Below are 1,056,249 nucleotides of genomic sequence, written 5' to 3' on the forward strand. Positions count from 1 at the left end.
GTTGAATCAGTGCCCATTCATAAACTTCAGGTTGCATTTATTATTGTTCTGTTGTGCTGTTAAAGTCAGAGTTGAACAATGACATCACAGGTTTTGTGTTTTTCATTGATTTTCTTAAAAATAAGACAATAAGAACCAGATTCATTATCTACAACCGTCTGGTCTTTTTCAACAATAAATTATCTGCTTCTTCTTGAAAAATGTACTTAACCCTGAATTAAAATATTTCTTTTTTCTGCTATTTCTTGTAATGAGGATGAATCATTTAAAGGTACTTTAAAGAACAAGCAGAAGTAACACAAACAGTCTGAGAGCAGCATTAAACCTCGCTGTGTTCACTCATTGCCTTGTTTAACCGTTTGCTTCCATGCTGCTTCAGACAGTCTGCGAGTCGCTTCTATCAGGGTCTAGGTGATGAGTGGATTCTGGCTTCTGAAGGGTTAAAAATCTTTACGTGTGAATAGGAGTGTGATGATCGCACCCAGAGGTCTCCTGGGCAGCTCTGCCTGCCCAACAGCCCAGGGTGAGATGGGCAGGCGCTGCAACCCCATCCATCACTGTCAGGTTGAATTGAAAATTAACAAATCCCTTAATTAAAAGACCTCTCCAGACTCTGCTGTGTGTGTGCATGTGTGTGTGTGTGTGTGTGTGTGTGTGTGTGTGTGTGTGTGTGTGTGTGTGTGTGTGTGTGTGTGTGTGTGTGTGTGTGTGTGTGTGTGTGTGCATGTGCCAGCTGCACTGCTACATTTTGCAGCATACAGCAGCTTGGCATAAAAGACACACATGCACACACACACACACACATGCACACACACACACACACACAAACACACACACACACACACACACACACACACACACACACACACACACACACACACACCCCTGCCATCCCTTTTCGCTGTGTTCATTGTGCAATCCGCATTATGCAGCCAGGGGAGCGCTTCATTCTGGGTTTCTGTACGTCCCCACAGACACACAGCCGGGAGGGGAATCAGCCGTGGCTTTGATCCCTGACCTCTGCCTCCTCTCTCGGGAATATACGACTGCATCTCCAACGGTCCATCCATCTGCACACACACACACACACACACACACACACACACACACACACACACACACACACACACACACACACACACACCCCTCCCAGCTCCTATTCTCAGCCCAACCCCAGACACGTGTCACTGTCACCAGCAGCAATGGAGAATGCTGAACAAGCTAAGGTCAACCTGAAATTAGGGGGTGACTTTCGGCCTGTCAAGTGTTTTGTCAGGATCGCCGTCTCTCTAAATGCAGCTCGCCATCCTTTCCCTCCTGCTAGCGGTTAGCATTCATGTATTCACACTCACACATACACACAGATCCTCCTGACATGGTAGAAGTGGGAAAAGCTAGAGCCCCTAACTGTGCGCTTTAATATGAATGCTGTTTAAAATGTGAAATAGTTTTTGATATTTTTATCTCCAAAAGAATTTTTTTGGATTGTTGGTTTATTTTTTCAAAGAATTTCCAAATCAAACATGCAGAAAGAAATTCAGCTGCTATTTCCTGTAAACCAGGAAGAACATACTTTAAATATTGAGGAGGAGGAGGAGGAGGAGGAGGAGGAGGAGGAGGAGGAAGAGTAGTTTTGGACTTGCGGATCAGGAACTTGTTTAACTCACCCAAATCTGCAGAGATTAGAGCGGGAAGTGGCCACAGGGCTTAGAGCGTATCGGTACAATGAGGCCGGGGGGAGGATTAGAGAGAAACTCTCTGAGCCCCCGTGATGCCCTTCATCTCTGGGGGTCTGCTGCCAGAGCACCTTTGTTGGGTTAACTAACGGCACTTCCCATGAACGCGCTGCACAGACCAATCCCTTTTTAATGATGCAGGGAAAAATTCCATCGCCTCCCCCATCCCACCCCCCCCACCCCCGATTACCACAATGCTTTTCGAGGGCCACCATTGTCCCAAACACCATGTCAAGCTTTTAAAATGTGCAGCCAGGCGAGTGGAACTGCAAGGCGCTTGAAGTCCACTTGTAGTGCCCCCCCCCCCAGTGGAAATAACCTTTACTAAGACAATGCTGATATATGCATCTACTTTATGGTTGGAGCAGAATGCTAACACCAGCACTACCAGGGCTTTCTTAATTGCCGCTGCGGCCGCCCATGTGTAAAATCTATGCAGCAGTCGTACGCCATGTGTAATGGGTTGTAGCGCGGCGCTATAAAGTGGTGACTGTGTCTATGAAAGTGTTTAGTTGTAATCATTCACATGTAGCCGCACCGGTGGTGTACATCAGACGCGCTGCAGTGATTGATGAGCGAATCGTTCATCGGTGTTACGCCGAGAAGCGGTTTTAACGGTTGACCTAAAAGAAAAAAAAAATCCCCAAGAGGCCGAGCCGAGGGATCGCGGGCAAAATGAACCGCTCCGAAACACGCCAACTACTTTTCTTTCTTTTTTTTTTTTTCCCTTGATTGGTCGTAAATGGCTGCGGAGGAAAATGTTTAAAGAGTGAAATAGAAGATTGGCTCAAAGCCCCCGGTAATAAATCATAAGTTTAAAGAACAAAAGTTGTGCAATTTAAACACGCCGCTGTCCCGCTTTGATAACGACGAATGAATTAAACAAACTTGTTTAGAGGCAAGTGAATATTTCCTTTTGGGCGAGTCGTATGTAAATGCTGTCTGTCTTGTACTTTGCCTCTAAACTCGAAGCTCTTCTTCCTCACGGACCATTAGCTCTCCGAGGCGGACGTGTCTTCTCGCGTTAGCTTTCGCTCGGCCCGTTCTCCTGTGATCTTCCAGCTACGCAGCTGCTGTCATGTCTGCATTCTCTCAATTCACATCCCCGTTTCCTGAAACTGAATTACCAAAAGGAAATTGTACACTCACGGGCAGGAGATGTGACATATTTTGGAGGTAGATGGCTGAATTCCAACTCAGTCTGGACATGTGTTCCGCAATATGCTCGCATGCAGATCTAAACGTCGTACGCTGATGATGAAGTGGTTTCTATAAGGGACGTATCGGTTAGAAGGGGAAAAACAGACGCATTTTGATTTATGATTCATCTGTTTGAAAAAAAAAAAACAAAAACAGAAAAGCATCCGGTCATGTTTGTTTCCTGTAAATGATCACAGATGAGAATCACCTCGTGTCGGTTTACGGAATGTTCACGTAAACATTCCGAAGGGAAAGATGAGTTTGGAGACCGGATAGCAGAAGTATATTAAACTTGACGTTTATTTGAAGCAGGTGGGGTAAGGTAAGCACACACACACACACACACACACACACACACACGAGAATCAATACAGGTCTTGTAGGTCATCTCTGCAATGTCTCCTACTTTATCTTTATTTTCAATTTAGCTGATCTTAAAAAAGTCAAAACGAAGTGACACTCAGTTCATCCTGATCATTTCTTAACATGATGAAAAATCTGTTTGAAACTCATAGAACTTCACTTTTCAACTTAAATCACATTTTAAAAAATGAAACCCATTGATCTTTAGTTGAACCAACTTCTCTTTTCTTGCATCTGGCTGCTGTGGATCCATTTATAAACCTCTTGATGAGCAAAACAATCACTGGATGTGATTTGCTGGTATTACTTGACCCGGGATCCCATCTGCAGAACACACACACACACATACACACACAGACCGGTGGACCCATGTGGACCCTTGTGCACACCGGGACAGGCCTGGCAGTGTAATGGTCGATACCACACAGGACCACAGATGGGTCCCTGCACAGAGGAGCCGGTGGCTGGCGCCGGGACCTGGGCGCTGGCCAGATGGGCCACCCTGAGAGAGGCTCAGCCTGTCAGGCCCAAACAGGCTGATCTTATTACCGCGGGCCGAGACTGGAGTCTGGTTCCACACGCACACACACACACACACACACACACACACACACACACACACACACACACACACACACACACACACACACACACACACACACACACACACACACACACACACACACACACACACACACACACACACACACACACACACACACACAAACAAGCTGAATCCAGCCTGTGACAGTCAGCCATAATAATATGGGTTCCCTTGACGATACGCTTATGTGTGTTTGTGTGTGTGTGTGTGTGTGTGTGTGTGTATGTCATATTTTGTTCCACTGGTGTTCAAATGAGAAAAAAAAAATCCGGTTCCACATAGGCTTAGATAACAAAAACCCCTCATCCCGGGAAAACGGCGCCTTCTCAGGTTACTGGATAGTGGAATGCTGCAGATGCAACCAACAAGCATGCAAAGCAGCTCACTTTCCAACATTTTTCAGTTGGATCCTGTTCACTGAATCCACCTTGTTAGGTGTTGGCTGCTTATTTAGCCCCCCTCATGCTGTAAACACAGAAGAAATTCATTTGAATCGATTCACGAAAACGCAAATCCTGCAAAATGGAAAGCATTTTTTAAAAGCACTGAATGTTTGAATCGCATTGAAAGGACCCCTCCCTGTTAAAATAAAGGTGCTGCACCTGCAGGGAGATTTTGCATGGAGCGCTGTTGAATGTGAAGCAGAGTGTCGGTGAGAATGAGCTCTGTTAGAGTTCCCAGGATGCATGAAAGTTTAAAAAGTTGGATTTTATGCACCAAACGGTCTGACAGCAGCGCCGCATTCCTGTTAAAGTGTGTGTGTGTGTGTGGGGGGGGGGGGGGGGGGACAGAACCAAGCTGTCCATATGGAGTCCTATCTCCTTTCACTTAATGCTTGAACTCCACGTGGAGGTCATGTGGAGTTATTCCCCGGAATGCATTGGAAGAACACGAATGAAGTTTTCACAGTAACTGAAAATAGAGCAAAAATTTTAAAATCCAAAATGAACTGAGAGGTTCCAGCACCATGCTGAGCTACCCCAGGACGAATCCCGCTGACTTTAGAGATCACATGACGTCTCCTCCATGTAGACAGGTGTGGGGATGATGCACAATTTTAAATTGAATGAAGCAACAACCACTGAGTGTGGGCGATGAGCGCTGGTAGCGTGCAGCTCGCTGGTGGGAGTCCTGCGGTCGGTGATGAGCTGAGAACCACAGGGTGGTATTTCCCGGCTGCATCGATGGACAAATGTATTAAATAAAAATTGCAATATTATATTCTCGATGAAAAGCACAAAATGTGTTGTAATCTGTTAAATTAAAGGAGGCCTTTGTGACTCAAATTGCTTCCTGTGTCGCCTCCTGCGAAAAAGAAATAGATTTTATCCGTAGTAATAGAACCTGTCCTGGTTTTTTTTTTTTTTTTTTTACATCTTCAAAATGAAACTGGATGGATGAGAAGCGTCTCCCCAAGGTCAAGGTCACGGTTTGGGTTCATTTAAACTCCGGAGGCCCTTTTCATTTAAAAAAAAAAAGCATCATTTGAAATTCGCACACATAAACAAATGAAGTCAGGATTGAGTGGCATCGGGGCTCACTGGGGGGGGGGGGGGGGGGCTGTAATATTCACAGGAGCAGAGCGGGAGATGGATGGGTCGCTTTCCTTACAGTGATTTCCACATTTGGTTGATTAAGTTTATTATCCGGCCGGCGGCTGCATTAGCATGAGATTATCCTGCAGCCGTCCTGCGGTTGGAAGCGTCTCTAAGTCGGTCACCTGAGTCTCTTTCTGGATGCAGGAAGGAAAAAAAACCAACAACAACAACAACAACACGGATTCGTTTGGCCCACTTCTTTTTGGCGTGGGACTGCGTTTAGCTCTGCGCTTCCTTTCAGTCAACCTCCTTTTCTCTGTTTCCCCTCTTTTTCCTTCCCGTCCCCTAGCAAACATTTCTCCCGGACTCTTTTGTTTGCCAAGATCCAGGTTGCCATGGCTACCAACTGGCGCTTTATGAGCACCTCATCCCTCATCTAAATATTCCTAGTTATCTATGGTAATGAAATGCACACACCATTATCTGGCTTAATGAAATACACTCCATTGTCTATGATTAGAAGGCGAGCGCTTTATTTCTCTGTAGTCCTGCGTTGCAGCGTTTGCCGGCTGCGATAACAACAAGAGCTGTGGCCTCTTTCAGACTCTTCTCTGGTGAAGATAAAGAAACAATGTCCAGTTGGCGTGAGCTGCCTTTTTCTACGCAGCTTATGCTACCGTGGCATGTTTGATTGCACCTAATTGGGTCGTCTGCGTTCTCTTTGCCACCCCAACGCGAAAACAACGACAGTAAAAACCTCCACAGACTGCGAGTTCCCATTTCCACCCAAAATACAACGAATAGCACATCATTATCCATCCACATTCAAAAATAGTTGCTTCTTTTGTTGTGGCGGGGAAAAAAAAAAAAAGAAAAAGAAAAGCTAACTGCTACAGATACAGTTTTCCGCGCTCTTTTGAAACCCCTTTTGTGTTTATCTGCTTTGTTTGGCTTTATCGTAAAAACTGTAAAAAACATAGAAATTTTAAAAAAAAAAAGTCTGCATCTGATATCCCCGCGTTCTCTCTCGGCGATGAAAACAAAACGAGTGAAAATAGCGAGCGGCGAGTGTGTGCTTGCGGAAGAGCGCATCTGCGCCAGCGAGGCCATTGTCTATTTTTCCAATTCAGGCCCGGGATAATATCTGCAGATTGGGTGGTTAAGTCACTCTGCATTTCATGAGCCAAGCCCTGTCACTAACAGTTATCTCCTCACTGCCCTCTGAGGACTTGTCTAGGTGAAATGATTCTCTCCCAGCTCTGCATAATGCATGAAATTACGTAATGCAAATGGAGATTTTATTTCCCCTGCCTCTCGCAGACGCCGGGGCCAGGGGGCCGCTGTATTAGAAGGGCCAGGCTGAAACAGTGGGAGTCCCCCGAGTAAAAGGAACTACAGCAGAGAGCCCAAAAAGGTCAACGACAAAAAAAAACCAACAACCCGAGGCTTCTCTCCCCGCCCACCCCCCCCCCCTCCAACATGCACCTTCATCAAGTATGAGCTGGAGTTATTGCATGCAGCATGGTGGAATTGCAGAGCGGGACATTATTCACAAGGTTATTGGGTGAGTGGGTGGGTAGGGGGGTGGGGGGGTCTTATTGTGTAGAGACAGCGAAATATTCATTAAGCAACAGCCTGGTTGGTTTCCACGCTGTCTGCCTGTAAACACAAGTCCAATCAAATATAAGTAATAATGTGAAGAGGAGGATGAAGATTGGTGGTGGTGGTGGTGGTGGGGGCTATCTGGGGAAAAAAAAATGGCACTCACCTTCTACACTCCAAACTGGGCTTCGCTAAACTCTCGTCAAACGCCTGCTTCAACAAGTAGATGAGCCTCCCCAACCCCCCCCCCCCTCTCTCTCTGTAGTGGGTAAACCTGAATGGCATTAATTGCCCCCTAAGATGACGGGCAGATGAAAGTGAGGTGGTGGTTTGCTGTGGGACATGGGGGCCCCGGTACAAAGAGCAAAAGAGGGGCGGCTGAGGACGGTTGGCAGATCTCACCGACTTCAAAAGCAGATAAAGGCACACAAAAGATCCTCTCTGTTTTCTTTCTTTCTCTCCTTTTTTTTTTTGCTTAATCTTTAGATTTGGGGGGGTTTATTCGTGCCAACCTCCTCACCTTTTGTCCACTTTTGTGTCAGAGTTTTTAACACCGGAGAGGATTAAATTGCTGTTGAGGAAATGTCTGTTTGTGTGTTCTTCCGGCCCGTTGCCCTCCTTTTGTCCGCTGACATAATCGACCACTTTCTAACAATATCGGAAGGTTCATCGCTTTTCCTTTTCGGCGAGAAGTGAACAGCGGAGGGATCCGGTCACCTTGTTTATCTTGAGGAAAAACCGTGGCTCAATATGTTGCTTTGTTTAGGCGGAGTGGTCTTAATTAAGTAGACGCGGAGGTGGAGGTGAGACCCCCAGGGGCAGGGAGTTGGAGTTTAATAGATGCGATGCTGTTTCTTCTTCATGCAAACAAAGGAGGGCTAACTGCAGACCATCATAACTGGTGCACAGGTCAAGAGGAATATATTCAGAATTGGAAAAGCGGGGCACAAAGTGAAGCACATTTTCCGGACCTTCACCTACAGCCCAGATTCCCGTCATTCTCCAGCGGAGGTATTGGTCTCCAGCCGCACAGCCAGACCTCCATCTGCCCATGAATAGGACCAGTCACATTTCTGATAGCATTTAATGAAAAATCCACCGGGGCTTTGGAAGTAAGGGGGGGGGAGGAAGAGCAGGAGGAGGAGGAGAAGGAGGGAGGGGTTGAGTTTGAAGCCAGGCAGGCAGGCAGGGAGGGGGGGGGGGGTTGAGAGTTGCAGAGGAGCGCTCAACAAAGAGTGCCTTTCACTTGGACTGGAAAGCCCAGATTGCTCCCCGGCTCCCACCTCGCGCTCTCATTTTGTCTTCTTTTTTTTTTTTTTTGATTCAACATAAAAAATGTGCCAAATGACCGGGCAGCAACCTCCAGAGGTTTTTCTCCATGCGCATGTGGGTGGAGAGTGTCGCACAAAGAGGCAGGTGTCTGGTGGTTTGAGGTGGACACAAAGGTAGAAAAGCAAACAATCGATGAGGCCTCGTTGGAAAACACCAGCTTCTGAACTTTGAGTGTGGAAATCAGCAAAACTACCCCAACACGGACTTTGTTTCTGGGCAATATCATATCATACCTCTACTAATAAAGCTTATATTTTGTGATTTACAACAAACGAGAAGACATAACCACAAAGAAGTCCTGCCATTGCTCCCATCAGGCTCTGTTTTTTAGGTTTTCTGTGACTCATGCTCGATCTTGTGAGGGTAAGTTCGTTGGAAGAGGAGATTCAATCAGTTCTTCCCAGTGTTATCTCAGAGATATTTATAGACATGTCACAAAAAACACACCCACGTGTCTTCAGAGCGTAGACGATTCATTTCATTCCCAGCTCAGATTGTTTCTTTGTCAGGCAGGAAGGTAAATATAACCTCAGTAGGTCGGAGAACATTCGGTGGTGATGTCGGTCTTTGTAGGAAGTGATTCAGTTTTTTGGAGTCTGTACCTAGATAAAAAAAATAATAAAAGAGTGTTCAGCACAGCGATCTGTTGACAGTAAGAGTCTGATGATTCACATCAGACTTGGTTCAAGGCTCCCAGGAATTTCCTGAGGTGGATAAAAAAAAAGAGAGCTCACCTCTGTTTTGTGTGCGTGCATCAGTGAGCGTCAGAACATCCTCCTGATTCTACCTCCTTTCTACACAACGCACCTCCAGACAGGTGCAAAACAAACCTGGGAAGAACAAAGCTTTCTCTCCTCCTCTTGCCTCCCTCCTTTCTCATTTCTGACAGTCTTTGGCGTTCTTTGTTTTTTTGGTTACTATAACAGCGATGTTTGAGTTTGCCTTTGTTCCTCTTCACGGAGGTCAACCATTTGTCTTTTCTCGCCACTCCAGCCTTTAAACGGCGACTTTATCTTCATTTAAATTTCTAACTGCGAACCCTGAAAGGGCTCGTTCTGCTAATAGAAGAGCACACAGTGTTTCCCGTCTTTGCTCATATCTAAAATGTTAATCAGTACCCCGAGAGCTTGCGTCTGGTCATTGGAGGAATGTGCCACAGCGAGCTGATCAAGCGTCTTCACGGTTTCCCCGGACGCCAGTGTTGTTTTAATGTGCTGAACGGATGACTGGCTGGGTGTTCTTCCGTGGAAGCGTCTCAGCTGAAGGGTTCTGTTGGAAAAAAACATCTCTAAACACTGACATCTTCTCCTGCAAGACATACCAGAAGCAAACAGGGGACGCGATGGGATGAATTTTCAAGAGGAGGATTGCTTCAAAAGTGAAAATCCCACTTAAATAATGAAACATCCTTCAAAACTAGCATTTTTGTCTATATGTGTTCGAGCAAATGCTTCTGTTTTAAACTGTAAAAACCATAATCCTACACATCGATTAGCTTCATTTATGATCCACCTCTATGCAAAGTTTCTTTGAAGTCATTTCAGTGATTTTAGCATGATTAGTATTAAAGAAAGTGGAAATGAACTCCTTAGTTTATCCAGATTTGTTTCAAAGTTCAGAAGCTTCTTTCTTTGTCCGCATTCCATTCCTCTACAAAGTTTCATCTGAATCCATCAAGCCATTTTTGTGTCAACCAACAATTTGTTCTTGTTAAAATGTCAAAATAAGCTAAATATCTTGTTTTGTCCGCTAAAGCATCACAGCATTTACGTTAAATAGCTCAATGTTAGCACCAGCGTGGCAAAATTTAATAACACTGACGTGCAGATGTTCACCAGGCTTTATGGTTAACATTTCAATGATGTACCTATTAATGTAGATATGAATGCACACGGCGATCAAAGCCGTCCACGTGTTGTCAGCGTAACCCTGGGTGATGAAGTTATCCATCCCTCGGCCCTCAGGAGCATACAGATGGTGTCTTTCTGCTTGTTGCCTTCTCAAAATCATCCATCCAGTAATCTATCCATTAATCACAATCATAAAAGGCAGGTGAACAGGAGGCTCCAGTAACTGTGCACCGCTGACAGCTGCATAGTGTAAATGTTTAGATGGGGGGGCTGGGAGGTGGAGCTTGGACGGGTACTTGTTTGTGCTTGAGAGGAAGCTGCATAACCGGGTGCCAAACCCTACAGGACACAGTTACCAAAACCCTCTGCTGGTTCGGTTACCAGGACAAAGAAGGCAAAAAAAAAAAAGGGGATGCAGCTGGGATGTAGTTACAGTTGGAAAGGGGGGTAAACACACGAGTAAGGCCCCTGCATGGTAACCACTTAGGAGCCCTCGGCCCATGTGCTCGTCTGAATGATGATTAACTGTAATTACCAAAGCTGTACCTGGCCTGCATGCCAGGAGGCAGCCCAAGATTAATGGGGCTCTGCAGAAAACGGAACAAAAGCTCACAATTCCGGGGTAATGAATCGCTCTGGTGCTGAGGCGTCTTCACGCGGTGCGCTTTGGGCCCCCCCCCCCCCCCCCCGGGGGACGTTCATTACAACGGGAGCAATGGATGGCTCCTCTGCAGTGTTTTCAAAGGAGGAAAGCAAAAAAAGATGAGCAGGAGGAGAAGTTTAAAATTTTCCCCTAAAACCTCTAGAAACAGGAGAAATGGTCGCGAACATTACGCAGCAAAACCAAGTCGCTCTGTTCTCACTTGTACACACAAACTGAGGTGGGCAGTATTCTATTCCATTCATAAATCCTTTTAAATAAAAGAACAGTTGAGCTGACACGCCACTCAGCCTTATCTATATTAAAGGAAGCAGGTTTCATTTGTACAGGAAGTACACAGTTTGGTAAAGCCTGGGGGGACCAACTTTTATTACAAGTGTCTCCTGTTGTAAATCACTGTCCCAGGAATAACTCATAGATCAGTGCTGACATCAGTTGGTGGGCTGTTCTAGGGGTTAATCTATGGCTTTTGAAACACGCATGCCTCCAAACGGAACATGTGTGAAAGACGCCCACGTGAGATTTTAGAATTAAGAGCGCTGCAGGATTTAAGGCTGGTGATGGGTGGAAACGGACATCAGTCACTGGAAGTCAAACTCCTTAAGGCAACAACGAGAGGATTTACAGACAGCGACGTTTTTCATGCCCTTGAACGTGTCACCTCTAGATATGTCGGTCGATAGCAGGGATGAAATACAGCCTGACTGGAGGTTTTAATCATTGCAACACACACAGGTCACATATTTCTTGCCCCATTAAGTCGTGTAAATACTTGAGGAAGAGTCAAGTTGAGGCATGCCTGGCTTTTGTATCCTGCTGTGTTCTCCTGATGCTTTTTTTTTTGTTGACAGGCCTTTGAGTTGTGTTCACGACACATTTCACCATCGAAATATATAGTGGCAGCGCCGAAGATGAGCGTTTGTCTGATGGAGATTGAGAGGCGTAAGATTCAACTTTTACGCCGTCTTTTATCAAGAAAGACCACAAATAGAGTCGAAACTTCTCTGTGTGAATAAAAATACATGCACGTGTGTATTTTTGTGCAAATTCAGATCCATTTTTTACCAATTCAGCGTCACATTTTTCATTAATTTCCCCTCATAATTCAAGAACTGCTTCATCCACAGAATTCCGCGGGGCGTTGGGTGTGGATCGGTCAGGCTAAGCAGACGTTTGTAGGACCGTTCAGTCCGCGGCGACGGCATGGGCTACGCTGATCCACCTGTATGAAGACTCTGGTGTGCACAGTTTATTAGTTGTCCTTGAACATTAACATACCCATTGTGTATTTTCTCCCACAGTCGATATGCAGCAGCTGTAAAACTCATAGCGCACCAAATTTGTATTTATCCGCAGTTGAAAGTAGTCCCTACATTCATTTTCTTCCTGGAGGTATAGCCCACATGTGTCAAACTCAAGGCCCGGGGGCCAAATGTGGCCCGCTACATCATTTTATGTGGCCCGCGAGAGCATAAAAGGTCAGTGTCTAAAAACAAATAGGTGAAAAGTGTTTCCCACAATGCAGTAATTACTCCCATTTTAACATTTACAAAAAAAAGTTTTGAATAAAGTGAATGTCCTGACTTGTGTTTGATGTTATTTTTCTTTATTCACTTGGATAGTTTGATCCTTGATTGATGGAGTCCTGTGGGTTTCATAAGCTGACAAATTAAAAGTATTTATGTTATTATAACAGAGCAACAGGCGAACAAATTATTCAGTGTATCTGCAATGTTTGCAACTTGAATGAATTAACATTAAGTAGTTACATTCATTTTACTTTATATTCAGTTACATTTATAAGTTACATCTGATCTGGCCCTTTGAGGACAGCCATTATGCTGACGTGGCCCTCAATGAAAATGAGTTTGACACCCCTGGTATAGCCGGAACGTCACTCAGTAGAGCACGTAGTTTTCTACTTCATAGCTTACCTGGCCTCTCCTCACCTGTCTACAAATGGTCTCGTAAGGCAGGTACAGGATTTTTGTGTAATTACTGAAAAAATTAGAAGAAAGTAGAAATAATTCCTGGATCCAAACCATATTTTAACGGGTTGTCTTCTGGCTCATCTTTTTACCGGGTTGATGGTTGTCTTTGGAGCGGCTTTTTGCATAAGATACCAACAACTGAATCGACACAGAGGAGAACTCAACCTCCTGTGTGGACGTAAAGATCAGCGATCTGGGGCCTCGCCGCCACAGACTGGGCAGAGACAGCGGCAGACAAACTCACGCTATGTTTGTTTGAGACATTTGATTTTTTATTTTTTTTTTGCTAATGATAATTTAAATGTTAATGAAATGAGTGGATGGCAGTAAACATGATAATCACATTCAGAAGCATTTAAATGCGTGCCTGTACTAAACCCACGCTGATTCTCCTTTTGAGTGAAAATAATCTCATTAGCATAAAAACTTGTGTCTCGTACGTTCGGTGTGAAAGAGGAGTGTTAGATCTACAAGCCTTTATTCCTGGAGGTGTTCGACAGCAGATGATCAGAGATGAGTTCTTCAGCAGCAGACAAAAGACTTCTTCCTGCTCATTTCTTAGAAATAGACGCTCCGTAACCGGCAACGACAGTTTGGACAAAGGACGAGACATTAATTCATCTTTTCCTATATGACCCTGATGCAAATGAGGAAAATGAAAGCAAGCAATCAATTCCCTAATTGGGTTTGTGCTATTTTAACTTGTTAAAGGTGGGGCCTCCGTCTGGATTAAAGAGAAGGTCAATTTCTCATTGTGACAATTACTGTATTCGTTTCACAGCGCAACAAAGGAGTCCAGCAACGGTTGAGGGAGAGACGACCCCCCCCCCACTGTGTGAGTCCACCATCAGAACAGCTTGTTGATCTCAGACATCCCATTCCAGACAGAATCATACGTCTGCATCTCAAGACGATAAAGATGCTAAGGATCTCTCTCTCTTTTTCTTTTCTTTTTTTGATGGACGTTTATGAGCAATAAACTGAGATTTTTTTTTTTCTTTAGGAAAAATCTTGGATGAAAAAAAGACTCAATTCATTGATGTTAAAAACCTGAAAAGAGTCACACTGACTGTAAAACTTCACCAACATGTAGAAACAGTTTAAAGGAACTGCTGATGAAGAAAAACAAAATGCATGCTCATCACAAAAATTCTAATAACATCTTTTTAAAACAGCTTCAAATATCATGAATCCTGGAATCTAAGCTATTTGGAGTTTGGGTTTGTTTTTTTTCTCTCTCCAGTTGTTCAGGGGAGCATTCCATTCCTCTTTCCATTAACATGGAGGTAAACTGTTCATTAAATCTACTTTGTATGAAAACCTAAAATCCTTTCATACAATTTAGATCCAAACCTGACTTCATCATATTTAAAGAACATCCTCAAATAACAACACAACCTTTTGATTGCCATGGTAATGGATCTGTTTCATTCCAGTTCTGTCATCATGTGGGTCCAAATCCATCAAAGCAAAAGAGAAAATTGACGGAATCTATTTTTTTAAGGCCTGATAACGACAAGACTTTGCTGGAAAAAGCAAGAAACGTTGGAGTGTTGCACAAATGTGCACACACTGCTGTGTTTTAAGTTTCTTTCCTTTAAGCAAACAACAGCATCCCTGCTGGGAAGGTTATGAAACTCAAGCCGAGCGGCTGCTAAAAGCTGCAAGCAGCACATTTATTTTGGCTTCCTAAGAAACGAATCAGACCGTTGATGTACAGCTACTCCCTCACGTCACATCAGGAGTTTATGTACCAGCGGAGGGAAGCCATAGAATTAGAATTCAAATTAGATTAGGTATCCCTGTGCTTAAAGCCATGCATTCAATTACTCAAAACCTTCTCCCAACCTGAGGGAGGATTTTTTCCTTTTTACTGCATACCACATATCAAAAAAGCAAAGAGTGGGAGAGCAACCTGTCACATCTGCTGGTAAATTTCTGCTTTTTTTTTTTTTTTTTTTCATCCTGTTGGGGAGGGAGAGAATAAAAAATGGTAGAAACCTCCACAAACCAAGCAGCCTTTTAACAAGAGGCACTTAATCTTCTTTGTTTGCTTTAGTTAAGTGAGGGATTGGCTTCGACCGGGTTCCGAGTGGCGTGATGTTGATTCCAGCCGGTTTGTGAACCTTAACCTCTTATCAGTCTTTATCTGCATTTGAACAGGTTTGGGGTTTTTTTCGTTTTTTTAAAACCGAGCGAAACCAAGCAGACCAGTAAGAATAAATACAGAACCTTTTTGGTAATGTATCAGCTGAATGCCCCGGTGCTGCTGGAGTTCACCCAGAGTTCAGGTTATTAGAATTTCAGGCTTTTTAATGCTCTCAGATCTCTGTCAGATCAAAGACCTCGGTGAGGAATGCCACCATCGGCCAATTAATGCCCACAAGCACATCGGCCGCTCCATCTGCACGGAGAGACGGAGCGCTTTTCACAGCCTCGACTCCGTTCGTAGGGAATCATTGGTTTATTCCGGAGGGCTTTGGTAAATCCCCACCCTGACTCTTGCGTAACAGGAGTCACAAAAGTGACCTTGACCCTCGGCGGCTTTGAGCAAAGTGGGATCTACACACAAATCCCACCCACCTTAACAAAGAGGAGACACAGTCAGGAGGACCGAGGGGGGGGGGGGGGTGGGCCTTTTAGGTTTAGGAGGAAGCTGGCTTCAGATTAAATCACTGGGACAATGGATACTTTTCAGGTGTTTAACTTGCACTCGGCTTTTAAGTCGACCGTCGAGTGCTCGCTGCTCAAGGACGCTGCAGAAGGACACGCAGCTGCTGGGGGGGGAAACACTTGGCTTCTCCTCCTTCAGCGCCCACTGATATCTGAAATTATTAAATTACAGTACAATAATCCCACTCACAAGTTATCTTTGTACAGTTAATCACTGGCCTGATGTTGTTGTTTTTTTTCTTGATATTCACAACCACACATTTGGACAAGAAATGTATTTTTCTCTCCCTGTATAGCACATATGTCAAACTCAAGGCCTGAGGGGCCAGATGTGGCCCGCCACATCATTTTATGTGGCCTGCGAGAGTATGAAGGTCAGAGCGTCTAAAAATAAATAGGTCAAATGCATGCTTTGACCACAATGCAGTAATTAAGCTCAATTTAACTCAAAATGTTTTGAACAAAGATTGTGTCCCAACTATTGTTTGATGTTATTTTACTTCATTCACTTTGACAGTTTAGTCCTTCACTGATGGAGTTATGTGGGTTTAATAACCTGACAAATTGAAATAATTTTAATTATAGTGTTTGTAACCTGAATAATAAAATCAGAGTATTTAATATTAAGGAGTAGTTAGATTTATTTTACATTACACTGAGTTACAATTAGTTAAGTTTTTTTGGTTACATCTGGCCCTTTGAGGACAGCTGTTATACTGATGTGGCCCTCGGTGAAACTGAGTGTGACACATGTGTGCTCTAAGTGAAAAAACACTCTAGACTCTGTTCAGCTCGTGAAACCATTCTTGCGATTTCTTTATTACAAGATGAAATACAAGAGACAGAATGGGAGTTTGAACAATTTGACTCCAAACATTGAAAAACATCATTGCTCTCTGAACTTTAACAAGATTTATCCAACAGACACGACAAAACACACGCATATAACACACATGAACTAGACATGTTCCTCTGAACAAGAACAAAAACCCTGCAGTGCCCCAGTTATTCAACAACAGTTTTAGAAATAAAAAATACACAATAAATTGATGATAGCTGCCAAATATCAACTCCAATCTCTAAAGTAAAACTGGCTGAAGTGAATGGATAAAGGTAATGGTGCCACCTAGTGGCGACCAGTATAATTTGGTAGAAATCATTTTAAATCCACTTCAACTGCAATCTGTACACAGATTAATAAGATTAATCACTTATTCTTCATAAAATTAGATTGTCAATAAAGTGCCCAAAGCACATTTATTTATTTATGCTTGCTTGCTTAAAGGTGAAGGTTTCCCAGTCCGCTGGTGAAACTGTCCGTCAATGTTCTTGTGATCCGGGTCGTGTTTGAAGTCTCAGTTCGTCAATCCTCCAGGAGAAACACCCCCTCCTGTGTAAAGACAAGCAGCAGGTTCTCTCTTTAACACTCATTGAAGGGAATATTAGCAACATAGGGAAATAAATTTAAGAATTTAAATTTAAGTTCTTCTTAAAATTAAGTTCTTCATCTGAGAAAAACTACATGTTTTTATGTTCAGAGGAATTTCTAGATTTTTCTAATATTTGTTTGAATGTAATGATTTTACATGAGAAAAGTAAGCCTAGTCTCATACATAAAATGAAACTTCATAAGTCTGGAGGAGGGCAACAGCAGGTTCTTACCTGGATGTGGTACTTCCCACGTTGCTCTTTTGTCCACATTATTTAAACTGGCTATGGCCTCTGAAAAAAAAGATAAAAAGAAAACAGTACGTAAATTGGAGGAGGATTTGAATTGAAAAAAATCATCTCCAAACATTTTTGCACATTCACTTCCAGCACCCGTTTTTCTGCCATGAAGCAGAGAGGCGGCAGCGTCATCCAAAAATCCGTATTTTTTCAAAGCTTCCAAGCTCTGTTCCTGGGTACATCCCAGTTCCTGGAATAAATAAAAATAATGCAGTAGAGTGGGGAAAACACCTCATTGCTGCAACACTTTCCTGACTTCCTTACAAATTGTAAAACCTCCTACCATGAGGTAAAACATCTGTGCTTGAGCCAGCTCCTGTATGGCTTCACCGCTAAAACGTTGCAGCAACAACTCGTCGTAGATCAGCGTAGCCTCGTAGTATCTCTGAGAAATAGTTAATTTTATCCAATAAGATATGAAATGAAAAATCAGTTGTTAAGCCATGAAGCATATTAATTGTTTGTTGAGCAAAGGCATGAGTACAGTATTTTCCGCACTATAAGGCGCACCGAAAATCCTTTAATTCTCTCAAATACCAACAGTGCGCCTTATAATTCAGTGCACTTTATAATCTAGTGTGCCTTATATATTGCAAGCGCACTTCCGGATGCCGTCAGCCAATAGAATGCGCGTGTCTACCAAAAATCTGCAATGAGATGAATTCGCAAGCGTTGAATGCGTGAGGGCGCGCTGTAGGCCATTCATTGAAGATGCGCCTTATAGTCCAGTGCGCCTTAGAGTGCAGAAAATACCGTAAATACTCCAAGCAAGTTTGACTACTTCACTGGATGCAAACAAAAAAAGAAAAGCAAATTCAAATTCAAAAAACTTTATTAGTCCCCAATTGAAAGCATATAAAGCTCACTAGGTGTAAAACATACAGTGTAAACCTAAACAGTGTCAACATAAACAATAAACACACATAATAATCAAATAATAACACAAATATAAATACAATGTTTATGTTAAATAATAATTCGAACCCTAGCTAGTTGAGAACCAAGTGAGTTAGTTCGAAACCTTGTTAGTACAAAACCTAGTTAGTTTAGAACCTAGTTTGCTAAAAACCTAATGGGTTAGTTAGACAGTTCAGAAAGTGGTTAGTTTAAAACCTTGTTAGTTTTTTCAGAACCTAGTGAGTTCAAAAATAAATAAATAAAATAAATGTGCATAATGTAAGACAGGTTTACTACTACCTTCAGTCCGAAGAGAGCTTTTCCTTTCCTAAATAATCCTGTTATCCACTTTGGCTGCAGGTGGAGCACTACGTCAGCATCCTGGAGAGCGTTTTCATACTGCTGCACCTTCTCATAACAGAACGACCTGTTTGCAAACAGACTGACAGACATAGAGCACGCATAATTCATGAAAGTCCTTCACGTTCACTCCTTCAGAGTGCTTTCATTAAAAGCTGAAGTCAATTTAAAAACCAAGTTCTCACTTAAAGTCATTCGGGTTGATGCTAATAGCATAGGTGAAGCATCTCAAGGCCGTCTCGTACTCTTCTAAGGCGGCAAAACGATTTCCACTACCTGGAAGGAGATCGATGATGGTTGGGATTAATTTCCACAAAATGGGAATGAAAAGCAGAATAGTGGAAACGGGAATTACGAGAAAACTCTTTGCTTCTGGCTGTGAACTCTTCTGCTTTGGGATCCATCGTGTTCTGTAATAATCACATACAGCATATTAGTTTGTGAAGTACATCTTTCACAAAACACTGGATTTGGTGTGATAGAAATCATAATTACATTCATTTCAACCATTTCAGTCTAGAAGATTTTGCCTTTAATAACACAAGTTATTTAGTTCCAACTTGTTTCTCTGGCTCCTGTTCCTCTTCCTTCCTTTGAACTTCAGATTTTGGTGTTTCCTCCTTGAGCTGCTGTTCTTCTGACTTTTTATTTGGTCTTCATTCTTCTGTCTTTTTTTTCTTGCTCTTTTCAGCTTCTTCCTACACTTCTCTTCACGCACCGCCTCAGAATATGAACTTTCTTCTTGTCATAAAAAGAAGAAAACACAAACAGAAATCTCCATCAACCTTTTTCTTCACATTTTCCTCCTTAGTCAAAGCCATATTATTTCTTTCTTCATTGTTAGAATTAAGAACACACTAACCAACAACTTCCTGATTCCAAGAGAATCTTCCACTGAATTTTCTAAGGATTCTGACTTCCCGGTTTCTTCCTCTGGAGATTAGGAAATACAGAGATGACAACCAATCAGTGTTATTTTGGTGAAAGTTTGCTGTCCAGTTTTTATGTCCACACTGTTTGCTGTAATCCAAAGCAAAATGAATACAACCAGACTTACAGGTGAAATTTCTTTTGGTGAATTCTCCTTCTCTTACTGTTTCTTTTCCTCTTCAGCTGAAACAAAAGAACAAAGTTTGATGAGCAGGACTCTGCTCCACAACTTAAAAGCTTTGAAACTTTGTTGCATCATAAGCTGCGTTTGATTTTCATGGAAGTGAGGCTGAATTAAACACTTCTTGGGCAAGACAACTGACTGCTGATGGATACCACCATTATAATACATGTGAATCCTGCAGCATGTCAGAATTAAAACTTGGGAGATACCGAAAAACCCGTTGATCAACGTTGAGGTCTAAGATGCTGGTTTAGGTGCTAAACTAACATCTATCAAGCTTAAAAAAAATAAAAAAAATAAAAAAAACCCACAACAAAACAAGAGGAATCAACTTGTCACGAAACCAAACTCAGGACAACTAGATATAAGATGATCAAATTTAAATCGGTGCTCTGTTCCTACCTTCCTGTTTTCTCTGCGTGACGTCAGCGTAATTGTATTAACGCCGCGGCTTTTGGAATATGTTGCACTTATCTTCTATTACACAGTAATAATAATAACAATAATAATAATAATAATAATTTATTTTTCTCTTTTCTTCTTTTTTATATCATCTAATAGTATTTGAAGCATAATAATATTTACAAAATACAAAACACATGTATAGCAAATTATAACTAAGTTAGGTAAAATGAATGAAGCGTTAAAAATATGGGGACACACAATTTAAACCAACTGCTACTTTATGGTACTTTCTATCCTCGGGATTAGTTTAGGTATCGCACTGATGAGAGATTTATATTCTTTGATTCCACATTGAGGTTAAATTTAAGACAAAAGACTAAGATGATATAACGTAAAACTGCAATTTTACACAGGTTCTTCTATGATGCAAAGATCCACGATTGACGAAATGAGTCTCGTACCAGTGAAATTACTTGACTCATTTCACTATGCTTGTGCCGCAGGAAAACGATGATTGGCAGCAATCGCAAAATCAATTAATAACAAATAAATAAAACTGGAGAAACACACTGAACTCAAACACTTAAAAGTTGCAGTCGTTTCTTAAACGGAAGTTGGTTAATATTTTCTAATTTAAGCTAACCATCCATCGTGTTTCATAAACGATCTCTGGTGTTCTTCGGTTCAAATTCGCGCGTTTCCGGGTTTCCACCTTACAAATCCTAGCAACGGTCCTTGGATACGAGTTGGAGCAAGCCCACTGATCGTGGCAGACTGACAACACCACAAACAGCATGGAAATTTCTGAAGTAAGTGGTTTTAAACGTGCGTTCTGCACCAATTGCCCACCTTCTTCGTAAATCAGATCCGTAGAATGTGGCGAAATCCGCTTTGGAACCACTTGTCAATTACTAGCTAAGTGCTAATCGCTTTGCTAGTTTGCTAGCTGTCTGTCCACCGCACACGTAACACTAATGTTGGTTAATTTTTACACTTCTACATGTAACAGTGATGATAGTACGAATTGCTGGGTGTTTGCAAGTTAACCACGGCAATATGTATGAAGTTTATGACAACGTGGTGTTCACCAAGCTAGCACTGACCTGTTGTTATTAGCCCACTGTTTGATATGATTTTATGCGATGTATGACGTCATATTGATAAATCAAATATGTGAAGCGTGAGCAGCAGTCAATGTGTTTTATTTGTATGACCCATCGCACAAATTTTTCTCCTAAAATCTTAATAATCTGCTCACGTCAATATACGGTTTACACCAAGAGCCCCGATTTGGAAAAACAAGCAAAAGAAAGGCAGAACACCTGAAGAAGAATGACAATCAGATGGAAAAATGTACTGTACACTGTTCAATAGTCTTGCAAGTCCATAAGCTAAGGCTATATGCTGTCTTTGGACGTTATTAATGTTAAATCTATTATGTGAGGTAGGTTTGCAAATAATCTGGACTTGGAAAGAGGAATAGCAATTAAAGGGATTCATGATAAGATGTGAATGAATGCTATAATCCAGTTGAGCATCCTCTCCTAGAAGTGAATCTGAGGCTTCAACAGCAAAAAGAGCCCATTGTTGCTTCAAACGTTCCAAAATGACTGTTCATTGCGCTCACACTTAGAGTATGCAGCAATGTTTATTAATACAAGAAGACAGCATCGGTAAGCTTTTTGATAATTTGCTTCACAGAGGGTGGTGGCATCTCTTCAGATTCCAGCGGATGTCAGTCAGTCTGTTGGACAAGCGTCCTTCAACCAACGGGGAGCTCAAAGTGGTAACAGTGCTGGGCAGGACCAGAGACATCCAGAACTGGGAACAGATGGCTGGGAAGTTTCACAGCTGTCAGAGCGTTCATTACAGCCAGGTACATGCATTAAATAAAGCAGTGAATGTCTGTATTTATTGTTGAACAGAAGTTATTGAAGCACAAAGTGTGTCGTTAGCACGAAACAGTTTTAAACCTGTTTACGATGTCTTGCATAAAATTCTAAGTGTTAATTTATCATCAGAATTTCAGGACAGTAATTTGTCTCCAGCCCTTCCCCTGATGCCTGTAAATGCTGGAGTGGAACAAACATTCACTGAATATTCATTATTCCAACAGAGTGACAATGAATTTGCCCCTTTAAGGTAAATAAATTAATTAAAAGACAAATATTTGATCTGCAGACTTTCTGTAACACAATATGTTCAAAACATTTATTTGTGAATTAATTTTCTTTTTGAAGGGCCTATCCAGATATGTCCATGGCGTCAGTGAAGTTTCACTTCCCACCCCAGGAAAGTACCAATCGTGTCTCTGAGCCCGGCTCACTGTCCCTGCACCCGTTGACCCAGAACACGATTCTGTCTGAAGGAGAAGGAAGTTGTGGTTCTCTGTCCCAGCATAGTTTTTCTCCAGAGGATGACGACAAAGATAAGGAAACCTTTCGCTCTCCACTGATCCCCACTGCTGACGGACAGGAAGTTCAATTCACTGATGATACCGACTACAGGAAGAAGGACTCGGAGGCCGTCAAAGACACACCTGACAAGCAAGTGAGAGAGGCTGCTGACGATGAGATGTTTTTTCTGCGTAAGGAAGTTCCTGTTCAGCATCTTCTGGATCTCCTTCAGAGAGACATCGGTATGCTGACTGGCAGCAGTAGTCTCGTTTCATCCACCTCTGAGACCTCGGTAAAAAATGCTGCATCTTTCCCCAAAAATTCTGAAAGCACTCAAGTTGGAAAACCAGGCATTGACAGAATCTGTAGAGAAGGCCCTCCGGGTGAAGCCTCTCTTCCTTGGTGTCAGACACAACAAGCTGACAGAGATTTGAGCTCTGATCAATCACAAACATTGTCTGAGGTTTGCAACGTCACAGTAGGGATTCGCAGCACTCTGCCTGATGAGAGCAGTGACGTTTTACACAGAGAGCTGCTGTCTGAGGCAGAGAGACGTAGATGGTGTAAATCTGAATCCGGAAACCTTCAGAGTGAAAGTCCACCTCCTGGTCAGCCTCCTGCACCTCATCCCCCGGACGTGTCCGGAGGTCCAACAAGCGTCACCAGAACAAAGTCAGTCGGCGTCCCACAGAAACGATCATTTTCAGCAGGTTTACCACGGGGTCACAGAGAGGATGACCTCTGGTTCACAGGGCACCAAACAGGAATCGACAGCTCTTATCTGGGTATCCTCCCACAGTCTCAATCCACTCCAGGCTTCTTTAAGCCTCACTCCAAATCCAGCGTGAAGGCAAAAGTGGGCCAACTATCTCCCATAGAGTCGCAAAAAGAAAATTTCTGTCAATCAAACTCAGGGATTTCTCCACAACCAGCTACCCCTGTTGAAGCTGATGTCCAACAGTCAGTTACATCAAATCAGTTCCACAAGGAAGCTGCCACTTCTGATAAAGTCCAGTCTCTCCCAAGTCTTAGTTATTTGCAGAAAGTCGATGCCTGGAGGGCAAACCAAACGTCAGGCAAGATGTCGCTGTTTGACAGCCTGGCGCTCCACGGCTTTTCTGGCATTTCGCCTAAAAAGAAAGCTTATGATGCAGTGTCTGACTCTCTGGACCACATCCTGAGTCAGCGTTTGAGGAGTTTACAACAGCCTCCTGTTTTAAGTCCGAGCCATCAGGATGTGACTCAGAGTTCCTCGTCAGCCCCCTCGTGCTCCTCTAATTCAAGAAGAGGGGAGGCAGTGGGCAGCGCCCCCAGCGACGGAGATAATGCCGCGTCTGCACCGAAACCCTCTGCCTCACCTGTCGGCAGGTCGCAGTCCCTCTCCTCTCTGAGCACGGTTGTTATGTCAGGCGATAGAGATCAGCAGGTAGCAACGGAGGAAGAGAGGAGTCGGACTCAGGGCGAAGCCCCCCAGGCACCCGGCGCCTCAGCTCCACTCTTCACTCTCGCCAGCCTCGGACGTTTCAGCGACGTATCGCTGTCGAGTTCCCAGGACAGTCGCCACAGCGGAATGAAGTTAGGAGCTTCAATCGGAGCGTCTTCTGTTGTCAGCCTGGAGGTGGATACCTACACCCCACAGTGGACGTCAAAACCGTCAACAACCCCACCTCTAAGCAGGACCCAGGAGCTCAACATCGAAGAAAGGATTCCGGTATTTAAACGTTAAATATCACTCTCATTGAAATGTTACTATAAATATGTTAAACCTCAAAATGTAGCAGTTGTATTGTATTTAGTTAACGCATTAGAAAGCAATGCTTTATATGCGTTTTTTCTTTTTTCAGTTGTATCTTCACAACCTCGGTATCGACCAGTCTCCTTCAACAATTTTAAACCCGTTCGCTCCCAGAGGGCCTATCAGAGAGCCCGAATTCTCTCCCACTGATCTCTGTACCATCAGAGCATCGACTGCAACCCCAACCAAGAGCACTCAGCCGTCTGAAGGTACCGTCACAAACATTGTAAACACAAAATCATATTGATTATTGATCATTTTGATCTCTTGTGAGCACCGAGCGCCATATCATTATCAGTAATTCACCCTAACTGATTGAGAGTAGAAAATGTTGTAATGTTAAATAAGTAAACAGAAGTAAATAATAGAAATCTGTCCCATCCATCTATCTATTTTCAGATGACAGCCCCAATAAAGGAGACTTTTCCCGGTCCAGCGTTCTGTCAGCAGCCTCCAGTGTCTCCGTACCCTTTAGTGTGGACAGTCTGGCTCCCACTACGTCTATTCCAGAGTGGACCAGACAGAAACGCCCTCCCTTCCATGTCGAGGTGACTCAGCGTGACGGCGGACTGAATGCAGCCTCCTCTCTCCTGGATGAAGACTCCGGTCCCTCCACGCTGCAGAACGCCGTTCCACAGCAGAGGGACAGCGGCTCAGCGAGCAGCCTGAACACCTGTCATTCAGGAGACAGGTTGGATTCTGAGTTCTCCCTGACGGTGGAGGCGAGAGACGTGGAGTCACCCCTGCAGACCAGCCGGAGCGTGGAAGAAACCCCAGAAACTTCTCTTATTAGCCCGAAGGCCTTATCAGAAATCCACAGCCTCCCCTCTCAGGTAGAGGGCGTGGTCTCCACCGGGTCGTCTGCGATTCCCTCAGGCTCTCCTGCAGCACCTCGGCCGCTCCCTGATAACGAGACATTTTTCTCCATGAGGAAGAAAACCAGTGGACTGCAACACTCCTCCTCCTCGGCTACTGGAGATGCCAGAACTCAACAGTCCCTGCCGTGGGCTGGGTCCTCATCCCACAGGCTGACCTCGGAAAGACAGAGAGGAAGCTCCATCGGTCAGGAGATGAGGACTTCATCGGGGCAGCTTCCATCCACACAACCTCCTACCACAGACGAGCCCACAGACGCTCACAGAAGAGCTGCAGGTTCCTCCTTTGTCCTCTCTCAATCCGCCCGGCGAGCAGAACCCGAAGGCTGCAGCGCCGCTCCTCCTGACAACACCGCTGCGCCACAGCCGCCGGCCGTCAGGCCTCCACCCGCTGTGAGCACACAGCAGCTCACCCCTCCTCCTACCGACACGACAGACGTCACCGTGGAGAAAAAAATTCCTGAAGATCCCGCACAAAGCAGCTCCTCCTCGCCCGTCCCCGTTGACACCGATCAGGGAGCCGTGAGTGACGGCAGCAGCGGAAGCTCGCTGGCAGTCAGAGTGGCCAAGTTGCTGCAGAGCGAATCTCCGGCCACCGTGGCGTCCAGCTCCGCCAGCGCCACCGACCACGAGGAGAGCAAATCCAGGGGTAAGAACATTGACACGATGCTCAGATTTTACACCTGTCCAGGAAGCTCCTGCAAAAGGCTCAAATGCTTCTGTGCTGCAGATTGGATGAAGATGAAGATCCCAGGACAGCAGTGGGAGCCGCCGAAGCTGGACAAAGAAGACAGAAGACGGATTGAGGAGATCAAGAGAGAGCTGCTGTTAAAAAACCCAATAAAGGTAAACCACAAATGAAGAGTTCAGCGGCGCGTTTCATACGACACTTAGTCATAAATAGATGACAAGTCTCTCAATCCTAAACAACTGAAAGGGATTTGTTTTGAGTTTGCCTGTATTTGTAAAAACAAATGTAACATTATCACATGTTCATTTTGTTCTTTTTGGACAAAAAGCACTAATCATTTCGTATCATTTTTGCCTCCAATCTGTGGACAGCACAAGGCTCCTGTTTGAGGTAAACGGTGTGTCGCAGGCATGGCGTGTCATCAGATCCACTTTGGTTCTAATTCCACTTCTGTTTCCAATGGAGTTGTTTTGTGAATCTGCAGTGGATGAATTTGCTGAACAAACTTTCTGGGCCTGACGGCGGTTTTTTTCTTTTGTCTTGCAGAGTCCAGTGAGCACGGAGACGGAGAGCAGCGCTGCCTCCAGCGTCGGAGTCCAGAGGGGGCCGGATCCGGCCCAGCAGGCAGAGCTGCCCTTTGCCCTTAGCGATGCTAAAGACCGATCATCCTCCGCTGTGCAGCGCCTCGGTTCAGATCCGTCTCATCCCGGCATTCAGCTCCAGAACCATCCTCGGCCGGATCTGGAAGCTCAGATACGTGAGATTGCTGCCAGAGAGGGCGTCACCCTCCCCAGGACGAACCCCCGGAGCCTCACGTCGATCACAATCACCACTCGTATGCGCTCAACTTCCCCCTCCACATCACCAGCACCTTCCACCAGTCCAGAACCTGAGATGGTTCACCTGAGCGATTTCTCCACGGGAGCGGTCCAGGTTTGCAGGAACCTCCTCCCCATCACAGACGACAGCAGCAGGAAGTCAAACCTTCCTCTTCAGAGGCAGGAAACCGTCGGAGGCCAGTTTGAAGAACCTCCCCCACAATCCGTGCCTTTGGTTACAGAGAATGTGAACGCTGACGACGACACGCAGACGTCTGTTTCTGTCGGTCTTGAAGCTGAAGACGCCACAGCTCCAGCCAGGATGGATCACGTCTCGCGTGTCCGTCTCACGCCGCCCCCCAAATCTACCCCACGAAGCTCCGCCGTCCACGCCAGACACCAGGAAGCCACTAAGGCGCCACCGCAGAAAGAATTTGTCCCCCTCAGACGCTCGTCTCCTGCTGCCACTAGTCCAGATGAAGGCGTTGGGTCGTCCAGCCCAGCAGAGTGGTGTGACAACGGGGGGCCGACGAGACGACGAGGCACCGGAAGAGCAGACACCTCCACCCGGTTCAGGACCCCTCAGGGAAACATGACCTCCACATCCTTACCCCATCACAGTGTGGTGGTGCTGCCAAGACCCTTAAACTCATCACCAGGTGGGGTCGTCATGAAATCTACCAGTGTAGGATAAATCTATACACACACACACACACACGAGAAGGAAATTAAGTTTTCTAGTTCAATCATACCTTTAAAGCAGAAACAAAATCTAGTAAACTGTGTAAAACTGTGGCCGGTAAACAGGAAACGATGTCACCTCAGCCATATTAGAAGCAAGACAAGATAAAGGGAATAATCGGTGTTTCTTCCTCCTGTAGCGTTGCCCGTTCTGTTGCCTTATAAACCCCGGGGCAGCGAGGAGCTCTTCTACGTGCCTCAGACTGAAGCCGACCTCTCCTCAACCGAGCCTTCTGACACCACCAGCATGGAGAGCACCCACTCAGGTACGCCCCCTAAAGGTCGTTAGCATGAGGCGGTTAGCGTTTAGTGGCTAAATCCAAATGAAGATAATTCTAGCATAAACACAGAGAGCAGGTTCAGAATGTTTAAATTGAGCTTTTGCGGATCACGTCTTTTCCTTTTACCTCATGCATATGGACGACTGGACCAGTGTTGTTTCTTCCAGCTGATAAAACAAAGCTAAACTCGGAAATGTTCACTAATGTTGAGTGAATTCATGAAATCTTGAGTGGAAACGCCACTCGAATCTGATGAATGAAGACGCTCCCATTCCGCTCCCCAGCCCCCGGTCTGTGGGCAGCAGCTGGTGTATTGTAACAGACACCAGGCAGTGCATTGATTATTCATGTTCAGGGGCCGTGTGAGACAAAGGCAGAGCTGGGGCCCGAGCTGAGACAGAAGGGAAGGGGACTGTGTTTCTACATCCGCGTCTCTTTACTCTTCCATCGCTTGTTTTTTAGGTCTGAGAACGATAGCAGTCACGCTTTAGTTTTGTCACCAGACATGAGGTAACGAGCCACTCTTGAAACAGGTTCAGACGACGCCGTGCCCCCAGCCTTCAGCAGCGACGTCCTGGGACACGCAGACCCGGGATTGGACCGCGGCGTCACCATCAGACACACGGAGGGGATCTACAGCAAGAGGGCGAAGACAGCCGCATCCAGAATGAACCAGTCTGAACAGAGAGGTGAGCTGGACACACACACACACACACACACACACATACCCTGTTTGCTTGTTCAGTGTGTGCATCCTGAATAGTGACTGCTGTGAATGTTGAGATGTCATAAAGTCACTGATTACCGTCATTTCCAGACTATTGAGCGTGACTGACTGTAAGACGCAGGTGTGGAGGTGTAACATGAGATATTTACGGACAGATTTATAAAGTTTTTCTTTACTGCTTTTCTCCAAACAGTGCCTGTCACACGCCGGTAAAACAATTCCGTGTCTCCGTCTCACCATCAATACGTTGATGCCAAACTTGAGTTCAGCAGCTGTTTCCTACTTTAAAGAGTTTCCCTTTGACTTAAAAGCCACATCATACGACTTTCTTTGTGTGTTGTCAATAAGCGGTTTGCATGATGTCCAAAACGTCTGTTCAAAACAGTCAATCCATACAGCGCTTGCTCCTGTGCTTCCTGCTAGAGCGCCCCCTGGAGGCTGTTAGCTGGTAAAAATCTATAAATTAGCTGCAGGGTTCAAAGGGTGTGAAAAAAGTAGCAGTTCATAGTCTTGAAATGACGGTAACTCGGTTGATAATGGATTACAGAAATCTGTAAGGAAGGAGAGAGGAATGGAGAAAGATTAGAGAATGAAAAACAAGAATAGTTATAATACATTCCAGAAGATAAAAATGGGTTTTTCTAAAAGGTTGATATATTTTTAAAGAAAAACTGGAAGTGTTTGCAACCATTTGAAATGTCTGTGTGACAGAAGGACGCAAACAATTTTTACATTAATGCAACATGTCCTGAATTTAAAGTCAACGATCAAAAGCAGTGGTTGTCCCTGTTACCACACTGTGGGTCACATCCTGCTAAATAGTGAACCAGCATAATTAGACGGTCCCTCTGTTTCAGCATCCGGTGTGACTCCAGCTCCAAAGACATCTCAGGTTTCTGCCAACTTCACTGAAGCGCCTTTATCAACCCCCCAGGGGGCCTCCAAAGGGGCCCCCATGCAGTTCCTCCGTCCCACGTCTCAGCCGGTTCAGATGGAAACGGACCGTGACGAGGAGAGCCGCAGCTCTCTGGACCGGCTGTGGCGGAGGTTCTGCACTCAGTGGACCCTGGAGGAGTCCCGCCCCACCAGCGACAGGGAGGGGTCCCTGCTGGAGAGGCTGGAACGCCTTTCCCGACTCATTCACGGCGCGAGAGGCGTGAACACGCCGGAGGCAGAGGAAAAGCTGGGAAAGAGGGGGCACACGGGAGAGGTGAGGAAGAGTGAGGACACGGAACCGGCGAGGAGAGGCGGAGGAGGCAGAACCGTCGACGGTAAACCCCCCATCGCGCAGAGGCGTCAGGAAGACGACTCGTTCACCTCCAACACCTCTCCTGACTCGTCCCAGAGCCCCCTCCTCTGTCCCGCAGACAGAGACGACTCGGAGACATCGTCCTTCCTGTCCGGCTCCACGTCCACCGTCGACACAGTCCGGCTGATCCGGGTTTTCGGCGCCCACAGAGTCCAGCGCCTGAAAACGAGCTCCAGCCTCAGCAAACTGTACCAAACCATCGACCGGCAGAAAGACGGCAGGGAACAGAGGAGAGGAAGGAAGAGAGAGACGCATCACTTCCTGTCGGAGACCAACGAGTCCACAGTGAGTGTTTAAAGCTGCTGTCAGTGACGGATCAGAACCTGTTCTAGTGGAACTGCACACAGATGTGGTCACTGCTCTCATCTCTGACATCATCATTCAGGTCGGTGGGGGCTCCGCTTCGTCCACCAGCCTCAGCACCCCCACCTCACACCGCGGCCCCTCCAGGGCTCTGGAAGGAAAGAAGCCCGTTAAACTGGTCCACAAAAGCATCCAGGCAGGTCCGTATGGGGTTCTGGTTCCGAGGAGCGAACGCTGGTTTTTAGACAACGTAAAAGTCGTCCCTCCATTTCCTCAGGCGACCTGGACCTCGTCTGCAGCGGGACGCGACCCCGCACCAGAGACGTTGGAACCACGTTCCCTTCGCCGGGAACGCCCAGGCCGAACCAGTCTTCCTCCAGCTGCTCGGAGAGAGGAGGGGGAGGGCAGCGGAGCCCCTCAAAGACCGATGGCCCACAGAAGAAGAGGAGGAGCAGGAAGAGCCCAACGAAGGCCTACCCCGAAGGTAGGTCCGTCTGCTGGGATGTCTGCATGTGTGTTAACATGATTGGATGACAGTAGAACTTGTTTCAGGGGTTTCGTGGTTCATCTCCGCTGACGAGCTGAGGAGTGATGCCAGGAAGGAAAACTGGCCCGAGGAAGAGGAGTGGAAGTGGAACCCGAGCACCGCGTGGTTCGAGCCCTACATCAGAACCAAAGCGTGGAGGAAACCCCTCAGACAGAGACAAGTCTCTGAAGATGGAAAGGAGCCACTCAGATTCACACATCAGGCTGAAACAGAAAGCAAACTGGCGCCCTCTGGTGGGACACGGGTGTCACTGCAGGTGGGCTGACGTCAGTCTTTCCTGAATGTCACCAAAAAAGGTGTTGACTTCTGGGGAAAAACAAATAAAACGCAGCATTGTTCACGCTCCTTTCCCATCCCACAGGAGGCTCTGGAGACGCGTCGTCCGGAGTTCATCTCTCAGTCCAGGCGGAGGTTGGAGCGTCTGGCTCTGCTGGCGGAGGAGAGGAAGCTGCAGGAAGTCTTCAGCAGAGAGAACGAGGAGCGCTTCAGCCGACCGCGGGGGCCGAAGCCTGCAGGTACTCCGCCTTAAAGAACGGAGGCTTGTGTTGTGGTTTTCTGTGAATGATGCATCATCAGTTTGTCATTTTTCATTTATATACTTGTATACTTATATACTTATTTTAAACTTGTTTCTGGAGGGACCGCTCTGCTCAGGAGGGCTGTTCCCAGGAAGGAGATGATCCAACGGTCCAAACAGTACGTGTGTTTCATTACAGCATTTAACTAAAGACATTTTTTATGGGTCATGAAAAATAAATGTTTTTAAACATTGCTATTGAAATGTCTGGTTTACGCTACAACTCGGCTAACAGTAGAAGGCGTCACCACCAGCACGAAATGAATAATAAACTCTCAGTTCCTGAGAGTTCACAAAAAGTTTGATCTTGTTGTGATTTTCATCTCCTCTCCAGGATTTATGAGAACCTCCCCGAGGTGCAGCGGAGGAAACAGGAGGAACGAAGAAAAGCAGAGTATCGCTCGTACCGGCTGAACGCCCAGCTCTACAACAAGGTGAACGCCAGCAGCTTCTCTCCATCGCGGCAGCAGCTGATCAGAAGGTCCGGTGTAAACGAGTGTTTTTACTCTTTCAGAGAATCACCAATCGTGTCCTGGGCAGGAGAACGGCGTGGAACTGATCAAACGATCCAAAGAAGCTTTTTTTACTGTCAATTTTTACACCATTTTATAAAGAACAAGTGAAAACCAGCTTGTATTTATTTGTAAGCCCTTTTAAATTTGAAACGGAGTATTTCCTGCTCATCACTGCAGCCCTGTGGGGAAAAAAGTCCTAATAAAGTAGATTTCTGCAGGCTTAAGGTTTTTTTTAAGCTAAAGGCAGTGAAGGCTGACAGATACTCCGGCATATCAATGTCTTTATTGAGCAGTTGGAAAGAGCAGGAAGCCGCACAAGGAAGAAGACGAGTTAAGACAGAAACACCAGTTGGTAAATAAGTTTAAATAAGGTCTGCATTCTTCCTCTTGAACCAGTCATGCAGATGCATTTTTAAATTTAATTAACCATTAAATAAAACTTCAAGTTGAGACAATATTGTAACAAATAAAATGAGTAATAAACTAAAAGGCTTTTTAAAATCAATTCAATGGCAAATGTGGTGAAAGAAAGATTCTTTGGCAAAACTAAATGGAAAATAAGGCGGCGATCGCTGCAGCTTTAAGGCCTGTAAACAGCAGCTCTGCTTTTCTAATTCAGCAACTTGACCCAAGTAAACTCATTCACACGAGGTACGTAAAAGCAGACGTTACACACTTAGAGTAATTTACAGTCATAATAAATACTAAATAATTTAACAATGAAATCTGCTAATGCCAGAGAATCACACACGCTAAATCCCTTGAGGTTAATAAGCTTTTCTTGTTTTGTGCAGCCAGGAGTCATACCACAGAACAAAATCCTCGACACATTCATCCGTTTGCATGAAAGAAAACTTAAATTCATCTGTAAAATGTCTTAAAAGAATAAATTAATGTCCAGGTGAAGCATCTGTGCAGGATTTTGTTCTGTTTTCACCTATTTTTCTATCGGCAAAATGTCTCTTTGATAGACGCCTCCTAGTTTAAAGAAACACATGATTATGTAACAGTAACTCACCACAAATGTTTCTTTCCCTTCAGACAGTTATAAAGATGGAGCACACAGCGACATTTACAACATGATCCTTCGTTTTTCTGCGTGATGACGGCAGCAGACGATACAGACAGAATCTGGGCAGCATGCCGCGTTTACTTGGCCAGACAACAAAAATGAACGAGGATCCGCGTCAGCCGGTCGATAACGAACAGGAGGAAGGCCTGTACCTCGAAGCACATTTGTCTCATACGCCTAAAAACAAGTTTGAAGCAGACTTTGGCTCAACGGGGAAGGAAAAGGAGGTGCTTGACAAAATTTAAATAAAATTTTAGTCCAGGCTGCGAATTAATCTAGTCGGTTAACCAAAAGTCTTCAAAGGATTCTTAAGTTTGTTTGATCGACAAAAAGATTTTCAGTTTACTGTCATGTTTGACAGAAATGAAAAGCAGCAATCTTAATAAATAAGTTAAATTAAACATATTAGCAGTAAATTTTCAGACTAAATTTGCTGACATTTAAAGCTCATACTGGCGTCAAACTACCATCCTATCAGTGTCGTTTCCTGCAGCTCTGAGTTTCCCCACCAGTGATGTGAACGTCCCGGCCAGCTGATGGCGGTGGCGTTTACGTCTGCAGCAGGCGGTGAACTCTCTGCAGCTGACCCTGGGACAGGACGAGGCGGTGAACCTGCTCCTGACCGCGAGCACACGGCACCATGACCCGACCCACCAGCACCGAGTCATTCTGCTTCTCCTCCTTCGCCTGAAGAAGGAAAAGAGTCGAGCATTAGAAGCCGGGGCGCAGGGTGGGGCCGCCACTTCTCAGCTGGACTGGAAGTGAACTATTTAGTGAGCGGCTTGGACAAATTTAATGGATGGAACTGAATCCGAAGCTTCGGAACCTCCACTGTCCACCTAGGAGAACTGAAATTACTCTCCGTCACACTGAAGCCTGGAGCGTCGTTCTCACCTTCACAAATGAGGTCGACGGGAACGTCGCAAAATCTGTGGAGACTCTAGCTCCGGGTTGCTGATGGACGACGTGCTCCGCTACTTCATCCTGCCGGGAGAGGAAATGTGTATAAAAGTGGTTCAAACTACTATTTTTTAATTTAAAAAACTTTTTTTTTATTAGCTGTAAAACATTCCACTTGTTACCTTCAGTCTGCCCAGAGTGTCACTCAGAGACTGTAACCTGGCCGTCTGTTCCAGCAGCTGAGCGCTAGGTGTCACTGTAAACAAATACATTTCTGGGTATTTCACACATTATTACACATATTATTAAAACATTTGCGATCATGACGTGGCTTATACAACAGGATAGAAGTGTAACTGAAACCTTCCAGACTAGTGAATGAATCACAGACCTGGAGATCTCCCCGTGACGTCCACCACCTTCACGTTGGCGCTCATTTGCAGCAGCGTCTCTAGCAGCTGCTCGGTCTTGCGGTAGAGTGCGCTAGAGAGCACTTCAGGACGGCCTCCGTCTCTGGACGGAAGCCTGGTCACGTGGAGGGGAGGAAGAGAGGCGAGCTGCGCGCGCATCTTCTCAGCCTGAGAGGGAAATGTGGAAGACTTACAGCAGTTTCCACTGATTTGTAACGTCATGAATAGTAGACTAAATGATATGTCAATTTTAGGACTTGAAGGAGACAAAACTTCATTATTTAAAATTAAACCAGTTAGCACTGTTAGCCACGCAGCTAACATCAGCCTGAGCTACCTTCAGTCTGTTGTTGTCATTCTTCAGGTGTTTGATACAGAGTCTCTGAGCTTCAATCTGCTGAGTCAGCAGAGGAGAGTCGATGACCTGGACACCCGAAGCTGAGCCGGACATCATATTCGCTGAGGCGTGGGGGGAGAGAGAGGGGTAGAAGTTCTGAACACCTGACCTCTCATCACTTCAGTTGTAAAGTTTGATGAAACATTTAAAACTTGATGCTCAGAGGCGATAAAACGTTAAGGGGATAACGTGAGCAATAGATACTGACTTTACAACAGATGCTGCATGCAAGACACACACACTTGTGTGTTGAGCATCGAGAGAAGACAGAATAACCTTTCAGGTTTCTGCAGGTTTCACTATGTTATAATAAATATATAATAATGGTATTTAGCTTGAGACTAAGTCCTGCAGGAACCCTGAATAAAACATCTGGTATTAAAATGCATTCAAAGCATGCATTTAAACAAATTTTCTAACTAAGTTTGTTTTCATGCACGATCAACAACTGAAGGTGGAATACCTTTTGGTTCCTCTGTTGACGGTAAAGAGATTTAAAAAATGAAAGGATAAAGACAAAGAGGAGGTATTTATGTCTTTAGGAAAGAGATTAGGATCAAAACGTGTCTGGAAAGACTCAACAGCACTGAAATGAGAAAACCCTGTGTGGCGTCTTCATTGGATGAGGTGCTGTTGTCCTCCTGCTCACCTCCTGCCATTCCAGTCACGACGGAGGCGATTCCCGACTGGCCGTTTCCCCTCAGTCCATCGATGGTCATCTTGGATTGGCTGTTGATCCGTTGCTTCATTTCAGCCTTCTCTGACTCCAGCTGGTCGATGTCGGCCTGCAGGGCGTCCATCGTCTCCTCAAATTCCCTGAACGACAGACAAAAATAGCTGCGGAATTCCGTTCCGGACACGACTTCACATCTGAATTTGCACAGCGTTCTCACTTCTCCTTCTTCTTCAGCAGAGTCTGAACCTCGTCCAGTCGGGTCTGAATCTTTTCCACGCGTTCGTCAGCGTCTTTGGACGAACTGTCCAGCTTCTTCTCCAGCAGACTGAGGCGGACGTTCGCCTCACTCAGCTCCTCCCCCTGATGATGAAAGAATACACACAACAAATATATTACCCATGATACCCCATTGTTTCCTGAAGCACTGGTTTCAGTTTGTACGAATACATCAGCTGCAGGATATTTCCTAACCTTGATCTTGAGAGACTTCTTCAGCTCTTTGATGACCGTCTCTCTGTCCTCCAGCTTCAGGCCGAGACCTTCAGCATCCGTGATTTCGGCCCGGAGTGCGGCCGCTCGCACATCCACAGGAGGGGGGTCCTGATGGATGACGACAGTATGACAGGAAAACCGTAGCAGGAAAGAAGCCACAACTGGAGGAGACCTCGGCGCTCGGGTCTTAGAGTTACCTTGTTCTGAGGCTTCTCTGAGTCATACTCTCCTTCCTGCATGGCGGTGGCCATCTTGTTCATGGTGGTGATGACGATGCTGCAGGACTGACGCAAACACTCGTAGGGGTTGGCGCCCTGGGAGCCGTAAATCTGCAAACGACAGTGTGCTTGTTAACAACCAGAACTTCTATGTATCACATCTTCACATTACAGATTTCTTTTTGTCTTTGTTGCTTAGACAAAACTTTTTTTTTGTGTAGTTAAATTATTAGTCCTTATTGATTATACCTGCTCTCCCGCCTTGAACGCCACATCCTCCAGTTTGACGGCTGACAGCCCTTCCTGTTCGCCCAGCGGTGACATCATCTGAGCTCCAGCCGCTGCCACTTCCTGCAGAACCGCCACCACCCAGGTCAGGTGTTTCCTGCAGTCAGACAGGGTGTCCGACACCTGTAGGGACAAACATGGAGACATGTGAACCTTAAGGTTTGTACGCCTCATCGGCAAGGTAGACTAGTTGCCATGGTTACCTTTTGTCCAAAGTTGAGAGCTGATGGGATGCCCGGCGCGTCGGTTCCGGGCATCCTGCGGCGAATCTTCTTACAGAACTGCCGTATGTCGCTGCACGACGTCTCCAGGTCCTTCAGCAGAACGGCGAGGTCGGCCTTCTCCTGACCCGCGTGCAGGAAGGCCCGGAGGCGACCCACTTCCACCGCCATGCAGTCCAAGGCACTCTGGGTAAACTGCACGAGGACACAGGCGATGAACAAGAAGCGATTCTAGTTGTAGTTAGACCGTCACCACTAGAGGACGCTGCTGGGACTCACTCTAATGTGATCAGCCAGCTGCAGGGTGCAGTCCTCATTCTGATCTGCCAGGTGGATGCTGTACAGTTGCTGAGGAGAGGAAGGATGGAGGTTTAATTTCATCTGATTCCTCTCTTTTTGGACTCACTCATCTATGTGTGTGTGTGTGTGTGTGTGTGTGTGTGTGTGTGTGTGTGTGTGTGTGTGTGTACCTGATAGTATTTAATGGCCTTGGTCAGTGGCTCCACGTTGACTGTTTCATCCAGTTGGTCTTTGTGCAGCAGGTCGATGAGGAAGTCCAGAGAGCGCTCGTGGACTGTCATCTCAAGGTACAGAGCACCGATCTTCTTGTAGACGTCCACGCTGCACTGGGCCAGAGCTCTGACATGCAAACGAAGAAGTGTTATGAAAATCATCAGTTCTTACAGCTTTAAGATGCTTCCCGAAAAACAAAAATCCCTCAAAATTCTGGTGGTGCATTTAACAGATTCTCCCATTTCCTGCAGTCAGGATTTTGTGATTTAAGTTGTGATGCGGGCACAACAAATCAATAATGATTTTTGAAGATTGACTTGGTCATCCATCGGTGAAACGTACTGCTCGTATTTGTGCAGCGTGGCCTGCAGCAGGCTGAGGGAGTAGACCAAACCCCCGGCGAAGCTCAGCTGCTCGCCGGCGGCCCCCTTCAGGCCGGCCCGTTCCACACAGTTCTCGTTCAGGTCGAATTTCTCCTGCGCCTGTTTGCTGATCAGCTCGGCCTGCAGACACACACACGCACACGCACACACACACACACACACACGCATCATCCAGAAAGCCCTGCCTCCTCTGTCGAAGGAAACGTGTTTAATAAAAACGGGGGTTGACCTTGCAGACGAGCCGGGGGATGAGCAGCAGCACCAGGATGCAGTCGTGGTCGCCGCCGTGACGGAGGAAGGACTCGGGCATGAAGGAGGTCAGGAGGGAAACGTGTCGGTTTGCCTGACCCACCTCCATCTTCCTCAGCTCCATTTCAATGGCCTGGACACGAATAAGAGCAGACACAAATCCATTTACTCACCACGAAAGTAATCTTAGACTGAAACCGAATCACACCGGCTCTTCTCGTCTCTGACCTTGGCGTAGGCCTTCGTCTCTGCAAACTTAATCTTGAAATCAAACATCTCTGCCGGCAGCTGCTGCTGCAGCTCTGCCGAGGCTTCCTGCTGGCTGGTCAGCTCCCGGTTCACCTCCTGCAGCGAACACGAGGGCAGAATCGTTAGACTGAGACACGCGATCGAACTCGACGCCGCTCGGCGCCGTCGGTCCGTACCTGCAGGTGAGCCGTGAGCTCGCGGTACTTCTTGATGGTCTGCTGGTAATCGGCGACAGTCTCCTGCGCCGCTTCCACGCGCTTCTCGGCCTCGCGGACTCTGGCAGCTCCGAGATCCAACATCTCCCTCAGCTCCAGCTCCGTCTCCCTGGCGTTCTCCTGGAGCTCGTCGTTCATCTCGTTTATAGCTTCCTGAAGGGCGGAGACAAACCAGTTTTTAATCTGGACGTCACGTGGGGAAGGTGTTCTGCGAAGGAGCTCATCTCACTCACCAAATCTGTGACCGTCTCTCTCAGCTCCCTCACTTTCTCCTCCAGGTCCAGGTTCCTCTCTGTCAGGGTCTCCACCATCTCCTCCGCCCCCAAAGCTGCATCCACCTGCCAAAGAAATGTCGTCTCTTTGAGTAAACATCATCAGAATCAGCTTTAAAACTCCAATCTGAAGAGCACAAGACGATGTGACAACCCCCTGAAACGCTGACCTGTTCTTTCAGCTCGTCAACAATCTTCTCTGCTGTCGTCATCTCCTCCTGGAGTTTTTCTTTCTGGCTCCTCAGAGCGTCCAGCTCCACGTTCTTCTTCTCCATCTGCTTCTGCAACTTCACGTGTTCCTGCTTCTCTGACGCCGACAGGTCACGCATCCTGAGATCGGATGGAGATGGAGGTCATTCCCTTCTCCAGCAACATCTTCCCTGGTTGTCTAACAGGGTGACTGTACCTGACCAGCGCCTCCTTTAGCCTGCCGTTCTGCTCCTCCAGCTGTTTGACGTGGTAACTGGAGGCGGCGCCGTCTGAACCTGGAACAATCACAGAAAACACAGACGAGCTCTGACGATCCAGCAGTAAAGGTAGGCTAAAGGCAACTTCAAATATGAATTCCAATCTCAGCTTTTTAAAGATATGATGGCGGCACCTTTCTCCTCAATCTCATGCTTGAGGATTTCCAGATCCATGGTGAGCTCGTCCACTCTCTCCTTGAGAGAGTCCACCTCCAGCTGCAGGGACTCCGCCCGCTCCTCGGCCATCTCCTTATCCAGAGTGGCCATCTCGATCGCATCCGCTGTGTCGGACATTTCCTCCACGTAACGCTCCTTCGCCTCCTGAGCCTCTTTTGCCTCCTACACGGAGAAGAATGAAGACAAAATGTAGATCAGTATGATCTCGACCTCTCCATCGTCCAGTCGTCCTTCTGCTGCTTCTTACCCTCTTGGCCTCTTTGAGTTGTTTCTGCAGCTCGGCCTGCTGCTCCTGCATCTTGGTCTTCCACTCCTGCAGCTGCTCCAGTTGGATCTTGTGCTTCTCCAGCTCCTTCAGCTTGGCTTTATCCTCAGTCCGCTTCATCTTCAGCGTCTCAAGCTTCTCCTCCAGGTCCTTCACCTGTCCACGCAGCGCCTCCTCCTCCTGGATGCAGGGACGTGTGGAAGAGACAAGAGGAAGGAGGATAGACAAAGGTTAAAAAGCATTTACAGTTCTTTAATCATTTTGCTTTCATGATTTCACTGAGAGTAATAAAGTTGACAGATGACCGGAAAATCTGTGGATGGCAGCTCTGCATTCTTTTTAATGTGTTTGGAAGCTTTCACCTCCTCTCTGCAGGGATCTACTGTACCTGTCAGCATCATGACACACACATGCAGGTAGAAGACTCACAATGTCTGATTATACTGTGTATGTAAGGCTAAAACATTGACTTTAAGAATTTCACATTATAATAACATTAGTTTAAATCATGTTGACAAAAAATGAACATAAAAAATAATTTTTATCTGTAATATTTGAAAAATAAAAAATTAGGTGAACTCACTGTGTTAATTTTGTCTATAAAAGTTGAATAAATGTGTAAGCGACACATTTAAGTTTCTTTTAATCAAATTTATTCAGTATAAATTATTTAATTGTAAATTATAAAAAGAATTTTATTACATTTCACCCTTCTAAAGTGAATTTTGATGAAAATTGTAGTTAAATATTTTTACAAAGTATGAAAATATTTAAAGTCAATGTTTGATATCTGACTTCCTGTAGCAGAAAAGCTGCCTGTTAGCAGACGCTTCACACAGCAATTAAAAAATAGAAGTCACACTTCAGAGTGAAAACAACACCTCAGGTGCAAAAACATCACTTCAAGCCACATCACTGCACCTGTGTTTCCACGGTTACGTCCTCCTGAAGGGTTAGAAATAGGTAATAGACATTAGAAATTCCTTAAAATTAAAGTCCACACGGCTGCTGACTTTTGCAAAATGTTTAAATTTATGCTGTTCACAGTCGGTGCTGTGAGGATGAAGATGAAGAATACTTTAATAATCCCAAAGGGAAATTATTCGGTAGAGTCAGCTACAGTGTGATGCTGAGGATGCTGATAATACTGATGATGCTGATGATGCTGCTGACCTTGCTGGGAACGGGGACAGGCGGGTTTCCAGGGGAGTGGAGGGTGGGGATGACAGGAGCAGCCAGAGGGGTCTGGGCCGGCGTGCTGGGATCACTGCTGCTCATCTCCCCAGCAGAGGCTGAGGCCGAACCGGACGGCGCCCCCTTCCCACCGCCGCCTGCAGGTCGGCTGGGCTGCTGGAGAAACCGTGAGGGAGAAAAGTAATGAGATAGAGCCCACAGAATAATACAGCGATCACTAGATGAGAACCAAACACTGATCATGGCTAGAAAATAAATGCTCCTATGAATGAAAGTTAACAAACTAGCATTGGTAGAGGCTACCAGTTGCGCGCTAAATTTGTTAGCTTCCAGGCTAACCCATTTTTTCTGTTAGTTTCCTTTCAACAGACAGCTGGTGAACACGTTCTCAGACAAGTAAAGATGATTTACTTTCGCAACCTTCCAAGATCTTTCATGTTAGATTAAAAACCTATTAAGAGAGCAAATGTCTAGTAAGGCAGCTTGGTTTTGATTTGGATCAGCAACACAATCTAACAAACTGTTTCTTGAAATAAAATACAAATAAAAAGGTAAATAAAAAAGACAAAAGAAGTGTAGAGGAAAATATAGATGAACATGTTTATTATCTGTGCAGTAAAAAAGTCAAAATGATGTAACTGTCAAGTAAAAACAAAATATTAGTGAATTTAAAAACTGATCATTCATCAAATGATAATAAAATTGAATGGTGTCATCACTCGCGCTGCTGAAGGAAGTAAAACAAACACGCAACTTTATTCATAGAGACAGAAATGGGAGGCCATGAAGGGTTAAAAGGCGGAGCTCACCTTAGGCCTTCTGGCCGTGGTCTGAGGAGCAGACGGGGAAAGAAAAGATGAGGAGAAGTGGGAAAGGTCAGAGAGCAGAAGAGGAGGAGAGGAAGGAAACAAACATCCAGGGTTAGTGATTTAGGGTGCAGTTCATAAGAAACTGGAAATCACAGACAAAAAGGACAAAATGGGTGGCTGAAGGTTATTTTTTCTAGATCTGGAACTTAAAAACATCTGGGGATGAATCCAGTGTCATGTGACACTTCTGATCTAACCTTCTGATCTTCCCGAGGGGGGGCCACATGTCATCCACCCTCGTGACCTAAACCTTCAGTAGTGACACAAACGTCGTGACTGGTACGACTGCCGGCGCCTGAATGGATGCAGTGTGTCTAAAAGGAGGCTTCATACCGGGGACGGCGACGGCTTGCCATCCTATCAAACCTGAGCTGCATCGTTTAAATTCAACACTGACTTAAAATCATTTATTTCCAGTTTATTATTATCCCAACCTGGTCTGGAGCCCGTTTCTCTTCTACCTCCTCCTGTTTCTGGTTCACGGCCATCGCTCTGGCTAGTTATCGTTCTAAATTGGATTAGGACCGAACCGCTCAGCAGAAATTAGCCCGAGCTAACAGCTGTACCCAATAGGAGCTGACAGCCTGCCTAACCCGCTGTGTCGAGCTGCAGCGGATACAAGAACAGGCTGTACTAAAATCACATCATCCTTTTTGCTACAGCTGCAAAACAAGAGGGAAATCATTTTTATTCTCCTCCAAAGACAAAAAAAATTATTGACCTCTTAAAAAAGCCAAAGAAATAAAGGATGGAGACCGAAACAAAGACGGTGCTTCACAGACAAGCACGAAGAAATGAGCTAAAGTCAATACTGTACCTAGTGGAAAAATTAACACTGCAACCAAGTTGTTCTACTTTGACTCAATAGAAAAAATATTACATCCACCAAAATGAAATGAGCTGGAACTAAAACTTTAAGCAGCTCAAAACAAATGAACAACAACAACAACAACAACAGCAACAGTAGCATATAAAGACCATCATCTGGAGTTCTGTACCTTCCGTGGTGCAGGAGTCTGTCTCATCATATTTGCAGGAGAAAGAGACACACACACACACACGACACAATCACAGACAAATACCAATCAAACACTCACACACACACACGCACACACACACACACACACACACACACACACAGAAAGGTGATGAAACAGGAAAAGACGCCGATTTGCAGAGACCGATTTTAAGACAAACAGCTGAAGCCGAACAGACAGGCAGCCGCTCCGGCTGGGAGGATGCAAAGCTGCCAATGGATGTAATGTATTTTCCTTGGACCCCCGCCCTCCCCGGGTGCGTCCCTTCCTCCTGCTATCGTCCTCCTTTATGTCCTCCTCTTGTAATGCATTAGGTAGAGCCCTCAGTGGGCGCCTCCCTTTCCTCTCTGCTTTTGATTACGACTCTGCCATCTTGTGCCGCCAGCCTCCGATGTCTGCTGCTGTTCACCGCGATGCCTTACTCCCCTCCCCACCCCTAACCCCCCAATCCCCCCTCCCCAAGGCTTCTTGTGATTCGTCAGTCCGTTCATGCATTACATCATGGCGCACCATCCTTAACATGCTGGCTGCAGTTCATCAACTCATCATCACCTCAGACAGACAGACAGGGAGGTAGGGGTGTGTGTGTGTGTGTGTGTGTGTGTGTGTGTGTGTGTGTGTGTGTGAGAGAGAGAGAGAGAGACTGGGGGCAGACAGAGGAGGGGATGCAAGAGAAGAGGAGGGCGGGGCCAGAGACAGAGAAGATGCAAACCTCTCTTGTCTCCTAGCAACAGTCTCTAAGACCTCATAAAGGCTCATTAAAATGAGAAGACAAAAAACAACGAGGATCAGGAGGAAACTCCTGATCTGAATAACAAAAGAAAAAGATTTACGGGACACCTTTTAAACTTTATTTTGCATAATACATACTGACAGGAAACAAAGCCTGGAACTACTTTTAGTGAATCTTAAAGGATGTCTTCTTATTTTTTGTTTTTACATAAAGTAAAATATTTCAGCACTGTTTTTTTGTTTTAACATTACATTTTGGCATTATGTTATAAGCAGCCCACAGGTTTCGGGTCAAACTGTCTATCACCATCCATCAGCTTTAAAAATGCTCATATCACCCCCCAGTTCTTGTTACTTGTTCTAATAAATGGAAACAGAAGCAGCACAAAACTTTGGGAAACTGGAATCTGAGACTCCATTCGTTTGTCTGAGCTTCAGTCATAACGTCTTTATTGAGTCGGTTCTTTCCTGTGAGTCTGAGTAGCGATCATCATGTCTTCCTCAGCTCTTCTAATCTCCTCGACACCAGCAGCTCAGCGATCTAATTCAGTGGGAATACTCGGATTAGCTGCAAGAATTAAACCTAAAACACTCTGACATCACATGAATAATTTGAGACGATGAGACAAAACTAAACAAGAGAATTGTGTTTCAGAAAAGACAAATAGATTATAATGAGAAGTATAACAGGATTTCGGCGTCAGAGCTGCTGGAGCAGAAAGAATTAAGTGTTTTGTGTATCCATTACAGAGGAGCAGAGGGAGATCTGTCCTGATGAAATATTCATCCTTCCCTTCCTGTCCACCACACGGACTAAGTGCTGCTCCGAGAGCATCCTCCTCTGAAGTGATGTGAGGATGATAGGAGAGGTATCGACTTCCTGCTTTGACTCGTTTCTGAGGTCACAGATCTGAAGCCTCCAGTGACACACAGGATAGAATTACTGCCCCGATGCATTAATGCGAAATAACACACTCAGCCTACAGGCCTCACAACAATGACCGTTATGATATCAGTATAGAAAGATAACTTTTCCACTACTCGGACAAGAAAATGTAAAAATATTTAATGTAGATGTTCACAGATGAAAGAACATTGAGCCTCCTGGTGAAGTTTAAATTGAGTCATCCTTCCGAGGAGGAGAAACAAAACAGGAGACGTTAAATAGAATTGCGCTGACAAGAAATCCATCCCCTGCAGGTCTGCAGGCAGGATGGAGTTCAGCTCCATCGCAATCTGACAACGCCTGCATGTATGACTCAGCAAAGGATGGCAGGGAAAAAGCGCCAGGCTCCCAGCACGGGTCTGGTAATGACTTCCTCTGTGAATGTCGAAATGCAATTCGAGGTCTCAGACATGAGTGTCCAATGTGGCTGCATGTACAGTAGAGAGTAAACAGTGCTCATATTTTAGAGGCAAAAAATAATTCAGTCAAAACTGAGAACTAAATTTCTATACATCAGCACAGGTACGTTTAAATGAGTTACTGACCTGACATAAGATATGCATGAACACAATAGCAAAAGCTAAACCAGAAAACCTGAGGTTAGAACCGACAGAAGCACTCTTGCGCCCTCTGCAGGCAGGGAGTGAGATAACGCCTTTACTTAGAGCTGGGATGGTCAATATGTTGACCTCAACAGTAGTTCAGAGGCTGTTAGTTAAGTTAAGAACATTCCTCCATAACTGCTGGTCATTTGGTGTGTGTGCTTGAGCCTGGCTATTAGCAGTTACTGTCCAGACTATGTATCCGTGGCTGATTCCATTAAGTGCAAGTTATCAGAGTGAACTCAGGACATAATAAAAAATTTACATCTTTAATCACGCTGGAGTAACTGAATGTTTCTTTTGAAAAGTTTCTGTTATTTAAGTTTTAAAACAAGTCCCCAACATCTAAAGCTCTTCAGATGTTTTGTGTAAAGCTTCAGAAATGATTATTATTTATTAAGAGAAAGCAGACAGACACAGACCAGAGCACAGGACAAGGTGAGGCGACAGAGGTCACATGACAGGAAGTGGGCTTCTCTTCCATTCACTCACACATAAGCAGAGCTGCTTGATGACAAGACCAAGGATGGCGGTGTGAGCGGAGAGGAATTATGGTCACATGAAGGCATATGAAAAGGCTCTATCGCCATGCAGCAGCGAGGCCATACAGAGCAACGGTTACCACGGTAACTACAGTCATCATCACAACGGTACCACGGTACCGAGGTTAGAGAAACATGCAGCACCTTTTTGGGCTTCACTCCTCGCTGCGTGTGTCAAAGGAAGGTGAGGAAGGAAAGGAGTATGGAGGTCAAAGGTCAAGCGTTTGTCAGAGGCATGCCCGAGGTGATGGGGACCGACGTGAGACGGATCTCGTCAATAATCTCATTCAAACGAGAAACTAGTTGTGGCTTTTCATCCAAATCCATAAAATCATAAGAAAACAAGAAGGAACAGTAACACAACTTCCTGGGTTTATTCATTTAAAAGGTAAAGCAGTTGCATTTACAGGTAATCAGCGCCCTCTGCTGGTCAAACATTAAAACATAACCTTCAACACAGACCCCAGATTTACACAATTTAAACTCACATTTTTAATTCAAAGGATTAAAAGAATAAAAAAGATTTTTATAACTTTTTAAAAAAAGTATTTGTCTTATTATTCCATAGATTTTATGGAAAAATGACATAATTATCAATGAGAAAATACAGTAGATTATCCACACTTTAACAGAAATGTGTAAATGACCTCATTTTAAATTTATCTACGTGTTGTATGACATAACAGAACAAACCAGAACCAGAAATGGACAACCTCTGAGCGTTCAGTCCTACTGCCCCAGCAGCTCAGGTGTGGCATTACTTCCATACAGTCAACTTCAGATAAGAAAGGTTAATACATGTCTGTGTGCAGTTTTTTGAGTTTGTGCGCATCTGATTGTGGGACTGTTATTGAGTTATGCCGGCACTTTGCTGCTTAGAACTTATCATGATCTGACTCACCAGTTTAGAGGACTTGGATGTCTCCAGGATCTCTGAAGAGATAAAAGAAGACAAAGTGAGAAACCAACTTTTATATTATCGTCGTTGGTTTACAGCTTTTTATAAGATGCCATAGAGATCAGACCATAAACACCGCGTACAGTTTCTCCACTCAGGCGAACTGGAGGAACATCAGCTGATGCTCCAGTCTGAAGAGCACTAAGAGTCCAGGGAAGGACTAAAACCCACAACCTTGGCTGTGCTGCTGTCACGCTCGGGACGGTGCCTCATGATCAAAATATACCTTTATATTTCAGGTCTATAGCAGAGGCTCTATACCTCAATCAGAGCACGTTCGTCCACTGGGAAGCCTCTATGTTTCAGAAAGGTCAGAATCGACACACTAGCGCTTTGAGCAAAGATGAATATTTATTAATACTGAACGTGTCCTTTACCTCGCTTGGGGACTTTTCCGGTACCGGGCTCGGGCGTCTCCGGAGAGGTCGTGTCTGCTCCATCCTCGACCAGCTGGATCTGAGGCAGACACACAAAACCTGGTTACCATCACACAGGATAGCTCTATCGCTGCACATCAAGCTGTAAACACTTCTGTAGCTACCTGCGACTGTCTGACAAATATCCCATGATTCTCCTCGCAGGTGAAGTAGCGCTTCCCCTGTACGGTGCCGTCATTCTTGCCCTTGGCCTCATCCAGGATGACTCCCACCCATTTTCCGGAGGCGAACAGGGTGTTGCCGATGTAGGCCACGGTGCCGCGCTGCCCCTTCCCGATCACCTCCACCAGGGAGCCCACCTTGACGGGACGTCCGCCCCCGTCCGAGCTCATCCTGCTGCTGCCGCTGCTGGTGGTCTGGATGGGGTAAAGCAGACAAATGATGAAAAGTAGGTTTCCCCCTCAGAGGCAGGAGTTATCCCCCTGACGACGGTTGGAAAATGTCTTCTTTAGCCTGGACATTACAAACCGGAGGCGAGGGAGCCTTTGAATTAAGCACTCTTTCTGGACTAGACCTTATCATCACAAACCGGTAGCTGCCGAGGAGAAAACGCCTGAACAAAAAAGCTAAATTGGCGTCATCCTGACTCACTGAGCTGTTCAGGGCCAAACAAAAAGCTAAAGCAAAGACCCGGTCCTGCTCTCTGTGAATGCTTCAGCATGCTCACACAGCACAACTCTTTTTTCTAGAATTCCATGGCAACAATCTGATGTTTTATGAAACAGTTCTGACGTGTGAAGAAAAACAAAGTTCTGCAGAACATTTAATAATAATGCTACGTCACCTCATTTGTCCTTTAATGTGAGGGTGACTCAGCAAAGCAGCATTTAGGAGCAGATCGCATCAGACCGTGAGAGAACATCCTCCATTTCTGAGCTTCTACATCCACACTGCTGTCTGATGAAATGAGCTTATTATCCCACAAGTTTCCACAATTCTACTTAAGCTGAGTTTTGATTGGTCACCTATCAGGTACACCATATCCCCTTTGACCCCCCTAGTTCCTATGACTTCTGGGAAACACAGGAATTATCAAGACAGGAAGTCAACAAACAGCTTTGATATTCTTTAACTCTATGTACCAAATTATTTTAGCACATCTGATTGTCACTTTTATATTTTCCAAGTGGCAGAAGTTTGCATCCATCTGACACAAAGGCAACAACAGGTCCAGTCCAAATCCTCCTGGTTCCACTCCCTTTATCCAAATCCACACAAATATTTAACGGCTTCTCTTCCGGAAAATATGTGTAATCTCACTAACAAATACACCAAAACCAAGGCAACAAGCATCTGATCCAGCAGCAGGAATCCATAGAAGAGAAGGAATGCAATACACAAAATGTGAAGAAATTTTTAAAAAAGCACTATCAGGTTAAACCTCACACCTTCAGGTCTGAACGGTCGGGGTATTAAATCTGAGCAAAGCAAAGGTCGGAAAGCGGTAAGAAACGTAAGCTCAGAGATGTTGTTGCTTCTTAAGACGCAACCGAACAATGGGGTCAACAGCTAAATATAAAGAAAAATATTCTCAGCTGTAATCAGGTGTGTATGCTGGGGGGGATAATTCTTTGCTGAGACATAACATATATTTACAACCACACAACAACATGTAGAACTATAAACATCACTGAATTTGACAGCCCATAAACTCCTCGTCCATCCTGTGATGAAGCATTGGGCGTTCTTACTGCCACCCGTTTGCCATGTGCCAGTAGCCGACCCGAGGAGGGCTTGCTGAATTATTTAGTGCCACTCTAACCCTGAAACAAGCACAGACTCGGAATAAAACAACAGACGAAACCTCATTTGATAGCAATACCCTGGAGAAGACGCTAAAACGAGCCCGGAGATGCTACTGCTGCTCTGTCAGAAGCTACACTGGTGCACGTGGTTCATATCGTCGTCATGTATCGTAGATAAGTCATGAGTGCTGATGTCATCCCTGGGAAGCCGCTTGACTTGGTGACGGATGATGAATAAGAGGTCTACGGGAACTCGTGAGTGGATAACAAAAGACTTATGAAGACGCAGCCTGCAGGTCATGCGTCGTCTCCTGCGTGTCTGAACCGACATGGCAGCATAGACTAACAAAAAGGTGCTGAAATTGATTAGAAACCCTTACATTCAAGGCAGACATGGACACAGAGCGTAGGATACAGTGGAACAAATGGAGCAGACATGACAGGAACAATGGTGCACCAATCAGGACCAACTTAAGCACCCCGGTGGGGTCTCTTGGTCCACCTAGCCGGGACAGATGGACACCTTTTACAAACTCACCCTGGAGTACGTGCTCCTCCTAATCTGTGACATGTTTCCCGGTCGCCCTAAAACCGTCTTTTTCCTGCAGCAGCGTCGGCTAGACAGGAGGGGGTCTAGCAGGAAGGAAGGAGGGGGTTCGGTGATGCTGCCAGAGTCTCCCTCTCTCTCTTTCTCTTCAAAGAATTACACCATCTCTCATGATTCTGTGAGCTGAGTCTCAAAACTACCCCCTTCCCTCCTCTCCTCTTCGATCAAAGGCAGCGGCAGGAGCTTTTCAGCTCTATCGGGAACTTCCCGACGGCGGACAACGGCAATTCTTCTGGGACGAACGGACCAGAGAAAGACAGCAAGGTGAAGTAGAGGAAATAACTGCCAGGTTTGGTTTGCTGAGAGAGCATCAGCTGAGTGGCAGAACTGCGCAAGTGTCTGTGATGGCTTTTCAGGAGGGAGGGTGGTTTGGGCCCAGACTAAAGCACTGGGTCCTAAAGCCTGCAAATACACCTATCAAATGCTTTGAAACTCGACAACCGTGGTACCAAATGTGTCTCCCTGAATGTGATTTATTTGCTGCAAGTGTTTCGCACTTTCCCTGGACTGTACTAGCATTTAAAGTCCTGTTAAGGCCAATAATCCAAGTTTATAATCCTGATTTAATCACTTAGAATTCCGAACAAACAGCACCAAAAGCTCATTAAAGCCATCAATACAGAACAGATTTATAGAGAGCTGAAGAGAAGAAGTGGTCCAGAATCCCTGTTGTTACCCGGATACGCCTAAAAAACTGAATCAACACTTCCATCTCCTCCTTTTGCACAACATTTCCTCAAAATCCACCAACAGCTTTTTGGAAACATCTTGCAGACAAACAAACAAATCTAATCTCCGCCTGTCGTCAGCAGAGGTAAATATTACCCTGATGCATCCTAAAACCCTCCTCACTCCCTAAATTAGCAACAGGAAGCTGGCAGGACATGAAAAAAACCCAAAAGTGCAATGTAGCAAGCATTTTGGAACCAGCGTTGCTGAATCTGATGCTGCCTCATTGTGTGTAAACACAAAAGGCCCAGGTGATGCTTTGTCACGCAGCGCTTTCTAAGCCAGATGATTACATTCGGGCTCATCCTGGCGCTGTGGCCCATCACAGAGTGAGGATTAACCCTCCTTTATCAGCTTTTATCAGCAAACTGCCTTTGGAACTTCAGTCCTCTCTGTTTCTGAGTTGTTATCTTTCCACACACTGCAGCGATGAGAGAAGCTGGTAGATGATGCATGTCAGCTTCGCAACGAAAGAAAGCCAGTCTTCAGTAACAAGAGTCATCATTTATCTGTCAAATAATGCCTCAAGAACTGACTGCAAGATCTGAATACTGTATGCTGCATGAGGGACAACATGGCTTTAAGAGCATTTCATATGCAGTCCAGGATCGCCATAGATCTCCGGCATGGTTAGGAATGTCTGGTGCATAAAATAAACGTCTGCAGCCTCTGTATGGCCTTTGATTCAAATAATTAAGGCAGGACAGAGAGAATGGGTGAGGGATCAGGTGGGAGAGATGGAATATTTATCTCACATCAAACGAATGCTGTGCTTGGGACCAGCAGACAGCCAAAATCCAACGACTGCCTCCCCCCACAGGAGGATAATAGAGAACGAAGAGGTGAAAGCAGTAGCTCAGCCAGAACACCACCAGAACAAAACAGGAAGATTAGAGCCACACCGAACCTCCACCGCTCTGCACATCCAGGAGGAGGATCGAGGTAAGGATGTCTACAAGCAGAAATCGGATTATGCTTGGCTTGAAAGAAAATAAATTGTTGAGATGCAAACTGCTAAGTCAGGAGACGTCACCGTCATTTGAACATTCCTTTTGAAACTGAAATTTACTTTTCAAAGACAAAGTTCACTGAACCGGTTCTCTCAGTTTTTTATAGTCAGTGTAACTTTAAATGTGTTTTAATGTAAATATAACAATTTTAAGATGTAAATAACAAAATTTTTTTGTAAGGGTCAGTTGTTTTTATCATCAGTTTTCTCTTGTCAGTTGAATATTATTTTGCTGTTATTTTGACAGACAACTTTCAAATGTTTAGTTTCTCTAATGCCTGAAATATTGACTTAACTTGACTTAAAATGAAATATGAATTTGAAAAGGAGGCTGTGTTTGAACTACGGGGCGATCAGTGGTGCTGCATCCAAAATTCAATGTGAATATTCAAAACAAATACGAAAGGAAATTATGAAAATCAAGAAATGGTGTTTGAACTTTTGTATTCTCTGAAAATGCGATTGAAATAAATGAGTGAAATGTGAGAATTTAGTTGCAGTGTTGTAAATTAAATATATGCGAGGATAAAGTTAAAGAAGCAACTTGAAGTTATTATTGAAGTGAATCACTTTTAAATTTACTTAATTTGATGAACAACTAAAAAAATTGAAATAAATAGTAGGTGAATTAATGATGACAGCAGCTTTGATAAGTAGATAAAGCACAGCTAAATACAGTATATACTGGCTTCATCTCCAATGCAGAATACCAAAGAAAATGAGCCTGAGCACAACAGTATGCTATTCCTCCAGAAAATATAGGTCACTTGGAGACAAAAGGAGCAGAGTAGGTTTATTCCAGTGTTTCACTGCAATGTGCCTCGAGTTAAAATGAAAGTATCTCATTAAATTTAATGCTAAAAAATTCCTTTAGAATATAATTAAAATCCATCATTAAAAAACCATTTGGTGACTGCTCCCCATGGGACACCTTACTGCCTCACTGACCTGAATCTTATTTTACTGACTGATTTATTTTAAAGATGTGCAGCTTAATGAAGAAAAAGATAAATTACACTGATGCTTACCCCATGGTTTGTAGTGGGAATGGTGATAAATCACAGCACAGGCGTGGCTGCGGTTTGATGTAACCGGACAGATTAAACAGATTGGATGAGAGATTAGGGAAACGATCTGGATGAGAGATTTTTTTTTTTTTAAAAGAGGATAGCTAATTTATCCATTGGGGCTGTGCATGTGCAGCCACATCGCCCCCTTCATCGCCAGTCAATGCTTATTAAACATTTCTGACGCATACGATTCCATTGTTAGTCATTTTAATGTGCAAATATTGCGTTTTGGGGTCTAAAACAGGCTAAAAGCGTGATTTTACTGCTCCTCTCTGGAGCCGTCAGCTGTCAGACGGACACTCCCTGCCCAGCTGCTAGCTTAAAAATCGCCGCTAGCCTCGGTTGGCTTTCTGGATAAAAAAATTTTTTTCCACCAAGCTCATTTTATCAAAACACACACAAACTTATCCTTTAATGAAGCTGTTTTTATGCTTTTTAAATACAAATACACCTGTTAAAATGACACACACTTGTAAAATAATACCTGCTTCTGTCTTAAAGTCCGGCTAACCGTTCAGCTGCGTCCCTGACAGGCTACATCCATCTCCGGGTCTGAGCGGACGCTCGCGCCCTGAGGTGTCCGAGCTGCCGCCTGACTCACCCGCCTGACCGAGAGAGAGGACCCGGCGAGTCCCTGATTGACGCTCCGTGTGAAGCCAAGATGTTCAGTCTTCAGCTGCGTTCAGGTTTCACTCAGGTGGAAACAGACATATAAGATCTGGTGTTTAAATTGTTATTATCGTTATAAGAGGATTGAGAATAATAATTTGACACCAAATTCCCATTTAGTGTCAAAGTTTTTGTTGTTGTTTTTTAGTTTCATACAGGCAAGAAAATTTATTTTTTATTCAATGTGATGGTAGATGTGTAAAATGAGAGATATAGAAAGAGGGGGTTCAATGAAAATGTTTAATTTAAAGTCAAACAATCATAAAATACTGTACTGAATAATAAATAAGGAATAAAACTCAGCTTTCCAAGTTTGTTCTGTTGGTTTTTTCATTGGGTGCAAAATAAACTTTGAGGACAGCAAACTATCTTTAATTTCCCCTAAATATTTTAATTATCAACCTGCTCACCACAATTACATTTTTTTTCTTTTTTGTAGAACGGATTTTTGTTACTGGAGGCTGGAAAAAAGGGTTGTCAACCTGCTCAGCAAGACAGGAACGTTAAGTCTGTAGAAACAGTTCTTAATGAGTAAAAAGAATGTTATAGAAACAGGGCGAAGATTCTGCTCTGAACTGAATCACGAATCTTTACACACAGACCTACAGTATTTCTGCTGAAGGTATCGAAGGTGAGACTGTTTGTTAAACCAGACCATTAAAATCCTTAGACCTTGAACTTGTTTATTTCAAGCAGAATCTCTATGGGAAAGTGTTGTGGAAATCTAAGAATAAAGAATACTGACAAAGATTTGTGTTTCCGGAAGCATTTAATAAAGCATTTGGAAACAGGCTCAAGAAAAATGGATAACGCCTGACACATCATACATATCACATGTCACTGGAATTTTTGCATCTTTATAAAAATATTCAGAACTTTAAGAACTATAAATCAACACAAACCCTTGTGAACATATCTGATCATTTTATTAGCTATTTAAAAAACATAGGTCTGTTGTGAAACCAATAAATTGACATGCCAACTTTTTTCCTGCAAGTATGTTGAGTCAACAGGTCCTCATGCAGATACTGTCACCTCATCTTTGGTCACCTTAACTGTAATGCATCATGGGTTACAAGAAGTATACAGTAGTTCCTTCAAAAATGAATACGAAGACATTACACACTCAAGTGATGGGAGAAATTGAGATGCAGTTTCTTAAGATCGCAGCATTGCAGGATTCTCTGAAACAACTGAAGAAACCAGGGACTTAAACATACAACCAAAAACACTCAGAAAATGACTTCATACAACTCACTTGCATCCATGTGTCCAGAAACCCTAAATCTATTTGGAAATATGTGATTTACACCCTTTTTCAAAGCTGAATACTGCATTCACTTTAGACTGTAAGCTAAAAAGAGTTGGTGCACCCCGCATCTGTGGAAGGTGTATGAGTTGTAACGGGTGAACTGCTACACAAAATCAACAAAAACTCATTGTGTCATTGTATCATCAAACAGAAACTGTAAGATGACACTCAGCTCAAATACATGTGTAAATAATATATTTTTAAATCCATTTCCATTCAAGCTGTATGGAGTAATTTTTTTTGTTTTTGGTCGTTTCAGTATACTGTACTTTAAAAGTAGGTGTCTTTCTTCCGTTGACCTCAGGGAAAGATGTAACATCAATTCTATATAAAGCTCCTGAGATGTAAGAAACTTCAAACTTTCCATCTACTTGTAGGTGAGTAGATCACTCAATTATCATTTTGGGGGAAGGCAAACTCTTCCTTTAAAATCCCTTTTACTTGTCTTTTTCCCCATCTCTCTGTAAGTTGAGTCTGTATTCAAACATAACAAAGTTTGTGACTTTGAAGATGAATCCCGGAGCAGCAAATTCTCTTATCTTCTCGTAGCCCATTTGCTCATAAAGCTTCTGAGCATTGGTCTGCACCATAGAGGTGTACAAGGTCACTCCTGCATGACCCCTTTCAGAAGTAAAATCTGCTACTGTCCGACACAGTGCCCTCGCGACGCCCGTCGAGCGGTGGCTGTGGCGTACATTTATGTGCTTCATCTCTAAACACTCGGGTGCTTTCTCAGCAGGTTGGCAAGCAACAAAGCCAATCACCCGACCGTCGACTTCAGCAACCCAAAAACACGAATCCTTCTGCTTCAGGAAAGCCTCACCGATGTTGCTGAAGTCCGTCCTGAGGCAGGCTTCGATGTATCTGCTCAGCATGTGGACGACTAACTGCCTGGTTCCGGCCAGAAGGAGGGTAACGGCCAGGATAGGTAGCAGGAAGGACTTGGAGCTCGCCATGAGACTGCAGAACATGCACATCAGAACCATCTGGGTCACCGGCTGTTTCAGAAGGTACGTGAAAAACGAAGGCACCTGCTCACTCATCCCCAGGGTGAAGATCTCCTTCACCGTCTCAGCATCGTCATCCTCATACTTCCTGATCTGTAAACTGGCCATGGTTCAGCCCTGCGTGTCAAAATGTGACAAATGATTAAAAAAATAATCAATTTCCCATCAATGATTAACTCTTTGAGCTTTTTGTTTTGTCTCAAAACTGTAGTGAGTCATGAACTTTAATATTAATGGTTTACTTCCAAATCTTCTAATTCAGTCAAAATAAATTAAACTATTTGTTTATAGGTTCCTGTCTATGACATTTGAACACATAATTTGGGGCTCTTGAAATTTGCACACATCAGGACAGTTGCACATGTATTAATCCAGAAAAAATACTAAGCTACTGGAATACCAGACATACATTATAGCTAATAAAACTAACAGAGAGTTTATATGTTTTGAGCTATTGTTATTAAAGCCCGACTGATTACCGTGCCAGGCAATGTTCAAGGGTAATTTAAGGTAATGGCAGTAATAAAAGATACTAGTACAGAAACATGTCAACAAGTTGTGTTTTACAACAGGAAAATGTGCAACAAGGTGGAGGCAATCATTTGGCATGAGGGATCCTCATGAAAAAAAATGATTGAATCAAGTGTTTACATGGAAAACGTCCCCCACGTGTTTATTTTTACCTGTTACAACAAAGACATCGAGTTAACGATGAATTCAACATCCACATAGATAACATAGTACTAGAATCTGGTGTTTTATTTCCTAGTTAATACACTCTGATGTTAATATAGTAGCGCCAATCACAGACAGCATTTCTTCCTAACCACTGCTGCACTAAGAGACTCTGGGAAGGTCGTGCGGCCAAAGTTAGCATCAGTAAACACAACATGAATTGTTACTCTAAGCAAAGCTACAAACCGTCATCCGATAATGAGTTGGTCTTTTTTTTTTAATATATATATTTAACAAACCGTTAACCAAAACAAAATTATAAATCATGAGCGATGAACTACTACTAGCGCTGTGTCCTCTCGTTTCAACTGATTAGCTACCTGCAGCTAGCATCAGCACACGCCTCAAAAAAACAAAACAAGAGAGGAATACAAGGATTTGCTTTGCGTTTTCTCTAAAAGAACAAATGAAGCAGTTGAACACGTCTTACTTATTATTTTCTGGTGGTAACGGGATATTCTGTTTGTGCCGAGTCAAATTCGCCTCTTTTCATACATCCAAACCTACCTTGATGCAGCCTTGTGAATGTTGCATTCAATGTATTGGTAGAATTGTGGGGGAAAAGGATTTCTTCAAAATTTGCCTAGAAATAAGCCACCCATTTTTCCCTGGGATCGTTATAACTGTCAATAATAAACATATTTTATATATTTAGGAAAGTGTGAATACAAGATATTGTTGGATTAAGTGTTTTTACCATCGGTTTTCGCATACATGAATGGGTGTAAACTAGGATCAGGAATTTACGATGTTCAGAATGCGTCTTGCAGCACTTCCTGCTTAACGCTGGTTGGTTGGTTTAGGGTGCGGGTCCTGCGTCGCATCATTGTGTTCTGCCAGGCCTCTAGGCCCTAGAGGAAGACCAAAGAAGAGGTTTATAGATGTACTGAAAAAGAAGGTACAGTAGTTGGTGTGAGAGGAGAGGATGCAGAAGTCAGGGTCAGATGGAGGCAACTGATTCGCTGTGGTGACCCCTGAAGGGAAAAGCCGAAAGGAAAAGAAGAAGATTTCTACGTCATCACCGCATTTTTACCTATTACAAACAATTTCCAAAGACTTTGGTTTTGAAACAGGAAAAAAAAAATTGCCATTGTTCAAATGTTAGTGACAATGGTTTTGGCAGAGTTCTGTAGTTCTAGGTTGGGATCACTTCAATGACAAATAAATAATTAGCATAATAGTAATTATGTTGTACTGTATTTAGGAAAGACCAGAAAACCTAAATTATGAAAGATGCGATTATCAAAAATCGAGTATTTTACCATTTTTTACCTTTATGTGAGAAATAAACTAGTCATGAGTCATGTGTAGATGAAAAATTGTAAAAAAAAAAAGATAAATCAGAATGTGACATGTCCTCAGTTCCATTGGTTACCCTATAACTGGAAATAATAATTATGTTATAAGCTATGGAGAAGTTCACTTTTATCATCAATGATAAATTGTCTCTCCATGGAATAATTTGCGAGTTACGCTCCTGAAAAACAAAAGGATCAGCCGAATACTGATGACGATGATGCACCCTACAGTACATTAAATTTTTAAGAATATGAGAGATTATATTTGGTTTGCATTGCAGCATCAAAGACAGACAACATAACTGAAAACAATTCACACAAGGTGACGACTGAAAAAATAAATTTACTGTTTCCTTATTACAAATTGGACTACAGTTCATACAAATCAAATGCAGAAAGATTTTTCATTTTTAAAATGAAGTAAACATTTCACAAAATTTCAAGTCAAAACATATAAAAGAATTAGTGTTTCCCATAAAACATCCAGTAATGTTTGTACAAAACATTCATGTCATTAATTTTCCTGTAAAGGCAAGTGAACTGAGAGCAAAAAAACGAAGCAGCTCATTTAGTGACTTTCTTTCCAGTGTGTTTCTCCGGCTCCCTCTCCTCTAGCCCAGGTTGATACGTCCTGCAAACATGGTAATCATCAGTATGATGATGAACCCAGTGATCAACCCTGCATTCTCCAGCAGGAAGAAGATCATCTTGTTAGCTGTCCCCTTCTGTTCCCGTGCTATCATGTCCATTTCTGGAAACTGAGATGAAGAATGACAATCAGAAAATTGCTCAAGAGACCAACCTTTTTGTTCAACAATAGAAGTAGCAGACATAAAAAAACCATGAATCAGTTGGTTTGTGTGGTGACAAATATTATATTATGGCCGTGCAATTAAAAAGGCGAAATTAGTGAATGTTCTCATCATGCAGTTTTTAATTTCTAAGAACTTAACGGTGGCATGATTAAGGTTTAAAACAGAAAACAATAATTTTTACCTTACTGCAAAAAACAGTCAACTCTCTATTTTAACTGATCACTTTTTTCACCGAGGCTAACGGTTGTCACTTTATTCACAATATCTAATTAGATTAGATGGTCAAACCCTCCACCTACACTCATAAAAATCAACAAATAGTACTCTTTACTTAATCCTGACAACAGACCAACAAACAAACAAAACACAACGTCCTGTAGAGGTAATAACAGCAAATAATGCCAAAACACAGGACCTGTACAAATAAAAATTCAATAATGAAGAACAGTTTAGTGTAACTCACCATGTCTGCGAGGGCAATGTACAGGAACATTCCTCCTGCGATGGCAAAGATTGCATTCGGGGCGAAGTTGCTCCCGACCAGAACACCAAACACCAGGCCGATGTAGCACGACATGGCAGACAGTAGGTTGAAGAAAACGGCTTGTGGGACAGTCATACCGGCATTCAGCAAGATAACAAAGTCACCTGAAGATAGAACACATTATTGGCTAGAACTCATAAGTCTAAAAGCAATAGTTGGTAATATCCTCTGTCAGTTTTGAAACTTGTGAGTCAAATGTTTAAACTTTAAAACATTTGACTCACAAGTTTCAAAACCGACACAGTTTACACAATCAGTAATAATCATGTCGGCATTGATTAGAACTAATCCTCCTCCTGATGGATCGGTGCAACCAAACACAGTTCACATGGGCTGAAACTCACCCAGTTCATGGGGAAACTCCTCGCAGACAATGGCAATAGACGTACTGAACCCCGTCATTATGGACACGGTGAACGAGGCGCCGATAGCTAGACCATCAATGAAGTTGTGGAGCGCGTCGCTCAGCGTTATCATCCACGCCACCGTCTTAATGCTGGAGATGTGTTTCCCACGCAGCCAGTGACACATCACCTTGGTTTCCTGAATGTCCTGGAGAAGAGATGGCACAAGATAAAGGTTTAGACTTACATGAGGTACATGTGAACAACAATGTGGATTATATGACCTCGCAGAGATAACATGCGACTATAATTCTATGCTTGATCTTATTTTAGCATGTTAGATGGAGGCAACTGATTTGCCGTGGCGACCCCTGAAGGGAAAAGCCGAAAGGAAAAGTATGAGCTAATTATCACTAATTCATTCACAAAGAAGGGAGAGGATTTTATTCCGATCAATACTGAATAATTGAGGTTAACGGCGTCGTGCCTTGGAGTGTCCCCTGCCTCACACCCCCAGTCAGCTGGGAAGGGCTCCAGCACCCCGTGACCCACGACAGCGGATGAATGAATGAATGAATGAATATTGACACTTTGTGAATTAAAATATACGAATATTGGTTGATATGAAACTTTTAAGCAATTATTAAACAAACCTCCTTGCTTTCCAATAATAATCTAGATGTGCAATATCTAAAAAAAAAGTTAAGCTTTAGTGCTTTTAACATTTTTTTGACACTTTATTTGGCCTTGACAGAAGTATGAGAGGGGAGTCTTTTCACTTTTTGTGCATAGTTATAAATCAACATGTCGTCAAATACATCTGTCAAATTTACAGGAAGATGTTGCTAGATTCATTCAAGGATTCACTAAAGTGTGTTGACATCCCCATCCATAGAACCAAGGCATTGTAACTGTAAAGACCCTGATTTTATCAACAGAGAATTGATCTGGGAATCCCAAAACGTAACAGTTCCTTACAAGAGATGGGGTTTTTTTCTTGTTCCTGGGTGAAGCTTACAGAATATGCAAAGGAATTCCACAGTTCCAACATATAAAAGAAGGCTCTGTTGTTTTTAAATAGGAAACCTGAGAGCAGGCAGACATCGACAAAGAATTCAGGCCTTGTTTGAAGATACACCGCGGTGACAAAACGCCTCTTCTACTGGCTGTGACAAACAAGGAGTCTTTGTACTCCAGTCAGATAATTCCAACTTTAACCAGAAGGGGAAGCCTCTAAGGCCTTCAGGACAGAGGCGCTGATGATCCCTCTGTGCCAGCCACGTACTGTACATGTTTGGATGGTATTTTTGACCCCTTCAAAAGCAGAGTACTGTAAGGCGATGCCGTTGTTAAAGATTAACATCTGCTCCAAACATCCTGCGTCAACGTCAAAAGATCAATAAGTCACTCCTCAGCAAAAATGAAAACATGTAGGCTCACAGGTAAACAGACTGTCCCACGGAAAAACTGATAATGTTGACACAAACGTAGTGTCTCTTTGCATTGACACATATTGTAAATCACACTGATAACATATCAATAAGGCAGTCATTAATTTATAGTCCCTGATGAATTAGCATCTGCCACGTATGATTTCACAGTAATTGTCAGCAATTACCTATCAAACACATGACTACTTAATGAGATTAGGATGACAATCCAGTCTGCAGAAGCTAATCTGGGATACTGTTTGGGGTAAAGGTGGGTGAGGGTGAGGTTGATGGTTGCATTGGTTGGCCATACGCCCACGCGGAGCTAAGCCACTCAAATCAAGCCTTCGTGTTTTCTGCTATGGATGATGAGGTGGGCGCCGATACCTCAGTCGCCCCCTGAGAAGGTTCCGGGTTCGGGCTGGTCCTCTCTGTGACGATGGTGCTGATGCTGGTCAACATGATGGAGTCCGTCTTCTCCGCTATGTCTCCGTTGTGGAGGGCGTTGTCTTGAGGCGGCTCCACAGGAGAGAAGTGGCTGTGGCCGTGCTGTCAACCAGAGGAGGGGGGGGGGCACAGGAGTCAGAGGAGAGGAGGTGTCCAAGGAGATACTGGAGCCCACAAGCATTATTATTTTAAATTTTGACGTCTGCAGCACTTTATGTAAACACCATATTCATAACAATTCATAAAGTTTAGTTAAGATAAAATTAGTTAAGATAAGGTAATGTTACGATATTTGTTTTAGTACTCCTTGTTTCCGAGAGTATGACTGAATGAGTTGAATTAGCATAGACTGGTTTTACTAGGTTTTACTATAAGATACCTACACATGGAATCAAACATAATGAGATCATGCTAACGAACATGCAAATTGTGATGAAGGTGTGAAATCTCATGTACAGTATTTTCCACACTATAAGGCGCACCTTCAATGAATGGCTGTCGGTTTTTGAGAAAATTGAAGGCTTTTAGGTGCGGCTTATGGTGCGGAAAATACTGTAATAACATGTCAGAAAATAAATACATTAATTACGTAATGATAAATAAATGTATAAATAAATAACTCCTTAGTGAGGCTGTACTTAAGCTTATTGGGCTGATGTAATGCACACATGTTAAGGTAAGATGGTTATCATCTTGCCTTACCATGTTGGCATACGCCATTGTTTGCTTATTACATTGAATACATTTGGTGTCATGCGGTTATTGTTTGTGTCAATCCAAGTATGGTGTTGAATGTTCTCATATGCATTCACATTTACTCAACATTAGTCTTTGTTAAAGTTTTAAATGTCTTCTTTGACATGTAAATCTGTGAGCAGCTGCTAATCCTGAGGCAAAAGACGTTTCCTTCAACCGGGGACGCCGCAGGAAAAATGAAAGCTTCTAATCCGCAGCATGAAAACAGAAGAAAGTGCAATGTTATACTTTAATTCTGTAATTTTTTTTTATTATTTTCACTCAATATTTTTCAGAATTCTATCATGTGTATATTTGCCTTACATGATTATTTCTGCTGTTATAAGATAAGATAAGACAAGATAAGATAAACCTTTATTGTCCCACAGTGGGGAAATTTGTGTTATAGTAAAAAAATACTATAAAAATAAAAATATATAATAAAAAAACGGCATTATGAGATCATAAAATGTAAAATGGAGGTTACTCAAGGCCACAATCAGAAAACAACAACAAGGGCCATACATGACTCCCATAAAGTTTATGTTCTTGTGATAATTGAAAATTACATCTAAAGTATAAATCACAATCGTTCACCCACTGTTACGCAAGCATAATAAAATTATCTTTCTGCCATAAAGGTTTTTGAACCAGGTGAACTCTCACATCATGCTGCATTATCGTTCTTACCGTTTGGTCCAGCTTGAGGGACATTTTCAGAATCTTCTCCATGAAGAACAGGATGTAAAATCCTCCACATATTCCAATGGCCTTCTCCACATAGTTATGGGATTTGGGATCAAAACCCAAAGCCTGTGGGTTAAAAGGAGAACGTTAGGAGCGTGTTAGGAAGCCTTCCCTGGTGCAACACTTTCCAAACATGATGTTTTTGAGTGATCGGATCCAGTCCGCCCACTTCCATCCCCAACGAACCTCTGGAATGAGCTGAAGCACAGCGTTGGAGAAGAGCGTCCCGATAGCAAGGCCGATAAAATATGTCAGCACTTTGGGGAAATAAGACTTCTTGGTGAAGGGGATCAGACAGAGACCAAGCAGAGACGCCAGGTTGATCAACGTGACAGCCAAGAACCCATAACCCCACACTGTCAGGGCAGAAATCCAAAAACAGTTACTTACATTAACAAGATAATGCTAAGCTTCTGTTCTTTTACACTATGGTTATTTATTCACTTACAGTTTAGCATATTCTCATTTTAGAGAAAATTTACACTAAATATAGTCATGAAAACATTTTGAACAAGAAATAAGAAGTATACAGTAATCATATATTCTGGATTTTTGTTTGTTTCTTCGTTTTACGGTGCCTTTCAAAAAAATGGCGGCAAAACTTACTAACTTTCTTTTTTTACAGTGAAGCGGTTCATTGAATACAGTTGTGAAAACATTTTAAGCAATAAATAAGCTGCACAGTAACAAAACATTGATTTGTGACTTGACTCGCTAATTTTACTTGTTTGAGCTTCGTGAAAACTTTTTGAAAGCAAAAGCCCAAATGGTGACCGATACACAAGAAACCAGTTTCTGACAAGTTTGTTTCCCCTTGTGTTGGGGATAAAGAGTAGAATAAAAAAAAGGATTATAGAAACAACTGAGCGTGATTCATATTCGATCAGATGTGTTGAATGTGACGATCCCATCGAAGCAGGATAGAAAAAGGCAGCCATCTCTATGCTAACGCTCTCATTTTATGTTGTTCATAAACCAACTACACAATAACCAAACCATCACTTGGTTATTGCATAGTTCGTTCATGCAATAACCATCGGTTGGTTATTGCTTAGTAATAACTAACTGTAACTGTAGGTTATTGCATGTCAGATCATCAGATGACATATATATATATATATATATATATATATATATAGAGAGAGAGAGAGAGAGAGAGAGAGAGAGAGAGAGAGAGAGAGAGAGAGAGAGAGAGAGAGAGAGAGAGAGACAGAGAGAGAGAGCGAGACTATAGGACACTTTTATTTTGTAACATTTCGTTTACAACTCATCATTGGGAAAACTGCAGGTTCAGCAGCTTAGTAAGCATTCATAAAATTCCAATTGTGGAAAAACTCCTGCTCTGATTGAGTCACATTTTAGCAACTTAAGCAGGGATATAAAAGATATCACATTGTCTACGTGATCTATTATGATTATGAGGTGTTGTCACCTTCACCAGGTGAAGGTGACAAGATTTCTGCAGTTACAGTCCAGTAGAGAAACTCTGGCCGCCCTCATTTTTAAAATGCATGCTATAAATACGTATAAGTTTAAATGATGACTTTAAGTACAAAATTAAAATATCATAATAAATCACACAAATTGATTAGCTGATATTTACAGAATTTGATCAACTCCTCTCTCTAGATTCCTAGCTGAAAGCATCTGAGCATTGTTTACAAGTTATTATACATATTTAGTGTTTCTCATCAATAATAATATAATCATAAAGCTCCGATCTTCTTGTTGTAAGAAACATCATCCCATTTCACACCCATGCAAGTGTGAGCAGTTTCACGCTCCGCTGGTAAAAGCTTTAGTCATAATTTATTCTTGACGTTTGAAACTGCCAAACAAAATTTCTATAAATTCTGTTTAGTAATCTCAGAAGCTTTTGATTGAATCACCCAATCATCATCAGTCAGGTAATCAATACACACTGAAAAGACAAAGTGTCCTAAGAATTTAATCTCACCCGTGAAATCATTGACAGAGAGGATGTAAGAACGATTTTAGCTTGAGACTATTTTTGAAATTTAAGGACTTTTAAATTTAATTCTTAATATTACGTAACATAAATTTAATGCATAATATGAAATCACAATTCCAGTTGATGCTTCCTATCAGTTGCTTCGAACCATTTTAAGTTGCTGTTTGCCACAGGGTTTGTTTATTATGTGGGATTCTGCTGCAGACAGACAGAAAGAATGATCTCTGCCTGCTGAGGTCACGTTGAACTCTTGATCACAGCTGAGCTCGAAGCCTCAGATCCTCTTGGGTTTTTTTTTACAATTAAGTAAAAAAAGAAATCAGAAAGTTCAGGGACAGTCATCCACCCCCCCACCACCCCCACCCCGCGTAATAATCTCTAATATTTGTACAAACTCAAGTCAACACGAAATGAGAATTATCTGAGTTGCAGGGGTCTGTGCAAATAAACCGGCATTGTGATGAAGCAACTCACCGGTGTAGTGAACAGGGGGCACCGGCGTAGTGACGGTGTAGGGGCAGGAGGGCAGCAGCACCTGGGTCAACACTGCAGGACAGATTTTCTCCAGATGTCCCACAGTCAGCTGACTGACATTACTGAACCCAAAGTCGGACAAAATCTCTGCAGCAGAGGGACACTGGGGGACACAAAAATCACCTTCAACATGTTTTCGCTGCTTTTAAACCTCTGATTTGTCACTGGAATCATCCAGCCAAACATATTTAGTGTCATTTTCTGCACCATTCTACTTTCTGGATCTATTTGTAAGAAACAGACGTAATTATAATCAAACTTAAGTTCTATTAGTTCTACAATAGAACTAAAGTTCTGTAATACAACTGAAATTCTATTATAATTACAGTAGGTCTATTATTATTGAAATGCTTGATAACATATTGTGCTATTTTCAATTTTAAAACAAAATGACAACAAAAAGCTCAAACCATGAACAATAAATGAATCTACAGGAGAAAAATAAAATATACATTAATGAACTGAATTTGTCAAAAAAATAAGACCGGAATTCAAAAATGAAGGGTCATAATAACAGGTAGTATGGATGAGACTTTTATTACTAGACTGTATTTATTACTATTAAAAACCATAGAACTCACTTATTCTTTTAGGAGTAAAATGATTTTTATAATTTGGACTTAGAAAGTATTTACCTTTATGTTAATAAATGCAAATTGTTGTATATTTTAACTTGGTAAAATACTGGTTAAAATCTTTCAAAAAAACAATAATAAATATAAATATATGCTCACATTTTGGTCAATCAGTGGATTTTCCTCATTGACCACTTCTTCAGCTCGTCTGGCTGAAATTATCAGGAGAAAATCATCCAGATTCTCTAACGAGAGGGAATTATTTTCACCATAAAACAGTAAAATATTCTCCAGAAATCTGGTTCCTTCCCGGTCAATCATGCGCAAACTCTGGGAAGTAGAGCTAAAAATCAAAACGCACGTAATCAAACATCTTAAGTGAAACATCTCTGGTTTGTCGCGGGTTTTCCGTGGATCGATCTGCTACTCCTGCACCGTTGGAAGCATTTCACTCCAAATTCATTCAAACCGGGGTCAGGATCCGGAGAGGTTCGTCCTGTGAGTGTTTCCTCAGGGCGCAGAATTCCCTTTTGATGAGCGCGCCGGATTATCTCAGGTAAGACGGGTCCAAAGATCAGTATGAAGGAAAAAGGAACCGATCGTCCACGTGCACGCGATGATTCCACGCTTTTACCCCCACGACCGACTTTCTCACTTATATGGTCTCTCTCTCTCTCTCCCCCCCCCTTTATCTCTCTCTCTCTCTTTATTTATCTCTTTTTCTATCCAGCTATCGTCTCTACATTTACGCAAATTGTTCAAGGAAACGATAAATATCACGAAAGCAGTTGAGTTACTTTGAAGATGATGCTGATTCTTTTATTATAAAACACCTAGAAATAATTTTTTTTAAAAACCCCCCACAGAAATAAGAACACGTGGTTTTAGCATATTTGTCGCCGCCTAGTGGTCACTCCTGGTTAACACAGGATTCACGGACGATGTCACAAAACGCGTTCAGGTACAGCAGAGAAACACCTGGCCTCACCTGAGAGGAGAGGTGCACTGAGATATCAGACGTGAATACCACAGGTAATGAAAAACCCTCAAAATGACAACCAACTACACCCAGAACATTTGAACTCTGCACAGAAAGGTTCTCGGGACTCCACCATACCATGTTTGAAGGGAATAACTGAATCATATATGGATTGTGGGGCTGTTGCACTCTGGGGGCCCCCCTAAGTAAAGAAGACTGAGAAGACCTGCCTGCTTCTTTCAGGTGAAGATGCATTCAGTCAAACAGACACACGCACACACACAAATATAAAACAAAGGAGGCACACCATGTAAATATCAAACATGTGACCAAACGGGTTTGTTCACTTCTCTGTACCAACAGTCTGTACGATAGTTCAGCTGTACAGATGCCGCCAGCAGGGGCCCCACTTTGGAGGGTTTGGAACACTGTCAGCAGTTACTACAGATCTAAGTGTGTGTATGCCTGTGTACACAAAAGGGGTTTAAAAATGGACTACCATGTTTTCTTTGGTATGAAAATAACTTTTAATCAGCATCATGATAAGACATGTCGCCTCTGGTCCTCCTGGAGGTGAAGGCTGACCAGTTTCAGGTCAATAAATGTCTCTTAAAGACGTGACAGTAAGGGATCTGGAGAGTTCTGTGACGCTGGTGGGTCGCCAGGCGTCAAAAACGGCCGTCGTATTTCTGGAAACCATCAGGAAGCCGTTGGAGCTGAAGCGTCCGGGGACGTCTCCCACGTCTAGCCAGACAAAGGCAGCCACAGCGGCGGAGTGGAGGGTGATGGTGTATCCGGCCCCGTCCTCCTGCACCTTAGCCTGCAGAGAATATAAGCATTGAAAAACTGTTTCATCTCCGGATCTGTGAGTAAAAGAACAGCAAAAGCCGTTTAAGAAAGCGTCACACCATGATGTCGGGTCTCTGGAGCCCCTGAGCGTCTTTAGGTGAGGACAGGAAGTGATGGTTGGTGGGACCCCGCTGACCGCTCCCATCCTCCAGATGAAAGGTGAGCAGGCAGGTGAGACGGGTGCAGTGATCGCATCCTGCCAGCATGGCGCTGACAGACTGTTTAAAAATGGGTGTGGCGCTGCCTCTTGGGACCTGGAGCGGGTCTGACGTCAGTGTGCACGCCGGATCCAGATGAGCCCACGAGAACACGTTCACCTAATGAAAACAAGACGACGGTTAATTAGCCTGAAACGGTGAGGAGGTGTGGGAAATCATCCTGCCACCTACCACAGCCCTGAGCGTCAGGTCGTCACTCAGGTCTGAGATGGCGTAGATGAAAAAAGCGCCGTCGTCCTCAAACCCGACAGGCAGGACATCGGCAAAGAAGTTCTGTGCAAAATAGTGCAGCATTTTCCACTTCCCTCCAAACTCTGCACACACAGAAATGATAGCGGATCATTTCTCAACAATGACGTCCAAACCCAAGAAACCTCCTTACACGACAAAATAAATAAATTGCTACAAAGCCTCGAACTCACGAGGCCAAATTACAAGTAACGTCTTTTGTTGAGAGAGACTCACCGATCGATGACCAGGATGGCGCCTGCCAAATATCGTTGAGCTGCCAATAAAGAGCGCCCATGGTGTGACCTTTGCCCTCAACGATCTCGCTCCGACTTCGCCGATAGAACTCAGTCTGGCTCTTCACACACTGAGCCTGCATGACCTGGACATGAAAAGTGGTGGTTGTAAATTCCTAACACAAAATCTGTTGTTTTTTTTGTTCTTTTGGTCTTTCAGTTCTTGCTTTACTGATCTTTTCCGTCGTCTGGATCTCACTTTTAGTCACGTTTTTATCATCTTTGTGACGGCAGAGAAACGTCTGTGTCGGTATTTCAACATCACAAAAATACTGTGAGACCGTTTCACCTGAGTGATGTAGAGAGTGTCTGTGAACCTCTTCACGGGATTGGTGGAGTTTGGCAGGTCGAAGTGTAGAGCAGCCTGCAGTAACATCTGCTGGTTCCCGTTCTCGTGGTGTTGACGGTGGGAAGCGAACGAACTGTTGTAGCTCCAGTCTTCTGCTATAGAAACCTGAAACATCAAAAGATTTTCATTTTCGTTTTATTACCTTTTCATTGTTTAATCTCACCTAGTTTTATTTGATTGCTTCTCTTCCTGTCTTCACATTTCTTTGCTTTTCTGCTGTACGAGTTTGCGTGTTAGCTGCTGCATGTCAGTGCTGTGATCTGATCTGGTATCTGTAGCTTTTATCATCTCAAAGGAATCCAAAAGTCTCAAACTGTCTCTAGTGAACATTCTTGATGATAAATTTGTTCCTCTACTGGAATCATCAAGTCTAATCAGTCACCGGCTGCAGAGTGGAGAAGGAAGGCCAGGACTGGAAGCCATACTCGGATGCAAAGCGCGTCCGCGGGAATGTCCTCCAATCCCAGCAGTCCAGGATGTAGCTGTAGAAGTGTGTGTCCCCATAGAGTGGGTCGTAGGGATTCGCCGCCACCCATCCTTCCTGCTCTGACTCAGCCCCGTTAGTCGGACTGGAGACGAGGAACGGCCGACTCGGGTCCTCCTGGAGGAGACGTTCCACATTTTGACAGGCTTTTCCAACAACTCTTAAGAGGACGACTATGTTTCCGAAGCTGAGCTGAAAAAGCACGAGCCATGATTTGACTCTCACCTCTTGGACTATCGCTCTGATGTTGTTCACATAGAGTGTGACGTAGTCTTTCAGGTACACCGGCCTCTGGGAGGCTGGGATGTTGAACCAGTCTGTGGCCAGAGCGGCTTCATTTTCATTGTTCCCGCTCCAAAGGATGACGGAAGGATGAGACTTGAGGCGCTGAACCTGATGAATAAACACAAAACAGTTCACGTTTATACGACAAAACTTTTACAGGAACTTAGACCCACTTTATTTCTGTTTGTATGCTGACACTGAATATAATGTGAACCGGTTAAATAGAATTAAACTAGAAGACAGAAAAAGGCAGAACATTAGAGCAACCAGATCTGCGTTTTAATGATTATTTATTATCTCCTCACCTGTTGGATGACCTCCTCTCTGACTGTCTGGATGAAGTCTTCTTCGGTGGGATACATGGCACAAGCAAACATGAAGTCCTGCCAAACCTGAATACACACACACAAGTTTGAACATACATATCTCTCATGTAGTGATAACACAAACATATCATGCAGAGACACGTAGTCGTCATTACTCCCTGAACGGTCTCATTAGAGGTTCATGAAAAGGAAGCCTGGGGAAGAAATTTTAATATAACATGAGCAAAGACAGTAAAATTAGGACATCATAAACTTAACTGACTCTTAAGGTCATTATGATTTCTCTTTATGTCGATGATGGCCTTTTATTTTCTTGAGTCAAATAAATAAATGCAGTAAATGAGTGATTCAGGTGTTCCTTTAGTTCAAATGTGGCTGATAGTGCAAGGAAATACAAGAGCAAAGATCCAACGTTAGATTATATGTTTTTATTTGCGGTATTCATATTGCTACCGCTGGAGGCCAAAAGTGGTTACCATGATTCCCATCTCGTCACAGATGCTGTAGAATAGATCCTGTTCATACACGCCTCCTCCCCAGACCCTGAGGGCGTTCATGTTAGCATCCACAGCGGACTGCAACAAGTTCCTCAAGCTGCAGGACAAGCAGAGCGTAGGTAGCCTCTGTAATCATGAATTCACAACTACAAGAAAGTCTGGAATCCAGTGCTAACTCTGTGAATCCATGTAAGAGAAATACTACAATAACATTTAATACAGAAAGGAGAAAAAGAGTGGAAATAGATTTTTGTTAATTAGTGATCTGTATTCTCCTTATCAGGCAGCTCTGAAATGCACCACTTCATGATTCAGCCTTCCAAACTGAACTCACGCAGCGGGACTGACTCGGTCCTGGAAGGAGTGGGCTGGGATCCAGTTGGAACCTTTGAGAAAAATTGGTTTCCCATTGACGCGGAAATAAAAGCTCAATCCTGGTGATCCAACAATTGGCTCCTGGACAAGTTCTACTGTGCGAAAGGACAGCTGCAGGAGACATTAAAACAATAAAAAATGATTGAAAATACAACAATAACCTTGATAATCTCAGTTAAATCTCTATGTCACCCTGAGAATCTCAATGATGGTGATTAAATTCAATAAAAAGCAAGAAAATGCTATGTCTGAGGCCAGAGCGATAGTCACTACGCTGCACACTCCTAATTTATATTTTTGAATGCACAGTATTTAGTATCCATCCAGTATCTGACTTTAAGCTGATCCTATAAGAGGCAGAGACTGTCTGACCTTAGATTCTGCAGTCAGAATTAAAAGGTTGTCCTGAAACACACTGGCAGCGAGACGGTAAGACGGTCGGTCACCGTGTCCACTGGGCCACCACAGCTTCACATCGCGGCTCTGGAAGAAGGATAAGATCTTTAAACTCATACAATACGCCCTATTAACACTGGTGAAAAGTCCACTTTCATTCCCCCAGGCAGTCACGGTACCGTGTTGATGTGTAACGTGAAGCTGTTTTTGTTCTGTCCCGGAAGAAACTGAGTCTGGAAGGTCTGCTCCGAGTCCAGGTCAGGTACCGAGAGCGTGAGTTGACCTTTAGTTTCCCGAACTGCATCGACAAGAAGCTCCACCTGGACTCTCCACTGAGAGACGCTGGAATCTAAAAACACAGGTTTTCAAAAAAAGCAGGAACAAATAAATGCAATAAAAAATAAATCTATACACAGGTTTACTTTAGTGCCATTTTATAAGGTGCACCTATCTGAAGCTAATGCAGCCCAATAAATAGATCCGCCATTAATCCTACTTTAATGAGAGCAATAACTTTCAGTTTTGGTTTCATCGCAGGTGCTCACTTGATCTAAGTGATTCTGTGGTGCCATTCTGCACGGTAATATCCCATTAAAACAAAGAGGGCAGGTTAAATAACAAACATCTCAATAAAAATGAAATAAAAATTTGCAGCCGTTTAACTACATTCTTTATTTTCTGCAGTCACAGCCAACAAAAGGAAGGAGATGAAGATTGGATTGGGACGTACTGTATAGAGGAACAGATGAAACGTGGATGAGCCGCAGGACGTCAAACGCCTCCAGCCGAGCCGTCTTCCACAGACCCATCGTGGGGAACGCTGGACCCCAATCCCAACTGAAAGAACTTTGTTCCTTCATCAAAACAGAACAAATGGATTTTAGTGGTATGTCGATGATACATTCTGTTATAAAAATATATTGATTAGCATCAGCTCTGATGACAAGCCAAGAAAAGTAATATTCTGGAGTTGCTTTAGTGAATAAAAAGCTGCAGCAACAAATCCTGGGCCTTTCTCTTTATCTGCTTTATCATATTTTTAAATACAAGGAATAAAAATATTCCTGTTTTGACTGATGTTGTTCTAGTTTCAGTTTTCAAGGGGAGAGGTGGGTGGACACGCTTACTTTTCTGATGAAATTGACGTGACATTCTCCCTTCTGGACATCTGGAGGACATTCAGGAGGAACTCTGTAGGCTGAATGAGCTTCCCTCCGCTCAGACGCATAAAGAACTGGAGACAACAGGCTAACGTTCAGAAAGTTTTCCCCGTCTCTCAGCAGATCTCTGACTGGGAAGTCCTGGGGAAACAACCAAACAAACCCAGATAACATTTCAAACACAGCTAATCAATAACGTGCTGATGTAGAAGCAAATGTGTAGTGAACTCTTGTTATCCATGGAACATACATATCTGCGGAACATGTTGTCCGTTTTCCCGACAATGATTCCATTAAGGTGAATTGATGCTACAGTGTCAACACCATCAAAGATGAGAAGCACCTTCTGTTTGGACCTTTAATGCAGAAAAACCCACATCTGAGTCAGGAAAAAGATACCAAAGACGTTGATTCCAAAATAAACAGACCATAAATGTTAGGACACTGACATCAGCTGTGTAGACACAGTAAATGTGGTTGTGTACATCCAGTTGTCAAAGGCAATCCACCGATAAGACAAGTCATTGAACCTGTAATAAGGGTCCTGAAACAGAAACAAATATTTAGCTGACAGTTTAGTTAATCAAAACAGTCCTTGTGGAAGAGATGAGAACATACAGCTTCCTCTAAAATAAAATAATAAGAAAATAACTGAAAGAAACGTGCATTTGAAGAACCTGTGCATGTGTATGTAATGTACTGTGTATGTATGTGTACATATGTAATAAGCACTTTTGGTCATGGGTGTTTTGTTTGTTTTTAATTCACATGATCTGTTTTTGCCTTTCTTATTTTTTAGTTGTAGAAAACTATTTAATTAAATACATATTACATTTAAATGCAAGTAGTCCATCACCACCCACTACCAAAAAATAAAAAGCTTCAAAGTGTACAAATTCAGTACCCCCTTAAAAAGAACATTCTTCAAAAATTGAAAATTTGCAATGACTCAAATTCTTCACCATATAGGTACATGGTGAGCAGTATCATTCCCTATTTTGTCACAAAAACCTCTTGACGGATTCAAGATTCAAGCAATGACATGACTTTTCTCTATAATTCTTATCTACTTATACCACCTTATTTAACAGAGGAAAAAGACAGGAGGAAGAAAACCTTATTAGATAATCAAAAGAATTTCGTCCTAGGAAAGTGAACAAATAATAGAATTTTACACCTAATATGTAATACTACTTTAACACCAACACGTGAAACTTGGTATGTTCATAATTTCAATTGCAGAAGACATAAAGAGCAACATGTCCTTGAACGCATCACAGCCTATACTGTAGTAAATATTCGTCAGATGTCAGAATGGTTTATGTGGGGTTAGACCCGTCCCCGAGGGCCCACCAAATTAAAGACTGTACATGCATGTGCATGCACACACGTGTGTTATCCTCCCGTGACGTCATTGACGTACATACCTGGATGTGTCCCTGCCGCTGCAGAGCTGAATGAACACACCCCGGAACCTCTGCCGGCAGTGAGAGCGATCCGTTGGCGTTAGACAGAGTCCATTTACCGCTCAGTGTCTGAGATTGTTGTTGTTTTAGTGAAAAAAACTCGCATAAAACTGCGGTAAACAAACACAAAGGAACACAAATAATACAAACACTTCTACCTGGAGTCATAGTTTTTGACTCGCTGTAGGCATTGTAAATAGACGGAATGTTCCTCGATGGTGATGCGCTTTATAACAATGTTTCCTTGTTTGTCACGTGACGCTCACGCGGCGGTCAGCTGACGGGAAGCGTCAGGTTTACCGGAAGTTTCGCCCCTTTTCTTTTTCACCTAGAGGTGTAAAATATATCTTTTTTAAAATCCAGCAGCCAGTTGTTGTTTTTTTGGAATCTCAACTGATTTAAAATTTGAAGTTGATTTATCTTATTGAGATTATGTAGTTTCACCCTATTAAAAAGTAAAGAATACTCCTACTTCAGCAGTATTTCTTTACTTAGTAAAATAGTGTATTTTTATCACCTCTGATTTTACTTTTTTTTTTTTTTTAAACATAAAATTAACATCAAATAACAGGTTAGACATGTTTGACAGGAACCTGACTCAAACTGTTCAGAAAAAACACAGCTTTTTTTTTTAGGACCATCTCCCTTTATGTCACCGTTCTGATGTTATAATGAAACACCTCCATCCATCATGGTTTGATTGAAGGTAAGACAGTTTAACTTTCAACTCACCTACAGTACATTCAGTCATCAAAGCATCTTTTGGCAAAATTTGGAGGAGCTTGTATATTTGAGGCACTGGGTTTTGTCCCTTCAGAATGTTGAAGCCAAGAATTTTTATTTATTTTGTTTTAATTTCCCTGAATGCTGTCTTTTGATATTTTATTTCCTCCTGTTCACTGTTCATTTGTGGAATTTTAGAAGGTTGGCCACAACTTGTAAGTTTCACTATTACTGAGATGGTAAATAATGGATTATGGACCTGTGGCATCCCAAAGCTTTATAATCATTATCAAATGTCATCCAATGTTCATTATTAACGGTTTTTATCTATAAATTACTCATGGTAAATAAAAAAATAGATTTTCTACAAGTTTAAATAATGTCCTGATAAGATTCACCTAAATAAACATGAGATAATAAACTTTTACAGTCAATAATTCACATACCAACTTAATTCAGAGGAAAAAAAAGAAGCAAAATTATGGTTTAAGTGACTTTATTGAGGGGAAAAGTAAAAACAGAGCCACAAGTTGATTATCAACCATTAGCTTTGCATCATTATTTTGGGGCTACAAGAAGACAGTGTTCAAGTGGGCATAAAACTAACAGCTCAACTACTGGCTTCTAAATAACAAAAAGAAAATAGAAAGCCTCTGAGGGGGAATTAAATTTTGTGTTCCAACTTCCAACCTTACAAACCACTTGATTTGCAGAAACATCAGATATAATATCCTAACTTTATTGACATGCATAAAATACAACACTGAAGTTCTTATATTTTGCTTCCTTAACATTGATATATAATGCTGTGCCTCTCTGTACACAGATAGTGGAATAAGATACACTTCTTTCCTCAGGTAATAGATTTCTATACTAAAGATCAGAAGAATATACCAACATCGCACCGGTCCACAAGGTCGGACGCAGGAGCAACAAAACCAGTTTCCAAATCTTGTGAGAAAGTTCAAATAAGATGCAGCGGAATTTTGCCAGTTTGGAAACTTTTAGAATCAGAAACGTGTGACCAAAGACACGCTTCACTACAAGTGCTCTGAAATCCAGCAGTACAGTAAAAATCAACCACAAAGGACCCAACCAACTGGGTCGTCTCGTGGGTTGATGTCATGTTCAGGGGTCAGGGGAACAGTCGCATCAGATTCTACTAAGTGTGTGCAGGTGAAATGACTAACCAGCAGCTGTGGGTTGAGAAGAACTTACTGGTGCATGCTCGAATTCAGTGTTCAGAACCATTTTGACTCTTTCTTACTAAACGGGTGCAGAAACTTCAGAAACTGGCCTATAGCGGAAACACTATCTTCTTATGAGCACACAGGTGGAAAAAAAGGGAGGGGGGGGGGGTGTAAAACGCTCTAGCGGAAAAGGAAAAAAAAGAAAAGAAAAAAAAAAAAAAGGTCTGTGGTGATGAAAATAATGAAAGAACCAAAATTCTGGATTTTTTTTTTCAGAACCAGCAATTATGTTTTCTTCCAGCTTTCCAGACTATCCCCTCACATTGCGTATTTTGATGTCCATTCTTTTGCTGTTTTGTTGTATCTGCAAAAGAGGAAAAATTCAGTAATTCTGAAGAAAACAAATTACAAACTCAAACAAACTTAAGAACATGCACCTTCATTTTATAATGGAAGACCCATGAAACCCGTCAGTGGATGCATAACGGACGAAATTCTTCACACGAACCCAGTCCGGAACCTCATTGTCACCCAAAAACGCAACGAACACGACTGCGTTTTCTTTTAATAAGATCAAAACTTGCCATGCTAGAGTTAGCGGCTTTGTTGATACTAAAACAGCGCTGCCCTGAGCCGTAGATTATAGTCACCAAACAAAGCCGTACAACCGCAGCACAACGGACCAAGACGCTCTGGACGCATTGTCAGGGCATCGCAGATTAAAATGTTAATTACTGCTTTCCCCCCCCAAACAGTGCCTGTCACACGGCGGTAAAACAACGCTGCATCCCCAACGTGTCGCCATCAATTTACTGATGCCAAGCTTATGTTCAGCAGCTCTATTCCTACTTTACAAGCTAGATCGATTGGCTTTGACTTAAAAAGCTGCATCATATGGTATTCTTTGCGTTTTCCACCATAAGGGGTGTGCGTGGCGTGTATGATGTTTGTTTAAAAGACAATCAAAGGTAGCATCTTCCTTTGTGCATTCTCTCTTCCACCTGTCCAAATTTGCGATATTTTACCCAAAGGTAATTCCATTAGCATTTTACTCCTGTGTTTGTGAAGGTTAACTTTATTTTTCGGGCGACAGAAACAACAGCAGTTGACTTGTGATTACTACTAATACGACTTCACTTAAACCACAGCTGGAAATGCGTCGCTGAGCAAAGCAGAAACGTCTACAAGCTATCAAGGTGCAAACAGCCAACAGATTAGTATAACCACAGTCAAACTTGGTAACAGAAATCCACGCTGCTAGTCAACCAATCATACAGCACAAGTCAAGATGCAGCGTGGCCTCCTGGCCTTACCCTAAAGCATGGCATACTTCGTAGTCCACTCCTGAGCTAGCTTATTGTACCTAAGAGAGTTATGTTACATACTAGAATCAGTAAATTTCTTCTTGTGAAGTGATTTCATTTTTCATCGCTGCTTCTTGGAGGAATTGCCAGCTCTGACTTGGACACATGTCTTAACGTTAGAATGTGAGACAGGAAAAGCCATTTAAAAAAAAAAAATCAACATGATTGCTAATGGGAAGGAGCTGATTTTTTAAAAAGGCACCCGAGCTATAGAGAGTTTACTCAGGCAAAAATCACTACCAAACAAACAGAAGGCAGTGTAGAGAGCATAGATGTTAACAAAAGGTCCAATTGTGGTGATTTCCACAAAGCGTGTTACCAATGACATCACTAAAAAAGCACCCTTGTACACAGAAATAAAAAAATCTCTGGGAAGTCTCTGTCCTGTGCCAAAAATAAATGTACACGTTCCTTCATATTTTGTCACCCAAAGCACTATATATTGCACACATGATTCCACACTTACTTTTCATGATCTGTTTTATACATTCTTGCGATCTCTGGCACAAGTGGGTCGTCTGGGTTGGGGTCACATAAGAGTGAGCAAATGGAAAGAAGTACTGCAAGAAACAAGAATTTTAAAATAAGAAAATGGTTTTCATATCATAATCTCCATAAGTTAATTTTAAAACAGTTCTTGTAACAGATTAATGCTTGACTTGGAGAGATAAAGTTCTTTTCAAAAAGAAAGAAAATAATGTACCTGCAAAACCATTACACAAAGTAAACGCTACCTCTGTGCTCAGGTTGAAATATTGTTATAGGTGTGGAATCAGGATCAATTTTAACTGAACTAATAAAACCAAGTTGGGAATCTGGGTTTCGCTCCACCCCTGGAGGTAGAAACAAAAGCCAAATTGCACATGTGTAAACGTGCGATGTAAAAGCCAGGCCTGTAGCCCAACCCGGAAGACGGCAGCAGCTCCCCAGAAGGAAATTAACCTTCATCAACTGGAGAGATTTGAGAACTCCTCCTCGTTCATTTAATAGTTTTGTTTCCATTTTACCCCCCCTCCCCCCTTTTTTTCTTCTCGTGTTAAACGTCATACTCTTTGGTTGGGGGACTTTGTTCCGGCGCTGTTGCACAATCGGAGAGAAAAGGGCTTTTGACTTGAAGAACTGGCTTTCGATCTGTATTCTTTGTGCCATGTCACCTTTTGTGAACCGTAACATAACTGCCAATTCCACACAAGTGAAAATCTACGTGGCAATGAACCTGGATTCAGGTGATTATCCATACCTTTAGAAATAGTAAGTGCTGGAGACCACTGTGATCTGAGAATATCCAGACAGATACTGCCGTTACTGTTTATATTGGGGTGGTAAATTCTTGTTGTGAATGCAACCTAGAGAAGAGAAGGGGGGGGGGGAGACACATCAGAAAATAAGATTGTGGAACATAGGGCGATGTTATGCAATTTAAACTACTTGGCCTGTGATCACACACACATAATGTCTAACACTCATGACAGTCGGCCACTGGAATGACTGGTATTACTTCATGCGGGCCGTCAAACAATCAAGCATGCTCACGATGCCCAACTGCTAGACTCGTTTACAAGAAACGTTGCTTCCTCCACTGTGCATTCTTTAACGTTAAGAGTCTAAAAATATTTCCAAGACACCACGTCTGATCCCAGTTTCTGAATACAACGGCATGCATGTAACATTACAAAAAGAGTCTTATTTTGCAAATATTAAATTACATGAGTAATCCTGCCAGTGGAATGTCCAAATGATGATTAAAGTGTGTTTTATGATCATCAGTGAAAGCAACAAAAAGGGAACAGTTAATTTCGGGAGTAATTAAGCATACCTTGGGTGGTTTGAAGGGATAGTCTGTAGGAAAATGAATATTCAAGAAGAAAACTCCTCCCTGATATGGACTGTCAACCTGAAAAAATGGTGGAATTTTCATATTTCAGCAAGGAATGGGAGAAATCTACAAAAAACAGCTTGATGTAGAAGTTTAATCTTTAAATAAATGATAAAAACTAAATTTCAAAACCAGAAAGGGATGACAAATTCTAGTATTATTCAGTAGACTTAAAGACACATCACAAATATCTACTTACAGGGCCCATGATTGTTGCTTGCCAGTGAAACACTGTAACAGAAAACGTGAATTAAAAAGTGACGCAAGGTAACAGATATGACCCTTGCTTAAATAATATGCTCCTGTGCCATTTCTGCTACTTCCAGGAAACATTTCCTTTATGTGTAATCTCCCAAAAGCATCTGCTAATGTCACTCTCCACTCATTTACTCCATTTTAGGATGTAAGCTTCATAACTCGCAAAACCAGTTCCCAGCAGTAGACAAATTAAAAGCACCTATGAGTGATTATAGCTTCCCAGGAATCATTGAGTTACATTTTACCGATGAGGCAGCCCACCCCCAAATAATCAATAGGGTCAGTGCGTAATGAGGTATTCTGTTTTAATATTTTTAAAGCAAAACATAAATTGAGGTTTTATGTTCATTACATAAAACATACTTGGAGAGTTTCAATTTGAAGATGTCATCTTGGTTTGAGAGAATTTACAACTGGTGTTTTTTTTCCCATTGTTGTTCTCGAAGTAGTAGATAAAACAAATGCAAATTAACGGATAAGAAGCATAATAGCCAGCTCGGGACACTTACGGTCATCACCCACGGGTCCGGCTGAGCACTGCGCTGGAGGGTCACGAGACAGGTCTTGGAGCTCCTGTAACAACACCAAGTTTACAACAACAACCAACTGGACCAAGCTGATCATCACAGACAGAACTATGGGGGGGAATATCAAAATATTATCCCGGGTAAATGGATGTTTTTCCTTTGTGCTTGACATAAGTTCCGTCTTCATTTGAGCCCAATGCACACAGCGCCACTAGAATGATTTGAAACACGGTATTACACATCCAGGGCAGTAGTTGGCGATGTAAGTTTTCTAAAGCGACCCTTACAAATCAACACACTTGTACAAAAATTATTTCTGCCACTGGACCGGTGAAAGGAAGCTCCACGTTTATTTGCATGTTTTCCACGACTATCATTGATACAGTTGGACTAATCCATTCTGAATCTTCCCTCCGCACTATAAACAACAAAGTGAATGATGCCTTCTCCTCCCAGGAGTTCTCGAACACCGTTTCCAGACCCCAAAAGCCACTGCTGTCAAGTGAATGAATAAAAACACACGTGACTGTCCCCTGAGTGTTACTTTACATCTCAAGTTTAAATGTCAACATGGAGACTGGGGGAGAGGGGGATTCTCCACCAGAGGTTGCATCCCTTATTTATTTCACAACACACAAGCAGGTGCTGTCATCTCCTGACACTCTCCCAAGTCCGTGAACGCAGCAGCTTGCAGGCAAGGGGCCGCACATTTAACCGCAAGATGAGCCTGAAGTATATATACTACTGCCTCTCCTGTTATTTATAGGTGCTACTTCGGGGTGAAGCGGAAGCCAAGGCCCCACCCCGACCAACAGAGACAAACCATGTCACAATAAAGTTAATAGATTTTCTAGGAAGAAGATTTCAGTTAACAGCAGAGTGGAGAAATGAGGATACGACGTGAACCTTTCATTAGACGTCACAATTCTGCTGCCAACTTCCTCCATTTAAGCACCAGAACACACCCTGTGATGTGCGCAGGCACAGAACAAATACTTTCACATACCAAGGAAGTGTATCATAAACACGTATGTTACGGCGAACACTGAATCAGTGATCGATGTGAGTCACGAATTACCGTAACTTGGTTTATCTGATATTATAAGACGTTCAAATAAAGAGTGGAACAGTCAGCAGTGAAGCCAGACGCCGTTATTACATATGCGCGCCTGTATACATGTGTGAGGTGCTGGGGCCTCGTTTTGTCGTCAATCCACTCCGACAAACGGCACCGAATCCACAACAGAAACCAGTATTAGCTAGCCAGCTAGCCACCTAGCTGGTCTCGGTCCGTTCAACAATATCGAACCGGACAGGAATAATTAATGATAAGTTCTTTTAGTAACCCACGGCGTGATTATACGTCAAAAGAACAAATTTAACACGTCCCGAAACGTGTTCATCCGCCATGTTTCACAGGTTAAACCGTATCAAAGAGCAGCGCTACCCTTTACATTGTGGGAGGCTAGTGCGGCGAACCAGTACTAGATGCTAATGCTAATTGAGTATCTTACCTTGTTGATCCGTTTCAGAGCCATCCTCTCTCGACTTTTTTCTCCTTAATTTCAAATGGATCCGATCCGAGCAGTGAGGGGCAACCGTGATGTTCCAGGATGATTTGCTCTACGTCAAATTCCAGACGGACGCCGGTTTCAACTCGACGGCTTTTCCTCCAGCTAGCGGAATTAGCTGACTAGCGAGATCAAACTACGTATGCGCGGAGTTGGTAACAAAGCTAGCTAGCGATCTTATCCAGCTTATTTTCACCGAACGACAAACGCTACGCTTTTCCCCCCTTTGACTACCCGCGTTTTCCTTATACTTAAAAAAAAAAAACTTGAATTGAAATAATCGTGTCCTAAATCGAGACCAGGTCGAGTGCGTGTTCCGAGTGAGATAACCCGGACGGTGGGGCTCGTCTTCTTTTGGTTTGTGTCGACACCGTTAGCCACCTACATGCTGCCCGCTGTATTTGAAGCTATATGGAGAAGGCGGTCCGGTTAGCTGCTGAGTGACGGCGCGGATGTGGTGGGAGATTGGCTTACAAGCCTGCTAAAAAAAAAAAAAAGTAAAAATAAAAAATAAAAAAAAAACATGTCGGTCGAGTCATTAAAGGAGTTAAACTGAAGCAATATGCCCTTTTGATTATGGATCAATCAGAACATATTCTCCGATTGAAAATGAAAAATATGTTCCACTATGTGACCTTTTATTTTTGTAATTTCAATTTAGTTTCTAGAATGATTTTTTTTTCCATCTACAAAGTTATATCTAGCAGTTCAGAATTTTTTTTTATTTTTTTTTTCAAACTCAATCTTCATTCTCTAAAATTTAATGGAACCTTTCATAGAAATGAGTTTCATAGAAATGTGTTTAGTAGTTGTTGCATAACCCGTCCTGACAATCAGAGAGACACTCCCTTTAAATTTCAGTCAATTTTATCCAAAATCTGGCTCAAAGGTTGCCAAGCATTATTTAAAAGGCAAACTAACCCCTGTCACAGTCTGGTGGATTCACAGAAATAATAATAAAAAACAAACAAAAATTTGAAAACGCAAAATTTGCCATTAAAAAAAAAAATCAGGATTCAAGTATAGTATTATTCCCTGAGGTATGCCCGAGTTCAATTTGAATAAAGAATCTTGGATCCCATCATCAGGATTATTACAATTAAAAAAAAACAAAACAGAAGGTTTGCCCTTTTCCATCAGGTATTCTTTGAGTAGAAGCGACAGGTAAACCAGTAGATCAGTTTAGGCGACAACATAACCTCCTTGGCCACAGTATGAATTGTGACATTGATGGATCAGAGGCTAGTAAACACACTCTGTCTCCAGGACCCTGGTTGACCACAGGGTTTCATAGCTGGGACACACCCGAGATTGAGAAAGACACCACCGACTGTTTTGGTTCAATACAAAAAACAAAATTCTCAATTTCAAACCTGATCCTTATGGAATTTTAAAAAAGATAATAATTGCATAGTACAGCTTTGGAATATCATTTTGATTTCTAGTTGTTAGAATTCTGTCACTCATTTAACAATAAAGGATCTGAAATAAAACTGGACTCAATAATGACTTTATTCATTTGGTTGCATGTTCAAATGAAAATTGCTCAAGACACCAGGTTTCCTCCGCTTGTCAAATAATACAAGTTCCTGCATTTGTTCCTTTTGTGCTGTTGCAGGTTGAACATCTTTAACTACCGGTATGGGAAACAAATCTGAATTTGTGACTCCAGCAGTTGTGAACAATAAATTATGAAAAATAAGTATTAGCTGCAGCCCTGGTCCAAGTGCTGAAAGCATTGATGCATTTTACTGAAGCCAAATATCAGCTGGCATGAAAAGAGCCATCACACTGGCTGGGGCCTTTCTATTTTTTTTCTTGCCTTTTACTGAGATTGCCCTCCTGAATCAATTTAATTACAAACCCACAAAGAAAACCTTCAACCCTGTTAGATCCCAAACCAATCCTGCTAAAAAAAAACCCACTGTGACTCTGGGGATAAATCATCATTTACCTGATTTGAGGCATTTTAACATGTTTCCAAGGTATGACTTAACAAAAATTAACATCAGGAAAATATTGAAAAGAAAATCCCTGTTACTGGGGGTGTTGTTAGATTTTAACAAGTACACAGCTCTACATTGCACGTCAGTAGCTGAGTGTCAGGAAGGACATTGCCAAAAACATTGGTCTTCTGGGCTTCTTATATCCTTTTATATTTTAGTGCTGACGAGTGTGAAATCAAACAGCAACACAGACGTCTAGATGACATTTATCTCGTCTCTTAGGATGAGATCACACAACTCATGTTAGACACACACACGTTGCCAGATCTCACCGTCCATCACGATGGTTTATTCATTAGTATAGAAATGACAGTTTAAAAAAAAAAAAGTACATGGTGCATGTTCACAGCAGTATTTTAATACTGGAGACACAATGTTTGCAGTACAAAAAGCTGATTCCTCATGAATGAAAAGACCACTTTTTAAGCTTTTTCTTTTTTGTCACATTGCCATCACAAAATTACTTTTAAAAAAAAAGCACGGAGGGGGGAAATTAAATATTATTTTGTTCTACAAGTAAACATCTTTACTTGTAACCTGATAGAACATTTCCACACTAACTCTTTAGTTGTAACACATGAGTTATAAGAATTACATCTATTTTTATCGATGCTTTTTGTCCGTACAGGAAGTGTCCTTTTACCCCGGAAAAGTTTGGGGTCTATATTCAATCCAGATGCATCTTATTTTGCTGAACTGAAGCACATTTATGAAGCAATCTGTTCTCAAAGAGAAGGGAAATACACTTAATTTCCCAGTATGGAGGTTCACCCGTTCACACCCCTTCAAGGCACTGATGCAGGCCGACGCTCACTCTATGTGCAAGAGAAGGAGGCATCTGAGGCGGACGGCCGGGGGATCTGTGGGACAGTTTCACCTTCATGGAGCCCATCTGAGTCTAATAATGTTCCGTTATCATTCTGAGTCTGTGGCTCATCAAAGCAGTCTGACAGTTCTGAGTTTTCGCTGCATGATTTGACTGACATTTGGCCGTTGGTGCGTGTTAAATCACACAATTCAAGAGTTTTATTAGTAATGTTTGTACGAAGGCCGTTACTTGGTTTAGGTGTCCCGTCATAATGGTCCTGTTCATCGTGACTATTTTGCGGCACCTTAGGAAAGACGGAAAGTTCAACTTTGGCTCCGTTAGCATCATGCTGGCCATCAATCGTGTTCTCGATCACAGCATAAGATGTTGATGACAGCAGTGAGTCCTTGTCACTCTTGTCATCTAGTATCTCAGAAGATGTTTGACCAGACGGTGACTGGGAACCAGAAATGCACCCTGAAGAAAAGGTCGACCCTGGACAGGCAAATCCAACAAAATCTCCACTAGAACTGAAAAGAAGACCTTCGACTTCCTTGTGAGGTTCGCCCAGTTGATTTTTATCTTCTGTCTCGCAGTCTTCACCTCCTGATTCCTCCTCCTGCTGCTGTTCAGAGGGATCAGGAGCTTCCTGCTCCGATGAAGCGGCATTGGCCGGATTCTGATCTTCTTGAACAGGCGGGTCTGAACCCCCATCCGCCTGATTTGGAGTCGCCGGAGTATCGCCTGAAGCCTGGCTCTGACCTGACGGTATGGGTCGGACTGTTTGGTGACACATAGGGCAGGTCTCCTGTACATACAACCACTTGCGGAGGCAGTTGCCATGGAAAAAATGTCCGCAGTATGTGATCACAGCAGAGCTCATTTCCTGTGAGAAAAAAAACACACACTGTGAGCTAGTCTAAAAAAAACACATTTCGTACCAACTTAAAGAATTGCTGAGGGCATCTTATTGAGAGAAACTTGTGATCTCTGTCTATTTTTAAAAAAAAATCTAATTTCTCACATTTACATTTTGAAATAAGTCCCCATCCTCTTCTGCTTCCGCATTAGTATCGGAGTAGTAAAAGAAATGAAGTTACAATCCGAATGACATGCAAACAGTTTGACATGTGGTAAATAAATACATTTTAACGACTACATTGATGTTTACAACTTCAAACACTAAAGAACAAGGAAATGACAGAGCTAACATTGCACATCACGTTGGCAGCTACTTCCTCGATAACAACCTCGTGATGAAAGGAGGATGGGCCAAAAGACTGGAAATACAGGCCCGACATGTTCTATCAATCTAAAGTATTCCATTGACGTGCTCGCCACACAGAGACTCACCTGGAAGCAGATGGCGCAGACGTCGTTGTGCTGCTGCAGCTGTTGAGCCGTGGCTCTGGGGAGGGAGTTGATCTTCTTCGCTGCCTCCTGTCTGAGCAGGAAGCTCCTCCAGCCGGACTGAGCTCGCAGCCAAACGTTAAAGTACGAGTGGATGATGATGACGGAGGCGCCCATCCAGCTCCACTCCCCAAACAGCGACTCCCAGGTGCCGTACGCCACCACGCAGAGAGCCACCAGAAACTCCAGGACCCTGCTGACTGCGTTCACCCAGTAGATCACTTCATCCAGGCTCTCGATTGGGTCGCTGCGAAATAGCTCCACCATGAAGAGCGAGTAGATCAGTAGAGTGCCTGTAACCTGAGCAGATGAATGTTTTATTCCAGTTGCACAACAATCTGGAACAAAGAGTGACCCAGCTTCTTTCAACACTTCCCAAGAAGGACATAAATATATATTACTACCTGCAGGGACGTCAGCATGCAGCTCGACACCAGAATAAGCAGCCAGAAGTCCATGTGGAAGAATTGGGAAATTTTATAAGCCATAAAAATTGGGAAAACCAACAGCAGCAGACACATGCTGAGGCCGCGAAAGTGTTTCCACACACTCCTAGAAGACAGAAAGGAAACCGAAGTAAAAGGAACAATTAGAATATTTGGAAGTTCTTAAAAATACATAGTTTATGTCTCACCAATAGAAATAAAATTCACACTTCTTGTCGTTACCTGTTGCGGGACGCACCGAGGGCCAGAATAATGGGATCTGTTATTTCAATCATTGATTGCAGGGTTGAGGTCACCACGATGAAGAGGATGATGCTGAGGAGGAAGGTGCGTTGCAGTGCCTGCATGTCCAACAGGCCCGTTTGAAGAGCAAGCAGAAGCAGTGTGACGCCTTCGGTTACGCCTCTGAGGACAACGACAAGGTGAAGAATCATGGATTTTCATACATTTGTTAGCTTCAGAGTGAATCCACATGGTATCTTTTTTTTTTTCTTTAGAATTCATTTGATTTGATTTGGATTTTACTCAATTAAAAGGGAAAGTTAGGATTTGATGGAGGTAAGCGCTCAACCGTGTGTCTTGAATCACGTAATGCACGCTTGAATCCCTCAAACAAACATCAAGCAATGATCTGGATAGAAAGAAATTATCACTCAATAAATTAACAGTTAAATCATTATTCAGCAACTGTCTTTGAGATCAATTCATTATTTCAGTAATTGTTAAGCATAGTTATCTTACATATTAAGCGCAAATGAATGATTTCTAGCTTCTGAAAATTTAAATTCACCTCTATTTTATCTTAGGACTTCAGAAGTTGAGAATTTTCAGATTTTCTTAATAATTCAAAAATGTATGAATAATAAATCAATCAATGAAGTATTATGTGGTACTACAAATAATGTCGGCTGTCAAAATGATTGTATTGACAGTAACTCTGCCAACAGAAGGACAGAAGGAGTGAATAAACAAACAAAGGGATGGAATTTTACAGCTAACCTTTTACTGAGGATGTTCATTCTAGATTCATAGTATGTACTTTGTTCTTGGATATCATCTGCAATGTTTGCTGACTCTATAGGACTTGGGTAAACCGAGAAAGGTGATATGCTTCCAAATGTTATACAAACTCAATAAAATAAATGTTTAATAGCTGTAAATATACTTAAAACAATTAGAGCCAAATGAACAGGGTCCCCTGAACTGGCAAATTGGATCATAGCCATCATTAGCTGTCGGTCCCTTGCAAATTTGTCATCAATAAGGATATTCTGATTCCCTATTGTGAACCGTTTCGATCATGAAAACTGGAGATATTTTTTTTTAAAGTGGAGCCAATAGGGTGAAAACCAGTGCAAAGGCTCACCTGTGCATGACGTTTTCATTCTGAACGGCTGCATATCCTCCCAGGTAGAACTTGCATAGGTTGAGTAATCCAAGAGCGAGATAGGACACCACAAAGGTCAGACCCAGCAGAGAGTACGGTGTGGCACAACATTCAGAGACACTGTTCAATGAATTACCACAAGTACAGCATTAGACACAGGCACACACAAAGGTATCAGGTTTATAACCTACATAATGTCATCGCACCTAGTGAGAAGGAAGAATATGATTCCCTGATGGCCTGCTGAGGCGTTGCCAGACACAGTGTCAGAATACAGCTGGACAACAAACAGAACAAACCAGAAGACAGTGAAGAGCACTGGGACAGCAAACTGGTTCCAGAGAGAGATTCCCACAGCCAGCAGTCTGTAGAGCTCAATCACCTAAAGGACGAGATGACAGAGACAGGATGAAAAGTGTAAAAACATGAGGCAGTAAATAAAAACCTTCACAGATAATAAAAAGTAGACAAATGTGAGAAGAGCAGATATCATATTTTTATCATGTGCGACACAGAAATAATTAAATTCATGTATGAACAGAGAAAACATATATGAAAACAAACTACAACTCTGGCTTTAAATGCAATTTTGATTAATTTTCATAAAGCTCATTTAAAAACAAGCCAAATTCCCACCGAGAATATATTACCTCCTGCTGCAGCAGCTCTGAATAACAAGCCCTTGCAAGGCGATATGGCACGAAGAGGTGTGAGAGCAGGAACATGGCGATTCCTGCTCCCGTCAGCCCCATGGAGAAAGTGTTGACAGTCAACAGGGTGGAATGAGAAGCAGCGCAGAGTCTGGCCAGCAGGGGGAGCATGTGAGCGGAGAACAACCACACCTTCCGCGTCTTCATCAGAAAGGCGCACAGCGTGCTGAGAATAATCTGACCTGCACAGAAAATAAGAAATTAAAAAACTTATAATGAATACAGATGTACAGCTTTAGATGTTCAGTTAACAGAATGATGACTGTATTTATGAAACCCGGTGATTTAAAATGTAATCTTACACAATCACAAATATACTGAAGAAGTCAAGTCTTACCTGACAGTCATTTCAAAATTCTTGAGACAACAAAGTTTCCAAAAGTACAAAAATGTTATACCCCAAAACGTAAAATTTTGGGGTATAAGTTTTATATAAGATGTCAGTGATGAGAATTTTCCTAGCCTAACAGGAGAACTTTTGGAAACAAAGACAGTTTATATTTGACTGACTCACTCGTCATCGCAGAGACAAATCTATTGAAGGCCAAAAAATCAAGGTACACTGCTCCGCTGTAGCCATACTGCAGCTCCTCCCGAACATAGTCCCTGCAAAATGAAAAGAAAAACACATTTAGAATTTTATGTACGCATTATTTAAAAAACTAGCACATACATGACGTTGAGCAAACACCTCAAATCAACACAAACTCTCGTGTTGCATTTTTGTAAAGGTTTGATTGGCTGTGTTGGTTCCAATTTATCCAGGACATGGTTATCCAAAGTTGTTTAATCAATTCTCTGGACTTTTAAGAAAGTTCCTTGAAGAATAAAGGTTTGATTGTTTTTTTATCTGGCATTCATTGAATTTATAGGATTATCTATGAACTTCATAAATAGAAGACAATTAAATGAACAAATTAATTCAAAATAAAATAAATACGCTCTGTGAAATGGAATTAAAAAAATAAATGAAATGCTGAAATACCCCCCCCTCCCTTTTTTTTTTTTTTTTAGAAAAAATGACGTTAAAGAGCCAAGCATGAATTTTATCCTACTAAATTAAAATAATAATTCAAGTCACAGGTCAGTCACATTTGTGTGACTAGACTTTAGCTAAACTTTGAAATGTTTGTTCTTTGCATTTGAAACAAAAAAGGCATTCACTAAAAGAACTGAAAATACTGCAGTGCACACACCCGGCCGGTAGAGGACAGTGTAACATCAAACCCAACATCACACAAATGACACCGCTTGTTCTGTCATTAGTGACCATGAGGTTGGAAACAAAGCAGCCATGTGTGAAGTGCAGACGTGTCATCACAGCAATCACCAGAATTACATTCTGCCATATAAACCATGATCATTTAAATGATTTTATGAAAACAACACTTCATACATGCCTGTTTACTTCTTAGTTTTATCAGTTTATTTCCATCTAAATAATTATTTTAAAAGTAATAGGGCTTTAAGCAAAACCACGGTCTCGATTTTACCAGCAAGTGAGCAGCAAACAACCGTGACATCAACACACAAAAATACGAGGATGGAGGGTTGTCTGATACACAAAAGACGGGCTCTCGTTGCATGCAAGCTTTGTCAGAGGGAAAACAGATCTGGTACGGGAGAGGAGTAAAAGGATTAGAAATCAGAGTGCTCCTCACTTGGATATCTGATGTCCCATGTATACCAGAAGTGCTGCGAGGATATGGAGGTAAAGCGTCACGATGTGCCTCAGTGGCAAAACCAGCACCACCACATTGACCAGATGTCCTAGAAGGCAAAGGGGAGAGCTTATTGTATTTGACGAAAACTCATGAAAACTCATTGGGAATAAAAGATGCTAGAAAAGGCACACAAAATGGACACACATGCAAACCACACCTCTAAATCTGCAGTATGCTGCAGCTGTGAATGATTGATGATGTTGAAAAACTTCTTAAGTGACAAAAATCTACTTTGTTCCAATGATTTAAGCAAATGGAAAAGTTTACTGCATATTCACTGTTCATTCTAAAGACCACAAATGCAACTAAAACCTGTCTGATATTATAGATGCTATATTAAATTGTGTTTGAACGATTTGAGAGACAGATTTGACAAAGTAATGACTGGATGCATTAATCACAAACTGCATATGATCTGAACATTGTAACACTAAAACCTGTCATACAAACAATCAGGAAACAATTGACTTTGTTCCAAATAAGTCTGTGGCTCTGTAATGCTCTCCAGATAGATCTGGAGACTGTTACCTACAAGCAGCAAAATGTAAAATTTGGCTGTATGTAGTGTTGTGTTGTTGTAGCAACAGACCATGGTGATATTTTGGTGTTAACTTTCTCAGCGGGGTTGGGTGGGATGCATCTACTCCCAAACCAGGTCATGGTATCGTTTCATACCATGACCTGGTTTTATTAGAGAAATTTTTAACTATAAGTTTTAAGTGGTAACTTACTTTAAGGTTAATCATAGATGATAAAATGGGACTTTTTTTCCAAAGGGGATTTTTTTTTTAAATCTATTTTTTAAAACTTTTTTACTTATTTGTTCCAGAAATTTAGACCCACTTCAGCTCACCTGGATGATGTTAATGAGGAGTAATAATAATAAAACCAGAAGAAACAGCTGAAGCCTGATGAAAGACTACATAACAAAATAATGACATAGATACTTACCAAGATAGTACATATTCCAGATCACATATTTGTATTTGAAGAGCATGTCTTCATTTTTGGCCTTCAGGTGATCCGTTAATCCTTCAATGTCACATTTATACAGCAGGTCCAGCACCAGTATGCTGGGAACCCTAAGTGCAACGTTGGCCAACTCTTCCAGACGAGGCATCTTTGAAACCTTTTTTGGTGAGCAGAGGTTTTGCGGGTCACATTCTGTTGGCTAAATATTTCTTTGTTTTACTCGTCTTCTTGTCATCTGAGCAAAAACAAACAGAAAAGTCAAGTTAGGCTCCTCAAACGGATTCGAAACGCAACTAGGCCCTTGGTTAGCTTTGAATTCCTGCTTTGACATCACATTTTATGCATTAATTGGCGCTTGAGAAGGACATAAGTTATATTATTATTACAAATATGAGAACAACAACTATTTTTAATCCTCCAGCGTGTTTAAAGTGATAATGGTTCACCTACTTTGCACAGCGACAGACGTGAGAGCCGAACAGCGACTTGCTAGCTAGTTGGTGCTGCTTGTTAGCTTTCCTGGCGACCAGCAACATGTTTTCATCACACGTCACGCCAAAGAATTCAGTTTCCTAGTAAAAATCCGCTCGTTAGGGATAGTTAGAAATAGCGTCAGTGAAAAGTGGATCCGAAAGGCTCCAAATACACCGACTGGAATGAATAATAGGACTTATCATGCAATGTTATGATTCTGCTCGCTTGCGTGGCCATTTCCTATTTGACGTCATTCCCAAAATGCACCAATCAAAATCGAGTGTTCTTGATTTCAAAATAAAAGTGATGACTTTTACTTTTTACCACTGTACAAGTACTACTACTGCTACTACTACTACTACTGCCACTACTACTACTACTACTACTACTACTACAACTGCTACTGCTACTACTACTACTGCCACTACTACTACTACTACTACTACTAATGCTACTACTGCTACTACTACTACTATTACTGCTACTACTAGTATACTACTACAACTACTACTACAACTACTACTACTACTACTACTACTAATAATAATAATAATAACAATAATAATACCTTAATTATTATTATTATTATTATTATTATTATTATTATTATTATTATTATTATTAATATTATGAAAATAATTTGTATGAAAATAATAGCCTGTCGTTTGATATTAATTAAATTTTAAAGGTGGTCTGAATTTAACCAGTAAACAAAAATAAAGAGGAACATAAGGGGCCCGTTTCACAAAGCAATTTTAGTGGAAACCCTGGGTATGTCAACCCTGAAATGAGGGAAAACCAGGGTTTCCATTCACATCATGAATATGCATGTACATGTAGATTAACTACAGTTTCAACATGTTAAAGACTACATCACAGATAAACTGACATCAGTCCAGATCACATGTGATGCTGCAGACTACATTTTTGATGTGGAGGCAAGGTGTTCTGGGTCGGTTCCTGACTCACGGATATATGGTCTTACCTAAGCAACAGACTGTAACATGGTAGGTAGATTAAAGGTTTGCAATAACACACTTGTCTCCATCTTTTATCCGCTCTAATATATCCACTATACATCACAGGAGAATTTTATGGCTTTTATCTGGAGGACAGGGATTACCCATGGCAACCGAGGCTGCTGACCCCTTACACTGAACCAGGCCTCCCCACAGAACTTTAACTATGCTCACTGCAGGACGAGAGGCTGGGTGGAGATGACCATAGTACTGCTGAAATCCCATTTCCAGCGCATACATCATGATTCCTGAGAGGGTCTGTGATATATTGTGTTGTTCTTCATACTATTGCCTCTATGAGAAATGAACAAGACATTGTTTTTTTAATTCTTTAATTTTGTATACTGTTTTGATCCCCGAAGGGAAATTAAAAGCAGTTTTAGTCACATGATACATGCGTATCATGTGACTAAAACAGATACAAAGTAAAACTTGCCTACAAGCTGTTCTAAGTAGTACAACGCCACAGCTATTGAAGTAGGACCTAAAGCAGTTCTACACAACATTACATATTTTTTAAGAAATTGCTCACAGCTCACAAACATTAAGGCTAAAAAGTATAAAAGGACTGCTAAAACCAAACCAGTATTATGTCCCTGGAACAGTTTTACGATGAGACATACTGCATTGGACAAGTATTTTATTAATATAAGCTTTTTTTTTAAAAAAACCAAGCAAACAAAAAAAAACAATTACAATTGACAAAAGAGGGAATAATAAAGCACAGTTAACATGAAGTTTCCTTGAAAGTCAGTTCATTCAACTGGAAATCGTACGATGATGAAACACATTCTGTTTCATATGAAATACATGCATCTATCATCCTGTGGGATTTTTGACCTTATTAAATTAAGATATGTTATTTGACGTGACACATCTGGATGCTTGCTTTATCTGTGTGGCTCCAACAAATTTCCCCACCGTCCATGTTTTTATGACTGCTTTTCCTCATTTCCCTGAAGTGCTGCTCAACTTTTGTTCCAAAGATTATTCTTCCCGTCTAATAAATGCTTCACTCTCACAATAAAAGATGACTAATATAAAGAACATACTGTAAATATCCTGATTGTGAGCGTGAGATGTTTTCTGGCTCTTTTTTTTATTATATGCCAATACGATGGAAAATGCCACACATGCCCACACCTCTTAAAAACAGATCTTGTACCATCTTTTCAAGATTATATATTGGCCTCAGGACAAGATTTATGCTCTTTCATTGCAACAGCATTTGATTCAGAAGCGTTTCACCTCTGAAGAACCTCTGCTGAATAAGAGGTTCTTTGCTGATTCAGCAGAACCTCTGATTCAGCAGAGGTTCTGATTCAGCAGAACTTGAATGAGAACTTCTGATAACGCTTACGTACTTTTGGAACTCCCAGTGAGGTGTACAATCTGATGTGGTGGCTATGACGTGGATCATGATTTAATAAACTGTAACAATGTTTTCATGAATCATGGTTTTTCCCCTGATTTTTGGGATTTAAGCAGGAAGGGGAGGAGGAGGAGGTGGGATTGAAGAAGAGGAGGGGGCAGTGGGATTAAAAGGGAGGAGGGATGTAGATGGAGTTCTGGCCCTGTCAAGTTTTTTCCCCCACTCTGCAGCGGAAGGCAAAGATGGAAAAGTCGTTATGCTTTTTGGCTGCAGTGGTTTTCCTGACTGGATTTGTGGAGGCAGCATCGGCGGACGATGCAGAAACTTCACACAACATCACGACGACTACAGCCGAGGCTGTCACCAACCGACACCAAACGACTCCAACAACTCCAACGACTTCTAGAGCTGAGTTCTCCTCCAGCACTGTCAAACAGGACACCAAGAATATCAGCAAGGAGAGAGAAGAAGAGAATAAACAGAAAGAAGAGACAGATGAGACAACAAGACTGGGTAAGACGAGTAGAGCTGTGTTACTTCTTACCTGGTAAAACTAGTAAACTACTGTTCATTACGAAGCAGTGAAGAGATGTTGATGCATGATGCACTCACTGACCTTCTAAAGCAGTAAAAAAACTAAAGTACACTTAAAGTACTAGAAGTAAAACAGTAATCAGCTGCATTAATGTTTTAGATATTGAATTATGAGCATCATGGTGCACATCTGTAATTAATACTTATAACTATTGCTAAAACAATCCAAAATTAAATTATATGTAATTTACACTTACAGACCCTTAAAAGTGAATTTAACAAACATTCCTATCTGATGAATGTTCATGATAGAATTTAGAGGGCCGGTGTCGTTGTGCATCTATTATATGTTAATAAACTAAAAGACTACTGGTGTCAGCAAATATCAGAATTATAAGAAGCTGCAATTTGTCAGACTAATAAACAATCAGTTAACAACAGCTATAAACACAGTCCTTTATTAGAAGTTCTAGTGGACTTCCAACAAAAACCAGACATGTTTATTTTGCTTGATTTTCTTACATTTCGAAGCCAATTAAAAGTAAATTAAATAGAGTTTTTCTGCCTTGTCAGCACTGGTAGTGTTTGTGATTAACAAGACTGTTATTGCCTGTTCTCCAAACCATAAGAGAAGCTGCAGCTGTAACTCTCCTCTGCCTGCCCTGCGCCTTCAACTTGGTCTCAAATTACCTTCAAACCCTCGTTGGATTCACTCGTCTGCAGTTTCCTTTAAACAGGGCCTCCAAACTTCCCCTGGACTGACCCAGGAAAGATGAGATATTCCACATTACTGCTGGGAACTTTTATAACATCAGCCATGATTTTGCTTGCTCAGTGAAACTAGAGTTTTAACATCTCCAGACAAGCAGAGACACGAACTCAAAGAAGATTTTATCCGCTGGTTGTTTTTAACTTTTCGTTCCAGAATGTCCCCCCCTCGGTCTGGAGTCCCTGCGGGTCGACGACAGCCAGATCCAAGCTTCCTCCTTTCAGCGGATGGGTCTGGGTCCCCACAGGGGGAGGCTGAACATTCAGGTTGGTCCTTGTGGGTCAGCTCAATGCTGAGATTATCATAAATTAGTGCAAAAAACAAGGTATCGCTAAGGGATTGTAAATACATTCGATTTTTGGGGTATTTAGTCATAAGCTGAAGTGTAGTATTAAATGTTGATGTTTTACCACAGTTATAACAATTCATCCTCAGAGGTATTTGAACGTATTGAGCAAATTTCATAACAGTCATTGACATGTTTCATTCAAGAACAAAGATTTTGTCGAAAGAAAATAGGTAAAGAGTCTCTTTCTATAGTTAATTTCTATACAATTTGTTTCCTCTTTAACAGAATTGTTTTTATTTGAATATAAAAGTGTCAATGCAATAAGATTTGCCATAGAGGGAGTTCCCTAGGATAAATGAACTTGGTGTCGTTTAAAGCATGGAGCTAACAGTGTTATTCAACACCCCGATCTGCAGTCAAAGGTCTGGAGTCTGACAGCAATTATTTTACAGTCAGTGTCAAGATCAAAATGTTATGCAATGCTTCAGAGGAGGAGCTGCGAGTGTTCAGGGGTTGGGGGGGGGGGGCTTATATTATTATGTAAAAATCTTTTTTATGTGTGTTTTCAGTCCGGCATAGAGGATGGCGACATGTACGATGGAGCCTGGTGTGCTGCATATAAAAACAAGCACCAGTGGCTTGAGGTGGATGCCCTTCACCTCACGCTGTTTACCGGAGTCATCCTGCAGGGCCGGAACTCCATCTGGAGGTCAGGTAGTATCAGGAGTAAAATCTGAAGAGTTTTTGCTTCAGCCTGAAATAGAAACCAGCTGCTTAGAATGATGCAAAACCCGTTATTTATTGGATGTAATACATCGTAAGCTGTTATTTCAGGCAAAGACATTAAACAATGATCCTTCAAAGCATCGGATTCTATTAAATATTTTGTTTCTCGTCCTCTTGGTCTTTAATGCAGTTGGGACTGGGTTCACACCTACAAAGTCCAGCTGAGTAACGACACTGTGAAGTGGGTGACCAGCATGAACGGGACCGAAGAGGCAGTAAGAACGCTTTTTGTGTTTGGCCCATAATAAAATATGTACTGTATGTGTTCACACTAAACTGCATCTTTAAAAAAAACTGCAATATCAACTGGAAATACGAAAAAAACATTCATTTGATTCAATCTGCTTCTCAAACTGAAGCTTTTTTTGTGTTGGACATCACACATCAGTGAGTTGGACATACATATTTTAAATCTGATCCAAGTCCAAATAGCTAGAGGCGAAACAGACACTTCTTTGCTCTGTTTCTTAATGTTTTCAATCTCCTGCCAAGGACATCATGTTTCAGTCTGTTGGTCTGTGAATCTCAGACATCAGAAACATTTTGGCACATTCTGACCTTATTCTTTTTTATTGCTTCTAATTTGGTGTAAATCCACATCCAGATACAGATCAAGGTTGAGTTTTCATTGATACTATAGCCACTCAGCAAGACTCTACGTGAGGAGTTGCTATAGTGTAGAATTCTAACACTCTTAACAAATTCTGTTGGGGTGTTTGAATTCTTTCAAATACATTTAAGTCTGAGGATTTACCATGCTAACATTTGCTAATTAGCACTGAACCCGATCAGATCTTTGAAGGGAACCAGAATCCAGAGACTGCGGTGCTTGGACTCCTTCCTGTTCCCATGGTCGCCCGTTACATCCGCATCAACCCTCAGACCTGGTACCCCAACGGCACCATCTGCCTCAGGGCTGAGGTCCTGGGCTGTCGCGTTAACGGTTGGTGAATATGCAGCAGAACAAGATGTTCCGAGTGACTGGTAACAGTAAAATAGTGGCTGTAGAATTTATGTTCCTTTTTCCAGTAAATCCAGCTGGCATCCAAGACCCACCGTCTAAGGACCCCTTGGACTTCAGACACCACAACTACAAAGAGATGAGAAAGGTTAGTGAGTCAGGACAGGCGTGACGAGTTTTCACCCAAACTCTTAACAGTTTGCAGATTTACTCAAAGCACACAATTAACCCTTTAAAGACTTCTACTCCAACTTCTTTTCTTCACCCTGAAGCTCATGAAGACCGTGACCGACGAGTGTCCGGACATCACCCACGTCTACACCATCGGGAGGAGTTACATGGGTCTCAAGATGTATGTGATGGTGATTTCGGACAACCCCAGCAAACACGAACTTGGTAAGAGTGATTCAGCTCTCCTTCTGTGAGCTGGGATTACTAGACCAGAGGTCATCCGGTTTCTCATGTTCCCCCAGAGGCCCAGTTGAACATCCTGCAGTGTTTATACAGGCCATTCCCCACAGCAGCACCACACTGAGTGACTGGGGCGTCATGTAGAGAAGGCCTCACTCTGTCAACAGACTGATAACGGGTGGAAATTGGAGACAGACCCAAATTGGAGACAGATTCCTTTGAGAACTTTCCTTCACATGTGTTTTGTAGCCAAAGACTCTCAATAAATTAAAAGCAGATTTTCTTTCTTCCCTAGCTTAGAGCTGGCATAAGCACATTTCAAAAACAGTGTCACATAACATCGACAGTTGATTTCAATTTTTGTGAAGTGAAGTTAATTCCGGTGCCAACTGAGGCAGGCGTTGTATATTTCCTTATTTTTCAGTTTTAAGCATCCAATAAACATTTCGTCTTGGGGTTTTTTTTTAGTTTCAGTAAAATGACACTCCAATTGTTCCTCTCGGCAGGTGAGCCAGAGTTTCGCTACGTGGCAGGGATGCATGGGAATGAGGTTCTCGGCCGAGAGCTGGTCCTCAACCTCATGCAGTACTTATGTAAAGAATACAAGAAGGGCAACCAGCGCGTCGTTCGACTGGTGACCGAGACACGAATCCACCTCCTGCCCTCCATGAACCCTGACGGATATGAAGAAGCTTATGAGAAGGTGGGTGAGAAATTAAAGTCAATATATGACATTCACTCACACGATATTTGTTGGAAATGAAAAATCCTATCATATAATTTAGTCACTGTTGATTTGTTCAGAAAACAGAAGACACCAATGAGTTCCAAAGATTTCTCTAACTAATCTGGATCTCTTGGATAAATGAACTTGGTCAAAACCTCAATTCATTTTCATCCACCATTTTTTTTTGTGTCCATTATTGCACCAAAACTTTAGATTGGGAATTTTCTTGACTTCTTTCATGTTATTCCGCATGAATGCCCTTTAAAATTGGAATTCTTATTCCTTCCAGTCAGGACAGTGTATTTTATTGTCAGTACTGCAATTTAAATTCCCAGTATTACGCCAGAATGGAGTTGCACCACATCGCAATGATTTTTCTACATATTGATTTATTCATATATTGTTAAAAAATGACTCATGTGGTCCACTCATGTAATCCATTAAACTAACAGCTCCTTGGTCTATGCTGTCCGTCGTGCATTAATCCATTTATTCATTAATTGTGTCTCTGGTTATCTGACCCGCTGCAGGGCTCAGAACTGGCCGGCTGGGCTGAAGGACGTTACAGCTTCGAAGGGATCGACCTGAATCATAACTTTCCCGACCTGAACAACCTCATGTGGGATGATCAAGAGACGGCAGCAGCTGAAAATTCCAAAGCCTCCAACCACTACATCCCCATGCCTGAATACTACACCAAAGAGGATGCAATGGTGAGAACCCAAGGAAAGACTATCACCATTATTGCCAAGACTACCCAAAGGCTGTTTAAATCAATCCACTGGACTTTAACAAAGTTCTTCAAGACGTTTCGTCTCTCATCCAAGAAACTTCTTCAGAGAACTGAGAACTGAAGAAGTCTCTTAGATGAGAGACGAAACGTCTTAGAGAACTTCCTTAACGTCCAGTGGATTGACTTAAACAGCCTTTGGATAACCATGACCTGGATGACTGAGAACCTACACAGACTGCCAAGACTACCTTTACCATGTTCCCCTTCCCGGCCAGGTTGCGCCAGAGACTCGTGCCGTCATCAACTGGATGTTTGAGATCCCCTTTGTGCTCAGTGCCAACCTCCATGGGGGGGAGCTGGTGGTTTCATATCCCTATGACTGCACACGGGATTGGGCCCCTCAGGAAGACACCCCCACAGCAGACAACGCGTTCTTCCGCTGGCTGGCCACCGTCTACGCCTCGACCAACCTGGCGATGGCCAACCCCAACCGCCGCATGTGCCACTATGATGACTTCCAGCAATACCGTAACATCATCAACGGCGGGGCTTGGCACACCGTCCCCGGCAGTGAGTCGGATCAGTGAGCTCTTTGAGGGAGGGAGTTCTAGTTCGCTTGACAATACTGCAAAATATCAGACATGCATATAGATTCAAATGTTTTACAGTCACTCCTGCATATACTGAACAATGAGAATGAAAAATTCCTTGGTTTATTCAAGAGTCTTACTTTTTAATTTGCTGGATTACTTTTATTGAGTTCAACATATTCTGTTCTTTATTTTGTCTTTTTTCTTCTCTGCAAACTAAATTAATTTTTGCCTGACTGTCTTAAGCACATGTGCATTTTCCTCAGGCATGAATGACTTCAGTTACCTGCACACCAACTGCTTTGAGGTGACTGTGGAACTGTCCTGTGACAAATTTCCTCATGCCAGTGAACTTCCCATCGAATGGGAGAACAACAAGGAATCTCTGCTGATCTACATGGAGCAGGTTGGTTCCACATCTCCATACAAGTCATCAGCAGCCCAAGATGCGACGATTCCCCTTTGTTTCTGCCTTGACTTCCTCAGATTCACAGAGGCATCAAAGGCGTGATCAGAGACAAGTTGACCAAACAAGGGATACCAGACGCTATAATCAAGGTGGAAGATCACGACCACGACATCCGATCAGGTCAACTATTCAGTTTTATTTATCTGTCAGCTGTCGTTTCTATGGTTCCAACATTTTGTGTTGTTCAAACTGGTTTGTGGACTTCCTGACCTGAACAGGATGAAAGGTTCAACTATTAGCAGCTTCATTGTTTCTTCAAGATCTCATCTACAAACACAGACTCAGGAATATTCTGACAACTTCAGGTCTCTGAGTGAAAACAAGTTTTAGAGTCTCCGGTTCAGAGCTCGATCCAGAGAGTTTTGTAATTGACTAATTAAAAAAAGGTGAGAAAAATGTAAGGATGGAGTGGGAGGCAGGAGTCCAAAGAAAGCCATTTAGCATTGCAACAAATCCAAAAAGTCTAGGAAAGACTGGATCACTAAAAAGCCTGAAATGAAACAGGAAACAAGAGGAGGGAATTTTGAAATGAAAACATGAGCTCATTGAATTAAAACCCAAAACAAGGTGGACGTATGAGTTTTAAATTAATGCTAGAGGCTAATACGGCTTCAGAGAAATGCTACTCTGATCATAAACCAAACAGCTCAACATCATTTTGTGGAAACTTAAGATGTCACTAACTGGATTTTAAATTTTGATCATACATTATCCACTCAAAAGGAGACAGAAAGAAAATCATTTCATTTTATTTCCTCAGCTGCGGACGGGGACTACTGGCGTCTGCTGAACCCCGGTGAGTACAAGGTGGTGGTTTGGGCGGAGGGATATTTCCCCTCTGCACGTCTCTGCCGTGTTGGAATGGAGCCACGCGCCACCATGTGTGACTTCTCCCTGATCAAAACACCTATCGAGAGGCTGAAGGAGATTCGGGCAAATGGAGGGAAGATTCCTCAGGACCTTCAGCTGCGTCTTCGTGCTTTAAGGCTCCGCATGTTTCGCGCCACCACCAAGGTCATCAACCGCCGCCGGGAGAGTCAGCGGCAGCGGCATGAACAATTGTGGCTGGCGAGAAGGGCCCGATCTTCCCGCGCCCGGAGAGCATGATAGCAGATGGGACGAAGGGCTGAAGAGCCCCAAGAAACCAGTTGGATGAGAGGTTGAACAAGTTCAGGTCTAACAGAAAACTGACCTCTAGGGATAGCGACACGTTCCTATGAGTAATTACTGAAACACTTAAAGCACCAGTACACCTGATTTTTTTTATTGTTTTATTTCAACACAGCCTTTTTTTAAATCAGGTGCTCACTAGAAATTCATGTCTGTTTAGGTTGCATTCTGCCGACTCAACAAGTTTTAATGGAAAAAGTTTGAGTAGTTTATTTTTGTAATTCGAACAAGTGACCCACAGCAATATAAAAGTTTAATTTGTTCTTACTGACTCATGTTCCATTCCTGGTGGACATATGTCACAGCAATGTATTTGGGTGGACTGGTCCTTTAAGGTCATAACAACCAGACAAATACTTACAGAAGGATGCTTAAGAAAAGGACACGAACTGAACAGAGATTAACGGACATCTACATTTGTAGACATTCGTTTTGATATTTTTTTGTTATGGCAGCTTTAGTCTGTCTTAAAGATAATGATTCTGACTATGATTAATATGTAAGAAGACTGAGTTGAGGATTTAAGTGTCAGCTGGTCTGATATATGACATGTTTTGTTTTATTATAAAACTGTCTATTTTTGTTTGACTTATGTCCAAAATAACCATAAAATCTCAAATATTATGACTTGATATTATTATTATTATTATTATTATTAGTATTATTATTATTAGTATTATTTCTGTTACTGAAACTCAAGGAAACCTCTTGATCTGGGGTTTTAACCCTGGGGATTGAAGTCCCTCGTGCGGCCTCAAAATAAACAATTCAAAATCATAAAACAGCGGCAAAGTGAAAATTTCTCATTAATCTAGTAAATAAATGAGGAGAAATCTGACAGTGAAAGCATTATGCTGAATTTTTCTGCGAAAGAAAGTTTGTATGTCAAGCACTAGAAGAAAGGCTTCATCATATGCCCATGGAGAGAAACCTTCATTTGATCTACTTCAAACTACTTCTAAGTCTGGGGGACAAAGGAATAGTCATTTCAATGCAATTCAGTTCAGCGACACACTTAACACTTATCAATATTTAGTATTAATATTTGTTTAGAAACAGGTGATCAGCACAACGTGCGGCATTGGGGCTCTGCTGAGAGAGAGCAATACCACTTGGAACGATAGGGGGCAGTAAAGATTCAATTCAACTGGAGCACGACAGACAAAAAAAAACGAAGAAGAAAACTGACGAAAAATAAAAAGCTGTTACTTCCGGTTTTGCTGCTTCGTATTTACTCGGTACCTTTATCACATCCGCATTTACTGTCATAAGTGTTGTTAATGAAACTTTTGACATCGCCACAACGTCAAACGACCACATTTATAATCCTGCTGTGTTTTGTGTTATATTCATCGCCATTGGAGTTTATTGAAGGAACAAATTAGATTTCTGAGCTCCATTTAGAAGTCATGGCCCCCTGTCTGAGCATCAGTGGTTTGGCTAACTGCAGTAGCTATTATTAAGAGGTTGATGCCATCTCGTGGTCGCCTGTCCACATGTGGAATTTAATTAATTAAAAAGCATTAAAAGAGAAATATTTGACTCAGAATAGCAGTGCAAAAGAAGCTCAATCTTTTTTTTTTATTTCAGTGATAAGTACCTTTTTCATGTTACTGCTAAGATTCCTTGATGTGCAGCCATTTAGGAAACAACAGCAGGAGGAATTTAGCATGTTTTCCATTCCCTCCTCCAGTTGGGAAGGTACACAGGTTACTCCAGAACAATCAAGAACATTGATCCACAAAAACAAAACAAAAACAAATTGACATAAACAGAACAAATTCATAAAAACAACTATATTCTTCAGCTGCTACACCTGAAGAGACAAGAACACGCTTCTCTTCAGTAAATATAAAGGAAATAAAAGCATCACTGATTATACAGGATGGCCCATTAACCTTTACCCCAGTCGATTAATAAATAAATGCAACATTTAAAAGTATTTTCTTAATGTCTCACTCATAAAATGAGTTATTCCAGACCAGGAAGAACATTTCCAGAAAAATGTTAATAAATTTACTGAAATGAAAGCAAAAGAATGGGCCTCATTTAGAAAAATGTGCATCTTCATGAGTTAATCAATGTACAACCTGCTGAAAGCCACACAACCACATTGAGCACTGAGTTATGACATCACACCTTGTAATCTTAACTATATAAGTTCAAACATTTGGGTTAAAAGCTCATTTAAAATGTTCTGTGGGTTGGAGAAGATTGACAGCCGAAGAGGTGTGTGAATAAAAGCAAAACACAAAAGAGAAATACTGAACTAAAACACCAAACAGTTAGCAGTGCAAAAGAAGCTCAACCAGTTTCTGCAACAAGATAGCTCAGCTAACTGGTGAGATAGCTGTAACAAACATTCCAGGACAAGCATATTGATCAAACTGCTCATCTAACATCAACAAAGCTAATTTCCAATTTATTCTTTCATCAAAAAGGTCTAAGATTGTGCCACATATCAGGAACATTTTTTGAATGCATAATAGCACCGTTAGGTTTCAGTTCACAAGTCACTACAAAGGATTCTCACTGCGTTTTCCAAGCAAAACATATTTTGGCATCAGACAGCTCCACATACAGCATCACCTTATATAAATAAAAGAGGAATCTCCATAAAGGCTGGTATGCATAGTCGGATATGCTAGTATTTATTTTGCATTCAGTCAGTATGTTCTGTGTATAGTTAACCGTGAGGTGTATGACCCACATGCCAAGCTATGCTACAATGGTTGAAAACACAAAAACACTGCAGATACTAAACAGTAAAAGAAACCAAGACGCTCGAGAGAGAGAGAGAGAAAAAAGTTAATGTAAAAATGAGAACGTGACGCAGGGCTCAAAAAGCCAAGAATGAGGTACAAGGTGTCTCTTGGCAACATTTTAATCCAATGATGGTTAAAAAAACACAATGATGAGGAAACTTTTGCCCAAAATTGTTAACCAAAAACTGAATAATGGTGATTATATGACTAATTCTCATCATCTGTGGGGCCAAATCTGCTATAGCTCCGTTCCTTACAGCTCAATCGTTCCTTCATTAATACATGTACAAAACAAGCATGTGCACTTCAGATAATTCATTCCAATCAATAGACTGTGCTGTGACTGGAATGCCCTGAAACATTACGCAATACTCCACAAACTAAAGCAACCTCCGACAACTTCAGAATTTACTACAATGACTTTGAATTTGCCGAAGACTTCTTGGCTAGCTGTTTCAAGAAGTTACATTGGGTTGGTGGTGAAGCATCAGTGCACAGGTTTAAGATGAAAACACTTCGCTGTGAACAAAAATTGTGAACCAACAGAACTAGCAAAGTGACCTCCATGATGGGAAACAGTGAGAATAGGACCCTGTGAAGACATCAGTGCCGACAAGAACACACAAATAAAACTGCTAAAAACCTAAACCACTACCTAAAGGCCATGATGGTGGAGACAGGAAACAAAGATGGGGGCAAAAGGGGAAGTTATAAAGCAAGAAAAGTGCTATTTAAATAAAGTTGATTGATTGATGGAAAAGGGGAAGGTGTGGATGTTGAGTCCTTCAGTTGGCATGGGGGGGGGTCAAAGTTCAGATTGTATGAGCAGAGAAGCAGCACCTGTGGAAAAAGGCATGAGTAGAGTGGAGAAGACACAAACACATGTTTATTGTGTCTCATTCAAATGACTGTTTGCATCCTTGTGTTTTTGCTCAAAGACGACTGAATCTCAAAATAGGTTGTTTACTGCTAGAGACCAAAACTGACTTGGTATGAAAACGAGTTGCAGAGTTGGTTTCTGACAGATTCACCTCCTGATTCCATAACACGGGGCTTCAGGGTTTGTAGTCTGGATTGGAGTCTAAAAGTTGCTTTTTTATCATTTATTTTCTCCCAGTCTCTTTTTTCCTTGAAGTTCAGTCAGACTACGAAAGCTTTCATCATCTACCACGTCCAGAGTGAAGGAGGCGCAGCTGAAGTTGTCTCCTTTCTAACCTTTTTTCCTGTAACCTTCAGCTGAAATCTGCATATATTAGATAATAAGAGTTTAAAATCATTGAAAATATGTAGTTGCACAATGTGAGGCAATCCAAAGCCTTTGACGGGATCAGCGCCGGAACCCTGACTAGCATGTCCCAGAGCTCCGTTGCATCGTTCTTTGCCAGGATACGCTGCTAAAACTTAGGCTGGTAAAGAGCAACGCGTCCGCTAAGGCAGCCTGAAGCCAGCTGGCAGTGTGTTGGGGAGAACTTGGTGGTGAGCACCACGTCGCTGTGCGAGTAGATAGAGCGGATCTCCCTGAGGCAGCTGGTCTGGACGGGCAAACAGTCGGCCAGCTCGCCACAGGTCTCGTCGAAGGCCAGCAGGCGGACGCCGTAACCGTACGGGGAGCAGATGAGTCGTCCGTCCGGGCTGAAGCACAACTCCTTGATGTAGCCCCTGCCGACGTTGGCCTCCTCGATGAAGTGGGTGAGGCGGAGGGAGCAGCGGGGGGAGACCAAAGGGCGGGTGGGCGCTCCCTCCTGGAACTCGTACACACATGTCCACTAGGGGGAGACAGGGAGGAGGATGGAGATTAGAAGTCACACAATCAGTGACAGTTATCCTTTCCAACAAATGAAGACTAATGCACCTCTTTCAGCAGGCTAACAGCATTAGCATTACGGTTTCTTATCGTTGTTGTTATCGCCATGCAAACCTAAATTCCTCTCTTTAGATACAATTTCTTCCTAAACTCCGTTCGGTGACAGGTGCAGCTGCAGTTAAACGTCTCCCACCTCTTGGTCATCCATGTTGCTGGAGCATCGGATGAGCGCGGCCCAGCCTTTAGGGTGAAGCTGCAGGGACGTGATGCAATTCCCTCTGTCTCTCTCTCCGGGAATCTCTGGAGTCAATACCTCCAGGCTATTCCTGGGCGAAAGGCCTGCAAAAAATGCCCCCAAAACAGTCTGTGAGAACTTTATAGTCCACCTTTATGACTTTAGATGAAGAGAACAACATGCATGATTGTTGCTGACCTTCTCTGTGAGGGTGAATCTTGCTGGAATCATTTCCTTGTCGAGGAGTTCCAGCTGATCTGGAAGCCGATGTGCCTCCATCAACTAAATCAGAGAAGAGTCAAAAAATTATTCCCTTTATAAAAATTAGCGAAATAATAACAAAGTATGGGTGGATGTAAGTGTTGAGAGCGACTGTGAGCCGACCTGAGCTGAGAGATGTCCGTCGCGCCCGCAGCATCCGGTAGCTGCCCACCTCCAGGGATTGGGTGAGGTCCAGGTCGTGGAGGATGAGCAGGTACCCCGAGGAGGTGGAGATGAGCATCTTAGAACAGTCGGGTGTCAGACGCATCCTCATCAAGTAGCGGGTGTGGAAGAACTTTTTGTGTGGGCAGCCATCCTCTGTAAACCTGCAGAGGGAGAACAGTTACAGTTACAGGGTATTCTCGTGGTTGTTACATTTTTATTTGGTGGAGGGACAGAAGAAACTAAATTAAAATAAATGAAATAAATTTTGGGTTTTATCCTGAATCTTCACACAAACCTGTTTGTGTCCCACGTGATGACGTTGCCGTCGAAGCCAGATGTGACTAGGAGACGAGTGTTGGTGTCGTACTCAATGTTCTTCACCCAGCTGGCATGGCCATGCAACGAACACACCTTTGAATTCAGCTTTCGTAGATCCCATAATGCAATTGTGGTGTCGTCAGAGCAGGTAGCAAACAGCCGATTGTCCAAAAACCTGCAGGGAACAGATATTCAGGGGGACTTATCCATTAACGTCTGTAGATATGAATCTAGACAAACCTATTTAAAGATCCATTTAGGAGTTATTCAGAAAGTTTATTTAAAAGGGTCTAGTTGCCTGAATTTTTTTTCCCTTCACGGTTTTGACCATTAATTCACATGGTCTTCTTCTGCATGTGAATCTAAAATCTAAAATCCAACCCCTCTGGGATTTTTTGGGTCTGAAGAAACACACCGTATGTTGTTGACACAGTCCTCATGGGCCTCTGCCAGGGTTTTGATGTGTCTGGATGAGATGGGATCAAACAGCAGGACCTCAGTCTGCTCACAGGCCACAGTCAACACCGACCTGAGCAGAGAGGAATACACATCAGAAAAGAAGCAAAAGAAGTGAGTCTTCATCATATTTGGCTCTGCTGCAGAAGAATTTCTTAGAGAATATAGAATGTTTTGCAGCATACAAACAGCAGCTGCAAGAACTAAATCTCTGACGTCCAAGATACATGTGTAGGAGACTTGAAAAGATAATTACTTGGAACTCCACATAAATATATTAGATGGAAGTTTCATGCTGCAAAAAAATTTGTGCACCAATTATGTCACCCTGGTTACAAAATACACTTCAACTTGACCAACTTCATTATTTCTCAGTCTTTTCCACGGGTTGATTCGTGCAGTAAAGACGTGTTTCCCTGATCCTCACTTTGACCCACAGAGGACACAGCTTGACCTGGACTGGTGCAGGATTTATTCCCTACGCCTGCTGTACAGCCAGAGATTTAGATCCTGTGTGTAGTCAAGGACTCTGAGAGACTTAGGAAGTCTTTCACTTCAAATTGTTATGTTTTTATAGTCAACCATTACATTAAAATTCACAAGCAAACTGTTGCTGTGTCAACATGAATGCACTTGCACGTGAATTTTCAGGGTGTACACTTGATGACACCATTTGTCCAGTATTTTTTAAACCAGTTCCAACATTTTTACAAAACATCTAAACAAATAAAAACTCCGACAGCGTGAGCTGCGGATTTAAAGGCCCGATGTTGACCCACCCGTCGGGGGAGTACTCCAGATTGAACACCGCTCCGTGCGTCTGAGTGCTCAGGTTAACAGAATCCACAGCCGGGTTCATGGAGCAGTACAAACTGGTCATTGTCCTAAAGTTATCCCTCGCCGGGTCCACAAACACCCCTCGTCTTATTGTCCTCCTTTGTAACCACGAGAACAGACTATTCCCCCTGCGGCTGTCCGTCTCGGATTCCCCGCCGCTCCTCGTCTGAGGCGCGGCGACAGATGAGCAAGCGGGCTCCGGCTCCCGAGGCGGCGGAGACCTCGACACGCGTTCCGGCTGCTCTCCGCTAATCCCCTCCGGTGAAGGAGACTCCACTCGAACGATGTCATCTTCCACGTCCGACTCGTCTATGTCCGGATCCTCGTCTTTGTCGGAGCCGCCGTTGTTGTTGGGCCTGTCCTGCGACCCGTCGGCGTCCTCGCTGTCGCTCTGGTGCTCCGAGCTCATTGTGGCTTCTCCAGCCTCCACACAGACAGACGCCAATGGGCAGAGCTGACTGGCTCCACTCATCCACCGAGCATGAAACCTTTACTTGCTTCCGACGGCTCAAGCTGCCATGGCAGTTAATTGTATCTGCATGTTATGTGGGGCAAATTTTATTTTGTTGTTGGATTTGGCAGCTCCCAATCGCAGCGTGTCAAACTCAACACAGCTAGCTAGAACGCCAACGAAAAGTGCAGCTCTTCTAAATAAAAGCACATAATTTAAAACAAAAAACAAAAAGCCTGTTTTACTATAAATCACAATACAAATACAAAATATTATTTTTAGTCGCATTGCGAGTGTGTTCTTAATTTTTATGTCGCTATAATGAATAAATCTCAACATTTTAAAGGGGAAACTCACAACCGGAAGTAGCGTCGTTTAATTCTAGCTAACTTTAACGGTTTCTTCTTCGCTGAAACTAATGTGAAATCAAAAGAAGTGACGCATTTCCGCTTCCGTTGTCAAGTTCGACTCTCGTGCGTCGGCTGGTTGCTGCCACCCTTTGGTTTAAAACTGCACTTTTAAAAACGTTTATTTCCTGAATAATAATGATATTATTATTATTATTATTATTATTATTATTATTATTATTATTATTATTATTATTATTATTATTATTATTGTTATTGATATTATTATTATTATTATTATTATTATCATTATTATTATTATTATTGTTGTTGTCATTATTATTATTATTATTATTATTATTATTATTATTATTATTATTATTATTATTATAAAAACAGAAGGCTCCACTAAAGCAGCATTTTTTTGTGTGTGATTGCACTCAAAAGTTTTCCATTATAGTTTTAACCCCTAAAATATGACTCACTGATCATGAAAAACTAATTCCCAGAATTTTGAATCATATTAGCATCATTATTATCTTCATTACAATCATTATTAATTTGCTTCAGGAATAGGATGAACCTTCAAACTTTGATGTGCCACACAGAAGTGCTGCTACAATTGGAACTGGAACAGCAACAAATGAGAGCGAACTGTAATGACAACAGTTATTTCATATGTATTCTTTGCATTCCACAATTTTTAATGGGGATAGGCGCAGCACGCAGGTCGGTGACGCCTCATGTCCCATCAGGGATGAAAATGAGTAAGTAAAAACATCAGCGAGTGTTAATCGCAGTGTAAAGTTAATTTTTGATCACGTCGGATAACCACCAAGAAATCCAAAATGAGCTTCCCCCACGCATTTCCCAGAATATAGTAGAAAATTATGGTCATTTTTAAACTGAACCCACCCCCTCCATGGATGGAGCTAAACACCTGGGACAATATACAAATGAGAGATGACATGCTGGGACACATGTAGAATCAAGTACAGCTGCTACCACGTTGTTATACAGGCAGCCCGCTGCCTGGGGTGCTTTAACATGAATCAGACAGTAAACCACTATTTGTGTTGTGGAAGCTTGTTGATGTTTGCATGCCTCGACACTGTCCGATTCGCGTGTGCGTGCATGCTTACGAGCGTGCGCCCCCAGAGGTAATTGTGCCTTTTCCGTTGCCAACTTCTGCGGTATAGAAAACCACTGTGCATGGGGGGAGAGGGAAGCGCGTATTAAAGCCTTCCTCAATCATTTGCTTCAATTTTGATTTAATTGGTAATCATCAGCCTGACTGCGTTACAGAGCTGGTGACAGGCTGCGCATTTACCTGGAATGAGCTGATGGTATGACAAGGAGGACAAAAGAGGTTGATCGGCTGTGACGCACACGTATGTACACATTTTTCTGTGCGTGCGCTTGTATTTACATGCACACGCGTTCACTCGCCCAAGCTCATGCATAAAGGAGGGAAAACAGCTCAACTTTGTGGGACAGACGGCAAAAATGACAAGTATGTGGGATGCTGCGCTCCAGCCGCTCGGAGCCCGTTGCGCGCTTTTACGCGCGGTGGCACATCCGAGCTCATCCAAGAAAAGCCCTCCTGCGCTAATCCAGATCGTGTCAGTGATGTTTCTCGTCCTCGTTCAGTCAGCATCAGCACACCCTCAGTGTCTGGACTTCGAGCCACCTTTCAAACCTCCGTGGCACCTGGAGTTTTGCACACAGTATGAGCAGTTTGGCTGCTGTGACCAAAAAACGGACAACGTGATCGCGGAGAGATACTGGGACATTATTGAGCAGTTGGAAATGGCGGGTTATGACCTCTGTACTGACATGTTAAAGGAAATCATATGCCAGGTAAAGGCATTTTCTTCCATAATGGTTGAGTTGTTTGTTTCTGATGATGCTCCTGTGATGAACAGCTGAAAAATTTGCAAGAATTCAAATTTAAAGATTAATGCAATCTCTACCTCTGCAGAAATCAAACAAACAAGCTATCATTAAAATCTAGAGGCGTTACTAGATATAGAGCTCTAGTGGGACAAATCGTAATTGTTTTATTGAATACCTGCAGCATGTGTGTCATGTGTTAAACAGTGAGCAATACCAACTAGTTTTACTGAGTCTACTCAGTGGTGCTGCCAGCAGCACCACTGAACCTGCAACTACCTATAAGGGTCGAATGTAGAAAAATTGATCTTTTTGAAAACGATATCATGAACATTCTCAAAAATCTAGCAGTACACATATTTGTCTTAAATATATATCTTTTTTTTCTTTTCGGCTTTTCCCTTCAGGGGTCGCCACATTACATACATTTGTCATATATATGTGATACTAAAATTGCAGTTAGTTGCTTGCTTAAATTAACTGTCACAAGGTTAAAGTTTAGATTTGATCAACAAAGCGAACATTAAAGTTTTAAATTAAATGCTATATTACCCTCTTTCCGATTTAGATCTATCTATCCACAGGCTTTTTGTTCATTTCAACATTTTTTTTGCATGGCATTTCCATAAATTCATATAATCTGGGTGCTGGATGGATTTTTGGACCCAAACATTTCATAGCTACATTACGATGAAAATTTTAAGACTTTTTTCCATTAAAAAAATAGTCGTTCAAACTCAAAGCTGAGATGTTACTGGGGCACAGGTGATCAATATTGGGGCATGCACCAACTTAATTTACAGGAGATGCTGATTTGACAGTGATAAACTGAAAGAGATGTCTTAGTTGTTGTTTTTTTGTGTCCCATAAACAAGTCGATCCTAATAAGGGGTCACATTCAGTGTTTACATGATGATTTTGAATGAACATTTCCCTTATCATTAAAGGCAGTCTGTATATTGGAGATGAAGGTGCTGCACCCTAAAAACGTCTGATAATAACTACATTATGGTTTCTTGTGTTTTACCAGGAATGTTCTCCATACGCCGCCCACCTCTATGATGCTGAGGATCCATACACGCCCATCAGAGAACTACCTGGCCTTTGCTTTGACTTCTGCTCTAAGTTTCATGCCAAATGCAGCCATGTGGTGAAATATTTAACTGAGAACAAGCTGCTGCAGGACACCTCAGAGAGAGACATGACCACGTTTTGCAGCATGGTCGACTTGTCTGACCAGGACTACTGCTACCCTAATATTCTGAAGAGTTCTGACCTCAACAGCAACCTGGGAAATGTGGCAGAGGACCCCAGAGGGTGTCTCAAGCTGTGCCTGACAGAGGTGGCCAACAACCTAAGGAACCCGGTTTTGATGATACACAGTGGCGACGGCACATACCGCAAGTTCATTGCGGAGCAGGTGGGCTTTGTGTGGGTTTACCTAAATGATGGCAGCCGGCTGGACCAGCCCTTCCTGGACATGAGTGGGGAGGTGATGACTACGCCATGGTGGGGGGATGAGAGGGGCTTCCTGGGTATGGCTTTCCACCCCAAGTACAGGGACAATGGACGTTTCTTCATTTACTACTCAGTCCAGGTTGACAGTAAGCTGGAGAAAATCAGAATCAGTGAGATGAAGGTGTCAGCTCATGATATGAACGTGGCTGATCCCTATTCAGAGAGGTATGCAGAAGAATGGCTCTTTTTTTTAATACCATTGAAGTTTGACAATGTATAAATCTACAACTATACTGCAATTATCACCTGAGAGACATACAGCATATTGCCATAAAACCCCTAGGCTATAATTGTATTGTTGCCTGCATAAACATGCTCTGAGCTTCATACAGTAAATCAGATCAGGTTGGACCAAAGAGTAGAAGTTAAATTCAAGTACATCAAATTAAATTCCACGGGGGAAAAAAGTGCTCTAAGCATCAGCAACAGATCCCCCCTTCTTTTTTTTTTCTTCTTTTTTTGAAGACATGGTGGTGGTGACGGCTTATGAGTCTGCTGAGACTGATGAGGCTGATGAAATTATGAAGCTGGTGAACCTGGTGGTGGGAAGGTGGAGGACAAGCATCAAGGCATCATTAATTAATGAATATCAGCTTTATTGTTAAGCATTCAGTACCGTGTTGATAGGCTAAAAACAAAAATTAATCACTTCTATTGGACGATGTGACCAGCTATTCTCTACAGTCAGCCAACGTTTAAACTGAGTCGGACTAGTTATTTTCTCCTGTTTCCAGTCTTTCCACCAAACTAAGCTAAGCTAAGGTACATTTGATGAACCAAATGAAGTCTCATGAAAGCAGACATGAAGTATAAATCAATCAGATTTCCTCTTCCCCAGGCTAATATTTACACGACATTCAAATCTATTGTATTTCGATGTCACTCACATGGTTATCTTAAAATCTACAAACACAAAACTACTAGCATGACCAGCAAAAGGTGAATGAGGATTTTCAGTATTTCAGGTAAACCAACACCTGAGGGCTGATCTGTTATCACGTCTGTTTAGTAATTTCTGCACGGTGAATGAGTGACATACAACAAAGCATCAATGCCAAGGGAGTAACGCATCAAGACCTGAAGGCACACTTAATCATATCATTCATACTGGCCGCATGTCAGAAATAAAAAGATCCCATTCACAAGAATGTGATTGAACTGAACCGTGTTCTTTTTCAGGTTCATTTTAGAAATCGAGGAGCCAGCTGCAAACCACAACGGAGGCCAGCTTCTGTTTGGCGTTGATGGATATTTGTACATCTTCACTGGAGATGGAGGGAAAGCCGGAGATCCATTTGGAAAATACGGCAACGCTCAAAACAAGTAAGTTAGGCATTTATAAACAGTTCTGACTCTGTGACATTTATTTGTTCTATTTTAGCATTTGGGGCTACTTCCTTCCTTCAATGTTTAGACTCCTTTGCTTGTTTGGTATCGGGATTCGGTTACATTTAAGATGTTTCGTATCAAATTGTTATTTTAGTTTTTCTGCAAGATGATTTACAATATTTCCACAAACCTACAATTTCCAAAGTACCCCTGGAGAGGCATTACTGTGCTAGCAAAATTCTAACATTTTCTGACATTTCACAACCCAGGAGTGCCCTGTTGGGAAAAGTACTCCGCATCGATGTAGACGGAAGCGACTCCAGTGGGAAGCAGTACAGGATTCCTCCTGATAACCCATTCGTCAGTGACCCGGATGCCCGTCCAGAGGTGTTTGCTTATGGAGTCAGAAATATGTGGAGATGCTCCGTGGATCGTGGAGACGTGGTGACTCGCTACGGGAGGGGCAGAATATTCTGTGGGGACGTGGGTCAAAACCGCTATGAAGAAGTCGACATTATCGTGAACGGAGGAAACTATGGATGGAGAGCCAAAGAGGGCTTTGAGTGTTATGACCTGAAACTGTGTCAAAACTCCTCCTTGAGTGAGTATTACTAATGATATTAATATTATTACCATTGGAAATAAATAGATTTTTTTTCCAGCTTTATGTGCAGTTTTCAATGCCATTCTGATATTTTAGATTTTAATTGAATTCCCTGCGTCTTTCTCTGCCACCAGATGACATCCTCCCTATATTTGCATATAGCCATCATGTTGGGAAGTCTGTGACAGGGGGATATGTGTACAGAGGATGTGAATCACCAAATCTGAACGGCCTGTATATTTTTGGAGACTTCATGAGTGGGTAAGAATTTGTCGAGCTCTGCCAAATAGTTGTTTTTTTTAAAAAATTGAGTAAAAATAAAGTGTTGAGTTTTCTTTTTTCAGAGGACAAGAACAAATAGACTCTCAGCACATTTGTTCAGCTGTTCCGCTTTTTCGTATTAACTTGAAAACTCAGTTTTTATTGAGTTCATGTGTTCCCAGGCCAACTTTATGATAATATGATAATCAATTTTTTGTCTTATTTATATATTTCTATGTGACAGAAAAATGAGTTGGTGCTATTAATATCTGATGATGATGATGGCTGTAATGATATGAATCCAATCTTCTAGTCGGATCATGGCGTTAGAGGAGGACAAACTAACAGGAAACTGGAAGGAGAAGAGTGTGTGTATGGGTGATAAAAAGACATGCTCGTTTCCTGGACTCATCAACCATCACCACAAGTTCATCATCTCATTCGCTGAAGATGAAGCAGGTGACGTTTACTTGGTCTCTGGCAGTGTTTACCTACAGTCTGCACCAAAGTAACAGCGCTCATCAACCCTTTCTGTTCTTTAGGAGAATTATATTTCCTGGCCACAGGCTATCCAAGCACCCTGTCCCCAACGGGAACTGTTTTCAAGTTCATGGACCCTTCCAGGTGCAGCACGAGACACATCATATAGATAACCATACAAATAATTCACATTTGTAGTTATTAACACAATAAGTCTGTCGTCTGAGCGATATAACTTCTACATTACTACTTTTAAGATTTTCTGATCATTGTGATTTAAGAAAGCTTTGGATATTTCCTTAATTAGTGTGTCTACAAAAACATTTCATGTCATTTCCCCCCATTTCTTTCCACTATTTGGTTAATTGTTTATGATGCCATCGTGTTCCATCATTAGTGCAAAGATTGGATAATCAAATGAGTCTTTAGCGCTATTGAGGTGTTTACATTTTCTCTTAGCGTCTATGGATAATTTTAACATTATGGATCAGTTGGTGTCAAAGATAAAACAAAAACCTGGCACCTTATTCGTGACACAGGTTGCGGTGAAAAACATTAATGCAGCAAATTGGATGTAACATACAGATCCACCACCCACCAGATCCAGTTTACTTGAGCTGGGACAGATGGAGGTTCGTCAAGGCAGTTGGTGTTACTGAGGCTTTCAGATGAGAGTCAAGACGTGCCAATAAATGTCTCCTCTGCTTCATGAGGTGTATTTGGACTGAGAAACTGTCATTTGTATGATAAGGGATGGATCAAATCATCCGAAACGATAAATTCAGCTAAAGTCAGCTAAAGTCACACAACTGTTTGTTTAACAGAAATGTTAAACAATGTTCCTCAAATAGCCCCTCTTCAAGATTAGTAAGGTATTAAATAATATTAAAACGAATGCGCTAACAAGCAAATCATGAAATTTGTATAATTTTTTGTCCTGAATCTAATGAGTTAATTCACTAACATTAAATTTTACATATATCATAGAACAAAATCTCTGCCATCAATCTTGAAGTATAAAAAATAAATTATTGTATGCACTCCTTTTTTTTTTTGGATCTGCATTAGAATTACAATGAGAATCAGTTCTTTTCTGGTACCTTCTTTCCACCAAGTGTCATGGATGTATTGTTGTTTTTGTGTAATCCAAAAAAACAACAACCAAAAAAGCACAGACATGGATAAAAACATAACAACTTTGGCCAAGATAAATTTGCTTCTAAGAAACTGCTTTCATTAAAACATTTTCAGGAGAGGTCCTCCAGGAAAGTGTAAGCAGAAGCCGCTGCCTGTCAAAGTGAAGGGGAAGAAGATTCCTTTTGTGCCCAAGGAATGTAAGTCGCTTCAAGAAATGTTGTATTTGTATCACTCCTTGTAATTTTACATCTCATTTATTTGGTCTGTCTATTCCAGACGCCATTTAAAAAGGGAAGTTTTCTTTGAAAAATGCGCGATTTTTTTTAGTATAGAAATAGCTGCGGTCCAATCAAGCTGCTTTAAACATAAAGAACACACACAACATATTATCAAGTTGATTAAAATGGTGTTTGGGGTTATTATAAGAAGCCATCTGTTCCAGCGAGACAACTCTGTCCTAAGGAGACCTTTTTCCTCCCCACTTAATGTCTTTATGCTGCCAAATTGCATAATTGCATTGAGGGCTTATAAAAAACTCTAAAAAGATCTCCCAATATACATCAAGCAAAAAAACAAAGCAGGAAAGCTTTTCAAACACATAGGCCTCTTTCTGAGCCAAATATTTAATCCGGCCTCATAAAATGGAACATGTGTAGCTGTGGAGCTGAACGAGTAAAATTTTGACACTGGGTTCTTACTGACATCTGTGTCATTTCAGTGACTTTGCTGGACACCAATGAAAAACCTACAAGACCACCACCAAGAAAATTCAAACTCACCACCAAACCACCAACGTCTGCAACCAGCACGACAACCAGAACGCCTGGCGTGAAGAAAAAATGGAAATCACTTGATAAAACAGTGAAGAAAAAGAACGAGTTAAAACCATGGAATAAAAATAAAGTGCTGACGAATGTACAAATGAAGAAGAATACTTTAAAACAGACATCCAAGAAACTGTTAAAAAAGAACCATGTGGTAAAGCCTTTCATTGGCAAAGCTAAGCCAAAGACCAGTCAAACTGCTGCGGCTGTTAAAAAAAATAATGGTCCACAAACCTCTAAGAGCCCGAAACGTAAAACCACCCAGTCGAAGAAGACTCCTCAATGGAAAGGAGCGACGAGGCAAATTCGACAGGAGAAAAACAAGATAAAGACGAAAGAATCTACAAGAGGAGCCTTTGTGAAGACAAACTTCAATGTGAAAACCAACAGAACAATGCAGAACAAAGTAAAAAGAAATTTGCAGAAGAAAAATGTTAAAATACTTTAAAAGTTCATTTTGGCGGACTCGTTATTTTGTGTTTTTGTGTATGAAACAATATTGATTGTGATGTTTTTAAAGGACTTTTTTAGGAAATGTACAATCGATAAATTGAAAATTTGTTTGGCTGATGAAAATGGAGAAACAGCTAGCCTAGTGCTGCTAAATGTAGTAAAATCAACAAATAATGTCCTGGGCTGACCTGGCTGTACAAAATGGTTTATTTCCTCACCAAAACACGAAAGAATCCATAAGTCCAAAGCACACAGATATTTACAACACATGTAATGACACCTTTGCTTTGAATTTTATTTTTGAATGTTGTAAAATCATCGATTTAACTTTATCACCTCCATGTCTGTATTTAGCGAACAGATTTGAAGTAGAAACAAGCTTTAAAAAACTGCTTTCTAACTATACCATAGACTTTTTTCTTATTTATATGCATTTTACCACAGATGTAAGTGTTAAAAATAAAAATTAGTAGGCGTCTGTATGTGTGCACTCTATAATTAAACTCCACACAGCTGTATGAAAACGACGGTGAATGTGGCTCGTATAATGATAGCTGGAAATGTAAAGTGGTCTGACTGCTGAGTGCGGTCTCAGTCAAGTGTTTTACTTCATGTTTTTTAGAATTACTGGGGAAAAAAACCCTCAAATGACCTTTCCTGTTTGTATAGAATGCAATGAGACGATGAGGTGATGCATTTCATCCAATATCACCACTGACCCTCATGAACTTGATGCATAATAGACCAGTCAAGGGAAGTTCTGACAACTTGGCCAAGAAAAGGAAATTCCATGTTCGACAAGCTGAGCACTCAAGTGCTCCTGTTATGTCATGATTTTGTGTGAATAAACAAACTTATTCTCAGGGAAAGTGTCGAAAGTGACATAAGCAAACCTTCACGAGTCAGCTTCACAATTTCTGCTGCTACTTCTTGAACAGACTACAACACTAAGTGGTTTTGTCATTCCTTTTCTCCCATCATATTGTGCCACCTATCGTACATACATATTTGAGGAATCATGCAGTAATCACTGGATTGCTTTGAATTCTCAACTGAATTGGAAAATCATGCTATTAAGACATTGGTGTCTATTGCAAGACTGGATATTCAGCACTTGTTAGCATGAGGGCAAAGTACAGGCATAGAGTAAGTGAAACACAGTTCTACCAATGCTTTTTCTAACAGCCATGCATGTATAAGCAGAAGGTAAAGTCGTATAACCTCTTCTAATTCAGCAGGAAATGTAAATTATACTCATCGGAAAAACGAGATTCAAAGAGATGCTTATCTAAATTTGTAGGTCTGAAAACATAAAGGGTTGCACTTTGTTTCATGTAGGTCTGCAATGTGTGTTCTATATGGCATGGTTCATGTTAAAGTTCTTTGAAACTCAGAACCTTACAAATTACAGACCTTCAAAACAAAGCCTATGCCCTAAAAAGTCAACCGTTTTAACACACAGCTTGGCTTCTTAGAATTAACACTCAAAAAAACAAATTGCTTCCACTAAAGTATTCATTTTGAGATGGAGAAGAGGCCAAGAAGAGGTTTCTAAGTGGCTATTTTCCTGTTGTGTAACATCTCTTATCAGCTCTCTTTGTGATCACCTGCAGATGTTCGTCTGGAGGAACCACTGAGCCGGGGTACTTATCAACTAACAAGCTGTCTCGTGACATTTCACCTTCCTTTTAGAGAAGCTGCATTTTAGTTTTCATGCTGAATTCCTTTCAGTAAAGTAGCTAGTGGTGCAATAATGAAATAAATTACTAAATATGAGCCTTAGGATAATTTAGATTAAAGCATGTGTACAGCATGTGTACACCCTTTCACTTCACATCATAACGCCGTGTTGCTATCATTCACTATCTTGTTGTGTTATCTACTTATGTCATAACCTGTTAGCTAGAACAGAAAGAAAAAATAGAAAAACTGACATTACCTTGTTAATAAATGTATTTAATTTGAAACCACTCTGCAGAGCATCGGCGTCACGCTCAGCGTGTCCTGTCTCTTGCCTGTAATCAGCTGGGATAGGCTCCAGCAACCCCCGAGACCCACAAAAGCAGAAGAAGCAGATAAGATGATGAATTAATTAATGAATTTGGAACTAAATATTAGCATTCTCGATTAAATTTTTCAGTTCTTGTCAAGATAGAAAAAACACTCAGTAAATAACATTTAAAGTCACTAATGTTAGCATTAAAACATATTAGAAAACAGTTATTGAAAGTCACTACTTGAAATATGACTCTTTGCTCTTGTAGAGTCATGTTTTGAGACACTACTGTTGTAGAATATGGACAGGGTTCAGACAACTGTATATATGTAAATTAAGGAATGTTTTTAATAGACCCCATTCATAGTTTTCCTGTGTAAATGGCTTGCCACATGGAAAACAATGGAGAGATATTTCAGCTCCAAAAGGAAACGGCCTTATGTCTGTTTAGTTTTTGCTGTATACGTCATATTATGGTTGTCTAAATTGGAGCAGCAAGTTTTCTAAGCAAAAAACATATCATGAGTTCAAATAATTTTATATTTAGCTTGTATTTTCCAATTTCACAATGTTTAATCAACATAGCATTTATCCTATCCAATTATGAGGTCTTCATATAAAGAAACAGTAACTTGAAATGTTACAGGACGCCAGTTTAGGATTAAAATACTTTTGTTTAAATGTGACAGCTATTTGAGAAATGTATCACCGTTCCACAAATTACTCTCAGAATAGAAAAGATGTGCAAGTGACCACAAATCTCTATTTGGGTCATTTGGATTCAAGTCTTAAAACATTAAAGAAGCTAAAAAGGAATAAGGAATTATAGCAAATTTTTGAAATTATTCAAGAGAAAATAGAATTAGGTTTATAAATGTATACATATATATGTATATGTATATATGTATATACACACACACACACACACACACATGCACAGTATATACTCAACCTATACTATATGCCTGATGCATAACCTAACCTCAGTACTTGGAGTCTCTCCTGTTGCCGATTACTAAAGACATATTGCTCCCTACTGGCTCCTGCATGCAACAAACACTGGATCTCGATTGGACGACTAAAATCATCCTCATGTGTCACTTTAGAAGGATTTGTTCCTTACTGGTTTGAATATTGACAGGGATAGCTGGTTAACTAACAGATCACAGGTTTGACCTTCGTTTCCATTGTTGTGATTCTAGTGTTATCCCTGTTCAAGTGTAACTGACCCCCTGCTGGTTAAAAAAGAAGTATCACATGATACACAACAAGGAAAATTAGCTGAGGTCACTTACAGAATTTTTTTGTTGTCAGCAACTTTTAAAAACATCGACTTCCAGAATACCATCACTATTATTTTACATTTGTTAACAAATATCCATTCAAAATTAAAGCTAGTCACCTGAAGACAACATATCCCCCACAGTTCTACAAAAAATATGAACAAATTACTGGCATATGTATATATGATGTTTTTTCCCAAAAGGATAACAAATCAAATAACGAACATGAGAAATTTATTAAATTGTTTTACATTGACAATTTCCTAAGCAATTAAAAAGAACAATAATAAACTGTTCAATGAATACATTTGAGTGAAATGTTTGAAATACACAATCATAAAAATTTGGGATACAAATCAGTTTGAAATGTATAGAATTCACAGCCACCACTGTATTTGTGTTATGTAAATGTTTTCTATGGTGTTTTGGTCAGATTGTCTGTGAAGCATGACCACCCCTTCAGTCACCTTAAAATCATCCTGACTCTTAAATTAACTTAAATTTGTTGTATCCATGAAAACAAAAAAATAAAAATTGTATATTACCAATAAAAAATAAAAAATAAAAATCATTATCACAATTACTATATACATAAAATTGTGGCAGGAACTGGTAGTTAGTAAGATGTACTCCATTAAACAGACAGGAATATTGATGACCCACAACCCCAGTTTTATTTCTTTACCTACAACCCATTTAGAAATAATAACCTTTAAAATATGAGTATCTGAGAATCTGAAACGAGATATTAAACAGCAATTTCTTTATGTGAAGCAAAAGCTTATCAGGATTCCACAGAAAACATCTCAAATGTTCTGTTTTTTAACGCCCAACATTCTCGGTGAACTGCTTTGCTTAACCCAAGAACAATTACTCACTTTCATTTCTAGCAGCAGCAGATGGTTTCATGATTTCATTTCATGATTTTATCATGATTCATGATCAGTGTACTACAGCTGTTAGAACACACCATGACTGTTAAGAGACGAATCCTCTAATGTGGACAACCTCATCATTTTGATCAGTTTTACACCATAAATGAAATTTTTATTACACATTCATACTTCATCTCTTTAAGTGCTTTCTTTCAGGGTAGGTGAACACAGTGGTTATACAGTGACAGTGCACATATTTCAACAAGGATTCCTTCTTTCCTTTGATTTAGTGATTTCTGATTTTCTCTATCAGCGGCTGATCTTGTACACCATGTCGCCGATGTGCAGGATGCCCGTCCTCTTCACTTTGTGCAGCTGGCCAAACAATGGAGACGATTTATAGATGTGCCTCTCAGATGGTTTGCACAGGCGATAGCTGGAAAAAGAATTGGAATTAGAACAAGTTTGAAGACTAAAAATAGACAACAGGAGCCCACTAGGAGTTTAAATGCTAGATGTATTTAAATATTCAACATTTCTTCAATTGAAACGCGTCAAAAATTTGATGTTCTCTGTTTTTTGTAACACAATTTCTGAGTAGAGTTAAAAACTGTCAATAACAATAAAGATCCAACCACACAGAGTTAAAGATTTACCTCTTCAGTGTTTCCATAGGCTCTTTTCTGGAGAGCACCCCAGTTTCAGGGTCAACCGTCGTGAAAAGGCACCTGGAAACAACAAACCATTAACATTTAACTAAAAATCAACAGTTGGACAAATGTGTTAGCTGCAGCTTTGGATTCATGGCAGTGGGAAACTGAAGGGATTCTCTCTCTAATTAAAATCTGTGGGATGCATCAACTGTGTTACCGTCCACATGACATCACGCGCTGCAGTCTCACGCTGCCAATCTGGATTTCTTCCCATGAATCCTGTAGAGAAAAAAAAAAAAAGGTTAAAAAAAAAGTGAAGCAAAGCTGTTGGTTTAATGAGTTGCTGACAAAATTAGTCCACGCTTCTCACGCTGAAAAGGGCATCGTATTAGTCAGAAATAAAGGAGCGAAACGCTCCCAACAGGAGGGGGAGAGAACACCAACCCTCAAAGAACACAGAGAAAATCTGTTGTTTGTGAGGCCATTAGAGGCCCCACTTAAATCTTCACACAACACACAGGCATCTTTTTACACATATTATTAAAATAAGAGCTGCATTTGGATCCCTTTGGCCCTTTTACCTGCAGGACTGTATGGCATTTAAAAATCATGCCGTTGTTTCTTTCAGCGTAAATGAACAAGGTAGTGCAGAAACATTTAACTGTGAAGCTCCAACAAGATGGCAACAGGAAGATCCTTCCAGGAGTAATAGATTTGCCTTTATCCACACAAGGTGTTTGGATACAGATCCAGGATCAGCAGAGGAATAGACCGCAGGACCATGATGTGGTTTTAGTCAGCGGGCTGAACAACACACCTCATCGAATGCTTCACAGTCGCTGATGACAATGTTTGGGCGGAAACGCTCCACTGTGACATCGTTCTCCAGCCTGCTGCTGAGATCCTGGACAGAGGGCTCAGACAGAAGCATCACAGGTCCACAATCTGGGTAGGCCACCTGGATGATGGGGAAGATTCAAAGACGACACAAAGAGCTTTTAAACCTGGAAATAACAGGAATAAGCAAGACAGAATCCATGAAGTTCCGCTTTACTTCGTATCGCGGGAAAAGAGGCTCACTCTCCAACGGTCTCCTGGCCGTCATCTGAGGCTCAAAGTGCACCAAGCGAAAGGTTTTCTCTGCTCCCAGATAAAGAGTCAGCCAGCGAGAGGCTTCGTCGCCACAGTCCCGTCCCTGAATGTCCTTTTCAAACACTCTGCAGCAAAAAAACCCCCAAAACATTAAGGTGTTTGTTTACAGAAAGCAAACAAGTCAACGTCATTTTTACGGATATGTGTTGGGGACCCTGGTGTCAAACCTGCAGTTGGTGACGCGGTTTTCCGGCTGTTTGATGGGGAATTGAAGCTCCTCCATGTTTGGACCGTTAAGGCAAACATTGAATTCTTGGCATGTCAGAGACACCAACACCAAACGAGGCTCCTGTCTGCCGGTCACCATGTGACCGTCCTCTGTGATCACCAGCCAGTGTCTGAAATCCAAAGACAGTAAGAAAAATATAAAAAAGGATTTAAATTATCATCGACATTTAGCGGGAATAATTCAAGTGTAATTCAAAGTCAAAGGAAATTTGCATGGAACTTCAATAAACCCAGTGGAATGCAAAATGATGACTCTTCTGATGCAGATGTTTAAAACACAAACAGACACAGAAAGTGTAATTCACTTATTATAGTCTTTACTTATTGTATGTAAAAGAAAAAGCAGCAGAGAGTAAATGTCAAATTCCGCTTTCAGAAATGTTGTGAACAAATTATTATTAAAAAATTAGTAAATTTTAATATTGTAGGTCGAGTCATTATAAGACACTTCACACCCAGCCACAAAGCTGTTTTTCAGGATTAGTTTTTAAACTCAAACAATCCAGAGAACACTCCCTGAGGCTCAGTAGTAATGATCTGTTTGGCTCCATTAAAATCTCCTATTGAGTTTTTAACAAGATCCTACAAACCCCCCCCCCCCCCCCCCAAAAAAAAACCCAGATTGTAAATAACAGAAATTAATTGAAACTTTCATTTAACTTTAGGTCAATTTTAGGAAGCAGAGGTTTTGAGGAATCTTAAAAATGTATATGACTTCCTATAAATGTGATGTACAAAATAGAAAGACAGACTAAATTGGTGTTGCAAATCTCTGGTGTATTCCAGACTGTAGTTTAGCTTTTCATATGGGAAAAATAAGATGTTTTTTGTTTGTACGAACTTCTAAACCTTTCTGACCAATCAGCATTCACAAAAAAAAAAAAAAATCAAGTGGTTTGTTTTCATCCGATTTCTGGTTTAAAGTGAAGTAAATAAACTAAAATAAAAATGTTTTTGCCTAGAAGCAGATCAAAACAAGATTTTAGCTACCTGGGAGGTCACGTGACGCTAAGCCAATCATAGGCAGAGGGGGGCGGGTCAAGCGCAGTGGAGCGCGTCTGACCCCTTAATAGTTTAATTCCCAGAATAAAATAATAATAATAAAATAATTTCCTGCAAAGTTCAGTAAAATAAAACAAAGACAGTTCCGTAGTTGCGTGAACTTTCTCCTACTTTTACACGCAGAGTAAACACGCGTTGGTGGATCCGGTGCGTAAACATTGCGTTATTTCTGCGTGCGCCACAAGGGAGCTCGATTCTACGGTGCGGTAAACGTTGTTTTTGCGTGGACTCACCGATCCTGCAGATCTCCAACCTTCAAGCCCAACTCGTCGCACTCCGCCAGGGGCACCGACACAGCCTTACCGGACTTCAGCGGGTGGATGAGGAGCTTCGACACTCGGCCCACGCAAATCACTTTTTCTGGCTTTCGCCAGTATTTATATCCCAGAAACAATCCGAGAGCCGCCACGCCGCCGATCGCCAAAGCCGCCTTGTGGCGTTGGGACAGCGCGTTCCCCGCCATCGCTCTGAGGTCCATGTCGCGGGTTGAACCGACTTCTGACGCGGACAAGTTACGGACGGCTGTGTGACGTTCAGGGACGTCCGTCAAAGTCTACACGCCCCCACGCGTGGGCGTCAGCGGGACCCTTTTATAACATTATTTTAACATGTTGAAGTAAATGAAAGTGAAACACAAATACTAAAAAATAAAAATGATGAAAATGTCCAAAAGAAATGGGGGGTGATGAAAAATTACCGCGCAAACTATCTCAGTCCACTTGGTTTGGCCTGGGGACCAGAGTTCAAGACCCATGTGGACCAAAAGGTTTGTAATAAAAAATATAACTAGAATGGAAAAATTATTTCTCCTATGGAGATCAATAAAGTTCAGTTATTCTCCTTCAAATGCGTTAATCTCATTAACGTAAGAAGAAGTCAATTATCTTATCTACACGAGACAATGGTGTTGTTCAAACAATTTCACTAAAGCATGCAAATGAATAAAGTTAAAAAAATACTGACTTAAGTGCCAAAACAACCTTCAGATATAAATATTCCAGTGACAGGCTTTCAATGCCAATCGTTTCTGAGTGTTCTAGCCCTGTTGCACACAGCCTTGTTTTTACTTGACGGAAATGAGGTAGAGGACATGATCCAAAATACTTATTCCTTAGTAGACATAGTTAAAATTGTGTATTTTAGCTTGGGGTTACCTGATAATTTTTCAGGTAAGCATTTCCATGCAAACACCAGCTAGGACAGATCTTTTTTTATCTCCTGTTCCCAGTCCCACTGCTGGATGTAGCCTCAAATTTATTAGAAGGACTTGACAGCGAGGGGCCTGTTGATCTTCTCAGCTAACTGTCATTGAGAAAATTAAGTTTGTCCAAAGCTGTCATATTGGTAGATACTGTCTATGTGATGGACAACTCCAGTCTGGAGTACGTCTTAAAAGAGAAGAGAGAAAATGACGTGGCGCCACAGTTGACCTTCTCATTGGAACTATTTTTGTCTTTGACATAGATACTCAGGTCTTTCGCCAAAGTCGAAAACAGCAGATGCTCAAGCCACAGGGGGTCAATACAGGAATTTGTCGACTGGCTACTCCTTCTGTTGCGTTTCTGTGCACATCTAATGGCTGAAGGTCGTTTCATGCAGGCCTTATCAGCCGGGTTGACGTTGCAGTGGCAGGCAAATTTTTATAGCAACGGATATTGCTCTATTCTGAGCAAATGTGATGTTATAATTCTGTTCTGGTGTTGTATTGCAGCAATTAAGACAACAAATATCCAGTGTTTCCTAAAAATGTATAATAATATGGTGCTGCTTCTGGAGAAAAACTAATATCTGTTGACAGAAAAATCATTTTATGCGATGCAGCATTTATTTGACATTATATTTTATTACTTTAAATGTGGTGAGTTCTTTGCGTGTACACACACACACACACACACACACACACACACACACACACACACACACACACACACACACACACACACACACACACACACACACTTTTTATCATGATTATCAACTAATGTCCGGTGATTACTGCAGAAAATTATAGAAGCATGGTGACAATTATGGAGAGATTACTATCTGGTGATATAAACTCAATTTAACCTTCAATCAAAGGTCAATTCATTATTTAATGTTGTACATTTTTATTATGAATTGTGTTAGACAAATTTTACATTTGTTTATGAAACACTTATGAATACATATGCACCGACTCCAAGTCAAAAAAAAAATTAAATTAGATCTATTCAGCAGAAGTGCACCAATTTTCCCCATTCTCTAGAGAAATTATTCTATAAATATCACAGATCTCTGATATGTGGCCGAATCAACAGCCCCGGCCTTCTATGAGGGGTGTTCCGTGGCCTCAATGAAAACCCAGCAACAATGAGAAATCCAGTTGAATCCACACGAATGTAAGTTGAATCTAACAAAAAATACATTTATGCACAAAGAAAAACATAACGAAAACGCCACAGTGTCTGTTCATGACTATCCTGCTGTAGGTTTTCTAAAACTGGACATAAGTCAGAATTCCCAGAGGGAAACCATCTGGACCTAACGGTCGTATCTATACATTCAGCAGACTTTCCTTATGCTCTATATGCTGACAACCAGCATGGAGATGGTAAAATCACACGAATGCAACCTAATCCAGAACTTCAACTGTATAGGAAAATTCATTTCATAAATTTTCCCTGTCAATGTTTCTTTATGATCCAGGAAAACTGCAGTACATCCCTGAATTCCCAACAGATTTTGGATGGAATGTTCACATTTCAAATGTTCTCTCTAAACGTTCTCTTCTGACGTAAAAGGAAGTACATGACATTCTATTTATTATATAACATTCCCGCATACGCATACACTCCCCTGACAAGCTAACATATTTGCGTGTTCAAGTACTAGTTGGCCCCAGGTTATTTAGAGAAATTAAAAATGTCTAAAAAAAAGCTGAGAAACCTGTTGGGCAAGCACACACAGTTCGACTTTAAAATTACAGTAGTAAAATATACAGTAGGTTGAGTCACTTCTTATAAGCATGTCAGTTACATCATGTTTTTTCTTTCACCATCAACTGTAACTTAAACATTTCAGCAAAGTACATTATAAACACAGGAGGCCTGTTTCTCACATAGTACGTCAGACGGCACCTGACTGATATCAAATATACGTTTCGGTACTTTTTACTTGAGTCAAACAGAATGCAGTTCATCCAAAGTAGAAAAAAAAAAGAAGCATCAGAATGTTAAAGAAAAAAACAACACCTTCAGAATCTATTGATGATATTCGGATTATTGCCAGGGCAATCCCCGAATCTCCCTTTGTTGTTGGAATATATCATTAATATACATTTTCCAATGATGTCGCCTTATGTAATATTTCTTTAGGCGGTTACAGTAATCACTCATAATTACATTTTCCGATCTTTTGGCCTGACGTGAACCTCGTCTGCAGCTGCTAGAAATAAACGTAATGTGACGTCACGTCGTTTCAGCTGCTGAAATAATGCACTAAAATAAGCTCAGAAATACAAGGAATAGTATCTGAGGGTGTATTTCTTGCTTTTTCATCAATCAGTCACACTACGTCTTTTGTGGTGAAACTGTGTGTGATTGACAACCATCTTATTATCCATTGTCTAAACACAGAGACCTCCTCCCATCTGCCACTCGGAGCTGCTCCTGAAACACTTTGCAACTTCAGTTTGAGCCAGATGTGATCTGAACGGCTCTGCACATTTTGTCAGGAGACTAGAATGTATCTTATTACAGTATTTATATTGTGTTATGATCTCATTATCAGACTTTCTAAATATTACAATAGCGAGATATACATCCAGGTTATTCCCTTATTTATTTTTTCGTAATCCAAGGGATTAACAGTTAGTTTTAAAAGAATATTTCAGCAAATTAAGGAATTCAGTTGTTTGTTTTCTTGCATAAGAATCACATGATAAAATAGGTTCTATTGTAAATGCTTCAGCTAGAGCTGGAGCCCGGGAAATTAGGCCAGATTAGTTTAGTGTAAAGACGGGAAAAAGAAGCCAACAGCTGGCATGGCTCTATCCAGAGTTTAAATATCCCCCTTTGACCTTATAAATTACGTCTGAATACATTAAAAGAAATTCAGAAAACATGTGTCTCCCAAAACCAGTGTTGGAGACGTACTCTGTATCTTGGAGTCAAGATAATCGATTCTTCTCCAGTTGCTAACTGATAACATCCATAACAGCATTATTACACCTTTGATCTCTCTCCAAGGAGGTGGAAAAATATACTAATCCCTTGTTATTCATGGTTAATGCGTTCCAGGACCACCCGTGAAAAACAAAAATTCCGCGACATAGCAATTTTATTAGTACAGTAATTTTAACGTTTATGAACCCCATCCAATACATGTATTAAACCACCTTATATCTGTATGACCTTTTCTCACACTCTTATAGAGAATTTAAAACACTTTTGTGTTTCACAGAAGTGCGCTGCGTTCAGTGAGTCTCGAAACGCAGCGCACTTCCAGATGCTGTCAGCCAATAGCATGCGCATACGGTATCACGTGACTACCTACGAAAAATCCTGGGCATCTTGAAGCGTGAACAAGAGAGGGATTACTGTATTTCCCAAACTATTCCTTTAGTAATGTGTCATCTGTGCCCACATGTGCCTGGACGCTCGCGGCTAGCAGGCGGGTAAAGCATTTAGCTGAGGGCTGTTGAGTTAGATGTTATTTTAAAATCGTTCATGTGTGTGTGTGTGTGTGTGTGTGTGTGTGTGTGTGTCTCAGCACGGTGAGTGTCTACTCATTGCTACTGCCCTTGCTTTTTACAACAGTTCCACTATTACTGTATTTGCGAGCTGTTATTGTGAATCTTTTAAACTTCTCCACCTCTGACGTTGTGTAATTTTACAGTTTGTGTGACTGACGCACCGTTTATCAGAGGGAGAGCACGGACAATTCATCATACCAGCAGCGGCCACACGGAGAATGACTCATTCCTATGTGTGTGTGTGTGTGTGTGTGTGTATGTGTGTGTGTCAGCTTTTGTAAATTCCTGACAATAACATTTTGTGTAATAACATGTTTTCTTGGGTAACATAAGGCAACTTGTATGATTCCTGTATGATGATTCAGCAACACTGAGACTATGAACAAAAACACTGAGCTGTTGATGTTTCTGTTGTTCCATCTTTTTTAGCAGGCCTCCTCCTGAGTCCTCTGGCAGCACTTGTTCTACATCTGTTCAACTATAAGTTGTGTACACTGTTCACCACACGCATCTCATGTGCAGTGACCTGGATGACGTCCTTCGTGATTTCTTTAAGCACACAAATATTTCATGTTGTGCTTTCTAAAAGTAACATTATGATGTTTGAAGAACTGTTTGTGCTTCTTCTTTTTTTCTTCTTCATTTTTTGTGTGCTCTGCTGTTGGTTTGCTGGTATTATAGCACAGCAAACATCCACTCGCAGTCGTGCCTTTGTGTAAGAAAACTGCCAAGCGTCTGTTGTCCGCCTGGCATGCATTGTGTTGCGCTGAAATCTGCTGTATTGAAAGGCTAGACGGAGCTGCGTCTCTTAAACACCCTTAACGGGGAGAGTATGTGTAGGCCCGTTGTTATGGAGCTTATGCTTGAACACTGACGTGGACTGCAAACGCAGCCTGTTGATAAAGGCTCCATGTAGTGAGAACTGTTGTTGTTCTTCTGCAAGTAGGCATCAGAGAAAGTCAGCTCCTGAGGGAGGAAGCCCTGCAGTTTCTCCTTGCTCCTGTACCACAAGCAGGAGCATATAGTTTGGAAATGCATCACCTCAGTGTAGACGCCTTTCAAGTCTTTGCCTTTCGTGTTGTCTTCGATAGCTGGCGTGGAAGGAGTTGAGGAGGTGACCTTTAACAGACGACTCACCTCACCTCTGGGGTTGCTGATGGACATCAGGGACCTCTGTTTGGCGTCCCTCCACTCGTCCTCGTTGTTCATGGTCAGGAAGCGAAGCACCACCAGGTTCAGGAATGCTCCGATCACCGTCAGACCCATCAGGATGTACACGAAGCAGAAAGCCACGTATCGAGGATCGTTTTGCAGGGCATCGTCCCTCTGCAGAGCGACGTAGTCCCCAAAGCCAATCGTGGTGAGGGTGATGAAGCAGTAGTAAAAGGCGTGGAGGAAACTCCATCCCTCGCACTGCGAGAACGCCATGGCCCCCACGCACAGGGTGCTCAGGCACGAGAAGAAGCCCACCGTTACCATGTTTGCCATGGAAACCTCGGTCCGACGCATCGTCAGGCACTTCTTGGCTTGGTGCAGCAGGTATCTGACCAACATGTTTATCCGCTCCCCCAGGCTCTGGAACATGACCAAGGTGAGCGGGATCCCCAAGAGGGCATAGAACATGCAAAACACTTTCCCTGAGTCGGTGCTGGGAGCTGCATGACCGTAACCTGCAGGAGACAGCATCATATTTACACCTCAGACACACAACATGACAACACGTCTGAATGCACACTTCACCTGAATCCCACCCGCCGCCACCGCTACTGAGACAAACAGGAATGATTTTTAGCTCAAATTGACGTACATTCAAATCCTACTTGGTCTTTAAAGGATAATTATACTCCTGAAGGTTTGTTACTCACAATCTACCGAGATAATTTCTTGTATTTCAGTGCATAACAGACAAATGACACTTGATAATGACAATGTACTAGAAATATAATTATAAAACTTTAATCGAATTTCTTGTAAATCTAAATCTTAATCCTGAATCACCTTAATCCCACCCGCAGTCACTATTACTGAGACAAACAAATGATTTTTTTTACATCATACTGACATAGAGAAGCCTAATTCCAATATATTTGTGATTCTGGTTCAAGCAAAATTTTAATGTTTTTTTTGGGGTTCCTCTAAAGTTATATTCCTGAATTTTCATTATTTACAACCTACCTCGACAATTTCTTAAATGTGAGTGCATAACAGAGCAAAAGACACCTGATAATGAGAATTGAATACAATTCTAATGATAAAAACCCAAATAGAATTAAAGCATAGGAAGGGGCTTAAATTTAAAAGAGTTCAAGCCAAAATATTATTAGAATTACGATTCAATATGGCAAGGTTGGAATTATGAAAGATCGTTATGAGAATAAAATCACAAAATTATGAGAAGTCTCCATATGTGTCTGGTTTATTTTCATGTGGTGTTGATTCGCCAAACGACTGGATATTTCATTATTTGTTAAAACCTACAACTCAAAAAATTACTCCACGTTCATGACGACTCGTCTCATATTTACCAGTTCCTTCATGTAAAATCACGATTTTATGAGGAGTATTTGTAACTTTTCCTGCCTAATTCTGACTATTTTGCTAATATTACAATGTTTCCATCCAAATTACAAATTCATCTATTTTTCTTTCTAATTAAGACTTTATTCTAACCCCCGTATCTTGACATTATGTTCAAAAACCTCAGCTTGTTTCATTCTTAATGTGACTCCTCTACAGGAACCAGAGGGGCGAGGGGCCCCCTGCAGCAGATCCTGCCTGCAGCCCTGCGCGGTGGATGATTCGAAAGACTTAAAATCCTTTAAATGCGCGTCGAGGAGGTAAAAGCCGCTCACCTATAGTCGTAATCACAGTGATGGCGAAGTAGAAGGAGCCAGCAAATTTCCACTGGACCCCTGCCTTGTGAGGTTTGAGCTGCAGCACGACGTGCTCCAGCTCCTCGAAGTTCTCTTTGGTCAAGTTGTATTTGCGCATGAGTTCGTACTTCCTGGCATCGAGCTTCCTCTTGTGACTTTTCTCCTGTTTGGACTCCAGCGTCTCGAACACGGCCGCTCCGACCACCAGGTAGGTGAGGATGCTGATGATGAGGGCGAGAGTCCGGGCGTTTTGTCTCTTCATGGTAGGGAAATTTAAAAAAAAAAAAAACGCAGGTGGGAGCTTGAGCCTCTACGACCTTCTCTTGACGGTCTCCGGATCCAACAGAGGGGTGGGGTGGGGTGGTGGGGGGGACTTTGGAGACGGAGCTGTTCTCTCAGCACCACCCCCACATCACAGTTGGGTTGCTACTGTATTTGGAATATTTGTCACCGACTTATATTTAGACTGCACCGGGCAATCCCACAGACTTTCAGAGGCGGCTTCTTGGAGTAGGAGCGCAAATCGAGCGCTCACCCTCATGGAGCGCTTTTTACGCGCAAACCCACAACACCCCCACCCCAGCTCTCCGAACTGTGGTCAAAATAAAAGTGCTTATCTTTCCTGCAGCTCGCTCCTCAGCAGATGTGCTTCCGCCTTCCACAAGCAGTTCGTTAAATGTTCGTTGCGGTTCATTCACGGATGAAATATTTGCATAGCAGTTATTTAAACAGACTAGCTCTACTGGCTTCACAAGTTGTCTAGCAACCCGATGATTATCGTCTTTTCCACTGAACAAATATTTAAGAGACACATCCTTTTCACAGGGAGTCTTCAAACACAAGTTTTGTCACCAAAGGAAAAGTATTTTTATTCAAAAAAAGGGAAGCAGAATGACATAAAGGGTGTGCGCCAGTCCACTTCATTCCATGAAAATCAGTCATATATAACTATGATTGATTGTTAATGGATTAGTAATAGGCAAACATTTCAGGCTAGTGCACTTTAGTTTGGATCCGTACCAAATTTGTCCCACCCCACTACATTTGCCCAATTTTTCCTCAAGATCCATGCATTCATTATTCCCTTAAATATTTGTTTTAAACTTGTGCTTTTGACTTCTTTTCCTTTTACTCGCCAGATTTCATTTGTTTTTCAACATTTAAAAGTGCCCAATATTTATTTACACTATATTTATATACAGTACACTCTCTAAAGTCAGGATTAGTTATTTGCATGTGATCAATATAAGCTGCTTTTTTTTTTTTTTAAATCTAAAAACAAACACAAGAATTTATGAAACAGTCCCGCCAAGAATTACTGGAAAGCGTTTCTACAGTTCGAGGTTGCACATATTTCATGTCATTCAAGTCAGAAGAAGTGGGGGACATGCCCCCCCCCCCAGAGGGTGAGTTGTTGAGTGAAGATGATGATGAATGATGATGATGATGATTAACACACCTATAGACTGACAGGTGAAGAAGACCCCTGGGCAACCTCAGCTCCATAACAGAAATATCACGTGGAGCACAATGGGTGATGTAAGAGGCCTTTTATTCCGAGATGCATTGTGGGTAATGTAGGCTCCATCATAGTGGAAACTACCATTTAAAATCCTGCGCCTTCAGTTTTGCCCATTCATTGTTTTTTAAATGTTATTAGTCATTTATAAGAGTAATTAAGATTAACTAGATTTTATCTAAAATCAAGACGTTTTGGAAACAGGATGGACGGACTTTAAGTTCACTAGATTAAAATAAAAATAAAATGGTTGTATATCTGCAGAGAAGCTGCAGGATAGATGAGGCAGTCACAGAATGAATTCAAAATTTTACCCTGACCTACTTGCATAGGTCATAGATCAAAGCTAGTGCTCTGACCGACTGTCAGTGATCAAAGCACTAGCTTTGATCTACGGTCTTAGTCACACTGGCCTTCTCCCTCGGCTTTCTATCTTATCCGGTTCCTGAGTGTACAAAAGATGAAATTTGACCTTTGGATGTCTGACGGTGTGTGCACAAAGGACTTTAAACTTTAGAGATTAATTAATACTTTGATCAACACAAATTATTTTCAATCATCACTTTATCATGTGATGATAAATAAATGCAAACAAATGTAGAGGATTTGCTGTTTGTCTTTGCTGTACGCTTTATTGCATTTTTTAATATTTTAATATATTTATACAAGGCATTGTTTGCAACATTTGCAAATTGAAATGGCTTTTTGATCATTCTGTTCTCCTTTACACCTCACACACCACCTTTGATCATACATGACATCAGAAACACAGAAGTGTGGGTTACGTTTTTATGTTTTAATGGGACTAAACAGCACATTGGAGATGTTTGAGTGCTACAAAGATAAAACAAAACAGTGATTTCAGGCAAAAGTTAACCGATAAAATAAAGAGGTTAGTTTAGCACAGATCAGCTCCATGCTTTAAAATAAGATGTGACTACAATTACATCATGAAAAACATTGCTGAACAGGGCATTCATGAGCATCATCAGTTCTCTGAGGTTTCTACAAGGCTTCAAACTCATCAATCCTCTGCTTGGTGTTGCCCATGCGGATCTGACGCAGGGTCTTGTACTTGTCGAGGCCGACCTGGACGTTCTGGTCGTGACGCCGATCGTTCGCTGTCTTCTTGCTTTCATCTCGTGCTTCTTCCAGCTCTGAGCTCAGGGCCTATGGAGAGAAAACAAAAAAAAACCAAAAAGCAGGTTCAACATCAAAATATATATTTTTATATTAGTCCTTCCAAATATGAGAGCATATTTTTTAATCTTCATGTGGTGTTTGGTCGTGTCTCTAAAATGACGTATTGCACTGAATGACAGAAACTGGCTAGCGTGAGTGCACTCTGGTCAGTTCCATTCTGAAGCATATATACAATATCTTGCTTTAGAATTCACTATCTACAAAAAAGTGATTAGTAAGTTGACAACTGTAACCTTTTGACTTTTTAACCTCCAATATTAAGGCCACAGGCAGTTATTTTTTCCTTTCGGTTAACAGGAGGGAGCTGCTCCCACCCAGAACGCGGCTTCTGGGTGGGATTTTTAAACCAAGTGTTTAAGATCTGGTTTAAAGATCCCACCCAGCAAAATATGTACATAGTTAGATGACTATGTACACATTTGGCAGTCTAAATAGTCAATTGCAGATTAACATTGCAAATCACACAGTTATTATTTTCACTATTTGTTGGTTGGTTTAGTGTGTCTGTTTGCAAGATCAAACAAAAAAACACTTGACATATTTTAAAGAAACTCAGTGGGTGGTTTGGCCCGTAGGAGGGAAGAACGTCTTAAATATTGGAAGGGATCTGGATGAAGGGGCAGACATCAGAGGTCTTTTTTAACATTGGGAGATGGGGCCTTTTTTCCAACATTGTTGAAATGGATTGTGACAACACTGGAATGGTTGGGCTTGTGCCAAGGAAGGAACCCCTGAATTTCCGAGCAAATCCATATGTTCTTTTTACACTTACAAGAAGTCCAAACTGGTGTTGATGCAGTTTTCTGTTTTTCTGCTTCCCCTAGACGATCCTGAACTCACCTTCAGCTTCTCCTGCAGGCGCTTGTTCTTCTCCATCTCGGTCAGCCGCTCCTCCTCGTGGCGGTGGTCGTTGATGCCCTGTGACGGCAGCTCAGCGCTGTAGGAGCTGTTCTCCTCGCTGTGCTCGTGGTCACTCTCGTTATCCGAGGACAAAGAGGAGGAGGAGGAGGAAGAAGCGGGAGCAGGAGCGGTGAGGGGAACCGAATTGGTGGTGCTCTTCACAATGTGCAGCTCCTCCTTTGTCTTCATGAGATTCTCCTCCACCAGCATAGCCTGGGATGAAGAGGGCAGCTTCAGTTTAGCTCATCTGTTGTCCAAATGCTGAATGGGAGCAACAGTCAAGACCATAAAGTCTCTAATGGTGGCATAAATGCTGTAAATATTGATATCTACAGTAGAGCATCTGGACCACTGCAACCCATTTCAGGACAAATATCAGGCGGAGCTGGACTCTGACCTCACGGCTGCTTCTTTAAAAGACACTTTTACGATCACGTCGATTTGTCTTTTCCACTATAAAAAGAAGCGTTTATGTATATTTGTCACATACATAAGTTCCTGACTATGGCAGGGCCTTCTTCTTCACTCATTACTTGACAAGAGTCCTGTTATTAATAGGTTACACAACAAGCTGTACAATAAATTCAAAGTTCTTCCCGATATCTTGTTGATCTTTGTTCACATTAACAATAGGAAAGATCTGATAGCTGTGCTTGAATTTAAGGTAGTGCTAACAACAAGTTTATTCACTGTTTTATTTTATAAATAGTCTGTCTCAAATTCACATTTTTAATGTATTGGCCTACATGTTAATACATGCATTTCAAAACATTTGATTAATCTGTGTAATCACAAAGGCATTAATATACATATAAGTTTAATTCCCTAAGATTTTAAAAGTTTAAGAGTGGCTTTCTCAAGTGGAAGAGCTTAAATATCTTGTGATTTTCATGGAAAGTCACCCAAATTAAATAAAGAAATATCAAGTTGCGCAGATGACATTTAAGAATCAGCCACCTGAAAAGGTAAATAGATGCAGACTGACGATTTCCAGGTAGCACCTGTGACTTCTGGGAACCTGAACACCCTGTGATGGTCAGTCGGAGGCTCACCTTGCTTTGCCATGACTCAGCCTCTTCCTCCTTGGCTCTCTTGGCCTCCTCCAGCAGAGCGATCTTGGAGCTGAACTCAGCCAACTCTGCAGCCTGCAGGACGAGGCGCAAACCATGTCATCACATAACCCAAGAATAGACACCTGCTTACCTCAGTCACCTCGGTTGTAAGGCCGCCATGTCATTACGTGAATGGATGGGCAGAGAACGTAGAGATCAAACGGCTATGAGCGTCAGAAATCCAGCATTGATATTTGAGCGTTGCAGAAAAAGAAATTTATCTCTAATTTCAATAAAACAAATTCAGATTTGACAGATTTCAACCAGCAATCAAAAATGATTGTTTACCCATAAGCTGATAAGAAGTCAGGTGAAGTTTCATACTCTTAAAATGCTTCACATTAGCGTCACTATAGCAATAATCTCCTAAGGCCACATGTGTCAAATTTAAGGCCCGGGGGCCAAATGTGGTCCACCACATCATTTTATGTGGCCCATGAGACAAGACAAGCTGGACAAGCTGGTGTCATTTTAAGTTTTTAAGTTTTTTTTAAACAAATCAAAATCTTTTGAATGCTGCAAAATTTCTCCAAAATCTTCAAGATGCAGAGAAAGTCTGCATTTTGGGCAAACTTCTGACACGTAAACATGAAAGAACATAATGAGTATTTATCATTTTCTTAAAGCAATAAAAGTTTTGGAGACTTTTCTCAAGCTCTGTGGGGAAATTTAATCCCAGGAGATCCTGTAAGCAAACAGGCATGAGCTCAAACTGCAATTAAAAGAGTAAATGTATGTTTAACCTGGATGTAGGAGCTTTGCTTGTTTTCCATCATGACTTTCTCACGTGAAAGCTCTGGTGGACTCACCAGCTGCTCCTGGCTCCTTATCTGGTCCTCAGCTTGCCTGGTCAGCTCCTCCTTAGCTATTATGGCCTCCATCCTCTCAGCTTCCAACCGGGCAGCCTCCTGCTCCACCCTGGTCCTCTCCTCCTCCAGCCTTATAGCCCTCTCAAACTGCTCCTGAAGGTCTACAGGACCAAGATAGTTAAAGGTTTTGTGCCAGGAAAAAATATATACCCTGATTTTTTGCAAAATATATAGAAAAGTACAGAAACTGGATGACTAAAAAGTATTCTTGACATTTTCTTCATGGGATTATAAGAAAACTTAACAGAAGAGGGCAGTAAAGGCACGTCACAGACGCCAGTTTAAAACATCTTACTAATCTTGACTGAAACAGCTCCGCCATGAAATCATTGGTAGTCTATTAGAGGGCCGGGTGGATTTTAGGACAGGATCGTCTAAATGGTGACAAATTTAGATGAAAAATCTCACCTTTCTCTGCTCTCTTGGTTGTTTCTTCATATTGGAAGAGTTTCATCATCAGCTCCTGCTTCTCTTTCTCCATGTCCACCTTCTCTTTCTCAATGGCCTCCCTCTTCTTCTTCTCTTCCTCAAGACGATCTCTGCAAAACAACAGAAGCATGAAGATGAATTCATTCACAGCCCGAATTTGTATCTGAGGCCTTCAGCTTTAAAGTGATTCCAGTACCTCTCAAGCTTCTTCTGCAGCCTCTCTTCTTTGGCCTGAGCCTTCATCTGCTGGACCTCGATGGTGTCGGGCTTGCGGCGGTTCATGTACAGTTCGTGGTTTCCCCTGCACACGTGAAGGATGCGCTTGTTGACTCGCAGTCTTGGGGAGCAGAATACGAAATCCTTAGAAAGACAGAAAGCACGCTGCTTAAATCTATTCAAAAATGGTCACAAGTTTGACAAAACAGCTTTTTTCCCAGATCTATTTTATTTCCTTTTTGTCAAGAATATAACTGTAGGAGAAATGGATTTGAAAGGACTTTAAAGAAGAGAGTAGAGAAACAACTTTTTTTTTAATTTAACCTCAACTTTACTGAGTTTGCAAGTTTGCAAAGTCTTTTTTCTTTGCACAAATGTTCGATGCTAGCACCACTAAAGAGGGAATTACAGATTTAACTAAAAACTTTGCTTTAAAATCTGCATCATGTACCATTTGTCCTGAGAACTTCTGCAACCTTAAAGGAGCAGTTCACCCAAAACCAAAATTCTTCTTCTCTCTCACCCAGGAGAAGTATCTTAGTCCACAAAACATTTGTGAATCATCACAGATAAACACACTTCAGTGCAGAATTAAAGCATTAAATGAGATGGGGACTTGCTTTAAAGTGCAAAAAATGGCAAGAGTCTCCAGAAGACCCAGAATTGGGTGAATTGTTCGCTTTTAATGTTGCTTCTGCTGCACATGCATGAAATCTGACTCTCAGAATACTTACAGTAGCTTTCTTATCTATGGGCTTGATGAAAAACTTCTTGTCATTAAAGGAAATGTTTCTAATTTCGCTCCAGGGGAATCCGATTTTTGGAGTCAGCCTAGAGGACAGACAGAAAAGAGAAGACTGAACGACATGGTTAAACGTAGGAGAACTGTGTAGATAGAACACAATCAGATTGAAGGATTCACTGAAACGATCGGAGCAGCGGATCAGTCGGCTCTTGTGTGTTCATGTTGTAGTAGAAGCAGGAGAACTGGGTCAACGGCCCCTTCCAAACAAAAGCCACGCGGTCAAACCTGTTACTTAATACTATTCTGGTAGCCGAGGTCGATGACTGCTCAGGTGTTGCCTTCCAGTCTATAACTCACAACACGCGTGATGGTGCGTGAGTGAAGCCACGGACTCTATAACTCACTTGTCCTGCTTCTCATAGATGTTCATTCCCAAGGCGTCGACGCCCAACCAAAGGTCTGTGCCCTTCAGGTTCTTGATCTCAAAGTAGTTGACGCCGTACATCTCCAGGTCCTGGGAGATCTTCAGGTACTCGATCATGGCTTCATCTCTGTTCAGACAGACAGACAGACAGACAGACAGACAGACAGACAGACAGACAGACAGACAGACAGACAGACAGACAGACAGACAGACAGACAGACAGACAGACAGACAGACAGACAGACAGACAGACAGACAGACAGACAGACAGACAGACAGACAGACAGTGTGTTTTATTGATTTTCATTCAGAGGAAGTTTTGTTCTTGCCTTTGAAAGTCAAATAGTTTTGCTCCAAACTGAAGATAAGTCCATGGTAGAACTATTGTCCAGTTATCGATCACTTACTTCAGCATTGATCTGTGCTCCTCATGCCAAACATGGATCCTTTCTTCCCACTGTTCCTTGGACAGCTTGTGTTGATCCAACACCCTGAAAGGGGGATCAGTGATCAGTGACACAGTGTTCAGGCTGCGGGTTACAGGGTCAAACCCTAAACCAAACACAAGCTGCATTGTCTGGTCTTTGCTAGCTCGTCATAGCTTTAGCTGGTATGCAAGTACATAACAGGTCTTTAGATCAGAATTCAGCTAAACTCACCTCTTGGGCAGTAGGCGTTCACAGGACAGGTACCCTGATTGATGAACCTTGTTGTTGTACTCTCCATATTTAGCCTGGACGGCGTAAGAGGCCAGCAGCACGGTGGACTCCGGAGGGCAGTAGATATTGTCCAACAGAATGTCTTCCTTCACCTGTAGGAAGAACAGCTTCCGGGTGACGTCCTGGATCAGCTCCTCTGCCACGTCCTCAGGATAAAACTTCACCCTTAGCTTGAACTGCAGGGGAATATCCCTCTTCACATCCTGGGCCATCACCTGAGAACAGAGGTGTGATAAAAGATGTGGAGTATAGCAGACAGAGCAGACCTAAAAGTAACGGTGAAATCAGATGACATATCGGTTATTCTCATCGCACTAGACTTACCTTCTTGTCTGAGTTCAGCCATGAGATGAAACCTTTGTTGTCCACAAACTGCAGCCCGAAGTACCAAGTCTCACGAAGTCCGATGGTCCTGGCAACCTGTAGCATGGAAGGAGGATAGTCGACATCGCCACCTTCTTCATGTTTTCTTTTTTTTTTATCATCTAAAACAGTAGGTCACGCCTCAAGAACCTCTATCTCAGCTCTGACTGCCTATCAGGTACGAAGGTTGGAGTTTTTTTTACACCACACAGGGAACTAAAGGGAAACAGGCAGTCATGTTATCAGGTGGTGATGTCCCCGTGCAGTACTGGCCACTTCCGGTTGAGTACGTATTTCAATGATGTCTATGTTTACAGAGGTGTCCCATGATGTCACACGTCTGGGGGATCTTTTTCCTGCTGCCAACTTCAGGGTTTTCAGAGGGTAAATGATAGCAGCAGCCGTAGCACATGCCTCAGGGATTTTAAACAGAACTGTTCACACTAGATTGTCATTAATACCATTTACCAAACAGTAGTGAAGTCTTGTGCACTAGTTGGTGGTTTTAGCCAATCTAACATGCACAAAATTTCTAGTATCCTCACAGAAATTTAAGATTCCAGGGTGAGTCATAATTAAGGTGCAACCATCCCACCTTCAACAGCCTCTATAAAAGGCTCGGCTTCGCTGATAGTTCAATATGCAGACATTACAACCTCACAAAATATCAACGAAGCAGGTATTCTTACATCTGTTTCATTTATGAAACACAAATATGATCACAAACCTTCTCAGTTTAAGTTCTTCTCTTTTACTGAACAGTAAAATCATCATCATCATCATTATAGTGCTTTTGCTGGTTGCTGATGCCCAGTCTCAGTGTCTGAAACTGGTCTGCTGTCCATTTGGTGACCCTGGGAGTCCAGTGGGCCATGATACAATCCAGTCAGCTTTAGAACCACAACCTCTACTTACTAATGCACTAACTTTATCTATAGCGATAACTACTGCAATCGAGATTGTGAAGAGAAGTTTGGCAGCTAGTGAGATGTGACCCCCTGATGATGTGAAGCTGCCTTTTGATTCTGTTCATGTTTGACAAGTTTCCACTTTAAGTAAGTTTTGTTTGGGGATTTTAATTGAAATGAAGAATTATTACGCTGTTGTATTATTATTTCCACTTCAGATAAAATGATCAGGGGCCTAAAACTCAAATTTCATGGTTAATGAAACTAAAACCACTCAGGTTAAAGATCATAAATCAGCGTGAACTGTTCTAGTGTGTCTCCACCAATACAATACAGTACTCACCTGATCGTAGAGCTGCTTCCCTGTGGTATTGGGTTGAAAGGAAAACTCCAGCTCAGCGTCCATCGTGGTGACGCGAACGTTGACCTGCAGTAGAAAAAGTAATTTGGGATTGAAGGGATATATTTCAATATAATTTTATTTAGTTTTACTGATTTTTCCTGGTATCCATCAATCTCGGATTGCTTGGAGGAGCATGCCATTTTCATTTTGTTATAATAATAATTCATTTAGGAACAACTGTGGTTATGTCATGAAACACATTTCATAGTAACAAAAAATAAGATGTGGAGCTGTGGAGTGGATTGTTCATAAACTGTAATTGCTCACTATCTCATTAGACTTTGGACTACCCTTGCAAGGTGCCACAAGGTTGCACAAATGCAGATTAAAGTAGCTAAATAGTCACTGCTTGCCAAGTTCCCTCTCACCATTGTTAACAAAACGGATCTTTCTTATAATAAAACCAATAAAAACGTTACACACATTTGACTTTCAAGTATTTTCAGAATAAATTTCCACGGATAGAGTTACTTTCCATATTTTCCAAAAAAGCATCACGAATGTATTCCATGACCCCGGCCTGCAGATGTTACACAATCGTTTTATGAAGTTACACTCGAGCACACCCCGAGTGTCATAAAGATAAATCCACCGAAACCTGGGCAACAAAAACTGGAAGATCCGCTGACTAAACCTCCCGTGTTTCTCTTTTTTTTAGAGATCGTCTGTTTAAATCTGAACACAAAACCTCCTGCTGATGCATTCAGCAATGTTAGCTACTAGAGCATGACCTTTTCTTTAAGCAATGACTTGAATAAATCAGTGTATTTCTGCATTCCATTCCTTTTTTTTCTCTGTTTACTTGGATTGCACTTTTTTGGGATCTGTGTACCTTTCAATTTCAAAAATCGTGTTTTCCAGAATATGAACAGAACCTGTAACCAATAGAACGTCATAAAAAATGGAGACATGACCTGCCCAGAGTGGCTTTCTCCTTGAAGTGTCAATATAAGCCAAGATTTACAGACTTAATGCACAATCCGACCGTTCTTATCAGTTTCCCTGCAGAGTTTCTGAATATGTAATTCCAGCGGAGGGAATTTACAACTTCCAATAAAAACGGGTTAATTTAGTTTGATTGGGAATTGATTATTTCTGACTCTCTCACAAAGTTGAAGGAGAGTAATGAACCTGTCAATCTGTATTCATGAGATGATAAAAAGTGCAGCGTTGCAGAAACAGAAACCACAATTATATACAACCAAACAGACAGCATACAGCCCAGTTTTAGCAATGAAATACCTTTTTAGTGTCTTTTTTTTTTCTTCCAGGAATGTGTGCACCATAGGTCAAACTCTACTTTTGGTTAATGAGTAAATGCCAAGAAGGACAAGTGCCCCTTGGAAATAAGGCACAAGCTTAGACGTAGGGGGAAAAAAGAAAGCTGTGACTGAAACTAAAGATCATGATTTACCCCTGAATTCAAGTTTTTCAAGATGTGAATTTAGGCTCACTGGGATCAGCAACATTCAGAACTTATAATTGATCAGCCTGGTCCAACTTTCAAAGTTGGACCAGGAAGCACCAGTTAAGCAATAAAACACCAAATCTTACCGTTTTGGGCATCTTGGTTCAGGTCGGTGGGCAAACTCCAGCAGAAGAAAGTGTTTCCCAGACTGAAGGAGGCTGCAGTGGCAGACTCCCAGCAGATCTTCTGCCTGATAAAGAACGCAGCTCGGCGCTGGCTGGCAGACTCAAGGGCAGGGCAAGTGTCCTTTGAACTGAGCTGGAGATCACTGGTTGTGACGTGGGAGGTTCAGCTTGGTTACTATCGCAAAGCAGGTCTACTCCAGCGTGACCGCCTCAATGAACAGCTCCACCCAAAGACCATCACCTGTCTCAGCGCCTGAACCGCTGTGACCTTTGATCGGATCATGCAAGGATATACTTTTCATGTTTCCTGTTTTGGAGATGACTTGGATTATTCACAGGCTGCCATAAAGATATCATCCTGAAGGCAACAAGTTTAAGGCGAAGCAAACTCTGAGATTCAAAGACTTTAAGGGTAGTCAAAACGGAACTGAATTCATGGTGAACATGTTTTGGAGCAAATGACTGAAATCCAAATTTCTCCTGATGTGTGTTCCATCCCCATTGTGAATTTCTGGCATAAATATTCTCACAATGATGTCATTTAATGATGACATTTTATACTGAAATCATTCATTTCCTGCAACATTCATCCTCCTAGGTTACAGGGGGTGGAACCCTAACCAAGATGACTTTGAGCAGAAGGCGGGGTTTATCCTGCAGAAGTTGCCAGTTTATCACAGGGCCAGACAGAGACAGACCAGTCACACTTACACACTTAGGTAGGTCAGCGATTCACCTCGACTGAACGTTTTTATTTGTAGGAGGCAGCCGGAGAACCCAGTGGGAACCCACGCAGACACATCCCTTGCTGTGAGGAAACAGCGCTACCCACTGTCAGTATACAGAAATGAGTTAATGGACGAGTCAGAGATTTGATGCGAGATTATATTCTCTTAATGAGCAACGAAGCCAAATACCAGTTGGTCTCTTTATTCCAAATTTAAGGGCATTAGTAGGAGTCTTTAAAGTTAGTAGTTCAATGAGTTGTTCCTATTCCTCTGACAGACAGTACGGCATCCAAATATGCCACCTGCTTATTTTAACATAAGTTTTAATATGTGGTCTTCACCATGCAGGAACGATGAACACAAGTAATTTAACTTAAGAAAAAACAGACACAAATTCATATTCAAAAAAGTTTTAATCTTGACATAATATATAAAAATATAAAAACTAGTATTTAAATGTGGAACATGGACGGATATGCACACAGTTGAAGTTGAATATGAATTTTAAAAATGCTTCTACTTTGTCACTCTACATTCTCTCATTGAGTGGAGGAAACTGCAAAATAAAAAACAAAACTTTTATAAAAACTACCTTTCACATAGAAGTGAGATTAAAACTCATCTCTGATTTGAAAATGAAGCTGGTCTTCTGGCTTGAAGTTCTTGTTGGGACTTCCGTCCTGGTTGAGGATGCGTGATGCTGTGTAACCCACGATGGGATACTTCTTTTTGTACGTGCCTTCAAATACATCATCCAGAGACTCCAGCTGCTCCTCAGTGAGGCCCGTCTGTAGATGTAAAGATGGGAATCCATCATAAAACACATTGTATGAAACTCACGTGAAATAATAAGAGAACCACACCGCAAAAACAAAATCTCATTTCTGAAGAACATTTATGACCAAAGCACAAAAACCTTTGAAGTAAATGGTATTTGTACTTTAGTGCTACATAAATAAAATGAATTTGACTTGATAATTACATTCACTGTTATTTAATATGTAAGGCTAAACCACAACAATAAATGTTTCTGCCCAGCAGTGACTATAAATACTGCTTCTAGCAGTATTTGATAAGTGTTCATTTAGATAAATAAATTCTACATCTATTCCTTACATTAGCCTAAATATTGTGCGCATAAGCTTTAGATCAACAGCTCTGCTGCAAGGAAGACCTGACAGCGTCATGTTTACCACTCAGCATATTTACACAACTCAGTGACTCAAAGCCACTCACACTAACCTTTAAAGTCCCTCAGAGATCCTGTATTACTGATGCTAATTCCTTTAAACATCTCTGAAGCTGGAACATCTTGGGGAAGGTTTATAATCTCTGAATCAACTAGTTATTTTGATATTTTTATATTGTTGTGGCGCGAACAAAATGTCGAATAAAGTCGAAATGAGAATAAATAGTAAAATAAAAAGATTTATTAGCTGTGGGAGCATCTGGGATCAATTATTTATATTCTTTTTTTTTGGCCTTTGACCAATCCAATCCAACCACAAAACTTCCACAGAAGTGTTACCAGCTTTTTCTAGATACCCTGTATCCACACACAAAAACTCCTATTTGTAGAATTTTGCTAGATTATCCAGCCAAATATATATTTAGTTTTTGTTTACATCATTTACATCATATTTTGATTGTATACTTTAACAAAAAAATTTTTGCTGCAAAAGCAGGAAATATTAAATCCTACAGGTTTAAGGCCTTTATGTGAAATCGACACCACAGTGCTGCTTTGTGTCAGACACTCTGGGGTCAGGGATCAGTGCGCCCCACCCATGGGACAGTCCCCACCCCTGTAGTTCATACAATTAGGTGGGTGAAACATTTAATTGTACACGTCCTCTCTCCGCTTACAGTATCTGATGTCAGGTCTTCTGGGTCCAGGGACATCTTAGCCACAGCCCGTGTGGAGTCTTTACCTACCAGGGCGTTGTATGGAGCATCTTTACCATAGAACTCTGGAGGAATTAAAATAAAATATCACTTTAGAACAGTGCAAATAATCAGGATCTGTGGTTTATGAATGAAAAGACACTTGACCCAGTGTTAGCGTTTCTGTTAGGTCAAAACTTTCCAGTGGGGAAAAAAATGTCAAATAAAAAATAATGCCACAAATGTGTTGCAATTTGACATTTTTGACCTTTTCCCTTGGTGACATCAAACACCACGCCTTTGACTGCCATGTAAATAGGCTGGCCCTCCTGAGACAGATGGGGAAGAAACAAACGTTATGACGGATCGGACATTGAAGGCACCACCATTCATGATGGTCACAGATCCACATCAACGCTACCTCGCTGCCGTCGTATCTGTTCAGTTCCTCTTCTGTGAATAAACGGACGGGTTTGGTGGATGGTTTGTATTTTAATTTCATATCTTCCGCTAAAGTTACAGAAAAAGACACAAAGAGGACACAGAGTCGCGCTGTTGCCATGGTAGGATCGCTACTAAGTCGAGTGACGAGAGGAAACTCTCCCAGCCTTGTTCCTGTTCACCGCTCCACGGGGTGGAGTGCGGCGTTTGAGACTGACGGAATTTACGGAATCTTTACTTCAAAATGTTGTACAGTACTGTACAGTATTTTGCATTATGTTAATTTGACTATTAAATATTAATATTTAATGTGGTTAATAGTGTGGTTAATGGTTGGACATTTAAAAAGACATGTTTGATATACCAAAGCAATTGAGTTTTTTTTAGAACTTAAATGCAATGGCTTCCTCATTTTCAAAATAATTGAGTGACATTAAGGTAAATGTTCACTTTCTTACGCAGTTAGATGATAGTTTTGAGCTTGTGTTTGAAATATAACTTTGCTCGCAAAGTTAGGTTACCTTTTATTTTAATTTTTTTTTGCTAATTTTGCAAATTTAAAAAAAAAATCTATATTAATATACTTCTGAAATTAAACGCGATGGAGATATAAGGGAACGGATTTATAGGGATAATGACATCTATTACACCTACAGCTTTCTGAGGAGGAAACATGTATTGGCGGAAAGTTAAATGTTCTTGAAAAACTTCGGTTCCGCTGGAACATAGAAATCTCCGAGCAGCACTTAAAGGCGGCACCGCTGAGGGAAGGAAGTAAGGGAACAGGATGAGGACTGTTCAGAGTTTTCTGTGAAGCGCCTCTTAATTCTGGGATGGGCCATTATTATCTAGATCAAACCTTCACGGGTGAACAGCGCGTCTCCCTACAGTGTGCAGAACGCCACCACGGACCGGGGGCTGTTTATGTTTTCTTTTTTTAAAAATGCGCCTGTTACTGAAAGTCGTTTATTTTCAGACTTCACGCAAATAACACGACGGTTCCACGCTTGTTTTGGCCACTGACAGAGGCGCAACAGGAATGCTCAGGAAAGACCAATCCGAACCATACAAAGAGGTGAGACAACTTTACCATGCAGTGTGGATTATGTTCGTGTTTTATTCGGTCATATCCAGGTAATAGTGCGGTGAGGATCACCTTTCCACGGGACACGGAGTGTCGGCTCACTGTCTGACATCATGTGACTGTCCATCTGACGGGCTGCGGGTTTCCTTTTACCGCAAACCTCATGCTTCACGCATCTGCGTGGTCAATTGAATCAACCTGATCACCCTGATTTCTAGATGCAAACAATAATTCCGTAAATACTGTATATTACCTTTAAAAACCCCATTTAGACCAACGCGCAGACATCTGTATGACTTCTATATTAACTAGAAGTAAACAGGCATTGAAGGTTCATTATCTCTTACTCTGAAACTCCAGCAAAGTTTGTTTATTCATATTTTTTCTCTCGTTCAGTATAATTTTTGTAAGCATGCAAAGTGACAACAACTGCGTTGTTATGTTAGAATTAACTCTCATGTAGCCTAGTTATTTAAATAAAGTGATGAATTCACTTATTCAGTTCATATTCTTAATATGTCAGACAGAAATGATTTCTAACGCATTTATTCATTATAATCTTTCTTAAGGATTGTTTTCACATCGTTGACTGCATGTCATGTCGAATGTTAGTTATGCAGTATTCCAAGATAAATAAAGACCTGTAGGTACAGGGAAGTGTTCCTGGAAACAACCAGCTACCGTAACAAAACAACACAACTGTCTTATTATGTCAACTGCTTCATCCAATAATTTTTATCCTTTTCTCAAATTCACAGTTCAATGACGATGACGAAGATGATGATAAAGGTGACAAGCATTCATCAGGCTTATTCGGTGGTGGATGTGAAGATCCAGAGGGCTCCATCATCTCAAAAGGTAAGCTAGAACAAAGCAGCAAAATGCTTTTATAGACGCTTCACATGATGAATTTTATTGCGTTTATATCGTCTCTACATTTTAATGAAGTAGTTTGTTCTGTGGTAAAACCGCAGAAGCAATAACCTGGTATTGTTCTCTGCACATTTCATTACAGAGGATGAAGTTAAGGGAAGCTTGCCATCCATGAGAGTCAGTAAGACCTGTCTGAAGAATGTCTTCACGGCGGTGCTCATCAACATCTACCTGGTGCTGACTGCAGTGGCGGCGTTCGTCGCCTACCAGACCATCTCGGACTTTTTGGAGAAACTCAACAATCCCGTCATGTCCGTCATCTACAAAGAGTTTGACATTTTTCCACCCCCAGGTTTGCAGAAATAACATAGATTATTCTTATGCCATGAATGTTAACAGCTGCATAGCAGTGCTGGGAAAATTTTCATGTTTTTCTTTTAGTTAAAAATGGTCAGGATAAGTTAAAAAAAAAAAAAAGCCAAAACAACCAAAATATTTGAAGAATTAACTCTTAAATTTAAAAGTACTTATTAAGCACACTGGTATATGTGTCAGGATTTTAAAAAATGAATTTTTAATTCATTATTCATTCAATTCATTATTAATAAATGGATAAATACAATATGTTTTCCATAAGTAAAAAGAAAACCGCAGCATATGCAAATTGCAGCACATGCATTACACAAACACACAAACAAACAGAACGCAAGACAATCAAAGAAATGATTAAAAAAAAAGAGTTTTAAAAAGTGGGTTTTTAAATGTTTTTTTTAAATCAGTCAACAGATTTAGGCTGAGCTAATGGAAAATGAGAGATAGTTCCAGAATTAAGGCTTGTTTACCTCACCTGCAGATGAGTCGTCATTTCCATCACATGAAATATTCCACTTGGTGAGCCTGCAAAAAGATGTCACCCGTCACGCTCATTAAGCAGATTAGCATTTTACTTTAATATTCAAGTCTTGAGTTTAGATGATCTGTCTTGAACCCTTTTTATTCTGATCGCAACTTTAGTCAAATAAGTTAAAAGCTTAATTTATAGCCAAAGTAATGGTATTAATATGTGTGGTTAGGCTAGATTAGCATACAATCAGGGGTCGTATTACCCGAAGCACCCTAGATAAGACGCCAGCTCATTGCAGGGTCACATGAAAGACAAATATTCACGCTCACACACACCTACAGACGATTTGATGTGACCAGCTCACCTGAGCATCATGCCAATTGAATGATATCCAGCTGGCTTTTTGTAAGGCTAGCTGACAAGATAACTTTTTTCTGGATGTAAACAGAATAATTTATGTAGTCAGAGTAATAAGTGACAACATCATTACATCACGTGGAATACTATTTACTTTTGCTTGTTAAATTGTGTGCAATTCACTGCCAATGTGGCTGCTTTTTTAAGTTCACTAAAGACTAAGCCTAAAGACTTGCACGTAAATGGAGGGATGGCCTGTCACGTAACAGGGCCCCTGGAGCAGCATGTGGGGTCCGGGGTCTTGCTCAAGGGCACCTCATCAGTGCTCAGGATGTGAACAGGAACCTCTCCAGCTACCCTCTAATATGCCAGAACTTTGGTCCATGCCCCATATTATGTCATAATTATATAATATTGATATAATTATCAATAATTATGTCGTGTGAATGATCTTTATGAACTGGTCATTACAGAATCAACTACTTTAAAATGAGCAAACTGCTGCTGTCATAGTCAGAAGGCCGTAATTAGACACTGGCGGCCTGCTCAGATCACATACAACAGGTCACATGACCTACTTTACAAGAGAAACTGATCAGACACGGTTACCAAGCTAAGACTGTCAGTATAAAATGCATTAGAATAACAAGTAATAAAATCATCAAATCAATATTAGCCCTGCATGATTTGATGAATTTATTTTCAATAGTCACTGAGGAAAAGACAGGAGACAGAGCTGGAGGTAGCAGAGATGAAGATGCTGAGGGTCTCTTTGGGAGTGACCAGGAAGGATAGGATCAGGAATGAGTACATCAGAGGGACAGCACATGTTAGAGGTTTTGGAGATAAAGTCAGAGAGGCCAGACTGAGATAGTTTGGACATGTCCGGAGGAGAAGTGGTGAATCTATTGGTAGACGGATGCTGAGTTTTGAACTGCCAGGCAGGAGGTCTAGAGGAAGACCAAAGAGGAGGTTTATGGAAAAGCCGAAATGAAAAGAAGAAGATTTTCAATAGCTGTTATTGACTTGACATCCAGAAAGTTTGCGCTTGTTAACTATGCTAACAAAAAGCTAACTACCTTTTCAGATTACCCATATAGCATCAGAGTATTGACTGATCTTACTAAAGTTGTTTTTTTTTTTTTGGTGTTTTATTCGTATCTCTTGTTACCCACAGTGCATGTTTTGATGTTTTGTATTTTATTTATATATTCTAGTAAAAGTATTTTTTGACATCAATAGAGATAAAAGTTTATATTGTTATGAATTTTAGTCATGTTATGATATCCATTGTATAGGGGCAATTTGAACATGAACATTGCTTACATTTAAAGTGGTTGCACATAATAATTCTAATAATAATAACGTATTATTCTCTTTTGTACAGGTATTGCTTTGTATCCTGGAAATGCTGAGCTGTTGAGCTGTAACCATTACTACCATGGCAACATCCCACCTTTAGTGGACCCCGGCAAACCACAGAAAGGGGACTGTGTTATTGACGAAGTGACTTACTTAGGACCATTTACCAGCGAAAAAGAGGTCAGCCATAAAATTATTCAGCTGTTGATTTCATTGACAAAAATGTGAACTGTTTCATGTTTGTGTTTTAAAGAAAATTACAGTAAGTAAAGTCACTGTTCCTTCACAGAAAAAAGCTCTGGTTATCCGTGGCCCGACTGACGTCCGAAGGAAGGAGCTTATCTTCATACAGTTCAGTCAAAATGAAACCGAAGAGGATTTCAGTGCTATTACTTACATGCTTTTTGCCAGATTTAGTGACTTGACTGACAGGTAATAAGAACAAGTACAGTATTTATTGTGAGAGGTGTGATTGTTGTTACACAGACTTTGGTATGTGATAAATTAAATCATGTACAGAGAGATTAAGAACAAAAGCTTTTTGATGCTGCCTGACAACGTCGTTCTAATTCATGTATCCTGTGTTTTCTGACTCTAGTGAAAATAAGTCAACGTTTATGAGGGAATGTGAGCGCAATTACTCAAAGTTTACCTTCTCTGGAGGATTCAGAACCTGGGTCAAGATGACTCTCGTCACGACATCTGGGAAAATAAACGAAGCCGTTGAGTTTAAACAAGAGGTTTGTGCCTTTGCCAGTTCATCTCTATTATCTAATTTTGAAGTGGATTGTGGGTTACAATCCACTTCATTTTACTTCTATTTCCAAACTTCACCTGAACCATTGTTGATCAGAATGATGCAGCCTCATAGATGCCTATACTGGTTCCACAAGTTATTTCAGATGGCTCTTCTTTTGATTGTGTAAAGTATGATTCATAGCTACCAACCAATGAGGGACTCGTTTCAAAAATTAATTGTCTCAAGTCCAATTTTATTTTTGCAGAAGGGAATTTTTTCTGAAGGGAATTTTTGCAGAAGGGAATTTTTTCTGCCGCTTCATCCACTACGGCGGATGAAACGACAGAAAATGAATGAATGAATGTTTTGATTTGAAATGGTTTGATTTGGTTAACACTAACATCTGTTAAATTGTAAATATTTGCCAATAAATCCAGTGTACAACAGGAGTTGAATAATTTTGGTTTGAACAGTACAGTACATAAATATGGAAAATTGATTTTATGAACATTAATTTATTCATTTGTCTTGTTTCTTCCAGTCTTCTGTGGTAAAATTCAACGACAAGAGGCCTGAGTCAGAGAAACCAAATCAACTCTTTTTTGCTGTCTTTGAATGGCGGGATCCATTTATGCAAGAAATCAGATTGGTGCGTTCCCCAGACAATTTATTACCTATTAGTTTCTAACTGGTCCACCTCAGTGTATTGGATTTAACACAACTTGTTCTTATTTCCAAACAGATAGTGACTGCAAATCCCTGGAACTCTCTAGGCATCCTCTGTGGGTTCTTCTTAGCTCTCTTCAAGGCTGCTAACTTTGCTAATCTTGCTATTGCTTGGATAATCAGGATGCGCAAAAGGCAGTTAAGGAATAAAGCCCGAGAACTGAACCAGATAACTGATGAATGAATGACATGTTCTGACAAACATTTTGATCTGATAAAAGTCAGATTAAATGTTTGTCAGGGTTGTGTATCTCTGAGGACCGTACATTGAAATCAGTGAAAGTAATGTATGTATGAATGTATAATGTATGAATAAGATTTATTGATGGTAGAGGATGTTTATCTTTTAGATAATGCGTCGTGTCCTCACTGAAAACTGGCCAGTTTGATAAGAATTCAGTGAAATTTTACTAATTTCCAGTAGTGTTTGATCATTTTCCCCCCTCACATATTCATTGAAATAGTTTTGTAGGCATGCAAAAGAAATATTAAAGACACTTTATTTGTTGAAAAACTTTTCAAGAATGTTTGAAGCTATGGCTGTTTCAGGTTCAAATCTGGGAAAATGTGAACTTTGGTCAGTATGTTGCAGGTTTTATTTGATTAGTGTATAATATTATTCTAAAGGGAATATTGTAGAGTATTAAATGTTAGTGTTCACTGTATTCAATGAAATATCACAAAGCTTTATAACTGCAACTACCACATTGTTATTTTTGCAGTATTTAGGCTAAGTCTGTCGAAGCTGAATGTTGTCTCACCACTGATTTTATTTCACTTTAGAGATATGTAAATATGTTTCAGTCTTTTCTTGGATATTGAGACAATTACTTGAAATGACGCTTTATTCTTGTTGTCATTCATTATTGTAACTCACTTTTATTATTCACAAATTTAGAAAATAAAAATAAATTTTTCTTCATGAATTTTACAAAGTGTATTGGAGATCCATTCAAACATTATCATTGAATTAGTTACATTTAGATTTTTTTTGTAAGTTCTGTCTGAAGCATCATGTCTGTACAAGATTAGCTTCTATCATGTTAAAATGACACTAAACTGTTTAGTTATCTGCAAGAATCTTTTTGTTTACCAATAACCAGAATCATGTCATCTCATGTCATACAAAATTAAAAAATAGATATACTGAAATTATGATATGTGCTTTGACAAAACATTGTGTAGATTAAGAAATCAAATGCTGGAGCCACTTTCATATTAATAAAATTAATGCATTTACAAATCTTTGTGAGGCTTTTCTTTAAGTAACATGCAGCCATGCATGTTTGTACATACAACACCTACATTTGTGCATAAAATTTAAAGTGTTAATATTTGTCATATGAATGAGTAATTTCCATAAAGATGAAGATGCATAGTTTGAATTACAGTATTATTTTAGCTGTAGCATTTGGTTTGAACTGCAATTGGTGAAGAGACGTGAACGCAACACTTCTGTTCTCCTGAGAAGCGCTGTTCTTGAACGCCTCCTGGTGTCAGGCTCAGGTTGGGTCGAGGTGGAGGAGGATGCAGTTAGCTTAGCACCGGATGAAAATGCAGTAACGTTACTCTCACATTCATTTGAATCTCATAAAGGTATCTAAAAGTCACGTATCAAATATTATTTATTCACTGTATTACCTAAGAATTTAACAAATAGCGAAACATTGAGCCGTATTAGCTGGAGGTGCAGCTGCTGTGTTGCTAGTTAGCATGTTGCTACTAGTCTGTGAACCTATTAAATATGATTAACTCTAACTTTAAAGTTAACTTTTATCAGGAGTTATTTCTCCAACACCTACTGGTATCCTTGTTTGTCTCAACTCATTATGTTTGAAACGCCATTACTGTATATAATTCATGTTAACGAGCTGCTAGCTGCAGTTAGGCTAAACTGTAGCAACCGTATCATTGAGTTAAACTCTGTGGTTTTTAAAAATGCTACAGAGATGTAAAATGAAACAATGTTTCCGCTGAGGTACTTTGAAAGCTGTTAAGATGTCCTTGTCATTTAAAGTGTGTGACGATCGTATAACGTGTTCTGCTCAAAACGAACGTATCGATAATCGATGTGATCGAAGTGCTCTCTGGACGAAGCTGAGACCGTTATGACTTAAAAAAAACAAAACATTTTTAATTAGTTTTAAGCTTCCTCTGTGGTAATTAAAAGACATTTTCTGATTATAGCCAATATGAATAATCTTCAACGTAGAAATATTTGTTATTTTTTATTTTATACTGTAGGATTCTTTTGGTTTTTTGGGGATTTTTTTAATTTTATTTCTTATTTTCTGTGATATTATTGAGGTAAACCATTAAAATCAGAAAGTCAGATAGCTCCACGTGAAACTTTCCGCTGTGGAATAGGTGATCTTTTTAAGAAACTTTTTTTTTTTAAATTTAGAAATGCTGGTACTTTTGGGACAAATTATCTATTGATGTTAAACGTTAAAGACAGTGAAGGATAGCCTTAAGTTTAAAATCTAAAAAAATCTCAGTATTTGAACATCAAAGTCAAAATTTAAATTAAAAAAATCCAAATTCATTCATTCATTCATATAAAATTGGTCAAAGAAAGCAATAGAAAGTCATGGTAGGAGCAATTATAATTTCCTCCCCCAAAAATCAGTAATTACAATTGACCTTTCTGATATGTGGAGGCTGCAGAACTGACTAGTATCTGAACAGAGGTGATGGATACCTTTAACATTACCGTCATGTCAGTGTTGTTATGGCGTTTTAATTATATGCTAACGAGTGAAATGTTGCACCACTTTTTCTCCTTTCTTATTGCTGGCCTGTTGTCAGAGTCTTTTCAGACATCAGTAGTTGGAGGATTAGACTTCACAGTTTTCTGTTTTCCAAGAATGCATAGTCATCATGTTGTTGTGACAGACATGTATGTAAATGATAGTATTTGACTTGACTGATAATTACTTGTCACTTTAAAATGTCATGTGTTGCTGTTGTGTTATATAGATAAATCAATTGCTCTTTGTAGTTCCATGAACATCCTCCATCTTGCACGGGAACTTTTTTGAAAGAGAATACTTTTTTTTTAATTTCAGGATTTTACCTTTCAGTTTCTGAAAACTAAAGAAAATCTGCAGCAAAACTGTTAAAATGAAGATTAGAACATTTCCTCCTCCATATGGTCTCTTGCATCTCGATGTTAGTGTAGAAAAAGCACAGGTATAATGTCGCCAGCTTTTGTCATGTAGTCAGCGTTAGTTTCCCACCCAGTTTGAGAATTTCAAACAAGCCCAGACACAGCCCTGACGCTGCTACGGCTCTTCTGCTGCACAGCTCCTCCATCAACGGACTGAAATAAACCACAGTCCTGCTTCAACATTTAGGCTGTGCTCCTCTGGCATGTTGTTAAATAGTTGGTTGGTGCTGCCTCCAGTGTTGAGCTCCTGCCGATGAGTTGGTCTAGTTGTTGATGAGAGCTCGGATGCAGACATGAAGTACCTGCCCTTCACAGAATTGTCATCAAACAATGAATAATTAATCTTATTCTCATTACTATAGGTAATTGTTAAGTTTTAAAAATGCCAAAGGTACCATCTGACATTTTTCTATTAAAAATAACTAAAATTATTAATCAATTAATATTAATAACAATCAATATATCAGCAATGTTTTTTCTTGATTGTTTTGAATTTGTTAAAAAAAATTTACAGTAATGGGCTGATTTGAACAACAATATGGAGAGAAACAGAAAGTGCATCCTCTGTGAGACCGTCCATACTTCCAAACGGGTAAGTATTTTCTCAAGTTCAGGTTTTCTGGGAAAAGCAATTTTACCAATACCAAAACGGTTTTGTTTGAATCCTTTCTTGGATCAATATTATGTCATTTAATACTTAAATAAGAGTCAAACAGGATATTTAAACTCCTATTTCTTAAAGAAAATATTGATTTTCATTGTGCAGGAGATGGATGAACACATGAGGAGCATGCTGCACCACCGAGAGCTTGAGAAGCTGAAAGGCCGGTGAGACCCCCCCCCCAAAAAAAGTGCAAATACATTTTTTATATTATTCATTAATGTTTATATTATTACTCGTTTTGTCTGAAAATTTGAAATAAAAATAAGTTATTTAGGCTGTCAGTGTCGCAAGTTAAGCAAAATGTCGAGTGTGACAACCTAACATTATATTCAAAACTGTATTTTTAAATGAGTTTATATGTTTAAAACAAAAGGTTTGACTTTATGTTTTGTCAAGTCGGATTTGGGTCATGGTGCATGTGTGCACACAGGCACGTGTTCATCAGTTATCAGGAAAGAGGATACTGTATATGGGCTGGGCAGCTGTCACAGCTGGGATATATGTATATATTTAGACACAATCTCTCCAGAACAGCGAGCGTGACCGATAGAAGGCAACTGGTCATCTTGTGACTCCCATGTAGATTATAAAAGTATGCTGCCTGCCGTTGAGATAGAAGGGTCTAAAGTGAAGTATAACTTCAGTTACGCATTGATAGAGATGGAGGTGAAGTCTATTGCCCCTTTTATGTAGCCTTTTGGTGGTCTGTGATGTAGGATATAAGGTTTTGATGGTGCGTTATGTGTGCAACACACAACCAAGAGATTTATAAAGCAGCTATTGCCAGTTGGCAGCTAATATAAGAACAAAAAATTAAGAAAATCTTTTAAAGTTGGTATGCTACGCTGGTATGCTATCTAAAATTACAGCAAAAAAATCGTTGTCTTCATTTTGCTAGTATTATACAAATTTTGTATTAAAAAGGCTAATACTAAATAACAAAACATGTCAGTAAGAAAAAGTAATCCAATCTCATTGATCAACTTTGCCAACTTCACTGGAGGTCAGGAAATAGCGATGAGCCCTGACACAGATTGAACAAAAATGTGAAAGGGAGCCAAGAGAGTCACTGCTCAGTCAGAATCATAAGATGACATACTTGGGAAGGATTTTCAAGCGGAGGCTACGAGCAGCTGCACATGCTCCTGTTACACGAGCTTTGCTTGGGATTGGTCAGCAGGATGCTCACCCTGTTCTATTAACACACGCTGGCCTGGGGGGAGGGAGGGTATGGTCCTCAGAGCTGAGCTTGAGGTCAAATACAGACGTTGCCTTCTGCAGAGTCTCAGAGCGCAGCGGACACCATCATGAAAGCGCACTAGGCTGCGGGCGCCGTGCCTCTCCCCCCGCCACACATCCCACTGCTCTACCGCGTGGCTGGTCGTTGTGTCCGGACAAAATCTAGCATGCTGCCCGGGTTTGGCCCGGCTGCGTCTCCTGACGTCCCACCGATGGCCTGCTAAAGAAACGAAAAACAAGATCAGGAAGATCAAGATTTTATCTTTACTTAAAACTTAACGAGAGAAAATTCTAAGTTAGCTACCTCCTGATCTGTGACCGATAGATAATTTGGGCAAGTTATTTTCTCAGGATTGTCGAGTATTCTCCTTTCTTGATTTTATTTTGACTTTGAAGTAACAGAAAGTGGAGCCAGAGTACGTCGTCGTCGGCTCCGCAGACAAGGAAATCAGTCCAGACTAGATCAGAACGATGCCCGAAGGAACTGTTGAACGCCCGCTCTCGCCTTCTCTCCCCAGGGACTGCGGGCATGAGTGTAGAGTGTGCAAAATAACGGTGGTGAGTCTGACTGATTATGCCAGCCACATTTCCAGTCCCGTGCACAAGCAGAATGTGGAGGCTTCAGAACACGGGCTTGCTGGGAACGACCAGGACTACTTCGATCAGGTTTTGGTGGATCTGATCGAGAAGAGAAAGGAAAAGATCAGGTAAGACAGTCGAGATGTCGAACAGTTTTATGACACAATTAGGTTTCAAACAGAGACAGTAATGTTGCTTTAAAATGACAAAAAGTTGTTGTATTTATTTTAAGGAAAAACAGTGAAAATACCTGAAGTTTCATGCTTGTGTTGTTAAAGCAAGACTTTGCCTTAGCAAAAGAAAATTATATCTCATATTTTTTTAAAAAAGAAGAAAAAAAGAAGTAGAATTCTACCTCATATTTGTCAACTTATAAACTTGAGTCATTTCGCAATTTTTCTATCAGTGTTTTTTTGTTTAAATGTTCAACATGGTATTTGTTAATATGATTAACCCACGTAAGTGAAGGTAAGTGTTAGCTTACCAGTGCTTGTTTGTGGACATGTATAGTCACATTTTGCTCAGCAGCGCTCACAGACCTGTTTTAGCAGCTGCTTGAAGTCGGGCTGCAGTCAGTGTCATGTGTCAGACCTGCAGCCTAAATAAAGCCCGACTCCACTGACAGAGATCTAAAATACTACGTTGAGTTTACCACGGTCTTGAAATGGGAGTGCATGGGCAGAAACTTTAATTCTGAATTAAAGATTCCCAAAATTTCCCTTGGATATGTGATTGTACTTTCAAGAATGTCAATCCATGTATTTGTTAAGACGTTAAAAGCTTAAATCTGGCATTCAGATGTTTTTTTGGTCACATGTCAGAATGCCGTCTGCAGGTGTGTGCAATCAGTCTTTAATATTATATTTATAGAATTTTTGATTTGATAGTTTGTCTGACAAGCCATTAAATGTCTGCCTCAATTATTAATGAAAACATCTGCAAAATGTATCTGGACACAAGGCTCACGCTTAGTTTGTCTTAGTGTTTTGCACACAAAAGGTGAAGGGATCTATTAGGAATACTAAGATAATATTTTGTGTGTTTATTGTGGTTCTTTTGGTATTTCTGTAACTGAGCAGTTATCCTATGCACTCTCTTCCTGATTCTCCCTGATATTTATCCTAAAATATATCTGCCTTTTGTTTGTAGAAAAGAGAAGGAGGCTGCAGCAAAGCTAGCAAAAGAGGAAGAGGATAGAAAGCGAAAGGAACTTCAAAAGGAGCTTCAGCGGAAGAGGCTGCAGGAAGCTAAGGAGCGTTACTGGCTGAATGGCACCTGGCAGAATCCATCACAGGGGTTTAGCGGATCCAGTCCCCAAAGGTCTTGGTTCTCGAACAGGAGATATGATGCGAGGGATGAGGAGGCCAGGCCCTGGAATCACGATAAACAGGGAAAGAGCGCCACCTGGCATGCTCAGGAGCCTCCCAATTTCCAGAGATGGGCTTCTGGAGGGTTTGCAGGTGGAAGCTTAAATAGCCAGAGAGGTTGGGGCAGTGAGCACCGTGATCAGGTCGCATTCTCTGGCTACCAGCGAAATCGGCTGCCTTGGCTCAGCAATGGAGGCAGCAGTCATGGGCTTTATGGCCGAAACAATATTTCCCAGAACCCAGTTAGAGGTAGACCCCCTTCTATGTACCCATCTCCACCAAATTTGTTTGCCCCGTCACCTAACCAGTTCAAAAATACAGGCAGTGACCAGGGGAGTCAGTGGGGTGACAGACTTCAGAACAGGGAAGAACCAACTGCTGAACTTGACCACAATGGAAGTAAGAGCTCTAAGAACTTTGGTAGTAATCCAAAGTTAGACAAATCCTGTCGCTGGTCACCCTATCCAGTAACAAAAGGTTCTGAAGCTGGATCTCATAAAGATACCCAGCAAAACTCATTGGAAAAGTGCTCCAGCGTCCATAAACCTCAAAGGCAGGAAACGGCACCGGAACCTGATGTTTCTAAGAGGAAGTCTCGACTTGAACAGAAACCAAGGCCGTTGATTTCTAGTGTGCCGAATCCGGTGGAAGAAGTTGGGCATAAAAAGAACCCTACAGCTGAACCAAGAGATGAGAGTAGCAGCAGCAGTAGAAGCAGCAGTGCTCAGAGAGATGATCACGAGAGCTCTGCTTCAGGTTCTTCCAATCAGAGGGCAAATAAGCCAACGCTACACAGAAGTCAGAAGAAGCCCTCAAATTCTGGTGTTAGCTGTGTAGCTCACCTAAACAAGCCCTCCGGTCCGGTTCAGGCCAAATCAAATCCCAAGCAGAGTGGACTCCATCCCCAGGTTCCACAGAGTGGACCTGTTCAGTCAAAGAAAGAACTGCAGCTTCCAGAAATGTTAGATAAAGCCAGACAGATTGTGTCAGAAAGGAAGAGCTCATTGGACAGCTGTAGGAAAAATATGGTGGAAATTGCACAGATTGGAGGAAACAATGAAAGCAACTATCGGCAGAATGCAGCTAAATCAAAATTTCCTGACTCGGTCAGGCCGGAAAAGCAGGCTTTCCAGTCTTCAGACAGCAGTCAGTTCCTTCAGTCTTTGCAGGTCAGCACGTCAACAATGGAGAGCTCAGAGTCTGCAGCCTCAAACAGAAAAGATAAAGGGAACAAGAACAAAATCACGTCAGCAGAAGCAGCTGCTCTACAAAAGGCAATACAGGCTGTGGAAGCTGTGCAGAGCTCAGAAAGTGACACCTCTAAAAGCGTCGAAGCCGGTCAGCCGCTCTCTGTGTCACACACGTCAAGCTTCTCCAAACTCGACCTGCCACCTGGCTTAAAACGTGACCTGACCAAACATATCAGCTCCAAGAGCAAACCAGGGAACCACGAGCCCAACCTGAACATCGCCAGGCGAGTGCGCAACCTGAGCGAGTCGCGGAGAAGCGACACGGAAAAAGATTCTGGGCTTAAACCCACCGTACGTCAACTCATCAGCACCTCTGGGTCTCGCCGCAATGTGAACTGGGACCAGGTGTACCATGAAGTCAGGAAGAAGCAAGACAAAGGCAAAGGCATGCCAAGGTGAAATTTTTGATGTCATGTGATTCTTTCTTGCAAAAAAAAAAAATCATATTAGCTCACGTTGTTCACTGTGTGTGTGTTCACTTTCTTCCAGGTTTGGGATAGAGATGGTGCCGTTGGACCAGGAGGACCAGAGCCAGGAGGAGGATGACATTCGCCTGCTGGAGGGTTTCCACTGGGACTCGATGATGGACACCTCGTCGTCAGTTCCCACCCGAAAGCGCTCCTTATCAGAGAGCAGCCTGGCCCCCACCTCCACTCACTCCCCCCCGATGCCAAAGGAGACCCCAGAGATGGTCAACGTGAACAGCCTCATCTCGGTGAAGCGTGAGTCTTCTGTTTCACCGGGTCCCGTGTTGGATGTCGGTAACAAAGACGAGTGGCGTCACCGACAGACAGAGCAGGTCCTCGGAAAGTTTAGTGCTAAAGCACAGAAGCAGCCGGACAAGCTAACTTCAGCAGCAATGGAGGTCCTCCTGGGCTCCGACGCAGCGATGGGGGACAGCAGCTCAGGAACCGAGCAGTGTGATGACCAGGGAACAGGAAAGAGGAGAAGAAAAACTATGGTGAGTAAACGGAAAACTCCGTTACTCCGTTAGTTTTTACATGAAGGTCACATTGAGGTTAAGATGTGAGTAAAAATGAATAAACTCCTGTATCTCTGTGTGTAGCTCTAATCAGAATCTTTTCTTTCGCCTCTGTAGGATGTTCAAAGTGCAGAAACGTCTTTCTTGGAGCACAACAACAAAAGAAGGAAGCTCAAGTCCAAAAAAGGTTTGTAGGCATGACTTCTGGTGTGTACATCCTGTATTGTACTGCTGATACTTCAACCGTCTGTTAAACTTTAAGAATTGCTCAGTTGTGTCTGTGCATCTGCCGGTGTGATTTCATGAATTTGGTTCAATTATTGAACAGCTTTAATCATCAGTTTGGCCGTCGTGTGGCTCATTCTACTCATTCTACTCATTCTAATTTGTTTGCTTTTTGCGCAGATCGTCTGCAAATCGATGAGCTGCTGGCCGTGTCCCTGCGAGAGGACGAGCTGTGTCGCTCCCTGCAGACCATGGACACCTCTCTGATCCAGGCCAGGGCTGCACTGCAGGCCGCCTACATGGAGGTGCAGCGTCTCATGGTGGCTAAAGAGCAGGTAAAACGGATCGGGTCTGCATTTCTACAATCACATCATATTTGTTTGTGATGGAATCAAGTTTTCGTAAATATTTATTTCTGTTTTCTCACTTCTTTTACGTTTCTAGCTTCAGGGTTAAGGCTGGTCGTATTCCCAATTCACTTTTTAATGAATCCCTTGTGATTTTTTTTTTCCATCTCAGATGATTGCAGAGATGAACTCACTGAGAAACAAACGCATCGAGCTACTGAAAGGAATGCAGGGTATGCACATGCCTTAATACAAAATTGATTACAGTATTTCCTGTACTGCATTGAGGTTACTGCTGAGAGTAGAGAACTCATTTGAGAACTCAAGGAATGGTCTATTTTAAAACTGTTTTCATATGTAAGGTGCACTGGATTATAAGGTGCGCTGTTGGTTTTTGAGAAAATTAAAGGTTTTTAGGTGTGCCTTATAGTGTGGAAAATACTGTAAATGGCTTGGATGGTAACTTCTCTGCCTGTAACAACTTCCTGTAATCTTAAACCGCACTAAATAACGATTGTTTTTGTTCTACAGGTAGTCGGGAGGAAGCGCCTCAGGCCAAACAGAAAGAAGCCAGGATGGATTCAGTGGAAGCTGTGTTACACACCCCGTCCATCATTCCATCCCCTTCCCTTGCAGATGGCGCTGCTGCCCCCAGCCTGCATCCTCCGGCTGAGTGTGCCCCCCCGCTCTCCCCCAGCATTCCCCTCACCATCAAGCAGGAGCCTCAGTCTCCTGTCCATGTCAGCTCGGACCAAGATGCTGCAGGAGACACAACCCACGTCGCTCACAGCACAACTCCAGAGCTGCATGACGCTCCTCCTGCAGCCTCCTCACCAGGTAACAAAGAGAAGCTTTATTCATATCAATAAAAAATTGCAGCATACTTATCCATTTGTACCTGAAACTCCTGCAGCCCCTGTCCATGACCTCCAGTTGTCTCCTGAAAGAATACAGCCATGCAAAGCAAAATATGATTGGGAGAATGTCGGCGGACGAGCAGAAACGAGAGAGAGTTTGTCAGGACTGGCTGAGACCAATGATAAGGCCATCCAAACCTCCAGGAGCTGTCCTCCACCCGACCTCAAACCTTCCATAAAAGTTCTGTCTGCCAGTAGGAGGGACTCTGATGTGGCTCGTGTAGTTGACTGCGTGGACACAAAGTCCCTTCTGCCCCCTCCAGCCCCCCCTGCTATCAACACGCCTGCTTCTCCTTCTGAAGTGAGGAATGGAAAGCGAGTCAGGAAGCTCAAAAAAAGGAAGGTGCTGAAGAAGGCCCAAGGGACGGAGCAGCCTGAGAGCAGCGACACCGAACTAGACGGGGAGGCCATGAGGTTGAGGTTGGTTAAACCACGCAGGAGATCGAGCGGAAGCTCGCAGGTCAGCACCTCCACTCAGCCGTCAGAGGATAGAGATGTCTGCGTACACGCGGAGGGAGGCAAGGAGATCTCCAAGAAGCAGCTTCCAGTCGTAAAGCCTGAGAAGATCGATTCCAAGTCTGCTAAATGCATGGTGGAGCTTCCCCAGATGGCCCCCGCTGAACTCACAGTGACTGTAGACTCAGAAGAAAGCATGGACGTCCCTCCAGCCTCCCTGACGCCCCACATGGAGGCATGTTCTCCACCCCAGATCCCAGACACCACCAGACAGGATCCGCAGAGCCTGGCTTGCAATGAGGTCACCTCCACCAGTGATATGGATATATGTAAATCCTCTGACAGGTGAAGATAAACCTGAACATTCAGAATCCCTTGATTCTCCACCTCTGATCACCACCACTTTCAATGTTATAGAGCAAGCAAAGGATGATCATTTACATCTTCTGTCCCCGCAGTGATGTTCAGGGTGCCATCATATTGACGAAGACGTCACAGATGTCATCAGGTATGTTCACGTCTGGAGAGTTGTTGGTATTGTTACATTTTGAATTATATAAGCAACAAATAAAAAGTAAATAATAGTTGAAATAATCGCCCCACGCTCTGAGCAGCTGGAATCAGAAACGTAATACTCCTTGACCGTGTTAAAATAGACCCGCTTTACCCAAGCGACTTTTCATGGGCAAGATATTCATAGAAGTGTTAGTTGACTTTTAATTAGTTCAGTAAGAAATGGACGCTGATTTCTGAGTATGGTTATATTTAAAGTTGTGATTGGTGTTCTATCCCTAATTTAAACAGTGATGCTCTGATCACCATCTGACACAAAGCTGAGCACTGGGAAACTCGAAGTAGGAGTAGTGTTGGTAGGGAATTTGTCTAAAGAAAATGGGTGAATTTTAATTCCAATTCTGTCTTGCATTTTAAACAATCCTTGGTTTTGAATACAATCCCTAGAGTCTAAGGCCTTGTTTTTTTATTTATTTTTGTGCTAACATGTATTTCTGCACCCGTCCTCTGTCACAGATGTATCATCTGACCACGGTGAGGATGCTTTGCCCAGTGAGGGTGCGTTTGAGGGCCACCAGGAGGCAGTGAATTCCATGCACATCCACAACGGGATCCTGTACACGTGCTCAGGAGACCGGACCGTCAAAGCCTTCGACCTGGTGGTGGGTGTCGACAAAGGACGTGCGGTTTGGTTGGACGTGCCGATGTTGAAATCCTCGTTTTTTGGTGAATCCATAATAGAGTTGGGTTTTCTGTCACAGAGCCATGAATGCGTTGGCGTGTTTGAAGGCCACACCTCCAAAGTGAGCTGCTTGTTGGTGTCTGCGGCGCCGTCTTTGCATCATCGCCTTTATTCTGGGTCCAGTGACCAGACCATCCGCTGCTACAGACTCAAGGTAGAAATCCCCAATCAAATTGATTAGTACTGTAATCCATTTGATTTATTAAGACAAGTTGAGTCAGTCTTTTATTGTTTATCTGGTGGATTTTAGCTGCTCCCATCCCCGTTCCCCAAAATACAAATGATTTGGACCAATTTGTGGATGTTCTGTCACAGACTGGAGAACTGGAGCAGCAGTTCTCTCTGGCAGACAGAGTTCTCTGCCTCCACAATCGATGGAAGTCTTTGTACGCAGGTCTGGCAAATGGCACCGTGGTGACCTTTGACCTGAAGGTGAGTCTCCCGGAGTTCTAAAATGTGCTTTATGAATTTTTAAAAAACGCAACTTCAATAAAAATAATACTGATTTTACTGTACATTTAGGATACTCGTCGAACCAAACATTCATTAACTACTCGCTTAACATCAGATGCAGTTGATTTTCTTTGTCGTGTACAAATGCAAACGAATAGCATGGTGAGACGGTAGATATCCCCTGATATTTTATGGACAAAGAAACAAAAAAATTGGACGAAATGATGAAGACAACCCTTAGTTGCAGCCCAGCATGTGGTATGTGACAGTCAGCACGATCACTAGCTCTATGCTAACATTCATTGCGAGTTAAAATTTGGCACCGGTTTGGACGAAACCTTCATGAAACGAATTTTCATCTTCATGCAGAAGCTCTTCAGAGAAAATGGAAGTAAACAGACGACGGGCTCTTTCAAGTGCTCTCATCTCTGCTTTGCAATTATTTGCTCAGACAAATAAGCAGGTGGATGTGTTTGACTGCCACGGGCCAAGGGCTGTCAGCTGCCTCGCGTCGACGCAGGAAGGAGCCAGGAGAATCCTGCTGGTCGGCTCCTATGACAGCACCATCAGCGTGAGAGACGCCAAGAACGGCCTGCTGCTGCGCTCCCTGGAGGGACACACCAAAACCGTCCTCTGCATGAAGGTGCCCTGAACCTCAGCCAGTAATTAGTACTGAGTGGAATGTTAATGATTGTTTATGCAAAGACCGAACCCTGCCGGTGAGTCGCCAGGCTGACATTAGCATGACCTCAGTGCTCCTCCTGTTTTAAGCTCCACCTACACATTTATGAAATGTGGTGGTGATGCATTTTCTTTGACTGTAAGCTGGAAACAAACCCATTTTCAAAGATTTTTAAGGCCCTAGTTCCTCGTAGCTGCCGCCCAATCACAGGAGGCCTCTTCAGTGATGTCATGGTGAAGAGCCAGTGAGCCACTGCCTCCTATTGGTGGCGTTTATGCAAAGTCCTCAGATGATATCTTCCAAAAACATTTTATAATATAATCCATCCGTTTTTTTATTATTAGTGACTAGCATTTAATAATTGCCAATTTTCGTCATTCATATTTCCCATTGCTATTTTTATAGGGAATTTATTTGCTCATCATCCTTCTCCTCTGTCTGTCAGGTGGTCAACGACCTGGTGTTCAGCGGATCCAGTGATCAGTGTGTCTACACACACAACGTCCATGTGAGTCATTCAAACACAACGGGTTCAGTTCGTAGACAGCAGAGAGCAGCGGAATCGTTTGTCGTGATGTTTCACACACATTCCTAAATTCATTGTTTATGTTCTCCACCCTGCGTTTCTTCCAGACAGGAGAGCTGGTACGGGTCTATAAGGGTCACAGTCACGCTGTTACCGTGGTGACCGTACTGGGGAAGGTGATGGTGACAGCCTGTCTGGACAAACTTGTGCGTGTCTACGATCTGCAGGTCTGGCTGTCTTTTTGTGATTTTTTTTTTTTCTTTTCCCAGTTTTCTCATTTAAATTTTAACATAATTTTTTTTTTTTGTGTTGAAATCTTCAACACGTCCTTTATTAAGGACGTCTAAAGTTATTCTTCTGTCCACAGTCTCAGGAGCTACTGCAGGTCTACGGTGGGCACAAGGATATGGTGATGTGTATGGCGGTCCACAAGAACATGGTGAGAGCTTCTGTCTGAAACATTAGACATCCAATGAAGCTGTAACCTAATGAAGTGTTGTAGTAAACCCAGTATTTACTTTTCCAGATCTACACGGGTTGTTACGATGGAAGCGTGCAGGCCGTCAAGCTGAACCTGCTGCAAAAACACCGCTGCTGGGTAAGATCAGTTTATAGTAAACCCTTGTTACTCGTGGTTAATACGTTCCAGGATAATTTAAAAAAAAAAGAAATTTCACAATATAGCAACAAATTATTTATTATTTATGGTAATTTAAACATTAATGCACCCTCCCCATACTTATATTAAACCACCTTCTATCTGTATTACTTTTTCCCACACTCTTTTATACTTTTCAAAAAACTTTTTTGTTTCACGGAAGTGCGCTTTGTTCCGTGAGACTCGGAACACAGCGCAATTCCGGATGCTGTCAGCCAATCGCATGCGCGTACGATATCACGTGACTACCTACTAAAAAATCTGCGATGTAGAGAAGCCGTTCATCTTGAAGCGCAAACAAGCGAAGGATTACTGTATTACGATGACATCAGAGGTGCTTGTGCACCATCTCGTGTGGCTGGATGTCATTTAATTTTTGTAATGGAAAAAACTTCAGTTGACACCTGGGCCTGTTTTAAAAGTCGATTTTGTGCCCCCAAAGGACTCCAATCCAGATTTTTCACTGAAAAAGAAGTCTTTTGATCATCAAACAATGCTCTTCACATAACCTGAGTTGGTTCAAGTTGTGTTTTGTTGACAGTGGCACGGCTGCTCCCTGGTGTTTGGGATGATGGAGCATCTGCAGCTGCACCTGATCAACGATCACGCCGGCGCCAAATCTCAGACACTCAAGTGCCGCTGGAAAAGCTGCGAGGAGTTTTTCAGCTCACGCACCAGTTCCACACAGGTGCGAAGAGATTTTTGTGTATTTCAACACTATTTTGAGTAGTGAGGACTCAGATTTCCTCTTTGTTGCAGGTGATGCTGGTGCACATGCAGAAACATGCTGAGGAGGAGTTGGAGCTGGAGCCTTGAAGGTGGTAATGGGAACTTGTTTTTCCCTCAGCCCTCTTCCCTTTCCTGCTACCTTCATCCCTCTCTGTTAACCTCCCATATTGGGGGATATTTTCGTGACCCACTTAACTCGGCAGCCCCCCATGCTGTCGAGCCAGATGAGTGGCGTCTGTTGACTCCATCCTTCATGTTCGGTGTTGGAATCCAACCATAATTCAGTCACGACAGGAGGGTCGTCGTCTTTGTTGTGTTGTTCGTGTTCTTTCTCCTTTTTTTTTACGTTCTACGAAACAGACCTTCCTCTATGTCTGCATCTCTGATCACTACCGTTCCTCTTTTCACTGACCAAACTATGACAAAAGAAACTTTTACCGAAGACATTTCGGCGTTGCCAGCGTGAGAGAGCTTTGCTTCGCTTTCCCCGTTGAGATCGCGATGGAAACCAGCGATCTTTTTCTGATTGGTTGGTGACGATATGGCATGGGCTTAAGAGATGTTTTTATTGTTGTCGTGTAGTTGTGGTGAGTCGTGTCGAGCAACCTTTGATTATTTTTCTTTTATCAAGTTGATTATTCCCTCGCTTTATGACAATAACGAGTGTTTAGAAGGGAAAGCTTTAGTCGCCCACATCGGTTTCAGGTCAGCGGTGTGGTGATTTGTTTTCGAGGAGTTTCATTGACTTGTTTTGTTTTATTTTTTTTGGTTTTTGGTTTTCATTTTTAAAAAGAAACAAAACAGATGTGTAACCATGTCTTTGTTTTCGTCGGTTTATTTTTTTTGTTGCTCGGTGTTGACGGGCTCTGGTGCCGTGTTGTGACTTGACCTCAGGTCGCCATTTGCAGTGATAAGACGGGTTGACGCTGTGTGCGTGTTCCTACATCTTCAGTAGAGGTTGAAGCCAAAGAGTGTGACATACTGGTTTTATAACATTTACGTCTTTGACTTGTTTTTTTTTATTTTTATATATTTGGTGCATTGAGCAGAAGGCGGCATTTTTCCAAAGCGAAGGTTGTCTTCTCATGAATCGTGGAGGTGAAGGACGGTTTGAGGAGGTGTTTAATGGAGGAGCTTGAAGGGAAGAATTAGGATTCATCTCCCATGCCATACTTCATCCCCCAAATAGTCCCCTCAAAGCCGTTGCTTTTTAAAATCATTGTAAAACCCTCAGCCGATGCTCGTTTGCATATTTTGGTGTGGTCGCATCTCTTTCTGAGGATTTGTTCTCACTGCTGCCAAACTCGCCATGTCCGCTCGCCGTTCACGACTGGAGAAAGCGTGCAGTTCGCCTCTTACCTGGCATGCCTGAGTTTTCACGTTTTTCAGTTGTTAATTGAGATTTTGAAAAGATATTTTTAAGAAAGTGCAATCAAAACATTGTTAATAATAAAACAAATGCTGACAATATTATGAAAGTTTTCTGTGTCGTCTATCTGAGATTTATGTGTGTTGATTTTTAAATTTATCACAGGATTAGCATTTCCCATCAAAGTAAAAGAGAATATTTGTGCATAAATTAGAGAAATTGAGAGGGAAGAGGGAAAAGATAAAGAAGGTGAAGGGCTTTAAATACTTGGGGTTAACAGAGTAAAGGTGAGTGTGGTAAGGAGGTGAAGAAATGGATCCAATCAGGCTGAAACGGGTGCAGGAAAGAGTCAGGTGTCTGATGGGGCAGAAGAGGAAGTTGTGGAGACCCCAAACGGGACAAGCCGAAAAGAAAAGATCTTTTCTCATTAGATCCACTGGTGACACAGTTAAACCAATGACTACACATTAATTTATTGGGTTAAAATGTTTAAAAATTCCATACACTCATTTGACCAAAGCCTTCATAGGAAAATCACAAAAAGGGAAAAAAAAAAGCTGCAGTCCAACCGATTATCCATATTCTGTCAAATCCATAAAGGTCAGTGTTTAAGTACGAGCTCATCCACACCAAGGCTGATTCTTGTCGATCGATGGGGTGGGGTTTACTTTTCAGTTTGTGGAGATGAGGGGACTGATTTTTTCAGGAGTGTTGGTTGTATTTTCAGAAATATAACAGTTCAGTGTTGGAGTGGTTCACAAGTTTATTCCACCAGGGAGCCCAGTTCACTGGGATGAACAACAGGTGGTTTCTGTGAGGTATCATGACAGAAAAAGAGGTTCTATGTGTTTGACGCCTGAGAAGAGTCCTTTTTTTTTTATGAGAATATAATCTAGCGGCTGTAAGAAGATACTGATACGAGAAGGACGATCAGAAAAACCCTGACGGAACTAGAAAGGTGAAAAACTGAAGATGGTTGGATGTGGAGATGGAGGCGGGAAAGGCTTTTCTCCGCTGGGATGAAGGGAATCACAGCATCTCACCGACATGCTGACGCCACGTCCCATCAGAAGAAGCCTTTGACTTTTTGGAGTGGATGAGAGCTGACGACCATCAGTCACACTGAATATTGAGGTAAAGGCTGGTAGTTTCCGGCTCACCTGGGAGAGGACGGGCCTCTCTAGGCGTACATGGTCAACTGAAGCCACTGCAGGAAGAGCAAAGAAAAGATTACGTCTACCGGAGAGATTAGGATTTTACCCGTGTCCGCTGGTTTTCTAGCTAACATTCTAAACCAGGCGTTTCCAAACTTTTTCCTGTAAGGGCCGCGTAACTTTTCCCTTCTCTGATGGGGGTCCAGGGTCAGTTTGTGACAGGTAAAATGATCACAGCGATGCCTGAATGTAAACATTTATTGTCTTCCAGAAAGCCACACCAAATATTAAAAACCCTTTCCGAGTCATGAAAGAAATAATAACACTAGTATTAATTAAATAAATAACACTATAAATAACTATTCATGAAATAGGATGTTTTTCTGGTGTTGTTCAGAGGGCCCTGCCAAATGTGGAGAAGGGCTGCATCCGGCCCGCGGGCCATAGTTTGGGGACGTCTGTTCTATACCAAACTTTGGGCAATTTGGTGGACGACTTAACCAGACAGGCTAAACAGGTGGAGTTTGCCCAGCCTTGGGGGTGACATGCACCCTACGGTTACTCCTTTCCTTTGGCTGCAGGTTGATGCTTCACTCAGGGGCAACAAACTCTGCCCCAGGTGTCTTAGCACTTACCTCCAGGACGCTGAGTCTGATTGTACCGTCTCCTTCCTGATCGAATGCCTGGAACGCCCCTGGAGAGATTTCAAAAAACAAAACATCACATTGCATCTGACGCAACGCAAGAGTGACCTCGATAGCAGCTGTTGTAGATCTAATGCTGCATGAGTCTTCTGGCAAAAGGGACAGATTTTCTTTTTAGCCTCTTCAGTTTTCATATTTCTTTGGATTTGGCTTTACAGTTTCGACTGTGTGAATAGATTGAATCCACAGGGCGTTAATGAGTTGGAATTTGTGAGCAAAGATGGATATTTTCACATTCAAAATCTCACTCTGTGACGTGCCAAACCAAAATATCTGGGCGGAAACTCCACAGATATAAAACAAAGCATCCTGTGAAAACTCCTAAAATAGACTAAATATTTCTGATGGGAGAGATTTATGAAGCTTCATACAGCAAAATCATACATCCAGATAATATAGTCTCTATTAGCCATTGTGAATATTCTTTCATGATATAAGGATGTCAGTCAGAAAACAATACTCTCATGTTTATTTACCCTAAAGTCCACTGAGATAATGTTTTAATATTCTCTTGTTTTTCATTTGTGAGAAATTTTGTGTGCATGAGATAATTAAGTAAACTCAGAAAGGTCAACACAGCCAGCATTTAATGGAAAATGAAATGTTGTGCTGTGAGAAAATAACTTGGTGAAATAAGATAAGAGCTTGTGCACATATGACAACACATTCCACTGTAATGGACTTCAGGGGCTGCGTGCCCTTCTGATAATGTTAGTGTGGAGTCTATTTGATAATAACAAGGATTAAATTATTTTAATGAGAAGGCCCTGCCTCTGCCTTGGAGTGTAAGGCAAGATGCATGATGGGAGAACATAGTGAAGCAGATTGCTGACAGGGACAGATAACAGCTCTACTTGTAGGAAACACTGAGGCATTGTGGGAATCCTTGCGGGTGAGACGTTGACTTACTGAACATGGCCTCGAGTCGAACCAGACAGCTGATGAAGCTGTCAAAGTCGATGTTCATGTTCTCGTTGGCGTAGCGCATGGTGATGATGTCATACAGCTGGTTGTTGAGACGGAAGCCTGAGCGGGACACAAGACACATGACTGTACAGTGACAAGAACATTTAGAGGGGTGAGTTCAAGCTGTCAATTCAACTGCAGCACACATGATATTAAAAACAGCACATTTACAATTGCAACCAAGAAAATATGACTCCATCATGTCAAAATGTATAAAAATATAGAAGATTATTAAAGGAATAACCTTTTGTAGGTAAATGAGTGATTCCAAAATTGTATTATATTTATATTTTACCCATATCAGACCGCCATCCAGTGGGAAGGATGAGGTACTACATTAATTGTTGACACCCATTTTTATGTCTTGCCATTTAATTCTGAAGCCTCGATGTCCATTCAGTGAATTCCAGCTAGTAGTATAAATTTCATTAATCCTACTTCAACTAAACAATAAAACTAACACATGTCTCCATGTGGAAATTATCTGCATGGATATTTTTTATGTGGATGAATTAAGCTGATAGAGGATTAGATTTTTTAGTCCAGACGTTTACCTGCATCGTTGACAGCGTTCCTCATCTCGTAGCTGTTGATGCTACCTGACTGGTCAGCGTTGTAGTGCTTAAAGATTCCCTGGAAGAGATCATTTGATTTAATCTGATTTCAAACCACCTGCATCTTCACAAACTTCACTGTGAGTAAAAAAACCAGTGTGATTAAAAAAAAAAACCTTCGCTCCCACCTGCCACTGTTTGATTTTATTCCACAGGTGTCTAAACTCCTGGAGGTTGAGTCGACCGGTCCCCTCCATCTAAACAGACAGTTAAGACCATAAGTGTGTCCAATCAGAAAGCAACCGCTTCCATCGTCCAGTATTGATCTGTGGTATCAACGTTCGATTTTCCCCATAAACAAAATGCCTGGCTGTTTTCATTTTTATCACAAACGTTCTATATCTAGTGGATTGTGTAATAATTAAATGGGTTCTCCATCAGGTGAAAACAGAAGGGGAATCCTTCATGTGAGTTATCACTGTGTCTGTGTGGTGGAATGAGTTGGAAATCTCTGCCAAGGGTCTTGGCAGGTTGGGCCTTCTCCTGACAGCGCCGCCAGCCCGATGCACTCGATACAAAGGATACGTCCATCAGAGCAATCATGCTCCTGCAACTTTCCAGGCTGAAGCCCTCGGTGTTCAGGTCCTTATCTGGAGGGAGACACGGCGTCACACTTCACCTACATTCACTTCACAATGTTCACCTTTGGGTTTTGCTTGTATCACAAGACTCAAAAGAGTTCCCAAAGCTCAGGGGATGAAATCCTTCCAATCTCCTTTTTTCTCATTATCTTTGGATGATACTCAAAATAGACTCACGTTTTGTGATCACCCTGTTGAGAACATTTTTCAGTTCGTTTGCTGTGATTTCCATTTCCTGAAGGAGATGAATTTTGAATCAGAGTCTCTACTAATTCCTCCACAAAGCGAAAACAGAAGGGGTGGTGATAAAAACAAACAAACATCAAAACAAAATGATTATTTGTCCTCCTTTTACTCACATCGCCGGCTATCTCCTGAAAAATCGTCCTGAACTGCTGGTCCTCCTCGCTCTCTTCCCCCGCTGAGGCCGGCGCCGGCTGAGGCGCCACAAAGGAGAAAGAGAAAAAGAGAGAAGAAATGAAAGGAACACATGTGGACATCTGTACCTAAACTATTCATGACATGACATCTCCTTGTGTGTAACAGCTTACCACCGGATGATCAGCCTCGATCCTGTTCTCTATCTCCCTGGGTGAAGACCAACAAATAGCAGTCACCATAGTGACAACATCATCTCATGTGGACCACAAGCCTGTGCACTCATCTGTCTACTGCATGTTATTCTAACAGGGCAATCAGTTAAAACAGATCTTCCATTGATTCATATCAGGTTTCTAAAGTTTTATAGTCCCATACTCACTTTGGACTAACGAGAAAAAAATATTCCTTTAATCAAAGCTGTGAATAAAATGTTAGTTCAGTACCAATTGCTAACTCTTCTCTTGATTTATCTTACTTTGGACAGAAAGTCATAGAAAACATCATCCTGCTGGTTTTCAAGAATGTTCAGCTATTTAAGGCTTAATAATAATAAGAGCCTGCTTCCATCCCGGTCCATCGGAATGCAGGCGTCCGATGGCTGCGTGTGCCGTTTGGTCCTCCGGGCAGCAGGTGGCGCCAGAAGATGGATGCTTGTTGAAGCTTGAGCAATGCAATATGGGATTTTTTTATTTTTTTTATTTTTTGAACTTTTACCGGTGGAAGCCCAAATCTGAAGTGGCTTGTCCTAAAAAAGATTCCATAACAGCTTCGAACTGGGGCCGATTTCTTCCAGTTCTATAAATCAAATTGCCGTTAAAATTGTTCTTGGAGGTTTGAGTCCCACCCACCAAGCACAAAGCCCCACCCTCATTAGCAGACAGGCCCTCCTCCCCACCAGTCACCAATAAACTTTCTAGGCTAAATCAGACACTAGAGCTGGGTGATAAAACCTTACATTCATTATCATTAACCTAAGACATTTGTCAAAAAACCCCACAATTTTTTAAAATTAATGTGCGAAAGATTGGGGTTTTCTGTGTTCTATTACAGTATTTTCGCACTATAAGGCACACTGGACTATAAGGCGCACCTTCAATGAATGGCCTATTCTAAAGCCTTTTCCATATACAAGGCGCACTGTCAGTTTTTGAGAAAATTAAAGGCTTTTAGGTGTTCCTTATAGTGCAAAAAATACTGTACTTTTAGTTTTAACTGCTTGTCTAATGGGAAATTAAAAACATCCTTTTCTCATTATATTTAATGGTAATCTGGGTTTTTTAAAAAAATCAAATAAAAGTTTTCCAATCATTCTAGCACTATATGAACACAATATTGTTTCACTGGCTTACTGCCGGGATTAATAAAGTATCTATCTATCTATCTATCTATCTATCTATCTATCTATCTATCTATCTATCTATCTATCTATCTATCTATCTATCTATCTATCTATCTATCTATCTATCTATCTATCTATCTATCTATCTATCTATCTATCTATCTATCTATCTATCTATCTATCTATCTATCTATCTATCTATCTATCTATCTATCTATCTATCTATCTATCTATCTATCTATCTACTGGTGGATGGATTATCTGGCAAGATAAATCAAGAATTTGACTCATTGGTAATTATCACGTGAATTCCGGTTAGTGTCACTCGCCTTGGTGAGGGGGAAATCACAAATTTATTCTAAATGTGGCTGTGATTTGTGTTTTATTTTTAACACCCATCCCAGTGGAGGAAAACCAAACATCTAAAAAAATCTCCCTGTCTTATCCTATTCTGCATTCTCTTCCTCTTTACTCATCGTCCTCCCCTCGGGCCTTCCCCCTGGATCGCTCTCACCCACTCACTCTGAGGTGTTCCTCTTCTCAGAGAACACTCGCAGGATGAACTCCCCCTCCTGGTGCGGCTCGTAGGTGGAGGGAACGATGACGTACTCCCCGGGGCTCAGGCGGAAGCGCTGCGTCACCTCGCGCAGGTTGATGTAGGACTTGCAGCGAGCTTTGGAGGAGGTGAACAGGAAGAAGTCCTTCTGCATGTGCTGCTTGTTGCCGTGCATCTGCAGGAGAGGGAGTGCTCCAACATTCAAACACGTGTTTATTACTTTTACTAATATTCCAAATACCTCCTTGAATCCAGGATTTTTCGAACTCTGGGGTCACGTTCAGGTCACATTTCCCTGGTTCCTACCTCTGTAACATTCAGGCCAGGTCTCATTGATAAATAAGGATCTCCTTGACGTCTAAGTTACATCACAAGTCAGCCTGATGTATTCATGTGTAATCAATTTAAAGGAACACAACTATGAAAGCTAACAGTGTGATTAACTTGCAAACTTTAGCTCCTCTGTGAGTTTTCTTGGCGCCATCCTTACCTCCTTCGGCACCTGTGGAGACACAACATGAAAAATTCATTTTTCTCGGGCTTCCAAAGATATTAATACTACAGATGTGCTCCAGCACTAAAAAATTAAATTAAAGAAATAGAAACCCCTATCAATGAAGAAGAACACAACACCTCATAAATGGCAAATCCGATGGTGAAGAGGTTGGCGCCCATCTTTCGTTCTTTCCGCCTGTTCTTCTGCATCAGCGCCACCACGAAGGTGCATCCCACTTCGCTCTCCTCGGCGTCGTCGTCCTCCTCCAGCAGACGCAGGCGGTACTGAGGGTTGGTCCAGAACGTGTCTGCCGGTGTAAGATGGCGCCTTTATTTAAAGTAATTTCAACTTTTGAAATTAGATACTCTGATATTAAGATTTGTGTTCTTGGGTACCTGATGATGAAAGCAATTTAAAATGAGACGTTTGAGCTGTTTTAATCAGGCTAAATTCATTTTTCATATTGAAAACAGTCAGAGGTACCTGGGTAGTTCCTGCAGCCCCCGGCGGAGCAGCCTCTCACCCAGCGGCCTTCGTTGACGGAAACCGTCCACTTGTGGATCTTATCGTCCTCCAGCGCGTCGGGGGTGAGGTTACAGATCTCAATCTTAGTGTAGTTCTTCTTGAAGTCCTCAAAAGACATCCTAGGAGAGGTCGGGATATTTGACTACTATATGCTCATGTTCAGTTGAGGACTGCTCTTCTTCCCAGTGGATAAATGATATTTCTAATTTTGTTAAAATAGAAAAAGTTAAGTGACTTTAAATAGTTAAAAAATATCCTAAAGTTTCTTTGGATAGTTTGCGTCCATGGTGTCTTCACTCAATATCTATACATTTATATATGATAAGAACTCCCATCCTCTATACATTTATATATGATAAGAACTCCCATCCTGATAATGCCATTAACGGTGTGATCAATAAACGAATTTGATGAACAAAATGCACTAAAACTTTACCAGAACTCTCCATCCTCGGCACTCTGGTGCTGCAGCTTCTCTTTATCAGCCTTAGAGAGTGTGGCCCACTCCTTAGAACTGTCCAAGAGAACAACAATGAAATTTAACAGCAGGTTTTAACCCCATGGTGTCATAACTAAAAAACAAACTGTCCGTCTACCTCTGCTGTAAGGAAGCAGTTTGATTAAAGAAGATAAAGAGATTAGAAAACATTTAAAACTGCTCACTTGTCGCTCCAGGGACCGTTCCATTCCACTTGACCCCACGGGTTCCTGAGACGCACCAGACGAACTTTGGCGTCCTTGTGCTGAGACGGTTTGCACTGTAGGAGAACACAGTTAAAACAGTTAAAACCTGTTTCCTGTTTGGTGAAACCCTGCAGGATTGATCCGAGTGCATTAAGCCTGATATCGTTTTGTTGTCTGTGATTGGATTTACCTCGTCCACTGCAGTCACAGAGTAGGCGTGACCCTTCACCAGTCCCGTCACGGTACGAGTCTCAAAGCGAGCGGGAACCAGAGACTGCAGACAAACACATTGTTCACATTTAGATTGTTTGTGAAAATACGATTGGAGATGGAGAAAACTTTCATATGATGAGAAGGACTCACATCAATAGAGCAGCCCATGAGGGAGCCCCTTTCCAGAGCTTTCTTCATGATCTTATAGAGCTCTTTGGGAGCCTCCTTCATCTCGTAGAACTCAGTGACCCCACCAGTGAAGTCCTCCATGGCCTCAGTGGTGTTTCCGCCCTTCAGGGCCTCGTAGGAGCCATGCAGCCTGAATAGGGACAATATCACAGTTAGCACTTATCCAAATTATGTTTAAAATCTGGACTGATTTAGACGTATGGGCTCTGCAGAATGCCGGTCAACACTTATTGCTATTCCTGATGAATGGTAGCCAAAAGTGGTTAGGCTTGGAAAGTCCTGAAAATGTGACAAAGAGACACTTTAGGATCTGAACCATGAAGAATTCAAGGGACTATGTGAAACTGGTGCAACTCCAACAAACTTCGTGCAATAAACCAACATGAAAAATCCTAAAATGTAGGCGGAGGGAAACCCCAACTGATCCCCAGTTTTCATTCAGTGCTGAAAAAAATTCCATCCAAAAGCTTCACCGTCCCCCCCAACAGTCCGGCACCTACTTGGCGTAGGCCTTCTCCAGCAGTGCGCTCCAGAACTCGTTCCTCTCAGCGGACTTGGTGAAGACCAACTGGTTGTTGAAGGTTGGGATGCGGTCGTCGATGACAACATCAACCCAGTCGCCGTAACGCCAGAACTGCAAAGATCACGCGTTGAAAGCATGAGAAGACGTTGACTTTCATTCATTATTCAACTGACACATCCACCAATGACGTAGCAGGTGAAGGAGGATAAGATACTAGAGGTAGAACAGAAACAAGAGAGAGGAGACGTGTCCGACCTGGAAGTGGAAGATGCCGCCATAACCCTCAGAGAAGCTCTGCTCCTGGGGAACAACGCGGTACAGGAGCTTCTCGTTCAAGGTGAGGCAGGCAATGGCCGCCAGTAACCAACAGTCACCTGAGCACAGAAAGTCATTTTATTCACCTGGTTACCACACGTATGTAGGGGGTAGAGAAATGTGTACCTGTTGAAATATGTTTTCATGGGGGGTAATAAAGATCCACTCAGGTTTTAACCCTCACATTCTGCACGATTCACTTTGCAGCATTCAGCATTTAAGTAGGATAAATGTCTCCTGCTGTGTTAACTGGAGTTAAACGCATCTCCCGAATGCTGATGCAAGTGTTTTTGTGATTGTCCAGGTGTGTGTGTATGAGTGTGTGTGTATGTGACTGTGTGTGACAGACCCGGAAAACAATGTAAGTTTTTTCAGCATGGGGATGGATTCCATCGCCTTTGTCCCTGTGTTCACTCTTTATACGTGGTCTGAAATGAACAACAATGAGAAATGCTGCTGGTTGGATTCCCTTCCAAAAGAATAAGCACAATACTGGGGAGGCCATGTCCAGGGGATGGTTTGGGATGTTTGCTACCTGCTAGCCCCTAAAACCTCAATACAGTCTGTATGCAGTGTTATATAACCTCCCCAAGGGTTGTCACCACTATTTTGCAACCTGCCTTGTGTGTGTTTTTTGCTTAAATCAGTGAGTTTTACCGATGGAAAGACGCCTCAGAAGGTTTTGAGAGGATAATGTTTTTGTCTAGCGGTTCAAAATATGTTGATTTTATGTAATTGTACAAGAAAAACTTGTGTAGCAATATATTAGAGGCTATCAGCTGACAGTAATGCATCAGTAGGTCATGATTTACCGAGATCCCCCTGGCAGATGTCTGTCCTACTGGCTCCTCCAACGATGAACTGAGGGTTCTCACAGATTTCCTGTGGACAACAATTTAAACAAAGAATTAACTGCATGGCAAAGCCAAAAAAAATTTATAACTCAAGGTAAAAATGATATTCATTCTTGATTCCATCTCCAGGTAAGATCCCACAGCAGCAGTTAGTTTGCTGGGGGATCATTGTGACACCGCCCTCATGTGTGATCCATCCATTCTCCTACCTTGGGCCTCTTCCAGACGATGTTCTTGACTTTATTGGACTTGTGTCCGAGCTCCTTGAAGCCCAGAGACTCCACGGTGGCGGGGAAGGAGTCATCCTCAAACAGGGACTTCCTCTGAAGGCACTCCTTCCTCAGGGTGTTGAAGTCCTGGCTGTTGAAGCGGAGGGGCTTGTTCAGAGACCCTTCCCCATCTCTCCTCTCTCGTTCCCGGATCAGCCGGTCACAGAAAAAGCCAGAGGGCGAATAAGGCATCTCGTCTCAGCTGACTTGTTGTAAACAAAAAACTGTGTTTTGCCGCTTATACTAAAGCCTTACAACCTAAAAACCCTGGCATAAATCCAAACAGCTAATGTCTGATTGGCTCTTTTTTGGAGTGACGTCCTCCTCCCGTTTGTCACAGAGCAGATGCTCGGTGTGAAAGAAGCACTTACGCCACATGCATTCACCTGTGCATTACACACACATACACATATGCACATTATTTGTTGCTTTCCTATTGGCTGAAGCGGACAATGATCTGTCCCTGGCTGTGGTGCTAGGGTGCCATCATTGTGTGGCTAGACAAAGGCCAGCGAGCCGTGGCAGAGGGCATGCAAAGAGGGGTCGGGAGATGCCCTGCCTCAGCAGAAGGCATTCAACTGCTTTAAACCTCTTCTCAATGGAGCTCAGCATTGAGCAGTCTCAGCATAACCAGAGCAGGCTAATGCCATTAGGAGAAGTATCACTAATTTTTAACTTTGCTCAGATGGAACCAGATTCAATCACAGCATTGATTATCATCAGTCAACTTTATTGATGTGTCTGAGAGAGCCACCGACATGACGGTTGTGTTCAGTGTATCCTGATCCATTGTCATTGGCTTTTTCTTTTTTCTTTTTTTGCATTAATGACAATTTATATACGGTCTCTTCCTGGTTTGCCAAACATCATTTGATTGGAAGTCAGCCTGAAACCCAGTACAAACATTAAGATCTCAAGATCCTGTCGCCACAGATGAATTTGACTGAATGAAGACATTTTGAAAGTTGCTATTCAAGTTGTTACCAAGAGATAAACAAACCTAGTTGAGCACATTATTGAAGTTGCTGCGCTACACACATATGGATTCCTCTCACAGATTAATTTAAGGACACTAATTTCACTTATTCTATTTATATTTCTAGTATATTTTTCCAAATTGTATTAGTTATAATTGAAGCTTGAAAAATTATGACATTTTTACAAAGTCTTAATAAAACTACCAAACTAATTAAATAATTATTTAATTAAATGAGGTATCTACCTATCTATGTATCAACTAAATACATAAAAGGAGTGCTTTTCACTTCACAGAATTATCCCTGATTGTGCTAGCATGAGACTAGTTTTTTATTGAATAAATAAAGGACTAAAAAACAGGTACATATTCAGAGAATAAAACATATAATCTGTGTGTATTTAATATAATATTCAGAGGCGCTTCATCTTTACCTAGGCTACATAGTAGCTTAGCTCACACACACAGCCTCCAGCTGGCCGCGCTGAGCGTCCCGCCGCCCTCTGGCGGTCACCGGATGAACTACACCAAGCCTTCTGGACTTGGAGGCGGTTCACAGGCTGATCCGGTTGATGCTGTCATGAAGATGCCCGATGAACGGACGTGTCGGTCATGTTTGCTGTTGTTTGCCGTACTTTGTCGCGTCGCGACAGCGGCGGAGGTTTCCGTATGGACGGTGGATATCAACTCGGTCAGTGCTGCACCGCCAACATTTGTTTTTAGGGTTGTGTTATAACCTGTCGCGATAAAGCTTCATAGCAGCTGTTAGCCCAGGTAGCTTACCTAGCTTCCTTAGCAACTCTCCATTCAGCTCTTTGACTCGCTGCACTTTATTCTGGTTTGGCTAATATTTTAGCTTCTTATTTTGGAATAAAATATCTCAACCCGCTCTGTTTTTTATTATTGTCGGTAGCCATGAGTGTCTCTGTCATTGGTGCCCAACAGTAGTACTAGCTTAAATATGTTAACAGTGGAGCTGACCAGATGTAGGACATCATTCAGGACATAAATGGTACCAGCATAGATCAACCGAACTGAACTAGTTTATAACCGGTAATCCGGTTAGCCTCAGTACATAGCAGGAAGAACTGCTATTAGATAGACATGTAAACAATGTACTCGAGTACAACACAGTAGAGTACTTGATTATATACAGTACTTTCAGTTTACTCCACTGTATTTGTATTTTACTTTTCATCTGCTTGATTACCTTTTTTTTAAAAAAAAGAAAAGAAAATTAACCTGCATAAACCATGATCCTGCACAGTGAATGTTAAAGTATGTCCACATGGATGTCTGAGCTATCAGCAACACAGTGTTCTTTTCTAGGTGATAGTACTCAAAGAAAAGACAGAATTTTGAGTGGAACACACTAAACCTTTTAAATGACTCCTTGCTGGCCTGCAAGAGCTCACTTAGAGTTTGTTGTGTTTTTCAGACGCAGGACGCAGTCTTTCGAAAGACACTGTATGCCAACACCACCATCTTCATGAAGTGTGAGTAGACTGATTGTATTTTTCCGTTTCCTAAAACAATTGTGGACGTGATATAATGCTGCATCTGTGCCCATTTAAATAAAAACATTAACACCCAGTTCCTAATGACAAATTTTCACTGTTTTCAAATGTGGGTTTTCAAGTTAGATGGGTAATGTTCATCTTAAAACAAGGAGAGAGTCAGAAACAGTCAGTGACCACAATTTACCCGACAAGGTTTTATAATATGGTCGGAGAATAATATTTGAAGGAATTCTGACTATAAGCACTGGAAGGACTTTGCATTTTGAAACAGAATATGGGATAGATAGTCAAGGATTTTCCATTTTCTTTAATGTTGTGGGACATCATTTCCCTACTTACTCAAAAACTCCAGAACAGACATCCACAAAACATAAAGGAGAGGTGGATCATGGGCCACGGCAGCATTCTAGCTCTAATCACGTTAAAAACCAAGAAGTACAGCGGTTAGCGACAGTAGTCACCTCTGATGAAGTGAGAAACAACTCTGTATTTTGTCTCTCTGTAGTCCAGGGTGACACAAAGTCATGTGAGGGAAACCTGGCCTTCAACATCAGCTGGTACCTGCGCTCCTCTGTTTGCTACAACGAGGTCTTCAACACACCCGTGAGTTTTCATCAATGCTTCTAATATTCACCCAGAAGTTTAATGTTTTCTAATACACTTCCTGATACTACCAGCTAACATAACCGTTGCTACGAAGTACGAAATCACATTAAAGATAAACGGCCCTGATGGTCTTGAGTTTCATGTAATCTTAGATGTGCTGTAGAGAATCAGTGTCCTTGTTTATGTTGGAGTGGATCCAGTTTGTGGTGTAACTGAACTCTTTCCTCTGTAGGACAGCAAAGCAATGAACATGTTTGGGATGGACCACATGTTGAAAGACGGCTGGAGAGGCTTCTACAGTCAGGGCTACATGTTCTTCGACAACTGCTCGTCCCTCTTCTTACCCAAGGTTTGTGTTCGCAGCAAATTTTGTTCACAAGGAAGAAAGGGAACAGGAACAAATAAATAATGGACACTCTGTAAATAAATGTAACCTCAGTCTTAACTAGCGTAGCTGTGATTCTCTTCTTCTCTATAAACTCACCTAGGTGTATTATTCAGAGTTCAGCCCATACCAGCCTCTCACCAGCCCAAACGTGAGTCACCGGTCATAAAATTATAGAATCATATGAAACATAATGCTCATATGTAGAATTGTCTTATGTTTCTGTTTGTGTTTACTCATTTACTCTCTGTTGTTCGTAGAGCGACCCGTCCAATCAGAGCCAGGTTTGGCCTGACAAGCCGGTAAGAAGTGGTTATGATATTTAATGTGAAATGAACTGAAATCACGTCTTTCTACATCCTGAAAGGTCAGGATTAGAATTTATGATAGGAGGGAAAAGTCCAACAAAGTATGTGGGTGTGGATGTTGACTGAGCGAGAGCGTGAGTCATGAGAGCTTCAGGTGCCTCTAATCAAGATGGCTCCTCCTCTGGTGCCTTCAAGGACATGCAGGAGAACACATACACCTTCCACAATGAGAGCAGAAATGATAAAATAGCATTCCTGAGTCGTCGTTCACGGACGTCTTTTCGCAGGGCATCAGTGCCGTGGCCACTTCGTGGGACGACAGTCCCTATCTGTTCATCGTGAAGGTGCAGACTTTGGTTCGTGGGGTCGAGATTGATGACACTGGAGCAGAGCCCAGCTTCGCTTTCTCAAGTGAGACGTGGCTGCATTTCACTGCAGGAGCTGCAGAAATTCTTGTTTTGTAGAAACGAGGAAGTAATGTGTAAATATTGTCAGCTGATGTGTCTTTCTTTTCTTTTGTAACAGTGAAAGTTGAGATGAAGGGGCCTCATGATTACTCTTCACCAGCAGACTGGCCCCTGATGATGGTGTGTCCTGTCAGTTATAGATGTAATTTGGATGCCGTTGGTTCCGGTGTCCTCCTTGGTGTAATGTAAATGAAATTAACGCTGATTTTTTTTGTCCTGTCCTCAGTTCTTCATGATCATGTGCATTGTGTATGTGCTGTTCGGGGCCCTCTGGCTCTTCTGGTGCGCCTGCTACTGGAGGGATCTGTTGCGGATCCAGTTCTGGATCGGAGCTGTCATCATCCTCGGCATGCTGGAGAAAGCTGTCTTTTACTCAGAATACCAGAGCCTCCGCTACAGAGGAGACTACGGTTAGTTCCTTATGCTCGTCTGTGAAATGCTATCACTTTTTTTCCATTTTGTGTTTGTTGTGATCGTTGTTGTTTGTGCTTCTTCGCAGTTCAAGGCGCTGTCATATTTGCTGAGCTGCTCTCTGCACTTAAAAGATCTCTTGCTAGAATCCTGGTCCTCATTGTCAGTCTTGGCTACGGGATCGTCAGGTAAGTTTACCGAGGCGTCATACATCTCAATATATTTGTATATTTGTATATATGCTGCCATAATAATGGAAATTTCCCCACTGTGGGAACAATAAAGGAATATCTTATTTTATCTTACCATATTAATGTAAATTCAAGGCATATTTATTTTTTGCTGCTGACTCTGAGTCCTCCTTCTGTCCTCCAGGCCCAGGTTGGGGACCACTGTTCACCGGCTGACTGCTGTCGGGCTTCTCTACCTGCTCTTCTCATCTGTGGAAGGTGTGGTCAGAGTGACAGGTGTAAGTACAGTATTCACCGTTGATAAACTCCACCAGCCACTTTTTTTATCACCCATCTGTTGTCACTCGCAATTTTTAATTGCTTTTATTGTGACACAATAACAGGAAGTACTACTTTTATGTACTGGGCAGTAACATAACTGGAGTAAACTGGGTTTTTACCCTGTATTATTTCATGTGGATACCCCGTTTGAGAAAGCTCAAATTCACATTTAAGATTTGAAACTCAGATAAATGGGAATCACCAAATCAACGTCAGAAATATCAGCGACTGTTCAGTGTTATAGGGTGTAAGTACATGAACCGATAACGCTGATGTGATAGCCTGATAAATATCCATCACACCGCCCAGCAGCCGTCTGAAGATATACCAAAATCAAAACCACATCTGGAGACACACTCTCCAGCTTCTGTTTTTATTACAGTTTCAGTTCCTGTGGTGAGCATAAATAAACCCACTGCATTTCAGCCTGTGCAAATAGGACATTATGTGTCGCGGCCTCCGCATGTTGTGTGATGCTGAGTGTGTATTTCTACATAAAAGTCTTTGCCTGGTACAGATTTCAAGGCGGTAAATAACTGAATTAGATTTGAGTAGAGGAGACAACGGAGAGAGAAGGTTATTCAGGGTTTGTGTGATGATAATCGGGAATGACAAACTTGATCAAAGAGAAATATTCAGAAGCAGCCGAAGATGCTGCAGAGGTTGAAAGGGTTCGGAAACATAAACTGACATCAGCAAACTTTAGATAAGAAAATAAGGACGGAGGGAGGAGGTGTAGTTTGAAGAGCAAATGGGATTTATGGGGAGGCAGGTCCAGAGGTGGGAGACCACCGGTGTAACGATGGATGGAAGCTTATCTCGTGTTTAAAAACTCACACAAAAACACACACTCTGTCCTCTCGAATAAGTCTCATCCAATCTTACCCTTGTCTTCTTTTGCCAGGGTTTCTATTGGACGGTTGCTCTTGTGGCTAATCTCAGCCTTTCCCTTATTGACTCCTGCGTCATGTGGTGGATATCCTTTACTCGTTTTCAGAAACATTACAGATCGACTTTGGTTATTTGGACTTGCACAAACAGTTTGCTTTCCTGAATTTGAACTCACATTTTCATCAGTCTGTCTCAAACCACTCGTCTCCTGAAGCTTCGCAGGAACGTGGTGAAGCTGCTGTTGTATCAGCATTTCATCAACACCCTCATTTTCTCTGTTGTCGGTGAGTATCATCCTGGATGGATTTTCTGTCAGGGCTGACATTTAATTTAAAAATAACTTAAAGTCTAAGTTTAAGAAATCATTTTGCATCCCTGCAAGGAGGAATTTAAAAAAAGATCTAACCAGGCGTTTACATCCTTCTCTATCTGAGGCTCCAGGCTACATTAGTGTTACTAACCTAACATTTATCTTCTCTCTGATTTTGGATCCACTGAGGAGGTGTTCACACGCTGTTTATGGTTTTGCATTGCGTTGGCAGCAATCACAGTAAACCTATTGTTTGCTTTTGTGTCCACAGCTTCCATCATATTCATCATCTGGACCACCAAAGTCTTCAAGCTGGTCGACTGCCAGAGGGTCAGTTTGGTTTCTACTGATTGATTAATGGATCATTGATTCCTCTGTTTATTTGGAGATGACCAGTGAGCCTGAAAACATCCGTCTGTGTTCCGCAGGGCTGGAGGGACTTGTGGGTGGATGATGCCTTCTGGCGTCTGCTGTTCTCCACCATTCTGCTGGTAATCATGGTGCTACTGCGACCCTCTGCTAACAGCCAGAGGTCAGAGTCTTTGTGGGTCTGGGAATGATCCTGTTTATCATCCTAGATTGCCAGAGGTTGTTTTTCATTTTTCACCCTTTTTTCTTTCAGATTCTCTCATTCGCCTTTGATTGATGAAGACGACGATGAGGAAGAGGCCAAGGAGCCAATGCTCAATGAAGCTTTTGGTAAAACCGATCGTGATACTGCTGTGAATTGAGGGACCAGACAGGTGGCTAATCAATAATTGATTAGTAAAGTGTTAAGAATGCAGATGTGCACGATTTTAATTTAACATTTTTCATGGGTTCTTTATATTTTATCTCAACTACAAAACGGCGAGTAAAGCTACTCAAAAGAAAAACAAGAAAAAACCCTTAGACTAAATTCTGAGACGGTGGAATCCACAAGGGTTGGGTAGGTTAAGGATTTTCTCGTCTCATGCTGGAGCTTAAATACATTTAATCTCATGTAAACTGACTGAACCTGCTTCTGTCAGGTGTAGGCGGAGATCAGCACCGCCCAAATATTTGGCTGGACCTCGGGTATAGCTCATTAGCTCAGTGTCCCAGTGTGTGTGCTGTTCCGTTTGTTGTTTGTATTGGATTTGACAGTTGTGCATGCAGGGCTGCTGTCTCCTCTGCTGTGCTGCTTAATGGTACGACACACTCTGCTGTACCTCAGTACGAAGCTTAGGTGTCATTTGCACCCGTTTGGAAAACATGCCTGAAAGTTTCTGGTGCACACTTAAAAACTATCGACCGCCATCCTCTGCCAAGTCTTCATATTTATTACTTTATGTTATTGCATTGTTTTGGTCTGATGGATGTCTTTGCTAATGCCCGATGTGACATTAGCATCAGCAAAACTTCCGTATGTTTGAGAAATAACATTATAAATGCATCTGCAAATAATCGTACCTCTGGTGTTACATAACGTGGTATATCTGAGCCCAATCTTTGGCTGATAATTCTCTAGGAGTAGGAAAGAAAAATGAAGTGTCTGGTTGTGCCATTATCATATAACTGAACAAGAGATTTTATGTGATTTTAATTGTCTTTTCTTTTTCTTTTTTTTAGGAGGAATGAAAATGAGAGGCTCAAAGCCTGATTCTAATGGCTCCCAGAAGTTGTTGAGTAAAGAGGTTAATAGAAAGTCGTCTCTCAGCATCTTTTTTTTTTTTTGTTTTCATTTATTGTGTTTACATTCATTATTTATGTACATCTCTAAACTCTGAATTCTTTTATCAGGATGAAGACCTAAAATGGGTTGAGGAGAACATTCCTACAACTGTAGCAGATGTGTACGTTAAGTTATTATGAATTTTAATCACTGGGCTAAAAATGTGTTGGAAGCTGCAACCGCTGAAGTACAAAACATGAATTCATGAGTGATTCTTTCCTCTCCCCACAGAGCTCTCCCTGTAATGCTAGACGAGGAAGAGGTAAAGAGCCCTTTGACTTTGTCCCATGACTTCCCTTCAAAATGCTTCTGTTTACTGTGCTGTCATTCCACCGATCACATGACTGCTTTTGCATTGATCGGTGTTCTTGTTTTCTAGGAAATTCTGAAAACCAAGATGGAGCGATCCAAAATGGAGTAGACGGCAGAAACAAGAAAGCAGTTTCACTCCAGGCAGCAAAGGATGCTTTCTGAGTGAGCTGATTACCAAAAAAAATGTGGGCAAAGCCAACTGTTCTCTCAAGACACTTTACATTTTTAGTTTTATTTCACAGGCATTTTTTACATTTCTCCAGTAAGCTCACAGAAGCGTGAATTGTGCGTTACGTTATGGCTGTACTGTTTGACTTGAAGCTGGTTCGGCTAATCGCAGGCTCAGTACTCTGGGAGGGGGTGAATCTGATGAAACAAGACAACAGAGCACTTCTGTGAATGTTTTATTTTCTTTTTTAATGACACAAACTCGGCCAAAATCAAGTTGAACTGTGGCATTTCAAATTGCCCTTGTGGAAAGTATACTATTTATTAAAATCCTGCACTGTGGTTTTAGACTAATTCAATACTGAAGCAGCATTTCATTTCTTGGAGTGTAAGATATTAAAAATTTGGCAGATTATTCCCCGCCTGTTTCCAATCACAGAAGTGACCCACGATTGCCCAAAGCGATGCTTTCAATTATATTCGAGTACAAATCATGACGTTTGTTGGGTTTATAAACCAGGAAATCAGATAAGGAGTGGAAGGGAAAGAAAACTTCTAAAAGTTATTATGCTATGAAACACAACACAACTGTCACAACTTATAAATGTCGAAAATTCTGTTTTCAGCATTTGTGATATTATCGATCTGTCTAAGCACTATGTGTACGTGTGATCATCCATTTAGCCAGATAACTAAAGAATGTTTTAGTGCTTTTAATGTACCAGTGAGGTCATTTCTTGTCGCTGAGCAAGCAAATTATACATGTATGTCTTATAGTTAACACAACGACATAGCACTAATAGAATAACAAAAAACACTAACACATCTCTTAAAATAACACTTTGTTGTCTAGCTAATTGAGTCATTCCTGAATATACAAATAAATAAGCTGCTTTTACTGTAAGTAAACACAGCTGCATCCGTGAATACTTGAAACATATCACATTTGTCAGGGTAAAACATTTACAGTTGTGTTTTTGTGATCATATCCTTGTGATGAATAGAACACCCTTTTCTAGAGTTGGGAGAATGTCAGGAGCCTTTTAGTAATAAAACCATTTCAAAGTCATAAACACAGTGTGTCAAATTGCCCATTTTGTATGCACAAATAAATTAGATCACTTCCATCAGATGTGATCTAACAAGGAATATTTCAGCCAACTGAATATGTGACTAATGGTTATTTTAAGTCCATTACTGGCAAGTGAAAGACTCCTCATTGTGTGGAGTTATGCTATTAAAAAAAAAAACTTCTGTAGCTGTTTTCAAGTACCAGTAATTAGGTCATGTCTAAAATTAGGGATGTTTTCACTTCTATAAAAAGTTCTTCACTTTCAACTGTGATTGAGGTCTGCTTCATGTTACCACCAAATTTAATTTGTTTTTTAGCGACTGAATCACAGAATCAGTGAGTCTAATCTGTCAGTCTAGCCTCATTGGACTTTTGTTGAGGTCCTAAACCAATTTCTGTGGTAAAAACGCAGTGAAAGATTTCATACACTACAAAATAATCTTGCCTTAACTGGTTGAAATAATCTTTCCGTCCTTTTAAAATCTACTACAGTAATGTGTGGATGTTCTAAATTCCTTAATTTATGTTTGGTTTTTTTATATTTATCCGAGTCTTATTTAGAATATTTTATTGTAGAGAGACATTAAAGCCCAATCTATTGATGTAAGTCTGCATAGTAATGTGAAGCTGATGATATTGTCTGGCTTATTTCCTATGTTCTGCTAATAAATTTCTATTAAAACCCAATTACTGTGCAAGTTTCTGTGTGCATTTAGGATAAGCATGTATATAAATATTTAACTCCCTTGTCTTATGCTATGCTCTGCAACTTATAGCATTCAATGATTGAGAGACTAATATAACACATACAAAGTGTGGCAATTAAAATAATTATGCTTTGTAATACGACAGATGGAAAAAATTACTTCCAACCAGGGATTTCAGACTTCAATAAAATCTTGATTTATTTATATATATATTTTAATTTGTTAATATGTTGCTGACATGACAAAATGAAGTAATTACAAGATTTACACGTGACATAAAATGTAGATAATTATACTTAAGTCTTTAAAACCCTTGTTAGATCATCAGTAATATTTCAAAATCACTGTTTCTTAATGCACAGTAGTTTTTTTTATCGTTATTTTCAATTATTTTCGTGCTTTTATTTTCCTAAATTGAGTTTTGAACTCTCGCGAGAGTTGCATGGTACAATTACGTTACTATAAATTCAGTCACTGCACCTTTAATGCGTTCCTCGTGAGTAAGCGGGTGCCGGGTCACGTGCCTAGTCACGTGCCTGTCAAATCTCATTCGCTCGCGCAGCCGTGAACACAACTGAGGAAGTAAAATTGAGCTAACCAGCAGAACGCAAACTAAGCGATACAGCCGATACGGAGGATAGCATTCGTTTTGACTGACGTAAAAGTTGTGTTCGTCTTTATCGATAAACTAAATGACTGCTATTGTTCGGACTTTTGTTGACATGGAGTTACTTGAGAACAATGTTTAAATAGCTGTAGCTGTTGCTTGCTAACTTCAGGCTAACAAGCTAGCGATGAGCTGTTGTTTTGGTTGGAGAGATAGCTGGCTAACAAGCCTAACCTCATAGCACAACGAAAATCCATGGTATCAGAGTCGTACCCGATTAGGTTTCCTCTCAAAAACAACCGAGACACTAAACCAGTTCCAGTCGTTTGATGGAGACATAAAATCGCAGCAGCCTGACGGACTTATCAGTGGTCACTCAGTCAGCTGATGTTGCATTAACTCTTTTGGGGCTTCGTCCAGGAGAACGGTCTATGATTGAATCAACAATATCACTTCAACATGCATGACGCGTATGAACCAGTGCCTATTTTAGAAAAACTTCCTCTTCAGATTGACTGCCTGGCGGCATGGGGTAAGTTGTTGTCATTCTCTACTGCTAGCCTTCCATTCTTGGACAAAGAAGCTGTGCCTATGGGCGATTATTTAACTGCAATCTCAGTTTGTCATGAATGATGTACTGCAAGCCAGTCACTACTTAAAAACGTTTATGTTACCTGACATGATTGACAGCACACTTTGAAATGTCAGACCCTGATTCTTAGTTCTTCCTTCACAGAGGACTGGCTGCTTGTGGGAACCAAGCCAGGACATCTTCTCCTCTACCGAATAAAGAAAGATGCAGGTATATCAAACAAAAGGGATGTGTCAAACTGTGTTGTCTGCTTCAAATGATGGGTTTAGTCATTTCTGATGTCTTCTATACCCTTAGGTACCAACCGGTTTGAGGTGACACTGGAAAAATCCAATAAGAACTTCTCAAAGAAGATTCAGCAGGTACGTAAGACTTCAGGGTAAGGAGAGAGAGTTCTGCTTAGGTCAGTTATACAACTATCCATTGTATTACCCTTTTTTTAGTAGTGATAATAGGAGTTTGATTATGAAAATGCTCAGCTTATACTCCCACTGATCTGATTTTCATTGGGATGGTTGATATTGATCAGTGCATAATGCACTGCATGTTAATTCTCACATAAATGGATACTTCATGTTGAATTACTCTGTTGTGTTCCATAGCTTTATGTTGTCTCGCAGTACAAAATCCTCGTCAGTCTTCTTGGTAAGTTTATCCCCCTAACATAGATACGAAAGTTCACGTGTGTTAGAATTCATCTGTGTTATCAGTTAAAGACTATTTTATGTCTTCATCTGCAGAGAACAATATCCACGTCCACGACCTCCTTACCTTCCAGCAGATCACTGTGTTATCCAAAGCTAAAGGAGCAACACTCTTTGCCTGTGACTTACTGGTCAGTTCCAGTCGCTTTTAATTCTAAATCGTTATATCAACAACATTATTCATTTTAGTCTCCCAGCATGCAGCTAGCGGGCTGAGATACTGGGCTGGTTAGCTGTCTTACTGGGAAGCTTTTTTGTTTCCAGGGAGCTTTGAGTGAGCTGGTTTATTCAGTTTAATAAAATCAGAGGTTGTGTGCGCGCAGAGCGTTTCACTTTACACCAGCGCTCACTATTTCCTGGAGCTGAAAATGGCTTCTGGCAGTCTGATAATGTGTTTTCTAGTCCTTTGCATTCTATTATCATTTTCTTGTTGTTTTTGGAATTAAGAGTTGAGTGTCGTTAAAAACAAAAACAGACTTAGCAGAACTGGTCTTCCAAGCATTGAACTGGATGGAAAGTAGAGTGACATCAAATAAAACTCGTGATCTCTGCATACCTCAGTGGTTACCTGCTACCAGGAAGTTCAGTCACACATAAAAGAGCGAGCGCTGCTACGGTTGCTGTAATAAGTGACTCTGATTAAACACAGCAGCTTCTTGTTTGTATAACTATGCAGAGATTGAATTGGGGTCAGCAGATGATGGCTGGATTTTCACTTTTGACTGAAGTGTTCTGGGAAACATAAGTAATCAATTATGGTGAACGTTTATCCTAATATTTTACCAATCTTGTTATAATTTTGGGCTTTACTGTCTTTATTTGGAGGTAACAGATGACAGCATGTAACATGAGCTGTAAACATTCCCTCACCAAGGTGCTTCAGCTTTTGATTTGACATAAGGAGCAAGACGAGGGGAAAAAAGTTTAAATGTGCAAAAACAATATACACATTATTTTTTTCCCCCACACTCATTTTCCTTTTGTTCTCAGCAAACCAGCACAGGAGAGGAAAGATTGAGAATGTGTGTTGCAGTGAAAAAGAAACTGCAGCTTTATTATTGGAAGGATCGAGAGTTCCATGAACTGCAGGTAAAATATTGTACATTTGAGATGTGACTCGCTGCAGTTTATTCCAGGACTCATTTAAACATGTTGTCTTTTATCCCTCAGGGGGACTTTGGCGCTCCCGATATTCCAAAATCCATGGCTTGGTGTGAAAACTCCATCTGTGTTGGTTTTAAACGAGACTATTACCTTATTCGGGTGTGTGTCACACGAAAGGATAAACATGTCTTAATCTTACACTTACTGTTTATCTGCTGCTGCCTACAGCTTAAATTGATAATCCACCTATTGCTCAATTACTGACTTATAATAAAGCTTGAGATGTTTTTATTATGGTGTGTCTTTCCACCCTCACTCATACCAACCCTCCTGTGAACCAGATGGATGGCCGTGGCTCCATCAAGGAGCTTTTCCCCACTGGGAAACAGTTGGAGCCTCTGGTTGCCCCACTGGCTGATGGGAAGGTGGCTGTCGGTCAGGATGACCTGACTGTAGTGTTAAACGAGGAGGGTGTTTGCACCCAGAAGTGTGCCCTGAACTGGACGGACATCCCTATAGCAATGGGTAAGAAACACAAACACTAGCTAATACCAGAAAATCCTCAAACCTAGCCTTGGTCATTAACTTTGACCCTGTCGCTTCTTTTCAGAGCACCAGCCTCCCTACATCATAGCCGTCCTCCCCCGGGTCGTAGAGATCCGCACCTTTGAGCCCAGACTCCTGGTGCAGAGCGTGGAGCTGCAAAGACCTCGGTTCATCACTTCAGCTGGGTAACCGAGCCTCTGTGCAGCTACCGCTTCACCTGTTCAGTCAAACTTACCACATTCTTTAAAATTAGAGTCGGGACATTTAATTTTTACCAAACTAGTGTGGTAGGGTTGTATTTCGTTTTAATTTATAAGTTTTGAGAGTGGAAATAAAGAGACATACAAGCCTGCTGATCCCCTCCTGATATTGCAACTGTTGCAAAGCACCCTTAAAAAGACGTCCCAACATAAGTTTGTTGCTCTCAGTAGTTCCCCTGGCTTCTGTTTGCCACAATAATTATACCGCTAATCAGGATGATGATGATTCTTCTTTCCAAAGGAGAACACATTTTAATTCCAGTACGCTCTCTCCTCTCTCTCAGGCCAAACGTTGTTTATGTTGCCAGCAACCACTTTGTGTGGCGCCTGGTGCCCGTGTCGATATCCAGCCAGATCCGGCAGCTTCTTCAGGACAAGCAGTTTGAGCTGGCTCTTCAGCTGGCGGTGAGCTTCACTTCACTGTTAAACCTTGTTATGAAATTCCTCGAGATTCAATTAGTGCTGTAGCTCCGGGTAGAGGAACCTCAAATCCCTTACCTCCATCCTTTAAATGCTCGCCGCTTCTTACATTACAGTCAGCTTGTCTGCCAACCTCTCTGTTTCCTGGGGAAACTTCCAGGAGCAAAACCTTTTGGACGCTAGCTTTTCAGTAGCTGTATACATTTTGATGCCAGTGATACATTTTCTGACTTTCCTCTTCTTTTTGCCAGAAGATGAAGGATGATTCAGATGGTGATAAGAAGCAGCAGATACACCACATCCAGAATCTCTTTGCCTTCAACCTCTTTTGCCAAAAAAGATTTGATGACTCCATGCAGGTGTTTGCCAAACTTGGCACAGGTGAGGTTCTCCTTCCTCCCAGGGGACGCAGTTTGACTTAAGCCAAACTTTTAAGACTGTTGGACTTTCTGTCTTTTAGAGTTGCAGCCTTTTATTGAAAAATTGTACTGAATTCATAGTTTTCTCAGCAACCAATAAATTCCCCCTGGAATTGAATTTTTGTTGTAGATGGAGTTCAAACATGACTGAAAAATCATATCCCTGCTCCAGTTATGATCCTGTTATCTTCTTACAACAACATCCTTTGTAGAAAACCAGCATCATATGGTGTTAGACGTCGGTGACTACTCCCTCTTGTTTATTTTAATCTGTTATGCCCTCATTCAAAATAGAACACTCTCACAGAGGGAATACCTCAGCCAACATTATTATTATTATTAGTATTATTATTAAACTTTGAGCAATAGAGAAATTGTTTCCAGACCAGGAAAATGTTCACCTGATGTGTGTCTTTAGAAGCAGCTGTTCTACTTAGACCCGCACTCACATGAAGGTTTGAAGTAGATCTGTGTGTTGTCGCCTCACTAACATGAATCTCACACTTTTATCCTTTATTCTGCTGACTTTTGTTGAAGTCTTTTGACATCTGCAGTTTCTTCCGTTGACTGATGGAAACGTTTGCATCCACATGTGTTTTCCACAGTCTTGACAGAGTGTTTCTGGCTCTAACAAACTGTCAATTTTGGCCGGTGGAAGTAGTTTTTTAAACAGAGTATTGTGTATCTGTGTCATTAACTCCGACCTCAAATCAGTTTTGCCTTTAATCAAATCCAATAAATAAACTCACGTCTCATTTGTTGATTGAGGTAAATATCCCTTCCTGTGATCTGCAGACCCCACCCACGTGATCGGCCTGTATCCCGACTTGCTCCCACCCGACTACCGCAAACAGTTGCACTATCCCAACCCTCTGCCCTCGCTGTCCGGGGCGGAGCTGGAGAAGGCCCACCTGGCTCTCATTGATTACCTCACCCAGGTGTGTGTGTGTGTGTGTGTGTGTGTGTGTGTGTGTCCTAAGACAATGACAACAACCAAAGGGTTTTATAATAGTAGAAGCATATGTAAGGTGAAAGTGGTGTGAATATAAACGATATCTCTGTCTAACTTTATGATGTCAGAAACGCAACCATCTGGTCAAGCAGCTGAACGACTCGGACCCGTCTTCGACGTCTCCGCTCATGGAGGGAACTCCTACCATCAAAAGCCGCAAGAAACTGCTGCAGATCATCGACACCACCCTGCTGAAATGTTACCTGCATGTAAGCCCAGACTGTCCTTTTTTTTTTCCTGAGTCTTTGTTACTGAAAAGGAGAAATTTCCATATTGAAGTGTTTGACTGGATCATGATGAATTTGCAGCGGATTGACTGTCCTCTGCTCCTCTTTAGTCAAGTGATCGAGGTGTCTTCCAAAAATTACTTGTCACTGTGAAAGATTGGAATTGAACACGTGAATAGAAGCGTATTTTACACAGACTTTTTTTGTTTCAAAGGAACAGTTCACTCTAAAATGAGTAGATTATATCCATCGTAAGCGATGCAGCCGTCTTTAAGTCAAAAAGTAGATGGGGACTTAAAAACATTGCAGAATAAACTGCAGAAAACATCTCAGAATGACTGTGAAACCTGTTTTAATGACTGTATTTGTCAGTGACGTAAACTGTTTCTAACTTCCAAAAGTTACATCAGCTCTTAGGAACTTGGCACTTTTCACCGTCCGCTTCAACAACTAGGTGTTATCACAAAAAAGTTACTGCGACCGTTGAAACCGGCAGTGGGACACGGCAGTCCTTCACCTGACACGCAGCTCAATGTGTTTGCTTTGACAGGTTTGCTTTGAAAGGAGTTGAGGTGTCTTCCAGAGATCACTTAAATGGGTCTGGTATTGATTTAGAGACGCAGATGCCTGGACAGCTAAGAGAATCCTTTGATTTACCCTGATATGGATCCACAAAAACCTCATCTACACTTAAGGAATGTTGTGAAACAGCTGGACTGACTTTCTTTTCTATATTTATCAGCCTGTTCATGTCATTTATGACTCTTGGAAGACTCTCCAGGTGCTTCCTACACCTTTTGAGATAAACTGAGCACTCCTCAACCAGAGAAACCTCCGCGGTTCACCTCAAGGATTATCTCTGTAGTTTCAAGCATCTGGCTTTAATTATTTAAAGGCTGTGATGAATTGATCAGCGATGTCACCTTTTGAAATCCGATGGTGTCTTCGTCGATATCGCGTGATTGATGATTAAAATTTGCTCTCTCCATCCAGACCAACGTGGCTCTGGTGTCCCCCCTCCTCCGCCTGGAAAACAACCACTGCCACATTGAGGAGAGCGAGTACGTCCTGAAGAAGGCCCACAAGTACAGCGAGCTCATCATCCTCTATGAGAAGAAGGGTCTGCATCAGAAGGGTAAGGGTCAGAAGTGTTCAGTGTTTGACTGCAGTCACTAGGGGGCCCTCAATGATAACCAAAACACGGAGTGTGGGATTATGGGAGTTGTAGTCAAAGACTCAGGTGATTATTCTAGAGGAAAAGATGTTTAAAGTTTTATTCTTTTTGTGTTCAGTCACGTTCGTAGGCTTTGTTTCTCTCTAAGCAGGTGATTAAATGAAACTTCTCTCCACTTCAAATAAAATCACAGCAATTGATTTACTGTATGATTTTTTTTATTTGTGACATACAGCTTTAAGTTACAACCAAATCCTGTAACACATCACTGTGTTTTACTTTTACCTCCACGGAATCATAGGGGGAAAAAAAACTAAAAAGAAGGGAAGCATTATTTTGTGGCATAATGGGATATCCTGACATGTTAAAGATGCAGCAGTTTGCTTTGGGGATTAAAGTTTCAATAATAGACTGTGTGTGTGTGGCTGATGTGTCACACGCCTGAGGTGGCAGCGTGAGGTTAGAACAAATTAAAACACCGTCTCCCAAACGCTCACGTTCAAATTAGAAGTCAAATTTGAGGTTTAGTTTCTAAATGACAAATGGCTCGATGCCAAAACCGCGTTGGCCGTCGTCAGCCCCCACACTCCCCCTTGTTAGCTCCCAGTTTAAACACAAGAACCATTGTTTCCTGAATTGGTCCATTATGTTTACAAGCGCAGAGCTGGTAGCCATTTAGCGCAGGTATTAGCTTTGTGCTGGTAGCTAAGCTGCGTTCTGGGCGCCGGCTGAGGCTACACGGTTTATCTCAGGGGAGGTTTCCTCATCATCCGAGCGGATCAGAGCCGTCTTAATAGTCATTTGCTTTCTGGCGGGATCCTGCAGCCGAGTCTGGCCTGCTCTTGTGAGCGCGGCTGGTTTTAATCTGTCTGCTGTAATTTATGCTTGTATAATCATGCTGCTCGGTCTGCCTCTCTGTCTCTGTGCCAATTTGAACCAGCTGCTCCCGTCCACCAGTTAACGCCACATGTGTCTCGTTCAATTCCCGTCGACAGAGGAATTATGTATTGCATTGCCCGTGAGGGGTGATGACTTTGATGATTTTCTTACTTTCCATCACTCACACTGAAGTCACATTGGCTCTTGGTGGTCAGGGTGTGCAGGAGTCACCGGTTTCACGATGCAACGCGGTCTAAAATCCGGTGGGTATCATGTCATGAACATTTGCTTGTTACCACTTTCCTGGCAGGAGAGGAAGATACTGTGCAAAAGAAGGCAGAGAGCAGGAGAGGAGGATTTCCCAGTGTCCCACTCTCCACTTTCATACGACGAGGAAGACTAAAACGACTGACATCTTTTTTCTTCTGACACTGAAACTAGAGAGAAAAATGAACTGAGTTGCACTAATGCCTCTGTTCTCTCATGTAATCAGATAATTAGCGTTATGAGCCTGTAAGAGGTGAAAACAAATGATTTACACTCTTTGAATTTTAAAGATGATCTAATTTTTAATCACATTTCCACTAAAAATTGTTAATGATTCCACTATTATGTGTTTTATTCAACAGAAACAAAGTTAATTCTATTATGGACCATTTTAATGATGACAGCTGCTCCTACTACTACTAATAATAAAAAATGTGCGTGAAACAATCCATAAGAGTGTAGGAAAAGGTAATACAAATATAAGGTGGTTTAGTATCAGTAAAGGGAGGCTTCATAACCGTTTAAATTACCATAAATTATAAAATAAATGGTTAGTCGCTATATCGCGGAATTTTGTTTTTCACAGGTGGTCCTGGAACACATAAACCATGAGTAATGAGGGGTTACTGTTATAGCTATAATGAGCTACCGTTATATCTTTGACTTCCTTTACTCTACCTCACCCGGTTTTCTCTCTCTCAGCCCTGCAGGTGCTGCTGGATCAGTCCACCAAAGCCAACTCTCCGCTGAAGGGCCACGAGCGAACAGTGCAGTACCTCCAACGACTGGGTGAGGACTGACGGCCCGGTCCGGTCTGTTTCAGCTTAGAGCACTGAAGCTGTCACTGCGTGTTTAATCTGCTGTGGTGGCTCTGGCAAAGCCTCTGAGAAACCTTTCACCCTGATTCATTGTGGATATTGGATGTAACGTACAATATTGTCTGCGTTCTGTTGCATCATGGTCTGCAGTCTTTCAAATGTCTGGCGCTGACTGAAGGAGAGTGTTTTTTTCCTGCTGCTTTTTTTTTTTTTATTGCACAGCGTAAGACATGCCAGTAACTTTAAATCATCACTGTAATCAAACGCTGCATGTGTGACTCTGAAACTTGAATATATGCTGCATCTCCATTCCTGCTGTTGTGGTGAAGATAAAGGTTTGTCTTCCTCCCCACAGGGGTGGAGAATATGGGAATGATCTTTGAGTTTTCTCCGTGGGTGTTAAAGATCTGCCCTGAGGATGGCCTGAAGGTGGGACGTGAGATTTGTTTAAAACATCAGAAAACTACTGATTCATTTATTTTATGGATGTAAAATTACTCATCTCTCGTGTGCAGATCTTTACAGAGGATCTGACAGAAGTGGAGACGTTGCCCCGACACAAGGTGCTCAACTTCCTGAGGGAAGGCTTTAAGGAACTCGCCATCCCATATTTGGAGCACATCGTTAACATTTGGGAAGACAGTGACCCGGAATTTCACAACGTGTTGATCCAGCTGTACCTGGAGAGAGTTCAGGGCCTCATGAAGCAGTACCTCAACTCACTGCCGGAAGGTACGAGCAAATTTATTATTTTTCCATTATGGGAAAAAAAAGTATCTAAAATACAAGAAATGATCTCAGAATCTTCTTAAGGCATTACTTTATCAACATGATTCCTAATTCACTGCAGAGTTTTCCTGTGATTACATCACTGCATGTGGGTTTAGTTTTCTGTCACTTGCTCGTCCACAGTCATCGCCAGACACATCATGAACGCCATCCATCTCTCTGTTTGAGCCATTTAATGATCATCCAGGGGGTGGGGTAGGGGGTCGCCTATCGAAACGAAGCCCTCCGCCAGCAGCTCGACATGTGCAGCTCATTAACTTCCAATCTGTCGGAGAATAATAAGAATAATCTGTCATGCTATGAAACAGAATGCATCACACGGCCTGTAATACATTATAGTTTGGTTTTCTGACAGTATTTGGATCATATATTATTAACACTGTAGACCTGAGTTCCTTTAAAAACACTGGATGTACTCATAAATTATATTATTAGACGTGTAACGGGCAGCTGATTTCAGATCTGTCACTTTGCTTGACTACAAATATTGGTTGATTATTAAATTTGTTGCAGACTAATGTCTTGTCAGTCCACCGATCAATTTATTAGACAGTCTTTGCAGGTCATTTAAAGGGATTTGATGTAATTAAAACCCGTGTCCTGCCGTAGGAGTTCCAGCTGTCGCCGCCGGGAAGGAGGAGGGAGATCTGGGCGAGTTCAGGAACAAGCTGCTGTCTTTCCTGGATTCCTCCACCAGCTACGAACCAGCCAGGCTCATCAGTGACTTCCCGTTTGACGGTGAGGACTGTCTTTAACGGTGGACGTCGCTTCTTTTCGGTTAAAAGATCAGTTCCCCAAGTCAATCTGGGATCTCCCTGTTTCCGAAGACTTTGTTTATGTGGTAGCAGCTGTTGTCATTTCATATCTTTTCATGTTTAAAAGCGAAGTTGGCTTCCCTTAATGATCATAGATATGAATAAAAGACTAAAAACGTCTGTCATTTGTGTCAAAGGAAATTACAGATACTATTTTTTCTTAAAATTTCTCACCTGTCCCAAGGCCTCCTGGAGGAGCGAGCGCTGCTTCTGGGACGGATGGGTAAACACGAGCAGGCGCTCTTCATCTATGTTCACATCCTGAAGGACACCCACATGGCTGAAGAGTGAGTACTCCTGCAAACGCCCCAGAATCCTTCACAGCAGGAAGAGCAGTTAACACCAAGCACCAGAAAAACCTGTGTAAACCCTCAGCAGCTGATTTGACTTGAATTAATATTTGACTGTTAAAGAGTCTAAAATGGTGAATAAGTTGATCCGAAGGCGTATTCGTTCTGTGAAGCGGCAAATAATTTACTCCATATTGTGGTTTTATCTTTTCACGTGATCTCTCTGCAGATACTGTCACCGACATTACAACAGTTTAGTCGATGGGAACAAAGACGTAAGTAGCTTTTAATCTAATTTTATTTGAAATTTTTGTTCCTGATCTGTTAATTTTTCACAGAATTATTTTTTTTTAACGCTCATAGATTTTGTTGCTTTTTAAATGTTTCTTTTTCATATTACGTACATCATCTTCTTCTGCCTTCAGCTGAGTGCCTTTTGTCTGCAGAAAAATGCTTGACAAATATAATGGATTATTTATACCTCCGGCATTCAGGGACAAGAGCATCGCTAGTTCTACAAAAATGTCAGAGAAGTGAGCTGATATTGTCTTTCAGGGCTATAAAATATTTGACTGCAACCAATTATTCATCACTAGCCTCAAAGGGCAGGATGATAAAAGATCCCTATTTTGATCCATTAAACTTGTTATTGTGAGGATGTTGCTCAACATTTCAAGAAATGTTTGCTTTCTTGTCGAGAAACGTCTGAAAAGATCATCACCGCTGTCATACACAAGCTTCTAATGGGAATGCAGTAGCTAGTTTAACATAAAGACTCACTTTCTGTCATGTCAACCATTAACATATTCAAATAACGTTCTCAACAAAAAAATTTTCTAATGTTCTAATGGCTGCTTTTCACCTCTTCAGGTGTATTTGTCTTTGCTGCGGATGTACCTGTCCCCTCCTGACGTCCACTGTCTTGGGCCCATCAAGATGGAGCTGTCGGAGCCTCAGGCCAACCTGCAGGCGGCCCTGCACGTCCTGGAGGTTCACCACAGCAAACTCAACACCACCAAGGTAAAGAAGGAACAGAGCAGCGCTCCGATCTGCGCCGGGGGTTCAGTCAGAACAAACCCCCGCGAGGCAGTGCTAAAACTCTTGTACTTAAACCTTCACACACAACAACCTCTCCGGTACTTCAAACTGCTCTTTAATTCGGAAGGACATAGCTGTTTTCTAATTCTGGGATTTCTCTATATTTGTAAAGAATAGACGTCTCTCTAATTTAGTAATCGCTGCCAATTCAGACAAGACATGGCATTGAAAAGGAACCGGATAAGTGTGGCTCATTTTGCCAGGATCTGAATGAGATAGAATAACATGATTAGAATAAAGTCGTGTGGCATTTGGTTTGAATCAAAGCAGCGACTGAACCGAACAAGACTCGTATAAAAGAGAATGGAAAGGCTGCGTTTAATCAGAACGCTGCCTTTGTGATATAAAATACAAAAAAAAAAAAAAAAGAAAGGAGACGATCTCCTTGGAGATTAGGTTGTGATGTGAATCTTTGATGGTTTGACTTCCTGAACCCCAACCCAAAATAGAAACCACTTAATTTATGTTTCTGTTGAAAACTCAAGTCCCACTGATCACAATCCACAAACTGACATCTGGTGATGAGATGAAATCCCTCCAAGGACAGTCCTTATATATATTTAGTTTGCTGCACAATGGAATGTCTAAAAATCAAATTACAACTGATTCATTTAACACAAACTTCCAATAATTAAAGCTTGTTGAATTTCCACAAAGGACGTCTCAGCTTTGTTCTTCAGTAATTTCTCCACTTTCTGATGGTAAAGTCTAGAACTGGTCACCAGTGTTGAACAAGCCGATGTTTTCCAGGCCATCAATCTCCTCCCAGCCAACACTCAGATCCGAGAGATCCGCGTCTTCCTGGAAAGCGTCCTGGAGGAGAACGCCCAGAGGAAACGCTGCAACCAGGTGCTGAAGAGTCTGCTACAGGCCGAGTTCCTGCGGGTGAGTCCTTCGTAGCGGGGTTTCGTGTTGTTTCATGTAAATGGGATTCAAATTTCAGCTTTCATAATAATACCTGGTGTAGCCGCCGAAGCGAAGGATGTTTGCGCGACGTCGAGGAAAACATCAGAAAGAATGTTTTCATGCTGTTAGTCTCCATCCTCTTTATTAAAAACACAACGGGATGTTTTATTGATCCTCTCAGAGGTTACAGGCTTCCCTCTGGTTAACATGTATTCAAATTCACAAATACTTGAAATGAATTGTTTTAATTAATCCAGCATACAGTTACCTCGGGATTAAACCTGATACGTTCCCCGTCTTCAGGTGCAGGAGGAGCGGATCTTCCACCAGCAGGTTAAATGTGTCATCACGGAGGAGAAGACCTGCAGAGTGTGTAAGAAGAAAATAGGGAACAGGTAATCGCTGCGTCGGCGTATGAAGCTTGAATTTCCTCTGAAACTGTTCTGCGCTTAAAGGAACAGAGCAGATGTTATATATTCATGATCGTAAAACATTTCTGGCCGAAATAACCAAACATAAAATGACTGCATATGTTGCGTAAGCTGCTTCCATGTCTTTGATCCCACCTGTTTTCGTGAAGTGACGTTTGTGTGTTAACATAAGCTTCTATTTTTTGCTTTTTGCTCTATATCTTTGCTCCTCCTCCTCTTTCAGTGCGTTTGCCAGGTATCCCAACGGCGTGGTGGTGCATTACTTCTGCTGCAAAGACCGTAACGTGTGTCCTACGGAGCAGTAACAGCTCCGCCCGGCAAACACGCCCATCCACTGTCTCCATGGATTCTGAAGCTCGGACACCTTTGAAACCTCCAGGCTGTGGAATCACGCGCCCCAAGCAGAACAATAAGCGTCGACATTTTTTAAAAACTTGATACGGTTTGAAGTAACAAGGGGTGGGTGTGTGTGTGTGTGTGTGTTTGTTGCTCATCAGAAGAGGAGGAATGAAGATGAAGGAGGACTGACTTCTGAAGCAGGTGTCACTGAAGCGCTAGAAGGACTTCAGGTGCCTCAAGAGAAAATGCGCCCAATCAGCGCTCATTCGAAGAGAACTCGCCGTCTCCCCCTCCTCCTGTAACGTTGTGTAAACTCCAGAAACTGCTTGTTACGCCAGCTTCACTCTGCAGGAGCGCAGTCGGATCCCGTCGGGGACTCTGAAGCTCACGTTGGCAGTGGGTTCACTCGCTTAATTTGCCGGTTAGCATGTACGTGCCCTTACTGATGAAGACAAATGTCTTGTTGTGTTTGATTTAAACACGAGGCGCTTCTTTCATTAACATTGTTCATGACTGTTTGGCTTCAGTTGGTGTGAATGCTATTTATTTATTTTTTTGTGTTTTCTTTCTGCAGACGTACATCAGTGAGTTGTTATAACTTTTGAACGGCAGCCAACGTAGCAACAATCATCTCAGGATAAAACTACAGGGTTTCTCTTTTAATTTTTCACCTTCATTCAAAATTCCATCTGTAAACCTTTTTCTTTAAGCAGGTAGTTAATCTATTTTTGTAATTAATTAATCTGTCGTCAATTTCCCAAAAAAAAGCAGCAATTTGGACATGACATTTATCTATAAATGAAAGTAAATTCATTAAAATGTTAATCAGAAGTAACGTGGAGCAGAGCTGACTGATCGGTTACTATCTGATATAATTGTCATATTTATGTAAACTTGTATTTCTGGTTACGTCTTCTTTATGTTTTACAGTAAACCAGTTAAAATTGACTGAAGATGGGTTCCAACACTGCCACCTGGTGGTGTGGGGTTTAAACGTAGCTCAAAATGAACCGCAGTCATAAAAAGTTTGCGCGTAAACCAGTGAGAATAAATCACAAAAAGAAGATCTAACACTCGAGTGTGTTAATGTTTTTCACACCTCTAACAAGCAGATCAATTAGTGTATCCACCTCTCTTTCAACTCTTCCATTTTTGTCCCACTCCGCTTTTAGGTTTTCATAAATCTTTATTTATAAACGACAAACATGGTGAAGGAAATTTCTCTCATCATTAGTGGGTCTGTCATTCTGGATAATTCTTTAATTCTTTATATTGAAGAAAGACTCCGTTACTCTGTCAAAGGTTATAACATCTCACTCTGACATCTCAAAATAACAGCACTTTAAAAGTGGGTGGAAATCCTGTTTATTCATTGAACTGGAAGGAATGATCAATCGGTATATTTTAACTGCAATTTTGTTGGATTGTGTATGAGTGTATTGTTTGTACGAGGATTCATCCCAGAAGCTAGAACTCCCCAGTTTAACTAGACTTAATAATAAAGCGATGAATGTATGTTTTTAGACTGCTTCGAGGTCATTTGTTCTGTTACTCCCTGGACTTACATGATTGAACATTTCAACCACTAAGCTGAAGTCTGAGGTTTGCACACATTCTCTGCGAAGACTGTTCTTGAGTATTTGTTTTTATTTGGAACATTTGTACCACCGTGTGTGTACCGTGTAAATACAGAAGTATCTCACGACGTTAATCGAGTCTGAAGGTGGTGTAGCTCTGTCTGGCTTTAATTGATAATAAACAAGAATTTCCAGTCGTGTTTGTGTGCGTCACTCATCCCTGTCTCGCACATGTTCGCACTGGTGCTGGTATTTACTGGGTAGGTTGGTCACATTTACATTCAGCTGATTCAATAATAATGTTCCTGTAAGAAATTCCCCAAATGTATGGAAGTCTTTTTATACCAAAAAAAAGTGAAAACACTGATAAGGAGAAAATCTTCCTGGACATCATGATGATGAAAATTATGACTTTAAATGGATGATTTTGCAAACAAATTCCAATGGATACAGATTTTTATCCAAATCTTACATCTCCCATAAAAGACATGGTCTTAAGTAAAACATTCTTATGTCTGCAGGCTGGAATGTGAGTTTATCAAAGATATCTACTGCTTACTGCGTTCCTTTTTCTAAACATGCATTTTAAATGTCCTCCCGTTCTTATAAAGGAGAAAGGGCGTCCTTCCCCTCCTCATCTATTCACGGACAGTCGGCTTCACCCATATTTCATCCTGATGTCCTGTCCCAGATAGACCCATTATCTCTGGAGCTCAGGCACCAGAGAATACCCTCGCTGTTAATGGACTTCCTACTCTGAGCTGATCCAGCTGGAGCAACAATTTCACAACGGCCCGACTGCTCAGCAACAAATTCAGTCACACGTCCACGAGCTTTGGAGTCTGCCGGCCGTCCTCTACCTCCGTCAGAGCCTCGGATGGATCCCGATGACTCCGTCGTCTTGGCAGGGAGACAGAAACAAGCCTGACAAGTGGGCTCAGACCTGCAGAATATGTTCGACCGACAGACGCGTCGCTGGTGCATATGGAGGACGTGATCACACCAGCGTCCCCTGTGAGCTTGTAAAAACAGCATCCATGAAGCTGTTGTGAAACGCTGAATAATTCATCACCCTCCACATCATTGTAGATTTCCTTTTCAGTGTGTGTGTGTGTTTGTGTGTGTTCCCAACTGGCATGCTGTAATGTCTCGGAATTGCGCACCAGTGCACAAATGGAAAAGGTGTTCCAGTTAAAAGCGGTGAGGCAGCAGGAGTTTGACCTTTTTGACCCCAGGAGAAAACGCCCACGATTTATGTGGAGGACTCTGAGTAAAAGCTGAGTCAACCATGATGCTGGGGCTGATGTAAGGATTACTGTCTTTTCTTTTTTCTTTTCTTTTCTTCTCTATTCTTTTCAAACCCCTCTCTCCATAAACGGTAACACCAGTTGGTCCCCCCCCCCCACCGCTGGTCCCACGCTGAAACATTTAACAACGCCGTTAAATTATCTAAAGACTATCAGGTGTCCCTCGGGGTAAAACTTTCTCCACGTTATGATCTACTCTCTGAGAAAGTTCTCATTATTTTTGAACTATTGAGTCATTCTGTTGAGAAACTCTGTCATTGATTAGCTCGGCCAAAAGTCCTGTTTCTCATTCGTCTGCTTGTTGTTTGCGGGCCTGCATAAAAAAAAAAAGAAAGAAAGAAAAATTACTCGACAGTTCATGAAGTCGGTGAGTGGTGGTCGTAAAAATACTGGCCTAGGCGGCTGTTGACGTTGAGTCACCACTACTTCATCACTGTTCCTTTATGTGTGTACAGGTTTCCGTGGAAACCGCACAACAACAAATGATGAAAACCCACAACTACTATGTGTTAAACGCACGTGTGAAATTTGAACGTAGTAGCGGTCGTACGGCCCTTCAGACGGCCCTCCATGCTAAGTGTTATCACATCCAGACTCAAAACGGACTGGTAGAAAATCCCAGAATGCATTGTGACCAGAAGAAGCTTAAAATGTTATATTTATATTTATTAAAAATAACCATGTCAACATGTTAAACGTCTTTTAAAGGAGGAATTGGATTTGACCCAAGCATCTTTAGTCGGTGCACAGGAGAGGTTATCTGCAAGCTGACGTGGACGGTCTTTAAAGCAGATGCACACATGGTCGGCCTGACACTACAATCACCCCTTCCAAATAAGGAGGTATCACATGTGACTCTAGGCATGGAGCTCTGATCCTCACCCACAACATGATTGCTGCCATGTGGCCCAATGATCCTACTCTCAGCTCCTTCCTGGTAGGTGACAAGTCCCCGGTTTTCCATGGCAGCTGTCAGGACTTAGAGATCCACGTCTTGATTCTTAAATTGTCCTCAGCTGCTGGTTGCTGTCTGCACCAACACACACCTCTTATTAATCCCATTAGATTCTGGTTATCACCTCAGAAAGGACACCCCTAGGTTGGTATAAAGAGCCCCTACCTCTTTTGTGAGCTTTTTATATCAGTTCACCTTAATGTTCAGGTAAATAGGATGAAGGGATGAAGATTTCTCTCCAAAGATGAAACAATCATTCATTCTCGATTCATCTGAAATAATCCGCAGGCAAAACAAAACCACAAAACAGACTTCCTCTGGAGGTAAACATTTGTTTGTGGTTTGTGTGTTTGTGTACTTTCCTGTTTGGAAATTGTCGTATCCTCTTGCTGTGCTGGTTTTGTATTATTTGCATACAACGTAGCCCAAACGATCGTTTGTTCGTTTGAATATCATTTGGAAAAAAGCTGCAAGCTGCTCCCACGACAGAGAATTTGAATTTAATTTGAGAAAGTCCCATAAATGACATCCGTTTACACAATTTAGGGCAACATCTCAGAGCCATATAGGTGCGCTTGATCCATAAACTGGCGACGTATCTGGGGGTGTACCCCACCTTTCGCCTGATATATGTTGACTCACACTGACATTCTATATGTAGTCAGTCGGCTTAGATGACAGAAAAAAATGTACAAACTGTATCTGATTTATACCAGATTTTTGTTTTCTGGTCTGATTTTGATCTGAGAATATCTGATTCCATGTGTTTCACGATTCAAAACCAATCTGTGAAACGTGGAAGACACGTTTTTGCGCTGTAAAAAACTTCTCGTCATTAAATCCGCTGAAAGTCTGAAAGTCAGCCGGGAACAACAAAGTTTACAGTCGCCTTTCTCGAACCCCTAGGGAAGCGCTTCATCGCCAGGAGATGGAGTGTGCCTTTAAATCTGGAATGTAAAAACGACTTAAGTTATTCAGCGTTGACTCAATAAAGCGGCCTGTTGTGTTGTGTTTGCAGCAAAGCAACATGGGAAACCTGTGCCGGTTCCCACTGCAGCAGGACAGAAGAAGGAAGATAAACGCCTGCTGACGGTGTGTCTGCTGTCTGACATTGCATAACACACACACACACACACACACACACACAAGAATGAACTTGTATGTTGCAGGGCCTGATGGGTAGCGCTGGAGGGTGTTTGGCCGACGTTCCACTATCATCATAGCGAAATTCCACGGAGGCTTACAGGATAGTGTGCATGCAAACATGCTGAGAATTCTTTGTCTCATTTTGGCTGTTTTCAAATGATTATGTGTCTGTGTGTGTGTGTATGTGTGTGTGTGTGTGTGTGTGTGTGTGTTTTGTGGATACAGAGAATTCTGTGTGTGTGTGTGTGTGTGTGTCTCTGTTTGCTTTTTCTGGATTCCACATCCTGGAGCAGTCGTCTGAAATGCCAGTGGTGATTTTTGGCGGAACTAAAAGGCTAGTGATGATCTGTGGGAGTAACTGCAGAAAACACACACATGCACACACACAGCCAGACACAAAGCCACATCTGACACCCCGACATCTCTTTTCCTTCAACATCCTTGAAGATAAAAAGGTCATCTGCCGGGGAAGAAGTCCATCAAATGTCGGCGTAGATCCGGATAAAGTGGGAGGAATCCGGATGTTTTCTACTTCCTTTAAAAAGTGGGTTATTCTGATCACTTCCTACACATCCAGTTACCATGACAGTGGCTCAACAGATCGGGCATGTGCCACATCAAATTTTTGGAGCGGATCCAGAAAAGCCCAGATTTTTTATTGACGTATTTGTGTTTCATTTCCTTTTCCAAGAAAAGACTTTCCTCGTATTTTCATCACTGCACTAAAACAGTACGACGGATTAACATGAACCCTAATGGGGACAGTGGACATGTCCCAAAGAGGGAAAGAATGAACTTGGAAGTGGATTCATTGTACATTTTGTACATTAATGTGTTGGTTGGATTACTGAGTTTGAGAAGAAACTTTAAGGTCATGTGACCCTGTGAGCCAATCACCTGCCAGTCCCTTTATGTCCTGTAAATGACACAACCTCTGCTGAAGGTTGAACCAACTGGGTTTGTTGACATTCCTGGAATGAAAGTGGTGAAATTGAGATTGGTGAAAGTTTGTTTGTCCCACCTTTGTACCGCTTTGAGTATTTAAGATTAGAATCTCATCATTCTGGTCTAACATCATAAGCAAAAAGATTAGGAAGAGCTAAAAAAAAAAAAAGCTGTTCTTTTACATTTATTATAACAGTTCCCACCCAACATATTTCGCCTCGGAAAAAAATCTTCTCCTTTTTCGCATCTGACACGAGAATGTTGGTCTTTGTCTTTCCATGAGTCTCAGGAGAAGGATTGCTGACACGTGCGTTTGACTGAGCGACTCGTGGAAATGCTTGGTGCTTCCTGCAGCTCTTGTCTCCTCGCTGCTCCCACTAATCCTGACAAGACCCAGCCAGTTGAGGTTGCCAGGTCCTGAAGGCTGTGGGTGTGCAGTATTCCCAACAGAGCTGCCAGCGCCAACACCTCACCGCCACTGCCGTGCGTGTTCATCCTCCCCTTGTCGGGATGCGTAGACTTTTCCTCGCTGCTCCGGGGCGTCGCCGTCTTTCCCAAAGATAACAGTGACAGAAGTGCCGCGAGAGGCGCAGCCCTGTCCGTACGAATAACGTCGAATAAAGACAAATATCTCCCAGCCTCCAGCCAGATGTGGCTCTGACCCCGGTGACCTCCTCGCTCTGCAGTGGGTGGATGCGGGGCAGATTTTGTTGGGTGACGAGTCTCCTCATGAGAGGAAGACAGTAGAAAGCTTGGAAAGACCTCTGCCTTGGCTAAATGAAATGAAGAGATGCTCTTTTCAAATATATTTGATGTCAAATCCATCCTGCACAAATCAATATAGTCCAATAATAATCAATGTTACCCTGTATATCGTGGGAAAGATTCCGCAGCCTTTATTTGACAGATTGAAGACTTGCGTGAGCACGGAGGTACGCGGGGTATGTGAGTGTGTGCTAATGATTTTTATCTCCCAGGCTACAGTTCATGCAATCCATTAGAATGACTGTGGATCTGCATTATCTCATCTCCGTATTGATGGCATGTCGCTACTCCTCCGTCTACCGTAATGAGAACCGATGCACGTTTTTCCTCTTGAAAATACAAAATTTAACTAGATCCAGTTGAATGCACGGGTGGAACACAACCAGTTTACAGATTTGTTTTGATTCATTATAATATTGGTGAAGTGTTAGAAAAAAACAAAACATAATAAAAACAACAACAAAGGCCCCATGTATCCCAAGTCGATCCAGAATCCACATCTGGGATGCAAAAAGATGTGAGGATTTAATCTGCCTTCGCCCGGAGTTCTGCCCCTGCATGGTTTCAATCTGTTGGCAAATTTTAAAGATGCCTTCATGAACAACAAGATAGATAGACATGAGAGATCACATGACCTCCTCCAACTCTCACTGGTGAGCATCAAATAGCATCTTTTCAAATGTGTTTGGGATGTCTGCTCTTGTGGAGCGGTGGATCGGATCGTAGGAGCTGTATGGAATCATTTGTATGTTTGTTTAAGGCGTTTTTTAATCCTCCTGGACCATTTCACCCAGAGAAGAAATCTGACTCTCTGCCAACATCAAAGAGAGTAAGTACAGAATAATTTTGAGTTTGTTCCTTGAGAAACTAAAGCGTAGGAGACCATTTATATAAAGAATTACAAAGAAAAACTTACCAAAAATTTACCATCAAAACATAATTGCTTGAATGCATCACGGATTAATAACATGACAATTCTCAGATGCAGATGGGTTTCCCCCTCCTCACTTACTGATTCCATTGTGCTCCTCTCCCGTCTGACTCTGGATCAGATTTTATTTAGCCTCACAGTTCTGATGAGGAAAAACTTGGCATTCCTAGTTCCTGATGTTGGTGCTGGTGGATCCAGCTGTGTGGACGCCTCACACACACTATGAGCGTATGCAGAGTATTTTGCTCTTGGGTGGGGCTGGATGAGATCATACTGAATATTTCTTTTTTTTCTACCAGCGATGGAATAAGATGAAAAAAAATCTGCCTCCTCAGCGCTCTTAAGCCTCTGGGATGTTATTGTGTTGCTTTGATTTCTTTTGTCAAGTCTCTGCAGCAGCTTTAAATTTTTGAGAGCGGTCCTTTCATTCTAATGTATTCTGATATTTTTTCTTACACCTCTAATTTATTCACTCGCTGAATAAGTCAGAGGTCACCTGTGCAAATCCAGATTTATCTCAAGAAGAGCCACAAATTCACGACACGGGAGCTCAAAGGCCGCAAAGGCGTCTCATTTTTCTTTATGATAGATTCAGCTGCGTTTGCTTCATTTGCTGCACGTAAGCTGCAGGCTCTTACTTTAAATGCATATCATTAATTTAAAATGCATAGGCGGGATAATGAGTCTTCAAACGCAGCGAAGATAAATGTGTTGCAGTGATGGTGCAGATTTCAAATGAGCATAGCGTACTTTCTCATAAGTTGTTTTAGATGAAGTTTTGTTTCCAGCTTCTTTGAAACTTTAGACAGAAGCCTCGGGTCAAACGCTTCACAGCGAGGCCTGACAGCGTGTTTCAGGAAGGAGATGCTAACATTCAGTTCTTAAAGGACGTTTTGTGAGCACACAGATTAAATTAGATTTAAAAAATTATGTGCATGAAATCTTACAGTTGGTCAGGTAAATGGGAATATTATTTGGTTTTTAAATGAAAGGAAAGTCACAGACGTTTCTCATGCCGATGATTAATAAGTATTTTTTGCAGAAGGAAAAAAATAATTTCTCTTAGATTTGATTAGAATCTTTTGTCTGTTTCCTGTCTTAGTTGAGTGTAAAATATGAAGCACCACTTTGAACCTTTGGTAAAGTTTTGGATGATCATGTGATTAAATAGAAATCATTTTCAAATATAAACTAATAATCTCAACTTTTATTGTTATTCTACTGTTTTGTTTTTTGAGTTTTTCTTTGTATTTTTTCAAGAAACATGTCGGCGGGAAAAAAAACATGCAGGATGGAAATCTGTTGTGTGCATTTGAGTTGTGTTTTTTTTAATTGGCTTTCACCATTATGAATTGACTGCAAACCATGAAGGGGATTAGAACTGAATTTGGCCACTACAGTCCGCTTAAACTCAAAATTTAAAGGATTCATTGGGAACAAATCCACGATTGTTTTTGTGCCAAAGCTGGAACCAAGTAGCTCCAACAGAAGCAGCTGCAGCTGTCAGATATTTGTGTGAAATGAAGAAACGACTCGTCTTCAATCTGAGAAAATGTAAAAGAAAATCCAATTTGTTTCTCTCATCTGTCAGTTTAAGGAACAGGAACTGACTTGACCTCAGATCTGAAGCGCACTGAACATTTTCTCACATGTGCAGCTGTGAATATGAGGCAAATATGAACATTAAAAAAACAAAACAAAACAGTGCAAAAGTAATTAAAAAAAAGTAATTTAAACTTCATTTGGAATCATGGGGTTGCAGAAGACTGATATTTTGCTGCTGGAGTGATTATGATGGTTTTTGTATGTCTTTATCTTCTTTAGTTGTAGAAGACAACCCTGCATCACTGGTCTAAGAAACTTTACCCAAATTCCCATCTATATCAAATTTAGTAAAGTTATGCAAATTAGTTTTTCGAGTAAATGTACTTGATTACTCTCCCCCAAGCTTTAAATGAAGAAATCAAACAAGTAATAAAGAAAGGCTTTGTGTTTTAAAGGGAAACAGGAGAGATAATCTCGTCCGCCGGAGGTTAAAGCGGTCACCAGTGGTGTCTCCCCCTGATCTCCCCCTCATTTGTAGCTCAAATCGGGACCTCAGCTGCTGGACTCAGGTTGAACCCCCCCCCCACACACACACACACACAGACTCCCACCCCCACCCCCACGGTGTAGCCGGTGGATCGCCGATGCGTAAACGCCTGAGTGCGTGTCTGTGGATGAACTGACCCGGCGCTAGGACCGTGGCTCTGTCAGTGCGCAAATCCCAGCAGAGCGGCAGCGCTCCGACACGGGAGTGTGTTCGTGGGGAGGGACAGAGGCGATCTGTCTTCACGCCGAGACTCAACCCCATCACCGGCTGGAAGAGGCTGCACCATCTGCGCAGGACGGACCTGAACCAGCCGGGCTCTCCTCCGGAGCCCTCCATATGGGCTCACCATGCGCAGGATACGGGCCAACGCCATCGCGATTCTGACCGTTGCGTGGATCTTGGGGACGTTTTATTACCTGTGGCAGGACAATAAGCCCCAGTCGTCGCCTTCGTCGTCGGCGTCGCAGACCCGCAACAGGGGCCACGGGCAGAAAGCGGTGTCCGGTCGGCTGGAGATCCACCGGGACGACAGGACCATCCCGCTGATAGTGAGTGAGCGCGGCTGTGGGTATGGAGGTGGTGGGGGTGGTGGTGGTGGTGGTGGGGGGGGGGTAGAGGGAGCTGCAGGAGAGTGTGTGCTGCATGTTGATGTGCGTAACCTGAGGTGATGAAGATGGGTGGAGGTGTTGATGCACAGCTGTGTGTCAAACTACAGGAACATGTGGCCTGGAGGCGTTCGCGTCAACAGCCGTAAGTGTGCGCGCCGCACCATCAGCAGCCTGCGCGCACACGTAAGAGGCTTTCCATAAGTCCTGTGCGTCAAACCATAATGCTGAGACCTGTCTTGGTTTGCACACATGCGAGGTGAAAACACGGCTCTGACAGGGGAGGAGGAGAGGCGCAAATCCCTGCGCCCTGCGCGCCAGCCTGTCGTTGGAGGCCCCCGTCGGTGAGGTCAGGTCTGCGTCCGCGGGTTGCTGCCTGTCTGGCACAGCGGGAGTGTGGAAATAACCTCTGGTGGGGTGGGGCTGTAGGTGTGGTGGTCATCTGGCAGGCGGGAACCTCTCCGCGTTGCAACACCGTCAGAACAGGGCAGGTTGGCCCCGGAGCTGGGGCCCCTCCAGCCCGGGTCAGATTAGTTTTATGAGGCAGTGATATACAAGAAACACTCCAGGCTTGTGGATGTCTTATACTTGATCAATACATTAACTCATGAGGCACTTTAAAGTGTCTTTGTGGTTCTGATTATGTGTTGCCTTTGCTTGATTTGCGCGCAGCGGTTTGGATAAACGAAAATAGGAAGATGTCACTTTGGGGGGTTTTTGGGTTTTTTTTAGAAACTTTACAAAATCTTTTGAATTCTTCTTGACTAACTGAAATAAATCGTCTGAAGATAACTGATTGAAAATTATAGTTAAAACCCAAGTTCAAACTTTATTATTGAGAAATCTCATCAAACTCTAGGTTTAAAACGTCAAATTTTATTGAATTTGACTAAAATTATAATTTGCTTGTCTGTACTTCCTTTAAGTCTTCCCATTTTACAACTTCTTAGGAACGATAAAAAAATCTGCAGCCTCTTTTACACGACCTGTTCAAGGTGAGACTGTTGCACGTTTGTTGCTGGTGAAAGTGTGACGTCATGTGACGTCACGTTTAGCCAACACACAATTGAAAATCTAATTACTGTTAATTTAGAGGAGCATGGACTCAATAATGAGTCCAAAGTCGTGTATCAGCTAGTGTAGAATATGAACAAGCAACGTTTAAAATATGCCTGTAGTTATTTACTGCATGTCTGTCCTGTCTAATAAAAGAAGAATAAAAAAAACGTTAAAAAATAACAAAAAGTAAATAATCAATCAAAAGCATCTATAAGTTAGCTAGTGGCGTTTCTTTATGCTTTTTATAAGCTCAAATAGAAAACAAGAACCAATGCAGTCACAGACTGCAACATCCCACGACACCCCTGAATTCAAAGGTTTACCCTGACCTACTTGCATAGGTCAAAGATCAAAGCTAGTGCTCTGACCTACTGTCATTGATCAAAGCAGTAGCTTTGATCTATGGTCTTACACTCGCCTTCTCCCTCGTCCTTCTAACTTATCCGGTTCCTGAGTGTACAAAAGTTGAAATTTGAACTTGACCTAATTTTCTCAAGGTCATCATCTCATTTTCGTCCCCTTTGCTGCCCGAGTGATCTGCTTTTCGTTCCATCTTTCTCTCTGCAACGTGTGCTGTGCTATTTTATTTTTTACAAATCTTGAACGTCATTTGCTTTTTTGCGCCACGTAAACAAACAACAATGGCGCAGAGACACGTCTTGTCCGCGGCGCCATCTCTGTGTAAAAAAGGCCCGGTAAACTCCCTGGTTGCAGGGATGAGTCTAACGCCAGTTGGAACTCCATGACAACCATCCTGTCAGACTGAACTCCACACCACTGCTGCGTCGCCACAACCGAAGCGACAATCAGTTAAACATGTGGACCCAGTCGTGCACCGGGGACGGGAACTACAGCGGGATGGATTCTCTTTCAAAATTTACTAGGCTAATAAAATCGTCTCAGCTGTGGCCGCGGATGTGTGCCAACATGACAGGATGTTTCACTCCAGCGGCGGCGGATTCATTAAAACGCTGCTCACAAGGCTGAATAATTCAAGGGCAAAAGGCAAATGATAGAGGAGTTGTGACGTTTATGTTTCATCTGTAAAGGAGGAAGCTGAGGCCAGTAACGTGGTGATAGTCAGAAAACAAACATGGAAGCGTTCAGATGAGTGGAATGTCTTTCAGCAAGCACTGGTCACCGGGCCCCTGGTGGTCCATCACCAGGCCGGCTGGCTGTCTTCCTTTCTGTCTCTTAGTTTCTTTTCCTTCAATTCTTTTTTTATTCTTTCGTTCCAGATTCTTCCTTCCCTCGCTTCCTTCCTTCTCCAGAGTTTTAACGCTTTTCCTTATTATTATTTCATCCTTACTTTTCTGTCCATCCTCATCCCCATTCCGTTCATCTTGCTTCACCTGTTTGTTAATTCCCTTATTTCATTTTTACTTCTATTCATCCTCTTTGCCTTGTTTCTTCCCATTATTTATCTTTAATCAGTAATGCACTTTCCTTTTCTTTTTCTTTTTTTTTCTGTCCCCGTGTGTCTCCTCCTTAATTCTTCTTTTCTTCTTCATTTCCCTTCATATTTCTTGCCTTAACTTTTTCAGCTCCTCATTATTTTCCCTCACCCATTATTTAATTTTCCATCCATCCTTATCCTGATTTCATCCTCCTGTCTTCTATTTTCCTTCTTCATTTCCTACAATATGTCTCCCCTTTCATCTATCTGTCTTTCCCTGTTTTTTCTTTTATCCTTCCATCAATTTTCTTTGCCTCATTTCTTCCTTCTCTTCACTCACCAGTTTGCTAATCTCCCTCCTTTTATTTCTTTATTTCTCATTTACCTCCAACAGTTTTGTTCTACTTTCCAGTGGCTTTATTTCTTTTTTTTCTCTTTCTTTCTGTCTGTATTCTTTCTCTTTTTTCCTCTCCTCCTCACTCTCCTCTTTTCTTCTCGTTCTTGAATCGCCACAGGGTTTGGATGGATAACATCTACGTTCACTCCAACACAGATCACACAATGTCATCATCATCTTTGCTTCCTACTCCTCTTTCATCGCTCGGGGTGCTGGATCTCTCTCCTCATCCGTGTCGTCTAATCTGATAGATCTAATCTCACATCGGACTCTACGTCACGCGTGTTGCTTTCATCACGGCTGACATGAGATCTGTTGTATCAGACGTGTTCCGGAGCGCCGCTTCCAGCTGTGGGCCGTGGATCCGGAGCGACGACCCTCATGACACCGTTATTGTCTTCCTGCGGAGTGTGTTGTCGCCTGTTTGTGTCGTTTGTTTGGCTGTGATGAAACACTCTCCGATGTTTCAGCGATCAGCTGAAACATTTTCTGTCAACATTCCGATTTCTTTCCATCCTTCTCTCCTCTGTTTGTGTCATCCTTCTGTTCTCTATCCTGCCTCATCTCAAGATTCCTTCCATTACATCCTTCCCTTATCCTCCCTTCCAACCTTTTTATCATGTTTTTCTTTTCTCTCTCCTCTTATTGTTTGTTCTTTCCTTCATTCTATCCATCTCTATTTTTTCTTCCTTTCTTCTTTTCCTTCCTGCGGTTCTTCTTTATCATTTCCCTGTCTTTTAACCATTTCTTCTTCATTCGGGTCTTTTCCCTTCACTTTTATCCTTTTCTTCACTCCTTTTCCTTCCTTCTTTCCTTCCTGCCTTCCTCCTTTCCTTTCCTTTCCTTTCCTTTCCTTTCCTTTCCTTTCCTTTCCTTTCCTTTCCTTTCCTTTCCTTTCCTTTCCTTTCCTTTCCTTTCCTTTCATTCTTTTTTTCTCATTTTCCATTTCTCTCTATCTCCAATTCCTTTCTTCCTTTTCTTATCCCCCTTCACTCCCTTCTTCTCCCCTCACTTCCTTGTTTTCTCTCAATCCATTCATTAGCAGTTCATTCACTGATGACATCATCTGTGAGATCTCTCTCCACTGGTTATACTTTTCTCCTGTAGTGGTAACAGCAACTTTTTCTTCTCTTTACAGTGTGGGTCTGTGTGTGTGTGTGTTTGGACACTGCTGTCAGTCCAAATCCACTGTGGCGCTCACATTAACCCGCCGCCTCCCTCCGATCAACACATCTGCCATCATGGCCTGGACATCAGCGGTGCAGACGCTGGAAACATCTGAGCGCACGTCGGCTCTCGTCTGGCTAATGAGTTTGTCTTTACCGTGAAGACGACTCATCTGTTGTTTGATATTCATTAGTGTCAGTTTGTCCTCAGGTTTAGACGCACACATTTTAAACCATTTTACTTCTTTTCTTCTAATCCAGCAACATTTTTAGATCGCCCATGTGACCGAGAAGGTTTATCACCAAATAACTGGTTTAAATGTTAATCGTCTTGTCTGGGAGAGGATTAATCGTATTTTCCATTACATCCCATTTCCAAGAATCCTGATTTAGGTGATAAATCAAATAAATTTGACATCACAATTTTGTGTATCTTGGTTTATAAAATTAAAACAGCGATGGAAGGATGTTTTAACTCGATTCAAATAACTCGAGTTTATTTAGAATTCAGCTTTCAACACTTGGAGGGAACATTCCTTCTTCCATGCCTTTCAAACATGAGCAACCAGGAAATAGTTTCCAGGCGTAGCCACAACAAAAGATTATAATACATTTTCAATTATTTGTATTCATTTGAATGTGAGTGAGACGGGTTGCTTGTGTTTTTGCGTGATCCTATGATGAACCTGAAACTTGTCCAGGCTGCATCTGGCCACACCTCCAAAGTCAGGTGTGATAGGCTCCACCCCTTTGGCTCCGCCCATTTATTTCCTAGCAACATGTCCAGCCCGACACGAATAAAAATCTGTTGTTTTAATTCATAGATGATTTAAAAAACAAAGAATGGAGCTGGTCTCACAGCTGATCACACCGTTGCTATGTGATACGCAGTTCGTTCTCTATGGGATGTCTGTCAGACAGAAGAGCTTCATCTCCGGCCAATCTGCTGGATTTGACTTGCATGTGATTTGTTGTGTCTTATAATTTTGGCTTGAAAAAGCCAGCAGACGTGTTCATCTTCCAGACGAGCTTCATATTTAATTCAGAGGACGGAGGCTCAGCATGCCGTCTGTTATTTTTGTCCTATATCCCCCATCTTTTTATATTTTTTTGGAGCTTTTAGTCTTTTGTGCGCTTCAGGTGATGGTACAGTTATAGTTATGCTGTTTGCTTTAATGGTGACTTATTCTGAAGAGCGTATCTGTGCTCCTTGATTCCTGGTTTTTAAGTGAACCGTGATGATAAATCCAACCCTGTTGTGTCCCGGTTGTCATGGAGACGGCTAGTAAACAGATAGTAATTATTTAAATTCACATGTGTAATACAGCTTGGTGATTAAGCAGGATGGTGCATGCTGGCTGGAGAAGATGGAGGTATAATGTCTGTGAAGGAGCAATTGAACAGGAGCGCTCCTCTTCATCTCTGTCCTCTTCATCTGTTCTGCATCCTCGTACATCTGTCTTCCTGTCACACCATACATGTGGTGGAGCTAATGGTGTTCTGTTGCTTCATGGGATATCATCTCCATACTTGTTAAACTTGAAAGCTTGTGCAGACGGTAAAGTGCTTGTGAAATGAAATGTATCTGATTAAACCTTATAATGATTTATCCTCGCCTGCGGAAGCGGAAGCAGTTCTACATCAGTGAGGATAAAATTACCTCCGCCAGCGAGTTTGTGTGTTTATTTGTGTCCATTTTCAATCCAAGTTCATGATTCAAAGAAGAAAACGCATCGAATTCAAGTGTAGATCTGGTTAAAGGATCTGCAATGTTATTATTGTACAGCGACTTATGAGTTCCTAATTATATAAAAATTATATATTTGTTAGAATTATATAAAAAATTAGGAACATTACTTCAAGAAAGTGAAAAAGAAAAGAAAATGGAAAAGGAAGTCAGAAAATACAGAAGAAAAGGGAAAGAAACTGCTACAGACAGAATAGAATCGGAAGAAAAAGAAGAGAACGAATCAAAGGAGAGAGAGTAACACAGATTTAAAAAAGACAATGTTAGACAGGGTAAAGAGGATGATGGATGGATGAAAAAAAGGAATGAATTGAGAAAAAGTGACAGAACCGTAAAACTGAGTCGTAAAGAAAACACTAACAGGAGAGAAGAGGAATTAAAGAAACAATGGAGAGGAGGATGACAGGTTGTTGGCGTGAAAGTCATAAAGATAAAAATGTTATTGTCTGACAGGAAGTCCCTCCTTAGTATTTAGACTCTATGGGTATATCATTATTGAAGCCAAAGAATAAATCCCAACATGGAGTCCAAACACTGGTGGTGGTGGTGGTGGCGGCCGATGAATCTGCTGAGACTGACCATGCTGATTTGACTCATCGGCGACAGGTGTGTGTGGAAGGTTAGCACGAGCAGAAACATGAATGAGATACAGAGAGAATCGTATGTAAAAATACAGCAGGAAGATGATAGGCTGAAAATGAAGAGTGCCGTTATGCTGCAGCGTGAGACAAGTAGGCTGAATGTCCTCCATGACAGATTGGTGCTAGAAATAAATGTTTGAAATGTGCAAAGGAATCATCTTCCTGGCTGAACTTGGCCTCAAGCTTCATTATTCAACAAACCTTTCCGTCTTTTTAGTATCTATTATCTGTGATGTACGTCGGCGCGATCAGGAGATGTGACCCCTGAAAATGTGAACGTGTACTTTCAAGATCAGACAGACCGTGTATTTTACTCACGAGCCAGTAGCAGCAGCAGTAATCTCAACGGATTTCATGTCCTCGATGTTTTTATTGACAGATTAAAGGCCTGAGGAATCATATGAAGGGAACGATTTGAACATCGCCTAAAGAAGTCTTTTTTATGTCGGTGACTGCAAGATGAAGGAGGATGTGGTGTCAGCTTTATTGTCATTTGTTAGTCCTTTGGTTTATTATCAGGATTAAAGGAACATTACAGGATGTATGTGCACAAAACTGGGTGGAAAGCAAAGGGAAGGAACCTGTTACATTTGGGTGTTTAAAGAGCATTTCCAGATTTATTGTTTACTTTCTATAACGTTGCCATTTTCTGACATTTCCCATGATAGTGCAAATACCTGAGGCGGACAAATCGCAACTAACTGCTCCATTATGCTCACCTGCTGGATGCTAATGTTGTTTGACAGTCATTCCCTGCTGTTCAGGTGGAATACAGTAGGAATTCTTAAGGTCTTAATCAGTGACTGCAGCACAGTGATGTCAAAATTCATTTACAGCTCTTTCTGTATGGCTGTGCGCTGACATATCTGTGTGTGAATCATGGAAACACTGGGGCTGTTCTTCCAGAGAGAATAAAAACGAGGTCAGTCTCACTTGAACCAGCAGGAGCTTCTTCCGAACCCGTCTTTAAAGCGACATTATGCAAGTCTCCATCCACCTTCATTTGGTCCTTTCTCCTTCCCGTCTCTCATCACCCACCAGAAACTATCATCACATTTAATATATTCATTGGCTGTTTACAAACCTCCCACTCAGGAGTTCTAAACCCCTTCGTGGAGGAATCCTATTAATTACAGAGGATTTATACACTGTGTACTCTGATCTGATGAGCGCCTGTCCCTGTTTACCATGTTAGCGCTGACACTGTGACCTGAATTTAAAAATCTCATTCACATTTTTAATCAGTTTGCTGAAAAGTGAGCGTGATAGAATAATAAGTTTTTAATTCTTTTATGAACAGCTTTGCTGCGGGATTGGTGGGCATTTTCTGTCACCTGTCAGGTGCAAAAAGCTGGACACAAGTCAAGCAAGCTAAACCCATAAAATATTGGACATAAAAACACACCTGGTCATGTCCTCCACAGGTGACACAGCCCCAGCGGACAGAGCAGCATTCCCAGCTCCTGGGGGGTTTCGATGAGAAAGCCTACCTGGCCAGCAAGCAGCTGAAGCCGGGGGACGACCCTTACAGGGAACACGCCTTCAACCTGCAGGAGAGCGATCGGCTGGGCAGCGAGCGCGTTATCAGAGACACCCGTCATTACAGGTGAGCAGGGTTCACGCCCCGGCTCAGTCTGTCTGCTTTATCTGCATAAGCAGATCAGGGAGTAATCTTCCTGAGCTGCACGACTGGGACGACTGAAAGTGGTTTGATGGTGCAGTTTAGAATTAGAGGTAAAAACATTCAAATGTGAACTAAAATGATCTAAAGAGCATGTGAAATGGGAAGTGTTTAGTCCAAAAAAGGAATATTTTGAGTTATTTCATGCAGTCTGCAGCTGATAAATGTTTGCTAAATATGATGGAGGTGAGTAAAAGTGGGACAGAGAGTTTCAAACTTGGTTAAAGAACAAAGACGCTGCAATAAAAAAAAGTTTTTCAGTGGAATCATTTTAATTTTATCTGTAAAGCAACGTTCTTTTTTTGTAGCCTTCAGTTTTTGATTCATGCTTGATGCAAATGTAACAAGAACAAAAAATTTTAACACGTGATGACAACCATTTATTCCTCTATATCAGCAAATTGGTGTAAAATATTGTCGTTCATGTGTGACGTTTCATCTTCATGTCTTCAGACCTGGGTTTGAAAACTCTCAGCACCGGGTACCAGATTAAAGCAGAGGGTCAGAAACATGTACTATTGTTGCCTGGCAACTGGATATTTCCATGTCACCACAGCAACAATGCTAAGGCAATTCCACAGGGCAGCAGTTCAAATCACAGCTGTCTAAAGTGCTGCCCGGCGTGTTTAAGTCACTCGTGTGATTTCCGTGGCGTTCGACCTGCCGCCGCCGCCGCCGGCTGATTAATTCTTTTTCTCTGCAGGTGTGCTTCCCTGAATTATGATGCAGACCTTCCCTCCACCAGTATCATCATTACTTTCCACAATGAGGCTCGCTCCACTCTTCTACGCACCATCAAAAGGTAATGAGGTCGGACACGAATAGACGGGAACCATGACTTATGTTTCCTGGTATTAATTTCCCCTTGTTTCCCTCGCAGCGTCCTGATGCGAAGCCCTCCGCCTCTGATTCATGAGATAATATTGATAGACGACTTCAGCTCTGACCGTGAGTTTCTTCCTTGGGTTATTGATGGAGAACGCTGTGTGTAAAAGGTTAAATGTAAGACATTCGCCAACATGTTTTATGGTATTGGAGCGTTGATGGGGGACGTAGTGGGCTGCAAGCCACATCCTGCCTTGCCAAGGTGTATCAATAAATTCAAAAAATGTGCTTATCTAACATTACTCACCCACTGAGTCATGTTTCTATGAATACGTAGCTTTATGAGCAGAATTTTATTCTTTCTGAAAACCTCCACAGACTAGACAGCTCTTGTCTTGTTCAAATTTTCAAAAGCAGCCTATTGCAAAACTTGTTCTCGCTCCTGTTGCATCAAATACATCAGAAAGTGTGGATAAAGAATGCGAAAAATAAAACCAAATGAAGCCCAAAGCAACCCTTCTCAAGATTCCCAGTGTTCCCATTTAATCATTTAACAGCCCATTAGCTTTATGGGTAACTCAGCTAAAGGAAGTTACGGCTACAGCCAAAGATAACTCGAGCAAACGAGATGGAGAGCAGCGCTTTAGGGTATATTTCATGTTCCCTGTTCCTAAGTTAGTAAAGATGAGACCCAAAAAGGAGTGATATTTGTTTTACCAACTTTTTTATGAATCAAGGTTTTAGTTTTTTTGAAGTGGCTTCTTTGTGAAATCCAGCTAGAAACAGGATCCAAAGCTTGGCAATGCCTCTCCTGCAGGTTTTTTTTTTTTTTTTTTTTGTGCAGGATGCCATCAAAGCCTCTTTGTTGCTTAAAGACTTCAGCCAACCAAGACTTGGTGCAATCTGATAAGATTGTCCTCCTACATTACTTTCCTTTTAATCTTTTTGCCCTCAGGACCCCTTTTCTGAGTTTCTCTAGTAGAAAAACTTCACATTTAAGGTCTGTTGTGAATTTATGTTTATGGCCGGAGATTGTGGAGATCTGTCTCACTGGAGGCGAGGAGCTGTTTTCAATAACGGCGCAGCAGTTCATCCCTTCTTCCCTTTAAGACGTTCGACCTGGGTGTGCTGATTTCACAGAAAAAATTCAGTCTGGATCTCAGCATTTTGTTTTACGCCGTTTTCTATAGTAACAATAACAGGACGAGGGGCTCGCCTTCCTAATCCAGATATTCAGTTTCCAATTATTACAATTCATATTTAGAAAAAATATGTTTAATCCAACAAAATAGAGGAGTTTAGTGTGCGTTCACAAGAATTATGTTTAATCCAGTCAGTTTGGAGAAAGATTTGAAACAGCCTGCGAAAGGAAAAGCATGTTCGGAAACAGTATCAGAATAAATAGTTTAGAAAAAGCAATTAATTAAAAGTTTGGAGCCATAGCGTCTGTGTTACTTAATTCCTGTCTGTGGCCCCCGGGTGCCAGCTCCTTTCATTCTTGCCTTCTGCTATGAATGTGCGTGATGGAAATGTCAAGCGCCGGAGAAAGACAAATAATAGGAAAAAGCGTGGGTGGCAGATAATGTCAAGAGACAGGTGTGGCTCGGGGGATGTCTCACGGTGATGTCTCATATCGCAGAAAATCAGAATTAAAGGTGAGAGCGTCGGGAGGATTTGCCCTCTTTTAATTAGTGATGAATACCGAGGAAATAGAAACAACAGAACAACAGCGGCGGCGGCGGCGGCGGCGGCGGAAACTCCTGTGAGAAAAGAAGAGAGTTATCTATAACTGACCTTGACATTTAGAGAATAAATCTGTATTTATTCCGTATTTATTCATATTTTCATGCAGCTGTGGAATTGAGAAGCTAAGCACACTTTAGTAATTATTCCCCTTGGTCAGCTTCAGGCAGAAAAATTACATGCTTTATGCTTTACAGTGTCCACGGTAGTTTCTGTAACTACCACCACATGTATGGTGTCTCTGTGGGAAGAGCGCCGTGACCTACATCGGTTCTGTTCACACTCAGAGGTGTCGGAGCTCGCCAGGCATTCAAACACAAGTGTTTTATCACCAATTTTTTTTTCTTCTTTTTTTTTTTTTTCGGGGGGGCGGGGGGGCTCTCTCAACCTGCAACCATTGCACACTATGAGGTCAGCGTGGAAACACTTCATAACTACTTCTCCTCTTTGATGGAGACTTTTGTTTCCTCCCTGTATATGGATTTCAGGATTTGTAGCATTGATGTGAAATGTTCTCGGTTCCTGTTTGTGGCTTTTAGTTTCAGTTCAGTCTGAACTAATAACCCCTCCCGTCGACCATCTATTCTGTTTGTCCCAGATCTTTTCTGTGGTTTCCCCGCGTTGCTACTTTCTAAAACTGCTTTGTGAAGTTTTGTTTTGCTCAGAAAGGCTAAATAAAAAGTTTCAAGGCCAATTTAAAGACAGGTATACTCTAAAATTGCTAAATCACTACTTGATGCCAAACTAACGTCAGATTATTTCTTCACAATTGCACAGTATTATAAATATTTATGCCTATTTTGCCTTAATCAGGGTCGTATCTGAGTTGTCGTGTCAAAAATCACAGCTACAACCAAACGTTCTGAAGGTTTTGACGTCACATCCCAGATAAAACTAAGACTCACAAATCATGGGTGCGAGGCAGCAGGGGAGGTTGATCCAAAAGCAGATGGTTTTGGCTTTTAATGATTTAATGAGAGGATATAAAAGGAAATCCAGTTATGAGTCAACGGAAATCATTCCAAAAATAGGAAGGCAACACGTCTTTAAATTACTACAAATCAAGAGATTAGAGATCTAAAAAAACCAGAAAGCAACAACACAACGAAAAACTGAATAGAAGTAAAGGTGGAGGACGGGTTTGTGAATGTTGATGAAGGAATAAGATGCACGTGAGGGGGCGTGAGTCCAACCTTGTGTTGAACTCCCGGTGCCGTGCATTCTCAATCAGCATCTGCTGCACCAGGGCTTATTTAAATGGTGATTACACACAGATCACATCCACGTCCCTGTTGAATCAACATTACCCTCTATGCAAAGTTTCCCATTGTCATTTTAAGGCAACGTCCAGAGTGGTAAAGGTTGTCTTTGTAGTTTGTAGTAGCTGAGAAACGACTGTAAGGAAAATTAGGAGAAGGACTCTTCCTCTGAACTTCCTCTGGTTGTGTTGGTAAATTTAAAACGTTCACCAAAAGTAGTGCTTAATTTGAATGATAATGGAACATAGACCAAATAAAATGAAGAGATAATTCCCCGCAGAAATGCAGCTGGAGTCTTCTGACATGTTGAATGTTAACGTCTGTATTCAAACAGTTGTTTTTTTTGGTGTGTTTTTTTTTTTCAAATTATATTCTGAATAAACCCTGAAGGCAAAACAAGCCTGGTGGAAATCTGTAAATGAAGACCACGTGAACAAGAATTGCTTTTCTGTAAGGCTTAATTCCACATTTCCAAACGGGGCCTGTTTGCAGAGAATTATCTCCACGGCACAGCAAAGAGAAGCTTTTCTGTTGGGCGTTTAAAAAAAACACAACAAAACTACATTGGTTGTGTAAGTGTGAGGCTGTTACACAAAGATGTGCTGAAGATCCCGTTATCTGACTGCTCCCAGGAAATATGTGTGTGGAAAGGAGCAGCTGTTCGCTATCAGGTTGGAAGCACGCTGCTCGCAGTACTTTTCCATTTCATTTGGACTATTGTGTCACTGACAACAGGCAATCACAAAAGATTTGTTCATGTTAAATACGAGATAATGCCCTTCTGATTGGCTAAAATGTGTGTGAGCGATGAATTTAACTGGATCATCATAATAATGAGTGTTTGCAGTCGTCTGCATAGAAAAACATTCATCATCCATGCATTTTCTTGTATGTGAGACAAACACAATCATGGGTCTGCTGGAGCCTATGAAAGGTGGGGTACACCCTGGAGAAAACACCGGCTCATTGCAACAAATTCACCAAGAAATTATTAAATAGATGAGGATATTGAAGTGAGGGGGTTGAGGCGATCCAACAGGTTGGCTTCTGACAGGATGAGCTTACCGGTCAGTAGGAGTGACCCAGCAGGCAGACGTCTGGAGGGGGCGGCGGCGGCGGCGGCGGCGGACGTCTGTCAGCAGCAGGAGGAGAGATCATCCTGTCTGAGTGTAATCCCATTAAGGCTCGCCTTAAAAATCGCAAGGACACCATCCTCGATCAAGGACAGTGATCTTTACTCCGAGTCCAGACAACAGCCTGGGACTCAGGGAGCAGCACGTATTCTAGTGTACGACTTAGGACCTACCAATGATGGACGCGTCATTCTAAATTCTAGGGGTAGGTTTCTAAGGACGAGGGATTAAACGCCATTACGGTACTTAATTTGACACTAGCGTCATCATCATGGTGATGTCATCATAGTGCGTCCTGCACCTCAGGTTCCCAGATGACTTTTTGAGGCTGGGACAAACTCTCTATTTGATATATCTTTTCATGTATTCTGACATTTGAAATTAAACTTCTGTTTGTCGTTTTTCCACATTCAAAACACGGCTAGCAGCAGCAGCACGCCGCCTGTAGTTGTGTATTATACACACACTCGCACACAATCTGGCTGAAAGTACACAACATCTGCTCGGTGGGTGTGACCTTTGACTTTCTGCTCTTCTTCCCAGAGCGGTTTAACCCTTTCCTTCTCACTACACACACATACACACACACACACACACACACACACACACACACACACAATTACACACATACACCAGCTGTCCCCTACTTATGAGCAATACTGAGTCACTAATACACTCCGCTGTCACACACACACACACACACACGTCGCACGTGAATCGACAGCTTAGATGTAAACAAACGTGTTTGTAAACACAACAAATTAAATGAAGTGGGATTACAACTTGTCACGCTCGCCTCTGTCGGCATAAGGTTGTGTCTTTGGTGAGGAGGGGTGTGTGTGTGTGTGTGGGGGGGGTCCTCTTGATCCATCTACAGTCAGTCAGGAATATCACTCTCACTCTCTGCCGCCAATGCTAATCCTCTAAAGCACCTGTGTCAAACTCAAGGCCCGGGGGCCAAACGTGGCCCGTCACGTCATTTTACGTGGCCCACAAGAGCATAAAAGGTCGAAAGTGTCGAAAAATAAATAGGTCAAAAGTGTGCTTTGACCAAAACTACATTACCCACAATGCAGTAATAAAGCCCATTTTGAACAATGTCCGAGTTGTGTTTGATGTTACTTTTCTTTATTCTTTTGGATAGTTTGATCCTTGATTGATGGAGTTCTGTGGGTTTTATAACCTGACAAATTACTAGAGATTTATTTTATAACAGAGAAACAAGCAAACATATTTTTTCCTGTGCAACAGTAATGTTTGTAACTAGAATAAGTAATAAATTCAGAGTTATTTAACATGAAGCAGTAATTACATTTATTTTGCCTTTCTTTTACATTACATTGAGTTACCATTTAGTTACATTTATTAGTTACATGTTTCACTTTGACGGCAGCCGTTGTGCTGATCTGGCCCTCGGTGAAAATCAGTTTGACACCTCTGCTCTAAAGGGTGTGTGTGCATGTGTGTACCTGGTTGTAATGACATCCATTCATAAGTGTGTTTGTTAACTGAAGCTCTGCAGCAGCCGGGTGTGGATGACGGGAACAGGCTGCTCCCTGGATGTGTTTACGGAAGTTGAATTATCCATTGGAATGAGGCCTTTTGTGTTGTTTAAGTGTTTCTGAGTATTTCTGTCTGATCGCGATGCATTTGAGGTCACATGCACTGCTGCACGACTGGTGGCACTACCTCCCGGCGTGACTTTATGTGTTCAGAGCCGTGTGTTTGTTGGTCTGCGAGTGACAAGAGTGTGAGACGAGGCGGCAAGGATGTATATTTTTCCTCAGCGGGTGTTCTGCTAACAACACAACATCCCATCATCTCCTCTCTCTTCCAGCTGAAGACTGCCAGCTGCTCTCTCAGATCCCCAAAGTGCGTTGCCTGAGGAACGGCAGGAGAGAGGGTGAGTTGGGGGGGGGGGGTTAAGAAAAATGGAAAAGAGAATGAAAAGAGCTGGAACGCGCTATTTGTTTTTAACTAACCCAGCATGAAGGCAGCAAATATAAAGAAATAAGCCTTAAATTGTCCCTTTAATTTATTTAAACCAAATGCAAATGACATTATGAACCTACCTAATGAACCTACATGCCTGACCTTGTATTTGATTGTCACTAAAAATATCTTTTCATTTATTCTTTATTCTGCTTTTTCATTTCATCATTAGTCTTAACAATATAATTAAATTTTCTAAATTAAAGTCCAATGGGGGGTTTTTAGGTTCCCCTTGCAATTAGGTTAGAATCATTAGAATAATTTCTGATTTAATAAAGAAAAAAGCAAAGTTGTGATACATGGCTGGAGATGAATGTTTCTTACATTTCTCGTTTAGGAAATGATGTGAACTCAATTATCAAAAATAGTTCTGAGCCTGCATTTTCTGTTAGTTCAACAACAAGAGTGAACGGACAGACGCCGCACTGGGAGAAAAATCAGAGATCCGAACCACACAGTGAGCAATTGAGCTCAATTAATTCAATTTCAGAATAAAACAAGATTCTCAAACCACCAAAAAGGCGGCGGTGTTACTGATTTGTCTGATTTTCAGACGTCCATTCTTCGGGGTCGCTGCTTCCCTCGCTGCAGACGGAAGTCTTCATTTTGGGCTTTTGAGCCTCATGCTGACAAAACACAATCATGATGGATTAAGACCAGCGGGTTCTGACTGGCATCCTCCGCTTGTCTTTAAAGCAGTCTCCAAATCCTCATCACATGCCAGCTTCATCAAAATGTTCTTTTATCAGGGAGGAGGGTAATAAAGAGAAAGAGAAATGTGCGATAATCACTCGTGTCCATTAATCTGTCTCTGTGAGAGGGATTTTAAGATTTAATTCCTACTTCATGCAGCTCAGTTATGGTTTCACACCTACAGGCATCAGGTGGATTTTTCTCTTTCAATGTGCTGCTTCCAAAACTGCTTCCTCAACTCGTCCACACAGTTACTCTGGTCGACTAAATCATCTGCAGACCCGGATCGAGCTTTAAATTTTGGGTAAATTCAGGTTTCTTTAACCCCAAACCATTTTATTTATTACCCATTTATTTTAATACAAGCTAAATTTACCGGTGGCAAAACCGAACAGAACCTTAAGTTGATTTATTTCTGGCGTCTTCTGGTCAGTTCAGACTTTTGTTCTAATTAGAGGAAGCAGCAGGCCAAATGCGTGGTGACAGATCAGCTGTTTGCTCCAATTATTATAGTTCTAAATTGGGTTTAATCAAGCTGAAATGTAGCAGCAACCTAAGGAGGATAGTCTGGGAGAGATTGCTGTAAAATTGAAAAGACCTTTCCTGCCACGATGTTTAAATGGAAAAATGCATTCCAGAAAGACGTGATCAACATGGCCACCCGGTGGATTATGCTCCTCTGCCGGGGTTCTGTTAATCAAAAGAATGATCCCGATTCCCTTGGATCCACCTTTTCATCCAGAGCTGATAAATTCCTGTTTCTTTTTTCCTCCTGGCTCCGCCGTCTCCACCTGGTTTCACGGTAATCCTTCAAGTGGATTAAGCTCAAGTGACCAAAAATGTTTTTAAAAAAGTGGAATAATTCCTTGATCCGCCTTTTTATCCAGTTCTACACCAGACTTTACTGACTTCTGAGCTTAATGCATGTCTAAGAAAGAAATTACATTTCCCACAAAGCAGTAATTAAGCCCCTTTTAGCATTTACAAGAACATTTTGAACAAAGTTAATGTCCTAACTTGTGTTTGATGTGATTTTTCTTTATTCTCTTGGATAGTTTGATCCTTGAGCCTTAAAAAAAAAAAATTGATGGAGTTCTGTGGGTTTAATAACCTGACAAATGAAAATGATTTCTTTTATAACTGAGAAACAAACAAACATATTTTTTCTTTGTGTAACTATAATAAATATGTAATAAATTCCGTTATTAAACATTAAGGAGTAGTTACATTTATGTTACATTACATTGAGTTACATTTAATTACATTTATAACTTACATCTGGCCCTTTGAGGACGGCCATTATGCTGATGTGGCCCTCGGTGAAAAAGTGACGACATCCATAAGGCCCGACTGGACCTTCTTTTATGTTCTGACGAGATTGAACGTATTGAACCCAAATCAGCAGATAAAGTAGGTTAAAACAGACTGATTTTAAAAATATTCTCACATTCCGAGCTTCTGATTAAAGTACAAACACGGCTACACCTTTACACCAATTATTTTTCATGTGATCCTGTAAACAGACAAACAAACACGCAGTCCTTGGCGGAGGTAATCACTCATGGCGACTCGTCTGTTGTAGCGCCCTGTCGACTGAACGCCCTGTTGATTTCTCCTGAGATACCAGGACTTAAACAGGATTGCTCACAGGCTTTCATGTTCATAATAATAATCACACAGAAGTTCAACATCCAGGCCTGCTTATTTTTCCACCTATTTAAAAAATAAAATGTGTTTATTTCTTTTCTTTTTTTTCTTGTTTTAATGATCTTTGACTCCGGCGCAAAAGCGGTGCATCAATTAAATGCAAAAGCAAGAGGAAGAGGATGATCCTCCTCCTCAGTTCTGTGTTAAATGCAAATTGATGGGCAAACACACCTTCATTGCCATTCATCGCCTGCCTGCAGCGATTCTGTTCCCAACTTGGTCTTCTTAAAAATAGATTTTTGCTCTCAGCTCCAAATGAATGTGTTCTTCCCCGGCAGACAAAGTGGTTGAAAGGGCAGAAACACATTGTGTTATCCACTTCACACTAATCCAATTAAACGCTTTCATTTCAAAAGACTGTTTATTCTGTAGAAGCGTTTCCACTTAAAGTTAAATGTAATTAAATACCCTAGAATAAAAGAAAGAGCAAAAAAAAAAAAAAAAAAGCACTTATTTGATGAGTGTTTGGAGCCTAAAAGGAAACTTGACACTGATTAAAGAAGTGGATCGTCGGTTTTTCCGTGAAACGGTAAAAAATGTTCCGTGGAGACCGTTTGAATCTGGCAGAGGAGTTCTGCGCTGCTTAAAACGTCACTTGTGATCAAAGACAAATAGTTTCTTGTCATTGTTAAGATGTTCAGGTTGAAATCAAGGACAAACTGTCAGACGAGCCAGACGCTTGTGTTTCTGTCAAGTCACAGTCAATAAGATTCAGTTCAGTCATCGAAAAAACTCCTGTTTTTTTTTATCCTCCACCTGTACCGGAGCTGACAAAACGTCCACCTGTTGGGCGTCGTTGTTGAAAAACCACCATCTAAACCATAATACAGTAAGTCTTGGCGTTCCTCTGTGGAAATATAAAAGCACAGATTAATTTCATGAAGAGCAAATTAAAAAAAAAAAATCCTTAAAACTTTGTCATGTCTGGAGTTTTGTTGCAGACAATTCAAATTTAACTGTGTGGTTCAATCAAATCAAATAAACTAATCTGGTTTGTCTGCATCGTCCTTCTCACATCTTTGTAAGTCTCCTGCTAATGTTGCATTCAGTTGAATTTTTTTCAATGCCTACCCAAATTTAGAGTCTGTCAGTGAGCATCTGTTTGTGTTGATCGTCAGATTATTTTCTCTGCAGATGTGTGCGATGTCATAAAGAGACACAAGAGATTGTTGATGGTCAATACGTATGATCGACAGGGGTGAAAGCATCGATCACCATCATGTTGGTCCAGCCAAGCCTGCTACATATAATTTACATTGTGCTTAAAATAGATAAAAAATATTTTCTCTAACTGGATCAAAAAAAAAGTTCTTGTAATGAAACACCATCTAATCAAAGTGTACATGTCTTACTGGTTCTCTTTCTTCCCTGTGGGCCTCCCCAGGTCTGATCCGATCACGTGTTCGAGGCGCCAACACGGCCTCGGCCTCCATCCTGACCTTCCTGGACAGCCACTGCGAGGTCAACACGGATTGGCTGCAGCCCATGATCCAGAGAGTCAAGGAGGTACGGACCCACCGGATCGCTGTCTGGCCTCATCCACACCCCTACATGAGACATTTAATGCATGCACCCCCCCCCCTCCTCCCGAAAATGAGGTATTTTATTGGCTGTGATGTAATATGTAGGCATCAAATTTAGTTGAATAAACACTCGATTTGTTCGGTCGAGATTTAAACTGTACTCTAACAGATGCCACTTTACCATTACTGGAATTTTCCCAGCCAATCCATTTTCCCGCTCGATTCCTGAGTGTTTTACTATCCGTGGCGTTTCATGCTGCAGCGGCTGTGTGTGTGTGTGTTTGTATGTGTGTGTGTGTGTGTGTGTGTGTGTGGTTGTGCACGGTGAGACTGTTTGCTCTTGCTTCGGGCTGCAAGCTGCTTCTCTTTACCGATCAGTTCTTTTTTTAATGCGGCAGGAAGATTCTCTGCATTCACCGCCTCCCGCAAATTTAATTATGCAACCCATCAGGGACGCAGCCGTCGCATCCTCACATGAATGTTTTGCACTTCAGGATAAAATGCTGAACCAGACGCTGGTGGTTCTGAAGGGGCGTTGTGCTGGTTTTGGTATTTTCATACGAGCCTTCGAGGGCGTCGGTCCTCTGTGGGTTTTGTTTCTGTGGGTTTTTGTGCATCAGTTTTGATATAATCAACGCGTGCTGCGCATGTAAATGTCTGATTTATTGGCTCCTAAGCACCTGCAGGGACGCGTTTAGTGAGACCTGAGAGGCCGGTATTAATGAAGAGAGCGGGGGAAAAGACCTTCATCACTTATTAATGAGTAACAGGTTGCCCCCCCCCCCCCCACGACTCTCTGCACATTGTTCAGAAGCTGTTTTTAAATATTTTTCTTGGTAATAATTTCTCCCCTTTGGTGTTCTACCCCTCCTGTTGCTCTTATTCATCCACTTCTTGACTTTCAAATGATGCCACATCTATCTCAGTCGCCTCATGGTGCCCCCCCCCCCCCATTTTGTTATCATTTATTCAGAATGACTCTTTAACATTCACAGCTTCACTTACAAAACATTTAGCTCACCTCTCTTCTTCCTTCACTGCTTTTATAGCTGCTCCCAAAGCAGGACACGACCTCGAATTACAAGTTATAGATATAGCATGACATCATAGTGAAAATGTTGGTGGACTGATGTCACTCTAACTATAACTCTAATATTAAAGTATTGACAACCATATTTTGGATGCTTTAGGGACAAGACGTGACCTTTTCATAAACCAGACATTTTTTTTAATTGATGTCAGCTCAGTGCAGATTTGTCAGTCATACCGTCTGGATAAAAAGAGACAATGCTCGTCAAAAACCACTGCATTTTATGTGCATGTTTGTGTGTGTGTGTGTGTGTGTGCCTGTGTGTGAAAGGAAATGAACATCAAAATACCCAATTATAGTCCAAACATCTTAAAACTCCATAAATGTCCCCATGCAGGGCAGAACAACACGTCTGGATAGACTGTCCGCTATCTTCCCTTGACTTCCAATCGAAATCTAATTGAAGTTAGTGTGCACAAAACACAATTTCCACTTTTTCTCAAATTAACGCAGAGTTGAAATGCAGTATGATGAGTTTAAATTTCATTAAAGCATCCATATTTACATGTAGAAATTGCAGCACTCTGCAACAAAACCCGACACAGAAAAGGAACTAAAAGGGGACAGAAATGTCGAGGGATCGTGGGTGACATCTGCTTTTGGAAGCGCAACCTCTTGGTGCTACAGCAGCTCATTAAAAGCCCAGTAAATGTCTGTTGCTTAAGGCTTTTCAGGGCATCGCTTTTCGATGTGCTCTCCAGCACAGAGTGGCATTTCACACTCGCTCTTCCCCCGCATGTTTTAATGCAATGAACACAGAGTTCACAGGAGGTTCGATCTCTGAGCAAAGAGAGGAAGGGCTCTAATTGGAAGAAGTCATTTGGATTGTCCTGATGTTAAACTGTTTGCCTGCACAAACAGACAAACATATATGTCCCCTGTGCAAACAGATGTGTGTGCACAGACACACACAAACACACACACACACACACACACACACACACACACACACACACACACACACACACATACACACACACCAGCAATCAATAGTTCTCTGGAGTGGCGAACAGCAAGAAGAGGTTTAGCTGATAATTTAGCTGCACAGTTCATTTTGCATGGATTTGCGAGGAGTGTATTTTCATCACACTATCAGAAAACTTTTTTTTTTAAAACACCACAGAATCCAAAAAGTGATGTTAAAGTCTGAATCTGTCTGACATGTTTTAATCATATCTACGCTCTACCCGCCTCCCTCCCGTGCAGGACCATACGCGAGTGGTCAGCCCCATCATCGACGTCATCAGCCTGGATAACTTTGCATACTTGGCGGCTTCAGCTGACTTGAGAGGAGGTCAGGACATGACGCGCGCACACACACACACACACACACACACACACACATCCTTCACAGCGATGACTGACAACACAGCTGTAATACAAACCCCTGTGTATGACACCATAATCTCCTCTGGATCGGTTCAAAACCACATGAGAGAAAAATTGGACGGTCGCTCCCGCAGTGAAGATAAAACCATTTGGTTCCAGAGCTTTGATTGATTTGAAATCACTCAGCTGAAATCAGATGGATTTCACTCTTCTTGGCCGTTACTGGACTTTTTAAAAAAATTTTTTATCTCTCATTCTCTTCAGGGTTTGATTGGAGCCTTCACTTTAAATGGGAGCAGATTCCCATTGAACAGAAAATGGCGAGGAATGACCCCACACAGCCAATCAGGTTTGTTTGTCTCCTCTTCCTCTCCCTTTATGGATGAAGAATCCAGAAAACAATAACATAAACCTACATTGTGTATATTTAGTCAATATATTTATACTTGACAGGACTCCTGTCATCGCCGGTGGGATTTTTGTCATGGACAAAAGCTGGTTTAACCATCTGGGCCAGTATGACACCCACATGGACATATGGGGAGGGGAGAACTTTGGTGAGCTCACACAAACAAGCTTGACTTTAGTTAAATTTATTATTTATACTATTGCCTATATATAAACATAATTCTGTTAACAGTAATAGCAAAGTAGAAGTCAATAGAGTCGGTTGATTTGAGCGTAGCTCAGGAAGTAAACACCATCATCCCTCATCTGTCGGCCGGATGCAGCCCAGCCTGAAGGAGTTTGATGAAGACTCTGAGTAGACTGACGTATTTAACCCTTTGCGTCTGTCCCCCTGCAAGAACTTTCGTTCCGGGTGTGGATGTGTGGAGGAAGCCTGGAGATCCTCCCCTGCAGCCGCGTTGGACACGTGTTCAGGAAACGACATCCGTACGACTTCCCAGAAGGCAATGCTCTCACCTATATCAAGTGAGTGGATTGGTCTGAAAGCAAACACGGCGTCCTGTTGGTTGTGTTGCACAATGAGGTGACCACTGCGTTAATGCATTAATGAACTTTTAAATTTGTTACTTGATTCAGTGCATTTAAAGTTCAATATGTTCACATCACAACCTGCCTCGTGACCTCATTAAATGCTTATAGTGTTTTTACACTTAAGTGTTTTAAAGTGATTTAACTTTCTCTAAATGGACTAAAGATTTCAAACAAATGTGCAGAAATAATATTTATCCACCTTCACAGGCTATTTGTCATGTTATTTCTTTGAAGCTGTGTGTTCAGGCCGGTTTCTCTGAGAGTTTTTATTTTTTAAATCACAGATTAACCACAATGAATCACTAACAGCGTTTTGGTTTTCAGCGGATTCCCGACATGAAATGCAAAAAGGATGGGAACCCAGCATTAGTGAACCAAGAAAACTGCTCACACATTTACCACAACAAACTACACATCCGTCAATTTAAGCTGGAGGGAAACAGCTGCGAGTATTTTAAACAAGTCAGAATGGAATGAAACCAACGGTCCCATCTGCTTTTTTCTCCAGCTTCAGATCCACATAGACTTTAAGAGGGGAACTCCCGATGTAGATTGGTCTCCGCCTGTTGCACGCTGTATCATCATGAGTTATGTGTTGTGTCCGTGCAGGAACACTCGGCGGGCCGCTGAGGTCTGGATGGACGAGTACAAACAGTATTATTACTCTGCGAGGCCGTCGGCCCAGGGAAAGGCCTTTGGAAGGTTTGTGAATGAACTGATACCCTCCTGTCTCCTCCAGCAGTCACACACACACTGATTTTGTCCTCATCTGTGTTCTCTCTGCAGCATTACAGACCGTCTGGCGCTGCGGCGGAAGCTGAACTGCAAACCTTTCCGTTGGTACATGGAAAACGTCTATCCTGAGCTGAGGTACGACGCTGCAGCTGTTTGTATCTAAAATTTGATATTTATTCATGGAGTTTGTGTGCAAAGTGGAATAAAAAGAGAATTAAAGTAGGTTAGGATGTGATAAATCATAGTTTGATTGGTTATAAAACCAGAAACAAGTGCTTTATAACCTCAGTCCATTTATCATTTAGTATTAACTTAGATCTGTCTGTTGTGTGGCACTAAGATAACCAATGTTTTCTTCCAGACATTATTAAAAAAAAAAGAAAAAAAAAAAAAAAGAAAACTGCTTTTATAGGGGAATGAAGCAGAGATTATTTTCAGCTTTATTTCCATGTCAAGAGAAGGAAAAAGAGGTGGAAAAAGACAGAAAATGTTCCTGCACCTCTCTGGGGAGTCTTCTCCGAGTTCAGAACCGATGATCTAAATATATGTGATTTGTGTGGGAACCTCTGAGTGAGTTATCAGTGTCTATCCCACCGGCCTCTCCGGCTGAATCAGATTGATGTCATGCCTCTAGACAACTGCGGCCTCATGAAATCTAATTGTATATTTTTATAAGTATGTGTTGTAATAAGGCGCTTTACTTGCGGTGCTGTTAGATCGCTCGATAGGGCGGCCAGTCGATTCCATCCATCTGTTGTTTATTATTGCAATAAGACCTTTGCTGGCTTCTCTCCTCTCTCCCCGGTCCCCCCCAGGGTCCCGGAGCAGGAAGCGGTTTATAGTGTGCTGAGACAAGGCGGGTTGTGTCTGGAGACCCATGGAACCGATTCCCTTGTTCTAGCAGAGTGCAGAGGCATGGGCGCCAACAGGCCACAGGTGCAGGTCAGGACTCCACCAATAGGGGGGGACAGTGGGTCCGATAGCATCAGCAAACGTGAACATGTGCAGGAAGACCACAAAAAAATATGTTGTTGAATAAATCTGTTGAACTTTTTCACTATTTTGGTGCATGTTTTTCAGAGATGGGAATTAATTGAGCCACTGATCAGGCAGCAGGACGTCTGCCTGGCCATCTCAGCTTTCACCGCAGGGTCAAAGGTCAAGATGGACCCCTGCAATTCGAAAGAACCCAAACAGGTGGGGAAAAAAATCATGTTAGCTATTCACATTAATGTTAGTGAACATTCCATAGGCATTTTTTTACATCACATAATCCATGTTAAGAGCTTAATCTTCTTCATGTAGTTGTTCGGAACATGCACCCATAAGTTCAATCCACGCCCCACTCTTTCTCTAGATCTCCATGCTGTGAGTTAAACACTTGAGTCCCATGTGGACGTCAGCGTTGATTTATTGAAAGGGGAGTTGTTAACTCAAACCATGTGTGTGAGTGTGGAGGACAATCGCCAGGTCATCTCTCCTCTCTTTCAATCCTCTGGGACGTCTTTAGGTTCCCACCCACCAGCAAGGGAATGTCTCCGCTGTGGGAGACGTTTGGCGTCTCCGTCCTGAGAAATTTTACTCACCAAAGTAAAGATATTAACTCTTTCACTATTAACTGTAACCTTATTTCTTCAAGAAATTGTAAGTGATTGTGAAATAAAGTGATGATTTGAGTTATTACCCCAAGTCTGATCTTGGGCAGTTATTCAGGGTATTTTTCTTTTTTGTTCAGTAAATCTGTCACCGCGGTGACACGGCTTTTAGAATATCTTGAGTTGGATTTTGCTGGTCTAAACGCGGCTTTAGAAACTTCTCCAGCTGAAATAAATCTAATGACATACTTGGAATTTTTTTCATCAATTGACATATTTCTAAATATGGAAAGATTTGTCCTTAAGATATAAAAATAAAAAACAAAGTGGATGGATGGATGGATGGATGGATGGATGGATGGATGGATGGATGGATGGATGGATGGATGGATAGATAGATAGATAGATAGATAGATAGATAGATAGATAGATAGATAGATAGATAGATAGATAGATAGACAGATCTATCTACAATCCTCATATGGGATTATAGCTTCACCTTTCATTCACCTCTACATTTTGATAAGCCCCTAGAAATCTGTTGCCTCAGGACGGCCTCAGTCGCTTCAATCCTCTATTTAATAAACAAACGTGTTTACCTGGTGAATCACAGACAACCTTTAATAAATCTTGTTACTGGAATTCAAGTTGAAGTGATGTTGTATTGGACTGGAACTATATATTCAGTCCATGATATTTTTTAGTTATACGGTTTGTACATTAATTAACCCTAGGACAAGCTGTCTTTTAACAGGTAGAGAGAGAGAGAGAATCTGGTTAGGATGGCTCTTTGGCGCCACCCTGTGGACGTTTTCTAAATTGGATGGATGGATGGATGGATGGATGGATGGATGGATGGATGGATGGATGGATGGATGGATGGATGGATGGATGGATGGATGGACTTGGAACATTTGGTACCTTATTTCTCACTAGTTGATCAACATAAAAAAGACTTTGATTGATATGGTTCTAATTTTCATTCATAATTTCTTCTTTGAATGGACGCTAACATGTAATTAACGTGGCTCAACAAGTTGTTGATAGACTTTTGGTGCAACAGGGATTTATTTATTTCATGGTTTCTAGAAATTTACAATAGTAACAATCAAAGCTGTTGATTAAATGTATAGGAGGAAAAAACACAAAATTGCTCTGAAATTAAATGAAATAGAAGCACAAAGAAATATGAAGTGAAAACTTAAACCATATTAGTACTGCAAATGCTGTTATTTCCTGTATCTTCACCACAGTCGTACACAGTAGTCCTAATTTTATGACTGAACAAATTGTTCCTTCTCCTTTGGGATGGCACTCTGCTGCATCTGGCTGCATAATGATTTTCCACTGAGTTCAGCCAGTCATTCATTCATGTGATTACCATTATCCAGATCTGGCTCAGTCCATTAATCATGTCTAACGGGAACCTCCTGTACAGAAACAAATTATTGATGAGCAGGGAATAACACAAACCAGACGACGCTCAGACGTCCACATTCTCTGTATAAACCCACCTGACAGGGATAAATCCCATCTTCCTCTGTTTCTCTGCAGAAGTGGAAGCCCAAACGCACGGCCCTGCAGCACGTGGTCAGCGGCCTCTGTCTGGACAGCCAGGCCCCGGCGGGCCCTCTGGTCATCACGCAGTGTCGCCCCCAGTTGGCCAGCCAATCCTGGGAGCCACAGATTATCACCTGAGCCATATTGGATGTGTGAGGAGGAGGGGGAAGGGAAGACAGATTCTAGAGCCGGCCTGCAGAAACACACTCATCTGCACACTTGTCTGTCGCCTCGCTGAGGGATGATGGGAGTGAGAACTGTACTTTTGTGATGTCAACTTCACGCTCCTGCTCTTTGTGTCTTGGTGACCAAAAGCGTCACTGAAAACCTTTTCCAGGCCTCGTCGAGGTCTTTCCTGTACAGAGCTTCATCCCTCCAGGATGCTGCAGTTCTTCTACGTAATCTAAGCTTTTCAATGAAAACTGTTGCACATCTCACTTTTTTGATTTCTGTATCTACGCTGATCATGAATTTGCTTAAAAATTGGAATAGTGGTCGTTAAAACAGATGAATACATACTGGACTGCAGCAAACGTGTTGGGTTGCACCTGATCCAATCCCAGTCGCTGCATGTCCTGCTGCCTAGTCTTAGGTTTAGACATGTCTGATGACTGTGTGGACCGGGGCGGCTTTACGTGTAGCCAACTAAAATCTGAGCTTATTTTGTTGTTGTTTATTATTGTTGCTGGATAGCAGTCTTGAAAGCACCATGCAATCACTGTCAGGAACATTATTTATTGTTTTGCATGGTCAGACCCAAAGAATGTTTTTTTTTTCTGTCTCTCTATAAAGTTTTCTGTAAATATTTGAAACAGATATTGGCTTGTTTTTTGTGTAAAGTACTCTATATGTTGTTTGGAAAATAAAATGTGGTAACAATGGAGTTATTGTATATTGGTTGGTGTATTTGTGCTGTCTGCCATGTGATTTTAATCTACTAGTAAGGGCAGTTTAAGTAGAACACATTCCTCCGCTAAAGCACAACGGTCTCCTCAATGAAATTAACCATAATGTAAATTTCAGTTAATAACCTATAATGGGGCAAATATCCTGCAGTTTGTGATAGAAATGATTAGATCTGCCATTAAATATGTTCTCTTCCTTGTCACATGTCCTTTACCTCCACCCAGTTTCATTTAAATCCATCAAATATATTATGTGTACTTGACAAATATGTTCCTAAAGGCCTCTACCCTATACAGTAATGTCAAAATGTTAAAAGAAATTCTTCAATCCACCTCTTCATACTATTGTTACTTAAAGTTGGTCTGTATTTACTCAGTAATTATCTTATTCGTTTCAAGTAAAAATGCAGGACCTTTAATTGTGATGGATTATTATGGCTGTTATTTCTTCACAACATTTTCTCTTACCGATGAGAAGCTGAAAGATGTCGAAAGGAGGAAGTGACGAAATCAGGTTGCGTTAAAAAAGATTTCGTTAACCGACAAAAGTGGCTGAATGAAGTTACAAAGAGTGACCGCAAGAGGGCAGACGATCACCGCAGATGCACAAGTGGCTCTGCGGTCGCGATTTTGAGATCCTTTACGCAAAGGTGATTGTTGCAGAAGTTGTAAAGAAGACTTTTAAGAAGTTTGAGATGTTTTTGAATAAAAGAAGGAGGACTATAAATGTGTATCTCTGCTTGAGAGACACACATGCTGCATATTCACGGGCTGTGCACGGTACAGGAGTGCATTGGCATGACAATAATCAGCTTTAACAGGCTTGACAACTTTTTGTTAGCCAAAGGTTTTTTTTTTCTTTTTTGGTTTTGCAATCTACCTGACCTCAAAACAAGTCACACCGCAGCTCAGACGATTTCGTAGGTATGTTAGGAATGCGACTTAATGCTGATAAACTTCTGGCCTTTTAAAGGGGCCATGGTTTCATCATGGAGGTCAGGGGGGACACAGGCAAACAGCATAAACTGTACAAAGGCCCTTCACTAATATCAGTAATATTTGTATTGTTTGTTTTTTTTAGTTTATGTGACAAAAAAGCTTGATACTGATTAGCATATAAATTTAAATGTATTTTAATACAAATGTGGATTTTAAATATATTAAACTGTTATATAAAAGCCAAATACAATTTGAATGTATTTTGGAAAGTTTATTTATGTCTGCACCCCATCAATAGTTCAGGGTATCTTTTGAATAAATTAGTTTGGATTAGTCCAATTTATAAACTGCAGATACCTTTTCTATAGTAGCAGAAGCATTAACCTTTTATTCCTTAGTAAGAAGAGAATATTCTACGGGCAGATGTAGTCTGTAAAAAACTATTTCCCTGTTTTCCATCAAATTGAGTGGAGAGGCGGGTCACAGATCAGGCAAACGGAGCAGACGCGGTTTGTTTGGCCTTGATGGATGTATGCGCTCGACTGAGTGCCAGATTCTTTGTTTGTCAGCAGCATTTAACAAAAAACTATTGAACGGATTTCAATTATACCTGGTGGAGCTATGGTGCATGAGCCAGGAAATAATCCATTAAAGTTTGGAAGGTCTGTAAGTTTTTCTCTCTTTATCTAACAGTGTGTAGAATCCTGTTTTTACTATGTTTTCCATAACTAGGTGAAAACTACTGAGTGGATTCTCATGAAGTTTTGTACACAGGTGGTGCAAGAAGAGGTATTGTAGTTTATTTATTTGAAAAATAATAGTACGAATAGAAAATATAACAGAATTAAAATACTTGAGTATTACAGAAGTACTTCAACATGCAACCTAGTTAACCACAATACTCGAGTAATCAAAGAAAAAGTACTTGTAATACTCCACTACCAGTCCGGGCTGCTGCTTTTGAACAATGCAGTAAAAGTAGAGCTCGAGCCAGGTCGCTCTGTGGTCCATCGATCACCTGCAATCTGCACCAGCTGGCCAATCAGGTGTCGCGGGGGCGGTCCGTTGCTATGGACGAGGTTTGGTTGAGTATCCGCGTAGCAGCCATTCAGCAGCGGTGGCTGAAGCGATTGGACTGCCAGCTTCTCTGCCTCCCTTCAACACTTTCTGTGGAATTTTAATTATTGTGGAACTGCACGGTTCGTGACACACAGGTGACGGCTTTAACGGGACATCTTCTGGGTCTCAGCGGTGATCAGTGGTAAGTTAAAATGTTTGGATTTCAACCACCCTTGAGGGGGAACGCTTGTTAGCGCACCGAGCTAAGCAGCGCTAGCTTTAGCTCAGCGGCTCCTAACTCCCCGTAGACTTATGGCAGTTCGGTTAGCTCGCTTTGCCAACCTGGCTAGTGACAGACTGAACTAAATGTAAGATGTGAGGCTGTCTACCATCATCACGGGTGATGGAAAAAGATTGTCCATGACACAACGAATAAACCAAATTAACAGATTAGCTAGCTAACGTCAGTTGAGTAGCTAACGACACCCAACTTTACCTGCCTGGTTAACTTTAGGAGATGAACGTACCTCAGCAAAACGACCAACACGGATTGGAATAAAATGACAGAATAGGTATCAATTGACAAGAAAAATTTACTTTAATTTTCATTATGTAGCTGATATTAACTCGGTTGTCTTGTGTAATCTTACAGTTGCTAATGTTGGCCAGACATGTAAGATTTACATCAAAGTTCAGCGTTAGTTGGTGTGATTGTGGAAGCCGCCTTGACTCGGCCACAGGCAGGTTGATCTGTGCTGTGACTCATGGGATTAGCGCTGAATTTTTTCGAAATGTGATAATGTGTCCTAGATTCTCTTATTTGGTAATAATACCTCTTAGTTTACTTCTGAGAACGACCGGAGATGGTTCGTCATCCCGGTCAGATAAACAGCAGTGATCAGGTTACCCTCCACATGCAGACTTTACAAGGACACCCCCGTGATAGCAACAGCAGCTCTATTCCAACAAAACATACTGTCTGCTGACTGGAACAACATATTGGTACTCAAGTTAAATCACAATTGTTGAGTCATGGGATGAGTAATTCAGCTTTGAATGTGTTTTGATAATCAAATAATTTCTTTTTCGTTTTGTGAGAGAACATTTCTGAATACTTTCTTCTCTGCCTCTTGAATGTCAATTTTTTAAAAAATGTTTTATGCATTCTGTGACATTGAACGTGCCTCAGTTGAGGACACAACATCACATTTTTCAGTGTCGATTATCAATAGTTTTGCATTTTTTGATCCACTTATCAAGTTCAGTGACTCCTTACCTCATCTCTCATGTCATGCAGTGTTTGATTAGGATGAATGTACATATGGAACAGTGATTAGGGAGTTCTCTCCCTAAAATTCCTCAAGCAGCTCATGATTGAGCTCATTATTTTTGGCTGACTGCCACGAAAACCCACTGTGCAAGTCTGTCAGCTGTTTGAGAGGAGGGGAATGTGAGAGTGGGTCTGCAGCTTTGTGATTTTCACTGTGGAAGACACCAGCATTACACTCAGCTGTTCTGTTCTGGTCTGGAGGAGGAGGAGGAGGCCCTTTCCAGTGAGCTGTACATGCTGAGTATTGATGCAACACGGGAAGATAAACCTTCAGATCAATAACAAAGCAATCAAAAGGCTCCACTTTTGTCCCTTGGTAGCAGAGAAATATTCAAGTGTTGAAATTGTGAAAGACATGGTGAAATCAGAGTGATCAGTTTAGCATTTGTATTTATTTTTCATTTTCTGGGCCGTACGCGTGAAACCATCTCTTGACTTCTTGCCTGTCTTGTTTATTTTTTGTTCTTTGGCTGCAGTTGCGTCTATTTCATCATCACCCGTAACCTTTGCTTTTTGTCAACATCACAATTCGCTACAAGCGTGGGCACACTAAGCATATCAGGAAAGGCTTAAAACAACACTCATGCGTTACCATATTCAGTTTGATAGGTGTGGGAAGGCCAGCAAAAAGTCAGATGAGTATTGTTGATCCGAAGTGAGAATGTGATCAATGAATGTCGGAGATTGTGAGAAGGATTTAGATGAATTACTATGACCACCCTGGGATTATGTGCAAAAATACACCATGTAAGTGTTTTCTTTTCTGGTTAAACAGAAAATGATCTGGATATTCATTCATTCATCTTCTGCTTCTTTATCTGCCGTAGCGGCTCACAGGGAGCTGGAGCCTATCTCAGCTGGCATAGGGTGTGAGGCGGGCGACACTCCGGGCACGACTCCAGTGCACTGCGGAGCCACACACAAAGACAGACAACCATGCACACACACACACTCACTCCTATGGGCAATTTGGGACCAGCCAATCAACCTAAAGCGCATGCTTTTGGAGGTGGGAGGAAGCCGGAGAACCCGGAGAGAACCCACACAGACACGGGGAGAGCATGCAAACTCCGCACAGAGCGGGATTCGAACCCGGAACCGCGATGTTGTGAGGCGACAGCGCTACCTACTGCACCACCGATTTTAGTTGTAAAATGAAAAATACCTGTAAATTTATTCCAACGATGTATATTCATGTTCTCCTCATTAATATCCAGGTCCATGTAGCATTAGCTTCCCTTCTGCATTGAGTAAAGCTGCATGATGTCTGCACTTGTTAGAGCCGTACACAAAGCTCCATATTCTGAGCTGATTGGGACTCGATCCAACAGAGGCTCTCTGAGATGATTCAACCAGAGGGGAGGTTTTAGAATCCGAATCTCAAGTGTGCAGCTGACCCCATTTCAAAATAAGTAGCCTAAAATAGCCTGTGTGGAACTACAGAGTTGGATTGAACTTGTGTATTTGTTGTGTTTGTCGGTAAGCAGTGTTATCCTCCTCCTCAGAGGGAAATAGCTGTTCGTCATTAATCAGTTTACTTTAAAGGACCTGTACCTGCAGCAGATTGCACGCCGCTGCATGTACTTCAGAGCATCTTTGAAACACACGCACACCAATCAGGTCAAGATCCTTGATAGTGTATTTATCTGTAGTTCTAGAATCTGTTTTCGTGAGTAGTTTTTTTTTCTTCCAGCTTTCTGTACATTAAGTCTTTCCTAACCAACCCCCCAAAAAGAAGTCATGTGATCACCTGTTCCACTGTAATTAAACCTGGACTGCATTTCCTTGAGAGAAAATCACAAAGGCTGTTTCATTTTCACTTTTGCTTCCTTTTGCCAGTCACTGTATTGTCGTCTAGCAAAGTCATGTTAGGTAAAAGCGGCATTGTGATTTTTCGTCTTAATGTTGTTTCGTTGTAGAGCTTGGCTCTCGCTGCACCCATTTCAAAAAGTAAAAAACAACAATGCTAGGCTGGGTTTTTGCTCTGCGCTTCATGGAGGATCACAGAGAGTCCCCATTTGGGACAAAATCTTTCATTTAATTGGGTCCAAGGGGCATCGAGGTCCTCATTTTGCCCCAGCTGTTCCGGCTGGGAGGGTCGGGGGAGCATCGCTGTGTGCAAGGAGTTGCCTTACAGGTTTACACTGGTATCACTCCTCCCTGGATTTGGTGAGGGACTCAGGGGCTCCCTTTGTTTCCCTGGGCAGCTATATAGAGTGATACCTGAGCTCCTCTGGCTGGAACAGCTCATGCTTTATTCAGCCCTCTGATCTCTGGTTTAATTACTCGTGACCCATCAAGGAGAGTGGGACATACAGCCTGTTTACCGGAGTAGAGGAGCCTTTTGTCTTAAGTTTGTATTTATTAAACAAAAGATATTAAAATGTTCTTTCCTGCATTAAGTTGCTGCGACATTAAGGGATCAGGTCATTCCAGTCTCTGCTTGTCATTTCATTGTATAACTTGCCAGAGGTTTCTCTTTTGGATTTCAAGAATTTGGCTTGTGAGTCAAGTTTGTAACCCATTCTTATTCTAGTCCTTCCTTCCGAGTCCTCAGACCATCCAGTATTACATGTACCACCAATATCAAACAGATCATCTACTTTAGATCAATCACAATCTATAACACCCAAATAGTGACTTTAGACCTGGTCCTGTTGGGCCTTGTGGAGGAAGAACACATCCGTACGAATGAATGAGTGGAGAATATGTGTTATGAGAAGGAGGCTGCTAACAAGGTAGTTATTCCTTCTGACAGAAGTGTTTGATACGTGAATATGTAAATACAAAACATTAAATATACAGTATGTACATGTCTGTTTTAGTTCTCCTTTAAGCACCAGTGTGAATATCTGATGGTGTAATGATCGCTGTCTCATGACTGACGTGTCTGTGTTTATATTCAATTACTTTCTGCCCAAAGTGTGTTTAACACTGATACCATCCTATCACACACGATACACCTTATCCGCTGCCCGAGCAGACAGTCTGCACGTGTAATCTGTTGTCGAGCCCCGGCTTTCCTCGGCCCCTCCCACTGTCGTCACCCTTGACGTGTATCAATGTTGCCTTGGCACCGGTTCCCTGGTAACCACCGTTATTGGTTGGTGGGTGATAATATGCCGAAGAGAACAACGTGATCTAATAAAACGATCAGTTTGTTTCTTGTGTCAGGACAGAAAACAAACAGCACAACATGACAACATTTCTAAATGATTCAAGACGTATATTAAAAATGGAGGGATGAGTCTCTGTAGAGGAATACTAGTGAACAGGACTCATGTTTGGAGCTCATCCTCAATCCGCTGCCTGAGCGCTTTTATTAAAATTTGCTCCAGAGTCTTTAATAATGTTTTTTTATGCATGCAGAGTGCTTCCAGTTTTCCTTGTATTATTGTTTCTCCTTCTGTGTACTTGAATGTCACCATTTGTCTCACTGTGTGTAAACTCCCACCAGTCGTACCCCTCCATCACCCCCCCCACCTCACAGTTAATTGGTTGTGGGAAATTCAAGCGATGTCATGTCAAATCGGATTAAGACGGGTCAAAAGTAATGTATAGAAGCAAGAAAAGTGGCCAGATTATTTTGCGTTTCGAAGAAGTCTCACACACGCACATGCACGCTCACCCCTGATCCCTGATTTCATTACATATCAGCTGCTGTTTCAAGCACATCCTAAACACGGTCGTGTTTAAACATTTTATCTGAGACCTTTTTATCCCTGAACTACTTTCTTTATCACACAGGCACAATTTGTCATGCAAACAAGCAAGCACGCTACTTGATAGCCCACTGACGGTATCACTGCCCATTAAATCAAACTCAACTCGATTCTTTCAGCACTTGTAACCGATCTGGATGCGACAGCCTCCGTCCCGGTGTTGGTTTAGTGTGTTCGCACATTTCAGCCATTGTCCAAGTCTTTTTATGGCAGGAAAGCATCATTCAGTGACTACTGGCTGTCACTTGTGTCAGACATTTGTGTCTACATCTTCACGACCAGATGATCAGCAAGTTATTCTCATGACACAAGTATGGCTCAAGGTGTGAGGCTATGAAACTCATGGTTTGATGATTGGACAGAAGTTACAAATAAGTTGCTGTGATTGAACAATTGCAGAGTTGTGCAGAATCCACAGGGAATGGTTGAATTTGCATTAATTGTAACATCTCAAAATTGCGGAGGGACTCATATATTACATGTAGATTTAATTAAAATAAAAGATACTGAAAGGTGTTGGTCTCTTCTTGCAGCTCTGGGCTTCATTGCTTTGAGACTCTCCACTGACTCATGGTTTCAGAAGAGCTCCTTGTGATCTATGTTTATTTTTCCCGAGCTGTGGTTGGTGTGTTACTGCAGTGTCTCCGAGCTGCAATCCTTCTGCTGCTGTTTCTGTTTGGTAACTGTACAGTTAGAGTATGGAAAACAAACACTGGGCGGAAAAACCGTCCAAGGATTTGCTTTAGTTCTTATTATTGTAGCGGTGAGTAGAAGGCGTCCTTGTCGTGTTGACAGTGGAAGGAGTAGCACATGGAAGCCCACATCGTAGCCTAGCCTGATCGATGACAAATGCTCCACAGCACAGAAATGACATCTATAATTAATGAACTGAATACCATGTTCTGCCTCAAGTAGCGAGACTTCTTCCCCATAAATCATGCTGCTAGTTTTTGTGTCACAACTGTCGGATAAAAAAAAAAAAAACCCGTAGCACTTGTGTCTCAGATATCTCTCTCGCACAGCATGTGAAGTCTGGAGCAGTAGTGAAATCTTTCCTCAGTGGTAGGGAAGAGGTTATCAGCGCTGAGGTGCAGCATGGAACATTTCCCTTGTGTTGCATCACTGTGCAGCAAGTGGCGCTTTGAGCGCTGCAGCTATTTGTTTACCACGGAATCAGAGACAGGTGCGTGAGCGGCATGCGTCCGCGCATTTGGTCCGCATATTCTGTTGCAGGAAGAAGGGAAAGACATAAGGTGTGTGTTTGTGATCGTAGGTTCACACGCTGCCCATCGTTCCTCCACCGCTGAGCGGTCTGCGGAGAGTGATGTCAAGCTTGTGAGAGTGCCACAGTGCTGAGTCGACAAGAGGGGAACAATTACTTCACTGTGCTGCCCGTCCTTTTGGCTGCCTTCGTGCAGCATTTCAGCAAAGGGGCACTGGCGGCGCTTGGCTTGGTGAGCCTGTGTTGTCCGGCATTCGCCTGCTGGTCAGTGACCCGTTGTGCCCATGGTGCCGGCTGCTCATCAGACCTCTGAGAGCCGCCGATTATCCCACAGTAATTGGTGCCTGGGCCTGGGCTGGTCAACTTGCACAGCTGATTGGAGAGTCCTGGTATTTTTCCATCCTTCGCCCCAAGCCCTTGATGTCTATCGTGTTGATTCTACCTGCTTTGCTCTTACGAGCTGAGGGTGCCGAGCCGTCCTTTCTCTGTCCTTTCAGAACCTGTATTCCTCTATAACTTAATTGTGGGAATATGGAATTACGAGTTGAATTCAAGGTTGAACCCCCCAGGCACACGGTGTGTGTAACAGTCACGTGACTTGGCAAGACACCTGCACCTCCATCGGTTGCCGTGTCACGTTCCAGTGAGTCACTGCTGCTTGGTGCGTCTGCTGCTTAAAGGTGTGGTGGTGAATGACATCATTTAGTTCAGTCCTCGGTTGGAATGAAAACCTGTAATCCATCAAGCGTGGCTAAATAAGACTTCCTTACAGGCTTGCTCATTAAAGCTCTTTGGAATCCTACTTTTATTTTCATATTATAGCCTTGTGATGGGAGCACTACTGAAGACTTTGCCAAAATGTCTGGAAAAAGAAACCATCTTCCACGACCGTTGAATCATTCCTGGCCTTGAAATAAAACTCTATACCATGGAATATGTTCCGTACTGTTTAGAAACCGTTTTTTATTAGCCCCTGTGAGGTTCAGGCTCGGAGTGAGACTCAATATGTAAAATAAGTAACATAAGTCATCGGTGTGTTTTGATATTAATGACAGGTGAGCACATCCTCTGTGCTGTGTTCATTCTAAAGTCACGTGTGTGTGTGTGTGTGTGTGTGTGCATGTGTGTGTGCGTGTGCGCGTGTGCGTCCTGGCCTCCATGTCTGCCCTGTCAGCAGGAAGTTCTTCCTCCTCTCTGTCCTCCCATCATGACTGCTGCTGGACAAACATTGCTACTGACAAACGGACACTGACTGATGGAATTTGAAGAAAAACTGTATTATTGACTCAGCAGCTGGACCCTAACTTTTCCTTCTTGTGTAATCAGTTCTTTCTCTCTCCCTTGTCTCTCATCTCCTTTGCTTTTTTCCCCTGTCACCACTTCATTTACCATCTTTCAAATCTTTTTCACACTTCTCACACCTCTTTGTACATCTCTAGCACTTTTTTCAAAGAGATCATGCAGTAGCTCAGCTTTGAAGACCCTTATCTACACTTCCCCTGTTTATTTACACTTAACAAACTTAATACCTCTGTGGGATGATGTTATTTCACAAGAATAAGATGTGTGAAATATGACAGAAGTGATCATTTTCATCTTATCCTTCCTGGAACTCATGTTGTCACCCCAAATCGGATGATATTTCTCATTAAATTTCATCCTCCTTGAGTTAGCCACAAACTGCTGTTGGCTTGCTTTTTATATCTACTGGTTGTGAATCGCACAGCTAACATGTCACAGAAATATCACGTCCCCCGTCTATCGCCTGGCCTGCTCCTTCCTTTTATAGATGCTGATTCAGCGCTCTTCCAACCACTGCTGTTAAATTAGAAGCAAAACATCAATGATTAAAACCCCATTCTGCTTCCTCAACATTTATACTAAAAACATGAGCCGTGATAAAAACATATAACAGTTTACTAGGCTTTTTCTTCTCTTTTTGACCACAGCTGAAATTCAAATTATTCAGCGACATGGAATTAGGAGATATGATTATTTATCTTTAGCATCAAAAGAGCATTTTTTTGGCGCTCCTTTTACATCTTGCAACCACATGTTATCTTAGCTTTGTCATCATATTAGCATGCAACCTCAGCAATGATGATTATGCAAAAAGCAGTTGCTAGGATATCTACCGCCTAAAAGCATATTGTAATGGGTCTGTAAGCCACCAGTGACAGCCTGATTTAGAGTTTCCCCAAGTGCATCAGCAGTACTGCTAACAAGATAGAAATATCTCTGTGCATTCTACTTACTCTGGGATTTAAACTCTCATTGGGATCCTGCTAGTTGGGATAACTGCTTCGATGTCTAAGTTGACTCTCGTTCTTAGTAAATTTGCAATCACACAACAGTGGCTGCATTTCCGTTGACGAACGTGAATATTAACAGAGGGTTTATCTCCGGCTGTTGGGCCGATTTTGGTTGTCCGAGCCAGTGCCCTGTAATCATGGGTTCTTTTAAGAGGGAAGTCTGTTTGCCAGCTTTAGAGCAGATATCTCCTCTGGGTCAGCCTAACAGAAGAGAAAGGGGGCTGATGGGGTAACTGAGGAGGAAGACGAGCATAGTGGGGAAGGGGCCTCAGACTTCCCACCAAACAGAAAAGGAACAGCAATCATTTAGCCCCATGAAACAACTTCAGCAGAAGCTGTGGAACATGGTCAGGTCACAAGTAGAACAGAGATTTGAAAGCAACTTTTTTTTTTAATGTTGTACTCAAAGTAATGTCTTCCCTCAGTCATCATGGGGCACTTCATTAGACCTTTGCTTACAGTGATTGTTTTTTCTGTACTTTGTGGTTCTGATCAGTGCCTTGAGAATAAAGCCTGCTTCGGATTGATGCTTTAATGGAGAGCATATTCAGTTATGGGCGGCTAATGATAGCGGTGTGTGTACATCAGCAGTAATGACCATTTTGAAAACCGTGCTAAAGATTGCTTTTTCCCTCCCTGACGTAGTAGATTAGAAATGATGGGGCCAATGGAAGGGAAGAAAAGGGTCTTTAACTGTCCAGTCTTTGGTGATTTCCGAGACCCAAATCGACAATTGTGCGTGTGCCACAGAATTTTGAACATTACACAACAACTGATAACTTCCTGTTGGATATTTAATTTTCTCCTCTGAGTCAGCAGCTCTGAAGACAGTGTGCTCTGCTTCCTTTCTGTTTGCACATCGCTGCCCTGCTTGTTATCACGCCAGGACAACCAGACCTGTTTAACTTCACACAGTGTGTCTGTCGGATGTGCTTTGACACAGCTCGGGATATTTTGCATTTTTAGAGTTAGAATCTCAGCTTGTCTTCAGCATATCTGGCTTCCAGTTTGACATTTTCTGTAGTTGCCCCGTCAAGAGAATGGTTATCAGGGGAACTTTAACCGAAGATTGTGTGTATCGTAACGTTCTTATCCACAAGCACCAAGTTCACAAACTGGCAGTAGAAACGCTGAACAGCCACCCGTTTTTGATCAGCAGAGGTTCTGCTGGATTAGTTTGCTGTTACTCATCAGTATCAGTGCAGCCCAGTGGTATAAACTACGGTCTTAGATTGGCGTTCTTTCCTTGAGACTCTATAAATGTGGCTTTTTTTTCCCTTGTAAGCAAGCCATAAGTAGGATTAATAGATAACATATTAACAGCGCTTTGCAGAGGCCCTAGTGAATATGTAACATTGACTGTTTCCTCAGGTCAGTACAATGTTTGGTTGGGTAGAACACGGCGTAGAGGATGTTGTCCTGATTTCTCCACCTGGCTGCAACTTTCCTAATGGCACTTTAAATCATAATGGAGCCTGACTCTCAGGTCTTTGGGCGCTGCAGCTTTGAGACTATTGTTTTACTTTTTTGATGTATGCCAGGTTCTGTTTGATACGATTGTCTATGCTGTTCTGCAGCTGTGTGTGTGTAATGAAATGATGTCAAGGGGAAAAGTAAACACAGTCTCTATGAGTCGCTTTTTTGCCCAAAGGTTTACGTAAAGTTTCCCGGGAGAGGTCATTTCAATGATGTTCACTCTGAGTCAATGCCTGTGAGGAGGTTAAGTTCCAGCCCAGTAGTTGTCCCCCCTCACCCCCCCACCTTCCCCAAACAAAGAGAGATGATAGCAATTCTTCTCAATTGAAAGAAGGGCACATGACTGTTTCAGGTCAGCCAGGGTATAAACTAGAAGCCACTTTATAAAACTCTTCCCGTGGCCATCACTTTAGTGGGCATCTATTGTGTTCTCAGCAGCAGCCCACCGTAAAAAGGGAGGGGAGACCACGATTAATGGAGTTGGGGCACTCTGACTACTGCATCAAACCTCTCCTAGGAGGACAAATGCTTTTCAGCAGGCCTCGTTCTGCAGCATCTTTACAGCTCCATTAAGCAAATTGAACATCTACTTCATTTTGCAACCATTCAGTTTACGAAAAACAGCCTCAAAATGTCAGGTCCAGGAATGCTTTGGGAATGCCTGAAGGGACACGGTGCCCTGGCAAGATTTGACACTCCCTAGTACCAAGGTACTGCCCTTCTCATTTAAATGTGACCTCAGCTGTTGCCACAAATGATATGTGGCTCTGGGTGTTCATCGTCTGCCTGGCTTGTCGACTCTGTTGGGGCCGGGCCCCATTAATGCCGCGCCTGGCTGGTCTTCCACACAAAAGCCCTGACAGACACTGAATTGCAGACACACACAGATAGACTGATCGGAGGTAAATGCAGGGCAATAACCCACAGTCTGGTCCCTGTTTTCTTTCTCCATCTCGCCCCTAACCCCAGTCAGTCATGTGTACTCAGGAAACAGAGGTCATCGTCCCTTGCTGGGGGCAGGGAACAGATTGAAGGACTCTGAAGTGATTCAGCGTCAGGCAGGGAACTAGCGAACCATGCAAACAGTAGCCAGCTTTCACCATTCCTACCATTTCCTTCCTGTGAGCTTCCCATTTGTACTTCGCTGTTTTCTCTCTAGTTCTTGTTGCGTCTCTGAAAGACAGTGAACCTCCCTAAAATAAAACCTTTTCACGATCTCATTTCCAAGCTGACTTGTAACTGTATTTGCTCAGCTTGCGCTCGTGCAACTTGGTATATCGTTTTGAGCTGCCGCAAAGAACAGACTTAGCCGTAGGTCAAGTTTTTATAGTCTCATGATTGAGATTTGTCTTGTGCTTCTCTTGGATATGATGCATCTTTTAATTTGTAATAGTTGTGATCATTTTGGAGGTATCGATTGTGCAAACTATACAGACAGGTGTAGCAGAGTGGCATGTTTTGATGGAGTGGTTGGCTATGAATTTGACCTGTTTACCGCCAGCTTTCCACCGGCGTGGGCACATGGTACCACTGCTGTGATATTATGTTCAGCCTTTTGAAGTCAGTTATAGCAGCTGACCCTGATGAAGGCGGGGGTGAACCCAACCTGCTCATCACAGCTTTATTTAACATCTGGTAAAAAGATCCTCCAACCACAAAGGCCTGACACAACCTATGATGTCATATATAACTTTAAAACTGAATTTAAGAGGACTCTCTAAATACAAAAGGATACTTGAACTCAATATATAGCCTTAAATAATAATATTCACAAATGTGAATGTCGGTTTGGGCTCAGAAAGAATCCCACTGCTATTAAAGAGTATCTGTAATCAATGCAAAGCTAACTTGTGACAACACAACTACTATTGTCCAAGGAAACGCCTGATCATGCAGAGCATACTGTATTTTTTTAAAAATTGATGGCCTAAAGGCTAAATCTTTAGCAGCTTCAGTAAGTTTAATTGTGCACTGCTCTCACAAATGAATGAACTCTCCAAGAAGGACAAAACTTTAGATGTTGCGTTAATTATCTCTTTAGCGTCTTGGTGTACCTGATAATGTTGTTGTTGGGGAGGAATGTGCTTTACAGTCATTAGCTGCATCTTTCTTTCCGCCAGCCCTTTGGCTAAGCATGCAGCCAACCAACAACTCCGTCAGCAATCCCTCACAACATTGCTGTTTTAGTGTAACGATAAGATTTTTAGAAATGAAGTAAATGTTATGTAAGTAACACGCTTCATCAGGATAATGGATGTAATTTCTGTGGCATTGGAAACTACATCAGACAGGCCTTGTCTGTTTCATTGTCTTTCTTTGAGGTGGACAACCGTTTATTACATATAGCTTTTAACTGTTAAATGTTTGTTAAGCTCAGAAACAGATGTAATTAAAACCACACAAATGGGAACGTTAGTGTGCCAGAAAGCTTATTTGTTGGGTTTTTTTGTGGGTTGATCCATCACCAATATGCCAGGCAGGGCGCATATGAAACATCTGGACCAAATATGTCTGTCTATAGGAAAAACAAACTTCTTCATAAAGCTTCTTTCGTTTTGATCGTTCCATAACTTTGCCTTAGAGTCTAGACGACATGTCTCCACCGGACATATGAATGGCACTGAATGGGCAACATTTAGGTCAAACTACCCGCCTCTGAATGGCACATAATAATTAATTCTGTACTGATTCATGTGACCTAGAATATCACATTCAAGGGTTAGCCTGATTAGCATAAATACAGGGAATCAACGGGACACCTAATCTCCCTTTGTTCTCTTTTACTTGAACACCAAATGTCAGTGTCATTAAATCAATTTCCGCCGCGAGCAATGAGAGTTCTGCAACTCTGGTTGTTGACAGTTTTATTGACTGTTGCGCAATTTTGTTAGCAATATCACTATCGTAAACTCTTCAACCAATATGCCACAAGTCAAATGTCCCTGACCTTTGATCATCCCAGTTGTCTCAACCTTTCCCATGAGTTTCTTTTTGGACTTTCCTTTTTTGTGAACTGCACAATGTTGTCCAGATTTTCTCCTTGTGTTTTTTTTTAAACCCCTCTTTTTATGTAAGTATGCAGAGCTACAAAATGGGGCCCAGAAAATTGGATTATCACAGTGAGGGCATTTTTCAAATTCTCTCTTTACACGGTGTGTTGGGAGCAGCACGGGGGGCACCGTCACCTTGTGCCCGATGCCTTCCCGATAACCTGGCTCGTCAGATATGAGAGCGAGACGTACTCTGATATTAAAGATTGGTGTCCATATTGGTATTGTCATATCTTTCCATATGATAAACTCTGTGCACCAAATTGTAAACAGTGGGAAAAACTATAAAGAGTAATGTCTGGCATACTAATGGAGTCTTATACTGCTGCCCATTCCTTTCTTTCTACCTCTTTGCCTCTCCTGGGCTCTCCCTCCTTTCCCATCCTGTCTGTGAAATCCAACCGTTAGACTCATCCCTACGATCCCTCTGCAAGAATTAATCAGTTTTCCATTCCTGAAGAGATTATTCAAATACTGTTACATCTACAGCCAGTAGCAGGACTCCCCTCCCTCCTTCCTGAGCAGCAGGACAGTGCCGACGGAGGGAAGAAGGATCCTGTTAGTTCTCCTCTCTCCCTTCTCAGTTGTGTTTTCTGACCTGTGTGTCCTCCTTCCATGTGGTCTGTAGGAGCTGGAATTGCACAGAAGAGTCTTTGGACAGCTCGTAGCTCTTTGTTGTTCGGTGTTTTGTGTGTGTGTGTGTGTGTGTATACATCAAAAACACAGAGTATAAATGTTCTTTGTGTAATCATCCTCATTAGCGCCGGGAGGAGAACAGCCAGAGATCTTCCCGGCACCAAGCTGTATGAGCTGTGACGGCTCCAGCGGCGTTCGGATCCTTCTTTCCTTCATCTCCCCACCCTTTTCCCCTCCAGTCCTCCCCCCTTCTCTGTCCTAATCCCACTCTCTGAATTCCCATTCTCCATTTACTCCTTGTTTAGTTGTAAAAAGGCCAAAGAAAGGAGTTGATCATTTTGGGAGCTCTCAATGAGGAAAATTCTATTTGTGACCTGTGGCTTTTAAAGGAACATTTAGCGCAAAACTAAAAATCCAGACGTCGTCAACTCGCCCCCGCACTGATGGACAGTTTGGGGAAGTTTCCTGGTCTGCAAAATATTTCTGGAGGTCGGAAGCAAAACAGCAATGAAGCATGGGTGAATGATTCCTTTGGTAAAACCTACCCTTCATATTATTTTACTTTGTAGTTGTAAAAAAAAAACAAATTTTTAGCGTTCACTCCATTTATATTTAGCTGTTTCTTTATTCTTCACATTAAAGGAGAAACAACCCCAGTCTGTTTCTTTGCTCTTAATTCCCTCGAACATAAACTCTGAAGTGTTTGACTCACACACTTCTACTGCAGGTAACTTTAAATCCTCAAGGCCATGAAGTCGCAAAAGTTTTAATCCATTTGAAAAACAAAAATTTGAATTGGAAGTATATTTTAATTAGAATCAACACAGACCTGAGGCAAATTGTTCAAGTGTCTTTTTACGACAGACTCCCACACATTACGTCTCTGATCTGTTCCCTTTCCCGAGCTTCAACTTTTTCCATCCTAACGTTCCAACTCCCGTCTGTCCTTCTCTCAACTTATCTCAACTTTTCCCGTCCTTAACCTTCTTTTCATCCCTCCTCCCTTCATCTTTGGCTCTCACCTTCCCTCCTTCCATTACTTTTTTCGTTTCTAGCTCATGACCAAACCTACAATCCTGAATCCTCCTCACATGACCTCCACCCACCCTCAACTCACCGCACCAGCCAAACAAACATACCCCAGACCCCATATACTCCTTCTGGCATTTCTATCCGTCTATTCAGAATTCCCAGTCATCCTCATTCCAAGCACGTTAGATTTTGGCAACAAGATTATCACATTCCTGTAAAGGTTGCATGTTATTCATATTTGAAACATACGCTGTCTTTCCCACCCTTGAGTAAATGCCGGCTTCTCTCATATCCCCGCTTTCTCCTTATTTGTCTCTCTGGCTGCAGCAGAGAGAAGGTGTGTGGGTTGTTAAGTTGGCAGTAGCTGAAGTGCTAAGTGATTTAGAAGGTGAGCATCGCGGAAACGATGAAGTATCGCTGGGATGGCATCGTAGTTCAAGACGATTTGAAAAACCCAAAGATTTGGACTCGAAGAAACCTTCTGTACAAAAGATCTTGTATGGCTTTGTCTTGGCACTATAACTAACCTCCCTCCCTCTGGGAGTTCTGTCAGGAAAATGTGTGTTTTGTCACATTGACAAACGTGTTTGCTGTCACACAGATGTGTCAAATTGGTAATGAGATGCAGGGAAACCTGTTTTATACATCACTGCGGTGTCACAAACTCACGAGATGCGTTTTTGTTTGTGTGTGTGTGACTCAGATCTGTTGTGCTTTTCTTAAATCTTTTTTGATTGCGGCTTGGGTCATGCTCATATTAGGTTTTCGTCGCTCTGTTAACACAGGCACCCAATCCTCGATAAATATTTCTATCAAGCGATTCATGTCACAATCCCGCCATTCCTGGTTCTGCGTCTACACACACACACACTCACACACACACACACATGCATCCATACAGAAGTATTAGCTGTTGCTCCACAAAAAAGCTGCTGTTATCAGCATTTGTTGTGAAAAGTTAACACTACAACTACAGATAATTCGAATAATTATCCTTTGGGCTTATTAAAATATTCTCCATTCATTCTTAAAATCAGGGCTTTGAACCAGAATTTTTTGCCAATTACAGAACAGAGGATGGAAAATCAGAGGTAGACAGAGACGTTGCTGCAACTTATGATGCAACAAAGTTTCAAAGCTGCTAAATTTTGAACTCCATTTTGAGTGAATGACAGGAAGTGAAAGGTGAGGTCAGATATTTTCTTCAAGAACAAATTAACCGGTTACTATTATTTTGAATAACCCATTCTGTTCCACAACTTTAAAAAATATAAAGTTTTTGGTTTCATTTTCATTTGAACCTGTACAAAGCCCTGCTTAAAATGTAAAAGTTCAGATGTTTGCACAGTCGAGCACCACAGCTTGCAGCGCTACATCATACAGGAACGCTTCAATTTGCTGCAGACAAATCGAGCTCCTTCTCATTCTGCAACGTGTAAGCATGCAGCCTGTCACTGCAAGCGAGCCTTAAGATGTTATGACCTAAATAAACCACCGGCGCATTTGGATGAAGCGAGATTCCCCTCCTCCCCCCTTTCATTCAGTTGTCTAGATTTGGAACGCGTCGCTCTGCTGCCGGCTGCAACTTGTGCACAGTCAGACACTCACACTTAGTACGACACCCTCAGAGGGAGTTTGCTCTCGTGACCAAGCAGGTGCGTTCACACATCCAAGCACCCGCTTCACACCCACTTAGCTCATTTTTCGCAAGTCGCATTGTGTATTTGTATCACTGTGTTTGCGGCTGATCACGGATCAGGATTGTCTTTTTATCAGTGATGCTATGGACGACACCGTTTGTCCGTTAAGGGAAAAATCAAATCCAACATCTCTCAAAATGTGTCACTGTCCTGTGGCTCGTCCAGTATTAAACACTTTTGTATGAACTGAAAACAGTTAAAATATGAACGCATGCAGGCGCTGGTGGTGACAGTAACAACAGATCAGGTGTTTTGTCCTAATTAGGTGAGACATACTTGATGCTCAAAGGGTGTGTTTTTGTCTTCTGTTGTGTTTTTTTTGTAAATAGTTATTCATGTTTGTTATTTAGTCTTGATATTTCATCTCTGCCCAACCAGCTGCTCCCAGGATATCAGACAACTTCGTGCTCTCACAGTGTTGCTGCCTTTATGGCCATTAGTGACTTTTACGACCGAAATGACGTTTTTGTATCTGTATGTACAGAATGGAGGCATTGTCAAGTGCTGTTCTTGGTTTGAAAACTTCCCACTGTTGACTGGATATGTTTTTGAAAGTTGTGCTTCATTTTTAAAATGTAGTTGTCTTTTAAAATAACTTCAGCAACAGGTCTGTTTAAGTGCAGAAATGGACTGATTCAGTGTCCTGAGACTTTTCAGTTTCCCTCCGGGTTGTCGTCCTTCACCGACAGAAGGAAGTGTGACATACTCGTGCGTTTCGGTGACCAGGCAGAGGCCGACAGGTTTATTGTGTGCTCCCCTCTGAGCTGAGGCCTGACACGAACAGATAAAGTGAGCCTTGCATGAAACGTGTTCTCTGCCTGTGAACCGGGATTGGCTCACAGGACAGGTTTTGCTGTGCAAACAGACAGCTCTGTCCAGTGTGTGTTTTAGCAAGGTAGGTGTGTGTGGTCACTGACGTGCATGTCCGTGTGTGTGCGCAAGGGATCACCATGTCGTTTGCTCGCTCTGGTGTGTATTTATTTGTACAGACAGTCGGTTCTCCTGGATTAAAGCGCTTTAATCTTGCCCGATCCCTGTCAGCTCTGAAGTTAACGGGTGTACCTTGTTAGGCGAGGAGTTTCCTCGGCTCACGTGTCCAAAGTTAGAATGTCACGGCTGAGTGGACTTTGCTCCCCTGGTTGTGATTAGCTGAGGGAGATGTGAGCCAGGCCTTCGATGATGGATGCACCTCTCACTTTTAGTTTGGATCAGCAAATTTTAATTGGGTTTCTGGAGGGTTTTTTTTCTTCTGCTTTCTAATCTTTGTCTGGAAGCCAAGAACACATGCATGCCTGGTTTTAAAGTAGTACCTTTTAGATTTATTAATTGCATTGAAGACAGCAGTTTGACTGATTAGCTGCCACTTTATTCTGCAGCTTAAAGCAGAAGTAAATGAACCTATTGTTGGTACTCAGCTGTGGGAAACCCAAAACTAAACCAGGAAGTGGGTTTGAATGGAATAGTTACAGATGTACAGTACAGTCAATCTATTTTCAACCTTTTAAACTGCGTTAATTGAGTTCATTATTTTCACATTTTAACACCCTCCTGCTTGACTTCTCCTGTTTGAGCGTGACAAATGAAGGCAGTTGCGTTTGCTGACGTTTGTTAGCTGAAGAAATATTGGCATCCTTCGATGATGAATGAGAGAAGGACTAAAAACATAGCGTTGGTTTGGGTCGTTCAATGCCGTGGTGCTTCTTGGTCAGTCGATCTCATTTTTTTTACTGCTGAAATTAAAAATCTACTTCTTTTGGACTGTAGCGCTCATCACTCACCAGGTTGAAAGCTCCAGGAGGAGGAGATGCAGACTCTCCTACGGGTTCTCTCTTCCCTGTCAGCAGCTCATCCTCCAACTCATTTGTTCCTCCTTGTGGGTCTGAGTGACACCGCTCTATTGTGTTATGTCATATTTAAAGCATTCCTATTTACAGACACTTGACAGGATGCGTTAACGTGGCAGTGTGGCGCTGTGGTTCAGGTTCAGCATCTTACCCGCTCTGAAAAACAGGAAGTTGACAAATTTCTGTGTGTGCTTGCATTATTAACCTGAACGAGTTAATATCCCAGACTTAGAATCCTTTTTTGTTTTTCCTTAATATATTCTGCTGTCACTCTCTTTACCTGTTTAATTTACCCACCGCTCTATCTGCCGCTCACAGGGAGCTCAGCGATGAACAAGCTACGGCAGAGCTTCCGTCGGAAGAAAGACGTGTACGTCCCAGAGTCGAGTCGACCGCACCAGTGGCAGACGGACGAGGAGGCGGTCCGCAGTGGCAAATGTAGCTTTGCAGTCAAGGTGACTCTCCACCATCCACACACACACACACAAACACACCTGAATACAAAACACAGGTTCCACAGACGGTGACGACCTCGCCGCAGTGCATTCATACCTCTGAGAATCCTGCACATTGCCCGCCTCCCCAAGGACTCTGCCAGTGATTAATTAGAATCGTTCAGAGACTGTGAGCGTAGCTTTTATCTAGGTTGCGAGATTTTTCTGCTGGCGCCTTCCGAACATGTAGGATGGTGTCGGCAAAATTGATTCCTGGCCGCTAACGGCCAAAACCACTTGAATCATCAAGTATACAGAGAATGAAGTCATGTTCAGCTGACGGAACACAATTCACGGAGCACGAGACACACGAGTCGGTGGAGCTGTATCTGCCCACAAACTCTGTACGTCTTCTGATGCTGCAGTCGATTACGCGGGGAGTTCTCTATATTGTGGCAACAGAAGGCTCAACTTTTGCAAACAGTTGTGCAATGGTACACTTCCCCTCATCAGACGGGTCCGAAAGCTGTCCTCACTCAGATTAAAGGGGAACTCGATAAACCGCAGAATTGAAAAAGAGAAAGTTTTTGTCTAAATATGGAAACAAGTACAAGTTTCTTCCCAGTTTTTTTTGTCTGATGCCGTTCAAATGTTTTGCACTATCCTGTCTTCTTTGGGCGAGAAGCAAGAACTGAAAAAAGGTGTTTGTCTGCAAGACAGAGATGTGAGAATTAAGGAACTTAATGGAGGAGCATGTGTGTGTGTCGGTTCATGGCTTGGAGTCCTTTGACGCTCAAGTCAGTGTGTACTTTGTCTTGGCTTAAAGATCTTGTCTATGCTGTCTTCCAAATGTCCGCCTGCTCCACAAACACACACACTCCACACCTTCCCTCCCCCACCTGCTCCCTATAAATTGTCTTTATCCTCCGTACTCTAAGGTAAATTTACTACGCTCCTCCTTCACACATGGTTGAAGGTGTGGATGAAGTACTTCTCACATTCTGCATCAGTTTGCTGCCCTCCTTCTCTTCCTGGAGGGGCACCGACTGTGATCTTCGTCTCAAATATTGCAGCTATTTCTTGTGCCAAATCTTGATCTGCTCTCGAGAAAACTGTTGATGTAGTGAAAGCAATGGATGAAGATCCATCCTGTCATCCTTTCCTCCTTGCACTTCTTCAGTCGCACGCCGTATTCCACCCTGTGTTTTTTCTCCCCTTTCATCACGCCGGTGCAACCTACCATGCTACTCCTTAGGATCCCTCCTCCCCCTCCCCATCTCCCGCTTTAGGTGCCTCACAGCGAGCCAAGTTGTGTGTGGGTTGCGGTGAAATTCAGACTGCCGCAATGAAAGGTTAACCAATAGAGGGTGGGAGAGGAGATGAGCCGGACGAGGAGACGGGGATCTGGGGGTGTGTAGGGGAAAGATGAACCACATGGTGTTCAAGTGGGGTAAAATGAGCCTTTACTCACTTTATAAGAGTAACATAAGCCCCATCTATGTCACATGAACAGCATATTTATTCCATGTTTGCACCGTTTTCAAGCTGAAATTGCAGCAAGTTATTGACACCCAAAGATGATTGCGAAGGTATTAAGTCACTTTTTTTTGGTCTGGAAATGTCCAAAGGCTAGAAATGTATCTAAAAGTATAAAAAGGTATATGGTGTGTGTTTTCCAAGTAATAAAGGTGAAAATTTAAAGTGTCAACTGTCAATGGTTTAAACTAGAGATATTTTTTGTACTTGCTCGGTGCCTTCCGTTGTTCACACATTAGCGTTCGCAAAGCTGTGCACAGCAGGGATTTATTTTTTAATCCAACTGAATTTTTTTCACTGAAGCAGATTTATGGCCTATAGTCTGGTTTAATTCCCAGAATCCATCTGGAGCGCATCCAGAGGATTACATCGCCCAAGCCAATAACGTTGATTCTCCAATTGATATTGATATGCTATTTGTGAGGCGACAGCTTGCAGCTGCTATCACTCGCCTATGATAATCTCCAGCTACTTATTCACGATGTGGAACCTGTGACCTCCATCATATCATATCTCATCAATCTGTCTCTTCTTTATTGTCCACTTTTTGTCTTTTGCCCTTTTCACTTGATTATTGGCACCCTGAAATGTCAAGTAAATGTGCATTTTTATGAACATCCCAGCATTTCCCATGATATTGCCTTTGTTTTACCTCTGTCAGCACTTTGCAGCTGAAAAAGCAATCGATGGAAGAGCGAATAAAATACTTCACGATGTTATTCCCCATTAAGCTCCATCCTTCCATCCATTTGTCCAGCAAAGAAACTCCTTCAGAGAGTCCTGGATCTATATTGACTCCATACTGGGGTCTCATCCAGACTGCATAGACCTCGAGGCGTCCGAATTATGTGGCTCCCTTTAATGCAAAGGAGTATCACCTCTGTTCCAAGTTCCTCCAGATGTCCGAGCCCCGCAGCCTCTTCTGAGGCTGATCCTAGCCAACATGTGGGAGAAACCCGCTATTCTGTTTAAGTATAGAATTCACAACCATACTTTCAGATTCAAATATGGGCCAAATAATAAATGAAGACCTTGGCTATCCTCCCCATCTTCCCTGCAACTGTCGGCTACAGCTCTCGCATTACTGCTGATACCACGCCCCCTCATCTGTTAACAGCAGATGCAAAACAGTACAAAATTCTTCTCATACAAAATGCATCTGATCCTGGCTCATTGTGGGATTAGTGGAACAAATCCTCAAGTAGGCCCACAAAGAAACCTGGATACAGAACCAAATTACCTTATATATGTACTACACACCACCAGGGAGATGTTAATTTTGTTATTTTTTTAAAGGCTTCTGTTGAGTACATCCGTTAAATGCGAGCACCCCCAGATATTTCCTGCCAGCTAGCAGCTAGCACGACAAAAGATGCTACTATAAAGCATCTGTTATGACACTTCATTCCTCCCTTGTGTTTGCGCATCTCATCTCGGCCAAGTCCAGGGGCCAATCTCCTTTAGCGACGCTATCTGTCTGCTGCCAACAGCTGCCTCTGTGCATCACTGCTGTCCTTAACACACACACACACACGTTTCTCATCTCTGCACATTTACATGCTGGTGTCTGTGTCTGTGCACATTCGTATTCTTTAAATGCTCGCTGGTAACTGCTCACATCTGTGACGTCACATTCTGGAAATAGCAGGGCCGTAAGGCGCGGGCAGACGGGGCGTGGGTCAGCGTCGCTCGATGTGAGTGTATCTCGAAGGAAAGGGTAAGGACTTCCTCTCCGGCACAATGGCTTCTGTGGGAGTCAGGGTCGTGAGTCCAGAGCGACACGCAGCAGGGTGAGATGCTGCTTTGGCTTCCGGTGGAGAGGGGGGGGGGGTCAAGAAGGTTGCAGGAGGCAGGTTTTCCGTTCATTCAGTTGCAGTTAAATCCACTCACAGACTCAAGTCACGACTGATCAGTTACACAGTTCAAACTACATTAAAGACCTGGTTTATATAGTAAAGTTAATTCTAAAGAATAGTCAACGCAAAACGCCATTGACACTCGTCACGTTAGCTGCCAGTGGAGTTTGGCTCGTGGAAACTTCCTGCCCCGCCTTAATAGACAGCAGGAAGCCGTGGAGCGCTCTATGGTTAGAACATACCATGTCGTAATAATTTATGGCTCATTCCAAAAGATGATGCTACTAATAGAAACTTTGTAAAGGTGACGCCATCACCTGGCACGAGTTTTTCTTTCCTGAGTCAGTCTTAGAAGGAAATTTATGACCAAAGAAAGAACAAAAACCTGTCGTGTGTCTCTTGACTCCACTTTCATGAGAACATAAATGATCTCGTTGAAGTGAATTTGCTTATTTGCTTGAGAGTGTTGCACCTTTACTTAACTCACAATTTTAGGAACCAGCTGTAACTATAAATTGTTTATGACCTCAAAAAGGTTAATAATCAGGCGTGAGAATCGCCACCCTATCCAGGGATTTGTGACAGCTTGAACCGATTTAAAAAACTCTCCTCTCATTCTAGAGTTTATTATTGTGACTTAACTGCTGAAAAGAGAGCCTCTGGGAAAGTTTTGTCACAGCGTTTACTCACTTCCTCTCCATTTGTCTCTACCTTGCAGTACCTGGGACACGTGGAGGTGGAGGAGTCCCGAGGCATGCACATCTGTGAGGACGCAGTGAAGCGGCTGAAAACGGTAGGTTTCGCTAGAAACCCCCATCCTCCTCGTACTCCTCCTCCTCCTCCTCCTTCATGCTTTCAGGAACAAGGCTGCTGACTAGCAGGCATCCCACTTCCTTTAAGCTATCTGTTTCTTATCTTTTCCTCCATTAGTTTCCTTCACTGATCTACCAGCATCCTACTGACTCCTAACATTTTATTTTGTGGCAGCACCCCTTTTTGCTCGTTTTTGGTTTTTCATCGTTGTTTGTTCCTGCCTCCTCGTGAGGCCAGTAACTACCGTTCGTCATCGAGGGTTCTCCTCCCATCTCGACCCTCAGACAACCCCGAGAGGTGTTCCGCGTGTCACTTCCTTTCTCTCGCACGCCGTCTCACCCGGGGGAGATGGATCGACATGTATTTCCTGCTGCAGTAGATTCCGGTAGAGTTGCACAAAAAAGGACAACGTCCAATTTGGAGAGCGGGGAGAGGAAAGCGTGGAGTGTTTGCTTTTTTGTCTGCCAGGATCACACCCAGGTCACAACATTAAGTTCTGGAGGTCAAGTCGAAAAACCTGAGGTCTGCTTCCTGGGTTTGTGTCAGAGTCAGTGGAGATGGAATGGAAACACACCCTCCATGAAGTGTCAGCCAGCTCTCAATTTCACTTGAAATGACTCGTTCCAAGGGCTTTTCAATCATTTTGGTAGTACAGCTCGATGAGCTGTTGAGGACTTCTCTAGAGCCATTTGTTAGTTTGATTACACTGGAAGATGCTTAAGAATCATTTGTTTTATGACAGAGTAGAGTAGAACACTTCGATTTTATATCAGTTCAAGTGGAAGAGTGCAATAAAACCAACGCAAATGAGAGAACAGAAACACACAAACACACAGGATATGTGTGTTTAAAAAGATGGATTTTTCATTTGGCTTAGTTTTACATTTTTAACCACATTTGAATTATGGTTTGATTTTAGCATCATTTGGCTGTTAGTATTTTGCCATCGTGGGAGTGTGGCCAATGCATCTCTCTTTGAAATGTTTGGAAATTAGTCCTGCTCTGTTCACCTCAATAGAAACTGGAGTTTGTCCAGTTGGTCCTGAAACAGATGCTCTGGTTTTTTTGTTTTTTACCAATTGAGGCTCCCAAAAATCACAGGCAAATCGTTTTTTTTGTTCACACAAAAAACACACAAGAGGATGAAGTGTATCCAGAGGCGTAGCAGGAAAATGTATACATATGCGAGCGCACAACAGCATGTACACACTCGTGCTTGATGAGGTCAGATGGTGTGTCGCGGAGCCTGAGGCGGTCCGGTCTTATTGAGTTACAGTCATTTTAACAAGGGCGGACAAAATGGAGCCAACTCAAAAGGAGAGGCAGGGGCTTCTGCAAGCATCTGACCCTCCATCTGATGATATTTCCTCAGTCTCCTCTGCTGCTCCCTCCCATACCCACCACCCAGAGGTCCATATTTACCACCCTTCGCAGGCTTCCCCAGAGTTTATCATTTGCCACGTTCATAACAAAGGCCGCGGTATCATTTGGAGGCTGGAATATTTATTTTATGGTGTTTCAACATTAGCTGGTTTTTGCAGCGAAGCTCCTTTTTGTGCTCTTTCAGTCATCGCATTTGAGTTATGACCAGGATGTCGTGGCGTACCTGTGCACACCAGAGGCTCACCTTACAGGAAATGCCTCAAAAGCAGTTGAGAACCTGAGCTGACCAGACCTTTCTGGAAATGCACAAGACAGGAAAAGTGGCATTCGTAGGCTCTGGGAAAGCTCTACACAAACTGTAAAAACACAAGAGATCGGAGCAGTGGAGGGGTAAACAGATGGGGGGGGCGGGTTGTTCAGTGATTGTCCCAACATGCTGTTATCCCACGCTGCTCTGTCTACAATGATACAGCTAAAAAAAGATCAGCGATTTTGCTCACACAGTGAGGTTTGACTCTGGAGTTCTCAACTGATGGTTGGAAACTTAGAGGTTCTGCTTCAACGACGTTTTGAGAGCAGTAATCTGAAAAGAGATGACGTCATTCGGCAGAGAAACAGGAGGAAGAGTTAGAGGACTTCATTAAAAATAAAGTAATTCATCGAACTCATGAACCCAACATTAAAGAATCTGAGAAGAGTATACAGACTTGACGTTAAAGCTATATAAGGGTACGTTATAATTCAGACGCCGAGAACCATCGGGATTGTAAAATAAAAGCATATGTCTTCGGTTACAAGAGGAAGTGTGATATTTGTCACTTCAGTCAGGGAAGGATTCAGATTGTCAGATTTTCTGTAAAACAAACCCAGTGAACTTTATTGTACGAGCAGCTTCGTCCCACCGTTATTCTTTAAAGCTTGATGTCATTTACAGACGTCGTTGTTACGGTGGTCCTCTTGCCCCCCTCTCTCCTGCCAGTTATCTGTGTTAAATCTAAAATGACCAGGCAAGACAAGGGCCACCCTTCGAGCAGATATACAATTTCAGAGGCTCCGTCGGATCCCAGCTCATCCCGATGGACTCTTTAATAAGCTGACTGTTGCCAGGCAACAAATGCAGTTCCTACCACTAAAGGATAGCACTCGATATTGCTCAGCAGTCAACTTCAGAAACTAATAATTACAATGGGTAGCAACCAGAGTTGACAGACACCTGTAGGCACTTAACATTTGGTGAGGGCTACTTCCTGGAAATTAGCAGCCAGACATAACACCGACACCAACCACGGCTGAGTGAGAAGGGAGAGCGAGAACACGTCTGAGTTTCCTCGTGCGACTAGTCGCAGCACCGAGTCGACTCCATCCCAGATTCTACACTTTTGAGAAGATAATGAGAGATCTGTCAGGGTTCTGTGACCCATGACTCAGATTTGAGGACAGAGGTAGGGGGGGCTGCACTGCAGTACCAGCAACCTCCAAAACTGCCGTTTGTGCATTGTCATCACGACATCACTTCCTGCTTCTTTCTGGCCGACATCCCGGGGTTGGAGGTGCATTCAGTGTCCTATTAGTGAGAGTGTTTCCACTGTAACCCAGGAGCTCGTGAGTTCAAAGAAGTGTTGGTTACTATGACGACAGCATCTGAAAGTCAGCAGATGCTCTTAGAAGAAAGGTAAACTTCTAGACATTCAGAAACTAATAGGTTAGAATTTCAAAATATTAGATTTTTTCTCAATTTAATGAGATGAAACCATCTCATCTTAAAATAAACTCACCTTCAAATAAATTAAACAGTTCAAAGTACTGAAACTTTCAGAAAATAACTTCTTAGTAATGACACAGTATTTCAAATTAAGAGGCCAGAAGTGTGGTTTTTCCTTTGAGGTAATGCATTATGACATTTTTTTAAAATATTCAGACACAGTGAGTCATTATTTTGTGATGCCAGCTTATACTATGATTTGTTTTATTTAAAAAGAAAACTTTTTCCTCCCTTGTTTCATTTTTCACCTTGTGGTCTTCCTCCTGATCTTTCACAGCCGTCCATTTCTCCCTCCTGTAGTTTCATCCCAGCTCGTGCATTGAATGCCTGAATATTGTGTCACCTTTTTGTTGTTGTTATACAGTTTTTTTTTTGTCTTTTTAAGCAGGTTTTTATTGTGGTGTTGCAGAGAATTACCTTTGAACCCCCTCCCCTCCTCACCGCCCTCCCATTATATTGATCTCAACCCTGTAGAGGCTTCTTCCCCCCCTTCTTTAACCATGGCCTACTAAAACCGCTCTGTCATCATCTGCATTTCTTTACAGCACTAACATACGCTGAGCTCATTCCAAACGAATCCTGCAACGCTGGCTAACGCTTTAAATCATGCATTAACATCGCGCTCGGGGGTGCCGTCTCCGCCATGGCCGCGTGTCAGGAGCAGAGTTGTGCTCCTTTTTCCGCAGCTTATGGCCAAGGAGAGGAAACTCCTGGGGAGCAGGGGATGAAGGAGGATTAAGACCCAACTGGGGTCTGGTTGTGGTTTATTTCTGTGGTTGTCGCAGCCTAAACTTGACCCCCTGATTCCTGACGAAGGGCGAGTCACAGGTTTGACTCAAGAGGTCAAGCTGCCGTCCGTGGGAATCGGTCTCTGTCGGCTGTGCGATCACGGAATGACCATGTGTGGGTGTGGGGATCTGAAAGAATGGACGGGATTTGGGCTCATTCCCCTCCACGTACTTTCACAGACGCACACCTGAAGGTGTCCCGACAGACCCGTATGCTGTTGTTAAGGTGGTATCGCACTACTTTTGTTGGGTTGTTGTTGCTAGTTTAAACAATGTCTCACAAGTAATGGGGTTTACTAACAGTTACAGTCATGAAGACTATAACCACCGCACCGTCAGGCGTGGAAACGTCCTTCGGTCTGGAGTCACGTGGAGCTACCTGATCCATCGCCTCACTCTTTTACTCATAACCCAGTTTCACGTCCACCAAAAACCCCAAAAACCAAATCAAACCCCCCCCTTCCCTACCCCTTTCTCTGGGTTCAAGACAGATTTCAGTCTTCCTAGGTAACATTTTCATGCCTTGTTCCTCCCCCATCTCCACCCTGTCACCCATCCTCCCCTTCTCCCCCCCTTTTTTTTTTAACCCACACCCACTCCCAGGACAGGAAATTCTTCAAAGGATTCTTTACAAAAGTAAGTTATTGCTGTGTGTGTCTGACTGCCTCTCTCATAATGAGCATCACCATCATTATTATGAGTGTGTTTCCTCCTCTCACGTAACACTTCACCCTTTGATCACGTCTAAAGGCTGGAAGAAACACACTCACACACACACACACACGCACACAGGAGACAAAGGTAATGATGCATGTGTCTTTGAGCAGGTGGGGGTGGTTTAGGCTGGGGTGGGGCACTTTTGTGTGTGTGTGTGTGTGCTTTTGATTAACAGGCGTGCCTTCTTTCCCACCAGCCCTTCTTCCATGATTCAGCGGAACAATGAACAGTTTGTGTGAATGAATGCACACACACAACTCTTTTCTGTCATCATTCTAACCAACGAGGACACCTCTGTCCATCGCATCAGCGCACCAACTCCTCTTTCATTATTAAACTCGGGTTGAATAACACCTCACTCGGAAAGAAACAGTTCTGTCTCTTTATTTACAGGTGTGTGTGTATATATATGTGTGTGTGTTGATGGATATTTTTATTATGAATAGGTTCCTGTGGGGGAAAGCCATTTTTTTGTTGAGGCTGGCGATGTTTCCTCATTTCTGACTCGTCTCTGCTCCTGTGTTTTGTTTGCAGGCTGGAAAGAAGCCGGTGCGGGCCGTGTTGTGGGTTTCAGCGGATGGTCTGCGAGTTGTAGATGACAAAACAAAGGTAATAACAAGTCCCTCGGGTTCCTCCCTTCAAACTGGCCAAACCCCTTAATCAGAAATAAAGATCAGCCAGAGGAAGTACACCAGGCTTTAGTGAAGGAGGAAGCTGCTGAGCCACAGTTGTTAATAATCATAGTGAAGCTGTCTTCCGGTCGAGTGACCTGCAAAAAAACCTGATATGAAATATGTACTCGCTGCACCTGCAGGAACTAATAATAATGAAAGGTTACACTGACCCCTGCTGGACGGCGATGGTACTACTTTAAGAGAGTTAACCAGGTCCTGTGCAGTCGTCGGTGCCGGTGGTGTTACACAACATTTTATCGCCTCTGTAGTGAAATGAAAAAAGGTCAAAGAGTGATAAAGAAACAAGAGGGACATTCTGTGTAGCCTGTACTGCTGCAAATCCTCAGCTATTCTATAAGTAAATCAGATCCGAATTTGTTAACAGTAGACTTTTTAAGAATTTTAATTAGGTTAAGTAAATTAAATTATATTGTAGTCAAAGCATCACTTTCACTTCCGTTCTTCTTCTTGGTTCACCTCCTCTGCCATCTATTTTAATCGCTGCTAAAACTTGGATGAGTTTGAGCCAGCTTTGTATTCATTATTAAAACAGCAGTTTGCAAATGAAAAAAGTTATAAAGTTGAGTGAAACGTTTCTGTGTGGGCTGGTGTGACGTTGGGGTCAGAGGTCAGACCAACGTTTTGCTAGTTCAGTCGTATCCAAGCGCTCTTGACCTGGATCGTTCACATTGAGGCTCATTATGCAGTCGTTCAGCCCACGTTTTGAATTATCACGGTCAAGCATCACTTCACTCCCACACCTATAGTGTTAAAGCACATTATAACGAGAGGAAAATGCCTTTTGCAGGACCTGATCCTGGACCAGACAATAGAGAAGGTGTCGTTCTGCGCTCCGGATCGGAACTTTGAGAGGGCGTTCTCTTACATCTGCAGGGATGGTACCACGCGACGCTGGATCTGCCATTGTTTTATGGCCATTAAAGACTCTGTAAGAAGTCGTTGATCACATGCTCACACCTCCGGTTTAAAGGGATTATCTTTTTCTGCCTACAGCTTTTATGTAATTTTAATAATGTTGGTGTTTAAATAGTTTTATAAAATGTTTTTTGTATAAATCGTGATTTCACAGTGCCCTTGTGTCCATTTGGCGTCACCTCTTTCAGGGGGAGCGCCTCAGTCACGCCGTGGGTTGCGCCTTCGCCGCCTGTCTGGAGCGAAAGCAGAAACGGGAAAAGGAGTGTGGGGTCACGGCGACCTTTGACGCCAACAGGACCACTTTCACCCGTGAGGGTTCGTTTCGTGTTACCACAGCAACGGAGGCAGCAGAGCGGGAGGAAGTCATGAGGCAACTCCAGGACACCAAGAAAGGTGTGTAGACGTCCCATCCTGGAGTCCGTTAATCGTGACGAGTTCATCTAGTTCAGAATAGTTTTGATTTAATTTCCGGCTGATGTTGCTTCGTTTGTTCGTTGTTGCGTCCTCGTCGACCACCTCTGTCTTCCCGCAGCAGAGGCAGACGCGATCGTTGCTGGGAACTCGGCCACCAGTCTAACCAACTCCTCAGTCCACCAGACGGGAGGCTCCCTGTCCCCAACGTCCTCGCCGCCTCCCTCCGTCAGCGCCCTGGGACCACAGGCGATACCGCGCCGCCACGCACCGGCCGACGTCATCGCCAGGCAGGGCTCCTTCAGGGGCTTCCCGGCGCTCAGCCAGAAGACTTCTCCCTTCAAGCGGCAGATGTCACTGCGCATGAATGAGCTGCCCTCCACCATGCAGCGCAAGTCCGACTTCCCCATGAAGAACACGGGTGACTCTGGCGTCTTTATTCTTCATTCTAACCCTCTTTTTATTTGCTTCTGTTAACTTTTCTCTCTTGTTTCCCCTCCAGTCCCAGAAGTAGAAGGAGAAAACGACAGCATCAGTTCGCTGTGCACGCAGATCACCTCAGCTTTTAGTGGACCGCAAGAAGACCCCTTCTCCTCAGCGCCGATGCCTAAACCGGCTTCATCTCCGCAATCTCCCGTGGCGCCAGGTAGCAACAACAGAACACCAACACCTCGCATCTATAGCTGGAGATCACGTCTGTGAAAGATGTCGCCGATGGGTTACGCTGCACCCAAAAATCACCTACTTTTACACCACCACTATCACGCATGAAGCTTATCTAATTAACCCAAAAATGTGAGTGAATTCCATCCCGATGGAAGCTCAGGTGATGTTTCTTCATCCACCAAACGTGAACAGCGTTGCAGTATTCTCCCCACACAAGTGAAGAAGAGAGAGACGACATAGAACGACTCCACACCCAAAGTGTAACTGAAGACCTCAGAAGTTGATCTAAGAAGTTGACTCCATTTTCAGAACTGAATTCTTAACTTGAGCCTCGAAGCTAATGTCAGTAGCTCACGCCAGTCAATAGGAAGAGACCAACACACACACACACACACACACAAACACACAACTGGACTGTTTATTAGCGGCAAACAAGACAAACGCTAAATGTTACCCACAGATTTATTCACTGCTCACCTTCTCTTGTCATTCAGCTTTAACAAATGAATGAAGTAATAATTGTGCAGCTTGTAGTTCAGATGTGAACATGTGCCGCCGCGCCCCCCCCCACCCTCACATTTTCCTCCTATCTTTGTGACATTTATTTCCTATATGATTAATACTTGTTAACTCTGCTGATTAACTGCACGTCTAACAAACGCCATCGGCTCCACGTCAGCGAGACGCCAGCATGCTCGTTCTAGCGTCTGTCTCTCATCCGCTGTAGTGAACGGCACAGCCCCCGTCTTCTCTGTTCCTGCTGCCGCTACTGCTAACCCCCCACTCCTGCCCCCCGCTCTTCCCGCCCGAGAGACTAACCCCTGGGCTAAGACCCCAGCGGGGGCCCCGGCCTCAGCACAGCCAGGTAAGCCGATGCTAAACGTGTGTGTGTGTGTGTGTGTGTGTGTCGCAGCTGCTCAGCATGAGTCAAGTTTTACCTCCAAAGCACAATCAGCAGGAATCACGGTGTTGTCAGTGTGTGTTCTTTCCGCCAACAGGAAGTAGCTGGTCGTCCCCTGCTCCGATGATCGTGGCCCCCCCCACGTCCTCTCCAGTGATGCCGTCCCACAGACGCACGCCATCAGAAGCCGACCGGTGGTTGGAAGAAGTCACCAAGTCGGTCAGAGCCCCGCAGCCTAACCCAGTCGCGGCAGTGACCCCACTTCCCCCCCAGCAGTTTACCGCCCCGGTTCCAGTGCCTGTGGTGACCCTCCCCTCTGTCCCCCCAGTGGCCTTCATGTCCTCTCTGCCCACTGCCGTTCCCATGCTACCCCCTCGCCAGCCAGCCTTCCACGCTCAGGTACCAGCCGCCTACCCGATCCCAAACGGGCTTCCGTTCCCCCAGCCCAGCGTTCCTGTCGTCGGCATCACCCCTTCACAAATGGTGGCTAATGTGTTCGGCTCAGCCACGCCCCCCCAGTCGTTCCCCATCGCGGCGGCGGTTTCCACCACGCCCCAACATGACGCCCAGCCCGTCTGCCACGTCAGCCCGTTCATCAAACCTCCGCAGCCCGCCGTCGTCGTGGCGAACCCCGCTCACCTCCAGCCATCCAACGGCAGCGTGACCTTCAACGGCGCCGACAACTGGGCGGCGGCATCCCAACGCGCTCCGCCGTCCCCCGCCGCCCAGCCACTCCGACAGCCACCCGAAGATGCCTTTGAGGCCCAGTGGGCAGCCTTGGAAAGCCGCTCGCACCAGCGCACCACACCGTCCCCGACGAATCCCTTCTCCACCGAGCTGCACAAAACCTTCGAGATCCAGCTCTGATTTAACGCTGGAAAAGACTCGACGAGAAGGCCACGGATTGAGGGGGCGGGGGGCGGATGGGTAACTGACGACAGAAGAGAGGGGAACGTATTCTCGTGTCATCTCAGACGAGCTCACGGGATTCGGTGGAGAGCGACGGGTGAATCAGGAGGGAGCAGAACTCTGCACAACAGGGAGGGCGGGAAAAAAAAACCCCAGAACAGGCTGCTGACAGTCAGGGTGCAGCTCCCCTGACATTTCATTAACATCGTCCTTATCGTTTTGTTTGTATTGTGGAGCGAAAGGCTGTCAGTACGCTGTGGAATACCTGTGCTGAGCCACGCCCACCTAGATGCGGCGGCGCCCATCCCTTCGCCTGCCTTTTGTCGGTCGGGCTCCCACAACCCCTCACTCACCTGGCAGAGGAACTGCCGCACTGAGAGAACTCTTCCAGACGAGACGTTCTCAATAAAAACTTTTCAACCTGAAGAATAGAGCGAGATGATGCCAAAATCTTTATTTTTATGCATTAAGTATATTTTAAATAGCTTTGGAATCAAACAGATGAGTTGTAAGTAATAGTGCCAAAGGCACAGGCTAGCTACAGTGAGACGAGTTAATGTAAACAAGAAATGACCGTATATATTATACATATATATATATATATATAAAGAATCTATACTGTACACACAGCTCAAAGCAGTGCTAATTTTTATTGTGACGTCAAGAGATTTTGTGAAGGGACAGCTGCTTTACGTTTTTGGTTTTATTGTTTTATTTTTGACGACGGATCTCTTAATTTCTGTCTCTCTCCTCTCGTGATTGGAGGCAAAGAGTCTCACTGTAAATATGGTATCATTGCAGCAACAATCAAAATGGACCTAGCAATGGTGGTGGTACCCAGCTGGTTGCCTCTCTGAACCGTGCTCAGTTTTTAATTTGTGCACATCAGTACTTAATGTTTTTGTTCTTCTTTCTCACCATTCTTTTTTTTTTTTTTTTCCATATATGTGCGTTTGTGGTAACTTTTTTTTTTTTCCAGCTCCGGATGAGTCATCTCATGTTTCTCCGTCTCCTATGTTGTTTTTAAGTAACTCATTTCTATTTTTTTTTTTTTTTTTTTTTAATTTTGCACAAGCACTAAAGTAGATGATTTGACCTCACATGTGATCAGGTTGGGTTAGTCGGTTGAGGTGCTGCAGTAGACGAGAGGTTTCATACGCTGACCATCCCTGACCTCCGTTAGGCTGCTGTGGTTTTGACGGTTAGCAAAAACTGCAGGGAGATAAAGTGGTTTTCATCTCTCACCATCTGGATTCTCTCTGTCACATTTTTTTTATTTTTTAAATCAAACCTGTGAATATGATCTATTACCTGATCTATTTTTCCATTTTGTAATTATTTCATTTTATTCCACTTGTTCGGCTGAAGCTAAAATGTTGAATAAACTGATGGTTGGTAGAGGGAAGACGGGTCTTTTGTTCTTGAGTGAATACTGTCATGTTTTGAATCCAAACATGATGTAATGCAATATTTAAACATTGCTAATTAAACAGATGTTTTTCAGTGGAGTACCAACTAGAGCTGAAGTCATTAGTCTATGAATTGTTTGATTAATTCTTTTAAAATGTTAATGAACTTTAATGACAATCTGTTCCGTGTTCTTAATGTGAGCATTTACCCTTTGGTTCTTATGAGTTCTTAAATTATTTATGTTTGGGTTTTGATCTACTGTCAGAAAAAAACCCAGCCAATTTGACGATTCTGCTTTGTATTTTTGGAAACATTACATCTTTACCTCTGCTGAGGTATAAAGATTTTGCAAAAACTAGGCATACTCCAGAAATTTAGTGTGACGATCAAGAAGAACCAATCAAATTTTTGAAAAGACCCAAATCCATCTGTTTTCACTTTCTAAAACAATCCAAAACAAAATGTGTAACTTTTTTTTGTCATGATAATCAACCTGATGGATTTTCATAAAAAAGAAAGAAGGAGTAACTCATTACATTTTGTAGTGGATGAAAGAGGAGGGTTTTTTGTATGATTACATTTAGTCTGACAATTTTCAGATAAATTAGATAAATATTCTGGATGATGGTCTGTTTGGATGCAGCATGGTTTTGGTGGTCGCTTGTCTCTGTTGTTGGTCCGTCCTTCCGCCAGGGGGCGGTGGCCGAGGAGCGGCGTCCTGCTGCGGCGGCGTCCTTATAAATACAGCCCGGAAGACATCGAGGAGTTTATCGAGAAAACAACTTCACATCAATATGAAAGTGCCGTTGTGTTAGTTTAAAGTGAAAAGGTAAGCCTAAAACTTCACATAGCGAATTTTAAACTGTTTAAATATATTAACGAGTCATGTGACACCGGGACGGCGTAGACTCATACCCGCGTACTGTTGGGGGGGTAAGCAGGCTAGCATGTAGTTTGCTTTGCCTGAAGGAGAGAAGCTTAACGGAGCAATAATGTCATACTGTTGTTTGACAGTCTTTTTTTAGTTTAATGCTGTCGTCACTGGAAATGTTAAAAAGTTGTAGTTTACAGTTAAATGCTAGGTGTTGCTACAGAACGGTGCTAGAATCAAGGATCCGATGCTAATAAGCTAAAGCTCGGTGCTGCACCTGAACTTGTATGAACCCCACTCGTTATCCACTTTACGGAGGTAGGTTGGAAGCTGACACGATTATCAAGTTTTAGTTTTTAGTTTGCGAAACGATTCCTGCCATTAAGTGGCCAATGCGATGCATCGTGATCTCTGACCGCTGTCACGTTTAACGTCGTTGTTAATGCAAACTATTCCGGATTAACTCTGACCACATACTTCACTTCCGTCAGTCGTTGGATGGAAATCGTGCAGCTTGAGCAGAAACTGCAGTGTGTGTTTCCATCTGTGTGCACAACACTGACACCCCTCTAACTGGACCTCATGTAGTTCAACCTCTAATGATACAGAATGTGGAAGGTGTAATGTAGTTACTCTTACAAATGCAAATAAATTCAAGTGTGATGTGATCTCTGATGTTTGGTATTAAAATATTTTTACTGCTCATCAATAAACTTCACAGCTGTGGTTTTCCCTTTTGCTCCAGAGATGCAGTCCTTTTACAGGTCACATAAACAGACCCAGGTTTGTGTGGGATTCCACTGACAAAGGTAAAGGATCGCATGCCATCTAACAACATCTTGCATAGAACATGAGAGTCTGAAAAACAACCAGACGCGTGTGTATTTGGCTCTAGGTTTGCACTATTCAGCCAGCTGAAGATCGCAACCATTCAACATGTCTCATCGAGGGCCTTTAACTGCTGTCATAACCACAGTGTTGGGTGCCGCCCTAGGAGGGCTGCTCATATGGAGAGTTTACCGAACAAAACGGAAAAGGCTGCCTTTCATCCAGAAGGTGGCTGATCCCGTGGAAGCTCCATGTTCAGAAGAAGAGACTTGGAAAGCTGTGGAATTCACAGATGCAGTGTGCCAATACGCCCAAGCTCCACTGCAGGAGGAAGAGCGTGAGCTTGTCGAAAGTCAGGCTCCACAGCTGCCCCCACCTGTCCCGATACCGTCTTCTGAGCAGCTGCTGGGCGTGAAACCATTGATGGTGAGCTCTGAAGAAGAGTGGCAGCAGCTGTGGCCTCTGATGCAAACGCAGTTGGCGGTCTACCCAGTGCTGGGGCTTGACTGTGAATGGGTAAAGACCAACGCCGTAAGAACTTATTTTTGCATGTTTCAATAACCAAAAAAGAAATATTCACCCTGAATGACTTGACACTGATGATTGTTTGAGAGGTTTTTTTGTGTGTGTATGGTGCACATCCAAATTCATGGCATTAACTGAGCTCATAGACGTGTTCTTTGACGCCAGATCAATTTTTTTGAGTGACAGATGAAAATTCAGCCGTTATCAATTCACCCTCACCTCAACAGAACAGTGTGCAAGTTTTCAATTTTTGCTGCGCCGGTGCAAAAATATAATGTAAACCACAAAAGACAGTTAATCAGAAGGGTGGAAGTTTCTTTAAAATTCTAACCATCTAACTTCACATCTCGTTCGTTTTCCTGATCTGTCCGGTCTTGCTGCTGTTGCAGGTGTCGGTTAAAGGCAAGGTGTCCACGGTCTCCCTCTTACAGATGGCCACTTATACAGGTCTGTGCATCCTGGTGAGGCTGCAGACCTTTCGCAACGGCCAGCAGCCGCTTCCTTTCGGCTTAATGGAAATCCTGAGAGACCCACACATTTTGAAAGTCGGCGTCGGATGCTATGAAGACGGCAAGCGTCTGATGCGCGACTACGGTTTGTCGCTGTCGTGTACCCTCGATCTGCGCTACCTGGCCTTAAGACAAAGGTAGAATCAAAGAGACACAAAGTTTCTCCCTTTCTTTTAATTATTAATTGCGTTTGGAATTTGCAGGTAAATTTCTATTGATCATTTCTTTCAGTCTCACTCCTGTGACTAACGGCTTGAGTCTGAAGTCTCTGGCAGCCGATCTGTTAAATGTGTGTCTGGATAAATCTCTGGAGCTTCGCTGTAGTGACTGGGAGGCAGATCAGCTGACACTGGACCAGGTGGACTTTTATTGTGTGACAGCACTCCTCACAATTTTCATATTTTAAGGTTTTAGATGAGAATATTATGATTTGAATTATCCTTAATTGTTAAAAGTCCTCATTTCAAGAACCTACATCAAATGGAGGGTATTTTAAAATCGAACTCCACCTCCACTCTTCTTGTTACTTCATTCGATTCCAACTTTCATCCAAATCTTTGTCCTGTCTTCCCTCCAGATGACCTACGCTGCCAGAGATGCTCAAGTGTCCATCGCTCTCTTCTTCCACCTCCTCGGCCTCCGCTCTGAAGCCGGTCCCGCTTCTCCCAGCGGGCGCTCTTACTCCGAGCTGACCACCCGCTGCCAGGGCCTGGTGGACGTGCCTTTCAGGGGTCAAGGAGACGGAGACAACAGGACCGCTGATGGAGAGAAGAGGCGGAGGATGCCGAAACAGCCCACTTTGGAAAGCCCAGAGGTTGGAGATCAACAAGTCCCCGACCCTCGAAAGAATAATAAGAGGAAACCGCTAGGTGTGGGCTATTCTGCCAGGTGAGGAGGGATCGTGCTCGCAAAAAATAGATGCAGCTTTCAGAAAGCACACACACACATGACGCTATTTAATGTACTGTATAGTTTTGTTGTGGATGCATCTGCTGCAAAATAATTCCCCGTTTTTGTGTCACAGGAAGTCCCCCCTCTATGATAACTGCTTCCTCCACGCTCCAGACGACCAGCCTCTGTGTACCTGTGACAAGAAGAAAGCCAAATGGTACCTAGATAAAGGAATAGGAGGTACACTGGATAACTCCCACGTGTCACCACGGAAACACGATGTTTCAAGCTACACCATGCAACTTTTACAATCTCCAAATGTTAATCAGTTTATTCAGTTCAACAGTTCCCTGGCGTTTCCAGTCTTATGAGTGATTAAGCTAGAAACAGTCTTTCCTGCATGTTCGAATAACCTCATCTTCTGCCAGTGAAGCCCAGCAGTTCTGACCTCCTGCAGACTTACATTTCATGTTTTCTTACATTCGACTCACAATCAATCCGTGAGCTTCGGCTGCTCCGGTTCGGGCTGAAGGGACAGACAGGACAGTTCTGATTGGTGTCTGAAGGTGATGTCAGCTGTCGTCACGAAGGCGAAAAACAGGGGCTGTTTGACTCATCTTCCCATTAAGCTGTGAAAATTTGCATGTCTCGCAGTTCTCCTTGAAATAACTGACATTGTCTACCATTGCTGGGGAAAAAAATGATTTGAGACACTTGTTTTCAGCCTTCTAATATCAAAATAAATCTTGGCCTAATAAGCAGCCAAGAAATGCCACTCAAATATGTTCCATGCCGTCGACACTTGTCCTAAGATATAACCTGCGTTAATCCGCTTGTGTCCCAGTGCTCCAGAGCGAGGATCCTTTCATAGTGAGGCTTCTGTTTGAGCCGGCAGGACGTCCCGACTCCCAGCATGACTATTATCTGACTGCCAAGCAGAATCTCTGTGTGGTCTGTGGCAAAGCAGATTCCTACATCAGGTGTGACATTTATTAATCCAGCAGTCTGAAAAGATTTTGTTTTTTCAAGCTGATATTTTAGTTTTTGCTTCATAAATGACTTAAGAGACTTCTAAAATGGTTTGCATATAATTGCTTCAGGACTAAATGTTTAAAACGTTCCAGTTTCGCTATGGAGTGACGTTACAACTTTGTCTCTGCAGGAAAAACATAGTTCCACACGAGTACCGGCGACATTTCCCCACCGAGATGAAGGACCACAACTCCCACGACATCCTGCTGCTCTGCACCGCCTGCCACGGCGCCTCCAACGTCCACGACGGCTTCCTGAAGCAGCAGCTGGCTGAGGAGTTTGGCGCTCCTCAAGGCTGCGAGGAAGGAGTCCGCCTGCTGGAAGACTCGGACCGGCGGCGGGTACGCTCGGCCTCCCGCGCGCTGATCACCGCCGGGAACGGGCTGCCAGAGCAGCGGCGCGAAGAGCTGCAGGCTCTGATTAAGAACTTCCTGAACATGAACGAAGAGCAGGAGCTCACGAACGACATTCTGCAGCAAGCGGCCGGTTTGGAAACACGGTGAGTCGAAGGAAATCCATAATCTATGCTGCTGCGTACCATCTTTTTGTAACTTCTGTTTCTATGCTTTCTTACCTTCTTTGAAGGATTTTTAATGAGGCATACATTCCTCATGGTCTGAAGGTGGTGCGTGCCTACGCCACGAAGGGCTTGAAAGGCCTGATGGAACTGGAGCGCCGCTGGAGGCAGCACTTTCTCAGCAACATGAAGCCTCGCCACCTCCCTCCCCTTTGGTCCGTCGACCACAACCACAGCAAGTTCCTCCGCAAATACGGAGAGGACCTGCCCATCAAGCTCAACTGAGAGCCGGACCAATACGTGGAAACGTGGATTTTTCACATCAGGGCCGAGTGCTGGTCGGATTTGTCAATTTTTTACAAGCCAAATATTTTTTAGTGAGAAAATAAAGGCGTTGATGTACAACCCAGAACAGACGTGACCAAAACTCGTGGCAGCTGTTAAGTTGCCACCGGGGTTAAAAAGGTCGCGACTCGTTCCTGGGAACCAGCCAGAGGCTGCTAGGTGGCCACCTGGACCCTGCCTGAACTTGACTCTGCTCGTGGAAGATATCCAGCACTGAATCTGAAGAACACTACTCCACCGCTGTGGGCATCGTGAGATTCCGTATTTTTTTAAATGGGAAAGGTATAATATTTATGTAACGTTGAAAATTATGAAGTGAATTTTAGTAAGAGCTCCAGCCTGCTCTTAATTTCCCCTAAACGTAACAACCCCCCACCCCCCCCTGCAGGTTGGCAGCTTTTACATCCATCAGCGTGAGACTCGGTGACTTGCTTCGCAGAGAGAGGGTCATTTTAATATGACCTTAAATGATTTGGCGCTCCACCCTGCTTTTGTTCTCAGTCCATTGTCGGTCAGTAGATGGATGAGTTTCCCAGAAGCCCATTGAGAAGATTAGTTTGTTCTCGAGGTGCCTTTGGGCCTGAATGTCAGTTTGCTTTCGCAGTCGGAGGTGAATACTAACCACAGTAAAGTTGGCCGCTTCAGTCGATCATTTAATCTCCTCGTGTTCACGTCCCGCTGCCGGCGCTCTTAATCCCCAAACCGGACTGGAGTCGCCAACGTGGGACGTGACTCTTGTTTCCAGCCGTTTCACTACGACGTCGTTTTCACAACCCAAATTTGCACAGAAAAAGGAGAAGAGGCCAACTCTAATGTGACTGTTTATAACATCCAAATTATCCCCTTTTGCAAGGCAAAATTATGAATGTGATTAATGCCCAGCTGCTTTGTATGTGTTATTCTTAAATGTGAATGATAAAAAAGAAAATAAAAGTATTGTTTGTATTCACCTTGCGACTTGTGTTTTCACTAAACACTTCACACACAAAAACGATTAGTTTGGGGTTTTTTTATTTCTTACAAAATCACAGTTTAATAAATAGTCTGTAAAAATGAGTACAAAAGCGGTTTTCTTAACATTTCATATGAATCACTCGTGACTTTCAGGTCAAAGGAATCTTCATCAGGAAGGACTTTTTTTTTCTTTTTTCTTTTTTTTTTTTTTAATACTACAATCTAGTTTTGCTGAATTAAGGCCTCTTGATTTTGGCATCAGAACAATCTGTCAGTCAAATGTTTTTGTATCTGGAGTTGAATTATTGTAAAGTTATGAGCTCCCCTGGTTTCACAGTTCAGTTAAGAAAAATAAACCTTTACAAATAAATAACAAAATGGCTCAACATGCAGATGTGATCCCTTTGTCCTAAAATGCTGAGAAAACTAAGCACACTTCTAATGGTCAGTGTTTGACACTGCAGACAGTAACAATGGCACATGAGGCTGCTTCTTTGAAAGGGATTCCACCAAAAGCTTACACGAGAATTTCTCTTTTTATCTCGGGCAAATATCAGGAAAAATTTTTTTTTTTTGGTGGCATTTCCCTTTGAAGAAGTTTAGCTGGACAAGAAGTGCAATCCTGTGTTTGAAAGACACGCTGACATCTTTACTGCATTACGCTGAAACCTCTGAGGGCATGAACACACCTGAAGGTTCAAAGTCTCCTGTCGTCTTTTATTTTGGCACAATTTCTGTTTTGATCACACAATTTGGGATTTGTAATAAATTTGATACCTCATGTCTGTTGGTTCCAGCAGCCATGTAGCTTAACATAGCATTGCTAAGCTACAAAATACGGTATTTTCCGCACTATAAGGCGCTAAGCTAAGCTGTAGCTTTGAATTTACAGCACATGAGGTTGGTATCAAATTATTTCCCCCAAATAGGAAACTAGAACGTAAATCCAGTACTGTGTGTCCATGCATACTACTGCAGAGGATTTCATCATTAAACTACTGCATATTATAACTCCTTTTGTTTTTTGTTCAACAAAAGACAATTTAAAGAGAAAAAAAAATATTTTTTTAAATGACCATTTAAGACACAAGAAAGGCCTGTTTGATTTAGCCCCAAATCTCTGGAAGTTGTTTTTCTAAGAAGGGACGCAAGACTTTCACATTTCAGTATTTTAAAACATCGTTAATCATCTTTCTTTGCAGATTCTATTTCCGTAAAGGTACAATGAATTAAAAATAAGGCATATTCAAGACATTTCCAATCTATACCAAATGATGCACATTTTCAAAAAAAATTTTTTCCTATTCTGACCTTCAAGGTAAAAACCAATCTGCAAAGAAAACCTTCATGAGGGAGTCACACGAATGACCTTCGCTCTCAAAAACAGAATTTCCTCACAGACCGACAAGATTGTCACGTTAACGTAAGATGCCGCGGAAATCATATTGCTCCACAGAATAAAACTCAACACAGCAAATTAATAAGTTAACAAATAACGAGAATTCTAAATGAAGCAGATGATTTCCTCTAGGGGTTTTTTTTTTGGTCATAGGCTGTTGGATGATGCAGAGAGGCTCTGTACAGTGTGTTGTGGAAAACAGCTGCAGATTTGGTGTTGTTGTTGTTGTTGTTGTTGTTTTTTAAAATGGATCATTTCTCATTTTATCCTCCGAAACAAAAACAAAAAAAATCAAGTCTTAAATTGACTTTTTATCAACTTGCACCTGGGCCAATGATAATTCAGGGGAAGTTGCATGATGCAAGATTGTAAACAAAAGCTATCGCGCAAAAGAAAGTGTCCAGAGAATCCTAAATGATTCCAACTTTTACTCCTCTCTAAATAATATCTTTGCTAATCAGTTATGCATCTGGGGGGGGGGGGGCTTCTGGGGGGCTCGGATCACATCCTACAAGCTGTACAGAAACCTGTTTGATGCAAAACGCCATCGCATATTTCTCCTAAAGAATTCAAAGAAAAGCTCATGCGGCGTGGGCGACGTCTCCAACTGCACCGAGAATCTAAATTAAACTAAAAGTGTTTTTCTTTAACTTATTGGCTACAGATGAGTGTAAACACCTGGATCTGGATCTGAGCTCTCACGCTGCCCCAAATCTTCTCCTTTCCATCAGCAGATAAGAGCTAAACTTTAGTATTTGGTTGAACGACAACAAAAAAAAAGAAAGCATCTCACAATCTTCCAGTTTTCCTCCCTCCTCCTCCTCCTCCTCCTCCTCGCTGCACCACCGCCGCTCCTCACAACCAAACTCATTATTGCTTGCATGTTAAGACAAAGTATGAGAAATCATTCATGTCTCAGTAAAATACAAATGTTTCACAGTCAGACTCCAGCATGACACAAAAAAGCATGACAGCCTAATTTTTTTTTTTTTTTTGTCCCCCTCGGGTTCTTTTCTGCTTCAACAAGGACAGACTCCAGTTTGTGGGAAGAGACACATCATGGACGTTTGCTGGTGTATTCAGGATGTCACAAATTCTTTGGAGTTTCATTCGATAAGCTGAGATGAAGGAGCCTGCAGAGGGGGTTGGGTTTCTTTTTTTTTTTTGTGTACTGTCCCGCCGCAGGATGAAAATGTTGTCACGCATTCCCTTTTACATCCACGCAAAACTGACTTTAAATAAAGACGCACACTCTCGCTGCCTTTCTCTATTGCAACTCATCTGAAAACACAAATTGGCACGATTTATCAAAATAAATACCCTGGAAGGAAGCTTGGCACTATGCAAAAAAAAAAAAAGAAATTTCACTTTTTTTTTTTTTTTTTTGGAAAGAAATCTTATAAAAAACTATTGAATAATCTCAGTCTACTCCACGTTTTTCGTTATCCTCACTATTACTTATATACTATATGCTGATGAAGGTTACACCAGTGTCGTAAACCTCTGAATGACTCAACTACCACTGAAACAATATAGCTCCTATTCAAATAGACTTTTTTTTCCACAAAGGTACATCAAAATGAAGTATCTAACATCTATCGGACTATAGATAGTGCCGTTGTCTGCATCTCTTTATAGTGCCTTTGAATTTTTTCCTCCTATCTCAGTCAGTTCCGTAAAAGAAATCTCTGCAGCCCGAGGAACAAAAACTCGTTGCTCTGGGAACAAGATAAGAAGTCACCCCCCCCCTTTTTTTTTTGTTTCTGTCGGGCCACATTACCTCACAGGTGTCCCTCCAGGATGCTGGTGACAGCCTGGTCCAGCGAGGGGCCGGACGCGGCCCTGGACGGGGCGGCGGACGGCCCCTGCAGCCGCTGGAGCTCCAGGATGCTGTCGATGGCGCTCTGCAGGTGTTCGCTGAGCATGTTGTCTTCCTGGAGGGGGGGCAGAGGAGGAGGAGGAGGAGGAGGAGGAGGAGGAGGAGAAGGAGGCGGCGGGGGGCTGAACCGCTGCTCCTCCATCCGAGGCGACGCATCCAACCTGTAACATTTCAGTTTGGGGGCGCTGACATCTCTGGGAGGCGTCTCCAAGCAGCAGGACGGCGGCTCCGGGGTACAAAGGGGGTCCGGGGGTTTTAGTTTGGAAGTGGGCGCCGTCCGCGGGACGTCGTCCGCCGCCTCGCGAGGCAGCGCGCCGTTGGAGATCTCCTCGTCGGGCTGAGGTCGCTGGGGCGCCTGAGGGTGGCGTTCGTTCACGCCGCCGTTGGTCAGCTGACCCGTGTGGTCCCGCTTGAGTCCCGGGTCGCAGGCCGAGTTGTGGACCACCTTACGTGACCCCGACTCCTGCTTGATGGTGAGCCGGAGGGCCCCGCGGGAGCTGGACCGGTACGTCTTCAGGCCCGGGGGCCGGTCGGACAGTCTGGACCAGGCCGGCGGAGGGGAGGAGGGGCTGCCGGAGGAGGAGCAGAGGTGGGAGGAGTGGGCGGGGCCACGGGGGGAAGACGCCGATGTCGCCAAGGCCATCATGAACGACTCTGGAATAAAGGAGATGCACGTCATTTTCACTCCCTACATTTCCGGATCATTCTTTTCATAAGCAGGCAAAAGCAGCCACGCCTGACGTCTCACATTCTCCAGGAACCCCCCCACTACCACCACCACCACCCACCCCCACCTCCCTCCCTCCATCCCCCTTTACAACTTTTAATTAACATAACAGCCCCGCTTTAATTTGCTCTTTACCTCCCACATGTAATTTTCCCGTCATGATGCGGAGTCATTCTCAGCACGACCCCCCCTCCCCCCCCTCCACATTTACACAGCTTAATTACACTTTCACACCTGGGAGCTGCTCCGGAGCAAACACGCAGGTTAAGTGTTGCGCTCCGAGGCTCGGCCAAATTAAGAAAAAGAAAAACACAAGCGTGTCACAAATTAATTCCCTACCCCCCCCACCCCCACCCCCACTCGCATATTTCTGTCTCAGCCCTGGGAATTAAAATGTAAAAGTTTTTTTTTAAAAATCACAGCAAATCACAGCCAAACGCTGACCTGGGTCTCTGCGCACTCGCCGTCGGTCTTCCGCCAAAGCGCATCGCTCCGCCTGGAGGAAGAGACGCTCCAGCATCACCATCTCCGCCGAGGGACTGTCCTGCTGTGGAAAACAGCATCACTCACAGTTCACCCCCCCACAAAACCCCCACCAGAGGGACGAAAGGTGTCGCTGCAGGCTTACAAAATAGAAGAGGTCTTACCTGGGCTTCTCTCACCAGTAGCTGCCTGTATTTGTTGACCATGTCCTTGGTGCGTTTCAGCAGGAAACCGGAAACGGTGTCGAACTCCTGGTCCACTGCGGAGAGACGACCCGCCAAAATAAAGTCCGTTAGAAAATTAGCAGTGAAATCTTTCTGATAATGTTCTGGATTTTGAAGGATTTGGTCACAATCGATCGAATTGTGAGGAGAGCTTAAAAGATTTTATCCAAGTAGCCCATAAATAATTGGACAAATAACAGATTTTCAAATTAAAAGTCACTTCCTTTGTTTATGTGTGTATGAAATGATTTTACTGCTGATTTCTGACTTACATGCTTTTTTTCTAAACGGCTCTATCCAACATAAACTACATATTCATGTTCTCTCTGTTGGGGGGTGTGTGTGTGGGAGGTATCACAGCAGGGTCATGCAATTAACATTTCCCTTAATATAGACGTGCCCTATTATTTCACCCATCTGGATCCCATGCATTTTTAATCAGAATGATAAATTTTATGAGTCATCACGATTAAACACACGTAGGGGGTGAACGGCACCCCCCCCCCCCTACCTCTGTTAAATATGAGTGCATTTGTTCTGGACAGAGTCCTCAGACTGACCTAAACGGAAGGCGTCCTGATTGGGCAGGTGACCGGCGCAGGTGTGGTAGGGCAGCAGGCGTCTGACGGCGTCCTTCAGCGTGGAGAAGGCCGGGCCGGTGAAGGAGTTCTGCACCGCCGCGTGGTCCAAACACATCCGCTGCTGGAACCTGGAGGGACGCAAGGAAAATCTGGCGTCAAGCTTTAGCAAAAAACCATCTGGAAATGCATCTAAATATCTAAAAAAAAAACGCTGTTCCGGTTTAAGATATTTATGAACGATTTATTGAGGATATAAAACTGCTACAGCGATAATACCGATAATAATGAGCTGATTTTTGTTTTTTTTACCCGTGCCGGCGCATTGCTGGTGTGAGCCTCTCCTCTCTCTGCTGCTCCGGAGGTCCTGCCAGCTGGCAGCCGCATAACATTTTGGAAAAAGGTCAAAGGATGGAGAGAAGTGTATTTTAGAGTCATTAAAGACACGTTTGCTGCATTTACAAGAGCTTGATTTCAGAGAGTCGTCTCCAAAAGATTAGAATCAATTCACTTGAACCCACAGAGGGACTTATTCTGTCTGTTGGAACAAAGTTGCTGTTGGTCGCATTTTATTTTTTTAAAAAAAGAAGAAGAAAAAAAGCTTAAATTATGAGTTGTCAATGGATAAAAATGTGAATATTTGCTGCTTTTGAAAAGATAATCACTCCGTAATGTTAATGCGTTCCAGGAATCACACGCGATTAACAAATTCCCTGATAGAGCGACAAACTATTAATCTTATTATTTACGGTAATATAAACGTTTATGAACCCTCCCCATACTGATATTAAACCATCTTCTATCTGTATTAACTTTTCCCACACTCTGATAGACTGTTTAAAACACCTTTGTGTCTCACGTAAGTCTGAGACTCACGGAACACAGCGCACTTCCGGATGCCTGTCAGCCAATAGAATGCGCGTACGGTATCATGTGACTGCGTTGATGCACGAATGCATGAGGGCGCACTGTATTTAAAATCTGGAAGCTCGTGTTAATCCCGCTTTAAGGATGTTTTGCTCACCTTGGTGCCTGCCTGCTGGCTTGTCTGGGTGGGGGCACCCTCTCTGGGAGGCGGGGGCCTGTGAACCTGGACACCCTGGGCTGCAGGAGAGGGCGGACGGATGTCGAGAGGAAAGACTTTACTCTCCACGACCAAGGCAGCTGTTGGCTCTGAAAGGGAACGGAACCAGGAGGAGGAGGAGGATGGTGTTGGAGTAGATCTCAGATCGATCAGAGGGATGGAGTCTCTTCCTCCTCCTCCTCTTCCTCCTCTTTTGGAATCAAACTCACTGTTTTGTGTGTGCTGTTGGACAGCAGCGTCGTCTCCGTTGGAGAGACCAGCAGCTGTGGGATCCGGCTGCTGCCGAGGCACCGAGACATTCAGGGGGGAGGGACAGCTGTGGGCTGAGGTGTCGACCGAGGACGGAGGCTGGGAGGAGACCGACGACTGGACCTGGACCTGGATCTGGACCTGGTTCTGGGCGAACAGGGCCTGTGAGACCTGGAGCTGATGAGGGATCTGGAACTGGACTGGAGGCTCCATGTGAGGCGGGGGGGCTTGGATCTGTGGGACGGAGCCGTCGGGTTCAGACATCTGAGACCCGGCTGGGGGGTTAAAACCAGTCAGAGCCGATGTGTCCGTGTCGGGGAGGAGCGGGGAGATGACGGGCGTGTCCTCCGGGTCGGAGCGCAGCGGTGAAGCCTGGTCCGGCATGACGCTGCAGGAGTCCTGAGCGGGGGCCGTTTGGGCGTCTCTCTCGCTGGGAACCGGGGAGGCCAGCGACTCCAGCGGCACCACTGGCAGCGCTTCGGCCAACAGTTCTGATGCGATGGGAGAACTGAGTGCTTGCTGTTGTGGAAACGATGAAGACGAAGAAGAAGATCAGCTCGGTAGACATTGATTTTCTCTACTGCATTTATTTCTCCTTTATTATACTTGAAAAAAGTTTATGAAACTAACAAAAGAACACCAAAACTATTTTCTGATTCATTCGTCTTTAAATATGCATTCTCTTTATGTTTACTGTACAAAACTGTTGATTTTTATAGGAGCGCTCAAAAAGAATCGAAGAAAATTGTTGCTGTCATTATGATAGAGCTGTATGAATAAAGCATTACGCCGCATAAATAACGATAAATATAAAGCATAATAGGAATTTTTTTTCTATCAAAATAAGACAAAAATCTACCATTAAACCAATCTAAGATTCAGTAATGAAAATATCTCTGCTCATAATGCTGAAGAAGACTCTGTGTAACAGATTTGTCCTTCATCCCATCTCAACCTGTTTCAGAACATTTCAAATGTTCAGAATATTTTTCAAGCCCTCTTGATCAATCAATCAACAAGAAATAGAGGTGAAAATTGAACCTCTGCAGCAGTAATTCTTAAAGATCGCCCAGCCTGAGTGTCGCCACGGTAACGGATCAGCGCAAACCAGCATCGACATCTCATTACCGAAATACCAAAACGCGTCTGAAGCGCTGACCTGCTGCAGACGCTGCATGAAGGCCTCGTTCTGACTCATGGAGCGGGTCGCCTCCTCCACCACCTGGGTGATGTCAGCAGGGGGCATCAGGAGTTTAGGGATCTCCACAGCGGGGTCCGGGGCCAGAGGGGGTTCTGGAGGAGGGTGCAGGACTGTAACCACAGGCGAGGAGGAGGACTGCAGGCCTGCAGGGGGGGGCTGGACGGAGACATGCTGGAGGACGTGTCCGTAGGGCTGCAGCGGAGAAACCAGAGGAACCAAAGAGAGAAATATGGAATATATAATGAAACATATTTGCACCGCTATCGATCGAAATCACCGAGAAGAAAGCTGGGCTTTTATATGTGATAAATATCGGGTTGGAACTTTGTTTGGTTGAATATATAAAATCTTTATTCCTATTTGCACACATTCCACAAAGCTTCATGAAGTCATTAAGACATTCAAAAACAAAACAAAAAGATATTTTAGGTGTTTGTTTTACATTCATCTACAATTACACGTTATACTTCTTCTCTTAGCCCACATGTGTCAAACTCAAGGCCCGGGGGCCAAATGTGGCCCTCCACATCATTTTCTGTGGCCCTCAAGAGTATAAATGGTCAGAGTGTCTAAAAAAAAACATAGATCAAAAGTGTCCTTTAACCAAAAACTACATTTCCCTAAAACGCAGTAATCCACAAAAAATCCACAAAAAGCAAAGTTGAGTTTTCTTAAATAATTTGAGTAGAAATCATTCAGTAAAACTCATTCCCACTAAAATATGGCAGCTCCATTTGCTAACGCAACCAGAGGATTTGCCCCTGACCTCCGAGCGACGGTGTCTCACCTGTGGCAGCTGGTGGAAGGTCTCCTCCGGGGGGGTCCTCTCCTCCTGGACGCTTCTCTCAGGCAGCAGAACCACAGACGCCTGCTGGAGGCTCAGCTGGGATTCTGCCACCCCCGTCTGAGGGGTCGGCGCTTGGGCGGCGAAAGGCAAACCCTGAACCACGGAGGGTCCGTTAACAATCGAGATGGAAGTGAGATCCGGGGGGAGCACCCCCGAACTGTTGATCAAGGTAATATGGTTTCCAAGAGCGGGACTGTGGACCAAGGTGGCGCGTTGCCCCTGCCCCCCTGCTGCTGGGGTGTAGGTTCCCGCCAGTTGCGCTGGCATCTGGAAGACAGTAGGGGGCGCTGACTGCAGCTGCAGGGGTCCGGAAAGTACGGTGGCCTGGCGGAGCGCTAGCTGCCCCGAGGGGGTGGTGAAGACGGGGCTGAAGTTCAGCTGTCTCTGGGGCACAGTTAGGATCTGAGAGCCGTCCAGGGAGGGAGTCAGGCTGTGGATGGAGGGGGTCTGGTGACTGGGGGTCAGCAGCGGTCGGGCGGGCTGGGAGATGGTAACCGGGCACTGGCCTGGAAGAAGGAACTGGTTTTGGCCTTGGAAGAGTCCCTGAGGCTGCAGCACGAAGGACCCCCCCTGGTTGACCAGCTGCAGGCTGACCGGTTTAGGGAGCTGCTGGGTCGGCTGCGTCGGGGGCGCCGCGGGCTTCTGCCCCGGAGGCGGCGACAGCAAAATATTGGGTGAGGCGGTCCCGGGGACAAACGTGAGACCTGGGGTGTGTTTTTGCCCTGGAGGCTTGGGGCTAATTTGAACCAGTCTGGGCTGGATGCTGATGGGGAGCTTGGGTTGGATGGGGAGGGGGGCGCGTTGCAAGACGATCCCCGGCGCCGCTGCTGATGCTGATGCCGCCGCCGCCGCTCTCAGGGTGGGGGTGATGAGGGGCCGGCCGGTCACGTTGGGAACCGCTTTGTGGATGATCATACTGGAGCCCTGGGCAGGACTCAGGGAGAAGGGGGTGTCCGGAGGGGCGGCGGGGAACACGTTTCCAGGCAGGAGCCCCATCAGCTGAGGAGGGGCGGCGGGTTTTAGAGAGGGGCAGCCCGGCCCGACGGCTAGTAAGGAGGGTTGGGGGGGCTCCACTGCGGCTTGTGTGTCTCTGGGCAACGCTGGGGCCACGGGTAAACTCACGGGTTTGGGGATAAACGGTCCGGTCGGGGGAGACAGAAGGGGGGTGGGTGAGTACAGAGACAAGCTGTCCCCCGTCTGGGCCAGACCCGCCTCCAGAGCCATGGTCTGCTCCGTGATGTCGGCCTCCTGCAGGCTCTGCTGGAGGATGTCGCACGCCACCTCCGCCTCCTCGGCTTCCTCCAATTCTCCCTTTTTCGCCTCGAATTCGGCCTCCACAGGTGCGCCGCCGCCCCGCTGCTGCCCCACCTGTGTGTCCTCCCCACCCTCCGGCGATGACAGGAGGGCCTCCTCCAAGAAGGACAGATCCACACAACCGGGTGGAGGTGTGTCTGGGGAATCCCTGCCATCTCCCAGCAGAGAGACGGGGCTCTGGAGGAAGAAACAGCGGGAGAAAGACACAAAAAGGGGGGGGTAGACAGGAAAAAATTTTAAAAAAGGAGGGGAGGACAATGTGTGATTAGTAGGAGTTAACAGGAAGCAGTTTTCTGGAACAGAAGGGGGAGGAAAATGATTCCGTCCTGGGGGAAATGGTGGTTGTTGTGACGCTGCTGGCTGTGGATCCAGACACTCACCGGGGCATCGGCGAAGAGGGAGGGCTCCCCAGAGGAGGCGTTAATGAGCAGGTCTTCAGTCTGCAGCTGGTGGGATGAAATCACACCGATTTTAAGTGGGGGGGGGGTGGCAAAGTCGTCGTGTTGTCAACGCTCTCGCGCCGCCGCAAACATCTGGAATTTAAAATCTGCGCTATTGATTTTGCGTTACCTCATTGGTCCCATGAAGGAAGTCGTTCAGGGCTTGAGGGTCACTGTGAAGACCAGGAGATTCAAATCATGTCAAAACAAAAACACAGATCGATCGATGGATCGATCGATGGATCGATCAGTTTGACATTCTGAAGAAGTGCGGGACTCACCACAAAACATCAAGTAGACAAGTCCCATCTTCATCCTCCATGTCAACTAGGAGGAAGATGAGGACAAATGCAAAAGTGTGAACAACATCTGAATCAGCTGTTTTAATCTCTAAATGATTATTATGGAGGAGTTATTAATAATATTGACTTGAATTTTTAATCCACAGCCTCACTAAAGATTGGAAATAAATTTCATCTTAATATAAGATTGTGATTTTTCATTTTTGCACTGTGAAATTGCTGTAAGCCATAAATTTAAACATGAGATCTAGACTCCAGATCCAGATCTGATGGAGACGTCATCGTGTAACGTTTGTCTAAGCATTGTCTGCATCATCGAGACACCAGAATTAAAAAAAAATCTCATTTCCTCTCCTATCCTTAAAAAACAAAGAATCATCATCTCCGAGTGCCGGGTGACGATCAGGATCCAAACCAACGTCTAACGGATCGTTCTGTCGGCCAGAACCTTTCCTCTGGAAGGAAATATTATCAGACATGTCTCAGTAGGACTTTGTCGTCTGAGCAGATGTGAAAATATGACATAAAATAAATTTAAAAAAGTAAGAAATTCTACATTTCTAAGCAACTAAATAGGAATTTTTCGTCCTTTTATTTCAGTATGAAATGTTTCTACCTGTAACCCTGACACCAGCTGTGGAGTTCAACCAGAGTTCACTCTGATTTTTTTTTAATTTTATTATTATATACGGCAATAAAAGGTGGCAGCTTTCATTTTTCTATAACTTAATATATCTGAGGCTGAACAGAATCACCTGACAGAACATTTTGAAGACAAGCCGATGGAACGATTTGCCATCATCCCCACCTAGAAATCATTTTCCCTGGGGAGACAAGACCAGAATATGAACCTACTTCATAAATAAGAGGCCCCATACAGAGCGGGTCGAGCTGAGTTCTGGTGGTGGCCTCATGGAAGGTGGTGGCCGGGCTTCAGTGTCTGGAGGCATCGGGATACCAGTCCGGGGCGGCGGGATGGAGACGGGTCCTCCCTCTGCTGCTGCGGCATCGCTGCGTCCTTCCTGGGGGGTGGGGGGTGCGGGGAGTGTGCGTTAAGCCGGTGGACAGGCTGGGGTGTGATGTGGAGAGGGTGTGCACACAGACGCCACATGCTGTCAGGTCACATGAGGTTACCACAAGCCCAAACATGCCCCCTCGTCTCGGGGGTGAGACGTTCAGATCGATATCTGCCTTGGTTGGTTGTTTTTTTATTTATTTTTTTTTTTTTTGGGGGGGGGGTGGTTTGGCGCGGAGACATCTGGACCAAAACCTTTCCCGATAAACGCATCATATTTCCGGACCGTATCGATCACGCCTGAGGCTGATGAGGGAAAAAAAAAAAAAAAAAAGAAGCTATTGTTGTGGCAGGAGAAGCTGTGTGTGTCACCTGTCCTCTCTCCTCATGGTTGTAGAGGGGGGGGGGGGGCAGGCGGGAGAGGAAAAACAACGAGGAGAACCCAATTACTGAATTACGCACCGCCTTGTGCTCAATTTCCCGAGGAGATCCCCTCAAAAAACTGAACCTCCCTCTCCGGTTCAGCTGACATATTTTTTGTTTACACCACGACAACTGCATTAACACCCCTCAAGGTACCGCATCGCCCAATGAAATCCACGCAAGCGACCCCTCGTCTAAACCCGCAGCAGGCGAGCGCACCGCGATTCTCAATAACAGGGACCGCGCTCCGGTGATGCATATATAGGTTACGTAAGGTGAACGTGTGTTTGGTGTGAAATGAATGATGAAGGATGCCGATTTTGCTCTCATTGTGGTTATTTTTTCCCCCCCCCCACCAGATCCTTGTTTTATTTATTTATTTATTTATTTATTTATTTATTTATTTTTCCCGGAGTGGGACCACGGCAGCTGCTGTAAATCATATCGCGCTAACAAAAGACGCCTTGTGTTAAATTTCCACGCAGCCAAGCCCTGATCGCTGTGCCATTTAGAGTAATTCAGCAATTCACACACACAAGGAAAAAAAAAAAAAAAAAAAAAAACAAGCAAGAGGAGGGAAAAAAAAAAAACTCACCCCTTCTTTGTGGTTTATTGTCCTGTCAAGCGGGCCTCTGCGCCATCGATTCTCACTCAGTGGTCTTTTCAGATGCTAAAAGGAGGAGGATGGGGGTGGTGGTGGGGGTGGTGGATGGGGTATGGGTAGGGTGGGATAGAGGAGGAGGAGGTGGAAAAGGAGGGGTGTGGAGGGGTGGGTGTGAGAAACAGACTGGGAGAGCCGATCACAACACAAAGGTGGAGAAAAACCGAGAGGAGGCGAGGATCTGGTTGAGGAGTGACCGCCTTCTGCGCTCCACCAGGCGGCGGACACCTTCAAACGTCCCCCCCGCCCCCCCACCCCCCAGTCCCCAACACCAACACGCACCTCACCGTGGATGGAGTGCTCCCCGCCGGACGTGCTTCGTGCATTTATATTGATTTTCTTCTTCTGTCCCCTCAAGTCCAGAAAAGTGTAAATACTTAGATGTGGGGAAATCAATATTCGGAGCCGGGTTAATTTCGCCCCGCGTTGTGCCAAAGGCAGGAAATTAAAACGCGCAAAGACGCAAAAACGCTTAGTAGTTTGGTGCTAAAGAGGGAGAAAGGGTGAGGAAAAGAAGGAGGAGCAGTGAAACCATAAGGAAAGAAAGAGGGGGGGAAAAAAGGAAAATGGGATAAAAACAGAAAGTTTGTCGAATAAATCCTCAAGAGCGCATCGATGCAGAGAGGAACGCAGTGTTCAAGATGCTGTTGAGAAGTAAAACACAGGGAGAAAATTGTAAAAATAAATTAAAAAAACAGTAAATTACGGAAAACATAACTAATAATATTAAAGTAAAAAGACAAAATATACAGCAAAAGAAGAAACGCATTATTTATTAGTCAAAAGCCAAGGAAAATTTATTCACATTTATTTTCAAAGCATCACTGACATCAGTACAAACAGAAGAAATAATACAGAGAAAAAAGTTTATTCTTCCTAAATGGGGTCTACTTTGGAAGTTCAGGAAACTGTTGATATTCTTAAACTGGAATCAATAGGGTAAAAAAAACAAAATCATAATTTCTACACTGCATCTTTGCTCCAGTATTGACTGAAAAATAAGGAAATTATCATGAGAACTACTGCAAAGCAAAAAGACTTCCTCTGCATCGCTTATGTACAGGCACATTCCAGGAGGTGGAAGGTGAAAAAATAACAAGTTTTATGTATTTTTTACTTTTTAAAAGAAATATTTTCAGCATTTTCCCCTTTTTGGTATAGTTTTCTTTAATTCTCCTGTTTTCTTGAACCTTTGCATGAATTTTTCTGTTGTTTTTATTTGAAATACTTGAAAACTACAGTAAGCAGGTCAAATTGTTATCCTCATGTTGATTTCATATTTGACAGATGAGTGAAAGACAAAAAGTAGGCTGGTACGTGTGCGTGTTGGCCCGATACCGGCCTATATCTGCACCACGTGGTTGGTGACGCACACCTGAGCGCACACCTGAGCGCACAGCCGCTCCATCCTCCCAAACAGGCTGGAGACTTCCAAGATGTTCGCTGTCACCGGCGGTGGCTGATCCACGTGGTGAGAAACAAACGTGGGAAGGTTTTCCCCGCATTCCTACATCACTCTGAGACAAGTGTTCGTGTTGTTGGCGTCTTTCTGTGGCCTTTCATGGGAGACGCACGGTTCAGACGTGGGACAAAGTTCAAACAAAACTTTCTTTGGCGACTCGATCCACTCTGTGCCAAAGTTCTTAACGGCTAAAACAACGATCTCATCTTTATTCAGTGTATTTAACAGCGAGTAAGTTTAGTAAGTAATCCTCCACAATAACTTAACCATCAGTAGTCCTGTAAATCTCTGGTGTCGTTTGGCTCTTTGTCATTTTTCTAGCCATGTTTTCACGCGTCAAACAGAAGGTAACACATCTAGAAAAGTCCACGGACTAATGACTTAAAACATAACAGCTTAAAAACATAAAAGCTACAAAACATGCAGAGGTGTGTACTTGTTTGTTGTCCTCCGATGGATAGAAAATATGGCATAAACAGTACAATGTAGTACTAGGTAGTAAGTTCAATGTATTTTCTACTTTTTTGAAAAATATTCTCTGCATTTTTCCTGTTTTGACATAATTTTCTTATGTCTTCTTCACATTATCTGAGCCTTACCCCCCTATGTTTGTTTTTATTTGAAATACTTGAAAACTGTGGTAGACAGAACAGATTGTCATCATCATGTTGATTTCATTTGACAGCAGGCGAGTGAAAGACAGCAGAAAAGAAATATGAAAAATAAGAACCCAAAGCACACAGGAGAAAAGAACGGAATGACAAAAGTTTTGACAGCACGTTGTCTTAGCGGTAGGAACCAAAGTGTTCTAGAGGGAGCAAAGAAAGCAGAAACACAAAAGAAAAAGGAGAAAAAGGAAACAGTGGAAGGATGCGAAAGAACAAATAAGTACATAAAACACATTAAGAGAAAAATTCAACTCAGAGCTTCTATTACTGAAAGCAAATCTTTATTAATAAGTCATACTTTAAAATACAGAATACACCTCCACAAGAAAGAAACTTTTTTTGAAAAAACTTTTGGAAACAACTTCAATGAAACAGTTTGAACATGAGAAAAGATGACAAAAGAAGGTTTCGAGCACCACTCCTCCTCTTCCTTCACTTCGCTGCCAGCTGGGCTTGACGGCGAAGTAGCACGTAGATCTTCTCTTTGATCCAGTCCTTGTTGTATGGCTGGTACGTCTGCGTGTCGGCCCGATACCTGAAGCATCACCAAAAATTTATGTCAAATATTTTTCAAGTTTCTCTGATCACATTTTGCATGTTCAAAGGCAACTGAAGGATAGAAAAAAAAACCCCCATAAAGGTCTTTTAATGCCCAAATAAGGACACAAATTATTACATAGCACCATTTTCTGCAAAAAAGATTCATGTAAAATAACCAAATAGAAATGCTTCTTATTACATTCTTATGTATTATTCTTAGTATTTACAAAGAAAAAGTTCTTGCTCATATCTAACACGCATGTCAGAAAATGTAAAATATGAAGGTATAAACTACAATGATAAAAAGAAAATGCAAAAGAAGTTTGAGGTGTTTCAGTCTTTGTGGAAAAATTAAATGAAAGAGCACAATATGAAATGATAGAGGCTTGTCTATGGTTAAATAACAGATATAGCCACACTGCAAAGCCCTAATTACTGGTATTGTGTCAGCACTGGGTGTCAGAAATATGAAGGGGAAAAATGGAAAGGAAAGTTTCAACTCTGATTAAATTAGAGCTTTTACTCTTTACCCAAAGCATAATTGCATTAAAAGCAGCAACAGGGTATGCTCCAGTTTGGGAGTACTGGAAGAGTAGGGTTAGGGTTCCCAAAACATTTCTCATTCAGGTAAAATATCTTGTATTCTGGTTAAAAAGTTCTGAATGACATAAAAGTCTATCTCTTCCAGTTACTCTGTGTGTAATTCCCCCCAGAATGAAGTCACCAGACAAGCCTGAAGCATATGTTGTATAACAATAAACAGACTTCTAATCTCATTGTTTAAGAGCTGCATCTTTACATTAAATCTTCAAAAATCCTTCTCTGAAGGGTTAGGGTTAAATGTCTGAAGATTGTTTCCTTCCAAACTTACACCAAGCAGCTGAGGTCAGCCAAGTCATCGATGAAGTCAAACAGCTGACTGATGTCATACGTTATCGAGGGACTGTTGGGATTCACTCTCTTTAAATGCTCCTCATACATCTTACAAACACCTGGGCAGGAGACAGAAAAATAAAATCACTTATTACATCCGTCTTTGTTAAACACATTGAAAAGAGATGTATACTTTATTTATCCTGAAAGAAAAATGTATATAGATAGACAAGAGAAAAAAAATCTCCACCTGATCAGAAGAGCAATTTCTGTGCAGGTATTTTACATTTCTGCACAAAAGCTCTTCTTCTCTATTTTCTCTGTTCATGGAACACTAGTTCCAGAATATTTGCAGAAGGATCTGCAAATCACTGCTTGTGCTTATTAAGGGCAACTGGATTAAATAATAATAATTTTTTTAAAAAAAGCCAGGCTAGCATCTTGTGTTGTGTAAACTACTCCATTAAAAAGCACCATCATCTTACCTTCCATGCACTCGTTGACAGATTCATAATCTGCATATGTCCTTCCCTCTGGTCTCTTGGTGGGCTGCACCAACAGAATGGTGTGGGACTGAAAAACAGACACTCTTAAACTGTACCTTAGAGAATAATACTTCAAATAAGTAAGATTTACAGCCGAAACAATCTATAAAAACCGGTGTTACATTCATGGATCATTTGGGTTACAATAGAAAAATTAGCAGTTGTGTTACAAGAGTCTTACTATGTGATTATAGGTTGTCTTGGTATATCTGATGATGAATTTGTCAGAAAATAGACCGCAGGTATTCAACAAAAATTAGAAACCCTAGATTTCGGTATTATTAAAGACATTAAAATGCAATAAATCAGAGACAAAGAGACGCACGTCTCAGCGATTTAGGCTATTTATGTACATTAGATAAATATTAGCCACCACTGACTTAATGTAAAAGTCGAGTACATACATCAACTGGTACACTGATAGTTCAGTGGTGATGAACATTGCAGCTGTTCCGAGTGCCAAATGCCCCCCTCGTACATGCTAACGTTAGCAGCGAGCTTACAGCCTCATTTAAAAATCCTGCTCGAAATAAGTGGCAAAATCTACATTATCACGTGAAGATCTCAATAGAAACGCAAACACATATACATCACATGTTGTAACACGTCATACTGACCATGGTTCTAACGTTTTCAGCTGGTTTCGGTCGATTTTCTCGGGCCTTGCCTCTTCACGGACGATTTGACCTTTGACACAGGAAGAACAACGAACCGCACGTAGTTTTTTTATTTTTCAGTCCAGTGTTTTGTTTTTTTAATTTAATTTAATAAAATAGTCGTTGTTAGAATGCTAACAAAAAGTAAATTCAGATTTAGTAATATAAATAATGTATCAAAAAACAATATTTCAGCTCTCTCTTTCTCTCTCTCTCTCTCTCTCTCTCTCTCTCTCTCTCTCTCTCTCTCTCTCTCTCTCTCGCTCTCTCTAGTATTGACAGTACTACTGAAAATCCTCTTTACGTGAATCTCTTTTGGATTTTGTGTCAACTTGATTATTTTGCAATTTGAATTTTATGAATAAACATGATGTTAAAAATCAGAATATTTCTTTCTCTCTATTTTGTAATTTGACTTTCATGAATAAACGTGATTACAAACACTCAAAACAGTGAAAAGACACTCTGATCTTGAACACTCCTTGGTCGCGCGAGAGCAGGAAGTGGTTTACTCTGTCGGCCCGGATACGCTGTGAGACGACAGGAACAACAAAAGGGAGAAAGTACCCGGCTTATAAACTCCACCAGCTCGCCAAAAAACGGTCTTTTTGTCTAAAGTATGTGTATTTAATTAGTTTAAGCCTGCTAATCAGGAACTGTATTTTCTTTGAGTCTCCAAACCTTTGTAGCGTTAGCCGCCTAGCGCGGCCGCTTTGCCGTTATAACATTGTGGCTAACTAGCCATTTTAGCCTTTCGGTTACAATACAGTGTCCCTGTTTGTAATAATGATGTGTAATGGTAGCTAATTAAGACTTACAGCCCTCTTTCTTATCGAGTAACAATAACAAATGAAATTTAACCAGTAGTTGAATTATTTCTTTTTCTATTTAAAACCGGCATTTAATCTGTACCATAAATTTTATATTCCCACCGTAGGTACTTGTTAATATTGTAGCGTTTATTTAATTATTTATAATTCCAACGTAAACTCCGCATAATTTTCTAGTTACTATCAAGTGTCGCTTATTTTTACGATTCGGTGACATATTTTGATTTTTTAATTTAATTTTCCTCATGCGTACGTTTAATCAATTCCTTCAATGACTACCGCCTCTGCACGCTCTTTTTTTTCCTCGTACTCTTCAAATATTGACTGATCTATTCTTTGAAGTGACTTAGAAGCAGGATTTGTGGATTTTTCAAATCTCTGTCAAGATTGGTCTTTAAAATCTACAGTATTACTACACGTAACACCCTCTGTCTTTGCAGCCCTGAGTTGAGGCGATGCTGTCACGTGAATGCCTTCACCATATCAATTTCCTGTTGCTAAAGCGTGAAATTTTCTCCCGTTCTCTTTCATCAGAGCAAAATAATTTGGTTTGCATGTAAGGACATCAGTCTGCTGAGCCAACCATGGCGAACAATGCAGAGGATATTGAAAACAATATGGTCAGTGTGAAAGAATACATCACATTTCCTCTAAAATGTTTAAACTGTCTGTGCTGATGTTCTTGTTGGCAATCCTGTGTTTCCTTCTCAAATGATGAAAGATACTTCTGGTTTTTTTGTAAAAATGGATGGTTATGCTCTGAAAAGGAAGATCTTGGGTACTGAATAAGTAGATATATAAAGAACAACTGCCTGCATTTATCGTTAGTTGTAAATAAAGGTAGGGCCTCCGGAATGGAAGTCAAAGTTCTGCTTTACTGTCTCAGTACAGTTAACTAGTCTTTGATAAATGTTCTGTTTACTCCATAACAACTGTATGGAGTAAACAGTGCCTTGTAGTTCAGTCTCAGAACTACAAGGCATGTCACACCGTATATTATGCTCATTCATAATGATAAGGTCATACTGGTATAAGAATTATATTGTTTTATTCCAGTATTACAACCCTACTAATTAATTTATTGTCTAATAATGCCATCGTTGGAGTAACAATACTGCATAGGGACAGTGAGGTCATTTTGTGTGGCAGTCTGTTTAGTAACTCTGGGTGTTTTCACTCAGAACACACCTCCCATCTTCATGATTGTACCTGGTGAGATTGCTTCATGTCTGGGCGTCCACATGCCTTGACTCGTCTGACATTCTGACATTTTAAGTTCACACACTCCTCCTTTTTCATTTTGTCCTGATGGGGCAGATTGGGAGGTTGTATGGGAGCATGCCTGATGTTGTTATGAGAAACTGGTCTAGTAAGTGTCAAAAAGTAAACACAACTGACCTGATAACAATTTGCTCAAGTGTTTGAACATCCTGTAGACACAAACAAATTAAATATTTGAGGTTGACTCTAATAATATTTTGTTCAGGGTGAGATGTATATTAATGTAGAAACAGAAATTAAAAAAATTAGTTATACATGTATATTCATTTGGTAAATTCTGGTCTCAGGTTTGGCAGTATGTCTGGTTTCTGAAACTTGCTTGACTTCATCAGTAAATTTGTAAACAAGAATAAAAATTATCTTTGTGGATCTGTTTCACATTGCACAAAAGCAGCTAGCAGCTTATATATCACATGTTATTTTTGTCTGCTATTTTTATCTCTTTGTTAGTACACAGTAGGGAGTGACTGGAATCACAAGGAGAAAGTGTCGCAGATTGAACCAGCATGATGTCTTAGACCTTTATGTCACTGTATTGAATTATCCCAAAATATAAGATTTGATCAATAGACATGTTGTTATTTCTTCATTTCTGTGCTCATGGAATATCGGTTATTGTTTGTTGGTCCAAGAAATAAAAATAAAAACATTTGTGTGCATTGAGTTCTCTAAAAAGGTGATTGTTCTCCCACATCCAAAGGACCAGCAGGAGACCAATATGACCCCTGAACCCACCCAGCAGCCACAGGAGATGGCAGGGACCAGAACACGATCCAGGGGCGGCTTAGGACCTGGAGGGGGCAACGGTAGCGGACCAGAGCAGAACGGGCAGCCCCCTGCCCCTCATCCACCACAAGTGGTTGAAACTGAGGAGGACGAGGACGAAGAGTTAACCTTGAAATATGGGGCCAAGCACGTTATCATGTTGTTCGTGCCCGTGACTCTCTGCATGGTTGTCGTCGTAGCAACCATAAAGTCTGTCAGCTTTTACACCCAGAATGATGGGCAGAGACTGTGAGTGTCTTTTTTTTATTGGACTACAGGGGTATAAGAGATTTGACTTGTGCCAGATCCAAAGATCAATATGTCTTAATTTTTATTTTCTTTATTTTTGGATGAATTGCGATCATGTCCTTGTGCTACTAGGAGGGGTTAATGCAGTACTGTGTATATACTACCTAGAAAGCTAGAAATAAGTGTATTTTTTCATAAATTAAGCTATAGATATGTTCCTATTTCCTTTAATGAATGATTTTCCGTGATTTCGTATGTCCTGTCCAGGATCTACACGCCATTCCCTGAAGACACAGACACTGTTGCTCAGAGAGCAGTCAATTCCATCTTGAACGCCACCATCATGATCACCGTGATAATCGTCATGACTTTGGTGCTGGTGCTCTTGTACAAGTACCGCTGCTACAAGGTACCGGCTAAAGCTTCTCAAATCACATGTTATTTTTGTCCAACTCATTGTTAGACCTTAGTATGGATGGCATGTGTGTAACCAGTAATAATTACAAGATAGTCATTGCATTGTCAACTGATTTGTTGGAACAGCTATTTCCATTAAATCTCATGACTCTGCAGGTGATCCAAGGCTGGCTCTTCCTCTCCTCCCTCCTCCTGCTCTTCTTCTTCTCCTACATCTACCTCAAGTAAAGCTACACACTCTTGTAAATGTCAAGACGACAGACAATGTTGGATGGAGTGTTTTCAGGAATTTTTGTCACGTCTCTGTTCGGTCCAACAGGGAGGTTTTTAAGACCTACAACGTGGCGATGGACTATTTCACTCTCACGATGATCATTTGGAACTTTGGAGTGGTGGGCATGATGTGTATTCACTGGAAAGGACCACTGCGGCTCCAGCAGGCCTACCTCATCATGATCAGTGCCCTCATGGCCCTGGTCTTCATCAAGTACCTACCACAGTGGACCGCTTGGCTCATTTTAGCTGTCATCTCTGTCTACGGTAAATTCTCCTGTCTCTTTTGCTTTGACATTTGTTTGCTTAGTTATCTGGTTATTTATTAGTGCTTGAAGAAAAAATATCATCAGGTGTTCTGGAATCATAAAAAGGAACCCAAACTTTTTAAAACATCATATAACCTGCTAGCTTGATACTTGAAGTAAGTGTTGATAAAAGTCATAACTGATGGTTTTAAAGAATCAGGCCGTAACAGCCTCAAAAACATTTAAAACATGAGTTAAGGAAATCTTGGTTTACTTTAAAACGGCTGTTCCATTAATCTATACATCAAGTGTGCTGGTGATAAAAAACATTGCTTAAATTGATAGAATTGTTAAATATAGTGTGCTGTTGTTATAGTTGTTGGGCTTTTCGTTTCTCTTCACACAAAGCCCTTTGATCGGTGGATAACAGCGGTCTTCTTGACTTCTTTCTTTCTTTCAGATTTGTTAGCGGTGCTCTGTCCTAAAGGACCTCTGAGGATCCTGGTGGAGACGGCTCAGGAGCGAAACGAACCCATCTTTCCAGCGCTCATCTACTCATGTAAGACAAACGACATAAATTCATTACATTTTTACAATATTAAGTGCTGAGAGAACAGCTGATGCATCAACACAACCAATAGTTTCTGGTGCTCACACCTTAGCTACGACCAGTTTTTTTAAGGTGTTTCAGTTGTTTAAAACATTTATTTTTGAGAATTTTAACACTTTTTTGGATTTTGAGGTTTCTGCTTGTAAAATTTTGGCACTTTTAATATTTTTTACGCTCTCCAGCTACAATGGTGTGGCTTGTCAACATGGCTGACACTGAAAGGCCACAGAGGAACTCGACAGAAGCAGCATCACCTCATCATGATCCTCCAGAAGGTGAGCGGATTGGAAAATATTGTCAAGATTGAGTGAGACATGAATGGCCTGCTTGGTGTTTAGCCTGACGGTTAGCGCTTGTTTTTTAGCCGTGGGGTCTCCGACTCCCTCCACCCTGTCGCAGGACGATGGAGGCTTCACCCCCAACTGGGTCAACCAGCAGCATCACCAGCTGGGGGCGCTCCACTCCACTGAACAGACCAGACGTGAGATCCAGGAGATGCCTTCTGCTCGTCCGGTTGAAGATGACGATGAGGAAAGTGAGTGCTTGAAGGTTGAATATTTTTGCTAAGTTAACCAATGTAGATTTTTAATTCTGCATGGACCAGGCTCAACTTTTCGCAAGTGGGGAATTCTGTTATTTTTTTCTTTATCCAGTCATTTGGAGTTATTACTTTAAAGGAAGTCAGTTTTTCCTTTCTATGCAACAGCAGATTTCCTGAGTTCATCACTATCATTTATCGACATGAGGGAATGACATTATAATCGATTTTATGTTGAGCTTTCAATCCTAATATGAGGCTGAGCTCTTGAATTCAGAGCAGTGTATTCCTCGATCATCCATCTCCTTCATGTGTAATCATCATCCTTCTGTTACCTCTGATCCGAACATTTAGAGGAACTTTTTACATGTTCCCTTTCCTGTGAAATTGGTACGCATGTAAAGACAACATACATGTTTAGGTTAAGACGCAACTATTCACAGCAATTGCTGGGTTTCATGTCTACTATTTGGGGGCCATTCAAACATAGAGCTCCAGTAAATACGGGGTCGGATGGTGTATTTGTACTTAATTACAGTAGTGGAATGGGTCCTGTGGGGTTGGAGGGTGTGGGACTGAAGTGGATCTCAAGTTTGAACTGACTCCACCCTGAGTGCGGTGTTCTCCTGTGTTCTCAAGGGGGGGTCAAACTCGGACTCGGAGACTTCATCTTCTACAGCATGTTGGTGGGAAAGGCGTCAGCCACAGCCAGCGGCGACTGGAACACCACGCTCGCCTGCTTTGTGGCCATCCTCATTGTAAGTGACTTTTTATTTTGGTGCCACTGCGGTCTCATCTGTCTCTTGACGTTTTATACGGACCACCGGATTGCATAACAAAACACGTCTGACTTTTTCACACGATCTCACGTCTGTTTATTTCTTCTTTGTGTTACTTTATGTGTCCACGCCACCACAGGGCCTCTGTCTGACCCTCCTCCTACTCGCCATCTTCAAGAAAGCACTCCCTGCTCTGCCCATCTCCATCTTTTTCGGGCTGGTCTTCTACTTTGCCACAGACAACTTGGTACAGCCCTTCATGGACAAACTGGCGCTACACCAGTTCTACATTTAGCAGGACGCTGCTGCGATGACCCTCACCCACGTAGCCCTCAGGCCGACAACACGAGAGCAGGGCCCTCGCAGACGGGCACCAATGAGCAATGCAGGGCTGCTTCTCGCCCCCACGTCTCCTCCTAAGATTTCATGATGATGGGACACAAGTTGATTTCGCTCTGCCTGGCACCAAGGGAGGGGATTGCCCACGATAGCTGTTCTTAAATGTTTTTTTCTTTTTTTAAAATGACATTTCCCACCAGACTTGGGACCCAGTCTTCACGTCATTGACGGCTGGTCTCAGGCTCCAGCCAACCTGGGAGAAGTTGGTGGGAGTATGTTACTGTTATTTATGCAGGGAGGCTTCTTTGTTTGCAGCACCCTGCTTAACATGTTTCACACTGGGAACCAACCATGGGCTTCTACATCTGGGGCTCTACAGGTGCCTTGCTCAGGGACACCTTAGCAGTAGCTGATGAGCAAAGGGAGCTGGTTTCAATAAATCTCTCTACGATCAGAGTTTTTGTTTTTTCTCCCCAACGCCTGAGCTACCAGCAGCCCCAAACTAAACCCAAGATTAAAAAGCCTACAACAAGCCAATGGACGCTCTTCGATGATTAATAAACGTGTCGTTTGATTATGCTTGAGTCGTCGACGACCAGACATGCTTTCCTCACTGCTGTCAAGATTAAGATGTGTTCTTTGAAAATTAAAACCCTGAAAAACAAAACAAGACCTGTTCTCACTGGAGGACGGTGGAAAAGTGTCGCCCGAATTAAATTATCATCTCCAATCCACATTGAAATCCACGGCCCACGTAGGGGAGAGAGTGTCCACACACTGACACCTCAGTGCTTGCCTGCCATGTCTGTCATGTACTGTCAACCACTGATCAGTTCTCCAGGAGCAGTTGGAGGTTCAGTGCCTTGTTCGAGGGCATTTCAGTAGTAGACACTCATGTTGTCATTGGATGGAAATATGCTTTTCATTTTATTGATTGAAATGTTAATTTTCTCACCCTGTCCAAGGATTGTAACCTGTGATCTTCTGGTCATAAGCTCTGAACCTTTAGGCTGTATCTGCCCTCATGACACTTGCCTGGTGCTGTCTGGAACTATGCTACATCGAACTAATCGTTTCACAGATACTGTTGTTGTTGTTGCTGTTGTTTTTCCAAAATATGCAGACAAAAAAACTTTTAATTTGTTGAAACATGAGGATAAATGTTTTTTTCTCACACACATTCCCATAATTCTCAGAAAACAAGAAAACTGCATTATAAAAAAAATCCTAACAAGTGAGGAGTTGATTTAGTTTAATTTGAAACTTGAAATTGTGAACTTTTTTTGAAAACTTAATTTAAATCATAATTCACTAATATATGAACAAGTTAAAAAACAAACCAAAAATATGTTTAAGATGTGACTACAATACTATCTATGAGCTGCACTGATTGCTTATCCGTGATTCCGCTCAAGTTTCACGCTGATGGAGACGAGGGAACAATGTACAAATTTTTTTTTTTTTAATTTTGTCATCTTTTTTTTTTTTAGGGAAATTGTTGGGTTTTTTTATATTCTTCACATGCATATATGTGTGTTATGCAAGGTTATTCAATTCAAATTTTGTTTTTTAATAAACAGTGAAACTTAAGATGTGCTTATTGTTTGTTTAAACGTGACAGACTGATCTCAAGTCTGTAATTTAGATTTTTTTTATTGTGTGATGGTTTCCCCAGCCGTTGTAGACCACGATGAGACACTTGTGGTAATGAGTTGTCTTCTAGCTTAGGAGTTAAAGAAACATTCCACCCAAAACATTTTAAACTGCCTTTCAGTGTTCTAAACAACGAAAAAAGATGGAGACTTATTTTAAAATGCATTTTAAAGAAATTAACTTTAAATAACTGTACAGTTTGTAACCCAACCTTCCAGAAACCCCAACAGTGTTTCATGTTCTTAAGTTGGAACTCTTTGCTGTAGCTTCCAGGCTAAAAGTCTTAGCTTGCACCTTTACCTGGTGCACAAGCTCAAACGATCAGCGAGATAAGCCATAACAGATCAGTCTGGTGACAGCCTCTGGGTAACAGGAAAACATCAAGAGACCTGAATTCATCAGGTCTTTTCCAGCTATGCATGTACCTGCAATGATCATGTTTGAGCTTGATTCTGAAGTACAGTATTAAATGACATTTCTCAAAAGTGGTGATGGAGATAGTTAACATATTGTACAGTATATCTGAAGTTAAGGAGAGCTACTAGAAGTCTTTGTCATGCTCTTCATCCTTCAATCGTTGAAGGAGATTTTAAATGCTGCACTTATGCAAATCAAAATTTTAACGCTGCAGTTACTCGTATTAAACAGTATGAAATAAAGAAAAATACAAAAATGGCAATATAATAGGAAAGAAAACCATGAGCGTGTTCTTTTCATCTTTTATATAATGAAAGATGACAATGTTTAGTTTCACATAAATACTGTAGTTGTAACTGGAGGCCTAAATCACTTGTTTTTATTTTTTGAAGTGTTATACAGGCTGATTCTATGTTTTCTACAAATATCTGAGGTTTCCTGTCTGATCTGTTTTGGTTTGCCTTCTCATGGGCTCAGGGTGCAGAACAACTGGAGCTGTCTGACTTACACACATTCACATAACACTGTTGTCTCTCTGCACCGACTTGTTCAGAGACTGAACCCTTCTGGGATTGATAAGCAGCGCTTCTGCAGATGGTGGGAATATTGTGGAATTTCCTCGACGTGCTGATGCCCTGGCATCCCGGCTCCGTCATACACCATGCCAACCGGCTGACGGGCGCTGCTGGCACTCTGCCTGGAGCGTTGGATGCATAAGCTGTCACCATGGGGACCGTTTGGCCCTGCTGCCGGGGCCATTGGCGGTTTGCCAGAATGTTTTCCTCATACTGTGACCTAGCTAACAGCCTTCTGTGAGGACTCAGTCTGGCATGTGAGTTAATTGCATGAGGCTTCATCTACTCCAGACACCTGTTCCATTCAGATTAGGTTACAACAAGCACTTAAAGCTGTTTGCTCTCCTCCTGCAGAAACAAACCTTCCTCAAACATTATGACTCCTTAACCCAGGAGTGTCAAACTCTTTTTCACCGAGGGCCACATCAGCATCGTGGCTGTCCTCAAAACGGCCAGATGTAACTTATAAATGTAACGTAAATTAAATGTAACTACTCCTTAATGTTAAATGACTGTGAATCTATTACTTATTCAAGTTACAAACATTATAGTTGCAGAGAAAAAACTGTTTGCCTATTGCTCTAACATAAATTCAGAATCAAACTATCCAAGTGAATAAAGAAAAATAACATCAAACACACGTTAGGACATCCATTGTTCAAAACTTTTTTTGTCAAAGTTAAAATGGGTTTAATTACTGCATTGTGGGAAATGTAGTTTTTGATCAAAGCACGCTTTTGACCTGCTTATTGTTAGACACTCTGATCTTTTATGCTCTGGAAGGCCACATAAAAGGATGTGGCGGGCCACATTTGGCCATTGGGCCTTGAGTTTGACACAAGTGCTCTAACCCATCATTCCCTAATAATCATTCTGCTTCTTGTTGTCTCCTTGCAGATGTGACATCATGATTTTGCAGGCCTTTAACCTTGTACCATGACAAGCAGTGACACTAGAATGAACTGATGTAATCTGCATGGACGGGCCGTAAGCGGGTCACGTTATGGCTGCTTGTCGCACTAGTGTGTCAGAGGTTTCCCAGGATAGCTCTGCTAAGGGGATTAACGTGCAGAGAGGGATATCTGTTAGACTTCAATAATCACTCCAACCCGGAAACAAGTACAGACGCTCACCACAGGTGGAAGAAGACGAAACTCAATCTACCGTCAAGGTAAATTAAAAACATTTCGGAGATGTCAAAAGAAAAGCTGGAGAGCTTGGTGAAGCAGATGGAAGAGACTCTGTCAGAGATGGAGCTGCTGAAGCTGCGGTGTGGGAACCAGAGCGAGGAGCTGAACCGGCTGGTGGTGGAGCTCCGGAGAGAGAACCAGGAGCTGGTGGAGAAGTACAACCAGCTCACTATGGAGATGAAGGAGGCTAAGGAGATTATTGAACAACTGCAAGACACAAAATATGCCTTCGATGCGAAGGAAAGACAAGCGCAGAAGCTCAGTCGGCAGCTGTGAAAGCCCACGAGAAGGTTGGAAGAACGACTTCAGGTGGATTCGACCTGCAGTGTTGAAAACAGACGGAACCAGGATGGAAAATGGAAGATCTTTAAGTACTGGGTGGGCAGGAAGGCTAAACTGGGCACAGTGAACATTGTGTGTTTTTTTCCTCCAACATATATGTTTTAGATCCTAAAGGGATGGATGCAAAGCTCAGTAATTTAAATGTTAACTTAAATCCTGTGGCTTAAGCCTCCTTTTAAAGCCATGGCTAGACTTAATGACCCAGAATCAAAACAGTGGAAGTGGAAAATGTGGAATCTGGTGAAAGTGTTTTTCCCAACATTGTACATGAGGTATTAGGTTTCTATAATTAAAGCATGCCGGGCAGCGAGGCTGCACTGCCCTGTAAAGATTTTATTTGATGATAGCTACTCAACATTATTTTTAGATGTTCAGTGACCAAAAGATGTGGGTGGTCACCTATGTTAAATCTCTGTAGAGTAAAGTTGTAAAAAGTACCTGATTATCCATCCTTTCCTGCCCGTCAACTTTGTGAGAGGGTGCCTCCCTCCAAACCGGCTCCAAGGACACAGAAACTGAGGCAAACACGTCTTAATATATATATATGTTATCCATGTATCTCAATAAAATATCCCTCATGTTCAGCCAACGCAAGATTACACAGAAAGTCAAGTTTGATGGGTTTTTAATTCAACCTCAGCGGTCGTACTACATGTGCTCACTGGATCAAATATTTGCAGATTTAACTTTAATAAAGAATAATTATATACAAGATGTCTAATATGTCAAAAGTGAGTTTCTCTGAGCTGAGCAGGAAAAAACAAAAACAAAAAACAGCATCGCTTGACTCACATTTCTGAGCTAGTTAATGAGGATATCTATCAATAAAACATTTGTATAAAAAAAAAAAGAAAATTATATGTTCAGGGGGAAAATTTGTAATTGGTTTTCCACTCTTAATGCTAAGTTAGAGCTAACCATTGCCTAAATGAACATTTTAATGAGGAGTAAAATTAAAAGGACAAAAGCTGCTCTTTGATGGGTTTCTAATTCACCTAAATCTGGTAGTAAATGTTTTTGTTGAATCTCACAAAAAAACCCACATTTGCCTTTTAAAACATATGTGGGTTTACATTCTTTGACAACAGTTCTAAACACGGTCTTCTTCTTAATGTGTTGCATATTAAATGAAAATATCATATGTAATAAAATACTCAATATTTTGTGTTAGAGACTATACATTTGATGAAAACCACTCGGTTTATGGTGCATAAGCTTGTCAAAGGCTTTAAAATTGGCATACCTGGTTTTTTTGGGAGCCTTAAATCAAAGTTGGCCATTCTTTTGAGATATTTAAGATGCGACTTTGAGATGTTCCTCAAGTTCTGTTTGATGGTCCATTGAATTTACCCTATTATTCTACTTATGTTTCACTTAGATAAGGGTAAGTATGCCGAGCATGCATTCTATGTTCAAACCTATGATTGCACATAAGATTCATCCTTTTTAAAACAATCAGTTACACTAAATCCTTCCAGACTGACCTAAACATGGAGAATTATCCATCAGTACAACAAGATAAACAAACAGTTGGTTTCTGGTTGACATAACTTTGGTGCCGATGAATTTTTTTTTTTAACGTAATGGAAAAACATCTCTGGAGCTATTTCACACCCAGTCTGAATGACTCGAAGCCAAAATAAATCATGAAACATGAAAACAGTACAGAAGACAAATACACATTGCTAGTGAGATATTTTTTTACACAAGCCCACAATTACATAAGTTTCTCTCCAGTAGTTTTTTGGGTTTGGGATGTTTGGAACCACAGAAGGGAGGAAGGGAAGGGTGAGATGGTTTTGGGAATCAGATTGGCAGATGCTTAAACACAGCTCTGGTGGTGGCTGCGGAAGCTTCCTCTTTAAAAACCAAAACATGCTCCTGTCCATGCTATTTTGATGCAATTTTGCTTTTCAGACATGTTCTCAGATTCTTTTATTCAGACTAAATGTTTAGATCCACTGAAAACCCATAATAAATAATGGGAGTGTTCGTTTTGGAATCTGGTGACTGCATGCCCTCTTTAAGAGTACAGTCACATACTCATCTTGGTTTTATCTTTGTGACGTTTTCTATCTTGGTGAAGATTTATTCCAAACACAATTTTGAAGAGAATGTATGTTTAAAAAGTCTGTCTCAAATTTTAACATGTGGTCATATGTACTTATCCCCCAAAACCCAAACGAGTCTATTCAAATTTATGTTAGCGGTGTTTTATAATAGCTTATTTAGGTTTCACAGAACTCCACAATAACATCACAAATCAAAATAATTATTTAAAATACCACCAGTAATTAACATCTAAATAAATCATATAGTTATTCCGCAATTTTTTCAACAGTGGTTAGTTTCTGCTACCAGATTTAATTTATCACTAGTAAAAAGAAACATCGAGAAAAAAAACAAAAATATGACTGATTTTGTTGTCTTTCTTTGCATTCATACAATGACTGGAAAATTTCACATGGAAATAGATATGGAAAATGTTCTTTACTAACACATGAACAAAAATATAACAGTGAGAACCTGAAAAAAAAAATAGAAGTTATTCTAATTGGAGAAACATGCCTCAAATGACGTCACTGGAGTCAGCACCGGTTGGAGCGGAAAAGGTAAGCTAATGAGTCTGTGACAATTACTCCGCAAACACCTGATTTATTTGTGCTGTCTGTAATTATTTGGGATAACGTTTTGAATTCAGTAATTGTAAATTAAATTCTGCTACAAATGAACAATTACATTATTAATCACAATGATTTATAATGACAATTAATCTTGAGCTAACTTGTTCCTGTGCTATCATACATAACCCCATCCGCGTTATAGCTAAGCAGCTAAAGTTGCTACTAGCATAGCACTAACTCCGTTACGTCAGGTTGCATTGTGGGTAGTGTAGGCAAAAGTTTTTGACAATAAAGAACAACGCATTCAGTTTCTCGTGTTTTTGAGTTAACAAAACCTAAATAAATTTATAAGCTAAGTCTTAGAGATCGTAAGGTCACATTTAGTAAGTATTTTCATACAAATTACAATCCTGCCTGTCAGAATATTCACTTCGGATGATCTCCCTGCATATAAAGTGGGAGAATATAATAATACGGCTCCAGCAAAGTGGGAAATAAAGATTTACACACACCCCACATGGGCTTATAGCAGAATTAGAACAAACGCGCTGATTAACTGTTATTTTTACAGATTTAAATTACACACTGCGCGTAAAACGATCCCCGTCTCTCTAGGAAGGGGGTGCGGATGGGCTGGATGAGCTGCTGGTTAAATGAGGCGCACATGACGCTGCGGAGGAGGTTTCCTGTCGGACGGGGGAGAGAGAGGGGGGAGACGGACAGCCTGTGAGCCCTCATCGTATCCAGGACACCGCAGCGCCTTCCACACGCATCTCCAAGCCGAAGCTCCGGAGAGAATCCAGCTGTCAGTCCCGCTGCGCCCCGCAAGGACCGTTCGCAGGTTTAAGGCTCCAGCAAAGGGCTTCTGGAAGCAGAAGGTCCGGTGAGTAGTGGAAGGATCGCTCCCTAAACGTCACGGACGTTTATTCTGATGTCAGATTCTCTGTTCTGATTTATTTCTTACCTGATTTGCGCATTGGATGTTTTGGACAAAAGGAGTTTTAAAGAAGCGTTAAAAAGAAAGATTTTTAAAAAAAATGAGTAATAACTAACCTGTTGTCGATGTTTGTGCTCAATGTAAGTGATTATGTTTTGAATATAATGAGGATAAAGGGTTCAGATATATTAATAAAGTCATAATAAACCACAATATATAGCCTAAAAGTCACACTCATTGATTTTCAGACGTAGAAATTTCCTTCCTCATCCTATTTTTGCTCACTCAGGGCAAAGAACATAAGACACTATTTGTCTTTGTGGATTAAAAGTGATGAATTAATGTGTAGCCAAAGATTAAACACTTCATTAGCTCATATATAAAAAATGAGGGATATTGGAATGTCTCACAAACCATTTTCAACAATAGGTGTTTGATTCTAATCAACCTTACCGAAAGGATAACCGGTCAAATTAATCATTGATTCACCGGATTATTAATTCTAATCATTCATCATGCAAATTATTTTCTGTTTCCAGTCTCTGAAATGTGAAGTTGATTGGTTTTATTGTCTAGCACAACTTCCTTTCAACATATTCTTTAAGTATTTAATGTTTAACGTTGTGTTTGGATGTTGCTGAGGAGCGGTTTCCTTAAAGGAACAGTTCACCCATCTCCTGTGTGTCCAGGTCTACAAACAATCATGGAGCTTCATAAACAAGTAACCTTTAAACATTCTCTTAAATAACTCAAGAAAATGATGAGTCATAAAATGAAAAGTCCTACAGTTCTAAACTGATTTGAAAAGACATTACTGTACTTACACCATTACATTACACAACTTAACATTGACACAAGGTTGGGTGGATGATGACTTAATTTTTGTTTTTGGGTGAACAGTTCCTTTAAAATCATTCATTCTGTACTCTTTCATGGCTAAACACTGATTATCATCTGTAAAAAAGAAGAAACAATTATCGCTTATACACTTAGGTATCAACGGTTCAGGAATTTGTTATAACTTATCAATGAGATCCAGTGCTTAGCATTAAAGTATTACTTTCCTTTATTATATAAACGAGTATATTTGGATTCCAACCATTTCTTGGACAAAACAAGCAATGTCAATCCCCCTGGATTCTAGAAACGTGTAATGTTGTTTTGATTGATAGAAACAGCATTACCGTTGGGAATTACTTGCTTCATCTCTACAGTAATTAACAGTAAATGACTGCTGCCAGCCTAGACAGAGGTGAACACTCCCGGACTAACGCCACCCAAGAAAGTTGCTCAATTCTGGGCGTTTGGTGTAGTGACTGTTTGTATTTCAGATCAGACATGCTGACTGTATGTCTTTCAACTCTCTGACATCATCCCTTTGACTTCTCCACTGTTCAGCGTGGTGCATTCAAGGCCGTGGTTAACTTTCCTATCTGTTGGGGCAGAGGTGTTTCAACAGGTCCAACCCCCTCTCTGTCTTTTTGCCCCGTAAATAAACCAAATAAACATCTTCTCTGCACATAACACAGGATGTTTTCAGCTCATTTAAAAATGTTGAGTTAGCAGAGGGAAATGATAAGGCTTCTGTTAATGGAGATCTCAGGAAAAGCTTTTAATCATACAGGCAAGGCTAAAAAAAGATATATTTCAACATGTCATTAGAACAGAAAATACATATTTGCGTCATTGTCACATTTTGAGTTAAGGGTGTGACTAAATGACAGGATTTGATTTTTTTTCTGCTAATCACTTTCACTGGAGTGTTACCTTGAGAACTACATACTTTTAATAAAGAGGTGTAAACTGAACACAGTCACAACATTCAGTAAAAGAATTTTGTACATTTTCAATGTTTTATTAAAATTAGCTACTTTGAAGTATCTCCCTTTCTCTGTTAATTGTCACCGATAACCATCAGGTAGACATATTTCCACAAGGAAGGAAGAAACAACAGTTAATTATTTAATAGAGCAGATTAAATGAGTCTTAAGAGTCTTCAGGTAGATTATATGATTGGAGGACAATCACAAAATCATTTAGCGACATCAGCATAGAATGAAATCCAGACACTGGTGGTGGTGGCTGATGACTCTGCTGAAACTTATATAAACATGCGAAAATCTGTGTGGCCTTCAGAATAACCAGAGCCTAATGATATCCTTCTAAACATCCCAGATCCAGCTGTTATCTGTTATCTGCTGTGATCGATGGCTGCAAACCAAACCACTGAACAAGATGTTGCATCATTAGCTGTGTGAACTCAGTCTGTTCTCTGTATTTGCATCACGGAACAAGATTTCGCTCAGAAATGTCTTGCAAACGTTAACGTTCGGTATCATTTCTCCTTACTCTGACTTGTTTCCAGAAAAGTTGCTCAACAAACTGCCGTAATGACTAATTCTGTCTGTCGTGGGGTTTTTTCCCTTCTAGGGAAAAAGGAAGATGCTGCTGGCCGTGGTAATCGTCCAGCTGCTCTTGGCTCCGGCGCTCACGGTAAACTCCCTGAGGAAAACATAAACACAGAAAACAGTTAAAGCTGCATGCTAAATGTCGCGTCGCAACCTGAGACGTCCATCGGTTGCTGAACTAATTTCTCATTTCATTCATATGACTTTGAAAAGTTCAGTCTTGTCATTCGAAACAGTTTTCTGTTGTGAGGCTGGGGTTATCATTTGATGTGAACCACTCTCTTATGTCCAGCTGCCCAGTGTGGATCACTGGGAATCCTGGGGTCCGTATGGAGAATGCAGTCGCAGCTGCGGCAGCGGCGTGACCGTGAGCACCAGACGCTGTATTACCCACAGGTATGCTTCCCTATGAATACTTAATACACCTACATGAACATGCTTGTGCCTATTTACACGTGTGTGAACACAGTGTTTCCTTTCCCCTCGTATGAATAAAGCTGTGAGCTTCACAGACACGGAGTATCCTGATTTTGAAAGAATGCCTTGAAGTCGCAAAGGCGTGGGCTTGTTTTCCCCTCAGCACAGACTGCAGGGAGAAACCCTTTCACATTAATACTCTACTTTTTTCTGGGTGTTGCCTCTTTGCTGCTGTCGAGGATTAGATGAAGATAGGTAGAGGAAATTCCTCTTCCTGGAAGAAGAGAGTATACCTTAAGGCAGGAGTGTGTTTAAAAAATGTAACATCTTCATCATTAGTAGTTTAGGAATGGTGAACAAAAATGTGACTCCCTATAAGAATTCCAGATTATTATTAATATCATCTAGATATCATATCTTACTCTATCTTTCGTCTAGGGACGGATCTTGATCTTGATGACTTTTTCACTTTCTTCAACATTACGAAAGAAATCTTTTTTTTTCCATTGTCAAAAAACAAATCAAAATAGCAATAGTGTCTTAAAGTAATACAGAAAATTACTGTACACTATTAATAAAATTTGCATCGTATAAATAAATCTGTTTGTAAATGAATGAATCTCTTTAGCTTCTCAATGTGTGCTTGTGTAATGGGGTTACAGGAGTTTGGTTTGATGTAAAGACTTAAACATCAAGAATGCTGGTTTAATATTCAAAAACTAAAACATGTTTTAAAGCTGATCTCAGTGGTGATGGAGGAGAAGTACAAAGCTGGCCTACCAGGGAGATGAAGTCCTCCACAAACATGTCCGTACACTTTCCTGCCTCACCTTGTTTGACATTTGTTGTGTTTGAGTTCGGTCAAAACTGTTGGAAAATCTGTCACTTTAAAAGTTTGCACAAACAGGGGTTGCTGATGTTTGACACGCTTCTGTGATGATTCTTGCTACACAATGCCCGTCACCGACATGTTGGTACAGTGAGCCGTTCTGTTTCCTCGTCGGCTGAATGAAGGATGGATTGTTGCATCTTGTCTGCCAGCTTTTCCCGGATCACGCCTTCAAACGCTGTCATTAGACAGCTGTCGACTGGTTTTGCGCTTTACAGGAATTCTGTTCATCAGTCATTTCAATCGCATATTTCTTGACTTCCATCCAAATAGTTCATACAATTCACATTTGAGCAATTCATAGCCTGTAATCATTTTTATCCTGAGTGATCAGTTATTTTCAGTAAACACCCTTTTCACCTGTCACTCATTGTTCGTCTTGATGCCCGTAATGTTTATTTTACCCTCCCAGGTAAACGGTGAAAGCCAGATTTTGTCGCTGAGTGTTTGGACATGTTTTGGCATCGGTTTTGCTGCTCTGACAGACGCATCTTATTTTTAACGCTGGAGGGCAGTTTCTTTTCCGAGGAAGTGATTTAATCATGACTTATCAGACAGCCAGGACGTATAAAGGCTGGAACAATCTGCTCACCGACGTGTGTGTGCGCTTACGTTTGAGTTTTAAGGTCAACGACGATGATGTCAAGGCTTCGGCTTCTTTTCTAAAGGCACAGATTAAAGATGAACGTCTTGATGTCATTTAATGAAGCCTGTTATTTCTCCACTTGCTAACAGACTGAATTGTGTTTGAGTTGTTTCTGTGTCTCAACACAGTTTAAATGACATCATAAAAGGAGGTTTTCAAACCATAACCGATAAAAACACATGCTTGTGTGACAGGGACTAGTTTGCCTGCCACAAAAACTTCTCAACATGAGAACACTTGCCCCATAAATCAGTATTCTAATCGTAATTTTTAAATATCCTGTTGACTGTAGCTGGTCTTTACTTCTTTATTGCATTGGGAAAAATAGACACAGATATACTATTGTCGTTTTATATATGGAATACTGGAAAAAGAGAAAAATGATAATAAATACCAATCTAATAGTTTATTACTGTATAATAAAAACCTCCACCATTGTGGTTTTGAATAGTCCTTGATGGATTTCCATGTTGGTCCTGATCTGGATCAGTTCATGGGGAGGTGGGCCATTGATCCGGAAAATTGAGCAGATGTGTGTTTGTTCAACCTTAGTGGAGGTGTGTGCTCTGCAAAGTACCATTCACATTTCAAACCGATCTCTCATTTTTAAACAGGACAGATGGAGGACACAACTGCGTCGGATCGGAGAAGTCTTACCGCTCCTGCAACATCCAGGTGAACAAACATCTGACAGCTTCTATGATGATTCTCCAATAAAACGCTCTGTAAAATTGATTATCACATATGTGGGATGATATGCATGTATGCTTTGTTTTTAACCTGTAGTCATTTGGCTTCTTGACTGTCTCTCGTATTTCCGTGCAGGACTGTCCTGAAGGATCCAAGGATTTCCGAGAGGAGCAGTGCTCCCAGTTTGATGGGACTGACTTCCAGGGGAAGCTCTACAAGTGGCTCCCGTATTACGGAGGTAAAAAAACAAAGCAAAAATCCAGCTAGAGGGCATCCAGTGTGGAAAAGAACTATCTCTTATCCCAGCTCTTATCCTCATATACATTCCGATAGCGGAGAACCCCTGTGAGCTGAATTGCATGCCAAGAGGAGAGAACTTTTTCTACCGTCACCGGACCGCCGTGGCTGATGGGACACCCTGCCACCCTGGAAGGAGGGACATTTGCGTGGGTGGCGTTTGCAAGGTAAGATTTATTTATGCACTTTTTGGTCATTTCTCTGATCAAAACTGACATCTTCTGCATTTGTTTGTTGATAAAAAATATTTTGAAGAAAATGTTTTTTATGCACTAGTTAGGTATATTCAGATGTAAAAATGTCACAAATGCACATTACATCTAAACAGTAGTTCTAAATGTGATCTTTATGTTTAGAGGAGCACATTTTACCCAGCATACTTTACCATTGAAGGAAGTTTATTGCACAGGATTCAGGATTTTTGCACCTTTTATGTCATTATTCTATTCTATTATATACATTATTCTTTATGTTTGTAATTGTGTTCAATCAGTAGTTCTTTTTAACATGACTGGTATTAACGGTACTGGGATCTGCCCTCTGCCCTGCCGGCGGCCGCTGAGGTAATAGAGGATGACAGGGTTAGTCTACCAGTTAATGAAACCACACACAGCCTCACCTCATTAATGAGAGTGGACACGGTCAAAGGATTACTTTGATTCATCCTGTTATGATGTCAAACATTTCTTCTTCTCTTCCTGAAACACCTTCTCTGTTTAACCTCCGTCATCACGTCTTTATCACTTCCTGTCTTTTACACCTTGTTAAAGCTAAAAAAACCCAAAAAACTGCCACCAACTTTTTTTACTCTCTGAATATTTCTCTTCTTTTTCCCTGTGCAGCGTCTGGGTTGTGACAACATGTTGGAGTCTCCACAGCAGGAAGACCCATGCCTGCAGTGTGGGGGTAACGGACAGTCCTGCACCCAGGTCAAGAACAGCTTCTCTTTACGCAACCTGCCGACTGGTAAGCCGCACATTTTTCAACCCAACAACACACAACCTGAGCCAAATTCCCTCTAAATCACTAAAATATGGGAACGATGACATTAAAGATGTCTAACGTTCATCTCAGGCTACAACCAGATGTTCATCATCCCCGTTGGAGCCACTACCATCAGCATCAGGGAGACAGTGGCTTCACGCAACTACCTGGGTGAGCGTTGGACTCTTAAGAGAACCAAAAAATAATTAGGACCACTCACTGCTTTTTTTTTTTTAATGTAATCTCTACATCTCAACTGTGTTCAATCAGCTATTAAGAACCTGCGTGGTGAATACTACCTCAATGGCCACTGGGTAATTGAGTTTTCCAGAGCAACACCCATTGCTGGAACAATGCTGTACTACCAGCGAGGAGCTGAGGGTGACAACATCCCTGAAACCATCATCGGCCGCGGCCCCACCACCGAGCCGCTTGTTGTTGAGGTGAGATTGATCTTATATATAGGGATCATACCTTTATGTTCTTCATGTGACCACAAACCTCCTTCTGAAACAGCTATAATAACTCCTACTGCTTGAATAGAAGCACTTTTGCCGACTATATTCTGCCTTTGGTATCAGTAAACTCTGATACTGTGTGAATCAAAACTTTCATGGTCTTGATTAAATGAGCAGTGCCATATTAAGTCTGTCCTGCAGGTGGCACTAGACTAAGGGTCATTGGGTCGTGAAAGTCAAGGGATTTCATAAATATTACCATATATTGTTGTGTGTCCATCTATTTCCTCCTGCCTAATCCTGAACTGAGTCCTGTTGATGGAGTTTTTCAGTGAATTCTGGGTCATCATTAAAACCAAAGGACCAGGAATCTGGAGCGGAAGTCTCAGACAGACTGGGATCACGTTCAGTGAATCCACTTAGCCTTTGTAAACAGTTTTCCATCTTTATGTTTATCTTGTCCTCTCAGCTCATCAGCCAGGAACCAAACCAAGGAGTGGAATATGAATATTATCTTCCAGTGGGACGCTCCAGAGAGGGCTACTTCTGGAGCTTTGGATCCTGGTCTTCCTGCAGCAAGGAATGTGGATTAGGTCAGACTCTTAGAAAAATTACAAATGTAGAGAAATCCTTCCTTCAGGAAAATAAAACATGTTTTCCTCTCCCTCCGTAAGGCTACCAGTCTCGTCTGGCGTTCTGCACCATCGATAATGAGTCCTACCCTGACTATCTCTGTGCGTCTCTGCCGAGGCCACAAACCAATCGGACATGCAACCCCCATCCGTGCCCAGAGATCCGCAGGTAAATCACATTTCATTGGTAAAATATAATGAAGTTACAGTTTGTCAGAACGGGTTGGAATAAACGTCAATCTGAGTTCAGCAGTACTTTGGTCAAACAGTGGAGAAAATATGAACTCACTTTCAGCGTTTTTGACTGTTGTTGGTTGTTGTGACTGTCTGGAAGGATGGCCTACCTGTATCCACCACAGTTGTGGAGATCCTCAGAAAGAGCCAGAGCCTGTGTACTCAGGTAACCCAGGATCTGGGGCTGTAGTCACTTTGTAGGAAGCTGGAAACATGGGGGGGGCGCGGGGGGAATTAGATCACCTCTTTTTCTGGTTCCTGATTTCCTCATCGCACATCACATCCTTCACAATCATTCCAGGGAAACAATTTTAGCTGCAGATGAATTAATTCAAATGTTTCGTCACAAACCGTCCACGCTCAGATGCGTTTCACTCTAGCATCTGTTAGCATCTGTGTTTAGCGTCAATCCCACAGTTCCCACACGTAGGGTGAGAACGAAGGTGCGCCGCAACAGTCCAGCTCAGAGATCTCATTTCAACCTTTTAACGATCCTCGTTCGTCTCGGACAACACCCTTTCTCCGGGGAGACCTCGCTGTGATTTGATGCCAGATTTTCCATCAAAGACCCCCCCCCCCTGCCACAACCTGTGGCCCCTGATCTGATGCCTGAGCTGGGCTGCTGCGCAGCGGCTGTAGCAACCTGTTAGTCTTCCTGTCTTTGTCTATTAGTAGCGTAGCTGGTGTGTTGTGAGGTGTTCATGGGTTAAAGGTCGTCCTGCAGCGGGCGTTGGGGATTGTGTTCATCTCAATGGGACACAGCAGCGGCGGTGTCGTAGTAAAGAGCCGGGGCTTCGGTCGTTGACTCTCTGGTATTTCCTGCTTCTTTTCTTTGATGCTGCTGCTGCTCAGAAACTTGAGATGTTTATGAAGCTCGAGTGACGCCAGCCGCGCCCTCATTATCCCGCAATTGAAAGAGATATAGCGCCAGAGACGTGTGCGCTGAAGCTGGAGCAGATAAAACGTTCACGGGCCAATTGTTTAATTTGTTTATATTTAAAAATCTGCTTCCAGTAATCAGTGTCTATCTAAATCAACCAGGAAGTGACAAAAACTTTGTGTCTCTCAGCAGATGGACTTTCCCACTCCATTTACACCTGGAATCAAAATATCTGTATTATAAATGGATTTGTGTTACATCTGGTTTTCATATATCAAATCACACATTTAATATTTAATACTTTTTATACCTATGTAACATCCCATAATAGGTAGAGCACAATTCCTGACTTCTACTTCCTGTCCCCACGCCTTCACGCTCCGTTCCCCAGCTGGAGAACCGGTGAGTGGAATACCTGCTCGGTTTCCTGCGGCGGGGGTTCTCAGGTGCGCAGAGTGGACTGCGTTTCCCACGATGCCTCAGGCCCCCGTGTGGTGGAGGATGCCGTTTGTGCCGCCTCTGCCGCCGCTCCGCCGTCTCTGCAGACCTGCAACATGCACCGGTGTGCGGAGTATCGGGCGAGCAGATGGAGCGCGGTGAGTGAACCGACAGATTCACTTCAGACGGATTCAACCTGGAGGAAGAAGAGCAGAAGAGAAAGACGAGCCTCTGCTGCTGTGTTTGCAGTGCTCGGTGACCTGCGGCTCAGGCGAGCAGACCAGAGAGGTCACCTGTATCGGCTCAGGAGGAATGAGGCTGGAGGAAACGTCCTGTAGCACTCTGCTCCGCCCATCTGCAGTCCAACCCTGTCGGATGGCGGCCTGCCCGAGACAGATCGGCTGGCAGGTCGGGGAGTGGGGGCAGGTGAGAGAACACAGCAACGCTTCGGTTTTCTCGCTTTTTGGTCGAAAATAGTTTTGATATAATTGCGCTCTCTCCTTTTCCCAGTGTTCTCGGAGCTGTGGCTCCGGCTCCCGGGATCGACAGGTGATCTGCTCGGACCCAGAGAGAAACCTGTACCCCGTGGATTATTGTAACACCCACCCCAGACCCTCCACGATGGAGCGCTGCAACACTCAGCCCTGTCACAGATCGCAGCGTGAGCGTAGTTCAGATGAATGAATGATGGATGATTTTTTTATCAGAATAAGATTGGAATGAAACTATTTTCAACATCTCCTACTAGCGTAGGTTTTATACCAGCCTGCTGTGGTGCTCGCTAGTAGCTGTGTGAAGTTTGATAGTTTGATAACCGCTTGATATTTCAGGAAACAGGCTGTGAGATCCTAACAATAGGTGCGATCCCACCGTAATCATTGTTTCCCCGCTGTTCCCCCGACTCCCCCCTCCCATCCGCTGACGTAAGTCGTGTCACTTCGTGCCCGTCAGCCCCACCCCCCTCCATCCCCCCACACAGACCTTGTCCCAGCACTAATTATCCAGGCCTGATTGACGTGTTTTCCACAGAATGGATTAAAATATTTTCAAACCACTGAAGTGTGCGAGTCCCGGCGGGGACGTTTCTGGTATGTTCTGGTATTCTGCATCCCAGACCAGTCGGGATCATAAGTTTATGTTCTGTTTATACCGATCACATGTCATCTCAACTGTTCCCTGCTCTGTATTTCCAAAAAAACAAACAGATTTTTTTGTTTGTTCATTTGTGTAATTATGTGTTTTTGTGTGTTATTGTGCTTTAACTTCCCATAAAGACTAAATTCTCCCCTTCGGTTTCATCTCAGCCCACAGGCCCGAGATAGACGCGTCCCAGACCAACACAGTCCACGACCCCCACGGCTCGGCCCCCGCCCTCCACTGCAGCCAGTCCTATTATGGTTGCTGCCCAGACGGACGTACTTCAGCTGGGGGCCCTCAGGGTCTGGGCTGCCCAATGATCCAAGGTCCTAATCCTGTGCAGCCGTCCTGCACTCAGAGCAGGTACCCCGCTCCAACATGTCATTAGCCTCCGGATGAGGTTGGGGTTAGCTTTTATCCGTGCAAACACTCCATCCAGAGATGGTTACCACCCTCAAACTGACCACTAAGTACACAGACACTCGTTTTTGGCTCAAGCTTTGGGTACAAAGTGTTTTATTGTTTGTCCCTTCCTGTTCTGTTTTTCAGTTACGGCTGCTGCCAAGATGGAATGACGGCAGCTCAAGGCCCGAACAGGGAGGGCTGCACGGAGCACGGAGCTCCTGTATCCGCTGTAAGCAAAGACGCATGGAATTCTCAGTGTGGGCGATTTAGTCCAAAAATCTCATAATACTGTCTGTCTAAAGCAACAGCTTAGAAAACAGTTACTAGAATAGAAGTTCAGGAAAAGAAACTCGTAAACGTCGCTGACAAAGAAAAACCATCAACAGCAGCTATAAAGGGAGTTTTATGAGAACAAATACGCCCCGACCCATTTCTGTGGTCTGATCCGTGACATCGTGTTCCCTCAGGTCGATTCTCTTCCCGCTGAGAACGCAGTTCAGTGTCGTACCACCACCTACGGGTGCTGCTACGACCGAACCACCCCCGCAGCAGGACCCAACGGGGAGGGCTGCCCCAACCCGCCCAACCACAGTAAGACGATCAGTTTAAATCATGTTCAAATAGATATTAATCTGTAATGATCAATGAAGATGATTGAAAAAAAAAATTGCTAATAGTTAGAGAATCCGTGTGCGTCTCTGCAGTCGAACGCTCCTTCTGCTCCCTGCCTCGCGCTGCCGGCTCCTGCGACACCTGGAGATCTCGCTACCACTACGACGTCCTCACCTCCAGGTGTAAGCAGTTCTGGTATGGAAGTTGCCATGGCAACAGCAACAACTTCATGACCCTGGAGGAGTGTCAGAGGGCGTGCCAGGCCCCCTCCTTGAGCCACCGGGGCCCGGCGGAGGTCGATCCAGCTCCGGAACCCACTGCTGAGAGAGACCCTACCGCTGGAAGGACCTCCCCCAGACCCAGAGGAGGATCCAGGTCTGGGGGAGCCACCTCTGGGGGGGCGACGCGTGGCGGATCGCGCCAAACGGGGAGGGTCGCTACCACCTACAGGGGCGTGGCTGCTGCCACACACGCTCACAGGGGTAGACTTCACCTCCGTTACCGCCAGCCTCCCCCAGCGACCGCCGCGCAACATGCTGGTCCAGCAGCGAGGTAAGACCCCGGGGGTCCAGCGAGAGCGATGACAAGCTCGCCCCCCACCTTCCACCGCCACTGACGAAACCCTGGTGGGCCGGGACTGAGTGAAATCAGAACGAAGTTACCACAAAATCACCCCCCCCCCGCACACCACCACAAAAATCCAGTTGTTGCTCGATTTGTGGAAATGTACTTTGAGTGTAGTACTGAAGCAAACTTGAAAGTTTTAACCGATGCAGGGTGTTAAACAGCCCCCTGTTGGGTTTTATTTTAAATAATAATCACTGCTTTTGAACTTCAGCGGAATATTTTGTGCATTTTGCTTTATTTCATGCAACATTCTGTGTAAAATCAGTCGACTCTTGTTGTTGTCGCGATGCCGATGTCATCCAAACCTTTGCTTTGTGACGTGTATCACCGCCACGCCACCGCACTTCCAGCAACACACTCTTTCTACGTAGCAGCAGCTTCCATTTAAAACTGTGTACAAGAACCTGATTGGACGCCTCTGTTTTGTGCTTCTGGGACTTTTCACCGTCTTACACCTCTTGTGCTTATTTGTTGCCTCCTGTCACACTGTTTTTGTCATCACCATGTTTGTGTTGTCACCTTGATGTCACTAGATGGAACTAATAAAGGTTCTGCTGTGAAGCTTCACCTCCGGTTGTGTGTGTGTGTGTGTGTGTTGTCACTAAACTCCTGTCTTTCCTCACCTGACGTCTTTGTGGATGTTTGCACAGGGTTCAGCTTCCTTTGGGGTTCACGTTGTTTTGTTTGGTTCGTCTTGTCATGTTTGCTTAAACCTCTGAATCCAGGTTGTGGGCGATCTCTAGTCTTGCTTTGGTGACGGTTAATCAAACACCGCTCGGCGTAAAGTGACGTCTTCATCTCCCTTCCATTTTCAATTCCTGTGTCTTTCCAACTGTTTTTTTTTTTTCTCACTCCGTTACTTCCCTCCGTCCTCCCATCGCCTCCTGCGTCCTCAGTTTGACTCTGGGAGAAGTGAACATCGATAAAAGCGACCCGTCAACGGTGGAAGCTTTGGTCGGCCAGACGGTTGTGCTGCCCTGCAGAGTGAGTCCTCCACCGTCCTCCACAGTCACCGTGGAGTGGAGGAGAGACGGCATCCCGCTTTCTACTGGCAGGTTAGGAGGAACACCTTCTTCAATTATTTAATATGGAAGGCTGTCAGCAGCAGGAAAGGAGTAGGACCTGACCTGTTAGTGTAAAGATCAGGAGTCCATTTTCAAGAAGGTTTTGAAAGTGTAAAGGGAGGAAGTGATGTCTCACACCCTTCATGTTCATTTCTGTGGATGTGATCTTTTTCTTCAGGCACCACCAGCAGCCCAATGGTTCCCTGTTGGTGGGTCCTCTCACCAAGCTGGACTCTGGTTGGTTCTTATGCCTAGCGATGCGGGAACAGCAGCGAGACCACCGCTACATCTACCTGTCCGTCACAGGTAGCAGCAGATCTCCTAATCTCATAGTTTAAGTCAGCTAACTGCTAACTTTTAGCAGGATAAAAGTTAATGTACTTTTTTTTTTTTTTTTTTCATTTTTAAAAGCACGTTTATTCACAAAAAACAAATGACAAAATAATCAAATTCACGTGAAATTCACATTCAAAAGCAATTAATGGTAGGAAAATAATAAACTAAACTAAATATAATTGTAATCATACAAATTTGCTTTTGTGAAGTATGAATCAATTGAAAATTGGTTTGCTGAACGCTCTGATAAAAAAAAAAAAGTTATCCAATGATCCTCACGGCTGTGTCTCACAGAGGGATCTCCAAAGCTGCCCCCCACCTCCCTGCCCGGTGACGGTCCTTTCCCTCGGTGAGAACAAGCCGACGTGACGTCGTCATTTCTGATGTAGGATAAACGTTTGTGCATCACAGAAGTCATCTTTCTGTTGCTGTCATTTCTCCCAGGTTCACCATCGAGCGCTCGGGTTCATCTTTGCTGGAAATTCGATCTGGACAAACTGCCAGGCTTCCGTGTAAGATCGCCCCTCCCTCAGCGCTCCAGTCTGTCCACATTCAGTGGACTAAAGACGGACAGATCCCCACTGACTCCAGGTGAACGCTACAGCTCAATGCTGGAAGAAAAAAAATAATATTTGTACTAGAAAGGAATCTGATCGAGTTTGTAGAATGAAAAGGAGATTGTTGAAGTAAAAATGGTGCTGCTGCTGTGTTGTAGGTACACTCATCGTTCAGATGGAACATTGGTCATCACCTCTCTGACGTCGGAGGATTCAGGTGTTTACACCTGTACAGCCTCCACCCAGCAGCAGCTGGAGCAGAGGCAGCTGCAGCTCCGAGTGCAGAGTGAGCGTTATTGTAGTTCACAGAGTCACCAGCAGAGGGCAGCAAATCGGGGCAGCGTCACCACAGCTCCTCTGACTGGCTGTCCCGAGTAACTGTGTGAATGTCTGAGCCTGTTTTAGTTGAAAAAAATAGTCACTGTGAAGTTTTTTTGGTTTTAAATATTTTGTCCAGCCGACCTGAGGATCACCACAGCTCCCAATAACGTCCAGGTGTCTGAAGGCAGCACGGCTCTGCTCCCCTGTGTGGTTTCAGGAGACAACGTCAGCATCGGCTGGTCCAGGTCGGCAATTCTAGCATCACCGAATCAGGAATCCCATCATACCAAACCCACAAACCACACATTTAAAGTGTTAAAGTGACATATACATTATAAAATAAGACTTTTCCTCATTGTTTTTATTTATTAGATACTCATAAAAGCATATTTTCCTTTCATTAAAATTGAAATGTTCGTAACTCAGAATTCCACTTAGAAATCAAAGAAATACTAAGAACAAACAGACACAAATTTTACATTACAAAAATTTAGCATAAAGTAAAAAGACACTTTTCTTTTCAACGATAGAAATGGTGTCCCGGTGCGTCCGGATGGTCGCAGCATCCTGGTGTCCTCTGATGGCAGCCTGATCCTGAATAACGTGAAGCTGTTGGACGAAGGCACGTACACCTGTAACGCTTACACCGGCATCTACTCCGTCAGCGCCACGGCCGAAGTCAGAGTCACCAAAGACACACAGCACGGTGAGAGGAACAGGTCATTTATGTTTGCGTTGAGGCAGCCAAAATCTCACATGTAAGGAGTAATTTATCAACAAGATCAACCAGATGGGACTAGAACAGAACTCCCATTTGTGTGGGGCAGGCAAACTGTTTCTAAGAGCCACTTGAACTCTCCTCCAGGAGCAGATTTGCCCCTTGAATGCGTGGACCAGCCTGATCTTGCCAACTGTGAGCTGGTAGTGTACGCCCGACTGTGCTCGCACCAGTACTTCACCAGCTTCTGCTGCGCCAGCTGCACCAGGCATTCTCAGAGCAGCGGCCTCGCTCGGCTGGGCTGAAGCAGCAGGTCGGACGGAGACTCAGGAACGGGTGGGGGGAGGAGAGGGCAACCGCTTTTGAAGATGCCATTTTGAAAATTCTCCATTATTGAACTTATGCAGCTGCTAAAACCAACAATTCATGACTGGAAACGGGGCTGATGGCTGTGGATCAGGAGGTGGCAGATTGTACGTGTGAAGCACTGAATAAGACAACATTAAACGGTAGCGTCAAAGTGAAAGGATTCACAAAACCACATCAAATCTACTGAATATCATGAAGTGAAATTGTAACTTTCAATCCGTGCTCCATCTTTAAATAAGTTATTTACTCGTTGGATCTGCTGAATATGTTCTCTGTTTTCTAGAGAATCGGTTGTCATTAAAAGGATTTAACATGTAAATCCTTCCATCTCTGCTGTACGGCTATTTTTGAACTGTGTTTTTACTTTTCTAAAAGGTTTGTCCTTGCGTTGTACATTTTTTGATAATAAAAACAATATTTTGGTAAAAGGTCTTGGTTTTTGGCTGATGTTCCAGTTTTCACCACAAGGGGCGCTCATGATCTCATTTTAAGTACATGAGAGTTAAATGTTTCAAACTAGAAATGAATGAATGAATAAACCCATAATAAAACACTAAAGGATTTTGGTCCAACAGAACCTGGCCTCTACACTCAATCAATTCTGATCCTGAACACTGAAATAGAAGCTGATCATCATACACGCTCAGGGGAAGATGTTTATTATTATTTTTGATTTAAGTTTTTAGTACCTGAATTCACTTTATTCCTGAAATTGCAGAGTGAAATTTACTTTAATCTTTTCTTCAACAGGTATTTTAAAAAAAACAGTGGCTGGGTTTACAGGAGAGAAGTTATTCTCTAGATGACAGGTGTTTCCTGTTTATGTGACTCTGAGGAGCCCAAACAAACAAAATTGAGAAATTCAAAAGTGTTTTTTCGCAGTGCGGTTTTCGCAGTTTGACGTCAACACATTTAAGTCAAATATAAAGGTTTTCGAAAAGCTGCTTCACTGTAATTACTTCTCTGTTACGTTTTAGCAGCAAATTTGGTGAAAATTTAAGCATATTTAATATTTTACTTTCTATATATTTTAAAACAAAAATTCATTACATTCTTGTTAGAATGTATTGTATTTTATAGAGAAGACAAGTCAGTAAACTTGAACTCCTAAAAATACTAGCAGCAAAAAGAAACACATTAAAGAACAATAACTATGTTCTAATGATATATTCTGAAGTTGGTCGTTTTGCATAAGGACCAATTTCACTCTCAGTGTTTTATGAGTGTTATTTTAAGTAGATTTGCAATTTTATTTCAGAAATAATATAAATGATGACAACAACTGCATGATCCTCATGATTTTTGTGAGATGCAGAACAAACAGTTTATTGTTCGGTTGACAGCTGTTCACTCAGACGTGTTCTGCATGAAGCCGTTCGCTGCAGAGATGCAGGTGCGAGCTGGAGGTTGCATCTTCGTTATTTCTCAGCACACACAGCTCTGCAGACCACATCCTCTCCTCTGCTGCCGGTCTCTGCTCCTATGCGGGGTTTCAAACCCACTCTGCAACAACAGCTCTGACCTCCTTCAGGAGGCAGATGAGACGGATCGTTTCCTGTTGTTGTGTGATAGATTCATTCTCTCATTTCCTGTTGAGAACACTTGAACTCAATCTTCATGAAGAGACTAGAAAATGTTATGAGCGAGTTGCGTTGGTGCAAAATTTTGAGGACTGAATATATAACCTTAGTATGATCTTCAAACAGATTTGTTAACAGCGTTCATCAATAAAATATCACAGGAGGGACTCAGTGGAAAAACTCTGACTGATCTGGAGCTCTGATGTTTCCACAAACTATAAGGAGGTGAAAAATGTTTCTCAGAAAAATCAAGCAGCTAAAAATACCCCTTGATGTCAGAGCTAAGGAGATGGTAGATGTGATCTGCACCAAAAAGAAGTGATCTCTATTTAAATCAACCATCGTGACAAATAAGATGGCTGATGTGAAGAAAGAGTCATATATCAGAAGGAGTCGCTAAGGACGAAATGATTTATTTGGAAAAAATACACATGAATACACAACTCACAATCACAAACAGTATTATCACGGCAAGGATTTATAAATGCCACAAGAAGCTTGAACATTACATCAATGCGACGTGATGAAAATGTCCCGCGATGCATCTGTTCAGGTCACATTTGCTTTCCGGATGAACCCTGCAACACAAGACCATAACTGTTTTTCCTGTTGGATTCATTCTAATTTAAATCTTGGCCTTTAATTGTTCTTAAAAACAAAAAAAAACCAAAACACCAAATATCTCTGAAGGACATAAAGTCAGATTCCCATCAGGCGAGCTGAACTGACCTTAAGCCTCCACACCAGAAACGCCGCAAAGGCGCCGTAGATGCTGCTCTTGACGATGAAGACGGTGTAGGAGAGTTTGGCCGCCTGTGTGACCCTCAAGTAGGTCTCTGTGAGGAAGGTCAGACAGAAGCAGAATGAATGGCGCTGCTCACTCGTTTAACGCCGAGACTGCATTATTAGGACGGATGGAATATATTTACCTTTTTCCTCGCTGACTCCTGTATCTGTAGCTGAAGGATGGAATCAGATTAGGACACATCATAACTCACATCTTTCCAAAAGAATCCAAATGAAATAATTTCTGGGTTCCAGATCAACATACCTTCAACACCAGCAATTGACATTACAATGTGTTCGTGATGTGTCCCATTGTAGAAGCTGACATTGCAGTGGAATTCAGATTTGGGCGAAGACCACTCGCTGTAAGAGACCCTCAACCTGCTGGTGATTTGGTAAAAGTCTTGTCCCAATGGCTTCAGGGCCCGCTGGTCGGTTGCCACGCCGTCAGTTTTAACGCCCGTGCTGTTCAACCAGGATACACTGACGTGGTCCGGATAGAATTCACTCACCACGCAGACCAAGGTCTTCTTCTTCTTCTTCTCATCTTTCTTGTTTCGACACTCATTTGGCGACGGTGGAAGCACTGTCACCGTTGGTCGATGTGGCACCCGATTCTTTTCTGCAAGAACACAAGGCATAAATCATGACTTACTTTAAAACCGCTTGAGACAGCAAAAAAAAAAAAAAATCCTAGAATTTAGACATACAAAGGTAGAAAAAGACATTAGATGTTGGATTTTAATGCTAAGATCTGGAACAGGTTACATGATTCATAAAAAGGTCTTGTAGAGCTTGAAATGAACGCGTTAATCTTGTACCTACACACCCAGTTCCACCTGCAAGGTGTAAAAACAGCAGGTTTTCACAGCCATGAAGATGGAACGAGTTCACAAGATGAACAGAAATGTGCTATTTGAATCTCTTTCTTACCCAGAACTGTCAGCCTGGTCCCGCCGCCAAAGAAAGCAGGATAATAATCACACAGATACAAAAGCTGCAGGAAAAACTGCTCAACCCTCAATGCTTCAAACAGGTTCTTTCTTTCATAATATCTATTTTTAGATCAACTAAAGGGATCTATGCATAAAAAAACACACAAATAGAACACCTTTAAGGCAAATCATTAAATGCTTAATCATAATAATCAATATGAGTATTAGAGTATTAAATAGTATTAGAAATTACCCTTAACTCCAGCTGATCCAGTTTAACATTAAATCCTGTGGATCATACATTACTTTATATATTAGTTTGTGTCTTACCTAAAACGGTGAGTTTAGTTCCAGCTCCAAAGTAAGCTACTGACTGCCCAAACACAGTAATTCACCCAGATGATAATAACTCCATGTCAGAGAAACCTTTTTTTAAAATTGCTGCAGCAGTTTTAAAAAACGTATCCTTGTCTCTCTATATGCAAAAACCTCCACCTTTGGATTTTTAAAAAACTTTTTTTTTACTGCCTTGCTATGTGAATTAGTTGTGAATCATTTTTATTGCAGGTTTTCTTACCTAAAACAGTGAGTTTAGTTCCTGTTCCAACCCCCCCCCCCCAAAAAAAAAAACCCCAACAACAACACACACCCCACAATCACAAGTATTTGTACTGTAAATATTCAAACTTATAGACTTAAGGACTTAAATTATTTTTTTTCCAATTCAAAATGTTTTCGGAGTCCTTCACACTTGAAAAAGTATTTCTTACCCAAAACTGTTAACCGTGTTCCTCCGCCAAAATAGGCCGGCGAAGTGTCACAGTGCACTGTATCAGTGCGCAAACGGATGCTTTTACTTTCCCTCTGATTATTAAGTTACTTTCCGTGTTTTATTGATTGAAAAAAAAAAAGCATCTTAGTTTTCTTCAGTGAAAGACAAACGTTTATGTTTGTACGGAAATGTGATGTGTTACTCACTGAGAACAGTCAGCCTTGTTCCCTGACCGAAGTGTAAAATACTCACTTACCCAAAACAGTGAGTTTAGTTCCTTTTCCAAAGTAAGCTATAATTCCGGAGTCACACTGAATGCCTCCTGCACCAAAACGTCCGTGAACGTCTCATACTGTCATTGAGGCTGAAGGGTTTTATTTATTTATTCATTATTTATTTATTCATATTTATTTTGCGTTTTGTCAATTTGAGAAAAAAAAAAAAACTCCAAATGTTTCACCAAAGAAATTAAAATCATTTTTAAAACACAGGAAGGGACGTATCAATGTCAGTAAGTCGCTGAATTCCTCCTTCAGACAGATGATGTTTAGGTTAGCCCCAAGTTAGCATGTAGCTGTCTGAACAATGGGTGTCAATGGGAGGAGGTTTTTGTACAGCGGCTCTATGGGACTGTATCACCGTGGATCCCTGTCCCCACCGTGAAAAAGCATCACACAAAAACCTGAAGTGGCTTTTGTTCACTTCTTCCCCCTTCCCCCATCCAGCTCCTCCGTATCTCAGCCTCCATCTCCTCCATCCAGCAGCTGTCAGACAGATGAACTATTTCTGTAACAGCTAAGAAAAGAAGCAGGAACGGAGGAAAGTAAAAACAAACCGGTCTGTTTGCTCTCTTCACAGGAAGTGACGTCCCTGCTGGCCACGCCTCTTTATCCACCTGTGACGAGGTGAATGTTTGTGATGGGAAGGAACTTTTCTTTTTTTAAATCATAACTAGAATAACACAAAAGTCATGATTCAATAAACTATTAATCATCGGAAGGATAATATGTAAATCATTATCATCCTATATCAACATACGTCCATTATTCATTAATAATTGTCAAATGACAATTTTCAAAACATTTTTGTTTATTTTAGATTTAGCACATTTTTGGTAAGTATTGACGTCACAGTATCTGTCAGTCCTAAAGGAACAGTTTGACCAGAGATTTTGTCACAAAAAATTTCCGACACTACAACAAATATCATTTTAATATTGTGTCTTTACTGCGGCAGTGTATTATGTAATATCACAATTGTTCTGCAGAGCTTACCGATGCGTTATGGGCTGATTATTCACTATTATTCCCTCTTTGTCTTACATTATCATCCGGACCTGTACGATCACAAGTTGACTTGTCATGTAGTTCACTATGACTCCTGTAGAGGTCAGTGTAAGATCGTCTTACAGTATTTTGCTGTACACCAAATTATAAAAATATAATAGCGTATAGAGATAAATACAGGAACAACAGTTAGATGTTAACACCTGCTCAAATTTTTTTCAAGGTTTTTAAAAAAAAATTCTGTTGGCCTTCATTGTGAGACAGAGACAAATTGCTTTAATAAAAGAAATCCAATCCACAGCTATCAATTATATATTTTATAATTTCACACAAACATCATCTTCTTATACAGAGAATACATAAACCTGTAAATAAAACAACCGTACAAAATAAAATGAATTTCTGTCACACAAGAGAAAATCAAGATCTGTTTTTTTTTCTTTGTTTTGAATCTTATACATGTGGAACCACTTCAGAAAAATGGAAACATCCCAAAGTAAAGTGCTTTGACTTAGACATTTACTCTTTATCATTGCATTCTTTTCTTAGAGTCTCTTTCCAGGCCTTTCTATAGAATCTTTAAGTCACTTATGATCCAGCTGCATCCTGTCTGTCTGCATCTGTGACATACCTGTACTGGTATATTTGTTCGACTGTTTACTGTGTGTGCATCACTGTGCCTTGCGACGCAGTAGTAGGTGCTGCTGTCGCTGAGAAGCAGCTCTTTAATTTGTAGAGAGAAGATGTTTGTGGATGCATCATTAAATGCCTGGAAGCGACCAGCAGATAGCTGGTACTCTTTTATGAGGAACTCCACTGGAGCTCCGTAGTGGTTTTGTCGGTACCAGAACATGGTGTAACTTGACATTTCGACCTCCTGACCCAAGCTGCACCTCATACTCACTGTGACTCCAGGTCGGGACAAAATATCTCCAGACTGAAGAATTAAAAATGTGACACCTGCAGCACATGAAAGATGATATTTTACTGTATCTCACTTTAATATAGCGAAAGTAAACAGGAACTAAACCCAAAAACAGAGTGCAACATCATAGAAAGCCCTACCTGAGTGCAAAAAAACACACAACAGATAAAGGGATGTGACAAACATCTTCATGATACACCTTCATCCAGCAAATAATGCGGCGAAACTTCAACGCAAAGACAGCACAAGGTCACATGACCAAAAGGTTGGAGGGGAAGTTATTCTGCTGAAGAGACTGAAACTGGCAAATAGACTTTCACTTGAAAGCTTAAGGACGTCAAACAAGTTTAAATAACTTAATCTGCTCCCAAGAGGGCACAGTTGATTAGTTAGGATTAGAATTAGTTTCTCTACATTAACTAATAAACAAACTAGAAAACAAATAAGCAAACAGCTTGTTGCAACTCAAGCCATGCATAGCGATTCTGGGTTTTTGAGAAGCAACACTATAACTATCAACAACTAGAGTGTCTCAAAGATTGTACTACGATTAAATTTGGCATCAAAGTCAAACATGTCGATCTATAAAACCCTCAAAGCTGCAAGTGTTGAAGATCTGCAGGCAAGCTAGAAGAGAGTTGTTAATTGCCTTGAGGAGAATCAACCACAACCACTGTTTGATGAAAGTCTGTTGATGCTTAGGGTGAAATCTTAGATGCCGTGTTTGTCAAAGTTGTTTTTTCCATTTATGTCATCTTTGATAGATTGAAAACTTAAATTCAGCTCCCCATTCTTCTTTTTTTTTATTTTTATTTTTTTTAGCATAAAATGACTTAGTAATCTTTTATTTTGTATGAACACACGATCCCACCGACTACAGATTTCTCAGGTCTCTCAATTAAGAAGGGAGGTGTTTTAAAGATGTTTTTATGAACTTAAACATTATGGACGTAAATTGTTCACATAACTTCAGCCGGGTTTTGTTTCCCCCTGCTGGTGATAAAAATAATGGCGAGCCCAAAAACAAAACTTTCCTCCTTTTGGTTTCGGACTGGTGCACATCCATCACTTCTTTCCAGCTGCATTCAATTTTCGTCTGTTGGCAAACTGCTTCATTGTTTGTAATGCATTTCATTATTTGCACTTCATTTTATTTTTTTTTGACTGCTTTAGTCATTTTTATAGAAGTGTCATTTGGGGACTTGCAATGTTCTTGAGGTCGAGGTTCGTATTCTAACCATTATATTAAAGTATTTTTCCTTGTTTTGTGAAAATATACAGGTACTAATCAATTTACGAACATTCAGAGAGACGAACAAATATATGCAGCCCTATACAACTATTGTCCTGCAGTTCCTCTTTCTGCCACAAACTCCACAGGGGGCAGCACTGCTGCATTCACTCACCTCCAACATTTCTTGTTGTTGTTTGTTGTTGTCTCTTTTGATCATCTCAGAACTTCAGGCTTGGATACTATACTGTTCTTCATGGATGATAAAGTAATGACTGGTGAAAATAGTGGTAGTAGTGATCTGACTCTGACTCTGACTGACAATAACCCCTCCTCCTCCTCTTCCTCCACCCTACAGGTAATCTACATGCTACATGCTAAAGTACTGTAGAGTGGCTGTAAGGAGGTAAACAGTGGGAATCCACGTATCTGTATCACAGAAAAATATTAGCAATGAAAATACCCTGGATTTTTAGCCCTGCTGTCAGTCACAACCCAACTTCACTGCACAACAGGTGTGTTTCAGGGCTTTAAAAATAAAGCTGACTTGACTGTTGTTGTTGTTGGATGATCTTAAAAACTAGTGGTAAGTTCCTTGACGTTTTTTCCTATTCCTCACCTCAATATATATATATATATATATATATATATATATATATATATATATATATATATATATATATATATATATGCATTTTAATATGATTACATATTTTAATTGTTATGTATTGTATGGTAACATATTAAGTGCTTTTAACAATTTTTTTAGCGATTTTACAGTCCAGTATTTGTGGTGGACAGAGTGAAATTATGTGAACTTTATTATTTCTTTGCATTTTTAAACCGACGTACAATCAAGAACGACTTAACTTGAAACCAAATTTACCTGTATTTTATTAATTACGTTTACCTGTGTTGATGTTCTCATGTTTTTCTCATGTGAATAATGTGGAACCAAAAGTTTTCAGGTTAGGTTTCTGCCTGGAAGCATTAACTGACGCTAACGCTGAACTCTGATTGTGATGTTAACCATTAGTCGTGTTGACTGAGAAACTTAATAGAAATAAAACAGAGCAATCAAACATGAAGGGGCGTGTCGGACTTTGCTGACCAGGAAGTGCATCAGCCAGTTATTCATGTAAGTGCAGTGGAAAACCTCAGTGGATTAAGGCTTATTTTAGCCTCTGCAACCCCAGGATAAAATTCATTCTTCAGTGGTAAAGATTTTAAAGTTACATTACGGTACTACAGGATTTTATTTATTACGTGCTGTTTTTATGTCCTGTTACTGTTTTTTGTAAGAGGACATAGGAAATAGTACGTTCTTATTTAGATTAGTAATGGCATTTAAATGACATCAAGTGGTAATTATAGATTGGGATTTAATAAATAGCAACTTGCAAACTATTCAACTTACAAACAACCTCTTGGAACAAATTATGTTTGTATGGTGAAGACCACGTGTATCGGTGTAGATTCTTCAGATTTAATCTGCAGTGATAATTTTTACCCAGCAGATGGCGCTGTCATCATGAGTTAGCTGGGCCAGTAAGACTTGATTCTCCACATCTACAACCAGCAGCTGGAGCAGAGAAGGCTGCAACAAGGCCCTGATCAGACCTGGTGCTAATGCCCATCTTGTGGAAGCACCTGTCCACTACCTTTAAGGTAAAAATGTAATTCTATAAAAAAAAAGGTTTTTTGGATCCACTCAGTCGGTGTGTAACAAATTTTCTTTCTTGCTCTAAATCTATCATCAGACATTTGAGATGAGAAACTAATGATGCACAGTCCACCAGATATTCCTGGTGTGGTTTTACAGCATCAGCGAGTCTGATGATGTCACAGATTATTAGAGATTGTTAAATGTTTCACTTTTACAACCATCCCTGACTTTATGTATGTTTGTAAAAAAGCTGAAGCTCTGGGTTGGTGTCAGTAGATCCACTTTAGGTCCAACACAAAAATGAAAATGAAAATTATTATTTTGCTATATTTCATACTGAATATTTGTCCACTGGACACAATTCAATGAACTTTCATACAAGCCTTGTAGGGGCTTGTGCATCTCATAATTATTTTACTCATTTTTAGGTACATTTTCAGATGTTGTAGTCGATCCACACCAGCACAGGAGTAAGGTTGCCATCAAATTATTTATTTATTAGAAATAAACAGAAAATCACTTTTTGTAACGGGGTCCTATTATAAAAAACAATTTTTTTCGAGTCTCTACACACACACACACACACACACACACAAATACAGGTACTGTATCGAGTGTACAGCCCACACACTTGTGAAATGGTGCAGAAACGCACTGATCACAATCAGCTCCTGTCGTGACGTAACCACAAGAGTGATTTGTATATCCCCACCCCGTCTGCACGAGAACACTCCCCTCTCCCCGGATTTGTGGCCGTTTCATCCTGACGTAAAGATCTGTGTGTCGCCATGTCGTCACTCAGTTAGACACGCACGTTGCTCAATTGTTGGATTCTTGCTATTCTTGTATATTTCTGTGTATTCTCATATATGACTGTATGTGACTGTGTGTGTGTGTAAGCAGAGGCTGATAATTTCCCTTTGGGATTATTAAAGTGTTCATTCTTTCATTCATTCATTCATTCATTGTATGTACAAATCAACATAATTGCTCCCAACCATATGCAACCTAGCAACTTATCTTATTTACAGTTGCTTATGAGGGTTGTGAAATCAGCTCGTAGTTGGCTTACCAGTTAGCTCCACTTCGGTTCCCTCTGCAACGACCTTTGAAGCGAGTTTCATGTTAACAAAGTGGGGGTTGACAAGCGACTCTGCCCCCCAATTGTGTGTATATATGTGTAACCTGTTTATGTGTGTGTATGTACGCACATTTAAACATTTAAAGGTGCAGCCACAGAAACAGCCTCATCTCAGTAGAGCTCAATTTCAGCAGAGTTTGGGGCAAAACATTTCAAACGTCTGACAGCTGTGTGAAATTGATTAAAAAGAGCATAATATGGGACCTTTAAAATCAGTGTTTGTAGAACATGAAGTAACTGAGCTTATAGATGTTGTCTGTAAAGGAAAAAAACATATTGTTGTTACTGGTTGTTGTTTTTTATCTGAGTGCAACAAGAAAATAAGAAACCTGCTGCAAATGTTAAACGTTCTAACGTAAATGTCTGCACCAGATCACAACAAGCAGCTGTTGTTTGTCTCTGACGCTACGACAGTTTTCCAAGCTGTTTGCTCAGAGATGTAAATTGTGTGTGTGTGTGTGTGTGTGTGTGTGAGCGGATGCAGGTGTGAGCAGGATGTTGTGGTGAAGATGAAGGTCGTGTCTTCATCACTTCTCAGCAGAGAGCAGCGCTCTGCAGACCACATCCGCTGCTCTGCTGCTCTCGCCTCCTCTGCAGCGTTTCGGTGTTTGTCACTTCAGCAGCAGCTCTGACCTGCAGAGGAGAACTAGTACTTCCTGTTGTTGTGTAGCAGACTGACACTCGCCTTTATTTTAGCCGAATTTGAACAAACATAATATGTGTTGATTATTAAGAGAATTTAAACCGACATCGACTTCTCTCATCTGCCGAAAAGTGCGTACATACAGTATGGATGAAATAAAATTTAAACCTACACAAAGTTCATCAGTTCGACTAAAGTCAGAAGCTTTGGGTCTCTTTTCTTTTTTATTTTACCGGCTTGATTTTAAAACTGCAGTATGAAATAAAGTTTCAACCACAAACTTTTCTTGTTCAGGTCCATGCTTTGTTAAACCTGATCATCTTAGGACTCATATTGTGAGCATGGACGAAAAGTCACAGAGAAATGAACCAGTTGGAGCTCGGACATCCTTGTATTAAACTCATCACATGATTTCACAGAGGTTACTGGAAAAAGTCATTTACACTGTTTCGGGATCATGCGTCAACCCTTCCTGTGAGGTTAGCAGTGTCTGGTTGTGTCTCAGCTCAGCTCAGTTGGGCTGTTTTCCACCTGAACCCTGCAGCAGACAGAAAGGACATTGAAAAAAAAACAGAAAACACAACATTGTTGTTAACGATTGCATCAAGATATCCTTTGATATCATGTCTATAATGCATTTTCCATGTCAGATCTATTTCTCATCTACATCTACAGATGTAAGAAATCATTATAAATGACACAATTTTTAGTTTATTTTGTCCGGTTGCGCATTCTTGATGGATCAGTCCTGTCTGTCTTTCATTTGACTGGATTATTATTATCTTTTTGTGCATCTGTACCATGATGAGGCACATTTTATGGATCACATTTAGAACTAAAGATTCTCAGTGGTGCAAAAGAATTTGTCTGCATGTTAGTGTTTCAAAACAACCATGAGATCAGGCAGAACAAACCTGGAGTTTCCACACCAAAATGGCCACGAAGGCTCCATAGATGCTGCTCTTGACGATGAAAACACTGTAGGAGAGTTTGGCCGCCTGCGTGATCCTCAGATATTGCTCTGACAAAAAATCAGCAAATATTCAGACAAGTAAAGGACAGTCTACTCCATGCTAAGTGAGAGAGAACTGATTACTTACCTTTGTTTGCGACTTCTTCTTCACCTCCTTTCACTGCCTCCTCTGTGATAAAACAGATAAAACCAGGATGGAATATTACATTTCCTAGAAGAAAAAAGATTCATTTTCATTCATTCCTGAGGGCTGACTTTACCTTGGACACCGGAAACCCAGTTGGAAGGATAAATGGTTTTTGTTCCATCATAAAAACTGACAATACAGGTGAAATTGTTGCCCACTGTGTTCCAGGACTCTCTAGAGACCCTCAACCTGCTGGTCATTTTATAATCCTTCCCATCCCGCTGGGCGAAGTCATCAGTCGCCACGCCATCAGTGATTTTGCTCCCGTTGATAGTCCAGGTTACTTCGGCGTGGTCCGGGTAGAAGCCTGTGACCACACAAACCAAAGTCTTCTTCTTTATGTTGTCCTTTTGGTTTTTGCACTCCTTTGACGAAGGTTGGAGCACTTTCACCGTCGGTGGTTGTGGATTTCGTTCTTTTTCTGCAAAGATGAACAGAAACACTAAACTGAACCTGTTACATCAGAAACACTTGATTTACACAACATGATCGTCATGGCGATCTGTTCTCATGAATCCCATTCCTGCTTTAAACCATCCTGAACTCGTCGGCTGGTGTTCCTTCTCCTGAATGAACAGGACCAGACTACACCAAAAGAACTGCCTTCATTTACCAGTTTAAATTTTCTGTTTGCTTTTGTAGTGTTTTTCCAATAATCAGAATTTTTTCATTCATTTTTTTTAGAACTTTTTGCAAACAAATGAAGCTTTTCTGGTCCGCTTATGCCAAAGAAAAGCAATTTTACATGGAATTTTTGCAACAAACACAACAAACATGTCATTTGCTTTACAATAACGGCACATCTCACAGCTGAATGAACACTTAGGGATGTGATTTGATCATTTTCTTACCTAGCACTGTCACTTTGGTGCCACCGCCAAAATAAGCAGGGTTGTAGTTGTTCACACTGACAAGGCTGTAGACAAAAACCTTTCGGGACATAGTGTACCGACCGTTTTTTTTTCTTTACTTTTATTCCCATATATACTAAACCATTTAACAGTACAGCTGTTACAATTCTGGAAATACATCTACAAAATAAAATGACTGATTTACAGCTAAAACAACATTGATTACAACAGTAAACCCCGGTAGTCATGATTTGATACGGTTCTCTGTGATAAAGTTCTCTGTGAAATACTGTGATCAAGTATTCCACAGAGATTATAGGCTCTCATGTGAGAGTGTTAATCTGGGCATACTGTCACTTTCTTTAAAATCGCTGCAGTACTTTCCCTGGAGAACAATGATTCTCGATTTCACTGGGAAAAAATAACGCCTGCATGAACTTCTTTCATTCTGTTGTTCCTCTAATTTATTCACCACCATCAAAACACGCTGCTTCAGTTTTGTTCTGTTTTCTTACCTAAAACGGTGAGCTTGGTTCCAGCTCCAAAGACAGCCTTGTCGTAGGTCCACACAGACCTTCCACTGCAACAAAACCCGACCCACTGTCTCTCCTGACACTTAATCCTATATGTCACTGTTTTCTAATCTCCTTGTTTAGGTAACTTCTTCTTCATGCGCCTTCACATCTAAATACATTTCCTATGTTTCATTTATGTTTTAAATATACTAACATCAAGTGTTACATTTTAATCAGTCAACCCTTGGAATACACGAAGAACGTCTGAGCAAAATAATACCTGAACAAAATGTAATGACTTTTAAATTTGTTTTTTTTCCCCATAATTTACAATTTTGTCCCTCCTGCATTATATACCTCAGTATTAACATGATTCAGAAATATTGGACTTGACACTTTGAACAAAATTATCATTGACAAGTTTAGTTAATGCTCTATTTACACTGAAGTGTTTCAATAATCTCTCTCTGTATATAGAAATAAAATCAAATATTTACCTAAAACCATCAGTTTGGTTCCTCTCCCAAAGTAAGCAGGATCGGTGTAGATCACAGTGTTTTTACTCCAGCTCAATAGTTTAGCTTTGTTTGTTCAAATGGTTTGTTCCTTTTCTTTACACTGTTGTGAGTTTGTTGCAGTGAGGCGAAGTTTAAAAGAGTCAGACTTACCTAAAACAGTTAGTTTAGTTCCTTTTCCAAAGTCAGCTCTCACTCTGGAGTCACGCTGAATGTGTCCTGCGCCGAAACGTCACCAAACATCTCATAATCAGGACTTTTAGGCTGAGTCTTATAATCTGGAGGCTGGAGGAGGTTCAGACGTGCAAAATGAGCATCATAATGAACTTATTTTGCTTTTTGTCAACATGAGAAAAAAAAAAGATAACTCCAAATGTTCCACATAAGAAATGAAAATCATTTTTAGAATAACATTTCAATGCCAGCGTGTCATGATATCTTCTCTTCCCTCATACTGCTGATGTTTAGGTTAGCCCCAGGTTAGCATGTAGCTGTCTGAACAATGGGTGTCAATGGGAGGAGGTTTTTGTACAGCGGCTCTATGGGACTGTATCACCGTGGATCCCTGTCCCCACCGTGAAAAAGCATCACACAAAAACCTGAAGTGGCTTTTGTTCACTTCTTCCCCCTTCCCCCATCCAGCTTCTCCGTATCTCAGCCTCCATCTCCTCCATCCAGCAGCTGTCAGGCAGATGAACTATTTCTGTAACAGCTAAGAAAAGAAGTAGGAACGGAGGAAAGTAAAAACAAACCGGTCTGTTAGCTCTCTTCACAGGAAGTGATGTTTCTACTGGTCACGCCTTTTTTATCCACCCAGCTACCTTTGGTCAAATAAAACATACTTTCTGAGAAATATTCACTGCTTCAGTGACTATGTCAACAGTCAATTCTCACATAAATCAAAAATTTATAAAACGGTTTTACTGAATGTTTCAAGAAAAAAAAAAATCCTGGATTTTATTGATTGATTTATTGATTGATTTATTGATTACTGCTAGTTTGTTGCACTGTCAGCTCCTACCAACATTTCAATCAGGAGACAGTGGTTGTTGAAGCAAATGATATTTGGTAATTAGTTTGTTTGAAAACCATTCATTAGGGAGGATTAGCAAAAAATATATCCCCCTTTGTAATTGATCCGTTAGTAACATTTACACCAAATGTAGTAATGAATTTCACAGCTGAATATGTTGATCATAAACCTTAACATTGTTCTCCACGTTACTATAGATGGCTGCTATATTTGTGAGTTGCTTATTGAGTCTATTTTTTTGTGCTGAGATTCACTTTTTTCTTTGAGTTCATTAAATTAAACTCACAAACAGTTTCTGTCCTCTCACTCTAGACTTTTTATTCATTATTAAACTCTAAACAGCATTATTTTTTTTACCACAAGCTGATGGGAATCAATTCACAGACCAAGACCATCTTAGTCGGAAAATAAGAATATCCAAGTATGAGAGTTATGAGATATAACCTGAGTATCTTTTGCTAGACCTCCATTTGTTTGAATTTCCTTTATTGCTTTTATCAGTTTTTAAAAAAAAACAAAACCCTAATATAAAACAGTACAAGCTTTGATGTTGACTTTTAATTTGAATAGTACAACATCAATCTGTTTTATGTGACTCTCATTAATCTCGGTGTTGTAAATGTTATAATATGTTTGCTAATTTTTGCTTTCAGAATTTAAATATTACAAACACCACCGCATTCAAACCGCTCAGGTTGAAAACCCTTTAATGAGCAGAACAGTATTTTCTAACAAGAGGTTTGTGTATTTTGTTCAACTTTAGTGTCTTCAAACAGAAGTAAATGACATGAGGAATGAGGCGACCACATGTGACACTTCTCAGGGTAAATATGTTGTGTGAACACCTGCTCACTTATCTGAACGGATCAGTTTTTGGCAGGAAAGTCTGAATATTGTAGAGGCAGTTTTTGTCATCTTTAATAAACAGGCGTGTTCATTTTGCTTTGAATAACTTCTCCAATCTAGTGGATTTCCCAATGCTCACTTTCACATTATAAATTGCATCTCATGTCCTCTTCCTCATGTCTTTAACCCCTCTCCATCCTCTTCATCCTCTCTTCCCTGATTTCTCACAAGGTTTTTGTGTAGCTTCGTAGGCTTTCTGAAGCGCTGTGCTGTCCTGCTGGCGCAGTAATAGACAGCTGAGTCTGCAGCTTCAACCGAACTTATCTGCAGAGACGACTTCAGCATTGTCGGCCGGTACATGCGGCTCCTCTGGGAGGGATCTTCAACATCTGTAGTATCTTTGCCAAGAGAGTACGCTACTATCTTTAAAACGTTCCCGTTGAAGTTTTGTCTGTACCAGTACATGTAGTAGTATTGACTGTCATCTTGTTCACACTCCAAAGTGACAGAAGGGTCTCCTTCACGGCTTATCATAAATGGATGCTGTTGAATTTTTACACAGGAGGAGAAATCTAGAAAGCAAGAAGAGAGTGGTAAACAAACAGTGTTTGCAGTAGTTAGCATCTGTTTTCTATCAGCTAAATTTAAATGTTCTTACTGCAGAAGATTAGAAGTGCAGCCGTGAGGACGATCATTTCCACAGTGGTTATAGTTATACGTTGTCATTAAAGGTAAGGTATTCACTGTGGTGCAGCCACTTTTGCTTTGCAACCCAAAAACATAGTTGAGAAACAAGCTGTGATCCTCCTCCTCCCCTCTATTACCTGAATGCAGCTCATCTCTCAACCCCTCCAGTCATTCCTTTTCTGGTGCCCATTTTTAACAAATCCTTTTAGTGAGTCCTTATTTTTGAATCTGATCCGGATAAAAAACTTACCGGAACAAGTCAACACTGTTTTCCAGCAAGAATTTATGTGACACTCTGATTCCAAATTCTAGGAGTGACCCCTAGTAAAGGGGTCATTTGTGGGGGGGGGGGGTTGTGTGTCAAACAATCATTACATGAATAACTCATTTCTAAACACATACCTTTATTGACTCAGAGATCAATTTCCCCTGCCTTTTTCTCTGCTTTATTACTGATTAGTTATTGAGAACAAGAATTCTCTGAGGAATTCTTTTTCTGTCCTGCCACCTATTGGTCAAACCTCCATCCATCCATCCATCCATCCATCCATCGATCTTCTACCACTTATCCATAGTCGGGTCGCGGGGACAGCAGCTTCAACAGGAAGCCCCAAACTTCCCTTTCCCCGGCCACATCAACCAGCTCTGACTGGGGGTTCCCAAGGCGTTCCCAGGCCAGTGTCGAGATATAATCCCTCCACCTGGTCCTGGGTCTGCCCCGAGGTCTCCTCCCAGCTGGACGTGCCAGGAACACCTCCCTAGGGAGGCGTCCCGGAGGCATCCGCACCAGATGCCCAAACCACCTCAACGGACTACTTTCCACGCGAAGGAACAGCGACTCTACTCTGAGGTCCCGTCCACACGATAACGGAAATTTTAAAAACGCAACTTTTTTGTTGCGTTTACGCCTTCCGTCCACACGACAACGCAGATATCCGGAATGAAAACGCAACTTTTTAAAAACGCTGGCCGAGGTGGATTTTTAAAAAAAACGCTGGGTCTGCGTTGTCGTGTGGACGGCGTATCCACGACTTTTTAAAAACTCTGACGTCTTGCCTGCGATGAAAACCGCTGTGACGTCATATTTATGGGCCCGTGTGTTGTGACAACAAAACACGGAGGATTCCTATTTGATAAAATTTGACTCAATACTGCCACCACATGGTTTGGCATGCTTATAGCCATCTTCAAAAACGCACTGGTGCATTTACGTGTGGACAGAGATTTTTAAAAAAATGCTGTCGTGTGGACGGGAATCGTTTTCAATGCTTTTGTAAAAAGTTCCGTTTTTAAAAAAATCCATTATCGTGTGGACGGGGCCTGAGCCCCTCGTGAACAGCAGTGTTTCTCACCTTATCTCTAAGGGAGACACCAGCTATCCGTCTGAGAAAGCCCATTTCAGCCGCTTGTATCCGCGATCTCGTTCCTACGGTCATGACCCATCGCTCATGATCATAGGTGAGGGTAGGAACGAAGATTGAACGGTAGATGGAGAGCTTTGCCTCTCGGCTTAGCTCCCTCTTTGTGACAACAGTGCGGCAAAGCGACTGCAATACCGCTCCTGCTGCCCCAATTCTCCGTCCAATCTCACGCTCCATTGTTCCCTCACTCGTGAACAGGACCCCAAGATACTTAAACTCCTTCACTTGTGGAAGGACCTCATTCCCCACTCGGAGAAGGCAGTCCACCGGTTTCCTGCTGAGGGCCATGGCCTCAGATTTGGAGGTGCTAGTCCTCATCCCCGCCGCTTCACACTCGGCTGCAAACCAGACCAATGAGCGCTGTAGGTCACAGGCTGATGACGCAAACAGGACCACATCATCTGCAAAAAGCAGCGATGCAATCCTCAGGCCACCAAACTGTAACCCCTCCTCACCACGACTACGCCTCGATATCCTGTCCATGAAAATCACAAACAGAATTGGTGCACAGTCCTGGCGAAGGCCAACAGCTACTCGGAACAAGTTAGACTTACTGCCGAGAACCCGAACGCAGCTCTCACTTTGGGCGTACAGGGATTGGATGGCCCTGAGGAGAGGCCCCCTCACCCCATACTCCCGCAGTACTTCCCACAGTATATCCCTGGGGACTCGATCATACGCCTTCTCCAAGTCTACAAAACACATGTAGACTGGATGGGCATACTCCCAAGACCCCTCTAGGATCCCTGTGAGAGCAAAAAGCTGGTCCATTGTTCCACGACCAGGACAGAACCCACATTGTTCCTCCTCAATCTGAGGCTCGACAATCGGCCAGACCCTCCTTTCCAGCACCTTGGAGTAAACTTTCCCAGGGAGGCTGAGGAGTGTGATGCCCCTGTAGTTGGCACACACCCTCTGGTCCCCCTTTTTAAAAAGAGGAACCACCACCCCAGTCTCCAAGTGTCCCCATCATTGCCGACGTGTGCATTGAAGTCCCCCAGGAGAACAATGGAGTCCCCTGCAGGGATCCCTTCAAGGACCCCATTTAGGGACCCCAAGAAGGCCGAATACTCTGAACTGATATTTGGTGCATATGCACAAATAACAGTCAGAGTTTCCCCCCCCCACAGCCTTAAGGCGTAGGGAAGTGACCCTCTCATCCACCGGGGTAAACTCTAATACAGCGGCGCTCAGCCGGGGGCTTGTGAGTATCCCCACACCCGCCCTGCGCCTCACGCCTGACGCAACTCCTGAGTAAAACAAGGTCCAACCCCTATCCAGGAGTTTGGATGCAGAACCAAGGCTATGAGTGGAGGTAAGCCCCACCAGATCCAACTGGTAACGCTCTGCCTCCAACACAAGCTCCGGATCCTTCCCCGTCAGTGAGGTGACATTCCACGTCCCCAAAGCCAACTTCTGCCGCCCGGGTCTGGTCCGTTGTGACCCCCTGTCGTCACTGCCACCCATATGGCAGCTCACCCGACCCCATCAGTCTGCCCTGCGGGTGGTGGGTTCACAGGGGTGGGAAGAATCTACGTTGCCTTTTCGGGCTGAGCCCGGCCGGGCCCCGTGGCAGACCCGGCCACCAGGCGCTCGCTGACGGGCCCTCCGTCCAGGCCTGGCTCCAGACGTGGGCCCCGGGCTTCCTCCGGGCAGGGTCACATTTTTCCCTTTCCGATTTATCATGGGATCTTCTGAACCATTCTTTGTCTGGCCCTTCACCTGAGACCTGTTTGCCTTGGGTGACCCTACCAGGAGTACAAGACTCCCGACAACATAGCTCCCAGGATCCTTAGGGCACACAAACCTCTCCACCACGATAAGGTGATGGTTCCTTGGAGAGATTGGTCAAACCTACTTATGACAAACATAGACTCTAATCAAGAAACATGTATCTAGTCTGTACCACTCATATCTTATTCATAATGCTGATTAGTTGAAGATTTATGAAGCTCCAGCGCCACCTACTGGAAAACATTAAACTTGACCTTGAGTTTCTCACCAAACTGTCAGAATGCCGACTTGATATTTGGGGAATAAATTCCTCTTATCAGGAGGTCACATTCCTGCAGGGAACTGTGGGGAGACAATAAAAAATGACACTGTAAATAACTTCTATAGTGAATGTTCTTCCTGGTGCTAGATCTCTGACAGCTTCTTAAGTGTTGGACTATTGAATCTGTGAACTAACATGTCTATTATTACACCATAGACCATAGAAATTTCAAAAGGGGATGAGACGTTACTGGTTTTGAACCACCTAAAGGACTCCCTTAGTCGTTATGATATCTGAAAATGAATTAATGTTGGTTAGAGCGGTTTATTCCAGGTGCAGTGTTCTTTGATCTGTAAAAGATGAATAGATGTGTGAGGAGGTTTTTGTGTTGAGGGGCAATGAAAGGTTTCACTGTGTATAGTAGCAGCACAGAAGTACACTGCACTGCTGCTCTGGGTGAGACCTTCAACTGTTAATGTGCAGGTCTGGTCTTTAGATGCATCTCCTTCAATCCTCACGTTCACTCCATCCTCTGTTTTTCCACTTCCTGCGAACAAGTACCCCAGAAGCTGAAGCTGTCTATCGGACTGCTTGTACCAGAATATGCGGTTATAGCTGTCAATGCTATGAGAACACTTGATTATGGCTGTTTCTTCCAATTTTCGGTACATTTCAGCTGGAGTCTGAAGGACTTGATCGCTGAGAGATGAACCTAAGACAAAATACAACATGAGCGTAACCATGACTGAAAACATGGATTAGTCTCAGAACACAACTGGATCAAGTGGAATGTAAAGAATACAAACAAGAAAACCTGAAAATGGATCGTTAAAACAATCAGGAAGAAAACTGTGAATTTAAAATATTTTGGATGACGTTACCTGACACCAGCATTGTGTTGAAATGGATTGTTAGAAATATTATAACCATGTTCTTTCTATATTGGGTGATTAATATCAAAGACTTTTGCTTCGATGGTGTAAATCATGTGTTTTCTTTAGTGTACCAGTAGTCCTAGTTTTCTTGAAGTAAACCCTCCTATCAGCAAAGCAGCATGACGTCACTAAGTGGGTGGTGTCATCATATATCTATATATCCATCTCTTTGAAGATCATAATCGTCTCGACGTATCCGGCTTGTGTGTCACTCTTTTGCTTGAGCTCATCCCAGCTGGCTGCAGGCAAGAGGCTGGGTACACCCTAGAAGAAACACTAGCTCATTGCAGGGCCATATGAAAGACAAACAATCCGGCACGTTCACCATCAGAGCTCGAAGTGATCGATTCACCTAAGCTGCATGTTTTTGTAGGTGGAAGGAAGCTGATGGACCTAAAGGTAGTACGACATGGAGGGCTATGCAGAAGACCAAATGATCATTTTGTTGCCAGGTTGAGTGAGGTCAACATGCAGTGATCAACCACAACACACCACAGACATACTGTACTGCCCCCTAGTGAGAGGAAACACAATGACAATATCCTGTTTTTATGGAGTGTGTGATGAGAGCAGAGACTCCATCGGTCTGGTGTGGGGGGTGATGTTACCACAGATATACGATGACTTACAGGTGGCTGCTCTCTGTGATGTTGTGTGATTGTATTGGAGGTCCCACTACTGTGGAGATGAGGGATTCAGTGGGTAACAGTGTTCTGGGGTTTTTGTTCAGCTTTCTCGTGCTTCTGTATCACTGTGTTCACTCACAGCACAGAAATACCAGCCTTTGTCTCCTGGCTCCAGGTTCTTCACTGTTAATGTCCCTCTGTCATAGACACGTTGTTGGACTGCAAATTTTGCATCCGTGAAACCTTGTTCAAATTCAGGATTCCCGTTTGGTGTACTGTAAACTATCTGCCTCATAGTTTCTCCAGGCAGTTGTCTGTACCAGTACATCTGGTAAAAGCTGCTCCCCTTTGTGTGGCTGCACTCGATGGTCACATTTTCACCCTCTTTCTTCCATAGCATGGGTGGCTGGTTGACATCATTCCCTTCAGTCAGACCTGTTTGTATCAAAATAAAAATTTCCACTTTGAAAACACTTCCAACGGACATAATGAATAAAATTCAACAACAATAAGACAATAATAAAACGTTGATTGTGATATAAATGACCTGTAGTCCACAATAATGTGACTGATGATATGAGGAGGTCTAGTCTGAAGAGAACATCCATGTTGTGTGAATGAAACAGTTTTGCGTGAACATTAAAGTCGTGACAGAGATGTGAAGCAAGACAGGTGTGTGTCACAGCTTGAAGATCATCAGTCTGAGTGTATGTGGGAGAATAAGTAATACTGCATCCCCCCCTACAGTACATGACTGATGATTATTCATTTTATAAATCAGTCATTCAGTGATGTAACGATGGAATCACCTTATCCAGAGACACCACTGTCAACAACGTGGGCGTTATCTTCGATCAGGATTGGTCCTTCAGTGACCACATAAAACACGTTTCAAGGACTGGATTCTTTCACTTTGGCAATACTGCAAAAAATCTGGCACATATTAAATCAACAAGATGCAGAAAAGGTAGTCCATGTTTTGTCACGTCGGGCTGGATTACTACATTTCATGACTGTCAGGTTGCCCCGACAAATCTATTAAACATCGTCAGCCGGTCCAGAACACAGCATCTTGTGTTCTGACAGTACCCAGATTGAGAAATCACAATTCCCCTGTGCTGGTTCCTTGTTGAAGCCCTTTCAAAGTTATGATAAATTTCTGAATTTTGCTTTGTCGGACGACAACATTCAAGAAGTGTGGGTCTACAACAGGATAATAAACAGACTAAAAATACTTTAATTACTCAGAAGCAGCTTTAGATCAAGGCTGACATCAAGTGTTGAAACCGTGAACATAGAGCAGCGTTCTTGTGTTGATGTGAGGAGAATCTGCAGAACTGTGGTGACTGGCAGCACAGAAATCCACTCCACCGTCAGTTCATGTATAGTTCTGGAAACAATGAGGTTGACTATGCAGGACAAAAACCCTGAAAGTCTTTTTTTCCCCAATTGCCTCACCTTCTGGGAGGTGCAGATTCAAAAATCCCCAGAACTTCAGAGCTTCACTCCACCCCCCCCCCCCATTTATTTTATAAAATAAATGAATGTTGGTTAGAGCGGTTTATTCCAGGTGCAGTGTTCTTTGATATGTGAAAGATGAATTATTAGATGTGTGAGGAGGTTTTTGTGTTGAGGAGCAATGAAATGTTTCACTGTGTATAGTAGCAGCACAGAAGTACACTGCACTGCTGCTCTGGGTGAGACCTTCAACTGTTAATGTGCAGGTCTGGTCTTTAGATGCACCTCCTTCAATCTTCACGTTCACTCCATCCTCTGGATAATCGTTATTATATCTCATGTACCCCAATAATTGAAGCTGTGTGTTGGATTTCTTGTACCAAAGAATTTGATCGTAGCTTTGAATTGTGTGTGAACAACTTATTTTGGCTGATTCTCCTGGGTTCTTGTACATGTCAGCTGGAGTCTGATGGACTTGATCGCTGAGAGATGAACCTGTTTAAAAGATCAGCAATAGAAAGAAACAACAGTGAACAAACATGAGGATGAGTCTGCAGGAAACAACTTTCAAACCTTTGTTACCTGAAACAAGTAGGACATTGAGGCCTAAGCAGAGGACACTGAACATCTTGTTTGTGACTGAGGTGAAACACTTCTGCTCTCCTTTTTTGTGCAGTTCTTTTTAATGTCAACACCTCTGCAAAGCCAACGTCCTGAAGTGAGGTTCCCTCAGTGTGGGATGAGAGCAGAGACTCCATCGGTCTGGTGTGGGGGGTGATGTTACCACAGAGATACGATGACGTACAGGTGGCTGCTCTCTGTGATGTTGTGTGATTGTGTTGGAGGTCCCCCTACTGTGGAGATGAGGGATTCAGTGGGTAACTGTTCTGGGGTTTTTGTTCAGCTTTCTCGTGCTTCTGTATCACTGTGTTGACTCACAGCACAGAAATACCAGCCTTTGTCTCCTGGCTCCAGGTTCTTCACTGTTAATGTCCCTCTGTCATAGACACGTTGTTGGACTGCAAATTTTGCATCCGTGAAACCTTCTTCAAACTCAGGATTTCTAAATGGTGTACTGTAAACAATCTGCTTCATAGTTTCTCCAGGCAGTTGTCTGTACCAGTACATCTGGTTATAGGTGCTCTCCTTTGTGTGGCTGCACTCGATGGTCACATTTTCACCCTCTTTCTTCCATAGCATGGGTGGCTGGTTGACATCATTCCCTTCAGTCAGACCTGTGTGTATCAAAATAAAAATTTTCACTCTGAAAACACATCCAACAGACATAATGAATACGATTCAACGGCAATGAATTTTGATTGCAATGTAAATGACCTGTAGTCCACAGCAACATGACTGATGATATGAGGAGGTCTAGTCTGAAGAGAACATCCATGTTGTGTGAATAAAGGAATTTAATCTGAACATTAAAGTAGTGACAGAGATGTGAGGTGTGGCAGGTGTGTGTCACCGCTTTAGGATCATTGGCTTGAGTGTATGTGGGAGAATATGTAATACTGCATCCCCCCCTACAGTACATAACTGATAATTATTCATTTCATAAATCAGTCGTTCAGTGATGTAACGATGGAATCACCTTATCCAGAGACACCACTGTCAACAACGTGGGGGTTATCTTCGATCAGGATTGGTCCTTCAGTGACCACATAAAACACTTTTCAAGGACTGGATTCTTCGTTTGCACGTGTATTAAAAAATGACATATTAAACACAAAATAGCTCCAGGGGTTATGGTAAGTTCTAATAATTATTCATGTGCTCTGAGTTGTGTTTTTTCACTGCAAGATGTAAATATGACAGTCTGCAAGAAACAGGCAACATTATTGCAAAACACTTTGTAAAATTTTCATACTATGCAGATGAAACACAACTATACCTGTCAGTTCAACCAGACAAAAACAATCACTGAGCTAGGCTTCAAACATGTGCTGAGGACAATGAACCTTAGATGAGAAAGAACCTCCTGTTATTAAATTTCAATGAAACTGAAGTAATGGCTTTTGACCCAAAATATCTCCGAAATGCTCGTTGTAGTGATATAGTCAACCTGGACGGAATCATCTTATCCACGGACACCACTGACAACAACTTGGGGGTATCTTTGATCAAGACCCATCCTTCAATAAGTGTGGGTCTACAGCAGGATAACAAAGACATTTAAACTCCTCAGAAGCAGATTTAGATCATGACTGACATCAAATTTTCAAACCATGATCATAGAGCAACATTCTTGTATTGACTTGAGGAGAATCTGCAGAACTGTGGTGACTGGCAGCACAGCAATCCACTCCACTGTCAGAGCTTGGTGTTCATCATTGCTCCACCCCCCCATTTATTCTGATGTCTGATTGGTGTAAAATAAATGAATGTTGGTTAGAGCGGTTTATTCCAGGTGCAGTGTTCTTTGATCTGTGAAAGATGAATTAATAGATGTGTGAGGAGGTTTTTGTGTTGAGGAGCAATGAAATGTTTCACTGTGTAAACTAGCAGCACAGAAGTACACTGCACTGCTGCTCTGGGTGAGACCTTCAACTGTTAATGTGCAGATCTGGTCTTTAGATGAGTCTCCTTCAATCTTCACGTTCACTCCATCCTCTGGATAATGCCTATTCCTGATCATATACCCTAATAACTGAAGCTGTGTGTTGGATTTCTTGTACCAAAGGATTTGCTCGTAGCTTTGAATTGTGTGTGAACAACTTATTTTGGCTGATTCTCCTGGGTTCTTGTACATGTCAGCTGGAGTCTGATGGACTTGATCGCTGAGAGACAAACCTGTTGAAAAGTTCAGCAATAAATAGACACAACAGTGAACAAACATGAGGATGAGTCTTCAGATAATAACTTTAAAACCTTTGTTACCTGAAACAAGTAGGACATTGAGGCCTAAGCAGAAGGCACTGAACATCTTGTTTGTGACTGAAATGGAAAAACCTCTGCTCTCTTCTCCTGTTTTTTGCCGTTCTTTTTAATGTCAACACCTCTGCTGCTGGGTTGGATGAGGTCAGCAGGCAGTGAACAACCACAACACACCACAGACATACTGTACTGCCCCCTAGTGACAGGAAACACAATGTCAACGTCAAATGCTTGTTCCAGTGATGTGATCGGCCTTATCCATGGACACCACTGTCAATAACTTGGGGGTTATCTTGAATCAGGACCCGTCCTTCAGTGACCAAAACAAAAATATTTCAAGGACTGCATTGTTTCACCTTGGCAAAATTGAAAAAAAATCAGGCACATAATAGCCAAACAAGATGCAGAAAAGGTAGTACAGGTTTTGTCACGTCGGGCTGGATTACTACATTTCATGACTGTCAGGTTGCCGCGACAAAAATATATTAAACATCCTAAGCCGATTCAGAACACAGCATCTTATGTTCTGACAGTATCCAGATTGAGAGATTACATCTCCCTTGGGTTGGCTCCCTCTGTTTTTGTCTCTCCATCTCTGTTGTTGGCTCAGTCTTTTTCTCTCTTTCTCTACTCAACCAATCAAGGCAGATAGCTGCCCACTGTGAGTCTTGGGTTCTTCTCAAGGTTTCTGCCTTTTAAAATGAAGTTTCTTTTCTTACTTTTGGCACTATATCGCTTGCTCATGTGGGACAAGTTGGGTTTTATGACAACAGGTGTTTCCCTGGTCTAACTGGAATCAGCCTTGAGGTAACATTTTGTTATGATCTTCCTACATTGATGCCAATAAGATGCATTAGAATCTATCTATCTATCTATCTAGAAGTAGAAGCACATTTACAGAAATAAACAAAGAAATAAACAGATCAAGGCTGACATCAAGTGTTCAAATCCTGAACATAGAGTAGCGTTCTTGTGTTGATTTGAGGTAAATCTGCAGAACTGTGGTGACTGGCAGCACAGAAATCCACTCCACTGTCATTTAATGCAGATGTAAATAATGAGGTTTGAATATTCAGGACTGAAACCACTGAAAGTCATTTTTTTCATTCATCTCTGGGAATGGGAGGTGCAGAGTCAAAAATCCCAGAACTTCAGACCTTGGTGTTCATCATCGCTCCATACCACCACCACCCCCCCATTTATTTTGATGACTGATTGACATAAAATAGATGAACGTTGGTTAGAGCGGTTTATTCCAGGTGCAGTGTTCTTTGATCTGTGAAAGATGAATTAATAGATGTGTGAGGAGGTTTTTGTGTTGAGGAGCAATGAAATGTTTCACTGTGTAAACTAGCAGCACAGAAGTACACTGCACCGCTGCTCTGGGTGAGACCTTCAACTGTTAATGTGCAGGTCTGGTCTTTAGATGCATCTCCTTCAATCCTCACGTTCACTCCATCCTCTGGATTAGACCTTTTACTATACATATATCCCAATAACTGAAGCTGTGTGTTGGATTTCTTGTACCAAAGGATTTGATTGTAGCTTTCAATTGTGTGTGAACAACTTATTTTGGCTGATTCTCCTGGGTTCTTGTACATGTCAGCTGGAGTCTGATGGACTTGATCGCTGAGAGACAAACCTGTTGAAAGGTTCAGCAATAGAAAGAAATAACAGTGAACAAACATGAGGATGAATCTGCAGGAAACAACTTTCAAACCTTTGTTACCTGAAACAAGTAGGACATTGAGGCCTAAGCAGAGGACACTGAACATCTTGTTTGTGACTGAGGTGAAACACTTCTGCTCATTTCTGCTTTTTTGTGCAGTTCTTTTTTATGTCAACACCTCTGGTGCCAGGGTGGGTGGGACAGCATGCAGTGAACAACCACAACACACCACAGACATACTGTACTGCCCCCTAGTGAGAGGAAACACAATGACAACGTCCTGAAGTGAGGTTCCCTCAGTGTGGGATGAGAGCAGAGACTCCATCGGTCTGGTGTGGGGGGTGATGTTACCACAGAGATACGATGACGTACAGGTGGCTGCTCTCTGTGATGTTGTGTGATTGTATTGGAGGTCCCCCTACTGTGGAGATGAGGGATTCAGTGGGTAACAGTGTTCTGGGGTTTTTGTTCAGCTTTCTCGTGCTTCTGTATCACTGTGTTGACTCACAGCACAGAAATACCAGCCTTTGTCTCCTGGCTCCAGGTTCTTCACTGTTAATGTCCCTCTGTCATAGACACGTTGTTGGACTGCAAATTTTGCATCCGTGAAACCTTCTTCAAACTTAGGATTTCTATATGGTGTATTGTAAACAATATGCTTCATAGTTTCTCCAGGCAGTTGTCTGTACCAGTACATCTGGTTATAGCTGCTCCCCTTTGTGTGGCTGCACTCGATGGTCGCATTTTCACCCTCTTTCTTCCATAGCATAGGTGGCTGGTTGACATTTCCTTCAGTCAGACCTGTTTGTATCAAAATAAAAATTTTAACACTGAAACATTTCCGACATAATGAATAAAATTCAATGAGAGAATAATTAAACTTTGATTGCGATGTAAATGACCTGTAGTCCACAGCAACGTGACTGATGATATGAGGAGGTCTAGTCTGAAGAGAACATCCATGTTGTGTGAACAAAACAGTTTTGTGTGAAAATGAATGTAGTGACAGAGATGTGAGGCGTGGCAGGTGTGTGTCACTGCTTTAAGATCATCAGCCTGAGTGCAAGTGGGAGAATAAGTAATACTGCATCCCCCCCCTACAGTACATGACTGATAATTATTTACTCACCGTATATAAATCAGTTGTTCAATGACATAAGCTGATAATCATCAGTACAACTAGGAAATTATTAAGTATTTAGTAATACAAAAAACAATAACATTTTTCACAGGTTCTTGGGAAAAGTTATTTTAAAGATGTTTCACCATCAGACTATGTTACTAGAACCTCTCTCCTTTCAGCTTGAGAATGGGTCATATATTTGTTATTTTTGCTGTTTTATATATATTAAATATACTATTTTGAATTTAACTCAGTTAACTAATATATAATAAGTTTAATTCATTAGTCATAGAAAGAAATAAATTCAATAAACTAAACTCAATATACTGAGATCGTAAATTTTCCCTATTTAAAATAACTAAAACAATTTAATCCAATCCAGCTTTGTAAAAAAAAGCCCTGAATACCCTAAACTATCAACAAGACATTATTTTTTACCAACAAATTGACATGCATACTCTTCCTGTGCATAATTATGTGCAAGTTACATCACAACAGTAAATTATGACTAGAAACGCATAAGTCACAAGCACACACACGGTACGTCTATAGTCTGGACAACGAGTGGGAAAGTATCCATCCTCCGACTAGCTGTAGCGTACCGAAGCACGACTTGTAACTCGTATGTCAAACAAAAATAGGGACTGGTTTGTATCTCAAAAATCTTGGAGTTGCTCGTATGTCAGTGTACTACTGTAGGTTGTATTCCAAATATTCTCAGGAAGTCATTTGACAAAGTTTGTCTCCCCCTACTGGTGATAAAAACTTCAAGTATCCATCCATCCATTTTCTTGTAGATAAGACGACCGTAATCTTCTCATCTACAGCCGCTCCTTCCGCTTTGTGGGTCACGGGTATTCCTGGAGAATATCCCAGCTGAGTACGGGTGAGAGGTGGGGTGCACTCTGGACGCGTCGCCGTTGTTTAGCGGAGAGTCAACCACTCACACCTACGAGCAATTTGAAATGACCACTTCACCGAAACTGCGTGTTTTTGGAGGTGGAATGAATCCGGAGAGAACCCACAGACATGTGTGTACCGAGACATTTAGCGTGGTTCTAGTTTATTTGCTACCGTTTTCTTTCAACAGGATGTTGGTCTGTATCACATCTCTACCATCTCTATACTTAAACCATAAAAAACTACCAATTTTGGGCTTTCATTTTTATTTTTTGACAAATATTCCATTTCAAACCAACAGTTTTGCAGAGTGATCAAAATAAATGTGTTTAATAAGTCAGACCCCATAGTGGATGATATTTTAAATTACCTTTACTAAACAGGATTAAGACTGATTAACTGAGGCCTTTTTGATGATAATACAGATAAGCTATCATTTTGCTCTTTTGTTCAAGTCTTATTAGTAGTGGCAATTTCACAGTAAACAATTTGTGTTCAATGTAATTCTTTTTAAATATAATGAGAGTCATGTATTTTTTTATAGTGTTAGAACCAGCACTCCCCTTGGGCGAGAGGCAGGGTACACCCTGGACAAGTTGCCAGGTCATCACATGTTCAGACTTAGACTAACACCCTTTCACACTCACACCTACAGACAATTTTGGAGTGACGTATTCACCTATGTTGTGTGACTTTGGTGGTGGGAGGAAGTCATAGATCATATGGGATGAAATATTTATTCACAGAGCTGTGGTTGGTTTTCACAGACATCTTAATGTTCACAGTTCAAACACGTGAGATTTCACAGCCCGTTGTTGAACTGGAAGGCTGCCTTGTCAGTGCAGCAGGACTACAAAAGCATTTCAAGAAAATCTGAATAGTCCAAGTGCAGGGTGCTATAAATGATGGTGACCGGGATGAAGAAGAGGTGTCTTGTTGAGTAATTTTTCATTACATATTAAGGATCCCTGTTGTACAGTTTTTAATGAACTGGCAAAGTACATGGGAAAATAATACAATACACACACTGATGCAAGTTGTGCATCTACTTTTTGTAACCTACCATTAATATTGGGCAAAACGTGCAGGTAATTTTGGGTGGACTGATCCTTTATCAACATGATGCAATAAGGTGCAATAAGATCTGAATGATGGGTCAGGTGAAAGTGTTAAATCCGGTCTTATTATGCAAAAGAATTCCTTCTGCTCCCCTGAACTCCTCGGTGATGTCATCAAACGTGCGGCCTTTTGTCTCCGGGAGGCGAATAAAGGTGAAGATGAAGGCGAACAGAGCCACGGTCATGAAGAGGAGGTAGACATACGCGCCACAGATTTTCTGTGTGTGGGCAAAATAATCACAGACGTATTAGTTTTTATAGTGTAATTAGGTTAAATAGATCAAGAACACCATTACCAACACTCTTGTAAAGACAAAGGAAAACGCAAAAGACATTAAAAGACATTCACTCTGGAAAAAGGACAAACATTTAGTATCCTGAACCTGGCACCGGTCTCATGTTTCCCTAATGTGCTGTTACTTTAATAACTGTTGTTCCAACCTGATATAGAAATAGATTTACACATATGTACCATTTACACTATTTATTTTTAGCATACTTCTGTATATAGCTGATATAACAGATTTATCTCTTGTGTTTAACGGCAAAAAGGAAAGTAGCAAAACAAGAGCCCACCACTAAAGTTTCCCCATGGGTTTAACTCTGGCTAATGGGACAAAACGCACCAGTAATGGAGGGAAGAGGAGCGCCAGAACAAACTTCCCTCCCCAGTTGAGCATGCTGGTAAAGGCCATGGCGATGGGTCTGCCGGGCTGGTCGAACAGCTCGGCAGCGATGAACCAGGAGATGGGGCCCGGCCCCAGCTCGTAGGCTGAGATCAGGCAGAAAACCAGCAGGACCTGCAGGCTCCGGAGCTCTGGGATCAGGTGCTGCACAGTCCATTAACACGTCAGCGTTTTGAGGGATTTTATCATAACTCACAGCTCATCTCATGTTGCCTGTTTTCAAAGTAGTACCCTCATTTTATTGAGGTAGGAGTTAGAAGAATTAGTTCCCAGCTAGGAAGATCCACGTGAACACCATTCCCAGCCCAGACAACTACCTCAAATATCTTTTACATTAAATACATCCTGTGCATAACCAGAAAACTCCTGTGTAAATTATAACAATAATCACATGGAGCCAGTCTTACCAGAACAGAATCCACTATAGTCATGAGTAAATTGCAGACTGCTATGGAGATGAAACCCGTCAGCAGCAGCCTCCTCCTTCCTGCCCGCTCCATCAGGTAGAACTGGGAAGGAAAAAAGAAACAGTGGGGACTCTGCTCGCACTATTTCCTTCTTTATGAAACAAAAACACAACATTATACTGCTCTGGCTCACACTGTTAAATTAAATATGACAGTAGATTTAATGTTAAGATGGATTATATAAATATATACAAAATGATACGACTGACTAGCACTCACTGCCACCAAAGTGAAGGTCACATTGACGGCCCCTACACCCAAGGTCAGGTATTTTGCCTCGTCAAACTTGGCTTGGAACATTTTGGTGGAATAATTGATGATCTGAAGGAAAAGAACGTGGATTTATTTTAGCTTAGAGAGTATCTTTGTGTTTTTAAGAAAGGGAAGTTTCCAACGCTCCTCTCCAGAATCTCAGAACCACCTGGAAAGATGTGCTAAGCATGAATTCCTTGAGAAAATACTACACGACCACTAATATATTTACAACCAGGAGGCCTTGTAAGACTGACCGCATTGAATCCAGATAGCTGGCTGCCTAAGTTGATGACAAGGACGATGATGATTGGCTGCTTGTAGCGATGTTTCCTGAAGAACTCGTGGATGGTGACTCCGGTCTGAGTGTGGCCGGCCTCGTCCTTCATCTCCTCCAGTTCAGCTAACACCCCGTCTGTGCTTCCTCTCAGCCTCAGCAGGGCTGCGGGGTGAAACAACATCTACTTTTCAGATCTATCCCCTCTAGGTGTTGGTGTGGACACCTCTGTGATAATCCAGTTTTTCAGGGTTAATGTGACCCGGCCAGCTCATTGGTGAAACCCACCGTCCTTTGCCTTCTTCTCTTCTCCCTGGTTGATGAGTAGGTACCGGGGGCTCTTGGGACAGAAAGGCAAAACCAGGTACTGACCCAGAGCTGGGATCAGGGACAGGGACAGCATCATGGCCCAGTGGTGTTCTGTACCCAACGCCGTCTCCAGACCAGCAACCTGCAGCGCACAAGTATGATATGACGTGTGATCATGTGACCAAAGTGTCATGTCCTGCCACGAAACATTAAATACAAAATATGAAATCATTTAAGTTAGGAATAGATTCAAGGAAAACACTTTTAAACTGAATTTGCAATCAAAACAAATGCAGGCCATAAATTGGAGGGCCGTCACTGCAGTACGTTAAACAGTAGGTTACCAACGACAACTAAAGCAAACTGCATTTTAGATCCATAATTCAAGTTTTTTCATTTATCTACCCAGGTTGTACGAAATCTCTTTTTCTTTGGTTTATTAGAGTAAAATAAGAGACAAATCATCTGGGGTGTACCCCGCCTTTCTGTCAGAGTTGTCCTATTGGATTCCCTACATTCCCATTTATGGACTCAATGCAAGCAGTGACGAAATATGCGTAGTTATTGGATAAACGTCTTTATCTGGATACAGAATAGCCCTCACCATTCCCACCAGGATGCCTGTAGCAAAAGAGACCTGGTTGAGGGTTGCAAAGGCCCCTCTCAGGTTCGTAGGGGACATTTCCTGGATATAGAGCGGATTGAGACTCATCACCAGGCCACAGAAGAGTCCAAACAACAACCGTCCCAGGATGAGAATCTCAAACGACTCGCTGGCTTTGGAGGCAGACATGAGACACGCCCCGGCCACAGAGAGGCAGTTCACAATAAGAATGGAATTACGTCTGGAGGGGAACAAAGAGAAATACCCAAACAATCACAGACATAATGGAAATGATATGATCTAGTTTTTGGATTTTTTTTTTTTTTACCTGCCATAAGAATCCGCAAGATACTTGACTCCCAACGAACCCAGCAAGGCTCCAAAATCTTTAATGCTGACAGAGAGCGACCACAGGAGAGTCAGACTGTGATCTGACATCGATTGGTTGTGCCTGGCTCTCCAGGTGTGGTTAAAAAACTCTTCAATGATCTGAGCCGTTGTAAACACACAATACAAAAATTCATATCATTTATCGAACACAGTTATACTGCAGTTACGTAAAAATTGCGATACAGATTTTCATGAAATTCTCTGATTGGATGGAGCACAGGCTTAACCCCCCCCCCCCCACAGATCTGTATGAAGGTGTTGATTACTTTTCTGCTTCAATTTTACGTGAGAGGATGAAGACTCCGAGGATGATGTTATTTAACTATTTAAATTATCAACCGATCCCCCCCCATGTTCTCCGGCCCACCTTAGCTGGAGCGTTGACATTTCCAGTGTGGTAGCCAATCTGTAGGGAGCCGAGCACTGCCGCCAGGATGGAGGTGAGGAGCGTGGCTGTCAGATGGCTCTGTAACAGCATAAAGATGAATTTACTAATAACAAATGAATGCTTTGACTCATTTATATTGAGCACGAGTGCATAAAATTTGTTATTATACAGAAATTTCATATGGATTTCGTGACCAGTCTCATAACCTGTCATTGCCCTCCTATCACAAGTGACCCTATGACTATATGTAAAGGTCAAAGATGGCCGGAACCACGGTATTTTCACACACTGCCAAGATGTACGGAATTTTAATTAACCACAAGTGAGTGTCAGGCCTGGTGCAGCGAGACCATGTGGAGCTGTGGGAGAAGAGGCGAAAGCAAACAAACCTCCTGGGACACCATTGGCTTGGGTATCACTCCCTCAAAATATGCTGGGGCATTTATTGTCTTCTGGGTGACTCTGCTGAGAAAAAAAGAGATAGAAAACACCAGCCCTGTACCGTGATGTGATAATATAGTTGTTACACCAATCAAACTAACACGCATTAAAAGAAATCGTTCCTAAACTTATAATACTTTTAGATGGTTAAGTGGTCTTTGGGCAAAATGAAATGTTTTCTTAAATGATTGACGTCCTGTGTTCTTGAAAATACAGAATCTAGTCTTCAGAATATTGATATAATGAATTTCATGACAGATTAATTAGTAAATTTGCATATTTGCATAGTTACTTTTCATTTTCATGTCAGCTTACCTGCTGTGCTTCAAAACAAGCTGCTCATCTTGTGCGAAAAAAGAATTGAAAAAGAGATTTTAAAAAAGCAGTTTTTACATCCTACTAAAGTGGCTCATGTAAAATTCAGATCAACAGCTTTTGAGAATGCAGTAAAAATACATATCAAATAAATCAAATTAAACTTTATTTAAACTAAACTTTATAAAAGATAGATCGATAGATAATTTCAAGTTCTCTTACCGCTGTTCCTGAGATGATCCTGTCTTCATCCCTGAGTTTTACATGTAACTGTTCATTTTTCAGAGTGAACACACCACCACTGGAAACTGTACACACACACACACACACACACACACACACACACACACACACACACACACACACACACACACACACACACAGAGTCTGGTGATGAAGTCACACCCAGCTGGTGAATTTGGGCCAGTCCCGACAGAATGGCAGCATCAGGCCTCCTCCGGTTCTCCTGGTCCAGCTGATCAGTGTTCTTGTCCTAAACTGACTGGGGGTCAGTTCATGTACAGCATCCAACAATTGAAGTAACTGCTGGAAACAGCAGAACTGTTCTCAGATCAGGAGCAAAAGGCAACACATTGGCATTTTGGAACTAACAACCAAATGTTTGTGTCATCTCAGAGTGTGTTTCCATGAACTAGAAAAAAAAAATCTATTGACTTTTTTCTCAATCAATCAGTTCTTAATGAGATCATTAAATAAAGTTAAATCCTTATATCATGTAAGCATAACAGAAAAACAGCCGTTAAGAATGAAATTTGAAAATGATATGAAAACGTCACGCCGATTTATTCATAAGTAAAAAAGCTCTAAACCTGCAACAAAGACATGCATGCATCTACAGACATACGTATGGTTTTGGAAATGGTTTTGTTTTACTCAGATTTTCCTAAACCAAATGTTTTCATCCTGGAACCTGTTTGTGGTTTTTATCATCAGTAGTTGAGTTATTATTGCTTATTGTCTTCTCTTAAAACTGACCAAGAGCAAGTATGGGGAGAGGTTCTGTTTTTGTTTTTTTTCAAACACATGATCAAAATCAAGGACATAACTATTTTCAGAAAGAATATTTAAATATGTTTTTATGCATTCTGCTTTGTAGTGAGGGAACTACCTGTGATTTCATTAACATACAGTATGTTTGTGTGTGTGTGTGTGTGTGTGTGTGTGTGTGTGTGTGTGTGTGTGTGTGTTTCCATGTACAGTTATGCATGATCCTGTGGGATATTTTTATTAGCTACAATTTAATGAGCGTCTGTTCCAATAGTCTTCCAATAAATTGCCTTTGATCCTCATATTTCCCACCTACAAAGTCACATGGCCCAAATCTAATTTCTTCCCTTTTGCGGTTTTAATGCTTCGTTTTCAGTTGATGAATTGTTTCAGTCTAACTGGATTATCCTGTGTTCCTTTGTTCTTTTCTATGTGTCACTGAAATTTACTGTAATCTGATGATGCACAAATGTGTGTGAGAATACTGATGAGGGGGATATATGTGTGCAAAGGAGGTTTTTATACATACACACACACACACACACACACACACACACACACACACACACACACACACACACACACACACACACACACACACACACACACACACACACACACACCTGGGTTGAGTAAATCCAAATGGGCTCCAACAGCTTTACATTGCAGGAACCAAATAAATAAAGTTAAGGACACAAAAAATGAACTTAATATTGGAAATCTAAATCCAGCTTCCCCGCCAGATGTCCTTTTATTTAACTCAAAAGTCGGGAGAGCACAAAACAAAGAAGAGTTAGCGTGAGGGGTTAAAATACGTTGTCCACCTGCAAGCTCTGTTCATGCAGCTGAGTTCTCAATCAGTGTGGATACGCCTGTCTGGAGCGTGACCTCTGACCCTTGGCCTCCTGGCAGGCAACCCCCCCCCCCGACCCTAGCTGCTGTTCTTGTGCTGCCGTAAAGGGCATTATGCACAAATGGTGAGCAGCGTCACCCCCCCCACTGCTAATGTTTAGCTATCACAAGCTAATGGCCCTCTCTAATTACCTGTAATGGTGTTTTTGATCATTTTCTAAGTGTTTCAATACACACAAAGGAAAACAATGCACAAAATTATCCATCATTAGTGGGAAATGTAAAATGTGAGGTTGTTGTTTTGGGCCTCAAACAGTGTGGGCAGCCCATATTTTTAACACATGACAGGCTGCACTCTAGACACACTAAAATCAGAGTGTTTTTTGTTTCATGATACATTTTTTTTGGAGCATGCTCTGTGTTGTAAAATTTTTCACACATTAAGTAGGTGATTGGCGCACAAATGTTTCAAAATCATTTTTAAACATCCTGAAACAACAGCAGCACCTGGCCAACTGTACGTCACTTTCAACATGCCAAATTCCAGTCATCACCTATGAAACCCCTTTGGCAATGTACCCACCCCCAACCCAACTTTCAACAAAGGAGAAAACACACACACACACACGCACGCACATGCATCCCTAAGCACCTGCGTCATTATAAAACTCTTTTGAACTTCACACTGGAAGTCAAATGCCACATGTGTCAGAACAAGACAGATGTACTGCAGCTGCCTCTCAGCTCCAATTTCATCTGTGATACCTCCCTGCCTCCCCCGTTTTCAAACCACCTCCATCACCTCACCCCAGAAACCCTCTATACAACATCAACACCTCTGAATCCACGTTGAGCCTTTTATGGCATTCAAATAATTGTACTTCCCAAGTTTGTGTCAGTTTAAAGACGTTAAACACTTCAGTAGTGGAATATGTAAAATTAAGGAGACGACAAGAGGAGATCTTTTAAAAACTTTATTGTCACATCTTCAAATCCTGGGGTTTCGTGTGTGTGTGTGTGTGTATGTGTGTGTGTTTGTGTGTGTAAACTCCTTGTACATTCCTTACTAATAGGGTTCAATGTGTGAACTCTCAGCCTGCAGTAGCGCATCTCCACCAATAGGGAGGAGTAGTGAGCTGCTTCCTCCACCCACTGTCACAGCAAATGCTTTTCCATTACACACAAGACTTAAGTGTAAACTGTGCATGTTTTGAATAGATGTCGTATGAAACAGGATCACTTCTATATGACTGCAAATCATGTGCAACTAAGTGTAAAAAGAAAAGAAAAGCAGTAGTACTGAAAAAGAAAACTGCATTCCCATTTAATAATTGAGCATTAAAAAATGTTCCTTAACATTTGCAGTAATGCCAGTTTGTACATGCTTTTATTCTCTTACACTCTACACCTCTAAAAGACGTGAGTGCTACAGTAGAGATTTTAGTGCTCTAGTAGCCAGAATAAACTGTATAGAGTTTCACACCTCAGTCGCTTTAATGGTGGTGTTAAGAAATAACTGGCATGTTTGTTTCTCAGTTGTTCCAAGTGTAAGGCTCAGACGCACCTTTTTCTCATTATAGCTGCTCTAAATTTTTTGTCACATTTCAGGTGGGGGAAAGAAATGCTACCCAGAAAAACCAACACAACCCAGATGCTGCTGTGTGTCCAGATGCAATACTCAATTTCCAAAAACAGCACTTTTATCTTTTCGGTCATGTCTGTAGTTTTATTTTGTGACGCATGTTGAAACAGGAAATAAGGCCAATATTTAAGTGAACAGGCAATTTCATTTTCAATGTTTAGCAGAGCAGTTCCACCTAAAGAAACACCATTAAATTGACACATTTTACCTAAAGACTCCAACAGATCGAAGTCCGTCAGATACGAATGAGAAATGTTGAGAAAATGTTGAGAAATGATGAGTCTGTGGGGGATTAGCAGTTGAAAAGTGGCTGATTAGCAGCAGGACAATCCGGGCTTCTACCTTGTCATCCATAAGCTCCCTTCACTATACATCCCTCATGGTGAATAGCAGTGATTACTACAATGTTAGGATGTTTTAGATCTCTCATGTGATCTGGGACTCGGCAGCGTCTGGAAGCACTTCAGCCGACACACAAGCTCAGTGTTCAAATCTGGACTGAAGCAGGCACTCAGGAGAGGCTGGCCAGCCGTCTCGGAACCACGTTCTTCTTCCCATTCTTGGCTTAACTGCCCGCTTCAAATCAAACCTGAATGGGTTTGTGATTGTAGAGGATTAAGCACCAGATACCGTATTCATTCTTGACCATGTATAGCGATGATGGCAGGAATCATAAAACACAAGTTGAAACAGTCAAATAACCGCATCACAGATAAAATAAACAGTACTCAGAGCTGATAACTTCCAGTCTGGTCTAAGCATTTCAATGTTGTAAATCTGCTACTGTAGCCTAATGTTTGACAAGTTGTAAACACGGTGAAACGTTTTGTTTTTTTTTACACAATAAATCAGAATAAGCCACATGTTCCACAAAGAAATTTAGTAAACCAACCAAACAAAATATGATTATTGTACATATTTACAACAGGAGCGTTTTTGTGTCTCACGTTCGCGAGTCACTGCAGTGACTCTTGGGAAAAACACAATTTGAGGAACACAATAAAAAAAACCCCCCAAAACTTCTATTTCACCAATTGTGAAGTTGAATCACTCCCAAATATGAGGGCTTCATTTTACATTTTAGGTAACTTTTCCCATTAATTTTCCCATTAACCAGACACTCAGGATTTTTGCAGAGGAGTTACTGCAAAGTCTTAAATTATTTGTGGTGGTGAAGTGTTCCAAAGAGTAGAGCTGACATCAACTGTAGGAGGACAGTCAATGAATGTGTTTATATACAAAAAAAAATTTAACCTGGTATTACTGAAGGTACTCGAATATTTACTTTAGGAACTGGCATTATAACTATGTTAGTATGACAGCTGAAGTGAGCTGATTTTCATTGAATGCTGAGTCATGTAAATATATGACTTCACTGACTGTTTTAATCATCTATTTTATTTCCCTGGTACTAGTAAGAACACTTCATTCTGAAAGCTGTTTTGGAAAAATGAAATCCCCACAAGGGGGTTTATTATAAGACCTGATCTGTTTATAAAACCTATAAGACCTGTCATCTGTAAAGGAATCCAGTTGAGTTTTGTAGAAGCCGTGATCATCCAAAAACATGTCGGATTCAGCATTCATGTGTCAACCAGCAAAACTTTATCTGGCACCGAACACCAGATAAAGTTAGCAAACGACTGCTAAACATAACATAGCATTTGGGGGCTGCAGATGAGAGCGCCACATGTATTTGGAGGGATCGGTGTTGCTAATCAGTTAGCTGGGACACCTTCATGAAGCAACAATAGCTCAGGATCATGTCTCTAGTTTTGGAAGATCTCTGTCCTTGTTAAGATTTTCTCATTCAATAAGGGATGACATAACATATTACCTGCTCACCACCCAACATTTAACATTTAAAGTTTGCAACTGACTGCTGAACATAGTGTAGCATTTAGAAATTCAAAATGTCATGTGTCCCTCTGGAGTTGTAGGAGACCAAAATAGAGTTTAAAACACGCATATTTACCAGTTTGGATTATACTGCTGCTGTTATCTACATATGTTTAGATGGAACTTTTTTGTTAAAACGGTAGCCATGACAACTTTATGTCACTATCTCTAGTGTTGGAATGCTTCTCCCTCTAGCGGTACATACTGTCTCAGTGTTTCTAAGTGGGGTTCAACACATTTACAAGTACCAATTCATGTACTTTAAAAGTATATTAGCGTCTGTACATTTTTCACTATTTAAAAAAAAAAAAAAAGTAGAATAGTAATTAAAACCCCAAAGCTGCTTGTGCAGACATCATTGTGATAACAGAGTATAAAACTAAATACACATAATGGTCAACTTCCAAACACTGTGTTGTAATGAACAAAAAACCATGCATAATACATCCCAACATTAATTCATGAGCAAAAATGTTCATCTGTTTGTAAAGTTCTGTGCAGTGCAAAGGCTTCATGCAGCTAATTCTGTACCGATTTATTACCAAGGTCACAGTTTAATTTTAACGCCTTAATCTTGCACACTTGTGTAATACATTATATGTTAAGGTTTCCGCTTTGTTGAGTCCATTGGAGAAGTTTCAACAAGTTTTCGTTTTATTTATATTCTATTTGTTGGAACCGGTGTTACCCCAACTGATCATCGAGATCAATATGTTATTAAAGTCCTGCCTCCATTTAAAATTAAAAGCCCAATACCATCAGTGGACTTAAGCCTTTAATTTATTAATAAGAGTTTTATGAAGCAGTATTTTTTCATAAGGAAATACAAATAGGTTGTGTTACAGTTATTCTGATGGATCTTGGTGCCACGGCACTCCCATTGATGGGCTCAATGGGAGTGGCTTCTTAGTCTGCTCCCACACCTGGTGGAAAAATTCTGTACTCCGGTTAGGTGTTTGACTTTTTTCAAAAATTTCAATGGCCCAGCCCTATTAGCAGTTGTTTAAACAGGCCCGCATTAGCATAGGTCTTTCTTTCGACATCAATCTGAATGTGACCCACTGTATGCTCCTCTTTACCGCTTACCGATCTGCTGCTATTGGACAGGGGAAAATGTAACTGTAAATTTGATTAGCAAAAAAATGTGTGTTATCGCCTACTGCAAAATGAAGCACAACAGTAGACTGAACACAAGGTGAACTCTTCTTCCAGTGGTGGGTCATCTTTTTACAAATATACTCTCATTCTACCTCGGTAGACCTTCTTAAGTCGCATCAAAAGGAAAAGAAACTCACACAAACAGATAAATTTCAAATACAGGGAGGAGAAAGTGCAAATATTTTGGCGCTGCTTTGTTTTTTTTGTTCTTTTTTTGAAACTCAGGAACTTCTTAATGTTTCCGCTCCATCTTTCTCTGTTCTTGCAGCGAGCGTACAGATGCCTTCCCTCTGTGCCCTCTGCTCACGTCTCAGCTTCTGGATCCTTCGCTTCTCAAACCAAATGACCTACTGACACAAAGACACGGGGAGGGATGGAAGAAGAAGGTAATGCATTCCCTCAATTGTTTTCATTCACCTACGGCTGACAAGACATTGTTCAACATGCAAAAGCTCTTCTTGCATGGACTCGATTCAAAATCTAAATTGCGTGTGCATATAGCTTGATAGAAAGAATTAAAAAGAGATCCATCCCCTGCAGCCTAAAAGTGCTGGTCTACTTTCTGACTTTAAATCAATTTGTATTAAAAGAAACTGTGTAGTAAAGGTAAACCTGCTCAAAGCAACTTGGTAAAACTTAACATGCAATAATGTGGCATCTGTGCGTCGGCCTTAACGGATATAAAATGCAATATGAAGCTAAATCTGTTTTTTTTTTAATTAGTAAAAAGTCATGTTGATTTACATCAAGTCTGGATAAACTCATATTTACATTCTGCGTCTTTTCAAACAGTCGCTTCCAGAAAAGCAAGGATAGGAAGTTAATGGTTATAAATGCTGACTGCCTCACCCACACCCAAAAGGTTAAAACGCTATTTTACAAATGAGCACCAACTCAATAGTATCTGGAGCTGTGTTACATTCGTGCATAAACTGCATGGGATGGGCAGTGTGCTGCAAAAGACAAGGACGGCTCACCCATCAATCAGATGAATGGGTGAGTGAGGCAAAAAAAAAAAGAAAGGAAGAAAGGATAGAAGAGAGTCCTGGGAGGAGTGGAAGATTGCTTACAGATGGCTGTCAGAGGTCCTCCTCAGCACTGTGGGAGATCAGGATACACCCATTTGTGTGTGTGTGTGTGTGTGTGTGTGTGTCTTCCACCCATCTGTACGCCGTGTGTACTTTAGATATATGTGGATTAAATCAATGCATACTGGCAAACATGACTTGATGTGTAAAGGTGACCATGCACAGGTGTACTCTGTCACTGCCGGTTAGTTTGACCATCAAATAGACATACAGCTGATTTTACAACACAAATCAGATGATGCATTTGCTCCGGAATCAGGTATGCTGTCTACAGTCCCTCCAGCGCTCCATAAATCACAGATTACCCTCCTGCACTGGATGCTTTAACATATACTTTAAGTGTGTGGAATAAAATATTATGGCTCCCTATTTGTACCCTGACAAGCTGAATCCAGGTGACAACCATTCGTAGTTTAACCAGTGACATTTTTACATAAGTGACAGAGAAGTTTGTTAGCCCCTTAGTCAAACTGCATCTCGTCTGCACTTTAAATTTGTAGTATACACATGTTGCAGGTGTCCATGTTGCTAAAATGAATGGTTTCTTGGAAATTCTTTGGAATAACCGAAGAATCTGACAGTCATGCTCTTCTAACTAATCCACAAAACTAGAATGGAACTCAGCCGATTGTGTTCCATCAGCCAAAGGTGAACAATCCATCAAATGTCTGCTCAGTTTTCTTGCTTCATGCCAGAGCCATCTATAGTTTTATGGAAATAGATTTATAAATTGTTGCATAATCATGAAAAATTTTCTGTCTCACAATGTTAAAAAAAAGTTGTACAAAACTGTCCTCTGATCTAGACGAGACAGTTTATAGTAGCTTTCTTGACCCCTTTCCTCATTCCTCAATGAAGGTTCATGGAAATGAAGTCAGTCTTTCTGAGTTAGGTCAGAAAGTGGAACAAAAAAAAGAAATCTAATTCCTGAATTTATCCCCTGGATCTTGACAAATGTGTATTTTATTTCCTGGCTCACTTGTCCACCAAGGTTGACGAAAATGCATCATGTAGTTTTGAATAATCGTCCAAAGCAACCGACCAGCAAACATGGGAATATAATTTCAATATTCTCCAAATCTCCTGTAAAGGTTGTCAGGTTTCTTCGGTGTAACGTGGAGGTGAAGTTTGGAGTCCTTTGGTCCGCATCAAATTAGAAAGGAGCTAGGTTTGTTAGCAGCCCACTGATCAAAAAAGGAACATATTTAAATTTTTTGATTTTTTAAAATAATATTCTGACCGGCTGTTATTTTACTGCTTAAGTTGTCTTTACTGGATTCCATGGGTTTTTTTTAAGTAAACACCAAGGAGAAGGTCTGAACTCTGAAGAATTACCAGCATGTTCTGCACATTATGCACTTCCACAACCTTTCCAGATATCTTTTGCAAGTGATGTCAGTGATTCTTCCCTTTTTCTCAGATAATGGTCATTTGTTTTGAGCTGAGCTTCTATAGTTCTTATGAACTGGCTTTGCAATTACCAGGCTCCAGAGCAGTGTCTGCTCACAAAGCTCCAGGGGATCTCTTGTGATAAAGGGCTGAAAGGAGATCCCGTCCAGAGGTGAGTCAGTTCACCTCACCTGGGATCACGCCATGAAGACACTTGGATCCAGACCTGGGAATCCTGGTATACCTGCACATGGTGGCCACTGGGAGAATAACCATCCAGTGAAACTCATCGCCGATGCTTATCTAACCATCACAGTCCTCTCTCTTGACCCCACAGTGTGTAGAACTGATGTCACGGTAATTAAGGCACAAATGATGTGATGTAATGGCCGTTGGCTCTGGGCAGGCGCTGCTTGTGGTTCTCTAATGGTGCAGAATCTCTGGTGCCAGGCCCGCATCATAATGCCCTCCTTTCATTCACACTTAATGACGGGCACAGCCGGGACAAACGGGAGAAAGGAGCCGCAGGAGAGGAGAGGAGATCGTATGATTCTTTCTGACAACTCATCTGCAGAATATTTGTTGCGTTTGATGGGTTGAGTCAACATAACTGTCTAAGTTGGCTTTAGTAGTTCCTCATAACTTGTTTTTTGGTACTGTGCACCTCACTTGGAGTTGGGGTCACCCATTCCTCATGAACCCTGCTGCCAAAGCCCAGTCTAACAAGTTTAATTGTGAAATATTATTGTATTATATTTAATTCAATTGACTAGACCCAATGATGGAGCCATTGAGCTCCCAGTCCTGTTGCACATCTGTGGATTCACCGCTCTATCGTGCTTGGAGAGAACTTTCCAGCCTTCTGCTTCTGTTTCATATCTAAACTGTAGTGAGGTTTCCGTTGTCTTAAGAAAACGGACGCAACTGTCTCCAGGACTTCAAACTCGCAAAGGTATTAAGATGTTTCCCTTTGTTGCTGCCAACATGTCAAGAGCAAAGAGCCTCTTACAAACGTGCACCATCCTGTCCTAAATATCATAAATTTGTCCGACAGTGACTTTCCAAATAAACTATTTGCCAAATGCGGCTCGACCGAAAGACACCCAGTCCACTGAGGACCAGCCAGGTGTACCTGAACCAAACGGCTGTCTTAGTCGACACAACGCTGTCACATGTTCTCACAGATTCACGCGTCTCCAACGCAGGTTTTCGTTATAGATTCCTCATCCTCTACACAATCATCACCAGCTCAGGGTGCTTGAGTGACAGCATGAGGAAACGCATAAAGCTGTCAGGCCATTTTCCTCTCGCTCGTAAGCAAGGAGGAGAGAGAATCACTGACCACAGCAAAAAACAACTGACCGAGCCGCCTCCTCCTCTGCTCCTCAAGTACCAGGGATATTTATCCTGGCAGCTGCGGCCAGCTCCTGAGAGGCTTGACGTTATGCCCGCTCAGAGCCACTGTCGTCCAGGCGCCGCAGGGAATCGCCAGGCTAAACACATGACCTCAGTGCGAGGTGGTGCTGAGACGGCCCAGTGGCCAGAGTCAACAGCACCGACGGAACTACTAATCACTCAATGGGAGGGGGGGGGGATCCCAGCAGATTGAAAAGATATTGAGAAAGAAACAGAAAGACTAAAAGATAGAAACACAATCAGCAAATAAATGCAATCAATCATTTTCTATGAATTTTTGTTTTTGTTTTTCAATGCAAACTAGGAAAACGTCCCAACAGTCCACAGCTGAATTTATTAGTTTTTTTTCTGTTTGAATATGAAGCAAATATCTCTCAAATAACTATTTGACATTATTCAACATTTTATCAGTTATGTTCAACAAAATTAAAAATAAAATTAAAATTATTCAGGTGTGGATTCATCAGGATGTTCCCAACTATGTGTACTTTTCTTCTCCTCCCTCAGCTGAGGTATGAGCTCAGAGTGTTTCCTAGTTTGTCTTATAAGATAGAAAATAAAACTCTGGGATTCACCAAAAATTCTGATCTAAAGATGATATCTAAGGTTTTAGCCGATAAATAGATTTTTTGTGCATACTCAATGTGTAATTGATGGTTGCAAAATACTCAAATTATTTGCTGTTGTGTCACCTAGTTGTATCTACTCCAAACTGGCATTTGTGTGTTAGTGGGTTATACAATAGCACTCATAACTACTAGCAGCCAAAGTTAGTGAAAGCATATTAGTTTGCCTTACTGAACAATTTTGTCCCTTGCCTTGTCCCGTGGCTCCCACTTGTTGGTGAGCTTCCTGTAAAAGAAAATAGCTTCTTGTTGTTAAGTCGCTTAAACTTGGCAGAAACAATGAAAGACCACTGTTTGTCTTCTGCATCAGAACAACTATCTGCAGAAAAATATTGAAATTATCCTTCCTGGATTAAAAGCAAACTGTGGCATTTTGCAATTCCTATGATTAATTGAATAACTGCTGATGAATAATGTGCTGTTCTATTCAGAAGGACCCTCACTATAACAAAAACTGATCATAGCAAAATTATCGTTTACTCTTTATGCGGAGATTTTTTTAAAATAGCCAAAATTACATCATACAATTCATGAATGTCTTCAATATCAGAGAACCTCTAAATGATTCTTTATGACTGTTGAAAAATGGGAATATTATGCATTCTCTGGATGATTGTTTAAAATCATATTTGAGTGGGTTTCCAATGAAATGCTAGCCTGGGCTAAAACTACTACATGTGGGAGAACTGCTGCAGTTTAGCCTCACTATTCCTCTTACCATCCTTGCTGACGCCCAGACAGCCTTTCAGCTCCTGCAGGGTGATGGCCCTGTCCTTATTCAGGTCACAGTAGTCGGTGAACTTGCGGGCGCACTTCTTAGGTTTGGCTTTCTTCTTCAGGTACCTCTTAAACGGCTTGAGTTCCTTCTTGTTGATGTCGTGGCTGCCGTTGTTGTCCAGCTGGGCAAAGTACCAGTGTACCACTCTCTCTTCTAAAGTGTGACTAGGATCAGGCTCAACAAACCTGGTGGAAGTTATAAAAATCAGATTTAGATATGAATGGAAGCGGCAGACACTTCTGATGTAAATTGCTCACAAATTAAACCCCAGGGAAACATTTTCCTCTTTGGTCAAAGCGGTAACACCAACAACCCTAAAAGCAACAATAAACAGCAGATACAAAGATCATTTCTGAGAAATTGTATTTGTTTTTACATTTGAACCTATGGGCGGCTGTGGCTCAGGAGGTAAGAACGTCATCCATTTATCACAAGCACCACTTCCCCAGTCCATGAGAAGATAATTATCCCCAGCTTCCTCCCCAGGCATGCAACAAATTCTGTGACATGTAATAAGTGTAATTGTCTGTGACGACTTTAAAAAAGCTTCTATAAATTTGTTACGTCTTTCATGTCTTGCAGGATGGAATCATCTTTTTAGGACAGTATCTATAGCTTCAGTCCAAATAGCTTTCAGTCCCATCAGTGTATTCTCTCTACTGTAGTTCCAGCAATGATGAAAAATGTTTGTGCCAAGATCTGTGCATTGTCAGTGATAGTGATGGAATACTGGTGGTCAATTCAAGCAAGCAAAGGGAAAGATCATTTGAGTAAAACCAGAAGAGGGAAAAGTTTTCCAAAAAGACTGAGTCGTGACCCATCCTGCTCAGGCACAATTCTCTGGTCTCATTGTTACGTGGCACAGCTTACCTCCCGCCACCAGAGGGGGCTGGTGAGTTTATGGCTTGCACCATGTCTGTGGTGAGCGCATCTAACAAGCTTGTAATGAATTCCGCTTTCTTTCCCTCTGGACAGCCTGGCGGAATAAATTTTTCAAAAAAAGACAGAAATAAGTGAACAGAAGGAAATATTGTCTAGAAACGAATGAGAAAACATTTCTGTTAAATTACATTTTTATCTTTATCATTCAACATGTACATTTAAGACTTCAGAAACACATGCACATGGTTTGAGGTGAAACAGAAGTGTGTTTCGATGAGCGTTTCGTCGTTTCGTCGAACAGTGCAGACCTGTTAACTTTTATGACACAACTCTGAACACCTTGGGTAACTCATTTTAATTGCCCAGATGTATGCTTTTAATAGCATGCGAACAGTGCAAATACTTCCCTACTAATTGTGTCTCTTAAAGCGAAACATCAAAAGCAGCTGCAAAAAAAAAAAAAAAAATCTCATTCTTTTTTCAGTTGTTCCTTTTTTCCTGAAGTTTGTACTTGTTCTTCCTCTGGCCTCCTCCTCCTCTACCCTACTCAAGTGTTTTCATGCCTTTTTCCTTCCATCCTGTGGGAGGTGGTCTCTGCTCCTCCAGGTGAAACCAATTAGCTTTTCCTATAGCATAGCTCAGAGGAGCGCCGCCTTGCTGCGTTGTAACCCAAGTGTTAAATTAGGGTGGTATGAAGCACGAACCATAAGCACGCTGCTTAGGGGACCAGGTGTGAAGGGTGTAGTGAGATGAGACCTCCAGCAGCGAGTCTTGTCATGAACAGAATAACAGCAAAGCTATGTGGTGCATTTTTAGACATAAACATTAAACAGCCTGTGAACAATCTAGAGTTAGGGCCTGTCACAATTATGACATCATCAGATACTGATCGTTTGAGCAAACAACATATTTTTTCAAAATATGAATTTGTGTTGAAACGTTTGCATTGACTTCATGATTGATTGGTGGTCATTAGCTTGACAACAGGTTTTTATCCGGTTGAGCTTATCTTGGTTTGAAGCTAGAATGGAATCCATTCACTTGCGGAGGTGATTTATTGAAAAAAAATGTTTTAATCATTGATGACATTGAATGACTGAGCTCACTTTATATTTATTTTATTTTCCCCTCCACCAAGGGGAAGTCTCAGGGAATGACCTCCTATCTGCTCCCTTACAACGGTGGTATTGCCGTCAATTGATTGGTCTTTCAGGCAACCATTTCTCCTCAGTCCTCCTTTATTCTACCTTAATGTGACAGTTGTGAAATATTGAGCTTTGCTGTTCATATTATCCCCTACTGTACATAAAAATATCCGCATAACATGAAATAAATATCCCTACCCGATACCCTACGGCTCCAGTTCTAACGCCCACAGAGCCTCACCGCCACACCCAGCAACACTCACACCTTCCATAAAACATGCCACACATCTGCTGCACAGTCAGGAGTCATTCTTGACTCTGTAAACTCACCACATGGGGAATTAAAAAGGAGTTACAGTGAAACCTTAAATGATGGGGAAACAGAGGAGTAACTTAAGAAAGTGAGCATTAATAAGGGCAGAGGAGTACGAGCCGGGGTTATGACCTCTGCTGCAGAGGAGACTCTGATCTCTCCAGCGAGGAAAAATGTAAAGCCAGTAAAAGCCCAATTTGGATCAAAGATTTGTGGTAAAATGAAAATAGCCAGAGACATCAAATGATCCAGCTCAGCTCTGCTGAAGTGTTAGAATTCTTCTTTTTTTCCAACAATGCATCACGTGTCCCTGTTTGTTTTTCAATGTTCAAAGAAAATTTGATGCCTTCATCTAGTCACACTGCATTGTTTCATCTAGTTGAACTGCAAGTAAATACGTTGAGTCATGACTACAGTTTCATCCAGCCGCACTGCAGCTAAATATGTCGAGTCGTTGTGACAGTTTCCTCTAGTCGCACTGCAATTAAATATGTCGAGTCATTGCTACAGTTTCATTTAGTTGCACTGCAACTAAATTCGTTGAGTCACATGGTTTCATCCAGTTGCACGGCAAGTAAATATGTCGAGTCACTGCTACAAGGTTTCACCTAGTCGCAGTGCACTGTAACAAAATACCCTACGTCGAGTCAGTGCTAGTTTCACCTAGTTGCACTGCAACTAAATATGTCGAGTCATTCCTTCAGTTTCATCTAATTGCACTGCAACTAAATATGTTGATTCGTTGCTACATAGTCGAAAGCGGTTTAAGTGAATATTTCAGACATTTAAATGGTTAAAAGCACCCAGTATATTGCTGCAATCCCAAGAATTTAATTACGCTGCTTTAATACTGTGGAAAGAAAACCTGTCAAGTCTCTGCCTTGGAAAGGATCTTCAGTGTCAGAGAGGCGAGATCGAGCAGCGCCATCGCACTCCGGCGTCTGGTACCTGTTACACAGACAAGAGGACAGCAGAAACACAGCTGCATGACACAAAAACAGGAAAGGAAGCTGAGGAAGAAAAGAACAAGTTGTTTGTTGAGAAGCTAATAAACATGAACCTTATTCTGGTATGTAAAACACCTCCAAAAAACTTCCTGTTTTCCTTTCAGTTCTCAGAAGGCGGAGCTTAAAGGTCAAGATATTGGTGTTGCAAAAAAAAAAATCTTTATCATAGTTATACAAACATGCATCATTTCTACACTTCTTAAAACTAGTCATCATTCTTTTGCTTTAATTTTTATTTTCTCTGTTAGCTTTTATTAATGTCTCTTTGTATGAATGCTTAAAAACTAAATTTGTTTTGACGCGCTCAAACCTTTATTTGAGAGTCATAGCAAACTGTTAAACATTATGCCGGGCATGACTCGTTTTCTCCTGGCTATTGAAGAGGACGGAAAATTGAGCATGTGTATCTCATTTGCCTTTTTTCAAAATAAAAGTTTCTCTCTTTTTTTTTTAAGTCTACGGGATCAATGATCCAAGAAAGGATGTGTGATCCATTACCTTGCACACAAAAAAATAGGGATGAGTGACATGAGGTCTTATCCAAAGTACATCTATTTGACTTACTCAAATTCTAATATTCATATTCTATCTAATAACAGCCAGTACAAGAGTACATTTTTCAACACTACTTTGTGGACCCACGTCCGTCCATATGACGCACAGCTTGTGCTAAAACCCACAAAGAGCTGCAACTGCACTGAAAACCATTGTCATACCAAATACCAAGTGTTTACAGCCAGCTAATGACATTCCCACCAGGGCTTGAAGATAATTGTTCTGTCAAGTGAAACAGCAGCTTGGATCCAGAAGTCCTCCAAAAAAAAATGTCTGAGCAGCAAAAGTACCTCAGTCTGCCGATCAATCTGCTGCTTCTGACCTTGTGAATTATCTCAAAAACTAAAAAAAGATAAGAAATTTGTCCAATATCACCTTCAGGTAAACATTTTCACTGATCTCCCAATGTATGTTATCGTCACATTTGAGTATTAATGTCTTTTTTTAATTCGTTTTTGGTTCCCAGAGGATGAATTCCAGATTCTTTGATGATCCCACCCTTTAATGCCACATCTTTAATCAGAATTATTAATCGTAACAGCTTTGGTTCTGTAATGTTTATTTTAGCACAATCTCCAGGTCTCAGTTTCACTCCGTCAGACAATGAATACACCCCGACAGCAAAACCAGTCAGTTCACCTCAGTCAAACTTTGTGACTGGTGCCAAATAAACATTTTCCAGTCTGGCCAGGTACACATTTGGAACCAGTTTAGTTTGAACTTGAACAATTATTTTACCCTTGAATCAGCAGCAGCTTCCATTAACATCTAAGGACACAAACATCACTCACGAAAAGGAATGACATCATTACATTTAGAGTTAAAGCATTGACAGTAACACAACTGGTTGCCTTTCAAATGTAACCTTACTTACTGCAACTATTTCACAATAAAATCCCAAATAAGTGTTTCTTTCCTCTGGAATACCAGGAGGCTTTTAGCTTGAAATGTACACAGGGAGTGTTGAGTACTGTAGTAAATTTAAAAGGGCAAACGGGAGCAGATGAGCATTAATTTTACCTGGTGGAGGTTCCAGGTATGGGTCGTCCTGTGTCCACCAGAACACACCAGCAGTAGCTTGTGGACTGGTGACACTGGACAGCTTTGTAAAGCCCTGCAGGCCCACAGTCGGGGATGAAAATGGCCTCGCGTGGATTCTGTCGAGCCTCTTCCAGTGCGCTCTGTCGCTCCTGGTCACAAGATGGAACTTTCTCTAAAACCATAAGAAAAACACGCAATACAGAATAACCATGAAACCAATCCAGGATTGCATGTAACAGAAAATATGAACAAATTATTAAATGTTGAATGTGCATATCATTAAGCATCAATTCCCCTCAATGACTTGTGGAACCATCCCACTCCTGCGGGTTGCATGAGGAAGTCTCTACACGCCTTATATGTGCAACACCAGCTGCTCCACCCTTGATAAATGCTACACCTTGTCTGAACGCACTGTATTTACATTCACATCCATTTAGTCCATTGCTCACTCTTAAGTCAAGTACATCAGCGCTACATCCTGAACCAGTTACCATGGAGATGAAGTTTCTTTCGCCAATCCTGATCTATTCATCATTTAATTACGGAGCAGCACGCTGCAGTAAGAGTCGTGTTAACCACTATGTGACTTTTATTCAGGGTGATGATTGTGGAGTTAAATTAATGCAACGACAGTAATTGTGGCTGATCTAAAAGGCTTCCATGTATACGATTATGGAAAAAACTGTAGACTATTGATTTTATTAGTGATGCAGATCAACCCTGCAATAGATTTACTGTTTTTTTTATAATATGACGATGCAGCGATTAAGGAATTAAGGAAAATTTGTGACTGTAATATTAGAGTAAAAAGTTAGATCAGAGTGTGCTTTCAGTTATGCATTAATTTGCACACACAATATTAATTGTTTTTGAAAACTGAAATGGTTGTTTCCCTAATTTGCAAATATCAAGAATTAATGTAATAATAAAAATGGATTTATTCAATAATACATTTTTTAAACGTATTTTTTCCACAATATGATTTGCAGAAGTTAGACATACCTGCCCTTTGTTATTCTCCTTGGTAATGTTATTAAAGATGGAGAAGACAGTGATGGCAGATTCAGTAGCAGACTGCAGAAGCTGAACAACGGTGTGTGTGTGTGTGTCTGTGTGTGTGTGTGTGTGTGTGTGCGTGCGTGTGTGTGTGTAACATGGCTGCCAACAGAGTCCCTACACCAAAAAAATGTGTTCTCCTGTGGAGGCTCACACTCAAGTGTTCGTAACGCCGTAGCCTGACTCTGGACCTTGCCAAGGCTCCTTCACATCCAAATTATTTAGCACTGTTTATTATACAGAGGTTATGCTGGCGCCAGGCTCTAGGATTCCCAAAAGAAAATTGTTTTTATACATGTAAGTGGAAAAAGGCTGGACCCTTGAAATGTAATCCCTTCAGTGTTGTGCAGAATTGAAATTCAATCTATGACTCCTTTGTCTGCCTTTCATTTCTGCTCTATTTGTTTTTTCCTCTTCGGTTCCTTTTCAGTGATACCGCTCTTCCCCCAGCAGGAACCCAAACCCAAATCATCCCGAAAAAACAACAAAACCCAACACAAGTGATACCAGGATTGTGCTCATTTGTCTGGTGTGTTGTGTTTTTTTCCATAGGAGCAAACCAGCAGTGGATGAAAGCTGATTTTTTTTAGACTTTGACCTTCATCCTCCAGGCTCCTAGCCAAGTCAAACTACTTCTTCACACTCTTCTCCTTCCATTTTATCTTCCTTTATCAATCACATTTCATCAATTTCAATCCCTTCGTCCCACCTCTCTCTTGTCTTTGTCTTTCTCCCCGCTTCTCCCTCTCTGAACTGACCTCCGCCCCGCCCGGCGCTTTCTCCTCATCGCTTCACTCCAGTGGCTTTCAGCTGTGAGATAATCACTGCAATGTTGTCTCTAATGTTCTTTCTCTGCAGTTAAAATAGTGTATTTGTGTGTTTATGACCGGCGGCGCAACAAAACTGGAAATTATTGAGCATTCACATCATAAATGGGGATCTAATTTTCAGTTGCATTATTTGTTAGCACCTTCTTGGTCATCATATTTGGCAACTACTCATTACATCATTGCTTCTAGTTGCTTTTCTTTTTTATGTAATAAGCAGCAATTTATCCCTTTTCTTTCTTGTAGTTAGCAGGTTTGTGGTTCACCACACATATTTATAAATTTTTATGCAACATTAGAAAAATATCATGTGAAAATCTGGCAACAGAGCATCATTAAAGAAAAAGAAGAACTTTGCTTTACTTTGCCTAAGTAAGCAACATTATCACTCTAAATCATGAATATGGTGAACACAGAGCCAGTGAGTTAATAACATCACTTGTGTGCACAGGAGAGCTGCTTCCAAGTGTAGTTAGAGGAAGACAGACAGGTTCTGATTTATGTTAGATTTTAAATAATCTTCACTACTACTCAAAACGTTGGCATCTGCTAGGAGAATCAAGATGAATGCCTCCCCAATAACACCAGACACCCCATAAACCACCACACCAGAGCTGGAAGAGGCATTAAAATCCTCCAGGAAAACTAAATTCTGTTTAATTCCTGCTCTTTTTACACTCACTGTGACTGGATATTATCCCTGCAACATCAGCATCTCAGAACAAACAAACATGTAAACAACACCTCACCAGAAAACAGCTGTTTTGCAGCCCTCCACCGCCAACACACCACACTGAGAACAACAGTATTCAGTCTGGACAAAAAGCAAGTAAAACTGAACGAGAACAAGTTGTGTTTTTACTCTCGCTGTGTTATCTTTATTTTCGTTGAATCACAATTAAGCAAAATTCAAGTATAGAGCATATATTATTTAATTTCCTATGCATTCATCATCTTTTTGGCACCTTCAATCTCATCAGCAGAGGTGTTTCTTTGAGCATTTATTAGATCCCTTCATTTAAGCAACACATATTTTATGCTGGCAAAAAACATCTGTGTCACTTTTATGATGTGTATGGATGCCAGCATGGCCGCTATGATCACACTTACACCTGTCTAAGATATGAACACAGCGTGAGTCACAACCTCCAGATGTTGTCTTTCCCATTACATTCTGACATGTACACCTTATATAAACATGCCGTGATTAATAAAATAAAAATGGACGCAGATTTTGATTTATTTAATAGGGGACAAGCTCCAATCCTGTTTATCAGATAAACGATAACCCCCACACATACTATACACATCCATTTGAAGTACTTTTCCTGCGTGCATACATTTTATGCATAAAAACTACAATATGCATAAAGTTCTCGGGCTAAGGTTGCGTTTGTTTCTCTCACCTTGCCTCCTGGAAGTGGAGCTGTTCTGCTTATTCTCTTTATAACCCAGCTGCTTTATCCACAAAGTTGGAGCCGTTATCTCTGCAATAAAATTGACACAGTAGAGATAAATACGTTTAACAGATGATCGAAAAAAATGAATTTTTATTTAGTAGCTAGCTGGTCCTTACCATCGCCCTCGTGGGGGACGAGAGTCTCCATGGTGGGTGTGGGCTTGGAGCCATCATCTGGGTTGAGAGTGAGAAAGAAACGGAAAGAGACTACCATTATTGAGGTTAATACAATCTACTCTCCAGAACTGTTGAATGGTTGGGATTTGCACATGGCCCGGCCATGACAGACAGACAGACAGACAGACAGACAGACAGACAGAACAACAGATGATTCTTGTCACATTCACGACAAGAAGTCAACTCCTCACACTTCCATTCTCACATCAGGAAGCTCCACATTCATCACATCCCAACACAACCACGCTGTAAACCACACACGTGCCAACACTCACACGAGGAGACCCCCCCACCACCACCGCCTCCATCAGGACCCACTGTGGGTGCTGTAGAGGGCCGTGCACCTCAGATATAATTTATTATTCTAAATGTTCATCAGTGTTTTGTGCTAATGTTGCAGACGTTGGTTCGTGGAGGAACAATTACCCTCCCCTTTGGCATTCAGCGCTCAGTCTGGGGTAAAAACATGTTTTTATTCTGCCCATTTCTAAACCTGAAGACTAAAATGAAAAAAAAAGGCAGAATTTCAGCACAATATTGAATAAAATAAAGAAATACAGTTGTCAATGAGATCATCAATAATTAGATTCCTTGTGCTGTCAATTCTGCTTTATCCAAAGCAGAAGAAACATAACCACGGCTTGTCTTTTCTGTTGTTGCCATGACTACCACAATGCTTGCATACAGTAATATTCCTCTACAGATAATATGTGATTGGTTTCAGATGTGTTAATAATTCTGACATACTGATTTCGTTTTTTGCCAGTTGTTGCTGAAGTTACTGAACTTTTCTCCGCTGAATGATTTGATGTGAATAGAAAGATTTATTGAACTGAATACATAAAATTAATTTTCTGTATCATTAGATTCTTGAAAGATAACAATTTAGCACAGGCTAAAGAAAATGGGTCAGAGAGACTAAACAGGTACATGTTCTGTTTAATGGATCAATATGTTGTAATAATTAGATAATGCTGCCTAGAATACTCACCCATGTGCAGTTTTGTAGCATCTGGAATTCTCCTTAGGAAATAATTCAATCAAAAACACACCAGAGAGAACTAGAGACATTTCATAGACACTAAAGTTAGGTCTTAAATCAGACATCTTGTTAGCAAATTGGAACACTGATCTGAGGTCACGCTGAACTGATCCGGTCAAACTTGAATTAAATTAACAGTCGTTACTCGTTTACTAATCCAAACCTGGTCAAACAGCCTCCTAAAGATGTTGGGTAATTTTATTTTTTTTGACAACTTTTTTTTTCTTTCTTTTTTTAAATTTCCCCATCTTGAAACAATTTGTGTACCTTAGTGTTTGATCCAGGTCTGGACTATGAGTAACAAAGTGATCCCAGACACACCAAACAGACATGAACCAACGACTGGTGATGAATAGGGACTCTTTCCTCGACTCGCAAGACTTGATCGTCTTGCTGATTCAGCATTTTTAATCGGCTGAGCATCCAGCGACAATGACTGGTATGAAAAAGGCTTTTAGTTGACCTTTTGCTGTAGTCTTGACTTTTTTTAAATCTTTTACTTTTTGCGTTCTTTGCAGTCTTCATCACCACTCTCCCTCATGCCTCTGCTGGTATGTTTGGGGCCTCAACTTATCACTTTTATCACCTGAACACCTTTTCTCAGGGGCTGGAAACATCTCTTCTCACTTTACATAAAGCCCCGTTCTGTACATTGTACTTTCAGTAAGATTTGCCTGATGGAAGAAAAATATTTTCACTTGCTTTTACCTCTGTTTTCAAAGACTAAAAAGGATACTTATTTTTTTAAAAATGCATCCGTCAAGATACAAGTGAACATCATGCCGCCTGTCTGCTCTGCACAAACATAGACTTTGTACAGATCAGATGGGAGAAGAACAGCAGACATTTGAACTTGTACTCTCTTTCTGTCTCTTTCATACAAATAAAAGCACTCGCAGCCATGCAAACACAACCTGCAACAGATCTCAGCTCACCTTTTCTACCAGAGTTCGGTGGCCCGGGTGGTTTGTCGGTTACTGACCCTGTACAGAAGGAAAAAACAAGCAAAATATACAAAGAGAAGAATAGACAGAAGCAAAAACTCCTAAGGAAGTTTTAAAAGTTTTGATTGTAAAATGTTTGTCATTCAAGTAATTAACCTTTTATTGGATTAAATCTGAGTGCTCCAAAGTAACAGGAAACAGGCCGAGAGAAAAACATTGCTCCCCCAAGATTACCCAACCGATGACGTCCTGACTCAGAGTTAGATCTGGTGGTTTATCAGAGTTTGACGGGTACATTCTGTTAGTTATGATAGCAGGCACACATCGAAACATTCTGCTTGTAGTTTTATCTCAGTGCTGACTGATGCAAACCTGAGTGATCCACCCCATCTGTGGAAAGTGATTATCAAACAAACAAACAAAAAAAAATTGTCCAAATCTCATTCTCATTTGCTGCATGCAGGTATTCCTGTTTCATGCACGGATGCGTGAAAGAGCGATATCAGACAACCAGTTACAGCAGAATGGCAGAAGGTAGATATTTCACGTAAAGGCAACTGGAAGGAAATTTACTACCTGACAATCCACTTGTCCCAGCATGAGTTCCCATAAATTCACGGAAGTTTCCTGCAAACGTATGTGAGATGATTGATTTGGGTCATCGTGCACAGGGGCGTCGGAACATCTCAGTAAAGGTTATTCACGTTCAAAGACGGTCAGTTAGACGGTGTTTGTCTCTAGCAGCTGGAGCTGCTAGCTTTGCAAGGATTGTGATTCCAGTGTCGTACATACCTTTGCAAGAAACAATGAAGATATTGGATCTTATGCAGGACAGGAATGAGGCAGGTAGAGATTGTGTTGTGCCAAAACTTACATTTCTGGAGTTCATAAAGTTTATTTGAAACTGGAAACCTGAAAAGTTTTCAATCTAGTACAGCTCAAGGCCTCTTTATTTGTGTATGAGATACAATTTTTTGGAGTGCAATAATTATTATTCATATCAATGAATACTTAGATTGTTTATTTTCCCAACAAGAGCCTCAAACCCGAAAATTCTGTATTTATTTAGGTTTGCTGTATGATGATGATAATAGTATAGAGTGAGGGAATCATCACATTTAGGGGGATTGAACCAGTGAGCATTTTGATTTTGATGGAATGATGTACTGAATGGTCTGTTAGGGCAAATAATACAAATCACATCCAGTGTTTTAATGAGAGAATTAAATAAAACCTTAATTTTCTTATCGAATATGTCAATTTCAATAGGATCAGTGCTATTTCTGGATATGACTCAGTGATCGGCTTTAATGGTGTACATTCTGAATATGAAGAGTTTGTGAATCTGTTGTTCTGACATTGACACGGTGGTTTAGGATTGTGTTCTCATAATGCACCAACGATATTTATCTGCTGCCAAAATAGAAAAAAAGAATCAAACATTAGCGTCTAGCTAGTAGTATATATGTCTGCAAATGGGAAGTTGCCATGTGTCGTAACGGATTCTGTATGCAGAACCAAAGCCCAGCAGGTGCCCAGGGGAACCTTACAGGTTTTTTTAGTGGCACAGGTTGAAAATAAGAGAAAAGAAAATGCAGAGAAGAGTGAAGAAGCTTTGGCAGGTCTGCTGAGCAGCTTCAGAAGGGCATGCGACCACTCTCACCACACTCTCCACACAAAATCTGCACCATATGCTGGAGTGGCTGAGCAATTCCATTCTGGCAAAAGCCCCTGTGTATTATCTTCTGAGGGAAAATGATGGTGATTATCATAAAGTGTTCCCATCCATGATGAGTGTGCAGAGCCCCGCTCTCTCTCTCTCCTGCAGCCTGCTGAGAGCAGTTACACCAGAGGCGGGGGCCCCGAGAGGCCCCTGGATGTACGGCCATTAGCCTCCTTGTTGACCTTGCACCTGCTGTATGTCACATGATATATAATACACATGTGGCCATAGTACAGCAAAACAGACCGTCTATAACTGTAACCCACAGGCTGTGTTCGCTCTTTATCCTTCATCAGCGTTCCTGAGAGCCATTCGTTTCAGATGTAGGGTTAATTCACTGATAATTTACTCAAATTTACTTCTTCCTCATATCCTGGAGTCGGTGAATAACGGCAATAATGGACCTTAGCAAAACTTTGATTCCAAAGTTAACTGACCCAAATTTTTGTGACTGTTCTTTCAACAATTGAAATTTGTCTGTGCCGGTTTCGGGCGGTTTCTTCTGCTGTTCCAGTCAAGAATTACGCCAAAGCAACAAATCTTGTTCTCAGCAGGACGAACGCTAGCTGCTCTGGAGTCTTACACACCAGCGACTTTATGAAGATTCTTAAACAAATCAGAAATTGTCATCCACAGGTTTGACAACCCCTTACCCCCTCCCCCGCTCCAGTACCTGAACACACCGGGGTCCGGTTGTGTACAGAGGACCCACTCACTGGCTTGCCGTCACTGGTGACACACCAACAGTAGCCTGTCAGAGTATGGCACTGGACCTGCAGAGGAAAAAAATATATATATATATATACATATATATATATATATATAATAAAGCAGACAGATTGGTGCACGATCGAGGATGTGAAGGTACAAATCAGACCTGAGCAAACGTTCCATCCTCGTTGCACTCTGGGATAAACATGGACTCCTGAGGCCTTCTGGCCTGCTCCAGAGCCTGGTTCCTCTCCACACGACACTTGGACTGACCTGCATCTGTAACACATTGACACTGTGTACTAACCTCAGACATGCTGCATGCTTTTTTTTTCCTTTTCACTGAAGATGCGTGCATCCTGTTCACACCCGGGAGCTGACACGTTCACACATAGTTTACTGCTGTTGGCTCATTCAGTGATCTTCAAGTACCTTGTTTAAAGGTATTCTATCAACAAGCGCAAGGAAGAAAATAATTTATTCACTTCAGTTCACCCATTTGTTTTCCATAGATTTTTTAAAACTTTTTTAGGATGAGTTTTTTCTAATTGTTTCAATTTTTGCATTCAAAAGATAACAACAACAACAATAACAGACTGGTGGACTCAAGAGTGTAAAAACGCTCCCCTGGTACCCCTGTTTGAAAAAAAAGAAAGAAAATGCTGCAAAAGTATCTTGGATGGAATCCAATTACATGGATTGGATTGACTAAACCTGTTGCAGTGCAATTATTATTGCCCTTATTGCCCAATAAAGGAAATGTGATGCAGTAGCTATAAGTTTTTGTACTGTGTCACGAAATTCTATCAGCGTAGAGATCGTAGCTGAGTGTGGACACCCTGGAGTGTACGACACGACATGGGGTACCTATGGGATACGTCGCATTCGGTGTGAAGCCCTACATTTTCTTTATTTAATAGTTGTACGATTAAGTAAAGGAAAATTCTCCTAATTTAGTGGCCAGACAAGTCAAAGACCTTCTCTTGTATCATCCATGAAACGCATACGTTTCATGCAAGGACTATTCCCGCTGCCAGACGTAGACAATGAGCACCACGTTGTTAAAGCAGAGGAGGGCCTCGTGTTTCCAACACTGGTATTTTAAACAGTCAGTGGAAACTGTGTTTCTGCAGACCAGCTCCGAGGGACTGGAAGTCAGAGGATTAAGTCGCAGCTTCAGAATCCCTTCAAACAACTCCTGTTTTTACTGCACTCACAGCTCCCGTGTTGCCGAGCTCTGAGTTCGTCTGTTGGTGTATGCACATTGACACCAGGGAGCTGACCGCCGAGACCGCAGTCCTCCACTTTTGGCAAACACACTCCCTGAATAAATAAAAAAAGTTTAAAAAAGTCATCTCTGGACCTGAGAGGAGACAGACATTTCGTCTCCTCTGGACTAAAGACTGACACAGCCAGAACCGGCCGGTGATGTCACCGTGAAGGACAGACAGGGTTACACCAATTTATAAATATGGACTTTGAATATATTCAGTGTTACTTCAGAATGTCCACCAAATGTCACGGCGTTCATGTCAGCAACTCGTTTAAATTGGTCTGATTTATGGAAACGTAAAACAACTTTATGACCAGTAGCTTTTAGCAGTTTCTTCATCACGTCTTCCTTTACGATTATAGGTGCTTGTTAGTTGTGATAAAGCAGCAATAAATGCAAACGTTTGTTACCTCTAGCAACCAGTTGTAGGAAAACTGACTTTTCTGAAACAGATTTTCACAAAACCAGGTTTTAGTGTGGACCAAGAGAAAATATGGAAGCTTGGTGAGGATCTCAACCAATTGGTGCAAAAATTGTTGAACAGATCTCCACAAAAATGCCATTCTGTTTTCTGTAATGTATTTAATCTGACAGTTAAGATATAAAGCCGTGGTGCACTGGCGTCGCCCACGGAGTTTCCCCTGCCTCAGTCAGCTGGGATAGACTCCAGCCCTCCGCGACCAATCACAGGGGATGAAGCGGTAGACGATGAATGAATGAATGTAAGATATAAAATATTTGTGCTTCAAGATGCCTGGATTCACCTCATCGTGGATTTTTAGTAGGTAGTCATGTGATACCGTACGCGCATTCTATTGGCTGACAGCATTCCGAAGTGCGCTGGGTTCCGAGACTCACAGAACGTAGCACACTTCTGTGTATTAGAGAAACATTTAAAAGCGCTTTAAACAATCTATAAAAGTGTGGGAAAAGGTAATACAGATACAAGGTGGTTTAATATCAGTACAGGGAGGGCTCCTAAATATTTAAATTACCATAAATAATATAATAAATAGTTTGTCACTGTAATGCGAAATTTCGTTATTTGCTGTTGGTTCTGGAACACATTAACTGCGAGTAACAAGGGATTACTGTACTGGAAAATTCCTCTTGAAGGTCAGAGAGACACGTAAGCCAGTGTAAAAAAAAAGACAAATATCCATTAACATTATTTTTGAAATGAAGAGATCCATTTCCTTCCATCAAAGAAATGAAAACATCATGCTTTCATCTTTATCCATAGGATGTTGGGTTGGTTGGTTGATCGGTTGGTTGCCTTGTTTGCCGGCAGGATTGCTCAAAAACCACCGCATGCATTTTAACAATACTAAACATCTAAATGTCCATTCAACTCAGTGTGGATTCAAATAAAGACAGGGATCCCAGAAATGTGGACACTGACTTACGCTAAACATATTGGAGGGGTGGGTCAGAGGTCAGAGGTCAGGAAAGCTGGTCAGATACATGCAGGATCATTTGGTCTCGGTGGACACCTGCAGTATGATTTTACCCATGTTGTTTTTATCACAGCTAAAACATAATAAACCTGTAATAGTCTTGGGGATGTTTTTGCTGTTTAATGCACCATTAGCAATTTCTTGTAATCAAATTTTTACAGAATGTTTTCTCCGAGTTTAAAGCGCACCTCAGCCAGCTTTTGCCAGGTTTTGCTATTTTAAACAACAATCGCTTCATGAACTGACGACTCAAATAAAACCAGCAGTGTCATTAAAACAAAGCAGGCCTGCTGCATCTGCAAGAGTGTGTGAGCTTTGCCTGACTCTCCTTCCCTTGGCACACCACAGATATGAAACAAATCCCACGTATTAAAAACTAAATTTAACTCCAAAAATGGATTTGGTTGGAACTGTTGTTTTCCTAATGGACAGCCGGGCTGAAAAATGGGGGAGGATGCCCAGATCCAACCTTGACTCTAGACCTATCAATCTCTGCTGTTGTTGAGTGGCTGGTATCCAGAGACTGAGGAAATGTGTGATCTTAGTCTGTAAAAACTTACACGCCTACAGAGAAGCGGAAAATGAAAGACATCTTCTCGTTCAGTTCCAAAAGTGTCTGGTGTGTTCGCTTTAGATCCCGGCTGCATCTTAAACATGCTCTCCGAGTCTGACGTAAATCACTCTACTGTTTTGCTCCGCCGTATTCCGTCTCCAAGGGGAAGTTTAGATTAGATTACAATGAGGCAAAAACTCAATCTTAGCAACATAGAATAACATTTGAGCTCATCTCCTGGTAATCAGTCCCTGTGACTGAGACGGAGGATCGAGATGCTGTCTGAAGGTTTGCTGGTCCTTACCTTTGAGCTCCAGGCCTCTCCCTTCAGTTGTGGGAGTAGGCGCTGCGACCACCGACATCTGATCGAGCTTCACCCAGTTTTTACCTGAAAGGCAAAAAGAATTGACAAGAACGTCTGTGTGATCTGACGATGTGCTTACATTGCTTTTACAAATTAAAATTCAAATTAAAATGTTACAAAACACAAGGAAGCATTTCTTCAGCATGTTTCCAAATTGTAAAGACCAGATTGTGTTTTATCACTATTTTTTGTGATATAAACCACAGTTTCCCCCCAAAACTCAAATTTCCCTTATATGTTGCTTTGCCACGGATATTGTGTGTTGGAATTTATAAAAACATTACTAATAAATGTCTGATGAGAAAACGTCAACCACAAAACATGGAAACATCACAACACAATGGAAAAGAAAGGAAATGAAAACAGAAAATATGGAGCGGTTCCTATTATATTATTTGCAAATGAAACTAGGTTTCATTTCAGACTGTGTAAAAACTATTCCGTGAAATTTTGAATTTTTTTCTTTTATACCAACAAGTAATTTAAGATATCTCTTCACTATATAGAAGATGTTTGTGTCATAAAGATTTTCTAGAATATATTTAATGGAATCTGCAACATCGGCATCATCAGCATAAAAAAAGATGTCAGCATCTTGAGGAATTCCTTCAGTCTCACCTCGACACCGGCCTCGGTGCGCCAGCGTCAGCGATCTATCTTTGCAGCGCGCCCTCTGCAGTTCACAGCCGGTCTCATAGCTCCGCCCATCTGAGCCGCACACCGGCTTCCCCTGCGTCCGTGAGCAGATGACCCCACAGTGGGTGTCTCTGTCTCCTATCAGCCACTGCAGTGAGAAACACAGCCGCATGTTTGCGTAACAGAGGAATACAACCCACCTAGGGTCATCCACAAACCAACAGATAGACTTTTAAGATTGCTAAAGTTTTATTCTCATTCCATGAAAAATTGTTTTTCCTTTCTTTTTGGCTTGTTTTCATCTTTTCTCTAGTTGTTATAGTTGAACAAAGACTGTATTCAGCTCAATCTGAGAGTTTGCCAGAGAAACATACAAATTGGGCTCATGGGTCATTTGCCTATTCGGTTTAGAACACGTCTTTTTACTGAACACTTGTCAGTCCCTGCCTCTCTTTGTTTAGGCTAATGTAACCAAGGTGTGAGCGGTTGGGACCGATGTTGAACCTCGAGACAATCTAATTGATCTTTGGCTGGAGACAGCTTTTAAAGGACGTTTAAAAGGAGCCCAATTCGGTTTAGAGCAGGGGGAATCCTCCTCCAAGTCTCCCCTCCTCTTTACCCCATGATATATTAGCAAGTCCATTCTACTCTGCTGTTGGAAGACGGCTTTCTCTCTGACAGCAGTAATGGTTCTTGGCTTTGCAGCTGCCTATTTATGGTCTAACGGATTTCAAGCGAGTGCAAACTCTGCCAAAGAGATGGAGTTGTGGTTCAGCGATGAAAGAGTAGGTGTACGTCGAGCAGCACTCCAACACTCCAGGCAGGAACTCCATGCCAACTGTTGTTGACAATTCTTCCTTCCACTATTTAAAGAAATACTTGCTTTGTCTTATCTCATAAATATATTTAAGTTGTAGCTGCTCAAAACACCTGTTTCCTGAAAGAAAGAAAAAAAAAAGAGAGAACCAAGTAGGAAAGTTTCTCAAATATCTGTCAAGAGCCAGAGCACTCGCTGGAGCTCTGAATCCGACACGAGAGATCTCATTAAAGGCAGGTACGGTGGCAACTAAGTGGTGGAACATGAGGCACAGCCAGAAACAAAAGGCACACTTTCCATCCTTCACTTCGCCAAAATCAGGAAAGTTTTCAAAATGATCTGTATTAGAAATGCACACGGTGAGCTTGAATGTCCACAAACAGTTTCCCCTTATCCTGCTGCTCGAATACAAAAAGTTGTATTTTGAACAACATGAAAAAGTGTTGCTTGGAGACGTATTTTCATCCAAACACATAAAGAGCAATCAGACCGACATGAACAGTGGAAATGCCAACGATGCCAAACTGCTGATGTCATAAAGGAACCGACGTACAACTGGATCTCATATATACAAAAGAATCACGAGGAGTTCTAAACAGATTAACTGCAGTCCAGCGCTCCCATGTGTGCCTTTGCTTTGGCTTTATTAATTATCGTTTTTATGAAGGAGTCAAACTGCTCCACAAATTGTCACAATCATTCCCTTCCATTCTGAAAGTGACTCCCAATAAAATCATATGTAAAATATCCACAAGTGACACCATTTTCCTGGACAGTTTTGCTCTCATACATCAATGGAGTTTTAGACTAATCGACTGTAATCGCCTCTTTACCAAAAGGGTTCAGTTTAGTGTGAACGCTTACCGAAAATCCCTCTACTTGATATGTTTGAAAAAAAATTTTTTTTTTAGCAGGTTATTTTTATTTTAAAGGACATACTTCAACAAAATGATTCAGAATCCTTCCTTCTCTACAGGAAGAGTCAAACTTACATGCACCTCAAGTGATCTCTGTCAAGAAAACCAAAAAAGACCTCGAGCAACTTCTTCTAACAACCAAAGTGTGTAATTAATTTGGAAGCTGCACAAACTCCTGGCACAAATTTGATCGACCAATCGTCCGTCAGGTTTTGCTAAAAGAAATAAAGCCGCCTTCAGCCTCGCTGGCAGAATGCTGCTAACTGTTGGTTGAATTTTATATAATCTGTCATATTCTGGCTCGTCTCTCTTTCTCGCTGATGTCCTGGAAACTAAACAGGAGTTCAGATTTGTTGTAGCGCGGATTACAAATCCAAAATGCGGTAAAGAAAACGAGTCGCAGTCAGAAAATAATCTCTTTACAGTCCTTTGTGGGTTCTTTACAATGCAAATACTAGGGAGTATCTGTCAAATCTGACAGTTATGACAGTCATGAACATCAATTTCTAAATCCCAGCAATTTATTCATGAGCTGAGTGCACTGGAACTCTTCCAGCTGGTGAGCTAATGACACGTGTATCCGAGGCAATCTGACGGACTTTCAGAACTTCGTTTGGATCGGTTTCATCGTCTTAGCGACGGCCTTTTACTGCCGTATTTTAATACTCTTACTTAAACAGTTGAGGACTCACTGAGAAAAAAAAATCGGATTATTTCACCTCTAAGGCATGATACTTTAAGATTTTGTACAACTAAAAATAACAGAAGATAGAGTGTTGGAAATTTGGGGAAGACAAATAATCATGTGTCGCAGACAGATACACTATCAACTGTAGGGAGCTAAGAGAGATATTACCTTTCTCCTGACAGAGAAAGAGCTATTAGAGCTTTGATAGCGGACAGATTGAGATGACAGGGTGGTCCAGAGTTTCACACACAGTCCTGAAACTGGTGGGTCACAAGTTTGATTGCAGAGGGACTTTTTTTTTGGCTCTAGTAAAATTTTAGAATAGGAGTAAAAGGCTTTGCTGCACAAATCTAACTCCACACAGCATGGATCCAGTTCAGCAGAACATCCAGAACAAGCCAGACAGTTAAATCTGATTTAAGACTTGGCGCTGAAGCATCGTAGAAAATCTCTTGTCAGAGCGTTCAGAGTAAAACTAAATCATGATGTGCTTCTTTATGAGAGAGTGCAGACAGGGAGGAAAACACAGTGCATCGTTTCATTTTTAACTCGCGTGTTCTCCTCTTGGCTTCGGCGGAAGACAGGAATAATTCAGTCGTAGGGGGAAAAAAACCCCATGTATCTGCATATTATTGTTTTTTTTTTTCCAACCAAAATAAAGAGGCTATACAAAGAACATGACTCTTTTCAAAATAGGTCGTGCAGAAAAACCGCAAGTTTGACTTGAAATATAAGTAAAGAAGAAGGCAGTTAGTTACGTGTTTATTCCACAGCAGAGGTTGAAAAGAATGAACAAGCCTGAGCCAAAGTACTGCGGACAGAAAGCAGTTTGTCTTTGTGATGAACTGTTAAATCCCTAAATCAGCGTCCAAAGCCAGCCGTACTAAAAAAAGTGATTTAAGCGAGTTCGTCCACTCCTCCAGGTGAAGAGCCACGAAGTCTGGCCTCTGCCTACAAACGGACCGATCCTCCCTAACCCTGACTCACAACCCTAATGGATGCAGCTCCTCCACCTCCTCCGTCATAATAAAACATTAAATCACAGATTTTGAGACAGCATTGTAACTGGAAATAAACACTCCTGCTCCCACACGTAGTCATTTCTTAGTCACGGCGTCCCACCCACAGACTCGTCTCCTGTAAAGCAGAGAGACTCCAGCGAATAAGAAACCGTTGCTCAATTTATAGCTGAGAGTTATTTTATTTGAGTTCAAGATTTGACGAATTACAAACACTCCTCAGGGAGCGTTCTATTTGTTCACCATTTAAGCTGTAAGATGTGAATCTCCAGCATATGATGGTTTTCCACTCGTGAAACATACTTGATTTCCAGTCTTTATGCTAAGCTATCTGGCACTGGCTTCATATTTAACAGGTATTAGCTGTGATCATGCTAATATCAACAGATCTGAGCATAGTTAAAATATTTATTACACTATTCTTGCAAGTGGCAGACGTCCACCTCATGGCCAACGCTGCGTCTCATTGGGAGTTAAATGCATGCATTTTGAAAATAAAAATGAATGAACTGAAATTCTAAATTTGCATTTGCGTTACCAGATGTGCATTTCAGATTAAAAGAACTGAGGAACAAGTTGTAAACTCATGGAGAAAGAAAAAACGCAGCCTCCAGGAGGGACTATCAAGAGCAGACGGTGCACTAAACCCTATCTAATCTAATCTGCTGAATCGACGCCGTTCGCCGTATCCCAGCCTCCTCTCAGGTCTGGTCGAGTGTGTAGTGGACCACCGCTCCACATGACATCCTCACTACAATAAACGTGCATGTGGTTCACATTTGACTCCTGCCAAAATAAAGTTCACGCGCACCCGGTGGTGATAGTCGACCGAGTCTGGATCGCATGTTGCGTGAAAAACGATTGTGTTCCCTCGTGGTGTGGCGTCTTTTAGCATCACACTAAACATCAGTATTGACAAAAGGCTTAAACTCCTCTGTGAGTTGGGGTTTAACTTCCTGTCACAGTTTGGTGATCCACACCCATCTGGGAACTTGAGGAGGTTAAAACTAATTCAAGCAGATATTTTCATTTACTGTCTGACTCAGGTTTGTTTGACAACCATCAGCTGCTGCAGTATTAACCAGGATGACGGGACCTGGCGTTATCTCCTGAAAGAAAACAGCCCCCCGCCCCCCCCCATCCTGTTAGGTCAATAATGGTCGGTGGTTGAAACCCATCCGACGTCCAATAATCAAAACAAAATAAACACATCTACATAAAACAGTAACAGGAACTTATTACTGCATAAGCAAGAACATGTGCTGCTCACTGCATCTGAGTTAGTCTGAACCTGTGGAGAGAAACGCTCTAATATCTTCCTGTAAATCATCATGGAAAGTTTTCCATCATGGTGCAATAAGTAGCAGCAAAGATTTACAGCGAGGCTAAAGCATCAAGTGGAATAATCTCACTTAGACGACCACTCAGAGAGCTCTTCTTTCATTTCCAAAAAGATCTGTTCTTATCTCCAATTGACGCCTGTATAAATTTAACCTGGCGAGGACAGGCTACGCTCCTCTGGCCGGCGGCCCACCGGAGCGATGAGGTGATGGATGAGCCGAGGCTCCGACACCAGGGGAGTTACGCAACGCTGCTGACCGGGAAACAATGAAATCTCATATTTAACAAGCCAAATTCCGTAGACACACACATTCTCACAAGGAACATCCCGGAGCGCCACAAGTTCTCCCTCCACTACTCATAAAATAAGTGAAATGTAGCCCCCATTGTGTAACCATTAAGGCCTTAGCAAGAGGTTTGTCTCTTAAGAGTCCATCAGTTCTAGTTTTGGACTCTTTTAGCTGCTTTTTTAAATGATCAAATTCTATAAAAACAGAGCTCTAAAAATTGCCATTTTTAATTCAATGTGTTTTTCTCACTTGTGTAACTTAGTGCCTTCATTTCCCACAATCCACCTGAAATAACAGGAGATTTTAAAGCTCCTAGTGGTAGCAATATATTTTTTCTGATTCCCACATTCCTTGGAATTCTTTTCAGTTAAAAATCAAACGCTGAAATTTCCACTGAGGCTGTAATTTTATTATATTTTATTCGTTTGTGGATGATTTAGCCTCATTTTTTGATCGAGGTTGTACGCCAAAATGACGACATCCGCACAGGAATCTTGGCAAAGCTTGACTTTGGTCTAGGATGAGTTCAGCGAATTGCTATCCTTCGCTTCAAATCACATCCTGTCTGGTGGGGAAATAACGTTGGTTCTGGTTAACTAGCAGGAAGGCACACCTTGACCTGAATGACATCACCGCTGCTCAGGAAAAAACTTTTTTCATTCACAGATGGAGATTCATTACAAGCCGACTTACATCAGTGTGTGTTGTGTGTGTGTGTGTGTGTTTGTTACAAAGAGAGAGGGAACTTTGTGTGCCAGCTCTGCTCTAATATACAATGTGATAAATTTCCCCTCAGGCCTCAACAACAACAACAACAACAACAACAACAAAAACATCAACACATGCATCCATACATGTGTGGCCTCCATGTGATGCTTTATGGTGCCGTCAAGCACCGGGCATTTTTTTGGCATTCCCTCATTTTGCCAACAAGTGGAGGAAAACAAGCCGACCACAGAGGTAACGAGAAAATGAAAGTTGTTCACTGATGGCCGGGCTAATTGTGCACCGCTGTGCACGTTTACAGGCTGACATAATCGCTTTTGTCATAATTAGCTTGCAGCTTTCCGAAATGTTTTCTATCTACTATCGTTCCGTTTATAGGCCTTGAGTGAAAAGTGAGTATCCTTTTTTTTTTCTCTTTTCTCCATTTGGTTAAAACCGCTGGGAGGATTTTCATGAAGCCTGCTCGGAGGCCTGGGCACGTTGCACAAAAGAACAAAAGATATTTTTGAAGGGATGCAGATAACCATTACAAATCATATTTTGTTTTTTTCCTCTTCTCTGACCAAGACATCTTATTTCACTGTTTTTGTCAACACTGCACAAATTACTTGAGCGATTACCACTAAACTTGCTGGAGGGGGCGGCGCATGTGCCAAGGAGAAAACCATCAAATTGGATGCAGACTAAGACTTATTTCAATTCCTTTAACATTATGAGCTTATTTTCTCATGAACTTTAGTGGAAAAGTAGGAACCATTGAATTGTAGATGCAAATTAAGTCCATTATTTTATTAAATATCTTTCCACTGTAGAAAATATATTTTTCTTCCACGTCTGCTCGTCATCCTATGAGTGTCGGCAACAGAACCAACACACATAAGACGGCCTTCAGTCGATAACTTAAGAAATTAAATTGTTCGTGTACCTGTTATTCCAATATCTCCTGTTTTTTAATTCTGTTTTTTAATCTGGTTCTTTAGATACTTGGCTAACTAACTGCTGCTTGTGAGGAACACAGCTTATGAAAGACAATGAGTCTCGCGAAAAAACTGAATTGAACCGCATCGTTTGAAAAATACAATGAAAAAAAAAAATTCTGTGGTTTTACATCTAGAGAAATGTTGCTTTTAAACATCTTTAGTATATTATTAAGGTCATAAACAATTTCACACAATGCTTAAATCAAATTTCCCGTAAACATGGCAGTCAGAAGATTATATACATGAGGGACAAAAGGATGACTTATGTTTCTTTTGAAGTGGTTTAAAAGAATCAAAATGAAAGTGTGAGTAAAAGGGGGGGGGGGGTTGTTCTTCCTTTTCGGAAATGGCTTTAAATCTGATTAACAACATTCCGTGTTTTCCTCTGATGCTACATCCTGGCTACGGAACAGTCAGCTGTGTCTGCTGTTCCCGAGAAGCATGAAGGTGTGTGTGTGTGTGTGTGTGTGTGTGTGTGTGTGTGTGTGTGTGTGTGTGTGTGTGTGTGTGTGTACGTTCATCACACATTATAGTAGTCTTCACACTCAAACTGAGACCACACATTCGCTCATATCAAAGGAAATGTTTGAACGTGCGGCCGAGCAGAGGCCGGTGGGGAAGAGGAAGTGTTTCAGTCCACCTGATAATCTGAAGCCATAACTCTTTCAGCACGCAGTCGAACAAGAGCCAAAGCATGTCACTAACATTTGAATTTGCGTTGAACAACTTCCCATAGTGGGCAACACAATTAGCCAGATTCAAACGCACCCCATAAACTGGGCAGCGATTCTTTGCTTGGAGCTCACTGGCCTGAAATCACAGAGCTGCGTTTCATTACAGTGATTACAAAGCCCCGAAATTGAGCATGAAATGCGTTTGCTGATTACTCCGCTATCGTGGGGGAATTGACATATGCAAGCAATTTGATTGGTGGCTGGTGGAGTAACCCTTAAAGACGTCTGTCAGTGTCCTGTGAAATAAAAAGTGGAGCCCAGCCGTCTGGTCCGGTCGTGTCAGGCTTCGCTTTGTGAGCCGAACATTTTAAAGAAGTTGATAATGAACTTGTTTATTTTGAATTTGATTCATCGGTTATTTTTGGATATGAAAACCATTTAACTTCTTCTTAGGACAGTTGGAGGAGGGAGGAGAAAATTTTGTTGAAAGTTGGGCTTTGAGGAGGGAAAAGTGATTAAATTTTGGGACTAGATCCAGGGTGACCAACCTTCAGAGACCATCATTCATGAAAACAAAAAGATATTTAAAAGATTTGTAGAAAAAATATAAATATGAAGTTGATCATGATTAACATGTAAAGTTAATGAAGTTAGAATATAAAGTTTGTGAGATATCCTTCGGACGATGCTGTCAGGAATTCCTGTCTGGCACCATCAACAGGTTTCATTTCAGCCCTGGACATAATATCAGCATTGCATGGAGACAGTTCAGTACTAAACCCAGAATATGAAGCACGTTAATCATGCATATTAACAAGAAATTTCCTCCAAGCATTAAATTTGCTGATGCATTTCTACCATCTCTTTACACATATTCAGTTTTATGTAATGCAACTGGCTGGAGAAACCTCTCAGGGGAAGGATGCTTCTGGTGGTTCCATCATCTCAAAGCACAAATATCCTCCACATACAGTACATTCTATGGTATCAGCATTAAATCTCACACCGCTTTTGAGCAAACAAACCTCATCACCGATGTGATTTTTGAAGTTCCTAATCACAACCTGCTGCTGAATACAAAGTCGAGGACGGAGTTGATCTGAAACTATTTCATAACGTCTCTACACGGAGGACAGTGATGCCAAACTATGACCATATCACTCTGACAAGCCTGTTTCTTCCTTTAAAGGCTACATGCAGGCATTGAGACACGATTACGCTGTAAACCCTTTGCTTTCTCCCCGTTTGACTCTGTCTGGAAAATAACATGTGATAAGCAACAGTTATTGCATCCCCATGAAAGCCATTAGTGCACATTTAAATGTGTTTTTACCCGGTATACATGTCGTAATGCATACACACACTTATACTTACATGCATGCTAAAGAAACTATTCTGATTCCATCCAGAACTTCTGCATGCAGAATTTTAGAATGTAGATTTTTGCCAAAATATTTCATTTGGAAAGGCTTTTATGACAGATATCCCATGATGTCATGATAAAATCAGACGGTATCCTGCTAAAATTAGTTTTCAGCATGTTTTCCCTCTTGTGTTGCAGATGGTTTGTTCCTTTGAGACATTTTTGCATTGAATATTTGGTACATTTTCCCCGAGTATCCTCACTTTTACTTCACTTAAATTGTTCTCCAGAGACCTCATTTTGAACAGCTGTCTCGAAATACAAATTCCCATCACATTGCAAGAATAGTTGGGATTCCTCACATGTCCAGTCCATTTGTTGCATTTCTTCAGCATTTATTTATTTTGCTGTTATCCCCTGTATTTGCTGCAGAATGAACATTGACATATTTAAAAGACAAACTTATTTGTTATATATATTCTCTTATTTCCACTTAAAAGTAGCCAAAAACATCTTAATCCTTCCCCCCAGTGGGTCGGCTCGCAATAAGTCATTTGGGATTACGTGATTGGAATTAAGACTTAAGCAATAACAGTTGACTGTCTTTCTCCTGAACTACTACACAACTTCACTGAGGCTCTGATCGTCTTCACATTAAAAAAAAAAAAAAAAAAAAGCTTTCCTGCTTTAGAATCAACCATCTTTTCTCCAGATCTGCAATCTTGATCTGCTGCTTGGCTGCCAATTATTCCAGCCTGTTTATATTTGTTTTTGAGTCATTTTTACGAGGCTTCGCTGTTATTGGAAAATGCAGGTCGGCAGCTCAGTCGCAGGACGGTTTGATAAAGGGAAGGGATTTAGGATAGATGGATAAGAATGGGAGACATTCTTATTTGTTAGCCTTGAGTCCCTCATGGGAAACAGATTTTTTTGTAGTTTCTTCATGGCTGCCCACCACCTGCCTCATTAGACAGATTATTCTTTACTGCACAATATCACATTGCATTCATTAAAACCTGCAAAGTATAATCCTCTCAGAGAAAGAAAAGGACGAGACAATAAAAGTTTTTTAATGAGATCATAGGGGTTATTTATTTGTTTTCTCTTGCCCACACCATCACAGCCATCGAATTAAACTGAATAATTCAAAGCATGAGGCCGATGTGTGATCACCATCCTCAATCTCCATCACACATCTGTATCATGTGATCCGTGCGGCCCTGCAGCCAGTGAATGAACGGCACAAGAATGAAGGGAACATCAAAGTTACACCCACAAGAATGATGGGGAAACGGGCAAATTGGGTAATCTGCAGGAACTGCAACGAGCACAAGGCCAAATAAATAAAAATCTACCTTTATATTCTCAAGTTGTACATCATAGACATGACAAAAGGACTGTACAAGCAGCAATAGCTGGGCCTCAAACCCGTGATATCGACGTGGAAAGTAGGGGTGTGAATTCTGGTGTTACAGCTGTGAGCAATGTTGAAAGTATCCACTGCGGTGTGAGTGGGTGCATTCAGGCCGGGAGGAGGATGAAGCAGAGGAGATTCTAAGCTGATAGAGATGCTACAATTTCTGACCAAAACCGCAGAGATGTTTTATTCATTCTGAGCTCAAAAGTGTAAACTCTTTCAGGACAGAGATGTGAGTTTCCAAATCGACATCACCCTGGATCTCTGGAGTACTCGGAGTGGTTTTGAAAGGGCTTCCAAAGGCTGAGAGTGATAGAGTTTCTCAGCCTGCAGAGGAGCATGAAATCCTTTAACTAAAATCTAGAACAGAACGAAACCAGACCAGCAGTTTGGAAAATTTCATCCGAGGCAAGACAGCTCACTTCTCATCAGTTAGAGAAGAGTCCAATAAATGAAACCACTTTTGTTCTGATTCCCTTCACTTCCTAGCGCTTGTATTATCCGACATGGTTAACCACAGATCCTCCGCAAAAACGAGCAACACAAAACTCACTGAGACACACACTCAGACGAGTAGGAAACAATTATGAAGTAACAGAGGAGCAAATACACCAAGCATAAAATCACTGCGGCACATTCCATAGAGCCATCTTTACCACAGTGTCTTTTGTGGGGGGGGGGGTTCAGGGATGTTGTCAAATGGTTCCAATATGTTAGTGAGTATTACATAGGCAGCCCCCGCCTCGCCCCCCCACGCCTGACCGCAAATATTACAGTGAAACAATGCTGGTCTCCATCACTTACTTAGATCCATGGGTGTTAGTGAAAAAGGGGTTTCAGCGAATAAACAAACAAACAAAAGAAATAGAGACACAGCAGCGACAAAATTAAGACGACTCTCAACAGAATAAAGTTCATTTATAGTCAAATAAAATGCAGCCTTTGCACATTGGTCACAAAATATGAATATGTAAAATATTTAATGGAGTAAAATATTTTATTCCTAAGGCATCTGGATGGAATGGTGGGTTTATTTCTCTCATGACTCAGCAGAATGTTGAGCAGTGGTCAGTTTTAAATCTGTTTTACAGGCAGACTGGGTTCATCCAGAAATAAACAGACCTTGAAAAAGCAAACTATAACTCCAGGAAGTATGTGTGGATGATGTGTACTGATGACTTATAGCAGCAACTACAGATGCATTTAAATTTTTATCATGTAGGTCGAATTTATTTATGAGTGTCCTTTACATGTTACCTGAAAGTCGTCAAATTAGTCTTTGACTGATCGATTAAAATTAGAACCTCGATTTTAGTCATTAATAATCCAATGGATAGCACAAAACATTTTATTATATTTCTAAAAACTTTTTTTTAAATCTTTCATACATTATTTGATATATATTATAAAAGTGCCAAGTGGGGAAATTTTCCTGCGTAAAATTCGCGCAACTTTCACAGCGTATTCTATATTTTTTGCGCTTCTGCAAACGAATCCACCTATATGTGTCACACACATACACACTGTCTCACACACACACACACACACACAGGTAAGTACTCACCCGTGAACCCGGTCTCTGCGTGGAGACTTGTGGCAGGTAAAAGAGCAGCAGAGGCGCCAGAAAGTGTGGAACAGAGAAGAGAAAAGTCGATAATAACATGATGGATGGGATGTGAGCGCAGCGCAGGGAGCGGCAAGTAGAGTGTGTGTGTGCGTGTGTGTGTGTGTGTGTGTGTGTGTGTGTGTGTGTGTGTGTGTGTGTGCGTGTGTGTGTGTGTGTGTGTGTGTGTGTGTGTGTGTGTGTGTGTGTGTGTGTGTGTGTGTCCGGGTGTCACACTGATGACCAATCGGTCCGACCCGTGGAAAAAATAAAAAGGAGAAGAACACACGCTGCGTGGTTGTCTTCCTTTGTCTGCTGCTTCAGCAGCTGTTCACATAGTGCCGCGCAGGGGATGAGAAACCACAGCCGCGTCGAGGTTTTATCCGCTGTTCATTGCGCACTTCTCGCACAGGTTGAGTCGCGCCTGTATCCATTGCAACTTGATTTAAAAGCGGAGCGGGAGAGGTACCACCGAGCGACAGACCCAGCGACCAATCAGGAGCCAGGGATGGTCTTAAAAGCCACGCCCATCTCAGAGTGGTCCAAGTCTTTATGGAGAAACGGGTCAGACCGGAGCGGCTGCGGGACGCGCCGGGTGTTATCACCTGTTTGATGTGGTGTGTGTGTGTGTGTGTGTGTGTGTGTGTGTGTGTGTGTGTGTGTGTGTGTGTGTGTGTGTGTGTGAGTGTGTGTGCGTGTGCGTGCGAGAGAGAAACAGAAATCGATTATTGAAATTAGTCACTCATGGCATTGCGTGTTTAGGAATTGAAAATTTTCAAATCAAATCAAACTTTATTTATATAGCACTTTTCATACATAAAAAAAAAATGCAAGTCAAAGTGCTTCACAAGATAGAACGTGATAAAATAATGAAACATACAACAATAAAAAGTGAAATGTATAGCCCCCCCCGCCGCCCCCATTCACACAATCACGCACACACACACACACACACATACAAACATCTTCACACACGCCCACAGTCACACATACAGTAATCAGACTGTTAACATGGCTTGGCCATGTTGGAAATTTTTATCTGTTTAGTAAATCTTCTTTTGTGATTTCTACGTCACTACACTTTAAGTCACGCTGTTTTGGATAACAAAGCAGACAAAAATTAACTAACAAAATTACTATAACTGAGTTCTTAAAAAATTCTTGAAATAATTTTATGTTCTCAGAAACTGGTCCAATACAGAAATTGACTTATCAAAAATTTTATCTTATTCTTTATTATAATAAAACATTCATATGCTGGTTATTTGTAGTACGTTTCATATCCCTTTATATACATTATTTACATTTCAAGAAGAATTAACAAATGATATTAATGAAATAAAAGTTAGATTTAAGCGTTTAAAACAATATAGCCTTTCAAAATGAAACACTTTTATAGAGGTAAAAGCAGTAATATATATATATATATATATATATATATATATATATATATATATATATATATATTCATATAAATAATGAAATATTAGACTTTAACATATTATCGCATTAACATCTTTCTACTTTTTTCCTCTTTTATCACATTTTCTTTTAAACATTTTATATCGCTTTAACTCAAGGAAAGCTTTTGAAGTAAAACCTTTACATTTAACGGAGTAGTGATTTACTTCCGCTCTAAACGGCGGTGCTCCCTTCTTCTCTTATTTCACCGCCCGGCAGAGGAGCAGCAATCATTTCCCTTTCAGAATAAATTGTATGGCCCCATTGAGAGCAAAGTAAAAAAGAATGTGCAGAAGACCAAGGAGGTTGGAGAGGGAACCCAGTGTTGAGTGCAGGTGTCCGGCTTGAGTTCATCAACCCCTCAATCCACATAAAAACGGGCTCTTAAGAGCTGAAAAGGGCCATCGGGTCACCCTTTGCTGGGACGGGTAACCCCCACTGATCCCCCTCTGTCGGTCTTTGTCCCTACAGATATTTTTAATTGTTGGCTATGACAGTTTGGAGTACCTCAGTGAAGAGTCTTGTAATTAGAGCTATTGGAATTGGACCAGATGGCTTCAGAGAGCTTTGATGCGCTTCGGTCCAGTGTAAGGCCTTCATCGCTCGCTCTCCTCCCTGCCCCGTCTGAGCCGGTCCACTTCTGTCCTGGTGTGACTGGAGGAATGATAGAGGGTGGGGGGTGGGAGTAGGAGCGTCTTTTGGAATGTTAACGAGATCAGTTTATATCTGCTCTTCCCATCTCGCTTCAACCCTCCACCCTGAACAAAGAAGACAAATTTTTCCGGGGTGCAAAGCTGTTGTCGGGAAAGCATGGCTCGACACTTTAATTCTGTTGTCGTTTGGCCGAGCATGAAAGAAAACCTCTGACAACAACAACAAAAAGAAAAAGGGAATGAATGGACACGCTGAAAGGAAATGTATTTCCCAATTACTGCGGCGGTCCCTTCCAAAGACGCCCCGGTCGCCGTCTCCTGCCGGCTTGCGCCAACTACACACCGCCGAAAATTAGCAGGTGTCTGTAGACAGAGAAGCAAGCAGAGCGGGACAGAGGCCACCCACCTCAGCCCGACCCGGAGGGGGGAGGAAGATTCAGCACAGATGTTCAATCGTGATGTCACGTGTACAAAAAAGTACAATTTAGACACACACACAGAGTTCAGGCGTGGTATGCTGCGTGTCGTGGGTAAAGGGAAGTTAGAACGGCGGCCCAGATTAATTAGTTGTCCCGTTGTTCTTGCAGAGTTGTCAAAATGCTTTTGAGCATAGATAACTTAAGCATTTACTGTTAAGGTGGTGTGATTATGTGACCTTGTCATTGGTGTCATGGTGCCAAAACCAGGTATGAGAGGGAATGAAGCAGGTTCAAGAACTGGATGGTTCCATCACAGGACCATCAGTGGAGCCAGAGCCTCAGAGAAAGAGAAACTTAGAGACCCAGAGGGAGAGCTTCTGGTTAAGTCGGAGCCAGACCAAGACCTAAGGTGTGACCCGCAGCCCCCAAGAAAACCACAACCAAAGATCCACAAGAGAGCCAGAACCAGGACTCTTGAGTTAGCCAGAATCAGAGTCCTTAATTGAGTCAGAAGCAAAGTCCTCGAGTCCAGAGAGCCAGATTCCCAGAGCACGGCACAGAAAGAGTTCCGAAGAAACCCAGATCTAGAGTCTCCTAGAAAAGCAGAGCCAGAATCCCGAGAAAACCAGAACCAGAACCAAAGTGGGAGCACAATTTGCCATTTGGGCAAAACTTTGGGAATCAACTTTCTGAGAATCAAGGTACTAAGCAAAGAATTTGAGTTACTTGTACTCAAAAAAGCATATTGAAGTGTTTGAATTATTTGGGTTTTAATAAGGTTAAAGGAATTGAAACAATCAGTTTCCTAAAACTGTTTTAAAGAACATGTTTGACTGTGTTTTTTGGTCTGTCTACTGATCGCTCTGGAGCAGTTATCAAACATGACCAAAACTTAATTGCAGCACTGAATGAAAGACAGACAAGAGGTGGGGGGTGGGGGGGGGCACCTGAAGGAAAAATCAGAGGTCAGAAAGAAACCCCACTCCTTTATAAATTTCATCTGGATTTCGTTTCATATATTCCACATATTTTGCATGTACTGGATGCAATTTTCACCAGCTCCTGTGGCTGGCCGGTGGCCGTCAACGAGCAGCAATCTGGCCCCTGATTACCCTCTTCAAACGCACAGATGCACATAAATACGCACACCGAAGCCGATACGGAACGCAAACGCACGGCAACAAATAAATAACTCACACATGGCTCAACCATCCACGGCGTTAATCAGAGATGTGAGGGAGAGAAGAAGAAAGAAGACCGAGGGTGTTAGAAGGGCTATTGAGTCTGGATTGGGGTGTCCCGCACCTGCGCCGTCTATTCACCCCACTGTTTACACACTGTCATCCGCAATTAATACCTCATGGGGACCGGGTGGCCTGTCCTCTGCGGGGCCCCCGGACCCGTCCAGGGCCCTTATGGGTGCCTAATTGAGCATACTGCTCTCCTGATTGAATTAACAGCTCCGTCTCTGGGACCTTTTCCCCTTCCACCGAGGAGGGGAACTATTCCGTACCATCCCACAGAGGACAGAGTGGCGGTGGAAAGGGGGGAGACGGAGGGACAGGGAGGGGTTGGTTGACTAGAGAAAGCAAAAGGTCAGAGGAGAGGGTTGTTGAAACTGTCCAGAAAACGTGTCCCTTTTTGTCGGCAAACTCAGGCTGGAAATGCGAACTGGGGGCAACGAAAGGTCTCAGTCTTCACAGGACCGGCGAGTTCCAGCGGGGGCATCGAGCGTTTGGGATGGAGCGAGTGAAAAGACTGTTGTTCTTTGTTGTAGAACAGATATTAATTATAAAAGTAGGGATGTGTGACTTTAAAAAGTTAATAAAGTAAAAACAGCAAAATTACTTGAGTATGTAATAATCAGTATAATAATCTTTACTTAGATTAATTGTTAATAATTCACTGCTTTCAATGGCTGTCAGCTATTTCATTAGTGCTTAGTGTGTTAGAATTTGTCAACATGTGCAGACAGTGGAATTTTTTTCTGTTAATCTGTTAAGATTTGGGCCTGTTTTTAATATTGTGGCAATAAAGGGACAAAGTAATCATCGACCTAACAAAATAAGAGCGAGCGATGACGGCAGCGTTGGGGAAACTTGTGATTTTCCATCACGTGTGGATCATGGTTTGATTTTATCATCCTCATAAACTAGTGATAATAAACATGTGATGCTAAATGTTTCAAAATGGGGTTCTGTGGGTCAAGGACGGAGTGAGATTATTTCATTTGGTTTTGAAGTAGATCAGAAATAAGTGACTTTAAAATGGTGAAATCACAAGTGTTTGTGATTCCCCTGGAGAAGGATTCAGGAGTTGACTTTTGGTGACTTTTTTTAATCTGGTTTGACTCTTGAGGGCTTCCGTACAGTTACTCTTAGGCCTTTTACCAATGCAACCTGCAGATATATCCTGTCTAGCGTGGATTGTTGCATCACTTCCTGGATCCACCTTTTAAATCAGATTGTATCTACTGGGCCACGACCCCTCTTTCTACCAAGTTTTATCCGTCTGAGATCCTTCTTCACAACGTCCTGCCGTTGGATGATAAAAACAGCTGCTGCTGATGATATATATCGGTCTTTCAGGGCCCATCATCACATTCGGGTGACTGAACTTTAGCAGCATTATAAACTTTTTTTTTTTTTAATTTTCCACTGTGATCCACAATGTCCCACTGGCACAATCCACCTCAATAATAATAAACTCTAATAATGTGGAAAATCGGTAGCCCTCTGGAGAGGTGGAAATGCTCTCAGATCGACTGTTTTCTCTTTTATTCCAGGTCTGGAGAAGAGTTTGCTCTGACTTTTTAAAGTTCAGCTCGCTGAATATGAAGTGAGTTCCTCTCAGATAAGGCTGCTGAGTCATGTGTGCTTATTATTCCCTTCTGTGATCTCTTGGCTTGATTCATTCCATCCTCTGTGCGAAATTAAGCACATAAATTATTATTATTTGCTGCTTAATTTCGGCACTGCAACAGATTTCCCACCCTAGGCTTGATGTAAAAGGGGTCATGTTTGCCTGGGATCACTTTGCTCAACCACATAAGCACTTAGTTAACCAAGCTCTGAACTTTATTGTGCTTTAATTGTTTGTTTGACTGTTTGCGGCTGTATTTCCTTTAAATTTTTTCACATATCCTATACAGCGTATAATGAAAATGTCTGACCCACCACGGGCCCGCAGGCCTCCTTCAGATCTTGATCTGCACAGTTAGGATAGAAATTATGATCCAGACTCGTGTTAGATGAAAGCTTTTGTAATTTAATTTCAATATAGATTTTATGAAACTCATTTGCCTCTGACGGATGTTTTCTGATCCGTTTAGCTGAGAAAAGACAGTCAAGATTTAAAGATAACAACCTTTCACTTACGGGGAGGAAGTGGTTGATTTGGGCGTGATCTGTTCCCGTAAGAGGTTTTTACCATTAAGATTATATTCTGATTTTATGTCTGATTTTTTTTTTATTTTATTCTGATTTTATTCTGATTCTGGGAATCAGGGTTTTCTGGTTCCGACTACAAACCATTCCAGGCTCTTCTGTGCCAGCCGGGCATTGCCGTGGTCTCCATGACAGCACCGAGCAGCTCACCTCTCCGTGAACCCCCAGGTCCAGCTTTGGTGGCGGGGAGCATGCCCTAAAGTACCAAAAACAAAAACAGGGATTCTGCCGAGCATACCCCCGCACCAGTGAACTGTGCAGCCCCCCCGCCCCCATTCCTAGACCCCATGCCCCCAGTTAACAAGCCAGCCAGCACGTTCCCTGTTGTCACTTGTTACCCGCTGTCCCGTTGATACGGCTCACGGGCGGGGCCAATTAAACTCGCACTGTTCCTCACACCGGGTCACAAGTTTAGTGGGTCACCGTGATTCTCACCCCGACTTATCTAATCCTGAACCGACCGCTCTGACTGGACCCAACCAGACTGGCCTTAATAAACTGGCTTCCAGTGAACTCTTTTCATTCATTCATCCATCCATACATTCATTCATTCATTCATTCATTCATTCATTCATCCATTCATCCATTCATTCCACCACTGGTGTCTGTTACTAATATTAGCTATGCAATAGGAGGCCTTAAAGGCACTAGATATTAATTTTACAGCAATATAAGGCCTTGATATTAGCACTAAATAACTATAAATAATAAAAAATGTAGTTGCAGTTTAAAAGATGCAAAAAGCTGAAATAGGAAAATATAACAGTAGCTGTTTTTACACGGAAACCACACAGTAAGGCCTTTTTTATTCAAACTGGACAAACACATAGCGGAACGAGAACAATTTCAGATTGCACACCAACGTTCTGCAAGTAGAAGTGGTCTGAGATTTAACATAGATCAGTCTCCGTTGTGACGTTTGACTTCTAAACATTTGTTGTCCCTGTTAGATGAGGCCGATCCTCTGCTTGGATCAACTGCAATTTCAGTTTAATTTATTTTTCCTCTGAGTTAGCCTCTGCTAAACGCTGCTTTTCAAAGCTCACAGTAGTTGTTTTTGGGTTTTTTAAAATATTTTCTGAACATGTCTGGCATTTATTGCGGAGTCAGATTTCTTGTGTATTTACACGTCTTTGGCCAATAAAGCAGATTCTAATTATAATTCTGAATCTAAGTATCAATAAAAAACTCGAGAAGTTGGTGATCAAAGTAGCTGGAAATCTGGTTGTGAGCAGTTTTTTATTTGTATAGCTCTCTCCTGTCAGTCTGTTTACACTTTGAAGTTTCCCCAGCAGTAAAAGAACATTTGTAGTTCAAGTGAAAATCCAGTAACCTCATCCTGATGTTTACCCCTGTGGGGTAATAATATTCACCTTAATGTGAGGCTCCTGATCTTCTGGGCAACACATGAAACTGGATTCAGCCATCATGACTGAACTGAACATGTTTGTGACTGCTGTGAGGAGTTTTGTCAACCCAACCAAAACCAATGTCTTCCCCTCACATTTATGACGGTGATAACAAAACCAAAACCAAAACTCAAAACCTCCACAAAGAGAAAACAATGTCCAGGCCTGATTTCTCTGTTGCCCTCAGAATATCTCAGATCCTTCAGTGGAGGAACATCAGTTTTATTTTTATTGGCTTATTATCATTATTCAGTAATGTTGGAAAAATGTAAAATAAAATAGTAATAACACTGGCACCATAAATAGAGACGCCTCCAACTTTTTGAGATCCTCTCCTACACCAAATTTCATCAACATCTGTCAACATCTTATCTTGCAGATGTGGACAATCACACAATCTCCTCCAAATCATGGACATAATACACACGTTTGTCTACTTCATTTTTTTAAAGGATATTTAAATCATGCATCCTGCTTCAAAAAGAGTTCATCCTTTGCAGGGGGCGAGACACTAGTCGAGAAGTGAGCACACAGGAAATCTATTATATCATAGCGCCCTCTAGTGGTGGTTTGGATCAATTGCAGCTTCATTAGTCGAGCAGATGATCAGATGGTTGCAGCTTCCTGTGATGATCAGATATCTGATCATCCTGTACAGATTAAAATGCGCATCTGTTTTTAGACAGGCTAAGCATTCAGGTACGTTTGATCATGTTTGTTGTAAGACGTCAAAATGAATGAATGAATGAGTTAATAAATTAATTAAAAATGAATTAGATAGATATATACTTTATTAATCCCGGAGGAAATTGCACAATTAATTCACATTACAGTGAATGTTATAATGCTATCTTTATCCTTGCCAGCCATTCTCACAGGAAAGCGCGTTGGGTTTTATTGTCTGTGCGTTAAAGGTCTGGAAGGAGCGCCTGGGGGCGCTTGGTTCGTGGCAGCGCGCAGACGGTATATTTAGCATATTCGCCACAAGCGGGCGGAGCTACGCAGGCGGAGGATGTGGAAGGATGCTGCCGAGCCGATAGCAGGTGGAGACAGCTGATGTTGTGGATGCAAAGGAACGACGACAGATTTTTCTTTCCGCCCTTTTAACTTACATTAACGTTTTAATTTGACTTTTTTAATCGTTATAAAAAGAGAACCGGAGAGACGCTCCGCCCGTCTGTCGCGTCTCCGGAGGTGGAGACGATGTGAAGCTGCGTCCGTCGGATCGGAACCAGATATTATGCAGGGATCAAGCGGGTCTGGTTGGATTAAAGGGGAACAAAGCAGCAGTTTAGAGAAGATTCCTGGCAGGTGAGTGGATGTGGGTGTGTGTGTGGGTGTGTGTGAATCACAACCGACACAGGAGATGTAGACTGACACAGAACAACAGACGCGTCTTCCTGTGGAGCTGCAGACGCGTTGGCCTACTGATGGAAGCAGGCCTCCGCTGTCTGTCAGGTCCGAGGCTCATTTATTACGTCATTCCGGGCTTCCAGATGAAGCTTTTTTTAAAAGATGCTTGTGTGTGTGTGTGTGTGTGTGTGTGTGTGTGTGTGTGTGTGTGTGTGTGTGTGTGTGTGTGTGTGTGTGTGTGTGTGAACATGTCTGCGACCTGGTTTCACAGCTGTTTGTAGGGCGTGTTGTGTGATCTGGGGTGACAATCCTGCTCTGAATAATCAAATCCTCTCGGCCTAGTAACTCTGGACAAAAATAGTCTCTGCATGAAAGGACTGGGATGTGTGTGTGTGTGTGTGTGTGTGTGTGTGTGTGTGTGTGTGTGTGTGTGTGTTTTCTTTTTTTTTCTTCATATGTTGTGTCACTTCCCTGAAGGGAGGATGTCTCATCTGGAGTAAAGATCACATGTGTTCATGCATGCATGCACCCCCCCACCACCCCTCACCCCCCAAGACTGTGTCCCTCTACATCTGAATGCTGTGATCTTCTAATTGAAAACCTCTCCTCTTCTGTTTCATGTGTCACGCCCCTTCCTCCTTCGACCCCGCCCACCTCCTGCAGCATCAGCCAACGATGGTCGACCCCTCTGAGGCCGAGGAACAAATTAAGTGTAAGGGCCCCCATGTGGAGGGGCCAGCCGGGGCCGACGACGACCCCCGACTGCCTCAGGTCGACGGATCATCAGCGGATGAGGACGGAGACGCCGGCTTTGAAACGCCGCCCACCGGCAGTTCTGAGCCGAGCCCCTGCCATGCTGCATCACCGCCGGCGACAGACTCCGCCTCTCGCGGGGAAGTCCCGCCCCAGCAGCCCCAGCAGCAGCAGTCCGACGGGGATCCGGCCCCCAAACTGCACCTGGACCTGTACAACTTTGACTCGCCCGCCGCGGAGGGCAGCCGCTACGTGCTAACCAGCCCCCACTCCCTGGAGGCGTGCGCTCGCTGCGGGGTCAAACCCGTGGAGCTCCTGCCCCGCCCGTTGGCCGACTTCGCCCGGGAGGCCCCCGGCCGCTCCATGCGCGTCGCTGCGGGGCTGTTTGAGGTCTACGAGAGGGACCGGCACGCCAAGTTGAGGCAGTGCAGGGAGGAGAGGGAGCGGATTATCAGGGAGGAGAAACGGAGGATTCTGCAGGCGGCGGTCAACAGCGGCGGCGGCGGCGCGGCGTCCTCCTCCCCTGTGGAGAAGCAACACAAATCCTCCAATCAGCCTCCTCCGACGGATCCATCACCCCGTGACTTTGAGACGTCCTCTAGAGCCGCAGCATCAGGACCGACTCTAAAACCGATCGCGGCTCATTCATCGAAAGCCCCCACCTCCAATGTCAGTACGTCCCCTAAATTTGTCCCGGCGAGATCGCCGCAGTCTTCAAAATCCGGAGGCGCTCCTTCCACGCCGTCCCCGACGGGGAGTCTCCAAGGGTCCAAGTGTGAACCCGTTAAAACCACGCGACCGTCATCCTCCGGCCCCCCAGCGGTGGTCAAGAAGTCCTCCGGTGGTAAATCTACGAACACTTTCCCCCGATCCACACCCAAACCCCCGTCCTTCCCCAGAGCCAACACTACATTGACGTCATCGGCGTCCAAACAGACGCCCCTGAACGGCGTGACGGGACCCTTCTCACAGCACAACGGCCATCTTGGATTTCACCCCAAGGCGCGAGGGAGAAGCCATTCTCTGGAGTCGCTGCAGCGGCGGATGGACCCCCCCTGCTCCTCCACCACTAACACAAACACCACCACCACCACCTGCACGTCATCCGAGTCGGGCGCCTCCTCCTCGTACAGCTGGGACGGCGCCCGGGATCACTGGGCGAAATTGTCCAGCCCCCGCGCTCGCACCCTGGCCACGTTCAACTCCTTAATGGGACGCAGCCTCAGCCTGGGGGACCTGAGCCACTCCCCTCAGACCACGCAGAAGGTGGAGCGCATCGTGAAGGAGGTGAAACGCCGAGGCCTGAAGGCCGTGTCGGAGCGCGATCGCAAGATCGCCGCTCTGATGCTCGCCAGATACCAGGAGGAAGACATCATGAGTCAGACGCGCTACGTCGCTCACCTCCAGTGGGACAGCGAGCGCCGGATGGAGGAGCTGAGGCGGGAGCAGGAGGACCGGGAGAAGCAGCGGGCGGTGCTGGAGTGTCAGCGGGTGTGGCAGACGCAGGTGTCCATCCGTCAGAGGAGGATCAGCAAACAGGAGCGACGGTCGGCGGCCGCCAAGATGCGACAGGCGGAGGAAAGCGAGGAGCGGTGGAGGGAGCTGGCGGAGCAGCAGGAGCGTAGCCGTCTGCTGAGGCTGCAGCAGGCGGCGCGGGAGGAGAAGCATAAGAAGGCTCTGCAGGAGCAGAACCTGAAGGCGCTGGAGGAGGAGAGGGCGGCCATGCTGGAGCAGGAGAGGCTGCTCCTGAAGGAGAAGCTCACCATGGCCGAGCTGAAGAGGCAGGAGAAGGAGCACCAGGCCCAGGAGGACAGGCGAGGTCTGAACAAAGCCGAGAGGAGGCGTCACGCCGCCCTCACCCAGGAGATCGCTCGCCGGGAGCAGGAGGAGAGAGAGGAGGCCAGGAGGACGGCGGAGGAGAAGCTCAGCCGCTCCCTGGGGAATTACGAGCAGATCGTGGAGCGTCGAGGGCAGGAGCTGAAGGAAAAGGCTAAACGTGAGGAGAAGCAGATCCAGAAAGCACGCAAGGCGGCGGAGAAGCGGGAGAAGCAGCAGCAGCAGCTCCTGGAAGCTCGCGTGAAGGAGGCGGAGAAACGAGCCCAGCAGGCGGCGTCGGTGGCCGAGGAGAGGGCGAGGGAGAAAGCCCAGCGGGCCGTCCAGAGCCGGCAGGAGAAGGAACGTCTGCAGAGGCTCAACCGGCAGCGGGTGGAGGAGGAGGAGAAGCAGCGGCGCATGGAGCTCCTCCAGTCCATCGAGAGGAAGCTGGAGAAGAGCGAGCAGATCTTCAAGGAGAAGAGGGCGGTGCTGGAGAGCGCCCGATCGGTGGCGCGGGCGTCGTTCCACGTACGGGACAAGGTGCGCGAGGAGACCAACATGCGCACTTTTGATAAAATGGCTCTGGAAGCGCAGCTTAAAGCCAGTTTGGATGAGAAATAAACCCACAGACCCGTCGTGGGGCTCCTCTCTTCTGGTCATGTGCTCGGCTCCCGCCTTCATTGTGGCCCCTCATCCAATGACAGCTGTACCCGTTATATGGTTTCCTTTACTGAACCAATCAGATGGTTCCATTTACGTTTTATTACCATCGATTTTTTTCTTTGTGTTCGATTTCAAACCAAATCCTTTCGTATCACCGACGTCATGAGACTGAAGCCCGTGTTGGAACTTTATCCAAGGGGGGCGAGCACAGAAGGAGCTTCCATGTGCAGCAACACGACCCCTCCTCGCTCCTCCCCCCCTGACCTCTGCTCCTCCATCTCAGCCACTGGACTGAAAGCTGGAATGAAAGAGTCATTGTTCACCAGGAAGCACAACTCCATGACAACTACAGAGGCTTTTAAGGGAGGGAAAAGTAACAGCGAATGGTTCTCTCCTCGCCCCGAAGCAAGGAGAGACGCTTTTGTTCCTGGACTGACACAGATGGACGGAGCGTGGAAACAGAGCCGGGGGGGGGGGGCGCTGGATGTCTGTACCTAAGTGCTGGCGATGCAGCGCAGGAGGATGCAACAGATCATGTGATGAAGCTCCGGAGGATGCTGATTGCTGCAGACCGGGCTGTTCCTCCTCCCTCCCTCTGGTTCTCCTTGATGACAGCCTCTGCTCAACTCCCAGCGCGAGCGGAAAACGACCAAATCGAGGTCAGCAGGTAGGTCGTATGTTTTCTTTTGCTACGTTGATCACTCTGATCTGAAAACACTTTTCCACATCAGCTGGCGTGAAGGCCGACAGGCTTTAGAGGCCTGCAATTAATCCAGAATCACTCTGATTAAAAAGAAAAAATCAAAAGGGACACGTGGGATTTTTGCCCTCAGATGTAACCGTAACCATGGAGATAAGCATCAGGATGGAGTCTGTCCCAACAGATACTGTGTGAGTTACAGAGCTTGAAAATAAGTTTCTTAGAAATTTAAATCTACTTTGTTTGGAAGTGCCAGTTCAAAATTTTCCCAGACTTGAGATCTCTTTCTGGTTGGTTTCCATTGTAGAACAACTAGAAAGCAAAGTGGTCAGTCAGTCTGTTGGTCTAAAGAAAAAAATTTTTTCGGTCAGTCTAAGAAATTTTTTTAAACCCACAGACTGACTGGAAAAAAATTTTTTTTAGATGGATTGACCAACCGAAAAAAAAAATTTTTTTTAGACCGACCAACCATAAAAAAAATTATTTTTTGACTGACCAACCAATCAAAAACAGTTTTTTTACAAAAAAAATTGATTTAGATAAACTCAACAACCAACTGAAGGAAAAAAAAATTATTTCGACTGACCGACCAAAAAAATTTTTTTTGGACCAACCAACCGGAAAAAAAAAATTTCTGAGCCGGCCGACTGACCAAAACAAATTTTTAGACCGACCAACTGAAAAAAAATATTACACCAACCCGACAGACTGAAAAATGTTTTTGGACTGACGGACTGACCAAAAAACAATTTTAGACTGACGGAAAAAAAATAATTTGTGACCAACCCACCGGAAAAAACAACAACAAATTTTAACTGGCCAACTGACCGAAGAAATGTTTTTAGATGGTCGGTCAAAAAAAATTATTTTCAGTCTGACTGACTGCAAGAAAAAATTTTTTTTTACCAGGTGACTGAGTGAAAACGCATTTTTTAGAACGACTGACCAAAAAAAAATTTTTTTTCCAACAGACTGACTGAAAGAAAAATTTTTTTGAGCAACCAACCAAAGAAAACATATTTTTTTAAACCAGCCTACTGACCGAAAAAAAATGTTTTAGATAGAGCGACTGAGAAAAAAAAATTTTTTAGACTGATTAACCAACTGAAAAAAATTTTTTAAAACAAATGACCGAAAAAAAAACATTTTAGACTGACCGACAGACTGAAAGAAAAACTTTTTGGACCGACTGACAGACCCGAAAAAATTGTTGGACCGACTGAAAAAAATTTTTTTTTGACCAACCTACCAAATAAAAGTTCTAAACCAGCCGACTGGCTGAAAAAAATTTTTCTGACCAATCAACTGAAAAAAAAATTTTTTAAACTGGCCAACTGACCGGAAATTTTTTTTCTAGACCGACCAATAGAAAAATTTTTTTTAGACCATCCAACTGACCTAAAAACAATCTTTTTGACCAACCAACCAAAGATATTTTTTTAAACCGGCCGACTGACCAAAAAAAATGTTTTGACTGATCAACCGAAAAAGATTTTTTAGACCGTTTGACTGACTGAAAAAAAAAATTTATAGAATGACTGACTGGCCAAAAAAAAAAATGTAGACCGACCGACAGACTGAAAAAAAAACCATTTATTTGGACCATCCAACTGACTGAAAAAAATTTTTAGAGGAACCGAAAAAAAATTTTTTTAAACCGGCCAACTGAAAAAAATTTTTTTGACCAACCAACCAACCAAAAAACATTTCTTTAAACTGGCTGACTGACCAAATAAAAATTTTTTAGACCAACCGAAAGACTGAAAAAAATTATATTTTTTGAACTCACTGGCTGACCGAAAAAAAATTTCTAAAGAAAAATTTCTAAAAACATTTTTTTGGTTGGTCTAAAAGACCAACCAAAATAATGATTTTTTTCGAGTAGTCGGCCGGTTTAAAAATAATTTTTTTGTCGGTTGTTTGGTCACAGAAATTTTTTTCAGTCAGTCTTGTCAGTTTAGAAAAATATTTTTCTTGGTTGCTTTCTCTAAAAAAAATGTTTTTTTGGTCGGTCAGTCTAGATAATTTTTTTCAATCAGTCAGCCGGTTTTAAAAAAAAATTTTGTTTGGTTGGTCGAAAATATTTTTTTTTGTTCAGTCGGTCGACCCAAAAAAAATTTTTTTTGGTCTGTCAGCCAGTTTAAATTTGTTCTTTTTTCAGTCGGTCGTCAGCCTAAAAAATTTTTTTTACCGGTTTTTCCGTTGGTCTAAAGAAATTTTTTTCAGTTGGTCGGTCGAATTTTTTTCGGTCGGTCAGTGTAAAAAGATTTTGTTGTCGATCGTCAGTCTAAATGCTTTTTTTTTTTGGTCAGTCGAAAAAAAAAAAAAATTTTCAGTCAGTCTGTCAGTGTTGGACGTTAACAGAATGTCCTGTGAAGATCTCAGACAGGGTTATTTGGTCATTATCTACAGTATTTCATTGTGTTGTTTCATTAAGATATTTCATTAGTTTTTTCTGTTAAGATCCCGGAAAAGGTTATTAATATTTGGTAATGTGTGAAGGGAAAAGTTTTGTGGCCCTTACAGCAAAAAGTTTGGAAAAGGTTGTTTTATAGCATCTAAATGTCAACAACACAATTTTTTTGCTGCAGGACGTCACCTACAATCCTCATGACTGAACTTTATCCAAACCACAAGTCTGTCCTGATGGAAGCGCGTCCGCCTCAAGAGTTTTCACTCTCTCCCAACTCATTCCATCGATCAACCTGCTGAGAACAAAAATGAAAAAGAACCTCCAGCCTTTTACCTGCAGAAGTGTCACGGTTCAAACAAGCTTTATTAGCATCAAGGCAAGTCGTTCACTACATGTGTTCCCTCCTAACTTGACCTTACGTGTGGGCTTCTTTTAATCATTCCTGGTGTTTTTATCATTTACACATCCGTATGATGCTCATGAGTGAATCTGTTGTTTCGCCAAGAAGAGATGCAACAGAAATGAAACAATTCATATCAGACAAATCACTGTTTTCATCCATTCAGAATAAAAGAGTTTACAACATGTATTTACATCATGAGAGTTACCTACTAAATAATGTCTGTATGCTCTATTTTAATACTATTTAGGTAAGACTTTGTCTGCAGACCACTTCTATAGTGCATTATACATCATAAATTTCTACATCAACAGAACAGAAGACATGTTTTACAATAAACCAGATCGGGATCCACATGAAAAATCATGAAATATAACACATTTCTAAAACATGTATTCCTGACAACAAAAGAAAAATCCCTTCCAACAAATACAAAATTTCAACCCATAAGATTAAGATTATTTGGATGTGCTCCACATCATGAACACTGTTGGAATCAGTGCCATGAATGTGAGTCTCACCATTAAAAAGGTGTTTTCACACATCTGTTTGTTTGACTGATTTTTGGCAGGATTATGCAAAACCTTCTGAATAAATTTATGTGAAACAAAAATTTTAATCCTTTATCCACCTGGATTCTTGCCCCATTTTCTTCCATCTTTCTGCAAAGTTTTGTAGGAATAGTGGTTTTTGTTGTTTTTTTTAAATTTAGGTAAAATGTTGAAAAAAAGCTATTTGTAATGAAAACCTTCATTTTGGTCATGTGACTGCGACATAAAACTGCTCTAACGGTTAATACAGACTAGGTGAGGTCATAATGCATTATAAGTACATAGTCAAGCATTATGAAGGCATTAACACCTGCTGTCTTCATACCAGTCTTATTCTACGTTCTTACATGAGGAGGAGGAGGCTACAGTCACACCTCTGAATATCATCTGTCAAATAACATGACATAAAAACAGGTGGCGGCTCAACCGGACGCCGTGGAAGGGATTTAATCCTCTACAGTGCTCTCACGGTGGATCTACATCATCAACTGCGTGGACTGAGCTGCAGCTACTTCTCCTCCCGGTCCGTTTTGTTTTGGGCGTCTTTACGGGCGATGATCTTGTACACGCTCTGTCTGAAGCCGCTGTCGGAGGTGAAGTGTCGGGCCGTTTCTCTCAGTTCCTCCATGCTGCTGCAGTCGTCAGCCTTGGACACGGCGAAGGATTTGGAATGTTTCACTGTAATGAAAACGGAGAAAGGAACATAGACTTCTTATTCTCTTGGTGCGGAAACACTGTTATAATTACTATTTGATATTTTTCCAACATCACCATCTCTACTGATCTCTTATGAACTCAGTATTAAAAACTTAATTTCACAATAAGAGCACAATCCGCTCACGCCAGTGGCGCCTGGAGGCTCTCCTCTGGATCCGGCAGCTCTTGATCCGGCGCGCAGCAGCTTTGTGCAGATAGACGGCGTTCCTCATGATCACTGGAAGCTTCGCCTCGATCTCCGCCGCGCTGATGCACTCCTCAAAGAATCCTGGTGGAGCACATGCATGCACAAGTTATACCGGCTACTCTATCATAGAGTATAACAGGTACTCTTTGAAGGCCATTGTCTGATGATCGTGCGTCCCTGTCAAAAATGTGCATCAAAAACGCAAGGACGCACGCCCTCGTTAGCGTGCGTCCTTGGGACGCACCTTTTAAATACTTTCAAATTGAAAAATAGATGCTTCCATTTTCTGCGATATAATATTAGGAAAATATTACTTACATTCAGCAAAATATATTCACAATGTATCCATTTCTCCACTTAAATTTAGAACCAGGAAATCGCGATCATGTTTTGAGCGAGGAGTGCTGTAGTCTTTCATTGTCACCATGCCTCCGAAAAAGATGCAAAAGTTGGAGTAAAAAAACAACAAGTGACGATAAGTGTTTTCTTGAATAAAAAAACAATCAAAAGTTAATGAGGAAAAGGATCGTTCGGATTTAGACGCAGAAGCCAAGCGAACACCAGAAAAAATCAGAACATTTGTACCGCAATGAACGCGATTGTTTCCATGGGTGAAGCACAGCTAAAGGTCAGCATCATGTGATCACGTGGTTCAATACGTGATCCGTCAGCTTTAGTTACTTTATCGATTCTAAAATTCAGATTTTCACCTCAAGATCCTTCAAAACTATTCCTTATTTCACAATGAGCTCCTCTGTACAATATATACAAGAAGACAATTAATATAGTAAATAAGCTAAAGATAAGCGAGTAATCAATCAGCTAATCAGATATGCATGAGAAAATACAACCAACATCACAATGGGTTATATTTTGTAAACTATTTTGTGACTGAAGATTAATTATGAAAAATATTAAGTAATAAAAAATTATCGTTTTTGGAGCCCTGATAATACGGAAATGAAATAATTCTGTTAAAGTGAACGTCCTGAGCTCGGTGTTATTATTTTTGGAATTTAAATATACGCTGTAATACACAGTCTGTCCAGACGGGGGCAGTCACACTGGAATGAGGTCAGATGAGCTGCCACAGAATTATTTAATCACGTCTGTGGTTAAGACGACGTTATTTCTGTGTCATCACATTGGATTTGATTGAATACATTCTGGCACACGATGTCATTCATCCCCTTAAACACTTCAGCGCCACTGGCACGCACTCAAATCTGATATCAGACATGACGCCTTGAGCGAATCCACTCACTCCTGAGATGAGTGACGTCTCCCTTCATCTCCTCCTCCCTCTCTTTGGATCGCTCCAGCGAGTTCAGGCCTCTCTCCAGGTTCTGCAGGGCCTCCTCAGCCAGCTTCAGCCTCTGCTCCAGCTCCACCCGAGACTCTATCTCCGCCTGATGGGAGCACACAGGACGTCCGATTACATGGGATATTCAAGACAAACATTAAGCTTTATTTTGCCATCATTCTGAGAGTTGCTGAGTGACGTCACCTTGAGCTCAGCTTCGGTCTGCTGCTTGTCGATGGTGAGCTGGGACAGCGACTGCTGCAGCGTCCGAGCCTGAGAGGAGTAATACTCTCTCTCCTGCTGCAGGACTTGGGCTCGCTGCTCGTTCTCCCTGAGCCTGATGACACATATTAGACATTGCCTTTCATTAAATGACCAAAAAAAAGAGCAGAAATTTAAGACAAAGTGAGATCTCAAATATAAATCTGGTAAAACATTCAGGAAGGCATCGGATTTGGTTTATTTAGTGTGTATTCAGTGTTTCTCTTCCAGCGTCGGTAAGACGACGCTCATGGAAATGTGGATGTGGATTTCGGAGCATCATTCCTCCACACTCAATAACAGCTGCCTGTAATATCCCATTTGCTGGTGCTGATCAATGTGCAGCTTGTTTAGAGATCAATACCCACTCGTAGTTATGTCCTCTGTGCCATTAGCATCTCGACTCTGTTTGACCCTTTGGATGCCAAAATACAAATCGTTATTACTTCTGTGTGAAACTTTTCTTTAGGAACTGCTGACTTAGAATCATCAGTAGAAGAAATAAGCGTCGTAAATTTATTGGATGGTTCTGCTGTGTTGGTGCCAAACCAGTACTCCCAGTATCCTGTGTGAGCTCTGACTCGCCTCGCCTCCGCCTGCTCCTTCTCCTTCAGCAGGATCTTCATCTGCTCCTCGATGTGTCGCAGGTCCAACAGCAGGTCCACGTCTCCGGGGGCCTCACTGCTCCTGGGGCCCGAGCTCCCGCCTCCAGGCTCGCCCTTCTCCTCCTCGTCCTGCTCCTTCACCCCCAGTAGCTCCAGGGTTCGCTGTTTCTCCTGAGACAGCTCCTGAGGAACAAAACATGAGGTTTAAAGTTCACTGAAACAACTAAGAGATGCTCAGGAAAAATTTATATTTATATTTATAATTTTATTACTGAAGTTATCTACTGTTGTTTATTATAAAACTAGTTGTCTTAGCTCATCTCTAATTTAGAAGTGCATGCTTGTTAAAAACTGGATTGTGAAAATGAGAATTTATCCTCTTAAAGAGGTTATATTACAGTATTTATCTAGTACACATTTTTATATAAGATAGCCATTTTTGGATTTTTTTCTCAACTTCTGCTAAATTAGCTAACATGCTGCTATTTTCTTTTTAAATTCCAAAAATAGAAAGACACCTTTAGTGTTTAGTAAAGACATTATACACCAGATTATGTTTATGCTTCTTTTGTCACTCTCAAACAAAACTTGCTTCTATTCTTAATGCTAAACAAACATAAAATACCGTCTCCTGCCTAAAGTGAATGTTTCCCCCCCAGAAAATGTTTAATAATCTTTTATTTTACTGTGGTTGTGATTATTATCAACATTTTTGCCAAACTAGAATCAGATGATCAGTGGACGATCGGCCTGGAGGGATCCTTATATAACCGATGACGTTACACTTATCAGCTTATCAATACAGTTCTTTCTTCTTCTCACTCTGGCTCACATGTGGCATCAGAGGATGATGTTTTCGTACCTCGATGGATTTCTGCAGCATCTGGGTTAAACTGCTCAGCTCCTTCTTTTCATTCTCGACCCCCCTCAGGGACTGGGCCGTCCCGTCCAGGTCTCTGAAGGCGACACACAACAGAAACACAACGGTGTCATTCACACAACCCATGAGCGTGATCAGTATTCAGCATCACCTGTCTGAGGTTTTTTGTTTTTTACAGTTTGATGTGCTCCTGTTCCGCCTTCAGCTCCAGCACCACCTCCTCAAACTTCATTTTCTCCTCCTCCAGGACTTGGTTCAGGCGCTCCAGCTCCTACAAGAAATCCCGAACAGATAGAGAGAATTTAGAATGATTAAAAAGTTAACAATCAATATCCATGCTGCTGCACAAAAAACACTTTATCAGCAAAACATTTCAGAAATTCACATATTATTACAATAATTAAATTTGCCCTGATTTACAAACGGAAGGTTGATTTGTATTAAATATTGAAATAGAAAATTAATAGTTATTTTTGGAGGAATATTATTTTGATAATCTCTTAAAAATAACCTTTTTGTTTCACTTCTGCTTTGTGACTATTTGCTGTTTTTCCTCTTGGCCTCTGCAACTTATCTCCAAATCTATACATCTACATTTTTAATCATTATCCAAATAGTTTCCGCCCAACGTGTAAGAATATAACCACCACCATAAAGTTTACAATGATTGAACTTTGACTTATATTTTTATTCCAATATCAAAAACGCATTTTATTCCCACAGGAAACAAGAACGTGCTCACCTCCCTCTGAGCTCTCTGTTGACTGAGCTCCTCCGTCTCCTCCATCAGTTTGTCTGCAGAGTGAAAACCGTTTGTCAAACCTTTTATCATCATCTCATGCTTTCTTTTTACCCTTCTCTTACCCAGATACTCCTGCTTCTCCTTGGCCAGCTGCAGCCCCTGAGCCTCCAGGCTCTCGATCATGGCCTCCCCCAACTGGGCGTTCTTCCACGTCCTTTATGGACAAATACAGACGTTTAAAAAAACAAACAAGCAATGATGTATAATCAGACCCGGTGAGAGAGATTGTTGCTCACCCCCCTGCTGATAGAAAACCGTGTGACACAGAAGCGTTATATCTGATATTGGTATTGAAGACTCACACTTTCCCCGACTCCTGCAGCATCTCCATCCACTGGAGCTGCTCCTCCTCCGACTCCGCCGCCAACACTATGGTACCCTGGAGGACATCAGCATGAAAGCAACGGGCTTCAGCTTTAAAATAGAAAGTGGATTTCCATGTTTGGGCTGCTGAGATAATAAAAATGGATGTAATAGAGACGTGTCCCACTTTTCATCGCTCCATTATGTCTCTTTTGTTGCAGGATTAGGGTGATATTAATTCTGATGTCATAAATCTGGAGTTATTTTAGCTGATCTGCCTTTCTAGAAGCTATTTTTGTATTTTCTCTCTCTACATGTCATCTGTTGCAGTTTTATCTGAATGAAATCGTGATGTATGGATGTACTGGATGTATTGAATGTGTGGCGGGACGGCGGTCTTACACTAAAATCCTCCAGATTGACCACGATGGCGAAGGGCATGCCCATCTTTTCGTTGGCTGACACCACACAACCCCCCAGAGGAATGACCCCCTGAGACAGAAACACAACCGAGGGTCACTCAGAGTGGACTTGAGCACACACATCCTAGCAGTGGCTCAGAGAGGCCTCACCTTCGGGTGGATGTTGAAGTAGCTGTTGGTCTCAAAGTTTCTCTTCTCACTCTCCGCATAGTAGAGCAAGAAGCTGTCTTTGATGATGAAGAACCTTAGTGACGAGGAAGACGACGAAAGTGAGTCTGAGATGAAACACACCTCATTCGGTGTTTCTCTGATGTTAATCACTAAATTTCCAGAAATCCCATCTACATGCAGGTGATAGATGCCCCCCCCCCCCGACCCCACTCACCTGCGGGACCACTTGGCCGAGGGCCGTCCGAAGGGCCTCTTCCACAGCACCCCGTAAAGCTGCACTTTGGTGCTGATGTCCAACACTTCAGAGTCCGACTGCTCCATGGACGACCAGGACGGGAAAGAAACGCTTCTGGACGAGGACGAAAACATTCCAGCTTCCCCACGCCCCGGGAGGCGGAGCCTCGATCAGTGGAATAAAACAAAACAAAAAAACAAAAAACACAATCTGTCAGCAGAATCGATAACGATGACCCCGATAACAAACACAGGGTTCGTGTACGTAATACACAACAGGGAAAAAAACAGAAAACAAATCCTCAATAACTCAGCAGGGTGGAATGATGCAGCTGCCAATACGTCCATCAGCTGGAGGCAGACTGAGTGCACAGCAGAGATGGAGCGACGGGGGAGGGAGGGTGGGTGAGGAAAGCGATGATGGGGGGAGGGAAGCGTCAGGAATAAGTAAAATAAGGAGCCGGTCGATACATCCAGCCAGTAAAAGCAGTCGTTCAGATTACTGGACGACTGCAGCAGGTATAGACTCCTCCATCCATCAGTCCAGCAGCAGATGGGGGGGGGGGGGTCAGAATGCAGCTCAGCGTCATGTCAGATTAATTTACTGAACATGTGTCAGAGTGGACCGACAGCAGATTATAAAGATAATGACAGCTCAGCTTCAAGTCCCTCCTTTCGTTTCAAATGTGACTAAAACGGTCGGAGAATTCTGAGCTGCATCAACGGAAGATGAAAACTGAACATTTACATATTTTAAAATATAACAATCATCCAGACCAGAGAGCTTTGTCATCAGTTAAAAAAAACTTTAATTTAGTCGTCATAAAACACTTTGCTTTAACAGCTCATTCACAATCAAGAGTACGGAAATAAGGCAGACTTATTTAGGAATGAACTAAAAAGAATGAAGACACCCCCCCCACCCCGGCGAAACAGTCACAAACATGAATCAGACGTCAGGCTTCAAGATCAAACCTCAGATCACAAGATATATCTGTCGTTTTAGTAGAAGGCAAATAAAAAATGTGTTGGATTAAATCTATAGACGATCGGACACTGATTGGTCGGTCGACCACTGGGATTCCACTTGAAGGTGGATCTGGATGATAACAGCATGATTTCATGTGGGCTGGTGGCAACGCGTCATTCACATCAGAAACGAGGTCAAACCTTTAACCCCAAAAAGAAAAGGAAAAACCTCACCTTTCTTTTACAGGACAGACACATTAGTGTCTGAAATAGTAGTAACCCTGAAAAAAAAAAAATCAAGCAGTTTTAATTCAGATTATTTCCTAAATTAGGACCGGAAAAACTCTTGAATTTAAGAATGTCAGCCATTTCTGTCAAAGTTGGACACCTTTTAAAAAAAAATGTCCACTCTAGATAATTTAGAATTAGTTTCCTGTGGGTTAGAGCTTGCTTGGAGTCGACGGAGCACATGAAGTTTGAAATGATCAGTAAATAAAAAAATATATATATAGGTGACAACATTTCCAAACTCAACTCATTTTGTCATGAAAATTTAGTGCCGGAAATAAACTGCTTTTAAACCACGTCTTTCTCACCAAATAATGAAATATTTTGATGTTAAATTTGATTTATTTTTTAAAAAAAATTTTGTCACAGGCTTCTCTAATGTTGTTTTATTCTGTCTGTTCACCTGAGAGTTTGAATCAGGCAACTTTAAGAGGAAACAACCGACAGGGAAACAACTTTCTGCACAATAAACAAAGAGCAGTGAAAGCTGAATAAAATGAACTATAAAGATGAGAAACAGCAAATCTCAGCTGGGATTCTGAGTCAACATCGACTCCAAAGAAGACATCCTCCCATCACGTCTGAGAGTAAAGAAGCGCATGTACGAAAATAAAATTTAAATCAAAGCACGCCACCTGCTTCACCGGGTCTTGGAATGAATCGACAATTAGTGTCTTAAAAACATTCAGTTTATAGATAAAACGCAAAACTCCTCTAATGGTCATCCTGAAATTAAAACAAACGTTAAGCCGTTCCATCTCACACAGGAGGTCATGTGACAGGAAGGAGTCGGTCTGTACAGTTCATTTATATACATACACATGATCTCTGCTGTCAGCAGACACAGTGCTACAGTACACACATCCTGATCGAAGGGGGGGGGGGGCTGCTCAAACGTTAACGCTTCAACCTGTCTAAGTTTTAACTGGGGGGGTGGGCAGATACAAGGGTGTGAGGGCAGGGCTGCGTTCAATCCCACCAACAAACACCTTCGAGGTTGAATGTAAACCGTTCACGTCCCGACTTCGCTGAACTCCTGGGGGAAGAAGCGACTTCACTCCGATTTCACTCGTCTGATTATTGCTCAGGTTTTGATTAATGACAGATAAAACAAATAAAAATGAAAAGAAAAAAAAAAAAATCTGCTGTTTGGTCCCGTTACGTTTTATGCAATTTAAAGAACAGTTCACCAAAACTTCTAATTTTTCATTTCATTTGTAGAACCTTTTCCTAAAAAATAAAAAAATACTGAAGAAGATGAGGGCAGCTGCTGGCATACAGAATAAAATGACTCCATCCAGCTCTTTCCTGTGAATAATCTTTTTTTAATCAATTTGGGGAAATGTGTTTGGATTTCTGGAGCTGTTTGGAATAATTTTATGGTGTTTTTTTTGGAATTCACCCCCTTTACTATCATAAAACAAGCCCTCATCTTCTTCGGTCGTTTCAGACACATGAATGGTTCAACATTGTTTTGCCGTGAAAACGAATCAGCTTTCCGTCGACATCTCCTTCAAAGAAACCGCAGTGTTTTTTGGGTGAACTGCTCCTTTTTAAAGCCAAATGGCTCATACAGAGCTTCTGAAGTGACCCATCACCCCTAAAGAGACTTAATAAAACTATACAACCCCAATTCTATACAAACACATCCCTAACTGTTCATATATACATTCCAGGAAAAACAGAGCAGAAATAAAGAAAAGTAAACCAATAAAATAAAAGTGAGATAAAGGTTGTGTCTTTTTCTTGAGCAGACGAGTCTGTGATTATTTTTTTCAACACAAACGCCGTCTTTCTTCGAGCTTCTCTTCAGGATTTAAAAAAAAAACTGGATCGTCACGATTTCTCAACCAGACAAACACCAACACGCCGACGCAAAAATCATTCGGGGCATCGGGCAGGATGCCCTGATGCCCCGACCCTGCGTGGTACTTCGACCGCAAATGTTCTCGGTAAGAAAATATGTCAGGGAGGTTTCAGCGTTCTAATATGGCACTCGGGAATCCCTTCATATCTGTGCAAATGTAAAAACAAGGATTTGCTTTCTTTTCTTTTTTTTTTAATATACATATTACAGGCTGAAATCTAATCCATCTAAATGTCACTGTGCAACTGTCATCTAGTGAAATGTCACTGTGACTTTGGACCGGCACAATAATGGGGCCCTAAAAACGTTACCGTGATGTGACTAAGTGGAGCCGGTCCACCTCTGGCCTTTAAAAGTATTCTGGCGAAAGAACGAACGCATACAGTAGCTCTAATATGTTTCTGTATCAGTGTCAGAAAAATATTTTCACTGGAGCAAACTAACGGTTTGAATGGTAAGACGTCCCGGTAACGGGCGCCGTTCTGGTCCACCCGCTCCATCAGCAGATGACAATAAGACATTTAGATCCTGCAAAAGTTTGAAGTCCGTTTCCGCTTCTCTCCCCTGTACACCCGTCTTAAATCCCTCCTGAGGTCTAATGGTGGTGGCCGACGGATAGCACCAACGGGATGAGGCAGCCCAGCACCAGAGCTCCCACCTCCACCTTGCTCAGTCCTTTGCCTCCGTTGCCTCCGGCGGGATTGTGGCTGTGGCCGCCGCCTCCCACCTCAGGGAGGACGTGGACAGTGGCCACGTAGAGGAAGGTCCCGGCGGAGAAGAGCATGGCGACGCCGGTGGCGTTGATATCTGACAGGGCCTCCTTGCTGCTCTGAGTTGGGGAGCAAACAAAAAGACAGTGAGGCTAAATGTAGAGGGGCACAAAAATGATCTTTAGTTCCAAAACTTTTCTGAAGCTTCAGAAAAAAAAAAAAAAAAAACCCAAAGATGATGGAATAAAAGAATTAAAAACAAAAAAATTAGAGTTCCTTGCAGTTTGTCTGGTGGATTCTGTTGCTCCCCAAGCCGGAACGCCTCACATTTATTAGAAAATACTTTATTTAAAAACATTAAACTGTTAAAAATCCTGATACACTGAAATCTGCTCACAGCACCCCCTGCTGTTGTGGAGGATGATGTGCACAGGATGTTATGTAACCACTGTAGGGCTGTAGGGGGGTGGAGCCTATCCCAGCTGACTAAGCAGGAGGCGGGGTTTATCCTGGACAAGGTGCAGCTTCGTCACAGGTTCAGGGAGATACAAACAACCTATCAAACTCACATTCACACTCCAATCTGAGCCAAGAACCTTATTCTGACTGCTCCGACAGAAACGACCCTTTTTAGGTAAGTCAGGAGAGATTTTTAACATTTACCTGACTGAGGCCTAAAAAGGTGAGCATCGCGAGGAGCGGCGCAGCCAGGGCAAAAACCAGGAGATGTTTGCGGATGCGGTTCCTCTCGAGGCCGGCGTGCATCAGGAATGATACCAGACCAAACGCTGCTGGAGCCTGGAGACGACAGCACAGCAAAGTTCACACATCAATGTCCTGATGGTTAGGGCTGCATGAGGTTATAGGTTCCACAATATACAGCGAAAAGCAGGGAACTCACAAATTAATGTTTGGCATTTTTGTCAGAAAAGTTGACATAAAATAGTTTGAAATTCAAGCTATGAACTTTTCTTACCTTGTGTAGCATTATAGCTACAAAGACGATGAGCTGAACGCTGGTTTGAGACGTGGAGGCAGCAGCTCCCAGCGCCACCCCATCAGCTGCAGAGAGGAGAAACAAATATTTAGTCATTTGTTCAGCAAAATGAAAAAAGTGATGATTCCACTAGAGAATAAAAATCATTTCTGGGTTTTAATTTTCTAAATTACAGCAAAGGGATCAAAAACACAGGAGTGTGGAAACACAGCTTGAATGAACGCCACAATTATTCGGATTAAATTTGCATGTATAGATTAAACATGAATATTTAATGTGATTTATAATGACACCCTTAAAAACAGACGTACCTGCAGCGTGGACCACCAGACCCAGAGTAGTGGTGATTTTCGATGAGGTGACTCTGGCAGACTCTGGATCTGAAACAGACAAAAACAACCAGCGTGAAACAGATCGCTCCGTGTTGAGTGTAGGCACACTTTGAAAGAACTTTTTAGAAAAAACAAGCATAATTCACTCAATGTTTCTGCTTGTTGTCTTGTGTGACCCCTACCGTCTGTGCTGTGCACATGAGAGCTCCCTATCTGGTCCACCAGCAGCATAAAGACAAAGCCAAGGACCAGCGACACGCCGATGCAGGCGTGGAGCTGCTCGTGGCTGTGCTCATGTTTCTCGCTCACGGTCAAGGCAGATTCAACTTCCCCCTTTGGCTCTGACACTTCAACGGCTCCCACCTGGCCGTGGCTGTGGTGTCCACCTGCAGGGACACGAGACGCGAAGGCATATAAGGGCAGAAGAACACCTTACGACAGCGTATCCCAGAGCCATGTGACACTTGAGACTTATGAACGGCAGTTCACACAAATACACATAAAACAAATACTCCTCTATTGACATACGAGAAATGTACTCTGGTTTCACTTAAACATGTGTGAAATATGCTCTATTAGGTGTACGACTATGTCTGACAGAGCCAAGCTGATTTTGGTTAATGGTGCGGATGGCAGGAAGTCAAAAAAGTCAGAGATGCTCTGAACAATTCAAAGATCAAAATGCCTTTTTTTTTTTTTATTGGCTTAGCAAATATAAAAACCATTTACACACAAAGATTATAAGCAGTCAGAGAGTGCAAACCCTCACTAATCAATAGTTTCGTCACTGAATTCAGAACATGGTGGGGTGTTGTCGTGACGATGTCACTTTACTGTGATTTGCCTGAGGCCTAAATTAACCAATGACAGCTGCTGAGCCCTGGAATCCGACTCCTAGCATTTGACACGAAGTCTTTATCATTAGTAGTTCATGAGATCACACTAGGATATTTTTCTAGAATGACACACACAAATCTATTTTTCAACTAAACACATCTTCTTACCTTTCACTAAAACATAAAACCATGTAATGATTCTGAATCTCCATTACCCAAGCTACATATTAGTCTCCACACCCTATTTGTTGTCACAGTGTAACTCAATACACATCGACCCCCACATCTATAGATTTCACAGGCCTAGTTCTTTATGATCTGGATCCAACAGTCCATAAAATGTGCAACATCTATCGTTCATGTCTGGGGACTTTTATTGACATCGTTTGTTTTTAATATGAATAATCCAGTTGCTTGTCATTCAAACTTCTGAGGATTACAATGACTTGAGAAGCTACAAAATCGTATTTACAGTTTACGGGACCATACAACGCCTGATGGTGAAAACGTAAATAAGATTTACTTAGCAGTGATCCCTAAAATCTCTGCATGTATAATACAGTTATGGCAGGATATTAACTGCATGTGAAACCAGCTCCCTCTACATTACATAAATGTCGAATTTAAATCTAATTTCGTGTCTTTCTGTCCTGTGGCATTTTTGAAAATCGGAAAGTCAAAAGACAAGACTACTGTACTCTGAATAGGTATCTAACAAAGTTATTTGTCAAGTGCACAACTTGATGTTCATATGGCCTTACAAATGAGCTAGAACCAGCTGAACAGGTTCATCACGCACCTATATGGTATAAGGTATGTACTTTAATGTACAAATAAACATACATTAGTTTTGTTGTGTTTTTTGCTTTGATCTATACTTTTATGTAGCTCTAATAACTGAATACAGAAAATTCCAACTACATTCAAACGCAACTTTGTGGGTCAGTAAACTCTACCTTCCAGGATTTCTTCATAAAGAGCGTGGACCCCCTCGGGGATGATAACTGCCAGTGCCGTCCCACATAACAGTCCTGCTCCCAGCACAGTAACGAGCTTCAGCTTTTCCTGGAGAAACAGACAAACAAATCTGTCTCAATATTTTCAATGAGCAAAAAATAAAATAAAAAAAAAAGTCTGATTACACTGTTGAAATTTGAATTTTTTGAAACACGACACTGACTAACGGTGGACTTTTACCGCTGTGAGGGGATTGACATATGGTCACCTCCGAAGTTAAACTTAATGAGTACGTAATAAAAAAAATTTGAAAATTCGCAGGCTTACCTCTGAAAAATTGACTGCCAAGGGTATCGTTCCGGCTACATAACATCCCACCAACATCGCAAGAGAAAGCAGGCAGATAGAGACAAAATCATCCATGACTGTACTTTTCTCTTCTGCTAACCTATTGCTAAGCTAAACCATCAAAACCAACATCCACCTGTGCTTGAACACGGACGTTTATTCACGCTCGCCAGATTAAATTTCATGCCCTGAAATGCAGCTGTTTGTAGTTTAATTCAACAAAGAACACGTCCCTCCTTTGGTACACGTTCAGCTCGGTACAAACATCCACGTTAAACTAACAGGGACGCTGGCCTCGATCACGTTAGCAAAACTAAGCTAACTAGCATCGGCAGATCGCCCGGCTCTTAAACTTCCAATAAAGAAGAAATGGTATGTTCACGGTCACTCGTAAATAATCCTACAAACTGGCTTCGTTTCTTCTCAGCTGTAGCTGTCAAAGTTAATATTGCAACTTCCCGTCTCGGCTAGCTGCTAACAAACAGGCTAACCGAACATCTTGTTTGTGTCAACGATGAAAACTGTTTCCGGGTCGAAATTGAACGCAACCTGTCGAGAAGGACCTGCCACGTATCTGCAGCACATAATGGCATGTTTCGGGTGCATGAAGTACAAACTATTTCTTTGCGTCCCTTGAACGTTTCTGGTTGTTGTTGTTTTTATTCACTCATTTATTTTAATTACATGATACCTGATTCGGCTGTTCACTTTAGCATTACTAGGATTAAACAGCGACACGGATGTCATTTCTTTTATTTGGACTTTCTGACATCATTCCAGGAGTAACTCAACAGGTTGAGAAGACACCCGATACCAGCTGAACCTGATACAAATTCCATACAGATGTTCTATGTGCTAAATAATCAGGACACTTATAGTATAGTTATTACGTAGTAAACTAGTGTGACTGAGTGTCTTAGTAGAATCAATCATCTGTGTGTTCATCATGTGTTCCTTTATGTTTTACTTATAAACACCCTGATCAACATGAGCACAGCTGCAGTCAGAATAGAATCCATAGTGTGAATTGTGTTTTGCTTAAAACCTGGTTTTCTTAAATCAAGATATTTGGGAAGTATAAGAATTGGTTAAATTAACATATTTGCCAACAAAAAGTGTTCTTACTTGGGGATCGGAACAGTATCTAACAAATGATAAAATACTTTTCGTGAACAACTTGTTTTGGTACATTTCATTTTGGTCTGTTCTGTGGAAGCAAGATTGAAACCTCAAAGCAACACAAAATGTTTTGTGTTTCCAAGGAATCACTGAATGATGACAACAAAATATTGAAATCAAAGAAGACAAACACCATTTTCTTTAAAAAAAAAAAAGCATATTTATTACCGTAGTTTCATAATGGAGCAGTGCCTCGACACGACAAAAAAAAAAAAAAAAAATCAAAGCAGTACGTGTCCAACAAGATGAAGAGATGGGTGAAATACAGCCGTCTTCAGCTTCAACAAAGGAAAAGAACGCAACCAAAGTTTTACCATGCAGTATGTTTGTGCAAACCATTTCTGTTCACAGCTCGGACTTTCCCTTCCAAAACGCACACATACAAGGCAGCAGCTCCTCACCGTTTGGAATGGAGGGGCTTTATAGACACATTTACAGTCTGCCGGATCAGAAAGCTGTAGGTAGCAGAACTGTGAGCAAACGAAGATCAACAGAGAGACGCGGGATCTTTATTTCACCAGTCCGATCTTCTTTGCCTCTGTTTCATATATCAACAGTCTCCACATTTTCACTATGAAGACTTCTGCTTCTTCATCGAGAACCTAAATACAAACCAGCTGGTTAGAATTGACTTCATAAAACAGCTCAACAAATGCTTGTGGCTTCATTATTAAAGGTAAAAACTACAAGAAGGCCTCCTTCTCCTGGTGTATTTTAGCTTACATTACTCATATTTCCAAACAGAAGATTGTGTTAAAATTCAGCTGTGAGTGAATAACTGGTTATGAGAACTTCTTACCATCGCAACATCATCAAGGATACCCTGAGGGGTGCTGTGTGCCATCACCTGGGGGGTAAAAGAAGAAGCATACAGATCAAATGTGCAGCAGCAATACATATGCAAAATAATAACGTTGCCTGGAGAGTTGCCTCCTTAAAAAAAACGACCACAAACCTTTGAACAGACAAAATCAACGAGTGTGGGTTCCTCTTCACCGATGTACTCGATAATCTTTTTGTTGATCCACGGTCTGATGCGGCGATCCATCAGAGTCTACAGTGGAAACAATAAAGATAAATGTTCAGCGGAACTCAACACCAACTTTGGATTGTAATAAAAACTGTTAAAAATACAAAGTTGCTGCAAATAAAAATGCCGAAGTGTTTACCGAGTCAACCATAGTCCAGTCCAGAGGGTAGGAGAAGAGCTCAGGCCTGGCTGTTGGGATCTTTTCGATGAGGCTCTTGATGTGCTTGCGCTTCTCCTCCGTGTTGATGCCACCTTTGGCCCCTGACATTTCTGCCCCATCCAAACCCAGACTCTTATCGTCATCGCCGTAATCCAGTGGAACCAGTTTTCTTTTGCGTGGCAGCTCATCGGCCTCTTCGTCGTCAAACTTGTTGAAAACGCTATCCACCGTCGACAGTTTCTTCCGTTTAGCGGTGTTGAGCTGACTGGGACTGTTGGTGGCACCTGGAAAACAGAAAAACCAGTTTAGTTTTTACAGTAGTGGTGATGACACCCATCCCTCTGTCATTGGCCCCTGTCCTCACCCAGTTTGAGGCTGAGGCCAATCTTGGGCCGGTGTTCCTCTAGAGGTAAGCCTTCAGGAGTGTTCTCTCCTGGAATGATGATGCCGCAGGGAGAGTCGTTGCCGGGTGTGTTTGGGGTTGCATTCCCGCTGGCGGAGGACACTGAGGGGGCAGTCGTGATTGGTCGCATTACGGGTTTGAGCTGCGGTTTGGGCTCTTGGGAGTCCTCATCGTCACGGTAGTCATTCACCTCCGCCGGTTCCACATCGTCGTCCGAATGAGGAGGGGGACGTTGAGGTTCTCGAGGTGCGGGCTCAGCGGGCCGTGCCGACACTCTCTTCTCTCGCTCCTTGTGGGGCTTCTTCTCATGGCTCACGCGCTCCTCAGACTCGAGTTTTAGAGGCGGCTGTCGTCTACGCTCTGCCTCCTCCTCCATCTACGCAAACAGACCAACACACAGACAATGACCTCACATTCTGGAACCATTTACAGTTATGTCAGGAATCAACCGCTGGTGACTGGGAGCATTTAAGGAAAGAAAACTGACACACAGACTTCAAAACTCCATGCAGACAACGCTGGCTATAATATCAGTGAAGTGAAACGCAAAAGGTAGCCGTGGCAACGTGTCAACACATGGAAACAAACACCTCGACAACTGTATCTAAAAACTCAAGAGTGAAATATGTTTGAAAACCCAAAAGTCTGTGCTACACTTGTTCATTTTAGCTGAAGAGTCGGTGAATGAGGAACTTTAAAAGAAGAATCAACTAGACATCAGCTTCATCCTGGAACTACCTGGTTTGGTGGAACAGTATGAAAGCTGACTAAGCTTTAATACTTGCTGTTGTTTGACAGATGCTTTTGGTTGTCTCACCCTCTGCATCTCCGCATCAGGATCAGGATGACCTTCAGCCAGAAGCCTCTGCCTGATCTCCTCCAGCTCCTCCTTTTCCCTCTTCCGGTCTCGCTCGTCCAGTTCTGTCTCCTTTTCTCGGTCTCGGAGTCGCTTCTGCAAAGCGCTGCCCCTGGGGATGTGAGTAAAAAGTCAAGCGATGATAAATACAAGACACAAGTAGAAAGTGGGCTATTTCTCATCTAAATTTACATTAAAATAATAACCTGTAGTATTTTGGGTCGTCTCTGTCGTCATCATAATCTTCAAGGAACTCCTTCAGTCTTTTGGCTTCTTTAAGCTGAAAAAATGATATATAATATATCCTTTACAAACTGTCCAACAGTAATAATTGTATGATCTGTGATAGAATGTAATACCATTTCCCGGCGCCTCTCATCGTCTCTCTCTGTGTCTTTGCTGTAATCACGAGACTTCTTCCTCTCACGGATCTCCCAGTTTTTCAACCTCTGAAAAGCCAAGAAAAGTATTTTAGCATCACTGAGCGACAAATAAACAATAGTCCTGAATAGAAGAGAGTGATGTAACACATACTTCTTGGTAAGCTGCCTCCTTGTCTCTGAGCCTCCTTTCAAGTCTCCTCCGCTCATACACGTCCTCCTCATCCTCCTCACGCTCTCGTTTCTTCTCCTCCCTGTTCCTCTCACTGCAGAGGAGAGTCAGTTTATGATGAAAGCCTGAATGTGATCAACTTGGAGACTCTTCCTCACATTGGAGATGTGTAAAGAAAGGTTTGCAACAAATCAATGAACGCTCTCAGGATGACACAATATGGATCCTTGGAAAACAATCAAAGCAGTTTTTAGATAGCATTATTGAAACTTGTTGACCTGCATTTGAGACATGTTCAGGAAACAAAATGTGACAGGGTGGAACCCATTCCAGTCATGTTTGAATTTGAATTCTAGTTCAACAACTATTTATTTTTACAGAAAATTAAAAGTTTAAGAATATTTTTGTAATGAAAAAGATTTATATTTTTTTGACTGATTCCCTGATCTTCCTTGTGCGGTGTGTCTTCTTCCAGTTTGCCATGATGGGAGAGGTCATGTCTGTAAGCTTCTAATGGATTCTATCCATCTCTCCTCTGCGGCTGTTTTTTACCCCACATATTTGTGTTCTTCCTAACTTCCAGTGGAGGCTCTCATGACACTCCCTCTGTGTACAAGCAGTGAAGGTTGTGTGATGCACCACTTTGCCTTCACTCCTCTTCTTTATATACAGTATATCAGGTTATGATGTCACATCTTGTGCTCTGACTGGTAATAAACAGGACTAATCCTGACTTTGACATCACTGTCCGCCCACTGACCGTGACTTGCTGCGATGTTCGCTGACATCGCGACTCCTCTCCCTCTCTCTCTCCTTCGTCCTCTCCCGTTCGCGGTCTCTCTCCCGCTCGCGATCTCGGTCTCTTTCCCGCTCCTTGTCCCTCTCTCGCTCCCTTTCCTTCTCTTTCTCTCGGTCGCGGCGCTCTCTCTCGCGCTCCCGCTCCTTGTCCCTCTCTCTCCTTTCTCTTTCGATGTCCAGTCGCTCCTTTTCCTTCTTTCCTTTCTCCTCCTCCAGTTTCTATAAGGGCCCAACAGGAAGAAAAAAAGAAGAAAATGTGTTACTGGATTCTCATTACACGTAAAAGATCCCTCTACAATACATAAAAACACTTAAAATGATTTTGAATCCCTGGGCTAGACATGCTCACATACTGCCATGACTCATTGCCTTGGACAGGCTGGTTGCTGCAAGTGAGGGAGTCCTCTTATCCCTGATGTTTCATCCTGGAAGAGTGGCCCAGTGCTTTAAATAGTTTTATGCACATACTGAATTCAGGACACACTAACTTACAACCAAACCTGCGGGTTAATAACCTAAAAAAATGAAAGTCATGTGTGCTTCAAGGAGTCAAGGAAGAGAGGAAGTTAAAACCATCTACTTCTATCACGTATTTGGTTTTTAACACCTTATAGGTCATCCTTGATATCTGCTGTGATGTAATGAGCCGTCATTCCAGTCCAAAGTAAGCAGCTACCTATTGGTCAAACTCCTATCCTCCCACTGAACAAGTCAATGTTCCCTAAAGGCAAATATTGACACGAGACTCATCTGACTTGATCCCATCCGCCTGGATGTCTTATTTAAAGCAAACCAAAGCTGATTGTGGCAAACATCAAAATAAAGAGAATTATATAATAATTCTATAATATACTCCTGGATGTTTTCCATGTTCACCACTTGGGAGCAATACCAGACTGCATTACGGGAATGTAGTCTGGGGACACTGACGGACCCTAAAACTGGGGTTAATTTCCTCTGGGATTAATAAACTATCTATCTATTGCAGGTTAATTTTCCATTACCACTGTAATTGTGTTTGGTATCTGCTACATGATTAGGATAAAGATGAACACTAAGTTTTAACAAAAGGTGACTGAAAGGGGGTTTCCAAAGGTCAAAAAAGTTGTAGCTTGTAGCAGGAAAAAAATCTGCAGCTAATTAATCCTCCACAATTTCACTGTTTCCTTTTGAATAGTTTTTTAAATGAACTGAATATTATATTTATTGATGTTTCTTTCTATCTGTGTGGTACATATTCAAATATAATGACCGTTTATGTGGCTTCTACATAGAAGACATAAATAATGAGTTTCTACAGAGCGTCTGGGAGCTATCGGTGAGAAACTTACAGGTGATGAACTACGGTTTCAGCGTGTCTCTGCCCCTACACATCCTACAGGCTACGTGTGGGAGGAAAAGCAGGTTAAGTGTAAAGGACAGGCACAAATGATACCTGGGAAGCAATTTATCTCATTACACTTCATCCACATCAACAGCATTCAAGACAACTTATAGTGTATGTATAAGTCAAGTCAGGTCATGTTTTCTCGATTACGACAAGGAAAGTAGTGAAGCAGTCTTACCAGCAGGCTGTCTTCTGGTCTCTTTGGCATCTCTAACCCAAAGAACGTTTAAAATAAAAACCTAAAGGCTGTTGTTTCTAACTCCTATCCATCCAAACTTAGTTCTGGGTTCAAAAATTAAATTTAGCAACAAATATATTTCACTTGTGGGATATTCTGTCATGTTAACTAAAGGGGTAATTTGGCGTTAATAAGATTCCGATAATGTTAAAAAAAAAAAAGGACTCACCTTGCATGTCTTCAGACCACAAAGTGCTGTGGAAGGGTGCACCCTCCTTTTGTAATAATACATGCTGCAGTTCAAACTCCTGCAGTGGTTAGGCTCAGTCAGTCTGTGTGTGTTCTTAAAACACATCATATTATCTGAGGGCTTGCAGAGGTTCACTGAGCTGCCCGGCTTTCTTAAAACCTCCCCGTCGCTAGAGGATTGTTCATCCCAGTTGGAGCACCCCGTTTCCCAGAGCTCAGTCAACCGACAGCCAGCTGCCCCTCTGCAAACCCTCCAGAAGGGAGCACCCGACATGAGTAAAGAAGAAATAAAGGATCATACTTACATCCTATCCTCGCAACTTTTTCCATTCTGAGTTTCATCTTGCTCTAGTCACCAAATGAACTCTACCACATTGGTGGGGTTTAATCAATAGATTAGCTTTAAATTGAATCTGACATCGTGTCCATGCACTCTGTGTGATGACTTTAGCTTGTGAAGAGCCAAACAATTTTTGTCTCAAATCAGTACTACTGAAAGGAAAAATAACCAATTTGGAAACCCTGACTATAAAGCCATCTATGAGTGTGGGTGTGATATCTGAAAACTTTAATCCTGACTTTCAAAGTACGAATTTCATTACATTTCATTTACACTTCAGCCTCCATACTACGGCTGACACTAGCAGAACAATGTTACGGAGGAACTACCTCCAAAAATGATAGAAACTGCAGCTCCGCTTGCTGCTGACGAATTTGTAATTGTTACAAATGTGGAGGATGTTGTGTTCGACACCTACGTTAAGCTAACACAAGCAGCTCGATACATTACCTTGTGTGTGTCGCGGAATTTACTGATCTCTCTGGAAATCAAGTCTCTCTTGTCATCCTCCATCTCCATGGCATTGATATCCTCCTTGCACAAAGGGGTGAGAAAGGAAAGGAGACAACACCCTAAGTACTCAGCGGTTAAAGTAAAAGATGAACAGAGAACATTAAAAGATGGAATCACTACCTCCTCTTTCTTCTCTTTCCTCTTCTTGTTGCGATGTTGACCGTCAGGGTCCGAGGGAGCATTGAGCTCACTTGCATACTCTCTAATCAGGACGTCTATTGCCCCTTTCACAACCTGATCCCGACGTAGGGTCTCTTCATCAAGAACCTCCTCCTCGTCTTCATCCCCGTTTTTCGCACCATCTCCGGCTCCCTACATGTTCAAGGCAGAAAAGTCCAGAAAAAAACTTAAACACACATTTTAATACAATAAGTAGGCATATGAGGATAATTAATCTTATATTTTACTCAGCAGGTTGACAACGTACCCCACTGGCACTTTTCTTCTTGGCCTTCCACTCGTCTAACTGGGCCTTGTTCTTGGTGTCTACCTTGACCAGCAGCTTCTTATCTCCTAAGAGCAACTCATGTAGAAGTCTGAGGGCTCGCAGGGCAGATTCAGGCTCCTTGTACTCACAGAAGCCAAAAGCTTTGAGGTGTGAGGACACAGATGTTAGAAAACACTATAAAATAGTTTGAAATACTTATTTTCTATTGTATTTCTGTAAATTAGTCTCAAGCAAATTGCAGTGATTAAAGGATTTAAAAAAGCGGTGTGAAACTATTTTTATAGGATTACAGTGACTATTGCTATAGTTTGACATCATAATGTAACATTGATACGAATTGTTTAAAATTAGTTGCATGAATTTTGTTTTTACCTTGAAGTTTTCCAGAGGCTCCTTGGACCCTTTTCCAGCTTAGAACAATGCCACATTTCTTTATTGAAAGAGAACAGAAAAGGAAATTACCGTATTTGCTTTCACGTTATACATAATGCACAACAATGATTATTCAACTAAGTGAAGGTCAACCCAGCATTATTTATACAAAGAAAACCCAAGTATTTTCTTAATGCACACCTGAGAAAAGCCATGGTTTTACATGTAGATGAAATAGGGCATCTACAAACTTTTAACGTCATTTATTTTTTAAGTCTTCATTGCAGAAATACGTTTTACCTTTAAGATAAATCTGATTGATTGAGGAGGACACTATCTGTGAAATCTTTCACCCACCCTAGAAGGAGAGTGTTCAACATTCCATCTTAAATTTCTATCTCATGTCTAGTTGCGGGAAAATAAAATTCACAAAATGATCTGTGGAAAAAAATCTGACTCTCACTACAACATCCCAGAACAAATTATGGCAATCAAAGGATGAAACTCCAAGCTGACAAAGTGCAAGAGTCCCAAAGGGGGGGAGGGAATTAGAACTTGTCTTTACATCACTGATGTGATAGCCGGATAATTAACTTTTTATACAAAGATGCCAACATGATATCATCACCATCTCGCATCTGCTGTTTACATTCACGCAGATGCAAATTAAAAAAAGAAACTGGATCCTGACCGTACCCATGTACACAACCAATCGAAAGTTTGGACACACCTTTTCATTTAATGGTTTTCTTTATTCATGACTATATTTTTAGATTCTCACTGAAGGCATCAGAACTGTGAATGAACAAATATGGAACAACATAGTAAACAAAAACATACGGCTTTTCAAACTCTTGTAATTCTTACAATGAGATAAAAAAAAGAAAAGAAAGATCATTGAGTGAGAAGGTGCGTCAAAACTATTGACCGGTACTGTATGTGTATATAAATAATTAGATAATGTTCTGTTTCACTTTCATGCCATTTTATTCCACTAAAAACTATACTATAACCTTGAATGTACTCCCTACCTTGGTGAAGTGTTGGAGATCGGAGATTCCACAAGCTGTTAACCTAAGCAGGTCATTCTGTCTCCATATGACTTCACTATTCTTCTGTTAAAGCTTAATTTTAATTTCAACATTTGAGAAGATTGACTCACCGCTAGAAGTTGTCTAACCAACATGTCAGATGCCTTTTCGGAAATGGTCCCTACAAATACAGTGGTGGGGGGGCCACTGCTGTCTTCTGAATCCTTTGCTCTGATGGCGCCAGGCTCTTTTTTTAGAACCATTGGCTTCTGTGCTACAGAAATCGTAGTGGGGACAAGGACCTGCAACGTCAAATTACATGTTAGGTGTGAGTCTAACATGAAACCACAGCAACAATAAAGCCATTTATAAGAAAAAAAACATTACTACAAGTCTATGACAGTCATTGTGCGGTACCCAACCTTTTTTGCGCCACGGACCGCTTTCATCTAAGAAAATATTTTCATGGACTGGCCTTCATTTGCTCAATAATCGTTAATGACACCAGGATAGCTGTAGACTAATAATAAATCACTGCAGTGGTCTTATGTCAAATGCAGACATCAACAGACAATAAACCTTTATTCATAAATTAATAATCAACATCTCTTTAAACAAAATTATTTTAGAACGAAGGTCTTTTTAAATAAGAAATCACTACATTGATTCAAGTGAGTGCGTTGATGAGGTTTATTTTGAATTGTAGTGATTAACAATTAGTGCATTCAACGTAAGAGAAATACTGATCAATTTCATATAAAAGGGCGAAGAAGCCCATCAAATAATAATAACAACAAGAACTAGTTTGAGCTCTAAGCTTGTTTCTCTGCAATGAGCCGGTCCCATCTTGGGGTAATGGAAGACTGACACCTGAAGTGTGTTCCGTATGTCCGGTCTAGTCCGTAGTTTGGCTTTGTTTGCGGTCACTGCAGAAAATCCGCCTTCACAAAGATAGAAAGTTGGAAATGGAAGCAGGGTTTTTGTGACCCGGTACCTAATGGCTGGCGACCCAGTACTGGGTCGTAACCCGGTGGTTGGGGACCGCTGTGTCAAACACTGACTGATCAGAAAACCTGAGCTACACTATTGTTCTACAAGACTGATTAATTTTTTAGAAGGTCATGCAGATCAGCTGATGCTTCAGATGGCATATATCATAACTCCAGTTTTTAACTCACTGCAGGTGTGGGGGCAACGACACCCATATGAACCGGGATCATGGGAGTACCTGCATTCGGGAAACAAACAACTGTCCATGAATATAACGACACAAAAAACAAATACATACAACATAGGACCGTTTTGTCAAAAAACTTGACACTTATAGAAGATGGGGTACAGTGGGCAAAACAATCCATTAGATTTTGTGTTAAACCATAATTATTTTTTAAACATTACCTTGAATTCTTTACCAATGTGGCATCGGGCTTGATTGCATCATTTTGCTTCTAAATCAATAAGTAGTGTCTACGATACTTGGAAAAATATACACACTGATATTCCAACAAAATTTAAATTCTAACAGGTTTTCATGGTCAAAGGGTCACATGATGTCAGGTGCAAAGGCATAGTGGAGAAAACCAAAAGCCCTGGTAAAGGTCTGTACTCTGAGTGTTGTCTAATTGTTACTTATAGACATGTCAGCATTTGATCTGTGTGGCTATTTTATTATTACCATCTTCGTAAGCAGAACACTTAGCCTTTCAGGGTTTAATGGTTCATTTTAGTATTTGACGTTGATGTCTAATAATCATTCGAGCCCAGAACCACCAGATCAGTTTCAGACACTATACCACCTTTCCATCTTGCACAGCTGTCCTGAGCTGTAGACATGCTGGAGGTTTGGGGCCAAATATAATGTAACTGCACCCTATGTTCCGCTACACTATAAATCACACCCGGCTGTAATTTCAAAGTGACCCGAAAGATGTTAAATAATGTTACCTGGCGGGACAGTCGGAGCATATCCCCCATACTGAGGAGGTGGGATTCCGGGGGGTAACTGCGGGATGCCAATTTGCTGGCGATTAATCGGAGGGGGGTAAGACATCCTGACTTACACAGGAACCTGTAAAGGACATATGTATTCAACATACAGCGAAAGAAACAACAATAACTTGCGCGGTGTCATGGCAATATTCATTATAGTATTATTTTTTAACTTAATGGCTTAAGTAAATGTTAAAATTGCAAAGTAAACTTTAACCAAACGTTAGGTGGACAACCCCTCCTTTAACGTTAGCTTGCCGTAGTTAGCTTAAGCTAGCTAACACATTTTGTGGCCTGGCTAGTTCACATTAGCTTCAGCAAGGTTTTCATTTACTCACCGGCAGTCGAGTGTAAAATAAAAAACCGGCGTGCAATACTATTATGGTTTATGAAAGTAAAAGCTCATTAAATACGGAATCAGAAAAACGTAACGTTAGGGCTTAGCGTAAAATATTGTCACCGGTTAGCTACAAGAGCGTCAGTAGTCGCAAGGAACTCGGAGCTATTCTTTTCGAAATGAATTATGGGATATCATGGTTTATTTCTTCCTGACTTTAGTCTCACAGGCACAGGCTCGAGTTGATTGAGCGATAATTTTGCCCTCAGTTCGTCTCCTCAGTACACATTTAGTCCACTCTGAAGAATGTAAATTGGTTCTAAATATATATATAAGGCAGAGTATGTGATTAATGTTAGTATATTACGTTTTTTTTCCACGCTTCTCTGATTTTTGCAAGTCTGAAATTGTAAAGTATATTTAAAAAATTCAACCCAAAAGCATTTATCGAACAAATCCCAATGTTCCTCTAAAATCAATAACGACTAAATACGGTTAAAGGTTGAAGGAGGTAGGGAATGGCATAAAATGTGCCAGGGTGATAAAATGTTTTCATTCCACACTGGGATATTTACACAAGTGTTGTGTTATCATGAGGAGCAACATCATGCTCAATAATGTGACATGACCTACACTCAATATTAACCAATCCTGCTGTAACTCCGGGACAGGTTCCAATATGGCACACAAGCAGACATTACCATCGATCCAATCCGTCCATCTATGACATGACAATTGCAATCCCAAATACACATAAACTCCGTGATGTATGATACACTCGAAGCTTGGCAAATTTATAGTAACCTCTGTGCAGACTGCACTGGTGAGTAATGTGGTCACAGCTCTGACTCTCCATTGATGGGTCAACTAAATCCTTTGAAAACCAGTGGAGTTGATTGAGCAAGCAGGTGCAGAAGTCAACATCGACAGACCAGCAGAGTTCGGTTTACTTGCAAAACGCAGCCCAGTACAACAAGACCCCATTTAGAGGTTGTGGCAGTCTATGAGGATGGGGACATCTCCTGTAATCAACGCCGATCGGGATCTGATTGACTGGTTTATTGTGGGTTTTGATTTTGGAATTATTTTCAACATAATATTTGATCTGTTAAAAATCAAATTACAGTAATTAACATTTTAGCTATTAAACTATATAGGTAATTTGGAAATGTCCCCACTGTGGGACGAATAAAGGAATATATTACCTTGTTTACTTTTAGGAGAGTATTTTTGGAATAAACAAAATGGAGCTAGAAGTCTGTAATCAAGATGCATTTGGACCAAGTCTCCCTGCATGAATTTACTGGTGGATTAAAATAAATTTATTTGTGATTATTCATATCAAAATAATCCCGTCCAGTTAACGTCCCCGATTACTTTTTCCTTGAATGACGAATATAAATAACAAACATTCCCATTCGAGTTGATCGCGAAGACTTTGAGACCGCGTGACGTCATAACGTTGCCAAACGTTTAGGTTGTTCACTTCATTCACTTGTTGGTCAACATCCCAAATGAACAGCAAAGGGTCAACAAGTAAAATCTGCCTTTGAACGCTTTGAACACTCCAACTAACGTTACTTATGGACACGCCCACTTCCTTGATCCCTTCCTATTGGCTGAGCCAAAGGCGTGTCGTTGACGTCAACGCCTACTGCGGTATGCGCAGCAGCTTAAATAACCGGTTACAGACAGCCAGCGCCGCCGAAGCACGTTGAACTCTATGCATCTAATTTAGTGCGCGAAAATCTGCTCACGTGATCTCCGTTCTTCCTCTTCATCGGCGCATGAATATTAAGTAGCTGAACAGAGGAGGGATAAGACCGACCCATTGCGTCACTGCGGAGTCCTGCGGCGTCCGCGACAGCAACAACTCCCCGGGCTTTCATCAGACTTTCCCGACCAGCGAGCGGAAACAGTGCGATCTGGACCGGCTCGACTCTAATCTCTAGAAGAAGAAGAAAATATAAAAAGATGAGGGCAACTTTTGGTTTATCCCGTCTGCTTAGAACTCAACTCAGGCACATGTGCCAGAAAAGTCGTGCTCAATCGGTAGCGGTGCTTGGCGTCCCTTTTTCAAAAGGACAGGTAAGAAGAGGGTTTTTTGTTTGTTTTTTTAAAAATGACATTTATTTATCTATTTCTTTATTTAGGAAAAACAACATCTCCAGTTATAGCTTCATGGTTTTTTTTATTTATTTTTTATTCTGACAGAAACGAAGAGGTGTGGAACACGGTCCCAAAGTCATCAGGGATACTGGACTCATCGACCGGCTGTCTGGTTTGGGTAGGTGAGGGGTGGGAGGGGCAGCTGGTGATCAGCCGCTTATGTTATATAACACACACCCGAGGGTTGTTTGCATGATATATGGACGGATTTATGCCATTCATCCGGTGGGGTTATAGACACCCTGTTACATCACCGTGACTCAGTCAACATCCGACGTGGGACGTGCGGGGCGTGATGGAGAAAACATTATGATCTCGAACTAACTGATTTTTAACTGAACTGATTTTCTATTTTTCTGTTTTAGTTTATTTATTTATTTATTTATTTATTTATTTATTTATTTATTTATTTTTGCTGAATAACAATAAAATGGTCTTTAAAAATACTTCACGTAAAATAATGAAATAAATGACAAATGGTGTTCGCGTCGGGGAAACACCTTCACACGGGGTAGAAATGGCGAATGGAGCGGTGACTCATTTGTCTCCGCGCGTCGTGGCGCGTCCGGGAAGTCCGTTTTTATCTCGGCTCGAAGGTGGGGGAGCAGAGAGCCGCTCTGAATGTCAAAAGGGCCCCCACGCTGGCGAGAACAATCCCTCTCCCGTCGATGAGGGATTACTTTAAACCTGAATTTAAAAAAATAATAATAATTTGCATTTCAAGTGAATGAAGTTGATTTAAGCTGGTAATAAATAACAAAGAACCCAACAAAAGGTGAGAGGCGGGATGACGCACAGGAAGTCAGTGACTATTATTATTATCTACACAACAACTGGATGATAATTCCTCATGCTGCAAAATTGGCGCATACATTATTTCTGCATGAACTATGGCATCTTAAACTTAAAAGTTAAAATGAATGATGATTATCTTTGCATATAGAGGAGGCTCCACACCGCCGCTGCTCGGTGTCTCCTCCTCACATAACGCATGCGATCAGTGTTATAAATACACTCTGCAGAGTCACACACATCTTAAGCATAAATATAGATCACTATAAACTCCTTCCTGGATTTCATTGGCGGTGAGTCAGCATCTGAATGCACGTGTTGTGAAAATGGAAGCAACACAATGAAGAAGGGAAACGTGTTCTAACCATTGGTAGTGGTACAGCCTGGAAATACAGCACCTTATTAGCTCAATATATGGATTATAAGTAACTCAATATATGCTGATGACTTTTAATAATTGTGATGTCTAAATATAATCCGTGTTAACGGGTGTGCAGATTTGTTGCATCAGAAACACTCATATATTGGGCTGATCTTTATTTAGCTGATGCTGTTCTGTTCACGACCCAAAACGACTTGACAGATGGCACCGAGCGCTATTCCCTTTAATAAACATCCTTAACTCCGGTTTTAGATGTTACGTGTGAATATATTTGAGCAGGACTGACAAAAACTACTTGATAGATTTTTACCTGGAAACTTGAACATGTCAAACTGCCCCTTGTAAAAAGACAGATCAATACATTTCAGAGATAGAGGAGAATCCACGTTGGTTTTTAATCAAATACTCACTTAATTGAAAGTGTGTCAAAAATGGAACTGTTTGGTTTTTCATTTTCTCCATTCATGAAGATGCACTTAAACAGAAACAAGGAAACAGTTGTTAACCTGGTGCGTTTCTCCTAGAATTTAAATTAGTGCTTAATATTCTTAAAAGGAACTGTTTGTCCTTCTAGGCAGAAGGAAATTAACTTCACTTTTTAAGATAAAAGAGATGATTGTGTCCCCGTTTTAACCTTCTTTTTTGAAAATGTAGTCTCAGTACAAATACCAATATTTTTGTGAAAATTGATGCATTTTATTGCCAATCTTCATCTATAACAATGACATGTCTGCAAAAGAAGAAAGGAGAACCCTAATGAACATTTTTATTATTATAATAAAGCTATTATTATTTTAACAGAACTAGTAATACTAACACCACTGTAATTATTTTTTGAATTTAACAGTTACCAGTAATATTCGGGTAACTGATGCAGATCATGCAGCCTATAACAGACATTTTTAATTGTCCTGCATAAGATCCTCAGGATTGCACAAGAACAAGAGCTATTCCTGTCCTGTCTACAAATGGTAATGAACCGCGTTGGTCAGCCTGAGATCAGCAGAGAAACACTACCCCGCTATTAAGGCTCACATTTCCAGATGAACCCCAATACGGTGAATCGCATCACTCGTTTTCTCCAGTCTGCGCGCTGGACGATGTGGCCGTCTAAACATCCAACTTAACACACCGATCACAGGAAGAGCCGCGAGGACTGAAACCTGAGCTCACGTGGGAAATGGAGCAAGAGCAAAGTGCTCCATCACTCATCCTGCCCTGGCATCGCCTCAGCCTCCTCAGACTGCAAAGTAGACAGAATTTTCAATGAAACCACCACCTGTGGTGAGAGCTTTCCATCAAGCTGCAGGTTCTTCCCATCGAAAACAGAAGCCCTACAAAATGAATCAGATGCTTGAATCCTTGGCTTCTTCTGCTTCTCCTCAGACTACTTCGTCCATGACTTAGGAGACCTCAACTTCCACCACTTTGAGAAGGATGAGCCGTACATGGGTGTGCGTTTCCCTCGCACCGTGGGAGCGGCCAATCAGATGCTGTCTGGAGCCGTGAGCAGCGCTGTAGGGGATGGACACACCCTGGTTGTGCTGGGGGGTGATCACAGGTATGTGTGTGTGCATATAGAACATCATCGACGTACCGCCTTTGCTTTACATGTCTGCTTCTGTGTGCTGAACCTGTTAATGCTCCTATGACAGCATGGGTATTGGATCGGTGGGAGGTCACGCCCTCCAGTGTCCTGACCTGTGTCTCATCTGGGTCGATGCTCACGCAGATATAAACACGCCGGGGACTTCTCCAACAGGAAACCTCCACGGCCAGCCGGTGTCGTTCATGCTCAAAGAGCTGCAAGACAAGGTGAGGGGAATTATTCAATTTCACTTCAACAAGATGGGACTAGTCTAATGAGTGGAAAGTACAGAATATTCACTTACTTACACTTATGCACACATGGGCTGATTAGCACAAGTTGAGTCCCTGGGTGCTGATATGTAAAGGTTCCTCTTCCCTCGCTCAGGAGGAGGAAGACATCCATCCTGAAGAAGACACAAACGTTTAGAATATATTCTGGTGTATTGCAGTGTTGGCATGGTAACAGCAGATCAGCTGCACAGATGTAATTTTTCAGTGACTAGAGGTTCAGGCTCTTCTCACTTGCTAAAACATTTCAACATCTTAACTCAAGGAGGACACATTTCAATATCTAAAGTGAAGATTTGGAGGGAAGTAAGATTTTGGATCCAGATAATTTTATTCCTATTGATGCAAAAAACTACCAAAGTGATTTCCACTAATCCTGATTAAAGGAGATGGAACCTGCTGCAGGCAAGACTTATTAAATTATGTGGGTTACAACTAAAGAGTGGATTGAGAAATGTTCAAGAACTTCTGTTGACGTTGCAAATGAGCAGATTGTTCAAAGATTTCCAGTCGTCTCTATAAACAAGTGAAGTGTGTAAACTGACTGCGTCGTTTCTTTCTGGCCATCGCAGACACAAGGTATCCCAGGGTTCTCCTGGTTCAAGCCGTTCCTCTCCTCCAGGGACCTGGTGTACATCGGACTGCGTGATGTTGATTACGGAGAGCAGTAAGTGTACCATCACTTTTTAAAATGTGCACGTAACGCGATAATTCTAGAAATAATTACTGCTGTTTTACAGCCAAATCCTGAAGAACCTGGGTATCCAGTACTTCACCATGAGGGATGTTGACAGACTCGGCATTCAGCGGGTCATGGAGGTCACTTTTGATCATCTTCTGGCGAGGTACTTACAACTGTTTTAACATTTTCACATGGTTTTTGTGATTTCTGTGAAAGTTTAAATATACCTGATCCACATGTGGGTGTAAAACACACTTTAAACTTCCATTTTCTCACCCTCAGAAAGCAGCGACCGATCCATCTGAGCTTTGACATTGATGCGTTCGACCCGTCTCTGGCTCCTGCCACAGGAACACCAGTCAACGGTGGTTTGACCTACAGAGAGGGAATCTACATCACGGAGGAAATCCACAACACGGGTGTGACTTGAACAGAGTTTCGTGCTTCTGTTTTTACCCTCAGGTGTTTGTGTCTTACCTTTTAAACGTGTTCACACGCAGGCCTCCTGTCCGTCATGGACCTGGTCGAGGTCAATCCCACGCTGGGGGCCAGCCGCCGAGCCGTCGAGTCCACAGCCGCTTTAGCGGTGGACGTCATCGCGTCGTCCCTGGGGCAGACGAGAGAAGGCTCACACATGCCCATCGAGATTCCCTCTACAAAGGTGGACACAGAACAGCTTTGCCTCTGAGAGCATGAAGACAATCTATAAACTCAAAAGACATCGATGCTTTAGCATTCCACAAAGACTGACTCTAGTAGCTGGAGCTTTTGGTTCTGTTTGCGGTTTAGTGATGTGTGAGGATTAACAAACAAGTCAGGTCTGGGTTCACAAAACGAAGACACGCATTTCTGTTAATTCATAGTGATGATGACTCAAAGTCTTTGGCTTAATCTAGTAACCATTACTGTGGGATGAGATCACCGTTCATTTACACAGATACACGAAGTTATTTTTCTTTCATAAGTAATGTGTTTATTGTTCAAGGACACAACTGTCACATATTAATCCTGTTTACAAGTGAATTTGCCTCAGAAGATAGGCTTAGAATATCGGAAGACGACTTCAGCTGAGTATAAAAATGTCTATTATCTACTTAGTTGGATGAGCTTTTTTTAGTTCGCAAAAGATTTCATGAGCAAACAGAATAATAGATTTTAAAGTAATTTAATCGAAGAGTGGAATTTAAAAAAACAGAAAACGGTTTTAATAAAACACCAAAAATAAATAAATGAATAAAAATGGTCAGGTATCTTTGTAAATGAAACCGAGTGATCCTCTAAAGTTAACTTGAATAATCAGAGGCTTATCAAGAGTTTAGTTTTTAACAAGTACAACTGGCATCTTTCCAAATTAGTTGAGACAACATATCAGTCATCTGAAATTATTTCAAGTTTGTGTTTGGTTGTGGACTAAGTCATGTCTGCATTCTACCTGTTTGTTGTCAACTGTTCCCTTTTGTTGAGGTTCTATCACTGATTTGAGAACTGCATTGTTTTTGTGCCAGTTACTGAAATGTAGTTGTGATGTGTTTGCACTTTTTGACCAGCTGTGGTAACCACAGATTACTTTTGTATTTTCTTAATAAGCAGCACATGTTAGAATTTTGTTTGAAATTTGTTTGAAAATATTTACTGACATCAGTATTAAATGAAAACTGATATCCAGGTTTGATTCAAATCCTGCACACACTGTCCTCGTTCACATAGTAGAAATAGGTGTGTTATATATTTGTTATATATCAAACTGTTTCATCTTCACAGGATAAATCCACAACTTAAATGAAATATCACACAAAAATGCTTAAACTGCTTTAATTATCATGTAATTCTCCATTCACCCTGTCTGTTTGCTGTTTGTGTTTGAAGATTTGCTTCAGTTAGAACAATATTAAGAACACGGGTTAAAACATAGGGGTATATTCAGATTTTTCTTTAACACAAACTGATTTCTAAACAATTATGAAATAACATTTGGTATGAAATTCTTTGCCTCCCTTCTAAAAAAAAAAAGCAAATGAGACAAACTCATTGACACAGATCACAGGGGGCAGAGGCAATAAGTCCTGCCCCCCTCTGAAAACCATGAACACATCTTTATAGAGATTTTTTGACAAGTTTCCTCTCGTCCTTTTTCTATGCAGCCTGTGTCATTCCTTCATTCCTGGATCTGCCCTAGCAGAGACGTGTCAAACTTCATGCAGTAGTTCTTACATCATGTGACAACAACACAAACATGTCTGTGTAGGTTTTCAGTCATCCAGGTTGAGATAAATCAGGAGCAAAAAGAATCTACTGGACTTGCTTAAGGTTGGCTGAAGACGTTTCACCTCATTCAGGAGGCTTCTTCAGTTCTGACTGAGAGTCCACCACCAAGCCAATGTCCCCTTAGGAGCCGTGACCATAAGTTGTCCTGCCCACCCTCATGTGTGTTGTTACAGCAAGTGGCACCCAAGTGTGAATGGTTGCTGTGGTTTCCACCTCTACCATAAACAAATTAGCTCCTATAGGTTTACCAAAGGCACAACAATGTTCTGTGATTTTCTCTGTAAAGGAAGCAGGTAGTGGTCAGACAGAAGTCTGGCAGTGTGTAAATGTGTTCTGTTTGATGGGGTTTGGTCTTACAAACACATTTTCTTCACTGCATCAGTGACGTGACTTCATAGGAAATTATGATTTCATCTGGGTCCAGTTTTCGCCTTGAATACAAAATCCTGGGAGTTTGACAATATTATAGGTACAATATTGTCAAACACATGGAAATACTGTAATGTCCTCTTGTACAGAAAGCCAACCCACACTGACCAGTACAGCTTCCTCCCACCACTGCAGAACAACATAGGGATCATCAGAACCCTAAACCATCGGGCCCAAAGCATCCCCACCTGAAGCGAAGGAAAGTTCCCCTACAATGTTGGTGTTAGGTTAGGTTAGTTAAATTTTGAACTGTTATAACTGCACATAACTTCACACATTAATTTTGTTAACTTCTTAATACTTCATGAAGGCAAAGTTTAAAGGCTAAAATTTCTGATTATTTCTTGGAGGTGAAAACAGGTTTTCCTCACAGGTATGTTACCAAACTGTTTTCCTACTATCACTCCTGCGAGGCATGACACGTATGTGGACAAAAAACACCGTGGCAGATGTGCAACTTGATAAACACGGCACTAAAACAACCTCATCACCTATTATTTAAGACTTACTCCCCCCAGCAGCAGATGGTGAGCACACAGCAGCAGGTCGGCCTCAGACCGGAGCAAATTTTCTTTACAATTCAGTTTGCCATTCCAAAAAAAAAAAAAATCACAAAGGAGGTTAAAACCTTTAATTTGTGAAGTCTACAAAGTGGAACCCGCTGCAGCCTTTTGAATTTGTTTCATACAGTGATTAGTAACACAGCTCACTGCTGAGCACATTGCATGTATTTAAAGTCTCATTTTACACATTCAGATGTCTGACAGGCAAACTAGGAGTTTCGTACAGATTAAAACCATCAGTGGTATACTGGCATGGTAACATAATTAAAACTTGTGGCTTTCCATCAGATATTGTTGGTCAGTAATGTTAAGTAAATAAACATTTTTATTACACCTAATAATTACAGTCGGAAGAAAAAATGATTGGCTGCGGTCGCTATGCTGTGTAGAGCTATTTAAACTGTTCTTGTTTGATCTGGTCGATACAAACAGATGATAAATAGCATCTTTTTCCAAAAAAACTACATTTCAAACGGGGTTGAGTCATCTCACATCTAGTTGGAAATATTCTGATTTGAGAATTCTAAACCTCCCAAAACTGCTGATTCACACATTTTTATTTCTTTTGCTGGAAAATCAGACATGACACTCATGCTCCACTCACTAAATCTCTCCAGCGGCCAGAACACGAGTCAAGATAAATTAAAACATACTGCAGGGCTTCTTTGGCATGGACAGTCTGAAAAAACAGTGCAAATATTAGTCCCCAGTTTGCCCATGGAATTTCTTTCGGTTTGGTCCATTATCAATGAACTTCACCTATCCACGGACATAAATGTCCTCCTTCGGTAAAGGTTCGCTTCAAGACTGTCGTACCTCAGCCTTCTTATTTGCACTTGCAGAGACAATTGACTGAAAACAGCAGAAGAACATTATTGCTACTGGATAGTCAGTGAAGACAGACGCTGAGAGCCTGGACTCAGAGACGAAGGAGGTTCTCGTCTGTCTGATCATCGGAAGAACTTCAGGTAAACCACAGCACCTAGAATGGCCAGCTCAATCAGAATGATGACACTTAGCAGCAGCTTGTTTGTCATCAACCTGCAAAAAAAAGCAAGAGCCAAAAGCATTTAATGAAACATCCACAACAGAACACAATGACTTTTTCACTGATAATTTTTATTTTCTGACAGTCAATTGAAATCCAGCAGGAGAAAATTATACTAACATAATAAAGGTGCATTGATTAAAAACCAGGATAAATGGATGGTTGCGCTTACCGCCGCGACATGGAACGAAGAATTTTTCTACTTCGACTGAGGTTTTCTCCAGTATTCACCAACTGTAATAGAAAAAACAAAAGTTAGAAATGCTCATGGACTCACAAAATGAAACCTATTTATATTCTTTACCATAATTTAATCAAATGACCAACAGGTGGAGGACACAGTATCTGTATAAAGCAAAAGCAGCGATGCAATCTGGTTCCAACACAACCCTTCATGTCTCACTCTGTTTCTGGTGCGGTCCAGCTGTTCTCTCTGCTCTCCCAGCTCATCGATGATCTCGGTGCCAATCTGCTCCGTCTCGATGGCGATGCGCTGGCTTCGTTCAATACTCTGACTGGCGCTGCTCAGAGCCTCTGTGCCCTGCAGCAACAAGGCCCTCTGGGACTGCAAATGTGTCTGCACAAGGAGGAAAATAGGACAAAGTCAACAGGTCAACGTCACCCATTGTGACAGAACAGGAAGAAATAATATTTGTTCATTCTAAGGTACTCCCTTAAATGTAAGGCATGTATTTCTTTTGTGAATGCATTCCAACGATGATTCAGCAATTTGTTTCAGCAGAGCTCTGTACAGTCAGGGTAGCAACTAATCAGTTACACAGTGATCTCAAATTCTTGTTGATCTTGGGAAGCAGTGCATGAACAAGTGTTGGAACAAACTAATCTTTCCCAGAAAGAGTGCCGCTGAGTTCCTAGAAACTACAGTGATAATTTCAGGTTTAAAAAGGGAGCAAATATTGTTTTTTTCTATCAAATTGTGTGGATTACATCGTACAAGTAGTATGGAGTCATTTTCTACTTGTCTTAGAGGGGTTCCTGTTAAAACAAATCCTTAACCTCAGTCATTTAGGATTAGGGTTAAAGTGGTATGGTTTTAGGAATGTTTTGTGATGAAGCAGATGCAGAAGCAGAAGAAGCTGAAGACGCAAAAGACAAAACAGAAGTAGAAGCAGCTCTACACTATTTTCTTTTGGCATGTTGATAGTAAATACTTATAATCGTAGAATTTCTGAACCGTTTCTTTAAATGTCCTTTGAAATGAGCTGAATTGTTTCCAACTCATTTAGCTCCTTCTTTATTCACTGGAAACACATTGCCCCTATGTACAATCAGCTAACATGGACAACAATAAAATATATTTACCAGAAGACAGAGTTCCGGAAAAAAAACATTATAGCATAACTTTGGGATTTATAAATCCAGAGATGCACAGGTTTCTTGGTTGCACTGATAATTCCGATAAAAACATCCACTCAAACAGCTATATGAGTCCAGTGGCCCACACTCACACTTTGTTGGTTTTGTGTTGAATAGATGCCATAATTGCTTCCTTCCATTGTCTGTCTAGAAGACCCAAAGCCAGGACTAGAAGCTCTCAGGTCCCTCTGTAATTTCCCAAGATCCCGGTGGTACAAGCGCAGCTTTGCATTCATAGCATTTCTGTAGGAGGAAGGGGCTGCACGTAGCTCTTCTTCCATACCTTGCAACTTGAGACATAAGAAAATGTTTGTGTAATTTTAGAGATGTATAGTTTTTCTCTGCTGAGTGCTTGTGAATACATTATTGGAGACATACACACACTCAATACACACAGTCAATACACACAGTACATTGAGAGAAAAGCTAGAGGTTTATGTAACATGCTAGTTCACACATGTTCATAACACAGTCAGGTACTGTTGATTTTAAAGACAAAATGTACCAGTTTGAATAGCATTGGTGGGGCACCTGTTGAGTCACACATTTGCATGCACCCACGCGCCCGCACACACACCCACCCACCCACGCGCGCGCACACGCACACACACACAGTCCTTGGCTCGAGTACCTGCAGCAAACTGAATTCATTTTAGTTCATTGCAGGATCCCTCAATTGTCCTGATCCTGTATGTCACAAGAATGGTAGCAGGAAAATATATTTTAGCTGAACTACTAATGTTGAAACAATATTGGGGGGCTGAACTGGTTTAAAGTGAAAGTATTGATAAGAAGACAAAATAAATATAAGTTGGATAATCCAATATATATAATGAAAAGTTAACTTATCATTATATAAGTTAAACCATATTCAGTCAGTTTTTCTTTAATGCTACGATGGCTTCTGAGTAGACTTCATTTCTCCTCAGTTCAAGAACTGTTTTCTAGCTTAATTTTCTATGACAAACAACAACAAAAAGTTTCCTAACGCCCCTAAATTTCCTCAATGGATTTAGACGATTCACAGAATTTATCAATTTGAATTATAATCAGCGGAAATCCACTCATCAGTGAAAAATTGCCAATTGTGATTTGACAGTTGTCTGAAATGTAGATGGAGGGTTGGGCATGGTGCAAAGAGGAATTCATTCCATTCTGGAGTGGATCCAGGTAAAAGGACAGTTTTGAAACTTATTTCCTGTATGCTGAACATTGAAAATTGTGTGTTTTTTAAAATTATTTCTGTCAAATATCTATTAAAACTTTGACACATTATCAAAACAGTAGATATTTTAATTTTATTACCAATTTAAGAAACGATGAGCCCTTAGTAGAGGCATGTACATTATGCTATAGATTTCAGGGCCTGGCTGCTGTATTAGAAACCTTGCATGTCATGAGTCAATCCTAGTAAAAGGCAGTGTTACTAACTCTACTGCTAAAACGAAGATATTCAATTTACAGACAATAAATTTAAATAAAGTGATCAATCTAATTAATGAGCAACTTAAGGATAATGGCTAACGTCACTAGCTAGCAAGTAGAGATCCGGTTCTTTGTGAGCAAAAGCAGGCCAGTCAGTCGTAACTACTCGATACTCAGCAATAAAAGACATTTACCAGCAAGTCATAAAACATTTCATAATTCTTATAACTAGCTAGATTGAAAACTAAACAGAGCAGCTCACCACTTCCACTGCCTCCCCATGCCTCTCATCAAAGGTCCTCACCAGCTTCCTTCTCTCCTCTGTGAATAAAACACATGTTCAGTGTCAGCACACAGAAAACTCTTGAAGTGTTTCCTTCTTAAGCTAACTAACACAGAAACACAATACGAGTTGTTTACCTCCATGGCATCCCACAGCTTTCTCTGGTATTAGCTTAAGCTCATCATACAGTGACCTGTAGATTTCATGCAACTTTTCAAATTCCTCCGACGACATTTCGGATTTATAGTAGTCCGGCCGCCCGACTTTGACAATTTACTTTTCTTTTAGCTGTAAATTACAGGTATTCTAATCGAAGTTGTGACAGTTCCGTTGTGATGATAATCAATTTCCCGAGACGTTTCCGCCTGACGGTCCTCGTGATCGAGTACTGAAACTCCAGAACAAAAAATAAAATCAAAACGCAGCTATGTTTCGGTACATCTAAAAAAAATTCACGTTAAAACATTATAATGTTATTATAATTGGATGTGCTGAATTATAAAACAATTAAAGATTTTTCAGAGATATTTTAAAAGCACCCACATATCAATTTTATTCAGGCGCTATACAGATACCTTTTACGATTCTGGGAAACTGAGTTTTTAATGATGCTGCGTCTGAAATTACTACGTAGACATTTAAATACTACAACCCTCTGTCATGTTTGAACAATTAATGGTTCAAATGCAGAAACCGTTATTTTATTTTAACAGTCTTCAATGCAATATAATTAAATTTTATTTCAACGACGTAGTTACACTTGAGGTTTTGTTGTTTTTGTACATGGTTCCTTCAAACTTACTGTTGTTTTCCTCGGATATTCGTGTTGTTCTTAATGTCTATAAAATATTTTTAAATTTATAAGGTTAAAGGAAAAGTAGCCATTGTGATTGCTTGTATCAGTTAAGATGATTTTTGCCATGCGAAAAATAAATTGACTTGGAAGACTGTATAAAACTACAATCCCATAATTCCATTCGCCGTCTTTCCGATATCCCAGTAGCACCCATCTATGCCTTAACATCAGCTGTTCTGCCTGCCTACAGATCAGTGGCACCCCCCTGGAAGACGGACAAGCGTAAACCGGTGATATGATCCTTTTAATACTGGTCGTGAGCATCGCAGCGGCGACGTTACTGGCGATTTTATTTGCACCACAAATACGGTGAGTGGAACTCAACGCGATTTATAATATGAATGCTTCGCTGCACGGATAGATTGCTACTTGGTTGAAAGGACATCAATTACGTTGGAGCGATGCTGTCATTACAATCGGATTCATTTATATCACCTGTGAATTCAACCCAGCTTACTGTCATGGTAAACACTCATTATTTCAGAATACTCATTCTCTTAGAAATCAATTAAACTGAATGATGGAGCTGTGGGAGTTATTACAGAGATGACCCGGGAGTCTTCCTCAGCCGTTCGGGCCTATCAGCAGGCTGAGCGTGGGAGGAGTTTATGTACGCACAACTCCGCTATTGGTTCTCTGCGTACGGTGCTCGGTGACGTCAGTCGAACGACTCACTACAGTTCATGAGCCAAGTTTTTCTATGAATAATTAAGCCAAGCTGTCCATGTGGGCCTTAACCGAAACAGGACAAAACCGACCGAACCAGTCATCCAAATGAGGGACAGTCCAGGGTCTCTGGTGTTAATCAGGGGTCTTTATGCATTAACAGAAAATATGCAGCTGGGGGAGTGTGTCATTCTGCCGTTGTCCTGGATGGGAAGACAGTACTCATCACCGGGGCCAACACAGGGATTGGGAAGGAGACGGCCCTGGATTTGGCAATGCGAGGTGAATTTTTAATTTGAAATGCAAGAAGAAACTCACATGTGTGTCAATGATTGCAGCCCTCCACTCAGAGCGGGCCCCGCTTCAGAATCACAATCAGGATGACCTTTACCACCCCCACAGGGTCCTTTACACCTGTCCTGTCAGACCAATTAGAACACTGTAAATAGATTTTTTTAAAAGCAGCATCAGGAAGAGAGGTGCATGTGCATTCTGTTCTATTCTATTCTATTCTATTCTATTCTATTCTATTCTATTCTATTCTATTCTATAATAGAATAGGCTAGAATAGAATAGAATAACCTTTATTGTCATTATATCAAATTCTATGTATTGAATACGATGAAATTAGGGTTCTGCTCCTTTGGTGCATTTGCTAAAAAATAAAAAGAGAAATATAGACAAATATATATAAAAATATAATAAATAAACAAAATAATTCAATAAAATGCACCAATATAATCAGGTATAAACAATATTTAAGTCTGCGGTAATAATCTCTGAGGGTAATTGTGCCAGTGTGTCTTTGAGATTTGTGTTCTATGTGTCGGCTCACAGTTTTCTGACAAATAAACAAGCAAACCATTTGATGTAAAAGCATAAACTCCTGCGTGGAGAAAGTCAATTATTTTCCAGTAGTTGCTGTGTCATTCTGCCCACGGCAGCAGACGTGCAATCATTAGCATCAAACAGTTAAAGGTTTCCGATATTATGTGGATTTGCTAATTGTCTTTCAGTTATTGTTCATTTCATGTGTGTGTAACTATAATATCCTGTTCAGTCCCTGTTTAAACCAGCTTGATCAATATGCAACTCACCTATAGGGCGCTAGAGAGCTAATGGCCAAATGAATTATTGTCACCTATTTATGGACATAAAGGGTCTGAGATTGGCACATTTATGCACTTATAATATCTGTGGTGTAACCATTGTTGAAAAGAAGGTCAGGAAAAGATCATGGATTGATGTTTCTATATGAATCCAATGATTCCTTTAGAAGGAGAATTCTCATACTTTGACTCAGTTTCATGGTTGTTCATGAAACTAAACAAATAACTAAATAAAAAGCCTAATAAATATTGAAGACTGGAGAAACAATCTTCCTCATTCCTCATCCATGTGGATCAAAATTGGAATTGTTCTCCTATGTCATGCAATCGACCCTCCCATCGGTTTTCATCAGTGTTCCTGATGTCTGGAACAGGAGCTATTTCCATCTCCTCTTCTTCAGATTCTTTAGATTCTGATTAACAGGATCAGAATCTGATTCTGATTTTGTTAATTCACGCTTTTTCTGTTTCGTAGTCAAGCTGCTGCTTTTTCTTCCCGTGACAGGAGCACGGGTAATCATGGCGTGTCGAGACGTTGACAAAGGAGAGCAGGCTGCTGCTAGTATACGAAATGCATGTCCCAAAGCACGCGTGGAGGTTCGAGAGCTCGACTTAGCCGACACCTGTTCGATACGAGCCTTCGCACAGAAATTCCTGAAAGGTAAGAACAGACTGGCTGCTTGACACTCACATCCATTGACGTAGCAGCTATGATTCTTTAAAGTGATGTTTCTTCTTCCTCAGAGGTCAACCACCTCCACATCCTCATCAACAACGCTGGGGTGATGATGTGTCCCTACACCAAAACAGTTGATGGCTTCGAGATGCACATTGGAGTCAATCATTTGGGTAAACCTAAAGCTGAAGGTTTCGTCAGAAAAACAGTCCATGTGTTCAGCGCTGACTTGCTTGCCCTTCTTAACTTCTGACAGGGCACTTCCTGTTGACGTCCCTCCTGATTGGGCAGCTGAAGCGCAGCACGCCGGCCCGGATCGTGGTGGTCTCTTCTCTGGCACACAACTTTGGGTGGATCAGATTCCACGACATCCACAGCCAGGGAAGCTATAACAGCGGATTAGCTTACTGCCAAAGCAAACTGGCCAACGTGCTCTTTGCCAGGGAGTTGGCACGTCGACTCCAAGGTGAACAGAGACACACAAACTCTGGACTGGCTGCCCTGACATGAATAACGGTCGCTTTGTCCTGGCAAGCTTTTTTCTTCTTGTGAAATCAGTATTTTAAAGAAAAAACACACAAGTGGCATCCTATATTTTCAACATTTCATGAAAGACACAGTAGGGTGGAGAAGAAGGAAAAAACTTATATCCTCACAGCGATATTATTTTTTTCGCTCTTTTATTTTTACACACACACACCAAGAATAAAAATGTACTGTAACCTGAATTCAAGACCAATTTAGAGGATGTGAAAAAGAATTTGTTGGGGCTAAAAGATCACTTACATTGGAATTAGGATGAAATTAAAAGAGAAAATAAAGCACCTTAATCTTGAGCTATGCTGGAGGTAATTTATAGGAAGCTAAAAAGCAAATTCCCATAATATTCCCCACAGTGATGCAGATACTTTTTTCCCCCCAACAGGCACCGGTGTGACGGTGAACTCGGTCCACCCGGGGACGGTGAATTCTGATCTGACCAGACACTCCACTCTCATGACGATATTTTTCACCATCTTCTCCATGTTTCTAAAAACTCCTCGGGAAGGAGCGCAGACCAGCATCTACTGCGCTGTGGCAGAAGAGCTCCACTCTATCTCTGGGAAACACTTCAGGTATGTGCTCACAAGCTGGGAAAGATTCCCTTCAAGGACAGTTTGGGGACGAAAATGACCTATTTGTTAGTCTCTTCTTGGAATAAAGGAATGTCCCAAGGGTTTTTAGCAGTGTGTGTGTGCGTTATAATGAAAACAGTGTTTTGCTACAAGCTGAATGCAGAATGATCAACACCTTCACCCACATGTCACCTCTGGTTTCAGCGACTGCGCTCCCGCCTTCGTCGCCCCTCAGGGAAGAAGCGAGGAGACGGCGAGGAGACTGTGGGACGCCAGCTGTGAACTTCTTGGCATCGAGTGGGATTGACGGGCTACCAATCTGGGCTATCTCAGTTCTCAAATGGGTTCCTTAATCTTTGGTCATTTCAAGACATTTTGATGTTCTGTACTTTTTGAGTGTTTCTCACTTACAAAGCAGTCAGGTAATTCTGTAAGAGGTACTATAATGTGAAGTTGCTTTTTTAGTGTAACAATGCAGCAATTATGTTATAATACTTGGGAGTATTTTTGCTGTTCCACAAAAGCTCTTCAAAACCAAAACCACTCGACTGTATTCTGTACCCAGAAATACCTTTTTTGACTATTTTTGTGACACAATGTGAATACAGAGTAGGCAAAAAAAAAAAAAATGAAGCGACTTGATGTTTGGTAATGCAGTAGGGTCCTGTGAGGGGTCAAGCCAGGGTAAATGACCAGCATCTAAATCAGTTGTGCTTTTAATTTCTCCTGAATTTGCAGCTAAATTGCTTGACTTTAGTGCCAGCATTTCTAAACAATTTCAGGGGTTTATTACAGCGTTTCCAGGTTGAGGAAGAAAAAAAAATCCAAGTAAAGCATCTGTCTGAGCCATGATAACTGCTTGAATTGCATAGATAGATGTATTTTGTGATAATGGTAGTCCATGTAGATTATAAGACTTTTTTCTATTTTAACAAATCAGAATAGAATCATTGCAATGATAGATTTTCCATCTGCATTGCCAAAAACCGCACATTCCTGGAGGAACTACAGTTTTAGGTTCCTGAGGATCTCCTTACTCATGTTTCCCTCTCAGCATTCACATGCAAGGTTGCCAAGAGTTTACAATGTGTGTTTTATACAAGTGAAACATGCCTTTTACTACATTTAAATTCATGTTAAGAGTTGAATGTTTACAAATAAGTAAATAAATGGAACTATTGCTACAAAAGGTGCTTGTGTTCGTGGTAAATTATAGCAATCTGCAAACTATAATCTTATTTGTGCACAAAGTCTCTAAAAGTAAACTGGATTGAAGTTCAATGACTGCGCTGTAAATAAACTAACTAAAAGATTAAACACACAGTGCTTTGCGAAAGTATTGCCCCCCCAAAAACCTTTTGACATTTTGCCACATTTCAGGCTTCAAACTTCAAGATAACACAATCGCGAAGTGGAACCAAATTTGTTCAACATTTTATATTGTGTTATAGAGGCCACTATGCAGAATATTCCATATTTGTTGCAAACATTTTATTGGTTTATTTTTACATAATTTTACAGGGGATGGAGATTTCAAATACATTTACAAAATCATTCTTCCCTGCGTCATTAAAGCAGTTATCTACCGGAAAAAAATACATTTTTAAACTCACTGAGTATAAAGTGCGGCAGTGAAGACATAACAGTCCAAGTTAAGCAGTATCAGAGTGGTATGTGTGCTTCTCTTACATCAGCACAGGACAACAGGCTTGTCTTTAGTCTTGTGGCCTGGAGAAGGCAGCTTCAGCAACAAGAAACGTAAATGAAGTGGAGCATTGTCCTGCTGACTATACATATGCAATGCTACTTTATTTCAGACAGGGTGAAGAATTGCAAACAGAATATCATCAAAAGGTAGAAAGAAAAATATATGGCAAAAGTAAATTGTTATTATATTTTTGTACATGAATGAATGAGTGGATTTTACTATGTGCAGACAGACATGGGTGAAATTTCCAAAGAGATCAGAATTTAAGTTATGATTACAGTAAGCAACACCGAATTACAAAAAAACAAGTACATAAATGCAATCACTTACAGGCAAAAATTATGACAAGACACTTCATCTATGAAGTGATTTGGAAGTGGGTCCCTTTCTGTATCCACTCTAAAACCTCTATTTCCTGTGAAGTTTCAACATCTGCAATGCCCTCAAATACTTTAAATTAGGTTTAATGTCCCTTTCCAAAAAGGACTATCCTCTGAAAACTGGCTATAAAAATGTGGCGTACAAGATCAGGTGAGATACCTAAACAGGTTCATCTGGATAATCAGAACAAGGTTCACGTTCTCAACACATGTATATTTAATAAAACCCTTATTCACACAAAGAGACAAGACATAAAAGACATTAAAAAGGCCTTTCATTCAGTTACGTTCACTTTTGGCTGAGGTAGAAGATAACTCCATCAAATACTGAGTAACAGATGTACTTTGATTTTCAGAATGACATCTGTTATCATTGATCTGCATATTTAACAGCTTTCAACCCTATGGTGACTACAGATGAGAGGCATCGGCTAGAGATTTCAGAAATGGAAATAATGCACAGTGATAATACGTCGGTTCACAGAAGGGAAGGCTGCACAAACTAAAAAGGAAGAAATTGACCGAATTTCTGAAAATTCTACAGCTCAGGACACAGGAGATTGAAATAAACAGTACCTAAAATAAACATTCTTTACTTCGTTCTCACACCAACTACTGGAAACATTTCAGGAGCTTCAAGTTGAACAGTGTAGCAGCATTCATCAAAAGAGACCGTTAAGCTTTGCACGACATAATTCAAGTCTCCACAAGCCCTGAGATCTGATTTTAAAAAAATGTTACCAACAAGATCTTTAAGCAAAAATCTTCTGTGCAGCCTCTCAGCCAAAAGCGTCACTATAAAGTAGAGACTACCGTGAGGATTTATTCTTAAAAACAGTACCTAACTTTTTTTTTTTTTTTCAAAATAATTTGAGATCTTGCAGCTCTTGGAGACTTATTTATCTGAATTTTTTTTTTCTTTCTGTCCCCGTTGCCTTTAGAAGAATGCTGTGACATCGTCACTCAAGTTTCCATTGACATGAATGTGAGCAGCCGATGACTCAATTTTCACTTTTGCTCGTCCTTTATCTCCTCATGTTTTCCAGAGCTGCGCTACATCAGAAACTCTAATATCCCCCCCTAGTGTGCAGTCCATCATCGGTCCGACCTGCGTCTTTACCTGCCGTTGGGGCGGCCCTGGCGCTGTTGCGGTGACCTGCTGTGGTGTTCGGACAACCACCGGCGACAGATGTTCTGCATCACAGAGTCTTGAGCGCTCTCTGCTGCCTGGAGGACGTCTTCCACCAACGGGCCAGCCCTGCTCGGCTCCAGCTTCACCGCCTGCAGGTAAGCCGGTCGCAATTTACTGCATAGCAGGTAGGCTTTAATCTGCAGCCAGGGGAGGATTAAGATGAGAACATCAGTCTGAAGGACCTGAAAACATTAATTCCAGCGGAACAACAGGTCACAGAAAACTAATGAAAGGAACACTGTGTACAAGTTCATTGTGACTTTAGCTGCAGAAGCAAATCAATGATAGACATGGAAGAACAAGATGCTTTACATCACCTTGCTTTCGGTGTTCTTGGTCTCCAGAATGAGACTTTCCAGCTCTTTAGCCTAAATCAGATAAAGAACAACAAGGATCGACAAGAGGGCCATCTTTGTTATTGTGCATTTTAATATCTTGTCTTTGTATATCTTGTCTCTCACTAATCACACTTACGTCAGCGGGGCCGTTGTCTGCTACGGACACGCAGCTGAGGATGAGGGCGTCGCAGTCGTTTTTGGTGGCGGTTCCCGATTCGCTGACACATTTGAGCAGCTGCCGTACGGCGCCGTACTGCCTGTGTCGGATGAGTCTTTGGCCTGCCTTCACGTAGACAGCCTGAGCCTCCAGCTGGAAGTCCTGAGGCGAGAACAGAGGAGATGATAAATAGTTAATCTGAGGAAAATAAAGGTCCCAAGGACTTGCTTTGGATAAAAAGTGTTTGGTGAAGATGGAAAAAAAGGATTGAAAAAATAAACGACTACAGACGGGAGAGATGGAGGGAAGAACATACAGACGACTACATTAAACAGTCACTTTTATGCTAAAAAAAAGTGGATAAAATACAGATTCAGCACACCTGTATGACTCGATATGCAATGCCGAAACCCTCCTCAATGTTTTTACCTCCGAGCATCACCTGCAAAAATACACAAACGCAAAAAATAAGAAACCATTAATGTTTTTGTTGTGTGTGAGACGGTCCGGCTAATACTTGCCTCTTTCGATATGGATCAGTGACACTATTCAAATTTTAAAGTGCCTTTTCACAAACCTTATCTGTATTATATGGCCTAGAAATTTTAAGTACAGCCAAGCATCACCTTGCAGGCAACTTCAATTTTCATGGGGCTTCCGCCGAACAGCGTTGGTGGTGAGCTGGATCCAAGGGACTTGGAGAAAGGTGGGCTGGTGTGTGGGACCTTGGAGGAGGCCGTCGTCTCACAGCGGTGCAGGAAACGGGTCACCTCCAGCTGCAGCTCAATGGTGTTCATGTGTCTAATGAAAACAAATGGGAAGAGGTCCATGCTAACATAAGAACACAAAAACTGATTTGATTGAATAAAAATTTATTTTTAGCATATTTTATGACCTCGACACGTCGCTGGATGACAACATCTTCCTGAGGGAGTTGACCTGAGACTTCTTCCTCCCAGTGCCTCGACCTTGCTGCTCCTGGAGGTATGTCTTCAGATGTTCTTTGGCTGTGACCAACCAGCGCTGCAAAAAAAGTAAGGGCAGGGTCAACTTTCTTTTATGAGAAGGAAAATCTTTTTTTTTTTAAATGCCATCTGAATTACTGTGGAAAGAAAAACAGATATCTATATATACCTGCTGCTCCCCCAGCTGAAGGTATGAACTGGCTCCATGCGTGAAGAATCGGATACAAGTCATAGCTGCCCGCACGTGATCCTGACCACAGATTGACATATTAGTTTCTTTGATTAAAAATACCCCAATATCTGTTCTGTTTGTCAGCAGGATTATGTAAAAGCTACAGGCATAATTTTCTACAAATCTAACGGAGGACATTCTGTAGATTGTCAATAAAGAGAGGGTGGCCTAATCAACGACAACGCTATCAGCGAGTCAGAATAATACTTTCTTTTCTGACCGTTTCTTGGTGATTGCTCTCTAAACGAAGCAAGAAACAAATAAAGAGATAAGAGACGATTAATATAACATGTTTGCTTTGCTTTTGTCCCACGTTCTGTGCCGATACTGCACAGAAATGTTCCAGCACAGAAAAGCAATACAGTATTTTCTGCACGATAAGGCGCACCTTCAATTTTCACACTTTTTTCATATATAAGGCGCACTGTTTTTGATAAAAATTAAAGGCTTTTAGGTGCACCTTCTAGTGCGGAAAATACTGTAATAACTAAATGGGTACTGTTGGGGAAAAAAACCCACAACAAGGTGCAACATGCTGAGACGGTGCTACGTCCTGCTTTTGTTTCCTGTTATTTCAGTCTAACTGCTTTAAATATTAATGGCTCTAACCATCATGAACTGCTGCAGCTGGTAGAGAGTGTTATAATATCCCCGTCGCTGCAGGAACTGGCAGGAGGCGATGAGATACCGGCTGCACGATTCCAAGCTGGGATCGACTTTTTCCAGTAAGCCCTGCAGTGCGCAAAGACGTCCTCGCTCCAGACTGAAATGCAGCACGCCGTCTAGAAATACCTCCTCAGGGCAATTCTGAGGTGAGATATAACAGCAAAACATTTTTCAAACATTAGGTCACATGATCAAGAGGTAGGATCAGACAAAAGATTCTTTCTTAGGTGTAAACAGGACAGTAAATTGTGGAAAGCGGCCTCAATTTTCCTGTTCTTTCATTAAAGGTTTGTGTTAAATTTGAAGAAGGGCCTCCTTCTCCTTCTCCTCCCAAAAATGGCTGAAGTAGGAAAATTAAGTCTCACCTTGTTGAACAGGTATGTGAGGGCCTCTGCCATGCAGTCATGACGCATGTAAAAGCTGATCAGGGCTAGGTGTGTGCCGTATGTGTTCAGGTAGTAGAGACATTCCTGGTGGAAGTGGCTGCCCAGAGTCGGTCCCTCTGTTCGATCCACAGGACCAGCCTCACGCAGGACATCCTCCAGCTCCCGCAGGGACGCCAGGATGTCCTCTCCATTAGACTGAAATGCACATACTGTAGGTCTAAATCATTTGAATTGACTATTTTATGACTTTACGAGATTCAAATGAGTAGTCATCAATGAACAAAAATGTAGACATGAATAAGGAACAAAGCTCCCGTGTAACATAAATAAACCATGCATATTTGCAAGCCTTCTTCTGCCTGGAACAAAGCCAAAAGTCCCTGGAGCCAAAGAGAACGTGTCACAGAGTTTGATGGTTGAGGAACCTGTTTATATTCTGAAAGACTTGTACCCATAACTGGCCTCTACCGTGTTTGTGACTAATGACATCATTTTAAAAAAGTAAGTAATTCTCTGTCCTTAGTAGTTTTCCTTAAGTCTCCCCTAAACTTGATAATGATAATAATGAAAATGATAATTCAAACTTTATTGATCCCCAGAGGGGAAATTCTCTTTTCACTCTCAGTACATGCATATTTGTGTTGAAGTTGAATCTGAAGCAGGTAGACTTCTGTTCAAGGTAGAACAATTTGGTTTTGTCATGTCAGCTAAAAACCCCTAAAAAGGACAGCATCACATCCAACATAGAGGGATGGAAGGACCAATGCAAAAAATGCTGCATCTGAGAACTTAGTTAGCATCTTCTCTCCAGAGTGGAAACTCTTTTGTACAACTGACGGTTAAACGGTGAAATGTAATTGTGGCTGAAAAACGCGATGACATAGCTCAGAGCTGTGTGAAGGATTATTATGGTTGATGTCAGCCTTATTCACATATACAGACACATATATAGACAGCAAACACTCTGCTGTTGCCAGGACAACTAGGACATAACTACAGACCATCCGGGTTTGTCTGTGATGCAGACACCAGAAGACAGTTTTCTTTGTGAAGACAGAAGTTCATGGATGGATGGTTTGAGTTACATGAAAGACAATAAATGTGGTTAAAATCTCTATTTTGTTCCATATTAGCTTGTTAAGTAGGTACGCATTGGGAAACGTGAGTAATGACAGAAAAGAGAGCCTTCCAGCTCATATTTTTGCCTGGCTGTTACAGATTATTTATTAACAGGCGCACGCCTCCTACTTGCAGCACTACTACTTGCTGGATTAACAACCAGACCGCCAAAATGATGTCTTCCTCCTACCGTGGCGTGGGTGATATGTGCGTTGGTCTCCAGGTGTTGGACGACCTCCTGCAGCAGTGGAGGTCCCAGGTTGAGCTGGTTCCGGTCAACCGGGGCCTTCAGGCAGCGAGACAACTTCTCCCTTGCTCCCGAAAGGTTCCCCGCCACCAGAGACGCCATCCCCCACGCCTGCCACACGCCACCGGGGTCAAGGCCGCTCTTAGTAGACACCTAACAAAGCATTTAAACAACCAGTGATCAGTAGACCAAATATTAGTAGAGAAATGCTGTAAATATGAGGTCATAGATTCTTCACTGCTGCATCAAAACAGATAATCCCTTTACACTGCATGATCTTAAGTTTAAATGTATCACAATGTCATCATACAATCCAGAAAACCCCTTTATAATATGAAAACATATCTGACAATTTGAGATCAATACTTGACATACAAATGTAATATGTTGTTTATAAAGTTATGCTCCACCAGTCGACTCACCTCCACTGCTAACTGGTAGTACTCTGCTTCCAACAGCTGGTTACGGAGACGTGTGACAGCAGACGTCTCCAGAATGTCGTCCAGAGAGGGAATATATTTATAATTGGCTGCCACCAGAATTTTAAGCACATCTACTTTGCTGATGTAACTGGAAATACAGAAATAAAAAAAGGAAACAAAAGTGTGAAACATCCGGTGTATGTTTTACAGATATAACATATACTTGACTTTACTTCTTGTCATAGTCGCTGCAGTGCTCAGACATTCACTGCTAAAGTTTAGTCCATGAGATCTAAAGATATTCAGGAACACATGAGAAAGAAAGTAATTTGATTCCATCAGTCTGGAAAAGGTGATAATGCCATTTCTCAAGCTTTGGACCTCCAGCGAACTTGAGTTGTCTTTGACTTCTTCTTAAATTTGTTGGATGATCTGAAACATTTAAGCGTGACAAACGTGCAAAAAAACAAGAAATCGGAAAGAGAGCAAACACTTTTTCACCACATCAGCTGACGGGAATTAACGCTGGTCATGATCTATGTTATAAAGAGTTCAATGCAGAGTGATGCAGGTATATAGGCACATTAAAACACGTAGCTATTACCTTAGTGAGACCTTTAACTATAAAAGCAAGTCTTTGTTAGAGAATACCTTTTATATCTACCCTTGACTTTCTGCCAGTACAGTGTAGTTCCGCTTCATGCGGTCACAGATAATGATCATGTGAACAACTGCAGCTGTCAACTTCAAAACATCTGATCAGCTGCAAGCCAAAAAATAAGGCCGCAATTAACATTTTTCATCTAGCATTAAATCAGTGACTGAGATCAAGGCGCTCTTTGTACAGATGAAACCTTCATCCTTGATCTTCACCCTCTTTCTTGGTTGGTTTTTCTAACTGCAGATGTCTTTCAGAATCACTGAGCTGATGGAAACCAGCTCCAGAGCAAAAGGGCCAGTGATTATTAGATTGAAACTCACTAGGTCACTAAAAACACATCACACACCCTCTGTGTGATAATGCTGCCCTATATAAAATAGACATACAATAAAATACTCATGTGGGAGTAGGCTGCATGTAATTCATTTCATTACTCAAATCTGTGCCCGACCCTGCAGACAATTGAATATTTTCTAAATTACAGCTGCTTTAAAACCTAAATTTTCACCATTTTTGATTTAAAAAATAAAGTTTACATCACAATGATGCAGCTGCACCTCACCTGTCACACAAAGCCAGATCCTGGCTGCGCCCGACCTTCACAAACATCAGTTTAGCGCTGAACAGCAGCTGTCGCATGATGTCGGTGAGGAGGCAAGCGTCCACCTCTGGATTGGTCAGTTTACGAGACAGAGAGCGGCAGTGTCTGATGAGGTGGTGACCGCAGGACGTCTGGTTGCTGTGCATAGACAAGATCGCTACGCAGAGGTGTGCGCTGGGAGCCTGGGGGTTTTGGCAAAAGGTTAAAGTTAATTAGATGTCCTTCCTCTTCAGGTATTTCATATGAGGTGCCTATCATTGCCACTACGCTGCAGGAGCAATTCTGGATCCACAAGCTGATCTGGATCACCACCAAATCAATTACAGTAACTGGAATAAAACAAGAACAAACTGGAATGAACTGGTATATATCACTTAAGGTGATATATACCGGTGGGAGGTGTCAGCTCACCTCCCAGCCACTGCCGAGGCGCCCTTGAGCGAGGTGCCGTCCCCCCAACAAGCTGCTCAATTTGGGCGCGTTCCAGAAGCCGCTGCCCGTCACTCTGCCTCACAATGTGTGTAGTTTGATGTGTATTAACTGCATGCTTACAGGCCCCCTTGTGTGCTGTGTTTAGGGGGCCTGTATACTTTTAAATACTAACCTGAGTGACCATCTAATTTCCCCTTGTGGGATAAATAAAGTATACTTCTTCTTCTCTTCTTCTTCTTCTTAAGAAGTATGTGTGGAATCTGACTCAGAGGTAACTCTCGTTCAGTTCCTGAAGCGTAGCATTACGGCGTTGCGTGATTATTATTTCATTTCTCCATATACTAGTCTGACCTGCTCGTAGTAAAACTCGCTCCTAAGCAGCTGGTTCTCTGCAGGACTCGTGCTGAGATGGATCTGTCGGTGGACGACTTCGGGCATGTGCAGAATCCCATCTAGAGGTTCCTCGGCGGACGTGGGACTTCCAGCTTCTGCTGGACGACAGGGAGAGATGTCAAGCTTCTACGTCACTGGATGACAACACAGATTAAAAGTAAAAGTGATGAGATGTGTTCAGTTTATCTAGTTTACCTTCAGCTTGTTCCAGCTCATCCTCGGAGCTGCACGAGGAAAAAATGGAAAATAACAGAAATAAATTTCAGAACAAAGTGAATGTTTTCAAATGTACTCAGCTAACGTCAATGGTTACAGACAACACTACAATTTACAATGTAATGAAAGAAAAATAAAACATTTGCAAGTCAGTTTTGCTGTCCTTAGAAAAACAGGATCTTACTTTGGGTGGAAGTAGACGTAACACTGATTACAGACTCTGACTTCACCTCCCGGGCAACCATCCACAAACATCTTGTGCTCGGAACACGTGTGACAAACCAGACGGCCGCACCTTCGACAATGATGACGTCTGTTGAACTAAGAGCAGAAAAAAGAAAAGGAAGTCAGTATTTAAAAGTGATCCCAGACCAAAAAAATGGGGCTTCTCGTTTCTAAACTGGGGGGGCTGTTGGGTTCACTTCTATAGTGAAATCATTGCTTGTGGAGGGTTTTTGGGCTTTTGAGTCAAAAATGATGCCATGTCTGACTCACCATGGTGAACCTCTCACGCAGGCAGATCATGCACTCGCGCTGATGGGTGTCGGGGACCCAGTCTTTGCGAGCCGGGGGTTGATCAGGGGGCTGGAACTTGAAAGACGAGAGGCGTTTAGTCCCTGCCGAGATTTGATCCTTTTCCTTGTCGTTACTGTTTGAGGATGCTGTGTGTGTGGGGGTGCTACCTGTAGTTAAAAACAGGAGATCAAACAATCAAAGTTAAGCAAACGCTAGTTTCAAAACAACTGACACCAAATTTACAATATAGGTGCCGTATACAAGGAAATAGGTGCTCACTTGTAGAAGGTGTTGGGGATTCCATTCGACTGGAAGAGGAGGTGGAGCTGCCTTCCTGAGCCGGACAGATCATTATCGATTCCTGGAGGCTGATGACAGAGTCTGAAAAATAAGCATCAGGAATACATTTAAGCACCTCTTCTTCTCTATAGTTACTAGTTGAGAAAAAATTAGACCTAGAAATAAAACTTTGCAATAATTGGCTCACAAGAAAACAGAAGAAGATAAAGATTATTTCGTTTTCAGAGCATGCAATCATTTAATGGAGAAAATTAAGCTGAGTGAACATAAGGAAAGAGGTGAAGAAGTTCTGGAGTCTAACAATAATAAAGAGACAAAGCAAAGAGAGGTGGAGATGGCTGAAGGAGGAGGGCATAAGGAGCTGTATCTGAAGTTGGAATGGATACTGACCAGATCGAGACCGTTCTTTAGGGGCACAGGAAAAGTCCAGCGCTTTGAAGGCGTAGTCTTCCAGAAGTTTATCGATGTCCTCCGAGCCAAAGCCAGCCTCCTGACCAACAAGGAGGCTGCGCAGGGTTTGGACAGCCATGTCTACCCAGTCGACCTTCAGGTTCATCAGGAGCTGCTCCAGCATGAGCAGGGGCTCTGAAAGCAGGGGGAAATAGTCCTGCCTGGAAGCCGGGGGCAGAGTCAGTAACACCTAAAGGGCGACACAAATCAGTGATATCAAAACAACCTGGAGATGAGGAGCAATTCAGACACAGTTGATGGGAAATAAAACACATCATGATTGCCTAGACTCATGTTATTTGGTGGGGAATCTTCCACAAACCTTTGAACCGAGATGGAGGGCGTGGATATGCCTTCGACGTGCCGGCGACACCTCCCTCTGGAAATGGACAGTGAGGTAGTCAGCTAGGAAATGACAGGCAGCCAATCCAGGGCGGCAGTCCAGAGCGCGCTCACAGACGTCGAGGCCCGTCACAAAATCTGACAGACTCTCGAGTAACTGGGGAATTAATTGAGAAACGATGTCAACAAAATGAGAAATTATAAAGTATCAACATCCTGTTAAAGCAAAGCTTTCTTCTTAATTCTAAATACACATTTCAAAGTGATTTTGTTAAGCAGTCTGGACCTGGAAAGCCTCATCCGGTTGTCCGTTCTCCAGCAGATGAAGCAAATGCTCAGTCTTGAGCTGCAGTCTCAGGTGGTCGGACACAGGATAGAGCTCAGTCCATTGTGTACACAGAGAGAACTCCTGCAGAAAGACAAAAATTACATGACAAAACAGTAGTTGATGCAACAATCTCACTTATATTGGTATAGATATTGGTATCAACACCACATTTTAAGTTTGAGCTTCAGTAATCATAACATGTTTTGATTTAAAGTTCCAAACTGCTATGTATGAGATTTATGTAACTTGTCTGCCCAAGAGCACACATGACAGAAAGATTAAGATCTTGCTTTAGTAATTAATGGTGCGGTTTGGTGATAACATTCACTTCTGTCCAGTTTGCTCCTTCCATCAGATCCAAAAGCATGAATAAACAGTTATTTATGGTGGGGGGAGGGTCATGTGTTTTCTCTCAATCACACGGGGAAAGGAAATATTTGTTGCTCCCGGAGGGTCATGATAAAAATAAAGTCTTGGCATAACTTCCTCCTCCGTTTGGTAACGAAATATCCCCGACTACAAACCTTACATTTAGTCAAATACCGGATGCCATAATGTAATGAAGTCACATTACCTAGATCACATGTGTCAAACTCAAGGCCCGGGGGCCAAATATGGCCCACCACATCATTTTATGTGGCCCACGAGAGCATATGAGGTCAGAATTTCTGAAAATAAATAGGTCAAAAGTGTGGTTTGACCAAAAACTTTGACGAGTTAATGTTAATATTAATCAAATTAACCAACTGCGAGTAGTTCTAGAAGTTTGTTTTAGTCAGCTGAATTTACTTTGAGCTACCCTAGCGTCTAAGTAAACTGCTCAAGGACCGTTGACCTACTTTGCTTTCCAGCATCATCGATAACAGGGATTCAGAGTTGGTCTCCGACTCGGTTTTCAGCTCCTGCCAAGTGGCCCAAGGCAAGGGGGGTTGTAAATTCAGCATCTATGAGAAAGGAAGAGTCAACGAAGTATTTAGCAATGGAAAAAGCAAAATGATGCCACGCTATAAATGAGAGCGTAATCCTGTTAAGGTTTTATCAAGAAGCATGAAAAAGTAGAACTGCTTCCAGCGCTTAAATTAGCGTTGATATAAATGCAAAGAGAACAACAGTCAACACAAACGAACACAGCAAAGTACATGACTGACTGCTTTCTGATGTTTTGTTTTTTTAATTCTACCACTTGTACATTTGTTTACAATGATTAAATGCTTATACAACCACATTATTTCTCTTATCATTTCATACTTAGCCTACATGAGCTCTACGAGTTACCCAGCGATAGATGTCCAGCTCTTTCTTCTTCAGCTCCATGTTTTTTCTCAGTGACGTCTCTATATTCGGGTCATTGAGGCAGAACTCCAGCAGCTCCAGGCAGGCTGACAGAGGCCAGCGTTCCAATTCCTGCAGGGCAACACCTGCTCGTAGGTTAGCATCGCGTATACGAAACATCTGATGAACACCTTCACCTCCGCCTGAACCTGGAAAAACAGGTAAATGACAAACATCTCACTTCAAAGTAATTGTTTATTCAGATATTTGCTTTGGTACAAATTCTTTTACACCAGGATGGCACAGAAAAGAGCACACCATAGCCTAAACCAAACTTGCTATGCTGGTTGTAATAAATTTACCTTCCAAAGCAGCACAGGCTAACAGACGGTCTCTTAGCACCCCCTCTTGGCTGCAGCCCCGTCCGTACAGCTCCAGGAGGCTGAGGGCCCGGTCCACGTCTCCGGAGGAAAGAGCACTCTGGAAAGCCTCGGCAGCCACAGCTTGGGCAACTTGGTCTTGAGGACCAGACAGCAGGAGACTGGCAAGGGGTTTACCACAAACAACCCCCCCTAATCCAACAGAACCCTCTTCGCCCTCGCTTAACGGGTTGCCCAGCACCGGTTTGGCCATCGTTTGCAGGTAAGACCGGAGAATAGGGAACTGTCTCAGGAGGGTATCTGCTTCCTGAGAAATCTGCTCTCCGTCTAGCACAACCTCCTTACGGCCGCTGCGGAAATAGCCAGACCAGCCGGAGGATTGCGAACGGGCAGTTTCTCCCTTGCAGGCGCTCAGACACGCCAGTGCGGCCAGGAGAGGAGAGCGAGACTTTAGGAAAGACAGGGAAGATGGTGTGAGGAGGAAAGACTGTGAGGAAGAGGACGAGTGGGACTGCAATGGGCTGGGTAAGCTGGAGATGTTGGTGGCTGCAGCTGATTGGTCTTTGACTGAAGCATCTGACCTAACGCTCGCCTCCGATTGAGGCCGAGTGAGTCCCAGAATTGACACTTGCTCCGGAGAATGACGTTGAAGCAGGACGGACAACCTGGCAGCACAGAACACCCGGTCTGTCGGCTCTGCTGGAGTGGAGTCCCTTTCATCACCAGATCTGGAGGTCCACAGCGGCAGAGCTTCACAGCATCGATGGACGATAACCTGCTGGACGCTCAGTCTCAGACCTTCCTGCTGCAGAAGAGACAGAACTCTGGAGATGTACCAGAACAAAGTAAAGTTAGGAAAAGGTAAGGCCTTCAGACATCATTCTGTCCTATTTAAGCATCTCTAATAATCCAAAGCCTTTTGATTTAATCCACTGGACTTCAAGAAAGTTTCTTGAAGACGTTTCACCTCCAATCCAAGAGGATTCTTCAGCTCAGAATCTACAAAGACATCTCTAACAACGAAACCACATGAACACATAATTAACATACAATTTGCTGCTCCAGCCAGCAAATATACAAGTATAAAATCTTCTTAATATATCTGGTTGGATAAACGACACCAGTTATTATTATACTCTTATTTTACATAAGATGTAAAGGTTTAGCTGAACATTTCAAGTTCCTCTTAACTTGTCTACCAGGTTAAAGAATGACATCACAAACACACTTTCAACCAGAGGACAACACGTACTTGTCAGGAGACACCTGTCTGTCGAACAGCAGGTGGGAGACGAGCAGAAAAGGTGTTTGAAGCAGGACCAGGAGTGGATTCCCGAGCTTCACGTCAGCGCTCTGGTCTAACAGGAACAGCAACAGAACCAACTTAGAACTCAAGTCCCCGTTGGACTCTGCTATAGTTGTACTTTAGGTAGCAAGGCTGTAACTTGGTTTAAATTAGACATTTTCATATACAGTTGGGAAAATAAGTATTTGATAAACCACCGATTTTGCAGGTTTTCTCCTTTACAAAGAAAGGAGAACTGTAATTTTCATCGTACCAACATTTCCAAAATAGAGACAAATAACACTTCATGGATGTCCACGGCCAATGATTTTACCTTCTGAGACCAGGCTCCGCACTAAAACTGATGCCAGCATGTTGACGTAGTCTAGGAAACTGCGCACATAATCTGGTCTGGGAAGATCTCCATTCAGCTCAAAGGGCCAGAGCTGGTCTAGAGAACGGAGGAGCTGCTTCATGTTGGAGCGCACAGGGTGAGCGTCCAGCTCAGACTGCTTCAAACTGGCCTGTTCAACCAGCAGCGCCAGGAGAGCGCTGCCACCGGTACCCTCTGTCAAATAAAGGAGATTTAGACTTTACAAAAAAAATATGAGGCTGAAATCAGCCCGATGCTGCTGAAATCTGTGCCCAGGCTTACGGTGCCGACCTGCGCCATCCGTAGCGGTGCTCAGGATGTGTAGGATGGGTTCCAAACGTTTAGCGAGGCTGAGGCGAACAGCGATGGATTCTTCGTTCAGCGACGGGTGGCAACACAGGAGCATCTCCTGGATGCTGCAACCGAATGGGCTGGAATACACTTGGTCGTCTGCAGCTTCTATGAACAAGAGATGATGAGTCAAAAAGATACTGTTTTGTACATTTAATTAATATCTCATCTGTCAGGAGAGGGCAGTAGGATATTTTTAGCATTTGACCGCTGAACCAGATTTTTAAATAGAGTAAGAAATTTTTTTTAAAAAGGCAAGCAGTGACCTAAAAACCTCAATTACAGTGTATAAAAAGAACAACTGGCACGTTGGTGTCTAAATTGATCCACATTTTTATGTTCCCTAAACAAAAGTTGTTTTAATTTACCTGTTTTCCCGGATCCTTTATGCGTGACTGAGTGATTTAGGATCTTGCTGATCTGCTGTAATACCATTGGAAATCCACAGATCACTTCAGAACGGGGAAACTTAGTATCAACGATTATTCCTGGAGAAGCAAGGGAGGTTCACAGATTAACATTTGAATTATTGACTAGTCAAAACTTCAGATGTACACATTACATGCACATTAAATACATTTTTAACAATGACAAAAGAAGATTGGCAGCTACCTCGAGTCTCCAGGCTGCTGTTGAGTCGACGTTCTGCTGTTTCCAGTAGCTGCCGGGACGTCTTCCAGAGCTGACAGTGGCAGCAGGCCAGGTCGAAGGCAGCCATGGCTGCTGGGCTGAGCTCCTCCAACAGTGTGTGAAGGAGGCCAGAGGGATCTGAAGAGCCATGACTCAGCCAGTAGCCTTCCTCTAGTGAAGGCATCGGGTGAGTCGGGGTGCTAACAAGACGGTCTGCTATGTCTGAGATGGAGTAGAATGCCACGCCTGAAGGAAAACACACAGAACAGATGAAACAAGACTGACACAATCTTCTTATTGGTCTTTAAACCTTAAGTCAGAGAACATGTTGAACCTGCAGCAGCAGCGCTTCCGATGGCCTGTAGCGTTGACAGCCCACTGCTGCCCAGCCGACTCCTCCCTACGCTCAACACGGCCGGCGTACCAGAACTCTCTGGGGATGATGAGGATGAAGACACAGACCGGCTTTCCATCTTCTGCTCCACCCGTCCCAACTCCACCAGGACCTCTTTGTAGCGCTCCATGAACACCAGCTCACCGCAGCAGACGGACGCATCCATGTCGAACACCAGAGAGACCTGCAGAGAATCCAGAAAACACAGGACTAAGCTCAGCTGAGCCGGTCCACAATTTAGTTTGAGAGGTTTTGTTTCGCTCTTTGTTTTAGTCATAGTGTTAATGTCCTGTTCCTTTTTATTTATTTGCACTGATTTAAACAATAAGCGAGGGATTACTGTAATCACTTACAAACCACATAAGTGTGTGTGTGTGTGTGTGTGTGTGACAGAATGGTGTTAACACTGCTGAGGAGGACAGACCTGATGGGCCTCCATGAAGTTCTGTTGGCGAATGCAGGACATGAGTAGAGACTCTGGAGGGGACAGCATGGCAGGAACCAGCCAGCTGTGGGGACAAACCTCCGGCTCCACAGAAGGAGTCGCAGCCCCTCCACCCTCTAAGAACATAAATCCACAAAAATGTCGGTTTCACCCAGTTTCTGTTATCTGTGGAAGGAGTAGCTCTGAACAGACATAAATCAGTGTGAGCACTCGTGAAAGAGAGATGTTCCCTTCTTACCTGATGAGCTGGCCCTAACGTCTCCACTGTGTTTCTCCACGGAGGGATGTCTCTCCGTAGAATGTCTTCCTGGTCTCCTCCTCTTCCTCAGGCTTGAGCTCTCGCCAGAACTGAGGTTACATCTAACTGGTGACATCGGTAGATTTTCTGAACCTGCGAGTGAATTTAAAACTAGATTTAAAGAAAAAAAAATTGCAATATTCTTTAAATGTAAATTCCTCCTCAGTTTGCTCATCTCACCGCTTCCAGCGCCCTGATTCCTGGTGACGATCTGCAGCCTCCACTGGGCCTCTGCAGTGCGTTTGCTCAGGGTTTGCAGACGAGAGCCAAACGTCTCAGGTGTCACAGAGCAGCCCAGGCCTTCTACCGCTCTTCCTACGTCCGGGTTCTCGCACTGGTCGTCCACACACAAGCCATCCAACCCTTCTTTCAACAGTTTAAGGAAACCCTCCATCGCACATACGTCAACCAGAAACCCTGTGCACCCCTGGATAAAATGTCCCAAGTCCAAGTACCAGCGATGAGCTGCTGTGGATGAGCTTTCACTCTGCTCTTTGCTCTCCGTTCTGCTCTGCTCAGTCTCCACCGTCATCGCTTTAGCTTCCTGTTCTACATTTGTGTTTTGTGTATCTGATGGACATTCTGGTTGAGACGCATTGCCTGCATTTGAGTTTGTGTCTTTTTGTATCTGCTGGACAAAATCAGCAGTAGACAGAAAGAGAAGGGAGAAAATGTTCTCCAGGAGCTCCAGACGGAAAATGGAAGGAACTGCCTGAAGGTACAGCCGACACTCTGACAGGAAGCGCTGGAACATCGAGTGGCAAACTGGGAAACACAATGACCGATGTCAGGACAGTCAAATAAATGATGACTTCTTCTGCTGTGTGTAGGCAGTCCTTTGTTATCATGGTTTTTACTGGATCTTTCTTTAGAACAGCTTGTTCAATTTTGTTCAATCTGTTTTGTCTGACATGTTTATTTAGGGTCGAAAATCTTATCTTTCAAACATTTGACTGCAAAAACACATTGCTTAAATATGCATCAGTAAAACTAGGTACATATAATTTGCTTCAAAGTGAGTTTAGATGAGATTAATGTCCAAATGAGTTGCAAATGAAATTCTGATCTACTAGCAGCAGAGTGGAAGCTACGATCTAATTTATTTCAATCATCACTCACTAAACTATAGTGTCTCTGCAGATAAGAGACAGCAGTCATACCTTCTGAGGAAGTCAAGCCCTGGTTTTGTTGCCTTCCTGCTTCAGCTGGCTGGGGATGTTGCTGCATGGATGCGCATTCAGTGCAATTAGAGTACTTATGTGCGTTTACACAGAGAGCATAGATGGCATACTTCATGGCACAGAAACCCTGGAACAAGACAATGTTCCTCTGCACACGTGGACTAAAGGAACCAGCGGTCTCAGTGACTTCTGAGAAAAAGAAAAAAAAAGGTCATTAACACCAGTATTTATTTCACACTCTACAGGTGAGGGGATGATGTAGAGGCTGACCTGCTCCTGGTGCATTTGGCACTTGCTGCAGTAGATACAGTATCTTATGCTCCTCACACTGAGCCAAGGGAGCCAAAGAATGCAGAATATAGAGAGCAGAGTGATTGTCCAGAGTGTGAAGTTGTGCCAGAACTCCCTCCATAGAAATATCTCTAATGAAACAAGACAGTATAAAACAAATTAAGAGCAAAAATGAATAACGAGGACAACGGAAAACAGTTAAACTTCAAAAAGAAACTTCTTACGGATTGTTGTTTTTACACCACTGAAGGATTCCAAACTGGGAGGATAAAAGATTGGCAAATTCCTGCAGAATACGGTCATTGGCTGGCGCCTGAAAAGGTAAAGACTGCATGATTAACTGCTAAAGTTAAGCTTTAATATGAACGAGGTGATGGAAATGATGTCGGTTCTGACCTGCTCCTGATGGAGGATGCTGAGCAGAGTTTGACCCGAGCTCAAACTGCGACAATGAGTCCATCCCAGGAGGAGCAGCAGACGAGACAAAGGCCGGAACTCCAACTTCAGTAAATCTCTCAGCTGAGAAAACTCTTCATGTTTAATGAAGTCAAGAGCCGTGACCTACAGGAAGGGGTCGCAACCGTAATGTTACTCATTCTACAGTAATTATGTGGTTGCAAATCTGTTACATATATTGAGTGATAAAAAATAATAAAATAAAATTTTGTTTTAATGCTTCCAGATCAACAATATTCCAATTTAAGCCCACAATAGAAAAATAAACTAACACAAATAAAATAAAGCAATAAAATACACTGCAATTGGACATTTATATTTTATTTTCCCAAGCCACATGGAGACGCAGCATAAGGATGATGAGCCGAATGTGGCTCCGGTGCCTCGGGTTGGCACCTCTTGTTCTAGACTTACCAAGACTTGCTCAAGGAAGTGCTTTCCACTGCTAAGGCACTCAAAATAAATGGTCTTCCAGATGGATGCACGGTCCTTATGGCAACATAAACTGAGGACGAGCTTCTCAGATTCAGGAAAGTCAACTGAGTGAAAAGAAGGAGAAGGAGTTGTTACTGGGGACATCTCCCACGGGGAAAGCAGCAGTACTGCTTTAAGAATAGTTGCAAATGAAATCAAAAGGTGTTGTAAATGTGAATGTGTTGTAAATATGAATTCCATATCTCCTCACGACGAGGAGATATGGAATTATTTCTGCAAAAACATTCCCAGTAGCTTAAAGGCATTGGTTTATACATTAAGCTAAACCATAAACATAAATTTCCATTGATAATTGCTCCGACGCAGAGCGGTTCGACCACAAGAAGACGGCAACATCCTTCTTCTCTGTTTTTAATGACAGATTACAAACTATATCCGAGGCTACAGACCACATCATATTAGAGACTGTTGAATGAAATTATATACAGTATTATAATTATTATTTTTATTATTCATCTTTGATGACTAACTGTTCAGTTGCTGTCTCAACTATCCCTCCCACTGACAGGTGTAGCTTGATAATGGATGTTATTCCATTCATTGATTATAATTTTATAGCGAATCATGTGCCAACCAGCTGCCACTCACATGTAACACTTTGTCAACCGCAGAAACAGAAGTGACAATAAATGAGGAAAAGGACAGATAACGAACTTTAATTCTAAGTCTGAAACCGAGCCAGGCCACACCTGAGGCTACAGATACATGTCTTATCAGTATTATGAAGTTAAAACAGTTCAGAGGCAGAATATATTTATTGGAACACAGAAATTTGAAGTTTAGTAGTCTGAACAAAGAAATTAAAACAGCTGCTTCACCTGATTATTGTTTGAGCAGATTACTCATTTTGCAAGAATAAAAACATGACTATGATTAATGACTCATTTAATTTTTAAAGGGAAGAAAACAACTAAATTCTCACTTGTAATTAATTCAGAATTGTGAAAACCAGTTTCACATTCTAAAAAGGACTCCACACAATGGGAGCTGGCTACCTTGTGTATACGGTGCATTCCTCAGCAGATGATCCCTCTGAAGCCTCAAAGCGGTGGAGCAGTAAACAGAGGTGAGAGCATCACAACGTGGACGAATCAGCGAGCTCAGGATCCTCTCTTCATTCAGGGGCCCGTCTTTTACTGCCCACAGCTCCTCACACAGCGCCTCAAGCTGCCCCCCACTTCTCTGAGAGCTCCACGGCATCACAGATAACACGGCGTAGATCTCCTCCACACGCTCCTCCACCCTCTTCTCAGTCGTTTTTAATTTTCCCAGTTTCCTCATCAGGTGTTGGATGAATGTGTGCTGCAGCGTGTGGTCCTGCAAGGGTAAAGGGATTCATGACTCATCCTCCCAACAATCCACTCATTACTTTTTAGATAATCCTCAAATTCCGCAAAAACTACAGAACCCATTTTCACATGACTTGGTCGAGGGGTTGGGCACAGGCCCGATGAGCTAGACAGATGCATACAGTATGTGCTCCAATGAGTGCCACTCTAGTTTGCTGTAATATGTTTGACCCTACCTGTAAGAAATGTGCTAAAGACTGGGCTAGTCTGGGCTTCTTTTTTTCCAGTAAGGTCTGCAAGCAAGATTCAGCAGCAGCATCTGTAGTCCTTGAACTTTCTGGGGCTTTTTGTTGAGACTGTGAGTCCAAGAAGGTTTGATGCAATTTCTGCCAAAAGAGAATCTAACTCAGTTATGAATTCTGTTTACAGTCACAACATGTAAAACGGAAGAATAATCAGCCTTAGTCACATTAAAAAGAGTAATGTCACGCTCTGATTAACAAATGTGTTTTCAGCAATAACCTTAAGGTCTGTGTCTGGTATGCCTTCTGAGCCAAGCTCTTCGAGCAGCAGCAGGAATTCCAGCTCTCTCCTGATATGAGGAGGGACCTGAAGTAGATAAGGAACAAGAACAGAGTTATTACATCCCAGCTTTGGTGCTACTTCTAATGCATCTTCTGCCAAACACAACCCAATAATTTTCTTCTTTGTGCCTCTGTCAGACTCAAAGCATATGTGTTTTGTAAATTAACACAAAGTCTAGATTATCTAAATAATGCTTGAAGATTACACAACTAAACACGCAGTCTCAGAATTAGTTGGATACAAAAAATGAGACAGCAGCAATACTTATTTCATCAGTGCGTTACCTGTTCATCTGTCCATTTCTCTAACACCTCAAGCCAAAACCAAGCCAGCTTGTGTGGACTGCCCACAGATTCCCATCTACAAAATAAACAAATTCATTAAAATAATAAAATAAGATGCACACAAATATCAGGGTTGGGTTTTTGGAATGAGAATTTTTGGTATGAGATTTGTTTTTTCTGGAAAGGGGAAAACTTGTTTTATTGAAACTCACTTTAGATTGTAAGGATGAACGATAATAGCTTTGATTATGTCTTGTAGTTTTTGAGAATGTCCTCCTGTGCAGTGAACCAGCTGTGGCACACAGGCATTGGCCAGCTCCCACTCTCCATGCTGCAGGCACCTCTTGAAGTATTCAAACAGGTCCTGAAGGGAGGTGTCAGACTCACAACCGAAAGGATGCATGTCCGCTCTTGCTGTGACACTCCTCTGCTCTGCTGTCACAAGTGGGGAGGCACTTTTGCCTCCATGTGGATGAAAGTAACAGAGTTCCTCACCTGAAAGAGGAAAAAAAAAATTTTTTTTACAAACAATATATATTTAAACTTGTAGCTTGTGTTAGATATTATATAATTCCTCACTTTGACCGCTTCAAAGCATGAATGGAAATATACTAGTTTGTTTTTCTGTTGACAGAATTACACAGAAAACACTTGGTGGATGTTGAAGAACCATGTTTGAGAGATTGGTATAAGCAGGCAAGACTGACCAGACACAAATCAACCATACAGTATTTGTCAGGTTCCCATCTACAGTATGTGTGTACATTTTGATGCAATTTTAATTAAAAAAAATCTTTATTATCCAGATTTCGTGGAAGCATGTGTTCTACTGAGTGTCCTTATTTAATGTCTGCAATCGCAACAAAAATTTCATTTATTATTTTTATCTTACACTCTAATCAGGATACATTTGAATTATAAAAGAAATACACGATAACGGAAATTTAAGACTTTATCACAGCTTTAATCATACAACTATTATTATGTGTCCTTTATTCGCGTGTTATATCCTTGAGCAATAAGACACATACGTTCGACATTACACAATCAATTCTGTCCTGTCATTTGTAATGATCTGTGATAACCTGAGCGCGCTGAGAAAAACAAATCGATCAGCTGCTTGTATGTTTACTCGTCGAGTACAGATTCAACTTTCAGTAGCTTTATAAGGCTAAAATTTCCATCTTGTTAGCAAGACTCAACTTTGACAGCTACCTACCTTACTGTCACAATTAGCATTAGCGCCAGCGTTAGCTAAATATTGCAAACTGAGTGTAGTTGAGTAACCGCTACGAGATACATATCACAAATCGCTTAGAGCTTTACGTGCTTAAAATTGACTTACTTCATTGTGCTGTTTCACCGGTTACCGGGAGCTACCATACCTTCCTGGAGGTGTTTGGTGTCGCCTGTTTTGCTAGTTCTAAAACATGATAAGAATAGTCATGTGACAAAATCAGCTGATTCTCAAACGCTGGTTGGTTAGAGGTTGGCACGAGGTGGGCGTGACAGAACGGCAAGGCCTGTTGAAATGGCGCCTTCAATTTATTTCGGAAAAATAAACATTCAACTCAACACCTGTACTTCACTGAATGAAGAAATACAATTGAACATCTTAGTATTATCTAATTTAAAAAACGTTTGGAGTCAAAATAAAGTACTCTATACTTACTGAGGAGAATGAGGAGCACAGCTTGACCTCTGAGATCAGTAAAAATCTTGAAAATATAGTCAGATTCAAAATAAACACAATTTTCAAATGACGATATTTCTCAATTAAATGTTATTTGTTTATTTTAAAATTATTTTTTCAACTAAAAAAAATAATTTTAAAACGTTTTCAAAAACGTTTTGATATTTTGCAAATCACGTACCATCCAAATAATTTTTTTGTAAGCTTAGTCAAATCATTATCAAACCCAACCAAACTTTCTTTTCCCTTTTAAATTTATTATTTTGAGCTTTCATCAAGTTTACAACGTTTCTCACGACTTTCATTTACTAACTCATTGTCATTTTGAGCGTACAATGACGGCTTGCTTTTTTTCCTACAACTGGACTCCCTTATAAGCGTGAACAGTGAAGGCATCACGAGGTTAGGCGCCTTGAATCGGTTCGCTGAGGCAAGAATACAGTAAACCAATTCTACTGTAGCCGGGAGTCTTAAAAGAAATGATGTTTATTCATGAGGGTATTTCCAGCATCGGTTCACCCAACTTTCTTTTTCTGTCCGTCCGTCTGTCTCCCACCACAACCACCGCTACCAAATTGGTGAGCCTGTCTCTATGACAACGTGGTACGTTGCGGGCGGGGTTTGCCAGCTGGAGGCAGAGTCAGGCAGAGCTCGGTTGGCATCACCGCTTGAAATCTCCGCGCTGCATCACGCCCTGAGTGGAATGGACGACAAGGACAAGAAAGAGCATGTATGTAGCTGCGTTTATTTTTGGGATGCATTTGCAACATAGCTGCAAAAATAATTAGTGAAATCAAAAATCTTGATTTGGGTATGACTTGCAGAAAAAATAAGAATGTAGTTCAACCAGACGAGGTGGATCAATACATCTATTGTTCCCCTCGGTGGTGTATCACCGCAGACATGGGTTGGCTTCATGATGTTGCCCCCCCCACCCTCAAATAATAAACTGTCCTGTCTTGTTTAGGCCTCATCCTGATCTGTTTCCACACCTCTATTGTCTCGCAGGAGCAGTACGTCGGAGAGATAAAGGGTGGGCTGCGGCCTTCAATGAAGCTGGTGGTCATGGGGATTATTAACAAAAAACCCAAGAGGTAAGTGCATCCGCCTGTTTGCATTTTGTAATAAAAAATATACTTTTTATTAATATACTCCAGCCTACTGTTTCATATATGACGTGGCAGCTCACTAAAATGATGTCATGCAGCAGTATATCTGCAGATTTGCAGTAGATGTCCATTTAAGGGCCATTTTTGGGCAAATATTTCTGTTATGTCTGAATTTAGTCTGTCAGTGTTCATGGGAGAGTTGAAAATCTCGTGTCAACTCTGGCATTCCTGTCTGGCTCGTTTTTCATTTTGTCGTCACTTACTGTACATGTAGTAAAAGATGACTGGCTGCACAAACATAATTACACTTAAGAAGTTTTTAGGCTGAATTTAGCCCCAGAGACATGTTCTGTGTAAGTGGAAGCCAACAGGAATAATCTGGAGCTTTTTTTTAGTGCTTATTTGAACTGTGTTTTTGGTTATTTTGATTTTGTTATCACCAAAAATCAGAGCTGGAATTTTAAATTCAAATACCATAAAAGTAAAGCAGCTGTGAGATTATTATCAGGAATGACAATAAACACAAGTCATTCAGTCACATGCTTTTATTTCATGACAGAAAACTATTAAGTTACACAGGATATAAACAATTAAATAGCGAGGTCTGAAGAAATGGATGTTTCACTTGCTCAAGAAATGCTAAAAATCTGAATTATTTTTACTGAAAGATGGTGGGATAGCTAGATAGTAATAGTGAATTAATTTGAATGGTTTTAAAAAGTTGAAGACTGTCTGAATGTCTGGAATTTTGAGTGACATTTGTAGCCGAAAGAATGAAGGTGAATTAGGGAATTGTTTTAGGGTGAGAATATTTGGTAATTGGTCCATAACCAGGATAGGGATAGGCTGCAGCAACTCCTCTGAAGGTGGAGAAGTGGTTGAAGATGAGACCATTGGGGTTGTCTCGTCTTCAAGATAATGGATGGATGGCTTTGTTGTTATGTTACAGATGTCATAAAGACCAGAAGATGTCACTGTTCTCCAAAGAACCCAGTTTTATATCTATAGCTGGTTCCAAACAGATGGAAAAGCTTCAGATTCTTATTCCAATTCTAAAAGTACCAAATAACAAAAAATGACAAAGTAAAAAATAACATCAGAAACACGTGAATCAGCCATACATCACATCATTCGATTATTATTACTCGTGCTCTTAAAAGCAGCTAAATCATGTGTTTGATGGTTAATTTGTGTGTCCCTGATCTGTACTGTGTGTTTTTTGCAGCATCGAGGTGACTGTGTCCAGCACTCCTCAGGAGGAGGAAGCAGAGGCCGATGTGGGACTTCAGCTGAAGGTCAACTTCATGGATAAGGCCGTCCAACGCAACGCCCGTCTCTCTGGAAAGTGGGGTCCTGCAGAAAATACCCTCTCCTTCTTTCCTTTTGCTGCTGGGGAATCCTTTAAGGTACACTTTCTAACTTCCACCATCCATCCATTCTTCCATCCATCATATATCTCTATCTTTCAAAAAACATGCACAAGCTGCATGGTGTTTTGTTTTTAACAAAATAAAGACAATATCGCTGTTATTTTTTTAATGTGAAGCTTTATAGACATTTTCTTGACCGAAACACCCAACTGTTGCACAAAATTTTCTTTTAATTTTTAATCATGAGTTCCTTTACATTCATCCATTCAGTCATCCCTCCATCCAATGCTGGCTCAGTCCAAACTTTTTCAAGCAGACTTCTGTAAATGACAAACTAGTGAACAACGCCTCAGTGCACTCTGGATAAACACATCTCTTCGACTTTCAGGATTTAAGGAAGTACTGTGTTGTTATTTAAAAAGGAGTTTTTTGAGATCAATGAATTTTGCTCATCAAAATTAATTTTACTAAAGTTGCAGAGAATGAAAAGGCTGAACAAATTATCTATGGTGATGGCATTCACTTTACAACCCCGAGTGGAATGCGAGGCTACACAAGGCGTCTCTGTGCGATGAGATTTATCATCGTCATGCTTCAAGGCAGGAATAAGAAGCATCAAACTCAGAAAATTTTGTGTATAGGTTATAAAGTCCTTGGACAATGTATTTTTTCAAAAAAACCAAACAAACAAACAAACAAAAGCTGAAAACTGACCTCCTCTGCCTCCCCTCTCAGATGGAGATCGTGTGTGAGCACCAGCAGTTTCGGATCTTAGTGGACGGACAGCCTCTGTGTGGATTCACCCACCGGTTTTCCCCACTCGCCTCCCTCACCGCCTTACGGATCTTTGGAGATCTACAGCTCACCAAGGTGGCCTAACACCAGCAGTCAAAAAAACAACAACACATGTTCCAGGACAGTATCCATACGTACGGTTAGCATACGGAAGCCCACGTCTGTAAGGGATTGAAAAAGATCCTGTGAGTCATTCTAATGATTAGAATTCTACAAATAAATACTTTGTGTCTCCAAATAGTGAGTTTATATCTTGAGGTGATTATTTTGAGATACTGAGTCTTTATTTTTGAGACATTCTCTGTGATACAAAGTCTATATTTAGAGATACTGTCATTAATTTGAGATACTAAACGCTGATACTGACAAAAAAAAGTCATTATTTTTGAAAAGGTTTCTAATTATAATGACTTTCAGGATCTTTTTTCCACCACATCGGCAGAAACAGTTCTTCATGGTACTGAGCTACTTTTTGAGGGAATTAAAGAATCTACGACTCCAAACAAAGTTACGCCTGCCTCGTAATCACGTGTTAAGACAAAGTGCCTTCACTCGATTACCTGTTTGAGGACTTGAAGTAAATGACTCAATGTAAAACGATCATCAATGTCTTAATCATACAGAAGAATGTCATTTGAAGTGAAACGAAATAAGTCCCACCGTGGTCAAAGCTGTAATATTTCCCTTAATGATTGTTTATACAAACACAACGCTGCACCAGTTTTGGTGCATTTTAACCTCTTGTGTTTGAAAGCACTTACATTAACAAGCGCCTGCATGAAGATGAATGTCTGAAATCAGCTGATTGTCTTTCTGTCTCCTGACTAAGTAGTAGGTGTAATAATGTAATGACGTTAAACAGTTTCAGAAGCTGACATTAGTGCATGCGTTTGGTTTTGTTTTTTCCATCCCTCTGAGTTTAACTCCAGATTAAAGAGGATTCTGATTGATTTATCCAGTTTGTTAATCTATCATTATTAGTTTAAGCTTTGAAAAGCTCTAAATACTCCCCTGGTTAGTGTTCTTGTCTTTTACCACTCGCACTTTTGATGTGAATGTTTCATATTGACTCGCTGCAATAAATCACTCTTGTTGTTATTTGTGTTGCTATGCTTGGAGTTGCTCCAGAAAGCCTCAGTGACATCATCATGCGTCACGCAGGTGTTGTGTCATTTTGTATTTATTTTTTTTGCTCTGACAGGCACCAGACCCTTTTTCTAAATCAACACCAGCTCAGCTTGAGTCATTCAGATAAAAGTTGGTCAGCTTGGGAGCGGCGGTCTATGATTGCAAGAAGCAGCCAGCCTGAAAAACATTTTATAAATGTGACAAACAGCTCCTGAGGCCGTTCCTGCCTATGCTTGCACCCCCTCATAGTGTCAGATGCTTCACTCCAACAATAACGCCATAGAAAAATACTCCCTTAAGGGCTTTCGCAAAGTTGGATTCAACTTTTTTTTTTTCGGTTGCAGACTATAATTTAATACATCATCCTGGTATAAAATTAGAATGGATGTTTTTGTCATAGCAGAAGTTTGAGGGATTAAAGTACAGAGTACATAAACACAACTCTTCTGACGTTGCAAAAGTTCAAGCTTCTGTTCCATTTTTGTAAATTACATATAAAGCAATGGTCAAACTATAAATGGTACCAGTGAGATTCCAAATTCTAGGGAAGGTTTTTATGGCTAAGGACTCATATAATGAAGATGCAAAGACATAACTTTTCCACAATGAGCTTCCTGGCTGGTCTTCTTTATTTATAAGTACAGTATATGTTTGGATTCCCATTATCTGTGACTACAGTAATACAAGACATCAATCTGAATTCCAGCATAGTTGTACAGGTTCATTCAAATTAACGAATTTGTTTCTATTCTGTTTTAATATAGGCTTTACTGAGTATGGATTATTATTTATTACAATGCATTATTATTATTTCTACTATTATAGACTCAATTGGACAGAGGAAAGTCGTCCCTTTCCAGACTAAACAATAGCTTTATCTCTGAAATATAGAAGAAAAGAATGTAAATACACTTTTCAATACTAGAGGATTCAGTCTTTTATGAACTTACAAAATTTATAAAATCATTTTGGTTTCAAAAGAAACTGCTACGGCCGTTTAAAACCTCCATGAACGAACATTTAGATACAGAATAAACAATTACAAAAGAAAATAACAAACAAACATAAATCCAGTGTAACCATCAGCTCTCCTCTGAATGTCTGGTCCCATTCAGTCGTACTGCATGCATTCACGGAATGTGTAAACAGTCCTCACCCCCGGATAAATGAAGGATATCCACTGTTCTAGGTCTGTTGTCGGATCGCATCGATCCAGGCCATCTTCTCTTGGTGGGTCGGAGCCTGGATGAAGTAAGGAGTGTTTGACTGGGTGATGATTTTAAAGAGGTTGCCTTGAACGTTTCCCTTCACACCTGCGTGGCAAAAGACAACGGAAGACAGTAGAGTCAGGTAAACGTACAACAACATTGGGATCGACAGACAGGCAAATTAAAGCAGAAATAGTATAAACCTGCATAGGTTTTCCTTTCATTTGAATGCAAATGCTTCAAAAGATGAGTCACATTTCATCATGAGCTGAAATTACAGGTCTTTGAGAACCCTGTTTTTCTTATGTCCAATAAATCCCTTCAAAAACCAGCAAGGATTTCACATTTTCGTCACGTCTTTGACTTTAAAACTCAGTTAGGAATATAAAGGAATAAAAGAAAAGGGTAGCAGGATGGAAATAGACAACAAAGACTTGGATGAATGGATCTCAAATGGATCTCATGTTGCATAATTTACAAATGCATTCTGTGAGCTCCGCTAAAGATCCCTGCACCAAATGGCTAAATACTAAATACTTGTTAACAACAGTTACCACTGCTAAGTAGGAGATGTAATGTCTGTCTGTTAGGAGGATTACTCAAAGAGTTAGATATAGATTAAGATGATTACTTTTTTGAGAGGTATGATCTTACTGCAGGAATGATGCAGGTTTTAGTGGATCAGACAGCAGCTGAATGTGTTCATCTAGTGTGTTTTTATCACCAAGGTGCAGCAGTCCTGACAAATGAGTCACATAATGGAACCTTTTGACTCTTAACCAGGGCTGTAATCATTTCTTTAAGAGTGCATCACCCTGGTGCCTTTTTAAATTATTTCACCCCCCGCCCCTCAGGAAGTCTGAGGCAGCCACTGACCCGTCTTATTGTTTCTGAGACAGTGACTCACCTGAAGGAACTCCATTATCATCCAGAGACGACACCAGACAGCCTCTCAGCGAGAATCCGCCGACCGGACCGACATCATCCTGACACGTAAGGAAAGACAGGAAGTGGATTAGACCGACTGATTAAAGGAATTAAGAGAAGTCATGGAGTAATAGCTCACCTGGATGAAGCATAAAGCAAAAGAAACAACTGGTTTTTTGGGGGCCACACCTGCCCATAGTTTTACTCAGGTATAACTCACCTTGGTGGGATCAAAATAGTGAAGGAAAGCAGGCTCTGAGCGCAACACGAAGAGTCGCACCTTCCAGTTCTTCCTCCTGTGCCCCTGTGTTTAAAAGAGGAAGAGGAGTGTAGGATGGTTTCAGCTGTATTTTAAGTAATAGAATTAATAACGACAACAATGATAAGATCTACCTGTTTGAGCAGATATCCTCTCATTATCACTTGTCCACTCAGCTCCACTGCAGAGAGCGACGTCTCTGCTTTCACGGTGCCTCTCTTCTTTAAGTTGTCAGACTGTGATTGAACGTGTGCATTAGAAAACTGGAATCTCCATAAATGGGTTAAAATCCATCAATATCAACACACGCACACACACACACAGGGTTGTCTGAAACTCACAAAGCTGTACAGCGCTGTGGAGTCGTCCATGAACTGCTCGCTGAGGCCGGCGGTGCGGAAACTCTCGGCGCTTTTCAAACCAACGGTCCGCAGCAAACCCTCCTCCAGGAGGGCTGAGGCCAGGGTCATGGCCTCCACACGGGTCAGAGCCAGCTGCATGAACACCAGCCAGTCCACCACCGCTGAGCCTGCAGGGCCGGCACACAGATATAACATGTACAGCTGCATCACCCAAAATCCAAATTTAATTCATCCTAAGCCTGTCCAACTCTGTTTAAGTAACTAAACATTAAAAAAACCTTTTTTTTAATATGAAGTTAATGGGAAAAAAATGTGTGTTCTGCAAATAAAGTGACATAAAGAGTGCATTCATAATTTGGTTTTCATTAAACAGTCATGTCTACAACAGTTCATCACTGTGGGATCATTCATTTGTCACCATCTGATGTTTTTAAGGCTCACCTGAGAAACAGTTGCTGTAGGTGTTGCCCTGCTCCACGTGGTTGTTCATCTTGATACCGCTGTGGATGTCATACATGGAGTCCAACACTTTGCTGTAAAAAGTACATTAAAATGTAAAATATAATTGCCATCCACAGGCTATGAGAAGTCATTTTAGTTTTGACCCCTTTCGGGTATAGAATTCCCTCCAAATGAGGTTTAGGAAATTAAACCTTAGCCTGGATGATGATGCAAAAGCAAGCTTTCTAATGGGATGGGGTACTGAAATTATCACAACTTTATATGCAGATGATGCAGCACAATCCGGGGGTGAACTTTGGTTTCCTGAGGCTTACCTCAGGTTGATGTTGTGAAACTGGGATCCAGCAGGTTCCTCCTTGTTCGCCACCTTCCCTCCTCCTGCTTTCTTCAGTTTGTCAACGGCGGCGGTGATGTCAGCCGCCCAGTCATCTCTCTCCTGCCGGGAGCAGGCCTCCAAAAAATGAGCGGCACCATTTTTTGTCTGAAGCTTTAATGCCAGCTATGGGGGAAAAAAATTAAATGGAAGATAGAGTAACCTGAGGCAACATATTTCCTCACCGGGTGAGGTGTGGGAGGACCGGAGAGCCTCAGCAGAAGCCAAACCTTCAGTGTAGTTCATGTCATGTAAAATAAAAATACTAAGTGTTGTACAGGCATGTGGTAAACAGCGTGATAGTGGTTGTACACATAAATGCAGGCCCCACACTGAAGACTGAGATAACTCACCGGTCGATTCTCATACTCCAGAAAAGGACACGTTATTTCACAGTCCTTCAGCAAGATTTTCCCACGTTGACACGAGTCTCTTTTGCTTCCTTCGTACTTGTAATACAGCAGCTTGTCTGAGGTCAACACAAACCAGCGCGCTTTCCAGTTGGGCACAAGATGACCCTGGAATCAGAATAATAATAATAATAAAAAAAGATCAAAAACATGCAACATACTTAAGAATTTGGATTTTACTGAAAAAAACAACAACAATACCACAGCTGTCATGCATGCTGTTCTGACTCAGTTAAATCTATAAATCACAGTGGTATTCTTCTTCTATAATTCTCAAACATGTCTCACCCTTTTCACCAGGAATCCTTCTCTCAGAATTGTGTTTTTCTTGTCTGTATCCATTCTGTTCAGTCGGATCTTACCCGAGAACTTCTGCCTGTTCCTGCCTGCTCTGGGCTTTAAATGAAGATGGGAGTCACCTCATTCACACACACACCCACACCCACACACACACACGCACACGCACACGCACACGCACACAACTTTTTCTACACGTTCGAGTCCCAACCTGCAGGTTCTGCTGGTCATCACAAGAGGGCGCTCTAGCCTTTGAACAAGTTCAATTTGGAAGCTGATGAAAAAAGAGGTCAACAAAGTTCAGTTTAAGGAATAGGATTAATTTATGTCATTTTAAATGAATCTGTTTGTGAGCATCGAGCAGTATCATGAAAATAATGTATTTTCATCTGAAATCTCTTCTGATCTTTCTCTCCATCAGAATTATTTCAGTTTACAGGAAATGACATATTCGGTGTTTGTCATCAAGCATGTACACACAAATGGGCAAAATGTCTCTCCACATTAAAAAAAAAAAAATTCTGTAGCTTCAAAGTAAAATGATGTTACTGAATCCTCTGAATCAACTAAATGAATCTTTTAAAGACATGAAACAAAAAAGATGTGACTGACATGTTCCCTTTCTCATGCTGTAGCCTGTATACTAAAGGTATTAGCATGCACTCCACATGAGAAAGGCATACAAAGGTTGTTGTTTTTTTGTAATTTAATGTATACATGGAGTGAAACCAAGTTAAATACAGATGTACATCAGCATCAATCTGGAGTCTTTCATTCTCTTTTCTCTTTCACCGTTAGCTGCTAACTGTGTTGGTTTGTCATTCAGGGCTGTATAAATAGTCCACAGCAGTTTGTTAATAAAAAATTTCATTAAAGATAACTGGCAATCGAAACTGTAAATCATTGAGAGAGTGTGAGTAAAATTAACAGTTTTTATGATCAACTGATGCCAATCTTTTTTTTTTTTTCCCCCGCCCTCTGGAAAATTTTGCAATTTATGACAGCTTCATAAATTGTAAAAACAATCAACCTGATGATCATTCTAAAGGACTCCCACATTTCAACTGGGTTCTGGAGAATATTTCTAATTGTTATTTTCCTTAGAGGACTTGGATATCCCTCCTTAGAGCTCCCTTCTCTGCTGCAGCGCTCTATTTGTCTCCCAGGTGAGGAAACCAGCTCTTATTATCCTGCAGCTATGAGACGACTGGAATGTGGAACACACTCGGAGCGGCGAGGGTGAAGAACCACACACAAGAACAAATAAGAAAAGCCTTCTTCCCAGACTCGAGCACATTTCTTTAGTGAGATTTCAACCTGCACCTCTGAGTGTTAAGTAAACTTAACCTTTAAGGTGTGTCTGGAATGCCCTCTGTACAACATTAACCATAAATCAAACAATAATTACGTAAAACATAATATGGTGGTGTTTTGGCACGCCAGGATGTGACCGCCTGACGCAGATCAGTTCACATGGAGCGCCTAGTTGTCCTGGTCACACACACTTAAAATACAAACACTCCCTGGATTCTGTTCTGTTGGTCCACAGACTTATTGTTCACTGGTTGTGTTTGTGTGTCCATGTCCACAGCTGGTTACACAGAGCAGGTCTGGTAAAACTCATGTTTTATGAGACTAAAACGAAGACAAGATTCCCTCTGACAGGATTAAACCTGAGGGTTTTATTTCTAAAAATCACAAAGTTGCTGGTAGATCAAGTTAAAAATTATAATTTAAATTATTTGAATAGCAAAGATCCCCATTCACCCCAGAAAAGTTATATTTAGCAATATTTTTTTTAAAGTGAAGGCACTGCAATTTTTGAAAGGAGGCCATATTTAACTCAAATAATTTCCCCTCAAGAGCTGCAACCAAAATGAAATGATGTTCAACATTGGACTGAATTACCTTCATAGAATAATTGTCTTTTTAATCAGGAGTGAATCTCAAACAAATGATGAGCCCACACCAGGAGGATTAGTGGAAGACTGTCCTATTTGGCTTCAATAAAAAGTGACTCGGGAACAGATTGGTTTGTGGTTGTTGACTGGTTTCACAGGTGTGGAAAACACTGTGTAACATGACATGCTTGAAGATGTACTCTTTTCCTTCTTGTGGCACAAGCTGGATATTAAAAACAACTTTCTGCCTCTAAATTTCCATTAAATTTCTGGAATTCTTTTCACAAATCTGAAGGGATTCCCTTCTTGGATCGTAATTCCGATTCTACTCCTCCAGTCTTCCAATAAACAGACAAAGACAATAAAAAGACAAAGACGCCTTCTTTTAATCACAGGACTTTCAACATTAAATACATAAAAAAAATTAAAGTGCTTCTCTATCAAAAGCATATAACTAAAGTTTGCTCTATTGTACAGTACCATGATATCGTATTTTGTTAAATTAAGTTGAGGTAAAACCTTCCATCTCTGTCTATATTTTTTTTTATTGCCAAGTGAATTGATTCTTGGAAAAAACTGTGTACATAAAGTCTAACATTTCTTGTTCCTGTTTACCAAAGAGCTCCATTACTTAAATATTAAAACAGTGAGTCACGTTGTTGGGCAGGCTGGGATGTTCCTTCATTTCTTGATCAACACTGTAATTATTCAGCAACACTTTCAGCCACAGTTACTTGTGGGTCACATGTGTATTAATCTACATCTGAAAGTAGTCCCTACAAAAAAAGATTATTGTTTTTTGAAAGAGCTGAAATATTTTAAATTATCAATACAGAATATTAAATTACAATGTGATGGTGTCATACACAGAGATGCTCGTCCACAGAACTGTCAACTGGATCTACAGCTTCCTCACTCTCACATGGTTGTTTCTAACTGTTGAAAATAGATTGTTTTGTTGTTATTTATTTATCTTTCAGCAAAAAAAAAAACCTCAGACACAGTCAGTAACTATCTGGCCTGTGACCCAGATATGTCCCTCATATTTCCCTTGAAGTTAAACGAAGACCTTGCTGTCTTGTTAGGATGAATCGAAATGAACTTTGGTTATATTTAGCATTTTTTAAAGCATTTTTAGCATGTCCTGCCACTCAAAGCACTTCAGAAACCTTAGCTATAGCTTGTCAACGGGCGATATTTGTAGTTTCAACTCCTCCTACAAACTTTGGCTCAGTTATTACCCAGAAAGCTAATGTAACGTAACACTGTGTACAGTTGACAAACGGTAAATACAATTTGATTACATGTTTAGCAGCAAGACAGTCTAGATATCCAGGAATGTCTTTGTCCCTAAATTAATACAAAGATTTTTTTCAATGAAATAAAAATAAAACTCTGGACACCCTGCAGCCAATCAGAATCAAGAACTACACCGTGGTTTAGAACCCACTTGGCTGTCCAAATAACTTCAACTATAAGTAGAGGAGAAGCAGAAGTTTCTAAGAACATCTTTGTCGGGTGTCAGTGGGGTTAAGATCAAGAACTAAACATTAAAAAAACACTAACAAATACACTAACATGGTTTTTCTTCTGACCCGTGTTGACTGACAAGATGAATATATAGAACATCCTTCCTTATCCTTCTAACTTGGCCTTAGTTACAGACTGATAATATTACTTAACAGCAGGATTTGGATTTAAGGTTATTTTCCTGTCTTGTAAACTTTGATTCCTTCTGAAACAGAATGAGGAGGTGAATGTACAGTATTCAGGGCACATGATTTACAAAATGCAGTATTATGTACAGCTTTGTGCGCTGTAAATAAACTGATCTACTCTACAAAAAAAAAAACTTTATTAGTAGTTTGACTTTGTTCGAAACCCCTTATTTACAACCAAGCACCTGAACTCTTCCTGTCTCCCGGGGTGTTTCGGAGTGTGTTTGCAGTCTCATCCATGCACTGGACTGTGGTTGGACAACTGGAACAGCAGGTACAGCCGGAGTTGGAGCTGAATCGTGAGCGCCCGATGGCCGTTAAGGTCAAGTTGGGCGGAGAGGATCAGGAAGGGCTGAGTTTGTGCCACGCAGACACCACCTTCTCTGGGTGGGCCAGTATGTCCTTCCACTGCTCCACGGCGTCCGGGAGGGGGCTGTCCAATCCCAGCAACACCTGTCAGGATGACATCTTCTAATGTTAACAAACTTATGACACATACATTTGTTACTACAGAATCAAACTATTTTTGTTCTTTCTACACAATTTTGAAGTAGTCAGCAGCGTCCAAATATCCTGAGTGGCTGCTTTTCATCTCGACTAGCTGAACAAACATCATCTCAACAAATGGAATGAGCATTTTCGGTTGCCTAGGTTACCTGTCCGAGACACTGTTTCCTCCTGACGGAGCTGCGGCTGTAGAGTTTGACTGACAGCGATCCGGCATGGTCTGACGCCGCCAGGAGGAAGTGAAACGTCTCCATCCACTTACACTGACCTCCGGACGCCTTGAGCGCACGAGTCTTCTTCTTCATGATCACCCTCCCCGATTGGTGCATTTCCACTTTGACAAAAAACACTAGAAGGTGGGGGGGGAAAAATGACAGGTAAGCCACACAAGATGACACTTATTGGAGTTCACTTTTACGTGACTTGTAAGACCTACTTTGTGTGAGCGGAGAGGAGGATGCTGGGAGGTTTTGAGCGGCGAGGACTTGGAGCTGGATGCGTCCGTTGACTGGCTGGAAGCAGGTGGTGACATGAAGCTCGGCGTGGCAAACCTGAAAGAGGAGTTGAAATTTTTATTCCGGAATCAACAATTTAATGTATTGATAATTTATAATATTTTATTTTTTTACAATTAAAAAAAGAAAAGTAAAATAAAACTACTACCATCTTGTATGTGTCCTGTTTTTATTGCTGTAAACTGTGTTGCACACGGGTGAGTATTGTGTTGATTTTTTTCATTAGCAAATGTTCGCAACTTAGCATTCGAAGCTAAAGTGGTCAATTGGATTGAAAGCTTTGCAAATGCCTTTAGATCAACATACCTGCTACAGTTAAACAGCATGGCTGTAAACTCATTAAACTTTACGATTCGACGTTGACTGTCTGCTGCCCTGCTTCTTTTCAAAATGCTGTGGAGCTTTTTGATTGGCTGTCTGCACTCTGAAAAGGGTTCTATTGTTCGTTGCATTAAGTGGAAGCAATTTGGACAGTTTGTGCCTTTTATGTCCCCTAGATTGGAGTATGAAATTGTCGCTCTAAGAGCCAGAGAAAGACTTTTCTGTCTGATCCGTTAAGTGCAGAAATGCTTCATGTTTTTCTACCAGACATGCATCCATTTTCCATCACAACCCCCAACTGCTGTTGAAATGATTTAAGGTTTGACCCACTTTTCATGTCGTATGGTTAAAGAATCCACAACCCGTTTTTTCCCCGAGCAAAACCTTTTTTCCAATTTCCCTCAATAATAAATTACATTTGACTTTCACTGCAATTACGCAACAACATAAAGTTTAACATCAGGGCAGATTTACCCTTCTGAGGCTAAGAGGACAGTAAATGCTATTACATTATGATGCATCAAGGAGACAGTTTTATGGTGCACACACTGTTTAGTTCCTATTTACCTTGAACATATAAAAATGTGATTAAACATAGCGGGCAAAGGGGGAAATGGCGTATGTATGTTATCGTTCTCAAAGTTTTCCCCCCAATAGCTGAACACCAGGTAGGATAATATCAGCTGATTCCTACAACATAGAAAGTATTTTTGCGCATCCATTATAAACCACAAGATCCATCAAACACAAATCGTTATTTGTCTAAGGCCATAGCTATAAAATCTAGCTGCAGTTTCTTGAAGGAAAGAAAGAAATGGAAAAAATCACTTGTTGTTCTTAAAGCATCATTATGAGCAGAACTCGTTTCAGGAGCAATGCCCCACATTTTACCAAGTTTTACCAAGTGAGTGTCGTCTTTATGCAGAAATTGAGCAATCAAAGAATACAAACTGTAACCCTTGACAACACAGCTTCAGGGCAGGCCAACGCTCCCTACTTCAAAATAAGGCAATTTTTTCTTGTCTTTATTGTGATTTAGCTCGTCGGACCATCAGTTCACCTATTGGTTAATTTTAGGATGACTAAATTCTTTGCAGTGTAATAATTTATAATATTCCGAGGCTGGTGATGTATTTATGTATGTATTATGTATTTATTTGTGTATTTATTAAGTTTTGTTTGCTTAGCCAGAGTTTGGCACGGTAGCAGCAGATTAAACAGGGTATTCCACATTTGGTTCTCCCCAGCAAGACTTTTCTGTTTAGCCTGGGGAATTCTGTGGCGCTGCCAGACCAGATATAACATATGTTATTTTTCCAGTCAGTCTGCTTCTAGTTGGACATGACAAGAAAACCTTGAAGGGAGGCATGCAGATCCACGATCGAACCAGAAACCTGAACCACCTCAACTCACAACTTTCTGGGTTTCAACAACACTTAGACGAGCTGCCGTGAAACTTTGACGCTCATTATTGTTCTCTGAGGATAAACATGCTGATTTCATGTGTGGATTGATTAGATTCAGTTCAGACATTCTTCTCCCCCTCAGAAAGAGTAGAAATAACTAAAGCTGTTCACCCACTACCAATAAAAATCTGGAATTTGATGAAAACATGACCCATTTACAAACACACAAACAACCAACTGATGGACACTCACAGACGATCTGGACGGAGGGTTGAGGTTGAGCTGGTGGTCCGTCTCCTGGGAACTGAGCTCCCGTAAGGAGAGGACGCATTCGGCCACCGTACGCTTTTTGGGGCAATGTGTTTGCAGACGCAACTTCAAGGCGCTGCAGCGCAACTGTTGGAGGCGCAACGCGAACACAAAGGTCTCCATGAAGGACACATCCTGCAAAGCAGAGAGTGAAATTTTTTTTTTTTTAATATTCATAGCAGTATAACAAAAGAAACATTCGTATTCTGATTATTTTCCTAAAGCAGATTTAAACATAAACATAGAACTATAAATTATTTCACTGTTTCATGAGGATGCAGAGTTTTTGGGGCGTCACCTGATGATACTCCTTGGTGGAACTCTTGAAGTGGATTGGTTTGGAGATGGTGATGATGCCTTTGAATCCAATCTTTTGTTGCTCCACTCCATCCGTAGGAAGATTGAGATCTGAACACTAAAAGATGGGAGAAAGAAAGTTTTGGTAAAAAGAGTACAAGTGTGTTTGTAGATTAGTGATCTCTTAAATAAACAGGTTTTAGGCAAACTGCTTCCTCAGATGCATGGATCTATTTGTTCTAACACTAATAGTGACAGCTCTGTTTCTTAAAAATAACCTTTTCCTCTCAATGGTTGAAGCCAAATTCAGTTGAGTGCTGAGAGGAACGAACAAGGAACAGCCTTCAGGACACACAGAGGGTCCATTGAGAAATGTTACCGGGGAGAACAATGAGGGTTTTTGTCCCCTCTTCCTCCTTGTTCCAGAGTGAAACCATACCTGCACCAGAGTGATCCAGATCTGCTCCAGAGCCTCCTGGTAGCTCAAGCGAACACACACCTTCCCCAGCTCTCGCTCGTCCCCAGAGAGGGTGATGGAGTCTGCAACATTTAGGAAATCAGATCAGCAGCACAAGATGAACAACCTCAGATCTACTGAAGCAGAATAGTAACACGGATCTTTACATAACTCTGATGATCAATACGAAAAAATAGGTCACAAATAAAGTATAACTAATAGAGGTGTTGATTTGTTATTGTAGTGTTGGATTTTTGGGAGTTATTACTGTTACTGTCCTTTCATGGTTACACAGTGCAATGTGATTTTAATCAGACCTCTGGAACGACAGCTCTGCAGAGGTTCGTCTCAACAAAGGTTTGTTCAGGAAAGTATTTTGTAGATGGAAACAAATCTGTATTTAAATTACCCAGACTGCTTTCCACGGAGCCGATCATGGAGGATGTGCTGCTGAGGAAGCTGGAGTTGGAGTCAAAGCGCTGCAGGAGAAGCCAAACACACGTCTGGTCAGGACAACACACCAGGTCCACTGTATGTTTCTATAAACTTTATACTTTGAAGGGACCACAGGCTTCAGTGTGCAGCTTCAGCAGCTTAGAGATTGTGATTTTGGGTACAGCGGAATACGATCAAATCAGATTTGTCATGACTGTTACGAGATCTTTACAGCATTTCAACAGCTGCATTTCAACATCACAACTACTTAAACAACCCTGTTGTGCAGAAATCATATTTATCACACCTTGGAAAATAGATTTTAAGATGTCTAAAGTGAATACAATTTTGACTTTATGCAGAGTTTTCATTTTTAGTGGAACTTTTTCTTTGAAAACTTTGGAGAAAAAAAAGGGGAAAAAACCCCCCCACCAACATTTACCTGCACTTTTCATTTCACACCATCATTCCTGAAACCCCTGGTTTATTTGCTTACTGTTATTGCTAAGGTGCTGTACTTTTCACGCCAGTAATTATTCGCTGCTGTTTGCTCATCATGTTACCAAGTAAAACATTTGAGCTAAATGAACAGTACTGTTACACCAGCTGTATGTTCCTCTGGATAATAAAAAAACATCAACAACGGTGAACAAAAATGAATCCATGCTGGGTGGGTTGTGTTTACGTTGCTCACGTTCATCACTGTGAGGATCATTAATGAATATTATTAAGTTTATTGAGGTTTTAAGGCAGATGATGAAAGCCAGTTTCCAACAGAGAATTAGTCAAACAAAGAAAAACACCCTTTGCTCATTGTTTTCTCCATCCCAGACTATCAACAGCTGATTCACAACAAACAGAAATACACCCAGCAGTCCTGTCCTTCCTGTTGTTCATACATAACTCATCTCATCTTGCAATATCACTCATTAGATGATTAAACACTTGAATTTAAACTATGCTTCTGATCTTTGTGATGTAAAAATTTCAATTCCTGTCTCCACAGAAGGATACTGTCGTTCATGTTTGTTTCTCATTCATTAAAACTGCCCACTTCTTTCATGTTTTTATTTTACTTACTTTAGCTATATAAAAATTAAATGTGAAACTAACAAATAACTGGGGGGCAAAACAAACAGCGGACACATGAGATGTGCAGAAAGGGGTTTATTTGGTTAAAGGGGGCGTATTTATTTGGCAATGATGGAGGCTCTACTTCCGATATCTAAAAAATGGGGGCATAAAAGGTTAATTTATTTGTTTTTGTTTTTTTTAACCCAATCATGACCCATTATGTGGCTCTTAGAATTTTTATCAGATATTTTATTTTCCTTTCAACCTATCTCATTTTCCGTATCGCTCCTTCGTGTGTACACTGTTTTTTTTCAGAAGCGGTAGAATTAGCGTAATGGTTTTGTTATCGGTAAAGATGACGTCTGTAATTACAAGCATCTTTTTCTTTTTTTTTTTTAAATAAAGTTAACCTCCAAGGTGTTGCTGAAGATCAGCTCCACCCACTCCTGGTGCACACCTGCTTTGTAATAAACTCAGGGAGGATATGACCCCCTCACTTCGTCCCTTAAATCAAAATAGCAGCCAGGGTGGCTTGTTTGCAAATGTTCCACTTTGCCGCTAACGACGCTGGAAACTATAAAACTATATTTAGTCTTGGTTGACACAGGGTGAGAAACGCCGCGTGAGATTAGATAGAGAACATTCTCACCTGCATGTGACCCTGAGAGGTGGATAGATCAAACATGGAGCTGCTGAGTCGCTGGTCTCCACTCTGCATCAGAGTCATGGCTGGAAGCAAAAACACTAGATTCATTAATTGTGTTCTAGTTGGAAAATTACTTTCTAAACAACAACAAAATAATTAAAATTGTGAGAATGAAGAGTATCTGGAACCTCGACTTTGGTGCCTGGACTTTCTGATCTTCAGACTGTCGCGGCGGGACGACCCAGGCGAGATGTAATCAATCATGTGACCCTGATGGAAGCTGGACTCGGGGCTGTAGGTGAGGGGAATGGAACCCAGCAGCTCTGCCTTCCTTTCGTTATACGTGCATTGGGCCGAACCTGCAGAAAAAGATTAAGTCCAGGGGTCAGACCTCGTTCCACTTGAATTTTCTCCAGCAGAATAAAGGATTCCTGTTCCTCCAGGAACAGGACATCCTGGTATTTTGTCTCCAGTGTAATCAATTATCATACCTCAGTAACCCCTAAGCTGGTTTTCATTAAATTTAAATGGATGAGCCATTTTACAAATAAGCTTTCTGGCATGAAAGCACCAAGTGTTAGTCAGTGCCATTAGCCAGTCATTAAAAAGAGATCACGTAACATAATGAATAGAGTCAGTTTCTGCCATTTTATTAGCGGAGTAACTCTTTGGTTTGAGTGGTGATGTTGTCATTATAATTACATGAGGACGTAAAAAGGAAGCTAACAGCTTTATCTGATCTGGATGTCAAGTTTGAACCTGGATCTGGTGATCCAGAACCTTTAAAATTCACTTCTGTATTTGGACTGTAGATCAAATGATGAAACAAACTTTAACTAAGATCCAACTGTAGCTGAAATCCATTCCTTCAGTCACACTTTCAGTGACTGATCCCTCAGAAAATCAAAAATATATAGTTTTTAATGAACAGCTCTGAAGATAACAATGACCCCAGTGTAATTCCTGATCCTAGGGTTTGGGTTTCCTTGTCATGGAGATGCAGTATGAGAGCCTTGGTGGAGGTTTACGCTCCCGGTGTCTAGTTTTATCACCTATTTAACAGCCCAGCCTTTAAGTCAACACTAGCATCTAAGACACGTTTCACTAACGCTGCTTTTACACGTAGTGGTGAGGAACCGTGGATCGGTACGTACTCTGAGGCCCAGACTGTAGATTAGGGTAGCGGGAACCTCTGGGCTGAATGTAAGAGGCCTTCAGGGTCGGCAGGACAAACGGCACCTCTCTGCCATCCGGGGGAAGCTTTGAAATGAGGTAATCATCTCTGACCTCCTTTCTCCCTTCATCTAACCCCCATCCAGACGCCGCGTTCTTGTTCGGGGGAATCCTCAGTCTGATCACTTGAAAACAGAAGAAATCCCACATCAGAGACAAAACGCAGTCAAAGCCGTCTGACGTGTCAAAAGACACCAGCTTACCTTGGGTCTCCGGCTCTTTGGGTTTCTTCCTCATGAACGTTTTGCAGCAATCTTTAAGACAGTCCATGTCTGCTACTGTCAGCACACAAATATAAAAGTAATGTTCACGCATCGACCACAGCCAGGACAAACCTGATGACACCTGTCAGACCCAACTTTTATCAGAGCAAGAGCACAGACTTAAACAAAACTTCAAATAATCCCAAACTTTTTTCATTGATATGATCACAAATTTTGTTGTAACAACATTGACTTGTCCTCTGACTGACAATCTACCAGTTTGTTGTATCAGTACAAGAATATGCCAGTGAAATACAAAAGTTTTATTCCACTTATCACAAATTTGTTATTAGGAACTAAAAATAGTCTCTGAAATTATTTTATTTCCTCTGACATCTCCATTATCTCGCATAAATTGGCTCCTTTAAACTAAAAAAATATCATGTCCTGCCCTGATTCTAGCAAAGCGTGGTTTACTACAAAAAAAAAAGTGCTGCTATAATTTAAATTTTATAATTGAGTACAGAATGTAGGATTTAAAGGATCTAATAGCAGAAACGGATCCAATATTCATAATTACTGTATATCATCCACTGAAGGAAGGGAAGACATTATGTTGGAGATAATCTAAGTCTCTGCTAAAACAAAACACAACGGACATGAAAATTTGTTAGTTTTCAAAAACCCTAAATTTTGTGTTTAAATGCCTGCAAAACCTCCATATTGTGTGTCCTACCAGACACAAGATATTAGGTTTTGAAGCATGAAATTTAAATTTATTTCAAATCTTAACCAAACTGAACTAAAGGAGGACATTTCCAGTGAGTTCACAAACCACCAGAATCAAAAAGACTGCTGATAAAAAGTCTGATAAAAGGGTTTTAGTTATGACTCAAGAAGTTGTGTTTCCTGGTTCTATGAAGGAAGAGCGATAAACCGGAGATTACAAAGGCAGGGAAATAAAAACTTACCAAAGTTTTCATCCAGCTGATCTTTTCTCGTTGAGGCACCGACTGAAGAGAAACACCAGGGAGCTCAGGTTGAGTGTGTCCTTCTCTCTCTCTCCCTCCCTCTCTCTCCCTCCCTCCATCCCTCCCCCAACTCTGATTCTTCCCAGACTGAGTGTTCACACTTCCCTCCCCTACCAGCCATGTAAACCCTTTCTATTATTACTTTCTTTTCCAATTTTTTGTTTCCTTCATTTCCATCTCTTCATCTTCACTGCCATTAGTTCACATCTCCACACAGACCACAGACCACGTCACCCAGGTAGGAAGTCACCTGACAGGTTCAGTTGGCTCTTATGTCTATTTACCGAGACGTTGGATTTTGTAATTGTGAGGGGAGGCCGTGTTTGTTTGTGGTAAAAATTGTTATAATGCAACACACTATAATTCCACTTTTTAATGATTCTCAGAATGAACACACTGAAAAGTTATCCTATACTCATTTTTGCATCCTTCATTATTAGTTTGCTGAAGATAATCTAAAAATGTCTTTATTTTATTGTCTTAATGTGTTCTAGTGTCCTCAAATCTACACAATTCTGCAAAATATGTTAGATTATAATCCAAAATATTTTTCATGATCTGGAGCAGATGAGCGATAAACACATCGGCGTTATTTGAAATTATTCAATAATTGTCAACAGGAAATTTAAAATCCATAAACATCCACACATTTGAATGGTAAAATTATTCAAATCCATCAAATTTGTTGGTTTACCTTTACATTTATTGACTGTTATGGTTACACAATTTTTTTAAAGATTAAAAAAAAATCCTCAAGATGTATCAATCCATAAAAATCCTTATCAATTTTTTTATTTCTTCTCCCGTCACTGAAAAATATAATGACATTCAATAACGTGGTGATGACGTGTATTGGTCTAAAATAAACTGATCAATAATTCAGGAAATGACTGGACGTTGCATCACTTATTCCGGATCACACTTCTGCTCAGATGATGGATCCTCCTTCCAGTTATAAAAAAAGAACACGGAGATGATCTGGTGACACTCATGATTTAATGACAGCTCTCACTTTCACAGTTTATCTGATGGGATGAGAATCCACAGACAGTCGGTGATAATGTTCTGGATACTCGTTGCTACTCACAAAAGGGAAATTTCCATCTTTTTCGGGTCATTTTCTAAATAGAGGATGTCAGAAATTGTACACCATAAATATCCCTCAAGTCCTTATCGCAGTAATAAAAACTCAGTGTCTATTAAACCAGGGTGGGGATTTGAGAGCCTGGACGTTTCCCATCAGCTGATCTTTGCTGAGTCTTTACTGGATGAGTCTTTACTGGGGGATGACATAATGATTTTTAAAATAAGTGGTGATGTCACAAACAAACCATTACATCAGCTGCGGATTGGGAGCAGCTCGATTCTGTCGGGCGACAGCAGTTCATCTGGGAGGCTCAGAACGGGTGCTCCGAGACAAATATCGTCAGGCGTATGATGGAGCTGCCTCTGAAGTTGATGACGTTGTTGACCGTGACCATCTCCAGGTCGAGCACCAGCTCCCTCGGCCCCTTGATGGGCCGTGACAGGACCAGTGTGGCGCTCACGTTACTGGTTTGCTGTGAGATGAAGAGGAGACGAACGTGAGGAATGAAGCACAGGAAACAGATGGATCTCACAGCTGCACACGGTGGAGGACGTCCAAGAATTTGTCATATGGTTTGAAGGCATGTCAGGACCTAAACTTGTTTTCCACATAGCAGAACGATCCGGGTTCGTTTAAACAAAAGACAGGAAAGAAACCTGTCATTTGTTGATTAAAAACTCACCACACAGAGTCACTCATGTGAAATTCTGATAAAGAGTTTCAATCAACTGTGTTTTTGCACATTGGAGTGACACAAAACACCTTTCCAAACAGGTCACACACGGTTATTGCGCCATCTACTGGCTCCACACTGCACTGAACGCTCTGATATGTCTAGTCCACCTTTACAGGCTAACTACAGTATTTTCTACACTATAAGGCGCATCCCATTATAAGGCACAACTTCAATGAATGGCATATCTTAAAACACTTTTATATAAGGCGCACTGGATTATAAGACGCACTGTCGGTTTTTGAGAAAACTAAAGGCTTTTAGGTGCGCCTTATAGTGTGGAAAATACTGTATTTATTTGTGTCCCATCTGCACTTCCCTACTTTGACTTAAAAAGATTAGATTACATCAATTAGAATTTATTATAAGTCAATTATATGCTAAAGTTTCCATATTTTGTATTTAGAAAGTTTTTATTAAAAAGAAAACCATGTCAAGGCTTTATAAAAAGCAAACATTTTAAGTAGTTTGTTTTCTTTTCAACCAGCTCTTGTTCTTTATTGGGAATAAACTTGCTATTAAATAATCAGATAATTAAATCATCATTATGTTGCCTTCGTGTGTCCATGAAAATACTCACCCGCATGTAAAACTCTCGTCCTTCGTTGCCAGACTTTATCTGGAAGATGTAGAAGGCGCCGGGGTAACGTGTGGTGGCCTGCATCTGGAAGATGTCGGCAGGCACACTGCGCCCCGACGACAAGTCCATGTGTCGGTACAGAATAGTGAAGGGTCTGCCACTGCAGGCAGGGATCTCAGACGAACACATACACTGACTGTAGAGGGGGGAGACACTGGGTGAGCGCCGGCTGGATCACGGACGTGTGAGAAATGGAGTGGCGGTACTCACTTGTCACTGACTTCGATGTAAGGAGCGTGACACTGTAAAGGATTCAGGCATGTATAGCCTCCCTGGAAATTGAAACACACTTGTGCTGTTGTACAGGTGTTGTTACCAGTGTCACATTCATTGATATCTTCGAAATCAAACACACAACAGTTAAAAGTCAGTTAAAACATCATCATCATCAGCAAAGAACAATCAGAAAGCATCAACAGTTGGTATGAAAATGGTACAAAACACACATGCAACTAAAAAAAACACCACAATGCAAGTCTTTTAAAAAGGAACTTTGTCTAATTTCCTTTGATTTAAAATGATAAACAAATAAAAACATCACAGAAGTCACAGTTTTAAGTGACAGATGAAAATATGACTAATATTTCTACTGATAGATTCTAAAAACATCCACCAGGATGAAGCTATTTTTCTGTCCTGAACGTTACCTTCACAACTCCTGCCGTCCTCATACACATAATATCCAGGCGGACAGATGCAGGAGAACGAACCGGGGGTGTTCACACATCTGTGTTGACACAGAAACTCAGAGAAGCTGCATTCATCCAAGTCTACAGAGAATAAAGAGTTGGGTCAATATGGTGGTGGGGATATTCTCCTGCCCCCTGTAGTGATTATTCTGACATGGATTTAACGGGTATATCGGAACTCAAGCTGTTGCTTGCTAACATTTAAACATTTAAGGATTATACCCATGTTTTTGACAATCATAAAAAATGGGATTAAGATAACATCAAGTGAAACCTAACGCTATTCAGATTCAGGTCACAATTTGGATACAATGATATGAGAAATTATTTTTGTACTTATTGGATCTAGAACAGAGAGGTAAAGAAATGCTGAGATGACATAACACAAATTCAATCAGCTGATTCCAATACCTATGAAAGGTGAATAAAGTTATATCCAGATTTTAAAAAATATATCCAGATTATGAGGAAAAAAAGCGTGCTTTATTATTAGAATTATGCTTTACTGACAACTCATAAAATCATGATTCAAGTTTCTAGTACTAGGTTTCCAGGAATTAATTTGGAATGAGGTCTCTCTCACTCACTCAAATGTCCACTTTGAAGTAGAGCTGTTTAAAATCTCCCCTTTAACACTAAATTAAATGCATGATTCAAAAACAAACTACAACCGGTTCCTCTCACCGATGCAGGAGGCTCCATCGGACGCCAATTCAAAGCCTTCGTCGCAGTTACACATGAAGGAGCCGTAGGTGTTGAAGCATCCGTGGCTGCAAGGTTCATCTTCACACTCGTCCACATCTGGAGGGCCGACCGGAGATGAAGGTCAAACGCATCAAGAGGAGGAACATTGTTTTGTGTGTCTGTGTTGCACTATTTACACCAGTGTGTGTACCTTGACAGGTCCTGCTGTCTGGGTTGAGGATGAATCCAGGGTTACAGGAGCAGGAATAAGAGCCGGGGACGTTGGCGCACAGCTGTTGGCAGTAACCATAGCGGCATTCATCAATGTCTGGTCAGAACGGGAGAGACAAACTTGTTCCTTATTAACACACACACACACACACAATGCAGGTAGAAGTCACAGTCAAGGCTGTGACATGAGGAAACTACTGTATTCCATATTCATTTAGAAGAATTTTACTGAACTGCTTTACTGCGCATGACAGAAGGGGGCGCTGTTCTACCGGAGATAAATCACACTTTTAATCCCATTTGTGCGTCTCCTCATCTGTTTACACCTCTTGTTTATTCAAGTGTGAATAACACTTCAGTGGGTTAGATGGGTATATATAGGAAGTCCTCACCCACAATGTTCATCCCTATGGTGATGGATAGTTTTTTTTTTATCCAGCTTCACCGGCAAAACATCAACATTCTTATAAATAAAAGGTAAAAATTTAAACTTGTTTCTGTAAAATGACCTCTATAGATCTAAATAGGATTTGACATGACTTATTAACGCCCTTCAAGATAAATTTGTTTTGCTATGGATGGATGGATGTTTTCCAGTGTTGACGCACAAGCTTGAACGTGTGCACATTTGCCGCATTCCTCCGCTAAACGTTTCCGTCTCTGCTCCACCTGCCTGGCAGTGCGTGCGCGCGCATCGAGCTCGCGCACCTGCGTCAGGTAGGTTGCATGCTAACACTTTTAGCTTACATGCTAGACTAGCGATTTCACTCTAAACTGGGTATAAATTAAGTCCTTTAAAATCTGTGATTTGAGTTTTTATTTGGGGTTTTTTTACACTTTAAATGGAGCCTCCGTCTTTCTCATGCTGCGGTGCAAAAATTCCCAAATGAATTATTTTTAGTTTTCTAGATAAGCAGTTACATTAAATAATAATTGTATCATTATGCATTATATAAATAATACAATAATCAACATTTTTTGCAGTGAAACAATTTATTGTATGATTCTGCTTACAATGTATGATCTCTTTATTTTACAATATGGCTGACACTCAAAATTCGGAGCGTCATTAAACGCCCCACAACTACATGCTGTTGGTATCAAAATAAATCCACAATTTCCACTGAATACAGGAGTTTCCCAACGCTTTAAATCTCATTTGACATTTTAAACAGTGAGTGGATTTTAATTCTGTTCCTTAGATAATTAGACAAACAGTTTACTTACCTTGACACTGTCCACCAATGAGCCAGTATCCCTCTGTGCAGGAACAGGTGTATCCACCTGCTGTGTTGATGCAGACCTGGGTGGGGTTGCAGTGATGAGAGTTGGTCTCACATTCATCAACATCTGGAGGAAAAGAAGAAGAGGTGGGGGGAAAAAAACAGTGGGAGGAAATAATATTAGTGCTTTATTCTGTTTTACAAAAAGTTCAACCAATCATGATTTAAATATGAACACCCTCTGAAACAAAACAAAAGGTTAAATAATAAGACTGATTAGAACGTTTTTCTGCTTCTGTTTGGGAGTTAGTCCTGGAAAAACACAACATTGGTTGCAAAATTTGGTTTCCAGTCTTAATATGGTCGACCTCTCCTGCTTCTACCTTTGACTTGTGTCTTGAAATAATTTCTTTTAAAAGCTGTAAAAGCTCCACTTCAGCTCCACGGTCTACTGATGTGAACTCTGCTGCCGCTTTCCTGCTCAAAGCCATTGTTTAAAAGCACTAGACTGAATTTCCCCCCTGGTGGCTTTTGCAATCTTATCTTCAAAAATCTGCTTCTCCACCACTCAGGTTCTCACATCCCGTGTTCGAAAAACACTGAACATTTCAAAACAACATCAGCTTACGCTTGTTTTTGCAAAGCGATTAAAGATTTCTCAGATTACAATCTGAATTCCTTTGACTCCCCCGGAGCGGCTCATACACTCCATCATAACGGCCACATTTCCTTATGAGGATATGACAAATCAAAAACTTCAACCGCTGCTGCGGTTCTCAGAGCATGAAGTCACTGATCTCTAGAAATCCCGTTGGGGGAGTGGGTGGGAGTCTGGTTCTGTGTTTGTACAGGTTGCTATGAAAAGCGATAACTGCTTGTCGATACGACTTTGGCCCCTGGGCCAACTTGGACCAGTAGCCCTTCGCGGTGGTGGAGGAGGCCCGAAGGCCTCGGCCAGCCGCCAACAGCTACACGATCCCAGCACCTGCTTCAAGTTACCAGTGAAAACCCTCTATGAGTGGTCTTCATCTGCAGCCCATGTGTGAGTGTTGGTTCAGATCCCCAAAGCAAACAACATGGGCCGTAGGAGCATTTCAGTTCAGCTCCTTATATAGACACTTTCACCCGCCGCTGTTGACAACGCTTATTGGCTCGAAGGAAGGCAGAATGTTGTTCAGACGTAGGGAAACAATACGTTGAAATATTTCAACCCCAAATGTGCATACTAAGCGATTCCCACGGTGGATTGTAACGTCGTCGTCGGAGGCGAAGGCTCAGCATGTGTTTTTCATCTGTGTGTTGTTTGCCACGCTAGTTGAGAGCATCGCAAACAGTCTTATCTTTGCCCTGTCGTGCAATTTTTGAATTTATGTGTTGGATTTAAAAGACCACAAAGATGGAAATGTTCTTCAGGCCACAGAAGAGCAGTAATGTAATAATCCTTTAATTTTAAGACATGGAGCTACAAGTGGGATTAGCAGCAGAGGTGGATCTCCTCTGGAGGCAGCGCTGATTTATTTCGTTTGGTGTGGATGTGGATAAATGTTTGATAGAGATGTCTCATGAATAAAGCAATTTACTTTGAGGTCTGAGTACTCTTACTCTTCATAACAACAACTATGTAAAAAAGAAGAACATTTTTAAAATAGCATGACACATGCTATTTAATAGGACCATGCTTTTGCCAGAAGGTTTCTGGGTCCTGGATGGTAACATGATTTAAACTAAGTTTGTGTCCAAACTCAAGTCTGCGGGTAAAGGATGACTATTTCCTGCTGGTTCCAGACTAAAAAACATTTTAATCTAAAGGGACAATTTGGCCCTATCCCACACTAGCAGGAAGAAGTCTTTTCAGAACTAATCTGAGTGATTAGTGATTAGTGCAGGGATGTTCTAAAAGCAAGTTTATCTAACAATCCAGGCTTATTCTCTGTAGTCTGACTTTTTTTTACATTTGATTCCATAAAGACAGTAAATCCCAGTTTAAACTGAGTTACAATGGAAACATATAATGGGAAACTAGTCTGATTCACAGATGACTGTCAGGTTAAACTTTAAACACAGTCAGAAAAATTCATGTTAAGGGAAAATCTTTTAAAAAATAAATTTTAAAAAGACCGATAGCATATTCTCTTTTTTTAAACATTGAATATACTTAATTTAACTAGAACGACTGCATTTCCTGGAGAAAATGCAGGTGAGACCGTGAAACATGTTTGGACGTCACCGCTCATCCTAAACTTCTGCTCTGCTCGGGTTGATCGATCTGATCGCTGGAGAAAGATGAGCAAGAATCCAACTTTATAGAAAAATTGCTAAAGCCCTGGTTGATTGTTTAACTTCATTCAAGTCACGTGTTCAATTTGGTTATTTCTCTGAAGAACTTTTCCTCCTCTGGATACACTCTCACCCGCATTTGTTGAAGTAAATTGTACAAAAAGTGCAGGATGGGAAGAAAACTTTAGATTTTTGCGGATTAAAGAACAACTTTTTCCACCATTTTTTAAAAACTTTCTGTGCACCATTCATTGACGTTCTACTTATCAATGCAGGTTTTTCATTCTCTGCAGGTTCCTCTTGTCTGATCACATCACTGATTTCTATTTAAACGGAGGAGCTGACTGCTGTATTCGTCACCCAACATCACAGCTGACCTCTTCGGGCTTCAACTCCCGTTTCAGAAACACACTGACGCACGTGCTTTTTGATAAAGCTGACACGGACGGTTATTCTGTAAAACACTTATCTATTCTGGGTGGATTTGACCTGCTTTGTCGTGTCAGACGGACGCCATTAGTGGTCCTGATGAAGTGCAGCGCCATTAAGTTAAAGACAAAGCCATGTTTGTGGCAGGATCAGACAGGAAGTCACAGTCTGTGTAACTCACACAGTAACAGCATCAATCAGCCACCCATTACATCACACACACAAACACACACACACACACACACACACACACATTATGATCGGCCCCCACAGAGGCATGCCTGTTCTCCAGGCTGGGCTCGGGCATAAATATGGCAACACATGACCTCATCTTTGGCACTCTGATGCTGTAGTTTACCCAAACAAGGTTGTGGAGTCGATTCCCTGACAGGCCCGAGAGAAACAGCCCATATTTGTGCATGAGCTAAACTCTCTTTAGAGGCAGAAATCGGCTATATATATGTACATTTTCCAGTCATTACGAGGTGTCACAGCTGATTCATCCTAAAATGATGGAAAAGACAACACCCAAAAACGACTTGAAGGAGGTCATTTTTCGACAACTCATCCCGGCCGGGACACGCCGTGGTGATTCTGCTGAGATGACAGCTGTGGAGGAGCGTTCAACATTCAGTGTTTATCTGACATCTGCAGTCTCTTGTGAAATCCGATTGAATCAGACAGCATGAGAGTTCCTCCACGAAAGTCTCTCGTCTCTGGTTGGGTGTCAGCAGAGAATCGCCAAGGCAAACCGTCATCAAACAACATCTGTGCCTGCCATTTCAGGGGTTCCATGCATTCCCCTGGAGTTCAACCAGAATTTTTAATGACTTACACTGAATCGCTGGCCTCTATCCACTTTTCCTTGTGACCTCATCCATCAAATTTCGCTGTGCATTCTGATAAACAGCAAGAAACAGATGTCAAAACCATCTTTTTAAAAAATCTTAGTCATCCATCAACTCGCGGAAAGAGCAAACATCTGGAGCTGAGGAAAGACAACATTTATATGCAGGTAATTATGTTATCATAAACTTGAGCAGCAACCAATAAAAACGATGATCCCACCATGTGGATGCTAAAAATGAATCATAGTTCTTTTCTATTGGAGAGGTCAGGAGCTACAGCAGCTAAAAACGACTAAAAACACACGTTTCTTCATTTTTGCTTCATTAATCATTTTCAGAATCGTCTCCTGCAGAAAGAACAAACTGACGTTAGCCTCCAACTGCTGTCTGTGATGAATGGGAATACACACTGAGCCACTGGGAAGGACTTAACAAGGTGTTTGTGTGGCTGCTGTAAACAAGTGAAAACATGTGCAGCACTTTTCCCAATGCAGAGCTCAGGTTTTCACTCATGTCTGAGTCAAGAGCAGGATTCCAGCAAAACTACCAAACCCATTTCCACCAAATGTTTCAGATGAGTGCAGCGGGGGCCAGAAAAGACTACTTTTTTTTTACCGTTTCCTGCCACAACAACCATCTCCGAGCACCTTAAATTTAAAAAAAATGAAGAAGGGCCCAACCTCTAAGGGATGGAAGCTCCTGATTACACAACATAATCAACTGCATAGTCAGGTACGCTCTACTTTACTAAATATGTGGAAAATTCTGTATAAAGGATCAACTGTGTGATTTATATATTAGAATTTAAATGAATGTTAAACAATTTTGCTTTAGTTTCCTAGATTACATTACGCTATTTAAACACGTGATGTTTTGGTGGAAAATCAGGTGAAATTTCTCACGAAATATCACAGAAAAAAAAACGGTATTGAACAAGTGGAGGCAGAGGAGACTTGTTCTTATCCATACAAGAAAAATAAAAAATAAGACACCGAACTTGTATGATCATGAGATAAGTCATGTGTGATGATTGCATAATGCGCCTGTTTGAGTGCGAGTATCATGGGATGTCGCGTTCATAACAAAGCTGTATGACTAATTTATTACTATTTCCAGTTGTTGTTTGTTTTTTTTTTAGAATAGAATAGTTTTATTGTCATCATACACAAGTGTACAATAATTTTTTTCAGACAACTCTTGGTGCAAAAAAGGGCTCAAATGCAAGTACAAAAGTATAAAAGCATAAAGCACAGAGTACATGTTTCCATCTTCCTAATTTCTATGGAATACAGCAACACAGTTTTATTCTGAAGCCCCAGCAGATGCTGAATTTTCTTTCCTTTCTTTGTCTTTCTATTTATTTATTTCATTGCTTTTCTTTAAGTGAACTTCCTCCACCAGAGAAACCATTAAAGCCTCTGCAGACTCACCGTTACAGGTCCCATCCTCTGCCAGGGCATATCCCAGGATGCAGGGCGCAGTGGTCCTCACCCGGGGGTAGCTGGGCTCCAGGGATCTCGGAAGACCCGGGAGGAAGGTGTCGGAATACCCGGTGGATTGGTCCGGGTACACCGGCTCTGGCCGGACCTGGACCTCTTCCCGGTAGGGCTGGCTGTACCGACCCCTCGGCATACACAGATAGCCTCCGTTCCGGTTCACACAGCGCATGTCTCCCCGACAAGCATCTGGCAGCATCCGACACTCATCCACATCTGGAACGCAGAGGACAGATATGAGAAGGGGAAACATCTGTGGCATTCGTCACGTTATTTATGAAATAACTTTCCACAGTGCAGCTTACCTATACACTCTCCTGACCTGCGGTCGAACGCAAAACCTTCTGTGCAGGTCTGAGAAGAGATCAAGAAAATGTTGGGAGCATGTTTGACCTCAAGATCATGATTTATGTTTTCTGGAGGCGTGGAAATTTCTGACAGGCCATATGCATGCGATATGATAATCCACAAGACTTTTAATTCACCAGAACAAGTGTTAGAAGAATTATTATTATAAGTATAAATGAATGAAATGAGTTCTTACCTGTCCGTGTCCAGGTTGAATAGAAAGCAGAATAAATACCAGGGCTGGCAACATCCTGCAAAGTTGGAAGTTTTTATTTAAAAATAAATAAAATGCACGCATCCTGAACTACATTCATTCAAACATACGAGAGAAATGAATAAATCTGTGACCCAAAGGTAGAATCCAGATTTTTAAAAAAAAAAAAAAACCCTCACCTCTCACAAGAGCAAAACCTGAAAGAACGTATTTCAAACAGCATGCTTATTAGTTTCTCACTAAGGAAAGATTCAGACGACCCGTAAATTCCTCCACAAATTCCCTCTCCAGCATCCAGCGGGACTCACTGCGGTCAGGACGGTCGTCTTTCGTATTTACGTGGTCCAACCAGCCGCCCATAAAAATGAGTGCGCCCTTATTCTGAGGTTTACGGTAAAAGTTTTGCCGCGACTAAGTTGGATTTCAAAATAAGGGCTTACACCTGGCGCAAAAACAAAATCATGATTTAATTCAAAGCGGGTTGAAAACATGCACGAGTGTCATTTATTGTCAGTATATAAACATCTAGTAAATGTATTTAAGTCGAAGTTACTTGTAGTCAAAAATACATAATAAACTACGGTTGCAACAAATTTTGATGTAGATTATAAATATTTTGAAAATTTTTTTGAACAGCTCAAAGGAACGTAAAAAAATCGAACACCGTGTTAAGTGAAAATTCCGATGTTTTTTATCTTGTGCACCTCAGGGCAACATTACTTAAAGTATTTCACAGTATCTGAATGAAGTATTAACGGGTTATGGAAGGTTGTTTTATTCTACCGTTTTTTTGTACAGCAATGTGTGTATAGGAATCTTTCAGTGAAGGACACACACACACCACAAAAGTTGGGAGTACTGTATATATCACAATCCATATGTGAATCATGAATCCACTTTAAACTTAAACATAAACATGACTCCCTACATAAATCCAATGTTGCTTCAAAATTCACATTCAACTTCAGACTTTAATGTACACAAATTATCAACTGTCCAGTTCATTTCACGAGAAATCACGACATCAAACGATGGCCACATCATCCATGTGCTTCCAATATGCATCCATATAACCATCATCAGCTGTGTCCAAGCAAGTATAATCTTCACGAACTGAGTTCCATATGAGCTTTGCTATAGATTTCATTCCGATTTACTCACGGTCCAACTTAACCATCCAAAGTGGTTGAGTTGTGTGAAGTGCAGAAATCCAGGGAAGAATCAGAAGACAAATTTAGTCAGTGAGAGTAGGAAGCAGGGCTCCGTCTGACACCCTGAGTCCAAGGATGAAACATGAGGCATTACTCCAGTTGTGGACATTTAATTTACCCCTTCAATGAAAAACATACATTGTGTGCAGATGGGACTATAACTGGACTAGACTAAGATGAAAAATAACCTTTCCGTCGTTGTGGTCAACAGAAGCATCGACACCCCACCTCACACTTTCTCAGTACCAAGCAAAACAGAACACAGGTAAGTGCAGGTGACTTTTATTAGGCAATCAATGACACACTCTCATGCACCAACACACCCACACATACATGCCATTATCCCGAGTGAAAAGACAGGACGTAAATTATAATCGTATTCAAAAACTGCTCATCAGGAATGTTTTTATCCCAGTTTAAATGCAGACATGGTTGTTTATTTGGTATCGACTTTTATTTTGAAAACCAGACGGCGTCGCGCCAAAGTATTTACCGTAATCCTCAGAATACGGGAGCGCTCGTCGTTTCTTGACCGCGCAAATGCGAAAGACGGCTGGCTGACCGCAGTCGGGGCTCCCGCTCCCCCCCCCACAAACAACTCGACTCCTTCAGGTTCTCATTAGCTGACGTCTGGTCGGCCTGGAGCTCCGGCGCAGCGACCGCGGCTGGCAGGAAGGCCGTCTCCGAGCAGACTGCTCCCTTCCACCGCAGCTGGATTCAATCAGGGAGCGCCGGACCCCTCCGGGCAGAGACCCCCCCCCCCCCGGCGGAGCAATCACCCCCGTCAGGCTGCCGATCGTGGGCTGTTGATGAGTGGGACACCCCCCACCCCCGATCAAACCAGTCATAGAGGTCCAGCTGATTGACTCTCCACATCTGGAAAAGCCAGACCATAATTAGGGGTGGGGGTGGGGGCAAATATTCAAAATTCACTCATTAAAGGGTAAGAAATACCTTTATTTGATTTTAAAATTCAAATAAGTCACAGGTATTAACCTAAAGATCCTCATCCATGTTGGGTGTAACCCAACTCCTTTTATGAGGTTCAGATTTCACATCTACAAAAAATGTCATTTTCTTTTACAGCCAGGATTTACAATTTGTACATTTGATCAATATACATGTGAAGAAACCCTGTCAAATTCCTTCGACAGAGGCCGATACAAAAATGTAAAGCAGCAAAAGTCAAACGCCGGCCAGGTAAAAACCTCTGAAATGTGCAGTTATTACATTTTGTAAATATATATTTATACTGTATTAACCATTTACAATCTTGATTATACAACTATCTAATTAGCAGAAAGTGCAGGCACTTAACTCCCCAAACTTCCCCAACCAGTGCCCATAAATAAGAAAAAAAACAACACCATTTTACATTTATATCGATGTGACGGTCCTTTAAAGTCACAGACTCGAGCCCCCGATCGTCACGACGCTCGTTCGCGTTCTGGCTGGAAAGACAAGATTTCACAAAAATGTCTCCATGGTTTAAACAGATGTACTGAACCGCATAAATCTCCACGCGAGGCTGCAGCTGCCAGAGCTTTCAGACTAAGTCCTGGATCAGAAACAGTTCACTGCATTGTTCGAAGCACACAAGACTTGTTTAAATGCAAGTCGAGGGATGAAAAGTGAAGTTTCCCCTTTGCGGACGAGGTGAAGATGAACACAAACCACTCGTGTCCTGCTGCTCAGAGAGTTTACGAGGTCACTTGTGTTCAGCGCTGGTGCGATGAGCAACAATCAAACGGATGTACTGATCTTAGAACACAGGCGTTCTTCCCTCTGAACACGTCCTGCATCTTTTTCATCTACACTTTCACTCCTGCGTAAAAAAAAAAAGGAAACTGTTGCATAGAACAGCGATTGCATGAAAATGAATTTCAGTCTCCTCCAAAAAATAGGGAATATTAAAAACTGTTCAACTATCTGTGTAGTGTAAAAATCACGTGGAAATATAAAAACTGTTGAACCAACAATTTACTAACTCGTTTCCATGCCGATGGATCCCGGTGTGATCGTGAGTCGTTCCTCTACATCTGTCCAGTTGTTTTTTTAATTTTATTATCACACGGATAATAAAAACCACCCAACTAACAGATGCACAAACAAATCTGCATCATCCCCAGTCGCTGAGGAGAATGCTGTAACCGTTTTTTTGTGGATTCAAGCTGATTTACAGTTCCCTCAGCATGTGGGGGGAGATAAAGACAGACTGAAAGCACGTCTATTCGGCCCCTGGTCGTGGACCCGATCACTGCTTCAACAAGTCCTTGAGCACTACTCCAGCGCTGGCCTCTGCTGAGACCGGCACGGGTGTGAAGGTGGGCAGCGCGTCGGAGATGGGCTTCATCAGAAGGTGACCTCCAGTACCGCCGCTGGAACCGGAACCTGCCAGTAAGGGAACAGCAGCGGAGCGAGGGGCCAGGAACGGGTTGGAGTCGCCGCCTCGCTTGGCGCCTGCAGCGGGTCCTGTGAGGACGGAGGAGCGACAATAAATACGATCTGACAGAGGCGTCGGGGCAGAGAACCACGCCTCTAGTCTGACGTGATCGAGCTCAAGAAAGAAAGAGAAGTCGAAAGAGGACTCGTTTACCTGTGACCGTGCTGGAGGCGGTGCTGCTGGTTCTTCTTGAGGGGGGAGCGCTGAGGGGCTTGATGTCATAGACTGGGAGCTTCGGAGCGGGCAGCGAAGGCGTCGACTCGTACTCCAGGAACTTGACAAACAGCTCAGAGAAAGACTGCGATGACAAATAGAAGAAGAAAAAAAAGATTTAGTGAGAAAATTTAGATTTCGACTCTGTCAGAGTCCAAATATTTTTTTTCAATCTCAAGCTGACTATAGAGTTGAAAATCATACGAATCTGCTACTAAAACTGTATTTAAACATTAATTTATCTCAGTGTCCATTCTCCCTGCCTGCATTAAAAATGTGATCGAAAGAGGCGGGCCTACGAAAACGAGTTGTGACATCACATCCTGGTCTAAAAAGAATCTGAAATTCTCAATGGGCTTTACATTGAGGGAAGAAACATGTGGAATATCAAGAAACGTTGGCATTATCAGACGAGGACGAGGAAATAAATGGCGTTTAAAAGATTTTAACACGTTAATACAGATCATCTGTATCGGTGCTTTAAAACACGTGAGGAGTGTGGATCTTTAAATATGGTGCAATGTAAAATTTCATTGTCACCCCCAAAAAAGGAGAAGTGTTCTGTGTTTTGACAGTGAAGAAACACTGGTTTTACTTTACAGCCACCTGCAGTCCATTTAGCTTTCATTCTGGACATTTTCTTGGAAGCCGATTTATTTTCCTCACTTTTACTTCCAGTTGTCTTCGCTGCAAAGTTACACCAAAATACTCCAAACAAGCCATAAGTTCCTGTTGGAGTATTTCTGATTGGATCAGATGTCTGTCAGAGCGTGTGTAGGACAGAGTTGTTGTGTAATGTTGAGCAACGGTTAATGTCTTGTTGTGACCATGACACCTTGTTGACTAAATGAGGCATCCAGACAAACACTGAATGCAAAACGGAAGAAAAACACACATAATGTGTGTCTGAAACACATCAATTATACAACAACGCATCAGGCTTCCGTGAAAAAACAGCTAAGTTCGTCAATAAGTTTCGTGATCGAGGCGTTGGGGTAAAAAATGTTCTGAACCCGAAGCGCAAATCCTTCTGAGGCCGAATGGGACTGACAACGATTCCAACTTTGTCATTTTTGGATGGAATTCTGGCGTTTCGCAAGCGAGAAGCGTGATATTTGTCCCAGCAGTGTGGGTGTCTGGTGTGATTCTTCCCCACACGTCGAGAGGCCCTTTATAAATCATAAAATGACAACAACAATCATTCACTGAACTGTTCTGTGAGGGTTCTTCTCGTTCTCTGAACAGAAGGAGTTCCTGAATCTGCCGATTCTTCCCAAACTGGAAGATGTTTTTATTTGATTTCACTGTTACTGTCTAATACTTAAGATTTCCTGGTTGTGGATCACATGTGTAATAAAATGGGAAAACGTCACACAGAACTCGATGCGGTCTTTCTTACGGAGTTGAATCCTTGGCCACTAGCGGGCCTCTGATGGGAGCCACTGGTTGGAGTGTTTGGGACACTTTGAGCTCCTCGGCCTCCTAACCAGTTTGACATCCATCCAGTCACACCTTGTCGTCCATCTTCCTCTAACATCTGCAGAAAGGAGATAAAAAACAAAAATACTTGTGCGTAAGAAAGAATAAAGTCTCCAAACCATCACAGATTTGTGCTATGATATGTTTACAAGCACAGGAAAGAAGTTCTTATCCCTTATTTAAGAAGGGAAGGAAATAGACCGCATAGAGTTAAAGTTACAGTCTCAGTTCTGGCCATCTTCTATAAAGGAAGTCATTGAATTATTGCATTTTAATTGCCCATTAGTTTCCTTTCTACTCGCCACCGCTGTCTGGAAAATCATTCTAAAGACCCACTCAGGATTTAAGTGTATACACAGGCAGTTAGATTCTTCTCTGACAGCCTAACTCCCAGAACTTAATCATTCAGCCTCCCTAATCATCCTTTGCTAGGAAGGATTCAGCTGGATGGAAACCATATATGGAGTGTATGGATCAGAGTTTTTGGGTTGGCTGCTCCACTCCAATTCTAAAAAAGCGCTTTTGTGGAACACTTGGCTGCCATAAAACACGAGTTGTGTGGAAAATTTAAACGGCATTAACAGGAGATGAGGGAGACAAGAAGAAAAAAGTTAAAGGACCAACCAAAAACTCCTCTTCCGAGGAGTGGTAATTGCATTTGCCCCTCATCCTGTATCTGTTTTCTTTCAAGACTATTGGGCAATGCGCTTTGGCATTGTCCCACATGTTGCTGACAGAATAAGTGCTTTGTTTTTCCACTCAGAGGAATTTCAGGGGCTGCTGGTAGAAAGTCACAGTTGGACAGAGAGTGTTGCAGGGTTTACTATCTGTCAAGATGTATTTTAACAACAGGATCATCATTTCACAATGGAAACAGCTCACTATGACTATGCAGATGAGGAAATTCTCCCTTAGATCAGACAAAAATTATCAAATTAAAAGTTTCAGAATCTCATTTCATTTTGAGTCCCATAAGCGGAATCCTCCAGAACTATTTTCATTCAAGAAAAATTCTATATTCATAAAACTTCTTTCAAACGATGTTTATAAACACATAAATGGTTGAAATACTGCAGTGAGCATTCCAGAGCGGCAGGTAGCGGTGTAACCTTTCAAATCTAAGAAATGTTTGTTATGTTAATTTGCATGATATCAAACTCATCACAAAACAAACTATAGATATATTATTTTTTTATGCATTTTTAAGACATTTATTTCCAATAACAACGATTTTAAGAAGCTACTTGCAAAAACTGAGCTGATATTCAAATACTATTTAAATACTCTGTAGATAAAGGAATCCCTCACCTTATCAACCTCTTCTCGGGTCAATCCAAGAATACCTCCCATGAGCCTCAGCACATCGGACCTCTTCGTTTTCGGCGTGTGGAAGTATCCCAAGAACAGGTTACGCATCAGGACTCTGGAAACGGAGTGATGTGAATAACTAGACGTGATGTAATCCTCAATGCTATTTTTATACAGCTGCGGGAATGATAAATAAACCCTTGATGTGTCAGTTAAAGTATTTTTCATTTGTTTTAGCTTTATTTATAGTCATTTAAGCATGTTGTAAATTTCAGTGCGTGCCAGGCAAGGTGTTTTATCAAAGATCTATCGTATTCTTGAACACAAAGACGCAGGAATGTTTTCTCCACCTATAAAAAACATGATCATTAATTTGAAAGCTGGACTTACTTATCTATTTTCCCCTCTGTACTATTTAGAAGGTTCATCAGTTTCTTCTGCGCATCCTCCAACATTTCCTGTCTCAAATCCACTGGAACACAAAAACAAACACACACAGGTAAGAAATGTTTAAAAAAACAACAACTGTACATCCACACAAATAAATTGAGTTTCACCCATGTTGTTTGTTTGTTTGTGGTCACGTAAAAATTGATAAACACGTTTTGATGATTTCATGGAGAGGAAGCTTCTGGAAAAGAAACACCGTTCATGTTCTTGATTCACTATTTTAGTCAAGACAGATCAGGGTGACAACTGCACCTGCAGTTCTCTACCAACAGATGGCACCAGGGTGCTGTTGAGCTCCATTACAGATTTGCTTAGAAAAAGAAGGTGTGCCACACGGAGACTGAAACCATCCTCAAATTGCATCAAGAAGTGTGCTTTATAATGTTTAATGGATGTTCTTGAAACCTGGTGGGACGTGTGGGCATACATGTAATCTACCATTTCTAATAATGCTAAAAGTTTCCATATAAGGTCTGTGATGGGAGAAAAACTGGTGATCGTGGAACTTTGGCAAATTTATTTTGCATGAAGAAAAAAAATTGTAAAATGATTAATTGTCCTCATTTAAAAACACAGGACACAGACAGAGGCCATTTGCTCAGACATTCCACAGTTATCCCCTCATTGATGAGACGTTTAATCAAAGCATTCACTCAACTATTCTGTTATTGTCTGATTCATTAAGCAAATCCAAAACTTCATATAAAGGGGGAACAGTCGAAAAGAAAAACTCTGACAAGTGTGACAAAAAAAAAATATGGCAATGAGGATCAGATCATTTTAAGAAAATTAAAATACGACAGAAAAAAAGAATCGACGCTCCAAAAAGCTGCTGGGAACGAAACGTCAAGGCAAGGCGTAACTTCTTCGAAGACCGGTGTGGTATTTTAACATCATGAAACAATTTGAAAGATATATCTTAGTGTAAAAAATATCTTCATTGCGATGTAAAACTGGAGGTTTTTGAGGCAATGTCTCTTGTTATCATTTATACAGCTCACCTTGCTTCTTCAGCTCCTCAATTTGCTCCTCCTTCAGATCGATCTGATCAGTGAGTCGAGACGCTGAATCCAGAGCAACGTTGGCTTCGTCGAGATTAATCTGGCAGAGAGCAGAACAGTCATTACAGCTTTCATTTAAACTGAAGCTTCAACTGTCATTGTGAAATATTCAGGAAATAAAATACATCCTGTCTGCTGAAGTAGTGGCCCTAAATATTGACGACATATCTCAGATGTAGATGAAGTGAACTGATTTTCCTGTCATTTGGTGATCATTTACCTGAAGGGCGGAAGCTTGATCTTCCAGCCTCTCAGCCTTTCTTTTCCACTCCTCCTTCTCTCTCTTGTGCCGGTCAAGCTCTAGTGAGTACATGGCTTTCTCTTCTGATAAAGTATGCAAACATTAAAATTAGAATTGTGGCTAGAAGAATTTTATATCCAGGTTTCAATCAAGTTTAGATAGCAGCTGGAGTTTGAGCCGACATGCCTTGTTGGAACTGCTCTAGCACCATCTGCAGGTTGGAGAGGGACACTGCGTACTGGTTGACCTGCTCCTGTGACGTCCTGAGATGGGCGAGGGCGTCATCCCTCTGCTTCACCACCCCACTCAGCTGCTCCTGCAGAGACTCCACCTGCATGCTGGCCTGTAGGCTGGAGGAAGAAGATTAGGACGAATGATTTAATCTTTATCTGATCGTGACAGCTGAAAATAACAGGAGACCTAAGATAGAACTTCTTAGCGCCACCAGAGGAGCAGCATTCCTGTTTAATGAGATGGACTTAACGGCGATTATCACTTAAAACCACAAAACAGGTTATGTGGCCTTTTAAATTGGTTGAAAATACTTCGCTCTGAGCTCACCTGGCATTCTCCACAGCGCTAGAGGACGTGGCGAGTTTCTCGTCCAGCAGCGTCACCCTCCTGCGTAGATCGGTTTCTCTGTCCTCTGCAGCGAGGGCTTCCCTTGTGTAGGAGTCCTCGATTTCCAGGAGGTGATTCCTCAGCCTCTCCAGCTCCAGGTTTGAGCGCTGCTCTTTATCTCTCATGTGCTGAAGCTAAGAGGGAAACACAAAACATGTCGATCGATGAAAATAACAGTTTCATAAATAGATGACATGAAATTTGAATTTGTGTTTATGTGGTTGGACAAAGAGTTAATAGATGGAAGTAGTGTGATCATTTACAAGAACCACAAATACATATCAGGCTGTCATGAACTTTATTTACTCAATACTATGCATATATAAACAAAGATCTAATGATAAATGAATTTGATGTAACTCCAATGTAAAAACGAACTGCATGTTTTTGACATTTATAAAATGATTAACATTAAAGAGTTGATGGCTGCTCCCCTACCTCCACCTGCACCGCAGTGGTCTCCATTTGTTTCTGCTTGAGCGCCATCATCACCTGATCCCTCTCCTGCTGGAAGGCCACAGCTTTCTCCTGCATGGACTTCATTTCATTCAGGAGTTGATTCAGTTCACCAGATTTCCCCTGCATCACAACAACAACTCATGAATGGAAATTTTTGAAGAAAAAAAATCAGACAAATCACTGCGCTGGAATGAGGTTTTCATTGGAATAAACGTGAAAAAGTTCTTAAGACAGAAATAAACGTAGTCTTTGTTCCCAACTGACCTGCTCTTTGTCCTTGAGCATCTTCTCTACGGTTGCAGCCTTCTCGCTCACGGCGCTCAGCTCGAACTCCTTCTCTCTGAGCAGGAGGGAAACCTGCATGTTGGTTTCCTGCAGCGCTCTGAATTCGGACTCTTTCTCTCGCGATCGTGCTGCTATCAGCTCGTTCTCTTCTTTCAGCTTCTTCCCATCCATCTCCAGAATGAGAGCGCGCTCTTTCAGGTTGGTCACAGCCTGCTTCAGCACCTCGCTGTCGTTCTCTCGGTTTCGCAGCAGCTCTCTGACCTGACCCAGCTGGTCGCCTTTGGTTTTGATCAGCAGGTCTTTCTCCCTCACGGAACTCTGCAGGGCTTCCAGCCTCTCTCTAACCTGTCGGAACTCCTCCGCCTGACCTCTCTGCTCGCTCTCTGAGGCAGACGCCGAGTTGGAGAGTCGATGGTTGTTCTCTTGGATAGTCCTGATAATGTTGTCCTTCTCAGCTAACCGGGTTCTTAATTGTGCGACCTCTTCCTGCAGTTCCTTGCCGTTTACAGTTTGAGGCGACTGCCGGCTTGGAGCTTCAGCCGCGAGAGAAGTTCCGCTCGACTGAGCGACTTCAGGAGTCTGTGCTACGTAGTCTAGTTTGCCCAACAGGGCCTCCTTGGTGGTGCTGAGCTTGGTGATGGTCTGCTGGACCTGAGCTAGCTCCTGGCTCAGACTCCCCAGCCTCCTTTCCTTCTGCTCGTAGCTCTGGATCAGTCGACTGTAGTCCACCGTCAGCTTGGAGCTGCAGTCGCTGTCGGCGGACACCTGCCCCTGGAGTTTGATCAGCTCCTCTTGGAGCTGAGCCGACTCGTGCTGCATGTTCTTGACCGTGGTGATCACCTGCTGCTTCCACTCCTCCATCTTCTTCACCTGCTGTTTCAGCGTGTCTCTCTCCTGCAGCAGCTCTTCAAACTGGTTGCTGCTGACGCCTCCAGAGCCGGCGCCGGATTCCGGACCAGAGGTCTGCAGTACGGTCACCAGGGTTTGACACTTCTGGGTCAACGCATCGATTTCAATGTCCTTCTCCCTGATGATGCGCGACAGGTTCTGTATCGTCTCCTTGAACATGTCCTGACTTCCCGAGGGATCGCTCATGTTCGTCAGGCGTTGATTCTCCTGCTGCAGCTTCAGCAGGGCCGCCTCCTTCCCCGCCATGATATCCATGAGACGGTGATGGTCGGAGCGCAGCTGGCTGTTCTCTCTGGTTTTTTCGTTCAACACAGCCAGCACTTGCTCCCTCTCCACGGCGTACGCCTGTAGCTGCTGCTGTAAGAACAACACATCCTGGCTGTGCCCGCCACCCACACCCATGGACACTCTGGCATGAAGGGCTTGGATCTCCAGATCCTTCTGCAGGATCATTTGGGACAGCTTCCCTACTTCGTCTCGGGAAACCACCATCTGATCCAGCTGTCTGGTCAGGGAGAGGTTCTTCTCGTTCAGCTGGCTGATCTCAGTCTCCTTCTCCTTTATGCCAATGACCAGTTTTTCTATCTCAACCTTAGAGAGGTCGTGTTTCTCGTTGCCGCTCTCTTGATTCAACGTCTGGGTCTTCTCCTCCTGCAGGATGACGTCTCCCTGCACGGGGTGGGGGTCGGCACGTCCTCGACTCTCGCTGAGCTGATCCACCGACTGTTGGAGGTGGGATATCTCCTCTTCTCTAGCGTGGATGAGCCGATCGTAGTTCAGCGTGGTTTGCTGAAGGCGTGCGTGAGCCTGCTCGAGTTCACCCTGCTGAGTCTGGAGGTTCTGCTGCGACAGGAGGAGGGAGGCCTGCTGCTCCTCCACCGTCCTCCTCAGAGTCTGGATCTCCTCTTCCAGGCTGTTCCTGGATGACTTGATTTGGGCGATCTCCGTCTCCAGCTCCGTGATGATGTCTAACGTCTTCGGCTCTGCCAGAGATTGAGGTCTGCTTTGCTGATCCCTGAGTCGGTCGATCTCTTCTTTCAAATGACTGTTCTCCTCCTTCATACCCCCCAACTGCTTATCCTTCTCCTCCAACGCTTGTCTGAGAGCGCCCGCTTCTTTGGTCATGACGGCGATGCTGTCGTCCATCTCAGCCTGAAAGTCCGACGCGTTCTTTTTTAACGTCTCCACGAAGGCGTCTTTCTCCTGCAGCAGATCCGTCAGCTGCTTCTGCCCTGCGACGGTGATGGAAAGCATCTCGTTGGTGTCTCTGTGGTCGGACGCCAGCTGCGCCACATCTCGCCTCAGCTGAGCGATCTCCGTGTCTTTCTCCTGGTTGAGCTTGACGGCTCGCTCGTGCTCCGTCTGCAAAGTGGAGGCGTCCATGGAGCGGGCTCGCGTCAGCTCCTCGATGGTTTGCTGGTACTGTTTGGCTCGTTCTGACAGCGCGCTCTCAGCCTGCCTCAGCTCACCCTCCAGCTGAGTTTTCTCCAGCCTCAGAGCTTCGATACGAGTGTCCTTCTCCCGTACCGTCCTGCTCAGAGATGAATGACTTTCCTTCGGACGCCTACTTAGCTCCTCATCTTTACCCTGATGCTGCTCATTCTCCACCTTCAACCTTTGGTTCTCCATCTTCAACTCAAAGTCTTCCGATATCACCTTCTCGTGAGACCTCCTCATCTCATCCAACTCTCTTCTGAGGTCTGACAGCTCCCTCTCCTTCACCGCTAGGATCTCCTCTCTTCCCTGCGTCTCCGTCAGTCTACCCTCCTTCTGATCCAGCTCCAATTTGGCTGCAGCGATTTGCTCCTCTCTCTCCTTCAAACTCTTCTTGACCTCTGTGATTTCTCTCTGAGCCTCCCTTTTCTGCTCCTGTGCATGCCCAACTTTCTCCTTCAGTTCCTTCACCAACCCCTCCAGCTGCTGTTTGCTCATATGCAGGTCGTTGAGGGTGAAAGCGCTCTGGCTCATTCTCTCTTTCTGTGCCTCCAGCTCCTGAGTCAGCGCCTCGTTCTTGTCCTTGGTCTTCTTCAGCTCTGCAGTAAAACTCGACAGTTCTGCCTCCGCCTTCTTCAGTTGTCCGGAGAGCTGCTCCTTCACTGAGATCACATGCTGGAGATAAAAAGAGGCAGGATTATTAAGTGTTTTAATTTTTTAAAACTGTTTTTAATTCAAGTTTCTATGTTTTGAATGTGAGAGTTTTTCCAGTGCCTGAAAACAACAAATACAAGACTATGCTAAAAAGTCATAGGTTAGCTGTACATTAACATCTCCTATAATGACATACAGTGTGTATTCATTAAAAAAAAGAAGAGATCAGGGAAAAGGAGGAGGTGAAGATGGGTCAGACAAAGAAATAGAGGAGAGCGGAGGAAATAAGGAAAAGGGTGTATTGGACGATGATAAAGATTCTAAGATGGTACACGAAGAAGAGATACTAGACTATTTAAAATTACAGTGACGACCTATTGGGTGTGAATATGGGTCACGCTGCGCTTGTGTTTGACCATAACAGGCTTCAGCGGTTTGTCAGACCTGTGTTGCTTCTTGGTTTTGTCGGTCCAGTTCCTCCAGCTCAGACATCAGAGTGTCCCGTTCCTCCTCAGCGCTTCTCAGAGCCTTTTCCCTCCTCTCCAGCTCCACCTTCATGTCCTCCAGCAACTGGGATTCACCAGAATCCTGACTGTTAAGCATTTTAAGTCTTTCTTCCAGATCCAGCTGTGACAAGAAATCACAAAAATCAAGAACTGCTCCTCTGATTTTTTTTAATATATAGCCCAATATACAGTTTGTACAATTTGAAGTAGCAAGAATAAAGGGAAGAAACCTTTTCTTGTTCAAGGACTTCTTTTTCTTGTCTCAATGCTCCAATAACGGTGTTCATCTCTAAGATGTCTGCATGTTCCACTTCCTCCATTGGTTGTGCCTGATTTTCAAAAGTTAAATATCATTACACCAGTGAGTTACAGAATAAAAATCCACCAATGCACTATTGACACTAGTTTGGGCTTAATAATATACATCCATACTTACTGCAGCCAGGCTTTTCAGTCTCTCTATTTCTTTTTCTGATTCTGGAATAATAGAACTGTTGTTAATATACAAATTAAACAGGAAGATAAAAACAAATGGAGTCATATTCAGTAGAGCTGTATTTACTATGAATGACTAAAAAAGTATACCTGAAACGTTTTTCCGTAACACCTGGATCTCGTGCTCCAGCTGGGCCTTCTGCAGTGCCTTTCCCTCCTGCTCTTGGACTCGTGCCTGCAGCTCGGTGACAGAGGCCTGCAGCCGGGTGTAGTTCTGAAGCAGCTCAGCGTTTTCCTCCTGGGCATCATCATTCTCCAGCTGCAGTGAGGCCTGCTTCCTCTGTGCCTCCTCCAGCCTGGCGGTCAGCTCTGCCAGCTGCTCCTCCCGCTGATCCTCAGCTTCCTGCAAGGTAGTGATCGTCTTCTGGAGTTCAGGCAGCTTGGAGGCATCTGATGAGGGAGTAGTTTGACCGCCACCTAAAGAGGATGTGGAGGAAGGACCTCATTTTGTGTTGGGCTAAAAATGTAGAAGGAATTTATCTCAATTTGCCTCACAATTTTGTTATTAGCTGTGAGTAAAACACCTTGAAATAATTTGATATTAAAACCACCATTTTTTTCCCTGAGCATTCCATTTCCTGCCAAGTGTTTCTCTACCAAATAGTGAGGCTAACCGCTTTGAATCTGTTCCTCCAGCTCCTCTATCCTCTCCTCGTAGTCTGCTAACTCGTTTCTATGTCTCCGCGTGATGTCAGCCATCTTTTGCCGCTGGGCGTCCTGCAGAGCGGCCAGTTCATGCTGGTGTTCATCCACTTCTCGGCTCATCTCCTCGCGCAGATCCTGTTCCAAAGCAGCAACGACAACATCAAGGTTAATTTTTTTTAAAATTGGTCAGATGAAAACGTGGAAAAGAAACATGACGTATTCTTCCCAGCAAAGATGAACTGACATTGACATCCATTTGGATGCTGAAGCAACAATCACCTTTATAGTTCTTTGGAGTTTGAGAATCTCACTCTGGTCCCCGTTACCGGCTCCTCCAGCTGACGATGTCTGAAAGAAAATGTGAAAACTGTAAGAAAGTGACCTCATCATTCTATACTGACGTGTGTGTGCGTACTTGTGACTCATGTATTTCTTTACATTCTTGATCAACTTTATCATAGCCTACGTAAAATATATATAATTTATTATGCACAAGAAAAGTCCGCATGTCTATTAGTTGATAAAAAATATGTTTCATTCATGATTTAGAGGGTTTGGGACGTTTTTACAAGGCTGGAACAGATTAAAATTATTTTAGTTTAGTTTAGTTTAGTTTCAGTTTAGTTTAGCAAATGGGGGGGAAGCTCACCTGACTGTTTAGAGGTAACAAAACGTCTCTAGAGCTTAGCAATTATTAAATACTGAATAAAAAAGGACATACATGTATTTGTAGTGCTCTAATTACACCTTCGAATGACCTCTGGCTCTTTTTGTCAACTGAACCGTCGGTTTACCTGAGACAACCGCCTCCAGTGAGCCACCTCCGCTTCCAAGCGCAACACTTCGGTTGACAGTCGGTTGATCTCCTGCTGCGACCAGATGACGTCACTGATGTCCATTTCATCACCGTGGAAGCCCTGGTGGGACACTGAGGGACGTGACAGGTAGGAAGAGGAGGAGGAGGAAGTAACAGTTGAGGAGGAAGTTGTGACGGGCAGGACTGCTACACCGGCGGAGGGAGACTGAGCCGACTGCTGCAGCTTCTGGACTTGTTCCTGGAGTCCACTCTGACGAACTTTCAGGAGATTGATCTCCACCTGGAAACACACGAGCATCAGAACCTTTAGATGAGAATCTCTGACATGATCGTCACACCAAAGTTCAATTATGACACTTTTTCCCAAATGTGGAAATCTGAAATGAAACTTCTCTTTATTTCAATAATGGCAGCCCGAGGTTTTAATAGATTAAACAACAAAGTTGTAGTAAAATCGTAAAAGCTTTGTGTTATCATCCAGGCTGCCTTCATGTATACAGGCCATAATCACCCCTCCAAAGAAAAGCATCGAGAAATTACTTATTTCAAGTGGCATTTACACACCTAAATACAGCTGGTTTAACAATTTAAATAAATACAAATGTACGCACGTCTTTCTGCTGCAGGAGCATTCTGTACTCTGCAGATTGTTGTTTATTCTGAATCTCCGAAGCCTCCAGCTTCTCCTCGAGTTCTGCATAAAGCTTTTTCAATCTGTCATACTGCAAAACAAAGAGACACAAAACCTGGAGATGAAGGGCAAACAAAAGCTTGTATTGTCTGCTTAACTGGAAGCTTGATCAGGGGTCAAGTAAATAGCAGCAGCCTGGTGCACACACCCTCAAGGATAATATAGTTTAAAACTCAATTCAAGTAAAGTGAAAATCTTTACAAACATGTTTTCAGAATGGATGAGTTTGTTATTTGAACAAAAGGAACAGATGATGTGTGGGTTCTTGTTGGAGATTATTTCACAACTGATGCTCTGGTGATTATTCATGGCAGGAAAAACGAGTTCATGGAAATGACTTAAAATAAAATTGTGTGTGTGTGTGTGTGTGTGTGTGTGTGTGTGTGTGTGTGTGTGTGTGTGTGTGTGTGTGTGTGTGTGTTCACAATTATGAAGTAAAATGTCACCTAACAACAGTGTGCCTTGCATGTGTGTCGTGAACTTAGGAACAATCAGCTTGTTGGAAACGTCAAACAAACAAGTGTTACGCTTTTCAAACATTCTGATGATGACGATAAGTGACAACAGGAGAACTTGAGCCTTTCTCACAGGACACTTCAATTAAAAAAAATGCATTCAAAACAACAAAAAAGCATTCCATTGCATTCCATTCTGGTGTGTGTGAGCATCTGCTGCTGTGAGGAATCCAAGTGTCTATGAAGCCCGTTGAACAAAACCCGGCTAAGGTGGGACTGTCTGAACACTACGGTTCTTCACCATTCTGTATTGAACACTACAAAGAAATAACGTGGAGTCGTCGTCGTTCCGACTCTGAGCCTGTGGAGGAGGTCGTAACGGCGCTGAAACGACATCTGTGTATCGTTTGTGTTGAGGCATGCAGAGAATCTCACCTCGGATTTCTGAGAGGAAAATGCAGCCTCGGCATTAGCCAGCCTCGAATTGGAAACCTGCAGCTCTGTGGCAGCATCTGCAGTCACGTGAAGAGTAAAAATAAAAAGATAAGCTCACAGGGCATTGCGAGACAAATGGTACTTTTTTCCTCCCACATGAATAAACATAATGAAAATAATTATCTTTATTCATCATTTTAGTAACATTCAAAAAGAGAAATGCCCTGAAGGAGATGGTCACTGTTCAGTTGCATCCAGCTCACACGACAAACAAGTAATGAACGATCAGGCCAACATTTGTGGAGCTCTTGTGTTGTGATTCTGAATAAAATGAGACCTGAATGCAAACATTGTTTCACTTAATATCTTATGTGATATTAAAATAAAAAATTAGTGGATGGATTTAGGGCTGAGCTTGCACAACTCGCAGCCGGTCCAGCGCTTCTGACTCAGTGATAAGAATTCTTACTTTTGATTTTTACTGGAGGAGTGAGTTGGAGATCTGTGGTCAAAGTTCTCTTTACATTGATTCTTTCTCATGCATCGGCTTCCACTGATGTCACTATAGAAACTCTATTAAAACGTTTTGACATCCAGAATTTCTCAGGCACGACTAAAACTGGGTTATGTTGTTGTTAAAGTCAATTTTTAAAGACATAAGTAAGCAGTCATTTTATCAGCACAAAATGAGTCATACCAGCAGATGAATTCAAACACTCCTGTCATGCAGGTAGTCTGACTCTGTGTCTCTGTGGCAACAGCACTGAAACTGGACTTCCCGGTTTATCTAATATTCAAATACATCTCATTATGTACATTAACACAAGCACCAACGTTAAACAAACTGTGAAGTTACATTAAGTCTATTTCCTCCTTTACTTGAGTCTGTGGATTTGTTTTGTTCCTCTCTGAACAGCTCATTAAATGACCTAGATGTCACTATGAACCTGACATATAAATCACACAGGATTAACAATCCATATGTTTGTTGCCGTTTTGATTTTACATAATGATCATAACCTCGACATCTGAGACTGACTATTTGTAAGATATTAGCTACAGTTTTGTTTTTGTTGTCTGTATACGGTGCCTGCGTTCAGAGCAGAGCGACCGGTCATCGCTCCAGGGGTTCAATATTACTTCTCTACAACAACAGCAAAAGCAGTGTGGTTTGTGGTTGTCAGATATCACGAGTTTGTACCAAATATGACACAAAATACTTTTTGGACTGATGACTGCAGTTTCTAAATGATTCAACCTAAATAATTCAACCATCTCTGATACTGTTCAGAGACCCTTTTCCTGCTGTGAGCTCCTGCAAACTTTGTGTATATCCATATGCCAGCATCTGAAACAGTTACTTAGGAATCTTTACAGATTCCTGATGGGCAGTGGCTTCCACTTCTGGAATTTTCCACCCAGACTCTTCAAATCCCGACAGGATAACAAGCATTCCCTGAGCATTGCATCTACTTTGAGGTTTGAAACATGTTATTTGTAAGCAAGTGGTCTTGGGTGAGTGGGGGGTGTCAGAAAAGCAAAAAGTAAATTGAATGTTTTGTGTTGTTTGTAGAAATAAAACTTAAGATCCACTGCATGGAGTTTGTAAAAAAAAATTATCTGATTATTTCAAATAAGCGATATACAGGATATTTTGCCAACTATTAATTTGTGATAGTTTTGACTAATTACTTCGTCTGCTGTTTACTGTAAATAACAACTAATGCATTTGTTTACCCGTGTCTTTCTTTAAGGATGGGAGACGGGAGCTTATTGCACATGTTTACAAAAATCCAGTCATTTGATCACGAATAAGAAGTGTGTAAAATATAAAGTGATGATGTAGTTGGGCGAGAAATTATAAAACAGGAACAGGAATTTACCTCCTACTTCTTCCACCCCTTCCAGCAGCATGTCTTTGGTGAAGTTGGAGATCTGGCCGGTGAACGAGGACAGGCTCCCGCCGACCTGGCCGAGGGACTGACCGAGGCCAGACCCGAGTCCACCCAGCCACGATGCCATCTTCAGGGGGGGGGGCGCTACGGGCCAAACAAAAACAAACCGGGGCGGACGACAAATGCTAGCCTAGCTTACACTCCAGGGTTAATAAAGTGGTCATTAAGCTAGCCGTAAGCTAACCACAGAGATGCTGGTCGCTTTAGGATCCAATTTAGCCTCCAGAAAACAAAGTGGCTTTTCAGGCAGCCACGTTCCCGAAGCGGAGGTCCGGGTAGATAACAGCTGACTTGTCTGCCTGAATTTTTCAAGACAAGCGAGCTAAGCGACGTCACATCACAGCTAAAAAGCTAAATGGATAAAATAAAGCCTTGACCGGAAATCCGTATCGTCCTTGGTGCGCGTCAGGACCGTTAGCAGTGGTTTTGGGGCCGGTTTAAACAACACGGCGTCCGGAAAGTGCCACCTCAACTGCAGCCATTATCAGCTGCTGGGCTCTTGCAATGACTGTCAGGTTTGACGTGGACACAGTATACGGAAGCGGTGCATTGTGGGATACTGGAGGACCAACACACACAAGGTGCGTTCACAAACAGAGGAAACTGCGTTTTTCAAGGTTTCTAATATTAATTTGATCGACAAACAAACCATGTATTATATTTTTATAACAATAATAATAATAATTATTATTAATAATTTCTCTTTACAACTCCGCAAACGATATATTTTGTCATTTTGGCAGCAGGAATATACAAAAACCTAAAAAGTGATGAATTCATTCCCATCCACTATTTTAAACATTTTTGTTGAATTTTCTTTAATTTCACTTGGAATAATACATGTTTTTTTTTGTTTGTTTTAAAAAAAAACATTTTTAGAACTTCTGGCATTTTTTTAGGGTTAGTATCTATGAGCATATGCATTTTGGTGTGATTCCAAATACAATTCAGATCTATTAGGTTGAATGTTTTCATTGATTATCTGTACGAGTTTGTTTGACTCACTGAGAGAGGCTGTTGGGAGAGGCATAGCATATTCAGTTGGCATATAGTATTGTGTTATTGTTCCACTCTTCTCTATTACCATATCGCAAAACAGTTAATTAATTAAAATAACAATGTCCAGCTGTTTGTATAGTCACCAATTTTTGGGACTTCACACACACAAACTTTATCCATAATACTGTACAATAATCAATGTCTATGAATTAAATCATCACGTATATAATTTTTTTTGCTCAGATACTCTTTTAGGAATATGCCAGGCTGTGTTTTCTTCTAACGTGTTTATTAAAAGATTCTTTATTTTACATAGTGTTAAATACAATCTCTCTGGAACAAAGGGTTGGAAACAGATGAGAAAAATATATGTGAGCTCGTGAATGATTTAATGTCCTTTCAGCAGATCAACAATACAATATATATAACTCTGTAATTATTTCAGTACTCAAGTAAGTCTTCAGCTATAGTTGGAAACAACAAAACAGAAGAAAAGTCTTTAATTCATAGCATTTCTGTGCAAAACTGCAAGAGTTAGGATCCAGAGCCCATATTCTAGCAGCTTATATCGTCTTTAAATTAGATGCTGTAGAATAAACACCTTTTAACAACCAATAGTTAAATTCAAGTCTTCTATCTTCCATCAGGATGACCACGGTGCATTTCCGGTGTGTAAGTCAGGAGAACAATCATGACCCACAGATGGAGTGTGGCCTGTAAAAACAAGTGGACAAACTGCTGATTTGTTTGACAGAAAATTTCCTAAACTGGAAATATAGTTTTTTTAACTACTCACCATGTACAGAATAACGAAAAGTCTGGCCATAGGATAGCGCCTCAAGAAGATGCCCAGTCTGATGCTGAAATGACAAAACCATTGATCACCAGGGATCATATCTCACCCAGGAGTGTAATAAAACCCTCTGCATTTGAGGACAAAAACACTTTGAATTTTTACCTAAAACGGTCGATAGTGCTGGCTGCCTTGCGTACTTTGCCATACACTCCTGGGCTGTCCTGATCACTGAAAAGAATCGGTGTGTTTCTTTGCCGAGTTCCTGAAAAGAAAACACACAGAAAAAAAATATTTAATTAATTACCAATGAACTCTGAAATCTGCAGAGATGGCTTTTCACACTGCACTGAAACCAGGGCTGAAATCATGCTGAAAGCCTGATTCAAAACAAAAATTTGCAGAAAGATGATTTGAAACTACTTGGAATCCTGCTGTGTTTTGGTCCCACAGCAACAACTTTGTACTTACATTACTTACATTTCAACTGTCAAGTACTGAATATGTAAATACGGTTTTACCTTTAAAATTTTAACTCTTTAATGGCATCTTTGTCAGTGCCCGTTTATAATGACATGGATCTTTGCAAGAAAACATTGTGACGAGTCCTCTCCTACCTGGTCCCTCTAAGACACCCATGTTGATCGCCGGCCCTCCGCTTTGTCCTCCCTGAGTGTTCTTCAGCTGCTGTTCCAAACGCTCTAACTGGAAAACTAGGGAGCTTTTTTCTGTACCCAGAGCCTCCAGCATCGTCTGCTTCTGAATCAATGTTTCTGTCAGCTGGTGAAGACGATTCTCCAGCTCCGTTTGGCTGTTGCTAATGGTTTTATTGGTCAACTGGAAGAGAGGAAGTAGCTTCATTTTCCATACGCTATGCTTCTTTGTTGTTGACCAAGCTCTGACAGTGGAAATTATTTTGAAGTTACTAACCTGATTCCTGAGTTTCTGGATTTCATCTTCTCGATCCTTGATTCGGCTCTGCAAACTGGCTTTGGCTCGGTGTTGCTCTTCCTCTACATACTGCAGTTCCTATGATTTAAAAAAAAGCAAAATAAAGATGTAACTTCAGGAAAAATAAATCTATGACATTACTGTAAAGATACCATCTCCCTCCCTCACCTGCTTGTAGCGCTCGACCTCAGCCTCCACTTCTTGCTTAGCTCTACTCTGTAAGGTCAGCTGCTCCTCAAACTGCAACTGCTGCTCCCGCCATGTCTCTCCCTCTGTCAAAGCCTGATTCTCCAAATCCTGAAAGAAAGTCATATCTCTTACACTACATATAAACAAAGGAAAAAACTTCCACCAAAGTTTAACAAAAAATATCAACATGTATTTTGCAGAAGGTACAGAACACATTCTATCATGCAACCAGATACAACTAAACAGCTTCCAGCATAGCCATCAAGTGTCAGATTACTCACTTTTCCTCTGTCATTAATTACAACTCACCTGTATTTCTGTTCGAAGTGAAAGAATTTGTCCCTGGAGTTTTTGGATCTCTTCTCTTTGCATTTCTTTCTCATGACGCAGCTCCTCCAGCTCCAGAGTCATGGCCCCACTGCTGTCTAGAGTATCAAGACCGGATCCCTCCTTCAGACTGCTAATCAACTTCTCTTTTGACTAGACGGTAATATAAAAACAGACCAAGCTCAGTGAAAGAAGCCTGATGGCAAAAAAGGGTGTACAAAAACAAGGACGACTGACTTTAACAGTTCCAATTAATTGGGACACTGGTCTTACTTGTAGAATGCGTGAAGCTTTGTGCTTGTAGTCTTGTAGCTCCTGTTTTGCAGCTTCAGCTGCAGCTTTGGCACTTTTCAGCTGCTGTTGAAGGTCGTCAACTCTGACCTTATCCTCTCCGCCTCGCCGCTCTATCGCAGCCACTGTTTCTGCGAGGGTTTGCCTCTCAGCTTCCACTTTGGACAGGCGGGCAGCATATTCACTCTGCTCGGCAAGAAGGAATTAAGAATTCTAATTTTGTTCAGTCTAGGCTTCGCTATCACAAATACAAGAAAATGAACAGCACCTGCATCTGACGGTAGCTGTCCTTTTCCCTCTTGACAGCTATTTCAACCTCTCTGAGCCTTTCCTGTGTTGTTTCAAGAGCTTGCGACTGCATGCTGCTTCCTTCTGAGTGGTCTTGCATAATTCTAAAAAACAAAGAAAATACCTTAATTTTCTGGAATACTCAGAAAAACTATAACTGGTCTGGAACTTGGAGTCGTCTCAAGAAGCGTACCTTAACTTTTCCTTCTGTGCCTCGTCTAAGGCACTATTGCGGGACTTCAGCAGCTGATCGGCTTCATCAAGTCTGATTTTCAGGACTGCAAGTTGACCATCTTTTGCCGAGAGGGCTTCTGTGAGGTCATCAACCTGCGACCGAAGTTCCCTTAACATCCGTCCAGTCTGAGACTGCTCCGAGTTCCATTTGTCAGCACGTAAACGCGTCTGGTTCAATTCTACATGAGAAGAAAACAACTTCAATGATTGGGAGAAAGGTGCAGAAAGGTGGCCCACTTTTAAACATCTCCTCTTTCCTACCATCCTGTAAGTCTTTTGCTCTCTGGATGACTGAAGCCATTTCCTGGTTGAGGGAAGTCACCTCACTACGTAGCAGCTGATTTTCCAGACGCAGACTGGACAAAATCTGGCTCTGTGGCTCTTCTGTTGGAGGAGATAATGGAGGGTCCTGTTCGCTGGACTCCTGAAGGATGGCCATACTGGAGTCTGAACTCTCAGGGTTTTCTATGGTGGGCAGAGAATGCACAGAAATACCATTGAGACAGACTACGGACATAAAAGCAAGAAGAACAAGTAATAATTTTGTTGTCCAGCTGTTTCTCTGCAGGTAGATAGTAATATAAACACATTAATACCTTATTAAAAAGTAAGCTTTGTATATTAATAAAGTAATACAATCAACAAACATAAAAAAACACATAGCGAACTTAGATCAACAGTGTGACACTTTTCCCATAACTGGCTAAAAAGGATGACTATTATTGATCATACCTTGGCTTTGTTCTTTAGGGGGGGTCTCATCTGACATTTTCAAACTGTAGGTTGAAAGCGAGCTCATGCTTGAGGCCCTGGATACACCACGGGTTGATGGGGGTGTCGACGGGGTAGAGGGGATAGTGTGTGTAGTGACTGACTGAGGAGGTGTCAGATTTTGAGGTTCCGTAACTGGAACAACCTTTTTCCCCATTTCTTTTCTGGAATCCCTCCTAGTGTTGGCTGGAGGATCAGAGCTATTCAGAAAGTCAAACAGCATGTCATCGTCCACGTCCTGCTCGCTCTTTTTAGGCCTTACGAAGCCAGATGAGATCTTAGCAGAGGTGGCAGCACTGCTGCCAGAAATATTGGCAGCATCAGCCATCATGGTTGCATTGGATTTCTTGATGTTTCCTGCTGCTGCAGAGATGTAGCTCGGGGCATTATCAGAGGATACATAGACTTGCTTTTCAGCTGCATTGCTGTTATAGCCTACAGCACTGTAGTCTGGTTTGACAGATGATTCTCCCTCAAAAAAAGATGACGAGGATATTCTTTCTTGTTTTTTTGTCAGGGCAGTGGCAGCACCCTGGTCCATTTTATTGAGAAAGTCCTCAGCTTTCCCGGCAATGTCAGCAAACCAAGACATTTTGTCTCTTGAAGGAGTAAAAAAAAAATGTCATGGTCAATATCTCTGAAACACACTGTATATGACCACACATTTATTTCAGGCAGGTCAAAATGTCAGTTAGTTTTCTGCTTAGCAACATAATTGTGTCATGCAAAAATCTAAATACAGTACATAAACATATAGAATTGCTTGCTTAGCTCATTCATCCAGGTCATGATAAATAATGAAGTCTGAGTCATAACCAACTTTAGCTTTTGAAGAAGCTCTATTTACATCACGAGAAAGAATCACATCTCAAGGGAAACGTCTTCAAAGCATAATCGTAATCCAACTAGTTCTGATTCAATCATCAAGGAGTGGTGCTTCGTTAAATCCCCTGACAGAATCAACAACCAACATTCGTCAACGCCTAATACACAAATAAATGGACCATTAGGAACAAGTGAAACGAAGTTGACTCTTTATACTAAATGACTAGTTCCGATAACACACTACTTCACAATCCGCGTCATAAATCTATTCTTTATGTTTTATATTGCGATTTAGAGTAACATCTGTTCATACTATGTAGAAGCAAGGGTTAGCATTATACCACATTGGGGTTATTGCCCTTCAAGTCAAGCAAGACAATAAGGCAATAATAAAAACCTGCATACAGTTATGGTCAAAACTACAGGAGACAGAGCTTGACATTAACAAGGAAGTCCTCAGAACTACTCAATTCATGCTAAGCTAGCCAGTTAAATATTTGCAATTGAGCCAGGAAATTTAACAATGAATGAGAAATTAATTAATTATAAGTGACTGCGCTATGGTGTCAGTAAATTAAGTCCAAATACAGGTTGGATGATCACTAACTCCATCACTGCTAAAGCTAGCATGCTAGCTGGCTACTGCCGGAAAGCCTCTAACGTACCGTATAATACGAATTCAGCCGTCAAAACGTCCCTGGTCACTCGGCTACCGCCGGGGCTTAGCTGGGGTGCATAAAGGAGAGATATCGTGCGGGTAAACACGGCCAAGGGGCATTATATGTCCAGGAGGATGTTTAGGATCTTCTCAATACGTGGACTAGGAAGTCCTGCAGTCTAGGACCCCACAACAGAGCGACTTCAAATATGCCTGATTAAAAACCAGCTACCGACTTTCCCCGTCGTAGATAAATCCTCATCCGCCTTCAGTAAACAGTTCTACCGGTCCTCTGTAAATACTATTGAATATTCCTCCATTTAAAATAAGAGGTTTGACTTTTACAACTGTTTTCTCGTCATAAAGATTCAATCAGGGAGACTGAGGACGATACTTCCTGTATTGTCATCAGAAGTAAACAAAAAAAAAAATTAAGACTAAAGAAAATTAAAAAATAAAGTTCATTGCATTAATGAAGAAAACCCCCCCCCAATAACTTCAAAAGTCACATTTCAAGCATCAAATTACAGAATTTAATACATTTTTTCAAAAAAAAATTATAAACACAGATTACCTGCGTTGACAGATTAGAAAATAGACAACTGGACACAGTTTTTATGAAACAGTGCCTCTTTATTTTTTCCGCACTCACTCCAAAATGCATATTTACAAGGCATGCCACATCAATACAGGAACTGACTATGGACACAATTGTTAACACATAGAATCTGGGAGTTGAGGGCAAGGAAATAATCCCAACAAGGAGATTAACAAAAATGAAGCATAACACTTTCATAACAAGACCTACCATAGAAAAATTTTTATTTGTGTTTTTTAAATTGGGTTGCTTTTAAACACTTAAAAAGTGATAAATGTCCAGTTGACAATATCATGAGAAGATTTCATATTTGTCATGGAGTGCTGGACTAATGGTCGAGTCAGGTTGTGGTCATTTAAAACCTGTTTGCCTGACATCTTTGCTGAAAATGTTTTCTTTTTTTGAAAAGTCTTCATTCATTGGAACAGCTGAGAAATAATCCCAAACACACGGATCTGATAAACAGCCAAAAACACAGCCAAAAAGAGTATGCATACCAGGGCATGAGTATGTTGTTTAAATAAACACCACGGAATGGGTTTCAGTTCTTGTTGCAGACCCATGACTATGGGAATCATTTCAAAAACACTGCTTTGTGAATGTAGAAATTTTTCAAAATGCAAAAGACTAAACCTGTTCCATTTCAGTAAAAACTTGCCATACAAACAGTGCCTCTGGACCCCGTTCTGAAAAGTTTGCATTTTCAGGCTCCAAAAGCGCTGTTCACCTGTTAACAAGGGGCCAAAACACAACAAATTCTACACTTTTTGGGTGATAATAAAAAAAAATACAAAGCTGTTAAAATTCAGGATGGACTGCTGATTACATTTACAAGGAATTTACAACAGTAATTCATTGCTGGTATGCAGTCCAGTAATAGAGATGCCTCAACAATCTAAGTCCTCTAAGATAGTGTCCCTGTTCAAAATATCCACAAATGCAGCTTCCTTAAAAAAAAAGAAAAAAATTAAAATAAAAGACAAAAATAAAAAGTGGAGTCCAGAATATCCCAAAAATAAGGAGGGAAAAAGTTAAAAAAGCAACTCGTAACACGAGTTTCTGTGTGACTATGCAACACGAACAAAACAACAAGTATCTGGACGAGTTTCTTCCGAGACATCCTTTCAGAAAAATGTTGTCTTTGCTTGATCAGTATTTCCTCTGTGTTTGGATAAACAGTCTGTTGCATCAACATTCAAACACATGTCCTCTGGGAGTCAGTCTCTCACACACACACACACACACACACACACACACACACACACACACACACACACACACACACGCACACACACACACACAAACACACAAACACAGACACACACAGACACACACAGACACACACACACACTCTTACTCAGCCAGTTACACATGCAATGTGGATTCTGAAAGAAGGACTGGATGCATCAGATCAGCCCCCGCCTCTTCTTGTAGTCTTCCAGATTGAGGGACCTGCGGGGGGCCCCGTCCTTCACCGGCAGCGCATTGGAGCTCACAGACAGAGACTTTGCCTCTGCGGAACAGAAAATAAAATGTGTTTGTCGACATTCGTTTTGCATGTCAGACACCGGGAACAGAAATCAAGGCTGAACGAGTCAAACTGGCATTAAGAAAGTGACTCTTACCTGCATTGGGGACCTGCAGGTCAATCTTCACATCAAAATCATGAACTTTAAACAGGTCCTCTGAAAGGTCAGTGGTAGGCTTGGGGACATCTTTATCTTTTGCGTTTGACTGACCCTATGATAAAACAAACTGAGGTTAAAAAATAAAAATACATATCTTCAATGAATGACTATCTTTTATTCTTTGGCATTCAGTCATTCCTTTAAGTTAATATAAAAAAAATTAACATGTGCACTTAGCAGTCCATCTCTTGATGACTTTAAGCTAAAATAAAATGCAAAGCAACAAGCACATGCTTTCATTTTGGTATGACATATCACTTGGAGCGGAATCGCAAACACAACTTTGTTTTTGGCAAAAAAAATGCAAGAAGTAAATATTTCAGTTCCCTCTCCAAACCTTTTCCAAATGAAAACAGTGGGAGGATTTTTAGTACTCTCTCTGCTCACCAGTTTGTTCTTCTCTCCACTGGATGGATCTGGTTGTGACCCGGAGCCATACTTCTGGTTCAGATGAGCGAGAATGGCGGCATGGACCGACGGGTCTCTGGCCTGCAGCACAGACAGAAGCTACTTCAACAGGGTTTATTACATTGTAAGTAAGACATATAATAAAACACAGATGAAACCTTACGTTAGACACCATGGTGGGTTTGCACTGTCTTCGTGTGAAAGGGTCCATTTGTTGGTTTTTGGCATTTTGTCCTTCAGCCTGTGACACAACAAACAAGGAAATAACAAACAAGTGAGGTGGATTGAAACTCCAAAGTTTAGTGTCATGCAAGAAAATTATCTTTATTTTGAGAAAAAGGTTTCTTGTCTCGTTACAAACAATGCTGCCAGTGGTCTTAAGTGACAACAGCAGGCTCGAGCACATTGGAGCTCTACCACATGAGGAATGTGTCCCAAGTGAGGAGCAGATCCAGATGGTGGCGGGTAATAATAAAATTCTGTTTGCAACTAGAGACTTTTACCAACCCGCAATCAGTTTGAAAAGATGGAACCTTTCCTTAAAGTAAATAAAATTCAGTAATGCTTTATTCTTGTTGTGCACACTTGACATTGAAAAATATAGAGAAAAATCTACTGCATATTAAAGCACCTCCCTGTTCGCATCTTTATTAATTTAATATTCAGAACAATAAGTCAAACAGTTACACGTAGAGATGAATACTTACCACCAGAGCTTTTTCAGATTCAACTATGTTCCAGCTTCTGTTCCTCTGATTGATGTAACTGGATGATAACAAAGAATGTAAAAGTTAAAAACATTTCCAACCAATTCTTGGGCATATTTCTATTCTGATGTCTTTGTATTGTTTCAATGTCTGAGATGTTTTGGACGTAATTGTGAATAAAATTGATGATTTTCTTCTTCGGAAGGGGAAGAGATGACATCCATCACTCTAGAAGATTGCAAAAACTTCAATGGCCCAATTAGAACATCTTGTCTTGATCTCAGAGACCACTTCCTGTTTCATTAGAAAGAGTAAATGTGTAAATATTTGTAAGCATCTGCAGGTTGTGTACCTGATGGCAGAAATGTTCTTGGTCCTCTGTCTGTCCAGTGCCTCTGCCCTCTCCTCAAGTTCATTCAGCTCGTCCTGGATCACTTTCACTTTGTCACCGTCTCCGCTCTCTTCTGCCATGGCCTTCAATTAAAACCAAATTAATAAGTGGTTGCTAGCCACAAAGTGATGAGCATGCATACATTTGGGAATTACTTGGGAACTTTTTTTGTTAACTTAAGGAGAGGTAGCATTTTGGAAGGTTTGGTATTTAACATTTAATAGTTAGAATGTTTAAAACAGTCATTCTCCTCTACCTTATCTTTAAGTAACTGTGTTTTCTTCATGGCGTAATTCGGAGGAGCCTTACGGAATCGGTCCTTTTCTTTCACAATCTGCAGCAATTAAAGACAAAAAAAATAAATGCTCTGTTCCACTGCATAATGCACGAAGCCAGATATTTATCAGCATCCAGAGTGACCAACTTACATCCTCTATGTCTTTGTCATTGAATTTATAATTCATTGCTTCTTTGATGGTCTGCTCCTTTTTGGTGATTTCGTCCAGAGTCGGTACTTGCATTCCAGCAACCATCATCTAGAAAGTCAAATAAATCAATGCAAACACTTCATCAAGTCATCAAGGAGCAAAAGATACGACTTAAGCAGCCCAAGCTTACCGCCTCTTTCCACTTCATGAACTCGCTTTCTGTAAACTCCTGATTTGATACAAACTCAAGCCTGAACACCCGCGTGTCGCCGCCATGCCTGAGGAAGAGACGAGATGAAAAAGGGCGTTTTTTTTAAAAAACATGTATTGTTTCTGGGAGATTTTCTGAAACATCTTTCTGATGAAGTCAACAAACAAAGTGAGAAACTTGAAGTTATTAAAATGACAGAAAAACTGTTAAACCCCAAAACCTACCGTAATTGTAACCCTTTGTTTGTTCGTGTTGACCCCAGCTGGTAAACCTTTGCCGTTTCTACTACGTCCACAATTTCAGCAACCTTTGAACAGCAGGAGAGAAAAATAGCCAAATAAGACTAAAGTTACTTCTAAAATGTTCCAGATCTTTGCCAACACTGTCACACAAACACATTTCCGCACAATATTCAACACTGAACGAGACATGTTACCTAGCAACCAATCTTACCCTGTAAACTGGTTTACTGCTGCTGTTCCCAATCCCTATCCTGACAAAGCAACCAGTCACGGTTTTAGCAAAGAAGGGCATGTGGCACCAGCGCTCCAGTTTGTGTCGGGACAGTCGCACCCTGTTGAGCTCATCTGGTAGCGAAACCGGCTGCGACTTTGGTGGAGTTTCTTCTTTCCTGTTGACAGGATCGCCGTCAGAATGTTTCTTTGAAATTAGGTAAAAAGTTGAATGCAACCCCCGGGAGAGTCAGACTCACTCGTCATCATCGTAAGAAGACGAACGCGAGCTGCGGTCGCTCTTGACTGATGACTTGTCGTCGTCTTCCTCCTCTTCTTCCTCATCGTCGGAGTAAACCTCACTCGTCTTCAGGGGCTGGCGTTTGGCGAGAAGTTCCGCTGCTCGAAAAAGAAAAGAAATGACGCGTCAGCTATTGGAAGTGGATTAACCATCACAACAAAGAGTCAAAGGTCACACCAACCTGTTTTGTTTTTCTTCTTCTCACGCTCAGCTTTGAGTTCTTCCATGGCCTGGGACTTCTTGTCAAGTTTTTCATCGCGTTTGGATCGTCGTTCCTTGTTATGTGACATGACCTGGAAGTGGGGAGGATTTGGTAGACACACAAAGGATTTATCTTAAAATCTGGGACCTCAGGGCTTCATAAGTTTCCCTTTTTGACATTTAGGTGACCTCCCCATTTATTGTTTGTTCACTAAGCCCATAAACCTCGAGAACAATACAACACACAGAACTTAAGGATGTGGATACAAGGTTCAAAAGCAATGCAAGATTTTTAAGTTTCTAAACGTACCACTTGTGTGTCTTGAACCTGAGATAGCTTCCTTTTTTCTTGTTCTTCCTCCTGCTTCTTTTTCTTTTCCTCCTTCTCCTTCTTTTTGGCTGTCTTCAGCTTCTTCTTAATTTCAAAACTGTCAAAATAAACAGATCCAGCATTGCCACACAGGTACAGTCACATTGTCACCTGAACGTTTCTTAATCTATGTTTCGGTTTTCAATCCCCTTTCACGCCGACATCACTCACCGTCTTTTCAGCACCTCCCTTTTCTCGATTCTGTTGAACAGCTCCTGCTCCCTCTCCTTCTCTGTCATCTGTTCCAGTCGAGCTCTGTCCTCCGCATCTCCCATCAGGTCATCATCGTAACCGTCCCTGAAAACCTCATCTTCAGAGGAGTCCGAGTCGGAGCTGGAGGATGAACTGTTGCTCTCAGAATCAGACACCTCACCTGAAAATAAAAAATAATTCACCGTTGCAAATAGCGATCAGCTGACTTTGGTTTTTATCTGTGCATTAACAAACGCTGGCGAGATGAAGTCTGTCCATATTTTATCACTTCATTATCATTAGGATTAGAATTTATGACACACTACTTGGCTGTGAGACATTTTAAAAATTTGAACACCAGTTAAATGTCATGTTCAACATGAACACGAAGGGAGCATAAAGACCATCACTCAACCTCACTACATGATGAATGAAAAATTTGTGATTCAGAGGATTTCTTGATATTTTTTTACTTGATTTTTAAAAAAATACTTAATTGGGTCAAATAAATTCTTATAATTTGCAGAGATTTTTTTTCAAGTGCAGATATTGTCCACTTTTTGAAGGTTTTCAATAACCATGCTGTTCTGTTGTACAGGCAGTATGATGCAGCACAAACGACTTTGATGTCATGTTGTGCAATCTATGGGATGAAAGAGGATGAGTGAGTCAGTCACCTAATCTCAAGCACCCGATGGACCTGGTGATGCGTTTCATCTCCCCAAACCAGATGACAGACATTTCACTACCTGTACTAGCAGGGCATTCCAGAGTTCTTCATAAGGTGGCGGCAAACTATTTAAGCACACAAATCATTTCTGACATAGGTTTGACTGGTATTAGCCCAATGACCCGTTATTGTGGCTCATTGTGTGTTGACATTAATCTATTTTGACCTTCTGCAGGTGACATACTGAGTGATGGTTAATACATCTGGGTGTGATGTTGAAAAAAATTACATAAAAAGTTAGTTACATTTTTTTGGTTTTTGTGAGGTGACTCCTACTTTATGCTCCAACCTCATCAACCTCCCCTTGTAGAGCATATTTTCCTCTCACACACACTGAACACATACCCTCCTCCGGTGCAGAACTCTCTGCTGAACTGTCGCCATCAGAGCTGCCAGACGCCGTTGCTTTATGAACCTTCTTCTTTGTGGTGTTCTTCTTGTCAGAGCCTTTACCCTGCTTAACCTTCTTTTTGCCTTTGGTGCCACCCACAGTCCACTGGACAAAAGGGGTTAACAGTTCAGTCAGTTATATGAAATAAGAGCAGCTGACAAAAGAAAGTCATTCTGTTAACGAGAAAGTATTTCTGATGAATATTGTAGTGTTTAATAAAAACATAAAACTGAACCTGACATTTTAAAAATGTATTTTGATATCTTATAATTTTCCAAATGTAAAATTGTGAGGAAAAACTCAAACATGCCATACCTCATCATCACTATCAGATGTTTCAGAGTCTGTAGAAGCTGCAGGTTTGCTAACTGGCTCTTCTTGTTCACCTGAATCGACTCTCTTCCTCTTTGCCAAAGACAAAAGCTCCTGGAAAATAGATCACGGTGATGTAATTCAGAAAGCGCACCCAGAAAAATCACAATGATGCAAAAGTGGCAAATGAAGTACATTCAGGGATTAACCTATCCGGTGGGGACATCTCTAAATACAGGTGCAAGAAAATCAAGACTGCATGGAATGACGAGAAACAAATCTTTAAAGATGCTTTCAAAAGGTGTTGTGCAAGCAACACTTCCAAAAAACAGGAATTTACCAGACGACAGATTTAAAATATTACTGACAAACTGCATGGGTGGGAGCAAACACTTTTTTTTTTCCAGCAGTCAACGTCAATTAACAAGGAGGTGAAGAATCAAAACACATTGTGTTTGGAAGAAGGTACAGTCAGAAAGTAAGTAGGGCGTTCCAAAGGTCCCATTTTAGAGCAACATATTCCTGGTCCTCCTGGGGGATCTCAAGCCATTCCCAAATTAAATGAGTTGTTATCCCTACAGTGAGTTCTGGGGCATAAATCTGGTTCCCTTCACAGTTGGTATGCCTGGAAAGCCTTCAATGGGAGATGCAGAGGACGCATCCTAACCTTCAACAAGTTCCTGTGGATGAAACTGACCATCGGATCTACTGCGCCGAGTATGACCACAGTTCAGAAGAAGCTCCTTTCACAAAGTTATAGACATGATCTCATTCCCACTATCCATGCCCTGTGCTAATCCTCCCAGGCTTTAAATCCCAGAGAATAAGCAAAGACTCATATTTGATCATGACCTTCTATGGAGATGGTTGACTTCCACACCTGTTCAACACATCAGTTCAAGTCACAACCAAACACCTCCACGATCACAAAAACACACTGACGAGTTGAGCAACCGAACATAAACAAGAGCTTCTGGATTGCATGAGGATAAAATTCGCTGCTTGTGTGTTTAGAATGTGTGCTTGAGAAAGTGTTTCACATGAAAATGTGGTTTTGACTTGCACGAAGCATGTTAAACACGGGAGCGTTTCCGACGTGTTGCCAACGCTTGTTTGACAACAACACCAAAATAGAACTTCGGCTCCGCGCCCATGACGTCACCCAGGAGATAAGGTTCTTCTGGCTAAATCAAGTCTCACCCCTCTAGTGTTACAGCTACTTGTGCCGTTGTGGTTTGTTCTGAAATCAAATCCCACAACCATAGTCATGCATTCAGTAACTGCAACCAACAGCAGGCCTTTGGCGCCGCAGTTGGGTCTCAAACTAAAACAGTCTGATTGCTAACGACTAAGTTACATCTCTCGGAATGTACCCTCAACGTTAGCAAAACTTAGCTTGTGTGTTACGAGGAAATGTCATCTAAATAACCGCAAACACTTTTGTCGACCTTGACTCCGTCCAGCGACAGATAACCCCGCACACTTTGACTCAAGAGACGACGTGTTTACTGGGAGAAAGAACACGGATTGTAAATAACACAGACCCCAATCTCGACTTGTTCAAGGGAGGCCAAACATAGCGCAATAAGATAGCATACGTTAGGCTTCACGCCAAACTATTGCCAACTTAATGAGCGACCACCTGAAGCGAAATAAAAATGCGCACCTACCTGATCTAAATTATCGTCGCTTGCACTGTCTTCGGAGTCAGAGTCGATCACGACCCGACCTTTCCGTTTCTTTACATTCACCATGATTAGCTACACAGCTAACCTGTTAGCTACCTCTGTGTCGTCTAAATGTAGGAGGCTAATCGTTGCTGCTAGCTAGCTTGTTGGCTCTGCAGTCAATCACACAAAGGCAGTACTGAGCATGCGCGTAAACAGCGACCACAGTTACTATTTAATGTTATATCTCTATAAGTGAAATAAAATTCCAATTTATGATTGGATTTATTATATCAATTATTAATATAGATAAAAAATATAGTTTGTAAATGACGTTGTAGAAGTCTGCGAGGATAACGATAATTAATATTGAGCGGAACCATTTATGAATGAGTAAATCAGTCAGGACAAAAAATTTTGATGCACATGTGCTGCATTCACGTTTCATGGAAATTTTAAACATCCACGATGAATATCCGTTGTACAGTATATGTTCTGCCACTCCATGTTGTTTTCGTCCGACCACTGAACGCATCACAAATGCCATCTTTGAGTTTTAGGTCATGTGTGTGTCGGATAAGCTTGGGTTTTTACATGACTGTAGCTTGGAGTAGTTTAGCGTGTTGTTTTAATTCATTACAGAATATAATATAGTTCATTAAAATAACCCTATCAAGTATATAATCTGAGCAAGGACAGAGGTAGGTTAAATGTCCATCCTACTCATTTCTCTTCGTTCGTTCGTTGTAGCTTCGGGTGATGTTAACCATTTATAATGTATTAATTTTAATTTTCCCTAAACACATTTTTCAGTATTTTTCAAATGTGTTGTGACCACAATTTGCATTCTTGTTAACTCTTAAGCGCACAAGTGCCATTTTTGTAGTCCAGACTAACAGCTTTTTTTCCCTACCATACACTACATATCTCGATCAAGAGAATACTTGATCGAGAATACTCTCGGTCGAATACTTGAGTAGGTTTTTTTTAGCAATTAATTATCAATTTGTAAACCAAATGGGACGTAGGGAGATTTATTTTTATCGTCGCAACTATGTGAAAATGTTAAATACATTCGATCTGTTCACAAATGTGCAATTAAAGGTGACGCACCTGTCATCAGGACCAGTGACCTCATCATAGACAGCCAATTCAGTATCATTGTGGTGTGTAAATAATAGAAATAGAATAGAATAGACTCTTTAAATTCAAGAGATTTCATGATTCTTTTCCACCTTATAACCCAGTGAAATAATTTCCTTCTCATGCATCAGCAGTGAAGCAGCTGAAATGTCCCTGGCAATGATCACAAGTCTCACCTCAAGGAAGTTGCTGAGGTCTGTCCACCACCACCACCACCAGCAGCTGCTCCCCACCTCCATCGTTCCTTTCGCTGCACCCAGAAGAGCTTTGAAATACAGACGACCTGGCACCCCCCCTGAAAACAAATATCCATGGGAGTATATTAACTTTAACTTCGCAAAGGGTGTGGAGGGAATAAAGAGGAATTTTACACTCCTGAAAAAGGAGTTTTTTGACATCTTGACGATCGGTCCAAAAGGCAAATCGTTGCAAGAACATGCATTTGAGCAGAACAGAGTGGTATGGGAGTTCAGAGGTCCAGAATCTCTGAAACAGTGGGTGGTGTCCTCGGATCGTGAGATAGGAGGCCAAAGTGAAGCTCATTTGAAGCTTGGTAGAAACGGTTCTACCTGTCTTCTGCATGGCAGGCTGAACAGCAGTCCTCCACAAGATGGAGAAACTCGCTACAGCGGCTACTGCAGCTTACGTTCACAGCCACAACTGGTGAGTTTATAGACTCATATGCTTTCACAATAGCTGGTATATCTATATTCTTTTATTTGGCATTTTAAATTTATTTGTGGGGAGGGGTTCTTGGCTCTCCATTTTGACTTTATCATACCATTGGTGGTATAGAATTCAAGGTTTAAAACTATTACGCAACTGTACTGCTCATAAATGACTACTGAAACATTTAGGAACAAATTGTTTTGTGTTTTTCAACAACTAAATGTATATGTAGCAGGAATAAAAACTTCTGTGGAATGTTGCCTATTTATTTACAAGTTGACGATGCACAAGCTGAATTTAGCAGATTCCTTTTTTCTCTTTTTGTCTTCTAGCGTGCATTTAATAAAAAAATTTTCTACGATTGGACAAGTTTCAACAGCCTACATTTGCGTGTGCGTGGTGACGGCCGCCCTTGGATGGTCCATATAGGAACAAAGATGTACTACTCTCTGCAGAAAGATGACTTGTACTGTTATTTCCTGCACACCAGGGGAGGACCCTACTGGCAGGATGTCATCGTAAGAGTATTGAAATACTTCAATTATAATATCAATAAAGTTGTGCTGTAAAGTGTTAAGGTATAGCTGCCTAATGGTTTGTTTTCCTTTACAGATACCTTTTTCCAAGTTTTTCCTCACATATTGTGGGAGAATACAGGATCGGCAACATCCTCTACGGCTGGACAAGGTAGAGTGAGGAAAAGTTAGACACAGCACTAAATTATAAGCAAAATAAAGCCATCACTGTTGCAACATCACACTTAAATATTTAACGATGAAAATGTTAAACTATTATTGTTTTCTTTTGCAACATTTCTTTGTATTTACAGGTGACCAATGTTGGATTCAGCTTAGGAGATCAAGCTGATGGGCATTTCCAGCTGGAGATTGATTTCATCGGTGTTTCCAAAGATTACGCACACACTGAGGAGTTTGCCTACGAGATGTACAAGAACCATTAAGTTTCAGATGCACATGAACTGCTGTGGAATTGCTGCATAACACTGAAACAACCAGTTTTTTGTGGTAGATATTGTGCATCCTGATCATTAATACTGGTAACACTTCTTTTAAAATATTGTTCATTTGGATTCCAGTTCTTGAACGTCTGTACTCTATGGACTGTCAGCAATTCGTCATCTGTCATAGTTAATGACAACTGATAATTTCTGACATGACACAAGATTCTGCATGTTCCACATCAAATTCAAAGTTTATCCAAATCCTCTATGAAATATTTCTTCCAAAATGTATGAACCACCCATATATTTGTTAATAAAAACATGTCTCACTTAAATTCTGAATTTGTTGGACAGATCGCACACAAATGTTGAAACACATGTACAGCAGTATTTTGGAAAACAGCAGTAGCAGTTTAATTTGAAAAATGGAGAATACAGACAGAAATCTCTCAACTGATGCCTTTATCAGTCTAGTTAAAACATCAAATTTTACGAAAATGTATTTTTTAAGCACAAATGCATGTTTAAAATGCAGAATAACACGACATCAATTCTCTACATGTGAATAGACAAATGCAACATTTATAAGAAGTCAATCTAAAATCTGTCCATGGTGTGTTTGAACGACAGAAAAAAATGCGCTGCTTTGCTACCAGGCGAAAATAACACAAACCGTTTGACTGCAAACAAGACAATATTTACAAAAGAACATGATGCGATACAAACGTAACACATTTTCACATCATGACAAGGCCTCTTCTTGCTCCCAACATGTTTTCCTTCTTCTGCTTCCGGTTTTCTGTTTGCTTTGTCCTCCTGTCCTCCCTAAAATAGTAAATGGAAACATCTATAAGAGACTGATTTGTTGAATGAATCTAGCAAGAGTGCAAATTCAACCGAGACGTACCTCGTCTGGACTTGGTGCTGTTTGTAGTTTTTCTGATGTGATATGGTTGAGTTAAGTGACTTGTTGCCTGCTGGATTTTCTGTGGTCTCTCCAAACGGCTTCAGTTTACCTGTAAAATCAATAACAACCACCTCAGCATCATCAAACTACCGATGGTGTGTCTCAGTGTAGCAGTGAGGTTTAAGAAGTGTGTTTGTACCTGCGTGAGGCTTGTAGGAGAGGGGACGCGAGAGACTCGCCTTCAGGTCAAATTTAGACTTGGTTTGTGTTCCCGGGGTTGTTGAAGTACTTGTGTTGCCGGTGAAAACGAACGTTCCTATGAAGTTCATAAGAGAAAACTTATTCTACATGTTTCAAATGTCTATTTGAGATATCATTCTAAGGATAAAAAAAAAAGTACCTGGTGTTTTTGTGGCAGAGAACGTTGAGGTCCTGACATTGTTCGGCTTTCCTCCATCAGCGGCTGTTTTTTTTGGCGTGCTCGAGGTCACGTAGGAGGACATGCGAGCTGGTGTCCTCACCATGGACTTCTTGCATTCATTATCACGACTGGCTTCTGAAAACCTGCATGCAAACACTTTTTTTTTAAAAACTAATCTAAGTAAATTACTAAGCAACAATAGCCTGGAAGAAGTAAAACTTGAGTCAGAGTAGAATTAATGAGTGGTCAAAATGATCCGGGGTAGGACAACAGGAGGTGTAAATCACCACAACTGGCTCCTTTACACACAAAGGAGCTGCCTCTCTTACACAAACTCATCACCTAATGGTTGGTTAACTTTTTCCTGCCCCTGTTAAAGTCAACTGCGTTTGGTTATCGAAACGTATTTCTGCCCTGACTTACGTTAATGAATAGAAAAGCAACTCACCGAACATTGATTCTACGAGTAGAAAGAACAGATGGTCTGAACTTTGCGTCTTCCTTTCCAGCAGCTTTATTATCCTGGGGAGCTTTACTGGCTGAGAGCAAAGTGTTTCTGCGTTTGTCCTCTGCTGTTCTCTTGTTTGCCGGAACAGGGCTGAACATGGAAGCACGATTCATTTTCTGTGGATATATAAATACATGTTGAGTGATCAGTTTGCTGCAGCTGTAGTGTAGCTGAGATGATCAACAGTTAGTGATGCTCACCTCTTGAGTTTTGCCCTCAGCTTGCTTAAGTTTAATTTTGTCTGAAAGTTGCTAAAAATAAAATGGAACATATTAAAAAACAAGGTACATTGGAGAATATATGATTTAAATTATTTCACTAAAGCTTTCCTATAGACCTTTAGGGAAACTATTTCAATTATCACAGTAATGTAGCCATAACATCGTTATTTTGGGTACCTTAAGTTCTTTAACAGAACTTTTGTAAGTCTCCAGCTGTTTGGTCTTCCGCTGGATATAAGTGTCTATCGACTCCATCTTGTTGAATTGTGCCTCGTGGAGTTTTTTGAAGTCTAAAATAAATACAAATGCAAAAATTAATTTGAGTTTTGTAAAGGGAAAACCATTTGACCAGGAGAAGTACTTACTAGGAGTAACAGGCTTCAACAACGGCTTATTCTTCTGTGGCAGCCTTTGGTAACGAGGGATTTTACCTGCTTTTGGGGCTTTTTCTGGACACATATTAAATTAACAAAAAAGGATCAGCATAACATTATGAACTTGGATTAATGACAAGAACTTCAGAGGAGAGAAAACCCCAACACAGAAAAAGGCTGTTACTCATAACATAAAAGAAAGAGTATATAGTAGTGTGTCCTCTTCCATAAAACCACATCACTGACCTTTATTAGGCACCAGGGCTTCATCCTTGATGTCAAAGGGCTGCTGCTGCTGCTGCTCAGGACCAGATGCCTCAGTTTCACTGTTCTCTGAATCCTTGGTCGAGGACACTCTTCTCTTTTTAGCACCCTTAGCACCAGAGGGTGTACCAGTCACAGCCACTCTGTTGTCCTCCTTAAATTAACCACATTTGAATAATCATCATTAATGAAAGAAGGTAATCACTTTAAGTCTGCAGTGATGAGTTATACCTCTGCAGCAGTTGGATGTGTCTTGGAATCACATTCAGTCGCTGGTGCAACATCAGCAATCTTTCTCTTGGTGCCGTTTCCCCTTCCTCGACGTGTGTTCACAAACGTACAGGGGGCGGCTTCGTGTTCCTGAGCATCATTCTGGGTCTCTTTTGGGTCTTCTTGCACATCAGTGACGTCCTCAGCTTGTTCCTGGGAACGATGAGCCATTATGAACACAACATATATCAACACAAAATACAAAAACTATCAGTGACCAAAATTATTTTACCTCCGCTCGGTTATTCTCAGGCTTCTCTTGATAGTGCTTCTTGATTGCTTTCAGGAGTTTATCGGTCTATTTTCGAGCAGAAATCGTTAGTCAATAGTGGTTTTTATTTCATGCAGTTACAAACACATACAATGCATTTGCGTTGATTTGTATTATACACTTTAAAATGTTAGCATTGGTTAGCATAGCCTTAACCTGTCCTTTTAAGTTAGCATCAGAAAGATAGTTCAGCGTCAAATAGTGGTTTTTTTTAGGAAGTTTAATTCCATTACCTTCATGTTCGCTTTAAGTCCAAGCTCCTTAGCGAGGACTCGCAACTCTGCATATTTCATGGAGTCTAAATCCATGTTGTTGTGATAGTTTATTCCGTTTCGTTAAATAAGAGTAATCCCTCTCGCGTGTCGATTCTCTTAAACGAGACGGCGGCGCCAGACGGTTGAAACCACTGCGATTCAAAACACAGTTTGGCTCGTCGTTTGATTGGCTACTATATGACCGGATGTCCCTTGTAACCAATCAGGGCGAAGATTATTTTTCCGCATCCTTTCCGAGTAAAATATGAAAAAAAAATCTTTAATTGAAAATTTAATACGAAATCTGACTTTTAGTATGATTAGATTTTTTTTTTTGCTGCAACAGCGTTTTAAATATACTGTACTGTATTTTTAACATAAGTAGGAACATTTCTACAATTTTACCACATGGGGGCAGTATTATGTTAAAGCTACAGCTCATCGAACAGAAGAAGAAGTTTCCACTTCCGATCTCTGCTAAATTCAAACACATAGGCGGGACGGCTCGAACTATCCGGGCTCTAGCTAATATGGAATTTGACGGAAGCGTCTTAATTCGATGTACTGACGCCACAAAGATGTCCAAGTTTGTGTTTGGCCCCCACAAAGGGGCCAAACACAAACTTCGAATGACTCTTCACTGTCAAAAATGCTACGTTGTCTTGGGGGACTCTTTTGACATCTGTGGAGAAATTAAATACATGGATTCTATCATGTGTCTAAGTAAGTTCATGTCATCGCTCCTTCAAAACAGATACTGCATGTTTAACTCACTGCATTCTGCGTTTACTGAGGACAAGTTTACAAGTGGAAGCATTTACCAAATGTATGTTGTTTTTGATTGTATTTGTTGTTTATCCTATCTACTCGTACATAAACAGTATTTTATAGTTACATAAAACTTGGGCCGTTGGTGCTAATGAATTAGAATTATGTCTGGAGGACAACGTGTTATCATGTAAACTTAGTGGGATCGGTGTGTGAACTGAACCGACTCAGCTGCAGATCTGAATGAAAAGTTGGCCACCGTCGCACAGTATGACGTCATCACGAGGGGGATTACCACAGTAATAACTACTGATGGGGACATGTTCATTACTGATTGAATGAAATATTGTGCCAACATGAGAAATCTATGGCATTCATCATTTTTATCCACTAAATCGAGGTAATTAAAAGTAAAGAACCAAAGTACAAATTTTAGTTTTCATGAGACAAACTGCCCCAAGCAGATTCTATTGAAAGATTTATTGTTAGTCTTGCTGTTTTTATTTTGCTAAAATGTAAAGTATTTTTTGTTGTTGAACTCTGTATCCCTTTGTCTTCTGAAATGTAATTTCATTTGTTTTTGCTATATACTGTACACTGATGTTAACAGTTTGCTGCTTGACTCCTTTCAGGAGTAACTGATGACGTTGCTGTGAATGACGCAATGGAGAGAAGACAAAAAGGGGAAATGTCTGATTGGTGGGTGAAAAAATGATGTATGTATTGGCATCTGGATGACTGCAAATAAGTGTTCATTCAACTGGATACAATTTTTAAAAGCACTGCCTCGTTAGACAACATAAAACTGAATTATTGAGGAGAAGTCTAAGGATTTACTTGGGATTAAAGGAATAATTAAGTCAAAGAGTGACTCATCCGTGCCTCACCACACCTGTGATGTTTATGAGCCTGCAAGACATTTCTAAAGCTTTTCTTTAAAACAGCATTCTCCTACAAAACATGAATGAAAGACAAGCATAAAACATGATTCAGTACAGCTTTTAGGCAAAATCTAAATCTCCAGAATTCCCAAGATACCTGTTTGAAATTTTCTAGTCATGATCTAATTATGAGGGGATTAAAAGTTCCTTGATCTCATCCAATGGTACCTCTAAGCATCGCTAATGCTTAGTGAGGATTTCATCTCTATGGATGGAAATGTTTTTTTTTTAAAGTAATTAATTTTAAAAACTCAAGCCCCCTGAAGACTACTGTCTTGCTAAATAAAATGTACTTCTTTGTTTTGTAAACTTCCATTTTAAAATAAGTCCCCATCTTCTTCAGTTGTTCAGAAAGATGCTGCAAATCAATTTCACTCAATCTACAGAATATTTTGTGGACAGAAAAACTTCCAATAACATCAGAATTGACAATTAGATAAAAAGAATAAATGGTCTTTTATTTGATGCACATTTGATCAAGGCATTAAACAGGTTCTTGTATCGGTCTGGGTCCTATTAATCTGCCTTTGCTTCCATTCAGCATCTACAGTCTCCTAAACTGCCGCGGCTGCCAGTCGTCAGTGGGGAGAGTTATTCACTCAGCCCCGGCTCGTTTAGGCGCCGTTCGCTCCATATTTCTCCTCAGCAAAGCCGACATCAGTTGGTAAGCTCCGCTGCCTGCTCAAGCACACAGAACATATTGACTCCTTGTTTGGGTTTACCGCCATCTGGAGAGGCTTTAGCAAACAAGTGCCTGAGAGATAAAACACAGCCTGATTCTCATGCTTTTTTTAGACAATACATAATCAGCTATTTCATTGTTTTGTAATGGAAATATTTTAGGCTGCTTGTCCTCAACCTTCTCATCTCTTGTACTTTTTTATTTATTTAAATGTTTGTGTAGTTACATCCTCAACAGCAGCTCCATGGTCGATGCATCGACGCTCAAGTTTGATGTGAAATCCTTGAAAGACAGCATCTCAGAGGTGAGACAAACGTCAGGTGTTGTCTGCTCTGACACCTGTGGCACATTGCTATTGCATATATAGCAGTATTTTATTTAGCTTGATTGAACCATTGTTATATGACTAATACGTTTAAAAATTTTGAATTACGAGTCAATTTTTCATATTTTTAATTTTGGATTTCTATATGTTAAAAAAAGTGAAGGAAGGGCATCAATGCGTTTTACTGGAAAAAAATAAATCCATCTCTTTTCACTGCAGGTGAAAAAGCAGTTTGAGGAGCATCAGGATCGGATGTCACGCCTTAAGATCAGACTGGCAAACATGAATTTGTAACCTGCCAGGATAAGGATCACGAGTTCCACAATGTCCTTTTCAAGTTTGTCTAGTTTCTTCATGTTTGTGTGTTAATTAAATATTTTTTAAATGACAGCAATGCTGTCTTTTTATAGTTTGGATCAGTCTATACATAACTGGTGCAGTAAAAAGGTACTTCTGGATTTAAATTGAAGTACAGAGAGTGGACTGATTCAGATGAAAGAAATGTCCAGGATCCAATCCTTTAACGTAAAGAAATGGACATTCCTTCTAATCATTATTATTGTCATTCATTCCATCACAGCACTCACACTGGAAGTAAACACCAACACAGCCATCCAATTGGCACCATGCTGTATTTTATTGCTGAATTTCTGATTTTTTTTTTTTTGCAAATACAAAACCAGACAAGAGGCTCACACATAACAAGCATGCCAATGTCCTCCCTCTGGAATGCATAGTTTCTACACAGTCCATCTCCTCAGCAGAAAATTTGATCAACAAAGTAAAGTCATTAATGTTATTTAAAACATTTCTTTTTTTCATGGGAACAAACTTTTTTTTTCAGCTGCACTGTGGCTGTGCTGCCACGGTCATGTTTGGCACAACAGAGTGAGAACAGAAACACTTCAAACCGTAAAATAATCTCTTACACGTCTTTTTTTTTTTTTGGTGCTGTTCGGGTTTGTAAAAACACACCTGTTGTGTCAAATCGTCACAGAACATCTGATATCAACATTTCATTAGCCTAATTACAGTCGTTCACATTACAAAGTCGGATTATTGCATGCAATACAAATCATTTGTTAATTAAGTCATGCATATTTTTTAAATCAATATTGTCGTGTGGCTAGACGCCTACTTGCGTACAAATTGTGATTAATAAATCCCCACAAAGAGCATTAGAACACAGAATTCAAGACAGAATGGTGATGATGACGTTGCAAGTGTAGAGAGAAAGTGCTTTTCAAACAAGTGTCAAGTTAGTTCAGTGAAGCTTTTGCAGCCACAGAGTTCCTGGAAGTCTATATTTCTGAAAGAAAATGTGGGCTTCGATTCAAAAATGCTACAAGAACTGAAAGTTAAAGCATCTCTGGTGGACAGACTGCTTTTAGATTATCATCTGGGTGTTCAAATACAAGGCAAGGAAATTAGTTTGCAAAAAAAAGTATTTGTTTGCGAGTGCGATATCATTATGCTACAGTCCTCGTGTAAATAATTCTGCAGGAAACCTTGATGTACAACTTAGTACAACTCCCCAAGAAAGTGACTAAAAGATAGCTACAGAGGCATAAAAGAGCGTGGGTAAATCCTTTCCACATAATATTACAGTCCTTTTAACACACACCCTGGTACTAAACTCATGCATTATTGTAGGTTATTGCTTCTAAAACTCTAATCAAATACAATTTTATGGATTAAAATATATCAGCTCTGAATCACAAAACTATGAGGTATTATGTACAATACAATGTCATGTGACTTCTTAATTCTAGGACTAAAATGCTACGTCAGATCCCAAGCAGTTGTATCTGAGGGTCAGATTTAAAGACTACAGTATTTTCCATACTATAAGGCGCACCTAAAAGCCTATAATTTTCTCAAAAACCGACAGTGGGCCTTATCTGGTGCGTTTTCTATATGAAAAAAAGTTTTAAATATACCATTAAGTGAAGGTGCACCTTATAATCAGATGCGCCTTTTAATCCAGTACGCCTTATATATATATGAAAAGGCTTTAAGATAGACCATTTATTGAAGGTGCGCCTTATAGTCCAGTGCGCCTTATAGTGCGGAAAATATTGTACTGTTAATATTCTCAAAAAGATTTCTGTCACTGTTGCATAAAAATCTGAATCTTTTGACCCTTAGGTGTGAAGGAATGCATGTTAGGATATCCTGAATCTATTCTTTTTAATCCTAAAGCCGCATCAAAACACTGCCTTACATTGACAGTACTGCATATACCCTTACAAAATTGATACTAAATCAACTGCATACTCTGTGTCATACTTGAATTTTTAATCATGCATCCGATTCAAAATCCAAGAACACAAAAAAATAGATCAAGTATTGATCGGGAAAACTGCATCTAAGTCTGGTTTAATTTCACCAAAATGCTCCCCAAAGTTTTGAGCTCCGGCTTAGTCTAGAAATCAATTTCACTATTTTTCATGAAGCAAGCATCACTACTGATCATGCATGGCTACTATAATAATGTTGGCACCACAGTCTCTCTAAATAAGCTAATGCACATGAGTCTATACATATCTTAATGGAAGACATTGGTGATTTTGTTGTTTTCAAACAACTTGTCACTTGTTTATACAATATACAGTTTGGTCAACAACATGACAGTTAAGATCAAATATTGCACAAATCCCGCTATAAGTCAGGTTAAAAACTTGAACTCAAAAGCTCAACAAATGAAACCAGGGTTTCTTTCAGGGTTGGACAAGAATCTGAATCTTTTATTCACTTGAATAAAAGATTCAAGCTGCTATTTGAGAACAAGCAGGTAGAGACGAAGCAAAATCCCTGATGAAGACAGATTGTTTTTATCATCTCAAAGGAGATTTTTTAATTTTGACTTCATTAGCATGATCGCCAAAAAACTACAGGATGGACTTCACTACAACGTAGTGGAAGAGTATCCATTAGATTGTGGCGCAGAACCAGATAAATTAGTGTCAATTTTCTTTTTTTATGTTTTAAATTCTTCCAAATATATTTTAATGAGGTAATGCTATGTCTGTCTGTAAACGGATTTTGTTCTTGGGAATATTTCAGAACTTGTTAATGTTTTCTGTTAACTTTTGATCTGTCCATCCATTATAGAGATGCAAGTGTTGTGTATTTTGTTTTTTTTTAAACATTGATCTCATTTTGGTGAAGAATGTGATGCCATGACAGACTACAATCTCAATCATAGTTAAATGTGAATTCACAGAAAATTGTTGTTCAAATATGGCTAAAAATAATCCAACTGAAGACACCAGAGATGCCTCTCTGAATGGATGTGTTGTGATCTTCTCAGGGCCGGCAGACATAGGTATTATCGTCATAGTTTAAGTACCTAATTACACATTTGTGAAGGGATTGGGAAAAAGAAGGCAAGAACCATCTATGATCTGAATACAAGTGTATTCAGATCATAGATGAAGATTCATGAATTATTTTATTACCACTTTGAGATTGTACAAGACATTTTATTTGACTTTTTCCTCTAATCACACCAAACTTACACCGATTTTGATGGAACACCAAGGACAGGTGAGGCGTGGACCAGACTAGCTAAACAAGTGTGTTTCCGATTTTCTACCTCACCTTTAAGGGTTTAGATTCAATTGTCTGGCACTTACGGTGCCTTTTTTTGCTTCACCTGCTCTGTATAAAAAATGCATGTAAGTACATTCAGAAAAAAGATTTTTACAGGAAGTGAGACAAACGACCAAATGAAGAGAAAACTCAGGAAAGAAAACTGGACGAACAAAGTAAATTGAAATACTTTGGAAGAGAATTTGTAAGAGAATCTTGTTCACTTTGTCTCTACCTGCAATTTGTGAAAAATCATTTCGTGTCACTTTGGTCTAGAACAGGTGAAAGGAGAGTAGTTTAACGTCAATGCACTAAAGATAATTTATTTCAGGAAGGATATACATACCAGTACATACTGTATGTGAAACTGCTGTGGCACTTGACAACTACTGATTTACTTGTGCTGATCAGGCTCCCTTTCACACGTGTTGGACTGATGATGATGAGGTAGTGCACAAAACGACAGAAACAAACTCTATGCGTCTAATGTAATCACAGCCTTGATCTTTGCTACAGTATCTTGTGTCTTTACTTTCATCTAAGGAAATGAGTGGAGTTTGTTCATTATCACACTGCTCTGACCCAAGTACAGAGCACATGAAACTTTTTTTTAATTAGCCAAGAAGCATTGGTGACAATGTTTATGTGCTAAACACTAAGAATATAAGCCAGGTCTGAATGCAAACACCAAAATTAAAATTTGGTAACAAAGAAATCATTTTTTGGCGATGTGTAGATGTACCCACGAGTGTCCGATGGAGGTCACACAAGCTCACGCTGTTTGTAGACGTCCCGGCTGATGGACACGATGCAGAAACAGGCCAGGACACGGGGGGAAGCTGTGGAGGACAGCGTGCTGGGCAGGAGGCCGTCCACGTCACACACGACCAAAAAAAGAGGTCATCTACGCAGGGACGCTTTCCCTCCACTGATCTGGGCAGCCGTGGAAGCGATGCATTGGTGGTGCCTGGGCTGGTCTGAAGGAAGATGTTCAGCCGGTCTGGCCTTCAGCTGGTTTCACATGTTTGATGACACCCGTCCTAAAATTAAAATTCACAACATGTCTATTTTTTTCAATCTAGGTATATGCTAAATGATGACAACATGAGGGCTATAAAAGGCTTTAAAAAAGAAACATTCCTAGAACCAATTGTGACATCTTAAAACATCACCCCTCCTAAAAAAAAAAAAAGTAATGCTTACATACTTTAAAAAGCAAATATTTACAATAAAAACTGAGCTATTAAATGTTTGGTGCTTTGATTGAATAAATTACTTATTAATAAATGGTTAAAAAGAAACAGCATGTAGTGACATTATTCATCAGAAAATAAATCTAAATGGTGTAACGTCCAGCTGTTGGAATGTAGGATCCAAAATTAATTGCAATACTAAAACTCACGTCTAAAATAATTGTTCAATCAGTAGAAATGCTGTGAATGGCCTGCAGGGCTGGCATAAATGGAAAGCACTGACCGTAGTGTGAGCGTCGGTGTGAAGAGATGCTCAGGTAATTCCTCTGTGGGTCGAGCTGCTGCTGCACATAATGGTAAACACCGACCAAACAAAAGGGATTCCTCCGCCGCGGACAACATTTAGCTTTCACAAGCTGAACATATGCCGGCTTTCTTTTGGAGAGAGCGGTCGCGCCGGGCGAGGACATACCGGGGGAAGAACAAACGGGACACCCCGGCCCTCTTTCCTCTACCAGGGGAGGAGAGAGTTCCCTCCGTCCCCCTTCTCCGCGCACCCTCCGCTCTACGCCATTTTCGTTCTGTTACTACACTACGAGCGAACGGAAGAATGCGACGAGCGTGCCGGAAACTTGTCAATCAAAATTAAAGCCCGCCCCGGAAGTGCTTCATTTCTCCAATTACCATCAATGAACTCAGTGGTGTGTTTATTATCCCATAATGTACACGAAATTAAAACAAAAATTAAAAAACTAAAATCTGTGCATGTTTGTACACTACGCATAACAAAAACATATGCATTCATTAAAAATAATTTAAAAAGCATCTGTATGAATAAATTGAGAAATAAAACGCTAGCCATTAGCTGGAGGGCGGCGGAGGATTTGCTCATTGAGCTAGCCGCTAATTTAGTTCGATCGAATATTGATTATTTCAATGATAAATTAGTGCATACAAAATACATTTTTACGTTGTAATCAGTTCTGTCACGATTAATAAAACAAAACTTTCAGTTTGACACCTTCATAAATAATCACATTAATTTAATAAAATATAAGAATATGTGACAAGCTCAATAATAGCAGAAGTTACCACTTCACTTGCGTGTATAGATTTATTTATTTATTTAGAACAACTATCAGTGTGAGTCCCAAAATAAAATCCGACGTAAATTTGTTGAGTTAGAAAAAACAAAGTTTGAACGGTAAGGCAAGCATGGCACTTGTTTTATTAAAATCAAATTCATGCATCACGTGACATATAAATCATATCTGACTGATCAATTCACGAATTAAAATGAACATCTGTGTTCGTATACACTGCTGGAGGCCATTCCTGTAGTTATTTAACAAAGTAACATGAATTAAAAGGAGATTGATAATGATCAGCCTGTACAGAGAAGAGATTTTGAATGCCTTTAGTCTTCTTTAACATCTAGAATTAGTCAATGGCAAAAAAAAGAAAAAAGAAAAGACTGATCCAATAAATAGGAGCGCAGCACATCATCATGATATATAAACTAGTTGTCAAAAAAGAACAACAACTAACTTTTTGGCCACAGAGTCTAACAAAACCAACCTAGCCTTGATTAAAATTCCATCAAGGAGAGATATATTTTGAAATCAGGTCCTGCTGGCAGCTGAAATCTTTTATAATTCTGCAGAAGCATTACAGTTACCATTCGGTACATATGCTGGAGACAACACGCCTAACAGCAGAAGATGGAAGCGTTTTGCGTAGAATCATCAGTAATAACACTTTATACATTGATAATCTATTTTATAAATATAACATTATTCACATGCTAAATCAGCAGTGGTTCTGAGAGGTCCTGGATAGTTTCAGGTCAAGCTCTCTTTAGATGAAGTCCAACAACTGAAACAGGTAATCACTATTGGCAGTGGCTACATTAACCCACATGAGAGCACACACACAAACATGGCCATAGGTTCCTATTTAAAAGGTCAAAAACTAACAAAAAGGAACTAAAATCATGGCACTGCAGTGGGTAAAACATGACAATATGTAGCACATCTCCTGTGTTTCTTCAAGGAAGTAACTAACCTACTTGGCTGCTCCGACTGGCTCTGCGTTGAGTCAAAGTAAATAAGTCATGACCTCCAAAGAACAAAAACACTGCCTGCGTTGCAATGGAATCAAAAGCTTTCATTCTCCACTCCAACAGCAAAACAGCTTGATCGTAACCCAGGGGGCAATTATTTCTCTCTTCAAAGCAGGGCAGCAGTGGTGCCAACAATTAAAAAAAGTCCTAATAAATAATGCTCTATCAATGGGGGAAAACACAGTGACGTTACATATAGCTACCCAAGGCACACAAATTTTCCCTTTGTTTTCAGAGCATTGCAAAGGCAGACAGATGTGACACGGTCTACCTCATTCACAACCTGACAGAAGGTACTTGATGTGTAGAACACACTGCTGGCTACAGCAGCCGGTTGAGAAACTGGATGAGGTTGTGTTTAGATGTCAACTGACATGTTAAAGGTCAAAAAAACAAAAAAAAAAGAAAACTGGGAAAATAGGTAGTTTAGTGGAGGAACCGGATGCTCATTTTCTGTTCCACATCCACCTTCTCCAGAACCTGAGGAAACAAACAACAAAAAAAAGATTTATATTCTGGTGAGATGAATACTGCGTTCACACAGAATGCAGATTATTTTTTTGCATGATACGGCTCCACACAAAAACCAATGCAGAGCCTTGATTATACATGAAGTCCTACGAAAGAATGGTCTACATTGAAAAATTCAGAATGAATTTTGCAGTTTTGTCAACAAAATAATTATTGTAGTCATTTAGCTCCATTCGCTCCCACTCATTGATTCATCCTCCTCGTATGCCATCCAGGTGAACTACAGTGGTTTTCAGTAGGACAGAATTAAGAAGGTGTGAATTGGATGTACTGTACATTAATGGGCTGCGTTACAAAAATCGAGAGGATGTGCTTTAGATTCTTTCACCTGAGTCATCACTATTGCAATTATTTCCTGTTTCTTTGCTCTCTGATTTGTTTGCTTCGTGGGTTTTAACCATGTTTTTTTGACATGTGGTTGAACTGTGGAGATCATGGGACATCTGGTTTCTGGACATGAAGTGTTTCTCGTGTTCCCTCTCAGGGTAGGATATGAGCTGTGCTGTATGTTCCACATGTCAAACTAAAAGTACTTGAATTGGTGTTAAAAATGTATAAAATATATTTGTAAATATGACAATATTGCATTAAACTGAGAAAACTACCACATATCTTGTGCTTCGATCTTGGTTTAGTAACTTTGGAAACTGAACTCAAGATTTAATAAATGGATGTGTTGGGATCCCACTGCAGATGGCACTTCCGTGTAGATGGGGGTTGTTATTCGGGGGCTACCACTTTCACCCATCTGTTCAAACTTGTCCTGATTTTGGGAGGCTGCAGCTTGACAGTTAATGTCATTGCCTGCAACCTGCTGGAGGCGTCTTAGCTGACAGGCTGAGAAAATATTAACCGACATGTTCCTCTGCTCAATCTTCTTCACAGTCACTCGTTCCCTCCCTACCACTGCAGGCACCGCTGTGTTTTTACTTTTTACTCCACCTTTGAGTAACAGATCAGTGTGTTCGCCAAAAGAGGGATAACGGATAAACCAGATGAACTGGAGCGATTTTTATTCACACCTCCACCAGCATCTGATAACTGAAACATGAAAGTGTCAGTGTCAAATAACCAAAATGAAACTTTGCTAACAGAAAAAGCATTCAATAAGTGAACAAGAATAGAAGTTTAAACTTTGGGTCTAACCAAACCAGTTTTGTCATGTGTCTAATGTTTTTGCCTTTGGGTATTAGTCTCTGTCAAGAAGCTTAGCGTATCATCATCAGCTGTCAGTACGTTAGCACAATGCTTCAAAAATGTCTTTCTGTATTTCATTCCTTCATCTTGTATTCATATTTGATGTTTGTTTTTTTCTTGCAGTCATAAAGCAAGTCTATTTGAATACGTATAAATTGGCACATAAAGAAGTCAAAGTTTAGCCTTTGGTGATAAATGTTATTACATACTCAGACTGGAGATGTTTTTACCCAAGTTCTAATACACTGAAAAACATAAACCTTGCAGATAAACATGCAGAAAGTGAAGTTTTTAGTATAAGTTAAAGCCCTTCTGAAAGACTCAGAAGTGTGTCATGTCTGAATGCCTGTCTAATTTTCTTATGTATAATGCTGAATATTTATTCATGGCAAAAAAGAAAAAAAAAGTAAAACAAAAAAGAGCCAAAGGACCTAAAGAAGGAAGGGAAACGGTGTAAATACACACGAGAGACATCTATTTGAAGTCTCTGATGCTACAAAACTTGCCTTGATGAATTCATTGAATGAAATCGAGTTATCGCCGTTTGTGTCAGCTTCCTGTATGGTCCTGTCAGCAATGCTACCAAGCTGTTCGTCTGAAATGTTTACGCCAACCATCATCCGCAAGACCTGTAAAAAAAAATGTAACCACCCATGATAAACATGTTATCGCGGTTAATGAATATCAGCCTGAAACCATCCCTGGCAAAGATGAAATAAGCGTTTTACTGTAGTCACAGGAGATTACGGAGAAATGTTTATGAAAACAACATGGAAGCAGCACGTATCTACACACTGTTTGACATAATTTGTAGTTATTACATGAAGCAGGTCACACAGAAGTGTTTTGCGCAAAACAAGAGATTTGTCTGAGTCATTAAACACAGAGCTTACAGCAATGAGAGCTCACACAATGTTACCGTGACCAACATGGTTTCACAGAGGGATGACAAATAACACAGAGGGAAACCAAACAGAGGAGATTTAACTGTCTGGGAGAAATCAACCTGTAGTTAAGGAGAGATATCGCCTCATTATCAGCAGATGGGCAAAGTCTTCTACTAGACATCGAAATCCTTGTGCGCAGCATTGTGATGTGGATGTTGTGCAACAGCATTTGTTCCTTTGTCAAATAACTAACAAGCAAAAAGAAGGAATTTCACAGGTAATAAGGTTTCCATTAAAAAAAACAAAAACTGTCTGAACCAGTTGGAGCCACAATCTTTTTCATGACTCAGCATTTACAGGGTAAACCAGTACACTCACCTGTAGCAGCTCATCACGAGAGATTTTGTCATCTCTGTCCAGGTCATACAGACGGAAAGCAACTGGACAAACAAAAAAATCTGTGTAAGTCACGGCAGAGATTGCTCACTTCAAGAAATCCTGTGGCTAAAGACTCACAGAGCAGCTTGTTTGTCCTGCTGTTGAGCGGCTCGCTGGTGGCGGCGTTCTTGCTCTTGTCATTGTCCTCGATTGGTCGGAAATGAGCTAAGGTCCGCATAAAACCCCTGAAGTTTACCTGGTCCTCCCTAAAACAAATAGGCAGAGCAATAAAACTACACATCAGAGAGAAAAAAGGGTTTTATTCGTCTTTTCTAGAAAAACAATTGTTGTACTCAGATTACTCTGCGAGTAACACAAAGAAGACTCAAACTAATCGTAACCTTACACCATTTCACACAATACAACGCTCATGTAACAAGCTCCACAACTGGAGCAACAAGAGTACATCTGAAACCATTAAGAGCTGAAATGCAATCAAAGTCTTCAATTTTACATTTGAACGCATTTCAAATTTTAGTTAACTGATGAAAGTACATACAAGTATGAAAAAAAGCAAGCTGATTATCAAACACTAAATATCAAAGGACAGAGTCTCTGCAGTTAAGCAGACTGACCGCCTCTCTCAGCGATGCAGGGGTTGGGATTCAGATCTAAAATGAACACCAGGAGATGATCTGCTCACCCCTCAGGGAAGAAGGCATTAATGATCCTGTCACCCAGCGGATTGATGGCCAATTCTGGGATCCTCTGGAAGTCCTCTCGACTGAGAAGAGATATGAGTTTAAATTCCAACAAAACAGATTCTAATAAAACAAGAGATGCAAATTCAAAACCTTTGAGAAACTTTAAAAATACATGACAGTACAGAGACCTCAACAAATACTTTTAAATCAGGAAGTGATTTGAAACTGAATGATAATATTTTATAATTCTGGGAATAATTTCAGTTCCGACAACAGAATTCATTTCACTCAGGTTAGCGTAAAAGGTCCTTGAAGTTGGTCATTGAAGATGTATAAATCTCATGAAAACGAATGGTAAGAAATAAAATGAATAGAAAGAAAGTCACCTTGAGAAAATAAGAAACTACCTGACTGTTTGTGCCATGACTGAAAGTAATAGAGCAAAAACAGGTGGAACAACGAATGTGTTTTGTGTCAACAAATCTTTTAAAAGATCTGTAAAGAGCCTTCACCCTCCACTGACCTCAACACCAAACCTCTATTATACAAATGTCTTAGCAGTTTTAATGATTACTTTTTTCTTCACCAATTGCTTATTCATGCAAAACCAAAGGACAGAGTACAATGTTAATAACAAACTGCAGAGAGCCCACTCTGAAGCCTGACTGCGCTCAAATATAAAGCAACAGGAAATATTTTATCATCAATCACAGCTTTTAAATTTTATATACTGGTTTGATCCCCGAAAGGAAATTAAGAATGACAGAATAGTGACTTTAAACTATAAACTGAACCTGTTCAGGGGTCAACAGAAGACACACTAGCCACATTTATAGCACAAAATACTTGTTTCATATTTAGCAACGGTGACTTGTCACTAGAACTGACAAAAAGCAGACACCAACTTCTTAACCTGTTTCTCTGAATTTGAGTCATTTACCATGAAAGAAACTTAAAAAAGGTTAAATTAAAAACAGGTGTGGAGACTAGAAAACACCCTCATATCACAGAGAGTTCATGTTTTGAAAACATGTTGGTGTCCTTATATGCCACAGACACCAAAGGCTGGAGGGCCGTTGGAATTCTGGTAACTGCATAAACTTTTCGAAGTGAAAAGTGGCTAAATAGAAAATACCAATGCAGGGCGAAAATAATCTGCAGAGGTCATTTAGTAGGAAATTTTAACACTGAGAATCAGGTCACAATTCCTTCACAAGTATTTAAATTGAATTTAACTGAAGAATTTGTCCCCTTCTGCAGACGTCACCTAAAGGTTGGCCAAACAAATCACTCATCCTGGCCAGGCAGCAAATGTACAAAGCTCATGGTTTGGATGATGGGTTTAATTCCAGAATATGTTTATTGCTTACCTGAGGGTACCGTTTTCACCTTTATCCAGGCTGGTGAAGCGACTGTACAGGCGGGTGATCTGACTGTGGGAGACTGTAGGTGGGATAACAAAGAGTTTATTACCAGATGACCAGAAAATAACAGGAACAATTCACTTCTTGGCACTCCAAGCAGCCATCGATCTGGGATTTTCACAGGTTGTATTCATGCATTACAGTTACAACCCAGTTAAAGACGAGCAATTTATGGTAAATTCAGTTTTGCATAACTTCCTATTTTTTGTTCACTTGTAGATACAAGTTTACAGTAACTGCAGTGAATGACACTTCAAACTACGAGCAATGCAGAGAGCAAACTTTGAGGCGTGACCGACTCCATCTTCATCACAGCAATTTGTCAGAGCTCAACTTACAGCCAGTCTCCTTCTTGATTTCTTCGATTTCCTCTTCTCGAAGTAACGTAGAGGCTCTGGAACCCATGGTGAAACGTTTAAGGGTGACGAAAGGCAGTTTATAGAAGTCTTACGCAACGGAACCAGCTGTGAAAAACCTTGATCCGAACCTGTTAGGTTAGCAAACAAGCTAACGGGTCGATTATAAAGCGTTTTTCTCCTAGTAGGCGTTCAGTTGTGAGCTATCAAGCTGATAAACTTTAATCCTATCGATAGGTTTATATCGTCCTGACGATTAAACTCTAAATGTGATATATATTTACAACCGCAAGTGCTAGTTTCACATTAGCAGTGATGGTTTCGGCCAGCTTGGCTTCCTGCTTTAATAGGAAGAGGGCGTGGATTAAACGAGGCCACCTCCCAAACAGGATGGTCCTTGCGGACCTGGGTAGCAAAGTTTAAAGCCTGCTCAAAATTCGAAACTACCTGTTATTTATATACAGTACTGTAATTAGAAACGTGGGAGTTTTAAACCTTCTGATGTGGGATTGGTATCTGCAATTTATAAAGAGAACGAAATTATGCTCGTCCGATTCGTCTCAGGCGTTTCCTATTTAGCCTGAAGACCAGCTATCCAGGGGTCCGAGCTCGCTGCTATGGTAACATTTCAACCGTAACTCCTGTGTCGTGCGTTCTACGCAAATGCTGTGTGAAATTTGACTTTTTTTTTTGTTTATCGAAGCATAAATATGAAGAATAATCAATTAAACATAGACTATGATGACAATCAAATAAATATTACAGGCAAATAAAGAGCAATCAATGTCATCAGTTATCAAATAAAATGCGATTAATACAATCTAAAAAGAAGTACTTTTCTTTTTAAAGCTGTAGGTCAAAATACCGTCACTAGATGGCACAATTTTATCATTGGACGCACTGGTTATATCTATCACCAGCACCAGAGGGCGCTACTTAAAGGTGAAGTTGCAGTTATGTGCGTTTATATCCCTGCTTTCTATTATAATGCATTACATACAGTATGTCCCTTTTTATGACCAGAAGATACAATACAGGCACAGGTAACATTGTATTATTATGAAACAGTGTTATAACACAGATAAAATGGGTTTTTGGTCACAGGAAATAAGGCTCAGGTAGATAAATTTCTCTACTATGTTATACAGTATTTTCTAATGTTATGTCTCTACTGATTAAAGACGATGTGATTTTTTTTTTATGACAAAAAACTAAAAAAATCTGTGCTGAATATCAACACAGGTAAAACATAAATAAATTGGAAATAAGAGACATTTTTATGCTTTTTTTTGGACAGATTTATTTTAAGATCCCTGACAACTGTTGAAGTTCAACATTGTTCAATGTTTAGTGGTATGTCCATTGCTTATTAATCAAACATTCATTGCCTTCCATATCACAAATAAAGCAAAGAGAGCAAAGAAATTTTTTGTTAATTCCAAGTTATTTGTTTTTACATTCATAAAAACAATCAGTAAAATATCACCCATAACCTCATCACAGCAATAGTGCAACTCAATAAAACGGCTTTAAAAATTCTCAGTAAAATTAAAAAAAAAAAAAAAAAAAGGTTAAAAAAATAGTGCCAGTTGATGATAAAAGAACAGTCGCCTCCAAAGTAGATTGATTCATCAGCAGTGCAAATTGATGCCTCATCTTGTTCGTACTACACCTTTCCACACTTTGGTCCATTTACTTTCTGAACTGACACGCAGAATCCATGGCAAATTGGATCCTGAAAAGTGAAATGACAAAACAATCAAACAAGTAAAACTATACCGTATTAACTAAAAATACAACACTGATGGTACAGAACGCAAGAAGCGGAGTAAAAATCAAAAATCCCTCAAGTCTCATCTTCAAATGGATTCTTTTCTTTCTAGGATTGTCAGAGCCTTGTTTTGGATTACCTCTTCCATACTCAATATTCACTGGTATTTCTCATTTCAATTACTGTGATGGGAAGATTTAAAAAAACAAAACTTTCCTACAACCTATCCATTGTGAAAACTTTTATTCATCCAGACCAGTATAAAAACTGGTCTTGTCAGACAATTAACTGTTTCTCAGTCAGCCTCTCATTTCTCTAACTTCAAAAATGTTAAATATAGTTTTTTATATATAAAACAAAATGTAAAACAGCATGTGTAGAGAAACAGACTGATCAGATCATGTATTCATCACTTTAGTTAGGTACGAATTCACAAAGAAATATGATGTTCAATGGAAATTAAGCGTGGGGCAGTCGTACCTGTCGGCAGAGTATCCTCTCTCACACAGGTTCACCAGAGCGTACAGATGCCTCAGAGCGTATTCAAACTGAAACACAAGAGGACATCATGAAAGTCAGACTTCCTACAGTCTGAAACGGCTTGCACAGCTTCATGAATTTACCCACAACCTAAATGTTCACTGTTCCTGAACCATTTTCATTTTGCAAAATGTTTTTTAATGTTTAATGTTTCACAAATTTCCCCACTGTGGGACAATAAAGGTCTATTATTATTATTATTATTATTAACATCCATTGCCTCTGTCTTTAACAGAGCAGCTCTAACAATACCTTATTTGCTGTCTTATTTCAGGTCTAAAGAACCAATGACAGTGGTCAATTACAGTCATGTGATCAATTCTGAGTGAAATTGAGAAATATAACCTCCTTTGTTTAGGTGTGGAGTCAGACGCTCATTTATTGGTGGCCTCCATCAAAATCTATCAAGCAATTCAAGAGTCACAGGAAGCTCAGACAGTTGAGAAATAAGAACTGAAACAAGAACTGAAAGAGGTTTAAGTGTTCTGAAATGTGTACAACAAAGTTTCACAGTTCTTTACCAGTCTGGATTAAAACCAAAGGAATGCACAAAATGAAATGTGAATACAGCTGTAACACCTACTGATCGACTGTAAGTGAAACAGATCCGATGCTTCTATTGAAGTAGAAACAGATACTCGACATCTAATCCTGTCTGAATAAACATTACATTATAAACAACACTGCTCTCCGTCTTGCTGGAAATGTGATTATTATCAACTCACACTAATATTTGTGTAAAGTCTAGTTAAGTTTCTTGGATGGCAAAACACTTCTGTAGCTTCGGTGCAGAAAGACGTTGCAGGAGAAGAAGTTGCAGACTTGTTTTAAAGCATAAAAGCAGCCGGATGCCAGCAGAAATTGACTCTGTTTATCATATCAGAAAGATGCTATTTACATTTTTTTTAACTGCGCATATTGACTCATACAAGTCAGCAGAGAGGTTCCAGTGCAGATTTTGGCAGAGAATGGATTCTAATTGGGATCCTGGGGCATCTGGAAACTACATTTACAGTAACAAATCTTTGTGCTCTACCTCTTGTCTGTGCCAGTTGAAGCAGTTGTGTTTGTAGTGGGTGAGTGCAGCTTTGTAGCACCCATACTGGGTCAGATCGGCCTTCTCGCTGAGAATCACATCGGTCTCGAACTTATTGCCGGTCACCTTCTCAACCACTTGGCGCATAGTGTTTGCCATCCATTCTCTGATCTGCAGATGCACACATGTAAATCTGTAATGTGACATCTTTCATGGTCAGTTCGAAGCTTCTTCATAAATCTGATGTGTCTGTACCTTAAGGTGGACGTTGATCTCCATCAGCAACCCCCTTGTGACACTGATATCATTGGAGGCCATCAGCTTCCTCTTAAGAATGGCCAGAGGAACGTCGGGGCTTGGGATCAGATTGGGGTCCGTGATTGGCTGCAGGGTCACTGGAGGAGGGGGTGGGCCAAACTTGGGGTTGCCCTGAAACTCCTTGACCTTCATGTGGCTCACAGTCTGCAGAGAAATTAAGAGCCTTGAGTTTAAAGGGAAGGAAACAAACATTTGCTCCCCTCTGATCATTATTCAGAAGAAGACGTCTTCCCTCCCCTGTGCTCTCACCTTGTTTCCGTACTGCTGGACGTGGCTGGTGTTTGTGTGGCTCTTCACAATCTTGAACTGTTTCAACAGGGTTTCTTTTGACAGGTCTTCCTGGAAACACCATGTTGGACAAAAAGCACTGCAATCAATTATTTCTAGTCTGGATTCAGATTACCTTTGTAAATTCTTCGAGCTCAAGAACATTATTATTAATAATAACTGACACGCGCATTACCAAAGGTAAGAGGAGAAGAGTTACAGGTTTGGTTCATGCAGTTCTTTGAGAGTTTGTGCAGAGAATTAAAGCTTAAAATATTTGTGGTATTTCTTTGTCTTATAGCTCAAACAGGAAGTCACTGCTATCTGAGAAAATGAGCACGATCAGGCATCAAAGCCACCCGGTGCTTCAGTGTCCTGGACTTATGGTTGCAATAGTTTCCTTCTACACTGTCTAGTTTATAGTTTGTCTTCATCTAATGTGTTGTCATAGGTTAATTGAAGCCATGAGCCCATCAGCTGACCCTTATGTAAAATAAAATTTTGCCTTTTTGTTATTTTATGATAAAATATTAGCGTTCTGACATCGAAGTGAAAATTTCTCCCACCACATCGGAGTCCTCCATCCAGTTCACGCTGTACCAGTCTCCCAGGTACGTGTCCCTGCTCTCATCATAGTAACAGGCATAAGACGACTCGTGAGAGTTGGATGCAGTGGTGGCGTACACTGAAAAACACAAGGCGGTATAATGTTAATGATACATTTCTAACTCTAAGACAACATTAAATTAAAAAGTAGGTGCATATTTGATGGTCATTCAAAAAACAGGGTTGGGGTTTGTGCACGTTATATTCACAGCTTTGTTACGTCTTTCTGGAAATAAATTCTACTGGGGGGAAGCTCACCATCAATGTCGTCAGGCAAATTCTCCATCATTGATCCCGACTCACACGCCTCAATGTAGAACACCATCTGTGAACGTGTGTGTGTGAATTTGTATGTGTAAGTGCATGTGGCAAAAAACAAAAAAGAAGTTTAGAGATCTATTCTTCCAGCACAGTGAGGTGATAATTGATCACAGAAAAATCCCGACAGCAGTTCTATAAACAGACGAACCACACCCCAGCAGCAGGTTGTGACATACCTTTTTATATTTCTTGTTCTTGTGCATGTATTGAATGGCTGCTTGGAGATCTTTAACATCGAGCTGCAAGAAACACAAGACTGGATTTAATTTACAGATTAAAACATTAAAATATCCCTGCAAAACACGCACAGCCATTATTATTATTTAGCTGGGAATATTGAAGTATATATTTGATAGGCTAACAAAGTAAGGCTTTATTTTTTCAATACAAGAGCATGAAACAGTTATTAAATATAAAATTAGTATTCATTCTTCAACCAGTAAGTCACTGATACAGAGTACTTAAATTTTTCCTTTTGAAATTTTTGACCATTTCCTGTAAACAAACGTTTGAATGGAGCTTGTGTTTGGACAACAGTTAACATTTGAGCATGACAGCTTTTTTATTTGAATTTCTAAATGCTCCAACAAACAGTAACTGCCAGTGATAACAGAGCAAGAAATTCAACAACAGAGACCGTTTCTTCTTTGAGTGGTGCTGTACATTTTTTAGTTGTAGTGACCAGGAGGAGGAAGTAGAAAAGCGCTTACATCATCATTTGGAAATGCCAGAATGCCAGGCGCCCCATGGTCAGTAAAGTACACAAACACGTGATCATTTGGGCCACTAGAAAACACACACACACACCTTAAGAGTTAAGAGAATAACTTTATGAAACAGTTAGTTTTTCTGTTCTGATACCTGGAACCATCTCTCCACAACTACCTGGTGTTTTATGTCATCACTCACCTCTTTATCACCTTTCCAGAGCCACCTTTGACACTGGAGGCATCACCCTTCAGCACTGCCAGGAAGTTTTCAGGGGTCACATCCTGCAGACATCAAAAAGTTTACTTTAGTATAATCAGAATGGCAAGACATATACCAGAAATTTAACAAAGTGTTGATTTGTATGCTTGTTTAAACATTTGCATTGATAAACTCACATCCCCAGTGTAGTCCTTAAGAACTCCATGGTACACATCTGTGCCATTTGGCCTGTTGATTACTATTCCAGGGGTTGGGTTGCTGGAAAAAAATTATGTCTGAATGAGGAAGAGGAAATAGCTGACAAAGCCTGTGATATGATAGCAGATGATTGAATCAGATACAACTCCTTTAGGTTTAGTCTCTTTCAATGCAGAACTACTTTCTGTAAAGCAATAAAGCAACAAGTCTGACCTGATCTTAATCTACAACATTACAGTGACTCATGTCCTAAAACTTCTGCCACGGGACTTGAACATGTTTCACAACAACCTGGCCTTTGGAAAACTGCTGATGCTATTTTTCAGCATCATCTTCCTTTAAATCAATTGAAAACAAGTGGCAGCTTGAACACCTCTGCTATCAGTGGCTATTGATTTATCTGAAGAGCGTGAGGAGAAAAATACTGTACTATCCTTTAACAGAAACAATGCAAGCAATAAAAAAAAGTTAATCATTAAAAAACAAATTTGGGCTATCAATATCGATTATTAACGATAAAATTAACTCTTACTGCTATGTTCTACTGACTACTGCATAATCAAAGCCAATGCTTTGAATGCTTTGTAGGGCTGCATTTAAGTGCAGCCCTACAAAAAAAATTATCTTTCAGCACATTTATTTTATTTATCTGTCACATCACAGGGCCACCAGCTCACTTCTTACAATATGTTAAAGTTAAAAAGTGAATTAATTCGTAGTCACAACTGCTTTCATTTATGCTTTTCCTTTTAGTCACCAGGTCAGTGGGGTTAAGTAGTGAAATTAGTTCCTTGTGACTCCTCAAAGCAGGTGACTTTTAACTGTTCAGCCTGTTCTAGAAACGCAAACAGCAGTTAACACAATTAAAACCTGCTGGAATGATTTCCACACAACTACAAGGATGGGGAATATGGACAAAGAGCGCACTATTTATTCAAGAAAAATCAAAGTAGACAGCTGTGAAGCTGTTTTTGGTGTATTAATTACATAAGTACCTCTACCTTTAAGTACCTCAAAATACTCATGATTAAAGATTAATAATTTGGGTCAAGGGTAAGAAAAAACATGGACATCCACACACTATCGAAACAACCCATAATAGCTCATGTTTCAGCTCCATTTACACTTGAGATGATAACACCCTCTAGCCTTTTTTTAAAGCAGAAAAAAGAAAAAGAAAAAGAATGAACTCACTCCTCATTCTCTGCCAAGTCATCATACATCATAACCACAATCTGCTCATCTGGGATGCCGTTCTGGTGGACGATCTGGTAGGCATGGCACACATCCGCCTGAGAGACAGGAAGAATAACACACAGGTCAGCTGCGAGTTTGAGAGAACAGGTGACTTATCTGAGAGGTTGAAGTCAATCTTATCAAAAAAAAACAAATGTGGATTAAGATAGAAACAATTATCCGAGTCCCCCTCGGTGTGCACCAGATAGGGGGACACTGAGGAAGTTTCACGCCTCTAACCTGGTGTCTGTAGTTGTACCAGCCGTTGGATCCGGCTACCAGGACCACCCAGTGTTTCCCACCGTCCGGCTCCTGGAGAGGAACCGCGCTCACCAGCCCGAGACTCAGGCCGATTAGCACGTAAAGGGCTGACATATCTTAGCCTGGCGTGGATGACAAGGAAGAAAAAAACCTAAGTAAACCCACACTTGGATTAATGCTTCGGATGTGTGCTGGACTGATAAACGTCCGAAGGTAATCAAAACTAACAAATCATCTGACTGCTTTAATGTCACATGATCCAACTAGTGCCAGTTGCTAGCTACCGGAGGCTAACAAAACAACGCAATAGAAACACAGGAGGTTTTACAAGGAGAATAATAATAATAATAATAATATGCTATTTGAAAAATTCAAAATATCTCCTAGCAGAGTTTGAAATAAACATAAAATAAGTCTTTACCTTTTCTTTGGTGTGAAGTAAGAGGAAAGAAGCAGTAACTACATATGTAGTCCGCAGCATGAATGGAACATTTATATGTGACGTTGGGAAAAACACTTGTCGGGAATTCTCCCGACGTAGCCAATCAGAAGGCTCGAAGGCGGAGCTTAACTGTAGTCAGGTGATTTGTTACACTTATCTGGTTTCAAGTGAAAAGGTTCCAGGACTTTATCAATACTGATAAAAAAAATCCTGTACATACAAAAAGCACACTAAGAGTCATGTAATTCAAAAATAGCATCTTCTAATTCATTAAAATTGCTCTAGATGGTAAAGTGGAGCAAAAGATAAATAACATTGTTTAATTTAGTTTAGGAGTAATTGTTAGATTTTTGCATCTGAATTCATAGGTAATGCTGTCCAAAAATAAACATCCTTTTATATCTACCATATATAACTGTCTAAAATTGTCGATGCAACTGTGCTGATTCAGTGTCATGTCTAATTTGACTTTTAAAAGTTACGCAATGAGAGTTTGATGAAAACTATTTGTGAAAGTGTTTTTCTTGGATAGCTATCAAACTGATGTTACCAATGACCGAATCTGAACAACTAAAACAAAAACAACAAAATGTCATATGATTTGTGAGTCATTGTGTTGTAAAGAAATATAACTGTAGCAGGTGGGCCATAACTTATCCTTCACTGCTGTCCTTTCACATGCTAATCACAAGATTCATTTTTAAACTTTGTCCTCTTTTCTTATGTACAGTATATACTGATGAGCTTAGAGTGGGCTTGAAGTTTTTATTTCATCCATTTGTTTTTTTTAAAATTACTTTTCAGTAAAAATGAGGAACTAGAAGAGACATGTTAAAGTTGTCAGCAATAAATCAAACTTTTATTTTTTCCATATAGAAAAGAATTAAGTTAAATAGTGAAACAGTCCATCAAAAAAATTCGGCATCTGTTTTTAACCAATGGTCCTTAATACATAACCTTTGTCCCAAAATGAAGAAAAAAAGATGTAACAAAGTGTAAATACCATGTTCACAGTAATAAATATTGAAAGCAAAATCTTTTATACATTGACATTATATATATATATATATTTGTGTAAATATATATATAGATATTGATATAATCATGTACAGTAAAAAGTTATCTTCAAGTTTATCAAACAGAAAATAGTCAAATAATAAAAATGGCTGCAAACAGAATGATTGCATTTTTCATTCCCAAGGCAAAGGTAACCATGGCCATTCAGAGTCTATAATAAATAAAAATGTGATAATATCGAAAGAGTGTAGTGCATCCCTGTAAAATAAAAAACAAAAATTATAGTGCAAGGTTTTTTTTTTCTTTGCGCAGAGTAAATCTTGCAAATTTCAAAGTAATCCAAACGGAATGACAAGAGTGAAGCAGAGGAGTTCTTTGAGTGCAGCACCGTCACGTCTCTGCATCACAACTTTCTCTGTAGTCTTGGCAAAAAAAAAAAAAGATTTCGTGTGGATGAAACCATGGCAAATATTCAATACCAGGCTGATTTTGGCAAATTATTTAAAGACAATCATAAAAAAAAAAAGAAAAAAAGAAAATCCCCACACGCTCTTTTACACAGTTCTCTCATAACTACCAACAAAAACAGTCGAAGAAATGCATAGAAATTAATCACCAGTAGAAAGAATTGGTTTACTTTAAGGGTCGGTTACTGTCATGCAGCATTTCTGAGATGCGAAGCAAGGCAGATGCTGTGGATGTGTGCTGATGCAGTAAAGGTTTCTTGAATGACTGTATGTTCTGCCTCTGCTTGCACTATTCCCTGGCTTCCTTTCCCCCTAAAGTGTTAAAGGAATAGGGGAGGGGGGAGAGCTCCCATTTCCTGTTTGTCTGCAGGCTCCTCCATCTTGCTGAAAGCCACGAGGGTTTAGCTTCGTCTGGTTTGTGACGTGTATGTGCTTCTCTTAAACCTCTGCGCCCAATTCAATGACCCCAGATTTGATAATGGGCACTAGCTTGTCTTCCACCTGTACCAGCAGGATGGTCTTGTTGATGGGGGAGCAGTTGGCTGGGTCGCGGCTACAAGGCACCCACCGGTGAATCACCTGCAAGGGGACACCAGATGAGGAAGCTTCGTCAGAGAAAATGTCCAATTAAATTTATGAGGCGTAAATTACAGAGCAAGTGGGTCACTGAGGGTTTTACAGGCAACAAAAAGTAGGACAGCACATTTATAGCATAAGAGGTCGGAGAGAGAGAGAGAGAGTGTGTGTGTGTGTGTGTGTGTGTGCTGACAAGCAGCATCTAAATAGATCATATTAATTTAGCTTAAATTAAAATAAGTAAAGGTGAATCTGGTGTGTCACAGATGTAGATGGACACTCACATGTCCTTCCATGCCCTCTAAGGGGCTCCAGTCTCTCCAGAAGGCCCGTCCTGCCCTCAGTCTCATCGTTTCGTCGGGCCACTGCAGCTCCTTCCTTTTTAAAACGTTGAGGGTCTCCAGCACCTGACCGACATCCACGATCTGCGCGACATCCCAACAGAACGCATTTCACATCGCTGGATTGAGGATTGTTAATCTGAGCGATGGCAAACACCTGAATTTGAATGGTTCGGATAACTGAGCGAATACTTTTGGCAGTAAAGTATATCTTCTCACCTGCACTCTGTATGAGATGTCATCTCTGAGCACAGTGGAGACGCTGGGGTTGTGTTGTTGGGGGTGATGAGGCTGGCTGAGGGGGTCGGTCGCCGTGCTGCACAGGCCGTCGTTACCCAACAGGCCTACCAGGGTGTGGCGTTTGCAGGGAGGGATGCTGTGGCTAGAAAGGGAAGCCGAGGGGCCGGCGGGGTCGGACGTGGAGCCCAGGCGGAGCTGCAGAGAATTAGGGAGGGTGCGCAGTGAGAGCTGGCTGGTGGAGGAGCGTCGGCAGGGCTCCAGACCCGTGGTGGATGTGCGGAGGGACGAGTGACGGCTGCTGCTGTAGCGGTAGGAGGATGACTGGCTGGCGACAGAGGCTCGGGCAGGAGAGTGACGGACCAAACCCGACTGAACGGACTGGGAACTCTGACTGGTACCTGGACACAGAGACGGTAACAAAGACCATGTGGGATTTAGTGCTGAAATCAAACCATTTGGGAACTTGTAAGGGCCAGAAAAATCTCATGCAACTAAGGGTTACACTCCATAAACACCAGGTCCTACGTTTCCCATAATGCAACTCGGGAGTTTCTATCATTTGGCCTCCAATTGCATGTCCCTTCAAAGTTCCAGCTGGAGACGCTCTCAAAGGCACGATCAGAGTTAACTTCAGAGATCTTAGAGATTTACAGAATGAATCATAAGAAAACCAAATTTTATCTATGAAGCGATAACAGTTTGATTTTTTGTTGAGGTACGAACTAATTGGATTTAAAAAAAAAAAAATCAAAATGAGTGCATTTAGATTCTTTTAAGGAGTCAGTAGGGAGTGAACTCTTTCAATCCTAGACTTCATTAAACAGGATGTCAGCCCTGATGTTTCTCACCCAGAGGGTGCGGCTGGTACGAGTGGGAGGGGGCGGGGCCTGAGGTCCCACCGTGCGACACCGAGCTCTGCTGAGAGTCGCCTCCCATCCCATTCCCGCTGCTACAGGACAGCCCCCCCGCATCTGGATCCTCGATATTCCCACCGCTGTTGCAGCCGGCGCCGCAACCTTTCCGTAATCTACAAAAGACAATTTGTACAAATGTGTTAATAAATTTGAACAAACACAGGGATTATTTCCACTATTTTCTTTTACTACTTAATTACGTTTTAATAAAACAGAGAACTATAGAGACTTTCCAACCTGTTCCACGTCCTGACGACAAAGTTTCGGATATTTGCAATGCTGATAGGCCCCCCCAGGATGTGTCCGAGCTGGGGGTGGGAGTTGCAGTAGGAGGTTGTCAGCGGCGACACGTAGATGGGATACCCAATGGGCTGGTCGCAGGAAGAATTGATCATGTTTCGCAGAGCCTGCTTGGCGTTCTGAATGCTCCCACGCTCCGGGTTTCTGTTTCTCAGGAAGACCAGCTCCTGCTGCTGCCCCGCCCAAAGGCCTCGGACACACTCTTTATTCACCTGCAGACATGAAGTTCAACTCCCGTTTAGTCATTACGTCTCAGCAAAAAGCAACAATCAAGGAGTTCCAGGCTCGTTTTACTCGGTTCTCACTTTGATGACCCGGAAGCTGAGGTATCGTCGATTCAGCATAATGATTTTGTACTCATTGGTTCCTTCATCGAGGACGTGGCGTAGGGCGAGAAGCGATGGCGCGTTGGACAGTACGGCGCTCCTCCAAGCCGGGTCTCCCTCATGAGCGATGACCATGTTCTGCTGGTGGGTGGAAATAGCTTCAAAAAGAACTGCTGGCTCGTCATACTCATCAGGGGACGTGAAGTGGTCCTTAGAAACAACAGCATTCAGTTAAAAATACAATTTGACAGTGAGAATGAGGTCAGATGTGGTTCTCATGACACCTTTCGCGTCTCACCTGGTGTAGTTTGAGGGACATTCGGATTCCAGGAACCACAACTTTTCTGAGGAGCTCCATGTCGGCGAAGATCCACTCGTCTCGCACTGAGGAGATGCGGAAATCTCCCTTAAATAATGCGTGAAGTCCGTAAAGGAAAGACTCCAGATTGCTGTGATGTGGAGAAGAGGTTGAAGACAAATAGTTCAGTCTTTAATCATAAAGTCTCTTCATCTCTTTCCATGTTCTTCCAGTCTAATTTCATTATCAGTTAGATTCGTTTCCTATTCCCATTAAATGACTGCCATGTGAAATCAAGACTTCCTGTGCCTTCATTCTTTCTTTTTAAGTCTTTTATGGTGAAATAATTGCAGGAAAATCTGTGGAAAACTTATCAGCTCTTTTACACAGCCTGTTAGAGGGAAGATCTAACAGGGATATGCACCTTATTTGGATTCTGTGCCAAAATGTTACCTAAGCAGATCATTCTTTTTCCACCAGGAGGAGGTAGTGTAGAATCAATGTCTGCAAAAATGTGGGATTGTAATTATCAGCTAATTCAAAGCAGAGCAAAATTAGCTCAATATGTCTTAAACTGAGGAGACAGATTGAGATCTGGGCTCCGTTTACCCTCCAAGATCAACCATGTAACAAGGATTAAATTATTGTTTTTTTCATGTTGTTGTTCACAAGCTTTGCCGATGTTAAATTTGGAAGACGAATGTGTAATTTAATTGATCCACACTCCGCTGGGAGCAGCTCCTACATGCCTAGAGCTGGTACTCTCCTTTCCAGTGTGATCTAGATTCGTTCTTACAATGACCCAATACTTACATAGATACATTTATGTTTATGCACTGTAGTTAAACACATGTGAAGGTGTAAAAAGGTTAACTTGATGACCTGGACATGTGATGGGCTGCTGTTCCCAGAGCTCTCCTTCCCAGCACACACAGGCCGAAGCAGAGCAGCACCAGAGCCGAGTCCTTCTCACAATCCAGAGGCTACAGAGCAGCACAGATACAGAAGATTCATGACGCTCACATCCCATTTGTTGCATATGTCATGCTATGATCTTGTACTTTTTCTCTTTACTTTACTAATTAGTGTCAACTGTTATTGGATAAACATCTCCTAATAACTGAGCTAATCATAACCAAATCTTACCTTCGTCCTTCGGGAGTTGCAGTACTGGATCCAGCTCAGGTAGACGATACAGAAACTGTCTCTGGAGATGCCTGCTAGCCGATGGTCATAGTCTTCATCAATATTGGGATTGAAGGTGGGATCCAGGTCCACGTAGTTCCTCTCTCCGCATCCCCGTAGGCCTTCTTTCATGGTCTCATTGGCAAGCCACTCTTCCAGTTTGGGTGAAGCAATCACATAATAGATGATGCCCTGTGTCCAGGAGGAGACGATCAGTTTACATCACGGCACATTTACAAAGTTACACACACTTTGTGACAGTCTGACTGCATCCCACTGACCTTGACATAGTAGGTGGTCAGGATGCGCCGCAGGTCGAACATCTGCAGCATGGAGGCGGCGCTGTTATCGGTGATGCTGTAGCCCTCCAGAACGTATTTGGTGACCAGCACCTCCCAGGCCAGCCAGCGCTGCCCGAAAGCAGCATTAAAGGAGAGGATGTGAGGGAGGTGTCCCGGCTCGCAGCAGCAGCAGCCCTCATCTTCCTCCACCCCCTCAGTAATGGCCTCCACTTCTCTCTGCTGGCAGTACGTTCCTGCGAAGGGACACCAGAGCTTCCATGTTAATTCTATAAAGTGTAACTATGGTAACTGTCCTGTCTGAATCTCATACATAAATGTGATGAACACAACGCTTGTGTAGAACCTGTATCTAGCTCTTTTTCCAGATTGTGATCAATGTTTGATGAGCTTGACCCCCCCAAAATGACAAATATGCAAACATTACCGTCTTGACAGCTATAAAAAAAAACAACAACCCAGTGTTGATTACAAGTTTATATTAACAACAGTGACAGTTGAAAAGCTGCTGTCTGCAGATGTGTGCCAACGCATTTCATCAGCTTTGTTACGTAGCAGAAGGTCATGCGCTGAAGTCACGCTGATAAGTCACACTGATAAGTCACACTGATAAGTCATGCACAGGTGTGATTCACAATAAAGATAAAACACAAGCTGGCTAACGTGTTCTGAAAGCCCTACTGGAAGTTCTGAAAAAACGTTTTTAATTCCCTATGAAATAAGTAGTTGTTCTTCAAAATACAGATTGAGGTCAATTTAAAAAACATTATTCGTTTTGATCCGCGACCTCTCACCTCTGAACTCCAGTCCTCGGAGCTGAAAGGTGACCAGGCCGTTACCGATCTCTATGAGATGCACCAGAGCGTTTAAGTAGTCAGAGGCCAGGATGAAGCAATCCCCAGTGCTGAAGTTACCCCATCGGCCCAGGAGGAGGTCGCCGCACAGGCTGTGCTGCAGCGAGCGGGTCAAGTGTTCATAAAAGATGGAGTTCAGATTGTTGTCATCGGAGCCTGGGAAGAACAAGAATGATGGAGAAAAGGGATTTTGTTGCATTAAAGCAAAAGAAAGAAAATATACTTCTTTTAGTCTTTAGAACAATGTGTGACTTAAACAAGATCATCTAGATTCTCCCAATTTGATTAAACACAGATATATTACTGCCTATAGAAATTCAGGACGTCAAAGATGAAGTGCAGCTGAAGGTGTTGTGTCACACCTGGATTTCTGTCCAGCTGAGAGGCCAGTCGAGTGTTAGAGTGATCCACCCTTTTCGTGCTGCAAACGTAAAAATCACAGATTTCATGGGAATATGAAAAAAAAGTAAAATTAGAGCAGTGGTATTTTTATTTTTATATTTTTTAAACATGTCCCTACTTGTAGTCTCTCTCCCAGAATTTCACAGGACGGACATAGGAGGTGATGAAGATGGCGCTGCCCAGGAAGGGGTTGAGGGGAGTGGAGAAGACCGCTGACACCACAGCTTGAACAAACAGCATGGCGGAGTCTGGTTGGCCTCAGGTCAAGGATCGTTGAACAGGAAGTGAGCTTCACAATTAATAGATACGCCCGATAACAGTGAGACAAAAACAGATTTTGCTAACCTTTGCATGCACGCAGCAACACGTCAATAAAAACACAGACAGGATTCACAGCAGACTGTGCTACAGATCTTTTTACGTGCCACACGTTAAAAGGATACGAGGCACAGCAAAGGGTTGAGCAAAGGCGTGGAAGGCCGAGCCCCACGTGATCTGCCAAGGGGCGATGTAGGTGTAGACAAAGTGCAGCTTGTAGAACAGCTCCCACATCTGTAGAAAAATCAAATACATAAGAAAGACTCAACACACACACAAAAAAGCCAAAAATCTCCAGAAATTACTAGAAAAATATAAACATGCATAATGGATGCCTAGAACTAAAGGAAAGAAGCAACTACCAATTCAAACAAGTACATGAAATGGAAGAAATGCTGCCGTATGGTAACCATGGAGATCAGAAAACACATCCATCACTTTTGTAAACAACAGACCGCATTACATCACATGTTAACAGCTGATTCAGAATGGAAACGAGCGTGCATGTAGCTACCGTACAGCGTACTCTCTCCCACCTTGCTGAAGACGATGGACATGAGGAAGAGGTCGAGCAGCAGCGTCTCCGACATGTGGCGGTAGTCGAAGGTGAAGAAGAGGATGGTGAAGAGGATGGTCACATACTGGTAGGTCGGGCTGCTGTAGGAAGAACGAAGGAGCTTCAGACCTGCCACGGTGATCATCAGAGCGCCGACCCTGCAGGAGATTTCCGATGACGTTATAGTGTAAGCGAATAGTAAAACAAACACATGTATAAATTTTTTCTTATACTGCATAGTGAAAAGTGTAGCATCATGTTAGTGAAGATTAATATTAGTTAACATCACTATAAAATGTTTTTTCTCAACATGTGTTCGAGTCTCTCAAGTAGAAACACATTCGAGTTGGTTTTAAGGTCTAACGTCACCCATCCTGACAATAAAAGCATCTTAATAGTTTGCCTCATGTCTCTTGTGACAATAGATTGAATTCTCACTCTGTGTCGAGTCTCTTCGGACTGGCGAGCTCTCGCGCGCTGCCGCTCAGCTCATTGAGGATGACGAGCGGATAGAGAACATTCTTTTCCAGAAACAGCAGCCAAACGTGAAGCTTTTCAAACCACATGACGTGAGCAGCGTCTGAGGAGAGACAGAGGCGAAGTCTAGTCAAAGACAATTAGTCCAAACAGGGTTGACGAAGGGTGTAAGAGCATATCGACACACTTGAGATCCCATAATATTTTTTTGTGGTATTTATGATTCTTCAAAACAGTCTTTTATTGATAATTCACATGCAAAGGCTTGTGTTTGTGGGCCATTCTATATTATTGTGTTTAAACCCCTGACAGCTAGATGGCAGTGTTACTATCAGTCTATCAATTACAAATCTGTCTCCAGTTGTTTGGGGCTTTTACTGTTTTTTTTGGCCCAATGTGCCAATGCCTTCTTGAGTAAAAAATAAAACAGCTGGAAATAACCCAAAAACAAGCATAAAAATGATTATCAATATATTTTATTGATTGATATCAGCAATAAATATAAAATATGTAATTACTTGATTCAACTTTTGCCTCATGTAAGGAAATAAACCAGATTTTCCCCCCCAACACTTGTTAAATATAAAAGACCTTCATAATTCTAAAGCTGACTTTTGGTTGCTGACTTACTTACCCCTGACTTCAAACTGATAGTACTCCTTGGTTTTGAGCAGAGGGTGGGAGAAGCAGTACCAGGGCAGTTGCTTTCGGAGCTGGGGCAGCAGGTAGTGGGTGAGCAGCGCCACCGTCCCCAACAACGCATACAGGACGTAGCTGAGGAAAGGCTGTGGGACCAGGAGACAGTGGATTTGAAGTTTTTGGGATTTTATACAAGGGAAGATGAGTCTCCACTCTGTACCTGTAGTGCAATGAAGACGGTGCTGACGTGGATGGCGAAGTAAAGGACAGCAATGACCACACACACGATCAGGTCGGACTGCAGACGCTCATTCTGTGGATTCAACAGCACACACAGATGAGGATAGGCAGGGGGGAAAAGAGTGATCGCCAATAATTTTGTTGGTCCCCATTTTATTGCTATGTTTTGGTGACCCGACGTCAACTCACCACTGAGGCCCTGAGCTTCTCAGGTAGAGGATCCTGTACTTCTGAAAGCGGGTCCTCTGGGTTCTTGTCTTTCAAATTGGGTAAAATCTTGGTCTGTATCAGTGAGCTGTAACACAAAGTGGCAAAAAACCTGAGTTGGTTCGAATGGTCACAATCAGATTTTTTTCTCTCATAACTGTAAATAATCTGTCACTGTTTGAGTCTCCACATCTGAAGAAACAAACACGCTCCAAGCCTGAAAAGGTTTTCTGTCGGAGGCGCTGCAGGACTCACAGGAGGACAGAGGGGTCGCTGCTCTGCCGGCTCAGGTGGTACGACACCGCCACCAACAGGCCGCAGAACACCGAAAACAAGACCGGGATGTGATGAGGCTCCCAGGTCTCCTGAGACACACAGAAACAAAAAACAAAACCAGGGTTTTAACATAATGTTAGCATTATTTTTTTCAAGCCCCATTATTTTTACATTCTGTAATGTAATTGTTTCTCCCAGCTGCACACGGTTCTGGTGCAGAAAAGTCCCCAAACGGATATGTATTACTGCTAAAAGCCGTGCAGCCTTAGTTTAAAAATATGCTGAAATGTGGATTTTAAATTAAATACCACGTGTGGAACAAGTGATATTAATAAAGTAGTGATAGTCTGGTTATACTGAAAGACAAAAGACAAATACGTAACGTAAACAAGAAGAGCATTAAATGCTGTCATGTACCTGGACATTAACATTAAATGATCGACTTCTTACAGTTGGACTCACCTTCAGAGCTCCGTAGCAGAAGCCATACAGCAGCGCGACGGTGACGATGCTGCGGAGGATGCTGTACAGTGCTGACAGGAGGCTGGTGGAAGCTGCAGAGGGCAAGGGGGGGATGTCAGTCGTGAGGTCATGCAGCCTGACGGGCGCCACGCTCAGCAGACTGCAAAGCGGCACTCTCATAATACATAAGGCAAGTGTAAGGAGTGTTTATTGTCTCATTTTGTGGAGAACAAAGTCACTCCAGCAGCGGCAGCTCACTCACCGTTGCCTCCGAACACGTGGATGTCCAGCTGCTCAAAGAGGTACATGACGAACGTGTTGACTTGAGGCAACAGCCCCACGAAGAAGATGATGGGGAAGCACAGAGTGAAGACTGGAAACATAAGGAGACAGTGAAGTCAGTGGGATACAATGTGCTGATCATCTTTAAACTGTGAGCTCCGAAAAATGTCGGGTTCACATTGTTGCACACGTCTCCAGGGCAACAGTGACGAAGATTATTGATTGATGACAAGTGGTTTTAATACTCCCTTAAACCCACTTCCTACCATGTAATCGCAGCTTGATTTGTATTTAGCGTTGATGACCGCATCATTTTTTCCTGCTTCCAGAGTAATTTTCCAGCCATCACTGAAAATTTGGGCCATTAATCTCCTGTTGTACTTTGATGTTTCATAACCTGGCAGCCAAAATCACTAAAACTAATTAAATCACTTTTGATGTATTGTTTTAATAAAGCAGGACAGATTTATCCCCCTATCTACAAAACACAACTTCTAGTACTGTGCAAAATTTTTATCGAGGTGTAAAAAAAAAAAAAAAAGCAAAATAAGAATATTGATTTGATTTTTCTCAGACTTTTGCACAACACTGTACTTTTATATTTTGCTTTAACATGTTTCATTTCTGTATTCAGTGATCTTTCTGTTCCGTTTCTTGTGATAGGTTTACACAATAATGAAAAAAGACGACACTGTAATTTTCCATCACAGGACTTGAATAGCTCCACTTGGAAAGAAAGAATTGGTTTAGAATTTTTAAACAGGGGTTTGCCTATATATAACTACTGTTGGTGACAACTCACCGATGACGAGGTCCCGGGCCGAGGCGAGGACCAGAGAGCTGGTGAGAGCGACTCCATAGAGGGTGAAGCGGGACGAGGTTGTCCTCAGACTGCCGTAGTGGAGCAGCCAAATGAGGCCACAGCACAGGCAGAAGTAGACGGGCCGGCTGTATGCTATGATACGATTGTGGCCCTGCAAAGACAGAGAAACAGTTGTAAGAACTGCTTCATAGAGGCCAGTGTTTCTATAGTGGTAAAACACATCTCAGCACTCTGTAAATTTAAATGAGACAATGAAAAATGGAAAACATCCAAATATAAATGTCTTATTTTTTATTTTTTAGACTGGATAATGGCAAATTTAGGATGTCTAGGGACAAAAAAAATTACGTTAACTGCTCAACTGTTCCGAGAAGAGTTCTCTTATTCTTTACCTTTACTGTCGAGTGAATTCCAGAGACAATAACACAGGTATAAACAGAACTATCATCACAAGCGTGAGGTTTCACAAGAGAGAATGCGACTGAGAGGAAGTGTGTCTGCGGTGTGAAGGTTGTGACCCAAGAGACTACGAACCGCACCGCTTCTTCACCGAAGTGACATTTTACACACCAACAAGCTGATTAAAACAGAGCAGGTTTGCATAAAATATGTCATTATGGTCTTGGAAAAAAGGAGGGAAACAGGTGAGGTGAGGTGGGGAGAAGGGAAAGATGGGATGGTGGGAGGGCTGGAGAAGACGAGGAGACTAAGAGTGAGAGAGCGGGATGCGGTCTAAACTGTGACCGGCTATTTAAAGCTTGTGCCTGCAGCCGAGAAGAAGCTGCATTAATAAAAGACGTCGTTTCAGAGCAGCGTGACGCAAGAACGGGAATTTACAAAGCTCACGGGGGACAGAGACTTCATTTTCAGGAAGTCACAGAAAGGAAATTATAATAAATATAAATATTATATCGGTTGAACCATTTTTCCATATTTTGAAGCCCTAACTCGACCTTAAAGGTGAGCAACCATCTGCTGATCTCCATCCAATACTAAATGACGTGAAAACATCCGTGTGTATAATCATCTGACATTTGGCAAGATTCTGTAAATCCCACAGCGTAACTTGTTAGTGCCGGGCAGATGATGGAAGGCAGCCAAGAAAAACACGATGAGGATATTTATTTTCCTCTGGGGAATAAACCAGCAGCACGGAAATATTTTGGATTGAAGTGAAAAGACGTCAAAGCAAACGCCTTTATCTGTGTACATACAAGCGTAAAATACGAAATCAATGTGTCGACACTAGTCTGCAGACCTTGGTCTCCAGAGGTAAAGCACAATAAATATGCTGCTCACAGAAAGACATAAATTGTCAGAGCTAATTGTTGTGGGGGGAATTAAAGTCCTGTTCTAAAAGCTATTTAAAGTTCTCTGAGATAATTTTTTTCCTCATAAAAGCTAACAAAAAATGTTTTGTCTGTGAACATCGGCAGTTATTTAGCTGAATTTTTAACATCTTTTTGTTACTTTTTGTTCGTTTACTGTGTGAGTTATATTACAGAATATTAAATATCAACTTCAAGATCAAATCTCAGATTTGATCTTGAAGTTGATCTTCTGATATTTTAGTGACCCTTGAAGGTGTCGCAGTGAAGGATGATTAATCGCTGCTATGATTACTTACGTGTCGAGGTGATGAGGAGTCTGGTTGGACGCTCTGCCATTCAAAAAAAAGACAAAGGTGACCCCATTAATAAAGTCTGATATACATCCAGCAAACATTTCAGTGGTTGAATAAATAAATTAACAGGTCAAATTCAGAATATAGATCCAATGCTATACAGTAATTCAATACAGATTATCATTTTAAAAAACAACAACTCTGAAGTGGTCTAGTTATCTCACTTCTTATGGTCTAATAATGTTCTAAAATCAATTATTCACCTTTAGTAAGGAATACTGGCAACTTGCGATGACGAGGCAGAACTGAAAGACCCAAATGTCTGTGAAGAAGCCGTGGACCAGCAGCACTGACCCCAGGAAGGCCACCAGGACGGCCAACACTACGGCCAGCACGTTCTCCAACACCTCCCGGTTCCTGGAACAATGAGAAGGAAAAAAAAAAAGTCAGGATGCAAGAAAATCAACAAGAAACACAACACATAAAATTCCAAGACGTTGGATGTACAGGACACAAGTAGAGTAGAACTAATTCAGAACAAACTGTTCCGCAGTAAGATTTGTTCCGCCAGTAAATATTCGAGTAAGTACGTGAAGTTTCCTTTTGTGTCGGGAGAGTGCAGATAGCGACGTAGCTCCTCAGATGCTTCCAGGAACTCCAATCAATCCTGGTTCTAGTGGTTTAGGGTAGGACGCTCTAGTGTTGTGCTTCCTGCTGCCTCAGACTTGAGTTTGTGAGTTTGACTGCTCTTCATTTCATAAGGATCGACCTGATCAAATACAGCATTTTCCGTAGGCGCACTGGATTATAAGGCGCACTATTGGTATTTGAGAAAAATTAAAAACTTTAAGATGCTCCTTATAGTGCGGAAAATACTATAATTTATTTGTGTTTGTTAGATACAGAAGTGTTATTATTCTATATTATGAATTTATAAGTTTGCATCCAGCTAAAAAAAGTCAGACGCTAACAGTTTACGTCCTGTAGACCAAACTGAGGTAAAAGCAGGGATATTGACGTGGACTAGTTTTCTGATCATTGTTGTGGGGATTCCTGTTGGTGGAGATCTTCATCAGATATTGTAGTAGATGCACAATAATACAGTATTAGTTCAACATTATGCTTTTCTGAAATGCTTTCAATGCTGGCTGGACCATCTGACCTGTCAAACAGTGCCAACAGGGTTAACCGATCGAAGTGCAGGCCGACCCAGAGGAACGGCAGCAGCCACAGGCGGTAGTACTGCCTGGACTTGCCCGCCGCAGCCGTCGCTGCAGGATCGTCTTGTCCCAGAGGTGCATCCTGGAGATCTGGACTCAAATCCCCATCCTGCTGCTCCAGCAGCTCCGGGTCCATCGACAACAGACGGTTCGCACGGATATGATGGAGCGAGATCTGTCAAATGGTCAATTACGATTATTGATGCTCATTTATTCATGTTTACAATAAATATTTGACCTGATGTCAACATTTGAGGCAAGCAGCAGTTGCAATTTCATATTGGTTGTTGTTTCATTAGGCTGTAGCTTAAAGTGCTAGTGGATCTATAGCTGACTGGGTTATGCCTGAATAAAAACCTCAGGTCAGATGTTGTCAACAGGGCTCCTGTAATCATGGCTAGACATCTGATTGGGGACAGATTACAGCCTCAAAGATCGGAACAGGTTAGTCTGACGACAGGTATTAAAATAAGAAGCTGATTTATAGCAGCTCTGAGGACTACAACTGACACAGCAGCCAGTTTTAGCAGGAGAGAACAACATGTAGAGCTGGAATAATGTCACACCTTATATGGTAATTTGACAAATTATACTGACTATGGACTATTAGTATTTATAGAAATACAATCCACAGTGTTTTTGTTGAGTCTTCTTTTGCATCTTTAATGATAGGATTTTGATTGAATAGATAAAGAATGAATTGAGCGCTCAGACTGCTAAACAGGACGATTAGCGGTAGAAATCAGTACAAGTCAGGATGTACCGTCACCATGACACCAATCTCAGCGATTAGAAATCTTGTTGCAACAGTGATTTAAGCTTTTGTGACAGAATTAAATTCCCCTTCGTTGCTTATATAGAACACGAATCAGATAAACCTGTAGGTGCCAGGCTGAAGAGCTGAATAGGATTGAAAGCCAGTAAAAATAAAAAAGTTTAAAAAAACAGCTAAATGTCTTCTGGAGTTTAATATGATGCGTTTTTGGTCTGATGTAAAAAGAAAGGGTGATTTGAACGAAAAGGAGGCCAAAAGTTAACACAATAAGAACTCTGTTCAAACTGACAATCATGAATGCCAAAAATATGATGCTGAAATGTGCCAAGCAGACATGCAAAGAGATAAAGAAACCATTTGTCTTCTCTCTTACGGTTCAGTCTGACACACAGAACTCACTGGGTCCGACACTCACCAGGTCATGTGGGTAGAAGCGAACTGAGGTAGAACTGGAGAGGTGGGAGTCGGTGTCCCTGTAGGGCATGAGACAAAATGAGCACACTGATGAGGCACAAGCATCTGCTGCACTTACTGTATTAAATCATGATTCATTTCCTTGTGACCTCAAACCAGAAAGCCGACGCGCTGTTTGCGCTGCTTTTGTACTGTACAATAGCGGATTTTAAAAAAAAAAAGCCATTTCACATAATAATGGAGCTAGAAGAAAATGTAGGCAGTGTGGAGAATGGGAAACCATGGAAAACCAAACTACACAAAATGATCAAGTAGATGGTGGACAAATAACCAACAAGCAAAGAGTTACGTTAACATTTATCATAGGATAAACTAAGTTCACCGTTGTGTAATAGTACGTGTAAGTATGGTTATAACATACAATAGTACATTGATATTAAGTCAATTCATTGTCAAAACTACCTTTTAGGTAGTTTATATTCTTCTCACTTGCTCAAATTATTTCTATCCTTTTTAAATATTTCACTGGCATTTAATATTTTCTTGTTTTTAGTTTGTTATTGCTTTGCTTCTGTGATTTTGGATCAATCTCTGGCTTTCCTTCAGAATAATTACATTTTTATCATATCTTGATTTAATTTTCAGTTATTCTTATCGTTTTTTTTTCTTTCCAATGATAAATCCCTTCAATTTCCTCAAGTCCAAGGCGCCTTCAAGTTAATCATTTTTCCCTGAATACGAAACAAAACAGATAATGATGTTATTTTCACACGACACGAAGAAATCCTCAGGACAGCAATTGTTTTTTTTGTTTTTTGCACATGTTCCTCAGACAAGATGTGTGTTCGCGCTTTTAGTTTAGAGTGAAGATTTCATCATAAAAATGTGTGAATAAATGATGACATTTTTGTATGATGTGGAGCGAAAGTGGAGCTCTTCTGTACATTTTAGGATTTTTTTTTCCCCTGCTCCTTTTCACTTTCAGGAGAATACTGCAGTTCCAGATATTAATAACCAACAATCTGCTCTTTCTCTCCTTCAGTCAAACAGATGTGTGGATAAATAATCAGGTACCCATTTCAGCTCAGCCACCAACAGCATTGTTAAATACCACCTTTATTATGTTGTAGTGTGTCATGCAGTGCTCGACATGCATTAAGTGGATCAGCAACAAAAGCATGTAGATGATGATAGGCTTCACTACAGAGCACCTGAACATTAATGTCACACGAAATTACATGAAAGTGAATTTAACTTGTTAAATGTCTTCTTTCAGTTCTGCACAGTCGGGTTGAAAACACACAGCAGCAGCCAGAGGATGGATTTCATCATCTGAAATCCCACCTGAAAAACACATTCAGTGGATTATCAGTTTGACACTAACCATACGTTGTTGGAGGCTCGTCTGGTTGCTGATTCAAAATTGCCCAGGCCGATGTGACACCCGCGAACCTCGTACAAAGAGGGCGTGAGCGTCCCTGGTAAAACAGACAGGAGCAAAGTTAGAACTCGGAAATCAAAAAGAAAAATTAATTTTATTTTGTGGGAATAAATATAATTAATCTACATGTGTGGAATTAGATAACTTTGCTAACAGTGGCGTGTTCCTCTGAGCTAATGGGATCATTGAGCGCCTGTGCCTCCTCCCACGGAGGCCATAATCGACTCAGTCATTTCCTGCTCATCTTGAGCAGCGGTCAAGTTGTTCCCGTTGTATTCCTGTCGCCCCAGAGGGGATTTATTGCAATAAATCCCATGATGAGAAATAATAACATCTGAATCCAGAAGCCACCAAAATAAAGAGAAGAGAGAACCAGAAAACACTGACATTAAACTTCAAGTGGGTCGTTGAAACGCGACTAACAGACTAAATGAAGTGACAAAATTTTAATGACCTCTGTCTCGGCGTTCGGATTCCCATAATTGCTAATGTTCTACATTTTCCCTGACAGTACAGGAGGAATATAAAACTGTTGCCACGGCAACACTATTTCCACTCAGGCTGATGAAACCATGATTACAATTCAAACTCACACTCTGCTTTTAATATTTTGGCTATTGAAAAAATAATATGAGAAAGACGGTGAATTGTAAATAAAGAGGTGCATCTTAAGTCATCACTAGACGTCGACCAGGAGCCCATTTTTAAAATAGTAGAGAAATCATGAAAAAAAAAAATCACTCTTATCTCCTGCAAAGTGAAAAAGGTTGAATATGTGCCAAATTTAGGAGTCCAGGGAATAAAAATTTCTGCAAACATAATTATAAAAACCCGTATCAAACTCAGTGATGAGGAATGCTATAAAATAATGAATATATACTGATAATAGTGGGAGTAATTTTTAATTTTGCATCCTTTTGTTTTCACCTACTCTCCCATGGGCTGATTTGTTAGCATAGTTAGCATTTTAGCTCTATGCACAGATTGCTGGAGGGATGAAACCTGAAACTTGGAAAAATGGGATGCGGGCCACAAAAAAACCATAAACAAAGTACAGTATCGGTGCAGAATTTTTAAAAAAATTCTAATTAACAGACATATTTCATATTTATGAAACTAAGTGGAGTCAGACAAGCTAAACAGACATGTGGAGGACTGCTTGACCTCGGAGGAGGCGCTCGGCAGAAGGTCATTCCGGTTCGAGCCACTATTTTCCCTCAGATCCAGTTATTCCGGTTGGGATATTGACCAGTGGATGTTGTGCAATATTCTAACAGTGTGGAGCCAAGGTACGCAGAGTTATCTGTGCTGATTAATCTGCCAGACAAATTAATCCGCCTACCTCTAGTTTTAGATGAGTAAATCAAGAGAAACCACACTGCAGTCAGCACAGGCCTAAAGAGATGTTCAGCGTTAACCAACAAATAAAGATTAGAATCAAATCTAAAAAATGTGTGCACAAGGTTTTATGTCCGTTCCTCATGTTTCTCAATCAAATAACTGAAGGTTATTTTCTAGACTGCACAACCGAAAAATTAATATTCAGGAATTCCTGTCCTTAGGGATAAAAATATATTTGATATGGACCCAAGTTAAATTATTAGGACATATTTACCCTGAAGAAAAATACCAAGGAAGATATTTTCTGAAGATGCTTTATGCAAATGTAAAAAAAAAATCACAAAACTTGCCTGTTTTTACAACCGTTGGGTGAAACATGTTCAGTGTTATCAGAAACGCGGCGACCAAAGGGTAACGACCAAGTGAGAGCGAGCATTGGCTCCAGACAGTATCACCGTCTCAGATAAATGGAGCGTGGATAACGGCGCTCGGCTTTGACTGACCACTGACCACGTCAGTCCGCCCGGCGGGGGTAATAGTGCTGCGACTGCAACTGTCGTATCTGTGAACGGCTCAATTTCAATCAATTTCAAATGATCAGAACCCCTGTAGCGTCTTCTTAACCGTCCTAGAGTCTTATTACTGAAAACACGCATTCAAATATTTCCTGTGGATCCTCATCCTGCCAAGCTTCCTTAATTTCCTTAATCTGAATAATCTCCCCCCTACCGAAGTCATCCTGCAAGCTGGTAGCGCCCACGGTCGAGGCCTTGTCCTGAGACCCCTCCAGGTGTGTGCTTCCGTTCCTGGCCAGCAGGGAGGTGCTTGTGCTCAGCACGGTCACCTGGGACGGGGTTCTGGATGGCTGACCTTTCACCTGGGAAGTAGAAGGCTGGGAAGCTTGGCTGAGAGCCTCCTGAAGACTGTTGGGAGGAGAAGGGCAGGAAATAAGAAGTGATGGAGGCCAAAGGAGCACGTGGTGACACACAACATTATCACATGGGGGGAGAGGACGGGGGAGGGCGACAAGCTTTCAGGTGATGGAATACACATGTTGGGTGTCATAGTGGAGGTCCCAAACTCCAGGGCAATAATCTGGGTGTTCATGACGGCTAATAAGTCGAAACTTGAAGCATTTTTCGTTTTCATCTTCCGTGTGTGCATGGCTCACTGCTGAAGACCTCCATTATGGCACCAAAAAGGATTCAGAAGTAGCATCAAAGATCATTTACTATTCTGAAATCCACTGATGGATGACACTTGAGTAACTATTTGAGACTTGAGGTGTCTCGTGTTCAGCTAAGAAAAAAAAAAAGAGTTCAGAGAGAAATGATGGGGTGAAGGTGAAGGATCAGAGAAAGAGGAAACGACTTAGGATCTGACAAGTTTATTGACCTCTGGCCGGCCTCACACTGGTGTTCTTTGTTTAGTATTTTTCAAGGCTCAGCGTTTAGTAATGTGACCTTGACTAGGAGTTGCAGAAAAACAGCTTTGAGCAACAACACTTCAGGCGTTGTAGAGATGTATAACCAACGCTCACTCTACGTATTCTAGTGCTCCTTCAGACGCACTCAGGGTCATTTGAAGGGGACTCTAGCTTGTCTGACAGGAAGTAACATGTCATCATTAGAGAACAGGTGACCTTACAGGTGACGGTTCATTTGAAGTAAATCATTCTGTCTGAAGGCCGTCGTCAAACATGTCAAATCACGGCCATCTTGGGCGAGCGGGGGATTAGAATAAAGATCTGTCCAAACAGGACTGAGCTTTTCAAGGTTAGATCCCTGGTAACATTAGGAAAAGAGTGATGAACACACCCTGAATGTGACACTGTGCCAACCCGGTGCAGTGAGGCAAGATGTGCATATAATAAAAAACAGTAATGTGACTAAAAACAACAGAGTAAATGGACATAAAATGTTTTAAAAGCTGTGAATATGTCTATTTAAGAAGTCTACAAATATCTGTGTTTTGGGAATTACTGTGTTAAATGCATCAACATTTGTTTTGGTCAACAAAAACACTAAATCTTCATGTGGAGACAGATTTAAAGCATTTTTAAAATCAGCCGCATCGTCTTCATCTTTATCCTTGGAGAGGTCGCTCAAAAAAGGAATCATGTGACATTCTGCAGGGAGACGGTACTCCAGTCAAGTAGATTAGGCGGACCTTGTGGCCTCTGAGTTTGTAAGGACTCCATTCTTTGATCCAACGCTCAAATTGAGGAATTTAAAAGATTAAATCGTAAGATAAGAGGATAAAAAAGAAAAGTGAAGTCTTGAGAGAAGGAGGATGAAAAACATCACATGCAGTGCGGAGACAGCCATCCAATGACAGATGACGTCTTGGTTTGACATCACGCAATGCAGGAGACAGAAGTGGTGTTTGAGGTGGGAGAGGAAAGCCTGGTAAACATGCTCATACTGGGCCACACAACCACAGACAGGGGTGACCCCAGCTCCGTGCACGGCGTACCTGAGTGGAGATCCAATGAGAGAGGTGGGCGGGGTGGGGTTACTCCCTGCGTTGTGTCGCCGTCGCACTGCCTGCCGACGAAACGTGCTACGTTCACGGCGAAATACGACCGTCTCCTCGCTGCCTGGGGCTGTCGTGATGAGACACATAAGCGACCGGTCAGATCGGAGGGGTTTTCCGTCTTTTGAAAAAGATTTTATTTGGGCGCTAGCAGGAGGCGATGCGTCCGTGTGGGATGTCGGTGACATTTCAGAAACAAAGCAAAAAAACCAAAAAAAAACCATTTACGAATCCACTGCTTGAACTTTTTGCCTGTTAGCAGAGTTTCGTTCCTAAATGCCGGCACCCATTTAGACATTCATTACAACATGAATCATAGAACAATGAAATGAGGGAGTAATGATTGAGACATGAGCCAAGACATTCCTGGTTCCATTCTAGCCGGGGTCGATCTCCTGACTTCCCCTGACGTCTGCGTCTCGACTTTTGATGCTAATGAGACTTCCACAGAACAATACACACGAACAAAGAGAAGCATTTCCTGACATGAATATATGTGGAATCTAAAGCAAGCCTTTACATAAAACATTGGTTGAATAACGACCATTGTGGCCATAAGTAGTGATTACGAGATAACGGCGTACGGAATTTCCCAACAAAACCCGAGAGTACGAGAGTGAACTTTTAAGGTCAGATCTGATCCAGACGAGCGTCGAGATGATCGACACTGACATCTTTATTAGAAAACTGAATATTAAAAGGCAGAACTAGTTCTTATACTTAATAAATTATCCAGTTTGGTGAAGCAAGTAATGGAAACCCCAAAACATTCAATTGAAAATACCAAAATCCACAACTCAAAATTATATTAGTCAATGTTTGTGCACCATTTGGTGGAGCCAGAATTTTTATCTTGGGAAGCTATGGGCAAAAAATGTGATGATGGATGAGCACCCCAAACACTTTTTTATTGGGGTGCTAGAAACTGTAACATGGTGGGAAACAACAGGGGGAAAAAATTCCCAATATTGATGTGTGTCAATGTTGGTTAAAAGTAAAAATCTATTGATTTGCAGCAAGATGTTTAACATTGGATGGACTCCACCCGATGTGGCCCCTGATGGCTGATTTAAGGATACAAACACGTCAAGTCACATTTTGTCTTGTACAAAGAAATAGATGAACCAGGAAGGAATAGTACTTTCTTTGTTCATTTCATTCCAGATGATCATTTTGCTGCCACAGCTTTACTTGATCTGACATGACCAGTAGATCACGGTGGCTAATTTTAGCCTGACCTTAAATAGATATTGCTGTATAACTAAACTGCCACAGACGAGACAGTCTGCTGACTTAAACGGCTTTTCTGTGCTGTTATCCTACATTTTTAATATTCAACAGGTTTACACTTAAAACTTCAATTAATTCTGTCCTTTTTCAAAGACATGATCAGACAACAGACCATAAGTGCAATCAAGAAGTAGCATATATACAGATGGGAAACAGTAACCCTATGTTGCTGACAAAATTAATTTAATTTATTTGAGATTTCACATGTTATTTGTATATTTATTCAATAAAAAGTTTTAAACTTCCAGCAATTTAATATGTAATATTTCTTGATTTGAGACCTTTGCCTAATGTGCCTACATGGAAATTATGCTGCATTCAAGTCATCAGGAAACTCTGCAATCACACCATTGAAGCTTGAAGTTGCAGGTCGTGAAATATCAGAGACTTCTTTGCAAAAACTGTAAAGGCTTCTTCACCAATACAATAAGCGTGCAAAAAATATTGCATCTATAAGAACTATGGAACGTTTACACGTCACAGCTGACGTCCTAATGATTTTGACTTCAAGTCATGTCGACTGAAGCCCAGGAGAACCAAACAGGAATTGTTTGCTGACTAGAACTTGATGCACTGAAGCATATCCTACTCCTAATAGTCACTCAAAGGACATACACACTCTAGCATGAAGACACAATCGACAGCAACATCGTGCAAAATGTCCACAACAGCCTGAAGCCTCAGACCCAACAGAATAGACCTCTGTGCAAATTAGAGACACAGTCCACAAGCTGGAAGAATGTGGGGAAGGGAATGTCTGTCGCACTCAGTGCGTATGACACTAATGAGAGAGCTGCTGTTTGTCTAACCTCAGCACAAAGCACACACTGTGCCATCACGCTCATGGTGATCTACACAAGTACACCGAGCTTCGATCAGAACCGTCCCTCCGTGGAAACTCACCATGGTTACCCTGAATGAGAAGCGCGCGCAAAAATCTCTTGTCCAGACAAGCGCAAAAGGTAATAATTAAGCAAGAACGGATTACAGCGAGGGGTGTGTGATCGATTCACGTCGACAGCGTTGTCACGCCATTGCTTTTAAATGAGTATTAAAATCTGCAAAGCAAGCAAAAACCGACACCAAACAACAAAAAGCGGGCGCTATATTCTGTCTCATATCGTGGGTATGAGACAGTCCTGCTGATAAAACAAAAAAACAGAGTGCATGTCTAAGCTGGGGGGGGGGGGGAGTCATCAGTGCAATTAAAATGTGATTGCGTTCATTTCTGTGATGCGTTTCAGGACGCTGACTCGTGGATTAGTCCTCAGACACCAGCAGTAAAACCAGACGGAATGAGTTCAGTGTGTTAGGGGGGCTGTGTGTGTGTGTGTGTGTGTGTGTGTGTGTGTGTGTGTGTGTGTGCGTGCGCGTGCGCGTGTGTGTGTGTGGTAAGTACCCCGCAGAGAAGCGTCCTGAGTCTCGGTAAACGCTGCCTGGTTAGGCAGACTGTTCCGAGAGCGGGTCACCGACTCCAGCTGGGAGGCCCGGCCCAGCAGGGAAGCGGCGTCCAGGACTTCCCCCTCTTTGGCTTCCAGGTCCGACTTGGAGGTGGTGAGGGGCCGGGGCCCCACTGGGGCTCCTAGCCGGCTGGGATCGTTAAGGCAGGCGGCCGTCCCGCTGTCCAAACTCAACACTCTGGCGTGCGTTTTGGCGCTGCCCGTGCTGGGCGTCCGGCGGGAGGTGCGCCGCTTCGCTCCGGTTCGCTCCCTGCCCGCCTCCGGTTTCCCTGCGGAGGAAGCTGCTGCCGCCGCCGCTGCCGCCGCGCCGGGGGCGGTGTGCTTTGCCTTCGAGGCCTCGTAGCAGCCCTCTGGGGAGTGACAGGAGTGGGACGTGCTGGAGGAGCTGTCCGTGCTCAGGTGGTGGGTGGAGCGGAGGCTGGAGGCGCAGCTGAGTTCGCTCTGATCGCTGGAGTCCTCCTCTCCGCCCCCGGTAAACACGGCGCTACAAGGCTTGGTCGCGCCGCGCAACGACAAATAGTCCCGATGTCGGCTGGCGTCGAAGCTGCTCGCCCTTTTCTTCCCCGACCGCCGGCGTCCGCTGCGCCCCGTCGTCAGGGAGGAAGTCCTCTGAACGACGCCGGCCGACTTCGCTTCCGTGTCCTCTTTCGTCTGCTCCTGCTCCGGGGGGGCTTCGTTCGTGGACCCGTCAGCGCTGGTCCTGACGCCGGGCTCTTCCTGGCACCTGCTGGGTTCTCCCACCTCCGGGGGTGATGCGTCAGCAGGTGCGGCCGTCAGCTCGTTGGCGTGAGGGTTTTTGTTGGCCTCCCTGGAGGGATGTTTACCTCGCGAGCTAATATTCCCCAGACTAGAAGTCCTGCCGTCCGCGGGGGCGGATGCGGCGTCCCCCTTGTCCCGAACGCGTTCGTCTCCCGAGAGCGACAGCAGACTCTCCACGTGCGTGGAGCTGGTCTGCTCGCTGTGAAAACTGCTGACGGTGCTGTTGGTGTCCCTGTCGGTGCCGCTGCAGTAGCTCTCCGTGGAGCCGCTGCTACGAGTGCTCAGGCTTCTCAGGCTGTCGGCGCTGTGCTCCCCTCCCTGCGACTTTCCTCCTGGACCGGAGCTTTTCCCGCCGCCACCCGACTCCACCTGGTAGAGTCCTGGTAGAGCGCATCCTTCCTTGTGTCTGGGACACGCCGCGCCTGAGGTGGAGGGTACGGCGTGGTCCTGCTGGTACGGATGCTCGGCGCCTTCTCTGTCAGACGATCCCGGCCTGTGGAGTCTGGTGGCCTCCAGCTCGCTGACGGTATCGAGGCCGCCTCTCCTCGGCGGAGGGTAAAGGGCAAAGTCTGGCAGGCAAGGATCGGGGAACGCGGAACCCGCCGAGCTGGAGGTCCGCGGCAAACCCCGAGAACGGAGCTCCTTCCTGAAGGCCTGCGACGCGTGAGGGGTCACGTCAGCGTCGCACGAGCTGTGCGACAGGCTGAAGTGATAAGCAGCAGAAGTACAGAGATCAGCAGGTTCTCTCAACAGCTCGGAAGGACACAGGGAGGTCAACGGCTGCATGGAGGCGAAGGAGTCGTTGGGAACGAGGCAGTACATCTTCGTGTCCGAGAGCAGATCTAAAAGGGGGACGCAAAGACGACGAATGAATTAACGGCAGCGATCGAGGCTGACAGCCACTCACAGGAGGACGATGTCTGCGGGTGAACGTTTACCGTGATCATGGCTGCAGCTCTCGACGAGAGTTAAACTGATGTCGTCTGACGTCTTCCCCACGTCTCCTGCGAAGATAGAGAGAACGTCTTGTTTAATCAATTATTAATCCGTTCACGACCGCTAAACTTAGCAACCCGTGCGTACAACTGCCCTCTATGGTGGATTAAGTAAGAGATAGCCAGTTTTTATTTTCTCTCCCCCCCCTCATAAAAAAAAAAAATCATAATTGAGAGGAATCACATGCTTAGTGGTCGTTGTTTCCTCTGAGTTTGTGATGGACATTCTGAGAGGACGGGGAAGAGGATTAAAACGCTAAACCCCAGCGGAGCCCTTGTCCCACTTCAAGCCATTTCCTGTCATTGAGAACTGCCAGCTAATTAGAATAGCATTGAACAGACTCACTGAATTATTCAGACAAAAGCAGCCTCCTCACTCTAACAGTACAAGAGACCCAACCGAAAAAGAACCTGCCTGTTCATTTATTGTCATCTTCTCAGTTTTCCAGTAAAGATTTCCTGGAGAATGACTCCTACGCTGAGTACAGCATTCGCGCCCCCCCCCCCCACCTCCACCATCACACGGAGCAGCGTCTGATTAAAGCTGCTACATCATGCTGTGACCCGTGAGGTCAGCGTAATGCTGAGTCAAACTGCATCTTCCAGGCAGCTCGGGTGATCTTGGTCAGGGATGTGGCGATCGTAGCCTCGCAAAGAAGATCGCAACAACAACGTAATCGTACCAAGTAGTACTTACTCATAACTTTATATTTGTAATGTTTATACTAGGGTATTATTATTATTAATCTCCTATTTAATATGGACCTTTGCCCTCATGTCTTAATCTTCTTCCAATGCATATTCTCCCTATTTGTTTGTCTGAAAGCTGCTGCAACGTGTGAATTTCTCAGTTTGGGATAATTAAAGTATATCCATCTATATTTATCTATCTTATCAAATCAAGTCTAAAACAAGCAAATAAAACAACGGGGGTCATAGTTACCTTTGGCACCTATTGCTCTTCCACGGGCGGATGCAATCTGAAATTAGAAACGAGGAAATGATCTTTTACTGGAGCTAAAGATAATATTGAACGTAACATCCAAACAAAGGGTGAAATCTGTGCATTAAAAAAAAAAAACGACGCCTCTCTGCTGAGACACATTCTGCTTTGGCCAACTGGGAAATGAGCCACTGAAGGAGAAGCAGCACAAAGATATAGCCGACGGAATCAAAGAGCGAAAAAACTTCGAATATGAAAGGAGACCTTGGCTGACAGAAAGACATTTGAGAATCAGTCTTATTGAAAACTCACAGGAGGAGAATTTAAACTCTTGACTTCTGCTCCTCACGTCAGCTTTAGCCCTTTTTTTTGTGCATCGCAGATGAATCACAGAAAATAAAAGCACTCGCTTCACTCAGAATGGTTTAAATGTTGTCTGGACTGTTTGTGGAAGCATTAAATATTGTTCCAGCGCTTGTGCGGCGGTAGTTTGATTGAGTATTTATCACCCGTAACACAAGCAGTGAATAACAGAACTTTCAACAAGCGAAGGTCTGGGATGATTCAGACTCAGTTCACTTGGAAATGCAAACACACGTTTCTTAAATATACAACATAGGAAACTATTTAAGCAAAGAGATTTCTGGCCCACATGTCTGTCTGACCAGGGAAGAGAAAAACAAAACATTTATAATTAAACTTGTTATAGAACACACATAAACAACAGCAGGCAGGAAATAAAATACAGCGTGCTATTACTTTATAATGACATGCAGGTCAACATCACTGCAAGCAGAAAGGTTTGACTTTGACTCTAGAAGTACCAGAAATGCATTAAACATGTATGAAAATCACACCAGTGAGATCTGAATCACTGTCATCAGACCCACTTGGTTGATCTCTGCCATCATGCTGCACGACTTTCAACTACAAAAAGGGTTGTTTTTTTCCTCAAAATGAATTCCAAACCCAATTATTTTTAATCTTCACGTTAGCTACCGACATACATAACAGTCCCAGCATTCCTTACATTTTTCTGATGCTTAAACTTTACACACTCTTCACACGAATTCTTCCAAGAATTACGTTAATTTTTTATCTCCAACAACGAAATGTTTTCCCTCACAACGTTTGTTGGTTTGATCATTAGGATCAAAAGAATGACAACAAAAAACTACTTGCCAAATTTCCCTAAATCTCACTATTTGGATGGGACCTTACCCACCTAAAGAAGATGAAGAAAGTTTTGTTTTCCACTTTCTTAGACATTCTGGTAAATCAATGATTTAACTGGTTAAATGTTAATTTTCTGTTGAGCAACATTTCAACTTCATGTTAAAAATTCTGAATGGAAGTCATTCTCAGCATCTGCTGCAAGCAGAAATAAGGCTGTCATTACATTAACACTAGAAACAGAGTTAATGTATGGAACTGAATATTGGAAGGATTTTTTTAATACCCAGCAGCCCTCACCTGCTGGTTAGACTCCATTCCGATGTAGGAGTTTCTTGAACTGCAGTCCACCGGTGGTGTATCTTGCCTGATGAATTCTGCCAGCTCAATGCCCCCTCCAGGGTCCCTGTACAGACGGATGCACACATTTCCATTACCAGTACACACCCAATTCCCTCCCCCCCATCAATCTGAATGGATGCTGCAGCGTCATTCATCTTATTCCATACATTTCCTGAACAGACCTGAATTTTCCACGCTTCAGAAATCAAGCAAAGGCGGAAAACAGATGACAGCATCACGTTTAAATTTTCTCCAGGAATATGTTTAGCCAGAACTGTTAGCTTGTTTAACCGGCCGGGACGCCAAAACAAGACTTTCCAGGGACTGTCTATAAATTATTTCCATATGGGGCAAAGATGTTTCATAACAGGTCAAACTGCAAAGTAGGAACTGTAACAGTAGCTGAACAGAGCCTGGGAACCAGTCAGGGAAAAATGAGTGGGTGGCGGCGCAGAAAAACACCTTCATTAACTTTTAGCTGGGCCCGTCGGCTCTACTATAAACCCAGACAACCTGGCCGGCTCCGGATGTGTGGCCAACACTGCGACTACTCCTGTGGCTGAGAGCTCTGGCTCTTCTCGTTGCCTTTCCTCTCTCTCGGCGTCCTGCTCGGCGCTCTCTCAGGAATGTGAATGAGTCACTTCTTTGAGTCAAAAGGCAGCAAATGAAGCTTCTGAATGAGCACTAAATAAAATATCTTTCTTGAAAAATAAACAAAACTGGCGTCAACAACAGAAATATTACAGATCTGTTGGATTTCATTGGTCAGAACATTTAAAACAATGCAGTGATAGCAGTTTACGTTTTTAAGTTTGACGACACTTTTGGGGCTTTTATCCCAGATTTGCTGCTACACCAGTATTTCAAACCTCTAATACTGAGATAACGCTAATAAATAAACTCTGACAAATATAGGTCACAATAAAAAATTTAAAAAAACATGACAAATGAGAAACCTTTTATTCGTGCTTCATGGGGCTAACTTTCAGCATTATAACAGTTGTCTTGTCTACAAAACGAGGCTCATCAACAACACATCTCCAGACCAGCAGCCACAGCAAGAAAAAAATCTATTTAATTAAAAAGTTATTTCACAAAGAAATAACTGAGTGTATTTATCCTGTAAAGAAATATTCCCTCCGAACCTTTTTGAGTAGTGTGATTTAACAATAACGCTGTTATCAAGATGAGAAGAAGAAAATAACAAAGTCATCCTGGTTGCTATCCCACATCACGACCATTCAATCAATTCATTTCCTGTCTCATCACGTTTCGCCACCGAAACACTGGAACTTTGACCTGAGCTGCAATACGCAATTCCAGATAACGTCTATTAACTGACGCAACTGACTCTCCACGCGACTCCTCGCCATCTTAGATCAGGGAGCGTGACGTCTTCTGCACAAAACAGAAAACTCCCACCTCAGCATCTGCAGCTGCCTCATCATCTGAGCAGCTTAGTCACGCTCATGACCTTTTGTCGCAGACATCTACCACCGGGTTTGCGTGAGACGTGCACTCACCCCGGGCCGTTGCTGTCCTCCCGACGGGTGATTCCGCCGTCGTTAGCTCCCTCGGTACCGCCTCGGCCGCTCTGGCTCTCCTTGGCCCGGTGCTCCACCACCTCGTCCTCGTCCAGGGCGTGGTGGAGCCGGTAGTTCACCGTCTTCAGCACCAGGAACATGGCAGCAATCACGCCACAGTAGATTCCCACGATCACCATGGATGGCTGCAGGGCCTGGTATGAGAGGAGGAAGAAGTTAACTTACATAGAGAACAGGATGTCAACTGTATTGGTAACACGAGCTCTGCACCCTTTTCCTCTTACGGATGTATTTTCTGTTCTTTTCTGCATCCTCCTCAGAAACCAGAGAAGCACTCCTGTCATTTAATATCAAATTATTTTTTATTCGATTTCTTTTTATTCTCTCCGGAAATAAAATTTACTTCAACTTTCTCCAGTATTTTAGTGCCATTTTTATACAAAACAATCATGAGAAATGCCAGTAAATTAATAAGGTCTTCTTTCAAGAACATTTGAACAGGGACAACTAATACAAACTGCATCCGAATCAGATCCTCGACTTACAGCTGAAATTTAAAATTTAAATGCATGATTGCACCAACTACGCACAGAGCCAATTACCATTTTGATGCATCTTTTAAGGAGGGAAGCAACCGAGCGCCATTTACGTGTCTCTGATCTGCATCTCTGATGTCCTTGAGACCCATCGCTGCATCTGTTTACAGTCATTACCAACAGCAGCACCACTTAAACCTGTGGCTCAATATAAACCACAGAGCTGACCGGCGTATTCCCAATCCAGGAATAGAACGGAAACCACAAACCGATTTGAAACATCAGCTTCTCAATATAGAAGTTAGCATGCTTAGCAAATAACAATTTCCCAACCTGGGTGCATAATTATAATGTCACCCTGACACTTCATCTCGTTCTGTAGTTTATCTGGATTCATGAGTGTGATGAAGTGTAATTATTTAAGAATGAATACAAACAGCGTGTGATCCTTCTGGATCGCTTTCCGTTTAGTATTTCTCAGATTCGTTTTCCTCCAGGAGTAATCTCTAAACTGACACTAATTAGACCATGTGGGCCCCGTTTCCTGACAAATTTTACTGTTTGAGGTTTTAGTAGAGAAAATGTACAAAGATTGTGGCCAAAATAGTCACATATTCTGTCACTACGCCATTCATGAAGGGACTAATTAATACATATTTACTGGGGACCCATTAAAACATTCCCAAAGGTGTCTTCAGATTCCACTTGATTTTATATTTGATCGATTATAATAATTTTATAAACAAGCCATAAATGACTTGCATATGTAGTGTATCATTTCTATTGAACTGTAACTATTTTTTGTACAGTTTACAGCAGTGTTTGCCAAACGTTTTCCATTCCGATGACTCCTAAGCGGACACCAATGAGACCAGTGACTCCCAGTTGGCAAGTTTTCATCTTCAATCTGACGGAACGTTCAGTATATTCACAGCTAAATAAAGTGTGACCTTGTATAACTTCAGTTGGAAAAAGAGTGAAAACATATTTCTGTCAATGACGCATGGACTAAACTTTCAGTCGATTGTTTAGATAATCAGACTCCTTTATTGATCCACTAGGGGGGAAATTGCTGTTTTGTTACAGCAGCTCTGTTTCAGACAAGTTATCTTGTGTAAACTGAAAAAAAACAAAACAAAAACAAAGACCACATGTGGGAAATGAACCGAGCAGACAGAAGCTCATCAACCGGACACTGAAGTTGTCAGATTGCTGTTACATCCTTGTCAGCTGTGCTCTCACAGCTGGTTAACTGATAGACTCCAATAAATGGTGATGCCACAAATCACTAAAGAGGAGGAAAACAACCGGACAAGAAGCGGCTGGGGGATTAAATCCACTCCTTACAGCCTGATGCTGTGTTCCTGACTGATAACATCCTATTAGATCCTGAGGACATTCATTTGATAGCACGGATTTTAAACAAAAGAGCATTCTGATCCCATCTAGTAAGGAGACGGTACATTAATGGGGGCAGCCATTTAAAGGCTTTTTCCATTTCTTTCCTACAAACGCGTCTAAATTCTTATGAAGTCTTTTAGGCTGCATCGGATATTTTACATGTGGTCAAACTACTCCGAGACGTTTCGTTAGTTTAAAGTGACGTTACATCGTCTCCCCTCCAGGTAATAGACTGAGACCGACCGCTGGTGTCCTGTGGTAGCTAACCTAACGGACACTTAAGTTGTCAACGGACAAAAAAAAAAAACAAAAAAAAAAAGATAAACGGAGAAGTTCGGAAAGCAAAAGCAGCTTACCATGTAAAGTGTGAAGGGAAAACATAGGAGAAAGAGCCAGATGTAGAGATGTAAAGCGTTGACGAATGTATTTTGATCCGGGTCGTAGAACCATCCGCCTGTGATTGAAGCCCAAACCCCCTGCCTCAGGATCTGGAGAGTCTGCGACATGTTGTTTTTCCACCTCCGACAAATCCGAGCGGAACCGACCGACCGAACAACCGGGGTGACACGCTGGCTAGTCGTCGTTGAACATTATAAACGGGGCTATGTTTTCGGACACTAGACGTAGCAGCCCTCCTGTAGCCATCTTCTCCGCTGCTAGCCAGCCAGCTGGGGCAGTGTCGCTCTAGTCCTCCATAGATTCAGACTCCTATCCCACCACGCCCCGCGACAAACTTCTTCTTCGTGGGATTCGTTCAGAGGACTCGCGGAAGCGAATACATATGTTTATTAAAAAAAAAAAAACAATATAAAGAACGCATTAAAGCTTATAAATATGAAAATACGATTAGCAATAAATAAAAAAATAAAATCGTTGAAATAAAAAATAAACTTTATAAGAAATCAAAAAAAATTCAAAGTGGAGACTCCCTATACAGTATAGAGAATTTATATTGGGTCAGCATTTATATTAATTTAAGAAGTCGGGCAACGTAAATCCGATTAAAACAGGTTGTAGTTTATATCCCCAGCAAATACTCGCAGTTTTAAAGCTCTTTGGTTTGAGGGAGCTGTAAGAGTTTTTATGTGCCGCTCATCAAAGAAGACAGGAAATGACGACAATGACATTTAACCGTATTTAGTGCTTTAAAAGAAAGAGGAGTTACTGTAGTTTCTTCCGTAAGTTTGATCCTTCAAGTTTTTATCGATGAAAGAACAAAATCTGCAATATAAGGCAAAGCTTAAAGCTTATCTTGTTTTTGAGTCCTTCCAGTTTTTTTTTAATTTTTTTATTGTGTCAGCAGTTCCAAAACAGAGGATATTCAGATTCGAAGTGATCCACACAAAGAGAGTAATAATACATCCTGTTTTAGTTTAATTACAGACTGTTTTCTGTTGTAAGAACCTTGAAGGACACATCACCATAAGATGATCGCTGAAGTGATCCGATGACCTGCTGAAAAAGATGTTTGAGTTAACCATGTTTTACAGTGTTTTAAAGTGTTGTGTTTTTAGACATAGTAATCACCATTTTACCATGTTTCGGAGAAAAATGCTGGCCAGAATAAATGCCCTAAAGAATGTACATCCAGTTGTTGGATAGCACGTTTATTTAATCAGTTTATTTATAATCTTTAGTGTAAACTCATATTATCTGCATCATTGGGCCTGGCCTGAATTTGACACCACTCAACCATGCAGAAGTGAGTGAAATTAGATTTTAGGCAACCGAAAGCTGGGGCCAAATATGAATAAATGGCGACACCTGCTGGTCATACTTTCTTATAGTCTCCATTACGATTTATTGATCTACTTTTGTGATCTTCAAGAAATTATCCAATGTCATATCCCCATTGAAATCTTCTAAAATAATTAATAAAAATTCAATCAATCTATATATATATATATATATATAAATGTATATGTGTGTGTGTATTGTGTGTGTGTATGTATGTATGTATATATATATATAGATATATATATTGGCAGAGGTAGTATTAACTAATTATGACATAATAAGTGTTATGGGGTTGATCAATTGCCTTCGAATCCATCCAGAGGGTCAATAGATTGCCATGTCAGGATCATGAAATAACTGTTGAGGTAGAAAAGCTCTGTTGCATCTTTTTACTTTTTTTTTAATAACACAATTTACCCCCTATGGGCCTTCAACAGTTATTCAAATGATACCAAGAAACTTAAGTACTGTGCTTCATATGAGATTCTGGAGACAAAATTGTAATGACACAAAACCTCAGGAAACAGTAGTCATTAGACTTTAATACAAAAAAAACAAAGTTTCCTTTAAAGGAATCAAATGAAAGTAGCATTCCAGACAAAACTGGAGACAGGGTGCTTTTCAGATGAGATGATGCACTGTGACGCATCCTCCTGTAAAACAAGGAATTAAACTGTTGACGTCAACAGTGAACCGACACCAATGCTGATGTCAGCTTATGATTAGAAAAAACTCATCAATATCCCGATAAGTGGCTGCTGACGCTGAGCGCTTAAAGGAACAGTTCACCCCAAAATGAACATTCACTCATTACTCATATACCCACATGCCGACGGGACTTCAGGGGAAACATCAGCAGAGATTTACAGGAAAAGTGTTTTTGACAACTTGAAAAAACACATTTACTTTAAGCTGTTTTCTTCTATGTTTAAAAACAAGTCCCATCTTCTGCTGTTGTTTTGGGGTAGGGCATAGCGCAATTTTTCATTTGTTGCTGAAGAAATGTCTTGAGGACAAAGAACTGATCCTGACTTTCTATCTGAATGTGAGCATGTGATACAAATTTATTTTTTAGGTTTGGGGGAAATGTGTTATAACACAGCTGTCTGAAATAAACACCATGAAGATGTCAAGCATAGAAGACTTAGGAGACGGTGTTAAAGTCGTCTTGACAGTGCGATAAACTGACAGATACATTCTGTACCATTTTATTCTTAGGATCTTGTAAACTGTCCGTAAATAAGAGAGACAAAAAAATGAAAACACTCCAGCGCTGATCTGATCCGTGACTGTAAAGACGATGTCACTGTAGCCTTGCTCTCTTCTCAGGAGGGGGTTTGCCCGGTGGTCCTGGCGTGGATGATTTCGTGGCTGGTTCCCTCTCTTCTTGTTTTACGGTTTCTGTGGGGGGCTCAGGCTCTTTCTTCACCTCAACTGCAAAATAAGAGCATGGGATTAGAGATTATCTGAAGTCTATAACTCTGTTTGATGTCATGCACCATAAATCTGAATATATTATTTCATTTTTAAGACCATACCTGGAATAGGCTTCTCACCAGGCTTAGGCTGCAATTATGAAGAGATGAATATAATTAATTAATCCAATCAGATTAAAATTAAACTCATTCAAGTGGAGACACTGAGGAGATCTAACTTTAATTACAGTTCTGATTTGGTGTAAAATGTACCTGGTAGAATGTTGGAGGAAACTTCGACCTGAGGTCCAAAAGAAGTGTGTCGACACGGTGCCTCTGAAACAGTGAACTTGGTTCTTCTTTTTTCTTGGTCTTGGGTTTAGCTTTTTCTGGACACAGGAAAAAAAATTAACATCCATTAACATCCTGGTACATGAAATACTCTTTCCATATCTTCATGAATTCAACTGCCAAAGTGTAACCTCTCTCCTCCTGGTCCTTGAAGTGCCACCAGTATCCCTTAGAAGGGTGATAGCGGCAGTACGACATGGCCTCATCGAATGCAGACTGGATTCCATGAACAGCAGAAAGCTAAAACAGAAAGGATCAATGTTTTTCACAATAAAGTCCAGCTGCCGCTACAATACACTGATTGAACAGTATCTGATGGAGTCACAGAAGACATTCTCACCGCTCTGGAGCTGATAACTGTTCCCAGGTCGGGAGCCTGATACACCACTCCTGCTATGATGTAGTAATCTGCCAATGGAATCACTGGTGGACAAAAACACACACAAAAACTAACAATATCAATCACAACGAGCTTCAAAGGCAAAAGTTTGAGAGTATTAATTTTAAGTTGTAGCAAAGAATTGATTAAAATGCAGTGGCTACCGACAGCTGGATAATGACACGGAGGTGCAGCTGTAGAGCCACATCACTTCTGATCAACAGTACTATTCACGCAAAACACTGACTGACCAGCAGAGCACTGCTCACCAGCAGCACTGACCACACTCCACAGGGTTAATAAGCTGGGACGTACCAGCCACCCTCAGAACTGAAGAAGTCTCTTGGATGAGAGACGAAACATCTTCAAGAACTTTCTTAACGTCCAGTGGATTGACTTAAACAGCTTTTGGATAACCATGACCTGGATAATTGAGAACCTACACAGACACACTGCTCACCTTGTGTTGGTGACTGCCTCTGTTGTTTACGGATTATATAAAGAATTGGTTCCTGAGCGTGAAGGAGAATGTACTCCACCCCGACCATCTGACTGAAAAGATGACAGGAACATTTGCTTTTAGTTTTTCACGTCAATCAGTACCACACCTTTGCAGCAGACAATTCAAATTGCTTTGTTTATTGTACTTCATGTACATCCACTCTCTTTATTTACTACACATCTTCGTTCCTTTCAGTTGTGTTTTTATACAACTATTCTCAAAATAACACCAAAATTCTGTGTAACAAGAACTTACTTCAGATGTTCCACAGTAAGCCGCTGCATCTTCACTACCTCATTATTACAGGTCCGATCATAGAATGGGTTGCTTCTCTCAGAGAAGTAGTCCAGAACATTTCCAGGGTTAAGGATTGGCACCCAGCCGCTGTCCACCCAGGATATCCCTAGAAGGTTGTCTGCAAATGGAAGGAAAAATCCAGCTTTCTTAAACTGATGTAAGGTTTTAATCGACACTGATACTGTACTGACGTTACGATCAATAACTGCAATTTAACTGTAATTCAGATACATCGTTCCATATCCATATTTAAGAGAAAATACTTAACAATAATTACTGAAATGCACGTAACACGTTAATTATCACAGCAGTCAGAAATTGATAGCTTAATTAACAAAGATTAATCATTGTTAATGCTAATGCTAACAAGTATAATTGTAGCCTCCCAGCAGCAGATCTTCCGAACAGCTTTCCAAGACTGGGAGACCAAAAACTACGACATAACAAAACATTACTTCACCAAAAATAAACACACATGACACAAATGATTTGGTAACAACTCATAAAGCGGTGATTTTGTTACCTCTGAAATCCACGGCCGCCATGACATAAATAAATGGTCTCACAAATATGACGTCATCGCTCAATATGAAGTCTTCGCTTGATGACGTTCCCTGAATTTGTTACCTTGGAATGAAGGGTATTTATGGACGATGATGTTGATTTATTATTATTATTATTATTATTATTATTATTATTATTATTATTATTATTATTATTATTATTATTATTATTATTATTATTATTATTTCTTTCGTGGGAGCATCTGTGTGACAACACTGCAGTATCCCGTTCAGACATATTTTAAGCAACCATCAGCTTGACCCTTATCCAAACAGCCCTTAATTCTTGATCAGTAGAATTTGCTTCAACGAGCTGAAATTCCGGAAACACACCCAGACAGCCGATTTTAGTGTCCCGTGACCATGACGGGACTGATGGTTTTCACCATTGTGGATACCCACGCTCCACGGCCGAGAGGCTCTTTTGTCAGGGGAAAAGGGATGAGTGTATTGTATCTGCGGCTCTTCTTTATAACAGAGGCTCCTAACTCTATTACCGTGCACAAACCCCGGTTTGAATGACATCATCCCCTGTCATTAGGGACTGTACACCCGGTGTAAGCTGTTAGGAACTGCAGGTTTTTCAGGCGAGTGACGACAGGCCTTTATCTGATTCATCTGAGGAGAGATGTCTGCATTCCTCCAATATGACATAAGGGCGAGGGGAAGGATGTTTAAGTTCAAGCTGTGCGTTAACATTCACTGTTAATGTCAAATTATTCTGTTTTAAATAGTTAGAAATGTATTGGCCAGGATAAGGCAAAATAATAGCTATATTTACATAAATAAGAAAAATATTGAATTACACTGAGATATTAAATTATTTTTTATCATAACATTTAGTTTAAAATATTTTTGTTAATTCAAACAATACTCTATTAAAAACTGCAGCAAATTCCAGTTGCATATTAAAGAATCTGCTAAGAAACAGTGTAGGGAGTCTGGTTTTAAACAAAACACTGTCCAATTTGTAAACAAACGAATGATGAAATTATTTCCAAATAAAACCGATGATCAAATCTCTCCTCTTCCTGCTTGAGGACTCTCCTGGGACAACTGGCCTTGAATTTTTCCAACCAATCGGCTCGTCGGAAGGGGGTAGAATACGGAGAATACGGAGCTACAACGGAGGGGTGCGCATCGCGCAGGGTTTGCGCACAGAGAAAGACGCAGCTGCGACACTGGCGAGGAGAGGAGAGGACGCGACAGCGGTGGAGAGGATGCAGTGAAGCAACCTCGGCTTCCCTGCTAATTTTACACACAGGATATCTAGAATCAACGTCAAGAAATGAGCGTGATCCCAGCTGGACACGACGGCAAAAGCGGCCAGACCGACAACGGCGGCGGCTGCGGCTCTCCGAGGCTCCAACTGTGCGCTCAGCCTCCGAACAACAGCAGCAGCAGCAGCAGCAGCAGCCGGACCAGAGATGCCAGGTACCAACAGCAGCTCCAGCAGCAGAGGCATCATGGTGGGTCGATGCTGAAACAGCCATCCCATAATGAGCCCGCCGACGTCGTGAGACGCGCGTTAGACTTCAAGTGCCAAGGCACCCAGTGCTACAAGGATAAGAAATACCGAGAGGCGATCGGCAAGTATCACCGCGCTCTGCTGGAGATCAAGGGGCTGTGCAGGGTTCTGGGAGATCCGGACCCCGGGTCCAAACCCCCGGCGTCCCTCCTGCCCACCATCAGCAAGTCCAGCTCGCTGACAGACGAGCAGAAAGGCGCCATGGAGAACGCAGAACTGGAGTGTTACAACAGCCTGGCCGGTAAGAGACGCTTCTCATGCATGTGTGTCACACGTGCACGCGCACGCGCGGACACGCTGCACGTATCTGTTCTCTTTTCTACAGGGAAATATTCTGACTCCTCATGAATGATTCATAGAAGGTATGAGTCATTCTCAGGCTTACCCCACTATCCCACTCTCTTATTACTTTATATTAATGACATATTTATTCACCTCTCAGCAAATCCACCTATTCAATTTATTAGATGTGTCTGGATCAGCCAAATAATCCATCACATATTGGTGCCTGAGAGACATTTGTGTTGTTTAATGGTATTTGCAGCTTCATACAGTGTTACTGTTATTTGTCCTCCTCTAGCCTGCCTTTTGCAAATGGAGCTGGTGAACTACGAACGAGTGAAGGAGTACTGCCTGAAAGTGCTGCACAAAGAGGGAAAGAACTTCAAAGCCCTTTACCGGTCCGGCGTGGCTTATTACCACCTAGGAGACTTCCAGAAGGCTCTGTACTACCTGAAGGAGTCACACAAACAGGAACCATCAGGTCAGGACTGCACTCTCCTGGTCACACGGGTTATTGAGTTTACGAATCATTGGATTCACACTTGATTTGGTTTGGAAAATACATGAAAGAAATCACATCCGTAATCTTATTCGTTGACCTGCTTATGAACCATAGTGATGAAAGCTATTGGTGGATGAATTGATTCATTAATTGCCAGAATAGGGAATCCAATCACTTGACTTTGAACAAAATTCAACGTGGTTACAAAGAACTGCTTTCCTTCTCCTCTTTTATACAATTATTCATTCATTTAATATTTGTAAAGAAGTTTGTTCGCTCATGTCAGGTATTTAAGTGGTTTTCAGCTACAGAATTGATTACAATGGAACTTTTGATTAAAGGTGACCTGTTGAGTTTTCTGCTAAAACAGACCAAAGCGGTGCTTCCATGTTAGTGCATTCTAGAAATCTAATTAATGTGTTTCATCCTGCATAAAACATTTGCAGAGCTGATTTTCTGAGTGGTTTATTCCTCCATTGTTTTACATCTTTATTTAAAACTAACTCGCTCCTCTCTGTGTCTTTATATGTCAAGGCTTTCCTTATTCCATGTGACACTCATGTGTCATATGGAATCACACATGAGTGCCACATGTGATCGATTACATTAAAGCTGATAAATATTCTACTTAATGAGCAAATCAATTTTCAATATTTCACTTTTAAAAAAGAAGCATCAACTGATTGAAATCAGGTTTTGTTTTCTTGATCCCTGACCTGGAATATGATCAACTATTCCATGCATGTAATTTATTTAATTCATTTATTTCTTCAAAATCTGACAGCATTCTTCAGACAATTTTTGTAAATTGTATACTTGTTTGCATGGAATTCTTTGCGGTTCCGATAACTTCACTTTGGTTCAGCTTGAAGTTTCAGCTGATCAATAGCTGCAGGGATAAAACAAAAAGAGAAAGGAATCAAAAGTGTGTGTTTTTAGTTTGTAGCAGGAGATTTATGAGCACACTGATGCTCATTTCCTGCCAGAGCCGGATACAAATCAGCCTTTTCCTATCTGTGTTTTCCAGACACCAATGTCATCCGCTACATCCAGCTGACAGAGATGAAGATTCGTAGGAATGCCCAAAGGGACAAGAAAGAAGCGACATAAGCTCTTGAAGTCTGATGACTTTTCACCTCTCATGATTTCAGCCCTCCAGTTTGCCACCCAGACCTTACACACACACCACGAGTCCGAGGTCTCGGTGTGACTCAGTATTTGTTTGCTTTTGCCTTGCACAGCATCTGTTGGACAGTTATGTGATTGAACCTCATTATCGTGTGCTAGAAGCCTTTTCTTTTTTAAAAAACAAAACAAAACTGTACCTGACTTCCTGTCTGCCAAATTGATCTCGTATGAGTATTTTCCAACCTTTACAAACTGATGCACTGCCAGTCCAAACATTGCACATACAGGCCAACACTTGTGATAGGCACAGGAGCAACAAGGTCCTGAGAGTGAATCCAACATGTCTCCACTAACTGTTATTTAGCACAAGCCCTCGCACAAGATGTCCTTCAATTGGCATGAAACGAGTAGCATCCACCTACACTTGTGTCGCCATGCTTTAATTTTGAAATACAACAAAAGATCAAGTTCTTTTTTTCTACTCTTGATTATATCTGATGTAAAAGGTGCTTTCACTGAGAAGGTTTTTTTACAACAGGCATAGGCAACAACACCAGGAGCACATGGTTGCTAATCACAGTGCTAAGTTAAAGAGACATATCACTAAATGTAAATAGGCTACTTTATAAAATAACAAAAAAAGAAGAAGAATATACTGGAGAGGTGAGCTATTTGTGTTTATTAATGCCAAAACAAAGCACTTCATTTGCAGCATTTACTGTAAAGGTATAGTAAGTTAATAAATGTGTTCTTGTAGTATTTTTTATTGTGGATTCGTCTTCTATTTTCCATTTTCCTCTTGTATTCTCCAGAAGCGAACTTAGATCTATGAAGGATGCTGATGACGGCATGTTCAGAAATAAGAAAACCATTGCTGATTGAAGCGATAGTAACTGTGGAGGTGAGGATTCCTGAGGAAGCCAGTGATGAATATTTGAGACGTGACAAACAGGAATTCAGGAAAAAGCCAGGAGGGAACGGCGTTCCTGCTCGGATTTCAAAGATATATTCAGCTGGCCTATAGCTGTTTTAGACTGCTTTTAAAGCGTGTGCAAAAATGAATCAGAAGTCAGAACAGATTAGCATGTACTTGCTCGCTAAGCAATCAGTATGTCAAATAATGTCTTTAGGTAGCTCTCATTATATGAGCTCATATCTACAACCAAACAGTTAAGGCTCCAGCTTTGATTTAAAAATAATCAAGTATAAATTCTAACAGAAACACTTCGGTAAACTGTATAAGGCCCTGAAGACTTTTGTTCTCAACAACAAGAATGGGCCTGTAGGTGATAGCGATCCATTTGATGATAGCATCGGTTAGCCCAGGCTGCACTACACCATTATAGTGTGATGCACATGACTTGGCTCTGAATGGTTCAACTCATTCCTGCAGTATCTACACACAACATCAGCTTTATCTACAGCTTCTTAAAAGGAAATTTACCATCCAACACACCGGTGGAGGTCTTCTCAATCGTTTGACCTTCATGAGATGATTTCAGTTGATCTACCAGGTGATCATCCAGGTGAAATAACGGGAGGGAATTTATTAAAAAAAAATAAGTTTCCACATTGATTGAAAGCTGTATCATGTCTTATCTGGAAGTACACATGCTGACTTTGCAGTCTGTGCATCCTCAAATACAATCATACGTAGAAATTATTTCTCATTGATGTTACATCGTTAATCCTTTATCTGATCAGCGTAGAGACGAGCAGATCGTGATTGAATATTCACTTTTGGGAGAACTGTATTTGAGGAAAATGCTCTACCTTCTCCACCAGCTTATGTTTAACTGTGTGCTGTTTGGAGTTGAGCAAATAGAGGACGGTGACATTTATAGCTTGTTTTGTGTCCTAAAAAAGCGTCCCGCCGCGGTGGAAATCAAAACACTTCTGCAGTAACTGCAGAGCAAAAAATACACTGTTGTGTTACAACCATTCATTAGATAAGGACACCGAGAATTAGATTGTTTGCTATGATTTTACTCAAATCAGTGTGTTCCAGTGCAAATACAAGTCAGTCAATTACAGCATCATTCCCAGCCTCAACAATCAGTAACAGTGAGTTCAGCTTATTTGTGGTAATGCTTCAGACGCCTCAGAGGGACGACCTCTTAGACTATGTTTTGTACATCATTCACATAAACATGCCTATCGGGTCAAATGCGGATCAAACCTGAGGTCCTCCAGAAAGGATACTTGACATCTGAAATTGAAAGAAACAGGCATGAAGAACAGAATCAGTGTGACGACAACCCAGGAACCCCTTTTTGATTGATGGGTTCAGGGTTACATTCGTGATTTACACCGACGGTTAATTCATAATCATAATCTGTGAAATCAAATTCATTCCAGATTCTTGTCATCAAATCTTCATTTTCCCCCATTTCAAAGCTTCAAATATTCAGCTTTTTTTTTTTGTCAGATAAAATAAAAAAGAAAATCCCAAATTCTCAAATTGAAAAAGGAAAAAATACTTTAAAAATGGCTTCAACAATGAAATTAAAATACTGATTAATCACTTGAGCATGTTTGTTTTGGGCCTCTAAATGAGAAGCTGCTTGTGCACATGTTAAAGATGGTGGGTAAAATAAAATGAAAATAATTTTCAATAACAATGTAACAGAGACTTACAAAGCAGGTGAAATGTGGCTGAACTTTGTTAGAAGACACATTTAACTTTAAAAATCTAATCATTTGACAACAGGAATGAAGGCAACAACAATGTATTACAAAATTAATAAATTAATAAGTAAATAAAATAAACCTTTAATAAATATAAAGTAATCGAGAATAACCACCCCACACGCCACCAGGGCGTGTTTCATCAAATAATTAAACTCATGACATTCTTTATAGTTGAGGTCACTGGATGCAGCTCGATACGCGTCGGACATTAATTACGTTGTTTTTGCGACGTATTTTACACGTTGATGGGTCGTTACTCAATACAAGTGATCAGTGATGACAGGTGATCAATACAAAATAGCAACGCGCAAACACAGCAGTTTTATCTTTTAGCAAATGACAAATAATCAGACGTTATGACAACGGAATAAACCTCAAGCTACATTCATGATGCTTCACAAAAGTGCACTTCATTTAATGCACAGTCTTGAACTCCAGCTTGAAATGAAGAAGAGGATGTAAAGCTTTGTGAAAACCGCCATAAGCCATTAACCTCCAGTGAGGTCAAACGCCCCCATGCCTCTGTTTGTTTGGTCTGAGCCCCCAGCACTCCACAAAAGCTTTGAAAATATGAGTAGTTTTTGCAGAATTAAGGTAAATGTAGAAAATACTATAACAATATGAAAGAAAATGGACAGAAATTCTCTGGTCAGCACCAAAATCGAACGGGTTTTCTGCCGCTCCGTTTCCGATCCAGTCAAGTTTCGTCGACAAATCGTCGACGAGTAACAGGTTTCAGTGAGATGTCAGAGAAGAGCTTTACTCTGTCCCTCTCAAGCATTATCAATCACTATTGGGTCGTGTGAGATTTTCAAATATTTCTCACGGTTTTTTTTAAGCAGTTTCAGGTGTGACGTTGGAGGATTTCCATCACAAATGGTCAGAAAGGTAAAATATTCACAGTAAAATTTATTCCTCAAGTTTAGTGTTAGGAAAGTAAAGATGAAGCGCCCCCACTGGTTAAAGCTAAAAAACAGCTTCTTTTTGTAAATGCTAACTGCCCCCCCCCCCTGAACCGGTCCAAAGGCCGAGTTAGGACCAGAACCCGGGTCTCTGATGGTAAGGGGACTCTTTGGGCAGGCTGACCTCCGGTCTGCAGAGCGGGACGGTTCCATCCCTGCACTGGCCTTCATCCAGCTGATCCAACAGGTTCTCATTCTTACGGGGGGAGTAGGGGGTCGGGGCCTCCATAGGGGTGGGCAGCACCGCCGGGTCTCTACCGAACTCCACAGTTGGAGGAGTCCCCGTACTGGATGTGTGGGCGGGGGACTCCCCGTTACCCGGGTTGTGTCCGTTTCCCCTGGGCCTGGCTTCTGCCCAAAACACCTCGCTGAGGGCGCGGGGCGAAGGCCGAGGCCGGGCCACGAAGTCCAGGGTCTTGGGGCGTTCAGGAGCGCAACGACGACGGGGAGTCGGAGGGAACACGATGTTTGGATCGGGGAGGCGGGGGACCTCAGGACCGTCATCTTTGAAACCTCTGAGGCCTCCTGTTACAGAAAAAGAGGACAGAGAGAGGAAATAAATAAATTAGATTTAATTCAACGAATGTGGGGTGACTAAATATCACCAGACAGGCTCTAAAACTTCAGAATGGACCCTTCACACCCACACCGCTACATCTAGAATCAAAGCAGACTACCTGGGCTCTCTAGAACCGTCTTTTCCGGCAGCGGCTCCAGATTATTCGGGGGGCAGCTCCTCTTGATGGCCCCGTCCGACGGCGTTCGACGCAGGCTGCGAGAGCCGCTCGGGGCAGAGGGCACGTGCGTGGGCGTGAGAGACTGACGAGGGTTACGCTTGAAGCTCTCCAGGTGGGTGTTGACCAGCGGGTTGACGGGCGATCGGGTGGGCGGGGGCGGCGATGTGGGGCGGCAGGCCAACAGCTCCTCGCTGTCGGAGCGCAGCAGCGATCGGGTGGAGTTGCAGTCGGACACGGACGATAAGGACAGCAGCGTGTAGGAGGTGGGGACGCCCCGCTCGGGCAGCGAGGGCGCCGGAGGTCGCAGCGGGCTTTCCCGTCTGAAAAGTTTGCGAGTGGTGGGGCTGGTGCTTCGCCTCTGGCCCCCGGATCTGTGGAAGAAACCCTCCCAGCGAGGTTTGATGCTCTCCTCCGGTTGGGCTAAAGTCAGGAGGTTGCAGCCCAAACCAACGGCCGCCAGCAGAGCTCCACAACCTAGGAGGACGAGTTCAGACCGACGGCCCCCGCCGGGGCTCTTCCTGCACGGCAGCGGTCCTGGAAGCTGGCTGCTGGGGCAGTACTCATCTCCATCATCATCATCATCAGCAGCAGCTGTGTGGCCCTCCTTATGGAAGGGGATGCAGAGGTAGGACTGACCAGGAGCTGCTCCCGGATCCGTCGTGAAGCAGCAGTCTTCGTTTTCTAAAACAACGGGCAAAAAAAAGCACAACAGGGAGGGAACATTAGTGACCAAGAAAATGAAAGGCACATCTCTGGGATGATTTTGAGATGTTTAACTTTTAAATCAGCAAGCATAGACATCTGATCGTGGATGCCTTCGGCTGGCGAGGTTTTATTTGGACTGCGAGTCATAAAACATAAAACACGAGGTTGTTGGATGCCTGCTGCATCGTCCCTTGAATTCAAGTTGTTTTCAAGCGACAGCAATCACAGTTTTCTTTAGATTTAATAATCTGGCTTGATTACCCATCTCCAGAAGGCTAGGCACGCCAGGAACCGCAGGACTGTGTCTCGGGGATCGTCGAAGGTTTGGGGCGCTGCAGGATCGCTGCCTGCTGCCCTCGTGAGGAGGCTTCACGCTTTTTTGTAAAAGATAAACACAGAAATCATGCAAAATAGGCACAAATTTTATTTTAGGATTATTTCCAGACTTATTTCCCGTTACCTGGCATCGGCGCTGTGCTCTCTGTAGGGGCCACACCCACGGGTTCTTCCTTTTTTCCTGGAGCCCTTCCTCTCACTCACTTCATCATCCTGCTGGAAGCATGCGTTGCGACCCCAGGCTGCACATCCCTCCCCTGGAGTGACTTAAAAATAGGACATCAACTATGAGACTTGCTATGACACAAAGTCTGTCCTGATTGAAAGTAAAGGATGAAGCGACTCAGGCTTTAAAATCGAGGCTTTTGGAGGTTCTTACGCTGGATGGCTCTCAGGCGGGGCAACACCGGTGGACTGGTCTGAGGACTGGAGCCGCTGCTCAGCAAACTCCTCCGCCGATCGTGTGAGGGGGACGCCTGCACCGTGATTTTGTGCTGGAAATCTAAATTAGTATTTAAGAAATATGAATTAGTTCAGGAAATTAGGGAATCTGATTTATCCACTTTGAGAAAAATGCAATAAAAACTGCAAAAATAAAGTCATTAAATGCAACTACCAGCATATATTATGCAATATTCCTAAAGTTGTGTGATCCAAAATAATTACTTCATTGACAAAAACTCTAGATGACATCTTTTGCACCGACTCTAACTTTGACTCATTGTACTTGCCGTACCTGACGGCAGGCTGATCCTGTTCCCATCCTTCAGTTTAAGGCGGTTGCGGCGGAATTTGCCCTGCCTGCTCTCCACGTGAGGCTTTTCCCTGTAGAGCTGGTGGATGATGATGTTGAGCTCTCGCTCCAGGATGTGGATCTCCCTCTCGGCCAGTTCCTGCTCACGCCTCCTCAACGCCTCCTCCTGGTACTTCTGCTGCAGCGCCGCTTGGGTCAGCTCCTCCTCCCAGGATCGCAACTCCTGAGTGAGATGGGGGAAAAATTAAAAACGCAACCGGCCTCATTTCTGGAATATAAATACATCACCTGGAAATACATTACGAGGTTTAATCCAATCATCCTTACCTTCTCCTTGGTCCTCAGTTGATCAAACATTTCCTGGATCTCCAGCTTCCAGTCGTTCTGCAGGGAGTGGAAGGATTCTGCCGGCATCTCAAAGAAGCCGGACTCCTCGATGGCCGTCAGCTGATCCAGAATAGCGGTGAACTGGGGTCGGGAGTGAGAATCCGGACTCCAGCAGTCTAAAGGAGGAAGTTTAAGCCTTAGTTTGTTCCATTTTTGACCCTTCACGTGGTTCCAGACATTGATAATACATCCAGAAGGGCTCATTTCTTTCTGCTTGACCTACTTGTTCCATTACTAATGAATGTTCTGCTTTTCTAGCTGTCCATTTCAAAATGTTTGGGCTCAATTCTACACTTCACGTGATGCTATTTTGTTCCACTTACCCTCCATGAGACGTGCAAAAGGCTCAGGGCAGGTCGAGGGGATGGGCAGCGCCAGTTTGTTCATCGCCACTCCGTAAGCCACTGCAAGACCATCGATACCCCGGAACGGTACTTCTCCAGTCAGCAGCTCCCACAGAAGCACACCGTAACTTTATTCAAAACAGACAAACATTTTAAAAATTAACCTGTATAGCACTGCAACAGTCACGCAATGACAGTCCGTGGATAAATGAATATAAAAGGGATGACTGCTTCTGCTAGAAATCCCTTCATCCTGCTGGACTTCATGAACAACATGACAGATCAGACGGATCACATAATAGTCAGAAATGATTTAGGTTTTGAGACTGTAAGACGTGACAGTTTCGTGACATGTGAAAGTAAAATACATCTATTCAAGTTTCTAGAAGCCAGAACCTCAACTTAAAAAGCAATAATCACAACCTTTTTAAAATTAAACATTCACCGTAGCTTCTAAGCTAAAACTGAGTCAACATAGAAGATTTCATATTTTAAAAAAAGGTAAAAAAATTAAGTCTTATAATAATAAAATCTGTGTCTCGGAGCATCTGGAGACTTGGTTTATGCCGTACCAGCGTATTTTCCATTTCTGTTTTTGTTTTTTAATACAGCAACTTACCAACACATCAGCATTTTATTATCCAAATTATATTTTGTCATATTTGAATTATTAACCTGTATATTTCCTTATTTTTGCTCTTATTATTTGATGCTTTCTTGCCTTTTCCAGCATAAGATCAGGAGAATCGCCTCACATTTCACTACACATGTAAAATTTAACAAATTAAAACTTAAGTACTGAAATAGAACATTAAACAGTGCTGTTATACACCACATTGTGTCAATGTTAATTTGCCAACCAAGTGCTTAAACTTAATTTTGCATGCATATTTATAAAGTACTCTTCATGCCCATCTAGCTTTGGAAGAAGAACAGAATGTCAATGACAATGAGGCAATCTGTGCTTTGTTACTATGGCAACTGCTGAGCTGCCTGAGCTGGACTTGTTCTTGTGCTGGGTGGATAACTGTATTCTGCCTCCAGTTTCCAGACCACTTCTACAAAAAACCGTGCAGTTTGTTTATCTTATAAATCCCCTCTCCTGCCCACCTCCAGATGTCGCTACCCTTGGAGAACGTAGACGAGCGGATGACTTCGGGGGCCATCCAGGCGTAGGTGCCGGCGGCGCTCATCTTGGTGGTGCGGTGCCACTCCCGAGCCAGCCCAAAGTCTGTGATCTTCAGAGTCTTGTTGCTGAGGTCTTCCATCTCCACCCTCTCCAGGATGAGGACTGGAGTGGGGCGGGCAGCGGCGGAGCGGGGGGTGGATGAGGAGGATTTTTGGTTGGAGGATGGGTCGGGAGGTTGGAGGATGTGTGTTCACATGCAGATTGGCAGAGGGGTTCGACGGTAAAGTAAAACGTGTCAGGTGATCATAACCGTGTGATTGTGATGTTTGGCGAAATTACGGTGGAACGCAAACATTAGACAAAAGGTGGGTGAACGGAACGGGGCGTGGTCGGTGGAAGGTGGTGATGGAAGGATAGGAGCAGAAAAAGAGAGAAACAAACAGAGAAAGCGAGAAACAGTGAGGCGTGACAGAAGAGGAAAGCAGAGATGAATAACCTTGATCAATACCAATGATCTCACTGCGTCTCAAACAAACACTTACACTCCAGATAAAACTACAGAAATAGCCTGTCGGTACACTCCCATTTGCTCTGATTGGCTGTAAAAGCCCTCCCAGCATGCTCCTCCTGACCACATGTTCGCCAGGACATCTGTTGGGGCTGTGCCCAGAGCAGAGGGTGTGTCTGCAGGCTGCGGTGAGCATCAAGCAGCCCTTCATGAGACAGGTTCCAGAAGAACCATCGATGTAACGGCTACAGCTTGAGAATCAAAAATAGTCGGTTCAGTCGAGTTAAGTCGTTCTCGATTACACGTTGGTTTACAAAAAAAATAAAAATCAAGTTTACTCCATTTTACTCAACTTGACGTCTGTCTGCCAGAAAAATATTGGAATCATAAAATCACTACAAAAGACCTTTAGAAACACATAATTTCATGTTACTGTACAATAAATTTGAATGAAAACATAATATATTAAAATATGTTAAATTTTAATATCTACCATCTATCTATCTAACACTCGTGATTCCCGCGATTGTTTTGAATTCAGATTACCGGTAGCTACTGTCTACATTCTCATTCATTTGTTACTTAAATTATTCTTTTTACTATTGCAAAATAATATGTATTTGTTTTATAACTTTTAAAAAGGACTTGATCATTCATTCATAAATACAGCATCCGAGATGTGCGGTAAACATTGGCAAATTATATTAAAAAATAAACGTGCACGTCTAAAGGAAGGAGCACAAGCTTTAAGTTGTTTGCAGAAGAGATCAATAAGGATTTGTTTCCAATAGCTACACCACTGGGGTGATTGGAGAAAGGTGGAATTTTTATGTTATTACAGTTCCTTTAGTAGACGAATTCTCTGATCATGAGACTTGAAGAAGAAGAAGACAGAGAGATGAAAAAACCAACTACTTTTACATCTTTAAGGAACTGACCTTCAGAATTTTGTCACTAACCGCTTCATTCCCACAATGATGCGTCACAGGGTGGGGTTTCAGCGTGCCACAACTTTTATAACCGTTGATTAAATCAGTTTGTCATCAAAGTGGTTTGGACCCCAGAAAGACATAAAAATAGCGTCTTGTGAGACGTCTAACGCTGGTGCAGCCTGAACACTGATTTAATTGTATATCATGAACCAACAACTTCTAATTCAGAAAACAAGACACAGGTACGACATTCTGGCTTTAAACATATAAAAATCTTCATGTGTTTTCACTTCTTACACTAGAAATCTGGAGTTAAAACACTTGTTTGCGTTTGTGAATGATTCATTCTGTACTTTCCTGTCCTGGGACGGGGTTTTCCCCACGTAGGACGACAACCAGTTAGAACGACTAAAGCAGGCTACTGGAAGTGAAGCGTCTGCCGCTGATCCCCAGAGAACGGACCAATGGGAGGCCAGAAGCTGGTTGTGTGTGTCGCCTGAGCCTCCAATGGGGAGGCTGGAGCAGAGCGTCGGGCAAATCCTCAGTAATAGGCTTGGGATTTAGGGGATCCAGTCGGGTAAAATGAGAGATTAAAAGCGCTCTACAAACATACAGACAGACTCCTCTTGCTTTCTGCTCCCGCTACTGGAGATCAAATCACACGTGTGTAAAATGGACTAAACAGAGAGATAATTAAAAGTCAATGAAGTTTCTCACTTCTAACTAAATGGAACACATCTGTGTATTTGAATACCTCCAAGTCCTGTTTATTTGGCATGAAAATAAAAACTCATTTGGTAAAATAAAGGGATGAATGTAGGAATTTAATTTCCTAAGCATTGCAAGATTTTTTGAATTCCATAAATACTTGAGAGCTGATTCCAGTGATACTTTAAGAGGTGACACCTTTAATGAGGTATCACTCTCAAAAATAATACGGAAGAGTCTTTCTATAGTTTAGCCTATAATTTGACCAAAACATTTGATTATAAAGAGTAAATCAATATGTGAAAGGGGGGGACATGTTTGAATTAAATCTGTTGTTTGATCCACAGGAAGTTATAAATGTTAAACGTTCTCCTTCTACAATTTCTCAAAGGTGAAGCTTGACAAAATCAGCAATATGAAAACTGCACCCTGCTTTTTTTATTCCAGACGGAAGGAGACATGAAAAAGAAAAAGAAATGTCAAATCCATAATGAAAAATCTATGCAGGTTATTTTAAACCACTTCAATATTCTCTTGACTTCAGACACAAATAAATCCCTACAATGAAAATTCAGTCGGTCTCTACTCCATAGAAATCCAGTGAAGTTTTTTCACCCTCCAAACGACACGAGAACCCATATTGTTATTTATCATATGAATTAAAAAGCACCTCATAACCAGAAATCATGAGATTACGTCGATGTCACGGCGACTCCTGAGCCACCCCCCACCTTGGATGCTTCAAGATAAGAGGCTATCATGAAGATTCAGCTTAGAAAAGGCGTAAATAAGATCTATTTGCAACACTTTTGGGATTTTAGGGCATCTGGAGTCTTCATTAAGCTTCACCGGCTGTATTTTATTACTGATTGCTATTTGAACCCATCTCATGTTTATTTTTTAGCTCTTTAAGAGGATTTTGCAAACATTTTTTGCAGAAAGGTTTTGTGAACAAAGAAAGTTTGCAGACTTTTCCATCGGCACAAACAACAAATTTTAATTTTCACCCTCTTTCAATTGATTATTCATAAAAATATAAAAGGTCACACAGAACATATGGAGGATCTTACTGTTGCTGGACTTGAGGTCGCGGTGGATGATGGACACGATGGCCTGGCTGTGGAGGTAGAACATCCCCCGAGCGATCTGGACAGCCCAGTCCACCAGCGTGCACGGGGGGATGCGCTTCCCAGCGAGGGCCCGATTGAGGGCCCCTCCCCGGGCGTACTCCATGACCAGACACAGGTTGGGCTCCAGCAGACACACCCCCAGCAGAGCCATGATGTTTGGATGGTTGAGCATGGCGAACAGTTTGGCCTCCTGTCGCACGCTTTCCAGAGTCTGCTCAGCGTCCTCGTCGGGGTCCCGTCGTGCTGCCTTCACCGCCACCTCAAACCCCCGCCACACGGCGCGGTAGACTTTTCCAAAACCCCCCACCCCGATGATTTCCTCCAGGGTCAGCTCGGAGAAATCGATCTCCAGGACTGAGGAAAAGATGCAAGAAAAGTGGAAAGAATTTAGAGATAACCCCAACATGTGACACCCCAACCCCACCACGCTCCTTGAAGAACTTTAGAGGTAGGGGGTCATCCTGTCTGATGGTGGGGAAGCTCTAAAGCAGGTCGGACCGTTGAGGGATGCCATGATTAATCCACCTAGCTGCCCTAAATACAGAATCTGGTTGAACTGCCCCTCCTTATGTCACACAAGGGATCCGACTTAAAATCTGAGACGCTAAGAGGAGAAGGAAAGGAAGGATGAATGAAAAAGAAGATAAACCCCCTCCCTGCATTAAAGGTGTGATGGATTCTAACTCTCAGTCGGCTACACAGACTGACCTTGATGAATATTTTAGTTGGGACTGTGCAGGAAACTAGGCCAGCTGCCTGGCGATGGATGAAAGATGGATGAGGATGTATGTGGTCCAACCCAAACAACTGGAGGTGTGGCCTTAAAACACACTTCAGCAGCTGAGACCAGCATCATCCTGCACACACCTCATTCAGACAATGAAATCTTTTCTGTTTCCCCCACTTTAGATTCTGCACATTTCCCTTTACAGGCATCATGGAAATGAATGCACATCACGCACGACCACATCTCCTTCTGACACAGCTTGTGGAGGACTTTCTGCTGGGGACGCAGAGCTACACCGTGCATTGTAATTTGAGAGTTGAGGCGGGGTGCATCACTGAGCAGCTGGCAGGCAGAGTGATGAATAATGGTCCTGATGCTGAGGATGCCCGGGCCAGCGGGTTTCTAGGCCATCGGGAGTGCGCAGCGCCTGCCGTGACACAGCACTCCCCATCCCTGTCTGGCCTTTTAAACTAAAAACACAAGGGAAGACTTCAGCTTCAGGGGTTTCATCTGGAGCACAATGGGATGGATACTCACGGTGCAGAGGCGGGACTGAGTACTGCTGCTCGGAGTTGTCCCGCATTTCCTCCGGAATGCCATTCCCTTTGCTCACATAATTAGATGGGAATATTCCCACCCGGTCTGCTATCATACCGGTCCACCATCCTTCATCTCCCGACACCAGGGAGTCTTTAGACAGGACCTCCACCAGGTCCCCTCTGCGCAGACTGAGCTCGTCGTCTGCAGTCGCTTCATAGTCGAACACGGCCGTCCAGAAGCCGGACGCGGCGGTTCCAGGATCCGGTGCGGCGCTGCTGCCATTCTCCGGAGTCGGCCAGCGAAACACATCCGCTTCTTCCGATGACAAGCACGCCTTGGGACTCAAACTATTGTCCAAAGCGGGTTTGAAGACATCCATGGACGCGATCCATAGGGGCGACCTGGTTCTCTGCACCTGACGCGGATGGCTCGGTGCGCCCTGCGTCCGCGCACACAGCTAGGTGGCGGCTAATCCCGCACACAAACACCGCAGGGAACTGGAAACATAATCCCGCAGCATTGTCTGCCCCTCCAGTCCCACTATCTAACCAGTTTGATGGGTCTTGGTGCACAATTCCTCACCAATCATCGCTGGAAGTCATCGGACGCGATGGTTTTTATTTTAAGCCAATTGTATCACCGTGCGAATCAGACGCGGCTTCTTATTGGTCCGCCGACACGTCAGTAACAGCTGAGCTCCCGCCCCTTCCTCCCCAATTAAACACAAGAAAACGTTGATTTTCTTCAAACTGTCTCCTTTATTTAATTGTAGACCCCCTCCCCCCGCCAACAAAAAACAAAACAAAAATAAAATATGACTAAACATAACAGAAGCTTCAGGTTTAAATTCCATGCACAGAATCCAAAGTAAGGAGTAGAAAACAGTCAACAAAACAAACAATCCCAACGAATTCAGTCATGTGACAGAGGAGAAGGTGTGTGTGCACCTGTGTGTAGTTTAAACTCCATAAAAACATATTTAAAGATTTATTTTACTTGATTACACCAGGTAACATAAAATATACCCTGGGCCTTGAGGAAAGGTTCAGACGGGCCTGGTGTACTAACTGTGGAGATGCAATGACACTGTTTTACATATTTAGTTTGGTGGATGGAAAACGAGCAGAAAACCAAGTTTAAGTCCTGATGCACAAGAAGCTGAACCGGGAGAGATGAGGAGAGTGGGAGGAAATAGAAAACAGGAAACAGGAAAGCAAGTGGTACAAATGACATGAAAAATGTGATGAAACACAAATTTTAAAACAAACTCATGACGCACAATGTCAATCTGATTCTTGAATTTTGAAGACTGATTATTTAATGAAACAATCAGTCAAAGGTTCAACTTTAACAAGTCAAACTTCTGACATATGAAGCAAAACATGTACATAAAATTTCCTTCTTTAATTATGAGACAGTTATTCAAATTCGTATATAATTACATCACATTTTAAATGATTGAATGATCACAAATTACCTGATCTATTATTTTGCATCATTGTTGGATTGGCTTCTGTTCATCTGTATAAAACAGCTGGATGACAACATTTTTCTTTATTTTCATCAACATTTGCCTTTCCGTTTTCCCTTGTTTGATGTTAATGGAACCATCTGGTTGCACTTTTTCCTGCTGTGAGTGGAGAATTAAATTATTCTCAGAGATCTTTTGGCACCGGAGGACATTTTGATGAGTCTTTTGACTTGAATATTGAACATAATTTAGAGGCAAAGCCAAATAGTACAGCGTCACAGTGGGCACATTTTGGTTTGAAGGCAAATGAAAAAGAAATTTGCAGGATGACACCAAACCAGCAAGTACCTCAAATCAAAATAAATAAACAAATAAAAACACTTAAGGATTATGACTTATTCTTCTTTATAGTATTTTATATAATTAAAATTGTGATTAGAATAATATAGTAATTCAGTAAGTGCTTTTGATTTGATATTTGGAAAAATGTTGATCAAATTTTACCTTATTATCTTTTAAAGACTCTTATTTTTGATTGAACATCAAATCCACATTTAGTCTGATTTGATTTTGTGAGTGTAAAAGTAAAACAGAAAGGAAAGCAAGGAAGACGGGACCATGAGGTAATCGATCAAGCTGTCATGTGACCAACAGTAAAAGTTACTTTGAAGCTTTCAGCCATCGAACTTTTTGGTTCGATTTTAGATATTTGTCTTTAAATCTGAATTTTAGAATTTTCTACTGCTTCCAAAGTGTAAATGATCTTTATTGTTCTGAACAATGTTGTGAAAAAACACACAAAACCACTAAGAACAGGAAGGATATGTCCCGGATTGGCACGGCTAAAGAGACAATCAAGACACAGACAAGCTGAAGAAACATTTTTGAAATGGTACAAATATTAGGAGTCATTGCAACATGTTTCTTTCCATTAATTCCTGGAAGCTCAAGAAATCCCAGTTCTCACTGTCAAACTTGTGCTTAGTCACTGCAACATGTTTTCAATATAAATATAATAGCACCAAATACTGACAAACGATTTGATGAAGACCCTAAAAACACACATTTTGGAGATTTTCAATCTTAAATGAAATGATATAGTTTGCTTGTGGAACTGTTTCAGAGTTTTTCCTTATTCCTCTAAAGTGATGGAGAAAAAAAAAGATGATACTGGGAGTTTATCCTTCTGAAACTCCAGGTCAGCACTTTACCAGATTAAAGTCACTCTGTCAGGTTTAAATCAATGCAGCCAGTGTTTGCACACGAACCAGAAAGCTGCTTTTTTTATTCCACAGCAGAAGAACAAAATGTTTCGACCTTAAAACACCATCAGCTTTGGAAATTTGCTCGTTTATTTTGACATCTCATTGCAGGCCAAGAAAAACATGCCCATTCATTAAAATGTGTCCCTTACACACACACAAAAAACACAAAGAGAAAAGAACATTATTCACCTAATCCATTAAGCTTTCCTCAGTGTCACAACATCTTCAACCACAAGTCCAATTATTGAATATTTGACTTTTTGTGAAAGCACCAGAAGAGTAGTGCCTGGAGGTGTCTGATAAGTCATCTTTTACAGCATGAAAACATGTTTTTAAGACGAAGTGACCGAAATCTTGAGTCGTGCCGTTGTGAAGATCAACAACCACACCGCCTGTGCACACAACTGATACGAGGTTTCTCCAACTCCACACAACCCGACAGAGAAAAATCACAAAATGCAAACAAATAAAAGCAGCTTTTAGAGTTAAAACCAACAACACTGCAAATTCAGTGAAATCCTGAAAATTTTCTGAACTAAAAAGCGAAAATATTGCAAAACAAAATGATTAAAAACTTTACATTTCCACCGACTCCAGATAATTTGTGGATGAGACGTGAAAATCGTGTTGACATGCTGCCTCTCCTCGAATGCACCTACACCATGTCTACGAAAAGTTACACCGAAAATTATGTACATCGTGAGGGTTTGGTGTTGGAGGCTCTCCCCGAAAAAGGTGAAACGGGAGTGGGGTGAGCAGGTGTGGTCCACAGCCAGGAAAGAGCATCTGATTCAGCCATATTTACAACACTGCTCACCAAAGGAAGAACTCTGAGGATGATGATGATGAGGAGAAATAGAGAAGAAGAACCACACGGACTCAAGATTGACATCCCATCTTGTAATGTCACGCCACTTTCTGTATATTAGCTTCTGAACCCATGATGTATCCTCCTTCTTTGGTAATCACTTGGATGATTTTAAATTAGCAAAGAATGTATTGGATATTAAAACAATTTTTTAAACAAATTAAGAAGGGTTCAAGACTTTTCTCCAATTTAGAAAAAAAAAAAAGCACCAGCCATGTGTTAAGTAGCTTTCAGCAGCAGAATCAAGCTGCTTCAGAATTCACGCCTGCGACAGTCTCTTGGCTTCTTCCTGGAAGAGTTTCAATCTAAAATGAGCATCACCCAAGTTCATCACGAAATGATGAAAAACAAAAGTGCAGTCAGTTTCATGAGTCATCTTTGAAATGTTATGAACTGGAGAAAGGTGACCCCCTCAGGAGACGAATGATGTCATAAACAGAGGGTACTTATCGCAGCTTCTTGCCTCAAGGAGAATTTAAGATGAGGGGAACAAGTGGCAACAAGACAGCTGAAAACACTCTTTCTGACAAGATCGCATGCGAGGCCCACGTTCTTATGCAAGGACTTAACATATATGTATGCTTATTTAAACATGAATACATAATGTGTTTCACGTTATAATCTATCAAGAATTTTCTTGATCTCAGAAAAGGTGGGCGACGGGGCTGACCTGTTTGCAACAACCTACACTTCTCACATATCCGGGTGTCAGATGTCGACTTCTGTATAGAGAAATTGATCAGGTCAAACAATCCACGCAACTCAAGCCTCATTTTGAGGTTGATGAAGTATATTTTTACGCTTCTCTGTAAGTTTAATAAAAATTACCCTGCATACAATTGTCCTGAAGGAGGAAATTAGCCATAGAGACTCAAACATTCTTATGCATGTTTATTTCTGCAGTAAATTCACAATTTAATATGGGCCTCTATGCGTTTCAAACATTAACACAATTATTTTTTGGAACTCAATGGTCAATGTGTGATCTCGAGCTTCATATGCTCCTGCAAATGGATAGAAATGTCAAGGCAGTTTTTTTTAAAAATGGTTGTGATGTACTGCAGAAATGGCCAGTGGTGTGTTGTTTCATACTTTTTGTTAAAAATCAGAAATATTTTGAGTTTTAATCCCAATATTTAGACAGAAATACAGAGAAAAGACACACTCATCAAGCTCAGAGTCCTGAACTGACGCATGACAGGAGGCTAGCATGAAACTGTCACTTCAAGTGGCAAAGCCCTTAAATAAGTGAACATTTCTGATGTAAATTGACACAGCCTGGACTTTATTTTCTGTTTGCTGAAGACCTGTGGCCTGAACCAAAAAACGGGCAGTTTGACTTGCTTTTAGAATCAGAATAAAGTTTTTTATCTGCTTGGTTTTCAGCTTGTTATGTCGCCCCCAAGTGGCCAAAATGCGTAAAAGCTGCTTTAACAGTGGTTTGTGTGACACTTCAGAGAGAAACTCTTCACTTATTCAGCTCAGCAAAAGGCCAGTCAGCGTGTGCAACCAAAAGCCTCCCTCTCCACAGGCACTCTGTTCAGTCTGCAGTGACACTTTCAATCGTGGCCTTTTGCACATGTACAAGTAGAAGTCTCCATAAATAGAACTATACAGCAAAGTGCATGGAAGGAACAGTACAAAAATACCTCTGAATTTACCTCTGCAGCAACATATAGTTGTTGTTTTTTTAGTTGGATTTGAAAAGGTGAAAACTCGAGTCAGACCAAGATATCAGTAAATAAATAAAATACAATGTCATACTTTTACCTAGGCAAGATACATAACTCTTAGAAATGTGAAGACATCGTTCCAGTATATAGTTTGACCCCCCCCCATCCCCTCCCATTCCACTTTAACCACTGCAATCCTCTGTTGTTAGAGTAGAAGGTGACCACATTTAAACAAATATTCAAAATATACAGAAAATATGGAAATATATTATATATAGATAGGTATAGAGTACAGAAGTAATGTCCAGGGCAGTTTGACTGTGTTCACTGTGTCCACCTCTTCCTCCTTGCAGGTTTAAATGGTGATTGATCTGCCAGCATGAACAGTCACTGTCGCTCCTCTTCCTCTTCTTGTTTGTGTGATATCTGAGATCGCTCCTTAAGAAACTATGTAAATTTTAAAAAAAATTACTATGAATCAATCCCACTTTCACTCAGCGACGTAGATCCTTTGAGATATAATTTTTTCCTTACATCAGAAAATAGTTCTTTTATTCCTCTGCGTGTGTGTGTGTGTGTGTGTGTCTTTTTTTGTTCGATTTGTTTTTGATTTTTATCCCCAAAATACTTTTTAAAAAATGTCCTTCTCACCAGAAGTCGAGAAAAATATATACCTCTGATTGACTCATCTCTCTCCGGATATAAGACTGTGGTCTCTTCCAGTGGAATGCGGGACTAGACCCTGGAATCGGTATCTTCCAGCTTGACCCAATCCCAACTGTAAGCAAACTTGCGCAGGTTCAGGACGGCCCATCTACAACCAAGGCGAATGGGCCGGTTGGTGCAGGAGGGGGGCGCACCTCCAAGCATCCTCACAGAAGGGGTTGTGGGAGAGAGAGAGAGAGAGAGAGAGAGAGAGAGAGAGAGGGAGAGAGAGAGGGAGAGGAATAGGGGCGTCAGGGAAAACCCCAGGTTTACCTCTCTTATTTCGCATCCACACAAATTCCACAGTGAGAATTCACCCTTTTACCTCTGAAGCTGAACTTTTAACCCCTGTATGTGTGTTTTCTCTATGGTTTAGAAGTCCACTTAGAAGCCCTCTATATGACAGTATGCTTCCAAACTGGAGAAGAGGATGTAAAGGAACCAGAGGCTGAAAAAAATGGCTGACGTGGCCAGTCTGTGTCCCCGGGGTCCACCCAGTTCTCCTCCAATGTGGGCTCGGCGCCGGTAAAGCAGCACCGAGATGGCCAGGAAGGCGAAGATGGTGAAAAGAGTGACGGAAAAGGCCAATGAGCCAGCCTCCACCACGAACGGCTTCCCTTTCATGTGCCAGTAGATGGCTGCCACCGACCAGGCCATGCCGATACCCAGGAAGACGTTGACGGCGTTGCTGCCGGTCACGTTCCCGATGGAAGCGTCCGCGTAGGTGTCCTGGACTGCAGAGACCTTACTGGCAAAGGTGTCTGGAGAGAGAAGTCATTTGTTCTTAGCTTCTTCATTTGATTCCAGTTCTGCCAAATTTGTGCCTGCATTATTCAAAAAGTTATGAACAGATTTTGACAAATTTTTTTGGAGAGGCAGGATATGGCCCAATGAGAAGTTCTCCTACCAGAAGAGGGCAGCAGGCTCCATTACATATTATTTTAGATAAAGGTGTGCCACAGGGAGACTGAGATGTGACATCAGAAAGTATTAAGAGACAACTGAAAAACTTTATGGGAAAATGAGCTGCTTGGGTCAAAACATGCATTTTTGGTAGAAAATGATTTTGCCATCATAAAGAATACCATTATTATATATCATTACTTTTATTGGTCAGTGATGACCATGATTCCTGCTACCCTTCACCCTACTCTAGCCTGATCATTCTATTTCTTTATAAGGATAATTCTGGACCTGTCACTCAAAACAGAAGTAGTATTATGGAGGCCGGGGAAGTCTGGCATCTTCTCTGTATTGGTTTTTCTTTTAGTGTGTAATATTTATGCGTCTTTCTTTTCTTGCAGTGATGATTTATTAATGTGCACGCCAGACCTTTAATAACAAATATGCTGACAGAGTCAGGTTTTTTTTGTGTGATTCAATTCCTATCGAATGAAATTTAATCTGCCATCTTGATGACCAAGCATCTGCATTTCAAAGGGAACGTCGAAATTTCACGGAGTCTCACAATATTGTGAAATAATTAAAGAAGATTCACAGCAACGCACCCCTTTTTATTACATAGCACCAACTTTAGGGATCTGGGGCCTCTCACCTGGGACAGATGTACCGAGTGCCACGAACACCACAGCAGTGACCGAGTCCTTGAGGCCAATGGTGCATCCGAAGTGAGACGCTAAGTCCCCGATGACGGCCGTCAGCACGCCGATGATGACGATGGAGATGAAGAAGCAGGCCCAGCCATTCAGGTAGTCTGTGGGAGGAACACAGGCAAACAGGACCTTCCAGAAGACGGTGAGGAAGTGCATGACGTAGTCGAAACAGGATGGCAGCCGTTCTTCCCCAGTGTCCTCCTCGTCCTCATCTTCTCGGTGTAAGTGGGATTGAGTTGGGGGTGGGGGGTGGGGTGGGGGGGCAGGGGTCAGAGAATGGTGAAGGAGGGGATGTAGGTATGAAGAGGAGCAGCAGAGACAAAAAGATGATGGAAAAAAAGGAATATGATGGGGAGATAGAGAGAGCAGAGGGTAAAGAGACGGAGGAGTTGGTGAATGGTGGGATTGATGAAGGAGGTGACAAAGAGGGGAAGGGAAAAAACAACATTCACTTATAAAAGGCACTTGACTCATTCTTCATATTCATATTTGCCACAAGACATTATCTATTTAAGGGTTAGTCTTACTCTTGCGAATGAAAACTCTCATCTTAAGGTCAATATGTGGGTCAAGGAGAATTAATTTCTTCATACCGAAGCGTTTACCACCAGATGTGTAAGAGAGAGAGAGATTATCCTGAAGTATCAGCAACAAATAGCTGGCAGGTCTTTTATATTGTAGTTTCTGATAATCATATATTTTGAGTTCCTACTGATCTTGACAGCTTATTCCATCTTTGATATGTCATATACATGCTAACATTTTTAGCTCAGGGACTAAAGCAAATGAGGAGATGGCGACCTACTGTGTCCTAGAAGCTAACAGGAAACTTCAACGGACAGGAGGGACCGCTATGCTAATCCAAAGAGTCAGACCATGTGAGGAGGTGCATGCATTTTTAAATAGCAGGAAGATGATGAAAAAATAAAGAGCGCCGCCGGATTAAATATTTCAAAACCGAAGTGACAAACCGAGACCTCGACGGCGACGGCGGCAGCTGCACCGCAGGCCGCATGGCCGCCTGATGCTGCGGTCACCTGACACAGATCAGCTTTATTTGAGTTTAAAGAGCTCAAACCAGCACCACAGTTGTTTCGAGTTACATTGTTCTTTATGATACGTCAGTCTTCAATTAAAATACATGAAAAAATAAAGATCATTTTTAAGTCATTTTACTCAATGTCTGTCTGCCACGAGTATTGGACCCACAAAATCACTAGTAAGCCAATAAAAGCACATAATACCATATTACTATATAATAAATAAGAATAAAAACACATAATATCATATTATTGGCCTCTAACAACCTCTGTGACGGGCAGAGCAGAAGCGGCTGAAGATGAGACAGTGATGTTTCCTCTGCACTATTTATTTGTTTGTAAGCTTAAAATAGATTCAGATTCACCAAATATTATTGAAAATTAATTCAAAAATAAAGTACAGCCCAGGTTTGGGAATGGTAATATCCTGGAAATTAGTTAATTTGACCATACATCGTTTTTTGACTTACAGTGTGTCTCCTGGAACCGATTAATGATGTAAGCTGAAGTTTACTCATACAAATTAAAAACAAATTAAAAAAAAGATTAAAATGATAAAATACCTGCAAAAGTATGAGTAAACAATAACAGAAATAAATTCCATTACATTTTTCATACAGTATGTCTTTGTTTTTCTCCTGTACCTGCACTGACTGTAATGGCCTCCATGAACTGGTCTCTCCAGGAGTTAGTTCCCACCACCAGAGCCAGGTTGGTCTTCTTGATCAGTTTGTCCACTGTGCTCTGCAAAAAAACCCAAAAAACCCCAGAACAAGATCAAAACTGTAACGACATCCTTCACATATTTAAATGCTCAGCCTGGAGCTACAGGAGGACATGCATGAGCTTCACCACATGATGGCAGTGGCATCAAGTTCCAGGCAGGAGAATCCTCTGCCTCATGAAAACCGCATGTCAGAAACAGATACGGTGGGTATATTTTTGGACTGGAGTGTGTTTGAAGATGTATGTGAATCACATCTCCTCCAGAAATGCTAAAATTAGATGCATGTAGATGTTTTTCCCAAACTGGCTGTTTAGATATCTGTGTTTGAAGATCAACCTTTCCCACCTTAAACTCGTACGACTCCTCAATAATGACTTCCAGCTTGGAGTGTTCGCCCAGCACCGGTTTCCCCATCTCAGCGATCCGCCTGGCTTCCTCCTCGTCTGATGTCAACTTCCTCTCTGGCACATCTAAGCGTAGAGGGTGAGAGGGAGCGGAATGAAAAGAAAAAATGGCGGTGAGAGGATGCTCAGCTGATTAGCATGTTGTGTTGCACTTCACAGCACACCAACCAAACATCAGAGGGTTTCCTCGCTGGTGACGCTTGGAATTTATTCAGCCTTTATAAAGATCAGGCTTTACAAAGAGACGGTATTTGTTTTATCTGCAGTATTTAGGTCACAATCAATCAATGCAGAGTGATGATCTTGAAATCCAAATTTATTCTAGCAATGCCGACTAAACAGCAACTTTCTGAGAGCTTTCTGTGCGTGATGTATCAATTGCATGCAAAACAATACCTCCTTATTCTACTTTTAGCCCATACTGTTGGAATTTCCAATGACTTTCAAGGTCCTACATCATCATGAGGAATGCGGGACCGGAATGTGCCAACACTCATCGGAAACATAGATTTCTTTCCACATGAGTGCCCCTCGGTTCTTATTGAGGATTGTTCCTTCCAAGTGAGTCTAGGTGTGCACTCCTGAACAACCACACAACTTATTCTGAGAGGCAGCTGGAGTCGTAACAACCATCTGGTGCATCACGTTGTCTCAAAACTACGTCTCTGTGCAAACATGAAGGTAGCCGAACGCTGGAAAACAGCGCTGAAAATTCCCTCGTTATAACCGATTAAAAACATGGAATTCATTGCTCATCGAGAAATGTCATCAGGATGTGATTGTAGAATTTTTTTTTAGCTTGCTTTAATTTATTTAGATTAGCAGCATTTAGTTACATGTATAAGTAACATCTGACCCTTTGAGGACAGCCATTATGCTGACGTGGCCCTCAGTAAAAATGAGTTTGAAACCTGATCTTGTCCTCCATTTGAAGGTTAGACCTGAAACTTGAGACTTGAGTTGTCTGGTTCTGTGATTTGCTTTGTATTTGTGCTTTTCAAAATAAAGTCTCCTCTTCAGTCATTCTAGAGAATATCAAAACACTTTCAGCTAGGGTGCTTTAGAAATGCTTTGTAGATCTTACTTTCCCTCGGAAATTCTATGGCAGCATTAAATAAGGCCGTATTTGATGGTTTTTCTAAATGCAAAATGCATTCTAGGTCTCATGGAAGCCCTGCTCTGTCCCTGTTTGTAGCTATCAGACGTGTCCTCTGCTGTAGAAAGGAGCCTCGGAGCTCCACGGAGCGTCCGAGTGCACTGCGCACTACAAAGAGTGCATCACATCAATTCTCAGCTGTCAAACTCTATCAAGAAGGAGCGGCTGTACTTCTGAAGGCCTCTCATCCTGCTCTGTGTGTGACACCCCCACTGAGACACCTGGTGCAGAGACCTTGTCATCCTTTATAGGAGCCCAGAGTCCCAGCCCGCTGCTCTTTGCTGACAACACGCTTACCATTAAATATTAACACCGCCATTAAAGATCACAGCCAAGTCCCCTTGATAGGAGGGCGTGTCGACAAGCAAATGCATAATATAGCAGCGGAAGCATACACACACACACACACACACACCACACACACATACTAGATCTTTTAAGTTAAATCAATTACACACCTAAGTAGTATGCATCCACAAGTCCTGACAGGATCCTTTTTGCTCATGTTTAATTTTTGATTATCCACTCGTGTCTCGGCTCAATATCCACAGCCACAGTCAAAGTAATTCAATTTCTAATTTTGTAACTGCAGTTTCTTTTCTTTTTTTTTTAATCTTGAAGTTTATCAAGAGTCTCAGCTTTGCTCTTGACTGGGAAAACATAATTTATGGATTCATTTATGTGCTGATCAGCGTGAACATCCATCATTAAGTAGAGGGAACATGTGTTGTTTGTAGCCGCGGCGGTAGAAGGAGATAGCAGCAGCGTGCAGTTTATTTATACCAAACGCCTCAAAGTGAGACTCAAAATTCTGCAAAAACAAACCATCAAAGTTGTCACCCAGAGTGAGTCTGATTCCACATCATGCATCCCGAGACTGTCAAACTCACACTGGCACTTCAAGCACACTGCACACACAGAGGAAGGCTTCACTCAGGGAGGAGGAAGAGGAGGAACTCACCGTCAGCCAACAGCAGGGCTGAGGAAGAAGAGGGAGAACAGGAGGTAGGGCAAGGGATGGAGAAAACAGAAAAAGGGATGAACAAAAGAAAAGGATGAAACAAGGCTGATATAAAAGAGGAATGGAAAATGGTAGTTTGGTGGAATATGGTATGTTATGTTTTGTCTTTATGAGCGAGAAGGAACAATTAAGGTTTATTAAGGGAAAAAACGTCAGACGCTTATCAACAAAATGTTAGGATCCAGCTATGAGTGGAACATTAGTTCAAACTTTATTACTCCCAGCTGTTGTCAGATGACTTAGTTTGGAGGTATAATTACAGATAAACTCCAATTATAAAACGTCCAGTAGAAAAAGCATTTAGTTAATATATGCACATGGAAGAACTTTGATTTTTAACAATAATAATACAGTAAAAACAAAAATCTGAGCAATTTTTATTTCTGAGTGCTCATAAGAAATATTATAGAGGTTGCAGTAATCATCCAGCGAGAACGAGAATTATATTACCGTGAGCGGATGAAACCTTCCGATGACTTTCACACTGACAACTCTTCCTCTTTTGACATTTTCATCATAATTTTCTCCTCACATTCATAAAACGGGGAGAAAAAAAAAAGAGTCATCCATCAGAGGCTCTGAAAGCCTCCTTTCACGTCCTACATGAATGGTTCTGCTGCTTCTGAAGCCTCTTTCAACCAGACGTGACACCAATTAACCTGTTTGTGTTCGGAGGCAGCTAATCAGCTTCCAAAATCAAATGCAGTCCACAGTTAATCATCATTAGTAGCTAAGTGCATTAATTGCTGTGGGCAACTTCCTTCATTATCATTACTACTAGCCGAGCCGTGCTAATCCGAGGCAAAGTGTGGAGTAAAGCCCAGCTGTGCTGAGTCTGTATCAGTCAGTAATAACAGTTTGTCATTTGGAGACGGCCGGTCAGAGGGCAGCAAATACACACAAATCCAGACACATGAAAACCTTCAAGTAGATGAAAGTTAAATATCGGAGCTACAAATTAGATTATCAGTCATTAAGTGTCTTTCGTGATTGTATTTCACATTGTGTTACCTTTAATTAAAATGATATTATCTCATCTTTCCATCTTCTATTGTCTCTAAATGGTCTGCATGTAGTGGTGGGACCGTTCCATAAAGCACAATGAGAGAGGAGGGGATTAAAGTCTGACGCACATGCAGACTAACTGAATCCAGAATTCAGGATTTAAGATAAATTCACAAAGTTCACGCCACTGAATGGAGCTGACTGTTCAAAACAATTCAAATATCAACAATGCAAACACCGACAAACCAAACGTCAACAATAGTAAATATAAAAAGATATAAATGTTCTTAACAGAACACATAGATATAAAGACAGTATATATTTTTGGAGAATATTGATTTGTAGTATAAACATAAATTCTTTTGGATTCCTTTTGATTGAAATTAACTTTATGTCATTTAAATTCTACTGTCACTGCAAAACCACTATGACTGATACTACTATTATTACTGTAATAATTATACTACTACTACTAGTACTACTACTGCTAATAATTATAATAATTATGCTAATAACACCACTACTACTACTTCTTCTCTTCTTACTACTACTACTGTTTCTACAACAACTACTTCTACTACTTCTACTACAAGTGCTACTACTAGTACTAGTATTAATACTGCTACTACAGTACTAATACTACTGATATTCAGTTATACTACCAGTACTTCTACTGCTGCTACTACTATTTCTACTGCTACTACTACTATAGTACTGCTACAACAGTGCTAATACAAATGATAACACTAGAAATACTACTAATACAGTACTTCAAATTAAAATAAATATCAATAGTAATAGTAAACAACATTATTTGTGTGGCAATGTAAAATGCACTAAGTACCGAAAAGTATATAAAAGTAAGGATTAAAAAATAAAAATTAAATGAAATTTTTTTTGATAAATTCATGGATGACTCAGGTCACAGCTGACTGACAAACTCGTCACACCTGCTGTTCTTTAATCAAGTCATAGTTTCAATTTCATAATAGAAACACACACACACACACACACACACACACACACACACACACACACACACACACACACACACACACACACACACACACACAAAGAGCATGACATTTGATAAAGCAACACACACTCTTACGATTGATGACGCTCCACAACCAGGCGGTCGTGATGCTGCCAGGGGTACAACTGTGTTCAGGAAGATTAACCAAAGGGATGTGATTGAAGGGGTGGAGGAGTGTGTGTGTGTGTGTGTGTGTGTGTGTGTGTGTGTGTGTGTGTGTGTGTGTGTGTGTGTGTGTGTGTGTGTGTGTGTGTGTGTGTGTGTGTCAATTTGAGGATGGGGATAGTGGGATGTCTGTGTTTAACCATTGTCATCATCATGTGTTCTGTTTGGTGCTCCGGTGAGTCGGATCTGTCCCGTTACTAAAGAGCGAGTCCTTCTTTGGCTTTGGAACACGGCCGTCGCCGTCGACACGACGGTAACGCCGGCCTCCTCTCGCCACAGCTCATTAAGGCAGAATCCTCATTTGACTTATCAGGGACGTCCTGCTCGGATCTGGGCCGGTGCCCGGAGCTGTCTGTGCAGACAGGTGGAGGGAGGAGAGACAAAGTCGGACGATTCTGGTGAATGAATGAAAGATGAAGGGAAACAAAGGACGGCAGGAGGGATCGGTGGCGGGCAGGAGAGGAGAGAATATATGACGCTCGTGGGAATTGAATACAGGATAAAAAGGTGGAAGACGTGAGGAGGAAAGGATCGACGGAGATGTAGGGACTGATAAATGGATGAAGGTGCTGCTCAATGTTTGACAGCAGGAATGGATGGATAAATAGGGGGAATCTGGTGGATGCAGATAAATTGGTTGATGGATTTATGGAGGGGATAGAGGGGTGGACTGATGGACTGGCAGAAACAAGAGCGAAAAAAGAATTCATGAGGGAGCAAGAAGTGAATATAAGGGTAATATTGAAGAAGGGAGGAGATCTGGAGGATTGAAGGTAAAGTGAAAGGAGTGACGCTGAGGTGATTTATGGAGGAACTAGAGAACTGAAACACGGAGGGATGGATGGATGGATGGAGGGATGGAGGGATGGATGGAGGGATGGAGGGATGGATGGATGATTGGGAGACCGGAGGATGAAGGGATCGGTTGAAGTAGGAGAGGAGGGATTGAGAATAATGAGATTAGAGAACAAGCAGCTATGGAGGAAGGGTAAACGGGCTGCACTTAACCTTTGTTGGTTAGCTTTGCAAAACCGATAAAGTAAAGCAATTTGATTGAATTAAAAACCACAATAGTTACCAATTCATACAAAAGGGTACGTGCAGGATTTTCATTGTAATTTCACCAGATCTTATGTGCTATAAAATAGAAATTGTTTCTTTAGTTTCTCAAGAAAATTACTAAAAACAAATCGGACATATTTATTGGATTCATCCGCACTTTGGTGGGGATCCAAATAAAATCCAAGTTCCAGCAGATTTAAATACATTTTCATGAGGGATCCTCTTCTTTGGCTGAGTTCAGTCTTGGTTACGGCTTGACTGACGAGGGACCGTCGGGCCTCAAGCGGCACTCGTTTGTGAAAAAACTGTTCTATCCATACAGCCATGTTGAAAATACTTTTTTTTTTTTTTTAACATTCCCAGGATTTGCTTGTTTATCTGGATCATCAAAACTGAACTGGTTCTTTTCCTGGCCCACATCCCATCCTTCCACCAAGTTTCTTTGGAAATGCACCAAATAGCTTTTGAGCAAACTGGCTAACAAACAAGAGGAGGAAACAAGTGGAGGAAAGAGACGGAGGGATGACTAATGTTTCTCTGCCATCATGAGGCTTCATTAAAAATCAGAGATATAATCTACTGTAGTGACGATGAGTCACCAGACTTCATTAGAGGAACACAAACGCTCGTATGAGGATATTTATAGCCGTACTGTACGTCCACCTACAGACACGCCGGCACAAATGGCTTCTTCGTGCGGCTCCGAGTCGATGTGTTGAATAATGAAGGCTCTGGATTGCAGCTGAGACAGTCGGCAGCACTCCTCGACTCGCAGCAAACACACACACACACACACACACACACACACACACACCGTCGGCCTGCGAGCGAAACGACACGACAAAGACGGATGCTTCATCTGCCTTTATTATCTTTCAATATGCAAACTGTGTAACGCGTCCATCATCTTGTTATGCCGGATCCATGTTTCTGACAACGCTTGGCGGGGGGGGGGGGACACTTCGAAAGGAGTCAAAACGCTGAGTACACATCATACTCCATCTTCTGGAGCGACCGAATGAGCTGATAATTTTAACTGAATGCCGGATGATTTTCGCTCCAGCAGTCTGACGAAAAAGGCCTTTTCATGGATGAGAAGTCATGTTTTTAATCCCGCTGAGCTAATTAAAGCCTCCACCAGTAGCGTTTTGACATCGATAAATCTTTAACACGTTCGTTTTTTGAGATATTAAGGTGATTACAGTAAACAAATACAAGCCTTGCCAAGAAAACTGGCAGCCCTTATCAGTCGCCACGCAGTGTTTTGATATCGTGTGCCAGCAAAGTTGAGTTCAGCCTTTAAATCTGGTTTTGCATAACGACACGCGGGAAGGAAATGTCAGCATCTTCTTTTTGGAAAACAAGGAAGCAAAGCATGAACCTCAGCCAACGCCGCCGTCACCGAAACTTCAACCAGCAGCAAACGGTTTCTAGACGACGACAAATCCAGACCTTTGTCATTGGTGCGTCGTCAACGATTAAAACACAAATAAACAGTAAACACATACACCAATCCCTCGTTACTCGCGTTTAATGCGTTCCAGGAACCACCCGCAAGTAATAAAATTCCGCGATATTGCGACAAACTATTTTTTTTTATTATTTAAGGTAATTTAAACGTTTATGAACCCTCCCCTTACTGATATTAAACCACCTTCTATCTGTATTACCTTTACCCACACTCTTACAGACTGTTTTGAATCACTTTTGTGTCTCACAGAAGTGCGCTGCTCACTTCCGGATGCTGTCAGCCAATAGAATTGCGCGTACGGTATCACGTGACTAGCTACTAAAAATCCGCGATGAGTTGAAGTCGCGCATGCATGAGGGATTACTCGTTTTAACACCGATGACATGGCTTTACTCAGATTTACAACAAATGAACACATCATTCCTCCACACACGAGTCGTGGGTTGTTCACGATAAAAGAATGATTTTCCATGCTGCCATTAATTTACATGGTTTTTATTTAGCAGCTTTAGCTTTTCCAAGCAGATTTGATGCTGTCCTCCCTCACCCATTGAAATGACCAGTTCCATGTCTGATTTTGCTCCACGTTCTCAGATGAGATCAGTGAATAAATATAGCCAGCGTAGTGATCTATTCTCTCTCCCTCCAGACATGAAAGTGGAATTGATTGTAAGTCAGCTGCTGCTACCAAAGGAATTTATTACATTAAGAAGCTAATACTTTAAAGAAGGACAAGAATTTGAAAGGACCAGTAGAAATCAATGCGCCATTACATTCTATATTTGTTTTAATGTGTATCTCAGCTCTCTCTGGGCTGGGAGGGAATGCCTACCAGCCCCCAGACGGCCTGCCTCTGGATGCACCAGAGACGCTCCTAATCGGCCCATATGCTGCTTTTCATCTGGGACTGTTTCTCATATTAACAAGAGCCTCACTCGTCTGGATGTGCCTGATTCTCTGCTGGTTCTACCTCCACCGCCTGGTGTTTCACTTTGAATCTATTTCCCTGCCTCTGTCTCATCCCTTTAACTCTAATTCTCTGAACCCCACTATCTCACACATTTTTATACTACTCTATTCATCCCCCCCCCCCCCTGTATTTCTCAATTTCCTCAGCTCTATTTTATAATAGAATTGGGTGATGTGGCTGAAAAGTTGATATATGTGTTCATTTTTATTCAAATGCTTATTTTTTTGAAAAGGACACACTTTTTCACGACACATATATTTTTGTTGTAGCATATATATATATATATATATATATATATATATATATATATATATATATATATATATATATATATATATATATATATATATATATATATATATATGACATTTTTACTGAAACAGCTGCTGAAATAGAATCAAAATACGACATGAGGTTCTCTACATAAATAAAATCTGTTCATCAAAACCTTATTATTCCAACGAAATGTGAAACACATCTCCTCTTTTTAACAAGAAACAAAACCAGTGACTTGAAATGTTCATTCACGTTTTGGATCCACTTATTGCCCCACTAATGGTAAGTATATATCCATTTATACTTGGTTTAATGAGCTATTTGAGCCAAAACAGTGAGCTAAAACAACTGTGAGTGAGTCCATGTTAATCAATTATGAAATAAATCGAAATATTTTATGCTCATGGCAAAGGTCTCCTGTGGGTCAGACTGTAAATATTGGAACCATAATAAAATCTGTAACACTAAAAGATCTCCTTACTGTACATTTCTCGTCTGCCTGCTTCTATAGTAGATGAAACATGACAACCTGGACAAAAGGCAGTAAATCTCTCCATTGATCCATTGATTTGACTGTTTTCTGTCCTGTAACCTTTTAAATGTGTTTGTATCTACATGTGGAAAGAAAGCCCAACAAGTCCCAAACTAAAATATTTATTTCATAGGTTGGATTCAAATCTGATCCTTGATTCTGACCACTTATCCGATTATATTTCTTATAAAGTATTAGATAAACATCCGATTGGCACAAATCCGGAGACCTTTCGTGTTCCACATCTCTTTCTCCCGACGTCTCTCTGCCTCCACATTCCTGTTGTTCCTTTGCATCTCATCCTCTACGTCCCCCCATCTTTCCTCCTCCTCTTCCTCCTCCTCCTCTCGCCGACTCGTCCGGTCCAGATGTCACGCTGCTCCGAGTGGATCAAGCGTAGACCAGCTCCCTCTCCTTGTTAGCGGCCTGTTTATTCTGCAGCTGTATCAGCCTGGCTGCCGTGTCAGCAGCAGGCAATTACAGAGCAGATTACCAACTCTGATAATGTCATCAGACCGGGCCTCTGTGCACACACAGGCAACACACTACACAGTTCACCAGTTTACTGCTTACTCACCAACATGTGCAGTGTAGTCACACACATCTTCACACGCATACACTCACTGTGTGTGTGTGTGTGTGTGTGTGTGTGTGTGTGTGTTAGTGTGTTTGGGGGAGTGAGCTCATATGGTGAGAGGGACAATACGGCAGCTGCAAGGGTGAAGTTTAACATCCTGAAATATCCTGCTACCATTCAAACTGGTTGGCTAATTATTATCATACTGTTATTTTCATTTGGCCTTATTTATACTGAACAATACCCAACTCTATTTTTAATTGTGTTGTCACTACAGATGATGTGTATTAACAAGAATGTGTCACCTGTTAGAATGAAACCCCAATCCAAAATAAAAAATGCTATTAAAGGGAAGAAATTCATAACTAGGTGAGGGAAAACTAATAAGAAAATGTATGGATGATGAAGAAGAAGAAAATAATTAAATGAATGAAAATATGAAATTTAAGTTGTAGCCATTAAAAAAAAAAGAAAACTCATTTTTACTCCAGAAATCCACAGGTGTTTCCTTGCTCTCAAAATCCCGGATAGACAAAAACAAAGACACAATTTAAACAGAGATCACAAACATCCTTCAAGACAAGCAAGTAAATGTAGAAGAATCAGGAATCACTTGTTGAATCATTGTTAGTTGGTATTCCAGAAGAACAACGTCTCTAATGGTGGTTTCTTTGGGTAACTATTAAAGTTTCATCAAATCAGCACAAGATTCAGATGAAGACGCGGATCCAGATCAGACTGATTTGTGTCACATGTTATGGGGATATTATTGTTTTATTATTGTCTAAGAATTGTTGTCTTTATCTATAAAGTATGAATTAACTCACTGATGTAGTCCTGATCATGCAATGGGAAAAACATTTAAAATAATTCTGGGTCTGGACACAGGTCCAGGTCCAGCTCCAGCAGAGGAGGGTTTGGGTTCTCCGTCCAGAGACCCTTTGCTGAATTCACAGGGAGGAACGCTTACTAAGTGGTATTGTGGTCGCTGTGCTGACATCATGACGTTACCCTGGGAGTTGATTTACGGCACGGGGGGTGGGGAGGGGTTGGGGAGGAAAGCAGACAACATCACCGCTGCCTCCCAGTCGTCTCAGCATCTTTCCAGAGGTGAGACCCCAAAGATCGTTCCTCAGCCTCCACTTATCACACACAACATTAACAACTTCAGAATCACTTCACGTTCCTCACAGAGGACTGCAGTGGAAGAAACTTTTTTTTTTTTGGTGAATTCTTTCATGTCTTGCCCTCTGGGTAGGAGACAGCCTGGGTATGAATGTTTTATCTTGTGTATTTAAAAAGAAACGTTCTTAAATGGGACATCCTCCAGAACCGCACAATTAAAACAAATCCTGAAGCGATGTAAGCTTTTTGTTGACACAATAGTAAACACTTAAAATACAAATCCGCTTGGTTATCGGAGGAATTTTGGACAATAAATTTCATGTGACTGTTCTCTCCAAGGAGATAGAGTCATTCATTCATGCTTTAAATGACTTATTCCCATCACATGGACAGATTACGAGACAACCTGCCTCTGGGCACAGACATGTAACAACCCCCCCCCCGCCGCCGCCGTTAGATGAGCCCAGTATATCAGATTTTCAGGAAACCTCCTCCCTCTATTTTTTGTCTTTGCTAACGTTCTCACATTTCAATTCTGTCTTTATTCTTTTCTCTACATCTTGTTTTCCTCGCTTCCATTTTTCTTCTGGTGCACACAGTTGCCTTCTAGACCAATCAGATTCCTCTCACTGATGGATGATTCGGCTGAAAAACACACCCGCATGGGCCGACTGCTGCCAACCACGACGGGCGCGCCGTAAAAAAACTAGAGCCGCAGATGGCGTAACATCGACCAATGGCCTCGCGCGTCACATCACCAGAGTGAACGCTGAGCCTCCCAGTAAAGCATTTTCATCTTCGGATTAGACAGGACAGAAGCCGTCTGTGACGTAGATATAATTCAATCCAGGATTGACAAAAAAAGTGTTTTGTAAAGTAAACATGAAATGTGAAAAGGTACATGGTAGAAAGGCGTTCGCTTTCGCCTCTGTTGAAACTTCTGACCCTTTGCCTTCGTCAAACGCAGGGGCTGTCAAAATCATTTTCACCGAGGGCCACATCAGCACAATGGCTGTCCTTAAAGGGCCAGATGTAACTTATAAATGTAACTAAATGTAACTCAATATAACATAAAATAAATGTAACTACTCCTTAATGTTAAATAACTCTAAAGTTATTACTTATTCAAGTTTGTTTCCCTGTTATAACATAAATCCTTTTAATTTGTCAGCTTATGAAACCCAAATAACTCCATCAATCAAGGATCAAACTATCCAAGAGAACAAAACTTTTTTGTCAGAGTTAAAATGGGCTCAATTACTGCATTGTGGGAAATGTAGTTTTTGGTCAGAGCACGCTTTTGACCTATTTATTTTTAGACACTGACATTTTATGCTCTTGCGGGCCACATTTGGCCCCTGGGCCTTGAGTGTAACACGTGGTCTAACGGATGCATTGAGGATGTGTGCGGACACCAACGGACACATCCTTTCAATCGGATGTATTTGTTTTAGCAAGTGGAGGAGTATAAATGAGCCTAGAACACTCTACGAGAATGTGTGTTTAGGAGGTGGGGGGGCGATGTGTGGATTGAGAAGGTCATCCCTGACATCGACACTAATGAGAGCCCACATCACGTTTCGGTGTCCCGGTTGGACCTCACCCGTGTGCTGAGACAGGCCCGACGCCGCGGTGTGGCAGGTGGCGGCGCAACTCATCCATATCTCCGTGCTGAGAGGAGCCTCAAACGCCTCTCAGGAACAATTACAGCTCCTCATCACAGATGGTGAGACCTTTCAGAGCGACTCCTCTCTATCTGAGGCTCATCGTCTCTTTGGATGTCTCTCTGTCTTCTTTTTTTTTTTCTCCCCCCTGACCTATTTCTGTCACTTCCTCCTCCCTCCGTCTGTCCGTCCTTTTTTCCCCCTGCTCCCCCTCCCCAAGCTCAGGATTCAAGAGTTCGTATTAAATCCTTTGCGTCTAATCCTCTGACTGGCGGTGGCAAAACATCGTAACCCTCGCTAGACAACACGGCGATGCAGGGAAGGCATCTTTTGATGTAAACGCTTTGTGTCATTGGCTAAGTGATGGGTCCTGTCCTCCAATGGCAACCTCAATCTGAGAGTGGAGGAGATGGCAACATAAATCACATTTGGATGACGGAATGAAATATATTTTTTTAAAAGCAGCATTACAACGATTGAGAGCAGAGGGATGCATCTAATTTGATCTCAATATAACAGCCTCCTATTGTCATTCCTTGTGCACGGCTACCTCTGTGACCCCCCCACCCCACCCCCTCTATCTTGTGCAAACACACGAACGATGGCAAAAACCCGGATAAGACTGCATCAGGCACAAAAAGTAGCCCAACTTCATCGACTGTGTCCTTGAAGAAAGAGTAAAGAAACCCCCCCCCCAACTAACGACGATGAAGACTACAGTAATCACAGCAGAAGAAGTCAGGTTTGACCTGCAATCTTGTGGGGGGGGAGGGGCGGGACTATAAGCATAAACTGCAGCTTCATCGATGTGTTTATTCATGAAAAGTTAGGCAAACCGTGCACAAAAAAAATTAAGATGCACAACAACAATATGCAAGGTTATAATCACAATCAGGGATAATTAAAGGGAGCGTTCATGCAGTGCCTCCCACAATAACACTGCATCAATGAATTACCATTTAATTGCATGTTGATATAATCAATGCTGCCTTGACAGACAGCTCCGTGCAACTAAAGGGAGAACAGCCGTCCTTATTTTCCTCTATGTAATGGAATGAGTCTGCAAAATAAAAGACACCTGCCTTTTTTTTTTTTAACAAAGCCAAAACTATTCTTGCAAAATGATTCATTAAGAGAATCACACATAATGGAATACTGCCCAGAGGAGAGAAATTATAACGTTATAATCCCCAAACACACTGATCATTAAACCACTTTTTTGTGATTCTATTTTTACTTTCTATGCAATTTGTAGATACTGTAGTAGTGACAGAGAATTATCATCCGGTACTTTGTAGGTAGACTTTGAATTTGTGCGTTATCTGCGGGATTTTTGATTCTCAGAAAAAAATGTGTTTGATTTTATTTTTCTTCTCGATTAATGTAGTTTTGTCTGTATTTTCTGTCTTGGTCCTTGTGTAAATCTTGTTTTCCATGTTTGGTGTATTGTATTATATGTTTAGTATACCGTGCTTGCGCATCAAAATTTGCGACTTCACCTCATTGCGGATTTTTAGTAGGTAGTCATGTGATGCCGTATGCGCATTCTATTGGCTGACAGCATCCAGAGGTGTGCTATGTTCTGTGAGTCTCGTACTTCTGTGAGATTCAAAAGTGTTTTAAACAGAAGGTGGTTTAATATCAGTATGGTGAGGGTTCATAAATGTTTAAATTACCATAAATAATAAAATAAATAGTTCATTGCAATATTATCGCAGAATTCGTTATTCGCGTGTGGTTCCTGGAACGCATTAACGGCGAGTAACGAGGGATCACTTTATTGGAATAAGGATTTCAAAGTTTTAAATGTTTACAATACAACAATGTTTATAACAATGTAACACTTTTCGTAATTTAACGATGTATGAAATAAATTCATTAAAAACATCTGGAAAACGAGACAGCAGCATTATGTCATTGGAACAGTACGTTGATAGTTTGTGATTCGAAAAAGATATCATACAAGTAAATTCTAGGTTTATGTCTTTATTTAAATACATTGGATTGGCATCGGTTGCCTTGACAGGAGATAATTAAAACCAGTATTGAGGCAATGCAACACAACAGTCAAAAAAATTAGATATTTCACAGATAAATTAGACAAATTTAAGGATTGCTGTGTCAAAAGACACACTTTTGAACAAGACGAAGCACAAACACAGCCCGACACTGACGCACGGCTTACATTTCTCCTCTGGCTGCTGCCTCTACTCCATTTTAAAGTTAATTTTATGGTATGTGCCTCTGTTTTGACAGAATTGAGATGTCTGTACTGATCAAGCCTTATCTCGTTTTTGTTTTTGGTATATTTTTTCTCTTGTTCTCTCGACTCACAGTCGCTCAGTCGAGCGGTTGGATGCGACGCCATCATGGCTTAAAGCGATATTTTGACCTCTATGGGAAAATTGATGTTAGGTTTTTTTTTTTAATTTGTTGCTCAAATAAAATAAGAAAGTAAGAAAACAAAGGCTCATGTTTGTACTTCCGGCATTTCTGCTCAGGGGGCATGACCTCTTGTCCTTTGAGCCAGTTTCTGTTTCCAGCCTTTTTGCTAAGCTGTGATAACTAACTTAGCACAGATGTTCTCATTTTCTGAGTGAGCTGAAGAAATGTTGCATCACTTGTCACACTTTTCATAGTTCCTGTCTTATTTTGAAGGTTTCCTACATTTATCATTTGGTGCTTTTCACTTCCTGTGTATTTCCTCGCCTTTGGTTCTGCCCCTCTCTTTCCTGTCTGATTCTTTTTACGTTCTCAGTCTGTTCATTCCCTCCCTCTGTGCCGCATTTATTCACTGTCTGGTTTAGTTTATTGTTGCATACTCCTTGTCTTCTCCTTTAACGTTTTCCCTCCAGTGTGTGTCGGATTGTTTCCACCTGGCCGTGGTTGGTGTGCTCCTCCCTGTGCCACCTGTTTGTCATCATCCCATCATTCACACTATTTATTCTGTGTGATTCCACCTGCTGATCGTCACTTAGTCTGTTTGTGCTCCTCCAACTTTCCTTCTCCTTTTTGCATCAGCTTTGAATTTGCCCACTAAATTCCCGTGCTGCACGTCCCTTTCCACCTTGCATTGCCTGCATTTAGGTCCTATCCCTACACTGTAAGTAAAAACCACTCAAAGAGATCACTGTGACAATCTTATCTTTCATTCTTTTGAAAGCTTACCCCTTCTGTATTCTCCCATTTGATACCTACCTTTCCAAACTGAGGTAACAATCCCATGACTTTTATCAGTCTGGAACACAGTTTTCGATCACTTCTCTTGGAATACAGTGCATTACCTCTGAAAGTTAAACCAGTGCCTTCATCAAGGTGAAAATATTCACCTACGCCTCGCGGATGAACGTTATATCCATCACGTGAACAAGAAAACGAGCGGCATAAATAGAGGGAAACTTTAACTCTGTCCATACATCATCTTTTTTTTCCTGATCCTCCTAAACTGAGCTGCAGCGATAGAAAACAGGCCGTGGTCCTAAGGTTACGTCCCTGAATCGTCTGCCAACAGGTGGTGAGGTTACGGCCCCCCCGCGGGGAGCAACAGCTGCTCCCCATCACTCACTCATCCAGGTTTTTAAGGCTCTCGCTGTCAGTCTCCGAAATGAGAAAAGTTGGTGAGGCTCTGGAAAAACAGTAAATGCGTGCCCTGAAATTAGCAGATCATCGGCTCCAGTGGGTCATTAGTTGGGGTAATAATGGGTTGCTTTGTGGGAGGTTCTCTTGTGTAATGATGCATATGATGGAATAAAACCAATGTTAAAAGATGCATCAGGCTTGTTTGTTCAAATGGTAGCGACACTCAATGTAGACACCTGTACAGGGGACACGCGGTAACAGATGTGTCCTTACACGCCGGCATTGCTGTGGAAGGTTCCCCCGTGAAATGTAAATGGTAATACAATCCACCCACTTTCACTTATGCACTGCAGAAAGATGCTACAGTAGTGGACATTTTAAGTCAAAATGAGCTTAATATAAAAGCACAGCAAAGGAGGGAGTGCAGCGAACGTCCTCCAGACCGCCTGTCCTCCAGACAGACCAACTGAGGTCAACGTGATGCTGAACAAACTAATACACTGACTTTACTGCTTCGGCATTTCTGCTCTGTTAGACTGCCTGAAAACAGGCTTTAGCTGAGCTAAACAGAGACTTCACATGGTGTATTTATAGTATTTAAATAGTGTATTAGCATGGTTTAATATTTATGTTGGCAACAGCGATCATAAATATCCTTGCTAAAGAAAACTCAAAGTATTTTCTTGGCATAGTTTCTGTTATAAATGTACAGGTTTTGTTTTGGTTTTTTTAGATAATTTACAGTTTACAAGCTGTTTCTTTAACAGGTAAAATGGTTGCCATGGAAATGCAAAAAAAAATAAATCAGTATTATTAATATCATTATAAATAGCAAAAGGTGCCATTGCAGCATATGGTGGATTTTAATACACAAGTTGTTGAAGATACATAAATTATATATATATATATATATATATATATATATATATATATATATATATATATATATATATATATATATATATATATATATATATATTGTATATATGCCCAAAATAAGAAAAATAAATATGCTAAGAATGTCCTTTTGAATGTTTAATGCATTTCACAAGTTTCATTTGATGTTTTTTGAGTTATATTCCAAAAATGTCATTAATATCTTTGCGTTTATATGCCAGGGAAAAATAAAAGTGAATGAATAGGGCTCGAGAACATCCCCTACATCAAATGACCAAAAAGAAAGTTTTAACAATTCATGCTTGAAGGAAAACGAGAACTACTCATGTTCAGGTCCGATAATAAACATGTGAGGGAACATTTGTGAAAGTTAATGACAAAGGATTAGTAGAATACACATGACTACTCCTTTGAGTGCTACAAAGGGATTTCCAAAACCATCAGCAGCCCTGCTATGACCTACTGGAACATCCACTGGGACGTCCCCACAGTCATCTGTAATGGCTGGTGGGGCCGTTGATAAGGAAATGGGGTCTTTATCTCAGCCCTATTAGGCAGCTAATTGATTCAATACCAGTCATTTAGGGTTTCTCCAGGCTGAGGATTGAGCATTTCTGCCCAATGAACAGACATGGGCTCCCAAGAAGGGAGCAACAAGAAGGGAGCTCACATTACTTTGTTGATGGGGCCCATATTATTGTACTGAATATACAGAAAGTGGGAGGTATTCCCAAAATTAAAAAATCTAAAATCAAAATAAAATTCTAAAAAAATGTCACAGCTTCAATTTATCCCGAAGATGTTCTATATCTAACAACATTACACTCATAAATAATCCAGTGTGTTCTGAGCTGGAGAATATGCATCAAACCATCTGCCTATGTGTGCTGGGAGCGGGCAGGGTTTTTATTCATTAGACGACAATGTATAGATGAGCATATAATAATTATAATTGAGCTTCAGCTCCAGTTTGAGTTTGATTTTGTGAGAAAGCAAAACACTGACAGATCAATGAAACCTTGAGTGAATAAACCTCAGCCGCCCCAACTGAGGAGTTTCCTTATTCATGGGGGGGTGGATATTGATGTAAATATTTATTGTCTCGTCTGATGAGCAGCAACATTAAAAGCAATCTTTACTATCTAACCACTCATCTGTGAGCAGAGGAGCCGTCTAGATGGAGAAATCTCGCCCCAGGTGAGACGAAACAAACGCATTTTTTAACTTTGAATGAAAAATAAAACGTCAATCAATCCATCCATAGCTATAACACGCTATTAAATAAAACTGATTTCCCCTCTGGGGGAGCTAGAGGTGGGGCCTGGATGCTGTAATCTTCTGCCCTCATTGCATGGATGTGTGCTAATGTGTAGAGAGAGGGGGGGGGGGTTTACATGTAAACGCCATATATTAAATATTGATTGGATGTTAAAGAAGCAACCCCTTTGCGGCTTGGTTAACTATCATGATGTCGAGGGGTTCCTGAGGACTCGGTCTCCCTCGTGACGTCCGCCTCCCCCCTCCAGCGCAGCACAGCTAGGAGCACAGCTCATTACATCCTCTTTTACTGGGTCAGGAGGCGCATAAATCTCTATAGGACTCAGTGAGTTTGATCAAGCTGCCCTTTGTGTTGCTTTAAAAGTCAAGCTCATCATCCACGTTGTTAACACGTGACCTGGAATGAAAAACCTTTCAGCATCGTCTCTGCGCCGCTTCCTTCCGCCGGATGGAGAGATGAAACGCTGGAGGCGCTGGAGGAGAACCAGCAGCTCTGGAGATGTTTGCCCAAAACTGGTTTGACTAGTTTTAAGGGATACGGGGGTGGGGGTGGGGGGTCGAGTTATCATGCGGCTTTGGGTTTTTCGGCGCGATGACATAACAGTCAGGACTGGTTTCCCGCTGCTGCTGCTGGTGGTGGTGGTTAGCTTTACAAAACACTCATCCATTCCCTATAATGAATCCTTCATCGTCATTGTGCAGACAACAAGCAGCGAGACACTATTGGCCCCAAGTCAATTCTGATGCCAGTACATCTCAGAAACAGTTTATTGGAATAGGAACAAGCATCTGAAAACCAATGAATGAATCACGACATCTACGACAGACGACGAACGGCTCCTTGTCCTAATTTTTGGTGTCTGTACATTTACACCTATTAAAAAAAAAAAAAAATCAACTGAATTTATTTTATTTTTTTAATCCCACGTGAGGTTGTTCTGTGATGAAATCATCATCTAAATCGCTTCACGGTGTTTCTTTTTCTTTCTTTTTTTTGCAAGACGTCTAAGTCAAACTCCATCTGTCCTATAGAGTTCAGAGCCGTCGGCTTCATTTGGAGGTAATGAATGTGTGTGTGTGTGTGTGTGTGTGTGTGTGTGTGTGTGTGTGTGTGTGTGTGTGTGAGATAGAGACGACTGGCAAAGCTCAAAACAAAATGTGAAGTGCCCTTAGATGCCACGAGAGCTTCCAGCCAGGGAACGAGTGGAGGTAAGGGGGGGCGGGGGTAACGGGTGGCACATTTCCCCTGGGCCGGCCATGATTTGAATGGAAAGTGGCAGGGTGGGAGATAGATTACTGCAGGAAGAGAGGGGCATTAATCCCTCAGCCAGGCACGCAAAAACACACAGGAGCACACAGTAATAAAATACTTCCAAACACACAGACTGCTCACTCATGCACACATGGAAGAAAACACAACAAAGCCAACCACACAGCGCTGACACACCAGCATATACCCGCCACCGACTGCTTTGTTGCACTTTTTTGCAGTGTCATTTGAAGGTCTTACGCCGGCACCGACCCAACACGTTCCATCCCCCTCCCATCATTCCTCTCTCACACCAGAGCGACTCGCTCAGTCCTCTCTTCCCACTTTTTCTCCATCTCCTTTTGGATCATTTTTCATTTCAAGTGTGTGTACTTCAGACCTTGACAGTACCATTTCTCTAGAAGAAGGCTCCTCATCCTCTTTATTTACTTCCTGCTATTTTTATTTGTCTTAAAACGACTTTCTGGTAATAAACTGGAATAATAAGCAACTGGTAATTAATAAAAAACATTGGATTGATTAGTTGACACTTTATCAGGTTTTAGTTAAGCTGACAAATGTGCGGATTTGTCATTACTTTCTTAGGAGATCACGCTTTCACCTCTGTTTGTTTGTTTGTTTGTTTGTTTGTTTGTTTGTCGGTTAGCAGGATTACGTGAAAACATGCAGAGGGTTTAAAAAATTTAATGAAAATGAAGCCGACCCAAAATTCCACAAAACTTCTCGAGAATGATCCGAATTGCTGGATGTTCTATGAGTTCAGATTTCATGTCTGATCGCTATTTAATGTAGGAATTGATCGGAAAATGGGTTCCACAGGACATAGACCGCCATGCATGTCGATTTATTTATTTCTTTGCGTTCAACTTGGTGACAAAGTTTTTTTTTAATCTGCGACTGGAACTGGCTCCGTGATGAATATGTTGCTCGCGCAGCTGTATTATAACTGGATATCCACTGATCTGTGTGTGTGGCAGTTTTGTTTTTTGGCTGACGAAGAGGTTAGAGGTCAAAGTCAGACCAAGAGCAGCGCCTCTGCAGCGATCAGGACGTCAGTCGGACGGATAGTTGCTGACACGCAGGCGTGAACTCTGTGAGTCTTTGGTTCAAAGGTCGTCATCGGTCGATTAAGTAAACTCCTCTCGACTCTATAGACTCTACTGACGTCCTTCTGTGTCAGAGTTTTCCAGTGATTTCAATCTATAACTATTGTTATTCACCAAAATAAAGTGCCCCAAAGAGGAAATCACTGCATGGTTTTAAAGTTCTTGCATACATATTGGAGCAAATTTCCCTTCTGTACTTGCATTTGCTTGCACTTCCTTTATGAGCTCATTGAAATAGCATGAATTGCATTGCTTAAACTCCACAGTCGTGAACGGGAGGGTGGAATTATCCACCGAGGCCCTAAACTTGTGAAATGAACCCGGAGCCCTTGACTCCGGTTGTGAGTGTTGTGCTGCTGCAGCAACGCTGGTGGAGTGGCTTGTCTGCAAACCTCACCAGAAGTGCTAATGGTATTGACCACTTGAGTATAAGTTAGAGAAGGGCAGAGCTGGAGTCGGCAGTAAACAACTCCAGACTGACATGTCAGGGTGACGGTTGGCTTGATTGCTTTCATTACTCACACACCGTCCGAAGTCAGACCTGCAAAACGGATTGGGACTCGTTCACATCTGCCGGGGGGGGGGGGGTTGTCGGCGTTCAAAACGTTTTCTGAACAAATTTAGAAAACGAGTGACATAAGTTCTGGTCATAAAATGAAAAAACCGGTGATGTAGAATGATATGCAAAAAGTTATTTTTGTATGTGCGTTCTTGTTTTGATCGTCTATTAATGGAGTAATAATAGCTTGAGAAACTTTTTTTTTTCTTCTTTTTCTGAAGTATCTTTGGTCAAAAAGCTGCTTTAGAAGAAAAATGGAGCGAGGCTGAAAAAAAAAAAAAAAGAAAAAAGAAGCCACAACAAAACAAAGACCCTCATAGAATATTCATCAAAATCCACTTCTCCACTTTAATAAGGAGGAAAAACAAACCCAATCAGCCTCACATCAGCGGTTATGAACAACAATATAATCGCCACATTATATATGAAAAGCGAGAAATTATCATATCGTTCACATGACTGCTACTCCTCCGTTAAACACCAGTTTGTGTTTTTCTCTCTCTTTCCAAATGAAAGCGGTTTCGTCAGCTCGGGCGCATTCATAAAAGATGATCCTGCATGAGAAATAATAGAGAAAGGCTTTTTCATTACCTCCTCATCATATATAGATCAAACATTTATTACCCTTGATCAAACATTCATTACCTCCCGCATTAAAAAAAAAAAAAAAAGTAAGTACATGTACCTGGTATTACTCACTGCCTGCACTTTCATTAGCAGTTGTGTTCCGGCATCAGAATGAGTAACAGATAAATCAGATGGGGGCGGCAGGTGAAGGAGGTAAACCGCCACGTTATCTGACACCATGACAGAAGCAGAGCGACCCAGTGGTTCGTGGGTAACGGAGTGTACATGCAGGGGAATACAGGTATCACTTCCTCTCACCTGTCAGCGCGCCGCCCAAACAAAGCAGATGTGTTCAGACTCCACCTGGCCATCGGCGTGTGTCATCCTCAGCGCCAGCTGTCGTCACCTGTCCACATCCCTCTCCTCCTCCATTACCTCTACAACATTACTGTCTGCAAGGATCCCCACTCACGTTCATCGCACTGAACGCAACGCCGCATCTGGGATGGCGGCCATTCATGAAGTCGTGTCGGTTTTATTGAGCATTCAAGTGGTTGTTTGCAATATCTTTTAAATTGATTACTAATTTATGAAGAAATTAATTTATTGTTTTATTATTTTTTTTATTTTTTGTACAGCTGATGGCAGAAGATGACATGAGTTACTCCTTTCAAATTTACAACTTAATAGTCGATAGTAAAATACAAGATTTGCGATTTTTTCATATTTGTCTGAAAATATTTTCTTGTTAGTGTTTAATGTTTAAAACAATATTGTAATATTTACAATTATTGAGATTTGCCTCAAATTTGTGAATTCAGGATTTGATTTTTTTCCCCGTTCACAAATAAATAAAATACCAATTTTTTAAAAAAAAATACTTTTTTATCACAAACATCTCAAGTGTTAAATTAAGATACAAGAAGCAAACGTATTCCTTCAGAATCAGAGAATATTGAAGGATGTTTACTTGTAAATTTGTGAATTTCACTAGCGAATTTGTAACATCAGAGCAGAGTTCTGTTTTTCTGAAAAGTTTGCTTTTTTCTGTAAAAATTTGTCTTAAGTCTCAAAGACTTTTGAAGGTTTTCCTCACAAATTTTCCAAGTATAATTTCACACAATATTATAAAGAAAATGTCGTCACACATTTGTGACCTTTTTCCTGGTAAAGTTACCATCTTTTTCTTTTTTCAATATTACGATCACCTGCATTCATATCTTGGGCTACTATCGCTTTTGTCTTTTGAGTGACCCCATCATGAGCTGGCGTCTCATCCGGGGTGTACCCCGCCTCTTGCCCATAGTTTGTTGGAATAGACTACAGCGGACCCATAAACCGCAAGACGGATAAACCGACGATTACAATCGTGAGTAAAACCAGAAGCGACATCATCTGAGGAAAGTTTGGAGCGACCAGCCATCGCTCACGAAGACCTGCGTAGCGAGTGCTCTTCATCATGACTCTTCTCCTGAGAACGCGGGGAGCCGGCGCTACTCAGACGGCGCTGCCAGGCCCAATAACGCAAACATAATGAGCTGCAGTGCTCGAAAAAGGCAACAGCCAAGTGTTAGATTCTGCACACGAGCCTGTGAGCAGACGCTACCAATGACAAGCAAGAAAGCAACGCTGATGATGAAAAATCGATTCCCGTTTTGAATTCTTCTGCTTTTATTTTGTCATATTCAACATGCTGCAAAAGGAGAAGCTTGTCGTGCAGAAGAGTTTAATCATGCTTCAGCCACGGGAACACCTCGAGACATGCTACACGCATCATTCTAACATCAGAAAAAAACCTGCTTGTTTAGGCTGAAAAATTCAAACAGCCCTTTTGAGTTATTCCGCCTAATGATCTCGTTTTACCGTCAGCGGTTTTTGCTTGCATTTTTCCACCCAAGAAGGTGACTTAAAAATAGCTTTAGGTAAAAACCGTGTCTCTGCATAATAATGGCCACTCACTCAGATGGAGATGGTAAATCATGGCGGGCGCCTAGACTTCTCTTTCCGGGCCGTCGTTACGACGGAGATGGATCGTTTGTGGCTCGATTTGTGATGTGAAAGCGTGAGTATGGGTGTGTTCAGGTGCAGCTGGGGATGAGGGTTATAGGGGTTAAACAAATCCAGCAGGGTGAAAGTTCAGGGAAGGCAGGGGGGGCAAAGGACAACATGTGAGAAGGCAGAGAGAAAGGAAGAGGTCGACTACTGCACCTTTCTGCAGACTCATGTCTACCATGCGAGGGCTGGCCAGCTCCAGGAAGAAGTTCTTGTTTTTCTCATACTCCTCATCGTCAATAATTTTCACGTGAATAACTTTGCTGCAAGAAGGAAGGAGGGGAGGGGGAAAAAAAGGAAAGGAGGTGTGAAAGGAAAAGGAAAAGGGATAGAAGGGGGCAGATGGGGGGGGGAGAAGAAGAAGAAGAAGAAGAGAAAGGTTAATTTATAATGGAGGAACACAGGATGTGCACTGTAAGTAGGATTAATAATCAGCATGGAAGAAAAGGTTAGGAGGTGAAAAGGTCAAGCTTGCTGTCCGTCACCGATTCATAGAGGGCTGTTCTGGATGTCATGGCAACCATATATATATATATAGCAGACTCCGATGGGTGGGTGGGTGAATGCAGGCCCGATAAAAAAAGAAAAGAAAAAAAGAACACAATGGCCTGAAAACAGCAGCGTGTGATCAATCAGGTTGTAAAATGTGTAAGCGGACGTTTCACAAGGGCAAAAAAGGTGAGCGCGCGATAAATGAAAGAAACTGTCACCCGTCCGAATCGATTTTTATGGCTCGATTTTTCAGTCAGAACACTTTCAATGAGACGGGTGACTGGACACTATGAGGATCACACACACCCCCCCCCCTTCCCCATCACCAACTCTTCCTCCTCCTCCTCCTCCTCCTCCTCCTCCTCTCCAGGCAGAGGCAGCTCATCGCTGAGGTTATTGCTCCTGTTTGAGGAGAACACCCCCCTTTAATGAAGTCAAACGCCTGGAGGTACGGGGCTGTTTCTCTTCAAAAGAGCCGCGTTGTGACATCATCTCACAGAAAAACGGCTCAATATGGCGCCTCGGTCCCGGCGGCGCTCTCACCGCTGATCGCCCCTAATTGATCTTTTTAAAGAGTTATTGACGAGCGCAGGCAGTTAAGTGGTCAGAAAGGTGCCCAGATGTCTGCCGTTTCATAACTGGAGGAAATCCTGGAGGAATCGCTCCACTGGATTCAATTGGATTCGGTGTAAACAACAACAACAACAACAACAAAGCAACCAGAACATGTCACAACGTCCACCCTGGCTTGATCTGATCACAAGCCGTCTGCACAGACATGGAATACAAAACAGAGACATTTAAATTCCTGCTGCGTCTCACCTGAATTCATTTAAATCAGTTTTATGAGAGGCAACATTTTATTGATGGGAAACAGCCAAATTGAAATGTTACAAACACGATCCGGCGTGTTTCCTAAGTCATTTCTTTCTTCATCAGCTCCTCTCGTCTCAGAGACGCGTCTATATTTACATGTTGATTGGTGTATGCAGATCAGATCACAAGTGGAAACACATCGTCGTGCCGCCAGGTGTGAACTGAAGGACTCGGAGCTCTTGACGGCTAACGGGAGCAGCAGACGGGTCAGCAATAGTCAGATGAGTTCAACTAACCATGAAATGGGGGATGTTATACTTTATTATGTGTCTGCCGTCTCACGGGACGTCGATTTTTCCTCTTCGTTCGAGCGTTTTTTGTTTTTTTTCTCCAACATTTGTAAAGGCAGGAGTTTGACTAATAAGATAAGTGGCGTGTGGAATCTACAATCAGCTCGTGTCGACAACCTGCAAATTCACCTCCAGCACCGTGACACGTGGCGAGACTCGTGTCAGTCGGTCACACTCGCACGAAGGTAATCACACACACTCTACAACGCACACACCATCTCTATAAACGTATTAAATCCTAGCATCTGTGAAGAAACTACACAGCATTGCTGTTACTTCTGTAATGCATTTAGTATATGTATATGTATAATATATATATATATATATAGCTACTAAAGTAAACTAACTAAACTAACCCCATGAATCTGTTTTAAGTACACGATCAGCGAAAATTCGCCATCTCTTAGGATTTCTCCAAAATCCACAATGCTTTCAGTTTAGAGGTTCTACTGAAAAGTTGAGCATAAATTAAAATAAATAAATAAATAAAATAAAATAAAATAATATCTTTAAATCAATCTGGCTTCTCACGACTCTCAGTTGCAGCTGTATGGAGACATTTTATTTTTCTTCTGAATTATTTATGTGCGAATCCACCTCAAAATCTAATCACGTCTTCTCCATTTCAACGGCCGACCCCCGCACAGAAGGAAATGCGAACTTCTCCTGTGTGCCCCCGATAGGTTAGAATGTACGCTTAACATGAACAATGTCTTCCTCAATTAACTCTCAATGTTACTTCGCTTGTTAGCTCACTTATCATCCATGCATAAATGCACAATTCCCTCCGCATGTGTGAAATGGAGAAGAAAGTAGTTCATACATGAAACTGCTCTCAGTGTCTAGAGATTATGTTACAGGGTCATGATTTCTGAAAGGAAAAGCCTTGAGTTAAATCATATTTTATTAGCTCCACATGCTAGCAGCTATCCAGTTCCATTATATTGAAGAGACGTCTCCACACCAAAACAATCCAGATGGATAAATAGAAACACGGCTAAGAGGAAAAATATCTCTATTTTAGATGAAACGTTCCTTTAACAGAATGAGTTGCTGTGTTGAGTTAAGAGCAACTCAACACAATGAGACATCATTAAAGCATAATTATACCTGATTTAGTGCCACAATTTGGTTAATTAAAGATTAATTCAAGTCAATAAAAACAATCATGTCACAATCAGCAGGTATGTTAACATCGTGAGAACACTGGAGCGACATATTCATCTTTGTGTGTTGTTTCTTTAGCGCCTGACAGCAGAAATTTACTCATCAAACACACTTTATACACCGGTGTTCCACTTCAACAAGACTGAGGTGCCTGTAATTAATCCTCATGATACACAGCAAGCTAACGCTGTGAAGACAAGAGTTCCCTGTAATGTTAACAGATTGCAGGAAGAAATGAGAAAGATAAACGCCATAAGGTACCACGAGAGATTATTTTATGTAGGCTTGACATTTAAAATGTTAATTTGCTGCAGATTTAGGTCAATGTTAGTTAAAAATAAAAATAAAAAGTATAGAAGACTTCAGCCTTGTTATTTGACATATAAACTCTTCCCATGCAGCTGCTTTGGGGTGTTTGTCACGATGGTGACAATTCCCACGCGCCTTGAACGCAGCCTTAGCTGGTGTTTCATTTCTAAAGAAAGGAAGTGAGAATAAACAAATAGTAACGAATTCAAACACACACACACACACACACACACACACACACACACACGCACATTCTTGAAACACTGCCAAACACACACTGTGGTAAAAAGTATGAGGAAAAAAAGTGTAAATAATGATATTCGTCAATAATTCCCCAACAACATCTAGCGCCCGCTTCTATAGAAAGCCACTGTTTGTGTGTGTGTGTGTGTGTGTGTGTGTGTGTGTGTGTGTGTGTGTGTGTGTGTGTGTGTGTGTGTGTGTGTGTGTGTGTGTGTGTTTGTACATGTGTGACAGGGATGTAATCAAACACCCGCTGTTCACATCAACACCAATCACAGCGAAGGCCGTCCTGTTGGCGGTTCGGTGGATGGCGGCGTGGTTTAACCATTGTTGCGTTGACAGAAAAGACAGACAGGGTGTGACATTGCATTGCATTGGATGATGTGTTAACGCACAATCTGACTCACAGGTACATCCATCCACAGCCCACCTCCATTTTTAGTACCTCTGACAAGGAGGTTGCGTTTCCACTCGCGTCCGTCTGTTTGTCAGCAGGATTATGGAAAATCTGCCGGAAAGATTTCCATGAAATCTGGTGGGAATGCAGGTGTTGAGAAGGAATATCTTCAGTGAACGTCTGGATTAAGATTAATGATTTCACCTCATTTAAAAATCAACTTCTTTTACTTTTCAAATTTGATGTAGACCAACAGTGTAATTTAAAGGAACATGTCACCTAAAATTCATCTTTATCTACAATGAGCGTGAGCACGTAATCGCTGATTAAGGATTTATTTAAAGGCAATGAGCCCGGGATAAGGATAAAGACTGGAATCAGGAGGAAACAGCTAGCAGGGGTCTAAATCTCACTAAATATCATGTTGTATCTGGTTTAGTTAATTTGAACCTTACCTTTTGTTTTCAATCTTTGTGCTGAGATACGCTGGCTAAAATAACACCATCCTTAGTGCTAAGGAACGGAAGTGTTCTCAATCATCTCATCTGACAAGCAACAAAATCAATCATTTCCAAAAATCTGTTCTTTGTGGATGTTATGTGTCGCATTTTATTGTTCTTTTTTTTTTTTTTTTGCAGAGAAGATGTTTCATCTCTCTTCCTCTTTGGCAGCCAAGTGCACGATGTAATATGAGCCGGTGCAACCCCATAAAATTCAGCACAATGAGCGCACATAAGGTTGAAACTACATCCTTTTATAGCATAAAGCCGTCTGCCTTTGTGCTGCGAAGAATACGGATGGCCACAGAAAAAAAATCCCTCAAATAATACGACCTGCAGGAAAGTAAAGCAAAGTCAAACGGAGGTCGTTCCTCTCTCCGATGTTCTCATTTGCAAAACCGAATCACCGTAATGTGTCAAAATTAATGTGGTAATGATTTATTGATGCTAACATGCATCAAAAGTATAAGTGAGTATAAGTGTGGGAAGCGCCGTTGGGGGAGCGACAGCCGATTAGAGGGTTCACACCTCTGCTGCACTGGGCTGCCCACAGCCAGGAGCCGGGAACGAACAGATGAAAAAAAGGGGGAAGGAAGTGTGACATGAAAGTGTTGCAGAGGCAGATCAGAGCGTTTCTTTCTACCTTCTGTTCTGCGCTCCCCTCCCCAAAACCCCCCCCCCCACGCTGTGGCTGAGATTTGCCTCGTCTCCGCTTTCCAAATGCCTCGGCTTCAACGGCAGATTTACTGTTTTGGTCCCATCTCTGGCCTTTTCACAAACACTAAATAACACTGTTAGAAGTGTGAAACCGCTGCGGTGCAGTAACACTTCAGAGGAAGTGTTATCCAATCACTGCTCCCAAAAAAAAAATCGTCGTTGGACTAGGTCTGACCATAAAATGCCTCGGCTTTCGCTCCGTAAAGCCCTTCTGAGAGGATTTTCACGCAAACCAGGAAGGAAGCTGGAGCAGGGAAGCAGCTAAAAGTGCTGCAATTAAACATGACCTCTCTTTTCTCTCTCTGTATAGAACACCTGATGCCAGCTGATCCCAGCCTTAAGCTCTCTGATTTGAACTAAACACAACCTTTCTAAATTCTCCTGAAAGCCTCCAACTGCCTCCCAAAGCCCCATCCGGGTGCTTTCAACCGGGGTGCATGACTGACTTTAAACCACCGCTACACTCTGTGTGAATTTACTTACATCTATAAGTTACATCTGGCCCCTTGAGGACAGTCATTATACCAATGTGGCCCCCCTTGCTTTAGTATCATACGTTAGCTGTGTCTCTCTCTAGAAGGCGACAAATAATCTGCTTCTGAAGAACAAAACGTGACATAAAACCAGCCTGCAAATCATCAGCTCTGCTTTCTCCCACACCATTTCAGCCTTGTCAGATCACAGCTAACGCCTCCACTCAAAACCAGAATATAGTTGAGCAAATAAAGACGTGAAGAGGACAAGGGAAAAAAAAAAAAAAAGACCCCGTTGCCTCATGGGAAATCAGTGCCTTAATTAAGCAGGCCTGGTTTCTGTCACCGAGCGCAAGGATTATGTGCCTCGCTCATTATAGTCCTGATTATTGCTTTTCCCCAGCATTCACAGAGAAAAGCCAGCAAATACATTTGTCAATGATTTCTTGTCACTCTGATGACAAATTCAGATTTAATATTCCACGTGCGCGCGGCCTGCGTGGGGCGTCGAGGGGCACGATTCCCCTCATCTTCATCTTCTCTCTTTCCTGTCGACTTCATTTATTTTCTTCCAACAAGGCAAACAAGTTAAAGCACATTTGACCCACTTACAAAGAGGTAAAACTTTTTAAAAAAACTAGAATGACACTCCGCAGAGAGAGCGCAACTCCGACGAGGCTGAACAAACGTACTACCTTTGACTCGTGCCCTTGATTAAATCCGTTCAGCAGTTTTTTTTTGTGTGTTCAAATGACAGCAAACATTTTTTTCCCCCGACGTCCCACTCAAAAGTTACGACAACAGTTTACCTCGGTGTTGCAAGTCATCTATCTATCCATCCGTTCCATCATGTTTATAGGATTTATATAGAAAATTTTGCAGTGGAAAAAAGAAACACGCTGTAGATTTATGTAGTCATGCTCACAAACTAATCAAAAAACAAATGCATAAACACCTAACCTCCTTGGAGATAATAAAATACCCAGCAAAGAGACGATAGAGATGCTAAAGTCAGACGTGAATAAAGCAAGAAAAAAAAAAGGAATCTCGAAAACTCTCCACATTTCCTGCTGAAGCTTCAGCTGTGATTGAAAGATGTTTAAGGCCAAAGCGTACAGCGGCTCCAGATGCTGTTTGAATAAAACATGCCTGCCAAAGTCGGTCCCAGTTTGCATACTCAACCTAGAAAGAGACACATACACACATTTACCAATATCTGTTATAAGGATCTCTCATTATGTTCAATCACTCCATGATGGCGGGGGTGGCCTTGTGCTCAAAAGAGGCCATCTTTCATTCAGAGGACCCAAATTCAAGTGGCTGTTTTTGGCAAGCGTCCGCGCCCCCCCCTGAAGTGTCCTTGGGCGGCTCATGAATGCTGCGATCGCACTGGAAGTTTTCTTGCATAGAGAGATTGATTTGTGAGCCGCTGCCCTTAGACTTTGAAGAAATTAATCAATTCACAATCATATCAGGCGACAGATGGGACTTGTGATAAGAAAAATGGAAGGCAGACATGGAGTTGCTGTTAATGATGATGCATTAGTGACATTAGCATTAATTTGACTAAATACCAAGCAGTCACTTCACAGAGTTACCGGGAACGAGATAGCAGCGGGCACGCAGTCGCTGTACATGGAGAATGTCTTGTAACGCTGGGACATAAATGAAGGAGAATTAATAAAGAATTTGTATAATTTATGTCAAGTTTGTAATTACGGTATTCATATCATGGTAGAATTAATAACTATGTGGCTTATATGAGTCGGTTTTTTCCACTTCAGCTGAGGAAATTTAACACTAATGATGACAAACATCTATTTAATTTGAAGTTTTATTCTAAATTAAACTAATTTCTGTTTCATTTATGTTATGTTGTGTTCTTGTGTTTATACATAAAGAAATAAATAGGGACAAAATTCAATCAGCAATGGTAGAAATGATGCTGCATCACAGTGGACATGAGTATACATGCAAAGAATTCAAAAGTTGTCAAGTTGTGTCACCGTAAGTACAGTTAAGGCTTCAAAATAAGAGTGAATAACACCTGGATACCAAAGACGGACGTGACCAAACGTAACTTTTTACTATTTTTTACAAAATATTAAATCATAGCTCATATTTTAAATGTATTTTTGTGTATTTTTGTGCAGTGAATACAACACGATGAAGGCATTGCTGAAAAGCACTTGAAAGGATATTCACATTAAATGTAAAGTTGAGTGTTTAAACCCTATCAGCAGAGGAAAAGGAACCCCGAAAAAAACGCACGCCAGTGTTTTTGCAGTTGAATGATTTACCCATAATGCATGAATTGGAATTAAGCAACAAGATTTCTAAAATTGTGCAACACACAGATAATAAGACACAGGTGCACACCATGAGACAAACAGGACACAACAAACTAAATCTACACTGTGACACCACTTTCTGTATTGCTGCTGGTCTTAAATCGCCCAGTTAACCAGTCCTAACCAGTGGCTGACATCCCATTAGTATTTCCTGTCAGTGGTTCACGTGTGTTCACCTTTCTGCTTTAGAAACCTGCCCTTTAATCACTGTGAACTCTACAACACAGAGCTGCAGATGACTTTGGCGGAAGGTCAAGAGGTCAAACCGATCAATTTAGAGTTATATGATTTGTACAATATCAGTTAGAGGACGCAGCAGCAGACACACACATCGATACGCAGGTGCAGAAAAAACCAGATGGAAAGGTGGTGCCTCGCTGTGAGGAGCGAGGCACGAACGTGTCGCTCATGATGAGAGCTTCCTGCGAGCGCCAGGCCAGCTTTATTAACACGGCTGCTATAGGAGGAATCATGGGTAGTCGCATAGCGAGACAGCACAGGACTGCAGCTGTCCCTCCTCAGGCTCGCGGTCTTACATGATCTGCACCACAGGGGAGAACAAGAATCTTGCATTTTCAGGTCCAGGATTCAAATATCTAATGTAGCCGACCCGCTCCCATCTGCTGCTCTTGTTCTCTCACTTGTTGTCATGGATACAAAGCCCCTTACACCAGACCGAACTCACTCTCTAAACGCAACGCATGACATACGAACACCTTCCCTAAAAACTTTTTCATTTCTATTTATTTGGCTGCAGATAGCCAAACGGTACGAAGAATCCGTCGCTGGAGGAAATAAAGTGTCCTAACAGATTTACCTCTGTCTACTGACACACAGTCTATTACTTCCTGACACACACACACACACACACACACACACACTTCTCTGACACGTATAAACCTCAGCAGACACAGGAAGAGGAAGAGGAAGGAGATCTCGGCAGGAGCTCTCTTCCTGTGTCCTGTCAGATTACACACTGGAGCTCCAGCCCTTAAAGCCATTGTTCAAACACGTCGACAGTAAGGTTGTGCATGTGCTGCCTTTGTACCGCAGCGCTCTCCTTGGCCCAACAGGGACAACCTATTTCACCTCAAAGATGGATGAACAGTAAAAAGGATGAAAATGAAGCCCTCTCAGCCCAGCAGAGACATCACCTGTAGTCTGTGACCTGATTTGGATCACAACTCCCAATTAGCTTCCTGTTTTCCTCACTTCAAGATTAGTCCAGTGTCATTAGCCGCCTCCATCAAGGACGTGATGCTGTTCATTTATCTGGTGGGCGGTTGATTCCTCTTCAAGATGACGCAGCGAGTACCAAATCCGTTTCCAAGTTGATTCCAAGGTGACTGTGACCAAACCATTAGAGGTTGTGTCACATTCTGATGCATCTGTTTTACGTTCGTCCTGAGGGGATCATCTTCAGACGAATTAATCTGTGAGTTCTTGGATTTTGATGAAACACATCTGGGATATATTTATGGGTATTGAATCCACAGAGTGAACTCAATTTGTTGTGGATCTAAATAGAAGTCTTGATCCACCAGATTTAAATATGTTTTTAATTGGAGTCGTCCTCATTAAATACAGTTACAGAGCTATGAGTTTAATTTTGGATAAGGCTTGATTGAATTAAAGGAGACTGCTGAGCCTTAGCAGAGTTACGTGCTCTAATGAGTGCCATTCTAGATCATCAGTGATTACTTGATTCGGTTAAAAAAAATGTAACTAGCACAAATAATAAAAAAGCATTCCTCATTTTATTTATTTATGAAGCACAGCTTCAAATTCAAGGTTGAGAGCCTTCATAAAAAGGACGATGACAGGATTTTTATTTTTTATTTTTTTGCAATATTATTTATCTCCTTGAAGGGGCAAAAATTTTCAATAGTGATCATTGGGAACTGCCAAAAAATTATTTGTGATATATTTTCACAATCAAAGCACTTTAATAATTTTTTAAGCCGAACATCACATGTTCTTTTTGCACTACTGGTATTGATATGTCACTAAATCTCTTTGGCTTTTGGATTACTGGTGAGACAAAACACTTCAGGTGTGATGTTATGGGTTGGAAACGAGAGAATTTTACTTTTTACTTGTATTTTATGGAAAATGGTCATCAATTAATCGAGTAAATAGTCAGAAGAATAATCTATAACGAAAATAATGTGGCCCTTGCTGACTGTTTTGTTCCTCTAGACATTCCTGCCTTTGAGCAAATGCCTCCCACCTGCAAACTTTATTCATACAATAACAATTATTTTCCAATGCAATTGAAAGAAGATGACCAGAGTCAGAACGGAGACAGAGACAGAGAAACAAGAGAGCTCTGTGAAAGCAGGAATACTTGAATAGAATAAAATGTTCTTCAGACAGGATAGAGACTGTCACTGATCTAAACAGAGGTCTGGCTGTGGGAGAGGAGTGGTTGGTTTCACTTGTCATCCACCCTTCCAGTGCTGTCTCTATAAAAACACACCGACTGAAGGAGGAAAAAAAAAAAGACAAAAGTAGAAGATATAAAAAAGGAGAGGACACTCAAAGGGTGGGGGAGCAATCGGAAAGAAAAAAAAACAGAAAACCACGCTCCGGTTTTCCCAAGCCAAGAGTGAGTCGAGCAGGAGAGAGAGAGAAAAAAAAAGTGTGCTATATTTTTTTGGAGTGAGCCCAAAGGTCTTCCTCTACAAGGGCACAACGCAATAAAACACTCAGAAATGAAGTGTCTGATAAGGGGGCAACAAGGGAGGGACAGAGACGAAGCAATAGAGGATGGAGCCACGCCTCCGGTGTGAAAAGATACAGTTCCACCCTGGTGGGGGTGAAGGAGATGTATGTGCTGAGGGCAATAAAAAATGACTTGATATAACTTACGTTTTGATTTGGAACTACATACAAATAGATTGACTTGAGTAGAAGACTACAGATAGCGGTTTCTAGAAAACTACACAACATGATCACGATTTGATTATGGAGGTTACACAAAAGAGAAAACCTATTCGATGTTATAGTTGATCCCAAAAAAAAAAAGGCAGATTAAGGAGCTTCTTCATTCTTTTTTGTCAATTATAATAAAAGACTATACAGATTCTAATCAAACTCATTGAATCATTCTGTCCTAGAAGGCTTACTATTGCCCTTTTTTTTTTCCAAAATCTATTTCTTCAAAACTTTATTTATCCTTTTTTGAAAAGATAAATTGAATCAAACTTTCTATGTGGCTTCAGGTCTTGAGTCAGAAAGCGTTCGATTTCTAAATCCACGTCTTTACAAGCTCTGCTGGAACAGTCGTAACATTCCCATCATTCATTTGCCTTGAAGCTCCATCAGCTAGTTTAATGTATTTCATTCTGCTACGTGTAGATACCGAAACACTCCACTTCATGCGGCCTCGTGGCTGAGGAAATTGCCATTTTTCACTCAAACAAAAATGGCACAGCGTCTGATTTCACTAATTAATCGCTTTTTTTCTGGTTGAAGGTGTGGCGATCAGCTAAATGAGCTGCTACGGTGTTTGGTTGGTTATACATTTTCAGGCCATTGAGCCTCAATTCCAGTTGATTGAGAATCACTTCTCCACACTGTCGCGGTCACAGTTGTCACACCAGATAAAATGGAACATGCTGCCTTGGTCTTCATTCTGGCTCTCGGTTCTTCCTTTCAAATTGACCATAACTGTCTATAGTTATTAATATTATTTTACAAATATATCTGACCACTCCACAAATCATAATTTACCAAACAAACATAAAGGTCATGCCCGCTTTCAAGAGGGGCCTTAATGTGGTAGGTTATTGATGCCTGTACAGAAATATTCTTTTCACCTCCCCTCCACAGGGGACGGAGTCAGCTGCAGAGAAAGTGATGAAATGTTGACTTACTCGGGAAGATCATCATTCTGTTTGTGTTTTTCATTCTCAGTTTTCACAAAACGCAAATCGATGATTTTTGTTGAAATGCGATGACATTTTGGGGGGAAAAAAAATAATGCTAACATGTTCCTGGATTCCTAGCCTGTTAGCTTGAAGTAAACATAGTATGCCCCAAACTCTCTGGAAGTAATGAGGATTAACAATGTCAGGGCTGATTCCCAGAGCAAACACGTAAATACTGAAACATATTCACCAGTGGGTCGAATCACCATTAGCTGATTTGGTAACAGTGATTTTTTTCAGACATTTATTGCCACAATTTAAAAGAAAAAAAAATCTACAATGAGAATATTCTGTAGGAATCATAATCCTATCCTTATCTGACGTATATAAATTCTATCTAGACACATCACCATATGTATATATCGTAAATACTGGACGCATGTAATGCTCTCTCCCTCTAATCTACTATTTTACTCCGTACACGACTCCCCCCTACATGATTTCCCTGCTCTGCTGTGCTCGTTGGTGTCACTACGCTGCACATGCCTCTATTATTTCTGCATTCGCAGACAGGAGTGGAGGAGGGAAACAGAAAAACACAGACTCACGCCTCAGCGAGTCTCTAATCAAGCAACAGAAAGCCTCATTCCTGAGCGCGAGTATGTGTGAGTTGGTGCAAATGTTCCTGTGCATTATGTCTTTTTGTGCGTCCCGTGGATGTCACCGCTTTTACAGATGCAGACGAAGAAGCAGATGTTTGTGTGTGTGTGTGTGTGTGTGTGGGGTGGGGTGGGGTGCATTTGCATGTTTTATTGTGCAGCTGCGGTTTAATGCAACTAATATAGTCCCAATAACATCCAGGAGAATGGCAAGACTAGCATAAAGGTGAATTGATGAAGAAAGAGCAGAGATCAAGTTAAGACAGGAAATGTATGGGTCACAGGACAATTAACGCTCAAAATAAAACAGGAAATGACAAAGTCTACCCGAAACCATGAAATTCTATCCCTGCTATTCATCTCTATAATGTATGTTGAATTAATTTAGAAGAATCATTTACTTAAATTAAGATTCCACAAAATGACACATGAATATGAATGTATGATTAAAATATAAATGAGATACTGAAGCGCACGTAATTGTCTTTATATATGGTATTTTGTTTTACGCCTGTAGGTCTCGGTTGGTGGTTTGAAGGACAGCATTTGGGTTCCCACAAGAGCAGCATAACAGCGTGTTTTCAACATAATGGATGTGTTATAAGTGCACGTGTGATTGGTTGGCAGCAGGGGGTACATTTGATTTGCTGCAGAGACAGTAAGACATCACTGATTGAGAAGTGGATGGCACAGGGAGGAGGCACTAAAAATAGAGGAGCATGGGTTTTCTCTGGAGGGCACTCCATGTGTGTGTGTGTGTGTGTGTGCGTGTGTGTGAGAGAGAGAGAGAAAGAGAGACCTCAAATTCTCTGACATTTAATGGCTGCACATAATACAGCCAAACACATTTGAACAGACTGACACAAACACTTGAAAACACACCATGAAATTATGATCGTCTTTCACAGCCTGGGGTCCCGTACACACAATACTCCTGCAAACGCTCCACACACACATATGCTTAGCTTTTACACTGCAGTTCTCTACAGCCCCTCGGCTTCCCAACCTAAGGGCTGGCAACAAATGTACTGCATACTGATGTTAAAATGTGTCCCTTGATCAAATCCAAATTATACAAGAAATGACTGTGGAACGTCTTCCAATGGCCTCCAGGCTGCACAGAACCACCATAACTGTTGCGCTGCTTGCCAAATTCAGCCCTCTTCACGTCTCAAGATTCAATGGAAACACTTTCCTCTATAGAAACTGGCATCTACGTACTCACCACAGGGCTGCCAGCTAAAAATAGGTTGTGAACTTCATGAAATTCTGCTCCCGCTGTTCGGAGATGAAACTGTAGCTCCCTGGGGCAGGTGCAAGATGAGCTGGTGCATCAGCATATTCAAGTCTTCTCTGAGTCAACATTCAATTGACTTGAATGGATGTTGGTGTTCAATACGGTCAAAGTTGCAGATTAATTGTAAATTCATGTGCGTTTGAAGAAAAGAATTTCAGTGAAATGATTCAACGGCACAGTGGGTTGTTCAAATTCAGATTCAAAATTCAAAAAAACTTTATTTGTCCCTAAGGGGCAATTGAAGAGTTGGATCAAAGCTAAACTCTCTGAGTTTGTATGTTCTCCAAAAAACATGCAGCTCAGGTGAATGGGCGACGCAACAATATCCGTAGGTGCGTTCATGTGACCCCACGATGAGCTGGCGTCTCATCTGGGGTGTACCCTGCCTTTTTTGCCCGTAGCCAGCTATGATAGGCTACAGCTGTGGATCAGACGATTGCAATCCTCTCATTTACAAGAAAATGGATGGATGGAGTCAACATAGCATATTTTACATTTTATTTTTCAAATTTTAAAATAGTATTAACTATAATAAAACCATCTGTATTCATTTTAGTTAACAAAAAAATCTGTTAAATATGTGTCTTATTCACTGTTTGCCGGCACATTCAACGTTTACCGGAAAGAAATTCATTGTGAATAAATGTGTAAATCTTCACACCAATTAAAGTAAATTATCCCAAATCATGCTTACTTTTAATTTATTGATAAGAACTATGCCTGGCTGTCCTCACAGTTTACCGTTCATGCTGTGACACGCTGTCAGTTCCTTCACACTTTCACCTTACATGTCGGCAGCACATCTGTCAGCTCCCGTGACACATGACACCTTTGTTAAATGCATGCCAGGATCCAAACACACGCTAAGAGGTGTTCGCCGAGCATGCTCACACAGCGTCACACCCTCACTCACATCTTGAGGTGGGGGTGGGGTGGGGTGGGGTGATTTGACATGTAAGGGAGGAACTCTCCTCCATCACAGTCTATGTCCTCTGGTCTCTGATGAGATTATTGGACGGCTCCTCCCTCCCTCCTGGCCTTCGGCTGTGTTGTCTTAAAAAGATTAACCACACCATTGTCTCAGCCAATAATGATGGGATAAAAGGACCAGTGCCTCACAGGGAAAGTTGAAATGCTCTGCGCTAATTCCTTCCCATGGAGCGTGTTGCCATCATCCATCCTCCCGAATCCTCATTACCATTAGCTAATAGCGCAGGAGATCGGATTGGACACTGGAGTCGTGCAATCTGTCCGCTAAGCACAGACCTAGGGGGGGAAATTTGTAGTATTTTACCTCTTTAGTAAAAAGTGAGAGCCTTGTAGCTTATCATTAGCAGCAGGTGCAAGCAGACAGACAACAGCATCACTTGGAAACTATTGCTGATTAAAAATAATGAGCTGCACGGGCTTGATAAGCTATCGGTATCATTAAGGGTCGTCACAGTTTATCATAATGCCATGTCAAATCAGTAGCAATTCAGTTCACCATTTAGGTCCATCCATCTCCAGATACATTAGCATATCCTCATCTGTGCCTGAGCAGCGCACGCAATATGTTAACTAAAGTCATCTGGAGACCATACATCACGAAAAATTTCTACAAAAAATAAGAATAAAAATGCATGAACATGCGGCACATTCTGCATTCTTTTACCGAAAGCACAGCCGTGGATGTGGCTTCAGATCTGCGCTAGGAAGAGGATGATCAGACATCTGAGATTATTCACAAGAAAGTCAGGTTATCAATGGAATCGATCAGTCGAGATCGATGTACAGACGAACTTTTAACGCTGGCTTTTTATGGCTGGTGGGATAAAAATATCATTCATTGCCTCATTGTCGCACTGCTACTCAGTCATGATGATCATTTGTTGTAGATATGGTGCTTGATTATTATAATTTAGTAGTTCTTTCTGACCCAGATGATGTGTAGCTCTCATACATCTAACCACTCTTTTGGCATTTTGTTAGTCTGTGCTTCTTGTGCAGGATAGTGTCTTCTGTCAATCTCTGGAAATATACAGAATGACTTTTGGGCATTTTTGCACCAGAATACCTGGTTGTTGACCTCTGATTACCAAAGCTGCAGTGACATTGAGTAATGATCATCTACAGACTGTCGACCTGATGTTAAACAAGCAGACACTATCCAGAATGTAAGACTTTCATTCACTGAAAACCACGCCAGCACTGCATGGAACTTCTTTTTTATTCAAAAAGGTGCAGAATATGAAATAAATTCATGTCCCTTTAAGGATCAACTAAACGCAGGATATGCAAATTGTACAATGAATAAAGCTTCTGCAGGATTTGATTTCTAGCGTGAAGCCCAGTTATTCATCTCATCATTCCTCAATACAGATCTGATGCTAATCCCTGGGCATAAAGCATTTAGATTTGTTTCTTTCTCTGCTAAATGAAAAATGAGCTAAAAAGGCTCGATGGCACACAGCTAGGAAAAGGGTAGAGACTTTGGTGGAGGAAGTGAGGGATGATGAAGAGCTGCTCTCCTCACCTGAGGGAGGAGGGGACACCCTGATTGGCTAGTCGGTCGGTCAGATGGGGTTCTGGCCGCGCAGTTGAGAAGTCCGACGGGGCGTAGAGGTGGAACAGAGTGAACTAAAGCGATCGATCCCGTCCTCCATCACTCTCCTCATTCACCATGACATTTGTTGAAAACCTCTGGAGGGTGATCTCTACAGCTGTACATGCCTCTTCAATTACGTTGGTTGTGTGATCTTTGATTCTGCCCGTCATTCCTTCAACATACTCTGTCTCCATGTTCTTTGTTCGACTCCCTCGGGTCTTTTAAATAAATCATTCCCTCACCTCAGGAACTCTAAGTACATGCCTTTTACATATAGTTCTTTGCATTTCCACAACATCAGAAGAAGCTAAAGTAAAAGGACTACATTGTCTTTTCATGAAACCCTTCTCCATAATAATGAAGTTTCTTTGATAGACGTCCTTCGGTTTTACACAAAGCTGCCAACAAACATAACAATTTAATTTTGCCAAAATACTTTTTAGAAGCAATTGAGCAATAACTTTCTTTTAAAAAATAATTTAAAAAATAATTAAATAAGTGAATAAGTAAATAAGTAAATAAGTAAATAAGTAAATAAATAAATAAATAAATAAATAAATAAATAAATAAATAAATAAATAAATAAATAAATAAATAATAATTTTTAAAAAAGAGAAATATTTTGGAACAAAATTAATTTGCTTTCGAAGACTGTGGTGGTTTTTATTTTCTGGACAGTAAAGTACTTTGCCAGTTTAGCATAAAAGTTGGATGCAGGCGGAAAAAAAATACTCAAAATAATGTCATTATTACCTCCACTATTGGGGACGAGTCGTCACCTGTGTCTCTGATTATTCGGGTCATTTTTGGTTTCAGTTGTCGTGAGGTTGGATATTCTTCAACATCTTCCCAAATATTACAAAAAGTTTGTGACCTTATTTCCAGTAAGGTCAGGGGGTTAAGTAAAGCACCAACAAGCCATAACAAATGCAAAGGGACATACTTCTGCCCTGTGTCATTCTAGTTTCTTTTGGAAATATTTTTTCATCAAGGAATAATCAAAGCAAGAATTACTCTTCTTATAAACCTCTATAAAACCCCCAAAAAATTAAAGAATTTCCCTAAATGTCATTTCTTCATCCATTACTAAACACTAGTCTCGATTCTATTATTGACAGCAATGGCAGTCAGAGCTTGTTTGCAATTTGCGGTGACCTTGACAAGCACGGGACGAGTTGGTGATGATGAGCGCCGCGGCATTACTCTCGTAAAGTAGGCAGTTCATGAGCTTCTTGTAAAGCAGCGGTGTTCCTGGAGTAGAAAAGTGCAATTTGAATTTTATGGTTCAAGTTACTGGGAGATTTCTCATTGTCATGCAGCATCCCCCCCCCCCCCCCCATCCATCACAGAAGTCAGAGCAAACACGGATAAGTTTTTACAAAAAGGAACTGATGCAGGTTTGAGTTTATTCCATATTCATCTCTCTTCCAGACTGTTTGAGTCTCTCCGTCTTTGCCGCCTCTGTCTACATCCATGCTGTTCTACCCACCCTGTGTGACTGTGTGTAATTCAGCCTCAACAACACGACAATGCCTCCTGAACCCATTCTTTCTCCATTCCTCGTGGCCCTCCCCGCCGTGTTTGTCACAAACACAGTGTGTCAGTGCTCGGGGAAAAAGGAAAAAAAGCAAAAGGGGTTGGGGAGTGGGACCCAGTGGGACCTTAACAAGGTGTGGCAGGTAAAATCATGGTGATGTGCTTTGCCCCATCTCGGTACCATCTTCAATCCCTGCTCATTTTACCCCTGCCTCCTGTCTCATTTTCCACTTTCCCTCCTCCGTATCTGTTTCTCTCCAGGCCACCCTTGCACTCATCACATCCTCTACTTCAGCAAATGCTTCTGCTTTCATTTACTTTATTTTCCTGCCCTAGCCCCCCCACCCCTACCCCACCCCCATCGGTGACATCGTTATTTTTAGACACTCTTGGCAGTGTGTAGCCTGTGTTTGCGTGTGTGAGTTTTGGGATGCTGACCTGATTTCCCAGCTTTATTCCCATCGTCTCCTTAAAGTGAAGCCCTTCAGAAGAGAAGAACACCTGTTCATTGCCCCCCAGGTGTGAGGGACGTGTCACATACAAAAGCAGGGAAGGGAAGGAGGAAGTAGGACGTTGGGAGAAGATGAGGAGAGAATGTGCATCTCCTACAGCTGCCCCCCGACCCCCAACAGTGAAACTCGTCAGTCACATAAAGGGCTCAATGTCAGAACCACTGGAACAACGACAGGAGTTAGAAATAGACCCCCACCGACAGAAATAGATACGTCTGTTTTTAGACTGATTTTTGGAACAGAAAATTAAAACCCTCCACACAAATTCAGTGCTCCATCCCACAAGACTTCCTCAATGATTCTGCGAAAGCGTGATTTCTTTTGCCATATATCTATATATGAAGATTAATGCACCAGTTTAAACCTGATTCATCAGTGCCCGTGTAATTCCTTGTAATGATAGGAGTCAAACCTTATAACAGATGGTAGAAGAGGTCATAATATAATAATAATAATGTACCAAATCAACTAAAAGCAACAAAATTGTTAAGTTATGCTTGATTTAAAAGCTACACTGACTCCAGAGGTTTCTGTTGGCATTGTTCCGTTTCACCTGTGTCCTTATATAAGCTTTGAGAAAACGTGCACAAATAGGATTTAAATAGTTTCCTCATACCACACATATAAATTCATTCCTTTACCTGTACATGACTTTATTGTGGCGCAAACACCATTCTTATGGAACACATTGTCTGGTTGTTGTTGGGTTTTTTTTGCTAGTCTCTTGTGTTTCCAGGAATTCAAATGGAAATGTCAACCAATGAATTGAAACCATCAAACCGTGACGAGCGGCACTAAATTCAAGCAATCAAACCTCCGAACCCACATTGTCGTCTCACGTAAAGAAAGACCCCTCCAGGCTACCGTCCCCTGACCCACCCCCACCCCCCACCCATCATCCTCTGCTCAGCACTGCATCCTCACCATCATTTAAAACCCTCTTTGTCAGATCGCCGGCTGTTCACACATGGAACGGCCGCTTGGATTCTCTACTCCTTGCACAAAGAACCCACAGCCATTAAAATCCACAGCCCGGCATCACAAGTTAGCCACTGTTAGTTATCCGTCACCCGCCGTGAAGAATGGCTGCCAGATATAGCCTGATGCAAATCAACACAAACAGGGATGACACGTGACAAAGAGGGGAAAGGGGGTGACATAGAAACACGGCAGGCAAAAGCGTGGCCCACAGGGAAGAAGTGGCTGACGTGTTTTTACATGAGTGTCATCTGATCGGACCGGAGCGTTTGTCCTTCAACATCCTTCTCTTCTTTAACACAACAGAACCGTGGATTCTGCACAAACACAGTTCGTCAAGGCATGGAATAGTGCTCACAAGATGGTGAATCGATCAGCGCGTTGTTACCACACAATTCACTATGAGACACGGTCACGTTTCTACACGACAGTATGAGACAGGAACATTTTCTTTCTTTTTTTTGTCACATTAAATATGTGTGACTAGAAAAACAGTCTTTTTTTAACGGACTGCTGACTTGAGAATGCTGTGTATGATTGATGTAATCAATCCGCTTAATCACAATAGCTGTGATTAATCATGAGTTATCACAGATTATATAAACTTCTGAAATCATACACACACACACACACACACGCACACACACACACAAGGTCTTTACATGTGTCTTATTCATCTTTGCATCTCGTCCACCTCAGTAACAGTAACTGTGTTTTGTCTGTGTGTGTTTTTTCCCCCCCCTCATCTTTTTTTACCTCGTGTCAAGCATTTCAGGTCCATTCTTGTGGTTTTTGGATTTGTTATTTTGTTTCCCTCATCCTGTTTGGTTTTAGATTGGATTTTTTATTTTTTTTTGCCAGCTCTCTGCTGGATTAGTTTACATGTTGGACCGCCTTCTTGTTTTTCTCCCTTGCCTGTCGTTACATCCCTCAAGACTCGTGTTCTTTTTTTGTTTTGTTTTTTGTGTGTGTGTTCAGAAAATTCAAGCTACACCAGCACAGTGCTTCTTTTTCAGTATCTGAGTCCAAATTTCACATACATGACATTTGCTTCACTTTTAATTAGACTGTTAAAATTAGGTAGACACTTAAATAGACCCCTGACTATGATTGATGAGTTGTTGAAAGCATCTTCGTCGTGGTTCTCCAGGCCTTGATTCTTCCTGCTGTGATGCTGTAGTCTCACCCGTTACAAAGGCTGCACATCCAGGGACACGATTCCACTCATTCATTCAAACAAGCCCGGTTATTCTCTCTCTAGTGCACACACGCTCCACATTTCCTATCGTCAATATTCATGTCAACCTTTTTCGGCTTGACAAAGCAAAAAAAAAAAAAAAAAATCTGTGGTATAAATTGTTAATATGACCAACAAGATATGAATGAACATTCAGCTGGAGTTTCCCTCTGACAGCGGAGCAAACGCCACCACCCACATGACCAGGATCCACACGAACCGCCACAACTGCACAGACGCTACCGCCTACAATTATTTTGCTCTCTGGTCAGCAACTTACCAGCTCCTGTTTAAGGCTAAGCAGGTCTATCCATTCATCTATGCAAAACAATGAAAACTCTAAAATAGTCTGTTTTGTCCGTGTTTTATTTTTTATCCTCATCTGAATGTGGTTAATTCTCATCACTGCTATAACTCCGTGTTTCAGCCTGAGGAGCTTGAAGACAGCCGTGCTTCCGTCTCACCAGCTGTTTCTTTTCACGCACCAGTGAGGAGCTTTCACCAGTAGGATGTAACGGGCTACAATAGTCCAAATTCCTCAAATAAAGATAACCTGATCAACCGGGAAGAGTTGTAGGAGGATCAATCAATGGCTTCCCACCCACAATACAATGATGTTGAGTAAAAATAGTCCCAGAACAGGAAGTGGACTGCATCAACGAGAAAAACGCATCACACCTCCAACCAGTCTGATCACAGGGATATAGTGTATTTATACGGTGTAGTAGATTCGCAATAGATCACGCAAGAACTATGATTTAAAACTTAAACGGCACATAGAGCCAAAATAGTTTCACATCTTTCTGGCTGAACTGGAGATTTAATGCAAACGAAATGGGAAACTGTGGAAACAGAAACTGAGTCAGTATTGGTGAGATTTGTGTTTTACTGTAATTACTATAAACACATTTTAATTCAGTTAAACAATATAGCTCTCTTTAGTACAGAAAGTAGGTTAAAATTTATTCCCTTAGCAATGTTTCTTCTGTTTATTTATTAGACTAAATGCTAAGAGAGAGTCTGAAGCTCACGACTGGCTTACACAGTACATCCCCATGAAACTGTGAGAAGTCTGATTAGCATGCTAAGTGCAAAAGATATCCCTGAAAGCCATCACATGATGCAATGTCAACACAATGGAGTCAAATGTCACTTTCAGTTTGGGGATTTTGCACTAAAATATGGGTGGAGTGGAAGAAATTACGTAAAAAAAAACTTTATAATCTATGTAAAAAGGATTGTTTTTTGCTCCTGACCTGGAATAAATCTGGCTTGGGTTTGTATAACTTGACTCACAGAGATGTGACCAACAGAAAAATGATGAAGCTGAGGAGGAAGAGGAGGAGGAGGAGGATGATGTCACCTCCAGTGACTTTTCTATTAAAAAACATGAGTAATAGATGACGTATCTGATTATCAGACGTATCTGATATGGAAATGGGGGTGGGGGGGTTGGAATGTGATGTGGTTTCTTTCGACCAAAATGCTGTGCACCCATGTGGAAGGTGTGCATCCACAGTTATATAAGTCTGTCTGTTTGGGTCTGCGTGTGCTTGAAGATCTTCGCCTGTAAACACATGCAGGTACTCGTACTGTCTCCTGCGTGCAGCGACGCTTCATCCTCTAAACGGGATCGGTGACAAGCAGCCGCGCCATTAAAGGACTCGTTATCATAATGCAGGATGCACCAAGAGATGCACTTCATATACCGATCCTGGGTGATGATTTGTCACACGTGAAACCCACCCTGAAACACTTCCAGCTCCTCCATACCTCTCCTTTTACCTCTCCTATCCAGCAAGGCTGCTCTCCCAATAAATTCATACTTCCTGGTTTCAGTTTACTGTAAATTTATGACATTAATATCTTTGGATTGGATTATTGACTTGTTGAATGGACAAAGCAGCTCCAAGCACAAATAAGTCACCTGAAGATGACACATCCTTCAGTCATTTTATGTCAGGGGGGATAAGAAGTGTTGCCTCCAGATGGATGCAGGAGATTAGAATATAGATTTGGAGAGGGTAGGTGTTGGATGCAGTATCATCCAGGCACTAAGTAAAGTACAACTACCTTAAAAATTGTCTTAAATAATGCATCGGATTGCATTTGAGAAAATACATTAAATCACTTCCACCCCTGGTGACAGATGAATCAATAATGAAAATTATCATTAGCTGCAGCTCTCGACCACCTGCCTCACCCTTAATTCCAGCCCATTGCTCTCTCTCCTCGTCTCACCCAGGGACACTTCCCTCATCTAATTTCCATGCTTCCTCCTTCGCCTGTCATGACCCATCTTTGCTATTAAAAATTAAAATGTCTGCCTTTTTTTGCTCTCCTTAGATAATGTTCAGTGGAAAAACACTGTAGTGAAGGAGGGGAGGTGGGGGGGGGGGGCAGGATGACAAACAGCTGGATGGATCTTATTTAAACACGCGACGGCGTACGTCGGGACAATCCGTCCAATTTCCGTTGCTTCCTCAGCTGCCTTTCTTGGCCCGTCGTCGTTATTAATCCGACACTTTCCTTCCTCCTGAGTCAACACTTTCTCAGCTCAATATTGCCTCACCTCACAGTGAGACGACAAGAGAGAGAGAGAGAGAGAGAGGCATGAATGTGCTTTGAATTTGGACAAAGGTTTCCATCCCAGACCACTCCAATCCAAAATATTAGGTCAGTGCTGCTGAATGAATGAATGGAGGACATGAAAAACAGACAATATAACGTCCTTGTGTGAAAAACCAGAGCAAAGAATGACTCTAAGGGAGAGTGGTTCATGTAGACATCAATGTGTGGCTATTTATACTGGATGTTATGAAATACTCTTATGTGGGTAATAGTCCAGAGTTAGATGAGGATGTTCACACCTTCCTTATGGTAAATATGAAGTTAGCGGCTTCTTTTCCATGAAAGACCCACTACAGCTGGTGTTGGTACTATTACTACTACACCACAGCTTTTATTTGTACTATTTCTGCTACGCAACTTTTATAAGACTTATAACTACTGCTCCTCATGGTCAAAAGTACCACCACAATTTTTAAGAAATGTAAAAAAAATTATATATATTAAACACTAAAAATATTTTAGCATTTTTGTATTTACCGAATATTATCGAACACACATTCACAAATAGAGTACAGTACAGAATTGGGAATGGTTATCTTCAATGTAGCCTGGAAACAAGTTAATTTGACTTACGTCTTTTTTCAACGTATGTCTCGTCTCCTTGGAAGCAGTTAACAACGTAAGTCGAGGTATATCTGTACCATAAATGTTTTTAGGGAGCATGCATGTCGTATGCTGGCTAAAGAATTGCACATCAGAACTGTCGCCCATGCATTGAATGCTCATTTCATTAGCATACGCCGCTGTTAGTGTCATTCAGAGGATTTGAAAGTAGCCTACTTGAAAACAAACAAAAAGACATTGTTTGTAGCGTTGCTAGGGTGACAATGTGGGTAGAATGGCCCACGGTGGAACCCTGGAATTGTCGTGCCGTTCATTTCCTGTTTCACCTCATGTTGCAGCACTACAGTCCTCAGCCCCATGTTACAAGGATCAGGGCACAACTCTTGGAAAACATCCCAGTTGCTGTCCGGCCTGCCAAACATGTCACCCACCGAGAATATCTGAGACGCTCTGGATCAACGTGATTGACAATGTGTTCCCCTTCCTGCAAGTATGCTGCAACCTGATCAGCTCTAATCAAAGGGGATGTGGAACACACGGAAAATGATGCTCAAGTCATAAACTTTTAGTGATAAAAACAAGATTACAGACGTTACATGTGTTATGTCCTGGATTAAGAAACTGATGATCATCTTATGCTGATACAACAGAGAACAAATGCAAGCACAAGATCGCCAATTCCTTTCAGAAACTTGAATTCTGACGCAAATTGCCCAATGAGTTATTACGTTTGCAGTCTATTGATTAAAAAACAAATTAATCAGAGTGATCAGTTGTGATTAATCACCATTAATTGCATGTTTGAAGTGCTGGTGTTAACTTTCATATACTGTTAGTGGAGTTAAAACAAATGAAAGCAATGTTGGAATAAAGAACCACATGATAAATTGGTTGTGGGGATCAGAATGTTGTTGTTTTTTTTACTAAATACCATCTCAGCTTAGTTCTGATGATTTCTTAATTAGATGTAAAACTGGCTCAGTAAAACATCTCAGGGAGCACTTGTCACGAAGTGACTACTGTATTAATTGTATTTGTCGGAGGATAGGGACTTCACCATACCTGCACGGCTCCAGCAGCATCTCTAACTTCGCCAGCCTGTCATATTCAGCTGAGTTTAGCATGGATAATTTGTGCTTCTGCTTAGCCAGCGATGCCTTCAGGTGAAGTACAAAATGTGGGTAAATCCTGGAAGAGCAACTTCCTTTCCTGACCATGAGGTGCATCTTGAACTTTAAGCTTTGCTGTATTGAAGGACAGTCTTTGAAATGTCCATTTGCTTTGCTGCCTTCAGAAAAGAATAATGTTAGGGCAACAGCTCCAACGGTAGACCGCCATGTTTTGCATAATAGATGATATATCAGATTTCTTGTGCTTCAGATACAAGACAACTCATTACTGGGATACGTGCACAAGTTTCATTTGAAAGTCTCTAAAATCATCGTGTTATTGGCATTCAATACGATCAGCTGTAAATGTGATACTGAGGAAAAACTTGATTGATCTGCATTAAATTAGCATTAATATGTCTCCAGATTAATCATGAAACGTTAATGTTAATAACCCTGGTTGTCGCAAGACAAAATTATTTTCCACTTGTTCAGGTTTTTAGCGACATTGGAATCTTCTGCTGTGATGCTTCAGCATCTGATTAGATTGTGCAAACGCAAAAGGGCACCAGGATACAGTGTTTGTTTGTGCACACATGACCAAACCATTCATAATACGCACAATCAAAACAGTGGTGAATGTCAGGGGAGGTAGAAACCGACAAAGTTAATTAAAGAGTAGATAGCACACACATGGATACACACAAACAGCACCGTTCCCACACATAATAACACGAGAACACATGTGCATAGAATTCAGCAGCAGCATTAAAGGTCACCGCTGCTTGCACTGCCTTGAGCAATATGTAACGATGTGTCACTGAGCTGTCAGGGGGAAAAAAAAAAAGACAGCCAGCAAAAAAAATCTTCACTTCAGTCCCTCCCAAATAATACACATTGCTTTTCACAACACGAAATCACACACATACTCAAGGAAATTGACTGTATCACATGAGGTTCTGCTTGACTGATTTGCATGATTAGACTCAAGTTTGATTAGACTCAAGTTTAACCCTAACCCTTACCCGATCCACACCAAGAAGGATTTCTGCTTTAATCCATGCACATGAAATATGCATAGAAATATGAAACAAAAAGAATATTACTCTGGCAGCAAAGGGGATAAAAATGAGATGATGACCTTGACCTTCCGGAAAAGTAGGTCAAGGTCAAATTTCAACTTTTGTACACTCATGAACCGGATATGATAGAAAGACAAGGGAGAAGGCCAGTGTGAGTAAGACCATAGATCAAAGCTAGTGCTTTGATCTATGAAAGTAGGTCAGAGCACTAGCTCTGATCTTTGACCTCTGCAAGTAGGTCAGGGTAAAATTTTGATTTCAGGTGTGTCGCGGGATGTTGCAGTCTGTGACTGCCTTGGTTCTTCTCGTTGTAAACGTCTAAAATTTTATTTCTATTGCAGTTGAGTCACCTGAGTTTGTCGATGATTAAATTGAGACTAAACAAACAATACACACGTTGTTATTTTTCCAAACGACACAAACTACCTGGGAAAATTGCAGTTTGACCCGGCGGGGCATTTTTTTGAAATCCCTGAAGCGTCCTCGATGCCTCGACCTCCCATGCATCACACACACACATCACCGTGCAGCAGCAGAGTCGTCCCTCCATGACGCTCGCTAACCGCCGGCTTCCCTCCACTCAGCTGCAACACTGAACGTCACACCGACTTCACACAGTGACTGAGCCGAATGATACAGCAGAACCCCGTTACCGAAAAGCTGTATCAACAACAGCACGATAGGTCACCGCTCTGCTGCCTCTCGCTGTAATCCAAGACCAACAATAATACACTCCCCTCGTCCTCGTCTGCGGTCGTAATCCCTGGACCGGAGCCAGATGTAATTTCCTGATTGACCTGAGATACTTTTCCATATTATCAGATTTGAGAGCTTGCAAAGGTTTGAACATCGAACAAGGTCAAAAAAAAAAAAAAAGTACAATGATGACAGGCAGGTTTCCAAGCCAGCAACTCGGAGGTTTTGGCAAAGAGACAATCACCATGTGCCTGGGGTTTTAAACCAGCTTAACTGAATTTACTGAGAACAGAATAATGAAAAAGATGAAGACCAGAATGCTGTTATTTACCTCTCTAAAGGCCTAATCGATTACAACGCCATCCACAATGTCTGTATGCAAACACAAGCTGAGTTCCCTGGATTACACGCAGCGTCTCACCGTGAGGTTCTGATATTTGGGTGAGGAAATGCCCATGAAAGCGAAGAAGACATCAAACAGGAATGCAAAATATGTTTTCATGCACCTAAAAAATGTAATTCAACAGAATGACTGTGGATTGGATTGGATTTCAGCTCAGAGTTGGCGTCTTCCTGGGATCTAGATTAATTCATTTCCACCAGACAATAGATATATGCACCGGTACCTCCTCCGAACAGCTTATGTTTGGTCTCGTGTGTTTGTTTATAGCAGGATTACAGATTAAAAAATGGATTTTTCAAAAACAAGGCATCGTGAGCGGACGTAGCTTGTGCGTTTCTTTTCATACTTCATCATTGTTTATGTAACTTATATATAATTAATTAGTTACAGTTAAATTCTTTATGTCCATTGGTTGATAAAATATGTATTTTTTCATAATTTCGGGGGTTTGGGACGTTTTTAAAAAAGCTGAATTAGATTAAAATGAATTTAGTTATTCTAAATGAGAAAAATTTGTTTGAGTTATGAGTTGTTTAACTTACAAGCTCAGTCAGGGAACAAATTAAACTCCTATCTCCAGATACTACTGTATCATAAAGACACTATTAACGTAGATAATATGAGCATGTCACTATTGCTGGTGCACACAAAGTAGTGGGGGTAGAAGAACTCTCCCTACACAGTGTCTGGTCGGCCATTGAGGTAGAAAAGTGAACCCCACCCCCACCCCCAAGGTGTCTCCGATCTGTTAAGCGTTGGACAAAACGACACACTTAAGCACAAACGTTTGCACGCAGACATCGAGACTCATTTGCTTAAACTCTATGGTGTGGATACCTGTGCACACCTGCAGCCACACACACACACACACACACAGGGGGGTATTTACTGCCTGCACACACACTTATGCCCTTTTAGCAGCAGGATCTAGTTTCTTCAACAGAGCAGCAGTTATCTAGAAAACATATTCATCATTTTCCATTTGGTATTCTTAGCCTGTTTTGGAAGCAAGTGAAACTGGCAACTGTACTCAACAGAATAAAGAGCACAATATTTCCTTATATATCTTCCGAATATTGTTATCTCACATTATAATTGCACTTGTCCCTCTACAAGGACCGTAGATCAAAAGCACAGGCTGTATGATGCAACAAAGAACCGTAGATCAAAGAGCAAGGAGAGATCAAAGGAGAGTAGAGTTATTGTTATTAGTAGTAGTAGTAATAGTAGTATAATAGTAATACTATAATAATAACAATAGTTATAATAATAATTTACTTCAGACTAAATGCTGTTTAAAATCTAAAGGTGGTGATATTTTATATTTTCCTTCTCGTCAATAAATCCCATGAAAATATCTCCGATAAGGGTTTGATTCTACTTATCCTTATAGATGTTAATCCAGTGTGACGCAGAGCTCTGCTGTTAAAAACCTATTAAAAACACATCAGTGAGCAACGCTGTAGCGCCGGATGATTTATCTGAAGTCGGTCCCACACACTCTGTCCTGCTGTTGGAAAAACTCTAAAAAGTGTTCATCCGCAGATGAAAATAGTCCTTCATTCACATTTGCGTCCTGTCTGATCTAGCTTCTGGGTCTGTTTCACTGTCGGATCGCATCTTTTTTAAAATTATTTTGGAAACTGTATGGATTAATTAACCAGTCCAAACCAGTGAGGTTGTTTTAATTCATTGAATTTTCTGGAACTACTTTTTTTTACAATCCTGGCTAACATGAAGAAGCTACAAGCTTTAGATCACAGATAAATTAGACCCACAGCGGCTCCCTCCAAGAAGCACTGACCTCTCTCTCTTTTTCTTTTTCACCTGATGCAACTGGTATGCAATCTAGCCGTTTTAAATAGCGGCTCACAAGCAGCTGCTTGAAACGTTTCCCCAACCGCAGCAGCTGTCAGACACTGACACTGCTGCGTGTCAAACTGAAGCCATTAGAGGTGATGGCATAAGCGATTCACCACGGCGGCGGCGGCGGCGGCGGGATGCTTGCTCTACGGTTCCTTTTTTTTTGATGACTCTTCAAATGTGACATTCGGCTTGTGTAGCGTTTGGGCCACGTGAAACACTTCCTCTGTTGCACCGGTGCGGTGTGGTGTTTGCTCCTCCTGAACATAGACATTAATCTAGGGGAGTTAATGTATAACACCGGGTTATTCCCACTGTAACTGCAGCGGTATTCCAGGAGCGTTTACTGCTGTAAGTAATCCTGACATGTCATCAATTCCCAAATTACCTTGAGGAAAGGGAGGAGACGGAGGAAGAGCAGCAGGGGGAGGAAGAAGAGAGACTAAACTAGAGCATGGAGCAAAGCCCACTTGGGAGCCTGTATGAGAGAATCCCTGCTCTCCTTTCGTGCATTCCTTACATCACTCCATCTTGAACTCTTCACTTGTTTGGCTCCATCTTCTCTGCATGTCACTCTTTCTATATTTCCTCCTTGCTGCCCTCCCTCTCTCCGTCTCCCTCCCTCGTTCTCGTTGCCTTGGCTTCAGAATGAAGGGGAAAGGAGGTAAGGCCAGAGAAGAGGAAGATGAAGGAAGAAGAGATGCAGAGGGAGCATGAAGGAGAGGAGACTAATCATGACGCATTGAATTGGAAACAAGACAGCGAAGATGGAAAAGAAGAGAAGGGGAGAAACAAAAAGAGGATGAACCCAGAGAGAGAGATAGCGGCAGATAGAGGGTAAAGAAAAGGGGGAGAGATGTTTTCTCCCCTCCTTTTATTTTTCCCCCAGTGTCACCCTGATTATATAAGCACCACGTGCTAAAAATAAAGCCTGCAGCACAAACTGTGAATGTGAGGCTCGAGTGTGTGTCTCCCTCGAACGCACACACACACACACACACACACACACAGAAAAAAAAAACATTTACACACACCGCCTGAATGGCAGTGACGCATCAGAAGGAGGCACACACATGCAGCGTTTGCGCAAAAAAAACCCAAAAAAACACACACACACACATTCACGCACGCACACGCATAGATCGGGCCTCGCGAGCTGGGCGCAGGTTCTCTCCGGTTGCCATGGCGACGTAGCCTCCTTCAGACAGGAGAAGGAGAAGCAGGGTATGACTTCCTGGAGGGACAGAGCAGAGGCTCTCCCCATCCTCCCTGCTTCATTTCTCTTGTGTGTTTACTCAACTCCACATCCAAACCCCCCCCACCCCACCATCACACCCATCATCAGCCCCCTCCAGGGAGGTGTCGGCATCTCAGGCCAGGTGCCAAAAAAAAGAGGTAAGGATGAGGCTGCCGTTCACCCCCCCCCCCCTTTTTTTCCACACCTTCATCAGTAATCTCCTCATGCGTCGCCCCCCCCCCCTCCCCATCCGTCTTTATAAGCACCTGGCGGGCAGGAGACAAGGGCCGCTTAGAGCCAGTTTCATCTGTTAGCAGCGACGCTCCTCTGCAAGCCGAGGACCCACATCACATCCACTTCCATCAGGAGGATGCCGGGGGGTGTGTGTGTGTGTGTGTGTGGGGTGGGGTGGGGGGTGGGGGGCTCACCACAAACACTCCGATCCATCCTGCTGACATTTGGAGCCGCGGTCACAAAGCAAAAACACCGGTCGGGGGATCAGGTGATTTATGTTTTTAATTGAAAAGCAGACACGAGCAGCGGTGCAAACGCTCCCGTGGACCCCCAACCGCAGCAGTCAGGCGTGTGCGTGTGTAATAATAGCCTATATTTACATACACTCAATATATGGAGGAATTGCAGTTACGCCAAAGATTCCCCTGGCAAGAGCTGCTGCTGCTGCTGCTGTACCGCTGCCACCGCCGAGGTCCGCTGAATAATTGTCTGCATTGGAAATAACGTCTAAAAATAGAAAAGTGTGGCACGAAAAAACAGGAACCTGTAAATGACTGGAGTAGTGTGAGTATTTCTACGGCTTTGCCTTCAGCCAGTGGGACAATATATTCTACATTTTGAATGGATGGATTGCTTCACAATGCTCCATTTAGAGTTTTAAGAAGTGCTGCACCCTAATATGCTCAAATTCTCAAGAAAAACCCCTGAAATTCCATTATTATTAATAATTCTTGAAAAAAAACAAACACACACACACACTTGGCACAAGAGTTTCCTGGATCTTCACCTTGAGCTGGATAAAAATCTCCTCAAACCTCCTCAATTCCCAGACTTTTAAACCACCGTTTGGAACATTTTCAAGATATTCAGCAAACTGACAGACAGAAAGAGACTTTAATCTGTGACTGTTGGTCTTAGTTGGCTGTTTGCTAACACCACTAACAGCGTGAGATGAGCAAATCAACTCCGATCATGTGTGTCAGTAGCTAAACGATAAGCTCCAGGCTAAATTAGCCATGTCAGACACAATTCTCTCTTCAGACACATTTCAAGTCGTCGTCGTCACAAAACGTGACTCAAATTGTAAATTATGACATCGCCTAACCTGCAGGAAGTTTCACTTTCTCAACCATCGGAAAAGTAAAACATCACCAACCAAAAGATCATGTTCGTAGATTATGATCTATCCTTGTGTGAAATGATGAATCCACACTGAGAACTCATCCGCATTTGGTCAGGGGCCGACACGTTGTAAGTGCATCTAAATACTCATTCACACGCGTGTCCTTCGTCGTGTAACCCTGAAGCTCAGCTCGAAAAAAAATTCGCTTGAACTCTCGCCAAGTTCAAGACCCGCCAAATGCGTCTCAGATTTTACTACTCAACTTAAATGTCTCTTACAGTCTTACAAAATGCTGCCGCGGCAGTATGAGCAGACATAGATACTCATAGACGACATAAGATACGGCAAAAACCTCCATGATTTACCCACGCGCCGAACAATGCAGCCTGTTTATGCATGAGCTGATGCGGCTCGGCTGACATCATGACAGTCTGACAAACACAAATGAAAAAGGAGTTTAGATTTTTATTTGCAGATCTAAAAAAAAAAAAAAAAACTGTCTGATTCAGTATGGATGCTGAGGACACTTGTTCCCCCAGCAGCAGGTTCTTATTTTCCTGTCTGTGTGCATCGATCACATCACGTATTTGACTTTACAAACCCGTCTCTCCGAACCAAGTCAAGTAGCCGGAGGGTCTCCTGTGATTCTGTCTCTTTTGTCGAGCTCTCCAATTATATCCACCTTCAGAACGCAGGACGCTCACACAAAGAGCACTTCATACAATTTCATTTTCTTTTCTTTTTTTTTTTTTATCCGAAGCCCTCTGAGGCCCATGAGAATTGACAGTCTTGCATGTTTGTTTGAGTCTTATTATATTCTGCGATGTAGAGAGAGTGGGCGTTCAGAGACGGGAGGAAAAAGACATACTGACAAAGTATAATGGTTTTTTGGGGGTTTTTTTTGTTTGTTTATGATGTGCGGAATCATCATCATAAGAGATGCCATGAAGGATGAATTCATCCCAATTTGTGGATGGCATAACATCTTTTTAAACTTTGAATATCAAAAAATAATAAGACATTTGTATTTTTGATATGATTTCTGCTCTCGATCACAGTATATACATAATTATGTTCCAAAAAAAAAAAAAAAAGCTTCAGGCGTGAAACGGACAGATTAGCAGTAGTTTTCTGTTGTTTCCCTTAGTCTTCATTTGCTGGCTGTATCTTACCATGTTTAGGTTCTAATTTCTGGCATTTGGATGCTTTAATGAAAGACATTCCACTTAAAAAAAAAGAATACTTATGGAGGGTTGGAGGCATAGGGTGACATAGGGAACTACAACATTTACAAGCACCTCCTGAAGGTTCCAGAAGATGAGAATGACGTTCTCAGAAACCCTTCGAGAAGCAGAGGAAAGCTCTCATTTTTAAAGCAAATGGAATGAAAACTCCTGGATCTGACTTTTTCTAATCCAGATCCAAAGCAAAAATTCAAGAGAATATATCCTTTTACAACTTTGAGAATTTATCCACTAGTTTGTAACGTAATCCTGCTGACAAACAACTGAATGCTTGAGCTAATTCTCAGGCTTGCAGGAGATGAACTGTTGACACTTCAAAAAATAGCTTGTGTTTGCAGTTCACAGTGAAGATTAAACCACGCCATCACTTCCAGCGCTGACGGTGGTATTCATCAGCTGGAGTATTCTTTAGGTGGTAAACACCTGCACTAATCCAGGCCTGAATGATGTCCTCCATCCATTATACGATGATTAAATCGTTAACCCCCCACCCCCCCCCCACCCTCCACATCCCTCAGTCACCTCGCTGTTATGAACCAGACATTCATCAAGGTCCCATTGCTGCTTTTTTGGCGGGGAGGTGAGTTAGCAGGAGGCTGTGAACAAGGAGGAACATCCCCGCCACAGCAGAGCAGCCCTGGAAAGTGGGGCATTATGGGTAAAGGTCCAGTGACCCATCAGGAGTCCGGTCACATGCATTGTCCCAGCTGTTTCTAGAACTGAACAGAAGCCAGGGAGGGGAAGGTCATTGTCAGCCTACATCATAAAATTTGATTTATTCATTCATAAATTCTGCCCTCAGTTCCAGTCATATTCAGATATTGGTGCTGTAAACACCCTCTAGTTCCTCCCTCTGACGCACGACTAAAAGATCATTCTTTTTCCTCCTAAGGAAGACTATCAAATGGATTTGCTAAAATCAGGTCAATATTATTGGCTGTCTGCAATTGTGCGCACCTTGCGAGCCGGCCACATCACTCCAACCTTGCCAATAGTATGAATAGTATGAGTGGAACAAACTAATGAAATCATATTAAATTTGAACAAGAAAATTATGTAGAAATTATTTTAATCTGAAATAAGGAAATGCTATTACTTTGCTTTATTTATAGTATAAGAAATGAACAGCGAAGATGATGGTCACCAAGAAATTTTACCAAGCAAACACCAAGAAATGGGTCGTCTTGTCTTTTGACTCCACAAGTGGACTGAACTCCCAATGACCGTCTGTAGGTCGGACAAATTGTGAAATTTATCCAAATTTCAAGTAATGAAAAAATTACTTATGACAAATCAAGTCGATTTGTGATAAATAGCTGAATTTTTGACGTTTAGAGATAGCGAGGGTTCCCTTGCAATCTTAGAGAAATTGCCTCTGGTGCGTCACCCTCAAAGGAAAGTGAGAAAAGATCGAAAGTTTTATGAGACAATTTTTTGGTAATCGACTCTTTAAAGCTAAAGCGTGGATTCTCCCGTCCACCTTAGTTGAATTTCAGGTGGTAAAAAATATAAAACATTTTGGATGAAGCTTTTCAGCCGTTCTGGCTCGTCGCCACTTCCATTGCGCCGCTGACAGCAATTAAAGCAACCAATCTCACTGTTCAATAACCACTCTTCCACAAGGCACTGCTTTGAAACTGTCACTTTTCTGTGTGTGTGTGTGTGTGTGTGTGTGTGTGTGTGTGTGTGTGTGTGTGTGTGTGTGTGTGTGTGTGTGTGTGTGTGTGTGTGTGTGTGTGTGTGTCTGCAGCTGACAGAGACAGACAAAAAAAAAAAACCCTGAAAGACATGATGACGGGCAGACATAAAGAGGAGATAAAGGAGTGGAGTCTCGTCAAAAAAAACCGGAGAGATCTCTGACTGAACCGGTTTGTTTCGGCTTCACTTCGGGGGGGGGACGCAGTAATGGAAATGGAGTCTTTACGCTGCCAAAGGTGAATCCCTATTTATGGGCTGCAATTATAATTACATAAGATCTCAATTATTCAGCTGCAGTTCTTTCAGGCTTTCATCTATTAGTCAGAGGCGAAACAGCCCGATCAGCTCTCACATGTAAACCAGAGAATGTCTGCGTCGAGTCCTGTCGGTGTTCCTGAACGGTAAACATCAGGGCTGCGTAGGCGGGTTGGCAGGGGCTGAATTACTTGCTCTTGTATCACAACTGTGTTTCATACCTGCAGCTGGAGGGGGGCAGATCTTATGAAATCTCATTCCTAGCAAACAATCCCTCATCAATCTACATCCAGCTTGGTTGTTTTCCCCTTTTTGCTGTCACCACTGTTGGATTCATCAGTTGGCAACAGATTTTCTCCACTACCGTTTTCCCCTTATCGGCACCAAAATAAAACGGCCTGGTCATAGTTGAGGATGACATGCAGACAAGACGTTCAACCAGCAAAGGCACCTCCACCTTCAGCCGTCACACACGTTTCTGCTCCAATCTGGGCCGACAAAGCAAACCGGACTTCAAACATTAACGATTCAAACATCACACGATTAAAAAGTTTCCGCCTCCATCTAAACTCCAATTTGCCTCCACAAACTAGGCTGGCAAAAGGATGTCCTCTCAAATGATCCTTTCAAACGAAATATATATCGGTAATTTGGACGGATTAAAGTAGCGGTAATTGCTCAATTAATATTATAAACAGTGGCAAAGGGAATTAAAGAATTTTGTGGATGTCAGAAAAAGGATGGATTACACAAGAGGATAGATGAAACAAGACGCCGGGCTTCAAATCCAGCTGTTTTAAATATTTCAGAGGAAACCTGAGTGTCGAGAGTGAGAGGGAATGTAAAGGATGAAGGAAGAGGAACGTGAGACATCCCTGCATGCCTGCATACTTTGTTCTCCACGTCTAGATGTCAAACGCTTTTTATTTTTTTATCTTTGGCGATTGATTTTCTTCCTCTGATTCGGGTCTTTGGATAATAATCCTGGAAATGCCCCACAGATTATATTTCAAGATATGTTTTGTCTTCAATCCCTGCAAGTTACAGTTGGAGAAAAAAAAAATTGGAGCAGTTTTGAGGGTGTCGTAACACAAAAGGGGGTAGATGAAACACATCATTTACATAGCGGGGTCTCTACTGTACTAAAAAGTCTTTTTGTAAGATAATGTTAACAAATCAAAAGCATGAATGACCTTCTGAAGTATCTTAAAGGTTTTTTTTTAACTTGAAAATGTTGACCAAAAAGGTAAAATAAATAAATACTAAGCAATAAACAGTTTTAAACCAATTCTACAAAATAAGTCATATTATACTAATGATTTTTTTTTTTTTAAGAGAGAAACAGAGAGAACAGGAATACTGGTTTACAGGCAAAGGGGAACGCGACATTGGAGCCCCTCCAGTGGGACTGTATAGAGAGATCAAACAGAATACATAGCATTGGAGTAAGTCCTAATTAGCTCCATCTAAAGACTCCTGCTTTCTCTTTCCGAGGTCTCTGACAAAAAGCAGAAGCGCTCGCTTCTTGTCCTTTTCTAGTTTCAAAGCCCCGACTGTTTCCTGGTGGTTTTTGTTACCGTATGGTTCAATGTGACGCACGCGTTTCCCACTGGAGCCACTTGTGGTACAAACGAATGCACTCGTGGTGCACGGAGATACTGTGGATAATTGTTTTATGCTTGTGCAAACATATGATCAGCAAGGGACCCTTCTGGTTTATGCACCACCAAGTCCAACATCCTCACCGAGCGGTTTGGAAAGAAACAGCTGTCAGCAGATGGAAATGGAAAGCTAGTTTTTCGTCCATGATACCACTATTGACATGAAGAAAACAGCTGTCTGATACCTGTTAGTATTCATTTTATCCCTTCATCCAAAGGAGATATTTTGGCCATTATGATCAATACTTGAGAAAACTCAAGCCTATCCCCGGTAACTGGATGGGATTGAGTTTCCTCAGCGTTTTTTTTTTCTCCTTAGGTCTCATTTTCTCTCTCATTCTGTATTCATTGCGTGTCTCCATCATTAGCTTTCTGCGCCCAATTCCCTATCCACCTTCACCATCTCTCCCTCCCATCTTTATCCGTCTCCGTATCTCCCTTCTTTCCAGCATGTTTCTTTTTTTTTTTAACTCCTTCCTCACCCCCCCGTCCAGTTGCTGGTGTCATGTCAAGCAGGGTTGCTACACTGAGTTGGAAGAAATCTGACATGACAGCTTCCATGACTGTGGCAGGAATGCAGAAATGGAGTTTACATTTATTTAAAAATGACATGCTCTCATATTCGTTGGCGTCTGTGTGAGTGGTAGAAAGGTTTTCTTACCTAAAAAAAAAGCTCATGGCATATTAAAAATAACCAATATGGACATAGCTTGAGAAAAGCCTGCGTTACTTAAAGTTAGCTGCATCTTGTCAGTTTGTATCAGCAGCTTTATTCTAGTAAAGTTTCCTGGAAGATGAAACCAGAGTCTTGCCGTATAGAATATGTATAAAAATCACATGATAGTATGAGATATTTGTATAACATAACAGTTCTTCACATTATAAGAGGATCTCCGTGATGCACTGGCGACGCGTCCCGGGTAGATCCAGCAACACCCACGACTCACAAGACGGAAAAGCAACAGAAGACGAAACAATTACGACCATCTCGTCTTCGAGAAGTAAATGGATGGATGGCTGCTGAACAAGATATTTTAATGTTGCACTGACTTTTGCATTTGTATTATATTATATCAAAAGTTCCATTGTAAAAAGAAAATATATTTAAAAAAAACCTGAAATGAAAAGAAATACTTTTCTTTTATACAAAGTTGCTAGTTTATATGTGTGGGAAAAGGCAATACAGAATAAGGTGGTTTAATATCAATATGGGGAGGGTTCATAAACGTTTAAATTACGTTTAAATTCGGTGCTATATCGCAGAATTGTGTTTTTCTAGGGGGGTCCTGGGACGCATTAACCCCAAGGAACGAGGGATTTCTGTGTTCATTTACATTTATTCATTCATTCTTTTTCAATGCCACTGTCGTGGGTCGTGGGGGTTGCTAGTCTATTCCAGCCAACTGAGGGCGCCGAATTATTATTACGGTTGTGAAAACAAACCATACAAGTTGGAATTACCATTAGACAGGCTTTGATCTCCCCATGTGATTTACACGCTCTCTAACCCGACCCTAACCCACTCACCCAACCCTGTTTTCTTTGATGTAAACAAATTCTGTGTCGCGTTTTGAACAACTATGAGTTATACATAGCGTTTTTTTGAACGACTATTGGCGTTGTGCCCGGAGTGTACCCTGCCTCACTCTGAAATTTCGTGCTCCAAATGGACCATTACGCGTCTAAAGCGCATGATCGCTTCTATCACGTACGTTGGATTCATAGTTATCGGACCATCACCATGATTGTTTATATATGTGTGCATTTCATAGAGGACGTTTATGGGTATCGGAGGCTGTTCATCGCGAACGTCTCCGCGCGCTGTGACAAGCCTCTGCCTCATGTTTGAACCTCAGGTCTGTCAGCTCATTAATATAGCCTCTGTTCCTTTGATGTCTTTCATCTTGTTCAAAGATCTTCATGCTATGAGCTGGCGTCTCATCCAGGGTGTACCCCACCTTTCGCCTGTAGTCGGCTGGGATAGGCTCCAGCAGACCCGTGACCCACAAAGCATACATGCGGTAGTAAGAAAATGGATGGATTAGAAAGAAAACTCGTTTTTCTGTATTTATGGTGTGCCTGTGAGTGCATCTGTAGAAAGTACGTGTCTGTGGAAAGAGTGACCATCCAACAAGTCCTCCTGTCCAGGAAAAGGAACATTCTTTTTGCTTTGGCTGGGCAGTAATGTCCAAACAGCTAAGCAAAAAAAATAAACTATTTTTTGAACTAACTTGGTTTTAAACTGGCTTTGGCTGGGCAGTAATGTCCAAACAGCTAAGCAAAAACAAAGAAAAAAAGAAAAGAAATAAACTAGTTTTTGAACTAACTAGGTTTTAAACCAACTACGTTTTGAATTAACTAACCACTAGGTTTCGAACAAACTAGATTTTAAACTAAGTAGGATTGGAACTAAGTAGGTTTTAAACTGATTAGGTTTTGAACTAACTAGGTTTTAAACTAGGTTTTGAACAAATTAACTAGGTTTTGAATTATTATTTAACCTAAACAGTGTATTAATGTTATTATTTAATTATTATTTATGTTTACAATGTTTATGTTTATACTGTATGTTTGCACTTCTACACCAATCCTGCTTTATATGCTTTCAATTGTCCCTTGGGAATAAAGTTTTTTGAATTTGAATTTGAAATTTAAAAAAATAAAATAATATAATATAAATATAAAATAAAATAAAATAAAATAAAAACAATAAAATACTTCACTGACGTGAAATGAGGTTTAGGTACCTGTAAAGGGAAAAAAAGAGAACTCTCCAGATACAGTCGGGCAGTAATGTCCAAACGGCCAACCAGAGAGTGCTGCTCAATCCATGACCACCCAATCTGCTCTACACCCACAATACCACAGATCCCAGAGAATATAATACCAACACCCATGAAACTAGACGTGACGCTAACATCTCCTTGTCCTTATTGGAACTAACAGTCCCTTGAGAGGACCGTACGGAGGACGGCCAATGAGCGTAAGCAGCTGGAATACCACAAACTCACAGATTAACGCCGGAGGGGAGACTGGAAAGCCCACTGTGAACCAACCGAGGTGGGATCTCGAGGCTTTCCTTTCCGCTCCTTTTGCAATTTCTGCAACCAGTTTGACATCACCGGAGCTTCAAAGAAGCGAGCCATCAAGTCCACCACAGCGGCTGCAGAAAGAAGCCTCGAGGTGGATCTGGATTGAAAGGTCAGAAAAATCAGACAATGCTACTGGGACCTGAGTCCGGGGCCTGATCAGAACCGGCTGGGTAGCCTGAGGGAGGTTGTCTGATGTTGTGAGACCCGAAACACCCAATGATCTCGTTCATCAGTCATGATGTTTCCCAGTGCACGGGTGTTACTGGAGCCTATCCCAGCTGGCTATGGACCAATTCCAAAACACTCGCACTTTAAACAATTCACTGATCCTCCACGCTTTCAGCAAGAAATGACACTCAAAATTCCAGGTTTTCAGATAGTCTCCAACTTTTCGAAAACCATTCAACTAATTCTCTATCACTCAAAGCTATCCCACCTTCTTTCCTTAAGCTACATGAGATTTCATGATATTAGCATTTCTTAAGTACACTCGGATAGATTTCAGCAATACCCACGACTAGACAGAAAAGTGACTGAAGACAAAACAATAACGATCATCTCATCTTCAAGAATTTTTGTTTTTGTTTTTTGACAATGCAAACTGGAGCACCCAGAGTAAACCTTTCCTAATTAGCAGTTAGCATTAGGTTCTTGCCACAGGACAGCACAAGGAGAGTGAACAAAAGGGAGTAAATTCTACGACCGATTATACAGCACATACAATCGAAGGAGAATAGATCAAAGGTCAGTAGAGGTCCTGATTATTCATGGCCCCCAATTATTATTACGGTTGTGTGAACAAACACAACTACTATTATGTTTTAGATCAGGGGTGCTGAACACGTTTGCAGCATGCGAGCGACTTATAAAACAACCAAGATAGAAAAATCTCCCCTGAAATAAATATGTATAAGTACTGACATTATACAGTATGTACAATGTACGTCAATGCACCTTGCATAAAGGAGGAGCCCATATTGCACACAACACAATTAAGTATGTACATTGTTTGTCCACTGTCCTACTGTTCATTAAAGTCCATGATCACCTCTATAGCATATGGTAAACCCATTATTCTAGAACCATCACCATGATGGCTAAAGTATGTGTGCACTTCATTTAGGACAATGTCATGTACTGGCAGTTGTTCATCGGGAACATCTCCACGCATTCTGGCAAGTCTACTTACCTGTTCAGGGGCTGAGATGCAGCTCTTTATTAAAGTCTCTCTTCCTTTGATGTCTTTGAACTGTAATCTACATAGGCCCTGCTAGAAAGTACAGTACTATCTTCTTTGACCCACGAGGCATAGATGTGGTTGTAAGAAAATGGATGGATGAGAAAGAAAACTGTCAATGTGTTGCATTTGTACTATGCCTGTGTGTGCGTATTCATTCATTCATTCATTCATTGCATTGTCAGTACCTGCTTCTAACGCTGTCACAGGTCGCGGGGCTGCTGGAGCCTATCCCAGTGGACTTGGGGCATGGGGCAGGGCACAAACCAGGTGCAATGCCAACGTAACACAGAGCCACATGAAGGACACACACACACACACACACACACACACACACACACACACACACACACACACACACACACACACGCACACTCCTATGGATAATGAGACAATCTCTCTCCTGGAAATCCACTGGGAGAGGTTCCAGCAACCCAAGTGACCCGTGAAAGCGTAAGAGGCAGGTAAGAATGAATGGATGGATGATTGAACGAACGAATGTGCACTAAATGTCTGTAATGAACTTCAAGCAACCTTAAACCTGTAATCACTTCCATCTCTTTACGTTTTTAAAAACCTTTTAAAAAGTAACATTGACAGAAGTACAGTATTTCTAACCAAATGCCTTTTTATTGCACACTATCAGTTTGTTACACCTGACTGTTATTGAGCATACTTTAGTGTGAGCGTACATGGTGCGTTTTGTGTCCTTGTCTTGGCCTTTATGTATTCTGTAAGTCTTTACCATCCATGTTGGCCAAAATTCCCCTGGAGAAAAGTTATTGTAACTGAATGGGATCCTGGTTAAGTAAAGGTTAAATAAAATAAAATTCACTTCACACAGTGCTTGATTTTTCCCTTGCTGTTCTTTCTGCCACGCCAATTGCATCAATCTACACTGTAGGGCAGTGGCTGTAGAGAAACTAGCTTAATACTTGTGAAATTATCTATCTATGAAAACAATTTTTACAGATCAAAGATTTGAAGTTTGCTAACCCCGACCCTGACTCTCAACATTGTACTGATGGAAGTCAGTATTCTATAAAGTGACTTCAAATCTGTAGTTTGACACCTCAGCATTGATGCTCCGGCACCATCAATCCAAACAGCAATTATTGGTTGAGACAGAAATAGGTCAGCATCAATAAGAAGGTGAGGCACATACGGAGGACTTCAATAATAAATAGGAACAGCGGAAGAAATGGAATAAAAATGATTCAAATGGCAAGAACTGAAGACTGTGATAAAGGCGTCATTATTTCACAGGATAGCAGTTCAACAAATGTCTGTAAGCTGGGGGAGATAAACCAGGAGAAAACTGCAAGGTGGGAAGACTAAAGGCATGCCAGGAACAAGACTCCCTGACACAATAAGAGACAAGAAGAACATGATAAAAGAAAAGGGGAGGGAAAAGAAAGGAGCGATAGTGGAGATCAGGCTCAGTGTAGCAAAGAGACGGAGGTCCCAGAGGCCTTGGCAGAGCTGTGATCCAGGCAGTGTAACCTCTTCATCTTCTGCCAGCTCCCTCAAAATGATAGCATGACCATCTCTGGACCCTTGAGGGGCAGTATGGACATATTTTTGCCAAACGGCGCTGCTGCCATCCTCTACTTTTACCAAGTCTCCCAACCTTTCTACGTATGAATGAACCAAAACAAGTCCAGACCAAATGCGGAGCACTAACAATGTCCGATGAAAGGTATCTGACATCCAGTCACAGATAATGTGGCACAATCTCTTTACTGATTTGATGATCGAGCACTACGAACACTGTAAAAAGCATTTGTTTTCATTAACGATCCAATCATTGAAGGTGAAGAAGCTTCAGAAACACCTTAGAAAGCCAAGGACAGCAGCAAAATAGTGTGACAATCACCTTTTCTACTTGAAAGCTCGACTATTGAAGCAAATTTATATGTCTGGAAAAAAAATAGAGGAAGAAAATGACTGCATGCCCACCACATCGCATTATGGCTTCTCTGGTGAGATGTCTCTGGCCATGATTCTGGTCCTCACCAGGATGGAGTGAAATAATCTAGATTTTTTTTTTTTTTACTTAATGTGGCACAAATCTGATTTTCCTGCTCTGGGCAATGGAAGATTCGTCAGAGTCTTTTTGAGGTTATAATGTTTACAAGTATAAAAATCTAATTTAATACACACTGTTAAACTTTAGCAAAAAAAGATTAAAGCAATGAAAATGAGAGGAATATTTATCAAACAAGCAACATAATTAGAAATTTTTACTTGCCAACGCTTTTGAAAACAAGTAAAAAAATACCTCTTCTCCAAGGACCTGCAGATATCAGACACAGAAACCCTCCAGCAAGACGGAGAATATTTGTCTGGCTGCAGTGAAAAGACTTACTTTCTCAGTTTATAGGAAAATATGAGTAAATTCAACAAATGCCTGTTGTTGTATTGAGATATGGAAATACATATCTTAAAACCAGTACAGATACACTCGAAAAGGGAATTTGTTTATTGATCTATAAATCTACTTATCACCACTTTGGGGGTTCACAGGTGACTGGAGCTGATCCCAGCTGGAACTGGGCGAACAGCCACGTATCCTGTCCACAAATTACATTTATATGCAACTGATTTTAAAAAATAAAAGCAAACACATTTCTTTTTAAACATTTTGTTTTCGCCTCAAATTGAATAGAACAGCTTCAGATGTGTGACAGGAAATTGGAGAGAGACGCTAGAAATTCTGCCAGCAGCCGGACCCAAACCCACACAAACAGCAGTGTGTTGGTGGTGATCTTGATCATCGTATATGTCCACATTAAAATGTTTCCACAATCTTGACCTGGATTCCATCTACTCCTTCCAACATTTTCTTACAACTCCAGTAATATATACCTAAATTAATTCATATATAAATGTAGTTTTACCACTATTGAAGATTGGTTTACAATCTTGGATTGATTGGTCTATTGGTTGGTTGGGTGCTTAGTTGATTGATTGATTGATGGATTGATTGATTGATCTATTGTGAGAACGCCCTATTAGTGCGACAGAAGTCAGGTACGTTTTTCACTTACAACCAGGCTTTCTGAAGGTAGGAATCCTGGTAGAAAACATGATAGTAAAGTGGAGCAAAATATCCCCTGATGCTTAACACGTCATAACTGCTTGGTCAGAGGAAAAAATGCCTTGGTTTATGATTATTAAATCTTACAATTGTTTTATAAAGTTTTTAATACAAGTTAAAGTTCAGAAATGTCCTACAGGTGCCCAGATTCAGGGCATGTTCTTCTTCTGAGCAACCTTTAACCTCGTCAGCACTGTAGCCTCTGCCTCCACCAACTCTGTCAAGACACCACCATCCTCCTCTGTTGAACTCACTTCGCGTTGAAATCCTGGAGACTTGAAGATATCGGATGGCATCCCCCCTGTTTGAGTATAAATAGGAAGGGATTGCTCTACTGTTACCACATTTGCTCTTCGGCCTCCTCAAGGACCCCTACTTTTATGCTTTGAAGTAAATGTGATCATCCAGAGGGAAGCCCTGAGAATAACCCTTCCTCTGCTGCGAGAGCGTAAGTCGTCTATTAAGTCTGCCACTCGAGTATCAACAGGGAGGATTAGCTGGAATACAAAAGGTCCATTTCCTCCCCTGAGTGAGCAATCCCCTCCCACCAAGGCGTGGTGTATCGACGAGAAACAACACGCACCCAACACATGTTGGACATGCAGCCCATGATCAGCTCTGCCCTTGAGGCACAGACTTTGGCTTCGCAGCATCTCAGAGATTACAACTTCCTCTGGGAGGCAAAGGCAAGAACAGAAGTCAAGGATGGAGGAGAAGAGCAAAACAGAGTTTCCTCATGTGACTTTCTTAAATCTTTGTCGATGCTGCCTTGACTCTCTCCCACCTTGCAAAGTCCAAGTTGACTCACCTCCACATCTGACAGCAGGGAGAATTTCCTCCGTGACTTCCCTCGTGTAAGGGAAATATCCCTCCGCTGTCAATGACATCTAAGATGTCAATGAGAAAATGTTGCGGTTAAATTAGTTATTTTAATCAATATAAATTGATAATAGAGGGTTGAAATACAAACTTCCACAAAATAAATATCTTTCTGAACTATAAAGAAGAAAAGTTTGCGATCACGATAGAATATTGCTTCATATAAAATGGATTTTTTGGATTAAAATCCAGTCAAATTGTTTTATTTTAGGGATTTAGCAAAGACAAGCCGAAAGGAAAAGAAGAAGAAGATGTTTTTACCCTTACTTCAGACACATCATCACACTAACTCCTCTAAACATCATAATCAAGGACTACCTTTGAGGATGGTGGATGTCACATAGCAAAAACAATAAATCCATCATTAATGCATTGGAATCTGATCTAAATATAGAAACCACATAGAGACAAAAAGCTTTTGAAATAAATTTGAGAATTCTTGCTGACTCTTCCCAATTAATTTAGCCGTGAAACACAAATTAAGTGATTTCTTAAAATGGCTGATACATGAATGTTGAAGTCCGCTCCTGCTTTCCTTACGACAAAGCTGCTGCCCCGACAGAAAACTGAAGAGAAAAAAGAAGGGAAAGGAGAGACAAGGAGGGGGGGGAGGATAGAGAAGGGGAGCGTGGAACTACTGATGCATTGTGGTGCATTTTTTTGCTGCAGCACCCTGGGAATAATATGGACAAGCGAGATTCCCCCCAAAAAAACGAGGTCCCATGATCCGGGAGAGGAGAGCTCCACTGCAGAGAGGGGAGGGCAGAGGAGAGAGAGGAAGATAATCAAAGATGAAGATACAGACGTCTTCGCCTCTGCTGGTTTACATTTAAACAAAACTGTCCGCAAATCACACAAAGAAAATAAAATCGGTGTCATCTCCAGGGCTGAATAAGGGGAGATTCCTAAAACGCCAGACAACCAATTCACGGCTGGGCAGCGCTCTTCGGGAGTCAAACCCTGATAATGCACATCATGGACTGACTGAACCAGAACGCTGATGGATTAGACACGACTGAAAAGAACAAAGTAGGGCTTGCTTTTTATCTGGAACATAGATAAGGCTGCAAAAACTGCAGCTAAATGTGATAAAATATCTCAAATCATGGCAATACTTGTCCAAGATGTTATCGGGTAGTTTTCATTTTAGAACATTTCAAACTAATGTTTTGTATCCTGGATGGTCTTCATGGATACATGATGGTTTCTTGGTGCTCTAAAAACAATAAAACCCTGGATTTATTCAAACCGCTTTAATTCTCACCCCTCAAAACCTTCACCAGCATCCCTACATGACTCTGCAGAGTCATCAGCCACAACCACCACCCTGTCTGGACTCCATGAGACGTCTTTAGTCCGTGACGGCATTAAACTTATTTTTTGCAGTCTGTACCCTCTTACATCAAATACTTATTTCTCTCATTTAAGGAACTAATCATTTAAGCACTGATTAATTTGATTTTACTTTTATAATAAACTGTAGAGGTAACTTTATCAATAAATGCTTCAAATAATGATCATTAATCATAGATTAATTGACTGTTTGACTAACAAATCAATTACAGAAACGACTGCATCCACACTTTGTTAATGTTTAAAACATTTACAGTCAAAAACCTTCTGAATGATGGTTCCAGCAGCTTCAGTGAACACATTTGTCTTTCTGGGTTTTAATTAAATCCATTTATATTTGTCTGTCAAAACAACTGAAAGTTAAAAAAATTGCAAGTTCTTCAAAAATCAAACTTTTTCAACACCAACTTTAAATTAATTTACAGCGTTTACTATAAGATAAGGAAAAGATACGTATCTTTTCCTTTTGGAAGATGATGCAGAAGTGCATTAATGCATGAATGACAGGAAGAATAAATTCATATATTATCAGGAAGGCGGATGAAGTTACTTCTCTACTATTCTTGTCTGCACAAAAAAAACACGCAAAAACCAAATAGACGAACACGGTAACCAGTCATATCCGTGAATTCATTCATTCAGCTTCCTGACTCCCACCGGCCTTCAGGGTTGCTCACTGAAGCATCGTGTACATCGGTCAGACCTCAGTTAAACCATGAGCTGAATTCACCCGCTCGATTCACATTTCTACGTCAGAAAATTTGCAAACACAACCAGGAGTCACATACGTTTTTCTACCTTAGCTTCAGGCATGACAAATAAAACAGATAAGACAAATAAGACGGCAGCAAACAGAGATCTGGCGTATTTCAGGCGTGCTTTAGCCGTGAGCGCCATCGATTTCTAGCCTTAACGCTAGCTGCGCTACATGTGGAGAACGACGCTGCGGAGCAGAACCGACCTTCATCAGACGATGCGGCTCCTTTGATACCCTAGACTGTAACCCTGATGGGCAAAGAATGAAATGAGAGCAGCGACCTGTGGTGAACACTTTCGCCTTCATCTCTATTTGAAGTGTAAACCTTCAAGTACAAACAGAATGAACTGCATGTAATTTGAAATTTGATTTAAAAATGTATACAAAGATTTTAAAAAGTTCTAGAAAAATTTTACAGTCGTGGACAGTGGACTATATTCTGCTTCATAAAGTACTGATTGATGTGTTTCCCCATTATTCTTTCTGTAATCCTGCATTTCCCATGATGCAACACAAGCTTCTTCCACCGTGTAAACACTCGTGTCCTTCAAACGCTCAGAGTAAGCATTCTATTAATAACAGTCTGAACCCAATGACATCATCGTGACATCATCGGTTAGTCTTCTCAGCGGTTGTTGACACACTTCCTCCACCAAACCGTAGATCTCACAGCCAATAAAAAAAAGCCTCCAAGAGACAGACGGGACAAGATTTTTCCCAGCAGGCAGTTCGTATTTCCAGCACATGTGATATGACTGAAGGCAGCATCAGAGCATTCCAGTCGTCTTCACGATAATTAAAGACACATATCTAATATTTATGCTCAGGTTTCAGGCTGTGGATGATGACAACGCCGGCTGTAAGCGGAACCCCTTCGCGTTCCAACTCGACATGTTTCATGATGTTTGGTTTTTGCAGCTTCACAGACAAGAAGATTTCCTAGATTTGCATTAGATGACAAGAAAACAAGATAAATAATCCAAGCAATTAGATTACTTCTCTCATGAACAACCAGTGATAGCTACTTCTAAAATGTCTGCTGTCTCATATTTCTAGAATAAGTCGGGTGATGCTCACAAACCACAAACCACGCGGCCCCGTCTCTCTGGCCTGCTGCTTAGAATTAAGTTTTTGTGCAACTTGCAAAGAAAATCTTGGTTGTCCCCCATCGGATAAAGATAATTTCCCCACTGAGGAGGGATCAACAATGTAAATTTAATCTTAATCTTTAATCTTCACCACATCTCCGATAGAAATTTTTCGAGTACTTTTGATGTCATCCTGCCGACAAGCAACCAATCGATTGTAAGATATTAGTGGAAACATGTGAAATTATCCATTTTTCAACACTTCATGAATGTACTTTAAAACTTGACTTGCTTCCTAATCATTTACTGACGGTAGCATCATATTTAACCGAATCAGGCATGGGTGGAAACATCATTTTCTTGGACCACCTTGGCAAAGGTTTGTCCTGTGAACACATTGCAGTTTTTAATTCTTTAAACGCTGACACATTTTTACTGTATTTTGAGGGGAATAGATTTTAAAATCAAAGCTCCGGTCAGTGAATGCATTACCATTTTGCCTACTGAGCATTTAAAGTAACTCAGTTCGCAAACAAACTATTTAAAAGTTTTGCACCATCAATCATGTAAGGCAAAACGCAACCTTTTTTTTTTTTTCCCCCAGACTAAATCTGAACAATAAAAGGTGTTCATTATTAAAACATTGTAGATTAACAGTCAAACAACTCAGACTGATGCACTAACCTCTGTTCTAACTCTATTAGGCTGGAGAGGCTGTCAAAACTTTTTGGGAGCGCTGAATATATGATCCCCAGTCAGATTTACACACAAACACTCGGCGCTGGCGACACGCCCTGCGCTGAGCTGCGTTATAAATAAGCTTTAAATTAATTGCATTTCCCCAGCTGGGAGGAACAAACACGGGGCCAGCATATTTATTGCCACTCATCTTGAGTGTGTGTGTGTGTGTGTGTGTTCCTGCACAGTATTTAGTGAGCAGCAGCCACCACGCGAAAAGTTTTCTGCGATTGAGAAACATTTTCACGAATCTTCTGGTTCTGTATTTCCCTGAATCCTTCAAATAAACTGATTTCTGATCAGTTAATGGTACAGAAAACGTTTTCACGACCTTCTATGGTTTGAACTTCACGTGATTGACGTGGATATTCATCAGCTGATCCGAAACCGTAAAAGGCCGCGTTTGCCTCGGCGACTGAAGGATGTGGGCGTCTGTTTCCTTTGAATCAGTGAAGATAGCACAGCCGTTAGGTGGAGGAGCGTCATCCCTGGGGGGGCAGATGTTTAACCAGGCGCTGATGGATTCATAAACAAATGAGTGGTGTGCAGCGGACAGACCACAATCGGATCAGTCAGTTTGCATGAGTGCGGCTCCGGTAAACCTGCCGTACGTTCTTATACATAGCATCACATGCGAGATTACTTTTGCCCCATCCCCCTGCTATCTACCCCCCACCTCCATCAGCTGACGCAACGCCTCCACCCAACCCATAGCCGTCACCCCATCTGGGTGTCATCATGACTGACAGAACACATGTCCATACTGATCCTGGACCTGCTGGCCGCATAATTTTTTACCTCCCCTCTACCAGTACTTTCCAAGACACCTCTGGAATAGCCCCCCCCCCTCCAACAAGGTTTTCCTTACTGCCATAAATCCAGGATCATCTCGAGTTCAGCTAATTATAGCCAACGCTGTGCTTCCGTTGTTTTATTCATGCCAGTCTCACGGTTTGTGTTGTCTCAATAATTGGTCTTTGTGTTTTCAGGGTGCCTCGGGGTGCGGCTCAACTTTGCTTTCTTTGGAAATGTGAAAGAAGTTTGCTTTGTAGTATGTTTTTCTCGTTGCTTCGTTACAGCTTCTATATGGTTGTTTACAGCGCTTGTAAACAAACATCACTCCGACACACATGTGGCTTTTTTTTTGGAACGATTTTGTGATCCACTCCAGATCTGTGGTTTTTTTCTCAGCAAACGGGGGATCAAACTAAGCGAGACATACTCAGGATCGCCTGCTTTCATTAAAGTTAAGGTTTCCATGTCGATAAAAAAGGCAAATTTTCAAAATAAATAAAGAAGATGTTTTTAAATTTGAGCAGGCATCATTCTGGGTACATGATGTGTCGTGGAAAAAAAAAAAGAAAAGAAACATTTGTACCCTAGAAACCAACATTTCTCACACAGAATGAGTCTAAATTTAACTTGTAACTATGGAAACTAAACAAACAATTATGAATTGACTAACTTTCTAGGCTCAATCCTCGTAAACGTTGAATTCAAGAAGCTCCCTGGGCCCCATGAGGTTCATATCTGTTGGCTTGGAGCAGAAGAAAAGCTTCATCCAATCATGCTGAGAACTCTTGTGCAGCTAAGAAGTGAAGTGATGTATTCCAGGGCTTCAGATTAGGACTTTAATAAATTCCACTCTGGTTGATAACAATGGGGCCCGAAGTGTGTCAAAAGAGATTGAGAGTCAATGCCTCCTGAAACAGGGGCGAGACAGAAAGGAAGCACATGAGAGCTGCGGCATGATGAAGTCTAATTGTCCTGTAGGACATCAGAAAAAAAAAAAAAAAGCCCTTGCCCTTTACGCGGCGAGGAGACTCTCATTTAGTCGTCACAATTAACACCGAGCAGGCAGCGAGGAGGAAAACCCGTCGCCAAGGAGGGGGATGCTTCCATAATCGCGACGCAAAAATGCAGCATTTCCATACGGTTGGAATACGAATGTGGCGGCAACGATGGGATCTTTTTTTCCCTGTGAGTATTAAAACTCTCCCTGAGGAGAGCTTCCCGAGCAGAGGAGGAAACATCTTGGGTAATTCTAAGGTTTTTTTTTAGTGAACATTCGACATGTTCAGCCTCTTTGTTTTGTGCATGGAAACGTCCTCATGAATCTCCTAATATGCTTCTGGATGAAGCTGTCACTTCCACTGCTCCTCTTTGTCTCCTTCTACGGATGCACACATAATCTAATTCATCTTATTCCAGTGTAATTATGGAAATTTTTCTGTGAATTTGTTCTGGAGTTCGGTAACAGCAGCCATTTCTACATACAATCCAGACGTCTCTGAAGGAAGGAGGAAAGATTTTCATATTAATGCTCCTGCGTGTTCATGCATACCAACAGTTCTCATTGTTTCAGCTGCTCAACTGAATAATGTCCCGCATGTTTGGAGGAATTATATTATATTTATCAAGACTCTATGGCGGGAGCTTTCATCAGCTGACTTTTTTTTAGTATTCGCAACAAGAAACAGCTCAACCCAAAATTAAAATTCAGTCATTATCCGCTAATTCCAATACTGATGGAAAACTGGTTGAAGCTAATAGTCCACAAACATTTCTGGGACATCAAAGCAAAGCAATATTTAAATAAAGAGATAAAAAATATGTAAATATAATAGATATACAGTATTTCTGCACCTGATTATGTAATGAGATGTGGCGAGTTATTTAGCGTCTATTTTTGGTCTCCGAAACGTGTTTCTCCTTTGTATTCACCCAGCTTCTTCTTTTCACTGAAGATGTCAGAGGTTGTATTTTGCAGCTGATTTGAAAGCATCGTGATGACTTTACCCCTCGCTAAAAGGATTAAACGCCAGCCGTGATGACCTTTGACCTCCGTCCTTCCAATCTAATAATTCATGAATGCGCAGTGTTTTCACTAACCCTTCTTCCATGTTCGAGCGAGATGATCAATAATCACAGATAAAAAAAATAAAAAATATTAATTTCTCCACGTAATGTCAAATTACTATTCAAGAGCTGTGATGACTTATTCGAACACGGCTTGGAGATTAATGTTCTTATTGATCGTTTTTCAATTTAAGAAAAGTGTGAATGATTTGACTGGACAGAATTGTTTTACTGGTGATAAAGGAGAGGCTAAATTACATTCATATCTGTGTTTAATTGCAAATTTTATATTCTTGTGTTGTTGTTTTTTTGACATCACATTTGGCTAATTTTTGTGATGCCTCTAAAAAAAAAAAGTTTAAATTAGAAATCCAACAAATGAAAACTTTCATAAAAATAAAACTTTAATAAAAATAAAAACTTAACTTGAATTTTAAAAGGTCTCATATTAACATACACAGTGGAATATTTGCATAGACCTGAAGATAAATGGATGATAAAAAATAAAATGACATTTTGTAATGAGCTTTCCGTGCAGGAAGGTCGTTGGATCCCAGCAACATTCAAACCCATTTCATCTCAGTCATGTTATTATAAATACCGACTACATGCCCACAACCATTCACCTCAAAAGGTACCAGCACAAACATGCAGTATAGAAACAAAAAACAATGTGCATTCAAAAATAATCTACAGTCCTGCCCCTCAATGGGAAGAGAGTCAAACAGGTTCCTTGGAATAGAAATAATAATTTGACCATAAAATCTAAAGATTCTTCCATCAGATGTCCCATGGTATTTACCAGTTCACAGCTGTTTTGCTGCACTGCAAGACTTGCAGCACAATATTAAATACAATAACTGGATCAATAGAGAGGTATTGGCTCATGAACATTGCTGATGATAGTCCTAAACATTCCTCACCAGCCCTGAAAAGCATCTCTCACATAAATCACGCAAAACCCTGAGAAACTCCGTCGGTCCCAAGAGCTCGCTGATCACCCCGCCACCGTTCCCCAACCCCCCCTCCCTCACCGGTTTCCCGTCCCGCCTCGTTTTTCTTCAGGTAGGCTCAATTTGGAGAACTGACTCCGGCATGGAGCTCCAGCAAAATGGAGAGGGTCGTGATTGTTGGTAGTGGTGGTGGTGGGGTGGGGGGGATGTCACTTTGATTCAGTGCCTTCAGACAAACGCGTGAGACGTGAGCAGATGCATGCTCTGGAATAAACAAATCAATATTTCTCTGGAAGCTGAAGTTCTGCACACATGATCATATCGCTGCCTTTGGTATCAAACAAAACTGCAGCCCCCGATGCTATTTTTACTCCTGTACAGTCTGAGGCTGTTGATACAACACGGACAAATGTGCCCACTCAGGTGTAAACCTGTGTTCTGTGCTGCAGTGCTGCACACAGATGCTCCAGCTGACAAGGCTACAACGACAGACGCAATTTACATGAAACATCGGTATTAGTCATGGATGTTTATCGCCAAAATGCGGCTGTTAAGCAAGACTGCCGCCACATTCGCCGTCACGACGATCACCTGATCGACACGCCAGCCGTACTTTAGCATTCCTGGTCTGATTCCAGCTTTGGAGGGGTCAAAGTAATTCAGTCTGGGCTTGTTAATCACAGTCTGTCATAGTTAAAGTATACCGGTACTTCACTATATTATGAGGGTTATTTTTACTATAAAATAGCATAGACCAGTATGGCCTTTACAAACACTAACATTTTAATAATAATTAGAAAATACCATCAAATTTGGGCTATCTCCATCAGGGAGGTCGTGTTTTTCCGGGTACCAACCATTCTAAAGGAGGTAGGAAATAGCCCAAAGTAGGATTGGTTCAATTTTGGCAGTGGATGCATCATTCCTAGAGGTCAATAAAAACAATTTTGTGTCCAATTTTATTGATAATGATTGAATATATCCCAATAATCCTAATAATATCCTGTACATATCAGCAGACCTGGATCCAAGTTTCTTTGCCCATCAACGCTATTAAATCTATCTTCAAACAAGACACATCGACTGCATGACACACACACACACACACACACACACACACACACACACACACACACACACACACACACACACACACACACACACACACTAGTTGTGTTGCAAATCTGAAGAAAACAATTCCAAAAAAAATTCTGAATCCATTTCTCCATCCCTTTTCCTGCCTCATCCTCCGCACAGTTTAAATCAATTGAATGTCTTTTGCATAATCTCATAGCAAGCAAGCAAACAAACCAACAAATGGACGTGGGTGTTCCCACCTCTTTCCAGGATTTCAGTTTGGCAACGCTTTGGGGGAGGGATGGAGAATATTCATATGAACTGCTGTTAAATGGGGCAGCATCAGGAGTGCTTGTTCAGGGGTAGGCACAGATCTCAAGGGTGTTGTGAGACTTCTAAAGATCACATCTGTTCCCAAACTACCTCCATAAAGTGATGCTCCTGTGTGCTTTCTGTCTAAACTGCTTTATTTCAATTGGAGAAAACATGACACAGAAAATAAAAGAGCAAAGAGCCAGAGTTCAACTAAACAAAAGCAGCAGGGATTAGAGGAGCAAGGAGGGGTTACTTAAAGATGTCCTGTTTCCACAGTTGTGTGACGAATCCTAAAGTTGAATCCCTGTTGCTTGCCACACACACACACACACATACACATACACACACACATGCACACAGAATCAATCTGTAATGAAAGCAAAATCTCTTGACAGGAAAACAAAGGGGACACAGAGTGCAGGCTCAGATGAAATGGTAGGCTGTCTAACCATGTAGAGAAAAAAGTATGTGTGCGTTCAAAATTAAACGATGTCAAGAAGACAACATCTTTGTATTGAAGAGCAAAATGAGATGGGTGTCTGGTCTAGACGGCTCAACGGCTTTGAACCAAGCGATCTGAACTTTCTTGACAGTTTGTCAAAATCAAACTGCAATTCAAACACAAAACACGCAAATCAAAATGATATATAGACAAGCCCACAAAAAGGACTATTTATGACCGTTTACACTGGCTTTGGTCGACTGATAGTTGATGAGTCACCAACAATACAATCAATAACTGCATCTTTCCCATAATCTTGGCAAAAAAAAAGAGTTGCTGTCTTACCCGGTCTCGTCATTTTTGAACTCCAGCTCTCCGTAGGTGTCTTCAAAGTCCTCCCCGCCTCCTTTGGCGATTCCCTCCAGGGTGCGATAAGGCACGATGACTGTCCCCCTTGCTCCAGAAGTCCTTAGCACTTTCACTTCCATAATACCGATGCTCTCACTGATGTGGACGGAGTTGCTCTCAAAGGTGAAGATACCAGAATGATCGTCATCCAGAATGGTCACGGTCGCCACGGTGGGGAAACCCAGCATGGCCTTGGGGTACGGAAGACTGTTGGCGGACAGTACCTCATCCTCAGTCTCCAGGACACGCAGATTGCTGAGTCTCACAAAAAAATGCTCGTCCTCTTCAAAGATGTCGTCATCAATGATGCCGATATTTATTTCCTTGAACATTTCTCCGGGTTTGAACACGACCGTACCCTCCGTGAACTCATAATCTGCGCCGGCGTTGGCAGAGCCGTCCTCTGTCTTGTAATCCACGTAGATGGTCTTGTTGATGTCGCCGCCCTTCCTGGTGATTGTCAGAATTGCAGCACCACAGTTTTCGAGGCACTGGTAGACAGCAGGGTCAAACGCAATTCGTGACACGTACTCTTCTGGCTCGTCCACGTGCACTTCCTGCACGCTGGCACTCTTCTTCGCTTGCTCTGCGACATGTTTCTTCAGTATATTTCCCGCACCCGTCATCATGCGTGTTGCCTGGATTCGGTAGAAGGCACGGCTCTTTTGCTGGTGCGAGAGAGCGTAGTAGTTGGCCATCTCAACCAGCTGGTCCATCTCTTTCTCTGGGTACCTCTGTTTCAGATCTTTCAAGATGCGGATCATGTCGCGACGGGATTCGTCCACCTCTTTGCTCTCGATCAAGCCAATGAGATTGCTCGCCGCACCCCCGTCCATGAAATGAGAGTTGACCATCTTGCCGTCCATCTCGATCCCTTTGGAGCGTTCGGCCTCCGTCTCGATGATGACACCCCTGTGCTTGTCAGTGCGATACTTCTTGTGCATGAATTTGTAGAAGAGTAATCGTCTGTCTGCTACCCAGGCGAGAAGTACGCATATTGGGAAGAAAGCCAGTGTGAGTAGACCCTCCCAGACCTGGACCTCGTTGGGAGAAAACACAGCCAGAATCATGTATAACCAGATGTAAGCAAAGATGCTCCAGCCTGCAGTGACAAAGAACACTCTGAGGTGTTTGACCTTGCGTACCTCTCCTTGGGGAATGACAGAAACACAGATGCCAATGATGACAAACATATTGAAGGCTGCACTGCCAACAATCGTGGAGGGACCGAGCTTACCAGATTCAAACCCATGTCCACAAACCTCGATAACAGAGAGCATAATCTCAGGCGCAGAAGATCCCAAGGCCATGAGGGTGAGGTTCGAGACCGTTTCATTCCACACCCGGATAGTAGTGGTGGTTGTTTCGCCATTGGGCCTTTTGATGACAATTTCTCTCTCCTGGGAAGTGATGACCTCGATGGCTGCCATGAAGCGGTCAGCAATTATGGACACGCCGAGAAACATGTAGATCATTGCCACAAAATACACAATGACCCGTGCAATCTTGTCTCCCATGGAGGGATCCACGGGATACCAGATGGGCAGGATGATTCCTTCATGGCACTTGGAGTTTTCCACACAAGTCTCATTGTTGGGGCTGAGCAGAGGGCTTGGAGTGGTCTTGGCCTCTGCACAAAGGAACACCACAGCCAAAGAGACCAGCCCCCACCAGAGGCAGGCAGACAACCCTGGCTTTACAGGCCTTGAACCCTCCATGCACCCTCCTTCTTCTCAAGGGTTCTTACGACGCAGGGATCCAGCACTGGGCTATGCTTTTTATCCACGGATCACCTAAAACACACAAGACGGAGGCATCCATTACTTTTATTAGACACAAAGAATTGACTGTCGTATCACAGAAAGAAACTTTCGAATGTTGGCAACGGTGGTGAAATAAATCAAAGTAAAGCAATAGTTTCACTTTGCTCGATATTCACTTTTACTTTGATAACAAACGGCTCTATATTTAAAGTACCAAGGTACCTACTTACAGTTCATTTACTCTTTAATCAGTTAATGAATAATTATCACATAATTGAGTGCTTGTCAAGTCTTTTAAGAGGAAAAAAGAGAGAATTCAGCCATTCGCTAATCACCCTGTAGACTGACACAGAATTGGGTTATCTGACAAAATGATTCTGGAGCTTTGTAACAAAACAGCTTTGCAGAAATCTCCTGCAAAGATGAAGATGGGCTTGTTTTATTAAAAAAAAAAAAGTATAACAAAACTTGTACTGAGTAATCTAACTCGATTGAGTCTCTGAAATATCAAAAAGTGTGGAAAAATAATTAGTTTTTTACTCAGTTAAAGCTGTAATGTTCAATGTAGCCTCTAAATTGAAAACCAGTACATTTGCAAAAATCAACATAATTTTCTGTTTCTACTTGCTTTAGTGTTTTGGATCTTTTAGCATATAAGTTAACAAGCATAATTAAGCTTTAAAAAAAAGGTTCAGTTTTATTATATCTACAGTATCTATTTTCCTCTAACAATACTTGTACACATATTTGTTGTGCTTTCCTCAGACTGGAAGTTCACTCATTCTTTTAGTATAGAAGCAACAGTGGAAACTTAAGCTTAATTAAGATTGTGAATGTTTTTAGAAACATATTTGGGATCTTGTGCCTACTGGAGAACTAGGTTAAACTATAATCTGAATGTAATGTTGGTAAAAGGTCTAAATTCATCGTCTATTGTAGATTAGGAAAATGCTGTAGAAATATTTAGTGACTTTTCATTGGTGCAAGGTTAGTATATAATCACTTTTACCTTTTTGGGTGAACTATTCCTTTAAGGTACATCTACATTCATAATGTATAAATCCAAGAGTTTAGGACTCTGTTTGTATTTCTGTGTAAAGCAAGGAAATAATTTCTGGATTTTATAAGAGCGCATGAATTTAAATTATCCCATTTATCAGTCTGCAAGACTTCAATGAATCTCTGCCTCCTTGATCGGCAGCACTCATGAGATTTCTATGTTATACTTCACCAAGCTCAGAGGTCCGCGAACTAATATGTGAACAATGTAGATAACATTTATTTAATGATATTATAGCCTGTGGGCTCATTTCCAATCATTTACATCTATTTTTTTTTTATTTACTTGTGGATATTTGTGCCTTAGTAATGTTAATTTGAGTCTGAAATCTCAAGGGGAATACACAGCTCTGAACCAAACAGCTCGCTCAGCAGGCGTAGCAATGTTGCCAAACTAAGCACAGTCCAAAATGTCGCATTGGCAAAAAAAAAAAAAAAAGAAAGAAGCTCAGTCGGACTATTGTACGCACCTCTTCAGCTCTTACGAGATAGGGCTTGACAATTATTTTGATGCTAACAGCTAAGACCACAGACAATAGTCAACCACCTTAGGAAAGAAATTCCTAGCATAATAATGCCGAGGCCGTCTCGGGTACCTGTGATCATTTAGGAGGATGTGAGGGGCCTCCAACAAACCTTCGGACCCCTGAGACTAAGAGGCAGTTTAGTCTGAATTAAAATAATCTTTTCACAAGAGATACAGGCTGTGTAATCATTCTGTCCTGAATTCACTGGAGGATTACAACTTTTCATTACTGTCACACTTGTTTGCCTTGGCTTTTGTTGAGCTATATGTAGTCCGAGGGCTTTTTACACTTTGGTAAAAGTGCATTCCTATGTTCCGATTCTTGATTACCTCTGGGACTGCCTGTTGGAAATGTGTACAGTACGCGCTCACGGCACTTCAAGCCACTTTGGATAAAAGCATCCATTGAAATGGCAAATATTTAATGCAGATTTTTTTTTTTTTTATATTCAACTGTCACACATTACACTAAATCTGAGGACTTTAAAAATAACCCCAACTACTTGAAATAAGAGATGATATTTTTGGAAATTATACCTGTCATCCTGACAGACCACTCCCTGGTTTGAATGAAAGTGTTGATAGTCAAACAGGAGCGGACATACTTGAAGCATTCAAGCAGCAATTTAAAATGTCAAATATTTTCTGAGCTGTGTCAACACACACCTGTCTGCAAAAAAAAAAAAAAAAACCAAATTCAGGCATTAGCAAAACCAATTAATCTATTCAGGAATAAATGATTATTACTATTGTTGAATTAATCGTTCATGGCTACATATGATTGCATCGCTGGGAGTATTATCATGTTTCCGAGCAATCATTTCACTAATAATATCAGGATTGCTATTTTTTTTCCAGATTTAAAAAGAAAAATTTTTTTTTTTGAGGTGATAGAACTCAGAAAAGAGGCAGTATCTCAGTCTGAAATGAAATTTCTCTAACGTTAAAAAAAAGATTGCCCAGCAGCGGGCTGATCTGTGGGATAAAAATGGGGGATGACAGCAAACGGTAGCAGAAGCAGGAGACAAGGAACTTAAATTTAACTGAATCAGCAGAGGCATTTACATGGAGGGAAGCCAGCGATGCAATCCCTGTGAGAACTGACAGCATAAACAATCACCTGAGCGATAAAGTCGTACGTTAATGAGAGAAAAAGTTACATTTGGAAATTATAAAATGTTACCATTCTTTCTTTTCTTTCATTCATTGTTTCTTTCTTTGTATTTATTTTACTTTCATCAAGTCCAGAAACTCCTGTACTATAATAAACTTCTAGGAGCTGTAAAATTTCTTTGGCACCGCTACCTGCTAGCAACTATCTGTCTTTTTTATTTCATGTTTGGTAACTGGGATGAACAGAAAATGTGACGACATAGAAGAAGTTTTTGTCTCCATAAACTCTTTAAGTAAAATATAGCTACTAGTCTGAAGCAAACTCAGCTGCAGGTCAGCTGCAATTCCTATTTATATCGCGTGTACATTGACTTGTTGAACATTTACTTCTTTCTTAAAGTACTTTTTCCATCTAAAAGTATTTTTCTGGTAGTTTGGCTGCAATATAAATATAAATAAGTTTGCCTTTTATGGCTATTTTGGGCCGTAAGTAGAAAACAAATATTTCATTCATATTAGGTGTCAATTAGTCATGACTAAAGGACATTCCACAAAGGACCAGAAGTTGACATTTCGGGCCCTTTTCCGTGAAAAAGGACCGAATTTATTCACTTGCGTAGAAAAAAGAAAGACGGGCCTCAGGGCTCTCTTCAGGCACGTTAAAATCAAGCTGAAGGTATTGTCACAATATCCTTATTGATTGGGGAATATGTCAGTGAAAAATCGAATAAACTGATGAAAACACCAGCCGGTTTTGATCCACGATCTCCTTCTGGGAACTCATTTTAGGTCAAAAACCAGTTGGAGTTTTCTTCTGTCTGCCCTACGTCTTCAAGCCATTTTTGGAGGGAAGGGGGGGTTTGAGATAATTTGGCATTTTAGGGAAAAGCGTGACCTTTTCCTAATATAACAAAGCGTTTCTTGAATCTAAATGTGTCTCAAAGTGTCACATCATACAACAGAAAACTGAAACTTTCAACACAAACGCTGACTAGCAGAAAGGTACAGCATCCAGTGTATCAATAAAACCGCAGCATGACAACAAACGCTGGCAGCAAACCCAACAAGGAGGTATTGATTGATTGATTGACTGATTGAATGACCAATCGGTTGATTTATTGACTGAAAAACAATTCAAGAGACACAACCATACTGTCTTTAGCAATAATGTAAAGTTCACAAAGTAAATTACATTTGAGCGCTCAGACTATTCAGGAGATGTCCTCAGACGGATTGTGTATTTGAATAATTGATTTTTTTTCGCAACACAAATTGCATTAAGTGCCTTCAGGTGAACAATTCCATTTCTCCATGTGTACCAGCATTAGAGCCATGACCCCTAAATTAGGAGCTACACAGAACAATTTGCATACTAATTACCGTTTTAGGGATCGTGTTCTGCATTGTGAACATTGGGGCACACAGTCACTGGATTTTTTTTTTTTTTTAATGTTGTTCAGCCACCACCAAAAAGTTTTCACAATAACGGCTGAAGCTGACAAACCTAAACCCAGGTGAGGTTCAACTTCGGTCTGTTCCAGTTGAATGGAAATATTCCAATACAGTAGCTGAGCGTGAATACATTTAAACTCTATTTATGTAGTTCTAACCACGTTTAAAATTAAATAGCAAGTTTGATTTAGTAACTCTGCTCCATATAGTTTTCAGCATTATTAAGAAGTTGAAGCAATAAGGTTGAAAGTTATTTGGTATTTCATTGGAATCCATTTTCTGTGAGTGTTGCAAATTTTAATATTCTGGATTAATACACCAGATTAGAGTTTATCATGTTTCATCCAACATTATAGACATTATTAAATAGATGCAGTAATTGTGCAGTTGCTCTTTTCTAATAATGATGTACAATCCTTTTTTTAAATGGTTGTGATCTACTGACTTGTAAACTATTTGACTATCCTGACTTTGGTAAATCTCGATTTTGGTCATAATTTCCCCCAATTAAATTAGCATCTAATAACCCAAAACAAACCAATCAATACAAGAACAGAGCATCTTAATCTGATAGCAGCTCTGATCGGTTAAAATATGGACGGATTATGGTCCAGGTGATCATCCTGTCCGAGGTGACAGCAGCTCGGTCCCTATTTCTGGACCAAGGACCCTGTTGGAGGAGGATATTTAAGATGCTCGTAAACACGGACTCAGCAGACCCACGGCGAGCCTCAGCTGTTGCTGATTAATCATCATGAGCCGATCACTATCCCGATGCTACCTGGGGGGGGAATCCCTGCTTGGAGCACCCATAGGCCCCGCAACTCCAAAAGGCTGCGTGCGGCGCGGGGGGCCTGCGCGCACGGATACACGGATAATATGTCACCATTAACTGATGACTGGGGGGGGGGCAGGCAGTGAAGGGTCATGCAAAGAGAGGCTGAAATACTTAAGACTGTATATTAAAATAAAATCCAGATGTTCAGCCAATCAGCAGCAGGACGGTCTCCTGGCTGCAAGGTATCCCAAATGCGCGCCGACAGACGCCGGTTCCACTGCCGGCACACCCACCAGACGGGACCCGGTCCGGCCCCTGGGTCCTATCGGTGCGATGATGGAGAGGTGCAAACAGAACCAAACGCGTCGGGTTTAGCGCATTTAACGCGCAGGAAAGAAGTGAGTTTGCGTCATGCGTCTCCCCCCCACCACCACCCCCCACCCAGAAACCTACCTGGATTCGTATTCCGGGGAGTTTCTGTGTCCCGTCCCGTCCTGTCCCGTCCTGTCCCGTCCTGTCCTGTCCCGTCCTGTCCCGTCCTGTCCTGTCCGCAGCCTTTGTGTTGGTTTTGCCTCAATAAAATCTTTGCATGTCTTCAGTCAAACGTGCTCCTCGGACCGAATCCCTCCCCCCCGGTGAAGCCGAACCGGCTCCTCCAGCGATTGGATCAAAACCGGCCAGAGGTGATCGCCCTCCTCCCCGGATCCTCACCGTCTGATGGATTGACCGGGTCGCAAAGCTGTCAATGGCGAGTGAGGAGGAAGAGGAGGTGGTGGTGGTGGTGGTAGTAGGGGGGGGGGGTGTGGGGAATGGAGGGGGGAGTGGGATGATGGGGGGGGGGGGGTCGGTATTTTAAGATAAGAGATGTATCTTCTGAGCCCGTCCGAGCGGCTCTCCCTCCACCTGCGAGCCGTGAATCAGCGCTCTCCTCCTCCGCCTCCGTCCGCCGCGGCAGCGCAACGAAATCTGTCGCCGCTCCTCGCGGACACGGTGGCGGTTCTCCTCCTCTCTCCTCTCTCCTCTCTCCTCTCTCCTCTCTCCTCTCTCCGGCCGTCTTTTTCTTCAGGAACGACAGCCCGATTCCAAACGCTGTTTAGGTCAGAGACGCGCTCAGCTGTGCGCTCCGGACTTTGCGCACCGTCAGGATGAAGGATCGTCTCCTCTGAGCGGGCTGTGAATCATCCCGGTGATCACGGAGGTGAATCGTCATCCTTACATTATTATTATTATCAGAATTAGGCCTTTTCTCACGCCGGTAGAGGTGTGTGTGTGTGTGTGTGAAATGGTTGCGCCCTACAGTCCTCCGCCCCCCATTTTTTAAAAGTCACACCGACAGGCTCGCTTAGGCGCGCAACTACGTCACCAATGGCTGAGGAGAAACCTGCACCACAAGCCATGAATATTACCCAGGCTCTTAGTCCACCATGTCAGGTGCTCACAATGGGAGGGGGTGGGAGGTGGGGGGTTACATACTAAAACTGAGACCTTCTTGGTCAGATGTTGCTCATACAGAAAGAAAATCACTGAGTCACTGACATTTATTCCTCACGCCCCACACAGAAAGAGACGACAGCCGTTAGAAACCAAGTGAGGACACGGATCTCCTCCTCATGAGGTGGATTCAGGCTCTTTCGTGCTCATGGAGGAGATTTTCCATCCATAAATTCATCTAAACTGGAAAATACTTTTAAAAAAAAGTCTTAACCTGAGGCACTCAAATGAGAACAAATCCATCCGTTACCCCGGAAACTCACCTGGACTGATGTGTTTATGTGACATCAGGAGAAATCACAGCAGAGCCATTCATGTCTATAGATGCTTGAAATCCATTTAATGACTTTATATCTATGTGGCAGCATCAGCATCTCTGTCCTCTACTGTGACCTAATATGACCACATTTCTCATCTGAGGATCATTTTTCATAATACTAGAAGTGAAATGTTAAAAATAGAAGGATGCCGAAGACGGATTCAGAAGGATTGTATGATATTTATAGTAATATGATGTAGGGGTGTTGACTCAGCAGGTCAACAGGAGTTCATATTGTTAGAATTGACCTTTTCTTTCCCTCTTAAGACAAAAGAAGTCAGAAATTCTTCCCATCTGATGTGAATTTAAAACTTTTACCAGCATGGATGTATTTTTTTGGTGCTTTAATTCGGTTCATCCTTTCCACAGAGGCAGTGGAATATTTGAATATTACTGCATGTCTAAAATTACATTTTTAAAATATCTTTTTATTTAGTGTCATATTGTCCATCAGGAAAAAAAGTTAAAAAAAAACTGGACTGAATAACGACATCATATATGGAGCTTAATTTAATTTTCAAATTGAGTACCTCACAATAATAAGAAGGTTCTGGGTTCAATTCCTTTCTGTATGGAGTTTGAAATCTACAGAAATAAAACGTATCTTTATATCTATCTCTATAGAAAAGAAAAAAAAAAGTATTTACCGCCTAAAAATTTGAGAAATTCCTTTTAACCAGATCCAGGAGTGCAGGAACAAACTGACCAAAGGCTCGTCACCTCTCCTGTTTTGCATCGCACGGCCCAGAATTCTTCCAACCCCAGTTAGATGCATTATAGATAATGAGCTTCACTGGGCCCAGTGATGTTGCACCATCAGCTATAACGCTGCTGACAAGACAGATGAACCCTGAGAGACGGGAACAGAGCAGGAGGATGTTGACACTGCCACCACCTCTAATTATAGAATCACACAGGCCTGAAGCGCCTGCAACAAAACCCTGAAAAGTCCCAGGGTAAATTAAACAGTATGTAAAATTAATAGAAGTATTTTAAATTAATTAGCAATCAATCAATAATGAATTAGCATTAATCCACCCACAAAAAAGAAGAAAAAAAACAATAGAGATACTGAACAGTCATCCTTTTTTGCAGTATGCAAAGTCTTTTCTTTTGGGATGAGGCCTACATGCAAAGCAGGAGAAAATCAATTGGATCCGATTTTAATTAAACAGTCCGGCACTGTGGTGCAGAATCTTATTAGCCTGTTCAGATTTCCATGCTTGTTAAATTTAAATGTGAAATTCAAAAAACAATCTTTTCCCAAAAGAAAACCAGAAGGAGAGGATAAAGATGAGTATTCTGGTCAAGAAGCCTCCCTACCCCACGCTCCCCGGCCCCTTCTCAGTGCCACGCTGTATTAGTGTGGAGAATATAGTTGGATTAATTAAGTTTTCTTATCTGCAGGGGAAAGGGTGGAGGCAGAAAATCCAGATTGGTGTGCAGGAACTTTAGGAGTACCTGCATCCAGGGTGCATCATGTGATTGGAATTCAATGTCTGCTCCTGCCTTTCGCTTCAACGTCCTCCATCCGCTCGGCGATGATTAATGGATTATACTTGTAATCAACACACCAGAACCCGCTGGTGCTTCCCACCGAGCAGAGGCAGTACTTACACTGCAAAACATGAAAAAAAAGGAGATGCATACTTGATTGGAGAGGACACAGGCGACAAATAAGTGAATTTATCTGCCGGTGCCTTAGGGTAATTGCACTCGCTTAGATTTCTTGACATAAGAAAAATAATTTAAGCTTCAGAAAAGCAAGAAGTCTCTTGACAAACCACTCATTCTAGACACTTATTGAGTCAAACAAATTCAAAACCACTTTGTTGGTTATTTCCTGACTGCGTCTTTCTGAATTTGAGTGAAAAGATGCTAAAGCAAATGAAACAAGATGTCACGGTACGTATGAGAGCCAGATGCAGAGGACAAAATCAATGCAGATCTATAGTATTTACAGCAAAGTTATAAAAAAATCTTTGGGGGTCACTGCCCCAAGTGCTCCTGCTACCACAGGGACCACATTAACCTTGACCTTCCACATCTGTTCCAGCTGTTCTTTCAACCCTTGATACTTCTCATTACATATATATATATACACAGTATATTCATACATATATACACACAAAGTAAGAACTGAAGATCACCACAAGGGGTGAAAGTAACAAACACCAAACAAAGATAAGAAGATAAGCCTTTATTTATTTATATATTCATCCCACATTCATCCCAATTTCCCTTATTGCAGCAGCATTATTAGATATAAGTTAAAGATATAGAAAAATGGACACTCAACAAATAAGATAAATAAGTAGAGAAGTAGCACTATATAAATTTGAAATTTTACAATTTACACTGGTTATACAGATTTATACTCGAAGTTTGGTGTGTGTGTGTGCGTGTGTGTGTGTGTTCTACTGGGAAGGGAAATACTTACCAAGTAAAAAAGGAAATCCAGGAGCGTATTCATGATAATCTAATAACATAATCTAATTCTAACCACAAGAAACCTGGAGATCAACTCCAGAGGGGAACACGGCAGGAAGTAAAGGGGAATCTTCTGGAACAGGGACAGACCTGAGGCTGGTTTCACTAACCAGATGATCACAACTAGGAGCAGGTGTGTCTCCTAGTTGATGAGGAGGAGGAGACAGACAGGAACAGGAAACAAATACCCGGATCCAGGAAGGGACATCTAGATCAGGATGTCTCCAAAGCGGTCGAACCCACGACCCTCTGAGAGTGAGGTGATGATGTTACCTGGGAATATATTTATGTGAAGCACAATAAGCTGTTACAAAACATCACCATGTGTTAGGAATGAGTCAATCTTACTCAGGTCAATGCTTCTCTTCTGAGATATTGTTTTGTTGTTTGGGAGAGAAATAAATTAACCTCAGGCAGTAATGAAAATGTGAGCTGCACGGCCAGATGTAACAGCGCTTAAAAATAAACAACACAGCCGTCTGTTTATGAGAGATTGTCCCATCAGGCCTCGGATCAAACGATCCACAGTTATTCATTTTTCTCTGATTTCATTTTATTTTTCTCTGGATTTTATTATCTTTAGGAGAACATCACTTTGTCTGGTATCCTAAACGTATCTTACAAGTTAGGTCACATTTTGAAAAAGGAAGATTTTAAGAACCAAACTGGAATGTTGTGATAATATAATCACAATGTTGTGGTCCCATGATGAGCTGGCGTATCATCCGGGGTGTACCCCACCTTTAACCTACAGCCAGCTGGGATAGATTTCAGCAGACGTGTAGCTGGAGATGAGATGATTGCAATCGTCTCATCTATAAGAAAATGGATGGATGGATGGATGATCACAATATTATGAGAGTAAAGTAGTAATATTATCAGAATAAAGTCTTAATATTACAAAAAAACTATTTTAACGGCACATTGATCCAACGGATAGCTATCAGTTCTCCCCTTTATTCCCCATTTATTATAAACTGTAATTTTTCTCATAATTACAATTTATAGTCTCATATTTTTATTTCACAACATCGTTCATCTTCTAAATGCATAATTTATCCAAAGCCATTTTCTTTACTTTTACATGCACATTTTTTAGATGTTGTTTTGAGTATTTTAGTCAGGTTTCTTCCATGGGCGTCATGTTTTTATAGTGTTTGAGGGCAGTTTGACGTCGGTGGGCCTGAATCTGGCTGGTGGCATCGATTCTCTGAGAGGAAAACAACTTCATTTCTCCTCTCCTTCCTGCTGTGTTTCATTTTGTCACAGAGACTTGGCCGCTGCCACGTCTCTGGATACGTTGCATTAAAACATCCGGAGTGCGAGCAGCAGAGAATCTGCAGCGCGTGATCATCTGCAAGCTCGGGTTGCAACTGCTAAGGCGGGCGATGACACAGTGGCCCTGCCAAAAAGGCAACGCCACATCGCCCTGTGGGCGACTTCCACTTCTGACGTTCAGAGATGATCAGAGAAGCCGTGAAACGAGAGAGTTAAAGAGTCCCTGTGGGCTGGTGGGTTCTCTCTGGACATCAGCTTTCAGAAGACACGTACAAACATGAATGAATGATCAATAAATACAAATTCCTGACAAATCTTTATCGGTATTTAACACTGAGCATAAATACGCCTGTAGACTCCCAGGAGAGCTTCTCTGCTCCTCTTCCTCTCTACATATTCATGTTACAAACAGACTTCATGCGTTCTCAGCTTGGTTGGTTTACTTGTTAGCAGCTATGAGCTGATTTACACAAATCTTTTTTGAGAGGAAGGTCTGAAGAAACAATCCATTTGATTTTTGGTGGTGGATACAGATTTTAGAGGACTTTCTTTAATCGTTGTGGAAAAGCGACAGGATTTTGGCAAAATTGCAAAAACAGCAAAAAACTGCAGAGGATTTTCATGAAATTTGAGCAGAGAGGAGAAAAATCCACTAAATACGGAAACGGATCCAGATAAAGCGAGCATTCACTAAGTTTTTAAACATTGCCAGATTAGCATTTTTAATGTTTTCATTCCTGTGTTCTGTGTTTACAAGAGACGGCAGTAAACTTAAACCCCGTCATGCAGAAACGTTGGCGTGTTCCGTGTTCATACATGTCAACTCATAACGAACCCTGTGCTGACAAATCCCATCAAATGAAACCCTGACAGTCTGTAAATATGAAACATGCAAAGCTAAAGTTTTTACAGCTCAAACCACATCCGTAGAGACCGGTCTTAAATACGTAAAGCGCCGCTCGTCTGTGGAGAGAGCCCCTTCTGCAGCTGCAGCCGCTGGAGCTGAGCATTCAGTGGTTCACTGGTCTGGAATATATGTGCAGAGGAAGATGAGGGTGAGAGAGAGGGATGCCCACTCTGACTCCATTACATCACAGACAGGAGACGAGCGCAGGGGCCCCGGACTCTACATCCACCCCCCTTAAGGTGCAAAAAGAGGAAGAACGAAGGAAGGAAGGAAGGGAGGAAGAGAGGAGATCCGGGCGGAGATGTCTCAGGGGTTTGACCCCTATGCCCAAAACAACCCACCCCCCTCGTCTCCATGGCGCTGCGTGGCCCCTGCCTCCCTTCCAGGAGAGAGTGGAAGTGACAGTGGCGATCTGTGTGCGTTGTGTCGGGCTCGTTATACGGGGAATGATGGGAAACGGCCGAGGGGTGCATTTGTTCTGCGTGGACTCCCCCTCAGCTGCCAAAGCCTCCGTCTATTTATAGGAATCAAAAGAAAGGGAGAGGAAATAAAATAAGCACAGAGGCCATACCCACTACCCCCCTCCCCCTGCTGCTGCTCCTGACCCCCCCCCCCATGTGGAGTAAGTCTATTTTTGATTCTGCAGCTCCGTAAATGACATCTGACATTGAGGCTTCTAACGTTTCCCATCAAGGATAAAAAGGGTTTCAAATGGAAAATAAACACCAGATTTTATTATTTTTATTATTGTTGATCATATTAATTGTTGCTTCTAATAAATGAGAAATAAATAAAAAGATTTTTTTTATTTCTTATATTTATTTTAAAAATACAAATAAAATAAATTAAAAAATAAATGACACCTCCATGCTATAAGAATCTTATAGTGTGAGGAGAATGACTCGATATCTCAAAAAATATCGAGAAACCTTCACACAAACCATGACTCAGGATCTCAAAGCATGACTCAGCATTCCAGAACACTGTGACATTTCCTTCAGATGGAATCCGCTGACCTGCACGAGCTTTTAAAACCTTTCAAAGAGGTTTTAAAGCTTCCTGTGACAAAACACTCCGTCTGATCGACGCACCCTTCCTGGAGACACTCAAGAGGTCAGAGGTCAACCACCAGCCAGGTCGTTCACGCGGAATCAGATGGTTGTAATAACTTTAATAAGGATATAAAACACATTGCATTGTGGGGCAGCTAACAGTAGAGAGGATGATTGGAAAGAGCTCCGCTGCAGCGTTCAAATGGAAAGGCATTGGTTTTAATGATCCATTCTGGCTGCAGTTTACTTCTTCTCGGATAACACTTCCGCACCGTTAACAATCTGAAAGTCCAGCCTTAAAACTGTGGTTTATCTTAAAATACACCAACCGCAATCACAGGTCATCAACCCTTTGATTTATAGCAGCTTCCTCACTGCAGCCTCATCCTCATCCACAAGCTGCAGATGTCTAATCATAAAAAATAAAAAATAAAAAGCAGGAAGCAGCCGGAGGCGCATCCAGAATAAATGTGATTGACCCGTGTGATTGCTGGTGCACCAACAGGATTCTGCACGAAATGCAAAGAGGCCTCTTCAGAAAGAGGAGCACACAGCAGACAATTTAATCAACAGTCAACGGCAGAAACCGAATGAAAAATTACTTTGATTGCGTGCTTTGTGATTCAGATGAGGATTAGAGGCCGTTTCCACAAGCGGACAACGGAGCAAAGATTTACAACTGGGCGACCTGTGCATGATTCCTGAAACACCGAGTTAAACATTACATTTAACAAAAATATCCCGAGATGTTTTTATACAGACGTCCAGACCTGAAGAATAATCATTCCATCCTATTCCACAAACTGAAAGCAGCACAAACATCACGCCTCAGTCACCCAGACATCCCAGAGTCGTGTTCTTTCGTTTTGCGGGTCGAGGGAAAAAAAAAAGGTAATACCGTTTCCATTAGGAACGTAATAAATCCACCGCCATGCAAAGTAATAACTGTCAGAGAAACGGATTACTGTCGAGACGTATAAAGCCCGAGGAAACGCTGGCCTGTTGTGTTATTTATTCTTTTATACTTTCGGCTGCTAAATCAATGCGATACTGTTGTAAACAGAAAGCGAGTCAAAAACAAAAGAACAGCTCGGATCAATAGAACATCATTTATTGAAACATGGTCATCGTGCTTTGATGGATATTACCTTGCTGATAGGTGGGGCGCAGTAGGACACTTAGTGCCCCCTAGTGGTGGCTTTTTAAAGTGGCGAAGTTTCCACTTGGTTCCACTTGAACTTGGTTGCATAAAACTATAAGATGTTAAAACCTTTACCTTCTGTCAGGGTTTGTGTGTCGCAAACAGAAAACAAAATAAAAACAGAGTTCCCTACAGATCCGGCCCCGGGGGGCCTCATTCTCTCACTTCCTGTCCGTTTGTGCCGTCGATTCCGTTTTTGGTGGTGTGTTTTTGGTCCAGCCTGGCGCGCTGCTGGTTCTGGTACTCCCTGGAGTCCTCCCAGGGACGAGGTCCACGGATGTTCTTCCACTCGTCCAACTTCTGAGTTTTCATCTTCTGCAGGGGGAGGGAACACAACGAAACGACAGGAAGTTTCAGGGATGCAAATTATTGGCTTTTTTTTTTTACGTGAACATGATTTCAAAGTCTATTTCTGATCCTTGCATCAGTTTACTTTGTGAACTCGGCAACAGCGTCGTGTCGGAGTAACGGTTAGCATCGGTTTGGCTTCAAGTTTGGTTGTTAGGGAATGTTAGAACCTGTGTTCCATTTGCCTGGGGTCAAATGTTGATGCGCCGACTTAGAAGTCGGAGCCAAAGGAAGCGTTCAACAGTCGGAACTAGAATAACATTCCCATCGGAAAAATATCACAGACACACCCCATCCAGAAATCTGAAGGGAGGGAGCATCTCCTCGGCGACGATCGCATTTCATCTGCTTCTATTTGGGTCTTGGAACGAGAGGTGAGGAAATAGTGATGCTACTTCACGCAGGTGGGATTCATATCAACTTGTCAACAGTGATGGGTTCTGACGGAAAACCCGGTCTGACCCGCTGGCGGGCGCCGCCATGTTTAATCAGCGCTTGGAGATCTCTTAGAAAATGACATCCATGATTAATGATAAACACAGACCACATTATGTCACGTGAATTAAACGTTAATTAACACAAAACCGCCCGAAGCCTCTTCTCTCCCAGAATCCACACACTTCAGTTCTATGAAGCTACAGATAAAATCTCCAAGTGTGTACACGTGAGTCCTCTCACGGCAGATAAAATGTCTGTGTGATGAAACCCTATGAAGCACATCTTGTTAACCAGCAACACTTTCTTGCAGAGAGACCGTTATCAGTTTCTTTTCATCTAATCCCTTCCCTCAGGAGGCCTCGGCTGTCTCCGCTCACCTCGTACTCCTCCTCCAGCACGACCGACTGATCCCGGACGTTCACTCTGGCCTCCAGCGAAGGATCCAGCTGAGACAGAGCGAGGAAAGGTGTTAAATGAAGGTGAAAAGCATCACGTCTTAGAATATTTCTTATTATACTTTATCTTTTTTCTGTAGATTTGAGACTTCCAAGGCCGAGATGGAAGTTCGAGTGTTTCAGTTTTATGAATGTCTTTTTTTTTTTTTAAGACACCAAAGGAGGTGGATGTTCATCACAGGTTCTGTCTCAGTAACTCCTCGTCTCCATGCATCGCTTCTTAAATCTGTCAATCTTGCAGCATTTCAGAACACGTGTAGCATTTATCCAATCAGGCCTGACGCCTCCAGAGAAAAACTATTTCTCTCAACATGAATCTCTCGAACCGACGGCGATTTTTAAAGGATTCTGCCGGATTCTGCATCGACGCCGCCCGGTTTGGTAAGAAAACCGAGAAACACGAAGCGTCGCACAGGCCTCTGGGAGACGGAGTCCGATTGGAACTATCTGTGTTTTGCAATTCAAATTGATTTTGGCTGGAGAATAGCGGCGAAATGAATCCCATTCTGAATCATTACTTTTAATGAGCTCTAATATTTCACAGCAATAACGCCGCAGTCGCTCGGCTGACTGATGAGTTCCATAATTCTGTGATTGATTTTTAATTAGACCTACATAACTACAGTAAAGAAATGATATGCTGGATATTTGCAGCCTTTGGTTGAGGGGATTAAAAGGCAAAAATAATGAGGTGTTATTAGCTTTTCTTCAGCCGACACTAGTCTGAGCTTCAGGAAGGAACCGGGAGCACCGGAGGGGAGGGAGATGCTGCTCTGAGGTGGTGGTGGGGGGGGCTTCAGGTTTGTCTCTACCTCCAGGCGAAGTGAAATCATTGAAGAGAACATGCAAATTGGATCACACAGTGACTTAACTCTCACACGGTGGTTTTAATCCTTTAAATATCTCTGGGAACCACAAAACAGTTTAAGCTCTGGAAGACTTTAATCAGCTGTTTAGGTCGGTGTAGTAAATTTCACGCCGGTTCACCGGATCCAAATGGTTCTAATGAGGGGCTGCTCTTCTGTCGTTTGATCCGACGACAGAACGGATCCGTCGTCTGAAGGGAAGCTTTGCACTTCTTTCCATTTTACCAGAAATTTGAGACACCAGATCACCAAATCCAGGGCTGCTGGTTTCAAATAGTTTTATTCTACGGACGGAAACAGTAGAGAAGCAACATCCAATGTGAGCCGCCCTTCTCCAGCTCTCGTGGACTGAACTCAGATCAGTAACCAGGCCGACTGAGGTATTTATCATTCTGAGAATGTTTTCAAAATACACATTTATTCACTCTTTGTCTATAAACAGAATGTTTACAGACAGACTGCACAATATTGTGAAAATTGAGTCATAAATCCTGGTTCAAACTGTAAGAACACTAGCTCAGAAAATGTGAAGCATGATCCTTTTCTTTCCCATGTTGTCCTAATGTGTCACACTTTAGCCGTGATACGAGATCGCTGCCAGACCCATAAAACCTTGTACTGACTGTTGATTCAAACTGCATTTGAAAACTGCTGTGCATTCTGGTTGCTGTGGGTTCTATTTAACATTCTAAGCAAAAAAAACAAACAAATACCACCGCCCTTTTCCCCCATCATATCGCACAACCTTCAGGAAAAATTACATCGTCCTGTTTAACATTCCAGCTGTGAAACGCTTCTTTAAGCGATTATGAGATCGTTCACTTCCTCTTCTTGTATCGATGGGGTAGAAGCAACCGAGTTTGAAATGTTCCCTGAACAATGAGCTCAGCTTCTGCAGCCTAATGGAAGTAAAACATCCCCACATGGGAGCTATAAATAAACTGCTGCTCAGACAAGTCACGACTCAAGTGCAATTACGAGTCACACCACCAGGGGGCGACAATACACACTGATTGAGAGGCTTCCACCCTGGTGTCTTCAGATCACGGAATTGTGAGTTTAACATTAATCTCCAGTCATATTTATGTGTAATATTACATTATCTCAACACCTACCCTTCTATTTATCCTCTGCTCATCATAACGGATTTGAGAAAACTCTCGCAGACCAAAGGAACCCCCGACTACAAGCACCTGAAAACATTCAATGCACAAGAGTGGTTAGTAAACATCAGTAAGGATGGTAACAGTCATTACTTCATTATAAAACTTGATCAATTAGTTAGATTAGTGATTAAAGTTTAATGCTCCTCCACAGTGAAGGTCCGCTGACATGAGCACCTAATTATCACCATTAAGTTATTAAATATGCAACACTTTGCACAACAGAACCATAAAACCTTGTACCGACTAGTTGATAATGAAGGACAGTCTGTGGAAACATGAACAACCCTGAATTTACCCTTTAGCACGAATTTTTATGCCCCTGTTACACAAGATGTTTTTACGTGATGCAATAAGTAAATTAACACTTGTCTTTATCGCTGAGGACAACATGCGACTTTAATTTTGACGCTAAGTGACGTAACAACTCGTTTTCGTGTCCTTGTGTATTATAAAGCGCTAATCTTCTAGCAGCTGCCAGCTAACAGCCGAACCAAACTTTAAAACTACACGTATTAAAACTCACTTACGAGCATAGGGAGTCCATACTTCAGAGTTTTGCTTTTTTTCAGCGCCTTTAGGTTAAACATGACTTATTCCTCGCTAAGAGTTCATCCTGTTAATGCTAACACGGCGATCTGTGTTGGTCCGGTGCGTTAATATGTCCGTAGGAACGTAGCGATCAAATTAAGGTTCCTATGTAAAATGTGGACACATGTAGTGTTATTTTGTTTTGACAGTTTTCTTGATACCGGCCCCAAAAAAATTGTGATGTAAAGTGTTTTAGGCCTTTGAAGTATTAAGTTTAATCACATTTTATTTCTACAAATAGAAAATTTAATTTTAGAAAGGTCATTTCAATTTTTATAAATTTTTTGCAACCAGAGATGATTAAACCGTGTTTTGTTTGCTTTTCACTTAAAAAGAAAAATGCAATAATGTTTTATGACAAGTGACTGTCACAACTAGATCAGTTTTTACATTAATACCACCCATGATTTTGTTCCTTTTATGCAAAACTATTCATTTACAGCTGACTAAAATATGACAGAAACGGACACATAGCTTGCATAGCGTGAGCCTCTTCCCCAGACTGGATGAGTTTTTGTGCCATTAATGTGTGGTTTCTAGTCATACCTGCTTTTCCAGGGACTTCAAAATCCTTTATTAATACCCAAGGAGAATTTATGCAATGTTTTCATGATATGAATTTGCTTTTTTTATTTATCGGAGAGCTGACTAAATGAAAAAATGTAAAGGTATATCCATAAAATAGCACAACCCCTGTAGTAAACAGAATAAGAGGGGAATGTATAGCAATTTTTCTTTATTACAATTTCGGTCTCTTATTTTCAATCAGGTGAAGAAAAATACCTTTTTTGTTCAGTATAATAAAATATGTTAACTTTATTCATTTTATGAAGAAAAACAATGACAACAAGAAAATAAAAACAAACATTTTTTTCTCTCTCCATCTTTGTAAACCTGGAGAGCTGCTGCAGCGTATGGTAAGCAAGTACAGAGACAGAGTGTGAGGGAGCAATGACGATGATGAGGATGATGAGAATGATGATGAGCAGCAGGAGACAAAGAGATAAGGCCAGAGACATACAAAAATTGAGCATAGCAGGATGGGGTGTGGTGTGGTGAAGGGGGCGGTCAAAGGACATGGCGGTGATCGGAGCAGGTAGGCCGGCGGTGCCGAGTCGGGACGATTGACAAAAGATTGTTCAGAGGTCGCTCTCTCCGTACAGAGCAGTGGAGAATGACATGTAGTCGAGGGCTCCGGGTACAGCATCAGGACCGGTGTAGGGCGCCATGCGCGCTATGCAATACTCCGCCTGGTCTGGAGGAAGCTCCCGGCGCAGCTCGTCAGCTAAAATGTAGTTCTGTTGAAAAGATGAACGGATGAATCACAACTGCCTCCATTTTCTTACTATTTAAAAAATAAAAAAACAGTACGATTGTGTGACTGTACCTTATCCCCCGCCAGAACTTTGAAGGACGCCACCACCTGGTCGGCCGTGTCCGTGTCGGCCGTCTCGTGGGACATGAAGTCGACGAAGGCCTGGAAGGTGACGATCCCCATCCGGTTGGGATCCACTATGCTCATGATGCGGGGGAACTCGTTCTCTCCCTGGAGACAGGAGAGGGAGCTGTGAGGCTCAGTTGTCATGGTGACCATCCCACAACATGCAGCAAACCGACAGATGTTCTGCATGCTGATGTTCACTTGTGTTTAAAGTAAATCGGAGGGGAGACCCCCCCGCCCCCCTCCTGGAGGGGGGGTGACTAGAACACGTTTTGGATTCTTCTCACTAAATCAGAAACTATTTCGACTTGAACAGTTTGCTCCATTATTAAAGTCATCTGTCAGAATATTTTGAAATCATAATGATCTTTTTGACGTTAGGCCACATAAAAAATAATGTACAGAAAAAAAACAAAGATTTCCTGGGTCAAACACATCCTTAAAAAGGTTTGTCCTCGTGTCGCGTCGTTATCTTCCATCTCTTCAGTCAACCTGAATACCTGAGGCATCTTTGCAGAAACGGTCTTCCTGTTTTGTCTCTACATTCACGACAAAAATCAGTTTTAGCAGGAGATAAAACAAGACGATTTGTTCCTTTAAAGATGAAATCTGACTTCCTCTTTCAGATATTCGACCCTGTGAGCAAAAACATGCGTCAGCATGTCAGCTAGTTTATGGAGACCCTAAGGATTTAAAATGACTTTTTATAATAATTACTTTTTATAATAATGTAAATTATTTTATTTCTATTATTTTAATAAAGCCAAATGATAAATACGATTTTTTTTTACATTTAATGTCATGACAGCATCCAAAAATACACCAAAAATGGAAATATTAATTTTTACTTTTGCTGTCCACGTGAGTGGACGTATCTGGTTTCTGATTGGATAGAATTCGAGGTGTTCCAGCAGTCCCACCGCCGCTGGTCTCCCCCTCCTGCTGAGTGAACATCTTTCATTTGCTTTACATAAATGTTATAAAATCCTTAAAAGATCTATGGAAAAATGTGGAATCGTTAAAAAAAAAAAAATTTTTTAAAAAAGAAGTGACATCTCTCCGTTACCGTGTCCGGCTGCTGGTGTTAGTCACACACAAACAAATATTGGTCGAGTGTTTCGTGGCTTTACCAGGTTGTAACCAACGGAGATAAGGCAGGTTTTGAAGTCTTCAGCATCCATGATTCCTGATCTCTTCTACGAGGTCAGCGACGGACAAATCAGGAGGAAGAGGAAGAAGAAGAAGGGGGGGGGGGGCAGGTCGAGTGAAGAGGAAGAGGAGCAGTAAAGGATGAACAAAGTGTGGAATCGAGGCCACAACGATCCACCGTGTGGATGTCGTGACGTCACAGGAGGATAACAGTAAAGGTGGGGATGGAGGGAGGAACAGAAATAAAGGAGGGAGGAGTGCAAAAAAAAAAAAAAGAGGAAGTTAAGGTCTCTCAGGGGGCGGAGCCACGATGAAGTACCTGCGTGTCGTTGGCGATATCGAAGCCCAGGCTGATCAGGCAGGCCTTGAACTCCTCTGCGCCAAGAGTGCCCGAGTGGTCCTGGGGGGGGTGTCGTGGGGGGTGGGGCCAGTGCCAGGCGTCGAGAATGGGGGGGGCCGCAGGCCATGCAGCAACACATACAGCAAGGAGGGGGGGGGGTCAGTGAGGGAGGAGGAGGAGGGTGAGGCGGTGTCAGAGGGAGGGGGAGTGCATCATGCACAAGGGGAGGGGGGGGGGAGTGGTGGGGTAGGGGATGAGGTGAGGGAGGGGTGAAGGGGGGGGGGGGGGTCATGCAGGAGACAGGACACAGAGAACACAGTGCATATTCATTAGGAACGTGGCAGGTGAACACACGGTGGCAGCGGCGCTGCCATGCTGGGGGGTTTGGGGGGGGCATTCAGAGGCGTTAAGGTGCAGTGGGGCAGGCAGACTACCCTATGGTGGGGTTATTCATGTCAACATACTGGAGGCTCCTCACATGATGCAAAAAGTACCTTTTGTGTCGCCACAGCAAAACGTTCCATTAAACAGTTCTCAGTCAATTTCCCAGAATTCACTTGTGATTTAATTCATGAGCTGGTTTTACCTGTTTGTTTGTTTGTTTGTTTGTTTGTTTGTTTGTCAGCAGGGTCGCTTAGAAAGTTTCGAACAAGAGTTTGCAAAAAAAATAAAAATAAATTTTGCGGATCGGACTCGATGAATGTTTTTTTTTTTTTTATTTTACTCCTCAACTGGAAACATTTGTTTAAACAAATGTCTTTGAAATGTAATATTGCAAGGTTTTAATGGTTTGATACCAGTCAGTAATACCATGTTAGCAAACATTAAACACAAGCCTAATGTTTTTACTGCCGGGTCGGGAAAGAACGCATTAAATTTGATGGATTTTGGGGGGGAAAAGTCGGATCTTGAGGCTCAAAAACTGATTAACAAACAATACAGAGGATATATGAGCTGCAGAGCTATGATGGTGAGGAGGAGGAGGAGGAGGAGGAGGAATAGGAGGAAGAGCGGGTGCTGAATAAAAACTCCTCCATAATTGGTTCTGTTGTTGGCGGGTCGAGCCTGAGCATAAACACCAAGCGGGGGAACGTTTTCCAGCTACCAACAGGTAGCTGGAAATGTAAACGCTAAGTTGACGTCGGCCTCCGCATTTAGCACGACACACAACAGCGATGTCATCTCAACCTCCTTCGCTTGACTGGCGAAGTCAAGAGAGAAGTCAAATTCCTGGGTTCTGAAAAATACTGGCTCCACCCCGATTCAGTGGTTTCTTCTTGGGAACTGCTGTTCTACAAAAATTCATAAAAATCCATCAAATGGGCCACTTGTAATTCATGAAAACTGGTGGAAAAACACTTCATATGATCACAAAGTTAATAAAAATGAGTCCATCGGCCTTTTGTTGCGGATTTACTTCAAATCTCAACCGGTTGTGTGATCCTGCTGCCAGACAAACAAGCGGTGAAGACGTCTGATTGGTGGAGGTAATTAATCACGGTTGGATTTGTATCTCCGGACGCCGTTGCCCGTCTGCAGACGTGTCGGTTTGGAAAAGCGAAAGCGTTTCGCATCACAGATGGCTTTTTTTTTTCCCTCCAGCTTAGCGGTTTCAACGTGTCTGACGGCGTCCTGCGGCGAGCTGGGTAATATTCCTGAGATGCTTTTACATCCCGCACTAAAACCACCGCCTCCCCACTGAAGATGAGTAGCTTCACTTAGCTTTTAGCATGCTAATAACCCAGAAAACCCCAGGAAGTCACAACCCATGGCGAGAAATAATCAGGTCAGGAATACTAACTAGCTCCTTAGTCTCCATCTTTCTTTCTTTTCTTTTTTTTTAGATTCTAACCTCACACATGAACCACAACGCCTCTCGTCGCCTTGGCGACATTGGTACTGACCCTGTCGAAGTGGTTGAAGGAGGCCCGGAACTCGTTCAGCTGCTCCTGGGTGATGCCTTTGGCGTCTCGCGTCAAGATCTGGTTCTCGATTTCATTGATAGTCCGGGCGATGGTGGTGAGCAGCTGCTCCCAGCCCACACGGATGTGCTGCAGAACAGAGACACACGGTTGAGGGGGGGGGGTGTCATAAAATATGACTTAATAAACACTGCTGGAAATTTAAGAGGAAAAGCTCACTGAAAATGAAAAGTTTAGTCTCTTTTTTATGCACGATATTTCTGAAAAATCGGGAGCGGTTTCTACGGTTATGTTCACGTTAGACAGCTGCAGAACGGAAATCGTAATCTTTGCCTTTTTTTTGGTGGGTGCCTGATCAACATAATCTGATCTCTTGAGTCGCTTTCGACAAAACAACCTCAAAGACGACAAAATCAATGCAGATCAGCTGTTTCCATAACCTTTTCGATACCACAAATATATTTTCGTGATGCAAACGAATCGAACTTTAATGCAGAATCACTAAATCTGGCTTTTTTTTTGTGTGAACTAGTCCTTTAAAAAGCCTTACAGCGGTTCTGTTAAAGCAGGATCGGTGCAGACAGAGCCAGGACAAAACATTTGCAGGGACAAATTAGCAAAAATTGCTGGTTGCACTTAAAATACGGGGCATTACTAAATACGTAGCGTAGATTCTGCGTTCAGCAGCGTTGAAAACGGGTGAGTTGATGTCCTGAATTTCAAAAAAGAAATTGTTTTGTTGAAAACCGTTGGCAGAAACAAAGTTCATTACGTAAAACCTGAGGCTGGACGGTAAATTACACGTCTGAAACGTCCCGTATTAAGACTCTCCGGGACTTTCCTGTGGCGGTCTCAACATCCTGCCACCCTCCGTGACAAATCGCAACCATCCGACGCAAACTCATAAAAATGCATCGACGCCATGAGAACTGGAGGAAGCAGGAATCCCCCCCCCCCATCCTCCTCTTCCTAGTCCTGCTGCTCGCTTCCCGGTTTTACCTCCATGGTGTACTTGGTGTGTTTGTTGTCGAAGATGAGCGCTTCCTGGATGAGCTGGTGGTCTCCCTCCAGCTGGTCGATCTTTGGCTTGTAGTTGCAGATGCTCTTCTCGTACTGGCGGAGGTGCGTCAGCTGGTCCTCCAGGGTTCCGTGCATTTCGATGGAGATGCGGCAGATTTCCTGCGGATAAAGTTTGAGATGAAACTAAATTCAGCTTTTTTTTCCCCCCACAAGCTGTGATTAAAAAAAAAACAAAGATTTTGATTCATCAAATGGTTTAAAGGGGTTTCAAACGCGCTCGTGCTCGCGCTGACCTCCATCTTGGTCTGGATCCAGGGTCCGATGACGTTGGCCTGGTTGGCGAACTGCCGGCGCAGACGCTCGTTGTTCTGCTGCCGGGCGTGTTCCTCGATGAGAGCCTGGTCGCGTTGAGGCACCAGCTGAAAGACCTGGAAGAGGAAGAGTCACAGAAACACGAGAGTCAATACGTGTCAGTGAGATTCAAACCAAAATGAACACTAAACATTTCCTGTTTGATAGAAAATCACGATGAATCCACACGTCTCAAAAAATCTTTATCCAGTGCATCTACTTTTTTATTTAAAAAAAAAGTGGATATTGGTCCTTTTCTGAACAAAAAACTTTCACTAAACAAAGTTTTTGGCAGCAAATATGAGGTTTACTTGCAGCAGCCAGGGTTATTTTATTGAGCTGCAGCAGAGCAGAACAGCTTCCTGTCAAAACACGACAATAAAAAAAAGAAATAAAACTCATAAAACTTGACATTTTCAGAAAGGGTCGGATCAACGTAAAGAATCAAATCTGCTGCAGCAAATAAATGTGTTGCTGTCATTAAAATCTGTTTTAATGACTTGTTTATTGATTGTTTTCTTGTTGTTTTATTACTTTTTGCTTCATCATGATTCACATTGGAATTTTTTTTTTTTAACCTTAAGCATTTTAACACATAAAGCCGAGTCGAAGTGAATTCACATGAACTCCTGGTGTGCGTTCATCACAGATTTTTCTGATCACCTTCTCCCACTTGGCGTTGATCTCCTGCGGGTTGATGGTGGTGTAGGGGTTGGTGCCGGCCATGTTCACGTGGTAGGTCTGCACGATCTTGGCGATCTCGTTGTGGATGCCCAGGATGGCCTGGCGCTCCTTGTCCGCCTCCGGCAGCGTGGCTTTGAACTGGTCGTGGGCTGTGCTTAATCCCTGAGACACAAGGCGCACAAAAATAAAAAGAATAAAAAAGGCAAAAACCACAAAAACGGCAAGAACACAGGCTATTCTTAATTTTAACAACCTCCTTTGTCAGAGCTCAGACGTAGAACTGCTTTGTGAAAGCGTCAAACAGAGCAGACGGACGAGACTCTGCTGCTTCTTATATCATCCGAGTAGAAAGTCAGACGCGAACAAGTGATTCCAACTTTTGTTAATTTAGTTTTGTGATATTAGTTTTTATATATTTTCTTAGTAAAAAATAGTTTTATATTTATTTATAGCTTTATTCAAACTACAGTCATAATTGCACTGTGACCAGTTATCCAATAACTTTTAGCCTTTTATTATTTTGATAACCAATTCCATCGATAAGTAAAAGAGAAGCAACATTTGTGTGCTTTAATTACTGAAAATCTTTAAAAATTAAAAATGACTGACATCTGAAAAAAATTACTGAAATCTTTAAAAATTAAAAATGACTGACATCTGAAAAAAATTACTGAAATCTTTAAAAATGAAAATTACTGAAAATTACTGAAACGTTTGTGTTTGTTTTTTTGAGAAAAAAATGAATGACTTAAAAGATTTTCAGTAATAAAAGCACAGAAATGTTGCTGTTGCTGAATCTGAACTCCATCTGATGGTGTGACCCGGTGTCGTGGGCAAAACAAGGACATTTTGGGGGCAATAGCGTCCTTAAACGGGAAAACGACGTCTGGAAAAGTAAGCCAGAGTCGTGGAAACACAGCTAAAGCCCTCTGCTCTCGTTCGCTCACCTGAATCTCTTCGATGGTGTGGACGATGAAGGTGTCTTGCAGGTCCTCCATGGCGCCTTCCATCCAGTTATTGAACGGAGCTGCTCTTTTGGCAAACTCAAGGTACAGCTGGTCGATGGTTTCCAGCAGCTTCTCGGTTCTCTGTTGAGCAGAAAAACACAAAACATCAGTTCAACGGACGCTTGGGGAGAAAATTCAACCAGCTTTGTTACACTGGAGAACACTCCTTTCTAACAGGCACCAACAAGGACGGAGGCGACGAACAGAGAAACTGAAGATCTTGATGCTTTAAAGTTAAGAACTGACTTTGACTTATCCCTTTAACACCTCCCTGATTACCCCCCCCCTCACCTGCAAAGCCTCGCTGCGTTTCTGGGTCAGAGCTCCCAGGGAGTCCCACTCGTCACAGATCCGCTGGCAGCGAGCGTTCACGCTGGGGGAGTCGTAGTAGTCCAGCTCGCTGGAGCGCACACAAACACACACTCGGTATTATTCTACACATTTAAAGCAACGTCTTTGAAACATTTTTACAATGTAAAGGTTTGTATTTTTATTTTTTTAAATTTCCTCTTCAAAAAAAAAATTTTTGAATTATCAACTAGAAAGCATTTGCAACGTTCTTCTAAACTACTACTGCAGCGAAATGACTTCATTCTGGGATTTTTGTAAATAACTTGGAGAGAAATATTCCCAATATAATAAGTCAGAGTCGTGCTGTAACCGATCTGATGGGAATATGGCGAATTGAAATGTGGAAGACTATTCAGCTCCTGAAATCTCCACTTTAGCCGCTAAGCTAAAAGTGTTAACACTCCTCACACTTGAAGTGGGTGCACAAGTGTGCCTGTGCTGGGAGACAGGAAGCTACTGCCAAGATTTCAGCTTAAAAAAAAAAAAAAAAGGTTAAAAATATCTTGGATGACATCATGTGAGCTACATGGAGCTTTTTTAGTCCTCATCTTCTCCCGTTCTTTAGCAGAACGCCGTTTTGCTCCTTTCATGGCTGCTTACTTTAACTCCTGTGCGATAGCTGCGATTTGCTCCACGCGGTCCTGATGTGCAGCCAGGTCGCTCTCAAAGGCCTCGTGTTTCTTCAGCAGGGCCTTGATCTCCGACAGAGACGCCGTCTCGTAGTCGCTCTTCTGCAGCAGCTCCTCTTTACCTGCCGCGGGGGGGGGAAATGAACATTTAAAAACAGTTTAACGCGTTCAAACGCTTCAGGCGAGTGACTGTTCTTATCTTAATTCATCACCTTCGGTCCAGGCTTCGTGAATGGCTGCTTTCTGGCGGAATTTCGCCGCCAAGTGATCGAGTCTTTCCAGCCTGCGGATCTCGTTGAGGAGCCACTCCTCGTAGCCTTTCTCTGCTCCTTCCAAATTCCCCCAGGCGTTGTTGATGTCCTGCAGGAGGAAGAGTGATCAAATTAATTATTGGTGAACAAAAACTGACCACGAACACTGAGAATGTAAGTGTTTTAATACTCCTGACGTCAGAAAAAAAAAAAATTCGCTTAAAACTGCTGCCTGTTGCACCCTAAAGCAACGACAACCCATTGATTCTTGGGGATGTGAAACCAATTTGATCGATTATTAACGTGAACAATAAGATTTCTGATTTGCAAAATGAATATAAGCAAAATTGTTTAAAACGACCAAACTTTTCTTTAACAGTCTGCGATTTCGGCGTCACCCACCGAGACCATCTTCCCCTCCGAGGGCATGAAGGCGGGCCTGTTGCTCAGCCTCAGTTTGGTCTGCAGGGTGTTGAAGTTGATCTCCAGCTGGCACTTCTCCTGCACTTTGGGCGGTTTGTGGAGGCGGCGGTAATCTCTGAAGTCCTCCAGCTTCTGCTGCATGGCCTGCATGGTGTTCTCTGGGGCGCGGTTCTCCAGCCAGGGGATGGTGCACCGGATCCACTCCAGCAGCTGTTAATGGTGTGTGTGTGTGTGTGTGTGTGTGTGTTGATGGGTGGCACACAGGAGAGACGGGACGGAGAAAAATGCAATCAGGATGAAGGAAATGAAGAATCGTGCACAGAAAGGAAAATTTAGAGGGATATAAAGGAGGTGTAGAGGATTTATTAATGTGTGTCAGCATAAATAAAGAATACTGATTAATATTAATGTTAGATATTTGATCCGTTTGTTGTTTCTGCAAACTAATGTAGCTCTAAGTACATATTATGTTTCCTCATAAGATTTATAAGACCGTGATATTTTTGCAAGCATTATCTACGTCTTTCCATGGCTTCCATTCCTATGAATTAAATCTGTATAAACAGATTTTTTTTGAAACAACTGCCAACATTGATATCTAGAAAAAAGTCCAATTAATATATTTCATCTATACTGAGTGATTTAAAAAAGAAAAAGGTATATCACACAAATATATCACAAAATTTGTGGCTCCTTTACTTTTGCATTTGTCTGCAGGTATTTATTTAGCTGCCAAAAAATTTTTACAATTCACAGCCGCAGTGCACTTTACATATTTTTATATAACACAGTAATGCACTTGGACCAAGTAGAGACAAGTCAGAGTTCAGTTTCCCACGGAAACTTAAACACACCACATGGAAGTGGAACCAAACCACGGAATTGTAAATGTAATTTTCTGCTGATGGGCATATTATTTCAGGTGTAACACTAGATTTAAAAAAAAATGCTTTATAAAATATCTAAAGAAAGATTCTTGTCTTGTGAAAACTTTGTCTTTCATGCTTGATTTACATGCTGTCCTGGCTGCCTTTTAATCTCGACCCTGACCCTACATGGAGCACAAACCCCCCCTCCAGGTGGGGCAGAGAGGAGAAGGAGCAGCTCAAATAAACAGGGAGACAGGAGGGTTCAGGAGGTGCAGAAGAGTTGTAGGAAGAAGTGGGGGGGGGGTGCTCACATCACTGGCCAGCTTCTCATAGTCCTCCATCAGCTGCTCGTTTTCCTGGTTGACTGCCAGCACCTTGCAGATCCTGTTGGCCGCCGTCTCCGCCTGGAAGACGAGAATGAGGGGTAAACCGACCCATTGATTAGAGAAAGCCCAAGACAGTTGAGGTGACACGTCTTTAGTGGTACTAAGAAGTACTTCAATTACACTTCTGCTGAAGAACATATTAGAGGCCAGTACTTTATATTGTGTAATATTTCAGAGGAAAAAAAAAATCTCAATTTAGCCTAATTTGAATAATTTTAATTTAAATATGGAGCTGTGATGTATAATAATCACACCGATCATCAGCAGAATCTGTCATTTTTAATCTGGTGCTGATAATATTGATCTACCATCGATCTACGCTGCCTTCACTCCCTGACGTCTGACAGAAGTGGGAAATCGGGTTTGGGGAGGAAGTAGAGGATCATCAATAATACCAGTCCGGTCCAGTCGGACGTTTTTGACACCTTTGTGTCGCGTCTGGACTCCTGTGTTTTCTTGTGAAGCTGACCTGAGATCAGTAACCCAGTATTCCAGACAGGAGGGAGCATCACGCTGTACCTCCTGTCAGACGTCTCTTTTTAGGACACCAGCGCCTCTTATTTTAGCCGACGTGAAGGTGAAGCGTCGGATATTTTTGTAATAATAGACTTCACACGGAAATAAATACAATATATGGCTCCGTTTCCAGGACGACAGCGCCTGTAACAGTTTAAACTGCTGCTGCTGCTACTATTACATCACAGCTGTTACGATCACCTCCACCGCCAAACCTTCACTGCAAAGACGTCACGACGACTCATCAAGCAATCAACTCCAGCTGTCAAGGTTGCTAGGCAACAGGATTTGGTGGATGGTGCCGAAGGTAAAGGCGGCACGAAGAGGATGACAACCGGGCATCTTTGGGAAATCCCAACAGCGACAGAGAGCGATAAACTTATAGAACAACCGCCCCGACACACTCGTCCTTTACGCGGCCGGTCAGTCTTCCTCGCTGGACTCCTCCATGCTTGGGTTTAAGCGGCGTTACCATGACAACGTGTCATCACTTTAACCTGCTGGGATCACAAACCGGGGAAAACAAGAGACCAACACACACAGACAGAAATTGAAGCAGCATGCAAAAAAAAAAAAAAAAATTGAAGTGCTTCCAGCAGAATTTGAGTTTTTAAGCGCCAGAATAGAAATCCATCTGCAGCAGCCGGGCATCAACTTCAGCATTATTGATCAATTATTGATCTGCTTTTTAAAGACGAGGGGATTTTAAACCAGTGAGATTTGAGAGTGCAGAAGAGAATGGAGTTCCACTCAGACGACTCCTTTCAGTCTTTTGTCTACCAGATCATTGAGGGTTGGTGGTGGTGGTGGTGGGGGGGGGACTTGGCTCGGTCCGAGGCGGCTCCGGGGTCTCCTCCAGGAGCAGCAGGCGAGCTGCCTTAAAAGGAGAGCCAGGATGTGCAGGTCATGCTTCTGTGAGCAAAATGTTTGCACGCTGGGTCTGTTTACTGCAAACGCTGACGGCCAGCGGCTCCTCACGGATGGCTTTGTCCTGACGTCACCGAGGGGGGGGGCTGGATGGTTAACAGGAATCTGTCTAGAACGTGTTCTTAGATTCTACTTCTATCAAGTTTTGGATTTTATTTCTAATGAAAATGGATTCATTTTCATTTTTTGTTTTAATTTTACCGCCATTATTCTTCAGTTCGGTCCTAAAATCGAGAGTCGATAACGGCAGCAGCGACAGGTTTGTGTAGAACTAGAAATGTTTTCAAACCAGGAATCTGATCCCATTTCCAGCAAAAAAAAAAAAGGAATCTGCTGCCAAACATCTGCGTGTGTGTGTGTGTGTGTGTGTGTGTGTGTGTGTGTGTGTGTGTGTGTTTGAGGGGGGTGGGGGACTGCTGAGTAAATGTCTGTGATAATGATCTCAACCGGAACGTAACTCATCTCCTGGCGGGCAGACGAGAGGCGGCCCCGTTCCCGAGGTAAGAGGTTTTTCATTCTCACCGCTCCTCGTAACACCTTTTCAGGGGGTAACTCGAAAAACAGAGGGGCGCTTGGAAAATATAAGGGCATGGCAGATTTAGGATTAGGCCTTACTCATGTGTTTCAATATTTGTTGGATTATCGGCAATTTTACATAAAAACCACATGAGGGCCTCACATGAAACTTTGTATGATGTTGGGGGAGCATGGGAGACAGAATCCACTACATTTTGATGCAAATCCACACAAATAGGCAGAATTATAGAATTATATGCAGATTTCCTTGCTTAGCTATTTGATAGTATGCATTTAAAAAGGGCTCGTCTTAATTTAAGGGAACATATCGGATTGATAAAGTGTGCTATTTTCAGTTTAGCTTCCCTAGAAAAAAAAAAAGTAATCTGGGAGCGACGGTGTCCCGGAGGGTTCAATCTGAAGTGTGAAACACAACCAGGCAGTAATTGTTTCTCCTTCCTCCTTCGCCGTAAAAACCCAGAGCCAGACGGCAGCTTCTGTTCTCCTCAGGAGGTTCTGGAGCTCCATTAAGAACGGAATCCTAATAGAGATTTTAAGTACAGGAGACTTAACGGATATCCTGTGACGAGTCTCTGCAGAGATCTTGGATACGGAGCATCTTTGACAGAATGAGAGCGTAAGAACTTTGTGCTGGTAGAGGAGGAAGGTTGAGCGGCGAATAGAAGATCGATAATCTGCTGAAAGACGGCAGATAAGGAAGGGTTGAACCGCCCTCAAGAAAAACACATGAAGTCACGGCACGTAAAAGAAAAGAGTTCATCAAGTCTGCTCCGGATAACATGTCATCCGTGTGTTTGTGTTTCCAGAGCTGGTTCATGTTTTAAATATCAGAAAAATCCATGATTTGTTGGCTAACGGGTTATTTCTGTCGTCACTGGACATGTGCGAAAACATCTACTGATGATGGACGCAGAATTTTGAGAGCAAATGAAATAAAACGGCCAAGATAAAGTATGGGATAAAAACCAAAACAATGAGCTGAAAGGTGCTAAAACGCTCCTCATAGCGGTGATAACGGCCTCGAGTTGATCACAGCTTGTTCATTTACTCCTGATGATTGTAGCTTTGAAATAAAAAGTCAGCCCTCAACAGAAGAAAAATTAATTTAAAGAAAAAACAAAACAAAAAAAACTTTCAAGCTACTTAAAAAAAAAAGTTTTGTTTCGTTTTCGTGTCTCACCTTCTGCTTGCCTGAGAAGGCGTGGTAGTAACACGACACATAAGTCATGACGGCCTTCTCATCTGGCCTCAAGGTGCTAATGATATCTGCCCAGAGGAAGAGAGGAAGAGAAAAGGAAGAGAGAGGAGGAGAGAAACGCATAAGAGTAGAAGAGTGCAGAAACAAAAGGTCCAGCAGGGGGCGCAATCACAAGAGGAGGCCACAAAGAGGAGCGCCAGTCTTCTCCAGTCTACACAAGTTGGGTTGACCTTCAAATGTTGGCGTAAAATATGATGAAAGTGGGAAGCGAGTGGTTGAGGTGGAACCTTATATATTAACAGATATTTTTTTTTAGATTTACTTTTAACTGTAAAACGGATTAACTTATGATCAGTTTTGGATTTTCTTCGCATTACTAAACCAAACGGCTAAATAAAGAAAAATCCGCCGCATCTTTTCCCGCTATGACGCAAACCGGCGTCCAGCTGGAGCTTAAAACCTCACCAGTCGCTCCGCTTCTAAACAGAGTTCCTCAAACACAGCTGTGTTGAAACGTTCTCGCTCTCTCTGCTGCCGATCCCGGCTCTTATGTAACCTCCTGACCTCCTTCCATCCTCCTGTAATTCTAAGAGGGGGGATCAAACATCTCAACTACCCCCTTTTTAAAAAATAAATAAATAAAAAGACGGCTTAATAGAAACTTTATAACAACAACTCTTTAAAGATTCATCTCGTTTCCGGTTGTATTTAGAGATTTCTCACTTTTTCCAAAGCCTAGATTTCATACTTTATTTTTAAGAATTTTATTTACAAGTTCATTATCTCACTGCAATGGCAGATAAATTCACTTATTTGTATTTAGGATGTTCTTAAATCAGTATTTCTTATATTCGTGGTGTCGTAATGAGACTTAATGGATGTGGTCTGACAGTCGATCTTGGAGTTCCTGCTGTTCTACAAGCAAACTAATGATCCATTATCCTCCAAAGGAAGTCAAACAACAAACATCGTCATGTCAGGCCTCCTCATTGAAATTAAACGTTGCCTTTCTGCTCGTTTGCGTTGCCACTTTTGATTTCGTTCATTCTTCCACCCTCCATTTAAACCGTCGCTGTCAAGCCTGAACGCAAAAAAAACGCCCGTTTGAACGGCTGCACCTCCCCCACAACGCCTAGACTTCAGGCTAATTTGCCCCCCCCCCCCCTCCCCATCAGCAGCTATGGGTTTTATCGCATGCAATCACCATCATTTATCCGCCGCCACACCTCCCACTCTGCTTCCACTTAGCAGAACCCTAATGAGGCCGCCTGCGGCGCCGTAACAACGAGGTAGACTGGAGATGCACCGGCGCTCGTTGCTCCCGTCGGAAAAACAGAGCGATCCGTCATCCCGTCGTGCACGTGGAGGCGTGAATCATGCAAACACAAGGAAGGAGAGTGACCCCTACGGGGGGGCGGTGCGCACTGCAGAAAGAGAAGGAAACCAGTTAGGTGAGGAGGGGGGAGGCGCCGCGACCAGGATACCTTCTGGGCGCCGGAGAAGGCGTGGTAGAAGCTAGAGACGTAGGTCATGATCGCCTTCTCGTCCGGACGGGCAGTGCCCACGATGTCTGTTGGGGGGAGAGAGGCGGGTCGGTCAGGGAGGGGGTTGTTAAACACACGAATGAAAACACAGGGAGAAGAGCTGGGGGGGCGGGGATTCAGCTCGTCACGGAAACAACATCCAGAGTGGGACGTCCGGCGTCGCGGCTCAGATGTGCTAACAGGAAGCTACCAAGGATTCAACACACAGATGTTAGACGGTCACAGATTTACATTTATCTATTCATAAAGAGATATATACAGCATTTTTCACACTATAAGGCGCACTGGATAATAAGGCGCACCTTTAATAGATATATTTTATAATTTATTTAATATATAACGCGCATCGGATTACAAGGCGCACTGTAGTTTTGAGAGAACATAATAGGCTTTCAGGTGCGCCTTAGAGTGCAGAAAATACTGTTTATATTTTAGTTAATATACATTTATATTCATCAAACGACGCTAACACTTTTAGCATACAAGCTACAATTTAAAAGGAGGTTTAAAAAAACCATTCAGATCAGGCTGTAAGGAGTGTCCATCAGCTGTTTAAGATAATGCTGCTTAGCTGTGAAGCTAAACCAGAACTGAAACCAGATTCACACCGTTTCACGCCGATGACATCACAAGTTATAACAGGGTTATCTCAGTTCCGTCTGAACGCCACTCCTCACATCCTCAGCATCATTTCACCGCTTCCCTTCCTCTTGCTGCTCACCTTCTGCGTCCAACATTTTAGGGATGTCCAGGTATTTCTCCGCCACGTCGAAGGCTGTGTTCAGGTTGGTCATGGGGTCGTCCTGTCAACAGCAGACCAAACAGACGTTAGGTGTCGCGCCGCCATCAAAACCAAACCCGCCGTACGTCCGTCGCGCTCGTGTCTCACCTTGCGCAGCTTTCCATAGTCGATGAGCTCCGGACGGTGTCGATGAATGAGCGCACAGAAACCCAAACCGTCCTTCCAGCTGTGATGGGGAGACAAAGAGAATGTGGAGAAGGAACAGAAAAGGAGTCCCGTAAACGATTTAACTGACATTCAGATATAGCGTCAGACAAGACAACGCTGCAGACTGGGAAGCCAAAATAAGCAGACGAGTGAAAATACTAAATTATTTCCAAGGATCATGATTCAAATATGAATCACTGAGGCCTTTTTTCTCTCCAGATTTTGGAACGTGTTGAGAGGACTTCAGCTCCTGATTTGTCCCGTTCCTACACTGACCAGACGTGGGATTTTGCTGCTTTACACTTCAAGTTTCCGCAGTAAATTTTCTTGGCAAGCGGTCCTGCTCTGATTTAACAGATGTGGTCTCGTTTTCACACAGCGCTGCTGTTCCAAACAAAACAGAAGTGGCTGCAAGAAGGGAAAAAAAAAAAAGATTTCCTTGAGCCATGCATGTTTAACGAAAAGGCAGCAAAGATCGGTTTGACAGGAAAATCAGAACGTGAATCCAGATTATGTTCCAGATGTGTCAGATTAAAATCTATCCAGCTATTCCAATAGATTCCATCTATGAATGCTAAGAAGTACCTGGATGAGCAGATCCACTGCTGACATTATGGAAACCCCTATTTTATCCACTGGCTCACATCAGCACGGGGAGATGCAGCTTTGTACTCTTCCTCATCTGCCTTCATCTCCCGGCTGAGCTCTCATCCGTCACATCAAACGCCCGACCTCTACCTTCCCCTGAAACGACCTCCTGTCCACCTTTCTTCTGGGCCCAGCTTTCATCCACAGCTCAGGATCACAGTGGGCTCCTTCTCAATAATTCAACCAGGTGCAGAGATGCCACGTGATGCAGACCGAAGCCCGACTAAACCCACATCCCTGCGTCTCTCCATCTGATAAACCGCCTCTGTTTAGAACCGTTCAGACGTGGAGCGAAGATTTTTTTTATTTTTTTTGTCTGAACGGTTTCAGGCATGTCCGGAGTCAGCCGTGCACAAAACTGGGTGAGTTAGGCCGACTTTTAACAAGTGAGAGAGCGAAGGAAACGCATCAGCAGCACCCGACTCTACAGACAACCACGTTTACTGAGGACTGTTATTTGAGATCAAGTTTTTATTCTGTAAATTACAGGTGGTTATTGGTTTATACATTATAATACGGAACTCTTCATGTACATGAAAGTTAAATAGTAATTTATCATTTATCTGACCTGATATGAAAGTTCTGGATGTTGACGTTCTTGTAAGGCGCCGTCTTCCTCTGGCACCACAGCAGGAGGCCTTCTTTGGCCGAGGTCTCTGCAGGCGGGGAGAACAGATCATTCTTCCATTGCTTTTACTCTGACCGACTCCCAGCTAATCCCCGTGTACTGCTGGATTAAGAGGATGTGAAGTGAATGGGAGATACGCCTCAAGGAGGTCTGTGGAAATGTGTTGATCCCCGACGGTAAATACTTTAAAAACACACTATGCCGAACAAATCAGGGCTGATCACTCCTGACGTTTAGATTGGATCACGTCGTAAGTGTGTTATAAGTGCAAACCGAATGGAGGAACACCATGCTAGTATTTCCCAACTCTAGAGCAAAGTCAAAGCTAACATTTAAATTCAAATCAACGCGAATTAGCTCAAGTCTGGGTGAGACGCTTCAACAAAAGGTGAAAGGAGTTTTCAGTTGCAAATGAAGACAGTAAGAAGGAGCTTTTTTCACTCCGTGAATGAGGAGCATGAGGAAACATTTACGCGCACACACACACACACACACACCTTCTACAGAGATGTCTTGGATGGCGAAGCGGAGGATTATGGTCCAGATCATTCCCAGGGTCATCTTAGCGTTGCCATCTACGATCTCTGAAAGAGCGGAAAAAATAAAAATCTATACATATTAATTTTGTAGGATTTTCAAGCAGCAATGAGATTAAAGTTGTTAAATAGTTTGCTTCTTATGTTTTAACTTTTATTACAGAACATACATTCATTGGAGCATTAACCAGACATATCGCGTAACTTCTACAGTTTGAAAAAATAATTATCGGCAAAAATGTCGAGTTTTGTCCGTTTCTAATTTGTTGATGGTTTTAAATGCTGTTCAAAATTCAAATTTAGATACGATAGAACACACTTTTATTGTAATGTTTTAAACTCAAGGTGGTATTCCTAGTTTCAAAATCCTCATCAGTATTAAAATTATCTGCAGGTGGACGCTGCGAATGAAGCGCCTGTCGGGTTCTATCTCTGCTGTCTGTCATGAAAATCCCCTTCAAGGCGTCGGTGTTAGCCCGCCTTCAACAATCAGCAGTCATTTCTCCTTCTAATCCAATCAGGCGTCGACACGGCAACCCCCACCCCCCACCCCCCAACACTACCGTTAAGGACGGCTCGGATTGAATCAGCTGATTGGGTTGACACACGCAGATACATGTCGAGATTAGTGTTAATGAACATGACTGATCGACCTGGGGGTGGGACTCAAATCCTGTTACATCCATTTGAACCCCCCCCCCCCTTTGATGAACCTGAGCCTTCAGCTAGCTCCAGCTAGCCTCAGCTAGCAGGGAGATGGGCCTCTTTCACATCAGACATCAGATACAAAAAAAATATTCAGATCCATATGAAAAATTTTATATTTAAATAAGCATAGTAGAATCAGTCGAAAGAGCATTTTTGACATGTAATTACACGTATTGGAGCTGATTGTAACACAAAAGAAGTGTTCCGTTTGGTCTAGAATAGTGACTTTTGTCATGGAACCAACAGTGAAACTCAAGAAGTTTGTAGAATAATCTAGATAGATACTTTATTAATCCCGGAGGAAATTGCATATATCCATATATTGCATATATCTATTTATTAAAAGGTAAAGCTACTCATCTTATATGTAAAGAATAATGGAGCCAGGCTTGTCATTTTGTGGTTGTGTTGATTAAAGAACAGGACGGCTGGAACAATGAGTTGATTGACAGACACGATAAACAAATCACAGGTTTCCAGATCTGAACGCTCGCTGCTTTTCTTTGTCTCCTTTGATTGGAGGAAACGAATAACAAAAAGACGTGACTCCAGGAAGACGTGACGGCCGTTTTATCGTTATTTCCCAATGATTGACTGATGGCTGGAGAGAATAATAGCTCGTAGCCCTAAAGTGTATATTTTTATTGTGTAAAACGCTTCCATCAACATGACGCCTGAGTTTCATTCGCTAGAGAGAAAACTCTGCGACTAAAATCGGAAAGAAACTGGGAAATAGTTCCTAGAATTCAAACACAATCAGACCATGGAACACACTATTTGGAATTGTGTTCATCAGCAGTAGTTTATGAGTAATCAAGTAAAGTATGACGATGTTCCTCGGCGGATGTGTTTTCTTGTTCCTGGTTGGGAGTTGTTTATTCCAGAAAAAGCCAGAGGGGTGTGTTCTGTTGTGAAAGAGGGAGTCGGATCCGTATCCGGAGGGGAGGAGAGTGTTTACATGGTTAAAGGGTTGTTTACCCTCTGAGGGGCGGGGGGCGGGCATCCCTGACAACGAGCTGCCTCTGTCCCCGGCATGGGGAGGGGAGGGGGGGACGCCGATCCTAAGATCTGCTGTCAGGAAAACGCATGACGAAGCACAAACCTGCGGCGCGGCGCTCCACTCCGGACTCAGACCTCTTTAGACTGCACAGCAACATCGCCATGGCAACACAAGACCGCGAGGAGTTTTGCCAGAGACCACATTAAGTGTGTAATCATCGGAAATGGAGTAAAATCCATACCAGACGGAGATTTAGAGAAGGTCAGGCGACTTTTGTTCCCGTCTTTAAGAGCGGCGTGACGTCACTCACCCTCGGCTCCGATGGACACCAGCTTCACGCCTTTGCTGGCGATGAAGCCCAGAGCTTTGTTCACGTTGGAAATCTTGTGGACTCTCATCTTTCCTCGCTCCGGTTTGGCCAAACGTTCACCTAGACAGGTTGAAGAGAGAGAAGAATTGGTCCATCACTCGGTTCTGGCTAAACGCTGGGATGCAGAACGCTTCGGCACGACATGATATCGTCTGAGATGTTCGAGAAATAGTTTGACCGATTGGGGAACCCGATTTCCAGTCCCTTTGTTTTTCGTCTTATACTGTATTTACTTTGTTCTGTTCTGCCTGTCGTACTGCCCGTGTCGTACTGCCCGTGTCGTACTGCCCGTGTCGTACTGCCCGTGTCGTACTGCCCGTGTCGTACTGCCTGTGTCGTACTGCCTGTTGACCGTGGGTCAGAGAGGGCTGCAGGTTCATCTGTGCTGTATGTGGTTTATGGTACATTTGACAATAAAGCTGACTTTGACTTGATATGTAGGGATTGAAATGTAGGACTCGGTCTGGTCTAGACCTGAACCACTCACCAGTGGTAAGCTTTGTCCATACCGATTCTAAGCTAGAAATAATGCTAAGGTAACAGTGCCAACAGGCCAGACATCTCAAGCAACTTGTCTGACAAAATTACATGATGATGCCCATTAAACGTTCACCACTATCATTAATTAATCATTCATCATCATACACACCATTGTTTGCCTTTCAAGTAATGCTAGCTGCAGATGTGCTAACTTCAGCTGCTGCAGACAACTTGGCTTTTTAGGATAAATCAGTTTTATATTTGACCAGGAGTCTCACGCACCAACTGATCAACCTAGAACTAGTAAAAACTCGGCGCTACTCATGCCAGCAGTTTTTGTTCAGGTGATCAAAGCTGCCACTCACCTGAGATGACCTCCAGCAGCAGCATGAGTTTCAGTCCATCCCTGAAGTCCTCCTCGATGTTCTCGATCTGCGTGCCGACTTTCCTCAGGTGGGAGTTACACCAAGCTGCGAACGTCTACAGAGGCAAAGGAAGAGAGAACAAAACCGATTTCACAGTTAAAGTCACGACGATGGGCCAACAAAGTTTTTTTTGTACACTTAATTTTAATTACAGTAACAGTGGAAAACAACTCCGCTTGTAATGAAGTCCAAAAATTCAATTTTTTTCATGCCGTCATCTGTAACCAGTGGACCAGGAACTCCGCTGCCTTGCCAAGAGCCCCGTTACACCTGAACAGCCCCGGGGTGTTGACCGTAACACGGCCAGTAGGTCATGTGATGGGGGCAGGTGGCAACCAGCCCGGCCTGTGTGCTGCTGCCAACCTCAGAGTGTTAGGAGCTGCTAATTCCTATCAGGAGGAGGCTGGTCGCCCAGCCCACAGCGGCCAATCCGACCCTCCTTCCAGCGCATTTAACAAGCCAACATTCCTCTGTTCGAGTAAAGAATGCATATCCCAGAAACCCTTTGTTCCCTTTGCACCTATGGAGGTGTCTTTGTTTTGCTACCCATTGGTTTTCTAACATTTTATTGGAATATCAGCAAATTAATGTGAAAAATCTTGCTTTTGCCATTTTGGAGTTGCTGACTCAGCCATATCTCTTTTTTTTCTTTCCTTTGAGGGTATCTTAGCGGCAAGAACATGGACAAAAAAGGGAAAAGAGTGTGAAGGGGTTGACATTAAAATTACACCCTGTTCTGTTTTTTTTTTTTAAAAACACACACGCTTATCTCAACCCTTTGATTAAATTTTCCATTATTTACAATAGCCGCTGACACCACAGGCTTTTCCTCAACAGCTTAAAGTCTTTGCCAAGCCTTTAAAAAGTATTATCGATTAGAATTAATTGAAATATCTAAGTGCCTGCAGGAGCTTGACTTAAATCATGACTAATTTTAGAGGAACACTATCTATTAGAGGGCGTGTGCCTGCCAGTTGCACATAAATCAGCGCTGGTTTTTTTCCTGTCAGCTTTACCCTTGGAGATAAAAGTCTGTTTAATCTGGGTTCCCTCCTTATATTCAACAGTATCTTTGGGTTTTTCCTTCGCCTGAACCGCCACCACATGCCAACAAACCTGTACGCATCTAAAAAAACCAGCTCTTTTTCACGCTCCACTTTATACATCACCATATAAACCTCATGCCACTCCAATTTAAGAGTGACCTCATCGTAGAAGTGCCCAAACCAGCCGTCAGTGACTTTTAAGTGGCTTTTGTTCCCCGGCAGTGGAAGGCAGGCCAGAGGAAGACAGTGTAGGCTTTCATAAAGCGCCTGGCTCTGCTCCCGCCGGTCCTCCCTCGACTCTCTGGTGGAAACATGGTGCCTGGTGTTTCAGCCCAGGGTGGAATTAACCCGGGAACTCATAAAGAGGCGTTCACAGAAGGGTGCATGGCAGCCACTCCTCATTCCAGCTCCTGTTGGGCAGCTAAGATTCTCCAGATGTTTTCCGTTAGCAGGTTTGCATGCCAATACCTAAGAAAGCCCGATACACCTACTGTATACACTACACAATGCTCCAGTGTGTTTGAGTCAATAGACTTGTTAGGAAAGGCTCTAATGGAATAAATCAAAAGGAAACTGATCTGTTGATCATTGGGTTTGATTCAAGACAAGACATTCCCTTTGGGTGTTGATAAAATTCAAGAATTACTTAAAACTACGGAAACAATTTCCACAAAGTTTTGTAGAAGACCGTCAAATGCAACCTTCCAAGGAAGTGGTCCCCAAATGGGGGAAACAACTCATCACAGATCGTTCCCTTTCTGAAAAGACCCTGATCTCGTTCATCTTAACACCGTGAAAGCGTAAAACCTTCTTCTACTTCTCACGGTCCTCCATCTTGTTCCATTTTGTAAAATAGTCACAAGAAATCTAAAACGTTGTCTCTAAGACACCTGATCCAGACATAATCTCACAAAAAACGTGATGCCATCGACCAATGAAGAACTACAGGACAAGTTGTTTCCCGCCGTCTGACTGGATTTGTCACAATCGGAGAGAATTTTCTCGAGAAAATTTAAGGAAGTCTGCATTGCATAATAACAAAGTAAGCAGAGCCCCTGTTAAAAACCCTTGCATAGCAGTGTTGTATGATCCCGATCCCTACATGATAGTCTTGCTCTGGCACGATATGTGCTGTGAATATCTCGAAGCTGTTAACGTGCCTGAAACAAATTCCTCCCCATCAACACGATGCCAGTGAAAGTTACCCCCCATTACTGTGGCTTCAACACAGTCTGCTTCCACCTCATTGCGTGCCTTGTAACAGAGGCAAAGTGGAAGCATGACAGCCTTGTGTCTGCTGAAGGAACTGGAGGACTGTAAATTTTGAGGGGCCTCCCTCCAATCCTTTGACTTCCCTCAGCCTCCCAGAACTGAGGCGGACTATAAAAACAACGGGGGGTCAAGAGAGGGAGGAATCTGCTCTGCATCAATTCTGGGGAAAGATGCCAGCCGGCATCATTACAGCCACCCTTTTCCCATGGCAACCCCTGAATGCAAAGCTCAGCAAGCGAACTACCCAAAGCCAAGTCGACCTGCATACCGAGGCAGAACAGGAGCGTAAAGGCAAACGAGTGGGTTTGACTGCGCTGACAGATTTAAGTCCCACAATGTAAAACAAAAAGTGAAAAATGACCTCCAGCTCTGGGAGTTTTAAAATCCTGATTCTGAAATGGAGTCTGAACGAGAAATTTAACTGAGCGAATGCAAAATTTCAAAATAATGGTGCAAAACAAGGTCAGTAACTTGCGTTAATAACATTTTGTGTTGAGAAAAGTTGGACTGCATCCACCAGGTAGTCAACAGGGAATGGCATCTTGATGATTTATAACCTCTGCCAAGACAGGAAATGGTTTTCCATTGGTTTGCTTTGCTAATCACTGAGGAACTAGAAGCGAAATCAACAAACGTACGTTAGCCAACATTAGTTGATCATATCCATCAGCCACTTATCCAAAATATGGGTTAGAGGTGGTACAGAGGTGGGGTACCCCTGAATTAGTCACCAGCTCATTGCAGATATTAGATTTTTATATTGTAAATATTAAACATGTTTGGAATTATTCACACACCAGATGAGTTTTCAGCAGACTAGAGGAGTTTATTAAGACCAGATCTTATGTTGCGAGATCAAGACATGTCATAGCTAGAACTGAATGAAAAGTTAAATAATAAATGTTGGTGTTTCACATTAAAATCCTCGTCAGCGGTTGTCAGTTTCTAGTTGAAGTTCATGAGGGTTTTTACCCAGAACGGATTCATCCCCAGACGTGTCGCCTCCAAAACAAACAGGCCTGGCAATAATAACGCCATATATAACAGTTTATTAATAACATCTCCAACAGACTCGGGGCTTTCAGCGGGGCTGCGAGACGAGCTGCCGCTAACATTAGTTTGGCTCATTTACGTTTGGGCGGGCTGAGAAACGAGCTGCTGTTGCTTGAGCTCGGTTTGTTTCTCGGACAATTTAAAATCCAGATTTCAAAAAGTCTTTATTTAGTTTATATATTTAGCCTTTGTTGCAATTTTTTTTTCTATCACAATGCTAAAGAAAAACGAGGCGCTTAGAGGCTAGGTAAGAAAGTCGATGGTGTAATTACTCTTCCTGCCAACGGGGGGAGATAAAATCAGATATTGAACATTTATAGGTCAAACAAAGACCTCAAATTGTTGATTTGATTTTTAAGACTCAACTCAAAAGGCCGAACAATCCACAAGTAATAATAGGGCTCCTTTTCTTTTCCTCACCCCTCGGTCTGCTCCTAGTCTCCCCTCCATCCCAGTCCATTAATCACCCTCCGTTAGGAAAATATTTCCTGCTTCTTTGCCAGTTCCATATTAGTACAATCCTTTCTGTGAAACAAGCCAGCTCATGAAGGCGATCCTCTGCCATATCCGAGCACACAGGCGGGCCGGCGGCTCTGGTGGAGAGAGGAAAGGCAGATACTGCTGGCAAAGCGTCCCGACACAGGAAGGCGCATTTCAACGCCGAGCCCAGTTTCCCAAAGCCTGAAAGTAGCCTCTGGTGTCCCGATGAAACCTCAGGAACAAGAAGATCAATTGCAACAAATTACTTTAGAGAAATACCCGTCTTCCTGAATGTTCAACAAAGCAGGAGAAAGGGGGGGAAAAATGTGTTCTTTAGAGTTTAATCCACGATATAAAAACCTTAACACCACCCACAGTCAGGGCCGTGATGACATTTTAAAGTCTGGATGAGTTGGGGATAACGGACCTCCCGTAAATCCCAGGGAGAACATCTCCGAGCTGGATGGAGATCGTTTGCGATGGCAGGAAAACGGCTAACATCTCCAGCACCTTCCTCCATCTCAGACTCTCCCATAACCTTCTGATACGTGACGGATAAGACGGCTATCCAGACCAGTTGACCGCTTTGACTCATGTTCTGATTCCAAATGGCACCCAGGAGGGTTAGTGTGTGGGGGGGTTACGCAAGAAGGAAGCCAACACTCACTTGCCAAAAGAAAAGGAAGAACTTTTCTAATTTGTTTCTCTGACCAAGACTTTCCAGACAGGTTCTGTCCTCTCGTAGCATCCAAATCTGTTTGATTGAAGAATTCTGAAGGACAACTTTGCGACGGTACCTCAAGGAAATCATCTTTACAGAGTTAAATGTTTTTGTGAATGAATGAGAGCATTGAAGACGAAAAACCGACCCTTTTGAACCCTTGTGAAGCTTCATGTTTGTCTGATTTTTAATCACGTTTTCTCTATTGTCCGTGAGGTTTTACCATCGGACAGTTTCTAGAGTTCCATGAAAATTCATCAAGTGAATTTGTGCTGATTTTTGGAACAACAGAACCGAGCGATGACTCAACTGACGATTCAAGTCCGTCGGAGTTAACATTAACATTCAGGGTGCCGCTGCCTTCGGTTTGGAGGCGAGGGGCTGCTGATGGGATGCTCTGCAGACTACTGCGCTGAGTCTCTGTGCATCTGGCGAGCAGAGAAACTCCTGACACAAATTCCTTCTCTGCAGCTGAGTGGGAGGAAGAGCAAAACACATGATGCAAAAATTGTAGAAACATTATGGCAGACTGGAGAACAAAGAGTTTGGGTCCAAAAACGGACGGAGGAACAAAATGAGGGAGACGAGACAAAAATAAAAGGTCTACCCAACTTCAAATTTTAAAATGAACTCTACCTGATCACAAGTCACCTCCACAAAAAATTGAGACGTTCAAACCTGCAGCACAAACACAAACGACGACGACGCGTGAGCAGCAGCGCCGCTCCGTCCATCCCGCAGCCGCCGAGAGGAGCGACCTGACCTTTACCGATCCTCATCCTTAACGGGGAATATCTGCCTCCCTCTCTCTGCAGCCCACAATAAAACAACGCAGGATGGACGGGAAGCTGGGGACCTGCCAGCCGAATAAGGGTGGAAGAGTGCTCAAAAAAAAGGTCAAAGGTCAACTTTTATCACTCGCTCACCTCCTTCCTCTAAAGCTCGTTTGAGAATACTGAGCAGCTTCGGTTTCAGTGTGTAGAAGACAATATGAACAAAGTTCAGCATTTAACTAATTCATCCAGTTTTTATTGATTTATCAATTTATTTTGATATTTTGGTGCCGATAGAGGATTCCTTTATTTTATGCCATTTTTTTCTCAAGCTTTGTACATTTTTTACATTTTTTCAACAAATACAAGCTCAAAAACATCTCAACAAACAAAAATTTATGACCCCATGGGTCCACATTGCATTTCCATGATCAACTGATTAATCCATTGATCGATTGGTCCATAAAATAGAAGAATACGCTAGCATCTTCCAACGTGTCTTTTTCGTTCCAATCGGGGAGTTCAAAGCTGAATTTTCACAATAGGATGATAAGATAAATATGAAACAATGGAAGAAAAGCAGATTATATTCATTAGAGGAGAAAAAGAACACAACGGGTTCGGACTTTTGTAAAAATAATGAAGAGGATGAATCGATTATCCTCTGAATGCACGACCTTCTATTTCCAGGAAAGCCTGCATCCGTGACGGAGTGCGGCGGTCTCTCAGGTGTGGCGTCCGTCCAACCACGCACTCAATTCGCCGACTCAGCACAGTTATCCCATTACATTTATGTATCGCCTTGGCTGCTGCTTCAGCATGAGGGAGAGTGTGTGAACCAGCAAATCCACCCCGGAGCGAGAACACATGTCCAAAAAAAAATTTAAAAAACGCTAAAAAACAGACACACCTGCAAAAAAATACTGATGCACAAACACGAGCAGGCAGACACGCGATCAGCAGATGCATGAAAACACACTTTGACCCGTGCGTGTGCACACACACACACACACACACACACACACACACACACACACACACACACTCACACTCCAGTTCAAGCAGACAGAGCAGTGAGTCTGGATTGGGTAACAGCACCGGCCGCCGTGACCAGTTCACTAATATTTACTCTCCTCTGGCCCTGATGCATATTCATGTGTGTGTAGCTCTCTCCTCAGCAGATTTCATTCAACTGGCGAGGGGGGGCTCGTCTGCTAAAGTGCCGCAGAGCGCCCGACTCTGAACCAGGTTGCTATGACAACCGCGAAAGCCCGGAGAACCACAAACAAACAGTCTGGCTGCAGCGAGAGGCTCTTCAAACCCACGTCGACGGCTCGCTGGGATCCGACATGGCAGCTCTCGCGTTCACACGCGCCCCCCACCCCCACCCCCACGCAACACATGTTTGCAAACACAAAAACATCTGCGACGGAGACGGATCACCATCACCAGACCTCAGGGATGAAGAAAGGGATGGTTTGATGGAGCAAAAAAAAAAAAAAGAAGATTTAAAATCATTTCAGAACGGCTTCCGGAACAGACGACAAACATATTTAAATTTGAATTACTATCCAACGCAAATATCGTCTGCTTGACAGCTTGTTGTGACTCCTTGCTTTGCAGATTTGCAGGCGGAAAAAGTAGTTTGTCATTACGACAGAAATAACACGTCATTATATGGAATAGCTGCTGCAGACTGGTTGCATCGACAACAATAGCACGCGTCAGGACATATCACTCCACCGGGAGCCATTCGACATGATGACTCCTTTTAATTTGATGCCTGAAGCACATTTTATTGATGACGCGTCATTTTTATATTTTTTTTTTTACAGTTTGTTATTGTGCTCCACAGTTTCACTTCCTCCAAGTCACCTAAACAAATGGAAACACTCCTGTCAGTGGGATTAAAAAAAAAAAAGAACCAGTAAAAAAAGTTTATTCCAATAAAACTTCCTCAAAATAATGAGAAACTAAATCCGTCTTTTGAGAGTTTCTCATTATTGGTGATTATTTTTGAAAGATGACAAGACGTTCCTTTTTTTCTGATCGGATCGGCTTCTGCGTCGTTTTATATGAAGGTGCAGGATTTTCGATGACCTCATGTTACACAAAGTGGATGCAAATCCAAGCATAAGTATTCAAATAAGCGTTGTAAAGCATCTTCATCACTTTTAATCCTCTTAAGATCTGAACTCTTTATTCATATGCATTTTATTTTATTGCTTTATTTCCCTGAGGGATCCCAAAAAGGTGATCCATGCATGTGGAGATTTCTGCAATGTCATATAAACCAAAAATATATCGATTGGAATGTTTCACATTTAGCCATCCAGGACGTCCAACAGAACTTTCTTCCGACACAGGAATCTGCTGTCAGGAGACAAGGAATCTCTCTGTGGCTCCACAGGAATTCACTTATTATCACAGCGACTCAGCGCGGCCCTAATCCCTGAGTCATGCCTTAAGCGGCGGTGCCCTCTGATAGCAGTTAGTCTAAACAGCGTGACGGGAAGTACACTGGCCCGTTTCAACCCAGTGGTGACGCGGTGGTCATGAGTCAGCTCCGGGTCGGTTCGTTCTACGTTCGTCGCGCCGCTTTAACGCCAGAGACGCCGTTCGCTTTGCTGACCCGTCACTTGAACTCAAAGAAAACACTTCCGGCCCCCGCCGTGAGGCTGTGTGACTTCTTTAGGGCTCAACTAGATGGAATCAGAAGCTGTGAATCAGATTGATTTTATTAATCCATGGAAAAATGTACACGTTCAAGCTCACGCACCCACTTCAGCTTGAATCCATGCTAACGCTGTTAGCTCAGAGACGACAGTGAAGGCCTCATCAGCATCATTATTAAAACCATTTTCATTCAGTGTCTCTTGAGACTTTCGTGGTCGAAACGTCAACCGCCGTTCCATCAGTAAAGATCCGAGTCGATCGTGAGAGAATTCCCACATTTGCGGGAAATTTAACTTTAATATTTCCTAAATAAATGTTACCTCTTCCACGTGTGATTCATCGTATCTGGTTCCTCACTTCTCATTGGTCGATATCGGGTCCCACACCTCATGGATTGAAATAAACATCTAATCTTCTTTGCTTTGGCTTGTTTGAGCAGGCAGGACTAGATCTGATATGTAGGAAAACAAAACCTGTGTGTGTGTGTGTTTTAGTTGTTTTGTCCTTAGTGTTTACATGTGGGAAGCCTTTGAGAAGCAAACACACACACACACACACACACACACATACAGAGAAAAAAAAGAGCATCCTGATTATCATCATTTCCACATGGGAGTCCAAAGAGGAGAGAAGCCACAACAGTTTCAGATCAGCCAATAAAACCAGACATGAAAGCAGGTTTAATGAAACAGGATCACAACAAAGTCGGGCTCAAACAAGCTGCAGATTGTTTAGCTGGATGCTCGATTCATTCTGAACTCAATGTGAAAATTTTATCCAGAGTGTTCACGTCACAGAAATAAATGCTTCCCAGTCCTTACAGGTCAGACACAATTTTTAAAAAAAAAGGGGTTTGCAGAATATTTCAGCCAAATAAGGCCAGACCTTGAATATGAGTGACAGCAGTAACATAAGAAAAGAAAGAAAAAAGTGTGTGTGTGTGTGTGTGTGTGTGTGTGTGTGTGTGTGTGTGTGCATCTTTGGTTTTTCCTGGTGTTCCTCTACTGGAGCAAAAAGTTCACAGAGGGTGTAATTACGCTGGGTAAGAAGAAGGAGAAACGGTTCAAGGCGAAAGAGAGAGGGAAATAGTTCAGGAAGGTCGAAACGGAAGCAACTGGAATTTTGTTCGTGCAGCAGAAACGAGGCCTCAAACTTGAAATTGACGTAACAGAACCTCAAGTTCCGAGCAGAGGACCAGGTCAACCGCCACGTAACGTTTGGAGCAATACCACTGGGGACCAACAGAGGCAGCGTTGCCATAATCGATAAAAAAAAATTAATTGCTTTTAACGGCCTTGCAGACCGGCAAGTGTGACGTCGACTCTGCTTTTACTTCATTCGATTAACTAGATGCATCAAAACCTTCGCTACGTCGCCAATTTTATCGCAATCGAAAACTCCCGACTCTCCGCTGCCACCCGGTGGACGAATCGATGCCCACGTAAAGGTTGCACTGAAGTCGAAGCTTACATTTGAAGCAGACACACTCATTTTTGTACTTTTTTGGGGGAGAATAAACCAGCAGACTTCATGACAACAGTGCGTCTTTGAGTCGGGCAGAGCTGCTGATCTATCCTTCTCATCCGTCGCCCGGCACCCCCCCAGCACCTGCCGCCACTTCAGACGGCTCGCACCACTCGGCCCCCGGCCAAGTGCTCTCCACTTCAGACCGGCGGCAGCGGCGGCCTCCTCGCTTCATCCCTTTGTTGCCAGGGGTGGGGCTCTCGAGGAGAGGTGTGCATTACGACCTGTAATGAGATCTGTTGTGAGCGCTCGCCTACCGTCACCAATGAGGCAACGCCGACGGCGTGCCGGCTAATCCTGCAGCGGGAAAGCAGCGTCGGAAAAAGAAATGTCGGTCAGTGTTGACTTTAATTACGCGGACCGTGTTACAAACGGCGCAGAGTCATCGGAGCGTTAGCGATTAGCCTGCAGGGAAGTCAACAAGTGGACGAAACGATCAATGGAAGCCACTGATTGAAATTCAGATGTTCAATACTTGTCCCACTTTAGAACCGTAGGTACAGCTGAAAATAAAGAAAAACAGCCCCAACATCATCATCATTACAGGAACATCGTTTCCACCTCTTCTAAGCTTTTCACTCGTGACACCGACCGCTTAGGTCGACCGATTCTGCAGCAATCTCCTATTCATTACACGCCAAGTAAATAATGGTCACACACACACACACACACACACACACACACACACACAGCTCTCTGTGCAACAGGCTCTCTGACGAGGCTGGGGGGATTTCAGCGAGATAAACCAAGGAGAAATATTTTTGGGAGAGTTAGGAGATAAACGCGTTTCATCCGGTTGAAAAGATGTTAGCATAAATTAAATAAAGTCAATGTGATGTTTCAGTGTGATGACTGACACCAGAGATCTGAACGCACATGATGGGCCGTGTTTGTGTGTTACTCCTCTGTTCAGCAACTCATTATTAACAATACCTGATTCGCTTTTTCTGGTTTCTTGTCCAACAGGAGTGTGTTGGAGGAGGGGAACCCCAACCGATGGAACAAAGAGTCACCTGATAGCGCTCGCAGGCCGGCGATGATGAATTATTGACTCCCGGTTGACAGGACGACAAAGAACAACCACCTGAACGCTTTGTGCCGAGGCCTGAAAGTTCCTCTGCCTCCGCCGTTCTTCCTCCCGCCCCTCCCTCCCTCCCTCCCTCCCTCCATACGGGGCTCCGCCCATATGGCGTCTTGAATGGAAAGGTGCGTCTGCTTGTGCAACGGTATCTGTTTACTCAAAAGCCGTTTTCACTTGCGTGCGACGCAACGCAGCTGCTCCCGCGAGCAGGATTTACAGCCAATAACGTCACGAGTTTCATACGCGCCACCCACCCCCCCTCCAGGCTTCAAACAGAGGTATCGCAGTAAGCGCTTGTACTCGAACGCATGTGGTTTGATTAATAGCATTAGCAGGGGAAAGACCAGACTACATCCTTCCCATGTGGTACAGGAAAATTCCTTGGAAACATGGGGACAGATTGGCAATAAACCCCTGAGGTTGTGTCGTGTTTAAGTCATGTGACCATTAAATGCATAGTGGTTCCAGACATGGTTGGACCAGGAGCGGGGCGCTTGTTCCTCAACAGGAAATGCACCTTGACCTTTAATCCCACGGTGGATGTGAAATCCCAAAAGCTTCTCGTCTGGGGTTTGAAGTCTGCCACCGAGATACGGAATAGAAATCCAGGCTACGTTCCCAATTGTGGATCTACACAGCAAAACTACTCCAAACAGGTGGAAATTGTTTAAAATAAGTTGTGGAAAAGGACTTGAAACAGTTTGATCTGGAGGTGATTTTTTGTGTTCTAAACTCTTTTGGAGAAACAAAGCTGTGGAAGAATTTGCTTCAGAGCCTTGGCATTTGGGAGCCGTTCTGATAAGAGCATCATAATTGCTCGGGTTTGACTTTTCATTCAGAGCCTTCTTAAATGGTTTGTATGTGACGTTCTGCTCGATGAGGATGAATTCACCTCGCTCAAACAAATACAGGAGAAAATGCTCTGGCTGCGAGGAACTTCAGGTTAAGCATAAAACGCGTTTCCAGATTCAGGAAGTTTAGTTGAGGTTCAACCGTCCAGGAGAAAATCGAGCAAACAGCAACGGATGTTTGTCATATTTAAAATTAATAAAGCTGGAAATTTTATCAACAATTCATTCTGAAATGTGGAGGTAAATTGTTTTTTTTAATCTCCCTGAACAATTTTATATTCATGCTATTCTTTAAAGGAGATTTACATCCCTCTTCAACGCGGTGATGTATTGCAATCGTCAGTGTTCGTGTGTTCATTCGTCCGTTAGTCCACCAAATATCTTCGCAACCGTTGCAGATAGAAAGATGAAACAAAGAACACATTACTCGGGCAGCAAAGGGGATGAAAATGAGATGATGACCTTGTCCCTAGGAAACTGGGTTAAGGTCAAATTTAAACTGTTGTACACTCAGGAACCGGATAAGATGGAAAGACGAGGGAGAAGGCCAGTGTAAGACCATAGACCAAAGCTAGTGCTTTGATCCATGCAAGTACGTCAGAGCACTAGCTTTGATCTTTGAACTACGTAAGTCGATCATGGTAATATTTTGAAGTTAAATGCTAACACCAGTCTCAAAAGAAGGCCTCTGGACTACAAACTAGACAAACGGAGACTATCCACATCGGCCTTGTCTTGCATTGACTTCGATATCATGATAAAAGCTAAACGGCAGCAACGTCGTCTCTGTTCAACCAAAACCGCCCATGATTTACTCCACTTTTTTAAATGTCACAAGCTGTTATTGCCTCGGTTAATGTTTCATGCGGGTTTTTATGACGGTGCTGCATGACTTCACGTGTTCCAAGCAATCCAGTAGTTACTCAAGACTATTCCGTCTTGACAAACCCAACTAGCGCTGGCAGGTTAGTAGCTTAAATTCAAACAACCAGGTGGATCGTTCCATTTGATCGATCTCATTGACGTTTCTTGAGTACACACCGCAATCGGTGCTCAAACAAGAGTCTCAATAAACCGAAGAGCAGCGCTTCCTCTCTGGGGCGGGTTATGTAAGAGTCATTAGACGAACGGGTCGCCACCCCCTGACACACCATACATCAAGATGGGAGCTCCAGGCTAGGAGCAGTTGGTGACGGATTCCTCCTGAGTGAAAGGTCCTCATTAGCAGCAGGTAACTAGATGTTTCTGCTGATCCCGGAACAACACTGACGTGTTCACACCAGATGGGTTCGCCGTCAGGAGAGACAAGGTAGCGTGAGGAGAAGTAACAGAGATCGTGACACATTTATAAATGGGTTTTCCCCACATGCCGCAATTTCAGCAGCCATTTCATCCATACTTTGATGCTAAGGTCACGCTAATTAGATCAAGTTGAAATTGTGAGCCGTGATCGATTGAAGGAGGACGGTTTCTGAATATTAAAAACAGAGGCTATCCACATCGGCATTGACTTGGGGTACAGAATTGCTGAACCCCAACCGAGCTGAGACAGCATGTATAAAACTTGCTGCGACGGGCCGACAGGATGCGGCAGCGACCCCATCAATCAGGAAAAAAAACGACCCGGGGGCCTGACAGGGTGACTGGGCCCGGATGATTGGTCCGTCGGGGAGCTCCTGTTGGGATTTATATCCCAGCTGTATTGACCAGCGAGTGGATGCAGAATTATCAGCACCGACAAGTACTTAAAAAAAAAAAAAGATACTAGACGGCCGCTCTGACATGCCGGAGTGATGGAGAAATGGATACCAAGTCGTATCCTGTGGAGAACAAGACAAAGACTTCACCAAGGCAAACTCTTTTGCTGATATCAACATAAGGAAATTAACATCACTTTCATATCTGTGTATACATTGAGTTAGCTTAGCATATGCTTCTTATCGATAACTGCATGATTATACAGAGACAAAACGTTACATTCTCATGACGGAGCAGAATTTAAACGTTCATGGCGTCATCCAAACATTCCAAACCTTTGCTTTACTGAACAGATGAGATGAAAATACTGTTATGCTTTAATTTAAGAAATATTGAACACTGTTGGACAATTTAAGCATCTGTTAACACAGTTAATGTGTTTTTGCGATTAGAAATATCCCAAATTTTAACAGGATTACTTAAACCAGAATAAACCTGAGTCGACCATTTGTGAACAAACGAGCTTCACTACATCTATAGAGCTCCACGTATGGAATAAAAAAAAATTTTTTAAACTCTTGTGAGTTTAATCAGGGGCTCAATGTCAAACTGGAAAACACATGACACAACCAGACATTTTATCCAACACGGAAAAACAAAGCGCCCTTCAACGCGCTCGTGTTTCCCACTAAGAAAAACGCTCGTGTTTTATGGAATGAAAAGAAGCAACATTTCAGCACATTAACGCCTTTATCAGGGCAGAGAGAAGAGAGAGAGAAAGAGAGGAATTCATTCTTTCCACATTCCCTGCTTTGTCACCGCCGGTTTGTGACGCTCTTCTCCTTTTGTTAAAACAGAGCGATGCAAGGTGCATGATGGGAACAGAGGAATCTGATGACAGGAAGTATTTTGTGAGGTGTCCGGCGCTGACATTACACATCCTTTTATGGACGTTAACCGACAGCTGCCATTGTGAAACGCACGGACGGTCTTCCATTCGAGCACCGAGTCCGTCTGCAGGTTCAGACTTGTCGGACACGGGAAACAAAAGTCGTCTTCCTCCCTGACAGTTTGTGTCCATGCAGTTACAGAAACCTGCAGTTTTGCTGGTTTGGATTATTATTATATACTTTCATCACTTACTCAGCGTTATCCTGCTTCTCATCAAACTGCAGTCGACTAAAGTCTGGGCATTTTAGTCTTCTTTCAGTCGTGCATGTTTGTTTTGAACCACACCCAGATCCACAACAGTGAGCCGGGCTTCTTACCCATTTAAGTTTCAGCACCGAGACCTCTAATCATTGGCTTTGGCAGATAGAACCGCAAGACTGAGCAGCGACTGTCCTAAAGGAAGCAGCTCCAACATGGTTCTATTAGACTTGGGACCCCAGACCCGGGTCAGACCATCGGTCGGCCCCTCCAGTGCGTCCCCTGTTCACCAGCATTCAGGATTCGCTCCTCCTCCTCCTCAGGCGAGACCATCCAGTGATCGAATCCAGAGCAAACAAAACCGCTGCACACACACACACACACACATCCAACAAACAGAATATGTGGTGGCAGATCGTTTCATTGTGAAAATTTTGGTTAAATCATGTTTTGTTTTGACTTTTTCTTGTCATTTTTTTCCCATCATCTACAATTGATTTTGTCAGTGTTTATCAACCTGGTCTTTTCTGGGTCAGTTTTCATCTTGGTTTTCCTAACGGTAGTAACATTCAGTCAGAGGGTGGTAAAATAAGGAGTGTCCGATGACGGATTTGCTTCTTGCATACCTGTTACACAAAAACACAAGTTCCTGCAAAGCCTTCTCACCCGCGGGGCGGATTGACTGGGTCATGATTAGTGGAAACGCGTCGACAAACACGACGCTGCCATCGATCTACATGAGTTCATTCAGCTCAAACACAAATTGAGGACATTTCCAAACGCATTTTATCCGCTCAAGGTTCAAAAATCAGTCGGAACAGGCAACATTTTTTTCTGGCACACGCGCACCAATCAGTGGATCTTATCTGTGACCTGGCTTGTACAGACTGAGCAGGGGAATGTGGGTGTGGGAGGTGGGACATTTTAAGGCAGGGCCTGATCAAAGGTACTGCAGCTTATGACCTTATAAGGGCAAACCTGGAGAAATTTGCTACACCTGAACTCCACCCTCCGGTGATGAAAACACACACGACACAGGTCTGATTCACCCACCGACAGGTAGATTCAGTCCGGTGTTGTTAAACAGCTGCAGGTTGGAGTCACATCTCTCCCCGTGTACCTGTCACACCTCGGTTTGCAAAGACTCCATGACTCAGGAGTCACGTTACGACTTGCATCGGACTCAAAATATTTCAGGCACTCTCTGACATGTCGGGCTTGCGTGCGTCAAAGCGTATTGTAAAACGCAGACAAACTAGAAGGGAATAACTCCACCAAGGCACAACAGTCGCAACATAAATTCCAATTATAAAACGGCAAAGATAAGTTGTGTGAAAGGCTCTGAAGCAGAAGCAGTAAAACTCGCAACTTAAGAGCAATAGCAAACACCGATGAGTCCTTGTTTAGCGCACGGCCCGCCCAGTTTCACTCTAATCGGTTATGAGGTCAAAAAAAAAAAGTTTCTTTTGGATTGTTTAAAAGAATTGGGAAACATTCCTGAATCCACTCCTTTACTGAGATCCACTTGATTAAGTTTCATCAAAACTCCATCGGGACGTTTTTCTGGCGTAATCCTGCTCACAAGCAAACCAAAACACCAAAAAAGTCCTCACCTTCGCAACATGTTTTTTATTATAACTCACTTTTTGTGTATAACATCAAACCTCAGACTCGTGACTCAGAGACAAACAGGACGACTGTGGCGACCACATATTTGCTGTCAAATTATTCGTGCGCAAATAGATTAGCTTCAGGGTGTAGAGATGGAGTCATGGAGTCCAGCCCTCACCAGAGGGGACAATTTCCTCCTGCGACCGTTTCCCGCTCCTCCAGAGATAAACAGTTGGTGGCGCTAGAGGCCAGTTAGCTCTCCATTCACAACAAAGCACGATTATAATCGCGTTTTAACGCAAATATAAGGGAACAAATGTTAACAGGTGTCAAACTTGCCTTTAAAGCTTGTATATTTCATCATCTACTGCTTTCTACTCAGATGGGCGTGGCTTTCAGGGATCGACTGTTTCTATTGGAGCAAAGAAACACTGGGAATAATTAAGAATTCCAGATATAAGTACAGAATTGGTGATTTCAACAAACTACTTCTTATGTCGTCGATCGAGGCGGTTTTATTCGCTGGATTCCACGACCTCCATTTGAATCGTGTCACGGATAAGGAATAGATAAAAGGTTTGGACGGAGGATTGTGTTCTCCTCCCACTCATTTTATTTTACATTATGAGCTTGATATTAAAAAAGAAAAAGAAATACACACGTGTCTGTTAAACGTTTGTTTTGTCAGACAAAAGGTGTGAATGCTTTTCTTGTCATTCCACATGGCTTTTTTAAACGCTTGAAGGTTGCAGGAATCAACAAAAAGGTGACGCTGGTTTATTGACTAAAAAACACAAATATTCCAATAATAACATTTATAATAGTAACAGCGTCCTTCTCGGCGAACAAGATCACATCCTTGCTCACCATCGCCACAGCTGAGTGTGTGTGAACATATGGATGGATGTGTGTGTTTGTGTGTGACAGTAAACTGCACTCATCCTGTGGCCACCAACTACCAGAGGAGGTTCTACATCGTTCTATTAGGCCTGTAATTGTGTGTAGAACCGACTCCCGACGTGAACGTTTTCCAACTCGTCTCTGGAGAGGAGCAGATGAATAAAACCGTCCTCTGATGGATGATCAGATCAGTGAGAGGGGGGGGGGGGTGTCACCCAAGGTTTGCAGAGTTTTATCATGATGGACTCCTTCTGGAGGCTGGAGGAGAGGTGTGTGACTGACTCTCAGGTGTTGGCTGCTTCCTTCAGGTCTTAAAAAAAAAAATTAAAAAAAAAAAACCCCAGAAATTTCAAAAAAAAAAGAAAAAGAAAAAGACAAAAGCAGCATGAGAATCCTCGTCACACCTGACATCAGCCCTTGAATGCCTTTCTCGTATTTCCTGAGCAGCAGCCATGCTGATGACATAATCCAGGAAACCAAACAGAGGAGCTCCGCGGCGCAGGAACAGAAACTTGGGGGGGAAAAAGTTTTTCCAACGGCAGCGAGAGAGGGGCTGATTATTACCATTTTTGGGCACGCTTGCTCCCATGCAAGCCCAGCCCAAACCACAGCGCTTACTCAGATTCCACACTGCTTTTTCTTCCCCGCTTTTCAAAGCGGAGGAAAAAGTATGGGGAGCAGAAGAGTAACACCCCTCCTACTCTCTCCCCTCGACACAGACCGTTCTGTGCGTCCTGGAAGACGCGCCGGGGGATGATCCCGACTTAGTTCAAACCCGAATTTTTCAAGTCAAAACTGAGATATATATATATATCACCCGAGGAGGAAGTGTAGAACCCATCTATTCAGCATACTTCTAGATTGTTGCTATAATCCAGCATAACTTCTACCGCGGAGCCAGAAATCCTCTCTAGCGCGCCCGTTCCGGAATCGGTGCGTAAAAATCGGCCTTGTTTAAAAAAAAAGGAGACGCAGCATGAATTATAGCTGTTCAACCCCCCTCCTTTTTTTTTTTTTTTTCAGTGAACACCCAAACACACACACACACATACACTCCACACGGTTGTTTAAGCACAGCTTAATCCACGTCGCATCATATGCCGGATGACAGGAGGGGCCAGTCGTACGCACCCACCCAAGCGCATGGCTGACATCTGTTGCGCTGCAAAAAGGTGGAGATCCTGTCCGGATCGTAACCGTTTTCTACCCCCATTTACACACACACACACACACACATACACACACCTCCTGGGGCTAAGATGATGTTCGGGCCTACTGCGTTAAAAGTGAGTTTGGAGATCAGGAGAATAAAAAAATAAATTTAAAAAAAAAAAAAAAAGTTTGGAGCACCCCTGGTAGCAGAGAGAGACGCGCAGGTGATGGTCAACGCGATAATCAGGAATAATCAAACAGCTGGGAATAATCATTACGGGGGTAAATCTGTTTCCAAATGCAACCCCCCCCCCCTAGACATCCTGATGGATGGGTGATCATAATATTGATCACCTTTCACGCTGTTGGCATCATCAAACCCACTTCCGCACCTTTCCACCGGAGCAAGACGGAAGTCGGACTCACCTTTCTCTGCTGCTTCTCCCATGCAGGATCCAAGAGAAGATCCCGATCCCAGTCATCCTCCTGGTGCATATAGTCATTTTCCCCATCACTGTGTTCCATATTCATGGTGGTAGATGTGTGTATAGAGACGCTTCTTCTGGTGTGTCCCCCGGTCTTCGGCGAGGTGCTGTTTCACAGTCTACTCTCGGCCACGCATTCAAGACGGTGTGTGGATGAAATTAACGGTCCACCCCCGGCTTCCCTCTCTCAAATTTCTCTCCCTGTCTCTCTCTTCACCCTCCAACTCGGGCTTTTTTTTCTGTCTCTGTCTGCTCTAGTCTTCTCCCAGCAGGAGAGGCAGCGGTAGGAAGGCAGTAGGCAGGTCTACTGGCGACGGGCGACAGGCGCAAAAACTTTGCTTCAGACAAATTGAATCGATAGGCAGACGAGGGCTCTGATTGGACGCCTCGGGGCATTCAGGTCCCGCCTTCTTAAAGGGGATTGGCTGACCGGGCTGTCCCTAACGAGGCTTAATGTCCAACTGATTAGGTTGATCCAAACGCCTGTGACCGTGAGGCCACTTCAGGAAGTAATCTGCGTGGAACGAGAGTAACGCGTTACTGTACAACGGTGTAGAGAAAGCTCTAATTACGTTCAAAAACGTTTGAAACAAAAGCAGTTTTCACTACATCATTTGATTTGAAGGCTATTTTAGCTATCATAAGCTATTGCAAATGGTTCAGCGTGACGAAGTAGGCTAAAATGCCTTTAATAACTTATACTTGAGTACAATTTAGAGGAACGTTACTCGAGAATTACCGCTACTATTTTGTTCTTCTTATACTTCACTGTAAATCTGATGTGGAGTAAAAAAGTAAAAAAATTTCCATCTTAAATAAAATAAGTCTGACAATAAAGTACAAAAAATATTAGAAACAACACTAAATAAATAAATAAATAAATAAATAAATAAATACAAATAAATACTAAATACACACACAAAAAACCTAAGTTAAAGTGCTCATTATGTATTCTGACCTATTTGAGAATTACAGTACAGTACATACTATTCTAATGTGCAGATAATTATTGAATATTTTATTTGCTAAAACATTTCAAGCAGGTGATGTGAGCACTTTTAATCCTTAAAACTAATATTAGCCTCACCCAGTGGTGAGATGTAACTACAAAGCCTAAAACTATCTCAATAATTTATTTAAATTAATATTTTCAAGCTTTTCATTCTACGTTACTGTACTCGTCTAATCAATAACACATAAGGTTCAAATCAAATATTCTATATCTTTGCCTCAATATGTGTCCATCAATTCAATGTAATTGACTAATAGCTTTTCGTTCAACTGAATTTAATTGACCTGTACTCTAGTGACTAGTTATATGTGAATATGCGCTTATTCAGCAGTTACATACAAAGATTAATGCACAAAAACAGTGCAGTGTTCCCACAATGTGACATGAGAGCTTTTCCTGAAGTATCTGTGTATTTCCTTCACCATACAATAAATACAGTAAGCTCTGGCATGAAACACACACCTCGTGTCATTGACAAAAGAAAAGTGAGTCAGAAAGCTGCTCCTCCAAACAAATGAAGTGAAGGCCAAGTCTGTCTGCCTTGTAAGGTAAACTCTCTCTCTCATTCTCTCTCTCTCTCTCCCTCTCTGTCACACACACACAGAGCAGGAAAGATGTCGACACGGGATAGCCCCGACAAGTCAGGAGAAAGTAGAGCGCTCTTCCATATATGGACAAACTTCCAAGAGTAAATGTTTGGGAAAGTGATGTCACAGTCAGGGAACAGGCTGCCAGCTCACTGCCTGGTCCCGGTTTAAAGGAAGCATGCCTGTGGCTCCTGTGCAGAGATGAAAACCGATGATAGAGTAAAAACCAAAAGTAGCTGACTGCAGAACCGGAGCGCACCACAGACTGGATTGTACGCTCTCTCATTATTCTAAAACCCACTTGAAAAATAAAAGTGGTTTATTAAAAGGATCGTCAAACATGAAACATACAAACTCTATTACAATGTCAGATGTGGTAAAAATTTTTTTAAAAAAGCAAAGGTATCCTCCTTTGCTGTTACAGTTGGAAGCAAAGTTATTCTGCTGTCATTGTATTTATTTATTGGGGGAGGAAACATTCCATTTAGGAGCTGTTTGTTAAAAAAAAACCTGAAGCAGGAAGATTAGTTTCAACGTCTGCACACAGTAGATCATATGGGTTGGGATTACAGCCGACAGACACAAGAATATTCAACTTCCTCATCAGAGAATCCAAAATGCATCAACTCATGACCCGGATTCAGATACGTGGCTGAAGATGAGATTACTGATCGTATCTTCCCCAGGAAAATGAATGAATGTTAAAACACCGCCTGTATTTTAACATACGAAGGAGTTTGAATGAGTTTTGCTTCCATCTGAAAGTCTATTCTGGGTGGATGGACGCTACAGAGACTTTGTGATATCCCACTCAAATATCTCCATCCCAAAAGATTTATGGAAATGCTACGATGGACTCATCTTTGCTGACGACTTCATACTTCCATTTGTCTGTTTATAGCTTTTCCTGAAAAGCTTGATGGGATTTCTTGCAGCCTCGGTGGAGGAATGTTCTCTCCGAGAGTCCTTCCAGTCTTGTTGGTTTGTTACCAGGGTCACACAAATAATAATTTAAATTTTTTAAAAAACCTGCTGGACGGATTTCCACAAAATATGATGGAAGGAGAGTTCTCTTAAGTCTAGAAACCAGTCTGGATTGAAGGAACGATGTGGGAATTTCATTTATGAGTTTCATTAATGTTGCAAGACAGGGCATGTTGAGGTAGGTTCAGAGAGGGATGAGGTATGTGCTCCCAAGATCCACTGCAGTTAACACATCCCACATAAAACCTTGTTAGTGGCGCCAAAATGACAAGTTGGACAACCTCCATCGTCTTGTCGGCTTCGTCCACGGAGGATCATCGATGTCTGTTAGGAATTTCACGCCTATTCATCCACTAAATAGTTGAGATATTCTATTTTGTAAAGTGAAGGTTCTGCTGACACGCCTTCTGCCACGCTGCTAGCAAAGCTAAAAAGGCTTTTATTCGTTAAATTTGGGTTTAATTTGCCATTTTAACCATACAGCAAGTGCATGGCATCAGAAGCTGACAGACGTCTAAACCTCGGAGCGTCTGCTGGAGCTCTAATTGGCCAGCAGACCAAAGAAACTTCCTTTCAATGCAGCAAATTATGGCTTATTAAACGCATCAATCGACTCATTATGAAGAGTCACTCAAACGTGTCTAATTATCCTGGTGACACACTCTGGGAGGCACCGTTGGGTTTAGCCAAACTGGACACGTCTCCCCAATGCCGTTGGGGCAGGAGGAGCGTGTGGTGGAATCGAGCTGAGGCCTGCTTTCTGAGGCGCGGGTCATGTGGGGAGCTGGTGCGTTTGGTTCGGTCTGGTCGCTGGCGAAATCCCAAGGTATTCCAGTCATGTCGGGAGTGGAATTCGAAATAGTTTTCCCTCGCTGTGAAAGCTGCACCATGTATGGGATACAGCGGAACAGCCACCATAATCCCCACTGGGACGTACGTGTGTTTGGGTTTGTGGTCGAACGACCGGAGCCAAAATACCATCTGTGAACAAAAGAGAGCAGGACTTGTCGGCACCGGATGCCGTGAAGTCCATCTAAAAGGGCAGATTTCTGCTCTTTGGGAAAATAACGCAGCAGCGGATTTTATAGAACGCTCCAGGAAACGGTTTCTGATACACCTGGTGAATTCCATGCTTAGGACATGACCTTGAAGGAAGTCGTAAGGAGGTGTGGTTGTACTTGAATCCTCCCAGTGGTGAATGTGACCGATGAAGTTGAAACCTCCTGGGTAAATAGACTTTTAAAAAAAACTCTCAGCGTAGATCAAATCTCTTCCAATCAAATTTCAGCTTCAAATTCATAAAATTGCAGACATGTGACTTCAATATTTTGTGAATTTGGCAAACTTTTACTTTCCTCATCATCAAACCATAGGCGGTCAAAACGTAAACAAAGCATACGCCGGCCGTTTGAGGACTCGTCCCAGGGGAAGCATCGAGGTTAAATTAAGGGTGTCTACTTCCTGCAGATAAGTGATGGCCACACTGGGAGGGTCTAAGAAGTGGAGGAAATCATTCTGACAGATGAGCAGAGCTAAACAAGCCGATAGCCTTCAACTACACGTCTGCCTGGCCTCAGATTAGCTCCAGGAGCAGCGCCGCCATGCGGCTAGTTTTTTTTCCTTTAGAGTCTTTGGCAGAAGAGCCCAATGACATCACGCGTCTCGTGGACAACCACGGGATCTAAGTGGGTGTGACTTATCTGCATTCGCAGGTGTTCAGTTCTATGACAAAAGCTTTTCACCTATTTGACCTCTCTGTCAAGTTTTCTGACAAATACTAGAACAGCTTCCAGGTTGGAGCAAATATGTTCAGAACCTTTAAGTAAACTTTTTTCTTCTTCTTCCATTTCACCTGCGCAACAAAACTGAGGAAGAATTGTAGGTCAAATATTGTGTTTTCACCGAAGTGAATCTTTGACTCAGAGTTTCAATGCAGGTTCGCCTGAATGAAGTGTGTCGCACGGCTCCGTGCGTCACGCAAATTGTGCACATGAATTAAAGAAAAATAACACGAATAACTGTAAAATGTGAAATTCTAGCCGTGTAAACGACAGATTGTCACAAACGCGCTGCACAACAGGCGTCCCAACCATCAGCTGTTGGACGTTTCCTCAATGAAGAAGTTTATCTCAGGGTCTTCAGACTGTTTGGATGTTTGTATTTTGTCCTGGAACAAGAACTTTGAAAGTAGGGCGTGTTTGATTTTGCTCACTCTGGTGATTAATTTTCACATCCGGTGTATTTAAAGTGGCCTGATGATGTCATGGTGGAACCGTGAGCTAGCAACTGGTTTTCACATTCAGGCGACAACAGAGGATGAGATCAACCATCGCAGCAGCGATCGACACTAGTTGTCGACACGTTCTCCACACACACTCGTAAAATGTCACACCAGATGTGAACACGGCTACGTCGTATGTAGCGCCACTGTTTGTTTGCTCCCTGTGTGTAAACACGAGCAGCGTAGAGACGGCTCTTCCTCCCAACAAAGTTGCACAATCCTTATTAAATAGGGGTAGAACGAGACGGTTGACTTTCAGATCATTGTTTTTCTGTACAGCCCACAATCATCTGAAAATAATCTATCGAAACAGATCCGACGGATGGATTGACTTTATGAAAGCCAAAGGGAATATGCATTTTGATGGGAATTTGGACTCAAAAACCTGTATTGGAAATCTGTTGCATAAATATCAGTGGAAGAGATCAACAAAATGTGATCTACCAGAAAGTTCTGTTACAGTAGAACCTCGTTCAGACGGGAGCTGAAACAAATTCTCTTCCTCTTGTGATCTAGGCACATGCCAGCGTTCCGCAATGTCAAGTCGTGTGACGTACAGTCAGTCGTGTCCTGTGTTTGCTCTCAAAAATAACAAACTACCTGTTGATTCTGCTCGTTTCAATCCTCTGGGTTGAACATGTTACTACAACATCCCAGCTGTCTTGTTTCCATGCCGTTACCGCCTCCACACGCAACACAGAGGTGGAACAAACCAACACCCTGCTACACCTTCATTGCATTGCAATAAAAACCATTGTTGGGTAGACTATAGGCGCACCAGGCCCAAAATAAACAGTTTGGAATGAGCTGTCGCCGCTTCACCAACAAGCTCCCTTTGAGTTCAGACGCTGCAGAAAGGAGTTATGCACAAAAATGGTGTAAAGATAATATTTTCTAATCAATTTTGGGGCGTTTTTAAAAAGTGGATTTGTGCAGTAAGATATTTTATGTTTGTTTTCAGTTGTTTTAAAACACATCTTCAGCTGTTTGGCAGAATTAAATTCAATCTTTTGCTCCAGAAACATTCCATCTGCATGAACTGTTCCTTTAAACTCTTTGTACTATCTGAGTCAACCGTCTCAGCTCTCCGTCAGGTCCAGGTTTTATTTAGCCTAGCAGCTGCTAATAAATGATTTAGCTTGTGGTTCAGTGAATACAATATCCACATCTGGCTGCAGCCAGATTTTTTTTCAGCAGGAGGCGTCGAGGAAAACAAAAAACACCCACCAATCAAAACTTGAAAGAAGTGACGGGAGTGTTCACTGGAGAACAAATTATTTTTTAATTGCAGAAAACAAAAAAAGGGAGCGCTGGCTGGTAATGGCACCCAGGGGCCGGAGACACTGACAGAATCAATTCAAACTCACAGCTGAAACAAACGGGGGCCCCTTCGGATTTCTAAGGAGACGCTCCTGAAGCAGTCGCAGTCAATGAAAATCAGATTTACGCTCGGCGTGAAACTTGGGAATTTTACAATGCTGCAAAGCTTTTGTCCTCCATCAGACCTTTTTTTTTTTTTCTCCCCCCCATCATGACTGGAGGAGTCGAAGAGAAAGAAACACTGATGTGCATGAAAATAAAACTATCGACAAGATTTTCGCTTCTGTTGCACAGTTTGTTTGTTTTTTCCAACTTTTAACGTCACCTGCGGTTTGACCTCGGTCGACCTCGTCTAATTTGATCAGAAACAACAAAAATTGTAACCACGGTCTCTGTTTGTTTTTTCGTTTCGTGAGTTGCGATGATTACAAGACGCAAAAATGGGGGGTAAAAAAAAGCCAATTTGTACAAACCCATACCAAACCCCCCCCCCACTTTCCTAAATGTAGTGCGATGAAGGTGAGAACGAGCCGTTCACTATGTTTTTAACTTCTTTTCCGAGGAGCCGGACTCGCCCTCCTCCGACCCGACGTGAGTCCGTTTCTGCGCCGCGCCCTTTTCGCTCTGCGACCTCCTGTCTTCCACGCCAGTCTCTTCCTCCGAATCTGAGGCGAGGAGGTTCTCACTCAGACACGGGGTCACAGTCCGGTGCCGGCCGTTCACCCCTCGGCCCCGCTGGGAGTCTAACGCCCCCGAGCTGCTGTGGGCGTCTCCGCTGTCGGAGCTGTCCGAAGCGGCTCCGTCTCCAGTCCTGCCTTCGACCGGCGGAGACGCGACGGGACGTCGATCCGTCTCAGTCCTGTCGCTCCGATCCTCGTCGTCGTCGTGGTTCTCGGGGGACATTTCCGGGCTCAAACACACAAAGTCAGAAGGGCTCAGACACTTCTCCTCGTCTCTGCAGCCCGGCTTGATTTGGAGAGAGTTTTGTCCCTCGCCCGACGAGGAGGAAGACAGATCGTCAATGAGTATCGACGGGTAGCTGCAGGAGTCGATGGCTGAGAAGAGAGCCTGGACCGACTCGGGTCGATCCCCGGCTCTGGAGACCACGTGCATGCGTCGTCTCCTCATGACGTTGCGCCGCCTCACCGCGCTTCGACGCTCCTCGTCGTCGCTGCTGGAGCTGGAAGTGGAAGTGGAGGAGCTGGACGCTCCGGCGGGAAGGGAGGGAGAGGAAGTGGGGCTGGACAGCGTGGAGTTGTCCCTGGGGCTGGGGGAACGAGGCCGCGGCATCGGGTCGAGCCAAAACTCGCTGGAGTCCGAGTCCTCGTTGACCAGGAAGCCAGACTGATTCCGCTGATGTCTCCCCCGTCTCCTGGGCGGCCCCTCCGTCTCGGCCCCGGCCGGTTCTTCCCCTCCTGAGGCGTCCGGTCCGGCCAGAGAGGACGACGTCGAGTTGTCGGAGTCGCTGTGGTGACCGACAGCTGACGCAGCGGCGGCAGCTGCGGCGGCAGCAACGGCGGACGCCATTGGCGTGGCCCGAGTGGTGCGGCGTCCTCGGGCGTGAAGCTGCATGATGGCCTCCTCGCTGAGGTCGCTGTCAGAGTCGGAGCTCCAGCCCTCGATCTCCCGACGCACCAGCGAGTCGAAGAACGCCATCATGCGCGGATCCTCCTGGATGGACTGGCTGACGTAGTCGTGGGACAGGCCGCTGCCGCTGTTCAGCACCAGGCTGATGTACTCCTCGTGGGTGTAGAGGCTGCGTGATTTGTCCTCCACGCGACCCTCAAGGTCACCGAGGCTGTCGGGCTGCTGGTAGGGACTCCAGACCTGAGATGGATGGACGGACAGCAGAGGCAGGGGAGATGGAAGGAAAAGAAAAGCAGACGGTTCACGGTTATCGATAACTGGACCGATCGCCTCTCAACCTCTACAGTAAAATTTGAAAATTCAGAATCTTGTATCCATGAAGAAGTGTCTGAACTTCCCCTTTGAGCTCCACATCCACACTCTACCGCACATGGGTCAGACTAAAAGCCCGGGGGCCAAATGTGGCCCCCGGGTTATAATTCAGTTATTCATCATTCAGGAGTTACATTTATTTTACATCACATTTCATTTAGTTACATTTATGAGTTACATCTGGCCCTTTGAGGTCCTTCTACTGACCTTGATGACTTTCTCCACGCCCGAGGAGCAGATCATGTAGGTGTGAGGGTTGAAGCGAACCTGGTTCACGATGGAACGGTGACCTTTTAGGACCATGAAGGCACCGTTCACCACACGACCAGGACCTCCTGGAAAAAAAGGAAGAACATGACGCGATGAGAAAAGACCGATTCAATCCAACCCGTTCAGACAGCCGTGATGCTTCTACAGACTCCGGGACAGAAATAGACCCAAACACACGGCAGCAGCGTAATCCTTTTAATTAGTCTGAGCGCATATTTTCAGAATGAGTAACTCCAGTGATAATAAACTCCACAGAAGTGTCAGGTGGTGCGACAGACCGACAAACATTCATGGATTGTTGCATTTTTGGGATTTTTTTTTCTTTTCCTCAGGCTAATTAGATTTGAGTTCAGCAGGAGGATATGTGGAGCATTTACTCCAAATGTCTCTGCTTTAACTTTATTTTAACGGTTATTTTGGTCGAGTGGAAAGAAGAGATTAAATCTCTATTGTAGACTCGAAGCTGACCAGGTGGCCGCTAGCGCGTTTAGCTTAGATGCTAAAGCCAGGATTTTATTTTATTAAAAAAAAAAAAAGTTTAAAACGCTCTTGTTTTGTTGTGTCGCACCAGATAAGTTTTTTTTAATCGGTCGACTTAACAGATGATTATATAATGAGACGGATGCTGACATCCGATCGACACTCCTGCCTGGAGGCTTTATTGTGACCAGATGATCCGACGGCCGGACCCACGTTTGGAAATGTCATCATCCTTTCCGGAAACTCGATGATTGGGTTGTTTTGTCTTCACGGACGCCAAAGAAACCTTTCAGCATGCAGGACGACACCGACGCGTCCTTCAAACTATTTATAATCTGACATCAAATTACAGCCTTGAATTCCTGATGAGCGCAGCAAACTTCAACCAAACTTTCAAAATAAAACAGGCATAGTTAGCAGAGCACAGAAGGAAATAAACCACTATTTGTCGTACGAAGAAATCTCAAATCTGCGGCGTGGACGTCAGGTCGGATCGATAACTCACCTGCTTCCGGATCCTTGGGGATTTTCCACATGTAGAGGTTGAAGTCGTCCGACCCAGACAGGATGTACTGAGTGAGAAAAACAGGAATGTTTCCAGATTTAATGACACGTTCCATTTCGATCACGGGGGGGGGGGGATATGTTTATACACTGAGACAGAGGTAAACCCTGGGGGAGTCAGTATTTGGCATGAAATCACCAGATGTTATCTCAGAGTTTTGTCTATCCTGTGGATCCGACACGACCCTAACAGCTCCTGCTCCACATCCGAGCCGTTATTAGATTCTGACCAGATGTTTCCACTTAAACCTGTTGGTTGGGGTACATTTGGCCGGTGGTGGGTACGTTTAGTTCTTGTATATACACACCATATATTTTAAATTAAATAAACCAGACAGTTTTCGTCCACCGACCCCCACGCTGACGGAAAGTCAAGGCGAGTGTTTCCATCGACAAAACGTTTCTGGGTCGGCGCTGCAGGATTCTCCCAAAACAACTGATGGGAATTTGTTAGGTGAAGACAAATAGAAACACACTTATTCCAGATAAATAGTTCCGTCTAGACCTGCCCTTTTTTGGAACGTGCCTTGTGATAAATAAAACTGACTTGCATTTTAATTTGTGGGTAAACTGCTCTCTTCAGAATATTACTGATGTTTTCTTTGGCAGCTGCTTACTGGACATGTTTGTGAGTATTTATTCTACAGTCACAAACGCTTGTGTTTCATTTACAAAGTCTGCATCGCCTCATCTCAACATCTGGAGGCACATATTTGCAAAAAAATAAAATAAAAATTGAGGTTTATTTTTAGGCATGGTCATGTGCTGCTTCTGGCGACTTGAATTAGTTTTGTGTCGTTTTATCTGTCGATGACTTGAACAAATGTCTTTAATTTCCTTCTGTAAATATTCTGCTGATCCATTTGTCTCTTTAAGCTGCTTCTGGGATTCGTTCAAGAATGTTTTCCAGAATGTCAAAGCCTGGCTGGTCTTTTCAAGTTCAGTACGTTAATTCTTTCTGGCTTGGTTGAGGTAAAAAATATATATATATATACATATATATATATATATCAAAGGCTGGATCCAGGAATCCTTTAGACACAGATTGGGAGTCGTCGGATCCGGGGCACATGAACGCAGCCTGAACTGGACACCTGCACGCTCCACCTCCGCCTCCCAGAGGACACGTCAAGCAGGAATGTCACACCTCTGAATCCCTCCCTTTCCTTTCCACCAGTTTTCTTACACCTCTACGTCTCTGCTTTCACACAGTTCTGACTAAATGTTCTGTCGTATCTGGATCCGAGTCTATATTAGGACATTAGAGTGGAGGAAATCATCCAGTTAAATGTTCAGGGATGGCAATGGGAAAATATTTTTTCAGCTGAACGTTGAACCAATGATGGAGGGGCTGAATGCTAAGAAGGCATCCGAGTAGACTTCATCCCTCTCTGCAGTTCAGGAATTGTTTTCTAGCTTTAGTTTATATTCATATTTACAGTTCATAATTGGTACTTCTAGTTTGGTAACTTCCTCTTCTTTGCCGCTGATTCTGAAATAATAGGATATATTTTAGAGATAATTTTAGATTGGAAGAAAACATAAGATTTAATACAACTGCCATAGCCACGAAATAGCAGCATGCTAACATCAGTTGTTTTAGCTAATGACTTTCAATTGTTTTTTCTTGAAAACTTAAACTGTTTTTGATTTGCGTTTTTTTTTTTTTCCTTCAGTTGCAGTGAAATAACAATTTGAATGATTCCTCCTGTTTTAGCAACTTACAAACAGCAGTATGACATTTTCCCAGCCTTGACGTTTCCCATCCCGAGTGTGACATGACAGGAAATATCTATTAATTTGTCTTTCTGAGGATATTCAGCATCGGCGGTTTCCATTAATTGTTTTCAAACATAAACAAACATTTGACAGGAATTTCTCCCACTTGTCTGAGACGCACATCCGATAAACATCGAGCCGCTCCACTGATCATTTTAAGCCTCCGTGGGCTCGGCTGACTCGAGGATAACGTTAACACAATACACATGGCTTCAGGATGATGTCATGTCTGAGGCGGACCAACGGGAGGACGGACGGGTGAGAACAGGCGCTTCTGGTGTTCCTCCAACACTCAAAAGGGAACTAAAGTGTTCTATTTATAATCATTCTGATCCCACATGTTTCTCATATTTCTTTGAAACTCAGATCTGCTCACCGTTTCATATCACTTCTATATTCTCCATCTTGAAGTCAGTATTTTTGTGCGATGATCACCAACCTGGTCTTTGTCCCCGGCGAAGCAGCAGCTCTTCATGGTGCAGGAGTTGAAGTATCCCTGGTTGTCAAACTGGAAGCTGGGCAGACGGGAGTGCAGCTCGTAGAGGACGGGCGGCAGGCGGCGGCGCAGCGCCAGCAGCTGAGTGCCGGTGCTGTTGAAGCGAACGCTCATGGCGCTCTGCAAGGACATGCTGCCCCCGTACCGCAGCAACGAGCTGAGAGAGAAGGGAGGAATCTATTTAACATGTAGTTCATTTTCACTGTACGTTCTTAGCCAAGAACATGAACACACACCCTATTGATGAAGACGTTGCATGAGCTCAAACACATTTTCATGCGCCGCTAGACAAGATCAATGCACGTTTACTTCCTGTGTCTGCCTTGAGTTTAGTTGCTAGAAGGAAGTCAGGTTGGGCACACACAACAAAAAGATCTCAGGTGAGGATTATCTCATCAATTAGAAATGTACACATCCCCAATCTTCCTCAGATCTGTTGCATCTTCACACCTTAGCTCAGAGGCTACAGTGAAGATTATCGCTCAAAACGTGTACACAATGTTCTGCTTTTTTTTTTTTTTTTTTTTTATTATTATATCAGGTTGTGCAATTAGGGCTTCTGGAGACTATTTTATGACTAGTCCTCTCCATATTTGAACCACTCTTGAGCACACTGTTCCTCATATTTATAGTTAAATGAAAACAACAAAAAAGGGTATTTCTGTAAATAAACCCACACTGCAGAGAGGCAGTGCCAGCTGTGCAGCAGCAGAAGTGACTCAGTATTTACTTTTATTGGAAGTGTTGTCATTTGTGTATTAATAAACTGAGCACACACTCAGAATATCAGAGTCGTTCGGTTTTCACACCGAGATGCTTCCACGCTTGGCAAACTGACAGCGATATTTACGTGAAAAGGAAAGCAATACTAGCATCTGGTGGACATAAGTAGGTACTACAGGCACTGATTGCACAAACCCGTAAAACACGACAATCCTTTTAGTCTGTATGTTAAATGCTTTTATATTTTATGATATTGAATTGCTTTAGTCAAATTTCTTATTTGAATACGTATTTTCCTCTCATGAGTAAAGATGTGACGGCTGTTCTTTCTAATGTTCACCTCACCTAATTAATAAACAAACATCACAAACTGCAACAGAGGAGTTTGCAATATTTCCATGTCTGAGCCGTAAGTGTCACTATTAATCACACTTCAGGAGTTTTTGCCACTCATGGTTTCCTTAGGTGAAATAAATTCAAAGCAGAAAAGCGACTCTGTTGCTTTACGATTGCACAACCTCTCTTTAGAGATCAAAGCCACCATAATGGGCTGTTACATCATTTCGATTTTTCCAAGAGGCGACGTTAAGGCTGTAGTTCCTGCCTTTTGCCTTCTCGCGCAATTTGTTTAAGAGCCGAACATTTTGATTTGCCTTTGAACAGCTGAATAAAGTTGAGTGGTGGAAATACGTCTCACCTCCGTGGTTTGCGGATGTCCCATAACCCCACTCCCTCCTTGGAGTTGGCGGTGGCGATCAGCCGGGGCTCCACGGGGTTAAACATCACACTGTGGAAGGCTGATGGGTAACTGGCCAGACAGAACGGCTCTGTGGAAACAGAGTCAATGAAATATTACTGATTGTTATCAAAGTTTCATCACCAGATAAAACACTCAACTCAGCAGCCACTCCCACTAAGCCCATATATGGGCGTGTGGTCGAACCACAAACCATTAGAACACATCTTTTTTTTTTTTATTTAAGCCACAACTGAAGTTAAATTAGTTTCCTCTGAACCCAAATGTCAAAACAATAAACATGATTTGTCTTAGTGTCACTAATGCAAATGTGGCAGTCGCTGGATCAGTTTTGTCGTGTTATCATAGTGACATCATCATAACAGTTGCTACATGAGGGCATAACGATCTCCACTGTTACAACGAGCTTATATTTTAAAGTATTTTCACATTTTTATACAATCAAATGTATAATACAATGTATTATTAGGTCAACCTGGTCACAAGGACGGCTTCTAAAATAGAAGGATGCAGACATCATGCAAGATGAGCCATTGAGTTTAAAAGCTATAAACAAATCCTGTCATGAAGTTCCCTTTTCAGACACATTTACTAATGCTCTGTTTATTTAAACAGTCTGAACGGTTATTAATCATAAGGATTCATTTTAATGGAGTAAAGCAAACAAAGACTTAATCCACATGTCATATGCAGCACGTCTGCATGCCTTCTATCTTTAAACCGGAATTTAGTTTCAAAATCACAGACCAATGAGCTCGACAGGAAGCCACGCGACGCCTACCTGCGTTCGGTGGCTCACGGGTGTCCCAGATCAGCACACGTCCGTCGTCGGACGAGCTGGCGAACACGTTGTCATTGACCGGGCTGACAGACAAACTGTACACAGCATCGATGTGCAGGAACACGTTAAGAGTTTCTCGTCTGTAGGAACAAATAAGACATAAATGCAGTATTCGAGTACACCGACGCTGCATAAAGAAAACTCTTTGCTATCTTACCCACCTCTCAACGTCATGCAGAATCACCTGTTCATCATTTCCTGGAAGACAGTAAATAGACAGAATGAGTTTCTGATTTTTATTGTAATCTGCAAATCTTTTAATCTGGAAACCACAGCATATATATACTGGAATACACAAATACATAAAATACATAAAATTAAGATCACTTTAGTTCATGGTTACTAAATTATTTCATATTTTAATTCTTTTTTTTTTCTATAAAAAGTTACTTTCCTCAGGGTATCACAGAACCAGATCTAAAGACTCAATAATGTCTAGGAAAGAGTGTAGACCTCATGACATCATGGATCAGGTTGAGTTTGTTCCTACCACCAGAGAAGACTTTCTTGTTGGTGCTGTCGAAGGCCAGACAGAAGATGTTGGAAAGGTGCTCTCCCTTCAGCTTCACAGGCTTGGACCGAGCATGGATGGCTTTCTCCATGTGCCAGAGGAGAACTCGGCGGTCGTCTCCTCCTGAAAAGAAGACAACAGTTGTTGACACCATGAACTTACAGTCTCAGAATCATCTAAAGTGGACGTTCCCAAAACGTTTCCCCTTAACTTTAACTAATATTTACAAAGAAGTGGGGTAAAAGCAAGTGGCAAAACCTTTCAGTAATTAATGACTATTTAGAACTCCAATGAAAAATCAGGATCTATACATAAAAAAATACTTTAAAAAAAACCTAATGTTTCAGTGAATCCTCCAATCATTCTATTCATTCAGCCTCAATGTGATGCTTTGCTGTTTTGACTGTAATAACAGAGTAAACTGAGCATCTGTATTTAGGATTACAGGCTAGACAAAACAAGACTGACGATGTCATCCCTATTATAAATGACACAACTGTGTATTTCATACAATCCGTGATGACTGATTACTTAATTATCATTTTAAAAAACATACCTTCCTGATGAAGTGGAGTGACACTAGCATTCTGGAGTTAGCCACAGCGCAAAGTTAACATCTTCATCAAGCTAGGTTGTTAAGCTAGGCCACATAATGTTTTAACGAACTCATAAATGACGTTGTTATTTCAGGAGGTGGTCATAATTATAGAGGACATTTTGATATCAGCATAATTCTGTGGGCCATGGTGATTATCTTATAACCTGTCATACGGAACAAGTCGGGTTTTTCTGCTCTCTGTTACGCCTGTTAGGTGATTTGACGTTAGCTAGCAAGAAATGTAAATGCTAATAGGCGATTTTACAAATCCCACTATGGCAAAGCCAAGACCCGCCCTCCTCTAAATCTGATTGGTTTAAATGATTTTCCTCGCCGTACAAACAAAGTTAAGACAACGCATCCCAGCCAATCGGAAGAAGAGTGGCGCGGGTCACGTCTTCTCCGTAGTATTTCTAACTGTCTGTTTAGCTAGTTAGCGTTAGCATGCTAACATGAGAACTGTCTTAGCCAGGTCAATGGGGGATTGGTCAACTTACCAGAAACTAGCCATTCCCCGCCGTTGTTGGAGAACTCAATGGCGTTGACGCAGCCGAAATGTCCGAGCATGTCCTTCTTGAAGAGGCTGGTGCAGCCGGCCAGCCTGCGTCTCTGGAATTCCTCCTTCATGAGCGGATGCCCAGTCAGTTCTCTGCGGGACAGAAAGCCCACGGAGGAGCGCATACCGCAGCCCTTCAGCTCCTTCATTTTCTCCACGCAGGAATTAGACGTCTCCTTTCGGCGTGTGCTGGCGCTCCTGTGTCGACGCGGGGCTTCCCGGCTGGGTCTACATGCTGGTGGACACCCCGACTGGCTGATGTCGACGTTGTTTAGTGGCTCCCCTGTCTGCTCGGTAGTCCCAGCAGCAGCTTCCTGCTCCGGTGACGGAGGATCTCTCTCTCTCTCTCTCTCTCTCTCTCCCCCTGGCTGTCAGTCAGCATCATCTCCCGGGGCTCCGCTCTTATCTCCAGCCGGAGGCGCCATCCACCTCCTGCAACAAGTCGATTCTACTTCATGCTCTTGTTCCAATCACAGTATTTTCCGCACTATAAGGCGCGCCCCAAAGCCTTTAATCTTCCCATAAACCGACGGTGCGCCTTATAATTCGGTGCGCCTTATATGTGTGGAAAAGGGTTTTATAATAAGACGTTTGTTGAAGGTGCGCCTTATAATCCAGTGTGGAAAATACTGTAAATTTCAAATAAGATATTGTAATTTTTACTTCCCTGCATTTTTAAGTGATAGACTAGTTCATGTATATATTAAAATCATTTGCACAAAATAGGGCATCCAATAGAAGAATTCCCCTTTTACTACTAAAAGTTGCATTTAGTTAAGTTAACCCTCAACCAAAGCTACAGAAAGTCATTATTAACCACCAGATAGACAAAAATGGGAAGAAGAAAAAAAAAAAAGTTCTGTCCAGAATGTTTAAGAAATGTAAAAATATTTTCATTACACAGATCCATTTCTTCGTTCCCTCCAGGTTTCACTAGTAATTTATGTGTAATTAATTATCTGTCTATCTAAAGAAATAAACTAGTGCCATCAAAAACAAATTAATTCCTTGATGGAGGTAATAATTATTATATTATTATATTAGTTTACTAGTTCTTAAAGAAAAGCTTAATTTCCAAAATCAACAATGGTGGTTATTCTCTTGGACCAAATGCAAGTGAAGACAAATTTAACATCTGACTGAGCAGCGATAGCTACTATTTGATCTTCATTCAAGTCTGTGATCAGATAAAATGAAACACACATTTTAGTATGAGTAGTAGTTTTATTACTCCAAGTTTTAGGGAATAACAGTGGTAGTATTCAGGGAACATTCAGTTTTAACAAGCCTTTCTCTGGAACACCATGAAAACAAAACATTTAAACACCGTCTGTACAGAAAAACAAATATATGCAGAAAACAAATGAGCTGTTATCTTCCAATAAGCTTGTCTTAATGTGTTTCAACTGCAAAATCAATGCAATGCGTTGAGATACTCCGTTAACTAACCACAATCAGCACCATGTTAGCCTGGGATGAATGAATCCAAATGATCTGTCAAAATTTAAGCTATTTAGGCACTTATCAAGAACGAGTTACAATAAACTGGTACTAAAACAAACTTCATAAGCAAATTATTTTTTGATTTTAAACAGTCAACAAAGAAGAACAAGGAAAACCTACAGATGGAACTTTTTTTTTTTAACATCACAAACAGAGAACAACCTTAAAGAACATTAACGAAAATCTAATTGTCCGTTGAGGCCTCATACTGAGCATCATTTGATATTACACAGCACAGATTATATACAGGTGCTTACCTTGCTGTGCATAAAAAAACTACACCATGAAAACCACTTTTGTGCTGTTGTTCAGCTCAGATATAAAGACAAACACACATCTGTCCATGTGCCTCTGTGAACCAGACATACCTGCAGGATCCTGTGTATTTATACCTGTCTAATCTACAATGGACAAACATTTAAAAGTGCTTTACATTAAGGTACCTTCAGTACATTCACGTCTACATTGTGAAGTCTTCTATAATACCACACAGGTAACCAGTGAGCTGCAGTCTATGGGTAATCCTTTGGCAAAAGAAACATTTGCGTTCTGCAAAAGATATGGAGTGAGTTCGAGGAGTGTGGGGTTCTAAGACAAATTGTTCTTTCAAAAATAAACACCGATCAACTCTTTGTTTTATATAGAAGAAGCAAAGCTTTAAAAAAAAATTGGGGATATTTTTTTTGTGAATAAAAGTTTCTATTTTCGCCAAATGTTAGATGGAAAGATCAGAACAATCTCTAAAGTGAATCTACAGATAGTAACCATTAGCATAGCTTAGCAGAGACCAGCTAGCTCTTTGCAGGCAGACTTCAACTTCAACCCAACTCAAATCAATTTTTGTACAGATTAAACAAATAGAGTGTCAGTTAGACTGGATTAGATTAACACAAAGGCTGGAAAGAGTGAAAAAGCTCGCCAGTATCAATACAGGTCACATAAAAATAACGTAGATCGGTCAGTGAGCTTTAGCAGCGTTGCTTCCTGTTGATTAGAGGAAGGCTAGCTGTTTGTCTGCAGCTCAACTTCATTTAAAAACTTGTACCTGAGAAGCAGCTAACATGTCTCGGTCCAAATGAGCAAACAAAACCTTTAAATTTTATGTCTGTTATCGCGTTAATTAATGCACCTTTGGGACAGCTCTAGCGTGTGGATCAGCAGCGGGCTAGCTGTTTGCTGGCAGCTAGCGTGGCTAACCAAAACGAATCGTCGACGGGAACTAGTCAGTTTTGTACAGATTACACAACGCAGATATAACGTGTTTATCTTGGTATTTATCTTTACAGACGTCACTATCGATCAAAGAGAGGCTAGCTGTTTGAAAGCAGGTAATTAGCTTAGCTTTGCACAAACTGGAGACGGAGTCAGGACAGTCGTTGGTATTTGAGTACAGAGAGATTAGCGAGGCGCAGTGAGCGTAACAAGAAGTGAAGCTAGCTTGGTTGCAAACCGCCACTCAGCGTAGCTAGCTCAGTAAAGACGCTGAAACTAAGGGAAAGAGCTAGCCGTCAGAAAATGGCGGGAAAAACTTTTTTTTAATTTAAAATAATTGTTTTTGTGGGGGGGGTATATAAACAGATTAATCAGCGAGCTTTAGAGGAGCTGGTAGGTACATTTTCATACGTTTATAAAAAGTTACGCTAATCTAGCGCTGGCTCTAGCTACACATTTACTGAGCAGACATTAGGGTTAACTTGATCTTTTACAAAACTTATCAGGGAAGCAAATTAGCGGAATACCCCTAATATTGATTTAGTCCATAGTAGTATTTCCAAAGAACCCCATTTGTGCTAAACTTTGAAAAGTAGGATTTTAACTGGATTTTCAGAGCAAAAAAAAAAAATTACAGAAAGGTTAACAGACTGAAAACAACAACTACCAGATTATTACTCAGAATGATGATCACATTCTCTTCACATTAGACGTCTATTGCACATTAGATTTCTTCACTGAGAACCTCAGCGACAGCTTACGTTCTTCATCTCCCAGAATTCCTTTCTCGTGTTGGCGACGATCTTCATGTCTTCCATCTCATTCCAAGTCGGCTGCTTTTTTGTTTTTTAAATATTCATTTGATTAAATCGGAGGATGAAAAATGGGAGCTTATACAATATTTTAAATGTTAGAAGTCACTTCTAATTATTATCTTATTAGGTTGTTTCTAAAAAAAACTCTATAAAACATAAGTAGTTTTTTATTTTAAAAAGCCGAGTGAAGAAATATTCCCTTGGCAGCCTTGCTTTGAGAAATGCTTACATAAATAGAAAATTTTAAAAAAAAACAAGCAAAATATTAAGTAATCAGATGCATGAGGTGAAAGCAGGATCTTAAATTAAGACAGCAGGACAGTGTTCATGGGGAAAGTAGGGGGTTAAATGCAGTTGGCACAAGGGAAAGGGAAGAGAGGGGGGCTTGTCCTCAGTGGTTTAGTCTCTTAGGTGCTGCTAGTAAGGGCCTTTTGTGTGTCCAAATATCCCGATGGGGAAGTGCTTGACGTGTGACGACCACTGTGCTGCCAGCTGGAAAAACTTAACATCATTCCACTCGACGCCGTCAATCAGGACTGCAGGGGAGAAAAACAAATATTACTATTTAAGAACGCAGTTACTGTTTAACCGTGTCGTCTCTGAGGGAGAAAAGTCCACATTGCGGGTTTGACAAAGACAGATGAGAGGTATTCGTAGTCTGAAATCCAAATATATTTTAGTTTGATAAAGAAAATGTCAGATTCCCCCCCCCCCCCCCCCCCCAATTTTAACAATCAACAATAAAATCAAGAGAAACCTATAAAAAACTTCCAATATATGTATTGTATTTATGTATTTTCTACAAATTTGCATCATTTTTATCCACTTTGGACCAGTCAGGAGCTAACCATTCTACAGGAGAACCCCGTAGAATGTAGAACTTGTACCTCTCAGCATGGTTTGCTGCTGCTTGGCGGTGCAGATGAGTCGGCTGATGCCCTCGATCACTTGACTCTTTGACTCCAGCTCCTTGTCTTTGCTCTTTTTTGGCAGGAACATGACTGGAAGGAGGGAACAGAGACGAGTGCAGTGAGGAAGTGATGGATTGAGAGTCTCTCTGATTTGAAATTTTTGCTTGTGTGCAACAATCGTCTGCAGAAATGGATTCTAAATATAAGGCATAATTTAGAGGCAAGCTACTCCTTTAATAAAACATGCCTCACCCTTCTTATTCTTCTCCTTGGTCACCACAGTCATGGACATGATGGGCTGGGGGCTCAACTCAGCGCCACCCAGTGGCAGCCGGCTGACCTGCAGCGAGCGGAAATTGCACTTCAAAGTGTTCTTGGAGGAGGAGTCCCGCTTCTCCATGTCCTTCTTCCTTTCCAGAGGAGCCACCCAGTAGTCGACCTGAAGGCCCATCAGCTCAGCCTGACCCACAGAGCTGCAGAAAAAAAAAAAAGAATTTGCAGAGGTGGATAATGTGGACAGAACTTAAAAAATAAAACAAAATTTTGCTTGAAAAGTCACGCTACCAGCTTGATATCATACAATAAATGTTAGCATATATCAACACAGCAAATTATATTATATTATGTTATATTATATACACTTATTATATATATATACACATAAAAGACCCAATAAGAATTTCATAAAGAAAAAGCAAACCAAATACGGCACAATTCAGAGCAAGTGTGCACTATTTGTAATAGGTAATATAATCTGTGTCATAATTTTTTATGTATGATTCACGCTGGTAATGAGATTGTCTCCTTATTGAAAGCAATAATTTTAAGATGCTGTGCCTCAGCATAAAAGTGTACAGCTTCTCTCCTAATGTACAGATGCACTTCCGGTGTTTGGAAACTGGTGCAATTAGGGTCATTAAAACAAAACGGGCCCCTCGGGGATAATAAAGTTTGCCTTGATTAATATTTTTTCTCGTCAAAGATGCGTCTTTTCACCCACCGACCACAAACCCTTCACGTGAAGATGAGTGCGGCTGTTTAAACAGCAGAGCATCAGGTGCATCTTTTAAAGCTTTTAAAGGAAATGGAAGACGACACTCACGTTGTTTTCATCGATGTTACGACCTGAACCACTTCAACCCAGCACATTTCACTTTCAGATTATGCACCATTCAACAAAGGCTAACGTAATTTACACCGCTCACTTTAGATGCTCTAAATAAGTCACAAATTGTCACAAATTTCCCCACTGTGGGACAATAAAGGTCTTTTATTATTATAAGGTCATAATTTTTCATAGATCTTTTATGAGGTCACATTTATTGCTCAGTCTTAGTGAAATAATGCAGTCACCCCATTATACCTGTAGGCACAGAAGCTGGTGTTGACTGAGGGAGAGGGGGGCGGGGTGGGCGATGCTTCTTTTAGCGCAGGTGATATTTGTGGAGGGGTGGATGAGAGCAGCGAGGATCCAAGTGGTGCCGCGTCGTCAGAGTCTCCTAAGAGAGGACAGCAATGCTTCTGTCAAAGGTGTGTGTGTGTGTGTGTGTGTGTGTGTGTGTGTGTGTGTGTGTGTGTGTGTGTGTGTGTGTGTGTTGCACATTAAGGTGCACTGACAAATAGAAAGTTATTGCTTGCCTGATGCTGTAGATGTTTGCTCCACGATACCGACTTTAACCATCTGCGAAATTAAAAATATGTTATAATAATAATAATAATATTAAGTGATTATTACCTATATCTTAACTCCTGGCTGAATATCTTTCTTCAATGATATTCAAACACATGCTGGAGTGTTTTATGCTAGTTAGGTGGGTAAAACCACTAAAACTAGTTTGTTAGAGAAGCGACTTACCCCAATGAAAGGGATGAATTTCTGACATGAGTCCTCATCAGGGCTGTAGCAAGGTAGGTCAGGTCATAAAGGAGGCAGGAAAATACTGATCAAAACTAAGTTATGATGAAAAAGAATTGCACGTGTGATTAAAATGAATCTACGGGGACTAACTTCTACAAGCAAATATCCATAGAAAGAAGTAAAACGAAGTAAAATCTAGTAAGAAGCAGCTTGTAAATTTTCATTTCCAATGTTTCACATCTGGAAATATTTTGTAAAAAAAATTACAACCCAGGTAGAATCAACAGAGCATGCCGTACATGCTTCTGACCTCAAACATCTCTAGAAACCGCAGGTCCATTTTTTTGGAGCTGGAGAAGCAAAACATGCAAGCTAGAGGTTGATTTCCTGACAAAGCCATCCCAGTTAATGCAGAGACAGATCGCTTCTACCGGATCGGAGCTGGAAGAGCATTCAAAAGGCAGCAAGTCCATCAAGCTAAAAGGGAAGTGGATGAGAAGGAAGAGCACCAACCTACATCCAAAAACTCCTGCAGCTCTACCTGTGAGCAGGACTGCAAAGCGACACCTCTATGAACTATTTTCCCGGCAATGACCAGAAAAATAGCCAGAATGGTTCTACAGCTCTACGTTTTCTACGTGTAACGGCATTTTAAGGCGTGAAAGGTTGCTGCTCTTGCCTTGAAGACACCTGCCATCGCCCCCCCAGGGAAGAAACAGAGAGACTATATAGGGTGGGGAGAGGGGGGAGGGGGAGAAGAAGAGAAGACACTCTGCAGAAGGTCAACGTTTGCAAATCAAGTCCACACTTTGTTTTCCAACACATCACTGCTGTGATCAGAGCAGCCAGAGAGAGAAGCCAATGTCTGCCTGGTATGTGAGTGACTTATGGGTAGTGTAGTCTGCATGGATGAGATCTGATTGGCGTCTTGTCTGGGGTGCACCCCGCCTCTCACTGAATGGGATAGGCACCAACAGACCTGCGACCCGCATGGCGGAAAAGCGGTTGAAGACGACAAGATTGTGATAAAAATGGATGGATGGGATTGATCAATACATTAGATAAAATGATTGATTATATGATATCAATCACTGTAGAACTACGCATACTGTTCTACATAACACGCGACACCAACATGACAAAATTAGATTGTGTATTAAAGTATGATAAAATATGATATAGTGCAAATAGCATAATAAAATAAAATTCTTTGCAATTGTTATTAATTTATATTTAATTTAGAACTCCAAATTATTTAATTCTCTGATTATTGATGAAGGCGCCGCCACAAACTATTTATTTTTTATTTTTTTGTACCTTTGTCAAGATTTAGCCAACTGGCTGACCAATTGTAAAGTGACATTTGTGAAATTTTATAAAGTGTTCATGGATGAGCTCATAACTTTTTTGCATTGGATGAAATAAAGATGTAGATTTTTGCATCAGTCTTTACAATTACTTCAAAATTGAGGAACAGCATTTTAACATTTTGTCAACATTAAGAAAAATAAAAAATAGGTCGATCAAAATTAAAGAATACCCAGCATGGAGAAGTAATGACAAGTAAATTCAAATATCTGCTGCACCTGGAGGATAAATACGTAACGGGGGGTAGAGAAACAGCACTGCCCCCCCCCAATATGCAGCTGATTTCATGCAGATTCAGAGTCATTCAAATGATTCCTGGGAACGGTTAGTGAAATCTAGATGAACCGACATCGTTGTTTGTTAATCGTATTTGTTTTACTGATAATGTACCAGTTTCTAACTATGATGGGACGGATAACAGACAGACATGGATGGCCAAAGCCAAACAGCACATGAGGATCATGGACAGGAAATTGCAGGGAGGAGGAAGATGATGAAGACGAAGACAAATCTGAATGATCTCTTGCCACTTTATCAGCACATTTTACCCTCCAAGTCACCCCCCAAATTTATTGGGAGTAAGGATTTTTGCGAGTAAAATGGAGATGTCAAAATTATTTATTATTCATCTAGGTGATGTTAGACTTTTATGGCTAACTTGATAAAATTAAAAATATGATGACAGATATTTCTAATTGACACTTCATCAGATTTTTTTTTTTTATGAGAGAGATACATAAAATATTAATTGGTAATTGAATTTCTTTATGAAATTAAACTATTTTTTTCATTTGAAGAGATTTTGCTTTTAGTTGTCCTTTCTTGCCATCGGTTTATCTTCACATAAACTTTTTCAACATCAACAGAGCGTCTCGGTTGAGTCAAACGGCTCCAAGGTTTACTTCTGAATAAGGCCATGATGAGTGCAGCTTCACTTTGAGAAGTCTCACACTTGTGTAAGCCAGGACTTGAATTATGGAGTTGGATGTTATCTGAGAAATTTATGGTTCAAGCTGTTAATAAAAAGAAGAAGAAAAAAAAAATCTCAGCAGCTGTTAAAGTGACAAGATCCTCCAAAAGGCTGAAAAAGGTTGAAAGGGAAACGGCTGAACGCACAAAAAGCTCATGAATCAACAAGCTACGTAGGAAACCAACTCAATAGACCACAATACCTTACTGCAAAATCAAAATGAAAGCTCTTTTTCCTTTAAAAAGAAAGACAAACAACAAATGGTAAAACATGTTATTCACACACGGCGATGGAAAGACACAACGGACCCCACTTTTCCCGCAAGAACCCCAAAAAGTAAGCCGAACTTTCACATTTCTTTCAAAAGGGGGTTGAAAATATTTGAATCACGGATTTTTTTTAATAATGATGATGTCAACATGATTTTTTCAAAATTAATCAACCATGGTAACAGTTACTGATTAATAAAATATGTAAATATGTCAACCTCCTTTTGAAAAAGAAAAAAAAAACACATCTGGAAGCTTTGGATTAGAAGAATTTGTTAGTAAAAACCTTCCTGAACCCACATCTGAACTTTTATGGCATCGCTCAGAAAATACTTTTTTTTTTTTTTTTAATTCTCGCTGAAATTCATCCTGAAAGCAAACAAATAAATAAATAAAGGCACCTCTTTTGTTTGTAGGTGAGCATGGCCTCCGCGATGGGAAGCTGGTGCGCTCCGTTTGCTCCCACCATGTACTGAGTTACCCTCGACACCACGTCTGGATTCTCCTGGGCTGCGCAGAGAAACAAGAGGTAATTATCTGAACTGAATGAATGCAACTCAGAAATATTTAACTGTTTATTCACTAGTAAATAAACATCAGAGCCCACCAACAACAGGAGCCTCCGGCTTGTGGAACAGATCCCTCCAAGCAGCATCTTGGAACAAATTGTTGTATCGATAATCAATAGTACCGAGATATTTGGAGACTGGATGTGCGCCTGATTTGAAGAAGACAGAGAATAAACAGCTTTAAAAGTAAATTCTGACTTTCTTTTATTTATTTATTTTTTTTAACCGAAGAAACAAACCTAGAGGGATGATGAGGAACCTCATGTAGCCGAGCCAATCAGGGGTCTTGTGGGAAAGGTGGTCCACAAAAAGCCTGAGGACGGCGCTGAGGTAGTGCTGCGCTCCGGCCACCGCGATCTTAATGGGGACGGGCGTCTGGGAGTTACAGTTGCAACTGGGTGAAGGAGCGAAACAGACGGTTTACGGTTTTTGAAAACGATGCAGTTAAATTTTGACGCGGACGACGTCGGCGGGCGGGAATCCGTCTCACAATCTCTGTATGCGAGAGACGATGGTGTTGAACGCAGCCTGGATGTCGGCCGTGGTGCAGGTGCAGACCACCGGGAGGTGATGGTTCTGAAGCATGTCGGAGAGATACTGACATAATGGAGAGAAGAAGAAAGTAAAATCAGAACAAAATCCACTAGAGCATATGTTCTGAGGGTGTAACAAATGTTGATGGCGTTCGTTTTCCTCACCTGGCCCTGCCAGTCGGACGTATTGATGAGGATGATGCTGTCGGGGAGGTGGTTATCGGACACCAGGATGTGGTTCAGTTGGTCGTACACCGTCTTTCGTGGAATCTGGCGCAAGGTCAAGTAAGAAGAAAACCAGTCAGCTGTAGCTACACCTGCTGCTTCAAGAGGGTCCAGACCTGTCGTGTTGCCTCCCCACCTGCAGGTGGCAGCGTGTGTCCAGGGACCGCCCGTTGTCCAGGCTGTTTGCCCTCTCATTCTGGGGCCTGCTGGGTTGGCGTTCCTTCAGCGATGTGCTCCTACCTCGCCTCCCTGTCAGCTTGGGCTCCTGCCTGGAGACAAGGAGGGGCGGGGGGTGGGTGGGGGGGGTGAAAGTGATGACATCATCAAAAACAGGAAATTGAAACCTCAATCTGTTAAATTATTTTAAAAAAAAATCAGCATCAGTACCTGTTGGATGAAATGATCAGGGACTCCGTCTTGGTCATTTTGCCGCTGGGTGGTAATCTGTCTAGAAACGTGTCCATGTTGTCCATCTCCAGCTCCGTGGTCGGCGTCACCGCCTCCGGTTGCTCCTGGGAGGGGGGGGGGGCAATCAACAGCAAGAATTTTTGGGAAAATCTTTGCTACTTTTCCATTTTCTCGCCCAGCATCGGTCACTCTGAGGCACATTCATGGGACATCAAGCTCAAACTGAAAGATGAAGTCGTCCTTTTTCGGCCCCCTGACTGTCGGGGAGTCCGTACTCACGTAAGAGACGTTCTCGCAAACGCCGTCATCAGGAAATTTGGCCGCCACACATTTGGTTTTATCTGGGTCAATCTGGAATTAGACGGGGGAGAACAATGACGGACATGAGCTGGATGTTCAAGTCCTGAGTTTTACGCCACATAAATCATTGTGTCACTCAAAAATGTCATGATGGATTCTGGGTCATCGATGGGGGGGGGCCGACAGGTTCACTAAGAACTACTCAGTGAATTTACTCGTCAGTCAGGGAACTGATGCCGTCATGTGATCAGAAACTGAGTAGTCTTGTGACCTGATGCAGCCGTTCTCACCGGGCTGGGGGGCTCCTTGTGGCTCCGGATGCTGTGGATGCTGCCGATCTCGGTTTGAGAGCTGGAGAGGGAGACGCCTTCGAAATATGGCCTGAAAGACAGGAAACGCACGGGGGCTGAAGGCGTTTGAATGATTATAAATGATCGATAATTTAACTATCACATGTTTCACAAATAAAACTGCGTGCAGAGAAACTGACTTGAGTTTGGGTTTGGGGGTGCTGAGGACGCTGTCGTCGTCGTCCAGCTCCGGACCGCTGTCGCTCGGGTTCTCAAACTCCACGCTGTCCAGGTCCAGGTCCTCCTCCTCCGCCTCGGGGGCCGGATCGGCCGGGTCCTGCTCCGAGTCCAGCACCTTCACACAGAACAGGAAGTCTTCAGCAGCTCCAGGGTTAAGCTTTGGGTGGGGGGGGGGTTAACTGGATCGACACCCACCTCATCCGAAACCCTGAAGCGCTTCAGGAGAGCCACCACCCGCTGCTTGAAGTTCTGCTGCTGAAACACGGGGCGACAAACAGACGCTCGTCAGATAAACCGGCCGCGTATTGATTTGCTCAAACCAATCGATGATCAAATAACACCGTGTCTCAACCGTCCCGTTGATGCTCAGGCCTGAATTTCACCTGAACTTTCAGGGAAAATCAATCGCCAGGCGCTTCTCGTTGAATAAATCAACACAAAACATGCCTGTAGGATTTCTTTTAAATGACACAGAATATAATTATCGCTGCAAATGAAGCGTAAAAGTGTCAGGAGATGTCCAACACGGTGCATTCACAGTTGTTAACCACCTTATCATTACACGATGACCGGGATGTTTAAAAGGGAGTTAGCAGCTAACTCACCGAGGAGGAAGAGGACTAAAAATTGGAACAATTGATCAAATTTATGGATCACTTATTATTATTTCTTTATCCTTCAGTTGGGTCTCTTTTATTCGCTGGTTTCTTACTCTGGTGATGGACGGCGTCCTCACGATGGACCTCCTCTGCTTCTTCGGCTTCCTCACGTCGTACTCGTCGTCCTCGAGCTCCTGAAACCAGCCACGAAAACGATGCTCAAGCTCTCCTCAGCACGTCGATCGATCGATCTATCTATCAATCGATCACCAACAGAGTGACCAACCTGACGAGGCGTCCGACTCACCTGTCCCTGCAGGGCGTCGTCGCTGGCCTCCTGCTCCGAGGAGAAGCTCTCATACTCTTCCTCTGAGTAGTTATCTGATGCAGAAGACAAGAGGAGAGGGGGGGGGGTGTCAGCATGCAGAAGACGCCTCATGCATATTTTATATTTGACATGCAAACAGGTTCTAAATATAAATTTGGCTGAACGCCGCCTGAATTTAACGGCTTTTGCTGGACGGATCAGGAGGAACGCCCTGAACCGGGCGACACCCCTGCCCCCCCCCGCTGCTTCCACCTCGAACTCCACCTGAACATTTGATCTTCTGTCCTCCCTGCAGGGCGGCCTCCTCGTGGTCGATGGGCTGGCTGGACAGGGAGAAGATCCAGATCTCCGCCACCTTCCCCAGCATGTCCTTCTGGCTGCTGCAGAGAGACAGAACCTGGCCCCCCTCGGTCGGGTGCTGCATCACCTGCATAAAATAAATAAATAAAAACTAGAGAACATGAGGAGGAAAAAAATGATTTTCAGCATTTGAACCAAATTATGTCTTTACGTTTTTCTCTAGAACAGGGGTGTCAAACTCATCTTCACCGAGGGCCACATCAGCATAACAGCAGATGTAACTTATAAATGTAACTAAATGTAACTTAATGTAAATTACTTGTAACTACTCCTTAATGTTAAATAACTCTGAATTTTATGACTTATTCAAGTTACAAACATTATAGCAACACAGGAAAAACAGGTTTGTTTGTTTCTCTGTTATCACATAAATACCGTCAATCAAGGATCAAACTATCCAAGAGAATAAATCAAAATAACATCAAACACAAGTTAAGACATTAATTTTGCTCAAAAAGTCTTCATCAAAGATAAAATGGGCTGAATTGTTGCATTGTGGGAAATGTAGTTTTTGGTCAAAGCCTATTTATTTTGACCTTTTATTCTGTCACGGGCCACATAAAATGATGTGGCGGGCCACATTTGGCCCCCCGGGGGCCTTGAGTTTGACACAGCTGCTCTAGAACAAAGATGAGACGGTGCTGTAGAGATTTGAAACTCTCATCAACAGACGCAGGTCATTTCAGGACAACGTCGGCCCGAATCTGGATGGATCTCCTTGTCACTTGCCGTACATCGACCGTATCGGCCTCCAGCAGTCTACAGTCGATCTTATGAGTTGTTTTGTCCTCATTTGAGTGGGGGGGTGGGGGGGATGACAACCATTTCATTCTTGACACTAAGAACAACCCTGCTTCTCTTTGTTTCCGTCCCGGCGCTGAATGTTCTCTCAGCTGCAGAGGCGCGACCCTAATGAGCTCCGCTGAGGTTTGGCGGCCGTGTGGGAGCTCCTTAGAGTCACGGCATCATCTGTGCTGCAAAATAGTCATCCTTCATTTGTGTTTTCTAGGTCTCTTTAAAACACAAGAGACGGTTTGTGCATCCGATAATTTGACTGAAACAGATTTAGAAAAATCACCACAAATATTACTCGTAGATTAATCAGAGGGCTCTAATCCTGGGTAATCCCAGGTGAAGACGAGGACTCTTCTATCAGATGCAGCTCCGGTACAGAATTTAACTTTAACACCTGACATGATGGTTCAATTACAGGTGATGCATCTCCTTGCTCCTGCATGTCCCTGCAGAGGACATTCGCGCTCCCGTTAATGAACGTGTGTTTCCCGTTCACGCTGTACCTCGGCCATGTCGATAGATCCCACCGCCAGGGTCTTGTAGCCCAGGATGGTCCGGTTCTTGTATCTCTTCCGTCTCTGCAGCATGATCTGCAGCTTGTTTCCTTCTCTCTTTAAGAAGTGAGGGTACTGAAGAGAAAAAGAAAAAGAAAAAACAATCACACATTTATGGTGCGTTCTTAGGCCCAACAAGTGCTATGATGTATAAAAAATATTGTTTATTCCTGTTGGAAGTAATTAAAGTAGACGGTATAAATAGATGTATAAAAAAAAAAGCAGTGTCTCCGGATTAAATTCATTCTTTTGGCAATTTGGAGAAGAAAACCCAGATATTCACCATGTTTCTGTTGTTCCTTCATCCTGAATGGATTATGGGTCTAAAATCTATTTTAGGACTAAGTGGTGGTGGGTTATTTCTGACCGCTAGGACCAGAGGAAACAAGTTAAAAATGGAAGTCGTGACTCGACTTGAAAGTTTTTGCATGTTCAGTAGAAACCGGCGTGTTCTTTTAAAGATCCATCAATGCTCAAGAGATTCATCTCAACACAATATTTACATGATACAGGGACGAAAGCCTCACGGCGCACTGATTTTTGGGTAAGTTTGAACAGTCTCCATGGAAACAAATGTAATAAAATAAAACCCAATACCACACAGGCTTATCTCAGTAAGATTTCATTATAATAAAAGAAAAAGGAAGGAAAGCAGCTGCTCAGAGGTTTATGTGTGAACCTACAACCTCCAGCTGGGCGGGTTTTACCTGCAGTGAGAAGGTGAGAGCCAGATCTGTCTCCACGGACCCACTGGGTGGCAGCACGATCTCGTGGGACCGCAGGATACGTTTAGAGCCCTGGAAAGACAAAGAAATAAAGATAAAATTAAAAAAAATAAATTTAAAAATTTAAAAAAAAAATATATATATATATACAGCTTCTTCTGCAACTTATCAATAATTCAAACCATACTTTTATATTTATTTAAAACCAGAAAAAAATCCAAATAAAATACCTGGATTTTAACTGCTATGACCACAGAGATCAACTCCTTATCGAGTTCTCTCATCACCACCAGCTTCTTCAGCGTCAGGCTGCACAATCTGCAGAGAGAGGAGAGAAGAAACGCTGTCGGGGTTTAATTCTGTGGAAATAATAGCGTCCACGATCCATAAAAATTCAGATTTTGTATAATATATAATATGTCTTTATAGACTAATATGTTATGTATGTAAACATGCCGAGTCAAAACTCCCATGAGTGACACGGAGGTTAAAAACACGGACGTCTCTGCAGCAGAGGAATCGATCACAGAAGAGAAGAAGACAATGTCAGAATCCCCCCCACACACACACACACACACACCCTCCCTCCTCCAGGATGAATGAAGACCTTTCTCCTCTTCAGCTGAGACACGACCCAAGAAATCCCAGGCACAATGGGACACAAAACGATGAAGGCCCCCATTGTCTTCCTCCTGCTCTCACACGGACAATAAGGAGCATTCTTGTTCTCCTGGTTTGTCGTCTTTGCGGTATCCATTGGTTCAAGCCCCCCCCCCCCCCCCCCCGGCTCCATCAATCTCAGCTATGAAGGTGGCTGCATGCTGGTTTACATGAGATCTCGTCTAGTTTTTCCTCATGTTGCCTTCGACCTTTAAATGAACAAAACATCTCTGCCGAGTTATTTCTCTTAAATGCTCGACTAAAAAGTTTGCCAAACAGAACTTTCTGAGTTCTCTGAAGACACGATTTGACCTTTTAGTAAATCTTCTTTACCAAAACAAACTCATTTCAACGCCACTTACATTTTATCAGTGACTGACATGAGCCTAAATCAGTCATTGTAAACTATCTTTATAGTTTTACAATTTACACGGTGTTTATATATTCATTACCCCATTGCACATACATATATTATTTATATCGTGTATATATCTGTTTATTGTGTATTTTAGTGTCAGTGTTGGCTTTCTCTGTATTAAAATGTGCTGCTTTCTGTGCCTTCAATTGCCCCTTGGGGACAAATAAAGTTTATTGAATTTGAATTGGTTTGGGGAGTGTGGTTCTAAAGATCTATTTATTTCTTTTTTTTTTCTTTTTTCTTTTTTAAAAAAAGCATAAAGCAACTTCATTCCTGTCCTGTGGAATAAATAAGAAGAAATATTTTTTTTATTTTTTAAGTTGGCCTCGGCTTCTCGGTGAAGTTCCACCTGGAACTCTGCTGACATTCTAGAGCAACCCGGTCGCCTCCAGCCAAAAATCGAGGGCAAACGTCCTGCCACCAGCTAACACGCTGAGCTTCTGTGTTCCCAGCTGCTGCTTTGGCCCCCGCAGCACAAAAAAAACCCTGCTCCATCTTATGTATACCCAGAGGAAGTGTGTGGGGGGGGGGGTGGTGTGGTTGAGGCCTGCTGCCTGGAGGGCCGTCCTGCCAAAGCCCCGATCCGGTGGCCAGCTCGGCGCAGATGCACTGGCAAACGCTAAAGAGGGGGGGCCAACAGGCCTAGCATTGGGGGGGGGGGTGTCGTCTGCCAGGAACCACAATCCAACAGGAATCTCGTTTTGGCCACGCAGAGAGAAATCAAACCCCGGGATGTAAACAAACAGAAACCAATGACCGATTCCAAGTCATATCAGACACACACACACACACACACACACACACACACACACACACACACACACACACACACACACACACACACACATGCACACACACACACAATCTGCCATGTTAATCATTAATAATATGCCCTTTATTCTGCTGATATTTTGACTGTGGCCTGCATTAAAGTAGTAGCAGGACTCACAATCTCTGCAGATTTTAATGTTTACCTGCTGGCTTGAAGTTGTAAACATCCACCAACGTGTGCTAAAGCTATTAGCATGTAGGCTACATAATGGGTATTAAAATACATATTTATAAATCATCTTGGATTTTGCTTTTGGGGACGGGTTATGTGCACTTGTTGGATTTTCTGCACCATAAGGCGTACCTTCAATGAATGGCCTATTCTAAAAAAAAAAAAAAAACTGTTTTCATATATAAGGCGCACTGGATTATAAGGCGCACTGTTGGGGTTTTTTTTTCAATCTGTGGTTTCCTCAGCTTCCATTCCACTACATTCCACTACAGTCATGTGACATTGATACCACATCTACCTCCACAAGGCTACGAGCTGCTGCTTCTTTTAAAGGTCTGTTACTAAGGCAGAGAAAGAACTACAAATACGTCTTTATCAAACACCGTGACGCAAAGTTTAATCAATATCAACATTTATTTAATATAATTGATTTGGGAGTTTTAGGACATCCCAGATTCAGTTTCATGTCTAGGATTTACTCCTTTTGTTAATATTGAGGGGCATCCGTAATGAGATTTCTCTGGTTCACACTGTTCAGACAAATTAATTTGTGAGTTAAAATTACTTTGAAACAACGTAAAAACCTTCGTTCCTGAGCAAAAAAACAAACAAACAAAAAAAACAATGAATGAGTCTCTTGATCGTGACAAACTGATGTCACTGTAAGCCTTTTTTTTTTTAATCCAGCAGCGACTGGACGACGGTACACGGTGAACTGAAGCGCAGACATAATGCAGGATTAACCAGAGGATTATATCTCTGCATTCTTTCTGATTAGATGTCGCACTCAGTTCAAAGGTGTTACTCAAAGGGAGCGTCCTGTAATGGGATTGTTTCTGCCATTTCACTTTCGCCATCATCTCATCATGACGGACGGGACACGTCGTCCTCGATCAAACTTTCAATCACTGACAGAAAAAAATCCCATTTCTGACTCTGCTGAATTGAAAATAATGTCGATTTTTTTTACTAACGTTGGCTGCAAACCTTCAGGCCTGAGCAGGAAAAACGGATTATTTGTCCGGTATTAATTATTCATTGTTTGGAAAATTTGAGAATTGACTTATATACAAGAGCAATATTTTTGAAAGCAGTAATTTATGAAGAGTATATAATATAAATATATGGTTCCACGGCCAAATCTGTACAATTGCAAACTCTGACTACATCAGTCAATGCTAACAAAACTACAAAACTACAATACCAGTACGAACATTGACATGTTACTAAAAAACTCTTTACATATAAATATAGTCTGCTGCTAAATGTCAAAAATGTATATCAATATATTTATGCGAGCAACATTTCTTCATTACATATCTTGCAATTTCCTCCGGGATTAATAAAGTACATCTATTTATCTATAAGAGGCCCAAAACCTAATGTTAGATAAAATTTTATCAAGTTAATTCTAATCTACAAAATGATAAAATGCAAATGTTAGCAAAGTGTAACATTTAAAATCTGTAGACTGCAAATGCCTCAACACTATCATTTACAAGTTGTCTCCCGTAAGTTATGGTATGCCGACATAAGTAAGCAAACAATGGTAGAAAGCTAAGTTGAAAGCTTAGAAACTATATTTATCACAGCGCTCTAACTTCTATTCAAATTAAAAGGATTCAAACAAAAATGTGAGCTTTACAGGTGAGTGGGACAGACGAGCTGTTTTAGCCTCGATACTCCCGATCTTACAGTACATACATGAGATAGAAGTTGGATTTTTTTTTATTCTAAAGTGTATTTTTCCTGAAGAACCTCTGATCCACTCAGTAGTTCTGGTTCCTGGTGTTAAATGACTATAACGGCCACATGGAGCCCTTAGCGTGACCTTGGACAGGTGCTCTGGTTTCAATCGGCCTCACCGGTGACCTTTGGGTCACTTTGCTGTTACCGCATCTGACTTCTCCTGGAAGCCTCAGTCAAGCTCAAAACCAGCAGGAGGATCTGATTACCCATAATATTAGAAACATAAGACCAGCAGAAAATAGAGGGATGCTGCACATCAAGTCCTCCCTCTCAAACAAACTTGCTGATGAGAAAGAGCTCCGGGCTCCAGCGCTGCTTAATTCAGACATATTGTTTTGACGCTCATACGCTGCACAGATTTCCAGGGTTGCCATGGAAATCCTTTTTCCTATTGAAGGATGACAGTCAGTTCTGAATAAAGAAGGTTGCAGTCAGACGGTGTGTGTGGGAGTCTCTCTTTTTAGAATGGAATGCATTAAGCGCAGACATAACGTTGGTCATATTGATGCTCTGATATTTCCACCAGGACCTGCAGTCAGAAGAGCTGAAGCATTAACAGTGAAATAACGCCTCCATCGCGCCCATCCAGTTACCTCTGCCCAGGATGTTGATCGGTTGATTTATTTTCTTCTTTGTTTCGGTCGGTTGTTGCATTTATTTTAATTTTTTTTTTTAATCTATTGTTGGGGAGAGTTTCCTTTTGTTTGTATTGTCATCAATGGGGTAACTGGTGGAACTGGATTCAGAAGACTGACAACAAATAAACACTTCATTTTACTACCAAGCAAATATCTAATGAATGACTTTATTAAACAAATGTAAGGATGTTGATTCTGGAACCTTTCGGTTTCATCTCTCATCGTAATTTGTCTGTTAAACAATAACTGGACAGCTGTCGGCGGAAGGATACGGTCTACTGAGTGTCCCTCTGGTTATCTATTGGTTTCCTAACGTCTGACTGAGGTCTGTTGTTGCTTCTGAGCAACAAACAGAAATAATTTACCTCTGCTGAAAGTCATTCACAAATCTCTCAGGAAACTACCTCGTTATTAAGTCTGTGTTTGGAAAAAGATATTAGAAAGCATCCGACTAAAGCAATCCCACCTCACTGACAGCGACGCTTCAAAACTCAGCTTGTCGACCCATTAACGCTGAGTGGGCAAACTTCATGCCAAAAGGTCGAAGGATGATTCTTGGAATCCACATTCACAGTATGAAGAACGCTCTGCTGGGTTCTCTGCTCCCTGAACCTTGTCTGCCAGACCTTTGGACCGTGACAAAGAGGACGGTGATGCAGGCACTTCCTTCTGGTTTGCACAATTCCATCTTTTATTTCCCTGCCGTGTAAACGTGGATTGAGCCACTCACTCTGAATGGACAGAACATCCATACACACTACAAAAAGAGAGCAATCAATCACGTGGCATTAGCTTCACACACTCTGGATCACACATTTCATAAAGGCTGATTTCCTCTACGCAGTTTTTGAAGAGCTGAATGTTTACAGATTTGATCCCCCACCCCCCCCCTGCTGTGCAGCCATCGCTCTCTTTCAAACACCTTCCACGCGTCATGCAGGTCATGAGCGCACAATGGATGGTGATGAAAGTGAGTTGTTGTCACCATGGCAACCGGGATTACGCATGCTTGTAAATTACAGTGCGCACACAGTGTGCATTAAAGTCGTGAAAGTAGATCAAAGAGGACAGAAGGCGGAGTGGAGGTCATGATGGTGTGTGTGTGTGTGGGGGGGGGGTCACGCCTGAGAGACCCAGGATGAAACCTGATTCACAATCATTAGAAGCGAATATTGCATTCCAGCTTTTTTAAATACACACACACACACACACACACACACACACACACACACTGCATGGACAGGCCTGCTGGGATCCTACTGTAAACACACACTCAGGCTGGAATGACCAGCATGCATTTCTTCACCGCAGGCATCGGCCTACGGATGACAGATGCATGGAAGGTGAGTGACCTCCGGTTCAACCAGCTGCTGGTTCCACTGGTAGCGGTGGAACTGGTGGGTCTGGTTGAGGTTTCTACCAGGTAAGGGTTGGGATTTGGATAAATGGCCTTTATTTCACCTCACCTGAACCCATGAGAGAATCTAAATCTCCAAATCAAGCAACATTGCACTGATATAAATATACCCCAACTGCATTCTTTATTTCATTAAAACAAGGTAATGAATAATAAGAAGTTACAAGGTAAATAGAAAAGTATGTTCATTACTTTGTAGGTACACTGATCCTTTGTTATTTTCCTTCAGGCTAAAACAAGCCTCGTAAACTGAGCTGCTCAAGTCTTATAAAGTTAACATTTAACTTAAAACGCTCATGTGAAAAAGAGTTGAATTTGTTAAAGTTGTAAATCTGTTGGCTAAGAAGGATGATTAAAAACATTTTCTTATTTTTCTTCCTTTTCCCGTTGGTCGCGATTATCCTGATGGAGTGAGACACGTGGCGAGATGCCAGGAAACTTTGGGATGCAGGGCAGGAATGGTGGGGGGTATACGTGCTGGATCAGTGCCCAGACTTCCTCCAAACCAAACCACAGGTCATACATCCCAAAGCTCAGCAAGTTTGTGGCAGAGAAAGGACTTAATTCAAGAAGTGAGGTAAGAGATTAAAGGGAAGAAGAAAAAACAGAAAAATAGATGAAAAGGTGAGCAAAGAGACAAACTGAAGACAGAAAGAGAGCAGCAACGGTCCATTGCTGTAATTCATTCTTGCTTTGACAGCCAAACCGGCTTTTCAGGGATTTGGTTTCAAGCGCTGACATCTGCCAACTCGCCACTTACAATTATTGCCCATTCCTGGAGAGTCCCAGCAGCACCGCAAACACGGAACGCTGTTTTCTCTACCGCAAACACCCTCTTGTTTTCACCTTTATGTGTGTTTGTCTGCAAAAAATATTAAGATGGATTGCAGAAGGATGGGTCACAGGTCCAAAAACATTCCATTTCCATGCAAACCTGGGGAAAACGAAGGCATTTTTTTTTTATAAAAACCAAAAACAATTTACTGAGTTATGCAAAATCACCACAAAACACATGGTTGGGAGACATGGTTCAGATTTTTGGTTATGGTGGAGGTATACGCTTCTTTATCTCCAGGATTAGTCGTCGTTTTTAAAAGATATTTGGTGCGTCTCAGACCTGTTCAGGGGATGTATGAACTCCACTGGGTGACGCTCAAGTTGTGTGTAAAATATAGCCAGAATTAAAAAGTAGTTGGAAAAACAGTTGCAGTTTTTAAACCACCTGCTTATTGCCATCTTGTTTCCTGCAATTATCTCTATTTTGGCGTAAAACCAGAAACTCTAAAAGCCTGGCTGTCTTCAAAGGTCGGTTTTAGCTTCAAACTTTTCAGGTGTCCTTAAATCCAGAGGTAACACAGTAAAGCTGTCACTTCTCGGTCTTTGAGGTAGGATAAGTTAACAGCTCTTAACTTGGCATAGCTCTTATTTGAAAAAAATTACCTTTTTCTTTAAGTTGCTGCTGCTGTTGCAGTTTAGTCTGACAAAAATGACTATATTAGCCCGTTTGGGGCATTAACTCCTGCAGGACTGGACGGCTAACTGCTGATAGTAAGGCCAACAAAACACACACACACACAGCCAGCAGCACTAGAGTCAATCAGCGCGGGGCTCCTTCCCATTATTCCAATGCGTGCCGGGGGCCGTCTCAGCTCATGCAATATTCAGCTGTAGGATTTATCGGCCGGCTACAGAATCAGAGCAGCGAAGTGACAGTAAGAGTATAAATCTCTCAGCAAATAAGTTCCTACATACAAACACTTGAACAGATTATCACATTAAGAGGTCTTTTTGATGGGATTATGAGGTCACCAATGATTTACGGAAAAAAAATAAATGGTGCAATACAATCAGAAATGGTTAGGGGGCAGTGTAGCCACGATTGAACACATGTCTAGAGAAACTACAGGGAAGTTAAAAAAAAAAACCCCTCTCTGTCCTGTTGAGTGAATCTTTGTCTTTACTTCGTACGTCACGTCACACTCCTCTACCGTCGCCATATCAGTTGTCATTAGTACATTTGACTCTTCACTGCCCTCTTGTGGATATAACAAGTAACACCATCGAAAAAGGACTTACCTAGTTTTGTAAAAAGTAAGCAAATGGATAATTGTGATGATAATTAAAAATGAACTCCCATCACTGATGTGCATTACAAGTTTTTTTTAATGAAACACGACTGACCGACTACCGAGGCTAACCCACCCAGATATCCCCCATCCCCTGCAATTGGTTTGTAGCAAAGGTAATAATAAAGCAAGTTCTTCAAACATTAAAAAATAATAGCCTACACTTCTGTACTCATTCATATTCATCTCATTCATAATAAACAGCTGCAGGCAAAGTCTAAACTCTGTCCTCCCTTCCTATAAAACATGCTCATATTTATTTGCTCAGGGAATCTGTGTCGGTCGATCATTAAGCTCTGAAGGCCAACGGAGTGACAGGAGATGAAAACCACCTCTGCTTTTCACACCTCTCCCTCCGCCTCCGCGACAACAAGCTTTTCTCATAAAAGGAGGCTCGGGGTGGGGGACGAAGGTTCTTCTTCCACGTTGGCTCACAAAGACTTTTTTTTTTTTTGGATGGTGAGATACGGAGGGAGGAAGATCCTGCATATTTCCATCTTGAAAGCAAAGGGAGAAATGACAGCTGGAATTCAGCATCGGTCGGAGGGAGGAAGATCCTGCATATTTCCATCTTGAAAGCAAAGGGAGAAATGACAGCTGGAATTCAGCATCGGTATTTCATAATTACCTCTAATTGGAAGGAAAAAAAAAGTGCAAGTGAAGTGTGCCTGAAAGAAAAAAGTAAATGAGTGATATAATGAGCGTCACATTTGTTTATGAGTTGCATCGATTAATTCAGAGTAAAACATTTGAAAAGAGCAAATACAGAAAGTAGGAATGGCATTTTAATGCCATGCATGCACAATTAGTAACTGACTCTGTTTAAACTGCCTGCAGTGTGTGTGTGTGTGTGTGTGTGTGTTTGTGTGTACACAGCGAAAAGGTTGACTTTTAATTTGCTCAGAAGGACCATAATGAGCAGAAATGTAATTGTGTGAGCTTCAAAAGAAAAACTCGCTCCAGGATGTAAAACAGGGAAGGTGTCTGGAAATGTCACGACATGAGGAGAGAAGGAAATTTTAAAAAAAAGTTTTTTTAACAAAACAGGAAGTGGAGAAAAATCTTGCATAATGCAATAATGCATAATAAATAATGAAATAGGAACAACATCATAAAATATATTCGAGGTCAGCAGAGGTCTGTTGCCTTGGTGACACCAGACCTCCTTTAAAGAAATACACTTTATTTATTTATTTTTGGTCATTTTGTTCTTGTATCAGGAAAATTCTTTAATCGCGCTAAATAAATTCTGAACCACTGGCGCCTCGTTGTACATTCGGTGTCAAACATGACACATGAAGGTGTTTCGACGGTCTTACCTGCCAACATCCGGCTGTTTGAACACAAAACGGAGGCGTCTGTTTTCATCGCCTGTCATTCTTCTTCATCTTAATTGTTTTTTTTAATCCTCTGTGTTTTATTTTATTTGCGCCATTTCTCATTTGTTTTAGTGTCGAAACGTTCAATGAAGGTCTCTTTTATTGTTTGCTCACCCTTTATTTCGTCTGTGCTGTTCTTTCCTTGCCCTGTGAGCCGCAGGTTTGCAATAAAAATGCTAATTTAAAAAATAAATAAATAAATAAAGTTGGAGTTATGATGCCAGGTTTGGACTGGCCGTTCCCATTTCAACCTCAAAAAAACATTTGAGGAAAATCAGCTTATTATACTTGCAGCTAAAGTAAAAGAAAAAGACAAAGGAAAAAAATTACAATAAAAATAAAGACAAAGAAAGTCAAAAATATGAATTCCTCACTCACACCTCGACCCTCCCCCCCCTGGCCCCTGTCGTTCCCCTGTGTCTTGAGGACAGCTCAATAATTGACTCCTTATCTTTAATTAATAGAGCGAGCCAACGGAGACTTGTCTGGTGTCCGGCCTCGGAGACAAAACCGCTGGCGGCCATCAAGATGAGACGCCTCCTCTTTCTTTTGTGTCTCACATTCTGGCGTCGAACTCAAAAACAGACGTGTCTTCATGTGACAACATCATCATCACCGTGATAAATCACATCCGTAACACGACTACTTCAGGGGGGGGAAAGATGCTTTAAACTTGGAAGTTATAAATGTGGATTTCGCGGCAGGTGAAGACGGGAAACGACGGCAGACGGTCATCAGATCTGATCTTCCTTTAATCGATCCTGACGCGGCATCAAAGATTCAAAGAGGTCACAGTTGTCGACGTTTGTGGGGCCAAACGGGACCGAAGTAATGATGCATGGACTTAGCCTGCGGCTAACTGTCATTTTAGACATTATTTTTTTGTGAAACTGTCAAAATTTTAAAAATGTACACATTTAATTCCCCATCTAAAACAACTATTCTGGATTTAATAATGAAACTAGAACCAAGGCAGTCACAGACCGCAACATCCCACGACACCCCTGAATTCAAAGTTTTACCCTGACCTACTTGCAGAGGTCAAAGATCAAAGTTGTCCTTCTTTATGAATTCTATCACGCGACACCTTAAGAGTGTGACACTAAACATATGCACACAATGATGCAAACATCAACGAGCTTTGTTTACAACAACAATATTATGATGCTGATTTAAACAGTGGTAACGTTTACATGCCAACACTTTCAATCACAATTTCAAATGTCATTAACCAAAGGTGCGTTCAAGCAAAGAAAAACACAGACCTTCAGCTTTGCGTGTTTACTCCTTTCTGCAAAGACATGGTCTTTAAAAAAAGATTTGATCGTGAGATTTAATAAAAATATTTCAGAACAACCTTTAAATCTTACTAGTTGTGTATAGTTTCATTTAGAATGTGTGCGAATAAACTCATTGACATCAATTTCCCTTCTTTCCAGAAATGCATGTTCATTTCCTGGCTACTGCTTTAATACCTTTTCTGCATGACCCTTCCAGAATGTATACAGGAAATTAAATTTTGCTAAAAAAAAAAAATATTGCTCTGTACTATCAATATGCATCATATTTCTAACTATGATGGCAGGTACACCCAGAATGCCCCAGGTCCTCAGGTGGATTTGAACCCAGGATCTTCACCGCTGCGAGGCAGCGGTGCTACCCACACGATTATACATATCATAAATATTAACCCACTAAATACGCTTATTTTTATCAAGGATAGTTTATTTATTGGATGCTTGAAAAATCTCAACACAATAATAACTACTTCAAATCTCTAATATTCCCAAAACTTATAATTTCTCAAAAAAAGAAGAAGAAAAAAAAAAAGATATCAACCAATTTTAGAGTTTGGCTCCAGAAACCATCATCTCACCTGCAGGAAGTGCTTACCTTGTAACCACGGAAACGTGGAAAAATCAAAACAAAGTATGTAAAGAATGCATCACTTTGATGGTTTCATGAGAAAATATTGAACAGATGGAGGGAAGGCATGAAGCAAACCCTCTTCCACTACCTGTGATCACATCCCAGCTCCACTGGGATTATATAAAAACGTACAGGAATCCCATGAAACCATGGGAACACACACATTCAATCAATCTGCAGACGATCAGACATGGGTCACTCTTCCAGCCTCACTCTTCAAAATAAACGAATTTGAACCTCGATTAGCCATAATCGAGGTTACCTGTGAAGCCCAATGAAAGCACGTCCCTGAAATGCATGTATGAAAAAAAAAACCCATCTGAATACTGCTGCTATGAAGAAGGAGCTTGATTATCAATTCATCCATTTCTCCTGTCAGTTCTGAATAAGCGTGACCTAGATATAATTAAATAAAATTATCTGTGGTCACACAAAAGTATTTTAATGTGTGTGTTAGACAGAAATGGACGTGAAGGTTTGCGGTTAAAGGAGCTAACAAAAAAACAAACAAACAAACAAACAAAAAAAAGCCCAATCAAGAGAGTTCTTCTTCCAGAGAATCAAACCGAACCTCCTTGAGGAAGGAAGGTATGAAACATTTATTCATTTAAAACTGGTTTGCGTTCCCCAAATGTTTCCTTGAAACATGAAAACAGTCTAAAATTATACTTGTAAAGGAAAAGCTCAAATAGAAACAGTCCACGTTTCGTACATTTCTGGTGCTTCACAGCACGAGAACATTGTTCTCCTATAAAACTGGAGAAGATGGGGGCTTCCGACACCCCCATCCATGATGGTGTTGGAGTTCCAAAAACATTTTCTTCTGATTATGATCAAACTTTTAACTTGAATGCAACATGGACATCGTACGTCAGGTATCTTCCTAATGAATATAAAACATGGCATAGCGCAGCGTGGGATTATGGGAGTTACAGATTAACCCACTACTGATAAAAATCTGTCGTGACTCAGGGATAAGGTCGTATTTTAAAGGTTTATTCACATTAGGTTTAGCCACAACCTATAACTGATTTCCCTTCATTTGTGCATCATTTTTTTTAATATTAGAGATAATAAATGGACAATTTTTAAATATTTTATCATACCTAATACTGAAGTTTCAGAAATTACTCTAAATTTTAAAGCATTAAAAACCACAGGAGGACAGTTTTTGATCCTTTGTTGATCGTATAATACATTTTTAAAAGCAAATACAGGATTTAAAGCCAACCGTATGTCATCTTTTACTTTTTGGACTTTCATACCAGATGAAACAGGAGTTCCGTAGAAATGTTATTTCACTTTTTTCACTAGATTTCAATTTCTGAGGCAACCAATCCATCAAATGATTGGATTTTCCATCTGTGGAATCCTGTGTTGGTGACAGGTCTCACGGCTGCAGCTCAACTCCTGGTAATTGGAGCAGAAGATTTATTTTACGTGGCCACGCGACACAACGGTAAACCCATTTCATGGAGCGAAATGAAGCCGTCTGCTCGCTAGACTGTGACCAAAGCTTTTTAATGTCCGCTTTCTGCTAAAACAGGTATGGATTAGAAAGACAAAATTCAATGCAAAAACCACACCTTTTTTGGATTTGACTGAATTTGAGTTGTGCAGGAGAGGAAAGGTTAGAGATTCCCATGTGAACCCCGAGTTCATCCGTCTGAAAGCATGGAAGAGGTCACATGACTCAGCCACCCATGAACAGGACGCCACACACGGAACAGCAGCTTTCCCAACGACCACAATATGTTAAACCTTCTGAGCTTTTCCTCACAGTTTGCTTGAAAGGAACTTGACCTACATTTCTCATCCACCCTCGGGATTCAGAGGAAGTTCTTTAAGCCTCGGCGAAGGGAGGGCTGAACTCCCCGTTCTCACGCTGGAGGAAATCATATTCTTCAGCGGAGATACAAAACACGCTGAAAAGCACCGAGGAAGACGTTTTTATGAAACAACCGTCGGCATCAGAGGGTAATTAAATTTTACAAGGGGCCCACGGGAGAAACCTGAATTGCGTCAAGAGAGCCACACACATTTAACGCACTAAATTAAATATTTTTAATAACTGGTACTGATAATCAGAACAATTAATCACTCCGTCAATATTTATATCAAGCAATTTGAAATTGTGGTGTTTAATTTATGTAATTTATGATTGGCCTCACCCGGGCCAACACAAGGACAAAGGGCCGTATGTGGCCCTCGGGCCGCAGTTTGCCCAGTTGTGGGCTACATAATTACAGAGGCAACAAACAACGATAATTGCTGGACGGGATGTACTGAGCGCTGAAAAAGTGCAAAGTAATACAAATACTGTTATAGAAATAGAGACTAATGTATTGGAAGTATTTTTATGGATGTTTTTTACACCTTCCTGTTACTGCGTATTTGGAAAAAAAATAAAATAAAACACTTAAAATAAAATCTCTAAATGTCAGAAGATTTCTCTCCAGATATGTGCACAGATTTTAAACCACCACTGAGACGAATCCCACTCAGAAAGAGAATTATTTCAACTGGTAACCATGGAAATTTAAAAAAAAAACAAAAAACAAATGATCCGGTTCCACTTCAGTACCCAGCTGTCATGTGTAGAAAATTTAGTGGAAAAAAAATACCGAGCAGCTTTGAATCACGTTCTGGAAAGGAAATATGACAGACGTGACGGATTTCTACATCTGCTGTTTGTGGCGGGAGGGTAATAAGTCTGTCCAAAGGCCAGAATAATCAGAATGAAAAAGAAAGAAAAAAAATCAAGACGTCCATGAATAAATATCAGCACTCTGACGATAAGAATGGAAAATAAAATGCCTTAAATGCAAAAAAGAAATTCAACACAGCAACACCCACGAGAATAAGAATTTAATTTGAAGCAGAAAACAATCGTCCAGGAAAAAGCCTGTCATTAATTCCCTCTGTGCTGACGTGGCATTAAAGATTAAAGGGGTATTACTGAAATAAGACACTCAACAAATGTTCACTTCATGAGCTTTTCATTATTCAAAGAGTGGAAATAACATCAATGAGGGCTATAAAAAGAATTTAAGGTGATGAGTTTCCAAGGTGTGTTAAAAATATTCATCTTTTTGTGCTTCACTGGACCATAAAGACAACACAAACACCAGCCAGGCTTAATATAATCTGGCACCAAGTTTGATGGGTGAAGTCAGAGTCAACAAAATCTTTGTCGAGGACCAGGGTGAAAACTTTTGTATAGAACAGCAAAAAATGGCCAAAAAATATTTTACATTCTTGCTGAATGATGGCTGATCCCATCCTCTACTCGGATCATAACCAGTTCCCAAACACTGAGCTGTTTCCCCATCATTGTGTTGGAGTGAAGCCTTTCAAAATGCTGCGTAAACGTGATTAGATTAGTTTGGCGTCACTCTTATGCTGGCTAATTTTTAGCCAGATCAGTTTATATCATCAGATTGATGCAACGCTGGTTCTGTATATCAATATCAGCACGTTTCCACTTGTTAAATCATTTTATTACTATTATTAATCTGCCACCGCATGAACGAGCTATGAATACAAAGAATTATGTAGGTCACAAAACCGAAACAACAAGCTGAAAGACGCTAAAGATGCAGAGTGATAATTATTTGAGTACAAGTGAAACATTCTGTGACTATAAATATTTAATTCATAAATTTAAACTGACATCTCATTCTGATCACTCTTGACCTACATTTGGCTCGCGCTCCATTAGCCTGAGCTCTATTTAGATCCTCTGAAGCTCTATTTAGACCTGCTGAAGCTCTATTTAGACCAGCTGAAGCTCTATTTAGACCAGCTGAAGCTCTATTTAGACCTGCTGAAGCTCTATTTAGACCAGCTGAAGCTCTATTTAGACCAGCTGAAGCTCTATTTAGACCTGCTGAAGCTCTATTTAGACCAGCAGAAGCTCTATTTAGACCAGCTGAAGCTCTATTTAGACCAGCTGAAGCTCTATTTAGACCCTCTGAAGCTCTAGAACCACTGAAGCTCTATTTAGACCTGCTAAAGCTCTATTTAGACCTGCTAAAGCTCTATTTAGACCAGATAAAGCTCTATTTAGACCTGCTGAAGCTCTATTTAGACCCAGTGAAGCTCTATTTAGACCTGCTGAAGCTCTATTTAGACCAGCTGAAGCTCTATTTAGACCAGCTGAAGCTCTATTTAGACCAGCTGAAGCTCTATTTAGACCCTCTGAAGCTCTAGAACCACTGAAGCTCTATTTAGACCTGCTGAAGCTCTATTTAGACCTGCTAAAGCTCTATTTAGACCTGCTAAAGCTCTATTTAGACCAGATAAAGCTCTATTTAGACCTGCTGAAGCTCTATTTAGACCCAGTGAAGCTCTATTTAAACCTGCTGAAGCTCTATTTAGACCCTTTGAAGCTCTATGTAGATCTACTGAAGCTCTAGAACCACTGAAGCTCTATTTAGGCTAGCTGAAGCTCTATTTAGACCCAGTGAAGCTCTATTTAGACCTGCTGAAGCTCTATTTAGACCAGCTGAAGCTCTATTTAGACCAGCTGAAGCTCTATTTAGACCAGCTGAAGCTCTATTTAGACCAGCTGAAGCTCTATTTAGACCCTCTGAAGCTCTAGAACCACTGAAGCTCTATTTAGACCTGCTGAAGCTCTATTTAGACCTGCTAAAGCTCTATTTAGACCTGCTAAAGCTCTATTTAGACCAGATAAAGCTCTATTTAGATCTGCTGAAGCTCTATTTAGACCCAGTGAAGCTCTATGTAGATCTACTGAAGCTCTAGAACCACTGAAGCTCTATTTAGGCTAGCTGAAGCTCTATTTAGACCCTCTGAAGCTCTAGAACCACTGAAGCTCTATTTAGACCTGCTGAAGCTCTATTTAGACCTGCTAAAGCTCTATTTAGACCTGCTAAAGCTCTATTTAGACCTGCTGAAGCTCTATTTAGACCCAGTGAAGCTCTATTTAAACCTGCTGAAGCTCTATTTAGACCCTTTGAAGCTCTATGTAGATCTACTGAAGCTCTAGAACCACTGAAGCTCTATTTAGGCTAGCTGAAGCTCTATTTAGACCATTTGAAGCTCTATTTAGACCAGTGAAGCTCTATTTAGACCCTCTGAAGCTCTATATAGACCAGCTGAAGCTCTATTTAGACCAGCTGAAGCTCTATTTAGACCCTCTGAAGCTCTATTTGCCTCTGTACTGAACAGTTACAGCTGCCTGGGGGCTGATATTTTTATTTCCCAGGAGCCTGAAGGACGTCATGCTGAATTAAATGAAGTCCTCCATATCTCAGGTGCCACATGTGCTTGTCCATTTTCCAATTATCCCAATTTTGATTCGGGCATGCTAATCGAATGTCAACACTGTGGAATATTACCTGGTAATAATGCTTTAGCTCCTGAGCCTTAAAGGTATATAATTCCAGTTTTTCATTAAATGTTATGACTTTTATTCACACGAAGTAGAAAACTGCCTCTCCATCCAATCCAATCAGCCTGTTTGGGGTAATCTGGTGTTCGTGTCTGGATTTTACCAGCTGAATAAAATCTGCCGCTTCAGGCTTCGACTTCTGAATAGAGTCCCTGTAATTATACCTCTGGGAGTGCAAATATTCACCAACTCGGTCCTTCCTGAAACATTTTGTACCTTTTTCTTTTGTATGCCAGGTTTTTGTGTACACACAACATTTACATGTGTAATTATTTTCTCATGTGCTTCACCTCGACAGAAAAGCAAGGGATTAAAACAACAGCTGAGCGGATATGAGCGACTGGACCGGTTTGCAGAGTCACAAAACGAGTCAAATGTGTGTTTGTGCTGGAGAGGAGACGACTGCCCTTTGCTGTGCTGTCTCCTCTGTTCTCCAGAATGTGCTGCGTCAGCAACACGGGAGGAGGGAGGATGTGTTACATCACAGCCGCCGACTTAACATCGTACAAGTTTATTGTGGTGTCAAATAGGAGCGTCATTATTTTCTGATTACATGTGTTGTTAATACTTTTAAATCACATTCATGGTCATGTTGGGCTCCATTTAACCATTTATTTGACAGGACGGCCAGCGAGAGGGGTGGAATCGAATCCGCCGAACCTCCACATGAATCTAATATGTTCGTATCAAAATCCACTCATGTTTTATTCAACTGAAACAAAACAAATGAAGTGATCTTACCACCCTTTTCAATAGCATCGCATCCAGCTTCCAGCAGCACGGAGCTAACATTAACATTTCATGGCAGAAGGGCGTCACCGGACCGGAGTGTTTCTGGAGGACAAATACGACCCAATAAACCAGCAACAATCAGCCAAAACTGTACTTTGTACTTTGTGTGAATTAACAAACGAGCACGCCGACACGATTTATTAAGATGTTGAACCTGTCAACATTGTCACCACGCCATTTTGATCTCAGAACACCTCTGAGTAAACTCTCAAACATTGGCACAGACCAGACAATGAGTGCAGGACAACAAGAACCAGAAGGGGAACATGAAACAATGGCAGGCTTTAACTGCCTCTGATTCGCCCTACTCTGAATTCCCACAGTGTGAGCATCGCAGGCAGCCAGCGGACAAAAGCCCGAGTGTCTCGGCGCCGCCGATCGCCTCCAACGGGCCCAAATATGACAGCCTACTGGATCCAGCTGCCACTCAAGGGGCAGCTTCAATCCCGGCTCTGTCTCGGAGATTTTTCCTCCAATCTTTTGGCGTTTTGCCCGTGAAGAAATGCAACTGACGCCCACTTTAAAAATACCGAGATGAAACGCAGCTTCTTGCTCTCGGGCTTTTCGGAGCGGAGAGGTGATGACATTGCCCGTTTGAGATCGATATTACGTGGCTGAAGTACATTCGTTTTGAGGAAGAAGCGTGCAGCTTTTGGAACGCGTTCAGGCTTCCTGAATGATGCAGCATCAGCATCCGTTTAAATGTTTTACCCTCCTCCTCCTCCTCCTCCCGCTGAGGAAGAGGAAGGTAAAAGCAACCCTAAGCATAACCTTCTTGGCCTTCATATCCTGACGTCGTGAAGTTTACCTGCGATAGGTGATAATTAGACGCCCCGGCGTGGAGCGACACATGTTCCAAAGTGACTCTTACAAATGTGAGATCAGTGCCAAGGCAGCACTTCTAGAAGTCTAGTAGCTTTGGGCTCCAGAGGCGTCCAAAACCACAGCCGACGTGGTTAATTCAGCCATGAAGAAATGACAGGCTGCACTGATGAAATCAGGGGACGAACACAGTCTGCCAGCTAACATTTAAACACTAGTTATCGGTTAATGACGTCCAGCAGTTTGACTCGTACAACAGTGGTGACCGCACGTGAAGTTTGGACTCCATTTATCACGTTGACTCTTCTTGTGCCGCCAAATCAGCAACTTGAACACAGTAGAACCGTAGATACTTAGATGCGTAAGGAGATACAAGCTACTCAACATACAAGTTATTTTGAGATACGAGCCGCCGCTCTGTCCGTATTTTTGTTCGACATACGAGCAAAATCCGAGATAGGAGCCGTGCCTCGGGACACGACCGCTAGCTGGCGGATCTCTATGTATCTCTATGTACTACTGTACACTGAATGTGCCTCGTGTCTTATTGTATTAAACTCATGACTGACTTCACTCCCCAGATTTAAGCCTTACAAACCAATAATCACATCTTTTCAAACACGTAGAGCTAAAGAAACGAGTGTCGTCCACTTGTAACACAGCAAAAATAGCCAGTTTTGAAACTGAGTGAAAAGTCAAGAACTGCTAATTTTGGAGCGGGTTTGGGTCAAAGGGAAATGACTTTAGAGTTTTTGCTTCTCAAAATTGTCCTTTTTTATATCTTTGTTTGAGTTTTTAAAGAACAAAAACACTGCAGAGCAGTCATAGAATTTGTACTATTCTTCATTTGAGGTAAATAAATGCTCAGTCATAGGTTTCCTACAACCAAACACAGTCTATGAAAATAGAGGTTGAACAGGAGAGAGCTCTATAAAATCTTTGGGCATCACAGATAAAAAATAAAATTGTGCTTGTACTGAAAAATTCTGTATCATTGGTAAATAAAAAACCTGCATGGGATAGACTGGACCTCATTTCAGTCAAAGACATCTCATCTAAGCACGAATATTTCCATCAGATTTTAGAATCTGTTTATTGCACATCTTTGTATTCTGCCCGGCTCTCTAAAGTCCCTCTTGAGTTTTCTTATTGCAAATGTTTGGAATATTGAAATCCACCCCGCGGCTCGTATGATGAAAAACAAATGTGTTATTTAACAAATCACACTGACGCTTTGTTCTTGAGGGCCAATGAACCTACTGAAAGCATTTTACACCTGTTGAAACACGTACAGAATTTATTTGTGAAACCGTTTCTTGCTTAAATTAAAAAAAAAGGTTTACTTAAATGTAGACAGACAGGTGTGGTTTCTCCGCTTTAGGGGGCTGAAGTCGCCCCGTGGGGCAGTTGATTTTCCAAGCACCCGATAAGTACCTGCAGGGCACGATCAGTACGGAACACCCGGGTCAAGGTCACGAGGGATTGAACCGGCGACTCTTTATCCACCTGTCCTCTCGACATGACAACGGGGCGAGGCTATTCCTGGAAATGAATTAGTCTTATTTCAGATAAAAGCTATGCGATGTAATACCCCACTGAGGGTATTAACTTAAGAGGATAGAGAGGAGCTGAGGAGTTCATCAGAAATAAAAAAAAATAAAACTCACAAACGTCCCGTCAACCCTGAAAGTATTTGTAGCTTGATTATAGACTGGGAAAATCTTTAAACCTCAATGTCTTTAACTTCATTACATCCTAGTGACATCACAATAAATAACATTATTATACCAATAAATAACATCAAAGCTGCAGGGGTTACACAATCTTTTCCGTGACCCTAGTGGGGCCTAGTGCATTTACAACATCATTATTGAATATCAAGACAAACCGGGTGATCAAGAACGCCGCAAGTTCCTGGTTCGATGATGATGTCACATAAAGGGAAAACGCCCTCTCATTTCCATATTCATGCCGAACTCCAGTCACAGAATGATCCTGAGGGAACGTTTGAAGGGAACCAGCTTCACTTCCGCGGCGGAGCAGCGAGACCGACCCCCAAGGAGCCAACAGGAAGTGAAGCGGACGCAAACGCCATCCAAGCAACAGAATACTCCAATTGTAATTTTGAAATTATTTTTATTTTAGTTGATGCAAGCAGAAAAAGGCAAAAAATATATAAAAGTCATTTGACTTGATGCAGCTACAATATTGATGCTCTGGGTAAATAAGAACTGGAGTATATTTTTTTCAGCGATAAAATGTCTATATTTAATCTGAGCTCCTATTCTTCTTATTCTTCATCAAATACAAGACACACATTTTTCCGCAATGCTGTTTGAACTGCGTTCCACATTTAATCCAGAAAGCAGTTTTGTGCTTAATCTGAAAAAAGTGCGACTTAATAAAGTTATTATGACTACAGATTACTCAGAGAGCACCACCCTTCACCAGAGCAGCACAGATCACCAATTTGGTCATCAGTGACCTTCATAATGTGACCCCGTCACCATGGAAACCAGTCCCCTATCTGAAATCCTGACGTCATTATAATTATTTTGACATTTATTCAATTTTTTTTTAAAAAATTGTAGTTTTAAGAATGTTGGTTTCCTTCAGCCGCTTTTGAACCGTCACCAACTTTTATGAGGATCTTGATGGAAAACCAAAACCAAAACGGATCGTTCCTCTGAAAAGGCAAAATAACAAACTGCACGCTTTAAACTGAGAGAAGTAAATACTCTCATCCACAGAAATGTTTGTGTTTAATCTGCTTTTATCGTTAATGACTTCATGTCAAGGACACATTTGGCAAAAAGCCCGTTTTAAAATGGGGATTACGAAGCGGTGGCCCGTAGGCCAGATAAGGACAACAAGAGGAGTCCCACAAAGTTTTTTTTGCAGTATAGAGCTGCACTTTAATAGGGGAGGTGGGGGGGGGGTCTGTGTGTGCTGGAGATAAAACACCTGAGTTACAATCTAGGAGAGTAGCCAGGAGTGTATGTCCAGTAATCATCCAAACAACACATGAGTTTCTGCAAGGACCTGAAGTTAAATCTAACCACAGATCGTCGTTTCTAGGAGCAACGGGATCCTCCTCCCAAGATCCACTCGTACGTTACATATCATTTAAATTTTTGGCTGAACTTTTTGTGTTACTCTGCTAAAACTCAAACAAGTTGGAGAAGATCACCAGGGGGGGGTTCTCACGCTCCAGGGATCAACGCAAACAAAAAAGGAGATGGAGATGGAGTTCCAAACTCTGCTGTGAGATCCCAAATCCCCACCCCCCAATTTATCAGGGTTTTCTGGTGTGAACTCATCTTTTTTTTGGGGGGGGGGCATCCAGTCTTGATTAAAAATGGTCAGCTGAGTTGACATTCAGTGTCACCACAAGGTAAAGGAACTAACAGCTTTATGGGGCGTTTAAACCCCTCATGAGACTGAACCAGTGTTGGAGTTGTCTGCCAAATGTCCCCCCTCCCACCCAGGTTTCTGACACCCCCCCACCCCCCTCTAATGGCATCTAAACAATGCAGATGATGCAGAAACCACGCCGCAGGGCCTGCGTGGGTATCTGTAGGGCGTGATGACAGCCCGGATCGGTGACACCCTTAAAGTTTTTTTTGGGGGGGGGGGGGCGTCGGGCTGCAGGGACTCACCTCGGGATGCAGTTCGGGGAGGATCCGTCTATCTCCCATGTGGCGAACAGATTCATGGGAACCGGTCTGTTGAGAGCCCCGCTCCCCGGGAAGCTCAGCCGGCCACTTCTCTCCGCCATGGTCCGGGCGGCGGGTGGGACAGTCCGACACCGAGCTGGGGTGGATGTGGAGGGGTAGGGGGCGGAAACGTTCTGTCCGTTCAGAGGAGCCGCGACCCGCTCACGTCAGTCCGATGTGAGCGACTGGAGGACCGGATCATGTCCCCGTCCGGGTCCGTGTGGCGCGTCTGTGTCGCGGAGGATCCGCAGTGGGAGCAGCGGTGGAACGAACCCACCGACCGCTGGGGTTGTTGTGCCTGCCACGCTGCTCGGAGGGTATGAGGGGTGGAGAGTGACGCGCAGGACCACCCGCTGAGATCGGTGTGCCTACGCGCTGTGTATGGAGGGTGAATAGTGCCACCACTAGAGGAGAGGGAGGGGAAAACAACAGGAAGAGCCTCCTGTGACGTAGAGATTAACAGCATGAGTGTTATGAATATGAATGAATGAATGAATGAATGAATGAATGAATGAATGAATGAATGAATGAGTGAATGAGTGAATGAATGAATGAATGAATGAATGGATATTATATGACATCGATGCTTCTTCCAGGTCTGTGGAAGCATTATGATGTATTATTGTAAAATTGATCATTTCTAAAATCATATGAGATACATGATTATATTTACATACATTACTGTATATGATACAGACATTATATTAGTTTGCTCTAGAACTATACTGGTTTATATTGAGTTTTATTGCAGGTAAATTTTGCTTTGTCTTGCGTCTAATCTTTTTATTACTTAAAAACTGATTTAAAAATTTTAATTAAATTAAAAAATATTAATGACATCATATTTCCAATATTTTGGCATTTTAAAAACAATGAAAAAAGCAGGGTGAAGTAATAGCGCACTAATTTAGTCTTTCAAAATACCATGTTATAAACTCAAAATAACATGATTTTAGTGGTGCAAAGAGTCATTTTTAGTGTTTCGTAATGAATTACTATTTATTCGAGGGACAGCTTCTGCTTATCTTGAAATATAAAGTCATTAAAATGACTTACAGCACCTTTTTGAAAAAATTATATTAAATTTGCAGAAATGGCCTTCTATTATATCTCAGTTCAGAGTAATTATGTCCACCAGGACTTTCATTTTTCTCTTCTGTCTTCACATCTGATTGAAAACTGTGTAACAACACTCCTATGATAGAGTTTCTTTCAGGCTCGGCGGGTCGTGGCACTAAACACCCCCCATAGCCCCTCGGAGGAACTCCGTCATGAGGGTCGGTGTTTGCAGGTGCGGACGGTGCGGTTCTGGGCGGTTCCGTTCTTTTCAGCCTGGTCGCTGCTGATAAAACACTTTCAATTATTTCATTCAACTGGGGCTGTTGTTATTGTTGTTTACACCTGCCCTGCCGTAAACACACACCGTGTTTATTCTATTACGTAATAGTGGTGAACGTTGATCAGTCACGCAGAACGCGTCATCTCCCTGACAGAGAACAACAGGCAGGCAGCGCCACCATGTGGTGGATGCGGGAACTGCTTTGTACACAAAAACAATTCGTCGTGTTATTTAATATTTTGTTTAAACACGTTAATTTTAAAACAACCCTACCCCCAGCCCCCCTACACTACAAGTGTTTACTGGTGGTTACTCTTCTGACGTTTTTATTAGTATAATTTAAACCTTTAATTTACTCAAATATATAACCGTCAAAACATACTAACACAAAAATATATTTTTACACAGCTTATTTGTAAGACAAATGTAAATCTTATACATAAAAAATAAAAAAATATTTGTTAATGTCAAATATAAAATTTTGAATATTTAACATTTTTTAAAAAGATACAAAAATTTGTGTAGTTTTCACCTGTTCATTTCAGAATTGAGGACATGAGACGTTCATCTTACTTTGTGAAAGTTTTATTTGGTTAAACTGCAGACTTTATTAAACATAGATGAGTTAACCCACATTCACAAAATATATTTAAAAAAAAAAAAAATCAAAACTATTGGATGAACTTATGCGGTGAAAGCTCTATTTGCATCAAATTAATAAACCAATTCAGAGACGAACAACGTCACAGTCTGGATATGAAGTACATCGATGACAAAATGAATCAACACAAGATAACGTCCTGACGGGGATTTAAAAATATGAAAGAAAAAAAAAAAAGCCAGTCAACGAGAGCAGATTCCAACATCAGTACACAAAAAAAAGCTCAAATACACAGACATTTAAATTTTCTGTTCACATATCAGGGCAGTAAATCAAACGTGTTTCAAGGCGATGTCAGGAGTTTGCATTTCAAATAAAAGTTGTAGGGAATGAACGTGACGGCCACCGGACACCGAGCTGGTGGAATCAACACCGCCAGAGACGACGAGCCCGATCAAATATGAAGGCGGTGCTGAAGCGGGAATTACAAAATGATGAAATAGAAGGACAACAAAAAGTACATCCAGATTTGAAGAAAAAAAACAAGAAAGAAAGAAAATAACCCAGAACAACTCCGGGCACATTAATGATTGAAAAAATCAAAATAAAGCCACATAAAAGGCCATTTCCTCCCCTTCATTTAAAAAAAACAACAAAAAAACAAAAACCACAAGCCACTGTTCAGACCGATGGCGAGCAACTATCAGTCTATGTTTGACATCTGACGTGTGCGCCGCTCTCAGTGCTTGCTGTCGGCTGAGGCGGAGCGGGATCGAGACCGGGATCGGGAACGTGAGCGGGATCGAGACCGGGACGGGGACTGTTTGTTCTGAGCTGGGGCGGGCGAGCGTGAGCGTGAACGGGGCCTGGAGGGAGACTTGGAGCGGGACTTGGATCTGGACCTGGAGGGGGACCTGGCCTTCCCCCCTCCTGATGACCTCCTCTCTGGGGTGCGGCTGACGGACCTGGAGCGGCTCCTGGAACGGCTGCGGCTTCGGCTCCTGGAACGGCTCTTGGAGCGGGAGTAGCTCCGAGAGCGGGAGCGACTCTTGCTGTGACTGTTGGAATGAATAAATCGTTTAAAAATATTACACAAACAAGAAAAGTAAATATAAATAATTAAATGTTCAAAAAATAAGTCCGAACACGTCATATTTTAAAATGACCCTCCATTAAAAAGTAAGAACTTACTTTCTGCTGTCCTCAAAGATCTTCAGCTTCCGTCCGTTCAGTTCTGTCCCATCGAGTTTGGCGATGGCGTTCTTCATGTCACTGCGAGACGCAAACTCAACCACTCTGTAGGAAAAGACAAACTTCTTTAGGACAGAAACGACGAGACGAATCCTTCTGAGCCGGTCGTTCAAAGCAGAGGAACTCACCCTTCATTCTTGTTGGGTCTGTGAGCGTCCACAAATGTTACTTCACCTGCTTTCCTCATGAGGTCTTTCAGGTCCTGTTGCAAAGCACAACTCAAAATTAGTGCCAGAAAGCCCAACAGGAGGTGCCAGTGAGAGCCTTTTCACACCTGGAGGGAGAGAAGTGAGCAAGCAGCAACACACCAGCACACACTGACACTGTTCAGGTTATCTAGTAATGTGTGTTGTCGCTCTTATAAGCTCCCATTGCAGTGGAGGGCATGTAAACAAAAGAGTCTCTGAAAATGTTGTGTGTGGACGAGTGTTGCTTTTGTTAAAACTGTTTGAAATTCACATTAATTGGCTCCAAGAATTCAATTTTTTTTTTTTTAGCTCATGACAAAACAGACGGAAAATTTGTAAGGCAGCAGTAAGGGAGTTCATGTACTTGAGGTTGCATCTTGGGTTACTTTTGCATGTGAAATCTGATTAAGTGCCTGATTAAATGAAGTGATCCTATATATTTATTAGATATGGGTAGGTGGACTAAATCTTGATCTATAATGCAAGTCATTTGGCTTAAAAGTCTTAGTGTTTGTATAAATCTGCCCCTTCCCTCCTGCAAATGTAACTCTACACCCCTCTTTACCACCCGACCCTGAAGGAAACCCAATCACATGAGTTTTATGCTACTTACCGCTCCATAACCAGGAAGATATTAGCATAGAGCCACTTGTCCAAATACCAAATGGGAACCAATGCAGTGTTAAGCCCTTGAGAAACGACCTCAGCCTTGACTCAGCATCCGGCCTCCACAAGTAAGGACCCACCAGAGAGCAAGTAGGGGGGGAGGGTGTGCGCCCGACTCAACACCCCCCCCAGCTCCATCAGCAACAGAAAAAGACCCAAACGGGAGAGTGTAGGGACCGTGGATTTGAGGGGGGTTACAGAAGTCGGGGGATGCCAGCCCACAGAACCTCCAGACTGTGGCTACGGACCTCCTAAGGCTACCGTATCCTGCGCTAGACCACTTTCACCGCTACGGGGCCCAGCCAAGACTTTAGACCAGCGGCAACTGCGTGTGAGGAGAGGCACCAAATGGACACTATTCAGAAAAAACAACCAGAAGAGGGCGCTAAACACTTCTGAAAACCTCCGTGGAGGGTGTGCATTCACCTCTGATATAAAAGGAAACCATATCAGAGCAGCTGTTAAAAAAACAAAAAAAAGTCAAATGTTTTTGGTTAGAATGTCCATCAAAAACTGTAACTTTATATTATTTTTTGTACTTTTATCTGGAAAAATTTAGATAAAAGTTTTGTTGTAACTGGTCAATTGACTATTAACTATAGTATTTTTGAGTAAAGCTGCCCCAGCCTGATTAAATGAATGCTGCTTCATTTTAAATACATTTACCAAAAGTGATATTGAAGAAAATACATTTAAGTCAGCGCTTACCTGCCAGCTGATTCGTGAAGAAAGGTTTTCCACAATGAGTCTGTGGTCAGTCCTCACTGGAGGGCCATACCTGTCCAGTCAACACAACACAGAGAGAAGACCGGCAACTTTAATACAATATTATCTTTAATAAAATACGACAAATGTACCACTTTGGAAGCTGGAGATCAAACAGGAAAACCATCCAAGGCTCTGAATGTCAATCCAGCCGATTGTCAGCCGGTTCTGCTTCATGTTCACAGCTGTTGTATCTAATGAATGTTCTGCCAGTTAAGAACTGAGTCAGTATTTGAACTGGATTCAGAGCTGCGACAGCAGATTGATATCAATGCTTTCATTTGATTCACGTTGCATCTTTGAGAGCTACACAGTACAGCGTTTGATTTCCATGGCAAATCTATCTCAAGGTTTCAGTCCACTTCTGCAAGAGACTGGAACAACTTAACACAGAAAATACGAGATAATAAACCAGTTTCACTAGAAATTTTTTTTCTTTTTTTCACTGAATGCAACAAAATGTGAGCAAAAGCTGAAACCAACTATCACCAACGAGTTGGCTGAGGTTTCAGGAACCATTGTAATGCAAATGTACCTGGAACCACTGCTGCGAGACTGGCGATAGCCTCCACCGCCGCCACCACCACCACCACCAAAACGGCCCATTCCAGGGCCACCACCCCTTCCTCTCCTGGAGCGAGCATGCTCGATCGTGACCCTGAAAAGAAGAAAAAAAACATTCTTTGCTTTGAACAAAAAATAAGAGGCTACAAATACATCAATGAAGGACGAAATGAGTGAAAAATATTTTCCAATTTTGATTTGACGTTCCATTTAGGGGAAATATAAATCAATCTCCGATACAGGAAACAGTAAAACAAATGCAACATCATCCATAGATAAATGCTGAATGATTCAAGCAGCAGGAGTCTAATGGCTCCATAAGAACAACAAATTAATTCAATGGAATGTCTTCAGGGTCATCCTGCTAAATTTTAATTTCTAAACCATTGAAAGCAGACAGGCTGTTTGCTTAGTTAAAAAAATAAATTCAGGAAAACAGTGGCATATACCAACTGTGCAGACTCATTGTGAAATAAATTTGCGATCCTGACAACGAAGGTTGCGGATCACGGTATAAGATAACACCATGCTTACCCAAGTATTTGAAAAGCAACCACATCCTGTATGGGACAGTGATGACTGATAAATTCTGTACTTAATATGAGTTGTCAGTGTGAATGGAGCAAATAACACAAAGATACTAAAAGTAATTACCTCTCACTGCACAGTTCTTTTCCATTCAACTCATACACCGCATCATCTGCATCCCTGTGGTCATCAAACTCCTGTGAAGATGGGAATCGTGAGGCTTCCCCCCAAGAAAACACAAAAGAACAAAAACCTGTTCTAGTGGTCAGTCACACCTACCACGAAGCCAAAACCATTCTTCAAGTTGATTTCTCGAATCCGTCCGTAGCCCTTGAAGAACTTCTCCACGTCTCTCTCTCTAGCATGTGGGCTCAAGTGGCCAATGAAGACACGACAACCACTCATCGTTATTCTCTGCAATAGAAAAACACAAGGCTTTGTTAATGGTTACCTACAATGATGTAAAACATGTTTAATATTTAATGTATGATGGTTAACCTGTTGATGTCACAGGGTTATTTTTAACCACATAAATTACACCCAGTGCCACAGAAGAAATGTTTTTTAATAATCCCCTTGGGGCAATTTTTCCACCCTGTCTATGTGTTTCACACAACACATGCAGAAAGATCCCATGCTTGCAAATATTTAAAATGTGCAGCACATTTAGCACACACAACAACTCAATCAAATTTAAAATCTTCTTTGTATTATTTTGTTATCTAAAAAACTTTTTTAAAACAAATTCTGTCAATAACGCAACGATTAGAGGATTTTCATGCATCATTCTTACAGACAGAACTTATTAAATTTCGTAGTGAATCTAAATGTCTATTTCCATTGCATTGCGAGATGAGAATGACTTTCTTCAACATTTCTCTTCACAAAGCTCCAAATACTTCAAAGCTACTTTTAATTACAGTATTTCAAAATAGCCTAACTACTTAAGATCAGTAAAACTTGAGCGTCTCAAGCCCAACTGATTAAGGATGGTGATAAACCAGGTCTGGTTGAACCGGTTCAAGCTGCCATCACTGAATGTAAATGAGGCCGACCGCACGAGGTTAAACCGAATTTAACTCCTCTACACATATTCTCAATCTGACAAGTTGCAAAAAGCAAGATTTAAAAATCATACGTCAACAAAATATTACACTGATTGCCTTTTAACATAACAATTAAACGCGTATTTGAATATTTAGCTGCTGTTGAATAATCTTGTGCTATACTTAAAAGTACTTTGTCTGCGCTTACTGATGTAAGGACGGTGGGCAAAGTAAATCGCAAAGCCTTTCAACTCCACACTTTTCCACTTTAACTAATCAGACTGTTTGTTTGTTTTTTAAATACTTGTTCGGATACCAAAAAAAAATTATCTGAACCAAAAAATTATTTCAGCGACCCACTTCTGATCAAACCTTTGCAAGCTAGCTAGCACGCTGTGCGACACGATTCCCGAGATACGTGAGCGAAGAAATCTGAAAAATACGCCAAATACTTTATTAATATAACCCTCGTAAAAATAAAAATAAAAATCTCTTGGTCAGTTGCATAAAAAATAATTTCATCCAATATGTTCCGCAGTTTAGCTTGAAACCGACGTCAGTTTACGTTAAATTTAGCAAGCTAGCAATCTACCGCCAGATAAGGCTAACTTCAAACGTTAGCTCCAACGGGGAAGCTACTCTCCACCGTCTACAACGACACACAATTCATATTTATGAAAATAAGTATACAAATCGAAAAACTTTTTTCAATATTTTAGTACTTTAATATCATTTAACGAGGGTCTAATTTGTTTCTCACCTGATTTTTTTTTTTTTCTTCAATAGGTTTCTGTTCTTCTTAGCACGCCGCTGCTTGACTGCTTGGAAGCACGACTGCACTGGTATCAAAATGGCGACCGATAATTCACTGAGCAACAGGAAATGCCGCTGCTCTGGGTTGCCAGTTAAGTGTTGATAATTCATTCACTGAGTGAATGGTTAACTTTGTTCGAGTAGACGACTTTGACCTCTTTCGTTTACATAAGTGTTGAATATGTGACAAAAAATTATTTTTGGGGAATTTATCTTTATGTTACAACACTTTAATAACATAATTCCGAACTAAATGAACGGATTTTAATGGTATCATAAAGGGTTTAAAACACAAATTAGGCAACCCGATTCAGGGCGAAGCTCAAAAAACGGAAAACAGGTACAGTAAACAGGAATCAGCCCAAAGCTTGACAGGGTTTTTAATGTTGTACCAACCTGTTTTTATTTAGTACAACAAGATGTTACTACAAAATAATAATTTATTATAGTATATCGGTTAACTTTCTTTGTTGCAACAAAAATTAAACAAAACTGTAAAACAACGACAACGTAAGGCTTTATGATTTAATAGCAGAGAAATATCATGATAGAACGCGCAAAATATATTTTAGCGTAAATTTCAAATATAGCTTTCACTCTAATGCGATTTTAAAAAATCATAGTTTTTTATATACTTTTTTCTTCTATGTTCTATTTTTTTTAATATTAATGATATTTTGGTTCTATGCTAATATTTAGCACTAGTGATGCTATCTGCTATGTCATTCCAATTCCAATATGATTTCGGCATTACATTAACTTTTATATGTTTATTTTAAACTATTTAATGCATTTTTAAAAATAGTCGTCACCTGTGGTATACAGTATTCCAAAATAAATAATATGCCAGCACATTATATATCTTTTATTTGCCCACATGTACCAATATTTCAGACATTAATCGAGGACTGAAAACACTTCTTTGTTACTGTCTCTTTATTCTAGCACTATATCATCATTCATGAAATAATATTGGTTTAGGAAAAAGAAATACCAGGAAAAGTTTGACACAGTACGAAAAAATACCAGTCTGGTCTGTTCTGTAGAAAGTCAACTGTATATTATCCACTGCTAACTGAACACAAAATGAAATGTATCACAACATAAGACAGAAATCAGAATAAAGCTTTCTGTGAGAACACATAGAGGTTTGGACTTTTAACCCCATTTATGAAGCAGAAATGTGATGACTGCCATTTTTAGTCATGTGATTTCCTTCCTGAGTAAGGTTGTTGTCCGTTAACTTGTTATGGCAGGAGGGTTTGGGACAAAATTAAACTCACTTAAACTTCACGCTAAAAAATAAAAGATATTATCATTATTACCATCTGCAACACCAGAGGGGGTCTTATTTTTAATTAGACTTATCTGTGTTTTTGATCAAATCACTATGGTTACAAAAACTTTAATGACATATTTTCCCTTCATGTAAATTTGATTTGAAACAAACCAAACTTTATATGGATCAATAAATACTTAAAAAATAATTGAGAAAAAAGATTTGTTCTGCTTACATGGCGCCGTTCGTCCCTTTTGAAACGAATCAAACATGAAATGGTCTAAAAGAGAATGACATTTATAACTTAATAATGCAAGATACACATGAAGCTTCAGACACAGCTAGTGTAGGTTTAGCTTAGCTTGGCTGCAAACACACACAAAAAAAAGATCTAGCCCTACATTTTAAAAATTAAAGATAGAACCTATCAAAAAACTATGTTAGCTGTTTCCCCTTGTTTTTAGTTTTCATGTTACCTGAAGCTAACCCACGGCTAGCTGTGGCTTCATAGAGTGTATTTCCTAAAGTGTAAATGGCATTTATTTCAAGGATTAGTTCACTGAAAAATGAAAAATGTATAAAAAAAAAAAAGGGAAGGTAGGGTGTTCAGAAAACATTTCTGGAATAGAGCTTCACAGCAAAACAGCGTTGCAGCCTGGAGTATCTGAGGCCTTTAATACAACTCTTATGTCACATTTCAAGTCTCCAGGAAACTAGAGATTGTCAATTGTTTAACAGAAAAACATTATTTGTACCTTGTTCAGTCTTCAGTTGTTCAGGAGAATGCTGCAACTCTGGTTTGTCATAAATTTACAGAAATCTTTTCTAGACTCAGAAACTTTACTCGACATTTTATCTGCAAACAGACGAATAAACAACAAATGAGTTTCTATTTCTGGGGGGAAAACAGCTCCTTTAAAGACAATCATCATTCAAAGGACAATACTGATTTACTTGTTTCCATTATTTATGTCAGCTCAGGTTGTTATTTGGGTTAAAAGTGAAAAAAAAAAAAAAAAGGCCAGTCCTAATCAGGAATAATGTAATAATGTAATATAAAGACCACTTGGATATAAAAGCACGGACAAAACACACAAAGTGAATAATTGTCGGTGTAGCAGCTTGATCCTCTTTGTGTTTGTGTCTCTGAGATGTTCAGACGGAACAGGTTTTTGCTTTTGATAGTTTATAACTGTTTATGAGAAGGTAATACCGGCAGGAATGAACCAGTTTAGTGCTAAAAAATGCCAGTTTGGCGTTTTTAAAATAAGTCCGACATTAAATCTCGTACAAAAGGAAAACGGGAGAGAAACACTAACCGATGCAACCAGATGTGGATCATCTTGCTTTTACTTGGGGATTTTTTTTTGTAGACTTCTTTCAACATGCAACATTTTTTCAGAGCTCAACTTGAATTCAAGGGAAGAATCAAATCATTCTTTATCCCAAAACAGGGAAAGTTATGTACCCACACAAAGAAAAGAAAAAAAACAGCCGCCGATATCAAGGCCACATATTGAATGAGAACTTGAGGAGATTTGCAGTTTCCTGGGTGACGTCTCTAGAAGTAGCCTCTAGTTGTTCTACCGAAGCGACTCTGAAGGCAGGAAACAAGGCTGACAAAGGTTTCATGGAAAAGACTAACTATAACTTCAGATCTACACGTGGGTTTTTATCGAGCGCTCGGGGTTCAGGTCCGAGTTTGTCGTCCCGACAGCGTCTCTGCAGGTTTTCTGAAGTCTTCATGTCATGAAGAGCTCACTCTTCTCATCCTGCGTCTTTACCCAGAGCAGTAGGAGGTCAGGCGGTTGTTCAAGCTTACTCTCTTGAGCCACGACGTCGTTTGTTTGTTTGGGGGTGGGGTGGGGGTTAGATCACACCCTGGTGTGGCGACAGCTGTGGGAGGAACCGGTGGCGGCCGCCCCGGACGAGGACGACGGGTCGTCGTCGCTGGACTCGTTCTGCTCCTCTTTGTGGAGGCCGAGGCTGATGTGGCTCTGCAGGGCGGCCGGGGTCAACCACTCCTTAGGCAGGCAGCTCTGCAGGAACGGGATGCAGGAGCTGAAGTACGCCAGTCTGTTGACCCAGCGGGGGATTTCTCGTCCACACAACAGCTGAGAAAAGTCAGAATAAGTGTCATAAAACATGTTTATTTTCATATTCTATGATGTTTGAGAGATCATCTTTATCCTCCTGTCATGAAAACATTTTTTTTTTTGCGTACATAAAGACAATTTCCATGAAGACTTCAGACTCATGATGTTAAGATAATCCCACACTTGGACAAGCAAATATTTCTTATATCTCTTCAGTATTTATTTCAGTTAATTTCAGAGCACTAGATGAAGTTGTAACCCTGCTTCACACCATAAAACTTCACATCCAGGATATGTTTTCGTATTTTTGTAGTTATTTCTCAACTTTATTCTCATGTTTGACTCCTTGAAGGATGCATCTTGTCAGTATGTGACTGACCTCGGACAGCGAGGAGGAGAAGTGGTTGCAGTTTTTGTGCATTAGATGGTAGGCGTTGCCTTTGAACTCCTTCCCCAGCTCCTCCATGATTTTATCTATGTCCTCCTCTGTAAAGTCTGTGGTGCCCAGAACAATGGCCTCTCTGTTTGAATGCATAACAACACACACACACACACACACACACACGCACACACACATACACACACACACTTCTGCATGTGGCATTGATAACATCACAGTGTATTGTACGCCGCTACGGAGGGCACTCACTTGAATTTGAACGTCTCGCCCAGTTCAGCAGCGTTTCCTGGGTTGATTTCAAAGATGCCGCTGAACGGGTAAGGATGTCCCCCGTATGCAAACTCTGAGTGGAGAAAGATTTTTTTTTTGTTTAAATGTTGATTTTGAGCACAAAAGAGACATAATTGCACAGACAGCAGTTAATGAATCCCCGACACAGTGTGGTTAGGTCATTAAGCCGTGCAGCCTAATTACAGTCCTCTCTGCTCTGTATTTACTGCAGCGTCAGGGAAAACACTGATGATCACTGGAGAAGCAGCTCGCAGAAGAAACACTTACGAAGGTACGAAGTACATTTACTGATAATTATAACAGCTATTAAAGCTCAAAATCTGTTTTTTCTTATTTCAGATGAACGTTAATTATCCATATATTATATATTATAAATAGTTTTACTATTTCAACGATTTTTATTCATTTATTAGCTCATAGTATATACCTGTTTACATTGTACATTTCTGTTTATTGTGTATCTAAGTGTTAATGTTGGTTTTCTATGTATTGAGTCTGGGTTTTGCTCTTTGCACCCTGCATGTCCTTTTTTTTTGCACCCATCCTGTCTTTTGTACCAATACTGCTTTATGCGCCTTCAATTGCCCATTGGGGACAAATAAAGTTTTTCGAATTGAATTGAATCAAATTAAATAGAATATCCATGGTTCACAAAACTTCCATTTGTTTTAATTTGGACATTTTCCCAAAGATAGAGGTGGTGAGGAGGAAGTTAAATCCAGAATAAAATAACGCTACGAGCAGAAGCTTCAACAGTGAAAGTGATTTCTAGTCTGATCGTATTTCACGGCGCTTGGAGCCAGTATTTCTGGTTGCAGATCCATAATAGAACCCCCAGTGGTGTAGATTCGCGGTGGTATCTACTTCAGTCACACAGTGAGTCAACAGTGACTCAACCTGGAGAAATGGGGTCATGGGAAACATAATTCCATTTTTATAACCGGGATACACGGCTCCAACATGGGGAAGAAATGTCTCACCTCGGCCGTAGATCTCGATGCCTGAGTGGAAGACTCCAATACCCAGATTGGAAGTGTATTCGTTGATCCAGTACTGTGGAGACAAAGCAGGGATATAAATACCAAGACTTACCGTTAAAGAGTGGAATCACATTACAGCTGTGTGTACAGTATTCCTAAAGCTGCTTTATTTATCGATTTAACTTGTTATCAGAACTAGACTAGATCACTTATAGCAGTTACAGGCTAAACATATAATAAATGACATCCAACAGTTACTTTCATCTCTTCATTTCTACACAAAAGCACTCAAAGATGACAGATTTAAAGATTTAAACGTTTGTTTGTTTTTTTAATTTTGAGAAAACAATGACTTTACTTTTCATTCATTTTGGATTTATTTGCTTGTCAGAAACACATCACATGATTGATCTCTCTCACTTGTCTGTAACATTACCGTGAAGCAACAGTTAGTTAAGACTTTTATTTACTGCATTGCACATACATGTTCGTGTTTATTGCACACACATTATTGCTGAATAAACTAGTAGATTAAAAGCTGCGCTCCTCCACCCGATCGTTCATGCATGCATTTATCATCCAAAATTCCCCCTTAGATTAAATATGCAGTGATGTGAGAGCCACCTGCTGCGACCGCTGCACACCATCATTGATGACTAATGCCGGCACCCCTCTCCCATTCCCATCAATCCTCCTGAGGAAGCCGACTAAGAGCTTTCCATGCTGCCCCAAATGTCCCCCATTAATAATGGAACAGGTTCCTGGTCTGGGAGCGAAAGAATAAAATCACGTCCAGCATTTTCCTTTGTATTCTCTCATTTTTCTACATTTAATTCTAACCCCTTCGCATCAAGATCATGGATCAGCAACTTCACCCACCCTCCATCTACGGGGACAAATTGTTCCATCTGAGTGGGAAAGAAAAGTGACAAATGATGCTGAGCTGAGTGCATAGGAGGCTGATGCCATTAGTGGAGCTCTTTCAGTCACTATTTCTCTTGTGTGACTGTCTTTGAGAGACCGCGCTGCTGCTGCTGCTGCTGCTGCTGCAGCGATCAATGCAACATCCTGCCTGAGCAGAGACAGCAGGCCCCCGACTCCACACATCCACCCGTCACATTGATTTCACATTGAAGACGATCGATTCTTCCCTCCTTGCACGATTCCCCTCGCAGGCAGATGTTGTTGCCCGCTGCGTTTGTCTGTGTTTTAATGGTGACTCCGTCGTCGCTTTCTCCCTTTTCAACATGACCTGTTAGGCTGAGCAGCGCTTGAATTAAATCAGCCGTTCGAGCGGCTTGTCACTTCTGTCACCGCTCAGGACCTCGTGTGTGAGACCGATCCGGGAGAGTCCAGAACGGCAGCTGGCTTTGAGTGTGAATACATCTTTGTGTTTGAGTTTAAATCATAGCGTCATTTTTATTTTACATTTTACATGGAGAAAGCTGATTGGTTAGAAAGTTATGCTGATGAAGGAGTTTAAAATACTAGAAACTGGTATAAGATGCTTAAAGGACACTTTTACCTGAAGATTTTAGCTTAAAATCCAAGATTGTAAAAAAAATTTAAAAAATCTTCATATCCATTTGGATCTTAGGGCTTCTGGTGACTTGGATTAAATCACATGTATGTTCTTTAAAAGAAGGCCTGATCGTCTTCAGGTGTTTATGAGAAAAATTCAGTTATTTCACCGCAAAGCTACAGCCACACTTTGTGGAGTTGAAGCTGAGACGTAAATCCCACAGCAAACAAGTGTTTGTTGTCACTGAAGTAACAGATTACAGCAATGCGTTGCTTAATCTTCTCAAAGGAGGCTGTTCAGCTGCACAGGGAAAACCAGGCAGTGGGGAAATAGTGAATGAATGAATGAATGAATGAATGAATGAATGAATGAATGAATGAATGAATGAATGAAGAGGCCTGTCCTCTGAGCTGAAGACAGAAAGAGGTCACAGGGTTCCCCTTTTTCTCGTATGGAAATGAAAAGAGACATTACTCTTATATACTCTCTCATCTACTATATCTTTTTCTTTAAATCAAATTTCCCTGTTTGCTCCAAAGTCTTCACAAGCCAGATTCAGTGATAAAAATGATTGAAATAAACACGGGACTAGATAAGCGTTAGCCTCACGGCTTCAAGTCAAAACTAGACAAATATGTTTATATAGAAGTTTATTGCTAGCTCTGCTTGTAATTTGAAAAAATGCCGGCATCATTAAATATTATCCTTCTGATAACTGAAACGATCTAATAGAATCATTAATGTCACACAGCTGACAGCTAGATAGCATTGGCTAGTGCTAGGTTGTTGTTTTTTTAAAAGACATTATCTAATCTAAACATTATACAGTTGACACTAGCTAAAGCTTCTCTTTGTGAGAAAATATTGCTAGTGGGACACTGTTACGTACATTTATATTTTAATTCGTAATTCTAAACTACTTTTTGTCTACAACTGTGAGGCAACAGTCTGTTTTATCTGTAATTCAATTTATCTGTAATTATCTGCTTTCATTGGTTATTATTACTGTTAAATGCAGGGAAATTTTTAAAAAATCATACATAAAGTACAGTGGATTATAAAAAGCATCTGAGAACTCCTCTTCAATATTTTAAAACTTTTTTTATATACAAGGCACATTTGATTATAGGAAATTGAGAAAATGAAAGGCTTTTAGGTGCGACTTATAGCACGGAAAATACTGTAATTGTGATGAAGAAGGGGTGGGGGTGATGTGGGGTACTGGGGCCCCAGCACAGCTGACATAATATGAACGCCCCTGTAGGAACCTGGATCAGCAGTAAGTGTGGTGAGGATGGACCTTTACCATATCATACACGTTAAATGGAACCTTACCATATCATACACGTTAAATGGAACCTTACCATATCATACACGTTAAGGATGACAGGTTCATTGGCCATGGTTTAAACCTGAGCTGGAAAGGCAAACGTCCCCACCCTCCACGGCTGACGGTAGTCGGGACCTTTACGCGCGTCTGGAGTCACAGGTGGGGGGCAGGAGCGGCCGGAAGGCTTCTGCTGAACGGATGGAGGATGTTCATTACCCCGCGGGGTAATAAATGTTCTGCAGGGTGGTGGTTTGGATAGGGGGGAAAAATGCCCCCAGAGAAGAAGGACAGCTGTGCCAGATGTCACCAAACCATCATCGCGGGGTTAAGTGAGATGCAGCAGTGGACAAGGCCCATGTCTACTAAAATCTGCTGTCAGGGCAAATGATGGTGTGTCAGACAGATGAGAGCAAACACAGCAGCAAAAAAATAATAATAAATAAAAAATCATATGAGACGCTTCAACTGTGATCCGGACGAGAAAGGTTTGGATTGTGGAGCCGGTGCGCTTCTCCCCTCAGAGCCAAAAATGCGGGACCCGGGGCGGACGGATGGAGGCGGTGTGAGGGCCATTCTCACACGGAGGGTGCTGGAGCCGCTCACTCCTGAGCCATGGTGGTCGGTTACAGCTGACGGAGAGGACTCACCAGCAGCATCCCCCGGCGCCACTGAGGATCAGCATCCGGCATCCTCTTCGACGTCCAGGACGCACAAGGACCATAATTCCTCCGACGCAGAATTGTCGATCTGATATATTCTTTTGAAGGGTTTCTGGGTGTATTTTGAAGCGGGATCCGTATCACGCGGTTATTCACCGGATCCCCGCGTCCCTGTCTGCCTTCCTCTGGTTGGGACTGAAGCGTTAGATTACATCATATCTGCCTCCGAGGCAACATCCTCCGACAGCTGATCCGAACTGTTGGTGGGTGTACAGGAGCGCATTTTATGAACCTGCAAAATGCATCACCTTCTTTATTCTTAAAAAATTACTTATAATTTCTACCCACGCACTTTGTTTTTGCGACGAAACGACAGTTAAACCTCGTTTTCGAAGAAACACTTTATTTTGAAAAAAAAAATTCTGCTAATTTGTCTAAATTTATTTTGTGTGGGGAAAAAAAACCCACGAAAATTGATCTGAATCTGATTTAACGCACATTTTTAAACCTAAAATGAAATTATTCCCACAGGAATTGCCAGCCTACAGCATTTCAAAATTTATTTTAATTTGCCCGTTGCTCTATAATGCTACTTAAAATAGTATATTCTAGTTAATCACCTTATTAATAAGCAAACAATTTTTTTTAAATTCACACAAGTGCCAACTCTTATTTTGAAAGTTGTTGTGCTCTCGCCGGATACCTTAGTTTTAACGCAAAACTGGGCGTGGTCGCCTCTTCCAAGAATTCTTATATTTTTATAAAAATCATAGTTTTGATATTTTTCTATATAAAAGCATATTAAAGCAGATGCTACCCAAAAATAAAGTGCGTTTTAATTTTTTTATTTCGTTTTTATTCAATTAAACCGCTAGCTACAGACCTACAGATATCGCGAGATTACGGTCCAATTCCTCTCATTAACCCCACCCTTCGTTGTCGAGTGCGTCTACGAATGATTTTCTCGCGAGAGTTTGTTGCTCAGGCAGAGACAGAACTCCTCCACTAAGTTTATGTTCTTATTTATCACAAAGATTAGACTTAATCTTACTTTGTGAACTGTGAGAAACGGGTAAAATATTTACTTTGGTATCTATAAAGACAAAGAACTAGGTGATTATTTGGGGTCTAAAGGCCAGCGGTGGTGGTGAAAGTCGCCAAATACAAATAATAACCTACGGCGTTTGTCATTTAAATTGTGAATCATCATGTTTAAGTCTTATATAGAAAATATCCTATCAAATATTTTGAAATACAATATAAGTGAACCCGTTTTAAATTTGGCTTGTTTTAAATTAACTTTCTAATACGAAAAGAAAAAGAGCAGTGGATACCAGGTTATTTCAACAGGAATTTTAATACAGGTGATGTTTGGACGTATGACTTTAATTTATTAGTGCTTCCGAGTGAACGTTCTGACATAACTGTACATATTCACAACCCCACTCTGCAGAGTGACATGAAATAGACTTACAGACTGCACACAGTCAGTTGCTTGAAAGATGCATTGCAGCCTGAAACATGGTCAAACACACCCAGCACCAACTATTCCCTCGTTCGTGTGACACTGGAGGAGTTTCATGAATGCGGCTAGTGCAAAAAAAACATTTGCTGACAGCGGATCAATTCTTGGAAAAAAAAAAAAAAATCCTCCCTTTCAAAACGAACTGATTCAAACTGCTTTTCAGTGTCAATCCTTTTTGTCCTCGGTCACAACATGCTATGCATTTCAAATACACTCAAATACACTGAGCATCATGATGCAATGTGATTACAAATGCTGGTATTGCTGCTGTATAAGAGAAAATGTCAAATTACAAAAAGTTGGCACCAAAGCAAAGTTGGCATTTTCAGCTGTGACTGTTTAAGAAATGAGCTGCCCACCACATTTTATACACTGAAAGAATTATTTGTTTGCACTTATATTGATTTGAGGGTTCATCCTGAGTGACCATATGAAATCTCTTGATAATATACAAATAAGCTTTAATTCATAAAGATCAGTCTTGAGAAAAATCTACATTTACTGTCAACACATCCCATCATAACAGGCACACACCGACAGTGAACTCATATTTATTAACTGTCTGAGGTCATCTTCCTCTGTGCCAAAGAGCTCCATTTTAATCCAAAAACCATTAAAACAAACCAAAGGAGCCAACAAGAGTTAATTCACAGCTGAAAGCAGTCACTTACAAACACGTTGTTTCTTCCTTTGTGAGTAATGAAGGCTAAAACCTAAGGAGCTGAGTAGTTTTAGGACCCCACAGTCATTTTTCAGAATAAAGATTCACATAGTGAAGAGTTTGGCTTGTGGCTGAGAGGCAGACCAAAGCACTGTTGATTTGTGGCTTTTTAGCAGAACTCAGACAATAAAAAGATTATCAGCAGCCACATCCTTTAATTTAACGCGCTGATTTTCATTCTGACCGTGATGAGGAGCTACGAGAACCAAACACCACCCTCCCTGTGACAGAAAAGGCAAATCTCAAGTTCATTACCCTTTATCACATTAAATGCAAGCTTTTCCGACCCAACAGCAGGATGCTACTCCTCTCACGACAGTGGAACGGTGCAAAAATAAAAATCAACCCAGTCGCATGAATTTTAAGCATTAACAAAAAAGAAAGTACAGCGGTTTCCTCTCATGTAGCCCCTCACACAGATCTGCCATTGAAAGGAGGTACACTGGGGGGAGGTTTGCGAGTGAACACACCAGCTTTCAGCTTAAGAATGGACCCTGAAGTTGAACCAAGGATTTAGTAGCCGTCTGCACAAGCACAGCTCAGCAGCAGGAATGTCCCATGTACATCACAAAGTTACCCATTAAAAAAATAATAATCTCTGTGGTAAGAGAGCATCCTTTGCAAAGGAAAGGTGTCAAGAAGCTATCATTAATCACATAGTACAAAAGGAACAAACTCATCAGTGACACCCACACCCAATAATCAACAAAATAACCTCTACTGTTCAGAGTTTGTTCTCTCCTCCACTTCTTTGGCCTCGAGCAAAGTTTGTGATCTTAAAAATAATGCACAGCTTGGTTAAAAGTACTTCCTAAGGTGCCGCATGTAGATGAATGCAATAAGGGCCGCAGTTCCCGCTAGAGTGATCGCTATTCCCTTATAAGACAGTGGAAATGAGGCTTTGGGTCCTTTCTTGGGATCAGGCAACTGCAAGACAGAGATAAATATCCGGCAGTCTGTGTACATGTTGAATTTTCAATTTTTGGGGATGCCTCCTACCTTTTTCAGAACATGTAGCTGCACGTCCTCCCCTGATGTCTTGAACAGCTCCACTGCGTTTTTATGCGTCTGATTCTCAAGACTGATTCCATTGATCTACACAACCCACAAAACACAAAAACACAAAGACAGAGTGTTTTGTCATTCATCATCACCTACATGAACTCCAGTCAGGGTGAATGATAATCAGTTCATTTAAGACGCTAGAAGAAGCAACAGATGACAAAAACAATGAAAATATAAAAGGTTTAGATTTAAAAATGCAAATTTACAGTTATATCCAATTCAAAAAACCACAAATTCAATTTAAAATTGCTTGTATGTCACCCCTTCCAGATTTTGTTAGACGTCTTGAGTCAGACAAAACAAAGTGAAAGGAAATGACCACAATCCCTTAATCCTCTAATCCCAAATGTCCACTTGCTTGTTAAATGAACCTACCACTACAAAAACAGGCATTAAGACTGAGGTGAAAGTGACACTTGCTATAATGTCATGGTTGAACCCACATGATCCCAGTCATGTTTGCCGCCCAGAGAGGAAAGTTGCCATGGAGAAGAATGCTACTTATTTCTCAATATGACATCTGGGCCAGAATTAAGCAGCTAGAGGAACAATGATAGAGCTTCTGCATCCTGGACAAACATGGGTATCAGGATCAACACGTCTGCCTGCAACGCCTCAGAAACAGAGGAGACCGACATCACAGCTCTAAAACGAGAAGAGCTGAATCCTAAACCCCGTTAAAAATCTGTTCAGGTGTGTGTGTGTGTGTGTGTGTGTGTGTGTGTGTGTGTGTGTGTGTGTGTGTGAGCAAGGGTAATCCAGTGAACATCCTCCGCTGACTCGGGAGCAAAAACAAGTTGCTGTGTCAATTTGCAACTGTTTATTTTCAAATTAACAGAATTAAAATTGAAAGGAAAAGAACATAATCTGAATATGTATAATTAATGGACATTTACCCCAACACACTTGCAAATGAACAAAGTGGTGCATTTTTACATTACTTTTAGTGTATAATGTTACACAGTAAACCCAATAGAGGACACATTAACGTTGTAAATGTCCTCAACAGTTTATGAAAGCCTTTTCTTACTGCCAGGATCTTGTCTCCCTCTTGAAGTCTTCCATCCAAGGCTGCGACTCCATCTTCTTTGATTTTGGAAACATAAATGCCGCTATCATTAACTATATATTGTTGATCAACACCCCCAATTATATTGAAACCTAAGCCTGAAACACAAAGGGAAACAAACATTAGATGAAGGTTTAGGGTTAAGGTTAGGTAGGAGAGAAATCAATGTCCACATATTTCATTGTTTTGCTGCTCCATAAGTAGTATTTATCTCATGGGATCGAAGTTCAACAGTTCTCTAAATGTTATATACGTGTATGCCAGACATTACTCTCATTAAACTCAGTCAAGTTTATCTGTTCAGTCCCATTAGCTGCGGTGGAGAAACTCAATGTCAAGGCCAGGTAGCGTTCACGTCACTTTTTAAAGACAAATAACGTAACAGCACTTTAAAATGCATTAATTATCATATCTAATTAAATCAAGTCAGAAAACAAATAATAGTGCTCTATTCGAACCTAATTTTGTCACATATTTTGGATGCAACTGATGATTTGCTAACCTTCTATTTTTGATTCGCTAATTAGCCTTTAGCTTAAAGAAACGCTAGCTGCTAGTTTGACAGCGTTTAATTTCGCAGCTACGTAGCTAGCTAGTAGCGGCAAAAACTTTACGTCAACTTATTAAAGTCTTCTTACCCGCCGGTCCTCGCTTCAGATTGATGTTTACAATGTTGTTTGGAGGGTTCAGAGAGCCATTCATTTTGTCAAGACACGAATAAAATAAAACTGAGACGAGGCAAACGCACTATTTCTCGGAACTCATTGAGAGGTTTCGATTTTGCAGCCTTCCGTTCTGTGGGTGGTTTATGCTGCCCCCTGATGGGCGAACGTAGAACTGGAGGCCGACCGTTGAATTGAAAACGACGCATTCGTGATGACGTCATGTCGTCCTCCAGCAGCTATGGTATGTAATTATAGAATCGTCTGCTAGGGGGAGCAGTTTTATTAATTGAATCGCTTGGATTTTTTTGACCCCCGGTGGCTGCCGTATAAACTAAATCACGATGACGTCATGTAGTTCGCTCGTACAAACGGAATGTACTTATGGAATTATCCGCTAGGGGGAGCTGTATTATTGAATACTCAGGGACTTGTTTGACCCTCACTGGCTGCCGTATGAAGCACAAACGTCACTTTTGGAGCGATGGGTTCAAAAGAGTCAACAGACAAACGAGTTATAGAAGTGAGAAAAGTATCCGATAACATTTGAAAATTGTTTTGAAACAGTTTTTTTTTTCTTTTTTGAGCTTTAAAAAATCGTTGTCATGGAAGGACTGGAGATGTCAGCGATGATTCCTGCGCTCCAGGAGCTTGCTAGGTGAGCAGAGTTAGCTTCAGCAGGTTTAACATAAGCTAAGCTAAGTAGCAGTATGGGGGGGGGGGGGCTGTATTGGTGTCAGTGAGGTGTCTTTTAGTACTGGTTCCTGTTTCTGTGTTGGATCTTTTCAGCTCCAGCACGGCTCAGTACCAGCAGACGGTGCAGAAACCTCGACAGATTCTCTGTCAGTTCATCGACAGGATTCTAATCGATCTAGATGTTGGTGAGTCCAGGCGAACCTAATGATCCTTTGATGGAACACATGAATGAGTTCTCCTGGGATCGCAGGTTTTACCTGTTTCGTGACTGTCAGGATGTATGTTGCAGTCCATCAGGTAACAGCCCTCGCTATATAAACTGATTTATCTCAACCTTTGCTGGTGTCTTCCAGTTGCTCTCGGTCTGAATAAGAAGTCCAGTTCCGAGCCAGCCTGTGTGATGCTGATGGATTTTGTGCAGCATATCATCAAGTCGTCATCGCTGATGTTCGCTAACCCAGCATGTCAGCCTGCAGCGTATCCAGACGCCAACCGGAGCTCTACCGGTACTGGACGCTCCTCAACGTTCTGTTGTCTCCTCCTCGCTTTCTCTAATGTTTTCGTCATTTCTCTCCCTTTTATTCAGAGTTCAGCCGCTGGGTGGCGCTCCATTTGCTCCGCGTAGCAGCGGCTCCTGACTGTGACATCATCCATGGGCGCGTCTCGGCAGTGCTGTGCTCTTTACTTCACACTCTGAGAGTCAGAGCGCCTTTCATCTGCAGCCGACTCACGCAGGACCTCATTCTGTTGGCGCGGGAACTGAGCGGCGTCCTGGACAGTCACGTGACAACACTAGCGGGAAATGGAGCCAATCAGACCCGATGGCCCGTGACGCTCAGCGGTTTCAACATTACGAGCCTCGGTCCCTCCTCCTACCTCACCCCTTCTCACCTCGTCCTCTCCTCGCCGGCTTCACTGGAGTCGTTGTCCGCCGTGACGATGGGCGTCGTAACCGATGTCTTGAGGGGAGTCATTTCCAGCCATGACATCAGTGTTGCCTGGGAGATGGCGTGCTCCTTCCTGGCTAATGGAAACAACAAGCTGAGAAGGGTTTCCATGGTGCTGCTGAGGCATCTGGTGGAACAGTCGGGCTTCCAGGAAAAAAATGGCCACCTTTTCTTCAGGGGTTACCTCCAGGTGCTGGAGACTCAATCAGAAGTGGCCGACGGCGTTCGGTATGACGGCGAGCTGCTGCTCTTGACCGGCTCTGTTTTCCAGGCGTCTGCCGCCTGTCGCTCGCAGTTTGAGCCCATCCACCTGTCGCGGATGTTTCAGTGTGTTTGTGATCTAGCAGCGGCAGCAGACGTCAAGCTGGGGTCAGAGGTCACCGATTCGGTCTGCTTACTGTTCAGCTACCTGCTGTCTGTTGCTGATACTCATGACGCCGTTGCTTTGTTGAAGAAGCAGCAAGTAACCGAGGTCTGCAGGACGCTGGTGCGCAGCATCGGAACGGAACACCAGGCTGAAGTAAGTTTGTCTGAACGGATCTCCGTCACCGTTTACTGGCCTTTTAGCTCAGAAACCTCAGCGGTTTTGTCGTCTTTCAGTGCGCTAAAGGTTTCCTCGCAGCCGCGCTGAAGGCCGAGACGGCAGCGGCGCTGCAGAAACCAGGAGATGGAGAGACGCCCGCCAAGAAGTTCTGCAGATCCTCCTCCAGTTCAGTTGGCAGCGCAGCGGGACCCTCGACAGGGTGAGTCCAGAACCGTTGACCACCAGGTTCTGTTACGGGTGGGGGACTAGTCATCTACATCTGATCACATGATGGTGTGTGTTTGCTTCCAGGGACGTCTGGGCTCTGGTCTCCAGCCGTCTGGAGGAGCTGCTGACCTGTTTGAACCCCGATGAACCTGAAAACCCTCCGAGTCTGTTCTGTCTGGAGGGCGTGGCCCTCATCCTGCACATGGTGGCGTCCTGCGCCTCCGCGAACAGGTAAACCCCCAGCAGCTCTTCACTTTGTTTTTGTATAAAGACTTCCTCTGTCGCAGTTTGAGATGGAACTCAGTCTCCTTCCCCACCATCAGTCCTCCTCCGTTCCGCATCGCCTCTGAGACTCTGATCCAAACTCTGAGCCGCTGCCAGTCGCTGTTAGAGGGACGATCCCCCCCCACCTCAGAGCAAGATTTCTACCTTTCTGCTGTCCAGCTCACTGCTGGGATCCTGGACTCTGTCCTCTACCTGAGCAGTAATGAAATCACACACACACTGAACACACATTAAACACACTATTACTATGGTTGAATCCTTCTGTCTTCATTTATTTCACATCACTGATTGAAGGCGAATCACATACTGTAGTGTCACAACTTTTAACTGCGTGTGTGTGTGTGTGTGTGTGTGTGTGTGTGTGTGTGTGTGTGTGTGTGTGTGTGTGTGTGTGTGTGTGTGTGTGTGTGCGTAGTGAGCAGCCACAGCGAGGACGCTCTCCAGCATCGACTGTGTGTCCTGCTGTCTCTCCCATGGGTCCACGACAACACTTCCGTCTCGGCCTATCAGAGCTCTGGATTCCCGCCCTGGCTGCCCGCCTTCGCTCACCGACTCAGCTTCTGTTACTGTAAGCGTTTAGAACTCCGCCCACCACCGCTGCTCTAAACACTCCGGCCCTTTTTACGGCGACCCGTTCCAGCGTGACCCCCTCAATCGTTCTGTGTTTCCCAGCCCCGGCGCTCCAGGCGGACTTCGTGTCGCTTTTGGCTCGTCTTGGCGGAGGCGTGTGTGAGGCGTGGCGAGCGTGCGTCTTTTCCAAAGCGCTGCAGAGTTCAGACGAGGCGGTGAGGGCGGCGGCGGTCAGAGCTCTTCCTCTTCTTCTTCATCACCTGGAGAGGAAACACCATCATCACATCAACAAGACGCTCCTGTAGGCTTGTGTGCACCGACGGTAGTCACATGGTCACACGTGTTCACCACGGCTCAGGGGTTCTTTTTTTCTCTCCGCAGTGCACGGATGGACGACCCTTCGGACCGCGTGAAGACGGAACTCGCCGGGATCATCGGTCACATGTTCTGTATCCAATCAGAGCGCTCCCAGCTGACGGAGACCCACACGGAGTCCGGTTGTCATCCTAAACTCCTCTGCCACCGGTTCGGCCTCGCAGCAGAGCATGCTGGGAACACTCCTCCACCCCTCAAGGCGACGGTCGTCACGCCGTTCCTGCCGCTGCTGCAACAGGCTGCCAGTTGTGTCAAACACGGTCGGCTGTTTTCTTACAGACTGATGATTTTCCCGCTGCAGGCGCGTTTGATTTGTCCACCTGCTTCACGTCTTTGTTTCACTCCCAGCTTTTCTAGAAGCTCTGCCTCACCTCTGCCAGCATGTGGACGTAGTGGGCGGAGACGGCGACTCCCAGGCGGCGCTCGGCGCTCTGGCCGGGCTGATGGACGACTCGGACCCAGCGGTCAGGATACGATTCAGCCGATCGGTGCGTTTCCTGCTCAAAGACGTGACGAGGAACTCGGAGAAGAGCTGTCTGAGTGAGGTGAGGCTCGAACGTCTCATCAGGTGTCAACATTTATACGCTGACACGACGAGCTGGAGCGAAGTTGTGTGTTTCTGCGTCTTGTGTCGCCTTTTTTTTTTTTTCCCCACGAACTTCGACCGTTTTCTTCTCTTTTAAGCTCCTGTTCTCCCGTCTTAAAGAGGCCTTCAACAAAGCCAAAGTCAACAGAGACGACGAGCTGCGCAACACTCTGATCCTGACGACGGGAGAGATCGGCAGGTACGGGTGACCCCCGAACGCATCGTGAACTCATCGCTCAGAATTTTAGCGTTACGGATCGGTGACGTTTTACGTTGATTCACGATCGGAGCGCCAAAGTTAGCTGCTTCTTCTCTCTGCATCCCCTCCCTTCTGGTAACCATGGATACTTGCGGTATTTTAATACCCATCACACTTGTTGCATGAAGAGAATTTCCTGTAGAAACGGTTAAACGCCCGTCGGTCTGTCCTCCGTCAGGGCGTCCCAGGGCAGCTCGGTGTCCTTCTCTCTGCTGCGGCTGCTCCACTGTCTGCTGTCCAAGTCGTCTCAGGTGTCCGTCGCCGCGTACACCCAGATCAGAGCGCTGGCCTCCGCCAAGGGGCTCAAACTACAGACCCTCTTCAGTCAGTACAAGAACCCCATCTGCCAGGTAGAACATCTGAGAGGCTGTTTTAGTTGTCTGCAGCTGTGAAACAATCATTTAAGATTCTCTCTTTGTAATAATAAACGTTGTAATACATGATTTTACACGAACAATAAATGTTATGGTGGGAGGGCGGGTAAAAGAAAACCTTGTGGAATATCTTAACTTTGGTGTAACCTAGCAACAGGTTGGGTGAGCATCCAGAGGGGCGGAGCCTCAGAGGCAGCCTGTATGAAGTTTTGTTTCTCTGACTGACGTCTCGCTTGCGTTTCTGTGTTCAGTTCCTGGTGGAGTCGTTGCATTCCCGTCACGCGTCTGCCTTGAGGAGCACGCCTGATCAGGGAAGTGAATCGGCCAATCAGAGAGAGATGGCTCTGGACATCCTGGCACAGATCGCACACGCGTTTGACTTCCCAGATCTTCATCGCTTCCTCACCGTAGGGATGGATGGTATTCATCCTGCACAGCGTTGTGGGTTCCAATCACACCGTCTGAGAATGTTTTTTTCTTTTAATACATAGAGGACCGTCCAGGTGCTCCTGCCTTACCTGGCAGCCAAGGCGAGCCCTACTGGCTCCACCCTCATTCGGACACTGGCCAATGAGCTGAAAGTGAACAGGAGGGAGATCCTCATAAATAACTTCAAGTACATCTTCAGTCACCTGGTGTGTTCCTGCACCAAGGACGAGCTGGAGAGGGCGTTCCACTACCTGCAGGTAAATCCACACACCTGAGGGCGTCGTCAGGTGGAATCACGGAGGCTCCGCCCACAGGCTGGTGAGTGACAGCGGACTGATTACTGCGTCGTCTTCTGCTCCCAGTCTGAGACGGAGCTGGAGCTGGGATCTCTGCTCAGACTGGACTTCCAGGGTCTCCACAACGAGCTGCTGCTGCGACTGGGAGACCACTACCAACAGGTACGCAGGTGAACACGCTAGCAGCAGCTACACACACACTCACACACACACACACTTGACACATGCCTTCCTGCAGGTGTTTAACGGTCTGGCGATCCTGGCTTCATTCGCATCCACCGACGACGCGTACCGGGGTCCCCGAGACATCACCACGCCAGAGCGAATGGTACGGACTCACCCCTACCGGAACAGAACATTTCCACGCTCTGATGTTCTGTCACCAAATCCGTTCTCCTGGTGTCCCGACAGGCGGACTACCTGCAGCCGAAGCTGCTGGGAATTCTGGCCTTCTTCAACATGCAGCTCCTGAGCTCCAGCACAGGAGAGAAGGACCGCAAAAAGATGGTGACCGAGACACCACGGACTGATAACTAACCAACTAACTAACTAAGTTTTGAACTAACTAAGCCACTAGGTTTTAAGCACTTTTACACCAATCCTGCTTTATGTGCTTTCAATTGCCCCCTTGGGGAACAAATAAAGTTTTTTGAATTTGAATTGAATTTGAAATTTGAAGCTAAGCATACGTGCGGCGGTGAGAGGGAGGAGGGCGGGGGTAACGGCGTGTTTCCTGCTGCCTTCAGGTGCTGACCAGCCTGATGGCGCTCATGAGGCTGATGGGCTCCAAACACATCAGCTCAGTCAGGGTGAAGATGATGACGACGCTCCGCACGGGACTCCGATACAGAGACGACTTCCCTCTGCTCTGCTGCCAGTAAGTGGACACACACACACACACACACACTCACACACTGATAACCCAGTGTGTGTGAGTCTCTGTGGGGATTGGTCTTTCAGGACGTGGGAGTGTTTTGTGCGGAGCGTGGAGCCGACACACCTGGGTCCTCTCTTGAGTCACGTGATCGTCGCCCTCCTCCCTCTGATCCCACTGCAGCCCAAAGAAACCGCCCACATCATCGCCTTCCTCATCATGGACAACCGGTAACAAACGCAAACAAATCCCAGCATGCATTGGGTTTGCTCGTCGGATCTCATCTGAGTTGGTCCCCTCCAGGGAGGCGGTGAAGGATTACCTCCACGAGATTTACTTTTTACCAGACTACGCCGAGCTGAAAGAGATCCACGCTGTCCTGCTGGACTACAAGAAGGTGAGTGCAGACGCCGGGGCTGTGAGGATGATGATGATGATGATGATGCAGACAAAGGTCGTGACCTTTAGGGACAAACTGATTCCTCCAGCTGACGGCCAGCAGCAGTGACCTGGCGGCGGCGCTGCAGCTCTCCATGAGGGCCGTCCAGCACGAAAATGTTGATGTCAGGATTCACGCGCTCACCAGCCTGAGAGACATGATGCACTGCAAGCAGGTACACACACACACACGCACACACACACACATGTTGTTAATGAAGTCACACACCTAATTCTAACCTGTGGGGGTTTCTTCTCCGGCCTGCAGGAGTGGTTGCTCCGTCAGGTGTGCGCCAGTGAGTCGGTGGAGCCGGTCATCTCCAGCCTGGTGTCGGTGCTGCTGAAGGGCTGCCAGGACTCGTCCCCGGAGGCCAGGCTTCTCTGTGGGGAGTGTCTGGGCGAGCTGGGGGCCGTGGATCCTGGACGTCTGGACCTGTCGCACACGCACAGCCACGGCGACCGCAACACCTTCGTGGTAAGTTAGAAAGAGCAGAGTAAGACATACAAACACAACTCATGCTTCGGTTTTTGTTTCATTCTCTTAGAGGCTGACTGAAATGACGTACAGGTAGTCATCAGCATAGAAAGATAGCTGGTTCCGAGAGTTTGTTCAATCTATAATCTCTATTTGAGGTCATTTAAATGTCATTACTACTCTCAATGCTGAAGTACCATTCCCAAAGACTTACCAGAAACGATAACAGGACATGAAAACAACACATAATAAAATAAAATACAGCTACAGATCATTTGAGTTCAGTCGTGTCTGATCATTTGCCGGTTTAAAAAAAAAAAAACGGAAAAATAATAATCAAGTTTACGTCATTTCACTCAACTTAATCATCTATCCACCAAAAATATCGGTGGAAAACTATTAAAAACACAAAATATCATCTTACTGTCCAATAAATAAGAATAAAAAGATAATATATTGAAATATGTACATATAGTTGCAATATCTACCGTTAAGCGTCACTCGTTTGTTCGCATCTCCGACTATTCCCAAGTCGGATGTTTGTATGTTGAGGACTACCTGTAAAAACAGAACGTGTTCCTGCTGATTCATGTATTGGTTCATTTTTTCGGTAAACAGAGCGGCGTCGAGGATCCGAACTTCGCCTACGACCTGCTGACTGAACTGACCAGAACGTTTCTGGCTTATGCCGACGATGTGAGAGCGCAGGATTCTGCTGCTTATGCGATACAGGTAACACACACTCCATTCAAACCTGTGTGTGTGTGTGTGTGTGTGTGTGTGTGTGTGTGTGTGTGTGTGTTTCGGCTCACATTTCCGGTACGTTCGTGCGCAGGAGCTTCTGTCCATCTTCGAGTGTCGAGAGGGTCGGAGCGACTCGCCAGGACGTCGCCTGTGGAGGAGATTCCCAGAACAGATTCAGGAAATCCTGGAACCGCATCTCAACAGCAGGTATTCACATGTGTGGTGGGGGGGGGGTGTTGAGTTCCCATCATGCCCCTCTCTTAAATGTTCTCCTTCTGCTTCTCCTCCTTCAGGTATAAGAGCAGCCAGAAGGAGGTCAACTGGTCCAAACTGAAGAAGCCCGTCTACCTGAGTAAGAGAGGCAGCAAGTTCTCTGATTGGTCGGCCACCTGGGCGGGTTATCTCATCAGCAAGGTCAGCCGCACCTGATCACGCCTTCCATTCGGGTCACTCGTAGCGCCGCGCGTCTCCAACACCATGAACTCGTTCCGTGCGTTCCAGGTGAGACACGCTCTGGCCAGCCGAGTCTTCACCTGCTGCAACTTCATCATCAAGCACGACTACAAGGTCACCATCTACCTGCTGCCCCACATCCTGCTCTACATGCTGCTGGGCTGCACGCCGGCAGAGCAGCGAGAGGTGAGGACGCACCTGTGCCTCACCGGCGCGCCTGTGTGCCCGTTAACTTCAGTTTTAGCTCACGATTACACGCCTGTCTCCAGGTGACGGAGGAGATGCTGGCCATTCTGACAGGGGGGGACGGACAAGGAGGTGGGCGCGGTCAGGAGACGGCCTCCAGCCTATCGCAGCTCAGCATCCAGACCGTGTTCAGCATGTTGTCGCACCTGACGCAGTGGAGCCGCCACATCCTGTACTCCAAACCCCAGAACAACGGTGAGAGACGCATCTTCTGTTTAGATCTCGTCTTTTTTTAAAGACACCCCGCCTCTACTAAGATGAGCTGCGGGTGTTTTTCACTCAACCTGAATGTGTTTTTGTAGAAAGCGGGGAGTATCAGCGCGTGGTGGCCTTCCTGAAGGAGATTCCACAAGACGTCCTGGCCAAGGCCTCGCTCAGATCCAAGGCCTACACTCGGGCCCTCATGCATTTTGAAACGTACATCTTAGAAAACAAGGAGAACATCCAGGACCACCTCACCTTCCTGCAGGTCAGACGCCATCCAGGCAGAGATAAACGTGTTAGAAATGGCAGAAAATTCTCTTTGACGTGGTCAAATCCCTCCCGTGATGAGTTCACGTCAACGGAATTTAAGCTGAAGCTGTGGCTCTCTCTGATTGGCCGCTTCAGACGCTGTACGCGGCCATGCACGAGCCCGACGGCGTGAGAGGGGTCAATGCCCTGAGGAGGGAAGAGCCGTCGCTACGGGAACAGATCCTGGAGCACGAGAGCATCGGTTTGCTCAGAGACGCCACCGCCTGCTACGACCGGGCCATACAGCTGGAGTCAGACCAGGTACACACACACACACAAACACACACACACTGATAGTCATTGATCAATCATAAATAGTGGTTAATCGGGGGGGGCTGTCTCTGTGTTTAGATCGGTCACTATCACGGAGTGATGACCTCCATGCTCGGACTGGGACAGCTGTCAACGGTCATCACTCAGGTCAACGGCGTCCTGGCCAACAGGTGAACCGATGATGCTTCTTGTGAGTCATGTGACCTGACAGTTTGACCTGCAGTGAGTGAAGCTCCTCCTGTTCTGATCCAGGCAGCAGTGGAAGTCAGAGCTGAACACCTACAGGGTGGAAGCAGCCTGGAAGCTGGGCCAGTGGGACCAGCTGGAGGATTACCTGAGCTCAGGTAAAGGAAACACGCAGAACATTTTCCAGACTGAGTTGAGAAGCTAAAAGTCGGGTTCTGGTTCTGTTTCCTCCTGCAGATCGTCAGTCCTGCAGCTGGAGCGTCAGGCTCGGTCAGCTGCTGCTGTCGGCCAAGAAGCAGGACCACCAGGCGTTCCAGGACAAGCTGAAGGTGGTGAGGAAGGAGCAGGTGGTTCCTCTGTCTGCCGCCAGCTACGAGTGTGGAACCTACCAGAGAGGATACGAATACATCGTCAGGTGCGTGCAGATCAATCGATCCGTCGATCGATCAGTCCTGTTGGTCTCTATCAGGGATTGAAGACTGCGTTTGTTCAGGCTGCACATGCTCAGCGAGTTGGAGCACACGTTTACGATGCTGCACAACCAGCGGGGAAGCTCCTCCCCCTGCCCCAGGCAGCTGCTTCCTCATTGGTCCGATCGACTGGAGATGACCCAGAATTCCTTCCGGGCCAAGGAGCCGATCCTGGCCCTCCGCCGTGCCCTGCTGAGCCTGGGACCGGAGTAAGGAAGCATTCATCGCGTCTCCTTTCGCACGTCTCGTCGATTATCCACCGCCGATCGCAGATTATTACGATTTCCAGGCCGTCGAGCACCGACCTGGTGGGGGAGTGTTGGCTGCAGAGCGCCAGGGTGGCCAGGAAGGCGGGGCATCACCAGACGGCCTTCAACGCGCTGCTGAACGCCGAACACGCCCACCTGGCTGAGCTGGTCACCGAGAAGGCCAAGTGGCTCTGGTCCAAGGTAAAATCCACCTGAATGCTCCACCAATCAGCAGCCAGGAGGAGGAGCCTACCTGTTCCAGAACGTCACATCTTTAGGCTGATGACGTTTGTGCGCTGATGTCTCCAGGGCGACGTCCACCAGGCCCTGATCGTCCTGCAGAAGGGCGTGAATCAGTGTTTCCCAGACGACCAGCCGCTGCTGGACCCCCGCAGCCTGCAGACCAAAGGGAGGGCGATGCTGCTGGTGGGGCGCTTCATGGAGGAGACGGCCAACTTCGAGTCCAACGCCATCATGAAGGCCTACAAGGTACTGATGCGATTAGAAGCCCGCAGGGAAAAAAAGTAAAACAATCGATTGTGTCGCCTCTGGGATGGACACGTTGTCTAAAGACGGACGGCTCTGGTTGTCAGAGGTGACGGGTTCTCGTTTCAGGACGTCACCAACCTCCTGCCCGAGTGGGAAGACGGGAACTTCTACTTGGCCAAATACTACGACAAAGTCATGCCGATGGTGACGGACAATAAGCTGGAGAAACAGGGCAACCTCATCAGATACATCGTCTTATACTTTGGAAAGTAAGTTATTGATACCCGACCCTTGAATTGATGATCAGAGATGACAACCAGACATCTGACCCGGTCCGTTTGTCCCTAAAGAGCGCTGCAGTTTGGGAACCAGTACATCTACCAGGCTATGCCTCGCCTGCTGTCGCTCTGGCTGGACTTTGGAGCCAAAGTGTGTGAGTGTGAGAAAGGTAACTACAGAAAACACACACACATGCAGTCATCCACTTATTCAGTGTGATCACGTGACCAAATCGACCCGACAGGCGGCCGAGCCGACCGACAGATCCGACAGGAGCTGGGGAAGATCAACGTGGTGATGAGCGAGCACTGCTCCAACCTGGCGCCCTACCAGTTCCTGACCGCCTTCTCCCAGCTCATCTCCAGGGTGTGTCACTCCAGCGACGACGTCTTCAACGTCCTCATGGCCATCGTGGCCAAAGTCTTCCTGGCGTACCCCCAGCAGGCCATGTGGCTGATGACGGCCGTCTCTAAGGTGGGAGTGTTTGTCTTCTCCATGGACGTTTTGCTCCGTGTGACGTCTCGTCACGTTTTTAAACCACATGTTCTCTATGATTTAACTGTGTGTGTGTGTGTGTGTGTGTGTGTGTGTGTGTGTGTGTGTGTGTGTGTGTGTGTGTGTGTGTGTTTCCTCAGTCGTCCTACCCCATGCGTATGAACCGCTGCAATCAAATCTTGAAAAAAGCCATCAACCTCAAACAATCCCTGGAGAAGTTCATCGGAGACGCCAACAGGCTGACCGACAAGCTGCTGGAGCTCTGCAACAAGCCGGTACAAACACAGGGGGTGGGGTGGGGGGGTTCTGTCTAATTCCTGAAACAGTCGTTACCATCTCAACGTCAGATACTGACAGAAAAAAAACCTGCAACCCGCTCCAGGTGGATGGGAACAGCCCCACCCTCAGCATGAGCCTCCACTTCAAGCAGCTGAAGCGTCTGGTGGAGGAGCCCACCTTCAGCCAGATCCTGATCCCGCTGCAGCTGGTCCTCATCCCCACGCTGCCCTCTACTGGCGGAGCCAACACCGAGCACGACGCCTTCCCAGGACACTGGGCCTACCTGGACGGCTTTGAAGACGCTGTAAGACGACGGTAGAGGTCGTAGAGTGTGTGTGCGTCTGATGGATTATAGATGTTTGTGTGTGTTTGTACAGGTGGAGATCTTGGCGTCGCTGCAGAAGCCCAAGAAGATCAGTCTGAGGGGTTCGGATGGGCGGAGCTACACGATGATGTGTAAACCCAAAGACGACCTGAGGAAGGACTGCAGGCTGATGGAGTTCAACTGTCTGATTAACAAGGTGGAATATTACAGGGCTTAAATGGTACCAGAACAAACTGGACCAAAGCTCTCAGCGTGTGTGTGTGTTTTTCCATGTGTGTGTGTGTGTGTGTGTGTGTGTGCAGTGCCTCCGTAAAGACGCCGAGTCCCGCAGGAGGGAGCTTCATATTTGTACCTACGCCGTGATTCCTCTGAACGAGGAGTGTGGGATCATCGAGTGGGTCAACAACACGGCGGGGCTGAGACACATCCTCAACAAACTGTACAAGGAGAGAGGTAATCCATTGCTCTGGGGGGTCAGGATGAGGGGGTGGGGGGCACAACCAGCATAACCAATCAGCGTCGTCCGTTCTGTTCCAGGTATCTACCTGTCAGGAAAGGAGCTCCGGAAGCTCATTTTACCAAAGTCGGCTCCGTTTGAGGAGAAGCTGCGGATCCACAAAGAGGTGCTCTGCGCTCGACACCCCCCGGTGTTTTACGAGTGGTTCCTCCGGACTTTCCCCGACCCCACGTCATGGTACGACCCATTCGGTGAGCGTGGAAATACGCTGGATTTACCAGGTAACTGACAGATGGAGTCGTTTCCAGGTACAGCAGTCGCTCGGCGTACTGCCGCTCCACCGCCGTCATGTCCATGGTGGGGTACGTCCTGGGTCTGGGCGACCGCCACGGCGAGAACATCCTGTTCGACTCTTTCACGGGTGAATGCGTCCACGTTGACTTCAACTGTCTTTTCAACAAGGTGCGCGTTTTTGGTCCTTAAACACCGATCAATCGGGACAAAATCGATCGGCGACGTTCACACGGCCGGTTTGTCGTCCCTTCTGCCGTTTCTAGGGGGAGACTTTCGACGTCCCCGAGGTGGTTCCGTTTCGTCTCACCCACAACATGGTCCACGCCATGGGGCCCATGGGCACCGAGGGCCTCTTCAGACAAGCCTGTGAGGTCACGCTGAGGTTGATGAGGGACCAGAGAGAACCGCTCATGAGGTAATTGATCGTAACTCATGTCTTGAGCGGTTACGGTTACCGTGGTAACAGTTTTGACACGTTCCTCGCAGCGTTCTTAAGACGTTCCTCCACGACCCGCTGGTGGAGTGGAGCAAACCAGCTAAAGGAGGTCTGTCAAAAGCCCAGGCCAACGAAACGGGAGAGATCGTCAATGAAAAGGTGCGTCCCCCAACCCCCCCCCCCGGAATCAAAGCTTTACATGTGTGTCCATCTGTGGGGGTGTCATCATGTGGTCGTGTGTTACAGGCAAAGACCCACGTGTGTGACATTGAGCAGCGTCTTCAGGGCGTCATCAAGAGCAGGAACAAAGTCCTGGGTCTTCCCCTGTCCATCGAGGGACACGTCCACTACCTCATCCAGGAGAGCACCGACGAAAACCTGCTGTGTCAGATGTACCTGGGCTGGGGGCCCTACCTGTAGGACCCATCCACCACCACCACCACCACCCTTGTGGGGGGACCCCCACACCAGTTTGCAAGGGTTTAGATGTTCTGAGATGTTAAATATATGTTAATATGAATGTTAATAAGACTGTTTTTTGAAGGTTCTCTGCAATAAAAGATGTGTTCTTCCGGTTGCCGTCGTGTTCCGTGCTGAAAACCTGTCTTCTAATCTCTTAACCCTCCTTTGAGCATTGTTGTTTAATCCCGGGAGTTTCTGACAGGATGGCCAATCAGAATCCGGCGTTAATCTCCAGCCGGGTTCAGGGTCTCTTGTGAACTGACTCAAGTTAAATATATCAGGATCTTCATCATCCAGCCATGAGTTCAGACACTCAGAGGGTTGCGGTATTTGTGATCGTCACTTTTTTGATTTTTCTCAACGCCTGGTTGTTTTTCCAGCTGGCTGTCAGATGAATGGAACCAAGTGGAACCGGAAACCGGATGAAAACAACAACGTGGATAAATTAGCGCCTCGATTTTAATAATGTCAGGTTATCTAAAATGAATTGTAGTCTATCGCTTTGTTGGTTTAATACAGATTATTATCCGAAAGCAATTCTTTTTTTAAAAATTATTATTATTATTATTCGTGGAGATACGCAGGATTCTCAAGATTATGCTTTTATTCTGAAAGTCTTGACAGGAAGTACGTGACGATCTTCCGTTCATTCTAAATACAGCATGTCCGTCACATTTTCATTCATTCGTTAAAAGCCTGCTAGCTGTTAGCTGCCGGAGGCTACAAATTAAAAGCCCCTACTTCCGGTACGCACGTACGTAAAGTTCGTACGTCACGTACGCAAGCGCCGATGAACCACACACACACACACACACACACACGTCCTCCGCCGTCCATAAACGTCTCCCGTGGCCATGACGTCACGCGTCTGCTCGTAGCCGTTTGATATCCGCACCGGCGGGTGCCGCGGAGGTGGGTGCGATGGATTTAACGCGACTGGCCGTGGACGCCGGTCAGTTCATCAACCGGGCCGTTCAGGTAAACACCTCCCTGGGGAGTGACGTCATTAAATTCTTCCAGGTGATCAGCTGGTGTTCTTTGGTTCTCCAGTTAACGGGGGAGACTCTCGGCCAGGCGGATCGGACCGAACTGGACCCTGACCTTGAGGAGCTCCTCACCCGGACCGACGCCACAAAGACCTGGACGGACAGGCTGGCGTCCCAGACGGAGGTCCTGCTGCAGCCGAACCCCGGTGAGACTCCAAGGGCGGGTGTAGAAGTTGTTGATGTTGGTTTGTGGAGGTCTGTCTTCTCCTGAGAGACATTCTAAGAAGTTCTTCAAGATCCTGAAGGTGATTCCATCTGGTCCCCGCCTACAGGAGCTCGGTTGGAGGACAGACTGTATGGACATCTGGACTGGACCGTCCCGCCGCGTCCTCGTTTGCTGGAGTCCCTGGGAGACCAGATGCTCGAGGCCGGACAGGACATGGGCCCCAACACGCCGTATGGTGAGTCAACGGACGAGGGTGGACTTTTGGAGAACATTCAGGATTCAGCTCAGGTGTGTGTGTCGCCCACAGGTGCGTCCCTTCTCCGTTGTGGACGGACTCAGAAGCTTCTCGGCGCGGCAGAGAAGAAGTTTGTGGAAAGCGTCTGCATCCTTTTTCTGAATCCTCTGAGGAGATTCACCGAGGTGGAATACGGAGTCGTACAGGTAACGTTCAGCCAACAGAACACTCAAAAGGGGCAGACTGTCGTCATGGAAACAGAGCAGTGGATGTGTGTGTGTGTGTTCTCAGGATGAGCGAAGGGTGTTGCTGAACAAGCGTCTGGATTTAGACATCGCGATCAACAGACTGAGAAAAGCCCACGAAGCTGATCGAGAGGCCAGAGTGAGTTACCATGACAACTGGTCAATTGTCAAGTTTATGTTGTTATTTTTTGTTAGACCCAGGTGGAGGCCCAGGTAAAGCAAACCCACAGTAGAGACATCATGAGACGCTTGGGTTCAGCTCAAGAACCTCAGTTTGTCACATTAAAGTGTCCATCAGACGTGACTGAAGGAGAGTGTGTGTGAAAACTATAGGTCCGAGCACAGAACCCAGAGGAACCCCAGCAGGAACGTTTCTGCTCACCTGGGTTCTAACAGGAACTGGATGGACTGAAGTCTGAACGTTTCTCTTCCTGTGTTTATTAACATTCTGACCAGAACCTGAACTCCAGCCCGCTGGATAATGACTACCTCACTACACACGTCTCCTACATGTTCAGCTTCCTGCGAGTGAAGTGGCTGAAGGTCAGTGATGATGATGATGATGAGGATGATGATGATGATGGTGATGGTGATGTCATCATTGTTAATGAACAATAATTTATACTCCTTTGTGTGTTTCAACCAATCAGATGTGGGCTCAGGAAATTTCTCAGGTATTATTATTATTATTATTATTATTATTATTATTATTATTATTATTATTATTATTATTATTATATTACTATTATTATTATTTTACAAGTATTGCTACTACTATTACTGCTACTAGTATTAGTGGAGCTGCTTTACATATAAACATCTGCTTCTGGACTTATCTAGGCCTGCAGCATCAGTTACCATGACGACAAACGTTAGCGGTCCTGTTAGCTGCAGTAACGTGTTTTTGCCTGTAGGCGGAGATGGAGCTGAAGATCTGTCAGTCTTTGTTTGATCGTCAGTCAGCGACGATGAGACGAGCTGTGGAAGGAATCGGCAACACTCATGTACGTATACGACTGTCAGCCAATCACGGACATCGTCTACTAAGTTAGAATGGAAACAGATGGCTACAAAGTAGTTTGAGTATGGTGGTACTGCATGTACTAACGAAAAGTTAACTCCCATCTGCCTCGCGTTCCATCAGATGAACCACCTGAGGAGCCTCGGTGACTTTGTGGATGCTCAGGCCTGTTACTACGACCAGTGTAACCGACACGCTCAGGAGCTTCAGATCCAGCTGGCCAGGTCTGGTTGACATCAGTGAACATGAATGTAAATCTGACTGTAGTGGTTTTAAATCAGATCCCATCTCATCAAGGGAAACGTCACAGATCACATCTGTTCTCAAAAATAAACACGATACAGGAAATAAAAATAAATAAATTTTTAAAAATGTGAATATTAACACGATGAAAGAAATTAATCTCTGGTTGGGTTTCATGTTGATTTGCAGCATTCCTGCGGTCCTCTGCTCCAATAACTGGCAGTCAGTGGTTAGCCCTCATGAACCAACGGATAGCAACAAGTCGGATGAGACCCCATCAACCAACAACACCGTCACTGAGACCCCATCAACCAACAACACCGTCGCTGAGACCACATCAACAAACAACACCACCAATGAGACCCCATCAACCAACAAAACCATCAATGAGACCACATCAACCAACAACACCACCAATGAGACCCCATCAACCAACAAAACCACCAATGAGACCCCATCAACCAACAAAACCGTCAATGAGACCACATCAACCAACAACACCGTTACTGAGACCACATCAACCAACAACACCACCAATGAGACCCCATCAACCAACAAAACCATCAATGAGACCACATCAACCAACAACACCGTTACTGAGACCACATCAACCAACAACACCACCAATGAGACTCCATCAACCAACAACACCACCAATGAGACCAGATTGGTCCACAACTCCAATACTGATCCTGTAGAAAGGAAGTCAGCTGGTTGAAACAGTTTGAGGTACAGTCGTCACACAGAAATGTTCAGGATTGTCTGTAATGTTTTCTGTTATCACTACAACGTGTTACAGTAGATTATCTGTGATTGGTTGCTTATTGAGAGGGATGTTGTACTTATTTTAAAACTATTTTTGTGGCTCCACGATGCGTTGGCGACACGTCCGGGGTGTCCCCAACCTTCTTGCTTGTAGCCAGCTGGGATAGACTACAGCAACAACCGTGACCCTGAAGGCGGAAAAGCTGCTGAAGATGAGAGAATGACAAGAAAATGGATGGATGGATATGTTTTTGTAGAATTTTTATTTGGGAGTTACTTTTAGACCAATGAGATGTGTTGCTGATGATGTTGGGTTCTTTTACTTCCTGTTTGGAACTATGTTACAGTTTGACATGTATATGACATGGAAATAAAAAATGCTATCACTGATGTAACACCTGATCCGGTGAGAGAGCAACCAATAATCATCAATCTGTGAAACCCCAGAAAGAGACAAAACTTCATACAAAGACATTTTTCATTCATCTTCAGCGACTCGCAACAGGTTTTTTTGACTGGTCATGTGACAAACATAAGTCAACACTGAAACCGAGCTGTCACCTCTTCATCAGTCCCACCTCCTGCTAGCTCTATTTTTGTTCTTCTCGACATCTGTTCCTGTCATCCCTCCATCTGTTCCCCACTTCCTGTTTCCCATCATTCCTCTGTTGAATGCTCACCTCCTCTGCTACACCTCTAGCCCCACCCTTTCTCTCCCTTCGTATAAAGTCAGCGGTCATGTCAGAATGAGAATGTCGTGATTCATGTGTTCATCATGTTCAGGCTGTTGTGTGTTCTCGTCATCCTGGGGGAAAGTTTGTTTCTGAACGATGAAGATGATGATGAAGGAAGCTACGCAGACATCTTCAACAGTGAAGCCGAGCAAGGTGGTGAGGGTGAGTTTGTTTTATCCACCCTGTCATCTCTTGACAACTTTCAGCTGTCTCAACAAATGTCACCACCTCTGCGGGGAGAGGATCACCATTTTTTGCTTTTTTTTACATTAAATAGTTGACATTTTTTAAAATGTCTATGCAGATGACACCATCTTCATCCTGACAACTCTACTTGTGTTAGATGTTTATCAAACAAAGGAACCTCTAAGGTAAGATAAAATCCAGCAAATTTAACATGAGGTCATTTTAGTTTTAGCTACAAATCCAATCAAATCAGCACTGCTGTGTCAACGGCGCCCCCTTCTGGTGATTTCAGTCTGGCTGACAATTACCCAGATTGATTCCCCTCGTGTTCACTTCAGTGTGATCTCTATGGGTTCTTAGATGGAGCTAGCTCTCTCTATATATATACAGTATATACCCTAGCATAGGATAGTTGTGATCTTGTGCTGCCATCTAGTGGTTATGTAATATGACTGGTACTGCGAATAAAAATATAGAATATCATGAAAAGTTCAGTATTTTTATTTTTAAAAAGTAAAAGCTGCTGATTTTCTAAACTCGTTACATGTCAACTACAATAGTTCAAGTATTTTCAAATGTAAATATTGATAATTATGGCCAACAGATAAAAATATTAGAGTATTAAAATATTTTATTACTGTTTTGATGACCTCAGTGGTCTGATCAGCCAACTTCACCTGGACACACGGCAGCCATCCGTAGATGTCATTGAATCTAAATGAAGGAGGTCAATCCGCGGTTTTCAGGTTGATGCCACTCGTTTCTGAGCCGTCTGATGTGTATGTGGTTCCTGCCTCCAGGTGATCCCGACATGTCCCTCTGGGACAAAGTGTTCATCACTCTGGAGGACTCCCACATGAGGGAGAACATCCTGCTGGAGTCTCTGGAGATCTGCTGCAAAGCACCCGACCCTGTCAAGAGGCATGTGGGCATCAATGGACAACAATGGACAACAATGGACAACAATGCAGAAAGAAAGAGGATCTTAAAGGAAACGTCATGGTGAACCACCTGGAGGACAGCGGAGGACTCAGGATGATGCCCACAGGTTCAAGATCTAGACTGAGTTGCAGCAGGAAGTGATGTCAGCCTGGGCGTGGCCACAGGAGAAAGGTCCCTGGTTACCATCGCAAGAGACCTTCTGGAGGTTAAACATGTAGTAAACACCTTCAAAGAAAGGTTTCCTGCTGTCACACAGGAAACGGATCACAGATTCAAGAATCCACGATTCGAGGCCTTTCCCTCAGGGAGCGTGACCTCCGGTCGGTTTCCTTTGCGCCTCTAGATGTCGTCATGACGACTCAGCATCCTGGAGTCATCCTGAACCGGAACCAACCGCTCCGAGGATTCATTTCAACTTATCAGCTTACATTCCAATATCTCCTTAGACATCAGTAAATTATTGATCAATCTATTCATATCATCAGGGATTAATGTCTATGTAGGTTCTCAGTTATCCAGGTCATGCTTATCCAAAGCTGTTTAATTCAATCCACTGGACCTTCAGATAGTTTCTTGAAGACGTTTCGCCTCTCATCCAAGAGGCTTCTTCAGTTCTCGTGGTGTCTGGTCTCATCAAGACCAGCCACCACGAGAACTGAAGAAGAACTGGTTGTCTTTATTAAGCTCTACTATAGGAACATTTAGCCTCTCATGTCGCTTCACCATCTGAGGTCTCGTTGCTGTTGTCTTATTGTCTTTCTGTTAATATGTTTGCGATAAATGATGTACAAAATATGTTTTTCAGGACGGTGTTTAATGTCACATCACCAGAGCAGACGACACATCACTGACACCGTCCCAAAAAAATCAGAGACGACAAAATACATCAATAAACAACCACCAATCACTGAAGAACACTGGTATGGGGGGGGTTCTATTTAATGGGTGAGTCCACGATCTCCTCGTACTCCTCCCTTTGGCGCCGTCCTCCTCCTCGAGACGGCAGCAGCTTCATCGTCACCAGCCAGCCGACGCTCAGCGTCACCATCACGTTCCCCACCACTTCCGTTGCCGTGGGCGCCATCGGCTGGACGGTCAGATGCAGAATCATGGCGAAAGGTATTTCCAGGCTCTGAGTGGCAGAAACCAGAGCCGGGTGGAGTCGAGTCAAGGCGTGCGTCATCCCCAGGAAGGCAGAGGCTGAGCAGGCCACCAGACCCAGGACCAGGGCCCAGGATGGGGTAGTCGTGGGCCAGGACCAGCCCTCCTGGAGTAGAACCATGGATGCCGGGGCAAGGAGGCAGCCCACCCAGCTGACACTGAACAAAGCTGTAGCCACGCCCACCCTTTCCTTCAGGGAACGATAGCCAATCAGAGCCAGAGCCATCCACAGTCCCGCGAGAACCGAGAGAGACCAACCAAACGCACCCCTCCAGAACGCAACCGGGTCAGCTAGAACGCCGGAGTCTTCCTCATCTCCAGCGGGGAGCAGCAGGAGCCCCAAACCACACAGTCCTGCAGCGGTGGTGATCCCATCGGCCAATCCCAGCTTCTCCTCCAGCAGCAGGAAGGCAAGCGTGGCTGACAGCGCCGTGGTCGCCAGGCGCCAGCTGGTGGCGCCGCCGCCTGCAGAGATGAAGGCCGAGGAGGAGTAGGCGCAGCAGAGAGAGAGGGCGAAGGTGACGCCGTAGCAGAGCAGACGTAGACGATGACCCTCAGGTCCGAAGGGACTGTCCCCCCGGTGCAGGGGGACCCCCACAGAGAGCAGCTGGACCACCGAGCGAACCAACATCAGGAACAGGGGCCCCAGACCGAAGCGTTCCGACGCCAGACGCGTCAGGACGATCACACCTCCGTGAGCCAACGCCGCCAGAAGCAGCCCCACCCACGTCAGGCGGGACGCGGATACTGACGCCTCCCCAAAACTGGCCAGCTGCTCCCCCACTCCTCTCCCGGGGCCCTTAACCGCCTTGGCTCCACACTCCCTCCCGTCTCCACCCCCAGTTGGTCTGATGGGGGCGTCTTTATCTCTGGAGCCAAACAGAGTGACAGGCCACTTCCTGTTTCCTGTCAGCGGCTTCCTGTCCTGCGTTTCCTCCAAGAAGGAACCAAAGTCCTCAAAGGAAGGAGCGTCATCGTAGCCCTCGTCCCCGGGTTGGGGGAAGTGTGTGTGGACCCTAGCCTGGGGGGAGAAGGGTGTGTGTGTGGTGTATTTGGCGGTGACGGTGTGAGGGTGAATCTTCACTTTCTTCTTGGGGGTGCTCAGCAGGTGAGTGGACTCCATCTTCAACCGTCAGAGGCACATCTGCAATGACAGGAAGAGGACATGATGATGACAGCTGACGTGGGCCAACACCCGCCAAACTCGTCTTTTGGTTCTCCAAGAAATTACCTCCCATGAGGTTTAGGGGAAAAAAAGAGCAGGAAATCAAAGGTGACGTCACTGCAGAGCTCTGATTGGTCGGAGAACCCCAGCCCCCCTACAGGTAGCCGAGGTAACACAGGTTTATTAATGGCTTCATCAAATTAAACGATCTGGATCTTGGCTACTTCCATTTTTAATGAAAAATTCGATTTTTTTTGAAAAACAAAAACAAAATTTTATTCTGTTTGGAATTTAAAAAACAGTAAAACATCTGAAACTGCCCCCTTTAATTAAATATTCGATAATGATCCGAAAGACCTGAATGCCCCTCAGAGAATCATCCAATCAGGGACGAGAGGAACATCTGCACACACCTGTGTGTGTGTTTTCAAGGTTATGTCTCTCGGTGCCGACATCGCAGGTCCGACCTGTGATGCGCGACGTGCGCACTCTGCGGACGCGCACCTGCCGCAGGTCTGTCGCAAGTTCAGGTTGTTCCGATCGATAATCGATCGCGATGTTATCGACAAGCACCTATGAAACATCTAAGCATCTGACCTGCTGGAACCAGTCAATCCCCGAGCTCCTCCATCGCGTCCGCCTCCTCCTCCGTCCTCCTCTGCGGCGAGACTCCTCAAGGACACGGAGCGCCTCTTCCTCCTTCTTCTCCTCCTCCTCCTCCTCAGCTGATCGCACCTCTGCCTCCCCCCCAGACCACAGCTCGACCCCCCTCAACTGCAGCACGCGCGTGCAGCTCTATGGCGGGAGGAGGTGTGTGTGTGTGTGTGTGTGTGTGTGTGTGTGTGTGTGTGTGTGTGTGTGTGTGTGTGTGTGTGTGTGTGTGTGTGTGTGTGATGGTCGACCACAAACCCGCTTCTACCTCAACGGGGAGAAGATGAACTGAGCATGCGTCAGCATCAGAGCTCTGTGTGTGTGTGTGTGTGTGTGTGTGTGTGTGTGTGTGTGTGTGTGTGTGTGCGTGTGTGTGTGTGTGTGTGTGTGTGTGTGTGACTTCACAGATGTTTTTAAATCAATTTCAATTTCAGCCTCACCCACTAAAAACGTGTGACTTTTCTTAAAGGTCACGTGATGAATGACGTCAGTCTACGAGAAAACGTTCATCTTAAATTCTAATTTTGTGTCATCTCACAAAAAGCCATAAACAACTCCGTCTAATCTACATTATCAATAATTTGTGTATGTTTTTTTGGCCAATCGATGAATTGTTTCCAGGATGTTGTGTTGATTGTTGCGTCTCCATGGTTACAGCTCACTCCCTTATTTACGTGTCATAAAATCACGTGACGAGCAGAATCTATCATTACTGTGGTTTGTGACTTTTTTTATTTGAATATAATTTTCTGGTCATTCTGTTCTGTTGGATTATTTTTATGATAGTTAACTTCAATTTTTTGATTATTTCTTCTTCTTCTTCTCTTGTTCTCTCTTCACAATATCAAACGTTTTCTAATCCTATATTTTTTAAAATATATTATTTCCAGCAACCTTTCTTTGGCTTACACATCAAAGGTTCTGACAGGACCATTCCGGCCCCATCTGGCGAGGATGCAGGTGGACCTGTGCCTGTTGTCATGGGTTACCAGCTACCTCACAGACAGGCCACATGAAGTCAGGATGAAGCCGATGGCAACCTTAAGCTCTAGTTAGGATCACCTCTGAGTTCCCTGCCAGACGCATCCTTCCCAGCATTCATCAGTGTTGTAGCATCAGGATGGAAGAGGAAGATGGACGTGACTTCAATGATTTTTGGATTCATGGGATTTCTGAAAAGTTTAAGAATTGGAGTAGAATTAATGATATTTCCTTCAGTAACAACATATAATTAGAGTACAGTGCTGTACAATCTGTTCTCTGGGTTTGACCCCTCCCTGTGGAGCAGTGTGAGCAGCTCTCAGCATGTAGAATGATGGAAATGGGGCTTGAACCAATGACCTTCCAATAAGCGGAAGATGCTTTTTCCACCTAAGCCCCCCAGCACTTGATAGTGCAGCAGGGCTCCACACTGTCACTTCCCCACGCAGAGCAGTGAGCTCAGTCTGAATGTGTAGAGAAGGAGTGGGAGGAAAGAGCAGCTCGATGCATCATGGGGAGTCCCCAACCAGTCCAACCCTACAGCAGCATAGCTGAGGACTTTCTGTAGGTCTGAAGGTTAGCTAAAGGAGACTTAAGGAATGCTTTGGAACTTATGGTTAGATGCAAACAATAAAAATAAAGTTCCAATCCCAAGTAAACATTGGAAAGGGTCAGGAGGAGACAAGCTGATTCTGTGATGTTTCTATGATGTAAAAATATAGGACATGATTTTTGACCACAGGAGTTCATAATAAAGAAGCTGGATTACTTTGTTGAGCAAAATCTACGATAATTTGGACATATTAGTCCAAATGTCAAGAAAAATCATGGAAGATGGCTATATTTATGAGAAATGCAAAGATTCAAGAAAAAGATAAACAATTGAATCTGATCTGATAAGTAAGTCTTCATTCCAGGCATTTATTGGAAAAATAAAATTGAAATTTAGTGGTTTCAGCTCCTCTGATGAGTCGTGACACTGCTTTTCTTAATCATTTTGATCATATAAGACTTAATAAAATCTATATATTTTTATCAAAAGCATTGACAATGTTCTGCATCTGTTTCTTAAGTTTCTTAACTCTCTGAACAGGAAATAAACCAACTGCACTCACCTGTTCTTACAGTATCTGTTTAGGAAATGCCTGTTGACGTTATTTTTAAATTTCCCCCTCTTATATTTTTTTGAGTTCCTTCAAAGCCAGTCTGAAAAAAATCATCAAGATGACTTTGAATCAGAGCAGATACTATTTCTTTTGTTTCATTTTTTGAAAAATTTTTAAGCATATTTTTATATTTCACGAGCTGTTAACCTTAAATAAATCAAAGAATCTCCAGATCAAACAATATTAGTTGCAGATCTACAATTTAGAAACATGAATATATTCATACTTCGTTTTTTTTTTTGTATGTTTGTTGTCTTATTTATTTTTTTTATCTATTTGTATATTCCAATTTAATCGTTTCCTATTAATAATTAAACCTGGGGTGGTTTGGATTAGGGTGGAGGGGGGGGAGTCTCTATTTCTGTGCGCGACCCCGTATCGGTTCCTCCCTCGGAGGCGCGTGTCCGCCACTACACTCCATTGTCCGCCAGGGGGCGGCGGTGTGTCGGTGTGAGGCTGCGCGGCTCCGCTGCATCGCAGCGAGGAAGGACCACCAGATGGCGGTTTAGGATTGCTGCTCTGCTCTCAAGGCACGGTTCCGCTCGCACGGCCAATTTTCAATAATAAAAAAACAACATTATCTGGACGAAAATCGATTAGTCGTTCGGGTATGTGCTGACGGGTCCGGGGATGGTCGTTAAAGGTGAGTGCGCGGTGTTTTTTTTCGTGTTTTGTGCGGTGGAAGGAGACGGAGCTCACATTAAAGATGGTGGACGGATCTGTGGCGGGATGGGGGATGGGCGCTAGCGGCTAACGGAGTTCTCTTCCCTCCTACATTAGAGGCTAGCTAGCACACACGCTAGCTTACCAGCTAGCTCCTAGCCGTGCTGGACTAGTGTTATGTGGGTTTGCGTTAGCCGCTGTGTTTCCTCTGTTGCTCTTCCACTGTGGCGGCTAGCCTGACAACACTCAGCCGGGTGCTGCGACGTGTTTTGCGGGTCACGGCATCCCGCTTCACGGTGTTGTGGGTGTTTTTTGCGGAGCTGTCTGATCTCTTTCTGTTTGTCTGGAATGCCTCGTTGTTGTTGTTTGTTGTTGGCTGTTATTGAGCTCCGATAGTTCTCATATTGATCCGCCATGAGACGTGTTTCCACTTTTTTTTCCTCGTCCTTTTTAAGTTTTCAGACCGACACCTCCCATCGAAAATAAACAATAATAAACCGCAGCACGTGACTAATATTAATGTGTTTGAAGGATGGGCTCGTGCACGTCTCACTTCGTTATTATGGCGCGTCTTTCCGCCTTCCCGCCCCCTTCTGTGCGGGAAACAGGCAGCAAGCAGCGAGCGTGGAAACATGAGGGTGGATGGGTGGGTGGGTGGGGGGATGGGTAGCAGGTCGGTCTCCCTTCCACACTGACCCCCGATCAGCTGCTTGTGGACGTGGGACAGTTCAGTGATTTAGTGACATCCATGCTTTGTTTACAGTCAGTCACGTGTCATCATCCACACCGCGTTTGTTGCGTCCATCATCATCATCATCATCATCATCATCATCATCATCATCATCATCATCATCAGTGTTCCCAGCTTGAGTCAACAGGATCACGAGTGGCAGATTTGCACGTTTTGCTCATTGGGGGTGGTGTTGACGTTTTTCACGGGAATGGCTGCAGGTGACAATCCGGGCTTTGGCGTGAACACCCGATGTGGATCCCGTAGCTAAATGCTTGTTGTTGTCATGTGATTCCATTGTTTTCAAGAGCTGCTGGAGGCCGACAGCGTGTGAACTCATCTGTGCACCACGTCACCCGTGTTTAGCTGAAGGAACGCACATCGGAGCTAAATTCTAACGCCAGGATTTTGTTGAATGTGAATAAACAAAGGTTGCATGGAGGAGATCAGTGTGACAGCTGATGGTTTAGTCAGGAGTTTAGCATCTTTATGATGTGATCTAGATTTTAAGTGGATTAAAAGTTCCTGTTCAACCATCTGGAACTCATGTTCTCGATAAATATTGTGTAATCTGGGTGCAGAATGGTGGTGTATCCAACAATTTAGGTTATAACCAACGTAGTGCTGAAAGCAAGGGCATTATTATTATTATTATTATTATTATTATTATTATTATAGTATCAGTGGTTAATTATTGAGCTGCTAATGAGGAACAAGATGTCTTCGTTTGAATATAATAACCTGCAGGTAGGTTGAAAATGTTCGACCCAAATTATGCACTCTGGCCAAACATGCACTTTGTTCAGATAATTTCATATTAGGTTTATGCTTTACACTTGATGTGTGTATGATATATACAATACATGGCGAGTTTCAGTTATCAGACCAAATTTCTGATAAATAATCATGATGTTGATTTCAGGCAAACCCAAGTCTGCCGACGATTCTCTTGAGCTAGGTTAGTGTTACTCTGATTATCTTGATTGGTCCAGATAATCTCTGAAGCAAGAAGAGCTCAGGCTTTCTTTGAGCACGTCAGTGGAATTTAGCTGCAACTACACCCATGTTCCTCCCCCACATCACCTGCATACAAGACCCATAAGGCCACCTTCTTAAAGAGACAGGCCTTGCAAATATAGCTCTCATGGTGTTGATCCCTCAAGCCAAATGTAGGAAATGCCTGATGATGTTTCTCCTCATCCAAGATGCTTCCTCAGCTCTTAAGACCTGGAGAGAGGTCATATGTCATGTATTCTGGTGCATATTTTAAATGAAACTGAAACTTCCTTGCACAAAGGTTGAGTAGGAAGTCACACAGATTTTGGTTATCAAACTCACCACACATGGGTCGCCATTTGTATCTTCAAATTACACGTTTTCAGTTGGACTGTATCCAGAGAGGGATCACTGTCCCCCACTGTGAATGATTTGAGGAGGGGATAGGAACAGGTTCCATCCGTCAGTCACATTTTGTTTTGGAGTATACCTGTAATTAAATAGTTGTTTCATAGTTTTCAGAACACTTCTCTTCCATGTAGTGCTCGTTTCCATGGTTACAAGTGGAACCTGGTTTCTTTTATCTGAGTAGGATTTTTCCCAGTTGAGGGTTTCTGGGGCACAAAAGAAACTCAAAAACTCAATTTAATTTCACGAGATGTCGTCAAATCCACTTTACTGGACAGGTGCATTTTGATATTTGTGGAACATATTTTACAGTTCAATAATTTATCAGACGACTTATCTGTTTATTATGTCCATTTTATAACCATTGTAAATTTAGAAAAAAAATTAGCATAAAGTTTTTAACATATCAACCGTTATGGATCTTTCAAGGGCTGTAGTCATTAATTATTGTGATGATAAATTAGTCTGACGATTAATCCAGTCGTCAAATAAGAAATATTGAATGATCTGAATGGTCACTAATACATATGTATAAAACAGAAAATAAGACAGATCTATGAAAAAAACTACTATTTTACATGTTTATTGTTTAAATTGATTTGTCTGTGTAGCGTCATTATTTTACTGCTTCTCTGTACTATAAAAAAACAAATGGCATCAATACAAACTAAACTTATTTAGAGCATTTAAGAGCTAAATTGTAATGTAATTGGTTTTTAAGAAAGCATTTTCTAAAGTGCATCAATATAATAACCATAAAATTTGTAATTTGTTTAACACCCTTTATTTCCTGAGGCAAAGTTCGTGTGTGATTGTGTGTGTGTGTGTGTGCGTGCGTGCGTGCGTGCGTGCGTGCGTGCGTGCGTGTGTGTGTGTGTGTGTGTGTGTGTGTGTGTGAGGGTGTGTACGTGTTAAGAGAGTGTGACTAATCTAATAATAATATGAATGAAACTCATGTTTAAACATTGCAGAATTTTACTTTATTTTCTTAGACTCCAGCTCCCCCACTGAACCAGGTAGCCCCCACCCAACACACACACACACACACACACACACACACACACACACACACACACACACACACACACACACACACACACACACACACACACACACACACACACACACACACACACACACACACACACACACACACACACACACACACACACACACACACACACACAGAATCAGGTAGCTGTATTCCTATGTTCTTTGACACTGTGGGGGAGGACAAGTTGTCTGTTCAGACTCTTATTCTGCATTGTGCTCATAATGACACAGCTGAGGCTGTTATATAATGGCTGCCTGAGTCTGATGATGATGATGGTGGTGGTGACCTTGATTCTAGAAAGCTGCAGTGTTCTTTCCTCCTGTTCTTGTATTCTGACAGTACAGACATCCAGATGCTGCTACCGAGCCATCAGTAACGTGTGTTTAATAAGTGATAACAGTGAACGAGTCGACTCAGCGTAAAGGAATACTCACAGATAGAGTAACACAGATGTACTTGGCTGTCACCATAACAGCAGGTTCTTCTAGCAGAGGCTGATTAATCACTTTGGATGATTTATCAGCACTTATGGGGGCTTAATAAATGACCAAAGGGTATGTAGAAATTAACTGCCAATGTCAGTTCGCAGCTACATAGCTAGTTATCTACTCAGCAGTAAATTACGTTTTAAATTATTAGTATGACATTATTGTATTATCTATCATTCCATCCGCGTCACCATGTGTGAACCCCAGCTGGCAGTGACAATTGGTTTCTGACTACATGTTGGTCGGGACATCCAAACGTCCACAGGAGATGTTCACTTTGCTGTTCGACCATAATATTTCAATTCAAGCTGTCACGTTCAAACTGTCTCAACAAACAGCAGTCTTCAATTGTTCGCTGATTTACATGAATTCTGCCTCTATGGAATCACTATAAACCGGTGTTTTATTAACCCTTGAGTATAAACCGGAGCTCATTTGATTGCACTCCCCCAATTTGATACCAGTCAGTTGTTTGCATAGCTTTGTTTTTGAAGCATGTGATAAGAGAATCCGCAAAGTAAACCAGTGAAATAATTTATCCAAAACTAATTGGCATGAAAGTAATAACAGCTCGAAAACGTGCTGGTTTATCAGCTGCTCGCGGATCAGCTGATGGGACGCTCCAGCTGGTTCAACAGGCTCCGCGCTCTCTGTAACTCCTGGATTAGTTCTGCGGCGTCAGACGACATTTGGTGTGAAGGATTAGAGCAATCACTGGCGAGAGTGATCCACTTCTGTTCAGGGAGTGCAGTCTGTCGTTTTATTATGAATGGACAGGGATACATTATTGATCTCCACTGGGTCGTCAATGGGGTTGATAGTCTTATCGTTCAGGTCTGCATCTGTCATCATTCTGATCCCACCTACCCTCCTTTGGTTAATCCGGGACAGGTTAATATCCCACTGGTATTGCATCCCAATCATCAGCTGTATGTCTCAGTTTATTATTTAATATTGATTCAGTCACTCCTGTGGTAGAATAAACAGGAAATGAAGTTGTGGCTAAAGGAAACGTGTTTCAGATCGAGCTATTACTGCTCCATTTAGATAATCACAAACCTCAAATCAGGTCTGGAGGAGTTTAAGCCATCCAGCTAGTGGACACGAGGGTCTAGATATCCCATAATCCCACCCTAAAACATCATTGATTTAAGTTATTTCTGCTGTGATCTTCAATTAGCTAATGTCAGTGTGGCAAGCAGCACATTATTGTTGACATTACATGTGTGGCATGACACGCACAAACACAGGCGAGCTATAAAGTTGTGCTATCACTAGCTTGGAAGTTTTTCATCATGCATGAAGAAAATGCAAAGTTTATAATTTAAAATGCCTGTAAAAGCAAAAAATGTCAAGGAGGAACAACTTATCGGATACAAATTGGAGAGGATAAGTTTAAGAAGCTAACGTCAGCGTGTGCTACCATATGGAAGCAGTCAGCTGATGTCTGGAGGACAAGGCCATTAAACTGGAGGTAGTCGACTAGTTATTTGGGATAGGTTTTTTCTGCCTGGGTTTGTAGAAATAATCGTGTTAAGCAAAGAGTTGAAGTGAGATAAGAGCACGCTCTCCACGCTGGAGGCCACATGTGACGTTTATTCCTGGTGCTGAGATTATGTTGCTCCTGTATTATTAAAACACTCCGAGTCGTTCGCACACCTGAACTTATTGCTCGAATGTCGCAAAACGTTCTGCAACGACAGGCACTCATTCGCACCGACGCCTGCTTCCTGTTACCTCAGCTGTTCATCATCTTTAAGATCCAATCACACATGATCGAGATTCATTTCCCAACATCAATCATGTTTTGTGTTGAATTTTAGTTTGTATTTTAGTAGATAAAGTTGTCGTGTTCTTCCCCCTTTAGCCACCACACCTTACATTATTGTGTAATGTCCCATAAGGTGCTCCACCTCTCTTTGAAACACCTCCCCCCCAACATGGTACTTTTCCCCCAGCATAAACAGCAGCTCCTCATATCAGAAATTTTATTTCTGCAAGAATAAAAAAAGTAAAAAATCAGACTCCACTAAGGAAATTGATCCATGAAAAAAATCATGCCGGTACGGTTCTGCCTCGCATCCAAATGTTCACTCTGAGGCGTTTGAGAGGAGATTAGGAATAGAAGTATTCCTCATCCCTGCCTTTGTAGGGAGGGGCGTGCCCCACAAACAAATGGCTCGGATTGATAATCTTCTGTGTGACAGCATCATAATCTGGTCAAGGCAGATGACTTCCAGATTGGACAGTGTCTAATACTGACATGGAAAGTAATTGTTGGCTTCTCCTGGTACTGGTGAACCAGAGGGACTGATCCAAATCCAGATTCACCTCCAGTCAGTGTTCACTCTAAAAAAAACATGTAAAATGATATAACTGCGTGTTGTTTAATTGTAGTATTTAAAGACAATCCTCTCGTCTGTCAGAATATTTAAATCATCGTTCCTTCACACTTCAGCCCGTCACACAACATCACAGCAACTCAGCTCGGCAGAGCAGCCTGTGATGATTGGAACTCTGTGCCTGGTGTGCAAACACACACACACACACACACACACACACACACACACACACACACACACACACACACACACACACACACACACACACACACACACACACACACACACACACACACACACACACACAGACACACACACACAGGAGTTCTTCTTGATTACTGGGGACATTTACTGTATACCTTTTCACACATTTATATTATCAAGATCTACTGGACAACCTCAGTGACCCCCGTTAGTAAATTCAAGCTTTCCCTCTTCCTTTTTCTTGAGCCTTCCTGTTCTTCTCTTCTCGTTTTCTCTGCTTCCTCTGTTGCGGTGTTTAGGTATTCACTTCTGTTTGATACTGAGGCAAGAATTCACAAACATTACGAACTACGACCTTGCATTAGTAGCGGGACTACCAGGCCTTCCTATTTCTACCACGGCTAATATTACTGCTACTAATATCCGGTCAACATACTGTGTGGTCAATCCATAGTGATAACTGTCATACTTGTGGTAAAAATAATTATTATTCCTGTAATAAATAATAATAATAATAATTATAATGATAATAATAATCAGACCTACAGTAATAAAAATAATAATGATCTGACCTAAAATAATAATAATCAGACCTACAGTAAAAACAACTGAACCTGCATTAATCATTAGAGTAGTAGTAATAATAATGCTAATTAATTGAATCTACAGTAGAAATATCAGATCTCAAGTAGGAATAACCAGATCTGCAGTCGTAATTGTATGTGTGTGATAATCGAATCAGTAGTAATAACCAGGTCTACAGTAGAAATTGGAGCTGCAGTAGGAATAACTAGATCTGCAGTAGGAATAACCAGATCTGCAGCACTAATAACGGAATCTGTCGTAATAATTACTCAATCTGTTGTAATAATAACTCAATCTGTAGCAATAATAACTGGATTTGCAGTAATGATAACTGGCTCTGTAGTAATAATAACTGGATCTGCAGTCTTGATAACTGGACATGCAGTCGTCATAATAAAATCAGTAGTAATAATCATATCTACAGTATTAATCCAACTTTTTTATAAATTAAAACTTGTATTTAGGATTTTCAGATGTTCCAGCTGATAATAGGATCACCAGAGGCTGACAAGAGGTGTGTGTTGTGTTGAACATTTCATGCTAGATTTGTGTCATAGCTTTGTTCCTACCCTGAGGATATATTATCCTGTAATGGAAATTGTCCTATAAACATGTACAGGACATTAACCCGAGCAGAGTTGAGCTGGGATGATGCAGTGGATGTCACACGACATGAGGAAGAGTGTATTAGTTCTGATCCTGACTTAGCAGTCGAATCAACAGCTGAGAATCATTTTACTCCAACTGATCCGTTAATAATCAGATCACGACCTGAGGACTGCAGGCGAGTGTTTCAGGGTTATAGACCGTTTTTGTCTCCGTTCAGTGTGTCGACATTAATCGTGATACAAAAACAGCTTCTGTCTGTTAAGTTCATCAGCTGATGTCGGTCAGCTGACTCTGTAAAACATTCAGTTTGGTCTCAGGCCTCATTCTTCACCCCATTCAGTCATCAGGCGGGCGTGTTTCCATCGGTGGCCTCTGCTGTGGTCCAGACGGAATACCGACTACTTATCCTCACTCTGTAACCTCTGTGTGCGTCTCTATTCTTAAAAAGAGAATTAATATGCAGGGCTGTTGAGCGGTGGATGTAATGATTTGTGGTGTTGTGTCATTGCTGCAGTGTTAACTCTGTAAATAAGTGCGGTGATACCTGGACAGGTGTCTCATGGTTAACATGCTAGCTACTCGCTCTTTGGTATCCTCTGACTCTTAGAGGTGCTGATATGGAGATGAATCGGTTCATGTAGTTTCCACTAAATGAAATTTTATCTGTTTTTATTCATTTAACTCCCTTTTTCTATAATTCATTTTTTAAATTCAGTGATTGTAATCATAAAGTTCTTATCTCTTGTAAAACATCACAGCAATGTGCACAGTGTTGTTATCCTCAGCGATTGGATGTCTCCAAATATGCTGGTCCCGTTCACGTTGGATGTGCGGGCATCCGACATGGAAATGTGTACGATCATGGGCCATAAAACAAGTATAAATAGTGATCTATTCTGGACACGCCTTTCAGAGGTGATCACAAGGCCAAGTGTGACTACGTATATTGTTTGAATATCAACATCACAGGGTGTTCCTGTGTAATAGTCACAGGACACACAATGTCAAATAAAACCAGTAATAACAGACATTTCACTGCTTTCAAAAACTCAGGACTGATTCAAGCGACTCTATCTGCATTAATCGACATGTTTCTCTCAGACTCCACCCCTCCTGCCTGCGCTGGTGTGTGAATCAGAGTGCTTAAATGTTCTTTTATTGTGGCAATACACGCTAATGAGCCATGACATTAAATCACCTGCCTGCCGTTTGTGTGCGTCCCATTTTGTTCTGACCCGCTGAGATTCCACTGGACCCCTGAGGGCGTGCTGCGATTCCTGGTGCAGGACATCTTCACTCCTCTAAACGACAAAGTGGGACCTCCATTGACATCCCTCAGACGTCTGAGCCTCAGGCACCCGTGACCTTGTCTCCAGTTCACTGCTTGACCTTCCTTAGACCACTTTTGCTGACTCGGTAATCCAGCATTTCAATCTGGTCCCACAAATCCTTACTTAAGACCATTTTTCCTGCTTCCAATGCATCGACTTCAAGAGGAGATGATCACTTACTGCCGGATATATCTTACCCACTGACAGGCACCATGGTAACCAGAGAATTGGCGCTTCTGCTCGACCTTCTTTGCCTTCTTATTTATCTTATTCTCATTCTTCTCGTTTACAATGACTGCATTCAGTCTGGGTGATTCTCCAGCACATTTTATGGTCATCTTTTCCACTAGTGTAGATTTTATTTAGTCTGTTTTTCAACGGCTCCTCTCTTAATGATCTACCCTTTAAATGGTTGTCTATTCCTCTGGCTCATCAAACTCGTGTTTCAGGCGCAGGAGGAGCACACTTAGCAGAAACAGTAGAAAACCGATGCTTTATTCCTGGATCCTGGTACCCATTAGTTCATCAGTCCCAGTGGAGAGACTCAATACAAGTTTGACTCCCTGACATCCTGCACAAACTGGAGACGGTCTACATCAAGTTGTGTTTTCTGTTGTTGTCACTGATGATGAATCCTTGAGTGTTTGTGTGGATATCACTCTGCAGTCGTACCAACAGACGAATACACTCCACAGTCTGTCTCTGGAGATAACCACCAATTACAGCAGGCTCAGAGGAAGCAGCTAGCGGTGTTTTTGTGTGTGTCTGTGTACGCACGCTCTCACCTGTTAAATCATTTCTGTGCTGCGTAAACTTATAAATAAATATTTCAAGGGAATCTCCTGCAGTTCTGTCTCAGTATGTCGCATCCCCAACGCTTGGAAACAAATTGATTCCACTCCATTGATAAATCTGATGATTATCAGAGGTTTGCCAAAGTCAAATCCATCAAGAACAGTTTAAATAGATCCATACAACATAAATCTGAAGGGGTAATGGCCCGTTCCTCAGCCTCGCCTACGGTCATGGAATTTTGCTTCCTTCACTTTCATTCAACTTAGCTTCATGGACCTGGTCTGATCTTGATGGTTCTGAGCTCTTCTGGGTCATCTGGGACGGCGGTGGTGAACAGCTCAGTGTTGGAGCCACATCTGATTCGTTCATGTGATGATAAGGATTTTTATGGGTTTGAATCTTGTTGCTTCCAGCTGCATTTGATGATCTGTCATCTACCGGTATCCACTTGGCTCACTACCATTAACACATTCATGTAGGACTGTTGTGTGATTGTCCCTCCTCTCTCCCTGTAGCAAGAGCGAGCAGGGTGGATGTTCAGATGTTCTCATTATTTCCTCCAGTTGATACATTTTTTTTTTTTTTTGCGTGTTTTAAATGTTCAGACCCGGTGGATAGAGCTTGTTGAGATGATGCTCTTACACAATGTATGGTTCTTTGTTTCCATAGAAACACATAGACCTAATTGACCACACAGACAGGGTGACTCAAGAAACTGCTTTTGCTGCATACTGCCGCACTGAGGAAACTTCGAAAACAACTAGTTCAGAATTTTGCACTATAAAATTTTGACTTTCGTAACCTGCTATTGTTAAAAAGCACAAAAATCAAACAACACTGACTCCTTGTTCCTGTCAAAATTGACTGAAAATAATTCAAAAAAATCCCCAAAATGTATTTCATGTTTGTGTTTGAATTAAGAGAGTTTACAGAAATATGTTTCCTAGTGTGAACCTGAACATGGTTGTCAAACAAGTGTACTGTTGTGCTTTAAATCAGTAGTCCCCAACCCCTGGAACATGGACTGGTACCAGTCCGTGATGCAATTGTTACCGGGCCGCACAGAAGCAATAAAGAACTTACATTATTTCTGTTTTATTTAGTAACTGATTCCGAACAATGTTATGTTGGAAAATTCTGGATTCTCTGCTCCACATTTGTCTATGAGTCACTCTTGACTCTTTTCAAACTGCTTGTCAAAATGGTCACATGACTACCTTCTTAAAGGGGCTGCTCTGGCCCCTAATACAGAATATATAACTGCTAAATTGAAACTACCAAGCCAGAAAAACGAACACGTTGACATGATGCTACGAGGGCGCTGCTTATAAACTTGCATAAATATTGGATTCCCGTTTATTATTATATTTAGAAAAAAAAAGTTTTTATGCTGGTCGTATCATTTTACTTTTGTATTTATCTGCCACATCTTAATGGCCAGTCAATGAAAATAATGTCTGACGTTAAACCAGTCCGTGGTGCAAAAATTTTTCGGAACCACTGGTTTAAATAACAATGAATGATACGGCTGGAGTTTCAGCTCTTCATGGATTCACTTCAAGGGGGGGTAGGATTAGACACAGCTTTTAATTGACAACCCTGACATCCAATAGAGATTTGTTGTAAATAGATGGCGTCCTTAAACAACTTTTCATTAAACGTAGAGGTATATCAATCACCTGTGATCCACTACGGCAGATAAAGCGTACCATACTACATATCTAATCAGCATATGTTTCTACATATGCTGGTGTGTTAGGTCAGAGGTCGTGTGTTAAATGTCACGTGACAGGTCTGTAGTATTGTTTCAGTGAGGTGTTAACACACACCGCCACACTCTACAGTCTTAAAACATTGTTAAACCAACTTCTCTGAATCACATGTTTGCAGGTCTGTGATTGGACGGTACTAGACAGATGTTTACTTTGCATTTGAACTCAGTAGTCGTCTCTGGTGACATCACTCCGCTGCTGTGAGTTGTGTGTCACCAGGTGTCACAGGTGACGGTAAACCTTTAGCTAGCTGTGGGAACTGGATGCGTCCCATTAGACTCTGACCGGTCTGCTTCTGATCCGGTCCCTCCCGCCTCCACTCAGCCAATCAAATAGTCCGACATCACTGGCCTCTTATGACCCGTGGTAGTAACCATGGCAACAACAGCCTGCCTTCAAGAGAACAGTCGTGAATGTTAAGTGGCTCGCAGATGCCGGCTTATCGTTCGTCGGTGTATGAGTGTGTGTGCGTGCATGCGTTCAGCACACACGTAAAAACTGTCAGCTCACAGTTACCTGACGATCGTACCATTTACATAATGCATTAAATGCATAATAGTCCTTGTACTGAAGGTAATCGCTTTGTGCGCCAACGCTCTCAGAACATCTGATGTGAACTTCACCGTCAACTAGAACTGAAAAGAAAAAATTCTAGTGGTGAAAACCTGTTGGGAACATTGAGTTCTTCTCACATGAGAGTGAACATCAACATTTGTGCTTGGTGTGATGTCATAGTTCTGTCTCCCACAACTGAGGTGATCCCAGAGCAGCAGGAATTCAATCAATTCAGGCGTTTAATTCTCTATGTGACTTTGTCTCATTGTCAGAATTAATTCAGTTTATTTTTATGCTTTAATTAAAAATCAAACTTTATCTCAGATGTGCAACGAAGAAGGGACAACTTTACTAATCTGTTCGCCTTTTATGAGGATTTCATTCATTCATATTCAATTTGTTCATGTTGTCAGAGATTACGCTTGTAATCTCAATGAAAAAGAGCTTGAGGTGGAGGTAAACAGTTCAGCACACCCCACAGATTAATCAGAGCTTCCTGAAGCTGCTACAGTTTGAGTGTGGCGCGAAACTTAAATGCAGTCATTTCTTGTCCGTGAGAGACCCGTAATGTTGATCACAGAGGAATTATAGTTGGGAATATGAGCAGCAGCTGAGCTACAGCTAACATCATGATGAAGTTGCAGGTCTCTGTCTGTAATCAAGTGACCATCTTTGGTGATAATCACTAATCAATCCGGGAGGGTAAATATGACCATCCAGTTTGTGGTGTCTGACGTTGGGTCACCCAGGCTGAACGTCATCTGTTCAGCATCCCGTCTCCATCTGGACCGTTGGTTTGTGTTTGTGTAGATTTAATGTAATCACAGTGAACGCCACCCCGCCTCATCCCTATTCCCATTCCACCTTTAGTCCTCAACAGAGGAGCAACAGCTCCCTCCTCCAACAGGTGAACGTGTCAACAGACCGTCGTGTCCTTTTGTAGGTTGTTCTGTACAGCAGGAACGTGAAAACCAGCCCGGAACTGAATGTCGGCGTTATGTCTGCGGGTCCAATGTCTGATTTGATTAATTAAATGTCTGTGAAGGTTCATGGGTGGATTGGACAAAGATTTGAGGAAATGTTGTGACAACAGAGAGGCTGTGTCTCTGCTTCCATCTCCATCTGTGATGCTGTCTGCTGTTCACCAATACCTACAGTATGTAATACAGTCTCTCTTAGCCTGCCCCCTACTGTTACCCAGACCTCCACTCAAACACACTCATCAAAGATGACCTGCTCTCTGCATCTACACCTCAGTAAAACGGCTCCTCAATTAGCACTGAGTGAACTGGGATTGAGCGGGGAGTTCCCTCCGTCTCTGAGGATTTTTCCCAACCCAGAATTCCCAGTTTAAACGTGAAGAATCAGTCTGAATCAGACCACACATTGACTTTGTGGTTCATACTGCCTCCTGTGGTGAAATTTGGCATTGCTCCTCATTTGCTCTCTGACCTCGTGAACACATTAATAGGTAATATTATCAATAATCTCTCATGATTTAGAGGAGTCCTTAAATTCAGCCCTTACATCAAAAGTATTCTTACTTCTCCACATCACATCCAGATAGGGAGTCTATTTATTATTTTAATGTCCAGTTTTTTTCTGACAGAAATCAACGAATTATTATAAAGGAGACTGGCTTCAAAATGATGTCATGTCACTTTAAGCTGGATGGTTTATCTCTAACTTTATTCTCTGGAATCAAAAGTTTGCAGACATCAGATCGCCTCCGATATGTCTCACAGCATCTCGCTGTTGTAGTTCTCACAGCGGCCAGTTGGTGTCACCATTTCCTGTCTCCGCTGCTGGTGGAGCAGGTTGACACATCGGTCCTGCTTCATTTACTGGTTTAACACTGTTTTCACAGTAAAAATAAAGTGTCATGTTGAGAACTGTTGTTGGATTGGATCATTCATCTGTGATTTGATGTGTATCTTGTTTAACCCCATGTCTTCACATCTGCTGTGGCTGGATTTGTAGATTCTATTGATGATTTCTCTCTCTTTACTTTGCAGCAGCTGAAAACAGTTAAGCGTGCCCATTGAGCGCCATCCGTCCTGGAGGTTCTCCTCTCTGCTCATTTCTGAACTTTCCTCCGTCTTCCTTCCTAACCGCCTTGTGTCCTAAAACCGTCCTGAAGAAGCTCAGAAGTCAGACTTCCGGCCTCACGTCTGCCTTCTGACCAGCATGATCACATCAGAGCTCCCCGTCATTCAGTGAGTGAAACAGACGCTGAAGTGAATGATCACAGAACATCAGTCTGGTTGAGATGCTGTCACCTGTGGATGACGGAACTCTTCCTCATGTTGTGTGCTTTGTTCCCCCTTTTTCTCCAGGGACTCATCTAATGAGTCAGGGGCCACAGACACGGTGGGTTTGACTATGAACATGAGTGAGATGGACGACACGGAAGTGAAAGGCAGGAAGAAAAGGGGAAGGCCTGGAAAACAAGCCCCAGTACGTGTGTGTGTGTGTGTGTGTGTGTGTGTGTGTGTGTGTGTGTGTCTGGTTTGAATGAATCTGTATCTGTTTGTTTTCCTTCTGCGTCCTGTTTAACATCTTCATCTCCACAGACGTCCAATAAGAAGCCTCGGAAGTCCCCGACAGACAAATCGATGGGGCCGACGAGAGGCCGAGGAAAAGCTAATGGGGTGGCGCAGCATAATGGAGACGGAGGCGACCCGGTCACCCTGTTTGAGGTGGTCAAACTAGGCAAGAGCGCCATGCAGGTGACGAGCATCACCCACTGACGGGTTCTCTTAATGTCTCGTCCTATTTGAAGCGTCCTGTTACTAAGTATGTCTCTGTGTCAATGTGTTCCTAGTCTGTGGTGGACGAGTGGATCGAGTCGTACAAACAGGACCGAGACCTGGCGCTGCTGGACCTCATCAACTTTTTCATCCAGTGCTCAGGCTGTAAAGGTAAACTGGTGCAGCTACCTGACTGAGATTCCCTTCACCTCCTTTCCTCATTCTGATAATCTCACATCAGTTCTGGTCCTGTTGACGATCCAGCGTCCTGCATCCAATGTGAAAATCAGTTCTCCAATCAGCAGACGTGATCATTGGTTTGGTTTCACACGAGTCATCTTGATCACCTCCAGCACCAACCGTCGCCTGGTGATCACAAAACCACAAATTATATATCAAACAGTGATGAAAGTCAGATCGGATTTTAAAAGAACAGATTTGAGTGACGTCAGGGCACTGTGGTGAACATACTCTGAGTTAAAACCGGTTGTGTGTGTGTGTGTGTGTGTGTGTGTGTGTGTGTGTGTGTGTGTGTGTGTGTGTGTGTCAGCTGGACTGATGATGTCATCACTCCTGTGTTTCCAGGTACGGTAAGGATCGAGATGTTCAGGAACATGCAGAATGCTGAGATCATCCGTAAGATGACGGAGGAGTTTGATGAGGTAACATCTCCGGTTGGAGTCGCTGTCATGCGTCCACGAACAGCAAACAATGTATTTTAAAAAGTGTGTGTAAATACGAGTATATATTCTTTACATGAGTAAAAGATAAACTTATGTGAAGAACCGTCCTGTACGCAAACTTAAAGCAACATGAAATAAAATTAGTATCGGCAAACTGGACAGGAACAACAAATCAATCCTCTGTGCGTCCGTCCGTCCACAGGACAGTGGCGATTACCCCCTCACCATGCCTGGGCCCATGTGGAAGAAATTCCGCTACAACTTTTGTGAGTTCATCAGCGTTCTGATCCGTCAGTGTCAGTACAGCATTATCTATGACGAGTACATGATGGACACGGTCATCTCGCTTCTCACCGGACTGTCTGACTCACAAGTACGAGCCTTCAGGCACACGTCGACGTTAGCAGGTAAAAACCGGGTCGCGTACAGGTTTGACAAAGAGGCTGCAGCATTTCAGTGTGAGTTTATCACCGATCCCTGGTACGGGTCTGGTGTGGGGTTTTTTGTGTCTTGGTAGCCATGAAGCTGATGACGGCGCTGGTGAACGTAGCTCTAAACCTGAGCATCCACCAGGACAACACCCAGAGACAGTACGAAGCCGAGAGGAACAAAATTGCCGGAAAAAGAGCCAACGAGAAACTGGAGCTGCTGTTGCAGAAGAGGAAGGAGGTCAGACACAAATCTTGTATTCATGGTGTTGGTGGAGGATGCAAAAATGTCCAAACATTAAACGGAGCTGCGTTCAATGGACATCGTTTTGTCCTGCCTGTAAGTTTGTGCCGTTAATGTTTGCAGCTCCAGGAGAACCAAGACGAAATAGAGAACATGATGAACTCCATCTTCAAGGGAATTTTCGTTCATCGATACAGGTTGGCTCCGTTGTTACTGCTGTCAGGTCTTGATATTTAGCAGGCGTGTCATCAGTGTCTTTCTTGTTTTTCTTGTAGGGATGCGATAGCTGAAATCAGAGCCATCTGCATCGAGGAAATCGGGGTGTGGATGAAGATGTACAGCGACGCTTTTCTCAACGACAGCTACCTGAAATACGTGGGCTGGACACTGCATGACAGGGTGAGCGCTCCTCCACAGAGTCACTCATCGACCCAACGGTGTTTCAGCAACACCTGCAGGATATTCGTCCTTACAGACGTTCACCTCCTTGCATCTTTTTCCAGCAAGGGGAGGTTCGTCTCAAGTGTCTGAAAGCTCTCCAGAACCTTTACACCAACCGAGAACTCTTCCCAAAGTTAGAGCTCTTCACCAACCGCTTCAAGGTAGGCAGCTTCACCAAGATTGGGGACTGATTGGTTTTCCCGCTCCCACCTGAGCTCGGGACCTTTGAATTGTGTTGACAGGACCGTATCGTGTCGATGACCTTGGATAAGGAGTACGACGTGGCGGTGGAAGCCATCCGATTGGTCACGCTCATTCTGCAGTGAGTCGTGTTCTTCGTCCGTAGGTTCTGAGTGAGGTTTCTCTTTTGGGAGGACACGCTGACGTGGGTTTGAAACCTCTTTCAGGGGCAGCGAAGACGCCCTGTCCAACGAGGACTGTGAGAATGTCTACCACCTGGTTTACTCCGCCCACAGGCCGGTGGCGGTCGCCGCCGGCGAGTTTCTGCACAGAAAGTCAGTCCACGCCATGTTTTCACATCATCTTAGCTTTAAGACAACAATGACGTCACACTCTGTCCTTGTCGCTCTTGTGTGTGTGTTTGCCCTTTGTCCTGTCTGTCAGGTTGTTCAGTCGACACGACCCACAGGCGGAAGAAGCGCTGGCAAAACGAAGAGGGCGGAGCAGCCCCAACGGGAACCTGATCCGCATGCTGGTGCTCTTCTTTCTGGAGAGCGAGGTGAGACAGCCTGGTGTACATCACCCGTTCAGGTGTCAGTGTCGTCGATGATGATGATGAAGATGATGAAGTTATTCGTGGATGTACCTCTCTGCAGCTTCATGAGCATGCGGCGTACCTGGTGGACTCCCTGTGGGAGAGCTCTCAGGAGCTGCTGAAGGACTGGGAGTGTATGACTGAACTCCTCCTGGAGGAGCCTGTGCAGGGAGAGGAAGGTGAGACACACACACACACACACACACACACACATTGAAAGAAATGAACCTTCATCCACGTGTGGTTCTTGTCTGTGTGTTTGTTCTAGTGCTGTCAGACAGACAGGAGAGCGCTCTGATAGAACTGGTGGTTTGTACCATCAGACAAGCAGCAGAGGCCCATCCTCCCGTCGGCAGAGGAACCGGAAAACGAGTAAGTCAACTGATACGACGGTACGATTCAGATTAAGAGTCCAGTTGCTTCAGATCCAACCGTCCAAGAACACCGTGACCGATAACGAATGAGACGAGAAGAAGGTTCCAGTAGGTCACGGTCTTCTCAGGTTCTACTTGATCATCTTGTGTCTCGTTCAGGTTCTGACAGCAAAGGAGAGGAAGACTCAGATAGACGACAAGAACAAACTGACGGAACACTTCATCATGGCTCTGCCCATGCTTCTGTCGAAGGTACAACCTTTCTGCACAAGTAAGATTCTCCTCGGATCGGATCCGGGGGTCGTGTTTTATCTGACGGCTCTGTTCTCTCCACAGTACCAGGCGGACTCGGAGAAGGTGGCCAACCTGCTGCAGATCCCTCAGTTCTTTGACCTGGACGTGTATAGCGCCGGGCGAATGGAGAAGCACCTGGACGCCCTGCTGAAGCAGATCCGCCTGGTGGTGGAGAAGCACATCGAGATCGACGTCCTGGAGGCCTGCAGCAAGACCTACAGCATCCTGTGCTCCGAGGACTACACCATCATGAACCGCGTGGACATCGCCCGCTCGCAGCTCATCGACGAGATGACCGATCGCTTCGCTCACTCGGTGGAGGAGCTTCTGCAGGAGGTGGGTGGTGGTGGGGGGGAGGGGAGTGGACGCGCCTGCTTCAGGTACGGTTGCTCGGTAACATGAGAGGAGCTAACAGCTGCTTGGTGTCCTGCAGGCTGAAGAGGCCGACGACGATGACATCTACAACGTTCTGTCGACTCTCAAGAGACTCACGGCCTTCCACAAGTAAAACGCCAAATAGTGTGAAACGTTACTGAATTAAAAGTTCCTCTAAATCCCTTCGATGGCTTCACCCGTGTTGTGTTTCTGTTTCGGACCCAGCGCTCACGACCTGACGCGCTGGGATCTTTTTGGAAACTGTTACCGGCTGCTGAAGGCAGGGATCGAGCAGGGATCCATGCCGGAGCAGATCGCCGTCCAGGCCCTCCAGTGCTCCCATTACTCCATCCTCTGGCAGCTGGTCAAGATCACCGAGGGGGCCCCCAGCAAGGTACTGGTTGGAAAACTCACTGATGTCAGACCAGTCTGCCCTCCCAGTATGGGTAATAACAGTCGTGTGTGTGTGTGTGTGTGTGCGTGTGCGTGTGTGTGTGTGATTCCCTCTGCAGGATGACCTGGTCGCCTTACGGAGGGTGGTGAAGTCCTTCCTGGCCGTGTGTCAGCAGTGTCTGTCTAACGTCAACACGCCCGTCAAAGAACAGGTGAGACCCAGGCATCAGTCACCCCCCCCCCCCAGCTAGGTCCCACTGGTGGTTCTGAGGGAGGGGGCTGGGGGGGGGGTCCATCCTGAGAGCTGCTGTAACCTGATGAGTAACAGCTGGTTTGTGATGCTGCGTTGTCAGGCGTTCATGCTGCTGTGTGACCTCCTGATGATCTTCAGCCACCAGCTGACCTCTGGAGGGAGGGAGGGGCTCCAGCCGCTGGTTTTTAACCCCGACAGCACTCTGCAGAACGAGCTGCTCAACTTCGTCCTGGACCACGTCTTCATTGACCAGGACGACGAGAGCCAGAGCATGGGTGAGGCCGCCGCTCTGCCGCAGATGACGTCATATCGTTAACGTTAATCGTTATAAATTTGTGCAGACATGCGGTCTGATTTTCAAACAAGAGCGGGTTTTGTTTTGTTTTTGCATTTGGTGTGGCGGTCACGCCGTCCTACTCGTCACACGTTCTTCTCTGCAGAAGGTGACGAGGAAGACGAGGCCAACAAGATCGAAGCGCTCCACAAACGAAGAAATCTGCTGGCGGCGTTCTGCAAACTCATCATCTACGACATCGTGGACATGCCCGCCGCCGCCGACATCTTCAAACACTACATGAAGGTGGCTGCCGGTCATGTGACTCAACATCCGCACATTTCACATTTCTGGCGTGCTAACTGGTGTTCTGTTTGTTGTTTCTCAGTATTATAACGACTACGGCGACATCATCAAAGAGACTCTGAGTAAAACCAGACAGACGGACAAGATCCTGTGTGCCAAGACGCTCATCCTCAGTCTGCAGCAGGTGAGACGCCGATGAAGACGGCGTTCTCTGCTCGGGTGTTGTTGCTGGTCGTCTGCAGACGTGTCTTTGTCTTCTCATGTCGTACCGACGCTCCTCTGTTGCAGCTGTTCAACGAGCTGCTGCAGGATCAGGGGCCCAACTTGGACCGGACGTCGTCTCACGTCAGCGGGATCAAGGAGCTGGCTCGCCGCTTCGCGCTCACTTTCGGACTGGACCAAATCAAAACCAGAGAGGCCGTCGCCACGCTGCACAAGTGAGCTCCATCATCCGGGAGGGGTTCGAACCAAATTCAGAACACGTGGAGAAAACTGATTTGAATCTGTTTGTCTCGTTCGATCTCAGGGACGGCATCGAGTTTGCGTTTAAGTACCAGAATGCTCGAGGAGCCGAGTTTCCTCCCATCAACCTGGCCTTCCTGGAGGTTCTGAGCGAATTCTCCTCCAAACTGATTCGGCAAGACAAAAAGACAGTGTAAGTGCCGTAGTCCATTTTTAATTTCAATCTCAGTATCCCCCACCGGGGCTTAAGTGTGCCGTCTCTCCACAGCCACTCGTACCTGGAGAAGTTCATGTCGGAGTCGATGTCGGAACGCCGGGAGGACGTGTGGCTGCCGCTGATCTCCTACAGGAACAGCCTGCTGACCGGAGGAGATGAGGACCACATGTCTGTCACGTCGGGGTCCAGCAGCAAGACGGGTTCGGTCCGCAGCAAGAAGGGACGACCGCCGCTGCATAAGAAGCGCATCGAAGGTGAGGATCAGAGCGGTGTGACGGCTGAACAGGAGACAGGAAGTGAAAGAAACGCCACATGGGTGGAGTCAAGGCACCTTCGACAGGAGGGGTGCCCCAACCGCTGCTATAACTGATCCGGGGTCTGTTTTCTGTAGAGGAGAGCACCGTGGAGGGCTCATGGATGATGCGTAATGACACCCTTCAGACACCAGGGGCGCTGCAGACACCTCAGCTCACCTCCACCGTCCTCAGAGAGAACCGACCAGCAGAACACATGGCGGACCCCGACTCTGAACCCGGATCAGAGAACGACTACGTACACAAGTAAGCGTCAATGCAGCACACGCAGATACGCGCACTATGCTAACAAAAGTTGCGGTAGTATCAGACGGGTTTTTTTTCTTTTTTTGGCGTCTCAGTCCTCAGATGCAGATATCTTGGCTGGGCGCGCAGAAGATGGAAGACATGAACAGGAAGGACCGGTCGGGGATCAACTACATCAAGTCACGCAGCAATCAGGGCGTCCGGCAGACTGTGTGAGTGTATTCACTGACTTTAGTTCGTTAGCATGGTGCTAGCACGAGACAAAACAAGTTAGCCTTTTGCTATCAGACGATGTTTTGTCGCGATACACCCCTCCCACAGACACAACATCATCATTTAGGGTTTATTATAAATATATTTCTACCCAAAAAAAGCACAGAAAATGTAAAATTAGTGTTTTATTATATGAAATCTGTCAGAACGTGACCGATGGATTTGGCTTTTCCTGCATTTGTCTTTCACGTCTGCCAGTCGTGGGTTGATGGAGGATGACGCGGAGCCCATCTTTGAGGATGTGATGATGTCATCGCGGGGTCAGCTGGAGGACATGAACGAGGAGTTTGAAGACACGATGGTGATCGACCTGGTGAGCGACACTCTGAAGGTGAAATCGGGTGTTCGTTTGTTCGTTTTTAAACGTCACGTTTTTTTTCAGCCGCCGTCGAGGAACAGACGTGAACGGGCGGAGCTGAGACCGGACTTCTTCGACTCTGCAGCGATGATCGAGGACGAGTCGGTGAGTCTGATCGGAGCGTAGTTGAGAATTTTTAAACTAATGTAAAATCAAAGTTTGAGACTTCACCTCCTTCTGATGGACAGTTTCACTCCGACTGAATCTTGCCGTGTTCCCTTCCGTCCAGGGTTTCAGCATGCAGATGTTCTGATCCGACAACATCAGATGCACATCGGGACTCGACGCAGGAGGGGAGGGGCTTCTTAACAGACATCGCCTGCCAATCAAACACTCGAGTAGAAGAAATGTCACCGGAGTCAGATGAGGACCGACTGGCGGATCCGAAACTTCATCGTCTCCAGCTCCCTGGGATGAACTGATGAAGGAGTCTTCCTCGTCTTCCTCACATGTACAGTCGTTCCACGTTTGATCCATCATGTCGGAAGGTCTCAGTGATGTCACTGCGACCCATCCTCGGCATGCGTGCGTGGAGACGGCAGTCGAGTCAACGGACCTGAAGGAAGTGATGTCGACGTTTGAAGCCATGCCCCCTTACACCTGAGCCCAGACTGAAACCCCGCCCACTCACCACACACCCTCCAATGACGTCTAATTGAAGTAAAACAGACTTTGTCTATATTTTGAAGTGTGTAGTTTTAGTACTGATGTTTTAAAACATTTTCTGTTGGTCTCTGGCCCCGTCCCCACACCCGTCAGTCATCTCAAGGTCGGACTGTTGATGTACGGCGTCTCGCAGGTCAGTGTTTCCTAATCAATCAGTAAGTGTTTGATCGCTGACTGTTAGATTGTTTCCATTCATATCATTTATTGATCGCTGATCTGGATCCACCTGTAAATATCTGAAACATTCAAAAACCTGGTTTGTTTGTTGTTTTTTTTTGTGAACCTAAAGTCTTTTTAATAAAATCTGTAATCAATTTATGAATCAGTTCTGGCTGAGGTTGACTGGCGGTTCTTTTTTCCTCTCAGCATTCACATCCCTGTTGGAAGTTCTGACAGTATCATGTGACGCGGATCCAGTCGGTCCCACAGACCGGTTGGTAACACCTGGCACACTGACTAAAAATAAAATGCACCATTTTATTTACAGTCACACCGATGGATCAGTCGCACGGTGGCCATCTTCATCTGAATCTGTTAGGTCCATAAATATTGGGACATCAACACAATTCTAATCTCTTTGGCTCCATACACCACAACAGATTTAAAATAAAACTAACTAGAACGTATTTTGACTGCAGACTTTTACCTTTAATTTGAGGGTATTTACATAAAAATTTGGTGAACGGTGCAGGAATTTGCAGTGCAGGAAGTTTTTAATTGTGCATCTTTTTAAGGGACAACTGACTTGGATAGTTATTGCTATTTTCTCATTATTTCATCATCAGATAAAATGTCTGGAGGTGATTTACATTTGCATTTGGAATCTGCTGCTGTCAACTCTCATCTCTCTGACATCCAAAGCTGTTGCTATCAGTGCAGCAAGGCATAAACAGGATGAAAAATCAGAACAAAACCAACAGATGGATGACAAGAACATAAGGTGTGGTCAAATCATCTGTTTGGAATATTCGTAAAAACACCAGTGAGCTCAGCAACAACAAAAGATATGAGAGTCCACGGAAACCAACTCAGAAGAATTCATCCCTGGTGAAGAAAATCCCAGATCAAGAACTCTCCAGGAAGTAGGTGTACATGTGTCAAAGTCACTAGAGTGAGCACAAAGGCTTCACCACAAGATGAAAACCACTGGATGACCAGATAAGAGTTTGTCAAACATCTAAAAATGCTTTTCCAGTTCTGGAACAACATCCTGTGGACAGATGAGTTAAAGATCAACTTCTACCAGAGTGATGGAAAGAGAAGAATATGGAGAAGGAAAGGATCATCAACATACACCTCACCAGTGAAGTGTGGTGGTGATCATGTTGTGGTGCCATGTATGGATGAACATGGACCTGGTTCCTCCATTTTTATTGAGCAGGAAAATGACTTCTAGATTAGATTAGATTAGATTAGATGTACTTTAATGATCTCAAATTGAGAAATTCAATATTACCAGAAGTGGTTCTGGTAATATCTGCTCATATTCATCCAAATGCTTCAGAACTCATTGGTCGGTGATTCTATGTGCAGATGGACAATGACGCAAAGTAAACTTCAAAAACAAGAGTTATTAAAGGTAAATAAGTGGAATGTGGAAATGGAACTCAGGTGACAAATACTTTTTCCACTCCACTCATTAGTTTGTTAGTTATCATCAACAAGCAGGGACTAAAGACAGCTACAGTAGAGTCCTGGCAAAGTATCACCAGGGATGAGACCCACGCCTGGTGATTGTGGCTCCAGACTTTAACACAGATTGAAAAAAACCCCAAAACTTTATTGACTGAATTATCGTAAACAAATTGTGTACAAAAACATATAACATTTGCCAGGGGGTAATATATAAGAACATTGCATGGTGTCAAACAATTCGTAAGTCCAGTACTACAAATATTTAGTGTTTTTAACACTAAATATGTTTTTTAACACATTTTGTTTTGTGAATGACATTTCTTAATGTAAAACTTTGTAAAAAAAAAAAAATTAGAAGGTTTCTAATAAGAAAATATTTTTTGTTTGCTTGTTTTCTAAAAAGCAAAACAACATTTTCCTATTCCAAAGAGAAATTCCCGTTGTCCACAAATGACGTCGTGCGTAATGTCGTCATCACGGCTGCTTGATTGTCTAATTGGCTGGAACGATTTGACGTGGGAAAACACGGAAACACACTTCCGCCACAGAATCCCTATTGGTTGTGGCAATTACTAGCACGTTTCCTATTGGCTCAAACCTGTTTAGCTCCCGCCCCTACCTCCGGAGGAGACGCAGGGGACAAATGGCGGCCTACGTCGGGGTTCGTTGCGGGAGCAGACTGATAAACGGCTTGCGGACTTCTTTCAAGTGTCTGGCGCCGGTGAAACTTGCCGCTGTCGCAACTGCAGTCCCACGGACGCACCGGCTAGCGGACAACCGGTGTTACTCTCTCGGCCACCAGTCCGTTAAGGAGCGGATCGACTCGAAGCGGAGGGCGGCGCTCGCCGGCGGAGGGCAGAGGAGAATAGATGCTCAACACAAGCGGGTAAACGTTAGCTCAACGGGCTAAGCTAACCCTGTGTTTACATTAGCATACGTGCGGCTAGCTCGAGCAGCTGCTGGTTGAACCACATGGCTTCTGACCCGCGTTGTTTCCAGGGTAAACTGACCGCCAGGGAGCGGGTGGAGCTCCTGTTAGACCCGGACTCCTTCGTGGAGTCGGACATGTTTGTGGAGCATCGCTGCTCTGACTTCGGGATGGAACAGGACCGAAACAAGGTGACAAGATGACGTCATCAGCGTTCACCTGCAGCTTCTTCTACCTGGGCTGACATGACTGTGGTCTGTTTTCAGTTCCCCGGTGACAGCGTGGTGACCGGCCACGGCCGGATCAACGGCAGGCTGGTTTACGTGTTCAGTCAGGTAAGACGTGGAAATATGTTATAAGTGAGTTTAATAATTAATATACAATAAATTAGTTTCTCACGCCCTAAGCCAGCTTGGATAGGCTGCAGCTCCCCGCAACCCGCGACAGTGGATGAAGCAGTTGTGAAAATGAATGAATGAATTTTTTTAAAATATAAATACTAATTTTATAAGTAACATTCTAATATTATATTTTGCATAATATATAAATAGCCTCACTCTGTCGTCTATTCAGGACTTCACTGTATTCGGTGGTAGTCTGTCTGGGGCCCACGCTCAGAAAATCTGTAAGGTAGGTCTACGGTCTTGTAGGCAGCATGTTGCTCAGTGTATTTGAATTTGAGGGCACACTTTAAATAATACACATGCAGATTATGGACCAGGCCATGACAGTTGGCGCACCGGTGATTGGTCTGAACGACTCTGGAGGAGCTCGGATCCAGGAAGGAGTGGAGTCTTTGGCTGGATACGCAGACATATTTCTGGTAGGTGTGGAGCCCTAAATGCCACAAAAGAATCAAGCAGTGATTCTTAAATGAACTCATAGTTGTTTGGGATCACTTCCTGTCAGGTTCAAGCCTGAGTTAACCTGTTTTGGTGCATTCATCATCTTTCTGATGTTGACATGAAAAGAGATAACTGAACCCGGTATTGGTTCTGTTTCAGCGGAACGTGATGGCTTCGGGAGTCGTCCCTCAGATTTCCCTTATCATGGGCCCCTGTGCAGGAGGCGCGGTCTACTCCCCCGCCCTCACAGATTTCACCTTCATGGTGAAGGTAGGCGCCATACACACACATGCACACACATGCACACACACACACACACATACACAGACACACACACACACACACACATCTCTGTAACATGACGAGGTAAAGTAAATAAACGGAGCACGTCCTGAGACACTCACCTGAGTTCACCTGTCTGTGTGTGTAGGACACCTCCTACCTGTTCATCACAGGACCTGATGTGGTGAAATCCGTCACCAATGAAGATGTGACTCAGGAGGAGCTCGGCGGAGCCAAGACTCACACCACCGTGTCGGGTTAGTTTGGTTTGAGCCCTCTGAATCAGGAAATGTTGATGGAGTCCTTTGCCGCCATCTCTCAGACGCCAGGAACGCATTATCTGGGGGTTATTGCTCATCGCAAATCTTATCGTACTGTCAGGGTGCTGTTGTCATGGAGATCTAGCGTACACTTGAACTGATAGGTAGCCATTCTGCAGTTTCTAACGGTGGCTTGTGTTGCAGGTGTGGCTCATCACGCCTTCGAGAACGATGTCGAAGCTTTGCTCAATCTCAGAGAGTTCTTCAACTTCCTGCCGCTGAGCAACCAGGACTCCGCCCCCGTGAGAGAGAGCCATGACCCCAGGTGACCGATCACGCCTGCCTCCTCAGGACACGATAAGCAAATCAAATCTATCCTGTCTAGACAATCACGTCATCCTGATCTCCGTTCAGTGATCGTCTGATCCCGTCGTTGGACACCATCGTCCCGTTGGAGTCGACTAAGGCCTACGACATGTTGGACATCATCCTGGCGGTACGTCCGGAGGCCCTCAGGGTCGCCGCCGCCCATCTGACGTTTGTCTGACCGTCCTCGTGTCTCCGTCTGTCCAGATCGTGGATGAGAGGAACTTCTTTGAGATCATGCCCAACTACGCCAAAAATATCGTGGTGGGATTCGCCAGTATGAATGGGCGCACTGTGGGCATTGTGGGTAATCAGCCAAAAGTGGCCTCAGGTGAGTGATATCGGTGATAATTGGAGCGTGTTTATGTTCCTGATCCGATCAATAATCACTCCCTGTTTGTGTGCCGTCTGCCAGGCTGTCTGGACATCAACTCGTCAGTGAAGGGAGCTCGCTTCGTACGCTTCTGTGATGCCTTTAATATTCCTATCATCACCTTTGTGGACGTTCCAGGCTTCCTGCCAGGTACAGCTCTCCTGCTGCATTTGCGTGTCAGACCGACCCATGTGTACGTCTCTGTCGGGTCATTAAAATAATCTGCCGTGATGTCGCCGACAGGTACGGCTCAGGAATATGGAGGCATCATCCGACACGGAGCCAAACTGCTGTACGCCTTTGCAGAGGCTACCGTCCCGAAAATCACAGTCATCACCAGAAAGGTGCGTCGATTTAGACCCTTTGCGAGTTTTGGGGCGGAACCGCCTGAGCCCCACTTCGAGTCATCGAACTCCTGTGTTTCTTTAGCCGATGAAGCACCATCCACTGTCAGTCGGGGGAGGGAGCCACACAAACCTCAGCCTACATTTTGTAACACTTAGAATGGAGCATTCATCCTTCTGTCAAAAGGAGCTTAGAGGATGTTTTAGATGCTTGGATCTGAGTCACACTTACAGGTATTAAACATCCCCAAATTACGGGATGTATTAAAATATTTAACGTTACCACAGAGGAGTAGTCCCATTCTGGTGGCATCTGGGAAAACCTGTTTCCTCCATTGTGTTGCTGCAAACTGCCAGTGGGTTGTAGTCTCATTAAATTTGATAGATCACTTTTACGTTAGTTCGAGAATGTGCAGCGGAGTCTGCCTTTGTTTCCGAGACGAAGGCAATTAAACGGCGTGACTCAGAAGCTTAGAAATAATTACTAAGATAACATGTCAATGGCCTCCAGGCTTATGGTGGAGCTTATGATGTGATGAGCTCCAAACACCTGCGAGGAGACGTGAACTACGCCTGGCCCTCAGCGGAAGTGGCTGTCATGGGTGCTAAGGTATGGACTCGTTCATTTTATGGCCGTCCTTTTGCCTGGAACCGTCAGACATCAGGCTGACATTCTGAACATCTTTCCCAGGGTGCTGTGCAGATCATCTTCAGAGGGAAGGAGAACCAGGCCGAGGCAGAGGCCGAATACGTGGAGAAGTTCGCCAACCCGTTCCCAGCTGCCGTCAGAGGTATATGTCGTATGAGGGTGCGGAACCCTGCGTAACGGCAGCAGCTTGATCCGCTAGGTCGTGTTTTGGGGACCGGAGGTTGGCTGGTTCAACACCAGTGTGGGCCAAAAAGTGTGGAGTGTGAACTGGTAGCTGGAGAGGCGCCAGTTCACCTCCTGCTTAGGTACCCTTGAGCAAGACACCAAACTCCTTAGCCCTCAGGGTGGTACATAGCTTCATTTAAAAAAAAAAAAGAATATAAAACCTAGAAAAACAATGAATTTTTAAAAAAGTTTTTCTTCTTTTCCATTGGGCTTTTCCCTTCAGGGCTCGCCACAGCGAATCAGTTGCCTCCATCTAACCCTGACTTTTGCATCCTCTTCTCTCACACCAACTCTCACAACAACTAATTGCTCTGGACTGTTGACCCTAAGTACTTAAACTCCTTTTTGGTTCCTCAGACTTTTCTCTTATTTCAGTTTTAACTGGTAAGCAAAATAATCAGGTTGGGTAACTTCATTGAAATGGTAATTATAACGTGGTGATTCAAATACTGTGACTAAAATGTTGAAACTTCATGTTCGCATTAGTTTCTTCAATCTTAAACTGACGTTTTGCGTCATATCGTATGTTAAACGATGGCTCAAATTTTGCCCGGTTGAATGTGTTCTAGGTTTTGTTGATGACATCATCGAGCCATCAACCACTCGTAAGAAGATCTGCAGAGATCTGGAGGTTCTGGCTAGCAAGAAGCAGATGAACCCCTGGAAGAAACATGCCAACATACCCTTGTGAAACCCTCCTGAACGTTGACAGAGCAGCAGCGCTGGCACTATGAACAGTTGTTTCACAGGCTGCTAAACCTTCAGATGTAACTGGAATGTTGTTGTGTGACTGTCATTATCTCTGGTTTCACCTCTGGTGGGGATAAATCAAGTCCTACTCAGTTCAGCTTGTCAGCTTGTATGTGTGGCTGACGTTCAGCTGATTGATGTGAATCATCGACGCCTGGAACTCTAACCTGAATTAAAATGTGTCAGTGTGTTATTGACATGCAATGTGGATGTTCTTTCATTGAGGCGATGTTTGCGTTGATAAATTTTTGGATAATTGTGACACGCCATGTACACCACCACAATGGATTTTAAATGAGATCAAATGTGCTTTGACTACGGATTTTCACCTGTGATTTGAGGACTCTGATATCCAAATCAAGTGAATGGTGTGTTACTAAAGGTACCTCCCACTTTTTAATGGACCACAATTAATGGGACAAACTAAATAATCAAACTTTCAGTTTTTAATATTTGGCTGTGAATCATTTCCAGTCAGTAACAGCCTTAATATTTAAATTTATCCTTTTCTTTGAATGTTTTTGTTGTTGATTGACTCAATCTATAATTGTGGTTTGAGGTCATTTAAATGCCATTACTATAAATATGCAAGTACTATTCCCTGAGACTGACCAGAAGCAATAACGGGACAAAAAAAACAACACATAATAAATGAAATCTTGTAGTACCTCTATGTAACTTTAACATCTCTACCTCTGCTGAATAAAACCCAATGAGGTTTTCCACCACACTGACTGGAATGACGAGCTGATGAACTTCCTTTTAATCAAGTCAGACACGCCCATTTATGATTGATCGCTCTGTTTATTTCCATTAAGTTTCTCAGTTAACTCCACCCATAGTTGTCATCAACTTGCAAAACATTCAAAGTTCAGTGTTAGCGTCAGTTAATGCATCCTGGCAGAAACCTAACCCAAACATTGGTTCCTACATCATTTATATCCTGGAGAGAGACAACCAGACAACATCAGAACAATACATAATAAAATAATAAAATGAAATACAGGTACATTTAATTTTGAATAAAGTTGTTCTCTTGAAATGGTTTTTAAAAATTACTCTGAAAAATAATCAAGTTTACATCATTTCACCCAACTTATCGTCTGTCCACCACAAATACTGGACTCTTAAAATTACTAAAAAACAACAATGTCATGTTACTGTACAATAAATAAGAATAAAAACATTTAAATGTGTGTGTGTTGTTCTAATATTTGTGTCAGTTACTTTTACAGTCGTACCTCAACTTATGAATGTCTCTACTTAAAAAATATACTACTTGCGAAATTTCTCAGCAGGAAAATATTACCTCTAGTTATGAAAGAAATTTCGAGTTACGTAAGGTAAAAACACAGTATTGGCTGATACTCGAATCTCCCACAGGTTCCTGAACGCAACATTCTCATAGCTGCTCTGCCATTGGCTATGAGTATCTTCCTGGCATCCCATTGGCTAAGAGGGATGCCACTCCACCTCTGTGTGGACCTAGATCGGTGTTTATGCAGGGTCTTCGTCATTCGTCTCTGGACCCTGGGGTGTTCTGATAGTTTTGCGCAAATATACTGTATTAACTTTTTGAGTACGTATTCGTTATGGACCCCAAGAAAGTGACGGAGAAAAGAGGAAAAGAAAAGACGAAGAAAAGAGTTTTTTTGTCCGTACAAACAAAGCAAGAGATAATAGAAGGGCATGAGAAAGGGGTGCGTTTGGTTGATCTCACAAAAGAATATGGCCGAAATGCATCTACAATCACCACGTTATTAAAACAAAAGGGAGTTTAAGGAGTTTAAGGCATTGTGTGGGTGGTTGGAGAAGTTCAGAAGGAGGACTGGAATTCACTCTGTTGTTCATGGTGGGATAGGAGCGCATGAACCAAAGAGGGCAAAAAACAATGAGGACAGCAGTGAAAAGGTAAATGACCGTCATTTTTATTCTTTACTCTATTCTTTGTTTTTTTACGTTATGCACAGCCCGCATTTATTGTGTAATAATCTAATTGTAACATGTATTTGTTACATGTTTTGATGCATTTTTATGCTTTATAAAACATTTATGTTGGAATTTTTGAGGGCTTGGAACGAATTAGGGCATTTCCATGGAAAACGCGTCTCTTCTTAAGTAATTTTCTACTTGGGTAATTTCTTCCGGAACCAATTAATTTCGTAGGTAGAGGTACCACTGTACATACATATACAGTATACACACACGTTAAAACAAAAAAAGTATACACGGTGAGGTCCATAAATATTGGGACATCAACACTATTTTCATCTTTTTGCCCTGTACACCACCATATTGGGTTTGAAATGACACAAACGGTACGTGCTTTAAGTGCAGACTTCCAGCTTTAATTTGAGGGTATTTACATCCTAATCAGGTGAACGGTGTAGCAATTACAACAATTTCTACATGTGCCTCCCACTTTTTATGCGACCAAAAGTAATTGGAAAATTGGCTGTTCAGCTGTTCCGTGGCACACCTTCTCCTGATTGGTGTGCCGTCAGCCTTGATTGGCCCAAGCCCTGCCTCGTCACCTGGGATGGACAACTTAAAAGCTCTGCAATGCCATTCAAGCAGAGCAACTGTCTGACTGTGGCAGCACGCCTTAGAGAGCAGCATCGAACTGTGACCTTATGATTTGTGACCGTGTGATTTGTAACCTTGTGATTCGGCTTTTGTGATTTTGATTAGTGTACACCCTCGTTAAAGAGTTGGTTGTGTTTTTTGTTCCATTTAGTAAATTTGTGTTAGTGAAGTTTGCATTTTTGAATCTCTTAAAGAGTCCTAAATTTAATGCATTTTTGTTATTGTTAAACAGTGCCCATTGGCCTTCCTTTGTTACTTACAAGAACAATCTTAGTTAAACCTTTGTACTTAAAGCGAGAATTAAAAATTAGAAAATAAATGTTCCCCCTTTTTATATCCTAGTTATGTTATTTCCCCAGTCCTCTAGCGTGACAGATACGCAGAACCTTGATAACTGAAAGCCTACACATACATCACTGCGTTGACTTTCGGAGCGCTAATTTTCCCAGAACCACTCTTTAAAATTACTGAGTGTTTCGTACTCCTTGTGTCTGCGCAGGTAATCACAAGTTAAACATATCTGTTCTGTCACAAACATGGTCCTCCTTGCTTTAAAGTACCGTTTCCACTCAAAGAACCTGAGGTACATCTCCTCATTCTTGTCCAGGAGCAGCAGATGATCAGCCAGCTCCTTAGGTGAGCTGAAGTCATCCACGTGGATGAAGGCATCTCCCTGGATCACGTTCTCGTAGTTGTGTCTGGGTGGGCCGAGAACCACTGGCACTGTCCCCACAGAGAGTGGGTTGTAGAACTTTTCAGTAATGTAGTCCCTGTGGATGGAGTTCTCAAAAGAGAGGTAGAACTTACAGCTGGTTATGATGGACCAGTACTCTACACCAGGGACGTATTTTCCGAAGGCACTTCCATATGTGTCGACCTTGATGTGTTTTTGAAGCTCATTGAAGTATTTTACCCGGACAAGTTCTTCCTTCCAGTTGCTCACTATCCAGCACACCAGCTTGTTTTTTCTGGGTAGGACAAACTCCTCTTTACCATCTGCTGCTTCTATGAATCCATAAGGCACCGGAATGGTGGAGTCCTGACGATAACTGACAGTCAGATTGAAGAGATTTTCAATTGTAGGTATCCTGGGAGTGTTTGTGGGCGATTCCATGTTCATCCAAATCCATTTCTGGAAGGCTGGTCGGTTGAGCTTTGGCAGATTGAATTGATCTTCGTCGAGGTCTCGATGGTGGAAAATGACCCCATCGGCCTGATTGTAGAAGTTCCTGTCTCCTGTGAAGAAGCACCCCTTTATGTTGAAGAGGCAGCTGCAATTGTTCAGCTCGTGTTTTACCCCAAAAGGCCACAGCCACATCAGCACTGTGATCACATCGTCATTGCTGTTGGGGACGACATCATTGCTCTTTTTGGGGACAACTCTCTTTCCTTGTTCTGTTTGTTCTGGTGAATTTACAGGATCTAAAATCGAAATGGCGGATGGATCATAGCACAAGAAAAACAGACATACTAAGCATCCCTCGACAAAACTGCCCAGCAGAATGAGATGTAGTATTCTATGAGCAGGTGCAGATGACATAACACCGTCCTGGAAAGGGCACATCAAAGAAAAGACAAACCAGAAATGAGACATGAACAAAGGATGAAAAATCCATTCTGATCATCAAATCAAATCTAGTCTCAAAGTGTTGCGCATAAATAAATATCCAATCCATCTATTTCTCCACAACGTCATTAGAGGACATAAAAAAACTTCAATGTCACGTAGAAAATCAAATTACCCAAAACAATCACTTGCTCGATAAAGTGTGAAGAGACGGTTGATCTCAAAGGTATGGTCTTCTTATTGATGTTTCTTATGAACATGTAGAGAGAATCAGAGTTAAACAATAGACTTTTGGAAGACAAAGGTTTACCAGATCAATTGAAGGAATCGATTATTGTTCTTCTAATATGAAGACAATGGCCCGGTAAAAGTCTAAACCTCCAGACTGCTAGCATTATCGTCACCCTTGGGGAAAATGAGGGACAGAATGGTGAAAGTCTGACATAGAATGCAAAGAATCAAAAAAGAGTTACCAAATGGTTGTTGGAGGAGGTATTACAGTACTGACTCAGCTTCATGCTTGGAAAATTAAATGACAGTGCAAATTAATCCTTTAAATTCTGAACCATGAAATGAATTGAAGATACAATCTTAATTGAAACTTCTGACGAATTTGTCAATTGTTTTTTTAACATAAATCTGTAAATGTGAGTTTTAATTTGTATGATCTCTGCTAAATCTGGGTTGTTCTTGGAAAAAAAAAGTTATTTATGATGTAGATGTCTTAAAATTCTGAAAGGCCGAATTTATAAAAAATTAGGGGTTTAAAGTGTTTTTAGAGGAAAAGAAAGCAAATGACTGATGTGTAAAGATGTAGGCTGATTGTAATCTGTGGATTAAGACTAAATAATATAGATGTATACTAAGAATGGGTCTCTTTCTGCAACGGTTCAAAGCAGATAGCCGATCATCCAGCCTCATAAGTGGAAGAATTAATTAATAAATAAAGTAACACCGTGCACAAGAGCTGAACAATTAAAATGTGAAAGCTGTTGAAGACAATTCAATATTTTGAAGCTGTTTATTACTTACAGTACAAACTCAGCAGTGTTGTGCCGTCATTTCTGCTTCCTCTTGTTCTTTGTCTTTCTGGTTTATCCAGCACAGGTTCTTTATGCCCCCTACGCCTCCCCTTCATGCTATACATATACAGTGATGTTTCAACACTCCTCTTTCCTCATCTATTGTTACAAAGGCAGAACAAATCACACCCTGATTACTCTTTTGCTCTATTTTAACAGAACATGGAGGGCAAGATAAAGGCTCAGGATGGCCCTGGTCAGGCTGAATTAAAGGGGCTCATGGGGGTTCGGTTGGGTACGGCCCAAAGCAGTTACATGAAGCCATCATCCGAGACGCCGCTATTTTATTTGTTACAGCCAGGGCTTTGAAACCAGTTCATGGAACAAAAAAAAGACTACAGAAACTTGTTGTATTTTTCCAGGAAGCAAAACAAAACAAAAATGTTATACTTTTTAATGTTCTGAAACAGAATCCGTTATTCAAAATAATAGTAACCGGTTAACATCTTCTTTTTTTTGTTCTTAAAAAAATATCTGACCACGTTTCACTTCCTGTCATTCACTCAATGCGTGATGTGAGAGAAGTTGAGGCATATCACCAGCAGTCAAGGAAAAGTCAGCCTCCGAATCTCGATTATATTCATAACAGGTAAACACTGCAGTCTGTTAATCTTAGAAAATGTTTGATTTAGACATCAACTCATTGGCCGCAGCCATTTTCAGATCCGAGTTTCTTGGACTCAGCTCGGAAACTTAAAAACTTTGAAACTTGAATGGTGATGCTTCGCTGCATCATAAGCTGCCGCAACTTTTCCATCTTCCTCTGATTCTCCATCCTCTGTTCCAAACTGGATCACTGCTGTTGTTCTGTCTGAGACGCCGCCGTCTCATTTATTACAGCCCTGACTATTTATGCAGGACCTTGTGTGTTAAGGTTAGGGTTAGGGTTGGAGTTATTACACGTTTTATTTTGGATTAAATTTGACAGAGACACTTGCACTTTGGTGCAGATTTTAATGCACATGTTGGGGAAGATAAATTGAGGTGATGAAAAAGTGATGAGTAAGTTTGGGATCCAGGTAGGGAACTTGGAGGGAAAGATGTTGATAGATTTTACATAAAGAACAGATGGGCGGATGGACGGATAACAGACAGTGCTGCTGAGGATGGAGCCACCAGGCAAGAGGAAGAGAAAGAGGAGGTAGTAGGGATGAAGACTTGAAGGCAGTGGCTGTTAGAGGGGAGGACGCAGAAGATAGGCTGACATGGAAAAGGATGACACGTTGTGGAGACCCTGACCTTTGGGTGGAAAGTTTATTTATAAAAAGAACAAAGACGTGACAATCAACAAAAACGCAGAGATCTGTACCTTTTGTAAAAGAGAATTTTCATATCACCGAAGCAGCTCCAGCCTAACGTATCATTTAAATGCAAAACATGTCAAGGACACAGAGTTTAACGTTAGCTTACCCTTTTAAAGGAAAAGCCTGTTGGCATCTTGCTATTGATGTTGCCTTATTTAGAGGCATGTTATACTACTCATTTTGAATTGCTGTATTGAGTCAGCTTTAGTAGTCAATTTAATTGGGAGTCTGCTTCTGTGCCTATTTGAGACTTATTTCTGAATTTCATTGATTTTATTTCACTGTATTTGTATTGTATTTTTGAGAAATGCACCTGATTGGTTTGCTGATGTGCTTGGCCTTTTTCTTTTGAATTTCATTTATAAAGCACACTCAATCAATAAAAAAGTGGATTTCAAATCTTCTGTTCTTGATGCATTCTATTGATTAGTCATGCACTACAATTTTGTAATTGAATTGTTGAATTCAAATTCTTTATTTGGGGGACTTTAGCAAGTATGAGATTAAAATGCAAATAATTAGATTAATTCATTACAAATCCTGTAATTAATTAGATTAATTTTCTTTATCCCCTGACAGCACTAGTTATTGCACATTTTATTCTGGATTACGGTTAGGATTAATGTTGTTTCACGTTATTATTATTTAGGATTATGGACGTTCATTTATAAAGTGACATTTTGTCTGAAGGTGAGACTAAACTTCTTTGGTGTGAACTCCTGTGTCACTGTCATTCCTCATCTCCTTCCACAACATTCCTGTTGTTTGAGGTAATGCTGACCTTAAACTGCAGAATAATTCGATCAACCCTGTCATTAAACTTCATGAACAGATCTGTGCTTGGCAAACAAAAGTTTTTCATATAAGTCTGACACGCCCTGTACGCCGCGTCAAAGGATTAGAAATGAGACAAAATGCTTTAACCACACTGACTTGAATGACAGGCAACTGAAATCCTTGTTCTTTCTTTGTGTTTTAGTGTCCATGTTAACGTCATGTCACTGCTCACACACATCTCAAACACTACATTTCCCTCGAAATTCTAAATGACGGAGAATATCTTTAACAAACTCAACTGAATAAACTCAACTGAATAAATTAACGAATAACAAGACCTTAACAAGTAAAACGTTATAATGAATACAACTAAATATTAAACTAAATATTTTGAATCTATTAAGGACTTACAATACGGACTCTAGTGTCGTGTAATCATTTATGTTCCTCTTGCTCTTTGTCTTTCCAGTTAATCCAGCACAGATACTTTTTATATTCCATCTAAGCCTTCGCTGCATTGTGCATATCAAAGAATGTTTCAACACTCCTTCTTCCTCAGCTATTGTCACAGGGGCAAATCACACCCTGATTACTCTTTCATTCTATTTTAACAGAACATGAAGGGCAGGATAAAGATTCAGGATGGCTCTGGTCAGGATGAATTAAAGGGGCTCATGGGGGTTCGGTTGGGTACGGCCCAAAGAAGTTACATGATGCCACCAGTCTGAGACGCCGCTGTCTTATTTGGTACAGCCCTGAGTATTACGCATGACCTCGTGTGTTAAGGTTAAGGTTAGGGTTGGAGTTATTACAAGTTTTATTTTGGATTAAATTTGACAGAGACACTTGATTGGCGGAGATTTTTTAATGCACATGTTGAGGAAGAAAATAAAGCTGATGAGTAAGTTTGGCATCCAGGACAGGAACTTGGAGGGAAAGATGTTGATAGACTTTGCAAAAAGGACGGATGGACGGATTAGAGGCAGTAGTGAGGACAGTCAAGATGGGCGGATTAGAGACTGTTCTGCTGAAAAGATTAAGGATGGAGCGACCAGGCAAAAGGAAGAGGAAGAGGAGGTGTATGTATTGAGGAAGACTTGAAGGCAGTGGCTGTTAGAGGGGAGGACGCAGAAGTTTGGCTGACATGTAATAGGATGACTCACTGTGGAGACCCTGAACGGGACAAGCTGGAAGGAAAAAAGATTTTTGATTAAGTTTAAGGTTATTAGTAGTTATTATTAGTCTGACACGCCCTGTACGCCGCCTCAAAGGATTAGAAATGAGACAAAATGCTTTAACCACACTGACGTGAAGGACACACAAATGCATTTCCTTGTCATCAAAAGTGTGACACACCCCTTTATGTTTGAGTATTCTGTTTCCTAGTTAACTCGACCAACAGTTAACATCAACTAGCAAACCATTCAGAGTTCAGGGGTCAGCGGTCAAGAAACTGTTCATGCTTCCAGGCAGAAACCTCACCCAGCCAACATCGGCTCCTACTTTTGCCTGAACACAGTGACCCCCACCAACCCCAAGGCATGATTTGGTTCCTACGATGAGTCAACACCATCAATAATAAAGAAATATGAACAAACAGGCAGGTTGTGACAAACTTTTCTTTCAGGTAGTCAGGTTCTAACTTTCGACCTGACCTGAATTGTCTTCAGTCTTGATTTTTGTGAATGTCCACATGCACATATTGTGGGTTTGTTTCCCGCTCAGACGTTTGCAGAGATGCGGATGAAACAAGGATGAAATGCTGCAGATGACGGCAACAGGAAAACTGAGAAGGCTACATGAAGTCCAACAGCAGAGCACACTTCACTGAGCCCAATATCTGCCGACTTATTTTGGCATTTGAAATCTGAATCTATGTGGTGTTAATGTTAGGTTTTATAGGAACATTAGCATTCGGCTAAATCTTCTTGGCATGTTGGTGTGATCAACCCATATCCATGGTCCTGAAGCCTAATTGGGAAATCTTTATCATCTTCTTCTTCCACATCACGACTAGCAAGGAATATCAAATGTTTCATGTCATTTTAAGTTCTTATTAAACATGACTGGTATTCTGGTCAGAATTTAGGGAACTATATTTGCCAACAAATCTCTCTTTTTAGAGCTGGTACATTTGTCAAAAAAAAGATCACGAGGCAGACAAGCAGACACAAGTTAACTTTTCATACTGCAGGGGTGACACCAGCCGGCCTCGCAGTGTTTTATTGAACAGTTGAAGTAAGCGGTTACGTGTTTTGCAAAGAGATCATCAAACAAGAAACTCGTCACAGGTATATTGGGAACCTCGCATTATATGTCATTAGTTAACTATGACATACGTATATGAGTGATTTACGATTAAATAATTTAACTATAATGAAAAATGATAATAAAGATTGAATTCTTCCATCAGTTAATATAGAAACCCATTTCTAAAAGTACACCATTTCATGATTGGGCTGCACAGCTTTGTCTGTCTACAGAGACAATACAGACACTGATGTCTCTGTCATCGCATTTAGACCAGACTGTGGAAGAACCACAGAATCTTCTGTAAAAACTTAACCAGGAAGTCAGTAGCCTGATGTCAATAGACTCCTTGTCCCATGGCCCATCTCTCCACCAAGAAACGTTTTAGAAACGATTCTGGGTTCCATCATGAACTTCTTTTGCACCAACCAAATGAACAAGCCTCTATAGTCAAAGGTAAAATAAAAATGACAGCAAAAACACAATATAGTGGCAAAAATATAGTTTAAGATGAATAACAATAAACAGTGACAAAGAGGAGGTGTTTTGAGTTTTATCAAGGCTACGTTCAGACTGCAGGCTTGTCGGATTTCCTTCCATATCTCATTTTTAAGTCCAAATGCGATCTGGCTCTGTTCAGACTGCGTCACATTAACGGACGAACTGACAAGTTGCCGTAATGCATGTAATGTGTGAGGTCATATAATTGCAACGGCCGCTCTGTAATGATGTAATGATGATCTTCCTTCTGGCGCCTTGCTCTCACATCACGGATATGAGGTCACGTTCCGCCACATCCAATTGGAGTGTTTGGAGCTGTTCAGACTGAAGAAGCATCTGCCCCTATCCAACACGAAGCTACCTCCCGAATGTGGTTTCAGTCTGTCCCGCAAATGTCAGATATCATGTGGTATGGGACTGTTCAGATTACAAATGAGATATGCAATGTCAATCTGGATGGGCTAAAAATCAGATATAGACAACTAGTCTGAACAAGGCCTTAATGAGTTCACAGAAGAAAATTAGAACAAATAACAAATACGAACTTTCTTGTTCAGGCAGTGATAAAAAAACAAAAGCACTGCATTTTTATTCAGAACAATCACTGCATTGTCTTTTGGGGCACTAATTTTCCCAGTACCACTCTCCAAACTTACTGAGTGTCTGGTACTCCTTGTGCTTGTGCAGGTATTCACAAATTACACATACATGCTCTGTCAGAAAGAATACCCTCCTTACTTTAAAGTACCGTTTCCACTCAAAGAACCTGAGGTACATCTCCTCATTCTTGTCCAGGAGCAGCAGATGATCAGCCAGCTCCTTAGGTGAGCTGAAGTCATCCACGTGGATGAAAGCATCTCCCTGGATCACGTTCTCGTAGTTGTGTCTGGGTGGGCCGAGAACCACTGGCACTGTCCCCACAGAGAGTGGGTTGTAGAACTTTTCAGTAATGTAGTCCTTGTCAATGGAGTTCTCAAAACCGAGGTAAAACTTACAGCTGGTTATGGTGGACAGGTACTCTTTACGAGAAATGTGTACTCCGAAGGCACGTCCATATGTGTCGACCTTGATGTGTTTTTTAAACTCATTGAAGTATTTTGCACGGGCATATGTTGGTTTCCAGTTGCTCACTATCCAGCACACCAGTTTGTTTTTTCGGGGTAGGACAAACTCCTCTGTACCATCTGCTGGTACTAATACCCCATAAGGCACTGGAATTTTGGAGTCCTGACGGTAGTTGGAAGTCAGATTGAAGAGATTTTCGATCATAGGTATCCTCACTGACCTTGTGGGCGATTCCCCATTCAACCAAATCCATTTCTGGAAGACTGGTCGGCGGAGCTTTGGCAGATTGGACCCATTTTTAGAGATGTATTGATGGAGGAAAATGACACCATCTGCCTTATTGTAGAAGTTCCTGTCTGGTGTGATGAAGCAGCCCTCGACGTTGTAGCGGGAGCTGCACCAATTCAGCTCGCCTCGTTTCTCTGAGGGCCAGGTCCACATCAGCAGTGTGATCACATCGTCATTGCTCTTGTTGGGGATGACATCATTGCTCTTGATGGAGACAATATCATTGAGGATGATGTTCTTGTTTTGTTCTGTCTGTTGTCTTGAATTTACAGGATTTAAAGCCCAACTGGTGGATAGATCATAGTACAAGTAAAACAGACATGCAAACAATCCCAGCAGGATAGTGCCCAGCAGAGTGAGACATAGTGTTCTATGACCAGGTGTAGATGACATAACACCGTCCTGGAAAGGGCACATCAAAGAAAAGACAAACCAGAAACAAGTCATGAACAAAAGATGTGAAATCCATTCTGATCATCAAATCTAGTGTCAAAGTGTTGCAAATAAGTAAATATCCAATCAATCCATTTCTCCAAAAACATAAAAATACGTTCCACATCTGATGGAGATATCACACAGACAAAGAAACATTAATGAACCTCATAACACAAACTGGGTGCATTTAATTGATGATTGACATTCAATCAAGAGTGGAGACTTTGGGAGGTTCTAGCTCCTACATTGGGGTGACGGTAATCAACAATATTTTTGGTGGTTTAGTTAACAGAAACAAATGAAAAGTTTCAGGCCATCGTTTAAGTCTTTATAAGTATTTCTATGAAATATTTTGACATTCAAAAACTCAGCTTGAAGGTCACGTAAAAAATCAAATTACCAAACACAATCACTTGCTCGATAAAGGGTGAAGAGATGGATGATCTTGAAGGTCTGGTCTTCTTATTAATTCTTCTTCTAGACACAGAGAGAGAATCAGAGTTTTACAATGCACGTTGGAAAGGAGGTGGTTTAATTTGACTTTTATTGATTTTTTAAATTTTTACCAGACCAATTGAAGCAATTGATTATTGTTCTAATATGGAGACAATGACCCCAGTCAAAGTCCAAAACTCCAGGCTGCTAGCATTAATGTCACACTTGGGGAAAATGAAGTGTGACTTAGAACGCAAATTAAACACTGTAAAGAGTTACCAAAAGGGTGTCGAAGGAAATATACTGGTCCTGCCACATATTTATAAAATTAAATACCAGCGTAAATTAATCATATAAATTCTGATCCATTAAAAAATTGCCAAAAAACCTCCCACATTTCTCAAAAATTGTATCTTAAAGTTTTGACAAATTTGTCAATTTTTTTTGTGCATAATTCTGTAAATATCACTTTTGATTTGTATAATTTTTGCTAAATCCAGTATTTTTTTGCATGGACAATGCAGATACATTTGTCTAATTGCATACATCAGGATTTTAGTGGTAACAAATGTCAAACGTCCAATGTAGACATCTTAAAATCCAGACGGGCACAAAAAGTGCATTAAAAAAATTATGTCTTTAAAGTGTTTCTAGAGGAAGGAAAACCAAATGATATGAAAAGATGTCAGCTGAATTGAATCAATGGAGAACGTTCAGGCGGATTAAGTTAAGGTAGAATAATGATGACGTAGGCTTGCAGTGGCGCTCTCTCTCTGATTCTCCACCAAACCGGTCAAGGCAGATGGCTGCCTGATGTCAGTCTTGAGTTTTGAGCTAAGTTTCTGCCTGTTAAAAGGAATTATATCCTTGTCTTTCCTTTGCCTTGAGATAGAAGCAGAAAGAACAAAAACATGTAAACATGTCAGCTAATTGAAATTACTGGATTGAGAATAGATAAATCTAGGCTAAGAGTGGCTCTCTCCTGTTCTCCACCCAACCGGTCAAGGTAGATATCCTTCCTTGTTAAAAGCAAGGACTACCAACAAAGTCCTGTGTCATAACATTTTACTATAATCCGGTGCTGCACAAATAAAAATGAACTGAATGAAACATTGCTGTAATTAACCTTTGTCTTAAAAAGCCAACACCCTGACCAACGGTTTTGGTGAACTATAGTCCAGTATCTAACCTGCCCTGTAGATTAAATTCCCTCATAGAGTGGTTACAAATTTGTTGTGTGATTTTCTGCAAGTTATAAATCAAAGTTTTCCAGTCAATCACAACAGATTCTGCAGCAGTCAAAGAGACAGCATTGAGCTGATTTAAGTCCCATTGATCACACAGAACTCAGATTCTAATTCTTAGAGCACCTCATTAGTTGAGTTGTAAGCTGTGATCTCATTAAGACATATTTAAATTGTCATGTCAGCCATTCCTCATCTTTCATAACTGCCTGAAATCCTTGTTCTTTCTCTGTGTTTTAACGTCATGTCGCTGCTCACACACATCTCAAACACTACATTTCCCTCAAAATTCTAAGTGACGGAGAATATCTTTAACAAACTCAACTACTGAATGGTACAAAGGAATGTGTAACTGTCAAATATTGTTCCCTTACTAGGAAAGGTTCAAAGAAGAACTTCCCAATCACAGACATCAGTTATGCACGAAATGGTAAAGGTGCACATTTTAAACAATTTATTATCAGTAAACAGGTTGACATGTCTGTAGGTCTCAAGGTTCACAGTTCAACACCTGGAAGAATGTTGTCTATCAACAGTGTGAAACTCATCCAGCCTCATGAGAGGAAGAATAAATTAACGAATAACAATATCTTAACAAGTAAAATGTTATAATGAATACAACTAAATATTTTGAAGCTATTTAATACAATTAAATATTTTGAATCTATTAAGGACTTACAATACGGACTCAGTAGTGTCGTGTAATCATTTATGTTCCTCTTGCTCTTTGTCTTTCCAGTTAATCCAGCAGAGATACTTTATGTATTCCAGCATTCGCTGCATTGTGCATATCAAAGAATGTTTCAACACTCCTTCTTCCTCAGCTATTGTCACAGGGGCAAATCACACCCTGATTACTCTTTCATTCTATTTTAACAGAACATGAAGGGCAGGATAAAGACTCAGGATGGTTCTGGTCAGGATGAATTAAAGGGGCTCATGGGGGTTCGGTTGGGTACGGCCCAAAGAAGTTACATGATGCCACCAGTCTGAGACGCCGCCGTCTTATTTGTTACAGCCCTGAGTATTACGCATGACCTCATGTGTTATGGTTAGGGTTGGAGTTATTACATTATTTTGGATTTCCAAAAGCTGTTTGAGTCGATCCGCTGGACGTTAAGGAAGTTCTTGAAGACGTTTCGCCTCTCATCCAAGAGACTTCTTCAGTTCAGAGAGTGGCTGATCATGTCCCAGCTTATAAACCCTGTGGGGTGTGGTCAGTGCTATTCACATTCCAACGACCGTTGTTGACACCTGTCTGGCTCCTCAACGAGCGTGAGACACATCACCTGGGTCAATCTGCTGAGATAATCTTTTTGGAAGTTTAGAAAGGTCATGGTTGTAAATGGGAGAAAGGTGATGTCGCAGACCACCCCACCTGTTCAGGGATGGCTTCTCCACTTTGACGTGGATGACCTCTTTCACTCCTCTCTCAAACCATTTATCTTCCCTGTCCAAGATCTGAACATCAGTGTCCTGAAATGAGTGTCCCTCTGCCTTGAGGTAAAGGAAGACTGCTGAGTCCTGTCCTGATGTGTTGGCTCTTCTGTGTTGAGCCATGCGTCTGTGTACTGGTTGTTCGGTTTCCACTATGTAGACGTCCGAGCATTCAAGTTAAGCTGACATGGAAAAGAATGACACGCTGTGGAGAACCTGAACGGGACAAGCCAGAAGGAAAAAAGATTCTTGATTAGGTTTAGGGTTATTACACAATTTATTTTGGATTAGGGTTAGATTTAATGTTGTTTCACGTTATTATTATTTAGGATTATGGAAGTTCATTTATAAAGTGACATTTTGTCTGAAGGTGAGACTAAACTTCTTTGGTGTGAACTCCTGTGTCACTGTCATTCCTCATCTCCTTCCACAACATTCCTGTTGTTTGAGGTAATGCTGACTTTAAACTGCAGAATAATTCGATCAACCCTGTCATTAAACTTCATGAACAGATCTGTGCTTGGCAAACAAAAGTTTTTCATATTAGTCTGACACGCCCTGTACGCCGCCTCAAAGGATTAGAAATGAGACAAAATGCTTTAACCACACTGATGTGAATGACAGGCAACTGAAATCCTTGTTCTTTCTTTGTGTTTTAGTGTCCATGTTAACGTCATGTCGCTACTCACACACATCTCAAACACTACATTTCCCTCGAAATTCTAAATGACGGAGAATATCTTTGACAAACTCAACTGAATGGTACAAATGAATGTATTGAACTGTGAACCTTGAAACCTACAGACATGTCAACCTGTTTACTGATAATAAATTGTTTAAAATGTGCACCTTTACCATTTTGTGCATAACTGATGTCTGTGATTGGGAAGTAGGAGGTTCTTCTTAGAACCTTTCCTCCTCAGGTTTCAAGGTTCACAGTTCAACACCTGGAAGAATGTTTTCTATCAACAGTGTGAAACTCATTCAGCCTCATGAGAGGAAGAATAAATTAACGAATAACAATATCTTAACAAGTAAAACGTTATAATGAATACAAGTAAATATTTTGAAGCTATTTAATACAGTTAAATATTTTGAATCTATTAAGGACTTACAATACGGACTCTAGTGTCGTGTAATCATTTATGTTCCTCTTGCTCTTTGTCTTTCCAGTTAATCCAGCACAGATACTTTATGTATTCCATCAAAGCCTTCGCTGCATTGTGCATATCAAGGAATGTTTCAACACTCCTTCTTCCTCAGCTACTGTCACAGGGGCAAATCACACCCTGATTACTCTTTCATTCTATTTTAACAGAACATGAAGGACAGGATAAAGACTCAGGATGGCTCTGGTCAGGCTGAATTAAAGGGGCTCATGGGGGTTCGGTTGGATACGGCCCAAAGAAGTTACATGATGCCACCAGTCTGTCTTATTTGGTACAGCCCTGAGTATTACGCATGACCTTGTGTGTTAAGGTTAGGGTTAGGGTTGGAGTTATTACAAGTTTTATTTTGGATTAAATTTGACAGAGACACTTGATTGGCGGAGATTTTTTAATGCACATGTTGAGGAAGAAAATAAAGCTGATGAGTAAGTTTGGCATCCAGGACAGGAACTTGGAGGGAAAGATGTTGATAGACTTTGCAAAAAGGACGGATGGTCGGATTAGAGGCAGTGTGAGGACAGTCAAGATGGGCGGATTAGAGACTGTTCTGCTGAAAAGATTAAGGATGGAGCGACCAGGCAAAAGGAAGAGGAAGAGGAGGTGGATGTAGTGAGGAAGACTTGAAGGCAGTGGCTGTTAGAGGGGAGGACGCAGAAGTTAGGCTGACATGGAAAAGGATGACTCGCTGTGGAGACCCTGAACGGGACAAGCTGGAAGGAAAAGTTTAAGGTTATTACTAGTTATTATTAGTCTGACACGACCTGTATGCCGCCTCAAAGGATTAGAAATGAGACAAAATGCTTTAACCACACTGACGTGAAGGACACACAAATGCATTGTTATCAAAAGTGTGACACAGCCCTTTATGTTTGAGTATTCTATTTCCTAGTTAACTCGACCAACAGTTAACATCAACTAGCAAACCATTCAGAGTTCAGGGTTCAGCGGTGAAAAAGCTGTTCATGCTTCCAGGCAGAAACCTCACCCAGCCAACATCGGCTCCTACTTTTGCCTGAACACAGTGACCCCCACCAACGCCAAGGCATGATTTGGTTCCTACGATGAGTCAACACCATCAATAATAAAAAAAATATGAACAAACAGGCAGGTTGTGACAAAGTTTTCTTCCAGGTAGTCAGGTTCTAACTTTCAATCTGACCTGAATTGTCTTCAGTCTTGATTTTTGTGAATGTCCACATGCACATATTGTGGGTTTGTTTCCCGCTCAGACGTTTGCAGAGATGCGGATGAAACCAGGATGAAATGCTGCAGATGACGGCAACAGGAAAACTGAGAAGGCCACATGAAGTCCAACAGCAGAGCACAGTTCACTGAGCCCAATATGTGCCGAGTTATTTTGGCATTTGAAATCTGAATCTATGTGGTGTTAATGTTAGGTTTTACAGAACATTAGCATTCGGCTAAATCTTCTTTGCATGTTGGTGTGATCAACCCATATCCTGGTCCTGAAGCCTAATTGGGAAATCTTTATAATCTTCTTCTTCCACATCACGACTAGCAAGGAATATCAAATGTTTCATGTCATTTTAAGTTCTTATTAAATATGACTGTTATTCTGGTCAGAATTTAGGGAACTATATTTGCCAAAAAATCTCTCTTTTTAGAGCTGGTACATTTGTCAAAAAAAAGATCACGAGGCAGACAAGCAGACACAAGTTAACTTTTCATACTGAGGGGAGACACCAGCCGGCCTCGCAGTGTTTTATTGAACAGTTGAAGTAAGCGGTTACGTGTTTTGCAAAGAGATCATCAAACAAGAAAATTGTCACGGGTATATTGAAGACACAGAAGAAAATTTGAATAAATGACAAATACGAACTTTCTTGTTCAGGTAGTGACACGAAAACAAAAGCACTGCTTTTTTATTCAGAACAATCACTGCGTTGTCTTTCGGAGCACTAATTTTCCCAGAACCACTCTCTTAAATTACTGAATGTCTGGTACTCCTTGTGCTTGCGCAGGTATTCACAAGTTGCACATACGTGTTCGTTCAAATACCTGGTCGTCCTTACTTTAAAGTACCGTTTCCACTCAAAGAACCTGAGGTACATTTCCTCATTCTTGTCCAGGAGCAGCAGATGATCAGCCAGCTCCTTAGGTGAGCTGAAGTCATCCACGTGGATGAAGGCATCTCCCTGGATCACGTTCTCGTAGTTGTGTCTGGGTGGGCCGAGAACCACTGGCACTGTCCCCACAGAGAGTGGGTTGTAGAACTTTGTAGTAATGTAGTCCCTGTGGATGGAGTTCTCAAAAGCGAGGTAGAACTTACAGCTGGGTATGGTGGACAGGTACTCTTCATGAGTAATATATGCTCCGAAGGCACGTCCATATGTGTCGACCTTGATGTGTTTTTTAAACTCATTGAAGTATTTTACCCGGACAAGTTCTTTATTCCAGTGGCTCACTATCCAGCACACCAGCTTGTTTTTTCTGGGTAGGACAAACTCTTCTTTACCATCTGCTGCTTCTAATACCCCAATAGGCAGCGGAATGTTGGAGTCCAGACGGTAGCTGGTAGTCAGATTGAAGAGATTTTCAATTGTAGGTATTCTGCGTGAGTTAGTGGGCGATTCCGTGTTCATCCAAATCCATTTCTGGAAGACTGGTCGGTGGAGCTTTGGCAGATTCGACCCATTGCTGTAGATGAATCGATGGAAAATAATGACCCCATCTGCCTTATTGTAGAATTTCCTGTCTGGTGTGATGAAGCAGCCCTCAATGTTGAAGAGGGAGCTGCACCTGTTCAGCTCGCGTTGTATCCTCAAGGGCCAGATCCACATCAGCACTGTGATCACATCGTCATTCCTCTTGTTGGGTACGACATCATTGCTCTTGTTGGGGATGATGTCATTGTTCTTGTTGAAGACGACATTATTGCTCTTGTTTTGGTCGACGTCATTTCTCTTGTTGGGGGTGACCATATTGCTCTTGTGTGGGATGACGCTCTTGATTTGTTCTGTTGGTTCTGTTGAATTTACAGGACCTAAAACCCAACTGGCAGATTTATCATAGTACAGGAAAGACAGATATAAAAAGCATCCCAATAGGATTGTGCCCAGCAGAGTTAGATGTAGTGTTTTACGACCCGTTGTAGATGACATAACTCCGTCCTGGAAAGGGCATATTAAAAAGAAAAGACAAATCATAAAGGAGTCATGAACAAAAAGATGTGAAATCCATTTTGATCATCAAATCAAATCCAGTGTCAAAGTGTTGCACATAAGAAAATATCCAATCCATTAATTTATCAAAAAACATAAAAATACATTCCACATCTTTTAGAGATATCAGACAGAAAAAGAAACATTGATGAACCTCATAACGCAAACTGGGTGGATTTAACTGATTACTGACATTCAATCAAGAGTGGAGACTTGGGGAGATTCCAGCTTCTACATTGGGTTGACAGTGATCAACAATCTATTTTGTGATTTAGAGAACAGAAATAAATGAAAAGTTTCAGGCCATGGTTTACCTTTTTAAAGGTATTTCTTGTAAGTTTAATGTCATATAGGAAATCAAAATACCAAACACAATCACTTGTTCGATAAATGGTGAAGAGATGTCTAATTGTGAAAGTATGGTCTTCTCATTGATGCTTCCTATAGACACACAGAGAGAATCAGAATTTTACAATACACCTTGGAAAAGATGTGTTTTACCAGATCAATGGAAGCAACAGATTTTTGTACTAATACGAAGACAATGACCCTGGTAAAAACCCTAAGCTCCAGGCTCTTATCATTAATGTCACACTTGAGGAAAATCTAGTCTGACATAGAATGCAACAAATTATTAAAGCGTTACGAAATGAGTGTTGGAGGAATTATTACTGGTGCGGCTTCATGCTTAAAAAGTTTAAATCCCAGCGCAAATGAATCCTTTAAATTCTGAACTGTGAAATAATTGCCACAAAAATCAAACTTTTCAAATCTTAATCTTAAATTCTTAACAGAATGTTTTGACACATTTGTCAACATTTTTAAAATAAAAGTATGAGCTTTAATTTGTACAATTTTTGCTTAATGTACATTTTTTGCATTGAAAACGCAGATGCATTTGTCTGATTTTATACATTAGGTTTTACGTGGATTAAGGATAGATAGAATGATAAAGATGAAGGCTAAGAGTGGCTCTCTGTCGTTCTCCACCCAACCGGTCAAGGCAGATGGCCACTATGACTTTGGGGTTTTTCCTAAAAGATATACTTCCCTGTTAAAAGCAGACAGCAAAGTGTTTTGAGATAAGATTTTATAATAATCCCTTGCTGCACAGAAAAAATCAGTTTAATTAAAAATTGCTGTAATTAACTTCTTAAAAAGCCAACACCCTGACCAATGGTTCTGGTGAAATATAGCCCAGTATCTAACCTGCTTTTTAGATCTAAGTGCCCCAACAGAGTGGTATCAAAAAATCTGTTGTTTGATTTTCTGCAAAATACAAGTCATTCAAAATTTTCCAGTCAGTTAAAACAGATTCTGTACCAGCATCTATGTTAACATCATGTCGCTGCTCACATACATCTCAAACGCTACATTTTCCTTAAAATTCCGATTGGCACAAAATATCTTTAACAAACTCAGCTACTGAATGGTACAAATGAATGTGTGACTGTCAGCTATTGATGTTCAATTCGGAGGAGAAATTCTAAGAATAACGTCCCACTTCCCAATCACAAACCTCAGTTATACAAAAATGGTAAGGGTGCACATTTAAAACAGTTTATTGTCACTAAGCAGGTTGACCTGTCTGTAAGTTTCAAGATTCATAGTCCAACAGCTGGAACCCCTGTTTTGTTTTTTTCAAAAGTATGAAACTCATTTAGCCTCATGAAAGGAAAAGATCTCAACAATGAAAAGGTTAGAGGTGTTGAATACAATTAGATATTTTGAAGCTGTTTAACACAATTAATATTATTAAGATGTTCAATGCAGTTAAATATTTTGAAGCTGGTTAAGACTTACAGTTCGGACTCAGCAGTGTTGTGTAATCATTTACGTTCCTCCTGCTCTTTGTCTTTCCAGTTAATCCAGCACAGATACATTTTATATACCACCTGAAGCCTTCCCTATATGCTGTGCATATCAAATGATGTTTCAACACTCCTCCTTCCTCAGCTATTGTCACAGAGGCAAATGAGACCCTAATTATCGTTCATTCTATTTTAACAGAACATCGAGGGCAGGATAAAGACTCAGGATGACTCTGGTCAGGATGAATTAAAGGGGCTCATGGGGGTTCGTGTCATGCATAATACCCAGGGTTGCATAATCCACGTTTTATTTTGGATTAGGGTTAGGTTTTGGATTTGGGTTATGGTTATTACACATTTATTTTAGATGACGGTTAGGGAAATTAAGCATTTTATTTTCGGTTAGGGTTAGGGTTATTTCACAGGGACATACATTAATTAAGTAAGATTTTCATTGTTCTTTTGAGGACTGCTCTCCTCTGAGGGTGAGACTAAACTTTGGTCTTTTGTGAAATCCTGTGTTGCTGTTATTCCTCTCTAAAGATGTCATCATTAACTATCTCCTTCTACAACATTCCTGTAGCTGAACGTAATACTGACTTTAGTCTACATAATAGTTCAACCAACCCTTTTCTTAAACGTCATTAACTTATCGGCTGCCAGTGCTTGACCGATATTAAGACACCTTTAGAGCGACACCGTGTTCATTCACAGGCGACCTCTGACATACGCAAACTTTGTTGCATCATAAGCTGCAACAACTCCTCCGCTCTTCGCCTAATTCCCCATCCTCTGTTCCGTAGCTGCGTCAGTCATCCTGCGTCATTGCCCATTGTCAGCCATTATAAACTACAGCATTAACCACGACCCGTACTTCAGAGAGGCAGAGAAATTTGAAATGTTAACACCTTGTCTTCAAACAGATGAATGATATGTGATTGTTGATCTGTGCTGTGGGGGCACAAATAGTCTCAAAATAAATGTCAGCCAGGTTCCTTATTGAAATAATTTCTTGATGTTTCCATATATTTGCCAACAAATCTCTCTTTTTAGAGCTGGTATATTTATGTTCTGTGTCTTAATGCATCCTGAGAAGAGCATAAAATAATTTGTATAAAGTTAATGTAGTGGTTCTTAACCTGGGTTCAATTGAACCTCTAGGGTTCGGTGAGTAGGTCTCGGGTTTGGTGGAGACAGAGGTCAAAAACACCCGACACGTTGTGTCAGGTATTCTGCATGATTTGCAATGTCAAGTTGAGCAACTCTGGTCTCACACTGGCAAAAATAAAGGAACACTTCCTTAAGCTGCATGGAAAACAAAAGAAACAGACTTTGCTGTGAAAATGACATAAGAGTAGCACTTGCCAAGGTGTAGCCACACATATTTGAACTAGTCTCTCAATAACAATAGCAGAAGTCACACTGATTTGCAGGTAGATAATTTCATGTGAGTTCATGCACTGTCTTGGTTTTGTTCTTTGAAAAAGGTGACATTAACGCACAATTCATTCAATACACCATTAAAACATATACTTAGGTCTTTAATTTGAAGAAAAAAAATTATGATTTTTTTTTTACCAAAGAAGGGTTCGGTGAGTGAGCTATTGAAACTGGCAGGGTTCGGTACCTCCAACAAGATTAAGAACCACTGTATTAATGTAATGCGTTATTCTCCAGACATCCTGTAAGAAACAGTCAGACATGCACAAAGACACAAGCAGACACAAGTTAACTTTTCATACTGCAGGGGAGACACCAGCCGGCCTCGCAGTGTTTTATTGAACAGTGGAAGTAAGTGGTTACGTGTTTTGCAAAGAGGTCATCAAACAAGAAAATCGTATATATTGGGAACCTCACATTATATGTAATTAGTAACTATGACATATGTGAGTGATTAACGATTAAACAATTTAATTATAATGAAACAATGATAATAAAGACTGAAACTTTCCATCAGTTAATATAGAAACCCATTTCTAAAAGTACACTATTTCATGATTGAATTGCACAGCTTTGTCTGTCTACAGAGACAATACAGACACTGATGTCTCCATCATCGCATTTAGACCAGACTGTGGCAGAACCACAGAATCTTCTGTAAAAACTTAACCAGGAAGTCAGTAGCTTGATGTCAATAGACTTCTTGTCCCATGGCCCATCTCTCCACCAAGAAACGTTTTAGAAACGATTCTGGGTTCCATCATGAACTTCTTTTGCACCAACCAAATGAACAAGCCTCTGTAGTCAAAGGTGAAATAAAAATGACAGCAAAAACACAATATGGTGGCAAAAATATAGTTTAAGATGAATAACAATAAACAGTGAAAAAGAGAAGACAATGACAATGACCCCGGTCAAAGGGGAGGACGCAGAAGATAGGCTGACATGGAAAAGGATGACACATTGTGGAGACCCTGACCTTTGGGTGGAAAGTTTATTTATAAAAAGAACAAAGACGTGACAATCAACAAAAACGCAGAGATCTGTACCTTTTGTAAAAGAGAATTTTCATATCACCGAAGCAGCTCCAGCCTAACGTATCATTTAAATGCAAAACATGTCAAGGACACAGAGTTTAACGTTAGCTTACCCTTTTAAAGGAAAAGCCTGTTGGCATCTTGCTATTGATGTTGCCTTATTTAGAGGCATGTTATACTATTCATTTTGAATTGCTGTATTGACTCAGCTTTAGTAGTCAATTTAATTGAGAGTCTGCTTCTGTGCCTCTTTGAGACTTATTTCTGAATTTCATTTATTTTATTTCACTGTATTTGTATTGTATTTTTGAGAAATGCACCTGATTGGTTTGCTGATGTGCTTGGCCTTTTTCTTTTGAATTTCATTTATAAAGACCCCTCAATCAATAAAAAAGTGGATTTCAAATCTTCTGTTCTTGATGCATTCTATTGATTAGTCATGCACTACAATTTTGTAATTGAATTGTTGAATTCAAATTCTTTATTTGGGGGACTTTAGCAAGTATGAGATTAAAATGCAAATAATTAGATTAATTCATTACAAATCCTGTAATTAATTGGATTAATTTTCTTTATCCCCTGACAGCACTAGTTATTGCACATTTTATTCTGGATTACGGTTAGGATTAATGTTGTTTCACGTTATTATTATTTAGGATTATGGACGTTCATTTATAAAGTGACATTTTGTCTGAAGGTGAGACTAAACTTCTTTGGTGTGAACTCCTGTGTCACTGTCATTCCTCATCTCCTTCCACAACATTCCTGTTGTTTGAGGTAATGCTGACTTTAAACTGCAGAATAATTCGATCAACCCTGTCATTAAACTTCATGAACAGATCTGTGCTTGGCAAACAAAAGTTTTTCATATTAGTCTGACACGCCCTGTACGCCGCATCAAAGGATTAGAAAAGAGACAAAATGCTTTAACCACACTGACGTGAAGGACACACAAATGCATTTCCTTGTCATCAAAAGTGTGACACACCCCTTTTGAGTATTCTGTTTCCTAGTTAACCCGACCAACAGTTAACATCAACTAGCAAACCATTCAGAGTTCAGGGTTCAGCGGTCAAAAAACTGTTCATGCTTCCAGGCAGAAACCTCACCCAGCCAACATCGGCTCCTACTTTTGCCTGAACACAGTGACCCCCACCAACCCCAAAGAATGATTTGGTTCCTACGATGAGTCAACACCATCAATAATACAAAAATGTGAACAAACAGGCAGGTTGTGACAAACTTTTCTTCCAGGTAGTCAGGTTCTAACTTTCAACCTGACCTGAATTGTCTTCAGTCTTGATTTTTGTGAATGTCCACATGCACATATTGTGGGTTTGTTTCCTGCTCAGACGTTTGCAGAGATGCGGATGAAACCAGGATGAAATGCTGCAGATGACGCCAACAGGAAAACTGAGAAGGCCACATGAAGTCCGACAGCAGAGCACAGTTCACTGAGCCCAATATGTGCCGAGTTATTTTGGCATTTGAAATCTGAATCTATGTGGTGTTAATGTTAGGTTTTACAGAACATTAGCATTCGGCTAAATCTTCTTTGCATGTTGGTGTGATCAACCCATATCCATGGTCCTGAAGCCTAATTGGGAAATCTTTATAATCTTCATCTTCCACATCATGACTAGCAAGGAATATCAAATGTTTCATGTCATTTTAAATTCTTATTAAATATGACTGTTATTCTGGTCAGAATTTAGGGAACTATATTTGCCAACAAATCTCTCTTTTTAGAGCTGGTACATTTGTCAAAAAAAAGATCACGAGGCAGACAAGCAGACACAAGTTAACTTTTCATACTGCAGGGGAGACACCAGCCGGCCTCGCAGTGTTTTATTGAACAGTTGAAGTAAGCGGTTACGTGTTTTGCAAAGAGATCATCAAACAAGAAAATCGTCACGGGTATATTGAAGACACATCTGCCCCTATCCAACACAAAACTACCTCCCGAGTTTGGTTTCAGTCTGTCCTTCACATATCAGATATCATGTGGTATGGGACTGTTCAGACTACAAATGAAATATTCAATGTCAATTTGGATGGGCTACAAATGGGATATAGTCTGAACAAGGCCTTAATGAGCTCACAGAAGAAAATTTGAATAAATGACAAATACGAACTTTCTTGTTCAGGTAGTGACACGAAAACAAAATCACTGTTTTTTTATTCAGAACAATCACTGCGTTGTCTTTCGGAGCACTAATTTTCCCAGAACCACTCTCTTAAATTACTGAATGTCTGGTACTCCTTGTGCTTGCGCAGGTATTCACAAGTTGCACATACGTGTTCGTTCAAATACCTGGTCGTCCTTACTTTAAAGTACCGTTTCCACTCAAAGAACCTGAGGTACATTTCCTCATTCTTGTCCAGGAGCAGCAGATAATCAGCCAGTTCCTTAGGTGAGCTGAAGTCATCCACGTGGATGAAGGCATCTCCCTGGATCACTTTCTCGTAGTTCTCTCTGAGTGGGCCGAGAACCACTGGCACTGTCCCCACAGAGAGTGGGTTGTAGAACTTTGTAGTAATGTAGTCCCTGTGGATGGAGTTCTCAAAAGCGAGGTAGAACTTACAGCTGGGTATGGTGGACAGGTACTCTTCATGAGTAATATATGCTCCGAAGGCACGTCCATATGTGTCGACCTTGATGTGTTTTTTAAACTCATTGAAGTATTTTACCCGGACAAGTTCTTTATTCCAGTGGCTCACTATCCAGCACACCAGCTTGTTTTTTCTGGGTAGGACAAACTCTTCTTTACCATCTGCTGCTTCTAATACCCCAATAGGCAGCGGAATGTTGGAGTCCAGACGGTAGCTGGTAGTCAGATTGAAGAGATTTTCAATTGTAGGTATTCTGCGTGAGTTAGTGGGCGATTCCGTGTTCATCCAAATCCATTCCTGGAAGACTGGTCGGTGGAGCTTTGGCAGATTCGACCCATTGCTGTAGATGAATCGATGGAAAATAATGACCCCATCTGCCTTATTGTAGAATTTCCTGTCTGGTGTGATGAAGCAGCCCTCAATGTTGAAGAGGGAGCTGCACCTGTTCAGCTCGCGTTGTATCCTCAAGGGCCAGATCCTTTTAGAGATATCAGACAGAAAAAGAAACATTGATGAACCTCATAACGCAAACTGGGTGGATTTAACTGATTACTGACATTCAATCAAGAGTGGAGACTTGGGGAGATTCCAGCTTCTACATTGGGTTGACAGTGATCAACAATCTATTTTGTGATTTAGAGAACAGAAATAAATGAAAAGTTTCAGGCCATGGTTTACCTTTTTATAGGTATTTCTTGTAAGTTTAATGTCATATAGGAAATCAAAATACCAAACACAATCACTTGTTCGATAAATGGTGAAGAGATGTCTAATTGTGAAAGTATGGTCTTCTCATTGATGCTTCCTATAGACACACAGAGAGAATCAGAATTTTACAATACACCTTGGAAAAGATGTGTTTTACCAGATCAATGGAAGCAACAGATTATTGTACTAATATGAAGACAATGACCCTGGTAAAAACCCAAAGCTCCAGGCTCTTATCATTAATGTCACACTTGAGGAAAATCTAGTTTGACATAGAATGCAACAAATTATTAAAGCGTTACGAAATGGGTGTTGGAGGAATTATTACTAATGCGGCTTCATGCTTAAGTTACGATGCAAACGTCTTAAAATCCTGACAGGCCAAATGGATACAAAATGGTGGCTTTAAAGAGTTGACAAAGAGAAGATGTTTGTCTCTAGAGACGCTGATTGGAATCAGTGGGGAATGTTCAGGTGGATTAAGGATAGATAGAATGATAAAGATGAAGGCTAAGAGTGGCTCTCTCTCGTTCTCCACCCAACCGGTCAAGGCAGATGGCCGAAAATGACTTTGGGGTTTTTCCTAAAAGATATACATCCTTGTTAAAAGCAGACAGCAAAGTGTTTTGAGATAAGATTTTATAATAATCCCTTGCTGCACAGAAAAAATCAGTTTAATTAAAAATTGCTGTAATTAGCTCACTTCTTAAAAAGCCAACACCCTGACCAATGGTTCTGGTGAAATATAGCCCAGTATCTAACCTGCTTTTTAGATCTAAAATTCCCTGACAGAGTGGTAACAAATCTGTTGTGTGATTTTCTGCAAAATACAAGTCATTCAAAATTTTCCAGTCAGTTAAAACAGATTCTGTACCAGCATCTATGTTAACATCATGTCGCTGCTCACATAAATCTCAAACGCTACATTTTCCTTAAAATTCCGATTGGCAAAGAATATCTTTAACAAACTCAGCTACTGAATGGTACAAATGAATGTGTGACTGTCAGCTATTGATGTTCAATTCGGAGAAATTCTAAGACTAACGTCCCACTTCCCAATCACAAACCTCAGTTATACAAAACTGGTAAGGGTGCACATTTAAAACAGTTTGTCACTAAGCAGGTTGACCTGTCTGTAAGTTTCAAGATTCATAATCCAACAGTTTTTTTATTTTTTTCGAAAGTATAAAAGTCATTCAGCCTCATGAAAGGAAAAGATCTCAACAATGAAAAGGTTAGAGCTGTTGAATACAATTAGATATTTTGAAGCTGTTTAACACAATTAATATTATTAAGATGTTCAATGCAGTTAAATATTTTGAAGCTGGTTAAGACTTACAGTATGGACTCAGCAGTGTCGTGTAATCATTTATATCATTCTCGCTCTTTGTCTTTACAGTTTATTCAGCACAGATGCTTTATATCTTCCACCTTAAGCCTTCCTACACTCCTCCTTCCTCAGCTATTGTCACAGAGGCAAATCACACCCTGACTATCGTTAATTCTATTTTAACAGAACATGAAGGGCAGGATAAAGACTCAGGATTGCTCTGGTCAGGATGAATTATAGGGGCTCATAGGGGTTCGTGTGATGCATAATACCCAGGGTTGAAAATCCACGTTTTATTTTGGATTAGGGTTAGGTTTTGGATTGGGTTATGCTTATTACACATTTATTTTAGATGACGGTTAGGGAAATTACACATTTTATTTTCGGTTAGGGTTAGGGTTATTTCACAGGGACATACATTAAGTAAGATTTTCATTGTTTTTTTGAGGACTGCTCTCCTCTGAGGGTGAGACTAAACTTTGGTCTTTTGTGAAATCCTGTGTCGCTGTCATTCCTCCTTAAAGATATCATCATTAACTATCTCTTTCTACAACATTCCTGTAGCTGAACGTAATACTGACTTTAATCTGCACAATAGTTCAACCAACTCTTTTCTTAAACGTCATTACCTTATCGGCTGCCAGTGCTTGACCGATATTAAGACACCTTCAGAGCGACACCGTGTTCATTCACAGGCGACCTCTGACATACAGTACGCAAACTTTGTTGCATCATAAACTTGCAACAACTCCTCCGCTCTTCGCCTAATTCCCTATCCTCTGTTCCGTAACTGCATCAGTCATCCTTATGCTAAATTCCATGATGAGGAGCCTGAGTTTCACTGACAAGCTCTGCCATACAAAACATAATTGATGCCTGTAGATGTCATTGGCAGCCAGTGAGTTCAGATACCTCAGTTCAACAAACCTGTTTGATGAACTTTTCCATGTGAATGATTAATCAGTTAACCACCATATACATTTACTAGTGCTCAATTAATAGTAATGTCAATACCGTGACAGAAGAATGTTGCATTGAGAGGCAATGGGAAGAATAAATCCAGCGTTCACGACAGGTATCTTTCAAGAAGTTATTCTCCAATTTCCATCCTCAGTAATTGGTCACAAGCTACTTTATTGGTGGCGGTAGGTGGCTGTCAAAAACATCTCTCAGAAAATGTGTATTTTTTTTGTACATTTTGTTTGGTTCTGTGTTTTTCAGTTCATTTCTACAACATTTTTGTCATGTTGTTGTTGTAGGCCAGACCTAAAGGTCAGTTACTGCTGTTATTCTAAAATATGTTTTCATTTATTTTATTTTTTATGCTTTTATAATTTATTCACCTACTGTTTCATGATGGCAAAATGAAGCTTCCTGAAGCATGAAGCTTGTGTAGGAGAGCGGGTTGATTACTTCAAGCACAGCTTCTAGCTGTGACCATTGCAGGCAGGGGTACTGCATTTCCTACAGCAATGAACACTTTTGTGATCTTTCTTTCTTGGACACAACCGCCATCCCTTCCTCTTCTGCTGGCCTTGTGGGGGGACAATAGTCTGGTATGTTATGTTCTGAGTCCATGCCTGCGAATGGCTCTTCATCCCATTCGTCCTGGATCATTTTCAGGTCCAAAGGGATCCTTGCTGGCCTCATAGCAGCCATGTTACTGTAGATAAATAATAATGAAAAAAAAAACCATGACGAAGGAAAATGTTTGAAATGCCCAGAAAAATAATTCATATAGCCAACAATATTGTTAGCTAATGTTAGCTCACAATACTTTTAGCTACTGTTAGCTAACATGTGTTACCTACCTAAACATATGCTGTTAGGTAACAACAAAGTAGACTAATCTGACATTTCAATTGAACCCCTAGGGTTCGGTGAGTAGGTCTCGGGTTTGGTGGAGACAAAGGTCAAAAACACCCGACACGTTGTGTCAGGTATTCTGCATGATTTGCAATGTCAAGTTGAGCAACTCTAGTCTCACACTGGCAAAAATAAAGGAACACTTCCTTAAGCTGCATGGAAAAGAACAGAAACAGACTTGGCTGTGAAAATGACATAAGAGTAGCACTTGCCAAGGTGTAGCCACACATATTTGAACTGGTCTCTCAATAACAACAGCAGAAGTCACACTGATTTGCAGGTAGATAATTTCATGTGAGTTCATGCACTGACTTGGTTTTGTTCTTTGAAAAAGGTGACATTAACGCACAATTCATTCAATACACCATTAAAACATATACTTAGGTCTTTAATTTGAAGAAAATAATTTATTTATTTTTTTACCAAAGAAGGGTTCGGTGAGTGAGCTATTGAAACTGGCAGGGTTCGGTACCTCCAACAAGATTAAGAACCACTATGTTAATGTAATGCGTTATTCTCCAGACATCCTGTAAGAAACAGTCAGACATGCACAAAGACACAAGCAGACACAAGTTAACTTTTCATACTGCAGGGGAGACACCAGCCGGCCTCGCAGTGTTTTAGATAGATAGATAGATAGATAGATAGATAGATAGATAGATAGATAGATAGATAGATAGATAGATAGATAGATAGATAGATAGATAGATAGATAGATAGATAGATAGATAGATAGATAGATAGATAGATAGATAGATAGATAGATAGATAGATAGATAGATAGATAGATACTTTAATGATCCCAAGGGAAATTCAGGTGACATCTGCTCGCAAAAGATACAATAAATACACACAACAATGACAGAAAGTAATGGCACAGCCAAAGACCCTGTATAAGTTACATTATTTACATGCTGTTACATAAATTATAACAACCGGAAACAGAAGAGCCTAGAATAAAAGGAAGGAAGCATAGGCACATGGGAGAAGAAGAGAAGAAAGAGCATTGGGTGTAGATGAAGTGTGATGAGTAACACGTGGATGAACCGAGCTGTAAACTGATTAAGGACCCCCACAAAGTGTCCCACAGTGCATCCACAGTGCGTCCCAGGCCCCCCACGTCTATCCCTTCTCGCCCGACCTTGATGACCCTGCGGCTTCAGACCCCCTCCTTCTGAGAGAGTGGTTGTGCCCTCTGATAGCACGATGTGTTTTATTGAACAGTTGAAGTAAGCGGTTACCTGTTTTGCAAAGAGGTCATCAAACAAGAAAATCGTCGCAAGTATATTGGGAACCTCACATTATATGTAATTAGTAACTATGACATATGTGAGTGATTAACGATTAAACAATTTAATTATGATGAAACAATGATAATAAAGACTCAAACTTTCCATCAGTTAATATAGAAACCAATTTCTAAAAGTACACTATTTCATGATTGGGCTGCACAGCTTTGTCTGTCTACAGAGACAATACAGACACTGATTTCTCCCTCATCGCATTTAGACCAGACTGTGGAAGAACCACAGGATCTTCTGTAAAAACTTAACCAGGAAGTCAGTAGCCTGATGTCAATAGACTTCTTGTCCCATGGCCCATCTCTCCACCAAGAAACGTTTTAGAAACGATCCTGGGTTCCATCGTGAACTTCTTTTGCACCAACCAAATGAACAAGCCTCTATAGTCAAACGTAAAATAAAAATGACAGCAAAAACACAATATGGTGGCAAAAATATAGTTTAAGATGAATAACAATAAACAGTGAAAAAGAGGAGGTGTTTTGAGTTTTATCAAGGCTACGTTCAGACTGCAGGCTTGTCGGATTTCCTTCCATGTCTCATATTTAAGGCTGACTCTTCGCACTGTTTTTAGCAAGAGTCCAAATGTGATCTGTCTCTGTTCAGACTGCGTCACACTAACGGTCAAACTGACAAGTTGCCGTAACGACAACGTTGGGGCGGAGTCGTCGTTCACTGCATAATGTGTGAGGTCATATAATTGCAACGGCCGCTCTGTAATGATGTAATGATGATCTTCCTTCTGGCGCCTTGCTCTCACGTCACGGATATGACGTCACGTTCCGCCACATCCAATTGGAGTGTTTGGAGCTGTTCAGACTGAAGACGCATTTGCCCCTATCCAACACGAAGCTACCTCCCGAATGTGGTTTCAGTCTGTCCCGCAAATGTCAGATATCATGTGGTATGGGACTGTTCAGATTACAAATGAGATATGCAATGTCAATCTGGATGGGCTAAAAATCAGATATAGGCAACTAGTCTGAACAAGGCCTTAATGAGTTCACAGAAGAAAATTAGAACAAATGACAAACACAAACTTTCTTGTTCAGGCAGCAACAAAAAAACAAAAGCACTGGATTTTTATTCAGAAAAATCACTGCATGTCTTTTGGGGCACTAATTTTCCCAGTACCACTCTCCAAACTTACTGAGTGTCTGGTACTCCTTGTGCTTGCGCAGGTATTCACAAATTACACATACATGTTCTGTCAGAAAGAATATCCTCCTTACTTTAAAGTACCGTTTCCACTCAAAGAACCTGAGGTACATTTCCTCATTCTTGTCCAGGAGCAGCAGATGATCAGCCAGCTCCTTAGGTGAGCTGAAGTCATCCACGTGGATGAAGGCATCTCCCTGGATCACGTTCTCGTAGTTGTGTCTGGGTGGGCCGAGAACCACTGGCACTGTCCCCACAGAGAGTGGGTTGTAGAACTTTTCAGTAATGTAGTCCCTGTCAATGGAGTTCTCAAAACCGAGGTAAAACTTACAGCTGGTTATGGTGGACAGGTACTCTTTACGAGAAATGTGTACTCCGAAGGCACTTCCATATGTGTTTACCTTGATGTGTTTTTTAAACTCATTGAAGTATTTTACACGGGCATATGTTGGTTTCCAGTTGCTCACAATCCAGCACACCAGTTTGTTTTTTCTGGGTAGGACAAACTCCTCTTTACCATCTGCTGGTACTAATACCCCATAAGGCACCGGAATTTTGGAGTCCTGACGGTAGTTGGAAGTCAGATTGAAGAGATTTTCGATCATAGGTATCCTCACTGACCTTGTGGGCGATTCCCCATTCAACCAAATCCATTTCTGGAAGACTGGTCGGCAGAGCTTTGGCAGATTGGACCCATTTTTGTGGATGTATTGATGGTGGAAAATGACACCATCTGCCTTATTGTAGAAGTTCCTGTCTGGTGTGATGAAGCAGCCCTCGATGTTGTAGCGGGAGCTGCACCAATTCAGCTCGCCTCGTTTCTCTGAGGGCCAGGTCCACATCAGCAGTGTGATCACATCGTCATTGCTCCTGTTGGAGACAATGTCATTGCACTTGTTGGGGATGACATCATTGCTCTTGTTGGGGACGACATCATTGCTCTTACTTTGGACGACGTCAATTCTCTTGTTGGGGACAACATTATTGCTCTTGTTGGGGATGACGCTCTTCACTTGTTCTGTCTGTTGTCTTGAATTTACAGGACTTAAAGCCAAACTGGTGGATGGAGCATAGTACAACAAAAACAGATATACAGAGTATCCCAGCAGGATAGTGCCCAGCAGAAGGAGATGGAGTTTTCTATGACCAGGTATAGATGACATAACGCTGCTCTTGAAAGGGCACATCTAAAAAGACAAACCAGAAACAAGTCATGAACAAAAAGATGTGAAATCCATTTTGATCATCATATCAAATCTAGTGTCAAAGTAATGCACATAAAAAAATTTCCAATCAATCCATTTATCCAAAAACATAAAGTACGTCCACATCTCATGGAGATATCATACAGACAAAGAAACTTTAATGAACCTTATAACACAAACTGGGTGCATTTAACTGATGACTGACATTCAATCAAGAGTGGAGACTTTGGGAGGTTCCAGCTCCTACATTGGACTGACAGTGATCAACATTCTTTCTTGTGGTTTAGTTATCAAAAACAAATGAAAAGTTTCAGACCATAGTTTAACTCTTTATAGGTATTTCTTTGACATTCAAAAATTCAGTCTTGGACTGTAATTAGAGGACAAAAAACCATCAATGTCATGTAGAAAATCAAATTACCAAACACAATCACTTTCTCGATAAAGGGTGAAGAGGTGGCTGGTCTTGAAGGTATGGTCTTCTTATTGATGCATCCTATAGACACACAGAGAGAATCAGAGTTTTTCAATACACGTTGGAAAGGATGTGTTTTACCAGATCAATGGAAGCGATCGATTATTGTTTGACATTTTTCATTTGTATTTGTAGACATCTTAACATCCTGACAGGCCACATGTATAAAAAAAAAGATGACTTTAAAGTGTTTCTATCATGTTCTGTCACGTCTCTGTCTTATGATTTTCCTGATTGTTTTCCTGCCACCAACAACTCAGATCCTGTCTGATCTTCAATCTGTGCATTCCCTGCACCTGCTGTCTCTCCACACACCTGCAGCCACTCTCTAATCTGTCTCCACACTACATATACCCAGCTCAGCCCTCAGTACTCTGCCAGATTGTTTAGTGTTCGCCCTGACTCTCCAGCCTTCGTATCCTGCTTGCTTTGGTGACATTATGTGAATCTCGTCTGATCTCTCGACCCAGCCTGTTGTCTGTTCCTCATCTGATTTGTTGATTGTTTCGTGCCTGACCCTGCTGATTTCTGGACTCCACCTTTTACCTGTCGTTTTTGGATACCTCTGCCTATCGGAGTGATTATTCGGAACCTGACCACTGTCTGCGTTGTTAAATCTGCTCTGAGACTCTTGACCTGCCCGTTTGTCTGTCGTGCTTTTGGGTTCCCCGTGCCAGTTGTGCTCAAGCCGTGACAATGGAAGTATATCCTTGTCTTCATCACTAAAGTGTTTGCGCATATAAAACAGTCTTCTGCTCCTCTACATGCAAAATACCTTGAGATAACATGTTATTGTAATCTGGTGTCGCACAAATAAAATGAATTGGATTAAACCTTGCTGTAATGATCTTCTCAAAAGCCAACATCCTAACCAATGGTTTCACCGTCCAGTATCTATCCTGCCCTTTAGATCTAAATTCCCTCAGAGTGGTAACAAGTCTTTGGTGTGATTTTCTGCAAATTACAAGTCATTCAAAGTTTTCCAGTCAGCCACAACAGATTCTGCACCAGTCAAACAGAATTGAGGTGATTTAAGTCCCATCGATCAAACAGAACTCAGATTCTAATTCTTAGAAGAACTTCCCAATCACAGACATCAGTTATGCACAAAATGGTAAAGGTGCACATCTTAAACAATTTATTATCAGTAAACAGGTTGACATGTCTGTAGGTTTCAAGGTTCACAGTTCAACACCTGGAAGAATGTTTTCTATCAACAGTGTGAAACTCATTCAGCCTCATGAGAGGAAGAATAAATTAATAACAATATCTTAAGTAAAATGTTGGAACTGTTGAATACAAATAAATATTTTGAAGCTACTTAATACAGTCAAATATTTTGAATCTATTTAGGACTTACAATACGGACTCAGTAGTGTCGTGTAATCATGTATGTTCCTCCTGCTCTTCATCTCTCCAGTTAATCCAGCACAGATACTTTTTATATTCCATCTAAGCCTTCCCTTCATGCTTGTGCATATCAAAGAATGTTTCAACACTCCTTCTTCCTCAGCTATTGTCCCAGAGGCAAATCACACCCTGATTACTCTTTCATTCTATTTTAACAGAACATGAAGGACAGGATAAAGACTCAGGATGGCTCTGGTCAGGATGAATTAAAGGGGCTCATGGGGGTTCAGTTGGATACGGCCCAAAGAAGTTACATGATGCCACCAGTCTGAGACGCCGCTGTCTTATTTGCATGACCTCGTGTGTTATGGTTAGGGTTAGGGTTGGAGTTATAACAAGTTTTATTTTGGAGATGAATGCACGTTCAACATTGTTCTTGTTGAGGACAGCGTCATTGCTCCTGTTGGGGACGACATCATTGCTCTTGTTGGGGATGACGTCATTGTTCTTGTTGAGGACAGCATCATTGCTCTTGTTGGGGACGACATCATTGCTCTTGTTGGGGATGACGTCATTGTTCTTGTTGAGGACAGCGTCATTGCTTTTTTTGGGGACGACATCATTGCTCTTGTTGGGGATGACGTCATTGTTCTTGTTGAGGACAGCGTCATTGCTCTTGTTTTGGACGACGTCATTTCTCTTGTTGGGGGTGACCATATTGCTCTTGTGTGGGATGACGCTTTTGACTTGTTCTGTTGGTTCTGTTGAACTTACAGGACCTAAAACCCAACTGGCAGATTGATCATAGTACAGGAAAATCAGATATGAAAAGCATCCCAATAGGATTGTGCCCAGCAGAGTCAGATGCAGTTTTTTACGACCAGGTGTAGATGACATAACTCCGTCCTGGAAAGGGCACATTTAAAAGAAAAGACCAATCATAAAGGAGTCATGAACAAAAAGATGTGAAATCCATTTTGATCATCAAATCAAATAGTGTCAAAGTGTTGCACATAAGAAAATATCCAATCCATTCATTTCTCAAAAAAGTGATCAACAATCTATTTTGTGACTTAGTGAACAGAAACAAATGAAAAGTTTCAGGCTTACTTCTAACTTCAATGTCATGTAGGAAATCAAAATACCAAACACAATCACTTGTTCGATAAAGGGTAAAGAGATGGATGATCTTGAAGGTATGGTCTTCTCATTGATGCTTCCTCCAGACACCGGGAGAGAATCAGAGTTTACAAAACACGCTGGAAAGGATGTGGTTTACTAGATCAATTAAAGCAATCGATTATTGTTCTAATACGAAGACAATGACCCTGGTAAAACCCAAAGCTCCAGACTCCTATCATTAACGTCACACTTGAAGAAAATCTAGTCTGACATAGAATGCAACAAATTATGAAAGCGTTACGAAATGGGTGTTGGAGGAATTATTACTGGTCCGGCTTCATGCTTAAAAAATTAAATCCCAGTGCAAACGAATCCTTTAAATTCTGAACTGTGAAATAATTGCCACAAAGATCAAATTTTTGAAATCTTAATCTTAAATTCTTAACAGAATGTTTTGAAAATTTTTTGTCAACATTTTAAAAATAAAAGTATGAGCTTTAATTTGTACAATTTTTGCTTAATGTATATTTTTTGCATGGAAAATGCAAAAACTTGGAAAAATATGAAAGTTACGATGCAAACGTGTTAAAATCCTGACAGGCCAAATGGATACAAAATGGTGGCTTTAAGGAGTTCACAAAGAGAAGATGTTTCTAGAGACGCTGATTGGAATCAGTGGGGAATGTTCAGGTGGATTAAGAATAGATAGAATGATAAAGATGAAGGCTAAGAGTGGCTCTCTCTCGTTCTCCACCCAACCGGTCAAGGCAGATGGCCACTATGACTTTGGGGTTTTTCCTAAAAGATATACTTCCTTGTTAAAAGCAGACAGCAAAGTGTTTTGAGATAAGATTTTATAATGATCCCTTGCTGCACAGAAAAAAAAGAGTTTAATTAAAAATTGCTGTAATTAACTTCTTAAAAAGCCAACACCCTGACCAATGGTTCTGGTGAAATATAGCCCAGTATCTAACCTGCTTTTTAGATCTAAAATTCCCTGACAGAGTGGTAACAAATCTGTTGTTTGATTTTCTGCAAAATACAAGTCATTCAAAATTTTCCAGTCAGTTAAAACAGATTCTGTACCAGCATCTATGTTAACATCATGTCGCTGCTCACATACATCTCAAACGCTACATTTTCCTTAAAATTCCGATTGGCACAAAATATCTTTAACAAACTCAGCTACTGAATGGTACAAATGAATGTGTGACTGTCAGCTATTGATGTTCAATTCGGAGGAGAAATTCTAAGAATAACGTCCCACTTCCCAATCACAAACCTCAGTTATACAAAACTGTTAAGGGTGCACATTTAAAACAGTTTGTCAGTAAGCAGGTTGACCTGTCTGTAAGTTTCAAGATTCATAATCCAACAGTTTTTTTTATTTTTTTCGAAAGTATAAAAGTCATTCAGCCTCATGAAAGGAAAAGATCTCAACAATGAAAAGGTTAGAGCTGTTGAATACAATTAGATATTTTGAAGCTGTTTAACACAATTAATATTATTAAGATGTTCAATGCAGTTAAATATTTTGAAGCTGGTTAAGACTTAAAGTATGGACTCAGCAGTGTCGTGTAATCATTTATATCATTCTTGCTCTTTGTCTTTCCAGTTAATCCAGCACAGATACATTTTATATACCACCTTAAGCCTTCCCTATATGCTGTGCATATCAAATGATGTTTCAACACTCCTCCTTCCTCAGCTATTGTCACAGAGGCAAATCATACCCTGATTATCGTTAATTCTATTTTAACAGAACATCGAGGGCAGGATAAAGACTCAGGATGGCTCTGGTCAGGATGAATTAAAGGGGCTCATGGGGGTTCGTGTCATGCATAATACCCAGGGTTGCATAATCCACGTTTTATTTTGGATTAGGGTTAGGTTTTGGATTTGGGTTATGGTTATTACACATTTATTTTAGATGACGGTTAGGGAAATTACACATTTTATTTTCGGTTAGGGTTAGGGTTATTTCACAGGGACATACATTAAGTAAGATTTTCATTGTTTTTTTGAGGACTGCTCTCCTCTGAGGGTGAGACTAAACTTTGGTCTTTTGTGAAATCCTGTGTCGCTGTCATTCCTCCTTAAAGATATCATCATTAACTATCTCTTTCTACAACATTCCTGTAGCTGAACGTAATACTGACTTTAATCTGCACAATAGTTCAACCAACTCTTTTCTTAAACGTCATTACCTTATCGGCTGCCAGTGCTTGACCGATATTAAGACACCTTCAGAGCGACACCGTGTTCATTCACAGGCGACCTCTGACATACAGTACGCAAACTTTGTTGCATCATAAACTTGCAACAACTCCTCCGCTCTTCGCCTAATTCCCTATCCTCTGTTCCGTAACTGCATCAGTCATCCTTATGCTAAATTCCATGATGAGGAGCCTGAGTTTCACTGACAAGCTCTGCCATACAAAACATAATTGATGCCTGTAGATGTCATTGGCAGCCAGTGAGTTCAGATACCTCAGTTCAACAAACCTGTTTGATGAACTTTTCCATGTGAATGATTAATCAGTTAACCACCATATACATTTACTAGTGCTCAATTAATAGTAATGTCAATACCGTGACAGAAGAATGTTGCATTGAGAGGCAATGGGAAGAATAAATCCAGCGTTCACGACAGGTATCTTTCAAGAAGTTATTCTCCAATTTCCATCCTCAGTAATTGGTCACAAGCTACTTTATTGGTGGCGGTAGGTGGCTGTCAAAAACGTCTCTCAGAAAATGTGTATTTTTTTTGTACATTTTGTTTAGTTCTGTGTTTTTCAGTTCAATTCTACAACATTTTTTTGTCATGTTGTTGTTGTAGGCCAGACCTAAAGGTCAGTTACTGCTGTTATTCTAAAATATGTTTTCATTTATTTTATTTTTTGTGCTTTTATAATTTATTCACCTACTGTTTCATGATGGCAAAATGAAGCTTCCTGAAGCATGAAGCTTGTGCAGGAGAGCGGGTTGATTACTTCAAGCACAGCTTCTAGCTGTGACCATTGCAGGCAGGGGTACTGCATTTCCTACAGCAATGAACACTTTTGTGATCTTTCTTTCTTGGACACAACCGCCATCCCTTCCTCTTCTGTTGGCCTTGTGGGGGGACAATATTCTGGTATGTTATGTTCTGAGTCCATGCCTGCGAATGGCTCTTCATCCCATTCGTCCTGGATCATTTTCAGGTCCAAAGGGATCCTTGCTGGCCTCATAGCAGCCATGTTACTACAGATAAATAATAATGAAAAAAAAAAACCATGACGAAGGAAAATGTTTGAAATGCCCAGAAAAATAATTCATATAGCCAACAATATTGTTAGCTAATGTTAGCTCACAATACTTTTAGCTACTGTTAGCTAACATGTGTTACCTACCTAAACATATGCTGTTAGGTAACAACAAAGTAGACTAATCTGACATTTCACACATTTGACCACTAAATTGATCACACATTATAATCTATCAATGTAAAATAAGTTCCTGAATAGAGAAATGACTTACACATGTGTTGCTGTGTAACAATGATCTCCTGGGTGATGAGACTGCTGACACCTTGTGTGCTGATTGGACAGTTGCATCAGAAATGAAAGATGACATCAGATGTGTAAGTTGGACAGTCAAAGTTGCTAATAATTAAAGGTTCATACGAGATTCCATAGGAACTATTTGGGGTCATTATTGACCCCACTTGCGGAAGAGTGGGGTAGTGATCCAAAAACCAAAGAGATTAATTAAAAGTTTTTTTTTAAAATGCAAAGGGCTTGATGTCACAAGCATGTTTCATGAAAAATACCTGGAATACGAAACCATTACAACTCTGAGTGTGCGCTCAACCACTCTACGGAGGAAACTCATTTCAACCGTGGTATTGGAGATCTTGTCCATTCAGTCATAACCCAAATCTCATAACCAAAGGCGATTCACTGGTACATTGAGAGCCAAGTCTTCACCACGACACATCTATACGACTGCATCACTGTAGAAGCTGCACCAAACCGTCAGTTTCACGTTCTATCCGTTTTATTTATTTATTTATTATCCGATCTATTTAATTTAATTTAGTTTAATTTAAATTTAATTTTATCTGTTTAGATTTTATTTTATACTGTTTATATTTTAATACTGTAATATTTTTACATTTTATACTGTTTATATTTTAGTTATAGTTTACTATATAAGTCCTGTTAGTGCTGCATGTGTCTGTCTGTTAGTGTAATGTATGTCTTGTGGTATGTCCTGTGATGTCAATGTTTCCTTTTCTATCTATCTATCTATCTATCTATCTATCTATCTATCTATCTATCTATCTATCTATCTATCTATCTATCTATCTATCTATCTATCTATCTATCTATCTATCCTTCCCTCACTCATGAACAAGACACCAAGATATTTGAACTCCTCCAATTGGGGCAAAGACTCACCACCGACATAGAGAGGGCAGACCACCTTGCTATAGACCGCCTTGCTAGTTGCTGTAGGAGGCAGTTAAAGCATTTAAAATCACGCCTTGAACTGACTTTTACCTGTCGTAACTACAGAAACGTGTAGTTACGACACAATTCATCCGGCAAACCACATTCCACATCCACAGGACGGAACAGCAGAGATTCTCTTACTCCAGAATGCTGCAGAAAAACAGAGCTGGTTAGATAAAGGCCCATCAGAAGAGCAGATGATTGACCCTCAGATGGTGGACATTTAAAAATGTTTTGTAAAGAACTGTGTGTTTACGTAAGTTTCATGTAAATATTCACGTAAACATTCTGATTCAAAAGTCACTGACAAGGAAAAAACCACGACCGTTACCAGAAACAACTCCATGAACTGATAGTTGAGGGATTTAAACATATTGGTATGTGAGTTGGTCCTCTGATGAGCCGGTAACTTGTCCAGGGTGTACCCCTCCTCTTGCCCATTGTCAGCCATTATAAACTACAGCATTAACCACGACCCGTACTTCAGAGAGGCAGAGAAATTTGACATGTTAACACCTTGTCTTCAAACAGATGAATGATATGTGATTGTTGATCTGTGCTGTGGGGGCACAAATAGTCTCAAAATTAATGTCAGCCAGGTTCCTTATTGAAATAATTTCTTGATGTTTCCATATATTTGCCAACAAATCTCTCTTTTTAGAGCTGGTATATTTATGTTCTGTGTCTTAATGCATCCTGAGAAGAGCATAAAATAATTTGTATAAAGTTAATGTAGTGGTTCTTAACCTGGGTTCAATTGAACCCCTAGGGTTCCAAAAGATCTCTTTTTAGAGCTGTGTCTTAATCTCTCTTTTTTTCTGTGTCTTAATGCATCCTGAGAAGAACATAAAATAAATTGTATTATGTTAATGTAATGAGTTATTCTCCAGACATCCTGTAAGAAACAGTCAGACACGCACAAAGACACAGGCAGACACATGTTAACTTTTCATAATGCAGGGGAGACACCAGCCGGCCTCTCGCAATGTTTTATTAAACAGTTGAGGTAGGTGGCTGCATGTTTTGCAGAAAGACCATCAAACAGAAAAGTGTTACAGGTGTAATGAGAACCTCACATTATATATAATTAGTTAACTATGACATTGTAAGTGATTAATGATGAAATAATGAAAGAATAATGAAGCAATGATAATAAAGACTGAATTCGTCCATCAGTAAATATAGCGACCCATTTCTAAAATTACACTATTTCATTATTGAGCAGCACAGGTCTGTCTGTCTACAGAGACAACGGAGACACTGATGTCTCCTTCATCACATTTAGGCCAGACTGTGCCAGAACCACAGTATCTTCTGTAAAAACGTAACCAGGAAGTCAATAGACTGATGTTAGTAGACTTCCTGCTCCATGTTTTGGAAAAGATTCTGGGGTCCATCATGATCTTCTTTTGCACCAACCAAATGAACAAGCCTCAATAGTCAAAGGTACAATAAAAATGACAGTGAAAACATAACATGGTGGAAAAAATATTATTTTCTCTCAAGTTAAAGATGAATAACAATAAAAAGTGAGGATGACGAGGTGGTTTGAGTTTTGTTAAATGAGCTCAAAGAAAAAACAGAGCAAATAACAAGAACCAACTTTCTTGTTCATGTAGTAACATCAAAACGCAAGCACTGCATATTTTTCAGAACAATCACTACCTTGGTTTCAGAGCACTAACTTTCCCAGAACCACTCGCCAAAATTAATGAGTGTCTCGTACTCCTTGTGTCTGCGCAGGTACTCACAAGTTGCACATACGTCTAGGTTCAAAGTTCTGGTCGTCCTTACTTTAAAGTACCGTTTCCACTCAAAGAACCTGAGGTACATCTCCTCATTCTTGTCCAGGAGCAGCAGATGATCAGCCAGCTCCTTAGGTGAGCTGAAGTCATCCACGTGGATGAAGGCATCTCCCTGGATCACTTTCTCGTAGTTCTCTCTGGGTGGGCCGAGAACCACTGGCACTGTCCCCACAGAGAGTGGGTTGTAGAACTTTTCAGTAATGTAGTCCTTGTGGATGGCGTTCTCAAAAGCGAGGTAGAACTTACAGCTAGTTATGATGGACCAGTACTTTTCACGAGAAACGTATGCTTCGAAGGCACGTCCATATGTGTCAACCTTGATGTGTTTTTTAAACTCACTGAAGTATTTTATCCGGATAAGTTTATTTTGATTCCAGTGGCTCACAATCCAGCACACCAGCTTATTTTTTCTGGGTAGGACAAACTCTTCTTTACCATCTGCTGGTTCTAATACCCCATAAGGGAGCGGAATGTTGGAGTCCAGACGGTAACTAGCAGTCAGATTGAAGAGATTTTCGATTATAGGTATCCTGGGTGAGTTTGAAGGTGAATGCACGTTCATCCAAATCCATTTCTGGAATACTGGTCGGTGGAGCTTTGGCAGATTGGACCCATTTCTGTAGATGTCTGCATGCAGGAAAATGACACCATCTGCCTTATTGTAGAACTTCCTGTCTGGTGTGATGAAGCAGCCCTCAATGTTGAAGAGAGAGCTGCACCTGTTCAGCTCACGTTGTCTCTTCAAGGGCCAGAGCCACATCAGCACTGTGATCACATCGTCATTGCTCTTGTTGGGGACAACATCATTGGTCTTGTTGGGGATGACGTCATTCCTCTTGTTGAGGACAACATTGTTTTTGTTGGGGACGACATCACTGTTCTTTTTGGGGACGACGCTCTTGACTTGTTCTGTCAGTTCTGTTGAATTTACAGAACCTAAAACCCAACTGGTGGATGGATCATAGTACAACAAAAACAGACATGCAGAGTATCCCACCAGGATAGTGCCCAGCAGAACGAGATGGAGTTTTCTATGACCAGGTGTAGATGACATAACGCTGTTCTTGAAAGGGTACATGAAAAAAGACAAACCAGAAACAAGTCATGAACAAAAAGATGTGAAATCCATTTTGATCATCATATCAAATCTAGTGTCAAAGTAATGCACATAAAAACATATCCAATCAATCCATTTATCCAAAAACAAAGTACGTCCACATCTGATGGAGATATCATACAGACAAAGAAACTTTAATGAACCTTATAACACAAACTGGGTGCATTTAACTGATGACTGACATTCAATCAAAAGTGGAGACTTTGGGAGGTTCCAGCTCCTACATTGGATTGACAGTGATCAACATTCTTTCTTGTGGTTTAGTTATCAAAAACAAATGAAAAGTTTCAGACCACAGTTTAACTCTTTATAGGTATTTCTTTGACATTCAAAAATTCAGTCCTGGACTGTAATTAGAGGACAAAAAACCATCAATGTCATGTAGAAAATCAAATTACCAAACACAATCACTTTCTCAATAAAGGGTGAAGAGGTGGCTGGTCTTGAAGGTATGGTCTTCTTATTGATGCTTCCTATAGACACACAGAGAGAATCAGAGTTTTACAATACACGTTGGAAAGGATGTTTTACCAGATCAATGGAAGCGATCGATTATTGTTTGACATTTTTCATTTGTATTTGTAGACATCTTAACATCCTGACAGGCCAAATGTATTAAAAAAAAAAGATTACTTTAAAGTGTTTCTATCGGCAGAAATAGCAAACAACTGATGTGTAAAGTTATCGGCTGATTGGAATGTATTAAGAATAGATATAATGATATAGGTGTAGTCCAAGAATGGCTCTCTCTGTCTCGTTCTCCACCCAACCGGTCAAGGCAGATGGCCACTATGACTTTTGGGTTTTGCCTGTTTAATGGATGTCACGCCTCTGTCTTATGATTTTCCTGATTGTTTTCCTGCCACCAACAACTCAGATCCTGTCTGATCTTCAATCTGTGCATTCCCTGCACCTGCTGTCTCTCCACACACCTGCAGCCACTCTCTAATCTGTCTCCACACTACATATACCCAGCTCAGCCCTCAGTACTCTGCCAGATTGTTTAGTGTTCGCCCTGACTCTCCAGCCTTCGTATCCTGCTTGCTTTGGTGACATTATGTGAATCTCGTCTGATCTCTCGACCCAGCCTGTTGTCTGCTCCTCATCTGGTTTGTTGATTGTTTCGTGCCTGACCCTGCTGGATTCTGGACTCCACCTTTTACCTGTCGTTTTTGGATACCTCTGCCTATCGGATTGATTATTTGGAACCTGACCTCTGCCTGCGTTGTTAAATCTGCTCTGAGACTCTTGACCTGCCCGTTTGTCTGTCGTGCTTTTGGGTTCCCCGTGCCAGTTGTGCTCAAGCCGTGACAATGGAAGTATATCCTTGTCTTCATCACTAAAGTGTTTGCGCATATAAAAGTCTTCTGCTCCTCTACATGCAAAATGCCTTGAGATAACATGTTATTGTAATCTGGTGTTGCACAAATAAAATGAATTGGATTAAACATTGCTGTAATGATCTTCTCAAAAGCCAACATCCTAACCAATGGTTTCAGTGTCCAGTATCTATCCTGCCTTTAAGATCTAAATTCCCTCAGAGTGGTAACAAGTCTTTGGTGTACTTTTCTGCAAATTACAAGTCATTCAAAGTTTTCCAGTCAGCCACAACAGATTCTGCACCAGTCAAAGAAACAGTATTGAGCTGATTTAAGTCCCATTGATCAGACAGAACCCCTAACTGCCTGAAATCCTTGTTCATTCTTTGTGTTTCAGTGTCCATGTCAACGTCATGTTGCTGCTCACACATCTCAAACAGTAAAATTCTAAATGACGGAGAATATCTTAAAGAAATTCAACTACTGAATGGTACAAATGAATGTGTAACTGTCAGCTATTGGTCACTTAGGAAGAAAGGTTCTAAGAAGAACTTCCTACTTCCCAATCACAGACCTCAGTTATGCATGAAATGGTGAAGCTGAATGTTTAAAAAAATTTACTGTCAGCAAGGCGGTTGACATGTCTGTAGGTTTCAAGGCTCATTGTTCAAGACCTGGAAGAACGTTTTCTTTCAAAAGTATGAAACTCATTCAGCCTCATGAGAGGAAGAATAATGAATAACAAGACCTCAACAATTAAAACGTTAGAACTGTGGAATACAATTTAACATTTTGAATCTGTTTTGGACTTACAGTACGGACTCAGCAGTGTCATGTTCTTCTCTTTGTCTTTCTAGTTAATAAAGCACAGGTACCTTATATATTCATCCTAAAACCTCCTTTCATGCTTTGCATACCAAATAATGTTTCAGCACTCCTTCTTCCTCAGCTATTGTCACAGAAGCAAATCACACCGACAGAACATCGAGGGCAGGAGAAAGACTCAGGATGGCTCTGGTCAGGATGAATTAAGGGGGCTCATGGCGGTTCGGTTTGGTACGACCCAAACAAGTTACATGATGCCACCAGCCTGAGACACCGCCGTCTTATGTCTTGCAAACCCGAGTATTATGCATGACCTTGTGTGTGACTGTTAGGGTTATGGTTGAAATTATTATACTTTTTAAGTTGTATTAGGGTTAAGGTTTCAGGTTAAAGTTATTACACATGTATTTCAGACAGTGGCAGGCCGTTTCACTCATAGGCCTTCAGTGATGTTTTACTCAAGCCCCGTCCACACATACAGTGCGCATTCGCACATCAACACTTTTTTGTAGACAGTCACGTGATACCGTGAGTGCATTCTATTGGCTGACGGCATCCGGAAGTGACCTATTTTCTGTGAGTCTCGGACTTAATGAGACAAAAAAGTGCTTTAAACAGTCTATCAAAGTGTGGGAAAAAGGTACTGCAGATAGAAGGTGGTTTAATATCAGTATGGGGAGGGTCATAAACATTTTAATTAACGTAAAAAATAAGATGAATAGTTTGACGCTCTAACGTGGAATTCATTAATCGCGTGTGGTTCCTGGAATGCATTGCCACAAGGAATGCAGGCGCACTGTATAACAGTTTCACGTTGAAGACGCGTTGATTAACATGCTTGTCATTCTCAGAGTTGTTACGGAGTTGTTGTGCTCATAAACGTGTTGATCAATGCATTTATGCGGTTACGTATCAACGGATTTTTTTTACCGAAAACACTGTCGTGTCGACGCAAATTTTTTCTACTCTGGTAAAAAAATGGTTACGGTCTCAAAAAGATCTGGCTACCTGTGGACGTAGCCTTAGTCAAACTTGCATAAATGCATCGCATTAGACTGTAAGTGGCTCCCACCGTTGCCACCAATGTAGTGTTCAGGACTCATTCAGGACTCGGGCATTAATAACTTCTCTCAAATGGGACAAAATCAATCACTTCTGAAGAGGCGTCAGCTCTACTGCTTTTATTTTCACTCGCACAGAAGAACCCACAGCCACACCTTTTATAGACGTCACACAACTACAGTACGTCACAGGACAAAACCAACTGAAATGACCATCATTTATGACACCACAAACAAAATACAGTGGTACCTCTACTTACAAATTTCTCTACAGTGCTACCTCTACTTACAAAATTAACTGGTTCCTGAAGAAATTCCGTAAGTAGAGACGCGTTTTCCATGCAAATGCCCTAATCCGTTCCAAGCCCCCAAAATTCCAACATAAATGTTTTACAAAGCATAAAAATGCATCAAAACATGTAACAAATACATGTTACAATTAGATTATTACACAATAAATGCGGGCTGTGCATAACGTAAAAAAACAAAGAATTAAGAATAAAAATGATGGTCATTTACCTTTTAACTGCTGTCCTCATTGTTTTTTGCCCTCTTTGGTTCATGCGCTCCTATCTCACGATGCCGAACAACAGAGTGAATTCCAGTCCTCCTTTTGAACTTCTCCAACCACCCACGCGATGCCTTAAACTCCTTAAACTTCCTTTTGTTTTAATAACGTGTCGATTGTAGATGCATTACGGCCATATTCATTGGCGAGATCAACCAAACGCACCCCTTTTTCACGCTCTTCTATGATATCTTGCTTTGTTTGTACGGACAAAAAAACTCTTTTCTTCGTCTTTTCTTTTCCTCTTTTCTCCGTCACAAATTTTCTCCTAACACATTTACTTGATTTATCTCATGCTGTTATTGTAGGTCAGACCATTAAATCAGCTACTGCTCTAATGCTTAAATATGTTCTTATTTTGTATTCACCTACTGTTTCCCAGTGATGGCAAAATGAAGCTTACTGAAGCATGAAGCTTGTGTTGGAGATCGGGTTGATTACTTCAAGCTTTTCAACAAGTTCCTCTTTGGTGGCATCTGGTGACCAAAAGTATGTAGAGCAGTTTTATTATACAGTTAGAAATGAACTGCTTGTCCATTCTACCCATTTTACAGAGTCCATTGACAGCTGGTTAATATCAGGTGACAATTCTGTCTGACTTTGGACTATTTTTGTGCTGCTTTGAACATATAAAGCTAGTCCTTTGTACATGCATATCTACACACACCCACACCAACACACACACACACACACACACACACACACACACACACACACAAACATCAATCTCCTCTCGCTGTGTGCATCTATCACAAACTATTTGCTTATGGCTGTGACCATTGCACACAGTGGAACTGTGTTTCCCACAAAAATCAGCTGTTTTTCAATCTTTCTGTCTTGGACACAACTGCACCTGTTCCTTATTTACTAGGACTATGTGCTTCTTTCTTGTGGCCGAATTGCAGCAGTTTTTGTCGCTCCAGACCTTTTCATTGCTGTTGTGATGTAGGTTGGCAGGTTCGGGGTACCTTCCAGTTGACCTTTCATGTGAGATGTCATGAGCTCCTTTGAGAGCTCTGTGAGGAAGTGTCGTCGTCCATCAGTGACACTTGTGTAAACTTCAGGGTGCTGAGACCTGAAAAATGAGTAGGCTTTCAGAGCGGCAACTTCAAACATGTTATTGTATACCAAAGTACTATGGGCCATCTCTGCGTCTGGCGTTTATAGGTGTACTTGCCAACATCGGGTCCATAGTATCCATTCCTCCTTTGGTCCAAGTGTTGAAGAGGATCACTTCTGATTTTTTATTTTACTCTTTAATTTGATCACACATTATAATCTATCAATAAAAAATTAATTCATAAAAGGAGAAATGACCTACACATGTGTTGCTGCGTAACAATGAACTCCTGGGTGGTGAGACTGCTGACACAGTTGCATCAGACGTCAGAAGTCAAAGTTGCTAATAATTAAAGGTTTATACGAGATTCCATAAGAAGCATTTGGGGTCATTATTGACCCCACTTGTGGAGGAGTGGGGTAGTGATACAAAAACTGCAATTTCGTAAAATTGATTAGAACTTTTTTTTTTTTTAATGTAAATGGCCTCATGTCACAAACATGTTTCATGAATATGAATCGGCTACAACTTTTAATTTCGAAAATTTTTGAAAAAAAACAACAACCCCTGGAATCATGTTCGTCTCCACCAGTTCATCTGAGGGTTAATTCCGGACACATCTCTTGAAATCTTTGAAGGGATTTCTTTCAATTTTGCCATCTCACGTCAATGTGTGGTGACTGAGCTCCTCACCCCATCTCTGAGTGTGCGCTCAGCCACTGTACGGAGGAAACTCATTTCAACCGTGGTATTCGAGATCTTGTCCATTCAGTCGTAACCCAAACCTCATCTCATGAACAAGACCCCAAAATACTTGAACTCCTTCAATTGAGGGGCAAAGACACCCCACCGACCTAGAGAGGGCAGACCACCTTGTTACAGACCACCTTGCTTGTTGCTATTAGGCAATAAGGAGGCGGTTAAAGCATTTAAAATCACGGCTTTATCTGACGTTTACCTGTCGTAACTACAGAAATGTGTAGTTACGACACAATTCCTCCAACAAACCACATCCACAGGGCCGTTTATCTGCAGCATTGTCTCACTCCAGAATGCTGAAGACAAACAGATGTTTAAATAAAGGCACATCAGAAGAGCAGATGATTGACCCTCAGATGGTGGACATTTAAAAATGTTTTGTAAAGAATTGTGTCTCTACGTCAGTTTTATGTAAATATTCACGTAAATATTATGATTCAAAAGTCACTGACAAGGAAAGAACCACGAATCGATAGCCGAGGGATTTAAACATATTGGTATGTGAGTTGGTCCTCTGATGAGCCGGTAACTTGTCCAGGGTGTACCCCTCCTCTTGCCCATTGTCAGCCATTATAAACTACAGCATTAACCACGACCCGTACTTCAGAGAGGCAGAGAACTTTGAAATGTTAACACCTTGTCTTCAAACAGATGAATGATATGTGATTGTTGATCTGTGCTGTGGGGGCACAAATAGTCTCAAAATAAATGTCAGCCAGGTTCCTTATTGAAATAATTTCTTGATGTTTCCATATATTTGCCAACAAATCTCTCTTTTTAGAGCTGGTATATTTATGTTCTGTGTCTTAATGCATCCTGAGAAGAGCATAAAATAATTTGTATAAAGTTAATGTAGTGGTTCTTAACCTGGGTTCAATTGAACCCCTAGAGTTCGGTGAGTAGGTCTCGGGTTTGGTGGAGACAGAGGTCAAAAACACCCGACACGTTGTGTCAGGTATTCTGCATGATTTGCAATGTCAAGTTGAGCAATTCTGGTCTCACACTGGCAAAAATAAAGGAACACTTCCTTAAGCTGCATGGAAAACAAAAGAAACAGACTTTGCTGTGAAAATGACATAAGAGTAGCACTTGCCAAGGTGTAGCCACACATATTTGAACTGGTCTCTCAATAACAATAGCAGAAGTCACACTGATTTGCAGGTAGATAATTTCATGTGAGTTCATGCACTGTCTTGGCTTTGTTCTTTGAAAAAGGTGACATTAACGCACAATTCATTCAATACACCATTAAAACATATACTTAGGTCTTTAATTTGAAGAAAAAAAATTATGATTTTTTTTTTAACCAAAGAAGGGTTCGGTGAGTGAGCTATTGAAACTGGCAGGGTTCGGTACCTCCAACAAGATTAAGAACCACTGTGTTAATGTAATGCGTTATTCTCCAGACATCCTGTAAGAAACAGTCAGACATGCACAAAGACAAAAACAGACACAAGTTAACTTTTCATACTGCAGGGGAGACACCAGCCGGCCTCGCAGTGTTTTATTGAACAGTGGAAGTAAGCGGTTACGTGTTTTGCAAAGAGGTCATCAAACAAGAAAATCGTCACAAGTATATTGGGAACCTCACATTATATGTAATTAGTAACTATGACATATGTGAGTGATTAACGATTAAACAATTTAATTATAATGAAACAATGATAATAAAGACTGAAACTTTCCATCAGTTAATATAGAAACCCATTTCTAAAAGTACACTATTTCATGATTGAGCTGCACAGCTTTGTCTGTCTACAGAGACAATACAGACACTGATTTCTCCCTCATCGCATTTAGACCAGACTGTGGCAGAACCACAGAATCTTCTGTAAAAACTTAACCAGGAAGTCAGTAGCCTGATGTCAATAGACTTCTTGTCCCATCCCCATCTCTCCACCAAGAAACGTTTTAGAAACGATTCTGGGTTCCATCATGAACTTCTTTTGCACCAACCAAATGAACAAGCCTCTGTAGTCAAAGGTGAAATAAAAATGACAGCAAAAACACAATATGGTGGCAAAAATATAGTTTAAGATGAATAACAGTAAACAGTGACAAAGAGGAGGTGTTTTGAGTTTTATCGAGGCTACGTTCAGACTACAGGCTTGTCGGATTTCCTTCCATATCTCATTTTTAAGGCTGACTCTTCGCACTGTTTTTAGCAAGAGTCCAAATGTGATCTGTCTCTGTTCAAACTGTGTCACACTAACGGACAAACTGACAAGTTGCCTTAACGACAACGTTGGGGCGGAGTCGTGGTTCACTGCATGTAATGTGTGAGGTCATATAATTGCAAAAGTCGCTCTGTAATGATGTAATGTTGATCTTCCTTCTGGCGCCTTGCTCTCATGTCACGGATTTGACGTCACGTTCCGCCACATCCAATTGGAGTGTTTGGAGCTGTTCAGACTGAAGAAGCATCTGCCCCTATCCAACACGAAGCTACCTCCCGAATGTGGTTTCAGTCTGTCCCGCAAATGTCAGATATCATGTGGTATGGGACTGTTCAGATTACAAATGAGATATGCAATGTCAATCTGGATGGGCTAAAAATCAGATATAGGCAACTAGTCTGAACAAGGCCTTAATGAGTTCACAGAAGAAAATTAGAACAAATGACAAATACGAACTTTCTTGTTCAGGCAGCAACAAAAAAACAAAAGCAATGGATTTTTATTCAGAACAATCACTGCATTGTCTTTTGGGGCACTAATTTTCCCAGTACCACTCTCCAAACTTACTGAGTGTCTGGTACTCCTTGTGCTTGCGCAGGTATTCACAAATTACACATACATGTTCTGTCAGAAAGAATATCCTCCTTACTTTAAAGTACCGTTTCCACTCAAAGAACCTGAGGTACATTTCCTCATTCTTGTCCAGGAGCAGCAGATGATCAGCCAGCTCCTTAGGTGAGCTGAAGTCATCCACGTGGATGAAGGCATCTCCCTGGATCACGTTCTCGTAGTTGTGTCTGGGTGGGCCGAGAACCACTGGCACTGTCCCCACAGAGAGTGGGTTGTAGAACTTTTCAGTAATGTAGTCCCTGTCAATGGAGTTCTCAAAACCGAGGTAAAACTTACAGCTGGTTATGGTGGACAGGTACTCTTTACGAGAAATGTGTACTCCGAAGGCACTTCCATATGTGTTGACCTTGATGTGTTTTTTAAACTCATTGAAGTATTTTACACGGGCATATGTTGGTTTCCAGTTGCTCACAATCCAGCACACCAGTTTGTTTTTTCTGGGTAGGACAAACTCTTCTTTACCATCTGCTGGTACTAATACCCCATAAGGCACCGGAATTTTGGAGTCCTGACGGTAGTTGGAAGTCAGATTGAAGAGATTTTCGATCATAGGTATCCTCACTGACCTTGTGGGCGATTCCCCATTCAACCAAATCCATTTCTGGAAGACTGGTCGGCAGAGCTTTGGCAGATTGGACCCATTTTTGTGGATGTATTGATGGTGGAAAATGACACCATCTGCCTTATTGTAGAAGTTCCTGTCTGGTGTGATGAAGCAGCCCTCGATGTTGTAGCGGGAGCTGCACCAATTCAGCTCGCCTCGTTTCTCTGAGGGCCAGGTCCACATCAGCAGTGTGATCACATCGTCATTGCTCCTGTTGGAGACAATGTCATTGCACTTGTTGGGGATGACATCATTGCTCTTGTTGGGGACGACATCATTGCTCTTACTTTGGACGACGTCAATTCTCTTGTTGGGGACAACATTATTGCTCTTGTTGGGGATGACGCTCTTCACTTGTTCTGTCTGTTGTCTTGAATTTACAGGACTTAAAGCCAAACTGGTGGATGGATCATAGTACAACAAAAACAGATATACAGAGTATCCCAGCAGGATAGTGCCCAGCAGAACGAGATGGAGTTTTCTATGACCAGGTATAGATGACATAACGCTGCTCTTGAAAGGGCACATCTAAAAAGACAAACCAGAAACAAGTCATGAACAAAAAGATGTGAAATCCATTTTGATCATCATATCAAATCTAGTGTCAAAGTAATGCACATAAAAAAATTTCCAATCAATCCATTTATCCAAAAACATAAAGTACGTCCACATCTCATGGAGATATCATACAGACAAAGAAACTTTAATGAACCTTATAACACAAACTGGGTGCATTTAACTGATGACTGACATTCAATCAAGAGTGGAGACTTTGGGAGGTTCCAGCTCCTACATTGGACTGACAGTGATCAACATTCTTTCTTGTGGTTTAGTTATCAAAAACAAATGAAAAGTTTCAGACCATAGTTGAACTCTTTATAGGTATTTCTTTGACATTCAAAAATTCAGTCTTGGACTGTAATTAGAGGACAAAAAACCATCAATGTCATGTAGAAAATCAAATTACCAAACACAATCACTTTCTCGATAAAGGGTGAAGAGGTGGCTGGTCTTGAAGGTATGGTCTTCTTATTGATGCTTCCTATAGACACACAGAGAGAATCAGAGTTTTTCAATACACGTTGGAAAGGATGTGTTTTACCAGATCAATGGAAGTGATCGATTATTGTTTGACATTTTTCATTTGTATTTGTAGACATCTTAACATCCTGACAGGCCACATGTATAAAAAAAAAGATGACTTTAAAGTGTTTCTATCATGTTCTGTCACGCCTCTGTCTTATGATTTTCCTGATTGTTTTCCTGCCACCAACAACTCAGATCCTGTCTGATCTTCAATCTGTGCATTCCCTGCACCTGCTGTCTCTCCACACACCTGCAGCCACTCTCTAATCTGTCTCCACACTACATATACCCAGCTCAGCCCTCAGTACTCTGCCAGATTGTTTAGTGTTCGCCCTGACTCTCCAGCCTTCGTATCCTGCTTGCTTTGGTGACATTATGTGAATCTCGTCTGATCTCTCGACCCAGCCTGTTGTCTGTTCCTCATCTGATTTGTTGATTGTTTCGTGCCTGACCCTGCTGGATTCTGGACTCCACCTTTTACCTGTCGTTTTTGGATATCTCTGCCTATCGGAGTGATTATTCGGAACCTGACCACTGTCTGCGTTGTTAAATCTGCTCTGAGACTCTTGACCTGCCCGTTTGTCTGTCGTGCTTTTGGGTTCCCCGTGCCAGTTGTGCTCAAGCCGTGACAATGGAAGTATATCCTTGTCTTCATCACTAAAGTGTTTGCGCATATAAAAGTCTTCTGCTCCTCTACATGCAAAATGCCTTGAGATAACATGTTATTGTAATCTGGTGTCGCACAAATAGAATGAATTGGATTAAACCTTGCTGTAATGATCTTCTCAAAAGCCAACATCCTAACCAATGGTTTCAGTGTCCAGTATCTATCCTGCCCTTTAGATCTAAATTCCCTCAGAGTGGTAACAAGTCTTTGGTGTGATTTTCTGCAAATTACAAGTCATTCAAAGTTTTCCAGTCAGCCACAACAGATTCTGCACCAGTCAAACAGAATTGAGGTGATTTAAGTCCCATCGATCAAACAGAACTCAGATTCTAATTCTTAGAGCACTTCATTAGTTGAGTTGAAAGCTGTGATCTTCATAAAACATATTTAAATTGTCATGTCAGCCATTCCTCATCTTTTATAACTGCCTGAAATCCTTGTTCTTTCTTTGTTTTAGTGTCCATGTTAACTTCATGTCGCTGCTCACACACATCTCAAACACTACATTTCCCTCAAAATTCTAAATGACGGAGAATATCTTTAACAAACAGCTATTGTTCACTTACAAGTAAAGGTTCTAAGAAGAACTTCCCAATCACAGACATCAGTTATGCACAAAATGGTAAAGGTGCACATTTTAAACAGTTTATTATCAGTAAACAGGTTGACATGTCTGTAGGTTTCAAGGTTCACAGTTCAACACCTGGAAGAATGTTTTCTATCAACAGTGTGAAACTCATTCAGCCTCATGAGAGGAAGAATAAATTAATGAATAACAATATCTTAACAAGTAAAACGTTAGAACTGTTGAATACAAATAAATATTGAATCTATTTAAGACTTACAATACGGACTCAGCAGTGTTGTATAATCATTTATGTTCCTCCTGCTCTTCATCTCTCCAGTTAATCCAGCACAGATACTTTTTATATTCCATCTAAGCCTTCGCTTCATGCTGTGCGTATTAAATAATGTTTCAACACTCCTTCTTCCTCAGCTATTGTCACAGAGGCAAATCACACCCTGATTACTCTTTCATTCTATTTTAACAGAACATGAAGGGCAGGATAAAGACTCAGGATGGCTCTGGTCAGGATGAATTAAAGGGGCTCATGGGGGTTCGGTTGGATACGGCCCAAAGAAGTTACATGATGCCACCAGTCTGAGACGCCGCTGTCTTATTTGCATGACCTTGTGTGTTAAGGTTAGGGTTAGGGTTGGAGTTATTACAAGTTTTATTTTGGATTAAATTTGACAGAGACACTTGATTGGTGCAGATTTTTTTAAATGCACATGTTGAGGAAGAAAATAAAGCTGATGAGTAAGTTTGGCATCCAGGACAGGAACTTGGAAGGAAAGATGTTGATAGACTTTGCAAAAAGGACGGATGGTCGGATTAGAGACAGTAGTGAGGACAGTCAAGATGTGCGGATTAGAGACTGTTCTGCTGAAAAGATTAAGGATGGAGCCACCAGGCAAAAGGAAGAGAAGTAGAAGGTGGATGTAGTGAGGAAGACTTGAAGGCAGTGGCTGTTAGAGGGGAGGACGCAGAAGTTAGGCTGACATGGAAAAGGATGACACGCTGTGGAGACCCTGAACGGGACAAGCTGGAAGGAAAAAAGATTTTTGATTAAGTTTAAGGTTATTAAACATTTTATTCCGGATTAGAATTAGGTTTAGTGTTATTTCACGTTATTATTATTTAGGATGATGGACGTTCATTTATAAAGTGACATTTTCTCTGAAGGTGAGACTAAACTTCTTTGGTGTTTTGTGGACTCCTGTGTCACTGTCATTCCTCATCATTAACTATCTCCTTCCACAACATTTTTGCAGTTTGAGGTAGAGCTGACTTTAATCTGCCGGATAATTCGATCAACTCTGTCATCTATCTTCATGAACAGATCTGTGTTTGACGAACAAAAGTTTTTCAGATTAGTCTGACACGCCCTGTACGTCACCTCAAAGGATTAGAAATGAGACAAAATATGCTTTAAAGACACGCAAATGCATTTCCTTGTAATCAAAACTGTGACACACCCCTTTATGTTTGAGTATTCTGTTTCCTAGTTAACTCGACCAACAGTTAACATCAACTAGCAAACCATTCAGAGTTCAGGGTTCAGCGGTCAAGAAACTGTTCATGCTTCTAGGCAGAAACCTCACCCAGCCAACATCGGCTCCCAGTTTTGCCTGAACACAGTGACCCCCACCAACCCCAAGGCAGGATTTGGTTCCTACGATGAGTCAACACCATCAATAATAAAGAAATATGAACAAAAAGGCAGGTTGTGACAAACTTTTCTTCCAGGTAGTCAGGTTCTAACTTTCAACCTGACCTGAATTGTCTTCAGTCTTGATTTTTGTGAATGTCCACATGCACATATTGTTGTTTGCAGAGATGCGGATGAAACAAGGATTAAATGCTGCCGATGACGCCAACAGGAAAACTGAGAAGGCCACATGAAGTCCGACAGCAGAGCACAGTTCACTGAGCCCAATATCTGCCGTGTTATTTTGCTGTTTGAATTCTGAATCTATGTGGTGTTAATGTTAGGTTTTACAGAACATTAGCATTTGGCTAAATCCTCTTGCCATGTTGGTGATGTTGGTGTGATCAACCCATATCCATGGTCCTGAAGCCTAATTGGGAAATCTTTATCATCTTCATCTTCCACATCACGACTAGCAAGGAATATCAAATGTTTCATGTCATTTTAAGTTCTTATTAAATATGACTGTTATTCTGGTCAGAATTTAGGGAACTATATTTGCCAACAAATCTCTCTTTTTAGAGCTGGTACATTTGTCAAAAAAAGATCACGAGGCAGACAAGCAGACACAATTTAACTTTTCATACTGCAGGGGTGACACCAGCCGGCCTCGCAGTGTTTTATTGAACAGTTGAAGTAAGCGGTTACGTGTTTTGCAAAGAGATCATCAAACAAGAAAATCGTCACGGGTATATTGAAGACACATCTGCCCCTATCCAACACAAAACTACCTCCCGAGTTTGGTTTCAGTCTGTCCTTCACATATCAGATATCATGTGGTATGGGACTGTTCAGACTACAAATGAAATATTCAATGTCAATTTGGATGGGCTAAAAATAGGATATAGTCTGAACAAGGCCTTAATGAGCTCACAGAAGAAAATTCGAATAAATAACAAATATGAATTTTCTTGTTCAGGTAGTGACACGAAAACAAAAGCACTGCTTTTTTATTCAGAACAATCACTGCGTTGTCTTTCGGAGCACTAATTTTCCCAGAACCACTCTCTTAAATTACTGAATGTCTGGTACTCCTTGTGCTTGCGCAGGTATTCACAAGTTGCACATACGTGTTCGTTCAAATACCTGGTCGACCTTACTTTAAACTACCGTTTCCACTCAAAGAACCTGAGGTACATCTCCTCATTCTTGTCCAGGAGCAGCAGATGATCAGCCAGCTCCTTAGGTGAGCTGAAGTCATCCACGTGGATGAAGGCATCTCCCTGGATCACGTTCTCGTAGTTGTGTCTGGGTGGGCCGAGAACCACTGGCACTGTCCCCACAGAGAGTGGTTGTAGAACTTTGTAGTAATGTAGTCCCTGTGGATGGAGTTCTCAAAAGCGAGGTAGAACTTACAGCTGGGTATGGTGGACAGGTACTCTTCATGAGTAATATATGCTCCGAAGGCACGTCCATATGTGTCGACCTTGATGTGTTTTTTAAACTCATTGAAGTATTTTACCCGGACAAGTTCTTTATTCCAGTGGCTCACTATCCAGCACACCAGCTTGTTTTTTCTGGGTAGGACAAACTCTTCTTTACCATCTGCTGCTTCTAATACCCCAATAGGCAGCGGAATGTTGGAGTCCAGACGGTAGCTGGTAGTCAGATTGAAGAGATTTTCAATAGTAGGTGTTCTGCGTGAGTTTGTGGGCGATTCCGTGTTCATCCAAATCCATTTCTGGAAGACTGGTCGGCGGAGCTTTGGCAGATTCGACCCATTGCTGTAGATGAATCGATGGAAAATAATGACCCCATCTGCCTTATTGTAGAATTTCCTGTCTGGTGTGATGAAGCAGCCCTCAATGTTGAAGAGGGAGCTGCACCTGCTCAGCTCGCGTTGTATCCTCTAGGGCCAGATCCACATCAGCACTGTGATCACATCGTCATTCCTCTTGTTGGGTACGACATCATTGCTCTTGTTGGGGATGATGTCATTGGTCTTGTTGAGGACGACATTATTGCTCTTGTTTTGGTCGACGTCATTTCTCTTGTTGGGGGTGACCATATTGCTCTTGTGGGGGATGACGCTTTTGACTTGTTCTGTTGGTTCTGTTGATTTTACAGGACCTAAAACCCAATTGGCAGATAGATCATAGTACAGGAAAATCAGATATAAAAAGCATCCCAATAGGATAGTGCCCAGCAGAGTCAGATGTAGTTTTTTACGACCAGGTGTAGATAACATAACTCCGTCCTGGAAAGGGTACATTTAAAAGAAAAGACCAATCATAAAGGAGTCATGAACAAAAAGATGTGAAATCCATTTTGATCATCAAATCAAATCCAGTGTCAAAGTGTTGCACATAAGAAAATATCCAATCCATTCATTTCTCAAAAAAGTGATGAACAATCTATTTTGTGACTTAGTGAACAGAAAAAAATGAAAAGTTTCAGGCTTACTTATAACTTCAATGTCATGTAGGAAATCAAAATACCAAACACAATCACTTGTTCGATAAAGGGTAAAGAGATGGATGATCTTGAAGGTATGGTCTTCTCATTGATGCTTCCTCCAGACACCGAGAGAGAATCAGAGTTTAGAAAACACGCTGGGAAGGATGTGGTTTACTAGATCAATTAAAGTAATCGATTATTGTTCTAATACGAAGACAATGACCCTGGTAAAAACCCTAAGCTCCAGGCTCCCATCATTAACGTCACACTTGAAGAAAATCTAGTCTGACATAGAATGCAACAAATTATTAAAGCGTTACGAAATGAGTGTTGGAGGAATTATTACTGGTCCGGCTTCATGCTTAAAAAATTAAATCCCAGTGCAAATGAATCCTTTAAATTCTGAACTGTGAAATAATTGCCACAAAGATCAAATTTTTGAAATCTTAATCTTAAATTCTTAACAGAATGTTTTGACACATTTGTCAACATTTTTAAAATAAAAGTATGAGCTTTAATTTGTACAATTTTTGCTTAATGTACATTTTTTGCATGGAAAACGCAGATGCATTTGTATGATTTTATACATTAGGTTTTACGTGGATTAAGGATAGATAGAATGATAAAGATGAAGGCTAAGAGTGGCTCTCTCTCGTTCTCCACCCAACCGGTCAAGGCAGATGGCCACTATGACTTTGGGGTTTTTCCTAAAAGATATACTTCCTTGTTAAAAGCAAACAGCAAAGTGTTTTGAGATAAGATTTTATAATAATCCCTTGCTGCACAGAAAAAATTAGTTTAATTAAAAATTGCTGTAATTAGCTCACTTCTTAAAAAGCCAACACCCTGACCAATGGTTCTGGTGAAATATAGCCCAGTATCTAACCTGCTTTTTAGATCTAAAATTCCCTGACAGAGTGGTAACAAATCTGTTGTGTGATTTTCTGCAAAATACAAGTCATTCAAAATTTTCCAGTCAGTTAAAACAGATTCTGTACCAGCATCTATGTTAACATCATGTCGCTGCTCACATACATCTCAAACGCTACATTTTCCTTAAAATTCCGATTGGCACAGAATATCTTTAACAAACTCACTGAATGGTACAAATGAATGTGTGACTGTCAGCTATTGATGTTCAATTCGGAGAAATTCTAAGAATAACGTCCCACTTCCCAATCACAAACCTCAGTTATACAAAAATGGTTAGGGTGCACATTTAAAACAGTTTGTCAGTAAGCAGGTTGACCTGTCTGTAAGTTTCAAGATTCATAATCCAACAGTTTTTTTATTTTTTTCGAAAGTATAAAAGTCATTCAGCCTCATGAAAGGAAAAGATCTCAACAATGAAAAGGTTAGAGCTGTTGAATACAATTAGATATTTTGAAGGTGTTTAACATAATTAATATTACTCAGCTGTGTAATGCAGTTAAATATTTTGAAGCTGGTTAAGACTTACAGTATGGACTCAGCAGCGTCGTGTAATCATTTATATCATTCTTTCTCTTTGTCTTTACAGTTTATTCAGCACAGACACTTTATATCTTCCACCTTAAGCCTTCCTACACTCCTCCTTCCTCAGCTATTGTCACAGAGGCAAATCACACCCTGACTATCGTTAATTCTATTTTAACAGAACATGAAGGGCAGGATAAAGACTCAGGATGGCTCTGGTTAGGATGAATTATAGGGGCTCATAGGGGTTTGTGTGATGCATAATACCCAGGGTTGCATAATCCACATTTTATTTTGGATTAGGGTTAGGTTTTGGATTGGGTTATGCTTATTACACATTTATTTTAGATGACGGTTAGGGAAATTACACATTTTATTTTCGGTTAGGGTTAGGGTTATTGCACATTTTTATCTTGGATTAGGGACATGCATTAATTAAGTAACATTTTCATTGTTCTTTTGAGGACTGCTCTCCTCTGAGGGTGAGACTAAACTTTGGTCTTTTGTGAAATGCTGTGTCACTGTCATTCCTCTCTAAAGATATCATCATTAACTATCTCCTTCTACAACATTCCTGTAGCTGAACGTAATACTGACTTTAATCTGCACAATAGTTCAACCAACTCTTTTCTTAAACGTCATTAACTTATCGGCTGCCAGTGCTTGACCGATATTAAGATCCTTTCAGAGCGACACCGTGTTCATTCACAGGCGACCTCTGACATACAGTACGCAAACTTTGTTGCATCATAAGCTGCAACAACTCCTCCGCTCTTCGCCTAATTCCCTATCCTCTGTTCCGTAACTGCATCAGTCATCCTTATGCTAAATTCCATGATGAGGAGCCTGAGTTTCACTGACAAGGTCTGCCATACAAAACATAATTGATGCCTGTAGATGTCATTGGCAGCGAGTGAGTTCAGATACCTCAGTTCAACAAACCTGTTTGATGAACTTTTCCATGTGAATGATTAATCAGTTAACCACCATATACATGTGCTGGTGCTCAGTTAATAGTAATGTCAATACCGTGACAGAAGAATGTTGCGTTGAGAGGGTGTGGGAAGAATAAATCCAGCGTTCACGACAGGTATCTTTCAAGAAGTTATTCTCCAATTTCCATCCTCAGTAATTGGTCACAAGCTACTTTATTGGTGGCGGTAGGTGGCTGTCAAAAACGTCTCTCAGAAAATGTGTATTTTTTTTGTACATTTTGTTTAGTTCTGTGTTTTTCAGTTCAATTCTACAACATTTTTTTGTCATGTTGTTGTTGTAGGCCAGACCTAAAGGTCAGTTACTGCTGTTATTCTAAAATATGTTTTCATTTATTTTATTTTTTATTTTTATTTGCTTTTATTATTTATTCACCTACTGTTTCATGATGGGAAAATGAAGCTTCCTGAAGCATGAAGCTTGTGCAGGAGAGCGGGTTGATTACTTCAAGCACAGCTTCTAGCGGTGACCATTGCAGGCAGGGGTACTGCATTTCCTACAGCAATGAACACTTTTGTGATCTTTCTTTCTTGGACACAACCGCCATCCCTTCCTCTTCTGTTGGCCTTGTGGGGGGACAATAGTCTGGTATGTTATGTTCTGAGTCCATGCCTGCGAATGGCTCTTCATCCCATTCGTCCTGGATCATTTTCAGGTCCAAAGGGATCCTTGCTGGCCTCATAGCAGCCATGTTACTACAGATAAATAATAATGAAAAAAAAAAAACCATGACGAAGGAAAATGTTTGAAATGCCCAGAAAAATAATTCATATAGCCAACAATATTGTTAGCTACTGTTAGCTAACATGTGTTACCTACCTAAACATATGCTGTTAGGTAACAACAAAGTAGACTAATCTGACATTTCACACATTTGACCACTAAATTGATCACACATTATAATCTATCAATGTAAAATAAGTTCATGAATAGAGAAATGACTTACACATGTGTTGCTGTGTAACAATGATCTCCTGGGTGGTGAGACTGCTGACACCTTGTGTGCTGATTGGACAGTTGCATCAGAAATGAAAGATGACATCAGATGTGTAAGTTGGACAGTCAAAGTTGCTAATAATTAAAGGTTCATACGAGATTCCATAGGAACTATTTGGGGTCATTATTGACCCCACTTGCGGAAGAGTGGGGTAGTGATCCAAAAACCAAAGAGATTAATTAAAACTTTTTTTTTTAAATGCAAAGGGCTTGATGTCACAAGCATGTTTCATGAAAAATACCTGGAATACGAAACCATTACAACTCTGAGTGTGCGCTCAACCACTCTACGGAGGAAACTCATTTCAACCGTGGTATTGGAGATCTTGTCCATTCAGTCATAACCCAAATCTCATAACCAAAGGCGATTCACTGGTACATTGAGAGCCAAGTCTTCACCACGACACATCTATACGACTGCATCACTGTAGCAGCTGCACCAAACCGTCAGTTTCACGTTCTGTCCTTCCCTCACTCATGAACAAGACACCAAGATATTTGAACTCCTCCAATTGGGGCGAAGACTCACCACCGACATAGAGAGGGCAGACCACCTTGCTATAGACCGCCTTGCTAGTTGCTATTAGGAGGCAGTTAAAGCATTTAAAATCACGCCTTGAACTGACTTTTACCTGTCGTAACTACAGAAACGTGTAGTTACGACACAATTCATCCAGCAAACCACATTCCACATCCACAGGACGGAACAGCAGAGATTCTCTTACTCCAGAATGCTGCAGAAAAACAGAGCTGGTTAGATAAAGGCCCGTCAGAAGAGCAGATGATTGACCCTCAGATGGTGGACATTTAAAAATGTTTTGTAAAGAACTGTGTGTTTACGTAAGTTTCATGTAAATATTCACGTAAACATTCTGATTCAAAAGTCACTGACAAGGAAAAAACCACGACCGTTACCAGAAACAACTCCATGAACTGATAGTTGAGGGATTTAAACATATTGGTATGTGAGTTGGTCCTCTGATGAGCCGGTAACTTGTCCAGGGTGTACCCCTCCTCTTGCCCATTGTCAGCCATTATAAACTACAGCATTAACCACGACCCGTACTTCAGAGAGGCAGATAAATTTGAAATGTTAACACCTTGTCTTCAAACAGATGAATGATATGTGATTGTTGATCTGTGCTGTGGGGGCACAAATAGTCTCAAAATAAATGTCAGCCAGGTTCCTTATTGAAATAATTTCTTGATGTTTCCATATATTTGCCAACAAATCTCTCTTTTTAGAGCTGGTATATTTATGTTCTGTGTCTTAATGCATCCTGAGAAGAGCATAAAATAATTTGTATAAAGTTAATGTAGTGGTTCTTAACCTGGGTTCAATTGAACCCCTAGGGTTCCAAAAGATCTCTTTTTAGAGCTGTGTATTAATCTCTCTTTTTTTCTGTGTCTTAATGCATCCTGAGAAGAACATAAAATAAATTGTATTATGTTAATGTAATGAGTTATTCTCCAGACATCCTGTAAGAAACAGTCAGACACGCACAAAGACACAGGCAGACACATGTTAACTTTTCATAATGCAGGGGAGACACCAGCCGGCCTCTCGCAATGTTTTATTAAACAGTTGAGGTAGGTGGCTGCATGTTTTGCAGAAAGACCATCAAACAGAAAAGTGTTACAGGTGTAATGAGAACCTCACATTATATATAATTAGTTAACTATGACATTGTAAGTGATTAATGATGAAATAATGAAAGAATAATGAAGCAATGATAATAAAGACTGAATTCGTCCATCAGTAAATATAGCGACTCATTTCGAAAATTACACTATTTCATTATTGAGCAGCACAGGTCTGTCTGTCTACAGAGACAACGGAGACACTGATGTCTCCTTCATCACATTTAGGCCAGACTGTGCCAGAACCACAGTATCTTCTGTAAAAACGTAACCAAGAAGTCAATAGACTGATGTTAGTAGACTTCCTGCTCCATGTTTTGGAAAAGATTCTGGGGTCCATCATGATCTTCTTTTGCACCAACCAAATGAACAAGCCTCAATAGTCAAAGGTACAATAAAAATGACAGTGAAAACATAACATGGTGGAAAAAATATAATTTTCTCTCGAGTTAAAGATGAATAACAATAAAAAGTGAGGATGACGAGGTGGTTTGAGTTTTGTTAAATGAGCTCAAAGAAAAAACAGAGCAAATAACAAGAACCAACTTTCTTGTTCATGTAGTAACATCAAAACGCAAGCACTGCATATTTTTCAGAACAATCACTACCTTTAACTTTCCCAGAACCACTCGCCAAAATTGATGAGTGTCTCGTACTCCTTGTGTCTGCGCAGGTACTCACAAGTTGCACATACGTCTAGGTTCAAAGTTCTGGTCGTCCTTACTTTAAAGTACCGTTTCCACTCAAAGAACCTGAGGTACATCTCCTCATTCTTGTCCAGGAGCAGCAGATGATCAGCCAGCTCCTTAGGTGAGCTGAAGTCATCCACGTGGATGAAGGCATCTCCCTGGATCACTTTCTCGTAGTTCTCTCTGGGTGGGCCGAGAACCACTGGCACTGTCCCCACAGAGAGTGGGTTGTAGAACTTTTCAGTAATGTAGTCCTTGTGGATGGCATTCTCAAAAGCGAGGTAGAACTTACAGCTGGTTATGATGGACCAGTACTTTTCACGAGAAACGTATGCTTCGAAGGCACGTCCATATGTGTCAACCTTGATGTGTTTTTTAAACTCACTGAAGTATTTTATCCGGATAAGTTTATTTTGATTCCAGTGGCTCACAATCCAGCACACCAGCTTATTTTTTCTGGGTAGGACAAACTCTTCTTTACCATCTGCTGGTTCTAATACCCCGTAAGGGAGCGGAATGTTGGAGTCCAGACGGTAACTAGCAGTCAGATTGAAGAGATTTTCGATTATAGGTATCCTGGGTGAGTTTGAAGGTGAATGCACGTTCATCCAAATCCATTTCTGGAATACTGGTCGGTGGAGCTTTGGCAGATTGGACCCATTTCTGTAGATGTCTGCATGCAGGAAAATGACACCATCTGCCTTATTGTAGAACTTCCTGTCTGGTGTGATGAAGCAGCCCTCAATGTTGAAGAGAGAGCTGCACCTGTTCAGCTCACGTTGTCTCTTCAAGGGCCAGAGCCACATCAGCACTGTGATCACATCGTCATTGCTCTTGTTGGGGACAACATCATTGGTCTTGTTGGGGATGACGTCATTCCTCTTGTTGAGGACAACATTGTTTTTGTTGGGGACGACATCACTGTTCTTTTTGGGGACGACGCTCTTGACTTGTTCTGTCAGTTCTGTTGAATTTACAGAACCTAAAACCCAACTGGTGGATGGATCATAGTACAACAAAAACAGACATGCAGAGTATCCCACCAGGATAGTGCCCAGCAGAACGAGATGGAGTTTTCTATGACCAGGTGTAGATGACATAACGCTGTTCTTGAAAGGGTACATCAAAAAAGACAAACCAGAAACAAGTCATGAACAAAAAGATGTGAAATCCATTTTGATCATCATATCAAATCTAGTGTCAAAGTAATGCACATAAAAACATATCCAATCAATCCATTTATCCAAAAACAAAGTACGTCCACATCTGATGGAGATATCATACAGACAAAGAAACTTTAATGAACCTTATAACACAAACTGGGTGCATTTAAGTGATGACTGACATTCAATCAAAAGTGGAGACTTTGGGAGGTTCCAGCTCCTACATTGGATTGACAGTGATCAACATTCTTTCTTGTGGTTTAGTTATCAAAAACAAATGAAAAGTTTCAGACCACAGTTTAACTCTTTATAGGTATTTCTTTGATATTCAAAAATTCAGTCCTGGACTGTAATTAGAGGACAAAAAACCATCAATGTCATGTAGAAAATCAAATTACCAAACACAATCACTTTCTCAATAAAGGGTGAAGAGGTGGCTGGTCTTGAAGGTATGGTCTTCTTATTGATGCTTCCTATAGACACACAGAGAGAATCAGAGTTTTACAATATACGTTGGAAAGGATGTGTTTTACCAGATCAATGGAAGCGATCGATTATTGTTTGACATTTTTCATTTGTATTTGTAGACATCTTAACATCCTGACAGGCCAAATGTATAAAAAAAAAGATGACTTTAAAGTGTTTCTATCGGCAGAAATAGCAAACAACTGATGTGTAAAGTTATCGGCTGATTGGAATGTATTAAGAATAGATAGAATGATAAAGGTGTAGTCCAAGAATGGCTCTCTCTGTCTCGTTCTCCACCCAACCGGTCAAGGCAGATGGCCACTATGACTTTTGGGTTTTGCCTGTTTAATGGATGTCACGCCTCTGTCTTATGATTTTCCTGATTGTTTTCCTGCCACCAACAACTCAGATCCTGTCTGATCTTCAATCTGTGCATTCCCTGCACCTGCTGTCTCTCCACACACCTGCAGCCACTCTCTAATCTGTCTCCACACTACATATACCCAGCTCAGCCCTCAGTACTCTGCCAGATTGTTTAGTGTTCGCCCTGACTCTCCAGCCTTCGTATCCTGCTTGCTTTGGTGACATTATATGAATCTCGTCTGATCTCTCGACCCAGCCTGTTGTCTGCTCCTCATCTGGTTTGTTGATTGTTTCGTGCCTGACCCTGCTGGATTCTGGACTCCACCTTTCACCTGTCGTTTTTGGATACCTCTGCCTATCGGAGTGATTATTCGGAACCCGACCTCTGCCTGCGTTGTTAAATCTGCTCTGAGACTCTTGACCTGTCCGTTTGTCTTTCGTGCTTTTGGGTTCCCCGTGCCAGTTGTGCTCAAGCCGTGACAATGGAAGTATATCCTTGTCTTCATCACTAAAGTGTTTGCGCATATAAAAGTCTTCTGCTCCTCTACATGCAAAATGCCTTGAGATAACATGTTATTGTAATCTGGTGTTGCACAAATAAAATGAATTGGATTAAACATTGCTGTAATGATCTTCTCAAAAGCCAACATCCTAACCAATGGTTTCAGTGTCCAGTATCTATCCTGCCCTTTAGATCTAAATTCCCTCAGAGTGGTAACAAGTCTTTGGTGTAATTTTCTGCAAATTATAAGTCATTCAAAGTTTTCCAGTCAGCCACAACAGATTCTGCACCAGTCAAACAGAATTGAGGTGATTTAAGTCCCATCGATCACACAGAACTCAGATTCTAATTCTTGGAGCACCTCATTAGTTGAGCTGAAAGCTGTGATCTTCATAAAACATATTTAAATTGTCATGTCAGCCATTCCTCATCTTTTATAACTGCCTGAAATCATTGTTCTTTCTTTGTGTTTTAGTGTCCATGTTAACGTCATGTCGCTGCTCACACACATCTCAAACACTACATTTCCCTCAAAATTCTAAATGACGGAGAATATCTTAAACAAACAGCTATTGTTCACTTACGAGTAAAGGTTCTAAGAAGAACTTCCCAATCACAGACATCAGTTATGCACAAAATGGTAAAGGTGCACATTTTAAACAGTTTATTATCAGTAAACAGGTTGACATGTCTGTAGGTTTCAAGGTTCACAGTTCAACACCTGGAAGAATGTTTTCTATCAACAGTGTGAAACTCATTCAGCCTCATGAGAGGAAGAATAAATTAATGAATAACAATATCTTAACAAGTAAAATGTTGGAACTGTTGAATACAAATAAATATTTTGAAGCTATTTAATACAGTCAAATATTTTGAATCTATTTAGGACTTACAATACGGACTCAGTAGTGTCGTGTAATCATGTATGTTCCTCCTGCTCTTCATCTCTCCAGTTAATCCAGCACAGATACTTTTTATATTCCATCTAAGCCTTCGCTTCATGCTGTGCATATCAAAGAATGTTTCAACACTCCTCCTTACTCAGCTATTGTCCCAGAGGCAAATCACACCCTGATTACTCTTTCATTCTATTTTAACAGAACATGAAGGGCAGGATAAAGACTCAGGATGGCTCTGGTCAGGATGAATTAAAGGGGCTCATGGGGGTTCAGTTGGATACGGCCCAAAGAAGTTACATGATGCCACCAGTCTGAGACGCCGCTGTCTTATTTGCATGACCTTGTGTGTTAAGGTTAGGGTTAGGGTTGGAGTTATTACAAGTTTTATTTTGGATTAAATTTGACAGAGACACTTGATTGGTGCAGATTTTTTTAAATGCACATGTTGAGGAAGAAAATAAAGCTGATGAGTAAGTTTGGCATCCAGGACAGGAACTTGGAGGGAAAGATGTTGATAGAATTTGCAAAAAGGACGGATGGACGGAATACAGACAGTGTGAGGACAGTGATGATGGGCGGATTAGAGACTGTTCTGCTGAAAAGATTAAGGATGGAGCAACCAGGCAAAAGGAAGAGAAATAGAAGGTGGATGTAGTGAGGAAGACTTGAAGAGAGTGGCTGTTATGGGGAGGGCGCAGAAGTTAGGCTGACATGGAAAAGGATGACACGCTGTGGAGACCCTGAACGGGACAAGCTGGAAGGAAAAAAGATTTTTGATTAAGTTTAAGGTTATTAAACATTTTATTCCGGATTAGAATTAGGTTTAATGTTATTTCACGTTATTATTATTTAGGATGATGGACGTTCATTTATAAAGTGACATTTTCTGTGAAGGTGAGACTAAACTTCTTTGGTGTTTTGTGGACTCCTGTGTCACTGTCATTCCTCATCATTAACTATCTCCTTCCACAACATTTCTGCAGTTTGAGGTAGAGCTGACTTTAATCTGCCGGATAATTCGATCAACTCTGTCAATTATCTTCATTAAGAGATCTGTGTTTGACGAACAAAAGTTTTTCAGATTAGTCTGACACGCCCTGTACGCCGCCTCAAAGGATTAGAAATGAGACAAAATATGCTTTAAAGACACGCAAATGCATTTCCTTGTCATCAAAAGCGTGACACACCCCTTTATGTTTGAGTATTCTGTTTCCTAGTTAACTCGACCAACAGTTAACATCAACTAGCAAACCATTCAGAGTTCAGGGGTCAGCGGTCAAGAAACTGTTCATGCTTCCAGGCAGAAACCTCACCCAGCCAACATCGGCTCCTACTTTTGCCTGAACACAGTGACCCCCACCAACCCCAAAGCATGATTTGGTTCCTACGATGAGTCAACACCATCAATAATAAAGAAATATGAACAAACAGGCAGGTTGTGACAAACTTTTCTTCCAGGTAGTCAGGTTCTAACTTTCAACCTGACCTGAATTGTCTTCAGTCTTGATTTTTGTGAATGTCCACATGCACATATTGTTGTTTGCAGAGATGCGGATGAAACAAGGATGAAATGCTGCAGATGACGCCAACAGGAAAACTGAGAAGGCCACATGAAGTCCGACAGCAGAGCACACTTCACTGAGCCCAATATCTGCCGTGTTATTTTGCCGTTTGAATTCTGAATCTATGTGGTGTTAATGTTAGGTTTTACAGAACATTAGCATTTGGCTAAATCCTCTTGCCATGTTGGTGATGTTGGTGTGATCAACCCATATCCATGGTCCTGAAGCCTAATTGGGAAATCTTTATCATCTTCATCTTCCACATCACGACTAGCAAGGAATATCAAATGTTTCATGTCATTTTAAGTTCTTATTAAATATGACTGTTATTCTGGTCAGAATTTAGGGAACTATATTTGCCAACAAATCTCTCTTTTTAGAGCTGGTACATTTGTCAAAAAAAGATCACGAGGCAGACAAGCAGACACAAGTTAACTTTTCATACTGAGGGGAGACACCAGCCGGCCTCGTAATGTTTTATTGAACAGTTGAAGTAAGCGGTTACGTGTTTTGCAAAGAGATCATCAAACAAGAAAATCGTCACAAGTATATTGGGAACCTCACGTTATATGTAATTAGTAACTATGACATATGTGAGTGATTAACGATTAAACAATTTAATTATAATGAAACAATGATAATAAAGACTGAAACTTTCCATCAGTTAATATAGAAACCCATTTCTAAAAGTACACTATTTCATGATTGGGCTGCACGGCTTTGTCTGTCTACAGAGACAATACAGACACTGATTTCTCCCTCATCGCATTTAGACCAGACTGTGGCAGAACCACAGAATCTTCTGTAAAAACTTAACCAGGAAGTCAGTAGCCTGATGTCAATAGACTTCTTGTCCCATGGCCCATCTCTCCACCAAAAAACGTTTTCGAAACGATTCTTGGTTCCATCATGAACTTCTTTTGCACCAACCAAATGAACAAGCCTCTATAGTCAAAGGTGAAATAAAAATGACAGCAAAAACACAATATGGTGGCAAAAATATAGTTTAAGATGAATAACAATAAACAGTGACAAAGAGGAGGTGTTTTGAGTTTTATCGAGGCTACGTTCAGACTGCAGGCTTGTCGGATTTCCTTCCATATCTCATTTTTAAGGCTGACTCTTCGCACTGTTTTTAACAAGAGTCCAAATGTGATCTGTCTCTGTTCAAACTGTGTCACACTAACGGACAAACTGACAAGTTGCCTTAACGACAACGTTGGGGCGGAGTCGTGGTTCACTGCATGTAATGTGTGAGGTCATATAATTGCAAAAGTCGCTCTGTAATGATGTAATGATGATCTTCCTTCTGGCACCTTGCTCTCACTTCACGGATATGATGTCACCTTCCGCCACGTCCAATTGGAGTGTTTGGAGCTGTTCAGACTGAAGACGCATCTGCCCCTATCCAACACGAAGCTACCTCCCGAATGTGGTTTCAGTCTGTCCCGCAAATGTCAGATATCATGTGGTATGGGACTGTTCAGATTACAAATGAGATATTCAATGTCAATCTGGATGGGCTAAAAATCAGATATAGGCAACTAGTCTGAACAAGGCCTTAATGAGTTCACAGAAGAAAATTAGAACAAATGACAAATACAAACTTTCTTGTTCAGGCAGCAACAAAAAAACAAAAGCACTGGATTTTTATTCAGAACAATCACTGCATTGTCTTTTGGGGCACTAATTTTCCCAGTACCACTCTCCAAACTTACTGAGTGTCTGGTACTCCTTGTGCTTGCGCAGGTATTCACAAATTACACATACATGTTCTGTCAGAAAGAATATCCTCCTTACTTTAAAGTACCGTTTCCACTCAAAGAACCTGAGGTACATCTCCTCATTCTTGCCCAGGAGCAGCAGATGATCAGCCAGCTCCTTAGGTGAGCTGAAGTCATCCACGTGGATGAAGGCATCTCCCTGGATCACGTTCTCGTAGTTGTGTCTGGGTGGGCCGAGAACCACTGGCACTGTCCCCACAGAGAGTGGGTTGTAGAACTTTTCAGTAATGTAGTCCCTGTCAATGGAGTTCTCAAAACCGAGGTAAAACTTACAGCTGGTTATGGTGGACAGGTACTCTTTACGAGAAATGTGTACTCCGAAGGCACTTCCATATGTGTCGACCTTGATGTGTTTTTTAAACTCATTGAAGTATTTTACACGGGCATATATTGGTTTCCAGTTGCTCACTATCCAGCATACCAGTTTGTTTTTTCTGGGTAGGACAAACTCCTCTTTACCATCTGCTGGTACTAATACCCCATAAGGCACTGGAATTTTGGAGTCCTGACGGTAGTTGGAAGTCAGATTGAAGAGATTTTCGATCATAGGTATCCTCACTGACCTTGTGGGCGATTCCCCATTCAACCAAATCCATTTCTGGAAGACTGGTCGGCGGAGCTTTGGCAGATTGGACCCATTTTTGTAGATGTATTGATGGAGGAAAATGACACCATCTGCCTTATTGTAGAAGTTCCTGTCTTGTGTGATGAAGCAGCCCTCGATGTTGAAGCGGGAGCTGCACCAATTCAGCTCACCTCGTTTCTCTGAGGGCCAGGTCCACATCAGCAGTGTGATCACATCGTCATTGCTCCTGTTGGAGACGATGTCATTGCTCTTGTTGGAGACAATGTCATTGCTCTTGTTGAGGATGACATCATTGCTCTTGATGGAGACGACATCATTGTTCTTACTTTGGACGACGTCAATTCTCTTGTTGGGGACAACATTATTGCTCTCGTTGGGGATGACGCTCTTCACTTGTTCTGTCTGTTGTCTTGAATTTACAGGACTTAAAGCCCAACTGGTGGATGGATCATAGTACAACAAAAACAGACATGCAAAGTATCCCAGCAGGATAGTGCCCAGCAGAACGAGATGGAGTTTTCTATGACCAGGTATAGATGACATAACGCTGCTCATGAAAGGGCACATCAAAAAAGACAAACCAGAAACAAGTCATGAACAAAAAGATGTGAAATCCATTTTGATCATCATATCAAATCTAGTGTCAAAGTAATGCACATAAAAACATATCCAATCAATCCATTTATCCAAAAACAAAGTACGTCCACATCTGATGGAGATATCATACAGACAAAGAAACTTTAATGAACCTTATAACACAAACCGGGTGCATTTAACTGATGACTGACATTCAATCAAGAGTGCAGACTTTGGGAGGTTCCAGCTCCTACATTGGATTGACAGTGATCAACATTCTTTCTTGTGGTTTAGTTATCAAAAACAAATGAAAAGTTTCAGACCATAGTTTAACTCTTTATAGGTATTTCTTTGACATTCAAAAATTCAGTCCTGGACTGTTATTAGAGGACAAAAAACCATCAATGTCATGTAGAAAATCAAATTACCAAACACAATCACTTTCTCGATAAAGGGTGAAGAGGTGGCTGGTCTTGAAGGTATGGTCTTCTTATTGATGCTTCCTATAGACACACAGAGAGAATCAGAGTTTTACAATATACGTTGGAAAGGATGTGTTTTCAATGGAAGTGATCGATTACTGTTTGACATTTTTCATTTGTATTTGTAGACATCTTAACATCCTGACAGGCCACATGTATAAAAAAAAAAGATGACTTTAAAGTGTTTCTATCGGCAGAAATAGCAAACAACTGATGTGTAAAGTTATCGGCTGATTGGAATGTATTAAGAATAGATATAATGATATAGGTGTAGTCCAAGAATGGCTCTCTCTGTCTCGTTCTCCACCCAACCGGTCAAGGCAGATGGCCACTATGACTTTTGGGTTTTGCCTGTTTAATGGATGTCACGCCTCTGTCTTATGATTTTCCTGATTGTTTTCCTGCCACCAACAACTCAGATCCTGTCTGATCTTCAATCTGTGCATTCCCTGCACCTGCTGTCTCTCCACACACTTGCAGCCACTCTCTAATCTGTCTCCACACTACATATACCCAGCTCAGCCCTCAGTACTCTGCCAGATTGTTTAGTGTTCGCCCTGACTCTCCAGCCTTCGTATCCTGCTTGCTTTGGTGACATTATATGAATCTCGTCTGATCTCTCGACCCAGCCTGTTGTCTGTTCCTCATCTGGTTTGTTGATTGTTTCGTGCCTGACCCTGCTGGATTCTGGACTCCACCTTTTACCTGTCGTTTTTGGATAACTCTGCCTATCAGAGTGATTATTCGGAACCCGACCTCTGCCTGCGTTGTTAAATCTGCTCTGAGACTCTTGACCTGTCCGTTGGTCTTTCGTGCTTTTGGGTTCCCCGTGCCAGTTGTGCTCAAGCCGTGACAATGGAAGTATATCCTTGTCTTCATCACTAAAGTGTTTGCGCATATAAAACAGTCTTCTGCTCCTCTACATGCAAAATGCCTTGAGATAACATGTTATTGTAATCTGGTGTCGCACAAATAAAATGAGTTGGATTAAACATTAATGTAATGATCTTCTCAAAAGCCAACATCCTAACCAATGGTTTCACCGTCCAGTATCTATCCTGCCCTTTAGATCTAAATTCCCTCAGAGTGGTAACAAGTCTTTGGTGTGATTTTCTGCAAATTAGAAGTCATTCAAAGTTTTCCAGTCAGCCACAACAGATTCTGCACCAGTCAAACAGAATTGAGGGGATTTAAGTCCCATCGATCAAACAGAACTCAGATTCTAATTCTTAGAGCACCTCATTAGTTGAGTTGAAAGCTGTGATCTTCATAAAACATATTGAAATTGTCATGTCAGCCATTCCTCATCTTTTATAACTGCCTGAAATCATTGTTCTTTCTTTGTGTTTTAGTGTCCATGTTAACGTCATGTCGCTGCTCACACACATCTCAAACACTACATTTCCCTCAAATTTCTAAATGACGGAGAATATCTTTAACAAACAGCTATTGTACACTTACAAGTAAAGGTTCTAAGAAGAACTTCCCAATCACAGACATCAGTTATGCACAAAATGGTAAAGGTGCACATTTTAAACAGTTTATTATCAGTAAACAGGTTGACATGTCTGTAGGTTTCAAGGTTCACAGTTCAACACCTGGAAGAATGTTTTCTATCAACAGTGTGAAACTCATTCAGCCTCATTCATTCCTCATGAGAGGAAGAATAATTTAATGAATAACAATATCTTAACAAGTAAAATGTTAGAACTGTTGGAATACAAATAAATATTTTGAAGCTATTTAATACAGTTAAATATTTTGAATCTATTTAGGACTTACAATACGGACTCAGCAGTGTTGTGTAATGCTCTTCGTCTCTCCAGTTAATCCAGCACAGATACTTTTTATATTCCATCTAAGCCTTCGCTTCATGCTGTGCGTATCAAAGAATGTTTCAACACTCCTCCTTACTCAGCTATTGTCCCAGAGGCAAATCACACCCTGATTACTCTTTCATTCTATTTTAACAGAACATGAAGGACAGGATAAAGACTCAGGATGGCTCTGGTCAGGATGAATTAAAGGGGCTCATGGGGGTTCAGTTGGATACGGCCCAAAGAAGTTACATGATGCCACCAGTCTGAGACGCCGCTGTCTTATTTGCATGACCTTGTGTGTTAAGGTTAGGGTTAGGGTTGGAGTTATTACAAGTTTTATTTTGGATTAAATTTGACAGAGACACTTGATTGGTGCAGATTTTTTTAAATGCACATGTTGAGGAAGAAAATAAAGCTGATGAGTAAGTTTGGCATCCAGGACAGGAACTTGGAGGGAAAGATGTTGATAGAATTTGCAAAAAGGATGGATGGACGGACGGATTAGAGACAGTGTGAGGACAGTCATGATGGGTGGATTAGAGACTGTTCTGCTGAAACGATTAAGGATGGAGCAACCAGGCAAAAGGAAGAGAAATAGAAGGTGTATGTAGTGAGGAAGACTTGAAGGCAGTGGCTGTTAGAGGGGAGGACGCTGATGTTAGGCTGACATGGAAAAGGATGACACGCTGTGGAGACCCTGAACGGGACAAGCTGGAAGGAAAAAAGATTTTTGATTAAGTTTAAGGTTATTAAACATTTTATTCCGGATTAGAATTAGGTTTAGTGTTATTTCACGTTATTATTATTTAGGATAATGGACGTTCATTTATAAAGTGACATTTTCTGTGAAGGTGAGACTAAACTTCTTTGGTGTTTTGTGGACTCCTGTGTCACTGTCATTCCTCATCATTAACTATCTCCTTCCACAACATTTCTGCAGTTTGAGGTAGAGCTGACTTTAATCTGCCGGATAATTCGATCAACTCTGTCAATTATCTTCATTAAGAGATCTGTGTTTGACGAACAAAAGTTTTTCAGATTAGTCTGACACGCCCTGTACACCGCCTCAAAGGATTAGAAATGAGACAAAATATGCTTTAATGACACGCAAATGCATTTCCTTGTAATCAAAATTGTGACACACCCCTTTATGTTTGAGTATTCTGTTTCCTAGTTAACTCGACCAACAGTTAACATCAACTAGCAAACCATTCAGAGTTCAGGGTTCAGCGGTCAAAAAACTGTTCATGCTTCCAGACAGAAACCTCACCCAGCCAACATCGGCTCCTACTTTTGCCTGAACACAGTGACCCCCACCAACGCCAAGGCATGATTTGGTTCCTACGATGAGTCAACACCATCAACAATAAAGAAATATGAACAAAAAGGCAGGTTGTGACAAACTTTTCTTCCAGGTAGTCAGGTTCTAACTTTCAACCTGACCTGAATTGTCTTCAGTCTTGATTTTTGTGAATGTCCACATGCACATATTGTTGTTTGCAGAGATGCGGATGAAACAAGGATGAAATGCTGCAGATGACGCCAACAGGAAAACTGAGAAGTCCAACAGCAGAGCACACTTCACTGAGCCCAATATCTGCCGTGTTATTTTGCCGTTTGAATTCTGAATCTGTGTGGTGTTAATGTTAGGTTTTACAGAACATTAGCATTTGGCTAAATCCTCTTGCCATGTTGGTGATGTTGGTGTGATCAACCCATATCCATGGTCCTGAAGCCTAATTGGGAAATCTTTATCATCTTCATCTTCCACATCACGACTAGCAAGGAATATCAAATGTTTCATGTCATTTTAAGTTCTTATTAAATATGACTGTTATTCTGGTCAGAATTTAGGGAACTATATTTGCCAACAAATCTCTCTTTTTAGAGCTGGTACATTTGTCAAAAAAAAAGATCACGAGGCAGACAAGCAGACACAAGTTAACTTTTCATACTGAGGGGAGACACCAGCCGGCCTCGCAGTGTTTTATTGAACAGTTGAAGTAAGCGGTTACGTGTTTTGCAAAGAGATCATCAAACAAGAAAATCGTCACGGGTATATTGAAGACACATCTGCCACTATCCAACACAAAACTACCTCCCGAGTTTGGTTTCAGTCTGTCCTTCACATATCAGATATCATGTGGTATGGGACTGTTCAGACTACAAATGAAATATTCAATGTCAATTTGGATGGGCTACAAATCGGATATAGTCTGAACAAGGCCTTAATGAGCTCACAGAAGAAAATTCGAATAAATAACAAATACGAACTTTCTTGTTCAGGTAGTGACACGAAAACAAAAGCACTGCTTTTTTATTCAGAACAATCACTGCGTTGTCTTTCGGAGCACTAATTTTCCCAGAACCACTCTCTTAAATTACTGAATGTCTGGTACTCCTTGTGCTTGCGCAGGTATTCACAAGTTGCACATACGTGTTCGTTCAAATACCTGGTCCTCCTTACTTTAAAGTACCGTTTCCACTCAAAGAACCTCAGGTACATTTCCTCATTCTTGTCCAGGAGCAGCAGATGATCAGCCAGCTCCTTAGGTGAGCTGAAGTCATCCACGTGGATGAAGGCATCTCCCTGGATCACGTTCTCGTAGTTGTGTCTGGGTGGGCCGAGAACCACTGGCACTGTCCCCACAGAGAGTGGGTTGTAGAACTTTGTAGTAATGTAGTCCCTGTGGATGGAGTTCTCAAAAGCGAGGTAGAACTTACAGCTGGGTATGGTGGACAGGTACTCTTCATGAGTAATATATGCTCCGAAGGCACGTCCATATGTGTCGACCTTGATGTGTTTTTTAAACTCATTGAAGTATTTTACCCGGACAAGTTCTTTATTCCAGTGGCTCACTATCCAGCACACCAGCTTGTTTTTTCTGGGTAGGACAAACTCTTCTTTACCATCTGCTGCTTCTAATACCCCAATAGGCAGCGGAATGTTGGAGTCCAGACGGTAGCTGGTAGTCAGATTGAAGAGATTTTCAATTGTAGGTATTCTGCGTGAGTTAGTGGGCAATTCCGTGTTCATCCAAATCCATTTCTGGAAGACTGGTCGGCGGAGCTTTGGCAGATTGGACCCATTGCTGTAGATGAATCGATGGAAAATAATGACCCCATCTGCCTTATTGTAGAATTTCCTGTCTGGTGTGATGAAGCAGCCCTCAATGTTGAAGAGGGAGCTGCACCTGTTCAGCTCGCGTTGTCTCTTCAAGGGCCAGATCCACATCAGCACTGTGATCACATCGTCATTCCTCTTGTTGGGTACGACATCATTGCTCTTGTTGGGGATGATGTCATTGTTCTTGTTGAGGACGACATTATTGCTCTTGTTTTGGACGACGTCATTTCTCTTGTTGGGGGTGACCATATTGCTCTTGTGGGGGATGACGCTTTTGACTTGTTCTGTTGGTTCTGTTGAACTTACAGGACCTAAAAGCCAATTGGCAGATTGATCATAGTACAGGAAAGACAGATATAAAAAGCATCCCAATAGGATAGTGCCCAGCAGAGTCAGATGTAGTTTTTTACGACCAGGTGTAGATAACATAACTCCGTCCACGAAAGGGTACATTTAAAAGAAAAGACCAATCATAAAGGAGTCATGAACAAAAAGATGTGAAATCCATTTTGATCATCAAATCAAATCCAGTGTCAAAGTGTTGCACATAAGAAAATATCCAATCCATTCATTTCTCAAAAAAGTGATCAACAATTTATTTTGTGACTTAGTGAACAGAAACAAATGAAAAGTTTCAGGCCATGGTTTACCTTTTTATAGGTATTTCTTCTAACTTCAATGTCATGTAGGAAATCAAAATACCAAACACAATCACTTGTTCGATAAAGGGTAAAGAGATGGATGATCTTGAAGGTATGGTCTTCTCATTGATGCTTCCTCCAGACACCGAGAGAGAATCAGAGTTTAGAAAACACGCTGGGAAGGATGTGGTTTACTAGATCAATTAAAGCAATCGATTATTGTTCTAATACGAAGACAATGACCCTGGTAAAAACCCTAAGCTCCAGGCTCCCATCATTAACGTCACACTTGAAGAAAATCTAGTTTGACATAGAATGCAACTAATTATGAAAGCATTTCGAAATGGGTGTTGGAGGAATTATTACTGGTCCGGCTTCATGCTTAAAAAATTAAATCCCAGTGCAAATGAATCCTTTAAATTCTGAACTGTGAAATAATTGCCACAAAGATCAAATTTTTGAAATCTTAATCTTTAATTCTTAACAGAATGTTTTGAAAATTTTTTGTCAACATTTTTAAAATAAACGTATGAGCTTTAATTTGTACAATTTTTGCTTAATGTACATTTTTTGCATGGACAACGCAGATGCATTTGTCTGATTTTATACATTAGGTTTTACGTGGATTAAGGATAGATAGAATGATAAAGATGAAGGCTAAGAGTGGCTCTCTCTCGTTCTCCACCCAACCGGTCAAGGCAGATGGCCACTATGACTTTGGGGTTTTTCCTAAAAGATATACATCCTTGTTAAAAGCAACCAGCAAAGTGTTTTGAGATAAGATTTTATAATAATCCCTTGCTGCACAGAAAAAATGTATTGAATTAAAAATTGCTGTAATTAACTTCTTAAAAAGCCAATGGTTCTGGTGAAATATAGCCCAGTATCTAACCTGCTTTTTAGATCTAAAATTCCCTGACAGAGTGGTAACAAATCTGTTGTGTGATTTTCTGCAAATTACAAGTCATTCAAAATTTTCCAGTCAGTTAAAACAGATTCTGTACCAGCATCTATGTTAACATCATGTCGCTGCTCACATACATCTCAAACGCTACATTTTCCTTAAAATTCCGATTGGCACAGAATATCTTTAACAAACTCAGCTACTGAATGGTACAAATGAATGTGTGACTGTCAGCTATTGATGTTCAATTCGGAGAAATTCTAAGACTAACGTCCCACTTCCCAATCACAAACCTCAGTTATACAAAACTGGTAAGGGTGCACATTTAAAACAGTTTGTCAGTAAGCAGGTTGACCTGTCTGTAAGTTTCAAGATTCATAGTCCAACAGTTTTTTGTTTTTTTCGAAAGTATAAAAGTCATTCAGGCTCATGAAAGGAAAAGATCTCAACAATGAAAAGGTTAGAGCTGTTGAATACAATTAGATATTTTGAAGCTGTTTAACATAATTAATATTACTCAGCTGTGTAATGCAGTTAAATATTTTGAAGCTGGTTAAGACTTACAGTACGGACTCAGCAGTGTCGTGTAATCATTTATATCATTCTTGCTCTTTGTCTTTACAGTTTATTCAGCACAGACACTTTATATCTTCCACCTTAAGCCTTCCTACACTCCTCCTTCCTCAGCTATTGTCACAGAGGCAAATCACACCCTGACTATCGTTAATTCTATTTTAACAGAACATGAAGGGCAGGATAAAGACTCAGGATGGCTCTGGTTAGGATGAATTATAGGGGCTCATAGGGGTTCGTGTGATGCATAATACCCAGGGTTGCATAATCCACATTTTATTTTGGATTAGGGTTAGGTTTTGGATTGGGTTATGCTTATTACACATTTATTTTAGATGACGGTTAGGGAAATTACACATTTTATTTTCGGTTAGGGTTAGGGTTATTGCACATTTTTATCTTGGATTAGGGACATGCATTAATTAAGTAACATTTTCATTGTTCTTTTGAGGACTGCTCTCCTCTGAGGGTGAGACTAAACTTTGGTCTTTTGTGAAATCCTGTGTCACTGTCATTCCTCTCTAAAGATATCATCATTAACTATCTCCTTCTACAACATTCCTGTAGCTGAACGTAATACTGACTTTAATCTGCACAATAGTTCAACCAACTCTTTTCTTAAACGTCATTAACTTATCGGCTGCCAGTGCTTGACCGATATTAAGACCCTTTCAGAGCGACACCGTGTTCATTCACAGGCGACCTCTGACATACGCAAACTTTGTTGCATCATAAACTTGCAACAACTCCTCCGCTCTTCGCCTAATTCCCTATCCTCTGTTCCGTAACTACATCAGTCATCCTTATGCTAAATTCCATGATGAGGAGCCTGAGTTTCACTGACAAGCTCTGCCATACAAAACATAATTGATGCCTGTAGATGTCATTGGCAGCGAGTGAGTTCAGATACCTCAGTTCAACAAACCTGTTTGATGAACTTTTCCATGTGAATGATTAATCAGTTAACCACCATATACATGTGCTGGTGCTCAGTTAATAGTAATGTCAATACCGTGACAGAAGAATGTTGCGTTGAGAGGGTGTGGGAAGAATAAATCCAACGTTCACGACAGGTATCTTTCAAGAAGTTATTCTCCAATTTCCATCCTCAGTAATTGGTCACAAGCTACTTTATTGGTAGCTACTCCTCTTGCCCATAGTCAACCGCGGCAGTGGCTCAGCGGTAGAGCGGACGTCTTGGAACCAGACAGTGCCCAGCCATCGGCGGTTCGATTCCCGCTCCAGCCAGACATCTTCGTAGTGTGAGCTGACAGTGGGAGGTGTCAGCTCACCTCCCAGCCACTGCCGAGGCGCCGTCCCCCCCACAAGCTGCTCATTGGGGCACACCCCCGAAGTTGTGTGCCTAGAGGCATGCAGTTAATAACTGCATGTGTGTTGTGTTCAGGGGCCTGTATACAATGTTTGTGTGTGTATGCTCACTATATATATATATATATATATATATATATATATATATATATATATATGCATGTACAAAACTGGAGAGGAAAACATAATTTCCCCATTGTGTGCACAATTAAAGGTGGATTATTATTATTATTATAAACTACAGCATTAACCACGACCCGTACTTCAGAGAGGTAGAGAAATTTGAAATGTTAACACCTTGTCTTCAAACAGATGAATGATACGTGATTGTTGATCTGTGCTGTGGGGGCACAAATAGTCTTAACATAAATGTCAGCCAGGTTCCTTATTGAAATAATTTCTTGATGTTTCTATATATTTGCCAACAAATCTCTCTTTTGAGAGCTGGTATATTTATGTTCTGTGTCTTAATGTCTTAATGTCTTAGTGGGTTCCATCATGAACTTCTTTTGCACCAACCAAATGAACAAGCCTCTATAGTCAAAGGTAAAATAAAAATGACAGCAAAAACACAATATGGTGGCAAAAATATAGTTTAAGATGAATAACAATAAACAGTGACAAAGAGGAGGTGTTTTGAGTTTTATCAAGGCTACGTTCAGACTGCAGGCTTGTCGGATTTCCTTCCATATCTCATTTTTAAGGCTGACTCTTCGCACTGTTTTTAACAAGAGTCCAAATGTGATCTGGCTCTGTTCAGACTGTGTCACACTAACGGACGAACTGACAAGTTGCCGTAACGACGACGTTGGGGCGGAGTCGTCGTTCACTGCATAATGTGTGAGGTCATAATATTGCAACGGCCGCTCTGCAATGATGTAATGATGATCTTCCTTCTGGCACCTTGCTCTCACTTCACGGATATGACGTCACGTTCCGCCACATCCAATTGGAGTGTTTGGAGCTGTTCAGACTGAAGACGCATCTGCCCCTATCCAACACGAAGCTACCTCCCGAATGTGGTTTCAGTCTGTCCCGCAAATGTCAGATATCATGTGGTATGGGACTGTTCAGATTACAAATGAGATATGCAATGTCAATCTGGATGGGCTAAAAATCAGATATAGACAACTAGTCTGAACAAGGCCTTAATGAGTTCACAGAAGAAAATTAGAACAAATAAATACAAACTTTCTTGTTCAGGCAGCAACAAAAAAACAAAAGCACTGGATTTTTATTCAGAACAATCGCTGCATTGTCTTTTGGGGCACTAATTTTCCCAGTACCACTCTCCAAACTTACTGAGTGTCTGGTACTCCTTGTGCTTGCGCAGGTATTCACAAATTACACATACATGCTCTGTCAGAAAGAATATCCTCCTTACTTTAAAGTACCGTTTCCACTCAAAGAACCTCAGGTACATTTCCTCATTCTTGTCCAGGAGCAGCAGATGATCAGCCAGCTCCTTAGGTGAGCTGAAGTCATCCACGTGGATGAAGGCATCTCCCTGGATCACGTTCTCGTAGTTGTGTCTGGGTGGGCCGAGAACCACTGGCACTGTCCCCACAGAGAGTGGGTTGTAGAACTTTTCAGTAATGTAGTCCCTGTCAATGGAGTTCTCAAAACCGAGGTAAAACTTACAGCTGGTTATGGTGGACAGGTACTCTTTACGAGAAATGTGTACTCCGAAGGCACTTCCATATGCGTCGACCTTGATGTGTTTTTTAAACTCATTGAAGTATTTTACACGGGCATATGTTGGTTTCCAGTTGCTCACTATCCAGCACACCAGTTTGTGTTTTCTGGGTAGGACAAACTCCTCTTTACCATCTGCTGGTACTAATACCCCATAAGGCACCGGAATTTTGGAGTCCTGACGGTAGTTGGAAGTCAGATTGAAGAGATTTTCGATCATAGGTATCCTCACTGACCTTGTGGGTGATTCCCCATTCAACCAAATCCATTTCTGGAAGACTGGTCGGCGGAGCTTTGGCAGATTGGACCCATTTTTGTAGATGTATTGATGGTGGAAAATGACACCATCTGCCTTATTGTAGAAGTTCCTGTCTGGTGTGATGAAGCAGCCCTCGATGTTGTAGCGGGAGCTGCACCAATTCAGCTCGCCTCGTTTCTCTGAGGGCCAGGTCCACATCAGCAGTGTGATCACATCGTCATTGCTCCTGTTGGAGACGATGTCATTGCTCTTGTTGGGGATGACATCATTGCTCTTGATGGAGACGACATCATTGCTCTTACTTTGGATGACTTCAATTCTCTTGTTGGGGACAACATTATTGCTCTTGTTGGGGATGACGCTCTTCACTTGTTCTGTCTGTTGTCTTGGATTTACAGGACTTAAAGCCAAACTGGTGGATGGATCATAGTACAACAAAAACAGACATGCAAAGTATCCCAGCAGGATAGTGCCCAGCAGAACGAGATGGAGTGTTCTATAACCAGGTGTAGATGACATAACGCTGTTCTTGAAAGGGCACATCAAAAAAGACAAACCAGAAACGAGTCATGAACAAAAAGATGTGAAATCCATTTTGATCATCATATCAAATCTAGTGTCAAAGTAATGCACATAAAAAAATATCCAATCAATCCATTTATCCAAAAACATAAAGTACGTCCACATCTCATGGAGATATCATACAGACAAAGAAACTTTAATGAACCTTATAACACAAATTGGGTGCATTTAACTGATGACTGACATTCAATCAAGAGTGGAGACTTTGGGAGGTTCCAGCTCCTACATTGGACTGACAGTGATCAACATTCTTTCTTGTGGTTTAGTTATCAAAAACAAATGAAAAGTTTCAGACCATAGTTTAACTCTTTATAGGTATTTCTTTGACATTCAAAAATTCAGTCCTGGACTGTTATTAGAGGACAAAAAACCATCAATGTCATGTAGAAAATCAAATTACCAAACACAATCACTTTCTCGATAAAGGGTGAAGAGGTGGCTGGTCTTGATGGTATGGTCTTCTTATTGATGCTTCCTATAGACACACAGAGAGAATCAGAGTTTTACAATACACGTTGGAAAGGATGTGTTTTACCAGATCAATGGAAGCGATCGACTTTTGTTCGACATTTTTCATTTGTATTTGTAGACATCTTAACATCCTGACAGGCCAAATGTATTAAAAAAATGATGACTTTAAAGTGTTTCTATCGACAGAAATAGCAAACAACTGATGTGTAAAGTTATCGGCTCATTGGAATTTATTAAGAATTGACAGAATGATGTAGGTGTAGTCCAAGAATGGCTCTCTCTGTCTCGTTCTCCACCCAACCGGTCAAGGCAGATGGCCACTATGACTTTTGGATTTTGCCTGTTTAATGGATGTATATTCTTGTCTTCATCACTAAAGTGTTTGCACATAAAACACAGTCTTCCGCTTCTCTACCTCCAAAATGCCTTGAGATAACATGTTATTGTAATCTGGTGTCGCACAAATAAGATGAATTGAATTAAACATTGCTGTAATGAATGTAACCAGGTGGTAAAACTATTTAAAGATACTCACGGAATAAAAACCACTAATATATTCTCAGTTGTAGTAGTCCTGCTGTAAGAATTTGCTTTGGACAGCAAGGGGCAGAGTAATGGTCTCTGGGAGAAGCGCACTTTCTGGGGAAAATGCCGGAAGTAAACGGTATCGTGCTGGTTTTTCACAGAGTTGAGTCACCTGTGCCGACCGTGAGACTATTTCTGGACATTAACAGATGCCAAGCTTAGGATTGCTGATGCTGGTGGATCACATTAGCATGTGTACTATTGGAGCTCAGTGTAATTAAGCTAGCCAGAGGTGCCACTGTCATATTTTTGTTACGTATTTTTTGTATGTATTTTGTTTTGGTAACTTGACAAATTTATTCAACAACAACCTTTAAGTGTCATCCATTATTATTTCCAATATTAAATATCTTGATTTGGGGAACACAATAAAGACCCACAAAAACTGCATTTGAAGTCTGTGTATTACTTATCCTGGCTTCAAATCTTGGTGCCAGGAGTGGGGTCTTGTTTGTCTTTCCCGTCAAATTTAAAATTGGCGATAGTTGTATACATAGTAGAGTAAAAATACGGCAGTGGTGAAGAGTGGCCTGACAGCAGATCCGGAGGGACAGAGATAGCTGTGTCGCATGGTGCAGTGAACCACAGAGAGTTCCTAAGCGTGCTAGCTGGTTGGACTCGTTGAGGCAGACCCGACGAGGAGGGACGGTTGTCTGCGACTGGAGAGGACGTCGGCCAAGGTTGCGCCAGACAGAGTGGGACTCCAGGCTGGAAGAGACATCGTCCAGGAGTGACGGTTGGACTCATCACTGAACCAATTTAGTCTTTGCTTGTATGATAGAGACTGAACTGTGTTAAAGAATACTAGCACACAAAAAACTGCTCTGAAAAAACTGATTTAAAAAGGAAAAAAAAAAGTCCATCCAAGGTGAAGGCAGTGTTGTAAATTAACAGATGATGAACAATGACCAACACAGTAGTTCTGAGGATGAAGTAGAACAAAGAGATGTACAAAGGCAAATAAGTGATTTAGTTAAAAAACAGCAAGAATTCATGGCTGCCATATCCTCATTGAACAGTGTGCCTACGAGGTCATATGTTTACGTGCCAAAGGAACGCCATATTGCACCATTTAGTGGGGACATAGACAAAGATGGAAGGTCTGTGGATGAATTCATTGAACAGGTAGAACGAGTTCTTTCTGCCAGAAACCAGACCCTGCCTGAGCAGTTTGATTACATTATGTCACTGTTGAGAGGACCAGCTTTAGAACAGGTGCGTTTACGCAATGATAAGGGAACTGACCAGATGAGTGATATATTTTGCTACCTTAGAGCAGTGTTTTTCGACCACTGTGCCACGGCACACTAGTGTGCCGCAAGATAGTATCAGGTGTGCCGTGGAAAATTATCCAATTTGTGTGCCTGTGCAGTCTAGCGCCTGACAGAGTAATCATGTAGTACTCTTCCATACCAGTAAGCGGCAGCAGCAGGTAGCTAATTGCCTTGTACTTGGAGACAAACAAATTAGTGACGCATGGATGCAGCGACAGGTGATTGCAGGACGACAGTGAAAGTAATGGACGAGTTTTTGAAGAGGAAAAATGCTGACTCTGAACTGGACCCTGGACAAAATCCGGACCCAGATGAAGGCCCTAGTATGAGTGGAGGTCAAAAGAAAGCAAAAACGTCCAGCAAAGTTTCTGGCGCAAGGTAATACAACGAAAGCTATCTTTCATTTGGATTTACTTTTACTGGAGATGCAACGGCACCGACTCAGTTGTGCTTGGTATGTGGTGAAAAGCCTAAACGATATCTCTAAAAAAAACACCCTTCACTTCAAAACAAAAATGTGGAGTATTTTGTTCGCCTGCGTAAACACATGGAAAAACAAGCAACTTTCATGAGGAAAACCGCAAAGATAAACTAGAGACATACCTGTCACACAGCTTTATAGGAGAATACTACCCAACCAATATAAAGAAGTCCAAGAACACATTTCAAAGCTGTTAAAAAAGGGAACAATCCAAGAGAGTGAGAGTTCATATGCTTCACCGGTGGTTGTAGTCCGTAAAAACGATGGCAGCATACGTCTATGTGTCGACTATTGCAAGCTAAACCTGAAAACAAAGAGAGATGCGTTCCCACTGCCTCGCATCGACGAAAGCTTTGATCCTTTGAAAGGTGTCAGTTACTTTTCCACCATCGACCTTGCAAGTGGCTGTCACCAGGTGGTGGTAGATGAGCATGACAGGCATAAGACTGCATTTACAACGCCGTTCGGGCTGTTTGAGTACTTGCGTATGCCTATGGGTGTTTGCAATGGTCCTGTGACCTTTCAAAGGTTAATGCAAGCAACTATGAAAGACTTGATTTTTGAAATAATGCTTGTATACCTTGATGATATTTTGGTGTACTCGCCCTTGTTTCAGTCACACCTGGATAGGCTTGACATAGTGTTAAAGCATCTCAGAGACACCGGACTGAAGGTTAAGTTGGGAAAATGTCACTTTTTGCAGAAGGAAGTCAGATTTTTAGGGCATCAGATCTCAGCAGATGGTATTGCAACAGACCCTTGTAAGGTGGTAGCTGTCAAGGAATGGCCTGCACCTTCTACAGTGAAAGAACTGCAAACTTTCTTGGGCCTGTATAGTTACTACCGAAAGTATGTTGAAGGATTTTGATGTTACATGATGTGGGGAATCAATGCCGTGCAGCTTGCAGTCCTGCGAAGGCCAGCCAAAAGCTCAGTGCCTTGTGGGATGATAATTGTCAACAGGCCTTTGATCTGTTAAATGACAAACTAATTACTGCACCGGTTTTAAGTTTTGCAGATTTCACTCGCCCTTTCATTTTGGAAACTGATGCAAGCAGTCAGGGTCTAGGAGCCATCCTTTATCAGCAACAAGGTGAAATAAAAAGGGTGCTGATGCTCTCTCACGACACCCGTTAGCAGGGGAGGAACCTCCCTTGAACCTGAGTTGGTTACTGCAGGGGTCAAATGTTGTCAGGTTAATCAGATCAGAGCACTTGATGCAGACGCGTGTCAGTCTGTTGTAAAGGAGGCTACACCAACACTTCCAGGCTATTCAAAGGAAGAGTTAAGGGCATTTCAGAGTCGGGATTCAGAGCTCAGTGCATTTCGCACATTTTGAGATCAAAAATGTAATCCAAGTCCTCACGAAAGGAGAACTCTCTCCAGAGCTGTAAAGTCACTGTTTAAACAGAGGAAACGTGTAAGAGAGAAAGATGGCTTGTTGTACCGAGTGGTTGAAGATGAGCACCATGGAGACTGTCTTCAGTTGCTTTTTCCAAACTGTTTGTGAAAACAGGTACTGGAGAGTGTGCATGACTCTATGGGTCATCAAGGCATAGACAGAACCTTGCATTTGTTGAGACAAAGAGCACTTTGGGCGGGCATGCATAATGACGTTGAACGGTGGATAAAGAACTGCCAGCGGTGTATTTTGACTAAAATGCCTCATCCCAAGATTCATCCACCTATTAAGTCATTTCTCTCATCCAGACCTCTAGAGGTGGTGTCGGTGGACTTTACACTGCTTGAACCAGCCACTGATGGCAGAGAAAATGTTTTGGTGATCACGGATGTGTTCACAAAGTTCACTCAAGCATTTCCTGCTCATGACCAGAAAGCGGAGATCACAGCAAAGGTGCTGTTGAAAGAATGGTTTATGAAGTACGGTGTACCTGAGAGATTACACTTGGATCAGGGCCGTAATTTCGAAAGTGAGGTTATTGCAGAGTTATGTAAATTGTATGGTGTGAAGAAAACACGGACAGCCCCTCATCATCCAACTGGAAATGCTCAGTGTGAACGCTTTAACCGTACACTGCATGAGCTGCTATGTACACTTCTAAATGACAAAAAAAAGACGATGGCCACAATGTAACCCCACATGCCACAACAGGTTATTCCCCATATTATTTGCTGTATGGGATTGAACCACACCTCCCAGTTGATGCACTTCTTTCAAAAGAGCATCATGGGGACAAGCAGTTTGACTGGCTTGAAGTTCATCGGCAAAGACTAAAAGAGGCACATGCCAGGGCTAGGGAATATACAGAACAGAAAGCCTCGGAACGTATTCCCCGACAGAAAGATAAAGTGTACTGTCCAGCAGTCGACGCTGGCCAGCATGTTTATCTGCGACATTGGCCTGCAGGTTGCAATGACTTACACTCTACAGCCTGTACAGGGAGGACCTTTGAAAAGGGTGGACAGAGTGGATTCAGACCATGTGTTAATCTGCCAGTCTTAACCCCCAGGAATGAGACAGAGCCAGTATGTGAGCCTGATGATGTCGAAGAAACAGAAACCCAATCAGAGATGTCAGACAGAGATTCAGAGGAAGGAATTATTGTTGAAGATGTTTCCTTTGGTTTAAACTCTGATCCGAACACAGAGAATTCACGTGTCAGGGACTGTGAATGCGAAACAGCTAATTCTGAGTTTGTATTGAGAGAGGGTGAGGGTCCAGGTCTTTATCAGGGAGTAGCAGGGTCTGATGGACCTGACCCTAGGACTAACCAGACACCTGATGTACATGCGCCTCTCCCAGTTGTTCTCCCAGGAGGCAGAGTGACGGTCTCTGGGAGAATCGCACTTTCTGGGAAAATGTCGGAAGTAAACAGTATCGCGCTGGTTTTTCACTGAGTTGAGTCACCTGTGCCAACCGTGAGACTATTTCTGGACATTAACAGATGCCAAGCTTAGGATTGCTGATGCTGGTGGATCACATTAGCATGTGTGCTACCGGAGCTCAGTGTAATTAAGCTATAGCCAGAGGTGCCACTGTCGTATTTTTGTTACGTATTTTTGTTAAGTATTTTTTTGTATGTATTTTGTTTTGGTAAATTGACAAATTTATTCAACAAGAACCTTACATTGTCATCCATTATTATTTCCAATATTAAATATCTTGATTTGGGGAACAAAATAAAGACCCACAAAAAATTGCACTTGAAGTCTGTGTGTTACTTATCCACGCTTCATGAACTTACTTCTCAAAAAGCCAACATCCTAACCAATGGTTTCAGTGTCCAGTATCTATCCTGCCCTTTAGATCTAAATTCCCTCAGAGTGGTAACAAGTCTTTGGTGTGATTTTCTGCAAATTACAAGTCATTCAAAGTTTTCCAGTCAGCCACAACAGATTCTGCACCAATCAAAGAAACAGCATAACTGCCTGAAATCCTTGTTCATTCTTTGTGTTTCAGTGTCTATGTCAACGTCATGTTGCTGCTCACACATCTCAAACAGTAAAATTCTATATGACGGAGAATATCTTAAAGAAATTCAACTACTGAATGGTACAAATGAATGTGTAACATGATGCAACTTTTTGAAAACGCATCGAAAACGATTCGCGTCCACACGACAGCGTTTTCACAAAAATCCGTCCACACGTAAACGCATCAGTGCATTTCCAAAGACGGCTATAAGCATGCCAAACCATGCGGTGGCAGTATTGAGTCAAATTATATCCAAAAGAAATCCCCTGTGTTTTGTTGTCAGAAAATGCCTGCAAGAATGCTGCCATCAACAAGGTTCGTACGTCCATCGTGTTTGTACACACGGGCCCATAAATATGACTTCACAGCGGTTTTTGTCGCAGGCAAGACGTCAGCGTTTTTAAAAAGTTGCGGATACACCGTCCTCATGACAACGCAGACCCAGCGTTTTTAAAAAAAATCCACCTAGGCCAGCGTTTTCAAAAAGTTGCGTTGTCGTTTAGGATATCTGCGATGTCGTGTGGACGGAAGGCGTAAACGCAACAAAAAAGTTGCGTTTTCAAAAAGTTCCGGCATCGGTTGGACGGGACCTTATTCTTCCTCTTGCTCTTTGTCTTTCCAGTTAATCCTTCACAGATACTTTATATATTCCATGTAAGCCTTCCCTTCATGCTTTACATACCACATAATGTTTCAACACTCCTCCTTCTTCAGCTATTGTCACAGAGGCAAATCACCCCCTGATTATCTTTTATTCTATTTTGAAAAAACATTGACAGCAGGATAAAGACTCAGGATGGCTCTGGTCAGGATGAATTAAAGGGTTCATGGGGGTTCGGTTGGGTACGGCCCAAACAAGTTACATGATGCCACCAGTCTGAGACACCGCCGTCTCATTTGTTACAATCCTGAGTATTATGCATGACCTCGTGTGTGACGGTTAAGGTTGAGGTTGGAATTATGACACTTTTTATTTTGGATTAGGATTAGTTTTAGGAATCAGGTTTGGGTTACACATTTATTTCAGATGACAGTTAGGGAAATTACACATTTTTATTTTGGATTAGGGACATATATTATTAAAGTGTCATTTTGTTTGTTCTTTTGGGGACTTCTCTCCTCTTAAGGTCAGACCAAATTTCTTTTTGTGTTTTGTGAAATCCCGTGTCGCTGTCATTACTCTCCACAGATATCATCATTAACTATCTCCTTTCAAAACATTCCTGTAGTTGGAGGTTATACTGACTTTAATCTGTACAATAGTTCAACCAACTCTTTTCTTAAGCGTCATTAACTTATCGGCTGCCAGCTCTTGACCGATATTAAGACGTCTCCTTCATAGTGACAGTGTATTCTTTCTTTCACGCAAACTTGGTTGCATCATAAGGTGATGCACCTTCTCCACTCTTCCTCTAATTTGCTATCCTTTGTTTCGTAACTGTATAAGTCATCATTATGCTGAATTCAATGATGAGGAGCCTGAGTTTCACTGACAAGCTCTGCCAGACAAAACATAAGTGATGCCTGTAGATGTCATTGGCAGCGAGTGAGTTCAGATACCTCAGTTCAACAAACTTGTTTGATGAACTTTTCCATGTGAACGATGAATCAGTTAACTGCCCTTTACATATACATGGGGCTTTGAACCGTTTGGGGCAATTCTGCCGAACACACTTTCATTACTCAGTGACCCATTCATTGGGAACGTACGCGCCCTCTATGGCAGGGTGACTACTGCAACCACACAAGGTCGATAACCCCAGAAAACAGCACTTTGATGTTTCCTGTATTGCATATATTTTCTGAATAAAACCGAATATAATTTAATGCATTAATCCTTGCTTGCTATATGGTAGCCATATATTATAGGAAACTGATTTATGATTATTAATCCTTGCAGGGTTCAATTAAGCAATAAGAGATATCGATTAGATGTTCATGCATGCCTATGTAATATAAATATATACATGTGTGTTTGTGTGTGTGAGTTACATAGGAGGATTAGGGCCACTGGAAAAAATCAAGGTCTTTATTGTGAGATAAAAGTCGGAATTCATTCTCATGTCTGGCTCAGTAACGCCTCACCATCATTGATGACGTGTTGTTACTGAATGCCCGGTGCTGGGAAGAAAGCAAACACTTCACCTGCAAATTAAAAAAGGCATTTGTGTGGTTTATTCTTTTCCACTGTGTGAGCTACAGAGCTTGAGAAAAAGTTTCTTAGAAACTAAAATCTACTTTGTTCAGCCGCACCAGTTCTAAATGTTCCCAGACTTAAGAGCTCTGTCAGGTTGGTTCCATTGCTAAGGAATAAGAAAGCAAACTTTCAGTAGCGTTTGCCTTGACTCTCCAGCCGTAGTATCATGCTTGACTTTCTGATTCTGTTTGATTCTGCCTGTTCTCCGGACTCTACCTGTTGCCTACCTGTCTGCCTGGTTTTGGATTGGCTTTGTATTTTGATCCGTTTGCTTCCCTGTCGTGCCTTTAAGTTCCTCCTGCCAGTCCTGTTCGAGTCCTGACACTGTCTCTCCTTATTGTAAGGACTTCTTGTCCTTAACCACAAGGTGGCTCACCCAGACTAATGCTTTGGTGGCAGCTTTCACTGTTACAGTTGGATGTAAAGATGATTGTTGTCTGGACAACTGACTTTTTAGTTCCTTCACCTTTCTCTTGCTCAGCTCGCTTTCAGGTGAGAAGTTATTGTTGTGGTTTTTATGAACAGTCAGGAAACACATTTCCCTTCTTTGGTATCGAAATGGTAGACTGGCAAGTGATGGAAACACTCTTTGTATTTGCAAGGATTGTTTGCCTCATTTGCCAGTCCATCATTTCCATATGAAAATGGAAAATGTTTGTTTACTTACTTTGTCCAGCTTTATACCTTTTTATAAGTTTAAGAATTAAAAAAATAAGGACTAAAATTTGGAGGTAACTTGCTTGCTAGCTTGTTAGTGTTTCTGGCTTAGCGCTATTATCTACGATTGCGCAGCGACCGAAGTTCATGAAAAAGTCCGAATTCATCTGAGAGCTGCCCTATATATAAATCACACACAAGGTCATGCATAATACTCGGAGTTGTTGCAAATAAGACGACGGTGTCTCAGACTGGTGGCATCATATAACTTCTTTGGGCCATGCCCAACTGAACACCCACCAGTCCCTTTTATTCATCCTGACCAGAGCCATCCTGAGTCTTTATTTTGCCATCGATGTTCTGTTAAAATAGAATGAAAGAGTAATCAGGGTGTGATTTGTACTGCCTCTGTGACAAAAGCTGTGGAAAGAGGAGTGTTGAAAATATCATTGTACCTTATCAAGGCATGTCATGGGTGGAATACATGAAGTATCTGCGCTTGATAAACTGGAAAGACAAAGAGCAAGAAGGAGAATAAATCATGACACCACACTGCTGAGTCCGTACTGTAAGTCCTAACCAGATTCAAAATATTTAATTCTATTCAACAGTTCTAATGTTTTAATTGTTGAGGTCTTGTTATTCATTAATTTATTCTTACTCTCATGAGGCTGAAGGAGTTTCATACTTTTCAAAGAAAACATGCTTCCAGCTGTTGAACTATGAACCCTGAAACCAGCAGACATGTCAACCTGTTTGCTGATAATACTGTAAATTGTTTAAAATGTGCACCTTTACTATTTCTGTATAGCTGAGGTCTGTGATTGGGAAGTAGGAGGTTCTTCCTAGAACCTTTCCTCCTAAGTGAACATCAATATCTGACAGTTACACATTCATTTGTACCGTTCAGTAGTTGAATTCGTTTAAGATATTCTCCGTCATTTAGAATTTTGAGGGAGATGTAGTGTCAGAGATGTGTGAGAGCAGCGACATGACGTTAACATGGACACTGAAACACGAAGAAAGATTTCTTTCTTAAGATTTCTTAAAGATTAGGAATGGCTGACATGACACAATAATTTCAACATGTTTTATTAAAATCACAACTTTCAACTCAATAGTATGGTGGAAGAATTAGAATCTGAGTTCTGTGTGGTTGATGGGACTTAAATCAGTTCAATGTTGTTTCTATGACTGCTGCAGAATCTGTTGTGATTGACTGGAAAACTTTGAATGACTTATAATTTGCAGAAAATCACAGATTTGTTACCTCTCTGTCAAGGGAATTTTTGTCGAGAGGGCAGGTTAGATACTGGACTACAGTTCACCAAAACCATTGGTCAGGGTTTTGGCTTTTTAAGACGAAGGTTAATTACAGCAATGTTTCATTCAGTTCATTTTTATTTGTGAAGCACCGGATTATAGTAAAATGTTATGACACAGGACCTTGTTGGTAGTACTTGCTTTTAACAAGGAAGTGTATCTACCTTGACCGGTTGGGTGGAGAACAAGAGAGAGCCACTCTTAGCCTAGATTTATCTATTCTCAATCCAGTAATTTCAATTAGCTGACATCTTTACATGTTTTTGTTCTTTCTGCTTCTACCTCAAGGCACTTTCCAGGTAGAGGAGGGAAAGACAAGGATATAATTCCTTTTAACAGGCAGAAACTTTGCTCAAAACTCAAGACTGACATCAGGCAGCCATCTGCCTTAACCGGTTGGGTGGAGAATCAGAGAGGGAGAGCCACTGCCTATGTCAACATTATTCTACCTTAACTTAATCCACCTGAACATTCTCCATTGATTCCATTCAGCTGACATCTTTTCATATCATTTGGTTTTCGTTTCTCTAGAAACACTTTAAAGACATTTTTTATGCACTTTTTATGCCCGTCTGGATTTTAAGATGTCTACATTGGAAGTTTGATATTTTTTACCACTAAAAACCTGATGTATGCAATTAGACAAATGTATCTGCATTGTCCATGCAAAAAAAATCTGGATTTAGCAAAAATTATATAAATTAAAAGTGATATTTACAGAAGTATGCACAAAAAAAATTGGAAAATTTAAGAAAACGTTCCATTAAGATCCAATTTTTGAGAAATGTGGGAGGTTTTTTGGCAATTGTTTCATGGATCAGAATTTATAGGATTAATTTACGCTGGTATTTATTTTTATAAATATGTGGCAGGACCAGTATATTTCCTTCGACACCCTTTTGGTAACTCTTTACAGTGTTTAATTTGCGTTCTAAGTCACACTTCATTTTCCCCAAGTGTGACATTAATGCTAGCAGCCTGGAGTTTTGGACTTTGACCGGGGTCATTGTCTTCATATTAGAACAATAATCAATTGCTTCAATTGATCTGGTAAAAATTTAAAAAATCAATTAAAATTAAATTAAACCACCTCCTTTCCAACGTGCATTGTAAAACTCTGATTCTCTCTCTGTCTAGAGAAAGCATTAATAAGAAGACCAGACCTTCAAGATCATCCATCTCTTCACCCTTTATCGAGCAAGTGATTGTGTTTGGTAATTTGATTTTCTACATGCCCTTCAAGCTGAGTTTTTGAATGTCAAAATATTTCAAAGAAATACTTAAAAAGACTTAAACCATGGCCTGAAACTTTTCATTTGTTTCAGTTAACTAAACCACAAAAAATATTGTTGATTACCGTCACCCCAATGTAGGAGCTAGAACCTCCCAAAGTTTCCACTCTTGATTGAATGTCAATCATCAATTAAATGCACCCAGTTTGTGTTATAAGGTTCATTAAAGTTTCTTTGTCTGTGTGATATCTCTACACTAGATTTGATTTGATGGTCAGAATGGATTTCACATCTTTTTGTTCATGACTTGTGTCTGGTTTGTCTTTTCTTTGATGTACTTTTTCCAGGACAGCGTTATGTCATCTACACCTGGTCATAGAATACTACATCTCGTTCTGCTGGGCACTATCCTCCTGGGATGCTTTGTATTTCTGCTTTTCTTATATCATAATCCATCCAGCATTTGGATTTTAGATTCTGTAAATTTTACAGAACCAACAGAACAAGTCAAGGGCGCCATCCCCAACAAAAGCAATGATGTCATTCCCAATAAGAGCAATGATGTCATCCCCAACAAGACCAATGATGTCGTCCCCAACAAGACCAATGATGTCGTCCCCAAGAAGAGGAATGATGATGTGATCACAGTGCTGATGTGGCTCTGGCCCTTTGGGGTAAAACTCGAGCTTAACAGGTGCAGCTCCCTCTTCAACATAGAGGGCTGCTTCATCACACCAGACAGGAACTTCTACAATAAGGCAGATGGGGTCATTTTCCACCATCGAGACCTCTACAGTGAAAGGTTCAATATGCTAAAGCTCCACCGACCAGCCTTCCAGAAATGGATTTGGATGAACATGGAATCGCCCACCAACACACCCAGGATACCTACAATAGAAAATCTCTTCAATCTGACTACCAGCTACCGTCAGGACTCCACCATTCCGCTGCCTTATGGGGTATTAGAAACAGTAGACGGTAAAGAGGAGTTTGTCCTACCCAGAAAAAACAAGATGGTGTGCTGGATAGTGAGCAACTGGAATGAAAAACATGTTCGGGTAAAATACTTCAATGAGTTTCAAAAACACATCAAGGTCGACACATATGGACGTGCCGTTGGAGCATACGTATCTCATGAAGAATACTTGTCCATCATAACCAGCTGTAAGTTCTACCTCTCTTTTGAGAACTCCATCCACAGGGACTACATTACTGAAAAGTTCTACAACCCACTCTCTGTGGGGACAGTGCCAGTGGTTCTCGGCCCACCCAGACAGAACTACGAGAACATGATCCAGGGAGATGCCTTCATCCACGTGGATGACTTCAGCTCACCTAAGGAGCTGGCTGATCATCTGCTGCTCCTGGACAAGAATGAGGAGATGTACCTCAGGTTCTTTGAGTGGAAACACCACTTTAAAGCAAGGACGACCATGTTTGTGACAGAACACGCATGTTTAACTTGTAATTACCTGCGCAGACACAAACAGTACAAGACACTCAGTAATTTTGGCAAGTGGTTCTGGGAAAGTTAGTGCTCCGAAAGATAACTCAGTGATTGTTTTGAATAAAAATGCAGTGCTTTCATTTTTATTTTATTAAACTCATTTAATAAAACTCAAACCAGTTCCTCATCCTCACTGTTTATTGTTATTCATCTTAACCTTTAGAGCAGTGGTTCTTAACCTGGGTTCTATCGAACCCTAAGGGTTCGGTGAGTCGGTCTCAGGGGTTCGGCGGAGTTGGAGGTCAAGACAAAACACCCGACACGATGTGTCAGGTGTTTTTGCCAAACGTACACAAATCATTCGTGATGACACGGCCCCCTTAGCCATCACTGGCTGCAAGTGATCACGCTACATCGATTAGCCTACCTGTGCTACAGGGGATTTTGTGCACTTAGTCGATTTATGCCTGTCATGACGGTACGTCATCTGATTGCTTTCTTAATATTTTAATTCATAGTAACTATGTTGAACAAAAAAAGGAAGTGGTCGGACGAATATGTGCAACGTGAATTTACATGTACTGTATAACGAAACGTGATGGGAGCCAGCATTCTGCATGATTTGCAATGTCAAGTTGAACAACTAGTCTCGAACTGGCAAAAATAAAGGAACACTTCCTTGAGCTGCACGGAAAACAACAGACAGACGGCTGTCAAAATGACATAAGAGGAGCACTTGTCGAGGTGAAGCCACGCATATCTGAACTGGTCTCTCATATCAACAGCAGAAGTCACGCTGATTTGCATGTAGATAATGAACTCTATTTGAATGTAGAGTTCATGCACTGTCTTGGTTTTGTGCTTTGAAAAAGGTGACATTAATGCACAATTCATTAAATACACCAGTAAAACATATACTTGTGTCTTAAATTTGAAAAAAAATAAATGTATTTTTTATACTGAAGAAGGGTTTGGTGAGTGAGCATATGAAACCGGCAGGATTCAGTACCTCCAACAAGGTTAAGAACCACTGCACTAGAGAAAGGTATGGTTTTTACACCACATTTTGCTTTTGCTGTCATTTTTATCTTACCTTTGATTATTGAGGTTTGTCCATTTGGTTGGTGCAAAAAAAGCCAGCATGGTGCAAAAGAAGATTCATGATGGAACCAAGAACAGTTTCTAAAACTCTGCTTGGTGGAGAGATGGGCCATGGAGCAGGAAAGCTATTGACTTCCTGGTTAAGTTTTATTTTTTTAAGTCTACAATTAAAACATGCTGGACACGACACACAAGGGTACTGATTCTATAAGGGTACTATCCTGTGATCAATCTGAATGACTCTGGAAAGCCTCGGATCCAGGAAGGAGTGGAGTCTCTGGCTGGATACAAAAACATAGTTCTGGTAGTTTTGGAGCCCTAAATGGCTCAAAAGAATCAAGTATACACAGGGAGTAACCGTAGTAGTACACACCCAGATGGGTAACGGTCAGTGATTTGGGGGAAAAAAAGTGATTCAGACATGAACTCATAGTTGTTTGGGATCGCTTCCTGTCTGGAGGTATTACTTCCTGTCAGGTTTAAGCCAGAGTTAATGGCACCTCCTGTCCTGTTTTGGTGCATTCATCACACGCCTCATGCTAACAAGAAGTATTATTTTGTACGTGACATATAAATCACATAAGAATCTATCATTTTCTGATTCATTTCTGATATGTCTGCAGATATCATGCAACACGAAAGAAGTAGAGACGCCGTACGAGCTGGTGTGTGTGTGTGTGTGTATTTGTACTTGATAGGGTGTGGTGGATTGCTCTTTGTTTTGACTGTGAATGAACAGGAAACAACTGTCTTGACCTTTGTGGTATTTATGTTGTATTTACTGTATATCCACTGTTGTTTTTGCAGGTTATCCTCACCTGAAACACGTGTAAGTCATTGACTTCATGAAGATTAATGAACATTAGATGAGGATGTCTGTCAGTATGTCAAGCATGTCAGCAGCTACAGCTAATTTCATTCATTGCAAGTCACCAGGGTGAACTCTGGTCATGACAAAAAAATTAATGTGGTGTGTTTCACAATATGGGCTCATGCGGTTAACATGTCGTTACATTAACATACATTTTACATACTACATAAGAATTCTCAATATATGTGTAATAAAAAAAAAATTTTGTGCTTTTTTATAGTAGGTAGATCTTTTTACCTCGTCATTTTGTAAGTAGTTTGTGTGTTTAAAAAGTGTGAACTCAACCGGGTTAGGGTTATTCCACATTTTATTCTGGATTAGGGACATTCATTAATAAAGTGACATTTTGACATTTCTTTTTGAAGTTGATATTTAAGTAACTTCTTTGATCTTTTGTGAAATCTCACGTTGCTGTCATTCTTCTCCCCAGATATCATCATCAACTATCTCCTTCCACAACATTCCTGTAGTTGGAGGTAATGCTGACTTCACTGTGCACCTCTATCATTACATTCATAGACCTGTGTTCAACAAAACCGATCAAGGTTCCAATTCAGGTTAAATTCTACTGTTCTACAATCCTGTTCAAGTCTACATGGTTAACCTGTTTGAACTTGATGAACAGTTAACTGCTGTGTATATTTCTTTGTTCTCAATTAAAACTAATTTCAAAATTGTTGTGTTAGGAGGGTGTGGGAAGAATAAGATGTGCAATCATGACATCAGGTACAGTATGTTTGAAGAAGATGCTCTCCTATTTCCGTGTTCAATAAATGGTCACCAGGTACTTTATCTGTGGCCGTAGGTGACTATAAAAAAAATCTTTCCTCAGAAAATCAGTATTGTCTGTACATTTTGTTTAGTACTGTGCTTTTCAATTCTAACACATTTACTTGATTTATCTCATGCTGTTATTGTAGGTCAGCTACTGCTCTAATGTTCTTATTTTGTATTCACCTACTGTTTCCCAGTGATGGCAAAATAAAGCTTACTGAAGCATGAAGCTTGTGCTGGAGATCGGGTTGATAGCTTCAAGCTTTTCAACAAATTCCTCTTTGGTGGCATCTGGTGACCAAAAGTATGTAGAGCTGCTTTATTTCCAAGTAGAAATAAACTGCTTGTCCATTCTACCCATTTTACAGAGTCCATTGACAGCTGGTTAATATCAGGTGACAATTCTGTCTGACTTTGGACCATTGTTGTGCTGCTTTGAACATATACGGTATTTTTTGTCCGTTTTGAAAGATAGATTTACAACTACTAAAAAAACCCCCAAAAACTTACTAAATAAAATACACTTAAAATGGATATTTATATTTTATCTTCTGAAGTCACGCAGAGAGCCGCAGCATAAGGATGAAGGAGACCCCATGTGGCTCCGGTGACACAGATTATCGACCCCTGATGGTGTCCAGGTTTGTGCATTAACTAATGTTGTCCAGCAGAGGCCAGTAGTGCAAGTATGTTCAGAAGAAACAAACTGGATCCAGCTAGGGAGGGAAAGATGCAAGAAAGTATTTCATATATTTGAAAAGAAAAATAATTTTCACATTATCCAGAAGATCAAACTCCAGCAGCAGAGAACCCACATGAGGTCACCATGTGGGCCATCGTAAGGCAGCTTTTAAAAGATTTCATTTATATCTGTGTGTCCTACAGTCCATTTATAATATTGACAGCTCTGAGGAGGAAGCTTTTTTTGGTCTTGTATGGGGCTGGACAGTAAAGTCAAAATGAACCAGACCTGTATTTGAAGTACTTAAGTTAATAAAAAGGCTTGGTGGCATTTTTATTTTTTTTATGAGCAATGGGGACTTAGAAAAACGGAATTTATCCTCAGTTATGGAGCACGCTATGACAGTGGAAGTGTGTAAACACATCGGGGTGAATCCATATCAATGTAGATAAAGCAAATGACATTTTCACTATAATTTATCAGGATATCGCCTACAATCATGTCATCATCATCAGATATTTAGGACAAGTTTCCTGTGAACCCACCTGGGGGTGTAATTATCCTGGATAATTACTACCTGTTGTATGCGGAGGATGAGAGTTTAGACATCTAGCGACTCATCCCAGGTGGCTTCATCTGAATCAGATTCTACAGAGATATCCATCTAGTTATAAAGTTAATTAATTAATTAGTTATCCACTAAACCTTGGGAATTCTGAATAAATATTATGGGTTGTCCGAAAATGATCTTACCTTCAAATCTCTTTGGAAATCCTCCGAGATAAAGTGCTCATGACAGATCCTCGGATCTTTGGTCATTTTGACCCCGTTTATCCCTGCTCTCCATTTCCTTCCTAGCTTCCCAGAAGCTGTTATAAAGAAGGACATGTCCTTGTCTTTGTGTTTTCGTCCTGTTGTGTTGGCACAACCATTCACCTCGCAGGTAACCATGATTTTTATCGGGTTTATCGCTTCGGTGATCGCATTGTGTTCTATGGCTGCCAAGCTAAGTTTGTCGCCAACGACGTATGACGTCCACGTGACCACTGGATGCAGAAACTGCTGCAGCACAGATTTTAAGGTTTTGTGACCAAAGGGATGATGCTAGACATATAAAATTTATTTTTCTTCTATTTTTCATAATGATGAATAACATATACAGTACTGTGACATACAGTGAGGGACCTCCTCATTGGCTAAGAGGAGGTCCCTCTTAGCCAATGGGATGCCACGATGCTAGGTATATATATATATACCTAGCATATACAGTATATACATATGTATTTATGTATGTATATATGTATATATACTGTATGTATGTGTATATATAGGTATATACAGTATATGTATGTGTGTATATGTATATATGTGTGTGTGTGTGTGTGTGTGTATATATATATGTGTGTGTGTGTGTGTGTATGTGTGTGTACAGTGGTATAATATATATAATATATACATTACAATATATATTATATTATAATGTAACATAATAATTATAATATAATAAAAATAATATATAATAAAATTATTATTATTACATTATTATTATTAATAATAATAATAATAATAATAATAATAATAATCACCCAATCAGGTGTAGAACAGGGCGGATCAGGATAGCGATACAGTAGGCTTCGTTATGAATCGCTTCCTTCCGTAAACTGTGGTAACTATGGTAACTGACAGAAATCTCGCGCGATTATCGTCTGCGTGTCGCGAGGGCTCGACGAGAGGAAAAGCTGGAAAATCGAATGATTGATGCGTTTGTAGAACGAGTCGCTGGTTATGTGTTCGCGGCGCTGCCGCTCGAGACTCGCCCTGAAACTGACCGGAAACACGCGACATCGGTTCGCAGCTCACCTTCCCCTCCTCTGTGTGACGTATGAGGCGGATGTACGCGGTTTTTGATGGGGTTAAATTCTTGTTAGCTGTACCACCGCTAGCCAGCTAGCTTTGTTTACATCGAGCGTGCGCGTCGGACCCGCGGGCTAACTGCGACCCGAACGCGGTCACGTGAGACGGTTCTCGCTCGGGTGGATCGTGTTCGGCAGCTCGCGGTGTCTATGGCTAACTTCCGCCCCTCGTTAGGTCCATGCAAGCTAAAGCTAGCTACGTAATGCTAACACCTTGAGAATGGAACGCTTAATAGTTGGAATCCCTGCTAGCTGTAATGCACTACTAATCAAAACGGTGGGAATTACGTTAGTGGATTAATCTGAATTAAGACAAACGCAGATAATCCGAGGAATCTCCTTGGTGAATGCGAAAGCGGCGATGCTAGCGTTAGCTAGCCGCCTAGCGAGGTAACGCGTTCAGCGCTAGCGGCTCCAGCATGTCCGTTGTCCGTCACCGCGTTTATTATTAATTCATACGTCTGCTTTAACGCACACTGGAGTGGGCAATTGTTGCTGCCCCAGGTCCGGTTTATTACCCACCCCCCACCCCGTCATCTCTCTGCTCGCCCAGCGGGTGGCCGGGTCTTCCCACTCGGGCCGTGAGGCTGCGGAGGACGCCATGAATCCCGTGAACGCCACGGCGCTGTACGTGTCGGCCAGCCGGGCCGTGCTGCAGTGTGATCCGAGGCAGCCTCACACCTTTGCGGATATGTACACGCTGCTGCCCTTCTTCCGCCGGTCCCTGGCCTGTCGCGTCTGTGGTGAGTATCCTGGGTGGGGATGGGATGAGGTGGGGGGGGGGTCTATCTAAGCAACACCGGTGTTATGTAACAGCAGGAGCAGCTCCATGACTTAGTTTAAGTGACGCTTGTTTCAGGACCCCATTACTTAATTTGCTGGGATGCACCGCCGTGGTTTCCATGGCAACGGAGGCTGAGGCTCCCTCCATCCATCCATCCATCCATCCATCCCATCGACGCTGGATTGTTTCCGCGTCTGTCGGGACCCCCTTGACACAAATGGAATCTCAGAAAACCCTGAGAATGAAATGGAAATGTGACCAGTGAACATTCTAGATGAAGGGTAGAAAGGATGAAAGGGAGGGAAACGCTTGAATAACACCAGAATGTGGCTGAAAACTTTAGTCTTCACCTGGCTCACTATCAGTTAATGGTGAACTCATGACCATTATACCCCTTTAATGTTCCCACACTCTGAGGAATATGACAAGAATGTAAACGAGGATGAAATTTGATGACTAAACTCCAATTAATGCTTAACTTTCCTCTTAGAACTATTGTTCTACTCTTTAACAAGACAGAAATTAGACATGAATCAATAGATCAGTTTGGAACAAAATGTAGCATCAAACCCAAAACCGTTTCAGTGGATGTATGAGTTTAAAGTCTTTGCCTACATGGAGTCTGAATATATATCCGCTGACCCGACAACCGTTTCTGTCCCCGGGTCAGATTCAAGGACTAAAGGGGACAGTAACGTTGCTGTTGGACAACCTATTTGGATCCAGCTTGATTAATCAGTATCTTCTCATAAGTCAGTGCTGAAGAGTTACCAATAAGGAGAGGCTTTCAGATCTTTTTTGTCTTTTTGATGGAGTTCTAACCTTTATCTTTGTGTTTTCTTCGTGGTTTGAATCGTGTATTTTCAGGTTTTCATCCCTCATTGAGTCGTTACACTGGTCTGATTTTTTCCACACATTACTGGTATTACATCCATGCCTTTATGCCCACTTTGTGACATTTCAATTATGCTTACTGTATAATTACTAGAACTGGAGGAAATGATTGCAGAGGTAGTGATTCTGATGCTTTCTCTAGAGATGGTAAACTATCAAGGACTCTTCTGATACCTTCTGTAAAGTCCAGAAGAACTAACAGCTCATTTTTGTTCTTATCTCAGGTAAGCTGCTCCAGGACCCCGTTTCTCCCACCCATCCGGAGTGTGAGCATTATGTGTGTTTGGGCTGTAAGGGCCAGAGGATGCAGGTGCGGCCGTCATGCAGCCGCTGTAAAGACTCCTCCTGCTTCCAGGAGAACAAGCAGCTGTCGCTCCTGGTGGAGTCGTACCGGAGGCTTTGCCTCTACGTCACGCATTCACCGCTGCTCCAGTCCATCAGCAGCCACGTCGGAGGATGTCCTGAGGTCATGGCCTTGCTGGAGGAGGTGCTGATGGCCCATGAAGAGGAGATGGAGTCAGGGGCAGCAAACCTAGCACAGGAAGATTTAACTCCCCCTGCCCCAGAGTCCCTTACCCCCACGGAGGCACCTCCAGCTCCTGCAGAGCTCTCTGCTGCACCCCAGAGCTCCTCGTCCGACCCCGCCTGCACCAATGGACCACAGGGATGTAACGGAGAGGTTCTGAAGGACTTGGACCCCTCGTCTCCTGTGCTGGAGGTGTGTGAACTGGTGGAGGAGCAGCCACAGGCCGGCCTGTCTGTGTCCAGTACCGGTTGCGGTGGACTTGAGCTGAGCCTGACCACTGGAGCTTTAGCACCGACGCCGGGCGCCGTGTGCTCGCTCAGGGACGGCGAATCGAGCAGCAGGGAGCTGGAGGAGGGGGAGGTGTTGCTCCTCAGCGTGGAGGAGGTGTTACAGACTTTGGACCCCCTGCAGCCCGGTCGGGACTCTCCCCACATCCAAGCGGACAGAATGCACACACACCGCCCTGCCGACAGAGCTCACACTCAGATGTTCATACAACTGGACGCGGCTCACAACTACACACAGATCCGAACCGACAGGACACACGCAGCAGCCTCGAACGCCGCTCACACACACTCGCCATCCCTCGACCCCCCTGCGTCCAAGCCCCCGCCCGTTCGCCTCAAACGGAAACGATCTCGCTCCGAGAGCGACAGAGAGATGGTGAAACCCCTCCCCATCACTTCCATCTTACAGGGCTCCTCCTCCCTCAAGACTCTCACAGCCACGCCTTCCATAGCTGCACCAGCGCACACTTACTCGTCCCTTCCCAACGGGGTGCCCCCCAAACCCAGCCGCCCAGCGCCCAATCACAGCAAAGCCGTACGGAAGAACGCCGATCCGGGTCAGAGGAAGCCCCACGCGAAGGCCCGAAGCGGCGGAGGTTCCAAAGCCAAGGACGTTAGCAAAGACCAGCGGCTGGTTTCAGGATGCCTGGTTCCTCCTGCGCCGGTCAGGCCGCCCTACAAGAAGCCAGTGGAGAAGAAGGGCTGCAAGTGTGGCAGAGCTACCCAGAATCCATCTGTGCTGACCTGCAGGGGTCAACGCTGTCCATGCTACTCAAACCGCAAGGTGAGCAGAGTGAAGCTAACAGCATGACGCCGACAACAGCTCCTGCTCGCTAGTCATTTAGTGACGCTGAAAGGATGTTGTTGCGCGTAGCGACGGCGCTCCTGAAGGGTTAAATCTGATTCGTTGGGTTCTTACTGAGTCTCACGTTGTAAGCAGTGGAATCGCATGATAGCAACACTCAGTTAGCATCCTGTGTCTGGATGTCACTCTGTTTCTGCCATTAGTAGATTTTCAGTTCCACCGCTAAATTTCCCTCCATCTTGAATAGCAATGGGCGCTAAAGCGTTAGCGTCACCTGGGATTTCTTTAGGTAGCTAGCACATGAGGCCTTTAGGAAGTGAAAAGTCTTTTGTATCAGTAGCATTCTTGACGTTGAGTGGGTGAATGTGTGAAGCTGTGAATGAAGACACAGACGTTAGTCGTCAGGAGTCTGACGTCACTTCCTTTGCAGCTGCTCTGACTCCATGACTCCATTCCTGGCGTTGATGCTCACACGCTAACATCCTGTTTCCCTCCTCTTCCTCAGGCGTGTCTGGACTGTATCTGTCGAGGTTGCCAGAACTCCTACATGGCCAACGGTGAGAAGAAGCTGGAGGCCTTCGCCGTGCCGGAGAAGGCGTTGGAGCAGACCAGACTCACGCTTGGCATCAACCTCACCAGCATCACGGCGGCGGCGGCGCTCCGCAACCCGGCGACCACCAGCATCCGTGCTAACACTCTCCTCAACGTCGCCACAGCAACAGGGACCCCCGTAACCACAGCTTTCCTCTCCCCCAGCCATTCGCAAGACCCGAGCTACGAGGACAGCCTGGAGCTGCTGATTGGATGAGATTCTGTGACTGAACGCAATTGGCTGGCGTTTGAGGCAGCTGCTCTTCTTCTGTGGTGGGGAAATGATGCTGACTGGTGTGGCTGTGCCAAAGCCTGCTGTTCTGTGCCTGTGTGTGTCTGTCGTCACCTGTCTGGACTGTGACGCCACTCCCTAAACGGTTCTTCTAGAACACAGCTGTCCCGTCACCCAACAGCAGAAAAGCATTCTGGGATTGTGTTTCATGTCTGCATACCATCATAGACGTGTGACGTTTGGTGCGTGATGACAATTGTGGCATCATCGTCTCACTCACTGCATATAAAAGAAAAGCATGATGATGGGACAGCCCCAGATTGACCTTCGACCTTTTATCACGCCATTTTCTGCCTCAGTGCTGAGGGCCGATGAGTCTGACTGACGCCAGCAGGAGGAGGAAGAGGATGATGATGATGATACCTGCTTCCTGTCAGTGTGTCGCATTCATTCAGAGTAGCCTGAAGCACTTTGACTGACTGGTGGTCTGGTTACCATAGCAATAGTAGCACCAATCAGCTCAGGTGCACATAAAGAGCTCATTGTTTACAGTGTTGTTGTTAAAGAAAACTTGGATTTGTCTTGTAAACATGTGACGTGTGCTTAAACTGAAGCCATTGGTTGTCAGTAACAGCAGCAACTCTGTGCGTGTGTGTGTGTGTGTGTGTGCGTGTGTGTGTGTGTGTGTGCGTGCGTGCGTGTGGTCTGCGTCACCGTCTCAACCTCTCTGTGTCAACCAGACAGACTGACAGGCGACCAATCAGACGCGTGTTCTCGGATCAGACACACCCATCTTCTGTCCGTGTGATGAGGCATTTCTGTTGGGCATTACTTGAACCCTGATCAGTTTGTTTTTATGTTTGATTACTGATGAACATTCACTGCCATCATATGGACACAACATGTAAAAAAACATGAATTAAATGATAGTTTTTTACTTTTTCAGTTCTGTGTCTTTTTGTGGAGAACGTGGGTTTTGTATTTTTTGCAATTTAGTCTTATAAATGTTTAACTACGGCTAAAACCTTATTAGTTTCAAATACTGAAATTCTGAGCTCGGTTGAACTGATTATTATAGTTTATATTTATTTTTGCATTCACTCAACTGATGACCATGGTGGATGTTTCCACCAATCAGAATACAGGACTACACACATATCACTAATATTTACTTTCAACCCTAGAAACCAACATGGGTGGAGGGGGGAAAGGACCATTTTGTGTGTGGGTATTTAAAAGCATTTTATTTTTCTCATTTCATTTCTTATATGTCACAACTCCTGACTGGTTTATGCTTGTTTTAGTTCCATCAAGACTAATGTGTTTGACATTTAAATTATTACCAGTCAAACTACAATAACCTATGGGTAGGTTAAAAATATCAGTTCTAGAAATACTGAGTTTGCAGAAGGGTTGTGTTGTTGTCCACTAGAGGGCGGTAATGATGCCGGAGGATGGAGGGCAACGACATGAACGATCTAATCAAAGACGCATCACCACCGTAAACCACACCTTTATTAATATACTCATAACGGTTCTATTTTGTCATCAATATATTAAAAAAAACATTTGTTCGAGCAACAAATTACAGTTTTACACCCTTGCAACGCACCAACCGTATGCAGCTGTGTCGACTTTCATCTGAAGATTCATTCTTTCCCAGATGTTCAGTATTGTTTTTCAAGCAGAAGAAGAGTCGTCGTTCTCCCAGGTCGATCTCAGTAGCACATCTACACGTCAGACTGTTTCACCCCTACAGGTTCTCCTTAAGCCAGTTGAGGTAACCTCTGAACGACCTCTTTCCCACTTCGAACTCAAACGGCCAGGTTAAGAAGGTGAAACATCCGTGGAAGCCGTCCTCGTAGTGGTCAGTCGTAACCGCCACGCCTGCATCGCGTAAGCGGCGTGCGTACATCAAGCCGTCGTCTCTCAGCACGTCATGCTCACATGTTAGCACGTAAGCCCGCGGACATTTAGCTAGAACCTCTGGTGCTGCCAGCAGTGGTGCCGCCCTGACGTCCAACAGACCTGGAATGTCCTGCACTCCCTCTGAACCCTTCTCAGTGACCAGACGTTGGTAGTTCTTCTGGTGTTTCTGAGGCAGGAGGATGGTCCAATCCACTCTAGCCCTCAGTTCATGGCCTATGTTTGGGTGCCGCAAGGAGCTGTGGTTGTTCGCCAGAAGCTGGGGCTGTAGAGACAGATCAGCACCGAGGTATTGCAGCCAATAGCGGACCATGGCGGGCCGGTAGAGGATGGGTACATTCGCGTTCTGGAGGTAGGAGGGAGTGTTGAAGTCCAGAGCCTGGAGGACTGGGTAGATCAAGGCCTGGACACTGAACCTCGCACTCAGGGTATCATCTGTTGAAATCTAGGGAAACATGAACATGAGACTTCGGTTCATTCAGGTGGATCCATGTAAATGTTTTCATGCTTTTGTTTGTACCTCCTGGGCCACCGCAGCCGCCAGGTTTCCTCCGGCGCTGTCGCCTGCCACGGCGAGACGCTCAGGGTCGATAGCATACCTGGACAGAACCTCCGGGGACAAGAAGTGTTTGGCAGCAGCAAGGCAGTCTAAATACGGAACTGGGAAGTTGACCTCTGGATAAAGCCGATACCTGCAGACATCAGTAAGCTGGGTCACATGACTGTGAATCTGTGTACCTGTAGGTAAAGAGTTGCTCATGTGATTACGCCTGCACATGTAGTTTTAATAACAGGTGGAGTTGTGTCCATGTTAGTGTTGTGTTAATGAGGTTTGGTCAGCAGTGCTGCTAGCTTGGCATTGCTATTTGGAAACAGTAGAAAGTGTTTGAACCACTGCTCCAGATATTCACCAGAGGAGAAACACTTACTCGACGGACACCACGACCGTGTTGAGTTCGTCCGACAGCATCCGGTTGATCATATCGTACGAACCATGCTCTGAGATAAAGATGAAGATATCTGTTAATTTTCGATTGATTCACACTTAAACGTCTACAATTCAAACAGCATTTGGAAAAGAATCAGTCCCACAGACAGTTGGTAATGTAGTAGACTGCACTTAATAAGTCTAAGGGGCTGGACTGTCTTCAAGTGAATTTACACACTTATTGTTCATAGTTCTGTGTGTCAGGTGTTTAGAGGGCATCAGTGTTTGCCACATCACATTATCACAGAAACAAGACTAAAGTTTAAACTGGTCTCCAGACTTTGAAAAGGTACTGGGATAAATAGATATTTTGGTGTCCATGAAATCCCAGTTTGATTGATTGATCCTGGTGAACACACCAGTAATATTCAGTGTTGCTTGGGACCACTGGTGACTTCTGGGCCAATGTTGGGGTCTGGAGTTTACACCACTGGACTTTGTTCAGTTCTTTGGACTCTGGACTGGGTGGTTTTTGTGGCACACAAACCACAACACCATTTATTAGTGTTCCTGCCTGCATTAACCTTTAGCATTACCTAAATTCTGAGCCAAATGCTGCTGAAGTAGTTCTACTTCAGTATGATTCGACCCAACTCAGCAGCGGACAGTCATTCTGGACTGATGCCATGACAACTACTCATCCACTGACACATAAAAATCCCATAGCCTATGAACTGCAACAGCAGTACAACTGAAACCTGGCACTGGCACTATTACTTAATGTTATATTATGTGCAGTCAGTATTATTGTGTGTACTGACTAGCGCTGCCAAGTGCCCAGCCTCCTCCATGGAAATACATCAGGCCCCTCCTTAGGTAGCCCTCCCCTCCGGCTGGAGGCTCATAAACACGGACTGGCACTCCACCAAAAGCGAAGTCGCTGACTTTAACTCCAGGTTTCACCGCTCCTCCAGACTCAGAACTGAACATCAGCTTCATCAAATTCTCAAAGTCCTGTATGGCCTGTCTGATTGACAGGACGTCGTGGTTGATACCCAGCCAGGACTTCAGTTTGGCCTGGAAACAGACACAAAACAAAACTTTAACCTGGATTCAAGAAGAGGAGGGAGGAATGTGAGGAAATTATAGGAAACAACAAACTGTCTCCATTAATACCAATGAAACTAAAAGGGTTTTTCCTTCAGTTAAAGGCCCTTATGCTTTATGGCTCCTTTGTTACTTCCTGCCTCACTTCACGTCCTTCTTTATATCACTTCACGCCTCTTCTTTGTCGCTAATAAATAGTCCAAATATTATTTTGTAATAAAGCCACATTTGGTAATAAACTGCCCCAACGCATTTTGTAATAAGTTTTGCCGCATTATGTAATAAGTTATGACATTTTGGACGTTTATTACAAAATGCCCCATAATTACAAAATGCGGCTCAACATGGGGCCTTTTCTTTATGTCGCTTAATGCCTCTTCTTTATGTCGCTTCGTGCCTTGTTAGTACCAAATGGTTGAGGCATGTCTCCACAGGAAAAATTTTTGCTGGGCTTCTCAGAAATAATGAAATTGAAATTGCATTTTTTATGTTTGTACCATAAAAAATGAGGCATTATGTAAACAAACAAATTTAAAAGGATAAATTAATGTGATTTGTAGTTATGATCAGGATAAAGCCTAGAATAACTAAAACATTACCTATCGAGAGTGGCGACTGAAGCCACCTCTACACTCCTGACGGCTCAGGTAAAACATTAACCTGCTGTGTTCTACACACCGATATCACCCACACACAATTTAGAGCAGAGGTGAGTCAGTTACCCGCAAACACAAACCACAAACCTGTCATGATCACTGCTTTCAACATAATCTTCTTAAATCAGTTTCTTTTAGTGTTTATTAGCTCCCGGTCAGAAGGTTGTGGGTTTGAACCCACCTGTCTAAGGTGTCTCTGACCTTCAGTTTGAGCTGCTTTGTTCTACCTGAGACTGATTTCATCCTCTGGAGACAAAGACTTCTTGGTCAGCTGTTAGTAGTTATTGATCAATCATTGCAGATTAGATCAGATTGGTGGATTTATTGTAATATAGAGTCAAGAGCTCTGTCTTACCAGGCGCACTGTTGCTCTGAATCCAGCGTCCAGCATCATCAACCTCCACGGCTCCTGGATGCCATCTGGTATCGGTGTGTACACAAAATAGGCCACCAGCACCGTCAGGGAGATGGCCAGGAGAGCCGGAATCAGCCTCATTTTCCTCTTTCTCAGGCTGAACACAGGCAGAACAGCAGATTCAGGAACCAGTTTGAGGGGAAGACCAGAACAGACCACTTCCTCTGAGAAACTTCAATGTAAAAGCTTCACTGGCTCCCTTCAGACACAGAGAGGGAAGTGGAACGATGACGTTTACTTCACAATGATGATTATCTGAACAGTAATTCATTAATATGATGCTTGTTGTGTTCTTGCCATTTAAATACAATCAGATGTTTCTGAACAGCCTTGACAAACATGTACTCTTATTTTCAAGGTGGTAAAAACCTGTGAGCTTCTGGGAAATGATGTTCTTTAGTGAAGGCTGTGAGCAGGTTGAAGATGGAGTACATAGATGTAAACACCAGGTGGAGCTAGAGGGCTGCAGACTGGAAGACACTGTACTACTACTAATATTACTTGTGCTGCTACTACGACTACTACTACTACTACAACAACCCTTACTACTACTACTACTACTGTTACTACTGGTGCTACTGCTGATGTTACTACAACCGTTACTAATGCTACTACTGCTGTTACTACTACTACTACTAAAACTGTTGCCATTACTAGTACTACAACCACTGTTACTACTGTTACTACTGATGTTACTACCGTTACTAATGCTAATACTATTGTTACTACTACTACTTCTATTACTACTGCTGCTACTACTACCACTGTTACTACTGCTAATACAAGTAGTGTACTACTACTGAAGTTACCTCAGCCATAGCTGTGCCAATGCGTCACATTGTAAATTGCAGGTTAGTAGAGTTAATTTTAACATTTTTAATACTTTGGTCACTTTATTTTTTAAAATGTATCTAATACTAACAAAACAAAATGACAAAAACATATTAAAATTTAGAATTAAACGGTTGCACTCACCGACACGGATCTCCTCCACAGTTTCTGGTTATTTAAAATAAAGTCCATCCTCCTTTCTTCTTTCAAGAAGATTCCAGTGCAACTGTTGGACAGCTTATCTATGTATTTCAATTCCATCAATTATTTTCTATGGACACGGAGGCTAATGCTGAAAATCCTGTGTGTCGGTTGGATAGCATCAATTTTAATCCCCTTTAATGCTGAGAACGACCGCTCATCTGAAGCGCTAGTCTCAGGAATGGTGCATGAAGTTGTCTCATATGCTCACTCAGAAAGTCATGGAGCTCAGTGGGACTTTCCCCTCTGAAATCAGCCATGAGACACTTCACAGTCACTTGTGTCTGAAGTCAGGGTGGATCCAGCGCTGATCTGTGGAGCTGTGTCAAAGAATTTATTCTGCGTGTCTGAAAGTCAATAAAGGAAGAGAACCATCAGTGTTTCATTATCCTGAAATCGATTCCCTGTCTGGGAAAGAACAGGCATTCCATAGTAGTACTGTTGTACTGTTACTGCTAGTAGTACTGGTAATACTACTGTTATTACTACTATTAGTATTGTTACTACTACTGCTATTACTACCACTACTACCAGTACTACTACTACTGGTGCTACTACTACTACTACTACTACTATTACTACTAATACTACTGTTACTACTACTCCTACTATTACTCTTACTATTACTATTACTCCTATATTTATTACTACTTCTACTACTACTGCTATTACTACTGGTAGTACTATTACTACTACCTCTACTACTACTACAACCACTAACTACTGATTCTACTATTACTACTGTTACTACTACCACTAGTAGTAGCACTACTGCTAGTAGCTGGAGGGCGTGTGCCGATCAATGTGTGGAACATGAAGACGATGAAGCTAATGCTAATGGTTTGTAAAACGTAGCATTAACACCACGTAGATTTAAGATTTCACGTCACGTCAAAATGTACTCAGCACATATAAAACTAAGTGAACTTCAGCAGAGCTGGAGATGCAAAAACCAAACAAATTCCACTGTACATATACTGTACACACACATATTGGTGATTCTGTGTGTGTGTGTGTGTGTGTGTGTGTGTGTGTGTGTGTGTGTGCGTGTGTGTGTGTGTGTGTGTGTGCGTGTGTGTGTGTGTGTGTGTGTCCAGCCATATTCAAACAGAAACCTTCTAATTATAGTCTGGTTCTGAGACCAGTGAGACCACAGGACCCATGAATGATGTTTAGGCCTAGTTTGACCCCAGTTCAGCCCGTCCTGCTACTTCAAGCAGCAGTTGAGTCTCTCCGGTCTATTTCTGGACCTTTGTGTTCCCACGGTCTCAGTGGACCCCGGTGGTCCCGTGTCTGAAACAAACCCCTGATTAGCTGATTAGTAGTGACGCCCAGACTGACCTCATTTTCCAGTACACAGAAGACGGACCGCTAGAACCCGTCGGATTAACCTCTGAGAGGGTTGTTTCAGTTCCGTTCAGTTCGGACAACCTTTGGTAAATTAATTTACAGCTTTCTCTCATACATACATACATCAATCTGCAAAGGAAACATTAAGAGTTGTTAAGATCATCAAATCAAGATAAATAAATAATAAGTAGACAAAAAAATAATAATGCAATAAATGAATAAATAAATACTCTGAGAAAGGAAATGAGAAGGGTCTCAGAGCTTTATGGCAGAAGGAAAAAAAAGACATTAGCATAGCAATTTGTTTTGCTTCTGGGAACGTTATGGCGTTACAGCTGACCCACGCTTTAGTCAAAAACAACGTGTGATGTCACAAGGGGACCACACCCGGTTGAGTAACACAAACTCCACATCTTAATGATGAGCTCTGGGAATTGTTTTTGTTCAGGATTTTAGATGAGCAGATGGCGCCAGTTCATATGTGTCCTTTCAAAATATGAGCAACTAGCCAAGGCTAGTTGTTAGCTTAGCATGAAGACAGAAACAAAGACCCCCTACTCAACCCAGAAGAAAGCATGACAGTATTAATTTTCAACTTTTTTAAAATTTTAATTTACTATACTTATCTCTATAGGGAAATTATTAGATCTGTGAAAAAGCATTGGAACCACACCACAGTCTCATCAGTACCACAACAGTCTCATCAGTACCACAACAGTCTCATCAGTACCACGTTCTCATTAGTACCACCTCACAGTGTCATCAGTACCACATCGCAGTCTCATCCATAAGACATTCTCATTAGTACTGATGAGACCTCACAGTCTCATCAGTACCACATTCTCATTGGTGCCACCTCACAGTCTCATCAGTACCACCACAGTCTCATCAGTACCTCATCACAGTCTCATCAGTACCACCACAGTCTCATCAGTACCTCATCACAGTCTCATCAGTACCACCACAGTCTCATCAGTACCTCATCACAGTCTCATCAGTACCATATTACAGGCCTTCCCTGAGGATCTTCAAAATTTTCAATGGGTGCTCATGTTCCCATATTACCTAAGTAACTATTTAATAGAACCAGTTGCCAGGCAACCAGTGGGGACTGTGAAGTAACTGCTGGCACCTATAACATATTTTCCTAAAATGTGTGTTTTTTTCATGCCTGTGGTTTTGAGGGGCCAGGTACTGTATATCCACTCCACCCCAGGCCTTGGGTGGTGGGGGGTTGGGGTTGGGGGTTATTGTCTTACAACCGGTTTGTTTTATTGTGATTCAGGTAAAATGTCTAACGGGACAGACGGATAGAGACCCCTTGGAGACAGAAGAAGTCTCTCTGATGGCGTTTGGGCCGATTAGTCATTCATGTTGAGTCAGAATGTGTCATTCTTCTGCTTCCATGTTACACCCAGGCAAACAGCTCCTTGCTGCAGCCACTGGACTTCAGGTTGAGCTGTAAGTCTTCAGGTTTAGCTGCAGGTCTTCAGGTTGGGTTGTGGATTTGTTTATTTGATCCTGACAGTGTTTCAGTCTCTTGGTAAGAGCATCTGCAGAAGGCTTCAGCTGTAAATGCGTGTGTGTGTGTGTGTGTGTGTGTGTGTGTGTGTGTGTGTGTGTGTGTGTGTGTGTGTGTGTGTGTGTGTGTGTGTGTGTGTGTGTGTGTGTGTGTGTGTGTGTGTGTGTGTGTGTGGTATAGATCGGAATTCCCTCTTCCTGCCCCCCCTTACTCTTACTAGCGTCTCCCTCCAGTCTGTGGTATGGAGAATGGGGCGGGGCTTCTCTTGAGTCACAGACTGGAATTACACTTATGGTTATTTACCATGAAGGAAACACATGAGGCAGAGACGGGGGGCTTGGACGGGTCTCATAGTTCAGGTCCTGGTGGTCTGGAATATTCCACCACCAGATATGAGCAGACCTTCAGGTATTCAGGACAGAAGGTCAGCTGGTTTCCTGCTGCTGCACCGTCTCTATCAGTGAAATGAAGAGCAGCAACCTGTTAATGCCAACGCTAACGCTAACGTGTGAGGCGTTCAAGTACAGAGGAGGCTGGAGGATATTTGCAGTCAGTCTTACCCTAGTGGAATTGTTGGGTTTCAAAACTTTTAATCTTTACTGCAGATTTTCTTCTGCTGCATAATCACTATTTCACCATAAGATGAGATGTCAGGAACCTCAGAGCCAGACCCACCAACCAGACAAACCAAACCCACATAAAAAGGTTGCATTTAAACACAGCAGAAAAACCAATTAGTTCAAAGTTCTGCTCCCCTTGAGAGAAAAAAAGACCCTCCAAACCAGCAGGTGGCAGCCTTAGGAGATTGACGACTGCAGATATTCAATCTATTTTGCCTTTTCTGCTGCTGTAGCATCACAGAGACACTTTTGGTCATCTTGTGCGTCGCTGCAGACGTGGAATGATCCACCACAGAGCTACAGTAGCCTGCTGGGGACATTCGATCTGTTCTGGAGTGATCGGCCTGGGGGGGGGAGGTCACGCTCCCAAGGCAAAGACTTCCTTCTGGTTTCCAGCTGCAACAGACAGAACAGCAGCTTCATCGGTTTGTTCATCCTACGGTTTGGAAAAAAACATCGGGTTGGCAGCCGGCCTGGGCAGAGAGGGGTCAGAGGTCAAGGTTTGTATTGGGACTGTTGTGGACGGCCACATGCCTCAGGCTTGACCTTTAACCCAGAGGAGCATGAGGACAGGGCTGCACTGTTCTGTTGTGGAGAGAAACCTTTTTAACCGCCTCATTAAAATAGAAGCTAACGTGCTAACAGAGCCTGGATTCTTCATCTCCTCCCAAATTCACCTGAAGGTAGATCGTAGCCCTCAGCTTCCTGGAGATGAGGCTCCTTCTGTCCAGATGCACAGATTCCACGACGTTTAAACATATTCATACCATACGTAGTTTCATGGAAACCTCATGTGGTCCAAACAGAACACAGTCTTGATTGTGTTAGCACCTAGTCCAGAAGCTACGTGGCTACATCCATGAGCCACGACGGTCTCATGAATTTAGCGTTTTCTTGTCTGTGGTTTTAGAGTCGATACCGTTTTGCAGATTTTTGTCGCTAACAGCTAGCCCAGCGTCATTTTCTTGCAAACAATACGTCCGATATCGTCTAAAAACTACATTTCATGTTAACTCTGCTGCTGCTTAGCCTCAAGGATGTTATTATTTTAGTCTTCATCAAGGAAAAAATGGAGAGAAGGGAAATCGTTGTCATCGCTGGATGCTTCCTTCAGCTGATTGGCTGAGAGGCTTTCAGTAGCTAAAGGGAAACATCTGACGCAACTTAATTCATTCAAGTTCTCTGATGAAAGTTCGTCTGTTGCTGTGTGTGGTCTGTTGTTTGTGACGTAACGTGTTCAGAGCTTGTTTGACCCCAAAGGTCATTGTGGTTGTTTTCATCATGGATGAAACGATGAACGGCCAGCCTTCAGAAACAAAAAAACAACGCTAGCATTAGCTTCGCTGGTGCTAAGCCGGTCACGAGGCGCTGGCCTCCTGATGCTGATGTCGTTATAGGACGTAGAGTGAAGAACTTTAAATCGAATTTAGCAGGTCTCACTCTCATCAGCGCCGTAACGTCACACACGAGAAGATGAGTCGACATGAGACGGATCAGATCGCCATGGAAACGTCATCAATCTGTGGCCTGATAGCAAGACTTGTGCTCACTTGGGAGTCGTGGTGAACAGTCAGACGTTGGCAAACCCAAGCCACACCCATTTCCAAAAAAGGGTGTGGCCAGCATACAGGCATCCCATAATAATACATGATCCCAATGGTGTTAAGAAAGAAACTTCAAAGATTTTGGCAACGTATTGTAAATAGTTAATATGAGTATTTCAAACCTGCAATGATCCGGCATCTCATCCGGGGTGTACCCCACCTTGCCTGTCTCCATCTGAGATGGGCTCCAGGAGACCCGTGACTCGCGAGGCGAATAAGCGTCTGATTGCGATCAACTCATCTACAAGGAGGTGAATGGATGTAGATTATTAGCCCCACCTCTGCAGGGTCGCAGGGGCCAATCCCAGCTGCTCAGGGTCTCAAACAACCAATCAGGCGCAGACACACCTATACTGCATGGGTTCTGGGTTTAACATTTGTTTCATATACAAAAAAGGACCCGGATTTGGATTCAAATCTCTAACCAGCTGGTTTATGGGGTGATCAAGACCTGATTCTGGAGGGGTACACCCTAGGTTAGACCCCAGGTGGGTTCTCCTTCAGTTTGTAACGCCGTTCCTCAGACAGTCTGAACCAAACCAAATGGAAGCACGAGTTCCTGCTCTGCTCACTTGATTCTCCTGTCGACATGTGGAGGCTGTGCTGCGGTCCACTTCTGTCGCCATAGAAACAGTGGTGGTGTAGTTAACCTGCAGCCCGATGTGAACAGGCTGGTTCAGTTTGTGTTGCACTAATTATTGAAGCCAAAGCTGCTCTTAAAACTTTATATAGTGTTTTTTATAAGACGGGTTCAACATGAAGATCCCCATCAGAGCTTTGAAGCGAGGCGTGTGTGAACTAAACGGGTCATGATAAAACCCCATCCATCTTTTAAATCAGGGGTGTCAAACACAGTTTCACTTAGGGCCACATCAGCATCACGGCTGTCGTCTAAGGGCCAGATGTAACTTATAAACGTAACTAAATGTAACTCAATATAATGTAAAACGAATGTAACGACTCCGTAATGTTAAATAACCCTGAATTTACCACTTATTGAAGTTATTCAACTCCATCGAAAAAGGATCGAATTATAAAAACGAATAAAGAAAAATAACATCGAAGTTAAGACGTTAACTTTCTTCAAAACGTTTTTCTCAGTTAAAAATGGGCTTAATTACTGCATTGTGGGAAATGTAGTTTGGTGAAAGCACACTTCACGATCTATTTATTTTTTAGACACTGACCTTTTTATGCTCCCGCGGGCCGCATAAAATGATGCGGCGGGCCACATTTGGCCCCCCGGGCCTTGACTTTGACACTTGTGTTTTAAACTAAAAATAAATAAGCACCCCCCCCCCCTCCCATCTTTATGTTTTGGATTTTTTTTTTTTTTTTAAACTTAATTTGATGACGTCACTCGGAGTTGAGACTGAATGAACCGAGTACCTGTGACGTGTTTTGTCTGTGTTTTTGTTTTGTGTGTGTGTGTGTGTGTGTGTGTGTGTGTGTGTGTGTGTGTGTGTGTGTGTGTTTTTCTGCTGGGACCACTAGGAGCCGACCCGCCTGTCAGTCTCCCGGAGCCCCCGCCCCTCCTCTCCGATCGCTCCCCCCTAAGTTCTCCCGGTCCTCCTCTCGGTTCACTCTCCCCCGTGAGCTGTCACACGCACGGACGTCCATGTCTCCCGAGTCCGTCCGTCGGTGACCGTCTGCCGGTCCCGGTTCACAGAGCAGCGGCTGGTCGTGACGGAGTAACGGCTGACGGAGGAGGAGGAGGTAGGACATGTCGACTCTTTTCTCCCCCCCCCGCCGCTCCAAACTTTACGGTGTTCCCCCCCCCCCGGTACATATCGGTGGGAGAGGAGACGCGGGATTTTCAAGAGAAGGGCGTGTGTACGACCTGCGCCTTTATGCGTGTGTGTGTGTGTGTGTGTGTGTGTGTGTGTGTGTGTGTGTGCGCGTGCATGCATTTGCGCCCCCCCCCCCCCAACGTAGAGGTTCCGAAGAAGTTTTGGAAGGCGAACAGATTGAGGGGGGAGACCTGCTGACGTTAGCTCTGCGTGAGTCTTGAGATATCCGGTGGTCCGTGAAGTATCCTCAGGTAACTCCATGTTTTCTGGACGCGGTTAAAAAAACCGGAGTTGCGTTTGCGGACACTCAGTAAAACTGGAACTCAACCACCCGACAGAGATGTTTTAATGAAAAGGTCCTGAATATGTAGACTTTTTTTTTTTAACTGTAAATTGTGATAGAATTCATAAACGGGACATAAAATACTAATTAATTTACTAACACTAGAGTTTTTTTGTGTTTTTGTGGAGCTGGATTTCAAAAAAGTTGACTGAATCTGACTAAAAATAAACCTAACACTTTGGTGTGTGTAAATAACTACTGTTATTATGATGTTCTATTAAAAACGAGTAATGCCAACATGCTAGTTTGATTAAAAACAACTATTTTTAATAGCTTAATGTTTGGTGTTTTTCAACCTGATATTCCAACAAGTGCATAAATCCCGAATGATGCTGTCATCTGTCCAGATAAGATTAGATAAAATAAGCCTTAATTCTCTCACAATAGGGACTTTTTTTTTTTGGAGTATATATTTATAAATCCATTAAAATGCAGCCTGCTTGTCTTATGCTGATGCATCCATTCATTGGATTCTCTCACAGTCCATCGTGTCCCAAGATTAATAGTCTGCAGGTGATGTTTACATTTTGTCCTCCACACACGGGCGTTACACACATTTAGAGAATGAGGAGTGTGTTTTCATAGAACAACACTGGGTTTAAAGTATTTACAGTATCTGGTGACACGAGTGTTAGACTTCAGTTGGGTTTAAGGTTTCAACTTTTTTTTAACAGCCCTGGTTCTGATTGGTCAGTGATTGTTGACTTGTTTATCTCTGATGGTTACATACATTTAAATGAAGGATATTTCTGTAAAGAGGAAGTCAACAATTCTGTTTCCATGGTAGCATATACATATGTATGTACAAATGTGCATATATGTATGTATATGTGCGTGTGCCTATATGTAAGTATATATGTATATATGTGTGTGTATGTGCATTTATGTATGTATTATATGCAGTATATGTATGAGTGTGTGCGTACAAGCTTAATTACAGCATTATGTGCTGCAATTACATAATGACTCCCTAAAGATTTTTGTGTTTTCCTTGGAAGTGAGGATGTTCCTCATCCCAGATTTATGACGATATTCCCCAATCCCCTGTCTCTTTAGTGGTATCCATCCAGAACACGTTAGCACACCTGCAGCTATCTCTATGTCTGATGTTAGCATATTTGCAGCATGTGTGGCGGCTAAAGTTAGCGTGTCTATTCATAGAGATATGAACCCACTGTTAAAAACTTTGAGACGTCAACAGCTTTGAGACGCCACGTCATTAAATAACGAGGTGAATAATTTGTCTGTTGGTGGTAAAATGACCTTTTTTTTGCTGTGCTGATGGTGTTAGCTTAGCTTTTTTATTTTTTTTGACCGGACCGACCCTGAGATGTAAAACACATCCTCTGGAGGACGGACGACTGGAATGGAGTTCAGCATTGTTTCCAGTCACACACTGCTCTCATTGTCCTGGTTGAAAACCAGTGTGTGCTTGGCTGTGTTTGTGTGTGTGTGTGTGTTGTCTTTGGTTTGACCACAGGTGTGTCAGGTGTGTGTGTGTTTGGCCCATGAGTCACTCACGTGTTTGTGCGTGTTTGCTTTTTGTTTCTGGAGGAGAGCATTCCACAGCCCTTCTCTATCCGTCAGGACGTTCTCGGAGGTCGGATTGTGTTTCCGAGACCGGTGACAGGAATGAACCGCTTCCCTGAGCTCGACTCCGACATGATGGATGGGGGGTGGGGAGGTCGGCTGTAACGTGAGGCGCGAGCCAGGCCAGAGACCCGCCCCCATTTTTAATGAATGAAATGACATCACATGTGGCTTCACCGATGCAGCAACACAAATAAATATAATGAAGTCAGCAGATATGGGCTTCATTACAAACTGTTGATCATCCCAGTAGTGAAGCAGACGCCGTCGTCCGCCAAGGCAGCTCACTTTCCCCATGATGTCACTGCACCTGAACGCAACATTCCCCAAATAAATCTTGACTTAAATCATCCAGTTTTGTTTTCATGAAAGTCAGGCTTTCAGTTTCAGAAGTCAAAAGTTGGAGGCTGAGCAGTCTTCCCCCCCGCTCAGAGTTCACTGATAACCGATCAATGCAGATCAATGGACCAAGTTCAATTAATTTAATTCTGATTTATGCAGCGAATCAATCCATCTGCAGTGTTAAAAATAAACTTTCAAAAACAACGTTAATCAACTCCATAGTGTTCCTGTTCCAATTATTACAACATCACCCGATAACAAATTATCCGAGCTAATCTCAGTTATTGATCGCACTGGTTTCCATGGTTTCCGCCGCCAAAACGAAACCATGATTAATAGAAATACATCATTACATGTGACTAAATTGGAATGAAATTTAATTGATGAAAAAAACTAAAATGCAATTTAAAATGTGACAATTTATGTTTTAAAGATAGTATATATTGTGTGATTCTACATTTATTTAGCAGAATAAAAGTTAAAAAGACCAGAGGCCCTTTGCCTCTAAGGTCTGAAGATTTTTCAATTATCTCCACTGACACCAGATGACGATAAGACTAAAATGTTCAGACTTTGAAATCAGGATCATGTGTTTAAACCTCATTTAAAAACTAATGAGGACGTTTGACTCAGGACCATCCAGTACCTGGATGTCTAAACTAACTCCAGATTAACTGGACCGGGCCCCCTTCTGCATGTGATGAGTTAATATCTGCCCATTGAGTGGTTGATTGTGTTGTGTTGTCCACACTGGCTCTTTGTCTGGACGGCACACACACACACACACACACACACACACACACACACACACACACACACACACACACACATTCCTGCCGTCCCCTCGCCAAGAGAGAAATTAAAGAAACTAACACAACCATTCATAGTCATGGCCGTGTGGTTCTCCTTGGCTCTGGATCCAGACGTGAAAGTCTCTGATGCTAAAAATATTTTACTGCCGTTTTTAAGCTCTTTTATTCTTGCTGCTCCTTTCATTACATCTGTGCTGTGGAGGCCTGATTTATTTAACAGCGTGTCTGAGTTTGTCCTCAATGTGTAAATCTGCACACAAAACCTAAAAGAAAATGAGCTTAGAAAGATGGTAGAAGATGGGATGAAGTTCAAGACGGCACCAGTGATCTCCTCTGGTGTGCGACCGACGCAGGTGTGGGGCCAGATGTGGTTTAACTATCAGTTCTTGTGTCATTCTGTGTGTCCACGCTAGTGTTGTGCTAATGAGGTGTGGTCAGCAGCATTGTTAGCATCGCTCTCTGCAGGCAGCAGGAATTGATTAAACCATCGACCAACAAAAACCTGCTCTCAAAGCACTGCTGCAGGATTTTAGACTGCTGTTTAAAGAAGCATCAGATGGACCAACATAAGAGACCTCAAAACACACACTGTTGGTACCTGCACTATCGTCACGGCAACCATCACCAGTAAAAGGACGATCCCTCCCAGCATGAATTTAATGAGTTTAGTACAAAACTTTTACTGTCAGTGAGTGTTTTTCTTTCAGATCTTCTTTTGTTAGAAACTTGCTTTTAATTATTCGTGTTTTCTCTGGGTTTTCTGTCGCTCAACAGACGGTAAAGTCGTGTTTCCACCGAGCGAACCTCAACAACACCCTACGAGGCTCCAGCACCTCTAATTACAATAGAATGTCTTCTCCAGTTCTCCCAGTCGGTTTCTTCTCAACGCATCTTGATTAAAGAGCATTGGTCTCTAAACACAGGCTCCATAATTACAGCGGGTTTCATCCCAGTAACATCGGGATTAACCAGTCATTTACTGGTTTATGTGGAGCTGCATTGTCTCAGCATGGAATCTCATTCAGTGACGGCCCAGATGAGCTCTAGTGTTGGTTTAAAACACTTCAGGGAGCAGCTTTAGCAGGTTTTGATGGAGTTTATTTGTTCTCTAGATGTCAGAGGGTCTCTCCTGTCTTGATGGTTGTCCTCTCATCAACCCAAGAACATTAATCTCCTCACAGGGAGGTGTTTCCTTGAGGAGAGACTTATTGGATCTTTTAAATCTTTAGATGGATGACTGATTCCTTTGAGAACGTCCCAAACGAAGCTCCGATCTCTGGACTTATCTTGACGCAAAGTCTTTGAGAAGACATTGTTTTAATGAGGAGACTCTGGACTCGGTAGTGAGACAGGTCTGTAGATTGATGGACTTAAACCCCAGGTGTCTGTGTGTGTCTGTGTGTGTGTGTGTGTGTGTGTGTGTGTGTGTGTTATGAGCGGTGTCGCGCGGGCGTGCTAACAGTAAACACATGTGAGACTCATCAGTAACCCGACATGATGACGGTGGCGGCGCTCCTGTCGGTTCTATGAAACTGTCTGGAAAATGTGGATTCATGTCTGCTGGTCTGTGGAAACGGATTTATATTTACTGGCAGCCGGCGTGAGCCAATGAGGCGTCTCCGAGGTTTACGAGGTGGTGTCATACCTGGAAGGGCTGACGATGACGACTTAGTGATGAAGACTCCACCGGTTTACCAGCCCGACCGTTGTTTTGAGACTTCAGCACTTTGAGTAGATCTATATCACACTAAGTGTGTGTGTGTGTGTGTGTGTGTGTGTGTGTGTGTGTGTGTGTGTGTGTGTGTGTGTGTGTGTGTGTGTGTGTGTGTGTGTGTGTGTGTGTGTGTGTGTGTGTGGGTGTGTGGTGCAGAAGAGATTCCTGAGCATCAGTGTGATGTTCCATTAGACCCGCCCCCCACAACCACTCCTCTACCCCTCTTCCCCCAGTTGTTCATTGTTCTGACCCAGGTGTGTGTGTGTGTGTGTGTGTGTGTGTGTGTGTGTGTGTGTGTGTGTGTGTGTGTGTGACTCATGTGTTCTCTGTACATGCTGATCTGAAAGCAGAGGTCTTGTTTTCCTCAGCCTCTGGTGGTGGAAACAAAAGGAAGAAGTGTGTGTGTGTGTGTGTGTGTGTGTGTGTGTGTGTGTGTGTGTGTGTGTGTGTGTGTGTGTGTGCGTGTGTGTGTGTGTGTGTGTGCGTGTGTGTGTGTGTTCCTTCCAGTCCAACATGACATCATCACCTCAGTTCTCCTTTGAAGCTTTGCCGGTACTGCTGGCCGCCTGTCAACAAACAGAGTGTGTGTGGGGTTGTGTGTGTGATGACAGCTGAGACAGGTACCCCCCCCCCCTCCATCCTAACCCCGCCCCCCCCCCACCCCCCAACCTACCCCACCTCCTTCCAACCCAGCTCTTTGTTCAGCCCTGGTTTTACATTATTGGAGTCTAATAATAAGTCTGTATGATATATGATGTGTTCATGGTGAAAACAGAAGGGGTGGGTGGGAAGGGGGTTGCCGCCGGTGACGGTCACGTGACCGCCCAGGAGGTGTAAACACGGATCGGATCAGGCTGTGACTCACAAACAGGCGGATTTTTGACTGAGGTCACAAACACGACTCCAGGAATAGACTCTAAACACTGGGGAGGAAAATAACCCGGGAACTGATCTTAGATCTGTTCAGTCAGCCGCATTCAGGCACCAACGAAGAAGAAGAAGAAGAAGAAGAAGAAGAAGAAGAAGAAGATTTTTTTTTTTGATTTTTGCAAAAACACTTTAATCTCATTCAAACATTTTGCAGTTTTACATTAGATGAAAGCATTTAAGTGCCTCAAAACATCTTTTCCAAACAAACTTCAATCACATTTAACATGTAGAACATTTAGAACATTTAGAACATTTTACAAATTTTCATCAGATGAAATTTCAAAAATATGAAACACTCAAAAACATTAACCACCAAGAAACAAAGGGAAATACAATATAAGAATTAGTGCATTATAACAGGAAGTTTGCAAAAGTGAGGTGGTCATCAACTAAAGTGCATAGGACATTTTTGTAACACCAGATGTTCCTAAAGTTATTCAGGTCTTTTGTCAATTTATAGAAACCAAATTCTAGTTTTAAGCGAAGAAGAATCAGTCGACCTTCATTTATTTCTCATAGTTGGGTTCTTGAGGGTCTTGGGAAGGTTTGAACTTCAGCTTCACATCTACAAGAGATGGTGGAGATGTGTTTGTAAGCTGTTTCTGTTGTGGAGCCTTAACGAATGATGTTGCTCAGCTGCTCCGGCTCATCTGATTGGCTGAGATGTTTGAAGGCGGAGCTTCATCCTGATTTAGACGTCCACATCGGGATGAGGAGTCAGAACCGGATGACGCTGGGTGACAGAGGTTTGTGGTCAGAAACCCTGATCTGCTCCTCATGTGACCGTGTGATGGACAGGAACAGCAGACACACACACACACACACACACACACACACACACACACACACACACACACACACACACACACAGCTGTCCTGTCTAAACATGCACTTAAGAGGATCTCGAATAAAACACGAATGAAACAGCTGGAGGAGCATCAATGCTTCCCTGTAGACTCATGGGACATCGGTACCAACCTGTTCACTTCCTGTCTGAGCACCCATGAACTTCCTGTTTGCGTCAGTAGACATGAGATGATGTAGAGATGAACCAATGGTAATCCGGCTGCTTGTGGAGCGTCTGCGTCTGATGGGAGCGTCGGATCAAAGGAATGCTGACGGCGTTCGGGGGAGGGGCTCAGAGTTTTTGGACCACTGGGCCGCCGTCCGAGTCTGGGACTGATATGATGATGATGTCAGAAGGGAGGAATGCTTTTTCCCACAGCAGTAATTCTGCCGTAGAAGATTTTCATCTGTTTTTAAGAACAAAGTGTATATAACATGTATGTATATAACAAGGTGCAAAAACTTGTTTCTTTATGTTGTTTATCTTTAGTTGTGTATGTGATAAACATGTAAATACCTGACCTCACAGTCACCTTCATCTCCACGTTAGCCGTTACTAGCATAGCACAGGCTAATATGACCATGGCCACAGCAGATATGAAGAACCTGAAGAAGAACCAAAGAGGTTCTCAGCGAGTCCGCCATCCATCCGTGCATCCGTGTCTTCAGACATTCGTCATCCGTCGATGGTAGAAAATGTTTTTTGTGGAGAATCGGGACAAACCCAAAGTGTTCTTAAATCATTAGCGTCAGCTATTGTCTCTGAACCGTCGCCAGCCGGAGTCCTGGCCCGGGTTCAGACGTCTGGTTTGGATTGCAGTTTGCCGCTAATCTCCGCGTTGGATGAAGTGAGGCGGTTTTACAATCCAGACCTCCAGAACCCTCCTCAACGAAGACTGACGGCTGCAGTCCACAAGACGCTCCAGCTGTGTTTAAATTTATCTCCTTGTAGTTTTGTTTTATGAGGCTGTAAAGAAGGAGTTTGGACCGATCCCACCTCCACAGGAGAAGAAGAGACTGTTCACCTCTCATCCTGGATGTTCTTCCTCCATCTTCTTCGCTGACATAGAATGTGACAGAGGCCGGACTCGGACCTGACAGGGCCAGACCCGTCCGACATCGCAGAAGTCAAACAGGCCTCAAGCATCAGAATCTGTTATTCATGCAGGAGACAAAAGTGGGTCAGAACCACTGTCAGATCTTTAGACAGAGCTTAAAAATAAAAGAAGGAAAGAGCATGTACGTATTTTCCTGGACATGTGTGTTTTTGTCCTCAAACATGCTTACAGAGGCTGGAGGCGGGCCGGCGTGATTCAGTGCTTCCTCCTGAAGGTCGGGGTGAAGGAAAGACTTTGTTGATGGAGGAAGAAAACGATGGGGGGAGGGGTTTTAGTGTCGCAAATAACTCAGGGAAATGGCCGATCTGTGTCCTCTGTTCATCACGGACAGAAATAAATGTGGAGGAAAATGATCAGATTCCACTGCAACCTGACAGATGGTGGTTCTTAGGAAGAGCTGGACCTCATTAAAGCTTTTTGATTAGGAGGTTCCATGGGTTTGTTGTCGCCAACAAGCGCACGGAATGCCACAGAACATGCACTGATGAGGAATTATTCATAAAAACTACAAAAAATCCTGGACTTGACTGGGATCAATGGACTTTTTAATCTGTAGACTGATCGTGCAGGTCATTTTGGCCGGTTTCAGACTTTATAACTGTGTGTGTTTACTGTGGGAAGCCTATTCACATAGTAATAGTAATTATAATAATAAAGACCAGAGATTATTTTAAAGCTAAATTTCATCTGTAGTCCCTGTACAAGTGCAGAAATACATGTTTGGAGAAAGCAACAATCAGACATTCAAACAAACATCAGAAGAAGAGACGACGCCCATCTTTACATCGACTCCTGAATAGCTGTTTTTCCAGGTGCAGTGGTTTTTGTTTCGTATTGGGTTAGATAGAAAGGAATCAACGTGTCTTTGCTTCCTGTGGAAGATGACAGTTGAGTTTGTCAGTGAGTGAAAGCGACAGGTGTTTCCTGTCTGACGCACCTGTCTCTGAATGACTGGTGATTCGTCAGCGCGGTCAAACGGAACCCTTTGTAGCCGCGTGGTGACGAGTGGGTGAGTCACATCTCTTTAATCTCCCTCCTCCTCCCGCCCATTGGTGTGGGATAGAGGTTGTCATGTGAGCCGTTATCTGTGTGGTAGCCGGAGGTTTTTAAACGCGACACTTTCCATCAACAATCATTTAATGGTTTACTTTCTCCCCCTTTTTGTTTTCCTTTCCCCTCTTCCTCTCTCTCTTCCGTCTCCCCCCTCTCTGCTGACTCACAGGTGGTGTCGTCCCGTCAGAAAACACACTCATCTTCCGACATATGGCTGACAGCGGGGGGCGGACCGGGTGAGGGAGTTTCTAAGAGTTGGTCGTCCATCGATTCAGCAGCTGTGTTGAAGGCAGCAAGCGGTTCTCCTTCAGGAAGCCACAGCGGGTGGGCGAGTTATTGGGGGGGGGGAGGTTCCCTCCAACATCTCGCTTCCCAGAAGGACGAGCCTTGGCTGGGGCAATGTTCGAGCCTTGCCGGCCTCAGACTCGGGCCTCAGGGCTGCTCATTTGGAGGAGGGGGGTGATCTCCCCAGCTGGGTCCTCTGCTGTCGCCTTCCTCCACAGCTGTCATTAGTGGGTAATGAGCTGCTGCAGGAGAGGAAACGGAGACGCAGCCTGTGGAGAGAGGAGGAACGTTACAGCTGTTATTAGGAGGCCCGCAGAGGAATGCTTCCTCTACACCAGAGACGAACCCTTTAAAGCTCTTTGGAGTGCAAACATCAACGGATACTGACTTGTTTTTCTTCACACGCTGATTTTTTTTTTTTTTAAATGGTCACTATGGAAATAAAAAGCGTGATTTCTAGACGGTTTATGTCCCCTTAGTTGAGGGAATTTCAACAAAAACCCTTAAAGGTTGGATTGTTTTGTATAGTTTTGAAGCACATTGGTCGCCATGGCGGCAGCCTATCGTGTGGTGGTGAGCAGCGTCAGCTACTACAACAGTGTCGTCGTGGACCGGCGCACTCACTCCCATGCGGTGCACTACTGCTCCGGACCATGTGGGGCGATGTCCCAGGGACTGGACTGTACCGTTGCACACTGCGGCACATGCTCTGAGCTTCTTGTTGCACCTGACCCAACTTACATTGACCCAAACATCATAGACTCCCATAACATGATCACCCAGCAACTTCCTAACCTTGGTAAAATGAGTGTTACCATGGATACCAGTTACAATGGTGGTCTAGAGAGAGCAAACAGCAGTGGCAACTTGTCTTTTGCGGAGGACGGCCCCATGTGGCGCGGTAAAAAAAACCCCAGCGTTGGGGGGTCAACAGGAAACCTGAGCTCCTCAGGTAGTCTGAAGGATATTACTGAGGAAGCCATCAACCTGGCCAGTGGTAAGCTCAAGGAATTCTCTTTTGACAAGCTCCGCCTCTCATCATCCAGCCATGTCACCTTCCGTAAAGGTCGTAAAGTCCGTCCTGACTCCTTTAGCCGTCGTTCCACTGACCTGGAGATGATCTACGGCCACGTCAGCTCCCATAACACCTCTAACGGAATGACTAATGGCCTGACGAATGGAACAGCTGCGGGAAATGACGAGAACCTGCCACCGTTTGTACCAGGGAAAGGCCTGGAGGAGGTGAAGCTGAAAGGAAGCCCCTTATCGGCCATCACCAAAGCAGCCGGGGGATCGTCCAGTGTTGGGTCTTTGGACCAAAGTCTTAACTCGGTGGCTTCCTTGTACCTCAACACCTTGGGAGAGGAGAACCTGATTTCCCGTTTGCTGGAGAAGACGCGAGCCGAGGCGGGGCCTGGTGGAGCAGGCGGGGAGGACATCCGTGCATGCCTTGACATCCTCCTTAAATGTTCTGAAGACCTGAAGAAATGCACTGACATCATCAAGCAATGCATCAAACGCAAAGCCGGCGGAGGTCCAGAGGACGGAGGGGCCAGTCCCGACAGCATGTATCGAGCTGTGATGAGCCGTCTCAGCTCTTACCTGAAGAGACTTCCTCTGGAGCTGGAGGGAATCGGAAGTTTGGGAGGTAGCGGGCACAACGATCTCGCCGAACTGGTCAACACTCTCCACTCCATCCAGCCAGGGCCATTTTCACCAATATTTGGCAACGAACAGCCTCCTCGATATGAGGACGTTGTTCAGTCACCCCCAATCCCAAAGACTGCACCTCTGTCTGCTTCTCCTTTCTCTGTTCTGTCTTCATCTTCTCCCAAATCCGACTCCAAACTAAGTTCCTCATCCAGAGCCATTCCACCAATCACTGGGCAGCAACATCCACAACCTGTCTCACAACACACCCTTTCTCTACCCTCCGTCGCATCCAGATCCTCCCCAACACACTCCCCTGTGCCTTTTCGTACGTCCCCGACCCCACCCTACGCACACACCCCTCCAGCTTCCCCCATGGAGGCGTTGTACATCGAGGAGGAAGAAGCAGATTTGGACAAAACCTCGGAACAAATCTCGCAACATACCCCAAGCAGAGAGGTGAAAACAACCCAGAACAGAAATGGGACAACACTGGGTCAACACATGTCCTGTCCTCCGGTAGTCCAAAACACTAACGCCACTCGGCTTTCCTCATCTTCAGCACCTAAAGCTGTCTCTCATAGGAATGATGACATCGACAAGCTGCTGATGGACCTAGAGAATCTGTCTCAGAGTATGAGCCACCCCAGAAACAATGAACCTCCACTTCCGGCCAAAACCAGGAAGAGAGAAGGAGTCCAGAGGATCCCTTCCAATGATCCCAAAGTGGCCCAATTCCAATGTCACCGACCTGACAGCCAGCTGGCCATGAATGGTTCCAGGATTTCCCAGAGTGCTCCTCAGGGACAAGCTTTGGTGAGGGAGGAGGAAGATGGGGCGCTTCTATTGAGGATCCTGGAGAGCATTGAGAGTTTTGCCCAGGAACTGGTGGACTCTGGGGCCGGGAGCACGGGGAGCGCTGAAAAGAACAGCGGGAAGGAGCGAGAAGTGATGAGGCTCCTGCAGGACAATCTGGCCTCCACTGGGAGGACGGACACCCCTCTGGAGGGCCTGAATGCACCAGCTGCTCCCCCCACTCCACCCATAGATGAAGCCCCAGCTATACCGCCAAAACAATCCTTAGCAAACACACCTGCAGAATCACCTGCAGGATCGGAAAATGTGTGCATTGCCCCGTCGGAACTGGTACAACCTGCACCCAAACCTCCGCTGACACCTGAACCCCCAGCGGAGACGACAGATACAGAACTTTTTACAAGTGAGGCTGATCCAGAGTCAGTCCCCACATGTGTGACGCCTCTCAGCTTCAGTTTTTCGTCGCACTCAACCGAACCTTCTCCTGCTGCTCCGGTTGTCATCCCAGCTGTGGAAACTGCAGCTGGAAGAGACACCGGATCAACCATCCTCATCCAGCAGATTCCGGAAGTGATCAGAGTAAGTCAGACGTCAAATTAACACAAAAACTCTGCAGCCAGAGGTTCAATGTTCTTCAGGCTTGAATATTTGGAGGTTAAAACTGTTTCTAGTCAGAGAACGTTTCCTTATATTTCATGATTATGCAGGATCATAATACAGCAGAGTCTATTCTGAATGTTGCTGTTGCCATGGTGAAAAAAAAAATTAGACCAACAGTGTGAGAAACTGATGCTGAACCCAATAATAAGCATTAGTTTGCATCTTTTGGGGTCTGCAGCTTTAGCGTGTGTCACGTGACCAGCAGGACTAAATGCATGTTCAGTGGGCTTCCTCTCCAGGTTAAAAACACAAAAAATCTCACGTTAGCTGCAATGCTAGCTGCAGACGTGCTAACATTAGCTGGTGCATTGGCTGTAGACACGCTAACGTTAACTGCAGCACTGACTATAGTGTAACCTACAGTGTTTGCTACAGACATGTAACATCAGCTGCAGCATTCGCTGTAGATATGCTAAATTAGCGGTGGCGCTGGCTGTAGTGTTAGCTATAGTATTGGCTGCAGACATACTAACATTAGCTGCAGCATTGACTGCAGATGTGCCAAAATTAGCTGCAGTATGGCTGTAGTGTTAGCTATAGCATTAGTTGCAGACATGCTAATACAAGTTGTAGTGCTGGCTTTAGGTGCACTAGCATTACCTGCAGCACTGAGTAAAGACACGCTAACATTAACTAGAATGCTGGATGTAGTGTTACCTGCAGTGTTGGCTGTAGACATACTAATAGCAGCCTTAATGGCTGCAGATATGCTAAAATTAGCTCAGTACCGGCTGCAGATATGCAACAGTTAGCATTGTAAAGAACTTGTCAGTCAGGACTTCCAGGTGTCAGATCAGCAGGAACCGAGAAGGACTTCCTGTTCTAATTTATGTGGGATGTGTTGGTTTTGTGTTCATTATTTCAGGGATGTTTGTTGTTCTTTAGTGAGGGAACAACATGACCTAGTTTCAGTGTTTAGATTTGATTTGATTTTAATGGTAACTTTGAGGCCGGTCAGATTAAAATTCACCATGGACGCCCCAGAGGAAGTGGGGTGGGACGTGTTGGGGGGCGTGTCCTTTCCCATTACCCCTCGCTGGTTGTTTGTTTACTGTGTGACCTGACACCTGGAGGACATGTAGAACACCTATTTATACGGTCACCATGGCAGCTCCAGGTACATCCGAGCTCTTCGTCCCTCCATCCTTCCCTCCTCTTCTTCCTCCACGTCTCTTCTTTCATTCCTCCTCTTCCTCTTTCTGTCCTTTCACCTGCAGTCATACCGTGTTGACCGCCGCCACTCTTCCCGCGCTGTGATTGGCCGCTGTGTTATTTTGGGAGTGGGGAGTGACTGTTGTTGCCGTGTGGAGGGACCCAGTGAATGGTGCTGATTGGTGGGGTGTGGTGTAAGGGGGGGGGGGGGGTTATTGGCACGGCGAGTGTTAACGGTGTCATTACCCCCCACAGGGCGAGGTGTGAGGAAGCCTAAATCTGTCCACCGCCATTACAACGGCATCCTGCTAACAGACGCTCTGTCGCCACTGTGTGTGCACGCGCATGTGTGTGTGCACACACACGTGTGTGTGTGTGTGTGTGTGTGTGTGTGTGTGTGTGTGTGTGTGGTTCACAGCTGCGTTTCGGAATAGCTCCCTGACACCCAACACTCTGGGAATTATGCTAATATCCATCAGCGGCAGCTCCGCCTTCTGCCTTAATGGCGCATTAAGCTGTCAATCAATCTGTAACAAGGTTAGCCCCTCACACACCTTCACACACTTACTAACGATCACTCACACACACCTTGTAGCCGCGTGACCCTTTAGCTTCCTGTTTACTGGAACAGAACCATGGCTAGCGGCAACAACAGTCAGGAGAATTCCTGTTACGTGATTGTTGATTCTGGCCTCTGATTGGACGGTGAGAAGCTCCTGGACCTCAGGCATTTACTGTTTCTCCAAGTTAGCTTCCAACTGCTACTAGCTTCCAGTACTAGGTGAATGTGGCTGCGTTCAGGGTCCGTGGGAACTCCCAGTGTTTCCTCGGCGGGCCGTGCCCCAACCCCCCCGCCCCCTTTCTGTGTTTTGGGGAAATATTAGACCAGATATTTGAGCGCGTCTAAATCTGAGCTGTGTTTGTGTGTCAGCTGATGCTGACATGAGTTACAGACGCTCCTGGCTGCGTCCAGAGCCGCGGTCATGACGGCTTCATTAACCCAGAGTGTTTTCACCAACTGCTCTGGAGGCGTCGCTAAGCTAAGCTAAACGCTAGCTCACAGCTGACAGGGTTTCTCCCAGGGAAAGATGTTTTACCCAGAGGATTAAGCGTGTTGTGTCTGCTGTCTGTCATACTGCTGGGGGGTTCCTGTAAAGTTTTCCGTCTATGGGAGCATTAAGACACCTCCCCCCCCCAAACCTCCATAACCCCCCCACAGGAAAACCTGCCAGTGCATGCAGAAGCTAAGTAACAGCTGCTTTTGTGCCTCATCACCTGAATCTCCACAATGTATAATCTGAGTTAGCAGCTACTAGCCGCTAATGGCTGCTATCTCCTACTAGGTACTGTTACTATCTTCCATTAGTAGGTCCTACTTCCTTCTTCCTGCTAAATGCTACAAGTCATTGCTTGTTCACTGATCATAGGAGGAACAACAACAATGATATTTTTGCATTTGCATGGAACAGAGGGCAAAACTTGGGCAACGGTCCTGCCTTCAACAGGAGGTGGAGGAGGAGCTTCTAAGTCCTTGATCTTCTTGACTTCTGACTTCCTGCTCCGAATCTGGAGGGATGAATGAGACACAAAGAGGAAAAACAGAAGAAAAAAAAAAACCTAAGATGAGGAAGAGACTGGTGGTGATGGGATAGGGGGTGGAGTTAGAGCGTGTGTGTGTGTGTGTGTGTGTGTGTGTGTGCGTGTGTGTGTGCGTGTGTGTGTGTATGCAAGTGGAGAATGACATCATTCCTCTGTGGCTTCCACAGGAAATAAGGTCACGGTAGGAACCTCAGCCAAACACATACAATGACTCCCATACTGGGCCTGTGTGTCAGGCTTTCCTGTACACACCAGTGCAGAGCAGAAAACACCAGTATAGACCAGTACAAAGCAGACCAGACCAGAAAACACCAGTATAGACCAGTAAAGATCAGGACAAGACCAATACAGATCAGGGCAGACCAGTAAAGATCAGAGCAGACCGATACAGACCAGGACAGAGCAGAAAACACCAATACAGACCAATGAAGATTAGAGCAGACCAGTATAGAACAATACAGATCAGAGAACACCATTACAGACCAGACCAGTACAGACCAGACCAGTACAGACCAGACCAGTACAGACCAGACCAGTACAGACCAGACCAGTACAGACCAGACCAGTACAGACCAGACCAGTACAGTACAGACCAGTACTGTGGAATAATTCACCCCCACCACCTCTGCAAAACACTCTATGACATCATGATTCACCACAACTCACAGAGTCACCTTAAAATACAGTTGTTGCATCACTCTCTGGGTCTCCCTCTGTGTTGCCGTGGAAACCATGACAAAATGTTTATCAGTGATCTCATTGGCTGAGGGAATTCCCTCACAGCAATGACAAATCACACAGACTGAGAGGAGTTGAAATATAAAGGAGTGGCTCGACTCTCCCCTCTTTGTTCACTCCCCCTCCTCTATGAAGTCACCCCCTGCCCCAGCCTGGAGGTGGGGGTTTCTCCAAAACTGTGATGAGGGCTTGGATACACGTCACAGTGTTGAAACCTGCTCTCAGGATGATGGGGGGGGGGGGGTGGATGGATGGGGGTAGTGCTGGTCAGATGTGGTCCCACATGTAGGCATCTGCTGCCCTCTAGTGATGCAGATCCCCCCACCAGCGCCATCTGCTGGCGTCCTCAGCTACTGCTCCATCTCTGCAGCACTTTAATGAGACCAGTTTCAGTGGAAACGTCTGACCTCTGACCCCCCGGAGAACTATATACGTGTTTCTGGAGGCTGGTGTGTTTGATGAAGGCTTCATGGACAGATAGATGAAAACTTTCATGGATCCCAAAGGAATTTTTTGGAGTCAGGTGATCTTAAAGAAATAAATTCAGACTAATAGAAAGCAGACGAATATAAGCAGCTTAAAAACAGCTGTGACAGTCGTAATAAAATAAAGAGGCACAGTGACGTAACAGAGGGTAACCCCTATGTGCCTCATTTACTCTTTGAACCCCCCAGGCGGTGCTGTTATCCAATCCGGATGTTCAGGTGTTGGTGCCGCTGAGCATTCTCACATTCCTCCATCTCAAAGCTAAAGGTCTCCTCATATCATTGCAGTTCAGCTGCTCTGCTCCATCATTGGCTGTCTGAAGTCGTGTCACCAGTGTCATGGTGGGCAGTGGTGTACACAGTGAACATCTGGTCACACCTACGTTAGTTACGACTACCTGTCAGACGACACAAAGGGAAATAGTGACCCACGGAGGGTGTTGGTGATGTGGTCCCACATAATAATAATAATCCCTTAATATTATTATTATTATTATTATTATTATTATTATTATTATTATTATTATTATTGGTATTATTATTATTATTAACATTATTATTATTGTTGTTATTATTATTATATCAATATTATTATTACTAGTAGTACTATTATTATATTATTCTTATTATTATTATTAATACTACTACTATTGGTAGTAGTAGTAGTAGTATTAAAGTATGAAAGCATTTCTGCTGAAACAACAGTTTCATGTTCTAATAATACTAAAACCTGATCCAAGTCCTTGGAGTTCATGTCATTGATTGAATATGAGCTGATGATTGGCTGACACACACACACACACACACACACACACACACACACACACACACACACACACACACACACACACACACACACACACTGCTCAGTCCGCAGTGTGTAAAATGATCAGTTTAAATATAGAAACTGATTTCATGTTTTTTTTCTGTCTCAAGCACTGGGTAGACCTTTTATACACACACAGACACACACACACACACAGACACACACACACACACACACACACACACACACACACACACACACACACACACACACACACACAGGTTGTAAACATGTTTAAAAATATCATTGAGGAGATCTCTGATCAGGTAATCAATCACATCATTGATCTGGATGTGTTTTCTCTGTTCATATGACTCAAATCTTTATGGGGTCCTCAGCTGAATTTGAACTACCCCCCCCCCCCAAAAAAAATTATTACATTATTATTGCTAATTAATTAATTAAAGGGTTAGCTGCTGTGATTCAGGCAGAGGTCATGTGATTCAAGTGGAAGTCATGTGATTCAGGCCTGTTTGAGTACTCACGGTTTCAAATAAGTGATAATCTTCTGATCGTAATGAATTTCTCTTTAAATCATTTCGAGATCTTCGTGGAAATATATCGATAATTGTGATTATTGGTGATTGTTTGTGGATCTGGGTGGGTCTCCTCTGATGTGAATCAGGTTGCTGTGACATTTCAACCTGAATAAGTTGTTGAAATGAACCGACCCATGAGGTGCCGACCTGATGGATCACTCCTGGGGAGGGGAGGGGGGGGGACACTCTGTCCCACCAGCTGTCACCTGACACAACTGTCCCACATACCGCAGTGTACACCCCAGTCGTCACGTCCCACATGACGATCGATCGATCAATCAATCAATAGAGGAGGTGAAAAGTAAAATTATCTTCAAATGAATGGTGCGGTCCAGATGGGAGGAGCTTCCCTTTCATAAATGTTTTCACCCTGACGCTAGAGGGCGCCACAGGACAGACGTCCTCATATCTGGGGGGGTGGGGTGGTTCAATCCTAAACTTTAGTTCATCTTCACCAGCTCTTCTCTGATTGGCTCAGACACATCTACATTTCACTCACTCAGTGACATCATTCATCACCTGTGATGATGTCATCCTCTCGTCGTCGTCGTCGTCGTCTGCCGGTTTTGATATCAGTCAGGTCACATGACATCTCGGGTAGGCGGGGCTTCGTCTTCAGGAAGTTGAGATTATAGATGTGGAACCACAGAGGGGCGGAGCCTCTGAGGTGTCAGCTGGGCATCAGGCGCCGACTGCTGATTGGTCGCTGGGTTGGTGAACATCTGTTTGCAGGAGCTGCAGTTGACTTCGGTCAAAGACCCCCCCCCCCAACTCCACGGGTCAGCCACTTTGGGTGTGTGTGTGTGTGTGTGTGTGTGTGTGTGTGTGTGTGTGTGTGTGTGTGTGTGTGTTGTCAGACCCGTGGCTCATGTTTCAGTCTGTCAGAGCCCAGCTCGCAGCAGCTGGCACCAGAGACCACCGTCCACCGGGGGGGACGCCGGAGCTCCTGTAGCCCACAGAAGAGGCTCACGCTGGGGGGCAGGGAGCGTCTGGTTCCGTCGGTGGTCCTGGACGGCAGTTCAAAGGGGGCCGGGCTCCGATCGGCCCCTGGGTTATCGGTGGTACGCGTGGCGTTCTCGGAGCTGTCACATTGGGGTCGTCTGATTGGCTGCTGGATCGCCGAGTTCTTGGCTAGTTTCTGGGCCATCGCTGTGTCAGTAGCCGGACCGGGGGCCTCTTCTGGTGGGGGGTTTGCCGGCTCGGCCCCCACCATGATGATCAAGGAGACGTCGTTGCGAAGGGACCCCGACCTGAGGGGGGAGCTGGCCTTCCTGGCCCGGGGGTGTGACTTTGTCCTGCCGTCCCGTTTCAAGAAGAGACTCAAGTCCTTCCAGCAGCAGCAGCAGGTCAGTCGGGTCGGGGCGAACCGGGGGGTCCTCTGGACTGGAGTGTGATGGTGGACAAGGACAGCGGGCCAGCGCCGCGGCGGTGACATGTCTCGATACGGGGGGGTGGGGGGCGTGGAGCCCCACTAGGTATTAATAGAGCCGGGGCAGGAATAGAGTGGTAGAATGAACCGGAGCAGAGAGGGAGGGGCAAGGACCTCCAGCTGTCCTGTTCAGTACCACCACCGTCCAGGAGTCCAAACCAACGAGCGTCCTTCTCCGTTCCCTTGTCCTCCTTCCCTCCTCTCCTTCCTCCTTTCTGTATCTGGTCCACATCTAAATAAGTTCAACAAGCTCACCAGAGGAGTTCACGATATTTCGGTTTTTAGCTCCACCGATGGCATTGGCGGGAGGTCATGTGACCACTCATATCTGGGTAATGTGTAGGAATTCAGGCTTAATTCAGGTTTAATTCACGTTTTTAGTGTTTTAAAGGTTTATTTTTGGGGGTTTTAAATTCTATGTATGATCATGTTTGAATTTTTGTTTATTCTGTCAATTATGGGGTGTGGGCGGGGCTTATTTTTAGCATTGAAAACCATCTTACCTGAAATGAAGAGACTCATTGGCAGTCTCTACCTCGAGTCTGAGATCTGCTTGTGTCGTGCGATCTTCGCCCAATCATTTATTCCGATGTGCTGGAAAGTTTACGCCTTGATACCCCTCAAGTCTCTGAGGACAACGTTCACCTGTCCCATTTAGCATAGTTAGCCTAGCTTCAGTTCTCTGTGCTAACCGCTAATCTCAAGCTAGAGTTGGCGTCTCGCATCAGCTCGCAACATGAGCTAGCAAAAAGAAAAACCTCTTCCTTCCCAGGAGCGTTCAGCCAATCGTTATTGATTGCCTCCAACCGACCAATCAGGAGCAGCTCCAGCTCCTCTGGTCGGTGAGGTTTTGGTCAGACTGGAAGCATCCAGATGTTTTTACTCCAGATCTCACAACCATCTGATTTTTCCCTGTAGGTGATTTTAGAGAATGACCTTTGACCCTGGTCGCGTTCTTTCAGGTCCAGTCCAAACCAGAGAAGAAACCAGGCACACCTCCACCCTCTCCAGCCCCCGCCCCAGCCTCCCCTGCCCCAATAGTGCGCTCCCCTAGTCCTCCCCCGGCTCCCCTCGTCGTCACGCCTCCTCCGCCCGCCATCAACATTCCCAGGTTCTACTACCCCTGCGGGCTCCCCGCCCTGGGCGCCGTGGCCAATCATGACGCAGCCATCGCCGCCATCGAGGCAGCGTTCACCGAGTTCGATGAGGAGAAGGCCGACATCTACGAGATGGGGAAGATCGCCAAGGTGGGATCGGACGCTTGGTTAGCTCTGACGTCAAGCCAGAGCTAAAGCTAACAGTTGTGCGTTTCTCCTCAGGCATGCGAGTGTCCGCTCTACTGGAAGGGCCCCATGTTTTACTCAGCGGGAGGAGAGAGGACGGGCTTCGTCTCCGTTCACGCCTTCATCGCCACCTGGAGGAAGTACGACGCATGTACAGCTGTGACAACGGCTCGCTTATGCTAGCATGGCCGATCATCTTTACTGATGATGTCACATGCTCCTCCTTCCCCCTCAGATTGCTACACAGTTGCCATGACGACTCGTCCAGGTTCGTCTACCTGTTAGCTAAACCCGGCTGCAGCTACCTGGAGCAGGAGGACTTCATTCCTCTCCTCCAGGTGGGTCGAACCATTTGTCTGCAGGGGTGGAAAGTAACAAAGTATTTCTACAAATATCAGTACTTCATTATTTTGTTTTTGATGTAAAAGTAATTATAATGATTATTTATGTGTGTGTGTGTGTGTGTGTGTGTGTGTGTGTGTGTGTGTGTGTGTGTGTGTGTGTGTGTGTGTGTGTGTGTGTGTGTGTGTGTGTGTGTGTGTGTGTGTGTGTGTGTGTGTTCAGGACATTGTGGACACACACCCTGGACTGACCTTCCTGAAGGATGCGCCCGAGTTTCATTCCCGCTACATCACCACGGTAACCAGTAGAAACCATCTTTTAGTAGTTTGTAGAGCGTAATGGAGCTTGTATCTATTATTGATCAGGTATAGTGATGACGGTCTGAAGGAAACACAGTGTCTTTTTGGATCAACTCATTTCTAAAGATCCAGGTGATGATCTAGTGGAGCATCCTGATCCTGATCCTGATCCTGATCCTGATCCTGATCCTGATCCTGATCCTGATCTGGATTCAGTGAAAGTACAGCAGACAAGACCTTTAAGAAGAAAAAGTGTATCGCCATCTAGTTTATGTAGGTTAATAATGAGAACAAACTGATCCAGATTCTAGAAGCAGGTTTCCATGGAGTCACATAAGGATCAGCCAATCAGAGCGCTGCTGGTTGAGGTGACATCATGGAGGAACTGAGCTGGAGTGACATTTATTCCTCATTTATCTCCTATGATACTCTATTATTCCTCTGACTCAGCCTCGTATTTTTAACCCGTTCAGAACCAGAAAAAGTGATCCTCCAGAGGAGGGATCACGTTGCTTTAGGACAGAAAACTGAGGATGTAAATGCTGAAATATATGGAGGACGGTGGAGGAGGTGTAGAAATGGAGAAAATGCCCGGACTACCTTAGGATCAGTCGTCCTCTAATCGGAAGCGTTTGGACTTGTCTGTCCTTCCAGGTGATCCAGCGGATATTTTACGTGGTGAACCGATCGTGGACGGGTCGTATCACCATGATGGAGCTGCGGCGCAGTAACTTTCTCCAGACGTTGGCCCTGCTGGAGGAGGAGGACGACATCAACCAGATCACGGACTACTTCTCCTACGAACACTTTTACGTCATCTACTGCAAGTTCTGGGAGCTGGACACCGACCACGACCTCTACATCGACCCCAAAGACCTGGCGCGATACAACGACCACGGTAAGAGGACCTGAGTTCTCTTATGAAATCACCGTGGTTACAAGCTCGCAGCACTGTTTACAGGTGGGTTTGTTCTTCCCCTCCTCTCACAGCGTCCTCCAGCAGGATCATCCAGTGTCTGTTTTCGGGGGCCGTCACTCGGTAAGTGGAGACGTTTGAGACAAACAGCTGATTGCTCTACCCTTGTGGAAGCGCTGAGGGTGAATAACTGTCTCCAGGGGCAACGCCGTTCAGAGGGAAGGCAGGATGAGCTACGCTGAATTCGTCTGGTTCCTCATATCTGAAGAAGACAAGAAGAATCCCACCAGGTAGCCCAGAATCCCTCAGGGTCAGTAGCTGTTTCGTCTTTCAGCTTCATTCACGTGCCTTTCCTCTCCAGTATAGAGTACTGGTTCCGCTGCATGGACACGGACGGCGACGGCGTTCTGTCCATGTTTGAGCTGGAGTATTTCTACGAGGAACAATGTGAGAGGATGGAGAGGATGGGCATCGAACCCCTGCCCTTCCAGGATTTGCTGTGTCAGATGCTGGACCTGGTCAAACCTGAGAGCCAGGGTGGGTGGCGTCGCTCCTCATGGGGGAAGCTGATGTTTGGTTCAGTGAAGTTAATCAATGATTGCGTTGGTTTGCAGGTAAAATAACCCTCGGCGATCTGAAGCGATGCCGGATGGCTCATATTTTCTTTGACACCTTCTTCAATCTGGAGAAGTATCTGGACCACGAGCAGCGAGACCCGTTCGCCGTGCAGAAGGTGTGAAGTTATCCACAAAGCCTCGATGCTTTGTGGATTTTCTTTTTTTTTCCAATTTAGCACTCGCGTGTTGTGTTCTGCGTCCTGATTGGCTGCAGACCAGAGTCAATCTATCTAGTTTGTGCTGAGTAAAGCTCAGAATGCGTTCAGCTTTTCAAATTTCCATAAATCATCGATCGCCAGAAGTGATGTTTGCAAGTTTTCTCCCAAACGGACGACAAAACTTTGCATCCTCAAAGGCACGCGAAAAAGCTATCCAAAAGATGCTAACCATTGCACAAAAAGTTGGACTTCTGGACACCATCACGGAATAAATGAATCTTCAGTTTGTTTCATAAAGAAAGAATAAAACAGCACAACAGCAGCAACAAGTTACAGGAATAAGGATGATAAAAGGGTTTTAAATGTCCACAGTAAGACTATCTTAAAGTCTGGTTTAGCTTTGTGGCTGCAGGAGAAAGAACATTATGCTGGATACCAACATTATTCACATGTAATGATGATAATCTGACAGATTTTTCTACTCAGCTTTGAACTTTGAGAGAGAAAACAAGAGAGAAAAGTGTGAAAATGTTATTGCCTGTGTGAGAATAGTGTGTGAAGTGTGTAGTGAGGATTTTTTTAAAAACATGCGTGATAATTGACATATCGCCGGTTATTTTTAGAACGTAACTCCTGGGATAAATGAGGGACCACTTCATTTAGATGTAAAAATATTTATTTTGAAATGATCTCCTTCCTAACATTGGAAAATACAACAGTTTCATGTCTGAAGGGAGTGTTTTACAGACAGAAATGACTGTTACATCACTCTTGATGTGAACTTTAGGATTCACTTCACCCTCCAGGACAGCAGGTGGCGCTATGAGCTACAATAGAAGGGAGGCAGCCTCTCAGTTAATACTGCAGGGACATTGTAAGGTGATTAGCCGAGCTAAACAGTGACCAAGCGCTTTAAACTGACTCATGGCGCCACCTGCTGTTGCTGTGGTAACCAGGATGAGGGGCGTGGTCACAGTTCATCACGTCTTTATGTGTTTCTGTTGCAGGACGTCGACAGCGACGGGCCTGAGCCGTCTGACTGGGATAAATACGCCTCAGAGGAGTACGAGATCCTGGTGGCGGAGGAAACTGCGAATGAACAGCTGCATGATGGGTAGACGAGTCATTCTAACACACCTCATGTGGTTGACTCCGTCTGTTCTCCTGCTAACCAGACGTGTCCTGTGTCCTCAGGTCGTTCGATGATGACTACGAGTCCGACGAGCTGCCGGTTCCAGCAGAAGTTGGGAATAAAATGGAGAAACTGGTCATATCGGACCTGACGGCGTGACGTCGCCATCCGGGGGGGGGGGAAAAACAGACAAAGTCTCCTCAGAACCAGCGTCATGTGTGTGAAACCTGAAGGCAACACTGATGAGGGTCTGGTGCAATAACAGAGTTTGTACCTCCAGCTCCGGGAGAAGAGAAGAAGAAGAAGAGACAATCACCCCAAACTAGCTCCAGTCTCTTCAGAGGTGAAACAGCACCCCCTTGAGGCCGGTCTGAGGTGCTGCAGCCGGTTTCTGACCTGCGTCACTCACCAGAACCGGAAACGGCCGGTGATTCAATGTGTTCGCTCTATCAGGCCACAGCGAGATGCATGAACGCAAACACGTCCAACTCTCCGGTAGAGTCGACCACGTCGCCAATCCACACGCCGCTCTGCTCCTGCAGCAGCTGCCGGCGTCGTAACGGCGTCTCTGAAAGGGTCAGTTCGTCCAAACGGGTCAGCCAATCGTCCGGCTTTGGCACGGTGACAACATAGAGCTATGATGTAACAACAGGAAACCTTCCTGTCGTGTTATTAACAGAGACACTGGCTCAGAAAACAGGATCTGAACTCATTTCCTTTACGTTTCCTTTATCGACTTAGCGCAGGAGGCTAAATTAGCCCCTCATTTTGGGCAAACTGACCCTTTAACCCTTTAATGTTCTTGGTGCCGCTCTCACTGGGACGGGTTCTACCGCTGACCTCACTTTGATATGTCACTGATTGAGTGTAATGTGCAAACGCGTCGTGGTCGTTGCCATGGCGACGTGTGGGCACGTCTGTACATTTGCCTGACTGTATTAAACTACACACTAATGAGAATTAGCCTTTATGAATATAACAGCTGATATTTTTGGATGCTTGTTGTTTTTATGTGCAGTGCCACTGTGTGGTTCTGTATGAGGGGGGTGGGGGGGTAACTTATGTCAGAGGTGTGGGTGTGTCTTAGTTGGACTTGGTGGTTGGGGAGTCTGTTGTGTGTGGGGGGGGGGGGGCTCAGGAGGACTGATCTGACAGTGTTAGAAGAGCTGAGGCGGTCATGTGACCCCTGACTCTCGTGTTCAGCTGCAGGAGACAAGCCATGCAAGACTTTTATTTTGAAATGACACGTCTAGTGTGACAGAAGACTTTTAATTTGACACACTTCCTCTGTGCCGAGGAGACTGGAGGAGGACAACGTGTACGAAACACAATGTTTTATTTTAATTGCGTGGTTTTATTTCCTTTTTCTCCTTTCCTTTTCCTCTCCTTCTCGAATTCAGCCGTCCTTTCCTCAATCTTTTTCTCCTTCATTTACGTTCATCCGTCCTTCTTTCCTTCGTTCCTCTGCCTTGTTGCTGTTATTTGTTGCTTTTGTCTGCAGTTTTAAATAAAGTCATTTTAAGATGATTTATTCCTTTGGTTCTTTCTCTCTCTTTGGTACTGGTGGTGATGTTATCTCCTCAGCAGGAGGGGAGTTCTGGTTGATGCCTGACATGAGCTCCTCTGTGCTGACTGGTTGCTGATGTCACTGTTGTCGTGGCAACCCCAAACAGGAAGTGAGTGTGGCACATTGTTGATTGTTCTTCAAGGCAGCAAGTATTCAGGAAAGTCCCAGAGTTCAACCCGAACCAGAAACCTCTGCAGAACCCTGATGCCCTCCCAAACCAGTTTGACCAGTTCTCTACCTGTAATGATTCCTAGTGCTTCTCCACGGACCAATCACAGGCCTGCTTTTGGGTTTTTTTCTTGTCCTCCAGCAGGACCTTGGCCTCCAGCTCCACCATGAGGAACCTGGGAGTTACGGAACTCCAGTACAAAACACGTTTCCTGAACTTTTTGTTTAATATCTCATGAAGCTTTATGAACTAAAATACCACAGCCGGAGTGAATTGATTGATCAGAGATCAGATATATCGATTGATCAGCTCATAATAATCAATAAAAATAGATCTTAAGTTGCTCTCCTGACTGCTGCCCTGAATGCCCGGCATCTCCAGTTCTTCTAGAAACCCTTTACCTGTGGAACCTGATGCAGATCCAGACTCCAGCTTCTGGTTCCTGAAGAATCTTATCCCATTCTTCTCGGACATGTGCCTCCAGTTCTGGAATATTCATGGTTTTCCTGCTGCAGTCGCCTTCTTCAGATCCCACCAGAGGTTTCCTATCAGTCGACTCCGACAACCTCTGGAAGGATCCAGGACTTCTTCTTCTGGAAACGTGCTTTGGTGGACTCTGAGGTCCGTTTGAGATCGTTTGGAAGCTTCATCTTCCTCACAGATAGAGAAGTCTTCATCCAGGATTTCCTGATCCTGGATCAGCTTCGTTCTTCCTCTTCCAGACATAACGCTGATCCAGAGATCCCAGAAAGTCCAGTTTGGTTGCAGGACTCTAGAGAACAGCATCCCCAACCTTCTGGGTCTGATCTAGATGGCTTTGAACTACTGGAGCCTCTTTTCTGGATCTAGACCTGATCAGAAAACCCTTCAGGACTCTAAAGCTAACATAAGACATTGAAGGTCTGAACTATATCTGATCTGTTTGTGGCGATGATGTCAGTGAAAACATTGATATCTGCTGTATTGATCAATCTAATCAGTTCTGGTGTGATTTGATTCCAACAGCTGATCAATAGTAGCTTTTGCTAACAAAGCTGATCAATAATAGAGGTTGAATTACTTTGCCTCCAACTGTAGACCCTGATCGTCTTCAGTCAGAGGGAGACGTGTCAGCTCTTGTTGCTGAGGCCTTTGGGTCCAATGCTTTGAACTCACGATGACTCAAATT

The 1,056,249-nt window shown here is 42.2% G+C and overlaps 82 protein-coding genes, 3 long non-coding RNA genes and 1 pseudogene across 139 annotated transcripts; 27 read left to right on the plus strand and 59 right to left on the minus strand.

Annotated features, from left to right (window-relative positions):
- Positions 1–20,758: 20,758 nt before the first annotated feature.
- Positions 20,759–31,743, plus strand: alms1 (ALMS1 centrosome and basal body associated protein). Its single transcript, XM_068338102.1, has 18 exons — positions 20,759–20,863; positions 21,756–21,930; positions 22,076–22,196; positions 22,295–24,161; positions 24,295–24,454; positions 24,645–25,769; positions 25,851–25,966; positions 26,358–27,288; positions 27,511–27,636; positions 28,185–28,340; positions 29,236–29,972; positions 30,073–30,190; positions 30,268–30,474; positions 30,543–30,793; positions 30,899–31,052; positions 31,176–31,233; positions 31,449–31,548; positions 31,629–31,743. The coding sequence occupies exons 1-18, from the start codon at positions 20,849–20,851 to the stop codon at positions 31,671–31,673; spliced, it is 6,462 nt and encodes a 2,153-aa protein (XP_068194203.1). The 5' UTR covers positions 20,759–20,848; the 3' UTR covers positions 31,674–31,743.
- On the minus strand, positions 31,737–52,176 carry dctn1b (dynactin 1b). Of its 6 annotated transcripts, none has more exons than XM_068338103.1 (31): positions 48,694–49,063; positions 46,515–46,766; positions 46,351–46,429; positions 45,917–45,948; positions 45,160–45,180; positions 42,155–42,172; positions 41,097–41,117; positions 40,267–40,443; positions 40,015–40,038; positions 39,076–39,273; positions 38,786–38,990; positions 38,591–38,669; positions 38,355–38,514; positions 38,146–38,250; positions 37,874–38,065; positions 37,677–37,793; positions 37,429–37,581; positions 37,159–37,319; positions 36,774–36,942; positions 36,583–36,651; positions 36,286–36,498; positions 36,044–36,205; positions 35,774–35,905; positions 35,556–35,684; positions 35,302–35,444; positions 35,058–35,224; positions 34,349–34,470; positions 33,993–34,179; positions 33,784–33,857; positions 33,596–33,685; positions 31,737–33,388 (listed from the first exon to the last, which is right to left on the minus strand). In XM_068338103.1, exons 1-31 carry the CDS (start codon positions 48,724–48,726, stop codon positions 33,251–33,253), a joined length of 3,822 nt encoding a protein of 1,273 aa, XP_068194204.1. In that variant the 5' UTR covers positions 48,727–49,063; the 3' UTR covers positions 31,737–33,250. The 6 variants fall into 6 exon arrangements, with proteins under 6 accessions (XP_068194204.1, XP_068194207.1, XP_068194206.1 ...); XM_068338106.1 differs by lacking the exon at positions 48,694–49,063 and adding an exon at positions 52,055–52,176 and having other exon boundaries at positions 31,738–33,388; XM_068338104.1 differs by lacking the exon at positions 40,015–40,038 and having other exon boundaries at positions 31,739–33,388.
- Positions 52,177–53,041: 865 nt separating this feature from the next.
- On the minus strand, positions 53,042–55,821 carry LOC137611244 (probable N-acetyltransferase camello). Of its 2 annotated transcripts, none has more exons than XM_068339337.1 (2): positions 55,801–55,821; positions 53,042–54,675 (listed from the first exon to the last, which is right to left on the minus strand). In XM_068339337.1, exon 2 carries the CDS (start codon positions 54,664–54,666, stop codon positions 53,989–53,991), a length of 678 nt encoding a protein of 225 aa, XP_068195438.1. In that variant the 5' UTR covers positions 54,667–54,675; positions 55,801–55,821; the 3' UTR covers positions 53,042–53,988. The 2 variants fall into 2 exon arrangements, with proteins under 2 accessions (XP_068195438.1, XP_068195437.1); XM_068339336.1 differs by having other exon boundaries at positions 55,724–55,820.
- A 1,244-nt stretch (positions 55,822–57,065) lies between these two features.
- slc39a8 (solute carrier family 39 member 8) lies at positions 57,066–65,348 on the minus strand. The gene is made up of 8 exons (XM_068339238.1): positions 64,894–65,348; positions 64,100–64,262; positions 61,840–62,009; positions 61,597–61,719; positions 60,112–60,273; positions 58,295–58,502; positions 57,870–58,054; positions 57,066–57,349 (listed from the first exon to the last, which is right to left on the minus strand). Exons 1-8 carry the CDS (start codon positions 65,119–65,121, stop codon positions 57,203–57,205), a joined length of 1,386 nt encoding a protein of 461 aa, XP_068195339.1. The 5' UTR covers positions 65,122–65,348; the 3' UTR covers positions 57,066–57,202.
- Positions 65,349–66,222: 874 nt separating this feature from the next.
- manba (mannosidase, beta A, lysosomal) lies at positions 66,223–72,914 on the minus strand. 2 transcript variants are annotated; one of them, XM_068339644.1, is made up of 17 exons: positions 72,604–72,914; positions 71,626–71,720; positions 71,427–71,532; positions 71,144–71,317; positions 70,747–70,870; positions 70,196–70,365; positions 69,993–70,103; positions 69,580–69,731; positions 69,225–69,342; positions 68,728–68,814; positions 68,363–68,530; positions 68,036–68,254; positions 67,594–67,758; positions 67,246–67,390; positions 66,952–67,094; positions 66,622–66,879; positions 66,223–66,533 (listed from the first exon to the last, which is right to left on the minus strand). In XM_068339644.1, exons 1-17 carry the CDS (start codon positions 72,808–72,810, stop codon positions 66,309–66,311), a joined length of 2,667 nt encoding a protein of 888 aa, XP_068195745.1. In that variant the 5' UTR covers positions 72,811–72,914; the 3' UTR covers positions 66,223–66,308. The 2 variants fall into 2 exon arrangements, with proteins under 2 accessions (XP_068195745.1, XP_068195746.1); XM_068339645.1 differs by lacking the exon at positions 68,036–68,254.
- A 930-nt stretch (positions 72,915–73,844) lies between these two features.
- LOC137611441 (ubiquitin-conjugating enzyme E2-17 kDa-like) lies at positions 73,845–80,662 on the minus strand. 3 transcript variants are annotated; one of them, XM_068339649.1, is made up of 8 exons: positions 80,095–80,662; positions 78,563–78,626; positions 77,995–78,026; positions 77,736–77,813; positions 77,160–77,265; positions 76,386–76,479; positions 75,869–75,918; positions 73,845–74,919 (listed from the first exon to the last, which is right to left on the minus strand). In XM_068339649.1, the coding sequence occupies exons 1-7, from the start codon at positions 80,116–80,118 to the stop codon at positions 75,870–75,872; spliced, it is 447 nt and encodes a 148-aa protein (XP_068195750.1). In that variant the 5' UTR covers positions 80,119–80,662; the 3' UTR covers positions 73,845–74,919; position 75,869. The 3 variants fall into 3 exon arrangements, with proteins under 3 accessions (XP_068195750.1, XP_068195751.1, XP_068195749.1); XM_068339650.1 differs by lacking the exon at positions 75,869–75,918 and having other exon boundaries at positions 80,095–80,658; XM_068339648.1 differs by lacking the exon at positions 80,095–80,662 and having other exon boundaries at positions 78,563–80,043.
- A 993-nt stretch (positions 80,663–81,655) lies between these two features.
- On the minus strand, positions 81,656–90,322 carry zmp:0000000662 (RING finger protein 145). The gene is made up of 11 exons (XM_068339647.1): positions 90,065–90,322; positions 89,594–89,849; positions 88,580–88,688; positions 87,433–87,524; positions 86,859–87,100; positions 86,415–86,590; positions 86,188–86,328; positions 85,044–85,226; positions 84,780–84,927; positions 84,319–84,675; positions 81,656–83,851 (listed from the first exon to the last, which is right to left on the minus strand). The coding sequence occupies exons 2-11, from the start codon at positions 89,760–89,762 to the stop codon at positions 82,973–82,975; spliced, it is 2,496 nt and encodes an 831-aa protein (XP_068195748.1). The 5' UTR covers positions 89,763–89,849; positions 90,065–90,322; the 3' UTR covers positions 81,656–82,972.
- Positions 90,323–92,651: 2,329 nt separating this feature from the next.
- Positions 92,652–100,542, plus strand: cpxm1a (carboxypeptidase X (M14 family), member 1a). Of its 2 annotated transcripts, none has more exons than XM_068338251.1 (13): positions 92,652–92,992; positions 93,939–94,048; positions 94,641–94,780; positions 94,988–95,072; positions 95,650–95,800; positions 95,887–95,966; positions 96,091–96,214; positions 96,736–96,932; positions 97,487–97,669; positions 97,965–98,259; positions 98,546–98,685; positions 98,766–98,868; positions 99,509–100,542. In XM_068338251.1, exons 1-13 carry the CDS (start codon positions 92,668–92,670, stop codon positions 99,853–99,855), a joined length of 2,280 nt encoding a protein of 759 aa, XP_068194352.1. In that variant the 5' UTR covers positions 92,652–92,667; the 3' UTR covers positions 99,856–100,542. The 2 variants fall into 2 exon arrangements, with proteins under 2 accessions (XP_068194352.1, XP_068194353.1); XM_068338252.1 differs by having other exon boundaries at positions 95,896–95,966.
- A 942-nt stretch (positions 100,543–101,484) lies between these two features.
- On the minus strand, positions 101,485–107,346 carry wdr32 (WD repeat domain 32). Its single transcript, XM_068338253.1, has 7 exons — positions 106,702–107,346; positions 105,882–105,995; positions 105,444–105,641; positions 105,107–105,309; positions 104,921–105,004; positions 104,681–104,826; positions 101,485–104,449 (listed from the first exon to the last, which is right to left on the minus strand). The coding sequence occupies exons 1-7, from the start codon at positions 107,229–107,231 to the stop codon at positions 104,078–104,080; spliced, it is 1,647 nt and encodes a 548-aa protein (XP_068194354.1). The 5' UTR covers positions 107,232–107,346; the 3' UTR covers positions 101,485–104,077.
- Positions 107,347–109,063: 1,717 nt separating this feature from the next.
- On the plus strand, positions 109,064–117,693 carry hhipl2 (HHIP-like 2). Its single transcript, XM_068339373.1, has 10 exons — positions 109,064–109,417; positions 110,481–111,133; positions 112,148–112,291; positions 112,567–112,898; positions 113,036–113,162; positions 113,476–113,621; positions 113,705–113,786; positions 114,894–114,976; positions 115,498–115,607; positions 117,670–117,693. The coding sequence occupies exons 1-10, from the start codon at positions 109,064–109,066 to the stop codon at positions 117,691–117,693; spliced, it is 2,055 nt and encodes a 684-aa protein (XP_068195474.1).
- A 2,291-nt stretch (positions 117,694–119,984) lies between these two features.
- marc1 (mitochondrial amidoxime reducing component 1) lies at positions 119,985–123,844 on the minus strand. Its single transcript, XM_068338821.1, has 7 exons — positions 123,539–123,844; positions 122,183–122,353; positions 121,918–122,080; positions 121,681–121,821; positions 121,081–121,142; positions 120,867–120,938; positions 119,985–120,646 (listed from the first exon to the last, which is right to left on the minus strand). Exons 1-7 carry the CDS (start codon positions 123,781–123,783, stop codon positions 120,520–120,522), a joined length of 981 nt encoding a protein of 326 aa, XP_068194922.1. The 5' UTR covers positions 123,784–123,844; the 3' UTR covers positions 119,985–120,519.
- Positions 123,845–125,431: 1,587 nt separating this feature from the next.
- kcnk3b (potassium channel, subfamily K, member 3b) lies at positions 125,432–131,187 on the minus strand. The gene is made up of 2 exons (XM_068339288.1): positions 130,890–131,187; positions 125,432–129,707 (listed from the first exon to the last, which is right to left on the minus strand). The coding sequence occupies exons 1-2, from the start codon at positions 131,170–131,172 to the stop codon at positions 128,827–128,829; spliced, it is 1,164 nt and encodes a 387-aa protein (XP_068195389.1). The 5' UTR covers positions 131,173–131,187; the 3' UTR covers positions 125,432–128,826.
- Positions 131,188–133,052: 1,865 nt separating this feature from the next.
- ezra (ezrin a) lies at positions 133,053–142,462 on the minus strand. Its single transcript, XM_068339286.1, has 13 exons — positions 142,275–142,462; positions 140,661–140,744; positions 139,371–139,466; positions 138,987–139,261; positions 138,735–138,818; positions 138,308–138,454; positions 137,893–137,989; positions 137,139–137,302; positions 136,922–137,052; positions 136,454–136,614; positions 135,585–135,677; positions 134,473–134,745; positions 133,053–133,599 (listed from the first exon to the last, which is right to left on the minus strand). The coding sequence occupies exons 1-13, from the start codon at positions 142,284–142,286 to the stop codon at positions 133,435–133,437; spliced, it is 1,782 nt and encodes a 593-aa protein (XP_068195387.1). The 5' UTR covers positions 142,287–142,462; the 3' UTR covers positions 133,053–133,434.
- A 1,010-nt stretch (positions 142,463–143,472) lies between these two features.
- nenf (neudesin neurotrophic factor) lies at positions 143,473–145,542 on the minus strand. The gene is made up of 4 exons (XM_068338801.1): positions 145,347–145,542; positions 145,194–145,254; positions 144,908–145,011; positions 143,473–143,829 (listed from the first exon to the last, which is right to left on the minus strand). The coding sequence occupies exons 1-4, from the start codon at positions 145,485–145,487 to the stop codon at positions 143,653–143,655; spliced, it is 483 nt and encodes a 160-aa protein (XP_068194902.1). The 5' UTR covers positions 145,488–145,542; the 3' UTR covers positions 143,473–143,652.
- pacc1 (proton activated chloride channel 1) lies at positions 145,286–152,584 on the plus strand. Its single transcript, XM_068338800.1, has 9 exons — positions 145,286–145,408; positions 146,343–146,441; positions 147,209–147,308; positions 147,466–147,675; positions 149,912–150,066; positions 150,176–150,318; positions 150,485–150,626; positions 151,167–151,274; positions 151,368–152,584. The coding sequence occupies exons 2-9, from the start codon at positions 146,406–146,408 to the stop codon at positions 151,533–151,535; spliced, it is 1,062 nt and encodes a 353-aa protein (XP_068194901.1). The 5' UTR covers positions 145,286–145,408; positions 146,343–146,405; the 3' UTR covers positions 151,536–152,584.
- Positions 152,585–152,851: 267 nt separating this feature from the next.
- znf106a (zinc finger protein 106a) lies at positions 152,852–168,321 on the plus strand. The gene is made up of 22 exons (XM_068338634.1): positions 152,852–152,947; positions 155,035–155,112; positions 155,287–155,348; positions 156,942–157,130; positions 158,152–160,014; positions 160,109–160,580; positions 160,719–160,788; positions 161,007–161,161; positions 161,346–161,406; positions 161,705–162,010; positions 162,087–162,891; positions 163,005–163,054; positions 163,576–163,721; positions 163,821–163,955; positions 164,117–164,233; positions 164,706–164,897; positions 165,382–165,444; positions 165,570–165,689; positions 165,830–165,901; positions 165,989–166,060; positions 166,662–166,808; positions 166,880–168,321. Exons 2-22 carry the CDS (start codon positions 155,059–155,061, stop codon positions 166,934–166,936), a joined length of 5,208 nt encoding a protein of 1,735 aa, XP_068194735.1. The 5' UTR covers positions 152,852–152,947; positions 155,035–155,058; the 3' UTR covers positions 166,937–168,321.
- A 362-nt stretch (positions 168,322–168,683) lies between these two features.
- capn3a (calpain 3a, (p94)) lies at positions 168,684–178,977 on the minus strand. Its single transcript, XM_068338942.1, has 21 exons — positions 178,522–178,977; positions 178,271–178,340; positions 177,399–177,517; positions 177,121–177,254; positions 176,582–176,750; positions 176,409–176,492; positions 176,198–176,292; positions 175,971–176,048; positions 175,493–175,653; positions 175,147–175,316; positions 175,004–175,015; positions 174,480–174,688; positions 172,789–172,825; positions 172,597–172,674; positions 172,415–172,472; positions 172,182–172,246; positions 171,785–171,853; positions 171,597–171,675; positions 170,986–171,102; positions 170,008–170,066; positions 168,684–169,425 (listed from the first exon to the last, which is right to left on the minus strand). The coding sequence occupies exons 1-21, from the start codon at positions 178,771–178,773 to the stop codon at positions 169,399–169,401; spliced, it is 2,142 nt and encodes a 713-aa protein (XP_068195043.1). The 5' UTR covers positions 178,774–178,977; the 3' UTR covers positions 168,684–169,398.
- A 1,135-nt stretch (positions 178,978–180,112) lies between these two features.
- On the plus strand, positions 180,113–188,935 carry LOC137610676 (transmembrane protein 87A-like). Its single transcript, XM_068338406.1, has 20 exons — positions 180,113–180,248; positions 180,996–181,053; positions 181,583–181,680; positions 181,916–182,032; positions 182,172–182,219; positions 182,329–182,370; positions 182,664–182,787; positions 182,902–182,963; positions 183,070–183,253; positions 183,343–183,442; positions 183,630–183,723; positions 184,671–184,742; positions 184,833–184,941; positions 185,239–185,297; positions 185,396–185,499; positions 185,590–185,666; positions 186,558–186,622; positions 186,729–186,781; positions 186,892–186,922; positions 187,040–188,935. The coding sequence occupies exons 1-20, from the start codon at positions 180,138–180,140 to the stop codon at positions 187,079–187,081; spliced, it is 1,650 nt and encodes a 549-aa protein (XP_068194507.1). The 5' UTR covers positions 180,113–180,137; the 3' UTR covers positions 187,082–188,935.
- Positions 188,936–189,489: 554 nt separating this feature from the next.
- On the plus strand, positions 189,490–204,387 carry vps39 (VPS39 subunit of HOPS complex). 2 transcript variants are annotated; one of them, XM_068339445.1, is made up of 24 exons: positions 189,490–190,058; positions 190,263–190,328; positions 190,416–190,480; positions 190,721–190,763; positions 190,859–190,953; positions 191,813–191,911; positions 191,993–192,085; positions 192,268–192,451; positions 192,537–192,657; positions 193,017–193,137; positions 193,404–193,533; positions 194,367–194,509; positions 194,652–194,792; positions 195,804–195,945; positions 197,833–197,919; positions 198,304–198,377; positions 198,464–198,680; positions 199,347–199,475; positions 199,737–199,839; positions 200,072–200,117; positions 200,713–200,862; positions 201,691–201,825; positions 202,150–202,241; positions 202,501–204,387. In XM_068339445.1, the coding sequence occupies exons 1-24, from the start codon at positions 189,986–189,988 to the stop codon at positions 202,580–202,582; spliced, it is 2,631 nt and encodes an 876-aa protein (XP_068195546.1). In that variant the 5' UTR covers positions 189,490–189,985; the 3' UTR covers positions 202,583–204,387. The 2 variants fall into 2 exon arrangements, with proteins under 2 accessions (XP_068195546.1, XP_068195547.1); XM_068339446.1 differs by having other exon boundaries at positions 193,407–193,533.
- Positions 204,388–212,537: 8,150 nt separating this feature from the next.
- Positions 212,538–240,092, plus strand: galnt16 (UDP-N-acetyl-alpha-D-galactosamine:polypeptide N-acetylgalactosaminyltransferase 16). The gene is made up of 15 exons (XM_068339147.1): positions 212,538–212,882; positions 220,770–220,951; positions 221,730–221,828; positions 221,907–221,974; positions 227,824–227,889; positions 231,763–231,884; positions 234,198–234,285; positions 234,585–234,669; positions 234,774–234,877; positions 235,127–235,253; positions 235,929–236,021; positions 236,106–236,189; positions 236,870–236,996; positions 237,135–237,251; positions 239,204–240,092. Exons 1-15 carry the CDS (start codon positions 212,682–212,684, stop codon positions 239,345–239,347), a joined length of 1,707 nt encoding a protein of 568 aa, XP_068195248.1. The 5' UTR covers positions 212,538–212,681; the 3' UTR covers positions 239,348–240,092.
- Positions 240,093–242,069: 1,977 nt separating this feature from the next.
- numb (NUMB endocytic adaptor protein) lies at positions 242,070–275,738 on the plus strand. Of its 6 annotated transcripts, none has more exons than XM_068338224.1 (11): positions 242,070–242,314; positions 260,755–260,891; positions 264,981–265,055; positions 269,612–269,644; positions 270,260–270,334; positions 271,208–271,348; positions 271,524–271,728; positions 271,871–272,167; positions 272,249–272,392; positions 273,140–273,277; positions 273,411–274,190. In XM_068338224.1, the coding sequence occupies exons 2-11, from the start codon at positions 260,766–260,768 to the stop codon at positions 274,178–274,180; spliced, it is 2,004 nt and encodes a 667-aa protein (XP_068194325.1). In that variant the 5' UTR covers positions 242,070–242,314; positions 260,755–260,765; the 3' UTR covers positions 274,181–274,190. The 6 variants fall into 6 exon arrangements, with proteins under 6 accessions (XP_068194325.1, XP_068194327.1, XP_068194324.1 ...); XM_068338223.1 differs by having other exon boundaries at positions 242,073–242,314; positions 271,868–272,167; positions 273,411–275,738; XM_068338226.1 differs by lacking the exon at positions 269,612–269,644 and having other exon boundaries at positions 242,072–242,314.
- A 447-nt stretch (positions 275,739–276,185) lies between these two features.
- On the plus strand, positions 276,186–283,025 carry exd2 (exonuclease 3'-5' domain containing 2). Of its 2 annotated transcripts, none has more exons than XM_068338229.1 (10): positions 276,186–276,461; positions 277,249–277,312; positions 277,399–277,862; positions 278,246–278,502; positions 278,597–278,723; positions 278,943–279,253; positions 279,390–279,496; positions 280,101–280,236; positions 280,419–280,787; positions 280,874–283,025. In XM_068338229.1, the coding sequence occupies exons 3-10, from the start codon at positions 277,440–277,442 to the stop codon at positions 281,088–281,090; spliced, it is 1,947 nt and encodes a 648-aa protein (XP_068194330.1). In that variant the 5' UTR covers positions 276,186–276,461; positions 277,249–277,312; positions 277,399–277,439; the 3' UTR covers positions 281,091–283,025. The 2 variants fall into 2 exon arrangements, with proteins under 2 accessions (XP_068194330.1, XP_068194331.1); XM_068338230.1 differs by having other exon boundaries at positions 277,399–277,847; positions 280,874–283,024.
- A 2,259-nt stretch (positions 283,026–285,284) lies between these two features.
- On the minus strand, positions 285,285–292,851 carry si:ch211-168d23.3 (BRD4-interacting chromatin-remodeling complex-associated protein). Its single transcript, XM_068339670.1, has 12 exons — positions 292,811–292,851; positions 292,660–292,702; positions 292,470–292,535; positions 290,716–292,266; positions 289,887–290,120; positions 288,688–289,246; positions 288,419–288,567; positions 287,707–287,768; positions 287,377–287,525; positions 286,757–286,851; positions 286,554–286,656; positions 285,285–286,036 (listed from the first exon to the last, which is right to left on the minus strand). The coding sequence occupies exons 1-12, from the start codon at positions 292,849–292,851 to the stop codon at positions 285,285–285,287; spliced, it is 3,804 nt and encodes a 1,267-aa protein (XP_068195771.1).
- Positions 292,852–297,325: 4,474 nt separating this feature from the next.
- LOC137611153 (enhancer of rudimentary homolog) lies at positions 297,326–299,767 on the minus strand. The gene is made up of 4 exons (XM_068339203.1): positions 299,636–299,767; positions 298,959–299,046; positions 298,472–298,592; positions 297,326–297,595 (listed from the first exon to the last, which is right to left on the minus strand). The coding sequence occupies exons 1-4, from the start codon at positions 299,636–299,638 to the stop codon at positions 297,493–297,495; spliced, it is 315 nt and encodes a 104-aa protein (XP_068195304.1). The 5' UTR covers positions 299,639–299,767; the 3' UTR covers positions 297,326–297,492.
- A 396-nt stretch (positions 299,768–300,163) lies between these two features.
- Positions 300,164–307,593, plus strand: psen1 (presenilin 1). Its single transcript, XM_068338587.1, has 11 exons — positions 300,164–300,291; positions 301,039–301,124; positions 302,486–302,799; positions 303,067–303,208; positions 303,373–303,440; positions 303,536–303,756; positions 304,198–304,296; positions 304,530–304,622; positions 304,712–304,882; positions 305,525–305,643; positions 305,804–307,593. The coding sequence occupies exons 2-11, from the start codon at positions 301,089–301,091 to the stop codon at positions 305,957–305,959; spliced, it is 1,419 nt and encodes a 472-aa protein (XP_068194688.1). The 5' UTR covers positions 300,164–300,291; positions 301,039–301,088; the 3' UTR covers positions 305,960–307,593.
- Positions 307,594–313,473: 5,880 nt separating this feature from the next.
- Positions 313,474–329,282, plus strand: paplna (papilin a, proteoglycan-like sulfated glycoprotein). 3 transcript variants are annotated; one of them, XM_068338722.1, is made up of 27 exons: positions 313,474–313,687; positions 316,172–316,234; positions 316,442–316,545; positions 318,716–318,776; positions 318,927–319,029; positions 319,125–319,255; positions 319,931–320,054; positions 320,163–320,243; positions 320,343–320,515; positions 321,000–321,123; positions 321,205–321,331; positions 322,668–322,872; positions 322,964–323,140; positions 323,225–323,375; positions 324,019–324,214; positions 324,401–324,485; positions 324,724–324,847; positions 324,961–325,420; positions 326,392–326,550; positions 326,738–326,865; positions 327,190–327,244; positions 327,340–327,486; positions 327,611–327,738; positions 327,910–328,018; positions 328,304–328,479; positions 328,639–328,804; positions 328,899–329,282. In XM_068338722.1, the coding sequence occupies exons 2-26, from the start codon at positions 316,184–316,186 to the stop codon at positions 328,794–328,796; spliced, it is 3,537 nt and encodes a 1,178-aa protein (XP_068194823.1). In that variant the 5' UTR covers positions 313,474–313,687; positions 316,172–316,183; the 3' UTR covers positions 328,797–328,804; positions 328,899–329,282. The 3 variants fall into 3 exon arrangements, with proteins under 3 accessions (XP_068194823.1, XP_068194824.1, XP_068194822.1); XM_068338723.1 differs by having other exon boundaries at positions 328,645–329,282; XM_068338721.1 differs by having other exon boundaries at positions 313,475–313,687; positions 328,639–329,282.
- Positions 329,283–330,823: 1,541 nt separating this feature from the next.
- LOC137611272 (immunoglobulin heavy constant mu) lies at positions 330,824–352,582 on the minus strand. Its single transcript, XM_068339375.1, has 14 exons — positions 352,451–352,582; positions 352,064–352,363; positions 344,990–344,997; positions 342,352–342,388; positions 341,059–341,406; positions 340,926–340,967; positions 340,740–340,846; positions 340,340–340,363; positions 334,851–335,156; positions 332,160–332,223; positions 331,492–331,848; positions 331,370–331,399; positions 331,170–331,276; positions 330,824–331,018 (listed from the first exon to the last, which is right to left on the minus strand). The coding sequence occupies exons 1-14, from the start codon at positions 352,494–352,496 to the stop codon at positions 330,995–330,997; spliced, it is 1,800 nt and encodes a 599-aa protein (XP_068195476.1). The 5' UTR covers positions 352,497–352,582; the 3' UTR covers positions 330,824–330,994.
- LOC137611187 (uncharacterized) lies at positions 348,904–351,080 on the minus strand. The gene is made up of 5 exons (XM_068339255.1): positions 350,958–351,080; positions 350,526–350,845; positions 349,731–349,818; positions 349,262–349,561; positions 348,904–348,929 (listed from the first exon to the last, which is right to left on the minus strand). Exons 1-5 carry the CDS (start codon positions 351,016–351,018, stop codon positions 348,904–348,906), a joined length of 795 nt encoding a protein of 264 aa, XP_068195356.1. The 5' UTR covers positions 351,019–351,080.
- Positions 352,583–359,412: 6,830 nt separating the features above from the next.
- On the minus strand, positions 359,413–363,710 carry LOC137611061 (solute carrier family 2, facilitated glucose transporter member 1). Its single transcript, XM_068339053.1, has 11 exons — positions 363,688–363,710; positions 363,321–363,393; positions 362,911–363,009; positions 362,482–362,642; positions 362,154–362,394; positions 361,529–361,691; positions 361,221–361,405; positions 360,931–361,032; positions 360,652–360,753; positions 360,185–360,388; positions 359,413–359,776 (listed from the first exon to the last, which is right to left on the minus strand). Exons 2-11 carry the CDS (start codon positions 363,333–363,335, stop codon positions 359,597–359,599), a joined length of 1,452 nt encoding a protein of 483 aa, XP_068195154.1. The 5' UTR covers positions 363,336–363,393; positions 363,688–363,710; the 3' UTR covers positions 359,413–359,596.
- A 4,342-nt stretch (positions 363,711–368,052) lies between these two features.
- Positions 368,053–404,968, minus strand: smoc1 (SPARC related modular calcium binding 1). 8 transcript variants are annotated; one of them, XM_068338173.1, is made up of 15 exons: positions 404,508–404,968; positions 392,694–392,859; positions 392,016–392,099; positions 388,595–388,707; positions 388,391–388,490; positions 386,571–386,621; positions 385,986–386,033; positions 383,949–384,005; positions 383,779–383,859; positions 380,466–380,658; positions 378,749–378,831; positions 376,414–376,519; positions 375,484–375,728; positions 374,958–374,991; positions 368,053–370,596 (listed from the first exon to the last, which is right to left on the minus strand). In XM_068338173.1, exons 1-15 carry the CDS (start codon positions 404,604–404,606, stop codon positions 370,557–370,559), a joined length of 1,500 nt encoding a protein of 499 aa, XP_068194274.1. In that variant the 5' UTR covers positions 404,607–404,968; the 3' UTR covers positions 368,053–370,556. The 8 variants fall into 8 exon arrangements, with proteins under 8 accessions (XP_068194274.1, XP_068194273.1, XP_068194269.1 ...); XM_068338172.1 differs by having other exon boundaries at positions 378,764–378,831; positions 383,949–384,038; XM_068338168.1 differs by having other exon boundaries at positions 368,053–370,593; positions 383,949–384,038.
- Positions 404,969–412,954: 7,986 nt separating this feature from the next.
- Positions 412,955–419,945, plus strand: ccdc177 (coiled-coil domain containing 177). Of its 3 annotated transcripts, XM_068339719.1 has the most exons (4): positions 412,955–412,977; positions 413,087–413,245; positions 413,951–417,185; positions 419,810–419,945. In XM_068339719.1, exon 3 carries the CDS (start codon positions 413,963–413,965, stop codon positions 416,474–416,476), a length of 2,514 nt encoding a protein of 837 aa, XP_068195820.1. In that variant the 5' UTR covers positions 412,955–412,977; positions 413,087–413,245; positions 413,951–413,962; the 3' UTR covers positions 416,477–417,185; positions 419,810–419,945. The 3 variants fall into 3 exon arrangements, with proteins under 3 accessions (XP_068195820.1, XP_068195819.1, XP_068195821.1); XM_068339718.1 differs by having other exon boundaries at positions 412,965–413,245; XM_068339720.1 differs by having other exon boundaries at positions 412,965–413,245; positions 413,951–417,177; positions 419,810–419,928.
- On the minus strand, positions 419,940–426,627 carry plekhd1 (pleckstrin homology domain containing, family D (with coiled-coil domains) member 1). The gene is made up of 13 exons (XM_068339722.1): positions 426,448–426,627; positions 426,213–426,306; positions 426,043–426,132; positions 425,640–425,716; positions 425,400–425,491; positions 425,278–425,330; positions 424,712–424,806; positions 424,518–424,611; positions 423,636–423,838; positions 422,994–423,126; positions 422,751–422,895; positions 421,424–421,567; positions 419,940–421,260 (listed from the first exon to the last, which is right to left on the minus strand). The coding sequence occupies exons 1-13, from the start codon at positions 426,600–426,602 to the stop codon at positions 421,091–421,093; spliced, it is 1,545 nt and encodes a 514-aa protein (XP_068195823.1). The 5' UTR covers positions 426,603–426,627; the 3' UTR covers positions 419,940–421,090.
- Positions 426,628–427,005: 378 nt separating this feature from the next.
- On the minus strand, positions 427,006–434,285 carry slc39a9 (solute carrier family 39 member 9). The gene is made up of 7 exons (XM_068338501.1): positions 433,751–434,285; positions 433,423–433,531; positions 431,813–432,016; positions 431,610–431,678; positions 431,278–431,363; positions 430,965–431,099; positions 427,006–430,420 (listed from the first exon to the last, which is right to left on the minus strand). The coding sequence occupies exons 1-7, from the start codon at positions 433,844–433,846 to the stop codon at positions 430,187–430,189; spliced, it is 933 nt and encodes a 310-aa protein (XP_068194602.1). The 5' UTR covers positions 433,847–434,285; the 3' UTR covers positions 427,006–430,186.
- A 433-nt stretch (positions 434,286–434,718) lies between these two features.
- Positions 434,719–445,773, minus strand: rbm25a (RNA binding motif protein 25a). Of its 2 annotated transcripts, none has more exons than XM_068338877.1 (18): positions 445,595–445,773; positions 445,212–445,335; positions 444,446–444,495; positions 443,399–443,569; positions 442,237–442,294; positions 441,844–442,004; positions 441,537–441,728; positions 441,354–441,437; positions 438,712–438,968; positions 437,934–438,045; positions 437,759–437,848; positions 437,606–437,679; positions 437,361–437,511; positions 436,505–436,919; positions 436,120–436,424; positions 435,906–436,004; positions 435,750–435,797; positions 434,719–435,552 (listed from the first exon to the last, which is right to left on the minus strand). In XM_068338877.1, exons 2-18 carry the CDS (start codon positions 445,315–445,317, stop codon positions 435,460–435,462), a joined length of 2,466 nt encoding a protein of 821 aa, XP_068194978.1. In that variant the 5' UTR covers positions 445,318–445,335; positions 445,595–445,773; the 3' UTR covers positions 434,719–435,459. The 2 variants fall into 2 exon arrangements, with proteins under 2 accessions (XP_068194978.1, XP_068194979.1); XM_068338878.1 differs by having other exon boundaries at positions 434,721–435,552; positions 441,354–441,434.
- A 1,511-nt stretch (positions 445,774–447,284) lies between these two features.
- arg2 (arginase 2) lies at positions 447,285–453,183 on the plus strand. The gene is made up of 8 exons (XM_068338505.1): positions 447,285–447,681; positions 447,808–447,880; positions 450,323–450,497; positions 450,592–450,751; positions 451,387–451,481; positions 451,555–451,659; positions 451,779–451,915; positions 451,997–453,183. The coding sequence occupies exons 1-8, from the start codon at positions 447,568–447,570 to the stop codon at positions 452,182–452,184; spliced, it is 1,047 nt and encodes a 348-aa protein (XP_068194606.1). The 5' UTR covers positions 447,285–447,567; the 3' UTR covers positions 452,185–453,183.
- Positions 453,184–454,795: 1,612 nt separating this feature from the next.
- On the minus strand, positions 454,796–459,145 carry vti1b (vesicle transport through interaction with t-SNAREs 1B). The gene is made up of 6 exons (XM_068338506.1): positions 459,024–459,145; positions 458,866–458,924; positions 457,271–457,468; positions 456,205–456,378; positions 455,974–456,035; positions 454,796–455,794 (listed from the first exon to the last, which is right to left on the minus strand). Exons 1-6 carry the CDS (start codon positions 459,118–459,120, stop codon positions 455,704–455,706), a joined length of 681 nt encoding a protein of 226 aa, XP_068194607.1. The 5' UTR covers positions 459,121–459,145; the 3' UTR covers positions 454,796–455,703.
- A 720-nt stretch (positions 459,146–459,865) lies between these two features.
- rdh12 (retinol dehydrogenase 12) lies at positions 459,866–464,433 on the plus strand. The gene is made up of 7 exons (XM_068338678.1): positions 459,866–460,051; positions 460,572–460,690; positions 462,023–462,178; positions 462,262–462,366; positions 462,450–462,659; positions 463,119–463,308; positions 463,513–464,433. The coding sequence occupies exons 1-7, from the start codon at positions 459,978–459,980 to the stop codon at positions 463,613–463,615; spliced, it is 957 nt and encodes a 318-aa protein (XP_068194779.1). The 5' UTR covers positions 459,866–459,977; the 3' UTR covers positions 463,616–464,433.
- A 359-nt stretch (positions 464,434–464,792) lies between these two features.
- Positions 464,793–486,811, minus strand: zfyve26 (zinc finger, FYVE domain containing 26). Of its 4 annotated transcripts, none has more exons than XM_068338683.1 (43): positions 486,714–486,811; positions 485,581–485,863; positions 485,369–485,444; positions 485,022–485,108; positions 484,736–484,885; positions 484,206–484,527; positions 483,130–483,254; positions 482,656–482,820; positions 482,484–482,572; positions 482,239–482,390; positions 481,948–482,157; positions 480,968–481,552; positions 480,728–480,880; positions 480,469–480,605; positions 479,985–480,228; positions 479,633–479,896; positions 479,389–479,508; positions 478,961–479,128; positions 478,631–478,864; positions 478,264–478,369; positions 476,994–477,835; positions 476,635–476,840; positions 476,199–476,303; positions 475,318–475,440; positions 475,012–475,188; positions 474,630–474,879; positions 474,219–474,320; positions 473,919–474,106; positions 473,608–473,744; positions 473,403–473,431; positions 473,166–473,302; positions 472,344–472,564; positions 471,121–471,268; positions 470,642–470,851; positions 469,312–469,527; positions 468,890–469,087; positions 468,218–468,298; positions 467,979–468,106; positions 467,710–467,884; positions 467,466–467,525; positions 467,063–467,245; positions 466,906–466,956; positions 464,793–466,725 (listed from the first exon to the last, which is right to left on the minus strand). In XM_068338683.1, the coding sequence occupies exons 2-43, from the start codon at positions 485,769–485,771 to the stop codon at positions 466,513–466,515; spliced, it is 7,758 nt and encodes a 2,585-aa protein (XP_068194784.1). In that variant the 5' UTR covers positions 485,772–485,863; positions 486,714–486,811; the 3' UTR covers positions 464,793–466,512. The 4 variants fall into 4 exon arrangements, with proteins under 4 accessions (XP_068194784.1, XP_068194781.1, XP_068194783.1 ...); XM_068338680.1 differs by having other exon boundaries at positions 464,793–466,770; positions 473,166–473,305; XM_068338682.1 differs by having other exon boundaries at positions 478,952–479,128.
- A 774-nt stretch (positions 486,812–487,585) lies between these two features.
- Positions 487,586–491,433, plus strand: si:ch211-10a23.2 (Galectin-related protein A-like). Its single transcript, XM_068339022.1, has 4 exons — positions 487,586–487,791; positions 488,070–488,155; positions 489,396–489,576; positions 490,276–491,433. The coding sequence occupies exons 1-4, from the start codon at positions 487,654–487,656 to the stop codon at positions 490,417–490,419; spliced, it is 549 nt and encodes a 182-aa protein (XP_068195123.1). The 5' UTR covers positions 487,586–487,653; the 3' UTR covers positions 490,420–491,433.
- Positions 491,434–492,079: 646 nt separating this feature from the next.
- On the minus strand, positions 492,080–496,031 carry plek2 (pleckstrin 2). Its single transcript, XM_068339212.1, has 9 exons — positions 495,753–496,031; positions 495,408–495,572; positions 494,996–495,180; positions 494,661–494,752; positions 494,199–494,386; positions 493,992–494,093; positions 493,819–493,902; positions 493,579–493,657; positions 492,080–492,776 (listed from the first exon to the last, which is right to left on the minus strand). The coding sequence occupies exons 1-9, from the start codon at positions 495,804–495,806 to the stop codon at positions 492,649–492,651; spliced, it is 1,077 nt and encodes a 358-aa protein (XP_068195313.1). The 5' UTR covers positions 495,807–496,031; the 3' UTR covers positions 492,080–492,648.
- Positions 496,032–497,846: 1,815 nt separating this feature from the next.
- Positions 497,847–507,809, minus strand: LOC137610953 (tandem C2 domains nuclear protein). Of its 2 annotated transcripts, none has more exons than XM_068338879.1 (12): positions 507,755–507,809; positions 506,784–506,858; positions 506,502–506,705; positions 505,536–505,706; positions 505,351–505,430; positions 503,602–503,671; positions 503,175–503,275; positions 502,737–502,853; positions 502,382–502,573; positions 500,324–500,438; positions 500,037–500,236; positions 497,847–499,833 (listed from the first exon to the last, which is right to left on the minus strand). In XM_068338879.1, the coding sequence occupies exons 2-12, from the start codon at positions 506,848–506,850 to the stop codon at positions 499,723–499,725; spliced, it is 1,428 nt and encodes a 475-aa protein (XP_068194980.1). In that variant the 5' UTR covers positions 506,851–506,858; positions 507,755–507,809; the 3' UTR covers positions 497,847–499,722. The 2 variants fall into 2 exon arrangements, with proteins under 2 accessions (XP_068194980.1, XP_068194981.1); XM_068338880.1 differs by having other exon boundaries at positions 506,784–506,855; positions 507,755–507,781.
- Positions 507,810–508,791: 982 nt separating this feature from the next.
- On the minus strand, positions 508,792–519,051 carry fbln5 (fibulin 5). The gene is made up of 11 exons (XM_068339509.1): positions 518,893–519,051; positions 518,696–518,750; positions 518,457–518,505; positions 518,086–518,367; positions 513,106–513,228; positions 511,859–511,975; positions 511,648–511,764; positions 510,922–511,044; positions 510,485–510,611; positions 510,215–510,410; positions 508,792–509,373 (listed from the first exon to the last, which is right to left on the minus strand). The coding sequence occupies exons 1-11, from the start codon at positions 518,934–518,936 to the stop codon at positions 509,212–509,214; spliced, it is 1,395 nt and encodes a 464-aa protein (XP_068195610.1). The 5' UTR covers positions 518,937–519,051; the 3' UTR covers positions 508,792–509,211.
- Positions 516,162–518,178, plus strand: LOC137611360 (uncharacterized). Its single transcript, XR_011038614.1, has 3 exons — positions 516,162–516,822; positions 516,994–517,387; positions 518,040–518,178. It is a non-coding gene; the product is annotated as an uncharacterized lncRNA (long non-coding RNA).
- Positions 519,052–519,506: 455 nt separating the features above from the next.
- On the minus strand, positions 519,507–538,089 carry trip11 (thyroid hormone receptor interactor 11). Of its 2 annotated transcripts, XR_011038551.1 has the most exons (22): positions 537,409–538,089; positions 535,526–535,602; positions 534,556–534,666; positions 533,922–534,224; positions 533,407–533,475; positions 533,097–533,262; positions 532,573–532,899; positions 532,424–532,464; positions 532,218–532,316; positions 531,926–532,108; positions 528,464–531,502; positions 528,179–528,319; positions 527,681–527,874; positions 527,306–527,469; positions 527,099–527,202; positions 526,819–526,918; positions 525,758–525,839; positions 525,368–525,482; positions 523,980–524,117; positions 522,521–522,665; positions 521,300–522,396; positions 519,507–520,800 (listed from the first exon to the last, which is right to left on the minus strand). XR_011038551.1 is itself a non-coding variant. In XM_068338685.1 (21 exons), exons 1-21 carry the CDS (start codon positions 537,545–537,547, stop codon positions 522,179–522,181), a joined length of 5,955 nt encoding a protein of 1,984 aa, XP_068194786.1. In that variant the 5' UTR covers positions 537,548–538,089; the 3' UTR covers positions 520,807–522,178. The 2 variants fall into 2 exon arrangements, 1 of the variants encoding a protein (XP_068194786.1); XM_068338685.1 differs by lacking the exon at positions 519,507–520,800 and having other exon boundaries at positions 520,807–522,396.
- A 686-nt stretch (positions 538,090–538,775) lies between these two features.
- Positions 538,776–543,977, minus strand: golga5 (golgin A5). The gene is made up of 13 exons (XM_068338918.1): positions 543,814–543,977; positions 542,285–542,922; positions 541,814–542,017; positions 541,512–541,731; positions 541,299–541,422; positions 541,013–541,216; positions 540,722–540,892; positions 540,392–540,520; positions 540,203–540,301; positions 539,890–540,109; positions 539,438–539,537; positions 539,276–539,339; positions 538,776–539,193 (listed from the first exon to the last, which is right to left on the minus strand). The coding sequence occupies exons 2-13, from the start codon at positions 542,913–542,915 to the stop codon at positions 539,113–539,115; spliced, it is 2,247 nt and encodes a 748-aa protein (XP_068195019.1). The 5' UTR covers positions 542,916–542,922; positions 543,814–543,977; the 3' UTR covers positions 538,776–539,112.
- A 384-nt stretch (positions 543,978–544,361) lies between these two features.
- On the minus strand, positions 544,362–553,025 carry rtf1 (RTF1 homolog, Paf1/RNA polymerase II complex component). Its single transcript, XM_068338701.1, has 18 exons — positions 552,857–553,025; positions 551,190–551,300; positions 550,829–550,979; positions 549,733–549,934; positions 549,502–549,619; positions 549,172–549,283; positions 548,950–549,088; positions 548,691–548,868; positions 548,462–548,544; positions 548,217–548,304; positions 548,027–548,134; positions 547,855–547,932; positions 547,560–547,681; positions 547,208–547,265; positions 546,664–546,741; positions 546,480–546,581; positions 546,030–546,144; positions 544,362–545,917 (listed from the first exon to the last, which is right to left on the minus strand). The coding sequence occupies exons 1-18, from the start codon at positions 552,938–552,940 to the stop codon at positions 545,811–545,813; spliced, it is 2,034 nt and encodes a 677-aa protein (XP_068194802.1). The 5' UTR covers positions 552,941–553,025; the 3' UTR covers positions 544,362–545,810.
- Positions 553,026–553,386: 361 nt separating this feature from the next.
- ndufaf1 (NADH:ubiquinone oxidoreductase complex assembly factor 1) lies at positions 553,387–555,946 on the plus strand. 2 transcript variants are annotated; one of them, XM_068339274.1, is made up of 5 exons: positions 553,387–553,554; positions 554,128–554,659; positions 554,998–555,183; positions 555,278–555,352; positions 555,495–555,946. In XM_068339274.1, the coding sequence occupies exons 2-5, from the start codon at positions 554,144–554,146 to the stop codon at positions 555,624–555,626; spliced, it is 909 nt and encodes a 302-aa protein (XP_068195375.1). In that variant the 5' UTR covers positions 553,387–553,554; positions 554,128–554,143; the 3' UTR covers positions 555,627–555,946. The 2 variants fall into 2 exon arrangements, with proteins under 2 accessions (XP_068195375.1, XP_068195374.1); XM_068339273.1 differs by having other exon boundaries at positions 554,131–554,659.
- Positions 555,947–556,037: 91 nt separating this feature from the next.
- On the minus strand, positions 556,038–559,263 carry nusap1 (nucleolar and spindle associated protein 1). The gene is made up of 12 exons (XM_068339092.1): positions 559,096–559,263; positions 558,824–558,889; positions 558,553–558,744; positions 558,304–558,475; positions 558,049–558,132; positions 557,861–557,973; positions 557,663–557,713; positions 557,403–557,578; positions 556,934–557,097; positions 556,733–556,849; positions 556,534–556,642; positions 556,038–556,451 (listed from the first exon to the last, which is right to left on the minus strand). The coding sequence occupies exons 1-12, from the start codon at positions 559,168–559,170 to the stop codon at positions 556,364–556,366; spliced, it is 1,407 nt and encodes a 468-aa protein (XP_068195193.1). The 5' UTR covers positions 559,171–559,263; the 3' UTR covers positions 556,038–556,363.
- A 350-nt stretch (positions 559,264–559,613) lies between these two features.
- On the plus strand, positions 559,614–562,220 carry oip5 (opa interacting protein 5). The gene is made up of 5 exons (XM_068339093.1): positions 559,614–559,839; positions 560,517–560,583; positions 561,367–561,489; positions 561,730–561,811; positions 562,052–562,220. The coding sequence occupies exons 1-5, from the start codon at positions 559,647–559,649 to the stop codon at positions 562,124–562,126; spliced, it is 540 nt and encodes a 179-aa protein (XP_068195194.1). The 5' UTR covers positions 559,614–559,646; the 3' UTR covers positions 562,127–562,220.
- A 225-nt stretch (positions 562,221–562,445) lies between these two features.
- On the minus strand, positions 562,446–567,212 carry LOC137611088 (uncharacterized). The gene is made up of 2 exons (XR_011038585.1): positions 566,903–567,212; positions 562,446–566,466 (listed from the first exon to the last, which is right to left on the minus strand). It is a non-coding gene; the product is annotated as an uncharacterized lncRNA (long non-coding RNA).
- A 615-nt stretch (positions 567,213–567,827) lies between these two features.
- Positions 567,828–574,560, minus strand: chp1 (calcineurin-like EF-hand protein 1). The gene is made up of 7 exons (XM_068338579.1): positions 574,201–574,560; positions 573,809–573,881; positions 572,438–572,518; positions 571,873–572,000; positions 571,735–571,796; positions 570,976–571,098; positions 567,828–569,221 (listed from the first exon to the last, which is right to left on the minus strand). Exons 1-7 carry the CDS (start codon positions 574,265–574,267, stop codon positions 569,168–569,170), a joined length of 588 nt encoding a protein of 195 aa, XP_068194680.1. The 5' UTR covers positions 574,268–574,560; the 3' UTR covers positions 567,828–569,167.
- Positions 574,561–575,492: 932 nt separating this feature from the next.
- On the minus strand, positions 575,493–582,209 carry lgmn (legumain). The gene is made up of 14 exons (XM_068338592.1): positions 582,124–582,209; positions 581,682–581,824; positions 581,400–581,497; positions 580,184–580,265; positions 579,987–580,069; positions 579,788–579,863; positions 579,254–579,316; positions 579,015–579,081; positions 578,717–578,835; positions 578,133–578,222; positions 577,821–578,027; positions 577,566–577,736; positions 576,470–576,537; positions 575,493–575,953 (listed from the first exon to the last, which is right to left on the minus strand). The coding sequence occupies exons 2-14, from the start codon at positions 581,814–581,816 to the stop codon at positions 575,911–575,913; spliced, it is 1,302 nt and encodes a 433-aa protein (XP_068194693.1). The 5' UTR covers positions 581,817–581,824; positions 582,124–582,209; the 3' UTR covers positions 575,493–575,910.
- Positions 582,210–582,975: 766 nt separating this feature from the next.
- pcnx1 (pecanex 1) lies at positions 582,976–614,159 on the minus strand. The gene is made up of 36 exons (XM_068338326.1): positions 613,793–614,159; positions 611,479–611,693; positions 609,914–610,019; positions 608,441–608,477; positions 607,441–607,506; positions 605,683–607,344; positions 602,934–603,063; positions 601,188–601,381; positions 599,061–599,154; positions 597,678–597,735; positions 596,430–596,662; positions 595,531–595,684; positions 595,271–595,303; positions 593,623–593,794; positions 592,801–592,911; positions 592,539–592,630; positions 592,056–592,165; positions 591,783–591,888; positions 591,574–591,666; positions 591,349–591,499; positions 590,676–590,817; positions 590,218–590,395; positions 589,807–589,915; positions 589,482–589,611; positions 589,324–589,382; positions 588,902–589,117; positions 588,090–588,343; positions 587,770–588,000; positions 587,506–587,606; positions 586,624–586,774; positions 586,305–586,535; positions 585,937–586,211; positions 585,634–585,812; positions 584,765–585,183; positions 584,489–584,629; positions 582,976–584,207 (listed from the first exon to the last, which is right to left on the minus strand). Exons 1-36 carry the CDS (start codon positions 613,940–613,942, stop codon positions 584,067–584,069), a joined length of 6,924 nt encoding a protein of 2,307 aa, XP_068194427.1. The 5' UTR covers positions 613,943–614,159; the 3' UTR covers positions 582,976–584,066.
- A 1,427-nt stretch (positions 614,160–615,586) lies between these two features.
- med6 (mediator complex subunit 6) lies at positions 615,587–618,701 on the minus strand. Its single transcript, XM_068339089.1, has 8 exons — positions 618,641–618,701; positions 618,076–618,235; positions 617,779–617,870; positions 617,280–617,362; positions 617,071–617,179; positions 616,862–616,977; positions 616,712–616,739; positions 615,587–616,607 (listed from the first exon to the last, which is right to left on the minus strand). Exons 1-8 carry the CDS (start codon positions 618,660–618,662, stop codon positions 616,477–616,479), a joined length of 741 nt encoding a protein of 246 aa, XP_068195190.1. The 5' UTR covers positions 618,663–618,701; the 3' UTR covers positions 615,587–616,476.
- A 1,115-nt stretch (positions 618,702–619,816) lies between these two features.
- LOC137611163 (tetratricopeptide repeat protein 9A) lies at positions 619,817–622,866 on the plus strand. Its single transcript, XM_068339214.1, has 3 exons — positions 619,817–620,449; positions 620,789–620,971; positions 622,020–622,866. The coding sequence occupies exons 1-3, from the start codon at positions 619,969–619,971 to the stop codon at positions 622,100–622,102; spliced, it is 747 nt and encodes a 248-aa protein (XP_068195315.1). The 5' UTR covers positions 619,817–619,968; the 3' UTR covers positions 622,103–622,866.
- A 1,259-nt stretch (positions 622,867–624,125) lies between these two features.
- map3k9 (mitogen-activated protein kinase kinase kinase 9) lies at positions 624,126–635,213 on the minus strand. Of its 2 annotated transcripts, XM_068339077.1 has the most exons (12): positions 634,708–635,213; positions 633,384–633,797; positions 630,147–630,327; positions 629,016–629,164; positions 628,633–628,808; positions 628,288–628,528; positions 627,931–628,053; positions 627,676–627,817; positions 627,477–627,589; positions 626,451–627,191; positions 625,898–626,298; positions 624,126–624,329 (listed from the first exon to the last, which is right to left on the minus strand). In XM_068339077.1, exons 1-12 carry the CDS (start codon positions 635,087–635,089, stop codon positions 624,294–624,296), a joined length of 3,099 nt encoding a protein of 1,032 aa, XP_068195178.1. In that variant the 5' UTR covers positions 635,090–635,213; the 3' UTR covers positions 624,126–624,293. The 2 variants fall into 2 exon arrangements, with proteins under 2 accessions (XP_068195178.1, XP_068195177.1); XM_068339076.1 differs by lacking the exon at positions 624,126–624,329 and having other exon boundaries at positions 625,844–626,298.
- Positions 635,214–640,228: 5,015 nt separating this feature from the next.
- Positions 640,229–729,631, minus strand: slc8a3 (solute carrier family 8 member 3). Its single transcript, XM_068338684.1, has 8 exons — positions 729,580–729,631; positions 722,373–724,228; positions 668,001–668,107; positions 646,594–646,611; positions 644,418–644,542; positions 643,990–644,089; positions 642,248–642,517; positions 640,229–641,453 (listed from the first exon to the last, which is right to left on the minus strand). The coding sequence occupies exons 2-8, from the start codon at positions 724,151–724,153 to the stop codon at positions 641,077–641,079; spliced, it is 2,778 nt and encodes a 925-aa protein (XP_068194785.1). The 5' UTR covers positions 724,154–724,228; positions 729,580–729,631; the 3' UTR covers positions 640,229–641,076.
- An 8,122-nt stretch (positions 729,632–737,753) lies between these two features.
- cox16 (cytochrome c oxidase assembly factor COX16) lies at positions 737,754–741,800 on the minus strand. Of its 2 annotated transcripts, XM_068338976.1 has the most exons (4): positions 741,665–741,800; positions 741,087–741,164; positions 739,028–739,096; positions 737,754–738,179 (listed from the first exon to the last, which is right to left on the minus strand). In XM_068338976.1, the coding sequence occupies exons 1-4, from the start codon at positions 741,722–741,724 to the stop codon at positions 738,018–738,020; spliced, it is 369 nt and encodes a 122-aa protein (XP_068195077.1). In that variant the 5' UTR covers positions 741,725–741,800; the 3' UTR covers positions 737,754–738,017. The 2 variants fall into 2 exon arrangements, with proteins under 2 accessions (XP_068195077.1, XP_068195078.1); XM_068338977.1 differs by lacking the exon at positions 741,087–741,164 and having other exon boundaries at positions 741,665–741,790.
- A 646-nt stretch (positions 741,801–742,446) lies between these two features.
- actn1 (actinin, alpha 1) lies at positions 742,447–781,808 on the minus strand. 4 transcript variants are annotated; one of them, XM_068338966.1, is made up of 21 exons: positions 781,428–781,808; positions 762,955–763,069; positions 762,050–762,169; positions 759,993–760,079; positions 759,436–759,523; positions 758,160–758,238; positions 757,992–758,073; positions 755,709–755,794; positions 752,474–752,566; positions 751,273–751,503; positions 750,832–750,979; positions 750,591–750,741; positions 749,931–750,039; positions 749,580–749,720; positions 748,612–748,794; positions 747,891–748,025; positions 747,577–747,756; positions 746,560–746,706; positions 744,297–744,362; positions 743,113–743,271; positions 742,447–743,023 (listed from the first exon to the last, which is right to left on the minus strand). In XM_068338966.1, the coding sequence occupies exons 1-21, from the start codon at positions 781,530–781,532 to the stop codon at positions 742,865–742,867; spliced, it is 2,664 nt and encodes an 887-aa protein (XP_068195067.1). In that variant the 5' UTR covers positions 781,533–781,808; the 3' UTR covers positions 742,447–742,864. The 4 variants fall into 4 exon arrangements, with proteins under 4 accessions (XP_068195067.1, XP_068195065.1, XP_068195064.1 ...); XM_068338964.1 differs by lacking the exon at positions 744,297–744,362 and adding an exon at positions 744,635–744,715; XM_068338963.1 differs by lacking the exons at positions 744,297–744,362; positions 755,709–755,794 and adding exons at positions 744,635–744,715; positions 757,211–757,296.
- A 5,805-nt stretch (positions 781,809–787,613) lies between these two features.
- On the minus strand, positions 787,614–797,521 carry dcaf5 (ddb1 and cul4 associated factor 5). The gene is made up of 9 exons (XM_068338971.1): positions 797,146–797,521; positions 796,030–796,173; positions 795,701–795,737; positions 795,480–795,619; positions 794,639–794,768; positions 793,162–793,375; positions 790,885–790,951; positions 789,837–789,964; positions 787,614–789,497 (listed from the first exon to the last, which is right to left on the minus strand). The coding sequence occupies exons 1-9, from the start codon at positions 797,351–797,353 to the stop codon at positions 788,208–788,210; spliced, it is 2,358 nt and encodes a 785-aa protein (XP_068195072.1). The 5' UTR covers positions 797,354–797,521; the 3' UTR covers positions 787,614–788,207.
- An 893-nt stretch (positions 797,522–798,414) lies between these two features.
- On the minus strand, positions 798,415–834,623 carry pacs2 (phosphofurin acidic cluster sorting protein 2). 3 transcript variants are annotated; one of them, XM_068338968.1, is made up of 25 exons: positions 834,045–834,623; positions 812,267–812,354; positions 812,019–812,108; positions 811,261–811,386; positions 809,867–810,029; positions 809,582–809,655; positions 809,388–809,468; positions 808,871–808,927; positions 808,636–808,790; positions 808,436–808,526; positions 808,125–808,196; positions 807,825–807,949; positions 807,574–807,706; positions 807,378–807,482; positions 807,170–807,276; positions 806,919–807,073; positions 806,718–806,828; positions 806,512–806,620; positions 806,044–806,076; positions 803,501–803,543; positions 803,284–803,326; positions 803,009–803,144; positions 801,898–802,118; positions 801,622–801,735; positions 798,415–801,270 (listed from the first exon to the last, which is right to left on the minus strand). In XM_068338968.1, the coding sequence occupies exons 1-25, from the start codon at positions 834,161–834,163 to the stop codon at positions 801,152–801,154; spliced, it is 2,670 nt and encodes an 889-aa protein (XP_068195069.1). In that variant the 5' UTR covers positions 834,164–834,623; the 3' UTR covers positions 798,415–801,151. The 3 variants fall into 3 exon arrangements, with proteins under 3 accessions (XP_068195069.1, XP_068195068.1, XP_068195070.1); XM_068338967.1 differs by having other exon boundaries at positions 808,871–808,930; positions 834,045–834,621; XM_068338969.1 differs by lacking the exon at positions 806,044–806,076 and having other exon boundaries at positions 808,871–808,930; positions 834,045–834,621.
- Positions 834,624–836,009: 1,386 nt separating this feature from the next.
- On the minus strand, positions 836,010–841,900 carry srsf5a (serine and arginine rich splicing factor 5a). Of its 2 annotated transcripts, none has more exons than XM_068338973.1 (8): positions 841,810–841,900; positions 840,283–840,417; positions 840,130–840,200; positions 839,447–839,569; positions 838,855–838,924; positions 837,421–837,494; positions 837,233–837,337; positions 836,010–837,099 (listed from the first exon to the last, which is right to left on the minus strand). In XM_068338973.1, the coding sequence occupies exons 2-8, from the start codon at positions 840,406–840,408 to the stop codon at positions 836,781–836,783; spliced, it is 888 nt and encodes a 295-aa protein (XP_068195074.1). In that variant the 5' UTR covers positions 840,409–840,417; positions 841,810–841,900; the 3' UTR covers positions 836,010–836,780. The 2 variants fall into 2 exon arrangements, with proteins under 2 accessions (XP_068195074.1, XP_068195073.1); XM_068338972.1 differs by having other exon boundaries at positions 838,855–838,933.
- Positions 841,901–844,323: 2,423 nt separating this feature from the next.
- LOC137611018 (deubiquitinase DESI2) lies at positions 844,324–850,090 on the minus strand. The gene is made up of 5 exons (XM_068338974.1): positions 849,795–850,090; positions 846,909–846,981; positions 845,887–845,980; positions 845,617–845,758; positions 844,324–845,255 (listed from the first exon to the last, which is right to left on the minus strand). Exons 1-5 carry the CDS (start codon positions 849,831–849,833, stop codon positions 845,016–845,018), a joined length of 588 nt encoding a protein of 195 aa, XP_068195075.1. The 5' UTR covers positions 849,834–850,090; the 3' UTR covers positions 844,324–845,015.
- Positions 850,091–851,763: 1,673 nt separating this feature from the next.
- synj2bp (synaptojanin 2 binding protein) lies at positions 851,764–855,591 on the minus strand. The gene is made up of 4 exons (XM_068338975.1): positions 855,438–855,591; positions 854,761–854,897; positions 853,665–853,760; positions 851,764–853,592 (listed from the first exon to the last, which is right to left on the minus strand). The coding sequence occupies exons 1-4, from the start codon at positions 855,499–855,501 to the stop codon at positions 853,464–853,466; spliced, it is 426 nt and encodes a 141-aa protein (XP_068195076.1). The 5' UTR covers positions 855,502–855,591; the 3' UTR covers positions 851,764–853,463.
- A 340-nt stretch (positions 855,592–855,931) lies between these two features.
- On the plus strand, positions 855,932–869,579 carry atr (ATR serine/threonine kinase). The gene is made up of 48 exons (XM_068338686.1): positions 855,932–856,119; positions 856,251–856,342; positions 856,511–856,663; positions 856,744–857,624; positions 857,705–857,847; positions 857,940–858,086; positions 858,179–858,339; positions 858,556–858,708; positions 858,813–859,011; positions 859,092–859,345; positions 859,434–859,630; positions 859,770–859,870; positions 860,109–860,280; positions 860,556–860,711; positions 860,796–860,990; positions 861,096–861,191; positions 861,268–861,357; positions 861,441–861,536; positions 861,776–861,906; positions 861,990–862,133; positions 862,207–862,300; positions 862,392–862,517; positions 862,610–862,816; positions 863,435–863,548; positions 863,652–863,767; positions 863,854–863,974; positions 864,062–864,199; positions 864,283–864,454; positions 864,562–864,728; positions 864,869–865,033; positions 865,124–865,215; positions 865,298–865,389; positions 865,469–865,646; positions 865,725–865,910; positions 865,991–866,150; positions 866,259–866,438; positions 866,565–866,707; positions 866,789–866,886; positions 866,962–867,191; positions 867,353–867,487; positions 867,595–867,795; positions 867,869–868,012; positions 868,119–868,269; positions 868,354–868,510; positions 868,582–868,735; positions 868,831–868,982; positions 869,054–869,162; positions 869,250–869,579. Exons 1-48 carry the CDS (start codon positions 856,067–856,069, stop codon positions 869,421–869,423), a joined length of 7,770 nt encoding a protein of 2,589 aa, XP_068194787.1. The 5' UTR covers positions 855,932–856,066; the 3' UTR covers positions 869,424–869,579.
- Positions 869,580–869,774: 195 nt separating this feature from the next.
- LOC137611115 (endophilin-B1-like) lies at positions 869,775–874,423 on the plus strand. Of its 2 annotated transcripts, XM_068339139.1 has the most exons (10): positions 869,775–870,443; positions 870,516–870,657; positions 870,784–870,912; positions 870,985–871,118; positions 871,204–871,296; positions 871,614–871,700; positions 871,808–871,831; positions 872,072–872,161; positions 872,302–872,402; positions 872,611–874,423. In XM_068339139.1, the coding sequence occupies exons 1-10, from the start codon at positions 870,387–870,389 to the stop codon at positions 873,137–873,139; spliced, it is 1,386 nt and encodes a 461-aa protein (XP_068195240.1). In that variant the 5' UTR covers positions 869,775–870,386; the 3' UTR covers positions 873,140–874,423. The 2 variants fall into 2 exon arrangements, with proteins under 2 accessions (XP_068195240.1, XP_068195239.1); XM_068339138.1 differs by having other exon boundaries at positions 870,784–871,118.
- A 1,462-nt stretch (positions 874,424–875,885) lies between these two features.
- Positions 875,886–878,219, minus strand: LOC137611311 (solute carrier family 35 member G2-like). The gene is made up of 2 exons (XM_068339439.1): positions 877,972–878,219; positions 875,886–877,353 (listed from the first exon to the last, which is right to left on the minus strand). The coding sequence occupies exon 2, from the start codon at positions 877,330–877,332 to the stop codon at positions 875,983–875,985; it is 1,350 nt and encodes a 449-aa protein (XP_068195540.1). The 5' UTR covers positions 877,333–877,353; positions 877,972–878,219; the 3' UTR covers positions 875,886–875,982.
- A 2,441-nt stretch (positions 878,220–880,660) lies between these two features.
- LOC137611063 (cohesin subunit SA-1) lies at positions 880,661–903,155 on the plus strand. 4 transcript variants are annotated; one of them, XM_068339056.1, is made up of 32 exons: positions 880,661–880,815; positions 894,720–894,920; positions 895,041–895,161; positions 895,278–895,433; positions 895,529–895,625; positions 896,040–896,116; positions 896,340–896,544; positions 896,655–896,806; positions 896,933–897,006; positions 897,085–897,208; positions 897,313–897,411; positions 897,493–897,572; positions 897,658–897,765; positions 897,875–897,989; positions 898,087–898,204; positions 898,294–898,397; positions 898,559–898,651; positions 898,736–899,029; positions 899,127–899,197; positions 899,294–899,462; positions 899,581–899,673; positions 899,815–899,989; positions 900,155–900,294; positions 900,377–900,478; positions 900,583–900,731; positions 900,821–900,949; positions 901,025–901,227; positions 901,365–901,533; positions 901,629–901,745; positions 902,005–902,119; positions 902,189–902,269; positions 902,394–903,155. In XM_068339056.1, exons 2-32 carry the CDS (start codon positions 894,892–894,894, stop codon positions 902,415–902,417), a joined length of 3,783 nt encoding a protein of 1,260 aa, XP_068195157.1. In that variant the 5' UTR covers positions 880,661–880,815; positions 894,720–894,891; the 3' UTR covers positions 902,418–903,155. The 4 variants fall into 4 exon arrangements, with proteins under 4 accessions (XP_068195157.1, XP_068195160.1, XP_068195158.1 ...); XM_068339059.1 differs by having other exon boundaries at positions 900,158–900,294; XM_068339057.1 differs by having other exon boundaries at positions 894,723–894,920.
- Positions 903,156–905,066: 1,911 nt separating this feature from the next.
- pccb (propionyl-CoA carboxylase subunit beta) lies at positions 905,067–909,684 on the plus strand. Its single transcript, XM_068338588.1, has 15 exons — positions 905,067–905,351; positions 905,465–905,584; positions 905,660–905,728; positions 905,967–906,023; positions 906,103–906,216; positions 906,398–906,508; positions 906,669–906,777; positions 906,985–907,105; positions 907,195–907,276; positions 907,354–907,477; positions 907,562–907,669; positions 907,763–907,863; positions 908,375–908,473; positions 908,555–908,654; positions 909,307–909,684. Exons 1-15 carry the CDS (start codon positions 905,109–905,111, stop codon positions 909,426–909,428), a joined length of 1,680 nt encoding a protein of 559 aa, XP_068194689.1. The 5' UTR covers positions 905,067–905,108; the 3' UTR covers positions 909,429–909,684.
- Positions 909,685–912,027: 2,343 nt separating this feature from the next.
- LOC137611113 (4-galactosyl-N-acetylglucosaminide 3-alpha-L-fucosyltransferase 9-like) lies at positions 912,028–913,613 on the minus strand. The gene has a single exon (XM_068339136.1). It carries the CDS (start codon positions 913,611–913,613, stop codon positions 912,510–912,512), a length of 1,104 nt encoding a protein of 367 aa, XP_068195237.1. The 3' UTR covers positions 912,028–912,509.
- A 5,439-nt stretch (positions 913,614–919,052) lies between these two features.
- On the minus strand, positions 919,053–923,809 carry LOC137611042 (4-galactosyl-N-acetylglucosaminide 3-alpha-L-fucosyltransferase 9-like). 2 transcript variants are annotated; one of them, XM_068339014.1, is made up of 3 exons: positions 923,701–923,809; positions 921,743–921,819; positions 919,053–921,309 (listed from the first exon to the last, which is right to left on the minus strand). In XM_068339014.1, the coding sequence occupies exon 3, from the start codon at positions 921,298–921,300 to the stop codon at positions 920,179–920,181; it is 1,122 nt and encodes a 373-aa protein (XP_068195115.1). In that variant the 5' UTR covers positions 921,301–921,309; positions 921,743–921,819; positions 923,701–923,809; the 3' UTR covers positions 919,053–920,178. The 2 variants fall into 2 exon arrangements, with proteins under 2 accessions (XP_068195115.1, XP_068195116.1); XM_068339015.1 differs by having other exon boundaries at positions 921,743–921,816; positions 923,701–923,798.
- A 3,518-nt stretch (positions 923,810–927,327) lies between these two features.
- LOC137610624 (4-galactosyl-N-acetylglucosaminide 3-alpha-L-fucosyltransferase 9-like) lies at positions 927,328–937,891 on the minus strand. 3 transcript variants are annotated; one of them, XM_068338307.1, is made up of 3 exons: positions 937,758–937,881; positions 936,389–936,515; positions 927,328–928,758 (listed from the first exon to the last, which is right to left on the minus strand). In XM_068338307.1, the coding sequence occupies exon 3, from the start codon at positions 928,747–928,749 to the stop codon at positions 927,547–927,549; it is 1,203 nt and encodes a 400-aa protein (XP_068194408.1). In that variant the 5' UTR covers positions 928,750–928,758; positions 936,389–936,515; positions 937,758–937,881; the 3' UTR covers positions 927,328–927,546. The 3 variants fall into 3 exon arrangements, with proteins under 3 accessions (XP_068194408.1, XP_068194410.1, XP_068194409.1); XM_068338309.1 differs by lacking the exon at positions 936,389–936,515 and having other exon boundaries at positions 937,758–937,891; XM_068338308.1 differs by lacking the exons at positions 936,389–936,515; positions 937,758–937,881 and adding an exon at positions 929,124–929,250.
- On the minus strand, positions 934,905–970,575 carry LOC137610627 (4-galactosyl-N-acetylglucosaminide 3-alpha-L-fucosyltransferase 9-like). 2 transcript variants are annotated; one of them, XM_068338311.1, is made up of 3 exons: positions 970,529–970,575; positions 936,389–936,515; positions 934,905–936,188 (listed from the first exon to the last, which is right to left on the minus strand). In XM_068338311.1, exons 2-3 carry the CDS (start codon positions 936,421–936,423, stop codon positions 935,312–935,314), a joined length of 912 nt encoding a protein of 303 aa, XP_068194412.1. In that variant the 5' UTR covers positions 936,424–936,515; positions 970,529–970,575; the 3' UTR covers positions 934,905–935,311. The 2 variants fall into 2 exon arrangements, with proteins under 2 accessions (XP_068194412.1, XP_068194411.1); XM_068338310.1 differs by lacking the exon at positions 970,529–970,575 and adding an exon at positions 937,758–937,873.
- Positions 940,400–945,192, minus strand: LOC137610980 (4-galactosyl-N-acetylglucosaminide 3-alpha-L-fucosyltransferase 9-like). Its single transcript, XM_068338913.1, has 3 exons — positions 945,114–945,192; positions 943,700–943,774; positions 940,400–943,260 (listed from the first exon to the last, which is right to left on the minus strand). Exon 3 carries the CDS (start codon positions 943,258–943,260, stop codon positions 942,034–942,036), a length of 1,227 nt encoding a protein of 408 aa, XP_068195014.1. The 5' UTR covers positions 943,700–943,774; positions 945,114–945,192; the 3' UTR covers positions 940,400–942,033.
- LOC137611274 (4-galactosyl-N-acetylglucosaminide 3-alpha-L-fucosyltransferase 9-like) lies at positions 952,402–953,580 on the minus strand. Its single transcript, XM_068339378.1, has one exon. The coding sequence runs from the start codon at positions 953,578–953,580 to the stop codon at positions 952,402–952,404; it is 1,179 nt and encodes a 392-aa protein (XP_068195479.1).
- LOC137610622 (4-galactosyl-N-acetylglucosaminide 3-alpha-L-fucosyltransferase 9-like) lies at positions 960,575–970,572 on the minus strand. The gene is made up of 3 exons (XM_068338305.1): positions 970,529–970,572; positions 963,614–963,688; positions 960,575–963,174 (listed from the first exon to the last, which is right to left on the minus strand). Exon 3 carries the CDS (start codon positions 963,172–963,174, stop codon positions 961,948–961,950), a length of 1,227 nt encoding a protein of 408 aa, XP_068194406.1. The 5' UTR covers positions 963,614–963,688; positions 970,529–970,572; the 3' UTR covers positions 960,575–961,947.
- Positions 967,265–970,582, minus strand: LOC137610626 (4-galactosyl-N-acetylglucosaminide 3-alpha-L-fucosyltransferase 9-like; annotated as a pseudogene).
- A 4,182-nt stretch (positions 970,583–974,764) lies between these two features.
- On the minus strand, positions 974,765–975,943 carry LOC137611275 (4-galactosyl-N-acetylglucosaminide 3-alpha-L-fucosyltransferase 9-like). Its single transcript, XM_068339380.1, has one exon. It carries the CDS (start codon positions 975,941–975,943, stop codon positions 974,765–974,767), a length of 1,179 nt encoding a protein of 392 aa, XP_068195481.1.
- Positions 975,944–981,219: 5,276 nt separating this feature from the next.
- LOC137611081 (4-galactosyl-N-acetylglucosaminide 3-alpha-L-fucosyltransferase 9-like) lies at positions 981,220–982,713 on the minus strand. Its single transcript, XM_068339088.1, has 2 exons — positions 982,564–982,713; positions 981,220–982,419 (listed from the first exon to the last, which is right to left on the minus strand). The coding sequence occupies exons 1-2, from the start codon at positions 982,711–982,713 to the stop codon at positions 981,487–981,489; spliced, it is 1,083 nt and encodes a 360-aa protein (XP_068195189.1). The 3' UTR covers positions 981,220–981,486.
- Positions 982,714–987,159: 4,446 nt separating this feature from the next.
- LOC137610623 (4-galactosyl-N-acetylglucosaminide 3-alpha-L-fucosyltransferase 9-like) lies at positions 987,160–989,884 on the minus strand. The gene is made up of 2 exons (XM_068338306.1): positions 988,826–989,884; positions 987,160–988,486 (listed from the first exon to the last, which is right to left on the minus strand). The coding sequence occupies exon 2, from the start codon at positions 988,422–988,424 to the stop codon at positions 987,402–987,404; it is 1,023 nt and encodes a 340-aa protein (XP_068194407.1). The 5' UTR covers positions 988,425–988,486; positions 988,826–989,884; the 3' UTR covers positions 987,160–987,401.
- Positions 989,885–992,892: 3,008 nt separating this feature from the next.
- On the minus strand, positions 992,893–994,095 carry LOC137611276 (4-galactosyl-N-acetylglucosaminide 3-alpha-L-fucosyltransferase 9-like). Its single transcript, XM_068339381.1, has one exon. The coding sequence runs from the start codon at positions 994,093–994,095 to the stop codon at positions 992,893–992,895; it is 1,203 nt and encodes a 400-aa protein (XP_068195482.1).
- Positions 994,096–1,003,689: 9,594 nt separating this feature from the next.
- LOC137611336 (4-galactosyl-N-acetylglucosaminide 3-alpha-L-fucosyltransferase 9-like) lies at positions 1,003,690–1,007,436 on the plus strand. The gene is made up of 3 exons (XM_068339478.1): positions 1,003,690–1,003,827; positions 1,005,720–1,005,796; positions 1,006,162–1,007,436. The coding sequence occupies exon 3, from the start codon at positions 1,006,171–1,006,173 to the stop codon at positions 1,007,347–1,007,349; it is 1,179 nt and encodes a 392-aa protein (XP_068195579.1). The 5' UTR covers positions 1,003,690–1,003,827; positions 1,005,720–1,005,796; positions 1,006,162–1,006,170; the 3' UTR covers positions 1,007,350–1,007,436.
- Positions 1,007,437–1,012,416: 4,980 nt separating this feature from the next.
- Positions 1,012,417–1,017,644, plus strand: LOC137611335 (E3 ubiquitin-protein ligase MSL2-like). The gene is made up of 3 exons (XM_068339477.1): positions 1,012,417–1,013,345; positions 1,014,505–1,015,877; positions 1,016,404–1,017,644. Exons 1-3 carry the CDS (start codon positions 1,013,204–1,013,206, stop codon positions 1,016,704–1,016,706), a joined length of 1,818 nt encoding a protein of 605 aa, XP_068195578.1. The 5' UTR covers positions 1,012,417–1,013,203; the 3' UTR covers positions 1,016,707–1,017,644.
- A 574-nt stretch (positions 1,017,645–1,018,218) lies between these two features.
- On the minus strand, positions 1,018,219–1,022,865 carry LOC137610891 (neutral cholesterol ester hydrolase 1-like). Of its 2 annotated transcripts, XM_068338794.1 has the most exons (6): positions 1,022,729–1,022,865; positions 1,021,694–1,021,850; positions 1,020,397–1,020,652; positions 1,019,577–1,019,646; positions 1,019,168–1,019,339; positions 1,018,219–1,019,092 (listed from the first exon to the last, which is right to left on the minus strand). In XM_068338794.1, exons 2-6 carry the CDS (start codon positions 1,021,832–1,021,834, stop codon positions 1,018,475–1,018,477), a joined length of 1,257 nt encoding a protein of 418 aa, XP_068194895.1. In that variant the 5' UTR covers positions 1,021,835–1,021,850; positions 1,022,729–1,022,865; the 3' UTR covers positions 1,018,219–1,018,474. The 2 variants fall into 2 exon arrangements, with proteins under 2 accessions (XP_068194895.1, XP_068194894.1); XM_068338793.1 differs by lacking the exon at positions 1,022,729–1,022,865 and having other exon boundaries at positions 1,021,694–1,021,900.
- A 12,648-nt stretch (positions 1,022,866–1,035,513) lies between these two features.
- LOC137610590 (uncharacterized) lies at positions 1,035,514–1,038,568 on the minus strand. 3 transcript variants are annotated; one of them, XR_011038523.1, is made up of 4 exons: positions 1,037,536–1,038,568; positions 1,036,782–1,037,401; positions 1,036,381–1,036,581; positions 1,035,514–1,036,135 (listed from the first exon to the last, which is right to left on the minus strand). It is a non-coding gene; the product is annotated as an uncharacterized lncRNA (long non-coding RNA). The 3 variants fall into 3 exon arrangements; XR_011038522.1 differs by having other exon boundaries at positions 1,036,766–1,037,401; XR_011038521.1 differs by having other exon boundaries at positions 1,036,381–1,036,655; positions 1,036,766–1,037,401.
- Positions 1,038,569–1,038,966: 398 nt separating this feature from the next.
- LOC137610589 (serine/threonine-protein phosphatase 2A regulatory subunit B'' subunit alpha-like) lies at positions 1,038,967–1,054,884 on the plus strand. The gene is made up of 12 exons (XM_068338250.1): positions 1,038,967–1,041,749; positions 1,049,561–1,049,845; positions 1,049,918–1,050,021; positions 1,050,117–1,050,219; positions 1,050,446–1,050,520; positions 1,051,177–1,051,420; positions 1,051,513–1,051,561; positions 1,051,639–1,051,728; positions 1,051,800–1,051,975; positions 1,052,053–1,052,171; positions 1,053,221–1,053,327; positions 1,053,408–1,054,884. Exons 1-12 carry the CDS (start codon positions 1,039,254–1,039,256, stop codon positions 1,053,502–1,053,504), a joined length of 3,945 nt encoding a protein of 1,314 aa, XP_068194351.1. The 5' UTR covers positions 1,038,967–1,039,253; the 3' UTR covers positions 1,053,505–1,054,884.
- Positions 1,054,885–1,056,249: the final 1,365 nt, after the last annotated feature.

Source organism: Antennarius striatus, chromosome 17, assembly GCF_040054535.1.
Source record: "Antennarius striatus isolate MH-2024 chromosome 17, ASM4005453v1, whole genome shotgun sequence".
Classification (NCBI taxonomy): domain Eukaryota; kingdom Metazoa; phylum Chordata; class Actinopteri; order Lophiiformes; family Antennariidae; genus Antennarius; species Antennarius striatus.

Coding starts and splice junctions, on each gene's coding strand:
- alms1 (XM_068338102.1), top strand. Junction 25,967..26,357: donor TGTTAAAAAACCCAATAAAG/GTAAACCACAAA, acceptor TTTGTCTTGCAG/AGTCCAGTGAGCACGGAGAC. Junction 31,234..31,448: donor ATGATCCAACGGTCCAAACA/GTACGTGTGTTT, acceptor TCTCCTCTCCAG/GATTTATGAGAACCTCCCCG.
- dctn1b (XM_068338103.1), bottom strand. CDS start 48,726: ATGTCACAGATTAGGAGGAGCACGTACTCCAGG. Junction 37,320..37,428: donor TCCCCCGGCTCGTCTGCAAG/GTCAACCCCCGT, acceptor GTGTGTCTGCAG/GCCGAGCTGATCAGCAAACA. Junction 33,858..33,992: donor CGTCACGGGGAGATCTCCAG/GTCTGTGATTCA, acceptor ATTTGTTTACAG/TGACACCTAGCGCTCAGCTG.
- LOC137611244 (XM_068339337.1), bottom strand. CDS start 54,666: ATGGCCAGTTTACAGATCAGGAAGTATGAGGATGACGATGCTGAGACG.
- slc39a8 (XM_068339238.1), bottom strand. CDS start 65,121: ATGTTTCACTTAAGATGTTTGATTACGTGCGTTTTGATTTTTAGCTCT. Junction 64,263..64,893: donor ATCCACTGATTGACCAAAAT/GTGAGCATATAT, acceptor TGTGTCCCCCAG/TGTCCCTCTGCTGCAGAGAT. Junction 57,350..57,869: donor ACATTGCCCTCGCAGACATG/GTGAGTTACACT, acceptor TCTTCATCTCAG/TTTCCAGAAATGGACATGAT.
- manba (XM_068339644.1), bottom strand. CDS start 72,810: ATGACTCCAGGTAGAAGTGTTTGTATTATTTGTGTTCCTTTGTGTTTG. Junction 71,318..71,426: donor ACAACATGTTCCGCAGATAT/GTATGTTCCATG, acceptor TTGTTTCCCCAG/GACTTCCCAGTCAGAGATCT. Junction 68,255..68,362: donor TCAGAGCGATAGTCCAAGAG/GTGAGAGTCAAA, acceptor CGTCTCCTCCAG/GAGGACCCGAGTCGGCCGTT.
- LOC137611441 (XM_068339648.1), bottom strand. CDS start 78,767: ATGAAGACGGAACTTATGTCAAGCACAAAGGAAAAACATCCATTTACC. Junction 77,266..77,735: donor ATCCCTTCAAACCACCCAAG/GTATGCTTAATT, acceptor TCTCTTCTCTAG/GTTGCATTCACAACAAGAAT. Junction 76,480..77,159: donor AGCACTTACTATTTCTAAAG/GTATGGATAATC, acceptor TGTTTCTTGCAG/TACTTCTTTCCATTTGCTCA.
- zmp:0000000662 (XM_068339647.1), bottom strand. CDS start 89,762: ATGCCTCGTCTGGAAGAGTTGGCCAACGTTGCACTTAGGGTTCCCAGC. Junction 86,329..86,414: donor ATATTCTTCCTTCTCACTAG/GTGCGATGACAT, acceptor TTCATTGAACAG/TGTCTCTGAATGTTGTGCCA. Junction 83,852..84,318: donor TCTGCGCCATCTGCTTCCAG/GTGAGTCTCTGT, acceptor TTTTTCTCACAG/GAAATGAGCTCTGCTGTGAT.
- cpxm1a (XM_068338251.1), top strand. CDS start 92,668: ATGGAGTTCTGGCCCTGTCAAGTTTTTTCCCCCACTCTGCAGCGGAAG. Junction 92,993..93,938: donor AGATGAGACAACAAGACTGG/GTAAGACGAGTA, acceptor TTTTCGTTCCAG/AATGTCCCCCCCTCGGTCTG. Junction 98,686..98,765: donor TGCTGATCTACATGGAGCAG/GTTGGTTCCACA, acceptor TGACTTCCTCAG/ATTCACAGAGGCATCAAAGG.
- wdr32 (XM_068338253.1), bottom strand. CDS start 107,231: ATGAGTGGAGCCAGTCAGCTCTGCCCATTGGCGTCTGTCTGTGTGGAG. Junction 105,310..105,443: donor ATCACGTGGGACACAAACAG/GTTTGTGTGAAG, acceptor CTCCCTCTGCAG/GTTTACAGAGGATGGCTGCC. Junction 105,005..105,106: donor ACGGACATCTCTCAGCTCAG/GTCGGCTCACAG, acceptor TCTCTGATTTAG/TTGATGGAGGCACATCGGCT.
- hhipl2 (XM_068339373.1), top strand. CDS start 109,064: ATGACAAGTATGTGGGATGCTGCGCTCCAGCCGCTCGGAGCCCGTTGC. Junction 112,899..113,035: donor GTGTCAAAACTCCTCCTTGA/GTGAGTATTACT, acceptor CTCTGCCACCAG/ATGACATCCTCCCTATATTT. Junction 114,977..115,497: donor TCCTTTTGTGCCCAAGGAAT/GTAAGTCGCTTC, acceptor GTGTCATTTCAG/TGACTTTGCTGGACACCAAT.
- marc1 (XM_068338821.1), bottom strand. CDS start 123,783: ATGGACCTCAGAGCGATGGCGGGGAACGCGCTGTCCCAACGCCACAAG. Junction 121,143..121,680: donor ACTGTGAAGCATTCGATGAG/GTGTGTTGTTCA, acceptor TTTTCTCTACAG/GATTCATGGGAAGAAATCCA. Junction 120,939..121,080: donor CGCGTGATGTCATGTGGACG/GTAACACAGTTG, acceptor TGTTGTTTCCAG/GTGCCTTTTCACGACGGTTG.
- kcnk3b (XM_068339288.1), bottom strand. CDS start 131,172: ATGAAGAGACAAAACGCCCGGACTCTCGCCCTCATCATCAGCATCCTC. Junction 129,708..130,889: donor CACTGTGATTACGACTATAG/GTGAGCGGCTTT, acceptor TGTCTCCTGCAG/GTTACGGTCATGCAGCTCCC.
- ezra (XM_068339286.1), bottom strand. Junction 139,467..140,660: donor GGAAGCAGCTCTACGATCAG/GTGAGTACTGTA, acceptor TCCATGCTACAG/GTTGCCAGGACCATCGGACT. Junction 139,262..139,370: donor GGCTGAACTCAGACAAGAAG/GTAAGTCTAGTG, acceptor CTCTGTTCTCAG/GTGATGGCCCAGGATGTGAA.
- nenf (XM_068338801.1), bottom strand. CDS start 145,487: ATGGCAACAGCGCGACTCTGTGTCCTCTTTGTGTCTTTTTCTGTAACT. Junction 145,255..145,346: donor ACAGATACGACGGCAGCGAG/GTAGCGTTGATG, acceptor CATCTGTCTCAG/GAGGGCCAGCCTATTTACAT. Junction 143,830..144,907: donor AAGACCTGACATCAGATACT/GTAAGCGGAGAG, acceptor TTACATCTACAG/ACGGGCCTCACTGAGGAGCA.
- pacc1 (XM_068338800.1), top strand. CDS start 146,406: ATGCTCAGGAAAGACCAATCCGAACCATACAAAGAG. Junction 147,309..147,465: donor GGGCTCCATCATCTCAAAAG/GTAAGCTAGAAC, acceptor ATTTCATTACAG/AGGATGAAGTTAAGGGAAGC. Junction 150,627..151,166: donor CCGTTGAGTTTAAACAAGAG/GTTTGTGCCTTT, acceptor TGTTTCTTCCAG/TCTTCTGTGGTAAAATTCAA.
- znf106a (XM_068338634.1), top strand. CDS start 155,059: ATGGAGAGAAACAGAAAGTGCATCCTCTGTGAGACCGTCCATACTTCC. Junction 160,789..161,006: donor GAAGCTCAAGTCCAAAAAAG/GTTTGTAGGCAT, acceptor CTTTTTGCGCAG/ATCGTCTGCAAATCGATGAG. Junction 163,956..164,116: donor TCCGCTGCTACAGACTCAAG/GTAGAAATCCCC, acceptor GTTCTGTCACAG/ACTGGAGAACTGGAGCAGCA.
- capn3a (XM_068338942.1), bottom strand. CDS start 178,773: ATGCCTTATTCGCCCTCTGGCTTTTTCTGTGACCGGCTGATCCGGGAA. Junction 178,341..178,521: donor TCGTCTGGAAGAGGCCCAAG/GTAGGAGAATGG, acceptor TGTTGTCCACAG/GAAATCTGTGAGAACCCTCA. Junction 176,049..176,197: donor AACGGTCCCTGGAGCGACAA/GTGAGCAGTTTT, acceptor TCTCTTGGACAG/TTCTAAGGAGTGGGCCACAC.
- LOC137610676 (XM_068338406.1), top strand. CDS start 180,138: ATGAAGATGCCCGATGAACGGACGTGTCGGTCATGTTTGCTGTTGTTT. Junction 182,788..182,901: donor GCCCAGCTTCGCTTTCTCAA/GTGAGACGTGGC, acceptor CTTTTGTAACAG/TGAAAGTTGAGATGAAGGGG. Junction 184,942..185,238: donor CCTCATTTTCTCTGTTGTCG/GTGAGTATCATC, acceptor TTGTGTCCACAG/CTTCCATCATATTCATCATC.
- vps39 (XM_068339445.1), top strand. CDS start 189,986: ATGCATGACGCGTATGAACCAGTGCCTATTTTAGAAAAACTTCCTCTT. Junction 190,329..190,415: donor CCGAATAAAGAAAGATGCAG/GTATATCAAACA, acceptor CTATACCCTTAG/GTACCAACCGGTTTGAGGTG. Junction 199,476..199,736: donor CAGTGACTTCCCGTTTGACG/GTGAGGACTGTC, acceptor ACCTGTCCCAAG/GCCTCCTGGAGGAGCGAGCG.
- galnt16 (XM_068339147.1), top strand. CDS start 212,682: ATGCGCAGGATACGGGCCAACGCCATCGCGATTCTGACCGTTGCGTGG. Junction 221,975..227,823: donor AGACGACTTCAGCTCTGACC/GTGAGTTTCTTC, acceptor TCTCTCTTCCAG/CTGAAGACTGCCAGCTGCTC. Junction 236,997..237,134: donor CCAACAGGCCACAGGTGCAG/GTCAGGACTCCA, acceptor CATGTTTTTCAG/AGATGGGAATTAATTGAGCC.
- numb (XM_068338223.1), top strand. CDS start 260,766: ATGAACAAGCTACGGCAGAGCTTCCGTCGGAAGAAAGACGTGTACGTC. Junction 260,892..264,980: donor AATGTAGCTTTGCAGTCAAG/GTGACTCTCCAC, acceptor TCTACCTTGCAG/TACCTGGGACACGTGGAGGT. Junction 272,168..272,248: donor CTTCCCCATGAAGAACACGG/GTGACTCTGGCG, acceptor TTTCCCCTCCAG/TCCCAGAAGTAGAAGGAGAA.
- exd2 (XM_068338229.1), top strand. CDS start 277,440: ATGTCTCATCGAGGGCCTTTAACTGCTGTCATAACCACAGTGTTGGGT. Junction 278,503..278,596: donor TACCTGGCCTTAAGACAAAG/GTAGAATCAAAG, acceptor CATTTCTTTCAG/TCTCACTCCTGTGACTAACG. Junction 279,254..279,389: donor GGTGTGGGCTATTCTGCCAG/GTGAGGAGGGAT, acceptor TTTGTGTCACAG/GAAGTCCCCCCTCTATGATA.
- si:ch211-168d23.3 (XM_068339670.1), bottom strand. CDS start 292,851: ATGGAGGATGAAGATGGGACTTGTCTACTTGATGTTTTGTG. Junction 289,247..289,886: donor TCATGCAGCGTCTGCAGCAG/GTCAGCGCTTCA, acceptor TTTCCACAACAG/CAAGCACTCAGTTCTCCCAT. Junction 287,526..287,706: donor CCAGCAATGCGCCGGCACGG/GTAAAAAAAACA, acceptor GCGTCCCTCCAG/GTTCCAGCAGCGGATGTGTT.
- LOC137611153 (XM_068339203.1), bottom strand. Junction 298,593..298,958: donor TGTCAACGAGTGCATGGAAG/GTAAGATGATGG, acceptor TCTCCTGCCCAG/GTGTTTGTAAGATGTATGAG. Junction 297,596..298,471: donor GCTGACCTCAGCTGCTTGGT/GTAAGTTTGGAA, acceptor GTGATGCTTCAG/GTATCGGGCCGACACGCAGA.
- psen1 (XM_068338587.1), top strand. CDS start 301,089: ATGGCGAACAATGCAGAGGATATTGAAAACAATATG. Junction 304,623..304,711: donor TCATCATGATCCTCCAGAAG/GTGAGCGGATTG, acceptor CTTGTTTTTTAG/CCGTGGGGTCTCCGACTCCC. Junction 305,644..305,803: donor GCTTTGTGGCCATCCTCATT/GTAAGTGACTTT, acceptor ACGCCACCACAG/GGCCTCTGTCTGACCCTCCT.
- paplna (XM_068338722.1), top strand. CDS start 316,184: ATGCTGCTGGCCGTGGTAATCGTCCAGCTGCTCTTGGCTCCGGCGCTC. Junction 316,546..318,715: donor AGACGCTGTATTACCCACAG/GTATGCTTCCCT, acceptor ATTTTTAAACAG/GACAGATGGAGGACACAACT. Junction 324,215..324,400: donor CCGTCCTGCACTCAGAGCAG/GTACCCCGCTCC, acceptor TCTGTTTTTCAG/TTACGGCTGCTGCCAAGATG.
- LOC137611187 (XM_068339255.1), bottom strand. CDS start 351,018: ATGGATGTTCTCTTCAGACTAGACCTCCTCATATCATCAGTCACATTA. Junction 349,819..350,525: donor GTGAACACAGTGATACAGAA/GCACGAGAAAGC, acceptor ACACCATCGAAG/CAAAAGTCTTTGATATTAAT. Junction 349,562..349,730: donor CAACACAATGCTGGTGTCAG/GTAACGTCATCC, acceptor ATTTTGTCTTAG/GTTCATCTCTCAGCGATCAA.
- LOC137611272 (XM_068339375.1), bottom strand. CDS start 352,496: ATGTTCAGTGTCCTCTGCTTAGGCCTCAATGTCCTACTTGTTTCAG. Junction 352,364..352,450: donor CAATGTCCTACTTGTTTCAG/GTAACAAAGGTT, acceptor TCTTTTAAACAG/GTTCATCTCTCAGCGATCAA. Junction 335,157..340,339: donor CAGGTGGAAAACAGCCCAAC/TGAGCTGAGCTG, acceptor TTAATTCTTCAG/TCTGGAGATATTTTGTCCCG.
- LOC137611061 (XM_068339053.1), bottom strand. Junction 361,692..362,153: donor CAGGCATCCTGGTGGGAATG/GTGAGGGCTATT, acceptor TGTGCGCTGCAG/GTTGCTGGTCTGGAGACGGC. Junction 359,777..360,184: donor TCCTCTTCCCTCCATTACTG/GTGCGTTTTGTC, acceptor GCCCACACACAG/AAAATCTGTGGCGCGTATGT.
- smoc1 (XM_068338167.1), bottom strand. CDS start 404,606: ATGTTATTATCGACTTTTCTCTTCTCTGTTCCACACTTTCTGGCGCCT. Junction 378,832..380,465: donor ATACCTGGAACCTCCACCAG/GTAAAATTAATG, acceptor TCTGTGTAACAG/GTACCAGACGCCGGAGTGCG. Junction 374,992..375,483: donor TCTGGGCGTCAGCAAGGATG/GTAAGAGGAATA, acceptor TTTCTTTTACAG/GAAGCTCACCAACAAGTGGG.
- ccdc177 (XM_068339719.1), top strand. CDS start 413,963: ATGGTCGACCCCTCTGAGGCCGAGGAACAAATTAAGTGTAAGGGCCCC.
- plekhd1 (XM_068339722.1), bottom strand. CDS start 426,602: ATGTTTTCGTCCTCGTCCAGAAGCGTTTCTTTCCCGTCCTGGTCGTCC. Junction 425,492..425,639: donor CTGCAGGAGTCGGGGAAAGT/GTGAGTCTTCAA, acceptor TTGTCCATAAAG/GACGTGGAAGAACGCCCAGT. Junction 423,127..423,635: donor AAGGAGCAGGCGGAGGCGAG/GCGAGTCAGAGC, acceptor ATGTGTCATCAG/GCTCAGGGAGAACGAGCAGC.
- slc39a9 (XM_068338501.1), bottom strand. CDS start 433,846: ATGGATGATTTTGTCTCTATCTGCCTGCTTTCTCTTGCGATGTTGGTG. Junction 433,532..433,750: donor TGGCAGTCAATTTTTCAGAG/GTAAGCCTGCGA, acceptor CTGTTTCTCCAG/GAAAAGCTGAAGCTCGTTAC. Junction 432,017..433,422: donor TTATGAAGAAATCCTGGAAG/GTAGAGTTTACT, acceptor GTGTCCCTGCAG/GTGGACACCACAGCCACGGC.
- rbm25a (XM_068338877.1), bottom strand. CDS start 445,317: ATGTCTTACCCCCCTCCGATTAATCGCCAGCAAATTGGCATCCCGCAG. Junction 438,046..438,711: donor GAACATCGCAGCAAGTCACG/GTCAGTGGGCGG, acceptor TCTCCTCTGCAG/TGAGAGGAACAGGGAGGAGA. Junction 435,553..435,749: donor TCCTTGATGATGTTGCGATG/GTAAGAAGTTCT, acceptor GTTTGTATTTAG/GTTCTCGATGAAGAAGCAGA.
- arg2 (XM_068338505.1), top strand. CDS start 447,568: ATGAGGGCAACTTTTGGTTTATCCCGTCTGCTTAGAACTCAACTCAGG. Junction 451,482..451,554: donor GATGTTGATTACGGAGAGCA/GTAAGTGTACCA, acceptor GCTGTTTTACAG/CCAAATCCTGAAGAACCTGG. Junction 451,660..451,778: donor TTTGATCATCTTCTGGCGAG/GTACTTACAACT, acceptor TCTCACCCTCAG/AAAGCAGCGACCGATCCATC.
- vti1b (XM_068338506.1), bottom strand. CDS start 459,120: ATGTCGTCGGAGGAATTTGAAAAGTTGCATGAAATCTACAGGTCACTG. Junction 458,925..459,023: donor AGCTGTGGGATGCCATGGAG/GTAAACAACTCG, acceptor TTTTATTCACAG/AGGAGAGAAGGAAGCTGGTG. Junction 455,795..455,973: donor CTTCGTTCCATGTCGCGGCG/GTAAGCGCAACC, acceptor TTTTTTTTGCAG/GTTGATGACAAACAAGCTGC.
- rdh12 (XM_068338678.1), top strand. CDS start 459,978: ATGATCCTTTTAATACTGGTCGTGAGCATCGCAGCGGCGACGTTACTG. Junction 462,179..462,261: donor CGCACAGAAATTCCTGAAAG/GTAAGAACAGAC, acceptor CTTCTTCCTCAG/AGGTCAACCACCTCCACATC. Junction 463,309..463,512: donor ATCTCTGGGAAACACTTCAG/GTATGTGCTCAC, acceptor CTCTGGTTTCAG/CGACTGCGCTCCCGCCTTCG.
- zfyve26 (XM_068338680.1), bottom strand. CDS start 485,771: ATGCATCCTTTCGGTTGTGAGTCTGACACCTCCCTTCAGGACCTGTTT. Junction 482,158..482,238: donor GCCAAATGCACCAGGAGCAG/GTCAGCCTCTAC, acceptor TCTTTTTCTCAG/AAGTCACTGAGACCGCTGGT. Junction 480,606..480,727: donor CGTTAGGGCCAGCTCATCAG/GTAAGAAGGGAA, acceptor TTATGTTCTTAG/AGGGTGGAGGGGCTGCGACT.
- si:ch211-10a23.2 (XM_068339022.1), top strand. CDS start 487,654: ATGACAACGTGGTACGTTGCGGGCGGGGTTTGCCAGCTGGAGGCAGAG. Junction 488,156..489,395: donor ATTAACAAAAAACCCAAGAG/GTAAGTGCATCC, acceptor TGTTTTTTGCAG/CATCGAGGTGACTGTGTCCA. Junction 489,577..490,275: donor CTGCTGGGGAATCCTTTAAG/GTACACTTTCTA, acceptor CTCCCCTCTCAG/ATGGAGATCGTGTGTGAGCA.
- plek2 (XM_068339212.1), bottom strand. CDS start 495,806: ATGGATACAGACAAGAAAAACACAATTCTGAGAGAAGGATTCCTGGTG. Junction 495,573..495,752: donor AAGGATTCCTGGTGAAAAGG/GTGAGACATGTT, acceptor TTCTGATTCCAG/GGTCATCTTGTGCCCAACTG. Junction 494,387..494,660: donor CTACAGCAACTGTTTCTCAG/GTGAGCCTTAAA, acceptor CCGGCCCTGCAG/GCTCAGCGGTGGTGGACTGG.
- LOC137610953 (XM_068338879.1), bottom strand. CDS start 506,850: ATGGACTGTCTTAAAGATTGCTGCAAAACGTTCATGAGGAAGAAACCC. Junction 506,706..506,783: donor CAAAGAGCCGGAGACCCAAG/GTAAGCTGGTGT, acceptor TCTGTTTTCAAG/TGATCAGACTGAGGATTCCC. Junction 503,672..505,350: donor CCTCTCAGGGTCACATGCAG/GTGAGAATGTTC, acceptor CTTCTCCTGCAG/CGCTTTGACTCCAACTCCAG.
- fbln5 (XM_068339509.1), bottom strand. CDS start 518,936: ATGCTGTTTGAAATACGTTCTTTCAGGTTTTGCTCTTGTGAGAG. Junction 518,506..518,695: donor TTCAACCTGGACACGGACAG/GTAAGAACTCAT, acceptor ATCTCTTCTCAG/ACCTGCACAGAAGGTTTTGC. Junction 511,976..513,105: donor CATTGGTGGACAGTGTCAAG/GTAAGTAAACTG, acceptor CGTTCTGACCAG/ACATTGATGAATGCCGCTAT.
- trip11 (XM_068338685.1), bottom strand. CDS start 537,547: ATGGCATCGTGGCTGGGTGGACTCGGGTCTGGCCTCGGTCAGTCCCTC. Junction 532,465..532,572: donor GTTACGGAAAAACGTTTCAG/GTATACTTTTTT, acceptor CTATTATTCCAG/AATCAGAAAAAGAAATAGAG. Junction 522,397..522,520: donor CGCCTCCAGCACGGTCACAG/GTAAACGAGTCC, acceptor CCGTCCTCACAG/GACCCGCTGCAGGCGCCAAG.
- golga5 (XM_068338918.1), bottom strand. CDS start 542,915: ATGTCTTGGTTTGCTGACATTGCCGGGAAAGCTGAGGACTTTCTCAAT. Junction 540,302..540,391: donor AGGTCGAGCGCTACAAGCAG/GTGAGGGAGGGA, acceptor TTTAAATCATAG/GAACTGCAGTATGTAGAGGA. Junction 539,340..539,437: donor AGCACTATCGACCGTTTTAG/GTAAAAATTCAA, acceptor TTGTCATTTCAG/CATCAGACTGGGCATCTTCT.
- rtf1 (XM_068338701.1), bottom strand. CDS start 552,940: ATGGTGAATGTAAAGAAACGGAAAGGTCGGGTCGTGATCGACTCTGAC. Junction 549,089..549,171: donor GAAGAAGAAAAACAAAACAG/GTTGGTGTGACC, acceptor TTTTTCGAGCAG/CGGAACTTCTCGCCAAACGC. Junction 545,918..546,029: donor CCTGCAGGTCCCCAATGCAG/GTAAGAGTCACT, acceptor TCTGTTCCGCAG/AGGCAAAGTCTCTGTCTGTG.
- ndufaf1 (XM_068339274.1), top strand. CDS start 554,144: ATGTCCCTGGCAATGATCACAAGTCTCACCTCAAGGAAGTTGCTGAGG. Junction 555,184..555,277: donor CCTACTGGCAGGATGTCATC/GTAAGAGTATTG, acceptor TTTCCTTTACAG/ATACCTTTTTCCAAGTTTTT. Junction 555,353..555,494: donor ATCCTCTACGGCTGGACAAG/GTAGAGTGAGGA, acceptor TTGTATTTACAG/GTGACCAATGTTGGATTCAG.
- nusap1 (XM_068339092.1), bottom strand. CDS start 559,170: ATGGATTTAGACTCCATGAAATATGCAGAGTTGCGAGTCCTCGCTAAG. Junction 558,745..558,823: donor CTGAGAATAACCGAGCGGAG/GTAAAATAATTT, acceptor CATCGTTCCCAG/GAACAAGCTGAGGACGTCAC. Junction 557,974..558,048: donor GTTGAAGCCTGTTACTCCTA/GTAAGTACTTCT, acceptor TATTTATTTTAG/ACTTCAAAAAACTCCACGAG.
- oip5 (XM_068339093.1), top strand. CDS start 559,647: ATGGAATTTGACGGAAGCGTCTTAATTCGATGTACTGACGCCACAAAG. Junction 559,840..560,516: donor GGATTCTATCATGTGTCTAA/GTAAGTTCATGT, acceptor GACTCCTTTCAG/GAGTAACTGATGACGTTGCT. Junction 560,584..561,366: donor AAAGGGGAAATGTCTGATTG/GTGGGTGAAAAA, acceptor GCTTCCATTCAG/CATCTACAGTCTCCTAAACT.
- chp1 (XM_068338579.1), bottom strand. CDS start 574,267: ATGGGTTCCAGAGCCTCTACGTTACTTCGAGAAGAGGAAATCGAAGAA. Junction 571,797..571,872: donor CAGGACAAACAAGCTGCTCT/GTGAGTCTTTAG, acceptor TTGTTTGTCCAG/TTGCTTTCCGTCTGTATGAC. Junction 569,222..570,975: donor CATTCAATGAATTCATCAAG/GCAAGTTTTGTA, acceptor TTGTTTCCTCAG/GTTCTGGAGAAGGTGGATGT.
- lgmn (XM_068338592.1), bottom strand. CDS start 581,816: ATGTCAGCCCTTTACGTGCTAATCGGCCTGAGTCTCGGGCTGGTGAGC. Junction 578,836..579,014: donor TTTGCCTGACGACATTGATG/GTGAGCTTCCCC, acceptor TGTGTTTTTCAG/TGTACGCCACCACTGCATCC. Junction 578,223..578,716: donor GGATGGAGGACTCCGATGTG/GTGGGAGAAATT, acceptor TGGTGTTTCCAG/GAAGACCTGTCAAAAGAAAC.
- pcnx1 (XM_068338326.1), bottom strand. CDS start 613,942: ATGTCGCAGACTCTCCAGATCCTGAGGCAGGGGGTTTGGGCTTCAATC. Junction 590,818..591,348: donor CTATCAGTTTGAAGTCAGGG/GTAAGTAAGTCA, acceptor GTCTCTCCTCAG/ACGCTGCTCACGTCATGTGG. Junction 589,383..589,481: donor TTCTGGGAGAGAGACTACAA/GTAGGGACATGT, acceptor TTACGTTTGCAG/CACGAAAAGGGTGGATCACT.
- med6 (XM_068339089.1), bottom strand. CDS start 618,662: ATGGCGGCCGTGGATTTCAGAG. Junction 617,871..618,075: donor CTTACTGTGGAACATCTGAA/GTAAGTTCTTGT, acceptor TCATCTTTTCAG/TCAGATGGTCGGGGTGGAGT. Junction 616,740..616,861: donor TTCCTCCAACATTCTACCAG/GTACATTTTACA, acceptor TCATAATTGCAG/CCTAAGCCTGGTGAGAAGCC.
- LOC137611163 (XM_068339214.1), top strand. CDS start 619,969: ATGAGCGTGATCCCAGCTGGACACGACGGCAAAAGCGGCCAGACCGAC. Junction 620,450..620,788: donor GTGTTACAACAGCCTGGCCG/GTAAGAGACGCT, acceptor GTCCTCCTCTAG/CCTGCCTTTTGCAAATGGAG. Junction 620,972..622,019: donor ACACAAACAGGAACCATCAG/GTCAGGACTGCA, acceptor TGTGTTTTCCAG/ACACCAATGTCATCCGCTAC.
- map3k9 (XM_068339076.1), bottom strand. CDS start 635,089: ATGGATGTCTTCAAACCCGCTTTGGACAATAGTTTGAGTCCCAAGGCG. Junction 627,590..627,675: donor GAGCACAGCGCCGATGCCAG/GTAACGGGAAAT, acceptor TTTACAAAAAAG/CGTGAAGCCTCCTCACGAGG. Junction 626,299..626,450: donor GACGGTTCTAGAGAGCCCAG/GTAGTCTGCTTT, acceptor TTTCTGTAACAG/GAGGCCTCAGAGGTTTCAAA.
- slc8a3 (XM_068338684.1), bottom strand. CDS start 724,153: ATGGAGGGTTCAAGGCCTGTAAAGCCAGGGTTGTCTGCCTGCCTCTGG. Junction 668,108..722,372: donor TTCAAAAATGACGAGACCGG/GTAAGACAGCAA, acceptor TCCTTCTTGCAG/CAAAGTTATTCACGTGAAAA. Junction 644,090..644,417: donor AGGAGTCGTACGAGTTTAAG/GTGGGAAAGGTT, acceptor GTTTTTTTGCAG/AGCACAGTGGACAAACTGAT.
- cox16 (XM_068338976.1), bottom strand. CDS start 741,724: ATGTTTAACCTAAAGGCGCTGAAAAAAAGCAAAACTCTGAAGTATGGA. Junction 741,165..741,664: donor AGTATGGACTCCCTATGCTC/GTAAGTGAGTTT, acceptor GAATGTTTTCAG/GTGCTTGTAGTCGGGGGTTC. Junction 738,180..739,027: donor TGCTGGAGGAGGAGTACGAG/GTGAGCGGAGAC, acceptor CTCCCCCTGCAG/AAGATGAAAACTCAGAAGTT.
- actn1 (XM_068338964.1), bottom strand. CDS start 781,532: ATGAATATGGAACACAGTGATGGGGAAAATGACTATATGCACCAGGAG. Junction 758,239..759,435: donor ATCCAGAACTTTCATATCAG/GTCAGATAAATG, acceptor TCCCCATCACAG/CTGGAAGGACGGTTTGGGTT. Junction 744,716..746,559: donor CCTTCAACCACTTCGACAGG/GTCAGTACCAAT, acceptor CACCCCCCCCAG/GACCACTCGGGCACTCTTGG.
- dcaf5 (XM_068338971.1), bottom strand. CDS start 797,353: ATGAAGGAGCTGAAGGGCTGCGGTATGCGCTCCTCCGTGGGCTTTCTG. Junction 795,620..795,700: donor ATTCTGCATGACGTTGAGAG/GTGGGTAAGATA, acceptor TTGTTCCTACAG/ACGAGAAACTCTTAACGTGT. Junction 789,498..789,836: donor GCGTGGAGAAAGTCATCAAG/GTCAGTAGAAGG, acceptor CATCCATCTCAG/GTCTGGAGTCCCTACCAGCA.
- pacs2 (XM_068338967.1), bottom strand. CDS start 834,163: ATGGCGGAGAGAAGTGGCCGGCTGAGCTTCCCGGGGAGCGGGGCTCTC. Junction 810,030..811,260: donor GATCTATCGACATGGCCGAG/GTACAGCGTGAA, acceptor TATTTTATGCAG/GTGATGCAGCACCCGACCGA. Junction 808,197..808,435: donor ACAAGGAGCCCCCCAGCCCG/GTGAGAACGGCT, acceptor GTCTAATTCCAG/ATTGACCCAGATAAAACCAA.
- srsf5a (XM_068338972.1), bottom strand. CDS start 840,408: ATGAGTGGTTGTCGTGTCTTCATTGGCCACTTGAGCCCACATGCTAGA. Junction 838,934..839,446: donor TCTCGCAGCAGTGGTTCCAG/GTACATTTGCAT, acceptor TGTGTTGTGTTG/ACTGGACAGGTATGGCCCTC. Junction 837,100..837,232: donor ATCTTTGAGGACAGCAGAAA/GTAAGTTCTTAC, acceptor TCATTCCAACAG/TCACAGCAAGAGTCGCTCCC.
- LOC137611018 (XM_068338974.1), bottom strand. CDS start 849,833: ATGGCCAATGAACCTGTCATCCTTAACGTGTATGATATG. Junction 846,982..849,794: donor TCCTTAACGTGTATGATATG/GTAAGGTTCCAT, acceptor TTGTCTCCACAG/TACTGGATCAACGAATACAC. Junction 845,256..845,616: donor TCTCCTCCTCGCTGTCCGAG/GTCAGTCACATA, acceptor GACTTTTCTCAG/CTGTTGTGTGGACGAGAAAT.
- synj2bp (XM_068338975.1), bottom strand. CDS start 855,501: ATGAATGGCTCTCTGAACCCTCCAAACAACATTGTAAACATCAATCTG. Junction 854,898..855,437: donor TCTGAAGCGAGGACCGGCGG/GTAAGAAGACTT, acceptor TTTGTGTTTCAG/GCTTAGGTTTCAATATAATT. Junction 853,593..853,664: donor AGCTACATGTTCTGAAAAAG/GTAGGAGGCATC, acceptor TCTGTCTTGCAG/TTGCCTGATCCCAAGAAAGG.
- atr (XM_068338686.1), top strand. CDS start 856,067: ATGGAAGGACTGGAGATGTCAGCGATGATTCCTGCGCTCCAGGAGCTT. Junction 863,768..863,853: donor GAACCGCATCTCAACAGCAG/GTATTCACATGT, acceptor CTCCTCCTTCAG/GTATAAGAGCAGCCAGAAGG. Junction 868,736..868,830: donor TCAACTGTCTTTTCAACAAG/GTGCGCGTTTTT, acceptor TGCCGTTTCTAG/GGGGAGACTTTCGACGTCCC.
- LOC137611115 (XM_068339138.1), top strand. CDS start 870,387: ATGGATTTAACGCGACTGGCCGTGGACGCCGGTCAGTTCATCAACCGG. Junction 871,119..871,203: donor TGGAATACGGAGTCGTACAG/GTAACGTTCAGC, acceptor GTGTGTTCTCAG/GATGAGCGAAGGGTGTTGCT. Junction 871,701..871,807: donor TGCGAGTGAAGTGGCTGAAG/GTCAGTGATGAT, acceptor TCAACCAATCAG/ATGTGGGCTCAGGAAATTTC.
- LOC137611311 (XM_068339439.1), bottom strand. CDS start 877,332: ATGGAGTCCACTCACCTGCTGAGCACCCCCAAGAAGAAAGTGAAGATT.
- LOC137611063 (XM_068339056.1), top strand. CDS start 894,892: ATGATCACATCAGAGCTCCCCGTCATTCA. Junction 897,573..897,657: donor TTGGTCACGCTCATTCTGCA/GTGAGTCGTGTT, acceptor AACCTCTTTCAG/GGGCAGCGAAGACGCCCTGT. Junction 899,198..899,293: donor AGACTCACGGCCTTCCACAA/GTAAAACGCCAA, acceptor TTTCGGACCCAG/CGCTCACGACCTGACGCGCT.
- pccb (XM_068338588.1), top strand. CDS start 905,109: ATGGCGGCCTACGTCGGGGTTCGTTGCGGGAGCAGACTGATAAACGGC. Junction 907,864..908,374: donor TCACAGTCATCACCAGAAAG/GTGCGTCGATTT, acceptor AATGGCCTCCAG/GCTTATGGTGGAGCTTATGA. Junction 908,474..908,554: donor TGGCTGTCATGGGTGCTAAG/GTATGGACTCGT, acceptor CATCTTTCCCAG/GGTGCTGTGCAGATCATCTT.
- LOC137611113 (XM_068339136.1), bottom strand. CDS start 913,613: ATGTCATCTGCACCTGCTCATAGAATACTACATCTCATTCTGCTGGGC.
- LOC137611042 (XM_068339014.1), bottom strand. CDS start 921,300: ATGTCATCTACACCTGGTCATAGAACACTATGTCTCACTCTGCTGGGC.
- LOC137610624 (XM_068338309.1), bottom strand. CDS start 928,749: ATGTCATCTACAACGGGTCGTAAAACACTACATCTAACTCTGCTGGGC.
- LOC137610627 (XM_068338311.1), bottom strand. CDS start 936,423: ATGACATTAAACTTACAAGAAATACCTATAAAAAG. Junction 936,189..936,388: donor CAAGAAATACCTATAAAAAG/GTAAACCATGGC, acceptor TATCTCTAAAAG/GATCTGGCCCTTGAGGATAC.
- LOC137610980 (XM_068338913.1), bottom strand. CDS start 943,260: ATGTGCCCTTTCAAGAGCAGCGTTATGTCATCTATACCTGGTCATAGA.
- LOC137611274 (XM_068339378.1), bottom strand. CDS start 953,580: ATGTCATCTACACCTGGTCATAGAAAACTCCATCTCGTTCTGCTGGGC.
- LOC137610622 (XM_068338305.1), bottom strand. CDS start 963,174: ATGTGCCCTTTCAAGAGCAGCGTTATGTCATCTATACCTGGTCATAGA.
- LOC137611275 (XM_068339380.1), bottom strand. CDS start 975,943: ATGTCATCTACACCTGGTCATAGAAAACTCCATCTCGTTCTGCTGGGC.
- LOC137611081 (XM_068339088.1), bottom strand. CDS start 982,713: ATGTCATCTATACCTGGTCATAGAAAACTCCATCTCGTTCTGCTGGGC. Junction 982,420..982,563: donor CAAGACAACAGACAGAACAA/GTGAAGAGCGTC, acceptor GTCTCCAACAAG/AGCAATGACATCGTCTCCAA.
- LOC137610623 (XM_068338306.1), bottom strand. CDS start 988,424: ATGGTCACCCCCAACAAGAGAAATGACGTCGTCCAAAACAAGAGCAAT.
- LOC137611276 (XM_068339381.1), bottom strand. CDS start 994,095: ATGTCATCTACACCTGGTTATAGAACACTCCATCTCGTTCTGCTGGGC.
- LOC137611336 (XM_068339478.1), top strand. CDS start 1,006,171: ATGTCATCTACACCTGGTCATAGAATACTACATCTCGTTCTGCTGGGC.
- LOC137611335 (XM_068339477.1), top strand. CDS start 1,013,204: ATGAATCCCGTGAACGCCACGGCGCTGTACGTGTCGGCCAGCCGGGCC. Junction 1,013,346..1,014,504: donor CCTGGCCTGTCGCGTCTGTG/GTGAGTATCCTG, acceptor TTCTTATCTCAG/GTAAGCTGCTCCAGGACCCC. Junction 1,015,878..1,016,403: donor CATGCTACTCAAACCGCAAG/GTGAGCAGAGTG, acceptor CCTCTTCCTCAG/GCGTGTCTGGACTGTATCTG.
- LOC137610891 (XM_068338794.1), bottom strand. CDS start 1,021,834: ATGAGGCTGATTCCGGCTCTCCTGGCCATCTCCCTGACGGTGCTGGTG. Junction 1,019,647..1,020,396: donor CTGGGCACTTGGCAGCGCTA/GTCAGTACACAC, acceptor TCTTTATCTCAG/AGCATGGTTCGTACGATATG. Junction 1,019,340..1,019,576: donor ACGGTCGTGGTGTCCGTCGA/GTAAGTGTTTCT, acceptor TGATGTCTGCAG/GTATCGGCTTTATCCAGAGG.
- LOC137610589 (XM_068338250.1), top strand. CDS start 1,039,254: ATGGCGGCAGCCTATCGTGTGGTGGTGAGCAGCGTCAGCTACTACAAC. Junction 1,050,022..1,050,116: donor TTCATCGCCACCTGGAGGAA/GTACGACGCATG, acceptor CTTCCCCCTCAG/ATTGCTACACAGTTGCCATG. Junction 1,051,562..1,051,638: donor TTTTCGGGGGCCGTCACTCG/GTAAGTGGAGAC, acceptor AACTGTCTCCAG/GGGCAACGCCGTTCAGAGGG.